At 37.0% G+C, this 1153433-nt stretch overlaps 20 protein-coding genes across 59 annotated transcripts in view; 11 read left to right on the top strand and 9 right to left on the bottom strand.

The window, feature by feature from the left end:
* Nucleotides 1-160396: 160396 nt before the first annotated feature.
* Nucleotides 160397-234970, bottom strand: CFAP58 (cilia and flagella associated protein 58). Its single transcript, XM_039361724.1, has 18 exons — nt 234821-234970; nt 228516-228797; nt 225632-225780; nt 224630-224786; nt 223467-223661; nt 221214-221351; nt 219206-219365; nt 217942-218024; nt 216610-216801; nt 212505-212666; nt 210352-210498; nt 204744-204884; nt 204262-204485; nt 201627-201738; nt 201101-201205; nt 170651-170770; nt 162892-163025; nt 160397-161181 (listed from the first exon to the last, which is right to left on the bottom strand). The coding sequence occupies exons 1-18, from the start codon at nt 234827-234829 to the stop codon at nt 161061-161063; spliced, it is 2631 nt and encodes an 876-aa protein (XP_039217658.1). The 5' UTR covers nt 234830-234970; the 3' UTR covers nt 160397-161060.
* Nucleotides 234971-240718: 5748 nt separating this feature from the next.
* LOC120316275 (inositol 1,4,5-trisphosphate receptor interacting protein) lies at nt 240719-272417 on the top strand. 2 transcript variants are annotated; one of them, XM_039361655.1, is made up of 2 exons: nt 240719-241133; nt 267358-272417. In XM_039361655.1, the coding sequence occupies exon 2, from the start codon at nt 267371-267373 to the stop codon at nt 269018-269020; it is 1650 nt and encodes a 549-aa protein (XP_039217589.1). In that variant the 5' UTR covers nt 240719-241133; nt 267358-267370; the 3' UTR covers nt 269021-272417. The 2 variants fall into 2 exon arrangements, with proteins under 2 accessions (XP_039217589.1, XP_039217590.1); XM_039361656.1 differs by lacking the exon at nt 240719-241133 and adding an exon at nt 241148-241577.
* A 4955-nt stretch (nt 272418-277372) lies between these two features.
* LOC120316278 (glutathione S-transferase omega-1-like) lies at nt 277373-286701 on the bottom strand. Of its 2 annotated transcripts, XM_039361662.1 has the most exons (6): nt 286668-286701; nt 285311-285419; nt 283719-283941; nt 281546-281647; nt 278809-278915; nt 277373-277526 (listed from the first exon to the last, which is right to left on the bottom strand). In XM_039361662.1, the coding sequence occupies exons 1-6, from the start codon at nt 286699-286701 to the stop codon at nt 277373-277375; spliced, it is 729 nt and encodes a 242-aa protein (XP_039217596.1). The 2 variants fall into 2 exon arrangements, with proteins under 2 accessions (XP_039217596.1, XP_039217597.1); XM_039361663.1 differs by lacking the exon at nt 281546-281647.
* Nucleotides 286702-291172: 4471 nt separating this feature from the next.
* LOC120316276 (glutathione S-transferase omega-1-like) lies at nt 291173-307766 on the bottom strand. The gene is made up of 6 exons (XM_039361657.1): nt 307498-307766; nt 305789-305897; nt 304185-304407; nt 300332-300433; nt 293020-293126; nt 291173-291666 (listed from the first exon to the last, which is right to left on the bottom strand). Exons 1-6 carry the CDS (start codon nt 307529-307531, stop codon nt 291513-291515), a joined length of 729 nt encoding a protein of 242 aa, XP_039217591.1. The 5' UTR covers nt 307532-307766; the 3' UTR covers nt 291173-291512.
* Nucleotides 307767-313691: 5925 nt separating this feature from the next.
* Nucleotides 313692-361264, top strand: CFAP43 (cilia and flagella associated protein 43). Of its 4 annotated transcripts, XM_039361651.1 has the most exons (40): nt 313696-313840; nt 314896-315149; nt 315958-316054; nt 318460-318627; nt 319078-319228; nt 322339-322498; nt 323559-323612; nt 323753-323832; nt 325841-325972; nt 326717-326833; nt 328209-328289; nt 328775-328926; nt 331707-331810; nt 333273-333413; nt 334672-334841; nt 336182-336331; nt 337276-337406; nt 338486-338654; nt 340864-340968; nt 341674-341751; nt 343085-343210; nt 343793-343897; nt 344601-344717; nt 345526-345726; nt 347545-347751; nt 348340-348429; nt 348524-348604; nt 348817-348942; nt 349606-349725; nt 349805-349912; nt 350316-350402; nt 351499-351587; nt 352384-352591; nt 352895-353007; nt 353612-353771; nt 354183-354347; nt 356727-356807; nt 358423-358576; nt 359124-359320; nt 361127-361264. In XM_039361651.1, the coding sequence occupies exons 1-39, from the start codon at nt 313773-313775 to the stop codon at nt 359297-359299; spliced, it is 5076 nt and encodes a 1691-aa protein (XP_039217585.1). In that variant the 5' UTR covers nt 313696-313772; the 3' UTR covers nt 359300-359320; nt 361127-361264. The 4 variants fall into 4 exon arrangements, with proteins under 4 accessions (XP_039217588.1, XP_039217585.1, XP_039217586.1 ...); XM_039361652.1 differs by lacking the exon at nt 361127-361264 and having other exon boundaries at nt 359124-359837; XM_039361653.1 differs by lacking the exons at nt 314896-315149; nt 361127-361264 and having other exon boundaries at nt 313728-313840; nt 359124-359299.
* On the bottom strand, nt 359797-362427 carry SFR1 (SWI5 dependent homologous recombination repair protein 1). 2 transcript variants are annotated; one of them, XM_039361661.1, is made up of 4 exons: nt 362278-362427; nt 361524-361630; nt 361034-361438; nt 359797-360022 (listed from the first exon to the last, which is right to left on the bottom strand). In XM_039361661.1, the coding sequence occupies exons 2-4, from the start codon at nt 361611-361613 to the stop codon at nt 359831-359833; spliced, it is 687 nt and encodes a 228-aa protein (XP_039217595.1). In that variant the 5' UTR covers nt 361614-361630; nt 362278-362427; the 3' UTR covers nt 359797-359830. The 2 variants fall into 2 exon arrangements, with proteins under 2 accessions (XP_039217595.1, XP_039217594.1); XM_039361660.1 differs by having other exon boundaries at nt 361524-361633; nt 362278-362424.
* Nucleotides 362428-378407: 15980 nt separating this feature from the next.
* On the top strand, nt 378408-450913 carry COL17A1 (collagen type XVII alpha 1 chain). Of its 4 annotated transcripts, none has more exons than XM_039361649.1 (56): nt 378408-378576; nt 382626-382687; nt 383511-383555; nt 384182-384280; nt 386571-386702; nt 387136-387183; nt 387800-387835; nt 390010-390057; nt 390539-390682; nt 392172-392327; nt 393641-393712; nt 394294-394356; nt 395019-395096; nt 397628-397792; nt 400394-400480; nt 401395-401439; nt 402691-402840; nt 403260-403439; nt 404689-404718; nt 405126-405152; nt 405831-405857; nt 406629-406691; nt 406849-406953; nt 408669-408722; nt 409565-409618; nt 410565-410600; nt 411707-411742; nt 412153-412215; nt 412752-412787; nt 413402-413473; nt 415146-415172; nt 416309-416344; nt 417328-417363; nt 417473-417553; nt 418885-418920; nt 420657-420734; nt 421600-421659; nt 422021-422062; nt 425024-425077; nt 425288-425347; nt 426287-426313; nt 426408-426449; nt 426783-426839; nt 427157-427198; nt 428011-428124; nt 429464-429595; nt 429981-430055; nt 431136-431273; nt 433478-433567; nt 434737-434847; nt 439547-439699; nt 441629-441988; nt 444877-445008; nt 445301-445363; nt 448041-448103; nt 448560-450913. In XM_039361649.1, exons 2-56 carry the CDS (start codon nt 382633-382635, stop codon nt 448607-448609), a joined length of 4365 nt encoding a protein of 1454 aa, XP_039217583.1. In that variant the 5' UTR covers nt 378408-378576; nt 382626-382632; the 3' UTR covers nt 448610-450913. The 4 variants fall into 4 exon arrangements, with proteins under 4 accessions (XP_039217583.1, XP_039217581.1, XP_039217582.1 ...); XM_039361647.1 differs by having other exon boundaries at nt 378409-378576; nt 426780-426839; XM_039361648.1 differs by having other exon boundaries at nt 378409-378576; nt 395022-395096; nt 426780-426839.
* A 3718-nt stretch (nt 450914-454631) lies between these two features.
* SLK (STE20 like kinase) lies at nt 454632-493768 on the bottom strand. 2 transcript variants are annotated; one of them, XM_039361696.1, is made up of 20 exons: nt 493446-493768; nt 492339-493126; nt 482820-482984; nt 480796-480844; nt 480066-480215; nt 478382-478454; nt 477976-478170; nt 477639-477720; nt 476396-476524; nt 474223-475674; nt 472927-473057; nt 472528-472651; nt 471062-471241; nt 469135-469227; nt 460276-460405; nt 459694-459818; nt 459394-459582; nt 458914-459039; nt 458262-458375; nt 454632-457321 (listed from the first exon to the last, which is right to left on the bottom strand). In XM_039361696.1, exons 2-20 carry the CDS (start codon nt 492486-492488, stop codon nt 457175-457177), a joined length of 3804 nt encoding a protein of 1267 aa, XP_039217630.1. In that variant the 5' UTR covers nt 492489-493126; nt 493446-493768; the 3' UTR covers nt 454632-457174. The 2 variants fall into 2 exon arrangements, with proteins under 2 accessions (XP_039217630.1, XP_039217631.1); XM_039361697.1 differs by lacking the exon at nt 469135-469227.
* Nucleotides 493769-493830: 62 nt separating this feature from the next.
* Nucleotides 493831-520475, top strand: STN1 (STN1 subunit of CST complex). Of its 3 annotated transcripts, XM_039361698.1 has the most exons (10): nt 493831-493973; nt 501123-501305; nt 502831-502926; nt 505345-505416; nt 506046-506216; nt 506445-506556; nt 507697-507865; nt 514298-514420; nt 515646-515718; nt 517180-520475. In XM_039361698.1, exons 2-10 carry the CDS (start codon nt 501173-501175, stop codon nt 517335-517337), a joined length of 1107 nt encoding a protein of 368 aa, XP_039217632.1. In that variant the 5' UTR covers nt 493831-493973; nt 501123-501172; the 3' UTR covers nt 517338-520475. The 3 variants fall into 3 exon arrangements, with proteins under 3 accessions (XP_039217632.1, XP_039217633.1, XP_039217634.1); XM_039361699.1 differs by lacking the exon at nt 502831-502926; XM_039361700.1 differs by lacking the exons at nt 502831-502926; nt 505345-505416.
* Nucleotides 520476-528853: 8378 nt separating this feature from the next.
* On the top strand, nt 528854-805217 carry SH3PXD2A (SH3 and PX domains 2A). 11 transcript variants are annotated; one of them, XM_039361671.1, is made up of 16 exons: nt 528906-529025; nt 563227-563307; nt 574707-578114; nt 592279-592354; nt 628714-628790; nt 635406-635497; nt 675836-675864; nt 703842-703886; nt 716862-716993; nt 768073-768186; nt 772182-772265; nt 781477-781594; nt 788605-788939; nt 790948-790997; nt 792704-792823; nt 792962-805217. In XM_039361671.1, exons 3-16 carry the CDS (start codon nt 578079-578081, stop codon nt 794855-794857), a joined length of 3204 nt encoding a protein of 1067 aa, XP_039217605.1. In that variant the 5' UTR covers nt 528906-529025; nt 563227-563307; nt 574707-578078; the 3' UTR covers nt 794858-805217. The 11 variants fall into 11 exon arrangements, with proteins under 11 accessions (XP_039217603.1, XP_039217600.1, XP_039217601.1 ...); XM_039361670.1 differs by lacking the exon at nt 528906-529025 and adding an exon at nt 529344-529405; XM_039361666.1 differs by lacking the exon at nt 574707-578114 and having other exon boundaries at nt 528858-529405.
* Nucleotides 805218-809026: 3809 nt separating this feature from the next.
* Nucleotides 809027-958731, bottom strand: NEURL1 (neuralized E3 ubiquitin protein ligase 1). 4 transcript variants are annotated; one of them, XM_039361686.1, is made up of 8 exons: nt 958076-958125; nt 877427-877503; nt 874817-874956; nt 859754-859995; nt 857118-857439; nt 831280-831960; nt 815520-815666; nt 809027-814441 (listed from the first exon to the last, which is right to left on the bottom strand). In XM_039361686.1, the coding sequence occupies exons 3-8, from the start codon at nt 874848-874850 to the stop codon at nt 814200-814202; spliced, it is 1668 nt and encodes a 555-aa protein (XP_039217620.1). In that variant the 5' UTR covers nt 874851-874956; nt 877427-877503; nt 958076-958125; the 3' UTR covers nt 809027-814199. The 4 variants fall into 4 exon arrangements, with proteins under 4 accessions (XP_039217620.1, XP_039217618.1, XP_039217616.1 ...); XM_039361684.1 differs by lacking the exons at nt 874817-874956; nt 877427-877503 and adding an exon at nt 958613-958691 and having other exon boundaries at nt 958076-958236; XM_039361682.1 differs by lacking the exons at nt 874817-874956; nt 877427-877503 and having other exon boundaries at nt 958076-958731.
* Nucleotides 958732-976556: 17825 nt separating this feature from the next.
* Nucleotides 976557-980237, top strand: CALHM3 (calcium homeostasis modulator 3). Its single transcript, XM_039361702.1, has 3 exons — nt 976557-977233; nt 977791-978052; nt 978616-980237. The coding sequence occupies exons 1-3, from the start codon at nt 976947-976949 to the stop codon at nt 978985-978987; spliced, it is 921 nt and encodes a 306-aa protein (XP_039217636.1). The 5' UTR covers nt 976557-976946; the 3' UTR covers nt 978988-980237.
* Nucleotides 980238-984465: 4228 nt separating this feature from the next.
* Nucleotides 984466-987252, top strand: CALHM1 (calcium homeostasis modulator 1). The gene is made up of 2 exons (XM_039361687.1): nt 984466-985014; nt 986788-987252. The coding sequence occupies exons 1-2, from the start codon at nt 984466-984468 to the stop codon at nt 987250-987252; spliced, it is 1014 nt and encodes a 337-aa protein (XP_039217621.1).
* A 10410-nt stretch (nt 987253-997662) lies between these two features.
* CALHM2 (calcium homeostasis modulator family member 2) lies at nt 997663-1004944 on the top strand. 3 transcript variants are annotated; one of them, XM_039361723.1, is made up of 4 exons: nt 997665-997788; nt 1000838-1002135; nt 1002619-1003255; nt 1004415-1004944. In XM_039361723.1, the coding sequence occupies exons 3-4, from the start codon at nt 1002713-1002715 to the stop codon at nt 1004829-1004831; spliced, it is 960 nt and encodes a 319-aa protein (XP_039217657.1). In that variant the 5' UTR covers nt 997665-997788; nt 1000838-1002135; nt 1002619-1002712; the 3' UTR covers nt 1004832-1004944. The 3 variants fall into 3 exon arrangements, with proteins under 3 accessions (XP_039217656.1, XP_039217657.1, XP_039217655.1); XM_039361722.1 differs by lacking the exon at nt 1000838-1002135 and having other exon boundaries at nt 997663-997788; XM_039361721.1 differs by having other exon boundaries at nt 1000838-1003255.
* A 2307-nt stretch (nt 1004945-1007251) lies between these two features.
* On the bottom strand, nt 1007252-1044392 carry PDCD11 (programmed cell death 11). The gene is made up of 36 exons (XM_039361638.1): nt 1044257-1044392; nt 1041687-1041801; nt 1038274-1038405; nt 1037504-1037671; nt 1036950-1037111; nt 1034125-1034248; nt 1033686-1033867; nt 1029832-1029939; nt 1029178-1029384; nt 1027527-1027651; nt 1026417-1026477; nt 1025907-1026053; nt 1024514-1024765; nt 1023536-1023679; nt 1022614-1022808; nt 1022006-1022176; nt 1020681-1020900; nt 1019833-1019985; nt 1019229-1019344; nt 1018090-1018604; nt 1016650-1016712; nt 1016059-1016158; nt 1015644-1015733; nt 1014674-1014776; nt 1014128-1014305; nt 1012992-1013048; nt 1012699-1012821; nt 1012198-1012299; nt 1011742-1011898; nt 1011269-1011382; nt 1011027-1011164; nt 1009858-1010108; nt 1009439-1009607; nt 1008499-1008652; nt 1007942-1008107; nt 1007252-1007651 (listed from the first exon to the last, which is right to left on the bottom strand). Exons 2-36 carry the CDS (start codon nt 1041789-1041791, stop codon nt 1007480-1007482), a joined length of 5424 nt encoding a protein of 1807 aa, XP_039217572.1. The 5' UTR covers nt 1041792-1041801; nt 1044257-1044392; the 3' UTR covers nt 1007252-1007479.
* Nucleotides 1044393-1044449: 57 nt separating this feature from the next.
* ATP5MK (ATP synthase membrane subunit k) lies at nt 1044450-1049556 on the top strand. Its single transcript, XM_039361640.1, has 4 exons — nt 1044450-1044604; nt 1047777-1047874; nt 1047953-1048036; nt 1049295-1049556. The coding sequence occupies exons 2-3, from the start codon at nt 1047788-1047790 to the stop codon at nt 1048034-1048036; spliced, it is 171 nt and encodes a 56-aa protein (XP_039217574.1). The 5' UTR covers nt 1044450-1044604; nt 1047777-1047787; the 3' UTR covers nt 1049295-1049556.
* On the bottom strand, nt 1049280-1066260 carry TAF5 (TATA-box binding protein associated factor 5). The gene is made up of 11 exons (XM_039361639.1): nt 1065661-1066260; nt 1063784-1064018; nt 1062078-1062393; nt 1060374-1060537; nt 1059753-1059888; nt 1058671-1058791; nt 1056211-1056340; nt 1055930-1056094; nt 1055519-1055696; nt 1053536-1053713; nt 1049280-1052329 (listed from the first exon to the last, which is right to left on the bottom strand). Exons 1-11 carry the CDS (start codon nt 1066223-1066225, stop codon nt 1052112-1052114), a joined length of 2406 nt encoding a protein of 801 aa, XP_039217573.1. The 5' UTR covers nt 1066226-1066260; the 3' UTR covers nt 1049280-1052111.
* Nucleotides 1066261-1067252: 992 nt separating this feature from the next.
* On the top strand, nt 1067253-1088841 carry PCGF6 (polycomb group ring finger 6). The gene is made up of 10 exons (XM_039361665.1): nt 1067253-1068020; nt 1069022-1069121; nt 1070607-1070703; nt 1071184-1071239; nt 1072766-1072825; nt 1074352-1074460; nt 1076426-1076453; nt 1079316-1079414; nt 1084419-1084505; nt 1087718-1088841. Exons 1-10 carry the CDS (start codon nt 1067730-1067732, stop codon nt 1087784-1087786), a joined length of 996 nt encoding a protein of 331 aa, XP_039217599.1. The 5' UTR covers nt 1067253-1067729; the 3' UTR covers nt 1087787-1088841.
* A 3035-nt stretch (nt 1088842-1091876) lies between these two features.
* Nucleotides 1091877-1100595, bottom strand: INA (internexin neuronal intermediate filament protein alpha). Its single transcript, XM_039361664.1, has 3 exons — nt 1098706-1100595; nt 1094322-1094446; nt 1091877-1094011 (listed from the first exon to the last, which is right to left on the bottom strand). The coding sequence occupies exons 1-3, from the start codon at nt 1099717-1099719 to the stop codon at nt 1093699-1093701; spliced, it is 1452 nt and encodes a 483-aa protein (XP_039217598.1). The 5' UTR covers nt 1099720-1100595; the 3' UTR covers nt 1091877-1093698.
* Nucleotides 1100596-1114693: 14098 nt separating this feature from the next.
* The window catches only part of NT5C2 (5'-nucleotidase, cytosolic II), a 66822-nt gene continuing 28082 nt past the window's right edge, over nt 1114694-1153433 (top strand). For 4 of the 13 annotated variants that reach the window (XM_039361740.1, XM_039361743.1, XM_039361738.1 and 1 more), the window contains exons 1-4: nt 1114694-1114791; nt 1121617-1121751; nt 1125839-1125964; nt 1143192-1143265. In XM_039361740.1, coding sequence (XP_039217674.1) covers nt 1121651-1121751; nt 1125839-1125964; nt 1143192-1143265 — 301 coding nt within the window. In that variant the 5' untranslated portion in view covers nt 1114694-1114791; nt 1121617-1121650. Of the gene's footprint in view, nt 1114893-1121616; nt 1121752-1125838; nt 1125965-1140910; nt 1141260-1143191; nt 1143266-1149292; nt 1149353-1153433 lie in introns of those variants that run through there. The other 9 variants (XM_039361739.1, XM_039361742.1, XM_039361747.1 and 6 more) reach the window with 9 other exon arrangements.

The following is a 1153433-nucleotide window of genomic DNA, read 5'->3' on the forward strand; positions in this document are numbered from 1 at the left end:
CCAATTCATATGGCCTGAAAATCAATGCCAACAAAAAAAATAACTGTATTTATCTCAGTGGAGTCCAAATAGATAAGGTTATCCAGTTCCAATGCCTTGAGTCATGAGCATAAAAATAGAAAAACAGCATAAAAACAGAAGTATATAGCATCTTTTGCCAGACCACTGCTTTCTATGGATCATTAAAGTGATGTCTGGGGAGGATATGAAGCATTTCAATGAAAACAAAGATATGGATCTTTTGGGAAATAGTCCTGAAAGTCTTGCTATAGAAATCTAAAATATGGACACTGTTAAAAGCAGAGCTAAATAAACTGGATATTTTTTTCCCTAATTGATGCCTATTGAAGTTATATTGGGAATCTCCCTACATGATCACCTCTACATGAATACCATCAGGCTGGTGTGTAGCGCACAACTTGGAATTGAGGAGATGGAATACAAAAGTCCAGATTAAGATGGTTTGGACTTGTATGCAGAACTGATTTTCTTACAAGAGTACAGTGGAGAAAGAGACTTCACTGTATACGGTCCAACAAATTGCACCTAAGAAAATAAGGGCAAAGCAAAATGAAAATGATTTCAAAAATCTAAGGCTCAGTTTGAATGATTTGAAACAAATTATTCCCCAATAAGAAAACATGAAAAGCTCTTATAAGAAATGTCTGTAGTGCCAAAGCATTCTCAGCAATTTACTGAGCCTGAGATCAGCCCTTGTCAGTCACTAAAGGAACAAAGAAGATGCATCTCACATTTTAAGTTTAGAATCTTTGGGTATTATATCTTAAATACAGGTAGTGCTCAATTTATGACCGTAATGGAGCTTACCAATTATAGAAATAAGTTATGACAGTCATAAAGCTGGTCATCACATGACCAACCTGATTTTACAACCATTTTGGGCGGGTTGTTAAGTGAACCCATTGTTCACTATGAGGTATTTTTGCCAAAAACCAGAAGTAAATGTTGGTTTTCAACAGAAACATTGCAATTTGCAGTAATGTGACTGCAGGATGCTGCAAACAGCTATAAATGCAAGCCAGCTCTGAGCACTTAAAATGTGATCACATGACTGTGGGGGGAGCAGCCATCAGAACTTTAGAACTGTGTCATAAGTATCTTGGAGGGAAGGATTCCATCATAATTTCAGTCTTAAGTGACTCGTCATGTCAAAGACTACCAGTATATAGTACACCAACATCTCATTTTGCAATCATCCTTCTTTATTCCAGTATGGCTAACATTAATTTAACTGGATTATTCACAAACCTGTATTAGTAAATCTATGATTGATGGGTCTGTAGCAGTATATTCTGATATATATTTAATGACTTTCTCAACTATTGTTTCCCTTGTTAGTTGTTCTAGAAATAGAACATGTTATTTAACCTTTCATCTCTATGTCTATATACTACTAAAACTCTCATTCTCATGACCTTTAACTGGGCAAATACTGCATCATGAGACAATTTTTGAACCTAAAATGGGCTAGCCTACAGAATATGCCAAAAATCCAGGACCCATGACTCCCAAGGAAATGAAATTTGGGGAAGTTGTTGCAGCTTCAGTGCTATCGGCTGTTGCTGCACAGCTGCTGCCATAATATGATCTTTATTTTCAACATTTCATAACACTTCTCCAGCCAGTCTCCCCCTCCCTCAGTCCCTCTCTCACCCAGCAGCCATTTACCTGCCTGCTGAGATGGGATGGGATTTCTGATGCTCCCTGTCAGCTTTAAGAAACTCAATGGTGAAGCTGGCAAGAAATCAGAAGTCACTGCCTTTCCCCCACCCACGATGATTCTCTTATTCTGCTTCGGTAAGGAAGTATTTCTGAAACAATGAACCAATAGGGCACAGGTTGTCTAGCAATATCATAAAGGGCATGTGTTGGTTTTGAAACAGCTTCCCATAAATATTTGTTGCAAAGTACCAGTTCTTTGTGGGAGCCAGCACTGTAGAAAGAAGCAGACCTCTCACCTAGAGCAATTTACTATGATAAAGATTTATTTCTTGAACATAGAAAAATAAGTTTTAGGTACGTGTAATAGTAACATATGGTAAAGTTGCTTTCACAAACTTTATGGAATTAATGGCAAATTCAATTTGCAGAATTTAGAAATTCTAAAAGTAGCAACTCGGTACTCCTAAAAAGTATCAGGTTGGAGGAAAACCAAAGAAAAGAGCTGCTTGGGGGCCAAAATATCATGAAATATTGAACTGTATGGGAACTGTGTAACCTTGACACTACATCTAAAATCACCATGAGCATTTTTTTAAAAGTATCACTTTATATCTCTCCTTCTACCTCACCCACACTATTTTCTCTCATTTTCCCTCAGCACTCCTCTTCCCCCATTTACTGAGCTTTTTTCTACAGGGATGTCATTATTTGAAGATGACACATCCAAGCCCAGAGTAAAGACTGAGTCATATTGCTGCCATGAGGGAGAACAGACTGATCTTTATTTGGAGCCCATGGCCTGTGCAGTTCTCTTCTATAGAAAGAAACAGGTGGGTGGGGAGGGTCATGCTAAAGAGGCATTCATACAAAGTGATGCCAGGTTTTAAAAGGGCTTATAACTATCACTGCATCAGTAGCTTGAAAACAAGCTCATTACATGGAGTGAACGTAAAGATGGTGTTGGTGTTGGTGGTGATGAGACAAAGTTCTTGATCTCATTTAACATTAAACTTGGGCTCATACTGGGCCGCAAAGGGTGGAGCTGATATAATTGTATAGTTTGTGATGCATTTAAACCTGATTCTATGCTCATTACTTTATTTGCATGAGTTAATGACATTTTAATGGTATTTGTAATTGTATCTTTATTTCATGGATTTTTATATTTAATTTTCATTTCTGTTTTATGCTTTGCCACAAGCCTTCTTGCTTGTCATTTTCAATGAAAAAAACAGGTATAAATAACCGGATGAAACATCTTCTTCTTGTTGTGTCATATCCGTTATCGGACATTGGTGATCATGTTGGCGATCCTGTTTTTATCAGCAGCCGCATGAAAAAGTGCTGCTGATTTTGTCCAAACCAATCCCTTAGATTTTGAAGCCACAATGTTCTTCTTCTGCCTGGACCTTGTTTGCCTTCAATCTTTCCCTGGAGGATTAAATGGAGTATGCCGTATTTTTCTGGGTGTCACATTACTTGTTCGAAATATTCTAATTTTCATTTTTTTAATTGTTTTGATGATTTCCCTTGGCTTTTCCTCATTTCTGATCTTGTCAACCCAGCTTATACGTAATAGCCGCCTGTAAATCCACATTTCAAATGCTTCTAGTCTCTTCAGGTGGCCTTCTGTCAGAGAACAACTCTCTACTCCATAGAGCAGGATAGAAAAAATATAGCATCTGACAAGTCTGATTTTCACTCTTAGGCTTATGTCATGACTGCAGAAAATCTTTTTCATTTTGAAGAATGCTGTTTGGGCTTTTTCTATCCTTGTCTTTACTTCAATGGTCATGTCCCAGCTTTCATGTAGATTAGAACCAAGGTGTGTGATCCTTTCAACTTTTTCTAGTGGTATTCCTTCTGAATTTATTGGTGGTAAATTAACAGGTTGTTTGCTGACGACCACAATCTTGGTTTTTGAGGTGTTAAGCTTCAAGCCGTATTTTTCAGATATTTCTGTAACTCTGTTGATGAGGAGCTGAAGGTCTTCAGGCTTACTGGCAAGCAGAAATGTATCATCAGCATATCTTAAGTTGTTGATCCAAACACCGTTTACTTTGATGCCAGCATCGATGTTCTCCAGTACCTCGTTGAAGATTGACTCAGAGTAGATATTGAACAACAGTGGAGACAGAATACATTCCTGTCTGACCCCTCTTCTTATTTCTGCATCAGCTGAGTATTTTTGGCCTAGTCTCACATTTGCTACATAATGCCAATACAGATTCTTTATTACTTGGATGTCTTTGTCATCTAGTCCCTCTTGTTTCAGGATTTCTAATAGTTTGCTGTGTCTTATTTTATCAAAAGGTTTTTCAAAATCAATGAAGCACATGTAAACACTGTGATTGACATCTCTGCAATGCTGTACAAGAACCTGAATGCTGAACAATAATGTACCAAGATTGTTTCTGAAACCAAATTGTGTGTTACCTAGATGCTTGATGTCAGAATCCAATTATATTTCATCTCTAGTTATCAACTATAGAAAACCCCATTTCTGCCTTCTCTGGATTCTGTCATACAATGAAGGGAAGGGGGTGAACAAAGGGGCTTTATGGCCCTCACTTCCTTCAGTACACTTCAAAGGGACTGAATGTGGATATCACCAAAAGGACTAACCATAAGAACAAGGCTATTACCTTTCATGTACTCTTCTCTGAAGTCTCCATCCAGCTGGCAGTAAGGAAAAGGGGGTGGGAATGTAATGCCTGAGACTGTCGCTGGAAGAAGGGGGTGATTGGGGAACCCCTTAAAACCTTGAATGGGAGAGCTTGGACCCCAAGTCCTGTCTAGAATGCCTGCAACCATTTTCTCTTAATAAAGGATGCCTGTCTTCTTAAGATGCAAAGTGGGGTGGGTCCTTGCATTAGACAGGACTTGCAAAATTAATCCACCTGGAAGGGACACCCTTGCCGGGGGATTTTGCAAAAAATTACCATGTCAGACAATGGAGCAAGAAAAGGGGAAAACTCCCCAGAAAGAGAGCAGCTGCCCCGACTGGAACCTTGCCAGATGTCGGGATCCAAGAGGTCAGATTCCTCAGGAGAAGAAGTGGTGGAGACACAGGACCACAAGCCTTGCTGGTCAATGGGCGTTGGAAAGAAAAGTGAGTGGGGAAAGGAATCAAGAAAAGTGACCCTGAGACGGGGGGGGGGGCCAAGCAACCAGAATGGAAGCAGGAGATGGAGAAATCCCTGCACGCAAGTGAAGATTGAGAAAGCTGGGCACCGTACTCAGACTGGATCCTAGAGAAAGCTATTGACCTGATGAAGAGAACTCTCAGCTCCCTAGGAGAGGAGAATCCTGAGCCCTACAGCCACCCCAGCTCCTGGAGCCACAAAAGGAGAGATACCGAGGGGGAAGTGGAACCTACAGCCCCGGGGACATCTGCTGATCCAGTAGTCCCCACCCCCTACTGAACCACAGATGGCGATCTGGACAGAAGACACTACCACCAACAACAAAGGCACCAATCCATTCCAAGACGTCCGCCGTTGAAGGTGAAATTCAAAGGGGAGCCAACACGCTTGGGGTTTTTCCTAACCCAAGTCCTCAGCTACATGGAGGAATACGGGCGGGACATCCTCAGTGACAAAGCCCGCATCCGGATCGTGCAATTTGCCCTGGATGGACCAGCCGCAGACCGGATAGTGAACTTGTATGACTCCAATGCCCCAGAGCTCAACGACTTCAACCGTTTCATGTCCTCTCTGAGAAGGCGATTTGAAGACCCCCTGGCTAATCACAAAGCCTGCGAAAGGATAAAAACGATGAGGCAAGGCAAACGCCCGGTGGCTGAATATACACAAGAATTCCAGGACATTGCCAGCAAACTGAACTGGCCAGAAGACATCCTCCTTAGCCATTTCAAAGACGGACTAAATTATGATCTATATGATGCTTGCCTGCCCCGAGGGGACCCACACCAACTTGAGGAATGGTACGCCTTGGCAGAGGAAGCAGAGATGGACATATTGAAGAGACACTGCCGAGGAAAACAATGGAGCCGCTCCCCGCCTGAGTTGACACACGAACCAGTGAAACCATTGGCTACAGCCAAGAAGCAAATGGAGTGTTTCAAGTATGGAAGAGAAGGGCATCCAGCTGTAGAATGCCACTCCAAAGCCCCCCAGCACAACCCAGACAGATCCCCAATCAGCAAATCTGGAAAGTCTTCAGGTAAGCCAAAAGAAACTGCCATGAGAATGATGGAAATTGTTGAACCCCCCCCACCTCTGCTCATCAGGGGGAAAGAATTCCAGCCTACACCGCAGGGCCGGTGGATGCCTCAGATGACAACTTGGAGGGCGAACCCCTGGTAAGTGGACGCATCGCACCCATCCTCAAGACAGTGACTATATTAATTCCCCCCATGCCCAAAGTTGTGAAGGTGAAAGCCTTAATAGACTCTGGCTGCATCTGCTGCCTCATTAGCCCAACACTAGTGGGGAATCTGGGCATTCCGTCGAGGAGACTGTAACAACCAATCTCATTTGGCCAGTTAGATGGATCCATAGCAGGGGCGGTGCCAGCTACCCTAGCCACTTTATCAATACATCTCTCCCTGGGCAAACATGAGGAGGACATAACGTTTGTGGTGACCCCAGGCATGGAATTCCCAATGATCCTAGGGATGGAATGGTTTAAAAAATGGAACCCTTGGGTAAATTGGAGGACGACAGAAATCAAATTCCCGAAGGGGGACCCTATGGACTTAAAATCCCAAGGGGGGCTACCAGAATCAAGAATAGAAAAAGCATCCATGGGAGAGGAAAAGGGACTAACAGAAATACCAGAGGAATACAGAGACCTTGCTGAAGTTTTCAGTGAGGAGAGGGCGGATGAGCTCACCACCACCACCAACCCACAGACTGTGCCATTGAATTCAAGCCTGGGGCAAAACTCCCGAAGCCCAGATTATACTCCATGAGCCCAAAGGAGAAGGAGGAAATGGAAAGATTCATTAAAAAAAACCTAGAGAGAGATTACAGGTAACAAAAGATGAGTTAGTTTGACATTGATATCTGAGAATATTCTAGAATAGATTATAAAGATTGAGTTGAAAGTAATGCAGTCTGATAATGAAGATGATATCCTTGTGTATTACAATATCAAATATGAATTGTATGTTATTTCAAAAAAATTATGTTAAGACATGGAATTAAGTTAAAAAAAATACATTAAGATGATAAAAATACAGTTGTTATGGTTGGGGAGAATTTTTGAGATTAAGATGTATGTTTTGCTCAGTATGTTATTTTTTTTTCCAGACAATACCTGTTTTGACAACCGATTTGACAACCATTTAAATCATGGAAGAAAGATATACTGTACCTACAGTAAATTTGTGTGGCAATCAAAGAAATCCTATTTAATATAAAACATTACAAAATGTAAAAGAGACAGGAGGATTGGTTGTCTATGAAGATACTCAGTCATCCATGGTTGCTCCCAAAGTGCTTTTTTTCCTAGAGGCAATTGGACAACTGGACTTTCTTGTTTTTCTTTGAAGAAGCTTCTTGGGTGAGAAGTGAAACGTCTTCAAAGAAAAACAAGAAAGTCCAGTTGTCTCTTGAAAAAGCACCTTTAAGACAACTATGACTGAGAATCATCTATGGATGACTGAGAATCTCCATAGAACATTTAGCAATGCAAGAGCTAAAGAAGCTTCTTGAATGAGAAGTGAAACGTCTTCAAAGAAAAACAAGAAAGTTCAGTTCCTCAAGAAAAAAAGCACCTTTAGAAGGATTGGTTCTACTTTACTTGAAATTATATTTTGCAGCTTGCTGTTTAGTTTGGATGAGAGTGGACATTGCTGAAAAATAGAAAATGTTTGGAGTTAGAAGACCATGATTTGGGATTTGGGTGGCCTGGATACTTATGATACAATAAAACTCAGGTTAATGTGTCGTATTAGAATTTTGTCAAGAACAATGAAAAATAAAATCAAGAGAAGATTTGGTGGTAAAAAGGATATTCTTGTCAATGGTTCTCTTATGTATAATAATTAGAAAGTTTTAAAGTAGAAAAAGATGTTTTGATTTTGTAAGCCTGGGTTTGAAACAGAACTGTACATGAACATGTTAATGCTAAAATGTATAACTATAAATCTTTCTAAGCAAGATATATAGACTTCCACTGAGCTTTGTCTCCTCATTCCAAGAAATATCAGAACATGTTCCAAATGCTTTTTTTTCCAGGATGACTAATGCTACTTCACTTCCAAAAAATTTAGTCATAATTCACAAGTTGAATATAGAAATACTTGGTGATTAATAATACTAAACACTGATGCTCCTCTGATGTACAGTATGTTTATGACTCAACACATGTTCTTCAGCCCTTGTCAGACTAAATAGCATCCTTTTTGATGACAAGTTTTTTTTTTCTTACAGGAGGATTTTCAAGGAATTTGAATTCCTATTTTTAATATAAGAATGCTTTGGCATTCTTTGGGATAGAAGTTCAGCAGCAAAGACAATGAAATTCAATAGCTATGACATTAATTCTTTTATGTAAGATTCATAGCAATAAAAGAAGATTATCATTATTGGGATTGCATAAATGTTGAAAGGAGAAATTTAAATATTTCTGTCTGTCAGAAAAATCCCTCCTCAGAGGTCTTTCTTCACCATAAGAGGAAATCATCTATTGATACAAATGAAAAAATTCTTCTAAAAAACCAACATCTTCACAGAACAGATGTTTATGTACCATAACTTAGCGGGGGAAAGATTAAATCCTCAGTTCATGTTTGCTGAGATCCAAAGCAAACAGCATGTAAATTTAATAATCATTATTAGTCACAAAAAGATGCTGTTTATATTTCTAAAAATAGCATACTATATTTAAATGTTTCTTCTTATCTTGACTCGTAATCCAACTAATCTTAGGAAGTTGTTTTATGAGGATAAAAAATGATTTAGAAAGACAATGCAAACCTGTTGTTATTGTTAACTGCAAAGTTGTGTCTGACCCATTGCGACCCCATGGACAATGTTCCTCCAGGCCTTCCTGTCCTCTACCATTTAAGCTCACACCTACTGTTTCAGTAACTCCATCCAGCCACCTCATTCTCTGTTGTCCCCTTCTTCTATTGCGCTCAATCTTTCCTAGCATTAGGCTCTTCTCCAATGAGTCCTTCCTTCTCATTAGGTAGCCAAAGTATTTGAATTTCAACTTCAGGATATGGCCTTCTAAAGAGCAGCCAGAGTTGATCTCCTCTTGAACTGACCAGTTTGATCGCCTTGCAATCCAGGTGACTCGCAGGAGTCTTTTACAGCACCATAGTTCAAAGACCTCAATTCTTTGGTGCTCAATGCAAACCTATACAAAGTCCCATTCAGCAAATCTTGAATGTTTTTATAATAAGTACAAACCAATCTGGAATCAAGTTACTATCTCAGAAGAAGAAAAAATATAATGAATTTGTTTCTTATAATCCACCAACTTCTCTTACAATGCCCAATGTGAATTGCTTGATAAGCAACACATTTTACCCCTTGCTGGTTGTTAGCAGCATATATTGTAAATTTATAAAAAAAAAGGATTTGTGGGATATTCTATGGGGCTCTCTTGTGTTTGTATCTAATTAATAAGGACAGAAACAGAAGGCTGAACAGCACATTTGGATCAAATGAGGACTCTCTTGGTAGTTTAAATCTTTGAAAATGTTGAACATTCAAGGATGTTTCATGTCTTAAAATGCAGTGATTATAGAGAATAAATATGATATAATTATGTACAGTGCTTTTGAGGAACATTGTGAAGGACTACTCATACATGTATCACATGGTGTTAAGGTCAAAAGAGATTTCAGAATAGATACAATTTGGAGAAGTTAATGTTCCTGCTCTGTTTTCTATTGTAACTATTAAAAGTTATGTCCCTATGATGAATTGGTACTATTAAAAGCAGTAGGAATATATCTCAATAGAGGAACATACAGAAGATTTAAGTCTTCCAGTAGTATTTGAAGAATTCCTGCATGAAACCGGTCTCAGTCAGTATTCCTCTTATAGGTTAATAGGCTAAACAAGCAATTTCAATTCTTGCCATGAATTTAATGAACTTTAGTGAGCTACCTTTATATAGATGTTATATCTATATGAAAAGCACAAATTGTGACTAAATGGTAAGACAAATTATGGTCTTGTATTTGTAAGGATTATTACTCTTTGTAAAAGAAGCAGATACTTTTTTGCCTCATTTTCTGGAGCATTCAACATTCTTAATATGTCACTGAATTCTTATCAAATGTTATCTTTGAGCCTGTAAATGATACAATAATACTAGTAATCAGAAGTTCACTTTTTAAAAGTCTGTTGTAAATGTGAAGAATATTGTAGGAAACAATATTTGCATGTATATCCCATTTTTCAATCAAAATAAACTGTCAATCCACTATAAAATTATAAACTACTTGAAAAGACTTTTATATATCTGACATGTTCGCTGGCCTGACTTGATTCTGGAAGATCTTTAAAGGGATTGGTGCATTAGCAGGTTTTAAAATCAATAAACAGAAGATGAAGATATAAACAAAAATATGAAAATAAAAGCTCAAACAGAACTGATGAATAACACAAACTTTAAAATTGAGAATGTAAAATATTTGGATGTCATTGTGACAAAAATCAACTATATGTTATTTCAAAATAATTATCTTAAGATATGAAATACATTTAAAAAGATATTTTAAAACAATAGAAATTACAATTATTCTTGGGGAGAATTTATGTGGTTAAAAACTAATATCTCCCCTAGAATTATGTTTTTGTTTCAGACAGTATCTTTTTTGATAACAGATCCAGTGGCCAAAGGATATATCTAAATTAGCGTAGCAGGAACAAAAAACACAAATTAAATATAAGGTGTTACAAGATGCAAAGGAAAGAGAAGGACTCGGTTTGCCTGATTTGAAATTGTATTTTGCAGTTTTCTGTTTGTTTTGGATGAAACAATGGCTGCTGCTGAGAAATAGAAGGCTTTTGGAGTTAGAAGGAAATAAACCAAGATTTATGTGGCATGGATACAATAAAATCAAGGTCAATGTGGATTTTAAAAAGCATTATGTTGGACATGCCATGATGGCACAGTGGTTAGAATGCAGTATTGCAGGCTAATTCTGCTGACTGCTGACTGCCAGCAGTTCAATTCTCACCAGCTCAAGGTTGTCTCAGCCTTTCATCCATCTGAGGTTGGTAAAATGAGGACCCAGTTTGTTGGGGGCAATATGCTGACTCTGTAAACCCTTGTAAAGCACTGTCAACCTTGAGTTGACCACACAACATGCATATTATAATTAGGAAAAATAAGGAAGGAAACTATAAACACCAAAGCAGGGTACATAGTATGTTTTTGGCATGAAAAATTTTTAAAAAAGAAAATTCATCTTAAAAAGTGCTTTAAAGAGAACATAAAGTAGTAAGGGGCATTCAGAGGAGGAGGATGCTATGATCTGGAAACCAGGCTTTATAAGAAATTGTGAAAGAAGATAGGCATATTTAGCTTGCAGAATAAAGAAGTAAGGGGATATAAAGTAACAATCTAAAAATATTTAAAAGGCTGTAATTACAAAACCTGTCCTCTATTGAAAGTTAAAACAAGAGAAGAAACTTAAAAGGAAGAAAATTTAGGTTGAATATAAAGAAGAATTTCCTGATGGTAAGAACTGTTAATAGTCTGCTAACTCTTAATGTGGGAATAGTCTTCCTAGAAATATGATGAACCTCACTTCACTTACTTAAAAGAAAATAAGCAGGAAATTGGGTATGTCTAGTTTAATGAAGAGAAGGACGAGGGGGGACATGATAGCAGTATTCCAATATCTCAGGGGCTGCCACAAAGAAGAGGGAGTCAAGCTATTTTGCAAGGCGCCTGAAGGCAGGACAAGAAGCAACGGATGGAAACTAATCAAGGAGAGAAACAACTTAGAACTAAGGAGAAACTTCCTGACAGTTAGAAAAATTAACCAGTGGAACAACCTGCCTCCAGAAGCAGTGAATGCTCCAACACTGGAAGTTTTTAAGAAGAGACTGGACAGCCATTTGTCTGAAATGGTATAGGGTTTCCTGCCTGAGCAGGGGGTTGGACTAGATGATCTCCAAGGTCCCTTCCAACTTTATTATTATTAGTCCATTGAGGGTCTGAGTGACCATTTGTCAGGGATGATTTACCAGATTCCTGAACTGAGTAGGGCATTGAACTGGATTATCTATAAAGCCCCTTAAAATTTTTAACTTATATATTCTACAATTCATTGATTTATCCTGAAGGGAAAGAGACACTTTCTTCCCAAATTCCAGATAAAAATTGATATCTAGTGCCCAATTACATCTCCTTTCTTTAACCATTTTTAATATGCTGTATGTTGGCTGCTTAATATATAGTGTTGAGGCATTAAGATTTTGTCTTAACAGCAGATAATAATATAATTATCCATCCACATTTCAGGGACTCAAAGCCTTTTGTATATCCCCCTCCCAGAATAGTTAAAGGTCTATGGAGATTCTCAGTCATCCAGTTCATGATTCTCCAAAAGGTGCTTTTTCAAGAGGCAACTGGACTTTCTTTCTTGTTTTTCTTATCTTTTGCTTCTTATCCAATAAATTTCTTCAGCTATGACTGGATGGTGGGAAATGGAAGGATTTATATTCCTTGCAGAGAGCTGATCATTTGCATTCTTTTAGAGAGTCATTGAGGCCATTTGGAGGTTTGTCTGTGTCCTCAGGGTCATCTGAGTTGTGGAAATGAGTGTGGAGCCTTCTCTTGTAACTGCTGAAAGGACTGTGTTGTGGAGCTGTGCTTTCTGCAGGATGTTTTCTGCCCTATGTCCCTTTACTGTTGAACATAGGCACAGGCTGTTGGGGATGAGTCTGTGCATCTCAAACTGAAGTGCAAATGTTTCCTGTAATCTGCAATTTTTCTGAAAATCTGTTTATACTCCTACACCTTTCAAAAGGTGTTCATCCCAAAGTGCACAGCTAAATATCTATGGAGATTCTCAGTCATCCAGATCATGGTTGTCCCAGAGGTGCTTTTTTTCCTAGAGGCAACTGGACTTTCTTGGGTTTTTTTAGAAGTCATTTTGTTTCTTGTCCAAGAAGCTTCTTCAGCTCTCACTGGATGGTGGGGAATGGGAGGATTTATATGAGCTGAACAAGTTTCTTGGATGAGAAGTTAAAAGTACAGTACTTAACTGTTTCAGAAATGTTCCACTTCCATTTTGTGTCTTTAACAATTGGAATACATTCATCTAAACACATTACTACATATGATTTATTTATTTTTTCATTTTGGCTGCCTCTACACTTTTTACAACCTCAAAAGCCAATTGTGAATTTCATCCCAAAAATATTGAGCACCGAAATGTAAGAGAATGGAGGCCTATGGTTTCATTAATCTTGTCAGTATTCTAACAATACATTCAACAATCAAAGTCTATCACGAGACAACTCACTTTCTGGTTACTATGTTCATACTGTATGCCCATCTTTTTTTCTTCTAAGATTTACATAAGTAGGTTGTCACTGCTTTCCTCTAAAAAATATTTTCAGTTTCTTAATTTAGTTTGCATCCCCTAAGGTATGCTGATTCACTCCTGTTCAAGTTAAACAAAACCTGACAATTTTTAGCCTGTTTTTAATCAGCCAAGGTCAACTATGTCTTTTGAAATTGAGAAAGCATATTGAACTTGGGCTTGCTGACAAAAGTGCAGTTCCAAATTTCACCTTCACATATTGATCTATACATCCGTTTTCAGAGATGGAAAATACAGAAAACAGTACATAGAATGCATATGCAATAGAGGCTAAAATTGTAGGAAAATATGTGTATATTTCAGACAATTTTCTTCTTACATGTTTGAATCCTAGTTTAACTCTATTTTCAAGTGGATCTAGAAATGAAATGAAAATTGTGTATCTGTCCAGATAATTCTCAGATTAGAGTTTGAACAACCAGCATTGGTGAAGGAAGTAGGGAGAAAGAAGGATGCAAATTATATTTGAATGAAATTTATTAAATGAAAAAACCCAAGCACTGTCTCTAGTGGTATATATAAAAAGCAAGAGCAATATATTAAAATATATCCCATTAAATTTGATGTATATTGCCAATTTTTAAAATTAGTATTACTAACTCATTCAAACATGAAATCTAAATTGATTTTAAATGCTAATTTAAGACAAAAATAATTAAATACACATAAACAAAGATATAACATAAAATATGTTAAACTCTTTTTATCATAGGCATTTTTAGCCTGAAAAGAAAATGTAGACATTGTATCACTTTATTCAACAGAAGAGACTATTCTCTCCTGTGCTCTTAGCCACAAAAATTTGCATCAAAGTTCTTGAAATCACACAGCAAAATACTTTACAATTTGTGCTATAAAACCAACCAGCCAGACCAGTACTAAAGGTCTGAGAAATATATTTAGTCTAAAGGAAGATAACCTTGGGTTTAAGAAAATATCCTCCTTAAAAGGAAGATTAGACAGAAAAAAAGGTTATAAATAGACAAACAAAAACACGTACACTTTCTGGTTTTCTTGCTTTGCTAATTCCTACTGAAACCAATCATTGATATAATTCCCCTGATATATATCTTTGTGTGAAACATTTTTATGTGTTTGCAGTCCAAAATATAGAAGGGTTAGAACAGAAGAACAACCTTTAATACTAACTGAACTTAATGACTACTAATTAAAATTAATTGTCCGTAAAACAAGGCAGCCAGTTTGTAAAATTAATTGATCTACCATTTACATATACACACAATTTTCCCACACATAAATTACTATCTTTCACACGCTGTTTGCAAAACTGCGGGTTCAATAAGCCTGACTCTCTGCATGCTTAATCTGAATTTAAACTGGAGTGGAAAGAGATGAGGAGATATTTTTCATATTGAGCAGTATTTCCTTTTATCTGTAAAAAAGAAAAAGAAAGAAAGAAAGAAAGAAAGAAAGAAAGAAAGAAAGAAAGAAAGAAAGAAAGAAAGAAAGAAGGAAAAGATTGATCATGAATGCCTTGTGTTGAGCTGAAAGTAAAAGGAATACTATGCCTTTGTGAATGAATACATGTCAAGTCAATCTAGCAATTGTATGGGCAGATTTTCTCCAAGATCTACTGTGTGTCCTCAACTTGATATTTTAACTCTCTGAATGATGGATTTTGCAATCCATGTTGCTGCTGGTTGTCCTCTTCTTGTCTTTCCTTCTACTTTTTCAGTATTATGGACTTCTCAAAGATTATTTTTTTGAATAATGTGCCCATAATATAGTAGCCTCAGGATGGCCACTTCTTCCTCAAGAGCAGGGGTGTCAGACATATCATGACTTTTTTTCATTGCTGGCAAGGGGATGGGTGCAGTTTTGCCATGATGCATCCGGCCTGTGGGCCAGCAGTTTAACACCCTTGCTCAAGAGAGAACACTGGATTGATTTCATCTATAATTGATCAGTTTGTTTTCTTGGCTATAGTCTTCTTATAGTCTCCAACTCTCTTTCTTTGAAGTTCAACTTTTGCATCCATAAAGTGTCACATGGAAAACCATTCTAATCTTTGCTGGTATAAATACATTGTGACATCTGAATAATTTTTCCAAGGCTTTCAATGATATCCACCACAGTGATAGTCTGTGGCAGAATAACAAAATAACAGGGTTGGAAGGATCTTGGAAGTCTTTTAGTCTAACTTTCTGTTCAGGTAGGAAACCCTGTATCATTTCAGACAAATGGTTGTCCAATCTCTTCTTGAAAACTTCCAGTGTTGGAGCATCCACAACTTCTGGAGGCAAGTCATCCCACTGATTAATTGCTCTAATTGTCAAAAAACTTCTCCTTAGTTTTAGATTGCTTCTGTCCTTAATTAGTCTCCATCCATTCCTTCTTGTCCTGCCCTCAGGTGCTTTGTAGAATATGTTGACTTCCTTTTCTTTATGGCAGTCCCTTGGAACATTGCTTTCATGTCACTCCTAGTCCTTCTTTTCATTAAACTAGATATACCCAATCCCAGCAACCGTTCTTTATATGTTTTAGCTTCCAGTCTCCTAATCATCTTTGTTGCTCTTTTCTTTACTCTGTCTAGAATCTCAACATCTTTATTTACACTGTGGCAAGCAAAACTGGATGCAGTATTCCAAGTGTGGTCTTACAGAGGTATTATAGAGTTATATTAACACTTTACATGATATTGATTCGATAAGATAAGATAGATAAAATAACCTTTATTATCATTTTTTTACTGTGGGCACAATGGCACACATCAAAAATGAAATTTAGTTGCCCACTTTCAAAGTGAAATATATACATGACACACACCTAAACATGCTATGAACAACATATGTATAGACCACATCCCTACATATATGTAGCAAATAAATATTAAATACTGTCCATTGTGAATATATAATGGAAGGAGGACGCTTGAAAGTTCACAAGGTTAATGCTGTATGGAATGGAACTATGGCTGAATCTGGATGTTCTGCTACGGATACCACGAAGCCTCCTCCCAGAAGGTAACAAGGAAAACAGGTCATGAAGAGGATGTGTAGTTCCCAGATAATCCTTCTGTTCTATCCTTCGGTTAATGCAGCCTAGGACTGTGTTGGCTTTTTTGGCAGCTGCAGCACACTACTGGCTCATATTTAAGTGATTGTCCACTAGGACTCAAAGATCCCTCTCACAATACTACTATAGAGCTAGGTATCATCTATGCAATATCCATGCATTGGGTTTTTCTTGCCTAAGTGCAGAATGCTATTTTTTTAATTATTAAATTTCATTTTATTAGATAGGGCTCAAAGTTCAAGTCTGTCAAGATTCTTCTGTATCTAAAGCCTATCTTCTGGAGTGTTGACTATTCCTGCCAGTTTGGTGTCATTTGCAAAGTTGATGAGTTCCTCATCTATGGCATATTTCCTAACTGCTGGCTTTTATCCTTGATTCTAAAGGCAAAGCTATCCCACCCTTCATTGTCAGTTCTAAGGTTGGTTGCTGTATCTGCTGTAATTACTTTGGCCTTTATATTTAATCTTAGTCCCTTTTTTCACTGTGCTCCGACTTTCAGTACTAGAGATTGCAAAAGATTTGCATTTTCAACACTGTGCAATTGTTTGTCTATTTATTATACAGACATATATGGCTAGCCAATCTACGTATGACTCAGGTTGATTAACAATCAATAAAATAAGCATCATAATCAAAACAACATTTTGCACATAGTGCAAATAGCTACCTTATCAAAATAAGGTCACCCATTACTCAAGCTAATGCTTGTGGAAAGAACCATAATCTTTAGTGACTTATGAAAGGCTAGCAACTTCAGTAGCATCCAAAGTTCAGGGACTATGACATAGAAGTCACATTACCAAGTCCAAATAGATGGCTTTGTTTAATGAAAGAGTGAGTCTGCCCTCTCTACCCCTGAATAAACAGAAGTAATTGGAAACAAGTAGTTCTTCAATAACCCAATCTTATGCCATAAGGGCATTACCGGCGATGACCACCTTGAACTGCATCCAGATGACCATTGGAACTTCTCTGTCCATATAGTTTACAGAGAAGCTTTCTGTGGCTAAACCAAGCCAACTAAACTCTACTGCATTCTGCATCAGCTGCAACTTCCAAGCAGTCTTCAGGAATAGGCCTACATAGAGCACATCGCAATACTCCAAATAGGAAATACAGGTAGTTCTCAACTTCAGCAGTTCATTTAGTGGCTGTGAAGTTACAACGGCACTGAAAAAAGAGGCTTGTGACCATTTGCCACATTTACAACCATTTCTGTATCTCCATGGGCATGTAATCAAAAATCAGGCGCTTGGCAATCGACTCATATTTATGACAGTGGAAGTGTCCCGGGGTCATGTCATTACCTTTGGGACCTCCTGACAAGCAAAGTCAATGGGGAAGCCAGATTCACTTAACAACCATGTGGCTAACTTAACAATTGCAGGAATTCATTTAACAACCATGGCAAGAACGGCCGTAAAATGGGGCAAAATTTACTTAACAACTGTCTCACATAGCAAAAGAAATTTGGGCTCAGTTGTGTCAAGGACCATCTGTAATCAAAGCAGGAATGACTGTAAGCAAGACTTAGTAGCCTAGGGGCAGGTAGAACTGATGCACAAGATGGAGCTGAGCGAAGGCATACCTAGTTACTGTTGCCACCTGCTTCTGTCGCTGTGTGGGGTTTTTTTCTGTTGCTTCTGCTACAAGGGATTTTACATGGCTGATCTTTGTGTTATCTTTATTTGCTGGAGAGGGGGGCATTTACTCACTTCCTATACTATTTGGGATAATCCCTGAGCCATTTCTGGTTGCTATCAACAATAACTTCAGAATTAACTTCTTCTTCACTTGCTCCAGTGTTGACATTCTCTTGCAGCACTAATCAAGATCAGATTTTGTTTGTTATAATTATTTCCACTTCCAATTATCTTCTGCATACCTCTCAGCCAGACTATTCCTTGATATTAATTTTAGCACCATTCTTTTAGAAGAGTAGGAACCCAAGTTCAGAAATGGTTTGACTGCTGAGTCTAGAGGAGAATTTGCACTTAGCTAGAGTATCAGGAGTATTTTCTTCCATTTCCTCCCCTGCACCCGTCAAGTCCAGGAACTTGTTGGTCAAACCAACTAACAAGTGGGTAAATCCTGTATCCATCCATACCAAGTACCTACTGTAATTAAGTTTGCCCAATCCTGTCTCCCTCTACATTAGGGAGATTGTTTGGTGAATGTTGGTGGATCCACCTATACTTTTCTTTAATTTGGCTTTCAATAGGACTATAACAGTACCTACTGACAGCCTCATTACCAGTTATTCTGCCATACTTTTCTGCTGGTTCAAGGAACAGAAGGCAACATTTAATTTAGCCATTAGGGGAAAAAATCTGTTTATTGTATCCAGCTTTTAATACCAATGGCATGGCTATGTCTTATATGTCTTTCTAGCTGTTCATTTCTAGCTGGGTATGGGTGTTTTCATTCTCAGTTTTTTTTTCAAAAAGACATTTAAGATTGTTTTGGGGATATTGTTCAGACCCCAACCTATCCAATGTTTTTGCTCTAAACTATCTCTTCACAATAAATGTGTTTTGCTTCTGTTAGTATCCATCTGTTACCACATTCTTGTATGTACAGGAATACCTATATTATAGCAATTCAAAAATTTCACAGTGTGCCTTTTCTCGTCTCCAAAATTTTTCCCTTGACTGTTTTTCTGAGCTCCATCGGGGCATCTTTTATCACCCAAAATAATTTTGAATATGATATGTCTTGTGAAGTTCCACAAAACAACAAAGAGTGACTGATGGATCTATTTCTAGTCCCAAGTCATAGAAGAACAACACTTATACATCTGTGGGTTTGAAATATATATTTATTCTTGGACTTCATGCCTCCTCCTTCTCCTCCTCCTCCTCCTCCTTCTCCTTATGACATACCAGAATTACAAAGAGAAGACACTTCAATCATCCACCCTCGACTGTCACCTCCACATCAGATGTGAAACATCTTTAAGTACAGAATGGGTTCTTTTATTGTTTCTAACAAATATATTCTATGGGCAACAAATTTGCAGAAAAAATATAGTAATGCATACTTCCTCAATGTGAGATATGATAAATTTTAGCTCTCCTCTTTCACAGCTAGCTTTTTGCCATGCTAACTCATTATGAAATCCAAGCCATTTGATTTAATATAGGAGATGCAAAGGTGAAATATCATTTTAATCTCTGTTCAGATGACCAATTTATATTCTGTGGTAATCCTAATTTGAAAATTGCAAATAAATCTCATTTTGTTAAAGTCATCCTCAGGCAAAACTATTAATACAGATTATCCAATATTATCTTAGATAATATTATTGATGATCATGTTTTAAAATAATCTTGCATTGCCCCAAACTGTGATTCAGTTGAAACTGAAACATTTATTGTTTTCATAATTTGGGTCCAAATATGTTAACAGCAGATCAAATATTGTTTATCTTCAGTAAGTTTGAAATAAAAAGCTATGAATTTAAATAACATCCTATTATATTAAATGATATTTATTCAACAAAAGAGTTAATGATGAGCTTATTAGACTGTCTGAGGGTAATTTTTAAAAGTTTGGCTTGCCAATTTCATTATGCTGAAAGTGTAGAGGGACTTGTATTATATAGGTTTCTCGCACTGTCGCCCACTATTGCTCACTTTGAGTTAATATGAAACATGGTGTCACAAAATTCAGTAAGATTAGAAGATGTGAATATAGCAAAGGTTTAGAAATTATTGCAATACAAATAACTACGTAGTTGGGAAGCTAATACAGATAATATTATTAGAAAGTCAGTATGAGTATAGAATTTCAGTCTTGTAGTGATATATGTGCATTTTCCATTTATGAACTGGAAGTTTCTACCATACTAGGACAGAACAGAATCTTCACATCTTTCTCCAGGAACTGGAAAGTGGGTGAACAATTTGCACAGAATATGTAGCCACTGAGAGTTTTATTTTCCATGATTTTGTTTGATTTGTGTATTTAAAATGTAAACATTCCATATTCGATAGTGGATTCCACTGTTTAATTATGCATTGTATCTATTTTTACTGTCTTTCCATTATGTTTCATTGGAGAACCAAGATTCAAATGTTATCTAAGAGGAGGAATTGTTTTAAAAATTATCTTCTATTCTTTTCTTTAAAAAAACAGTTTGTAATTTTTTTATGGACTATGTGCTATTAAGTTGTTTTTGAGTTCTAGAAAACACATAGATTTTGTCCAAAATAATGTATTCTTAATCTATGGTTTCAAATCTCCCAACAATTCACTCATCAACATTGTAACTGAGTCAATCCAGCTTGCTGCTGGTCATCTTTCTTCCACCTTTCCCAACAATAGATTTAGAATCTTGCTATTCAGATAACATGAACTCATATTATTCCATGGTATTTCATTAGTCCAAAATAAGTTTATTGCTTGTATCAAGTTCAGTCAAAATGTTTTCAGTGTATAGATATATTGGGAATGAGGATGAAAGTCTGGACACTTGTAGCAGAAATTAATTGAGATGAAGAGGTTGGTAGATTACAAGAAAGACTATAGAACAAAGAGGTTAAAAAGAATTTGTGGTTTAACTTTCACAGACAATTGTTGGCCCTGATGATTATAGGACTGTGATCAATAATGGAGGATCCCCAGGGAATAAATATCAATCCTTACCCCAATCCTTGGTGACCTACTTTTTATCTGCTCCATTACAAGAACTGGCTATTTTCTCTACTTCATGTTGTTTAACTGATTATTGATTGATAAATTACAATATCTTATTCTACCGCTTCTAAATTGACCCAAATCCTTCTGATGAAGAACAGCCTTCCACATCAGCTTAGTTCTACATCCAGACTTGCAATTATTTCTCTTTTAAATTCTACCAGAGAGTAATTTACTTGAAGCCCAGTATACAAGCAAATGTACCTGAAAATAAATGCTTTTAAGTTCAATAAGCTTTACTTCCAAGCAAGAGTATTTAGGCTTGCGATCTCAATGTTCTCAACAGGCCAATTACTCCTGTTTAATAAATTATGGTTAGTGCTATAATATAATATTGAGCTTTAGCTTAATTTATTTTTCGTTAAGAAATGATGCCAACAACTGAGGAAGGAAGTGAACAATAGCTAGAGGCAGGATCCAAAGCTATAGTTTAAAGTATATGAAGAAAAACAGATTTTGAGTTACTGACACAAAAATTCTTAACTATAAGGCATGATGACAGATTGATTGTCCTTCTCAGTGGTGTTATTTTAAAAAAATCAAATTTTCTTTAAACATTTTTTTAAAAATAGATGAACCCAGTATTGTTTTTACTAAAAAATATTTAGATATAGAGAGGAGATTGGTTCTGACTGTTCCCTGAATAACTTCCATATCTCTCTGATAATCAGTGGCTTTCTAAACAATCATTTCATAGGACCAGACCCAACAGCTCTGGGCATAGTCTGTACACTATCTGGATTTCAGAATGAGAAAATAAATTTTAACATCAGAAAAAATTAATTTTTAGAATGTTCCAATGAAATTAATTTTTTTGTAAAAATCATATTATTGAAAATTATAAATAATATGAAAATAAAACTGATGTTGGAATAATTTTGTTTTGTTTAATCATTTTCTGGGACATTCACTATAAATAGAAAATAACAGTTGTAAGGCACAATATTCTTCATTTCAGAATTGTAGGACCAAATGAGAAGGTTCATTTCAAAACTGCCTGGAGATATTCAGTGACAACAACAAAAATGTTTGTTGTTAAAAATGTGAAGCATTTGCCCCAGAAAGTCATTTAATTATCATAAGGATAGAACCAGATTAAGATCAACTAGAAGATTCAATTAATATGCACGCTTTTCTTATAAAATAAAAGGTGGGGAGAATCCTTAGTTGCCTTAAACGCATGGGATGTTCATAGGGGAAATTAACCATTGTCTATAAAAAAAATAATTTTCGTACTTGCTATTTTGGCCCCTTGGACATTGCTCCAAGCAAAGTCAATAAAGAAGAATGCTAGAAGCTGTAGGGCTCAATGGACTCTGTCTTCGGTTAGACATGTGAGGAAAGGCTATGATCTTCTTCAGCCCTGAACAGATAGAAAATAGATATCTGCTGGATGTTTCTGAAAAAAAAATGTTCTCTTGCAGCCTGCTATCAAATAAGGTGTGGGAAGTCGCCCCTCTCCAGAGAAGGAAATATTAAAGAGGCAGAAAAGCATGCCCAGTTTTCTTAATAGTACCAAGTCTCCCTCCCCCAAACAGAAACTAGCTCTGTAGAAATGCAGATGTAAATAATCCAGGAAGGTTAGAGGCCCCCAGCTAGAAGTTTAGGAAGACAAAGACACCTAAAATCTACATACCCCACCCAAACTCTAAGACAGGACATAATAGGATAAACCCACAGATGCCAAAGGGCACACTCAGACTCAGGTCAAAGTTCATGTCATAGGAACAACTCCAAACAAAAGGCTCCAGAGGGTATAAAAATCCACTCCCTACATGTGCTCTGTCTCTTTTCTTCCAGAGCCATCTTTCTGTCTGCCTCTCCTCTTCAATAAACTGCAACCTTCTTTCTAAAGCAGTCACCATGTTCTTTATTCCCAGCTTGGACTGAACCATGATGAAGACTTTTCTTTCAACAAGGGTTACCAAATTTCTCCTTCTGGACAATAGTATAAAAAAAACCCTTTAAGGCAAAGGTTCCTAAGCTTTTGGGCACCAGGCACCAGTTCCGTGGAGAGAGGTTTTTCCATGGAAGAGAGGGGGTGTGATTTTGTGTGCTGCCTGCATCCTGCAGATGGGGCTTTGCTTGTTTGTGTGGCCCGGTTGCTGGCATGCTGCAGCCCGTTACTGGTCCATGGACTGGGGGTTGGGGACCCCTGCTCTAAAGAAAAAAAGACATACCATGTTAATTATGTAATGTGCATAGGAAGTTACTGGTTTTCTTTAAACTTTCAAGTAAGCATGAAAAGTGCAGAGATTTAAATGTCCATCAGATCATTTTATTTCCAAAATTTCTCCTTCCATCACACAACATTCTTTCTCAAGGCGAGGTTAATGGGAATTCTTTGAAGCCTTAAGCCAAGAGAAAAATGAATTGGTATAATTTGCATTGTACTGATGGTTAAATTCTAATTTGCTTCAGCAATGTGCCTTACTGATGTTACTGCTTTTTCAGCATTATGGAAGGGCACATTAAGGGCAGTAACTTTTGATTCCCCTGGCTGTGCTCCTTCTCCCATCCAGAATCAGCTGGACCAGTTGTAGTCCAAATGAAATACACAGTTTTGCAACTTTTCTGAACTTGCTTAGATACCTAGTCATTGGAATTCAGTTCATTTTTCTTTACTCCTCAATTCAATTAAATATATTTTTCTTTTTTAATTTTCCCTTTCTTGTAGATTATAAAATGCACTAAAGAAAAATAATGGCACAGGCAGACATTTCATACAGAATAAAGAGAGAGCAAAATGCATACTAATTATTATTATTAATATGCAATAGTGAAGAAGCATTGAGTAGGCATGACTAAGGTATTAAGAAAAAGGATGTCTCATACAGGAAAATTTTAGTGCATGGTATTAGCAGTATCACTTCATAATATTATTTCAACCTTAGTTCTTGAGGTAAGAGCAGTAGGGTTGTTTTTAAGCCCAAAACATGTTGATAGGAAGAAGGAATTGGATATCTTTCAAGAAAATTAACCTAGAGAAAAACTGATTCTGCAAGAGAAACCATGTCTCATTTTCTCACACAAATGTTGAAGAGTATGTCTGTGCGTGTGCAGACATATGTGTACTGAAAGCTGTGTATTATTTAAAAAAACTAAAAAAAAAGAAAACTCAGATTGGCAAATGTTGTGTTGCTTAAAAAAATTACAGACAATTAGTATGTCAATTAAAGTGTAAAATACTTTACAACATGCTGAATCATTGCAATCCTGCTGATATAATATGAAGTTTTGTTACAATTGTTCTTGTTTAGTCACTAAGTTGTGTCTGACTCTTCATAATCCCATAGATCGTAGCACACCAAGCTTTCCTGTCCTTCACTGTCTCCCAGAATTTGCCCAAATTCATGTTTATTGAGTTGATGAGACTATCTAATTATCTCATCCTCTGCCATTCCTCTCCTTTTGCCTTCAATCTTTCCCAGCATTGGTCTTTTCCAATGAGTCATCTCTTCTCATTAGGTGGCCAAAGTATTTGACCTTCAGCTTCAATATCTGTCCTTCCAAAAGAACAGTCAGGGTTGATTCCCTCCTACTCTAGTTTTCAGTCCTCATAGCATTTCAGTATTATCTGGGATAATTTAAACTATATTAAAAGCCAGTGCCATTCATGTGGCTAGAGCTTTACACAATACAAATAATTGAATTTTTTATTAAAATAAATTTGAAATATTAACATTTACTCCAATCTTTATCTACAAAGCTATGCAGATTAATATTACACCTTTAGTACAGGGAGAATAAATCAAGACTCTATACATGACAATACTGAGTATTTATTTCAACGGACAACTTCCCACTCCAGAATCTATAAGTTTTTTTTTTTCAAAATTATATTTAAATTCATAACATGATAGTTTTCATTTATATAATCAATGCTCGATTTTAAATTTAAAAATTGAAAAAAATTCTTCCTTTTCTAATGTGCTAATTTTCAAATTTCTTTATCAGTTCTGTCTACCTGGTTGTATTTTCACCTTGCACAAGCACAAAATTTTAGATGAATTTGAGAAAGAAACACATGACTTTATCTAAAGTTCATAAGTAAAATAACAATAAAGTATATAGATTTTATTTTGATCACCCAAAAAGGGTACATTATAAAGCTTAAGTCATTTCAGATGCTAAGGACCCTGCTAAATACAGTAGCAGGGAACCTAAAGACAAATTTATCACTTCATAGTCAGTCAATCTGCCAATGATGCAATTCAACAAGCTTAAGTTGTTTTATGAATTATAGACATGTACTCTTAATTGCTCGGAGGAAAAAAAACATTAGCTGAGCAGATGTGTGATAGGACTACAAAATAAGAGAGAAAAGATTTTTACCACAGAAATCTTCTGGAGATTCCTGTGCTCCTTACCAGGAGCTGGATTAATTTTGAGAACTTGAATGCTAACTCTATGCCTTACTCAAGATGCAAGAGTCTTATTCAAGTTCTGCCTTGGCAGCTGTATTTTTAAGAACACTGCCATCTTTTAAAGTTTCTATCAGGATCCTCCCACCTTGCACCTCCATATGTTGGAAAAACTGCAACATGTGATTTAAGAAGAAAACAATATTATTAAACTATGACAGCAGAGAATATGGTAGGAGATACAACGGATGTAAAGCAGGATGGCTTCCCTAGTGACATTAATCAACTCCCATACAAAATAGTTTTTTAGTATGGTAGTTACACAGTCAACCAGATGATTAGACTGAATTTGACATTTTTATCTTCCTTCTGAGTTCTTCTCAAGGATCTGGGATAGGCAGATGTGGCTGTTTGATGGAATTAAATATCACAGGATGTAAGATGTACCAAGAAAAGCTGCCTTTTGCAATTGACTAATGGTGATTTTTATCAACACCAATTGTGTTCAAGAGATGCTCCTGTTGTTTGGGGATTGCACCCAAAGAGCCTATCACTATTGCTACCACTTTTCCTTTCTTTTGTCACCATTGTTCCATTTTTATTTGTTTTTGTATTTTTATTTTAATAAAATTGATGAAATCACACCAAACATGCCTGAAAACACTGCTGCCATCTGAAGTAAAGGGTATTTTTAAATAGGACTGTCCACTTTCCGTCCACAAAGATTGGTACCACAGTCTAATAATCTATTGGTGTCCACTGGAACTGGGTGGCTTATCAATTCAAAAGGATAAATAAAACCCCTCAAAGGCTACCTGAGGTGTTGATATCTACTCTTATTTAACCATGAGAAAAGCACCCACCATCTAGGAGAAATGCTGAAACTAGGCAGTACTCTAGATACTAAATAATTAAAATAATATCTATGAAGCCAATCATGCAGGTGCCTATAGCCATCATAAAACTGATATAAAGTGTTCCAAAACAAAGGCTACTTCACACAGAACTTTGGCATTCCTCCCACAGTGGGGGTCATATTCCCCTGTTGTCATATTCCTCCCTGGACAGCCAAACCAATTTACTTTTGGTGAGCTGTGGTACAGTACAAATTGCAAAACTTCTATTTTGTAATTTATAACACCAGAGCTGCAGGTTAAGGGTGTAGGTCATCTTCTTTGTGGGAATGTTTTCTGTATGTAGCCTGAACTTAAAACTCTCTAGCAGATTTGACTGTCACCTTTCCACCAGAACCAATCTCAGTCCTTTCAATTGTTTCTAGTCAATTTATAATTCTTGTTGGGGGGGGGGGGAAATAATCATCCATTGTGCACCAGTTTTCTTGCACAGTATCTGAACTCAAACAAGCCATTGCCCTTCCCTACCCACCCCAAGAAGCTGATTTTTTATAAAATGACTAGACAAGTGCACAAAACATTGGGGGAAGAAAGCTTCTAGTTTTGGGAGTGGGGTCCTGCACTGAGAAAGAAAACATTTTTTGTTTCTTTAACTACTGTGATAGCTCAGGGGGCAGAGACTGAATTATTATTTTTGAATTTTCCTATTGTCCAGTGGAAAGAGCATTGATTAGTTAAGGATATTCGCTGCCTACCATCAACAAGTTTGGCAGAAATAAAGATGTCCAATTTAAAAACTCTGGAGATGCCCAGAGATTTTTCAGACATTTTGTCATTTTGCACAAGATACCTGCTGAGTAGGAAATATCAGCTCATGGACTGCACATACAAACCCTATTCATAAACCATTTCTGATCTTACACACTTCTTGTACAAGTGCTTCTGCTTTTCTGTACAGCTTGTTCAATGGGCCATTGAATGCTTACCTGGTGTTTTACACTGTGTAAGATGCTACTTCTCACTCAGCAGGTAGTGTTTCAATCGGGTACTTGCTTATAACAAGTGGGTTCATTAAAAGTAGGAAAAAACTTTTCAGTTGAAATGTATACATTTCTGTTTTTATGATACTAACATTTCACAGATACAAAAGCATACCATAACTATTTTTCCAAAATCTCTAAGTAACAAATATATATATAAATGAGAGCACAGAAATATCTGAGATTAACTGCCACTGGAAGGTGGTCAAGTAAGGCTGCTGATGTTTTGCAATTTTTCAGTTTTTTATGAAAATACAGGTAGATCATAAGTGGAAGCATGGGTTAAATGGTCCAACATATCATCACAGTCCACAAGGTCAGTAGTTTCATGTTGGCTGCATTGAGGGTGAGATTTAGGATTCCTTCAAAAGAATGAGAAAGATTTGAAAACATGGTAGAAATTGATTTCTGCATTGTCAAGAAAATATATTTTGCCTTTAAAAACGAGGATTCCCAAAGTTCTATTAAATCCAGAGTCTAACATCCCCTACTCTATTTTTCCTAGACAGTGCAACTGGCACTCCAAAGTTTTATAGTGTTTACTTTACGTTCCAGATCTTTGGGTTTGTTTTTTAACTTAAACCAAAGTTTCTGTTATTTCTTTTCACACTATAGACTGTTGTACATCACCCAGGGTTGTTTTATATGAGATGGGCAGCCATGTAAATGTGAGAAATAAATAAATCAAGATTTGTTATATTAACCTTAACTGGGCACAGGAATATAAGTATTTTCCTTCAGACAATTTCCTGGTATCCAGTCCAGCCTTGGCCAATCTGATGCCTTTCAAATGCCACTGATCTTTCAGTAGTCCCTACTGACTACAGAAGAATTGAGACATGGTTCTCTTTATCACATAGCCAGTAATTTCCTTGACACTTGGCAATTATTAAGGTGCTGCCATCTCCTGTTAAAACTGCCAAACTTACAAGAATATATAAACACTTTGACGTTTAAAAGGGGTCTCTGTTGTTTATAAATCAACCTCTAATTTTCCAGTTATTTAATATCATATCTAGAATAAATGTGGCAGTCACTCATAGCTGTAAGAGGCACAGACAAGTTTCCCCTTTAGAAAAAGATATATTACTGATATCCTAAAATATCAATCTAAGGCCTTTCCCACTGCTGAGCTGAAATGCAGATCCACACATGCTTGAGCTGACAGACAACAATACAATATTCATCTTGCTACCTTTATAGCTAACTATGGGGGGGAGATGCTTTAATACCAGTACAGATTAGGATAATTTAATCCTGTTTCATGGAAGACAACATCATGCAGCATGGAATAAAAAAAACTTTTCCAGGGTAAGTGGGAGCCATGGTTAGATACAAACTGCAAAGAATCTTAGCTAAACAGTATTTCAGTATTCTGCACCATTTGCTAGCAGTTTCTGGGATTTATAGTTTTGTAAGACCTGAGGAATATCAAGGAAGGAACTCTTTAACTGAAGCAGAAGGATTACCAATTCAATATTATTTGAGTCCTGTGAACTTTATGTATAGAAAAAATGAGCTTACAAAATACCAGCCTAAAGCTCACATAGTTCTTAGGGTTTAAAACAGCACCATCTTTCTGTTCTTTATAAATAATGTTACAATTTCTTTATCAGATATATTTATATCCTGCTTTTCCTCTGAGATGTTCAAGGTCATGAACAAGTTCCCCACCCTTTTATCTTCACAATAGTTTTGTGATGTTTATTGATTAAGGTCACCTAATAGGCTTTGTGGCTCAGCAAAGATTGTGATACAGGTCTTGCTAATTTTAATCCACCTCTGTAATAAATATAGAAGATCCTTTAAAAAAAATTTCCATTTCTTGTATGACTATCAGGGCCAATACTTTCACTACTGTTTTTTGTACACGTGTTTGAATGAATGGAGACATTATATGTCTGTCTCTTTAAGATGCATTCATTGAATTAAGATGACAATACTTGATTTTTGTTTAAACTGTAGTAAGTAGACTGCACTCTAAGATGTAAGCATCTTTATTTTCTCTTTCTAACCTTCATTATTTTGGGGCTTTCCTGTCTAAACAAATCAGCCAACAAGAGAAAACTGGAAGGAAAGCAAGTGTTGTGTGAGAACACTGAAATGTCAATTCACCTCTAATATATATATTGCAATTTGTACCTATTTTTCACAGAGTGGCTATTTTCGGATATATTTGTTAAAAGAATGTGCCTATCAGAAATTTTCCTAAAGATCTTAGTCCACTTACTAAGTTCCACCCACATTGCATCCCCAGCATCTTGACTATGACACATTTCCTGCTGGAAGGTAAATCAGAATAGCTTTTGTTCAAAATAAACTCAGCATAAGTTTTCCATCTCAGCTTTAAAACATTTTGCTCCTGTGACAGAGGTTCTCTTTTCCAGAAATCAAATTTACCCTTCTTTGAATATTGAAATTTAAATATATCTGAAGATTCTTAATCATCCAGGTCATTGTCCCAGTGATGCTTCTTCTAAAAGGCAACTAGACTTTCTTGGATTTTTTTCTTTAAAAATAGTTTGCTTCACATCCAAGAAGCTTCTGTCTATTGAGGAAATGAAATTTAAACCTTTGTTTATCATTTGCCATTTAGCCTACCCAGTTTACAGATAAATTAAAAAACACACAACGTACTTACTAAAGCTCTTCAATGTTTCAGATTGTAATAATAAAAGCTGGTTCAAAGCATACAGAGATTTTCACATAAACCTTTTGCCAATTTCTTAAATCAGTTATAACATTTTTACAGAATCGTGAGATTTTGGAGTCTCAAGGAAGAAAGAAAAATAATTTTGATGATCCTGCAGGATGGAAATTAAATCTTTGAAAAAAAAATTCAGGGATTTGAGTAGGGCTGGTTTTGAGAAAGAAAGTTGGTGAAGATATAGCAATAATTTCCAGATGTCCAAAGGGGGTGAACTGAAAGAAGTAGGTCCTATTCATTATCATCCCTAAGTTCAGAGTCTTTAGTTATAGAAAGGCAAATTCCAACTGAATGAGATGGCCAAAAATCTTCCTAGTAAGAGGAGCTCTTCAGCAGAAGAAAGCATGCCCTCATAAAGCAGTTGACTGCCTTTGCAGAACCATTTCATAAGATTAGGATTTAATCATTCTCTGAGACTCTATAAACCAATAATCCTTTCAAATACTGGTTAGTTTCTAAATTAAGGGCTTCCTAGCACTCAGTGTTTAAGTTATGATCCATTCACTCAGCTATAGATGCCAAATTGTTGTGATGTATGGTGCTGCTCAGATATAGAGTGGTGAGAAATTTGGTCTGGAGAGTGGTACAGAAAGGTCTTATTTCACAGAAGTTCTGTCTCTGAGAATTCTGTCTCAATTTCTACAAAAAGTTACAAAAGCAATCTGAACACTGGCTCTATCTTGAGATAAGATATATTAAATGGTGATGTTTATCACTCAAATTATAACCAAATTCAGGATCTGGAAAACTAAACTAAAACTAAAATCCGAGTAACTGAAATTAGAAGATATGCATACAGGTAGTCCTTGACTTACAACATTTGTTTCGTGACCATTTGAAGTTATAACAGCACTGAAAAAAGTGACATGACCATTTCTCAGACTTATGATTGTTGCAGCATCCCCATGGCCATGTGATCAAAATTCAGAAACTGGCTTATATTTATGATGGTTGTGCAGTATTCTGGGGTCATGTGATCACCTTTTCTACCTTTTAACAAGCAAAGTTAACTGGGAAATCAGATTCACTTAATGACCATGTTACTAACTTAACAAGTGCAGTGATTAACTTAACAATTATGGCAAGAAAGGTCATAAAATGGGGTCAAACTCGCTTAACAACTGTCTTGCTCAGCAACAGAAATTTGGGGTTCAGTTGTGGTTGTAAGACAAGGACTACCTATAAGGTACTTAAGATTGATGCAGCAGGATTATGGAGAAGACCAAATTACCAGATAATACCAAGACTTCTAAAAGACATCACTTTCTGCTCTGAGAGTGTGAGGTCCCTATAAGAATAAATAATGACTAGCTATTTATAGAATATATTAAGCAAAACATAAATAAAAATAAACTTAGTCCCAGAACATTTTTTTTCTACTTTGTTTAGCATTCAGCAAATCTTACATTTGCTGCATACAAGTCTCTTCAAATAATAATTTCCAAAGAATGGTTCAGATTTGGATGAACGAGCTGATCTGTAATACCCTATTAAAGTAGGCAATCCTCAAAGTGTATTTTGAGAATTTTGCTGACCACTATAAAAGATCTTACAAGTATAACATCTTGAAGAGTTCTTTAATACTTCTCCTGTCATAGACTATTGCCTGTGGATTATCTGGCAATTATTTTAGAAAGGTGGAGAAAAAGTACTAGATTAAAATGATATTTTTAAAAGAAAAATTCCAATTCTAAGCAGTGTGACTCATCATGTTAAATCTGATCATGATGTTACACATTTAGTGTTACAGTTAGAGCATTGACATGATCATTAATGCCATTCCTAGATGGTGTGTCGCCTAATGTAGAACTTGTGCCTCATGACTATGACTATGACACCCATGGACCAACCATAAAAACACTTGATATGAGGCACACCGCAAATCCTGGCATTCTTCACATCTTCCCTGTTCCAGCCCCAAGACAATCTGTAATTGTTTGAAAGTCCTGTTCCATCCCATTCATGTCAGAGGTACCATTTAAGATACTTCTGGGTTGAAACTATTAGCTGGTAACATCACCATTGCCTGAGGGGGATGCCCGGAGGGAGGGGCTTCTTTCATGTCCCCATAAAGAAGCTGGAGCAAACAAGGGAACTTGCCAAGCAGCAGTGTTTGGGTCTCAAACACAGGCTTGCTAACTTCCAACCCAGAATCCTAACCACAAGAACCTCCTTGTTTGAAGGTGTATTCTTCTTAAAGCCAGACTGCTGTTGGGACTGGCTAAGGCCAAATCTTCCATTAGAAAATGGAACCAGTCTTCTTATATTGTAAAAATATGTCATGTGGGTGGAGGCAGAGATGGAGCCCTTGGGAGGTTGGGATTTCCAGAGCTCCGATTGGCCCATTTCAGGATTGCCCTCTCCCATCCAGCCATGAGGCACTGTGCTTCTATGACCATTTCTGCTTTACCTTCTGAAGAAATTCCTGGTAACCAACACTTTTGTTTTCTCAGGAAAAATTCTATTTGAGCAAAGTAAGAAAAAAAACATGCATCTTGTCCTATTTCTGATCCTTTTGCCTGCATTCTTCTTACCTTCTCTCCTTGAACAATGTTGTTGCTGCTGTTGCTTTTCTAAGCAGTTGCTCCACTCCACAAAGACAGCACTATCAATAGCTATAGTATAGTGACTACTATTCCAAGGGCCAGAAAAGCAGGCAACTGTGGCTACAAGCAGAAAAGCATATTGCCAGGGATATGGCCAGCAGTTAATTGGAATCAGCCAGTCAGCTTGGATCATCAGTTGTTTATCTTGAACAATAGTACATGCTTTTAAAAAGAAGCACACAGAAAGAGATGGTGCAATTTTATATGAAGAGTATGATTCTTGTAAATAGTTTGAAAATGTTGTGCTTCAACTAGTGTCAAGAAGAAACCACACAAATTGCTAAGCTCATCTGACTTGACAGCTGCTTTATTTTGAGAGCACCATTTTTTTAAAGTGTGCCTCAAATTCTATACATACAATTGAAGTTGAAAATCCATTGGTACCTGTCATCATGAAGTCACCTGAGCAGCAAACTCCTGCTTGTGCTCATGTATTAATCTTCTTTGACATAACTACAAGCTGAAACATTTGCCCCAATTAGGGGCTTAGAGACCAGGTCAGATGTCTGCAGGATATATTCCCTAGATATTTTTGACCTCAGAATTCCTGCAGTAAGTTACTTTAGACAATTGTGATTAGTTGAGACTGTACTTCTCCCTTACTATCAGATTGTTTGGCCCTTAACTACTTGAGGTTATTTTTACACTACTAATGTTGTGAGATTGAATACAATTATTATCATGGCTTGTAGAACAAAGACCATTCTCTTTTTGCTACTCTCAAGTCTAGCCCACAAGTAGAAGTGGCTTATGTTTCTGCCCCGTGATCTCAGTTTTTACCCCTTATTCTATTTCAGCATTCCCAATTTTGGCCATGCTGGTTAAGAATCCTAAGAATAACTATACTAACACAACTAGAAAATGCCAAAGGGGAAAGGTTGTTCCATGAAGAAGTGTGAATAAGAAAAAAGATTCAGATCTTTTAACATACAGCACCAAGATGATACAACAAATTGCACTGGGTTATTTTTTATTTATAAACAGTTATAAAGATAGCATAAATAAATATTTATTATATTTGCTTATTGCTGAATCTGCCAGGGATTCCCTGTGCTTTATAGAACTAACAATTAGGAGTAATATGATTAAAATTTCCATGGAAAAAAAGCAATTAAAAATTAAGATCATTCTTAGTCTTAATGTTAATGGGCAAACAAAAATATAAATTGATAATAGCAGTAGAATAAATTGTGACAAATTAATTACTAAATGCCCTCTGGAAGAATTTTGTTTTTGTCATCTTTCAGGATGCTATTAACAAAGGGTTCTGGGCCCATAACTCCAGAACAGTGCCTCCTGATTTCAGCTCCCTTCATTTAATGGAAAATGTGACAATGGACAATCATACAGTACAGATCAATTCTGGCTGGAAGAGGCAGTCTTGAAAGTTCCTAGGAACCAAAATATATGGGCCATTGCATTTTGCCTTAATTAGCTTCTGAGGTTGTTTTCAAAGACTGCACAGCAGTAGTCTAGTAGCAATGAGAGTATAAGTCCCATATTAATCAGCTTTCCAGAATTTGTATATTTTGTTTTATAAAAAAGAACAATTAATATACATATTACAGTATCCAGCTGGCATCTGATAAGCATACCCTACAGATTTAGTCTAAGACTTTCTGTCTATTCTGCAAGATTATTCATTGCCAAAGCCTTGTTGCTATTGATTATCTATTTAAAAAAGGAAACTGCTGGTTAACAAAAAGGCTAGTGATAGGAAATCACTATGCATAATGAGAAAGGAAATAGATTCTTATTTAATTCATTCCTGAAGTGGAGAAACACCTGGTCTTCTATGAGAGTGTGTTAGTTTCCTTGACATACTGTAGCTATTGCAGAACTAACGTATCCTAACCGAAGGAAATTATCTTCCAACAGCAGTTTAAGGTAAGATAAGATTTTAAAATGAGACAGAATGTCACATGAAAAATACTCTTGCAACACCAACATTTCTTGAAAGATCTATATAGGATGAATGGTTCCATTTCAAAATCCCCTTCTGGTATTCGTTGCTTGCCAGTAATTGATTATGAGCCATCAACTTAACTCTTCACAGATAAGACAGACAGACAGACAGACAGATGATAGGATATGCTGGATTCAGGGGACTAGTCTATACTATAGGCAGATATACCTTACCAGGGTAAAATAGCCAATTATAGTTGCAGATAGTCTTTGACTTATAACTGGTCGCTTAGTGACCATTTGAAGTCATGATGGATCCTGTCCCCAAAAGGTATGTACAACTCGGTTCCAAAGTTGTGACAGATGGGACCCCTTCCTGAAGTTACATGACATTTTTGGCACTCAGCAACCGGATTGCATTTATGGCCATTTGCAATGTTCTCTAGTCACATAACTATTATTCATGTCAGTTTTACTGAAAACCAGCATTTACTTCCAGTTTTCTGCAGAAACACTTCGTAATGAACAATGGTTTGCTTAACAACTGATGCAAAAAAGGTCATAAAATCAGGTCTGGCCATGTGACGATCCACTTTAAAACCATCACAACTTACAATTGTATTAGCCTTTTAATTTGAGAACTACCAGTACATGCAGAACATTATTCCAACGAAAACTGCCTTTCGTTGGTGTCAGAAAAAGAAATTAGAGCATTTTTTTCATGAATAGTAGATATTTAACCTATTCTTTTAGGATGATAATTGTTGAAAATGTGATGGAAATATATATGAACTGCCACCTATAACAAAGAAGCAGTAGTAAGAGGCATAAAACCTATATCTGCCATTCAGATATGTCAGGGTGGGGATGTTGAAAATAACTTTCTTGAGTCCTAAGAATGCTGCCATTGTCATCTGTTTTTCTAGTATTATGTCTTCCACCCTTTTTCTCAGATCATGTCTCTGGACTGTCGTAAGATTAAAAACTTTTAATTATGTGTTTCAAGGAAAAAGATATGAGAAGGAGGCAAAGATTTGTACATTCTTAACCTGCTACTTGCCTAATTAATATCCAGGTCAATCAACAGCATTATTACCCTAATCTGTGTGCAACATTCTTCTCTTCCCCGGTACTCTCCATTTCAGTCTCCTATTTTCAGTAAGAAATTGGGGAAACTGAAGCTGAACATCTTCAGTATGATTTTACTATATTTGTTTGGATGTATGTGCCTGTGTTGGCTAGGAATTCCTATTATAATGCCAGCACACCTGAATGGCATCTAATTGAGGTAGATTGGTATACAATATTAAGTTTCATTCTAAGAGAGAAGGGAAAGTCTTTGAAACAGAGTTTGAGGCATGATTGCAACTGTTACAGGATTTTTAAAAACCTATGGCCTCCAAGTGGATTTATGATCTATTTTGTGATGAGTAGGGCTGTGTTTACTTGCCTTGGCTTTAGCTCACCCTTATGAATCAATATCTACCAAATATCCTGCTGACCTTGTTGCAGGTCAACTTGATAGAGTTATGAGACACTGCATCTGATTTCTGATGTCTGCCATCTCTGCTAGGTTCCTTGGTTCTTTTAATTTTCTGCTATCAGTTGTTATTTTTACATATCATATTAAATGTTGCAGACTTTTGTTCTTTCTTCATTTATTCTATTTTCTCTGTTCTTTTTGGTGTATTTTGATTTAGAGATTTGTAATAGTTTTCTTCTGCTTTGTACTTTTTGATTGGCAACCCATAAGCCTGATGGTACACAGAATTTGTGATCTAGGCCCATAGACTTTTGGACTGAGGACTCACACACATGTTCTGAATGAGCTTAATGTTGACATTCCTTCCTTACAAACTACTTCCATTGATCCATTGGACCCGGGCCTTTAATTTTATCTGAACTGTATGAAAACATGCAAGATATGTTATTTTTTACTCTGGTATTTTTTTGTGTTTTATTCATTCTCTTTTCTTCTTTATTCATCCTTGCTATTAAATATACCCATGCTTCTGTGTATATCTTTTCTGGGAAATGTTGACAGTTAAACCTTCTAGGGAAAGCTTTAACTGACAGGCTGTGTTCATCAGAAAGAGCAATAACGTTTTGTGTGTGTTTGGTGCCAATTATAACTATTACTATTCTTACACAGATCATCATCATTATCAGACAATAATCATATGAAACAAAGAGATGGAGAATGCAACTCAGAAATACCCTTATCAGTACATGTTCTAGGGACCTGTAGTCTTGGGGAATGCATTTTGGATAGACTATTATGGAGTTTATGCTGTAAGCAGCCCCTGGAGACTCAATCTGATTTCAATTTTTTTATTCCTAGGATTTTGGTGCCTTGCTACTCATATTCATAGCTCACTAAAGCCAACATGCCTTGCTATTATGTGGATGAATTTTGTTAGACACATCAAGTTTCTGGCCAAGTCTTCAGCTGATAGGCAGTTTGGAAAAAATGTCTAAATTAATTCCAGCAGGATATATGATGCCCTTGTGGCAACTATTACTGTTCCCAAGTTGCCCATGAATTGCCTGAAGGGCAATGCCATCTTAACATTTCTTCAGGGAAAGCTGAGCAAAGTACATTTCTTAAAATAATGAGAACAAAATTGGGAAGGGGGATAAAATACATTTGAAAACCTCACCTGGTTTCTGGTTCATTGTGTATGCTTCAAATGTCAACAAAAATACATTGTGTGCTTACAGGAAAGGCACCTCCACCCCCATCCCCATGCCTTATTAATTGACTAAATCAATACCAGAACTGTATGTGTCAACTCCTGGCATGAATCCACACCAAAGAAAGACTTGACTAGCCTCTCTATGCCTTCTGAAGCATAATCAAGGACCTGCAACAAAAGGCTTTGCCATCCTTTTTCTTAATCTCTGTCTGTCCCTGTAAAAACAGAAAATACACAAGCCTTAAGCCGAGTAGGCCAGAAACAAATTGACTGTAGAGAAGACTAACAGGCAAAATCAAAAATCCTCCTGCAACAATGCATAAGCTATAGCCCTATGCTCATTTCCTTGGGAGTAAGGCTTTTGGGACTAGTTTTTGACACAGGAATAAAACTCTTCTTTTATACCTAGTCCAGAAATTTCTTTTCCATATTTTTCCTATAGTTTCAATGGAAATCTTAGAGGGGAATAAAGACAGCCAATTTTGATTACAGCATTACAGTTTCAAATGGAAGTGTCTCCTTTTTAGGATAAGGGACTACCATTTGCAACTGTAGAGCACAGGTGGCCCTCAGTATTTACAGGGATCCCATTCTTGTAGTATAGGTAAGAAAAACTCATATAATGAGATCTTGAGTTTGTGGGAATTGAGAGGTTAGGGTCCCTGCAACTAACGCATGGTATTTGTGCTTGGGGGGGGAGATGCAATTTGTGAAAACTGTGCTTGGAAGCTTCAGAGGAAAGAGTAGACCTAATGGCTGGCTTCATCCCAAGAAGAGGGAGGTAGGGTGAAGAAGGAGTTCCTGCCAATAGGAAGATAAAGTCAGCAGAGCTGCAGCAATTCAAACAGGGATCAATTTCTGCACTTAAAGCCATAAGACATATGAATGTTCCAAGATATATATCACAAAGAAAGCATTGCAGATACTATAATGTGGGTCCTTTTACCCAGCTAATATTATTGAATAACAGTTTACTCCACTCAAGCACTTATTTGAATTATTACCTCTAATGCCGCTGCTGTTTTTGAAGTTCCACCAGGGTTGAAGATTTTGGAAGAATTAGTTAAGGCAATACTTAATTTTTTTACAGGAGATCATGAAACTGATATTAATACTTTATGTGACTTTGAGAATAATGAGCTTGAATGTCTCTTTTGATAAACCAGTGATAATGTTTTTAAAGAAAGGGAGATTAGCTTCTTTCAAACTTAAAATAAGAGCACAACAAAAAAATATTCTATGCATATTGGCCACCTCCAAGAATATTTAATAAGCTGTTGGAAATGGAATTCAGGGGATGGAACATATGGATTTGTCCTTTCATTACCATCCTTCATGCTGAAAACAGTAGGCTGGTTAATGTGACTTTAAACTGATTTTTGGGTGTTAAGTGTTTATATTCTTTTTGGCTATTTCATCAATACATGGAATGGCACTCTCATTGTTATATTTTTAAGTCTTATTGGAAAACCTTTTTATTATTATTTCTACACAGAATATTAACTATGCAGTTTAAACTGAATAAAGGAGTTGTCCTATATGGCTTGATTGGATGTACGTTGGATGTGCCTGAAAAATTCTGGGAGATTTGATAATAAAACTTTACATATTTTAACTCTCCTCCTATATCAATTATTGCCTTCAGTCTGATCCATTTTATATGATAATTGAGTCCATGAAAACAGAACTTTGATAGACAATTTGGCTCACTTTTTTTCTATTCTCTCTCATTTAAAAAAGAATTAAATAAATAGAAGTCCCAAAGGAGGAAGTAATACCTTAAGGATAAAAGCTAGTTGTGAACAACATGTTATTTTACATACAAAAGCATACCTGGTGAGGTGAGGAAAAGAGATTGCATTTTACTTCAGTCTCTTTCTTGGAGGTTTAAATTTGCCTAGTGAGGAACAGATATTGCTCACAGCTATGCCTGCTCCATCTCTGAATTGATCCCTTTGTAAAGCTAAGGAGAATCAGAAAGCTTTGAAAATTCAATGCTGCTGATAACTTAGGAAAAAGAAGGTTTTTTTCTTATGAATTAAAATTCAATTATTTTTATTGGAGGACACTATATTGCTAGAAGAATAGATTTAAAAGTAATGCATCAGACGAAACCATTCCCATGATGGAGAGATACGCAAATATATGTTGGCTGCTGCTGAGTAACAGCACAATATTTTTGCTTGGAGTAGTTTGCAAATTAGAGTAGAATTGATTAGTGGCAATTTTATGAAAACTGAAAGGGTACTTATTGTATTTATAAAATAATACACACTTGCACTTGTGAAATAATATATACCACTATGGTATCGTTCCAAAACCAATAACAGCAAGATAGAAAAAACATGTGATGCAGGGCATCTGGAATTGTTTTCCTGTCCCTTAATAATGGCTTCACTCTGGATCAAATAAATAGGAAAGAGACAGGATTTTCTCTGAACTAGTTTGCTCCATGGCATGAAGCTATAATTCATTTCAGAGCTCTTTCTTTTGCTAACTTCATCAAATTTGGTGCTATATAGTTAAGGTTCTGGAGAGTTATCCTCCTGACAGACTGAAATTATCCCAAAATGCTGTACATAATTTATTTCCAGTATTTCAATGGATTGGAACAAATAACGCAGTGACATTGTGCAGAGTGCCAAACTTTATATCCCATAGGAATACACTGGGAGAATTATTTTCCTGGGAAGTTTTCTCCATAGCCTGATACAATCTATTTTTAATTCATTGCTTTGTTGGCTTTCCCCACTATCCTAAATTTGTTTCTACTATTCTGATAGGACAGATGGTCAGAATCCCATGCCTCTTTACATAATATCTTTCCAACATTTCATTTGACTGGAAGAATAACGAGAACTCTCCGAGAAATTGAAAGACAAAAAGGACAAGTATAAAATGTGGAAAAAGGGGTACATAACTAAGGCAGAATATCAGCAAATAGCCTGAGCCTGCAAAGATGAAGTGAGGAAAGCTAAGGCTCAAAATGAACTAATGCTTGCAACAAAAAGTTAAAAATAACAAAAATAACACTGGGGCAAGAAATAAAACGTATGAAACAAAATTTCTTTGAAAATGCCAATAAACCAGGTAGATGGTTGGCTTACAGCAGTGGTGGCGAACCTATGGCACAGGTGCCAGAGGCGGCACTCAGAGCCTTCTCTGTGGGCAGCCGTGCCATTGACCCAGTCCTAGGCCTTCACCTGGGTTTTATAAAACCTTTTCAATTTAGGCCTCCACCGCCATGTGCAAAAAAAAAAAAAGTTCAATCAGTCAATTTCAACTTCTCGCGGGGAAAAAAAGATCTTGCAAAGTTGGAATTGATTGATTGAACTTTTTAGTCCCACCCAGTCGACCGTTACCATCGCAACCACGCCCAACCAATGGGCCACGCTCACCCAATGGGCCACACCCACCCAATGGGCCACACCCACCCAGCACTCGACGATGCATAAGTGGGTTTTGGGTTGTAGTTTGGGCACTCGGTCTCTAAAAGGTTCGCCATTACTGGCTTACAGAATAAAGAAACATAACGATAAAAAGAGGATTAACAAACTATACAATGAAAAAGGAGAGATAGTTTACCAGAATGAAAGGAAGAAAATGGTGGCCTATGAGTTTTATAAGAAATTATATGAAGATGTAGAACGGAAAAACAAGGATGACATATTAAAATATTTGCAATCATCTGATCTATCAAAAGTTCCAGAGGAGACTAAAAATATGTTAAACAAAGAGATAACACCTTTGGAACTATTTGAGGCAATCAAGAAACAAAAAAATAATAAAGCCCCAGGTCCGTATGTATGAATTTTACTAAGAATCTTTCAAGACGTTTAGCCATTATGGCCATGAGAATTTTATAGTCTGAATTTAATAATGAAATGGGCCTGTAATTTTTAGTGAATGCCAAATCTGAGTTATCCTTGGGGATCAAAGTGATAGTTGCTTCTTCCCATAAAATCGGAATCTTCGCATTCTTCAGAACCTCATTAAATAGGTCTATTAACACTAGTTTTCTATCTAAAAGATACATAAGAAACAATGTTAGGATTATATTGGACGTATTGGAATATTACAAAGTCCACAACGAAAAACAAATGGGACTAATCTTTCTTGACGCACAAAAGGCATTCGATAATGTGAAATGGGACTTTATGTTTAATCAATTGGAATACATGGACTTTGGGGAGAATTTCATAAACATGTTCAAAGTGATTTATTCAAACAGTGATAATTAATGGAGAAACTACTAAAAACTTCCAAATCCAAAAAGGCACAAGGCAAGGTTGCCCGCTATCTCCACTACTGTTTATACTATCTCTGGAGGTACTAAATAGAATAATTCAGAAGGATGAGTATATTAAAGGTTTAGAGATTAAGAGAGAAATTTTTAAATTGCAAGCTTTTGCTGACGATCTTGTTTTCATACTCGAAGAACCTTTACAATCAGGGACAAGGCTAATGGAAATACTGGGTGAATACGGTGAAATGGCAAGCATAAAGATAAATAAGGAAAAAACCAAAATACTTGTGAAGAATATGATTAGATCACAGAAAAATGAATTAGCTGATAAATTAGGTATTCAGATCACAAAGAAAATAAGATACTTGGGGATACATCTAACAGCTAGGTGTGTAACAATTAAAAGAGACAATTATGACAAATTAATGGACCAGATTAAAACAGACTTGGACACCTGGACAAATCTCCAGCTTTCTTTCATGGGTAGAATTGCCATAATTAAAATGAACATATTACCTAAAATATTATTCGTATTTCAATGTATAACAATTAGATTAGAAAAGGAATTCTTTCAAAATTTCAACCAAACCATACTTAAATTCATTTGGCAAGGGAAAAAAACCAAGGATTAAATTAAAACTATTACAGAATGCTAAGGAAAAGTGGGGTCTCGGCCTCCCCGATCTGGAAAAATATTATCAATCTACAATTCTATTGTGGGTGCAGGATTGGATTTGACTGGAAAATCGGAGATTATTAAAACTGGAAGGTCATGACATGCAGACTGGATGGCATGCCTTGTTATGGGATGAGAAGCATAAAGTTCACCAGTACTTCCGGAGGCACTACATCAGACGGATGATAATAGATGTATGGATCAAAATCCGACAACAGAACTATAGGCAAGTCCCCAACTGGATCTCAACACAAGAAATGTACATACACCCAAGGTTCATTCAGTTGGGGAAAGTAATAACCTATAAAAACATACTAGATGAGAGAGGAGAATTAAAATCGAGGAAGAATCTCCAAGATAGAATTAGAATGGTGGGCATACCTCCAACAACAAGCAAGATATAGGCAAGATAAAAAAGAGTGGGGTATAAAGATAGAACCGACAGAACTAGATAAAATTTTATTAGGTCCCGAGGATAAAATGATTTAAAAAATATATCATTTTCTTTTAGATCAGACAATGTATGAAGAACAGGTTAAGGAGACCATGTTAATTTGGAGTAGGGATTTTGGTTTCAGTATCGACTTGCATATTTGGCAAGAACTGTGGGAAAGAAATAGGAAACTCACCTTAGCTACCTCATATAAGGAAAATCTTTACAAGATGTTTTATAGATGGCATTTCCCACCCGTAAGACTAGCCAAAATGGGTTCAAACATCTCACCCCTATGCTGGAAATGTGAAACAGCAATAGGATCATATTACCATATGTGGTGGGAATGCCCAAAGACTTGTGAGTATTGGAACAGGACATGAAACTGGTTGAGGGATATATTAACACTGGACTTAGAGTTAAAACCTGAACTCTTCTTGTTGGGAATAACGACAGAAAAATATGACAAGGGAACAATCTACCTGCTGGAAGAGCAAGGAAATTCCCCCAGAGGAAGAGTTAATACATAAAATATTAGCATGTGCAGAAATGGACAGGCCCACAATGATATTAAAAGACAAATGTGGATCAGTTTATTATGAAACCTGGGATAAATTTTACCACTGGAGGAATTCGAAGAGGATGGTTGGGATTAAAGATGAATGTTAAGATAGAAATATATGTTATTTTAGAATAAGTATTGTATATAAAACTTAGATGTATGTGTAGAGATGAAGAATTGATTGTAAAAAGTGGAATAATCTGATAAGAATGTATATACTGGAATGTCACGTTAAATCCAATGTTTGTTTTTTTTTAACTGTATTATAAATAAAATTTGAAAAAAAAAGTTTCTTTCAACATGTAAAAAAACAAGAAAAAAGTTAAGGAAACGATTTATCCACTATTGGGAGAAAGTGGCAAGAAGGTGACAAGGAACAGGGAGAAAGCAGAACTACTGAACTTTTTGCATCCATATTTACACAAAGGGAAAAAACAGTCCAACCTATCAAAAACAGTAGTGTAAAAAACAGATTAGAAACACAAGTTAAGATAGGCAAAAAAATGGTAAATGAGCACCTGTCCACCCTAGATGACTTCAAATCACCAGGACCAGATGGACAAGACTACACTCCAAGGTTCTGAAGGAACTGGCAGATGTGATCTCAGAACCACTAAACTGTATCTTTCAAAGATCCTGGAGCACTGGGAGACTACCAGAGGACTATAAAAGAGCTGATGTAGTTCCCATCTTCAAAAAAAATGGATCCAGGAAACTACAGACCTATCAGCCTGACCTCAATACCTGGGAAGTTCTTGGAAAGGGGCTCTGTTCTGGGCTCAGTGCTCTTCAACATCTTCATCAATGATTTGGATGGGGATAGATGGAGAACTCATCAAATTTGCAGACAACACCAAGATGGCAGGAATAGCCAACACTCCAGAAGACAGGCTTTAGATAGAGAAGGATCTTGACAGACTTGAACATTGGGCGCTATCTAACAAAATGAAATTCAATGGTGAAAAAAATAAGGTTCTACATTTAGACAAGAAAAACCAAATGCACAGGTATAGTATAGGTGGAACCTTGCTCAATAGTAGCAACTGCGAGAGGGATCTTGGAGTCCTAGTGGACAATCACTTAAATATGAACCAGGCATGTGCTGCAGCTGCCAAAAAAGCCAATACTGTGCTAGGCTGCATCACAGGACAAGAAGCAACAGATGGAAACTAACCGAAGAGAGAAACAACCTAGAACTAAGGAGAAATTTCCTGACAGTTAGAACAATTAATCAATGGAACAATCTGCCTCCAGAAGCTGTGAATGCTCCAACACTGGAAGTTTTTAAGAAGAGACTGGACAGCCATTTGTCTGAAATGATATAGGGTTTCCTGCTTGAGCAGGGGGTTGGACTAAATGACCTCCAAGGTACTTTCCAACTTATTATTATTATTATTATTATTATTATTATTATTATTATTATTATTATTATTATTATTGGTCATCGCACAGTCAGCCAGATGTTCAGACTGGATTTGGCATTTTGTCTACCTATCGAGTCCTTACCCAGGACCTGGGATAGGCAGATGTGGATGTTTGATGGTATTACAGGTATCGTCGCAGGATGGAAGCAGTTCCTAATAAGGCCGCCTTTTGCAATTGACTAATAGCGAATTTGTCAATGCCAATGGTGTTCAAGTGGTGCTCCAGTTGTTTTGGGATTGCACCCAAGGAGCCTATGACTATTGGTACTACCCTTGCTTGCTTTTGCCACAGTCTTTCTATTTCTATTTGTAGGTCTTTGTATTTTGTTATCTTCTCCAGTTCTTTCTCTTCTATTCTGCTATCTCCAGGCACTGATTATTATTATTATTATTATTGTTATTATTATTATCGATCATCGCACAGTCAGCCAGATGTTCAGACTGGATTTGGCATTTTGTCTACCTATCGAGTCCTTACCCAGGACCTGGGATAGGCAGATGTGGATGTTTGATGGTATTACAGATATCGTCGCAGGATGGAAGCAGTTCCTAATAAGGCCGCCTTTTGCAATTGACTAATAGCGAATTTGTCAATGCCAATGGTGTTCAAGTGGTGCTCCAGTTGTTTTGGGATTGCACCCAAGGAGCCTATGACTATTGGTACTACCCTTGCTTGCTTTTGCCACAGTCTTTCTATTTCTATTTGTAGGTCTTTGTATTTTGTTATCTTCTCCAGTTCTTATTATTATTATTATTATTATTATTATTATTATTATTATTGTTGTTGTTGTTATTATTATGGATCATCGCACAGTCAGCCAGATGTTCAGACTGGATTTGGCATTTTGTCTACCTATCGAGTCCTTACCCAGGACCTGGGATAGGCAGATCTGGATGTTTGATGGTATTACAGATATCGTCGCAGGATGGAAGCAGTTCCTAATAAGGCTGCCTTTTGCAATTGACTAATAGCGAATTTGTCAATGCCAAATGGTGTTCAAGTGGTGCTCCAGTTGTTTTGGGATTGCACCCAAGGAGCCTATGACTATTGGTACTACCCTTGCTTGCTTTTGCCACAGTCTTTCTATTTCTATTTGTAGGTCTTTGTATTTTGTTATCTTCTCCCAGTTATTATTATTATTATTCTTATTATTATTATTATTATTATTATATATTATATGGATCATTGCACAGTCAGCCAGATGTTCAGACTGGATTTGGCATTTTGTCTACCTATCGAGTCCTTACCCAGGACCTGGGATAGGCAGATGTGGATGTTTGATGGTATTACAGATATCGTCGCAGGATGGAAGCAGTTCCTAGTAAGGCCGCCTTTTGCAATTGACTAATAGCAAATTTGTCAATGCCAATGGTGTTCAAGTGGTGCTCCAGTTGTTTTGGGATTGCACCCAAGGCGCCTATGACTATTGGTACTACCCTTGCTTGCTTTTGCCACAGTCTTTCTATTTCTATTTGTAGGTCTTTGTATTTTGTTATCTTCTCCAGTTCTTTCTCGTCTATTCTGCTGTCTCCAGGCACTGCCACGTCCACTATCCAGACTTTTTTGTCTTTCTTATCGACAATTGTTAAGTCTGGGGTGTTATGTTGCAGGTGCTTGTCTGTTTGAATTCTGAAGTCCCAGAGCAGTTTAATTTTATCATTTTCTATGACTTTCTCTATTTTATGATCCCACCAGTTTTTGCTTACAGGCAAATGATATTTTTTGCAGATCTTCCAATGCACCATTGTTGCTACTTTGTCATGCCGCTGCTTGTAATCAGTCTGTGCAATCTTCTTGCAACAGCTTACCAAGTGGTCCACTGTTTCTTCAGCTTCTTTGCATAGGCGGCACTTACTGTCTGTTGCTGTCTTCTCAATTTTGACTTTGTATGCATTTGTCCTTAAGGCTTGGTCTTGTGCAGCCAGAATTAGTCCCTCGGTCTCTTTCTTCAATTTTCCTGCTCTTAGCCATTGCCAGGTTTTATTATTATCTGCTTTCCCAGCTATTTTTTTCATGTATTGGCCATGTAGTGCTTTGTCTTCCCATGCCTCTATTCTGTTCTTCATTTGGTCTTTCTTGTAGGCCAGTTTGGTCTCTCCAGTAGTTAGTAAGCCTTCCTGATATACTAATTTCAGTGCATCTTCATCATTGTTCTTCAGATATTCTTCCAAAGCCATTTTTTCTTCTTCAACCATCTGATGTACTTGTAGCATTCCACGCCCACCTATTTGCCTTGGTAGATAAAGTCTATCAATGTCACTGCGTGGATGAAGGGCATGATTCATTGTCATTATTTTTCTGGTCTGCCTATCCATTGCTTTTAGTTCTGCTTGAGTCCAGTCCACTATTCCAGCTGTGTACCTAATGACTGGGATTGCCCAGGTGTTGATTGCCTTTATGGTATTTCCTCCATTGAGTTTGGACTTTAAGATCTTCTTCACTCTCTTGATGTATTCACCTCTAATCTTTTTCTTGACTTCAGTGTGCTTGATGTTGTCAGCTTGAAGGATACCCAAGTATTTGTAGTACTCTTCCTCATCCAGACTCTTAATGTTATTTTCATGGGGCATCTTGATTCCTTCAGTTTTCACTATTTTTCCTTGTTTGATAGTAAGTGTGGCACATTTGTCCAAGCCAAACTCCATTACAATATCTTGGCTATATATACGGACAGTGTTGAGCAGCGATTCTATTTCAGATGATGTTTTTCCATACAGCTTCAGATCATCCATGTAAAGGAGGTGGGATAGTCTAGCAGATGTTTTTGATGTTTGATAGCCATGTCCTGAGTTATTCAGTATTGTTGACAGAGGAAACAGTGCAATAACAAATAGTAATGGTGATAATGAATCTCCTTGAAATATTCCTCTCTTGATATTAACCTCTCCCAGTCTTCTCACCATTGATCTGCAACTGTGTCTTCCATTGTGCCATCGATCTTTGCACAAATTTTCTGATGTTTCTACTGACTCCTGTTATTTCTAGGCACTTTATTATCCAATCATGTGGCAGAGAGTCAAATGCCTTTTTGTAGTCAATCCATGCCACATTCAGGTTGGTCTTCCTTCTCTTGCAGTTTTCCAAGATCATTTTGTCTATTAGGAGTTGATCTTTTGTTCCTCTGCTATTGGGGCGGTTTCCTTTCTGCTCAGGTGGAAAGAGATTGTTTTCAACTAGATGCTGTTGTACTGCATCAGCTACCACACCAGTTAGTAATTTGAAAGTTGTTGGTAAGCAGGTAATTGGCCTGTAGTTACCTGGTGTTGCCCCTTTTGCTGGATTTTTCATTATTAGGTAGGTTTTCCCAGTTGTTAGCCACTTTTCAATTTCTCCTCCTTGTAGTATATTGTTGAACTGCTTGGCAATGAGTGGGTGTATAACAGTTAGATGTTTCAACCAAAACCCATGCAGTTCATCTTCACCTGGTGCTGACCAATTTTTGATTTTCTTTGCTCTTTTTTCTACCATTTTTGTTGTTATTACTAGTTCTTTCATTTCAACTTCTGTTTTATTTGCATCCACCTCTTTTAACCAAGCCGCATCCTTGTTGTATTTCTTTGGGTTATCCCATATCTGCTTCCAGAACTGCACTGTTTCTTCCTTGTCAGGTACTGACTGATTCCTTGCAGTTTCTCCATTGATGGATTGGTAGAAACGTTTCTGATTGGATTGAAATTGGAGGTTCTGCCTATAGTTTGCAATTCGAGCTTCATATCTACTGATTTTCCTGGCTATAGCTGTTATTTGTTGCTTTATTATTTCCAGTGCTTCCTTGATCTTCCTTGTTTCTAAGTGGTATTTCTTGATTAGGTATTCTTTGGTCTTCTTGTTCTTCAGCTTCTTTTCTTTCATCTGTTCTAGCTTGCTTGCATGTGATCTTAACTTGCTGATCTTATTTTCTAGTCTAACCTTCCATTTTTGTGGTGCATTGTTTGTTTGTTTTTCTTCTTTGTTGATTTTGCATCCCAGGTATTCTGTTATAACTGCAGCTGTGCTGTACATTAGTTGGTTTGTTTCTTGCAGTGAATTGGTGCTTATACTTGCTATTGCAGTATTTGCATCTTTTAATGCTTGTGCTAGCTGTTTCTTTGGAACAAGCTTCAATGCAGGCAGCCTTATTCTGTTGTTTTTGTGCTGTTCTAGATGCTCAGTTATTCTTTGTTTCAATTCTTTTATTTCTTTAGTTAGAGGGTTTTGTTCTTCCTGAGGAAGAGGTGCCTGGTTTCCAAATGAGAACAGTTGTATATCTCTACTGGATTCTTTCACTGCCAACTCCCCTGGTTTGCCTCTACATTCTGAATTACTTCTTGTAAGGCTTTGATTTCTTTGCCCTGGGTAAACCTTTGCAGTTCATCCAATTCTGTTTCTGTAAATACTTTATTTCGTGTTATAAATCGGCGTTGATCTGCTAGTCTCTGTTCTGTTATTTCTGATTCTGGATGTTGTTCTTTCCAGAACTGGTGCATTCGTTTTAGATATCCTCTTCTTGTTGGACTTGATCTGTAGTAACAGATCATTATTTCTTTGTTTTCCATCACTGTGTATCTGCGACGGGTAAACACCTTTTCTTCCAGTAGTTCTGCAGCTGCTGGCCCTGGTTGCTCAGCCAACAGTCCTGAGTCCTGTAACCCATTTTTCACCAGATATCCAGGAACTCCAATATCTAGTGCGGACCTTGTTAACCCGGGCGACGTCCGAGCCGGTATGGCATTCTGAAATTTACGTCTCACCATATTTTTTATGGGAGAGACACTCTTTGTCTGACTCCTCTGATGAGACCTGTCCAGTATGGTTGAACCTCTGGCATAGCTCTCATCTTCCTCAGAGTACACAAGCCCCACAACCACGTCAAGGTAGTGCCTCACTGGGGGATTATTATTATTATTATTATTATTATTATTATTATTATTATTATTATTACTTATATGAGATCAGTGATAATTTTTATAGTTCACTGATGACAAACGTTGGCCTTGAACATTATGTTGATGACTTCCAAGGAAGGTTTGGGAAGGTTTCCCAAAAAAGTCTTTCTGTTTAGAGAAATAACAAAGATCCATCCCCAAGGAATCAAATCTCCCAAATGAAGAACAAAGAATGCTTGTTTATTTTTCATTTGAAAGTATACCATCTGAACACAATCACAACAGAACAATGTGTTTTGTAGATGCCACCTAGCCAAATTGCTGGTATGAAAAGAACTGCTTTTTTCACCCACATCCAGAATATTGTCCTCCAGCTATCTCAGGCATAACAATAAGGGTCACCGGTTTAATAAAAATATCCTTCAGAATGAAAAGGAAAGTGCACTTTAAAAACTAGCAAAGGGACACATTCTTGTGACCTATCTTCTCTTTTTAATCATTCCTTTACTGTTGGAAATTATTCATTTGTATTATGTCAACTAATTATGCAAGTGCTTCAATTATTATAGGAAATAGCCTATTCTTTATTTAGTCACTGGTAATTGCATAAGTGTCTCTTGATCCACCTATTGGAATGCAAGACCTTCTCTTTCTTTTTGAACAAAAGACAACAACCAAAGAGGTTAAGGATCTTGAATTATGAGTTATTATTTTATTGAACACAAAAGACACTGTATTTCTCATCCAGTTGGATAGAGATATATACAGGCTTTGTAGGGATTTAACAAGAAAAGGATAGGGATAGCAAAGGGAATTGTTACCTATGGAAAGATTTACATGAACAAGATTGAAATATCCCTTTCATCTTATATAATCCACCTTTCTGGTTGTGACACAGTTTCCTGTGAGGTAAAAATTGTTATGGTATTGAAATATATAAAGTTGTGTTAATCCCTGCTAAAATGAAACTAACTTAACTCCAACTGCTTGTGAAGCTAAAATGAAACTAACCTTTAGATGACCCTGACTGATAACTCCAACTGTTTTGGCGGGAAACTTTGGACATTCATATTTGTGCGGGTTTTTCAAGTATTGTGATTGGTTAAGGCCCTGTGGGCTCAGAGTATAAATTACAGGCAATTGCCTGCAATTCTCCAGTTCTAGTTTGAGTCGATAAATAACATTGTAACTATGCTGGTCTGCTCCTTGCCTACTGAAACCCACTACACAATAAAAATGAAATGAAGAACATTCTATTTATGTTTTAGAATAAAAACAAAGAACTGATTTTTAGCTCCTGACATATTAGAATAGTCAACTATCACTTCTACCAAGCTAATTTATTTCATTTCCAGTTTCAATGGATTTGCAGCAAAGCAAAATATAATCAAAACTGCAACTGATATTGATGTAAGAACAATGTTGTTGGTTCTGGTCTGATACTCTAGAACATGCAGAAATAAACAGCAAAAAGCTAATTAAGACTTTGATTTTAGAAAGTTATAAATAAAGGGTCCAAATTAATTTAAAATAAGGCCTTGAAATTAATTATAAAAAAAATAATTCCAATGGGTACTTGGGATAGCCAGGGAAATGATTGAAGCCTGGGAAACAGGCTCCTTGTCAGTCAACAGGATTTGATTTACTACCAGCTTATCAGGTACTTAGGAGCTTGTCACCAAAATAGCCAGTCATCAATACCCCAATCAACAAGTAAAAAGCTACAGGAAACTAGGCACCACATAAATACTATGCATAGAATAGCCCAAAGCACACATTCTGGCAGAGAGAAGTTCCCTGAAGATGGGCTCAAGCATGAGTCTGAAAGCTTGGAAGATTAAACCTCTGGCCCTGGTGACCAACTCAGATTGGATGCTGCAACATTATCCTGGGACATATATATCTGCCTTCATTCGTGGAAGACATACTTCTTGATCACTTAGATTAAGATCTCTCTTATTTTTAGTCTGGCAAGTAGAAGATTGAAAACAGATACCTTAATATTAGTTTAACCTGCTCAACGATTCTTCCACTGATTTTCCAATTAATTGTAGATTTACAACACTCTCTTAAGAGTTCTAAATTCTTTCAGTCTTTTCAAATAAATAAGGAATTCAATAAAATAACGTAACTTTAAGGCATTTACACATGTCCACTCAAGGGTTACAGATAGAATGGCCAAGCCATCAGCATAGAAAATAGAAAAGAGGGGGTGGGGTGGGCAAGAAATGTAGGATGGAATTCTGGCTTAGTAAAGTCTTCAATATCATTCATACAGAAATTAAACAGTAACGAGAGAAGAATATTCACTTGTTTAACAGCTTTTTGAATGGGTATAACTTGAATCATCATTGTTATTTTGCTTAATTTGCACGCTAGCAGTGACATGCAGTGCTTTTATTAATTTAAGGATTCAGTGATCAGTGAAAATGGCAGCCAATTTCCTTCAGATTCTGTCACATTGTATTGTGTCAAAGACCACTTTGAATCTATAAAGGCAACAGAGATGGTTCCTTTCGAAAAACTAAGGTATTTCTCAGCGATGAGATGTAGGATTATCCATTGTTCAGTATTTAGACCTGATTCTGGCTGCTAAGGAACCAGGAATTTTCTGATAGGATCCAATGCAATAGTTTGTGGTGAAGGTAGTCCTCATTTAGTAATCACAATTGGGACCAACTTGGCTGTTAAGTGAAGTGGTCTCTAAGTGAAACCACAACTGTACTTATTATCTTAATTCAACTTTCCTTTGCTTTACAGACCTGCAGAGGTTGTAAATGGAAGAACTGGTTATTAAGTTGCTTTTTAATCACCATAGTAACTGTGAATGGTCACTAAATGTGCCAATCATTAAGCAAGGACTTCCTATACAAGAATCAGATATATAATTTGCTGATATATGTAAGCCAAAGTCCTATTTATAGACATAAAAAGACAGGCAAACATGGCTGACCACTTCCCCCTAATGTGAATATCACCATCTCTATTTTATTTACCTTGTGTTTCATTTTTATGTGAAAAAAAATTCATTTTGGTATTGTTTTAGTAGTTGTTTTACTTTTATGGTAAAGTTTTAATTTGTATCTTTACTATATAAACCATCAAATTTTGCACTGGCATATAAATAGATAGAGATGTTGATAGAAGGATAGATGACAGATGATGATGATAGATGATAGATAGATAGATAGATAGATAGATAGATAGATAGATAGATAGATAGATAAAAGAGAAAGAAAGAAAGAGAAAGAGATGAAATATATAGATAATAGAGCTAGAACTAGAGGAAGGTACAGGTAGAGATGGGGATGGGGATGGAGAGAGAGAGACAAGTAACTTTGAGATAAACTTGCAGATTGGCTGAAATTATTTTTAAATCAGGATATTTAGATAACCTTTGGAAGCTGCTCAGATAGATATCTATCTGTCTGAACTATTAAAATGAAGATAAAGTGCAGGAAAATCAGATTTGCAAGATGCTGTTATATTCATGTCAGCCCCACTAAGTAGGCCTGACATGAAATCAGCTCCATAGATTGTCTATAACTACTTTTACTGAAATTAACTATAATAATGGTAAAATAATACAAAAATTAATGCCTTGTGATGCTGGTTCAAGCTCCATTTGCTGATAATTCATTTCTTTCAAATAAAAATGAGACCTGGAAGTCCCTGCATTTCAGTGAAGGACAAACTCATTCATAGCTCACTGCCTCAACAAATGGCAGGAATCTGCCACAAAATTGGCATATGATCGAATGCAGATTAACAACCCCAAAGTGATCCTAAAATTTCTGAAACTGTCTAGTGAGCCACTAAAGCATAGTTCGTGTAACCTCTGTTCCAGTAAGAACAGGATTATTGACATTATCATTGGCCCAGTATCAAATAGCCATTCCTAGAACGCTCACATAGATATACAATCCTCAGAATGAGGAGTATTATCAAAGTGTGAATACAGCAGATGCTGTAAGACAAAATGTTGGAAGAGGGTGCTGCAATATAGCAAGCTGGTGCTGCAACTGCTCCTTTGGGCTTTCATGATGCTTTGCATGCAACCATTCCCAACAAAAATATGCATGTTCAATTTTAAAAAAAGCTAAACGTGCAAGTAACCAATAGTTGACAACAGATAGGTAAACAAGAAAACTAACAGGAAGCAGTAAATCGTTCATAGTTTGACAAGCTCAGGCCAAAAATCAGACCTCAATCTTATGACTTGAAATGTAGGAGTTTCTTGCTATGCTGATTATTTTTTTAAAAAATCACCTTTTCATCACTTTTTACCAGTGTATCACCTAATTTTGGTGCTTCTGAGTAAGGCTTCAAGTCACTACTAATAGCAATCTAGTGGATTTAGATAGTAAACTAGTGATTACATAGATACCTAGACAGTAATCTAGTAATCTAATGAATATGTGCCTGCCATATTCACCCAATAATGCCTTAACGTGACAAGACAACTTGGGAGGAAAATAGAAAAACCAAAGACTGTATGGCTTTCTTTCTTTCATACTTCTGTACAAAGTGACCCTCATAGCAGCACTTGCTGGGAAAAGAAAATTATATCCTGGCCTCTTTGTTTTTTCTCATTGCTAGAATTAGATTGCTCATCTTATTATACCTTATAAAACAGCTCTTCAAGGAGAGAATTGATTTTCAATACCATCTCTTGTTTTAATAGCCACTGAGATGCTTGCTCTCAGCTCCAAACTCCAAATAGTACAGTAATCCCCATGCCTTGTACACAAGTATTAGAAGGTCAACAGACTGGTAGACTTCCTACCTGAAGATAAGATCCAATGAATTGATCAAAAATTCTTAGCTAAAATATAAAAGAATTTGATTATTAAAAAAAAGTTCTTACCTACATTTCAAAGTGATTAAGCATTGATTGCAGAATTATACATATCTTGGAAAATATAATGACTAACATTTTCAAATGCCTAAGCAAAACCAGACAAACTCCAGATTTGTGGAATCAACATATGGATTGTTTTACCCAAATGTCAACATTAAAACAGAAATTGTTCTCAGATAAAAATTCCATGAAGTTTATTTTGCAGGATGCATGCTGAATCTGTCCCCATGGAAAACCAGCTAAAGCTAAAAAGGGAATGATCCCCTAACACAGAGAAAAACAGAAAGTTGAGCAAGTAACATAGCAGAGAGGAAAATAATATTTCTGAGGTGAGAAGTTCCTATAAAAAGTTCAAAATTCTGCATATAGAATTCATGGAATGGAAAAGGTCTCTTCTCTCTTGAAGGCATTTGCCTATTGTTCCGAAATAGTTCAAGCACTATATCAGTACTGCTAACTATTGGGTACCCCATTCAGATATGTATAATCCTCCCACCCACCCAGGCAAAACCTTGGTCACTGCAATGCTGCTTATCTCTTTCATCCTCAACTCTCTGCTTCAGATTGCCTTTCAGCCTTCATTATCTCTTCAGCTATCCTCTGAACTCCTTCCAATTTGTTGATAAGCTCTGTCACTCTGCTTTACATGAAAGGAAAACACTGATTTGGGGGCACTGATCTACCAAAAGAAAGGAATAAAAGTGACAAGGCAGAGTAGTGAATGATACAAATTACTCTGACATTTTCCTTCTGGGATGAATTCAGTCTTGCCCTTTCTAAAGCAGCTTTCGTGAAATTTCTTTTTACACCAGATGAGTCCTTCTATAAATACAATTTTATTGAATAAGCAGCAAGATGAAGGTTGGAGCAATCCTAGATAAAGAGAAAGGAAGAAAATGACTATATACTACTGATTGCTGTTCTCTGGAGCAAAGAGATCAATATAAATCTTCTCCAAAGCAAAGAATTATGTTTCCTTTGGAGAGCATTGTGTTCTTAATAATATCCAAAATGTTCCAATCAGCCAATTAAAGTTGAAATTCTTCAGTACTGCAACAATCAATATATTTACTTTATACTTTGTACTGTTAAATACTTTTATATACATTGGGATATGTCACAGCTGGTTTGCAAAATTCTAAGAAGTTTGCAAGAATTACAAGAAGAGAGCCAGTTTGATCTAATGCAGTGGTGGCGAACCTATGACACGAGTGCCAGAGGCGGCACTCAGAGCCCTCTCTCTGGGCATGCGCGCTGGCGCCCCAGTCCTAGGCCTTCAGCTGAGTTTTATAAAACCTTTTCGCTTTAGGCCTCCGCCGCCGTGTGCAAAAAAAAAAAGTTTCAATCAATCAGTCAATTTCCACTTCTCGCGGGGAAAAAAAATCTTGCAAAGTTGGAATTGATTGATTGAACTTTTTAGTCCCACCCAGTTTGCTGTTACCACAGCAGCCACGCCCAGCCAATGTGCCATGCCCATCCAATGGGCCATACCCATCCAACACCCGACAATGAATAAGTGGGTTTGGGGTTACAGTTTGGGCACTCGGTCTCTAAAAGGTTCGCCATCATTGATCTAATGGTTAAGGCACCAGCATAGAAGAACAGAGACTGTGGGTTCTAGAACTACCTTAGCTATGAAAGCCAGCTGGGTGACTTTGGGCCAGTCACTTTCTCTCAGACCAGCTCACCTAACCTTGTTGGGAAAATAGGAGGAAGGTGTGTTGGATATGTTCACCATCTTGAGTTATTTATAAAAGTAACAAAGGTTGGGAAAGAAAGAAAGAAAGAAAGAAAGAAAGAAAGAAAGAAAGAAAGAAAGAAAGAAAGAAAGAAAGAAAGAAAGAAAGAAGGAAGGAAGGAAGGAAGGAAGGAAGGAAGGAAGGAAGGAAGGAAGGAAAGAAAGAAAGAAAGAAAGAAAGAAAGAAAGAAAGAAAGAAAGAAAGAAAGAAAGAAAGAAAAAGTCAGTCTTAGGAATCAGGGTTCAAAAAAGAAAAGTGAGTTTTCCTAGCAAAAATATGGTAATGCACTATACAATCTAATACTTGAATGCTTCATATCTATCTGATGGTGGTGGTACAGTGGTTAGAATGCAGTATTGCTGCCAGAAGTTCGATCCTGCCTGTCTCAAAGTTGATTCAGCCTTCCATCCTTCCGAGGTTGGTAAAAGGAGGACCCATATTGTTGGGGCAATATGCTGATGTTGTAAACTACTCAGAGAGTACTGTAAAGCACTGTGGAGTAGTCTAAGTGCTATTGCTATCTGTGTGTACATATACAAAAATATTTTATTGTTTCAGGTATCATCTTTAAAAAAATTATTCTTTATTTTAAAAGAGTACAAAATATAAGCAAAGGTGCAAGATATGCAACAAAAACAAAATTAAATTAAACAATCCATAAAAATAAAAATTATTTTAAGAAAGAGAAAGAACAGAGGAATACAAACAAAAATCTACATTATGTATTAAAATAGGTAGTCAGTGCTTTACAAAAAACCTAATACTATATTATGATCAGATGCAAAATATTTTTATAAAATATCATACAGTCTGTCCTAAAGAACATCTTTAGTTCTGTCCTGTGATTAGTGGAAAATATTATTTTCCTAGGATCCCTAAGTTACACATTTACAAAACTGAATCCTTAGTATCTGAAATAATGTAACTTTCTAGTTTCTCAATATTATTTTTTAGCCAACTCCAATGCAAGGTAAAACTTTTCTCTTTGATATCTCTGTGTTGCAGTTCTTCAGCCTGGTCTTCTAGTGTTTAAAAAAAGATGAGTTATCGTTTTACAAATAAGAATATGTATATGACTCATGATGCCTTTTTGTTCTGTTAAATCAATATATATTCCATTTGGGATGTAAATACTGGCAACCAGGCAGGAAATAAGTTATTTTATTTCCCAAAGTGTGGTCTCTTTTCTTTCTTTCTTTCTTTTTTTCTTTCTTTCTTTCTTTCTTTCTTTCTTTCTCTCTCTCTCTCTCTCTCTCTCTCTCTTTCTCTCCCTCTCTCCCTCTCTCCCAATTTGACAATTATCATCTTATGGTTCATTGCATGGTCAACCAGATGTTTAGACTGAAAATCTCTCAAAATCTTCCAATTAGAAATTCTTGAGTTCATGGAAAACTATGGTTAAAGTTGAGCCTAAAACCAGACTGCAAAAATCCAGATGACTAGTAAATGTCAGCAAAGACCAAAGTGTAAAAAATTTGTTCTGAGTCTCCTCTATTTTCCATTCTCAAAAACTCAAATCGTTTTAGAGTTTTGTGTAATGAAACACAGAATACCCAAGTTTTGTTCTATGACATGTGGCCAGTTTGAACTGTTCAAATAGAACTTTCATATTGCAATGTTTATTTCAAGTTGAAAAGAAAACACATGTTTTGTTTCATGCAAAACTCATCAACTGCGAGTCACATATATTCTTAGAGGACATGGCTCAGAATGTATCCAATTGAACTGTGCACAAAGTTTCAAATTGAAAACATAAAAAATGTCTGAAATGCAAAATAATTATGTTGAGTTTGAATCTGGTTATTCCAATCTTATCAATCCTACATTGATTGGTAACAATTATGAAAGAATTGATAACCATTATGAAAGAATTTAGTTTAGTTTACTTGATTGAGTTGACACTTAACTACGTCAAGCTGAGAATACTTCAACAAATGCAGCAACAACATCAGAACATTTCCAGCAAATGCCATAAGGTTAAAATGATGTGTTCAGAGTTTAAAATAATTTTTAATTTGAAACACTTTGTGCATAATTAATATCCAAACATTAAATAGACAAAAAAATCAAGATTGCACTTAGAAAGTTCTTTATTCTTTTTTTGATACCATTCCTAAATCACAAATTCCCATACTGGTACAATATTTGTAGCTCAGGATTAAACTGTGGAGTCCTAGATTATGATGTTACCTAGGTTGGTAATGAAATATCTGCAACAATACCACCAAGCTCGGAGACTATCAAGAACTTCACAATTCCCATACCATTCTAACAGATGCTTGTCACAGTTTTACTCCAGTAATCTCCTACAAACAGCATTATCAGTACTACTAAAAGTTTAAGATCAGATGTAGAAGCAGTAACTGAATCCAGAGGATCTTTCTGCTGCATCTCTGTATCTAGAAAATAAAGAAAGTTCATTAAAACTTTTTTTATACCCTGAAACTTGATATATTTTTATTTTTAGCACCTTTTGACAAAAGTTTGAGAAATCAAGCATTTGCTAATGTGCGATAACAAAAAATTTACAATAATTAATATGCAAGCTGTTAGTTTAATGAACCAAAGTTGAAGCTACATTCTTTTCAGTTTAATCTTTACTTTCCTTGTTAGAATGCATTTCTTATCCACTGCACTGGCCAATCCCTGTCCCTACTCTTCCTTGGACTCATACGTACTAAGTACAAAAGCATTGCCATAGATTCCAATTCGTAATACAATGGCTTTATTCAGATAACTTATTACAAGAGAAAAAGCAATTTATTATATTTTCTTCCATGATCTCATGCCCTTGAAAAATCTATAAGGTAGCATACAATACATAAAAAGCTCAATGAAACTAGGTCAGGTGTTATTTTAAAGACATGTTTAGAAAAATAATCTGAATGAAACAATTTCTCACATGTCGTAAATACAGTACTGGAATTGTCTTTCAATTTTCAAATTGTTTTCTTCTGTTGTAAAAAAAGACTCTTTCTTCTGTCTCATTCCTATGGCTCGAAATGCCTTCAGATGGGTTAGTGATGATAGAAATAGAGATAGATAAAGTTCTGAAGTTTATTTTTTGTTGTTGTTGTAGGTAATTGTGGGTTCTGATTTTATCATTTCTGTAACATTTCTCTTAGTCAGCACTATAGAATAACAATGTAGTAGAAATGGAATCAAATAAGCTGCTCTTTGTATAAACTTCATTGGTCCTTTAATTAATTTTGATGCACAAGAAAAAATGTTCTTCCAATTGCAGAGAAGTGATCTCTATACAGGAGATGTATATGTATATGTATACACATGCAATATATATATGAGAGAGAAAGAGTTAGAAGAATGGAATAGCAAAAAAAAAACCTTCATCACATTATTTCATTTTACATGCTTCACTCAAATATCAAAAGGGCCATTTCCATATCTCCATTATTAGAAATACAGCTCAGCCTCAAAATTGCATATAATGTGCAACACACAATAAACTCTGTAAAGGACAACACTGGAATCATGTGTGACAAAATTAAAAGACAAGCTACACAAGAGCTAGAATGAAAGAAAGCATAAGCCATTATCTGCTAGTGAGACGGTTGATATACCAAAATCTTGGAAACAGCAACACAAATTCCTGGGATTAGAAAAATAAATCCTGGATGAGGTGGGATGATGAATGAGTATCCCTAGGGAAGAGGTAAGCATTTAAAGTGACAGTTTATAAGACAGGGTTGTATAAAGCAATTTAGTCAAGCAACTGCCCAGATTATGAAACACCTGAAACAAATATTCCAATAAAGATTTTCTACATTGTTACAGACTCTTCATGTTCTTGAGACAGAACTTTGGCACATTGCATATATTTGGTAAGGCTATGTTCAATATTATCTGTAAATTCCATAAACATGAGTTGATTTCAATGTGTGTTATATGAATGATTTTTTAAATTATTTTGTCCTTTCAGCCCCTACTATTCTTAAGTTGGTTATTTGAATATGTTTCATTTTGAAACATTAGAGTTGTAACTGACTCTTTAAAAAGTGGCCCAGCTTTTAAATTAGTATTAGGAGAAAGTGTAAACCATTGTCTTCAGAGAATTACATGGAAAGCTTGTCCGTGTTGAGCAGCAACATAATTTAATCAAAGGAAGTTTACCTACACAACCTGTTTGAAAGAGATACACTGAGACAAGCGTGAAGAAATAACTGAGATGGTTAAGCAAAGCTAAAGAGGCTCTAATGAGGGAAGAAAGAGAGAGACATGAGCATACATGCATCATTTGAATGGATTAAATAGGTTTTAGGCATGTGGTTTTTACAATATTTCTTTTCCCTTCTTTCCCTTAGCCTTAAATTCAAAAAATTTGCACCTGCTGTCTTTGGCAAAAACAGGAACTGAAGCAGGTTGTCATCCTTTGAACACCTGTGCTCATTTCTTTCACTTCTTTTCTTTGTCATAACAATGATTTGATTTTACAACATTTAAGATGTGGCAGGCAGCCAATAGTTCCCGTCTTCATAATGGGAACACAGATGCTCTGCTGCCAGGCAGAGGCTAAACCCACATGCCCACACAAGTCAGAAAAATATGGTATCCAACTCTGTTCACTTGGCAGGAGCCTATTCTTCTGTCTCCTTGCATAAAAATATGGAATTTGCTTTCCATCCTTATGGTATGAATGAATTTTTGTAACTTATTTTTTGCTTTTAGCTTAGCTCAAAATATAGCATAATGGGAGATTGTGTAGTCTCACAGAGATCTAGACCTCTTAAAGGCATAGGAGAAAGATACAAAATGTTGATGTCTACATCTTCCAGCAAAGCATCTAATCAAAGTATCTGAGCAAGGAATGAGGCAATTGCAGATTTACTCCAAGAAAAAAAAATCAGAGAGAAGAGACAGGTACAGGAAGAGAAGCCAATACCAGGAATGAAAAGAAGAGAGGGAAAAGCCAGTCTACAAATAGGAGTAAGATAAACCAGATACAGTACATTATCTTTTTACATCATAATTTTCCATTTGCAATGAATTTCAATTCTCTTTATCCTACAATGTGGCAAACTTGCAAAAGAACTTCATTAAATATGCAAACTCATAACTCATGCTGGCTGATAGCCGTTGTCATGCTCCATCTGGGGACTTGAGGGTAAGGCTAGAAAACTAAGAAGCTTGTTTTAAGTTCTGAATAGGTTCCATATCAGAAAAAAAATGAGTTGTGCCTTAAATGTTTGTGGTGATTGTAGTGATAAGCCAGTTTCATGGGATGAATATCTTGTGGTACAGTATTTGACACAAGCAATAAGTTATTATTCTGTAATATATTATATCCTTACTCTTCAGGACCAATCTAATCATCTTTATATTTTGAATGGAATCCTGTACCAAGAGTTATATTTCTAAAGTTATAAATAGCTCCCTGTGGAGATACATATGTGTGAATTTAACCAATATTTGACATGTTTTATTTGTTATGTGCATCAATTTAGTGTTGATTCTTAGCAATCCCATAGATATTCTCCATGATTATTGGTTACTAACATGGTCCTTTAGATTTTCCTGTGGTGCAGGTCACCCAACAATGCATATTTTTTTGTCTTTCCTTCCCCTTTTGCCAACATTACAGACTTCTCTAGAGAGCGTCATGTATTATATCCAAAGTTTGATCACTTGAATATGGACATTTATGCCTTCAGTAAAAACACGGAGTTAATTTGTTTGAAGATTCATTTATTTGCTTTCTTGACTGCCCTTTGTATTCTCCAGAGTTTTCTCAAACACCAAATTTCAAAAGCATTAATACTCTGTCTTTCCTGTTTTTTCAAAATCCAACTTTCACTTCCATAGAATGTCACAGGAAATACTGTTGCCTGCTTTATTCTGATATTTGTAACATTAAATATCATTAAAGTCCTTTTTCCAAGGACTTCATGTCTACTATGTCAAGTGCTAATCTGTAGTGCATTTTTTTTTACTAATTCTTGCTTTAAAAAGCAAAAGCCATCTTCAGTATTTTCCTTGTCAGTTCTAAGGCTTCTTGTTGTACCTATTGTTGTTAGTTTGGTCTTCTTTATATTTAATTTTAGTGCTGTTCTTTGACTCTTGGAGCTGGCAGATTATTTGCCTTTTCAGCTATCAGAGTGCATATTGCATATTGTATGTTTATTCTTTTCATATTAAACTTTCTGTAAGGATTAATTGGGTCTTGGGAAAGCAAATTGATTACAATAATCTTATAGGGGCTTAAGCAAGGAGTGACAGGTATCATATTCCCAATGATCCTCTGATCCTTATGGGAGAACAAATAACAGAACAAATATAATATTTCTTAGGGAGAGTGTAAGAAGATCATCTTTCATTGAAATAAAAGATACTTGATTCTGGAATGTTATTATTATTGTCTGGTTGATATGTAGATTGGGTGCTGCAACAACCTTCTACAGCAGGTGTCAAACTGCCAGCCCATGGGCCAGATGCATCATCCAGAAGCCGCACCCACCCCATTGCTGGCAATGGCAAAACCGGCCTGATACATTGCGTGACATCATGTGACATCACGAGTTTGACATGTCTGTTCTACAGAGATGCAAAAGAGATGAGGGTGCTAACTTGTCAACACTGAGGAACTTTTGCCCAGGTTATCTAGTTGCTATCATTGCATCTCTGGGTCATAAATTAATTATTCATGGTATCTTAAAACACCTTCAATTTCCTCTTTTTTGCCATATAATCATTCTTTCTTTGAATACTTAGATCTACCAGATTTTTTGATTGCTGTCTTTTCGTTCATGTCAATAAAGTACATTTATTGTAAAAATCTCAAAACACTTGCTCCTTCTTAAGGGGAATTTTTTTCACAACAACGCTAAATGTGCCCTCCCCCCAAATAGAGATATATAATATTAGTGTTTGGCTGTTTTATAGCATTTTTAATACTTGTTCATGATAATTATTTTAGATATTTATTGCTTTGTTTTTATTGTACACCACTCAGAGTCACTTATTTATGAGATGTGTGACTATATCAATTAGATAAATAAAATAATATAAGTCTTTCCCTGGATTCCCTTGGGCATAGACTTGGAAGTTCTGTTAGTAGCATGAGGTAGGTTATAATATCAAACAAAGTCTGCTAGTGTTCATCTTCAAACACATCAAAGTTGCTAAAGACTAAGGTGAGTAAGCAGCTTACAATAAGGAAAAATCACATCTGAAATTTTTATAATACTCCTTACTAATATGGCTAGTATAATAGACTACATTTTACAAATCTGCACATCCTTAGCAACAATATGAGAACTTCAAAATGTCACATTTCAAGCCCATTAAATACCTGAGAAGTACTCTTCTAAAAATTGTTAATGTGCACTCACAAGCATTCTAAAACAGAAGTATACTTCATTTCTGCTAGAAGAAATCTATGGCTGAATTTAATAGTAGTATTAGTATGCCTTGCAAACTGTCTTAAAATAGATAGCTTTAGTCTTACAAAGCTTTGCATGCAAACCTGCTCTATTTTTACCCTGAAAATAAGTAATCCAGCTACTTATCCATTCCTAGTCTAAATTAACACTTGTTTTTTTTTAAATGTTGAAACATTTAAGACTGGGATATGAGATATTTTTGAAGCAGCTAAAGATGACTCTATATAGCTACTACTTCAAACAATTGTTTCACAATTTCACTATTTCAGCACAACTAACTACTTTAAACCAACATTGCAATAGTATAAATCCTGAGGGAAAAATCAATATTCTGAGACCTTATGTCCAATTTACTCTACAGCTAAAAACTGTAAATCTGGACAAGAAATGTCAATTGACCCATCACCCCTGCATTTGAAAAACCTGCCTAATGTGGATATTAAATTATAGTTGCCATAGAGTCCTAGTTTCAAAATTGTTCTACTGGTAAACCTACAGAGTGTCTTCTCTGCATAGATCTGGATCCTGCCTACCATTCAGAGAAAAGCCCTGTTGGGAAATTGTTGAGCCTTTATCAGTTCAGGATCGAACTCTATTTATTCACATAATAAGACAAGAATATTTGATTATCATGTAAACCCCAGGAACATGCAATTCCAGGATATTTGCCCTGAATCAAATGTCCCCAACTGAATTTACAGGGAAGGAGTTCTTCTATTCCACTTAGTTCTTTGAACAAAGTTGCACTAATTTTCTGAATTAGCTCAAATAAATGTACTTGATTTCAGAATGTGTAAAAAACAGAGCAACTTCCGGCTTAATTACATTTACAAGTTTCAAGAAGATAGAATAATAGTCATTCATCCCAAGAAATCCAGTGAACTATATCTTGCCAAGTAATCTAAACTTTTACAAGTTCAGAATGTACGCAAAGCAAAGTCAGTAGTAACTCTAGCAATGGGAAGCTGTAAAAGATATGATCAGAATTCAATCTTCAGTTCTGCCTAGCAAGACATTGCCCACATGTAATTGACAAAATTGGAAAAAGGTTACCTAGGAAGTTAAAACTAATTTTATTGTCAGATAGCTTCTTATACCTATCTGTTCCCCACTGCGTTATGAGTGAGTTTTGACCCTACATCTTCTCCAAAAAGAATGTACTTACATTTATTCTGTCTACATTGGTTTCTAGTCCTCCTAGTTAGAAAAGAGTATGACATCTTTCCATTTCAATGGTACTTGAAGCATCAAGTTCTACCTAAGTATTGATGTGCCTTGTATTTCATCTCCTACTCTTTATCCTGGCTTATTCTCTTATCCTGCAGTTTGGTTTGCTCTCTAAATCTGAAAGGATAGTGTCATTTAATAAATAGCAGAGCAATGCAGTTCTTACATTTGTATGAGGTTCGAAAAATTCCTCCTTGGTCATGTCTGAAGTCTGCACAATTCTATTATTTTCTGGTATTGAAATTATATGATTCATTTGCAGGTAATGACCATGATTGTCAAACTAACCAATGACTTCTCTAATTTGCAATAGGGATATTTAACATTCATCAACCCATCACCCAAACACACGGTCCTACATTCTGTTGGATACAGTATAAGCACTACATTAAAAGCCCCTAAATAAAAAGCACAATGTCTGTAATTATTGTGTTTAGAGCCAATTTAGCCCTTGGATTAAGAAAGCATTTTACCTTTGTTCTTAAAGTTTACTTTATATCCCAGTCTTTTATAACAACTCTGCAACTAACAACAGTAAATATTACATCATACAAGCAATTTTTATATTGTACATTATTGATGTGACACTCCAATTATTATGTGAGAAGCCTGTCATGTTTTTATTTTCTTTCATATAATCTGTTAGATGGTAAGAAAGGACTGTTTTTCCATTTACTGAATTTAAGGAATAGATATCTGAAGATTATTCTCTTCTTTATCTGTTACCATGTGTTTTAAACTGTTTGGGTAATAGTCACTGTTATGTCCTGAGCCTGCTGAAGTTTTCAGCAGGTTCAGAAATGTTGCAAAGGGTCCCAGGCAAACCACAAGGCTGCCCAGGACCAGACTATCTGTCTCCAGCCTTGCACACATGCGCAAGGCGCAAAAACAGCCTAGTTTTCATTGGCTGACGTTGTCTGGAACATGGACACTATAAAAGGCCTGCACGCCATTTTTTCTGTTGCTGAGTGTGTGGAGTGATCAATAAAGAAGCTGTGTTGTTACACGAATCGTCTCCTCGTAATGCCTTAGATCCACGAATCTAACAGTGGCGGCATAGGTGGGATCACTGTAAGCTACATTTAACAATGGAAGAAGAGAGGACTCACTAAGAAAGTCCTGGAAAGTTCGCCATCCAGCATCACGACTCTGCCTGCCAGTACAGCATCGCTGGAGGTGAGCTTGGCAAGGGACCTCTTCCCAAATAACAGGCTTGCAGCGAAGGCGTTAACGAGGGTGGCAGAATGCTACGATGTCTAAAATAGGCCGCTTGTCAGATTTTGATATTGCCCACCCAGAACGCTGGAATTCGTATGTGGCGCGAGTAGAGAATTACTTCAGGGTTAATCAGATAAGAGAAGACTGCCTTAAAGCGGCTACCCTGCTGTGTGTCTGTGGACAGGAAACATTTGACATAGCAGAGAATCTGGTGGCCCCAGAACTTTTGGAGTCAGTGTCTTATGCAGACTTAAAGAAGATGCTGAAAGAACATTTCCAGCCTAAACTTTCTGTGATTGCTTGGCAACACACGTTCGAGCAGAGGGATCAGAGGCCTGGTGAGTCTGCTGTGGACTTTATTGCTGCCTTAAGGCAAGCAGCGAGGCCTTGTGAATTCAAGGATCTGAAAGAGAGGCTGCGGGATAGTTTCATTTGTGGCCTAAGAAGTCGTGAGCTGCAGCAGAAGATCTTCGCCAAGGAAAATGTTTAATTCCAAGATGCCTTGAGAGAGATTGCAGCTGAAGAAGCAGCGGGTGGCACTGTGAAGGTTTTGTGGCTCGCCAGAAATCTTCCAGCCACTGTTACCATCCATCAGGAGGTTGCTCGAGAAGATCCGGAACAGGATCCTGAAGAGGAGATGGATAGGCTGCACCAGTCAGCGGAGAGAAGGCCGAAGGAACGTCCAGATAAGGCCCCAGCATCTCATCAGTGTTTCGGGTGTGGGGGATGCCACAAGCATGCTGACTGCAGATTCCGCTCTGCCATTTGCCAGGCATGTGGCAGGCAAGGCCACATTGCCTCCTTCTGTTTGGGTCACCAGAAGGTCCAACTTGGGAAGAATTGCTTCAGAAAGGTACCAGGGTCCCCAGCCAACACAGGGTGGGTTTCTGCACATTGCGCAGGAGCATTTTGAGGACAGGGACACACAAGCCCCTTTAAAAAAAGCTTCACATTGACGTGAAGTTGCAGGGGGTTCCTTTGTCAATGGAGTTGAACACAGGGTCTGCTCTATCGATTATTTCTCATGACACCTTCAAAAGGATTTGCAGCAGTAGTGGCCTTCGAGTAAAACTCAGGCCATCAAACTTAATTCTCACTGACTTCCAGAATTCCAGAGTCAGCATGAAGGGGGAGACTACACTCAAGGTGCAGCGTAGGGCTTTTGAAGGCCTACTAGATGTGGTGATAGTTGAAGGTGATTGCACAAGTTTCATTGGACTCGATTGGTTCGAGGCCCTTGGGATCCAAGTGACTGGGCTTCACAGCCTGCAAACGTTAGGCCTTGCAGAAGTCTGCAAGGAGTTTGCTAATGTGTTTAGCACAGAGCTTGGTTCATACAAGGGGCCTCCCATTGCCTTACACTTAGACCCAACTATCACACCCATTAGGATTAAGCCTAGAAGGGTGCCTTTTGCTCTCAAAAGCAAAACTGATGCAGAGCTGGACAAGCTGCTCCACCGGGGCATCTTAGAACCTGTGGACTCTAGTCCATGGGAAACCCCCATTGTAATGTGTCTAAAGGCTACTGGAGAAGTCTGAATTTGTGCAGACTATAAATGTATACTGAATAAAGCGCTGCAGCAGCATGCATATCCAGTGCCTGTGGTTAGCCACATTCTGGCCTCCTTCAAGAGGGGGAAAAATTTGCAAAACTTGATTTGGCACAGGCCTACCAACATTTACCTGTTGATGAGGCAACAGCTGAGGCTCAAACAATCATAACGCACCGGAGATCCTTTAAGGTCAAAAGACAGCAGTTTGGGGTTAATGTAGCCTCTGGCATTTTCCAAAATGTAATGGAGCGCACACTCCATGGTATTCCTGGGGTCTGTCCCTACTTCAATGACGTCCTCATTGCTGGAGAGTCATCTCTAAACTTAGCTGAAAGATTAAGGCCTGTCTTGCTTCGTTTCTGCCAAGCGGGTCTGAAACTGAAGCAAGATAAATGTAAAATTGGAGTCACTTCCACTGAATTCTTAGGCTTTAGAATTGATGCTCAAGGCATCCACCCTGCTGAATCCAAGCTCCAAGCAATTCAGCAGGCCCCAAGTCCCAAGTCCAAAAGCGAACTTCAGGCTTTTTTGGGACTCCTAAATTTTTATCACGCATTCCTTCCGCACAAGGCTGCAGTGGCTGAGCCATTACACCGGCTCTTGGATAAACAGGCTCCATGGCAGTGGACAAAGGTCCATGAAAGGAGTTTCAATGGGTTCAAGGCCTTGCTCTCTTCAATGCGGTCTTGGAGCATTTCAATGAGCAATTGCCAGTGTGCATCACATGTGATGCATCCCCTTACAGGTTGGGAGCAGTACTTAGCCACCTGAAGGCTGATGGGACACAAGTCCCTGTGGCCTACTACTCAAGGACTCTGTCATCTGCAGAGCGCAATTACGCTCAGATTGACAGAGAAGCCTTGGCCATAGTGGCTGGCATAAAGAAATTTCATGATTTCTTATATGGCCGCCACTTCACGGTCTATACAGACCATAAGCCTCTGCTGGGGTTGTTTACCACAGACAAGCAAACACCTCACATAATATCTCCTAGAATGCTGAGATGGTCAATTTTCCTGCCAGCATATGATTACACTTTGATTCACAAACCTAGAAAAGAAATGAGCTATGCAGATGGCCTCAGCAGATTACCTCTAAAACAGATAGAGGCAGAGCCTGCTCCTGCTATTAACATTCTCTCCATTCAGGAGTTGCCTGAATATCCCCTCAATGCTAGGGGACGTGGCTGCAGAAACTGCCACTGATCACATGCTTACACGCGTGCTGACAAGGGTGTTGTCAGGATGGCCTGACACATGTCCAGATACTGAGTTTCAAAGCTTCTGGCAAAGGAAGCAAAGGGGTGCCTGTTATGGGGTAGCAGGGTAGTCATCCCAGCCTCATTGAGGACTAGAGTCTTGATCTCTCTGCATGAGGGACATCCAGGTATAGTCTAGATGAAGTGCTTGTGTGCAACCATCTCTGGTGGACTGGGCTTAATAAAAACATCGAGGCCCAGGTTCATGGGTGCCAAGTGAGCCAACAGTCAAGGCCTAAAATGCCTCAGGCCCCTGTATACAGGTGGGAGGAGACACAAGCCCCTTGGTCGAGGGTACCTATAGATTACGCTGGGCCTTTTCAGGGGCAATTGTTTCTTCTCTTTGTTGGCAGCCATTCCAAGTGGCTAGAGGTTGTACCTATCTCCCCCACTGCTACTGCTATGATCATCCAGGTGTCGCTTCTCATGGACTTCCAAATGTCCTGGTCTCAGATAATGGCCCCCAATTAACTTCTTCTGAGTTTCAGGCTTTTCTTCAGGCCAATGTGATCTGGCATGCAACTTCAGCTCCATTTCACCCATCTTCCAACGGCCAGGCTGAGAGGATGGTGCGCACTATCAAAGATGCTCTTAAGAGAATCACTTACAGCAGCTGGCATCATAGGTTAGCTGATTTCCTTCTTGTACACTGCACCACACCTTGCACAGCCACAGGGAAGAGCCCAGCAGAACTCCACTGGGGTTGACACCTCATCACAAAACTGGACAGGTTGCACCTAGACCGGGTGGCTTCACAGGTGTCACAGCCGTGGGCACCTAGGAGACTACAAGTGGGTGATCCGGTCTGGGCAAGGAACTATGGACCTGGACATCTCTGGGTTACAGCAGTGGTATGCAAGTTCTCTGGACCTCTATCATACGAAGTGGCCTTGGACGATGGGCGCGTCATCCGACGTCACATAGACCAACTGCGCTGGAGGCATCCCAGCAACACTTCTGCTTCTGGCTCTGCTCTCAGGTGGGAGGAGGACCAGAATCACAATTCTGGACCACAATTTCCCCACACGCTGCCGCACATGTTCTAGAGGCAGAAAGGGGGCATTCACACACTTCAGTTATTGCTCCAGACAGGGAGTCTCCAGAAGAGGGGTTTGACATAGAGGTGGCTCCTGACTCTGGCACCCCGGGCACATATACAGGGGCCATGGGTTATTGGGGTACATCCGCCACTCAGGCCACTCCAGCTGCTGGTCTTGGGCTCAAGGGACAGTGCTCCCAAGAGGAGTCCATTGTGGATTTGGGGAATTCCACCCCACCACTGGACTTGGAGAATTCCACCCCCGCCCCCAAGGAGCCCTGGCTGGGATTTAGAGGATCTAGCCAGTCAGCAGCTGGGTGGGTCACTTGGGTCTTTGGGGCACCAAAGTCCTGGTCTGCCTAGCCTTGCAGGCGAGCTGGCAGGCCAGGCACACACACCGGCCATCAAAATGTCACAGAGGACCAAAGGTCCACCCAAACACCTTCAGGACTATGTGAGGTTTCTGTCAAGCCAAGGGAACCTTGCTAGTCCTTAAAACAAAAAAGTAGAATAAACACTCAGGTGTAGGGGTGTTAAATTGCAGTGTATTATTTTGTTGTATTTTCTTTTGTCCAATTACAAATGTAAGATTGCTCTGCCTGCTTGCAGGCATATTGTACTTCACAATAATATCCTGTCAACTGAACACCTGTACTGTGCTGCTATAACAATGAGGGTACTATTGTTTCATCCAGGGGGGAGGGGTGTTATGTTCTGAGCCTGCTGAAGTTTTCAGCAGGTTCAGAAATGTTGCAAAGGGTCCCGGGCAAACCACAAGGCTGCCTGGGACCAGACTGGCTGTCTCCAGTCTTGCGCGCATGCTCAAAGCACGAAAACAGCCTAGTTTTCATTGGCTGACATTGTCCGGAACCTGGACACTATAAATGGCCTGCGCACCATTTTTTCTGTTGCTGAGTGTGTGGAGTGATCAATAAAGAAGCTGTGTTGTTACATGAGTTGTCTCCTCGTAATGCCTTGGGCCCGCAAATCTAACAGTCACCCCTAAGGATAAGCCAATGTAGAGGTCATAAAGAGGATTTTTCATGTACTGGATTCACATCTTTTTACATGATTCACTAAAATAAAGATCAATAAGCTGGTATAAGTCTGTCCTCAATTATGGGATGCACTTATCTTTATCTGACTCACCATCACCTAATAAAATTCCATGTGTGGCAAATACCACAGCATAAAATTGGTGCAAATCCAAAGTTGATTACAAACATGTAAAATCAATTTTAACTTTGCCTTGGATATTTACATAACTAATGCTATTCACTTGAGGATAACATTTGCTCATAGACACCTATCCAAAGGTTCTGCAGATGTTCCCTTTCCCAAATGACCTTACATATGCCCCAACAGTAGAAATTGTTTCTTCTAGGATCATCTCTCCACTGAAAAGAACTTCCCCCCCTTTTTTCTGAGTAGCAACTGATTGATTGATTGATTAGAGAACAGATAATTCTGGAAGACACTTTGTCATTTTTAATAGAAGTGCTGAGCAGCTGGGGCTAAATTACAGCTATCAGTCTCCAAAGCTATATATAGATACATTAATTTTTTTCTTCTATAGAGAGAGTTAGAAAATTAAGAATTTTCTCAGTACCATCTTTGTTTGTATCACCAAGCAAAAGCACTTTCTTAGACTGTTTAAGTATTTATTTCAGAGACAATCTCTTTCAGTACCTGATACATTAAAAGGAAAACAATGATACAGAGATTTAATCCTTACAAACGGTTTTCTCTGTAGTTAAAAACTATCTTAAAAGTACATCAGTGCTAATACTAGTCCAAAATTATTCTGAAGTGATGCATCTTTTAAAAGAATATCGTTCTCACTCAGTCATAAATGGTATTTTTGCTACTACTGCTCAGGAATGAAGGGAAAGAAAGGTCCAGTCAAATGCTGACATCAGTTGGGAAAGAATTAGTCTAATTAGTTTAGATTAGTCAGAATTGTTCATTATAACTATTATTTTAACCAAAATTTTTCATTTAGAGTAGGGTAATTGCACTTGTGATTCGGATGAAAACTGAAAATAACAAAGTTTATTGCTTGATTCAGCTAGAAATACTCAGCTGTGATTAGGGGAAAATCCCTTACCCTTGTTATTTCCCTTTGGACTTCAGATCAATAATATTGTAAACAGACTTCAAATGACTTGGTTGTTACTCTGTCTCAACCTACCTGTTCGGTGGTAAAATTATTACAATTGATTCAACAATATGGATGTGTTTCTGGTTTTAAAATTAATAATAATAAGACCAAAATATTAGCTAAAAATATGACTAATGGTGATAAACAGGTTTTAGTTAACTTAACAGATTTTGAAATTGTTGATAAGGTAAAATATTTGGGGGTCACATTATCTGCTTCTAATGCAAAACTGTATAAAAATAATTATGAAAAGCTGTGGATGGAGGTACAGAAGGATTTAAAAAACTGGAACAATCTACAGTTATCCCTTATGGGTAGAATTGCAGTTATCAAAATGAATGTCCTGCCAAAGTTTATTTTTTTGTTTCAAATGTTACCTATTTTAAAGAATGAACGTAATTTAGATGAATGGCAAAAAGGTATTAATAAATTTGTTTGGGCAGGGAAAAAACCAAGGGTGAAACTTAAAATAATGCAAGATTTTCGTGAGAGAGGAGGACTCAAGGTACCAAATATGAAATTGTATTATGATGCTGTAGTATTAACATTGATCAGCGACTGGGTGAATTTAACAAATATAGAAATACTTCATTTGGAAGGTTGGGACTTACTTTTTGGATGGCATGCCTATTTAATATTTAATAAAAAAGTGGATTGGGTTTTTAAGTCTCATATTATAAGAATCTCTTTGCTTAGAGTGTGGAGAAAGTATTATAAAAGTGACTTCAAAATACCATTATGGGCTATACCTCGGCATGCCATAGAAGGCATAAGGAAAGGGGTTAATATGGATATGGTCTCTTATGCACAGTTACTTAGATGGGATGGCCAAGATTGGCAGTTAAAATCTTTGGAAGAATTAACGCATGAAAATTTAACTTATTCATGGTTCCAATACAGACAAATAGTGGACAGATGGAAGATGGATTGTAAAATGGGCTGGCTTAGAGAAGATGAAGCTCTTTTAAAACAAGTAAGAGATCAAAGGCCAACCCATATTAAGAGAGTTTATGGGGTTTTAGTGGAATTGGACTCAGAACCTGAATTAGTTAAAGATTGTATGATTAAATGGGCACAGAATATTGGTGAAACGATTTCAATGGATACCTGGGAACTTATTTGGATAAGAAATGTTAAATTCACACAAGCGCAAAATTTAAGAGAGAATTTTTATAAGATGTTTTATAGATGGCACCTTGACCCAAAGAAAATGTCCATTATGTACCCTAATCTGCAGCCGAAATGCTGGAGATGTGGACATTTGGATGCTACTTATTATCATACTTGGTGGACGTGTAAGCATATAAAAGCTTTTTGGATTAAGATATGGTGGAATATCCAAAGAATTTTTAAACGGAGGGTAAAATTTACTCCGCAATTATTTTTACTAGGTATTGTTACTGATTGTGATGCTAAGGAGGTTATATTGATGTTAAATTTGATTACAGCCGCTAGGCTGTTAATAGGGCAATATTGGAAGAAGGAATCCTTGCCTACTTTGCAAGAGTGGTTTCACAAAGTTTCGTATCTGGCAGAAATGGCAAAGATTTCGGCTTTTTTAAAGGAGCAATCTCAAGAGAAATTCTTTGCAGTATGGGAAAAATGGATAAATTTCATACAATATAATTTGGATATGGAAAAATACCATTTAGCTTTTTTATAATTTGTAATGATTGTTTTTTCCTTCTTTCTTTCTTCCTTTTTTCTTTACGTATTATTACTTATATATATTTTTTTTATATATATGTTTTATTTTTCGTCTACTTTTTTCTTTTTTCTTTCTCTCTCTCTTTTCTTTTTCCTTTTTTTTTCTTTCTTTTTTAGTATATATTATTCATTTTAAAGTTTATGTTATGCATATTATTATTACATATATTATTATATATATTATTATTATGACCTTTATTATTTTTATTAATTATTTTATAAATTGTAAACGTTATTTTTTAAAATTTGTTAAATAATCCTATATTCAGTTCTGGGAAGTCGGGGGGGGGGGAGGGGGGGGTGGTTTGGGAGGGGGGGGATGTTTATTTGTAAAATTTTTGAAAAATTTCAATAAAAAAAAAATATTGTAAACAGACTTCAAAATTAAATATATTATTATTTAAATGTGAAAATACACTTGTACAACAATATGGGGATTTTATTTTAAAAACATTTTAATGTTAATGTTACAAAGAAAGGGAAATATAGTGAAGCACCAGCAAAAATGAACTATTTGAGAATGCCCTATGAAAATTATAGATGAGTCATTTGCAATTCAAAATGAGGATAGTTTGCCCAACACATTGTCTTATGCGGTAGCTTTGATGCAGTAAAATAGATTCTTTCTGCACCTATCAAGATTCCCCTTTCTAAATGTTATTTTAATGCAGTTTTTAAAACATATAGGAATTCAATCTTTATTTCACCTGGTCAGCATTATTTCAGCAGTACCATAATTTACTGATATGATTTCCCTGACACATATGAAATTGCCAAAAATATGCTTATTTTGAAATGTGTATTTAAAAAAAAAACAAAAAAAACTGCTTCTGTTTTAAATATTTCTTTTTTCAGGGCAAAGATGTAATGCACAGTTTACTATAACATTTTTCTTCATGTTTCAATTCTACTTCATCAGACCAATAAGATGCTCTATCTCCAGAGTGCACTTTTTGGCTATTAAAACCACAAGGCTTCGACCTTGTGTCTTATCAACACCACCCAAGACACACGATAAGCACCAAGAAATACACTGCCTGTCATTCCTTATTACTGAATAAACTTACCAGCAGGCCAACTGCAACAAAATTATGAAGCCAGATTATTGCACTAGTCTCAATAAATCTAGAAGCAAAACCTGCTTAAGGGGAGCAGTTGAGGAATCTAATTGAAGAAATAACGGTTGTAATGAAGGGATCCTATCAGTTTAGCTATAGTTTGTAAACTTAAAAATAATTACTTAGCACATGCAGAAAATTGAGAATCTAGTGTAAAGAATCTGCAATACAAATTAAATATTTATTATATTGAATGTAAATATGGCCGTATGGATGAATGCCCTCATGAAACCATAAATTAGGAGGATTATGTTTTAACTGTTTAAGTTCAGATACAAGGGAATTCTATCTTTATGGGCTGAAGAGTTTCTGAAGGTACTATTATACACAATCTTACACATATTTAAATAAGAGCAAATCTCATGAAATTCAATTGAAATACAGGTAATTGGATAGCTCAGTTTTTTTCAGAGCTGGCAAGACTAGGTCCAAATTAAATCTTCTCCTAATTTCTAGGAAGTCCTACTCTACTCATCTTACTATATAGTTGCCTGAATTCACCTAGTTATTCTAATTGCCACTGTGCCACTTTAAAATGACTTTTCCTCAAGTCTAAAAAGCCAGAAATATCACATGAGGAGGAGAAAGGTTTCTACATCCTCAGCACCAAACACAGGGTTAACAAAGAAACAAGTAGACAGAAAAGGCTGGATAAATGCATAAATCCTGGTCTACTCAGAAGTGCAAGGAGTTTATGTGCACATTAGCACTGTACTGAATGAATTGTTCAGTCATGGTCATTTGTTTAACCACATTCCATGCATAGGACTCTGTTGTGGCCACATCTTTCTTATAGCCTATTGCTGTGTATAAAGAACAAGGATAAAAGCATCTCTGATAGAGCCTCATGTTACAGAAGTTCTGGATTCCAAGAATTTGTTAAGGTAGACAGGTTAGCAGTCGGATGATGGAGTCAGTCAGTCAAAAGTCATCTTCTATACATACTTGATTAGACTAACATTTGCAACTGTCACTTCCGTAGCTAATAGCACAGATCATTCCTGACTCTGTGCTGTGATTGTAATCTCAAATGACAAGGCTTTCCAAAACTGCAACTAACAAGGCTTTCCACACAACAATCAACAAGAAAGCAGCAAGCTATGCCAAAAGTTGACATAACACAAACATTGAAGCTTTCTATTGTACATAGGAATAGAAATGCAGCACTGATATGAGCATTTGTAAATATTGCTATGGTTATTTTTCACTTATTTTATTGATACAAGTGTTTTTATACTAAACTACTTCCAAAGATCAAAATTAGGAATTTTCTAATACAATACATGTTAAAAAATAAATAACACACACAAAAATTCGATACTAGAAATATTACTGTGACCAGATACACCATCCATATAGGAGATTTGTCAGAATAAGATCCTTTTAATCATCTTACAAAAAAAAATAAGATGCAGGTCCCTATATATGAGGGTTAAATGTTCTATAAAGTGCAAACTGCTGTCAGGAAGGGCAAAACTAAGTGAGATCCTAATATAAAAGCTGATGGGGCAAGGAAAAAAACAAGAAATTCCTGAGCATGGTTGACTCAGGAATTCTGGGAGTTGAAGTCCACAGGTCATAAAAGAGCCATAGTTTCCCAGCCCTGATCTATTCAAAAGTCTTCTTGGCCACAGGTGAAAGCTACTTTTTATGCACAAATGTGAGTCCAACCTCTTCCTTCCCTAAGATTGCACACTAGTTTCTAATTGGAACCATCTGTGATGAAAGATAGGAGGTTCCCAAAACCAGGGGGGCAAAAACACACACCATGTTTTTTTCTCCATTTAGATCCACACAGCTCCCAAACATTAGGATAAGCCACCGACACCATCTCTTACATATCTTGTATCAATATATACATCAGCATACCTATGGTGACGGATTTCAAACATAGGGATAAATTCCAAATTTTGTGGCCAAATTTTGTTTTATTGCTTGTAAAACTTGCTGTGGTTATTTATATTGATTATTTCATTATTGCTATTTATTTCTGTCCTTTCGTTTCATATTTTTCTGTTTCTTTTAAGTGGAAAAGACAGATTAACTGATTTAATGTATAGGAAGTTATGATAGTAAATAAATTAACATGTGAATGTAATATAATAATAATAATAATAACAACAACAACAATAATAATAATAATAAAGTTGGAAGGGACCTTGGAGGTCACCTAGTCCAACCCCCTGCTCAGGCAGGAAACCCTATACCATTTCAGAAAAATAGCTGTCCAATCTCTTCTTAAAGACCTCCATTGTTGGAGCATTCACAGCTTCTGGAGGCAGGTTGTTCCACTGATTAATTGTTCTAACTGTCAGAAAATTTCTCTTTAGTTCTAGGTTGCTTCTCTCTTTGGTTAGTTTCCATCCATTGCTTCTTGTCCTGCCTTCAGGTGCTTTGGAGAACAGCTTGACTCCCTCTTCTTTGTGGCAACCCCTGAGATATTGGAACACTGCTATTATGTCACCCCTCATCCTTCTCTTCATTAAACAAGATATACCCAATTCCAGCAACCGTTCCTTGTAAGTTTTAGCCTCCAGTCCCCTAATCATCTTTGTTGCTCTTCTCTGTACTCTTTTTAGAGTCTCAACATCTTTTTTACATCGTGGTGACCAAAACTGGATGCAGTATTCCAAGTGTGAAGGAATGAAAATGTAGGTAGGAAATGTACCGTATTTTCCGGCATATAAGACAACTTTCTAAAGCGCAGAAATTGGCGCCAAAGTCAGGGGTCGTCTTATACGCCGGGTTGCCTTATACGTCGGAAAATACGGTAGGTAATGAAAATGTAGGTAGGGAAGCTAGTTAGGATTAGGGCTGCCCTAATAATTAAAAAGTCCTTCATTACTTTAGCTATACTTAAAAACAAAATATGGAAAGCTAAAGTACCTAAGGAACTGCAAGAGAGTATAAGAAAACATAATATCTTCAAAGCAGAGGAACAGTTATATAAATGGAATAAATATGATTTGTGGCTCCTGCTACATGTTTCAAACACATCCTTAAATCTCAAAAAAGTTGCCCTGGAGTATTTGACTAACTGAAAATTCCCAAATTATTGGATAATAACAGAATGAACATAAATGAAACTCTTTAAAGAATAAAGAGCTTAATTTTACATTGCTTAATTTTATTTTACTAATATATATTTTAATAGGTTTACAGGGTCTAGCTCATATATTATTTTTATTGCAAAAGTGCTTACTTGGTTGGTATTCCACTATTCCCTTAGAGAGCTGTCTAGGTTTGTCATATGTCTACTTAGCTTTTTTTTATTTTCTAATTTAATTGATTTTTTTTTATTTCTGTTGCAGTTTTTTTAACTCAATATTGTTGCTATTGTTATAGTGATAAATATAATCTATAAATCAATATTAATCCAAAGTTCACATGGAGTTCGTAGGTTCTTTTGTCAATACAATAATTATTTTACAAAACATATAATTATGTATTTTTAATCTTTCTAATAAACTTGGAGAAAGTGTCTATGGTGAAATTTACCTTTGAGTTCAAATGATAATATAGATTATTACCCCAAAGAGTAAGCATTTACAGTCCTAAGGGAGCTGTGTTTATTATTAATGTTATTGAGTTATAGTCTCTGCAGAAAAGATTAGAATGAATATTCTGAAAAGTTTATTTGAAGGAATCAATCGCCATTTCCAAATAATAAAATATCTCTAATAAAATAAATGATTGTAAAGAACTTTAGTTGTTTTAAATCCTTGTGTGTTGAAATTATACAGACTGAATTGAAAAAATACATGACTGAATAATAGCTATTATTTCAGTGAATAGATATCAAAGATTGTCAGGTATTTTATTCAAAGCCCTATTAAAAAGCTATCACTCTTCTCAGTAACAATGGGTGTCACTATCTAAAAAGAGATATTCTAAAATGCTATTTCCCCCCTTCTTATGTTACTATAAGATTTAAATATTATGTAGCCGGGTTGAGTACAAAATCCAATATTCTACATATATTCAGATATTAGGATAAATTATAATCTATAATAAATCCTTTTAATCTATACAATGATATTATCCATAGAGTGCTAGCCATAGACTTGATGCCAACTACTTTTAAATAATATTTAAGAGTTGTTTTTGTTAATAGCAATCAACACAATTCCATAAAATAATTATCTGAAACTGGAATTGTCTTCAGCTGAGAGGATATTATCGCTTTTTGAAGCAATCAAAGTAATATATTCCATTTTTTAAAAGCAAAGATGAGACTAAAATGAAAACTTTCAAAAATCTCTACAGCACTATAAGGAGAATTAAATGATGATATCTGGCAAATATTTCTAGCATTAAAGGCACCAAGCTGCAGTCATACAGCACTGAAGGAAATATTCCATCTTTTACAATAACTTTAAAGGATTCTTAGACAATTCTACAGTATACCCTTAATTGTTTGCTTCTGGTGCATCTCCTGCCTGTTACTTAAACCTATTTCAATTTATGTTATCAATAATTGCTCTGATGCTACAATAATCAAAATAATAGGGAACAAGTGGTTCATTCATTTCTACACTCCTCTGTAAGTCCAGGAAAATGTTATAGCAAGGAAAAATTTGGTGCAGCTTCAGAGAAATGAAGTGATATAGTAATGTACTTACATTGCAGCTTACAGATGTTTTCAAAAAAAAGAAGGGAAGAATGTCAGGAATTAGAAAAAAAACAGAGGGACCATGCTTCGCCCAGATGGGGCAAAAATCAAAACGGTCTTAGTGAGAGATGTAAGGCTGAATAGAATTTCAGTTTCTAGAGTTGAACAATTTAGTATATTGCAATTCTTTAGTGACTTAAGGAGGCATCATTGGATCAAATGCAAGATTGGTTTATTTTAAAAAAATCAGCAATAGCCATTCAGTAGAGAACATAGCAACCCAAGTGAAATGGTTGTCCAAGGTAGCAACTACCAGCTGGAGAGGAGAAAGTACGACAGGCAGGCTAGCAAAATAGAGCTGGGACTATTAGAATGGAATGAAGCACTGGGACCATCTGATCTGACATCAGAAAGCAGCAGGTTTGAATTTCACTTGTAACTGGAAAGAGCAGGGATCATATACAATGGGAGGAAGATGGCATTATCAAGTCCTGCAGAGGAAGCTGTTGAATGCTCAGAACTAGTGATGGTCCAAGCAGAAAAGGCAGATCTGCCCTTTGTAACAAGATTCTAAGAAAACTTGTTTTCCTTCTCTAAAACAAACCTGAGAAAGAAAGTTATAGTCTTCTACAAAAGCCACCATCTGTTTTACTCACATTCATAAAGCTATCAGAAAAGGCAATGTGATAAGCTCACAAAATGTAGTTAAATGGATTTATTTTATTGCTTTCATATCTTACAACCTAAACCTTGCTCTTTCCAATTTCCCCTCAATCACATATTGAACTGGGCCATCATTTTCCTATTACATTCTTTCTGACACTTCCTGAAATAACTACAAACTGTAAAGAAAATTAGAGAAAGGTAGCCAGAAGTAACTTGCAAAGCCTACACAAGAATGCAGTGCAGTGCCTAATATTAATATGCAAGTTACATAAGCATTTTGAGGAAAGACAGATATCTGCCTACACTTTAGCCTGTTGGTTGCTAAAAATAATGGAAATTTGAAGAAATTGTTTTCATCTAAATGGATATTGGGCATGACTAGTCATTTATGTTGATCATTGATAATTTGAACTTGGTTCTACTGCATATTTCCTCCATTTGTGTTTTTCCCATAACTGGATTCCAGAAATTTAAATAGGAGTGGGAAGAAAACAGACAACAGGAAGAAGGGAAGAATGGGAGCAATCATTTATTTCTCAAGAATTCAAAAAGTACTATGTTTTTTGGAAATTTGTATCTAATGGGTGTTGTTTCTTGCAGGGAAATAAATACAGTCACCTAAATCTGTGTCTGGTTTTTATTTCAACAATGATGAAGCCAGCACCAAGAATGATGCCTGAGCCATGGTTAGATTTTGAAGATGATGGTTCTTCTCTTTGAGCTTGTTTTCTTGCATTATCCATTCCTGTCTGTTCCTCTGACTTAGCACTAATTATCAATAGGATAAGAGAAAATCCACACAATTTAATTTAAGTGTGTGCAAAATTCAGTAGCAATCCACCATTGTCAGCTGGATGGCCATTTATGGATCACCTAGCAAAGGGGAAACCATCTGCCTGTGATTTCTTTAGACTTGAATCAACACAGAGAAGATAATAATTTACATAGAAATATAATACCTTTTGTTGGATGGTGACCAAACGATTGTCTGCCTAACCACTTGGTTGCCTAAATGTAAACTAAGTAATGTCAAAGATCCTAGAGTTGTATTTTTTTATATATGCTCATGTTCTGAATAGCCTTTAAGTCTCTTTTCTGACAATCAAATAGAACATAATTATCTGTAACAAGATCTATTTTTGTAGGTATGGATACAATAAGACTGACTCTTCCGCACTACTTGATCTATTAACCACAACCACAAACCACAAGCTGTAGGGTTTAGACAGAAAGTTAAGGATTAACTTCCTCCTTGTCTATTATTCTACCTGTTCTTTATCTAAGAAATTGCTAATCTCAGTTTACTTTCTTCTGCCTTTCTTCCCCGCCTCATTACCCATGTCTTCCATTTGGAGGTAGCTAGCTAACTTTTGCCTATCAATAAAATATATTTTCTATAAATAAATCTTCCCTCTTCTTTACTATTATAGTTATTAAGCCTGATCTTATAATGAATATTCAAGTTAGATTCCCACTTTCAGGAACATTCACAAAAAGCATTGTTCATTCCCCCAAGATGTCTTTTTTTCCTGCTAAAGAAGGGTGGGAGAAAAACAGTCTAACAAGCTAATTTTGTGAACTTGAGAAACTCATATCCCAGGGAAGCAATAGAGTCAAGATATGATCTGAAGTTAAAATTAACAGAAGCAGCATTATAAATCCATAGTCTTAAGAACAGAAAATAATAAAAAATCAAGCTTTAATACCAAGGTCCAGACAAGCCAGATTGCCCTACTCTATTTCACAAGAAAAGTCATTTATATTTAATAATCAGATTTGTATCCCATCATATCACAGGACTCTTGGCAGCTGGCTGATTTCAGCCATAGTTTAGATGCAGAGGCAGCAAAGGTCTGTATCTAAAATGTAGTCAGGTTCTTATTAACCTTTAAGAAATATTGTGTACTCAGGTGAAATTCTGATTTTAGACAATCTAAAAAGAGCTGTATCTTAGTTGTGGTTCTGTTGAATTCCAAGGACCTGGTTCTGCCTGCAAGTCCATGATTAGATCTGGAATCTCACACAATAGGCTCATCTAGCCTTTCTTCTTTCTCTTCCTTACATGACAATTTATTCAAATGGATTGTGATGCTTCACTACCCTGGTGATAGCATTCAGAAGGGGATGGAGGTTGTTGTATTCCTTTTGGCTTGCTTCAAAGCTTTTGAAGCACACCTTTTCTTTAAGCATTGTAAACACGATATAGAAGCACCTCTTACCATGTAGACCACTATAGAGTCTCTTGCAATTTTGTTCCTGAATGTTACCGATGTGACTTTGCTAACTGGTGTTCCTTTAATATATATATATGTTCCACACCTGTAGAGTGCAAAAAAGAGAAGGCGGGACAACCAAGGCAATTACGGTTTGCCAGGAAGGATGGTCCTATCACACGGGCAATGAGTAAGCAGTTAGGCCAGCAAGGTGTATAAAAAGAATCTCCCCACCCCCTAAGGACGCTGGCAGGGGACCAGTGAAAGCTAAGTTGTATCGAAGGCTGTGTCAATGATGCAATCTTCGATCTCCGGGAAGAGTATACTCCAGTTATTTATTGTTAAAACAACATTTAAAACAATAAAAACAGTTATATACAAGAATTAAAACAACTTAGCTTTCGCTGGTCCTCTGCCAACGTCCTCAGAGTGGGGCTTAGGGGGTGGGAAGTTCTTTTTATCCCCTTGCTGATCCAATTGCCTACTCATTGCCCTCGTGACAGGGCCACTCTTCCTGATTGCCTGTGACTGCCTTAACTGTTCCGCCCTCAGCTTCGTGCTTCGAGGAGCTAGAAGCTGAAGCACGAAGCTGAAAGCACCAGCCTGAAGATGACGAATGGGACTTCGTCGAAACGTCACCAAGACACTTCCAATTTTACGTGGGAGAAAACCCGAACAACCAAAGACCTACATACAAACACCCGCGAAAACCTCAGAAAACATATATATATATATATATACATACACACATATGTAGGTCTTTGGTTATTCGGGTTTTCTCCCGCGTAAAATTGGAAGTGTCTTGGTGACGTTTCGATGAAGTCCCATTCGTCATCTTCAGGCTAGTGTTTTCAGCTTCGTGCTTCGAGGAGCAATGGTTTCAGCTTCGTGCTCCTCGAAGCACGAAGCTGAAAACACCAGCCTGAAGATGACGAATGGGACTTCGTCGAAATGTCGCCAAGACACTTCCAATTTTACGCAGGAGAAAACCCGAATAACCAAAGACCTACATACAAACACCCGCGAAAACCTCAGAAACATTAGAAATAAAAAAACCTCATAAACATTAGAAATAAAAACAAAAACACGACTCTTGGGAGTATTCATATTGTCAAAATAATGATCACCAAGTGAATATCTATCCAAAAATAGAATTTAATCCACCAAGCTTTCGTCAAATACATTTGACATCGTCAGGGTTAAAAGGCAAACGCCGGGGAAAGTCTTATATACAGTTGTTTAATGCCTGTTTCCGGCTCCTGGAGCGTGTCATTGGCCCCAGAATATATATATATTCTGAGGTTTTTGCAGATGTTTGTATGTAGGTCTTTGGTTACTCAGGTTTTCTCCCACGTCAAATTGGAAGTGTCTTGGTGACGTTTTGACAAAGTCTCATTCGTCATCTTCAGGCTGGTGTTTTCGGCTTCGTGCTTCTAGGAGCAATGTGTGGTCTTAGCTGTTTCTTCCTTTTAACTGCCAGTGGGGGTATGAAATGATTGGGTGAGAGCTTGGCTGTGTTCTGATTGGGTGGAGGTGTGTTCTGATTAGTTAGGAGCTTGGCTGTGCTCTGATTGGATGGAGGGTTGGCTGTGCCCTGATTGGCAGGAGGAGTGTTCTGTTTGGGTGGGGGTTTGTTGTGCTCAGGTTAGTCCACACAGCATGAATGCCCACACAGCATGAACAAATGAGATGATACCTCCCGCCTACCAGCCATTTGGAAACCCGCCCTTATTGACAAACGAGTCCCTAACACAAAGAATGACATCAGACCCACACTCACAAAAACCACACAGAATGTCACTACCACACTTCCACACAAAAAGCAAACCCAAACCCATACCGATGGTGAGGCACGACCAAAAACCAGAAGCCAGACTACAGCTGCATCATTAGCCACTTTAAACCCCTCCAATCCATACATGAAGCAAACTGACACCCACCATGAAGATGAGGCACGACCACGAACATGAAGCCAAACAATAGCAATGTAGCTCACCATCTCACACCCCCCTGCAACTCAGACTAACCTGAGCACAACAAAGCCCCACCCAAACAGAACACTCCCCCTGTCAATTAGAGCACAGCCAACCCCCCATCCAATCAGAGCACAGCCAAGCTCCTAGCCAATCAGAAAACATCTCCACCCAATCAGAACAAAGCCAAGCTCTCACCCAATCAGTTCATACCCCCACTGGCAGTTAAAAGGAAGAAACAGCTACGATCACACATTGCTCCTAGAAGCATGAAGCTGAAAACACCAGCCTGAAGATGACGAATGAGACTTCGTCGAAATGTCGCCAAGACACTTCCAATTTGACGTGGGAGAAAACCCGAATAACCAAAGACCTACATACAAACATCCGCAAAAACCTCAGAAAACATATATATATATATATGTATACACATACATACACACAATACCTAAGGCAGGGGTCCCCAACCCCTGGTCCATGAACCATGCCCTCTCTGGTTCACAGAAAAACCTGTCTCCATGGAACTAGTTCAATGACCTAAGGTACTCTTTTTGGAGTCAGATGACCTCAAAATGCAATGCATAAATACAAATATGATAAAAACAGTTTCTGTTGCTCAGTTCTTCAAGGTTTCATGGATAATATCCCCACTTTAAATGGATACTATACACTTGAACAATTCAATTCAAACCAATGATAAGAAAAGCTAGTCTTGTTTCATTGTTTTATCTTTAGCCTAACACAGACATCTTTACTACCTAGACCACAGGTCAGCAACCCACATCTCTGGAGCCGCATGTGGCTCTTTGAGTCTTCTCCTGCGGCTCCCAGCCTCCTCTGCCATTTGCAGAGAGAGAGAGAGAGAGAGAGAGAGAGAGAGAGAGGCACTTGCGCTTTCGTTCTCTCTCTCTCTCTCTCTCTCTGTGTGTGTGTGTGTGTGTGTGTGTGTGTGTGTGTGTGTGTAAAAAAGAGAGTGGCTTCATGCTGTTCTCGGACAAACTGACAAACTTATTAGGCGGGCTCCTGCCTTTGCTGCATCTCAGCAGAAAGCAGAAAGCAGCTCTCTCTCTCTCTCTCTCTCTCTCACACACACACACACACACACACACACACACACACACTGAGTGGGGGAAGAAAACTGGCAGACCAAGGGCAGGAGAGAGCCAGCTCAATAAGAATGTATGTCAGCTTGACAGAGAACAGCATGAGGCCAGCTGGCCAGGTGAGCAGAAGATCAGAGAGAGGGAAAGAGGGGGGGGAGACAGAAGGATGGAGAGAGAGAGAGGGAGAGAGAGAGAGGGAGAGAGAGAACTCATGCACAGCAGCCTCTATTTCTTTTTAATTAAAATCTTCAATCAAGCCCCCCCCCCTTGTGTGCGTGCATGTTTTGCAGTTCCCAGTGTTTTCTTTTCTCTGGGAAATGGGTCCAAGTGGCTCTTTGAGTGGTTAAGGTTGCCGACCCCTGATCTAGACTATTGGAAATGCTACATCTACTCCATTTGGAAACTCACTGCAATTTTAAACTTTGGAAATTGAGTTGCAGAAAAGAAAACTATGATCAGCCCTAACCATGTAACTTGCCTACATAAACATTTAGCCATAAATTCCCATAGTGAGAAATTCTCTCATGCTTGGGGAAACATCTAAAGGGCATCAGACTAACATAAGAATGTGATGCCTTGCTTATGCTGGTATTATTATGGCTCTAAAGGTCAGTTCCTTATTTCAGATTTCACGCTGAGTCTCTCTTCTCCAATCCTTTAAATAATTTCTGAAAGATAAATTGTGTCGTGTGTGTGTGTGTGTGTGTGTGTGTATTATATATAATTATATAATTGAAACCATTAAACAAAAATATAAAAAATGCAAACTAATATAAAGCAAGAAAAAAGAAAGAAATCAAAAAGCAGAAAAGTGCTAAAATAAGAAAACAGTTGAAGAAAAATAGAAAAGAAAAAAGAAATGAAATGGCTTCCAATATTCATCACAACAGTTATAAATGAAGATGTATTTTAGCCTCTCTCTCTAAAATGACATCATACTAGTTTTCTTTCTATAATCTATCCCTTCTAATTGATAACAGTGTTCCAGTATCTCAGGGGCTGCCACAAGGAAGAGGGAATCAAGCTATTCTCCAAAGCACCTGAAGGCAGAACAAGAAGCAACTGATGGAAACTAACCAAAAACAGAAGCAACCTAGAACTAAGGAGAAATTTCCTGACAGTTAGAACAATTAATCAGTGGAACAATCTACCTCCAGAAGCTGTGAATGCTCCAACACTGGAAGTTTTTAAGAAGAGACTGGACAGCCATTTGTCTAAAATGGTATAGGGTTTCCTGCCTGAGCAGGGGGTTGAACTAGATGGCTTCCAAAGTCCCTTCCAACTTTATTATTGTTGTTGTTGTTGTTGTTATTGTTACTGAGGATCATCGCACAATCAGCCAGATGTTCAGACTGGATATGGCATTTTTGTCTACCTATTGAGTCCTTACCAAGGACCTGGAATAGGCAGATGTGGATGTTTGATGGTATTACAGATATCGTCGCAGGATGGAAGCAGTTCCTAGTAAGGCTGCCTTTTGCAATTAACTAATGGCAAATTTGACAATGCCAATGGTGTTCAAGTGGTGCTCCAGCTGTTTTGGGATTGCACCCAAGGAGCCTATGGCTATTGGTACTACCCTTGCTTGCCTTTGCCACAGTCTTTCTATTTCTATTTGTAGGTCTTTGTATTTTGTTATCTTCTCCAGTTCTTTCTCAACTATTCTGCTGTCTCCAGGCACTGCCACGTCCACTATCCAGACCTTTTTGTCTTTCTTATCGACAATTGTTAAGTCTGGGATGTTATGTTGCAGGTGCTTGTCTGTTTGAATTCTGAAGTCCCATAGCAGTTTAATTTTATCATTTTCTATGACTTTCTCTATTTTATGACCCCACCAGTTCTTGCTTACAAGCAGATGATATCTCTTGCAGATCTCCCAATACACCATTGTTGCTACTTTGTCATGCCACTGCTTGTAGTCAGTCTGTGCAATCTTCTTGCAACAGCTTACCAGATAGTCCACTGTTTCTTCAGTTTCTTTGCATAGGCAGCACTTATTGTCTGTTGTTGTCTTTTCAATTTTGACTTTGTATGCATTTGTCCTTAAGGCTTGGTCTTGTGCAGCCAGAATTAGTCTCTCGGTCTCTTTCTTCAATTTTCCTGCTCTTAGCCATTGCTAGGTCTTGTTATTATCTGCTTTCCCAGCTATTTTTTTAATGTATTGGCCATGTAGTGCTTTGCCTTCCCATGCCTCTATTCTTTTCTTCATTTGGTTTTTCTTGTAGGCCAGTTTGGTCTCTCCAGTAGTCAGTAAGCCTTTCTGATGTACTAATTTCAGTGCATCTTCATCACTGTACTTCAGATATTCTTCCAAAGCCATTTTTTCTTCTTCAACCATCTGGTGTACTTGCACCATTCCATGCCCACCTATTTACTTTGTTAGATAGAGTCTGTCAATGTCACTGCATGGATGAAGGGCACGATTCATTGTCATTATTTTTCTGGTTTTCCTATCCATTGCTTTTAGTTCTGCTTGAGTCCAGTCTACTATTCCAGCTGTGTATCTAATGACTGGAATTGCCCAGGTGTTGATTGCCTTCATGGTATTTCCTCCATTGAGTTTGGATTTTAAGATCTTCTTCATTCTCTTGATGTAATTCACCTCTAACCTTTTCCTTGACTTCAGTGTGCTTAATGTTGTCAGCTTGAAGGATACCCAAGTATTTGTAGTAAACTTCCTCATCCAGATTCTTAATGTTATTTTTGTGGGGCATTGTGATTCCTTCAGTTTTCACTATTTTTCCTTGTTTGATAGTAAGTGTGGCACATTTGTCCAAGCCAAACTCCATTGCAATATCTTGGCTATATATACGGACAGTGCTGAGCAGCGATTCTATTTCAGATGATGTTTTCCATACAGCTTCAGATCATTCATGTAAAGGAGATGGGATAGTCTGGCAGATGTTTTTGATGTTTGATAGCCATGTCCCGAGTTATTCAGTATTGTTGACAAAAGAAACAGTGCAATAACAAATAGAAGTGGTGATAATGAATCTCCTTGAAATATTCCTCTCTTGATGTTAACCTCTCCCAGTCTCTCACCATTGATCTGCAACTGTGTCCTCCATTGTGCCATCAATCTTTGCACAAATTTTCTGATGTTTCTACTGACTCCTGTTATTTCTAGGCACTTGATTATCCAGTCATGGGGCAGAGAGTCAAGTGCCTTTTTGTAGTCAATCCATGCCACATTCAGGTTGGTCTTCCTTTTCTTGCAGTTTTCCAAGATCATTTTCTCCATTAGGAGTTGATCTTTTGTTCCTCTGCTATTGGGGCAGTTTCCTTTCTGCTCAGGTGGAAAGAGACTATTTTCAACTAGATGCTATTGTACTGCATCAGCTACCACACCAGTTAGCAATTTGAAAGTTGTTGATAAGCAGGTAATTGGTCTGTAGTTGCCTGGTGTTGCCCCTTTTGCTGGATTTTTCATTATTAGGTAGGTTTTCCCAGTTGTTAGCCACTTTTCAATTTCTCCTCCTTGTAGTATATTGTTAAACTGCTTGGCAATGAGTGGGTATATAACATTAGATATTTCAACCAAAACCCATGCAATTCATCTTCACCTGGTGCTGACCGATTTTTGATCTTCCTTGCTCTTTTTTCTACCATTTTTGTTGTTATTACTAGTTCTTTCATTTCAACTTCTGTTTTATTTGCATCCACCTCTTTTAACCAAGCCGCATCCTTGTTGTATTTCTTTGGGTTATCCCATATCTGCTTCCAGAACTGCACTGCTTCTCCCTTGTCAGGTACTGACTGATTTATTGCAGTTTCTCCATTGATGGATTGGTAGAAACATTTCTGGTTAGGTTAAAATTGGAGGTTCTATCTATCTAAAATTTGTAATTTGAGCTTCATATCTACTGATTTTCCTGGCTATATTGTTGTTGTTGTTGTTGTTATTATTATTATTATTATTATTATTATTATTATTATTATTATTACTATTAACCATAAATCACAAGTTCCTTTTTCTGTCATGTTTACTCAAGGCCTAAGAGACTTCCAGTCACCAATAATGTAGACAATGTCTTTTCGTTAATCAAAGAAATTAGTTTATCTATTTCAACAAGACCTGGCAATTTCATCAACCATCCCTCTGTAATGGGCTGTATGGTATCTTTCCATCTCTATGCATATAATAATCTTGCCACAGTGATCTTATATTGAAATAATTGAATATTTTGGAATAATTGATTTAATACTTTTTCCTAACTATTTATCTATTAGTTCTAAAAAGGAAAAATTCTGGTTTTAATTGAATATTGATCTTTTGAATCCTTTGTATCAACTTCTGTATTTGAATCCAAATTTCTTTCAGCTTTTTCATATTCCACCAAGCATGATAAAATGTCCCCTCATGTTGTTCACATTTCCAACCTATACTATTTTTATAACTCTCTATGGATGTTTAACTAAAGGAATAACAAAACAGACAAATCCTCCTTCTCTGACCACTATTTTACATCTCATTCTCAGCTCTGCCTTTCAATCAATATTAATCTTGATTTCCAATTCTCAGAAGGAATACCTACTATTTCCTATAGATATTCGATAAGATTGAATGCTTAGTGTGTTATAAGGTGGTGTTGGAGATCACTCCCATTCAGCCAAGAACATAGAAGAGGAGAAATGAAGGCAAAATTAGATGGGCAACACTCCAAAGTTTCTCACATTTCTCAAGCACCTCTTCAGAGACAAGTGGTAACATGAGAGGGAAAATTGCCTTTCAAACAGCAGGGGGAAAAAACAAGACTTGATCAGCAAAAGGAAGTTCGTGATTTCCTCGTTTTTCTCCTTTTTAAAAATTGGGCAATTTTAAATCATGAGTTCTCATCAAGTATTATTTAATTTAAGACCATATATCCTGAGCCATCTGCAAATATAGTTACTTTTTGCAAGAATGGTAGGCCTGCAGAGATCTGTGGCTTTGGCCTAGCTCTTATGTGAGAACCTTCTTCCCTCCTTGTCTCTCTCTGCCTCTTTCTTTGCTTAGTCCTTTGCAAAAGCACAACTAGTGTGTTGCCTCTGACAATGAATGAGTCATCGGGTCTTGTACACAGACATGTACACAGCTCAGAGAAAATATTGCCCACTTCTGATAAGGTTCCATGTACCGAGACCCCAGCTAGTTTCTTTGTTCTGTAAGGTCCAGTCCCTTACTTAAACTTGCGATATCATATCAATCTAATCAGATAACTCAAGCAGAGACATCTTGATCAAGCAGCACTTTATTTGATCAAATTAAGCAGCTGGGTGGTCAATGATCTGGAATGCTGGCAAAGCTACATCCAGAAGTGCCATGCATTAGAAAATTGGTAGCATTGCTTTATAAACTTTGTTAGCCAATGAAAATCAGACAACAGAGCCATTACATCATAAGAAAGATATCAATCATTCCTGTACACTCCCTATTCCCTCCTTCACTATATCCCATCCATGTACATGTTTCCCACACTTGCATGAAATTTCTCTGGTGCAAAAGCTGATTACAAAAAGCAAGAAAGCAACAGTTAGACTAAACAATTTCCCTTTGTTCCAGAACCCTTCCATTCTTCCTCCCCTTCTTTATGTATTCCTTGTTCCTTCCCTGTGTTATTCCTTTTTCGACCAGCCCAGGAGTTTACCAGCTTTCATTAAACATTTCCATTCACGAATTACATTGGGAAAAACATTCCCTCGATCCTCCTACTTGTTCATGTTATTGTCCAGTGTCACTCTTTCCTTTAAAAAAAAAAAATTCCTAGGACAGTTATTTTATTTATTTATTAAATTGTTTTGACACCCATCTTCAGAGACATCTAGTCTGTTATAGTAGGGGTCCCCAACACTTGCGCCATGGACCAATAGGAACCAGGTTGCACAGCTGGAGGTGAGTGGCAGGCGAGCGAGGGAAACTGAAACCATCCCACTTCCTGATCCATAGAAAAATTGTCTTCCATGAAACCAATCCCTGGTGCCAAAAGGGTTGGGGACTGCTGTGCTATAGAGCCTCACTCAGAAGCCTGACAAGACAAAATCATCAGATGGTTGAGAATATCAATATTTGAGTCAGTGCTTCATCAATGAAATGACCAATCAAACTTCCATTTGATATAATAGTAATAGTAATATCAATATCAAGAGCCGAGGTGGCGCAGCAGTTAGAGTGCAGTACTGCAGGCCACTTTAGCTAACTGTGTTCAGCAGGTCAGCGGTTCAAATCTCACCGGCTCAAGGTTGACTCAGCCTTCCATCCTTCCAGGGTAGGTAAAATGAGGACCCAGATTGTTGGGGGCAATGTAAATATATATATACATTGCTTACTGGTGTACACTGCTTAGAGAGTGCTTGCACTTAAAGCGGTATATAAGTCTCATAAATAAATAAATAAATTCCTAACAGATATAAACCCAGATTGTAGCCAAAAATGCTTTTATGGATCTCAACGTAAAAGTATTTTATAGGAAAGAAATAGCAGGCAAAGGGACGTGGTTACCTATTGAGGATTATTATAATAAGAACATAGAGACTATAAGATGAAATCAAGAGAACAATTATCTGCAGAAGGGTTTAGTTTTCAATGGATTTCATACTCACAGTTAAAAGAAAAATTAAAAGTAGATAACCAGAGAGTTGGAATTGAGTAACAGAAAGAGAATTTGGAGTTGTGGTTATGTTATTGCTACACTGAGCTGGCTTTAAAATAGTCCAGGTTGTTTTGAATTTTCCCCTTTTTCTCTCCTGTGTCTATTCCCTACACAGCTCTGCACTTGTCCCCAGTTATAGCCAGGTGGCACCACAGAATCTTAATTTGAGCCTTTGGGGCACTGAAGTATGTTACTCCTCCACTATTGCCATTGTGGAGGAAGCATATCCTACACAGCTACATGATGAGCCTCCTTTCATATTTTGGTTCTTGCCGGTACTTGGATAGCAAATTCAAGTCAAGGACCTCTGTAAATAGGATTATTGTTATTAATAAATACTCCTTTATTTCCATTCTATGCTTTTAAGTGTGATATAAATAACTGGTGGTAGTAATAATAGTCCTGTGTGGTACCTTCAATATGGCAATTTGCAAACTGCAGGTTGGAAGGCAGGGGATTAATTGGCAACCTTTATCTTCAATCACAAAGCAGATGTGACTAGGCAAGTGCTTTCCTCCCAACGCAAAAAGTTCACCGGAAGAAAATAACTGCATTTCAAGGGACTGCAAAACAGCTGGAGAATTTGGCTGCCTATAGTGAGCAGGTGGTTATGTGAAAGTAACAGGGTAATTTATAGTTCAGAACAATGAATCAGACAAAATGCAAAGGGATCTTTCAGTGATTTTGTCTGTTACAAATAATTGCACAATAAAAGATGAAAATAGGAATCAATCTATTTGGAAATTAGTAAATAAAGAAGATTCTTTGATAGAATGAATATTTTGATTCTTGCTGCATGCAAGTAGGGCTAAGGTTTTGTGGAGAATATGTTTCCAAATGCAGGGATGCATTCAACATTACTTTGGGAGGTAGAAGTACATTTGCCTGAATCTTCTTTCAGCCCCAGACACAATAGGGAACTCTTCCTAGTAAGCATCAGAAACCAGCTTTACAGTGTTGTATATCAAGAAGCCCCTCCATTCAAAACTGTTAAAAACTGTTATGTTATAAAAAGGCATAATACTACTTAAAACAAAGACAATTCACCAATCCATGCTTATTTCCAAGATGGAAACGTCCTACTCCAACTTTTCCATGTGCAAGGTGTAACCCAACTCACTTTTCACATTTACCCATTCCCTGTAGACTTCACTTCTATTCCCTCCATCCTGGCCATTAAAATGGTGTCTAGTCCATAGAGTATTAAGTAAGGAAATTACCTCTACATGTGTCAATCTCCTCAGGCCAAGAATCAGCAATACATCTGAATCTCTTGACCTCACTCAGGTTAATGAGATTGAAATCTCTGAGAAACATTATACGGTAAGGCTAAGTAAGAACACTACTGAAAACTGAAATAGAAGTACACTGAAAACTTTATTATCATCTGTCCATCTGAGAGTGCAACTCCCTCTATATCAGGGGCGTCAAACTGGAGGCTCACGGCCCTGGTGCGTCATGTACAGGCCACACCCACCCTGGCTCTGCAAAGGCAAAAAACATCACGATACATTATGATATGTCACGTGACACGATCATGTTTGACACCCGTCCTTTATATCTATGGTAGTTTAAACTTGTTGCTTTCCTTATCCCCCACCTTTCCACGTTTCAAAGGATTCTGCCTTGTACTTCTAATCCCCGGAAGCTGAGAAATTGATTGTTGACATAATTGACATCTTTGCCCTTAGAACTGCTGCCTTTCAGCTTCTCTCTTGCAATAGGAAAGCACTTTAAAGCCTCTTTTCTGTGTGCCTTCTTAGGAAACTACCTTAGAATAATAGTAATGCTGGAGTTCACAGGTTTCAAGGATTTAGATAAGAAGTTTTTTCCCCATACCTTCCTAAGAAATTTATGCATGCAAATTACAGCACACCACTTAGTTATCATTCTCTTGCACATGCATTATGACTTTATGTATTGGCCATATTGTAAGAAACTAGTATTCAGACTCCATGGCTTATATATATATTTTTTATTTAAAAAATCACTGTGCCCTACAATGCGAGAGCAGTCAGAATGTTATAATAATTATATAAATTAATTACAAAGTTATCATGGCCTCAGGCACATTTACATGAACTTTAATTTGCTATTCATCCTCCTCCCAGTCTAAGAAAATGCCTTGTTTTTAGAACCACACTGTTAAGGCAAATAATTGTAACAAAATGCATTAAATGCCAAAAATGCCTATGGCATTTTACAAAATAGTAGCAAACTAGTGGAGCCTTGTTCAGTAATGTAGGTTCTTTCATATGTGGTGGTAACTTTGCAGGACAAAAGAGTTTTTAAAAAAACTAAAAAATCTTATTATACAATTGTGTATAATATACACTGGATGCCCACATACTAAAAAACTGTGAGGCCTTATTTATGTCTCTTTTAAACTTTTATCCTCAGAATTTCTAGGAGGTGTTCTTTTTTCTATCTTAATTTAACTTAAGTTTCTCTAATTATACTTCAGTTTAACCTTGATTCTTTCTCTGAACTTGTCAATGTTTTTCTCAGCTCAATCACCGAGTTCTTCATTTAACCTCTCCTCCTCTCACTCTTTTATTACCTTACATTTTTAACCTTTTCTTTACTGTTTGACTGCTTCACAGCTTAAAACTTAGACTTATTACTTTATTATCTTCTCTCTCTCTTCCTCCCCCTCTCTCTTTCCCCAGAATCACTGTTACTTCTCTTAGCTTCTGAGAGCAATTGCTGTCAATAGGAGAATAATTCTTTCTCTCTTCCTGCTAATGGGACATCATTCCCCTCTTTCATTCTTCCCTGTATGAATGGAAGAATCTCTTTTGACCATTCCCTTCTTCCTATCCCAGTCTTGTGGATTACCTCCAGCATCACTATGTTAAGATTGAACAGCCCTCTCTCAACAGAGGGAGAGGCATACGACCCCATCTATCTTCTGTTTACAACACAGCACAAATAAACCTCCAAGTGGCCTTAATGACTCTCAGAAAGAGTGCTAGTGACCAGATGACTGCAAGAAATATAAATTGTTCCATTCTCCACCGTTCACTCAGAACTGAAGAAGCTTCTTGGATGAGAAGTGAAACATCTTCAAGGAAAACAAAGAAAGTCCATTTGCCTTTTTAAAAAGCACCTTTGGGAAAACTGTGACCTGGATGACTGAAAATCTGCAAATCTTTCTTTTTAGAATTTCTTCTGTGCCTTGAGGTACTTTGTAACTTCTCCTTTTTCTTTTTTATTTTGTTTTTCTTTTCTTCTCTCTCTCCAGCAATCAGCAACAATCATTTAACACTCTCATAAGCAACAATCTCTTCTGTACCTCCCAGCTGGGTTTTTTTTTTAAATGCTACCAGTTCTGTCTCAGAAAGGTATGAATCTATTTGCTGTGAGACTTGCACTTCTGATGGGTGACACTTGCAGGTGGCTAATAACCATGGTGAGACGCAGGCAGAAATACATTCGCATAGCAGGAATTTATAATATAGTTAAACAGGTACTGAAGAAAAATACATGAAATTAATAATACAATAGGCTTACAGAAGGCACGCTAAGCCTATAAGTCCCTGAATCTTTTGCATTCTTTATTCTAAAGATTTACTTGTCCAAATCCAACATTCTTTGTTATTTGGACATGCAGTAGGGCCGTGTCAATTTAACACCCCAGATCTCAAAATCCTTTTATTAGCGTTAACCTGTTTTACTCTGATTCCTAGCTTTCATTTTCATGGGTGAAGACATCCTTTCCTTCCTTATATTTTCTTATATTGTCCCCCCCCCCCTAAAAATATGTGCTTACTTGTACTCCCCCCAAAAAAAACCAACAACAAACAAACAAACCAAGAATAGCCCCTGATAGAATGTCTGCTGAGGCCAAAGCCTGATTCTTTTGTGGACTTCCTGTATCTCATTAGGTTCACCAAATAGTCGGTTCTCTATTCAAGATACTTATTTCAATAGTAGCAGAGATGGCAAATGAAAGGCATTGTGTTGCTTTAATATTGTCAAACTACAAGGCCAGCAATTTCAGTTACTTAGTCCACCTGGAAGGATGGTGGAAGTTATAAGGTAGCAATATCTGGAGTGGGAGGGGACACAAATTATCTAGATCTGCCTTAGGCAATGGTGTCAATACGATCTTGCAGCCATGCCATTTCTTTTTAGAATATTTTTTAATTGTTTTTCCCTTTCTTGATATGAGAATTACTAGTACCAATGAGAATCCTGTTTTACAACTTTCCATTTAACAAACAAAAGGATTTGGCTCCAACTGTTTAATAGCAGCCAAGCCTCAGTTCAGCCTAACTTAATGTTCTCTTATCACAAGTGCCAAAAATCCAGCCAACTTTCAACATTTCACCTTTGGGCCTTTCTGGAATTGTTATACAGTGCCTGGCTCAAACACTAAGCCAAAATGTTATTTGCTTCTTTGTACATGTTGTATTATGTGTGTGAATCAAAGTTGAGGTGCCAAACCACCTTGAGAAATCTGGTCCCGCTCTCTCTAAAACAACATTATAATGGTCTATCTATTTTTCTTTCCATATTTCACTAACATTTGAATTTTCTTCTGGCAGATCATTTCCAAAGTCTTTCTTTGCACAGTGCCTTCTTCTGTACTATATTTGATCAGTCTTATAATACTATGTTTTACTATTTTGAACTATTAAAAGTAATAAACTATCCCATGAGCTAAAGGGTGGTAGGCTAAAACAAACTGTCACTTTTGTAAGACTTGTTTATTGAAAATAAAATATTTATCCTTTCACTATGTATTCTGCATTTTTCTCTTTAACAATTTTATAGGTATTTCCCATGTTGAAGCACAGCTCATAATTCAGCTATGTGAGAACAATACCTCTGTATAACAAATCCCCTGATTCCCCCAAATTATTGCATATTTTGATATGTAAGCATCTCTCTCTGTCTCTCTCTCTCTCCCCCCCGTGTGTGTGTGTGTGTGTGTGTGTGTGTGTGTGTGTGTGTGTGTAAAATACAGTAGGGCTGAAGGGTTTCAATTTTAGAAAAGGCGCTTGGAAACACTAAGAAGCAAAAAAAAAAAAATCAGCTCATTTTGATTCATTAAATAGCTACATCAGTTGCAAGGTTCAGTACAAGCCGAGAGACAACTTCCTAAACACACATGAGTTTATAAATAATAGAGCTGCTTTTGAATTGTTAGTATAGCACAACATCTAGACTATGCTAGACTGTTTCTCGACCTTAGCAAAGTTGCTAAGACTGAGAGAGAGTGGGCAAGATCCCAATTTCCTCCTGCTCGTCTCTTCTTCTGAGTATTATTACTGTAACGTTCCCCTCCATTTTAACATCTAACTTAGGCATCAAACTTAACTAATCTTCCTGTCTCCTATTTTGTCCTAACAACATCTACATTAGGTGGGTTGGGTTGAGAAGGAGTGATTGGTTCAGTCACCCAGCAGCTTTCATGACCAAGACAGATCTAGAACTCATCGTCTCCTGGTTTCTAAACTAGCCCCACTGCCACTACACCGAATTAGCTCTCATACTCAAATTTATATGATATACAAAAATATACTTAGCTTCAGAGGATTCATTATATTGAAGAAGAAAAAAGAGATTCTATTTCATTGTCATAGAAAGTAATGTTATATTTTAAAATTTCTGCACCTTTGTCTTTTTACTTGTAGGATGACTATTTTCTTTCTAGGATTACACTTTATTGGCAACCATAATTCTTGTGTTCTACTGCAGTTTCCAGAGAATGAGCTCATTGAGCAAATAGACAAGAAGAGCAACCAGGACTTTGCTTGGGGATCTCATTTAAGGGAAGGGAATACACAGTGGATATAGGGCAGAAACTGTTGGCTGATTGCCCAATGCATGTAATAGGAACACTGCTTCCTACTGAGCTAGGTTTCAAGCCTACAATGAGCACTGCAAGTCAAGTCAGAGATATCTAAGGCAAAAAACATGTTCTCTTATTTCCTCTGGGACACCAGCAGCCAGAATAGGTGATCAGGTGTTTTATGTGGGTGTTTTACTAAGAAGGGGACTCCAAGTTTTTGTCTCCCATTCCAGCATTCTGTTCATCTGCTGAACGTCTTATGATCTGTAAAAAAAAGTATCATGTTATTTTATTTTTCTTCTGTAAAGATGACATACTGCAAGATCAGGCTAATTGCCACCCTGCAGATAAGGTGAAGGGACTAACAGTGAATCTGTTCACTTTCCAGCTTAACTAGGAAAAAGAATTACAGTGAAACATACTTTGATTGGCTATCAGGAATAATTTCTTAGAGTAAGAACTGTTTAACAATGAAAGAGACACCTCAGGAAACAGTGGACTCTGTTTCAACAAAGTATTTATAGTATTTAAAAAGAAGCTGTATAGCTATCTATTCTGAATGCTGTGATAGTGAATTTCTGCACTGGAACTAGATACTCCACAGTCCTTATATTCTATAACTGTATGTGTAATTCTTCCCCCATGGTGCTACTAGGAACACATACTGTATTTATACGACAATCACATAGGTTGGCCAAAATTATGGAAAGAGGGCTTTGTTATTATCCCATTTCAGTTCCATATAGAAATTCTTGACCCTGAAGAATTAATGTATTAAGGTTTTTCTGCAAGCACTACAATATTTCATCTTTCTTCTCTCTTGTGTATTAAAAGGCTCATTGTGATCTAAGCTTGCAAGTTGTTAGTGCTTCTCTTGGGAATAGCTAAGTCATTTGGAGCAATCTTCCTTTTATAAAGAAATCTTTAAAATTTTCATTACAGAATGTAGACCAAGGGAAATGGGAGAATTTAAAAGTTAAGTTCAAAGCCACAAGACAGAAATTAAAAGAAAAGGGTAGATATATAATTGAATCAAAGACCGGTATCACATCAATTGTTGGAAACCTATTGAACTCCAGGATCTTTTGAATTCCAACTGATTTGTTTGCAATACAACATAATCTTATCAACCTCTAAATGTGATCAGAGTAGGGTGAGATTAGATGATTTACAATATATTTAAAACTATGTCAATCCTTTTCAGTAGCTATAATTGAGTCTATTTAAAATGAAACTACTGCAACTTCCCTTTTTTCTCCTTCTCAAAAACATATTCTCTCTTTCTCTCTCTCTCACACACACACACACACATACACACACACAAACACACAAACCCACACAGAAACAGACATAGGCATATATCTAGCTTTGATTCCAATACAAATCACTGAAAAAGCCTTTTTTCCTCAAAATATTTTGTGCTGCTCCCGTTGATTTTTATCATCCTTTAAAATGTTTCCGTAAAATATTTCTTCCTTATAAGAAGTTGATACTTCTTGTTTCAATGCTGGCTTCAGAAAAGCCTGATCATGGGAGCAAATCTCATTGAATGCTATGAGATTTCCTTCAGAACAAACCTGTTTAGGATTTTCTGTGAATTGTTTGGAAAGTTTGTGTGATCTTATGCTTAATGCTTGTATCAATCTCCAGTTCTTTTAGAGAAGATATTTGTCTTCCTTTGACCTGGATTGGTATAATTATTCAACTCAAGACAGATGTAATAGCCTGATGAATGGAAAGATGATCATTTGTTGCAAGAGTCTTTCACTCTCTAGATATATTCAGGCTATAATCCTTAAAATTACCAGCCAGTATATCTTCATTTGAAGACTCCAATTAGAAAGTATGTTAAAATAATTCATAAATTTCCAACCTTGTGACAATTTCCTTGATTGCTGCCTTCTCTTAAGTCCAATAAAACTGGCAAGGTGCAAAGAAATCTTGTAAGACTAATACCTTTTTTTCTTTCTATGATTATGTATATAGTGGGAGAACAGTTTGTACATTCCTGGTTTAAGAGAAGACACAGGAAGCAAAACTGTACAATTCACATTCAAAGTCAAAAAAGTACTTCAGTGTATGCAACAGTGCATTAAATCACATACATCTTTTTCCCAGTATCACAAAATCCCCAGAAAAGGTGCACTGCTCTAAATTCTAAATAATTATGAAAAAATGCTACATTCATGCCCCCAGTTGCTCTGAAGCAACTTTTTTATCTGTGAATCCCAGGCCCTGTTTAGCCCAGTAGTAAGCAAGGTATGACTCAAATTAAAATAAGCAACTGTCCTGTAAGTTTAGATTAATGTCTGAAAAAAATTAAAGGTGTCTCAGCAGTTCATATTCAACTGTTTACTGATTCATTTTGCTTGGAGTATCATGCATTTTACTAAAAAATTGAAACATATTCTCTTTAGTCATCTTGCATAATCTGTCTAAACCATAATGCTTTTGAACCACTAAATTGTTATCCTCAATCTGCTATCATTTAGACTTAAAATCAGAGGCAGAGAGAAAAGACTGTGGAAAGTTTAATTAAGGAAATTATGATGAACTCCTGCCTCTTGTATAGCACAAGAGTGCCACCTAAAGCATCTGATAAATGATAGGCCTATGTGGATGGAATTCAACTTTTGTTTCCACAAATTGGGGTTCTTCAATCTACTGTCATTTTTTTCAAAATCACAGTGCTTGAAAACCAAACTATACTTTGTAGTTCCACTAAGGTTCATAAGGAACATCACTAGATAATTTCTGATTTGATGGCTGGATCTAGACATCATGGATGAAACATTGTTCTCAATTTAGCAAAGTAATAATCAGGTTGAAGAGATTAACATTTACTTCTCTCCACATTCTATAAAACTGAAGATAAAAGAAAAGGGGAAAATGAACTGGAAGAGCTGTTGATGAATGTTCAGGCAGAAGGTTCTGATGACCTTCCAGTCCTCCCTGATTGTGAGACCCTCCAACCATTTCCTCTGCAACAAACATGTTAAAACTCTAAAACTTTAACTACTGACTGGAAATTTTAATGTGAAACTACCGGTTTTTTAATACTGTATTTCTCTTTACAAAATCCTATTTGTAGGTAGAAATTTAAGTATCATTTTGTTTAAAAGGCGTTTCTTATTAAAAACCTCCCCCCCCTCCCAAACTTCACAACTCCTTGTGTTTTAAGATTGGCACAAGATTTGTTAAATTCTGCACTTGTTGACTTTAGGCAGACATAGCAAAGTATTTTTCATTCTATTTTCTAGAGCTGGGATGGAGGGAGAAACTCTGGGTGGAAACACTAACACCTCTGTAGCCAAGGCAGACAGATGTCAGAAGGTTCAGTCTGGCTGGTAGCAGCCTATCATAATGATCTTTTATTTGGAAGAGGTTTGGCAGGGAGGTTTTAAATTATTCCCTTCCCAATTTATAACAGAGATGCACAAAAAATAATGGTCACTGCACCTTTGCCAAATGCATGTATTGTTTATATTTCAAGCTTAGTTATGTTCTGGTAGAACATTTACTGTATAATAATATGGCTGCCTCAGGCTCCTTCTGTAATTAAGCTAAACTGCCAAATTCACTTGTTATCCATAGCACCAAACCTGCTTATTTGCATTTAGAACTACAAAGTTATTTACAGATCTTTTTACTCAGCCATGTAGGAATAAACATGGTTCTCAGTTTCTATTTCAGCTGTCTCCTAATTGAGCTGTCATGCATTTTCCAAAAATCTAAGTCTTTTTAGATAACTTTATTAGATTTAATAATTAAGATGAGAGAAAGAAAACAATAAAGAAAGGGAGAGCAAAGCTAAAAATGCAGAAAGGCAGAAAAAGAAATATACAGAAATGATTTCTGGTTTTCTTTTATAAAAGTGATAAATTTAAATTGGCATCTTACTCCAAGGCATGGGTATCTAACCTTTTGGCTTGCCTGGTCTGGATTAAGTGTAGATGTATTGTCTTCGACTATGTATAAAATATATAATGTAGTTTTATAATATAAAATGACATAATATTAAATATTGATGATCTTGTGGGACCACATTATTAACTGTCCAGGGTCTCATGAGACCCCCCATGCCACAGCCTGGCCACACCTGCTCTAATTACTTTTTTTCTATTATCTACTATTTTTCTAGTAGTCAACCCCATATATCATAATTGAATCTTTTTCTGTCTCATGGCAAAAGTCCAAAAGTAGTTTCCAATCAGCATTAAAATTAATCAATATATTTTTTCTAATCAAAACTGACGAGTTCATCTTCTCAGCAAGTTCCATCATCTTCTCTAAGTTGTAAGGGAGAGATGATCTGACACAAGAGAAATCCTCAAGAAGCACAATTTCATCTTCTATGTCTTCTCTAGTCAAGCAAATTTTCAAGTACTGAAATACCGTACAAACTTGCAAAACCTTTGAAAACATCAGGATGTTCACCATACAGACAGTGCTGACACTTTGGTTCCATCTTCATATCTTTAAAAATCCTTTAAAAAAACTATAATTAGCTTTAAAAAAACCAGGATGTAATGCTGAAATATGGATGGAAATGCTGATGGATTTTGAGTGGTATTCTCTTAGAATTAGGCTCATCCATTTTATGAGATAGCATAAGAGCCGGAATCTCTCATTTTGTCACTCTTGGAATAATAATCTTCACCCACTTAGATCTCTATCAACACATGTGAATTTCCTGGTCTTCAAAATAGGAATGCTGTAGTTTTTTTGTTTTGTAACATAAGAAATGCTGTAAGTTTGTCAAAGATGCAGAGATTATGCCTATTGATTTCCACTTTTTAAAAGTGTTTTGGTTTTTATATCTTTTTTTAACTGTTTCAAAACAGCTCTTTCAAGCAAGAGCTTGTAATGGATTTGCTTTTTGATGTTTGCAATTGAATGATTCTGATGCAGGAGTATTTGTAGGATATTGATGGCATTTATGTCCTGCTGTGTCCTCCTTTCTCTTGTTAAAATGAATAAAGAAGAAATGACATAGCCAAATGCTCAGTCCAAAATGTAATTGTAAAATGCACTAGTGACAAAACCTAAGATAAATCCTTTTCATTTTATAGGTAAAGAAAAAGAGAAGAGGGCAGGAAGGAGAAAGAGACAGATAAAAGGCTAATAGTCTGGTATAGTGGTGTACAACCTTTTTCAAGGGCATGATTGCACCTATCTATGAGAAATTGTGGGGTGGCTTGGAAAGCAGAAGCAAATGGCAATTATGCCCAGCTGGGGAGACATCTGGGGAACAGCATCTCCTAAACAGTTTTGAAGCTTCCTATTCTTCTACAACATAGACCATTGGCTTCATGTCTTGGATTTAGGCTGTGACCACTGACCCACAAGGAAGTCCACTGACAGCAAAACAACTAGCTATACCAGTAGCAGGTATATAGACAAATCAGTAATCTGAAATAATACACAGGTCATGTAACTATCCTTTCCATTTCATTGGGAATAAGAATAGCACTTATTCACTTCTTGGAAGGCTAAATAGTTACACAGGAATGATAAAGCAAAGTAAATGATACAGTGACTTTACAATGAGAATATAACATCTGATAATACTATGGGATGATTTCACAATGGCTTCCTTAAGTACTTTTACACTGCAGTCTGGTAACAGGATTCTATTCCCTCCTTTGCCACTATTGGTACTACCATAAATCATAAAAATGTTTTTTATAATGCTCATATACTGGCTCTCTTCATATAAATTGCTCTATTGTAGAGAAGACATTGAACCTATAGATCATGGGTGTCAAACTGCCGGCCCACAGGCTGGATGCCTCATGGTGAAACCGTGCCCACCCCATTGCTGGCAATGGAAAAAAAGTTGTGGTACATTGCGACATATCATCTGACATGAGTTTGACACCCCTGCTATAGGTGGTGGTGGTGGTGGTGATGATGATAATGATGATGATGATGATGATGTCTAGATGAGTGGCCATCAACTCCTGGAAGCTGCCTAGAGGATTCTGGAAGTTGAAGTCCACACATCTTAAAAGTTGTTGATGTTGAAAAAGACTGATCTACAGAATGTTATTTATCCTTCTGCAGACTGGGGAAAGTTAGGCAAATACAAGCCAAAAAAGAAATCAGAATTTATCAGCAGGATCTTTGTTAGGGCTTGTCAATTTAAACAATGACTAAATGCAGTATTTTCTAAAAGCATCATAATTTAGTGATCAATTGAGACCGTGGTAAGGATGGGACTCAGGGGTAGATAAAATATTAAAAGCCTAAGCTTTTTGACCACTATGGTTTCCATACAGCTAGAAATGAAGGAAAGACAAGTGTATCTATTTCCTTTTTGAGGGGCAAAAATCATGCACTTGCTAATTACACAAATAAATTCATATCTCGTTTGTCCTAAAGAATGCAGTACAGCAGGGGTACAAAAATCATTTTACATAAAAAAAACTTAAGAAAATTAGAAGTGTTTAAATAGGAAATATGTTAGTATGGGACCCCATTCACCTCAACAGGGGAAAAAAACCCCTCTAAAAGCAATTATCTTCTACTAATTTGTTTCTATTGTCATAAGGGAAAACAACTTTTTAGCTGTACAGTTTTAGAACAAAGTAAAAAGAGAGACTAGTACTCAACCACATATGGTGCACAATTACAAGCCATAGAGGAGAGCTGAAGTCTTAATGTAACTATCTTTTTCCAATAAAATGTAGACACGTTTTATTATGTACAACTATAGACCATCATAGACTAAGACACAGAGCCATAATAAAAAGTAAGAACTTAAACAATTTGCATAAAATCACTATGTGATTTTTTAACAGCCAACAGAATGTGTTGCAAAGTAAGAAGCATAAGGAGCATAATTTCTATCACATAATAGAAATATGATCATGCAAAGATTAAGTAGTGCAGGATTTATCCAAAAATATACATACCAACTCCAATACTGGTGTTCCCAGGTATCTTCTCCCTGTATATTCTGAAGAATCTTCTAGAAGAGTCTTCTTCAACCTAGTTCTATCAGGATGGTTAGAATTGATGGGCCAATTATTGATGAGTCTTAGACTTTAGGAATCTGTGGGTAAATTAGTCTCTGAAAATAATCTTTCACCAATACTTTTTAGTCTATTAAAGGAAAAAAAACACATAACATCAACAAAGAAATAGCCCACAGTATCCTCATCAAATGCCCAATTTGTTTTAATAAAGAAATATTACCTTCTGTCCGAATAGACAACTTGGAGGTGTCAGAACTATGTAATCATGAGCCAAGTTAACTTACCATGACTTAAGGAAGAGGGCATCATCCCTTCTTTTCAGTTCAATAAGAAGATTGGCCCTGATAAGTCTTCTTTATCTCAACTCTGCAAATTTCTGCCCTAAGTAGATTTAAACAAGTATCCTTAGGCCAAAGATGTTTAAGAATTCAGTTTCCTATCTTGCTTTAAAATAGGGGTGTCAAACTCAATTTCATTGAGGGCCGCATCAGCATTGAAGTTGCCCTCAGGGGCTGGGTGGGTGTGGCCAGGGTGGGTGTGGCCTACTGAGTGGGTGTGGATGGAGTGAGTGTGGCCTACTGGGTGGGTGTGGCCAGCTCTACATCATTCGCATCAAGGGTGCCTGTGGGGGCCTGCGCAGGAGTGGGATAGATCTGAGGGTCTCTGGCAGAAGGGGGTGGGACCAGGGCAAGTGCCAAGGCATGATCCACTGGAGGAGCCTCACTGTTCCTCTGAGGCCATGCAGAGGGGGGCTTATGGAGCTAAGATTGAATGCATTTCAGCATAGATGGCTGCCACAAAATTGTACATTGGCTCCCACCTGGCCAAGGCCAAGGCAGAGGGGGCCATTCCCTCACTGTTTCCAGGATGGCTTCGCAGGCCACGTGAAACCATTTCGCAGGCCGCATCCAGCCCCCGGGCCTTGTTTTTGACATGTCTGCTTTAAAACAAATTAACAAGCAAGCAAGCAACCAAAAGACTTGAGGAGTTTTGAGATGGGCTTCTCACTGTTTCCAGACTTGTATGAAAACATTCCAAATGTTTGAAAGAAAGTTGAAACCTGGACATCAGGAAAACAAGTAGATTGGAAAGGCTTTGATTAGACTTGATGTAAAGGGTATTACCAATAAACTGTTAGGACTAGTTGTAAATATTTATTCCCCCCCCCCATCCAGCCTCTATCTGACAGGTACTATATACTATGGCTACAATAAGCAAAAGCCCAACATCCATAGTCAATTTAGATTGTCAGTCATAGTTTATAATAAAATATTTAGAATAAGTAATTTACTATGCTCCATTAATTATTACAGAATCCTAGACTGCTATAATGGTGAAATGTATTCCCCATCACAAATGTAGCCTAATAAACTGTTGTGTGATTCATTCCCATTTAAATTTAAACATTGTTAACTTAGATGACCAATTCATCAGTGCAATTTGTACATGTTTCAAGCAATCAAGACAGACAATCATTAGTGAGAAGGCTGAAAAGCCTTCATAGGACTGCAATTTTGGAATTGATGGATATACAGTAGAAAGAACTTTCTAAAATGGGATGTCACAAATAATCATGTATACTAAATCGTATTACTGCAAAATATATTAAAGGATCTAAACAGCTTGTATCCTTGGAAATCCACCACCAATAAGAACAGAATGGAGATTTTGAACTCTAAAAAAAATAATTGTGCACTTCTCCCAATTATATCAGATCCCTGGGCATTTTTTAAAAAAAATAGTGTTATAACATAGTCTGAGCACTTCCATTTTTGAGACAAAAATGAAATTATTAAAAAAAGAAAAACAGCAACAGAATATTTCTGCTTTTGTAGGTCAGCATGATTTCAATTCTATCAAACTATATAAAACGTGGCAATGTAGATAGGATTATCTATTTGGGTTGCAAAACTGCAATCACTATGGGACAGCAAAGAGATACAGACATCGCTAACCCTCTGCTGCCATCTAATAACCATCTGACATTTTGCAGCCGAGTTATACCTTTAATATAGGACAATTCATATAACTGATTCTGCTACCTGCCTGATATTCCAAACTAAAACATATGCATTAAATTCAATGAAGTGTGTAATCACTTAAAAACTTTTGATTCAGTTCAACAAGAGAGCCCAATTAAATGGACTGGGACATTTTTAAAAACAGTACCTAATAACATTGATGATGAAGGATATGATTTTCCCTTTTTATCAAAACTTTTCTTAGTCTCCTCTCCTTGCACTCTTGTGTTGCTGTATGTAACCTTATCCACTGAGCTCCCCAACTGCCTGGAGCAGACTTAGGATAGGTGCACAGGAGCAGACCAAATTAAGTTTGCCAGCATTATCTATTGTCTTCCTTGACACTGAATCAAGCCAAATACCAAGTACCACCTTTGAAAGGATATTTTCTAATCTTGCTCCACAATTAAAGGGATGTGCATCTTTTCTATAATGACAAATACCTAGGTAACAGGAGTAGATTGTTTTACACTGCTCAGTTAATAATGCATAACTTTGCTGAATGCTATGAAAGCAGTAAACCATGCATATAATTTATGCAGCTGAACATAGAAAGCATGGAGAATTAAAGAATTGAATACTTTGCCTGATATGTTTTAAAATATTCTTTTGGTCAGCTCAGCTATTAAGTAGAATAAGACCCATTAGGCAGTTACTCCAGAAAGATAATAATTGGATAATATGGAATGAAGTTTAGGAGATTGCTGGCTATTTGACTTCTTATTTTATACATTTCCTAACTATCAGAAGATGAGGAGTTTATGGAAGTTTCTGGTACTAGTTTGGGAGACTATCCCTGTTCATTCTGAAAAAAGGGAGATGTTACAAAGCTATCATCAATTATACTCAACCCTGCAGCCTTAAAGATGGGAATCGTCATAGCCGGATATATGCCAAGCACTTTATACACTGCATTGTAAATCTAGGGAATATACCGGACTTTGAGGGAGTCTTAATCCCTGCCCAATTAAGAAATATGTGGGTAACAGTGAACTATGTCCATACAATCACATTCTTTACTACTTCACATATCATTTGCAATGTGGGGATAGTAAACCTGGATAACTATGATGTTTTCTTCCCATGCAAGAAACATTTTAGAATTGCTTGAAATTAAAACAAATATTTTTAAAGTAATTTAGCATTTCACTAAACAGTGAGAATTATTCTGAATCTCTCAGCACAAATGAAGTTAATTGATGATATAAAATGCTACCAAATAGTGCAACAATAATTTCCTAGATTTCTCCAGTGTTTCCTATAAATATCTAAAAGTTTGCCACTCCTTAGAAAAATATATCATCAAAGTAAAGAGGAGGCCCAACATGTAAATATATGTACAGCCTGGTTAGTAGTTTCTTATAGTCCAAGTTGAAATGTATAGCGCTTCATAACAGTATACGCAAATGTCAGGTGATATCAGAAAAGACATTTCCTCCAACCAATCTTACTGCATATAAGCATTAACATTTCCTTGACATCTGTTTCATTGTCCAAAGAAATGCTCTAAATCTCTCTGAGGTTATCTAGGTTATTAAACCATATAGCAATTTGGCTTCTATGAGCTGGGTTGAGCTGAGTGCTAGTGACTGTCCAAAGTAAACATAAAAGATAATACAATAGAAATCTCAATTATAAGCAGGCATCAGTTATGGTAGTGGAAAGCAATCATATCACTTTTTTTTAAATGATTTTCTTAAAACCAAGAACAAATTTGTGTTCTATGAATATGAACTTTGTGTTCTGATTTAACAGAGTGATAGTTAAATGTGCAGCATGACATTTCAGTTATGTATATGGCAACAAAGACTATTATTTATTAATATGTAAATTTAATCTATTCCTGTTCCTATGATTAAATGACATAGATTGCTTCAACCCAACAGCAGTTCTAGCTAACAAATGGGAGCAGACCTGGTTGATGGAATTTGTAGAAATTCTCAAAAAATGACAGAAATAAGGCTGTTTTGAATAATTTAGTTGAATTAGAATGCCATATGTTCTGGAGATGAAGACAAAGCATCAGGTAAAGATGTTATCAGTGTTTCTCTCTCTGATAATTTTTAAGTTTGTATCTGAGAAATGGTGATCTGTATCAGTTACCTTCACACTTCCCAGCAATCCCAGCCAGTATGTCCATTGATGAGAGATAATGGAAATTGTTTTTCTGCAATACATGAAGCAATGTGTACTACATTTCTTTATACTTTCCTTCTTTTTGTCATTCAGAGGAACAGTTGCCACACAGTTTTAGTCTCAATAACCTTTTAAAGATACAACAAAACTCTAAACCAGCGGCCCCCAACCTTTTGGGCACCAGAGACTGGTTCCATGGAGAAAGATTTTTCCACAGACAGGAGGGGTCATGGTTTTGCATGCTGCCTACATCCCGCAGATGGGACTTCACTTGTTTGCACAGCCCAGTTGCTGGCATGCTGCAGACTAGTGCCAGTCCATGAACGGGGGGGGACCCCTGCTCTAAAGTTTTTATGTTGTTCCTCTGCAATGAACAAGTAACCAGATCTTGCTCCGTGAGAAGGTCAGCAGAATACCCTTCCACAGACAGTATTCACTCCAGCAAGGGTCCCATTTTTATTTGTGATTCAAATAGGTTATGTATCATATCTTGTCTTCTCTTTCCTTCAAAGAATGATTCATTCATTATTCTAAAGATCATAAGAGAATTGTTCTGTTTTGCTTTTGTCTTAGAGGAGACAGATGTGATGGGCAGTGTATACATTTAATTAATAACTAACCCCCCCCCTTTTTTTTGTTCAATCCGTTATTTCTCTGGAGTTCCAAAACCAGCCCTGCAAGGCAGGGATATCAAAGGTTGTAAACCATATAGGCCAGTGATGGTGAACCTTTTAGAGACCGAGTGCCCAAAAACTGCCCCTGTCCAACCCCCTGCCCCCCTGGCCCCATCCCCTGCCCCCATGCCCACAGGACCACTCACCGCCTCCAGGCAGCCCAGCAGTGCTATGGCGGCCATATCCTCTGCCTGTGCCCTGCAGCATCAATTGCATGATGCAGAGGGCAGAGTCTTGTCTATGCTGCCCCGGCTGCCATGTCCTTGGCTGTGCTGCTCTGTGTGGGCCACACTCAAGGGCGACTCTCCTTCAGGGTGGCTGTTGGAGAGGAGGGGGTTGTGAAGGGAGGCAAGCCTGGGGCAACAGCACGTGTTGGGTTCCGAGTGCCTCCTCTGGCACCCATGCCATAGGTTCGCCACCACTGATATAGGCCAACAATTGAACATACTTGACTTTTCTAATAATCCTCCATCTATTCTGGAAGCATGCTGCTCATTGCTGATCAGGAAATGGCTGACCTACAACTAAGCTTTGTTTGTCAATGCAATGAGATAATCTTCTCACACAATATAAATTAAGCAATTATATTGTGCTACAACCTATTCACTTTTATGTGCATATCTAAACGATTATTGCTTTTCTCTGCATAATGGTTTTTGCTACATGGGATGCCTCATTTATTTATTTTCTTGGCGAGCATTCTTGTCTGTGGAGAAATAGGGAAAGGGGGAGGAAGCTTTAGGCAGTTATTATTGTCATCAATGCAATTTTCACAAAGGAAAGCTTATGAAGCTGGGGAAAAAAATAGACTTATATGAATGCAAAACTAAAATAGTGGAGAATTCCCCCCTCCCTCTTATTCATTTCCCTGGGAAGGGGGGAGGGGAAAATGAGAAAAGAATATGCCAATGAAATATAATTTTAAACAGCAGATAATATCAAACAAAAGAAATCCATGTTAGCATGGGACAACAAAAAACACATCTTACAGTCACTGGCAAGGAAATTAAATGAGACAATTTAATGAAGCATAAAATATTGTTAGGGAAAATGGATCTTTCATAAATAAAAGTTACATTTTTCAATATTAAAAAAAAGAAAATAGATTAAAATGGTGATGCTGAAATTTTTCAATACATTTTACCACTTCAGCAGAGATCCAAACTATTCGTAAATTTATTTACTCGTATAAATTATGTGTGTTTCTCCTACCTGGCATAAGAAGAAACCCAGAATACAACTGAAAAGAAGTGAAATTTAAAATTTTATGTAATGAATTAAAGGCAATTTAGAATTATGGACTGATTTAAGGACTAAGATTATGAGCGAGATGTAAGAGAAATGGACGATTAATGGAAGATATATATTAAATTGACTAAGAATGTACTTTTTTAATTGATGGGTTTATCGATATGAAAACTATAATTTTTATAAGATGATTTGTTTGTTTGATGTCCAATGGATTGAAATGATTTAAGGTTTAATATTATCTTTTCAGCTTAAAAAGTAAGAGAAAAGGGGATGATTAATGGAATATATATATTAAATTGATTAAGAATGTGGTTTTTTTATTTTTTTTAGAATGATAGGTTTATTTGTAAGAAAATTATTATGCAATATTGAGTTAATCTAATAAGATGATCTGTTTGTTTGATAACATGGATGTGATTAGTTATGAAAATTAACTGGATGAAATTTGAATTCTATCAAATGGATTGAAATTATTTAAGGTTGGACTTTATTTTGTCAGTTTAAAGAGATTGATTGATGGATGGATTAGATATGTATAGGGTAGATTAATATTTTATTTTAAATAAGGGATATTAGTGGAAGAAGAAATAAACAAGATCTATGATAAAATTAAGGAATTAGAATATACCGTATATGCCAGCGTATAAGACGACTTCCGGAAGCGCTAAACTCGGCGCCAAAGACGGGGGTCGTCTTATATGCCGAGTTGTCTTATACGCCGGAAATACTGGTAGTTTCCAACGTATAAGACGATGTTCTAGGAAGGCAACTCGGCAATAAAGACGGGGGTCGTCTTATACGCCAGGTCACCGAATACGCCGGCATATACGGTATTTGGAAGGAATACCTAAACTGATAATGTTTGTACTTAAAGTTATTTTGATTATGGTAGTGTAAATTTATAAAGATTTAAAAACAGGTTTAGATTGAATAAATTTAAGCTAGAATTGGATTATTTTAAATAAAATATGGTACTTAAGGGGAAAAGAGAGGAAATATTTGATGTATTGATTGAATTATGTATATATGTTTTGTCTGCGGATGTTTGACCACCCTAACACCACTGTGTCTTGAGTACTTTGTTTTAAAAATCAAAAAACCAATAAAACTTGTCTTAAATTATGTGTGTTTCTAAATTGTAACTTAACAATAATGGATGGAAAATAGGCAATTATGGAGAGACAAATTAGGGCTGGCCACCAAGGAGCCTTCTAAAATGACCTTACTACTGCAAACAGAGAAATTTATTTTTTATTTACATGGCCATGTTTACACAGGGTAGCTTAAAAAAATGACTAGACACATGCAAAAAATGCTTCACGAAGTTAAAGTTTTGTGAAATTCTGCATTACAAATGTCATGGGGCTCAATTTCCTCACTGCCACCTTCTAGAAATAACAGATACAGGTGGACTCAGCACAAAAACTGTTGCAAGCACAGCTAGTTTTGTTAACTTTCCCAGAACAGGACCTTGGTCAATAATTTCAATAAATAGTATAGTATGAAGAAGATCTCCCATAGCACCAAAGCAATTTCAGTGCTTAAACCAGGCCTAAACTGTGCTTGAAATGGAATTAGAATATTGCTTTTACCTGAGAACATTTGGACCTGAATTGTCACTTACTCATGCACTTTACTTGGGAAGGGAATGCTAGGCAGAGGACAACAATCATTTATATTTTCTGGATTACTTTCTTTTCCAAAAGTGGATTCACTGTTGGTTCCTTTATTGAGGCTGAAAACTGCTTCTTTAAATAACTGAAGGAGTGACTGAATAATTGCATTTTTATATTACTGTAAAGTATGCTGGCTTCTGCAACCTAGAACTAAGGAGAAATTTCCAACAATGAGAACAATTAACCAGTGGAACAGCTTGCCTTCAGAAGTTGTGGGTATTTTAAGAAGTTGTGGGAGGTTTTTAAGAAGAGACTGGACAGCTACTTACAGTGTATATGGAATGGTATAGGATCTCTTGCTTATGCAGGACATTGGACTAGAAGGCCAAGGTCCCTTCCAACTCTGCTATATGATTTGTGTCTTGAGTATGTCTGTGTGAGCAAACATACATATAGACACAGAAACATATACATAAAATTAAATTAAATTTACCTCTGTACATTTAGGAAAGCAAAATGCACATATAAGCAATCACACAGTCACAACAGCAAGGTTTAAAAATTAAAAAAAAAATGTTTTTTGCTCTCTCCTGTTAGATTCTAGTATCTTTAAAGCTCCTTTTCAGCACAGTAAAAACTACTTTCATTTTAATTTTAAAACAAATTAATTAAGTGTGCATCACTTCTGCAGTTACTAGGATATTAACTCAAGACTGAAGAAATGATGAAATGATCCGTCAGTCAAATTACAAAGAAAAAGAAAAGAAAAGGGAAAAAAAGAAAAGAAAAAGCCCAGTAAGGAGTGTAGAGAAAGCATAGTAATTTTAAAAACTAGTAGGTTTCAGCCTAGCAATGTTCTATCACAAGACAAGTGCTATACCATTGTGGCATTACAGAACTATATTTTGTTCCAGGTTTTGAAGACATTAGAGATTTATGGCACCCATTAAGTCAGTCAAAGGGGCATTCCTGTCTCTTTGAAGTAGTCAATTAATGTGCAGAGATTTGCAGTGTTTCTCAACCTTGACAATTTTAAGGCATGTGGACTTCAACTCCCAGAATTCCACAGCCAGCAATGCTGGCTGTGGAATTCTGGGAGTTGAAGTCCACGTGCTTTAAAATTGTCAAGGTTGAGAAACACTGTGCTAGAGGAAACCAAAGCAGAGAAAATATAGTTTAAAATCACAGCAGGAAAATACTTGAGAGGTTGCTTTTGCAGTGGGTGAGTAGTGAGTTTAGGGCAATGTCATCCATTCCGGCCACCCAGAAAAACATTGCCGGTCCATACCAACAATGAGACAAGTTGGCTAGGCAGAAGAATTCTCAGTCATGAGAAATACATCCTAGGTTCCATAGATTTGATTTGACTTCCTTGGCTTTATAAAGAAAATCCATGTTCAAGACTGCATGTTACCAAGTTACCCCTTGTCTTTCAAAAGTGGCACAAAAGTGATTTCTAGGCTTTGGGGGAGAAGATTCAAAGCATTTCCTTTTTGTTTTGTTCAAGCTGGACTGAAGGCAGAAATTCTGAGTTAAAATTGCTAAGGGCTACAATTCGACATACTAGCAGAGGTCAGGAGTTCAAGCTGACTGATGACAAGCTATTATAATTATCTTTTGATGTGGGGCCATTGGTGGAATGTCTTCCAGCAAGATTTTTAGATTATCCCCCTCCTAGTTTGTAATATAGGACTTCTAACATGACAAACAAGGCTATTGGCATTCTATGGCTATCAACCCTGCTTTTGTTTTAGACTTGCTTTATTTCCTTCACTGTAGTTCTTCCGTGGGAGTAGAGATAAGCAACTGAAATAAGACAGAACATGAGAGGGTACAATGGTGAAGGAGAAAAATTGTTCCTTATTTCTATCACCACCTTAGAATAAGATTGATAATGAGCCTTTACTGGTATCTGATCAAACTTGAGATGAATTTTCCTTAATCTGCGTTCTAGCTATCTCCTAATTTATTTCACTGACCTTCCATGGGAAGTATATCAATAGTATCAATGAGCTTTATACAGTGGGAGAGGACTATCAAAGGAGAATTATCCAGCAAAGAAGCAACAAGGACATTGACAGAATTATCCATCTTATTATCTGGAAATTACTTCAGCAGACTCCATTAAGGTCTGGGGACAGATCAAAATACTGGGAGACAAAGTAAGTGTTCCAAGTCTAAACCTCAGTAAGTGGTATGCCCATAATAAAATCTTCCATTTTCAGGACATTATTGTCCTGCCCAATTCAACAAAGAAACACACACACACACACACACACAGAGAGAGAGAGAGAGAGAGAGAGAGAGAGAGAGAGAGAGAGAGAGAGAGAGAGAGAGAGAGAGAGAGAGACTTAGATCCAGAATGTTTTGGCAGGACAATCAGGATAAACACATAGTTGTGATGATTTTTAAGCTGCTTCTACATAGATACTGAAATCAATCAGTGCCAGAGTTCTGGAGGACCTTAGCACAAGATCTATCACAGTAGGAAAAGCCACTTCTCAGCAATAGGAAGAATGGTACATGAACAGAATATTAAGGTGGTCCAAATATCTAACAACAGATACAAATATTCTCAAGTGGCTCCAAAATAGGCAGAAATCCTGGAGAAGAAAGAACATTCCTAGAGATAACAGTCACTTCTTCTTCCTGATTTGTTTTTGTTTGATCTGGTACTGTCCTGAATCCCCATGGAGGCTCAGCTGTGTGAAACTCCCAGGTCTCCAACTGTAAGCTATCTGTAAATCATGCCAGTCCACTCACCCATAATCAAAATCTACTGCCCCGCCCCACAAAAAACATCCATTATTCATTTATTGAACTTTAACAAGGTAGGCCAGGATAATGTAGTACAATAAGATGAAGAAAATTCTCAAACACATGAATTAAAATGAGAACAAAGAAGTCTCACCCTCACCCCCGCTCCTGCCAATATAAATCAAATAGTATTAGCAGTGTCTATGCCCAATAAATAAAATGTGTAACATCTCCTTCAGGATTTATCCCTATAAAAGTTGGGCCACCACTTCTTTCAGTTAATCCTTTTGCAGACTTCTAGGGTCAGGTAATGCCAGGTGAGTGAGGCTCTCCTCAAAAAAACCATAGATGGAGATTGCTCTCCTGCAGATTTTTGGCAATTTTTGAGCTAGATCCTGAGCCAGCAGGACTACTTGAAAATAAAAGAAGGAATATCAGATCCTTCATACTTTCTCATTTCCATTTCAAATCCACCAAGTGTGATGGGAGTTGCAAACCCAGTCCGGTCTATGGCTAGTAAATTACATTTGTTTGTTGTCTCATTCCTGACGGAAAACATTTACTCAGGAGTTCTTGCCTTTGTAAATGCCTTGGCTGAATGATTATGACATCTATATGAAACTTTCTATGACACGCAGATATGCAAAGCAAATAAACAAGCAACAAATACATTTAGGATGCACATGAGGCATATCTACTAATTTTATAATATAAAAAGGAACATCAAACTAAGTGACTGGGCTGAGTGTTATCTTCAAGCACATTTCATGGCAGTTTTCCAGAATATCCATTTTTCCTCTCCCACTTGGTCGCCAAGGCCTGGGAAGTTAATTGTATGACTTCTGCATGACTTACAATGAAATTCTGCTGTGTTGAGAAAGGTTCTCAGAGATAAAAAGCAAGCAAACAAGATGGCAATCAAAGTCTTCAGCTACTTAATCAAAAAGCAATGTATTTCATCTAATCCTTCTAACTGTTTCATGAAAAGTTTCTGGAGCTATAAAGTAGGCCTGGCTTGAAAGATCAAAAAGGAAGGGTGGAGTAACTCATTATATTATTTCTTAAAGATAGTCCTGGCTAAGACTATGTAGAGATTAAAGCTTTAAAGCTGTTCCACTGTTGCCACTGCCTGAGCTTTGAAAATGCCATTGAAGAAAGAGTTTTCCTGAAATGTCCAGCAAAATAATATTACTTTAAGAGGGGTTAGAAAATTAATATTATAGTTCTTTTTGGAAGTTATGTATACACACAACATAACATTTTAAAAGCCTCAAACTTGCTTATATTTACCTAATTGGTAGAAATCAATTTGTTTGTATCGATGAGATTATATCAAAGTGGATTTCAGAGGTTTTTTTTCTCTCTCTCTCTTTCTGCCTGGATAGTATTGGAAATCTATCAAGTGCACATTTCCTCTATGTTGAATATTTACAATTAAAAAAATGTTCATCTTCCTTAACAGTAGATTAAAGCCCAACAGTTCCAAAAGAAAACCAATTCATTAAATCAAATTCATTAAACTGATGCAAACATCAGGTGGTCTGATTCCTTGACCCTGTGCACGGGGTCCTAGTTGATTTCAGAATCTGGAGACAGAATCAGGAACAGATGACAACTGGAAAAACTCTTGATGCTGGGTTTTTGTTTTTGTTTTGTTTTTATTTATTTCTTAGGAAATTGCTAAATATGTAGAAACTATAAAACATTTGAACCCTGGATCATGATGATTCCATGAACAAAACTGAATTATTTTTATTTTTCTCTTACTGCAATTCCATAAGTGAATTGTATTTGTGTATGCAACAAAATATGTATTGATTCTGTGACATAGAGATATATAAGCTCTATGACTAAGAGCTTTGGGGAAATTTAATATCTTTCCAAAACTAATAGTAGACCAGTAATATTTCAATGTTTCCATTTCTATGCTCAGTAGCATAATTACATGGCACACCAATTAAGGGTATGCAGAGTTAAGTGTATACACGTCATTGTATACCTGCCTGAGACCCTTAAATCCTCTGATAGCCATTACTGGCAATAAGCTAAATTAACTCACTATTCTGACTCAGTATTCAGCAGCTTCCTATGTTCTAAAAGTTCTTTACCTTTGCTTTGTTAATAGGAGGGATGCATAATTTTTTACTGCTTTAAATAACTATGAAACAAAAGGTAGGAATACAAATAAAGACCAGGGTTTAAGAAACAAATAAAACAAATATATTAAGTAAATTATAATTATTAGTGCAACTATATAAAAACTTAAGTTTTTAACAAAATCTGTTCAAACAAATTTAACTTTCGACCATATGGAACTATATTGTTCAGTCTTTTCTTAACAGCAAAGAACTGGTTCAAAGGCTGAAATACAACATAGTTCATCAAGCCTTTTGACATCTGCCAAATGAGTGTCTTTCCAGGAACACAGGACAATCATTTTAGCAATAATGCAAGCACAGACTAGTATAAAGTTGTTCATAGATAATACATTCAAAATTCCACATTAATACCTTTCAAGAATCTGGTTCATCACAATAAGCAAATTCAACCAAATTCAGCCAAAATAAAGCAACCTCAGAACATAAACAAGGTAGATACCATACCTTCAAATGTACGGTACTACATTTCCAACTTAGAAGATAAATGGTCAGCCCTTCCCAAGAATGCATTGGGATGTTTATAGGGAATTTATACTTTTTAAAAAAAGTAGATGAGATCCAAGACCTGGAAAACATTTCAATTCAACTTTATTTAATCACGTTATTAATTAAAATGCAAAATTAATTCTGGAAATTGCACCATAATGACGGGGTCCAGAGTTGGGGCACAATATTTGAGTTTTCCAAAACACTTTATTTCCTAATTTCTGACATTTTCACATTGCTATTATTCCCTGTGTAATTTTTCCCATACACATCATGTTAAAAAGTACAAGAAAGTGATAATATTTGATGAGACTCTAGGATTTCAGGAGTTCGGGTTGCATATCTTGGTTCATCATATTTTGAAATATGTTTATGGCTTCAGAGCTCTGAAAAGTGGATCGTTGTTGTTTTAAGTCATTCTTGTCTACTTTCCAATTAGTTGCAATGTTATCTTTGAGGATGGCATCCACTCTTCTTCTTTGTCATGTGATATACAATATATTTAGCTTGGGTACAGTGATGAGCATTGTAACTTCTGAATTTTGGCATATTTACCATAAATTTATTATATTCAGCTTGGTCATCCAAAAGGCCATCTATCCAATGTAGATAAACCAGTTGCATAGGCTATTGCATGCAAAGTTATACATTGCCTTAGACATGATTTAATTTAAAGTTTAGTAAAAATTGTGTTCATGAAGATTATGCTTATGAGCAAGTGGAAAGAATAAGATGATGACTGCATTCATAGATACAGTATGGCAGTGACAATAACTGGATTCCTACAAAAGATGGAATGAAAAGTGAGCTGAGAGCCAAGGCTTCTCAAGCCAGCTTGGCAATTTCAAGTAATATCAAGCCAAATGAGCAACTGTTCATTTTCAAGCACCAAACACATGGCTTTTCTGTTTGCAGCCTTTAGTTGCTCAACTCCCGACATAAACCAACTGGAAATAAAGCCAGTTTAAGAATTCCATCTCCAAATTTCAACCTCTTTTACTGCTTTGGCTATGATGATGGCCTGATGTTATGCCCATGCTGTATTTTTGAGGCCCTGTTGGCCATTTCTTTACCCATCATGGGTCAGTTAAAAAAACTACTGTTTTATCTAAAACAGAAGGGGAAACTGGCAGAACTTGTATAATTTTCATATGTTATTGTTTCTTAAAGGCAAGCCCATAGTTTCACTAATTCATGAGTTGCCTTGTTAAACACATCACTCTAGAGATGAAGGGCCAATGACTGACTGGAAAAGGTGCTCCTACTACAGTGCATGGTAGTCAGCTGGAGTGGAAGAAGCAGAAAGTGAAGGGTATCTTCCCAATCAGCTGTAGGCGGGGAAGGGGAGAAAGAGATAAAGAGTGTTATCTTACATTCCTGGCCTTGAGAAATGGTTGATAGTGGATATCCTTTCCCTTGGTCAAGCTAGTTGTTATGGGGAAAATAATGACGTGTTTGAACCACTATGGGTATAAGAGGAATTAGCAGTGAACTCAACTGTATGGCTTCTTTCTGATCCTAGACAACAATTCTTATCTGGCCAAACAATATTTCTGAGATTTCAACTAAGACCTGATCATTATAATTGCCTGCTAACTGTCCCATGGCAATGTAAAGAGAGACATGGCTCCATCAAACAAGTAGCCAATGCCTTGCTCCAAAGTTAAAACCAAATGGTTACCCAAAGGACCAGCTAGCCCAAGTGATGAACCATACAGCTCTCAACAGGATGGAGAAAATCAACTCCCACAGGAAGGTCCAGGCTGACTCTGCTGCTCCTCCAACACTGTCTATGCCAGATATATAATAGGAATCCAAGCATGTTTACTGCCCTCCTCAATCAATGTGAACTGTATACCTCTCTGGGACCAGAGGATTTCCCATTGATCAGGCCATAGAATTTATAATGAGCCTAATATCTGAAGGATCTGTAAAGAGTAGAATTGAAGCCAGCCCAGATAAAGAGAGTTACTTTAATTTTGTAACATGCCTGATAGGCATCAGACAAGCATATGACTGATTCATCAACTTTGACAAAGGTAACACTTTTGTGTGGTATGTGACAGTTTAGATTGCTAGTAAGGACATGGGCTGGAAAGAAAAATGCTTAATTGGCTAGTTCAAAGAGGGAATACTAGATGAAAATGGAAATGAACATTCCTGTCTTATACTGCAGTTCATTATTGTGTCCTTCCATTTATCGATCAGGAGGTACACCTTTATTACTACATTCAGACCTCCTCGGGATCACCTGTTCCTGAGTTTTTGTTATTTCTCTTTTTACCTCAGGTCTATCTTCTTCTATTCCTACTATTTCTGACCTGCTATCTACCCTTCCTTCATTGGGCTTTGTGTAGCCTCTTCTTCCTGAAAACTAACACTACTTGTTGGCATGAACATCTGGGTGTTAGCATGCACCCTTTCCCAATTATTTTTGCTCTGTGAAGCTGGCAGACCTTGAGATCACAACCTTTCTAGTTCCATCTGAAAATCTATATTCCTTGGAACCTGGTTCATATCCCACAAACCTAAGTTTCCAGGCCTTTTTCTGTCCTTTCCTTCTGGTGCTTTTGGGAATATGCACCCAGGCATAACTGCCAATGTCCTTAGGTGAGCTAATGAAGGTTTCCTTCTATACAACATGCAATAAGGAGTTTCATTGATAGCAATACTCCATACCCTGTTCACTAAATAGTTGGCTGTTTTTATGGCTTCTCCCCGGTATGTGTTACTCATTCCTGCATCTGCCAGCAGTGAGTCCTTCATGGTCTGCAATATACTGTTTCTCCTTTTAGCCACTCCATTTTCTACTGGTGTGTATGGGTTTGTACATTTATGCCTTATGCCTAAATTTCTCAGCCATCTTTGGAAATTATCAGACATGAACTCTTCTCCCCTGTCTGTTTTTGCAGCTGGCATACTTTATGGCCATACCTTTTCTCTAAAGTTTACCCATTGCTTAAACTGTTGTAGAACTTCAGTTTTGTTTTTTATTAAATAGCAGAACCCAAACCTGTGTAGTCATCTACTAAGTCTAGTACATACCTAGCTCCTTCAAGAGAGGGCACCATAGGACCAATTAAATCAGCATGCACTATCTGCAAAACCCAGTTAGTTTGTCTCGTGCTTTTCTTATTTACAGACAGTGCATATTCCCAAAAGCACCAGAAAAAAAAGTGCCGGAACTCACACATGTCATACAACCCCCCCTTGCCTGCCCTACAAGGTTCCATCCAAAAAAGGTGCCGGAACTCCGTTCTGGGCATTCTATGACCAAAAAAAAGCCCTGTTTACAGGATTCACACTAGACTTCAACTCCCTGAAAATAGTACAATCTAAATATGTGTTGCATTTTTTAATTCTTAGTCCCTCAGCTAGATCTGGCATTCTCTGCAGCACTTTAAAACTTGCATGTCCTAACCTTCTGTGTAATAAATGTACACAGTTATCATGCTTGGGAGTGTTTGTGAGTGTTCGTGCACAACCTTCCTGCTGCTTTTTTAATACATGCAAACTATCCTGTTTAACACCCTGTGTACAAATCCTCCCACCTTTCCTAATGGTATATCGAGCCTTTGTAAACATTACTTCATACCTCATTTTATCCAAGCTCAAAATACTGAGTAAATTATGGTCTAACTCTGGCACATATAATACATTATCCAAAGTTTCCCCAATACCAGGTATATAAATTTTACCTTCCCCTTTAACAGCAGACTGTTATCCATTAGCTAAGCTAACAAATGCTTGCTTAGCTGGTCTTAAATTGGAAAACAATCATGGGTCATTTGCAATATGCTGACTTTTCCCACTGTCCAACAACCAAGTGTTTTTTTCAGTTAATGTTGCTGCCAGGGAATATGTCTGCTGTGTAGCTCTGTGATCTTGTCTTTCTGTTACTCTGTTTCTCCTCTCAGGGCAGCATCTCTGGAGATGCTTTGTAAAACCACACTTGAAGCAGTGTTTCACCGTGCAAAGTTTCTCAGTGCCAGCACCCTGGGACATATCAGTTCTAGGCTTGGGCTGTGTGTTGTCATCACCCCCTCTTTGCTGCTTTTCCAGATGTTTCTGTTCCTCCTCCAGCAACCAGCCAGTTAACTAATTCATGGTTATGTCCTTCTCCTGCATGGATTCTAAACTGGTCACTAGGGCATCCCAAGAATTGTCTAGTAAACTGAGCATCACATACATCTTATGTGACTCAGTAAAAGTCATCCTTCTTTCCTCTAATTCTAGGAATGTCTTTCTCATGGACTGATAATGCATAGACATGCTCTCTCCTGGCTTCAGCTATGCTTTATATAGCTTTCTTGTCAGTATTACTTTGCTACTTGCAGTCTCTCTCATGTACACACTGTGCAAAGCTTCCCAGCATTCTTTAGCAGACTGGAGACCCCTCACATATATCAGCTGACTATCCTCCAAACTCAGAATTATGCTGGCCAATGCTTTCTCGTTCCTTCTTTGGCCCCCATCATCCAGGGCTGCAAGTGGATCAGCAACTATCATCCACAACTATTCCCTTCTCAGGTACATCTCCATTTTCAGACTCCAGGAGAGATAGTTTGTTTCATTCAGATGAGACACTGCAAAACCTCCTCCCATTATGCTGATGGAGTCTATGTTGGCTGCTACCACCACAAACCACAACAAAACACAAGCCTTAACACCTCTGGCTCTGCGTCAAACTGTCACTGGGTTCCTCTTCTCTCTGGGCCCATAACCTGTCAGAGCATGCACAGTCTTAAATTAAAAGCTTTACAATCAGAGAGTGAAAATAATTTTGTCACTGAGTATAGAACACAGCTGGGCTTCTCACAGCTGATATCTGCCAAGGTTGCAAAAGTCTTATCTATAGTCTGTGCTTCAAGCCAAGTCTCTCTGAGACAATAACAAGTTGTAATATCAGGTTTAGTCACAAGATGTCACCCATACCATTTAAGATATTTTTAAGTCCAAAAATTTTATAATCCTTTTTCCAATTTTACTTCTTTTTTGTAAGTAAAAACCCAAATCTTTAATAAAAATAAGAAATCTTTTAGTCCTCAAATTTTAGAAAGATAAAAATCCAGTTAGAATCAGGTTATTCTTTCAGCATTTTAAGCTCCCCTGGATAGTCAGTCACCACTGTTTTTAGAGTGTGGGATAGAATTTCCCTTCCCTCTCTCCACAGGGGGGAAAATACTTTGGGTAGCTTATACAGGTAGAAAAAAATAGGGTTAAAGAGAGGTTCAAATTTCACCCAGTCTCATCTGCACTGCTTTTGTAGGTGCCTGGTAGTAAGTTTGACTTACTACCTGCAGTAAGTTTGACTTACTACCTGTCTGCAGCTTAGTGACGGTCCATATTTCTATAGTGGGGGTCACCTCCTTGCTTGTCATCCCTATAGGGCGACTTTCAACCCTTCCCAGGGTCCCCCAGCAGTGCAGAATCGGACATGGAAGATGGAGCTCGCCTTTCAGCGTCCACATCAGCCATGTCGGCAAACCGGAAGTCTCACAGTCTCATTGCGCTGAGGTAACCCAGGAGTAAATACAGTAAACAGTGGTCTGTATTAAATGGTGATTTATATTACACTATCTACAATATACACTAGGAACAAAATACATACACGTGGTAATACAGCAAACTCCAACACACAGCAATTACAGCAGGAAACGGATGAGAGAGAATGCAGCAACAAAAGCCTTCCCTTTTATACTCAGGCTCTTAAAGGGGCACAGACTCCTACTGAGTCATTCCTATCATGATTCACCTTATGTTACATTACATGATTACATAAGCTGTTTGGCTGTTAAATCATAACCTTGACACTTATTGACCTGAGAACAATTATGCTATTGCACATAAGGCCAACCAGGAGGGATGGGAAAACCTTATACTTCCATACAAGGTAGAATTAAGGAGATGGGGGAATAATGTGAGAAATAAACTGAGAGACAGCTATTTTCAGGACAGTTAAGGAAACATTCAGTCAACAGTCAGTTTTAAGGCCACTACATGCAATGCAAAAACTCATTAATTCATAGGAGGGGCAAAAATTAATCTTATACCCAAAGTAGTCTTAAACTACTGTGGTTATAAGAAGAATTTACCATTACCCTGCAAACAATCAACTGATACGTATTTTTCTGTCTACAATAAAGAGTCTTTTCCAGCTAAAGTGTATCAATGAGATTTTTAATTTAGGAATTAGATGTAGTCAGGTAAGAATTAAGACATCTGTGATTTATTGTCAAATTCTAGTTGCAAAATCTGACAAAATCTGGCAGCTGCATCTGTATTTATAGAAAGCCATCTAATTCTTCCCAGTTATATATAAATAGCTTGGATTATTTTTATTTTTACTTGCACATAATGTATTTTCATCCTGTGAACATACCTAGAGTGTGCTTGTACCAGAAGTGCTATAAAAAAGTCCAAGCTATCAATGTGAAATGAGAAGATAAGATTCAATATCTCTCACCAACACATCTGCATCATCAACCATGGTAGATGTTCAGCATGTTTCTAAATAAAGTATTCTAATATAAACCTCAGCAGATGGCAACATCTGGGCAGCTTTTTCTGATTTTAGATGTTAAGCAGGGTTGGCTTTGAGTAAAACTTGAATGGGGATCACATGAGAATTCCTGGGCTGCTACGTCAGACTAGAAGATGAAAACACATTCCAGAAGAGGGCAATGGCAAACCATGTTGGCAGTATTACCAATAAAACTGTATTAAATCAAGCGCTGTTGAAGGGTATCTTTCTCTCCCCTCCCCACTTTTAAAAATTTCAATATATTTCATTCCTTAAGAAAGGATATGAAAATTAAGTACTGTAGTGAAAAAGCCTTAATGCTATTCAAGGTTATTTTTAACCTGACATTTCTCTGATGCTGATGTTCCTTAATTGATGATGTTGCCTGGAAATATTATGTCTGCCTCCAGTATTTATAGCTTCCTAATTATCTGGGCACTACTAACAAGCTGCTAACTGATGAGGAAAGACTTTCAAGATCCGGCTTGTTCTCTACTATGAATCAGCACACTGCTATTAAGCCATTCACATTTGCTAATGGACTTCAGCTACACCTTTCCTCTCCTTCCCCCACCTCATCAAATAATGTATCCTTCTGCCCAAATTCAATTGCCCTTGGAAGAGACACTGAAAGAATTAAGTAAAATAATGATCTTTTTTCTGGAACAGAGATGCAGCCAAGTTTCTGTCTCTTTTGACAATGTCCCTTTTCCCAACATTGTTTTGCAAAGAAAATTCAAATAGCATGCAAGGGAGACTTTAGACCTTCCCCCACTCCCTACCCCATGCCAGCATAGTTAGGAATAGCTGCTATTAGAATAGCAAGTTGTCTAGGGAAGAATGCCACTGAAGTGAGATAATTAGTTTTAAACTGGCAGAAATATAACAATTTTCTGGGTTCTTTTTTCCTCTACTGAGAAAATTGAAGTTAGCTGAAATAAACATTCACATAAGAGAGATGGGCAATGTGCAGTTCTCAGGCTTCCCATAGCTTCATTTCTGCAACCTCTCTTAAGGATCCCAAGAAAGGCTGCTTAAATTTGCAAATGTTTTGAATAGGGAGCAAAGCTTCATGAAACAGTTTTGTATTAAGAGAATCCAAGTTTGACCAGTTTGAGAAAACCAAGTAAACCATTTTAGATCCACTCCCTCTAGTGATAACTCTTCTTAGCTTCTGACCTTTAGAAGCTGAAAAAATAAATAAACGGCAATCTGATATTATTCTTTTCCTTCATGCTTTAAGGTGTCACATTTATAAATTTCTTTAGCCCTTATTAAGAACTAATATCACTTCCCTGTGCATCCTGAATAATTATATAAGGTATTGTTGTGTCTGATCTTCTAAGAAGCTATATAAGACCAATTGTTCTGTCCTGAAATCTAAAAAAGCTAAATCATTTTTACCCTTCTATCTTAGAAAGTTCACAGAAGAAGTAGAATGTACCTAAGGAACAGAGTCAATGAGTAAGAAAAAACAGACATCCCTTTTCGGAGTTTACATCTACATCTCAGAAAATTTTCATTAACTCCTTTTGAGGATATGACATGCTCCATAAATCATGAGAAATCCTGTATCGGGTAGCAAGATTTAAAGACACATCATCCCTTCCCAGTGGGCAGAGTATTCCATGAAGCTAAAGGACCAATCTGTCCACCAATAATAAAACCATACATATTTATGCCTGTGTTTGTGTAAATATGAGAAATAAAAATTAATCACTCTAAGTACTTAAACTTTTCTTGCACAAGTTAAATGACTGGTAATGTTAACAAATTAGAAAGTGCAGAATGCCAAACCCCAAATTACTTACCGCATAGCAAAATGCCACTAAGTTCCTTTTGTGATTAGAGTGCAATTGTCCACATTAAAAAAAAAAACCACAATCCCTCAGAATTACTGCTTGTCAGAGAGCTGTGCATTGCCTTTGGTGGCACTTGCAAACAAGCCTTCCTTCCTTCAGTGTCTGCTGAAGCCTGCAAGTGACTAGAATCAAAGGAAAACTTCCTTTCTACCTTCCTGAGTGAACCAGTGTAGCCTTGTGTAGCAACAACCTGAAATGTATGCACATTGTCTGCAGTCTCTGACTTACTTTGCTGTTTTAAGATTACCCTCTTGAGGAAAATTTAAACAGTCTAACCTTAAATGTGTTCACACAGAATGGGAAGCAGACACTTGAAAGCCATATAAACCTAAGTGTTCACTGGTCAGCTGCCTTCACTAGACAGCACAATAACCACAATGCTTATTGTGACCATACCCCTACAGGAGATGAATTGTATAATGCTGTAATTAATTTGTGCAGAATCATAAATTCAAGGACAGGACTGAGTAGAACAGAAGAGACAGAATTTTTATGGAATAATGTCATGCTGCAAGGGGACTTTGAGAGTTGTAATACTAGCACAACTGGATGAAATCAGATTGGAGAAGGCTGTTCTAAAAGAATTAACACTTACTATACATTCATGTATAACAATACAAATAAGGAAGGTTTTCAATGTGCATCACTCTAGCAGAGCATTTATATAACCAAATGCTATATAGCTATTTCACTGAGTTCAACAACAAAATTTAGAAACATTTAGCGATGGGTATTAGTACGCACATCTCTTCACAAAAGTACTAGAAGAACTAGCACAATAACCTTTCTGCAAATCTATTTATTTTATTTATTTATTGAATTTTTAAACCACCCATCTCTTTCACAGAGAGACTCTGGTTAACAATATTCTGAACATCTAACAGATACAGTTGCTCAGATTCATTCAGAGCTGGATTTTGATTGAGCAAGTAGTTTTGAGGTGATAGAAGCAAATTCTTCTCTTGTTATCTAGATCAAGTTTGAGCCTATGACACCTGGGAACATGGAAAGGATCTTCAGACTGATGAGTCCTGCCATGTCAGTATTAGATTCATGACTGCTGGTGAAGGACATCCAGGAAGTAATATATAGATTGCTCCATGTGGTAATATCTGAGGAGGGGATGAAAGAGAGACAGAGGACCTCCTATCTTGAAAGAGGCAGTGATATGCCCTTTGTTCAAGAAACCTTCTCTGGTCCTAACTATTCTAGACAATTTTCATTGTTTTCCTCATGTCTCTATAATTGGGCCAGTCAATGTTGATAAGGTATAGAGATCCAGCCAAAGACATCTCATATATGGGATACAGGAAGGTTTAACTTACTTAACTGTTTAAAATCTACATACTGTAAGACTACTGGGTGACATCTTCCATTGGTTTGATATCTGGCAACATCAATTATCCATTACCTATCAGCCCCTATTTATCCAGATGATGCTATTCAAATCTTGTGTCAATGTCAGGAATCTTTGCATGTCTGGATAGGAACAAACATGCTCAGGCTCCTGACCAGATTGAGTGCGGCAGTTCTTAGATTCCAAGTCTGAGTGATTCCATCTTTAGTCCTTAGTGGGATTGCAGTCCCATCTTCAGGTTAATTGCATAATTCAGGGTTCTTGAGTTAAGAGCCATGTGATACAGTGGTTTGAATGCAACATTGCAAGTTAACTCTGCCAACTGCCAGCAGTTTGATCCTGACTAGGTCAAGGTTGACTCAGCCTTCCATCCTTCCAAAGTCAGTAAAATGAGGACCCAGATTGTTGCTGACTCTATAAATCACTTAGAGTAAAGCATTATGAAACAGTATAAGTCTAAGTGCTATTGCTATTCTTCTTGGACTTGCAACTCCTGCTTCAGAAGCAGATGAAAACTGTGGCCAAAAAGATCTTTGCATCAATTCATCCAGTGTACCATTTGCATCAATTCCTAAGCCAGGAGACACTTAAGACAGTCATTCATATGTTGGTCACCCCATAATTGGACTAATGCAGAGACTTCTACATGGATCTGCCATTGAAGTTCTTTCAGAAGTTGCAAATAGTCCAGATTGCAGAGGCATGAATAATTATGGGCACATGGTAAGTCTATGTAATTCCTCTGATCCATGAAATGCACTGGTTGCCAGTAGGCATCTGGGAACAATTCAACATACCGGTAATGGCCTTTATAAAGTTCTATTTGCCTTTGTGGCATCATGCTTAGTTTTAATGCTACTAATTCATATTCATCTTGTATTAAATTATAATTCCAAGATCCTTTTCACAAGTCTGCTACCAAGGCAAGCATATATCATTCTATATAAGGACATTTTATTTCTTTGTTCTATATGGGGACTTGCATTGTCTCTCTTACTGTATTACTTTCAGTATACTGCTCTAATTTATCACAAACATTTTGAAATATGTTTCTAACTTCTTCTATATTAGCTTTCTTGTCCATCATCAGAATAGCCTGATATAAATATGCTTGCTTGGCAAGCATTCACAATATTGCTGGATACAAACCCAAAATGTTCCTGATTATGTACATAAAGGCAGATATCTCAGGCCTCTCTCTTTTCTGAGGTTGAAAAATGACTCCATTTCAAAGGCAAAACTCCAGAAGAAGTGGTTGAAGTGAGATTGTAAAGAACAGAGTTGATCTCATCACTGCAGTAGCATCAGAAACTCTGAAAAGTTGAAGCAGATTGCTAAATTCATCAAACAACAACTATTTCTGAAGAAATAAAAATATTTAGCCATGGTTTTTCACTAAATTCTTATTTATTTTTCTGTGTTGTTCATGTTTAATATTCTCATTTTTCCGGAAAAGTTGAAGTGAATTTGGCCTTCATCCAACCATCAGGCTATGAACGAAAATAATATTTTTAAAGAATGGTTTAATAATCTATAATAATGATTTGAAAATCATAACAAGTCCCCTTTTTACAAGATTTAGAACAAAAGAAAAAAATAATTTGTGGCATTGTATTTTATCTTGTATGTTCTTTTAAATAGCTTTTTAAAAGCATCATCTGGACAGATGTGGAATTTACATTGTATTATAATGCATACGATTAATAAGGGATTCTATGTTTATGTTTCCTTCTTTTAAATGTTTCTTTATCTCTGGTCAAGTTAGTTTATCTTCTATAAGAATCCAGTATTAGAAGTCATAATTGAAACCATCTTAGATCATATTTAAAGCAGGGTATGAACACATTTAAGCTTTCCAGACATAATGTTGCAGCTAAGGTACCGTACATAAACAAGAAGAGAATAGAGACTGCATGTTTTTAAAGAAATAGTGTGTGACAAGTATGTCTATTCAAGGACAACAGATAGTTACTATTTCATGGCTGCTGCTTGTTCCAATAAGTTATACAGGAATGTCGGAATGTGGAAAACATGAAGAGTCATTTATCACACATGGTGGATTTGTAAAAATGTGTAGATTTGTAGAAATGTGTAGATTTGTAGAAAATTCTGGGTCTAAACACATACAGGGATACAAAAAATTTTAAGTATCACTATACAGTTGAAACCAATTTTTTCCTGTTGGAATTGATGGATAATCATGTAGAAAAAAAACTCATAGAAGATGGTTTTTATGTTTGGTAACTGTAGTGAATATGCATGAAGATGGACTCTGAAATAGCCACAACAGATGTTTGGTGAGATGACAGAATTTGTAGAGATAGCAAAATTGATTTGTTTGATTAGGAAGAAGACAAAAAGTCTATTTATTAGTGACTGGAAACCTTTTTTTGCTGAAAATGGAAGAAAATAAACTGGTGATTTATGGACTTGATATCTAGAAAGGATAAAATATAGGAAAAAGAGAATTATTTTTCTTTTTCTTAAATTTACACTGCTTTTATTATTATGTAAATTTCTTCAATAAAAAATATAAAACAAATAAGGTGCACAGGAAGATAATGCAGATGGTATCTGTAGCTAACTTGATAAAAGATCTTGTTTTTGCACATGGCAAAAAATATACTTTTGAGGAATACTTTCAAACAACTCTCTGTTGAGCAGGAACAATAAAAAGCTTCTGAAGTTATCTTCAGCTGTTTGTGTGCAGTTGTTAGGGATAAGCAAAAATTCTTCTACATTCCCAATGAAGAAAGGAAAAGCTGAATTATCTAGTCAAATGCCCGTTACACCACCTGACCAGCAGGTTGCATTCTTACAATTATTTTACTTGTTGTCTTTGTATTAGATAACAGTGAGATCTCAGAAAAAAGCCCCATTCTTCCTTATTTTTCTTTTCAGGAATTATAGTAGCAGATAGGGTAGCAGTTCTTGATGACTGGTACAGGCCTGTAAACTTCTAGAAGACAAGTTATTTTGAAGAATATGTTGGAAACATTAACAAAAACATTAATTGGAAGTGAGTTGTTCTTTGTTCAACACTCAGGTACTTTTATCCTATGGGATGCTAACTGTACAGAATATGAAATTAGGCTCTCTCTTCTTTTTAAATAACATTAATATTCCACATTTATTCCAGGATAGGCTATCTAAAGGTTACACTACCAAACAAAAAATGAATCCTAACCCATAAACAGGATATTTTTTTTAAAAAAAGTTATTTTAAAATAATTCTGTTTTACTTATTTTATAGTAGGCTGTCTTACAGAAAAATTAATTATTTAATTAATTCAATTTCTATAGCTGTCCATCAATGATTGTGAATGGCTTACAATTTAAAAAAATATTACAATTAAAAATACTAAAAACCTTTTGGGCACCAGGGACCAGTTCCATGGAGAGGGAGGGAGGAGCTGAAAGCCCTTTTTGCTAAAGACCCCGTTTTGCTCCACCCAGGGTGCCTGGGATGCCTCCCCCGCAGGGAGGGGCTGAAAGCCCTTTTTGCTAAAGACCCGGTTTTGCTCCACCCAGGCACATGGGGTGCCTCGGCGTATTATCTCAGACTGAGGGGTGCAGTTTACGGCATGCTTTTGGCGTAACTTCCTTCACCTAATAGGGTCATCCCAAGGCCTCAGCTCAGTGTATCACCCCAGCACCAACGGAGCAGTGGAACACGCAAACGCCATGGTGGAGTGCTATCTCCGGAGTTATATCACCTATCAGCAAATGGATTGGGTGGATCTGTTGCCATTTGCTGAAGTGGCGTATAACAATGCAGTGCATAGCAGCACAGGGTTTGCTCCATTCTGGGTGATGCATGGGGTCGAGTTCATTCCCATCCCGAGTGGCCCCAGGGAGCCACCATACCATGAACCCTGCAAACTTGGATGACTCAGGTAGCCGGGTTATAGGGAACAGTGAGAGATGCCTTAGCGAAGGCTGAAGCGAAGGTGAAAGCATAGGATGACAAAAGAAGGGCCCATCACAGGCCCTTCCGGGTGGGTGGTTGGGTGTATTTATCAACAAAATACCTACGGTTAAGGGTACCCTGCAAAAAGCTAGGTCCTAAGTATATAGGTCCCTTCCAAATAGCCCAGGTGGTGAACTCAGTAACCATACAATTACGGTTATCGCAATTCCTAGGGAAGATACATCCTGTGTTCCATGGAAGCCTGCTGAAATTAGTCCAAGGTTCCCTTCCTAAGTCCATAACTGAAGCATCGGGGCCAGTCTCAGGTGTACATTATGAAGTACAGGAGATACTGGATTCCTGAACCTGCCACAGGTGAGTGCAATACTTGATCAGGTGGAAGGGGTACCCCCTCTCCGATGCATCATGGGTGGGGAAGGAGGACATCCATGCCCCCCAGTTGGTGCAGGCGTTTCACCACCATTGCCCAGGAAAGCCAGGCAACGGAACCCTGGTAGAGGGGGCTGCCTGTCAAGCCCCGCAGGGCTTGCCATTCACTGGAGGAGAGGGTGAACCAGAGCAGCCAGCTCCAGGCCCGGAGCAGCCCACCGAACAGCTGAACAACGTCCATGGTCCGGAGCCGAGCCAGCCACCGAATGGGGCAGATGGAAGGCAGGGACGGCCCTTCCCCTTCCCCGGCACTCCCTGCAGTGCATTACCTGCTTCTAGCCAGCCGTGGAGATCCTCCAGCAGCTGGGGGGAAAGCCTGATGTCAGCCACAGCAGCTGAGCATCAGGATAGCTTCAGTCACTGCGGAATGCCTCCGGTCGCTGCGGAAAGGCTTCAGAAGACATGGAGGGCTCCAGAGGAGAGGAGGCTGCTGATGTCCTGGCAGACCTACGGAAGACCGGAGGGGACAGCTGAGGGCATGGACAACGTGGAAAGCGTGGCGAGCCGGCGGAAGGTCCTGGACTGTAGCTGCTGGACGGAGGGACAGCAAGGCGTGGCCGGGCCAAGGGAAAGACGGAAATGGACCTGGGGGCTCTGGGTGGATGCTGGTTTGCTGCTGGGGGTGGGACTGTAGGGCGGGGCACAGTTATGTAAAGCACTGGGAGCAAACCACTCCCAGTGCTGACTTTTCATTTTGCTGGGAATAAACCTTGCTAAGCACTTTGTACCAGCATTCCTGGACTTTGTTTCATTGGATGACAAAGGACAGAGGTGATAGAGGTTTTTTCATGGACTGCAGGGGACATGGTTTTGTGTGCTGCCTGCATCCCATGGATGGGGCTTTGCTTATTTGTGCGGACTGATTGCTGGCATTCCACGGACCGGTACTGGTCCACAGACCGGGAGTTGGGGACCCCTGGACTAACATACCATGATTTCAACCAAGAGATTTAACCAGATCACTTTATTTCCTTATTATAGTACTAGTTAGTTGTAAAAGAAATCCCCAAAACAAAATAGAGTCAGGCAGTAAATGATGTTGCCTGAAATGTTCTGATATATCATGGCCTGCAGGGCACCAAATTAGGGAAAATTGATGTACTGTAAATAATGTGTTCTTTCTGATGCCACACTGAGCTGTACCTGGTCCTCACCAATTTTTTAATAAACATTTCCTAGGAACTTGCTGAGCTTATTTCCAAAGTATCCTTCAGGGATATCCTACACTGCAAATGCTGAGGACAATGTGCATAATAAATTTGTGCTGGGGACCAATTTTCTTTAGTAATAATACACCACTAAATTGCCATTTCTGGAATTTAAAAAAATGCACAAAATGGCACTCACTCATGATAATTGCTAATTCTTTGTATTAAAACTTCTACAATCTACTACATATTATTGAAGCATAAAAGCACACTAATAGGCACTAGTCTAAATAAATCAGGATACAAAAATTGATTGTAGAAAAGGAATGGTTAAACTACATATATTGAGGCTGAACATCCTGATGCAATTTTTGCAGGCAGATTGGTCTCAAACTTACATTGCCCTAATTTCAACTGCATCCAGCACTTTAGCAGTGTAATCTTGTTTTTATTCCATCTATTTCTTATATGGAAAATGACTATGATGATGACATTATTATTTTTGCTATATAGCAATTCTCTCATCCTAAAGGGTTTTAAAAAAACAATTTCCTGAATAATTGAAAATAAAATTAAATACTTGGTAATCATTAATTAGCAAATCTGCTACTGAAACTAGAGAAGGGAAACTTAGAAGGCATGGATGAGTTTAAGATGAAACAATCTAGATCAGCAGAGAAAAAGAAGTGCTCTTATTGATACATTTTTGAGAATAACAATGGGTAAAAAGCTGTGGTGGTACAGTGGTTACAATGCAGTATTGCAAAGTAATTCACTGCTGACTGTTAGGAATTCAATTATGACTCAGCTCAAGGTTGACTCAGCCTTCCATCCTTTTGAGATTGGTAAAATAAGGACCTAGATTTTTGGGGGGGAGGCAATATGCTGACATTGTAAACCAATTATAGAGGGTGGTAAAGCATTGTGAATATATAAGTCTAAAGTGCTTCTGCTAGTGCAAAATATTGGATTTCTGGATTCTACTCTTCTTCAGTGAAATTCTGAAATCAGAAGAATCCCAACTGGACCAGATGTAAAATAGTGACTTAGAAAGGTGAATATAACAACAGCAGAAGAAATGACAAAAGTCCACCACCAATAATAACTGAATTGAAAGAAACACAAAAATAATGCATAATTATTTATTCATTGCAGATGAAATGGAACCCTATCTTTACTCAAAATTCAAACTATAGAATTCAGTGACACCATTTCGTAGATGTGAATGTGCAGAAATGTAATCCACGTTTTTCCCAAGAGATTTTTTTCACCAGAAGAATTGAAACTTGCAAAAGAATATTTCCTACTCAAGTCTATATTAGTCCCATCCTCTCATCTTCCTAATTCTAGTGGTCCATTACTCTATTGGGAGACAGAATATTTTGTTGATCTTAAATTATCTGGAGATCTCATTAAAAAAAATCAAAATAGCCCTGCTGTATTAGGCCAAAGGCTGGTCTCAAATCTTTCTAGAACACATATTTTTGTACAGTCTTTCTTAAATCTTTTGAAATGCGTAATAGTTATGTCTCAAGTTTGTTTGTCAGCCAGAGTTTGCATTTAGTACCTTGACTGCTTCCATTGCATATTAAAAGCTAATATGTTGATAATATACTATGAAATCTGTCATATGGTCCCTTTTTGCTATTTGATTTACCAATTTTCATTTAATGTAAGTACATCCAATGTGAGTACTTCTTTAAAAAAATCAGAAGACAATAGTCTCCTAATGTTCTCTAAACTCAATGTTTCAGTTAAGAGATTGGAGCTATGAGCCAACGTGACCCAAAAAATTTTTTTTTAAAAAAAAACATAGCTTTCTGATTATAAATGTTGATTTAGTCTTTTGAGTTTAAAAAGTGGGGTCATAAAGTCTTGGAATACTTTGACAATCTAAATTAAATACTGCCAATTAAATGAGACCCCAAACTGATGTTCACATCATTGTATCTGGAGACATAAATGCAGGAATGGAATCATATGACAACACTATATACTAGATTTAATATTTCTCCTGACCTACCCAAAATAATGTGTATACATTGTGTCCTAATTTAAGATAAGCCTTCCAATTTTTAAGTTATGTCCTGTTCAAATATTAAAGAGGATAATTTTAAATAAGGAGAAAAAAACTTATTCATCTGATTTTAAGAAATAAATTCAGGATATAAGCCTTTTATCTATTTTTGAAAAATTGTTGTGTTCTAAAAATAAGTTGACACAGAAAGTTGCTTTATGATCTAGATTTAATAAAGGAAAGAATGGAATTAAACTCATGTAATGGTTTAGAATTGTTACATGGATATTTTTGTGCTAGTTTTTTATTTTTGCTATAATAAAGCTAACATTTTTGTTCTCTCAATAATCACTATTTGTTTGTTTATTTGTCATTTTTAAGTCAATTCCTCTTTATCCAGTAAAATGTGTTTCTCTTCCATATCATCATCTAGTCTTTCAATAATGGCAGAAATCTTTAAGAGTATCTTCTGAATCATGTTTACACATAATCAATGCATCCATTATTTTATTTCCTTCTAATGCCCTCTAGTGTCCAACCTTCAACCACCTAACTTATGACATTTTTTTTCCTAAAGAATGCAAGCAGTAACAATTTCCCATGGTTAGGATTTTATAATTAATTTCAAACTTTCCAAAAACAGAACTCTAAACACTTTTTTGCTGATTGTCAAATGTAATATTCTTCCAAGTCCTTAAAATTGTATTTAAAACTTCTTTCACTAAGAAGAAAACTCATACAATGAGTATAGTAGAAACTTGCAATCCAAAGAATCTTAACATTTTCAAAACAATAAAAAGATAATTCAAAAAGTGATTATGAAATGAGGCTCAGTCAACCTTTTTGTCCTTAAAAGATTATGTTACAACTATGAACTTAGATGGTATCCCTTGACTCTCACCTATGCAACTTATAAGCTGACCACAACATTGTGTTTCCTGCAGTCTACTAACAAGAAGCATCTGTCCAGAGTGCATTGGGTTATCTCATGATCTTGCCTTTCTTTGGAAATCAAATATCAGCACCAAAAATGAGACATTTTCACCAAGATGAAAATGCCTCCTTCCTGTATTTAACTCAGTGGAAAGGGAACAGGGACAAGTGTGGATTTTCTCACAAATTAAATATTGCTGCTGTGCTGCATATTTGTGTTTCAAGGCTTGTTGTAAAATGTCTCAAGAACATTTTACCATCAAATCACACAAGTCTATATGTCTGATACGTTTGCAATTTTGAAAACTAGACAATTCTTATTTTTGATTTTGCCTGATTTGTGCTATGCCAAGATTCGGTGACAATTCTTCCTTTTGCATTATCAGGTTTTCTCATATCAGATAATTCTCTGGGGAACTGTCTGTAAGGTCTAGTTTCTAACATGGTTCCTTTCAACTTCAAATCCCCATTCTTATTTCTCAGAGAGAAAGCTCTATTAACAAATTCAGTTCTATGTCTTTTTCTGACTGTATAATTAACAAATTGGAATCTAAATCCAGACAATACTGTACATCTTTAACATGCAAAGTAATTCTCTTCATACACTTCAGTATTCACTTTATAATAGCCTTTCCAATCCCCTGAGAGCTTATTTACTTTTCAGTTGCACTATGCTATGCCCTTTGCAGCATGTATTTTGTTTTTTCAGCATTGGAGTAATTGCTCCCCTAACCATGTTGATATTGAATTCAGATTGTCACCACCTTTATTGGCTCCAGAAGCAAGACTTCTTTGAGGTTTCTCCTTCAAAGAATGCATCTTTTTCCACCCTTTGGGCTTAGCTCCAGTCTTCTCCTGACTTAAATATTTCTTCCCTTCTTTCCAACCTTCATTTTGGCCAGTTTTCCTTTCATACTACAGAATAGTATAAGAAATATACTGAATCAAATATTTTCAAGTTCTCTTTCCCTTGGTTTTATTACATCTTTTTCTTCCCATCCTTATCTCAATTACTGATACTGGAATATCTATGAGTTTTCTTCTGGATGCCTTGCATTAAACAGAAAAGTCTTTAGCTCACAAAGTCCTACTGTCTATACTCTGAATCTCCTTCCAAAACACAGTTCATCCTTCTGGTCTTTCCTCACAAGTCTCTCCAGACTTTTTCTCCTGGTCTACCTTCTCATCCCCAAACTGGAACCTCTGGCCAGCTAGATTGTTCTTTCACTCCCTCCAAGTTCACAAGGTGGTATCCTCAGCAGCAGCATGGAGCATATACTGCAACATCTGCAATTTAACTTTTCCCCTTCCTATTGGTCTTTTTATATATTACATTTAAAGCACCCATGTGCCACTTTAGAAGTGTGTTCTAACATTTTCCCTCTTTTGCCCTACCTGCTTTTAGTGTTGTGCTGAAACATGTGACTTCTCTTTAAAAAAAAATCTACTATCTTGGCAGAGACTCAGCCCTTCATCTTGCAACAGTAAACCAGTCAGTGATGATGACTCATTACTTCTAAGCAATTTGGCTTACGGTACTGTATTTTAATGAGCCAAATTGCTTAGAAATAATGAGGTCAATAATATCTTTCTCTAATATCAAAACAACAGTGTTTTTCAAACTGAACTTCACCAGCCAGTAAACTTAAGGAGTGACTGTTTAGTTAAGAACCCTGTCTAAAAATCTTAGAATATCTCAGTGCACATTGACAGGTGCGTTTGTTTGTTTGTTTGTTTGTTTTGATGCCTTTGAGTCATTGTTGATTCATTGCTGACATGTTCCTGAAGCTTTCATGCAAGATTTTGAAATTGTTTCATCATTGCCTGCTTCCTAGAGCTGAGAAAGAGTGACTATCCCAAGATCATCATGCTAGCTTCAGGCCTAAGGAACTCACATGGACATGGTATATTTCATTTTCCAAAACCTACTGGATATTAATGACAAATGTAATTTGCTTTGTTGTTTTCTAAACTGCTTTTTAATATATCCAGAATGGTGAGGTGGTTAGAATATTAACCAGGAAGGGTTTTAAGTCACAGACAGCTGCAGAAATTGGCGCTGGGCCATCAGCTAAAACAGAATGTTATATGCCAATAGCTCATCATCTGGATTTACCATATATGTATGCTTTTCATTCCTCTCAAATAACATGTTATGTTAGAAATAATAACTTCAGCAATGACAGATAGGCCTCCCACAAAGCAATAATCTCTTTTTTGCACCTGCTTCTGCACATTCAACTAACTAAATAGATGCAGAAAACATTCCACTTCAATCATTAATAACCAGCAGAGGTTTGTGGGTAACCATTCTTGTAGCTTGTTTTACTCAGTTAGAACAGCTAGCAAACATTCCCAAAGAATGGAGCTATACAATAATTATTCCATTTCAATAAAAGGGGAAGAAAGCAGATCTAGCAAAAAGACTGTTATGCTAGCTGTAATTAGTCAGCTTTATGCTCAATATCTCTATTGGAAATTACTTGATTGCTGGGGTGAAGTAACTTTTTTTAAAAAAACAGCAACTATGAATGTGGTTGTTTTAATTCAAAATATTATTCTTCCACTATCTCCATAGTACTCTTTTTGTAGCATTTATAGATTTTAAATCTGTTTTTGACATGATCATGCAGGAAATCTAAATTACCTTTTTCAACAGATAATTGTTTCTTGTTCATCAATTCCACAAAAATGCTTCTTTATGAATCAGATATAACTACCAGGGTTATGGATCAGATGTAATTCAGTAAACAAAAGAGTGAATCAGGAATACATTTTCACCTTTAATTTTTTTAATTTACATTGGTAAAAGTCATTGGTTAAATATCTCATCGATCCAGCTCACCAATAGACTTTTACATCTGTTACTGTATACAGGATATGCAGGTGTCCTTTCCATTTCCTTGGGAGTAAGAATAGTGCCTAGCCACATTGGAAGGCTAAATTTTGTGTTTGAAGGTGATTGTGTTTATTAAGTGTGTGTGTGTGTGTGTGTGTGTGTGTGTGTGTGTGTGTGTGTACACATGCAAGAAATCTAATTTAAAAAGTAAACTAGGAGACTCAGTTTGGTCTAGAGGTTAAGGTACTAGGCTAGAAACCAGGAGACCATGACTTCTAGTCCTGCAATAGGCATGAAAACTGGCTGGGTGGTTTTGGACCAGTTGCTCTCCCTCTCAGCCTATCACTCAGGCTTGCCAGTTGATCAATTCCTGAAACAACCAAATAGATCAACACTTGGTTGATCTGGAAAAAAAAAGAAAACAGACCATGAATTTGTAAAAAAAAAAAAAAAACCCACTAGGAACAAAAAAAATCAAATAAATACAAATTACCCAAAATATTTGAGATGTTCTTCTATGCATCAGTGGGGAGTGGGTACATTCCAAATATATTTCTGAGAAATCTCACAGAAATGTGGCTACCATTAAAAATTATTAAAGGATGTTATTATTTACCCTCTACCTTAAAGCCAGCATTATTGTCATAGATATCAAGTGTTAGACTCATATATCCTATGGAACATGGAAGATATATGTTGGCGTTCTTATTATTGCAGCTCCCAGATATGTGCTAAATGTGATATTATACTTGGAGACAGAATTAAAGAAAGTAGGAATCTGATTCTTGCTTTTCATCTTTGATTAAAATTTGCTTTCATGTCATTTAGCTTACCACTTTAATTGTACAAAAGGTTTCTATTTTTACATAGAAGAGAATCTAAATGGGAACAATTCCATTTTATGGTTTTTTCTACTGAATTTTTTACAAAACATGCCAAAGCAATTAAAATATCTGAGATTCCAATTTGCAAAGGCCTAGTGCCTATGAGTATTTGAAACTCCTAGATATAGAGATTTTTTCACTTTTGGACCACGTTGCAATCTGGGCACCAGCCTGGACTTAACAGCTTTTGTGAGAAAAGCCTTTGCATAGATCCATCTATTACAGTAGTTGTGTCCATTCTTGGACTCAGACTCTTCAGAGACTCACTTATGCACTATTAGCCTCATGATTGTTACTGCAATGTACTCTACATAGGATCCTTGAAGCTTGTCCAAAATATGACAGTGTAGGCAGTGCTGTCATGCGTCATTGCTATTTTGTGAGCAGCTATGGTTGCCTTTTGGGTACAATTCAAGGTATTATAAAGCCCTTAATGTTTCAGAGCCAGGTCATTTGCGAGATTGCTCTCTCCCCAAAAATCAGACAGAATGTATGTGCTCCAGACGATCTCAATTAAACAATGTCACCTCTCAGGACCAAGGAAGTGTGCCATTCAGTGGCAGAATTCAGCCAGTTCGCACCAGTTCAGCAGAACATGTAGCTAATTTTTTTGTTGCCCAGGCCCAGAATGGCATTCCGGAAGTGGCATCCACACAGAGAACCAGTTGTTCATATATCTGAATCCCACCACTGGTGCCATGTGTCATATCTGTTGCACTGCTTGTCCTTTGAAACTGTATTTGCCCAGATTCATACAGTTTCCATCCTAATAATGTTTTGTGAGTCTTTGAAACTTTGGTTTTGTCCCAAACCTGGGGATGTGGTATCTGCTGAAACCTGTCCTTTTTTCCTTCTTGGGTACTCTGTTTGTTTCTTCCAAATGTTCATGATCTTTTTCTTCTGATGTTATTATTCTTCACTTTTAAAATATAAGTAACCCAGAGTTATGTAGAATTGGGTGGCCTCTAATCTTCATTAAATACATGAATAAATACTGAAAATACTGAAAACAAAATAGTGTGGGTTTTTTCCTGTATGAAGTCTAAAAGACATGAAATCTAATTGCATATTGAAGTATGGTTGGCAATGAATTATGTTTTATTCTGGTCTTTTTCTTCTTCCTATCCTCAAATTGTGAGCTTTTCTCTTTTGTTTACCAAACTTGTTTATTTTTCACATTTCTGAACAACCCATCCCCCTCATATGACTGTGATGTGAACAGATTAAAAGAAACATATACAGAAATTGAAAAGGCTGCTCATATTCTTCAAGAGAAAAATAAAGTCTTGACATTGCAGCACTCAACACAAAAAGTAGGGAAATAACACAAAAATGCTGACAAAGTCTTGTTGTTATTGTTGTTGCTGCTATGTCCCATTATTGTCTAAAACCTCTTCAGCTTTTGCTGTTAGGTAGAAAAAAATAAAATGGTAGTTATTGCAGGCCAGCATCATTGTCACAGATATCAAAAGTTAATAATTTGATTACAACTAATCAATGCCCTGATGATGCATCAAGTCCTGGAATTTTAGCTCTGCCCCTTTTAATGAAGTTGCTATGTCATTGATTAATCCCCTACACCTCCAGAAGTTAGGAAACTGAATTGCATTGCCCATCCCTACTGTGTCTTTATACTGTCTTGAAGAAGCATTTTCCCATTAAAATTCTCCGAATAACAAATTCCATTCAGTCAAAAAGTAATTATGAACATTCTAACAAACAGTGGGAAAAAAGATGAGTAAGCAATTACTATGTAGAACTATCATTCCATAATCAAAAATATTACTTGAAAATAGAGCAGGGAAGATACTTACTGAAACAAGTCAGGATTAGTAGATTTCATTATCATGCCTAAAAAAGCTAAAATCAATACTCTTAATTTTTTTTTTTTTTGTAAATTGACATATCTACTTTTCTACAGAATTCAATATGAGCCATTACTATTTTAGCCTCCTTTCCATTAAGTACAATCCATCCTTTCCTTGATACTTTATCACCATCATCAATGCAATTTTGTATTCTAAGTATTTTCACAATCTGCTACAGTCACTAGAAAATAAAAAGCCTGCAGCATGAATATCTTATTATTTGTGATAAAAAATAATTCTAAGCATATAAAGTATATAAAGAAATGAATGTTATAGAAATGATTGTACGATATTTAAAATAACAATGTTTTATTTAAAAAAAGAATTGTCTTTGTTTTTAAATGTTCCAGAAAATATAAAAGCCAAATGAATAATTTGAAATTATAGGTATTACCTTTAATGTTACACAGTGGGGTTTTTTATCAAAAAAACAAGAGTGACAACCACTAACCAGTATTATTTGCAACATTTTCAGTGGTTTAGTTCTGTTAAAAGCAAAAGCTATTATTTAGATCCAACGCTATTCTAGGTATCATGTCAATAAAATGCACATGATTTGAAAATTAATCAGATAATTCTTGAATCTTACTTGTCATTGTCAAATAAAAAAGATATAATATCTGAAATAGTTTACTCATTTGACCAGTAAAATGTATCAAGTGACAGGAATTAAGTGACTGTATCAGAAGTGAGCCCCACAAAACACAGTTAAATTTCTTTTCTTATCAAATTATGCTTTTCTCTAGATATTTACATGTTATTCCATTGTCTTCTTCATCCTGTTACAGCCTCTATTTTTATAACTTTCCCCAATTTTGGCTTTGAACCTTCCATTCTTATATCTTGATATATCCTCAGCTCTATTCCAACACATTCAGTATTCTCTCAACTTCAATCTTATTCCCTCAACAGATAATACAATACAGTATTTTTCTTTCAAGCCCTTTCTCAAAAATTACCTTTTTTATACAATCGTTGGCAGAGTCCTGTAGTTTTCATGTCAAATTGAAATAATGGTCAAAAGACTAAAACAACTGCACATTCTTCTCCCATTTACCTTGGCAACCATTTCATATTTTACATGAGGCAAATAATAAATTATGAACACCTCAGGGAAGCAATTTGTCCTCTGAAATTTTAGGAAATGTTACATTTCTCATGATAGTGTATTATGCATATCTATGATCAGAACTGCCCACATAGTACCTGATATACTGTAATTGATGCACTGTTGTCAAATAAAATTTTATTCTTACTTCAGTCATTTCTGTCTCATTCCTTCAAGTATTACTGGACCTAACTTGTTCTTCCCTGGTATCATGCAAGGAAGGAACTAACAATTTCTAAATAAACATTTGATTGTCCAATTGATGTATTGATTAATCTTTAATAGAAATCACAGATCAAACTTCAAGGACAAACATCATTTGGGTTTCAGACAAGAGTCTCAAAATTATTCCTTTAGCTATTTCAACAATTAAAAAACAAACTGATATGATTATACCACTAATATACATTATACCACTAATATGTGTCATAATTGTGTTAAATATTTTCCGGTGTGGGGAGAATTTAATCAGCATGTATATGTATGTATGTGTGTATGTGTGTGTACTGTATATTTCTGTGCATGTGTATGTATCTGTGTAAGCACACAGATAAACATGGAAGAAAATCCTTATGTGTGAAATTATTGCTCTATATGCTAGGTTTAAGTCATAAATAAATTTTATGAAATTAGTTTACATTTTAAAAATCCAAGGTATTCAAAACAGAACAAGTAAAAGAGATACTGTTGTGTACTTCATTCGCGTGCAAATGATGAAGACACATGGCGATGCTGAGCAAACACTTTATTCACTTTCTACAACAATCAAGCAAAAGCAAAAGGCACGCAGGCCTTTTTATATGGCCAGAAACCCGGGCAATGTCAACCAATAGGAACAGAGCGTTTTTGCGCCTTGCACATGCGCGCAAGGCTGGCGCTGCTCTGTCTGGTCCCGGGCAGCTTTTAGAATGCCCGGGACCCAATGCAACGTCCCTAGCCTGCATTTGCAGGCTCAGGACACAACACCCCTTCCCCCTAGATGGAATATACTTTGCGTACATTCATGTACATCATGCATTGGGAAGAGTGGGATACAGTTGCATTATTCAAATGCAAGGAGTGTGGAATACTTGAGTCTGTCCTCAGGCAAATCCTCTACAATATTGATTAATACAATAAATGTATCTGAAATAAAAAAAAATAATACAAAATAATCTACCCATGAGTTTCTCCCGTTATTCAGGAGCCTCATGAACAGGTCTCTCATGATTTGACAGCAACTTCACAAAGTCTCTCAGATGTTTGGGTGGGCACTTGGCCTGCTGCGACTTTCTAAGGCCCGGAGAGACTGCCTGGCCCACCTGCTCGCCTGCTCGCTAGGCAGGCCAGGGCGTTGCTGCCCTAAATCCCCAGGTGACCCTGGTGAGGGTACCTGGCCTAACTGCTCGCCTACCAGGCTAGACAGGCCATGACTTTGCTGCCCCAAATTACCCAGTTGACCTGCCCAGCTGCTGGCTGGCTGGACCCTCTAAATCTAAGCCAACATACCTTGAAGAATGGAAGTTCCCTAGTCCACAATCGACCCCTCTTGGGAACATTGTCCCTCGAGCCCAAGGCCAGCAGATGGAAAGGGCTGGGTAGTGGAAGTGCCCCAGTACTCTGTGGCCCCCAAGCATGTGCCCAAGGTGTCAGAGTCAGGAGTCGCCTCCATGGCAACTCCCTTTGCTGGAGACCTCCTTTGGGGAGCAATTGCAGAATTTGGCAAGCACCTCTGATGGAATTCCTTTTCTCTTGCTGCTTGTGATTTGTGTAGATACCCCCGGTCAGTCTCCCTGTCTGGAGCACTATCTGACATATGTGAATACTGTGGATACCCCTAATGTGACTCCCTGTCTGGAGTAATTATGGATGTGTTGGATGATCCCCTATCCAGTGAATTCCTGTTAGGAGCACTTGCGGAACCTTGGGATGAATCCCAAACAGCCTCAGTAGCAACTAGTGAGGACCTGTTAGTCCTGGAAAACTGTGACCCAGAATGCATATTATGGTCCTCCTCCCCCCCAGAGAAGAGCCAGGAGTGGAAGGGTGCAAGTCCAGTCTCCAATGCAGTTGATCTATGTGTCTGCAAAGAACGCGGTCGTCCCTCAAGGCAACTTCGTATGACAATGGCCCCAAGACCTTGCAGACCACAGCTGTGACCCAGAATGCATGTCCAGGCCAATATTTCTTGTCCAAACCGGATCGCCCACCTGGAGTCTCCTATGTGCCTGCGGTTGTGACACCTGTGAAGCCACCCGGTCAGGGTGCAGCCTGTCCAGTTTAGTAATGAGGTGGGACCCCAGTGGAGTTCAGCTCTTTCCTGTGGCTGTACATGGTGTGGTGCAGTGTGCAAGAAGGAAATCTGCTAACCTGTGATGCCAGTTTCCGTAAGTCAGTTTCTTGAGGGCATCTTTGGTGGTGCGCACCATTCTCTCTGCCAGTCCGTTGGAGGATGGATGGAATGGAGCTGATGGTGCATGCTGGATCAGGTTGGCCTGAAGGAAAGCCTGGAACTCAGAAGATGTAAATTGAGGGCCATTATCTGAAACCAGCACATCCGGAAGACTGTGTGATGCAAAAATTCCTCTCAACACCTGGATGGTCCTGGCAGTAGTAGTGGAGGAAACAGGAACAACCTCTAGCCACTTGGAATGGCTATCAACAACAACCAGGAAGAATTGCCCCTGAAAGGGCCCAGCATAATCTATATGCACCCTAGACCATGGAGTTTGAGTTTCCTCCCACCTATGTACTGAGGCATTTCAGGGCAAGACTGTTGGCACACTTGGCACCCGTGCACCTGGTCCTCGATGGCTTTATCGAGCCCAGGCCACCAAAGATGGCTGCGTGCAAGTGCTTTCATCCTGACTATACCAGGATGTCCCTCATGCAGAGAGATCAATATTCTAGACCTCAATGAGGTTGGGATCACTACCCTGCTACCCCATAACAGGCACCCCTTGAAAGTGGAAAGCTCATGCTTCTTGTGCCAGAAGCTTTGGAACTCAGTATCTGGGCACTTGTCAGGCCATCCTGACAACAGCCATGTCAGCACGCGTGTAAGCGTGTGATCAGTGGCAGTTTCAGCAGCCACGTTCTAGCATTGAGGGGAGACTCAGGCAACTCCTGAATGGACAGAATATTAATGGCTGGAGCAGGATCTGGCTCTAATTGGTTCAGGGGTAATCTGCTCAGGCCATTTGCATGACCCATTTCTTTTCCTGGTTTGTGAACTAGTGTATAGTCATATGCTGACAGGAAACTGGACCATCTCAGCATACAAGGAGAAATGATATGTGGGTTCTGCTTGTTAGTGGTAAACAAACCCAGCAGAGGCTTATGGTCAGTATAGACCGTGAAATGGTGGCCATTTAAGAAATCATGAAATTTCTTAATGCCAGCCACTATGGCCAAGGCTTCTCTGTCAATTTGAGCATAATTCCACTCTGCAGAAGACAGAGTCCTTAAATAATAGGCCACAGGGACCTGTGTCCCATCAGCCTTCAGATGGCTAAGTACAGCTCCCACCCCATAAGGAGATGCATTGCATGTGATGCAAACAGGCAGTTGCTCATTGAAATGCGCTAAAACAGCATTAGAAGTGAGCAAGGCCTTAACCTCATTGAAGCTATTGTCATGGACTTTAGTCCACTGCCAAGGAGCCTGCTTGTCTAAGAGCCTGTGTAGTGGCTCTGCCACTGCAGCTTTATTTGGGAGAAATGCATGGTAAAAAATTAATAGTCCCAAGAAGACTTGCAGCTCACTCTTAGACGTAGGGCTTGGGGCCTGCTGGATAGCTTGCAATTTGGTTTCAGCAGGGTGAATGCCTTGAGCATCAATCCTGAATCCTAAGAAGTCAGTAGAAGTGACTCCTATCTTACATTTATCTTCTTTAGTTTAAGGCTTGCTTTTCGAAAACGAAGCAAGACAGCCCTTAATCTTTCTGCTAAATTTTGAGATGACTCCCCAGCAATGAGGACTTCATTGAAGTAGGGACAGACCACAGGAATACCACGAAGTGTGCTCTCCATGACACTTTGGAATATGCCAGGGGCTACATTTACCCCAAATTGCAGTCTCTTGACCTTGAAGGCCCCTCTGTGAGTTACAATAGTCTGGGCCTCTGCAATTGCCTCATCAACAGGTAACTGTTGATAGGCCTGTGCCAGGTCAAGCTTTGCAAAAATGCCCCCCCCCCTTTAGGGAGGCCAAAATGTGACTAACCACAGGCACTGGATAAGCGTGCTGTTGCAGCGCCTTATTCAGTGTGCACTTATAGTGCGCACGTATACGTATGTCCCCATTAGCCTTTAGAGGCGTTACTATGGGGGTTTCCCACGGACTCTAATCCACAGGTTCTAGAATGCCCTGCTGGAGCAATTTGTCCAGCTCAGCATCAATCTTACCTTTGAGGGCAAATAGTACCCTCCTAGGCTTAACCCTGATGGGTGTGATGGTTGGGTCTAACCGTAGAGAAATGGGAGGCCCCTTGTAGGATCCTAGCTCTGAACTAAACATATCTGTAAACTCCTTGCAAACCTCTGCAAGGCCCAACGTTTGCAAGTTGTGCAGCCCAATTACCTGGATTCCCAGAGCCTCGAACCAATCAAGTCCAATAAGACTCATACATTCACCCCCAACAACCACCACATCTAGGGAACCTTCAAAATCCTTATACTGTATCCTAAGGGTGGCCTCCCCCTTAACACACACCATAGAATTTTGAAAATCAGTGAGTATTAGATTCGATGGCCTGAGTTTAACTCGAAGGCCACTACTGCTGCAAATCCTTTTAAAGGTAGTAATTGAAATAATGGAAAGAGAGGACCTGTGTCCAACTCCATTAGTAAGGGAACCCCTTGCAACCTTACGTTAATGGAAAGTTTCTTCTTAAGGGGCTTGTGTGTCCCTGTTCTTAGAATGCTCTTGCGCGATGCGCAGAAACCCACCCTGTGTTGGCTGGGGACCCTGCTACCTTTCTGAAGCAATTCTTCCCAAGGTTGAACCTTCTGGCGACCCAAACAGATGGATGCAATGTGGCCCTGCCTGCCACATGCCCTGCAAATGGTGGAGTGAAACCTGCAGTCAGCTCACTTGTGGCGTCCTCCGCAGCCGAAGTATTGAAGAGATGTTGGGGCCTTGACCGGACATCTCTTCTGCCTCCTCTCAGCTGGTTGGTGAAGTCTGTTGACCTCCTCTTCAGGATCCACTTCTGATCCTTCTACAGCATCCTCTTGATGGACTGTAGCTGTGTCTGGAGGATTCCTGGCGAGGTACAAGGCCTTCACAGCCCCACCTGCTGCTTCCTCAGCTGCCACCTCTCACAATGCAACTTGAAAGGAGACATCTTCTTTTGCAAAAATCTTTTGTTGTAAGTCTCTGCTCCTTAAGCCACAGACAAAACGATCTCGCAGCCTCTCTTCCAGATCCTTGAACTCATAAGGTCTGGCTGCTTGCCTTAAGGCTGCAATAAAGTCCACAGCAGATTCACCCGGGCTCTGGTCTCTCTGCTCAAACGCATGCCTCCAAGCAATGATGGATAACTTCGGCTGGAAATGTTCCTTCAACATTTTCTTCAAGTCAGCATAGATTACTGACTCTAGAGGTACAGGGGCCACCAGATTTTCTGCGACGTCAAAAGCTTCTTGTCCACAGGCACACAAGAGAGTTGCTGCCTTCAGGCCGTCTTCTCTAATCTGATTTACTCAAAAGTAATTCTCCACCTGTGCTACATAGGAATTCCATCTCTCTGGAAATTTCTGACATTGAAATCAGTCAAGTGGCCAATCTTCGACATCATAAACTTTACGACATTACCACTCACTTCCTCTACAACCTGTGTTTGGGGAAAGAGTCCTTTAGCCGAGCTCAACCTCTAGCGACACTGTACTCGCAGGCTTGGACGCTGATTCAGATGCCATCTTCCCCTCTTCAGGACTTCTTGGGTAAGTCCTTAAATCTTTTGTTTCAGCTTGCAAAGAATCCCATCCTCGTTGCCAGTGTTGTGTACTTCATTTGCGTGCGAATGATGAAGACACATGGCGATGCTGAACAAACACTTTATTCACCTTCTACAACAACCAAGCAAAAGCAAAAGGCATGCAGGCCTTTTTATATGGCCAGAAACCCGGACAATGTCAACCAATTGGATCAGTGCGTTTTCACGCCTTGCGCATGCACACAAGGCTGGCGCCACTCTGTCTGGTGCCAGGCAGCTTTTGGAATGCCTGGGACCAATGCAATGTCCGATACCACAACCGATACCAAAGATATCTTTGTTTGGAACAATATTTAGTTGTAAGTTAATATCACTAGACTATATTAAGATTCTAATCAGATAAGTATATTAGATATTTGCTTAATACATTAAGAAACCTAGATGATATTACAAAATGTTTCTCCCCACTGAAAAATAGCTCTAAGATGCATAAAGATGAAAGAGTTCTCTTTTTCTACTTTGCTCTTCAAATTTGTAATAAAAATGTTTAAAAAACATTAACCCATAATGCTCAAAATTTCAGAAACAATGAATATACATTAATATTTTTAGCATCAAAACATCTTACAGTATAATACAGTAAAGTGCTGCTTGATTAAATATACATTCAAACTTTAAAATGTTTTATCTTGATTCATAAATATAAATCTAATGCTAGACCTGAACTCTGATAGTCATATTTTTATAGAACAGTGTGTGCATTAATAATTCACCGTATATTAAAAACAGTTCAGAGAAATCCTTGTCCATGAAAGATTTTTATTTCTCCACTGAGAAATTAGTGAGATAATCTTTGCAGGTTAAGCATATGTTGTTTCAAGTCTTATATTTTATTTCTCTAGCTATAACCATGATGAATTTTGATATACTATTTATTATTAAATTATAATCTCAACATTTTGAAAGTTCTCTAATTTAATTACATTCCAACAAACAACACATGTAAGGATATAAGGATTCACAGAATGTCATTTATCTTATTCACTTTCCAGAACTATCTCAAATGTCTCTTCCAAAATATAAATTTCAGTCATACACACTTCATTATTGTTATAGCCATCTGAGCTGAGAAAATCATAATCTCAGCTTCTATTTCATGTGGGCAGAAGAATAGTGAAATAGTGCACCAGTGGATGTTAACAAGGAAAAAAAATTAAAAACACAAAGAAAATAGGAATTTTTTAAAATATGTTTCTGCCAGGTTTTTAACCAAGCAAACTTCTAAAGCAATGGTTCTCATCTTCTTATTTTGTAAAGTTTGTAAAGTTCACCAATTATCTTTCATTTCCCTGATGTTCAGAATCTCCTTCTTGTGTTGTAAATTAATTAAATCTAAAGGCATTTAAGAAAGTCACTTTTTGCTGGTCATATATTGTAAAAGCTGCAAAGCAGTTAAGGGTATATAATAATCCCTAAGCTATGAAGCCACTCAATTTGTGATTGATCACAAGAAACTCAGTTCCTGTCATCTCCTCTCTAGAGCATAAATGGGAGATCCCTCAATCTCTCCTTTTCTCCAAGGAGATTTTCATTAGCCAGAACCTGGCTTCTGGCCACCAAATTTCATAATGGAGTTGTCCTCGTTCATGAAACTGCTTGCAAGGATGTCATCCAGCCTCACATCCTCATGTGGAAGCCATGTATAGTGTTATAAACAATTGATGGTTCACATTAAAATATTTCAATTTCTTCAATATAATTATTTAATATCCTAAATGACCTCTTTTTCTTGTTTTCTAAAAATAAACACCTTTTTTGCTTTCTTTTAAAATTAACACTACAAGTTATAGCAGCAGATGAGCTGCTCTTAATAACTGTCATTTCTGATAATATAAATGCCTAGACATTTACAGGTAGTCCTCGACTTATAAAAGTTCATTTAGTGAACGTTCAAAGTTACAACGGCACTGAAAAAGTGACTTATGAACATTTTTCAGTTACAATCTTTGCAGTATCCCCATGATCATATGATCAAAATTCAGATGCTTGGCAACTGGTTCATATTTATGACTGTTGCTGTGTCCCAAGGTGATGTGATCACTTTTTGTGACCTTGTGACAAGCAAAGTCAATGGGGAAGCCAGATTGCTTAACAACCAAGTTACTGACTTATCAATTGCAATTATTCACTTAACAACGAAAGCAAAAAAAAGTTGTAAAATGGGGCAAAACTCACTTTAAAAATGTCTCACTTCACAACAGAAATTTTGGGGTCAGTTGTGTTCATTAGTCGAGGACTACCTGCATTATGAGTAATGAAAAATTACTTTTCTTACATGCTTTTGGTGAATGTATGTGCACAGAGGGAGCAAAAATGTTGGTCCTAATTAAACAAGAATTTAAAGATAGAAAGGTAGAAAACCTACGATTGTCTCAACAAGATGAGCAGTCCAAACTGTGTATAAAATGTTTGACATTCTATAAAACTGTTATTTTCTACCCTTTTGAACTATTTCCCTTTCCTCCATTTTCAGTGACATCCCTGCACTACAAAACCTTTAAATCAGTACTATTTCACCTAAACAGAATAACCACAATCAACTGCGTATAGCCTCTGTTTGTACAGGGTCATATTAACTGCAAAATGTATATGCTGCCCTGTTCTGCCATCCTGCTATTTTCATTTACTAACATTCACTCATTCTTTTTCAGTTTATATACAGGTCAATCTCTACAAACACATTTTTTACCAATCTTCCCTCCCAATCTGATTATTAGCATGGCACCATAAATTTGTTTTAGCATCAGTAAAATTGTTGTTGTTAATTGCAAAGTCGTGTCCGACCCATCCCGACCCCATGGACAATGTTCCTCCAGGTCTTCCTGTCCTCTACCATCTTCTGGAGTCCATTTAAGTTCACACCTACTGCTTCAGTGACTCCATCCAGCCATCTCATTCTCTGTTGTCCCTTCTTCTATTGCCCTCAATCTTTCCCAGCATTAGGCCCTTCTCCAGTGAATTCTTCCTTCTCATCAGGTGGCCAAAGTATTTGAGTTTCAACTTCAGGATCTGGCCTTCTAAAGAGCAGTCGGGGTTGATCTCCTCTAGGACTGACCGGTTTGAACGCCTTGCAGTCCAAGGGACTCGCAGGAGTCTTCTCCAGCACCATAGTTCAAAGGCCTCAATTCTTTGGCGCTCAGCCTTTCTTATGGTCCAACTTTCACAGCCATACATTGCAACTGGGAAAACCATGGCCTGGACTATACGCACTTTTGTTGGCAGGGTGATGTCTCTGCTTTTTAGTATACTGTCTAGATTTGCCATAGCTTTCCTCCCCAGGAGCAAGCGTCTTTTAATTTCTTGGCTGCAGTCCCCATCTGAGGTGATCTTGGAGCCCAGAAAAATAAAATCTGTCACTACCTCCATTTCTTCCCCATCTATTTGCCAGGAATTGAGAAGGCCGGATGCCATGATTTTGGTTTTCTTAATGTTGAGTTTCAAGCCAACTTTTCCACTCTCCTTCTTCACCCGCATCAAGAGGCTCTTTAGTTCCTCTTCACTTTCTGCCATCAGTAAAATTACTCCTTATCCAATTTGAAAGTCATAGAAATATAGATATAAGACATTTGCATTCTCCCTCCCTCCCTCCCTCCCTCTCTCTCTCTCTCTCTCTCTCTCTCTCCATTTTAATTATCTCAAATACAAGATAAACTGGAGAAAAACAGTAATCTGAAAAGTTTTTTTTTTCAAAAATTTGCAAAGAGTACAGAATGCTTGCTAATGCCATTCGTCATCAGTAATTGGAATCAGCTACATGTTTCTGTTTATATTGTAACTTCATCCTTATGCTCAGTGTAATTCTTTTTATCTAATGCACAGGATGCATAAGAAAGAAAGACATCAATACTGTGTATTACAAATTGGAAACAGACTTCTAAATATACTATGCATTTGTACATAATGATTGTCATTTAAATTGTATTTAAAGTTGGCTTCACTTCATTGCAGATTCAAACTCATGAGAGTCAGCTTCCTATAATACAACAATGCTATATTTTTTTTTAGATTTTCTAAGAACTATCATTGGTACAATTGATATGAGTGACTTTGTTTGGTATACAGCAATGAGTCAGCAACAAGGACCGCTTGCATAGCATGTTCCAGACATTTTACAGCCATTTATATCTGAACTAGTGGATCCTTTTTCTTCATCTAATACAATTATCGATATATTCTAATGAAATCCTAATGCAAAGAATTAGGAATAGTAAAACTACTGAATTTAAAGGGTATATATTTTTAAAGGAGAATTCTGGAAATTGTATACAGAATACTTCAAAGAAGTATTATTTCTTTTGTTCCCTTTGTTAGTGCCCCATTGAGGTTCTGTTTGCCTCTCCCACTACAAGCTTGACTAATTACTTAAGTCCTTTGGAAGATACCTCTATTGTCAGATAGATACTTGGTTATCTGATATACAGGAAAGGACCTCCTCCGAGGAGGTCCAGAACTATGGAAAGGAGTGCAGTTTCAAAATGCTCTGGATTTTTTCCAGTTGGAAAAGCCATTACTAGGAAACTGTTCAGCCAGAATTACTGTAAATTCAGTGAAGCTTAGTTCACTGTGATTGTGGCTGGACTTTTAACATAATATTTTCATCTCTAAATAACCCTCAAAGCATACTGTATTTTAACAAATTTATAAGAGAAAAATGCTATAATTCCAAAGCATGCAGATACTCCAAAGTGGTGTTTACAACATAGCCACTGTATGTATAGGCTTCTGTGTGCAATCTTTGCACTTTATAGCTTTTTGACATTCTACACCTGGAATGTAATTGGTTTTGTGAGGTTTACCTTCTTCAAGCCTCAAAGTTTTCTGAACTATAAATTGCTCTTTAAAAAAACATTTAGCACATTATTGCTCTCACACCATTCTGAATTGAGCTTCCTAATGTATCGTTTAAAAGATGATATGAGGAAAATTACAAAGGAGTTATAATCCATCTGTCTGTAGAAACAGTATTTGTGTTTTGTATCACTTGTCAGTGACACTCCATCTCGCTTATATTATTTTGTCTGTCTAGATCAATGAAGAAAGAGCAGCAACGTGTTTATGTAAGCAACGTTAAATATAGTACCACTCTATACTGTACTAGTAAGGCCACACTTGGAATACTGTGTCCATTTCACCACGAAGAGAAGGCCTGGGGGGGGGGGAAGTGATATGATAGCCATCTTCCAAAATTTGAAGGGCTGTTATGGGGGTTGATTTATTCTCCAAAGCTCCTGGGGGGAGGATAAGAAGCAATGGATGGAAGCTTGTCAGAGGGAAATCTAACCAAGGAGAAATTTTCTGACAATGAGAACATTCAATGGAACAGCTTGCCTTCTGGAATTGTGGGTGCTCCATCTCTGAGGTTTTCAAGAAAAGATTGGACAACCACTTGTCTGGGTGAAATAAAGACTCCTGCATTGGGCAGAGGGTTGGACTAGAAGACCTTCAAGGTCCCTTCCAGCCATATGATTCTATATTTAAATCCCATAAGCCTATACCATGTGGCATCTGCTGGACACTGAATTTCATTATTAACATACTATGCCAGGGTACTGGGCCGCCGCATGCCAGCAACTGGTCTGCACAACAAGAAAAGCCCCATTCGTAGGATGCAGGCAGCACACAAACCACACACTCCCCAATCCATGGAATAACCTTTTTTTCACGGAACCAGTCCCTGGTGCTCAGAAGATTGGGGACCTCTGTACTATGCAGTACAAAAATATTATAATGAAAAGTTTTTGATAGGTTAACAGTCCAACATGACTTGCTAAAAATATGATTGACAGCTATGTAAGTCCTAGTGTAGAACATACTGCATTGTCTTTAATCTACTTTAGAGTGTGTGTAGTATACCATTTTACTGATTCCATTATCCATTCATAGTCAAATCAGGATGTAAGTCACACTGTTTTGTGACTGAGGCTTAAATTCTGCTACTTTCTAACTCATTCTTGTTTACCTAATTATCACTTTGGTTCCATTTTAGAACTTTCTTATTTGTTCATTCTTCATTTTTGAGTGCAATCCCTTCCATTTTTTCAGTTGATTAAAAACAACGTATAGGTGCACACAATCTGCTGTATACCTGCAATATAAAAGCCTTTTATAAGTTTTCTCAATAGAATGGAAAAAACTTTATGCCACTCAGACATTGCAGATTGAGGCAGAAGAGATCCAAACATTAATATCACTTTTCATTTGGTTTTAAGCTACACAAGAACACATACTGTGTTAATAAAATTCCCTCAACTTTACCTTTCATATTTAAGCTTGATCTCTCATTTTATTTACATATAATAGCACCAAGTTCATCTTAGAAACCCTGGAAATAATCTAGTTGTCAAGGTTCCAACAGACAGACTAATAAAACAGAACTCCGAAGCTTGAAATTCCTCAAAGAACATGTTTATTACATGTTACAAAGTATCGGCATGTTCAAAAGTGAAACCAAGTCTGGATACACAAGCAACAATTCCCCAATACAAAGTTAAATGTCCCACCCACAAAAGCTATGTAAGCAACTACGTTCCCCAATATGATTATTTGGCGGACTTTTTATGAAACACCCAGTCTCTATTCTTGGGAGCATCCTATGACCTTCGTTCCCCCAGGACAAAAGATTATTTTGACTAGTGAAGAACCTGGCAACCCCCTCTCCCTCCGTTCTATGTGGCAACCTAGAATGAGAAGGAAAATGGCTGCAGTCATGCTCATTTGTAAAGTTGACACTAGTAAGGATTAGTGTATTTCTGATATATATCAGTTTCTCAAATCTGCTTCATTTTATCTCTGCATTAATCTTTAATTATTATTTCAAAACAATATAAATGCATGGGAGAGTTGGAGAATGAGCACTAGAGGTTCAAAAAGGTTAAAGTCTAGAAGTTGAGTTAATTGAATTCAAAACTCATTGGAGGACAGAATAAAGTCTTTTTTTCTTATTGTGGATTTCTGACCTTACACAGTAAATTAGGGAAATTTTCATCTTATTTGACAGGGTAGGATCAAAACTAACAGGACAATTCCTCTTGACTGGCCCATTTATAGAAACTAACTGTTGTTTTACTGAAGAAACTGTTGTGATACATTGTTTTAAAGTTTTTTTTAAATCTTATTTTTATATAGGTAACTATTTCTAAACTGTAATATAAAATAGTAATATACAGTGATGTGACAAAGGAGGGTGCCCTTCACTGAAATTTCTGACATTTTCAAAATATTACAACATACAGAAACATTTTCATTTCAATAATATTGATACTAAAGGGGATGTAACATGTATCCTGTATGATTACATTTTGTAATCCATTATGCAATTTAAATACACATAAATGCAAATTTCATGTGCGGAAAAACTAAGTATTGTACATCCCTATAAAGTATCTCAAATACCTAAAATTAGAATCAAGTGCACCAGATTAGATGCAAATGATTAAAACATTAGAGAGGAAGGAAATGGCATATATGTTAATTTTTTGTTAATAATAATTGCAAAGTCACATTTTTATGGATTTTTTTAGTTACATCACCTTTATCTTTATATACTGTTTGAAGATAAATTATTGATGTATCCAGATATGTTTAAAAATCAAAAACTACATAATGTGCACTTATTTTTTCATAGGATTGTAGCAATATTATTGCACTGCTATTAATTTTTTATATAATATCATAGTAAATTTTTTGTTAATTGTAATGTTTTCTTTGGTGTAGTGAGTTCTAGTCCCTGCTTAGGCATAAAGATAGTTGTGTGACTTTAGACCAATAATTTTATCTCAGCCCAAGGAAAACAGGCAATGGCAAACCACTTCTGAAAAATCTTGCCCAGGAAATTGCAGGGACTTGTCCAGGCAGTCAGCAAGACTCAATCCTGCTTTGAAGACACACACACTGAGAATATTTTTCAAGTTTAATTTAAAATTAAAAACAAAAAGGTCACTTTTTAATGGCTAAAAATCAGAATGCAGTTAAGAGGAAAATACACTTGGCTTGCTAAAAACCTGACTGTTAAAAGCTTGGAAGATAGGGGCAATTAAAGCAAATTTAATGTTTTTAAGCATTTGAAAAAAGTCAAGGCTTCCAGGTTGGGTTTTTTTCTTACCTTTTGTTTGTAAACTCAGGGAGAAATTCATTTCTTTATCAAGTTCAGGAACAGAAAAACAAGAAAGAATATAGCATACTTATACACCCACCAAGTTATTCCAATTGTATGAAAAATAACATTGTGCACCTCACATTAAAAAACAGTATGAAGTAGTAAGCCTAAGAAATCAAGGTCAGGAGAGAAAAGAGAAGGGATTCTAAATAAAACAAATATGCACCAACATCATTCACTTTACCTTTGCATACTTTCTACACTTACAAATCATCTTTTCTTGCTTCATACCAATTTACATATTGCTTTTTATTTTTTCAAACCAACCTCCCTCTTCTTGAAGATCACATCAGCAACATCCAACCATTCAATCAATTTTTTGTTCCTTCATACATTTATTTCAATCTTTATTGAGACCTCAAATTCACATCCTGCTAACCAAAGCAGGAAGGTGCTTTGATAACTGTTTTAAAGGAAATACTCATAGCCAATTTTAATATATTTTGGCTAGTATACCATAAGGGCAACCAAAGTCCAATTTCATTCCAAGCATGCTTTTGCAATTTAAAGAAAGCTTAGTTCTCTAAGTGTCAGTTAAAGACAATTAAAGAGAATGCTTCAAAATAAATCAAACGGCACAAAGAAGGTTAAGAATTTCAAAACAAAAATATGCATTAAAAAGTAGTTTGGGGTAAAACCTAAGAGGAAAGGGACTAAGATTTTTGTAATGAATTCCACCACTAATAGGATTATATACAGAAATGTAGGTCATATGAATTAATCCAGTGTTGGCTGTTTAAAACCTACCTTATTTTTAAAATAAAAACATGCCAATCTAAAAACACTTTTTTTTTAACTCTCTTGCTACAGTTTGAGCTCCAGACATCAATATCTTCTAATCAGATTATTGTTCCACAATTTTCAGGCTACTTGTGGCAGCAATTCCATGGCAGGCATTTCAGCCTTGTGATTTCTGTCTTCTTTAAAATTAGTATTTCTAAAAGCCATTAATTAATCTAAAAGATTAATTTAAATGAAATGGACTCATAAGGGACTCAAGAGTTTGTGGGACATTTCTAAAAGGAAAAAAGCTTAAGTCTAACATTTCATTTTACAGATCTATTAATCAAATTCTAAATGGTATGCCATAAATTAAACCTCAGCTGCTGAAGGAAAAACAAGTGAACAAAATTCTTCAAGTGATGACCAGTGCATATATATCACTATCTTGATTTTACCTCATTTAAAGGTAAACCAACTTCAAAGCAAACATGGCAGGGACAAAATGATGCAATTAGATAAATATCAAATTGCCATCTAAGGAAACTGTTGTAACAAACATGCTAGTTGAAATCTTCCAGAATGATTTGAAATCTACTTTTGAAAGGAAATTAGGTGATAATTTGCATACTGTAATTTAAATCTGCCGACACATTTTAATTGACCACATTAGTGAAATAACACATTCAACAATAAAAAGATTTAAAAACTGCTTTCAAATGGATTAGGTGACAATAAAACTGTAATATCCAAGTAAAAATGCTAAGCAAATAGCATTGAAAAAGTGTGTTTCCTTATGAGGTAAGATTAAATATGAAGGTTTTAGTACCCTTCCCATAACTAGATAATAGAACCAAGTACCATTTCTATCTAAATATCCCATCTTCTTTCCTAAATGTCAAAACTTAAAAGAACAAAATTTATATAAGGTAAGTTGAGAGATAAATGCCATGTTTTCTGTTAGTATATTGCAGCAAGCAATAAAGAATTTTGTGAACTTTAAGAATATATTACTGTATTATTATTAATCATTATTAGAGTTTACATTAATACTAACAAAACAAAACAACAAAAAACAACAACAATAATGATGATGATGATGATGATGATGATGGATGGTACCTTGGAGGTCATCTAGTCCAACCCCCTGCTCAGACAGAAACCCCTATACCATTTCAGACAAATGGCTGTCCAGTCTCTTCTTAAAAACTTCCAGTGTTGGAGCATTCACAGCTTCTGGAGGCAGACTGTTCCACTGATTAATTGTTCTAACTGTCAGAAAATTTCTCCTTAGTTCTAGGTTACTTCTCTCTTTGGTTAGTTTCCATCGGTTGCTTCTTGTCCTGCCTTCAGGTGCTTTGGAAAATAGCTTGACTCCCTCTTCTTTGAGGCAACTCCTGAGATATTGGAACACTGCTATCATAACACCCCTTAGTTCTTCTCTTCATTAAACTAGACTTACCCAACTCCAGCAACTGTTCCTTATACTGTATGTTTTAGCTTCCAGTCCCCTAATCATTTTGTTGCTCTTCTCTGTACTCTTTCTAGAATCTCAACATCTTTTTTACATCATGGTGACCAAAACTGGATGCAGTATTCCAAATATGGCTTTACCAAGGCATTGTAAAGTGATATTAACACTTCACATGATCTTGATCTTATCACTGTGTTGGCTTTTTTGGCAGCTGCAGCATACTGCTGGCTCATATTTAAGTGATTGTCCACTAGGACTCTGAGATCCCTCTCACAGTTACGGCTATTGAGCAAGGTGCCGCCTATCCTATACTATACTTATGCATTTGGTTTTTCTTGCCTAAATGTAGAACCTTACTTTTTTCACCACTGAATTTCATTTTGTTAGTTAGTGCCCAATGTTCAAGTTTTTTCATCATGTAATCATAAATCTTAGCATACTCTTCCAAATTACACATTTTACAATTTACTGATAAAATATTATCAAAATAAGTCAAATACAGTAAAACATGAAGAAAATAATATAGTTCTGGGTTTATAAGATGATGACTTAAAAATGAAAGTTCTCACAGTAGATTTATTTGTCAGCAGAGTATAAAGAGATGAAAATTAACTAAAATGCACTACCACTTAATCATCAAGACAAAAAGGAAGGATGGACATGTCAACATACACTACATTTTGAGATATTACATTTATATGATTATTATTGTTGTACAACTATTTAGACAACATGAAGGTCTACTTATTTTAACACTTTATTTCATTTTTACAGTTTTTCATTCTTGACCAAACTCGTCAAATTGTTGATGAATAGTGTACCTCCTTTATTACCTTGTCCCCCACAAGTAATCCACACCAAAATCATAAGGAAAGATATTAATTTACCTTCTTCCAAGAAATACCTGAAAGCAAAATTTTGGATGTAATATTGGGCAATTTCATTCCAAAGGCATACAATTTAGACATTTCAAAAGTAAAAGCTAAATTCCAATAATTTCAATTCAGATTAATGGGACCAAATCTAAAGGTTATAAATTATGCATTGAGAATATTTTCTTCTTAAATTGTTCATCCCTAGAAACAGGATGCAAGAATTATGTGATTTGTGTTTTGTTTATACTGTAGTAAATATACTGAGTAGATTGTTACAAGTGTATTTATCAAAAGCCGTAGACACCCAAGGCTATCTAATACTCTTCAAGAAGTAAGATACATAATTTGAGAGGGTTAATCATTATTATTTTAGAATTATTCCTAACTAATCTAATGCCTAACATTAAATTAATTTGTTTCTATGAATAAAGCACATTAATGTGCTCTACAATAGTTTTAACATTTAATTCTGTATTCTTCCAAAGCAATAACCTTTCCAAAAGAATGGTTTTCTAAAAGAAAAAATAAGTATTTATCATAATTTTCTTTAGATCTAATTTCCATCCCTAAGGCAAGAAGAAACATTTCACCACAAAGCCACATTCAAAACAGTTTATTTTAACACGTATTTCAGCACCTCGTACAGTGATTCCATCATATGACTTGCTACTGAATGATAAAATCTCATGAATAAAGAAGTTTAGGTATTGAAAATCATACATAGTTCCATGCCTAAACAATTTTTAAATGTTTCTTCAAGCTTTCTCACATTCCCATCTCCCTAATAAATTTTGTTATTGCATATTACACATGACTACATTGCTATAACTTAATGCTGTTGTATGAAGTTTATAAAATTTATTTTTTATATTTTCTTAAAATATTAATCATGTAAATATATTTCCTGGGATTTTTAGGATATAAATTCAAGACGAGGTAGTCGGGAACAGTGTAATTTTAAAACAATTGCATATATTACATCCAATCCTCGGTGTATTTTTTGCAATCCATTGACTTCAAGAGAACTAACTTCCAAATCAAGCATTTTTAAAAATGTAATATAAGATTATGTTGCTCTTATTTTTTTTTTAAAGCATACTCTACTGATATCAATACAGTAAGATGTAGAATTCTTATGAACTTGCCTGTGCCAGAGTTTTGTGAAAAGAACACAGATATCTTTGGAAACCAATAATATTATCCATGAAAAGCAATATTGTAGGGGATGCCACAACATGTGACATTATGTCATGATGCTATAGTTATGCCACAATTTTGGGAGGTGGGTTGCTAAGCGGAAAACCACCTCCAGTGAAGCGTGGAACTCTGGCTCTTTGTCCTGCGAAGTCATGTTCTATGTTACTCAAGGCTTTCTCCTTTTCCCTTGAAGATGAAGAAAAATAAAAGAGAAAGGAAACAAAGAAATAAGATGTATATTCATAATGGCAAATATTCTATCAGAAGATCATTTAAAATATGTTGATGAAATACATCAACATTTTAAGCATCCACAATTAGACATCTGTTTGAATCTAATTAAGTAATTGCTGATTGAAATGTATTAAAAATTGGAAATGAATCGCTCTCCTACTGTTAACCCCTTGAAATAGTTTCTCATTAGAAGCTGAATAATTGTAGATGTTGTAATTCAGAAATTCTAATCTTAATACCACTCTTCAAAATAAGTATTTTTTTTTCAAATGATCATCAAAGGCAAAATGTGATATATCTCTCTCTGTGTGTGTGTATGTGTGCAGTTTGTATATAGACATTTTATAATAATTACATGTGTTCTTTTAGACAAAACCAAGACTATCTATATAACTCTAAACTGTTATGTTCTTCAGAATTTGTACCATAGGATGAATAAACACTGCTTTAATTTACCAGGCTAAAGAGAAAAAAACAATTTGAATGTTTATTCAGCCATTTAATGAGGACCAAGTAGAGCAATGTAAGGAACCAATTTTTGTGCACAGAGATGCATGACTGCACAAATGCTACAGAATGTTCCATGAAATTCATTAAACCAATGAAAAATTATATGACCTTAATATAAAAGAAGTATGACTAAAACCGAATTCAACACACAGACAGCTAAGTTAAAAAATAACTATATTGCTTTCTGCAGTTTGTAACATTCCAATAATACTTAGATCATGTCTTAAGAGCCAAAATGTTTATCATGATTTTAAATTAACTTTAAATAAACTTAGGAACTACTCATTTGTAATATACACACATGCATGTCCAAGGCAAATCTTTATAGGTGATCAATTAAATTGTATAGGGCAGTTGTTGCATTAGTGCTATACAATGCTATTACTTTATCTTGCTATATCTATCTGAAAACTGGTGCAATTAAAATATTTGAAAAAATACTATAAACCCATGAAATTATACAATAAAATTAATCCTCAGCAATGGTAGAGAAGGCAAATCTCTGATTGCCTGCCAGCCAATATTCTTCTTTATATGAAGAAACAAATCAGAGCTGATTCACACATTCTAAAACCACCTGATTTGTTTATCACAACAGTTGCAAAGTGCATCAGCTGCATTCAGCAAAGTTCAGTAGTATGGTTTCAATCATATCCACATTGTAATATTTCTACTATACAATTAATTTCCATTAAATTGGTAAAGTAGAAAACAAATATTCTCAGCAGAGAACATTTTGGAAGAATAGTCTACTTTTTGTAATACTTTTACTTGGTGAAAAATCAGCATTTACAAATCTATGCAAAGACTAAAAAGTTTCTTAGTATTGTCATAAGTGAATTCTGTAGATGCATAACAAATTAAGAAGACCAAATATAAGTACATTCCAATCAATATAGATATATATTGGTATTATAATTTGGAGCATGATAAAACAAATAAATGGATTAGAAATTGAGAGAGATGGGGCATTTCATTTAAAGTAACAGAAAATGCCAATTATGACCAATCTCAATTATCTAATCCTGGGAATATGTGTCACCTATCCCACATAACTTGAAAAGTGCTGTTAACTATTGGAGTTCAGCTAGTCATTTTTCATTAAATACTATTCTTGCAATTGTCTTGATTACAATTACTAATACTTCTTACTTGTTTTCCTGCTCCTTGCGTTTTTGAGTGAGGTATTTCTTCTTTATATTCAGAAGTTCATTTGCAAGTCTTTCAATTTCATATTTGTATTCTTGACTCTGTGATTCATACATATTCAGCTCAGAAGATAAAACCTTAAAAAGCCAAAACAAAGCCTATCATAGTGTACCAAATCAGTGATTTGCCTTTATGCTATTTTGAGTTTTTTTAAAAAGTGACACAAATCCATCCTTAGAACAAGGAGAATCTTGATTGCATTTGAGAGGTCACAATTAAATTGTTGAGTCTCAGCCATGCTATCTTTTAGCATGACTTTATGCAGGGAACGCTGCCCACAAAAGAGACAACAAGAGTTCTTTCTATACTTACCCCAGTACATGAAATTACAATACTTCCCTAGAAATACTCATCTCACTCCTAACTTTGGCCATCCAGTTTAGAAAAGCCTTAAGATATGAGATAATTTCTTAATAAACTCACTGCTATTCATTGTCAACCTCTGCTTTTTTGCAATGTTTTAATCTGGCTTTTCTTGTTTTACACAGAATCATAGAAAGTAGAGTTTGGATGGGACCTCTAATCAGTTTTGTCCCTTAGACAGTTTCTGCAAACTACTTATGAACAGAAGGGAAAGAGTTTGATTGGTTTATCAGAAAATTATGTTTATTTGAAAAGGAATTGAAGCTCATGTAACATTCTAGTAATGTCTCCATAGAAGGATCCACATTTATAGCATTGTTTTATTAAATTATTTTTCAAATCTTGACGTCATAAACGTTTCACAAAATGCTACTGTTGGCACAATTAGGAAATTTTCACACAAGCTTTTAGGAGTTAATTGAGTTAATCCTGTCTTTTGTTCCCATATGAAAGGTAGGATGAAACGTCTAACAAACCAAAGTAAAACTTACTCAATGTTTATTTAAAATTGTCCTTAATGTGATTCATTTTTTTTTATTGAAAATTTTTAAAATTTTTACAAGAAGAAAAACAACCCTCCCCATCCCACCCCAACCCTCCCATTCCCTCCCTCAGCCTTCCCAGAGCTGAATATAGGCTTAATTAAAGTTTCTTGAATTCTTAAAAAAAAAGTATAAACCATAGATAAATCTAAATACATTACTTAAACAACTAATAAAATAATTAACATATATATATATATATATATATAAAACATAAATATTAAAGAAAGGAAAAAAATACTTAAAAAGAAAAAAAAATAAAGAGAAAGAAAGAAGAAAGGAAATATAAGAAAGTAAAATAATAATAAAAAATATAAAAAGAAAGAAAAAATATTACAATCTATACAATATTAAAATTTTTATATAAGTTATTGAAAAACTAAATAATATTTTTATATCCAACTTATGTTGTATAAAATCTATCCATTTTTCCCATACCACAAAAAACTTCTCTTGCGATTGATCCTTTAAAAAAGCCGAAATCTTTGCCATTTCCGCCAGATAGGATATTTTAGAAAACCACTCTTGCAAAGTAGGCAAAGATTCCTTCTTCCAATATTGCCCTACTAACAACCTTGCAGCTGTAATTAAATTTAACATCAATACAACCTCCTTAGTATCACAATCAGTAACAATACCTAGCAAAAACAATTGTGGGGTAAATTTTACCCTCCTTCTAAAAATTCTTTGAATATTCCACCATATCTTAATCCAAAAGGCTTTTATATTTTTACACGACCACCAAATATGGTAATAAGTAGCGTCCAAACAACCACATCTCCAACATTTGGGCTGTAAGTCAGGATACATATGAGACATTTTTTGTGGATCAAGGTGCCATCTATAAAACATTTTATAAAAGTTCTCCCTTAAGTTCTGGGCTTGTGTAAATTTAACATTTCTCACCCAGATAATTTCCCAGGTATCTAGTAGAACTGGTTCACCAAAATTTTGTGCCCATTTAATCATACATTCTTTAATTAATTCTGGTTCTGAGTCCAATTCTACTAGCAACCCATAAATTCTCTTAATATGAGTTCGTCTTTGATCTTTTACTTGTTTAACAAAATTTTCATCTTCTCTAAGCAAGCCCACATTACGATCTATCTTCCATCTGTCCGCTATTTGTCTGTACTGAAACCATGAATATATAATATTTTCTTGTGCTAAATCTTCCAAAGATTTTAACTGCCAAATTTTACCATCCCATCTAAGCAATTGTGCATAAGAAACACTATCCATCTTGACTTCTCTCCTTATCCCCTCTATCGCATGCCAAGGTATAGCCCATAATGGTATTTTAGAATCACTTCTGTGATATTTCCTCCAAACCCGCAGTAAAGAAATCCTTATAATATGAGATTTAAAAACCCGGTCAACTTTTTTATTAAAAATTAAATAGGCATGCCATCCAAAAAGTAAATCCCAACCCTCCAAGAGGAGTATTTCTACATTTGTTAAATTAACCCAATCACTAATTAATGTTAAGACCACAGCGTCATAATACAATTTCAAATTCGGTACCTTGAGTCCACCTCTCTCACGAATATCTTGTATAATTTTAAGCTTTACTCTTGGTTTTTTTCCCTGCCCAAATAAATTTATTGATACCTTTCTGCCATTCATTTAAATTGACCTCATTCTTTAAAATAGGTATCATTTGAAATAAGAAAAGGACCTTAGGCAGGACATTCATTTTAATCGCCACAATTCTTCCCAAAAGAGATAATTGCAACTTCTCCCAATTTTTCAAGTCTCTTTGTATCCTGACCCACAACCTTTCATAATTATTTTTATACAATTTTACATTAGAGACAGATAAAGTAACCCCCAGATATTTTACCTTATCAACAACCTCAAAATCTGTCAAATTAACCAAAGTCTGCTTATCCATATTAGTCATATTTTTAGGTAATATTTTGGTCTTATTGTTATTAATTTTAAAACCCGAAACCCATCCATATTGGTATATCAATTGTAATAGCTCTACTACAGAGTGAGTAGGTTGGGATAGGGTAAGCACCAAGTCATCTGCAAAAGCTCTTAGTTTATATTCTTTTTTATTAACTTCTATTCCTTTTATTTGCTGTGATTCTCGAATTTTAATCAGCAATATTTCCAAAGTTAAAACAAACAGCAAAGGTGACAATGGACATCCCTGTCTAGTCCCCTTTTCTATTGTAAAGACCTCTGACAAACCCCCATTAACTATAAGTTGTGCCATTTGTTTTTGATAAATAACACCAAGAGCTTGTAAAATTTTTTCTCCAAAGTTCATTTTATCAATTAGTCTTAACATAAATTGCCAATTCAATTGGTCAAAAGCTTTCTCAGCATCTAGAAATATCAATCCTGCAGAGACTTGATTATTTTTATCTAGATATTCTAATAAGTTAATAATTTGTCTGACATTATTCTTCATATACCTTCCAGTTATAAAACCCGTTTGATCCTTATGTATAATCTGACACAAAACCCTCATAAGCCTATTAGCTAATATTTTTGCAAAAATCTTATAATCTACATTTAAGAGAGATATAGGTCTATAATTCTTTGGTAAAGTAAGATCTTGATCTTCTTTTGGAATTAGAGATATAAAGGCTCTGCCCCATGACGGGGGAATCTCTAAACCCTGTAATATATTATTAAAAAGCTGTCTTAAAGGTTGAATCATCTCTTGTACCAAAGTTTTATAATAAATAGATGTCAAACCATCTGTACCCGGTGCTTTACCTAATTTTAATTCTTTAATCACTGTCTCGATTTCCTCACTAGTAATTAAACCGTTAATTTCTTGTTTCTGATCTTCTGTTAGTTTAGGGAAGTTGGCTTCATTTAAGTAATTATCTATATCTGAAACCTGTATTTTAGTACTCTTATATAATTTTTGATAATAATCTAGAAAAGATTTCTTAATCAACTCCTTCTGATATACCAATTTACCATTATAATTTATTTTATCTATAATTCTCTGTCTCTGTTGCTTTCTGAGTTGGTAAGCTAACCATCTCCCTGGTTTATTAGCATTACAAAATGTATTTTGTCTCATATACAGTAGGTTAGTTGCAGTTTGATCAGCCATCAACATATTAAATTGTGATTTAACAATTTTATAGATTCTTTAACCTTTTCATCTGTAGGATTTGAAATCAAAAATTTTTCTTTTAATTTAATCTCATCTTCCAAATCCTTACGTTTCTGAATCTGCTTTTGTCTCTGAGTATTATTCATTTGTATCAAGATCCCACGCATGAAGGCTTTACCTGCATCCCATACCATTGACATTGATGTTCCCTTATGCATATTTAAAACAAAATAATCCTTTAAATAATCCTTTAGTTTTTGAACATTCTTTTCTTGTCTAAATAAGTTCTCATTAATCCTCCACGATCTCCTCTCCTCTTTTTCATCAGCCAACTCCATCCAGACTGGACTGTGGTCCGTCAATGTCCTAGGAAAAATCTTAACATTCTTTACCCCAAAATATAAATCAGTTGTAATCAAGAAAAAATCAATTCTTGAAAAGGATTGGTGTCTGTCTGAAAAGAAAGTAAAGTCTCTCTCCTCCTGATTGCGTTCACGCCAGTAGTCTCGCAGCTCCCAGTCCTCTTTCAAATCAAAAAAGGCTTTAGGTAGTTTAGCCTGTTTAAAAAAAGTAGAAGATCCTTTTTTGTCTCTTTGTGTATCTAACACACCATTCCAATCACCCATTAATATCACAGATCTATAATCCAACAAGGTTAATTTCTGATGTAACAATCTGTAAAATTGTTCCTGTTGTTGGTTTGGTGCATACAACCCCACTACAAGTATTTTCTTCCCATATAAACCAACTTCAGTCATAACATATCTCCCTTGAAGATCAGATTCTACCAAACAGGCTGATAAGTTTTGCTTAACATAAATGACTACACTCCCTTTTTTCCCAGGAGCAGAAGATACAAAATGAGATCCCAAACGAGCATTGGCTAAATATTTTTGGTCTTTAGATAAAATATGTGTTTCCTGCAAACAAATAATATCATTATTATGTTGCTTTAAATAATGAAAGATTTTCCTTCTCTTTTGGGGGGAATTAAGGCCATTAGCATTCCAGGTCAGGAGCTTTACCATCTCCCTTTACCAAGAGCCTGGAGAAGACTGCTTGGAGATCTGCCATAGAAGAATGTGCTGCAGAGCTCTTGGGTCTTGCTCCTCCCACCGGCAATGAAACAATTTCTTGAAGAGATTCTTTAACTTTTTTCTTCTGTTGTTCCTTTTCCTTGCGTCTATATGCTGCACAGGTCATTCTTTGCTCTTTGATCTCTGTTTGTCGTGACCACTCCGCCTGTAGCTTTCCAGCAACCATCACACCTTGTCCTTCAGACTGTTGTTCCACCTCTTTACCATCCAAAACTTTCTGCATCATAGATGATGGTGAGCTGCTCCCAGGACCGAACTGTAAAACTCCTTTGCTTTAGTAACTGTATTGAGTCTATAACGCGTCCCCTCATGGCTCACGACAATACCCGTCGGGATCTCCCATCTGAATGGCATCATTCTTGTTTTAAGTTCATTAGCTAGAAAAGCAAAATCTTTTCTCTTTCTTAAAATTTTAGATGGGATCTCCTTTAAGATAATAACATCTTGAGCAGCAATCTGAAACGTCTTATTATAGAAAGCTTGTATAATTTCATTACGCAGAGATCTCTTTGCAAAATAAATCACCACATCTCTTGGTAAATTCTTCTGTTTTGCAACCCAGGAGTTAACTCTGTAAACTTTTTCCACTTCTCTAAGTATTCCATCTTTCTCCCTATTCAGAATAACAGCAAAGTCATTTGCCACAATTTCTGCCAGGTCTTGTTGCATATCCTCTTTCAGACCCCTGATTCTTAAAGCATATTCCATTTCCCTGTACTGAGACATAACAATGTCATCTTGTGAAATTTCCATCTTTTTTTCCATGCCTTCAAATTTATCTTCCAGGGTATCAACCTTTTCCTCAACCTCTTCAATCCTGGAATCAAGCTTCTCAACCACAGAAGCAAGTCCTGATAGAGCCATAACTATGTCTTGCCTCAGAATAGTGTTATTCTGCTCTAACAGGTTCTTCATTTCTCCTCTGATTTGAATTTTATTCTGATCTAAAAGCTCCTTCACTTCCCCTCTAATTTCAGTTTTGTTCTGATCTAAAAAGTCCTTCATTTCCTCTCTGATTTGAGATACAGCATTTCCCATTATGTCTTTCATATCTTGTACAGATACTGGCAGAGGAGGAGAAGATGGTGGTGTAACTTTAGGTTGTTGTACCGGTGTAACTTTAGGTTGTTGTACCGGTAAGATCGCAGGGGAAGAAGCCACCTTAGGAACTGTAGAAGCTGTTTGCCTCTTTGAAGCCATTTTTTTTTTAAAAAGGGGGGGGGAATCTTATTTCCTCTTCTTCCTTCTTAAAGAAAATACAATAAAAAATCCTCCAAAAAAATAAAAAGCAAAGGAGAGTTTAAAAGCTATTTGAAAAACACAAAACCACCTTCAAAAAAAAAAAGAAAAGTTTAAAAAGTTTAAATAAAAAAAACTATATAGTCCATAACATTCCGTTTGAATCGCTTTCTTCTGAGAAAAAAAAAAAAGCACTTTCAAATCACCATTTTACTTTCACTCTCCACACAAGCAGAGAACAAAGAAAAAAAAGAAAATCAGCCTAAACTAAAAAAACAAATTAAAATTCAATAAGTCCAATCCTTTATCCAGCTCTGTCCGCTTTTAAAAATCACTCACCCAGTCCCTTTAAGCATGTGGAGATGGTAGCGGCGTTTCGCTTTGTTCCCGAAGGAACAGAGTCAGCTGGGAGGCGGAAGCAACCCGAACTCCGAGGGAACTCTCTTTCTACCCCTCAGAAAAAATTCCTGGGGGGTTTAAGAGGCTCTACCTCTATTCGGGTGATTCTCTGCCCCCTCCCTTCACCCGGGAGGGGGATTTCGAGCCGCGGGACAGCTGATCTCTGCTGTGCTCCGCGGTTCTCATGCCATCTCAGGAGGACGGCTACAATGTAGCCGCCATCATCGACGCTATCCACCAGAAGTCTCAATGTGATTCATTAATATTATCCAGAAATGATTTCCCTAGTTTTATAGATTTTTGTTAGACTGAAGAAATAAAACCTGCAAGAAAAATTTGGATCAGAGCAAAAATGAATCTAGAAATATTTATTATTTACATCTACACATTTCCTAAAATCCTACCGACAAGACATAAGGGTAACAACCTCACCATCTTGATTGTTGACAGAATCTTTTATATTTAGTATTAGGTTTCTCCTGGGCTAAAACCCCTTAACCAGGTATTCAAGAAGTCAGGAAAATTTAATAAGGGTTGATGTAAGAAAACTAAGAAGCAATTACAAACGTTGCTGTACAATAAAAGTAAATCCTATTTATATTGAAATCAAAGGTCACATTTTATGCATCTTTCCCCAAGCTCTGCAACACCCTGGAAGGGCCTCTCTTTGGGGCAGGAGGTCTGATTAACAAAAGTGTTCCAAACTTAAAAATACTCTGTTTTTGAACTTGAAACTTCTCATTTGAATTCAAAACATCTTTACTAAGATCAGAACACTATCATGGTATTTCTTATATTGCTATAACAAAAAAGATAGAAAAATATCAATATTCTTGTGGCATACACTATGAATTAAGATGTCCAACCCAATCTCTAAGTGTTTTTGTAAATTACAAAAATCTATGCTTCGTTATTTATTCCCAAGAAGGCTAGGAAAATTCACCTATGCCTTATTTGCAATGAGTTTAGTCTCTTACTTTAAGCTGTTTTGTCTTCTCCCGTAGAGTGTGCCGATACAGCTGTAATTGTTCTGCTGCTTCAGGCCCAGGCTGACGAGCTAAAATGTGTTTCAGTTCCACATACAATTTCTCCTTCTCCTAGAAGACACAATTCAATATAAACCAAAATATTACATCTGTTCTATTTTAGAAAATAAGGGGGCAAATATGACAGGATCAGAAAAGAAAAACAAGAATCAAAGAGTAAACATCTTAGTAAGGAAGCTTGTTTTACTTAACTTTTTCGCAACTGAAGTGTATCATTGTTATATAAATGAAACAAATTAATTCTTGAATTAAATGCTATAAATGGGATTGGATAATCTAGCATAGTTTATATCATACACTATAATATATAGTACACTTTATAAATTATAACCTATGTACAATGTAATCTCACTACCAACAAAAGTTATGCAGTGCTATATGAAAAATGTCATCTAAAGTTCGCAATAAAATTATGTTATGATGTATTTTTTTTAAAAAAATAATTTACACTTGCTAATATTCTAGTTCACAATCAAGTCTTATTTATTCTGTATATGAAAAGTGTTGCTGTCTTATAATGACTTAATGTGAATTATAATGAGTGTTTTACATAGATGGAATTTATAAAAGTAAATTTATAAGTAATTCAGTTTCTTAGGTTGTAAAAAAGTTGTAGACTAGTCGCTTGTCCTCAGCTTACAAAGTTTCTTCTCACTAAGTCTGCCACAGGGAGTTACATGTCTTATGATATGCATAGGACAGTACTTTGCACCCCTGGCCAATATATATTTACAATTCAGTATCAGTTATTGATCTATAAGGATTAAAATTGGGAAATGGGTATTTGGAGCCATTTGGATATTATGTTATTGGAAGTGTCAGTCATTGTTTCTTGACGATGTCACCTACTGACCATAAGAGACACTAGGGCAGTGGTTCTCAACCTTCCTAATGCTGCGACCCCGCAACCGGTCATAAGTCGAGGACTATCTGTATTTCCCTGCCCGGAGCACCGCGCATGTGTGGTGCCGCCCCCTGCGCCGGCCGAGGCGTAGCTGGCAAGCGGCAGAGACGGTGCAGGCCAACCACCGGCTGGGCCACCAGCTGGCCAAGCCCAAGGCAGGTAAGACACCCGCCGGGCCCCACGCATGCCAGCAACCCTCCCTGCGCTCATCAGCCTCCCACCTCCCACCCCTGGCCCTCTTTTACTTACTTTTAGTAGTTGCTCAGCAGGGAAGGAAGCTTTCCAGAAAGTTCACCTTGCAGCACCGTTTGCAGACTGGGGCTTTTGGCTGGCTCAGCAGGGCAGAGACAGCCTGGACAATTCCTATTGGCTTTTGAAAGCCAATAGAATTAGACTCTATTCAAGAGAGTCTATTCTATTGGCTTTCGAAAGCCAGTAGATTCTATTGGCTTTCGAATGCCAATAGAATAGAGTCTCTTGAATAGAGTCTATTCTATTGGCTTTCAAAAGCCAATAGAATAAGAGGGATTAGCACAGCTAAAGAAAAGGGGGAAAAATGACGGACAGCCTTGTTTGGCGACCCCCATGAAATGGTCATTCAACCCCAAATGGGGTCGCGACCAACAGGTTGAGAACCGCTGCACTAGGGTATAGCTAGAAAGTCTATTAATGTGTTTCTTGTTTTTCTGTCATTCTGCTTCCTCTTTATCAATAACATTTTTTAATCTTATGTTACTTCCTTCTGCCTTTATTCATGCATGCATCGACCACTTACTCTCTGACTTTGTAGTTGGGTAGATGCTAGCTTTTGCCTATGCTTCACAATATTTCTTTAGTTTGTCTTCTTATTGTTATAATTGTAAAATCTTGTCCACCTGTCACTGTTCGGTTTCAGGTATCACTTTCAAAAATGTTCATACATTCACACACATACACAAACTCTAACAATGTCAACCCCTAAAATTTTGGGGGGGAGGGTCAGTAGCTGTAAAAAAGTATTTACCGCAATTTCCAATAACGACATGTTAAAGTAATGGGCATATATGACATGCTCTGGCAGGAGTCACTTTCATTCTTTATGCAAGATTCCAAATGTTTTTGTTTGTTTGTTTGTTTCATTTTGACTGGTGTTTAAAGATTTTAACTTTTGGCCACATCTCCTCTTCACAAAATTATAAGAAGAAATAGAAAATCTTAGAACTAGAAAAAAAGAAAGTCAATAGGAATTTTCATATGACTATGGCAAATTGTTTCCTTCCTCATCATGAGAAGGTGACGTTTATAAGAGAGATACTCTCCACTATTTTTTAGCTGATCTGCTAAGCTGTTGAGTTGCCTAGTTGGGAGAATAGAATTTCATGGACACTTCCTTTTTTACCAAAGCAGGAAAGTGAAAGCAACAGTCTTCAAACAGTGACTATTTACAAATATCTACATGGGGAAAAATTGGTTTTGAAATTAGCCTTAAGAATGAATAGGAAAAAGAGCCCTTGTGAGACTTACCCACAGCACAAACTCGAGAATTTTGGAGTCAGGGGAGATCAGGAAGGGTTGAAGAGAGGCTATCCTTCCTTTGAAAAGTGACTAAAGGAAATTACTTGGGGGATGGGAGGTTAGATGACCCATTGAGAGGCTTCTGTCTGTTGTCTTACTAAGTTCATCCTTGGTGACCATTTTTTAAAAATATTCTGCTAATATTGTTTCTTACTGTTTTAATATGTTTGTAACTGTCCAGAGTCATATTTGAGATAGGCAGCCATATAAATGTATTGAATAAATATATGTATGCGAGGGGCATGGCAGACTCATCTATATTATGATGAGAAAAAGATTGTTAATCAACTTGTTCTTTTAATCCCTGCACAATACTATTACAGGCTTGTTACAAGCCAAACTGCAACAAATTAGAAAAGTTACAACTCTAATTCATGCATTCATTCAGTCATTCACAGGAGACGTAGTGGTGCAATGGTTAGAATACAATATTGCAGGCTAACTCTGCCAAAAGCCAGGAATTCGATCCTGACCAGCTCAAGATTGACTCGGTATACCATGCTTATGAGATTGGTAAAACGAGGAACCAGATTGTTGGGGGCAATATGCAAACATTGTAAACCGCTTAGACAGTGCTGTAAAGCACAATAGAGCAGTATATAATTCTAAGTGCTATTGCTTGACAATATATCAGCCTTGCCCTCTCAATTATGTTAATGCTTTTCTCATTCAGCAACCAGAAGCTATATGAAGTTCTCAGCAGTGAGATAGCTCATTAGCTGAAGAAACTATGTAACCTGTACTTATTCTTATATGCTTTTATCTACCTACAAAGCTAGCTTGCTACCAGATTTGTTTCTAGTATGTATATTTACAACTTAGTCATGGAAACATACTTAGAGGGAAAAGTGTTCAAGTTTTTTATTGAAAGTGAAAAAATTAATTAAGTCATTATTAATACTGTTGTCTACTGAATATTAAAAGGTAGCTAGGAAAGAAGTACTGAAGGTTTAAAAGCCAATGCTTAATAAATTATCATTAGGACTGGGAGAATGGATTGCACAATATATGAAGGAGAAAAGAGAGAATAAAACAACTACTTGGATTGGTCTGTGTATTGAACTCTACAGAGCATAACTTTTCAGTTGATTTAAAATGCAAAACATTTCAGAAAAATAGAATCTTGATTTACTAAAGGGAACAAAAGTGACAAAAATAAACCCTATTCCTTGTAATTTCTTTGTGTTACCATTGTTATGCCCCATCCTTTAGGGCACAGAAAGTAGCAGAAAGCGAAGAGTAGTGTAAATGATAGAACACACACTGCCTAATACCAATTCAAATCTGTCACATCATTCCTATGTCATTACACTATGCAAATACATTCATTTTGGAAAATTAGCCACAATTAATTGCCCGTGACAAAAAAGAAATCCCTCCTGCCAAATATACCATAAATGATTGGTGTCAACAACTATGGACACACATATGACATTTTTGTGGACTACAATATTTTTAGTAAAAGGTACATTTAAGTGCAATATGTTGAAATATTAGTGCATGATTTGTTTCAAAATTTTTGATACTTATTTTGTTGTATTTCAATTTTCACCCAAACAAATTGCAGCCTCTTCAATCTTATAAACTTCAGTTTTACAAGAACAGTGGACAGACTGGATCTGACAGATGGTAGAATAAACATTCAAAATCATCTAAATAAATTCAGCAGCTAGAAGGACAAACATATCATGTCTCACACAAACAACACATGTATAACAATAAGAACCAGGGAATAATATTGGCAAGGATAATTTAAGTCTTAAAGTAAATCCACAACATGATTAAGTGGAATAAAAGTTCAATATTATTTAAAATTGGATTAACAGAAGTTTCCATTCAAAATTTAAGCATAAAAATAGGCCTTATTTGGAGTGCCATGCTCATTTTGCAACAAAATAATTCAAAGAGCAGCAAGGATAATAAATAATTTAAAGGCAAAATTGTGCTGGGATAGACTGAAAGGTTCTTTTTACCAAGATTAGAGAAAGAGAAAAATGAAGAGGAACAGGTTCATTTGCTGATAATTATTAATGTTAAGGAAGGAGAACAGGTATTTGATATGCTTGTTAGAATTCTTAGTACTAGGTTATATACAGGTAGTCCCCAACTTATGACCAGTCATTTAACAACTGCTTGAAGTTATAACAACCTCGAAAAGGGTGCTTTATAACTTCTAAAATACTTTCAGCCATCATAAAATGTCATGCTACCACCCACTCCCTACAGTTATGTAACTTAATTTCAGTGGCTTGGCAACCAGCTTAAATTTATGACCAGTTGCAGCATCCCACAGTCATATGACTAATTTATTATCTTTTTTCAGTTTCTGGCTTTTTTTGTCACTTTCCAACAAAAAACATCTATTCAGGAGAGTGAATCCAGAATTATGACCATGTAGAATGAAATTCCAATTGTATCTGTAAGTTGAGGATTATATATACTTTTTAATTAACTATTTTTTTCAAAGAATCCCTAGAAAGGCATTCTTGAATGTTTTAACATATAGGATAGGGAAGGAAAAACATTATATTATTTTCATATATTGAAGCCTACAAATGTCTAGGAAAACTAAACTGAAAAAATGTTCTCAGTAAAAATAATGTATATTTTAGTGCATGCTACATAAACAGAGATTTAAAAAAAAGAATTGTACAAAAGGTATTTGCAAAATGGATTGAGAAGTTTGTAACTAGTTTACATCCTGAACAAGGAGGAATAAAAAATATAAACTGAATGACAGATGCAGAAATATATTCTCATGATCTAACACAAAAACAGATCCACAGAATATTTCAAGCACCCTAAGGAAAAAAAATCAATCTGCTGTTATTTTTCTAAAAAGAATTCTGAATATTATTTTAGGCAGGCACTAGCCAAAATTCTTAAACTTCTCTAAACAGAGATGTAGTTAAGAAAAAGGCTGGAGGCTAGAAAAGAAACAAGAACATCTCTGTAATAAACTATTCCATTTCTACTCCTTACCACTAATCCTCTGTTTTCAACGTATTTGTTTTTTCATGCATTTTAAACTTTTATTATCTTTCCCCTCAATACTCCTTCATTCATTTGTTCACTGGCATATACCCCACAAAGATATAGAACACACACATACATGAATATGTACACATACATGTACATGCATACATAGCTGTATCTACATCTATATATATCTGTCCACTGCTATAATGTATTGAATGGAAGTTAAATTAAAAGGCATTATTAGCTTTTTGGTATATGGATATAACTCTCATCAATTAACATTGTTGCACCATTGTAAATTTCAGTGGTGTACTGAATCAGGTCCATGCTAGAGAAACATTCTTCTTCACTTAAATCTGAACAAGAACTTGTCTCTGAAATGAACACAAATTTTTTTCTTGTAGATTGAGCAGCAATAAATGTTTTGAGCTGCAAAATGGCATACATCAGAAAACAATTCTCAAGCAATGACAGCTTTTAACTATAATTTAAGAATATTTACTGCAGTACTATAGATGAATCTATTTCAACTCAGAAAGCAATACACCAGGACTCTTGTGGAAGCCTAACTGTTTTAAAATCAGAGTCCTGCTTTTCTAGTGCAGCCTAACATTTACATGTTGAAGTAATACAAGAATGTATGAGATGTGAGGCACTATCAAAATACATTTGCTGCTTAGAAAATAATTAGATATTTATTTTTATATCTTTTTGCATCAATAGACAAGTTGTAAAAGAAGTAAACTATGTTTAGTAAATAAGGATATGAGGTATAACACAATATAGGTAGTTTTGCTCTTGTTAGATTATATACATCATATATATTGAACAAGTCTGCTGGGTCAGATGTGCTTAATTATTATATTATTGCATATTTATAATAATTAATATATAATATAAAAATTCTCTTTTTATGACCCTGTAATCTTTTAATTAAATATCAAATGTATGGCAACATGGTTTGTTTTAGGTAAGGCATTGCTACAACATGCTTAGACAATCTCCTCATAAACTAATTTTACAACTTAATATAACAAGACATTGTATTGTATTGTACTGTATTGTATTGTATTGTATTGTATTGTAGTGCAATGCAGTGCAGGGCAGTGTATGTAGACATGCATGGACTTGTGCAAATTCAGTGTATCTATCTTGTTCTTTCTGGTTCCTAGAAATATAATTATGCAGGGAAAAAGGGAAAAATATAATTCTTTTATAAGAGAAAAACAGCACATTGCAGAACAATGGAAAATTAAAGAAACTGAGGAGATTTTGACAAGTTACTATTATTTAAATAGTTGAGTTGGGGCTCTGACCATATCAGCATGTTGCTCTAAGTCCACACAATCTATTAGCATGATACACAGAAATTATACAGAACAACTGTATTTATACAAAAGTAATAAAAAATAGTAGTAGAAGCTTAAGTTTTTTTTCTCTGAAATCCAGAATCTTTAGATTTTGTTGAAGAGCAGGAAGCATATTGAATTTAAATAGTTGAATGCATATTAAATGTAGCTCAAATTAGTATCATTTTAATAGCCAACATATTAACATTGTCAATCTGCTTCGTTTTACTTTCTGCTTTGTAATAAATATTTTTGCTCCACAGCAAAAACTTTGTGGTATCTTCCTTCTCTGTTGGGAATTTCAGTTCAAATTTGCTCACACATGGAGCCATCAGAAAATTATTTAACTTATTTAACTGGGGAATAGTTTTAGCTATTCTCTAGCATCCTAAGAGAACAAAATGTTCTCTGGGATGAGGGCAGAATAATATGTTACACATATATTTTTGACAATCAAAATTACTGCAGCAAAGTAAGTGTACCTGTATCTTACTTGAAAAATAGTATATACATTAAAATACAAAGAATAAAGTTGTCTCTTGGCACCTTTTTGTCAAGGATAAGTTAGATGAAAGTAAATAAGTCCTACATAATACAAGTGCAATTTCATAATAGAATGAATTTTAGCTTTAAATGAATGTTTACTTTCTCCTAAATTATGGAAAGGTTTAAATATTTCTTTACTTTATATTTAGCATCTTTAACCTAAGCATATCTCAGAGGTACAATGACATAGTTAGAAATGTTAAGGATTCCCCACAACTATATTTTAACCCATATGTCTAATTATTCTAACAAATTTGCATCCCGATATTGCCTATGATGAGAGTTGGACACCCCCTCCCCAGCCCAACCAAGAAATAATCTAGGAACACCCCAACTAAACTGGGTCAACAGCAGCCTGAGGCTAAATGGCAAACACTTGACACACACAATGAGGAACCAGCTAGCAACAATCAGGACACAACAATAAAGTAATTAACACCTTTCAGGCAGGATTAGCAAAGAAATTTAACCAACAATAGTCACTGACCAACAAATCAGAAAAGGCAGATTCAAACTCACCAATTAGAAATGATAAGTTTGTTACCAATCAGAAATGACAAGTTTGGAAACCACAAAAAGGTATAAAAACCCCTATTTAAAGATCACTCTGTCTAGCTAGCCGGGGACTCGAGCTGAATTGTCACTCAACACTGATCCTCGAAATTAAACCTCTTTCTGGTAGCTGGCTTCATGATCTATTTCTTCTGCGCCGCACTGTCAAGGGGAATCCCGGCTGGAAGGACCGAACGGGGGAGTTCCTCCCAACAATCTGGCGACCACGAAGGGACTTCCAGCTCACCCAGCCACCGGACCGGGCCCGGAAGAGTCATCACCCAGCCGGCAGCGGACACTTTGATCCGTGGGGAAGCCTCCTCGGACCCTGCCCGGTCGGCATCGGGTAGTAAAGGGAGTTTTTGAGTCTTATGCTCGAACAGCTACCAGGAAAGAGGGTAAGTGCCACCAAATTTAAATCTATTAGGTTAAAGGGTCTGGGGGAACGAAAGGAAGAATGCATGAGTGTGTGTGTGAGGCATCCTCCTCTTAGAATCAGCTGGAGCTCGCTCCCTCCGTGTGCCCTCTAGCCGCACCCCGACCTGCTGCTAGCTCCAGTGGAGCCGTGACCGGCGGAATTCGGGAAAGCAAGGGGGGGCATCGGAGCGTGAGACCTTCTGGTGAGAGAGGAGGACCGAGCGGGCAGAGAAAGAGAACCCTATTCTGGGCAAGCCAGGACCCCTTCTGCCAGTAAATATCAAAGCAGTAGCCCCGAGCAGAGGTGGCTGCTCACCTCCGAGAATCTGTATTGGGGGAAAGAAGTCTCGCAAGGAGACTTCGACTGTATTAGGAGAAAGAAGTCTCGCAAGGAGACTTCGACTGTATTAGGAGAAAGAAGTCTCGCAAGGAGACTTCGACTGTATTGGGAAAGAAGTCTCGCAAGGAGACTTCGACTGTATTAGGAGAAAGAAGTCTCGCAAGGAGACTTCGACTGTATTGGGAAAGAAGTCTCGCAAGGAGACTTCGACTGTTAGTACCCTTTAACATTGAAAGGAAAACCCCGTTATAAAAGAATGGGGAGTTCCAGTTCAAGGGCTGAAGTGGGTTTAAAACCCCGTTATAAAAGGTTGGGGAGTTCCAATTCAAGGGCCGAAGTGGGTTTCCCAGTTGAGAGCTTGCTCGAAGCCTGGGACAGGAATCAGCTTCCTGTCCAGGCTGGAATGAAGAAGAAGCGATTAGGGGAATTATGTAGGAAATGGGCTTTGCTTAAAGATGACCGCGGGAGACAAATTTGGCCCGAAGGTGGCACCCTAGAAATCAGAACACTAAAAGAACTTAGGTCAAGGATAGAGCCAACCCAACTACCGTACTGGTATTGCTGGGCCGAACTGTCCAGACAGAGGAACCTGACCCAAGTCAACTTGGACCCCCAGCCTCCCTTAGATAACCCTGAACCGACCTTCATGGCCCCCTTGTTGAACAGGCCCATACCCGGGCGACCGAGGGGCCAGACAGGACACATTTTAACCCACACCCCTTTCTCCCCGTCCGATTTGGTTGTTTGGAAAAAGGATACTGCCACCTTTCGTGCGGATCCTCAAACCGTTATAGAGACCATAAAGTCTATTGTAGACACTCACAATTGGATTTTGCTGCTTCTGGTCTTTCCTAGCCGCAGAAAGGATCTGTTTAATTGGCAGAACCTGGAAAGCATGGGGGTTGGCCAGAGCACAGAACCTTTTGTTAGGGAAAACGGAGAGAATGTGTGAAAATGAAATGGAATGAGTCAATGAAAGAATTGGATTTGGGCAACTAGCTGGTAAGGCCCTGTAAGCAATGCAAAGTTAGGAAAGAAGTCTCACAAGGAGACTTCGACTGTGTAGTGTATGAAAGAAAGATAGACTTTGCTTAGGGCCTTGCTGGGAAACCAATTTGGCTAAATAAAGGTACTTAAAAGGGAAAATAAGAAATAGTGATTCTCTCTCTCTCTCTCTCTCTCTCTCTCTCTTCTCTCTCTTCTCTATGCAACCACGTGGTATGTTTAAAATATGTGCCTTCCCTAACTTGAGTTATCTGAAATTTATGTTGGGAATGACTAGGATGTATAAAACTAAGACTTCTGTTCTCTTGTCTTTGTGTATATATGTTTGTCAAAGTCTGTGTGTGAGAGGTAAATGTGACTGTTTCAAATCCAAAGGAAAAAGAATTTTAAATTCTGCTAGAAATTCTGCTTAAAATAAGCCACAAAAAGGAAAAACCTCACTCTGTTTGTCTGGCCAACAAACAGAGTGAAGAAAAAAAAATTGTGTTTGTTTGTTTGTTTGTTTTTCTCTGTCTCTGTGTACGCTCAAGAACAGCCTTAAGTTACTTGGAGGGATTGCTTTAAGTTTATCTGTTGGAAAAGTTTCACTTGCATTTACTGTATGTGTTTTATCTATCCTTTTCCTGAAAAATGTGTGTCTATCTACAAGAGCCTTTTGAAGCTCAAGTCTGCTTGTGTGGGGAAATAATTTTCCTAAGTTACTTTTCATATCCTAAAACTTACTGGTGAAACTACTATGAAATTTTTCTGAAACAAATAAGCATTTTCTAATCTCTAAAATAATGTGGTCTATTTTAGAATAAATGTTCTCCTACCCTTGGCAAGTTGCACACCTTAAAATATTAGGCTTTTAAAATTATTTGGAGTTTTCAGCATTCTCAAACTGTCTGCAAGCTACCCCCCTTCCAATTCTTTTCCTGCCCTTTGTTCTCCATACCTTTTGTCTGCCTCTCCTGGTAGAGTCCACCCAGAAAGCGGGGGGGAGACCTTGTTCTTGTATCTTTCAGCCCTGAAACCCTCTCCCAAGCCTTTGGAAGCAGAACATACAGACCCAGATGCTGCCTCCATCCATTTGAGCCATGGAATTGAGTTTTGAATCCAGCCATCCACTAAAAAGCCACCATGCAATCTGAGTGGGGAACATATTCCCAAGTCCTACCATTTACCCAGATGCCTGTGAGAGCTGCAGAAGGAAGGTGGTGCCATGTGAAGCCTCAGAAGAGAAAATTAAGACTGTGGGGGGAGGGTGGAAACTCATTGTAAACTTTTCCTTCTTGCCCCGTTTGTATTGTAACAAGCCAGTTGAATGTATTAATGGAGAGATGGCATTTAGGAATATGTGGCAGAACAAGTGCTGAACACCTTGGACTTCTATCTGGTGGGAGGGAAAATTTATCCAGAATGTTTGTATTGACTATTTTGTAAAAGCAGCTGCATATACATGCACACACACACAGACACCATTCAGAATCACACTTGAGTCTATCCCCTCCACCTACCTTTAGTGAAGTTCCCCAGGCTGATTTTTGCTCTGTTGCACCGAAGCTTTGAGGGATCAACTTCCAACAGATAACAAGGGGGAGGGAACTAGGCCCCCTCAGGTGATTTGCAATTCATATGCCCTGACTAAGGAAGCAACAGGAAAAATCCCAAACTTATGACCTGAATATTTTGCACTGTTGAGCTCAGATTGGGATTCCTAGAACTCATTATGTGCAATTTAAAGAAAATTTAATAGCCTGGCAGTTGGGCATTACAAACCTGGATGCACTGAATTAAGAGCTAAGGCAGGAAACAACCCTTGAAACTGGGCAGCCAGTGGTCATGTACTAAGGAGAACCATGGCTGTGAAGAATTTTGGGGGGTATGCAAACCTGACTGGAAGCTAAAGGTGACATCCAACATTTAAGAGAACTAGCACAAAACATTGGGCACAACCAGTCATCCTGGAACCTTTCCTGGCTCTTTTCATGGTTACCAGACTTCCATTGGTTGAAAATTCTCATTGTTAGTATAATCACAGTCGCAATAGGTGGAGCCCTCCTTTGTTGCCTATGCCAATTAGCACCTTTAGGGTTAAAATGCCTAAAGGTCTGCACAACTCCCATCAGAAGCAAGGGACAGAGCAAGAAAACATCTCTCATGATGTGCCAAATTGATCACCACTACCGTATATATGAACCAGTTGGGCTAATCACTGATACATCAGTAATAGCCCAAAATGGGGGGATTGATGAGAGTTGGACACCCCCTCCCCAGCCCAACCAAGAAATAATCTAGGAACACCCCAACTAAACTGGGTCAACAGCAGCCTGAGGCTAAATGGCAAACACTTGACACACACAATGAGGAACCAGCTAGCAACAATCAGGACACAACAATAAAGTAATTAACACCTTTCAGGCAGGATTAGCAAAGAAATTTAACCAACAATAGTCACTGACCAACAAATCAGAAAAGGCAGATTCAAAACTCACCAATTAGAAATGATAAGTTTGTTACCAATCAGAAATGACAAGTTTGGAAACCACAAAAAGGTATAAAAACCCCTATTTAAAGATCACTCTGTCTAGCTAGCCGGGGACTCGAGCTGAATTGTCACTCAACGCTGATCCTCGAAATTAAACCTCTTTCTGGTAGCTGGCTTCATGATCTATTTCTTCTGCGCTGCACTGTCAAGGGGAATCCCGGCTGGAAGGACCGAACGGGGGAGTTCCTCCCAACACCTATAAGAACATTTATCATTTCTCTCTAAACAAATAAACAAATAAATACTCAATAAGATCTACATTAAGGAAATATTTAATACAACCACTTTATTTTGGTGTTTATTTGTACAACTTTTTTAAGAAGATTAAAAATTGTCATTCTTCCCTGAAGTTTATCTCATGTGTCTAACCTGGAAGGAGAAGAAAAACTAATGCAAACATATTTCTAGTAAGTTTCTTACTATAAACTGCTCTTCTCAATTTTAAAAATATTTGAATTTTTAAATTCTAATTCAATATATTATAGTTTGAGAGCAACATATATTCCTTCTCTTTAAATAAATACAGCAATACCAAAATTTTTGAACAATCAGCTGTATTTGTTGTACCAGCTGTATTTGCAACAAATTTTCTCTATGGATATAGTGGTGTTTTTAATAGCTCCTCTATTTTTTATTCCCTTCTCAGAAAATAACATTTTAATTATAAAATACAATGTAAATCACAGGATCAGCCTTTTTTCTTTGTGCCATCACTCTGCTGAACACCTAATTCTCACAATACTGTCTTATGTCTAAGTATATTTACCATGTTGTATGACTATGGTGTTATTATTTTCCTTCTTATCTTCTTTACTACCCCCTCTTATTGGTATCTTTATTATGATTATTATTATTCTGTTGCCTTGCATGTACATTGAGAGCTTCTGCACTGGAGACAAATTCCTTGTGTATCTAATCCCACTTGGCTAAATAAAACTATTCTAGTCTATTTTATTCTATTCTATTCTGTTCTATTCTATTCTATTCCATATCTTACAGTGGCTTTGCCTCTCATTAAGAATTAAGACAAGAATTAAGACATGGAATTATAGAATAAGATTTCCCAGAACTGAAAATAATAACACTGAACTGAAAAAAATTGTCAAAGTATGAATCTTTACATAACTTTAGCTAAGTACAAAATTGTCTCAGATCAATTGGGTCAGATGATATTAGCTAAATTTGAGAACTGATTTAGCTTTTTCATGCTTTCACTGGTTTATTTTAAACCAGAACAAACCTGAGTTTCTCTTTCTTAATGCTATATATTGTATCTGTTTTTTTAGTTTCACTGACATAAAATCCTATCTCTCTCTCTCAGTCCCTGAGCTTATGCAAGTCATTCTGTTTGAAGGTAGTTGTTAAAAAAAAAAAAACTCCTTCAAGTAGCCTGGTATTTTACAAGGGACAATTCTTATAGTTTCACCCCATGCTCATTTTGGATGTAGGAAGGATCATGAATCAAAACAGCCTGGGTCAAACTTGGCTGCATTTTAAGATAGCATTTCTAGAGATTATCTACATTGCTTAGGATTTATCTATTTCTATTCCACTCCAACAGAACCATGATCAGAAATATTGGAAAAAACACCTAAATGCAAAACTACTACCATGGTATCATTGCATCTTCCGATGTTTTTATAGAGTGCATTATAGTGATGCTAGATAGACAGGTTAGACATTTTCCTGGTGTTGTTTTTTTACAAATCATAGTCCCTCATATAGCATCATATTATTACAAGGTCTGTTCTTTTCCTTTTCTTTTTATATGAAATAGAGATCAACAATTTTACTTTCTTCGTGACACAAAGCAGTTCTCTATACAACTGCTCATGGATGTCATGACTACTTCTATTAGATAACAGACAAATTTGTTTGTTTTGCCATTATTTAACAAAATAGAGCCCAAAAATAGGATCATATAAGAAAAGAAACCAATATAACATGCATACATATGCATATATATCTATATTTGGACCATCATTTGTTAAAACTCTGCCATGCAGACCTGTTCTGTATTTTCTTTTGTAATAACTTGCTAGTCAAACCTATACCTATTTGTTGGGATAATAAATGCTTAAGCTCCAGAATCCTTATGCGTTTTCTCATCTTTCCAAACAGATTTTAATGCTCCCCTTGTCTTGTTTTAATTGAAAGAATGGCTTGGAAAGAAAACAAGCAAATAAATAAAAGCTATTTCATGCAATAGCGCAGAAAACAGCTCTAAGCTTGTTGCTGCTGTCTTATAATGACTTGCCACTTTCTGAGGAAAAATCATTCTAAAACAAGTGGTTAATTAGGTTTGCTGGGAAAACACAATGCACCTGTAGTGTTGCCCATTATACTGGCTGAGGTAGAACAATTGGTGTTAATAGTGGAATCAAACCTTTAAATTGTTTTGTGGGGATATTTACAGGGAAGACTGAAGTGGTAGAATGATGTCATCCATTTATGTCTTCCTGAAATTGTTAACAAGATTTCTCTATCACAATTAGTAACCCTTCTTTTAAACTTTAAATGTTAAACTTTCTTTGAGCTCAACTGGCTATAGTTCCCTACACATATAATGAACAAGGAATAAAGTTAGGTCATCTTGAACCTTTCAGTCTATGTTCCTACTGTAAGTGAAATCTGCACGTCCTTTATGCAATATTTCCAAGCCTGGTATTAAAATAATACACTAAACAAATTACAGCATCTTAAACTCTATTCGAGCATTTTACTAAGCACGCCAAAGGAGGAAAAGCTCATGCAAAATCCTGCTCCAAATGTCTTTGTGCATGCCAGCTCCACTTCAGATCTTTAAAAATTCAGGAAGATACCAAAAGACTCTGGGGCTTTTAATTGTGTTCATTTCCAAATGTACTTGGAATCCCTCTTTACATCTTAGTGCTAAATATGCAAACATGGAAATGGAGATAGCATACTCAACATTTTTATTGATTCTCCTCCAATCCCCAGTTTCGGTCTTCATGAATTGAGCAGGTCAATTAAATGAGGCTCTTAACTGGCACATATGAAAAAGATCCTTGTCATATTTACTAATAAAGAACATTCACAGCAAGCAGGACAAGATGCAAGCTGTTCTTATACTGAGGGATTGGAAAAGACTCATCTTACAATATGCAGCTTATGTATAGGACTAGGTCAAAATACTTCTCTGTAAGTATTTCTGTAAATGGTAGTCTTTGTAAATAGTAGCCTTTAACAAATATTCCTTGCTCTTTCTTATTCTGTTCTGTCAATTTTCAGTCACTTTTCTCTATTATGATTAGGCTGTGCTCTATTTAAATCTTGAGAATAGGTAACTTGAGTGACTAAGAAATGGTGGGGTTTTTGGTGCTCTATGAGTTTGGTTGTTAGCTTGCAGTCATTTCACTATTCAGCTAGTTAACATCATCAGTGCTGGCCCAGATAATGTTATCTACTTGGATAATGAAACATCTGCATGCAACAACTAAGCTTAAAGAGACTCCACAGTTCAACCTGAGCTACATATATTCTCTTCTGTTCAAACTAGGAAATGGGTGAGATGTTACTGAAGCTCATTCAGTCAAGCTCTTTTTCTTGAATAACTACCTGTATTTCTTCCTAAAATAAATACTGCAAATCTCTACTTTTTTATATCAGGGCATAAGAAAAAGGGTTCAAGAATTAGAGCTGTTGTTGCTTTTATTATTCTTACAATTACTACACTGCCCTCGTAGATAATAGGGCATTTAGACCTAACACGATAACTATGTTTTTTAGCAATTATCTTTGATTAATAAAATATCTATACACTTCTATCCATATGTTTCCTAACTGCAAAGCCATTAATAATAAAATAGAAAAACAAGTCATCTGCTGAGTCACATGACATTTATCACTTCTTCCAATAAAGTTTCAGCTAGGATCTACCCTAATATATAGATACTTTATTAAGTGATAATTTCAGACATTTACACAATGTGTAATATTCAGAGATAGTAACTGGTTAATACTGAACACTAAAGACACAATACAAGTAGTCCTCTATTTATGATAATTGGAACTGGGATTTCCGTTGCTAAGTAATAAAGCATGCCATCAATTAATAATACCAATCCCTGTAGTCCCATTATTAACTGAATCCCATGATCCCATGTGGGCAACCCAACTTCCTGTCAGTTTCCCACAATTGAAGTCTGTGGGGAAGCTATCAAGAAGTTGGAAATCCCAGGCCAGCCAGCAGGTAAGTGGGGGAAGGGGAGGGTTTGGGAGGGGATTCATGAGAGGCGTGCAATTTGGGGAGTGGGCACGGGATGCAGCACAGATTGGGAAGGGTGCACGGGGCTGTGTAGAGGTGTGCAATAAGTGCTATATGAGTTGGGAAGGTTGTACAGGAATCTGGTATAGGTTAGGAAGGGTGTGTAGGGGTGAATGGGGATGCACAAGAAGCACCAAGTTGGCGTAGGAACACAGAGGTGCACATTTGGCCACTGACTTTCTGGAGAAGCTGGCAGGAAGATTCCAAATTACCTGATTGCAGGGAGCTTGGCAAACTGGTTGTAAGTGCAAATGCCAAGCTCGTAGGCCATGATCAAATAATTGCATGAGTGTTGCAACAAAGACCAGTTGTAAGTCTCTTCATTTAGCACTGTCATAACTTCCAAAATTGCTAAACAAATGCTCCTAAATTTAGGACTTCCTATAAGCATATAGATTGTAATAATTCCACATGATTAAAAATATGATTTCTACAAAAATTGAATTTTAGCCAACACTAAAGGATGTATTCTTCTATATTAATATAATAAAACTGAATGAATAAGCAAATAGACATTTGGGTTTGAGATTAAAATTCAATCATGAAGGTAAAATTCTAACTTCTGAGTGAAATTGTCACTCATAAATTTGGTATTTACATTGTCATATTGAAATCTCAGTAATATTTACTTTAATTGTACAAGAGTTCTCTTATGCCTAAACAATTTACTACCATATTTCATGTTCTACATTTTTAAAAGAGAAAAATATTATTGTAGAGTTCCCCAACCTTTCCAGCTTTGCAGAATGGCGGGGGGAAGAGGGGATGGTTCCATGTGAGTGGCGGGTGAACGGCAGGCACGCATGCACATTGCTCATGCAAATGGAGTGCACACACTCACCCACTGCTTGCTCAAGTGAGGATGCAAGCTTATCGCCCCCACTTCCACAGCCCGGTTCTGAATGGCTCAAGGCCCAGTAGTGGGCTGCGGTCCAAGGGTTGGGGACTCCTGAACTATTGGATCTATATATGCCTTTTTAATATATCCAGGATTTCACAATCTACTTCTTAATGAAGAGTACTTTTTGCATTTTCTTTTAGCTAACCCTTTTCTGTATCCAGCTTCATTATGATCCTGACAAGTCTTTAAAATGACAGGCATCCGTAAGATTTTATGATTTCATCTGTGTCAATCTGAACATATAGTTAAATAAGCCAGACTTTAGCCAGTTAGAAATAAGATCAAATTTTAAAAGGGAAACAGCTTAGAAAGAGACAGGTTAAGTTTTGAAACAAAGACAAAGCTACAGAATTCAATTTATTATCCCTACAAAATTATTGTGTTAGTTACTGTACTTGTTCACTAACATAATTTAATAATAGTATACAAATAAACACATGTTACAAACAAGTAAGTGAAGTACTAACTATGCATCTTTGGTGGCCAAAAAACCCCCTAATACTGGGATATTCAAGAAATTAAAAACATAAGCAAAGTTTCCTTGGAGCTTTGAAACACTGTAGTTATGCTTTCCAAACTCAATTATTGCTTGAAGACACTGTAATGAATTAGGCACTGCATCTGTTATATCTGTAATATGATCAAGTGTCTCACTCTAGTGCATAATGTTGCTTTTGTGTAACAAAGGTGGTCATTTCTAATGCATTTGTTTTTATAATGTCAGCACAAGGCACTGTAAAGCTGCATGCTTTGAAAAAAGTAGGGCAGCATATTCCATTTTAGATTTATTTTTATTAGCCTGGTAAATACACATGCAATACGCAGCTATGCATTTTTAATGCAGGCTTACAAATAAATATTGTATAGATTTTCGCAATTCTGTAGGTGCACAATGAAAAACAGCTTACATTAAAAATGTGGTGGTGGGGTTGGGGAGATTACAGGGCTTTCCTGCCTCTCTTTCTCTCTACCCAAAGTCAGAGAAAATTATGTAGGAAAGTTCCACTAAGAAAAATTCTATATTTTCCAATTATTTCCACCAATAAATGTTATAGGGCTTATGGAACATAGTAAACATGCTAGCCATTCTGGTTTGTAAACTACAATCCATTTCTTAAATTGGCAAACAATGACTTATCAGGATGTCTGGATTCAGTTAAAACTTTAGTAGGGAAGAGAAACCCAGAACAGTACATAAAATCATAGAAGATATTTGGTCAAAAATAGACTATTGAGCAGTGGATCAATCTACATTACAGTAATCCATGCAGGAGATGACTAAAATAAGACCTCACAATGCAGGAATGGGCACAATTGGCATATAACCTGAAGTTGTGCAAAGACCTTCACAATTGCTACCTTGTTTATCAAGCAGGAATTTTGAATTCAAAACAACTCCCAGATTGCACACTGCATCATCTGGGGCAGCTCCACCCCATCCAGAGTTAAATAAAGTAAATCCCAAGATCCAGGTGTCCCAAAAATGTAAAGCCACTCAGTGTTGCCAGAGTTGAGCTGAAGCCTGTTGTTCCTCTTTCAAGCCTCCACAGCAGTGGTTCTCAACCTTTTTAATGCCGTGACCCCAACCGGTCGTAAGTCGAGGACTACTCAACCGGTCGTAAGTCGAGGACTACCCAACCGGTCGTAAGTCGAGGACTTTCCCTGCCCGGGAGCGCTGCACATGCGTGGTGCTGCCCCCTGTGCCAGCCGAGGCGTAGCTGGCAAGGGGCAGCGATGGCGCAGGGCGACCACCGGCTGGGCCACCAGCTGGCCCAGCCCAAGGGAGGTAAGGCACCTGCCGGGCCCCTCACGCACCAGCAACCCTCCCTGCACCCGCGGGCCTCCCACCGCTGGCCCTCTTTTACTTACATTTGTAGTAGTTGCTCAGCAGGAAGGGTGGAAACTTCCAGACAGCTCGCCTTCACTGCAGACAACTTGCAGCACCGTTTGCAGAATGGGACTTTTGGCGGGCTCAGCAGGGCAGAGACAGCCTGGACAATTCCTATTGGCTTTTGAAAGCCAATAGAATTAGACTCTATTCAAGAGAGTCTATTCTATTGGCTTTCAAAAGCCAATAGAATAAAAGGGAGTAGCACAGCTAAGGAAAAGGGGGAAAAATGGCAGACTGCGTTGTTTGGCAACCCCTATGAAATGGTCGTCCGACCCCAAATAGGGTCGCGACCCACAGGTTGAGAACCGCTGCTCCACAGCCTCCTGATCCAAGACATGGTGTCAACGCTAATGCTTCATCTGAGATTTTCAGTTGTTGATTCTGGCACATATTCATCTTTATCTACATTCACTATGCAGATGGAAGCACTGCTGTTGAAAAACCAAGTACTATTGGATGAAGTGTTCCAGTTAACAGCAGCTTTGCAGGACTGTCCACCCTTCTAAGGCTGAATATTCCTCATATGGCATCCGTGTGACTTCCTTGTTAGAAAAAATCACCACTACCATCTCCTGTAAAGTGTGGGGGAAGCCCAGCACATTTGCAATATTACTGATACAAATATCTTATACATTCAGCCCCAGGTAAAAGGTTTTGTGGATAACAGAACCCAGGTGGGATTTATTATAAGTCTGATGACAGTAGCAGCTGCTAAATGAGCAATACAGTTCCTGCTATAACAAAGCCGTTACTTAATGATTTTCCAGGATTTATAGCTGAAATTATGTTTAGGGACTATGAAGAGCCATGTCAGCAAAAGTGCTCAATAGTATAATGCACTGTAATTTCTGGGTTATCACACATTTAACCTGAATCATGGTGGCACTGATGCACCATGAGAGCCTTGGGAAAGAGACTGAATGAATTGGCAAAGATGAAGCAATCTACTATTCTACTAAAGTTAATCCAGCTGAATAGATGGCTGGTTTGAATCTAGACATACTCAGCATTGCTGGAGTGTATTTTATAGTACAGGCAATAAGGAATATTCACAAACAAATTAAAGTGATAGTGGAAGAACTCATACAGTTGAAAGGAACCGGACCTTGCTTTTCTGAAGAAGGACACCATGTAAACTTTGTGGGATGGCAAGGTATTTTTACAACAAGGACCCAGAAGAGATGAGGAAAACATGCTCCATGAGGGAAACAAATGCTCTCAGATTCAGTAGGGGCTATAACAAAGGAAATGTTTCTTTAGTTTACATTATTCCTTTACACATTGACTGCAAGAACCAAAGCCAAGTTCTCTGTCTTAACTAAGCTGGATCCTGGGGTTTCAGGTAACCTCATGGACTAAGATTTTACTTGTTCATATCATATAGCGTCAAAAACATTACTGTCATTTAAATGGAAACCACTGATAGATAACCGTTGTTCAAAGCAACCATTACCCAAAGAACCTCCCTTTTGCCTTTCCAGGTAAAAGATAAAAAGGAAAAAAGCCAATTACCACATAGCAAAAATCATACCTTTCTTAGTAACCTTAGGAATGGAGCTCAGAGTGCCGGTTATCTTATCACAAATTTGTCTCAGGGAATAAGTTCTGTTTAAGTAAATGCATGGAGTCCTGCTGCTCTCTAGTGGCAACGTTTATTTTGACAAGGGAAAGAACTGGGCAGAAAAGAAAGAAGCATCATTGCTACTTGTTCCTTTGTCAAGATTTGCTGTTAAACTGGGGTGGAATGCGGGAAAGAGAGAACTATTCATTTAAGCACTGTTGCCATTATCTCTGTGTTGAAATCTGATATTGTAATTTGAAGGAAGGATGCTATGAAGTGTTTTTCCTCAAGCAGGAAGAAACACCCTGAAACATCTGCCATGTAATTCTGCCATTGATCAGATCCCAGGGGCTGCAGGGGACCTGTATCAGCGTCCAAATTGAAAACAGATTTACAGCAGGGAGTCATTGGATGCTTAATCTCTCCTGCAGCATCTCCTGTTACATTTGTCAATAAGGTTTTCAGAACTAAGATTTTATTTCTTTATTACTACACCTCAATAGAATTACAATTGCTTGTTTTGAAGCATACATTTATTGGGATGACCAATAATGCCATAAAACTATAATGTCACAGTATGTGGCAAGTTGGGATCTGTACTGACATAAAGACTAGAGATATGGAATGGCATTTCAAACCCCCTCCCCCCCACACCCCGATATTTTTAATATACTGTGATGCTATTCAGTAACTGGAATAGAATGGAAAAGAAAATCAAAGGAGACTTACTCATCCTGCACTCAACCTTGCTAAAGGCTTGATAGAAGGCCCAGGTTTTCAAGCCCCTTCAGGTCACCAGTGGGCGTCATCCAGATCTCAGGGAGAACCTTATTCTAGAGTGCAGGAGTTGTTACAGAGAAAATGCACTTCCAGGGTACTGATATAATATATATTTAATTGTGCCAACTCTGCCATTTCAAACGATCTGGAAAGATAACTGGTCCCTCAACTAATAGGTAATAGGTAATAGTCAGCATCTTGAATCACATCTGGAAAATGTCAGCCCTACCAGATAAACCAGATAGAAAAAATGGCCAGATGAGCTCATTTTATATTATTATAAGGCTACATTAACAGAATCTTGCAAGTCTGAAGGTACAAATCTCCTGCCATCACTTTTAACAGCCTGATAAATTAGGGCAGGCTCACTATTCAGCAACTGTAAACTCTTCCCTCTCTCAACTGATCGTTCCCTAGGCAACATCTCTTCCCCTCATGCAATGTCAATATCGCATGCTAATACAGCTCATGAAACAGAGATGCTATATAGGCATGCCAAGTATGGACTAGCTGAAGATTCTGGTGGTCTTCAAGAGCAGCCTCATGTAGACTGCATTGCAGTAGTCAAGCTATGAGATTATCATGGCATGAGTGACTGCCTGAAGGTCCCCAAATAGGAAAGGCACAATTGATACAGCTGTGCAAAGGCATCCCTGGCCATAGTTGCCCTTGCTCCTTGTGCAGGAGCTATGCATTCAAGGAGACCCCAAAATTGTGCATCACTCTTGAATGGGGTACTGCAATTCCATCTAAAGTCAGAGATAGAATACCCAGATCTATAGAAGGCAAAGAAGATCTCTGTGGCCCAAACACCCACACTTACTTGATCTTGGTAAGACTGAGTCAGACATCTAAATTATACCATCTCCTAGTGCAGGGGCAGAAACCTGATAGCCTCACTTGGCTGGCCTGGATCCAAAATATACTGCTCAAAAAAATAAAAGGAAGACAAACGTATAGGATCCTATACTTTGGAATGCCAGGATCCTATACGTTTGTGTTCCCTTTATTTTTTTGAGCAGTATATAAATGGGTATGAATAGCATGTTTAGATACTGAACCATAAACTGGCAGATGACCTCACCCAGTAGTTTTATGTAGATGTTAAATATAAGGGGAGAATGATTAAAACTTTGGGGCACTGCACAAAGGAGAGATCATGAAAATGATCTCTCCTCCTCAGTTAGCATTGACTGGAACCAGCTCAGGAGTCAGCTCAGAAAGATACTGTGGTTGATAACATCAAAAGTGGCTATGAAATCAAGGAGCACAAGGATGGATTCACACCTCCATCCTGGCTCCACCACAGGTCATCTATTAGTATGACCAAAACTCTCTCAAAATGTAACTTATAACTGCTTTTATACGTTTATATGTATTATAACAGGACAATAGATTACCTGTGTTTAGTTCTCATGTAGTAATATTTTACATGCCACCATTCAGCAGCCATTATTTTTTGCAAATTATATATACCCTTTACACGTCTTTCTGGGAATAATGCCATCCCCTTCTGTATCAACAGTTGACAAGTGGATAAAAAAAAAGTTGCTATAAAATATTAATCAAATGAGTATCATGAGGACAACAAAATATAGGCAGAAGATGGCAGAAAAGCCCTGCATTGGCAGTCAGAATTAAGGTTTGGCTGCCTATAAAGAACCCTCAATAAGACACCAGACCTGAAAACAGATCCATGTTTTAGTGCCCTCTTCCCTACAGAAGTTCACATTGTCTTTATCCTCTATAGCAGTGGTTCTCAACCTTCCTAATGCCACGACCCTTTAATACAGTTCCTCATGTTGTGGTGACCCCCAACCCTAAGGACTCTCCAAGCATGCACCAACGCCACCCACTCACCCACCACACCCAGGGCTCAACACGTCTCACCTCACTTATGAAGGTCGCCAGCCTGCCCGACTCCAGCTGGCTGGGGAGGGGGGGCAGGAAGGCCGCTCCGCCGGCTCTGCCCAGCCTGGTTGGAGAAGCGCCCAGGCGGGGAGAAGGAGAGAGAGAAAGAGAGAGAGCCAAGAGGGCGACAGCGCCGGCAGAGTTAGTTCAGCCTCCTCCATGGAAAGGGCCGCGAAGCAGCGCAGCCTCCCTTAGGAGATGCTCGACGGAAACAAATCCGGCGCTGCAACGGCCCCAGCTCGAAGCCATGCAGAGACGGATAGAGGAGTGGTGTCTCGGTTCCTAAGACCATAGGAAATATGTGTTTTCCGATGGTCTTAGGCGACCCCTGTGAAAGGGTCGTTCGACCCCCAAAGGGATCACGACCCACAGGTTGAGAACCGCTGTTCTGTAGAGTTATCAACATCTTGTTTTCATCCAACCTCATTGATCAAACCAAATTCTTCATTATAGGTCAGCCAGACTAAATAAAACTTACTAAAAGAATTTACAAAATAGAGCTACAAGATAGAGCATCAAAAAGGAAGTGTACAGGATAAAAAATATACAACCATGCTTACATTATTTTGTTGTTCAGCCATATACGAGCTTTACAAGTTGCAAAAACAAACTTTGGAATGTCAGGAGTTAACTTGGAGTCCTTATCTCTAGTAGAAATTTCATATAAAATCCTTCAATCCATCTCAGAAATGGAAGAGATGTCAGGAGGTACCTTTGCATATATCTCAACAAAAGTAGCACAATATAACAGAATATGAATTTGTGTTTCAGTGTTACCATTTTTACAAGGGCAAAGCCATTTGTATATGAGATTCTAAGAAATTTTGCCTCCAGCTGTGCTGATGGTATAATATTGAGCTGTACTAATGTATATAAACTTGTCAAAATTAATTGTTGTGAGTTGGTATAGATACAATGGTGTTTTAAACTGTGCATCCAATTGTACCCTGACTCTAACACTATATATTTGCTGATGTTTTATCTTTCTTTGTATCCAGCCTACATGGAACATGCACCTCCCCATGAGCAGCACCTCTTTAATAAAGTTAGCAGTAATGGGATGGCAAATGTGAAAACAAGTAAAGTCACTGGAATAAATGGACAGTTTTCTCAATGGAGGAAGGGACCTTAGATCCTCAAAAATTAGTCAATCAAAAAAGGACAAAAAAATTATAAATTAATCACGAAATGCCAATCCAACAACAAAGAGAAATAGGGGAGTTCCATCCATCTTACCCAGGGTCTGAATAACTTGCCAGGTCTTCAAGGATTTCCAGAATACCATCAGGGATATTTTATTAGGTAAAAGGTAACTTAGATCAGGGCTTTTCAACCAGTGGTATGGGTACCACCTGTGGTACGTTGGCACCTGGCAGGTGGTACACGACCATCCTAGAAAAGTGGTAGTGGGGGAGGGGAATGAACTGAACCAGTGGCAGCATCGCACAAGCCTGAGCGAGAGATGGCTGGAACTGCAGGGCTGTCAGGGCTCAGTGGAAGCACCAGGAAGAGCACCAGGCTCCAGCTGGAGCTCGGCGCTGATCCTGGCGCTTCTGCTGAGCCCAGAAGAAGCACCGATCAGCTGGAATGTTGCAGCCTCTCCAGGGTCTTGTGCTTTACATTCAGATGCTTGGCAACTGATTCATATTTATGATGGTCACAGTGTCCCAGGATCATGTGAAGTGACCAAAACCTGCTGCAACTACCCAGCAGACGAGGGGAATAAAAACCAAACACTCCCCCTACCCCACCCCCACTGCCAATTCTCAACAAAAATGCTCACAACAATGAAAACCTCAGACAGGAGGAAGAGTGCCACCAGGTGGGCAGGCAAGTGTCTTGCTCGGCTGTGGCTTGGGGGCCACTTTTTCAGTGCCATTGTAATTTCGAACAGTCACTAAGTGAACTGTTGTAAGTCGAGGAATACCTGTACTTTATCACTTTTTTCCTTTTTGGGGGTGGGGGGGGTCATCAAGTTTTTGACACTTTGCTAGGCAACTGGTGATACTCAGATGTTGCCATATCCTAAAAGTGGTACAATGGGTGAAAAGGTTGAAAAGCTCTGACTTAGATAAACATAATAAATTTAGTGAAAAGTCCAGAGTCAAATCAAACATACTTATTGGCATACAGGAAGTCTGTGGTTACAGGAAGCAGAAGAAAACTGTTTCTAGCCTCCCTGTGCCTGTATGTATATTTCTAGTGTACCATTGCTTCCTAGAGCCCTTAGTACCTTATAGACTACTTTATTGTGACTGTTGCATTTTCCAACAATATTTACAACTTCCAAAATTCAAAGTGTAAATTCAGAGTAAATGCTTTTTTTCCCAAAAGAGACAGTGTGGTTTACTAATAAAAGTGTTAGATTAGCATTAGGGAGACTCAGTTACAGTCTACTTTCAATCATGGAAGCTTACTGGTTGACTTTAGGATACTTACTTGTTCTTAGCCCAATATATCCAACTTTCTTGCTGTGGGGAAAAATCAGAGGAGTTAGCAGTATGAATGGTATTTTGAGCCCCTAGAGGATAGATGGCATGTAAACTGAACTAAATAAATTAAAATTAAGTAATCCCTATTATGCATCATAGCACTCTAATGCATTATAGTCAATTAAATAAAAAGTATAAAACGGTTACTTTTTTAGTCTATTTTGTGTGTAAGCCTTATAAATATATATGTCTGCTATTAAGGAAGATGAGTAAGTTATCAAGGATTATGCAGAAGGAAAAAGAGACAGGTTTAAATTTATTTTTCAACTCTCCCTGAACCTATTAAATTAAACTATATTAATTGCTTAGTTGCTGAAAATAAACAAAGGTAGCTCTTCTATCCTTCTAATCACTAAAGAAGCAAGCTGCAAAGTCCTTCCTCAACCTTTTGTCTTGTGCTAAAAGCATTTTCCTGAGGGACAAACAGTTCTTCCAGGAGATCCATGCTCATAGCAATTACTCAAAGTAAACAGAGCTACAGCACGTCGGTATGAAATATGCTAAACAGAAATTCAGAGATGACTTGAATGAATAAAGATTAAGGCTATGTTTTATTATTTATATTTAATTTAAATATTTTCCTTTCAACATCTTATTGTGGTTGTGAATGCAGCAAATTAGCTACTATTATAATGTTTCTTATTAATAACATCAAATCTATTTAGCATTATATATAAATATATACTCCAAATGCTAAAGTTTACTGGATGAGATCATTATATTTATTCTTTAACCACTGAATTTCCCAGTGTTCAGAAAGCTACAGTAGATATTTGAACAACCTCTAATGAAGTTGTAGCAGTCTCTGTGACGGAATATAGTAAAGAGGTGAATTCCCAGGAAGGAGGGGTACATTCCAGTGGAGTAAGAGGCAATTCAGTCCAGATGTTAGTTGTGAAAGAAAAAAAGTGAAAACAGCCCTTCCCTAATAGTTCACAGAATATATTATAGATGCAGATAGTAAAGCACTCAGTCTGGCAAGATTTTGTCTATACAGTAGGTGTGAAACAATAAAGAACTCAGCTTAGAAGAATCACCATGTGTCATTCTTGGTTTTGGGCCTGACAGTCTCTGTTTTAAAGTATTCTGAAAAAATAAAGGTGCCATGCTGGTAAAATAATTTCACTTTTACCCAAGCACCCTAGAGTTTGTAAGTTAAACTGACCCAGCCACAATGAAAGATGTATTAAAATGTGCATATTTGGGGGAATGGCAGATTTTCCTATAGCAAATGTATAGTATAGTACTGTATATAGGGAAGCATTTATTTTCATATATCACCTTTATCCATAGCAGAAACATTTAGGGAATAACAGAAATTATCAAAAAGGGATATTTTTCCTATGATCACAGTACAATTCCTGAGAGAGAAAGTCAAGTTGGAATCATAGCTAAAGATAGTAATATGTTATCTGTCTATAGGCACAAGGGCTTTAATCAAATTATTTATAAAATATGGTAGAAATGGCTGGGGTGCAACATGTTCCTATGTACTATTTTAACAGCAGCCACTGCCACAAGAATATTTTATTTATTATTTAAGGGATAGAATCCTAATGGGCTCAACAATATCATCTACAATAGTCAGTAATCATATTTCCAAACAATTAACATCAATATAAGCAATAGTAGCTTTTACTTCAATTTGTTGTTTGAGGAGATTGTCATTCATGAAAACTCATAAGCAATGTAATGGCATCATGAGTCTCTAGACTGTAAGATTTTTGTTACATTTTTAATTTTATAACTGTAGAAAAATGATTATATTTCAGAACCTGCAAATCACAAATCCCACATTGAATGTTAAGAATTACCAGAATCAGGATGCTTTAATTGCTCTGTTGGGTGTTTTATTATTCTGTTGTTTTACTGTAATTACTCTGCAGATCAGAGAGAGTTAGTTTATTTTTAATTATATCAAAAACTCCTTCCAAATATCAGGAACATTTGGGAAATCGCCTATCCCACAAAGGAGAAGATGCAGATGTTGGTTTTGAAAAGCAAATATAGACATTATTCTATTAACAAACTTTCAAATTGCAAACTTTTGCCTATATGAACAAACCTTTCCACACCCAGAAGTTGGGAGAAGGCAGGAAGGGCCCAGCTTCCCTTGCACCTCATGAGCCCAAAATGAAACCCCTCCTGTTCCCTCCTGCCCCAGGACCCTTTAGGCTGGAGTTGCAGACAGGTGCTGCACACTGGTAGCCTCACTGCAAAATCTTGCTTACTTGTTGAACTTGCAAACAAAGTAGACTTACAAATACTGTCTCAGTATGTAACCATTCATAAATAGGGGACTTACCTTTAGTAGATCTTTTTGAGAGCCAGTTTGATGTAGTGATTAAGGCATCAAACTAGAAACTGGCAGACAGTAAGTTCTAGTCCTACTTTAGGCATGAAGCCAGTTAGATAATCTTCTGCCAGTCACTTTCTCTTAGCCCCAGGAAGAAGGAAATGGCAAATCACTTTTGAAAACCTTTGCCAAGAAAACTGCAGGGACTAGTTTAGGCAGTTGACGGGAGTCAAAAACTGACTCAAAAACATAATCAAAGAAATTCTTTTTTACAATAATTAGGATTCATTAATTGCATTTAATGAAAAAACATTTATGGATGCATTAATAATATCCCTGTTGTTTCCTAGAATGCATTATTATGAATGTCTCAGAATTAAATCTCAGTGAGTTCAGTGGGGCTTTCTAGTAAAAAAAAAGTACATAAAATGGCAGTTTAATGGCACCCCACTCATTCATTGGGATGCCATTAAACTCAATGGGCTGTTAGGATATATGTATAAGACATTCCCATTAAAGTCCAAAAACAGAAAGATTCACAAAGTATAAAAAAAAGCCAAATGGAAATGACAATTTCTCAGCATTCCATATGTACTCAGATTTGAAATCCTGACAGAATTCTTAATTATTTTTCTGAATCTTAATAAGTTTCCCTATATACCTTTAAAATGTTACGCTCGGTTCTATTTTGCAGGGCATATCTTTTTTTGCTATTCTGTTACACATTTCTGAAAATCAGAATGTGATTTTTAGAATGCCAGTATAGGGCAGAGATCTCCAGTTTTCTTGTTCCTAAAATCAAAACTCTTTTTAATCATTGGAAGTCATCCATGGTTTTAATGGTTTTGCACTATTTAACATACATTTAAAATGCCTCTTTATTCATTTCTGGTACTGTAATGCATTTAAATGCATTCAGTTCATTTACTGGTTGTAATTACAGAAAAACCCTTAGATTACTCTCCCTTACCATCCTAAGTCCTTGTATAATAAAACAAACAAAAAAATCTAGTTAGACAGTGTTTCACCAACAATATAGTCTGTTAACACATATATTCAGGTAGCTTTTGAATTTAAAAAGGAATGTATGAGACAAAAATATATTCCATCAACACTGGCTTCCTGATGAAAGAAACACATTTCATTTTATAGATTAAAGAAAAAAGATGTACTAAAGAACTGTAATAATGAGTCATCATATAGCAAGACATATAATGTTAAATCTTCATCTCTTACTCACAGCCTGAATAAACTAGGCACAGAACTATTCAAATCACCAAAGTAGATCCCCCAAATGATCTACAAGATGATGATGATAAAAGTAGTGTAGCAAGAAACAGATCACACCAAGATAAAATCAACAATCCACTTAACTCTTCTGACACTGTACTAATTGCTTTTTGTTTGTTTATTTGTTTGAGAGTAGTATTTAGCAATAGCACTTAGACATATATACTGCTTCATAGTGCTTTATAGCACTCTCTAAGCCAGGGTGTCAAACTCGCCACCTCATGTGACGTGTCACGACATACCGCATTTTTTTTTGCATTGCCGGCAATGGAGTGGCCACGGCTTCGGTATGATGAAACTGGCCCGCAGGCGACAGTTTGACACTCCTGCTCTAAACAGTTTTCAGAGGCATGAACTGTTACTATTTGAAAGAGGGATTAGGGAAAATTTTGTAAATGAAAATGGAGATATAAATACTAAATGGTTATTTTATAACCCTTGCTAGACTTTTGATGATTATTAAGATATGCTGAAGATTTAGAGATGGACCTATAGAAAATTGGATGAGATTTGAAATGAAGAATTATTTGGTTGACTTTTAAGAGACAGTGTTATGTTGACTTCACTTGTTGGAGATGAACACGTTATTATATTAGTTTTACTTGTTTAATATAATCCTCAATAAAATTATTGAAAAAAGACTATTAGTTATAGTGTGTGGGTACAGTTAATATATAATACAAACTTATACAAAACATTAGTACATTTACTGAAAAAAATGCCTTTTATAGTCTGGAATACAATATCACAAGTAATATAAAAGAGCATATTGGATGCATTCAATGTCAAACGTACCTGGAGAAGTAATTCTTTTTCAACAACTTCTTCAGTCTTGCTGATAAGTCGTTTCTGAAGTGCATGTATCTTCTGTATCAGCTCATACGTACTTGGGTCACTGGCCTATAAAGAGGAATATTTTCCTTGATTAGTTGTAATTTCTATGACTTTCTGTATACAGTATATAATTGGTGTAGATACTTTCCACACCAATATAATAAAACCTGTTAAAGAATAATGAAACTTTAATTGTGTTATTTATGATTTGTCATAAGAAAGATTGAGCAGAAAAGACAAGTTTGTATAGGTAGTTGGTGATAGTTCATATGAAATTTCTACTTCTTAGGTTACTAACTTGGACTATCTAAATTGCTTCCACAAAAAGCAATTGTGAAGTCTTCATATGGAATATATTTAAAGCTTGAGCAGAAAAATACTGAGGGTCAGAACAGACTGTTGGAAGATCCAATTTTCAAATATATGTCTTACATTCTTCTTTTTTTAACCAGTTATCAATGTATGGGTATTTTGGATTTAATTATACCTCCAATTTTCTCCATCTGTGAACATTCATTGGATTTTCCAGCTCTTCTTCCAAGGCTCTACAGCGTGTCCGTTCTTTCAATAACTCCTTCTGCATATGATAAACTTCCTGCCTTCAAAAACAGATTCAATATAAGTATCATGAACTCAGTTAATGAGCTCATATTTAAAAATACGTTTAGCTCTCTCCTGTCCTAAAAGATATTTGTACAACCATCGTTGACTCTCATGCTTTCTGAAATATTTTTACTGATCTTGATATATTTTGTAGAAGTTTCAATAAAATAATTTCACCAATTATTATAAACTATTTACTTCTTCCCAAATATTATAGTAAATGTCATTATATAAATAAAATTTACCACATCTTCTTTCAAGAGAAAAGTAGAGAATCCAAAAATAGTATAATGGTATAATAAAACTCCTCCAACTCTGTAATTCTGTTATTCTGTTATATATACATAAGTTTTCTAAATTAAGCAATGGGATATCAGCACTCTGATTTCAAAAACAAATGAAATACAAAACAGTAAAAAAAACATATTGAAATCTGCAGATATTACTTAGGATTTTGTAATAAAATAGTTATACTCATAGGGTAGATCTCAAACTTTCTTTCCAGATGTTCCTTAGCCCCACTTTCTACTTTGCATAGCGGCATGGTAGTTTTTGTTACCACCAATTATCTTCCAGGAGGCACTTTACCTGCTATTCTCCCTTTAACCCTGGCTTCTGTAGGACAGAGGGCCCTCCCCATTTGTCTTACATTTCTGATAATTAAATCTTACAATGGAAACAATTTCAACACTGCTACCTCCTGATCACGTAATTATCTAGGTGTGTAACTAGAAGTTTCAGCCCTTTTTTCTTTGGAAGCAGACTAAAATCACCCAGGTTAAAAAAAAACACTATTTTTTTTTTTAAAAATACAACTATATTTATAAATGATAATTTGTAAAGTACAAATATATTCAGCATTGTAATTACAGAATTGTCTTGATTAAGATCAGCAGTAAATAGAAAATTCACAAGAAAATGCATATGAAATGCTTCAGTTAGACCACAAAATGCCATTGGTTTGCCATCAATAAAAAGTTATCGGTTAAAAAGGAAAACAGAAAATGAAACAAGAAATAGGAATCTGATAGAATTCAAAGAGATCACAAAAAGATTAATTAATATTTTCTTGTACAGAGACTTAAATTTGATTCAAGGATAACATACTGTAAAACCTATTTTTCTAGATCTGTCCAGATAAATTAGACCGTAGACTTGATATAATTACTTTAATTAATAGTAATTAAAGATCTAATTCCTCTGGTTAGAATAATGGGCTTTCTGAAGCAAAAGTTCATTTGCTTTCCTTACTGATTTTCCTTTTGCCTGGAAACTCATACCGTTCATCTTAGCCTGTAGAGAGAAGGTGTTTTGTGTGTCTGTGTGTGTGTGTGTGTGTGTGCACACACATAAACATACACACATACATAGGCATGCATGCCTTCAGATCAGTCTTGATTTCTAGGATTACATGGACAAATCCATGAAGCTTTCCCATTTTTCAAAATATTTTTCAGAAGTGGTTTATCATTCTCTCCCTCCTAAGGCTCAGAAAGTTTAACTGGCCAAAAGTCACACACTGGCTACAGGGTAAGAAAGAACTAGAACTAGATGATAAGTTCTAGTTATCATCTCCAAGTTACTAGCCAACTGAAAAAAAACATCTTGCTTATAATTAAGATTAGTAATTCAACAGAGTTGCTTTATATGAAGTAGAGTGTAATTCGGCTTTAGAAAGACCAAAGCAACAAAATATGTATCAACCACAGTATAGTCTTTCCTCCCTGTAGATCCTGAAGAGCGAGATAAAACTCTGCTGTTAGATGAACATTACGTGCAGTTAAAATTAAGCAATTCCTTCCATTATATCACCTCTAAATTAAACAAGGAAGAAAACAGAAAAAATATAATAATTTGTGAAGAATAAATCAAATGTTCTATGAATTGTCTAATAAACTCATAAATATGGTTCCTTTCCAATACATGTGGACTGAGCACCCACCAAGTAATTCTCTGAATTGCTACACCTTCCTGTTGCTGTTTATCAAGTTTATTTCTAATAGTGTAAACAAAAGGTAACATTTGAAATTGGAATTAAATTAGTTTGCTATTAGAAATTTTCTTAAATCATTATTGCTTTTTCCTGACTAGTTGTCAGTCCTCCTAGGTCTACCGACTATGTAAGTAACTCTAGAGGAAGGTTAAAACTACTTTTGAGTTGGCTATAATAACTTGCAACTCTGATTTACTGTACCTCCTCATATTCCTTATATTTCAATGAATTAGAGAGGTGTTTGAGCTGCTTCCAAATGTTATCCGGATGTTCTGGACTTAAAAAATATTTCAGCCCTTTTGCCTAAGCAGCAGATTCTTTATATCTCCACCAAGTTCATCTTCCATACTCTGTACACTACTGACTGATTTGTTTAAAATTTATATTATATGAAGTCACCGAAAGCAAATCCTTTTCTAACATACTGTAGCTGATATGATAATACAAAATCTTTGTCGTGTATGAAAAGAAACAATCCCTGGCATTATGCCTGGACTTACTAGGTAAGTACACACACTGTTTATACCTTAGTTCTTCCACATTAGCCACACTCTTGCCAAGTATCGCCTTCTCCCGCCGAAGTTTTTTTATCTCCAACTTGAGTAATCGGATGTCTTCTATTCTTTGTCGATACTGCATTTCTCCTTTGTTGAGAATTGATTGTTGAATTTTTATCTTCTCATACAGAAGAGCCAATTCATCATTGCGACGAACTAACTGGCTCCCAAGAATGTCCCTTTCACTAATAACCTGCAAATAATACCAGTCAAGACATAATTTTACTATTCATAACATCTTCAGTGGCAAAAATGTAAAGTTTCAAAATACTACTTATCATCAATACACTATTGGGAATGTATTGCCAAGTGTTGTTTGTTCAGCAGGCTAGACCTTCAATTAGACTTAGTATGTTATTTCTACTTCCCGAAGATTTCATTCAGTGGGTTAGTGCAATACTCTTTACTTAAGTTACATTGGACGTTAAAAAATTTTGTTGTTGTAACCTACTTGATCTAATTCTTTCTTTTGCCTTAATCTTTCTGCATCAGCTTCAGAAATAATTTTCAAGAGCTTTCTTTCTTCTTCCTCTTGTTTTTCAATAAAATGCTTTGTCTCCAGAGCCTGTTGTCTCATTTTAAGCAGTTCACTCTGACAGAAATAAAAGAAAGAGAAAAATAAATTATGTTTATAACATCTTTCCACTTCATAAATCTGGAAATTTAAGACTGTTAAAGACAGTCTCGTACTCTTACTTGGCTTCTCCTGCTTTTTTGATTCAATTAGCTGATTCTCAAGAACAAATGAGATTTATTAGACAAAATAGAATGAACAAATGTTGTACTGCATGTCCTACTGAGAAGAAACATATGTGATTTAAGGTAAATATGTAATAAATTCAGATAAATACAATGATCCATCATATGCAGAAATAACCCATCAACTCAAACCTAGCCAGAATTGTTGCTAATGAAAAATATAATTAATATAATATTAATAAAATAAATGCTGTGGTGCCTGGCATTATTTGTAAAATTATAACCATTTAACATTTATTTTAAATGAACAATAAATCATACTGAAACTAATAATAATAAAACTTTATTTGCTCTTTAAATAATGAAGGATGTCAGTTCTTTTAGAAAAAGTTCACAATTACGGCAGCAGTTAAGGTCATGTTTCAAGTTCATACACTATGTTGAATAGAAAACAATAGAGAACATAAAAGTATCACAATGCACTTGAATACTACTACTCAGTTATAGCTAATTCAATGAGTTGCATGTAGATTATGAGCAGTTTGTTGTTATATAGACTATAGCAACTAAAGGCATGCAGTATACAGATGAAGCATGAAGTCTTACAACTACTGTTTGTAGACAAGGAGAAGGAGGCATAAATTACGTCCCTTAACCAGGGGGCTAGTCTCATTTTGAAATATTTAATAATGCAGAGGGACAAAAGTGGTATTAAATATAGACCTCATTTCTCCAGTCATTCTGCCATATCCATGTAACAATTCCTTGAAGATTAATTCAATTTATATCCTACCTTAGACCAGACTTCAATTTACAATTTGATATCTACAAGGTGAAAGAAGGTAATCCAAAATATAATCAGTTTCTGAGATTACATCTCTGTCGCCTGCCCCAGCACTTGAGTCTGTGTCAAGGTAGATTTCACTGAGTTTACTCTCAAAGGATGATGCAAATTGTGTATAGCAACCCACCAACTATTTCAGCTCTCCTGTAAAACATATTGATGAAAGAAATACCACACGGTATAGAAAAGCAACACCACTTCATTATGTGTAGATGAAGTTACAACAATATTTTTGCTGCTCCAGAGCGTGTTTTTAAGTAAGCTTCAATTTGTGCTCAATCTAATGTGTCCAGAGAGGTCCTGTACTTGCACACCAATGTTGTCCTACCCCCTTCATTGTTCTCTAGTAAATCTAAAGGCTGGTCTAGCTCTATAATAGAGAAAACTGTGAATAGGAGCGATAGCATCAACAAGTCAGGCTGTGCCTATATTCCAAAGATCAACCAACATTTCAGTAGTATTACCAATACACAAAATAAAAAGCTGCTTATGGACATTTAAAATTCTGTTTAGATGTATTAGGCATCTGACCCGCTGATGTTAATTAATTCTCTACTTCTGTGAAGCAATCAGCCACAATGGGGGCAAAGAGGATCAGTCCAATAAAAGCAAAGATATTGCATCACAAGGCAAGCCTTACCCCTTTTCAATGTGTATTGCAATGTCACATGTGCTGCCAAAAGTAGCAAACCTACTTGACAATAGTCATGTATGTACAACAGCAGCAGCATCCCAGGTTCATGTGATTGATCGCCTATTGCGACCTCAGCTGGCTTCCAACAAGCAAAGTCAATGGGAGAATGCTCAGCGACCAACAGTGGCAAAAAGTCCTAAAAGTGGATGACTCACTTAACAACCATCTTGTTTAGTACTGCAAATTCTAATCCCAATTTTGGTGAAACATCGAAGATTACCTGTATTAAGAAATATAAAGCAACAAAAAATATAGGCTTGTTTCTTACATTCAGCAAATCTTCCCTTACTGTAGACATGTCAAACTCGTGATGTCACATGACATCGCGCAAAGTATTGGGACAGTTTTCCATTGCTGGAAATGGGGTGGGCGCAGCTTCCGCGTGATGCGTCTGGCCTGTGGGCCAACAGTTTGACACCCCTGCCTTAGTGAATGCTTGCAAGGCAATATTATCATTTCCTCATATGAAAGTATGTCATCTGCTATTAGAGGCAAAGAAATGTTCTTCCTACATCTATGAAAGGGAAGATACAGCCATAAAACTTCCAAATACATAACATGCAAAGCTTATGATAAAAAAATCTCCTGATTCCTTTCCAGAATTTTAAGCTGATTATACAAAAAATTAAAATCTTAAACCCTTATCAATACAATTTTGCCACAGTAAACAGCTATTCTTAAACTTCCAAGAATCCTACGATTAGTGCAGAACTAAATCTATTAATTTGACAATGCATTCAGCAGAAATTCTGTTCATATCAAAGTGTACACCTTCAAGCCAGTCACTAATGGTGGTAGACCACAGACATTTTTGTTATTGATAAAGCAGTAAAAGAGAAGAGCAATCAAGTTAATGTCAAATTGCTGGCAGATGATTCCATAACGATAATGTACCCTTGCATTATCAGGTTTTGTGCAACCTGAAGCTCTGAATGCCTTCTCCGTCACTGATATATCAACTCTCAGGCAGATACAGAATCCACATCCTTTACCTTTTTACAAAGTTCTATTGATATCCTGTAATAACAGTAAAGGTGCTGATAAGGGCAGAAAACCCCATAACAGTAAATGAACAAAAAGAGAGCAAACCCCCAAAAATTTCAAAAAGAGATTTTTCCTTTTTTGTTGAAAATAAAAGTCTTAAAATAAAATGTGATTAAAAATGTTTCTCTTAATCTTTAATGGAGAAAATTGGACTGAATTCAGGAGTTAGAATCAGGCTGTCAGACTATGCTAAATTCTGTATCTTTCACTAAAAGAAATAATTTTCTACTCTTTTCTTTTTTTATTTGTTATTTTTATAAATAACTCAAGGTGCTGAATATATGCTAAACACCTCCTCATTTCCCCACAGCAACATCCCTGTGAGGTGGGTTCATCTCAGAGGGAGTGACTGGCCCAAAATCACCCAGCTGAGTTTCACGGCTAAGGCAGGATCAAATTCATGGTTTCCCATTTTCTAATTCAAATGTATAGTTTTCCACTGCTTTTCAATAGCAAATTTCTTCCTGAGCAGCAGAAATACCTTTCACAAACATTCACATGGAATTTAATAATTTAAATATTTTATTTCTAATATATTACTTGTAGTAATATATCACTAGTAATGCCATATAGCTTTTCAAAGGACAAGTGTAAATAGTTATCAATATTAAACAAGTCACCTCAAAGTCAAGTGAACGCACATAATCAATTTTTCAAAATCCGCAATTTCAAACTTTTTTTTATTTCCTGGTTTTGCCTTGTCTTCTATCAGCATTCTTATTTCCTTGATCTTCTTTTCTGTTAAATATGCTCCAAGATCAGCCTGCCATTATTCAAACTATTTGATATTCAAAGGTATTTCTGCTGCTCAGGAAGAAATTTGCTATTGAAAAGCAGTGGAAAACTATACATTTAAATTAGAAAACAGGAGACCGTGAATTCAATCCCGCCTTAGCCATGAAACTCAGCTGAGTGATTTTGGGCCAGTTGCTCTTTCTGAGCTGAACCCACCTCACAGGGTTTTTGTTGTGGGGAAATGAGGAAGAGGAGGTGTGTAGCACATGTTCACCACCTTAAGTTATTTATAAAAATAACAAATAAAGAAAAGTAGAAAATGATTTCTTTTAGAGAAAGATACAGAATTTTGCATTGTCTGACTGCATGATTCTAACCCCTGAATTCATTTTATTCTCAGATTAATCTCTTTGGGTAACAATTAAACAAAGATTTCCTCAAGCTGTCTTGAAAGCATTAGATTCAGAAATTTATGTAAAAATTGTTACTTTATAAATAATTGTCTATAAATTGCCAACAAAACTGACAGTATATGACAGCAAGATAGTAATTAGTAACTGAACTGATTATAGGCAAAGCAATTGATAAAATAAGGAAGCAGGTTCTGCTGAACTCTATGGGACTTACTTTTCTGATCGCTGCTCAGCATTGTACATATTGCATATACATGTTGTTGAGAATAAGCCAAAGAAGATCTATATTTATATATCTATATCTATAGATCTATATATCTCACCAATCAAAATCTCTCAAGCAATTCCCATTAAAAAAAATAGAATAGTCAATGGAAGAATTGAAACTCTAATCTGTTATATCTGTAGGCGTGGGCATCTGTGGGAGACATCCAGATGACAATCTCAACCATATATCAAACCTATACTCGTTTATATCTATCAATGCACATAATAAAGGGTGCATACTACTATCTATCTTGACCGCATTGACCAAAACCTAAGGAATGCCCTTGTCTGCCACCAAAAAGCGATGAGATGGCAGTGTTAGAAAAATTTCCTCTTCAGATTCTGCTGCCGGTTAAATTAGCCAATATCTAGATGAGCTGGACCAATAACTCAAGCAAAAAAAAGTAGCCATATTCAGCTAAAAATATTGTTTGCAAACATATTTGTCTATACTGTTCTTTGATATGTTACATCAATTCACCCCCTAGCATACCAGTTTCATTTAGAGAATGTTGTAATAATGGCAATTTTAAAGAGAGAGGTAGAAAACTTTCAAAGATGCATTCATGGGATGTACATTTCATATATTTGCTTACTGATTAGGGATCACTATTAAGTATCATTAATGTTCATCTGAGATCACCATTATCTTGGAACTGTAATAACGATTTCCCAGCCTCGTTTATAGGGAGCTAATTAAGTTAGTCTCTTCTTCCCAGATTTCTCTCCAACTAACTAAGTTGCTGTTTAGGAAACAAGGTATCAATTGGCTCACCTACTATAATAGCTTTATGTTCATGCTCTCTTTCATTCTTTTCTTTGAACATAACTGCAATATATTGTTTCACCAATCTTATAAGTAGCCATATTTCTTGATGAGGAATTCCCTTAACTCTCTGGTAAATTTAGGACCTGGGATTACATTAGCAAGAATGAGGCTACATCATGCTTCAATCAGCCATATGAATTTATATTACAGAGGACCAGATTTTTCACTCAAAATTTGTTTCTAGCAATAAAGATCAGAAATGGAAAATCTGAAAAGCCCTTACTAAGAAGGCAATGTAGTAAAAAAAAAAAGTTCAGAAAGAAAAAAAAATAACAAATCATTATGGTCCTTTCCACTTCCTAATCTCCATTCATTTATATTTCCCCCCTCTCATAATTCTTATAATATGAATGAAACTTTAGCCCTCCAAAAGGAGGTGATTCTAAGACACATGGTGACATACTGTGTGCAGGTACAGAGTGGCAGTAGGGCAGGTGATCCAAGAAACATACTCCCAAGAAGACCACAACACCTAAACCAATCCTTTATTTCTAGGGACCTCAGGTGTATTTTTTTCTGTTGAAAGTACCTTACCTTTAAGGCTTCTTTTTCTTTTTCTATCCGCTGGTGATCCAGATGCACTTTCACAAGGGCTGCCTCTTTGACAGAAATCTCTTCTTTCAGCTGATCAACCTGGTGTGTCATAATCTTTAACTTCTTTCTCATTTCATTGATTTCATCCTAATTACAGAAAGCCAGTGCTCATTACTGGAAATATTTGTATAAATATAGGTGGAGCTGAATGTACAATTTTCTAATACTAGCCACATCTCTGCCTATTTACGAAGTTAAGTCAATGAAAAAAGAGGATGAACAGGTTTTATAAAAGCAACTTGTGTGTTTGTATAGTACCTGATAAAAACTTAAGCATTATCTATCTTTTTTTCCCCAGTAAGTATAGACTGCAGCTTGAAATTTTTTCTTTCCCATAACCTTTGGAAAAAAATGTTTAAAAAGTGGCTGGCTGAAGCAAATTAATACTAGGGCTTTCGTTTACACTTGCTATTATTTACAAAGAAACCTCTCTTTAAAATGAATTTAGAGCAACAAGTCAACTGTTCAGCCTTATAAAATGAGATTAGTATTACTCAAAAGGCATTTTAAGTAAAGTGAAACATTTTTAAAATAACTATTACATAAGAATGACAAATGATAACCAATCTTCTGAAATGCTGTATGTATTTTACAATGAGTAGACTCTTAACTCTATCATCTATAAAACGCTGTATCTGTGAAATTCCATACAGTACCCAAGGCTTTAATTTAAAGAAAATATGGCAGATGCAAGTTCCTGCAATAGCAATCGGGAAGTAGGGCATGAGGGTATCAAGGTCAAAGGCAAATAGCTTCGACCCCAGACCAATTCATTACCACAAGAAAGTACAGGTAAGCACCATTCCTCCTGTCCCCAATGGATGCTGACAATTCATTACTTTGTGCAAGTAGGAGAGATATAAAAACTGAAGCAAAAAAAATTGCTTCTAATTTAAATAGGGCTTCTGTGTTATCTTCGGCAGTTGCTGACTTTCTTTCTAAATTATTTTTTTACTCCTTGCAATATCTGCATAAAAATAGCTGCCTCCACAGCTTCTATTGTAATATCAACCAAGAGAAGCATGACAGGTAGAAAAATATAAGAGCTGAGAAAAAAAATGTACTTTTTTTGCTTTAGAATGATGAAGATGATTTTCAGCTGGCTGAATTGCCTAAGATTTAATCCTTATTTTTCTATGATGTCTAATTTGGTTCAGAAACTTAAAGACACCATCTATCATTTTCAGAGCATCGCATTCAGCAAAAATAGATAATGGTAGGTAAGACCAGCAGTTTCATCTTTTCAGGAAGGCCCTCATTCCTTATTGAATAAGAAAATAACTCACCAAGTAATATAGGAAAATGAGAAATGGATGTAGTTTTACTTTTGAATAGAATGATAAGAAATTTTCCAGCACCAATTAAGACAGTCAACTTTTAATGAAATGTAAAGCTTTTGAAGACAAATTCCCTTAAATTCTTGGTTGTTTTGGGATTGAATTAGAAAACCTGTTTCTTTGTGAAGACAAATCTCTCAGAGAAATCAGATATGTAATATCTAAAAATATTACATATAATAAAATTAGAAAACTCTTTTTATGTAAAGATAGTTTTTAAAAAATTGGGTAGCATAATATGCATTAGTCATCACTAATACCTATTGAACAATTCAGATGTAAACTGGAGACATTGCAGCCTTGGGTCAATATTCAAAATACTCCATAAAAGAACTGCTGCATAAAATTAATGTCAGGTATTTGACAGAATATGGTTTCTAAAAAATAAATCAGCTAATGCTCATCTATGCCAAATATTTGGCAAACAGTCCTCTCATTTGCTGCTATAAATCTCCAGATCACTTTTGGAAGACTACTGTAACAGTAACACTACTGTACCCCTGGAACTACACGTAATCTGTCTCAATGTGGATCTCAGTGTCCGTTTGTCTTTAAATACATATGCAAAAGGTTATCCTCTGATAGCATCTAGACAAAAATTTATTTTCATAAATACCACTGGGATACTTAGTATGTTTAGTATAATTAAGAAAAACAAAAATGTGAAAAATATCACATTAGCAGTGAACTTCCTTCAAGAATATTATCTCAAACCAAAATTAGGAGAAAGAAGCCTGCAAAAATGCTTTTTGGTACCTGAGCTTCAATTAAATTTTTACTGTAGAGGTTTCTGTCTGATCTCACAGCTTCATAGAGATTTTGTTGCTGTTTTAATTTTGTTTCAGACTCTGCTATCTTCTTTTTGTAGTCAAAAATCTGCATTTCCCGTAGCTTGATATCTTCCATGTGATGAAGGACCTGTTACAGAATTCAGAAATCATAAAATTAACACCATATAGAATATGCTATGGACAAATAAAGTTGATTTTTATAAGGGCTTCCCATCATGTTATCAATACAGCAACAATATCAGGTAACTTGGACTGTGAATGAGTGGCCCATTCCCAGTGTCAACATTTCAAATTCAGTATCTTAACACCTTTGTGTCCAATAAGGAAGATACGGCTTGAGGATGAATTCTTTTAAAGGGGAGACAAATACAATGGATGCTTGCCTTATCATTTTTCAACTTAAAAATCATTCTTTCTAAAAGGTATTTTTGTGTATGAAATATGGTTGCATCCTTTTTTTTATTTGTAGTAAAAACAGCTGGAATGTCTTGAGTTGTCCTCTTTGCCATTATGTGAGAAAGAGTACACATGCACATAACAGCTTCCTAGAAATGAAAAAACTATGACCACAACAATTCTATTTATGTCTGAATTAAATAGGGACAAATTTAAATTATTTGCTGAATAATTACAAACATAACTGATAGCAAAATATCAATAAAGTACATTAGTACCTTTTCCTTTTTTCTTTAAAAAAAAGTGTGGGATAGTTATGGTTATTTCCATTGATTCTTTTATTTCAATAAATATTCCATCCGTAGAGCCATGGAATTTTAAAATCTTCCATACATGATGTATTAACATCTAAATGCTCATTAGAATACCCAGTTTTGCAATATCTAATTCACTTAAATACTGAGTTATTATATTTATTAATCAATAAACATTTGCATATCTTACTGTAAAGCTAAAATAACCAATTCTTCCTATCCGTGTAACTATCCGTATTTTCACATTTTCTCTGTATTTTATTTTGTTATTGATGTTGTTGCTGCTGTTGGTTTTTTAAGGAAAATAGGCATCTTCATTTCATGGAGAAAATACAGTGACACACAGAGTAAGCTGATTTCTTGTTTTAAGGGATTGTTATATTACAAAGCTGGAAAATCTCTTGGCCAACATTTTTGTATGAACACAGAAATACAGAATTTTAATCTAATGTCTCAAGAGTTGCTTTCTGACTTCATGAAAACTTGTATTTCCCTTCCAATATTCAACTCTTCTTTTTTTTTGGATCCAACAGCAGCTATCTTCACTGCATGTGAGATATTGGATAGGTTGGAAGAAATTTTCTCACTTGGCTTTAGTAGAGTGATTTCTCCTTCATGGTAAGGTTTTGCTACAAGTTATATCTGCAGTGGGATAATATTTTATTCCATAACATTCATAGAACTGTTTCAAAACAAAGGAAGATATAATCAAATAGCTTTTCCTGCAAAAATAGCCGCTTTCACTGCAAGCTACAATTAAACCGAGATGTCTCTTATTAACCAATACTTCCTAAATTGTCACAATAAAGACACTATTGTTAAGCAAACAAATTGCTTTGGTTGGTAAACTTAATTTCCAACAGACAAGTATGTTTAACTAGGTGTTTAAGCAAGAACTAAAGGGGCTGCATATTTGAGAAAAACTCATTAATATCTCAATTATTTTGAACCAATATATAATTATATAAGTACAGCATCTGCCATGAGTTACTACTTTTCTTTTTTTTTATAAAAAAATTTTATTACGGTAATTTTTTTTTCATCAACATATGTTAATTTTTCCAATCAACAAGTTGTCTGGAGTTTGCTATGCTAATACATGTTCAATTCCTAATCCTTCATTCTCTTCTCTAACCAAGAATAAAATAAATTCCAAATTTGATAGTAGTCTGTATCTTTTTTATCTTTCAATCTCATAGTTAGTCTGTCCATTTCTGCACATTCCAATATTTTCCTGATTATTTCTTCCTCTAATGGCAGTCCTTCATTCTTCCAGTATTGTGCAAAAATTATTCTCGCTGCTATAGTGATGTGTAAAATTAAATATAGTTTCTGCTTATTAGTCTTTTCAGGCATAATGCCTAGTTAAAAAAAATCAGGTTTAAAATCCACTTGTTCGCCCAATATTTTTTCTAATCACATATGTATATTTTTCCAATAGGCCTTTGCCTTACCACATGTCCACCAAATGTGGTAATACGTGCCTATGTTACGCTTACATTTCCAACATCTATCTGACATATTTTTAAACATTTTTGCTAATCTTGCTGGTGGAAGGGAGTTACTACTTTTCAAATGCATTTGCCAGAAACATAAAATCAAATGATAGATTACTGGTTCTTTCCAGCAAAAATGGTTCAGTCAAAACGTCCATTGATATACTTGTTTTAAATCACATATCTTTGGGTCGCACAATACATATATTTGGAGAGTGATTGCCTGGACTATTGTTATGATTGTGAGCTTATAGTATCACTATATTTTGAAAGAACACACATATAGATTTTCTTAAATCCAAAACTGACCAACCAATGAAATCATAAGCCACCTTTCTACTCTTCTCTTATCCTGCCATCTGGCAACCCTTCCCTTCCTGCAAAATCCATTCTCTCTACCTATCCGAGAGGTAGTTCTAAAGGAAGCTATTCAGCTAAGCAATGAGAAGGAAATAGAATATCAGCACCTAACTATTCTTCCCCATAAAGAAAAAATATTTTCAGCTTCCTTTTCCTACCCACTCTATTATTCATCAATTTATCTTCTGTAATACAACAAGCCCTTATGGAGCTGGCCTTAATTATATGCAGTGTAATCAGTAGCCTTCCATACTTGGTTAGCAGAGAAAAAGAGGGTGGAGGATGAAGCATAATCGGCTGAGTGAGTGATTGCAGAGCTTTTGAAACAGGCTGGGTGTCTTGCAGCTGATATTTGAAAGGGCATGGCTAGCCTTTTAGTGAATTAATTTCATGGTGGCTGGAAATGAAATGGCAAAAGCTATAAAGAAAGGGTTTAGGAGTTACAGTATAAAGAAAGAATTGGAGGGTCATGTTTTCTACAAGGAGAGCCAAACTTACTCTTACAACTTATTTGTCCTAACAGCATAGAGGAGCACTATCAGGAAACTAAGAAATGTTTAGAATATCGCTATTTTTGAATGGTACTAGGGTACTTTTCTGTGGAGGAATTGTACTTTTAGTGACATAAAAAGGGGAGAAAACAGTTTCATAATGAGCTACAAAATATTCTTGGCATTAATAGAACTAACCAAGTTTTTGTTAATATGCATTTCGGTGGCACTGTAATCCATTCATGCAGAAAGTTACTTTACCCTGTTAAATAACTGTGTGTGAAGGAGAATAGACTTCACAATACTTACTAGCTACTCTGGGACCTCACATTTTTAATTTTCTATTCCTACATGTCTGCTAATTAACAAAACTCCATGCAGCCTTCTCAGAATACTTAGAAATACTCAAATATTCAGAATTTTCTACTCTTCCAATAGTTTTCACCTTAAATCACAAGCAGATTCCAATTTTCTTTTTAAGAAGAGACTAGACAGTCATTTGTCTGAAATGGCATAGGTTCTCCTGCTTGAGCAGGGAGCTGGACTAGAAGACCTCCAAGGTCCCGTCCAGCTCTGTTCTATTCTATTCTATTCTATTCTATTTTTTATTAATTTTAATACTCCCATTCTAGAATTAATGTTCTGATGATGTAATTGAATAATATTAATGTAATTCCTAGAGATCTTGACTGTATTATCTTACAAATTTCTAAGTGTATGAAATCCTATAAAGACAATTGAGAGCCTTCCCAAACTTGCATCCTCTGGAATTGACAATTTCAGAATCTCTACCAAGCACAGCCCTGTGTTTCAATATACTTGGAGGGCATCAAGTTAGGAAAGGCTACTTTATCTGTGGTTTCCCCACCTCCCTTTTTTCAGATTTCTATCTACAGATATCAAAATAAGTTACTTGAACCACACAGAATTTTATTGAAATAAAATCCACATTAAATTCCAAATTAAAATTGAATCACAGAATTAAGTGTATCTTTCAAAAAGTTTTCTCCTACCTTTTGTGTGAGATCACTAGCTTCATTAATATAACGATCTCTCTCTTTCTCCAGCTGAAATATAATCTTCCTCTGTTTCTGAGCTTCATCTTTATAATTCTGAATTTCTTCTTCTAGGTTTTTCTTGGATTGTTCATGGAGCTTAACAAGGTTCATCTGTTTTTGAGTGACGCTAGCAGCCTTCAGTAAGTTCTGAAAAAAAAATGCAAAAATCCATGCAGCAAAGCCTAATAATGCCAGACACTCAGAATCAAACTATGCATTGTATGGTTTCTAGACCAATGCCTTTAACTGCTATAGCAAACTGGCTCTCATACTGGAGATCTATTCTTACAAAACACGTGTATCTCTGAAACAGCCTGAATATACTATAGATTTAGTAAACATGTGGTAAATGTGTAGAAATTTTAAAACTATAAAAAAGTGCAAGGAGATAACCAAATAACTCAGAAAAAATATCATTTCATGTGGAATCCTTAGTGTTCTTTGATCTTGCTTGCAGATGTTTCAATATCCAACTAAATAACATAATCAGTTATCTAGGTAACATCTAGGTAACATCAGTTAACTATGTAAAATTACCCGATGTATCCACAGTGGAACCATGAGCTACAGATATTCCTTTCTATTGGAAACAGAATATAATTTATCCTTGTCAGAAAACAAAGGTTGTGGCATGAAGGAGAGTATCTTTAGATGAGAGATACAAATGATATCTAGATAGATGGACCTTCACTGCTAAGGGAGGGGGAAATTTCTTCTGCTAATGATAAAAAGATAAATTAACCTATGTAAAGAGGAATGGAAGTATAAGAAGAAAAGGGAAGGAAAAAGTGAAGTGGAACGGATATCTTGTCTTGGATCAAGGCAAGAAAAAAAATTAAAGTAAGCAGTTTGCACTAAGAAAGATGTTATTTACATGTTCCTGCCAACTGGAGCAGGTAAAAGGAGTAACCCAACCAAAATATCATCTTCTGTTATGTTAAAATATATTGTCCCTTAATTATAAAACCATTCCTAGGCTTCCTGGTATCTTTCACCATGTTATCATTTTAAACTACTATCATGGTGATTTTTAATCCTGTATCAATTCCTCAAGTATACATCAGCAAATAAACATCAATTCCCTGTGAAATAGACACTATGATTTCCATATCTATATGAAATGCTTTCAAAATCATAGCAATTTATGCAACATATGCAGTTTTTTTCTGTGTATGTATATATGAGAGCTTAATATTCGTTTGACAGCATAACAGCTAAAAATCAGATAAAGAAACTAAAGATCAGATAAAGACTAGATGAACTGCAGAATCAGACATATGTACTTACCTTGTTCAGTATGTCCCTTTCTCTCACAAGTTCATCTATAGCTTTCTTATCAACTTCTGCTTGCTTTTTTGCAGCTTCCAGTTCTAAAGTACAAGAAAAAAAATTATTTCTGTACTTAAATTGTATGGAGAAATGAAACCTAATTGAATTGTTGCATTTTTACAAAAAACATACTTGTTTCAATGTTCACTACCCCTCTCCCCCTTTTACAAACATAACAAAATGTTGCACTGTAGAGTGCCCTTGTTCAAGGCTGGGATGTCTTGCATTCTTCCAAGATATTTCTTTCAACTCATCATTCACCACTAGTTTTTCACTTCCTTTTTTTTTTTTTTTTTTTTTTTGAGTAAGTGATCATTTCTTTGCCACAAGGAATCTTCAGTTCAAAGAGTTGGGATGCCCACCAAGAATGCTGGTCACCAGGGCCCTATCTTGTAAAAATGGGGAATTTACACTACTTTATATGTTGGGAGATGCACACAGAAGGTGTACCTTCAGACAACAAGTCTAGAGCCATGTATGGTCATGGCAGTTAACACCTTGAATCACATTCAGAAGCCAATTAGTAATGCAACAGTGTCACATGAGTTTATCAAAACATGCCCATCCTTGCCCAGACTATCACAGTCTATGCTGGCTGTGGTTTCCAGATGTTTTTTTAAAGAACAACCTCATGTAGAGTTCATAACAATAGTTCAAATAGGGAATAAGGGCTTAAGTGACTGTGAGGAGGGCTTTCCAATTTAGCTGTTGGTAATATATATATATATAATGGGGCAAAAGGCTTCCTAGCCACAGATGCAAGCTGCCTCACACAGAAGCTGTGAGTTTAGAACTTCCAAATTACACACCACCTCTGAGCAGGGCACTATAACTTCCCTAGAGTTATCAAGCCCACAAAGCCACCTCAGGCTGGGCAAATTCAGTCAAAGCCTGTTATCCTTCCACCCAGAACCTATTTCTTTCTTTCTGGGGATGACTTCACATGAACACGTTCAATGGGTCTGCAGGCAAGAGAAATAAACCATAATTACATTGTGTTATTTTTTAAAAAAAATTGCATTGGTGCCAATGGAGGTTTCCTTTAAAAAGTGACAGTGTACAAATAGTGATTTGAAGCAAGTAAACATTAAGAAGCTGGAGGGAAGGATTGATTTTGTCTGAATGCAATAATCCAGATCAGATCATCATATGTTTACACGTCAATGAGTAAAAAAGAGAAACTGGAGCAGAACCACACAAAAATTAGATCATTGCTTCTTACCCTTTTCCAGTCCAGTTATCTGATTTTTAAGGGTGTCTCTTTCAAATTCTGCCTGTGTTTTGTTCTCTTCTACAACACGCAATTTTCGCTGCATTACTTCTCTCATTTTGGTTAGCTTTCCAATCTCCTGACGCATCTGAGACACTTCATCTTCTCTTGTCTAGGAAAGACAAGTTAATAAAAATAAAGAGATAACAATTAATATAAATTTTATCAGATCCATTTGCTACTCTGTAGAATTGGGAAAATGAAAAAATGATAATATTAAATCACAATATTATAATAAGCTTTCAAAAATATCTAAAGCATAACTTGCATCCCTCATACTTTCTTTTCACAGGTTTTTTTTTCTTATTTAATTAAAGAAACAAAATCTCTGAACTCACTGATCTCATGACACAGGAAACATTTGTCACTACATCCATCAACACTTATCTAAAGGCAACGGGAATGAATTGCTAGACATTATTTTTTCTGTTTAGCTTTCTCTAGCATTTTTTTTTCTGCTAAGTTAAGTAACTACAGTAAAAGAAAGGCCTGGGAGAAATCACGATGCAGTCCTAAATATCTACTTTGCAACATATCTCATTTAATCTAGGATCTACTTCTGAAGCAGGCGTTCATAAGATCATACTGCCAGTCATTAAAAATTGAAACAACATGTTTTTTGTATGCATGAGTTTATAATATGCCAAATTAAATATCTACATTTTCCCCATCCTATTGGCCTCTAAACACATTATCAGTAGGGATATTCCTGCATTTAAATCTAAAACCGAATAGGTCTATATACACTCACGTTCGACTTTCACCACCTCCTTAAAATGTGTTTCAATTAGGAAATAAGACAAGATGCTTTGGTCAGGCCCGGGCATGTTGTCGGTACCTTAACTTAAACACATTTTCCTGGATTGAATAGTGAGTACCCTAGACTATGAAATACAAATACAGTGCATTCTTGATAAATTAGAAAGTGGGCTGAAAATAACAGAATCAAATTTAACAAAGGCAAAAGTATTTGCTTAGAGAAGAGAAAACGAATGTACAGACAAGCATGATGAATACTAACTTGAAAACAGTACTTGTTATAAAACGTTTAGAATGCTAGTTGATCACAAATTGAGTGTACTTCCTTATGGCTGTGTCAATGTTCCCTCCATCGCCAAGCCAACAGAAAGTATGTCGTGATACTTCGTATTGCCTCCATAGCTAATTTTTACTATACCTCAGCAATGAAACTGAAGAGTAGTACTGTCTTTATAGATTGATTATGGGATAGTTTTCATGGATTTCCTAGCTTCCCTTTCCTTTTCACCAAGCACATCTACCAGCAGCAAAACAACCATGAATTATAATATATAATAAAGCAAAATTGGGGGTTTTCAGAGTCTTTCTTCAATTTAATCCCTTCCCACCATACACTCACCAACCAATCCACCAAAAGAGGTTATTTTGTTTTTTGTTTTTCCCCCTAAATATATACAAACAAATGACATCAGCTGGAAAGGAGCTGGTATGCAGATGTTTCTGGCTAGATTAGATAAAATAGTACTGTTGAATGGTAGTATTATGAGTTTCCTTTTGGAAAAAGATTGCCCAATGTTTTCAGACATGAACATTTCGGATCCCCAAAAAATTAGTACCAAATAAAAACAAGAAAAGGGTTAGAGAACAACATGGAATAGAAAAGAGACAGTAATTTAAAGACCAAGTTACAGAAAATAGTATGCATTGTTATACAAACAATTCTTATACATACTTATATTCAGGGTCAAAGTACACATATTAATTTTGTGAATTCATATTTCTGTTGTGTAAACAGCAACTTACATGGGAGAGAAAGAAGAAACACTTTTCCTCACACTCACTTGTTTTTCTAAACCTATTCTTTGAATTTCAACAAAAATCAAAGATCAAATATTGAAATGTATTAATTGCAAATACTAATAATCTATTATGGATTATAATTTCAGAATTGGCATTATTTTGGATAATGTCCTGAACTTACTCTCAGTTCAGTAGTTTTCTGCTGATTCTCCTGCATTAGTTGTTCAATGGCTAAACTGTGTTGCTCATTCTCTAGCTGAAGCTTGGTGTTTCTTGCTGTAGATTGTTCCAGTTCTTTTGTGGCTCTTTCATTCAGAATCTGCAAGTTTATAGCATAAAGAAGTTAATTTCTTTGTAATCAGATTTTGCAGTAAACTCAGTTTGCTTCTAGTTATTACATGCCACTTATCACCATAACAGTAATCTAATAGATGAGATATGTGATAATTGCTTGACAGCTGTAGTAGAGATGGAGCTTCTAACAAGTAACACTGTGGGTATAATTCTTTTTCTAGAATTAGTTGAAGGATAAATATTGTAATGACAGTTTTCCATCTGGGAGACAAAGTGCACATTTTCTGTAATTATTATAAATAAACAGGATAGCCAAATGGTTTTAATTAGCTGTATTTAAAAGGAGCTATGAATTTTAGCTAATCTTATATTAATGAAAAAGGTCTTTTGCTCAGTAATAGAGGACCTTCTTTATCATTGCAAATAGATCCAGGTACAAATGCATCAGACCCAATTAGGACACAGGTAATCTAAAATTTTAACACATGATAATGGCCACAAATGTTTAAAAAAGACATTATCATTAGCGATAGGGCCATGGTACATTACTAGTCAGAATGGCTTAACACCACCTATTGAATCAAATCTGGTTCCTGAAAGGGGGAAAAAACATTTCATACAGTTACTGCCCTTATATTTTATTGTGGGATTTTTAGAGGCAATTTGTTAAGCAATAGGGGAAAACAGGATGCTAGAGTTAAACGGGCATTGATTCAGCAATTTTTGTGTTTTATGGCGCTCACGTTCCTAGTTTTTCCTCCCAACTTCAATCCAACTTTACTAAAAATTGCATTTTTTACCCTGAAACTTTATGAATATAATTGGATATGTATATTCTCTAAGCTTGCACATCAACAAAGTATAATATTAAAATACAAAATGACAGTATATCATTAGAAAGTGTAACATGCAATTTTCCATTCTGCTAGACAAATATGAAAATTCCTAATTCGAATAATTAGTTTTTTTAAAAGAACAGTCCAGCCTGTTTAAAACAAATATAACCTATTTTGTGAAATAAAAAAGATACATTCACCTTGCATCTGGTATTGGGTGTTTTGTTTTGTTTTTTTGCTTTGCATATCTTTAATTAAGAACTTATACTTTTGTGAGGAAAGAATTTGGATGATCAAGCATTACTGTTTAAATTGAAAATGACTATGCACAGTACATTTTAGATGCAGAGCAGCATGAATAATGTGGGAAATATATAGGTAGTCCTCAATTTTATGATCACAATTAGGACTGGAATTTCAGTCGCTAAGCGATGTATCAGGTGAACAGACTTTATTTTATGACCATGTTTACCATAGTCATTAAGTGAATCTGGCTTCCCCCATTGATTTTGCTTGTTGGATACCAGCTGGGAACATTGCAAATTGTAATCACATAACCACAGGATGCTGCAATTGTTGTAAAGTTGCCTAAATCATGCCTAAATCATGATCATGTGACCATAAGTGGGAGTCATAATTTTGAGGACAGTTTATAAGTCACTTTTTTCAGTATCATTGGAACTCCTAACCATCATTAAATGAATGGTTGTGAGTTGAGGAGTATCTATGGTATCATTCAATGCCTGAAAACAACTGTATCAAAACTGACTTACTGATATCACCCAGAATTTTTAAATAGACCCTTGCACTAATTTTAATAGGCACAATATTCTCCAATGAGTCAGATTCCCTTTTTTCAAAATAAAATGCTTGATTTTAGTGAAATATTTAGTGAAACATTTAGTGAATTAATATGTTACAATTACCAAAGTTCTTTTGCTGCTGACTAAAAATGTTCCTATAAGGTTTTGCAGCATCAGGGGAAATGGCCTGAAAAAAAATCAACAAATTTCAGAAGATACTTTTAAGTCTGGGACAAAAAAACACTAGATGTTAAAAAAAAACATCTTAAGATTTGACAATATTATCTGCTTATAAAAGTAGCAGCAGTTCAACTGATTTTTTTCACCACTATCGTATCCTAAAGCCACCCTGGGCAAACATACACAGAAATACTGAAATTTCTGGCATGCTTTCCATCCATGATTCAATTTTTTTCTGAAGTTAGAAACTCCTATTATGTTTTAAATGTGTTCTTGGTGTAAGAACTTAAAATGTGTGTTAATAAGAATCTTTTAAAATACCTTTTGTTCCTTCAGTTGCTGTTCACATTTCAGGAGCTCCTCCTTACTTTTATTTAAACCCTGCTGCATTGTCTTTATATCAGCCATTTTGCACTCTAGTTCATTCTGAAGTTGTTTCAGTTCTCTTTCCATTTTTTCTTTCTTTCGTGTCTCCCGTGAAGCCTCGTTTTGACGCATCTGGATTTCCTGATGGAGCTATAACAGCACCAAATACAAAAAATTCTAAGAGTACTTTCTCCTGTAGTTAGGCAAATATTGATACTGGATTGTTTTCATGCTACATTAACCTGTTAAAAATATCTTAACTAAACTCATTTTTTAAAAAAAATATGTTTGGAATTTTATAAATTGTGACAAATTGTGACCCCCTGTGACCCAGATCCTTTCAGAAATATTTCCTTACAAGATTTCTTAATGGCTTCAACAATGACAGAACTTCTAATGTCCTGCCTTCAGTGGAAATGTTGACACACCAACTTCCTTCAGGAAAGGCATACATACTGTTCTAAAGAACCATGGTGGGGCCAATGAATCCAAATGAATTCATGAAACGTGTACTTCTCAACCTTCTCTTTGTTAAATCACAGTTCTTCTTTAAAAAGGGTGATAACAGCAGGGTGAAGGAGATTCCCCACTGGAAAAGTATATATATGATAGCTAATACACTGAATAGCTTAGCATTAAACTTCACGAGGAAACTAAAGAATCCATGATAATGACTAAAGAAAAACTGAGACATACTGTATGAGAAATATGAGAAAAATTGTGTACATTATGAAAACACAACTCAAATTACCCTATACCTCACCCAGAAATCTCAGGTTGGAGAATGGTAATTAGAAGGAAACAAAACAAATCATTAAAGATAATAGTGGCAGAATAGAAATCTGAAGAATTGCAGCTACTCAAACAAAAAGATTTGAAATGTAATTTAAATTTCTCAGATAACTGCAAATCTGGCAAAAAAAAAAAAAGGAAGTTCCTTACAGAAAACAAACTTTTGGTAGAAATTGGTAGAAAAAGATAAAGCATTGCCCTGTTCTTGACATCCGCCCACAGAGCTGCCAGAAAAAGAAAGGAAATGAAGCAACAGTTATCAGCTAATAAAGGTAAAATGCAAAGACAGAATAGCAATCTAGTTAAAGAAACACAGTTACACAAACCTGTGCAATAGTAGATTCTGCTTCCAGTCTGGTCTTTTCTGCCTCTTGCTGTTGATCTGACATATTAGCTACACTTTCACGTAACTTTACAACTTCTGCCAAAAGCTGGTCTCTCTCTTTTGTTACTTCTTCTTTAAATTTTAACAACTCCCGCAAGCTGAAAGAAAAAAAATCTCTAATCTGAGCTGAAGTTTCTTAGAAAATAATTATGTAGCAAAATTTGTTGGTATATTACTCCACTTTGATTACCCTTCCCAATTATTAATTAAATTATATATGTGATACAGTTACTAAAAACATCCACAAGGATTGTGCAAGGAATAACTTTAAATGGTTTCTTCAACGCATCTGAAAATTTTCCTATATCCTCTTTCAGCATTACTATTGAAAACTTGGCCTGTTTATCAAACATGATAATAACTAGATCAGTTTACTTTCTTTCCTTACACAGTATAATGTTGGTCCCTTGGTTTCATGGGGAACTAAGGTCAATGAAGCAAGAGAAGTGATCACTTGAGCAGAATGAAGGAAATCTCAGAATAAACCTGACTGACCATAAAAAGGAGGCAGTGAAGAATTTATCCAGTCAGAACAGATTTGTGTTGTTTCTTCTTCACTGTGTTATGGCAGCAATATCACAAGGTTAGGAAACAAAGATAGTGTGTTGCTGTGAGGAAGTTTACCACAATTGCTTTGATTTGAATTCTACTGTCAGGGCAGGGTATAAGTAATGGCTCCTGTACTTTTCTTTATAGAGGAAATTTTTGATTATTATTTAATTATGTCATCCCCTATTTATGGTCTCAAATAGCAGAGTTTACAAACAGATTTACTTGCAAACCATTATCCATTCTAAGGCTGTGAAATACAAAGTTTTAAATACACAAATCTAAAAATGAGGGCAGTATTTACATAATATGCATAAATTAATACATATAGCCTCTATAAGAATAAGACATCATGGATAACAATCTTTTTGAATCTGTCATAGACCCAACTTACTTGTGCTCTTGACCCAGTGACAATCCAGATCCTTGTTCTACTAATTTAGTTAAGTTTATAATTTCCTCCTTAAGAGACATGATGGTTTCTTTTGCTTTCTGTTCTTTCTCATATGCTGCATCCACCATTTTCCAAGCCTTTTCAATCTCCTATTGTTAGACATTATAGTTATATACAGTATTTAACTTGAAAATCACAACAATTCTTTAACTTTCACCTTAAATAATTTCATATTTAGATTCCATAATAGTTATAGTAGCAGTAATGCTATTCAACATTCCATACTAGGAAATTTTGTAACTTTTTTTATTTTTAATTTACTTATGTCAGTCTCTGAGCTTTACCTAAAATTCATTGGAACAGAGCTTTTAGGGATATGTAAACAGATGGTTTGATAGATAGCTAAACATATAAAAACTCTGGGCTACTCTAGGAAAGATTTTAATATACCTCAGCAATTACATATAGGGTTGACTAACAAAGGATGCCAGCAACAACACAGAAGCAAAATACCACTAAATCGCAGAAACCTTGTTTCCTCACGGATTTTTTTTCTTTTTGTTCTTTATTCAGTTGTTTTTTAGGTCTGTTTAAGAGACAGGTGAAAACAAGGTCATTCTGTATTTATGGCCTTATGCTACATTGCCTGCTATGCCTCACAGCTCTGTTTCACAATCTACCTTAAGGGAAAGCAGCTTGAGAATAACATTTAAAAAGAAAAATAAAGAGACTTCATGGCCAAATAAGAGAATAAAACAGTTTACAAGATCTGTTTTAATGATTCTATGGTGAAATAAAATCTATTTTTTTCTGAGGTTTATTCACTGAACATCCCCAGGAAGTGATAAAATATAGTCAATGACTGATAATGGTTAAATAGATGAATGTTTTAATAATCAGTTGCTGTCTAATTTGGGCAGATGAAAACAGATCAAAGGAACTCCTGATAATTCAAACCCACAACAAACTTGCTTGGAATCTGCAAATACTGAGAATGAGGGTTTGGAAGAACTACTATATTTACAGTATCTTCACAAAACACAATACACAAATCTTCATAAATGCAATAAATAGTGAACTAGCAGAACTCCATAAATCTTTACATTAGTGTTAAGTTTTTTTAATGTGAAATCCTTACTTGAAGTGTCCCATTCTTGATCATCTTTAACTCAGTATCATAGCGGATTCTGTGAATTGGTATTTATTTTACCTGTATTTTTATTTTATTTATCAAAATTTTAAAACTATCCATCTCCCCCACAGAGTGACTCTGGATGGTTTACAAGTAAAAAATTTAAAAAAAACCAATGTATATGAAATTTACAATCTAAAAAGGCAATGGTGGATTAAAAATTAATATTAAAAGTTAATTAAAAGATGGGCTTTCAGGATGCTAACCTGTCCCATGGCTATATGCCAAAGAGTCATGACAAGGTGGGATGGGCTGAAGTAATGAGAGGAAGATGGTTCTGTGGGTAACGTGGCCCCCCATGCCATGTAGGGCTTTAAAGATCATAATCAACAACTTGAATTAGATCCAGAATCAAGCTGGCACCATGCAGCTCATGCAGTAAAGGTGTTACATGTGCCATTCCTTAGGTGCCAAGATTGCCCACACAACCATATTCTGCACCAGCTGAAGCTTCTGTATACTTTTCAAGGGTATGTGGAGTGCAGTGCCATAATCCAAACAGGAGATGGCCAAGGCACAAGTGACTCCCTATCTGCTTAATCTCCTGTGCACTTTTGCATATCTGGCTTTTGAACATTATTGCATGTTGGTTGTTTAATCAATGTGTTTGGGTTACAGTTACAACTCTAGTTAACTAACATAGGATTCAGTTCAAAACCATAGATGAACAGGATGAAACATAATATATAAAAAGCATGGCATGACTAAGGCCAACTCACAATCAATTTCAAACTGTTATAGGCAAGCTCATGGTTGTCGCAAAGGTACTTTTTCAAGAGGCAACTGGACTTTCTTGTTTTTCTTTGAAGACATTTCGCTTCTCATCCAAGAAGCTTCTTCAGCTCTGACTGGATGGTGGAGAGTGGAAGGATTTATATTCCTTGAAGAGAGGTGATCATCTGCATTCTTTTAGAGAGTTGTTGGATTTGTCTGTGTTCTCAGGGTCATCTGAGTAGTGCAAATGGGTGTGGAGCCTTCTTGGAACTGCTAAAAGGACTGTGTTGTGGAGCTTTGCTTTCTGCAAGATGTTTTCTGCTCTGTGTCCCTTTGCTGCTGAACACAGGCACAGGCTGTTGGGGATGAGTCTGTGTTGTCTGCATCTCAAGCTGAAGTGCAAATGGCTCCTGTAGTCTGCAGTTTTTCTGGAAATTCATTCATACTCCTGTACTATTTGAAGGTACAAAAGCCCACCATCCGGTCAGAGCTGAAGAAACTTTTTGGATGAGAACTGAAATGTCTTCAAAAAAAACAAGACAAGAAAGTCCAGTTGCCTCTTGAAAAAGCACCTTTGGGACCTTCTGATTTCATTTTTTCCTGGAATGTCATCCATTTCAGACATCTAAAAGCAATGGTCCATCATACTCCTTCAGAATTATAGCCTTAAACAACAAAACCAAAATATATTTTTAATAGTGCTTTGTAATGAATAGTAGAGCACTACAAATTATTGTTCTGGCTTTAATATCTATATTCTCTTAGACATAATATAACTGAATTAAATATTTAAATATTCAGTCAACATGCATAAGCTAAGATCAATAAGGTGGATCTCAGTTTCAATATAAACTATTAGATAACATCATTTTAGGAGAACCAAAAATCATAGAAATACATTTTACAAATTTGTTCTCACCAGAGAACAATATATATTGTCTGATACATTGCTCTACTTGTTAATCAAGATTATTTTACCCTTTTCAATGATGTTATTGTTGTCTGATCATCCTGGGAGAGCTTTAGAGCAGTAGCCACTTTAGCTGAATTCACCACAATCTCTGCATTCAGTTCCCTGCATTTTGCCATGAGACGCTTCTCATTCTCATAAGACTTTCTTAGCACTGCATGGAGCTTCTCATACTCCACACGAAATTTCTCCAGGCTTTGATCTCCTGTAAGTTCACTGATGACTTCTTGGAAGTCTTTCTCCAAAGCTTCAAAGACATTTTCTTCTATTACAGGCTTATCATACTTTTCCTGTATGAGAGGAAAACAAAACTATTATATACTAGCCAAAAATATATTGCCCTAGACCAGTGGTGGCGAACCTAGGCACGCATGCCAGAGGCAGCACTTGGAACCCTCTCATGGGCACACGTGCCGTTGCCCCAGCATCAGCTCCCCCGTGACCCCCTCACCAGTAGCCCCCCTGGAGGAGAGTCGCCCCCGAGTGTGGCCCACATAATGCAGCGCAGCCAAGGACATGGCAGCCAGGCAGCGTAGACAAGACTTTGCCCTCACGCCCCATCCCTCACAGTTGATGCTGCGAAAGGCGGGCAGACAGCGTGGCCGCCATGGGGCTGCTGGGCTGCCTGGGTGATCTGCAGCGGGCCCTGGAGGCAGGTAAGGTGGGGGACGGGGTGGGGGCAGAGTGGGGGCGGGGCCAGTTTTTGGGCCCTAAAAGGTTCGCCATCACTGCCCTAGAATGACGACATATTAGGGATTATGTATCCTCTGTGATTATGGAAATTCTGCTCTAATAATGTTTTAAACTTTTGTTTTAAACTTTTGCCTTTCAATAAATATTTGGAATATCATTTCACCATATATAATAAAGTTCTACAATTAAGCAAAACATCCCATATCTTTTTAATCTAATTTTATATCTATTCATCTTAGTATATAAAATCATACATTTCATGAAGCTTCTTTTTTTACTAAGTAATTATTTCTTCAACAGTTAATGTGAGGTAAATGCATACATACATTGCTCTAGATGTAAATAATATTCCAGCTCTGACAACACTCTTTAGAGTTCTAGTAAATTTGTTCATTCTAAAATAAGGCCAAATTAATTCTAATTATTACCTCATTCTCCTCTATGTCCTAAATGAATTCATTCTTCCCTCTTATTTCATTCTTATAATTTTAGATATGAACAAAATTGTTCATGTTGTACCCTTGTATCTGTACTGAAGTTATAGCCCACAAAAAAACTATTTTTTTATTCTTAAAGCTTGAAGTTTAATGGTATTTTGTTTATGATATACAACTTGATGACAGGGAAATGTGAAGGAAATCAAGCCGAAGTAAAGTTTTTGTGGGCTAAGCAAAGTACTACAATTGCTTCTGTTTTATTTTTCCAGTCTGAATTCATGCCAACCCCAGTTATTCAGACCATAAAACATGGTTTATAGTCCCCAGGTTAGCCCAGAGTATCAAAAAGCACAGACTGAAGCTAAATGAGTGGCAGAAGGAAAGTTTATAACATAGAACAGTTTCTGCAAAAAGCAAAAGAAAATGGGTTCATCTAAAGAAATCCCTGTAGAAAGAGCACAAACTCAGATGAAAGAAGGGGGGAGAAATAATAATAACAAAATAAGCGGGGGGGGGGAAGAATGGAGAAATGAAGGAAAAAATACACTGGATTAAAACAATATTCGGGGATTTCTTTTGAACCAGAGAGTTAGGAAACACTGTGGTACGAAGAAAAAGAAACAATAATAATAAAGAACAAAAAGGATTTTTTAAAATAATTTAAATTATTAAATAATTTAATTACTGTGAAGTAATTAACTGAGGAAGATCTATTATACCAAACAAAGAAAGTCATAAATAGGTGCATTTCTAAACAAAGGTCATCCATAGGAGGCATCAAAAAAGAAAATATGGGGATTTCTTCAGCATAATCAAAGCTCCAGCCATTTTGTGTCTTCATTGTTGATTATTTTGCTCTCCCATGTACATGCCACTGCTCTAAACTAGTTTTAAACATTTTGCATTCTAATCAATGTGGAAGAATAATATATGAAAGAAGAGTGTAGCATGGCTAAAGAAAGAGTCACAAATGTATACAGCAAAAGCATTACTATAGTGAGAAAATAGAAATTTGGAAATAACCAAAGGCCATAGAAGGAGCAAACAGTTTAGTGCACTCTAAATATTTTGGACCATTCTGGTCCAGGCTGATGGAACTCAAAAACATCTGAAGGATTAGAAATATAACAAGTTATAAAATTGAAAACAGAATGGAAAACAATGATTAAGAGGCATTCAGAAAAGAATGGAGCTTGAAATCAATAGGCATAACTAATGCTTCTACTTTATCACAACAAAACCATTTCCTGACAATATCCTATTTTCTTCCTTTGGCCCCAGGGGGTTGATTTCATTTCTTCCCCAGACCATGACCAAAATAGTCTTAACATCTTATTAGCGGTATTAATATAAAAATAATGTTTTTCTTTAATTTTATCTAACCACAACTTAAGATTTCTAAAATTTAGAATGCTTTGTCATTCATTATCTTGGAATGAGGTTTAGTTGACCTGTGATAGTTTTAGTTAGTGATACACATGATCTAAATTGTAGCATAAACCGAGGTGTGTTTTGCAAGTGATAGGAAGTGTGTACATGACTCTTATTTTCCATTTACTAACCAGTTGGAAGGGAGCTTGGATGTCATCTAGTCCAAACCCCTGCTCAGGCAGGAAACCATATACCATTTCAGACAAATGGCTGTCCAGTCTCTTCTTAAAAACTTCCAGTGTTGGAGCATTCACAGTTTCTGGAGGCAGGTTGTTCCACTGGTTAATTGTTCTAACTGTCAGGAAGTTTCTCCTTAGTTCTAGGTTGCTTCTCTCCTTGATTAGTTTCCACCCGTTGCTTCTTGTCCTGCCTTCAGGCGCTTTGGAAAATAGCTTGACTCCCTCTTCTTTGTGGCAGCCCCTGAGATATTGGAACACTGCTATCATGTCCCCCCTCGTCTTTCTCTTCATTAAACTAGACATACCCAATTCCAGCAGCCGTTCCTTAGATGTTTTAGCCTCCAGTTCCCTAATCATCTTTGTTGCTCTTCTCTGTACTCTTTCTAGAGTCTCAACATCTTTTTTACATCGTGGTGACCAAAACTGGATGCAGTATTCCAAGTGTGGCCTTACCAAGGCATTGTAAAGTGGTATTAATACTTCACATGATCTTGATTCTATCCCTCTGTTAATGCAGCCTAACACTGTGTTGGCTATTTTGGCAGCTGCAGCACACCGCTGGCTCATATCTAAGTGATTGCTCACTAGGACTCCGAGATCCCTCTCACAGTTGCTGCTATTGAGCAAGGTACCACCTATACTATACCTGTACATTTGGTTTCTCTTGCCTAAATATAGAACCTTACTTTTTTCACCACTGATTGTTAGATAGCGCCCAGTGTTCAAGTCTGTCCAGTTCCTCTTCTGGAGTGTTGGCTATTCCTGCCAGCTTGGTGTCATCTGCAAATTTGATGAGTTCCCCATCTATCCCCTCGTCCAAATCATTGATGAAGATATTGAAGAGCACTGGACCTAGAACAGAGCCCTGGGGCACCCCACTACACACTTCCCTCCATGTAGATGCAGTTCCATTGAGGACCACATGCTGAGTACGGCCGGTCAGGCAGCTATGAATCCATCTGGTGGTGATGCTGTCTAACCCATATTTTTCTATCTTATCAAGTAGTAGGTTGTGATCTACTTTATCAAATGCCTTACTGAAGTCCAAATAAATTATATCCACAGCATTCCTCTGGTCCACTAATTTTGTCACTTGGTCAAAGAATGCAATAAGATTTGTCTGGCATGATCTGTTTTTGACAAACCCATGTTGGCTTTTAGTAATGACTTTGTTTGCCTCTAGGTGTTCGCTGATTCGTTGTTTATCTTTTCCAGAATCTTCCCAGGTATTGAGGTCAGGCTGATAGGTCTGTAGTTTTCTGGATCTATTTTTTTCCCTTTTTTGAAGATGGGAACTACATCAGCTCTTTTCCAGTCCTCTGGTAGTTCCCCAGTGCTCCAGGATCTTTGAAAAATATAGTTCAGTGACTCTGAGATCACATCTGCTAGTTCCTTGAGAACCATGGGATGTAATCCATGTGGTCCTGGTGATTTGAACTCCTCTGGGCTGGACAGGTGCTCACTTACCACTATCTTGCCTATCTTAACTTGTGTTTCTAATCTGTTTTTATGGTACTGTTTTTGATAGGCTGGACTGTTTTTTCCCTTTGGCAATAGCCTTTTTTTTCCCCAAGCCCTTGCCCACTCTATTCATTTTCCTGAGTTTTTTATAGCTAAAATCTGTTTCTAACTCCAATTTATCTCATATTTAAGAAGAGAGTAGTTGATCAGATTTTCACCATTTTACTTGTGGAAGAAGAATAAGCATATTTGAATTAATCCACCTTAACACAGTTCTAAAATTATAGTTATCTTAAAATGTAGCAGTTCTTCTATACATCAATGCACTCTCCAAAGAATAAAGAGACACACTGAATCTCTCTCAGCTGTGGCTTATTTATCTTTTTTTTGTCACTTTCCATTACCATTCCAGGAAGTGAGATGTTGCCCACCAGCTAGTCAATTTTGGCATACTCTAATATAGTACCATCCTAGTTCTACAGTGTGGCAAGGTTTATCTGCTATTTCTCTTTAACTATTTTCGCCTTGGAGCCTTTCCAAATGTTTATTTTACATCATTTTAATTTGGGAGATGCTCAAATAAGGTATGGTTGGAGGGGCAGACAAACTAGACCAATGTAGAAAAAGCAGAAAAGTGAAAAACAACTTACAGTATGTTTGTTGCAGTCCTTTGATTGGTGAAATCACATTGTGACACATTGAAAAAAAAGTAACAAAACCAGAGAGAAAAAAACCAGATACCTTTCCCAGATGATACCACTTTAAATGACTCAGAACAGACATAAAAGTGGCAATATACAAACCAATGAGGCAGTAAGTTTAATGTTTGTATTGTTTGTAGGGTTGGTAGGACTCTAATTCCCTAGAAAGAAGAAGCCTTACAAAAGAAATTCTCAGGGAATCTTATTCTCACTCTTGATGGGAATTATAATCTAGGTATCAGGTTGAATTAACTTTTATTGGAGAAATTTATCAATAGGATTTCTCTGATATGATACTGGTCAAGAAAAAAAAGGAAGAACTGGGTGTGGACCAATAATGCACAGATCAAAAATAATAATATACTTATTCTGGGGCAATTAACAGAAAAAAAATACTATCCCTAATATATGAGATAATCCCATTCTAGTTAAATTATCCATTTTGTGATTTACAGTACATGAACAATACTGTGCAGACTTTGACTTGTCCATCCCTGAATTCTGGGAAGATTGTTTTAAGGAAATGGATTATAAATTTGCAAATTAAAATAAACAGAACTTTATTTATTCCATTTCTGTAGCTGCCCATCTTAACCCAATTGACTTCAATTAGTCATGACTATCTTTTCCATTGATTTACATAGGTCTATTGCAAGTTTAACCCAATCAAAGATTATTAGCAGCTTGAGGGTGGGTGGGGGGGAGATATAGGTAATCCTCGATTTACGAGCACAACTGAACTCAACGTTTCTGTTGTTAAGTGAGACATTTGTTAAGTTAGTTTTGCCCCATTTTACAACCTTTCTTGCCTCAATTGTTAAGTGAATCACTGTAGTTGATAAGTTAGTAACCCGTTGTTAAGTGAATCTGGCTTCCCCATTGACTTTGCTTGTCAGAAGATTGCAAAAGGGGATCACATGACCCCAGGACACGGTAACCGTCATAAATATCAATCAGTTGCCAAACATCTGAATTTTGATTACATGATCATGCAGATGCTGTAAAGGTTGTAACTGTGAAAAATGGTCATACACTACTTTTTTCAATAACTTGTAACTTTGAACGGTCACTGAATGAACTGTTGTAAGTCGAGAACTATCTGTACATTTTCCAGTTTCTAAAAACATGTAAGTGAATCCACAATGTGATGTAAAGATGATGCGACTGATAAAGGAAAACGATCTTTCTTCCATGTGCTGAGCAGCACAAGGCAACCTCCGAGGTATCCAAGGCTACCCTTCATTGCCTTCGATGGGTCGCTCCATCTCCCTTAAAGAGAGCGAGATCTGGGGGAGGCGACATAGAGTAATTTAATAAGCGACAGCATGGGGAAGGGGGAGTCTTACTCTGCCGATAGGAAAGATGTGGGAAAATAAAAGGAGGAGGCTGCATTGCCTGGACGGGACCTCACCTCAGCCATGTCTGCAGGGAGGGGGCGATAGACAGCCCCGGCGCGTGAGGGGGAGAAAGAGAAGAGTCCCCTGGCCGAGCCGGGCGGAAAGTCTGTCTCCCGGCTGGGTCTCTGCAGCTGTGTACGCGGCCGCGCTCTTGTCTCTTAGCAACCTCCCCTCCCTCTCTCCTTTCCTTCTAGCGCCCCCTGGTGGGACACGTCAGGGATAGTTTACGCTCGGCTGGAGCTTGTGGAAGGCGGGAAAGAGACAGTGGCGCTGGGCCGCTTTTCTTTAGCAGGGACCGAGAGGCTGGCTGTTACGCACGTGCACCCATCCCCATTTAGACTTTTGCTTTTTTTTTCTTTGTTTCCTGCTTCATACTCGCGTTTGCTTCTTATATGGTGTGCTGCCCCTAGGATTGGGGAAGGGAGGCATTTACGAAAACGACCGAATAAAATGCATCCTATTAGGCAAAAGGTGCCGCAGTACCGAAAGAAATTGTTGCTTTATTTCAAGGGTTCTAGACAGAGAGGGCTCCGATCCTGCAAGTTCCTCCCTTATAAATGTGGTGGGCCGGACGCAAGCGCATGTCCGTGCAAAATCGAAGCACCTGATTCACATCGACCAGCACCAACAACTTTATCTTTGTACGGAATGTATCTGGGATGATAAGAAGGGCTCCCGAGTTCGGGGTCGCAAGCGATCAACATGCATTTGGCAGCTCACCCACCTGGCTGGGCTAACTCCGTTTTCCATTCTCTTCCCCGCATCCAGGTTTTAAAGCTACCTACGATTTGGAAGGTAGTTAAAGACTTTCATTATTAGCAGCCGTTAATATCCTGATTTTCCGCGAAGCCGTTTATTTATCATTTTAAGATTTTCCAAATTGATTACCGTTATCACAATTACTGACAATAAATGCTACTGTTTAATTACTTCTAAGGCATAAAGCGTTTATTTTTGTCAAACTTGTTTGTCCTAGCAATTAGCTTCAAGGGATGTCCATGAGTTCTAACACTGTGAAAGGGAGGAACTATCCATTTTATTTAACTTACCTCTGAGTTTACACATTTCTGCCATGTCTTCTTTGTACCATCCAAAATAAAGACTTTAGTTGCTGGTTTTTTTTTCTTGTAGGAAAGTTCTTCATTCCTCTAATCAATTTGGTTGCTCTTTTTTGCATCTTTTCTAACTCAATATCCTCCTCTTTAAGATGCAATGACCAAATGTCAAACATTAAATAAGGGAAAATAGCAAATTATATTCACATAGGTTAAGAGTCTTTTTCTTCCCATCATATTTTATTAAGATAAACTCCCAAAATTTTAGAGCAGATTAAGTTTCAGATGAGGGATAAGGGACAGACAAGGAATCCTAAGCAGTAGATAGATTTCTTAAGTCTAGTGAGAAATTTCCCATGAAGGAGCAAAATTGTGAGGAAGGAAGAAAACATTTTGGAGAGAATGGGGTGTGCAGAAGATATGAGCCAGGAAATTAAAAAAAAATAGGACCCAATATCACCCTTAATCTTTTTGGGGGGGATTCAGTTTTAAAGGGTTTAAATTTAAGAGTAGAGGATAACTGATTGCTGGAACAGGTACTAATTAACATTTGTGAACTATTGCATACCTTACGATTATAAATGTTATAACCACCAGAATCTTTGGTTATTTCATATATTCTCTAATTTTTCATTTTTAAAAGAATTGTTAAAACTATTCTTACTTCTTTTGTATTTTATAAAACTAAATCCAGTGGAAGTAATTTCACTGAAATCCAAAAGACTCAAAAGTTTTTCTATAAAAAGAAACATTGTTATTTATATGTATTTGTGCAATTTATAGGCAGACTCCCAACTACTTACTTGAGCTTTTCTTTTTTCGGTGATTACTTCTGTGCAGAGGTTTCTTGCAATATTTATTATCTCATCTACTTATGAATTTGTTGGTTTAAATAATGGCTATATAAAAAACCAAGTCAATGATCATAAATTTGTGCAAGCTTCTACTGATTTTATATAGGTGACACAAGGTCTGTGCTGAAATCAACATCTTACCCTGCTTCATCTGAAAAGAAAATATAGGGAAATCGTACTAAATTAGTATCAATCTGAAGCAGTCTTCTCAAATCCATTGCCCACTAGATCAGTGGTTCTCAACCTGTGGGTCGGGACCCCATTTGGGGTCGAATGACCATTTCAAGGGGGTCGCCAAGCAAGGCTGTCCGCCATTTTTTCCCCTTTTTCTTTGGCCACTGGCACCCAGTGATGTATAAGTGGTTGGGGGTCACCACAACATGGGGAACTGTATTATGGGGTCGCGGCATTAGAAAGGTTGAGAACCACTGCACTAGATGTTACAACTGAGGATATCATTCCCCAAATTAGCAGCCAACGTGGCCATGTTGACTGGGAATTCTGGAAGTTATACCATATAAATCTGAGAGCTCTCCAGTTAGATAAAGGTGGTATGGAAACAATAAGAATTCTTGCTTCAGATGAAAATAAAAAACATATGCACATAGAAGAGATCATTGCTTATGATGAGATTTATTTTTCTACATTTCTTCACTCTTTAAGCCTAGAATACAACATTTTTGAGAAAATTGAACTCTCTAGGAGTGTGAAAATGAAGTAAACCTTTATGTCCAGCATAAAATGAAGCATTATGCATGCTGTAAAGCCTCAAGAAATAAACTGCTGCATAGTTACTGTATTATAAATAATATGCCAAATATTAACAATACTTTATAGCACAAATGTGGCCAATAAAATTCAGATGATACATCTACAAGTTTTAAGATAAACATATAATATCTATAATTTGGCAATATTGAAAGAACTACCAGGTTAGAGGCTTCATTGGCCATTTCCCAGATATAAACAACGAAACACTAAAACTTCACCCTAATTTCATCTACATATAAATCACTTGCAGGAGGAAATTATTCCCTTGTTAGCCATACTATAATAAAGAAATGCACTAGGTGGCACTATGTAGCCATTAAATGATAGCAATTATGCTTAACTTTACCTTGTTTTTTCCTCACTCTTTCTTATTAAAATCATCCCAGATGCATAGGACTTTCTTTATATAAATTATTCTCCATCTTATCATTTTGGTGCTTCATATACACCTTCATATACACAAAGCTGCAAACTGATGGCAAGACCATATTATAACACCATGATTGTGGGTGGTTTCAGAGGAAGAGTTCCCAGTTTTGCCTATTGAAGGTACTCTTCTAATTTTTTGATTGTAAATAAAAGTTTGTGTGGTGTACAATTTGAAACCAGAGCTCTTGTGTAGTCCCCAATCGTACCAACCTCTCCAAAAATGGAAGCTAAATAGTAATTTTTTATCTGCAGAAGAAAAATATTAGATGACAATCAGTGTTATCTGTTTGAAATAATTGCTTATAATTATACTTAGATTAAATAAAAATATCATTCTTGTTTGGCTTCATTCATTTTCCTAATATGCCATTCAAAAATAAATCATAAACCTTAGCTAAAATGCAATGTGCAAAGGAAGGTCAAATAGTAAGCTTCGGCCCAAAAATAATTGTAACTTCTAAATAGCTAAGTATTTAATTCTTTCAGAGATAGAAATTGGGTTATATGTAAACGTTCTGCCTCTCCTCATACTACAGTTCAGGATGGGAGAGTAGTGCACTGTTACCTACCTGTTGCTTTGAAATAAAACACATAAAGTAATCCCGCTATATATTCTGTTATTAGTTTTGCAAATCAGAAATGATCTGATTTATATTTCTAGTCCACCACACTTCTTAAACTGCAGCTCAGAATGATCTACTAAAATGGCCTGTGTGGTTTGTTTGCTATCAGGGAGATTCAGGTCCACAGAAACTCAGTGGATGACTTTGGGTCAGTCAAATAGGAGGAAGGAATTTATATGCACTACATCCCGAGTTCTTGTACTATAGGTACAAGGCTTTGCACACATATTCACTCATATATTGCACTCGACCCAAACGTTGTAGCTTCCTATGTTTCTGTTACTAAAAATAGTCACTCTTTTGAATTTGGATACCTCAGTAAATCAAAAAGCTTTGCTAAAATGTAGTATATAATGGTAAATCAATTGTTGATATGCAACACCCATTTACTAAGCTTTTGAAGTTAGTTTGTAAATACAACCCTCAATACCAATGCAAATATACATTCGGAAATGAGACATTTCACCGATTTCACATGTAGATGTGTTGCTCTCTCAATATAGAACAGCTTTGAAAAATATATTTGTAAAACATGATTCAGAGAATAGACCTGTCTTTGATGTTTTGATTTTCATCCCTGTCATATGCTATATTCAGATAACATCTACCTACATACATATATACTATGCACAGTTATATGTTGGGAACACACAGGAGTGTTTGGCAATACATTCTGATTGCTTGTTTTCCCCATTGCAAAATTCTGAACAAGGATCCTTATGTAACCAAAACATTGCCAAACAAATGGAAGAACCAACAGCCTCTTTTTAGGTCAGCTATTTCTTATTGGAGAGAATTGTAGGACAATCTGCCATGGTGAAAATATTTGGTAGTTCAGATTTACTCAAATCCACTCGGATTGGTAAAAGTATAAGCTTGGTTGGCTGGCTAATAGTGTAATCCTGTTAGTCCTAAGGAAGTACACAACATCTTCAGAAATGCTAACCCAGCCACATGATTATGTCCTAATTGACTGGTGAAGGTTGCCCAAGAGGTTTGTATTGCTTTATATGGTTGGGTGGCTCTGTTGGCCTTGAAGGAGATGGCAGTGCATCCCTATTTCAAAAGGCTATCACTGGACCTAACCATCCAAATCATTTTCATCCAGTCTCCAACCTCCTGTTTTTGAGGAAGGTTGATAAGAAGCTGATCGGTTACAGGCCTGGAAGTAATGGATTACCCAGACTCTTTTCAGTTGGAATTCACATCAGTATACAGTACTGAAATACTTTGTTCATGCTTATTAATAAGTTATTGCACAGGAATAATACTACCTTCCTGACTTTCCTTGATCTTTCAGTGGCTTTTTGATATTGTTTATCATAGTATTTTTTTGGACTGGCCACCGAAAGTGGGTCATGGTGTTACAGCAGTTCTCCAGTTGGTGTTGGTAGAGGGTAAGAGTTCAAATACAAAGCCTTATGTCTGTGGAGCACCAGAAGACGATGAAAGACACACTGACAGTATTGTACTGTAGTATAATATTACATGGTAGTATAGTTTCTTAGCAGTAGTTAAGCTGCCCAGCACTCTTGAGGTGGGCAGCCTAGAAATCCAATAAATAAATAAATAAGACATAAAACTTGTGAGTTCATAGGAATTCCAGGCAGGAAACAGGAGAAATAGACTGATTATGGACATGAGAGCCTTGGTTGGCTGCCAACTTGCCGAGCTTTTAAAGCAGCTAAATAAAGCCTTGGAGAATCAAGCTATAAATGAGTATTGGTCATAGTTCCTCAACATTATCACAACAATTAGAGGAGATTCGCTCCTCAAGAAAGTCCTGGCCCCAATGTATTTGATTAGTTATCATGGTAACAAAACGTTGGGCTGATCCACAGGGCTCTGTTGTTTTCTCCCCTCCCCTCTCCCCCAAGGATTTGAACTTGTGCAACCAACTTAGCATCCTCAGGTTTATCAAAAGGCAACTGTAAGGCCAAATATTAAAGAGAGAAAAATCATGGCAATCGCACAAGGAAGTTTGCATAGAGGAGATTTTGTTACACACAGTTTTCACAACTAGAAAACCCACGAGGAGCAAACTCCGGAAAGTTGCTGCTTTGCTGCTTCCTCGCGTGTTGCACAACCGGCGGGATTTAAGGGCGTCCACCATCCGCTCTCTCCCTCCCCCACCCATCCCCACGTCCTTTCCTACTCGGAAAGTGTCTGCTAAAAATCCGCTAATCTTTTCTGCTCTGCACTCCAACCGGCAAAAAAGTAAAGTCTGAAAAAGCTGGCAATTGTCGGTATGGTATTTAAGACACCGCCTACCACCTTAAGAAGGTCCTGGGACTCTACAGAAAGTTGGATGCGCCGCTTTTTTTCTCCGATGGGTGGAGAGAGTTTTTGGGAGGGAGAGAAAAAAAAGCTCATCTCCAGGAAATGAGTAAACTAGAAAAAAAAATCGTAGTAACTCTACCTTCGTAGCTAAAAGCAACAGGCGTATAGGATGCTCGGAGAAAAAGGAAGTGCTTCAGACAGAGGTTTTGATCGTAATCGGCACGAAAAGAAGCCTGAAACCTGGCTTGAAAAAGCAGATAAAGCGGCTTCTGTTGGTCCTTGTTTAGTCAAGTAAAAGGTTTCTTGCGGGACGCAGTAAGTACAGCAGTTACTCCTCTGCCGCAGAAAATAGCTTTTCATTTAAGATATTAGTTTTTCTTTTCTTTTGGACATCTACTTTGTCTCTGAAAATGCAAGCTGCAAAGTGGAGTCTGCTGGTTGCATTTACTTTGTGAAGAGTATGCAACCCATCCCCCCCACCGCCGTCTTTTTCGCCGCTAAAGATAGGAGTGACTTTTGCGCTTTTTTCTGCCCTCCTCCCCTTCCTTCCGCTCGCAGCTTTCGAACGTAGCTAAATGAAGAGGAAAGAATGGACATACACCCTTCTCAGAGCAGTTTGGGGATCACTCTGTATTCGGGGGGGGGGAGTTTCAAATTTGCCCCGGTTTTTTCCATAGTCTGAAAAAAGGACCGGCGACAACGAGTTACAGAATAGGGAACGGAAGAGGAAAGGCCCTTCAAACTGTATGAAAAATTGAGGTACTTTTAAAAAACAAAAAATGATTTTCCACACTGCACTTTCCTCCTTCTAGGGACTTGACTTTTTCAACTTGTTGAAAACTTTTTTTCAACTTGCTGAAAACTTTTTTTTATGGTCCACATTCTGGTTATCCAGTATGTTCACCTCTCAGGAGGCTCTTCAGCTTTCTCTTTCTATTCACATAAGTGCTTTGGGTGCTTTTTTGCTGCTGTTATTAAACTGCTAAATTGGCCACAATTTATTTTATTCTTCTCTTGAGCCAAATAATTCCAGGCTTTTTTACAGCAGCATGCAAATTAACAAGCATTAAGAGTAAAAACATAAATCCTAATAAAAACACAAGGCTGTAATTCTACCAGCACCTCAGAAACAATAAGGATTGCATCTGAGAAGAGAGCATGGAAGAATTGTAAGATGAGACAGTTTAGATTAGTTTATAACTTAAAAGCAAAAGGCCTTTGCCCAGACGTTAAAAAATAGTAAAATAGGCACCAGAAAATCCTGCAAAGCCCCACTCCAGAAATCCATCTAAGTTGGCTATGTACTTCAAGAGAATGACTGTGACAATTGTGTTGTATCTACATGTATTTGCTTAGATAAATTTGTTAAAATGTATAATTTAGTAATAGAGAAAAATAAGTAAAAATGTACTTTAAATCAGGACTTCAACATTGACTGTGAAGCATTCTCCCCATTACAAACTCAATTGTGTTCTATTCTTCTAGCTTGTATTATAACACCGGTTCCAAATCTCACACCCTATTTTCTTCATGTTAGCTGAAAATTCTAGGAGTTGTAATCTAAACAATTGTTGGAAAAATATGTTTTAAGTGCCTGGCCTGTAACTATGTTTTGTAAAATTTTGGTCCTTGAAAATATATCCTGCAGTACTGTGCATGCTTACCTAGCAGTATATGCCTTATTTAAGATTTAATTAACAGATAAATATAATTTTAAGTCTATTACTCCTCTATAATTCAGAGTACAGTACTTTTAAACAGCTAAACAAATTCATGAAGTCAGTCTGTGGTTTTAATTATGGAAGCTACATGGAACCTGCATTGAATGCCACATGGAATTAGGCAACTTGGAATAATGTATACATGACTCAGAATGGCCAATGATCACAGGCTATGAAAACCATGATCCAAAATACAAGAAAAGTTAGACCTGATCTTCCTCTTTCAAAACACTTTGCTTGTAGGCCTTTTCATGGCATTTGGCTAGTACTGTGGGAAAAGTACTAGAATAGATATTTGCTTAGATACAGCCATGGCAGGATACATGGAGTTGGTTTCCACGTAAACTAAGCTTAGACTCAGCAGCCAATAAGCCCTGTGCTCTCATAGACCCAATTTGGAGCATCTAGTCTGAGACTACATAACTAACTTCAGATAAAAAAAATGGCAGATCATTGGCACTGTGATTTTTTTAAGTGAACGATCTCCATTAAAATAAGGGTAGAAACAGGCTCAAAAGTCTGCAAGGCAAAGTTCATTATTTAAAAGTTTAATAAACCTCAGTTCTCCTCCCCAAACCTCCCAATGATGTTAGCCTGTCATGGATGTCCCTCCCTACAGCCAATTAATTAAAAAAAAACTGTAATCATCAAATGGAAAAGATTGCCTGTTCCTTGTTAAGCCTTATGAACTAAATAATGCTAAGCATAATTTGGGAACCATCTGATTCTGTAAATTTAATTCAGAATTCAAAATTGCTATTAAATTCCTTTTTTGAGATCCTTTTGAAAATAAACCTGTCCTCTGTGTCACCATCTCTAAGCCTGGCATCATCATCACATGAACCACTTCTTATGTAGTAATCAGAATTCTTGTTTTTATTTGTGATTATTTACAATTCCCTTGAAATCACATTGATTTAACAATGATATTGATCTAAGGGATTTTTGTGCATTATAGATACCAAATTTCATGTATCAGTCTAGGAATAATACACACATAGTACACAGCTTTTTCACCTCAGGACTTTCCAAATTTGCAATCCATCAGATTCATAATACTCTAGCCTAAACAGGTTGTGGAAGTTAGGATTTACAGAGATTGTAATCCAATAGATTTTATGGATCAAGAAATCTATAGACAAGTTTATATGTGGATCTTGAAGAATAAGGTTTAGAGTAAGTTTTACAGTCACTGTAAAAATGTTGGAAACACAATGCTAAAAAGTGATTGGCACAGTCCTTGATAGATCCCAATGGAGCTACAACTGCTAGATATAATTACATGAAGTACTCAAAAGGTATTGAGAATTCAAATAGGCAACTTGTAGAGATACTGTGGGTGTCAGCGGTCACCATATCTTGCCATTGACTATGCTGGTTTGGCTATTCAGACTTGAAGACCAAGACACCCCCAAGCCCCTTATGTTATCGATAGTTCCGATGACCTAAAACGGATTATTTGTTCATTATTTGAAGCTTGCTTGCTCTGATAAAGATAGGTTAAAAACATTTCAAAACATTATTGGTTAACTCAAGGAAGAGTGGCTGTATCCTTATATTTATTTTCCAAATCTTTTAATCTATATTGTGATTTTTTATTTTTCACTGTGCTATAGCACAGTCTATCAACACAGTTTAGGTGTACTATGCAAGGAACAAATTTCAACTTTTTAAACTCCTGTATCTTCTGAGATACTTTGTTCTCTATTTGATCCATTTTTTCTGTGGCAGAATGTACTTAGGCTGCAAATCAGCCTTTTAATGACAGGGAGATCCTGTCATTAAATATTAAATTAAGACTTATTTTATTGCTCTCATTGTTACTAACTAAATAAGGATTTGTTCTCATCCACAGTCATGTCCAAAATGAGTCACGTAGACTAGTTGCTGACTCTGGTCTATTTGCCATAAGGACACATGCCATGGCTCTTTTATTGTTGTAATAATTTCTGCTTTTTCAAGAGGGAAAGAAATTAAAGGAAAATTAGATTTAGTACTTTCAGAACTCCAAGGTGCACTGTGGACAACATTTCTAGTGATAAAAATAAATTCATATTTCTTTAGTATTCCTGTATTACTAAACTGGTAGAATGAACTTTTCCAACAGTTTCACCCGTTTCATAGCTGAAACTACATTTGCTGTCTACTTCTTGCCTTTGTTTGGATGGATGCTTATGTTGCAATTTGGCTTGTCTTTGGTTAACTACCTAATTTTTTAGTGTCTTTATCATTGACAAAGTTTCCAAAGCTTATAGGCAGAAAAATAAAAAGCAAATATCATAGACAATACATAATAAATTAAATATGACTTGGCTATTATAATACATCATATGAATACAGGAATTTAGAGTATTCAGGCTAATTCAACAGAATTGATAATTTATCATTTTGTAAATGTCATAATGTCAACAGATGTTCCCTCTTGCCATTGAAAAGTTTGTGGGGAAACATGTGTCTCTGGTCTTTTCAGCCATTGCCTTTCTCTGCCTTAAGCAAAATAGTATTATCTCTAATAGCAGAGAAATAGTGGCTTTCATAATGCAACCTTTTCAAAATAGTTTAAAATTCAGATCACACTAATTTATTGTTATTTAAATTAGATTTCTGTCTCCTCTTTTTCATATTTTCCATAAAAACATCCCTGTGAAGAAAGAAAGTGACTGGCCCACAGTAATCTAATGAATTTCATGATTGAGGGCAAATTTGAACTCAGGTCCACTAACTCTCATTCCAGCAACTTAATCACTATACCATACTAAATCACAAAAGTCAGATCTGTATACACAAATGTACTGTATATAAATATTTTTTTTCCTGCAAGCGAACATGAGGTTACCCTATCTGAGGCCAAAATCTCTATAACACAATGTACTTCATTTTATCTGTATGCTATAAATAGTTTCACATGGCCAAATCTATATAAATAAAAATGTAAATGTTTGTTTGTTCAAAATCTTAAATCTCCAAAAGTTCTTCACTGATTGCTTTGAAATTTTAACACAATGTTGCATTCGAATACGTGCGTGTTTTTATATACCTACTATTATATAGATGTCACACCAGTGACAGGTAAAAACATGGTTTTTTGAAAAACAGCACCGGCAAACCAGACAATCTCTATATTTGCACAGACAATGGAACAACAAAAAATATTGTATACCCATAAGCATTGTGAAATTAAACATATTACAAATGTGCGCTTTCTCTTTTCTTTCTTTTCCATTTAACCAGACTGAGCCACAGCATCGCGTGGCTGGGTACAACTAGTATGAAAATAATTCTGTTCCATAGAACAGTGATGGCGAACCTTTTAGAGACCAAGTGCCCAAAATGCAACCCAGAACCCACTTATGCATCGTCGGGTGCCGGGTGGGTGTGGCCCATTAGGTGGGTGTGGCCTATTGGGTGAGCGTGGCTGCGGTGGTAACAGCAGACTGGGTGGGACTAAAAAGTTCAATCAATCAATTCCAACTTTGCAAGATCTTTTTTTCCCGCGAGAAGTTGAAATTGACTGATTGAACCTTTTTTTTTTTTTTTTGTACATGGCGGCGGAGGCCTAAAGCAAAAAGGTTTTATAAAACCCAGCTGAAGGCCTAGGACTGGGGTGACGGCGTGCGTGCCCACAGAGGGGGCCCTGAGTGCCACCTCTGGCACCCGTGCCATGGGTTCACCACCACTGCCATAAAACTATATAATTCACTTTATATGCCACCTATAGATAAAACTTAGGATAATATAAAAAGCAGAAGATGGTGTAATAGGATGATAAGAATTGATATTGGTATTCTTACTTCCACATTCTGTATTAGCTGGAAATTCTGGGCTTTCTTCAAAGGTAGTACTGCATATGGAGCATTACATTAATCTTAGCAATATATTTATGTCTTTGACAACAAGAAAAAAAAACCACAGGAACAGATTTCAGTATTATGGTTGCTTCTAGAGACAAGGGAACACACAAGGAAATGGGCTGTAGTCCACCAAAGCTTGTTTCATTATAAATGTTCTAGTTTTCAGGCTACCACAAGACAAATGTTTTGCTATAGGAGACTAAAAACTACAAGCCAGTGTTTCTTCTAATCTATTAAATGAATTTTATAGAATCTTTCCTTGTGCTGAAATATTAAGAATACAAGCATTATATTATATACAGTTGCCCATTTATAAATAGGTAACTGAACAAATATTTCAGTGGAGTGTTAATCAGTGGCAATGTTTGTTTGAATAAGTGTACAGTATCTGGTTGATATTCATCAACCAAATAAATGAAAAACAATAATTCTATAATAATTGGCAAATTCTTGTGTTTGTAATTGCATGTGTTTGTTTTGTCATAAATCGATCATATATTTGGTTCACATACAAACCAGTTAGTGTTTGAATATATTAAATCTAAAGATGAAAAGGCTGAGGAAAAAAAATAAGAAAAACTGAGGAGCAGTTTATCTCCAGTTCTAAAATTTTCTTAAATATCCACATCACTAAAAAGATATATAAGGGTAATAAATTTAGTAATGTGTCATACGTTGTATAAGTTGCTCCAGACAAAACAAGCCTAGAGTGAATTTGGTTCTTGTCTCAGTTAGAATTGTCAGATATTTCTGCTTTGGTAAAGGAAGAACCATTTTGAATTTTTCCAGAAAAAACAAATCCTCCAGATTTCTATGATATTTATATTTCACATATCAATGGAAGAACTTTTTTTAAAAAAAATCATTTATGCTGAAAGGAATGGTAATTTCTGGCCATGTGACTAACCTTTCTGACACTGAACTATTGAAAGCAGGAAGTTCCTTGTTTTATAATTGGTAAAAATATTTTGCTGCATAGTAAAAAAATGATTTCTCTTTTGAAATTGTTATAAAATCATGTAATGCCTATATATTCTTAATTGTATGCCTTCCCAAAACATTGGAGGACAGAGGGGAAATATCTCTGTCTCATTAACTTTGCAACTTTTACTGAAACTAGAAAACTAAAGATTTTGTAAAGCAGGTCAGCAATAATGTTTTCCTCTATTCTTTTCCTCTATTTTTTTTTTTAAAGTGGGAGCTAAGCTATTCAGAGCTTAGTAATGAAATACACAAAAAAGGTAGATAAAGAAATTGGCAACCCTCAAGAAATGGAAAGTTCCTTTTATTATATTTGTGCAAATTGCTTGAGAGAAAGTCTCAAACAGTGGTCTTTATGGCTACATGCTTTGTTACCAAGTTTTTTAAAAAATATTTATCATGATATTGCATAATATCCTTATACTTTGATGAAGAAATAATACTCCATAAATGTAATAAATTCATTAAAACGCCTGCTTCAAAATTTGTGGAAGTGACTTGAAGGGGTGACAGATGCTAGAAATAGGAAGAAATGCTGAAAGTCACCCCTTCCCCTTTCATCTGCAAATGCAAAGGAGTTTCATTTATGTTGGTGAAGAAAAAATTTTTTTTTGATAACATGATAGTCTTGCAAACAAAAATGAAAAAAAAAGAAAGGTATGACATTAGAAAGTTGTTGCATCTACTTTGGACTATTTTTTTAAAAGACTATATATGTGCAATTATTTTGTTGTGTACAAATAGCTTCAATGTAATGGAGTTCAGAAACCTTATGTCCACCATTAGGCCAGAATTCCTTTTAGAAATGCCCAGGTATCTACTGCTATTTCAACACCTGTACAGTGCCGTCCTCTGCCTTTTTGTCTACACTGAGTAGGAGGAGTGGTCAGTGGCCTAAATTCCTTTCTCCAGTACAGGAGATGGATAATCCACCAATGGGTTTTCTTTGTCTGCCTGCTCTTGAGACCAAGTAGCCAAATTTGACACGCCCCCGCTTGCCCGGGGCTCCATTCTTAACTTGGCCTCAGCTCTGAGGACTCGTGTTGGCTGGGCTCTCAGCTATTTCAGGTCAGACAAGAAATTTATTGGTGGGTTATCTTTAGATAATTGGCTATCTTTAAATTTAATTACCCTCCCTGACAAAATTCCCCATAGATACTGGGATCCTTTTGGATCTCAACTCATTTAAAGGTAGGGTGTGGGGGGGGGGGAGAATCCCAGTTTTCCCTCAGTTCCCAGGGCTCTGGGTGGGGGGGGGGAGAAGGCACTAGCAGAGGCTGCTTGCTGTGCTTTCTCCCCAGCCTTCCCAGCTTTTTACCCCAATTTGGGGGAAAATAGCAAGCTCCACACCTGGACTCAAATTTGAGTCTGGATCATCGGAGCTTGCTTGAGCAGCCCAGGGAAGCCGTGGGCGCCATTTTAACTGCCCTATAGGCAGCGTGGGCCCTTGCAAACACTGGGAACTCCAGAGAACGAGATAGAGTGTTTCTGAGAAGAAAGTTTCCGTTTTTACCCCAAATTCTCCGGATTCAAGCCCAGTAACAGGGAACGAAGCTCCAGACCCTGCCGGCTGTTGGGGAAAGCAATTTAAGGGCATTTTTGCAGATCGGGGGGGGGGGTAGCCTTCCCTTAACTGGCCTCAACCACACTCAGCGCCCAAATTCCTTGTGAGGCCCTAGAACAAACGAGGCCTGCCCTGACATTGGGCCTAACGAAGCCTGCTGCAGGAGGCGTGCAAACCAGAAGGCCACGTGAGCTCAGAGAAGCCCAGCTAGGCCTAAATAAATAAATAAATAAATAAATAAATAAATAAAATAATAAAAAGTAAAATAAAAAAAAATTATAGCAGGGCACAAGGGAATCCTGGACATCCTTTCCACTTGGTAGTCGCCATCTTGAATATTTTTATTGAACTATTCAGGCCTCTAGTCCTCATTGAAGTAGCCTCAAATTTTAATTTTTTTTCCCTTACTGGTGCACATTGCCTGGTCATCTAAGGCCTCCGGGAGGAACCCAGAGAGTGGCTCCAAACGTGCCTTCGATATCTGTCTCAATTAATGTGACCGTAGCCCAGAGAGAATTTTTTATTGGTCAAGTACTGTGGCCGCAGCCCAGAGAGAATTTTTTATTGGTCGAGTGACCAGGGGAGCAGTCTTGGTATTTGCTCCAATCTCGCTTCCACCAACTGCTTGCCTGCCAGAGCTCCTTTTCTCAGCGTTTGTTTCTGAGATTGCTCTAACGGGATGGAGGGATCCCCGTTGCCTCAGTCCATGGGCACAAACTCTCCACCTCCCAATTACGGCTGCAACGTGCCTTCGGGCCAGAAGGCGGCAGGTAAGTGCAAAACCAAGACCAAGCATACGCTTAAGAAGCCCTCCAAGTTGGCGGAAAAGCAAGCCAGCCGTAGGCACCAGGCCCTGGAGAAGTAGTTCTCCAGGGCACAGAGGCAGGCCCAATTGGATTTGGATCAAATGGCGACCACTGAGATGGAATTACCATTGGACCCATCAACATCAACTCAGGGAGTATGGTCCATTCCGGGGACAACAACACCACCTGGCCCGCCCCGCACACCGGCCCAAGAAACAGCCACTGTCACGGGTGCTACCATGGAATCCACCATGTCACCCTCGGCCTCTGCACTCAGAGGTCACGATATAGGGGACATATTTTCAGATAGATATCTGGAAGCCTTATTAACAAAAGTGGTGGACCGCGCTCTATCGCAGTGCTCCGTCCAATACGACCAGGGAGCGGCCACACCATCCCCTGAACTCCCCACAGAAATCCAGGCTATTCAGGAGCCCACATCTCCAGCCCATTCCTCCATGAGCGGTTACTCCTCTCCTCAAGAGGAGGAGCCACTGGAAATTACCTTGTCAGAGGATGAGGAACTCCCCCCTGAACCATCCCCATCGGGAGGCCTATTTAATCCCAATCTATTCCTCACGATCCTTCGCAAGGCCACGTCCACCGCGAACATAGGGGCTGAACTGTTCCCTCAAGCGCAGGTGACAACGGGCACCACGTCCAGGCCAATATTTTTTGCAAAAGTGACAACGGAACACCACGTGCCTTGTCCCGACATGTTTCTGCAAGAGATCAAGAAACAATGGGCCTCCCCTTCCTCCCTGCCGTCGGTGAGTAGCACGGACAAGAGGATGTACAGTACATCCTCAGATCTCAAGGAGGCACTAGAGATACCCAAGGTGGACGAAGCCTGGACCCCCTTGGTTTCCCAGACAGCTGTTGCGGGGGACCTCATGGGTCCTCAAAACGTGGGAGCAAACCTTCCGCAAAACTCATCAGTCAGCGGCATGGGCCACCAAAGCGGCCACTTCGGCCTCGTTCTTTGTTCGGACCACCCTTCTGTGGCTACAAGAACTACAGGCCAGGGTCCCTGTTGAGGACTTGCGGACTCACCAGGACCTGGCCAAGATGGTGGCAGCCACAGAATATGCTGCGGATGCAACACTCCAATTGGCCATCTTCTCCTCTAGATCCATAGCATCCAATATAATCGCCAGAAGGATGCTGTGACTAAAACACTGGCAGGCTGACACCAAGGCTAAGTGGCGCCTAGCGACAGCCCCCTATTTAGGCAGCAACTTGTTTGGGGAGGTCCTGGCTCCTTATCTCATCGAGAATAAGGACAAACGTAAGGTCATGGCTCACTTAAACAAAAAATCTGACAGACGCCCTGCGCCTTATTTTCAAGGGCAGCCTTTTCACCAAACGACAACTGCACCTCTCAATCAGAACGCAAAACCATATACGCCCAGACAGGACAGACCGTACGACCGTCCCTATGACAGAACAGGGTTCAGGTCCAGGCAACAGAATCAGACCAAGCGGCCCTTTCGTGGAACGGGCCGTCCCTACCGGAAGAACAAATGACCCCTACCCTGACCTCCCCATTGGAGGAAGACTGGCCCACTTTTTCCATCAGTGGGAACAAACCTCCACGGACAACTGGGTACTGCAGACTATTCAGTCCGGGTTGTCCCTGGAGTTTCTAGTCATACCTCCAGACCGATTCAACAGTTGTTCAGTTTCCAGGGATTCCATAAAACGCAAACTTATGCAGGAGGCCATCCAATACCTGTTGGATATTCAAGTCATAGAACCGGTTCAACCAGAATACAGAGGCAAGGGATTTTACTCCATCCTCTTCGTAGTCCCCAAGACCTCAGGAGGATGGAGGGCAATCCTGGACCTCAGAAATCTCAACCATTACATAACATACAAGAAATTCAAGATGCAATCCCTCCAATCCATCCTGGGAGCCATCAGGCAGGGCGATTTCCTGGCATCGATAGATCTCACGGAAGCCTACCTTCACATTTCCATCCATCCATCTCACCGCAGGTTCCTACGCTTCTGATACAGAGGCAAACACTTTCAGTACAGGGCCCTTCCCTTCGGTCTCTCTTCAGCACCCAGGGTGTTTACAAAAATTCTGGCGGTAGTAGTTGCCGAACTCAGAAAAATCCCAATACACGTCCAATGCTACCTGGACGACATCTTGATCCAGGCAACATCCCTTCAGGCGGCTCAGGCGGACATAAGAACCACCATTTGCGTCCTTCAGCAGCATGGGTTCTCAATAAACTTCCAGAAGAGCCAGACAGTTCCCTCACTCAGGCTACTGCATCTGGGGGCCATCATAGACACATCCAACTGCATGGTCTACCTCTCCCAGGAGCGAGTGGTTAGCATCAGGGAACTGGCTCGCCAGGTATACAAACACAGTTCCCCTGGTCACACTATCCCAGTTGCTAGGCAAGATGGTATCCTGCATAGCCATAGTCCCCTGGGCCAGGCTTCATCTGCGGGACCTACAATGGTTCCTTCTTCCATTCCAACGACAGAACACCAGCGCATCCAACCACCTAGTCAGGGTTACAGCGCACATTCGCAGGGCGCTCCATTGGTGGTGCTCTCCAGCGATGACCAAGGGTTCACCCTTCAAGGAACCAGACAGGGTTACCATCACTACAGATGCCAGTCTGTACGGTTGGGGAGCCCACCTCCTCTCTCACTTCGCGCAGGGATGTTGGTCCGCCGTGGATCTGAGGAACAACATCAACTGGCTAGAGCTCAAGGCAATCCATCTAGCCCTACGGCACTTCAAACACAAAATCAAGGGTCGCCATGTCCTAGTCCTTACAGGCAACGTGGCAGCCAAGGCACACATCAACCGTCAGGGGGGCACCAGGTCCAAGTCCCTCATGACAGAGGGCTCCTGTTCGCCTGGGTAGAGACCAGCCTGGAGTCGCTAAGGGCGGAACACATTTCGGGGGTCAACAACCAACAAGCGGACTTCCTGAGTCGTGCCACAGTGGACCCTTCGGAGTGGGGCCTGCACCCAGACCTGTTCCTAAACATCTCCCGCAGGTTTAGCCAGCCAATCCTCGACCTGTTTGCATCGTCAGACAATGCTCAACTCCCCAGGTTCTACTCCCGCTACTTCAGTCCAGGGGCAGAGGGGACGGATGTATTAAGAGTTCAGTAGCCTCAAGGCCTACTTTACGCCTTTCCCCCATTTCCGCTCATACCGGCGGCCATTCGCAAGTTGATATACAAGCGGGCGGAGGTGATTTTCGTGGCACCACACTGGCCACAGAGACCGTGGTTCGCAGACCTGATGAACCTGTCTCAATCACCCCCGTGGAAAATCCCCTCTCACCGAGTGTCCCTATATCAGGGAACCATCTGCCATCCGGACCCTCAATGGTTACAACTGACCGTCTGGCACTTGAATGCCGCATAATGGCGCAGTTGTTCTCCCCTCGCGCCATCACCATGATTCAGGCTGCACGCCGTCCAGCGACCAACCGCATCTATGATTCCACTTAGAAAAATTTTTGCCTTTGGTGTAGGAGGCGACAGTTTGACATCTCCAAACTGATCATCCCTCAAATAGTAGATTACCTTTTGGATGGACTGGACAGAGGCCTCACCCCGGCGACTATCCGCAGACAGGTGGCGGCCTTGTCCACTCTTCTAACGTGTGCAGACTCGGTTCCCTTAGCTCACCATCCCAGGGTTCGCACCTTTATCAAGGGTGCGTGTAACACCAGACCCCCAGTGGTACACAGATACCCATCTTGGGAATTGCCGAGAGTACTTCGTGTTCTCGTAGGACCACCCTTCGAACCACTGGCGAACACCTGTCTCTAAAGGTGGCGTTCCTGATCGCCATCACATCGGCTAGGCAAATTTCTGAGCTGGCTGCACTGTCGGTCAGGAATGACCTCTGCACCTTCCACAGTGATAGGGTGGCCCTTAGGCTAGATCCTTCCTTCATCCCGAAGGTGAACTCTCTGTTTCACAGGGCACAAGAAATTGTTCTCCCAAATTTTTGCCCGAATCCAACACATGATCAGGAGCGGCAGTGGCATACATTGGACGTCCGCAGGGCATTGCGACATTACATAAAACGTACAGAGCCTTTCCACAAGTCAGAGGCCCTCTTTGTGTCCTTCCGACCGGGCACTCTGGGGCGGAAAGTTTCCGCCGGTACCATTGGAAGGTGGATTTGGAACTGTATCGCCGAGGCGTACCAAGCCTCGTCTCTGCCGCCTCCATGCCATCTCACTGCCCATTCTACTTGAAGTGCTGCAACATCAGTGGCATGGGCCACTCAGGTGTCCATCGAGGAAATTTGTAGGGCCGCAGCATGGTCCTCACCTTCCCCGTTCATGCGCCACTACAAGATTGATCGCTTTGCTTCGGCGGACGCCTCCTTTGGTAGGAGGGTCCTCCAGCAAGTGATCTGCAAGGACACTCTTCCGGCCTTATCTGTCTCCCACCATCGGGACAGTGAGGCTTTGGTATGTCCCATTGGTGGATTATCCATCTCCTGTACTGGAGAAGGGGCGTTGGTCTTACCTGAACGCCTTTTCTCAGTACGGAGATGGAGAATCCACACCCACCCTAAGGTCAATTAGGCCGTTTTTAGGGAATTGAGAGCCAATACCTCGCCAACCTTCAGCCACTTCACCCTCGTTAAGAATAGAGCCCCAGGCAAGAGGGGGCATGTCAAATTTGGCTACTTGGTCTCAAGAGCAGGCAGACAAAGAAAACCCATTGGTGGATTCTCCATCTCCGTACTGAGAAAAGGCATTCAGGTAAGACCAACGCCCCTTCTATCCTTAAAATTCTATTCCTGAAGGAAAAAGGTGAGGAGAAGGAGAAAGCAGGGATTAGAAACTAAGCCTTATTTTAGAATATTTCATTTTATACTCCTCAGGCTGTCTGTAATGCCTAATCAGAGATGGAGATGAGCTGATGCAACTTTTCCTTTACTTGTCTTCTTTCAGTATGCAAACATCTCTTCCTTGTAGAGAAATAGAACTGCCCATCCAGATTCAATTTTAATTAATGGGGGGGGAGAAACTTTGTGGAACTGCTGGCCACACATCTGACTCAGTGCCTCTTTTTCCACTCTTCAACAGTCAAGTTTCTTTAAAGGGGAGAGGAAGAGGAGGAGAAAAATCTCTCATTTCTGTTTACTTAACATCTGTTCTGTTGATCCCAAAATCTTAATAAAAGCTCAGGTTGATGAAAAACAAAATATGTCTGAAACAAAAAAAAAAAATCTCTTCAATGGCTAATTTCAGTGGGAGTTTTTGAAATTGAACATAATTTATCATGCTTTTTATCTGGAAAGTTTTGTTTTGTTTTTTAAATGCTGCATCTCCTTGTAGCAACAAATAGCTCTCCTTCTACCTCAAGCATTGGTGAAAAACAGATGCTGTACAACAGTTGTTAGAGCTTTAAAGTGGCTGCAACAGTCTAAGCCAGGAGTGGGGAACCTTGGTTCTTTTATGATTTGTGAACTTCAATTCCCAGAATCCCTGAGCCAACATGGCTGGCTCAGGAATTCTGGGAGTTGAAGTCCATAAGTCATAAAAGCCAAGATTCCCCATCCCTGGTCTAAGCTATCTTCTCCAGCATCTACCGTATAGATGCCCTGTTGCACCATATCTCTGATGAATTTCAAAGATAGGTAAAATTTCCAGAAATTTTCAGTACTTCATCCACCAGGAAGTCAACAAAATTCCAGGTATTTTCAAATATTGGGAAAAAAAATCTGTTGGGTGGAATTTGGGTGTTCCAACAGAGGACATGTCTAAGGTAAACTGGATATATTTTAATAAGCTTTGGTTCTTCTTTAGTTTTCTAACTACAGTTTACTTTTGTCTTACTATAAAAGGAGACACATGCAATTGCACACATACCTGGGATGAAATTGGTTATCTGCTCTGAAGAGCACAAGTATAGCTTTGAAATTTTTTTCCCCTTCAGAATCCCTACCATATCCTCCTCACAACTCCTGGAGAAAACCTACTAGGTTTTCTGCACTGTTTTCTAGAAAACTATTCTTGACTACTCAATTACGCAGGAAGAGGCAAGTGGCAAACTCCTTTCCTGCTTTCCTTTTTAGCTTAGCCATGTGGGCAGAAGTGCCTGCTAATGTTAAACTTAACAGGCAAACAATTTAACTCTTTAACAGCAGATCATATATATGGTATTAGGATGGTATAGTATGTGGCCACACTGCCAAATATATTCTTCATGCTGATGTGCTAGAACACATATCAAGTCTCATTTCTATATGGGAAATCTCTTAAAATAGAATTATTTCAATTTGGATATACAGTTATAAAGTAATAAAAATCTGTATAACACTACGGATAAGCATTTCTCTTCTAGATATAATTCACTACAAAATATGTATGAAGCACATTACAAGGCATTTTTCTTTAAAGTTTTGGGAGGCATACTTTCCCTTTATATGTATATATTATATGCATATGTATGTATATATTAAGAAAATGTATAGGCCCACCCAATTCCCAGTGGCTCACCTATTGATGTCTTTAAGTATATGTCTTAAGTTGCTTAAGTAAGCAGATTTCATACAATTTATTCTATTTGTATAAAATGTTGCACTGGGCTTGCATTTGAGTTAGATCCAGTGCATCCTTTATGATGTTTTATATGTAATAATCTTGCTTAGTGATTTTCTAAGCTAGAATGTACTATGTTTGAAAGTTTTAACTGCATTCTTTTATGGATCACTTGAATGTCCAGGTAATTATTTTTATAATACCAGCAGAGAAGGGGAAGCAGATGCTACTAAAACAGCTTATATAACATTTTGGTTCTTCCTGATTCCTGTGTGAGCTGTACATAATGAGGTGCAATATGATTTTGAAATCCATATGCACTATAGCTGGCTGATTTGCATATAATGCTAAGTAGTACTTCAGAAATATGGAACAGAGCATTTCATTCGTGTACCTACATCTTCTTTATAGCTGTGAAAATGCCTTGGAAAGATGTTGTTACTTTTTTCTTGGTACTTCTATGCGGAAACAGTGATTAGCAGTTCAATAAGGCATAAAACATCCAAGACTTGTTTATACATTTTTAGTTAAGAAAAAAAAACCTAACTTTGCAGTTAAAAGAAATGGATTCTTGTTACTTCATAATCAGCATCTCAACAATTTTCATATACAACTGGGAAACCTGTTTACCAAATGTCAGCCCTTTGATGTAGACAACATCAGGAAACAGACGCCATAAGGAGAAACAAGCGGCAATATATTAATAGAGTCTTGCGAACTTTTATCCACCCTTCTTCTCATATCCCAAACAATAAGGGAAGATCCTGCCTGAGTCTCTTCTTAATACCTCTTTGCTTATGTAATGGTTTTTGCCTGTGTCCCTCAAGATCATTTTCTTTATGGTCTATGCCAAATACGTTTTTTAGCATTTGAGAAAAATCAGATAATAACAAAGAATATAAGGAAATTTAACCTAGACTTCTAAGTATATACTATATTTATTCAGGAAAGCTGTATATGAGATGTTTACAAAAAGTATGTCAGGAAGGTTATACAAAACTTATGAATATTTTTTAATTCTCTGACTTAAATAATTCATATAACTGGATTAAATAGAGTATAGGTATCTGTGATTAACATTCACCCTTAATATTAACACTTTTTCTGTAATGCTATATCTTGGTTTAGTTGTATGAAAATAATCCTATCCTCTGTTTCAGTTCACACAGTCCTATTTTCCTTTTTATTGGTATAATTCCAAATGGAAGAGTAGTTTAACTTAATTGTATTTTGTGTATCAATCAAACATTAAATTATGCTTACCTATACTATTTTTACACTCTAGAGGACATAGATCTCTGCTGTAATCCTGTTCATGTAAACACTTGTTTGAAAGTCTTCCTTCTCCTCTCCTATGACAGTGGGAACCTTTATTTTGGTACAGTTAAGTCTATGACTTGACAGTTTAAATATTTTGTAGTTCCCAAGGTTTTTTATATGTTGCGAGTTTTTGAATCCAGACATTTTCTGCTCACTTGCATACCAGCAACCAACTCATTACAGCAATCCCCACTCTTAAGTTTAATGTCTCCAGTCCACTCTAATTTTAATTGGTGTTTAAAATCATACTTGGTTTAAAATCTGTGTAATCAACTGCCAATGCATGAATCTTCAAATGTTTTGTTTCTATATAAAGATTTCTTTAGTTTAACATGCATTCATCACATTTAAAAAAAAAAAAAAAACCTATCGGCAGAGAATGAAGGCGAATACACATGTCCCAGGATAATGTTGCAAGATCCAATCTGAGTTGGTCCTTGGGACTAGAGTTTTTGTCTTCCAAGCTTTTGGACTTATGCTGGAGCCCATCTTCAGGGAACTTGGCTAGAAGGAAGATTGGATCCCGCAATATCGCCAGAACATTCAAAGGGAGAGCAAAATTACGCAGTCTGTTTACAGTCCTAGCTGGAGCAACATCCATACAAGGATCTCCCTGTTGTTGCAAAAACTGCTTCTTTATGCACCATTAATGGGCAAATTGCAGCCCTGCGGTCTATGATCTTCCTGCAAATGTTACCTCTCTTTTGAGATTGCAACAGATGTCTTAGGAATACACAAAGCTTGGAGAAAAAATTAAAAAGACCCATATGGTCTCAAAACAAATCCTCAAGGCTTTTTCCTATCTCAAAATTAGCAGCAGAATAAAAACTGAACAGTTTAATCACTGCAGAGCAGAAACCAAATAAAGAACTATAGAGCATGTGCTTACTGCCACCCTCTTTCTAACACACCTCACAATTGGAGTATAATTTGATTATGCTTTATTCTAGCTCAGCGGTTCTCAACCTGTGGGTCGTGACCCTTTTGGGCGTCACATGAGCCTTTCACAGGGGTCGCCTAAGACCATTGGAAAACACATATTTCCGATGGTCTTAGGGTTTGTCAACCGCCTTCTCTTGTTTGTGGAAAATATGCTGCTTGGCGGCAGTCTGCACGAACTCTACCAAATGTGCCCTGCAGGGGGCGCATGAAGAGCACAGGCGCAGAGCAAGACCCCCCCCTCCCCAGAGACTCATTGTGCAGCAACTGGATTGACTTCTTCTCGTGCACGCAGGTCAGCAAAGGGGAGGCTGCTGCAGCACCCAACTCCTGCGCCCGTCAGCTGGCGACCCCCGAACGTGCGCCAGCTGACACAAGAGGGAGGGAAGGAGGAAGGGACTCTTCCTCCTCTCCTAAGCTTCAAAGCACGATTGGCTTCCCAAGGGTGCCACAATCCTCACGAAAGCGGGGGAGGGGGAAGAAGCAAAGGGGGCGAGAAAGCTCTTGGCAGGCTCGAAGCAGCACCTGCCAGTGTTGTTGCCGAGAAATTCTCCATAAACCCAGGGAAGGGGTGGAGAAAAGGAGCCCGCTTTGGGAGGAAACCGCCACTTTCTTCTCCTTGGCTTTGCACTCTTCTGTTTCTTGGCAGCCAGGCTGGCCAGCCTCTCCTGGCTGGAACTTCCTTTCCTTCCCTCCCTCTTGGTCTCTTCCTCCTTCCCTCCCTCTCCCATTGTCCCTTCTTTCCTTCCTTCCTTTCTTTGCCTCCCTTTTTGTCCCTCTTTCCCTGCCTCTCCCCCTTGTCCCTTCCTTCCTTTCGCCTCCTCTTTGTCCCTCCTTCCCTCTCTCTCCCCCTTGTCCCTTCCGTCTTTCCTTCCTTCCTTCCCTCTTTTCCAGGATCGGGGCGAGCCTCTACAGCTGATCCGCGCTTCTGCAGCTGTAGCTGTTCTCCTTGGCTCCTGCTCACAAACTTGCTCACTAGAAAACATGTGCTTGGTAATTTAGCAGAAGCGCGAATCAGCTGTAGCCCAGCGCTGATCCTGGAGCTTCTGCTAACTTAGCAAGGGGCATGCCTTTCGGCGAAGCTGAGCAAGTGAGCTGGGTGAGCTCTCTTCTGTCTCTGCCTGTGCACAGGCAGGTTTGCTGGCAGTAAAGCCCCCAGCCACACTGGCAGCCTATCCCCCTCTCCTTGTCCCTTTCTGGGCACGGAGAGGAGGAGGAATGAAGGGACGAAGAGGGAGGGAAGTAAGGAACAATGAGAGGGAAGGAAGGGAGGAACAAGGGAAGGGAGGAAGGGACAAAGAAGGAAGGAAGGAAGGGACAAGAGGAGAGAGGGAGGGAAGGAGGAAGAGACTAAGGGAGAGGAAAGAAAAGGGACAATGGGAAAGGGAGGGAAGGAGGAAGAGTCTAAGAAGGAGGTGAAGGAAAGGAAAGAAGGGAGGAAGGGACAATGGGAGAGGGAGGGAAGGAGGAAGAGACTAAGGGAGGGGAAGGAAAGGAAGAAAGGCATAATATGAGGGTGGGAAGGAGGAAGAGACTAAGAAGGAGGTGAAGGAGGAGAAGGAAGGAAGGGACAATGGGAGAGGGAGGGAAGGAGGAAGAGACTAAGAGGGAGGTGAAGGAAAGGAAGAAAAGGAAGGAAGGGAGAGAAGGGTGGGAAGTTAGCAGAAGCTCCAGGATCAGCGCTGGGCTACAGCTGATTCGCGCTTCTGCTAAATTACCAAGCACATGTTTTCTAGTGAGCAAGTTTGTGAGCAGGAGCCAAGGAGAACAGCTACAGCTGCAGAAGCGCGGATCAGCTGTAGAGGCTCGCCCCGATCCTGGCACCCACCCCAGTCCCATCCCAGAGACCCACAGATTCCCCCCACAGGCACTCTGCAACCTAAGTGATCAGCTGGCCATGCCCCCTGGCCATTGATCACGTGACTCTGGGACACTGTGAATGTCATAAGTATGAATCAGTTGTCAAGCATCCGAATGTAAATCACATGAGCCTGGGGATGCTGCAACAATCATAAGTGTGAAAAATGATCATAATTCGCTTTTTCAGTGCTGTAACGTCAAACAGTCACTAAGCGAATTGTTGTAAGTCGAGGACTACCTATAACTTTCCCATTTTTTCCTTTTTGGGGGGGGGTCAAGTTTTTGATACCCCCTCCGGCCAGCTGGATGGGGGGTTGGGGATCACCACAACATGAGGAACTGTATTAAAGGGTCGCGGCATTAGGAAGGTTGAGAACCACTGTTCTAGCTAATGCTACTCGCCAGTTGGCAAGCACAGGCAGACCGACAAATATTAAACAAGCTTATTGTGTTTGTCAGCACTGAGATTAAGGGGATTATGCATCATACTTCTTATACACAAGGAAATTAACCACACCTTTACTTTCAAAGATGAATGCTGATGGAGCATTAAGGCACTACATCACTTCTTGTTAAAATGATACATTGCCTAAGGAGGTATCTACAGGCTTGTCTTGCTGTTTTCTTGGCATATGGCTTTCCCCGCCTGCAGCAGAATTGGGCTGTAGTTTGTTTCCGAATGCTGTTCTCATCCTGCTAAATTTGTGCTCTGAATCTGGCTAAAGCTTGACTTCCAGACTAAATTAAAAGATTGTGAAATCAATTTTCATATACAGTACTCAAGATGGAATGCTGTGGCAAATTCATTCTGTTCCATATGTGGGTATTTGCAAAACTCCACTTGGAGTCTATTCTTGCAAATGGAAACAATGCTGTAGTCATACTGAAAAGGGGGGGGGGAAGCTTCTGTCATATATATAAAATACCATGAAGAAAGAATTCTGCACTCTTTTAAGTTGTTAATATCTTTAAATCAGAGTGATCCTTGTGAGCAGATCACTATTTATCCCAGTCCCAGCCTTGATCTTGAGAGCAGACAGATGTACCTAATTTTACCATTTGTCCACCTAATTGTTATTTAGCATTTTACCCTCCCTTCTAACAGTCAATTAACACCTTCTAATTCAACTATCCCTATGTTTTATACAACCCTCTATTCTCCATATATGAAATTTGTTGAACATAGAGCAGGTGAAATATTACAGATTTCATTTCATTTTGCTGTGACAGAGTATGCATAAAACTGATATTTTAAAAAGCTTGAAAAAATCTTGCTCTCATTTCTAAGAAATTTAGCACCTTTTGTGCATTTCTTAAGGTCATAAATTTCATTCTATTTGTAAAAACATAACAAGATAATAGCTATTTGTCTTTTTCCCATTTTAACACTACTTTTATTATAAGGTTATAGTAATAGAATCTTGCAGGTCTGAATGTGCTTCTCCCTCTCTCTATCTACCTGAAGACTAGAAGAGCCTTGTCTGAGATGCTTTCCCAAATTACATTTCTATCCCAGAGTCAGTTATATTTTATCTGTTGTTGCCTAGTTTTCAGCTCTTCTTCCTGTTCCTCAGGGTTATGTCTTCTGTCCATTACACCATCTATGTGCCCAAAGAAACATGAAACACCTTATATCCAAGCTATAGATGATGTTCCAGAAAAGAAAACCCTGTTCCAAAAAACCTTGACCACTTTGTCAGTCTAGAATCCCACATGGCATTTCAAGATATAGTCTGACACACATTGAATTCTGCACAACTTGCATCTGTCCTAAAGCAAATGTAAATAACTCTAGCCATCATGAAATCTACAAAACCACCCAGTGAGCCTCAAGATCTTATTCTGCTCATTCATCCCTCAAAGAGCCTACCATGCAAGAGTGTAGAGAAAGAAATGATGTTTCAGTGCATTTCTTAGAATTACCAGTATGTAGGCTCTAAGATAAGCTTTTACCAGTGCTTAGTCACATTCTTTTTGGCTTTCTGCCAGCATCAATCTAGACATCTTTTCAACCACTTCATTTTCCTAAGTTCTTTTGTTAATTAATAGTCTTCTTGGGATTGCTATGGGGATTGCTTTTCAAAACTACATCCAAAACCAGAACTGCCCATTAAAGCTATCAGGAGAACTATAAACACCTTCATGTATACATCAAAATTCATCATCCATTTGGGGCAGACCAACCAAAAAGTTCCATCAGCCTGATGGGATGTTTGTAAAGAGCCACTGCTGGACCTGTTTAAATGCACATTGTTTTTCACATCTTAATTATGTACAATTATGCTTTGTTAAAATTAGTTCAGGATAATACTGTGTGAGGCAATGAATGTAGGTTGATAGTCACTTGCAAAATATTAGCTTATATTCATTGTCTCTCACAGCTGTATCCCAAAATAATTTCAATGGCCATGAAAACTTGCCCTCTAATCTTTATTTAAATTATTTTATAATCTTATTAATTAGACACAGTGCTTCCTAATCACACCACATCCATTTGCTCTGGTCTGAGATCACGATGCCTCAGAGAGGATAGCACTGGCAGTGTTATATTTGCTTCTCAATGCATGCATACTGCATACTATTCTATTTTTAATAACAGCCCAGAAAAGGAAATCCTGGAGATTTTTTGTGAACAGATAAAGATTGCAGACTGACTATGTAATTTCTAGCTTAATTTTTAAACTCCTCAGTGACATTGGGTGGAGAGAAAGATATCTGCCCTATAAATTGGAGGCCCCCAATCTTTTGGGCACCAGGGACCAGTTCCGTGGAGAGAGATTTTTCTGTGCACCGGAGATGTGGTTTCGTGTGCTGCCTGCATCCAATGGATGGGGCTTTGCTTGTTTATGCAGCTCGGTTTCCGGCATGCCACAGACCGGGAGTTGGGGACCCCTCCTTTAAATTAGATATCTAATTTTTCCTGAGTATCTTATGAAAATTATCCCAAACCAGGAACAGGTTTTTATTTTTCTTGGACTATTACATGTTCAAAGCAAAGGTGGCCTAATTCTTGTTTATATTTATGAATTATATTCCATAATTTGCCCAGGATTTCAAGTTTCTGTACTTAACTAGTACTTCATCTGATTTTCCTCCAAAATAACTGTATGAGGTGGGCTGGGATGAGAATAGCAACCAGCCCAGTTCCTTTAGTGACTGAGAGTAGATCTGAACTTAAATCTCCCCAGACTGAATCCCAAGTCATAATTGTTGAACTGCCTTGGCTGCTACTTGTATTTAAAAGTATAACCTCAAGCCAAGCTTGCTACACTGCAGAGTGAAGCATTTTGTTTCAGAAAGTACACAAATATATAAAGGAACCAAATATTTTTGTAATGCAAGAAAACTTATAATGCTGTATTAGCTAGGCAGATGATAGACTTAGGCACCATTCCAAGCAGCTGAATTTGAACACATAATCTTTGACTATTCCCTATTTAAATAACCTACTTCCACACACATTTCATATATTTCTTGTTTTCTAAGTCAAGCCAGCAGCTAACATGCCTCACCCTGGATCAGTATGCTTTTGGTAGTGATCAGTTAAAAGGTCGTCATCCTTCAGGGCCCTTTCTGGATCACCAAATTTATACCATTGTGCTCTATCTCTCTAAATTCTTGGCAAAACTTCCTTTTTTCCACCTATTATATAAAAATCTAATACATATAATCGCAATAGGCAACATTCATTTTTTTTTTGTTCCAATTCCCTCTGTTTGTTGTTAAAATGTAGTTTGTAAGCCCCTGCCTCTAGAATTCTGGTTTGCAATAGTCTCTGAATCTTCTGCAATTTATCATTTCGCTAGGAAAATCCAGCATACCAGTGATATAACAAGTAAATCTGTTTTTTTTTTTTTTTTTTTTTTTTTTTGCTTCTCAGGATCTGCAAGAGCAGGTTTATCTAGTCCTTTACATATAGTCATCTGAATTCTGCTTCACAGATAACAGAAATTGTGATTTTCTTTCCATAATTTATTCAATCCTGTGCTTTTCTGAAGCAATTCACATGATACAGAACAGCCTTCCCCACATGGACATCTGGGACTGCAACTCTCAGAATTGGCCATTTTGGTTGGGGATCCTGACAATTATTGTTCCAGCTCATCCAGGTTGGCACAGACTGAGGTAGAGCCTGCCAATAATGGATAACTGCACCAACTCCCAAATGTTCTTTCCATAATAAACATGGCACTTTTGGAATGTAAAGCTGAGATCCAGTTGGTAGTGGAAGGTTTGATGTTGAATTTTTTTGCTTATTTGTCTCCTATCTTTTCCAGGTTTTGGAAGATAGTTGGGGGACGGGGGTGTTCTTCATTTTATCCCCAGAACACTAGCTCATGAAATAGGTTGAGCTAAGAAGCAGTGACCCACTATATTACCATAGTCATAGTGGATTTGAACTTGGTGTTTCCAGGCCTAATGATTACTATATTATACTATATTCAGTCATGTGAAGATTACTAATTGTTCTTATTTGCACACAACTTCAAAATAGTGATAATATCCCTTGAGGATGAAATTAGGACTCTTCTGTCTGTCTCAGCTTTGGGGAAGATAGTTTTGGCCATAAGAATGCATTGTTCCATTGTTGGCTAGAGGTGGTTGGTTCATTAACACAAGAAGACAGCATCACTGCTCCGCTCTAATATTTTTGTTTTAATATTTTGTAATTTTAATCTGTTTTTATATTTATAACTGTTTTTATCTGTGTTTTTATTACATTATAAGCTTCTCAGAGTTGCCTTGAACTGCAAGATAGGTAGCATATAAATTTAATAATTAATAATCTAGCTACTCATTTAGATAATTTAGATTTATTCATGTATTTGTGGGGCCATCCTTGGGGAAAAAATCAAACATCAACTGTGACTCTACAATGTTGTTACAAAATCAAGACAAAAACATTAAAAGTCACATGTGCACAATAAAAATAAATAAAAATCCAGCACAACATAAGCATCATTTAGTTAAAACTAACATAAAGGCCAAATGGCCCCTGGAAAATGCTTTTTTAATTTTCAAAATGACTACAGGTAGTGGTTAGGTTATGATAGCAATTAGGACTGGAATTTCCATCACTATGCAATGTGGTTGTAAAGCAGGAGATGCCACATGGCCCCATTGCATAGCAACAGCAATCCAGGAAATACTGTGATCTGGGGAAAGGCAGGAACCTCAGGCAAGTAGGTTGATGGGTGAGAGCTATAGGTTAAAGCCACAGAAGGGCTGGTGGGTGCTACAGGCAGGTGCTATGGAGCATGAATGGGTAAATGGGTTGGTTGTTGTCCCAGAAAGCAACTGTTGCAAGCAGCAAACTACAGAGCATGGGCAGATGCCATGGCCAGGCACTAAGAAGCATGAGGAAGCAAAAAAGTAATGGGAGCGACTTAACGACCTGCTGACTTCCTATTGACTTTCCTTGTGTAGCAGATGACAATCATGTGCCTGTAGAATGCTGCAACCATTGTACTGTAATTACAAGCTGGTTGCCAAGTACCTGAATAATGACCATGAGAATATTGCAAGAGCTGAAATTTTACAGACCAATCACAAGTCCCCTTCCTTCAGTGCTGTCATGAACATTTGAACAGCCGCTGAATGAGTGATCATAATCTTAGTACTACCTGTATACAGTAGGAGTTGTCCTTTCCTTTAGTAGGAGAGTCTTCAATAAAATGGGAGCCACCACTGAGAAGGTCTTATCCTCTGGCCCACTCTCCATGAACTTCATTTGTAGGAGGACCTAAAACAGGCCTTATCTAAATGAATGGAGCAAGACAAAATCATTATCTAAATGATTTTGACAGGGCTTTGCCTGAACTATTTCAGTTCAGTGCTGCATTCTAAAGAGCTTTAAGTCTGCTTTAAGCATTTTTAATTAAGTCCAGGACCTTATTAATAACCAGAGCAACAATTTCAAGAGATTTTCTTGCCTGACAGAGTTGTCAGATGACTGGCTACCATGACTTACTTCATAATTTGCATGGCTACTCACTTAGATCCAGTTTTCATAACTGCTGTCTGATTGAAACTCTAGCCTATGCTTTTTAGAGGACAGATATATTAAAACTAATATGATTTATTAGCCAGAACTGTTTCATATGTAAAGTGTTGGTTGCATAATACTATAACATAAAATACTATATCCATTTTAAGTTGCTTATGTGAATGATCTAAGATCAGTTTCTGTAGATAGTGCTTTATGAAAAATAAGAAGTATTAATCAGTTCACACACGTGTGAGTAATTGAAATGCTTATGTAAGCTAGCAATTTCCTCACTGAAGAATGTTTGACTCAATGAAAGTTTAAAAGCAAAACAGTTATAAATACAAAGGGGAAATAAATAGGGGTTTAAGGCTATTGTAAATACAGTGTACTTGTACTAGGAGAGGTAATACAGTTTTCTATCTTAAGAAAGCTCTTTTTTCCTCTTATTTTAGAATGCACACAGTTGTTAGCCTTTTAATGATGCCCAGATGAGAGATCAACATGAAAAACAGTAAGAACTAATACAGCCTTAGGACATACATATATACAATCAATTAAGGGGTTTTGTTTTGTTCTGTTTTTTGTTCCTTCTGAAATTTCACAGGAATCATATTTTTGTACAGTATCTCATTAACCAAAAAATAAATTTACCGTGGTCTTTTGACACCAATGGAAACAATCTTCATACACTTCATCATTGTAGCAATATTAAATGGAGCATTGGCAAAATGAACATTGCCATGTGTTTCCTTTAATCTTCTTGTGTAGTTTATAATTAAATTTTGCTTGAAATTGATATTTTTCTCTTGGTAGTACCTGTTCTCTTTAAGTAAATTCCTGAAATATACTAGAGAAAAGAAAAGTGCTAGACAGTTATTTCAGCAATGCCAGTAATATCCTTCTTCATATCTATGTGCCATTATCAGCAAAACTAACTATATTTCTCTGTCTCTCTCACAGATAAGATTTTATTATGCCGGCTGGATTCTTCCGGGTGTGCTTGGTGGTAATCACAGCTATTGTCAACCATCCATTTCTCTTCCCAAAGGAAAATGTTACTGTTTTTGAAAACACAGAAGAAATCATTGAAAAGATGAAAGAGCGTGAGGAGAACCTGAGGTTAGAGCAGCTGAAACTGGAGCAGGAATTAGCAGCACAAGAAGTTTCAGTGGATTCCTCAGAGGAGAAGACTGGACCAGAAAAACAGTACGACCATGATTCACTTTCTTGGAATTTCTGGACTGCATTGTCCATGATAGTCTTCCTTCTGATTGAATTCTGGAGACAGGATTACCAGGAAGGGAACTGGCAAGATTATACTAAAGAAGATGATGAAATTAATGTTCTGGGAAGAACATTCAAAGGTTTTATTCTACCAGACAAAGTCACATTGGACAGTTTTTATGAAAGATGCCTCCAGAATGTAACAAGTGATATTGCTAGGAACCGAGAACTTGTGGAAGGCTTTGCAGATGACTTATTAGAAGCTTTGAGAAGCATGTGTAATCGAGATACTGACATGGAAGTGGAAGAGTCTATAGGAGTTGGGAGCATGTACGAAAACTGGAGAGCAAACAAGCCTTTCACTTGTGATTTCATTGTCCCCTTTAATCCTCCAGAGCCATACTGTTTCCAATTTGAGAGTTGGTGTTCAGGAGAGTCTATTCTACCGGACAAAGAAAGTTATGGTATGATAAAGATCAGCCGGACAGATGATAACTCATCAAGTTGTATCTGTGATAAAACTAAATTGGGAGAAGATTTACTTTGTCTACTTCATAGCAAAGTGAGCCAATCTAGGCAGAATAACCATGTGGAAGATCTCCTTTGCTTCAAAGACACTCAGTATCTTGATTCTGACCAGGTTATGACGTGGTTCCAGATGGCACTTACCAGGGGATGGAATAAAATTGCACACAAGTATGAATTCAGTCTTATTTTCAATCACCTGGATGCTCCAGGTGCCCTGAAAATTAAGTTCAGGTCTGGAAAAACGATCACATTCAATCTCAGGCCTGTGGTACAATATGCAGATTCTGATGTATATTTTATCTCTCACTTTCCATTCAACAGCTTGGCACAGAGTTCCACCAGCAATACTCACTGGTTTCTCACCTTTACTGTGTATGAGAAGAGATATATCCAGTTTATTTCCAAGACTTTGCCTGCTAATCCTTGCCACCTCAGTTGCCTCCAGATTTTGTCTTTCCTTCATGGAAAGCAGTGCAGTCTAACAGAACCAAGTAGCTTGACAAACTACCATTTAAAAACAATAATCCTGCATTTGCTACAAATCCATCCTAGTTCAGCATGGGCTTCTGACTGTCTGGAGGCCAGGCTGCAAGATGTACTCAACTTTTTGGAGAAAAGCTTGCAAGAAAAAAGGCTTTACCACTTTTTCATTGGAAATAGAAATCTGCCACAGGAACTGGGTGTTCCAGTGGAGTTCCAAAAGGCAGAACCACTGAACCTTTTCCGCCCCTTTGTACTGGAACGAAGTACTTACAGAAAAACTATGGACATGTTCCACGAAATGCTTAAAAATACATCAGCTTTAATTAGTGAATATTCCATGCATGTTCCAAATGGACAGGCAACTCCACTAAATAAAGAGCTGCACTGACAGCTCCTTCTCTGACATACCATATATGCAAATCTCCCCATGGGAGAAGATGTATACATGTAAAATTTATGGCTGTATAACAAATACCATTTTCATTTTCTTTCCAATGATCTTGGCTGATATTTATGTACTCTTTAACATTTTTATCACTGTGTATCTCTTTGTTGTAATGAATTTAAACAAGGAAAAAACATTTTTTATATATTTATTATATTACAGTTTTAGAAATATAGTAGAATCTGTGTTAAGTGTTTTATTATTGCTGCTGTAGCAAAGTACAGTAGCCAGATTGAAAAAGAGTGCCTTATTTACAAGGTCTAACATATTTAATGAGAGAAGGATGTACAATTAAGTAATAGATCTTCAGTCTTGTTCTGCTCCCATTGGCATAAAGCTCTACTATCGTGATTTTTTAAATGTAATTTTAAGTTCATTTAGATCAGGGTGTCAAACTGCCAGCCCGCGCGCGGGCCAGACACATCATCCGGAAGCCGCACCCACCCCATTGCCGGCAATGGCAAAACCGACCCGATAACGTTGCACGACATCACATAATGTCGCGAGTTTGACATGTCTGGTTTAGATATATGTAGCAAAACATATGGTTCAGTATAACTTCCTGCATTTGACAGTGCAATTCCAAATTACGCCTTTAGAAGCAGGTCCTACTAAATTTGGAACAGCTTATTTCTAAGGGATCTCAACTTAAATAGGCAATAAAAAATAAATTCCAGTTCTGATCAGTAGATTCTACTGGAAACAGCTTCCTAATGTATATCTGATCTGTTCACCCATCATATATATCTGATCCACCCACCCCCATATAAATAGCTGCTCTTTCACTGTAAAATGGGGCACGGCTGTTTGTTAAGACTTTTGTTTAGAATGAGGATGAAAGTTGAACAAGTCCAGTCTCCCAACATAAAATAGTATGGCAATCTTATCAAATGTACAGTACGCATGGTCCTTGATTTATGACTGGTCATTTAACCACCATTCAAAGTTATGGTATCCTTGGAAAGAATGTTTTTCTGCCCGTAAACACTTTCAGCCATCATAAAATGCTATGTTCCCCCTACCCCATAACGACTGCATTTTAGGCCCTTGGGAGGGGGCTCCCATTTACAACTGGTTACCAAACACTGCATGATCAAGTGATTGCCATTTACAATCTTCACTAGCTTTCCCAGAAAGTCAGTGGGGAAGCTGGCAAGGACATTTGCAAGTACTGTAGAGGGAATAGAGGGGAGCCCAAATCCTGAAGGCTACAGAAATGGCACTCAAAACCTGAAAATTTCAGCATGGTTTCTGCAGCCCACGGAAGGATTTTTCCTCCATGCGTGGAGATCTGAAATTTTAGCATGAAGCTGAAATCCTGGCAAGCAGCAATTTCATCCTGTCCACTTAACGATCTAAGAGATTGCTCAATGAACAAAACTGGGAGTGTCAGGATTGTGGTTGTTGAGCAAAGCAGTCATATGAATGTCTATCGATAAAGGGGGGGTGGCACATAAAACATAATTTTTTTAAAAGGAAATTCTATAATGCAAATCCCAATAGGAAAAATTTGGAAAATTTTATGTCTATCTACATTTTTAAAAACCATGACTCTGGAAAACTGGACTTTGCTAAAAAGACTGAAAATTTCTTTGTGCCATCAATGGTATTAGAATATCCATTTTCTGACAGCATTCTTTTTTGCAGGCAATTTTTGCACTTAAAAATGTTTCCTCTATTCATGTCAACAATCTGCTATATAACTGATTCCTTGTAAAACACAGGCTCCAGTTAATAGGTCTATTAAACAGCCCTCTGTGTCTCCAGTTATTTTAAGTAATTACATGGTGGAAGTGGAAAATAACTGTCATCTTTCCCTGTCAGCACTATTTCTAGTTTTGTCACTTGAACAAAGTCTCTCAGGAGAAACAAAATATGTTGTAAAATATCCACGAGTTCCTTTCTTCAGGGTATCATTGAACATCTGTGAAAAGCTTTATTAAAGTTTTAGTAAATACAAATTTAAAACTTTTGCTTATCTCAAAAGTTATAAGAAAGCAAGGCTGAATTCATAGAAAACACAGAAAAATGGTTCAAGAAATGTGAATACATAGGCTCTCTTTAAAGATGAGTATTCCTTTTTCATGTCATTTTAAGCTATAAGCATGGTCTATACACATGCAATAAGCCAAAACAAAAAACAAAAACATATAGTAACTGAGTAGTAAAACCAACGTTCTCTCTAATTTCTGACATGCTATAAAGGGGGGAGGGGGGAGTTTTGTGCAGCTTTTTCCAAACTGACTACAAATTTGTGTACCACAATATAAATATATGAGTAAAATGTAAATACCCATATCATGTTAAAATATTTGTATATTTACAGATTATATAAACTTGAAAGTAAGAGTATGTTACATACACACTTAAAAGTTGGGCCCTGAAATTATTTATCCTTGCTGCCAACTGCCCCCTGTAGTTTTCTTGGCAACATTTTGAGAAGTGATTTACCACTTCTTCCTAGGGTTAAGAGAGAGGGATATACCTAAAGCAGGACTAGAATACAATCTAGCCCAGGCATGTCAAACTGCTGGCCTGCGGGCCGGATGCGTCACGCCAAAACCGCACCCACCCCATTGCCAGCAATGGGGAAAAAGTCGCGATACATTATCACGAGTTTGACATGCCTTATCTAGCCTAACATTATTACTACTATACCTTACTGGCTCTACATATACATATTTATGGGTTATAAACTCGCTAATCACTGGTAACAAAATTATAATCAACCATGCCCATAAGCTTCAACTGATCCAGAATTCAACAGTGTGGATGGTGATGGATATGCCTCAGTATGCCCATGTAACATCTTTGCTTCGTGAGCTGTGTTGGTTGCCAGTTTATGGGTGCAATTAAAGGTACTTACTGGTTTTTATTTATAAAGACTGGCATGGCATCGTTACTTGAAGGACCACCTGTCTCTCACAGTATCTGACTGATTCAATGTGACAGGATTGGCACGCTGTAGGTTCCTTCAGTTAATGCCATTTATTGAAACCCCAAAAGTGCCTCTTCTCTATAGAAGCACTTGCCCTCTAGAACAAGGTTCCCCACAAGATCCAGATGGCCCCACCTTACTGGTGTTTTGAAGGGCTTCAAGACTGGGCTGTTCTCCCAGACCTTTAGAGAATGTGAGGGAAGCTCTCAGATTCTTTCTGTTCCAGTTTAGTTCTGTCTTTTTGCTATATTTATCTCCTATTTTTGCTTGTATTTGAATAAAGCTGGAAGTGACCTTGGAGGTCTAATCCAGCTCTACATTCAAGCAGGAGAACCTATATCATTTCAGGCAAGTGACTGTCTAGTCTCTTCTTAAAAACCTCCAGGGATGGAGCACCCACGATTTCTGAAGGCAATCTGTTCCACTGGTTACTTGTCCTCACTGTTAGGAAGTTTCTCTTTAATTCTCTCTTTGATCAGTTTCCAACCTTTGTTTTCTTGTCCTGCCCTCTGCTGCTTTTCAAAAAATGATTTTTACTTGTTAGCCACCTACAGTTATCGAGAGTCAACTCCTATATACATTTAATAAGTAAAATATTTTGTAAACATTTCAACAAAAAAATTAAGTATTACACACAAATTCTTTATAGTCTCCTTTTTGTTTTTTTTCCTCCTTCTTTTCTAAACTTAACTTTAAAATGACATCTGTAATAAAAATAACAATTATGGATCTTGTGCTGTCCTAAACTGGAGATATTAAATCTTTTTTGGAGGGAGGATGGGACACTTTGGTAGAAGTTCTGGGGTCATACTCGGTATATTTCCAGCTGGGCATGATATACAGGAGGATGGCTGCCTGCAGTCTTAGGAAAAACATGCCTTTTCCAGGAGCTCCTGCTCAAGTCTGTGCCACTGAGTGACCCATCTTGCTTTACGTAAGCAAAGATGGTGAGCTTGTGCACGGCTCCTCACAAACTGCAATTTGAAAGCTCACAGTTTTATGGTATCTAAAGTTATTATTTTTGAACTTAAGTTTTGTGTGTATTTGATTTTTTATATCATGCATGAAGATTTGATAGTACACACAGATATCTTAGAAATAACATAGAGTAGAAGGTGCATATAGAAAGTTCCAGATTCAGTTCTTAGCATATTCAATTATTAAAACTCCTGGCAAGAATGGCAAGAATCTCTGCAAGGTAGAGCAATGGTCTGTTTAAATTGCTTTCTTAAGTTGGCACGTTTTTTAAATCATCAACAGGATTCTTGGCCATACAATAAAAAGTATACCTAACAAATTTTTTTTTTTGTTTTTGTTTTTTTTTGCAGTGTTCCCAGCACCACACCTTCCCCTCCCTCTGGCAAACTTCCCACATTGCAGGCTGAAACAAAAGTTCACAAAACATGTCTGAACATAAGGTAGTCTCAAAGTGTTTTCTACTTGATGTGGGTTCATTAAATTGATTTTGACTTTATACCTTTAGACTCCGTTTAAATGTAGCTCTATTACTCACATAGTTATTTCTATTTCATATTTCCTTCTACAGCAATGCAAATACAACTTTGAATTTTAATTTTATAGAGATTAAAAATTGCTTTATATCTATACAAAATGCCCATTCATTCAACTCAGATTTGCCTATATTGAGATGGGCAGACCTGAGACTTGCAGGTTCTACAACTTTTTTTAACTAGCATTCAAGATCTACCATCCAGGGCCTGATACAAAGAAATGCATTAAGAATTAAAGAATTTTGAGTGTAAGAAAGGAGCACCAAACTTGGCTCCATTTCATAGCATAGTGTTGAACCAAACAAAGGTAATTTTGTGACAAGCTCTGATATACATTTGCATGCCAAGTACTTTATAAACAATTCATACCCCTTACAGGATCCCTAAGTAAACAAGAGTTGATACCATCTACATACTACAAGGTAAACATTGCATTCAGCAAATTTGAATTCATAACTTGCAATTTACATGGGATTATTTATAAGTTTAAATTAAGAAAACAATAGAGCAAGTGCATATGTTTAATCAGTTGATTTTTTTTTTTCTTGTCTTGGCAGTAAAGTCCTTAAGCCAGACATGTCAAACTCGTGACGTCACGTGACGTTGCGTAACATATCGGAGCTTTTTTGCCATTGCCGGCAATGGGGTGGGTGCCGCTCCTGTGTGACGAAACTGGCCCGTGGGCCGGCAGTTTGACACCCCTGCCTTAAGCCTTCAGAATGTAATTGATTCATTAGACTTAAATTACCCATTTAAGACAATTCCACAAATGAAAAAATAGCTCCTCGGGTGGTATTGATCTTTCTACCTTCAAGAAACATGAGCAGCTATAAATAGTGTCTAGGCATTTGAAAATGAAGATAATTCACTTACAAAGCGGGAAAAGAATATTTTGAAACATTTTCTAGTTAGCATTTGCAGCTGTGAGACACATTAAGAAATTGAAATTACATGGAATTGTAGAAGACACCATATCAAATATCAAGAAAAATATTAGCTACAACCTCCCCCTAGTAGAATCCAGAACTCGTAAATCACTGGAAATTTAGCTGGCCCTGCAGTACTAGTCCACATTGTAGTATAGTATTGCTTATATAACCACAATCTGCATGTGTCAAAAGGAAACCTTTTCTCCAAACATTGCACAAAAGTCATTGTCTATGTATGTAAAAGAAAACCTAGGTAAATGTGAAATGTTTTAGACATTAGATGCTCTTCAAATTTATGAACCAGCTAAACTCTTCATTCACAGATGCACAAGATACATTTGGAGAAAAAAAATAGTGAAGTATTTGAAGAAAACCTTCCCAACTGTTTAGCAACCAGGCAGCCCAAAATTTTTGAGAGGTTCTATGGCAACCAATGCCGCAGGAAAAGATGTGCAAATGGAAGCAAATATGGATTCAACTAAAAGTCTCAAAATCAATAAAGAAATTGAAGCTGAAAGTGGATATTTTAGTCCAATATTGATCTGAAGCCTACCTTATTATACAATATTTAAATGACTAAAAGATAAATATTTTGCCATGGCCTTCACAGTCCGCAGCTTGAACATTAATTAAAAATCTGGAGATCTCCAACACACAGTATGTGCAAAGAGATCTAAGATATTTTGGAACGGGACAAGTTCTACAAGTAAGAATTCCAGAAACAAGAATAGTTACTTTAGCTCAGACATGTCAAACTCGCGATGTCGCAACATATCGGGACAGTTTTGCCCTTGCCGGCAATTGGGTGGGCGTGGCTTCCAGGTGACACATCCGGCCCGCGGGCCGGCAGTTTCACATCCCTGCTTCAGCTGTTTACAGGAAATATTTACAGAAGCTATTTTTGCCAAAAGTCATTTTCTAAATAACAAATGAAAATACACAAAAGTTTCTAAATACATAAAAGTTTCTATGTCCGACCTGTTCATTGTTTTATTATTTTGAACCTGTAACTGTCCTTTAATAAACATGCACAAATTTCCAAAAAGATGTGTTCAACCTTGTACCATGTAGATGCACATCTCGTTTATGTGGGGATTCATGTTTGATGCAACTGTGCCTATCTAGATTAACTTGCTTTTCAAGCATTATTACTTGGAGAATACTCATTCTGCTACAGACCAGCACCAGGTAAGGCAATACGAATCACAGTTCACGCCAATGCAAAATTTTCTGAAGCAAACAGGAGCCTGAATTAGAAGAGAATACTACTCTCAATTAGAATTGAACTGAATGCTTTATTCGGCCAAGTATGATTAGCCAATCCTAACACCTGAACTAGAGAGTCACTATCTAACACTCCAATTTTACTTTGATTTAAAGCAAAGACTTAAATATGGAACAATAAATTGATGGTTGAGACTGACAAAGTTAAGTTCAAGCCTGAGATGGAAGGTCATGTCCTGAGATAAATACAAGTAAATGAAAACCAGAAGTGTGCATTTATCATACTGATCTCAATTTAAGTGCCAGTCAACAAAACAAAATGCTTCTTATATAGTTGCCTTCCCCAATCTGATTTCATCTAAATATATTAGACTAATATATTGATATTGTTTGCTGAAAGTGTCTGGGAAGATCACAAATGGCAATTGAGGATGTTGTTCCCATCATAAATGCACATTAGTCACCAAGAATTCAAATCATGGTCACATGACTGTGGTGATGCTGTAATGGCAAAGACTGGTCATAATTCATGTTTTTCAATGTGTTGTAGCTTCAAACAGTTGCTAAATAAGTGCTTGTTAACTGAAAAATACCTGTAGTCAGTCTTAGCAAGTGTGAGCATAATATTTTTAGAGGCTTTCAAAAGTAGTCATGGTTCATCTCTCTGCCGTACTGAAAGACAATACAGAAGACTCAAAATAGCTACGCAGACCAAAAAACCATTGCTCTAGGGACAATAGTTTTCTTTGCATGCCAGGTTGCTCAAATTTCCTATCTAGTTGCCTAAAAAAGGGTATACAAATTGGAATACCTGTAGCGCAGCGGTTCTCAACCTATGGGTCACGACCCCATTTGGGGTCGATCGACCATTTTACGGGGGTCGCGAAACAACGCGATCCACCATTTCCCCCCCAGGGGGCGCCGCCGCGCATGCGCACCGCGCATGGGGATGCCGCCGCGCATGCGTGCCGCGCATGGGGTGCACTGTGCACACGTGCCACGCATGGGGGCACCGCGCACGCGCACCGCGCATGGGGAGCGCCGCGCATGCACATCCGCATGGGGGTGGCGCCACGCATGCACGTCCGCATGGGGGTGGCGCCACGCATGCACATCCGCATGGGGGTGGCGCCACGCATGCACGTCGCACCACGCATGCGCGGCGTGTTCGTGTGACAGGGTCGCCGTCACACGAAGATTGAGAATCGCTGCTGTAGCGTCATAATACAGTACAGGTTTTGTATGTAAAGCATCCATGGTTCAATCTTTTGACTTGCTAATGATACAAATATGCCAGTGATTGTATAAATCTACTTCCAATGTTCTTGGAATTCTCCTGCCCCCTTCTCTTACAACATCCTTCCAGGAAAAATTCTGAATTTGCTCACAAGCATTTAGTTCTTTGACGTCTCTCCTAAACAGATAAATAAGGCTAAAAAGTCAAAATTGTCATTTAGACTGGTAGAAAAATGGTAAAAAAAAACGTTTCTTCCTGATCAATGTTGGCCATTTTCCTTTTGAAAGGAAAACATTTATTGCAGATAATTACTATTTTGGTGCAATTATATACTGATTGAATAGCAAATGACAAAACACATCAAGACTGAGAAAAGCATAAAAGATATCAGATGACATGCTGGAGCAATAGCTATCAATATACCTTGTCATCCACTGAAAAAGTTTCCCATAGTTTTCAGAGCCCAAAATCACAGGATTCAATACTATTATTGAAATATAGTTCAAGAAAGCCCTTAAAGATTTGAGGATCAGTTATTGTAGCCTTAACAGCTGGATCTAGCTTCATCCTATCAATCCAGCATTTTAATCCTGGAGTATGGTCCAAACATCTGTAAAAACAGAAAAAGATATGAGGTAACTTTGAGGCAATTATCTGGTTTTGTTGCCATTAAGATAGTGTTCACTGGCATACCTAGGTCAATAGTATAGAAAGGATCCAGGTTCAGTATCCAAATAAAACTGTGAAACAACTTTGTCTGAAGCCCTGCTATCATTAATTGGGATGGAGAATGTACAAGTAGTTCTCAACCTATAATTGAACCCAAAATTTCTGCTATAGAGACATTTGTTAAGTGGGTTTTGTCCCATTTTATAATCTTTCTTGCCACCGTTGTTAAGTAAATCATTGCAGATGTTAAATTAGTAACACAGTTGTTAAATGAATCTGGGTCCCCCAGTGAGATTGCTTATCAGAAAGTCACAAAAGGTGATCACAAGACCCCAACCATCATGAATATGAGTCAATTGCCCAAGCATCTAGAGTTTGATCATGTGACTTTAAGGATGCTGAACAGTCATAAGTGTGAAAAACAGTTATAAGTCCATTTTTTACAGAGCTGTAATTTTGAATTGTCATTAAAGGCACTGTTGTAAGTCCAGGACTACCTGCATTGATGCTTGAGACACTTTTTTACATTCCTAAGTGTAAACATATATGGTTCTCAACTTGGGTTGTACAAATATAGCCAGATAGCTGTAGTTTAGATCAAATCCATGATTTCATTACTTCAAGTTCTATCAGTTCAAATTATAGGGGTTTCCAACATACATGATTGGCTTCCCAAACTTTCAAAGTACTACCTAAAAAAGCACTGCTGACAATTACCATATGGTAGGAAGTAAATACAGTGTTAAAATAATCTAGCCAAAGCTTTCTACTTCCACCTTTGAATTAGAGGAACAGAGACTCTGGTTTGAAACTGTCTCAATATTCTTGTTTGTTCCAAAGCTCTAAATTCTGATTTGCTAACTCAGAAGATCAGAATGTCAACAGACATAATTACATCACACCCAATTCAAAATATGGGCACGGGCATCAATAATGAGAAGAAAAATAATGATATAAACTGAGCAGAACTGAATTGCTAATAAATTCTGGTTCAGAAAAATGTATTTTATCTACTTGCCTTGGGCAGCAAAGGCAGAAGAATGGACACATTCAAAACAACAACAAAAAAGATTCTCCTATTCTCTTTTGCATCCTAATGATATTACTTCCGTGAAATTAGAAATAAACATATGAGGCTAGTACAGCTTTCCTTGCAGTAATCTGAAAAAGTAACCAGGCACAAGATTTAAGAGCAAAAACCATAAAACAGTCAAAGCACTTACTCAAGTAACTGGAAGGCTTCTATCAGTTCAAACCATGGCCAGATTAGATAATCAATCATGGATACTGAATTTCCACCAAAGAACTTAGTTTTATGGTTTGCAAGCATCTAAGATATATGGAGATGTAACATTTCTAAATAAAACCAAGGCCTGATACCATTTTTAAAAAAACTAAATACGGAAAGTTGAGAAAAATTATAAAGATGGTTCACTGCAATTCTTATTCTGATCATCTGTAAATTAATGTATTTATTTAAATTATTTCTATGCTGTCCAATCATGTTAACACTTTTTGATTTAGGAAACAATAAATTCAAATTTGAAGAATTGGATAATAGATACAGAGGTCTTAGTGCCAACACATTTCCTTTGCAAAACTTAAAATATATTATTAGATTTAAGCTATTTAGAATTAAAACTAAAACACATCAGAATATTGTAAAATCAGATTTTAAAGAAAAAAACTATGAGAGAAAAATATCTTAGAAGTGCTTATAAATAAAAGTAACTATAAAAGCGAGAGGGAATGAAACAGAAGATGGACAATAAAAATGGATCCATGCAGAAACAACCACCTGAAACAATCTTACAAATTAGAAATACAAAGACATTTTCACTGTAAACAGCTTCAAGCACGCATCTTCATAAAATTCAATTCAAGTACCTTGGAAATGTTTTGAATTTAGATCAACTTTGCTTCAAGTTCAACAAATTCCCAGAGCTTCTAAAATGCCAGAAATAACTTATTTTGAAAAACGAATTCCAAGAAATTTTTCCAAACCTTGCACTCAGACTGGCTTGAAACAAAATATTTTGTAAACCCCTACTACAAACATTTCCACTAATGAGACTGTATTTCTCCATGCACAAGTATGTCAACAGTGATATTCTGTCTCCTTTAAAATGATTTAAATAGAGTTTTTAAGAATATGTGTAGCAGTAAGACTTAATTGCAATTTGTACTATTTTGTTAAAGGAAGGGATAGGGACAAAAATGAAGGCATCAATTAAATTGATTAATCTTTAATGAAGAGAAGGACAAGGGGTGACATGATAGCAGTGTTCCAATATCTCAGGGGCTGCCACAAAGAAGAGGGAGTCAAGCTATTTTCCAAGGCGCCTGAAGACAGGCCAAGAAGCAATGGATGGAAACTAACCAAAGAGAGAAGCAACCTAGAACTAAGAAGAAATTTCCTGACAGTTAGAACGATTAACTGTCGGTCCACAACCTGGGAAGGTTCAGCACTGGTAGTCTAGGGTATACTTGAGGTATTGTCTTATTACTGTGTGCACGTGTAACGTCTACCAGATTTGTTTAGTAAGGGAAAGGATTGGATAGAAATAAGGGCTATAATCTTTTGTACTCAGTAGATTTAGCAATTCATTTTGGACCTAAAACAAAGGTCTGATCTTCAGACCACCTTCTCTTGATGAAATTAGTGCAGATCATCTCTCATACAAAACAACCATGACTTTGCCAACCTTCCTAACTAAAGTTAGGAGTATCAGAAAGAATGTTAGGAATTGGAATCTGTCCAGTAAGTTCAAAAGGAGGAAGTACTAGGAGGACTAAAAAGAATGACAAAAGAAACAGTGAATTACAGAGAGTAACGTGAACTTTACATCTCTGCAGAAGCTGTGTATGAATTTGCTGGAATTTCAGGAAGAGAGTAAGTCCATCTTATTGACGCTTGGGGCAATGATAGAAAGACAGTTGCAGCCTGATTCCTAATGCTGCTGCTCTGTGGATTCTTTTCAGTGTTCTTTCCATTCTACTGAATCTATAAGCTCCTCTCCTCCCTTTCTATGGAAGAATAGGTAGAAACATGTATGTATACCTGAGTTTGTGCTGATCTGATTTTTCTTAAAATATTTTTTTTTTACAAGTTACATAAATCTTTAAAAGATGCAAGAAACATAAAGGACACACAGTTGTTAAGATTTGTCCCATGCAACTCCCCTGTAAAAAAGTAACTTGCCTGGAATAAATAGCCTCAGACAAAACCACATCTGCTTAAGTACTGTATGAGAATGGCTCCCCCTAGGGGACAGATTCAAGCAACTTCATATAAATTGCATGAAGTTATTTAAACTAGAAGATCTGACAGTTCAGTGTACCTCTATAAAAGATACTGTTAGGATCAGATTATCACATAATATAAAGCAACATTGTCCTTAAAATGGCAACGACTGATAGGAACAGAATAGAAAAATTCACCTAGCATATACAGTATGTTAATCAGCATTCAAGGAATGCAGGGAATTCTCTAGTTCAGGGATCCTCAACCTATGGGCCGCAGCTTCTTGGCCAGTGGGGTGTAGAAGTGACTAGCCAGTGTACATACATGTGCGCACGCAATCCTAACTTGCGCTAGCACCCATGGCCCGTTTGCACATGCATGTGGGTGCAAACGAGGCTGTTAGCGCCAGGCAGGTGTGCACAGCCCATTGGTGCATACACAAACTGGGCTGTTAGTGCCGGGCGGGTGTGTGCATGGCCTGTTTGCACATGTGTGAATGGGGCTGCTAGTGCCGGGCAGGTATGCAAGCGCAAACGGAGACGCTAGTGCCGCACCAGCATGTGCGGCGCCGTTTGCGTGCACACCAATTTGGAAACTGCTCTCCTTCCCTCCGGACCATGAGCCCAGAAAGATTAGAGACCTCTGCTCTGGTTCATTCTGTTCCAAGTCTCATGTCTTCCAGAACTATTCTGCCAATTAAAGTCATCAATTATTACCTCTTCAAGCTTCAGAAGCTTCTTCTGGTACTCATTCTTTAATGCTGATGCATCTTCACCATTCCTGATAGCCCGAGCATAGCTGATGCATATTGGAGGTACCTAGGTAAATCAGAAATGATACATTACCAAGATGCATAAAAGTATAGGATTTTCATTCAAGAAACAAAAGATTATGATGGGAATATAGAGATAATAACAACGAAGAAGATAATAAATTGTCCGTATAAATAAGAATGGGATCATATGTGTTACAACAACAACTGGACAAAGTGTCACATTGCTTAGCATCAGCAATCCCTGCTGTTAAACAAGAATTGTGGATTGTTAAGCAAATGCCTCCTCACCATTGCTATCTTCCAACAACCAGGTTCAGCAGGAAAGCTGGCAAGTACTAGGTGATTTGCAAGAAGGCTGTCAGGCAAGTGGCTGCTGCCAGATGGCAGAGGGAGCAGGCCAGGAAAGCATAACCCAAGCACATCAGGGCTTGGGGTAGTTGCTGCTTGGTGGGAGATGATGCTTGAGAGTGCACAAATGGACAAGTAGCATGCCATGAGTGCAGTGAGTTTGGGGTGGCTGCTACTGGATGAGAGAGGATGCACAAGGGTTCGTAAGTGGCAGATAGGCATGGTGGAAGAAGGTGCACAAGAGCATGCAAATGGAGGGGGAGGTACCATGCAAGCACAGTGGGACCTAGGCTGGCTGCAGCCAGATAGGAGAGGACACGGAAGGGTGGACAGAGAGTGAACAAGGTTACACGAGTGGTGAAGAAAACACAATCCAAATGTGACAGGGCATGGGGTGGCTGTTGCCCTGTTGGTGAGTGGCCAGGGAGGATGTGTGAGTGGTTGGAGAGGTTGGATGTGAGCTCAAGAATGATACCAAAATCTTAGATATATTCTTCGTGATCTTTAGTAAATAATCTAAGGCAATGTTTCTCAACCTTAGTAACTTTAAAATTTGTGGATTTCATCTCCCAAAATGCTAGCTGGAAAATTCTGGCTGAACCTGGGGGCAGTTAATAGGGGAATCAGCCTAGAATCAAGTGAACTAAGTCCAGCCTCTATTGAATTTCACTGACCTCCAAGCATAGCTACCTGCTAGCTTATCTAATTCCAAGCATGTGCTAGTTCAGTATATCCCTGCATGAGTTCCAATACTTCAACTGAATTGGAGACCTGATTTTTTGCACCTGACACAGTTTCCACACAGACACGGAACGATTACCTAAACTAATAAAATCTTTGCCCTTCAGCACACCACACTCAAATTGAGGCTGCTCCAAGTCTGGATCAAAGAATATAATTAGATAATAAAATCCTACTTTCCCTCTCACCTAGGAGTCACAAAACTTCCACAATCACTACAGACCCTTTCACCTATTTTCCCAAATTTACCTCATATAGTTCTAATAATGTTTCTAATCAAATCACTACATTTTAGGTGTTATTTGTGCAAGATATCGTAGAAAGTATATTATAGCAGAAGCAGCTAGTTTTAAAGCATTGAGTCAGTCATAATTTAAACCCTAAACCACTACCTAGCATGAGATTGTATTGCCTGGTTATCTTAAAATGGATGATTAACTTTCCTTCCACCAATGAATTTATTCTTTGGTAGAATTCATTTTACCTATTCAAATACATATTAAGAATCAAAGAAGAAAGCCATATTTTCAAATAGATTTATCAATGCAATATCAAAATATCAACTACAGGTAGTCCTCCACTTACAATCACAACTGAGTTCAAAATTTTTGTTACTGAGACATTTGTGAAGTGAGTTTTGCCCCATTTTACAACCTTTCTTGCCACAGTTGCTAAGTAAATCACTGCACTTGTTAAATTAGTAACATGGTTGTTAAGTGAATCTGACTTCCCCACTGACTTTGTGAGAAGGTCGCAAAAGGTGAACACATGACCCTGGGACACTGCAATTGTTATAAATATGGGTCAGTTGTCAATTGTCTGACCATGGGGATGCTGCAATGGTTATAAGTATGAAAAATGGTCATAAATCACTTTTTCAGTGATGTTGTAATTTCAAATGGTCACTAAATGAACTGTTGTTAAGTCGAGGATTACCTGTATTAGTTTTAGTCAAATCGTCCACACTAAAATGAAAAAAAATAAAAATAAAATAAAATAAATTTCTTGCTATGCTTCAGTAGTACCTTGGAGAAGTATTCCAGAAGCATTTTCTGATAAGCTTTTTCATAAGGGTCCGCAGGGTACAACTTATTTTCTGGGTAAGCTTCATCCAAATATTCACAAGTGATTGGGGATTCACTGATCAGCTGACCCTTGCTTGTTTCTAGCACAGGTACCAATCCAAGTGGGTTCTTCTCAAAAAACCACTCTGGTTTGTTTCTCAAATTGATATTAACAATTTCGTGACTAAGTAGAATGAGATGAAATCACCAAGTTAATTCTTTCAGGAATATGCTACTGAGACCAGCTATACAAAAACAAGGAGGTTCAAAGTCTTGGTGGGAAAAATAAGAGGAGGGAGGTATGTTGGATATGTTCAAAACCTTGACCTATTTGTAAAAATAATAAAGGCAGGATCAAAAATGTAAAGAAAAAGATATGACTGGTAATTTCCTGTTGTATGCTGTTTGAAAAATGCAGCATGGTAATTCTAACTCTTGGAAACAGAAAAAGAAGACTTTGGGATTCTGATTTATGGATATATTGGTGTGTCTCTATATAAAGTTGTCTCTGCACCATCTAACCAGGACAACCAGAACAACAACCAGAACATTTCAATCTGACACTGTGCTCCATCATAGTTTTGGATTTCCTGGCATGACTAGGAAAGTAACTCACATTTGGATTACTTCACAATAACCTTTCCCTAGTATAATCACCATATATTAAAGTCATGGTAAAGCAAGTTTTATCTTTCAGTAGCATGTAGATGATCACAGAAGTTCAACAGCAGCAGTCTTCATTAGCATTAGGATAGGAAATCACCTGGAAATAAAAAGATCACCCTGAAAAAGCAATGGTTATTCACTTTCATATTGTTGCCAAAAAATCTGAATGGAGAGACCTATCTACGAAGCCACCAGAAATAAAACTCATCTCTAGAATCCTGACTTTAACTTAACTTGTATGGCAGGGAGGACAGTCTTTTTTTAAACAAAAACAAAAACATGTCCTAGGGTTGTTCATACAAAAAACAACTTACCATTATAATAAAATGGATCATAGGCAAATGCTCACTATGTAAAAGGAGAGAGGAGACACTATTAAAAAAAATATAACCAAATGTCACATTCCTTCAATTTGCTTTGGAATCCCAAAAGGAATGTAATTCAGGCAAGCCTATGCCTGAAATACTTCATCATCTAAAACCAATAATCTACTCATGCAATCAGTTCTGAGATGATGATCTCCAATCAGCAGCAAGACAAGAAATCCTACAAATGATCTGGAAAACATATTTTATAATCAGAGCAATACTTGCCAGGATTTTAAAAGAAAACAACTACTTCTCTCCCTTTAAGCTATCCATCAATTTCTCCATTATATTTTTAAACTAGTTTTCATATGAAATCTCTCTGGAGCAGAATCCCCTATTGAAAACAAATCTGAAATTGAAAATGTTCTATAGCATTAAGAGAAGGGAAGCAAATGTCTTTAAAGGCAATGTTTATAAGCCCAAATATCTACCAACCCTCTGCTAATTTTCAACTAAAAAGCTGTTGGTATTTTTATATTAAGCCCTAATGAATATGGAAGGCAAAGTATCTGCTCATACTTGATTCCTTTGGCTTTTAGGACGAGTCGTGTTCTCTGTGCAAAAGGACAGTGACGCATACTGTAGACACGGATGATTCCTTCGGGTACTGGCCCTGGAGCAAGGGTTCCTGAAAGATATATATAAATCTTTGGTCAGAATTAACAAAACTTACATTCTATACTACAAACAATAAGCCACTGTTCAAAAAAATAGGGCAGGAAGAAGTATAAACAGGTAATCTTCAACTTACAACAGTTCATTTAGTGACTGTTTGAAGTTACAATGGCACTGAAAAAAGTGACTTATTACCATTTTTCACACTTATGACCACTGCAGCATCTCCATGGTCACATGATCAAAACTCAGACGCTTGGCAACTGACTCATATTTATGTCAGTTGCAGTGTCCCAGGGTCATGTGATCACTTTTCATAAACTTCTAACAAGCAAAGTCAATGGGGAAGCCAGATTCATTTAACAACTGTGTTACTAACTTAACTGCAGTGATTCATTTAACAACTGTGGCAAGAAAGGTCATAAAACTGGGCAAAACTCACTTAATAAAAGTCTCACTTAGCAACAGAAATTTTGGGCTCAGTTGTGATCTGAAAAGAGAGAGAAAAAAAGGTAGGGAATAAAACCCTCAAAACAAATATTCTCTATCTACCTAGTAATTATTGTTACTCATTCCAATAGTTTACACAGCCTGCCTTTATATATATGCTAAGCTTGTGAACTATGTTTATGGCTCTGTGTTGTACAAATTCACCCAGTGTTTTTTGTGTATAGTTCAGTCTGTTGCAAAAATCCAAATAAAGTTAATTCAATCAACCAAGATTAAAATTACCCAAGCTTCATGTGTTTTACAAATATAAATATTAAATTTTAAGTCATAATAGCAATGAATGAGTCGGCAGAATACAAAGTCCTTTTGTTAAAATATTCCTTATTGGCCAAATTATAAGCAATTTTATGCACTCAAGTTTAATATCTGTTAACATGCATAAAGTAAATATACTGGGGCAAGGCTGCATATCGGAGCACACATTCCACTAAAAGGCACATTAGAAATGTACACGCCCTCAACACATATTTATTTGGTTGTACAATTTTAGATATGTAACATTTTTTTTATCCCAATAATAGTGAAATCCATTTATCGCTTCTGACCACACAACACCAGGGATCAGGGGTAACAACCTTAACGACACGATATTCCTCCCTAAACTCCATAGCATGTCGTCCCCCAGCTCTTGAAAAACGATGTACGTGAAGACCAGCCCAGGCCGACAACCAATAGCCCTAGAAACGAGGGTTGCCTTAACCCAGTTGAGTTAGATAAACGCGCTCCTCCTTGGATCAGAGCACTTTCTCACCTTTTCCCAAGCTTTTAGCGAATTCCCCGGACATCTTACTTTGTGCCACCAGACAGAAAACAGAACCAACTGTGCACATCGGAATCCCTAAGGTTATCTCTTTTCTCTTCACCAGCCTCTCGAAGCAGTTTGGCTCATCCCTCTTCATTGGTAGGCACCATCTCCCTCTGCCGAATGCTAAAGAACTTCGAGTTGAGTGATTGATTGCGAAGTAAACTACTTTGCAGACTGAGCGAATTGATATCACGGTAAATAATTCCACATAGCAAACTCTGGGACACAGTTACTGGTTAACTGTGGGGCTCCATTCATATAAGCGCAGTTAGGAAGAATGCAAATTCCATCGACTATGTAAATATAGGTTTAAAAGTCAAATACAAGAATTAAAAGGTGTAAGAACAATACGACAAATGGATTCTACTCCACATCCTCTACCCGGGTTTATTTTTGTTTTCTCGGTCTTCGGACGTCAGCGTGTAATTTTCTTAGGAGAGAATTCAAAACATTCCATACAAAGCTAAAGGATAAGTCATGTCATGTAAACCCCAGTAACGTAGGACCTATAGTAAGCCCCAGAGCTTTTGTTTCTCATAGAATGCCCAGAACGGAGTTCCGGCACCTGTAGGATAGGCAAGGTGGGTTGTATGAGTTCTGGCACTTTTTTTTTTTTTTAAGAAAAAAAGCACTGCTAAGCCCTGTGATTCAACTTAATGTGTAAATCGGGCAACTTGCTTGATGATGCAGGTAGCTATGCAACCAACACAGGAAGGTAGATATGAAACTACCATCAGCAGCTATATTTAAAATGAAGGTATATTCTTGTGTATTATTATTTATGCTACTAAATATTGGACGACTTTTGTTGGGGCTAGGTGTTTTTGACTGGTAAAATGCCCAGAATCTCTGTATTGGGTTGGTGTATTAATATTTGTATAAATAAATAAATCCATAAAACTTTTTTCTTGTGCGTGTCACTTAAAGTTAAAAAAATGCTTACTGGTTGTGCAGACTTAAAATCATGACCAGAAAGGGAAAATAAATCCCCCCTCCCTAAGATACCTTTTACATTCTGTAAAATGCTGATTGTAATTGATATCTCATAATGTATACAGTATATTTTTTTAAAAAATTAACCAATAGCTAAGAATATAACAATAAGAGGATATATCTGAAGGAAAGTTTATAAAAGAAGTAGACAATATGCTGGGTCATTGTTTAAGAGATACTACCTTACCAGATTCCTCAATGCCTTCAAGAATAGCCGAGCTCCTAATGTACTGAAAAGTTCTTAAAAATTCAGGAAGATACTCAAGAGATGCATGTGGCTTGAAAGGTAGTCCTTGTTGAACTTATAGCACAGTCAAACATCAGCAGTTCACAAAAGGAAATGTTTTATGACATTTTGTATTACATGTTAGAAAAAGCTTTATGATAATTTTTATGTGATAGCTTTTTAATATAAAATTTGCCAAATTTCCATTCCATGGGAGTCATGGGTTCCAGATTTTGAACACATTCTGCAATTTAGCCCATTTGAGGTACCTTAACTGAAAATTGCCCTGCAATGCATTGTTATACTCAGTTAAAGGTTACATACATAAGAGTTTTATTAGTAGGTAGATGAATGCTTTTTTCAGAAACACACTTCCTTTCATTGCATTGAAAATGATTGTAGAAAGTTCTTTCAGCAGTAGAAAATAACTCAGTTGTCCGCTGTCCTCCGTCTGCCAGGAACGTGACCAGCAAAACCTTTAATGCATGCAAAAGAAAAAGTCAGCACTGGGAGTGGATTGCTCCCAGTGCCTTACATAGACGTACCACGCCCTCCAAACCCATCCCAATCAGCAAGCCAGCACCTGGTCCGTATTGATATAAGTCGCAGTTCAAGTTCTGCCTTTTTCCCCTCCGGACACATCATCGCAGCTTCCGCAGGTCCTGCTGTTCTATCCGGCAACCAGCTAATGTCCTGCTCCTTCCCTGCCACCAGCATGGTGCTACGACAGACTTCCCCACGCTCCTTTACCGGAAAGTGGCTCTCCACGACAACCGGCACCCTCCCCAACCGTCAGCAACACAGGAGGGGCGGCAGCGGCAGGTTACGCCTTCCCGACATGCAGCTGGTTGTCTCCGCCACCCAGCTGGCTTCCGGGAATTCCCCCCGGCGCCCAACGAGAGGGAGAGGTAACCGAGGCGGGAGGCAGTCCCTCCAACCTCCGGCTGGCTTGCTTCCGATGTGCAGCCGGGTTGTGGGACTTCCCCCGGTGCCCAGATAGAGAGGCGGCGGAGGCGAGCGGCGGCCCCTCCGGCATCCAGCTGACTCGCCCAGCCGGCGTTTGAGGCTTCTCTGGCATCTGGCGACATGTTGGGAGGCGGCCACGGTGCATGATGGTCTTGCCGACTCCCAGCTAGTCCTCGGGAGTCTGGCGGCGCATGGCAACCTCGCCGACTCCCAGCTACTCAGCACCCAGACATCGGCTGGCCGTTGGCTGCTCCTTCCCCGTTCCCTACCGGTGCCCAATATCTATTTATTTAGCTATCTCAACTTTAATTCCAAAAGCTTCTGTTTGTCCCTCAGCAATTTTGAAATGTTTTTCTCTTATTCTGGTTTGCACAGGAATTCAACCTTGGTTCTATATTGCAGATCAGTGAATTTTTACAGTATTGCACATTATTGCCACATTGAGTTTTGAAATAAGTTCTCATCAAAAATATGTTCGCCCTACTCCCACTAATAGCAACTAAAATTTAACACTTTTAACAATTTAAACTTGCAACCAGTTTTAAATCCCAGTTTTAGAAAATATTAACAAAATATGTAGATTGTACAGATCAAAGTATGAGCAGGTTTTTCCCAAACAGGTATCCAGCAGGCCTGCAAAAGTTTAAATTACAGGTTGGAAAAAAACTTACTACAAAAAAATGCTCTAGAAAACTCACTAGAAATCTTCCCAGATTGCCTAATTCTGTACCTCTATTTATGACCGAGGATTAGTGCTAATATTGGTAATTGTCACTATTGTATGTATTTTTATTGTTATTGGTTTATTTAATTTGTTCAATGTCAATAGCCACCCATCTCAATAACTCTTTAGCAGGTTATAGTTTAATATATTGTACATATAACTGGCATTGTGTACAGGAACATCTGCATATATTTGTAAAAATAATAAAGACACAATACAAATAAGTAAAATAAAAAATGCTAGGAACAGTTAAGATACCACAACAAACCCTCAAATGTGCCCAACCTACTAAACTGAATTGGGTGGGTAGAGACTTTTGGAGAAAGGCAATCCGGCAGGTAACCCAGTTTCAAGCCACTTAGGGTTTCAAAGGTGACAACCAGTACTTTGAATTGCACCTAGAAACATACCAGTAACCAATGTCTGACCTACTCATAGTTTTGTTATTTTGAACCTGTTAACTGTGCTTTAAGCATCCATTCAAATTTGCAGAAAGATATGTGCAACTTTGTACCATATAGATGCACATCTCGTTTATGTGGGGATTCATGTTTGATGCAACTGTGCCTATCTAGGTTAACCTGCTTTTCAAGCATTATTACTTGGAGGATACTCATGCTGCTACAGACCAGCACCAGGCAAGGCAATACGAATCACAGTTCACGCCAATGCAAAATTTTCTGAAGCAAACAGGAGCCTGGGTTAGAAGAGAATACTATTCTCAATTAGAATTGAACTGAATGCTTTATTCGGCCAAGTGTGATTAGCCAACCCTAACACCTGAACCAGAGAGTCACTATCTAACACTCCAATTTTACTTTGATTTAAAGCAAAGACTTAAATATGGAACAATAAATTTATGGTTGAGACTGACAAAGTTAAGTTCAAGCCTGAGATGGAAGGTCATGTCCTGAGATAAATACTAGTAAATGAAAATCAGAAGTGTGCATTTATCATACTGATCTCAATTTAAGTGCCAGTGAACAAAACAAAATCCTTCCTATATAGTTGCCTTCCCCAATCTGATTTCATCTAAATATATTAGACTAATATATTGATATTGCTTGCTGAAAGTATCTGGGAAGATCACAAATGGCAATTGAGGATATTGTTCCCATCATAAATGCACAACAGTTGCCAAGGATTCAAATCATGATCACATGACTGTGACAATGTTGTGACAAGTGTAAGGGCAAAAACCAGTCACTTTTTTCAGTGTGTTGTAGCTTGTTTTAAGTGAGGAATACCTATAGTCAGTCTTAGCAACAGTGTGAGAATTACATTTTTAGATGCTCACAAAAATAGTCATGGCTCATTCTCTCTGCCATGCTGAAAGACAGTACAAAAAACCAAAGTAACTTCCCAGACCAAAAACCCATTGCTCTAGGAACAATAGTTTTCTATGCATGCCAATCTGCTCCAATTTACTATCCATTTCCCTATGAGAATACAAATTGGAATGGCTATAGCTTGGTAATAAAATATATGATCCCATACCCTCCTATATATCTTAACTTGCTGCTGCAAATAAAAGGAAACCTCTGCATTTGAAGTGTTTTTATTCCTGAAAGACAATAAAAAAGTCAAAGACAGAAACAAAGTCAAATTGATGTCTCTCCTAAACCGATAAACAAGGCAAAAAAAATCAACATTGTCAGTTAATTGGTAGAAAGATAAGGGTAAAAAAAGGTTTTCTTCCTGATGAATGTTGGCCATTTTCCTTTCGAAAGGGAAACAAATTGCAAATAATTACTATTTCAGTCCAATTATATATTCATTGAATAACACAACACAGAGCACAACAAAACTGATATCAGATGACATGCTGGAGCAATAGCTATCAATATCCCTTGTCATCCACTGAAAAAGCTTCCCATAGTTTTCAAAGGCCATAATCACAGGCCTCAGGACTATTATTGAAATATAGTTCAAGATAACCCTTGAAGATTTGAGGATCAGTTATTGTAGCCTTAACAGCTGGATCTAGCTTCATCATATCAATCCAGCATTTTAATCCTGGAGTATGGTCCAAACATCTGGAAAAGAACAGAAAAAGATTTGAGGTAACAATGAAACTTTGAGGCAATTATCTTTGGTTGTGTTGCCATTAAGATAGTGTTAAGTGGCATATATAGGTCAATAGTATAGAAAGGATCCAGGTTCAATATCCAAGTAAAACTGGAAAAGAACATTATCTGAAGCCCTGCCATCATTAACCAGTATGGAGAATGTATTAAATTAGATGGCTCAAGACACTCTTTTACATTCCTAAGTGTACGTAGAAAGATATATGGTTCATAATTTGGGTTGTGCTTGACCTCCTTAAGGGAAATTGCTACAGATATAGCCAGATACCTGTAGTTTAGATCAAATGCATGATTTCATTATTTCAAATTCTATCAGTTCAAATTATAAGGGTTTTCCAGCATTTATGATTGGCTTCAGAAACGTTCAAAGTACTATCTAAAAAGGTATTGCTGACAATTAGCAATTATAGAAAGTAAATATAGTGTTAAAAGAATTCAGCCCAAGCTTTCTACTTCCACCTGTGAGTTAAGAGGAATAGAGGACTATCATTTGAAACTGTCTCAATGTTCTTGTGTCAAAGGTGCTTTTTCAAAAGTTAACTGGACAGTTTTTTTTCCTTGAGGAAGAAGAAAATGTTTCACTTCTCATCCAAAAAGCTTCATCAGTTGTGACTGGATAGTGGGGGGGGGGGAATGAAGGATAGATACTGATAGGTGGGGGGGGAGGGAGGAATAGAAGGATTTCTTTGCAGTTATCTGGTTGTTAGCATCTGAGAGTCATTGAGGCCACCATCTGTGCTCTCACGGGTCACTTGAATCAGACTGCAAATGGTTCTGGCATCTTTTTGGATCTATTGAAAGGACTGCATTGTAGACAGAAGATAGGTGATGTCTTATTCGTCCCCCTCTGTTGACAGAGGACTGTTCTGGATCACTGAGAATCTCCGTAGACTCTTAATTTTCTTGTTTGATCCAAAATTATTAATTTCTAATTTGCTAACTTAGAAAAACAGAATGTCAAGAGACATCACACCCAATTCGAAGTATGGACATGGGCATCAGTCATGAGAAGAAAAATAATGATAGTCTAAAGTGAACAAAACTGAATTGCTAATAAATTCTGCTTCAGAAAAATATATTTCATCTACTTGCCTTATGCAGCAAAGTTAGAAGATTAATGGACATATTCAAAACAGAAAAAAGATGATTCTCCTATTCTCTTTTGCCTCCTAATGACATCACTTCCATGTAAATTAGAAATAAAACACCATGGGGCTAATATAGCTTTTCTTGCAGTAATCTACAAAAGTAACCATGCACAGGATTTAAGAGCAAAAACTGTAAAAGATTCAAAGCACTTACTCAATTAACTGGGAGGCCTCCATCCGTTCAAACCATGGCCAGATTAGATAATCAATCATGGATACTGAATCTCCACCAAAGAACTTAGTTTTGTGGTTTGCAAGCATCTAAGATATAGGAAGATGTGACATTTCTAAATAAAATGCAAGGCCTATCCCCATATTTACAGAAAGATGATAAAAATGGTAAAGATGGTTCACTGCAATTCTTATTCTGCATCATCTATAATTTGATGTATTTAATTAAATTATTTCTATGCTTCTCAATTGTGTTACACTGGTTGGTAAAGGAAACATTAAATCCAAATTTTAAGAAATGCACAATAGACATAGAGGTGTTAGTGCCAACACTTTTTATTTCCCAAAATTCAAAATCTATTATATGAAAATAAGCTATAGAGTTAAAACTAAAACATATGGGAATGTTACAATAAGAATACTGTAAAATCAGATTTTAAAGAAGAAAAGTATGAGGGGGGAAAAATCTTAAAAGTGCTTAAAATAGAAGTAATTATCAAAGTGAGGGGGAGTGAAACAGAAGATGGACAGTAAAAATTGTTTGTCTGTATTATTTAGGATCTGTCTTATCCAAAAGCAGAAACAACTGCCTGAAACAATCTTATATTAGGAGTACAAAGATATTTTCACTGTAAACAGTTTCAAATATGGATCTTCATAAAACTCAAGCTCTGATCAATTCAAGGATCTTGGAAGTGTTTTGAGTTCAGATCAGTTTTGATTCAAGCTCAACAAATTTCCAAAGCTTCCTGAATGCCTGAAATAATTCATTTTTCAAAATGAGTTCCAAGAAATTTTTTCAAGTCTTGCACTCAGACTGGCTTGAAACAAAATGTTTTATATACAAGTGTATTTCTACTAATGAGAGTGTATTTCTCCATGCGCAAGTCTGTTAGCAGGAATAGTCCATCTCCTTTAAAATGATTTAAATGTTAGAGTTTTTAAGAATATGTGTTAATGCACCAGTAAGGCTTAATTCTTACTTGTACTATTTTGTTAACAGGAAAGGATAGGGACAAAAATGAAGGCACTGATTAATAAAGAGAGCTAGCACAAGCAACAGCTTCAGAAATGTGCATTTTCCTACAAAGAGAGATGAATTTCTTTCTTATTTGCCTCTCTTCAGAAATTTGATCTGCACATCACATGGTTAAATGTATTTTAACCATGGTTTGTATGGTATCAAAATGGCAATTTGGCTTATTCTGAAGTATTATTCTAGGCACTGAAAGATGGAAGGGGTTATCTTCAACTATTCTAATGAAAAAGTATAAGTTTAAAATTTCTTCCTGTCCTATGGAGAAAACGTCTCCCACCAGCCGCATGCAGAGTCAGCTGAATGTGGTTCAACTCCTTTTTTCCTGCATAACTCATTAGTATCCTAACAGATACACACTTATTAGTAACAAGACCTTTGATTGCTTGAAATCTTTTATTTAGCCTCCTTTTGAGAAGGTGACATTATCAGTTTCATCTTTTAATGACTAGAAAAATACTTTATGGTAGACTCAACAACCATTCCAGTCATTAAAAAGAGAGCTTTCAGGAAAGGGACTATCCAATTCCTAACAAGAATTGGTTTGGTAGAATCTGATCTTCAAGGGAGATATGTTATGATTGAAGTTGGCTTATATGGTAAGAAAATACTTATAGTGGGATTGTACGCACCAAACCAACAACAGGAACAATTTTATAGACTGTTACATCAGAAATTAATTTTGCTGGACTATAGATCTGTGATATTAATGGGTGACTGGAATGGTGTGTTAGATACACAAAGAGACAAAAAAGGATCTTCTATTTCTTTTAAACAGGCTAAATTACCTAAAGCTTTTTTTGATTTGAAAGAGGACTGGGAGCTACGAGACTACTGGCGTGAACGCAATCAGGAGGAGTGAGACTTTACTTTCTTTTCAGATAGACATCAATCTTTTTCAAGAACTGATTTTTTTTTATTACAACTGATTTATATTTCAGGGTAAAGAATGTTAAAAATTTTCCTAGGACATTAACGGATCATAGTCCAGTTTGGATGGAGTTGGCTGATGAAAGAGAGGAGAGGAGATCGTGGAGGATGAATGAAAATTTATTTAGACAAGAAAAGAATGTTCAAAAATTAAAGGAGCACTTAAAGCAGTGGTTCTCAACCTGTGGGTCGGGACCCCATTTGGGGTCGAACGACCATTTCACGGGGGTCACCAAACAAGGCTGTCCGCCATTTTTTTCCCCTTTTCTTTGGCCATGCCCCTGGCATCCGGTGATGTATAAGTGGTTGGGGGTCACCACAACATGGGAAACTGTATTATGGGGTCACGGCATTAGAAAGGTTGAGAACCACTGACTTAAAGGATTATTTTGCTTTAAATATGTATAAGGGAACTTCAATGTCAATGGTATGGGATGCAGGTAAAGCCTTCATGCGTGGGATTTTGATACAAATGAATAATGTTCATAGACAAAAGCAGATTCAGAAACGTAAGGAATTGGAAGATGAGATTAAATTAAAAGAAAAAATTTTGATCTCAAATCCCACAGATGAAAAGTTTAAAGAATCTATAAAATTGCTTAAAACACAATTTAATATGTTGATGGCTGATCAAACTGCAACTAACTTACTGTATATGAAACAAAATACATTTTGCAATGCTAATAAACCAGGGAGATGGTTGGCTTATCAATTAAGAAAGAAACAGAGACAGAGAATTATAGATAAAATAAATTATAATGGTAAATTGGTATATCATAAGGACTTGATTAAGAAATCTTTTTTAGATTATTATCAAAAATTATATAAGAGTACTAAAATACAGGCTTTAGATATAGATAATTATTTAAATGAAGCCAACTTCCCTAAATTAACAGAAGATCAGAAACAAGAAATTAATGGTTTAGTTACTAGTGAGGAAATTGAGATAGTGATTAAAGAATTAAAATTAAGCAAAGCACCGGGCACGGATGGTCTGACATCTATTTATTATAAAACTTTGGTACAAGAGATGATTCAACCTTTAAGAGAGCTTTTTAATAATATACTACAGGGTTTAGAGATTCCCCCGTCATGGAGTAGAGCTTTTATATCTTTAATCCCAAAAAAAGATCAAGATCTTACCTTACCAAAGAATTATAGACCTATATCTCTTCTAAATGTAGATTATAAGATTTTTACAAAAATCTTGGCTAATAGGCTTATGAGGGTTTTGCATCAGGTTATACATAAGGATCAAACGGGTTTTATAACTGGAAGGTACATGAAGAATAATGTCAGACAGATTATTAATTTATTAGAATATTTAGACAAGAATAATCAAGTTCCTGCAGGATTGATATTTTTAGATGCTGAGAAAGCTTTTGACCAATTGAATTGGCAATTTATGTTAAGATTAATTGAGAAAATGAACTTTGGAGAAAAGATTTTACAAGCTTTGGGTGTTATTTATCAAAAACAAACGGCACAACTTATTGTTAATGGGGGTTTATCAGAGGTTTTTACAATAGAAAAGGGGACTAGACAGGGATGTCCATTGTCACCACTGCTGTTTGTTTTAACTTTGGAAATATTGTTGATTAAAATTCGAGAATCACAGGAAATAAAAGGAATAGAAGTTAATAAAAAAGAATATAAATTAAGAGCTTTTGCAGATGACTTGGTGGTTACCTTGTCCCAACCTACTTATTCCGTAGTAGAGTTATTACAATTGATACACCAATATGGACGGATTTCGGGTTTTAAAATTAATAATAAGACTGAAATATTACCCAAAAACATGACAAATTTGGATAAGCAGACTTTGGTTAAGTTGACAGATTCTGAGGTTGTTGATAAGGTAAAATATTTGGGGGTTATTTTATCTGTTTCTAATGTAAAATTGTACAAAAATAATTACGAAAGGTTATGGGTCAGGATACAAAGAGATTTGAAAAACTGGGAGAAATTGCAACTATCTCTTTTGGGAAGAATTGCGGTGATTAAAATGAATGTTCTGCCAAAGTTCCTTTTTTTATTTCAAATGATACCTATCTTAAAGAATGTGGTTAATTTAAATGAATGGCAGAAAGGTATCAATAAATTTATTTGGGCGGGGAAAAAACCAAGAGTAAAGCTTAAAATAATACAAGACATTCATGAGAGAGGTGGACTCAAGGTACCGAATTTGAAACTGTACTATGATGCGGTGGTTTTAACATTAATTAGTGATTAGGTTAATTTAACAAACGTAGAAATACTCCTCTTGGAGGGTTGGGATTTACTTTTTGGATGGCATGCCTATTTAATTTTTAATAAAAAAGTTGATAGGGTTTTTAAATCTCATATTATAAGGATTTCTTTATTTCGGGTTTGGAGGAAATATTATAGAAGCGATTTTAAAATTCCATTATGGGCTATACCTGGGCATGCGATAGAGGGGATAAGGAGAGGAGTTAAGATGGATGGTGTTTCTTATTCACAACTACTTAGATGGGATGGTAAAAACTGGCAGTTAAAATCTTTGGAAAATCTAGCACAAGAAAATATTAAATATTCATGGTTTCAGTATAGACAAATAGTAGATAGATGGAAGTTGGATTGTAATGTGGGTTTACTTAGAGAAAATGAAAATTTTCTTAAACAAGTAAAAGACCAAAGACGAACTCATATCAAGAGAATTTATGGGGTGCTAGTAGAATTGGATTCGGAGGCAGAATTAATTAAAGACTGTATGATTAAATGGGCACAAAATTTTGGCGAACCAGTTTTACTAGGTACTTGGGAAATTATTTGGGTGAGGAATGTTAAATTTACACAAGCCCAGAATTTAAGGGAGAATTTTTATAAAATGTTTTACAGATGGCACCTTGATCCACAAAAAATGTCTCGTATGTATCCTGACTTACAGCCTAAATGTTGAAGATGTGGTTGTTTGGATGCTACTTATTATCATATTTGGTGGTCGTGTAAAAATATAAAAGCCTTTTGGATTAAGATATGGTGGAATATTCAAAGAATTTTTAGAAGGAGGGTAAAATTTACCCCACAATTGTTTTTATTAGGTATTGTTATTGATTGTGATACTAAAGAGATTACATTGATGTTGAATTTAATTACAGCCGCAAGGCTGTTAGTAGGGCAATGTTGGAAGAAGGAATCTTTGCCTACTTTGCAAGAGTGGTTTTTTAAAGTTTCTTATTTGGCGGAAATGGCAAAGATTTCGGCTTTCTTGAAGGATCAATCGCAGGAGAAGTATTTTGCCGTATGGAAAAAATGGATAGATTTTATACAATATAAGATGGATATTAAAAAATACTATTTAGTTTTTCAATAACTTATATTTAAAATTTAAAATATTTTATAGATTTTATTCTTTTTCTTTTTTATATATATATTTTCTTTTATATTCTCTTTTTTCTTTTTCTTTAGTCTTCTTTTTTCTTAAGTATTATTTTTCTGGTGTTTATGTTTATTATTGTTAATTATCTTATAGTTTGTTAATTAATGTATTCAGTATTTAGATTTATTCATGGTTTATATTTTTTTTGGATTATTTGAAGAAATTTTAATTAAGCCTATGTTCAGCTCTGGGAAGGTTGGGGGAGGGAATGGGAGGGTTGGGGAGGTTTGGGGATGGGTTGTTTTGTTTTTGTAAAATTTTAAAAACTTAATAAATATTTACAATAAAAAAAAAGAATAGAGATTAAGAGATTCACTGTATCAACATGGAACCAAATGCTAGATAAACTTGGTTATCCTATACAGTATTAATAATATAGGTGGTACCAACAAGTCACTTCCCTGTTATTGGGAGCCCTGCTGTTAGAACTGTTATTGGAGCTCATGGGTGTCAAACTAAACCAGCCCTTGGGCCGGCAGTTTGACACCTCTGTTATAGCTGAACCTCTAATTAGATGGAGTGTGATGAAAAGGGAGGTTTCTTGCTGGCTGAGTATGCCAGAGCAATGCCTTCCCTAATTACATGCCGATAGTGGATGGTGTAAATTCACATCTCTCTAGGTATCTATCATCTAGGGCAGGGGTTCTCAACCTTGGCAACTTTAAGACTTGTGGACTTCAACTCCCAGAATTTGCTGGCTGAGGAATTCTGGGAGTTGAAGTCCACAAGTCTTAAAGTTGCCAAGGTTGAGAACCCCTGATCTAGGGTATAGTCAATTACTTGTCTAGGGTATACTTGAAGTATTTTCTTAATACCGTGTGCACATGTAACATATACCAGGTCTGTTTTGTAAGAAGGGACTGGATAGAAATGAGGGGATATAGTCTTTTGCACTCAATAGAATTGCAAATCCATCTTGGATCTAAAACAAAGGTCTGATCTTCACACCACTTTATCTTGATGAAATATATGCAGATCACCTCTCATACAGAATACCGTTCATTTGCCAACTTTTCTAGCTAAAGTTAGGAATACCAGAAAGAATGTTAATAGGAATGTCCAAAATAAGAAACTGTTAGGAGTACTAAAAAGAATGACAAGAGAATCAGTAAATCATGGAGGGTGACATGAACTTTACATATCTGGAGAAGCTGTGTATGAATTTCCTGGGATTTCAGGAAGAGAATGTCTATCTTATTGATGGTTGGGACAATGATAGAAAGACAGCTGCAGCCTGATTCCTAGTGCTGCTGCTCTGTGGATTCTTTTCAGTGTTCTTTCCGCTCTACATCCTCCTGAATCTATAAGCCCCTCTCCTCCCTTTCTGTGGAAGAATTGGTAAAAACATGCACACCTGTTGAGTTCGTGCTGATCTGGTCCTCCCTTCTCTTAAAATAAACATAATTTTTTATGTTGATAATTTTTAAAAGATGCAAAAAGAATAAAGGACACACAGTTGTTAAGGCTTGTGCCATGCAACTTTCCGGTAAAAAGAGTAATAATCTCAGACAAAGCCACATCTACTCAAGTAATGAATGAGAATGACTCCCCCTAGGGACAGATTCACACAACTTCATATAAATTGAAAAGTTATTTAAACTAGATCTGACAGTTCAGTGTACTCCTAAACAAGATCCTATTAGGAACAGATACAATAAAAAACAACTTTGCCTTTAAAATGGCTACAACTGATGGGAACAGAATAGAATAGTTCACTTAGCATATACAATATACCACTCAGCATTCAAGGAATGCAGGGAATTCTGTACTTCATTCTTTTCCAAATCTCATGTCCTCCAAAACTATTCCGCCTACAATATAAATCTCCAAGCCACCACATTTAACAAGATTCTAATCTGGAAGGCAGCTATAATTCATTATGACATTTCATTGCTTTCTTTTAAAGAATTACGGTCATGAACCATTTACCTCTTCAAGCTTAAGAAGCTTCTCTTGGTATTCACTCTTTGGTGCTGATGCATCTTCACCATTCCTGATAGCCAGAGTATATTTGTAGCCTATTGGAGGTAGCTAAGTAAATCAGAAATGATACATTACCAAGGTGACCCAAAATATAGGATTTTCATTCAAGAAACAAAATATTATAGGAATATAGAGACAATATCATCAACAAAGAATAAATTGTCCTTATAAATAAAAATGGAGGCCATATGTGTTACAACAGCAATTAGGACCAGAATTTCCATTGCTAAGCAATGTGACAAAGTGTCACATTGCTTAGCGTTAACATTAGCAATCACTGCTGTTAAACAAGAACTGTGGATTGATAGGCAAACACCTCTTCACCAGTGCTGTCTTCCAACAACCAGGTTCAGCAGGAAAGCTGGGAAATACCAGGTAGCTTGCAAGCAGGCTGACAGGCAGGCAAGTGACTGCTGCCAGATGGCAGAGGAAGCAGGCCAGGAAAGCATAGCCAAGTGAATCAGGGCTTGGAGTAGTTGCTACTTGGTGGGAGATGATACTCGAGAGTGCACAAGTGGAGGGAAGGCATGCGATGAGCAGTGGGCTTGGGTGACTCTTGCTGGATGGGAAGGGATGCACAAGAGGTCACAAGTGGCAGATAGGCATGGTGGAAGAGGGTGCGCAAGGGCGTGTGAATGGAGGAGGAAGTACCATGAGAGCACAGTAGGACCCAGGCTGGCTGCAGCCAGACAGAAGAGGATTTGCAACTATAGAAATGGAGTGGAGTGCTACATGAGTGGTGAAGAAGACACAATCCAAATGTGGCAGGGCATGGGGTGGTGGCAGATGCCCAAGGGTATGAAGTAGCTGGAGAGATTGGGTGTGAGTTCAAGGGTCAGGGAGAATGCACAGATGGAGGAGACTTTCCCAAGCAACTTGTGACCTTTCCTGCTGGCTTCCCTATTGACTTTGCTTCTAGGAACCAGCAGAGAAAATTGCAAAGTGATCATTTGAGTGTGGGTCGCCACAAATGCTGTAGGTGAGAGCAGTTGAGCAATTCAAAGGTAATTAATGTTGACAAAATTATGACTGATAAGAGTGGTTTGAATACAGTGAGGAAATAAGCTTAAATAAGAATCTTGAAAACAGGTCATATAATGATTTAATAAGATGACTTTCATAAATACAATTGAAATATAAGCTGATTAAAAAAGATGTTATATGTTGATCTTATTGTTAGTTGTACAAATACTAGAAAAATGTTTATACTCAATCTTGTATGTACTGAAATTATTAAGAATTATATTTGTTTAATGCAAACAAAAGAAGATCATGGAAATATATCATTGACTAACATATTGATTAATTATAGAAATTAATTATTATTGATTGTTTTTAAATATATGAACCCAACAACATACTGTTTGCTAAGCACTTGTTATTGTAAAAAAATCAATAAAGTATAATAATAACAATAAAAAGAATTATAACTATCGATTACTCAACATCTCTATAATGTTGAAATGTCACTGAACAAGGACTAGATATTTACTGTGGGCACGACACACATCAACGACTACCTATATATACTTAACAACAGCTCCTATAGATAGTCCCAAAATCATAGTTTTGCTGTCTTTTTGCAGCATTCAGAATTTAGGAAAAATTGAAAAAACAATGTTCCTTTCATTTATCTCATAGGAGATATAAATGATAGTAAGGGTTTGTCTCTAAACTACCTATTTATTCCTTTGGTCAGATTGAAACTCTTCATATTGCCTACACTTCACAGAATAATAGTTATCTTCCCAAAAGAGTTTTCATTAACCAAACTAATTTTCATTCAGTGATCCCAAAACTTTGAAGAATGTTCTTTATACACTTTAGTAAATAAACAAAAGACTGTGTTTCTCAACCTCAGTAAAATGTGAAGACTTCAGCTCCCAGAATGCTAGCTGCAGAATTCTGGCCAAATTTGGGGGCAGAATTAGTAAAGGAATCAGCCTAGAATCCCCATGTAGCCACAAGCAAAGTAAGTTCAACCTCTCTTGAATTTCTTTGACCCTTATCTAACGCCAAGCATGTGCTAGCCCTTAGCAGAGAATATTGCTGTGCAGAGTCATGAGTAATATACATCAAGTTGACTTTTTGTACCTCACACCTACAGTTTCAACACAGATATGGAATAATTAATATTTGGGGGGGGGAGTAAAACACTAAGCCCTAAACTAACAAAATCTTTGCTCTTTAGCATACAACTCAAACTGAGGCTGCTCTGAGTCTGGTTCAAAGAGTATAGTTTGCTAATTAAATCCTACTTTGATTCCTCACCTAGAAGTCAGAAATCTTCCATAATCACTATAAATTCTTTGAACTATTTACTCAACTTTACCTCACATATTGGTAATAACGTTTCTAATCAAATTACCATTATCTGAGTCTTTATTTCTTCAAAATAGCACAGAAAGTATATTATAGCAGAAGTAGCTAGTTTCTTTTTTTTTAACAATACTTTATTGATTTTTTTATAATCACAAATCCTTAATATTTTATCAGCTACATATTGTCTGGGCTCCAATATTTAACTTACTAGTACATGTTAAACTCCTTTCTTTCTACCTCGTTTTTCTAACCATTGATAAAATGTATCTCATGTTCTAAAGTATTCTGAATCTTCTTTCTCTTTCATTTTCAGTGTAAGTCTGTCCAATTCTGCACAGTCCAAAAATTTCCCAATTATCTCTTCCTGCACTGGTAATTCTTCATCTTTCCAATGTTGAGCAAATACAATTCTCGCTGCAGTTAGTACATGTAACATTAAACATACACATTCTTTCTCATAATTTCCTACAATTATACCTAACAAAAATAATTCTGGTTTAAAATCTACATGTTGTTTTATCATTTTCTCTAACCATATATGTATTCTTGACCAAAATCTTTTGGCTTTAGGGCATGTCCACCAAAGATGATAGTATGTGCCTGGCTTTTGTCTACATTTCCAACAATTGCTAGGCATACCATATCTGAGGCTTTATTTCTGCAAAATAGCACAGAAAGTATATTATAGCAGAAGTAGCTAGTTTCTGAAGCATTGAGTCACTCATAATTTAAACCCTAGACTACCACCTAGCATGAGATTACATTGCCCAGTTATCATAAGATGGTTCATTATCTTTCCTTCAATGAAGGAATTTATTTTTTTGCAGAATTCACTTTGCCTATTCAAACACATTTTAAGCATCAAGGAAAAAGAAAGCCACATTCTCAAGAATGTTTATGGAGATTGTCAGTCATCCATATCATGCTGTCTCAAACATGTTTTTTTTATAAAAGGCAACTGGGACTATACTATTTTCTTTGAGGAAGGCGTTTCGCTTCTCATCCAAGAAGCTTCTTTAGTTCTGAATTAATTGATCAATTAATTTACCGCTTCTCTTAACAGAGGGGGAGGAATACAATACCACCTATCTCTTGTTTACAACACAGTCCTTTCAGCAGTTTCAAGATTACACCCAACTGCATTCTGCTTCAGTTGACCCTGAGGGCATAGGATAAACCCTCATGTGGTCTCAACGGCTGTCAGAGAAAGTGATAATGTCCAAATGACTGCAAAGGAATATAATCCTTCTATCCTCCCCCCCCGCCCCCCCCCCCCAACCATCCAGCCAGAACTGAAGCAGCTTTCTGGATGAGAAGTGAAATATCTTCCTCAAAGAAAATAACATAGTCCAGCTGTTTTTGAAAAAGTACCTTTGAGATTCTCAAGATTTATCAATGCAATATCAAAATAGAAATTTATCAGTTTTATTGTAATCTTCCACACTAAAATCAATTTCTTGCTACGCTTCAGTAATACCTTGGAGAAGTATTCCAGGAGCATTTTCTGATAAGCTTTTTCATAAGGATCCGCAGGGTACAATTTCTTTTCTGGATAAGCTTCATCCAAATATTCACAAGTGATTGGAGATTCATAGATCAGCTGACCCTTGCTTGTTTCTAGCACAGGTACCAATCCAAATGGGCTCTTCTCAAAAAACCACTCTGGTTTGTTTTTCAAATTGATATTAACAATTTCATGGCTAAGTAGAATGAGATGAAACCACCAGGTTAATTCTTCCAGGAATACGTTACTAAGATAGGCTATAGAAAAATGAGGTTGTTCAAAGTTGTTGTAATGGGGAAAGTAAGAGGAGGAAGGTATACTGGATATGTTCACAACCTTCAGTTATTTGTAAAATATTAAAGATGGGATAGAAATAAATAAAAATGAAAGATACGACTAGTAATTACTGCTATATGCTATTTGAAAAATACAACATGATATTAACTCTTGGAAACTGAAGAGAATACTTTAGATTCTGATTTTAGGGATCCATTTGTGTGTCTCTATATAACGTTGTCTCCACCACATTCAAACAGGACAACCAAAGAAGTTAGTGTCTGTGGCTTGCATTTTCAGCCTGACACCTTGTTCCTTCCCTTCTTTCAAATGTTTTGGAACAAGATTGGATTGCATGGCATGGCTAAGAGTGTAACTTTTACTTGGATTACTTTGTGCTAACCTTTTCCTAAAGTATAATCATCACATATTTAATGGTTAAACAAGTTTCATCTCTTTGTAGTACCTAGATGATCTCAGAAGCTCAATAAGAGTAGTCGTCATTATTATTAGGATAGGAAATCATCTATCCTAATAAAAATGAAAAAAACAAACACAGCATCTGGAAGAGCAAAGGCCAATCACTTTCACATGGTTGCCAAGAAATCTGCATGGACAGTCTATTTATGATCGCATCAGAAGTTAAGTTCATCTCTAGAATCCTGATTTTACCTTAACTGTATGACATGGAGGACAGGTGTTTTTTTAATATATTTAAAGCATGTCCTATGGCTGTTCATACAAAAAACAGCTTACCATTATAATAAAATTAACCATAGGCACATTTAAAAAGACTGAGGGACACTATTAAATAACTAAATGCCACATTCCTTCAAGTTTCTTTGAAATCCAAAAGGTTTATGCCTTAAATACTGCATGATATTCTAAGACCAATAATCTACACAGGCAATCAGTCCTGAGCAGATGACCTCCAATCATCACAAGACAAGAAATCCTGCAAATGATCAAGAAAACATATTACATAATCAGAGCAACAGAAATACCAAGAATTTAAAAGAAAACAACTACCCCCTTCCCTTTAGCTATCCATCAATTTCTCTATTATATTTCTAAACTAGTTCTCAGATGAAATCCTTCAGGACAGAATCCCCTATTGAATAAGGAACAAATCTGAAATTGAATATGTTCTATGATGTTAAAAGAAGGAAGGTAACAATCTTTGAAGACAATTACTATAAGTCCTGATATGTACCAACTATCTGCTAATTTTCAACCAAAAAGGAGTTCAATATTTTTACATTAAGCCCTCATGAATATAGGAGACAGATATTTGCTCATACTTGATTCCTTTGGCTTTCAGGACGAGTCGTGTTCTCTGTGCGAAAGGGCAATAACGCATACTGTAGAGACGGATGATTCCTTCAGGCACTGGCCCTGGAGCACAGGCTCCTGAAACACATACAAATCTCCAGTCAGAATTAACAAAAACTACATTGTATCTTGAAGATAAACAATAAGCCATCCCAAAAATAAGATAACCTTTATTGTCATTTACCTGTATACACAACAGCACATATTAAAATGAAATTCTGATGCCCCCTGCTCTCCAAAGGAGGAATGCCATCTACCAAACAATGTCACCATCCCAAGGATAAAAACAGCAGTAACAAAGATGCCAAGTTATACAAAAGTGACATCAAAACTTATATTAATCACAGTCCATTTTGAATACAGAGCGGAAAAAATGAGTCTTGTTAGCAAGGCTGATAGTATATGGAACAAAGCTGTTACACAGAATCTAGTTGTTTTGCTTCAGATACCACAGAGCCTTCACCCAAATGCAACAATGAAAACACCGCATTAAGATGTATAATATAGAAAAAGAAAAAAAGGTAGGAAATAAAACCCTCAAAACAACCATGGTCTATCCCAGTGGTGGCGAACCTATGGCACTGGTGCCAGAGGCGGCACTCAGAGCCCTCTCTGTGGGCACACGTCCTGGGCCTTCAGCTGGGTTTTATAAAACCTTTTTGCTTTAGGCCTCCACCATTGTATGCAAAAAAAATTTTTTTTTTCAATTTCAACTTCTCTGGGGAAAAAAAGATCTTGCAAAGTTGGAATTGATTGATTGAACTTTTTAGTCCCACCCAGTCTGCTGTTACCACTGCAGTCACGCCACACCCAGTCAATGGGCCACACCCACCCGGCACTCAATGATGCATAAGTGAGTTTTGGGTTGCAGTTTGGGCACTCGCTCTAAAAGGTTTGCCATCACTGGTCTATCTTCTTACTACACCTACGCATTGTTACTCACTCCAATCTTTCACAGCCTCCCTTCATACAATATGTTAAGCTTGTGTAGTGTGTTTATGGCTCTGTGTTGTTCTGCTTTTTATCCATTATGTTTAGTGTATAGTTCAGTCTGTTGCAAAAAATCCAAATAAAGTTAATTCAACAAACCAGGATTAAAATTACCCAAGCTTCATGTGTTTTATAAATACAAATACCTACATTTGAGTCATAATAGCAAGGAATGAATACCAAGAATATAAAACATTGTTTTGTTAGAGTAATCCTTATTGGCCAAATTATAAGCAATTTTATGCACTCAAGTTTAATGTCTGTTAACATGCATAAAGTAAATGTACTGGGGCAAGGCTGCATATCAAAGCCATACATTCCACTAAAAGGCACATTAGAAGTGTACACGCCCTCAACACATATTTGGCTGTACAATATGTAATATTTTTTAACGTAATAATGAAATCCATTCATTACCTCTGGCCACAGAAGACCAGAGATCAGGGGTGACATCCTTAACGACATTATATTCTCCCGAAAGCCTCCACTGCATGTCGTCCCCCAGCTCTTGAAAAACGGCGTGCGTGAAAATCAGCCAGGCCGACAACCCACCGCCTCAGGGAAGGTCACAGAAAAGCCTTTACCGAACTGATGATTGTGTAACCCCCACAGCCCTAGAAACGAGGGTTGCCTTAACCCAGTTGAATTAGATAAACGCGCTCCTCCTTGGATCACAGCGCTTTCTCACCTTTTCCCAAGCTTCTAGCGAATTCCCCAGACATCTTACTTCGTGCCACCAGACAGAAAACAGAACCAACTGTGCACGTCGCAATTTTCCCTAAGACGCCGCTTTTTCTCTCTTCTCTCGACGCAGTTTGGCTCCTCCCTCTTCATTACTTTGCACCATCTCCCTCCGCTGGATGCTAAAGAGCTACAACGCTAGTTGATTGACACGAAGCAAATGACTTGGAGGGCTAAGCGAATTGATATCCCATTTATCGCGATGAATACTTCCGCCGTAGCAATCTCTGAGAAACAGATGCGGATTAACAATAAGGGCCTATGCATTTAAGAACAGTTTGCAAGAGTACAAAGTCCATCTACTATGTAAAAATTCGTTTGAACGTCAAATACAAGAGTTAAAAGGTATAAGAACAATACGACCAATAGATTCGCCTCCAAGTCGTCTACCAGTGTTTATTTTCGCTTCGTCTGTGTTAGGACGTCAACATGTCATTTTCTTAGAGAATTAAAAACATTCACATCCAAGGTTAAACGATAGTGTAAGTCATGTATGTAAACCCCAGTAACATAGGACATATTATGCCCTGTGATTCAACTTAATGTGTAAATCAGACAACATGCCTGGGAACGTACAAAGATAGCTATGGAGCCAATACAGAAAGGTAGGTACGCAACTACAATCAGCAGCTATATTATATATTTTAGTGTATTTTTATTATTTATGCTGTTGAATATTGGATGATTTTTGTTGTTGGGTTGGGTGTTTTTGTGTTCTGGTAAAATGCCCAGAAACGTTGGATTGGATTGGTTTATTAATATTTGTATAAATAAATATGTAAAACGTTTGTCTCTTGCATGTCATTTCAAGTTAAAACAATGCTTAGTGGCTGTGCAGACTTAAAATCATGACTAGAAATGGAAACATAAATCCCCCCTCCCTAAGTTATATTTTATATCTGTAAAATGCTGATTGTAATTGATACGCCTCATAAAGTAATGTGTAGTAAATTTTAAAACTATATAATAAATCTATAAAAATTTAGTAATAAGAAGGCTATCTAACCGTAGGTTTATAAAAGAAGGAGAGAACCTGCTGGGTCATTGTTTCAGAGAAACTACCAGATTCCTCAAAAACTTCAACAATAGCCAAATTGTACTGAAAACTTCTTAAAAATTCAGGAAGATATTCAGAGATGTATGTGCCTTGAAAGGTAGTCCTTGTTGAAGTGTGTAGCACAGCCAAACATCAGCAGTTCACAACAGGGAATGTTTTATGACATTTTGTATTACATCATAAAATGCTTTATGATAATTTTATTGTAATATTTTTATAAAATTTGCCAAATTTCCATTCCATGGGAGTCATGGGTCCCAGATTTTGAATAAATTCTGTAAGTTATCTGATTTGAGGTACCTTGATTGAAAATATTTTGCCCTACAATGCACCATTACATCCAGTAAAGGCTACAAACACAAAAGTTTTATTGCAGATAGATAAATGTTTTTTTCACAAATACCACTCTTTTTTCATTGAATTGAAAATGATTGTAGAAAGTTCTCCATCAGCATTAGAAAACAACTCAACCTGATGTCCAATGTCTATTTAGATAGATAGTTAGCTATCTCAACTTCCTTAATTCCAAAGCTTCTGTTTGTCTCTTAGCAGTTTTGAAATATGTTTTCCTCTTATTCCTGGTTTAAAAAAGAACGCAAATTTTATTGGTTCTCAATTGTAGATCACATTATTGCCACATAGTGAAACACATTATTGCCACATAGAATTTTGAAATAGGTTTGTCATCAAAAAGATGTTTGCACTATTCCCACTAATAGTAACTAAAAAATTGTCAGCACTTTAACTTTTTACACTTGCAACCAAATCCCAGTTTTAGAAAATATTAACAGAAAAATAAAAGATATTGAATGTGTGGATTTTCTGGGTCAAAGTATGACCAGGTATCCAGCAGGCCTGTTGAGACTGCAAAACCTAGAATTGCAGGTTGGGAAAAAACTGCTACTACAAAAAAATGCCCTAGAAAACTTGCTAGAAATCTTCCTAGGTTGCCTAATTCTGTACCTCTATTTATGACTGGAGATTAGTGCTAATATTGGTAATTGCCACTATTGTGTGTATTTTTATTGTTAGTATTTATTAATTAATTTCAATTTCTATAACCATTCACCTCAAGCAATCTAGGTGGGCTACCATTCACTATATTGTATATATAACTGGCATTGTGTACAGGAACATCTATACAGATTATGAACTAGACCAGACATGTCAAATATGCAATGTCGCACAACATATCAAAACTTTTTCCCTATTGCCGGCAATGGGGTGGGTGCGGTTTCCTCGTGACGTGTCCGGCCCATGGGCTGGCAGTTTGACACCCTGAACTAGACTCTTCTAAATCCAGATAGGAGATCCTACAGAAGGTCGTTGAGAATGAGAAAGCTAACGTCCTGTGGGACTTGTAGATCCAGATATACAGGCAGGTACCAACCAATCAATAAGACCTCGTGGTAGTAGATGGAAGATAGTGGTGATAGATGTAGCAGTGCCAAGTGACAACATCAGGAAGAAGAAGTATGAAAAACTGGAAAAGTATCAGGGCCTGATGGAGGAACTAGAGAGGATGTAGAAAGGAAAGCCCAAAATGATCCCAGGGGTGACAAGAGCACTCAGGGCTGTGACTCCTAAGCTGGGAGAGTGATTCCAACAGATCCCAAGAACAACATCAAAACTCTGTCCAAATGAGCCAGTTTGCTCTAGTGGTTAAGGCACCAGGCTAGAAAGCAACAAGATTGTGAGTTCAATTGCTGCCTTAGCCATGAAAGCCAGCTGGGTGACTTTGGGCCAGTCACTCTCTCTCAGCCCAATCGACTTCCCAGGGTTATTATTGTGGGGAAAATAAGAGGAGGAAGGTGTATTGGACATGTTGTTGTCTTGAGTTATTTGTAAAAACAATAAAGACGGGATATAAATAAATAAAATAAGAATGCAGTGCTAGGAACAGCTAAGATACCACAAAGAACCCTCAAACTCCCAGGCGTCTGGTAGAGAAAATGAGATTGAGAAACACATCCATAAGGGTGAGAAAACCATCCATAAGGGTGAGAAAGTAATTATATATATTATACATACACACACACACACACACACACACACACAATTAAAATAATAAAAAATATTTTAAAACAATAAAACCAATAGAAAATATATGCAGAAACCAGTTTACTTGGTCAGTTGACAATAAAGTAAAGAAACAGAGCTCTTATCAATTTCAAACAGCCAGGGTTTTAAAGCTTTACCAAAGGCTAACGGTAAAGCCAGATGATAATTCTTTGGCTGAGACAAGATTTGCAACGTGTCCAATTTGCTAGATTGAATTGGATGGGCAGAGACATTTGGAAAAAGGCAATCCCGCAGGTAACCCGATCTCAAGCCATGTAGGGTTTTAAAAGTGACAACAAGCACCTTGAATTGCACCCAGAAACATACCAGTAACCAATGCAGCTAACACAGTACTGGTGTTTCGTGAGCTGTGTATATCCGACACTATTTACTACTGCATTCTGCATTAACTGAAGCTTCCAAATGTTCTTCAAGGTCAGCTCCATGTAGAATGTATTGCAATAGTCTAAGCCAAAAGATACAAGGGCATGAGTTGTTATTTCATTTTATGTCTATCTTTTATTCATAATCTATTAGATTTAATGTTTCTACATAGTGTTTTCTAGTCTAAAGGCTACAGTATAATGAACCTGATCTCTTGCCTGGGGCAAAAAGATATATCTAGCTTTATGTGGCAATAGAAAAAAACAAGAGTGACATTTAAAATTCTTCAAAATGTAAAGAAACAAGGAGTATTGGAATTGCCTGATTCTAAATTGTATTTTGCAACCTGATGCTTAGTTTGGATAAAAAAATGTAGTTTTGAGAAATAAAAGAAAATTAGCATTAGAAGATCACAATTTGAGTTAAAGGTGGCATGGCTTTTTATGATATGTTAAAGTTAACATAGATTTTAAAAATCATTATATTAGGAATGTCATATTGAGGATAATTGGAATAAATACAAATCTAGGCTGTGCAGATATCTTTGTTAGTTTCAGCATAGGAAGTGTTTTACAGAAATAGAAATGATGAACATACTCAAGATATATTAATTCAGGAGTATGGTGAATTTAAAATGAAATCAAGAGAATCATTAATTGCAGAAGGATTTAGTTTAGTAATTTTTTTGAATACAATTAAGAAAAAAGTTTAACAGAAAAAACAAGTGGAATTGAATTATACAGTATAAGATGGAATGCAAGACTGCATTAGGTACTAATGATGAACATACAGAGCATACTAGAAAAATTATCAAGAATATATAAAAAGTACTTCAAATTTATATTGGAAATGTGAAAAACACGAAGAGTCATTTTATCATATACCGGGGCAATGTAAAAAAACGTTTGGGTCCAAAATACATACAGTGATGATACAAAGCATTTTTAAGATTTGAAACCAATTTTTTGGGGGGGAGGGACCTTATGGACAATGAACTAAAAAAGATCATGGAAAACTGGTTTTTATATATGGCAACTGCTGCAAGATTATTATAAGCAAAAATACCTACAATGGAAGAACAACTGGTTAACATTACAGAATTTGCAGAAATAGCAAAATTGACTTGTTTTATTAGGGAAAAGATGATGACTGGAAACTCTTTGTGGACTTTTTACTGAAAATGGAAAAAATTGAATTGGAAATTTATGGATCTGATGATTACAAAATGTAAAATAGGGAAAGAAGGAAATCATGATGTAATCTTAAAGAGGAAGGACAGAATAAATTTATTTGTAATTGCTATCAGGATTAGAAGCTGCTTCTCTATATTTTTTCATTTTTATTTATCTATTCATCACTTTTCTTTATTCTTTTCTCTTTTTCTTAAATTTGTATTTTTACTATTGTATAAAATTCATGAATAAATAATAATAACAATAACAATAATAGAATTTGCTCCCTGCCCTGGATCATCAATGCTGTTGCCTTGAATCTTAGGCATGGAGTTTGCATAGAAATATTCCCTGAATGTGGGAGAGAAAACATTAACCTTTGCAAAATGGCTTCTCTTTCCCATAATAGGAATCACCAAGGGGAAAGCAAAAAGCAGTTTTTAAGTGGGGGGGGGGATGTCATGTCTTTTTATAAGGTACAGAATTATACATACAATTGATATATGTGATGCATCAAACAAGAAAAGACACTGCTTACGCACAAGAAAAGACAAAGCCCTTCTTTGAGAGAGACGGACGATTTGGAAATATAAAATGTAAATTAATCAATTAATTAACAAATAAGTTGTACCTTTTCTTTCTCATCCATGCTTCTTTAACACCTAGAATGTCCAAGGACTCTAGAATGTGCTTCCTATTGGCTAGTATTAGGGTTTGCTGAAAAGGCTTTTCACATATGAACAGAAGAAAATGACTTTGCTTAAAAGGAAAACATGGCCTTCTAACTTCAAAAGGGGACATGAATGCCTAAAATGCTAATATCACCTTTATCTAAAAAAAACAATAATGAAGCTTAAAGGTTCAAATAACATCATAAAGTGGCTTGTCTAATTTTGGAACAGTATGGCGTGTGAATGTAGCTACACTAATTTATAAATCATATTTATGGCTTATCATATGTAAACCTAATTATTTTCAGTTTATTCAATAAATCATAGTTATGGAAACTTTCAATATTCAGACGGTGAATTTCTCTCTCAAGTTGTTCTGTTGGTGGCCAATTATTCCCGAAAGCTTGTTTAAAATAGGAGTTCTTTTAAATGTTTTTATTTATTCATTTTCTTTAATTATTGCTACTAGTTATAATGCTGCTATATTTTTGGAGAGTCTGAAAGGCTAATTGGGGAGAAAAATAAATTAAGAAATAAACGTCATTCTTTTCTTTACTTTTGCTCTTCCCACGTAGGGTACTGCAACGTGCAGCGAAACTTCCCCTTATTTTAACACTTAGCGTACCGTATTTTTAAAAAAAGGGAATGGCAGGCCGGACAGCTGCAGTTAAGAGAGAAGACATTCCTTACAGTTATTTTTAAAGGCCCCTTTCTCATTTCCCTCTATAACTCATTTGAAACATGTGGGCTGCAAAGGAGGAGGAGGAGCTTATTGGCTTTAGCCAATCGCAGAAGAGCAGCTCACGGTTGCTCGGATACGAATGTAAACGGCATCGAAAAACCTCAGCCAGACAAAGACTGCAAGGTAGCGGGCATCATGGACGCTCTGAAAGGGGGCGGCCGTCGCCCGGGATCCCAGATGCACAAAGCCGAGCTGGAACCCAAGTACGAGAGGGAAGGAGAGGGACGGGATGCTTTCGGGTGTTTCTGAGATGTCCTTTCCTAAAAATCTTTCGTTATTCCCTATCTTCCCTAAAGCTTATCCGGGAATAAGAGCTATACTGTAGAATAGTGCGATTTTCTTTCGTGAAGACTTTTTGCCTCGCAAATAAAAATATCTCCGGTTTGATAAGCTAAGGACCGCCGGGTTTTTAATTTGTCATGTGTTTTTCAAGGATTCCACATCGAAACAAGATTACCAGCTGTTCATTTAAAAAAAATGAAAGCCCCATTGTGTGTTTACTTTTTCATGCCAACATCCTTGGAGACCGTCCTGGGCATGTTGGAAAGAATATTTTAGATGTTTCTCTGGAAATTATAGTATTATATTGAAAAGTAGGATTGAAATAAATGAGTTGTCAAAGAAAAAAGACAGGTGAAAAAGAAATAAATGATTTGATATTGCTGCAAATGGTGAAGCTGAAAGAGAATGCATGGGTATTAAATAAAAACAACTATGTGAAGGAAGAGGTTGGATGAAGTTGATGACATTTTCAAAAGTGTAAAGATGAGAATTTTAAAGAAGAAAGGTAATCTATGAAACAGATCTGGTGAGAGTAAGGATAATGTACCTTGGCAGAACTTGGAAAGGTGGAAAGATGAAGGTCTTAAATCTCACTCAGAACGAGTTTTCATATCTTGAATTTCATATCTTGTCATACTTGTCACATTGTGAAGTAGCAGCTTGATAATTTAGATAGCTACCACCTACCTGCTCAAAAAGAGTCAGTCTGGGTTATTGGTTAAAGCATCAGTTTAGAAACCAGAAGACTGAGTTTTTGTCCTCTCTTTAGCACAAAACCAGATGGGAAGAAAGCAGTGGCAAACCTCTTTTGAAAAACCTTGCCAGGAAAACCACAGGGACTAACCTAGGTAGTCATGAAGAGTAAAAACTGACCTGTGGGCACACAACCCCTACTGGGAAGCACCTTATTTAATGTATGAGATTAGTCATCTATAATTAAAAATAATCCAATTAATATATATATATTTCCCCTAAGGTGGGTACAAGGATTCACCAATAGGAAAGTTGGATTTATCAACAACAGGACTGTTTGTTATCCTTGCGGCAATTACATCCTCTTTATTAACATGGAAACACGAGAGAGGTCATTCTTGCAGTGTCACTTTGGAAGTATTGGAGCCTTTGCAGTGAATGCAAGTCAGAATATTGTTGCTTTTTCTGATCGGCAGTTGAATCCTAGAATCTATGTTTACAATTTTCCAGGATTAAAGAAAATAGCAAAATTAAAAGGTGGGTGTGAGGGCACTTTTATATACAGCATTATTCCATATACTTATGGCAGCATTCAGTTAAATAAAATTCAAACATTTATACTTCTATGTCCTTTATTATCTCCATGCATGTCATGATCTCATGACAGCAGAATGTTCCTGGGAGGGATGAGAGAAGAATACAGGCATGTGTGCCAAAAATTTATACACCCAGTAGGATTGCCCTAGGTATAAAGGTCATTTCCAGCTGCCCAGCTAAAGCAAGCAGGCATTTATATCAGGCAGTACCAATATAGAAAGATGCTGAAGGTAGATGATCCATTCAGTGACAACAGCAAAGACATTTCATACTATGCAGGAAAAGGCAATATTAAATCACTCCTGTAGTTTACTACAAAAACCAAAGGACACCATAGACATAATAAAGTGAATGGAGGTAAAGTGCTGGTGAAAATGGAGGATTAAATTTAAGCATTGTTTGTACATGATTTGGAAATAAGGTTGGGAAAAGGCTATATGGCATATGAGGCTGCCTTTTAAGACCCTTCTAAATATCTGATTTGAGGGGTTAAAAAAATCATGTTACATGGTACCAAAACAGTTTTAATGAGTTTAAGTCAGATATTACTCATATATCATCACATTGTGCCATGCAGGAATAGAGTAACAATAATATAACACTGGAATAACGCATTCAGCTTATAACATGTATTATGGACTGATATATTTTTAAATCTATTTAACTTAAATTTAAAAAAAACTACATTAAAATATTAAATAAATCTGTTTTAATAAGCTTTAAAGTCTGTGCTACTTTTAACTTTTAGGGCAAGCCAGCCTAGACTATTCCTTGCTTGCATTCAGTCACACAGGTCCCTATCTGGCCAGTTATTCGTCGCTCCCTGAGTTTTGTCTTTCAATATGGTAAGTGTTGATCGCATATTTTATTAGGAACAAGTGGGTCAGAATTGCATTCATACAAATTCTGGATCAGAATTCTCTATCTTTCTGCTGTATTCATGAATTAGTGTGCTTATTTGCATATCATCCTGCTTGGCTTTTTTGCAAGTGAAGTGATTTCACTAACCAGAAACTTACCAGTAAGGTGACCAATCATCCTCCTTTAGGGAAGACAGTCCTCCTTTTGTAAGTTCTGTCCTCCCTCGAAAAATGTCCTCTTACATATCCTCCTTTTTGATATTTGAAGACTAATCTGCAGGGCTTTTTTTTTTTCTCATAGAACACTTAGAACGGCGTCCCGGCACCTTTTTTTTGATGTTTTTTTTCCAACCTTTGCATGAGCTGTGCTACTCGCACTATTGGCTTTCGAAAGCCAATAGGAATTGCTGCTGAGCGCGCCAAAACACCCGGCTGGCAAACTTTGCACATGCAAGTTGTCTGTATTATTGTTACAATGAATAAAATGTTTCTTTTATTTACGATATTTTTTTTTTCAATTTATTTGTGTCCTCCTTTTCATTGTAAAAAAGTTGGTCACCTTATTACCAGGAAAAGCTTAGATTATGTTGAAATCTAGATTCTTTCAAACCAGAGTCTGAAGATGGTTTCTAGTTCCAAATCTGTTAGCAAAAAGTTAGGATTCTGGTTCAAAGATAACTCTTTTGTCTTCAGTAAGTTCCTAGTTAGTTGATTTACTCCCAAATGGAAGAAGAGGCAAAGGAGAATGGAAATATTATGTTTAAAGCTTAAGACAGTGGTTCTCAACCTTTTTAATGCCGTGACCCCCAACCGGTCGTAAGTCGAGGACTACCCAACCGGTCGTAAGTCGAGGACTACCCAACCGGTCGTAAGTTGAGGACTTTCCCTGCCCGGGAGCGCCGCACATGCGTGGTGCCGCCCCCTGCGCCGGCCGAGGCGTAGCTGGCAAGCAGCAGAGACAGCGCAGGCCGACCACCAGCTGGGCCACAGCTGGCCCAGCCCAAGGGAGGTAAGGCACCCGCCAGGCCCTACGCGTGCCAGCAACCCTCCTTGCGCCCGCCGGCCTCCCACCTCCCATCCCTGGCCCTCTTTTACTTACATTTTTAGTAGTTGCTCAGTAGGGAGGGGTGGAAACTTCCAGACAGCTCGCCTTCGCTGCAGACAACTTGCAGCACTGTTTGTAGAATGGGACTTTTGGCGGGCTCAGCAGGGCAGAGACAGCCTGGACAATTCCTATTGGCTTTTGAAAGCCAATAGAACTAAACTCTATTCAAGAGAGTCTATTCTATTGGCTTTCAAAAGCCAATAGAATAAAAGGGAGTAGCACAGCTTAGGAAAAGGGGGGGAAAATGGCGGACTGCGTTGTTTGGCGACCCCCATGAAATGGTCATTCGACTCCAAATGGGGTCGTGACCCACAGGTTGAGAACCACTGGCTTAAGATGTTTTTTTTCCTGGCATATTTTATCTAAATGATTGTTATATTGCTCTTAGACCTGACAAACATTTGTCATATTTGTCTAAGTGCAAGAAAAAGATTTAAATCTAACCAATAAGTTTTTATCCATTGTCAACTAAAAATTGTTTTTTCCCTCACTATATCACTTATGATCATACAATGGGTTTGGAAGTGAACATTAAAAAGGCAAATAACTTGATGCATGATTGCATGATAATGTTATAACACAAATAATCTTAATTTTTAAGCAGATTTCTATAGTTCACATAAATGGTTATTAATTATTGTGTTATTTTAATCGGACCAAATTTATTTATTAAATTTATATGCCACTCAATTCCCATCGATTCTGGCTGGCTTAATCTGGCTGGTTTTAATCTTTGTACACTGCTGTGTAGATGGGTAGCTCTATAAATCATTTAAATAAATAAATAAATGCAGTTGCTGTGTTCCACCATCATGCTGTACAATAAACTAACCAGATTTGTAATGTTCCCAAAAATCATTGTCAGTGTTTTAGTGTACCATGTTGTACCAACCTGGACACACTGTAGAAAATAACAGTTAAGAAAAGATTGATTACAACAGACTGTCTTTCCTACCATAGCTCTGAATAAATTGGCTGAGATTATTTATTAATATACTTGCCTGATAATTTTTTGAAAGGGACCTAAAATGGTGCAGCAGGCATGTTGAACCTTCATTTGTTTTATTTAATTCTTTTTAATTGATATTGTCAATAATATTGCAATATTATATTAACTAATATATTGCAAAATGCAGATCTGAATAGTTTTGCTTTTTCTTTTATTTATATATTGACGTTTTGACCATTAGAATAGCTTCTGGATTTTTGGAGATAAAATATATATTGACAGAATACTTTTGCAAATACAACAAATAAAAAATTACTTTCTTTCACTTTTAATTAGGGATTGGCAGAACAAACTCTTATTATGTAGTAAGTCACAACCTGAGATAGAAATAACTGCAATGAGTTTTAATCCTATGAATTGGCATCAGTTGTGTTTATTTAATGAAGTCTCTATTACCCTTTGGAGTATTGAAAGGAATAACAAAGAGCACATCTTGATTTCAAAGTAAGTATTATTATGATTTTTATATCAGAAACAACAAGGATATGCTAGAGAAAATAGAAAAAAAAATTCCGATTAGGGTCTGTAGTTTGTGGAGAGCAACTGTCTAGTCCAGGGATGTCAAACTGCCAGCCTGCGGGCCGGTTGCATCATATGGAGGCCATGTCCATACCAGCTCCAGCAATGCAAAAAAAGTCACGATATGTAGTGACATGTCACGTGACGTGGCGAGTTTGACACTCATAGTCTAGTCCATGTCTCATAGTAGAATATACAGTACGAAATATATATGATTTATTATAGATTATACAGTATAAGTATTTTGTCATAGTTCACATATTATAAAATATTCTTTATAAATAAGGTGATTATCTAATACTGAAAACAAATGTTCATGTTTTTAATTCATATTTAAAGAATCATTCTTCCAAGTTATTTTCCATACTGTTTCAGGCCTGTCAAACTTCCTATTGAAGATGGATCCTTAATAGATGAGGAAAATAGCTTCTTTTCCCATTCCAATGTCAGTGATCCTTATTTTGGTCCTGTACTACCCAATTCAGCCATTGCTGGCTTGATAGGAGATGAGGCTGAAACATTTAAGGTTAGTTTTTCTTGTGCCCTGGGTCTGATGAGGAAACTCAGCAGGCCCAGAAATGTTGCAATTGGTCCCAGGCATTCCAAAAGCTGCCCAGGACCAGACAGAGCGGCGCCAGCCTTATGTGCATGGGCAAGGCGCGAACTGGCTAAATTCCTATTGGTTAACACTGTCTGGGTCTTGGCCCTATAAAAGGCCTGTGTGCCTTTTGTTGCTCGCTTGTTGTTGGAGAAGGAGAATATTGTTAACAGTCACCATGTGTCTTCATCATTCGCACACGATCAAAGGATTTAACAGTTTTATTCTGAATATTGCTTCTTATGATCAGAAATCACTGCTTGTTAGTTAAGAACCATAGAGATTAACACATTATGATATATAATTATCCTAAAAAATTCAAAACTAGATTTTTTAAATTTAATTTTTAATTAAATTTAAATAAATTTAATTTTTATTTAGTTTTTATTTTTAAAAATTAAAATTTGAATGCATTAAAATGAAAGAGTGTTTTTTGTGTGGGCATACCCATGTGTACCTTTATAGCTCAAGCTCCTACTATATGTGTATATTTTTTGTAATCATATTAATTTAATTGTAGGAGGTTATAGACCATTTATGAATGTGTTTCTTGTACTGATGTGAGACTACAGTAAAGACAGACTGACTACATTTATGACATTTTCTTGGCTGCATTACATAATTGATTTGTGATGGCTTTCTGAGATTTTTAACATTTTAGTCCAGAGCATAATAACATAACTCACAATGCTCTGTAAATGCAGTACTTTAAGAGGAAAAAAGCGCGTTTACAAGCTCTTTTGGGTTTTAGTTGAGAAATGTATTTTATTTAACCTTATCAGCTGTCCATCTGTGAGTCTCATTTGTGAGATGGATGGTTCCTAAAAAACAAACTAAATAAGTAATATGTAGCAAATATATCCAAGCACATAATGTCAAGGTCATTCATTATAATAATTTGTTAAAGTTTTGTTGTGGCTTTGCATTTGGGTCATACTAAGTGTCACCACCTACAGACCTTGGCTGAACTTTTATATAGCTTGTTGAACTGGATAATATTTAGATGAGAACTGTCAGGAAATCTCAGAGCTGAGATCTTTCTTGAGAAATTGAAAAAAAATATCCTAAAATAAATCAATAACAAACCTATATTATGTTCAATAAAACTGTATAGACTTGTCTGTCAAGTAAGAGGAGCCTAGCTCAACTTGAGAAAGTCATTACCTTCAGCATGTTGGATGAACCGAGAGACCTAGGATACAATAATGTATGAACCTATCAATAACTCATGCTAAGCAAATGATTTAGTTAAGTTTGTAGACCAGGCTTTAATAATAACTAAACTCCCCTCTTGCTAATATCTCTCTATGTTTTGTTTATATGGACTTCTGTTTTCATAGCTGAATTGACAGTAATTGTTTTCTAAATATTCAAGACACATGGGGAGAATAGCAAAGAAAATTGAAATTAAAAGTAAGACTGTGATATAATCAGTACAATATTTTTTTAAAAAATAAATAGAATGTAGAGTTTGTTAACAGGCTTGAGGGGATGCTAACAATGAGCCCTGCAGTACTTCTTTGTATTATCCTCATAAACTCCATCCTATACATCTCAAAGCACAAGATTAGCAATGGAGATTAATGGGAACTAACATAGGGCAAACATTCATTAAGCTTCCAATGAAGTATCATCATTTTTGCATAATAATTGTTAGTCAGCTTTGTTAAAAACTTTGCCTCACAAGCGTTGGGAATAGTGAATAAGATACTAGTTGCACATTCAGCTGCTGTTTCTCTTTCAAATGCCAGATGTTAATTAAAGCTCTCAATAGGGACTTTTTGGAATAAAAGAAATGGCTTCCCTTCAGGTCTGCAATTCTAGGCCATTAAGCCTAACTTAAGGGTATGTAAGAGTATACTATCTAGAGTGTGTATAGTAATTTATATGAAGGATGAATAATCCTTCTGATTAAAAACATGTGTATTATATATGCCATATTATACCATATTTTCCGGCATATCAGACGACTTTCTAAAAAGCATGCAAATCGTCTCTGAAATCGGGGGTGGTCTTATATGCTGAGTCGTCTTATACGCCGGAAAATACGCTAAATATTTGAATACAATTAAATAGTAAAATTATGTGTGTATATAGCAGGGGTAGGCAACCCAAAACACTTAAAGAGCCACTTGGACCCGTTTCCCACCAAAAACAAAACACTGGGAGCCGCAAAACCCTTTTAATATCTAAAATGAAGATAACACTGCATATATCCTTTTTTACCTTTATTATAGGTGTGTGTGTGTGTTTCTGTGTGTATCTGTGTGTGTATATATATGTATATGTGTATATACACACACACACACACACACATACACAGGTAAAAAAAGGATATATGCAGTGTTATCTTCATTTTAGATGTCAAAAGGGTCTCTCTCTCTCTCTCTGTCTGTCTCTCTCTCCCTCCCTCTCTATCTGCCCTTGGTCTGCCACTCCTCTTCCCCCGCTCTCTTTCTTTCTCTCTCTCTCTTTCCTCTCTCTCTCTCCCTCCCTCTCTCTTTCTCTCTCTCTCTTTCCCCCCCCCTCCTATCTGTTGCTCACCTGGCAAGCTTCAAGCTGTTGTCCAACAAGCAACCTCGTCTCTTTTATGACTCATGGACTTCAACTCCCAGAATTCCTGAGTCAGCCTAGCTGGGCTAGCTAGCTCTCTCCTGCCCTTCCTGCTTCCTGCTTCCTGCAGAGATGCAGCAAAGGGAGGAGCTCCGCCCAGTAAGCTTTTCAGCTCCTCGGAGAATACTGTGAGTGCACTCTCTTTTACACATACACACAGACACACACACACACACAAACACAAACACACACACAGAGAGAGAGAGAGAGAGAGAGAGAGAGAGAGAGAGAAGCAGGGAAGCGCAATTGCCTCTCTCTGTCTCTGTCTCTCTCTGCAAAGGCAGAGGAGGCTGGGAGCCACATGGGAAGGCTCAAAGAGCCGCATGCGGCTCCGGAGCCGCAGGTTGCCGACCTGTGGTATATAGTTTGTGCTTTGTATATTCTTAATTATTTTGTAATTGAAACTTCTTCCTTTGTAATGATAGCCTAAAGATGATATTCAACCTTATGTCCACCCTACTGTCCATTGCTGGACTCCAGATTCTGAGCTGTATCTGGGCTGTGAAGAAGGATATTTCCTGAAAATAGGTGCAGACACATACAGGGCTGTTCTTCTCACTCAAAAACTTTCTCCAGATGCTATTGGTGAGAAATATCTTTTTTCTGATTCATTTGGATTCAGGCAAAAGAGGGGAGGATGCTATTACTCTCTATAGTCCTCCAATAATTATTTTTTGGGGAACAGTTAATCCTAATGAAATTGTGCCATGCACTAAAAAACTAGAGTTGTAAAAAATGAAAATTCTACCCCAAAAACACATGTCACAATCATAACTGATTTGCTGAATATTTTTTTAAAAAGAAATGACTATTCAAAAACATTAGAAAGATTAATTTCCTACCATTCCCTTTCTGGTGAATTGAAGTTGTCTGTTTCACTGGAAGGAGTAGTTAAACTATATCCTTTGAAATGCAACTGATTCATGTTGCCAATTCAATATTGTAGTAGTACTACTTCACTGCCACAAAAAATGCATTAGGTTTCTTAATGAGGAAAAACTGTGAATTTATCAGTAGCTTTGAAATATGAAAACTTAAAATATGACATGTTCATAGTAAATATTATTAAATTTCCAAAGAATTTATTGTACTATATAACCTTTAGATTAATTACATTGCATTATTATTACTAAATTTATCAGAAACATCTAAATCCAAGGATAACTGCTTAAGGAGAGTTAATTTTAAATGTTACTATTTCTATAATTAGAAATACAGGCTTCAGAAAAACTACAGGGATCCCTTTGCATGGGCGGGGGGAGAAAGAGAGTAAAATATATAAATAGGCCATCAAAGCAACAAGTAAAAGCCACTTCCAAAAGACATGTGTTATGACTTTAAAAAAAAAAACTAATAAAGATGTTAGACCCATCAGTGCTGCAGGAAATATATAACTGGAAAGACTCAATACCAAGTTATAATCAGACCAGTTCTCAGGAATGGTAGACAAACCTCATCTATGAGCAGGATCCATAGAGCTCTAATTTAGATTTATACTATATGCATTAATTCACTTTATTAACATAAATAATGATAGTGTATTTTTTTCCTGTTTTAATGGCAACTGGTTCTAATGTACTTGCATAAGAGCTATATAAACTGCAATTGATATTTAGATTTTTTTTTTTACTCACTTCCTTTCCAGCGCAAAAACGGACAACTTTTCGATCACTGTCACACAGTTCTAGGAAAATGGAAGGTATTTATTTTTTAATACTAAATGACTTTACAGAAAACATTTGCATGTGTGTGTATACACACATACACATACATACATGCATGCATACATACTCGATATCTATATTTAAAAAGCTCATGTTTTATTAATACTTTCTATAGATGAGCCAAGGAAGGAATCTCAAAATGTGATCCTACTTGCTATGGCACTTCATAAGGATGGACTGTATGCAGCTGGAACTGTAAGTCCCTGTTCTGTTCTCCTATAACGTTTCACTGCTAATATTAACAGAATGAAATGTTTTTCATAACTCATCCCATAATTCTAGAAATAAAGGAGTCAATAAAGAGAAACAACAATGTTGTAAAAATTAAGAACTATTTTTCCTCTAATTGCTAATTAGGTACTGCTGAAGATACCAGATAATCATATTTATACTTTCAGGATTATATTCTTTGTACCACAAAATCTTATTATATATTTTTGTGGCCTTTCAGTATGTGATGTGATACAAGCAATTTTTAGGAACAAGCGAACAAATAGCTGTAAATGAAGAGTCAATAATGACAACTTTGCTTTAAAAATATTTTACAGAATACAAATGTTGAGTTAGTAACTGATGAATTCTGTGGATTATCTAAACTTGCAAATTGATTGAATATACATTTTCAGTACATATTTATCTGTCACTCTCTTCTACAAGTTTTAGGAACAATAAATATGCAGAGATGTCCAGAAGATCTATTATTATTCCAATATTTACCTAGCTTCTGCTATAATAGTAATAGTACTTAAATAATTTATAAATGTTTTAGGGTACAAATTTCTTCACATGTATTATTTATATTATAACAAGTCTGCAAAATAGTTATTAACACCAATAAGAGATTGAGACTAAGAATGATTGGCTTGTTAAGTTCTTAGAGGGGATCCTATTGAAGGAACCAGATTTATATTTCAGTTGCCAAAGAATAGAAGTTGGAAAGACAGAAACCAGTTTTTCCCAGACTTGAAATAATCAATCTGTTGTCCAGTTTCAAGTTACCAAGTGCTGCACCAAGTATCTGTTAATTTGGAAAGACAGGAGGAAAAAAACCTCACTTCTCAAAAGTCTTTGAACTTATGCCATCAATCAACGTTATGTATATTTTTTTCTCCTGGTCTGTACTGAAGATTCTAATTTAGTCAAACCATATTTGAGACATTTCTGGCAGGTCAAACCAGGTAATTGAGAGAAGTGTCAGAAGAAGAATTACTACTGAACCCATGACTGAAGCTTGAGAGTTACTTGATCACCATTTTACACTAGGTTACAGGTATTATTCACACATTGCAACAAGTGCTTTCTGCACACCAACTAGTTAACTCAGGCTTCGTTAATTTTTAGGAGCTAGGAACTAGCTAAAAGTTTATAATGAAAAAAGAAATTATCAGGATACTGAATTTTATACTGTAGTCACATAAAAACAGAGCAACTTTATATAAAGAAAATGAAGTTCTGTGTAAAAGGTAACCACTTGAAAGTTCCATGAATGAATGTGAGGTAAATTGAGTTGTAATAACAATTTAAAAATAAGCACTAAAATAAGGAAAGGGGTTATTTTTACAACTAGGTTTATATCCAGTTTCTAGATGTTAAAATGAGAGACAAATGAAAATGAAGTAATATGACTGTTTCCACAAAATGTGGCATAGGGGCTTATTAATGCAAAGAAGCTAGTTTTCTGTACTTAATATCTAAAAATATACTGCATATATTTGAATATCTAATGAATTTTGTTTTTTACAAAATAGGTATGGGATGAGGAATAAATTGTAATCGAATTTATAATTGTTGTGCAAAGCAAATGACAATTACTACTTTAAGAGATGTTTCCTGTATAAATTACCCCTAAATCTATGTTCACCTATATGCAATTTCTAATCTTGGGTGTTGGGAGGAATAGTTTAAATCAAGAAAATGAAGAAAGACTTTAAATTTCATAACATTTCCCACAGTTATAACCTAATTCCATACATTCCTTTTCATCCATACACTTTAGAAAGTAAAAGAGAGTTGATAGATCCAGTTAAGGATTTCCAGTGTCAGTATAGTTTGCTTTCAAATATTCTCTGATATTCATACAAAATAATTTCCAAATAACTGTAAATAACACAATGCTGTAATTAGGATTTTTGGGGGGAGGGGTGGTTGGGAAAGTTGGTAGGAATTGTGCTGTTTATGATGTATGTATGCGTTTTTCCCCTAGGATGGTTTTGTTCGCCTTTACAAAATCAAGGGTACAAGCTTTCAAGCAGAAGATTGCTTCGAAATTGAAGAGCCAATAACAACTCTTTTCTTCTCCCCTGATTACATTTATCTACTAGTAGAAACAGAAAAGGTAGTTTGTGCCAGGCAAACATCTTGTTATATGAGATTCCTAGTTAAATATATATTATATTTTTTCATATATCAAAATCAAACATAACATAATTTAATGTGAATACAATAAAGATTACAAGCAATCACTTGTACTCTTTCAGTGAATACAAGAGTTTGCTGTCAAATGAGGGATTGATCTGTTCAGATCAGAAGCAAATAGGCTAAGATCAGGCTGTTTTGTTACTAGTGGGATAAAGTTCTAATAAAATTAAGGACTGTAAGAGAAACACTTCTGATTGAATTATTTTACTCAACGTTGTTGTGGTACCATTTATTTTCTTATGCTGTTATCTTGTAGTGAAAGGGCTTTTGTTTGTTTCAGATTAAACATGCAAAACTTTAAAGTTATCTAAAAAACGTAAAAAAATTGGGTTGAGATGATGACATTCAATGAAAGAAATGGTATTGAAGCAATTGCTTCCACTAATAATAACTATTTCTCACAAAATGAGACATTTACAGAAGGCTTCTAAAGACATTCTCAAGAACTTAGTATTTCATAGGTGTGCAGAAAGGTGTTGCAAAAATGTAGTAACGACAGTTTTCAGACAGGCATACATAAGAAAATTAATATGATATATGCCTCACCCTGAGTTCAGCCACAACTGGCAAAATGAGATATGTATATTTTCCTAAAATAATTAAGAATATGTACTGAATGCTTTGTCTGATCTTTCCATCATGGATCATTTCTAATTAATAGGGATCACTTTACATCTTTAATCCAAATTCAAATGAAGATGTTATTGCATTACTGGATGCAAGTATGAGCCAGTTCTTAGCAGCTGATTTTATTGTTCCAGGCAACAAACACTGCTTGGTAAGAAAATTTCATTGTATTAAATGACAGAAAAGAAAAAAAAATCAGAATTTTTAGTGTCATGTTGCAATATCATTTGATGAATACCCCCACCATGACAGTTTCTAAATGAGGCTTGAAACAATATGTCTGTATTAGTTGCTTAATTTTTTTATTCTGCTCACTTTCCCAAACATTCTAATCTGCTCATTTAAATAAGGCAAGTGATGGTTAGCAATCAGATCAGTGGCTTGTTTCTTCAGCGAACAGGGATTATGAACAGATGCAAGCTAGTCTTGTTCAGTTCAGCTGTTGCAGAAGGAAAATAATATCTATAATATTGTATATTAAAATAGAATAGCAGACTTATACAACCATCAGCTAGTATCAAGATAAAAGAAAAAAAATCCTTTAGAAAAATCTTACCCAAAGGAAGGAAACAAACATACAAAAATCCAGAAACTTGCTCAAGTGCATGCAGTATGTGAGGAAACACACTACAAAGTAGGAAAGGGTAATATGACACTTCTGAAGGAATGCTTATGAGAAATTAAATGGTTTTTGCCCCTTAAGCCTTTTTCAGTCATTTTATATTTATTAAGTAAAAAAATCCAGTTTTCTTTAATTAATATTTTTGCTATTGTTTGTTTTATACTGAAGTGAGAGTTAAAGTGAGAATTCAAAAGATGAGATTTAATTAGTGATTAAGAAAAGTAAAAAAATAAAAAATGAAAATCAGAAAAAATGTATTTATAAGAAAAAACATCCAAGCAATCCCCTTTTGGGTTTTTTTGCCCCTTAACACTTTGATAAGTGGCTGAAAAGTTTGGCCCTACTTACCAGAGGAGAAAATGGGTGAAGAATAGATATCAGCATGATGCAGTAATTGAGATGGACTTGGTGGATTTTACTTAATGGGAGTACTGGGAGGCAGATAACATAAAGTAGACCTATTATGGATACTAGTCAAATAGTTTTGAACAATATAAGTAAAACACACAAATTGCACAACACATGTGCCAAGTCAATCACCGACTTAATATTAAATTCTGTGGTATAAAATAATCTGTTTCTATACTGTATATCGTATTTAAGACGTTGTATATCTGTTCTAAGTTTATCCTTTCTTTAATTATTTTGGTGCACTGCTTTGATTTGACACAAATGAATTAGGTGTGGTGAGTGTGTTTGCTTTTATTATTTATTGTAAACAGCTCAAAGTTTCCCTATGGTAAGATGAATGGCCAATCAATTTTAGAAAATAAAATAATAAATAAATATAATGAGAAAGGACTAGGAAATCTTTTCAAAATAAATTAATAAAATGTATACATAAATAATAGAAACATACTTTTGTTTCCTAATGTTCCCACATTTTTATTCCTCCTTACTACAGTCTGTAGCAAAATCAGGAGAGATACAAGTTTGGGAGCTGAATAATGGCGCTTTTATCAGCACACTATGTTTACATACAGTGGTATGTACAAATGAAATTTGAGTTTTAATGTATTGGATCTGACTTATTGTATTAATACTGCCATCGATACAATTAACCAAATGGAAAGCTAAAGTAAATATATACCGGTATTAAAATACCATAAATATTATTTTCCCTTTTTAAATCTCTGAAATATTTTTTTTAAATAATGTCTTATTCCTATAGAAAACAATTACATTGTTTCAATTGTTTAACTGTTCACATTAATAAATAGCAAATTGTTTGAATTATATGTGCTGAGAATGTAAACTATATACAGATTATTATTTTGTATGAAATGCTTTTTTACACCATCAACCTTCCACAACAGTCCCAGTTTCTCATGTAGTCCCTTGGGAAAATTAATTGCCCACTCCTTCTTTAAAATGAGGTTGGTCTAATAAAAATTCATAAAAGAGAAAATAAAATACCTTTTCCCAAAGGATCCATATGAAAAAAATCATTATCGTTTTTTCATTTCCAAGGTTACTGCAATGGCTTGTAGCCTCTCCTCTCACAGTGCTGCAATAGGAACTCCAAAAGGCCATGTCTTTTTCATAGATCTTACTAATGTTGAAACTCCTAGAGTAATTCACCGAATTCTCCTGTCTGAGAACATGCCTGTGCAGTTTTTGCTGTAAGTATGTTAAATGGGCACAGCAAAGAAGGTTGTCTGATACAGACTAAATGCAAGATTCTCAACATTTTCAGGAATATGATACCTTTAAACTTTTGAATGTGTGTTATATTGCATCATGATAATTTTTTACTGTTGCAGTATAGATCACATCTATTTACAAAATGGCCACAGTGATGAATATGGCCAGTTATCACTAACCCATTGTACAGGAAAGAAATGATTGAAAGTTCAGAAATAGATAATTTACCTAAGGATGTGATTACCAAATTGAGGTGGGGTTCCAGAGAACAGTCAACTACAGAATACAAACTTCATCATCCCTTGATATTCCTCTTTTAATCTGTCTCTCATCCAGATGGTTACTGAGATAGAGAAAAGAATGTATATTGATACACAGAACTCCATTTATAAAGATGAGTGGGAGAAAACCATATAGACTCCCCTCGCCCTTATTTATTCACCCCATCAATTTTCTTCCTCTGATTCATTTGGCCTTATTCATTCTAATTCTGCTCTCACTTTCTGATTTACCCCTTTCTTGATGTTCTTATGGTTCTTTTGGTTCTCCTTCATTCTCTTTTTCAGATGCTATAGATATTCCTTAAATTGGGATTAGGATTACTACTGCTAAGGGAAGCAATCATAAAGTACAATGTCACATAACCACATTCCTTACTGATGGGAATTCTAACAGTCTCGGTTGCTGTTGTAACTATCCCAGGATTGTGAGGGTCATTAAGCAGAAAGAGACTGTGGGTGACTGTGGGGGTGCATAGCGGTGAGAGTCATTAAGCAGGAAGAGACTGTGGTGACTGTGGGGGTGCATAGAGGTGAGGGTCATTAAGCAGGAAGAGACTGTGGGTGACTAGGAGTGCATAGAGGTGATGGATCATAGGGGCTATAGGTTAACACGTATCGCAAGTAGGTGCTAAAGAGTGCAAGCAGGCCAATGAGAGCTATATGGGTGCCTGGATAGTTGTATGGAGCCCAGACAGGCTGGTGGGGTGATGGCTGGGTTGGCAGGAACCACATGTGAATCGGGGTGCTGCAGGCAGGCATGTGCTATGGAGTACAGGTGGGCAGAGGGATGCTACAGAGTAAGAGATCACTGAGATCTCATTCTCCATAGCAAGGTTTGTTGGGACAAAAAATAGGAGCAAATTAATGTAATGATTTGCAACCTTGCCTGTTGGCTTCCTCATTGGCTTTGCTTGTGGGAATCCAGAAGGGAAGGTTCAAGTGGCAATCACATGACCATAGAATGCTGCAACCATCAAAAGTGAGAGCTAGTTGCCAAGTACCCAAATCACAATCATATAACCACAGAACGGTTCTGATGGCTGGAACTTTGAGGACCTGTCATAAGTACCATTCATTCAACCTTGTTGTAACTTTGACTGCCATTGAGAAAAACTACCTGTATTTATCTAACATCTCTCTTTTTTTCTTCCTTTTCTTATTTGCAATCTGATCAATACCCTTCCTTATTTTTTTTTTTACTTCCTGGTGCCTTGTCAGCTCTATTTTTTAATATTCCCTATCCTATCTGTTCATTTTCTGCCTTCAGCCCATTATAATTCTATTTCCACTTGCATCCTAGCACTTTCATCCCCAATAAAGAAGCAAAGCTAAATTTTCAATTGTCATTCTCAGTCTGCTATGTTGCTCTCCACATTCAGAAAAAAAGATAAAAAGGCAAAGCAAAGACTGAGCAGGAAAAAGAGACCCTTACTTTTCCTTTCAGGAATACGTTCACAGAGTGTTTCTTCTGAGGGTCCAGTTCAAGAGACTCTGGCTGATTTCAATTTAAATTCAATCTTTTGGTCTGAGATTAGTTTTAGCATTTTCCAAGCTAGCAGTGCTGCTATAATTGATCTAATATGTTTTACATTCTCCGTCTTAGAGTTTGCTCATGGTAAAAGAAAGGAATTAACAGGTAGTGCTTGACTTATTGAGTATGGAATTATGGTTTTAAGTCATTAAGCAGGTCATCATGTGATTGACCCAATATTATGACCCTTTTGCGGTGGTTGTTAAACAAATCACCCTAATCTTTAAGCAACTTTCTGGTTATGGAAAAACTGCCAGTGTTAAACAAACTGATAGTCCTCAGTGGGCATTTACCAGAGGTAAATGCCATTTTCTGCCAAAAAGTCATAAATTGTAATCATGTGACCCTGAGACGCACTAAACAGCTGTAAATTTGGGCTGCATGCTGATCACGCAAAATGTGATCACATGACTATGTGGGGGACGGTCATCAGAATGTCAAATCTTTTGATAGATCCTTTTTTGGGTCTGTTATAATTTAGACTGGTCACTAAGAATTTGGTTGCTATAGGTAAGTACCTACTGTATAGCACGTATTATAGTTGAAATTATTTCTGCAGCAGTAGCAGCAAAAACAACAAAGTATTTTTTGGTTATTTCCAGACTAACCAATGCATTATTGCATAACCTTTCATGAAAGTCCATGTTATCAATTATATTGAGGAGAAAAATGGAATAGTAATCTTTTTTCAATTAAAAAAAGCACACCATGCAGTTGGTTTATATTGTTTGATATTACATTAAGAAGTAGCAAGTGCTATGGTTGCTTTATTAAAAAAAAATCAAGGATATGTGTTGTTCAGTTTTTTCCAATCTCTTATCTATCAGATCTATTAGAATCACAATTTCTAGCATATATATATTGTAATTTCTTTCAAACAATTGGTATGCCATAATCATGGTTGCTAATCAATTGCCATTATCTTATTTTCTCTCCCCCCCCCAAGGTATGAACAAACTGGTCAATTTCTCATAGCAGCTTCTACAGATGGAAGTGTTTTTATTTTAAATGCTCTCCCATCAACAGTGTTTAAAGTACTGGGATACATAGGTAATATACAAAAATGTATGGATGTGTTATTTCTTCTGTATGTTAAGTGTGGACAGTAATTTTTCATAGAATAAATGTTAGCTGTTAAAATCCAAATATTTTATTTCAGAATGATCAATTTTCTTAAATCAGAGAATATTATGTGACCTTCATAATATTTCTGTTTAAAATACTCTAGCAGACATGTCAAACTCGTGACATCATGTGACATCACGCAACGTATCGGGACGGTTTTGCCATTGCCGGCAATGGGGTGGGCGTGGCTTCTGGATGATGCATCTGGCCTGTGGGCCGGTGGTTTGATACCCCTGCATGATTGAGTCTGTAGGTTTTTGATAAAATCCTGAACATTTACTTTTTTAAAAAGATGGAGAAATGTCTGTATTATAGTATGAATAGGTGCAGTAGCATGAATAGGTACAACAAAGAATATCCACTGAAAGCAAGAAAGTAGATTGTTATAAATGAGAAACATTTTAAAGGACAAGCTTATAATTTGATCATTTTTTATCACTATAGCAGGAAGAGAATTAGTGTTTGTATTTACATTCATTGGAGAGGAAAGGATTACAAGAGAGTAAGCAGATATACAATGGGAAATACACATTAAAAGGAATCTGCTAATACCAGCTGTTTGGCTAGCAGGTTGTTTAGGAGGCAAAAAAAAGTCTTTAGTGTGAAACTGACTACTGTCAATTTCAGGTGACAGTTAGATAACATAGTTGAATCTGTTAATCTGTAATCAGCATTTTTTTAGAGACCTGCTGCCCTGTGGGAAAAAACAACTCAGGCAGAGGGGGGCCAAGAAAAAAATGGGTCAGACACAGGACAATGCAAACTAACATGACTCCATGGAGGTCATAAATGTGAGCATGGGTCACAAAGTTACTTTTTCATTAGCACTGTAATTGTGAAGTATCATTACCTAATGCATTCACTACCTGTATATTTATATAAACAATTTCAAAAATTGATATAATGCTTAGTAAAAGTAGATGCAGTGATTCAAGATTACAAAATATCTGTAATGAATCCCATATTACAATTACTATCCTGGCAACCTATCCCAAAAGCTGGTGGGAGGGTAGTCTTTGTGGGTAATACGGGCTAGGATGACTTTTCCCATATTATCTTGCCATCATGATGGGATGCTGAAAAGTCAAAGGGTGAAGCCATACTGACAGTATTCAAGAGCTATAAACTAGATTGGTGGCCCAGGTGTTAGGTATAGTATGTGTATTATTTTTCTTGGAGATCAACAAGTTTTGGGCCTATTCATTGACTAGATAGGACACTGCATAAGTCCTTTATTCATCATTTAGTGCTCTGTGATAAAATAAGACAGGATGTAAATATCCAGTTTGGCTTTTCAGGGACTTCTAAACTATTGTAGGCCCCAGAAAAAGTGATAATTTACTTTGATGTTACATCTGGTTTGAATATTGTCTTCTTTTTGCTGTAGTGTTGTCTGGTGAGATTGTGGACATAACTTCACAATATAATGAGGAAAATGGGTTAATTGAAGTGATTGCACTTCTTTCTCCAACGGTGCTCAAAAGGGCAAGAGTGGAGATATTTACACTTCCTCTAAATATTATTTCAGGTAAGAACCAATCTAGTGATGAGTTCTGTTATTTCAAAATGCAGTCACCATTTTAAAATAATATATGCTAACTTCAAAGTGTGAGTAGATCCTTATGTCCTTAACATATGTTTATAATGTCATTGTTCTATATTTTTTTTAAAATACTAACTTAATTTTAATTTGCATATGTTTTACTTATCAGTTATATTGTATACCACCTAGAACCCCTCTTTGAAGGAGATGGGTGGTTTAGAAATATGAAATATAAACAAACAAACAAGATATCGTATACAAAATATTTGCAGAGGTTCAAAACTACTTTTTGAAGACAGGCCAATAAGCCACAGATTGGAGGAAGGGAAGGAAAAGCAGCCAAGGAGGAGGGCGAGGTCTGACTCCCCACTGCAAAATTCTCCCTGCCAGGCAAGGAGTAGAATGACTCTATGCCTGTAAGCAAGCAAGTAAAGGAACAAACAAGGAATTTCCCAGGCAAGGAGTAAGAACAGAAGGGAAAGTAAACAAGAACAAGGCTGTTGCTCTGCTCAGCAAAGAAGAAAAGAGAAACAGGATTTTGACAGCTTAGTGGGGCAAATTTCCTAGAGCAGCTGATTGATTTTAGCCTTCAAATTAGTATCAATTCCAGGTAAAAGTGCCTGCAATTTTCTTGGCAAGATTTTCAGAAGTGGTTTGCCGTTACCTACTTCCTAGGGCTGAGAGAGAGTGACTGGCACAAAATCACCCAGCTAGCTTCATGCCTAACACAGGAACAGAACTCATGATCTCTCCATTTCTATCTTGATGTCTTAACCACTATACCAAACTGGCTGTCTTACTAGATTAGCACCCTAGGTAATGCTTTGAAATGTGTATCAGCCCAATAATAATATTTGATCAAATATTAATATTCTGGTAATAAAAATATTATCAATTTCATTCCAAGGTGAAATAGCTCTGTTTTGCAGCTGTGATTTGCAAGTCACTTTGTTTGCCAGATGTTTTTAAATTAATAAATGTGCAATTAATGGCATATTGGAATAATGTTTATGTATATCTATGTATGAAATGTTTTAAGTATTGTGCCCTCCCCCAAACTAATGAATGAGTCTTATGAAATCTTGATTTTGAGATTCTCAATATATACTTGTGGAATTTTTTTCATACTATTGCACTCGTAAGGCCAATTACATCTGGTAATTTTTTTCTTAATTAATATTCTCTAAGAGAGAAAATATTAACACAAAAATATTTCTCCTCTTTATTTTTTTTAAATCTGCAGACAATGAAATCTGTATCACAGAAAGAGGGCTTTTGAAAGACAGTATCATTCAGAAACATATGTACGAATTAGAGTTCCCACTACTTTCTCTGGTCAAGCGGAAGGATGAAACAGTAATTGCCTATGCTAGCCAGGCTTCCTACATCTGTAAATATAATCTTACTGAAAAAGTATGTCCTACTTGCACAAGTAAACTTTAATTATGGGTCAAATTAAACAAGATGTAAATGTATGCAAACATATGCAATTCCTTTAAAAATGTTTCTTAGAAATTGCACTTCTGGATCTTCACAGAATTATAGAACAAATGGGAGAAAGTTTAAATCTATCTCCTGCTTCAATTTCCCAATAAAAATTATTTCCCCACTATAAGTGCTTCCTGTTAGGATGTAAAATAACATATTTAAAGGAAAGTGGTTTTGGAGGAGCAATTAATTTGACATCACTTGATCCCAGGCATACCTATGTATAAGTGAAGATGCTTTGATTGAATATAAAAGTTCAAAAAGATTAAAAATGATAACACCCTTAATATGTCATCTAATTTGGCCCTTGGGCTGTTTATTTTCTGAAAAGAATTAAATTTATTCAATACACTGTATTAAAACTCTTATTTTGCTCCAGATTGGATTTTTGGATTTTAAAATGCTTGTTTATAGATTATCTTTTAGTTCCATTTTTTCAATTTTGTCCTTTAGAAAAATGTTGATATCCTGGGAATGTTAGTTTTGTGCAGCTGAAGAGTGCAGCAATGAACTGTGCAGCTGAAGAATGCAGCAAGGAAATCAGACAAATCAAACAAGTCCAGGATTACTACCTCTGAACTGTATATAAAATAGAAGGGTCAATAGGTAGATAATAAAAACTGAAAGAAGTGTCAAATGGGGTAAATACAAGAGTTGAATTAGTATGAGGAATGGGAACATTATATCAATGGACATTATTAGTGCATCAACAGAGCAACTAACAGCACTCTACATAATGTTATAACCTGGTACTTCCTGGAGTCAATCCATTGTGTGTTTGGTTATATTGCACAGGTATTTCTCAAATTATGACCACAATTGAGCCCAAAATTTATGTTGTTAAGTGAGAAATTTATTAAGTGAGTTTTGCTCATTTTATGACTTTTCTTTCCACATTTGTTAAGTGAATCACTGCAGTTGTTAAATTAGCAACAAAGTGGTTAAGTGAATCCAGTTTCTCTATTAACTTTGCTTATCAGATGGTCACAAAAGGGGATCACATGACCCTGGTCACTGCAACTGTTATAAATTTGAGTCAGTTGACAAGCATCTAAAGTTTGATCACGTGACTGTGGGCATGCTACAACAGTCATAGATGTGAACAATGGTCATAAGTCACTTTTCAATGCCATTGTAACTTTGGTCACTAAATGAACTGTTGTAAGTCGAGGACTATCTGTATTAGTTTTGTTAATTTGACAGGAGCTGCCTTCAATATTCCTGTGACCACATCAGCTATGTGGCATTGCTGTTTTGCTTTACAGGTGACATCAAAAGACCAACCAATATTGTCAGAGAAGAAGATACCAAGCAAACAGTTTGGACAAGCATTCCTGTGTTTGTCACCTCATGACAAATGGCTAGCTTCAGCTGCAGACAGTGGGCTATTAATTATCCATAATGCTTCAACTCTGGTAATTGTCAGAATTTAGTTTTGATTTAATCTATGTTCCTCTGAGTCATCAAATGAATTTCTTTGGTGCTCAAGGTTAATATTTACATACAATATTAAGTAAATGCACACTGATTTTATTTGTTCTGCTGTGACTGCAACATGCAACTGAACTACTACAGAAATTGGAAGTTAGCAGAAGGAATGAACAAGTGCCCTTCCCATGTGTTTCTGACCATATCCTAAGGCCATCTTTGGAGGACCTGAACTGCCTGCCCTCTTGTACTGAAGTGCAGCAAATGGATGCTTCAGAGCTCCCCAAATTTGAATGTCCTGCCCTTTCACTACCAAGCAAAGACTTTTTTATTCTCAAAGGCCTTTTAATGTATTGATGCTGTTGCAGTATTTTTAATTTTTTGACTGTTATTTTCATTGCTTATTTTGTATATTTTATGCAGTGCTTTAATTCAGTGTATGATCATATCAGTTATTTAATCTGCAGTTTTAATTTTTGGGGTTTTAGAATCATTTCAAAGTTTTTTAATTGCAGCTGGGTAAGGAAAGAAGGAAGGCTATGTTTCCTCATTATAGGATAGGATCAAAAGATTAAGAGTTTTATACAGTTCAAAGTTCCGTCAATCACTAGCTTATCTGTATCTCTCAATAGTGATCATTATCTCTAAACCATGGGATTTCCTTTTTTTGAAATCTGACCATATTTGATATTTATTTATTAGAATTAGTAAATAAATATAAAGTACATATTTGAGATATACTTTATATTTACAACATTTGCCAATGCCTAAAATTGGGCCAATGCTACCAAAACATTTTTAGTCTTCTCACATAGTTAAACTATATGCAAGCTGCAAAAGTTTTCAATACTTCTTTCCAGTCTTTCTTCACAATAAATTCCTTAGCCAACAGATAAATCAATAATTTGTTTTCCTAAATCTTTTCTTTAAGGACATTCTGACTTGTGAATACTGCCATTCATATAATGGAGGAGGAATTAAGTCATTGGCATTCTCATTGGATAGCCAAAATATACTTGTCACCGGAACTCAAGATGGAGCTCTTGTTTGTCTAAAATGGAAGTATGTACATATTGAAGAATAAAAGATGTAAAATATTCAAATTTTCAGCAGACTGCTGCTTTTAAAAACATGGCTATTTGCCTGTATATATTTTGATTTGCATTAGACCAATTGATAGAATTATTTAGCCTCAACCCATTTCAGAGATGTTTTAATTTTATTTAAACCAAATACTATCTCACTTTCTGTAGAAATAAGTATGCATTTATTCAAAATACATCAATGTGGGATACTGTCAGAAGATCCCAGAAACAATTTGGCTGTGATGTGTCTGTTTCTCTAGATATTAATATTACTACATGGATGAAAAGGAAGGAAAAAGCAATATACTTAGTATAGTATACTAAAACATTTCAGAAAAAATGACTTTCGCTATTCCTGTTTTGCATCTGCTCTGTAAAGTGGGGCTGCAATTCTACAATTACTGACCAAACTTTATGGAAATGATTTGTCAATAAACTAGAAAAATGATATATTTATATTCAAGGGAAGTCATCTTGCCCTGAGAATAAGACATTCTAGGTTGCCTGAATTTATTGTGAAGGTATATAGATATAGAGACATGTCAAACTCGCAACATCACGTCACATCGCGCAATGTATCGGGATGGTTTTGGCCATTGCCAGCAATAGGGTAGGTGCGGCTTCTGGATGACACATCCGGCCAGTTTGACACCCCTGAGATACAGGATGAAATTAGCTATTCTTCAGGCAAGGAAGGAAGTTTAAATTTTATGACAATGAAAGTATGTTCAGTGGTTATAACAATAAAGGTACATTCAGTGCTTGTTGAAGTCTGCAAGCATTAAATATTACAATAAAATCTGCACTAAATCTATTGGAAAATTTGCCAAACTGGGGAATCTGGTGTGTTCTTGTTTTTCACTAATAAATGTTTTTTTTAAAAAAACAAGTTTCTTCTTTGTGAAGAAACATAAATAAAACATGAAGTTGAATTTCTTCTTCAGAATGCATACAATTATTTTATAAATCATATTTGACCCATCTATTAAGAATTGCTTAACAGTCTTATCCACATTTTCTTCTCTGACTTTTTTTCCGTTTCTTTAATTCTTCTAGGAAGATTGGGGAACGCAAAATGAAGGATGCAGTTGACTTTGGGACACATCTTCTAATCAAACTTAACAACTATATTTTCAGTGAAAACTCATTTATGAAGACTATGGCAGAATGGGCAATAACATCAAAACCCACATATAGCATATCATTTGAGACTAGTTCTTCACAGGTCTTACACAATTTAAATATATTAAGCTAAGCAGTAGAACAAGTATAGAGACAAACATGGGAGATAGAATTAGATTAATTATTTGCTGTAAAATCTTTGAGCTTCAAACTTATTTTTCTTTTTCATTTCATTAGTAATATAACTAGCTATGTAGATCTGTGATGCGTATTCTTTCACAGGGAATAGAAACAATCAAGATGTCTACTACACGTTAAAAAATGGGTCCATGGTAGTTTCTTAACTTGGTTATATTCTTGCACATGTCCCATTCCTGGGCTAGGTAATATCAGTGCAGTGTTACTAGCCTGGTAATATTATCATCATTTGCTAGAAAATAGCTAAGTTCAGAGATCACCAAAACTCAACAATTTAACTCTGAGCTTTGAAAATTCTCTTCTATTGATATTAAAAACTAAAGAAGGTTTAGTTATTCAGCCATGAACAATTTAGTCAGTGATTTTAATTCTTGTCTATGAATATTTCTGCTATGAGAGATATAGGAAAATGTGTAGATAAGTGGTAAATATTTATTTTTTTAGAAATATGTGAGGAAACAACTGATGATCTTTATGGAAAAAGAGATGTGATATATTTGTGGAATTCTTAATACTCTTGACAGAGTGACAGAGACTGAGCTGAGTAGGAATGTGAGACTGCTAAATATTTATTAGGATAGATGTATACTGTATGTAACTCTATGTAAGTATTAAATAAAGCACTATAGAACTATACCTCAGGACAACATTATTCACACTGAATATCCTCTATATAGGCAGACTTTAATTTCCCAAATTCTCCATCTAATATTGCTACAGTTGAGAATTTTGAGGTTGAAACCCCTGGAGAGCACTTAAATTGAAGGAAGCTGTAGCTATGGAAGGGAAAGAGACATTTGTGTTGTCAATAGCATTAGTTTTCAACAATCAAGTTTGGTTTATTCTATTTAGGTCATAAATTACTGATGACTAGAAGATCACTAATGACTCAGGTCTATATTTCTGAACTAATAAAATAAAACTGATTAATAAACATTTGACCCCTTTTTCCATCCCTCTTACAATGACAAATATCAGCCAAAATTGCAGCAAGTTAGAAGAGTGCTAACGAATGATCTCTTTTTTTATAGTAATTTATTAAAGATTATAATTGCGACAGTAAAAACTAATACAAACCCAGAATAGAATAATATAAAGAGTAGAAAGTGCAGAAAAGAAAAAGAGGACAATATAGAAAAAGAAATAGAAAAGAAAAGAAAACCTTCATTGACTAAACCAATTTTATATTCCTTCTTCTAATAATCTTAATCCTTAGTCCATTCAAATACTGTCATAGCACTTTATTCCTTTCCATTTCTTCTTGTCCTATTTAACAAGATTCTTCAAAACTTTAATAAGCCTCTTTTGTAAATCTAATATAAGAAAATTATTCAGGTCATTCTCTTGGTTTATTGTTTGTACTATATATCATTTTTAATTATTTAAGATATTAACTGGTTTCCAGGACTTTATCTTTCTCCATGTCATTTTTGTAGCCTGTCATTTGTAAATCCATTTTCAACTCCTTCAGAAGCTCTGTAATGGATGATCCCCACACTTTATTTAGCTCCAAATATGAAAGGAAGCAGGATTTTTGTAACATGTTTATTGAATAGTTGCAGAAAACCCAGACTTTTGTTTCCCTGCAAAATGGAGGTATAGAAAGAAGGTCACAGGCTATCTACAAATCTTGTCACCTGTTTCCTTCTCAGATCCAAGAAGATAAACAAAAGTGTGTGTCTCTGCATCTAAGATTTTCAAAAATAGGTGGGAAAGGAAAAGGAGAAAAATACTTAACTATACTTGCATGCACCCACATTTACATTCTAAGTATGAACCACAGGCTTTAAAAGTGCTGTTTTAATGCCTTTTTGATAAATATAATGCTTGATATAATACACAATCCTTTTTGAAGTAATAGAACATAATGAATGGCAAAAGATGTATAAAATCAGGCAAGCCCTAGATTCAATAGCATACTTAATTCTGTAATAATTGATCAGTAAAGTAAGTCACTTAGATTAATTTGTACTTCCCACCCTGAAATTAAATATATACCAAAAATTAAGAAACTGATACTAAATATAATTAAAATATAGTTTCTATATCTATTCAACTAGACTTACAATACATTGTTATTTAACTATGTTGTAAATGAGCTTTTTTCATTCAAGTTACATGGAAAAACAAACATTGAAGTGACCGATGAAGATGAATACTATTTACTTACAGAAGCAAAATCTGAGGAGACTTCATGGCTAGATCAGAAAGCAGAGAAGGTACTTTTCTACTATAATAAAGTCTGAAGTATTATAGTAAGATCTAAAATGGATATATGGTTGTTTGTCTCTTTGTTTATTGTGACTTATGTTGATATCTTATTGCCCTATGAAACTGACTATAAATAAAACCAAGCAACTTAGGACACATGCTCAATTCAACATACGCAATACATTCATTTACCATAGGGTGCCATGATTGGCTTTAGCCATGGTATGTTGAAAAAGTCAGAATTAAGAAAAAGCAGAGTCTACTGAGATGTACTGAGATAGGCATTTTAGAAGGAGTAGGGAAAGGAAGCAGACATGGATCCTAGTTCATTGCTAATTCCTTCTCTAAGAATGCATGGTTTTTTTGGATGAGGTACCGGATGTGTAAACTAAATCTTTGTCTGAGTAAATATTCCAGTTGTTCCTTAGAATTTTTGCCATCCAAACTAGAAATAGCACAGAATTCTACATGAAATATGGAGGCTTAATTAATGCTTGAACTTTTATAGATCAATGGATCTGCTATTTTTTTCAGGTTTTGTACCAGTGCTACTCAATCTTAATATGGGGAAAAGAGCTAGCAAGGGATAGTGGTTGGATTTTTTTTTCAACTTTACAAACTATAGTTTTCACATTTTAATGCTCGTCTACCTTGTTTTGCTTTGTATGTCAAAAATTGCAGTTTCCATTCCTCTGTTTCTTGTGACATTTCAGGCAATCAAGGATGAAACTGACCGTTTTACTGAAAAGAGAAAAGAACTAAAACATGGAATTAAAGCGCTTCGTAAAAAGGTGTGCATTGATAAATCACCAGTTTACTTCCAGTAGTGGTGTGAGGACATTGCTTTTATGTTTTTCATGCTTACTTTCATAACATAGCTTATTTGATTGTGGCTTAAAATCCTTTGTTTTTCCTTTGCCATATAGCTGTAACTTGCTTATGAGGGGTCCTTGGTGCTCTCTAAGCTTGCTTATTTTCTTGCAGACGTTTCAGTACCCAAACAAGGTAATATCATCAGTGGTAGTAACTTGCTTAGGATTCATGTAATGGGATTCCACAAAGATGTAGGTTGAATGTAAATAGCCAAATTATTTATCTGAAAAGATAATAGGGATCTTTTCTATGCATCTTGAAATACTTCATTTTTAGTTGGGAAACATCTGTACCACTTCGGCTGTATATGAAGGACAGTTGAGAGCAGACTAGCAACAACTAATCACTCAATTCATTCTGTTGGAAGTGCTTTAATTTGGATTCCTGTACTGAGCAGTGTTTTGGACTCAGTGGCCTTAACCACCCATTTCAATTTTATAATGTTATCACTTTAAAAATGTAAGAGTTAGAAAGGTGTTCTAACTAAACATTGTCATTTTTATTTGATAGTTAATGTAAGATAGTAAAACATCACACAAACCATATCTAATAACTATAACAAAAGTTAACTTACACCTAGTAGAAATTTGCAGAGAAAACATGTAAAGTAAGAATATGATTTGGAGCCTTTTTCAGGAAAAATAATCATTTGATATATTTAAAATTGCAAAATTTCATGAGATGATCTCATATCACAATGCCAGAACCTTGTGAAAGTTGGTCATTTGCTGATATTTCAACCTAAAAAAAAACCTGTTTTAATATTGGTTGGAGAGACAGTGGGCCCTCTAGCTCTCATAGACAACGTGTCTCTTATCCTGATTTAGGCCTCAGGTGCTTATTTTCAGGTGTACACTTAATTTCCAACTTATTGGGAATTACATAATAGTTTGCAAAAGAACTATTGCACTCCTGCAAACTAAGACAATTATTTTGAGGCTACTGAAAATGATTAGTTTATAAAGCCAAATTGCTGTTGTGTGAAATAACTGCTTATTGTTTAGATTGGTTCTGTCAATCTAAACTAGCAATCTTCATGCTAGAGTCCTTGTCTCTTCTTGATGATGTCCAATGGTTTGCACTTCCACTCACATTAAACTTAGCATGGCTAGTGATTTATTATTATTATTAAAATTTATATATTGTGATTATACTTCAAACATACAGTATATCAGAATAATCATAGATTCTCTATCTCTTTATAAATACATACTTCCCTCACTATTAATTTCTGTATCATTACAAAAATAGATTCAAGAAATGATGTTTGAAAATTCAGTTGCACCTAAAATTGAGAAACTGGATCAACAAGAATTCAATCTGGATGTAGAAGAACAAGAGAAACAGCAAACACACAGTGCTTCAGAAGTAGAAAGGGTATGGTCAACTTGTTGGGATTCAATTTACTTTTATTTGTCCTGAACCAAAAAGAAAACTTTGTATAGAGAATGAGAAGAATTCTAGAATGCTGAAAGTCGATCAGAATTATACAGTATATATTATTCCTTAGGACTAGATTTACATATTTATAAAGATCAAATAACTTCACCATTCAAATAAATAAATAAATCAGAAGTTGGAATGGGATTATCCTAAAGAACTGGTTTATTTATTTCTGCCTTCAATTTTGTATTTTCTTCTACAGCTGTAGAATCCAAGAAAGGAAAATTGTCCTTATCAGTCACAACTGTACAATTTTTGCTTCATTATAGAAGTGACACTTAAAGATTTACACATATAAATGTCACTGACATTAATGAATAAAGCTTTTCTTTACTTTATTTACAGTTTCCAAATTGACATTTATTCTATCAACATAATCCAAGTGAATGTTTAAATCTATGGGTGTTTTTGATTAATATTATATATTGCATGATTTACACAAGTGCAGGGTTAACATGAGTGATATATAAACCCAATGGATATTTGATCCTCATTGTTTTCTGTTTTATGATAAAGGTAAGGAAGGATATAGAGATGGAAAATCTAGCCAATTGCTATTTACGTGAGATGATCAAAAAAGAGTGTTGGGATACTATGTTGGTTAAAGGACGTTCAATTAAGGTAATTTTTTTTCTTTCTCACTTTTACCCTGCTATAACTAAAAGTCAATCAATGCTTAAATTAATTAAAATCTAGGAAAATACTACAGGTAGTCCTTGGTTTGGCAACTGTTTAAAGTTATGGTGGTGGTAAATAAGGAGACTTACTGCTGTTCCTCAAAGTTCCAGCCTTTGCAGCATCCCAATTGGCCATGTGATCATAATTTGAGTGCTTAGCAATGGCCTTACAATTATGATGGTTGCAGCATCCATCAAGATCATCATTTGTGATCTTCACTGGCAGCTTCTAAACAGCAAAGTCAATGGAAAGCCAGCAGATGGTGTACCTTGCACCTAACGACCATGCAAGATTTGCCTAATGACCACAATGGAACTGCTGGAATCATTATTGTAAGTCATTGCATCACATGATGATGTACCTTGTAACTGATGGAGTTCTTAATCCCAATTGTTATTGTTAACCAATAACTACCTATAATGTACCCAAAACTATTACCCAATCATGAAAAGCATCTTGAGACTAATTCATGTGGGAGAACATCCTACTGTTTAGTAGAAGATGGCTTTTAAAAGAAAAGAAACAATTAATAGTACAATAGTACACCTCTAATAGTACAACATGAAGCTTTTGTAAATTGAAACTATATTAAACATTGTATTTGGAAACAGCATGAATTATACTTTCATTTTTTTTCTTTCCAAAGACTTTCCATTCTTCTTCCGAAGTTCAGAATTATCCAATGAAAGAACGAAGTCCAGAAGAAAAACGAATGTTGGAAAGAGTTTTATATTTAAAGAAGATTGAATCAATAGATATGAAGGTAGAATCTTCTTTTTTTCTAAAGATGGAAAATATTTTTCATTGCCGTGTTTATATTGTCTGATGATTCTAACATTCCAGTTTTTCTTTTAGCTATTCCCATGCTGGAATAGTTTAGGCAGATTATTTATCTAGATCACGGGTAGGCAACCTTGGCTCTTTTATTATTTGTGGACTTCAACTCCCAGAATTCCTGAGTCAGCATGGCTGGTTCAGGAATTCTGGGTATTGAAGTCCACAAAATCATAAAAGAGCCAAAGTTGCCTATCCCTGATCTAGAGCCTACTGAATACTGGTCAGGTAATTCATGTACATTATTCACATAATGGAAAATGTCCCCAAAAGATAAATATATAAGAGAAGTATATATTAAGCATAAAAAATCCATGGTATAATGGTAAAATATTATATAAATCAAAAACAAACATAGTATGTATGGATTCTAGGACATGTAGAATCTCACTGAAAAGACCATGCTTCCCTGCTTCCCTGAATGTTAAATTAACACTACATAAGATGGCAGATATAAGATTTGATAACTGAAATGCCATAAAATTTAAAGAAAAAAAAGTTAGTAATCTTTCATATAAAGTTTTTTATTCCATATCCTTCTCTGGTGCTGCTCTTATCAGTTCTCTCTGACAGCCTGAGTTTGCTGCTAGCCTATGTACTAAATTTATAGTATTGCATTGTTTTGGCTTCTGAGTCTTGAAATACGTCTTTTATTTGAGAGAAATGTTTTCTACAAAATTTACTACAGTTTATGGTATTAGTAATGATTATGCAATATATATATGTATATTATCCAGCTTCGAAAGAAGATTGTGGAATTTGATGCCCAACCTTCAGTCATTAAAGAGGAAGGGGAGAAGACAGAAGATGAAGAAGAAAAAATAGATGCACTGATTGGGAGTCTAAGTGCAATGTATGGTGGGAACACATCTCTTTTATATAACCAGCTGGAACTGCACACTAGAGAGGAGAAAATAAGTCAAATTATATTGCTACGGGTAACTTTGTCATTCTGTTTATTTCTTTCACTATACATAGGCAGAACTGCTCTTGTAAAGCATTCTGTATCTTATAGCAAGAATAACTGAGCAATACTCCAGGTAGTTATAAATTGTTTTTAAACAAATCATATTTAAGTATGGAATTTGTATGATGCCATGTTTGGATGTCCATGTCATGTTTTCAGGAGAGAAAGCTGCACATGTACAACGGTACATGTCATCTCTTCTGCAGAAATATGCGCTCAAAATATGACTGCAGGAAGTGAGCAACATCAGTAGGGGCAGGGCCTATAAAGGAAATTCTCTGGATTTAAGGAATTATAGCTAAAATACCCAGAAGCATTTGTAAACTATTGTAATACCCTTGAGAACTTACAGTAGTTAATATTTATTTATTAACAAGAGGCTCATATGGACCTATTTTACAATGCAGCTCTTAAATTCTTTGCACTCTGTGAATAAAATATTACTTCTATTTCAGAAAGGATTAAAAGCAAGTCATTATTAATTTGCTTACTATACTGTTTATATATCATGTATGTTTATATAAAAATCTGAAACGTTTTCAATAATCAAATAAAAGATGAATATTAAGAAAAGTTATAAACAGGCAAAAATCAACTTAAAAAATAAACAAAAAGCCTAAAGTGACATCTGGCATATCATAGAACAGGGAGCATTCCACACATCAGGTATCATTAAAAGAAAGTGTCTTTGGCAATTAGCAATCTGCTATATCGAGAATGGTATCTTCAAAGACTCTCCCTAAAGACTTCTTTATTTGCTATTAATTTCTGTTAGAAAAAGTGCAAGGCTTTGAATTGCAAAAAAGTTTTGGAAGTATAAATAGGAAAATGTAAATGTTTTTCTGAGCTTTTATTAAAGATCTGATCAGCATCTTGGATTGGGAATATGTTCTAAACAAAGACAGAATCATGCTTCAGTAATTCAGTATTCCCACCTCACCCTATTCCTTTATAGGCAGCATGATGTGACAACATTTCTCCTCTCATATTTATCACCTTTAGTTATTTGTTTGTTTAGTAAAGTTATCCCCCATTGCAAGCAACCAGCTCTTTGTGGCTTACAAGATATACACCATATAATAATTAAAACATCCATAGTAAATGACAATGAAAATAAAAGTAAATAAAGTATTAAGGATGGTGCAGTGCTTTAAATCAAGAAAATGCCTAGTGGAGTAGTACTTTTTTTAACAACTTCCTAAAGGTTTGTAGGAAGGATGTGAGTCTGATCTCCAAGGGGAGGCCATTTCAAAACAGCATCATCATCAGAGAAGCACTGCTGACTCATTTCAATTCACAGACTGTCTAAAAGTGATCTTCAGAGGTGTTTAATCATTTATACTTCAAGCAGTATAAAACTATAACTTTGTGAACCCAGTCATTATGGCTTATTTAAGAAGCCATGGCTGAAAAAGTGAACATAATCATCTGTTCTAACCTAATATAATCTATTGATAGCTGAATTTGTAGAACTGGTGACACATAATGTTAAACCCAACTTAAGTGAGTTTGGCTTAGCATTGTTTATAATTATTATGCAAGAACCAAGCTTAAAAATAATCCCATCTTATTATTAGATATGAACACAACTTTAAAACTGAATCTTATATAATTTTATCTTTCCAACCAATGGTTCTAAGCAAAAGCAATGAATTTTTAGAGACCAGTGGTCAGAATTGCAAGCAGTTTTAAACTACTTGAGGTCACTTAAGAAACTTAATTATTTCACATGCAATATCACTACATGCTGTTTGCTTGTAATATTTCCATGATATCCTTTATATTTCAGGATATTATCTATAATGTGAAGAGTGCTTTCAATAAGGACTTTGATTCAGTTGCACGAATGAAAGAGCTGGAAATTTCACGTGTGAAAGAGAAGAACATAAGGATATCACAGATCTTGAACCAGCTTGATATTAAAGAAGAAATCTGGGTGCCAACTCTTACAGATAATGAAAAACCAGAGCGAGCACTGGTGGTTCAAGAATCAGAGGTCAGGTTTTTGAGATTCCCAATGCTTCTCACTTGATATACAGAATAAATATATATAGCAATATTAAGTATGTCATCTTGTTTGAATCCTACTCATGGGATTTAGTACGACTTGTTTTAAATGTACAGAGCATAGAGTTAACTGTTTAAACTGATTGTTTTTGTTATTCTTTTTAATATTTTCTATCTTGGTTTTTAATCTTATGAGATGCCAATTGTCTACTTAGACAGAAAAGTAAAGTAAAAACATTACATATGGAATGCATTTATGTGGTTCAGATAAAAACTATTATTAAAATAACAACGAACTTTTCTTTCCAACTATACCAATGTATAATAGTGGTACCTCATATATAAAAGCCTTTAAACCAGGGTAGTACAGTTATTAATTTATTCTACAATCTTAAATATGCACTCTCATTGTAGAATTCCAATGTTTAAATCTTGTAGGGTACTCACAGATTGAAAGAATCCATGTTTGTTATGAAGTAAAAATTTAAAGGAAATTGTAGCTGGGGAGCTTGTTAGAGGGAAAAAAGTGAATTGCTTGCTCATAGAAGAAGCTAAACCTCATCTTTTGTTCCCATAGATCAAAGTAGAAATGTACTTAACCCCAGTGCAGAAGGCAAAAAACAAAATTATTGCTCGGATTGAATATAAAAGACGACTTGCTGCTCAGGTAGTCTGATGACACAGTGCCTTATTTTCCACAGTTTTTCTAGCTTGACCCTTTATCTATTCTTTATCTGATCTTTTATTCTGCCATTCTTCAGGGTGACAATGCAAGAGAACGTGGCCTTATGGACATGATGAATGGAGTCCTTGAAATAAAAAAGGAAGATATTTTGAAGATGGTGAGTTATGTTTCTATTAAATCATAAAGGTTTCATGTGATTACCAACTAATATAATATAATCATAGAAGATGGATGCATTAGAAAATACATTCTGGAACATAATTTAATTTAATTTAATTAAGCTTTAACTTAATTAAAACTTTTGGTTTTTGCAAATATCCAATGTCCACTGTTGTTTCTGATACGGTATGCTTTCTTCGCTATACTCAGGAGATTCCACCACCTCCATTTGCATCAAAAGAAGAAACTCTTTGGAGTGAAGAAGAAAAAAAAATATATAAGGAATATGAAAAGAAGGTTAAAGAACTGAATGAAGAAAGAGAAAAACATCGAAAGGTAAACAGATACAAAGAAAGATTATTAAGCTTTTTTTCATTAAAGAGTGGAACATTTTTTATTAGGAAACCTTTCTTGATTACTTTTAAATCAAACATAGATAGTCAAATATGACCAATGTAATCTCTTTTCCAAATATTCCATTGTCAAATTTAAAAATAATCACATTTTATATTCAAAATTTTAAATAAATAGGAATGAATTATTAGTCTTAAGCATGAATGAGGCAGTCTTCACTTTCCCTCATAAGACAAAGAAGATCATGCCAGTTTTCCTGTATTCAGTTTAATTTCTTTTTATGCCATAGATATCAGCAACATGCCACCTTAGTTGTTTAGTTTTATTATTTTCTGAATGCTATTCTTTTATGGTGTACAATTCACAAGAAACTAGTGGACCAATTCACTTAACAAATTTCCATTCAATTTGAATAACCAAGAAATAAGGGTAGCTTTTCTCTAAGTTTTTCTTAATGTCATGAAATTAACAAAATATATTTACAAACCGAGTTTGATGAAGGGGATTTTCTTTTAAGTTATTAATAACTTGATATTAAATTCTTACTTGGTATTAAATTGAAAAGGTGTCAAGCATTTTTTACATATTATTTTTATCTGCGATTAATATTGTCACATAGAGACACTGCACCTTTTCCTTCCACAGATTCTAGAAACTGAACTGAGAAAGCTTCAGGGTTCAATTCAGGAAAGTACTCAAGGATTTGATGAAATCCTGAACAGGCTCTTTGACAAAAAAGTCCACTGTGAAATGGTTATATATCAGGTGAGCTTGAATAATATTTATCATACTTGCTTCAATATAAACAGCAGTCTTATTGTTTCCTTTTCAAACCTTTTACTAGGAAGAACTTAAAATAACTAACCTCATCTACTCACTGCTTCTGGATGAAGAGCTGACCTCAAGAGAAGCTGCGCTCCATCATCATCTTAATAAAAAAAGGAAGGAAAAGGCAAGAACATCTGAGGCGTGGGGGGGGGAGACATTGACAAAATATTTATTTCTCATGATACCTGCCCTTTTGGAATCAAAGTGGCCCACTCAAGAAATATTTCCCATAACATTCCCTCATCTTCTTGAAAATATTATCAATAATTCTTTATAAATATCTCTTACATTTCACAAAAGTTCACATACTGCTAAGATAAAATATGTTTTGCTTGTTTGTAGTTTTCCATGTGATTAAGAAAATGTCTTACATTTCTGATTGTTGCCAGGGACATGCTGAATTCAGTAAAGTTAGTCCAAAGGGGGAACAGAGTTCCTGTATATAATCAGTCCAATTGTGCTAACATAGTTTAACATCTTATGTTCCAATGACAAGAAATCATATCCACCTTTGTTTATTTTGCTAGGTAATATCCAGTGAAGCAGTAAAGGCAGCTAAAACAGAAGTGGATGCTTTTAGAGAAGCCTACGATATATTAATTGCTGAAGACAAAGTAAGAATTTAAACTTCAGTTCAGTGTTTTTCAACCTTGGAAAATTGAAGATTTATGGAATTCAACTTCCAGAATTCCATTAGCCACACATTTTCAAGCAACCAAGGTTGAGAAACACTGCTTCATCTGAAGCTGTGGAATTTAAAATTATTGAACTATTGAAGTTTATTGAATTTGATTAATGGATTAGACTAAGCTAGATAATTAACAAATTTCAGTTTAATATGAGATCATTTGTGTGGATATTTTATTTAAATATTGAAGCAATTGCTCATTTTGTCACAGCATGGATGCTTTCTTCTGATAAACAGCCTACTTCATAAGCTGAAAGATCCAGCTAGCAGACATTTCTTTCTTTCTTGAAATCAGTGAGAACCACTATCATTATGGTTCTCTCTGTCTTCTTGCAGGGATCCATTGTGTCTGTTTTAATTCCCCCGAAGGCTCAGGGTCTATTTTCTTTTTCTAAACAGACTTTAAAAATCTGAATCTGAAAAAAAAATGAAAATGATTGAAGCTTATTGAATTAATTCTTTTTTCAGTTCTAAGGGCAAGACTGCAGCATCTGTAAAGTGGGATATATGGCAAAATATCAAGATGTTGGTTGTGAGTGTGCAACTGAAGCTCTGCCCATTTTGTACATACCATGATGTTGGCTATACATAGAAAGTGACAGGACTTCAGTCACACAACTCCCATCTTGACTGTTGTTCTGCCCACAAAAAATATTGCAGTCAACAAGTACAACAGAAGTAAGGGAGCTCAGAAATGAAGATAGCATTCATAACAATATAACTGAAGCCCTGACTTTTCAGTATGTGCATCAATGTTGCAGATAGGGATAAAGGATCAGAGGGGATTTGATTAAGCTGGCGACCACACTTTCTTATTGAATTCCTTATGTGTGCTGCTGATTTGGGAAAGATCTTGTCATGTCAGCTTGAAGTCAGCAACTATTTTGCAAAGTGGATATGACAATTCCTTAATTTAAAGTTTCTTATTTTCTGTAAATGTAATCATTATGTGTAACAGAACTGGAACTAGGTATAATAAAGTCTAAAACTTAGATGACTTCTGTTTTCTCTCTGACCAATAGGTTATGGAACGTGGCTTTAGAAAGGAATTTTCAGATCTTCCAACCCATTATATAGACCAACTATTCAAACTTTATAAACGTCGACCAAGGTAGAAAAATTTCATTAGTTCCATCATTTTCTGAAAGTCTGTGAATTCTCTCTTATAGTAATACTCTTATAAGAACCATTACAGCAACATTGCTTTCCAGGGCAAAAATTGAAATTGTATAAATAGTATCTGAAAAAAAACTGAAAGTCATTGAAGCTTATTAAATTAGTTCATTTTGCAATTCTAAGAGCAGATACATGACAAGAATGTCTAAACAGACCAATAAAGCAATCACTGTTATATGACATGGTAGTAGCCCAGTTACTAGTGATATCATAAAAGTCTCTCTTTTGGCCTGCCACATCCTTTTTCTTTTAAAAGATTTTTTAAAAATAAATGGAATACTATACAACCACAGAGCAAAATAACACATGCTCCACAAAGAACACCTACAATATACTGTCTAAATGACAATAACACAGCTAAATAATCTCTGTTCAAATTAAGAAATACTGCAAACCTTCCTACCGATCTGTATGTAGAAATTAAATAATAAAGGAGAATATTTGTAGCTCAGGGTTGACAGGAGGGGTGCTTAGTGCTCTCCGAGCTTGCTTGTTTTCTTGCAGACATTACATTACCCAAACTAGGTAACATCATCAGTGCTCATCGTCAGAAATTAAATACAAATAAATAGAGTTTTTAAAAATGCTAGTTTATAATAAAAACATACTACAGAGAGTTTTTTAAAAAAAGACAAAATGAAACTAGTGATACACAGCTTTTTCTGTTGTATATGTAATGTGTTGCAGGAGACATTAAATTTTTCTTTGCCTGTTGTGTTCAATAATGGAAGGGCTTTGAAGATGAAAGTACAAACAGATACTGCAAATCCGTATGGTGAACGGCCGGGCTCTGCCAAAATGTATCAAGATGCTCTTGCCCATTTAATGAAAGCAATTGATGAAATGGACCATCCTGAAAACAGACCTGAGGGGCTTGACATCACTAACTGGGAACGCTTTTGTATAGCTAGGCGAGCAAAAGTAGAAAGTGAACAGCAAGTATGTATAAGGTTCCATTATTTAAAATCAAATTTGAATTTGACCTTTATATTTTATACAAACAAATAATTCTCTCAGAACCGAGCTAATGGGAAACACACAGTGTCCCAGTCATGCACAGGCAGGTGGCTGCTTTTTAAATACTTTCTAGTTTTTATTTTGCAAAAAGTGGTTTGTTATTTTCATGGGATTCAAACAGTCCATCAGTCTCTAGATGTAAATGAATGATGTAAAAGACAATTTAATGTGATTTGAAAGTAGGATTAATCTTAAATTTTAAAGGTTATTTTCCTTTTTGCAAAGGTGAAGCAAAAAGCCCTGACACTAGCAGAGATGCAAACTTATCTTCAAAAAAGAATTGAAGATGATGAACAGTTGAGGAAAGGCATTGACCATGTTTTTGCTGAGATCAATTTGTAAGTTTGCTTTTTTCTTTTATATTATAAAAGCATATATTACATTATTATTGTACTTATATATATTATCTCATAATAATATATATTACAGTATACCATAATAATATAGTAGTACAGTAGTAGTAATCTTAACTAAGTAAACTTATACTACAGTACCCAAAGTGTAAAAGATCTTTTTGTTATGGAGTGAAACTCTAAGAAAACATTATAATTGTTAATCATGTTCTTTATTCAACATTATTGCAGACAATGGAAGAGTTGCCCTCTGAAAAAGGAGGCATCTATGGGTCATTCTTACCTTACAGAATGCAGAACCTATCAGATTAAAAATTCTATTTTTTCCCCCAATACAGATAGTCTTTACCAAATGCCTGAATTTGATAATGTGATGATAGAAACACTGTGACAGTTATAAATGTGAGAACTGGTTGAAAGATGACTTTTTCAGTACCATCTTAACTTTGAACAGTTACTGAATGGACATAACCTGAGGATTACCTGTATAGTTACATAAACAGTATAGTCTAGATGGGTCTTTTTGATCAACGTTCTGGTAAAATGTTAAAATAAGTTATATTGTTTTTAAAATGTTATATAATTCTAGGCTTCGGGAGCAGAAAATGAGATTTCAATTAGATTTGATGGTTCAGTTCCTTTTTAAACAAGGTCAAGTGGAACTAGAAGGCACCCACTTAATACCAGATTACACAGATGCTATTCTGATCAACAGGACTATTATTGAAGAGCTGAACAGCATGATCTGGGTAACAACCTTTCTTTGAAAAGATAAAGCCTCTGCAGATGACTTATATGCAAAGTTATTTTCTTTGCATTTACAATTTCTAATTAAATACAGTTCTAGTTTTTTAAACAACAATTAACCTTATTTTAATTCTCTTATCACATATTACAAGCTCCAACTAATATAACCAACTCTCCTAACTCTGAACCTAAATACCAGTGAGCATATAACTTCAGTGATTTTTCTTTCTTATTCAATATGGCTGTCTTTGCTTTTAAATCCTTCATATTCAATTAGCACACAAATGTTGTTAATTTGAAAGGAGTTAACTTTGCCATTTTCCCTTCAGTTTTACGAAATCTCATCTACCTTTTATTAGAATTCAGTTTTAAAACAATATGTTGCATGAAGAAATATTTCTTCTTTTTTTAAGGCTCAAGGAGAAAAAAAGATTGCCAGTATGGTAGAAAGTAAAGATTTCCGTAAAGGGATATTTCAGCTGGAATGGGAACATAGAAAAATGCAGATGCAAGTAGACGATCTGAATCAAAAGGCTCGAGATATACAAAAACTAAATGTTACAAAAGATCATCAGATTGTAAGTTCATATTTTAAAATACTTCATGATGATATAAAAATATGTAACCGTATTAGAAAGTCCATATGATAGTGAGTGCTGTAAAGCACTAGAAGTGATATATAAGTCTAAGTGCTATTGCTATTGATATTCTACCTCACCAGTATCTACGTATGAGACCTCTCTCTGTTTTATTCTACATTATAGTGGCACTTACATGTTTGTGAACCCTTTTAAATTTTCAATATTTCTGCATAGATACAACCTAAAACATATGTTCTCCATATAAGTCCTAAAACTAGATAAAGAGAAACCAATTAAATAAACAAATATAAAGAATTATTTATTAATTTTTTGTCACCCATCTCACCATGAGACAACACTGAATATTAGGCATATTCATTGATTTATTAAAGAAAATGATCCAATTACGTACTTGTCTGCAGAAAAAAGTATGTGAACTCTAGAATTATCAGTTCATTTGAAGGGGAAACTAGAGTCAGGTGTGGTCAGGCCTCCCAGTTAAACCAGACAGGAAACACAACTAGATGAATTAATTCAACTTTATTGTAAGACTACATTAACAGAATCTTGTAAGTCTGAAAGTACAAACCTCCCGCTGCCACTTTTGATCCATAAGTGCAGGTCCTTCCTAAGTTTTCTTCTCTGACCATTAAGCCACTGAGGGCTCCTGTCTCCCTTTTTTTATTGTTTCCTAAGAAATTTCTCTTCCCCTCATTCCCCCAAGTTCATCCACACATTATAGGTGTTTCCCTCAGTAGGAATATAATCAGGTGTAAGTGTGGGAGGTCTGAATAGAATTCTGGGTATTTTGATTAAATCTGCTCTTCATAACACAAATATATAGAGGTGTGTCCTGACTTGAAAAAAGGAGATTTCTGAGGACCTCTAAAAAATAATTGTTGATACTCACCAGGATGGAAAACATTACAAACTATTTCCGAAGAATTTTGACTTTACCAATCTATTGTCAGGCAGATTGTGTACAAATGGAGGCAATTCAGTACCATTCCTATCCTTCCTAGGATACCAAGATCTCACCAAATATAAGTAATACCAGGGCTTTTTTTGTCATAGAACATTCAGAACGGAGTTCCAGCACCTTTTTTGGATGGAACCTTGTAGGGTAGGCAAGGCGGGTTATATGACGTGTGTGAGTTCCGGCACTTTTTTTTTTTTTTTTTTTTTTTACAAAAAAAGCACTGAGTATTACTCTAGGTGGTTTCAAATAGCCAAGGATAACATCTAAGGAACTAAAGGCCTCTGTCCCATTGGCAAATATCAATGTTAATTAGACCACTATTAGAAGAACACTGAACAATGATGTGGAAGGCAGAGTTACAAGGAGAAAGCCACTACTCTTCCAAAAGAACATTGCTGTCTGTCTCTTGTGGATAAGCCAGAAAACTATTACAAGAATGTTTCATGGACAGATGAGATCAAAATAGAACTTTTTGGCTTAGATGAAAAGTTTTATATTTTACAAAAGACAAACACTGCCTTCCAATGGGAAGGTCTTACCTCATCTGTGAAATGTGGTGGCAATATCATGGTTTACTACCTCCAAACCAAAATAGCTTGCCATCATTGATGGAATTATGAATTCTGAATTATAACAACAAATTCTACAGGGAAATATCAGGGTATGTCTTTGAACTGAGAAAGTGGGTCATATGACAAGACAACAACCCCAAACACACATGTTGTACAACCAAAGAATAGTTAAAGCAGAAGAAAGTTAATGTTCTGGAATGGCCAAGTCGAAGTCCTGACCTTAATCCTATAGAAATGTGGAAGGATCTGAAGCAGGCAGTTCACATGTGGAAGCTCACCAAATTTCTGATTTGAAGTGTTCTATAAGGAGGAATGGGCTAAAACTCCTCCAAGTTGATGTGTAGGACTGATCAAATTATTGGAAATGTTTGAAGTTGCTGCTGCCCAAGAAGGTATGCTACTTAGTGAAAGCAAAGATTCAAACATCTTTGAACATACAAATATGTAGTTTTGGATCACTTTATTCTATAAAGTGAAAAAGTATGTTTTTTACTTATTCAGTAAATTAGGTTTTCATTATCTATTTTAAGACTTACATGGAGAGCAGATCAAATTTAAGGTCATATTTCTGCAAAAATATTTAACATTCAACAGGGTTCACAATCTTAAGCACAACTATATGTGCCCTATATCTGAGACAGCATATTATAGTCTGTGCTAGCTCAATAAAAGCACTTTGGAGGTAAATGTGAATTTATTTAAGATTTGTTACTGGAAAGCAGAACAATCTTCCTTTGGAAGATTATTTTTGCTATGTTAATATTGCAAATCTAGGATTTAACATTGGCAGCATCAGCTTTTAGCTTGATCTTTTGTTTTTCATAGTTCTTATCAGTCTTAAACTATGATAAGCGGATGAATCATGAAGTATCAATAATGGAAGGAACATTTAACTTTCTAGACAAGGTAAGTTTTTTATGGAATAAATTTTAATAAAGAAATATGGAATATGCAACCTACTCAACATATTTATCTTAGTTTATACTTACAGATAAGATGATCTCATATTTATACCTGCTAAAGGAAGACAATTTTGAGTTCTTCTAAATACTTCCAATCACCTTTACTTTTGCTTTTCACATCTGTAACCTTCAGACTACAGTCCTAATTTGTCACCCAAAAAACTTGTCTTTTTCTAGACCAGGGGTAGGCAACCTTGGCTTTTTTATGTCTTGTGGACTTCAATACCCAGAATTCCTGAATCAGCCATGCTGACTCAGGAATTCTGGGAGTTGAAGTCCACAAGTCATAAGAGCCAAGGTTGCTTGCCCGTTCTAGACTGACCTTTTTTTTTTCATTGTATACAAAGCTTGCCACATGAAAAGGATTAATTCTTACTAAAACAATTTTATTTTCAAACTTATTTGCACACAAACATCCATCACCCAACTACTAGATGAAATTATTTTGGAAGTTAGCTCAGTCAGTAGGATTTATTTCAATATGCACTCTTCAATTCTGCCTCTCCTTCCTTCAGTTGTCATAAATGAACTGTGATTTATCTTCCTCATTGTGAATACACTATAGCAGAGGTGTCAAAACTGCCGGCCCACTGGCCAGATGCATCATGCCGAAACTGCACCCACCCCGTTGCTGGCAATGGAAAAAGTCTTGATACGTGGCGACACATCACATGACGTTGCAAGTTTGACACCCCTGCACTACAGCATCAGTTAACCTGCTCCTAGCTATTAGTTATCCCTATTTATAATGTTCAAGAGACAAAATTGAAGAATAGTTTACACCAGTTCGTTTCATTTGCTTTTTATTATTATCTTAGTATCACTTTTCCTCAAAGCATTTAAGAGTGTACTATAGAACTTAACTTAGTTGTCTCAATTTAGTGTTCATCTTGCATTATTGAACATATATGAAGTCTAAAAAATAACTGGAAAAATATTGTTACAATTCTGAAGTATTTCCAGTGAATCAATTTTTTATAACTAAAAAAACCATTTTGGAAAGAGGATAGAACAGAACGAAGAAAAAGTTGTTTGCAAGCAACTTTGGTTGACAGCTTATCAAAATGAGTTAGAACCAAATGATAAAAAGATCACTAGCAACTTGAATTATTTAAAATATTTTAAGTAAATAATATATATAATTTGAAAACATCATTTATCTATTGATGAAGCTTCTTTATGTTTGCTTGTACAGCTATCATAGAAACTCAAAAAAAGCCACTGTTTCTTTAAAGAGAAGCCAGTAGAAACAGAAAAGACCCACCTTTGCCTGCTTTGGATCCAAATCTTTTATATGGTTGATTGCTTCTGTTTTAGTAATATAATTACTTCAACTTCTCACTTGGGGAAACAATATACCAAAATATGTTCTATAGTCATTGGGACCCTCACTTTCTATTAATAGTTTCAGTTACTGGCTACATTTTAAAACTCTGAATCAAATCATATTAAAATCTAACATTACTCTCCTTCACAGAAAAAATAAAATTTGTTTTAGCACCTTTTCACTTAATACATTCTAAAGATCCCTTTTTAATAAATTTGTTTTCACTTACCAGGTTCACAAGAAAAATATAGAACAAAAAGAAAAAATAATTAAAGAATTAGAGAAACAAATACACTTAAAAGAGGTAGCAAACCAGAAGCTCAGCAAAAAATTACAAGAAATGCTTGTTATTGTATCAGAAAGGCGGCACATTTATGAGGCTACTGGTAAGTCACATGCAAAGATCAGATACTACTTTTCTGCCAAAAAAAATCACAGTGGATTTTCTTCTTCTAAACACGTAGCTAGTGAATTCACATTATGCACTTTATGAAAATCATTTTTTTTTTCAAAATAATCTGGATATTATCAAAGTATGTAAAATCTCCTAGGTCAATTACCAGTTGCCACAACATTGTTAAGCATTGCAGTATATTCTGACATTTCTGTTGTCTTTAATTCCATATTGTTATTTTAGATTTTTCAGTAGTTTTGAGGGGATGGTCAACGATCTCCTACCACTAGCAACTGGATCCCTCCACTCATTGAGCCTTTTAGTAATACTGATAGGCAGCAAGTGAAACTAATAAATAAAAATAAACAAAAGTGTTTGGGGTGCAAATGAAGTAAATGTTTCATCAATCGTATAATGATGTACAGCTCATAATAACAAATTATAGTTACCACAGTCCTACTAGTAAATTTGAAAGAAATTGGGAAAGACTGATAATCAGTTCATTGATTTTATTCTGAATATTTTTGTTTAAAAACCAGACTCAGAACTATTGAACCAAAACATTGCTAAGGAGCATTATGAGGATATTGTACAACGACAGCAGCTTGTAGATCTTGCAAAAGCACAAGCCCAGGAGTTGGCCATCCTTCAAGCTGAAGTAGAAAGATTGAGAATGAGAACATTCCCGGCTTTCTTTGATGTGCAACAATTTTAGCAATAAACTCTCTTAGACAAGGTAGTTTTTTCCCTTTTCTCTTTCAATTGAATTCTTTATTATATTAAGATAGTTTTATAAATATTGTATCATAATTTATTTTGATCAATATATTTATATTGACAATGCATTTAAATTTTACCAGTTTATATTGTAACAGATTACTGTTGTCATACTAAAACTGGTATATTTCACTTTTACAAAACCAAAAGATGTACAGTGGAATTAAAAACTCATGAAAGAATAGAAATATATCCTTGTATATGGAAAAGTATCCTAAAGCAACTTGGCAAAAGAAATTGGCTGAATGATTGCAATTTGAAGAGAGACTGTTAAGAACACATGAGAAGGCACATAACAACAGAATCATGGAATTTAATGTATTAAATATAGAGGCTGGAGTAAAAAGGAATCAAAAAGAGGTAGCAGGTTCTTATAATGATCTAGTCATACAGTTCAGAACTTAGATTCAATTTTTGAAAATAAGTTATCTTTTGATATATTTTTAAGAGTGAAATAAAACACAAATTTTTATGGATCTGTAAAATCTTCATCTGTTCGGATATAATGTAAGAGTTTGTCATCTAATCCAAAACTGTCAATCAGTTGAGTCAGACTTAATTTCTTGTTATCAGTAGATAAGGCTGTCTGCAGCTCATATAGCATTGCTTGGGAACTCTTTCTCCATTTTGATATCAGAAATTGTAACTCTTCTGGGTTATTCTATAAGGAAATAGAAAAAAATCAATACTTATAGAGTGATATAGCTGAAATGGAAAACCTAAACAAAGATACCAATAGGGCAGCGGCCCCCAACCTTTGCGGCTTGGCAGTCTGGCTAGAAGGGGAGATGGGAAGTGGGCTGCATGAACAGCAGGCTGACGCATGTGAGCACATACACGCAGCCCTTACGCAAGTGGTAGCCAGCATGCATGCATGCTGCTTGACTTGCATGTATATGCTCTCTTCAGCCAGCCACTCATACAGTCCAATTCCAAATAGGCCATGGCCTGGGAGTGAGTTGTGGCCTGGGAGTTGGAGACTCCTGCAATAGAGAACAGAAATTCACAGAATTTAGAAGTATAAATATCAGGATTTTCACCTTGCCCCATGTTTGTAGTGTACTTTCAACTTGAAAGAATAAAGTATCATACACAAAAACTATTTTAAAAATCTTATTACATGTTGGAGACAATAAATTTACTTATCATTACTTGTAGAATACTACTACTACTTAGGAGTAGAATTATAACATACAAAAAAAAAACCCTTTTCTACTTTCCAGAACAAGCAAAATACATAAACATTGGCACAGTTTAAACAATGGATATGACTCTGCAAGGAATTATAATTTTAATATATGCAAAAAGACAAGAATGAGTAAATGACACTGAGTACATACATAGTTTATCTAGAATTGGTATTACATGAAAATAAGTCTTTTCAGCTTTAAATTAAAAATAGACAGCACTTTACACATTGGCAAGAAATAGTATCTTATTAAGGAAATGACCAATTTCCATTACAGTCAAACTTATTCATCCCTAGAATAGAGGAAAGCTATTGTGCAAGAATCAACTAAAACATAAATTGGCTTGATAATCATGCTAAGATCAGTTAGTATTTGGGAATGCAATAGTATAACAAAAATATTGAAAAACAGCCTTATCTACAGGATTTATTTCCAATACATTTAAACTTATTTAAAACTGTTCATGAAGTCTTAATATTTACCTTTGTTCTGTATAGTTTGACTAATTTAAGTCTTCGAAGAATGTCCTCTTTTTCCTGAAGCTGCTTCATTAGTGTCATCTTTTCCTCCAACAGCTCCCATTGTTTACCATCTGTCCCCAACAAATTAATTTCTGAAGAATTGTGCATAACTTTATTATATCCATTGTATTCAGATAGTGATCTGTCTTCTGCAGAACTCTTCGAACACATAGTTTCATCAGGAACTTTTTCCAAGCACTTATCCTCAGCATGCGATACAAAATATGGTTCTTTCATTGATAAAGTTTTCTCCTTCTGATTACTATTGTTTTCATCATCTATTTTAAGTTGTTTGGCGACAATAAAATTTGATTGAAAGGATCTTCTCGTTTTCTTCAACCGTTCTCGTAGGGCTGTACTCATTAGCTAACGTAAATGTAATCAAAAACTGTTTTTCATAATCTGAATATACAAACTTACATTAAAATACATTTCCTGATATATTTATTACCTGTTTTCCTAAGCTGCTGCTTTGAACAGAATTCTCACAATTCTCAGGACTGTAGAATGATCTAGATTTGTTCAATATAGGTGTCCCCATTTTGAGAACTGATTAACCTGCTTGAAAGATAGAATATTTCAAGGTTAAGATAACAAATTCCATTTATTGGTATAAAATCTTTTACAATACTGCTTGAATTCTGGAGTCTTCAATTATAGTACTGATGTAGGAACCTCTGGTTAATTGATCTCATGAACAGTCTAAATCATAAGCAAGCAACTTGCACAATTGTTACTAAACTAGATAAAACCACAAGTCTGTAACATTCCTAGATACATCTCCTTGTTGCATACATACATTGGCAACTTGCATGTTAAACACTCTATACTCTTGGAGATGATGCACATCCCTTTCACAAGAAGTTTTATCTAAGCTTCTTTTGAAGCAGAATTGTTTATTCTGCAGGACTTAACCACTAAACAGAAATATGAGCTGGAATAGACGCCTATTTTGAGTATGTATTAGACAACACCTGGCGTTTTTGTTATGTCTCCTGTAATAGTTGCATGGGAGCCGAGAACTAGCAAGCCCACGAGGAGGTGGGAGAGGATGCGACCTGGTTTCCCAGGATAGAAGAGAGAGCGAGACTTTTTCCCATTAGCTTTAAAAGTCTCTTATCTTTCCCACCTGAACACTCCTCTCTGAGCATTAAGGATCATTTCAAGCATTATTTTCCTCTTCAGAGGAACTGGAAAAGAATTACCTCAGAAACAAAGCACCAACCAAATCTGGGCACTCATAAATACGCAGCCGTGTTTTGGAGTACCCGCTCAAGCGGAAGCGGATTAAACGCACCCGGCAAGACGTAACCTCTCTGCGCGGCCTGTGGCGTCACTATCTCAGCTGCAAGGGCTAAGCGGCTGGGAAAGACTGCAGGAACAGCGAATCGCAGAGGAATCGCGCCGGGACACTGAGGGGGAGGGCGCGGTGACGTCTGCTGCATCGCGTGGCTTTAATGTAGCGTTTTTCGAACTTGGCAATTTTAAGCTGCGTAGACTTCAACTCCCAGAATTCTGCAGTCAGCATTTTGGAAGTCGAAGTCAATACACCTTAGCTCCCAAGTTTGAAAAACACTGGTTTAATGCAACTCTTTAGGATTCTAAGCGGGCTCGAACTGAATGAACTCCCCTTATGTTCAAAAGAGCTTATTCCTAAGAGAAGAGGCCTAGATGAAGTCTGGTTTGCTGTTACATTTCTTCTTCCCACTTAGCAATTATTAAAATGTCTAGGTGAGGATTTTAATTGTAATTTCTCTTGGTAGTTATTAAGGGGTGCAAATTCTGTTTTCCGTGGTATGATTTTTCTGTGTTCTCACATTGATTCTTCCATTCTTTAAACCACAATTAGGTAAAAGTCTGGCAGGCGGCCGTTTTGTTTAAAAAGTAATTCTTATTTCTAATCTTTGAAATTGAGTTTTCATTGACTAGTGGGATATATGAAGAAATGGAGTTTTTGTCTCCCAAACCCTTGTGCATACAGTTTAAACACCCAAGAGCTTTTGAATGTTGAACACAATCACTACAAATCAGATATTATTCAAGGTACAAATAACTGTTCTCAAGCTATAATGCGGACACATTATACAAAGATCCTATTCCAATTAATGGAATGATAATGGTGGAAAAGCAGAGAGAACTTGAAGTAAGGATGGATTCAATTATAGTAATAATACATTAACAGAGAAATCTAAAGGGCCAGGCTGAGGATAGATCATTCTGGAAGGAAGTTTACATAGTTTGTGGCCAACAAGAATTTGAAGGCACCTGGTTAATCAAGAGTTATTCAGTCTGTTTGACTATTTTCAGATCCATTTTATCAACATAAGCAGACTGATTTTCACATCTTTCAAACTCTACCACAGTTGTGCTCTGGTAATTGTTTTTATGTAATAGTTTTCATTGTTGAAGTAGCTTAAAGTTAAAAAAATTAGGTGTTTCAGTTTCAAAATAGTTATTGCCAGTGCTTTTTTTGTAAAAAAAAAAAGGTGCTGGAACTCACATCTTGTTAATCTTTTATTTAAAAAATTATATATTCAGTTCTTAGCAGGACCGGTGGTTGAGGAGTAATTAGTATTTTTTTTTTCATTTTTAAATTTGGGGGTCACACTTTTACACTAAAAATTTAAAAAAGATTTTCAATTCACCAATGATTTTTTAAAATAAAGAAATTATTTACCTTTAGCATGTAGTCAATTACTGTACACACACCCACACATGTCAGTTGTGTAACGAAACATAATGGTCGCCGCCCGCAGTAAGCACTCAGCACGCGACCACACAACCAATCACAAGCCAAACAGTGCCCCAAGCTGAGCAGCGCCATCACAACCAGTGCGGATGAAGTCCTCATGCATTAGACTCGACACACAAACAGCCTGCATGCACCATTTTAATGAGTTTCCAGCCGACCTGCTATGCTCGACGGAGAAACATGTCCACGTGGACCAAACATCAAATTTTCAAAAGTTACTTTTAAAACTTGGAAAATCCATTGAAAAAAGGTGTCGGAATTCTGTTCCTGTGTGTTCTATGACAAAAAAAGCACTGGTTATTTCCCTTTTCTCCTGATATGACTTGGCAATGGACACAATCTGTCATGCTTTGTCTTACAATGTGGTTGTTCCCAGGATTTAGTTGACATCTGCCCAGCTTTGTTGGGCTACTGGAGGCTTCTATGGATATGTTGCCTCTAAGCACTGAAGACAACCCACTATATGGGCATTTTGATTTGGGCTGGAAAGAAACTAGATACCTTGTTTCTGCAGAGTCATCTGCCCTTGTAATGCCAAACTTAACATTTCTTTATATACATGGAGTCACTGCATTTATCTAATGAAATTTATTTTAGTTCATAAATGTGTTAAATTTTTGCAATGCATATAGGGTTCACACTATTCTCTGCTGCAACCGCTTTATTATTCAAATTACAATACAGAATATTTAAAATATTGTTCTGCCAACAATAACAAATATTAGACCATGCTGGAATGGGAAGGGTTAAAGATCTTTCTCCGCTGCTTAGTAACTGTACTGTACACATGTTCCTTCTAATTAATGCTTCAGGACATAGAAATTAATACATAGTGTGCTTTGCATGTTAAGCTAAATCATAATGTTTAGCTTTAATTGGATGTACTAAATATGATAGTGAGTAACAACAGTGTCATCTGGATTTGCTTGTATATGAATTGGGTGGAGCTTTTGAGGTTTTTGCATTTTCTGCATAGAAAGAGAAGCAGAATTTGTAATAAGACAAATTGCCAGCAATGTCTGCAGGTGGATGGGAAATGACAGAATCCTGTAAATGTCATTGATTAATCAGATTGACATTTTTGCCTTTCATTCAGGAGCTGAAGGTGGATTACATAGCATTCCCTCCTACAGTATTTTCCTCACAGCAACTCTTGTCAAGCAGAGAGGGTTGAGAGAAGGTGACCAGTGAGTTTCTATGTTGGAGGGTGGATTAAAATGTGGGCCTCTTTGTTTCTAGCCCAACATCTTAATTTCTACACCACACTAGTTCTGATGTGACTTATAGACCTACATCAGACATCATATTAGATATTAAAACTATCCCTTACATGGGTGACCTTTGTGCAGGCCATCTAACAGGCATTTTTAAAAAGGATGTTTTCATTGCCTGCATATGGATAATGAACAGTGACTTAAGGGCAAGGCCTGTGAAGCTACAACTTGATTTATCTACAAATTATTGTGGAAGATAGAAGAATTAAAAATATTTTTAGAAATCCCAGAATTTGGAGATGAATATTATGTCTTTTGCTAGGCTGCTGCTCCTTTTGAATTTAGTTGTATGCACGTGTAGAATTTGTATATTATCTGTTACTACATCAACACCATGCCTCTTCAACATCAAAGAACAGGAAACTTAAAAGAGTAGACATTTAGGTGATAAAATGTTTAGTTGTCCATTGAGATTATCAATGTTTTAGTTGCCTAACGACATGATATGTCCTCAAACTGAAATTTCTATAAGCAATTCTTTTCTAATACATATATTTGCAAATTATCCATCCATTGTTAAAAAAACATATTTTCAAAAGACATTTTGCCTTTCAATTACCGCTTGCCCTCTATTATTCTCTGTATGTTTGTACACCTATTTAGGAAAATGCTTAATATGTCCAGGACGATGTGGATTAGAGTTCCACCAAATTGCATTGGTTCGCTTTTAAAATTTAAGAAGACATTTTGTTTTTCTGCAAGAAATAGAATACATAACACAACCATTAACCTTCCATTTTCATTCTGAAAGGGGCTGCCAATGTTTACAAAAATTTTGGCGTAGCACGTTGACTTGAAAAGAAAACTTATTACTTATAGGGGAGGGAGGTGAGGATATGGTAAAGGAACGGAAGCGAATGCATGGAATGTGTACACTGGCTGCAAGAAAAACATTTGTGACTTCAAGAGAGACAGAACCAGCGTATCAGTCTTTCCCACTTTTTATTGCCCTCCCTATATAAATAATGACTTATCACAATGGAATTTCCATTGAGGAGAATTGAGACTTTTCACTACAAATATTCATTCTCGCACAGAGGAATGAGTGGAAAATGAGATGACATATTAACTAAACAAAATTAGCAGTATTAAAGTGGAATAAAAAAAACAGCTCAGTCCCTCTAATCCAAGGCTTTTCAACCGGTGGTACTTTGGCACCTGGCAGGTGGTACGTGACCATCCTAGAAAAATGATAGCGGGGTAGAGAGGAATGAGCTGAAGTGCCGCACAAGCCTGAGGGAGAGACAGCTGGAGCTGCAGGGCTGTCGGGGCTCAGCAGAAGCACCCAGATCAGCACCAGGCTCCAGCTGATCAGTGCTTCCAGAAGCTGGAGGTGCGCTGAAGAGAAGAGGAGGGGGCGAGAGAGGAGAGGATATAAAAGGAGGTTTTGGTGGGAAGGGGCCAGTGAGGGGTTGCCTCTGCCCCCTGGGCACACGAAGAGGAGGCGGTGAGCACCTGGCATCTCTGCTGACTACTGAGAAAGAAAAAAGGTAAGTGAAGCGCTTCCCTTTCCCCCAGGACACCAGGGCTCACTGCCTTCTCTGTGCATCCCCCAGGGGGCTGGGCAGAGATGGTGAGGGAGCCCTCGCTGGCTCCAGGGCTGCCCTGGGGATCTAAGGCTAAGTGCATTCTGGCTTTGATTGCCCCCAACTGGTAGATCAGCACCACGCCCGCTTGCTGACCAAACCTCACAGCCACCAGGCTTCGCTTTTACCGGGACTGAGAAGAAGAGAAGCTGCGATGGGAGCTTCTTGCAGCCTTCTATGGGGCTGGGGGTGGGAGCTGAGGAGGGCAGGACATGATGTGAATGGCGGCACGTTGAGAGAAAAAAACAAGTACTCCAAAAAAGCAGCTTTCATTAGTTTGCAGCCTGCCATTGCAGAAGGTCTCTGTTGAGGGTGCCGGACCGCAAGAGGTGAGGGCAGCCTGCACCACCATCTGGGAGTCCCCTGTGCAGCCCAAGAGGGACATTGAGGCTCCTCTGATGGACCATGCTCTGGTGCCCACCCCCCTCCACTGGAGACCCCTAGATCCCCCACACAGCCCCGCCCACCCCCCCACAAGTGCCCCCCAACCATTGACTTTGCTTGTCAAAAGGTTGCAAAAGTTGATCACATGACCATGGGACACTGTGACCATCAGAAATATGAATCAGTTGCCAAGCATCTGAATGTAAATCACGTGGCCCTGGGGATACTGCAACGGTCATAAGTGTGAAAAATGGTCATAAGTCACTTTTTAGTGCTGTTGTAACTTTCAACAGTCACTACGCGAACTGTTGTAAGTCAAGGACTGCTTTATCACTTTTTTGGGGGTCATTGAGTTTTTGACACCTTGCTAGGCGACTGATGGTACTCAAATGTTGCCTTATCCTAAAAGTGGTACAGTTGATGAAAAGATTGAAAAGCCCTGCTCTAATCTACCCCCTTTTTTACCCTGACTTATATGGTGTAAACAGTGCTGAACAGATCCTTAGCATAGTACCAGCTAGTGCATATTTACATGGGAACAGGAACTGTGGAATGCATTGGATTTATTACAAAATAAGCATGTTTGAATATATGTTATGAGCTCAGTGTATATCCACTAAACTTTTGTCTAAGAGAAGTTTATGCATATTACATATTACATACATATTACAAATTGAATGCCTTATTTTACAGGCAGTTAAGTTTAATAATCATTAATTCTCGTATTATTTGAAGTTTTCGTTCCCCCCCTTCTGCTTTTTTTTTTTGGTAGCCTTATTGTGTATGTATGCTTATATATGTAGGTATGTACTGTATATAAGGATATATGCACTGTAGATCTATAAAACAGAAATATTTACTGGAAGAAAAATTTCCAGGTCTGAATTCAATGGATATTGACAGCCCTCATATAGAAGGCAAAGGAAGCATATAGAACGTAAGTGTTTATAGCCCTTTTGCTTGGCATAATTTCTTCCAAACGAGTGGCTGTTTTAAATTCAAAATAGTCTTTCTTTTGGATAAATGCATTATTTATCAGCTAAAATTACTCCCTTCTATATCCCTATATATTTGTGTATGTGTGTATGCTTGCAAAACTGTTTCTTTATCTAAGAAGATAGATATAAGATAAATATCCAGATATAAGAAATGATGGCTCATAGCCCTTCAGTTAGTTCAGTTTGAGCTACATTGGTCTGATTTTGCTTTCAGTATAACAGACCACAACTAGAGGTTGTTAGAAATTTGCTTTCTCCACATGTAATGTTCCAAAAAGTAAGAGTCATTTTGCTTTGTGATGTTAAGCAAGTTCCTGCAAAAGGAGAGAAAAATACCCTGCTTGCTGGTAATTTCAGTGAGCTATGCTAGAACTTGGCACAGCGTGCCCTTCTCTAGAAAAACACAGTATCTTGTACCTACAGGTACGAGTTTAAAAACATTATAAAATTGCCAGGTTCCTAATGTCAAAGCAATAATTGAAACCAAACATCATGCAATTAAGGTGTCCCAGAATGAAATTTGGCAGCCCACAGTCCTGCAACTGAGTGGAATTCCAGGTGTTAGGTAATGGAATGTATACAGTTTCTTAGCATAAGTGCAGTTAGTGGCCATTGAAACCAGTGACTGCACTTGTTAGTGTGAAGTTGTGCTATTGTTTTATTATTAAAAACAATAGTTCTGACACACTGTGTAATCTGCAGTCCCTATTTGCTTCCTTCTCCAAAAATCTGATAATTAACATTCACCTGACACAAAAGGGAAATAATTATATTAATCTTTCTTATTTTCACTATTAGCAGCTTCTTTTAATTGCCTGTAAAATTTGAGCTGTTAGAAATTTTAAGGAAAACAATAAATTGCATACATATTCCCTCTAGAAAATAGTTCTTAATTATCTAAATCCATTCTTCCCCTTTTTCCTCATGGAAAGTAAGTGTAGTACCATGCTAGAGTGTAAGCAATTCAAATTCCCACATCTCATGTTCATTTTCAGTGATCTTCTTCCTAAAATTTAAGTTAGGGTTGGCACCCCTTACTTAGATTTTTGAGAAGAACACTAACAATTTACCAGATTTCAGGAGAGGAGAGGATATATTTTTCTGTTAACATGCAAACTGAGCATGAGATGTAAGCATGGCACTATCTAAATTTTCTATTGCTGGAAAATGTGCTACACATATAATCATATCCTACTAGACCAGTGATGGCGAACCTTTTAGAGATTGAGTGCCCAAACTGCAACCTAAAACCCACTTATGCATCATCGAGTGCCGGGTGGGTGTGGCCCATTGGGTGGGTGTGGCCCATTGGGTGGGCGTGGCCAATTGGGTGGGCATGGCTGCCGTGGTAACGGCAGACTGGGTGGGACTAAAAAGTTCAATCAAATCCAACTTTGCAAGATCTTTTTTTTTTCCCACAAGAAGTTGAAATTGACTGATTGAACTTTTTTTTTTTTTTTTTTTTTTTGCACATGGCGGCCGAGGCCTAAAGCAAAAAGGTTTTATAAAACCCAGCTGAAGGCCTAGGACTGAGGCGACAGCTCATGTGCCCACAGAGAGGGCTTTGAGTGCCACCTCTGGCACCTGTGCCATAGGTTCGCCACCACTGTACTAGGCCATTTTAATTAGTATATGATCAAAATATATTCAATAAAGATTTTTATGCTTTTAAGTATGGATTCTGTCAAATTATGGAATTGCAATGAACCCTGCCTATAATGAGGTAATAACTATATTTGGATAATATGGATTGTAAACTTAACATTTTGAATGCATATCACTTTGTTTCTCTTGTGCCAGGATACATTTTGGGCTCTGTTATTTCTTTTGTAGGAGTAGTACATACTTGTCCTCAATAGACAAATCTTCCTAGTATGTAATGTTCAACTCCCCAAATACTCAGCAGTTGGTCTACTGTTATGGAATGCTGGAAGCTGAAGTCTTACACTTACGGTGAGTGCCAGATTAAGGAAGGTTGTGGGATTGAGAATAAACCATATAATTGTCCCTGAATAGGTATGTTTATGACTGTACCGTATGAGGCAAAACATTCTGTTGGCATAAGAGAGGCAGGCACAATGAAAGGAGTCTGTTGGCGTTTTCATTTCATGTCATGTCTTGTGCTAAATGGCATTTGTACTGTAGAATCCTCCCCATGTGATCTTGTTGGTGGTATTTTATGCCTCTGGAATGTATCTTTTGATAAAGGATTGCCAGTGTTGCAAGTCTACACTTGGTAGAAAAAGTTCTATGCCCCAGGAAAAACAGGTGGAACAGTAGCAGGCAAGAGCCAGCAGGAAAATTGCAAGCCCCTTAGAATAAAATAATCACCCAACAAAATGATACTAGTCAGCACTGGAACATAATGGAAAAGGAATTGAGGAAATCTGAATCCCTGACTTTTCCAACCCTCTACATGTAATTTCTTCAGAGATGTCTAATTCTAACTGTATTTGCAGCCAAACATTAACATATTAGCTTTAAACTATTGGATAGTAATATAAACATTTTTGGCATTTAAAAATATAATTTGTGTTTAGAATTTTCCTTAGTGTTTAAAATGGTTTTATAAATAATAACTTACTCTATATTTTTATGCATAAGATCATCTGCAGCATAATGAGGCTTAAGCTTGACATTCAATTGAGACAGTTGTACAGATAGTGGGAGTAACTAACATTTATATGAATCAATATTAATTAAAAGATTAAGTTGTTTAGATAAGTCTGGACATTTTCTGCTACCACATCAACTGGAATAAGTGAACTTTGAAGGGAATTGCTTCTTGTTTTTATGATGCTAGATTCCATTCAGATTTTTTATATCAAAATACATGCCTGGGCTATAAACAGTCTTGTTCATCATCCACTGCACATTTTTCTTCATGTGATGTTAAAGAAAGCTGGGAAATCCTTTCTGACTCAACACATGAACAAAGAACTCCAGACAATCTTGTTATCACCTGCTATAGCTCCCAAAGTAAAATACTTAAGGTGTGATTTTTAGATTTTGCATAAATCTGCCATATTAGAAATCAGGCTGTATCCTTTATAAATCATGACTGTATCAGTCATGCATCATGGGGTGCTATTGCATAGTCGTAAAGACCCAAATTTTGCTTTATGTTTTCTTTAAGAACAGGAAAAATAGGCTTTGTATTCAGTTCTAGCCATCACTGAATTTTCTTTTTTTCAGCTGCTGTAGGTCAGCCCAGTGTATGAGCAAATCAGTTATGTTGTCTGCTCTAAGTCCATGTTATCTTAGGGGAGAGTATATGTCTATGTATAATTGGATACAGCCATGGCATAGTGAAGTATTGGAGTGCATTTTCAGGTATCTAAGCAGACATGTGGTCTGTATTATCTGCATCCCCCCACAGTCATTGTGAGAAATTGCAACTTGAACAGGCATGTTCAGTTTGTCTGTTCTCAGAGGCCGCACCCTTTTTCATGTATCAGTCATATACCTACAATGGCAGTCCCCTCCTAAGGCAGTTAACTTCTCTATGCAGCATCATGTAGCAACAAGACCTTCATATGTATAATGTGCATACATTTAGGTGGTGGAAAGTCACACAGAAGCAACTTTCTTTAACTTAGCAAAGGGTCTGGGTGAAGAAGAACGTTTTTAGATGAAATTGCTTATTTTATTTTATTCATCCTGCCTTGTTCAAAAAAATCTTATGCACAGTTCAGATGAGTATTTTTCTTTTGCAATATATTTTCTACAATTTCTTCTCTATGAAGAAAGGAAAGATAGAGCCAATCTAGTGCTCTACATGTGCCTCTTGCAATATTGTATCATAATTCGACATCTAAATCATACTCATCCTTTCAAAATGAATCTAAGAAACAATATGTAGTAACAGGATTAATATGTACCCAGAGCTAAATGTCTTATTTTAAGTCACTTGAATAGGTTAGTAAATGCCACTGAATCTGATTCAACTTCTGTGTAGACAAGTGCTTGCAAATTTGCTTGTTTTTACTAATTGAAAGCTCTTCCAAAAACATGGAATTTATATCTAGCTGTCATTTTTTCCCTTAAACCTTGCATAACTATTTCTTTTAGTCCATCATTTGCATCATATGATTGCAATAATGTAGGGTTCTTCTTGTTGATCATCATCTCAAAGCTGCAGTGAGCCTTTAATTGGCTTAGGAATGATTGATGCTTTCTTCTTACAGTCCACGGTACTCTTAGTAAATGTACTTGGATGGAAATCAAGCATAATTGTTTGAGGGATGAATCCAGCCTGCAGGCTACCAAAATGTCATCAGTGCACTGAAAGGGTATAAAGGTCAAAATAGAAGCTACATGTTGGATGATAGGATACACCTATTTTGCAAGGGAGAATCGCAGGTGTCCTTCAGGCAGAGTGAAAGTGGCAAGGAGTAGAAAAGGAAGTACTTTTACATATTTTGTGTCAACAATTAAATGAAACTTTACAAGGCACTTTAACTGCATCTTGGGACTATATTGGTTTTATACAGTTTAATAAATGAAGAATTATATTTAGTGCTACATTAAACATGCAGTGTGCAACTGACCTTATGTTTTGTTGTTTCTTTGTTTACATTAAAATAAGTGTGCTGGAGTTGATTTTTGATGCGGGCTACAGTTGGAGGTCAGGAAAGCTGAAATCGTTTCCTCAGAATTTTGCTTTGCAAAATTGTTTCTCCCTAGTTCAGGGAAACTAACCTCCCTTGGGGCCAATATAGGTGGAAAGGATAGTTTTCATGATTGAAGTGAGTGGCTGGACAAAACTTATTTTCTTTTAAATATAGTCTTATGGGATATTGCTATATAAATGTGACACATAAGTTTGTCCCACAGAAAAAAATTTATATAGATGAAAACAGTTGCAAAATAGAATTGGTGGCCTAGGAAAGGAAAGAGAACTGCTTTTTTTCTTTTTTGTAGGTAAATCTGAATTAATTTAAATATTTGTCTTTTATTACCATAATATATACAGGGTGCCCTGACAGGTTTATTCTGATGGTACGACAGTTCCATGATGGCATGGCAGCTCGTGTTCTGAGTAATGGTGGAGCCTCAGAGGCCTTCCCTATTACTAATGGCGTTAAGCAAGGCTGCGTGCTGGCACCAACCCTGTTCAGCATGATGTTCTCAGCCATGCTGTCAGATGCCTTTCAGAACAGCTCAGTGGGAGTTAATCAGGTACAGAACTGATGGGAAACTGTTCAACCTGCAAAGACTTCAGGCTGTCACCAAGGTAAAGGAGACTGTGCTACGAGATCTCCTCTTTGCTGATGACTGTGCTCTTAATGCAGGATCGGAGCAGGAAATGCAAGCCAGCATGGACAAATTTGCAGCCGCTTGTGACAATTTTGGCCTCTTCATCAACACGAACAAAACTGAAGTGATGTACCAGCCAGTTCCAAAACCTCAATATCAAGAGCCTACCATCACAGTAAAGGGACAAAAGCTGCAAGCAGTGGACAATTTACGTATCTTGGTAGTACCCTCTCCCATGCAGTGACAATTGACATTGAGGTCAACTGTAGAATTGCCAAGGCAAGTTCTGCATTTGGCAGATTGCGGACTAACATGTGGGACCGCCGTGGAATAAGTCTTGCTACCAAGCTTAAAGTTTACCAGGCAGCAGTGCTAACTACCCTGTTGTATGCTAGTGAGACCTGGACAGTGTACAGGAGGCACGTTAGGCAACTGAACTACTTCCACATGACTTGCCTTCTTAGAATTCTGAGGATCCGGTGGCAGGATAAGATACCAGACACAGATGTCCTCTCCAGAGCAGGCCTATCATCAGTTTACACTCTGTTGATGAAAGCCCAGATGCGCTGGGTAGGCCATGTTGTAAGGATGTCAGATCATCGCATCCCTAAACAGCTCTTCTATGGTGAGTTGTCTCAAGGAAAGCGATCGCACCGGGGACAAAAGAAGCGATACAAAGACACGTTGAAAACCTCTCTTAAGTCCCTGGATATTAACACCATCTCTTGGGAACTTCTGGCGCATGATCGATCGACATGGCACACCTTGGTGTACCAGGGTTGCCAGACATATGAACACAGAAGGACAATCTTGGCACAAGAGAAGTGAGCACTCTGCAAAGCCAGAGCTGTAAATGCAGAAGTAACAGTGTCTACGTTTCTTTGTTCAGTATGTGGCAGAACATTCCGTACTAACATCGGTCTTATTAGCCACCTACGGACACATCGTTGATGGCCCATAACCCACAAGATGTCAAGGTCTTCATTGAAATTGATGGACGAACAACAGTATATACATGAGAAAAAAATAATAAGAATCAGAATATAAAACAATATATGTCATAATAAGTATTATTAAACCACAAAGAAATTGCAATAAAATCAATAAAAAGACAAAGCCCTTCACTGCTCTTCTAAACAGCAACAGAGTGGACCATCACATTCTTGGGGGGGGGAGCTCAGTCCAGATGGCAGGTGCATTTCCTGGGCCCTGTGAAATGACATTATTTTATTGAAGATACCTGGAGCACACTGATCCTGCAGAACTGAATCACCCATGCAGATGTCATGGAGAAGAGGCAATCCTCAGGTAACCAGGTTCTGTGCTGTAATGGGCTTTGTAGGTTGCAACCAGTACCTTAAATCACACCCAGAAGAAAGGGACAATCAATGCCACTCATGAAGCAGTGGTGCTAAATGAGAAAATTGAGGAAAAATCAAAATGAATCAATATACATACATGAAAAACCTTATGTTATATATATTACAATAACTACGTACTGTAATTGCAACTCAATTTTTGAGTTCATGAGCTTTTTTTTTTTTTTTTAAAGGAAGCTGGATAAATAGTTAGTAGGCACTGTTTATGGAATACCTTTCTGACTCCAAAAGATGGGTGCTACCATTTCTTGAATCCTGAATCATCAATTCTCAACAATATTTTATTGTTCCATTTAAGGCATCTCTTCCCCGGGAGGCGGGGCGAGTAAGAATACCACTGGAAGTTTAAAATGAAATACTGTAGGCAGAGTGATTCATAAAATAGCATACTAAGCAATTGTCAAGAAACACCTATTCGGTTTCTTACTCACCAGTCTTCACAAAGTACACAGAGGGGCAGTTTAAATAAATAAATAAATCCCCCCTTTTTGTTGCAATATTTAGATAATTCTGTAACTAAGAATGGCTATTAGAGGGATTGAGACCCACACTATAAAACTAATATTTTCTTCTGGAATAAGTAAACAGATTTTGTTATAATTCAGCTAGATGAGTTGATCAACAATTGCTGATATGAGGTGTTAAGTGTTTTTTATAGTACAGATGGTTCGGACATTTGTTTCATCTTTCTGCCCCATAAATCAGCAAGCCTTTTGTGTGATATCTGGTGGCGTTGAAATTGAGTGGTCTTTGATTGTGCTGGCTAGGAAATTTTGGGAACTGAAGCCCATAGATCTTTAAATTGCTAGAGTTAAGAAATACTAGATTATATAATTGACAATTTTGGCCTGAGGATTGCTGGCTCTTGGCTCACATCTTACAGCACATGAGAGCAGTTTCTCCATAGTTGGTTCCTATAACTTCTGATTATTAAAAAGAAGGAAAATAATAGCAATATGGAAATAACAGTCATATGAAAACTGCAGTTTTAGAGATTGTTAATATTTGTTTCACTCTATGTCCTGCTTCTAACACTAAAGTCCTCACTCAGTTACCTGCATTTTTTAAAATCAAAGTTTTTTACTCCATGTACATCCTGACAATTATAAAATAAATTGGTTGATTCCTGTCTTGTACATTGAAATACCTTCTCTCGGCAGCATACAATATCAATCAGATATTGATTGGCTTAGATATATAATATACACAAAAATTAATCTAGATCTCATTTTAGATCTTTAGACTTGCAATAGTGAGGTAATTATTTGGAATCATTGCATTGGTCTTAAAATTTGGGGGGAACCGGGTAAGAGTGTCATTGGGGGATCACCCATGGCAGCTTATTACCTCTAAAAAACCTGATTCTAATACGTCTCAACCAATGTTCCGTAAAATTACCGTAATCATAAAACAAAAGCAAATAACAAAAAGTCAAATTGTATTGTTTATTTATTTATTTAGCATATGGCATACAGTGTCAAGGAAATCTACAAATGCTAGGCACAATGCAGTCCTAACAGCCTAGATCAGTGATGGTGAATCTTTTAGAGACTGAGTGCCCAAACTGTAACCCAAAACCCACTTATGCCTTGTCGGGTGCTGGGTGGGTATGGCCCATTGTGTGGGTGTGGCTGCGGTGGTAACAGCAGACTGGGTGGGACTAAAAAGTTCAATCAATTCCAACTCTGCAAGATCTTTTTTTTTCCCCCGTGAGAAGTTGAAATTGATTGATTGACTGAACCTTTTTTTTTTTTTTTTTTTGCATACAGCGGCAGAGGCCTAAAGCGAAAAGGTTTTATAAAACCCAGATGAAGGCCTAGGACTGGGATGACGGCGCACGTGCCCACAGAGAGGGCTCTGTGTGCTGCCTCTGGCACCCGTGCCATAGATTTGCCACCACTGGCCTAGATTGCTAGTTCATTCTGTTTGGTGCTTACGTGCCTATCCTTGGTGCACCACAGGCTGAACTAGCTTACACTAGCTGACTAGTGGCACTTGGGCTGCTGGTTCTTCTGGGCTTCCCTGCCAGTCTCACCTTGCCACACCTCATATTGCATTGTCTTGTGTCAGCCAGGTCCAGCACTGGTTTCTGCTCTCTGCATGCCGCAAATAGTACCCATTTATCTACTTGCAATATTGCATGCTTTTGCAGGAGCCGGGGAACAGGCAGCAGGAGTTCACCCTGTCTTGCTGGACTCAAACCGCCAGAGTGCAGATCATTTTTGGCCAGCATTTCTGACATCATTAAGTCACTGCTCCACCACATCCCCATTGCTATTTGTATTTTTTCATGATTAAAACTTCATTTTGTTTTCATATATTTTAATTTGGAATCAATAAATTGATAAGATAACATAGCTGTAATTTACTAAAATGATAGAGGGCTTACTTACTGAAAATAGATTATATCAAATTCAGTCATAGAAATATATTGGCATAGATGGCTGCCTTTTGTATATGGAAAGGCTCCAGTAAACTCTTCACCATAAATCTCCTTTTTTATTTATTAAAATTGTACAAAATTGATCAGATGCTGAAATGTGGGATCCTGGACAATTGCCCAATTTGCTCCTCTTAAAGCTACCATTGATGTTTAAGAAAAAACAAAACTACTTTAACTCAATTTATAGTGATGAAATGAAAAAGACAGGGCATTAAATGTGGATTTTGCATGTAAAATGGGATCCATTCAATTCTGGTTCTTTAAAGAGATTCTCGGTGTCAAAATTTACTAGTTCTAAGGGTATATATTTTCTATCTTTCTGGTTGGTAGCCATGGAGTGCAATTTAAAAAAAGGTAAATTCCAAAAATTTCAGTCCAGTTCCTGATCTAGACGGATTGATAGTCTTCAACAATCTTGTAATTCTTAGTTTCCTATATAAGGATTCCACAAGAAAAGGGAATATAATGTTGTTGAGCTATATGAAGGCAATTTTAATAATCTTGAGAATTGTCCCAGGCTTTGCATCATTTGATATAGCTTCTTTCTTACTAGCAGCTCACTATATTTAACAGAAATAATTTATTGGCTGAATGATACTTCTAGCATGATGTAAATTCCTCATTTCTGCTGATAATGGCATACTGAAAATGGGGATGATGTGGAACAATCTTTCAAATGTGTGGCAGTGGAAAAACCCATAGTAAAAATATTCTGTCTTATCTGTATATAATATATCTGAAGTTTGAGATTTCTTTTTAGCCCCCCAAAAATTCAACTAAATTACCAGGCAAAAACGTGAAGTTAAATGTTTCTGCCATTTCATCATTCACTCCTTCAATTTGCTGCCATTCTGTTTTATCTTTTTTACCACACAATTTCTTTGATGCTTCACAGGTCACTATCTCTATGAAAGCTTCTTACCTATTCCCAATGTCTCAAGATTTAACTGATTCTGCATTCATATTTTACTGATGTGCGTTTCCTGTGAGTCCAGTGAAAATGGTGCTGAAGTAAGGAGACATTTGGTCCTATCCAACAGAATTCTCCTTATATTTGAAATGGCTGATCTTTTTGAATTTAAGTTGCTGCTTTTCTTCCCTGTAGTTAAATTTGATTCCTGGAGGCAGGTTTTTTTTTTTTTTTTGCCTTCTTTCTCTCCTGCTGTTTTAGGTAATTTATAGGGTGGAGTAAAGCAGGAAACTATGATACACCGTTGTCAGGACTTGTTTAAGACAAACGTTTTGGGAAACAGAGCCTACCCATTGGAAGGGTGGGGAAAATAGGTTAAATACAAGACCAATCCAGCATTCTTTGAGAATCACTCAGGAACAACTTACCACTGAAGCAGTGCTGTTACACTTGTGGTCTTGTGGAACATCTGGAATACTGGATACAAAGCAAACAGTAACAATTACCACCAGAACCCAGGTATGCAATAGAAGCAAAGAATCAGTCAGAAAAGATCCACTTTCTATTATCCTCTGATTCTTTGGAATAAGATTTCACCAACTAATAGGGACTGACATTGAAAAACAAAATGTTTAGCAGCTATTAATGCAGAGGAAAGAGTATATGCTGGACTGGTTTGCTTTTTGCAGGGCAAAAAACATATCATGTTTTAGCCACCGTTAGAGGTGTCTCATTAAAATGCAGGGGACGGGGGAGGGAAGACTGTGAGATGCATTTCAAGGAAAGAAGGATGGCAACATTTCATATTTATATTTATCAGTTTCTGATGTGTATTTATCAAAATTCCTTTGTAGCAAAGAGATTATGTGTTACTTTTCCCAAAGAGTGTAAACAAGATTCATTATTTTCACTACCTGGGAGCAATGTATTCTTTCTTTTTGTATCTAGCAAGTCAATCTTGAAGTAGTGAACTCTTACCATAATTAAAATGAGGATTGTCTTTAAAACATATAAGCAAAGTATTGTTTGTAGCATCCTTGTCCTCAAGACTTGTGATCTTCATCATGCACCTTCATCTACTAGATCTTTTTTCATCAAAAAATACAAAAATAATATAAGTTATATATATTCTGATAAATACAAAAAGATTTTGCTGAATAAGGGTAAAATTTTGTGAAGGCTGAAAAAAACACAAAACAAAAACAAAGAAAACAAAAAAATGGATTTAAAGTGGTAATAGCAGATGTCTTGAGACTACAGAATCCACGAGAGAGCATGTGCTTTTGGCTTTTGCTTAGAATTCAGGAAACTAGTTTCCCAACCCATCTAGAGGATACCAGGTGAAGAGAGGCTGATTTAACAGATATGTTGAGCAGAGGATATTCTGTGAATTTTAAATTAATGCATTAGTTATGACCAAAGAGGAAATAAGAAGAGACCATTATCCATTATGGAACTGACGAAGCAAAGAATTGTTTCTTTCCCTACTCCTTATTTGTCTGGGTGATTGTTCTCTAGATGAGACTAAGCAACAGATACTGTCTGACAGCCACAGATGCAGCTCAGTAAAAGGGAAAAATGACAGTGCTAATTTAAAATTTCAGCAGGGCTTACTGAAGTGTAAGAATTGGAGGGTGAAAGAGCATTTAGGGTTAAGTGTAAAATAAAAGGACATTAAGCCCTGGGTGAAAGGAATACAAATCCCAGTGAGAGTTAGGAAAGAATTTTAGCAATATTGCCTTGTTGCTGGAAAAAGTGGGTTGTTAGAAATCACATGGTAAAATTGAAATTTGTAAGATTGTTAAGTGTTGTCACTTATTTTATTAGGCACAAATAAGTAGATTAATTGTAGCTGTTAGGTTTAACATATTAGAAGTATATATTTTGTATATTAAACCAACATTGTGTACATATCAACAGAATGCATCCAGCCTCCTAGTCTGTTGTTTGTACTATAACTTAGTTGGAACTTTCACAAAATGTTAATTTCCTATTTAGATATACATGGAAGACAGCTAATTTAATATTATTATTCCTGATATATTTAAGTAGATGGTCATATTTAAAGGATGGGACCTAAACCTTGTTATATTTGAAAGACTGGCCCTGGCTAATAGACTTGAGGTTTTTTTGCAAAAAATATCTTCTCAAGATAAGTAGTAATTAATGTCTTAAAAGCTAGGGTTTATTCTATCTAGATAGCTGTACTCAAAACAGAGTTTCTAAGGATTGTAATATCTTCTGCTCCCCAGAAGAAGCAAGACTCCCCAAATCTTTTCAAATTCATACTCCTTTTAACTAAATGCATTGAAAGCGGAAAATGCCTAGTTATGAAGAAAAATTTGATCAATGATATTAGCAATGCTGAAGAGTCACTTAGGTGATATGCCATACTTTAACTTATAGTAAAAAAATGAATAGTCAAGTAACAACTTGTTTAATTCCTCCTCCTCCTTCTCCTCTTCCACTCTATACCATGCCCAGAGTCTCTTTTATGTCAGGTGGGCAGCTATGCAAATATGATATATAAATAAATAATCCTGTACACCAAGGAATAATAAGGGAGTTAATTGGCAGCCAAAATACAGTTTATTATACATTATTTAGAAGAGACTATTGTTTTTCCCATGGCCAAAAAGCAATAATTAGTAGATATATACTTAACCTTTTTTAGAGCAGAGAGCATCATTTTCAGACAAATTGGAGAACAATGAGTTTATCCTTAGTTTATCTTTATTTTATTGTTAAGATCTAATTCTAACATATTTCAATTCCACTTTTTCAGAAGAGCCACGAAATTATAGGTTTATGATCCTTATTATCCACATGTGTCTTGTGAGGCTCCTTAGATGAGTACTGTATATGTGAATAGCCTAGAGTATGAATGTTTAATGGGTTAAGCAGAATTTGCACTGTAATACTGCAAGAAAAGGTTCTTGGCCTTTTGACTAAGATCAAGAATAGTATGTGTATATATAAAAAAATGTTATTGCTTCCTCCTTAACTTGCTGCTCTCTGGAACTGGAAGCTGGAAATTATGCATGTTGTTATATAAATATTGTTAGAGACCAAGTTGAGGCAAGCTGCTCTAACCACTGTTCGATAGAGTCCTGAAAACCAACTGAAGCAAAGAAATGCTTATGAAGAAGAGGCTTAAAAAGACAATCGACAATGGTGTGGTAGGGATGTAGTTCAGAGCTCACAATATTCCCCCCTCCAGGGTTTTAACATTTCATGTGCCTCTTTCAAGCATCTTCCTTCACTGTCAGTGCTTGTCTGGGGTGAACTCATAGTATGAGTTTGAATATGACTCAAAGATGAAGAAGGTGTGGGCTTGCTTTAGGTGCTTCAGGCATCTTTTATTTGGAGGAACAAAAGCCAAGCTATTAGCTAGCTTGAACTGAGAATGGATTTAGATGATTTGGAGGGATTTGTCTTAAGAGTCTCTTGAGATATAAAAAAAGGAACTAAAACCCTATAAAGACATAGAATTCGTCTTAAGGTAAGTGCATAAAAGCCGCATAGAACTCCCGAAGTGATGATTAACTGTGTGTCACCCACTAGTTTGCTCTCTTTTTCTGAGCTTAAAAAGTAATTTGTTAAATATGTGTCTGTTTTCGTAATAGGCAAATTATTCGTGATCAATCTTACAGATTGTTAGACATTTGTGGTTTTGATCACCTTATACCAGTGTTTCTCAACCTTGACAATTTTAAGGTATGTGAACTTCAACTCCCAGAATTCCACAGCCAGCAATGCTGGCTGTGGAATTCTGGGAGTTGAAGTCCACATGCCTTAAAATTGTCAAGGTTGAGAAACACTGCCTTATACCAATGCAAACTCATGATTATCCAGTCTGTTTATCATGCATTATACAAAAATTAATTCAAACTTTTCATGCTATGAATTTATTATGCTGTGAATAAAGAAAAAGGTTGGCTAAATTTTTATAAATTATCACTAGATGGCCCTGTCGTAGCATTTGCCAACTTAACAACTTCTGGTTGTATGGACTTTAACTTCCAGCATTCCTCAGTAGTTTGGCCACTGCTGAGAACTGTGAGTTGAAATCCACATATCTAAACATTGCCAAGCTTTGGAACACATTGGACTGTAACACAATCTTTTTCATCTTTTACAGATTATGGTTCATTCAACTCAGTCAGTCTTGCTAACTCTCCAAAAATCCTAGCCTTGGAACTTCCCTGGAATAATTACCAGTTTAGAGTTTTGAAAATTGAAGCTTTCTAGACAGGTTATCTTAAGAAAGCTATTGCAAAGTGTTTTAATAGAAAGGAACCACAACTTCTCTGAACATTTGTAGTGAATATTTCTTAGGAAATAAGCTTATATTAATCCCCTTCCCCCCAAAAAACCATTACAAAGTTGCATCTTATTTCATGATACGTCATGTGTTCTGATTTAAAAAGTCCCTATGAAGTGGTTAGTAATTATGGGAACATGTGAATTGCATTTCCTTCACTTACCACAAAGAGGCTGTGTTTGTACTTGCAAATAGACAGTTGGATGTGTGTTAATTTTTACTTTCTTTCTTCACATGTAAATAGCAATGATATGGATTCCATAACAAAGAAGAACAAGCGGGATGGAACTGAAGTTACAGAGAGACGTAAGTATTTTTAGAAATATCAAGACCCTTACATTATCTCTCACTTTCAATCTTGAGTAAAAGCATATTCACTTTTTTTCATCAGTATGCATATATTAATGTTAATATGCATATGGTATAATTAATTATGCCAAGCTTTCCGGTTGAGAATTCTGAGAGTTGTAGCCCAAACATATCTCTGAAAAGAGGCTGTTCAAAATATTATAACAGAGATAGTTAGTACGGAACGTATAGGCATCACCATATCCTCAAATACCTTTTAGGTTCCAGGACCTATTTTCTTTCTTTTTTCTTTTTTTTTAAAGATTGTTCTAAAGTTCTTCAAAACAAAGTGCTAATATTTAGCATCAGCATTTTTCTCACCTCTGCATTCAGTAGGTATTCTTAGAAACTTTAAAAGTTGGATGACAGTAACCTTGTACTTTAGAAGTACGGTATATCTATTGCCCTTTCCTGCCCCCTTCTGCAAGTTAAAGGAACTACCGAGAGTGGAGTAGGTAATTGCCTGTTTTATTTTGCCTGTTTAATAAGTCAGTGTTTGGTAGCTTTAAACATTTGTTATTTTGTTATGTTTTCTTAAGAATAGAGAAGAGTTTTCAGTTTTTTTTTCAAATTACCAAAATGTTATTTGTGGATCAATCAGAAATGTTCAAAATCATTTTGAAAGCAGCACATTTATTCTCCTAATTTCAGTTTGAAAAAGAGGCTTTGTTCAGTGATAATACTAGTTATCTCAGCAGAATTGATACACTAGGTTCCTGGTATCTTATGCCCCTTAGGTTTTTATTTTATTTTCTTCTTGTCTTTTTAAATTTCTTTTCAGTTATTACGGAAACAGTTACCACCAGATTGACATCTCTCCCTCCAAGTAAGTAATTGCAGTAAAGTTTCTAAACTGGCATAACTGGTTTGATTCAGTGGTATGTAAGTAGAATAAATAAATGAAAAAATAAATTCCTAATGGTAACAATGACTTTGAACATGGATGCTATTTTGTGGAAATATGTGTTTTTTCCTAAACTGAATAATTGTTAATATTACTCAGTAATATAATATTTGATTGTACAAACTGTTCATAGTACAGTTTTCCTTTTTTTTGCCCAAATTTCAACTCTCTCATATGAATATAATTTTCAGTGTTTTATTATGAACTCTAAAAGGAAGGTGATTGATTGAAAGACAGTAGGAAATATGGATTACTTAACTAAGAATATTTCATTCAAGTTGGATACATTTAAAAGTGCAACATATTCTAATTGCAAAACTCCATTGAAAATATACTTAATTGGAAAGGGTAAACTCATCCAGTCAGTGTAAGACTTAACAAACTAGTTGTAATTGTAATATCATAATGAAAATATGCAATTGTTTTAGGTATTTTCTGAAAATGGTCAAATATTGAAAGCCTAAATTATTACATGTTTTGGTGCATCTGTTTCAGTGCTGCATCTCCTGCCTTTTCTGATTCAGAAAGTTTTGTGTTTTCTTTGATAGAAGGAGCTGGTAGCAGTGGGATGAAATCAGCAGCTTACAGTGGAGGAAGCAGCATGGAACGGAGGACATATGGACATGGCAGCAATTATATGACAGCCAGTAAGTGGTTTTCAATTTGACACCAAATAAGAAGAATTTAAGTGAAAGTCATACATGGAAATGAAAAGGCCAGAGAATGGATGTGTTAGCAGAAATGCTAACTGCTGGAAAATGACAGAAGTGGGGAAAAATGAGACACTCTTTTGATTCTTTATTAAAGAGCATCTTCAGGGTGGTAGTATTAGAGAGAAGGCCTACTGACCATCCCACCCACATATAATCCCATATGCAATGAGGCAACTTTCAATGGGCCCTCCCTGTTACTAGACTAAGTAAGCAGATTTAGTTCTGACAAGGCATTACCTGATGGATCGCAGAGCAATGTCATTTAGAGCTTTAAAAGTAATGACATTTGGCCAGGGAATCTGCTGGCAACTAAGGCAGTGTATTTCATTCTTTCTATCCTGTCAGGGTTACTGTTGTATTTTATACCAGCTGCAGCTTCCTATTATCTACTCATTATTCTTATCTTGATGGATCTCAGTCATTCTTTGGTATGGACAAAAAACAGGGTTCAAGGATTTTGACAAGACTTGTGTTTAATTATATCTCTAATCCTTATGCTGAAATAGTGTATGCCCATTATTCATTAAATCTGCATGATTACAGTGGTGGGATTCAGATATGTGAACAACCAGTTCTCTGTGTGGATGCCACTTCCAGAAGTCCATACTGGGCCTGGGCAACAAAAAATTAGCTACCGGTTTTGCCAAAGTGGTGTGAACTGGCTGAATCCCACCAATGCATGATTAGCTGATAAATATCAAAGTGTCTGTTAGAAAGTGCAAACAAAATTGAAGTTTCCACCAATAAGAATCCACAATAATTATTCAAATATATAAAACATTGGGAAAGTTGGAACAATGGTTAAAAATGTGTTAATGGAATTATTTTCCAGTTTCTTCTTTATGCTTCAAAGTTCCCGTCTTTTTAAAAATAACATTTTAAAACTTAGAATGTGTCAAAAACTAACAAAATTATGGAGCTAAAATGCTTCTGAAATGTCTTAATAACTTTATATAAGCTTTTTACTCTGAAAACACCTTCACACTTTTGAAAATTATGGAGGACAGCAAAGGAGCTTTTATTTGTAGAGGCTATATTTATCAATATTTGCCATATTCAAAATTAAAATTGGCACATTCATAAAATATTTATTTACTGTATTGTGAAAAAAAATAAAGCCATTAGATATTAACATAAATAAAGTACAGTACTTTTCACAAAAACATATATTTTTAACAAATAAATAATGATAAGAGTGATATTATTTTAAATTTTTGCAAATATCTTTAATGTCTGGCAAATAATTTTCATTTTACAAATGCTTAAGAGGATCTTGGGGACACTCCAGGGCCTTGGACTATACTTTTAGAAACAATGTTTTAAATGAGCCCATAGAGACTTCTGATAGCATTTAAAAGTATAAAGTTATAGAATGTTCCTAGGTTGGGGATAATATATTCGTGTGGTCCTACTGTGTTTTGTACCATGTTTCAGTGATATGTTTGTTTTCAGTCCTGACTGCTGTGTTTGCTTCATGTGTTTTTTTACTGTTACTTGATTTTGATAAAATTAATAAACAAATTTGGAATAAGATGACTGGTAATCAGAATGACCTCAGGAAAAACTGATATTAGGACATTGTTCAGAATAAGCAGATGCTACTTTGTCCTTTTGAGGAATATGTTAAAAGTTCTGTTCAACAGCAGTATATTCTATATATATCACAGTAAAAGTATGTGTGTTAATATGTATAATATCTGATATATAAATGTTATACACTGTATTGTTATATAGATAGCAAATAATACCCAGTATCTGTTACTTCAGACATAAATTCTAATGAAGCATAAATCTATTACTCTGTACATCAGATGGCTCACATATAAATTTATTTTTCCCTGAAGGAATTCACTGGGATTAAAGGGGTTTAAGAAAAATTCACATTTTTTGGTTGTCAAAAATTACTTAAAAATAAACTATACATGTCGTTAAACATTTTATCAATGCATTTTGCTTATATTTTGTGTGCTATATTTAGTACAGAAGGGAACTAACATTTAGTGTCTGCTGAACAACTTTTAAATCACCTGTGTTTCACAGACTAGTCACTCTCCAGAGGTATTTTGTTTGTAGGGTAATCTTTCTAGAATTAGAGAGATCAAATTCATGTCATTGCGGCTATCTAGAGAAGACAAACAACAGGCCAGTTAACTGAAAAGACATTCTCTCCCACACAATTCAATCCACCACATGTGAATCTGAGGAGGTTTTGTTTCATCTCTAGGTGGGAATGCTAGAATGAATACCTCCTCTTCCTCCTACAAGCAAGCCACCTCTCCTTCTTCCACTCTTACCAAATCACCTGGCTCCACTTTTGAACGAAAAACCTATGCTACCCACCATCCAGCATATGAAGGTATAAAAAGAAGCAGGGTTAAATGATTTTAAAGAATTTCAAAGAAACAGGATTAGGACAATTTTAACTGATTATCCCAATTTTCCTTAAGAATCAGATACTGTATGGCTTGCTCTTTTCAGTGAATTTTGGATCGATCTGTTGTTCAGTAGAACAGTTCCATTCATGATCTTTGCAGGCACTTTCCTTAAGATACAGCATAATATTCCAGTGATGATATTAATTCATCTCCATTTCATTGAAGCAGTACACTCACTTATTTTGCAGACTAATTAATAACTCTTCTGCATGTGTTCTTCAAGCATTGTTTAAGTTTCTAAGTAAAACTCTGGATGCTTTATTACATATTGTAATATGATGGAAATTCAGTATGTGGACTAAACTACATAATAATGTTTTCAAATTTCTTTTAATTTAATTTTTTCTTTTTCAGGAAGCTCCAGTGCAAATTCCTCGCCAGAGTTTCCACGCAAAGATTTTGGTACATTTTCCATTTTTGAGAATGACCTTAGTATCTGAAATGAATTGAGAAAGTGATGCAGATTTGCCTACATTTCTTCTAATGACAGAACTGTATTCCCTTTGTAATAATTGCTTCCAATAGTATCCTATTGAACTATACTTTTAAATTCCATCGGGGCAGCAAATGAATGAATATGTACACCTTTTTATGGCTTTTATTTAGAAAATATAATTTATGAAATTCACTACATTTTGGCAAGTTGTTTTCTTGCCTAAAGTTGGAGGAACCTGACCATCAATTCATTGTACCATATATATTCAGCATAAAGGCAAATATAAAAGCTATTAATAACAAATGGAGAAAAAGTCCAAAAGTGTTAACAATCCTATATTTCTTTGTAATTCAATAAAATAATTCCTAGAAATAGCTCTATTTTAAACTAAATATGGATATGTTAGCTGGCTATTGTTTTTTTAAGGCAAGATGCTGAAGACCTTCACAGAGAATCTAAATAGACTTCTATATATTGGTTATTTTGCATATGTATTTCAATATAAACTGAGCAATGTTGCTGTTAGTTTTTAGAGAGCTACTCTAAAATTAAATTTCAAAGAGTGATTTTTTTCCCACCCAGGTTCTTCTGCTACCAGGGGACGAAGCCAAACACGAGGTGAGATTTCCTATATATATAATGATACTGAGCCATAAACCCTTTGCCTTGTCCCAAACTATCCTTAAATATTTATTCCATTTCAAAAAGATAAATTGATATTTGGAATTGCAAGTTGCTGTTCAAGAAAATTCAAAGAAACTCTGTTGGGATTTTTCACAGAGAAATTCAGTAGAATTTATGCTGGAAATACGAACACTATAAAGAGACATTTTATCATGTATGGTGGATGTGTAAAAAAGCTAAAAAAAGTTTGGATACACATACATACACTAATTCAGAATATTTTGAAAACTAATGTACAATTGAAACCAGAGGCTTTTCTTTTGTGATTACAGATAGCTAGAAAAAAGTTATGGAACTTGTTTTTATATATCACAACTGTAGTACGATTATCATATTCTCAAAAACAGAAAAGTTCAACATTACCCACAACATAGTAAAGATGATAGAATTTTCAAAGATAACTCAATTGATTAATTCTTGATTAAATAAAAGACAACATGTACATTTATGGCAGACCAGGAGTCTCTTATAAACTTTTTAAATGAAATTGAAAAATATACTTATGACTTATAGTTTTGATTATTAGAAAAAAATTAGATTATAGAAAAAGTAAGCTTTAAAATAAGAGATATTTTTGTAATTGTATTTGCTGCTAAGAAAATCATAAAGCTTTTCTTTCTATTTTCTTTTTATCTTTTGACTCTGTATTAGGTTTTGTTTTTTATGTTTTTCAAAAATTTTAATAACACATATTACAAAAAGAAAATTGAAAGACACTGAAATGGCCAACCTGGCATCCATAGGAAATTTATCTGTGAATGTTCAGCTTTTCCTCTCTAATTTGACTGTACTGTGTTTATTATCCCAACATTGCTTTTTGCTTTTGATTACTGTGCCTAAATATACTTCACTTATTACTGTATTTTTCCATGTATAAGACGATATTTTTTCTGCAAACACCCTGTTCAAAAATCAGGTGCATCTTATATAAGTGCAGTGTCTTATGCACGAAAAAATAATGGTAACCTCCGCAGCCCAGGGCATGTCTGTGTGGGTTCTTTACATGCTGCTGCCATGCTGCCTGGTGCAGGTGTCAAGCCCCTGTGGACTTGCCACTAATGGGAGGGGGGAGGTGGGATGGTGGTGTCCAGAGGCAGTGGATGGGACCAGCAGCATGGATGGCAGCGAAAGCCTTTTAATAGACCCTGTGGAACACAGCTGCGAGGCTGTCCTGCTCGATAATAGCGGCCGGACAAACTTCCGGATTTGCCGGCTTAGCTGTTTGGCGCTCCATCTGACAGCTGTTTGGCGCTCCATCAAACAGCTGATGGGCGCTGAGAAACAGCAGGGAATTTAAAACCTGCCTTCACTTCCCTTGCCTTGCTGGCATGCCGATTTTTTTACAGAGAGGGAAGGCTGCTGCTGTGAACTGACTGTGCATGCTCATCATGCTGGATGCTGGTTAGGTGGGGGGGGGGGAGCTGGCTGGGAGGCATCTATTTAGAGCGCTGGGAGGCAATTGCTCCCACTGCTGACTTTGTTTGCTGTAAGCTTGGAACTCACATGCCAGAGGGTGTGTCTTATACACGGAAAAATACGGTATGCTTTAAGTTCAATGACCTTTAAATAATTATACAACATTGCTACATAATTATGTGGTCCCACATTTCAATAGTATCATCAGACTCTTGGCCCCAGTCTAAAACTGAAAGTAATTCCAAACACAATTTTCTAGCAATCCTTTTGGAATATATAAGGAAAAATCACCGTAGATACAGGAATTTCAGCAACTGAACTGCTTCCCAACATCTAATCAGTGTATCCCACAATATACATAAAGACAGAGTGCTCTTTGCTTTGCTTTCTTTGAAACTTCCTTTCTCTGAACTGGCAGATCTGATCACTGATAAAAGAACTGGAAGACAGATGTTGACTTTTAAATCTTTATAGCATGGGAACCAGCAATTACAAGTAATAGACAAGTAGCAAGAGAAAATTAAAAAGGAAGAAATCAGATACAACTAAATATAATGAATTAGATCATGTTCATCTATCGCTTTGTGGAATATCTTAAAATTCAATGCTAAATATTGCAGCTTTAGGATATCAAATATCCAATACATTTCCTACTTTAAAATGAGCCTTTTGTTTCCATTTGTCTTGCACAGAGAGTGAAATCCGAGTGCGGTTGCAAAGTGCTTCTCCATCAACCAGGTGTAAGTGCTATAGCTGTTGTCTATATTCCTAATTTGAGCAAAGGTAGAGTTTTGGTAAACAATTCACAATTGTCATCAGTAATCATATTCTTCAACTACAATTCCCCGCCCAGTATGTCATATAATACTTTTAATCATCAGAGTAACCAGTTGCCCAGAAATGGGAAATTGAAATAGGTAGCAAGAATAATTATAATGGCTACTGAATTATAGATGGCATGATCATGATAAGAAAGAAATACTAGTATTGAAAAAGGCAGTTAACACAGAATCAAGTTCTTTCTCACTTAATGTTCAGATTCAGACATCCATCAAAGCCTTTATCATTGGTTTCAGATCCATCTATTGACAAAACATAAAACTCTGCACTTAGTGTTGAGATTAGTTGATTTGAGTAAGCAATTCATTGTACTTTCAGATGCAGTTTATATCTGAATACAATTGATGTGATTAAGTTCCCAGTATCTTTTTTCTCCTTCAGGGACAGAATTGGATGATGTCAAGCGACTCTTACGGGGAAGTCGATCGGCGAGTGCTAGCCCTACTCGTTCCCATTCAGGCACACTCCCTATTCCAAAGAAAGCTGTTGTTGAAACCAAAATGGTGACAGAAAGTTCCCAGTCAGGTATTTTGTGCTGAATCTGATGAAGTAAAAGTTCATTGAGAAGCTTGAATTGATGGGGAAGCCACAGGTTTCTATTAAAACAATATGGAAGATGTTATGAATATATTCTTCAGATCATTGAAGAATAATAGAATAATAATATTGGAAGGGATGTTGGAAGCCTTCTAGTTCTACCCCCTGTCCCCCATCCCTCTTGGTTATCTAAATTTTGCTTGAAAACCTCCAGTGATGGAGCATCCATGATACTAAAAACCAGGCTTTCTTTCTCACCATCAGGCAATTCCTTCGTATTTGAAGATTGGATCTCCCTCTGTAAAGCTTCCATTCTTTTGTTCTACCTTTTGGAGTTATGGGGATTAAATCCATAGGTTTCTTTTTGTGGCTATTCTTTAAGTATTGGAAGATTACTGTTATGCCCCCCCCCACACACAAACTTTAATCTTCTGTTCTTTAGGCTAAGCATACCAATACTTATATCTCATTTACAAGCCATTACAAAAGTCTTCACTGATCAGAGTAAGGATCAAGGCATTCTGCTACTAAAGCAATTGACATAATGGTGTTTACTCACATTCTTTGTACAGAAGCTAATTAGTATAGTAACTTAAATATAGAGAATCCTTCCCTAAAACCTGAGGGAGGTAAGTTATTTCACAAGTACATGCAGCATGCTGCTATGGACTCCAGAAGATGGTAGAGGACAGGAAGACCTGGAGGAACATTGTCCATGGGGTCGCGATGGGTCGGACACGACTTCGCAATTAACAACAACAACAACAATTGATTCTCAGCATCAGTACCTGAAATAACTGTTTCCCTTTGCCAAATGGCGAGACAAGCCAGTTCTGTTCATAGATGAAGGGAAACCTAACCTATATCCTAGTGGTATCTGATGAGTGAAGAGAATGTTTGCTAGAAGATGGAACATATAGCAGCCTGCCTCAAATTAAGCAGTAATGATTAAAATTCCTCACACAGAGATTTTACTTCCTTGCCTGGATTTCTGAGGAGGTGGTTAAACTAAATGTTTTTGAATGGCAGCCAGATCCTCATCTTCAGAACCCACACTAGTTCTGCAATATAGGCACTAGAAAACTATGCACAGTAATACAAACTCCTATTTTTCTCTTCCACCTTTCCAAGCATTATTGATTGCTCCAAATAGCTAGGTCTTTACATAATGTGTCCAAGATATGATAATATGAACCTGGTTATGTGTGTCTTGAGTGAGCATCTCTAGATTGATATTTTTCCTATGACCCACATGTTTTTTCCAATAGCAAAGTTCAAAAGGATCAATAGTCATTCTCCTTGTTCATTAAAGCCCAACTTTACTTCCATGAGACTAGAATATTAACAAAATTCAGATAATATCAGGATTTTATATGTTGTCCTATCTGCTTTACATGAAAGGAATATAAAAGACCCCTCTTATTATTATATACTATTAAAATCCAATCTGGAATAATGTTCTTTGATTTTCCTTCAGTGTCAGGGACTTATGACACAACAATCTTGAATGCTGCCCTCCCATCATACATGTGGTCCTCCACCCTGCCTGCAGGGTCATCTTTTGGAGGCTACCATAACAACATGACCCAAAGTTCATCTTTGATCAACACTGCAGCCCAGTCTACTGGGTCAGGTATGCATTCATTTATAAAAATCTCTGCAATGCTGGGCTGCCAAATGAAGCCATAATGGCCTGTCCTGGTATTTAGAAATTGTGTGCGTCTGGATGACAAGAAACAGAATCAAGCTCAATCTTAACAAAACCAAATAGCTGTGGGTATTTCCCCCCCCCTTATCCTGGTAACCTGTCATTACTAGACTTGGATGGGCTTGTACTTCCCCATTCAAGACTGGTGTGTAATCTTTTGGGATTCACAACTTCTCAAGGAACAGAGAGCAGCTATGGCCAAAAGGGATTTCAAATTGATTCATTCCCAAAGTTGCTTTTTCAAAAAGTAACTGGACTTTGTTTCTCCTTGAAGATATTTTGCTTCTTATCCAAGAAGCTTCTTCAGTTCTGACTGAAGTTCTGACTTCTCCAGTCAGAACTGAAGAAGCTTCTTGGATGAGAAGCAAAACATCTTCAAGAAAAAACGAAGTCCAGTTATCTTTTGAAAAAGCACCTTTTGGACAACCATGACCTGGATGACTGAGAATCTCCATAGATAGATTGATTCATTCTGCTATCTGGTCTGTTCTACTATCTAGTAGGGAAGCCCTCTAGATGGTCACTTACACCCTAATCACCTAACAAATGGACTATTGAAATATATCCACATGGGGCTGCCTTCAAGGCAACTCAAAAAGCAGAACTTGTCCAGAATGTGGTGTCATGAGTTGCAATGTGATACCATTATACCACATGCTGCACAAGTTGCCAGTTGACTTTTGGGTGAAATTAAAGATGCTGGTTACCACCTGTAAAGCTTTTCATATTATAGGGCCAGTTTTTACTTGATCAGCTATCTCTAATAATTTATTCCTATCTAGTATGAATCAACAGAATGGGTATCTTCCAAGTCCCTTTAATTAACAAACTATTAGAATAGTATAATGAGAGCCTATCTTGAATTTCATGGATGCTGTTTGAAAGCTTTGATTAATTAGCTGCTCATTATTTTGATCAAAATAGAGCAGTCAGGACTTTGGAAAGTAAGGGAGGCTACCTGGAGATGTGTGTAAAAAAGGCTGTGATTTAAAGAAAAGGAACTGTACTCAGGAATCCAGGCTTTCTTTAGGGGCTGTATGTGTTTTTAATGGAGACCCAATACATCTAGCACTGGTGAATAAATAGCTACAAGAAAAAAAAATGACTGTCACATGTCTGAGGTGTAACACAGCCACTTTTTCTTGTAGCTATTCAACCACCAGTACCAGAACTTTGGGTTGTGGTTGGCTCATGTCTACATTTTCAACACTTTTTATTTCTGTTACTTTCTCTTGCAGTGTTTGGAGTTCCAAACAACTTGGCCCCAACTTCATCCACTCTAAATGGTGGTCTTAGCAATTCTTCCACAGGTTTGTTTTCTCCATTTTTCCATGTTTCAGAAAAAGGAAGCATTCAAGCATCTGTCATTGCTTTGTAATCATATGTTCTGTGTTAATGGCACAAGAGAGGAGGCATATCCAGATACGTTTTCCCTGCTTACTTTAAATCAATGCCTCAGTAAATGTAGATGTTCGTATTTGGTATATATATATATATATCTATACATTTAATAACCTCTGAAAAAAACCATGATAAAAATGAAAACAAATCAAATGTAAACAAAAACAAAGGTCAGCTATTAAATATATATTCTCCATTAATCTTACTCCAATGATTGTATGAATTATCACTGCCAGAAATGTTGGCATAGCACTAAGAAAGCAATTTTTTTCCATCAAAGATAATTGTCAGGATATTTCCTTATGATAAAAGTTGGTTCCAGCATGAGAGGAAAAAGGAGAATAAATGGGTCTGCTAACCAGCTACAATTCCATTATTTGTACATGATTAATTTCATGCCATCCATACAAAATGTTACTCACTTTGACTATAAATATATTTTAAATATGCTTGTATCTGACCCTCAGATATTTTTTTTTTTTTTTTGCAGTATATGGTGTTCAAAACAACCTGGCTCCAAACACCCTTGGGGTCACCAGTACTACAACCACAGGTAACAACACTTGGTAAAAAATATCTGAAATTCAAAGCATTTTTGCTAGCATTCATTTACCTTAGAAACAATGGAAGAATAATGGAAAATTATTTCTTATTGCTTATTTCAAAATACTGTAACTTGTGTAGAGCTCTATAATGTATCTCAGATAAATCTACTGTTTTGCTAGCTTGCATATCCACTAATTTCAGTGTTGTCCTAAATTATTCTTTATCTCAGTAAATCACTTGTAACTGGATAAAGAATAGTTGGGCATGGGAACATCGATCAGAGATAAATAATACAATCGGAATATTAAAGCAAAACAGATTAAATCCTTGCAGTTGTGATTGGGGCAATCTTCCATGTGAAACCTTCAATCCTAGTGGATAAATGGCTACATTTGTGGTCTCCAAAGCCTCTGTAGACCACAACATTGAAATTCAGTGATAAACTATCATTTCAATCTCCACATTGAATTTTCAGTGATAAACAAGAGACATGTGGGTACATCATAAATATTAATTCACCTAAGAGCCCCCAGCCCAGTCCTACAGTAATAAAAGTATATGCATCCTAGCCCATGTCCAAAAGCTGGGGAAATACATAGTTAGATATTTTCCTTGGACTTCTGGAAATCTAGAATTTTGTCTTTGTTCCACATTCCTTTTCTTTTTCAGCAGCATATGGAACAAAGAAAAATACAGTGCAAAGCTCTGGTGTGACTAGTACAGGTGTATCCACATCATCTGCAACTGGTGAGTCTCCCCCACTTTCACATGAAACAGCAAAGCAGACTCTGCAGAACTGAGCAATGACCCTTTCTGAGCTACCTGTTGAGTACATGATGAGGAGAAGGACTTGTGCTTCTGCCTTATTGCCCTGCCTGCTATCCAGCAAATCAGTGCCCTGCCAGTCTCCTTTTCCTGGATGTCCCAAAGGTACCGGTACTTTGCCAAAAGACAACTGGCCTTTCTTGGTTTATTTTGCTGTTTCGCTTCTTATCCAAGAATTTTCTTCAGTTCTTAACTGAAAAAGAGCTGAAGAAGCTTCTTGGATGAGTAGAGAAATGTTTTCAAAGAAAAAAACCCCAAGAAAGTCCAATTGACTTCTGGAAAAACATATTTGGGACAACCATGACCTGGTGATTGAGAATCTCCATAGACTTTCCCAGGATCGACTTTCAAATTTTTCTCTGCAATGCTGGTACTTGTGGGTTTTGATAAAATGTACATCTTGGTCTATTTCAAAAACAAAAAAAAAATTCTCTACGTTTAAATCTTTCGACTTTCTGATGTTAGAAAAGTTGCTGTTTCAGACAAGGCTTCATGCAAATATGGAATAGGGCTGCAGTGGCCAACAAGGCATGGTGGGAAAGGGAGGATTTTGGTCAAATTTAGGGATGGCCTATGCTTGATCTGAAGAGAAGGAGCATAGAAGAAAGTATAAGGAAGGTATTTGGTTTCTGCTTCACTGTATTGTTGTAGGTACAAACCAGTACACGATACTAACAAATTTTCCAGCCTTCCTAGTAAAGCCAGAGCATCATAATAGTTACTCCCCCCCCCCCCAGGAAGGTTCTGATTCCTCTTAAACAGTTATCTGGGGGAGAGGACTGACTCTAAATTTATCACTGATATGGTTTGGCTATGTAGAATCTAGAAAAGCCCAAATGGGATACCTGCTGGAAACCATATCTTCTGATACTGCACATTTCTTAAGCTATCTGTACTTTATATAGATCTACATTAAATAATGTAGATCTATATAATCTACAATATTTCAATTTGATTTATAATTTAAATAAGTACAGCCACAGAAATTTACCAACCATGTTTTTTTTCCTTGATGTTATTTGAGAACTTAATGCTATCATTACAGCAACTCACAGTGCTGGGTTATCCCTACCTCTGTTTGAGATCACCTATTTAGTGGAGAAATTCACATATTTAACATAGGGAATTTATTCCACAAGACATGGGGACATCCACATAATAGGATGGCTTTAAAGTGAGACTGAAGGATTGATTGATCAAAGCCTGAAGATTCAATATCTCTCAGAGTTTAGGTAGCTACTCTGCAAATACTTGGATGGGTGGGGGTGAGGGGAATAGTAGAAGAAAAGGTATGTCTTTACCTCTTTCCAGTCACTGTTGGGCCACTGTGAGAAACAAAATGCAAGACTGGGATAGGTTTTTGTCTGATCTATCAAGGCTTATAAATAAATAAACCTACCAGGAGACACTTTAAATGAGATGTCCACTAGAGGAAGCTGCTGCCTTTAGAAAAAGGAAATAAAAGCAAAGCATTGAAAAAGTTACTTTATTTTGCAGCAGACTTTCTTTGATTGATACCATATTGCCTAATGGCAAGTCTATAAACTCTATGTTGGACAGTTTTCAGAGAAACTTTCTATGCTCTCTTGCTACATAAATCAAGCAGAAAGCTAGTTTCTCTTCTGATAGATTTCTCAGATCTGCATTACAAAGGGAAATGACTTCACCTATCAATATTTAAGGATCTCTTAAGCAAAGAACCAAGATTTGCAATACTTTTACTACAGAAGATGTATCTAACTTGTGACATTCACTGCCTTATCACTGTTGTTGATAAAAGATTTTCTTAAAAAATGCCATACATATCTACTTAGATATTTTGAATTATGTTGCCTGAAATTTGCAATATGCACACATACATAGATACATATATGTTTCTTTTTCATCTTTTAAATCTGGGTTTCCATCTCCTTTTTCTACTTTTTTTCTGCTGTTCCTATGCCTTTAATATAGAAATAGGCAGTCACGTGATGTCCATACTCTTGATTGGCACCAAGGCTACAGTGTTTGGGAACAAGATTATGAATAAGGATAGATCCTCATCTTTTTCTGCACTTTGTGGAAATATTTTATGGGATTTTAAGTTTGTTAAGTTTACTTCCGTTATATGTTACAGTTTTTGTATGTTTCTTACTTGCCATGCAAGGATCACAAAAAAGTGAGCTAAGTGTCATCGGCAGTTTTACTACTTTGATTACTAAGCTTTCTCCAGAAAGCTTTATAAAATATGCTTTTATTGCAACAAAATTGCTTAAAACTCCAGAGTAACATCTGTATCCAAGTTGATATTTTAAATTAAATTATTCTGGAGAAAATCTATGTGATCACTAAGAATCCACACCAACTTGATGACACATTATCAAGCAGTCTTTTCAAGCGGTTTCATCAAAGTAGAATAACTGCAATATCCAATATGTATATGATTGTTTTCTTCTGTCTTTTCTGACATTCAGTTGCCACCTCTGCAAACTCTCAGAGTGACGACATCCTACGCAAAGACTGTAAATTTCTGCTCATAGAAAAAGATAATGTAACTCCAAAGAAAGAGATGGAACTGTTAATCATGTCCAAGGACAGCGGAAAAGTTTTTAGCGCATCAGGCACAGGCCTCAGTGGAGGTTAGTTTTCTTCCCATTCTTGGGGCCACATATTGATTTGATATCAGTTCAGAAAGTATACACTACTTATACGGGATCTGTTTTCCCCCAACCTTGTTTTATATTACCTGGTAATGTCAGGGAAAATGGCACAATTCCTTCCTATGTACAGTAAATATTTTCTATTTTTGTGTGATACACTGAATCACAAACAATAGCCACCATTCTTTTTCCAGTCAGTGTTTCTGAGCTATCTCTACATGTTGGAAAACATAATCTGATAAAGCTAAAAAGAAATGCATGTCACTTCAATTAAAAATAAACGTTCATAACAACAAGAAAGAGAAAAAAAGTAGTAAGTTGTAAAGTATAATTATAAAAACATAAAAGCAAATACGAGTTTTGGTATAACTATAAAGGGAAAGGGAAAGGGAAAGGGAAAGTTTCCCCCTATCCAGTTATGTCTGACTCTAAGGGGTGATGCTCATCTCCATTTCTTAGCTGAAGAGCCAGCATTGTCCAAAGACACCTCTTTGTCATGTGGCCAGCATGACTATATGCCAAGGCACACAGAACATTGTTGCCTTACCACCAAAGTGGTACCTATTTGTCTACTTGCATTTGCATGCTTTCGAATTGCTTGGTGGACAGGAGCTAGGGCAAGTAACGGAAGCTCACCCCATCACATGGCACTGGGGACTTGAAACTGGGCAATCGGCTTTCCAGCTGACAAGTTCAGCATCTAGAATAGAGTAGAGTAGAGTAGAGCAGAGCAGAGCAGAGTAGGATAGGATAGGATAGGATAGGATAGGATAGAATAGAATAGAATAGAATAGAATAGAATAGAATAGAATAGAACTGGAAGGGAACCTATACCATCTCAGACAAGTGACTGTCTAGCCTCTTTTTAAAAATCTCCAGTGATGGAGCGCCCACGATTTCTGGAGGCAAGCTGTTCCACTGCTTAATTGTCCTCACTGTCAGGAAGTTTCTCCTTAATTCCAGGTTGCTTCTCTCTTTGATCAGTTTCCAACTATTGTTTCTTGTCCTGCCTTCTGGTGAATAATGCTTTGGTGAATAATGTGACCCGCTCTTCTTTGTGGCAGCCCCTCAAATACTGGAATACTGCTATCATGTCCCTGTATGGGGGTTCAGTAATCAGGGAGGACGTTGCCCCTGTATCTACCAGGCACTCATATGTTTTTCTTCCTATTGTGAGGGAGAGGAAGGGCTCTCCCTCCTGGCCATTCCTTAAGGGAGCTGTGAGGCCGGTGAAGGTTGCCCTGTATTCTAGTGGCTCCTGGCTGAGTCAGGAGGAATCATAATGGTCCTCAAACTGCACATGTCGAGGTGGTCTGGGGTGCCCAGTCTCACTTAAGGCAGCTGGACCCCTTGGGATTGGAGCTCTGGGAGGGGGATATTATTTCCTGGGTTCAGAAAAACTGGCCCTGCAATCTTTCCTCATGTGTCCCCTCCTCCCACATTTGAAGTAGTGTGAGCACCTATTTCCTTTCTCCCCTGATAGCTCACATCGGGTCCCCTTTTGATATACCTATATGGTGAGGTAAATTACTGTAACTTAATAGATTTAAAGAGAACAAAATAAATTTGACTAGGTTTTATGTTGTTCAAGTGAGACAATTTTGAGTGGCAGTTGCTTTTTTCTGGCCAATGAGCAAAAATATTCGTAGATAAGAAGAAACATCAAACTTACTTAGATGGGGGAATGAGCAAGGAAATGGCAATCTTCCAGATGGACAGTCTTGTATGTTTGTGAAGGATACTGGCTGGGATATGACTGGAAGAAGGAAGGAAGTGGAGCACAATCCCAAGAACCCACAGAAAATTTAATCTACTGAGCCTGAACTTCACTGTGACTAGTTTCTCGTGGGCTGAAAGCTCCAATGAATTAAAAAAATCTGGTGTTATTGTATACTGAACTGTTTGTAGGAATAAATCTTCAGGCTGATATCTCATATAACTGTACCACTCTAACCACTCTGCATATATAATAGATAATCGCAGCTGCATTCTGTCCTGCAGTTGCCACCTCATTACTTTTCAGACTGATCACAGCATACCACATTTACTCCCTAAAGACATGAGAATTGATGACCTTGTTTAATCAATAGTTGATCAATATGATTAGTGAAATGAACTCATTAAGGCTCCAATTCACACCATATTCCAAACAAGGATGGATATCTTTTTCAACTTTGTATTAGATTATAATCTTCTATCCTGCTGGATGGTTACAAGGCTTATGATATCCCATATCAATTTTTTAATATCCGTTCTACAAGGAGGTTTAGTGTTTGAATAGGTTCTGGGGAAGGGGATTTGATCCTTATATAAAAATACTATTGGTAGCTTAATTTGGGGAGTACATCAAGATTTGGAAAGTGTTTAACAGATACTGTACACTTCCATGAAGCTTCTTGTTTTACTCTTAAAACCCCTCATCTTCCACAAACATGGAGACAGGTCTAAAAATTCTTGGCTCCAACAATCAATAAGACTTAAAAGAAGCTTTCTGGTTGTTGTTGTTTTTTAATTTGGAGATAAACTGGTATTAAGCCATTTCATGTTTATCCTAATATGATTTATTTGGGCCCACTACAGGTTATTATTCAGAAGACACCTTACAAAAAGACAAACAGACTATCACTTCTTATGCTGGAGATTCCTATCTGAAATCAGAAACAAATGGTATGTCATTGATTCTGTCTAGATTTGATTAATTAAAAGAAGAATAAAAATACAGCTCACACAAACATTGTATGATAACAATGATCAGACTAATTGAAAGAATGGGGTTTTTTAGTGAAAGGCTGTGAAAGCTGGGCAAAGAAACAAATAGATATCATGAAATTATGAATTTGGATATCATGGTTCTGACAGACACAGACGAATAAAGCAGAACTCCGAGGCTCATTTGTAAAGTTGGAGATATTTGCTGGGGTTAACATGAACTATAAAAAGAATCAGAACCCAAGTATTTCTTTGAAGTGATAATCAGAACATAAAAACTAGTATACTTTGGTCATGTGACACTAATGGATGATGAACTAGAAAAACAATTATTCTTGACAAAGTTGAAGATAACAGAAGAAGTGAAAGAGAATAATAAAGTAGATGAGCAACTTCAAAGAGATCACTGAAACATCACTGGAAAAGTTATCAACAGGGGGAGGTCAAGTTGGTGAGCATTTGTCCATACAATTCATCAGAAATGCACATGACTATCACCAGATAAGCACCAAGAATTCCTGGTCAACTATTTGATATAGTAAAAAGGGCTCATCTGCATCTGCTCATCTATACTCCTGAACATCAGGCAGAAAAATATCATGCATATGAAACTATTAGGATATAGGAAATTAGCTTCCTATCTGTGCAGTCTTTCTATTCCATTGGGGGGGGGGTTGAAAAATAAATCTTAATTTATAATTACAGTATGGTTTGCAGTAATTCTTCAAAGTCATGTCCCTGTTCTCTGACCACTGAAGTCACACTATAATATTGTCTCACATTCATATGACTACTGTGGATTAAACTCTGTTTATAACAAACGACAGCTCTGGGCGGGAAGAGTTACCCTTATGTTCTTTTTGTTGTTACAGGTGGGCTTAAATCTGTTTCCACAAAAGACAAAACCATTGTCACAGGTGAACACCCATACAGCATTCATTAGTTCTTGGTTTATATAGTGCAGAAACCATTGACCGTTAATAATAGATTCAAATAGTTTTTTGGAAAAATATTTATTTAAAATTGGAGGCCATTCAATGTGGTGGGTATTTTTTCTACAGACAAATGCTAACACACTTTTTTATGTGAACCTGAATACCACATAGGCAGGATTTAGAAAATCCAAAGCACATTTACTTTATTCTGTGCCAATGTCAATGCTGCAAATACGGTATATTCTTGCTTTGACAACATGCAAAACTGTTTGGCATTTATTGGGTTAATACTTAGCTTAGACTGGGCGGGGGGAAAAAGCCCGGGAAAGAAAGAGGAAGTAAACTTTTGACCTTCTCACTAATTGGATAATGTGACCTGTGACTGCATGAGAAGGGAGGGGTTGAGCAAGGAAAGCTTGATGCCAGTGACAGGAAGTTCAGATTCTGGCATCACCAGTCCATCATGGTGACCGGCAAAACTGTAGCTGCAAATAAAGACTTTAGGAAACAAGCCTGAAAGTTCTTTGAAGTGTTTCATTAGTCGGAACATGTGACAGCCAATTAAATTAAATAATAAAATAAATGACTTTTAGGAGTATTCTACTCTGGGGGATTGTAACTATACAATTGTAATCTTCCAGGGAGATTTTCTGGACCTGGTTGTGTTTAACAACTGTGACACAACAGGCTATTTTTCATTTGATGTCTGTATCTGAAGTTCAAAATATCCAGATAATAGTTGAACTGTTGTTAAATTCAAAAGAAAAAACCGCTTTTGAGAGTGTAATATGTACCATAGCTGCATTAATAATGGAATGTTACTTCATGCTCAAAAACAATTACAAAGATTTCTTTAAAGAGTTTTTAGAAACGAAAATCAATAATATGAACCTATGTATGGTGTATCTCTTTGTATATTTATATGTATTTGCATATGTGTGTGTATGTCTCAGTGTGTCTGGGTATCCACGTTTCTGTGTCTGTCTCTATGTGTGTATTTGCTTATTTGTACTAATTAAAGCCCAATATTTCTCAGAAATTGAAGACTGGTTCTCAGTGTGGGTTCTTTAACTATGGAGTGAATATTTAATGCTAATTGTTGCAATAATGGGTTTAGAATTCTGAATAAGACTCAAAGATACCTTGATTTTTATCACCCCCCACACACCAACTGTCGGCTTTTGCAATCTCACTTTCCAGTGACTAACTTGTTTTTATTATCCTTCTCTATAGAAGGCAAAGGTGATAATGGATGTGGAGGGGCTGGTGGCTGTCCAGCCTGGTGCCCCTGTAGCTCATGTTGTAACTGGTGGATGTGGCTCCTTGGATTGCTACTGGCCTGGCTGCTCCTTCTTGGTCTCCTTTTTGGACTTATTGCTTTGGGTAAGATATTATCACTGAATGCAAAAAGTTCAAGATTTCTTCAAATGGCCGATCCCAGAAAATAAGGGTATGTTTAACCATATTTTATTGAGCATACTATAATGGCCTGGATTACATATAATATTAAGATAAGATCCATGATTGTACTGTATACGACAGTGGCTGTGTTTATGCAGCATGCTAAGCCAAAACCAGAGCAAAGCAAACTCAGCATAACTTTGTGTAATGTATGAACTAGATTTCTATGATTCTGAACAAAAACAATTGTTTCCATTTTTGAAAGAGGCTCACTAAAAGAACTGTCTTGAAATTTATTCAGTCCATAGTTATTTTCTGTGCAGTAATTATTTCTTGAAAAGCACACATGAAACTACAAATCTAAGGACAACTGAATTCTTTATTTTACTTCAAACTTTCAGCGGAGGAGGTACGGAAGCTGAAATCCCGAGTGGAGAGCCTTGAATCACCAATTGAGTATCGGCAAGGAATTGGCACTTACTCAGAAAAGTTAGTCAGCCAGGGAGGCACACTCAGCAATATGAATGAACATGAACTGCGGAATTATCTGAGAACATTGATAAGTATGGAGATGAAGCAAGGTGAGAAACATATAAAAATCAAATTGGTTAGGAAATGAAATAATGTATTTGCCAGAAAAGGTACTGAATTGTTTAGCTATTAGTTATCTTTTCTAAGAATTATATGATGAGAATGATGGATCAATTTGGATTATATAAGTTTTGAGGTTAGTCTCCCTCAGGACACTTTACATTACAATTTTGTATCACTTTGAAAGCAGCTCTGATATCTGGGGCCTTATAACATTTAGATAACATATCTTTGCTGTATAAATCTGGAAGACCATTTTGTTATTGCCATTGTTTTTGTTCGGTCCTTCTAACTCCAACTCATATAACCTCCTTAGCCTGCTCCAAGAATGATCCCCTGTTTGCAAAGGACATCTCCACATGCCACTACCTATCCATAGTCCAGGCAATCTGAGGATGGTTTTAGATGCTTCACTGTAAAGGTTTTCCATCTTGTCCCACCTCCAAATGCTGCACATGCAGGCAATGTTGATACTAATGAAGCAGGTAGCCCTGTGGCTCCAGTTGGTTCTGCTGGTTTCATGTAGGACGATTTCCATCCATCCAGTTCTTGATAGATTCTTCTGGCCTTCAAACATCTTTCAGTATGAAGAGGAACAGAATTCAGTTCCACAGCCACTTTTTAAAATTAAATCAATTTATGTGATTGTACATCTCACAGATACATCTCTGGGTGATTAAGACATTAAAAACCAATTCAAAAAACAGTATCAACAAAACATAAAAATCCTGCAATGGTTAAGAACAAAAAATAAATACTAAATAACACACAAAGACATCTTATTTCATGGATCATTTAACCTCCTGACCCCCACGTACTGGAGCACATCTAGGTCTTCGGTGCTTTGTAAAAGGTCAGCAGGGTCTTTTTTAATGGGTTCATCAACCAGACAACTAGTCAGCTGCCAAGCACTTAGTTTTGATTAGTCTGTCCAATATAACACTGGTAATTGAAAATATAGTTGAAAGGACTTGCATCTTGTATTTCTGTAGCCTTCTTCCTTTCAGGGTGCCATATTAGCTTAAACATTTTGGAGAAAGTCATGCTGGATAGTGCTATACTAAGTGAGTAATACATAATGTTAGAGGGCTAGCAATGCCTTCTAAGCAGATTTTACATAACATGCTTTCTAAGCCACATATATTCCATTCAGTTATACTGCCCTTATCAGTAATAAACCAGAAATAGTTCTGCATGCTTTGTACAAACATTTGACTGTCATTCCATATTCCTACGTAGGTCAGTTCCGAGGAGAACCAGGACCAAAAGGTAGCAATTTGGAAGATTTGTTTTAATATTTGAATAAGAATCTCTTTTACTGTTGATTTGTATATGATAGAAAGGGGGCTTTAAGTACTGTATTTAGCATTAAAAAATTACTAGGATTCTATGGGAAGATACATAATAGTCAGACACATTTGAATTTCTACTTTGGGCATGCATTTTATTTAAAATTAAATGAATCCTTAGAATTTGTGTTTTTTCCCATGGAGCAGTGTCTCAGAAAATAAACCACCTGACGCTAACTGATATAGAGCCAATAATATTTCTGCCTTTCATGAGCTTCTCAAATATATTCTAAGTGTGGTAGGAATTAGAGAAAGGTAAGCAAAATAAGGAAAGTCTGATATAATCCGTCTATAACATATTTGCTTTTCTCCCATATTCTTTCCTAGGGGATACTGGGATCCAAGGACCAAAAGGTGAGTTCAAAATTTTCCAGTAGCTTTGCCCTGTAAAAGCAATGTAGACATAGCTTTTCATTACACACACACACACACACACACACACACACACACACACACACACACACACACACGTATGTATGCATGTATATGTATATATATATATCCACAATAGACCATCAATGGCTATCAGGAATTGCTAGATTAGGAAAATATAGTTAGCCACATATTCTTAAAAATCAGCAATCTAAAACTTGACTTATCCAACAATTGATACTGAATAATAGTTGGTAAAAAAGAAAAGCTGAGCATAGTGCCTGTTAGATCAAACAGTGTTGATTTTGTATGAAGAGTTTAACACTGTACTTTGAAAAATCTAGGTGAAAAAGACATTTACATTTTTTTTAAGACAGCTCAAAATTAGATGGCTAAGCAGGAACATTCTGGGAAAAACCATTATTCATTTTATCTTCATTTGATCTGTCAAAAGCCTTGAAACTATGTATCTGTTGAATAGTGCAGGCACAGAGTTAATCCAAGTTTATCATTTCTATTGTGTGTGAAAGCATTCAAATCTCCTTTGCCTTCTGCACTAAGCAAATGTTACTGACATAATGTGGAACTTGAAAGATCAGAAAATTGCTATTGGCAAATTATGTTACTAATTCATCACTTTTTGTTTGTTTATTTCTATAGGAGACCAAGGACTTCATGGTCCACCAGGTAGGTAGAACATAGAAATAATAGCCCAATTTCTTGTAGCCATCTTCTTGAGATGCACCAGTAAGTATTGTCAGTGTCAGTGGTGTTGCTACGTTGGCATTACCCAAGAATTCAATACTTCATTCTTTATTTAAAGATAAAAATAGCTAACTGATCAGTTGTCCCTGAGTTCTCTCTCAATAAAAAAGCAGTATTTGAATTACTAAAAAGTCACATTCTGGTCTTACAGGACACTTTTTATTTCCATAATTATACGTCCTGAAATCAAGCAAACTAAGAAACTTTCATAGGTTCTGGAATCCAAATGCAACAGCAAATTAACACATTGGAACAGTGCCTTTTCCGGCACTGAAATTACTACAATCTATTTTAAAATGTTGTTTTAAAGTATTCTTTTAAAATTTCTATAGATAATATGGATTTCAAAGGCCAGAAATGAAATATAGAAAACTGTGATTGTCTTAAAATAGCAGTGCCAATGTTAGGAATAGTTGTGCGTTGTAAGAAATTAATACAACATCAACTACAAGGATTTATAAATTATTTTTAAGCTATTCAGAGTCATTCAAAGGATTATACCTCTTGTGATTCATTTGACTCTTAGGGCAAAAATAAAAAAATTAAGTTAAAGTTTAAGTTAAGTTAAACTTTAACTTAAAATTGACTTAAATTATATCTAAGTAATTTAAGTTTTTTTTCTTATGATTCTTTGTAGCTGAGCATAAATAATGATACAGACCATTTTGTGAACATGCATTTCCTCTCTAATAGGTATTCCAGGCTTAATTGGTCACCCTGGGCCAGAAGGACCAAGGGGACTGAAAGGCAGCATGGGTAAGCAAAATACTTATTTATTCTGGATCTTATATGGGGCAGCCTCACCATTTTGTTATTATAATATATATAATTCTCTGTAACCACAGTTATAGTCCAAGAGAAGAAGTATTGGGTAAAACATAACTGTGATGGACCTACAATTGATTCTTTATAGGTGAAACTGGCCTGGAAGGCCCCATAGGACCAAGAGGGCGAGATGGGCCTCCAGGCCTCCGTGGGGAGCCTGGTCCCTCTGGATTTGGAGAGAAAGGTGACAAAGGTAAGATTCTTTTTTCCTGCTTCCATAAATAACTAGAAAGTATTATTTGGAAGATTTTTCAAGATTCAGAACATATTATATCTGTGACTTTCATAAATTCTATCTTCAGAAATACTTTCATTCTAGCTATCCATGATGCCTGTTGAGATATCTGTCTGCACTGCAGAAGACTTTGAGAAATGTTTAATCCTTCTTCTGGGAGAGGTTCAATTATAGTTCCAAAGCTACTGTTACAGGGAGCCCCTTCAATGCTATTTTGCTATTCATTAGTGAAGCCCTTTCTTTGCATGGGCAGCTGTGCTTCCACTTATTTTTTTCTATGCTTTCCCTTTATCTTAAGGTAAACATATAATAATAGCACGTAGACTTATATACCACTTCACAGTGCTTTACAGCCCTCTCTAAGCAGTTTTCAGAGTCAGCATATTGCCCCCAACAATCTGGGTCCTCATTTTACTGACCTTGAAAGTATGGAAAGCTGAGCCAACCTTGAGCCAGTGAGACTCGAACTGCTGAACTGCTGGCAGACAGCAGAATTAGCCTGCAAAATTGCATTCTAACCTCTGCAACCATAGCTCTCTGTAGCAAACAAGTGGCAAGCACTGCAGGTGCCCACCATTTAAGTTTATCATGAATGTTCTTCTATTTCTGGTGGACAGATTCAGACAAAGAGAGACCATAAGAGGAGATTTAAATGACTAACAACACTTGATCCAAAAGATACATTACCCCCTCTGCATTACAAACAGTACGAAGTTGCCTCATTTGGAAATGAGAGATAAATAAGAGGGCAGTAGGATTTCTAGTTATCTTGGATATTGGTAAAAGTCTGAGGTTTTTGAACCTCGGGCTGCAGACTTTTTAAGACACCTATTGTATATTTATGTGTGTAGAGAAAGACAATTCATTGCAGCCAAATTACTTTTGAGCAATAGCTTGCCTACTCTTACTTATATTTACAAGAATTCCAGATTGGTTTTCAAGGAGTATAATCCCAATTCACTTCTTTGGAACAGCATGACAATGATCCATTCTTAGTTTTAGCACTCAACAAAACAAAATAAAAAATTAGAGTCATTGCTCTTCCCACAAAGGCTACAAAAACAGTATTATCTGTCAAAGTGATATAAAAATCACAAGGGCTGAATCTCTCGCCCAAAAGAGATGAAACTGAGGGGTTTTTCCCCATATTATATAGCCTATTGTTCTTTATATATTCATGCAAGCAGGGCTGGAAATAAAAACAGTATTCTAGTCACATACTAAGTAAATTGGGTGCCAACTCTTCGTCATTTCTAATGAGTAAGGAGATACAATAAAAGAAAGCCATCTGATACTTTGTTTTGTAGCAAGCAAACAATGCCTTATCTGTCCACAGCATTTTTGTTACTTTCAAATGCATCCCTACATTGAGAATTAAGAAAATGTAAGACAGAATTGAAAAATAACACTCAGAAGCTATTTCTGTGCCTTTGGTTCCTATAACTGACCACTTTTAAGTGGTGTCCCCTGAGTAGTTGTTATAACTGTGTCCTATAAATGTTCCTGAAGCGAAACAATATTCCTTTTAGGGAATGGAGACGAGAAGCATCTTTCCAGTATTGCAATATATATGAACAATGTATTATTGTTATAAATAACAATCATGGATTTTCATGCTACAGGATTCAAAGAAAGCAAACTTCACTAAGTGACCTAACGCATTTATTATGCAGGTTCTGCCGGGGAACCAGGTATCCAAGGTCCACCAGGTGTCCCAGGTTCTAAAGGTAAGTGTAAATCCGATGCAAAAATCTAGTAAAAATAAAAAGGTGAGAATTAGAAAATGTTTCCTTCAAAGACCATATTCCTTCCACTTCAACATGTTGAGTGTTATCAATAATTAGAATTCGTGCCAGAATTAAAGTGGATCAGGCTGGCCCTTCCTTCTTTTTCTAGCTTACTTATTCCTTATGTGTCCATCTTTTTCTCTTATGATACTTTCCCCCTCCATTTCTTTCTTTGATCAAAAGGCTACCAAAGAAGAAATAACTCTGCCTTCCTAGAAATATGAACCTTTCTAATTATAAAACCTAACCTGAAATTAGGGCCACAGTTTATTGGACTTTGGGGATCCAGGTATATAGAGCCTCTTTCTCTTAAGATATCTAGCGGAACATAATTGGATTTGCTCAGCACATTTGAGCCTTTTTAGGACTGAGAGTCCTGGCGGAGAATATTAATTTGAATACTACCAGGCACAACACTTTATTCTCAGTATATCTAATGTCAACTTAGGTTTCTTTTCTTTTGTTTTTTTCCCATTAAAAACAATAGCCCAGAGTATTCCTGGTAAAATATATGTTTTCAGTCTGAACCTATTGTTGCCTTCTTGATGCCATGCTTTGGGGGCAGCTAAGAAATATAGCCCATCAGGAAAGCACCAAGTATTGCATATCATAACATCAGCAAATCAAGATATTACAACTAGGCATCATCCAGTTGGCTACAAGTACTTAAATATGTATAAACGTAATGAAATAAAATTGAAAGCTCCATGTTACTTATTTCCTGGTCTTCAGTTCTCAGTTATCTTTGCCCAACCTTCTTAATTATTCTTGCTCTTTCTTAGGTCCTCCAGGAATTCAAGGATTTAGAGGTGAAGCAGGTATCCCAGGAGTTAAAGGTACAACTCAAATACTTGTCTATTTGAGGAGTGGGGATCCAAAAACATATACTACCACCATGTGTTGGGCATGTATAACATAGTATTGAACATAGGCATAGAGAGGAAGCCATAAAGATGTCATTAGGATCATGTTGTCATCAGGAGAATGATGTAAATTGTGTCAGTTTGGACACGAATGATATACTGTATAGTGTTAAATTGTATCATTTGCACAACAATACAAGAACATACATGCCTTTCTATTGTTGAACCCTCACTCAAAGGGGCATTGATGTGATAACTCAATATTAAAAATAAACAACGAAATTAAGATTTCAATAGATGAAAATATTTTTTCTTAAAGAATTTGATTTGTGCTATACACATGCATGGAGCAATTTTAAAAAAAGGTAGTGCCTAATACTGTGTTCCAAATTTGGTGTTCTTTATTCGCTGCTGCATATATATGAGTGTATGTGTGTATATCTTGTACATTACTTCCTTAGTTCCAAAATAGATTATATCAGTAAAAAAAAGGCTTTTCATATCTAAAGATTTAGAGTATAAAAATGCCCATTACAAAAGGCAGGCAAAGCCATAAGGAAGCAAGCAAGCAAACACAAATGTCAGAAGATTGCAAGAAATCACATGACCCCAGGACTCTGCAATCATCATAAATGCATGCCAATTGCCAAGTGTTTGAATTTTGACCATGTGACCCTGCAACAGTCGTAAGTGGAGAAAATGGTCATACATTTTCAGTGCTGTTGTAATTTCAAACGACTAAACAAATGGTTGTAAATTGAGGACTACCTATATATGTAATCTATAAATTAGAAGAAATTAATGTGCCCAATTCACCCAACAGTAGACTTTCTTTACTCTTCTTTTCAGCCCACTATAGCTGAGGAATGTTACCACCAGCATTGTTCTGCTTTAAATTCTTTTTTTCTCTATTGTTTAGGCGAAAAGGGAACCATAGGAATACCTGGACCCAAAGGTAGCTATACTTTTACATCTAATTCTAACAAAATGAAATTCAGGGGTGAGAAAAGTAAAGTTCTACAACTATGCAAGAAAAACCAAATGCACAGATATAGAATAGCTCAACAGTAGTAACTGTAAATAGGATCATCAAGTAATAGTTGGATAATAACTTATATATGAGCCAGCACTATCCTGCAGCTGTCAAAAAAGTCAATGCAGTCCTAAAATGCATTAATAGAGGAATATAATCAAGACCATGTAAAGTGTTAATACCACTTTATAATGCCTCAGTAAGACTGCCCTTGGAATATTGCATCCAGTTTTGGTTGCCATGATATAAAAAAAGATGTTGAGATTCTGGAAAGAGTGAAGAAAAGAGTAACAAAGATGATTGGTCTGAAAGCTAAAACATATGAAGAACAGTTGCAGGAATTGAGTATGTCTAGTCTAATGAAAAGAAGGACTAGGGCAGGGGTAGGCAACCTTGGCTCTTTTATGACTCGTGGACTTCAACTCCCAGAATCCCTGAGCCAGCCATGCTGGCTCAGGAATTCTGGGATTTGAAGTCCACGAGTCATAAAAGAGCCAAAGTTGCCTACCCCTGGACTAGGGATAACATGATAGCAGTATTCCGAAGGGCAGCCACAAAGAAGAAAGGATCAACCTATTTTCCAAAGCACCAGAAGGTAAGATAAGAAGCAATAGATGGAAACTAATCAAGGAGAGAAGTAACCTAGAACTAGATCCTGACAGTGAGAACAATTAACCAGTGGAACAGCTTGCCTTCAGAAGTTGTGGTGCTCCATTACTGAAGGTTTTTAAGACGAGATTGGTCTACTATTTGTTTGAAATGGCATAGTGTTTCCTGCTTGAGCAAGAGGTTGCTGGCTCCGGAATTCTGGGAGTTGAAGTCATAAAAGAGCCAAGGTTGCCTACCCCTGGACTAGAAGATCTCAAACTCTCTTCCAACTCTGTTATTCTGTATTCTGTTATAATTATCTTTTATTTATTTCCCTCCACTGACCTGGAACTTACCAAATGTGTCTTTTCATTCTTGATCATGATGGGGATTATAACACAGATTAATTTAGTTTCATTTTATTTCCATGTGTGTTTTAGGTGATCCAGGAGAGAGAGGACCCCGTGGTCTTACAGGTATATATAACATTGTCAATGATTTTGAAACTGTCACATGAGTATTTACATTTATCCAGAGATAAGCATTCAGATTTATCAAAGGATTTGTATGAAGATTGTTGGTCTCCATGTGCTCCGTTTACTTGATGAAATGCAATAGACTATCTGCTGCTTCCAGTGAGAGGACTGAAAATTGCTGTACATGCATTTTTAGGAGCAAAAGGAAATGCTTATCAATGTGCATAGGAGTGTGAAAAGTGTGGGCACAAAAGTGTGTGGAGAAAGATGCATATCTGCATATGTTTACCTATCAGTGTTCATTATGTACCAAGTATATCACTCAAAGGCCCGAGTCAAAGCTGAATATAATTATGGAGGACTAAAGGTTGTCCCATTTTAAGTTACATATATATGTGTTCGATTTCCAGGTGAACCAGGATCCAGAGGACTGCCTGGGCCAACAGGTGAAGCAGGACCTAAAGGATCAGCAGGTGACAGACAATATTCCATTACGACACTTCTAGAAAATCTATTTCAAATTAATTACTTAGCCTTTAGGACTCTTGAAACGTACATCCCAGAATTAAAGATACTTTGATAAGGACAATTTAGGACTCATTAAAAGAAAGCAGGAATGAATTTAAAAATAGAGTTCTGTATAAATATTCTTTGCAGTTTAGGTGTGTCTGTGGTATATAATCTGTGTGTACAGTACATGCAAATATGCAAAAAGTTAGATCAATTTGAGTCCCGGTGATTTGATCCACATGTAGCATAGTGATGAGTGAAAATAAATAAATATATATTCTTTGTTGCCTTTATTCTACCTCCAAGATTACATTAGTTGCAGTAGTGAGATGCGAGGCTGTATTATAGTTTTTGTAAAAGTTCAGCCAAGAGAGTGTGAAAGTTCAGACTAAACAATTTTAATACATTAAAAAGAAAAACAGTATGGTATGAATTAATCAAACATATTGAACCTGGTGAGTATTTTAGCAGCATCTGAAAGGCCTTTATATTTCTATAGGTCCACCTGGCCCAGAAGGACATCAAGGTCCCAGAGGTAAATAATTATTATATTTCCACTTACAAAAGAAAAGAACATGATAAGCATAGCTTTTTAACTGGGAGGCTCAATTTTAGTAGCTTTTATTGCCATCTTTTATATATTCACTGCATGTCACAGCATGAAATGTTTCAAATGAAACCTATCATTTAATTATCCTGGGGGCAAAAGAGATATACAAACTTTCATTATCCTCCTTTTTATCATTTTGTTCCTATCTCCACTTCCAAACCCCACCCGCAACCTGTGGTAATAGTACATCTCAAGTCATCACAGAATCTCTTAGAAGAATGAGAGCTACAGGACAATCACCATTTAGTGAACTTCATGCTGGGGAAGTTTTTGCATACTATGTTGTGTCAGATATAAGGGACTTCTGCCAAAACACCATAATTATTATGACACACACAGAAACACACAGAGATACATAGAAACACACACAGACACACAGAGATACACAGACAGACACACACAGAGATACACACACACACACACACACACACACACACACACACACACACACACAAACATCTTTAGTTGTAATCAATTCCATTTTTATGAATGGTCATATTTTTCAAAAATACAAATCTTATATCTTGATTAACTTGTAGGGGAACAAGGACTTATGGGTATTCCAGGTGCACGAGGACCACCAGGACCTGCTGGAGATGCTGGGCAGCCAGGTAATACAAAATCAAAATATTAGCAGCAAAGGAAATTTATTTCTCTATCTGGAGGTTATGTCTCCCTGCCTGTGGAGTGTTCTGGAGTAAGGGTCAGACTGGGGTTTGGGCAAACACTGTGAAAATGTTAAAAATGGTATATATTTATTTATTCAACTTATATTAATACAAACAATTGACTCTGGGCAGTATAAATATTGAAAATGGAAAAATGTTAAAATATGGTTGTGATTTGCTTATGGAATAGCTGTGTGAGTTGTTAACATGTGTATGAAGCCTGGGTCAATGCTTGATGACTGGAGGAATGCCATTATGGTTCCTTTCTCTAAAGGGAATCATAACAAGAATAACAAGAACAAAACACACCCAATTGTTTCTTTTGACTGGGAAGGTGTTTAGAGGACTCTGTTTGAAGAGGTACAGGAGATGACAATGAAAAAAATTTGAGTATGCAATATGTGATCTGTTACAAATAGTAAATATTGGTCCAAAGGAGCGAAAAAAATGCTGTTGTCTAATTGAGAATTGGATGTCACAAGAAACAAAAAATGCACTAGCAATGGATTACTTAAGAATTACTTACGAGCTTGAGAAATTACTTGATTCAAGGTATAGACGAGGTCAATTAAAAATACCTCGTGCTATGGAAGGGATATCCACTATCAGAGGTATCATGGGTGAGGGAGACAGATATTGAAGCCCCTCGATTGTTACGCAGATACCACCGTAAATATCCTCAAAAGCTGGGGGGGAGGGGACATGTACCCACAACCCCCCTACCAACCTCACTCTATATTTTACCTATTTTCAGAAGGATACCTAGTAGGGGGGGCACCTGTCAAGCCCTCCCGGGCTTGACACACAAGAGAGGGGGGAACCGACCTGATGGCAGAAGAAGAGCGCGAACTTTCCTGTCAGCTTCCCTACTGGACTCCAGACGAATAAAACAAAGACGAAAGCATCTGGGTGAAAGCAGCTCTGGTTTACTTCGAGGAAAAGCGACGTATAGCACAGAGCTTGTTTATTGCTTGTCTGTGTTAAGTCGTTGCTTTTCCTCGAAGTAAACCGAAGCTGCTTTCACCCAGATGCTTTCGTCTTTGTTTTATTCGTCTGGAGTCCAGTAGGGAAGCTGACAGAATATATGATAAAGCAAAAAAGAGATAAGATAAAAATAAATAAGTGATGAATTAATATAGATTGAATATAAAAGGGGGGATCAGTACCAAAGAGGTACGCAGACATGTTTCAGTCATATACAGAGGATCAAAGTGCAAAACGAATTAATGGAAGGGGAATAAAAGGACTAAGAAGATGGGGAAGATCAAGAAATCATGATTGGTTGTAGTTGAAGAGTTCCCAAAAAGAGATGGATGAATTTGAGGACTTCTTCTTCGCAAGGAAAGTTTAGACACTGACTAAGCCTAGCCAGTGGAGAATCCAGTCTCCACAGTGTTTGGGAGCCCTTGTAAATGCATACCTTATAAATGCTGAAAAGGATTGTTTTGATATCAGAAGGGAGGTAAAAGATGCCATTGAATCAAGTGAAAAAGAATTCACTCCTTAAGCAAAGATTTCTCTTGTTAAACTTTCACAATCAAAATTGTTTGATTATTATTCTGTATCTACTAATTTGCTTCCCTTCGAACTTCATACAATGCCACTGTTTCCTTAGGTCTCACAGGAGCACAAGGCCCACCAGGTAAGATACTGGGAGGGAAACAAATGCTTAATGAATAAATATGTAGATTAAAATGTTTATCTTGATGGGGAAGTAACAAACAATTGGTAGAATTCCTACACTGAACCAAATTGAACCAATAATTTGTTTAACCACAGTGTATTGATTAAATCATACATATAATCCATAAACATAATATTTCTTTATGAACTCAAGTTGGAGAGCAGTAATGTAATGAGAAATGGGATAGTCCTTTTTTAATTTGAACAGATTATTTCTTTCTTTAAACTGGAACCGGAATGGCTTTTTCTTCAATGTAATTTCTGAGATGGTAGCAATGGAATTTTGCATTCCAATTTTATACATGTTTGCTTAGATATAAGCCATATTTAGTGTTGCAGACCTGTAAAATCAGTGCTCAGTCATTGCAGGGTGCAAATATGGCTGACTGCTTTTGCAGTGTTTATTGCCTTATATACAAGTATTCAAATAGCATAAAGTAAGATGGTATCAGCATAGGAACAGCAGTTCTATTGGTGAAACCCCTTGCCAATCCTTAAGAAGATATCAGCCAGGAGGCCCAGCCAGGGAGTAGTTTCTACCACATTCTGTTGATGTAACCAGGCTGATATCATATGAACCAGGCGATATCATTGCATCAGCCTGGGGTAGTTTCCCACATTGCCATGGTGATGTGAATGGATGAGATCATGTAGAGAGAAGAGGCACGCAGGCGTTGGAAGGGCAGTTTGCTGCTCACGACCTCTACCTGGCCCCTATCTCTACACAGACCTATTCCTAGAAAGTAAGCATTTACTTCCATTGGATGCATAATAATTCTTATCTGTGCATTAGTCATTTTCAACATAGTAGATGATGAAACAACATGAAATGATGTCTACATGCGTATCTCCAGATTCTGAAAATCCCTGAAATGAATGGACATATATGTGCTAGGTTTTTTTCTGCCAAATGATGAATTCCAAATTGATAAAAAAAAAAACAGGCTATATTCATCCACTTATTGGAGACCCAAGGGAATCTTACAGATACAAACAAAATGCAAAGAAGCAGAGTCTTCATAGCATGGAAATGCTACCGCATACCAATTAAACAATGGTGTAGAATATTATTCATTCCATATGGTCATTCCGCAGGTCTGACAGGAACTCCAGGCCGACCTGGACCTAAAGGTAAGTCTTTCAACATTGGCTATAAAAATGCCTTTGTTCTCATCATCAGGACAGGGCAGTATTATCTTGGTATGCTAGAGCAATAGTCTAACTTCTTCCCTGTACTCCAGAGGCACATACAGCTCTGTTACTGGGTTACAAAATAGCTGAGACCTCTGTATTTATTCCTCATCATCAAGAGATTCTGTCTGACTCTTTTTTCTCCTAAAAAAAGACTATAAAGCTGGAATGTTTCAGTCTTTTTCCAACCAAGTCCTACAGTCCAAAAACAGGGAGAGCCGAAAGAAACACTGTGTTCCATTTAATTTAATTTTAATTAAAGGGAAGGACAATTGAATTAACTGAGCTAAATATAGTTAGCACATTTGTTCTCTGTGTTTTTAAAATGCTTCCTTTAAAAATGGATGGTGGGGGGTTTGGACATGCTCCCAAATTTTTGGGGTCGATGCATGTGGTCTTGGGCCACATATTGCATCACCTGATATAAAGAATCATCCCAAAATACCATTCAGTGATTAGGTATTCTAGCAGAGGATTTTTCCCCAGTTCTCCTCCATATTATTATAACAAAGCACTGTCTAATTGAGTCTATGAGAAAGGATGTTGGAAAAAGACATTTATTTCCTTGGTATATTTTTCTATTTTAAAGATGTTTGCATAAACGTGTGCATAAAAACCTAACATATGTTTTTTAAAAAGAAAATAACTTGCAAAAAATGTATATTTTTAAAAATACACAGAGGTATAGATATTTGGAGTTGATTTTTATTAAAATTTAAACTGATACAGAAACTGAAGATGGGGAAATGAGAAAATGACCTCATATAAATTTGAAGTTTCATTTATCTTCAAGATAAACAGATTGCATTAATGCCATATTTCTCTCCCAATCACAGTGTTATAATATTTTAAACAAATGTATATTCCACAGTTCAATAATCTGTTATTTAAAGTCCACGTAATATTTCTTCTTGTTTCTATAGGTGAACCTGGAGCACCAGGCCGGATTACCAGTTCAGGTAATGCTGCAGAAGGAACAGTAATTTCTGCTTAATAGCTTTCTTATCCCATGGAATCTTTCTGCATGCAATTATGTATATTTTTTTTAAAAAAATCTCTTTGTTTCAGATGGTGGAGCAACTGTTGCATTTCCTGGCCCACCAGGCCCACCAGGGACTGTTGGACCTCCTGGCCCACCTGGTGTACCAGGTGGGTATCTCCTTTCATTCTTGACTAATTTCTCTTGATTATTTCTGTTGTCTCAGTGGTGGATCAATACACTAGTGTTGAAAAACTGTGATTAACTTTAATAATATTGTTTGACTCTGTTGGCCCTTGATGAAGTAGACAGGGTACTCTTCAGGGTCCACCACAGTGTCAGTTAGATTCTTGTCCCTCCTGGATGGTGAAAACCTTTAGCACAGTGACTAGCAGATGAGTTCAGGCAGTGATTAATATATCACTAGAGAAGGGGACATTTCCAGATGCTTTTACGACAACCCTAATTCACCCCCTCCTTAAAAAAAATCACCACTGGATCACACCTGCCTGACAAAATTTTGTCCAGTTTCCAACCTCTCCTTTTGGGGGGAGATTTTGCAAAAGGTGGTGGCCTGGTAGCTTCAGAGGGTCCTTGATGAAATGGATTATCTGGACCCCTTTCAGTCAGAATTCAGGCCCAGATACAGGATGGAAATGGCATTGGTTGCGCTTCTTGATAATCTTTGGCAAGAGCAGGATAGTGCAACCATCCTCACTCTCCTTGACGTTTCAACAGCTTTCAATACCATTGACCATGGTACCCTTCTGGGTTGGCAACGAGCTGGTGCTGGGTGGCACAGTTTTGCACTGGTTTAGCTCCTTTCTCTGGAGCCAGTCCAAACTGGTGTTAATAGGAAGGGAGAAGTCCTTCCCTCAACCACTATCTTGTGCCATACCATAGGGTTCAGTTTTCTCTCCACTTCTTTTTAACATTCACATGAAGATGCTGGGTGAGATCATTCATCATCATGGATTCAGGTATCTGCAGTATGTAGATGATACTCCATATTCCGCTCCTGGTGACCCAAGTGATGTCATTGCTGCCCTCTTACATTGCCTGGAAGCTGGGGAGGGGCTGCATGGGGGACAACAGGCTTTTACAAATGATAGTGTCAAAAGTTCTATAGTTGTCTGTATGAAGCAAATTCCTTTACAGTTAAAAGTCCAACTTTTCTCCCTTTATGGAAGAGATCCCCAAAAATATTTCTTCACATCATTTTGTTTAAAGTTGGAATAGCCACAGTGGAACCTTTTCATTCAGACACCTTCCTTTTTCATCACTTGTTAGAAACAAATACTGTTTTAATAGAAGGAAATGAGAGGAAGCACAAATTGTTGTATTGTGAGAGCATGGAATGTGAAATTGAAACCTGTAAAAAATGAATTGTGTCTTGCAGACACAATAATTATTTAACAGGCTACTTGGTTTTCCTTCTTGAAGATGAGATATAGTTGCTTCATTTTTAAGAACAGTAGTTCATTTTTATTTCTTTCGTCAGGCCCTGTTGGCCCAGCTGGTCTTCCTGGAGCTCAAGGTATTAATTACATTTTTGAAAATACAACATTTCTTCCTTTCTTTTCTGCCAAGATACTCTTATTGTGGTGTTCTTTTTTTTTTTTTAGACTGCCTTGATCAATGTATTTAATATTTTCTTATATTTTATGCCTTTTGTTTCTTTCTTTATGATTTCAGCCTTGTCCTTTTACTGCTTGGAATAGTCCTATCTGCATTATGCAGTGAATCAATACTGCTCTGAAAGTGTTTTTTGTGTAACACTTTAGAATCAAATAGAACAGAGTTAGAAGGGACCTTGGAGGACTTCTAGTCCAGAGGTCTCCAACCTTTCCGGGCTCACGGACTGCAGGGAAGGAGAGCAGCTTTAAAATTGGTGTGCATGCGTGCACACGGAGCCACACACACTGGTGCAGCACTAGCAGCCCCATTTGTGCATGTGCTGGTGCTGTGCGCATGCGCAAATGGCTACACACACCCCTTGGTGGGTAGCGGCCCATTCGTGCATGCGCAATCAGGCCGTGGACACTTGCCCCGTGCTAGCATTCCCATTTGCGCCTGCGTGCATGTACAAACGGGGCCGCAGGGACTAGCGAGAGTGGGGGGAATTACGCCCACACATGCGCACACCTGCCAGCCATTTCCACAGCTTGCTGACCAAGAGCCCGCAGCCTGGTCCCGGGCTGCAGCCCATAATTTGGGAACCCCTGTTCTAGTCCAACCCCTTGTAATAACTTTCTAGCAATAGCACTTAGACTTATATACCGCTTCATTGTGCTTTACAGCACTCTCTGAGCGGTTTATAGAGTCAGCATGTTGCCCTTCAAAATATGGCTCCTTCTTTTACCAACTACAGTTTGGATGTCCAATTTTTTAGCTTGCCGGAGCCTCATGGAGTGAAGAAAAATTGTCTTGGGCCATATATAAAATATACAATATAGTTAATGTATATGAAACACATAATAATGTTAAAAGTTTATGATCTTATGGGGCCGCATTACTAACTGTCCAAGGCCACATGCAGCCCTTAGGCTGTGGGTTGGACATATCTAAACTACAGTGTTCTTATTGCTGTTGCTGAATTCACTGGCACTTCTTGCTATCATTACTATTAGTTTATGTTAGCAGGGGATGCCACTTATTAAGATTAGTTGGAGAGTCTCTCCATCACATGTCACCAAAATATGAAACATAAGCACAGATGCAAGTAGACTCATCCTCTGAGCCCATGGTCTTAGTTTGGAGAAACATATTGAGAAAGACCTTCCTAATCACCCTCTGGTAGATTTTTCTCTCCCCCTCCACCCCCTCTTCATTTTGTGAAGACCTCTCTTTCTTGCCTGCTGAGCCAACAGATGTTTCAATAGCAAATTCTGAAATTCTGCTGCATTTCTGCCTTCTCTAAAACTCATAATTGTTTGTTTTATTATCTTTTCTATATTTGCTATAAATAACCTTGAGTTAGTCTTAAAAGGTTGCCAGAGTATAGGTATTTTAGAAATGAAAGTATTGTAATTTTTTTAAATGTAAAGTTGGATATTAAATAGTGTCATTTCCACATACAGCATGCAAATAATCTATTCTATACTTTTCTGAAATGATTCTCAAAATCCTTGAGAATCCCTCTGAGTTCAGATGATAAGGTGGAAGCTTGCAAAATCCAAATTACACTTCTGAGGAATACTTTGCCCTGCTAAGACCCTGCAAACCCATGCTTGGTTAATTAAGGAATGTGGCATTTTTCATGTTCTGATGCAGGTCCTCGTGGTGAGAGAGGCATTCCAGGTGAAACCACCTTCGTTGAAACCGCAAATCCTGCAGTTGCTCCACTGGAAGGTAGAACAGGTGTTTTTTTTCTGATAGACATAAATGTTCTAATAGTATTGAGAATAGCAAAGAGATGGATTATGCCATTAGGAGGTTAACTATGACTCCCCAGATTCTATAATCATTAAGAATCTGGCTTTCTCTTTCCTATTCTTCCTACTCCTCATGATCAACTGCTTAAATTACAAAACAGAACAATTGACAAAGCAATTTATTGATGACTTAATGATTAGAAGTATTGCATATCAGTTTAGTATACTGTATGGATGAAGTGGATGAACTGACAGTATTTTCATATAATTATTACTTCCAGCTAAGATGAAAGTCTGCAGATTCTGAAGTATAAATATCTCAGGATCAAAGAGAATAAGCTTTATCTGAGATGCTTTTAATTCAGTTTATCCAAGTTGATTTGTTCAACTACAGCTCTTATTTTCTTCAGCCAACATGCCCATTATTCATATTTCCTGGCAATTAGGAAACTATAGTCATGGTTACAAATTTTGGAGAGCAAATTACGTTCTGCCTCTGCCCACTTCCACAAGTTCTGTAGAGGATCATGTTGCCTGCCTGACCAAGACAAATGGTATCATCTGACTACTACAGTAGCCAGTGCTATGTCCCCCAAATATCCATATTGCAGTATAAATGACTGAAACTCAATTTGTACTGTTAGTATTTGTACTTAACTGAATGTGCCTGCTGCTCAGGAAGAATAAAAAGTTTACACTTGTGGTGATAGACCAGTACATATGAGGACCACCAGATTGGGAAATTGCTTTGATTCTTTTGTAATGTGTTTTCATCTCTAAAACATATCTAATATTTAATTTGTACAATGAAAACAGTAACTCCACTTATCTGTTTTGTCTAGCGTCAAAGCTTAGAGGACCTGCAGGACCCCCAGGACCACCAGGTCCACCAGGACCCCCAGGTATATACTTTCTATACATAATGTTTAAAAAATGAAGAGGAATTAGATTGTAAGATGAAGCATGCTTTAAGTTCTCCAATGGAAGCATGGCTTACCATATCTTAGAAATAAATTCAGTTGCTATTTCTGAGAAAAAAACCCAAAGCTAGAAGTTTTCTAGTTGTCCTAAACTTTATTTCTTAATAGTTGTAGTTTATTGTAGGCCTGATTCTCTCTCTCTGTGTGTGTATGTGTGTGTGCGTGTGTGTAATTCTATTTGGTAGAAGTGATAGTTGAACTGCTGTAATCCCAAATATCTTTGTAGAAGACCAGGCAGTATTTTATCTGAATTCAAGGTAATTGTTTTCTTTCCATTTAACAGGTGCCTTTGTTGAGGGCCCTCCAGGACCCCGTGGCCCACAAGGTAAAAAATATTTTCACAGAATCAACACATTCATAATGCTTTCAACACCTGTGCTAACTTCAAAGACAAATTGCAATCAATTCATACCAATATGTCATAAGCACACAATAGATGATTTCTCTGTTCTAGTTGCACTGGAATAGATTAATGAAGTCTGTAATCATAAAGTAATGAAGAAGTTATAATATGAACCCCAAACAGCAGAGCCAGGTGTACTTAAATGTGTTTTTTTAAATAAATATTTTATTAATTTTCTAATTTTACAATCATAAGTACTTAATAAGCAACGTGTTGTCTGGGTCTATTAGTAATTCAGTGGTACATATTAACTTTCTCAGTCTAGTCCAATAATACACTATCCAGTGCTTCCTTGGTCCTCTCTTCTTCTGGTAGTATGCATTTTTCCATACTGGGCAAATACAATTCTTGTTACTGTCAATATATATACAATTAAATATAGACATCTCCATCACATTTTTCTGGTATTATACATAATATTGATAGTATCAATTTATAATATCTTTTCTAGCCAAAATATATCTCAATTCCATTTGCAATTAAAATCCATTTATTCAATCAATATCCTATTTTTTCCCGCTTTTTTTTTAAATCCCATCAATGTTCAAAATATCTCTATTGCTTATGATTTTCTCATAATAAAATATATTTGGATAACCAAAAGCTTCCCTTATTCAAACCCTTTTAGAATTTTCATATTTCCCATCTCATAACAAAGTATAATATTCTAGTTGCAAATCCTATCCTTCTAATTATAATAATACTTTTATTTCTAACAGTTATCTATTTTCTTAGCTATATTCAAACATCTGTTTAGTAGTATAATATCCCATCTAATAAGTCAGAACCTCTATTTTCTTCAGTCTTACTCTAGCTTTCTTTCTTTTCCAAATAACTTTCCCAGTCAGTACATTTAAATCATCAAGTAGTTCGTCCTCTGTTTTTGTATATATTGTTTGGAATGAGGAAAAGAATTTGGTTGAAGTGTTTTTGGAAGAACGCTCAACCCATTTATATTCATTAAAAAGCCTTCATCCTTCTCTTTCAGTTTTTCTTTTCATTTCTTGTTTATCAATATTCAGCATTTCTTCTAACAGATTTATCATCCATTCGATCAGCTCTTCTTCCTTATCCTCAAATGTGTTCTGAGCTCTTGACAAGTACGATGTCTTTTCATTTCCGGTGTTATCATTGCATCTTCTAATTTTTCATTTGTCTGTATCTGTCTGTTAATTCCTTCCTTTAGGTCCTCCATCTTTGGACCTGTTTCTTCTAATTTTCCTTTTGTTTTCTGAGTTATTAGTTCCTCTTTTCAGTCATTGTCTGGATTTGTAAGTTTAGGTTAGAACAGTGGTGGCGAAGCTATGGCACGGGTGCCAGAGGCAGCACTCAGAGCCCTCTCTGTGGGCATGCGTGCCGTCACCCCAGTCCTAGGCCTTCAGCTGGGTTTTATAAAACCTTTTCACTTTAGGCCTCTGCTGCCATGTGCAAAAGAGAAAAAAAGGTTCAATCAGTCAATTTCAACTTCTCGCGGGGAAAAAAAGGTCTTGCAAAGTTGGAATTGATTGACTGAACTTTTTAGTCCTACCCAGTCTGCTGTTACCACCGCAGCCATGCCCACCCAATTGGCCACACCCAGCCAATGGACCACACCCACCTGGCACTCAACAATGCATAAATGGTTTTGGATTGCAGTTTGGGCACTCAATCTCTAAAAGGTTCACCATCACTGGGTTAGAAAATTGTTCTTTTATCTCATTTGAGTTATTTTTAGTCTCATCCTGAAGTAAAACAATTGTCTCTTGGATTGATTTCAACATGGAAAGAATTTCTTTCTGAGATTCATTAACATTTTTTGTTGATATATCATGCTGGGAGCTTTGGAGACAGGTGTTGAAGATGATTATTTACCATTTAAGGCTGAGTATGGAACACTCATTTTATTTTTGTATGTAGTCTTTATAATCCAATAGGGTCCCCAACCCAGATAAGCAGCTCAAGAGTTTTTATTTTTCCCTTTTCCCAGCTGCAGTCTGCAAAAGTGAAAGTGTCCAGGAACAACAAAGAGTCTTATCTGAGTCTGCGCTTCAAGTCGGGTTTCCCTTAGCATAATTTATTTATTTATTTATTTATAAGACTTATATACCGCTTTAAGTGCAAGCACTCTCTAAGCGGTGTACACCAGTAAGCAATGTATATATATACAATAAATTGTAGTGCCATAATTCTCCACTAGATGTCGTTAACACCGTCTTCCAGCTTTCCAAATCCAAGCTTATTTTGCAAACTTTAAAATATTTTTTCTTTAAAAAAGTCTCCAAATTTCAAAGCTATAGATCTGTATTAGTTCCAGATTGATCTTGTAATTTCCTGTTTTCTCCCAAAGCAATTAATTCATTGCTTTTCTTTTCCTGAGGGGACAGGGCAATAATTTCCCTTCGTTTTCTCATTGGGGAGGATTCTTTGCTTTGGGCATTCTTTTTTCCAGGAAAGTAGTGTTAGGGCCATAAAAAGAGGATAAAGTCTCACCAAGTTCCATCCATTGCTAGTTAGTGCTTGTCTTCGGTTGTCAGCAGCTTCTGACTGGCCACACAAATGTAGCCAGTCTTTCCCCTGCCGGTTTGGAGGGCTTCCTCAGATCCAGAAGAACGGCCGCCACCCCTCCACGATTGATGAGAGTCCCTTCCTTCTTTGTCTCTTCAGGGTGACTTTTGATCCTTTTTAGGGTCCCCAGCAGGGAAAAATCAAATGTGGAAGATAGAGCCCCCTCTTCCTGCTCCTGTTACACTGCGACATCAAACTGGAAGTCCTCCCTAATTGTCTTGAGCTGCCATAAAACAGTCACATTTCTATTGTACTTCCTATAAAAATAAATTGAATGATCTTTCATAGAGATGTATGTACTAATTAGCACTGATACATTCAAATATTTATATTACTTAGGAGAAGGCTTACCAGGCCCACCAGGAAGACCAGGTTCTTTTGTACCCACATCAGGTAGATATTTTCATTTGATTTAGAAGTTCCCATTCCCATCCTATACCAATTATTATTGCTACAATCCTGGAGCAACTATTATAAGTGCTTTGACACAAGTAAGACAAGCTTTACATTAACAAGAGACTTCTGACCAATAAAGAAAGCCCAGGATTCTGTACCTGTGTCTTGATTGTTGTTGAAAATCATAATGATGTTTTTTTATTACAGAAACCTACTTTGCTGGCCCACCAGGACCCCCTGGTCCTCCAGGTCCAAAAGGAGATCAAGGTGAGTAATTTGAAATCTGTTTCTTGAGTATAGAAAATGATTAGATTGGGAAAGCTGATGCTGCAAAGGTGCCAAAGCTACAATAAGGTAAAGCTGATTTTTAGCCTATGTAAAATCAATGTAAAACTGGCTGGCTGGCTGGCTGGCTGGATAGATGGATAGATGGATAGGTGGATAGATGGATAGATGGATGGATGGTTGGTTGGTTGGATAGTTGATGGAAGGAAGAAGGAAGGAAGGAAGGAAGGAAGGAAGGAAGGAAGGAAGGAAGGAAGGAAGGAAGGAAGGAAGGAAGGAAGGAAGGATGGATTACAATGATGGAACAAATGAAATGTTGCTTTTAACACTATTTATGTGTTGGTTATGATACATTAAGCAGATACTCCTTGAATCTAAGTGTTCATCTCATATCCAATGAAACAGGACCAGCTATTCTCAATATTCCTTAAATACCTTTTTTTGTGATTTATTTCACATAATATATCTAGATGTTAAATTTCAGAAGTTATTCTGATGATATGGTATACCTTGCAATGAGGCTGCACCCTATAACATAATTCAGCCTTCCCTTTTAGCAAAGAAGTTATCCCTTCCTTTCCTTCAGACATGTTTAATCTCAGGTTGTTGGCAGCTACTCAGGTCACTGCTACTATTTGATAGACTGGTAGAACCAGGTTCTCATCTAGATAGAATGTCACACTATTTGGCAGGAGTCATTAGTACAAAGTAACTGAATGTTCATGCATAAATATAGGCAACAGAAAATATGTCTACCCTGTAAACCATACTTCCTTAAGCACCATTAGTACCAACAAAAAGAATGGAAATTGAAACTGATGAGAAATATCTGTGCCAATAGCAGTGACGTTGGCCAAATAAATCCTGTGAGAGTGTCCTCTGCATAAGCATTGCAAGTCTAATAAATCTTTTCATTTGCAGGGTTGCCTGGCCCACGAGGATTCAAAGGTAATAAAAAAATGAGGGATTTCTTCATTGGATGGAATGAAAAGGCAGTAATGTAGTCATTGTCAAGTTAAATGATTGTTCAACTTTCTCATAGGTGAACAAGGTCAGCCAGGTCTCCCAGGAGCCTCTGTTCAAGGTGAGTCTAAATGTATGTTCCTTCCTTTCCAGGATTTTACAACTTAGTCCTTTACATGATTAGTGTAACTTGTAACCGATGACTTAACATTAGGTGATAATCTAGCATATTTTATATTGGTAAACCTGTGTTGGTAAATGTTGGTGCATAGTCAATAAGGAAATAAGCATATTCTGTCACCTTTAGGAGCATATCTGTATTGGAGGTATATCTTTTCAAATGTGGGCTTTACCTAAAACATTTAAGGCATACAACATAATGATACAACAATCTACATGCATAGTCCCAGTTCCCCTTCAATTCTTTTTGATTTCTTTCCATCTTTTTTAGCAGGAACTGGCATTGCTGTCCAAGGACCACCCGGACGTCCTGGACCTAAAGGAGACAAAGGTTTGTGCCAAGAGAGGCGGCACAGAGCACCTTATCAGAGTCTTGAATTCCAATTGGTAGAGACTGGTGCCTCTGATACTGTGTGAACATTCTCATTTGAAGTTGGCTGTGAAGTTTTAAAAAAAATAATGTTTAAAATGATATAAATAATTTTAGTTTCTCATTTGAGACTCTCATTTGGCTCCTATATTTTCTTCAATAGAACAATAAAGATTGTTCTATCCTGAGAAACAGAGTAATGGTGTTATATAAATGAAGAGTCATCTTTTGGAGTTACATAATGGACCATTTTGCTCTTCCCATTAATTTTTTTTTAGGTGATGCAGGTGTACCAGGAGCGCCTGGAATCCCTGGAGGAGGTAAGGAACCCTATTTTATTTAGAATATAAATTTGCATGCAATGTAATTCTTAACGATAAGGGATTCTGCAAGGGTAAATGCAATTTGAGTTTTAATTTCTCCAAGAAGTTTGTATGTGATTATCAGTGCCATACAACTCTACCAGGAAATACTATCCTGAAAGTGAACCACCCTGATTAGTCATATTCGTAATTTATCTAAACACCATGCCTTGAAAATAATGGTGGAGTTATTTTTGTACAGTAGCTGAAATAAAATTGAAAGACTCAATTTTGGAAGCTCAGAAGCATCAGCTTGCTATATAGAAAACCCTTACCCAGAAGTGAACTAAATAAGCAGTAGAATTACACATTCAAATTCATGACCATGGTCCTTGCTGGAATGGGTGGAAGAAAGACTGTGTTCTTTCACCAAATAAACACTGCAAATCTGGCCTAGATTTGCTTCATGTAATTGATCAGATTCAGATTAACCAAGAGGAAGTGCAAAGGGCTGATGCTCTGCACTGGCATACCGACATACCCAAATCTTTTCCCTATGATTGTTTTCTTTTTATCCCTTTATTTCCATGGGCACTTTAAGTAGGATAGGTAGGGGAAATTTATTTTTATTACTTATTATTAAATTTATTTACCACCCATCACATCGTGGTGCTACTCTGGCTCCTTACAAAAATGGACATAAATATAACAATAATGTGAATTATGAATATGAATGAAAAGATGGCTGTGGAGGGAATAGGATGCGTAGGGGAAATCCATTAAAGAGAACATCAAAAGCTATTATAAGTAAAAGCAACTTTTTTCTACAGCTGGATCCAGAATTTCTCAGGGCCCTCCAGGTCCCCCAGGCCCTCCTGGACCTCCAGGAATTGGAATTGGCTCAATGCAAGAGATCCAACAGTACGTCTCTGAGTACCTACAGAGTAAGTACATACACTGGTTTTACATGGCTTTCCAGAAAGCTATGCATTTTGTGCCCAGCAATCTATCCTACCCTACCTAAAACATTCATAAAGTTTGATGCTCTCTTCAGAGAAAAATCTCCTACATTGAACACCTTGAGATCAAAGGCAATTCTGACCACTTTCCTAAAGGATAAAAAAAAGTGGTAGTTTATAATCTCAGGAAGCAAGCTGTTCTAAAGTGTGAAGATCAAACTGGAGAATATCATTCCCTGACTCCCAACCTCCAGGATATCTTTAGACCTGGGTATCTTCTCCTGGCTAAATTATATACAGTGGGCAGATAGTGCCTGGAAAAAGGGCTCCTAGAAGTTGCATATGATATATATGATATCAGAGGTGGAAAAATTATACACTGTAATTTTTGAAAACGAGTGTCAGATGAGATTAGATTTAATATGGTCCACGCCTCTGCATTTGGAAAGAAAAAAACCTAGACAACCTATTTCCAAAAGATAGAGTAGCATATGTGTAGACCTGCCCTTTCTTGTTTTCATTTTCTCTTTACAAGCAAGATTTAAATGGGGAGGGGAGAATAACATTTAAAAATATGACTTTATCTCTAAAGTCTGAGAGCTGTAGTAAAGAATTTTACTCCCTTTATTACCACTTCCTTTAATACAAAGCATGGATTGAGTCATATTTTTTACAAATTCCAAGTCACAAACAACCCTTCCCAAATGTAGGTCCTTAGTTTTCTTTTGACAAGGAAAAGAGAACTGACTAAGAGAAAAATTTGTTTTCAAGTTTCTGTTTTGAAGTATCATTTTATCATGTTTCCTTTCCTAATTAGCAATTAGATTACACCTCATCTGCCAAGATTTCACTGTGGGATATGTATAACTTAAAGTACAGAAATGTTTTCCACAACATGCATTTCACAACAAGGATAATGATCCATTTATTTAATTGGTCTTGCTATATGATTCTTCCCAAGTGAGAAAAATATAAATTGATCTTCCTCTTATTTTGGTATCTTATAAATGCCTACAGACACAATTGGCATGGCTAGTAGTTAGAGTTACTGTAGATGGGTATAACAATAAAGGGCATCTTGTTGAGGAAAGATGAGCTGCACTTATATGCCACATAAACAATTCTTATAAGTGAAAAGAGCATGTCAGGAACTTAGAATCTGGATTCCTAAATACTCTAGTCAGGTTTTTCTTGAATCTGAGTTAGCAGCTAATTCTATAAGAATGCTGTGGAAAATTATCTTACAATTTCCCTAGATTATGCATAGAGAACTAATCCATCTCTGTAGTGATTTAACTTTGCTTTTTAAAAATTTTCTTATTAGGTGATAGTATTGGCCGTTACCTGATTGGACCACAAGGCCCACCTGGTCCTCCAGGACCTCCAGGAATCACCATTGGTGGCGAATCTTTGGACTATGGTGAATTGGCCCGTCGTGTTATGAGCTACCTATCCAGTAAGGCCCTCTTTTTTTTTATACTGAGTTTGCATTTCTTTATTCTTCATATTTACACATGAAAATACAGAACTGATCTGTCTGAGATATATAAATTATATGAGCATTACTACTACACTGAAGTTGTGTGGCTTGCTTCTTCTCAATGCCTTTAGTTGAATCCCGCCAGTGTCCTTTTTACATAGTGGAAGTTTATCAGGAAAGGAAATAATTTTAATGTGTTGAATAGATTATATTACCACACTGATGCACTTCTATCAGATAGTTTAGGTCCTGTTTTCTTATCATCATCTCCTTTCTTTGTTATATGTTGGAAATAATTGTACGTGTCTTAGTTTCTTTGTGAATTTACAGTTTATGTTTTTGAATATTTTTCTTTCTCTAGCTTCCAGCTCCAGCTCTTCTCTCTCTTCATTCTCCTCATCACTGTCTTATGAAAATCTTCTTGCCATGCTCCAGAGTAAGTAAATGCTCTAAGGCTAGTAAGTGGTTCATTGGCTTTTATTGCCATACATGTTAAAGAAATAGAGAAAGTGCTAAAAAGAACAAGATTGTCTCTGAATTATTTGGTGCCAATATCATACGTTACATCTATTGTAGACTTAGGCATAGTTAGAGCTTAACTAAATGGTTCTAAAAGCATAAGAACATTGCTGGATTAAGCCATTTTGTGTCACAAATACCCAAGTGGATGCATTAGAGAAGGCCACAAGGCTGGAAAGAGAGTGAGTTCCCTCTTCATCTTTTGTTTTCCAGCCTCAGTATTTAAAGTATGCTGCCTTTGATTGAGGAAGTAATAAATAGCTTACATTATCAGTAGCTTTGACATCCTGATTTTTCATGAACTATCCAGTTTCACTGCCATTACATTTATTGGCAATAAATTCTACAACTCTAGATTAACTGTAGGTAACGAAAACTATATTGTAGCTAACAAAAATTAACAAGTGCTATTTTCCCCCCCATTGGTCCTGAATTTCTCTGTATTTATTTTCAGTAGATAAATAGTAGACAAATTCTGTGAAAGAGGGAAACATATTTTTTTTCATGTTTTCCATGCCATGCTTTATTTTAAATAAGTACATATGTCTCTCTTTAAACTCTGTGGTATTTATCATTGCAGCATGAAATAATCTCCAAATGGATGTTGAGCTCACACAAATTTTATTTGGCTCAGCAAAATTCAATAAAATAAAACTTACAGAATTCACCAAATTTTCAAGACAGAGAGCAGGAAATATAAACAATATTGGATATACGAGAAACAAAATTAAACATACTGTATTTATTAAGTTTAAAGGATCATCACATTTCACATTCCTTTGTTTGAAGCTGAAGTACATCAAGCTATCTTATGTATAACAAGTCTAGTCCTAACTAAAAAAAACTAGAATCCGTGGAGAAAACATTTCTAGAAGTTGAAAAATATAAAGTGTGTTAAAGATGGCCAGAAAGCTACCTATAAATATTGCTGGTTTGGGAAAAACTGAAAACTCAGAAAAATAAACATTGCCTATTTTTTTTTTAATCCATTCTTTAGGAGAGGACATTCGATCATACCTTATTGGACCTCAAGGTCCCCCAGGTGCCCCTGGACCACCTGGACTGGGAGGAGACAGCTTAGCTTTGTCAATGGACTATGATGAGTTGACAAGACGTGTTATCAGCTACATGACAAGTAAACTCTTCTTTCATAACAAGCTTTATAACGCATAGCGATTCCATTGCATAAATGATTTTCTCAATTACACACCATGAAAGATAAATGGAAAGCTCTGTACTGTTCATTGTAATCCCATTAGAAAAGTCAATTGCCAGATACTCTGTAGGAACGTAATAATATCTCAACCAATTGTTGTTACCTGTATTTGTTACAGTATCAGTTTCTCTCACTATAATGAAGTTGTCCTAGGGTAACCAACATTGTGGAAACTATTTTGAGTTAGTTTGCAATATCAACAAAATAGACACTGGTCAAAATGTGTTCATGCATATTCCATATTTCCCATATACAGTATTTGGCAGGGATGGGGAGGGCACATAAAGACCATTATATTTGGATGAGACACTAATGTAATCGATCTGAAAGTATATTTATATATTTTAAGTATCTCTCGTAATTTACTGTTTACCAAAAGTATTGTAGAAAATACATAAAATCATTGATTTCAATTTGCACTAAACCATCCACTTGTGGATACATTTAATTTGCAGAATGGCTCTGGGAAGAGGGAAACATTGATCATTTGAATTTTTTTTCAGGATTTAAGAACCTGAGGCAGTTATTTTTAAATCTGTTTCCAAATGCCTTTCTCCTTCTCCATACTCCTTGTGCATGCATTCAATCAATTATTTTGGTCAGATCTGCATCTTCAGTATATGACTGGAATATATTCTTGGAATCAGAAAACTGAAGTGGTGATTGTAACCTTGAGACGCATCATCGAACTGAAATTTGACAAGTTATCAATGACTATAAGAGTTAAAGCAGCTTTTAGTTTCAATCATATATAGTTAACCACATTTTGAAAAAGAATATAAAGGTCTTTTCCCTCCTACAAGGGAAACCAGTCTCAGGTATGGCAAAATCGAGGCACATTTCGAAGTGTGCTTCAAGGCAATTGCTCCTAACTCTGTTGTAGTAGTCAAAGCAGGTTTTAAAGATAATAAGGAAAAACAGAATAACAGAGTTGGAAGGGACCTTGGAGGCTTTTAGTCCAACCTCTTGGTCAACCCTATACCATTTCAGACAGGAGGCTGTCCAGTCTCTTCTTAAAAGTTTCCAGTGATGGAGCACCCATAACTTCTGAAAGCAAGCGGTTCCACTGGTTAATTGGAAAGGAAATTTCTCCTTAACTCTAGGTTGCTTCTCTCCTTGATTAGTTTCCATCCATTGTTTCTTATCTTGCCTTCTGGTGCTTTGGAAAATAGGTTGAGCCCTCAAATATTGGAACACTGCTATCATGTCACCACTAGTCCTTCGTTTCATTAGACTGGACAAACCCAATTCCTGCAAAAATAGAATAGATGGTAGGAAATTGTTAGAGGATTTGAGATTTTAGTTTACTTTTATAACATTTCAAAATCATGAAAGGCTGATGTGGAGGCTTACTGTGTTTCCCTGAAAATAAGACCCAGTCTCTCTTTTTTTCCCTCAAAAGAGGCACTGGGTCTTATTTTCAGGGGGGGAATGTCTTTTACACTCACCTCCAGCACCGACAGCCCCACCCAGCCGGCCCACTTCTTCTGCAGCTGAAGGAGCAGCTTCATTCTGCAGCTGAGAATAGAGCCTGCATTTCGCAGTCAAAGGCCTTTCCGAAAGGCCACTGCAACCGAGAACCGAGCTATGGATTCAATCTGTAGCTTCAGAGGCCTTGCAGAATCAAGCTAAGGATTGAATCCAGAGCTCGGTTCTCTACTGCAGTGGCCTTTCAGAAAGGCCTCTGACTGGGAAATGCAGACCTGGAGATGCCGCAAAAGAAGTGGGCCCGTGAGGAGAGGCCTGGCTGCCAGGTAGGTGGGTGCAGGGTGCATGGGGCAGCTCTACCCCCCCCACCCCGCCCTAGCTTGATTTTTAGGTGTGTGCCTCACCCCAAAACTAGGGCTTATTTTTGGGGTAGGGCTTATATTAGACCCACCCCCCAAAATCAAGCTAGGGCTTATTTTCGGGGTAGGTCTTACTTCCGGGGAAACATGATAGTTAGTCCAATCATTTGTGATAAGAGTAAAATGCCTCCTGAAACTAATTTGTATCTTTTGTCCACATTCTATGATTAAATCAATATGAATGTTAGATGCATATATTTTATGAGGAAATATATAACATGGCTCCTTCCAGTTTTCTTACATAATTTCATTGCTTGTCTTTTATTATTTTTTTAGGTTCTGGAACTACTATTGGACTTCCTGGACCACCTGGTCCTCCTGGTCTGCCAGGAACATCTTATGGTGATATCTTAACTTTGCTTCAAGGTGAGCCTTGTCATCCTATCATACCATCCTAAAAAATCATCCTCATAGTTGAACAGCTGAAGGATATACATATTAAGATTTCCTCTCTTGATCTCCTTACAATAACTACAAGTCCATTATCACCCACCTTGAATTTGCCATCTTTGATTCTTTCTCTCTGCAGTTCAAACATCTAGGTTTCTGTTATTGTAATTGAAGCAGATAGCAGAAAATTCAGCTCCACCTCATTGATATGTTACATATTGCTAGAGAATAAGTTGAGTATTTAAGCCTATTTTTCACTTGATAATGGAAAATGGAAACAGCAAGGGACATATGTGAATGAACTATAAAAATGCTATCAGATATGGCATTTCCAGTATCGTATACATTCTTACAGGTTCCATGACTTCAGCATAAGAATGTGAGGTCCTGAAATATTTACCATGATATAGTGGATTCTTCTGTTCTAGCCTCATTTCCTTAAATGAAGAACTCCAACCTTTCTGATCAGACTGCTTAATTTTGTTGGCATAGTTGCCCAAATTAGCAGCAGAATTCTATAATTTGGAGTCAGAAACATGACTATCATAGTATGGTTGCTAAAATATTCTATAAAGCAACGAAAAAACCAACATCTCAAACAATTTTTAAAAAATGAAAAGTCCCATTTGTGTATGAGATGGCTTCATTCATTTTGCATCATCATTATTAAGAGTCTATGGAGATTCTCAGTCATCCAGGTCATGGTTGTCTCAAAGGCGCTTTTTCACAAGGCAACTGGACTTTCTTTTTTCTCTTTAAAGATGTTTTGCTTCTCGGATGAGGGATTCATTCAAGGATTCATCCAGTCAGAGCTGAAGAAGCTTCTTGGATGAGAAGCGAAACATTTTTAAAGAGAAAAAAGAAAGTCTAGTTGCCTCATGAAAAAGCACCTTTGGGATTATTATTAAGACCATTCCCCTTTAAAAAAATACACACAGCAAAAGATTGTCTATTCCTTACTCTATAGTCAACTAATTGAATGGGATAGTAGAGGAGTGTTTTTATCCATAGGCAACAGTGATTTTGCCCTGGTGGATATGTAAATGAGTATGAAGTGGTGTGTTTATATGTGGGTTGGAGAAGAGAGCAGGAAAAGCAATAAATCAGATGCTAGTATTATTTACTTGCTTCCTTTGTAATTTCAGATTCAGAGTTCAGAGGCATTGTGGGACCACCTGGGCCTCCAGGCCCCCCAGGAAGACCAGGTAGCTCTGTTTCCACCCTTACTGCAGAGGATATCTCCACATATCTACAAAGTAAGAAAAGTTGATATACGTTGTGTTTGGTTGGCTAGATCAGTATTTTTCAAATAGGCCAATTTAAGATGTGTGGATTTCAATGTCTAGAAGTTCCCAGGCAGAAAATTCCCAGCATGCTAGCTGGGGAATTCTAGAAGTTGAACTAGTTTTCCTGAAGTCAAGATTTTCAATTCTCAGGTTTAATCTGGTCCATCAGATCAGTACCTCTGATGCAAAAGAATTAAAAGAGAAAGAATTAAAATTAGCTGAGGAAATTCTCGAAGTTGAAGTCTACCCATCTTGAAAGTTGCCAAATTTGAAAAATGCTGGATTTAGATGCTAAGATATAAGGCTTCAGAAGAGGAAAAGTTTCTGTAACTTTATAGGGCAGATAAGATAATCTAGGATGGTGATAGCACAGAATTTGAGTTCTTAAAATGACCAAATAGTATAGTGGATAAATCAGTCTGGAAAGTCTACTCGGGTTTCCACTTAATTTTTTTAAAAGGTAAAAACTGCTAACAGAACTATATTGATATCTGTTTTAGGGCAGATCTACTTTTGTAAGAATTGCAACTGTCATGGCGTACAGTAATATTTAATGTTATTGTTTCAAGTGATAATTGATTTTTTTCTAGAAATTGTGCTTAGATGTAATTAATAGAACCCCATCTTGATTTCCCTTATCTCCAGACTGAATCAAAACATTTTAAGATAATTAAAAAATATGAAATATTGAAAATGTTGTGATATTGTTTAAGAAAAAAAGCCTTTTGTGTATGTGCTTTTAAGTCAGTGTTTGATTCCTAGAAACTGCCTCCAATTTTCTAGGCAAGATTTCAGAAGTGGTTTGCCATTGTCTACTTCCTGGATCTCAGAAAGAATGACTGGCCCAAGGTCATCAGCTTTTTTCATGTCTAGAACTCACGTCTTCCAGTGTCTAGCTGTCTTACCCACTACACCAAAGTAATCCTCAATACCTTTTTAGCAAATATTTATATGAAAATTACATTCTGATAAAATTATTGTGAGGAAATCCCTGTTTAATATCTGATTAAAATTAAGGCAGTAAGTTTGGAAGAACATATATATTTGCATGTTGTTGTTGTTGTTGTTGTTGTTGTTGTTAATTGCGAAGTCGTGTCCGACCCATCGCGACCCCATAGACAACGTTCCTCCAGGTCTTCCTGTCCTCTACCATCTTCTGGAGTCCATTTAAGTTCACACCTACTGCTTCAGTGACTCCATCCAGCCATCTCATTCTCTGTCGTCCCCTTCTTCTATTGCCCTCAATCTTTCCCAGCATTAGGCCCTTCTCCAGTGAGTCCTTCCTTCTCATTAGGTGGCCAAAGTATTTGAGTTTCAACTTCAGGATCTGGCCTTCTAAATAGCAGTCAGGGTTGATCTCTTCTAGGACTGACCAGTTTGAACGCCTTGCAGTCCAAGGGACTCGCAGGAGTCTTCTCCAGCACGATAGTTCAAAGGCCTCAATTCTTTTGCACTCAGCCTTTCTTATGGTCCAACTTTCACAGCCATACATTGCAACTGGGAAAACCATGGCTTGGACTATACGCACTTTTGTTGGCAGAGTGATGTCTCTGCTTTTTAGAATGCTGTCTAGATTTGCCATAGCTTTCCTCCCCAGGAGCAAGCGTCTTTTAATTTCTTGGCTGCAGTCCCCATCTGAGGTGATCTTTGAGCCCAGAAAAATAAAATCTGTCACTACCTCCATTTCTTCCCCATCTATTTGCCAGGAATTGAGAGGGCCGGATGCCATGATTTTGGTTTTCTTAATGTTGAGTTTCAAGCCAACTTTTGCACTCTCCTTCTTCACCCGCATCAAGAGGCTCTTTAGTTCCTCTTCACTTTCTGCCATTAGAGTGGTATCATCTGCATATCTTACGTTGTTGATATTTCTCCCGGCAATCTTAATTCCAACTTTTGATTCATCTGTTGTTGTTGTTGTTGTTAATTGCGAAGTTGTGTCCGACCCGTCGTGATCCCATGGACAACGTTTCTCCACGTCTTCCTGTCCTCTACCATCTTCTGGAGTCCATTTAAATTCACACCTACTGCTTCAGTGACTCCATCCAGGCATCTCATTCTCTGTCGTCCCCTTCTTCTATTGCCCTCAATCTTTCCCAGCATTAGGCTCTTCTCCAGTGAATCCTTCCTTCTCATTAGGTGGCCAAAGTACTTGAGTTTCAACTTCAGGATCTGGCCTTCTAAGGAGCAGTCGGGGTTGATCTCTTCTAGGACTGACCGGTTTGTTAGGGACAAGGACTCGCAGGAGTCTTCTCCAGCACCATAGTTCAAAGGCCTCAATTCTTTTGCGCTCAGCCTTTCTTATGGTCCAACTTTCACAGCCATACATTGCAACTGGGAAAACCATGGCCTGGACTATACGCACTTTTGTTGGCAGGGTGATGTCTCTGCTTTTTAGAATGCTGTCTAGATTTGCCATAGCTTTCCTCCCAGGAGCAAGCGTCTTTTAATTTCTTGGCTGCAGTCCCCATCTGAGGTGATCTTTGAGCCCAGAAAAATAAAATCTGTCACTACCTCCATTTCTTCCCCATCTATTTGCCAGGAATTGAGAGGGCCGGATGCCATGATTTTGGTTTTCTTAATGTTGAGTTTCAAGCCAACTTTTGCACTCTCCTTCTTCACCCGCATCAAGAGGCTCTTTAGTTCCTCTTCACTTTCTGCCATTAGAGTGGTATCATCTGCATATCTTAGGTTGTTGATATTTCTCCCGGCAATCTTAATTCCAACTTTTGATTCATCTCGCTCTGCCTTTCTCATGATGTGCTCTGCATATAAGTTAAATAGGCAGGGCGACAGTATACAGCCTTGCCGGACTCCTTTTCCAATTTTGAACCAATCAGTCTTTCCGTGTCCAGTTCTCACTGTTGCTTCTTGACCCGTATATAGGTTTCTCAAGAGACAAATGAGATGGTCTGGTACTCCCATCTCTTTAAGAACTTGCCACAATTTGTTGTGATCCACACAATCAAAGGCTTTTGCATAGTCAATGAAGCAGAAGTAGATGTTTTTCTGGAACTCCCTAGCTTTCTCCATGATCCAGCGTATGTTGGCAATTTGATCTCTAGTTCCTCTGCCTCTTCGAAATCCTGCCTGTACTTCTGGTAGTTCTCGATCCACATACTGCTGGAGTCTAGCTTGTAGGATTTTAAGCATAACTTTACTAGCATGTGAAATGAGTGCAATGGTGCGATAGTTTGAACATTCTTTGGCATTGCCTTTCTTTGGAATTGGAATGTAAACTGACCTTTTCCAATCCTGTGGCCACTGTTGAGTTTTCCAAATTTGCTGGCAAATTGAGTGTAGCACTTTTACTGCATCGTCTTTTAAGATTTTGAATAGCTTAGCTGGAATACTGTCACCTCCACTAGCTTTGTTGTTGCTCAGATTTTCTAAGGCCCATTTCACTTCACATTCTAGGATGTCTGGTTCGAGGTCAGTGACCATCTCATTGTGGTTATCTGGGATGTTAAGCTCATTCTTGTATAGTTCTTCTGTGTAGTTTTGCCATCTCTTCTTAATCTCTTCTGCCTCTGTTAGGTCTCTGCCATTTTGGTCCTTTATCATGCCCATCTTTGCATGAAACGTTCCCTTCATATCTCCAATTTTCTTGAAGAGATCTCTGGTCCTCCCTATTCTGTTGTTTTCTTCTATTTCTTTGCACTGTTCATTTAAGAAGGCATTCTTATCTCTTCTAGCTACTCTCTGGAATTCTGCATTCAATTGGGTGTATCTTTTTCTTTCTCCCTTGCCTTTCGCTTCCCTTCTTTCTTCAGCTATTTGCAAAGCTTCCTCAGACAGCCATTTTGCTTTCTTGCATTTCTTTTTCTTTGGGATGGTTTTAGTTGCTACCTCTTGTACAATGTTGCGAACTATTTGCATACTCAGAAGTAAATTCATTGAGTTCAGTAGGACATAATCCAGAATATAATTGAAGTCATAGTATAGTGGTACTTCAGTATTCAATTAGTTTGAAACTCATTGAATTTGATACTCAACTCATTTTGACTGGAAATTTTTTCTGATACTTGTCATTTGTTTGATACTCAACACACAATCTAGAACTTGTCAGTGTTGGTTGCCTCATGACTTGCTATATTTTCCAGCCAAAACAAAGGGTGACATGTTAGTCACGCAATAGCTCTTGCCCTGTGCACATCCTTTTTGTGTATTTTCTGCTTTTTTTCTCATCAATACAGGTAAAGTGAAGTTTTTATTTTATTTATTTTTATTTAATCTGAGTATCCATCGATTTTTAGTTTATTTTTGAGGTAAAGTAATGATATACCACCCTGTCTTCTTACATATTGCCTTAAAAATGTCTTTGGTTTGGGAACACATTAAATTTATTTACATTATTCTTTATGGGAAAAATTTGTTTGGTACCCATCATTTTTGGTACTCATTGTGCCTCCCAGAACCAATTAACAAGTACTGAAGTACCACTGTATATTATAAATTTCACAGAATACAGTGGAATTTACTTCAGAGTTATTGTTTTTATGACTATGGTTTTAGAGTCTATGAAATAACATGGGAAAGAGAGAAGCAGAACACAGAACAGAGAGCTAAATTTAAAGCTTTAATGGCTAGTCTTAAATAAACCTCGTACTTACTCTTATGAAAAATAAGATGCCTCTTTTTAAATTAAATAGTTTATTCTTTTCCTTTCAAGGGATGGGGTATTCCTTGGGTGCTGGTCCCCCTGGGCCACCAGGTCCCCGAGGCCCCCCAGGACCACCTGGCTTTTCAGGAACTGGCCTTATCTCTACTGAGGATGGAGTTTGGACTGACCAGTTCAGGAGTGAATTGATCCAATACCTTACAAGTAAGCATATGGCTCCTTTTGCAGTTTTATTCAAGATTTGGACTTCATCCTGGTTCATGATCTGATTTATCTCAGAGTTCTTTGGGGTTTCAAATCAGATTCTTGTGTGACAATCACATTTATCCTAAATTTAGTTCAAGAAAACATTAAAGGAATAAACAGTGCACATTAAATGTCAAATTAACATACTGAACAGCAACAGAAGAACACAAGGTTCAAAAATAAATGGCAGATGCCATGGGGTTTATTTTCCAAAGAAAGGTGAGAAACTTGGGTTACTCTGTGTTTAATCAGCTTTGTTTAAAAACTTAATTAATATTTATTCATATCCTTATTTATATATTTTAAGATAAAGTACACTTTTAACATGAATGCAATTATATAGCAACATAAATTCATACATACAAAGGAACGTATATTTTGCATGGCCACAGTTGGAAAATATTCTTAATTCTACCATATGGAATGCTTTTTCAGCTGTCTTGTAAAAAAAAGAATAAGAGTAAGAATTCTCTACTATTTTCATCTTAGAAGTCTTTGAAAGTATTTCTAGAGTAATGAACGGAAGCACATAAAAAGTAATCTTCTGAAATGTAGAAGTATCAAGACTTGAAACATCCATAATGGTTCTCGATCTTGATGGTACATATACTGATATAGAAGTATCCTTTCTCCTTGATTTTTATTTTCAACATCTTTTCAATACAAATGGTGTTTATTGCTCTGAATACTTGATAAAGAAAAGAAACAACAGTTCCACTTTAGTTTGAGATTCACGGTCTTCTCAACAGAGATTATAACCATTGAATGGCAAAGGGCCTGGTTACTTGAGGGACTGCCTGTCTCCCATAACACCTGCTTGGCCAATTCAGTCTTGCAGGGGCTGTTGTGCTCCAAGTTCCTAATTAAACAATGTCATCTATCAGGACCCTACTACCCTTCTCTGTAGTAGCATCTGCCTTCTAGAAAGAGGTCCCCTCCAAGATATGGAAGGTGTTTGAAAGAGCCACAAAGACCAGGTTTTTCACTCAGGCCTTTGGCCTTTGGCCTTTTGCTTCAGTGCACCCAAAGAAGCAAAGTGGAATAAAATTATGATAATAGAATATCATTTAAAATATTCCCAGCTACAAATGGTTTCCACCTACTGAATAAATATCCTATTTACTTATATATTTATGATATTTTTAGAGGATTCTGAGTGGTTCACAATGAGCCACCACAATGAAAACATTAAATGTAATAAAACCCTAACCCTAACACAAACTGTAATAAAACCCTAACCATAACACAACTAGTGCCAGCAGCTCCTTCTTAATCTGATTCTAAAGGCTTGTACAAGCTTCCAGGAAATCATTAGAATAGGAGCCACCTACATTTGGGACACAAGTTCCAAAGGAAAGGAATCCCCACAGAGATTCTTCATTTCTAGAATTCTTCCTATCCTATTTCTCAAGAGAGGCAGAGCTTCAGCAAACATTTTGTGTTCCCTCCAGATGAGTAGGCAAAATCTGACTGTGATAAGGAGTTTCATAGACTTGTAAATTGTAGATTGTTGCTTATTTTGATACACATCCCTAAGTATCAAATTAATCTTTTAGGGCACAAGCTTTTAGGAGAAAGGATGCAGGGCCTTATTCATCTGAAGTTACCCAATTATCTGGGATTTTCCAAATGTTTGTGGACAATTCAGAATACCTCAGTATAATTTTCTATCACTATAGAATAAGCAATCTATTGCATACAGTAAATTGTTTCACTTCTGATCTCCTGCTACTGCTGTAGATTTTTATTATTGTTTATTATTATTGACAATTATTATTTTTTAATATTGTTGTTATATATCCAGCTTCTCAATTCTGCAAAACCGTAGACCATCAGAATCTATGTTAACTGATGTAGTCCTATTAATATGCACCATATGATTTATAGGTGATGATGTACGTAGCTTCATCAGAGGACCACCTGGACCTCCAGGACCACCAGGACCACTAGTAGATGGCAGCTTTAGGACTGAAAATTATAGAAGCTCTGTAAATTCAGAAGGAACATATGGCAGATCCACAAGTTCTGGCTTATCGTATGATGCATCATTAGCTGCAAGAGGATCAAACAGCAATTCATTCAGAAGCAATGGTGGATTACGTGCAGAGGAATCTTATGCTGGAACATTTGGAAGAGAAGAATCACAAATAAGTTTAATAGGTCCAAAAGGATCTTCTTATATGAGATCCTATGATGGGTCACTGGATTACAATGAATTAGCATCCAGAGTCTCTGAAAACATACAGAGTAAGTACACTACAATATATTCATAGTTTATCTGTGCCAATCTTGGGGAAATAGGTGTAGTTTTTAAACATAATAAATATAAATAACTAAAGCTCATTGAATCACTGATAGGCAATGTTTTTTGGCTATGGACTCAGAAATTGCATGTAGTGATCCCCAAATTTTCATTTTTTTGTAAAATTTGGCAGTTTGAATGGTGTATGTGTGTTGAACCTTGCATATTTGTCCACTGTTTTTTTTGGGGGGGGGGGGAAGCTGCTAAAAATGCTGGAAATCAGAGGTTTGCCATCACACCTGACGGTATGAACTGGGGTTGCAAATCACATCCGGCTCATAGGCCTTTTATTACTGCACTAAATATTGGCCTTTAAAAAAATCGATGCCACCCTGAATATTTAATTCAGGATCAGTAGCCTATGACTCTGTGGAGCTCCCTCCCCCCCCCTCCTTTAGCAATTCTCCAGCACTCAAGAGTTTGTACTGATTGGTGTTGAACAGCCGGATTTTAGCCACATGATTTTGGCCTTTCAGGAATGACTTTTAAAGATGGGAATAGGACTAGTTTACATCTGGGAGGCCAGATGTTTTTATCCTTAACATACCTAAAATAGGACTGGAAATATTTAGCCTTACTACCCATCCCCTTCAAATGTTATTCATCTCTCATTTCATAGAAAGCATTTTTGGAAAATGCTCAGCACATATTCCATTTCTGAATGGCAGTACAACAAATGTAATGAAGGTGGTAAATTAGTACCATAGAAGTACATGCTCACAACCCTGTCTAGGATTGTTTTCAGTACTGTACTTGTCCATAGACTTAATTCCTCAAGTATTTGCTCAAACTTGATGAAGGCTAATTCTGCAAATTAGGGCAGATTTGGGTATTAGATTAGAAAAACAAGGTTTTTTTCAGCAGTAGGCACACAACAAATTGTTTTCTTTTTTTTTTAATTTTTATTTTTAACCAACAAGAGAAAACAGAACAAAGCAACACATAACACACATACACACACAATATATACCTCCTTTTTTTTACAGCAATTACGTAACGGTAATCTAATATTTACATTTCCCCCTTATTCTTCTTTAAATATTTGTCCTATAGCCCCATTATTTCTTATTTACATTTTTCTTCCTTCATGTGTACACATATTTTCACTTTTGACCTTTCCATATTTATTCTCCTCTATTATTTCTAGTCTCCAACCAGACATACACCTTGTTCCATACTATATAATACTTGTGTCTTCCTTTTCTTTTATCTCTTTTGTTAATTTGTCCATCTCAGCACAGTCCAGGATTTTTCTTATTACTTCTTCCTCTGATGGTATATTCTCATTTTTCCAGCACTGTGCATATGCTATTCTTGCCGCCGTTATTATATGTAAAATTAAGTACCATATTTCTTTACTATATTTTCTATTTAAAATACCCAACAAAAAGATCTCTGGTTTCCAGTCTACAGATTGGTCTATTATTTCTTGGATCCATTTTCTTATTGTAGACCAGTATTTTTTTGCAACTGGGCATGTCCACCATAGATGATAATATGTTCCATGTACTTTTTTACATTTCCAACATGTTGGCGAGTTATTCTGGAACATCTTGGCAAGCTTTGCAGGTGGAAGATGCCATCTATAAAACATTTTCAACTGGTTTTTCTTGAATGCCGCCGACATAGTCAATTTTATATTTATTCCCCATATTTCCCATATGTTTTCAATAGAACCTACAATAGGCTAAAATCTTTGGTTCATGTTATTAAATTATATTCCACACTGAGAATATAGCAATGATAAGTGCCTTAAGAAATTAAAATTAACATTGACCAGTTCCAATAGTGTAATACTGTTTCTCACCTAACATAAATTAAACAGGCATATATTTTAAATCGTAATATAGTAATGGGGTAGGACAAAACAGTCATTGGTAGGATCTAAATTGTGGATTTTGTGGGATAATGTTGCACTATTTTTTACATCTATTATCACTTCTAAAACTTTACTTAATATCTGAAAGAATTACAGTTATGCCTGTGGATCCCTAGACTAGTTCTAAGATAATGCTTGAGTTAATTATCAAGTTTTTAGAAAACCAAAACCAAAAACAAAAGCATTACAGGATTGCAAGAACTGGAATGGATTGTTTCACTTTTATGGAGACCAGAATTCTAAATTGTTAGCTCTAGGTTGATAACAGTAGCAATTTATATAATTTATGTACTTCTTATAATTGTTTTGGAAACTCATTTTACATACCAAGCCTTGCATTACGACTTTACATTGTGTGTGTATCAATCAATAAATTGGTGTCCATGATTCAACTTCACACTGAATATTTTGGTAGAGATTTAAAGACACCTGTGTGTGTTTTCTGTAAGACTTTAGTGCAGCTTCTTATAATATCAGTCAAAATTATGACCAAGAGATAAATGCAATTCTTTAGAGGAGCAATGATAGTTCTCATTAATTTCAACTTTCTTTACGAGACGGGTATGAATTCTTTATGAATTTGGGTATGAATCAGCACAGATAAGTGGTGTTTCAAGGAAATGCCACATCATCATTATTAAAACAGCCTCATTCATTGCCATTTTTCTTCCCCAATCCAAACTCCTCAACCGAAAAGTCTAATTTTTCCAACAAGGGACTATACTGTCAAATAAATTACCATTGTGATTACCATTAGAGTTGACCGTTGCCCCATTTAGGAAAAATTTTCCTAAATTTGTTTCTGTACCCAAGCTGTTTTAATGTTTTAAACATTTTTCCATTATTAATGTGGTTTTAAATCCTATATGTTCTATATAATTCTTACATGAACTGGCAGAATACAAATTAATGAATAATAATAATAATAATTAAAAAACCAAATTTATTTCCCAGGTCGAGGCCTTCTTCAAGACGTGATTGCTTATCATGCGCAAGGCCCACCTGGACCTCCCGGGCCCCCTGGTATTAGCAAAGTGTTTGCGGCCTATGGCAACATCACTGCAGACCTCATGGATTTCTTCAAAGGTAACTTAATAATTTCTAATTTACTTTCGCCTTTTATATACCATTTCCACATTCTATTTCTTGGTAAAGGTTTGTCATAAATGTGATCTCTGGGCCTTTTTAAAAACAATATATGAAACAGTATCAGAGAACACTTGAATAGCTTAAGAGATCCTTGCCTGAAAGACCTAATGGCATTTAACTCATAATAAGAGTAGTTCACTTGTTTCTGAAATACTTGCATAAATAGCATTTATTTTATATTTATAAGCATAATATCTAGAAATGCTGATTTTGATTGTTTTTTTTACAGCTTATGGAACTATTCCAGGCCCACGTGGACCACAAGGACTCATGGGATACCCAGGACCTAAAGGTAATTTAGATGCTTCAATGGCAAACTTTAAGAAACCAGGTTGGCTTTCATGTGCAGTGACTCTGCGACATTCAAATAACCTAATAGGTTGGGAAGGCAGTCTAGATCAGTGGTAATCAACCTGATCCCTACTGCCCACTAGTGGGTGTTCCAGCTTTCATAGAGGGCGGTAGGGGTATTGTCCGATACTGAAGCACTTTCCTTTTTTTTTTAATTTAATTGACTTTTTAAAAAAAATTAATAGCATTATTTAAAAACATTTTCATTAGGTTTTCATAAAATTCCCCATGACAATTTAAATTTCTGAAAATATACTATTTGTATTGCCCACGCATAAGTTTAGTTCACGTTAAGTAAGTGAAACTAAATGGCACTATAGTGCAACCCCAAACAAAAAAGCCTCGTCTCAGAATAGTTCGTGCATCTCCCCCCACACCACCCAGCTGTAACAAACAAGCAGAGCTGGTAGCCGGCGCCCCCCCCAACCCAATCCACGATGCGCGAGAGGCATGAGCAGACGATACATAGCGCAGGCTCTTTTGTTTGTGGTCGCACTGGTCAGTACGCAGTTAGATTTGTGAGAGTGAGCACGTGCCTACAGCTTCAAACAAAATATTGTGAGTCCACGTCTCAAAAAAAGAAATACGCTTATGGCTATTTGCCAGAGCATCTGAAGATGGGTTTCATAGAATCTGTTGTTATTAAACAACATCCAATGTGTTTATTGTGTCATAAAGCATTATCCAATGAGGCAATGAAGCCAAGTCGATTGCGGAACATCTTTCTACAAAGCATCCAAATGATAAGGACAAGCCCATTGAATATTTTCAGGAAATATATAAAAAATTTCAAAATCGTTCAACAATCGTTGCATCATTTAAGAAACAACATGCAGCGAACAAAGATGGATTAATTGCCGCTTATTGCATTTCACAATTAATTGCTGGATGAAAAATCCTTTTACCGCAAATATTGAAGAGGCTGATACAACTTGCCAAGAAGAACTGTTAGAAATTAGATATGATGAAAAAAGTAAACATAAATTCGATAGTGGTGGATATGAAAACTATGGCAAAGTAAAAAAATGCCTCTCTTATATTCAAATATGTGGAAAATGATATTCAGTTTATTGATACCTTTCCTTACCTCATATCTTGTGGAATCAGGCTTTAGTGCTGTTAATCATATTATGACCAAAGAAAGAAACCGCCTGAATATTTCTGAAAAAGGAGACCTTACAAAAATTGATTTAATATTTAGTATTTAGTTTCGCAGCATCAGCCTCAGGGATCTCATTAATAATTTAATTAATTAAATGTAATTTCATCAGACTTCATGCTTCTATGTATGCAAAGTATAAATAAAAAGATAGATTTAACTACAGTAAGTTGTTTTATAAAGATTTATTCTGCCAAACTTAGCAAAAGTCCGACATAAAGTATTTGGTAAGTAATTATTATTATATGCTTTAACTTGCTGTAACTCTGCTTTATAAATTTTATAAAGTAAAGTTACTTCCCTACTTTATAAATCACCATTACTGTGGAACCGGTGGGCAGTTAGAAAATTTTACTACTAACAGAGATACAAAAGTGGGCAGTAGGTATAAAAAGGTTGACTACGTCTGGTCTAGATAGACATTGCTTTTTAATTGATACTGCTAGTACCTGGATGTCTGGAAGCAATCCAAAAGAGTTGGATAAATGACTCATCTAGTTGAACATGTAATCTTTTTTGATCATATTGAAAGCAAATTATGTGAAAGTCTGAATTTTGCTTTTAGAAGATGCAAGTGGAGATCTAGAACCAAATATTGCAATATGCTTTGTAACTGGAATGTTCCTGTTCAGGATTTAAACAACAATCATCTATTTTTCTAGATGTTCCACTTTTTATGCTCCTTTAACTTTTGATGGATTGTTTTCCATGTATGATTAATATTCTGCTCAGCATGCTTTGTGGCCGTTAGGGTTTTTGGGAGAAGCCTGTGGATTTAAAAATAAAGACTTTTTTTTCTTTCTTCTGTAAACGTCAGAGTTTCCCTCAGAGTGCCAGTATTTTGTCCTTGTTCCTTGGAAAGATCTTTGGGCCTCAATTCTGTTGGCACACAAATGCCTTCACTTTTGAATTATTCACCTTTAGAGAAAATGGTAACATTTCTTTCAGTTTAGCATGTACATTAAACTTAAGGGCCTTCACTTGTATTCTTTCTTATTCTAAAAAATATAAAAATGAAGCAAAGGCATATACACCAAAAGTAAAGCAACTTCTATACAAATATGAAAGCATTTTCTCTTGTACTTAATTTTGTTTAAATAATAACCTGTCGCTTACTAACATTAAATTGATCCATTCTGGCTGTTTGGAGTTAGGCAGGTATTATCAATGAAAATGCTGATAATCTCATGCATAAAGTAATTCATGATTTGCATAATTGAAAAACTGCTGGGAAGTTTGGATGCAGAAAGGGAAGCAAGTGAAACATTTTCCAGTTTGCTTGATACCGTCATAAGAAAATGGCTGGGAGTGTTCTTGGGACAAGGATTTGGAAGGCCTATGATCAGTTAACCTTTAAATTTATTAAATGGTTTAACAAAGGTCTTTTTAAACTTTTGTCAAATGACCCCGTTTAGATCCCTAGATTGATTACATTATTTGATTTTCCCCTTTATTCTAGGTGATACTGGATCAATTGGCCCACCAGGCCCCCAAGGACCAAGAGGGCCAAAAGGTGAAAAAGGTACAATACTATCTTTAAATAAAGATAAGCATAATGTAAACCGATGATCAAAAGGTTTTAATCATAATTTAGATTTATAATCCACTGAACTGTTAACTTTGAATGAGCGATTTCTTTCATAACTTTCAGAGATCTACAATATAGGCAATAACTATGATACTACAAATCCCCTGCATGTTAGATCCCAGAAATAGGGAAAAATCAGATTAGCATAAGCATCTGTGAGGGAGGGGTGGCAAATGTGATGACAAAACGTGTGACATCACAACCTAAACCTTATGACTTACAATCTTGGATCTATTAGGATGGAAATGTACATGGGTGGGGTATGTGACATAATGTCATGTTTCCTTTTTTTTGACCATTGTGGGTAATAGCAGAGCTAACTAAGTGGCAGGACATTCTCCATTTTGGATTTTTATAAATTAATTTATTTGCTCCTTCTGTCTCCATCAGGTGAATCAGTATACAGTGGCCGAAGGAGAAGACAAAGTACAAGAGCCTAAACTAAGAACACAAATTAGGGCACACCTTACCCCAAATATTGCTGTTTTTTTTTTAACACCAAAGGAGATGAAACACACCAATATCTTTTGACTTTCACTAAAGAAACATCAATCTGCTACAAAGACTTGGTATTTGGGGAATTATTTTGCTAACATGTTCTCTTATGTCTATTCTCTGGATGGCTTTCAGATGGCTTATTTGTTATATCTCTACATTAATTGAAATATGAGGATTTTATATCTGCATAGCCTGCCCAATTCATCTTATTATACAGGACAAACAGATCTGAATTCCTTCAGATAAATACTAGAACATTTTCGTACAATTTTTGAAACATTTTTTTTAAATTCATTTTCATTTTGAAAATGAATGAAAAGATTAAAGTTGTGTACTTTATCTTGACATAACAGAGGATGTATCTAAAAAAGTGCTGTATTTAAGACAGGGGGATAAAACCCAGAGGTAACAATACCCAAAATATTGCCAGCAGGATGTATAAAACATTACATTATACTTTATATATTTATGCATCCTTTCAAACCCTGTTAACTGCACTGTGAAGAATCTTAGAGTTAATGATAATTAAGCATTTTTGTTACAACTGATACAAAAAGTTTGCTATGGTTTTTTTATCACATGAAATACCATTTTAATATCAAGCTTTCCCATTAGATGTTGTTTATATTCTAGCCTTTGGTTTCTACTAAAATTAAAATAGTGTGTTGTTCTGACATGGTTAGGGGGAAGTTTATAAGCTAACTATTGACTTGTTTTGGTTTTGGTGCTTTCAAGTCAGTCTTGACTCCTGGAAACTATATGGACAACTCCCAGCAGGTTTTTTTGGCAACATTCTCAGAGGTGATTTGCCACTGCCTTCTCCCTAAGGCTGAGACTGAGTAGTCTAGTTTCTCAATTTCAAGTCTGGTACCTTTAACCATTGCATCAAACTGGCTGTCATAATAGTAACTACAGTAGAATAATTTCATATTGCATTCAGTATCATATCCTTCAAAACAGAATAGTCTTACTTAAAAACACTTCTACCTTTACAATGAACACCTTTCAAGCTTTTTTCAATAAGCATGTACAATCCCAAGTAAATTTCATCATAGAATTATATGCACAAAATAGGTAAAGGAAATAAACATATTTATCAGTAAAATTTATTTTCATATAGCTTCAAATCGGTCAAGTTGACAATGTTATTTTGTATTGCCTGATTCCCCCATCAAAATGCATTTTAGCAGTATTTGCAAAACAATTGGTATCAACAGTTTAATTAAACATGATATAATCATGCACACACAGTAAATGGTACAATACTATGCAATTCGATGCATGTGTACTCAAAAGTGGAACTTGTTTCTTGATAAATGTTTGCAAAATGAAACTGTAATGTACTACAGTATCCAGCTTTCTTAAGCCTGTAAGTTGATAGTGTCTGCTTATCTCTATCTATCCAAGTGATTTGACTCACACTGTAATCTTTTATACTTTAAATCCTGAAATGATAGCTGACATTTTGAATCTATGAACTATAAGTACAATTATAGTCCATCCTCTATTTTCTCTCATTTGCTACATGATCTAACCCTGATATTATATGACATCAAGTCATTGCCAACTCTTAATAATCAGTTTTTGTGGTTGCTAATGAAAGGCTACAGATATAGATGATTAACACCAGTGCTAGATTGCCAATTTACAGATTGCAAGTAGTCAAGTGACCAAACTACTATTCTCTGTATATGATGACCAATCTCCAATTCTTGAAGTTGCATGAATGAAAATTTAGTATACTTTGAAGGCACCAGATTGGGCAAAAGGGAAAGATTTATCCAACAAAAGATACAAGATGAAATCAAGAACTGTTAATCTTTTTTTTTTTTTTTGCCTCAAACCCAGTATTTCCCATTTTAAAAAGGACTGGAGGCTATATTCCAGCAGTTTGCCTTGACAACCGTGAGCCATATTTGCAGTTAAAATTGATTAGCTGGCTGTCAGTTTCTGAATCTTCCCTAAACATCAAGCACAAATCCTTAAGTATATTAAATACTTTTCTGAACTTATCACTATCATGGAAAATGAATTCAAATTTTCTTTTTTAATTGAAGTACTGGTTTTTATTCAGGATAAAATGAAAAACTTGTAACTAAAATCCAGGCGTGGAGGTTAGTTGTGGGATTTTGAAACAAGAATCTGTTTGAGCTATTTGCCATAGAAGTAGCATTATGCATTTAATCCAATTGTCATTTGTAAATGATTTTTTTAAAAAAAAATAAAATAAAATTACTTTAAGAATTTGTAGTGTGTTTTCTTTCAAAATCCAGTAGGGTACAATCACAAATGGGAACAAAATTGGATTGCTTCTAATTTACATTTTAACTGATCTAATTGACATTTAATTAATGTATTCCACAATTAACCAGCTATTTCCACTTGAGTAAATAGTAATTAGTACTAATTGATCAGGAATAAAGTTTTCAGTAAAGTTTGAAGCAGAGAAATTCACTGCCACAATATTAGAAATCATTATCATTTGAAATGGTGATTTATGGATTTGCTGATCAAAAAGGATTTAATATAGGAAGAAAGGAACCATGTTATAACTTTAAAGAGGGGGGAGAGATAAAGAATTTTTAGCTGCTATAAAGATCAAGAACTACTTCTTTAATCTTTTTTTAGTTTTTTTTAAAACCATTCCATACAATTTGATGTTTATATTTTACATATGTGTAGATCATTAATAAAAATCATTTTAAGAAAATCATTGTCGCCATCTAGGTATGAAGTAGCAATGTCTTTTTAAAGCAGCTCTAGAGCAGAGCTTTTCAACCTTTTCACATATTGTACCATTTTTAGGACATGGCAATATTTGAGTACCACCAGTGCTTAGCAAGGTGTCAAAAACCTGACTAAAAAAAAAGGGGGGGGGATTTTGCATTTTACTGATTAGATTCATTTGTTGTTATAGAAATGGCTAGTTTATAATATTATGGAAAAGTAAAAAGTTGAGGTTCAATGTTAATGCTTCCTTCTACTGCAACCAAGGAAGTCAGAAGTCAATTTTTTTTCTTTTTCCCTTCTCCCCTTCACTTTTTCCCTTTTTTTCCGCTCCACTGTGTCCTACTATTTGCTTTTATATTTTATTCTATAATCTAATAAAATGTTTCAAACTATAAAAAAAAGGAAAAAAGTACCGGTTTTAATTTCTTTGGTGCCAGTTCCTTTGCCAAATAACTTTTCCTTTGCACTGACAAATATATGATGAATGTATCCATATTTATTAATATGCACCACTACCAGCTAGCTGGTCAGCTGTTCTTCCTCTCTCCCTCTCATCTCCTTTCTCCCTGCCTTCTGAGCTCTCCTTCCACAGGGTAGTGAGAATGCACCCCCAGTCCCTTCACTGTACCCCTAAAGACACAGGAATCAAACACAAAGCAAGAAAGGCTCACAAAAGCCTCCCAGAATAAAGAAATACTAAACTCTTGAGTTTTTTTCTTTAAGCTGCCTCAGGCATGTCACAATGTTGCAACTGGAGCCTGAAAGGCTTCGGCAATTGTGAAAAGCAATAACCTTAAATTAAGCCTGTTTACCTACAAAGAAAATTTGTTAAAAGCCATAGACTGATTCAAGATAAGGGGGTAAAACTAACTGCATTTGTTTAAAGGGATTAAACCTACAGAAGCCAATACTTTGGACTCATTGCTAAACTTTGTGAAACAGACTAAAATATTCCAATAACCAAAGCACACAAACCGAGCCTCTGAATTACAAAACGCTGTAAAAACTGTATAAAAATCCTTATGGTAACCCAATCAAGCTGCCAGCTGACCCAGAACTAAATAAACCAACTTCCTTTCCGACGTGCTCATCTCCCGGCTTTTCATTTCATCAGTGCTGATTGCATTCTCCTGGCTAGAGAAAACGAACCAGGGGGGCTTTTCTTCCAGCAACAGCTTGTCTTTTTCCTCCCTGCCTGCTGAGCTTTCCTTCCACAGCTTCTCCATCCCCTTTCCTGCCAAAACCACCTCCTTTTATATCCTCTCTCCTTTCCCCTTCTTTTTTCTTCAGTTCACCTCCAGCTACGTGCTGCTTCTAGAAGTGCCAATTAGCTGGAACCCTGCTGGCGCTCCTGGGGCTTCTGCCAAGCCCCATCAGTCCTATAGCTCCAGCTGCCTCTCCCTCAGGCTTGGGTCACTTCAGCATTCCCCCTCCCCTCCTACACTTGTCTAGGAGTCACGTTACCATCTGCCACATGCCAAAGTACCACTAGTGGTACGCATACCACCAGTTGAAAAGCCCTCCTCTAGAGGGCAGCAATAGAAAATGTATTCAAGAGCTGGTTATCCTTTTTTAGGGACACATCTGTGAGTGTCAAAACCTCCCAGTGAGGATTCTTTAGGATTTTCCTTCTCACCTAACAGGAAAGAAATGATCAATATATGGTTATTTATTGTTCAAACATCAAAAAGAAAAAGCTAGTTGACTCTGAGTTCTCACGATTGGACAGCATCCTTAGAACACGTAACAAGCAAAACACAGCAAGAACTTGATAACCTTGTTTATTGACTTGTTCTCTGGGAGTGCACAGTGACACATATGGCGTTTTTTTCCCTATTTTCACCTTTGATAATTGAGCTACAGATATTATCCTGTTTAATGAGGAAAAGCTGACAACTTCTCATTGAGACACAGAAGCTATGAACGGGATTATGTCAACTATACCACCCCTACTAATGCCAGAATCCAATTAACTCCCCTAACACATGGCTAGCCAACTCCAACACAGCATAATTTTTCACTGTTCTTGGCAGATTGTTCTAGTATTAGTGGTTCTTATTAATGAGAAATTCTTCATAACTGACTCAACCAATTTCCAACATCCCAGTAGCAATTTATTCCAGCTTCTTTTATCCCTTCTAGAGTGAGATGCCCAGAAATGGGTTAATATTCCAAATATGGTCTAACTAATACAATATACAATGGAACAGTTGCTCTCTGTGACCTAGATAAAATCCTTCTGTTTATTCAGTCCAATGTAGGATATGCAGTTTTAGCACTTTTTTATATTGCTTACTCATATTCATTTACAGGTCCATTAGTACTTCTTGATTCTTCTCACAAGCCCTGTTCTCAAGCCAATATTTACTGTCTCATACTTATCCGATTCTTTTCTATGCAGAACAAATTCTTATATTTATTACAGCTTATGCTGAATACCTGGCTGAGAAATTCTGGGAGTTGAAGTCCATGAGTCATAAAAGGGCCGAGTTTGAAGACCCCTGCCTTAAGGATTACACCAATTTAGCTCTGTATTGAACTACATTCATGAATATATTCCACTAATTACAATATAAATAAAATCAAGATTTGAATCAAAAGGTGACTTATTCTGTATGATGTTAATCTTCAGTATCTGGCTAACTCAATTTTATTCCTTGGACACAATACAACTGAAATCAGAATGATTTTTTAAATTTTGCTTTGACAATACTAATCTCAACAGGAAGCATCAATGCTCTATCAATTTATAAACTAATGATTTGATTAAAAATGCACTTATAGTAATAGACCCACATTGCTTATAGTATTTTGTGTTAGAAAGTCATCATGCCTTTTTGCTCAAAGATTGATATGCCAAAGCTACAGGCCCATAAAGAGTATGACATTTTTCTACTGCATCAAACCCAGTGGTGGGATTCAGCTAATTTTTTGTTGTCCAGGCCCAGAATGGACTTCCGGAAGTGGCATCCACAGAGAACCGGTTGTTCACAAATTTGAATCCCACCACTGATCAAACCTATACTTTTCAATGGAGTTCTGCACATTTACTTTTTCAGAGATTATATAAAAGACCACCAGCTGTAACTTTTCATGTTATCTGATGAAGAAAGGGATATACTGACAGAATTATAACCATTTAAACCAAAGCAGCATAAAACAAAATGAGAACATATCAAAATATATCTTGCTAAATATTTATAAAAATATATTCATGAGATATGTCACCTGATATTTCTATTTGAAAGAATCCTTTATTATTAAAGGTATCTTTGAAACACTTTATTTCAATTTCTAAAACTATGTGAATTTTACAGGCTTTTATATATCATGCATTAGCCTTATCACAAAGAGATCACAAAACTTAGGGCAGAATAATAACTGAATGGGAATATATAGGAAAGTTGAGATGAAAGCTAAATCATAGGCAAGAATTATTGAAGCTTTTTATTCTGTCATTCAACTATTTCTTGAGGTATTAGTGAGTTGTTCTTAAGAACCATCTTCCTTTGGTTGGCTTATATAGGCAGTTTGATATTATGTTCCAATAGGATAACAGCACTGTGTCTGAAAAACAGAAAACTTTTAAAATTAGAATAGGAAACTATGGATCCTAGTAGGTATCCAATCCAGGTTTCCTGTCATGATGTAAAAGAAACATGTGGCAATCAAGACCTGAAATAGAGAGACAACTGAAGACTGTGAAAATAGGAGTCAATGGAGCGCAAACCCAACTTATGTTATGAAATTGTATCTATATTGAGATAAATCTCCTAAGAAGAAAGTCACACCACAGATAACCATTAACGTGGGATACCAAGCAGTAGTAATGTAATCCAAATGTTGATTATCTAGTTCAACATATAGATGATATTTAATAAACTCCCACAAAACACCACACCAAAAGGAAAACCATTCAGTTTAGTAAACAATGCTTCCATTTGTACATTTCAGAATTCTGTCTTAATCATGCTGTCCAATTATTTGATTCTGAACAAACTCAGGTTGCTTGTTTGTTTTATCTCCAGAAAGCTGATATCAAAAATGACTGAAAAAATAAACCCAAATAAGGAAAATGAATACAGAAATACAACAGTCAATGGACTGTAGATTTTTTAAGCAGACTTATATGTTGATTAAACAGACAGAATTTAATGATACAGTCAGTACTAGTTATTTTACAAGGTGAAGCTTAAAAAAAAGTAAAGGTAGATAGATGCTTTTTCATCTATGCAGTTCTGAAAAAAAACAATTAGGATGTAATAAAGAAAACATAACACTCTAGTATCATATAAAGGAATTTACAACCTGGTGCACATTACATATTTATAAAATACGATATAGATATTAAGGCTAGCTATACATTGCAAGCAAATTATTATTTCCGATGAATAGAATTTAACTGAAAATATGCACCTTCAACCTATACTTATTATATAGAAGCAATTGAACAAGTGAATAAAATCAAACTCAAGTGTCTGAATTCAGTAGCCAAAGTATTGATCACATTTCATTAAGGCAGTCTGTAATTTTTTTAACCTGTTTCCTTTGTATAAAAGGTAAACAATTTTGCCTTTAATGAAAGATAGCAAAATATGAAAATGTTTGGATGATAATCCAAAATTATCCATTAAAAGACTAGGCTGTAGAGGACTTTATATTACAAACTTAATTTTGCCATATCAAAAGCAATCGTTTTTGATATGGTTCAGTTCTGAAAAGCTTGCCTCACTGAATGCAGACAAATCTCCTGCTGATAGAAATATTTCCCATCACCAACAAAAAATAAATTACAGTGGAGCTATAAATTTTAGAAATAAACCATCTACTTACTTCTTAGCAAATGAAGTAGCAGATTAAACCGTCTTGGTATTTAACTTAAATCCTTCGATCAATGTGCATACTGAAATTTTACAAAAAGATCACTCATACCCGGAAATCAAAATATTAATTTGTAAGGAAGAGGGCAGTCAAAGACTTTGCAGCATTGAAATCTGACAATGCTCTTCTGATCATCTACCCTACTCTACATGAGGTCATGCAGAGGTTCGAGGAGGGAGTGAAAATTAATGCATTTCCCCCTCTTTTAAAAAGATATAAATTCTACAATTACAATGCATTTTGTAGAATATTACTAGCCAAATAGAAAATGGAATGGGGGGGGACTATAAACTGTACATTTTAAAGTTGAGCAGGAATGCTCAATTTAAGGACTGGACAAACATTGTCACTGTAACAGCAACCATTTATATTAATATCAACAGCTTACTAAGTGATAATCACAAACCTTTTATAAAAGAGCAGTATGTTTGTTTCAGGCACTGAATAAAACGAGGCTGGATAACTGTTGCCTCGTAAACAAGATTTGGTTGAATTAGTAGTACTGACTTTGTCTAAGAATTATCTGTATTTAATTCTTGGGACACTGCAGATGATCTTTAAATGGTTAGGCTTTCTTCCCAGTGCAAATATATTCGATATACAGTTTTTAAGATCAGTTTTCAAACAGGTATATATTTCTGAAACACGTTATACCATATTCTGTTTTGAGATCAGCTTCTGTGCTTCTAATTTCAATTGTTTTTCAGCGTTAAAACAAAAGAAAGCAAAAGCAAAGAAGGAAAATTCTGAATCTTTGATTGTCTCCACTGAAAGCAGATGAAGTTGCAAAGAGTATATGTTGTATATTGTGTACGTGTGTATACATACAGAAACAGAATATGGTAAATTGCCAATGCCAACAGCACATTGAAAGCCACCTCACAGAGGTTCAACAGTTATGATCCAGTGGAATGCAGGCTAGGAATTGGGTAGAATTTAGAAATCCGGCTTTGAGTTGAAGGATTAAGGCATTCAGATTCTCCAGACATTTTAAAGAAAACTTCTTGTTCTTGAAGTTTCCGGGCAAATTCCTCTTCTAATGTCTAGCAATTAAACACACAGAGACAAATAACTTTAGGATTTTTCTTAATTTATAGACGACATTGTATAAAACTGTCTTGAAATAATGCAGTAGTTTATTAAATCAAGGAGTATATTGGAAAAAAGCACTAGTTCTTGACACACAGGTAAATTGTATGTATGATTGATTATTTACCCAAAATATCCTTATATTCTAAAATACTTTATTACCTAAATACTTAGATATAATCTGCAAAGCTAGCTTATCCTTCCCAGTTCCCTTTCAAAGTCTTTCCATATTTTTCTCAAGATTCTAATCTGAATCTGTAGTTTAGTTACCACCAAAAGATAAAGGTAAAAAATATGACCAGTAATAACAATTTATTAAAACCACTCCTAAAAGAAAGGAATCTGAACTGCTGATAACTATATACAAACCTAAACAGTCCAATGTTGATGAGCAACTGAATTTATTAAAGAAGGACTTAATCGCTGACATTATATAAAAGAGACCTCTGGCAACCTCTCTACTTAAAAAATGGGTTGCTAGCCAGGGTTTTGTATGGGTTCTTCATGGCTAATTACATGCTTGGTGAACAAATTATTCATGTCATGTGTGAAACTTTACATCTGTATAACAAAGGTAAGTTTCATGTAAGAAATGCAGGATTTTTTTAATGTTTACTTAACTGCACCTAATTATTCTAATTTTGTGGATATTTTTTACTGTAAATATTCAGTAGAAAATATTTTTAATGTGCTTTGTCACGGTAGCTTGTATATACGATGTAGTATTTCAACAATTGCGCTAGTATGTAACTATAAAAATGTACACTTTTTCCATTAAGAAGTCTGGATCAGAATAGTAAAACACACTGGATCACTATATAAAAAAAACAAATACTTCTCTTCAAGGTACAGCATTCTGTTTAGTTTTCTGTTTTTCTCAAATTGAAGTTTTACCTTTTTCCTTGGTCTTAGTTTCTCTCTCCATTCTTTAAGCTCTTGGCTATGTTCTTCATCCAACTCTTTTAATTTTTGAGTCTCATGTTCAACCAGTAGATGGCATTTCTCATTCTGAAAATGGGATATCATTTGGTAAATTAAACCAGATGGTATAGCCATTTGGTTACAGGTATACAGTATGCTGACCTAATTTTTTTAATTAGGTATAGTCTGGATGTTACTGCCATTCAGACCACAGATGAAAATCAAGGCAACTGGAAAATCAGTTGTTATTATTTAAACCTAAATATAATAAAAAAACAGAGTTACCTGAGTTTACCAGTCTATTAGAAATAATCCAAAACACTATGGCAACAAGATCAGTTCATGAGAGATGTCATTCAGATTATGAGTTTTTAGGTACTGCTTAATACTATGTTTTATTGACTACTTTCACATTTCTTTAGGAAAATAGTGGTACAGAATTATTGCTTAAGAGAACACATGTATTCCCAGGTCAAGTATTGGAGGAGAAAGCCCTTTTCAAATAGGAGAGTTCTATGTAAATGACATTATAGATATATAATATTTAAATACCACTCCATGCACAATATGCGATATATACTTCTGTATTACAAAATCAATCAACATTATGTTTTATATAACTGACCTGTAGCTGGTGCAATTCTCTAATGTTAGCTTCACACTGCAATTGAAGATCTCGCATTTGATTTTCATGTTTCTGAAGTTGAGCCAATCTTTCATTTTTCTGCCTCTTTTCTTCTTGAATAGCAAACTTGTACAAAAATAGAATTTAAATTAAGACTTACTATTTTTATATGTAACCACATAGACATGGTACATAATATACAATATATGCACTCTTTACATGCTATTTACAAAGTTTCTGGCAATTTGGGTACATGTTATAGTTTTCATAAACTATCAAACCTATAAAATTCTGAATCTTCAATAGTTAAATGTTCCAAATTCATTCTAACTTGTCAAAAGAGTCAAGCGTGTCATAAAAATTGCTATTAGGTTAAATATAATATTTCTGAACTCTGGAGAGAAGATTATCAGTTTCACAGAACTTACATTCTCATTCCCAAAGATAATTTACATTTTAATTAATATTATTGCTTCTTACCTGCTTGATTTTTTCACGATCTTGATCTGGAGTGCTTGAAGAGTTAATTCTGAGGCTTTTCTTAAACATGGCCATTCTTGTTTTGGCTTCACTACGCTGAATTTTGGGCAATCGAGCTTTTTCCTGAGTATGTTTGTTTTTCAGCTCTTCAATCAGTCGTTGGTTGTATCTCTGCATTTGCTCTGTTTCCTTAAAAAGAGATAAATGTCCATTATTAAAAGGAAAGCCTGCCAAATAATAAAGGCACCTCCCAGAACATTAAGTTTAAAAAAATATAAAACAAATTAAAATTACACTAACTTTTTCATGCCGTTTAAGCAGCTGGTGTCTCTGCATGAAGTACTGATCCTTCAGCTGCTGTTTCAGCAGCTGATGTTTTTCCTGTAAGTGTCGCTCTTCAAGTTCCCATATTGCAGCTTCCCTGGCTAGAATGGAAAAAATGGCTTGTGAGTCTGCTGACAAAAGGCACTTCACTTCTGCAACTTCTGTACTTCATACAGTGATTTAATTAAAGAAAATACCAAGTAAAATTCTTATTGATATTAAGTTAAGAAGGAATTCTTTTCTGACTTGAATTGATACAGTTATAGATTTGGCATATAAGAAAATGGCAAGCAAACTTGAAAGAGGACTTTGTATATTATTTTTTTTCTGTTTTGGAATGAGAACTTTCATTTGAATGAACTTTATTTGAAGTTCCATTACAATCTTTCCTGGTTTCGCACTTGTATCAAACAGACAGAAATTTAGGATGTCACTCCATAAATATTCTTACTCATTTTCATGGGGTTTACTTTTGAGCAATATAGGATGGATGGAGTCCCTAATTCTACTCTGAATTCATAAAGGCTCAATTCAACTATGAGAAAAAGGAACAAATACCTCTCATGAGCTGCTGCTTGTTGTTAAGACAATCTCGTTCAATGGTTGCCAGCTCTACTTTCTGCTGCTGAATTATTTTTTTTAATGAGGCATCCAATTCTTGTTGTTGTTTCTGCACAAACTCTTGCTCCTGTTAAAAATGAGTCCAAAGTCAGTAATTACACAGAGTTCATAGAAATATAGATTTGCATCCCACAGTAGCTCCAAGTAACACTAAAGTCTCAAAAGGCATTGTGTAAGGAGAGTTACACTAACTGAGAAACAATCCCCAGAGGGCCACCTAACAGTTTCATAAATAATGTCTATGAACGAGGGCTTCTCAGATTCAGACTCACCATTTTATCTAAAGGTTCATTAATATTTTATAGAAGGTGTGTTGAACCTTTCAGATTCTGCATCTTGCAGCCTGAGAAGCATGGTAAAGGGTGATGGTACAAGCTACACTTCAATGTTTCAACTAATTAAGAGGAATTCCTGCACATATTAAAGCTGCAACATTCAACCCAATGGCTGGCTGGCTGGCCACATGCACACACGTGAGTTGTAAAATTTAACTGATCCCATAATTCTTCCTTTCCAAATAAGTAATTTATCTGAAATCCATCTGATGCATTTGTGGGCTTTACAAGCAAATTGCTTCATCCTGTCATCTACATCTAGAGCTAAAGAAAAACACAAACTGAAAACACAGCAATGAACTAATCAAGATCTTCAGTTTTTGCATATAACATTATTAAAATGCTACACAAATGTTTATAGCTCTCAATTAACCAATTACACTAGTTTTTAATTGTTGTGGTGGGTGGGAGAAAATATGACCAATAAAAATCGGGGTGAACTAAAAATGAGTCCTGCTCCACAACAAGTTTATTGAGATCAGTTCAGCCCTTTGCCCTGAAAGTCTTCAGATGGTTATTTTTGTGGGTCACTGCAGAAGAAGCTAAGAAAGTAGCAATTTTGTGATTCTTAAGGGAATGGAATTGTTCAAGTGCCTATATAAGAAGTTTATAGGACTTACAATCTTTTCTCTGAATGGTGTGTTGAACCATTCAGTTCTCCAGCATGAGGATGGATAATCCACTGATTGGGTTTCCTGAAGTCCCTTCTACCCAATTAGACTAAGACTGAGAGATAGTCACGCCTCTTGCTGGGTCACATTTACCCAGTTCCGTCTTAGTCTTTACCCAGACAAGACGCATTGGTGCTTCTCTCCAGACTCAGATTTTATTTTAAAAAATTTGTTTTCCCTTATTCCTCTCCGTGGATTATCCTTCCTTTCCCCTTTAATTTCTCTTATTTTTTCTGTGCTTCCTCCCTTGGGTCCTCCCCTCCCCTCCGACGGTTGAGTGCTCAGGGCTTTGGGAAGCCTGTAGCCTTAGCACAGGTTTCTTTGTTTATCTTTTGCTTTTCGGGGCTTTGGGGAGTTGCGGAGCTTTCTGTTCGATCCAGCTGGCCGGCGGATCTCCGCGGAGGCCCAGGGCGACGGCAGTTCGTCCCGGATTGCTGAGGTCTCAGCGGGGGGCCTGTTTCACTTTATTTGCAAGACTTGCAGAACCGCGGAGCCTTCCGATCGGCTTGGTCAATCAAGGGACTACTATGGAAGTCCCGAACAACAGCTGATCGTCCAAACTTTGTCCGGACGATTGCGGCTACCGGCAAGTCGCCACGTGGCTGGCGGATGCCATTTTGTTTTTGGGGCGAGGCCTGTACTGCAGGGCCAGCGTTAGGGCCATAGGTTGATCGCCACGTGGCTGGCGGTCGCCATTTTGGAATTTTTTAAAAAAATACTTATTGCATCTTTTGTCAGCAATAAAAAAGAGATTTAAGGCTAAATTAACCTTTCTGGTCTTACTGAGTGGCTGGAACAGTTCCCCCCCCCCCCATTTCTGGGGAGGGCTGACCTAGTGGAGACAATCTCCAAGCATTTTTCCCCAGCCACATCCACTTGTCATTGCCTCTGGCAATTTATTGCAACAGTATAATTGAATTGTCTTTTATTGGGAGTTGGATTCTCTCACCTCTACTGCCTACTAAAACCTATTTGTCATGTACTGTGACCAGCTCACATAATGGTCTCACCAGTCTCTGAAGTCCCACACTGGACCTCAGCTCCTAGCCTGTTCTAGACCCATTCTCAGACTTGTTCTGAAGGGTCTCAGGCCTAGTTCCTTCGAAAGGTGTCCCTATTGATTTTCCAGCCTTTACTGCCTGGTACAAACCCATTCTCAGACTTGTGCTGAAAGGTCTCGGGCCTAGCTCTCTTGCAAGGAGTCCATACTGGTTTTCTAGCCTTTACTGCCTGGTACAAACCCATTCTCAGACTTGTGCTGAAAGGTCTTGGGCCTAGCTCTCTTGCAAGGAGTCCATACTGGTTTTCTAGCCTTTACTGCCTGGTGCAACCCATTCTCAGACTTGTGCTGAAGGGTCTCAGGCCTCTTTTGCAAGGAGGCCATACTGGTTTTCCAGTCCTTACTACCTGGTACAACCCATTCTCAGACTTGTGCTGAAGGGTTTTTCAGTTCTTACCTGCTGTGCCAAGAGCCATACTGGTTTTACCAGTTTTTCTACTGTTTTTCACCTTAAGACCTTACTTCTTGCTTTTCTTAGACCCATTCTCAGGCTTGCGCTGAAGAGTACACAAGTGATGGCTGAAGACAAGCAGCCTCAACTGGTTCTGGCACCCATCAGTCCTCCATGTAAAAGAAGATGCAAATCTCCAAAAGCAGAGGCAGCTGGCAAAGTCAAAGCAAAAGCAAAGGCCTTATCTGGCAAAGCGCCATCCAAGACGGCGGAAAAGGAGGCTGCTAGGAGACATCAGGCCCTAAAGAGGCAGATATCCAGGACTCAAAAGACAGCTCCATCACAACATGTGCAAGCTGCATCTGAGACTTCTCTTTTCAGCCCTCAGATAACCACAATTGCACAGGTTCATAGGCCTTTGTCTCCGGAGGGTGGGTCTCAATCTCAACCCATTAGTCCCATGACATCTAATCCTAGTCCAAGCTGGGGGGCTCCCTCGCTTAATCCTCAACCTACTCCATTGGCCACGTTCACACCCACGGCCGCTGGTCTCTGTCCTGAGTTGTCACAGACGATTGCATCGGAGCAACTCCAATCCATGCTCATGCAGGTATTAAAGAGTCTCTCATCCCTACAGAAATCCCAAACCCCGACACCCTCCCAGCATCGGTCTACCACCCCTGATTATGCTTATTCCATTACTTCCGATCAATCCTCACAGAGTGGGGATTCTTATTCGGAAATTGATGAATCACGGGGGACAGTCCTATCAGACGATGAGGATGCTCCTCAGGAGCCGTCCCCTTTTGTAGGCCTCTTTGATCCCACTCCAGTCAAGTCCATTCTAGCCAAGGCCACGGCCACATCCCAGATCGCCCCAGAGCCAGAGCCAGACCCACAACCCACCCCTTCCACCAGTCAGTCTTCAAATCCTCTGTTTGCTGAGCCCACGGTGACTCAAAGACATATTCCTTGTCCTCCATTCTTTGCCAACACAGTAAGAAAACAGTGGACCAATCTTGGAGTTTCTCCTGTCCTAGGGTCCTCTGACAAAAAGCTGTTTAGCATGGCGCCATCCTTAACCAACCTCCTAAAGCGAAAAAGTTTTATAAAACCCAGCTGAAGGCCTAGGACTGGGGCGATGGCGTGCGTGCCCCCAAAGAAGGCTCTGAGTGCCGCCTCTGGCACCTGTGCCATAGGTTCACCACCACTGCTATAGTTTCTGTCAGCCATATTGGAAGAAGACTTTCTCTCCTCTCAGAGCTGTAACTTAAGAGTCTCAACCTATGGGGGTCTCCTAGATCACAAGCCAAGTTATAGAACACATCAGTTAAAGAAACGTTAGAGTGAGTTTGCAGAGCTTCTATTGCATTATTGCTTAGTGCCAGTGGCACCTAAAAGAAGAATGGATTGCAATTCTGGGTGATGCTCATCGTTGTCATGGAAAAAGGCTATCACTGAATAGGTTTTTAAATTATACCTGCACATTCTGGTTAGCCTTCTTCTATAGCTAGCCAGACCAATATTTCAACAATTAACAAATAATTTGTGAAATTTTGGCTTCATTTTTTCATACAAGATTAAGAAACTATTAAAAAATTAATTTAACATTTTTTTAAAAAATCATTTTTCTTAATTGGACCTTATTCTCAAAAATATGTGTGAAAATATATAGGGGATTGTCCCAGACAAACATCATAATTTCTCAGACTGCTGCAGAGAAATTATGCCATTCTTGTGAAACTCATTCCACCCATGACTAGAAATGGTTAAGAAGCAGATGTTATAATAGAGCGGGTTTCCATCCATACTTCATATGAAATTATTACCCCTGCTTTTCATGTAGCTTCTTATCTAAAAACATTCCTACGTATTAAAGGCACCTATAATGCTTCTGAATCAAAAAACACATTGGGCAACATAGTGCCATGGAATAATGGAAAGCAAAGAGATGTAGAACCTAAATGCAAGCCAGAAATTGAAATTACTTAACACAAAAAGGCTACTTCTTTTACCTTACAGTTCTCTTGTTTGACTTCTACATGACAGTTTAAAAGCATTTAAGGAAAACATCTGAACATGTAAATGTCACTGAAGTATTGTCATTATCAACTAGATAGTTCTGTGAATGAAAATAAGTAGGTATATGGTGAAAAAAGATCTTTATTCACCTGCTTTGTTATTTACAGAAGATCAATGATGACGGTATAAATGCAACTCTCTAATACTAATAGAGAGATTATAACTAGGTATGCAATGTTTTTAAAACAAAGTAATAAAAGGCCATATCAAAAGTTTGCATTGCAAAGTAAAACATACTGACCCCCTTTCTTAAAGTTCTAACTACTATCTGATAGGGAGGGTGGAAAAGCTACCAAAAATGAAGGTGCTTAAAAGTTTGTCACCACTTAATGTGGGAAAAAGGGTATTCTTTATCCTATAATCAAAACCTAGGAGAACTGTTATTAGGTAAAGAAGAAAAATGCACTATCAAATTGTATCTACAAGCACTCTGAAGAACAGCCAAGTTTCACAGCACACAGAGGAAACAACGATAGCTCAGTTTTACACACGTGCTAAAAATTTATCTAATTTGTTCTATTAATTCCTTTGTGCACATTAATAAAGTTTTGTATAGTATTTTAAAATAAAAATAATTTGACAGCACATGCGTGTAAGAGGAAAAAAAGAAAGCTAACACGACAGGGGTCATATGTTTTTTATGGGAGTGGTATATGGACTTACATCCTGCATTACTGCATTGAAGAGAGCAGATGAGGACAACTGAAATGACTGAATCATAACCTGAGCAATGGCCTGTGGAGCAGAATACAATGTACTTCCCGTGTGAAAATAACCACAAACAAAGCATTTCAACACTAAACAGAAGCAAAACAACAAAAGAATTTATAACTTCAGCAAGCACCTCTTTACCAAGCACCACTGTAACAATAATTCATCTTTATTTATAGATACAGTGTTTCTGAAGCACTGTTTATATTTAGTCTCAAATGAGCATTTATGCATGCAAGTACCAATCACAAATTAAATGAGAAAAAAGAATAATACTCACTATTTATTTTTCTATACCTAATACTCTGTAACCTATTCTCATCCACACCTTGTAACGTCACTTGCTGTGTTAAAAGGTATATCTTTTTTCCAATAATTTAAGCACTGCAATTATAAGACAATCTCACAAAAAGGACAACTTACCAAATACACTCTCTATGGAGAAGTAATTATTGGTAAAGTTTGGAAAAAGGTATGATACACTGCTATGAAAAATAATTGCCTGTAAAAAGCAGGATTCTGCTCGATGGATGGGAAGATTCAGCAATTCAGCTAATGTCTAAGCAGACTTCAGCAATGTCTATCTTGCTCTAAATACTTTACTGTTTCTTATGATTATCATCCCCTCATCTCCTGTTGTTTACAAAAGTGAAGACCTTGCTCTTCACACTTTTCAAGCTTTTAGAGAAGAAGAAGGAGATCCCTCACTTCATTGCGTTTGTATCTTTTATCGTTCTTTTAAATCATGAATTGATTTTATTGACATTTCTGTTTTATGAGCCACCTAGAATAATTGGGAATTGGGTCAAATACAAATAAATTATTATTTAATATTATTAGAATTAATAATAAAATTGGAAGGGACCTTGGAGGTCATCAAATCCAACCCCTTGCTCAGGAAGGAAACCCTACACCATTTCGGACAAATGGCTGTCCGGTCTCTTCTTAAAAACTTCCAGTGTTGGAGTATTCACTGCTTCCGGAGGCAGGTTGTTCCATTGGTTAATTGTTCTAACTGTCAGGAAATTTCTCCTTAGTTCTAGGTTGCTTCTCTCCTTGATTAGTTTCCATCCGTTGCTTCTTGTCCTGCCTTCAGGCGCTCTGGAGAATAGCTTGACTCCCTCTTCTTTGTGGCAGCCTGAGATACCGGAACACTGCTATCATGTCCCCCCTCGTCTTCATTAAACTAGACATATCCAATTCCAGCAACCGTTCCTTATATGTTTTAGCCTCCAGTCCTCTAATCATCTTTGTTGCTCTTCTCTGTACTCTTTCTAGAGTCTCAACATCTTTTTTACATTGTGGTGACCAAAACTGGATGCAGTATTCCAAGTGTGGCCTTACCAAGGCATTGTAAAGTGGTATTAATACTTCACATGATCTTGATTCTATCCCTCTGTTAATGCAGTCTAATACTGTGTTGGCTATTTTGGCAGCTGCAGCACACAGCTGGCTCATATCTAAGTGATTGTCCACTAGGACTCCGAGATCCCTCTCACAGTTGCTACTATTGAGCAAGGTACCACTATACTATACCTGTACATTTGGTTTTTCTTGCCTAAATGTAGAAACTTACTTTTTTCACCACTGAATTTTATTTTGTTAGATAGCGCCCAGTGTTCAAGTCTCTCCAGGTCCTCCTGTATCTTAAGCCTGTCTTCTGGAGTATTGGCTATTCCTGCCAGCTTGGTGTCATCCGCAAATTTGATGAGTTCCCCATCTATCCCCTTGTTCAAATCGTTCATGAAGATGTTGAAGAGCACTGGGCCCAGAACAGAACCCTGGGGCACCCCACTACACACTTCCCTCCATGTAGATGCAGTTCCACACACTGAGTACGGCCGGTCAGCCAGCTACGAATCCATCTGGTGGTGATGCTGTCTAGCCCCATGCTACTGGGCAGTTAAATTCTCTCTCTACTATTCACTAAGTAGTATATATAATAAAATATAAACTTAAACATCATATTGGTCTATATAATGAATTATAGAGAAAATCCACTTTGAGAAGTCCAGATGTTGCAAGGATTAAAAAAACATCAGGTGACCTATCCAACTAGGTAATGCGTGTAGCCCAGGGTCTGCAATCTTGGCAACTTTAAGACTTGTGGACTTCAGCTCCTAGAATTCTGGGAGCTGAAGTCCACAAGCCTTAAAATTGTCAAGGTTGCAGACCCCTAATGTAGCCAACAGAAGCTATGCTAGAATCTAGTAGATATGGACCTCACACTAGAATCTATGAAAGTAGTTGCAGTGGAGATTGTGTTTTAGGTTGTAGACTTGCAATTATTCAGATTTCTTCTATTCATCCATGAATTTGTTCTGAGGTATTTGCTTGTGTAAGAATTTGGGTTTCCAGCAACAGACCGGAACCTTGGTCTTCAGAAAGAACTGTTCATTTCTTTCCTGTTTTATTTTCAACATTCTCAACCTTGCTGGATATAATCATAATTTCATGACTAGCAGTGCTCAATCTGCAAAAGGATCTAGTTTTTGGAACACGCTTCCCTGAGAGATCAAATGACTGAAGAGATTGTCCTTTACCTGCTTACTGATAAATCAACAGCAGAGGGGTTTGGTAACATAATAAAATCAGCTGCCTCCCGGAGTTTTGAGATAGATGCACCAGAATTATGGAAAGAGGATTCAGGAGTTCTTTCACTGGAACCAGTGCAGCCCATTGTCCTATATATGCATGCCCAGTACAATCTAATCACATGTTATTGTATCAGAAGTATTCTTCAAAATGAAAAGTTAATGTTGATATTACCTATTACTACTTAACATCAAAAGTTGGACTATAGATATAGCAATCACAATGCAAATTTTGTTTCAAACAGCAAAAATATCTAAATATATGCTCTACAGTAGTATCTTTGGAAGAAAGCTCTGATTATCATGTTCATAAATATGCACCTAATTAACATTAGGGTCACTGTCTGGAATTATAGACTTGATTAATTTTTTTAAAAAAGGTAAGCAAAATCATAATAACCTTTCCATTATTCTCGATTCTAAAAGCTTCAGTTAAAGTAGATGTAAAGTATATATGACAGACATTTTAATATACAACATACACTGAACTTTAATTACTTTGAATGCTGTTGTCTATGGAGATTCTCAGTCATCCAGGTCATGGTTGTCCCAAAGGTGTTTTTTGATGAGGCAACTGGACTTTCTTGTTTTTCTTTGAAGACATTTCACTTCTTATCCAAGAAGCTTCTTCAGCTATGATTGAAGAAGCTTCTTGGATGAGAAGTGAAACATCTTCAAAGGAAAACAAGAAAGTCCAGTTGCCTCTTGAAAAAGCACCCTTGGATGCTGTTCTATAAATAACTAAATATTTCTTAAATAGCAACATTTTTACACTGATATTTTATCATTAAAATTTAATACACTTCTAGTTTCAGTTCTAGGAAAGAAATCACTACCAATGAATAGGTTCCTTCAGAGGGAAAAATGCCCAATCTCTATCGAACTATTAAAGCAATGCGAACAAAGCTGGTTTGGGGGGGGGGGTTTAGAAGCAGGAAGCTGCCATGGTTACCTGAGCATGCTGGGTTTGAGTAAGCTCCTCTTTCTTGCGTTTCATGAGCTCTTTTCTCAGCTCTTTTGGTGCTTTCTCCACTTCATTAAAAACCTACAGTGCACAAGCATGCAGAATGTGGGGAAAATAACCCTTTTTCCCCACAGCAAGCATTTATGGTGAATGAAGAGGAGCAATAAGCATTCAGAAGATGTTACAAAAGCATGCAAAGCTGGAAGTGTTAAGCTTGTGAGAAAATGGAGGGAGGAGTAAACATGCATGAAGTATTTATTGATTGTATTCCAGAAAAAAGTGCACATGCCAATAGTAGCCTAACAACGAATCTCTGTTTGCATTTGAGTACTAATAAACTGCTTCTATAACCAATTTTTATGCAGTAGAGACAATAATTAAAATAGAAAGCTTCTTGAAATGACAACAGAAAGGATTTTGTTTTTCCAAATAATAAAACACAAACAACACAAGAACAGCTATCTCTGCACTTGTCATATAAAAGTTGTTAAAAGAACAACTTGTATGAAAAGCCATAATCATCTCAAAAGTGATATTCACGTATCATTGGAAAAGTAAATCAAATATTCAATTTTATGCCGGAGATAAAACGGCCATGTAGGCCATCAAGTCCAATCCCTTATTCAGCATAGAAACCAAATTAAAATACTTCTGATGGATGGACTATCTAGCTATTCAAGATTAAATTACTATTTTTAAAAGTTAAAGCATCCATAGGAAATAAAGCCCAAATCACCACATGCTATTCCTGTTTCCATGAGTGTAATAAAACTTTAACCAGCTTTCCCCTTTGAAATCCAATCACCATTAGAAACTCGAAGTGCAAGAAATTTAGCAAAAGAAAGAAGTTAATATTATACAATTTAAAAAAAAGACAACTGAATGTAATAGTACAGTAATAATATCAAACAGTTAACATAAGAACAATGGCACTGAACAAATTATAAATAAAATATATCAAAACAGAGGGTCAAGAAATTTCTGCTGTGATTATATTATTTACTGCAGGTAATAATATAATAGCTTGGTAATCATCAGGCTGGGGGGGATTTTGGAGGAGAGAAGTATTTTATCAAAAAGAGTAATAAAGTAAAATATTAATGAGTTAGACAATCAACAAAAACTCAAAATATAAGATCTGAGATACAATTCCTTCATTTTTCATAATTTTGGCTTTACTTTAAGTAAGGAACAATATATTAAAATACTGAGTTTTAAGCTGATTGAGTCTGAGAAAGAATTTCTTACCATTTAAACTGGATTAGCTCCAAATAAAACCAAAATGGAAAATTTAACCACTACTTCAATTTTTAAAATTATCTTAATAACATGCTGCATAACAATCCCTTTTTTACTTCGTGCAGAGATACCAATTCTGCAGTTTTTCTACCACAATTATATTTAAATGTAAAACTGTTTTATATTGCATGTAGGATAATCTGAGAGCAAAAAAACAGCATTCTACAGCTCTTTATCTCTGATTCCTCTGATATAAAGATCACCCTTCTGCTTACACATGCACAAAATTTTAAAAATTCTGTTGTGATGTATTTAATGAAAGTCTCTATGGCTTTTACCTGTGATTATGTTACAAAGCAGCCAATTTGAAAAATCTTAATAATTAGCCAGTATTCATAAAAGCACATGTGCAAAATCTTTCTACAAACAGTTCTAGCAATTATTCTGATTAATAACATACATAAAAACTTTATCAAAGGTCTTGACTAAATAATATTTTTTACTATTTCAAATACACAGTGAAAGCCCATCCTAATTATTACTGAAATTAAAATGTTGGAGACCCTAAGTGTGCATGTGAGTGTGTATGCATAATTATAACGTACGGAATGAAAATGTAAACATCAATAAGACCAAAAACATTCATCGTATTTACTAAATTATTTGAAGAGTTTACCTCTTTCTTTTTGTTTTTCAACATATTTTGAAACTTGGATAATTCTTTTTCTTGTTCTGCTTTGATGCGCTTAGCTTCATCACGTAAACGATTTGTATGCTCCTGTTCTAAGCGCTCTATTGTCTGCTTTTGCTGTTTTTCTAGGTTTTCAATTTCCTGGTCATATTGCCGCTTCTTGCTCTAAAAAAAAATAATAGCATTATTTTCATTGATTATCTGAGTGAAAAAATTGGGATGCGAAAGTGAGGAATCTGCATACATAATGAGGAGCTATATGTAGAAGAGGCAGAACCGGAGGGCAGACTCAGGAGAAGGCCCAGCCTAGCATTTTTATGTGTCACAAATGCTCCAAGTCCAGCCCCCTCCCCCAAATTGGCTCTCACATCAGGCACAAAGGTAAAAATGGGGATGGTACATGGAATGAGAATGCATAGCTTCTTTCCTATATGCAACTATTTTAGATATTTTAAAAAGTCAAGAAAGAAAGACAGAACGAATACCGATATACTCTTTTGAGCAGTATTAAGATAAAACAGAAGAATCTCATGAAAAATAGTAATCTGATAACTGCTTGAATCCTTTATTAAAGTTTGTAAAATGTTTATTAAGCGATAGATTGTAAGTGGAAGAGGAGAAAACACCATCTATTAATAAGGCAATTTTTCTCTGCCTTAACTCATTTGTATAATTAAATAAATTCATTTACTTAAATTCAGGAAAACAGTTAATTTAATCAAAATTGTTTCTAGATTTTGCTGAAATCTTTAGCATATTTTGAACTGAATCAGCACAAGTTAATCACTTACTCAGCAAGATAGGGAATATGAAATGCAAATACATACATTTCTTCACTAAGGTCAAGCAATTCTGAAATGGTTTTACACCCATCACCACCCTAAATTTTAAAATCATAAAGCTAAAATATTTACGACAACAGTGCTTGTTTGGTCACAAGTTGCATACTTTTTCTAATTTTTAAGGATAAAAACGCTATTGTTTAAACTCTTGCTACATTTACCCCAATTCTTATACTGATGTCAGTTTCTCTATTATCAGCACTTTTCCTGTGGCATATGTCAGATTTATGAATGTAGCATCATGCACATTATTATGTTCCTACTTCTTCATAAAAATTAAGACTTTCTTCAGCAGTAACATTGTATGAACAGATAATATTGGATATAAGTTCTTTACGTTTAGAAGTACAAAGCCCTTGCTTATTTTCAAATTGACAATTTTCTTTATCACAACCTACATGCATCTTATTCCTTTCATTGTAACTATCTCCTTTTCCATTCCTTTTGTCCTTTTCCTCTACCAACTAGCTTTCCTGCCCTTTACAAGGAGGCATAGTTAATTTTTTACTTCAGAGGAATGTCATAATCTACTGTTTCATCACAGAGCACTAAACAGAAAATGTTGAGCTTGCCCAAAAATGTAAAAGCAGCAGGAAACTGGAATCTTACTGTCATTTCCTGTTCAAAGCGCCTAAACATCTGTTCTCGTTGTTGTAATAGCTTATTACTGAGTTGCTGCTGAGCTCGTTGTTCTTCTTTTTGAAGGAGGCGTAACTCCCGTAATTCTTGACGTCTGGCATTAAGGAAGAAGGAAGTAATTTTAGAGTCATCAGTAACCAAAGTGAAATTAGAATTCTGAAGTAATATGACTAATAATTGAGGAGTGGAACTGAACTATTACATTTTATAAGATAATGAAAACTGGTCCTTATAGTCTAGTACAGTCTAATATAGTCCAATATATGTAGACTGTATATGTGCATGTACATATTTCTGTTTGTGAGTTCATATGTAAATATGTATTGGAGATAAGATTCTCTCATTTGAAATGAATATTTTAAAACTCACCGAAGATATCGAAGTTCTTCACTTTTAGAATCATTGTCACTGACTATTTTTGAAGTAGTCACACTCACTTCTACACCATCAATAATAAATTTCCGAGTTTTCTTTAAAGTCTTCTTATGTCTTTTGGTTTCCTAAATAAAAGATGACACATCATATAAAGACAGAAAATATCTAGTTGAAGAAATGAATTTTCTTAAAGGAAATATATTAAAACAGATTTTACTTAATCTTAGTTATTATAAAAAGAATAGCTTGAAACCATATCTTTTAAAAATATGGTTTCAAGCTATTCTTTTTATAACCAAGATTAAGTAAAATCTGTTTTAATATATTTCCTTTAAGAAAATTCATTTCTTCAACTAGATATTTCCTGTCTTTATATTTCTGAACATATAAATAAGATGGCAATAATTTCTTAAATAATTACCATGTACAGTAAAATCAACCATTATAAATATCTACAGTACTATTAGCGAACTATATCAATGTATTAGATGAATCTTCTACTGGTCACGTAGAAAAAATGAGGTTAAAACTGCAAATTAAACATATGAAAGAATAATGAACAAGCTGAGAGAAAAGGAAAAAAACAAGTGCGATTGAATGGACTTTCTAAACTCTTAAAAAAGATAGAGGGAACTTTAAAAAACCAAAAGGCAGGGTATAATTTGGAATATAAACATAGCAGAAAGAAGGACATTTGCAAGGATGAAAGGGTATGACGAGGTAGGTACAGTAAAGACATAACTAGATTTAGTTATATCTGTTCTCTTATCTATTGCCTTTAGTTTACTTTACATGCTACTTCTTACTCAGTTCTGCAGTTTCCGTAACACTGCTGATTCCGAAAAAGACTACAGGGACATCTATCTATGTATATAATCTGATCTCCATTTTGCAGGAGAGTTTAAAAACAGAATAATACCACAGAAGAAATATTATATACAAAATACATCATAAAATGTCCAATAATAATCTATATTAAATATAATTGGAACTGTAGCTTTTAGATTACTTTAGTACAGTAATTATTTCTATATTTAGAATTAATTTTAAATAAAGTACCATACAAAAATTTGGACTAAAAGACATGTAATTGATATATTGAATTAGAAGAAAACATGACAATGCAGAAATACTGAACTTCAACATTCTAAGGGCACAGTGATATGAAATTATAATATGAAATTATTTAATTTGTAAGTAGTTATGGTAAATAGAGAAGGGACCCTCAGTGTATATAATTTGCATCCATTCAAATTCACGCAGGGTTTAATTTTAAATTAAAACACTTACTTGTAAAGATATTGATCCACTATCTTTGTTTTTAGTGAGGAAGTTGGAAATGGACAAATTTAAATCAATGCTGCTGTTGTCAGCTGTAGAACCAGTGCCTGAATCTGTATCATTTTCTTTAGCAGTCTCAGGATCAAGATATCTTGTATGTTCAATATTATTCTGCTTCCTTGATTTATCTTTTGTCTCATTTTCTACGCAGCTAACATTAATACTTGGTACTGGAGGTGCCTCATGTTCAAGAGGCTGTTTCACGGCACTATCTTCAAGATGATTTTTAATAGGTAGGTCACTGGAAACATCCTCAGGATCTGTGCTTATTTGAAAATTATTCTTGTGGTTTTCTTCAGCTCTGATCTCTAATTTATCACCAGGTTGCGCAACATAAACCTCATCTTCGGTGATTTCTTCAGTTGTTTTTTGTTTTTCAGCATGTGCAGCATCATCCAATCCTGGCTTCTGTTTCATGACCTCCATTTTTTTGGAAATGTTGGCCTCAGTTTCCTTTAAGGTGCTTCTCTGGTTAGAATCATCATGATCTCCCACTCTCTGTTGCTGATGAATATCCGTATCATTCTGAATAAATGTTGGTTCAGAAGTAATTTGTCCCTGAGAATCCTCAGAAGTACACTCTGTTGGCTGTTTGGTGTTTTCAATCACTTTAACTGAATCTGTGGTCTGAACCTTGGTAGTAATACCTCCCTCTTGAGCACTACTGATACCTTCTTTTATTAGTTTCTGCTGCTTATCTTCTATATCCGTCATTTCCTTAATATCATTTGCTTCAAATTTCTGATTTTTAATTTCTTTCAGAACATCATCTTCACATTTTTCATTTCCTTGTGATTCCTTAATTGCTTTACTTTTTTCTGTTGACATTTCCTCCGCGGCTTTGTTTTCCTGGATGACTATGAAACTTTGCTTTTCTTCTTGTATATCAGTCTCATTAGAAATTGTTTCTCCAGTTTCTGCACTGCTGGCTTCAATTTCAAGACCGATTTTATTTCTGTTCTCAACTGTTGGTTCATTTGACAAATCATTTTCTTTTTCTGTTTTTAGATCAGGCTTGACATTTATTATAGATAATACTGTATTGATTTCCTTTTCTTCTTTTTGTGCTATAGTGTCTTTATTCAATATTACATTTTGATCAGCATTTTCACTTTTTTTTGCTTGTTCAACTTCATGTTGTAATGCAGATTCATTCTCTCTTTTTTCAAAATGGCTCTGCTTGGCATCACTTGTGTTTTCTGTGAATACTTCATCTTCATTTCTGCCAGGCTCCATACTTATCTTTCCTTTTTCAATTGTATTAGTACTTGTCTCTTCCATGGATGAATGCTCTAGTCTCTCCGAAACAGATTCCAGCATAGATGCATTCTGTGAAAGTTTATCCTCTTCTGAGCTGGCAATACTGAGGTCAGATGAGGCTCGCTTATTTGCAGGTAATTGCTGAAATGTATATTGAAATGATTAATAGTTATACATGTAATTACTTCAATTTTTAATATTCATTACCCTATTACTGAAGTTAAAATTATGTAGAATTTATAGTATCAGAATAGACAATTTATAGTAAAACAACTTCTCCGGATAGGCTTATTCCCAATGTGCACCTCGTGTAATCCAAATTTTCTTTGCATTTGGGAATATATATGCATACCTGACAAAAAGTTGTAGTTTTTAAATGTGCAAGCTAAAAACTTATGCATTACAGCATCTGCCTTTAATGAGATGGGCGGCTATTTAAAATTTAATAAACAAACAAACTGTACACTTCTGATTTGGCAACCTTTCACACACACACACACACACACACACGAAAATAATAGTTGTATTATATTTATGTTGTATAAATAATATAATCTATTTTAGTATGCAAGTTTACTTGTTAATAGAAATCCACTGTTTGACAAATGACAGCATATTATAAATTTGTCTAGGACCAGTTTGCTATTTAAATTACTTGTTACTTAGCATTTATAATAGAAAGCTGGACAATATTTTAGTTTAGATTATATTAACTGAAAGAGCAAATCAGTTTATATGATATATTTCTCTTAATATAACACTGTAATAAAAAATCACATTAACAAAAAACAACATAATTTATAAACTTGGCTTGCAGTGCAAAGTTTCTTTCTTTTTAATGTACAAATTTTAAATTTCTCACTAGAGAATTTTCAGATTCCTCCTCTTCATCTTCATCTTTTCCATCCTCTACTTCTTCAGTGACTTCAGCCTTTGCTTCTGCAATCAGCTCTCTGATTGGTTTATTGGAAGTTACAGTAACAAATGGATGCTGGTAAAAAAAGGCATACAGAATTTAATCAAAATTAAAAGGCTTTAAAATCAAAATTTGCATCAAAGTTTGATGCAAGAAAAGTAAAAACACAGGTTTCTATTAAAAGGCTTACAACACATTTTTTCACTGAACACTTCTTTATAAAATTCTAAACAATATTCTTTTCTTTAAGAATAACATTTCTATTCTTCAGTAAGTTCTTATATTTGCAAGTCTAAGTTGGGAGGAAAGAAAGTCATAGACTAATTCAATCTCACAATTATAAATGAGATCTATAAGCACTCTAGTTTCTTGAACAACATCCAGCACTATTTGATTAGCATTAGAAATCCTGTATTTGGATATATTTTCTCAAACCATTTCTTCTAAACAAAAATATTTCAAAATCATCCTTTACAAATTATCCTTGTAAATATGAAAACTAATCCTAGTGAAATCAAACATAAATATAGATACCAAAATTAATAAATAATTCCCTCCTAGATTAACCTGTGTTAATTTCAGCTCAGCTTGAAAATGAATACAATTCTGTCCTTCTTCCATGATACCACTACGGGAGATAGGTTTGTCTGGTCCTATCTTGTTTTTCTCCAAATGGACATTTAATTAAAGTTTAAAGCAAAGTGCTATTTTTACATCTGACTATATCTATCAGTGCATTTAAAAATTCTTAATTGTTTTGGTCATCATTTAGCTGCAAAAGTAGAGTATAAATTACCAGGGCTTCAGATTTGTATTTCCGTGGTGGATGCTATTACAACATTAAGCATGTAAAGTTTCATTTTAGCATATTAATGTCTTCAATTGCTCCATACAGTCCAAATTGCAAAAGCAAAACAAAAAAACCTCATTGGTATATAGTACGCTAGTCCCTTGACCTCCTGCAGAGGAATCTGGAGCTGTTCTTTCTCAAGAAACTAGAGAACAATTTCATTGTTTGCTGATTTGCTGCAGTGTACATTGCTCTGTAATCAGTAGAAATTAACCAGCAGCCCAGAGACCTTTACATGAATAAATAACTCATTATGACTGAGCATACTATGTAGTATATCTGAATTCTATATGATTGGAAAACAGAAGTCCAAACAATAAAATATTTCATTCTTCATACCTGCAGTAGTTCAGCAATGTTCCATCTGGCATCTACATTCTTTTCCAAACATTTCTTTAAGAAATCCTTAAAATCAGCAGACCTGCACAGAAGCAATTAAATTGGTAAGTTATAAAGATAAAATTTATAATTATGACTTAATTAGAATGGTCCAAATAAAATGCAAAATAATTGATAATATTTCCATTAATATATAACAGGCAGTTTTCTTTTATTACAGTAGTTTAGAATATAGGCTTAAGATGCCTTTGGGAAAAATTACTGTCAATTTTGGAGCAAGTACTTCTTTTTGTCAGTTTATTTTAATGCTGATAATAAATAAAAAGAGAAAAATAACCATTTTGATGGTTGTGCCAACGAAGGTGGTTCCGACTTCGCTATTTTCAGCAAAACACGCATTGGATTTAATTCATGATGAGGTGGTTCTATTTCAGCCATTTCTATTAAGGTGACACCTAAAGACCAAACATCAGCTTTATAATCATAAGGTCTGTCTTTGGAGGTCTCACACATAACCACTTCAGGAGCCATCCTACAGTAAGGGAAAAAAAATCACATTGTTAGCAATAAATAAGGCCTAGTCTAAGACCTGAGATAATTCAAGAGCTAAGAAACGTAAGATCAATATTGTTTATTATTGTAGTTGAAGAAAGTTGTCACTGTTCTTATTTTATATAGCTCTAAAAATATACAATGTTTTATGTAAGAAAAGGTTATCCTCAAAAGATTATAAAATGGCTTACCAATATGGAGTACCAATGAAAGAATCTCGTCTCTGGATTGTCCGTGTATTTTTAGCAGATACTCCAAAGTCCGCTTCAACAAATAAAAAATATTGATTTAGAATCACACATAACAATTTGCATTTATGTTTCAATGCTACTTGCTTTGCTTCCTACAAAGGAGAAAACATTGTCTCATTCTTAGCAATCTCCCGATTTCATTTTAATTTTTCCATTTTGCTCCAAGATATATTCTTGGAACAATTACTTTCATGCATTTAACATTTTTTAAAAAATATATCAATATCTCATGAGTAAAAGTTACTTTAAAGACATATTTTTACTTACTAACTGGTATAAATTAAAAAAAATAAAGAGACAAATGACATATATATCCTTTATGTTGATTTAATGTGAGATTCAGTGTAACTTGTCAAAAGTCTAATGGTAAATAAGTCTTATGGTAAATAAGCAGATCAACTTTTATTGCTGCCTTTGACTGATACATATATACACATGCGCACAAAAATATATTAAATGTACATTACAATGCTAATTAAAAGAGATTAAATAAGTAAAAGAGGAAGAAGAGAAGGGGAAAGAATGCTAAAAGATATCAAATAAATACAGTTTTATTAGACAATATTTTGCCTCAATTTCCAAGGCTGAGACTGCCTCTAAAGAGCAATACTATCAAAGCATAAAAACAGCAAATTATCAAGCCTGTATCTATAACTGCAAGACATTACAATAAAAAACAAATATAAGTATGATACGTTTGCCCATGTTTTTTGATAGAATTTCATATGTATGTATGGCAGGAAAGCAATTTCCAGTAGGATGACCAATTTCAGGATTTAAATGGTATCTGAGAAACAACCAAGAGAGTATTACATCCACATGGCACACAAACCAATCAAAGCCCTTCAAAACATCTTAAGTAAATGAAAAGAATTAAAGCCCAAGAATTAAAAACAGGAGTCCTCTATAACATACAGGGTAAGGACTGTTACAACCACTGTGTAGGACAAGTATGCAGAGAATTAGCAGAGTACATGCATGAGCACCAACTAGCTGTCAAACAACATGAGAAAAATCCTTAATTTCACAATATATGGACAGACTCAACCATAGTTTCAACTAGGAAACTTAGCATCCTAGACAAAACTGAATAAAAAAAAATGCCAGGGAATTCCTAGAACCTTGGCACTCAAACAAATCAGCCATCAATAGGCACATAGAGATAAACAACATTATAAGCAGGGATTGACACCAAAATTAACACCAGACAATCAAGAAGTAAACAATATCCTAATCAAGGAACTAGAACTACCAATAAGAAAACAACACCTCCACCAACACTGACAGGGCAAGCTCAGAGAACAAATCCCATTTCCTTTTAGCACTGAAGATGTTGGGTAAAAAAAGGTCTGCAAACAACTATGCTCAGAAAGCATCAAGGACTTCACAGTTCAAGCCTGAACTACATATGTTCTCTTCTTTTGGCATTATCTATGTTAAGGTACTTCATGCAATGGGAAAAAAACCAGTTTTCTTTGAAACTGAAATCAGCTAAAGCAGATCTACTAATTAAATTCCTATGACATAGAAACAGCTGTCTATATTTATTGAGAAACTATTACTGATACTACACTAATATTAAAACAACGTAACTCTATTCTACTTTAAGAAACAGAATACTCACCTAGTTTAATATCTCCATCCAATGTGAAAAGAATATTGCCAGCTTTCAGATCTCGGTGAATGATCTTGCTTTCATGCAGATAATGTAGCGCCTCAAGAGTCTGCCTGCAAACTACCCTGATCTGTGGCTCTGTCAGTGGTCTTTCCAGTTCTACAAGCAAAGCATACTCTTGGATTTAAATGTTTTCTTTTGCCAAAAAAAATCTTGATAATTAAAGCAAAATATGCAGGAGTTGGGGGAGGAGTGTTGCCAAGTCAAAAGATCCAAAATAGATTATAAATATTTTAACATTAAAATGACAAAGCAGGAAATATGGTCAAATAAGCCAATTCTACTTTATTGTAAAGCTACAATTAATAAAATCTTGCAATTTGCAAATACAATTCACCTACCATCTCCTTTATAGTCTGAGAAACTAGAAAGGGTCCCATCTGAACCTCTTGCCCTGCCCACTAACCAGTGCAAGAATATGCCGTGTCTTATCTGTTCCCTTATTTCTTGCATTTCTTCAATATCCCAAGGTCTTTCCCACTACAATCACACATAGGCTTTAAAATTAGAATGATTACTTAAACTCATGGTCTAACATTATGCGGTTGTGTATATTTATCTCTATAAATTAAACTAAAATAGAAAAGCTAGGCATTAATGTATTAATGGTGTAAAAAATAACAGAAACTACCAATGAAATTGTCTATTTTTCCAATATTTTGAATGTTGTCATACTTACCCAACATTACTGCATCAACTGCACCACCAGCACAGAACTCAATGAGGATCTGCATATTTAAAGAAAATAATATAGATGTTTACTTTTCAAAATGGCTTATTGCAGAACAGGAATGAAACTTTCCTAACTATCAACACTAAACTTCTGGTTAGAAGTGTGCAAAACAGTTTGAATGTGAAATGTTTTAACTCAAAATGCCCACTCTGAGTTTGAAAGAATTGCTTCAAGCTTGAAGAGGCACGCTGGCTGAGGAATTCTGGGAGTTGAAGTCCACAAGTCATAAAAGGGCCAAGTTTGAAGACCTCTGTCCTAGAAAGTGGTCGACCTTACTGAAAATATTGTCTGCTCAAAACTGTTCCTTTCTGAATTCAAAACAGGTTGCCCTAAGTCTGGAACACCTCCAATATGTTAGGATCAACACCAGAATACTTTCTATGAGGGCAGGACAGCTAACTTCGAACCCTGACATTGTTTTCAGAGATTCTGAATTAAAACAGTTTGCACATCTCTACTTCTGAGTTTCATTAGTTTCTTTTACCATTGTTTTCATTCTTTAAACAAACTTGGGGAGACACATAATATCGGTTCTATTGTGGAAATAACTTGCCTGTTGTTCAGCAAGCAGTGCAATTAAAATTTTTCACTGGGCAAGTGTTGCTGTAATTTTTCCAGAGAGAACATTAATTTAAATAAAATTACAATTATGGCTTAAAATGTTATTCCATTGAAAGAAAAAAATGAACAAAGAAAAATATTTTACCTGCTACAAAACAGAATTTTATGATATATTGATACTGATACTGATATATCAATAATAATCAACGGGAACTGTGATTCTATTAAACTTCAGGGAAATCAATAAGTTTGGTTAATTTCATTAAAAGGTCCAAACCTTGTGTAATTCAAAAATCAAACATGGTTCATAATCTTTATGTTTCAGAATATGTTAAACATAAGGTATGCATTTGGAATGAATCTGGAATATGATATACTAGCTGTATCAATGCCTACATTCTTTAAGAGTTGCTTATTTCTCCAAATTTGTTCTACCAAAAATTAAATAGAAAAGAGCCATGTAGCCTGGCCTCTGTATTTCTTTTATTAGATGAAATTAAGTCAGGACATGACTAATGAATAGAACAGAATGTGTTTTCTTCAAGTTACTGAGGTCACCAAATCTGACTTGCCTTAGTAATCAGTAATCAGTTATTCTTTCTTTTCTTCCTTCCTAGTTGCTTTAGTGTCTTTCCGACTAGTTAAGCAATTCCTGTTGTTTGGAAACATGAATGGCATTTGCCTTGTTTCAAAATATGACATAAATCTTTCTTCCTCTTTCTGAGTGGAAGGGGAGAGAGAAATTATGGTCCAATTTTTCTCACAGGTGAAAAGGAGAATAAAATCACCAATGCACATACAGTGCTATGCCATAACATTGTTAATTGTTGTCCACAGCAAAAAGTATGATTGTGCTCATTAAGACTTAATGTTATATATAAAATAGGTAATTATAATTCAACAAATCATCATTAAGAAAATCCTAAGTTATAGTTAAGTGAAAACTCAATCATTCACATGGCAATGGAGTAGGCATTATTCAAGCATATTAAAAAAATGGTATTTGACATTGTGTTCCCCTTCTTTCATATTTCTCAAACATCCCATTGCAGCATAAAGCCCAAGTTCACAAAAAATATGACAGAGGGATTGAATTTAGTCTTTCTACTTTGGCTGGCACAGCCTGCGCACTCTAGCCTAAGTCTGAGATCGAAGACAATATTTTTCTTTGTACTTATGCACAGCTAACAATTTCTACGAAATGATTCTTTATGAACAGCCAGCAGAGTTTACATTATTTTGAAATGTTTAAAATGTTCACCATTTCCAATAGAGGGAGTGAATTGCAAATCTGTCTCTAAAAATGTATTTTTAAAAAATGCAGATTGTATGGAGGCAATGTTAAGATTTAATACACCGTACCTTTTCTCCGTTAAAGCATGTAGTTAAGAACAAAAGCAAACTCTTACCCAAAGATTATTTTCATAATAAAAAGCATCTAGCAATTTGACAATATTAGGATGATCACAGGATGCTAAGATATCAATTTCAACCATGTAGTCTTCAAGTTCTTCTTCAGATTTAGTATCGATGACCTTTGCAGCAGCAAGGACTTTTGTTTCTTTGTTCTGAGCCTGCAGAAAACATTAAGGCAGAACATATTGGTTATTTTACTCATTTATACTGCAGACATTTTATCCAAGTGTTCCTCCATCATCTGGATATTTTGTAAATACATACTAGCATGTACTGGATCATCTAGAACATATTATTAGCACGTTCAATGCAAGCTTTCCTTCTTCTGCAAAGCTTTCACGTTGACACCATCTTACTGAAAACAGTCAGCTAAGGCAGAAAACAGAACACATCTGTATTGTCTAGATAGTGTTATAATCTGCCTATTTCTTCCAAGTATCAGTACTAAGCTTATTCCATTCCCATATTAATTGGGAAACCAAAATGTACAAAACACAAAGCACATGAAAACAAACTCTACACTAGGAATTCTCTGCATATAAAAGCATGTGATTTACTATTGTGCAACGGTTTATTTGCAGGACCAACCATTTCCACTTTGCTAAAGATTACTGAGTATTCAAGATTATGTACTGTAGTCAGGTTAGGCTCTAATTCTTATTAAACTATTGTAGCATACTTCAAAACATTTTTACATAACATGATAAAGTGACTTTGCTGTAGTCAAGATAACTAGTATAAATAAATTTTATTTATTCATTCATTCAATTTATATGCATGGATATAGTAATTCTCATACAGTCAAAAGTAAAAAATTGAATGCTATATCAAGCCAGTATTAAAATAAAGAACAGATGGAAATTGTATTTGTACCCAAAAGAAAATTACTTCTATTCCTTTAGGATTGGACAGAAGAACGAGATTCAGAAAAATCTGAATACTGATTGCACTACTGTATAAACAAAATTCATATGTGGAATATAGTTGTTGCTGCAATTCTTTTACAATGGTTTGACTTTTTGAGAACATAAATCTATGTTCTTGTAGTATTTTACACTGACAATTGAAAGAACTCTGACAAATTTCATAAAACTCTTAATATTCCAATGCTCTTATCTCCATGCAGTCACTGCTGTCTGCATAGAACAAGATTCCCCACAAAAAAATTAAATTACTGCAAAGCTGATATCAGAATCGTTGGATGACCTCGCCCAGTAATTTAATACAAATGTTAAAAAACAGGAGGGAACGAGGACTGAACCCTGTGGTACCCCTTAAATTAGGAGTCTTCAGGCTGACCTCTGTTCCCTCACTACAACGGACTAAACCATTCACAGAGGAAGAAGCAAAAGCATGCAAAAAGATAACCCCATTTTTTTGCTAATCTATAGTCAACTTTAGATTATAAAGATTTTCAAAATAATTTCAGGTTTATTCCTAAAATATTATACATTCTAAATACCACTTAAGGCAATCAAGGAATAGACACAGTAGATTAAAACCCATTATCCTTTAATTCATTCATCAATTATTAAAAATCTATGAGCTATATAATTAAGAATTATTAGTCTGCATGGAAGTCTAAGTGCCTGCATAATTTTATACATAGCTTTAAAAACCCTACCTTTCCTTTTCAACATATTATTCAAAGTTTCTTAGAGTAGCTTGTACAACAAAAAATGAAAACAATTCTCACTTTGAGGTTTGTAATCTCAGAAGAGAAACCATTTTAAAATTCTGCTCTAGTTGGATAATTATCAGTTCCTATTCATAGGACCATTACTAACTGCTCTCTGGAAAGATTCCCAAAAGAAAGGAATTGTTTTTCAGGACTCTCTCTCATTTATATAGCCACACTTCTTAACTTTATGATTCTAAGTGGCTTAAAATACAAAACATAAAAACAAGATGTAACAAACATTATAACAAAGCTGATATCCCTAAAAACTATAATCCAATCAAACCCTATAAGTGGGGCTTCCACTAACAGCCTGGCCCCACAGCCTGAGGCAAAATCTAGGTTTTCCAGATTTTCCAGATCTTCCAAAGTTTTCCAGATGGTTTATATAGTTAGGACTATCCAGACCTCTGGGAAATGTTCCATAAGACTAAAGGTGCTATAATGGAGAAGGCATGTTCTTGGTTTGCATTAGATGACACTGTTTTAAAGAAGAGAATAAGCCCATCATGTTAGATATAATAGAGTAGTTAGAGATAATAAGGGACTGACAGTTCCACAAGTAACCTGGCCCAGTACCATGCAGAACTTCATAGGTGATAACCAGTACCTTAAATTATACCCGGAAGACTTGAATCCCACAAAGCAAAGACATTATAGTAAATAACTATAACTAGTGTTATCAGTTTGCATCCAAAATTCCCTGCACTTGTGTGTTCTGGAGCACCAATTCTAAATTGGTCTTCGATGGCAGGCCCCTTTAGAGCACATTGCAATGGTCCAACAAGGAAGTAAGGTGTGTGTTCCAGGAGAAGCACAACTGGTGCATTAGATTAAGTTGTGCAAAGGCCCTCTTGGTCATGTCTGTCACCTGCTCATCAAGTGGAAACTGAAATACTCCCAAGACTGAAGTGAACAACTGAGTATCATCAATGTATTGATGGTACTAATCCCAAAATGGCAATAATCTCACCCAGCAATTGTATGTAAATGTTAAATAGGAATGGATCAGAGCTGCAACTTGGGGTAGCACCTTGCACTATAATATTTAATAATGACTGGAATATTTGACAAGATATTTAACCTGCAAAATAGGATACAAATAAATGTTACAAATAATCAGGAATGGAAATTATATACAAACTTCCCCACAATTTCAATTTTATAGGACTATGTTCAGAATACTACAATTAGCTTCTGAACCTTCTAAATCTAGTTAACAGAATGGGTCAAAACTTGCAATTCAGAAGTAACTATTTTTTCCTATGGTAATAACTGTAGTTATTTCACTTTGAGCTCTTAACTGTATTTGTGTTCATCAAATGCAATGGACCAATTCTTTGGAAGCATAATTACAAACAAGTTACCATGTTCTTCTGTAATCCAAATCTAAGAACATATTAAAAAAATAAATATACTTCAAGGAGTTCTGTTTTAAACAGAGTATTGTTATGAAACTTATACAAAACAAGCAACAACTCAAAAGTATTAAATGTTTAGGAAATAATTGCCAATACATGCTAATTATTTCAGGGCCCACAACTGAAGATACCAGTACCTTATCTGAGCCATGGTATTTTTTCTCTTCAAAACAGTAGCTTTATAAACCTCAAGAGAATCAGTAAACTAAATATGGACAGATTCATTCCATCCTAAAATGTATTTTGGATAAACCCATATAAGTATCTAAATAATTGGGGCATAGTTCCCTAGAAAATAAGTAATAATTACCATTACAATAAACTTTAAGGTACTTAAGACTAAATTATAATCACAAGATAGAAGTACAAATGCACACTTGTGCTGTTGGGCTAAACATACATATTTCAGAAAATGTTTTTGCACATAAATGCAAATAAAAGCAAAAACACGTAGAAAAGAAGAGCAAATACAGCTCTGTAGGGTTGGATACTATTCCCCTAAAATCACTTTCCAAGGTGGAGAAGCATTCTCTTTCTCCGTAAAAAAAATCTTCAATATCTTTAACATAATTATCTCTATGTGTGCCTTCAAGTAAGTCCTGACTCCTGATGACTACTGCACATATCCCTCTTTTTTTGGGGGGGGCAAGATTTTGGAAGTAGTTTGTCATTATTTGCTTCCTCAGGCTGAAGGATTTTGGCCCAAAATCACCCAGCTAGCTTTGTACCTAAAGTGGGACTAGAACTAATAGTCTCCTGATTTCTAGCCCAATTCCTTAAGCACTATACAAATTTGACTCCAAGACAATTATCGAGAAAACTAAAAATATCTCGTACAATATAAAAATATACTGAATATTTTTGTAACGTCATTAATCCCAAACATTTTGTCTCAAACAAAATATGTGATGAATCTTTCCCAAAAGCCAATCAGTGTGCATTTTTCTAATTTTATTAATATTCTATTAGCAGTGCAAATGTTAGTACATTGTAATTATGTATTACGTTGCACAATACATTCAAAAATCTGTTTCACAATGTGCTAAGAAGGCATTCTTCTTTTTAAGTGTTCAAAGAATCACCCCTGCTTTAAACTGCAAAGCAGTCACTCACAATGTACAAAGTCCAGGATAAATTTTATCAATGCATCTACAGATATGGAGGACTGCCTTTGAAACAATTGACTTAACTTTCCAAAGGATTAGATGGTTTGAGAATGCTATCATGCTTTATGAAACACCTTTCTGACTGCTTTGGAAAGATTTTCTTTCTGTTTATCCAGTTCTATCAAAGTTTTTCTTCCAATGTTATGTTAATTCTTTTCCAATTCATTATTTATTCATTCCCTTTTTTCAAATGAATGAAATTCAAGAGACTAAGAATAAATTATAACAGTAGATGATTTTTTTCAAGTTTTGTTTCCTGAGCTCCTATATACTTTTGGAATGTAAGGAAACCAAGGCATCACCAGACAACACATTTTTCCAAAAGATTTGAGTCCTGAAAAACTTTTGATGATGATAGACCCCTTAAAACTGAACATAAATATAATTTCAGAATGACTATATCATATAGGGTTAGGTATACGAATCTTGAGAAATATGAAATTAATGACTATGTGTTTAATTGTATAATGTTTCCAACATGCTGCATGAGGTCAACAGGGCCAATTTTCATTTGTACTTAGTGTCTGATATATCTCGCCGCAGTGTCCAACAATAGTCAGCCAGTACTGATGGATTCCAGTTGCCCTGATGCCATTTTTCCATTGTCGTAGGGAGGAGAAGGACTGGCAGAGCCAGGGAGAGAGATGAAAAGAGGAATCAGCCTTGAATCACCACATGAATCACAGAAATGAATTAACCAATCCCCACTTCTGTTGACTGTTATCTAATTCTAATGCTAATCAAATGATGGCCATTAGTTGAGGAGATTTCTATGCTTAGGCTTTCAACAATAAATCAGTTAAATTGAACCTTCAGGTGTGGGCCTGGTCTTTCGCGCCTGACAATTGTGGGAATGTATAAATGCAAAAACTGAATCTTTAATGATATGTTACACTTTATGGTCTTGTACGCTGTAATTTGTCAACCAGCTGAATGTAGTTTAGTGCTCTGTAATTGCCAAGAAAATTCTCAACAAATAACAAAAATAACAAGTAACAAATCTTCACTTTCCTTGTTCATCATTTTCACAAAAAGTTTCATCAGTCTGAGTTCTATGTGAAACGGAGGCAAAAAAAATGTTTGTTGGGTCAATAAGTGATTCATGTGCCACATTTTTCTGTCCTAGAAACAAATTCTTTCAGAGTGGCCATTTCTTTTAATGTTATGCGACTCTCTTGCATGGCTGTCCTATTTGCATATTAACAATATCCTTGGTATATTCAAGCTGCATTCCAAGAACCAGAGCCACTACTTTTAGATCTCCACAGATATTTTAGTTGTAATGGATACACTTCAATAATTTCATGCTTTCATGTTTCTTCCATGTGGACAGCATAGTCAACAGGTACAAAAGGGTGTATAAAAACAGAGGATTTCTATAAAACAGTCAATAGGTTAAATTACAGATTATTCTCATTATTACTAGTCAAAAATCTATAAGAGACATCCATAAGTGTTCAAGAAGCATTTGTTTCCCAATGTACTATATCAATCAATAATACTTCAATAACCAATCTCCTGACCAGCAGACAGAACCAGAGCATGCTTGCCTTCATTCTTGCTGTCCCAGGCTACAAATAACCAAAAATGAAAGCTCTTTCTAGAATGGAAGTTTAAGCAACCAGCATGGACCTACTCTTCCTTTGTCTATTAGATGGGGTTAGATTGGTCTCCTGCTTATCATTTATTCTCTATGAAAGAGATGCAAGCTTCCAGACACCATTCAGTCCATTGCCATTGTAAAAGTATAGTATGTTTCTTCTCAGCTTTGCAGAGCAAAACCAGGATGATACACAAAAATAAATTTGAAGACATTTCTCTGTCGATAACATCAACAAAATCTATGTTTATTTTTGGCCATAATGACATGCAACCTTCAAACTTCTACCCTAGCTCATAGATATTAGTATATGCAACTCAAAAGCTAGAACAATACCTACCAATTCAAATAGAGTATCATTTATCTACAAACAATATGCACCTTCTTAAAGACCATCATATTTATTGCAGTATAGTCTTTCATGCGTTACAATTCCTTTTGTCAGATGCAACTTATCTGCTTTGGATCATCTATCACAGGCAACTGTCTTTGTAACTGAACTGTTTATTCTTAAAATGTTAGTTGACAAATAAAACTATCGTGATTCGGATTTGTTAGTTCTGAGGAAAAGAAATAATTGAAGATTTGGTCGCTCCATAGCAAATATTTATCATACAAAATTCATATCTGTAATATGATCATCAAGAATAATATTTCTTATTCTAATGAAATTATTATAAAACAGTCTCAAGTCTTGGGAGAAATATTGTTATATTTATAAAAGTTTATTCTGCTGTAGTTTTAGTTTAACTTTTGTACGGGCAATGGTTTTTGATAAAAAGATGATATTATATGTATATGTCATAAAAATCAAATACTTTAGCTAAGAAAAAGACAATATAATACAGTATACACTAGTAAACATACAGCATTCTTACAGTTGTTAAGAATAAAATGACAAGGCTAACTATAAAGCTGTAAACAAAAACAGATACTTTATACTAAATCAGGTAATTTTTTTATTTACCTCCTATGGTCAGCAATTTCCATGATTTCAACAGATTATCATAAAAAGAAAAAGAAGCCAAAGCAAAATGTTTTCTAAATAAAAATATTTTTAATATAATATAAACATTTTGTTTATTTAATTCACTACTGCTGCTACTTCTGTTTAGTTAATCAATCCACTTCAAATTATTTTGGAACAGCTTCCATATTATTATTAAATGGGCTTTAGAATGGCAACTTGACTTCAGTCCTTTCTTCTCCTAAATGCATCTCACCAGACCTCCAGAGCAACTTTTACAAATAGAGATGAGCAAGGGTACAGAATGAGGAATAATGAAGGAAACTGTTTCATGCAATTCCTTTCAATTTATTAAATATATCACTCCTACTGAAGGAAATATTGTCATAAACTTGTCCCCAATTAAACATATTAAGAAAAAAATCCAATTTATTCTTTAAATATTGCACAATATCACACGTTCCAAAAGATGAATTCTCATAGTCAGGGAACCGTCCTTAAAATATTGCCTGAGAATATATCCAGTATAAAACTGAACTGGAAGGAAGCAAAAAGTCCTTCTTAGAAGAGAAGCCCATTAAAGCAAAAGGTAAAGATGCAAAGTACACATATTGCTTCCTCCTTTTTAAAATAAATGTTTGAGGTAGATAAGATTTAATTTATACCTTGAAAAAGATGACTGCTGCATAAAAGAATGGGTGGAACCAGCATGTATGTGTGAGCTGACACACAGAATATATTCAAATATGAAAATAAGACATCAGAGTTATTCAATATGTGCCTGGAATATAAGTGACTAATATAAGAATGCAGTACAAGAGCCAACTTGCCTACCATGCCTCCTAGATCTGTGGAATTAAAACAAAAGCAACAATTGCATTCACTGGATTGAACCAGAGTGCTATAAATATTGCCATTCCACAAAGTTATGCTCACGATAATTCAAAATCTCCATTTGTAATTCAAATCTAAGATTAGACATTGACAGTGAGCAGCTTTATGATTGACATGCACAAACTACTGTCCAAATAATGGCTGTAGAAACAAAATCACCAGCATAAAAAATGAAATCACAAAACTGATCATACATATTTAATTATTAAAAGTAGATTATTTGAAGCAAAATTTGTTAGCCATACCTGCCAGCTTAAAAAACTCTTCCTGAGGAATATGGTTCAGGCTCTAAGTTACTCTAATTCAATCAACACTGTCAATGGTCCATCACCCTACCCCCATTGCATCTTCAGTCACTTTCAACAAGGTTCTGGAGAGTTTTTCAGTGGACTTAGAAGCCTGCAGGGAGTGGATTGAAATCTTTCCTTACATTAAGTGAACTTTGTTCTGCTAAAAAATTGCCATATTTTTAAGCTGTTGATAATTACATCCAAACAATGAAAAAAGTTTCACATTTATTTTAAAAACTGTCAGTTTAATATTAAGTATTTTTTCCTTAATGGATTTTTTAAAAAGTATTTACTGTAGAAAAAGCTTAGTATAGTTTTTTTAAAAACTATATTAGTCATAGCATAGGAAGGCCATATTAAGTTCTTAGTCACTGATAAAGTTTTCTAGTAAGCAGTAAATAAATTACTAGCTTCTTACTGACATTAATAGAATAAAATAAAACAGCTTAGTATCACTAACTGGCAGCTAATCACCAGATCAAATGATGGAAGGGTGAAACTGCTGGGTTATGAATGTTTATGGAAACAGGAAAAGTTTAAATAGATGAAGAAGGCATGCATATATACATGGCAATTTGTAACACTGAAAGATCAGTCCATTAATTCATGGAATTCAAACAGTTGACATATAAATAGTTAATCTTTGTTCATACCATCATCAATGACCCAATTATGAATCTAATATTTTAGGATTATCCAGGAAACACATGATAAATTAGACTACAATTCTAAATATACTTCATTTCCCACACTTTGAAGGAAAGGAACAATATTAAATAAGAGTCATTGGGAATCAGGGGTATTATATAATAATTTAAAAGCATTTGGTCTTGATGAAATTCCTATGTTAAGTCATGCTCACCACTCTCTATAAAACAGCAGTGGAAGATTCCAAAATTATTGAAGTCATATTTTTAGAATTTGTTTTCTAAATATATTTTCAGTTATCAAACTGAAGCCTTTAGGGCAGGCACGTCAAACTCATGTGACATCATGCGATGTATCGTGACTTTTTCCCCATTGCTGGCAATGGGGTGGGTGCAGTTTCGTCGTGACGCATCTGGCCCGCAGGCCAGCAGTTTGACATGCCTGCTTTAGGGTGAAGAAAATCATATATTATATGAAAAATCCAAACTACCACTTAATTGAAATGTGTGAACTTTTATTTACAGACAGCCCCACACATTTCTATTTTTAATGAGCACAGACAGTAGAAAAAAAAACAAAAAATAACTTCGCAATACTTAGTGAAAGAGAACGGGTCTATGCTCCAAGAACTTTTTTCAGTTTGTTTATTCTAAGCAGTGATTAAAAATTGACATCACTAATTTTGATAGCTACTTACATTCAAGAGAAATCCATTATTTTACTATATCATGTAAAAATAGCCCAACACACATTATTCTATAGATTATGAATTTTTATAGTGTTTTTAAATTCAGGGCCTAGAAAAATACAATTTACCAAAGCAGCATCAAATAAAAAGCATTTCTTACCTTAAATACTTTGCCAAAAGCACCATCACCCAATTCTCCTATAATTTCCCAAAAGTCCTCTGGATTCAAATCTCTTTTGACATGCTCATACTGTTTCTTTTTCTTTTCACCACCCAACTTGAAGATCTTACGGAAGTTAAAGAAGGACATATTTGCCCTTTTTAGTTCAAAAACTATTTTAAAACTCTTCAGAAAAAAATAAAGCAATTGTTCTCTCTGTTGTTTGGTCTAAAAGAAAAACAGTACAAAATTGTGACCTCTGTGCTATGTGTCAGTAACGATGCTAAGAAAGGAACAGATAAGAACAATTTGCAGTCTATATTTTCGATTCAGCACACAATAATCCAACGTCAATCAGAGCCAGTAGCAGCCACATGCAGTTTCTCACATGCAGTTTTTCCTGAAGTTTATCACTGTAGGTTTAGCAACCTAATACTCATATAATTAGCACTAAGTTCTTCTGATCACTCAGTGCATATGACCAGGCTCCAGAGACACTATCCAAAAAGATGTGTTGATCGTTAACAGTCTGAAAACTGGAGAGTGAAAAAAAATGCCCACTTGATTCTTCACGATGAAGGATGCAATATTAAATGGCGAGCATGTGTGCAAATAGCAGACAGCTGTATTCAAGTCCTACCCCTTATTCAACAGCACAGACTACTAACATCGCGTCAGATGCAACTCTCCTTTCCTTGGTGGTTGAAAACTTCAGCAATCCACGAGAACGGAAAATATGCATCTTCTTTCCTACACTAGCACGAGACTTGCCTTCAAGAGCATTGTGTCTATTGGGAGAAAGGCAAGAGAAAAAGTATAAGTGGAATAAGAAGATACTCAACAATATTTTACATATATATTAATTTTTTAATATGTATATTAAAAAGGAAATGAAAAGTTATTTCCTATGGAAAAAATGGACTTACATGAAAAAGCCTCCTCCCCCCCTCCCGTTCCCCTCCCTCCCCTTCTTCGTTGGAGAAAGATGGAAGAAAAACAGGTTGGGAGCAAAATAGTTTTTTTAGGAAAAGCAGCAGACCTCAATGGTGGAAACTGCTTGTCTTTTCCAACAAATGGGGGAGGGAAAGAGGAGGATGAGAAACTCACCAGCCGAGACGGATTTTCGTCTCCCCGCCGCGGCAGAGACGATGGGGAGGATGACGCCCGCAGCCTTAAGCGTTCTTACTTCCTGTGCCTTCCCCACTCCCTCAGACAGGGGGGCGGAGCACAGGAAGAAGGCTCGGTGGTCTTGCTTCCTTTGCCTCCCCCTCCCTTGCTCTTGTTCTATCAAACGCTCTCTCGCGCGCGCGCGCACGCAAGCAAACGCCCCTGGAATTGCTCCCAGCGCTTTCGCCCACACCCCACGCGGCGCCGCCTCCTCTCCCTAGCGAGCTACGCAGGCGCTCTGGCACTCCAGTTCCCTCGAATGCGTCTTTCCCCAAGCTTTCATCCTTTCGCTGTAATTCCCTCCTTCGGTTCTAACCACCGGATATTACCACAGCAAAAGGCGGGACAGAAAAAAAAACAAAAACAAAAGATGAAATCTCTTCCGGTTTCTCTATGCTAGCTCGTCCTGTCCGAGACCGGGCCGCCTCCGTGAACAAGCCAATGAGAGCGCGCCGGTCCCTTTGGCGGGTAAGACAGGCCGTGTTTAGAATTGGGGTCAGAGGAGGGCTGGCTGGGGGGTGACTGGGAGTGGAAGCGCGAGGAGGTCCTGGTATGGTTTCCCCGCTACCGAAAGCCGTGTTTTTTTCGGTTTATTTAGGCGCTTCCTCTGTAACACGGCAGGACGAGAAAAGCAGAGCAAAACGTTTAAACTGGTGTGCTGGGCTGGGAATTTGAGACTTAATGATCACTTTCTTTAAACTGAGAATGCTTGAATGAATACAGTTAGTCGTGACAGTTTTGCCGGCAGATCTGCAGTTTAGCCCTCAGTACTCCCCTAGTAGAGCCACATAACGGGGGATAATGTTTCCTGTTATGAAAACGGGATTTAAAACATTAAAATCGGTTCGAGATGAAATACATTTTACCTTGCCAATGTTTACATGAAAAAGTGTGTCATATATACGTGTGAGTTATGGTAGTCATGAATAAAATCTTGTCTCGGATTGATGAAGCTGTGTATAAGAATTACATTAGCCTACAGGTAGTCCTCAACTTACAACAATTTATTTAGTGACCATTCAAAGTTACAACGGCACTAAAAACAATGAGTTATGATCGTTTTTCAGTTACAACCTTTGCCGTATCCCCATGATCATGTGATCAAAATTTAGATGCAGCTGGCAACTGGTTTATACTTATGACATTTGCAGTTTCCCAGGGTCATGTGATAATTTTTTGCAGCCTTCTGACAAGCAAAGTCAATAGGGAAACCAGATTCACTTAACAGGTTACTAACTTATCAACTGAAGTGATTCACTTAACAACTGTAGCAAGAAATGTAAAATGGAGTGAAACTCACTTAAATTCTCACTTAACAACATAAAGTTTGGGCTCAATTGTCGTTCATCAAGGACTACCTGTATATACTTTTTAAAGAGCAAAAGCTCTTTGTGCCTGGATGTTGATTCAAAAGCAAGTGCTGCTGATCTCAAAAGTGCTTTGCTTGAGTACATATAGTTTCAACCTTCATGAAACATTGTAACAATACTTTGGTTATTTAAAGGCTTACATTGAGCGAAAGGAATGTTCAAAGCTACTTATTCTAGAAGAACAATTATGGCTGCTGCTTCTATTCTTGGTCTAAAGCAAAAATGCTAGATTACTGTTATCACCTGTTTGCAAATGTCTATGAAGATTCTCAGTCATCCAGGTCATAGTTACCCCAAAGATGCTTTTTTCACAAGGCAACTGGACTTTGTTTTTTCTTTGAAGACGTTTGTTTCACTTCTCATCCAAGAAGCTTCTTCATGACACCTGTTTGGGACACCTGTTTGCAAATTCAGAGTAGTTTCATTGCCATTACTGATTTTGTTGTACATGTTATATAGCATCCCATTTTTCACGAATAAGGTTATTAAATCCATGTCTTATAATTGAAATTCTTTCATTTTTATTTGAGAACTGGAGATTTTTGTTCTGCTTTAGAGGTGTTTTTTTAAGCCTCTATTTCTGACTGCTACATTTCCCAGTTTATTCCTGAGCTTAGTTCTCTTATTAAATTCTGCTTACCCTTGGAGATGCCAGTTTCTCATGTCTTAATCTTGGAAAACATAGTTGTTCACAAGTTTCAGACTACTAAGGAGAATATTAAGTATTTGTCCATCTTTCTAAGTAGACTTTCTTTTATAACTTATTCTGATTTCAAAAGCATATTTTACTTTTAGCTTCAGTTTAAAGGGTATTAATCTTGTACAGTCCCTGTACATGCTCATTTAGCTATCAATAAAAGAAGCCTCAATTTTTCATCTGTTTGCTCGCTCTGACCTGGGAATCATTCTTCCTTCCTTCTTTTTTTTTTTTTATTGAAAATTTTTATTTTTTTAAAACATACAATCATTTATAAAAATACAATAAAATTTTAAAATAGAGAACCCCCCCCTTACCCTCCCTCCCACCCCCACCCCCCCTCCCTTCACTTCCCAGAGCAGAATACAGGGTTAAGAAAAAAAAAGAAAAAGAAAATTATAATAATTAAAAAAAAGAAAAAAAAGAGAAAGAAAAAAAAATATCATAATTAACCTTTAACTCCATAACTTATAAAACAATTCTCTATAATATTTGATATTCATTCATAAAATAAATAAAACTTTTTAATTCCATATTTTTTCTGAATATAATCTATCCACCTTCCCCATACAGTAATATATCTTTCTTGTGTATGATCCTTTAAATAAGCAGAAATTTTTGCCATTTCTGCAAAACTAGATACTTTAAATATCCATTCTTCTAAAGTAGGCAAAGAATCTTTCTTCCAATATAAACCTACTAATAACCTTGCTGCAGTTAATAAATTCAACATCAAAGTAGTTTCTTTTTCATTTAAGTCAACAAAAATACCAAGTAAAAATAGTTGAGGAGTAAACTTTATCTTCTTTCTAAAAATCTTTTGAATGTTCCACCAAATCATAATCCAAAAAGCCTTTACTTTTTTACAATTCCACCAAATATGAAAGTATGTCGCATCATTATTGCCACATCTCCAACATTTGGGCTGTATGTTGGAATACATACAAGATAATTTTTTAGGATCTAAATGCCATCTATAAAACATTTTATAAAAATTTTCTCTCAAATTTTGAGCTTGTGTAAATTTAACATTTCTTATCCAAATTATCTCCCATAAATCCAATGAGATCGGCTCCTGTATATTCTGAGCCCATTTAATCATACAATCTTTAACCAATTCTGTTTCCGAATCTAACTCTAATAAAACATTATATATTCTTTTTATATGAGCCGGACCTTGGTTTTTAATCTGAATAACCAATTGTCTATCTTCTAGTGTTATTCCCTCTTTCTTGTCTACAGTCCATCTATCCATTATTTGTAAATATTGAAACCATGACTGTAGAATATTTTGCTGCCTTAATACATCTAGGGATTTCAAATGCCAATTCGAACCAGAACAAATTAACAATTCTTTATATGAAATTTTATCAAAATTTGTCCCCTTAGAGGTTCCCTCAATTGCATGTCTGGGAATCCCCCAGATAGGTATTTTATAATTTAATCTATAATAATACTTCTTCCAAACACGAAGTAAGGCATTCCTCAAAATATGTGATTTAAAAGTCCGATCAACTTTCTTATTAAAAATTAAATATGCATGCCAACCATATATTAAATCCCAACCTTCCAAAAAAAGAATATCCATATTTGTTAAATTAAGCCAATCACTTAACCAAGTTAGGGCGGCTGCATCATAATATAATTTCAAATTGGGTGCCTTAAGTCCCCCTCTTTCTCGAGCATCCTGTAATATCTTAAATTTAACCCTTGGTTTCTTCCCGGCCCATATAAAATTATTGATACCCTTTTGCCATTCCTCCAAATTTGCCTCTTTTTTAAGAATAGGTATCATCTGAAACACTTCCTTCCTTCTTGATGGAAATTTTTTTTAAATGAAAATTGCCAATACTATAATAATGATATGGCATTACCAATGTTAATTTAAAAAATCTCAATAGTGTAGATAAATCTGCAGTTTTCTCTGAACAATTTAAGGAATCCAGCCAACTGAGCAATATAAAGTTGTAGAAGAAAGTTCATAAGAATAGATTGCTGGGAGGAAACAAACATCTTTGCTGACTTGCAAAAAGATGGGCAGTTTTTCATGTGAAGGCAGTAGAAAAAATAACTTTTTGAATAGAAACATTATTATGCAGTTTTGTTCTAAATACTGTTATGTATCATTTGCAGACAAAATAAATAATGTGAAATTGGGATAGTCCTGCTGCTTTGTTATGAACATAGTTTCTTTTTCATTCAGTTTGATCTGATGAATCTCATTTGTTCACTCATTTGGTAAAGTGATATTTTTTTTTTTACAAATTAAGTTAGTCCAGATATATTTAAAGCAGATCATATGCTACAGTAGCCTAATTTGAGTTCATGTTTGTGAATTCTGTAACAAATTCATTCAACTGCTGTAGAAATTAGATCCTTGTATTAATACTGAAACTTAAAAAACAGTGGGTTAAACAGCTATGCGGGGGAACCAATTTAAGATCTCGTTCTTAAAAAGGAGTAAGCTGATCCTGTTTGGCAATTAGTAATTTGGCAATTATGGAAGACGGTTTAAGTTAAAGCATACAATTTTTCTGTCTTTTTTCCCCCCTGCAGTGGTGTTTTATATGTCAGTGAGGTATCAGTCTTACAGATACTTAGTTAAATTAAGCTCCACTAAATACAATTGAACTCAAATCTCCAGAGGCTTGCTTAATAAGTGTATACAATGTTAATTTTTCTTGCATAGTAACAATAATTTTAATATTGTTTCTTTAGTAGAAATAATACATTGTTATCATTTTATGAAAATGGCAATTATAAGTAAAAATACTTTGAAAACCAGTGAAATTGATCTTTTAGTTCATAGAAAGTAAGCAGCTTATTACTAACTTGTCAGATAAAGCAATTAAATAGCCCTCCTAGAGATAAAATGTCAGCTGAGTTCTTAATTGTAGTTGTACTTCATGTGATAAGCTCTTTTTGCAGAGATTATTAGAAACACAAATCTTCCTAGTGTTTTGATGAGGAAAGAGAATGAAAACAGAATTTCAAATACTGTAGTCTTAAAGTAGATGAGGCAAACATAGTTAGACATCAGTATACAGTATCTGAAATGTTCTCTGATATTTACATTAAAATTTCTCTTAAAGAATAGTTGGCTGGATAAACAGTAGTCTTAAGTATTTTTTATTAATATATGTTTGTGCATGCATACTATTTGATCTAGACTCAGCAAAGCAAACATGTACAGTATTTCTGAGCTTTTTAATTGTACTGTCAACTAAATCTTCACATGATTTCTCAAGAGTTAATCCTGCTGACCTCCTATTAAGGGTATTTGGGACTGTACTCTTAGTAATGCAATCATATTAAGATTAAGGTGTGTATCAATTAGACACAATTGTGTTGCTATAATTTAAAATAGAATATATTCTATATTATACCATAAAGTCAAGGTTTTATTTTTGGTTTATATACTATATTTCTATATTGTTCAGTGTTGGTGAGCTTGAATGCTACCTCTGTAAGAAAGACAGAAAATGTTATACGTGAAATGTATTAATTATTAATTATAAAAACATGTGAGACAGCTTATTAAACCCCTTAGTCAGAATCAATATTATCATATTAATATTAATTATTGTTTTTCAGTACAGTAGGTAATATTACAGGCACATGTCAATGTATCTTAAAATGAGCTGTGAAGTATGATTGATCAGTGCTTTGAATTGAAAGACAAAAGCTTTTCAGACAGCATGGGGTGAGCATGCAGCACCTGTTTTCTGTTTCTTAAAGTCTGAATGTGTTTCCTCAGGAGGAGAAAAGGTAGCTGTACAGTCATGTGCAAATTGGACTGTATGGCCCTCATAATCCCAGTGCACTCTTTGCCTCCAGATACGAAGTACTGTGCAAATCTGTTCTGTGATAGGAACAGAAGGTAGCTTGTAGGAGTTACTATAGGAGCTTCTGTGCAACTTTACTTCACATAATATCTCTGATTTTTTAAATCTGATAGTGTTTCTTTTTTTCTGTTGCTGAAAAATAAAACAAGCATGAATGTCACTTCAAAGGGGTCAAAAGAAGATTGTGTAGCAAATACAGAACATGCTGAGGTTCAGCTAATTAAGAGAAAAAACTTCCAGAGAATGAAACTACAGGAGTCATCCTTTAATGATTGATGTTAATTGCTCTATTAATGTCACTGGAAGAGAGGAAGTGTACCTTGATCTAGCATGAAGGACAGGTCATATTGGCAAAGTATGTTTTGACCTATCTGCAGTTCTTATCTAAATTTTATATTATATTCCATCTTTTCATTTACACCCCCAATTTCATGATCCTTATTATTGCTGATATTAAACTTTCCATCCATAAGTGCAAAAGTATGAACTTGCATATTCATGTTTTCTCTATAGAGGCTGTATTAGGCATAGGAGAGTAGATAGGTAAGCTTGTGTGAAACCTCATATGGATGTATTGTTTTGATAATGCTTAATTAAAATATATTTTAATGGAGGCCTGCAGATATTTTCTACTTCTAAGCACCATTTTGGAACTGCTATTGAACATGGAAGCCAGCCATACTAAACCTATTGAACATGGAAGCCAGCCATACTAAACACACATGTGCTGAAACTGAATGGCTAGGCCAAGTGAAAGGTTTCAGCTAGAGGCATTGGAAAAAAGCAGCTTGTTTTGTTCTGCATTATATAAAGCCAGGGTTAGCTGTTGTTTGATAGCTCTCCCTGGTCCTATTTGCCTTTCTTAGCTATGTATGTATGCTTGACACTGTCTAACATAGTTTCCCTTTCAGAAATCATGCTAAGTCTTCTGGATCTTAATTGTGTGTGTTTATACTTCCTTAATAGGCCTTCCCATTAATTTTTTCAGAAGGTGAACCAACCACTATGGAGTTAATTATATCCACTTTAAAACTTGAATTCCAAGTTTTGTTTTTAAACATTCTTGCAAATGACTTCAGTAAAAGACTATTAATACTAGTAGATATTTTTAATATCATACAATACTTTTAAACTTTTATAATGATAAACCTCCAAAAAAAAGCTAAAGACAGTCAGAATATTAATTAATGGAAGAAGTAAAAATAGGTGCTCTCCCCCTATTGAAATAACGAAACAAGAGAAACCAAATGGGAACTGCCTAAATTCTCAAATAGCTGTCTTTTTATCTATATTCTAAAACAACAGAATTTTAGGAGCTGATGGATTTAATTTTGTTCCCTGTAATATGTGTAATTCCGAAAAGGTATCCTACTTATTAATACATGCCAGAATTTATAAGTTTGCGTAAACTGCTATAAGCCTTCAAGTGATGGTTGAGGGCCTATGTGGAGAAACATGTAGAAATTTTGCATTTGACTACTCCCAATTTAAAGTATGTCCTTTTTATTTTCCAGATTCCGTATCATAATAGTAAAGTTTTTACATAATTAGATATAATATTTTTGTAAGATAGCATTTTTTCAGTTTTTTTTGTTGATTGTAGTCTATTTCAGTTCACATCCTATGATATATTTATTTGTGCAGAGCACAATTAAAATTATGCTACATCTGAAGGTTTATATTACATATGCTTTGCTTCCATCAGACTTATTTCATAACAACTTTAATCTATTCTTGGAGCTAAATCTTTTTGGAATGTCTGCTGCAGCTACAGAATCAGAAGACGAGGTTCCATCACTTTTGTGGGGTTTGAATCCCATCTTTTCATGCTTTGCAAGACTATACATTAAAGACATATTAGAAATGAAAGAGTCTAAACAGGTTCCAGGTAAGTAGTGAAATTGCTATGAACTTGATAACAATAGTATAGCTTGTTTTACTAAAAATCAAGCAATATTATGTTTTGGTGGATATTCTTGACTACAAATTGTCTCTATTCTTTTAGCACTTCCATTAATGTGCTGAAATCTCTTCCTTTTCATTCCAACTTTGTATTACTTTCAGAGAATTCAAACTAGAATCTTTTCATTTGTTTGGAACATAATGAAGGAACAACTTGAATCTAATATAACTGTGGAAAAATAATTAGATGTATCTGTAGTTATTTAAAATAATTCATTGGTGCTTTCTGGTAATATTTTAAATTAACAGTTTTTAATCAATATAAAATATAAAAGTATATATTTGATTCTGTTCTATTCTTTGTGTTTCTAAATCTACTTTATCTATTTCTTGAACCTTATAAGAATTAATTATATAAAGTTGCTTTCTTCCATTGATTCTTTGATGTGAGTCTTTCCAAAGTATTGATTAATTGTGCAACATATGTGGTGTTATAATTTTTCTTGCACTAAAAACTCTGTGTCTTGATGTACATGTAGGTAAGGGCATGGCTTTTAATTAAATGAAGTCTTTGTTTTAATGCTGTCTGATTGCTATAACTATACAATCAATAGTATAGACCAGACATGTCAAACTTGTGATGTCATGTGATGTCACGCGATGCATCGGAGCTTTTTCCCCATTGCTGGCAATGAGGTGGGGTTTCCTCGTGATGCATCCAGCCCGCGGGCCATCAGTTTGACACCCATGGTATAGACTATGGTCTAGATTGTATAGTTACTATACAGCAAAGAAAAAACTACTGTATAACAGCTTTTTTGTGTTTTTGTATATAACCTTGAATATTTTAAACATTGGAAAAAATGTTAAATTAAACAAAAAAGGACTGGCCCAGTCTTTTTGCCAATAATATGCTTATTTGATTTCCTATTTTTCACCAGCCTAAAAATAATCATTGGATACTTTTCATGCAAACTTCCTGACCTTCCATCTCTTCACAAATGGAATAGTGAATCAGACTATGAAAATAAAATGTTTGTAATTATAGTACTATATAACTAAGGGTGTGGCATTTTCTAGTCATTAGTTGGGGTGGCAAGTTTGTCATCCAGATAAGAATGAATCTTTGTTTTTACATGGCAGAAAAGAAAGTTTGTAGAATATAAAACAGCTGCCATTTAAGTGAGTTCCATATTAATTTTACCAAAGTTTAATTGAATTTCATTGTCTTTAATTACAAAATAAATTTAAAACATTTGAATTAAATATAACATATTTGTTGTAGTCAAACTAATGCATCAAAATATTTTAAAACTGTACTTTGATCAATTGTTTTATATCACTGGTCATAATCTTTTGAATTTCTTGATCAGGATATGTGAAATTGTTATTAAAATTAACATTAGTTGATTAAGAATAAAATGTTAGTAGTTTTGGGGATTAAGACAACATTTTTTAAAGGACTAAATCTTGGACTATATATACACTTTTCATTTTTCGTTTTTTCTAAGGTATTTTCTTTTATAACAGACATCCAATAAGACAAGTGGATATTTTTGGTACAGTGGTATTAATAAAAGAAAAAGATTCCTTTTATATTTATGGAGGTAATTGATAATTCAAAATGTTTGTTTTAGTTTTATTTTCATTTTTAGAAAGATTAATATTCTGAATATTAATTTAGAATTCTATAGAATCAATATTTCTAGAGAAAGTTTTCTTTAATTATATGTAATATATATGTGTCAGTCCCTCTAGGGTAGGGGTGTCAAACTCGCAACGTCACGTGACGTGTCGTGACATATCACAACTTTTTTTCCATTGTCAGCAATGGGGTGGGCACGGTTTCGCCATGATGCAATAGGCCTGTGGGCCAGCACTTTGACACCCCTGCTCTAGGTAGACCAAACTGGAAATCACCTCTAAAGGAAAGTTAGAATTACTTATATTAAGATTGGTTAATATAGTTCTGTATCCCTTTCTCCTCCTCCTTATACTTCAATGAATTAGGGAAGTATTTGCCTGAATTGCTTCTGAATGTTATCTTGTTTATAACTTTAAAAAATGCTTCAAGCTCTTTTCCCAAGCAACATATACTGCATGTTTCCATCAAAGTTATCTTCTTGCACCATATTTAATGTCATTACAAAATCAAATATAGAGAAAAATATAAATTATAGTTTATAAATTATATAAACTATAGTTTGTATAATTATATAAATTATAGATCAAGTTTATATCATTCAAAATACTCCCTTCATTAACAGTGAAAGCCTATGCACATATACTCAGAAATAAGTTCCTTTGTGGCATGTATGATGATTGACATCTGGAATAACCTTTAGTTTGTTAATTCACATGTCCTTCAAAACTTCTCTCTGACATCTTTTTAGATTTTCCTCTCACAATGGATGACAAAAAAATAAAAAATGACCTGCCTATTAATATACTGATAATACTGCAACCTAATTGTTTTGGTAACCAAAGCCATTGATTTCAGATAGTTGCTAAGAGGCAGAAACTTTGATTGTATGAATCAAAAGGGAAACATCTTCCCGAGGCACTCCTCACATTAAATTTGGATATACTCAAATTCTTGGCATAAAGCAAGTGCTGCTGTTCAGCTTTGGAGTATGGGGTGGGAATGGAATAACTTTCTTCTAGTACTGCCTTCTGGGAATGTATAAGAAGGCATAATAACTATTGTATGCCTAAATTAAATGTTAAACTATACCACTTGCTTTATGCCAAGAATTTATGCATATCTAAATAATGTGAGGAATGCAAGTGTTATTCTTGCCTTGAATGTTTCTAGTAGTTCAGAAGCTCTGGGTATGAAAGAGAGAAACTGTGACTCTGTTATGTATAGTTTTCTCTTTCTGATCATCCTTTCTTCACTCTCATTGTAAATCTTCCATTTTTCATTTTGTAACCAGTTTTTTATTGCTGCCCAAACTGAAATAAGTAAAAATAAGTATTTTCTTGGGAATAGTTACCTGTTTCCGATCCTTGTTCTCTGTTTCTCCACATAGACTATTTTTAGTTCATTTCTCAGACTGTGTACCAATGTGCCCCTCCCTGTTCTCATAGCCACAATCAAGCTGAGTTATCCAAAATAAGTTGCAACTTCCGTTTCAGTTTAAAAATGAGGCTGTGCAGCTGGTGAGCTGAATAGCAAGTGTTGCATCAGCTGCCAAGCCTAAATGATTCATGAAACTCTCCTGTTTGTCATAGAAATTGCAAGAGAAAGAAATAGAAAGTTCTTTTTTATTTTTCTAATGAAAAATCTGAAATTTACCTTAACATAATTTATAATAATTTCATCATCAAAGAAAGAAGTTTCTTACAGAGTCTGTGGTTCATTACTGAATAACGCACAATTACTGGTAACTAGCCAAGTGCATAGGAAAGCGAGGAGGAACTAAATCATTGCCAGATTTTAACCATTCTCAGGAATCACAATACTTCTTACAGGGCTAACATAATGCACTTTAATAATTAACAGAACAGAAGGATAGGAATTGCAGAATTTTCAAAAACGGTTCCTTATAGACAGAAAGTAAAATAGAAATGATCAGAAATAGAAAGTCATGCATAATGGAAGCAGACTTTTAAACCACTACTAGAACGGTTAAGAATAACACTTTTCTCAGCTGTTCTTCAATATATACTCAGCTTATGAGGAGACTAGCATTAATGATATATATTAGTCTACAAACAGATACACTCATCTTACCTCAAATGCTTGTTAATCTGCTTTGATATCATTTTACAAATGCTTCTATCAATCCCAGATAAGGATTGCAAGAAGACAGAATCATTTATTATGAGTAGAAAGATAGTTTCTATATTAATTCCTTACAGTAGGAAATAGTAACTTTTAGAACTAAGAAAATTGGATGAGAAGAATCTGGTAGAGTTTTAAACCCCAATATCACTGGCTAAAACGAAAGGCTTTTGCCTTTAGGAGATCAAGGGGAAAAACATCTATCAAAATAATCTAAATTATCATTATTCTTTTCCAGTGGATGATAGCACTGGTGTAATAAGCTGCACCTGTTGGAAAAATGCTTTAGCAGAAAAGAAAAAATTGTCAGGTAATATTTGTGGCTGATGTTTTCATTTTTTAATTCAATATATGCTGCAGCCATGGCTGTTTTCAGATACTAACCTTTCCCTGTTTGGTCTTTTCATATCGTGCTTACTCATGAAAATTTTATTGTTGTAGTAGCCCTTGAGATATGGACTGTTGTAGCATTGTTTCCTCTCAGAATGGGGCATTTGCTTGGTTAAGGGTTATATGTTCTTCGATATATAAGTATAGTATAGGTATTATAGCACTTTATGTTATTGTTTTTATTATTGTTGTAATAATAGTATGTTTTAATCTGGTATTTGGAGGTCAGATATGTATACTACTCCCAGGTTGATAATGTTTGGGGTAGAACATAAGCTCAGTAATAAGTCTAAAAATACATGTCACAGAAAGAAAAAAGAAAAGAAAATTGAGAAATTTATAGCTTTATCTATTCCTGTTTTGTTTTGTTTTTTCATCATGATTCTGCTTTCCTAAACAGGAGAGTGGCAGGTTTTAAATGAGAAAAAATACATCTCTGTGGAAACATGACCTGAACAATTGTAGTACTTGAGAAAATGTCTTTAATTTTATTGTGAACATTGTTATTAATAACATAGCACTTTATGAAATGTATATATTTCTTTGCAGATTTGGAAACTCAGCCTAGTACTTTAAGTAATCTGAATCTGACTGACTTGATAAGAAATCTCCAAATAGCAATTCGAAAAAAAACAAGTCTGGAAATTGGTGATCTAATAAGAGTCCGTGGTTACATTCGAATTTACAGGCAACAACGGGAAATTAAGTCTTCCATGTATTGTGAGTAATTACCTTACAGCAGTATGCATTTTTATCTTTATTTTAAAGTTGCAAATTGTAATCTGAACATTTTTCAACAAAGATTGTTTTTCTCTGGTATGTACCGGTAGTTCCTCTTATATTGATAAATTTGTATTATTTTATATATGAAATGTAGTAAATAATCTTTTAGCACGATTAAGCACTATTAACAATTTCAACACCTTTACATTTCTCATATCTTTTCAGATAAAGTTGATGACCCTATGTATGAAACTCAAATTTCCAGAATGCTAGAAGTTCCCCGTTTATATAGGGATATTTATGATAAGATATTCCAGTTCCCGGAAGAAACACAGTGGTCAGTGAACACTATATATATTGATAACTCAGTTTTGATATGGTATTAATTTGTTAATTCATGGAAATGTGAATCCCAAGTTAGAGACAATGGAACAGGCTATTTTATAAGAAGCACTGTATGGAAACAGGAAGAATGATGAGGAATCAATAAATATAGGATGAAATAAGAAAGAGATATAGTTGATGAACCTAGAATAAATAAATTCTTAGATGAATTCAGCAAAATCATCTTAAATCTGTAATGTAAACTTTGGCAAATTAAAAGAAGTATTAAACTCTTGACTATCAGTGGGCTTTCAAGATGGCACCACATTGAGTAAAATAAATGGACATCTTTCCTAAATATGCCACTTATATTCTCATTTTCAAGTCCAATTCTTGTCAGATACTCCATGACAGATCAATCAAGATCTAGTTCTTTCCAAATATATTGTGCAACTCACATAATTCCCAATCATACAGGTCATGTTGGAGAAGCCAGAAAAAAGGTCAAAACAATACAGTAGCTGGCAGTAATCAAATGTTTCAGCCACATTTTAAGCAGAGATGTGCTTAGTGTGCGCTCTTATCATGTGTGCCAATAGCAAAACTGAGATTGGTAATTATCATGCCATCTAGTTCCAAAATTATATGCAGTCCTCATTTAGCCATTGCAATCCGTTCCAGTGAAATGGCACTAAGCAACACGGTTACTAAGCAAACCATACGATTGACAGCTACTATGAAGATCATTAAATGCTGTGATCTCTATTTAGATAACGTTGTCTTGTACAGCAACACCAATGTTAGTCTAATTCCAGAGTGCAATGTCAGGCACAGAAATTTGGTCCTAAGCATGTATATAGGTGAGAAAATGATTTTTTACTACCATTTATTTCTGCCATTGCATTTGTAAAAATCTGAGGTAGTCATTAAATAAGGATTGGCTATATATGTAATTTGACAAGTGTATTATGAATGCATTTTTAAATCAGTGCATGCATTTTTACCTGTGAAGAATGTATTATCGCTACAAGATGTTCAACAGTTCTGGAAAGCTTCCTCTAGTTTCATTATTAGTTTTAGACACTCTTTTATTTTGGTCTCTGTTCAAACTCTTTTCTCTGCATTTTTAATTTTATTTATTCTCTATTAATAGTAATCATGGTGCATCAGATGAACTGGGTTCTGTTATGAATCTGAGTAAAAAAATAAGGGATTTTCTATTGAAGAACAAAATTCAGAGCTTCTATAAGCAGGAATTAGAAACAGTTGAGGATTTGGTATCATTGGCCAAACAGGATGAACTTGGTACCACTGCTGAGCAAGTAAGTAAAGTTGACTTTCTAAGAAGTTTTTCTCTTCTTCTGAGAAGTTATGAGAATTAATTAATTAAGAATGAATTAAGTGTTAGGGCTAGACAATTGTTGCATATTTAAAAAAAATAAAATTCACATCTATTAATGGAGTGCCAGCCTAATAATTTGTATACTTCTTGTTTTAGACCCAAGTTACGACCATTAAACTATTTTAAAAAAATTAATACAAGATGTACCCAGTTTAAGAATGAGTTCCATTTCCAAAATCTGTCCTTAAATGGAATTTGTATATAAGCTGGGACAGTATCATTGTATACTACTGTTTAAGTCAGGGGTTCCCAACCTATGGGCCGCGGCCCAGGGTCTTGGCCAGTAGGCCACAGAAATGGCTGACCACAGTGTGCATGCATCGGTGCGCATTCCCCCCACTTACGCTAGCACCCACGGCCCTGTTAGCGCATGCTAGCATGGGGGCATGCGTGCCTCGTTTGTGCATGCACGAATGGGCATGTGTGTGTGCAGCGGGGGTGCGGCCCATTTGTGCATGCACAAACGGGCTGCTAGTGTAAGGGGATTTGTGCGTGGCCCATTTGTGAATGTGCGAATGGGCGCTAACTGCTGCGGGAGGGGGGTTGTGGTCGTTCCTGCATGTGCCAGTGGGTGTGGCCCCATTTGCGTGCGTGCACGCGCGCGCCCATGCAGTAATTTGGAAGCTGCTCTACCCTCTGGGCCATGAAACTGGAAAAGTTGTAGAACTCTGGTTTAAGTAGTATTGTGAAATGAATACATACATGAAGCATTATGTATTTAACTTGAATCACCGTGTGTTTAAATTTTGCTACAGTAGACTCCTTTCTTAACTGTGGCTCATCCTTAAACCCAGTGTTTTAATCTAGGCACTTCCTTTAATGAGATTTTAATAATCATCCAGGAGCTGGATGAAATAACTGATATTATGCATGGCTTTTAAATGTCTTTTGATAAAAACCTATTAAATATATAGACCAAACTACAATGCAACATTATTTGTTGGAATTCAACATTCAGCTTTAACTCACTGTTTATTATATTAGAGAGTATTTTGGAACTTTATGTTTTTTACAAGTAATGCCTTTTACAAGTTACAAGTTTTACAAGTTCCTGAACTTAAGGGCAGGTGAACTAAGGCCCAATTTCTTACAAAGATGGGACATTCATTGTAATATTCTATCAGAGCATTCTGACATCTGCCTCACATCTTATTTCTTCCTGGGCATTTCAACTTGTTTGGAAAGGATCTTAGGGGTGAGGGATTTAGGAGTCTCCAAGTCACTAACCTCTAATTGAAATCAGAATTGTTCATAAAGTAAATTCTTGTTTGAGAGTTTGACTGATTTTCAATAGCATAATGTTTCTGTTTTACATTGCACTTCTGGTTAAATAGGAATTTGCTTATAAAAAGTTCATAGTATGCAGAAAATACTTGTATCATTTGAAATTCTGGATAGAACAAACATTATTTAAAATTATTTTTTGGTAGTGTTATAGCAAAATATCAATGTGTTTAATTTAGATCTTACAATTTTCTTTCAAGAGAATTAAATTGTTTAGGCAAGTTTTTCTTTTCTTTAGACTATATTTTTTTAATGTCAACCCTCAAAAATGATCACTCAATTGAACTAACAATAAAACTGTATCTCTCATTTACAAAGGCTTCTGTGAACTCTTTCCTAGTGGTTGTTTTCTGACAACCATTTGTTTTTATAAAACAAATGTTTGTCATTGAAATGTAATTAAATGGATTTTAATTTAAACAAGAACTCTGCTGATCTTTTTTCACATTGATATAAAACAAAAGGAGCAAATAGTACAGAAGGATTCAGTTCAGTTTGTCAGCTGCTATTATAATAAATTCTGGTTGAATCTGAAAATTATCAGCTCAGTAAATTAAGCATTCCTAAATATTCAAGTTAGTCTAATTTAGTAATGTGCTCAAGCAAGTTAGGAGTTTGTTTATATATATTTCACAATCTTATAAACTCCCATTCCTCAGTCCCAACTGCTCATTGTTAAAATTGTGAATAATATCCTTTTCATTTTTTTTAGTATCCTATGTTACTTTTATCCAAGCACACCAATCAGAATCAATTTCCCTATAGAAGACAGTATTTTAGGAACATTCCTGTTACATAAGAGCATAATATAAGCAATGCTAGTTCATTTAGTACTTCTGATCTGTTTTTACAGTACCCAACCAACTGCACAAGGAAGCCCACATATCTCCCAGCAGATGCTTTCAAGAGGCAGTCACACTGCTATCAAAGCTTATAACCATTGATTTCCATGACTTTCTTGAACAGGTCCAACCCTTTTTTGGATGCAACCAAAATAGCTGCCATTTTCATATGGAATGTTTAGCTATCATGCATATTAATTCTTGGTTTCTCTCATTTCTCTTTTCTTCATTTTCACTAGATCTGTACTCTTTTGTAATATTTTCTTTTAATGCATATTGTATTTTGGCTTTGAGCTTCCTAGCTAAACTCAAATTATAGATTTATCTTCTAAAAGTATCATGATCAAACAATAAATGTATAAAGGAGCTTAGTCTGTTAACCTCTCATAATGTGTATTGAATTTCTAGAGCTTTCTGCTTCCATCTTCATTCAGAACTGCAAGTTCAGTTCCCGTGGAGACAGAATGTCTTCCTCACCTTTAATCTTGCATCCTCAGAATCAATGATTCTATTTTTACTCTTAGTTTTTGTATAAACTTCCAATATCTTGACTAAATTATCTTTTTTTAATTTTAAACACAACATAAAGAAACACTACAGCAGAATTAATTCTTGTCTTGTTATGTATTTATTTCTTGTACTCTATCAGCTGAGAAATAGCAAGAGCTCTTGCATAATCATATAATCTAACCTCAATTAATCCACTAACCATGACATGAGAAGGAACAGAAAGAAGGAACATATTTCCTCTGACAATTACCATATATTCCAATAGCATCCAACTTTAAAACAAAGGATTCATAAGCAATTATTTTTATCAAAGTATTATGGTTTATCAGCCTGTATTCAGGTAATTTACTCAAAGCTATTTATGTAATAATGCAACATACTAGTCATCACGAAACAGCATTTGATTACGTATTTTTGTCAATTTTCAATCTGTCTCCTGTCACTATATAATTGGAAAATTATGACTTTTTAATTAACTTTATTTAAAGAAAACTGCACAACATTCAGAAGACACTAATAAATGGGGAGAGTAAACTATGTCACTTTATCCCCATGGAAAGTTGACTGAATGAAAAATTTGGTCTGATAGCAATCTTCAAATATTTAATAGAACAAATATACATTGGAACTATAGATGAGGAAATTGATTAAATTACAGGAAGACAAGTTTTTGAATAGATTAAGGAAAACTTCCTTACTATGAGAACAGTTAGATTGTTTGAAATTGTTTAGGAAGGCTGCAGGATACTAAAATTTCTCTAACATGTTTAAAGAATTTGGTTACTGATAGGAAATTGAATGGATGATTTTCTTTATTCCTCAAATACATATCTCTCACTTCAGGTCTACCTCTGAGCACTCTTTTGTTTGGACAACAAATAGAAATTGTGCATATTGCAAACAACTTCAATATAGTCAGTTTTCATATATTTCAATCTTAATAATCAGGTTATCAAAAATGTAGTGTACAAATAATCATTAATTTATAACAGCAGTTGCAACCGGAATTTATTTTATTAAGTGATGCAGCTATAAATTGCAATCCCTGAAGTCCAAGTTGCTGTTATTAGCTGAATTCTCCAGTACAAGAGATGAAGAATCCATCAATGGGTTTTCTCTGTCTGCCTGCTCTTGAGACCAAGTTAGCCAAACTTGACACACCCCCTGTTGCTAGGAGACCCAGTCTTGACTTGGTCTCAAGCTCTTGAAGACGTGTCAGGTTTGGCTCTCAGAGTCTAATAGCAGGTTAGAGATCCATTTGTGAATTCTCCTTGCCCAATAATTTCCAGCATTTCAGGTCAGTATTTACAGCCTGGGAACTTCTCCCTCCTGTTCCCCTGCAGCACTGAGATCAGCGCTGCCTCAAATTGGCCGATTTGAGGCTTGAGGGGTAGGGTGGGGGTGGGAGCTGCAGCTTCCCCGTTCTCCTTCCCCAGGGCTCTGATAAACTGCAATCCCTGCAGTCCAAGTTGCTGTTATTAGCTGAATTTCATGGGCAGCTTAACAAAGTCATAACCAAAGTCAGTAAGGCAGCTAACATAAAGTTGTTAGTCTCAAGCCAGCAGGCAGGCAAGGGGCTATGGCTAGGCTGAAGAGGAACACGAGGGTCCATAGGAGTGTGAGCAGGCATGGTGAGGGTCTGGGAGGGTATGAGGGGTGTACAAAGATGTGGTACAAGTTGGGAAGGGTGCAGAAGAGGTATAGCACAGGCCAGGGAGGCTGCATGAGTGGTTGATGCAGCTCAAGCACAGATGGGCTGGAAGAGATTATGCAGGTTGGGGAGACTTACCCCAGCAACAGTGGAGAAGTTGGTAGGGAAGGTTGCAAATGGCAATCATGTGATCATGAGTCACTGCAATTAATCATAAACACGAACCAATTGCCAAGTACCCAGATCAAAATAATGTGATCATAAGGATGCTGTAGTAGTTGGAACTCCGAGGATCAATCATAAGCGTTATTTATTCAATGCTGTCACAACTTCAAATGGCTGCTGAACAAATGGTTGTAAGTCAAGGACTATCTATATGTTTATTGACCAACATTTGTTAGTACTTTAAAGAGAAATATATTTATTATGCCATAGATGTCTATAGAAATCATTGGGTTAATAAATTACTCACTGAGCTTGGCAAATCTTATGTATTTAAAAAAATTCTAATATGCACTAATATGTGTATCATAATGAAATGAAATGTATATAAAAAGAGTTTATCCACTTACGCTGGGTATGTGTGCCTTGGAGTTTCATGGCCTCATGAACACTTTTCATAAGAATGAACACCATTCTGGCCTAAATCTTGGCTCATAAAGGTTTTGAAAGAGCAAAAATTATTGATTGTAGACAATACTAAGATGATACAACTTGGCAGAGTAACATGAAGTTCAGTAGAGTGTAGTACAGTTTATAAATTATCTGTATGCTCTTGTAACAAAACACAGATAAGAACAGATTCCAGTATGATTATTGTTTTTGAGCTAAAAAAAGCATACAAGAATTATAGAAATATTTCAGTCTTCCTAATAACTAATCAAATATTATTTAGGACAGAGTATTTGGGCTTTTTGTTTAGATTACACATCCAGAGTACAGTAGAATTAATGTTTTCCTTTTTGAGTTTTCTAATCTATCTTCTGTATGTTTTCCATCTAATCACTTCCTGATACTTGTTTCCTATTCTTCCAGCCACTCCTTCTGTGGCTAAAACTTTAGTTAGATCAGGTAATACTATACAGCAGGGAAGAGTTTTAGCATGAGTATCTGTAGGAGGTCAGACTTACGTCAGGAACATTTCAGAGTCATAAACCCCATCCTTTTTTCTGTGTAATGCAATATTGCACACACCCCAAGCTGGCAGAGCTTACAATGTAGTGGAACAGCACAGCAGTTTCTGTGGATGAATACTAGACTTACAATTGGATGGTAGCATCTTAAAGTCCATGTCAGCCACGAAGATAAGAAACTGACCTTGAGCTATCCTAAGTTATCTTATGGAATGATTGTGATAAACAAAAGAGGAATATGTATGCTGCTCTGAGCTTCTATTTTTAATAAAATTAAATCAGAACAGAACATTTTAACCCTGCTATTCCACTGGCATATTATTACCAGACACTCCATGTCTTTCAGAGAATAAAAATAATGAAAACAAAGGAGGAGTGTGGCTTGGCTCAACATATTGCATTACTTCTTTAAGAGGGGAACATAAAGTTAAGAAAACCACAAAAGTCAGGTTTCCTAAGATGTTCCTCTGTTGTTTTTCCTAAGCTGCTACCAATTTCTTGTGTACTTTTTCTATCCCTCCAAAGTATTTCATGATTTACAACTCTGTCCAAGCTGACTCTTATGCCAGTTTATATAATGACTTTAATTACAGCCTGACGTCAGTTATATTATTTTCAGTTATTCCAAAGGGAATAATTAGGAAGCTCTTTTCTTTCCTCTGGTAAATCTTTTATTTCATTCATTTACTGTTTCTATTATATTAATAATTCATCAGCACTTCCTTAGGTAAATTGCTTAGGCAGCAAACTTTTCTAACTTCTGAAATACTGCTAGTTGCAGTCTATTTAATCATAAGGATAAAGAGTTTGCTATTTAAAGGTAAGGTCTTCTCACTCTAAGAAATGAAATAAATAGCCTAAACAAGCATATAACTTGTCTTTGTACCTTCTTATACCATTATGTTATCTGCTATTTACTGTTTTCCCATCAGACAGGTTCTAAAGCTGGTCCATGCTCCAGACTGATTAGAAAGTCATTCATGGAAGCAATAAAATTATTGCAGAAAGATGGTGTTCTTTTTCAAAAATCAAAGACTCCCGAGAATATGTATTATGTAAGTATTGAAGGCCGTATAGTTTTTCTTGCATCCTACTCTATTTACATTCAGTTATTATATGGAATATGCTGGTGGCAAGCTAATGCTACTGGCAAATGGATAGCACAGTTTGAAAATACCATTTTAGATTATCTGAAATGGGTAGAATGATTAGATAGATAGATAGAAGAACATTTAATTTCACATGTAACTTTGGGAGATGCAGATTGGGTACCTTCATTAAAAATGTGGAAGGAAAGAATTTTCTTTTTCAAACAGCAATTGGAGCTGAGTGCATATAGTATCAATAAGTAGAAAGCTTGGGCTGAATAGTACTGTTATATGCCAAGTTTATATCAGCCACATTTTAGCATAGCACTAGATAACATGTGCCCCTTGTGGCTTATCGGTTCAGAAATATTTCCTTACCTAAACAGAAAAACAAAATGAATATGGGTGGGTAAAAAATAAGTGAGACGGAGCGACTTTCAACTATCTATCAGCTTGCCCATTGAGTTTCCTTGTGGGAAAATGACAGCTAGCATTGAAACCTTCCTTCCTTCTTTCCTCCCTCCCTCCCTCCCCTTTTTTCTTTCTGTTCCCTTCCCTTCTCTTTCCAGAAGGCCAATAAGTGGCTATTACCAGCTGGGGGAGGGAACAAGGGAATGCAGTATGAGCGGTATGAACATAGGTAGTGGCACTCCTGTGAATTTGTGGGAAGCTGTCAGGGAACATTGAAAATGTGAATCATCTGGCTGTAGTTGATTGGGTCAGCGTAGCAGTGAAGCAGCAGCCCTGCAATGGTGAAGTAACCACAAATTCCCCAAATTTCTTTTCTTTGGGAGTCATGGGTCCCAGTATTCTGTAAGTTAGGCATTTTGAAAAAAAAAATTGCCCTTTGATGCATAGTTTTGCCCAATTAAGAGTTAAAGGCACAATAATTTTAGTAGTAAATAGATGATATAAGAATCTCATGATCGTAGTTTGTAAATGGTGATTTAAATTTGAATCTGTTGTTTCTGATGAATCAAGTCTGACTTATTCAGTGGCTTAGCACAATGTATGAAGCTGGCTATAACGTCTGAACAGGGGCTAATTTTAAATGGGAGATCTGAAAGATGAAATATCACTGCATGAGGATTGCATGAAATTTTCCTTCCCACTATTATATTCTTTTGAGATGAGAATGTAGCAGTCTCGAATTGTAAACCTTTTTATTTAGCAATTTATCCTTATATTTTAGGTTACTGAACAGGATACAGAATTGCACAAAGTAACTCTTGAAGTTATCAGAGCTGATTGCAAGAGACCAAAATGTAAGTAGGCTCACTATCTTAATTGCAAACAGAAGTATATTTCCTGTTATTTCTTATTTGTATAATTCACACCATATAAAAAGTGGAATTATCTGCAAACGCTTGTAGGGAGTTCTTTTACATATTTTCTTATAATTTTAGATACTTTTTGGTTTCTGTATTAAAATATTTGTCTGAGATCAATTGCTCAAACTCATTTCTTTTTACTGTCTCTTTTACTCTTCCCAGCTGATTCTTATCATTCTGTATTGATCCAAATTGCATTTCTAGGAGTTTAAGTGAGGCATCTTTAAAGAACAGAAGCACAATATTGAAAAATCTTTCTTTGTTATGTATTTGGCAGTCTGAAACGTTAAATTTTGAGCTCATTTAAGGAACCCCTGATGCCTTAATACAGGGGTTCCCAACCTGTGGGCCATGGCCCACTACTAGGCCGCTCGCGTTAGCACCACTGCTATGAAAACGGGGCAGCGCATGGTAAAAATGGGGTGATGCTAGTGCCTCTGCAGCACAAACAGGGCAGTGCTAGTGAATGTCAGGCGGGCGCTAGCACTGCTCCATTTGCATCATGTGTGCTCATGGTGCTGTGTGTGCGTGCGCACGTGTATGCATAAAATGGTTCCCCATCCCTTTCCCTCCAGTCCGCCAGCCGAGAAAAGTTGGAGACCTCTGTCTTAATAGATCAAGGTACAAAAGAAACATACTAAAGGACAAAATTAGGAATATGTGAGAATTGCATTTTCTTTTAGGACAGGGGAGAAGAATCAAAACAAGATGGGATAAGAGTGACCTTGCATATTGTGTTTCCTCATCAGTGACTCATAGATACTGCTCAATAGATACCTCTACCAGTCACAATGGAATGCTTATCCTATGACATTTATTATATTTGCTGAAGAAACATTCAAATTTTTGCAATGTTACTTATGTTGCTTTAAAAAAAATACAAAAAGAATAAGTCGGTGTATCTTAAGCCACAAGAATATCGGATTACTTCTTTTCCCTGAACAAAAGTTATAGAAGTTCTTACACCAGGATGCAAATATTTCCCACCCACCTAAAAGCTAAAAAATATTGCCAATTATGTGATGAATGAGCACTAATTTGGATTTTTTTTCAAACAACATCTTCCTCTTCCTATCGCCATTCAATTTTTCCTCTTATTAGAAAGAAAATATCCTAAGTGGAAATCAATTACTCCTGATTATTCACTCCTTTGTTTAAAACATAGACTTTCATGTCTGAAAATAATGAATACAAAAACCAGGACATGATGTTCTTAAGCTACTCATTTATTCTTCACCGTTAGTATTAAAAAGGAAGAATGAAAGTGCCAGACCTCCTAACTGAATGATGAGTTCTGAAATTGCACCAGGAAGACTATGTAAGAATTCTATTATTTAAGAAAGAGAAGGACAACAGTCCACCATTTATAATCCCATGCTTACTTTCTATTTGCAGATGCTGAAAAAGGGTGCCACCTTCGTCACATACTCTGCTGTATTCAGCAAAATTATAATCCTTATATCACTGAAGCGGTTGTCCGTTGTCTCCTTAATTGGTTGGAGATCAACAGTGATGTTGTCACTACCATGGAAGAATACTATACAGTATTTTAATCTAAGGAAATACAATGGATGCTTGGAGTCAAACATTATCCAGTGATCTATAGCATCAAAGATTTTACTATGTACCTGCTGAGCTATTTTTCTTATTTAGAAGGTAATGCAGAATACAAATCATTTTATTTTGTGCTATTCCTGGTAGATATCATTGTCTGAAACATTTCTACTTTTTCTAAGAGGAAAAGGTGCTAAACAGTGATATAAAATTATGTTGCAAGTGCCCCCTTGTGGTTGGATAGAATTAAAAAGAACAAACTTTGGTTTTGGACCACATAGTAAAAGGAAAAAAAAAAAAGTATGTATAGGGAAGAGCAGTTTGATTTGTTTAACTTTCTGCCAGAGACCGACAACACAAAAATAAAATTCCAAAAATGACAATATAAAAAAGTAAAAATGATAAGTCAGACAAAATAAAAAAAAATAGGTAGAGGAAAAAGCTTGGCACACAGCCAAGATACTTATTGAATAATTTGTGGAATATAATGGTTCACTATTCCTCATTTAGCAATAAGTAGTCTGGACACTGAAGGATATCAGATTCCTTGTTTTAGTTCGGTGTTGTATTGGCTCCCTCAAAACCTATTAAAATTAAGTATTCAATTGAGAAGCTGTACTGTTTAAAATCTAGGGTCCTTTTTTCCATACAAGTTGAAAAACATCTAGCAGAATCAAAATGGTGAAAGAACTATCAATTTATTCCAAAATCTAAGGTGACAGCTTCCTATGAACTCCTATAGAAATACTCCAGATTCCAATTACAAGAAAGAATTGGGCACATTCTGAGGGATTTAGAAAGGATTTTAAAAATGTTGATTGGATTTCTTTATTAGTTCTTATGTATTTGAAGAGGCAAATTTAAGGATATTAATGTCAATAGGCATATGGTTAATGCATCTGCTGTCTGTACAGTTCAAAACTGCATAAATAGTTTGGGCCCGATTAGAATCAGATTTCTATTGTTTCTACCATATCATAGAGAATGAAAAAAAAAGGATTCCTAAAAGAAATAGAGTCAATCGTGGTATTATTTTATTTGCAACAATGAGTTCAGCTAGCTAAATGTTTGGTTGAAACCCCTACTTTTATCTCAAGAGAGTTGACCCATTACATTGGTTCATACCAGCAGTTGATGGACCCAGATAGGTTTCAGAGGGACTGTAGGATATTCCTACTGGTCTGCTGCTTGGTCCATCTGAAGTCTCGGTTGCCACTTGGAATAAGAGGGTGGTTGAGGCATTGGATCAGATTGCACCTATGTGGTCTCTTCTCCTCTTGTGGATCCCATCAGTCCCCTTAGTTCACAGAAGAGTTAAGGGAATTGAAATGAAAGAAGAGACATCTAGACTAGTGTTGCTGGAGTTCAACAGGGGACAAACTCAACCAAATCACTCTTAAGGCCTGCCTTGTGACAATATGGATAGTAAAGCATCAATACTCCTCTACCCAGCCACCGTCTGCAAATAGCTATTCAGGTAGCAAGTTAAATACTATATCTTTTTATCTAGTATTTTTTTGTGAAAAAAAAAACCTTTTAAAGAATACTCAAGATATAACACATTCCTTAATATGACCAATCTTCCTTTAAAACATTGTTAAAGCATCCTGTAATACCAGTACTGTTCTCTTTTGTATCCCATATTCCAGAATGCTGTTGGGATAACCAACAAGCTGCCTTATTTAACACTTACATCCTTTCATCAGGTTTTTAGCAGGTAAAAGCTGTGTTCCAAGTGTTTCTAACAGTTGAGAATAATTTGTGTTAACTACACATCTGATTTTGGCACCAAAAGCCCTTTGTATGTCTTCTAGAAGCCACTGGACATCTAGAATGTATGATTATCAAGTCCATAAGTCCACAATGAAAAAAACTCTCCAAGTCTGTTGTCAGATTGTATGGAAGACATATTTCCTAAATAAAGATTCAGATCTTTTTCTTTAAAATATTTAAAATTTTAATATTTAAAACTTTTAAAATACCAAGTATTTCCTTATTTAGTATCTACTGCAGCATCTAATAATCAGGAAGTTTAGTTTCCCTTTCTTTTTGTAATACAGTATGGGGTTGTTCATAAAAACAATTTAGACAGGGTAAAACATTTCTGCTATTCTGAAACTAAAGCTGTGGCCTCATTTTATTATCTTGTAACCCTGATGACAAAAGCACAATATCATGCACTTTTATTCTTCCATAGACATTGGTTTCTCATGGAATTTAATGGTAATCCGTTTTATGAGTTGGTAATTATCTTAACAGAAGCAAAAGTAACCTAACTTGCAAATCTATATATTACCACAGTGTGGTGCTGTTGAAACAAACTTGGAAAACATTTAATACAGGAGTTTCTTTATATATTTAAATGTTTAACTATTTAAATACATATTTAAATTTAAGGTGATTTGCCATGTTCAAAATGAGAGCTATATGTACTTCCTGACTGAGATAGATAAGCATCTTGAAACTTTAATTACTATATTTAAAAAATCTGGCTAGTATTTTTTTAATTTCCTTTTCCAAAAGCACACTGAGAAGAGTTTTAATATTGTATTTAGGATATATCTTTCTACTAAACTGCATTTTCAATAGTGATTTTTTCCAATCTGGTTTTTGAATTTTATTTCATATGTGTAGATATAGTGGATATAAAAAGTCTACAACCTCTGTTAAATGCCAGATTTTTCACATCTAAAAAAAAATCTGATCAAGATTAATCACTTCAAAATTATTTCCACCTTCACTATAACATATAAGATGTACAATCCAGTTTATAAAAAGATATTAGTCTTCTTAGAGAGGTAGTATGATCCCTTGTATTGTACTTTTTAAATTTTACATACTGTATCCTTTTCTTTTTTAACAAAAATTATTTGTATTTATTATTTTCATTTATTTATTAAATTTGTTTGCCACCTATATCACCATGAAGTGATTTATCATATTTTCACAAAATACTGTGGAGACCTGTCTGTTATTATTTTCCATTATTTCCTGATTAAATTCTCAGTTTTCAAAATTTGTCATTTGCAATAGAGTTGAGTTAAATCAATATATTCTTCCCTATGGATACTGTCATATACAACATATCATTTTTTCTTCACAATAAAATAAAACATTAAAACAATTTTGCAAATTTCTTCAGAACCTAGAATTTAATTCATTTTATTTTAATTTGATATAAAGTAAATACCTGGCTAGTCTTTTGCTTAAATTTTGAATACTAGATCCCTTTCCCCATCTATATTTCACTCTTCTAAAAAACCCAATCACTGTGACAGATTGGGAATGTAGGGGATAGCCTAACATTAATTTTTGATTCTATTAAAAGCTAAATAAAAATGTTTTGTTGGGTTTACTTCCTGTTTGTTGAAATAAGATGGTAACGGTTTTTTTTTAAAGTAGCCATGGTATAAGAATTAGGACCAAAAAATACAATGCCTCTGTTCATACAACACACTAAGCCATACACTGCTATTAATAAACGGCAGTTTGCTGTGTTTATACAATATGATTGATTCTTACAGCCAAAGAATCAAACCAATTTCTGGCTTAAACTGACACATACAACATATCAAGTGGGTTGTTTAGTTTTGATTTTGTTATTGTGGATTGTACATATATTTACCTTTAACTTTTGTTGCTTATTTCTGGACATCATAAAATGTTGTAGCAATCCCCCATCACATGACTCCATTTCAGGTGCTTGGCGACTAGCTCACATGTATGACTGGTTGCAGCATCTTGCAGTCATATGACTATAATTTGCAATGCTTTTTTCCAGCAAAAAAGGCCATTTGGGAGAATGGATTTAGATTTACAACTGTGGGATTTGGACTTATGACTGTATAATTCATTTAATAGTAAATAGTAAAATGAGATCAGGTCACATGAGTACCCTGACTTATGACTGTCATGAATTATGAATGAAAATCCTATCCCAATTGCACTTGTTAAGTCAAGGACTACCTGTATTAAGTTATTTTTGCTGTGGTGTCTTACAATATGTTTCTTTATGTCACCACTCTGCCTTAAGAGATGCTCAAATGAGTTGTGAGATAGACAGACAAAATAGCTAGAGACATCCCAACAGAGTGTTGAAGGTTGATCTTCCCCATCCCTGTGCAATGCGCTGATTGGTGGAAGTTTAAACTACTAGCTGGTGATTCTGTAAAGAGGATTGCAATGAAGCCAGAGGAGAAAAACAATAATCTTGCCTGTAATGAGTGTCGTATTCATTGATCAGGACAATGACTCAGAAACAATGAGCAGGATATGATAGGGTTGGGATAAGAATAGCAAATATTATGTCAGCACCATTTACTGCTATCTCTAGGATGGGTGAATAACATTTTAACTCTGAGGTGGAAGAAATGCCCTAAGACAGCATTGGCACCTAACTAAAGTATAGAGTGTTTTCTTAAATATTTATAATTATTTCTGTACACCAGTGGATATTAAATTTTAATTCTTTTTTTTTTATTGAAAATTTTAAAGTTTTTACAAATAAGAAAAAAGAAAAAAAAGACAAAAAACAAAAAACAACCCTAACCCACCCACCCCAACCCTCCCTCTCCATCCCCCCCAACCTTCCCAGAGCTGAGTCTAGGCTTAGTTAAAATTTTTAAGAATCTTAAAAAAAAAATTGAAAAAATATAAATCATAAGTATATCTAAATACATTACATAAACAACTTATAAAGTAATTAACAATAATATATATATAAGAAAAAAGCATAAATATTAAAAAGAAAAAGTACTTGAAAGAGAAAAAAGTAAGAAAAAAAGAGAAAGAAGAAAAGAGATATGGAAAAAGTACAATCTATAAAATATTAAAATTTATATATAAGTTATTGAAAAACTAAATAATATTTTTATATCCAATTTATATTGTATAAAATTTATCCATTTTTCCCATACCGCAAAGAATTTCTCTTGCGATTGCTCCTTTAAGAAAGCCGAAATCTTTGCCATTTCCGCCAAATAAGAAACTTTTAAAAACCACTCTTGCAAGGTAGGCAAGGATTCCTTCTTCCAATATTGCCCTACTAACAGCCTTGCGGCTGTAATCAAATTTAACATCAATATAACCTCCTTAGTGTCACAATCAGTAACAATACCTAACAAAAACAATTGTGGGGTAAATTTTACCCTCTTTCTAAAAATTCTTTGAATATTCCACCATATCTTAATCCAAAAGGCTTTTATATTTTTACACGACCACCAAATATGATAATAAGTAGCATCCAAACAACCACATCTCCAACATTTAGGCTGTGAGTCAGGATACATACGAGACATTTTTTGTGGATCAAGGTGCCATCTATAAAACATTTTATAGAAATTCTCCCTTAAGTTCTGGGCTTGTGTGAATTTGACATTCCTCACCCAGATAGTTTCCCAGGTATCCAGTAGAACTGATTCTCCAAAATTTTGTGCCCATTTAATCATACATTCTTTAATTAGTTCTGATTCTGAATCCAGTTCTACTAGAACCCCATAAATTCTCTTAATATGAGTTCACCTTTGATCTTTTACTTGTTTAAAAAGGTTTTCATCTAAATTTTAATTCTTTGTATAGTTTCCTTTATTGCTTTTTCCTCTAAGAAAGTATAGATTTCTATAGCATAGCGGACTTTCTTTGAGGTAGAGCATACAATGCCTTATTCCCCAGGGGGAAAAACTATATAATTAAATATTTGCTGCTAGTTACATATCTCTGATTACAATTTTCCAAATAGATTTTTCTACTGTACGATGAAAATGTGTTCCACAGCTCCTTGTAAAGCTGTTTATTTCGCAAAACGTGTGTACACAATACACAATACTGATACTGTTAGGAATTTCTTGTAACAATCACAATAGTATATTATTTTCAAATGTGGAAAGGCTCTCTCATGTGCTGGTCTGAAATTTCTATAGATGTGTGCATGTGATGCAATTTATATATTACAAAAGACTTATAATACATAATTATTGCACCCTGCTCTCTTCCAAACAAGAGGCTAAAATTAAGCAGAAAACTGTTTTGTGGCAGTCTTTAGGCTTATCTGATTAGCACCAACTTGGATGTTTTATTTACAAGGTATTTCTCAAGCTAATTGAAGTACCAAATACCCATAAATTATTATGGTTTGTTGCACAGTTATCCATATGTTCAGACTGGATTTGACACTTTTATCCATCTATAGATGGATCTGGGATAGACAGATGTGGATGTTTGATCGTGATTGCAGATATTGCCACAGGGTATAAGCTGTTCCAAGTAAAGTTGCCTTTTGCAATTGACTGAAGGTGATTTTCTTAATGCCGATGGTGTTAAAGTGGTGCTCCGGTTGTTTGGGATTGCATCCAAGGTGCTTATTACTGTTGGTACTACCTTTGTTTTCTTTTGCCACAGTTTCTAATTCTGTTTGCAGTTCTTTGTATTCTTGATGTTATCTTCTCCAGTTCCTTCTATTCTTTCTCCAGGTACCGCCATGTCACTATCCAGATTTTTTTTGTCTTTCTTATTGACAGTTGTTACATCCAGAGTGTTATGTGGCCTGTTTGTTTGAATTCTAAAGTCCCAGAGCACTTTAACTTCTTCGTTTTCTATTACTTTCTCTAGTTTATGGTCCCACCAGTTCTTGCTTTCAGGCAAATGGTACCGTATTTCTTGCAGTTTTTCCAACGCACCATTGTTCTTTCTTATGCCATTGTTTGTAGTCAATCTGTGAGATCTTCTTGCAGCAGCTAACCAGGTGATCCACTATTTCTTCAGCTTCTTTGCAGACATGGCACTTGCTGTCTGTTGCTGTCTCTAAATTCTGGCTTTGTATGCATTTGTGCAACCACAATTAGCCTCTCTGTCCCTTTCTTCAACTTTCCCTGCCTTTAGCTTTGTTATTATAAGCTTTGCCTGCTATTTTTTTGAAATGTACTAGCGATATAATGCTTTGTCTTCCCATGTCTCATCTGTGTTCTTAATTTGGTGTTTCATATAGGCCTATTTAGTCTCTCCAGTATTCAGTAAGCCTTCCTGGTACACTAGTTTCAGTGAATCTTATTCAGTCTTTCAGATATTCTCCCAATGCCCTTTTTTCTTCTTCAGTTATCTGAGGTACTTGCAACATTCCATGCTAACCTATTTTCCTTGGTAAGGAACATTGCTGCATGGATGAAGTGCATGATTCATTGTCATTATTTTTCTGGTCTTCCTATCCAAGGCTTTTAGTTCAGTTAACACCAGTCCATTATCCCAGCTATCTATCTAGTGACTCGAATTGCCCAGATATTAATTACCTTGATGGTATTTCCTCCCCAGTCTGGACTTTAAGATCTTATTCCATCTCTTGATGTATTCACCTCTAACCTTTTTCTTGACTTCAGTGTGCTTGATGCTACTGGCTTGAAGGCTGACCAGATATTTGTAATGATCGTGTTCATCCAGACTCTTGATGTTATTTGCATAGGGTATCTTGATTCCTTCAAGCTATCTGAAGATACTTGAAGATATTTTTCCTGTTTGATGGCATGTTTGTCCAGTCCAAACTTTATTGTAATTTATTGGTTGTGTATATGGACAGTGTTAAGCAATGATTCCATGTCCAATGGTGTTTTTCCATGCAGCTTCAGATTGTCCATATGAAGGAGATGGGATAGCATAGCAGATATTCTTGATGTTTGATAGCCATGGCTTGACCTGTTCAGTATTGTGACAGAAGATTCAATGTAATGACAAACAGTAGTGGTGATAGTGAGTCTTGGAAGATTCCTCTCTCCTGTTTTTATCACCATTGACCAACAACCTTGTCTTTGTGCCATCAATCTTTGCACAAAGCTTCTGATGTTTCTACTGACTCCTGTTATTTCTAGCACTTGATTATCCTATCCAAGGAGTTGAATGTCTTCTTGTAATCAATCCATTCAAGTTGGTCTTTCTTTTCTTGCTATTTCCAGAATCATCTTTCAATTAGGAGTTGATCTTTTGTTCCTCTGCTTTTTTGGGTAGTTGCCTTTCTGGACAGATGGAAAGAGTTTGTTTTGAACTAGATGCTTTTGGACTATATCAGCACTACACCAATTAGCAATTTGAAAGTTGTTGGTAAGCAGATAATTAATCTGTAGTTGCCTGATATTGCTCTTTTTGCTGTATCTTTCATTATTAGGTAGGTTTTTCCAGATGTTAGCCACTCTTCAATTTCACCTCCTTACGGTGTATTGTTAAACTGCTTGGGAATAGTGAGCATAGAACCGGGCAAATGTTTCAACCAAAATGCATATAGTTCTTTACCTGGTGCTGATCAATTTTTGATTTTCCTTGCTCTTTTCTCCATTGTTTCTGCTGTTACAACGAGTTCTTTCATTCATTACTATTAAATTTATTTGCCACCCATCTCACTGTTCAAGGTGACTCTGAGTGTAATAAAATATACAAATATCCAGACAATTCTAAATATAAAAACAGATTAAAATAAAAAAAATAAAAAATATGGGTTTGGAGCAGAGAAGTGGGAGTATATGCCATAGATTGTACATACGAAGCAAATACAAATAGCCTTCCATTTATTACCATTTTTTAATGATGATTTGGCTTTATGAAGGTGCTCGAAAAACTGAATTAACAACCTGTCCTCAAAGTTACATCCATCATATACACAGCCTGGCCTCATGATCACAATCTGTGTGCTTGGTAACTGGTTCACATTTGTGACAGTTGCCTCATCCTGCGGTCACATTATCATGATGTGCAACTTTCCCGGCTGGTTTCCAACAAGCAAAGTCAATGAGAGAAATAGGATTCACTTAATCATGTGATTTACTTAATGACTCTGGTATTTCACTTAACAACTGCAATAAAAATGATCATAAAATTGGTTTTGATCATGTGATAACTCAATTACGGCATCATTCAGTGGTTGAAATTCCAGTTCCAATTGTTATAAGCCAGTGATGGCGAACCTTTTAGAGACCGAGTGCCCAAAAACTGGCCCCACCCCTGTCCCACCCCATCCTGCCCTACTCACCCCCTGTCTTGCCCCCACTCCATCCCACCCTGCCTGTCCGCAGGGCCACTCACTGCCTCCAGGGCCTGCCGCAGATCACCAGACAGCCCAGCAGCGCCATGGCAGACATGCCCTCTGTCCATGCCCCACAGTATCAACTGTGTGCATTGGGGCATGAGGGCAGAGTCATGCCTACGCTGCCTGGCTGCCATGTCCTTGGCTGAGCTGCTCCGCGTGGGCCATGCTCGGGGGTGACTCTCCTCCAGGAGGTTTCTGGTGAGGAGGGGGTCACGGGGGGAGGCAAGGCTGGGGCAATGGCACGTGGGCCCACAGAGAGGGCTCAAAGTGCCGCCTCTGGTACCCGTGCCATAGGTTCGCCATCACTGTTATAAGCTGAGTGCCATCTATATTTCTGAGTTATAAATGTGGATATGTTGAAAAGCAGTAGCAAAGCATGATGTTTTTAATATTCCTGAATGTAACAAAACTATTACTGAGCTAATGCTAGTAAATCAGAGAGTCCAAGTAATGCACAACTTATTTAATAGCACCTACCTACTAGGAAAAAAGCAGCTTCTGACTGGACTATTTGATGGGAGAATGAAGAAAGATCTTGATGTCTGTTTCAGGCACTGGAATTCCCTCTTTTCTTGTCTTTCAGCCAGCAAGCAAAGGCTTGTTTATTCCTGTTTCTGGCATTTAAACTGATTGTAAAAATGGATTTAACTGGTGAAAGAATAAACTGTGGAGATTCTTTGTAATATAATTGTACTGAATGTTTAATTCATCTAGATATGTGAAGCATCTATATCCCATTCTTCAGTCTATAAGTCCCAGTGAAAAGTTTACAGGTCAGTGGAAAGAAAGAAAACCAACCAAATAGTCCCCGCCCCACAATATCTAAAAAAAATACAACATGAAAGGAAAAAAAAGAATGGGAAGGGCAGAAAAGCACAAGCTCAGGCATCTAAGCTCCTCCTATAAGCCATAAAATTATGGTTGCATGCAACTTAAGGAGAGGACAAGCTTAACAGAGAACAGTTGATGAAAGAGATTTGCCTCCCATCTCATTTTCTGATGCAATGATAAAAGGGTTGCCAGTTGAACTAAGCCCTTTTCATTGCCTATTTTAGAGAATCTCCTACAAATAAATTTGGCTTATGCTGCAGTCTACTGAGCAGGTTCACTCAGGGCTGGAAAGTCATTGGCCCATTAGAAATTGCTTAACTTTAACTCCCTCCAGCCCCAGCTAATTTATGGGATGTTGGGCATTTTAGTTCAGTAATATCTGCAGGGCCACAAATTCCCCATCCCACCCAAATAAATGGCTTATGGTCATTGGAAAATAGCATCCAACCTTTTGGCACCCACTAGCTTGAATTCTCTCATGTCATGGGCAAATCTGGATATGTATTTGGAAAATTATTTGATTGATTTCTATAGCTGCCCATCTCAGCAAACAACTATGTTTTCTGCTTCATGGAACCATTTTCAGTGGAAGGCCTGGTCTGCATCAATCTCTTAAGTAACACCTAGCCTTGGTCATTGTCTAGAGTAGATCACCACCGGAGTCTTTTAAATCCGGAGTCCTAGGTGGACGGCCTATATACATCTCGCTGCATTTAGGATACAGGATTTGGTAAATTCATTATGAGAAAGAAGGGAGGATGTTTTCGAGGGGAACTGGCTGGAATCGATTCTGGCCAACACCACTATTACTCTTTATGTGCCCCTTTAGTCCAATGCCCTGGTTGACAACTGAGACTTCTTGTGCACTTTGGAGAGCGCCGAGTAGAAAAAAACGAGCATCCGACGTGGGTTTCTTTTAAATTGCATAAAGCGAGAATCTCTCTCCTTTTTCTGCTGCACAGCAGCCGTCTCACATTTTCTCTTGTCGCCAGGCAGCTTGAGGGAAGGACGGGGTGGGGAGAGAAGAAGCGAACGCCCGCTTCTTTCCTCTTTCCTCCGCCTGCCTATGCCAAGCCTTTGCCGGCCGACCACTCGCTCGAAGTGGTCGCCGCCCATCTCAGCGTCCCTCGGGCTTTGGTCATGGAGAGGTGATCGCCCCCTACCCGTTCCGCTCTCCTGCCGGTGGGTGGGGGTAGGCAGCGCCGTCCTCTCCCCCTCCTCCGCCGGCATCCCCTCCCCCATCCCCTCGCCTGCTCGGCTCGCCGCGAAGACGACGGCAGAGGGAATTCGGAGACGAGCTGGGGAAGGGAGCCGCGGACACGCTCGCATCCCCATCCAAACCAGTCCCGCCGTATCTTCTGCCGGCCTGCCCGTTTCCTCCCTTTCCGCCTCCCCCTCCCCCAAGTCGGCTGCAGGAGCAGTCGCGGCAGCCGCTGTCAGACAAGGAGCTGAGGCCGGAGATAACTGCACCACGGCAACTCACTCCGGTGTAGGGCGGGAGGGGGCAAGAGGAGGGGCAAGAGGTAGGTAGGCAGGCAGGCAGGCAGGCAGAGAGAACGAACAAGAGGGGCGGGCGCACACAGACATAGAACACACACACAGACACACAGCACGCGAGATCTATGTGAGGGGTGTGCAGAACTTGATCCTTTCCCAGAGCTGAACTCCTCCCCGCCGCCCGTCCGCTCCAATGCGGTGGGGACGAGAAGAGTTCCTTTCCACCAGGATGAAATATTGGAAGTAACTGAAGATAATTCAGATTTTCCCGCATAGGAGGAAGAAGAGTTTGAAGCGGGTGTGTGTGCCTGCGCTTGCGGGACGCGCTGGCGTAGAGCCATATTTTGCTCGTTTCCCGCGTGATTTTTTTTTTTAAAAAAGGGAAATAAGTATTCGGTGGGCCCTTCGGGAAAGCTAAGTTGGAGGTGTTTCGTCCGTCCCTTTTGTACAGGCAAGGGAAAGAAAGCTGGGCTAAGGGGAGAGGAGGCTCTGTTTTCCTAGGAAATCCTCCTTGAGTGCTGAGGAGCCAAAGAATAAGCGCAGTCATCATAATACAAGGATACATCTGGACTGTGTTTGCGTTTCCTGGTTTTCCTGGGGACGAAGATGCTGTCCTACACTATACTGGATGCTAATGTGGTGGACGTGGAAAAAAGGAGAAATCCTTCCAAGCACTATGTGAGTATAGGATGAATAATGCTTGCAGTGAGGCCTCGGTGCCTGCTAGTACAAAACGCTGCGGGTCCTGACCATGGAAAAAAGCCTTTTACCGATTTGGCTATTGGGTTTATTACTACAGTGAGCCAGATAGAATTTGAGAAGGGAGGCAGGTGGGAGAGGGTTCACTTGGTACTATATGTGTTCCTTCCCCTTTGAAAACTTGCCTTAGCAGTACCTTTGGTATGGCAAAGAGGACAGCAAAGGGGCTTTTTTTTGGCAGTTGTTATGAATAGTCATCATTCTGGAATATGGTTCATGTGATGAGAGAACCTGAGAACTGGAAATCAGAAACTTATGGAACAGGTGGGGCAAAGCCTCTCCAATGGGATCGGGAAAGCATGCCAAATGGGTATAGGAGTAAAATGAGACCCCTTGTGGTCTCATTTTCCAATTCCAATCGGAATTGGAAGCTGTATGAAATCCTTTGCTACAGTATTTCAGCGGAGGATGCTAGGAACTGGCATGATTGGTTGGTATAGGACACATTGCTCAACCTTGGCAATTTTAAGATGTGTGGGCATTCCCAGAATTCCCCAGGCAGTATGCTGGCTGGGATGCTCTTGGAGCTGAAGTCCACACATTTTAAAGTTGCCAAGGTTGAGAAACACTGATACAGGAATGCCACAACATTACTTTGCATCCCTGATTCTTATTATTGGCAGGGCCACCATCAATCAAAATTAATTGCTGTTCCTATGTGGCACTTTTATACCAATTTATTTCACCCAACTTCATAGCTGTAACCTCATTGTGCATTTAGTAAAATGCTCTTAGGTTCTCTTTGTTCATTATTTGTGAAACACTTTTTGTAACTCTGTTCTTCTGGAATTCAATGTAAGTTTGCTTGGACACTTATTTCAGCTTCACAAATCAATCAAAAAGGCATGTTGTCTGATATAAATTAAGAAATATAATTTCTGTAATTTTCCAAAGTGAGTATCCTAGTTTTTCTGTCACCCTGTAGTGACTAAATTACATTGCTGGACTTTTTAATAGAGATCTAAGCAATGATGATTCATGAACTTAAATTTACTTTAGCTGAGCCAGTTTGAGCAGTAAGCAGTAGAGTGCAAGCCAGGACATGTGCAGGATACTGCTAGGGTGAAGCTCACTTATATTGCAAAGTGTGGCTGTTCTCTTGGATTTTCAACTGCTGGTGTTGAAGACACTTTGTTGAAATGTAAGACCATGAAACAAATAATGATTTCAGATTAAATGAAGAGCCATTCAGTGATTTACGTGGTGAACTAGCCAGATCCTTTCTGCAAACTCATAACTGAAAACAGTTCTCCCTTCTCTTACTCTCCCCCTCAAGTCCTGTAATTCATGTGGCCCAATGTATAGAGATTTTATTTGGTAGTCATAAGTAATAAATAGCCATTAACTGATCATATGTTTATATTTTTCATTTCCATTTAAATTAGACATGCATAATGGGTGCAAAAAAGCCATATTCCCCCATCCAAAATTTTTTGGGTTTTACCAGACTCCCTTAAAAAAACCTGCTTAATTGTAATTAATACGTGAGAAAAATGCATGGGAGAAATCACATGAAGAATGGATATTTCATAATAAAATTAAAATGAATTATATTACATCAAATCTAGGTTTTGTCCAGGGCATCCCTACTTTTTCTCTTCCACGCCACTTAATTTTTGTTGTGTACCCCTCCTTTAAACCATTAAAATCAATAATATCATTTGTACAGATTTACCCCGGTAATAGAAATAATCACACGTGCTGCATATATAAAGCAAAATGCAACTCAGCCACAAAAGTGAATGATAGAAATCAAAAGACTATTGTATTCTGCAAGAGAAATATTTCAAGTATTTCAATTCTTTTATAGATTGGGTGGAGAGGCTGCTGTCTAACATAGCATTGGAACTGTAACTTCCAGAATTCTGGGGTCTACATGGTAGTAGTTGATGCTGATCAAAGCATTCTAGATATTGTAGGCTCAATATATTGGCTGCGATAAGAGAAATCAGGCCAGATAAGGGGTAACATTAGCATTTTATGGGCTGCAAATTAAGTTTTAAATAACATGCATAAGATTGCATAAGAAGGATGCTCAGATTAGCCTTGCAAATTGTATTAGATCAGTGGTTCTCAACCTGTGGGTCGGGACCCCATTTGGGGTCGAACAACCATTTCACAAGGGTCGCCAAACAATGCAGTCCGCTATTTTTTCCCCCTTTTCCTTAGCTGTGCTACTCCCTTTTATTCTATTGGCTTTTGAAAGCCAATAGAGTAGACTCTCTTGAATAGAGTCTAATTCTATTGGCTTTCAAAAGCCAATAGGAATTGTCTAGACTGTCTCTGCCCTGCTGAGCCCGCCAAAAGTCCCATTCTGCAAACGGTGCTGCACCAGTTGAGTAGTCCTTGAATTACGACCGGTTGAGTAGTCCTCGACTTATGACAGATTGGGGGTCATGGCATTAAAAAGGTTGAGAACCACTGTATTAGATAAACAAGTTCTGTTATTAATTTAGCAATCATCAATGACTGTTTTACCATTTGCCATTGTATAAGCATGACTCCACTTTGAGCATGTCCGTCCCACTTATCTGTCTTTACAATTCCTTGCTAATCTGCAGTGTTCCTACACTGACCTGCAGATCACAATATTTCATACAGCGGATGAAGATGATAGTAGTAAAGCTTATGCCATAATCCATAACAACAACAAACATTTACCATGATCTTTAGCCAGAAAACATTACATAGAAACAAATTTAGAATTATAGATATGAGTTAAAAGAAAGCATAAAATACAGGAAAACAAGACAACCATAATGTTGATGTAATACAAATACAGTAACAGTGGTGATCACCAAGATTAGCAATAATCTTTAGTGTACACAGATCACAGAGAACAAATATAAGCACAGAATTGGGCAACCTGGGGGAAGATATGTCAGAGTCCTAATTGGTTAAAAGAAGCAACAAATAAGCATTGTTTTTCTGACAGGTTATACCTTTAATAGAGGATAGGTGAATTATCCAAGGTGCCCTATAAAGAAATCAGAAGAAGAGAATGTGGCTCAGGGATTTCATGGAGCTGTCCCATAGCTGCTCTAGAGGGATGTTTTTAAAATGACCCCAAAAGACGACAGTGCCAGCACATCCAGTCTGGCCTAGGTGAAAGTTAGACAAATCCTAATGAAATTTCAGAGTTAGAATGGAAAACATAGGATGATGGCACATGCCCATTTGAAAAAAAAAAAAAAATCCATGGACTGTGGGGTTGATACTAGGCTTACCCTGGTTTGGAAATCAATATTCCAGATACACTGCTTAAGATAATGGGTTGAAATTTAAGGTGCTCAAGGCCTTTTGTTGGTTTTTCTGCAACAAACTACGGTAGTATGGCTATTCCTCTGCAAACTAGATTTATTCTGAATCATAGACAGTATATAATTCTTTATATTTGATTGGATGGTCACCAATGGTCACCAATCAGGTCACATCTGGAAATATCTCAAGTTGCAGTGAGAATTAGTCTTAAGCAATGGCACTAAATATTAAATATTACAATGGCCATTTCTGTTGCATGTGTTATGGCTGCATGTGACTAAGTAACTTAATTTTGCTTTGTATATTTAAAGTTTTTTTTAAAAAAGTATTGTGCTTTGAAAGTTGAGATCCTTGTATCTTTAGCCGGTATTTTACCTTTGTAAAGTAAACAAGCATCTCTGTCATTAAGAAGACACAAATAAATTAAATACATATGTTTCTTTCAATTTCATGGCAATCTCTTTGTTAGATTTCTCAGTTTAATGCTGGTAGTTTCAAGGGATGATTGAATACAAACCTATAACCATTTTTGTATATTTTCTTATGTAAAAAGTTGAAAAAAATCCATTCTGTGGTAACGATATTATCTTGATTTTATGGATATGCAGATAATTAGACTTCTGATTATAGAAATGACATCAAACAGTAGAAATTTTAGAACTTACTAAGCTGAGATATATTTCTACATAAAATGATTAATGCTATAATTTAATTAGAGCTTCAGATTCTGTTTGTTCCATTCAAAATGCCCAGAGGATGTTCTTTGATTTCTCAAACTTCTGCCATATTGCTTGATATGTCAGATTGATTTTGGCAGATTGGGTTCATTACAGATGCTCTTAAAATATATACATATATTAAACAAAATGTTCAAAATTTATATATTGGCCAAATGCACATGGGTGCATGCTTTTTCTTCATTTCTCTACATTAATGCTGGTTTAGTGAATCCAGCTGCTGTTATAATGTTTGCTTCAGGCTTTTTCATGTGCTTTGTTTGGTCTTTTTGAGTATCTCTGTTCCAGTGAGGAAATCTTTTTGTTATTTTTGTTAGCTTTGGGGGTGGGAACCATACCTCTTCTATGGCATTCCTATTCAAGGTGAATGCTGCACAAAGGTCACTTTAAGTATATATTGCTCATTTTTATCTCCTACTTTATCTTAGATATTAGGGAGCATACAGGGAACAACATGCTTAAATATTTGTGAATATGAATCACAAAGACCCACCTAAAATCTTATCACATACCAGGAAATGTAGATGTGATCATATTTAAGAAAGTCTACATATATGTAATTTCATTGGTAGATGTTTATCTTGTGCCTCTCCTTTACTTGCCTGAATTCAGATTTCATCCAAGATTTGTATAATGAGTTCCATTTATTGAATGCTCTTACACAAGGAGAACTTATACTAGGGCAGTGAGGTACTTCAGATTTGATTCCTAGAAGATGCTCTGGGGATGGGAATGTAGCATCTTCAAGAAGTAGCTGCACCTTTTCCTAGAATATACAGGAATTAGAAGCACCACATAACCTATCTGTAATACCTATAATTACCATACCTAGTTAAATCTGTTCCTGTAGTTCATTACAAACAACACGATGGGTAGTACAAAAACTGACAAAAGTTAGCCTTACCAGAGTCAGCCTCACTTCTACAAACAGAAGGGGCCATTTTCCAAATAGAGAAATACGTTCAGTTTCAGTCATTGATGGCACAAAATAAAAAGCACATTTTTGAAAATAGTGGCTGGAAGGTGAGTGGCTTATAGAACTGCAGTGTCCATGAGATCTTCATGGACTTTCAAAATGTGTATGTTTCTGTAGATACTTTTGTTTATTCAAGCATTTTATTGGACTAGGAATAAATTTGCTTAAACACACTTTAAGTATACGAAACCAATTTGAAGGAAGAAGTGAAGGATGGAGGCTATATGCAAAAAGATTGTTCAATAAAAAAAACAATGTGGATCCTAAGCTGAAATGCTTACTCAGATGGTATGTTTCTATGGATCAAGCATAGGGAAATGTATTTTTACCCTTTAGAAAACCAATGTGGAATAGAGGGATTTCTTTCTGTACTTGTTTATTTCTACATGTTAAATATATTCTTAGACTATGATACAGTATTCCATCTTTCTGTTAAATAATTTTTGGTTTATTTCCTTTTCCTAACACATAATGTACACACGAGTAGTTCATTTTCTACAAGAATTCTAATCTTTATCCCGTTCGTATGGAAAGCATATTAAATTTAGGAACATTGATTGCATTAAGAAAAGATTTTCTTTAAAAAAATCTGGCATGTCTTAAAGAATTTATTTATTTACTAAGTTACCCAGCTTTGTTTTCTGAAAGTAATATTTGCTTTTTTCTTTCAGACTAACTTTCTAATAGAACTGATAGGGGAAGATTGTGTAACAAAATTCCTAGAATCTAGGATTCTTCAATGCTATTTGCAATCTAAAAATTACATTTTCTATAGGTAATTGTGAAATACAGCTCAATAATGATCCTTGGTACTTGACTGCATCAGTTGTCTTTGGTGGAAACAGCTGCTCTTTGACAGCATATAGGCTGGTTTTTGGTGAATAGCCATGTTTATGTTGCTTCCTCTTCACAACCATGTGTCCATGAGAAAGGAAACTGCTCATACTTAGCAAAACAGGGTTGTGTTCTGGAAAGCAGTTTGCAATATTGTGCTAATATAAACGTCATCAAGTGCTTTGATGTGTCTGAGCTGAGCTACCAACTTGGTTTCACCCTCAGGTACTGAAGGTAATTTGTCTTTGTAAATACAGGAGGCTGGCTCATAGTTTGTGGCTTTGTTTTGTCTGACACAGTCATTTGTTAGCAACTATTGTTGATCCAAATAGGCATAGGGCTTTTCTTTTTTATTCTCTTGTGGATTGATCAGACTTAGCATCTTCTGCCTGTGCTCTTACTGTTGAAGCATAGCCCTCAAAATCCCCTATATAGAGGATGGACAGAAGTTTATTTAAAATAAAAAAAGGGGGGAGGATATAGTGTACTGTTTAATTGGTTAAGACTGACTCATAGTCTGGCTAAGGCTAAGCCAATGAAAGAAAGAGATCAATGCCATCTCTTTTCAGTTTTATACCATAACTGTAAACTGCATGTTTTTCTGTTCTATAGATAAGGAATTTTCTCTTTAGAAGCTTTATGTGTGTTTGTATTTCCATATATCAAAAATTATTTTTACAGACGTGAAATACATATATTAGATGTAAGTACTGCGTCACCAAAGTGATGGTAATTGTAATCTAATGTGGAAGGAAATAGGTGAAATGAAACATAGTTCAAATCTAAATCTAGATCTAAATTTTAGATCTAAATCTAAAAATCTTATTTTTCCCATATATTAATGTTGCAAAATGGAATGACTGCTATAACTCCTAAACACGTTAAGCTTACAATACAGGTAGTCTTCAACTTATGGCCACAGTTGGGACTGGAATTTCCATCACCCAGTAAGGCGATCATTAAGTGAGGTCCCACCTCATTTTATAACTTTTTTTGCCACAGTCTTTAAGCAAATCACTGAGATCATTAAGTGAATTATGGTTTTTAAACAAATCTGTCTTTTGCTATTGACCTTGCTTGTCAAAAGCTGGGTGGGAAGGTATCAAATGGTGATCATGTGACTCTGACACTTTAACAGTGGTAAATATATACCAGTAGCCAAGCCGCTGAGTTCTGATCGTGTGGCTGTAGGGACACTGCAATGATTGAACATGGGATTGTCATTTTTTTCAATACTGTCATAATTTTGAATGGTTGTTAAAAGAATGGCCGTAAGTTGAGAACTTCTGTAATTGTAGTTAATCCTAAGTAGATATAGAGAAAAGTGAAAACAAGGAAAACTACTGTTGTCATGTGAGGAGTATGCAATCATTATAGAAATTATGACAACACCACTGGGTATTGATGAAAATAGAAATCTACAGAAAAGATATAAATCAGTAATTTACATATTTAGATTCTTGGTTACTGTAATCTGCCCAGAGTTAGTTACTCTGTGGTAAGATGGGCAGCCAATAAATTTTATAAACAAACAAGCAAACAAATACTTGACTGGTTGAAAACTAATTGACCAAAATTCCAAGCACATGCTATGAAAGAAAAGTATGGAAAGCAATGTAAGACGCATATGCAAACAGGGTGTTGTGAGGTGCTTGCTTAATATCTTTTAATTATAAATCACTCTAAGAATGGGGGACAGTATAGACAAAGAAACAAATGCTACCCACTGCTACCCAAAAAGATTTAAGATTAGGTTATTTTCTTTATTAATATATGTCCTGCCTTGCTGGTTCAGACTTGTTCTGTTGTTAAAATACAATTCATACATGGTTGAATCTAGGTATAAGAGCCAATTCAAAAGGCTAAGCAATCCTTTCAGTAATGTTTTACCCCAGTGCTTTTTTTGTAAAAAAAAAAAAAAAAGTGCCGGAATTCACACATGTCATACAACCTGCCTTGCCTACCCTACAAGGTTCCATCCAAAAAAGGTGCCGGAACTCCGTTATGGGCGTTCTATGACAAAAAAAGCCCTGATTTTACCTATAGCTGAAGAATCTAGAAGTTCATACCACAGGCATAAGGACTCAATCCTGTATAATAAAAGACTGGAGTAGGCACTTTATAATCCAATGATTCTGGAGTTCTGTCTGTCTTCAGCTGTAGACCACAAAGTTTGCAATAGCTTCTACTTTTAACAAGCTTTGTACAGCTTTGAGTTTGCCTTTGCAGATGTTTCTGTTCTTTAGAACTTAACAAGGTTTCAGTTTCATCAATTAAATTGGTTGTAGCATCTCCTTCAAGCTAGGAACCAATTGAGCTTCAAAGTTTTTCAGACATCCTGATTCAGTTATCCTGTTTACATGAGATACTGAAGTGAGATGGGAGTGAATCAGGCAAAAACCCTAATTTGGTGATCCAGCTAGTTAGCCCTAAAAAAGTTACTTGGAGCCCTAAACAGCTCTAAGTTTATTTGGCACTAAACAAAATCAGTCAATCGTGTTAATTAACTCTTTTCCTATTCACAGCAAATATAAAGTCCTAGAGAGGCACCCCAGACTGTGATCTCTTACTCAAGATATTGTCTCTCTGTAATCATTTTGGTTCTCCAGCACTGGAGATGGATAATCCACGCAGTGGGTTGAGACTGTATTCCTGGCCAATCAGATCAGTCAGCCAAAGTTGCCACGCCTGTCCTGGACCATGATTCTCCAGTCTTGACTGATCTGGCCACACAGACAGACGTACAACTTTGGCTCCTGGGCAGGTATAGTTCCTTTCCATCGGGGGGATTTTTTTCTAGTAGCTGAAATTGCTTAGTTTAAAAGTTAATTAGAGATAATTTAATTCAATTTAATTGATTACTCTAAAATTCCCTTGCTAAATTGTAAGACTCAGGAAGGGGGAATTCCCTAACTCCCCTCCCTCACCCAAACCCCAACCACCTTCCCACAGCCGGAGCAGCCGGCAGCCACCTTAAACAAATGGGGAGGCTCGGGCAACCTCTCGCATTTAAAAAAAAAAAAAAGACAGAAAGGCAAGCAATTAGCGAGGGAAGCGGAGGACAAAGGGGACGCATGCTGGGAGGGAGATTGATTACAGGAACAGCTGGCGAGCGAAGGAGCAGTTTCTTTCACTCACCAGGCTGCTCAGGGTCTTTTAAACGAGGCGCCATTGTCTGAGCAGCTGGGAGCACGCGCGGCTCTTTGTTACAACCGCACGTGGCACCAGCAGCCTTTTTAGCACAGGCGCAGTAGTCTCCTGCTTCTTTAACACATGCGCAGTAGTCTCCTGGCAGCGGCGGCCATATTTTGTGCAAGCAGGGGATCCAAGGCTCCCTGAGAAGCCTAGGTCCAGCCGCTGGAGTAAATGAATAGGCAAACAGTACTAGGGTACTAGAGCATCTATTATTCATTTAGAGACATTCAAATCAGACACATAGCTGCTTGTTCCAGGACTTGGTGTCTACAATCCAAAGTAAATAAGAACCTTTCATAACTAACTGTGTTTAGTTGCCTTTGGCTCCTTCCGGACTTTGGGTCCCCCATTAGTGGCCCGTACGCTTCTGGATTTAGTGGTGGGTTCCAGCATCCCCAGTCGCGTGCCTGTCCTTACCCACCATAGTCAGGCCGGGTTCCAGGCATTCCTATTAGCGTGCCTGTTCTTATCTGTGCACAATGACTAACTCTGACAATTTTGCAGAGTCTGCTCCTGAGTTCCAGACGCCCCCAGTAGTGCGCCTGTCCTTACTCAAAGTTGGAACTCTCCTACTACCTGGGTCCCCCTTATCGCAGCCTGGCGTTAGTGGAGAATGGAGGAAGCAATCAGTCCCTCCACTGGAGCCCTGCCTTCATCCTCTGGAGCACCCGCTTCAGAGGATTCGGAATCCTCTGCAGCCCCTAGAAAGGCTGCAAGGAAGTCATCAAAGAAGGCTGACAAACAGACAATCAGAAGACACCAAGCCCTAGAAAAGGAGTTCAACAGAGCCCAGAAAAGGGCCAGAATTGAAAATAGGCAGAATGGGGGGATAGGTCCCGATCTACCGCTGGGTCTCCCTACATCCCCACGGGGCGTTTGGTCATTAGGGAACTCATCACAGTCCCAAACAGAGGGCGGGATAGGCGAGTTCTCATCGCTCTCCCGATCCCCCTCCCCACAGAGGTTACAGGAAACCCCGAGGACCATGCTAACCACAGCACCTGCAGGGTTGCAGGCAATGGTTACTCCTCCTGCACTGACGGGGGATCTGCTAGCTACCCTAATAGCACAGGCAGTGGATCGTGCATTTGAGGCCAGGGCTCAAACTTCCAAAGCCAAGCCTCTAGGACTTAGAATGAGGCATCGGGAGTTACTTGGAGCCCTAAACAGCTCTAAGTTTATTTGGCACTAAACAAAATCAGTCAATCGTGTTAATTAACTCTTTTCCTATTCACAGCAAATATAAAGTCCTAGAGAGGCACCCCAGACTGTGATCTCTTACTCAAGATATTGTCTCTCTGTAATCATTTTGGTTTTCACACCCTTTCCTGCAGCCTCATAAGAAAGAGAATTGGCATTGAGTACAGAAACTAATCAAGCTAAATCTGATGAACATAATATTCTACAATTTATATAATATGACTATTATCAACTGTTTTTTGTTTTTTTTTTCCTTAAGGGTTGGTAAAGAGGCAAGAATAGCAGCATGGCCTTTTCATGGTGCCATGTGATCCTTGGTATAAGCCAAATGTATTTGTGGAAAATGTGGTCAGGCAAAAGAAATTTGAGATACGGTGCCTGTTCACTGAGGAACTGAGGCATATGTGTTGTTGTATGACTAGAAGTATTTTTTTGTAATAAGGACTTTTGTAATAACGACTTAACATTCAGAATATTTTCCAAAAGGCTGCTGCCTTGGCCTTAGTTAAATTTAGCTTTATCTAATAGAATTTCTGAAATGACTATAGAACTGGAGTTTATGTCTAGAAATCAAGACAAATTTACCAGGTGAGTCATTATTATAAGGTAGATTGAGGCAGTTACTGATAAATGGTGGAGGCAAAAGTAACAATCCCACCCAACTCTCTTAGCTATTCTGCACTTTTAAAGCAGTTCTAAGCAACATAGGTTTCATTTTGATTTCACCTTTATAATCTTTCACAAACTAGTTTGAATCTACTTTTGACTTCTTCACTTCTCTGAGCTTTAAAATGCTAAAATTGGCAGTGAACACTATGAGCCAAACAGTTCTCCTTCAAGCTTGTAAAAAATGAATCTGAAACAGTTCTAACCCTATAAACTGCTACAGTTCCTGCAGTAACAACAACAAACAAAAACCAGTACCCACATGCAAATGAAAATAACCAATCATCCAAACTTCCATATCGAAGCTACCCCACTGTGAAGGCATCATTTTGAAGATGAGATTCTGTTCATTGTTGCATTGTATGGTGGACGTCTTGTAATCAGGTGATTTTCACAATATTTCTAAGCATGTTGGTGATTGCAATGTCCATGTGTAATCCATGTGGAGGGGGGAGTGTTGAGTAAGGACTTAATTCAGGAAAGAATGGGGAAGTAGGGTGAGGCAAGTATTCCCTGCTTATTTGCTCCTTCAGCTTGTAGAATCAAGCTGGTTAGGTTAACTTTAATATTGTAGGTAATGCAGAGATTGATAACCTTCATTGTAGGAATTAGAGACCAGGCAGCCACTGCCATTTCCAGATGATCCATGGCTCCACCTATACTGAGATGACTGGTGCTTATTGCCTCCATAGGCAAGCCATCACCAAACTGCTTGCCTATGGAGGCAATAAGCAAGCAAGAATATATCTCTTTTTAATTGGATGATTTTGAGTGGTGCTAAGCTACATCTTACCAATTCCTAAGATAAGGAAACAGGTTAGCTTTTAGTATAGGTAGTCTTCAATTTACAACAGTTCATGTAGTGACTGTTCAAAGTTACAATGGCACTGAAAAAAGTGACATGACCATTTTTCACACTTATGACCTTTGCCACATCCCCGTGTCATGTGATCAAAATTCAGACGCTTAGCAACTGATTCATGTTTAGGAGAGTTGCAGTGTCCCAGGGTCATGTGATCATCTTTTGCAAACTTTTGCCAAGCAAAGTTAATGGGGAAGCCAGATTCATTTAACAACTGCACTGATTCACTTAACTGTGACAAGAAAGGTTGTAAAATGGGGGCAAAATTCACTTAACAACTGACTTACTTAGCAACAGAATGTTTGGCCTTGATTGTGGTCATAAGTTGAGAACTACCCATATCTATCCTTATCTGAGAATATATCTCATTCAATTCAGTGAGATCATGTATTGGTCAGGTGTCATAGGATTGTGTATCAATTAATAGACAATAAAATGATTCTATTGGATCCCCCAAAATGTTATTGTCTCAGTATAAAACTGAAGAAATACTGGTACCTACTTCATTATTTCCATCCTGCAAGAAAATCATATATAGCAAAAAGCTAATATTGGATGTAGGATATAAGGAAAGAACCTTTACTTTTCTCCTGATAGAATGATAGTAAAAAATAGTAGCTGATTCTGAATTCTGTATGGGTGGGTTACTTAATGCGTCATATTTTCTATATCTGTCTTCTTAACTTTTATTACATTATTAATTAGATATAATGGTAATCCATTCACCTAACCTTTTAGTGTTTCTGAGACTTGATGCTCTTACCATGCTACTGTCTACAAATCATATGATGTAAATTTAAATTATAATAATTTAAATTATTAAACATTTCTTTGCAGAATACAGAAAGAGTAACATTGTTTTCTTTTTGCAAGGTAAGAAAATTTTGGAAGCAAAATAATGTAATAGCACATTTTAACTACATACTACTTGATGTAAACATTAAAATGAAACAAAGTTATAATGTGCCAAGTCATTTTTTCTTGAATGTTTCCTTCTAGAGTGATTGAAGAAATATTATGATGAAATATAACGATGCTTCTTGGCAGTGAAAAACATTTAATTACCCTTCTTACCCTGATCATAAACTCAAGCTCTGTTTGTAACTAATAGGTAGTTATAATTTTGCTACGCTTGTTTTATCCTCTTTTTATTTCTGGGCTACAAAGCTGAAATTATCTGGATCTATGGGTTGACTATTTTAAACAGCAATGTTTTTAAACATGCCACTTTAAAGAAATACTATTTTAGTAAAAAACCAAAAGCTATTAACAACTTTAATATCATATTTCTTAGAATAAATCAAAGAACTCATAATGCACATTTATAACAAGATAATTCTAAAAGAACTGTGCATACATATGCACAAGTAGGCTGAATTTTGTGCAAGGTGTCATAAGATGATATTTCATTTTCAATTTAATGATTTCAGAGCTTTCCCAGGAAGCTTTGTTGGGCTTTTCCAGTTGTATAAATAAAGAAAACAGTGTTTTTGTGCGGAGTACAAGCAGTGTTTAGCAAAAGATCCCTGGGAACACAAACTGATGACCTCACGGGAGCAGACTTCCAGTGACAAGAGTAGAAACATGTTGATTTGTAAGCCAAACTGTTAGTAAATGTAATACATGGTACTTTGGCAAGCTAGGATATTTCAAAATTATTAGAAATATCTCTGTGAAACAAATTGTCCACAATTTTTGCAAGCAAGCCAAGAGATTATGCATTATTATTGCTGACCAGTTCTAGTTGAAGCCTTTCCAGGAGTTTGAAGTCATCAGCAAGCCTTCAAAGACATCAACTGCAATTCTTTCCCATGTCAGTTCTGTCCCTGTTTCTTTACTTGGTTCTGGCATGATCTTTGAAGAGTTATGACTACCAAGTAAAGAGATCTCATCAACATGTGAATTTCTTGGAGTCTGCAAATTTTTTTGAATATGTGTATACACACACACACACACACACATTATATATATGTGTGTGTGTATATATGTGTGTGTGTGTATATATATATATACACACACACACACAGTATACACACACACACACACTTGTGCCTAGAACTTCACAATGGTAAATAGTAAATACAACAATCAAGTATTCCTGATACTTTATAGAAAGTGGATGTATTTGTTTGCTTATTGATTATACAGTATTTATATCTCCTCTTTGTTCCAAGAGCTTAAGGAGGCATAAACAATAGTCTTATCTTTTTTTTCCACAATGATAAATAAAAATAAATCTGAGAGATAGTGACTGGCTAAGTCAGCTAGAGTCTCATGCTGAATTCAGACTCAAAAGTGCACTTCTAGCTCATATCTGTAACCTCTGCACCACATTGCTATAGTAGAGGTTTTTTGTCCTGAGTATTTTGCAAACCATTAGGAATTAGTGGGAGGTGTAGAGATGATTGCTAAGAGCAATTGTTTATTTTAATAATTAATAATTGCTAAGTTTCCTTAAGATTGTATAACCACAAATACAAGTGTATTTTGCCTTTGTTTCTATTCTAGCATTAGGAATCATCAGGTTATTCAAAATATAAGTGTTACTTCCAGTATAAGTTTAACATAAGTTAAAAGTTGCAACATTTTGAAAGAAAATAGGTAGAATTATCTTAACAAGAGTTTCATATATATTTCCCCTTATTTAGGAACCATTTTCAGCATTTTCAGTCCTATGACTGAGATGAGAATAGCAAGGCAATCAGTTTCCAAAGTGTTCAGTTTGCTGAATTTTATTAAAGATTTTTAAGAAGATAAAAATACAAACTAGTATAAAGTAAGAAAGAGAAATCGAAGAGAAAGTTAAAAGTGCAAAGAAAGGGGGGAAAAGTTAAAGAAAAATAAAGATTCAAATAAATAGTTCTAATTTTTAGAGCAGTTGTAGGTACAATTAATGATTTACTTCTTATTCTATGGTTACATTGTATTCTTTCTATAATCTGTATAACCATTAAAACTTTGTATCATAAGTTTATTTTTTTCTTTTCATGCAAAAAAATTCATAAAGGATTTCTAGTCAGCAATAAACATAGATATTCAGGCATCTGCGTCCTGTTAAACTGAATAAATCACAAATTGTCCATGTTCATATAGCATGCTAAGGCATAAATCACAGCTTGCCAATTACAGTGCCTCGACCCATCTACATGGTAAGCCAAACTAAAAGTCATGCTTTGTCTTAATGTGCTGTGTTAACCATTGATATAAAATCTTCCATAAGCCCAAATAAGATACACCCTGGTTTTTCTTATATGCAGTGGGTCAGGATGGCAATTGAGTCCACTCTGTTGAGAGAGAGTGTGTCTGTTGTGCGCAGCCTCAGTTTTGTGGGATTATGGTTCATTATCTGGGTTTTATATTTTTGTTGACTTTGACTGTTTTTATAGATGTATGCCACCCAGTATTATAAACTAAGAGTTGAGAAGTGTTGCAAATTCCTTAAATAAATAAATAAATCCTAAGAAATGTATACAGAGATGCTTATGCAATGTATCTTTTCTAAATACAGAATTAGCTGTCATTAAAACATATAATCTGAAAAAGTTGAAAACTCATATTTTAGACCAGTCTTATCTTCAGAAATCTATATGGAAATGGCATGTGGCTTCTATCAATTTGGGCCATTACAATGTATCAGAGCCACTTACAAGAAACAGAAAACTCTGCAATTAAAAATATGGGATATTGCTCTTATAAGGGCAGAAGCAAGACAATTTTTTCCTGATTTGCATACACAGATTATAATCTTAAATGCTTATGTCTTGTAGTTTAAGGGATGAGGGAATATAGGCACACCATAGCTCAGAGACCCAGATAAGAGAGTTGCAAAAACTTTCTTCTGGGTGTCAACACTAGCAAAGAAACCCCTTGTAAGCAACTTATTCCAAAACACTCTAAGCTTAAGCAGCTCTTGGTGATATTACTTCCTTCCTGAGAAATTTATGAGGAGCTGACAATGAAGCTGAAGCAGACAAGGCAACTTTTTTGCAAATAAGATAGTCATCCTTTTTTTTTTTTTACAAATAATCTTTGACTTATGACTGGTTGTCCTCAGAACTACTTACAATCCATTTTTAAGTTACAGTGATTGCACGTGTGTGCGCACACACAAACACACACACACCGACATTCATGCAATCTCATTTTGGGAGCTTGGCAACCAGCTCATCTTTATGGCCATTTGCAGCATCCCGGTCATGTGACTGTGATTTATGATGATTATTTTTTTTTCTGGTTTTCAGCATTTACTTTTGGTTTCTGGCATAAAATAACCATTGAGGAAAATAGATTTCCTTAATGACAAATGTCAAGAAACCAGGGGTGGTCATGTGGTGCCTTGATTTATGACTGCAACGACTTACAACCTGGGCTGAATTACGGTGATAAATAGAGCAAATTACTTGTAATGGTTTTGTCTTCCAAAGACTTCAGGGAGCATAGCTGGAAAATTCTAGATTTCATCCCACTGAAAGTAAACAATATTTTCAGCTGTTCATTTTGTTTTTCCTTTGTTTTGAGGGGATTTGGATGCAAAAATGGGCTGAAATGAGACAGACCTAATTCAGTCTACATTATTTTTGCCAAGATGGGCAAACTGTTCATCTGTAAAACTCACATGAAGTATCTGATGGTGGTTGAAGACCATATTCAGCTTGACTTACCTTAGTATGTATGTATGTATGTATGTATGTATGTATGTATGTATGTATGTATGTATATGTATGTATGTATGTATATGCCGGGCTTTTTTTCTCATAGAATGCCCAGAACGGAGTTCCGGCACCTTTTTTGAATGGAACCTTGTAAGGTAGGTGGGTTGTATGACGTGTGTGAGTTCCGGCACTTTTTTTTTTAAGAAAAAAAGCACTGTGTGTGTGTGTGTGTGTGTGTGTGTGTGTATAACCTTTATCTAAAGTGATCTCAGCTGAGTTATTAGCTGTAGTAAAATAAATTAATAATAACTGGTGAGGAATGAATGTGAGGCTTTAACTTCTTTCTCTTTCTTCAGTAAACCTGTTGAAGATACTGGAATGATTAAAGCACAGTGACTCACTGATGGGGGGGGAGGGGATCCCAGTGCTAGTGAGAGCAAAGGAGTACAAAGATGTTCCCCTTACTGAGGTTTGCACCACATTACAGTCATGACCCCAGTAGCTGATTCTGACCATGCAACGAAATTGGTGCACAACGGAAGAACCCCGATGATATGATAGCGGATCCCCTGGCTTTCAGGTTGGGTGGAGTTGTAGAAGTGTTTCATTCTGTTTGCCATTTTATTACTTAGTAGGTTTTAATGTGCTGTAATATTTTATATTAATTATTTATGGGGTAGTTGCTGTGCTTTGTACAGTTTAAATAAATAAAAATAGATATATAATAGGCTATAAACTGTTTATCACTGATCTAGACATACTGTCAGATCGTGTAATGCCAGTTTTTTTTTTCTTCTGTTCAATTGTGCCCCATTCTTGAAGAATGCCTGGACATTTTCTTGCAGTTTTCTTGGCAAGATTTCTCAAAAGTGGCCTGCCATTGCCTCTTTTGGGTTGAGAGAATATCCCTATAACAAACTGGCTCTTGGACCAATTGCCTTGCTAAAACTGAGCACTTTGGAACCTAAGCTCTGGGATGGAAAAATGACAAGAGATAAAAGTACTAAATAGATAAATGAAGTATATTGAACAAAGAGTCTTCTGCTACCACTAGGACATGCATTCATTTTTTAAAGAAACCAGTGACAAAACAGGTTTTTCTTTAAATTAAATTTGTACAAGTAATTTAAGTTACAGGATTGTGTGATTCAGTACAGATATACTGCAATGACGAAGTTGGCTGTTCTAGAGTAATATTTTTTATGTTTTAAGGTCATGACACATGTTACTTTATGAAGATGAACCCCTAAGACTAAGATTGTTTTAAAAGCATAATGCATGTGCATGAACAATTTGTAATGACCTGGAGAAATATATCAAAGAATGTTTATTCTCGGTTACTCTCTGCTATGGTCACTCAGTTCCAAGTCTCTCTTGTTCCTAAGTAATCTTAGGAGGGTAAAAGAATGGTACTTTGTAATCTTAAATGGTAGAATAAGATAACAAATGTAAAAAATGGGTGAAAGAAAGGATAGAAATGTTATTTGTTCAAGGAAAATCTTCAAGAATTTAGATAAATGGAGAAGAGGTATTCTATATAAGATTGCAGTTAAATGTTATGTGGATTTAGGAAAACACTATCCTATTTAACTTTAACTACCCTGACATCAACTGGGAGACAAACTCTGCACCAAGTGGAAGATCAAACAGATTCCTTGCAAACCTACTAGACAATTTTGTCTCCCAAAAAGTAGAGAAGGGAACTAGGGGATTAGCCATTTTGGATCTAATTCTCACTAACAGATGAAATGATAGAAGGCATTGAAGCCACAAGAACCTTGGGAGGAAGTGATCATGCAATATTGGAATTCAACATTATGGAAGCACAAGGAATAGAACACAGTCAAACTAGTGTCTTGGACTTTAAGAGAGCTAACTTCAATAAACTTAGAGAGGGCTTGGGAAGGATTCCATGGATGAGAATCCTCAAGGGGAAAACAACTTAAGAAGCTTGGGAAATTTTGAAAAGTGAGATAATAAAAGCCCAGTCCAGCACAATACCAACAAAGAGAAAAAATAACAGCTCTCAAAAGGAACCAGCATGGCTGCATAAAGAACTCTCTGATAAATTGAAAGATAAAAAGGACAAGTATAGAAAGTGGAAAGAGGGGCACCTAACTAAGTCAGAATATCAACAAATAGCCCAAGCCTGCAAAGATGAAGTGAGGAAAGCTAAGGCTCAAAATAAACTAAGGCTTGCAACCAAAGTCAAAAATAACAAAAAAAGCTTCTTTCAACATGTAAAAAAAAAAAGAAAAAAGTGAAGGAAATGATTAATCCATTAGTGGGGAAAGTGGCAAGAAGGTGACAAGTAAGAGGGAGAAAGTAGAACTTTACACAAAGGGAAAAAACAGACCAACCTACCAAAAATAGTGCCATAAAAAACGGAATAGAAATGCAAGTTAAGATAGGCAAGAAAACGGTAAGTGAGCACTTGTCCAGCCTAGACGAGTTCAAATCACCAGGACCAGATGGATTATACCCCAGGGTTCTCAAGGAACTGGCAGATGTGATCTCAGAACCACTGAACTATATTTTTCAAAGATCCTGGAGCACTGGGAAACTACTGGAGGACTGGAAAAGAGCTGATGTAGTTCCCATCTTCAAAAAAGGAAAAAAAATGGACCCAGGAAATTATAGACCTATCAGCCTGACCTCGATACCTGGGAAGATTCTGGAAAAGATAATCAAACAACGAATCAACGAACACCTAGAGGCAAACAAAGTCATTACTAAAAGCCAACATGGGTTTGTCAAAAACAGACAAATCTTATTGCATTCTTTGACCAAGTGACAAAATTAGTGGATCAGACAAATGCTGTGGATATTATTTACTTGGACTTCAATAAGGCATTTGATAAAGTAGATCACAACCTACTACTTGATAAGATAGAAAAATGTGGGTTAGACAGCATCACCACCAGATGGATCTGTAGCTGGCTGACCGGCCATACTCAGCGTGTGGTCCTCAATGGAACCACATCTACATGGAGGGAAGTGTATAGTGGGGTGCCCCAGGGCTCTGTTCTGGGCCCAGTGCTCTTCAACATCTTCATCAACGATTTGGATGAGGGATAGATGGGGAACTCATCAAATCTGCAGATGACACCAAGCTGGCAGGAATAGCCAACACTCCAAAAGACAAGCTTAGGATACAGGAGGATCTGGACAGACTTGAACACTGGGCACTATCTAACAAAATGAAATTCAGTGGTGAAAAAAGTAAGGTTCTACATTTAGGCAAGAAAAAACAAATGTACAGGTATAATATAGGGGGTACCTTGCTCAATAGTAGTAACTGTGAGAGGGACCTCAGAGTCCTAGTGGACAACCACTTAAATATGAGCCAGCAGTGTGCTGCAGCTGCCAGAAAGGCAAACACAGTGCTGAGCTGCATTAACAGAGGGATAGAATCAAGATCACATGATGTATTAATACCACTTTACAATGCCTTGGTAAGGCCACACTTGGAATACTGCATCCAGTTTTGGTCACCACGATGTAAAAAAGATGTTGAGACTCTAGAAAGAGTATTGAGAAGAGCAACAAAGATGATTAGGGGACTGGAGGCTAAAGCATATAAGGAAAGGCTGCTGGAATTGGGTATGTCTAGTTTAATGAAGAGAAGGACGAGGGGGGACATGATAGCAGTATTCCAGTATCTCAGGGGCTGTCACAAAGAAGAGGGAGTCAAGCTATTTTCCAAGACGCCTGAAGGCAGGACAAGAAGCAACGGATGGAAACTAACCAAGGAGAGAAGCAACCTAGAACTAAGGAGAAACTTTCTGACAGTTAGAACAATTAACCAGTGGAACAACCTGCCTCCAGAAACGGTGAATGCTCCAACACTGTAAGTTTTTAAGAAGAGGCTGGACAGCCATTTGTCTGAAATGGTATAGGGTTTCCTACCTGAACAGGAGGTTGGACTAGATGACCTCCAAGGTCCCTTCCAACTTTATTATTATTATTACTACTACTACTACTACTACTACTACTACTACTACTACTACTACTACTATTATTATTATTATTATTATTATTATTATTATTATTATTATATTCTTAGCCATATCTTAAATCACATTAATTTTACGTTTCCCTGACATTATCTTTTTCATCTGTGAACTTGATTTATCCCTTAATAAAACACTACTTCTTATTAAACAGGAATTATTTTTAATTGTTTTTAAAAATAAATATTCCATTTGAAATGTTTAGATTTTGTAAGCCAAACTCAAACAATTCTCCTGGCCCATGTTTCCTCTTGGTGGGGAAAGTAGAAGCAAGCACATGAGGGAGGCGGAGGGCGGGGGACAATTTTGTTTTGATAGAACTTTAGTGGAGCACATACATTTTTGTTCCAGCTGAATTTTCAGATGACATCATTAGTAGAAATGCTGTTTGTAAACCTACAGCTCCCTTAATAATAATGTTGCCTGTAGATAACTTCTTATGTTTTTTCTAAGGTAGTATCAGTCAATTAGCAGAAATACAATTGTAGATATTAGGGATATACGACCATGTCCAAGTCAAGGGCATCTTTAGATCTTGACTGGCATTTAGGGACCACACCTTAGAAAATAAAAGATCCAGAAAAAACTGATTTAAATCTAATTTAATTTTTAACTAGACAACTTGTGATCCATTGGATCATTGTTTCAGAAATATTTCCTTACTAAACAGATAAACAGAATGACTACTGATGGGCAAAATGGCAGTGGAAGCTGGAGTGACTTTCAACTTCTTGCTGTCTTTGTCACTCACTTTCCTTGAAGAGAAATTGCAGGAAACACTGGAAATGTCAATCATATAGGTGCGGCAGCACAGCAGCATTGAAGTGGCCACAACTTTGCCAAATTTCAGTTCCACAGGACTCTTGTATTTTGGGTGCATTCTGTAACTTAGCTCTTTTAAGGCTGGTTAATATAAAAATAGTTGTCCTATAATGCAGGGTTTTGAAGATTGCAAACAAACAGACACAAGAATTGTAGCAGTATGCAGATATAGGTAGTATGATTATGCTCTGGTCCTATGTTTAATAATTTCCCTGTCTTGTAACAAAATACAACTTGGTAACACTTTTAGAAGTTCCTGGTAGCTGTCCATACCCAAGATTTTCAGCCTGGAATTCAATATTTACATCATTGCTCTACAAGTTTAGTCAGAAGAGTAAGCACTGTCACATTTTATTTGTTTTCTATCCTCTCTGTTACTAAGGTGCTCAAAGTGGTGCATGTATCAAATCAAATCAGTTTATTACAGCCATATGACCAGAAACAGTAAAATATCCAATTGCAGCTCTTACATATCTACATATATAAAAATCACTGAGCATGATCTAATGATAAATAAGAATACATATAATAAAATTAATTTTAAAAAATTATTTAAAAGATCTAAAAATAATATTAATCTTATTTATGTTTCCGACGAATGGGTGGTGCGTGTAGCATTCTCTCTTGTGTTTCCCTTAACTTTATGAGGTATCTGGATATAGAATGACTGGTTCCAAATCGCCTATGAGTTTCCATGGCTAACAATGGATTAGAACTGAGGTCTTCAATTCTCTTAGTCCAGCAGTATAACCACTGCTCCATACTGGCCCTCAACACCATTTACCCTCTCACTGCTATTTATATCCACTCCAGTATTGTTGCCTTAAAACACTACGTGGGGTTTTCTGTGTTCATGGAACATGGCAAAAAAAAAAAATTCTGGAGTAAACATGCCTTCCAAATATTCAAGTAGTTCTTCTAAATAGGCACACTTGAGATTTCATCATTTGGATATGAGTCATTAAATCTAGGTGCTGAATTTTGAAATTGCTTGTTTCAGCTGGAAAAAACTCATCCTGTGAAGTGCTAAATGCCTTTGATTCAGGGACTTTGGAAGTGGGTGGGTTGATGTCTGTGTTTGCAAAGCTGGAGAGAGGCTTGGGTTTGTTTTGTGGGTTTTTTTTACGAATCTCTTGTATTTTTACAGCTTATGGGAAGGAAAATAATTGTAGTATGAAAGAGCTGGCAAAATGCCTCACCAAGCAAAATTCATCTTTCATGTTTGATGGTGACAATCACTTGCATGCAGCTTTGAAGCGGTATATAAGTCTCATAAATAAATAAATAAACAAACAAAGAAACAAACAAACCAAGGGTTCCTTAGAAAGTCATTATGGGTTTCTCACTAAAAAAAAGTATAGGGACTGATTGTATTCTCAGAAAGACAATTCCTTCTTCTGCCTGTTGTAGACCTTTAGATACAATTATGCAAATAGCATTATTATCTTAAGAATAATTGTTCATTTATCTATCGATCCAACAGATTTGTATGTTTACATAATTGTGTAAACTTCATGAAGTTAACAATTTAAATATAAAAGCAGAATAAGAGCAAGACAGTTGAAGATCTAGTATAACAAATAAGAATCCTTAAATCAAGGTTTCCACTGAAAACTGTTTGAAATAACTCACTGCCACATTTTAGGAAACTATCAGGATTGAAACCACAACAGGAGATTTAACTGCTGCATAGGACAGAAGCCATCATCAAGAATAATTGCTTCTTGCTCTCCTCCAAAAATTCCTATAGAGCAATTATCAAGAACTTTTGGGATTTGGAGGGTCTACCATATTGGCCTTCAGGAGGGCTGTGAAAGCCACCCTTAGAAGTGAGCTCAGCAAGTGTAAACAGAGTTGGTGAGATGACAGCTGCTGTGTGTATGTAACTTGTAGTTATGTGCACCTAGTGGTTCTCATCTGCCAATAACTGGGCCACTGATTTTGTACTAGGTGGCCTTCAAAGACAAGCCCATGTAAAGCACACTTGTAGTCCAGATACTTGCGATGAGGCCATGACTGATTCTTTCCAGAACTTCCTGCTCCAGAATCTCCATGAGCCTACCCTATAATAGCTGTGAGTCCACCAAATCTTCAAGAATAGTATTAGTCTACAAGAGGTAAAAGAGTTGCTTGCAGAGAACTGTGCTGGACTAACAACTGTTCTATTTTGCTACGGTTTAATTGCATCCTGTTTTATACCATGCTATCCAAACTCCAACAACCTCCAACCACTGGATTAAAACTTCCCCAACATTTTCAGCCCAATACTGAGTTTTGATCTGCCAACCAAGATGACAAAAAAAAAAAAAATGACAAAAGGTCTATTGCAACGTCATGATGCAAAACCCAGTCTTTTGTGTCTTAATGTCAGGAATAAGTTCATAAGTAATGAAGTTTGTTTCATGACATCACAATTCATGTTTCGTCACCTTGCCTGCTCTGTGGATGTCCATATGGTAGTGCAGAACAGTACCACATAGTGATAATACTTCTTTAAAATCAATGGATGCCCTCTCCCAGAGCTTCATATAAATGAAATGGGATGTAGTGGGGAAAGAAGTGAATCCCTGTCACTCTACAAGGGAGAATCTATCAGGATGGCCTCTTCCCTTCACTCACTTACTGGACTTACCTGCTCAGGAAGGAGTGGAAGGACTGAAAAAATTTCCACAGCTCTGGACCTAGAAGAACACCATGATATAACATGATATTGGATATTCCCAAGAGTAGCAGGAAATAGCATGAACTCATCCCATTTAGATACCCAACAGAGCTCATCAATCTAAAGGAGATAGTCAATAGTCTTACATGAACTAATTATATAATAAAAGATAATTCCCAGAGAATTATCTGGGATACATCCCAATACATAAGACTATTTTACCAAACGAGTTGACGACCTAAACTGTTCCTTGCAAATAAAAAATCTAAATTAATACCTGAGGTAATGCTATTGGGAAATATGCTTCCACCAAATAAGTTGGCATTGGATTGTCTGATTCTCAGAATACATTGATACATCTGCAAGAGATATTATGTTATATATTGTATATAAACTTAGCATTTGATTATTTTAATTATTTAGTATTAATCCAAACTGATTACCCTATTTTATTGGAAAACTAAGCTAAAATGTCGACTATGTAGATAAGTGATTGATAAGTCCATATGAAGGCACATGTAGTTTGTATAGATGAAGAACATAGAAAAAACTAATGTAATCAATGCTACAAAACCTGCACAGATAACTATGTATGTACTAACAAAACTGTTTCAAATAGGGACGCATTCAGCTAAAAGTATCCATTGAGTAATTTCTACCAGATTCATTTAGGTCAACAGGTTGGGATTGGTAAATGGGGATGAGACATTAGGCTGAAAATTACAGTTTACAGTCCTGTACCTTTACATGAAAATAGGTGATACTGAATGTATTGCAATATACCTCCAAATAAGTATACATAGGATTGCATTATTAGTTCAGACATCCACAGTGTTTATACCAATGAGCTTGCCAAAAAGAATGGGACAGGAAGAACAGCAAGAGGGAAGGTTATAGTAACAAGATCTGGCATGAATAAGCTAATTTCTGTGCATGCTATATAGGTCAACTGCCTTTTTATAACAGTGAGAATTCTAATATAAACACTGCATGTTGTACTCTATACTGGAGCCAGTACTTGAGCAAATTATTTGCATTGTAATTTCTCCCTTCCACTAGGTTTCTAAAAGAGATTTCACAGATTCATTTAAAGTAGGCCTTGACAATCATAATTAAAGTATATTCTGAATTGGGAAGCTTTAGTTAGAGTTCTCTCAAATCCATTAACCACAGTGATTAAAGACAGCATAGAAGCATGTTCAGATTGCTTTGTGGCAGCCTTCCCTGACTTAGTGCTCTCCAGACGTGTTGTACTTCAAATCATAATAGTATCTTCTTTGGCTGCTTTATTTGGACAGTTTCCTGACATTTTCAGTTAGGCAATAACATGAGTTAGGTTAATTTGTGATATCTGTAGTAAACAGAGATAAGTGTATCCTTTATGTTTCTGCTCTTGATTTGTTCATGGAAATGTGACACTGAGGCACACATGTAGCGCAATATTATATGCATTTATTCCTCATTAAATATCTGATGCAAATAGTGGAAAATGCTTAGATCAGGAATTTAGCTTTTAAAAAATGATCAGAGAAAGTTGTACATAAAAGAATGAAAAGAATGTGATTTTCATAAAAATGATGCTTAAACAATTTAATAGCTATATAACTTGGAGAAGATGCATGCAGAGACCTATAAAATTTTAAATAATTTCATGTGGATTTTAGAAATAAAATCTGGAAAAACCCTGTTGGCCTGAAATATTGTCTTATTAAGAAGACAGTAAAGGAGAAAACAGTTTTACTGTTTTGCCCATACTGGTCCTTGAAGAGAAAACATTAGTGATTTGACCTGAATTATGAGCAGCTGAATTTTGCAAAGTTCATTAAAAATGAGGGTGGGCCAGTTTAGCAACCAGAGCTAGAATTTGTAGCTAATAAGCTACGATGGCTGGGAATTGTGAGTTGTTTACTGCATCCAGAGGGTAGACATCTAGGGAAGGCTGGGCAGCCTGAAGTTTTGATTTCACTGACCTTAAAATCTGTGATGATAATGAGTTGTAGACTGTTAGGTTTTTAAAAGCATACGTAACTGAAGTGTTTTAGAAGTGTAAATGGGCAATTTGAATTCACTATGGCAGTCAGATATAATCTGTTTCTTTCATGAGCTTCAGCTTCACCTTAAAAAAGTGAATTTCTATTTATAATTAATGACAGAATATAAAGAATGAAGTTTGTTCATAATATAGTGGAAAAATTTTTTCCTGTTTCATAACTCACCTCAACTGAACAAATTCAGAATACTTAAGAAAATGAAACAGTTTCCTTGGGCTGGCTTAACTCTAACCAGTGAATACAGATTTACAGCATTTAAAACAAATGGTCCCAACCGGTCTTTACCAAATCCCCAGCATAAAGGAATTCTGTGGTTGTGAATTATCATGTAGAAATGTCTTTACAGTCTCAGTTTACTGCTGCAGAAGCAACTGCAGTCTTTTAACTCTGTTAAAAATACTCTAAAAACTATCCCCATGGCTTAACTATGTGACATGTGTGAATGCATAAAATGAACCCCTAGTGACCTATTGCATTGCGAAGTGGTATCAATGGGGATAATTTGACACAGGGAAGGGAAATCTTAGCTCTTGGTCTACCTCAAGGATGCAAGTATTTTTAGGCCAAGGACATGACTTCAATTTTGATGCATCTGGGCTCTTGTAACAGAAGAATGGTAGAAATAGAACAAAATCAGCATTTAATTATTTAACAATGTTTGTCTTCTGCTACACTGAAAATAACAGTGTAGCTATACAGAAAGGTTTTGGAGCCTGCATCTCGGGCATTAAGGGGGCCCAGGTTGCACATTTCTACTTGCCTGAGAAGAGCAACCTGTTTACGGCTAGGATTACAATGAAGATAATGATTGTGTAGATTGGGGGTATGGAAGGTCTATAGTTTTCTACTTTTCTTTGTTGTTGTTTTTATTGAATTGAGATCTCTTTTGAAATTAGCCCAGAGGTGTCAAACTGCCAGCCCAGAGGCTGGACGCATCACGTGGAAGCCGCACCCACCCCATTGCTGGCAATGGCAAAACTATCCCAATACGTTGCGTGACATCACGTGACATCACAAGTTTGACATGTCTGAATTAGCTTATTTTAAAACTGATGTTATAATATTCCTATATTTTGGGGGTATTAACCAATAATAAGTTCTCCAACATTAAAAAAGAATAAAATATATTGGGATAAGCCTGAGAAAGAAGTTTAATTCCTGTGAGAAATTGTGGTAAGGGTAATCCTTGACTTATACCAGTATTGAGACTAGAATTTCTATTGCTGAATGATGCACTTGTAAAGTGAAACATTGTGTGACCAGAAAGGCCATTCTGACCATAAAGGCCAGAAACAATTATACTTATTTTGGGAAATCAAGGTCAGAAAGGACTTCAGATACATTAATTAAAAAAGAAGGGGGATTGGTGGCCATATAGGACCTGGGATCCAGGTTATTTGTTTCTGCTAGAGAGTCTCTTTCTGCATATAGAAACTTGCAACTAGAATTAGGCAGTGAGAAGGTGTTTTAGAAGGAAAGCTGAATGGTGGGAATGTTTAAGCACTGGATAGCTTCCCTTTTCTGTTGTTTCATGACCAAGGAATGGGTCAATCAGGTAACTAGGCCTTGACTAGGTTTCATCCATGAACTGAATTTAACAAGAAGGGCCTTTCTGGCTTATGAACCCAAGAAGGATTTCCATTACAGAAACTGGCCAGATATTTATTCAGTTTGCTGGACTGTAAGTGCATATTTATCCTTCTGATATTAGGATGCTTATTGAGATCCCATTTGGGCAGATCTACCAATGCTTGCCTTTTCCTTTTAGAGGTTGTTTCTTCCTCACTTCATTTTCTTTGCATTCATCTAGATGTCCTCAGCTCTCTTTCCCAATGTTTCTCCTTTGACCCTAATGCAGACCCTTTCTTTTTTCTGCTTAGTTTTGCTCTGATTCTAAAGGAAAGGGAAAAAAGTTTTTTCTTTGGTTTCTGTGTTATAGTCTTAAGTTTATAGAAAGTGTAGCAAGGAAGTCCAGTTTGACAAAAGTAAAGTTGATAACGTTGCTTCAGAGAACCAAAGTAACATTCATTGAAAATTTGCAACCTTATTACACCCTTACATTGCAACTTAAATATTTAGGGAGGAAAAAATAAAGGAAACCTTTGCAGTATGTGGGTCAAGGGATGGGAAAACAGGGGAGTATACTTCACTCAACCTGGACAGCAAAAGATGCCCATTGGGAAATATAAGGATTGAATGGAACATAAGGTTATTCACTGGCTTTACAGACCATGATTGGATCAATCACAGATTATTAAAATAAAATCCAATAAACAATTGTCCTCCAGCAGTCAACAGAGCAGCATGGATAAAATGACTGCCCAGTGCAGTAACCAGCTATAGGAAATAAGGTAGAATGCCAGGTGCTGAGACTGGCTACTAAATCAGAAGGATGCATGTGGGTTATCCATTTGGAAAAGCTTAAACTGGCTGAGGAGACGGAACAGCAACTTTGGGGCAGAGTGGAGCTTTAGAACAGTGGTTCTCAACCTGTGGGTCGGGACCCCATTTGGGGTCGAACGACCATTTCACGGGGGTCGCCAAACAAGGCTGTCCGCCATTTTTTCCCCTTTTCTTTGGCCACGCCCCTGGCACCTGGTGATGTATAAGTGGTTGGGGGTCACCAAACATGGGGAACTGTATTATGGGGTCGCGGCATTAGAAAGGTTGAGAACCATTGCTTTAGAACATCAACAGGAGCTGCATTTGTGATGGGCTTGGAGCAGGTAGAAAATGACATAATCGCTTTTTGCATTCACAAAACAGTGGGTGATATATGGATCTGTCTTTAGTCCTAGTTACAAAATTCATTTATAACAAGGTTATGAAATGGACTTTTCTAGGTGACAAATGCTGCTCTCCCTGTAAAAGTGTTTTCTACAAACTAGTATCTGTGTTAGTTAATGAAAATAAGTGTTTATTCCAGAGTTCATACTCTGTTTCCCTTTGTTTGCTATTAGCATGACAGTAATTTAGTTGAACCATCAGGGAAAGAAAACATCCTTTGGCTTGAGTAATCAGAGTGACAAATTAATATTTGCTCAAGTTTGAGGCAGTTGGTCTCATATGGTTGACATGTGGTAGTTTGTTTGAAGTGCTCAATGAGGCAATTCATCTCATGAGGACCATTCATATCGATTGCCTCACCATTCAGATCACAATGGGTGGAAATGATTCACCACATATCTTGTTTGAAAAGAGAAGTGTGTTGTGAAAATGACTGAACTGGATACCAACAGGTCTACACAGATCAACTTCTGCGAATTGCTATAAGGTGTGGGAAGATTTCAAGACTTTTATTTTCAGTGTTTCTCAACCTTGGCAGCTTGAAGATGTGTGGAGTTTAGCTTCCACAATTCACCAGCTAGGGGAACTCCACACATTGTCAAGCTGATGAGGTTGAGAAACACAGCCCTGAAGTTATGGACTGAATCGTGTTAAGCTACATTTTCTGAGCTATATATTCAAGAATTATTTGTTTATTTGTTTATACAAAACACATTAGGCCATTAAATGATTTCCAAGTAACAAATAATTCACATAATACATTAAGCCAAAGCTAAATAACTCAAATTAATGCTGAATACAACAAATAAAGTTACTGTGGCTTGGGGCCTCATTTTAGCACCAAAGACAATACCTGTTGACAATCAGGGGTTGTCTTATATTTTTGTGGTCACCTACCACTTCAGTGATTCAGATCTGAAGGTGCGGGACCAGTGGGAAAAATAATAGAAAAATTGAGTCTCTTCACAAAAGATTAACTTACTGTCTTTGAATGGTCTTATTAGCCAAATTTTGTATTTCCTTGATTGTTATAACTGTCCTTAGTTTTGAGATGTTCTTTCATATATAATAATTATTTCAATTGCTTTTAAACCTGTCACTGGGAAGATGTTCTTGGCGTAGCAAACTAACGTCCACATGGCAGAAGTAATCAATCACAATACTTTCAGTTTCTTTGACAGGAACATTTTCAGACTGTCCACAGTAATTCATCAAAGATGAGGGGAGATGCAGGAGGAAATACAGTTCTCTGTTAATGTATCAGCCTTCCTCAAACTGTTGCCTTTCACATGTTTGGACTTCAGCTATTATAATCTATAGCTTAGCTGTCATGCCCATAATTTGTAGCCAATAAATTGGGTGTATGTTCTTGTAATCTACCACTTATGCAATGGAGGATTTGGAAAAGGTTCAATGGGTCACTAATTGAGTCTCTTTTAGATATTTTAAAGCAATATTGGAATGATTCCTTAATTCTGAATTTGCATAATATTGTATCCTGTGATGTGACTCTAGTCTATACTTAAGTCATAATTCTATTTTGGGGGGGGGAAACCTAGGTTTTCTTCAATAGAATGTTTCATTTGCAGAATCCTTTGAACATCTCATTATACTTCTCTCTTTTTGATGAGCTACCTTCTATGCAGTGAGGCCCCACAAAGAGTTAACATGTTTCCCAATGCTCCAACTTGCTGCCAACATAACAAATCCTGAGTTTTGTCCTCTAGCAGTTAATGCCATATTAATTATGGCATTATAAAACAATCAATCTCTACTCTTCCCATTCCTTTTCTGGATAGAGAAAAATGAAAGAAGAGAAAAGAAGGTTATTAATGTTCTTACAAACAGATTATTCAAAATATGTGCTTTGTAAAATGCTATAAAAATGTAATATTTGAAAAAAAAATTGTACTGAAATTTCACTTGTAACTTATATTTGTTCCAATCAAGTATTTCAGGAAATTAGTCAGTTATAGAAGTTTGAAATACAGATGAATTATTATCCTTCAACCCCCATTTCCAAATGCCAGTAAGTTGTTGTACTATGAATTTAACGCTAGTTTGTAGACTAGATTTATTACAGTTGAGAGTGGAGATCAAAGACTTACCTAATGATTTTCTACTTTTGTCTTTTATGGCCAGGAAAGGCTGAAATAGTTAACACTGAAGGCAAGAACAATTGGATGCATAGCTACATTTCCCCTTAGTAATCAGTCCAGAGTTAGAGACAAATAGTAGTTTTGAGTTTTCTGCCTCGAGGGATCTTGGAAATTACATGAACTTATTTTTTTTTTTTCTCAGAAAGAGGGGGGGGGGGAAACACTCTTTTTCAGCAAGATACCCTTTGAAGAATTTCCACTTGCCTAGTACAAGGAAATCCCCAGAGACTCAGTATTGTTCAATAGTGGCTAAAGAGCTTTGGGACTATATGCTTTTGTCTTTCCCAGGCCCCGGGCCTCCTTGCAAAGCACTGCATTTGGACTTCAGTTGCAAGGTTAAGAGTCAGTGCTGGAAGACTTTCATACGCATATCAATTGCACAGGATTTTACCATGAGATTCCCAGAGATTTAAGATAGGCTCAGAAAATAATAAAGTTTTTATGAAAGGATAGAGCTTCTTCTCCATCTTTTCAAGAAGTTAGAACACTTTATACCATGAAAATATGTATTGGCTGTTCATATAGTGTAATGTATTCTGGATGGCCATAAATAATTAAAATATGCACATGGTTATGTAGGATGCATAAGTGAAAGACATTATTAAAGTTCATAGATGCATGATTTTAAAACTATTGCCCCCAAAGGGTGAGATCACAGGTGAGCAAGTGTGTCAGAAGAAAGCTAAGAGAAGTATATTTATAGTAACTGTTCTCTATAAACAAGCATAGAAAGTAAAGAAGAGTCTAATTAAATGCTAATGATGTCCTAACACCTTTTCTTTACCCAGATGTTTCACTTGAATAGAAATTGGAGGTTCCAATGCACAAAAGGCCCTCCTGCAAGATCATTTGGAGAAGTATAAACAATATATTAAAAAGCAATTTGGTCATAAAACAATTTCAGAATAAGTATCTAATTCTGGGCTCACAACTTGTAATATGAAGTTACTATAACAAAGGACAAGGTTTCTAAGTAGGCTGGATAATGATTTCAGTTTGTTAGTTTTGATTATTTGAGGTCTCTTGATGTAGGAAATAGCATTTGATCTTTCAACAGAGGAACTTATGACCTCTGCTAATGCAGTGCTTCCCTTCTGATGCACGTATCCTTTTAGAAGAGCAAGGATTGACATCAGGACATGATGTCATGTGACATTCTGGATCAGTGTCAAGGATAGCTGGATGTTTTCCAGAGAAAATAATTACATTGATGATGAACTCTTTCTTAGCAGCTCTTTAAGTGGATATTTGTCAGCTGTTACAGCATAATTTATTTATTTGTGTGTCCTTTATAGAAAGAAAAGAAATGCATCACCATGTGTTAATCAGATGTTTTACTGGGCTTGCTACATCACTTCTGGTTTGAAAGCTACTTCTAAAAAATACTTAGCAACTAATATGCTAATCATGAATTCCTCTGCTTTTCATTGACTATAACTGTATGACACATGTATTTCAAAATGATTGTTCAAAAGCCTTTTAATAAAAAACAACAAAAATAAACATCGCCATTGAACTATTACCTATGGAAGTTGTGGGAAGTTACTTTTACATTTAGTAGGAAATAAACTAAACTATGTATAAACATGGATTTTACATACAAATTAGAGCAAGTAAGTTGAAAGTGGACCACAATCTTGAACTTGCAATCTGAACCATTATACTACCACCAACTACCCAACCAAATAAGAGACCCTCCCATCTCCTTTGCAGCCCAAGAAACTAGGGAGAGTTTATTCTAACACTCATGCGCCCCCCCCCACATTCCTCCTATGGGCTAAGTTTCCTTTTTCTGATCATTCCCGTGTTACTTTGCTTGGTCTTCAGTCATTTCTGTATACCATTACACAGTACCAACAATTCATGCTAAGTCATGTTCAGATTCAACTATGAAATTATGGATTCTGAATTTTACACCAGCAGCAACAACAGCAGAAAAAAAAAACTGACCTTGAGATTAAATAGGTATTTGTCAAAAACAGCTTCAGGCTTCATCTGGGATGATGGATAATACAATAATAAAAGTGAATTTTAGCACTAGAAAAGCTAGAGATTTAGCTGTGCTGCCATGGTATAAAGCTATGACCTGCAGCATTGATCCATTTTTAGCCACAGTGTTACCAAAACCCATACTTAGATGTCCTGTCCATGAATAATTTTTTTTAAAAAATTAGATAGCTGCCTCTTTCTGGTGCCACCTGAAACAAAATATGGAAGAAGAATAAGAAACTTCATGGAAATTATTTATTTTAATATAAGATCACCTAAATGTAGTATCAAAACCCAGATCACATTGAAAACCAAAAATTAAATAACCATGATTTTCTGCTTCTACATCAAATAATGAAAACTGCCAATGATGTCATGAGTTCCATCCACCAAAAATCATAGGAAAAATGAGTACAACCATTCACCTACGAGATAATTCAAAGCTGTAACCAAAAAAATTGCTCAACTATTTTATAGTATTAATTTATATCATTCACTGTGTCTCCAATTTTTAATGTCAATAGCTTTGCAAGAGGTGCTATATATAATGCTAAACACAATTTATTTCAGAAGAGAGCTCTGGCCTCAAAGCATATTTAACAGGAAACATGCTCCCCATTTTACAGATCAAATCAAATGATGCTGGATAATTCAATTATTTCAGGGTTTTGGATAACATTACAAAGTATGGGAATAAAACAATCAGAGTCATTTGATTGGAATTAGAGAAGCTCATGGTACTGCAGTTTTGATCTTGTTTACTGACCTATAGTACAGTCTTTATGTTATGATACAAGGGCAGCATAGAAATAAAAATAAATCTGATACAGTAAATGTATAATATCTTTTCTTTTTGTTTGTTTTGTATTTCTAGGTCTATATAATCAAAGTAACATGGTCAGATGCAACTTGCCAGACAATCTACCGGAGGTATAGCAAATTCTTTGACTTGCAGGTAATGAATAATTTTTGTTTTTTCTTTGGGGAGACTATATGTGTAGAATTGACATAGCCTCTCACAGAGCTGTTAATAATGATTTGAATCTAATACTATTACAGCTCACTGCAGATTTTGCATTATCACTGAAATTGCTTCCAGAAAACTTGAAAATACTGTTTGGGAGAAGTTTCTTTGGTTCTCATGGTGAAAGGGCTTGCATAACTACATTGTTCTACAGTCTTCCTTGTGGGAAACTGTACATCCTCTTCCTTGATTATTGAAAGAATATGTCCCATGAGACCCAACACTTTCCCTCTTAAATTTAACTTCCTTTTGTTTGTGATTCTGCTGATAGTATGTATTGGTTATCTTCTGTCTCTCCCACTGCCTTCCGTGAGGTCTTCCTTTTGTGACCTGTAAGTATGCATGTTCAGCGTGAAGCCATTTCTTAGTGAAAAGATTCAAAGGATCCAGTATAATCAGAATTCAGCTTTAGAACAGCTTTGAATATATTTATCTAAATTTGTACTAATCAACAAGTAATGGAGGGGTGAGAGTGGATAGTCAATGGGAGCAATAGCCTCAGCTTCACAGATAAAAGGGGCCTTTCTCAGAATACAATTCCATAGGCACAGAGTACTATCTAATATGGAACAAGTGGTATGACTGGTTGGAGACTAGAAATAATAGAGGAGAATAAATGTGGAAAGGTCAAAAGTGAAAATGTGTGTATAATAATTTATAATAATAATAATATATATTACTCTTAGTATGAAGTATACTATGAAGGAAGAAAAATGCAAATAAGAAGCAATGGGGCAACAAGGACAAATATTCTAAAGAAGAATAAGGGGAGGAAATGTAAATAATAGAAGATTACTGTTACAAAATTCTGTTAAAAAAGGGGGAGGAGTATATACTGTGTGTGTATGAGTGTTATGTTTTGTTTTGTTGGTTTAAAAAAAAATTAAAAAAAGAACATAATTCCATATTTGTAGTGATCAGATCATTTAAGGCAATAACATTAGTTATTTCAATATTTTGGGTTTCTCTTGCATGTTCTCATCTATAGGGTAATTGGACAGAAAATAATGGGGGCTAACAGGGGATGCAGTGAGAAAAAACTGGGTGGGGAAACAGATAAAAATTCTGCCCACTGGTTTCAGCACCTGGGTTAAAAACTTACTTTGCTTGTGTATTTCACTGTGTATTCTACAGTGTATCCTCTTGTTCTGTTTTACTAATTTTGTATTTGTTTCTTCTATTTGTGTGTGCAATTATACCTTAAAATGGTTATTGGAAAGGTTTTCTATCAAGAGGCATCTTATCTAGGGATCCCATGCCATGTGCAGCATTGTGGAGTTTGCTTCCTCATAAAGGGAGAGAAGTAGAATGTCTGACATAGAAAATTCCTCTGAGCAGATACAAGGTTGTCTTAATATCCACCACAGAAGTTAAATCAAAAGAGCTGATTACTATTAGTGAAATCAGTAGCAATAAGTCTTAATAAAGTCACTATAGCTATTTATTTCTGTGGAAACAGGAAATAACTAAGATGTGACTCATGGGAAAGAATCAATGGAGCACTGGTAATACAGTAGTTGGTTAGATTACAGATTTGAGGAAACTTTGATCTCTATCAGACAAACATGGCAAAAGGATGTTGCATCCTTGGGATTTAGTAGTTTGCAATTGCTTATGTAGTTGGATGGAAGCATCAAAGACTTATCAGCAGGATATTGGTTGCATTCATCATATTGAGCTTGCAAAAAGGAATTAATGTTAACTCAGGCTCACAAAGCCATCTTCTTTCAGAGTCCCTTTAGGAAAGTTCATTTGGAAACAGCTGTCCAAAGAGCTGAGCAACTTTAACCATTCTTTTTTACTTTTACATAGAGAGCCCCCACATTTGGCATTTCTTACAAATGTCTATCCATTTTTTTAATGTTATGATCCCAACTCATGAGGCCTTATTAAGATTTCTATAAAACTTGAGAAAGCAAATTCTCCATCATATTTCCTTCTGTTAACATTCCTAAGCTGAAGTAGCTATGAAGAAGGCTTGTTTCATCTTCATCTGATAACACTTTTTAAAAAATAATTATCCCCTTCGTTTTCAAATACTTTCTTTTTATTAAACAGCAGTTTTCCCCCACCCCCAGCCTTGCCTGTGTTCCTGCAAGTCTCATAGACTTTCCTGTTAGGTTTGAAAAGTTCCCATCAACTAAAGTTATCAATAGGGTTAGTGTGTTGTACAGGAAATGGTGTCTCCAATTGGGAGAAGGAGTTTTGAAAGGTCCCATTGATAAGCAAAAAGGGAGGGATGACTTAGCAACAGTGGAAAACATTTGCTGAATAATATGCATCTTTCTCCCATTCCTTTTTGAAAGCATATCAAGAATGTTCCCATCCCCAATACTTTTTTATTTTAATCCTTTTGTTATTAAATATTGTAACAGTTACCATTCTGCAAGCTGAACTGAAGGACACCAACCCACAACAAGTTGCAATATTCTTGAATGGTTTAATAACAGTATTCATGTTTGCTATAGGCTTATTTGCATGTGTTTATTGAAGACATTTTATTTGGTTGTTTCAAACAGCACTGAAAAAAATTATACAAGAATTCAGCAGATTAAGATGTGCCTAAAATGTGCCTTTCAATATAGTAACTGGTTGCTCTGATCTATGGATTGCACCTAATGGGCAAGGCACCATAGCAATAGCACTTAGACTTATACACCGCTTCACGGTACTCTACAGCCCTCTCTAAGCGGTTTACAGAGTCAGCATATTGCCCCCAACAATTTGGGTCCTCATTTTACTGACCTCAGAAGGATGGAAGGCTGAGTCAACCTTGGGCTGGTGAGAATCGAACTGCCGAATTGCAGGCAGCCTGCAGTCTGCAGAAGTAGCCTGCAGTACTGCATTCTAACCACTGCACAACCATGGCTCATATTATGTCATAATATTATATCATATTAAAGTCAGGAATATTGGAAGAACCACCACCATGGCAAAGTGGTTAGAATGCAGTATTGCAGGCTAAATCTGACTGCCAACTGCCAGCATTTCTGCAGTTGAAGTCTCATTGGCTCAAGGTTGACTCAACCTTTCATCCTTCCGAGCTCATTAAATGAGGACCAAGTTGTTGGGCGCAACATGTTGATTCTGTAAACCGCTTAGAGAGGGCTGTAAAGCACTGTGAAGCGGTATACAGTATGAGTCTATGTCCTATTGCTATCTGCTTTTAACTTTCAAAGACTTATTTCACTGCGAGTTCTTGGATTTTAAGTCATGCTTAATAACACTCCCTAAGGAGCAATCATCACTTATATCTCTTTTTCTATTAATTGTGCAATGATACATCATGAAGATAGGACTGATTCGGCTCTATATTATCATACCATGAGGGAAAAAATGGAATGTTTATCTCATTCCTAGTCCATGTTAATTTATTCCCTTCCTATCTGTTTCATCATTTCCTGTCTTAACATTCCTATGATGTAATGCTCTTTCTTTGTTTATTTCCAGTTTGTAAAATACTTTTAGAATATTTCTAATTCACTTGTATTGTATTTTCTGTATCTTTTTGGTTATTTAACTTGAGCACTTGTTTTTATGACTGTTTTGCAGATCAATATTATAAATATATTCAACGTTTAAAAAAAATGTATTAAAATAAAACATCGTGCATTGAAAATTAAGTCCAGAAGAGTCCTTCACTCATGAAAGGAGCCTTTGACTATTACAAGGGCTCTTTCGATAAGTGGATAACTATCTTTGGATCCAATCACTCTATGACATTAATATTCTTAGGTCAAATTTATTCCTGTCTTATGGTCCCATTATCTATAACAGAAGTCCCATTTTTATAGCTCTTAGAGTCTCTTCACTGTAACTGCTGAAAATTAATAGTGGGGTTTCCTGTCATTTTGAGATGAAAAATATATAAAAAACTTTATTATAAAGCTGAAAAAAGGCATATTGTAGTGTAGTTAAAGCATATTGTGCTGTAATTAAAGAAGATTTCCTTAAAACTGCCTTCCCCATTATGGGGTGATTTGACCCTTCCCACTTTATAAACATCCTTAAAAATGTCAGGCAGCCCTTGCCAAAAGGTTTTCCACTTTTGATTTAGAATCTGATATTTGGTAAATAATGTTGTTTACTAACTTGCCACAATGATGAAAAAGTGGTGATCATAATAAAATATCCACTCTTTTTGAGTCTCTGGCTATATATTAATAAAATAATGGTACCCCCTCTAGCCCCCCCATAAGGATGACAGACAGATGCAAGTGGATTAGTTTAAGGTTTGCCTATTGACACTGTGATGCATGTTCCATAATTTTTCCCTTCCTCACCACTATACTTACATATTTTCTAGTAACTTTAATTGTGTTTGATTCAAATGTAGCTATCCACCAATGAATGAGCCCATTTGAATGCTGGTGTCACTGCATTTTGCTTTTTATTCTGAGTGTTGTGTGAACTCTACCATTCTCCACACATAAAACACACTGTGCTAGGTCATGGTTTCCATAGCTGTATTTTATACATTACGCTTAAATAACCATATATTGTTGAATGAGCAACAGTAATATATGTTTACACCACATAAAACACAATCTATAGTTTATATTATATTTTATGAGCCCATCCATGATATTTTGAAAACCATGTCTTATGTCTCAGTATTCTGCGTAAACTCTACCAATTGTGTTATATGAATCAGATGATTGTGGCTTAATACTACTTGTGAATCAGGGCACTAAGTAGAGATTTTAGAATATTAAGTAGAACATAAAAATAACTCTACTGGATCGGCCTTCCCCAGTCCTGCCACAAACAATTAAGGAGGATCACTTCCATAATTCTTAACCAGCATTGACAATAGTCTTGTTAGTTGGGATGATGGGAATTGAAGCACAATGCATCTGAAGGAAATCAAGTGGCAGAAAGCGTATTAGCTATTCAGCCAGCTTTATGAATTTAGAATAAATTGAAGCAGTGTAGGAAGTAGTTTTTTGTTGGATTTGGCTCAGTGGTAATTTTTTATTTTCAAGCAGTACTGAATTTATTTATGCTTGTACCATCACTGAAGATGCAGGTTCCCCATATCTTTTTTATGGCACCTATCTGGATTATTGTTTCCTATTCTGGATTGGCTCTATCCTATTCTATGGGTACTGAGTCCACTTTCTTGGTCGATTTCAGATAGTCTGAAGGGATGGTATGGGGAGGGAGTGGGGAAGCCAGTGGAAAAAGATCAATAGCAATTAAGGAAGAAAATGTTGGACATCAACTTAGTTGCAGCTTTTGCTTCAATGGCTTTGGGTATGGTTTTCCTGACTTTAATTGGCCAATTAAATGACATTGACTTATTTCCTTTGGGAGTAAAGTGAAACAAACTAATGGAGTGACTTTCTCCTTTTAGAAAAATGAATGCAGATACATTTCATTTGAACAATCATAATCTGCTCTTATAAATTTACTTGGAGCTCCAATATGAACAGTTATGACCCGCATGAATTTGCTGTTTGTAGAAGTCCACATTCCAACTTTTTATATTTTTATCCTTTTTTTAAAATAGGAAATTAGCATGCTTCAAATTAAAACATGTTTATCAGATCCAAATGATCTTCAAAAGCATCTTTAGATGAGAAAAATGATGTGTTTAGCTGTACTATGCTTTATTTATTGAGAGGCCGCCTTTCCAGAAAAAAGATAATCAGGTTAGCAGATCCTGAGAGCAAGAGGGCACGGCAGAGAATGTGTTGTTTGTTTGAATCTGTGAGCTGTTTTATGATTGGCTGCAATCTGTGTGGCAGCCCACAGGATGTTTTCAAAATTAATTATGCCCATTGCACCCAAAAGATGGGGACCTTTGAAACAGCAACAGCCACTTAACTGTGGAATTGAGTGATCTCAGGCTCTGTGACAAAATAAATTTTGAAGCATAACATAAAAAAGTATGCTGTCTGTGGCTCTTTGGAAAAACGGTAAGATGAAATATAATGAATATTTTTCTTGGAAATCTCAAATGCCTCCTTGCCATTTTAAAATTTTAAGAATGAAAGTCACTGAGCCATTAGTTTATATTATGATATCTGATATACAGATAGATATACAATATATATATATATATATATATATATATATATATATATATATATATATATATTATTAAAAGTTTTATAAATTTTACAAAAAAACAAAAACAATACAAAACAAAAAGCAACATATACAAAAAAGAAACTAAACATTACATATATATAAACCCCCCCCCATCCCCACCCCTCACAAAAACCCTCCCTTCCCCCCCCTGAGCTTCCCAGAGCAGAATATAGGCTTAATTAAAAATTAAGAGATATACAATATATATTTTTAACAATTCCCATCTAGCACTGGTGTTACGAATGCCATCACTAATATTCATTTCTATAAAGGACCATGCCTATCATTGTAGCTTGAAACGCACATTATGCTAAGCCATTGTTTGTTTTAATCTTGATTGGTTGAATAATCCATAGTAGTTGGTTTATTAACAATAGACCATAAATTGAAATGCATGCTAAACCAAAATGACATAAATCTTATTATAGCCCAGGGCAATGTATGAATGAGGCCAATAACTTTGGCACATTCTAATAATTTTATTGCTGTATCTTAGACATTTGGATCTTTATTTATACCCTTTGAATGGGAAAAAATAAGTATTATTAGTGCCTGCCCATGTTGAATGTTTTATTTTCTATAGCAGTTTTTAATAATAATAGACCATGGACATATGTTGGAGCACTATGGCTAAACATTGTATAGGTAGTCGTTGACTTACGATCACAATTGAGCTGACAATTTTTGCTATTGAATGAGACATTTGTCATGTGAGTTTTGCCCCTTTTTACAACTTTTCTTACCACAGTTGTTAAGTGAATCACTGCAGTTGATAAATTAGTAACACAGTTAAGTGAATATGGCTTCCTCATTGTCTTTGCAAAAGGTCGCAAAAGGTGATCACATGACCCTGGGACATAGCAATAGTCATTAATATGAACCAGTTGCCAAGCATCTGAATTTTGATCACATGAGCAGGAATTTCAGGTTGATAGAAAATTGAAATATGGCCGTGCTACATAGTATGCTGTGCTGGCATTGTAACATTGTAATCCATTCATAAAAATATGAATATGGATATGTTTATTTTTTATACTCAGTTTTTATATATTAGTTACCAGTGAATGACCTTTTCATTTCTATTTGCAATATCCAAAACGTTTTTAATTAACAGATGCAAGAACAGACTGTCTTAAAGCAACTGCCCATTATACTAGGAAAATGAAATATGAAAAGTTGCCTGTTATTCCTAAAATAGTCTTGATTATTAATAAAACACTGTGCTACAGAGCACTTAAGCTCATACTAAAGAAAAATATATATCCAGAAAATCTATAATTACTACCAAGTCAGTTTGAGATATCACCCAAACCTCAGTGTATGCTGAACCTTGTTATGCAATCCCTTTTTCTTCTCATACTCTTTCTTCTTTTTAAACTCTACCCTCTAATTGAAGTATAGCTTAAAATTATAGTCCGTAATCTACATATCCCTAAAATAACATTCCTCTAGCAAAACTGCATAGTGGTACACAACCTTACCAAAAATAGTATCTTTCTTATGAAAAAAGACCAGCTTTTCAGTTTTGTAAATCCAATTTTTTCACAAATGTATTCTTTTCCAGAACTGGGCAAGGTCATATTGGTGTGACACAAATATGGCAAGCATGCTTCCACTACATTTTAACCTTTGAAACTGATCATGCTTAGATGTATAATATTCCCCAAACGTAGAATTATAGAAGCATGACATGACATTATAAACACCGCTTACCCTCATCTAAAAAAAGGATATGATCTCAAAGCAGCAGAGATGGCAATTTCAAATAATCAATTCAGTTTAAAGTAGCATAAAATGTTTTATTACATGAAAACAAAATTCAAGCAGAAAAACACAGTAGTATTTTAACATAGAGTTTTAAAAAGGTTGCCAAATATGCTACTATTTCTCTACTAATTGTGGATAAAGAAGAATCTGAAGTATGGCATCAGCATGACATATTCTACATTAACCATCTGAAAAAGGATACGTGATGATAGATTTAGGTATATGCTGTGTTGCTGATGCTCTGCTGATCTTCTCTTCTTTTTACCAGGAGGATAGTACTAGCTGTCATTAGTTCCTACTTTATCCCTATTTTATTGCAAATATGGGAAGAGGAGCACTACCCTCCCTGCCTTCAAATAAAGATTATTATTACTAGTACATTCATTAGTGGAAAGTGAGGAATTAAAAAAAATGAGAGAAAGAATGGGCAAATAGATGTCTGAATCAAAGAGTAGCTTGTCAACTATTTGATGGTTGATTTTCTATATTGTTCCGCCATCCTCACCACTACATACTGTGGCAGTACTCTGTCCCATTCAGTGAATATATTATTACCATCCTTGCTATTTAGGATAAATGTTTCTCATTCCTAATTTCTACTATTGTCCAGCATCCCCCTTGGCATATATTCTTGGTTTCCAGTTTTTGTTTTGGGAGGAGCTTTGTAAAACAACCAGTGATGTGGTCTTTAGGAGGAAATTGTCTACCATGTGAGAACTGGCCCTCATTGGGGAAGGAACTGATTTCTTACTATATGAAAGAGTATCTCTCAAATTCCTCCAACTCTGCAAATACTTCTTTGTTCTATTCATGTACCTCTTTCTAAGAATAGCCATCTTGGCAGGGTGGTTAATGATCCTAGTTCAAACCTCCCTTCAATTTCAATTTCTACAGTTGATTTCAGCAACAGCATGGAGCCAAGTATAATGACAGTAATGAGCATGAAATAATTTGAATGCTCTATTGCAAGGAACAAGCAGTATATTCTAGATCAGGGGTGTCATCTGGCCCATGGGCCGGATGCATCATGGTGAAACCGTGCCCACCTCATTGCCATCAATGGAAAAAAAGTCGCGATACGTGACGACACATCACGTGACATTGCGAGTTTGACACCCCTGTTCTAGATGTTTGGGCATTCATTCCCCTCAGCTGCAGCCAGTGTCCCCTATGCCAAGGGAACATGGGCTTGTAATCCCCAAAATCTGGAGGTGACCAGATTGCCTACCTCTGTGTTACAGCATTATTTAAGTATAAAATGTTATTACTCATGGATGTCAGCATTTCAAACCACAGCTGATTTCAGGGAGAGTTTCTTTTGAATGCAGAATAGTAATTGGAGAGGTAAGTTTGCAGTAAAGCAGGAAAAGACCTTCAGTTTGCCCAGGCACCTTAGCAGCCATGATCCTGCAAGTACTGCTCAAAATCAAATTTATGTAGAATACCAATCTGGCTTTCTCCAATTGTATTAGGAGATTTAAAAACTTAAGTTTGAAATGAGGGATACTCTCTGAGTTTGGTTGTTTTCTTGCAGACATTTGATTACCCAAATTAGGTGACATCAGTGCAGATCTTGCAAGTTTACGTTTGCAAATCTTAAGCTCCACAAAAAACACATTTTGGCCTAGTGCCAGGTGATTTTAGGTTTGCTCTCACAAAACTCTGAGCTTTGCCTTGTTCTTCTCTTGAATGATGAACTGCTTGGTCCTAAGTATGTTTCTTTAGAATGGAATCCTATTGCAGTTAGTGAGGGAGTGCCTAAAAAGAAAGAAAATCATGGAACTACCATATTTGTCTTGCAAACCACACCTTTTAGAGCAGGCATGTCAAACTCGTGACGTCATGTGACATCGCACGATATATCGCGACTTTTTCCCCATTGCCAGCAATGGGGTGAGTGCGGTTTCAGTTTGACATGCCTGTTTTAGAGAAAGGAAACTGAAATATCTATAAAATCGGATTTCTGTGCACTGAGCGAAGAGACTGCCCTGGCTTCCCATGAGAGAGGTTGGAATTCTTGCCTAAGGCAGTATATCAAGCAAGATGATTTATCGTATTTCCCATTCACAGACAAGAAAATTGCTTGTTGCCACCACCAACCAAATGCATTCTCTAGCTGACTATTGCTACTGTGATTCTGTTCTGTAGCAACCACAAAATAACACTTGAATCCTGAAGAGTCTTTCCTCAGGGTAAGATTTATTGACCTGGCACTGATAATGAAAAGCTGTATTGCGGCTTTCCTGCCATAGCAAACCCAGAATTGCTGAAGTCTTCAGAGGGCCAGCAGAACAAGCATGGTAGAACAGATGGTATCTGTGGTTACTTTGACCACAGTGCATTGCTGCAGTAGAAATCTGATGAAATCAGGTATGAGATGTCCGGCAACCAAAGCCTCATGTATGGCCTACAGACCTTGTTTTGTTTATTTGTTTCTTGAAATATAAAATCAAACCCCAAATTCAGGGTACTATACTTCAGTTATATTGCAAAAGGTGTGTTTGAATGTTTTAGATTTAGATGTTCCAGCACAACTTGGATGACTCATTGTCTGGAGCAGGGGTGTCAAATTGCTGGCCCACGGGCCGGTTGCATCATGTGTAGGCCGCACCCACTCAAGATCCAACAATGCAAAAAAAAAGTCGTGATATGTTGTGACACACCACATGACATGAGTTTGACACCTATGGTCTGGAGGATACAAGCCCTTTCAGTGATGCCCCTCCTTCTGTAGAAGAGATCCCCAATTCTCTTTTATTTTATTGGGATGCTAGGGAACCAAAAGCACATGGCAGTTCAGGAAGGCTTTTGGAAAGTTGGTTAACCTCCAAAGATGGTGCTATCATTAGTAATTGACCGAATATTTAGTAAATAGATTATAAAGGCTTTGTCAGTTTGACAGTTCTGGTCCCTAAAATGTGGGGAATTGTATAGCATCTTGAAACAAAAACTATGCAGCAGTTCAGATTGCAAGTGAGAAAGGAACCAGCAGCACCTAAAAAGTAACTTCTATTAGACGTGCAGAGAAGGTTGTAGTGCATTCTGTGATTAGATAGTACTGTCATTTTATGAGATAAAGCAGCTTTAGTATAATTTAAGTCTTTAGCAAAAAGAAATTGGAGGAAGCTTGGAGATAACAGAATCATGAATCATTCAAGCACAGATGTGCTTGAGGCTTCTACCACATCAAGGCAGCTTCATGAAGGTTTTTGATTGCACTCTGAAAATGAGCTGACAGAGATTCAGTTTACTTCAACAGTTCAAGTATCTTAGTGTGATAATCCCAATGACACATGAAAAGATTAGTATTTTTTAATGCAAGCAATGGTACAAACTATGCTGAATCTACATTCCATAATTTAGAGCTGCCCTGGTTTGAACATTGTCTCAAAATTAAAACACAATATAGTTTAGGACTACATGTAAACCCAGATGCTGTGGTTTGTAAACTGTTGTTTCTCTTTTAGAATACTATATGAACACAGATGTGGACAACATTACATGTACAGATTCTGAAGAAGTGAAAAAGCTTCAGAACTGAAGAAGTGTCTTGGATGAGAAGTAAAACATTTTCAAGAAAAAAAAAAACACAAGAAAATCCAGTTGCCTTTTGGAAAACACCTTGAGATAACATGGCCCGGATGATTGAGAATCTCCATAGATAGAATAGGATGTTGAGTATGTTTTGTCAGCCAATTACAAATCCATCTGGTGGTGATGCTACCTATCCCACTTATTTTCTAGTTTACCAAGAAGTAGGCTGTGATCTACTTTGTTGAATACCTTACTGAACTATACTATACCACAGCATTTCACTGGTCTACTAATTTAGTCACATTGTCAAAGAATGAAATAAGATTGGTTTGGCATGATCTGTTTTTAACAATTCATGCTGACTTCTAGTTATAACTTTGTTTTTAGGTATTCACAGATCTGTTTGTCTTTTCCAGTATCTTCCCAGATATTGATGTAGGCTGTAGTTTCCTGGGTCTGTATGAAAAATATCAAAGATATCAAATTCAAGTAAAAAATAATCAGAAAGCAGGTTTGGAGATGAACACTTTCCAGATTGAAATTGACTTCCAAGAAAAAAAAATACATGAAGGCCACTGGGGAAATGGAGCTCCTGGCTCATGCTTCATCTTTAGATCAGTTCAGGATATTGTCATCTGAGCCCTCTTTTGCAAGTGTTCACTTATTAATGAAGCAGTATTTTTAGCCCTAGGGTAAATTGAGAATTTTCAGACATGATCATTTTGTAAAAAGCCTTCAATTTTATACAGATATCTTCTGAATTTTTGTGGTTCAATGCAACTAGTTCTGTTACCAAAGAAAGCAAGAGTTTGCAGGGATTTTGAAACACTAAATATATCTGCATATATGTTTTCAAAAATTATTGTTATGCATAGGACCAAGTGGAATACAATCTGAATTTTGAGACCATTTTACTTTTTGGAGGAATGCCCAAGGCTATGTGATGTGGTACTTTTGTGCCTTTCCCAAAGAGATCCATCTGCAGGATGTAGATTTTTATCGATCCTATTAATAAGCTATTTCTGTTCCAGAAGTATCACATGAATCCCCAATTCCCTTGTTACATTTGTACTTGCAGATTTTCATGCACTCTCTTTCAAAATCTAATCAGTGAACATACTCTTAAGAGTTATTTTGAAAGAGGCCCAGAGGCTAATGACATCAGATGGGAAATTAATTCATGCAGTTTAGCAACTGCAGAATGATGGTGCCAAACAAAGAATTATGATGATGTATTAACTCCATCATGAAGTAATAAAAGTGAAAAAACATCCTCCAAATCTAAATCATGCACCTTTTTGCTCAGCTAACTGCTGTGTGGTCAGTTATTTATGATGCCAGAAAATTGTATGGAGTTGACTTCCACAGCCCAAAAACAAAATTCTATTTTTGTGCAGTGAATACAGTCATTCACTTTGTAAAAGGGTGCAGAGAACAAGATGAGAAGTACCTCTTGTGCTCACATCCTTTGGCTTACACTGAGAGAAGCTCTTTGCTTTCAGAAATATCAAGCACAAGATTATGGGGTATTTATATTTTTCCATATAAATGCTACTTGGAAATTGCCCCTCGGACACTGGAACCAGTGAAGCTGTAGATTAGTTTTGCACCTCCGGATTTTTTTGTCTGCAATCCTGCCCCTATTAAGGTATTGCATTGCTGTATAAAGTGGAAGCTGTGTTTCTTTCAGGAGGCACTTAGCTCTCTATTATTGTCTGGAGACATTTTCTGTTGTTTTTAAAATGAAATGCCTCTGTGTTTTTGTGAGTGGAAATTATGCTGTCTATTTTGCAATGGAGTTTCTGAGGTTACCTGCTGCATATATCACTGCATTTATTTTCCACACACAGTCATAGAGCTGAAACTCTTTGCTTCTCTCTCTTTTTCACTTAATAGAGGAGAAGATATATGTTCTAACCACATTATCTGTTGGCAGTTTTGATGAAAATGGTCCCCTCTTCATTTATGGATCCCTGAAGGAAGTTCTATTAATGCTAATGGAAGCTTTTCTCTAAGGCTGGTAGGAGAACAATTTCTTCAGGCCATATTGAGAATTACAGTAACCCTTTTCTCCCCAGAATTTCTGGTCTTAGTAAAAATGGAGTCACCAATATTTCTTATTAATTTATATTTTTTAAAAAAGAAGCAGGCAGATCAAGAAGCAAACATCTGGCCACACCTAGCAGAAGAATTGAAAACAGCAGTTTATAACTTTAAGTTATGCCCAGTTTTTAAACCCAGAAATATTGTCATTGTTAAAATGTTTAACTAACTTAACATTCCATTTTAACTGAATGTCTGTTTCCATCCTCATCTCCTACAGAGAAACAAAAGATAGATACATATTTGGTTTGAATGCATCTACTTCATTTCTCTGGTTTCAACCTTTTTTTGTTACTAAAAGTAATCATGGATTTAGTAAAGAAAAATAAAGAGCAATATAGTGGCCAGCAAAAGCCTTTCTGTGATTCAAAAATCAAATATTTTAATAACCTTGAAAGTAATGTGACAGATCCACCGTCATTATCTGTTGCTAGGACTAGCATGTCAAGGATTGCAATCTCCCCGTGCCAACTCCTGTTCCATCTAATAATTGACCAGAGTTTTGCAACTTAAATCCAATGTATGGCTGTGTTTTTGTCCCATTATCCCTGCTTAAACTGCTGTTTGCAGGACTGGGGAAAATCTGTTTGATTAGAAATAAATTATTATAAATTATTAATCCACTGTTCAAACAGTTTGAGAAACACTGATCTAGACCTTCAGTTTTCACTATCAACATAAAAGATGTGGTCCATTACATTTTGAAGACACCAAGCTAAAGAATAAACACAGTTTTAGTCTTTGTATCAAACACCAGTTGCATGTTAATACGGTTAATAAAATTGTTTCCAAATATTAGAAAGCTACCTAATTCAGACTTTCTTCCTTGGCTCCAATACTGTTTACATGAAGCTTTCCAAAGGTTTGAGGCTACGGGTTGTCATGTTTTGGATTCCTCCTCCCACCTTCCAGCAGTTACAGTTTTTTTTTTTAAATGAAACTTACACCCAATTCCTGTTTCTTTGTTGATAGGGGTGTGTTAAGCAAACCAGTGTTACCTGTAGAATTACTGCTTCGGGTTTTCTTTCAGTGTGATGTAATAAAAAGTATTTGAAGGTAAACAAGAAGAGAATTCTGGCTGAGTTTGTGTGTGTGTATGTGTGCACTCATATGAGAGTGAGAAAAAGGGGCAAAGCTAAAAGAAACATTTCCCATGCAATTTTAACTGTTGAAAACAGCCTATAAATCTTATTACAAGAAGAATGATGAAGGGAAAGAGACTGTTTCGAAGAGCAAAGGTAAGTCTGATACCCAAATTTATTCTATCTGAGATAGAAGAGAGGTTTTCTTACCATGTTCTTCCTCCCAGAATAAAAGTCTGAACTACTGTTTAATTTAACATCTCACGATAAATGATTCTCATTCAAAATTTCTGGGGTATTTGAACTGTGAAGCTTTGTGGTCTAGATTTTCTTCGGTGTTTGTTCTATTAACCCATGGAAACAAAATATTTCCTTTGCTAGGAATCAAAACAAACTATTTAATTTTTTATTACATTTAGTGCATTTATATACCACCCATTTAACTATTTGGAGCAACTCTGTGCAGCTTGTTGTACTTTATGGTGTATTGTGTGGGATCAGCAGTCTACATCCTAAGGATGTTTTACTCTTTTAAAAGATTTGGATATGCTTTCCGTGCTTTTTTTTAAAATGTGTATCTGGTAGTGACAGCAGCAATGTTCAGATAGACAGCTGGGGTCTATTTTAAGTCTCCCTAAGAAATCAAGTTTAGAACCAGCTATTTAACAGCCTGGGTTTACAGTGTTTGCTAATCCACAGTTTTGTAGATTGTGGTTTGATGAATATGCCAATCCACATGAATGTGTGTGATCCCATTCTGAAACAGAGGGAGAGTCTAAGTAATGGAGAATGCCAACATTTTTGGAGATTTTCTGAAAATTGGGAGATTTAAGGAATGTGGAATGGGATTGATAGAAGTAGAAACATACATGATTCTTATTTTTTCTTCAAATCTAGTTGTTTAGTAAGAATGTATAGTTTTAAATCAAGAGACCACATTACATTGTATTTACTACATTTAACTTTGTGTTCAGAATTCAGTTTGGAGCAGCCTTAATTGTCAGTTGTAGGTGTAGGACTACAGCATCAAAAATGCCAATGTCTTTGGATGTTTAACCCAAACTGTGGAAATAGTCAGGTCAAATGAGAAAAATAGAACTGGGGAGAAGCAGCTGTAATTTTTTCCAAATATCTGCATAGACATACTTCCTCATTCCATTTGTTTGTCATCAAAAGCTTGCCTCATCGCAAGTGCTTTTATAACTATGTCATGGTCATGTGTCCACAATATTTTAAAGGAAGAACATCATCTAAGTTGTATACCAAGCAATAATGGGGTCAGTTTAATTTTTTTTTTATAAATCATGATTTCTGATTTAATGTATATCAAAGAAAATATTTTTCAATACATTTATATATTCAGGAGCAAGGCAGAAGTGGTAGACCCATATGAGTCAATCAGTGTTGTACCAAAATCTGCCTTGAAATTCAGAGTAACAGAGTTGGAAGGGACCTTGGAGGTCTTCTAGTCTAGGGGTCCCTAACCTATGGGCCACGGCCCACTACCAGGGCTTGGCCTACTGGCCAATGGGCCACAGGATGTGTGTGCATGCATTCACCCCTACTTGCGCTACCATCTGCAGACCCATCTGCACTTGCACGTGGCGGCTAGCACCTGTGCAGATAGAGCTGAGAGTGCATGTGGGGATTGTGTAGCCTGTTTGTGCATGCATGCAGTTGCTAGGGCCTGTAAACCTGTGCAAATGGCCGCTAGTGCTGTGCAGGTTGTGCGGCCCATTTGTGCATGCATGTGGGTGTTAGCGGCGGTGGCTAGCGCCTATGCAAATAGCCAAGAGTGCATGCGGGGATTGCGCAGCTTGTTTGCACATGCATGCGGTTGATAGGGACTGTGCACCTGTGCAAACAGGGCTGCTAGCCCCGTGCAAGTTGCACGACCCGTTTGCACATGTGCACGAGGGTTAGCAGCAGCTAACACCTGCACGAATGCACAAATAGGTTGCTAGCCCCATGCGAGTGTGTGTGACCCCATTCATGCACGGTCCTGTTCGTGCGCAATACGCAAATTTCCCAGCTGCTCCCTTTCCCTCGGGGCCACCAGCATGAAAAGATTGGTGACCTCTGTTATAGATGACAACTAGAAATTGAATTGTAGCTGCAAATCAGTGTAACTCATGGAGTCGAAGTGTAATATGGTGTACCAAGGGGGTCTATGACAATTCACCATGGGCAATTCACCGCAGCCAACTTGCTGCAGCCAACTAGCCATGGCCCACTTGCTATGGGACAACTCGCTGCGGTACAAGAGTTACACTAATATCAAAGAAATGGTGGAATAGAATGATTAAAGAAAGGATGAAAAAGGAGAGACAAAATAAATGCCTGTTTTCACATTCTATATTGTTGCATATCTGGATCATGTATTCATGCTAAAAACTGCCAAATTAGATCTTTCCATGAGAAATGTGTTAATTAGCACAGGGTGAATAAAATGAGCAACATTCCATGGCAGAGAGGAAGGTGAATAAAAATCTTCATCTTTACAAATTCTGAAAATTCCTTCTTCTGGCAAAGCTGCTGCTGAGACTTTTTCTCCTCCCACAATTTCACAACTGCCTTGTGTGCTTGAATCAGGTCTCTTAGAAGCCACAATATTCCAAAAAGAAACCGGAGCTGTTAATCATTCCATTTGATCCAGGACTGCTGAGCTAGTTTTTCTCTGCCTAGCAGCTGTTGTTTTCTTTAATCAGCACAAATGAAGGCTTGGAGGATAGAGATACCTAGGTGTTAAATATATCGAATATAATTCCTAGATTGAATTTCCATTTATGAAAGAAATTACACAGTTTTCTTTAGGATACTGAGTTGGATCTTCAAAATCCATTATTCTTGTAATCTCCTTTGAGATTTCTTTCTTTTAATAAAATAAAATTAATATTATTTTCCTGAACTGCCATAAATCTATCTCAGGTCATATTGTATTAAGCCACAAGAATCATATTCCCACAATCCACAGGTGCCAGAGGACTTGGCAAAACTACAGTACTGTTCTCTGTAACTTTACAGTTTTGTTATTTTTTTGGCTGACATCCCAGGTACATTTGCAGTATTTAGCCAGTAGGATTGCAGGGACTTTGTCTGGATCAAAGCCACCATATATGGGGTAGGGAAAAAGTTATTTCCCTTCTTCCCTTGTGACTCTGATAGATTTCCAATTTAATTCTGATAAGTTTTCGGCAAGGCTTTTTTTTTACATCCATAATATTTTTGGATTAGTTTCCTGTTTCAAGCCCTTATGAAAACTGGCTAGGAGCTTATATTCAGGAGAGCAACATGAGAACAGCAGTTTTGGTTTCCAAGATTTTTCTTTCCTTCCTCACTTCCTCTTTCCTTCCATGAGATGCAGAAGAAATGGTGATAGGAAAGAGAAAAGGGTGGGTGGGGCAAGATGAATTCAAAGTTGAGTTGCACTTTATCATACTGGAGCAATCAGGGGAAAAACTCCTTAGGACAAGTGTGTCCATCATGTGATGGACGGACAGCTGCATTCTGTTGTTCTGTTAGCGAAATGTGCCTGAAGAATCTGTTTATCATGTCAGAACAGTGTCTTGTTTCGCAATACAAAAGAATTTAAATTGTAACAGGTAGCTGGAAAGACAGAGGTAGAAACTGATCCAAATATCCCATGGAACAGGTTTAGCTACCATTAGAAGATTAAAAAAGAAAAGCAATTATTTGGGAAAAACATACATTTAATAAATCACTGAACAACTGTTGTGGCATTTAAATTAGCAAATTATAGATCTGGGTGATACACTGTGCTAAGTCATTGTTAATTGTGGTTTGTTGATTAACCCAAAATTGTTTTCACACATCTCATTAAATCAAATCATGGTTTGTAATAACACGGGGGGGGGGGTGTCCTGTAATAATGGCTGAATTTACTTGGCACACTAGGCCAAATAGAAAATGCTATCTTTAGCACAGTGCATGAATCAGATACATTTTTTTCAAATGTGGTTAAAGTTCATTGAAGTATGTTTGGCTATACAAGGGGTCTGCAACCTTGACAACTTCAGCCAGGAATTCTGGGAGCTGAAGTCCACAAATCTTAAAGTTGTCAAGGTTGTAGACCCCTGAGCTATATTAATCAGGATTGGGCATAATTTTAACACTGCTGCAAAATATAGTTAGCACCAGATGTCCAATCATAAATGAAAAGATGTATTAGGAAGGAGAACATTAAGTGATCCATGATGTCTCGGGGCTGCTTCACACCATGGAACAAATCTGTGAAAGCTGCTTAAATTGCATTGCTTGGCAGATATTTGCATGATACGCTCAAGTGCAAATTATTCAACCACATTTTAGTTTTGTGTACTTTATGTACTTAGCTCATGTGGTCAATTTGTGATTCATTGTGAATACTTAAAAATATATTAATTGTATAAGCCATGTTTAAATAAACTATAGATAAGTTACTATGACATATGCGTTATAGGAGATTGCTATGCAGATTGGGTTGGTTTCTATAAGCCTTTCATAATAGTTATTGTGAAGCTTTTTCTTTGTAGTGATGAGTCATTGCCCACAACTGGTTCCCCATATAAAGAAATGTGAAATGATTGAGCAGTGTCTCTATTTCTCACAAGAGAGATCAAATTATTTCTCTTCATAGAAGGCCTCCTATGAGATAGCATGGGAATATCACTTAGTGTGCCAAAAATCTACCCTATCAACCTAATATTCTGTCTCTGTATGGCAGGGGTTCCCAACCGGGGGTGTTTGCACCTCCTGGAGGTGCAAGACAATATTCCAGGGGGTATAAAAACTTGGGTTTTCAAAATTATAGTGTATATGCATAATTTGTTGCCGTTATTTTGAAATTTTGTAAGGGGTGCAAGAATATATCAGAAGCATTCTAGGGGTGTGGGTATAGAAAAGGTTGGGAGCCGCTGCTGTATGGAATGGAAAGTCAGCATTTCATCCATGAGGCTCGTTAGTTATTTATAAAGGTATTAATAACCGAGGACACACATGGTTTTCTGGAGTCATTCTTGAATTCCAAATAAAGATGGGGAATTATTGCTGTCCTTGCATGAGGCACAAATGACCAGGTTCAAATTACCATATTTTGGACACATTGTGCAAATATCTAGCTTTCTGAGCAAGTCTATAATGTTGGGAAAAGTAGAAGGAAAGAGAAGAAGAGTATGTCATCAGCAATTACAGAGTCAGTGGATGCATAATTGGAAGATCTGAAGGATCATTTTGGCCATAGATCATTCTGGAGAAGATTGAGGTCCAAACACAATCGAAGTCTAACAAACCATTTCCTTTTCCTGTCATATTTGGCTTTCTGCATCAGTGCTCATTTCCAAGGCTCCAGTCCAAGGAGACTTGTTAAAGATTCCCTCTCTCTGCTTCCTGTCTTTCCAGTTCACATCAGAGAAAGATTAAAGTATAGAATAAAACAGCTCTGTATTTCAATAGCCACCAGAAAAAGATTTCAAAACTTATGTTTTCTTTCTTTTCCCATATATACAATGTTTTCATGAATGTTTGTGTTTACAATACTGTTTTAATGGTTTGATAATATTTAATTGAAACATTTAGCTCTAAAATTTCACTGAAATAATAAAAGGCTTAGTTATACTTTTTTTCCAAAATCAGCTGGTTGAATTGTTGAGATTTTAGTAACTCTTAGTGAAGCTTATGCTCAAGAAAGCCGTTCACTTTCAGTTTAACCTGTTGGCTGAATGTATACAACATGTGAAAGGGCTGACATTAGCAAGGCAGGGGACCAGCTGTTTCAGGTTTCTTCTGTAAACAGACAGCAATTACCAAAGTCTAATAAGCAACCTGCAAGCATTATTTTTAATTAGGAGGTTTGGAGGAAGAACCCTATAGTTTTGGTAATCACTGAGAATATATGTAAATCTTTGACCCTTTGCATTACAACAGGCAGTCAATTGTTGTGTGTGAAACTTCACTGTTGATTGCAATATATGAATTCACTGCCAAGTTAAGCTAAATGTTGAACTAAGAAATAAGTATCAGATCAGTGATTTATGCCAAGCACAAGTGTGAAGATTGACAATATGTTAAGCTAAAATGTAGTTGCTTAGTTAATGACTTGTGCTCTGAAAATTCTGTGTTTAATATGTGGTTCAGTGTGTTTTTCTCTTAGTCATACAGGATAAAGGATAAAGATATGAGACTCTGACCTTTTTATTGCTTCCCATAAAGCTCAATGGTCTTTTAAAAGAAGACAAAGATATTACAAAAGGTCTGATTATGATCACCATATTTAAATAGGAATTTAAAGATAGCTCTCAGCATGTTTCACTTTGGGCAGTCTTGAGTGGGCTATGGAGAATTGAGGTTTAGCATCATCTGAAAGGCCACGTGATCGGAATCTCGTCCCATAGGAACCAATCAGTCAACTAAAGCCCAAAACTGCTTTGGAATATTTGATATACTAGGTTAATTGGAAGACTCTTTTCCACCAGATTACTGATTCTGAGAAAAGGTCTGCAGGTTGTTATAACAATAACAATAAGAGGGAGCTTTAAGGTCTTCTAGTCCAACCCCCTGCTCAGGCAGGAAACCCCACACCATTTCAGACAAATGGTTGTCCAATCTCATCTTAAAAACTTCGAGTGTTGGAGCAGTCACAACTTCTGGAGGCAGGTTGTTCCACTGATTAATTGTTCTAACTGTCAGGAAATTTCTCCTTAGTTCTAGGTTGCTTCTCTCTTTGATTAGTTTCCATCCATTGCTTCTTGTCCTGCCTTCAGATGCTTTGGAGAATAGCTTGACTCCCTCTTCTTTGTGGCAACCCCTGAGATATTGGAACACTGCTATCATGTCATCCCTAGTCCCTCTCTTCATTAAACTAGACATAGCCAACTGTTCTTTATATGTTTTGGCCTCCAGTCCCCTAATAATCTGTTAATAGTACATTACATCAGAGGTCCCCAACCTTTTGGGCACCAGGGACCGGTTATGTGGAGAAAGGTTTTTCTGTAGACCAGAGGGTGAGTGGTTTTGTGTGCTGCCTGCATCCCACAGATGGGGCCTTCCTTGTTTGTGGGGACCGGTTGCTGGCATGCCATGGACTGGTACTGGTCCACAGACCGGGGAGTTTGGGATCTCAGCATTAGATGCTTTATTACAACCTTCTTATGTCCATCAGCCTATTTGCCCTGTCAGCCTGTGCATTGCTCAGCACATTGTAGTCACATGGTAAGAGCCTGTTCATCACCTGATCTCTGCCTCCCCTGTGGGAATGGGCAGTCACTCAATTTGTAAAATTAGATCAATGGCTGAAAACTGGCTCACTGAGTATATATGTAATAATATAGCAGCAACATGAATACATTCAGAAAATGGTAAATACAATAGTGAAAAGACATCAGATGCAGTTATCAACTAAAGCTGCATGTGCTGTTCTATATGGACCTCACACAAGCATTCCCAAAAGTACAAATAGGAAATTCAGTAGGAAGATGAATTTCTAAAAATGGGGTTTCATTGAGCTGGAGATCTATTTACCCCTAAGTCTTTAATAGTCAGATATTTCCACTGAAAATCAATTCTTAATCTGCAAATTTGTGCTAAAGATTGCTGCTGATTGGAATATGTGCAAAATAATTCAATGGAAAATAAAAACCTAACAAGGCAAGTAGAAACAGAGAGAATGGGGGAAATGCAGAAATGCAATTATAATAATTTTTTAACATGTGAACTTCTTTGGTTTTAAAGATGAAAGTGTAGAAGGAGCTACTATCTGCATTTTTCAAACTTTAGTGATCTACAATTGCAGGATATCTGAGAAACACTGAAACAGAGATTTTGTTTATTTAGGTTATTTTATAGATTATTTGTTTATAGATTACTTAAATGTAGGCAAATTTAATAGCTGAAAATGATTATTTCATTTTAAATACTGTATAATGTTGAGCATGGGTGGACTTATTGAGTCGTCCTGATGTATTATTAGAAAAACAGCTAATTGTCTTCTAAAGTTCAAAGCAAATAGTTTATTCATTGCTATCCGAACAGTAGTCAGAAGTAGTTGTGTTTTTAGGGTGATGAGAGAGGATTTCAAGACCATTTCCTGCATTTGGCTGAAAATAAATTGGTATGTTTTCTCAATTGTGTTTATCTTGTTACCTAACTATAATTTGTCCTTTGACATATAATAATAGGCTTAGAATAGTTGAGCTTCCAGTCCAATTCATTAAACTTTTCTGAAGTGATATATCCACCTTCAGTGTCATGCTTTCCTAACTGTTTTTGTTTTTGGAGAAGGCAGACATCCTGTTTCCAATTTCCTTCTCTTCTTTTTCTGTCTTAGTTTAAAGCTGCAGTCTTGTGCACAGTTACTTAAACTCCCTTAAAGTCAGAGAGATTAACATCTGAGTAAATTAAGATCCAAGTATTGCAACATGTTAGAGCTGCTTTTCCTTAAGAAATACACAGAATTAGAGAAGGCCCTTTGGGGAATTTGATATAGTTCCAGAAAAAGAGTTATAGTTCTTTTTCTTCTTCCCCTTTTCTCTTCACAGGAAAGTTAGACAAAGAATGGCTTCATTTTCATGATTCACATATGTACTCTGGATATTTACTCTAACCAGATTTCTGGATTTGCATGATACACTGAATCATCCACTAACTGCATACACTAGGTTGCAAATTGTACTTAGCTAATTTGTGACAATGTGATCAGTGTTTCTGACTGTTTAGTGAGTTTCACAACCGAATGGAATTTCAAGATGGGTATCTGCAATCTTAGGCCAATTTTCTCATCCAGGTGACACCTGAAACCATTGAGCACACCTAACCTGATGTGATCCATTAATGACAGATTTCCAGCTAAATTTATAATTGTGGCTAAAACATGATTTTGTTGAATAATAATATGTTGTTCCATTAGAAAAAAAATTACTTCCCTGTTTCATCTATGAATTGGGAAACGGAGGTGTTTTCCAAATGCACTAAGCCTGTTCCAAAACTGACATACAGAATAATCCTACAGAAATAAGCATAGTAATTGCTGCAGTTTAAAAACTCTGTTGGGTGAAACTCTCACCTTGCCTACCAGGTTCTCAGGAGACGTCCTGAGAGACCAGATTTGTTGTTGTGCTTCAAGTGAGAAAAATCTTTGTTTGGACCTTGCTCACAAGTCCTTATTTCCAAGTCAAGGGTGATTAGTATATTTGAAAGAACGTTGGTTATTTTGGCAAATAATTCAAAGCTTTTTTTGAATTAAAAATTGAAAAAGAAACCTTGTTTCCCATTTCTTTAAAATTTGTCACTGTATTCCTTGGTACAGTAGGTGGCTTTAAATTATATCTCTTCTGCAGCCACTATGGGATACAGTTTCATTCCATATGGTCAAGCTCATGTGCTCTTGCATTTTCAGGATATTGATTATGTTTTTCAGATACTAGCTGCAATTTCATTGCAGAGCAATCAAACAATAATGACATGCCACTTTGCTTATGATGCCTGTGATAACACAGGTCACACAACTTATTAATGTTTCAGAACCCAGAAGAGTTTTCCAAAGATATCCAGGAAGCTCCTGTGAACATTTTTTTAGAGCATAAGTACTGGTTGCTTTTGAAAGTCTTTATGCACAAATTACAGATTATATTAAAGTGCGTAGAATAAAGTCTTGGTAATTTTTGTTTTATTTTTAAACAAAAGTTCAGGACAAAGCTGGATATAATGCTTTTCAGAGAGTTAACAATTCCATGAATGGATTATTAGATTAAGAAGCTCATATTTGTTTGGTGGAAAGAAAACAAGAGCTATTTACACTTTGCTTCTCACTAGTCTGATTCCACATGCATTATTTACACTGGAAGAAAAAACTAGTTATTATCTTAATAGGCTCTGCTCTACCAGTCTCCTCAAGACATTTATAATTCTTTTGATGCAAAGAAGTAAAATAGAAAAAGCAAGAAGTTCAACCTGAATATCAGGTTATGCTTAAGATTCGAGAATTGAATCTGTATTGAAAATTAACCCTGCTGTTCATAAAGCCAATGTTATCTACCTTTTGAATGTGTAAAATGTACTTTGCTGTACTAGGTTACCAAGAGCACAAACCTAAAAATACCTTTCTGTGCTAGCTCAAGTTGAATGGTGAATATCGTACTAACAGTTTACTCTTCATTAGGTTCACTTAGGGAATTCCATAATGATTACAGAGAATAACAGAAAAACAAACAGAACTTCCATTTTTGATAAACTAATACTTCATTAAAATAAAACTGTTGAAATACTACTTCCTTGGAGAAAGGTGTGGAAAGACCTTTGATATAGTGATAATCTGTAGATCAGGATGTCAACCTTCTTTGGAGAAAAAAATATTCTTAGCAGTTGGAATTAAACAAAGTCTAGCTCACTGATCAGCAGATGGATTTTAGGCAGATCTGCTTACTGCTTTTGTACTATTTATCATAAATCAGATTCTGAATCAGATCCTGTAGATTAGCCTTGTTACTTGATCTACTGTATATCAGTTGATATCTGCTACAACAAAAATTATTTGAATATCAAATATAAATATTTGCCCGTATCTGTATGAGTTTGCAAGATTGCTATGTCCTTTAAGTGATTTTAGTGGGCTAGCAATTTTGGTGACTCCATACTCCTATAATTAGTGGAGTACAAGTCACATCAATACTGTCAATACACATAAATAAATACTGGTTCTGCAGTCAGTCTTCCACATTACTCATATTTATTGTGTTAACGGAAGATTTCTGGATTCTATAGCTTTAGTTTTCTGCCTCTGTTAAATGGATATCTATGCTGTGGATAAATATGGCTTATTTAAATGCCATATAACCACTTTGATGTGGTACAAAAGGCTTGTGTAAGCCAAACAAACCTACTTCTAAGAATCCAGGAATGTGTCTGTCAGTTCTTGCCACAGAGTCAATCTTCCTGGATGAAAATGCAGTGACAGCAAAACTCAGGGCTGAGGTATAACTTTGTTTTCTTTTGAAGAAAGTAATCTTAGGACTGATTGACCTGAGGTAGTCTTTACTGTCTATAGCAGGGGGGTCAAACTGCCAGCCTGCGGGCTGGATGCATCATGCTGAAACCGTGCCTACCCCATTGCTGGCAATGGAAAAAAAGTTGCGATACGTCATGACACATCATGTGACATTGTGAGTTTGACACACCCGATCTATTGGAAACCAAAGCATAAAAATACAGAAATATGAAGATTTTCCATCCATTGAAAGAAAAGAAATATTATGTCATGTCCCTGTAGCCAGGAGCTCAGCAATGATTAATTTCACGTTACACTAGCACAAAGGAAGCTATGACCCTTTTCTTTTTAGCCTTCCTGGCCTAGGGTTTAAAAATAAAGATACCCTCCAATTAAGTGATAACCTCAGAAGATTAACTCTAATTTTTCAGTCTTGCACAAAATTGAGATTCAGAAGGGACTTAAGTCTAAAGACAGCAATAAGCCTGGTGGAGCTAAGCCTTCTTAAGCCCTCAATTGTCCAAGACAAGGCCTAGAAAACAGTTCCACTAATGAAAGTTCTAAGCTTGTGGCTTCCTGCACTGAGCTCTCCAAGGTACTAACTATTTTTAATTTTGTTAGAGCCAAACCTCCAGTTATTGGTTGTATACATAGTATGTATAGGTCAAGAAGGAAGACTAAATATTGTATGAAGAGTTAAGACCAATGGCTACTGAAGTTAAGGGAGTTAGTTTTAGCTCAAATAGCTCTGTAGTTTTCTGGAGCTAAACTAACTTTCCCTAGCCAGCTATATTATGCAAGTAAAATGAGAGGATAAATCTTTTTTTATTACTGGAATCTGAAGACACAGAATAGTGCAAGAAAAATGGGACTTCTATAGGAACTCTACTTTTGTCAAGGTAGAGCCAGAGAGGACAGAAAAAAGGAAAGGAAGTAAAATAAAGTACTTAACTAGCTTCCAATTCTGTCATGCAGCCACATTTGTGGTAAGTACTAGGTGCCAAATATGGTTTCTTCTATTTGACTGGAGTATCATGCACTGTTTTTATTTGGGAATACATATTTTTACTGAATAGTTACTAGGTCAACTATATTATATGAACACACCACTGTGTGAATCCTGGCAGGCTTCTTCTTTGAGGTCTTCATCTGTGCCAGGACACATTAAAGCCACTTTCTTTCAGCTTTGAGTGATTCGCTGAAGACAAAATTTTATGGTTCCTTTCCATCTAACTTTGCACACAAATTAGACTTTTATTGTGTTCATGCAGTGATAATAACATGTAATTCCCATAAGTGCTTATGTGTGGAAAGTTTGCAGTTTTGATTAAGCAATGCTTTCAAATCAGATAATCGGGCATTATTTGGATTGCTTTTGGAAGCCACTATAAATTAATTCAATTGACATACTAAGCCGTGGGCTAGCTTCATCTGGTGCCTCTAACTACAGTAGTTCAGAAACCATCAGCTGTATTCACACAATATAGTAAGCTCAGTTACTTTAAACCTTAATTAGCTTTTTTGTAGTTTAGCATGTTGTGTGAACCTAGCCCATTTAGTTAATTTATGATTCAGTATGTTGTGTTGCTATAGACAAGTTAAGCATGTTTTGTTCACTCAGTGTGGGCTTAGCTTAAAGTATCACTCAAATCTTGCTATAAATCAAAATGTTGTTTATAATCAAGTCTTGCTATGGGCTACCTTGCATTATCATTGTCTGGCATGTTGGCTGAACTAAGACTAATGGTTACATTATGGTTATGCAATCAATAATATTACGGGTACAAGTGCATAAGATGTAAGATACTGATACATAGTAAAGCTTCTCTAATCATGTCTCCACCATTTCTGCTTTGATTTTTTTCAATTGGTGTATGGGCATAGACGAACCGTTTTGAAAATGAATACATTCTTTGCTCTACATGTAGAGGCTGTAATGCAGATTAATTTTGCTGTTGATTTTTATATCTCACCCCACCTTTTCACATCTCACTAAAACCTCGTAACCCAAGTACACCATAGCTGTAATGAAAATAATTGAGCTCAACTTGTTAATACTGCTGCATTTGAATTCAGAAGAACTGCTTTACAAATGCTTCAGAAACCTCATATGGACATGGCCATAGCATCCTAAACCCATTTCAGTTCCTAGATTTTTCCACCTGGGCTTTCTTATATATCCACCGTTTAAAATCTATTCTTTTGTACACAAATGTGATCATACATGTATGCAGTAAATCAGGGGTCCCCAAGCCTGGGCTGCAGCCCACTACCAAGCCTTAAGTCCTTTGGAACTAGACCACAGAAGTAGTGTGCACGCATGTGTGCATGCACATCCCCACTCACACAAACAGTGGGTGAGCGCGTGCACACACGTTCCATTTGCACAAGAGGGGTGTGTGCCTGCTGCTTGCACAAATGCAGCTGCATGCATGCGGAACCATCCTCTCCCTCCCCCTGCCAGTCCACAAAGCCAACAAGGTTGGGGAACTCTGCACTAGATGCATACATTTCTAGCAATTTTGTTGTTTCAGTATTAGGTTTATTGTGATGCTTCAGTAAGAAGCAAATCACTGAAATTTTCATTTGAATTTTACTGTTTTGAGAAGATTTTGTTTTTTGTTGTTTTTGCTTACTTTTGGGTGTTGTCTAACTTATAATAGCGTATATAGATTAAACATTTATCCATCCTCTGACTAAAAACTTAGCCAAATGTTCTATATATTATGAATGTGCTGTATGTCATTTGCTCTGACCACACACTGAGTTAAGCATGCAAAAGTATGTGGTCAGCAGGAAAGGGAGAGTCTTTCAGCAAGGGTGATACAACCTTCAACTTTATAAGAACACATTTTGTTCCAACAAAGTTCAGCAATTCCAGTGAGTGAGTATTTCCAGATCTCTAAGAAACTTTTCTACTTCATATAAGTCTCTCCAAGATACATGGAGAAGCACTGTCTTGTGTGGGGGATAAGGGAGTCTGCCAACAACTATATTTGATGCTTCACTGAAATTCTCTGGTGGTTCTGAGGCCATAGTTTTTGCTAGTAGGTGGTCTGTCTTAAATTATGGGGGAACCAAGCTGGATTGTTATTCCATAAAGTAGAAAATGTCCAATACAGAAATTGTTGGAATGCCAGACTTTAATTCTATGCAAACTCTGATGTAATTCACCTTGCTTCTTGGGAACATAGATTCTCTTCATGAGTTACATTTTTAAAAAAATCTGTTTTGTTTACAGCTGATACTCTAAATGTGTTATAATTAAGAAAGAGGCCATGCTGAAGCTGGGATTTGGGAAAGTGTATGGTAAATTATAGTTCATAGTAAATATTTCTTTTTCAGATGCAACTTTTGGATAAATTCCCTGTTGAAGGAGGCCAAAAAGATCCCAAACAGAGAATCATCCCATTTCTTCCAGGTAATATCTTAGTGATTCATTGAAGTATTCTGACAGATAGCATTAAAATCACTGGGAAAAAATGGAAAATTCTGCCTCAGGTAGATATTAAATTTTAGGCAGGTTGCTTGATGCAATGCCAATTCCTAAGTTGTTGTAGAAATTGGAATATAGAGCAGAATATAAAACCAGATCTATAATATATTTTGTTCAGTTGGGAGGGTAATTTTTAAGCTTGGCTTAGGGCTGATTTAGTGTGCAAAAATAAAGCTATGTTTACAACCCATTTACAGGGTTTTATGTAGTTAGTAGTCAGGAAAAAACATTTTAAGATTATGGTGATTAGTTCAGTAAAGCATCTCTACAGCAAAAAAGTACACATCAAATGCACTGTTCAAGGTATTCAAAGTAATATTTTAAAATGGCAAAGTATTTAAATATATACTCTATATTTAGAATAGTGTATATAGTTCTATAAGTTTGGAACTTATATGTCATATGGCAATTCCAAAAAATGTCAGATCAGAGAGAAAATAATAGGATATACTATAATTATAGATTAAACTAAAGTAGGTGGATACCAACTTTTGCTTTCTAGATGTTGCAGGTCTCCCAACTTACACTGTATGGCAATGATAATGATTGAGATTGCCCTCAAAGTAACTAGAGAGCCTTGGTCTAAAACAATGCTAAACTGGAAAGACAAAGATCTCAAAAGTATCTGGGTCAATAATGTGAATTCATATTAGCAAGTTTTCTGGAATTGCCCACATCAAATGTCCATTGTGTGATAGAGTTTAACTAATTCCAAGCAGATATCAAAGATAATTGGAAATGTCTTCCAGTAGCTAAAAAAAACCTCCACACATTAAAACTAAATCAATTATATTTATTTATGATCTGTGGTCAGCAAAGTGAAAATACAGAAATAATGACTAGATTGAACAAAGCACTGCATTGATCATATAAAACCCTAAAATGAAGATTTAAGAAAATGGGAAAATTGAAAAATTGGACAAGATACAATGGAACAATATAAAAAATTAGATAAACTTGAAATAAATAAAGGTATATAAAATATAAAAAGGAAAAAAAATCTTAATGTCAGTACTCAGTTTTATGCCTTTTTATAAAAATTGCTGCAGATAGAAACTGTTGGGGTTGGTGGGATTCAATCAGCAATGAGAAATTATCCAACTGGCCCTTATTACAGACTTTTTTTTTTTTGTTAGAGGGACTAAAGGTATGTCTGCATGTAAACCAGCATAGAAATGATATTGGATAAATTCATGTGATGGTGCACAATATCACTTAATGAATGGCATCCTTCTATGCTGCCTATCTAGTAGTGCTGAGGATAAGTCTAAAATGAACCATAGAAAATTGTACAGGCAAACAAGATTGAATAAGTAGTTTGCAGGTATAAAAAATTTCCAGTTTGGAAGTGACTACTGAAACATTAAAACTAAAGGATGCAACTGATAAGAGTGTAGTTTCTTTTGGCCATCCCTTCATTATTTTTTATTGCTTTTGCATTGCTGTGATTTAACACGCATATATCCTTTTAATTACTTATGCACAAAGGAAGCTGATGTGTACTTGAGAGTTTCAGTGATTCAAGCTAATAGCAACAATAATATTAATCTCCTTTATTTCTTACTTAATTTGCTGAGTAAAGAAGTATATGTTAATACAGGTTGTTTCATTAAGAGTGGTTTCATCTGTCTCTACATGATTGTCTCTAGGACTTTATTAACTCTAAGAGCTCTAATTTATCATTAACTACTGGTACACATAACAACTGAGATCATCTTTCTCTTATTTTATTAGGTGTTAGATGTAGTATGACAACTTATGTTAGATGCACTATGACTTACTTTGACTAACTGTAGTGAATACATATGGATTTAAAGTTCATTAAAAGATTAACTTTTTATTTTAACTCAAGGGTAAGAACAAGTTATACCAGAGAGGTTGGAGAGAGAATGAAAGAAGTGTGTAGAAACACAAAGGCTCATGAAAGCTTGTCTCAAACTACTTTGTCTTCAGGAAAAGCAGGAATAATTAGCAGCTTCTAGACAAACAGAACTTCAGTGCAATCCAGTATTTTTGCTATGTAAGAAGTAAAGTTCTATGTCATTCTTAATATTAATGGATACAATTACCCATTTTTTAAAACAGAGACAACAAGTTTCCTGGGCAAGTGTTGAAAAACACATATTGCTCTTCTGGAATTCCCATTCTTACCACTTCTAGTTTCCCAATAGGTATACATCTACATATCTTCTACCAATTATTACTTCTGCATTTTAGTATATCTTCAATAGCCATTATTTGATACTTATTTTGACAAAATATTTACTCTTGTCACCTTCATTTGACTGCTCCCGCTGAGTTACCCTTTTCTCCTTATCTAAAGCTATTTACTTGGCAAGCGTGTTTCCTTCTTCGCAGACTGTTATCTCAATGTTGAACATCTGCTTTGCACGTTAAAGGTTCCAATTTCAACTTTCAGCATCTCCAAGGAAAACCAGAAAAGGTTCCAGTTGGAAACTTGGAGAGTTGCTTCTATTTAGTGTCTGGGTATACACAACAGATTGAATGAAATGTGATTAATTAGTTTGTGGCTACCTAGTGCAGTTTGTTTACGATTCTTTGTATTTTACAAAACTAAGCAATTGGGTTAATTCACCATGCTGAGATTATGAATATAACCTGTTTTAACAACATTGGGATAGATGGATCACAGGTCTGTTCAGTACAAGCCAGCTTCCTCAAGGCAGTTTGGATTTTAGAACAAACACCAATCCCCAAATCAAATGGATAGTTTAAAGAAGATAGTCAGACGAATACAGTTCAAAGCCTACTGGCTAACCCATTGATAATACACATGTTCTTCATACAAGCTGGTTGCTTTTTAGTGGGAAGAAGGACTGAGAGTCTGCAAAAGTCCTTTGACCTTCCCCAATATGCACACATTTTCTAAATCTACAGTCTTCTGTCCTTTTCCTTTCTAGTCTAGTTGGCTTTTGTTTAGCAATCAGTGTAAGAAGAATCTTATTTTGAAGGCTGCAGTTGATTAGCTTATAGTTCAAAATCTCTATAGAAAATCAGGGTGCTGCCTGGGTCTAGAGGGCACAGAGGTATACTTGCCATATACCTTTCTCTACCTTCTTTAAGGCAAATAGAATTGCTTTATGCATATACACACCAGCATTTCCTGCAACAAACACTTGAAAGGGTTATTTGCAAATCTTGTGATCAGACAAGTATGTCAGGGGATGCCAACATTGCTCATTCTTGGCTTATCCTTTGGGTAGAAGTTACTAAACAAACTTTCTGCCTGTGGTTTGTTTGTCATTACAAATACAACAGTGTTATTATAAATATGCCATTTTTTTATCTTTTGACTTATGACTGAATGTTTACAAGAGGAACCATCCAGTATTCCAGCTATGAATGGGTGACAAAAAGAATCCTGGAAGATAGCTTTTCTAGCTTGCCATAACACTGAAACTAACGGAAGTTAAATGGAAATGATAAGTTTACTCAAACATGCTAAAGTAGAATATTAAAGCATTCTGGCTTATTGTATAAGTTGTATAAATAAATAAACTATTTTTTTTTCATTTCACTTTTAAAGTTCAGTTTCTAGTCTGCAATAGTTTGCTTTATAGAATTCTTGAGAAATGCAGCTTCCTCCCAATGCTAAGTTACATATACATAAGACAGTTGATTGTCATAAATGCACCCAAATTATATGAGATCAGGTCATCACAAAGGTGAGAGTGATGAATTGCTTGAAATATTTAAAATATTGCTGGATTAGTAATAGCTATCATACAATAAGCCAGAAGGTAGACAGCCAGTCTCCTATAGTTGTAAATCTTCCACAAACAATTGCAAATTGGTTATTCAGTGTGCTTTGCTTTTAGAATAGGGAAAAGCAGAGTTATGATAGATTATACCATGTGGTGTTATGATTTGTGCAGTCACTGTTCTTGATTAAAATTATTTTTGTAAATATTCTGGCTCTTCAATAAAACAGCCAGCTGATGACTTAGTAACAAATATCCTTCTTTTTTCCTTCAGTTTCTTTAATCTTCATTTTCATTTCCATAATAGACATTAGCTATTTTTTTCTGTCACAAATGTCCCATGGAAATTTCCCAGCAGGCAAAACTGTACTATGACTTGGTTCTTCTATGGTGCTGAATGTTAGAAGTGTTCAACACAGTAGCCTCTAAAAAATGGCCATAAAGTTTCAGGGAAATTATTTCTGAATACTCAATGTTTCCATTGAATTTTAAATCAATTGCAATTTAAACATGAAGTTTAAAAAAACTGAAAATGTGACACCTATGTCTGGAGAAATTTCTATTAATGTTAACTTGTTATTTAATTATTTCTTATAAGCAGTTTAGATAGATAGATAGATAGATAGATAGATAGATAGATAGATAGATAGATAACCTTTATTGTCATTTTTTACTATGTGCACATTGGCACACATTAAGAATGAAATTTTGTTGCTTGCTCTCAAAAGTGTACAGAGACATAACACACGTTTAAAACATGCTATATACAACATATGTATAAACCTACACCCTTACATATAAATAACATATAAATATTAATCACTGTCCATCTTGAATACATATATGCCACCCCAATCTATCAACTCTGGGAAGTGCAGGGATGTATAAAAAGCATTAATATTACCACACATTGCTGCTCAAAGCACGAAGCTGAAAACACCAGCCTGAAGATGACGAATGAGACTTCGTCGAAACGTTGCCAAGACACTTCCAATTTTACGCGGGAGAAAACCCGAACAACCAAAGACCTACATACAAATACCCGCGAAAACCTCAGAAAACAAAAAGCATTAATATGCTATATAATTTGTGAAACATAAATAGTCACCTACAGTCTTAAAGGGCCAAGTCTGCTGTAACAAAATGGCTTTGGATCTACACAATATGTATCTGCACAGGAGCTTGTTACATAATTTGATGACCATGACTGAGAAGCCTACTAGAGGGGAAGAAATCTTAAGAAGATTCTAGGATCAAGTAGGACTGGCATAATCATGTTAGTAAGACAGACTGTGATATATTCTGGTGCCACATTATAAAAGGCTTTGTAATTAATTACTGGCACTCTAAATTAGGGTCAGGAAATCCAATGATAATCAGTGCAGTGACCTCAGGTTAGAAATATCTCTGCAAATGGTGGACCTCCCCTCCTTACATGTTGCATTTAAATTAGTTTTAACTTTTGTGTGGCTTCTTAAGAAACTCTCATATAGACTATATTGTAATAGTCCAATTGTGTGGCTATGCTGGGATGAGTTACATCCATCCAGAGCTTCCAGGCTCAGGTTTGGACCTTAACTGGTACACCAGTCTAAGCTGGATAAAAAGTCTATGGCCGTAGCCCCCACTTGTAGTTCAACCAGGAAACCTAAATCCAGGATGACCTTCAAATTTCTGAGAGTATAGTTCTTTCTTAAGCAGCTATTAGAACTGAATTTTCTAGAAGATCAAGTTGTTTACTGATAACTAGCACCTATGTCTTTTCACTGTTCAATATGAACTTCTTTATCCCCATCCAGTCTGTGATAGCTACCAGACTCTGTTTCACAACTTTTATAACATCTTCAGTTAGACCTGTGGTGGCAATGTATAATTCTGTAGTATCAGCATAGTGGTTAGACCTCCCCTCAAGCCAATGGATCCCCCAGTGTTTTCATATGGATATAAGAGGAATATGACGGAACCCTCTTGCATTCTACATTGGAGCAATCATAGATTCAGAGATTCTTCCTGAGGCATACCAGCTGGAAGCATCCACCCAGGTTTTGTTCTCCACCTGCAACCATGGCAGATGGTCTAGAAAGACACCATGGTCTAAGGCAGGCATGTCAAACTCATGACATCACGTGACGTCGTGCGACGTATCGCGACTTTTTCCCCATTGCTGGCAATTGGGTGGGCGTGACACATCCGGCCCATGGGCCGGCAGTTTGACATGCCTGGTCTAAGGTACTGAATTCTGCACAGAGAAATGACTTTTTCAAGAACGATATACAACTTCCGCTTTCCAAACAAGTGACATCACACTTTCTCTCAGAGAGGCATGAACTGCCTTCTGAATCTAGCCACATAAATGTCCTGCCCAGCTATCTGAAGGAGCCAGTACAGGCATGAGTATACTCCATAGGTGGTGGAGCTCATACTAAAGAGCATTCTGTGGCCTTCCTAAGGTTCCCTAAGCTCAAAGGAATCCCAGGTCTTAATGTAAGATGTTATCCTCTTTCATCTCATGTAGCTCTCCTAACTAGTGCATGTACTATGTGGGTCTCTAATTTTTAACTATTAGTAACACATATAAATAAAGAGAAGTCAAGTGGATGATATCACTGTGAAATGAGTTAGAATATTTCTAGAGTTTAAGAGAATACTGGTGAGATATTTGTATGGTGAGACTTTGAGAGGAATGGGGAAACTGATCAGGAATAAACAGGACAGAGCTATGATGAACCCAATAACCTGTATTCCACATTTTCCATCACATTTTCCAAATAAAATGAAATGCCTTACACTGGCAGTGGTTAATTCATCATTTTGGATGATCTCCAGATTGTATGGAAACATTAATTACTCAGAAACATTTCCCCCATACCTATATGTTTGCCTCAGTTTTGTCAATGCTCCACCCAAATTCCTGCAACTGGCAACAGCAGTAGGCGAGGACTGCAATGACGCTAGGAACTGCCCTAGTTTAAATAAGTCTGCAAGAACCTGAATAACTGCAAAGAATCTTTTTTCCTTCTTCAAGACGTGCCTGGATTTTGCTTCGTCTCTCATTCACAGGAAAACCAGACTTCTAGCCAATGAACTGCATCTCAGGTGGATATGCATTATATATACTTTTTTTAAAAAAAAATGGGGATAATAGAGTAGCTTAGGCAAGACATGTGGGCAATCTTTAGTTACACAAGGAGCTTTTCAAAGGTCTGCATGACTTAGGCAACATTATCTAGATGGTGTAAGTAGTTATTTACATGCTATCTTTTCTCCTGAGATTAGATTGTGGTGTTTTCCAGATTTCATATCAGCTCATCCCTTGCTGATAGAACCAAATGGGGAGTTATTAAATTACTTTTATGTTTTGATAAATACCACAGCATAGCCAGAGCATTTCTTTTCTTCCACTGAATAATTAATATGCTAAGGAGACCAAGTTTTCAGTTATTTCAAACTTTATAAAAGATTCAGCATTTCTGAAACACACTGTTTCAGGTTAATCTCTAAAGTACTACCGTAAATATAATTTCTGTGTTTCCAGACATAGTGGAAAATATTTATTATTGCATTCCTAGGTACAAAGTATGTCTCATTGAGTTGCTAGAGTACTTCTCTGTCTGTGACTTGCACTTTCCATTTTTTCCCCTCAAGTAGCTACCATAGTCTGTAAAACAAGAGTTGGAAATGATGCAGGAGATCAACCAGTTTCTCTGCTTCCAGCCTTTTATCTGCATCAACCCAATAATCTTTCAGAATACAGGCCTATACAGGTTTATACACAAGTTAGCTATCCTGAGTTCAAGGTGTTAGTGTAGTCTTAGTTACACAGTGACATACTATGAGAGGAATATAGATATGTCTGCTCTTAATGTTATATTGGCAAATTTTACAATCTGGTAGTCCTAAAATAGGATAATGCCTAAAATAGTGCCAAGCTTTGCTGTTACATTTGTTATTAAGATGAAAATCATATACTAACTTTAGACAGTTTCTGTTGTCTCAGCTCAGATATTAATACATAGTTCCAACAGGTATTTTATATTTCATGGACTATTGAAATATTCTTTTATTAACCATGGGAGAAATGCTTATAATGCTTCCCGTATTAAGAGGATTTCAAAGTGGAATAGAAGAAGAAAAATGCTAAACATATAAATCTTATCAAGTTAATATCTCAGTATTTTAAATATATAAAGTGAAGAAAGATAAAGTGTGTTGTGTTCAAATTAATATTCCACACTTGTATAAGAATGTTCCTGGTTAAAATAACAAGAACCTCTTGAATTAGGAAAGAGATCTGGACATATTTGCCAGTATGATTTGTTGAGTGGATTTGACTGAATAGGTCTGAACTGATGTGACCTAATGGATAAATAGACCTAATGGATAAATTTTGATCAGATGTTTAAAATACACCACAGTAGGCATCTTGCAAAAACCTATAGAAATAGTGTCACAGAGAAGACCCTGTTTTAATAATGGGAAAATAGCAATATGAAAATTGTGCTACAATCAGCAAAAGGTGTCTTAGTGACCATATGCTGTATGTTTTTAGTAATCAAAGGAAAAGGTCACTTACCAGGTAACTCCAACTTAACCAGGGCATTATATGCTAATAGTGTTTCTCAACCTTGACAATTTTAAGGCATGTGGACTTCAACTCCCAGAATTCCACAGCCAGCAATGCTGGCTGTGGAATTCTGGGAGTTGAAGTCCACATGCCTTAAAATTGTCAAGGTTGAGAAACACTGTGCTAATATGAAGTAGGGTTGCTTCAGCATTGGAATACTATGTGCATGTCCAGGACCCATCAATATTTTGATTGCTGCATTTTTGGCTCAGATCAAAACCAAAAGTAATTCCACATCACATGCATAGATATCCCATATTTTTTCAGATGTTCTCTGCAACACTCTCTTATTGCTAATGGGTCTATTTGTGCCAAAATTGTGACATTTGGAGTTGGGGAAGGTATTTGGTCTTCTTCAAGGGCAAGTGGGAAGTGACTCAATTTGTAAAGCACCAGAGGTAGTAATCAAAATTGATTGGGAGGAACAACGTGTGTGTGTGTGTGTGTGTGTGTGTGTGTGTGTGTTGGTGTCAATGCTTAGCAACTACATAGATCAGGGATGTCAAACTCAATTTCATTGAGGGCCGCATCAGCATTGTGGTTGCCCTCAGGGGGCTGGGTGGGTGTGGCCAGGGTGGGTGTGGCCTACTGGGTGGGTGTGGATGGGGTGGGTGTGGCATATTGGGTGGGCATGGCCAGCTCTACATCGTTCGATTCAAGGGTGCCTGTGGGGGCCTGGGCAGAAGTGGGACAGATCTGAGGGTCTTTGGCAGAAGGGGGTGGGACCAGGCAAGTGCCCAGGCATGGTCCATTGGAGGAGCCTCACTGCCTGCTGAAACCCCTCCTCTGGAGCCCCTCAAGCCAGATATGTGAAGTAGGCGAGGCTGGCCACTTCCAGGCGATGGTCCATTTCTTCATTCCTCACAAAGGGTGACACCTCCCCAGCATGCACCCAGAGAGCGGGGCCAATGCGGCAGGGCTGATTCTTCGCTATTTCCAGACAGCCTTGTGGAGCTAAGACTGAATGTGTTTCAGCATAGATGGCCACCACAAAATTGTACATTGGCTCCCAGCCGACCTGGGCCAGGACCAAGGCAGTGGGGGCCGTTCCCTCACTGTTTCCAGGATGGCTTCACGGGCCACATGAAATCACTTTGCGGGCCGCATCCGGCCCCTAGACCTTGTGTTTGACATGTCTGACATAGATTTTATCCACAATCATCTGCCTCTAACTGGTCCTTCGGATGTTCCAATAGTATCCTCATCACCACCACAATTGAGTCCAATCCCTCTTGTTGCTCTTTGTTTTCATCACTTACCGTCCATATTTCCCAGCATTCCCTAGAAAGTTAGCCTTTGCATAATGTATCTGAAGTTGGATAATGTGATGCCTTAGTTTACGAGGAAAGTGTTTTGTATGTATGGCTAAGGATATATATAATACAACTTTATATATAAACCTTTCTGTAAAATTTTAAAGATCTGCTGTTCCATTTTTGCTCCTGTGATAAAGCTGTCCTTTGTCTATGTTTTTTAAAAAAACTCTTACAGAAAATGTGAAATATATTCTATATAATACAGCAGGAACAGATTTTCTGTCAGCTCTAAACATATAGGGAATGCATCCTATATTAGGAGAAAATGGCTACACTTTAGTGATGTCAAAATGCTTGAATGCAAAATGAGATAGGAATAGCTGGGTAGAGCTTTCTCTGTCCAAAGATATTTTTAGAACTTGGCTTTTGTACAGTTAGAGGACTAGATTATTGTTGAAATGTCACAGGAAAAAAATATTTGTGATGCTATTGTATTAGACTGTATTGTATGCAGTCTTGAGGCTAGTGGTTCAGGAAAGGGATAGTTTAGACCAGGGCTGGGGAACTATGGCCCTTTTATGACTTGGGGATTTCAAATCCCAGAATTCCTGAGCCAGCCATGCTCAGGAGTTGAAGTCCATAAGTCATAAATGGGCCACAGTTCCCTACCTCTGGTTTAGGCAAAGATATGGGATGAAAGAAATCCAAGTTGCTCAGTCTCTTCCAAACTGGATAACAGAAGAGACAGAGTTTGTTCTCATTTTTAAGACCCAAGCCTCTCTAGGTGTTAACATTGCAAATTCTTGTCACGGGCAATGTAATCTAATGAAGATAAAATGGATTCTTCAAAAGAGCTAAATTTAAATACTGAGATTGTGGGAAGATTTGTTTTGCTGCCAACAGCATTGCTCTTTCTTTGAGCCTGCAGAAAAATGGGGGAAGGTGTCATATGACAAGTCAGGCACAGTTAAACTCCCTAGGAACTTTTGCAGCTTTTATTATGTTCATCTAGAATAGGAAGCCATGTTCATAAACTGGTTCATCTAGAATTCTTCCTATTATATTTTTATATTTCTTTTCTAATGAGTTATCATTGACTTTGGTATGCTTTTTTAACACAAAGGTTTTTTTAAAAAAAAAAATCTGAACTATAATTGGACAGAGTGGTTTCATCCCAAATTCTGGAAAAGGTGCAAAAAAAAAAAATGCAGACAATTCCATTAAATGATATAATTGAACAGATGAAATGCATGTTAACTGAATTTCTGAACAGATTCATGACATAATGAAATTATTATAACAAAAGGATTAGTATTTTGATTAATATATTATACTTCATAAAGACAATTTGCTGATAAGAGCCAGCAGGCTATTTTATTATCTTAGATCTGTCTAGAATTGTCTTCTACATATGGTTTCTTTGAATGTACTAGGTTAATAAAAATCTTCATGTTCATAAACTAGCAGGGGAGGATTATGGGATCATGGAAGAGTGAAACTTTCACATATGTAGACTTAGTTTTTGACAAATCTCTTAAAAAATAGCTACAAAATAATAATGTTTAAAAGCTACATGAATTGTAAAGGAGTCTTATTTTCTTTAGGTAGCCTCTCTCAGTGAACAGGTTTTTTGGAAGAAGCATTATTTTAAAAAAGTCAAATGTAAATGTTTTATATATTTACCTATATTACACCATTTGTAATCTAATTTTTTAATGATAACAAAACCACACTAAAAATTCTTACTCCATGTAGACATAACCTTTGAAAAAGTAACTCCTAAATGGAAATAGCACATATAGCTATGACTTAGTGAAAAAAATATGCTAGATAAAATATGCTAGTTTGTTCAGTTTCTTTCGGACAAAATCGCTCAGATTCAGAGAGACCTGGACTCCGACTGGGCAGTGCCAGCCGAGTTGCCAGGGGCTGGTCTTAGTCATGTTATCTGGAGCGAGTTTGAGCCTGTGACCCCTGATGAAGTGGACAAGGCTGTGAGGGCAATGAATGCCGCCACCTGTTTATTGGACCCGTGCCCCTCCTGGCTGGTTTCTGCCAGTAGGGAGGTGACACGAGGCTGGCTCCAGGCGATAATCAATGCCTCCTTGATGGAGGGGTCTTTCCCGCACCCTTTAAAGGAAGCAGTGGTGAGGCCCCTCCTCAAGAAGCCTTCCCTGGACCCAGCTGTTTTGAAGAACTTTCGTCCCGTCTCCAACCTCCCCTTTGTGGGGAAGGTTGTAGAGAAGGTGGTGGCGTCTCAACTCTTGCGATCCTTGGATGAAACTAATTATCTGGACCCTTTTCAATCTGGTTTCAGGCCCGGCTACAGCACTGAGACTGCTTTGGTCGCACTGACCGATGACCTCTGGCGAGCCCGGGATAGGGGTTATTCCTCTATCCTGGTGCTTCTTGACCTCTCAGCGGCTTTCGATACCATCGACCATGGTATCCTTCTGTGTCGTCTCGGAGAGGTGGGGGTGGGCGGCACCGTATTGCGGTGGTTCTCCTCCTACCTCTCTGACAGGTCGCAGTCGGTGTTGGCGGGCGGACAGAGATCGACCCCTATGCGCCTCGATCATGGGGTGCCTCAGGGCTCGGTCCTGTCCCCCCTCCTTTTTAACATCTACATGAAACCGCTGGGTGAGATCATTCGGCGACACGGGGTGAGGTATCATCAGTACGCGGATGATACCCAATTATATATCTCCACCCCGTGTCCTTTCAGTGAAGCAGTCGACGTGATGTGCCGGTGCCTGGAAGATGTGAGGGTCTGGATGGGGGTGAACAGGCTTAGACTCAACCCTGACAAGACCGAGTGGCTCTGGGTCTTGCCTCCCAAAGGCCAACTGGATGGTCCATCTTTAGTCCTGGGGGGGGCAAATTTACCTCCCTCAGTGCAGGCACGCAACTTGGGTGTCCTCCTGGACTCACAGCTAAATCTGGAACAACATCTATCGGCTGTGGCCAGGGGGACCTTTGCACAGGTTCGCCTAGTGCACCAGTTGCGGCCTTATTTGGACCGGGAGGCTTTACTCACAGTCACTCATGCCCTTGTCACCTCAAGACTGGATTACTGTAACGCGCTCTACATGGGGCTACCCTTGAAGAGCGTTCGGAGGCTGCAGTTGGTTCAGAACGTAGCCGCGAGAGTGATTGTGGGCGCGCCAAGGTACGCCCACGTGTCACCTATCCTCCGCGAGCTGCACTGGCTTCCTGTGGGTCTCCGGACGCAATTCAAGGTGTTGGTTATCACCTTTAAAGCCCTTCATGGCATAGGGCCAGGTTACTTACAGGACCGCATTCTGCCGCACAGCTCCCAGAGACCGGTGAGGTCCCATAGATTGGGCCTCCTTCAGGTCCCGTCGGCCAGACAATGTCGGCTGGTGGGCCCTCGGGGAAGGGCCTTTTCTGTGGTGGCTCCGACCTGGTGGAATCAACTTCCCCCCGAGGTTCGAACTACTCCCACCCTGCCGGCCTTTAAGAAGGCCGTTAAAACTCTCCTGTTCCGGCAGGCCTGGGGCTGATGTCCCCGGGGGGCCGGGATACGATCGGACTTGCGGTATGACTGTTTTATTTTATTGTTTTATCATTGTTTTAACTTTGTACGCCGCCCTGAGTCCTTTGGGATTGGGCGGCATATAAATATTTGAAAATAAATAAATAAAATAAATAGATTCCCCAGGATATTTGAATATTGACAATTTTTTATAGGTAGACTTTTAAGGGTTTGTTCTAAGGGTGAAAGAGCCCTACTAATTGCTCTAGTAATTTTTTAAGTATCAAACCCATTTTAAAGGTTTTAAGAAATCCTGTTAATGTGCTCAAGTATTTTTCCTCAGTTTAATAGGAAGACCTTCAAGATAAGGAAAGGACAAATGTTTTTATCAAGGATACTCTACAATTGAGTGGCAGATTCTGAAGTTCCTTGTGCTTATGTCTGTTATAGAGAACTTATGATCTCAACAGCAGATTTAACAACACAGATAATGTTTAGGAAGTCTGGTTGGAAGAAAGATGGATTGTACATGAGTACATACTTTGTTTTTTAAAAAAGAATCACAAAATATTTTCCATTGTAATAGTATTTTCATAGTTTTCACCTAGGTCAGCTTTAGCAACTACTTCTTTATGTAAGATTGTTTTTAGTCTCCCCATATAAATATTATACAGATTGCTTCCACTTCAAATAGAGGAATACATATTTAGGATTCAAAGGGCTCCTGAAATGGCCCTTATGTATGATTTCATCCGCACCTAATTCTGCAAACTTTTATTCAGCAATATTTTTAGCAGGTTACGATGCTAAAAAAGTGTCAGCCATTTATGCAGAGCAACTTTTTCATATATTCATCTCTAAAAATATCTTAAGCCTGTCTCCTCTTTGAAAATAGACTAGAAACCTTGTGAACTCCCAAGCTTCCTCCTTCCATTATATAGTCAAGATGGACAGTATTTAATATTTATTTGTTATGTATATGTAGGGGTGTGGGTCTATACATATGTTGTACATAGTATGTTCAGGTGTGTGTCATGTATGTGTTTCGCTTTGAGAGCAGGCAACTAAATTTCATTTTTGATGTGTGCCATTGTGCCCACAGTAAAAAATGACAATAAAGGTTATCTTATCTTAAAAAAAGAGAGAGAAATGATACTTTCTGAGAACAAAATTATGTTAATCAATGGAAAATTTATTTCTTGTCCATTACAAAAAACAGCGATATGTGACATTTTAACTTAAGAACAATTTAAGAAAAAAAGCCCTTGACTACATAAATATTTACTTTTCAATAGTGTCACCTCCTTCAGTTTTCCAAGATTGACTACTATCGGTCACTGGTTCTTTCACCTACAGGAAGCTTTCTTCCTTACAGAGTGTTTTAAAAAGAGAAATGGCCTTACTTGCAATATCCTATATACTCCAAAGAGATTTGAAATTTTGAGTGAATACATAGATTGCTATATATGTATTCTATTAATGGGATTCATTCCTGAATAAAAGTACATAAGCTTGCCCTTTAATGTACTTTTCAGGATCATAGTCATGATAAGCAGCACTGCTCTGTACCATGCCCTGAAAAATGCTATAAGAGTGCTGCAGCAATAGAAGTTATTTTATTCCTGCTTCAGAGTGCAGGGATAAACTCTCTGCTGTTCCTTATGTTCACATGGTTTTGGTACAGTGGAATTCTTTGGAGGCATGACTGCCAAGGAAACTAGATCTGGATCTTAGACATGTTAGAAAAAGAATAAATTAAAGCAAGATGCCTGCTGTGGAACTTACTTTTTTACAACTGAACTTGCCTTGGTATACATATTAAAACTATTATACATATATGAAATGATTAAAAATGGTAGTAACAATAGAAATATTAGTATAATTATATTACTACATAAGCAATAGGTCTAAAGTAGTTCTTAATGTTTAGGAAAATTAAAATGTAAGTGCTAGAATCTTGATATATCACCAAGGCTTTTCCCTGCAACTCTTAGTGAGTCTTTTATTTTGAATCTGGTGAGAGTTTTATTTATTTATTTTTATTTTTTGCATGTTTCATGATACTGTGCTATTTTCAGAATTAAACCAAAGGATATTTGAGATCTTTTTCTTTAAACAATGAGGTGGGCTTAACATTGTACCGTGAATCCCATCCTCAGCTGTTGCAATGGCCATTTGGTATATAACAGCTTTACATATGCCTCCCAATTCTATAACAAATTAGTACATATATAATTTCTAGACATTTTAGTTTCTTAGACATTTGGCTGCAGATGAGCACTAGGTCAATGGAACTCAGTTTCATCAAACAAATAACCTCTCTTATAATTGTCATAACAAAGATTCACATGGGTCAAAAAAAGGGGAAGAGGGAGTCCAGTCACACACACACACACACACACACACACACACACCTATCTCTATCTATCTATCTATCTATCTATCTATCTATCTATCTATCTATCTATCTATCTATCTATCTATCTATATCTCACAGGACTTTTTTATTCATTATTGATCACAAGCCTACAGAAACAGAGTACTGTTAATTTAACAAGACTTCAAAAACTATGCCAGCATAAATGGCATGGTGATAGTTCGATAATTTTCTGCATCTTCTGCCTTCATTTTTTTCAAAGATAGAGTGTTTGTTTTCTGATCTTCTGGGACATTACCAGTTCTCCAGGAGTTCTCAAAGATTATGTTAGCAGTTTTGCAGTGACCTGACTATTTCTTTCAGTACCCTGGGATGTAATTCATTCTGCATTTTAACCTTTCTGATACGTTTCTCATGGCTGTCTTATACCCTTCTCTAGTAAAGTTCTTCTCCTTCCATTTCCTATATATGCCCCAAGTCTTTTTTTTCAGCATTGCAAAGAGTTCCTGTACACATCTAAGCTGCTCTCTTAGATGTCTTCTATTTTTCTTTGAATAGGAATTGTTTTTGAGTGCACTTTCAGTATTTTATTTCCATCTTTCCCAGAGCCATTTTATCGTCACAATTTCAAGCCCTCAAATTCAATTTGGCTTTTGTCTGAGTTCATAAAAGTCAGCTGTTCTGAAATCTGGTATCTTGCCCTTGTAATAAACTCTAGCATAATATGATCAATTTCTCCTGAGGTTTCAGTCACTTTCACATCTTCAAACAGCTCCTCTCTTTTGGTTAGGATTATGTCCAAAATAGCAGATCATCTTCTTCCTTTTTCCATCCCCTGACAAATAAAATTGTCAGCAAGAGAGAACAGGAATTGGTTGGGCTTTTGACTCCTGGCAGAGTTTGAGACCTAGCAGATGTTGGGGTAATTGAAATCTCCCTTTGTCACTCATGTGCCTCTTTAAAGGTTTGGTCATCTGCCACAGAAAAGCTTCATCATCTGCCAGAAAATGTATAATAAGCTCTATTGATTTGTTTGTGTCTCGTTTTATTCTTACTTAGATGATCTCAAAAGAATTTCCATATTCCAGTTGGTGAATGCCTCTGCAAGCCTAACACTTCTTTATGTCTAATATGATAACCTCTCCTTTTCTGATGAATTGTTGTATCCTCCCATCACTATATCCCATTCATGTGGGTCATCCCACTTAGTTTCAGTGATGGTTATGACATCATGTTTGGAAATCCTCCTATGTAAGGAATTCAAGTTTTCCCTGTTTGTTTCCTGTGCTGGTAGTCTTCAACTTATAGCAATAGCACTTAGAATTATGTACCGCTTCACAGTCCTTTACAATTCTCTCTAAGCGGTTTACAGAGTCAGCATATTGCCCCCAACAATCTGGGTCCTCATTTTACCAACCTCGGAAGGATGGAAGGCTGAATCAACCTTGAGCCAGTGAGAATTGAACTGCCAAACTGATGGCAGCCAGCAGTCAACAGAAATAGCCTGCAGTACTGCATTGTAATCACTGTGCCATCAAGGCTAATGATACAGCATCATTTATGCACCAACACTGCATAGCCTTCCAAATTTTGTGGCCCCTGGTTATTGATCCCTGCATAAATGTCATTAAAAGTAAAGGTACTGTAAATATATCTTCTGTCCAGTTGTATTTGACTATAGGGGTTGGTGTTCATCTCTGCTTTTAGTCAAGGGAGCCAGGTCATCCAAAGATACTTCATGTTATGTGTCTAGCATATATACCAAGCCACAAAGAGTGCTGTTACCGTACTACTGAAGTAGTACCTATTTATCTATTTGCATTTGCATGCTTTCAAACTGCTAGGTGGGCAAGAGCTGGGGCAAGTAACAGGAGGTCACTGCATAATACAGCACTTGGGTCTTGAACCCGGGCTGTCAGCTTTCCAGCTGACAAACTCAGCATCTTTAACTGCTCAGCCATTGCACCCACTCATAAGCGTCATTACTGCATTACAATTAATCAGCAAACAACTTCAAAGAAATTTTGAAGCTTTGCCTCTAAATTTGCAACATTTGTTGTTTGAATAGCAAAGGCCTGGAAGCAACCAACAGATTGTTCTGATGTAAGTTTACATGGAACAAATTTCATCCAGTTCATTGGATTTTAATTATAAATATTTATATGTAGCCTAAGTGATAAAATAAAATAGCAAGATGCAAGAAAAAATAATAATTGTTTCCATGTAAGGATGTTAAAGATGTTCTTACATGGAAACTGAAGGTGATAGGGTGGATGCTGTACCAAATGTACAAAATTGTTCTCAATAAAACTATATGGGGATTTTCTCTAAATGGGCAGGATTCCTTTTTGAAAATTGTTTGGGACATATGTACACATATATTGTATAGAAGAAATTGTATTACACTCCATTTGTGCTTCCTGAAATAGCAGCAAGAAGATAATTTTATTAACAGCTTTTCTTCTTCTATTTTGTTCTGTATGACTGACACAAATTTAACCTTGTTTTGTTCCAGATATTGAGCTTGTTGTATTTTTGGGTAGCAATCTTGTGGAATCATAGCTATTATTTTAAATAGAAAATAGAGTTGTCCATTAATGCCTTTTCTTTTCCAAAACAGCCTATTTTCTATTAATTTTTCAATGTGCAAACACTTTCCTATCTGTAATGTGTATAGAATCCTTCATATTATTTTAGTTCTCAAGATATGAAGCTGTAAGCTAATAAGTAAGAAAGGTCTCACTGATCCAATGCTCAGGTTGTGATTTTTAAAATATTTAGTTGTGTGTAGAGTCAGCGGTTATATAAAAGTAATAGTGCGGAGAACATAAAACAATATTTAAAGGCCAATGGTCTGTTGGAATTAAAAGAAGGACAGAGAATTATTGAATAAAAAAATAACAGCAATGGAATTAAGAACTGCAGTACAAAAACAAAAAAAATAATAAAGTTCCGGGGCCAGATGGTCTACCAGGGGAAGTATATAAGACTCTTTATGAAGATCTGGAAACGACATTACTAGATGTATATAATGATGTGTTGGAGAAAGCCAAATTACCAGACTCTTGGACAGAAGCCAACATAACTCTTATTTCAAAAGAAGATACGGACCCTAAACAGATAAAAAACTATAGGCCAATCTCGTTGTTGAATTCAGATTATAAAATTTTTACCACAATAATTGCAGAACGACTAAAAATAATATTAAATCAAATAATACATTAGGATCAAAATGTTTTTTTACCCACCAGACAAATTAGGAACAACACGAGAACGGTGTTAAATGTCCTGGAATATTATGAAGCACACCCCGAAAAACAGGTAGCGTTAGTATTTTTAGATGCTCAGAAGGCATTTGACAACCTTAATTGGCAGTTTAGGTTCCAACAGATAGAGGATATGAAATTTGGAGAGAAGTTCGAACAAATGTTAAAGGCAATATATAAGACACAAAAGGCTAGAGTAATAATTAATGGGGAGAACACAGAGAAGGTTGAAATTAATAAAGGAGTAAGACAGGGATGTCCAATGTCACCTGTACTTTTTATTCTAACGTTATAAGTGCTATTAACTCAAATTAGAATTAACAAAGACATAAAAGGATTAAAGGTTAAAACAGAAGAATACAAGACACAGGCATCGGCAGATGATTTGGTGTTTTTTATAGAAGAACTATTAGAAAGAGATAATATTCTGATGAATGAAATAGAAAAATATGTGACAGTAGCAGGACTAAAAATTAACAAAGAAAAGTCCAAAATGTTAGTTAAAAATTTAACTGACAAACAAAAAAGGAGATTAGAAGAAAATTTTGGATTGCAAATTGTAAAAAAGATTAAATATTTAGGAATTTGGCTCACTATAAGATGTTCTTCAATAAAAGAAGATAATTATAGAAAATTGACACTAGAAATGAAAAAAGATTTAGAGATTTGGGGAAAACTACAATTAACATTGTTAGGAAGGATTTCTGTGATCAAAATGAATATTCTACCAAAATTAATATATCTATTTCAGACAGCTCCAATAAAAGTGGGAATTTTTTTTGACGATTTAAACAAAATGATTAATAAATTCATATTGTTAGGTAAAAAAGCACGAATAAATGTTAAAGCGTTACAGAATAGTAGAAGTAGAGGTGGCCTTGGGCTTCCAAATGGGAAACTTATTACCAAGCAGCGGGGTTGCTTTGGATTAGCGATTGGATAAATTTAGAAAATAAAAGGATCCTAACAATTGAAGGTCATGATTTACAGGCATGCTTTTTTATGGGGAAAAGATAAGTCCCACAAATACTTTTACCGGCACCAGATAAGAGGTGCATTAATTTGGACATGGGAAAAAGTAAAAAAAAAAAACATTATACGAAAATTCCAAATTGGATCTCACCAATGGAGGCAATGATTCATCCAAACACACTGGATAAAACAAAGATGATAAGTTATAAAGAATTATTAGACAATCAAGGGAATCTTAGATCAAGGGAGGAATTAAAAGAACAGGGAATAATTATCGATTGGTGGTCATATTTACAGATACAATCAAAATATAGCAAAGATATGGAAGAGTATAGAATAAGTCGGATACCACAGCAATTGGACAAAATATTGACAAGCAAGAGAGGAAAATTTTTAACAAAAACCTATAAACTTTTATTAGAAGTTGAACTGGAAGAAGAAATAGTAAAGGGTCCAATGATAGCATGGGCATGAAATATAGGTAGAAATATAAAATTAGATGAATGGGAAAGAGTATGGAACAAAAATTACAAACTAATGTTGTCAACTGCATATAAAGAAAACCAATATAAAATGTTCTATAGATGGCATTTCGCACCGGCGAGATTGGCTAAGATATATAAAAATATGAATCCGGACTGTTGGAAATGTAAAAATAAAGAGGGAACATTTTACCATATGTGGTGGCAATGACTCAAAGCAAAGACTTATTGGGAGCAGATAAGGAGATGGATACAGTAAATAACAAAAGAACAAATTGAACTTTAACCCGAAATATTCTTATTAGGCATAATCAATCCAAAGATGGAAAATCAACTTCAATACATCATTATACACATAATAACTGCTGCACGCATTGCGTATGCGCAATGCTGGAAAAGGGAAACTATACCAACAAATGTAATGATTATTTACAAGATACTAGAATATGCTGAGATGTACAAATTTACTCTAGAAATAAAAGACAAGGAAGTTACAGGTTCTCCAGCAGGATGGCTGTAGAGTCCAAATGGATGGGTTCTATGACGGCCTTCCTGCCTGGCAGACTGGGTAAAAACTTCGGCCACACCCCTTCCTTTGGGCGTGACCCCAGTTTTAACTCAGTCTCGAAGCCTGGTAGACGTGCGAGAAGCAGCTCTCAGAACAATAGGAATTTATCCCAAAAGAAAAGGGAAAGAAGCCTCTTCCTTCCATTTGAATGAAAAGCTCTCTGGCAACTGATAGAACTTAAAAGGCACAGCCAGGATCGGCGGAGTTGTGAGTGGGGCGTCAGGGCGGCTAGCAGGGGAGGCTTGGAACGGGGCCGGATCGCTCGTCGATATCCGGCCCGCCGAGCAGCTGTTTGGCGCGGGGATCCCACCGGGTTGTTCGTCGCCCTCCGATCCGACAAACAGCTGAGTGGCCGGCTCGGCTCGGCCGACAGAACTGAGGCGCCGCTCAGCGCGAAACAGCTGAGCCGAGCGGGAAGCGGCAAACTGCGGCGCTGCTCGGCATCGATCAGCTGAGCGGCGCGAAAAGCAGCCCTGACTAGGACAGAGCCTTAACGCTATTTTCCTTCCCTCAGAGGAGAGGCGCAGCCCCTTAAAACCAAAGGAGTCTCCCTCACTACTGAATTCAAAGATCCGCCATTGTTTAAACCGCGTGGCTTCCCGGGCTATCTTTGGGAGGCGTGGCTTCCTCCCATTCGCCATTTTGAACAAGCGGATTCCCGCTGCATTTTCCCTTGGGGGTGGGGCTACCACCCGGACTCCTTTTCCCTGCAAGCAAAGAAGGGATCCCTTTAGGTAAGGATCTGAGGTTCCTCAAGAAAATAAGGCAAGAGGAAGGAAGAGGGAAAAGGAAGAGATCCGTTTTGATCGTGGTCTGCTGCTACAGCCACAGACTGGGGGAGAGAGAGATATAAACTGCTCTTGTCTGGACTAGGTGAGGAGGTGAGGAGGAATTTTTTTCCCTGACTGTTCCTATAGTGACCTTTAGTCACTGCCTTGCAGGATCTTCTGTCCAAAGACTCCTGTCTGTCCGGCCATTGTCTGTATAGGCAGAAGAGGGCACAGCCCCAAGCATCTGCATCTGATCTGCGTACCTCATTCCCCCACTCCAGGCATTACCTACTCGGGGTGTCTGGCACAATGGCAGACAATGTCTCGTATTCAGTCACACAGGTCCCTCAATTGTCCCCCCCACAGCAACAACAAAAACGCAGATCTTCTGAGGCAGAGGTGGGGGGGAAGAAGAAAGCTAAAACAAAGCACCTTTCTCAGAAGGGACAGTCTAAAACGGCTGAGCGAGAGGCTTTGAGGAGACATTTGGCTTTAGAAAGACAAATTAGCAGGGCACAGAGAACCAATGCCAATGGGACAGATTTGGTTTCCCCTGTCCCAGCGGTGGCGCCCAGCACAGAGCCTACTGCCGAGGAAGTGCTCAAGACTTGGTCTCCTCCTGGGGAAACTGAGCAGTTAGATTCCTCCAATCCCTCCTCACCAGCTTCTTCACCCGACCACACTCCAGCGCCTCACTCCAGCGACAAGGCGCAGGAGAACATATGGTCGGCACAATTTCATGCATTCATGCAGGATGCATTCTCCCAGTTCATGGCTTCTAAGGGGCAAGTGGCCTTTCACACACCCCGTAAGGGTCGGGCTAGGCCACCCCCTACCAGTACCTCTGAAACTTCCTCTCAACTGGGAGAGGGTGACTCAGTGGACCTTGATATGTCAGACAGGCCCCTCTCGGAGGACGAGGAGACTGCACCTGAGCAGGCGACGAGCTCTGGCCTCTTTAACCCAGCGCTCCTAAAATCACTCCTGATAAAGGCAGTTTCCACAGTCAACCTAACATCAGTACAGGATGAGAAGCCCTCAACAAGCAAGGAGGCCAATCCTCTGTTTGCCAAAAAGGTTCCACAAGATAAGTACATTCCATGTGCGGAGGTCTTTATGACCACGCTGGAGGAACAATGGTCCTCACTTGCAAGCCCACCGGCACCTAACAGCGCGGAAAGGAAGCTTTTCAACCTATCTCCCTCCTTCTCTAACATGTTAGAGGTTCCTGCTGTAGATAACCCCTTAATCTCATTATTTTCTACCTCCGCGATTCCAGGAGACATGGCGGAGGTCTTGAGACCTGAGGAGAAGAAATTTGAACACTCCCTCCGGCGTTCCCATATGGCTGCAGCCTGGGCGGCCAGAGCAGCCACCTCATCATCATTCTTCGCGAGGGCCAGTATCATGTGGCTGAGGGAACTGCAAGGCACGGTGCCTCCAGACCAGGTCAGAGTACACCAAACATTGGCCAAGCTCCTCGCGGCCTCGCAATTTGTCTCTGACGCTTCACTGTACGCAACAAAGTATGCAGCTAGATCCATTGCGGCCACAGTGGCCTCACGTAGGCTACTATGGCTCAAAAACTGGAAGACAGACCTGAGGTCCAAATGGCGTCTTTCGACGTCCAAATACAGTGGAGTAGCCCTATTTGGCTCCATTCTGGACCCACATGTCAGCGAAGGCAGAGACAAGAAAAAAAAAATCCTGGTACATCCATCAAAGAAGTTAGACAGGAGAGGCAGTCAGGACTTCCGGAGACAGGGCTCCCGCCCAGGAAGCCCCTGGGAATGGAGACAGCCCTTTCGATCAGGGCAATCCTGGGACTGGCCCAGAGGCTCACGATCCTTCTACCCCAGACAGGATCGAACCCAGGATCGCCAAAGCCCGGGAGCCAGGGGCCAGTTCCAGTCCAGACGCCCATACAGGGGAGCGGGAGGCAGATCCTTTAAGCGTACCAAGTGACGCCAAACAGGATACTCCCATTGGGGGTCGGTTAGGAAATTTCATCGAGGTCTGGGAGCAGACCACGACCGACGCCTGGGTCCTGGAAACGATCAGGCATGGCCTGACCTTAGACTTCTGTTCTCCCCCACCAAACCGGTTCATCAGATGTCCCATCTCCAGAAGAGCACACAAGACGAGGCTGATAACTTCGGCCATAGCCCACCTCCTGTCAATCCAGGCCATAGAGAGGGTACCAAAGGAGGAGGAGGGAAGAGGATTTTATTCTATCCTCTTCGTCATCCCAAAGACATCAGGAGGGTGGAGAGCAATCTTGGACCTGAAGGGCCTGAACTATTTCATAAAGTACAGGAGGTTCAAGATGCACTCCTTGAAATCCATCCTAGCCAGCGTCAGGGAAGACGATCTATTATCCTCAATAGATCTCACAGAGGCGTACCTACACATCCCCATTCATCCCAGTTACCGGAAATTCCTCAGATTTACCTACGCGGGTCGACATTACCAATACAGGGCATTACCCTTCGGACTATCATCAGCACCAAGGGTATTCACCAAGATCCTAGCTGTAATAGCGGCCCATCTCAGGTTGATCCCGGTTCGCGTTCAGTTTTATCTGGACGACATCTTGATTCAATCCAGATCTCGGGAGCAAGCAAGGGCAGATCTCGAGACCACGATCCGAACCCTACAGGGGCACGGATTCTCGGTCAATCTAAACAAGAGTCACCTCACTCCCTCAAGGAGACTGCAACACCTGGGCGCGGTGATAGACACGTCACAGTGCAGGGTATACCTTTCCCAGGAGCGACTGATCAGCATATCCAAGCTAATTCACCAAATTCAAAAGATCAGGAGAGTGCCCTTGCTACAACTCTCGAAGCTCCTGGGGAAGATGATATCTTGCATGGGCATCATCCCATGGGCAAGGCTCCACTCGAGGGAGTTGCAGTGGTTCCTCCTACCCTACCAGAGGAGGAACCTCAGCACCTCCAGCAAGAGGGTGCTGGTACCAGCACAGGTGATGAAATCACTAAAATGGTGGCTATCCCCCACGACACTCAAGGGGAGCATATTCAGGGAACCAAACAGGGTCACACTCACGACAGATGCGAGCCTGTTCGGATGGGGGGCCCTCCTGGGAACCCAGATAGCACAGGGCCAGTGGGGACAGAAGGACCTGTCACACAGCATCAACTGGCTAGAGCTCCGGGCCATACACCTGGCCCTCCGTCATTTCTCTCACCTAGTAACGAGGAGGCACGTCCTCGTGCTTACAGACAATGTAGCAGCCAAGGCACATGTAAACAAGGAGGGAGGAACGAGATCAGTGGAACTAATGAAGGAAGCATTGGCGCTGGCCCGATGGGCAGAAACCAATGTGAGTTCCATCAGAGCGGAACACATCTCAGGGGAGACAAACACCCAGGCAGACTCCCTGAGCAGAGCCAAGGTGGACCAGTCGGAATGGCGTCTGGACCCGGTTCTCTTCGAGGAGATCTCCTGGAGGTTCGGACAACCGCACCTAGATCTATTTGCCAACCACAAGAACACACAACTCCCCAGGTTCTTCTCCAGATTCCCGTCCCCGGGATCGGAGGGAACGGATGCTCTCAGGTGCCGGTGGCCGGCGCAACTCCTGTACGCCTTCCCACCGCTGCCATTAATACCGGCGACCATACGCAAGATGATCCTGGAGGGCGCAGAGATGGTCTGCATTGCCCCTCACTGGCCACGGCGCCCGTGGTTTGCCGACCTCGTGGACCTTTCGATATCACCTCCGTGGAGGATTCCCCCGGACAGGGTAAAGCTCAGGCAGGGCAAGCTTGTACACCCAGATCCCCAGTGGCTACATCTAGCCGCTTGGCATTTGAGCGGCAAAGCTTAACTAAACAATCTTATTCGGCAGGGGTGATATCGATCATACAGGCATCACGAAGAGCGTCCACTAATAGGATTTACGACGCTACATGGAAGGGATTTTGTAGGTGGTGCGCTTCGCTTCACCTAGACCCGACCACAGTATCTATCCCTAATATCCTAGATTACCTATTGGAGGGTCTTAATAAGGGCCTGTCAGTCAATACCATCCGCAGACAGATATCGGCCCTCTCAACTGTACTCTCCTGCGACAACTTAACTTCTCTAGCACAACATCCAGCGATTAGTGCTTTCTTAAAAGGGGCATCTAACACAAAGCCCCCAGTCATACACAGGTACCCGTCCTGGAACCTGCCTAAGGTCCTTCTAGCCTTGACATCAGCACCCTTCGAGCCTCTTGAAACATGCTCACTCCATCACCTATCACTGAAGGTATCTTTCCTTGTGGCAATCACTTCAGCAAGGAGAATCTCAGAACTTGCAGCACTGTCAGTAAGGAAGGATCTGTGTACCTTCTTCAAAGACAGGGTTGTTCTTAGACCAGACCCGACCTTCATTCCGAAGGTAAATAGCATCTTTCACAGATCTCAGGAACTTACGCTTCCTGATTTCTGTCCAAGACCCAAACATAGGCTAGAACACAGATGGCACAAGCTAGACGTGCGGAGAGCGCTGTGTTTCTACGTGAAACGCACCTCGGCTTTCCGAAAGACTGAAGCATTATTTGTGTCCTTTCAACCAGCAACTATGGGAAAGAAGGTATCTCCTTCCACCATAGGCAGGTGGATCAGAGCCTGCATAGCACAGGCATACGTCTCACAGGATTTGCCAGCACCCACTCAGGTGACTGCCCACTCAACTCAGAGCGCAGCCACATCTGCGGCGTGGCTAACACAAGCTCCGGTGGAAGAGATTTGCAGGGCCGCAACCTGGTCCTCACCTTCGGTTTTCATTCGACATTACCGTTTAGATTCCCTAGCAGCAGCAGACGCGGCTTTTGGCAGAAGAGTTCTTCAACAAGTCGTATCTGCTCAGAGTTCGGTAGCCTAGACATTCCCTCCCAGGGGGACATGAGGGCTTTGGTATGTCCCATCCATTTGGACTCTACAGCCATCCTGCTGGAGAAGGGGCGTTGTCTTACCTGAACGCCTTTTCTCAGCAGGATGATGTAGAGTCCAAGCCCACCCAGAGGATAGGTCTAGGCAGGGAGAGAATAACGATATAATAAAGAGCTGCAATGTTAATTCCAACAAAGTTTCTCGCCTAAGTTAAAACTGGGGTCACGCCCAAAGGAAGGGGTGTGGCCGAAGTTTTTACCCAGTCTGCCAGGCAGGAAGGCCGTCATAGAACCCATCCATTTGGACTCTACATCATCCTGCTGAGAAAAGGCGTTCAGGTAAGACAACGCCCCATTTCATGAGATATGGGACAGGTATTATAATTGGTTAGAATTGAGAAATAAAAAAGTATGAGAAGTAATGTAAATAAGTGTAAATAAATGTAAGAGATATAGGACATAGTATTGTTAAGAAAAAAGAAAAATGTACTTTGTATTTTGTTTTTTGTAAAGAGAAAAAGGAAAAAAGAAATTTTTTAAAAAATAATAATCCGTGTGGCTATTTTATAGATTTCTACCACCACCACCACCACCATCATCTTAATAATAAGAAAATGAATTTTAAAAAGTGATAGTGCAGGAGCTCCTTACAATGCTTCACAAAGCTTTATTCTGAAAAAACAATGATGTACTTAGAGATAAATATAGTCCCGAAAACACACACACACACACACACACACACACACACACACACAGACATGCACTTACCAATGGTATATACATAATATTCATTTGTTTAGGGATAAAAAGACAACAAGATAACTCAAGTTTTCCAATATCCTTGTTACAAACAAGAATAATAGTTGGCATATTAATTTGCTGGAGCAGATTGGGTCTATTGATTGTCTTGGCTCATGTTGTTTCTTGTCTAAAACAGTCCTGAGTTTGAAGGGTAAAAATAACAGTAAAGGGTAAAACGCAGTATTTGCAATTCTGCTGAGTGGCAGAGTTTGATTCTCACAGGCTCAAGATTGACTCAAACTTCCACCCTTCCAAGGTCAGTAAAACGAGGACCCAGATTGTTGGGGGCAATATGCTGACTCTGTAAACTGCTTAGAGAGGGCTGTAAAGCACTGTGAAGAGGTATATAAGTCTAAATGCTATTGCTATTGCTAAAATAGTATGAAGTAAATAGTATTAATTAACCTAAGTTAAAAAAAAACCAGGAATTTTAGTTTGAGAATGGTGCTCATACAATGACATTTGCTCATCTATTATCTTCTTTATGAGCAGATTGATATAAAATGTTGGATAACAACATTCAGGTATCAATGAAAGTTCCAGCTCTAAAGTTCTCCTGTGAAGTAAAACAAAAGACATAGGGATTCATCACTATCTGCACCATTTCCTTTTACCCATTTAAAAATTAAAGCTAAAAAAATGAATCACCATCTGATTGAGCTTGTTGCTATAGAGCAGCGGTTCTCAACCTGTGGGTCATGACCCTTTTGGGGGTCGAATGACCCTTTCACAGGGGTCGCCTAAGACCATCGGAAAACACATATTTCCGATGTCGGCCCAGCCGGGCAGCCAGGCTTGAGGAGGAGTGAACTCCAGATAATGGAAAAAAAGATTAAATATATTAAATAATCAATAATGAAATAATTAGTCTAAATCAAAGTGAATGAGAAATTACTGCAGTCTTCTGCTCCAGGAGCGAAGAGACTAAGTCTAAAACTGGGGTGCAATTGGCACAGCGGGGGTGGTACTAAGATTCAGACTTAGTCTAATTGGAGCAGATAGATTAAGACAACCCATCCATGGGTTCTCCATCCAATCATGCTGGAGAACACATATTTCCGATGGTCTTAGGAACCAAGACACTAGTGAGAATTTCTGCTCAAGGCTATTTCCGCCAGCCAGCTCAGGCAGACAGGAAGCAGCCGCTTCAGCAGCATGGCGAGGCTGCACTACCCATCGCAGAGCAGCTACTGCCGCGTCACCCACGGCTATGAACCTCCTGCTTGGTGTCTTTCAGGTCCTCTTGCCTGGCTTCCGTCTGGGAGAAGCGCAGGGCCAAGGTAAAAAAAAAAAGCCTGGCGAAATACTCCCGAGGGGTAGCGTCGATCTGTAGCGGGAGGTGAAGGGAGCGGGTGGGTGGGAGGGGGTCAACCAGAAGGGAACCGGGTCTGATAAGGGCGAAAGTTGAGTGAGGTTTTCCCCCTTGCCCCTCTCTCCGCCTCCCTTTGTGCAGCGGCATCTCTGGCTGCTGCCTTCCCAGTTGCCAAGAAAGGGGAAAAAAAGAGCTGTGAGTGAGTTCCCCTTTCTGCCTCATTTCTTAAAGCTTTTTTTTTAAACAACCGCTCATTCAGAACTCCTCAGGGCTTGTTTGCATGAGCTTGTGGCAGATCAGTAAATAAAGAGGTGGGAGAGCCAAACTGTCCAAGGTGTTTGCACCGTGAACGTGTGGACGCTGTTTTCATGACTTGCCACCACTGCCCCCTCTCTTCCCACCCTGCTCTGGCAACGCGCCACTGCTGCTGCTGCTGCTGAGCTGAGCTGCGGCGCCGAGTCGGTCTCCACACCTCCTGGTTGCCCGGCCCAGTTCCCTTGCCATTGGAGGCCGCCTTGGCCCTCTGGTGCTCGGCACGGCCCTGGGATTGGCGGGCAGGAGTGGCTGCTTCCTGGTTCTCCGGCCCTCGGAAGCAGCCAGGCGGTGGTGATGCCCACATGTGTGTCAGAGACCAGCTGGCCGGGCTTGGAAAAGAGAAGCGGTGCCTTCTGAGCGGGAGCTGGTGCTCTGTCCGCACCCCTCTTGCATGCAACGAGTCGGGGAAGGGTCGTGATGGTGAAGGGCTGCACGGTGTGGAAAGGGGCTCCCATGACCCCACCGCTGCGACGGCACTCAGGAGGCTGGAGGGGTGGGCAGGTCCCGGGGGGGCGGCTGGGAGAGGACAAGAGTGGGGAATGCTGGGAGTTGCAGTTCATCATCATCTGGAAAACATGACTCTCCAAAGATTGATCCTTCCTTCTTTCCATCCATCTCCTTCCCTTCCCCTTCAATCTCTCTCTCTCCTTCCTTCCTTCCTTCCTTCCTTCCTTACTTCCTTCCTTCCATCCATCCATCCATCCATCTCCTTCTCTTCCCCTTCAATCTCTCCTTCCTTCCTTCCTTTCCCCCTCAATCTCCTTCTTTCTCCATCTCCTTCCTTTCCCCTTCAATCTTCCTTCCTTCCTTCCTTCCTTCCTTCCTTCCTTCCTTCCTTCCTTCCATCTCCATCCCTTCCCCTTCAATCTCTCGCTCCCCTTCCTTCCTTCCTTCCTTCCTTCCTTCCTTCCTTCCTTCCTTCCTTCCTTCCTTTCCTCTTCGATCTCCTTCCTTCTCCATCTCCTTCCTTTCCCCTTCAATCTTCCTTCCTTCCCCTTCCCTCCCTCCCAACATTTTTGAGCAAGGAAGAGTAAGCTTCTCCAGCGAGCATTGCTATTTTGTTTTTGTGCTTAATCACTATGCTTTAATTATGTTCAATTCGTAACAATGAAAATACACCCTGCATATCAGATATTTACATTACGATTCATAACAGTAGCAAAATTACAGTTATGAAGTAGTAACGAAAATCATTTTATGGTTGGGGGTCACCACAACATGAGGAACTGTATTAAATGGTCACAGCATTAGGAAGGTTGAGAACCACTGCTATAGAGAAAGCAATCAGTCCTTAGCAGTGTGCTAAAATTATGGATTTCTTTGAAATAGTTATCTTGTGTTGCATGGGGTCAAATTCTGCTTCTTAGGACAAATCTCTGCCTATTTAGGATATGAAGATTTCAGAAAGTACTTCCAGTCTACATAGTCCATGTGACATTCAGATGCATATATGGGGTGGGAACTCAATGGATCTCTCAGTTTCTTTAGGCCATGTGGTTGTAAAGATGATGCATCTATCTATCATCAGGTGGGAACTGGAGACCATAAGTCTACCATCCTTTGAGAGGTAAGTAAGATTTCTGGTGTCAGAATTTTATAAACGATAACCAGCTCTGCATAGCACAGCAGGACCCAGGAACAAAGGCAAGCAGTATTTCAGAAGTTGTTGCTTCTTTTTGCTGTGCTTAGAAAGAAGGCTCAGCTTGTTTGGGCCAGTGTTTTTGTAGCAGCCTAACCAGTTTGGCTGCTTTCATGATTGTAGATTCATGTGCAATTACTCAAAATCCAAAACCATATTTGTCAATTTACATCTTTCCTCCTAAGTTTATCATTATTCATTTTACCTAATGCTTGCCTTCTTGTAAAGTTTTTTCTTTTTTAAATCACAAAACCACAGAACAAAGATGAAGAGGAATACATTTTGGTGGGACATATTTCTGTATAAGAGACAGTGAAGTAATAGGTAGAAAAGCAATATCTGGGTAAATGTCTAAATGCTTTTGCTTTGACTGGAGAATGTGATTGGTCAATGTGGCATGATCATATTACTTCTGATATGAACATTTATAACAGGTTCCCTGTTAAAAGCTAAAGTGTCAATGAATGCAAACCTGACATCCAGGTTATACTTATTTTGCCTTATATCAAAAGTGCGTTAGTTATTCTTGACGACCCAGTAAGATGTGTTCATTTGTGGTGGGAAAAAATTAAAAGGAATCTGTAGCACCTTTTCCAACTATAGGTAGTCCTCAGGACCACAACTGGGCCCAAAATTTAGGTTACTAAGTGAGAAATTTGTTAAGTGAGCTTTGCCTCATTTTACCACTTTTCTCACCATATTTGTTAAGTGAATCACTGCAGTTCTTAAATTAGTAAGATGGTTGTTAAGTGCATCTGGTTTCTCCATTGAGTTTCCTTGTCAGAAGTTGCAAAAGGGGATCACATGACCCCAGGACACTGCAACCGTCATAAATGTGAGTCAGTTGTCAAGCATGTGAACATAAATCACATAACCATGGGGATGCTGTAACAGTCATAAGTGTGAAAAATGGTGATGAGTATTTTTGTCAGTGCTGTTGTAATTTTGAACAGTCACTAAATGAACTGTTGTAAGTGAAGGACTACCTGTAATAAACTTTATTAAAAGGCAAAACTGCAGCTCAGAAACATTTAGGGCTTTCAATAAAATATGTTAGAAAAAGTGCTATCAGATTCATAACTTTTTGCCATTAATTCTTATATTTCAATTTTTATTTCATGGATAGATAACCTGTGGTTCTCCAGATGCTGAGTTATATCTCCTGTCATCTTTCACATAGGCCAGATAGGTAGCTGTTTAGCTCATCTGCAATGCTTATTTTAACTTTCTGCAGTTCTGCATAGACTCAGATAGAGCTCTGTTATGGAAAGAATTGAATTTGAGACTTTCTGCAGTAAAATAATACAAACAGCCTTGCTGGATCATACCAGAATGCTGTTCCAAATGTTGCTACCGAGAGGCCAGCATGAATGAAAAGATGGAACAGCATCTTTTCATTTTCCTCATGAAATGCACAGTTCAAAATATGTGTCTTTCTATTTAATTATGCTTGTTAAGTTGCATCAAGATTGAAATGAAGAAACTTAGACATATTGTAAGGCTATTGGAATCATTGCTCACATTTAAGATCTTGCAATGTTTTTATGGGTGATATGTTGTAAGAATCATATTATCACTGATTAGGAATATTCTTGGATGCCCTGATGACTTTTAACTTAAGTGCAAGAGTATAATATAGAATATAATTGTAATTGTGTTAAATTTTAAAATCTATTTCTTCTGGTATATTCTTGTTTTAAATTGTGGATGACATTTGATCGTTATCTGATATTTTAGTTTGTAACTGCTCAATAATCTGCTTCATCAATCAGTGTATGATTTCAGCACTTCAAACTGACTGTCAGGCTCTTTGATAAACCCTTGCCAAAAATGTGGCAGTATGGATTTCTTGACTTAAAGATATAAGACTGATTCTGTCACTATTCACTAATATTACATGTTGTCTTTTTTTAATCTATCAAGTTTCTGCTTTATTTAGCTTCAGAGAGATATCAAAGAGATGTTCCAATAAAGTGGGCACTTCTAAAAAGTTTAGGAAATCAATAGAATAGAGTAGAGTAGAGTAGAGTAGAGTAGAACAGAACAGAACAGAACAGAACAGAACAGAACAGAACAGAACAGAATAGAATAGAATAGAATAGATCTGGAAGGGACCTTGGAGGTCTTCTAGTCCAGTGCCCCTCACCCCTCAAGCAGGAGAATGTATACCATCTCAGACAGGTGATTTTCTAGCCTCTTCTTAAAAATCTCCAGTGATGGAGTGCCCATGATTTCTGAAGACAAGCCGTTCCACTGGTTAATTGTCCTCACTGTTAGGAAGTTTCCCTTAATTCTAGGTTGCTTCTCTCTTTGATCAGTTTCCAACCATTGTTTCTTGTCCTGCCCTCTGGTGCTTTGGAGAATAATTTGACCCCCTCTTCTTTGTGGAAGCCCCTCAAATACTGGAATGCTGCTATCATGTCACCCTATTTTTTCTTTTCTTTAGACAAGCCAAACCCAAGTCCTGCAGCCGTTCTTCATATGTTTTAGTCTCCAGGTCTTTGATCATCTTAGTTGTTCTTCTCTGAATTTTTTTCAGACTCTCAATATCTTTTTTGTGATATGGTGACCAAAATTGGCTGCAGTATTCCAGGTGTGGTCTTACTAGGATTTTATAAAGCGGTACTAATACTTCACGTGATCTTGATTCTATGCCTCTGTTTATACAACCCAGGATTGTATTAGCTTTTTTGGCTGTGCTGCATACTGCTGGCTCATACTCAGTTGATCGTCCACTAGGATTCCAAGATACCTCTCACAGTTACTGTTTTTGAGCCAGGTCTTGCCTAAACTGTACTTGTACCTTTGATTTTTCCTGCCTAAATGTAAAACTTTGCTTTTCTCCACATTGAAACTCATTTTGTTGGATAAGGCCCATTGTTCAAGTTTGTCAAGATCTTTTTGGATCCTGGGTTTGTTTCTGGGGTGTTGGCTACTCCTACCAGTTTGGTATCATCTGCAAATTTGACGTGTTCCCTTTCAATTCCCTAATCTAAGTCATTTATGAAGATATTGAAGAGTACTGGGCCTAAGGCTGAACCTTATGATATCCCACTGCTTACTTCTCTCCATGTGGATGTAGTGCCATTGAGGACTACATTGAGGACAGTATGGACACAAATTGCATATTATTACAGTTTGTTGATTACTAAGAGAGATGAATTTTCTGTTTAGTCACAAGAACACTTTCTGTCCAATGCTGTCTTTCTCTTGCTTCAAGCAATCTGCTAATATTGATGGTTTGCAAATTTGATTGTATGTAACAGAGGCTTAACTGTTCATTGTCTTTTAGATACTTGTAAAGAATTTCCTAGTGAGAAATTTGGCCTGTGGTACCAATTATATGTTTATATTTCTTCAGAGCATAGTAACAATAGTTAAAGATAAGGGAGAAAGATTTTTCTCTAAAGGGGAAGGTCTTCTTTCATGGTTCCATTTATTCATCACTTCGTACTTGCTATTCTAAAGTTAGGGACAAAATCTCTACTTTTTAATGCTGGAGTAGATCATATGGTACTAATGAAGACTTAAAGGAAAGCCAGTTTGAGATCTACCAGATGAAATCTTTTCCTTTCCTGGAGATAGACCAATACACTTCATTGTAATTATTTTTGGCAATTGTATATTATTTTCCTGGCTTTCTAGAAATCTGTAAACAGTAGCTTTGGTCTTGCTATTCTTTAAAGAATCGAATGTAAATCCAATCATCTATGCACAAGAACTATTATGAATGAATCATACTGATTGTATATATTACATTTAAAGCTTAATAAGGTTTGCAGAATTGTTATATGCATGTGTGATATATCATTGAAAATACTAAGTCCAGAACCTAATTGTTTATCTTTCCTATTGCTTCTGCTAGCCCAAATACTTTAGATCTTTATCCCTTCTTTCTTATTCCTCTCTTTTCATCTGACTGGAGTAAATCCTATATAAGATCTTATTAATCTACTTTTCTATATCCTCAGTGTGTGTTTTAATGTTACTATTTCTCCAGCACTGGAGATGGATAATCCACCAATGGGTTGAGACTGTATTCCTGCCCAATCAGATCAGTCAGTCAAAGTTGCCACGCCCGTCCTGGACCACGAGATTCCCAGTCTTGACATGAGCGAAGCCATTGACTGACAGCAAGACGTTTTGGCTCAAACTAAATATCCCTAATTCTCCCTGCCTAAGATGGTGGGTGTGGATTATCCATCTCCGTGCTGAGAAAAGGCGTTCAGGTAAGACAACGCCCCTTCTCCAGCACTGGAGATGGATAATTCACCAATGGGACATACCCAAGCCTATTGTCCCTCGGGTTGGGGAATAGACAGGTCCTGTGTGGAATTTTGGTTTAACACCTGCTGGAGAATCCTCCTACCGAAGGAGGCTTCTGCGGATGAGTATTTGTCAATTTTGTAGTGGCGAATAAATGGAGAAGGCGATGCCCGAGTGGCCGCCCTGCAAACCTCCTCAATGGAAGCCTGCATGGCCGATGCTGCCGAGGTGGCAGCACTCGTTGTGGAGTGAGCCGTGACATGTCTAACTACAAATTACAGCAACCAAGTGGAGAGTTCTTAAAATAGTAGTGGTGGTTATGAGATTGACAAATTTTTGTACAGAATTCTGAACTCTGAGTAACAGCTTAATACAAATGGGATAGCAAATCATAACTGTCAAGTTAAGGACAATAAATGACACCATTAGATTATATCCACAGTAGTAACCTTAGCTCTAATCTAATATTCTCAATCAGCAATGTCTTTTTAGATATATTATAGTTGAACATTTACTAGTCTTCATTAATAATTTAGCAGGTTTTTACTTTCCATGCTTTTTCAATTTTAGATAAGCATTTCGATATACATTAGATTACCTTTTGTGTCTGTGCACATTTTCCAATTTGCCTGTAAGTACTTGCTGAATAAATCATGCTAATTTTACTTAGAATGTGCCTTTCAATATTGTATCTTTGTCTTCTTCAGCTGATAGCTGAATTAGCATATGGCTAAATTAGGAGTATTACTGAATTACAATGGAATGAAATATACATCTGTCAATACACAAAAACAGATCTAACTCCCTTAAGCTAATATTCTCAACAAATTTAAAAGAAATTTCCATCCACTTGGGATGGATTTGTGTTGATTTGAAAAGCATGGCAAGCTAAAGTTATTTGGTTACCTTCTTTAAAGGACCGTCAGGGAAATGTTTTTATCTGCTTTTTAAACAAGCTTTTATAGATTGCTGTCCATTTCTGGAATATGTATGTATGTATAATACATCTGTTAAAAGAGTATTACATAAACATATAGTTTTTGTTGGAAGATAGGAAATGGAGTGGAGAGGGAGGAAATAATAAACTGGTGAATCAGTAAGAATGTTTTATTATTTATTTGCTTATTTAATTCTGTATACTCTGAAACAAAATACTACTTAAGGTACTCAAAACTTTTGTGTATTGATCAATTAGTTCATAATTATCCTTTTGATTCCTTTTTTGGATGTTGCAATTCTTACTTCAAAATGTGTGTAGTAATATACAAGTAAGTGAAAGTTATGTTTGGACATCATGTTTATTAAAACAACTACAGAAATATATATGAATAATTGTGCACTTTTCCTTCTCTAAAAATTTCAGAATAAGTAAATTTAGCAAAACCCACTTATGGCTACTTAGGTGTAAAGTAGAATGCATCAGCTATTTCCATCTATATGTGAATCAAAATGACAATGATATAAACAATTTTTGGCAAGACACACATTTAATCTCTGTATCTTCTTTGTCACTAGGGAAAATCCTATTCCGAAGAAGTCACATTCGAGATGTAGCTGTGAAGAGATTAAAGCCGATTGATGAATACTGCAGGGTAAGTGACACTTCTTCTTAAAACACGATGAAAAATGCATAGCATTTATTCCTTTATACACATTTTAATATATTACATATATACTATACTATACTATACTATACTATACTATACTATACTATACTATACTATACTATACTATACTATACTATACTGCTTATTCCCTACGTGGCTTATAATCAAAATAAAACCAAATAAAGTAACAGAAAATGAAGCAATATCTCATCTACCTAAGACACCCCTTCCACCAACATCCTTCAAATGACCGATGGAAAAATAAAGTCTTCAAGACCTTGGGAACATTCTGTGACTTAATAGTCATGGTGTCCCATACTGTAGTGACATAAAGATTTTGTGAATTAATTTAAAAATTAGAGACCAATGAAACAAATAATAAATTCAGATCAGCCAGTTTATGAGAAGGTCTCTTGGGTTTATGAGAAAGACTTCACTGAGGTCCTTAAACTTTCCAGATCAGAGCTAGAGAACCTCACAGAAATAAGTCAACCATGTTCACAGATACTAAGTCTCCTATTTATGCTTGCCTGAAGTATTTTTTTATTTCACATCTATCTTCCCTAAGTGATTAACCAAATATATGTCATATATTTGGAATCAGGTAATGTGAGTAGATCTATTTTATATCACTGTTTTATTTATGGAACCTTTTCTCAAAATTATTATCAATGTCATCATTTAAACCAAATAGCATTCTAGAATGAACTTTCAACAAAACTTCTGAAAAATACAGAATGCAAAATAATTATGAAGTAGTTTGCATTTCTGAATGTATCTGTTAAATCTGAAAGTACCTGTCAAAGTGACCATATATAATATAGAATTTTATCACAAGAGAAAACAAACTATTTGGGTTTGTGATGTATTACTTGTTAAGTGCATTTTGTGCCTTGTCCAGAAGCTAATCTTGACCTCTAGTTACTCATCTGAGAGTGTAAACTTTTTGAGATTGAAGTTGGTGATCCTCCTTATGTGGCAAGTTGAATAAATAACATGATTATGAAGGAATCCTGATATCCAAATAAATATTTTAGATACACTTGGCAATACAGCTTTATATGTTAAAGTTCAAAGAGGAAACTTAACTGGGAGTACTAGTTTAATAAGCATGTGGTATTTTATTGGAAAAGCTAATTTACTACATTAAATTGTGACATAAGAAACAATTGTAAAGGCTTACTGGCTTTTTATCCTTTTACAATCTCTTTATTCACTCACTTCAATTGCATATTTGGGAATAATAATACACTGTTCTGGGCTGACTAATAAGAATCCTAACAGAGTTTCTAAATCATCCAGAATATTTGTCCAGTTGGACTTCAATCTAACCAAAACATATTGCTGAAACTTTGCAATAGACTTTTAAGACTTTGAAGTACAAAGAAAAGAAATATCCATTCTAAACAATTTGTCTAGGAAAATATGTATGGAACATCTTATGTAATCAATATTTACATGCAACTATTGATTCAATATCAGGAAAATGAAGGCTACAAATCTTATACAAATTATATGAGCTCACACTAATATTTGCCATTAATTGTTCATTTATAAGTACAAATTTTGTGCTTCAGAACAAATGTAAGAGCAATTTTACTTCCACTAATTTATTTCATTTGTTAATCAGACTGTCATATGAGAAGTAGTACGTTGCGTTCCTGCAAGTCAACCAGAGATTATCAACATTTGTCAAGTGTTCTATTTCTGCCAAATGCTATATTTTGTATCAACTTACTAGACAGTAAGATTTCCTCTCATTTCTTCTCATTAGCTTGTCACATGTGTGACAATGAGTTGTAAGCAAAATATAAGCAAATAAAAAGTGCCCTAAATAAGAAAGAGTGATTGGAACATTTAACATCACAGCATAATCTATCATTCAAATCAGTATGTTTTTTTATGAATCCTTTTATATATTATGTATATTTGGCAAATATATAAGTTAAATTTGTCTTTTGGAATGAATGGACTATGAATTTTGAATGCAACTGACTTCCATACAAACTTAGAGCAACTCCCACAACTATATCAAGCTACCAATAGATCACTGTCTTAACAATACATCATTTGTCTGTTGAATATTTAATTGACTTCTTTTCCACAAGATTCCTTTCTGCTTTTTTCTTTCTAGTGCAAATCAAAAGGAATTCTTGGCAGTTGGCAGTACCTAGCTAATCTTGGCTGATCTTGGAAACTAATGAGGGTATTGGTACTGGGAATACTTGAAAGGGGGAATGCTTTGGAATTTCAGGGTTATTGGCTAGATTGGAAAGTAAAAAAAAAAAATCCTGAAAGAAAGCAGAAACTTTAAACCAATCAGAATTTCCCTTTATCAACATTTCAGCCAAAGCAGAATCAGGGCGGGTTTATCTTCAATTTCTTTCTGCCTTCTAAGTTGATATTTACATAACAGGACTTTAAAGCTATCTCCATATTTTTCTTTAGCTTCATTTAGAATATGTAGTATCTAACTCAACTGTGGCAATCTGCAGTCTTTGAGACACAAGTGATCTGCAGCCTAATTTTATATTTCCATAGTCTGTTTAATTGTATTACTGTAGAGTAATGGAAATGTTTACTCCTTGGATTTCTGTTATTTTGATTAACTTTTAAAAAGGTTTAGAGGCCTCTATATTCCCTTCTGTCTACTTAAGTTCCAGAAGGATCATTCAGTCTTTTATAAAATGACAAAGGGGCAAGGCTGCCGTTTTTTATCAGTCAGTTTTTGACCTTTTTATTGACCTTTTCATTGAAACATCTGAATATTGTGTGTTCATTTTCTCCTCTGCTGTGCATAAAATAAAAAGAACAATTTATGTTTTGGTTAAAATTTGCACCAGCACTTTGTCCATTAATAGTTTGAGATAGCATATTAGATTACCAATTAATATAAGAATATAAGATTTTTCATTTGTAGAGGAAATTTGTTGGGTATCATCTAAGACGGCTCTAGGAAATATTATGGTATCAATATTTTTTCTTTTTGAATTAACTCTACTTAATGGTTCAAGTACAGGTTTTATTTTGATGATCCATTTTCAGATTCTCTCATGAAAAATTGGGAATAGGCTATGACTGTATTTCTTCATCCTTATATACCTGGCTTCATAAAACATTTCCCATTCTGTCAAGCTATTGTTTGTTGTGCTGAAATAGTCAAAATATGCTATAAGTAATTTATCTGCACCTTTCAGGAATGAGTGGAATAAAATAACTAAGCCAAGAGCACATAATGGTTTGCAATCCTTATTTGGTGGAATCATTTCCATTATGATGTTATAGCAATCCAATTCACAAATCAGTCAAGAAATATACTGTTAACTCTATATACAAGAAAAGGGATGGGACATTTTGATCTTCCTGACTAAGCATAGAATGCAAAGACTAGATGCCACCAAAGTAGTTGTGTGGCTACTAGAATTTCTATTCTCACTCCTTTCTTATTAGTTATATATAAAAAGTATTGCAGAAAATGTAAATAATGTGACTCTATTCATCTTCAATAGAAGTAAATATAAATTAAAGCGATTGGGATTTTTCATGTAATGACAATGATTGGCTATAATGCACACCTTCCACTTTCTATGGAGGTTCTCCATATTAAGTCTATTCTCATTTTTTAAAAACCTAAGCCTTAACCAAATCAGCAAACCAGGATCCTTATAATTATTTATTTATGTATTGAATACATAGACCTGGCCTTCCATACCACATAACATAATTCTGGGTAGCTAACAATTAAAACAAAATAAAAAAGAGTAAAAGCACAACCAATAATGAAAAACACAAATAATATGATGATGATATAGCAATCAAGAACAACCACAATATATAACAATCAATATAACCAAGAAACAGACTCAGACATGCTATCAGGGCCTCAGGCCTGACAGCAAAGCCAAGTTTTAATGCCTTGCAAAATATCAGCAATATTTTTGGAGCACAAAATCAATATATCTAAAATAGAGTCAAAGAGTACAAACTGGATCCCTTCTTATCTAGGTACATAAGTTAGTATAACGTCCAATGTTTTAACTAGGTGGCGCAGCAGTTAGAGTGCAGTACTGCAGGCCACTTTAGCTGACTGTGTTCAGCAGATCAGCGGTTCAAATCTCACTGGCTCAAGGTTGACTCAGCCTTCCATCCTTCCGGGGTAGGTAAAATGAGGACCCAGATTGTTGGGGGCAATGTAAATATATATTCATTGCTTACTGGTGTACACCGCTTAGAGAGTGCTTGCACTTAAAGCGGTATATAAGTCTCATAAATAAATAAATAAATAAGTTAGAAACTGTGAGACCGTGAGTTTTAGTCCCATTTTAGGCATAAAGCCAGCTTGGTGACCATGACACTTTCTCAGTCCTTCCTCTCAGCGGCAAACCACTTCTGAAATCTTGCAAAACAAGATTTGTCCAAGTAGTACCAAACACTGACTCACAAGTGCACGTGCACGCCCATACACAAACACACACAAACAAATTTTAATTCTTACATTTCTAATAGACAGTATTTGAATTATGAAGCAAATAAGATTACTGTTTTCATTGCTTATTTAAATATAAAAAATATCTTTCGCTTGTTTGAATGATTCTTCTTCTTTTAAACTAAGGTGACCAACTTTTTTACAACAAAAAGGAGGACACGAATAAATTGAAGAAAAAAAATCGTAAATAAAAGAAACATTATATTTATTGCAACAATAATACAGAATACACTATAATATGATCAATGCATAATGAAAACATTTGTAACAATAACATTTTATATTGTAATTATGCTTACATGCCTATTAATTATTTAAATGAGTATTTTTCCATTGAATGAATATTTTTTGTCAATGTATCATCTTCTAACAATATATTGGAAATATCTGAACAAGAAATATCCTTCATATTGAATTTTACAGCAAGTGCTGCATATAGAGTATCAACATTCAATCTTGATTTCTCACTTGTCCAAAAATCTACACGGCTGGACTGCGCGGGGATGGGCGGCGGAGGCAGGTGTTGTGAGCCAGGCGCTCCAGGATGGCCACGTAGATGCGCAGGGTGAGGTGGTGGCAGCACAGGTTAGCACTGCATAGACCACCAGCTGGCGCAGCCCATGGAAGGTCAACTGCCCACCGCGCCCCCGCCCACAGCTGCCCTGCCAGCACCGCTGCCCTGCCGTGGAGAGCCGGCCCCACAGCTCACAAAGCACCAGCCGAGCCAGCTCCGGCCCTGAGCCGCCCCCCCAGCACCACCGCCCACCCTGCGCATCCCCGTAGAGCTGGCCTCACGGCTCGCAAAGGCAAAGCACCAGCCACGCCAGCTCCGGCCCTGCAGCCTCCCCCCCAGCTGCCCCCCAGCACCACCGCCCACCCTGCGCATCCCCGTAGAGCCGGCCCCACGGCTCGCAAAGGCAAAGCACCAGCTGCTCTGGGTCCGGCCCTGCAGTTGTCCCCCCAGCCACCCCCCAGCACCACTGCCCATCCTGCGCATCCCCATAGAGCCAGCCCCGTGGCTCGTAAAGCACCAGCCGCGCTGGCTCTGGCCCTGCAGCCACCCCCCAGCACCACGCCTACCCTGTGCATCCCATGTAGAATCGAACAGGGAAGATCAAGAGAAACTTACCGCTCCAGTCTTCTCCAGCTATCTGCAGAACTAAGTAAGAGATGGTGTAGTTAGGTAGCAGTGAGGGGTGCAAAGTTCCTGCAACTTGCACGTGCAAAGTTTGCCGCCTGGGTGTTTTGGCGCGCTCAGCAGCAATTCCTATTGCCTTTCGAAAGCCAATAGGGGGAGTAGCACAGCTCAGGCAAAAGTTGAAAAAAAACATCAAAAAAAGGTCCTAGAACACCTTCTGGGCATTCTATGAGGGGAAAAAAGCCCTGCAGATAAGTCTTCAAATATAGAAAAAGAGGACATTTAGGATGACATTTTCGAGGGAGGACAGAACTCACAAAAGGAGGACCGTCCTCCCAAAGGAGGACGGTATATGGAAAAGGAGGACATTTAGGAGGACACTTTTTGAGAGAGGACAGAACTCAAAAAAAGAGGACTGTCCTCCCAAAAGGAGGACGGTTGGTCACCTTATTTAAACATGCAGTTCTGATGTTGATATGTCATCGATCAGCCTTTTTAAAAGAAACACAAACTGAGCAATACTGTAATTCCCAAAATCTCCTGCCAATGTTTTGCTGGTTAGTATGACAGAACTGAAGTGCCCACCATTAAAGTGATGCTTCTGAAAAGTATCAGAATGTTTATTATGAGCAGCAGTGAGAAAAGGGAACAGTACTAACATTGGTAACCATGTTAATAAGCTCAAAATTTAAATTTATTTTGGACTGTATATCTTGTATTTCCATTTGTTTAAATAAACAGCTCAACAATTTTAAAATATGTAAAATGTAAAACGTAATTGTAACATGAATATAATTAATTTTAAAAATCAAATCAATACTAATTATTACATTATTAAAACTCTAATATTTGTTTATGAAAGCCTTTGTGCAGTTTGTTCTGTTTACCCACAGGTGTTAGTTAAGGTAATCCCAGTGTTTCTTATCTTTTTATTTCCTGCTTGCTTGGATGTCTAATTTTTTTTTCTTTTTAACAGGCACTGGTAAAGCTTCCACCTCATATCTCACAATGTGATGAAGTCTTTCGTTTTTTTGAGTCCCGACCGGAGGACCTGAACCCTCCTAAAGAGTAAGCTTCTGGTGACTTCTGTTGCTGTTCATATAAGGGAGGGAGGAAGGAAGCTAAAGGTCAATACATTTTATCACATTCAAAGCATGAAAGAACACCTAATTTTATTTTATCCTGTCACATCACAGGGACATGGATTTGTAATATGACAAATACAAATGAGGAATATATGTGTGTTCATTGTGCAAGAAGAAAATTCAAAGAAATGTGCCATCTGATTCATCACAGATCAAAGTAACTTTTCTCGCTTTAGTGATTTGCAGAATCATTATTTGTTATATCCCGAGGAAAATCCTGCCAGGTAACAATAAAATTAGTGATCTGCAGAATCATTATTCGTTATATCCTGAGGGAAATCTTGCCAGGTAACAATAAAATTAAAAGTTTATTGTTACCTGGCAGGATTTCCCTCAGGATATAACAAATAATGATTCTGTAAATCACTAAAGCGAGAAAAGTTACTTTGATCTGTGATGAATCAGATGACACATTTCTTTGAATTTTCTTCTTGCACAATGAACACACATACATTCCTCATTTGTATTTGTCAAATTACAAATCCATGTCCCTGTGATGTGACAGGATAAAATAAAATTAGGTGTTCTTTCATGCTTTGAATTGCAATCAATTTTCCTGGATGGATTCATTCTCAAAGATGGTATGCAAGACTTTGATTATGATCCGTGTCACAAATAATTTCCTAAAAACTATTATTTTGGAAACAGAAAACAAAAACGGTCACAAGGAGAATACAGATCCTGCTGGAGACAGAGCAGAGCTTCCGATCCCTGATCCCTATATTACATAGAGTAGTTAGATGTACATCTCTCAGGCTGTCTGCAATTTACAAATTCCTCTTGCTGGAGATTCTGAAAAATTTTACAAAAAATGAAATATCTTGACTAGTTTGCAGAAGTTTATAACTTCTCATTGTAGTGAACCCTGTCCCAACTATTTCTGAGGGATCCTTGATATATCATGGTTTGGTACTTGACTAATAACAATGTAAAATAGTGAATGTCAAGATTTGTTTGTTTGTTTGTTTGTTTGTTTGTTTATTTTATAGGAAGTCCTATTACAAAAAAGAGATTTGCAATGTGGGTAGACCTCTACTTATAACCATTTGTTTAGTGGCCCTTTGAAGTACAACAACACTGAAAAAAGTGACTTGTGACATGGTCACATGATCAGAATTTGGGCGCTTGGCAACTGACATGTATTTATGACATTTGCACTGCTTGTAACCTTCCCAGCTGGCTTCTGACAGCCAAAGTTAATGGGGGAAGCCAGGTTAGCTTAACAACTGCATAGTTCATTGACAACTGCAGTGATTGCTTAAAAACTGTGGCAAAAAAGATGGTAAAATGGCCGTGCAACTCATTTAAAACTGTCTTGCTTAGTAATAGAAATGTTGGACTCAGTTGGAGTCATAAATTGTGGACTATCTTTACAACTAAAGACCAGTTGGGGCATACCAATTGTGGGACAAGCTACTCTAACATCCTTGCTCCAATACCCAAAGAAATAGTCAAGACGTCAGGGCCTTCTGGAAGGCTAATAGGATTGGGACAAGTCAGATAAATTTCCTCAATTCTTGAACATTATATCTTCTTTAAAATGAAAAGTGCATATTTTCTACTTTAATTCACTATGCAGAGCTAGTAAATTAATAAATAAATATAGAAAAATACAGTAACCTTTATGATATCTTTTTTTTTCAAATTACAGTGATCAAACTCTAAGACTTTGACTCTACTTGCTTGGGCATAATTGCCCATTTTTGTCTAATGTAACATACTTTAAAATTCTGGACTACAATTCCCCAAATTCCCAAATAGTAGACTGTTCCAGATAAGATTTTTAATAATAAAATACACTTAATATTTGCCTGTCAGTAAAACAAATCCTACTTCCAAAAGTTCAGTTTTGCTGATTAATTTGACCTTAAATTTCTAGCAATGAGCTATAATTGCTAAATATGTGAAAATTTTGCCATGGTACAAAACTGAAATTATATTGATAGTTGACTTGACCTTTATTTTTCTCCAGGTTAAGTGGAATACATCACCCCCCCCTTATCTAATAATATTTCTAATAATATTTGCCAAGCACTCAAAATGCAATCACGTGACCATGAGGGAAGGCGGTATGGCCATTGGAACATCAAAAATGTGTCATCAGTAACTCTGGAGAAGTCCATTGTAACTTTGAAAGGTTGCTAAGCAACTGATAATTAACCCAAAATGATGTGCTAATTTGAATAAAAGTATATTATTAATCATATGTAAGCAATACTGTTTGATTAATAGATGAAGTATTTAAACTCATGCAATTAATTAACCAAGATTTCTATCAGATCTTTCCAAGAGGAACGCTTCTTCTCTGAAGGTTATGACAATAATCTATTTTGCTGATTTAGCATGATTGGCTCATTGATGTTTTTCAATTTGCTTTCAACTCAGAGGGGCTGACTGGCCCAATGTCATCCACCAGCTTCCATCTGTAATGGAGGACAGGATTCGTGTATCCCCACTTCTACTCTGTTTCAAGTAATACCGATAGGTTGGTTCTGTGTAAATCAGTCAGAAATCACCAGACAGTATAGCTATTGTCTATGCTGGCTTGATAGTTTGGGGTCTCTGATCTCACCACATCTTGAGGTCTATGGATTGGTGAAGGCTCTTTTAAAGAGCACTGTATAAGTTCAACTGTATAAACAGTTGATAGATAACTACCTTTTGGTCTCCACTGGATGTCTTGAAAAATGCTTGATAAAATCACTGCTACACCATCTGTCTTTAAGCTGTCTGCACTGATGGCTTTGATGCCCTCTGTCTTTAGAAATATAAACAGCAGATCAAATAACCTCATGTTTTGACTCAAAATGACAGGCAGCTTATTGAATTATCAAGGCTTCTGATTTAATTGAAATTTCAGAGATAACCTGAGACCTTCCTTTAAGAACAAAGGTTTAGCTACCAGAGGAATTGCATTAGAAGTGTGATCTTATAAGAGAAGGGCTGATGATTGAGAAAATGGCCATGACAGTGAGGAAGCAGTCAACCCCAACAGGAGTTAAGAAGGGGAAGAAAGGTCAAGAGGCAGATGGATCAGTGAGGTGTTCAAGTTACTAAAGAATAGAGTGAGCATAGGAAGGGTAGCTATTGTTTTATGTAGAATATTTTGAAATCTTAAGTGCTCAGTAAGAAGTCATTTGGAATCTGTGATGAACTCATGTGGCCTATTCCAATATAGATAATATTTCAAGATTGCATTTCTAACTAAACTACATTTGTTCCATAGATATTACTCTGAAATTAGAGTACCAAAGTTCAAGCCCTTCTGATTTATTTTTGGTTGTAATTATATAATGACATTGAAATTCTAACTACACTAATGAAGCCCAGCTACAATACATATCACACCCTGAAAGGCTTCAGCAACTTTCCAGGAAGGTCAGCTTCAAAGCAATGTGGCAAACTGCAGGATATTACATATGACCAATTGCATTTGCTTTTAATTACAGGCTGAAAAATCATCAACCTACCACTGGAAGCTACTTACTAGTGTTCTGATCTTTGAAGGGAAATTATAGGCTTAAAGTTAAAATCCAAAACAAATAATTTTTGTATTACTGGGACAGAGAAGAACTCAAATATCAATAAAGGGGAGTATTTGTAGCTAAAGGTTTAAATGAGGAGTCCTTGATGCTCTCTGCGCTTGCTTGATTTCTTGCAGAGGTTGCATTACCCAAACTAGTTGATGTGACCTAATTTTGGTAATGAAACATCTGCAAGAAAACAAGCAAGCTCAGAGAGCACCAAGGACCTCTCAACTCAAATATCTTGGAGGAAAGAACAATATATTAGAAAGTAGTTTAAAAGATCTTAAGACAGGGGTCTTCAAACTTGGCCCTTTTATGACTTGTGGACTTCAACTGCCAGAATTCCTCAGCCAGGCACGCTGGCTGAGGAATTCTGGCAGTTGAAGTCCACAAGTCATAAAAGGGCCAAGTTTGAGACCCCTGTCTTAAGACCTATCTTTTCAAAAGACAACATTGTTGTGTTAACAAAATGATTAAGAAAAGGGACTCCTTTCATCATGTGTGTGAATTCTCATTTGATGTAACTATCAAATATATGTTAGTGCATTGCTAAAAGATGATTGACTAGTTTTTGGCTCAGGTGGTGGGAGCCTGTGTTATTGGATTAATTCTATAAAATATGTTTTGGTTAATTGGAAGTTAATGTACAAATTTGACCAAAAGGATATACTACATTTCTTCAAAATAGTTGGTCGGCTATAAATAACTCTTGCATTTTATTGATCCTGTTCCGTTGTCAAATTCTGTTAACTATTTAAGGATTCTTACTTTCTTTTAAGGCATTTTTTTCCTATTCCATGTCTTTCTCTGGCATATATACATTGCAACCATAAGAGCTGACAAGCTGTTCTTTCTTTCCAATAATCTCTGGCAGTTATAGTTCTGGGGTGAAAGTTTTCAGTATTCAGCAAATAATAGTACTCTTGAGTTTTCTGGAAAATGCTATTGCCTTCAGTTTCTTCTTCCACCATTTATTCAATTAAAAGACTTAAAGAAGAGATGGAGAGTTGTATTTTTGTTGTTGCTGTACTTGTGGAAATCATTACAATTTTACAACCTCAACTGGACATGGTTTGTCCTATACAATAATGTCCTTAACAGTCCACTAAATCCTAGAATTGTGTATTATATATATTAATGCAGATTAAAAACATTGGGTATGCATAGGGGAAATGCATGGCAAACATTCTCCATTTTTTCCCCAACTACTTTGGCATAATAAAATGTTGGGTAATAAAGTAAATATCGTGCTTTAAGGGACTGTGAAGTTTAAGTTGACACTTGGGTATGAATGTTGAATATAAACACATGCATACACGCCCTTTTAAATGTGCACAAGCCTTGCCATCCATCTGTTATTCTGGCCTGCTGAGAGGAGACAGTATCATAGCATAGCTGAATTCCATCCCTGAAGTCTTCTTTAGACAACCCAGAAGCATAAAAGCAAAGCTGTTCTGTTTTCAGGCTGTAATAATAGTGAAGTAGTTGCAATTTGTTTTCGGAAGAGTCATGAAAACTGAAAAATAGATTTTGAAATGGTCCAAGGGGATAGCAAGAGCATTTGGACTTATATACTGCTTCACAGTGCTTTACAGCCTTCTCTAAGCATTTTACAGAATCAACATATTGCCCCCAACAATCTTGTCCTTATTTTACCATCCTCAGAAGAATGGAAGGCTGAGTCAACCTTGAGCCTGTCAGACTCGAACTGCCAAACTGTTGGCATCTGGGAGTCAACAGAAGTAGCTTGCAGTACTGCATTCTAACCACTGCGACACCAATAAAATTACAGTATAATTTTTCTTACTGCTCTTGTAAATCAGTAATGGAAAGGGTTTTTTTCTTAATGTTATAATCTCCATTGAGAAAGGGAGATATACCGAAGCTATCAGTTCTGACTAATCTAAAAAGCCAAGTAGAATTAGTCTTGGCTGGTTAGTACTTTGAAGGGAATCTCTGAGATATCCAGGGCTGTAAGTCTAGACTAGGATGTCAAAAGCATCCTGAAAAAAAGCAGGAGAAAACAGCTCTGCAGTTTGTAAGTCACCAGAAAAGAGAGTTTGATTCAAGGTAGCTTTATGTTTACAGAAACAAGCATGTTGTTGTCACTTTAGGAAGTATCAGTAACTTTGCAAAACCCTGAGCCTTAAATTAATAGAAGAGTTGGATCAAGGCAAGCAACTTTTTACAGATACAGTTTTGGCCATAGTAGTGACAAAGGAACATCATGAGAGGAAGCATAGACTGAATTTTCTTTCTTTTTTTAAATGGGGGATTTTGTATTTAAGCTTAACTTTAAATACAGTTAAAGTTCAAATAGGTTATTTATTTTTAAGTATTCGAATTTATTAGCCTCTGAATTCCAATGGAATCTGGTCTGAAATGCAACAGCCAAAACAAAAAGTTGGAATCCACATGTCGTGTACAACTGCAAATGTATGAGACCAAGCAGTGGAAAAGTAGCTCAGTGGGAAACAGAGATTAAAAGGTTATTTTCACGCTTTAGGAGGACAGTTTAATGGGGCAGTGCTTATCTCTTCCAGAACAAAATGTCAAGTAGTGGTTGGGTAGTAAGCTAGGATACTTGAAAAGTATAAAAACTTTTCTACAAGCTTGTGTTTTGGTGTTTCCGGGTTAGGAAAAAGAAATATTTTTTGAATGTTTGTCTTATGGGACAAACCTTTTAGTTTATTTCAATATGTTTCTTATAATTTCATGGACAGTAATCATTTGATTATCTTCAATTTATAACAGCCCCTTGCAAACGTCATCTTATATGGGAAAGTAAATAAAAACAGAAAGAAAATACAATGCATGCTAATCTCGTGTTAGAACAAATGCAGTGATTTTACCCATGAGACATTTAAACTAAATTTGGATATATACCGTATGAACTATGTTCTGTGGGAAAATATGTTTCTCTCCTGCCCCCAACTATTTTTCAAAAAATGCTTGTAGACTTTACTTTTGAATCTCTTTCTCTCTCTCTGTGTCCACATACAAAGTAATCAGCAGTACAGTGGTCCCCATTTAACAACTACTCGTTTAACAACAGTTCAAACTTGCAATGGCACTAAACAAAGTCCCAGCTGGGTCCAATGTCCCTACAGGCATGTGATTATAGGTGCTAATGCTTTCTGACTGTAGCAGCATCTTGCAGTTACATGATCATAATTTGAAACCTTCCCCCCACAAGCAAAATCAATGGGGAAGCTGGCAGAAAGTCAGAAGTTACTATCATGTCAGGTCCCCACTTAGTGACACATACAGTCTTCATTTAATGATGTAGCTGTGGACTGCTAGAAAGGCTATTGCTAAGTGGCATGGTCATCTGATACCACACTTTATGAAAGCATCACTTTATGTTATAAATCCTAGTCTCAATTAATTCTTGTTAACCAAGGATTACCAACTGATATTGCTCTCCTACACCTAGTAATTTGCCCAGGGCACCCAAGGATTGACCACTCATGTCCTAACACACAAAGACAATATTAAGTATAGTAAATATATTACTGAGTTGCCACATAAAACATATTAGAGTTTTTCCAGTAGTCTGTATTTAAATAGCCTGCATTCTGAGACATTAAATATTTAGTTAGTTCACATACGAGTCACTTTTCTACTATTCTGGGCAATGTGGGAAATGTTGTATGATTTGCCTTAGGTACATTTTCAAATTTTGCATGTTATAATTAAGAATGTGTGAAATTGAAAAGTGAAAGCCTATTAGACTTGCTTCTGGGGATTAAAGCAATATACAGTTAAATTTTTCTTCCTTGCCTTTTTCACTTTCCCATGACCTTGAATGGGCGTTAGTAATTACTATTTTTGTGAAGGTCTTTGTGGGGCAGAGTTTTAATGCTGTACTATATGTGTTAAATTATGTCCATATGGATTTGTGGGTATAGGAATTAAATACATAATAATTCCCAATGATATAACATGAAAGTACAACTCCAACAGTGCCTGCATGTAGACATTAAAGGGTTATTAATACAAATGAACACTTTATATAGGAAAACAAATTTAGCAGCACAGAGTTGGCTTTCAGCCCATCTCTGAATAGCAGCAAAGAAAGAGAGGTTTGAAAACTGTGGCCTTAGACTGATGTAAGAAAATTAACACCTTTTGCATCATTCAAGGCTCAGTTTATATGAGTTACCTGGCGCTTTTCAAAATTTCAACCTGACTGCAAACCTAATGATGATAGTGGAAAGAAAGAAGTGAGACTTTGCAAATATATTGAGTCAAGAGCTGAGCCTTTCAGTTGAAAATTTCAAGGGAAATTGCCTCATTTTTTTCTTTAAATCATTTGTTTCCTTTGATAGATTCTTCTGGAGAATTACTTCTTAATTTGTCAGAAAACAAGATGGACTTTGTTTCTAGACAACCCAGGAAAATAATAGCAAGCACTATGTGAATGTAATTTAAAAGAAAGTGTATGAACTATATTTTATTTATTTGTATCCTGCGTTTATTATTTTTCAAATAGCTCAAGGCAGCAAACATATCCAACACATCTTTCGCCTTTATTTTCCCCATAACGCTGTGAAGTGAGTTGGTCTGAGAGAGTGCCTGCCCCAAGAACATGCAGCTGACCTTCATATAGCTGGTGCTTTAACTACTAGACCAAATTGGCTCTTTGTATTATATACTACTATAGGTAGTTCTTGACTTATAACCATTCATTTGATGATGGTTCAAAGTTACAACAGTCTTGGAAAAAGTGATTTATGACTTGTACTCAACACGTATGGCTATCATACCATCCCTGCATCACATAATCATAATTTGGGAGTTTGGCAAATGACTCGCATTTACGACAGATTGCAGCATCCCATGGTCACATGATCATTATTTATGACATATGTGGTCATAACCAAGGTGTCAACACTGCTAATATTGAATATTCTTGCTTTGACAAAATATGCAGAACTGTCTGGTATTTTTAGAGTTAATTCAGATGAGACTGAGAAAAGGAGGGAAAAGTGCGGAGAAGGGAATGGAAGTGAATCTTTGCCCTCCAGGTTAATTGGAAGATGTGAATCATGACCACAAAATAGGGGGGGGGGAATGCCTGGAATGTTATGTGCAAAAGAAGGGAAATTGAGATCTTGACATTCTCCATGCCGTGCTGACACTCCGTTACACTAATAAAGGCTTTTTAGGTTAAACAATGCCTGAAAGTTCTTTGAAGTGTTTCATTAGTCAGACACATGACATGAGGGATAACTGTACAGAGTCTTGTCTTCTAATACTGTGTTTCCCAAAAAATAAGACCAGTTGCCTCCAAAAGAGGCACCAAGTCTCATTTCCGGGAGATATCTTTTATACTCACCTCCAGCACTGATAGCCCTGCCCAGCCAGTCCACTTCTTCTGTGGCCAAAGAAGAAGCTTCATTCTGCGGCTGCATTCCAGCCTGCAATGTTGCAGTCAGTCATTTCTGGAAGGCCTCTGCAGCCAAGTACCGAGCTATGGATTCAAGGCCTGTGACTGAGGAATGCAGGCCTGGCTGCAGAAGACACTGCAGAAGAAATGGGCCGGTGAGGAGAGGCCTGGCTGCAAGGTAAGTGGGTGCTCCACACCCCCATCCTAGCTTGATTTTTAGGTGTGTGCCTTGCCCCAAAAGTAGGGCTTATTTTTGAGGTAGGGCTTATATTAGGTCCACCCCAAAAATCAAAGTAGGGCTTATTTTTGGGGTAGGCCTTACTTTTGGAAAAACCCAGTATTAATGGTGAAAATATGAAATATTTACATTTATAGAATTTGCAGTTATGACTTCTTTGACTTCTAAAACTCATCTTTATTATCTTCAAGATTCATGTTTTCTCTCCTTTCCTGCCTTAGCAGTGTTATGCAGTAGAACAGGGGTGTCAAACTGCCGGCCCGCAGGCTGGATGCATCATGCCGAAACCGCGCCCACCCCAGCTCTGGCAATGGGGAAAAAGCCGTGATATGTCGTGACACGTCACATGACGTTGCGAGTTTGACACCCCTGCAGTAGAACATGACAAATTGGATGTACTTACACAACAAATAAAGCCTAAAAAGCTTAATTTTTGTTTAGCTCATATGCCTTCTTCATAAATGCTGAATGCTCTTAAGGAGAACATTCCTATTTGTCCATAGTTTTTTTTCTACCTACCACCAGTTCTTAATTCATCTAAGATAGTCAGTGATTTATGGATTTCTACCTATAAATGGACAATTACCAGCTTATTCTGCAAACACTGCTAGGTTTATTCAGCCTGTTTATTTTTCGTTCGGCATCTCTTGGTCAAAAGGCTGAACAAGAAAGACAAATAGCATATTGAGAATATGATTGTTCTGTATAGGTTGAGTCAAGTAATGTAAAAAAAGAATAAAACAATTTCCTCTATACATGACACTAGAATTTTTTAAAAAAATATCTACTTGTAGGGAACAAGAATTACTTACAGTGTTCAGAAAACATATTCTGTATCAAATTTTACTTGTATAGAATGAGGTGGAGAGATGGACAAAGTTGGTTCAATAGCCTTTTCTTTGATCCTTTAGGACATTGCAGGCCTAATGCATGTACAGAGAGCAATGGAGCATTAACATTTTTTCAGCAGCAAGGGAAAGTACAACTGAGAAGAAAGAATTGGACACAGTTCCAGTTTAGTCTTGGTAGACAAGATTCCTTGGGGATAAATTTCAATCTGAAATGTGTCAATATTATGAAGTAATACTGTTATGAAGTAGTGGAAGTGAGCTATTGTGCATATATAAAGTTATGTAGTTGCAAGCATTATTTTTTTTACTTTTCCAGCAAGTTTCTACAACATTATCCTTGTCATAAAGGTGGAAGAATAAGTGAATGCAAAAAATACTGTTAGAATAATTTTTTTAAAATATGGGTCCAAGAGAAAAATATTCAGACAGAGTGTTGGATGACACATTAACTTGGAGTAGCGCTAAATAATTTACTTTAAGTTATAGGCTTCCATTATATTTCCGTCTGGGCTTTTTTTCTGACTGATGGTATGCCATGTCAAGGTGCCTTTATGAAAATCCAAATTTCTATGCATTAAATCACTCATGTATGTCCAGCAGATTATGTGACGTCAGAAAGAAAAGCACAATATCTTTGTCAGCCAAAAAAAGATTACAAGACATTCCTTAAATAGTATCTGGACAACTCTTCTATAGTGGCCAAGCCAAAACTTGCTGCTTGTTGTTTTGTTTTATTTTAGATTGGTAGAACCAATTTTTGATATTGGATAGGAGTTGTCCTTCAAAGCTAGACTGCAAAACATACAGTATAAGATCATTCCTGATTTTATTCTGAAATCAGATTCTACACTGGTGAAAATTGAAGTTGTTAATGACAGTGTTGTAGCCACATTGTGTGAGCATACATAGGCAATTAATAGTGACATAAGAAAAAGACACCTGACTGTATCTGATCACAGAAATTGTTAAGAAAAGAATATGGATGAGTCTTAGCATTTATTCCAGACATAATCAGAACTAAAAAGCGAACTCTGCAATTTTGATTATTGTAATGTTGATATCACTGCTTCTAAAGGATTAGGTATGAATTTTGGACTGTACCGCTTCTGACATCTAGTGGGGAGTATCATATTCTTCAGTGTCCTCCATGTAAAAAATGTAACTCCCTGTAGTGGATTAGCACACAGAAGATAGAGATTTAGAATAACCTTCTTTTGTAGTTAGCAATTTTTCATTTTACATCAAATACTTTTGTATTCCTTACTCTCATTTTAAATTTCCTGATATGTCAATTGTATTGTGTTTACTATATGAGTTATCCTTCTATAATTCCTGATAGACTAAAACTCCTACTCTTTTCTACAGCTGTTGTCATTGGTTGCAAATTATGTTTTATTCAAATCTGTCTCTTGTGACAAGTACCAGTGGGAGTAAGAGACAGTCCATGTAAATATGCATTGTTTTCTGTGTGCTGAGATACACAGCCCAGCTCCAAGTTTAAACAAATACAAAGACGCTTTGTATAGAAGAACAACTTGAGTATTTCCCGGCTGTTCTTTTAAAGAAGGAGAACTATACATGCCTTAACTCTCATGTAAGTAAATCTATTGACATGCTCTATGTTAGTATAGATGTTATAAATAGAGAGAGAGAGAGAGAGAGAGAGAGACAGACAGACAGACAGACAGACAGACAGAAAGAAAGATATGTGCGGGCTCTCTTTTGTCATCAACTTAGTAATATAAAATCCTTTTTTTGAAATTTTGAAACTTCCTTGTTATATTTCTAAATAGCAAATTTGTATTGAATGTCCAATTTCTGCTACTTAGATAAAGTTTATGGCTGAATCAAAGAAACTGGTAAGGAATCCTAGACTATACTTCTTTAAAAAAAATAGTGCTTAACAGAACTCAATAACACAGTTCCATATATATGTACACAAAGGAGCCACTGAGCAATATCATTTACTCACCAAGATGTTCACATGGGAATTAAGTTTTATTTCCTAAATAGCTGAAGGTGAAGCATATAGTTAACTTTAAGTTTTTCTGCAACTCATTTAGATGTTGTTGAAAGTTTGACATCCACTCTTTTCTAATTTGGCAGTTTCTCATTTAACAGAGACAATAGTGCTTCATTTTGAGAACAGTGTTCAGTGTATTTTACCAATGAATTGTAGTAAATAATATATTTGGGAGAGCCTGGTAAAATTATTTTTATGATCAAATGAGCTGTTAATATATTTGAATTTTCCATTTACATATCACAAGAAATATTTTGAAAAGTAATGTAAAACTGTTCAGTTCTCCTTTTGAGGAATAAATAGGCTTAGTTGCCATATATTTTTGATATATTTGTCCTTATTTTCTTTCTCTTATCTAACACATTAAGTAACATTGACCTACATGATAGTTTATTTCAGAGTTTTTGAATCATTCTCAACAACAATATACCTTTAAAATATCAATCCAAACATATTTAAATAATGAACAGAAAGCAGCTGTTCATTAGTAGGAAGTAGACATAGTCCTTTGGTGCCATTTCCACTGAACTAGTAATACATTTCCATCAAATATAAGTTCTGCTTACCTAGAAATATGTTAACGATATTACATCTTAGACTCACAAGAAAGTGAAAGAAATGAATTGATTAGCTACTAGAATACATTTTCCTACACTAAAAAAATCCAGGCATGGTTATAATTTCAGTTCTAAATAAGATGGACTTCATGTATACTATGTATCTGAAGACATATGTAACCATGTGATAATATATCTTCCTGAGAGGGAAATGCCATATATATATGGTCTGATTCAAATGTCTGTAGTGGCAAAATCAGTACTATGAATCATTAAAAAGTTTCTTTCCAAGGAAAAGAATCAGGAAGCTGAGGTAACAGTTTACGAGAAATCACTTCTTTCTCATCCCATGAGGAAAAAACCAAGTCAATACGATTTGGTGCCTCCTAATAGCATGAGAGCTTGTGATCTAGACCAGTGGTTCTCAACCTTTTTAATGCCACGATCCCCAACCAGTTGTAAGTCGAGGACTACCCAACTGGTCGTAGGTTGAGGACTATCCAACCAGTTGTAAGTTGAAGACTACCCAACCGGTCATAAGTCGAGGACTTTCCCTGCCCGGGAGCACCATGCATGCGTGGTGCCGCCCCCTGCACCGCCCGAGGCGTAGCTGGCAAGCGGCAGAGACGGAGCAGGCCGACCACCAGCTGGGCCACCAGCTGGCCCAGCCCAAGGGAGGTAAGGTACCCACCAGGCCCCACGCGCACCAGCAACCCTCCCTGCGCCCGCCAGCCTCCCACCTCCCACCCCTGGCCCTCTTTTACTTACATTTTTAGTAGTTGCTCAGCAGGGAGGGGTGGAAACTTCCAGACAGCTCGCCTTCGCTGCAGACAACTTGCAGTACCGTTTGCAGACTGGGACTTTTGGCGGGCTCAGCAGGGCAGAGACAGCCTGGACAATTCCTATTGGCTTTTGAAAGCCAATAGAATTAGACTCTATTCAAGAGAGTCTATTCTATTGGCTTTCAAAAGCCAATAGAATAAAAGGGAGTAGCACAGCTAAGGAAAAGGGGGAAAAATCGCGGACTGCGTTGTTTGGCGACCCCCGTGAAATGGTTGTTCGACCCCAAATGGGGTCGCGACCCACAGGTTGAGAATTGCTGATCTAGACTAACCAGAATTTCGGTCTCCAGGACTGTTTGCAAAATATTGAGAAGATTCTCCAGGAAATGTTAGGGTCTAACCTAAACAAACAAATTTCAGTGTATGAAAAACACCATGTAAATAAGTAATTTTAGCCTCTGCTTTTATAACCTATTATTTCATGAAATGTCTTTTCAATAATAAAGGTGGGATATATAAATAAATAAAAATAAATGCATGTTGAATGAAGCTCTAGTTATTCATACCACCATTTAGTAAGGGCAGTGCAGTTTTAGTTTGTTTTTAATCTTTTACTGTGAAAAAATTATTTTATTTTATTGTTAATGTTGGGATTCATGGCTGGTGGTTGGTATATAGATTTTATAGGAATCGCTGTGTGCATTTGTAAGTTTGAGAGTATGGCCTGGATACTCTCATGAGTACTATGGCGAGTGGTTTGTCATTTATAGAGCTTGGCTGGCAGGAAGACCTCTATGCATCTGTGGGGCCATTTTTAACCCTGCAGATAATCCTTATTATCCTGATTTACCTTCGTCTTTTGGGGTAAACCAGCTTCTTTCTAGAATTAGTATCTTTAAATTAGTTGATTTTCATAAAATTTGAGGGAGACTAATAAAAAAGGACAGGGTGTTAAGTTCAGGAAAAGGAGTCCTGCAAATACAGTAATGCTAATTTAGATTTGTTTGGTTTTTTTTTTTTATATGACCAGCAAACATAAGCCTTCTTTTTACACTCTAGATGTGTTGAATTCCCATTTTCCCCAGTTGTTATGAAATTGTATTCTAACATATGGGGGACACTTAGAAAGGCTGCTTTTTTATATATATAATCATGAAAATTAAACTTTTTTAAATTAAATGAAATATGAGTTTGTTGAGCAAAATGAAATTTAAATGGAAAATGGTGATTGTATAGCAAAAGAATACAAACAATAAGGAAGAAAGAAAGAAAGAAAGAAAGAAAGAAAGAAAGAAAGAAAGAAAGAAAGAAAGAAAGAAAGCAAGCATGTTGGATAGTTTTTGTTGCAATAAATGTAACAAAGCCAAACCTACAAGAAACAAAGAAAAGAACATTTGGATCATCTGATCACTGACCCATATATTAAGTCAGAAAAACAGAAACTCCTTTGTATGTCCTTTCAGTAAAGAGAGGAGTGATCTAATATGATTCATTTGATGGTAATTATTTTGTAAACTTTGTCACACCACCATTGAAATTTCAGACCTCTCTTGCCACATGTAATCTTCTTCCCAAGTTGTGACCTTTTGGTTGTTAACTACCTCAAGAGAAAAAGTAAAAATCTGTGGTTTTCTTATTCTTTCTCATGGCTTCTTTTATGGCTTCTATGGGATATCCGTATTTTTCCGGCATAAGCCAAAAATGACATGACTAAGTTGTTTCTGAGTACATTCTTGTCATTTACAAAAGGAACATTTTATGAGCAATTCTGGGTGCCAGTTTCCTCTTACTGCTTACAGTGTGCACACCCATCCATTTTATAAGATCATCTACAAGCCAGTTTTAATGCTGTGTAGATTTCCAAAATATACCATCAAAGTTCCTATTTGCATTTTTGCCTCTTGATTCTGAGATGAGTGAGCTTACGTAGTGTTTGTGCTTGTTTTTCTTTTGAAAAAAATAATAAAAACATATGATACATCTATCACCAACCTCTTATTGTGTTATTCAGCCCAATTAGGAAAAAACATTGAATGCAAATATCTTGGCATACCATTCCCATTTGGCATATCGCCATGCAGTACCCTTAAGAGTTGCTGACATAATATCTTACACAAGGCTCACCTGAATGCTATCTATACCAGGTTCTGTACTGTCAGGCTGTTAAATGTTTGGCTTAGAAAGCTACTAATTTATTATTTTCCAAGCGTGATTCTTGCAGAATATTTTAGAAAAAAATGTTATTTATAACATTTTAAGAATAAAAAAAACCCAGCAACTGAACTTTGTAATAATCTCTTATCAGTCTGGGAATAAAATCTCATAAGTGCTGCTCTGGTATTGCGAAGAACAGAAAGATTTTGCTATAGTATTATTATTTTAAAAAATTGACCTTCCTTTGCAACCTATTAGAAGGAATGTTTTGCTAATCATCAGACAGATCTACACAAATATACATAGACAAATATGTAGACGAGGTATGTATGCATGCATGCATGTCAGTATGGAAGGGAATACTAGAAATTTATTTCTTTCATTTTTTTGTAATGAAAGGGATAATGTCTGTTTGTGAACTTGAAGTGTACTGAAACCTTTAGTGTAGTACATTTATCAGCTGGACCAGTGGTTCTCAACCTGTGGGTCGGGACCCCATTTGGGGTCAAACGACCATTTTACGGGGGTCGCCAAACAATGCAGTCCGCCATGTTTTTCCCCCTTTCCCTTAGCTGTGCTACTCCCTTTTATTCTATTGGCTTTTGAAAGCCAATAGAATAGACTCTCTTGAATAGAGTCTAATTCTATTGGCTTTCAAAAGCCAATAGGAATTGTCCAGGCTGTCTCTGCCCTGCTGAGCCCGCCAAAAGTCCCATTCTGCAAACGGTGCTGCACCAGATGAGTAGTCCTCGACTTACGACCAGTTGAGTAGTCCTCGACTTACGACCAGTTGGGGGTCGCGGCATTAAAAAGGTTGAGAACCACTGAGCTGGACAGTTGAAAGAATTGTAGAACTGGAAATCATAGAATCAAAGCTGAAGAGAGCTGTTTAAGCCACTGAATCAAATCCCCTTCTCAGTACATGAATCCAAGTTAAAGGATTCCAGACTGATCAGTCACTAGCTTTTAGCTGAAAACATCCAATTAAATGAAGCCCATCACTCCTCTGGATAATTGATTCCACTATTGAGATGCTGTGAGTGGGATCTTATCAAGGCAGAATAGAATAGAACATCTAGCAGTTTGGAAGTCATTTTGAAGTTTGTGTGTTTGTTTTCAGAAGTATCTTTATCAAGCTGTCCCATACCTCTGCTCAGATTCTGACTAGCTTAGATTGCATAATATTTGATGAATGCTACGCCTCAGAAGCTCCGGACCCACAAGTATATAGAATATACCATACCGAAAGATTTGAGAGCTATAAATGGTAATATGCATTATGGAGAAATTATGGTTTCTTTCTTAAGTACGTTAAGTGTGATTAGCAAATTTGAAAACTTTGCAGTGTGGTGAACTTTCTTGTCTCACCATGATTTCAAGCGTCACTGAATCACTAATGAAACATTCAAAGTGCAACCACTCTGCTTGTAAGCCTTTGATGATATGCTACTGTACTTCCTTTTGCCTAGCAACTCATTCATGTGAACTGGTAATGCACGGGGGAAAGTCCTTCAGAAATTATACATAGGAGAAATTCCTATAGAAACTGTGCAAGAAACAGGCAATACAAGGTATACTCATCTTTCTACTCTGAAGATCAAAATATTTGGTGAAGAGAAATGAAAGTTAAAAGTGGTGGATTAGTAGTCTTCAGAAAAAAAATCACTTGTTATTAATTGTGTTTCTCTTGTTTTCGTGTTTTTTATTTATTTACTAAATTATATGGTAGGAATTTTATTTATATATGAAACTGTTCTGACACTAACTACTTCTTTGTTTTGGCTTGCCTTCTTTTAAGACCCATCCTTGTCATGGAATTCAAAGGTACTACAAAAACCATTGTATACCTTTCTGTTTTTGAATTCTCTTAGAAAGAGAGACACTAGAAGTGTGCATGGATTCAGTTTGAAGATGATTCAATAAAAATTTTCAAACTGAATTGTTAAGACAGTTTGAATTGTTCAATCACATTGAAAATCTCGAAATGTATTTGGAATACGCTGAAAACTTTAAGTATGCACAGAAACATATTTTACTAAATCATGTAAAGTTCCAAATTAATTTGACAATTGGATTTACAGATATTAATTTTCCAGTTCAAATCATATCTTGCATGATCCACATACTTGTAATAGGGTAGCTTCTTCCCAGCTGTTTCTGGAAGCATGTAAAACCTTTATTTCTAGAAAGCCTTTGAATATTGCTGCTTTTTTCTTGTAATGATTTCTTTATTACAAATAGTCCTCATTTAGCGACCTCAGTTGGGCCACTAATGTGATCATTAAGCAAGGCAGTTGCTAAATGAAATCGCATCTGTGCTTCTGATTTTATTTCAACTGTTTTGGTTTTGCAGACCTGATAAAGTCATTAAATGCAAGGATTGGTTTTATAGTTACTTTTTTATCCCTGTCATAACTGTAAATTGTTGCTAAATGAGACTGTTACTAAATAAGGACTACCTGTAGTCAAGTTTTTTTTTTCATCATGATTATTGTTATATAGCCTTGTATTGCTGGCTACTCTGGATACTGGTATTTTTTAACCAAGTGATCCAAATAAACCAGAAAATTATTTTCTATCACCTTCATAATATTTCATGATTAAAGTCAAAACATGCACAAAAGCACTATTAGTGTTGATCAGTCTATATTTTGTGTAATGAAAACATCTATAATTTCCTCTTTAAGAACAGATGAACAGCCTGGTTGATTCCCATTTTTCAGAACCTAGTGTCAATAACCAGGAGAAAGATGAGAAAATATTCTGTTTCCTAATGGAAAAGAATTCATTGGCAGTATAATAAATATCATTTGGTTACCCAGTTGTGTGAGAACTGAATTCCACAATGTCCAGAAGTTCATCTTTGTTCCATATTATTTCAGATGTTACAGGATATTGGCATTTAAACAGGTTCTAATGCTGAGCTAACAGATTCTTATATTTGTCAGATGTAATTCTAACCAACCACCTGTTTTTCCCCTGAATTATTCATGCCATAACACGGTCCTAACTGACTACCAAAGTAAATCGATACCTGCTGCATGTAAACCAGGCAGCAGGGAACTATTTGATGATAAGAATGAATTATGAAACTTTGAGAAATTGGAATACATATTTCTGCAAGCAGTAGGAAACAATAATGCGGAATAAGAGAAAATGAGTCTGTCTATTGACAAGTAGAAGGCCCAGCATTCACATTTTGCCCATGGGTATGGCATTTTAGACTAAAGAAATTCTAGGCTAAAATTGGATCCAGGATTTTAGCAGATGAAAGGAGCCATTACAAATTAAAGAGAAGTAAATGAAAAACTGCAGAATTCTAAATTGTTCTCTTTTTATCTCCTCTTTTGTCTAAAAGATACAGAGTGTGTGTTTAATTCAGTGCCTGTTAGATTTTGCCATTCTCATTTCATGAACTTTTTAAAAAAATAATACAGACTGATCAGGAAGTACATGAATTTATATAGGATTATATGAACCTCCCTGAATGGTTCAAAAGCAACTTCCTTTAAATGTCTAAGATTCCTTTGGGTCTCTGTCTCCATCGTGTGGTAAACTGATGTATTACACAATCCAACCCACAAAAGCATGACAATTAGCAATTGTTCTGAAAAGAGCTTTGTTCAATCATTAGAGAGAAAAAATATAAGAAAAATACATTGTTTGCAGCTTCTTTGTGACTCTCCTTCTGTTCATCATGTGAAACCGTTCTCATTTGTTTGCTCATTTAAAGGAATCCTTGGCTGTCAGACAAAATGCAAGAATAAGGTGGGTAGAGATAGATAACTGATGTTTGGGAATTAGAATTCAGAAGTTGCTAAACTACAGTTTTAAGTTGCTAAACTGCAGCTCACTAGGAAGTAAAGACAGCAATGGTAAGACAAACTAGATGTTATGCCTCAGTAATATACATATATGCCTCAGTAATATACATAAAATCATAAGCACAAGTTCTTGTTGTCAATTCATTTTTATCCATAATAAAAAATTTAAAATCTGCTGATAGAGAAATATTTATATTAAGATATCACAAAAATAATATGCAAATGTTTGGCTTTACATAATGTTTTATCAAGCAGAATATTAAACATAGAGAGAAGTGAGAGAAAAGAATAGACAGATCAATGCTATGACCACAATAACTGCATTTGATGGCAGTGTAGTATGAATTTTAGGAGATGTCAGTTTTTTTACAATACAGTATTATACAGATTTATTCAGAATTAAGTTCCACTAAATTCAGTGAAATTTATTCTGCATAAAGAAGAAGGAGTGAGTAACTTTCTTTAAACCACAGACTGTACTTCGTATGTTTGGAGAATAGCTGCAGCGGACTGGTGATGTTGGAAAGTTCTGTGGTTGTATTGTGGTTATCACTGGAATTTTCTTTTTTTCTTTTTTTCTTTTGTTTATGGATGATGGTGTTTTCTTTATTTACTAAAATTTGTTATGTTTATTTTCACTGTGAAATTGCTTTTTTTTACATCTTGAAATGAGGAGAAATGCAGAAAAGGGATTTGAGGGCCACAAATGGTCTGGAAGCCTATATTTTCCACCTTATAGATGGAATTGCATCTTTCTATGTGTCTAGTAAATTAAACATGTTTTCTTTCATTAACTAGAGAACAGGAATAAACATTCTTATTTTGTGGAATTGGATAGGGATGAACTAATTAAGAACAAATTTAAAAGTATGTATACTATATAAACCAAATGATCCTACATCATTTGGGTATGGAATATCGCTTCTGCTCTTGTTTTTCTATTCCTCTGTTGCATCTAAAGAGAACTACTAAAATTAATTTGGTTATGTTATATATACCAGGTCCAATTGAAAGTGCTGGTGTCAACTTTAAAGCCTTACATGACATGGGATTGGGTTACTTGTGGGAACACCTTTCCCCAATTTCATCCATCTGTCCCACCAGATCTCAGAGAATGGGTGTGTTCAGGGTTCCATTGGCTAAGTAGCAGGACTTTTCTGCTGTGGCCCCCATGCTGTGGAATCTCTTTCCCACCTTGCATCCCTGAAGAGGATGGCCTCACCATTCTTAGCTTCTGAAGGTACCTCAAAACATGGTTATGCCAGGACCCCAGGAAACAAGTGAACTAATGAGAAAGAGAGAAATGTAGTTTGCTTCAACTTTAAATCCCTTCTGCTCATTTATCTGTTTCCTTATCACAGTGGACTAACATTTGAGCCATTTTTATCTTTATTTCTTGACATTCCCTAGCTTTTCCCCAAGCAAAATTTGAACATGTGTAATGTAGTCACTAAGCATTAACAATCATTTGATGACAGGTAACCAATTAATTCTGGACTTTTCTATTTAAACCCATGCAGTTTCTAAATACATACTGTTGCTCCAATCCCAAGAATTACAAACTACTATGCTCAAAGAATTGAGTGAGTCTATCATCTTAAAGTTATGCCATGAGACTTCCCTTTTGTAAAGTGTTTTCAATGCACCCACAGTTCATCTATTATCTTCATTATCTGCAGATCCCCAATAATTTCAACATTGTGCTCTTTGTATGCTTATTAAGAGAAAGCACCATCTGTTAATCATTACTCAGTCCAAGGTAGCCATTAGCTGCAGAGAATACCAGCAAATCATTATTTACTCTTTCTTTTTTTGAAATTGGCCAGTCACAAGGTACAAATTTTCTCCTGTTAAAAAAAATAGTTTTTCCTCCTTTCTTCATGGCAGGAGAAGGATATATGTTTCTTCCTTCTCTGCACACAATATCCTCATATACTTATTGATTGATTCATATGTATTTATGCATATTTGTCTGGTTGTTTGCATAATACTGCTCTCAATAGACATTATTTTGAAACAGCCTTTTTACTATAGTACAAGATCAGCATCACAGAGCAATTTTTTGAAAGCAAAATTCTAGTGAGATCTGTGAATTGAATGCTAGTAGTATTGCTTGACAGTTAACCCTGGAAGAGTAGTATGCCAACAAAATTGCATTCCAGGTCTGTTCCCCAGCAGAACTGAATGAAATGTTAGCTAAGAGCTGGGTGGCAGAAGATGGTTTGTGATAGTCGTCCCACTATTGGGAAAGCACCCACCCACAAACCTATAGAATGTTTGCTGGAACATTGATTTCATCCATCTCAGGTAGAATAAAAAAAAAATTAAATCAATTTTCTGAAAAAGATGGGTCTTAAAATTTTTGGAAATTTGCATTCATTTGGTTTATAGACTACTCATACTATTAATGAGGACTCATGAAGTTTATGTGGCATCAAAAACTAACTATATTTTTACAGAAATTAGTTCCAAGGTATCTTGTGCACTTATGCACAAAAAATCAGAAGTTATTTAAGATGTGCTTTAAAACATTGATTATAAGGGTTTCCACATTTTTGGATTCTGTAGACAAATCTAGTCACTGCATCTCAAACAGGGTATTGTGGGTTATATTACTAATAATTAATAATATTTTAGTGTTCCAAAAGGGGACAATAAGATGATGAAGATGACTTTGTCTCATTGAGGCATATCTTTCATGTCAGTGTTTCTCAACCTTGACAATTTTAAAGCATTGCTGGCTGTGGAATTCTGGGAGTTGAAGTCCACATGCCTTAAAATTGTCAAGGTTGAGAAACACTGCTCCATGTGGAAGAAAATAAGAAAGGAAGGGAGTAGTTTGGGAGGAAAATACAAGGTAGGGTTTGTTCTCTCTTGACTATGCCTATTATGTATTTGTGATATTTTTTTTCCCACCTGACTTGACTGAATTTTACCCAAAACAAAGACTTTTTTTTGTTAAGTCAGAGAGTTTTTTTAAAAAGGAGGTTTCTGTTTCCCTGGTTCATTTGAAAATTTAAAAATCAAGTCTGTTTTTGCATTGGCATATTCATAACTGATATGGCTTCCCCTACTAAGTGGGAAGTGAGCAGATTTTATTGTGGAAGCATCCCCCATTTTTATTGATTTACAAGCAACTCATTGAAGTGCCTTGATCGCTTTGTGGTTTTGCTTTCAATCCATTATTCTTGCTGATACATTATATATCTCTTATATCCCTTACTGAAGCCACAAAGGATTATTTCAGAAACATAACATCAGGCCAAAGCATGAAAGATAGAATCTAGTGGTTGACTATCATTTATTCCCATGGCTTAAGGAGTTCCAGCAGGGGGCATCAGTGTGCTTGGTGATTACCTTAGATGCCAAATGCCTTTGCAGTTGACTCATTGATGCTGGCTGCAGTCCGCCTTTTGTGGGAATAATTTTTGGTCTGACATTAATCTGTGAGACTTGTGGCAATTCAGAATTACAGAGTTCATCAATTTCCTTTTATGGTTTCTCTTGTGAACTAGCAAAGATCAAAGCTTTTCTGATTTCCAAAACATTTTGTATCTGTCTTGAATATCCTCACGTGAACACTTTAACACTTTGGTTTGGGAATTATATACTGCCATCTTTCACAGCACATACTTAATCACAAATGGCAACTTTCTTATGCTTAAATATGCCAGCTCATCTTGAAGCAGTCTAGAATTTGAAACCATCATTAATTGGATATAATATGATGGTTAAAGTTTTTCATTAATATTAAGCAAAATAGTTTAATTTACAGTATTGTGCAATTCGAATAATTATGACTAAAACAAAGAATCTGAATTTATTGAAGATATGTATTTCATGCAACTGTTCCTTAAAGGGCTTTTTTTTTTAAAGATATGGAACTGGAGTATCCTTGTAAATCATCTAGTTTAGTTCCAAACCTTGTTGAGGAAAGAAATATCTACCCTCTGCTTGGAAATCTGCAATTTCTACAGGTTTGAGTAATCGATTCCATTGTTTCAAGACTCTAATACCACTCACTTTTAAACAAAATCATCCTACATCTTCCTGTCATTTTTTGTAAATACAGAGAAAAAGTTTTGCCTCATGACTTATACTTTTTAATTTATATTCATTCTTCTAATTCTAGAGATATTTTCTTGCCTCAGCTTATCTCAGCAGATACATGTAAAAAAGTAAGCTGTGAACAAACTTTTGATTTCCTTTGCATCCCACACCTTCAGTTTTTATTATAAAAAGAGATTTTTGTCTTATTTTCTGCTGCCCTTCGCAATATATTATCTCCCAGCCTCCAGTTATTCACAAAGCAAGCTATTGTTACTTCCTTGAATGGATCCTGGAAAATATGTCACTAAAATATTTCAGTTCATTCTATTTCAGGGAACAATAAGAAACACAAGAGAAGAACCATATGAAAAACAATATTTCTTCCATAACACAAGCCTCCAGCTAGGCTAGGCTATATTCCAACAGGCATTTACCAGTTTCTGAATTTTTGCAGACCAGACAGCATGCAAGCAGAGAATCAACATGGAGCCACAGTATAAATTCATTCAAATTCAGACTATTTTTTTAGAAGATGATAAAAGAGCTCCATTGATAAAGTCTTGTTGCTATTTATTTAATGTATTTATGTTTGAGTTTTGAGTTCTCAGTTGAATTTTGGTATATGAGAACCAAATACAGATATTTTCAATATGAGTCCATCCTGATACATATCCTTGTATTAATCATCATGTGTGGCCATAAACTAGGGCATTATGTTAGTTTCACAGGCTGAGGACAAAGCAAAGCAGATTCAGTCTATTACTTCTCAGTTAACCTCCCCAACAAGCTTCCACAGGTAGTAAGGCAGATGGTGGCTAGCAGGGAGATGTTATGCCACATACCAACAAAGAACAATAGAATCAGACATTAGACAACTTGATGAGTAATGGTATGAGGAGCTAGTTTGCTCAACCTAGGAGCTGCCTTCGATATAAATTGTGTCAGGCCAGGGGACTATTTTTTTAGAAGATGATAAAAGAGCTCCATTGATAAAGTATAGGCATCCTTCCCGACAGCAATACTCACAAAAATCACTAGTGGATTAGATGCAACCCTGAAGTCTAGTCTTGTTAGTATTTATTTAATGCATTTATCTAATTTAATTTCTTTATATCCTGCCTTTATTGTTTCTACAAATAACTCAAGGCGGCAAACATATCCAGTACATTTCCTCTTCCTCTTTTCCTCACAACAACAACTCTGTGAGGTGAGTTGGGTTGAGAGAGAGTGACTGGCTCAAGATCACCGAGCTGATTTTCATGGCTAAGGTGAGATTGGAACTCATGATTTCCCACTTTTTAGCATAGTGTCTTAACGACTAGACCAAACTGGCTTTGCCTGCATTCTTGGGCACATACACAGAATGGTAACAGTGTAAGAACTATCAACAGTTTAACTACTTCTGAGTTGGATTAAGATCATGGAGCCTTAGTCTTAGGTTTAAAACCACTATTAGCCATTCATTGGCCCTGTTTGCACAACACATGTCATTAGGATGGAAGGAATTATTGTGTGGTACTTAATTAACTAAAACTACTAACAGAAGGTTTAGTTTTATCTAAAAGCAGCCCTAATTAAGTGGATATAAACTAACTCCCCTGGCCAACAATGTTGCAGAACTACTTTCCATTGGGGAATATCTGTCTCTTCCCGCTTTCAAAACAAGGTCCTCAAGAAGCATCACAAAAATTGGCATTTCTCTCAGCTGCATCCTTTTTGCTTCCTTCTCCCATTGCAGCCACGGGAAAAAAGCTATGGGCAATCATAAATATTATTTTTCACTTCTTCAAGAATTAAAACTTCAGAGAGTTACGGTCTGCTAAGCCCATCTGTAAAATAGAGATGATTCAGAAAAAGCCTACTTCCTGGTTGATTAAGTGATCTACTGTATTCAGCCTGCACTATTGCACCCCCTCCCTCACTTTAAAAAGGCCTGGATCCTTGGTCTGATATAGCCTTTATTGTAGAAATTGCACATTTTTCAGTTCTGAGAATAATCAGTCCTGTAAGATACAGTATGGAGATGAGGATCATGCAGTGCTTTCAATCTGATTGCAAAAAAGTTGTTTAAAAATGTGCAGGGAGCACAAATACTTGTTTTTCTAAAGAGCTGCATAATCCTTAATATGCCTGGTTTAAGTAAGCCTCTGACATATGCTACATTCATCTTCCTGTGCACTTCAAAATACCCTTTCAAAATCAATTCTATTTATTCTTTCTACAGTCAGAATAAATAGCATTTAATGAGACTTTCAAATATTGCATAATTATGTTGTGAATAATGAGAAAAAAACCCTAACTCTTTTGCTATCATAGTGTCTATCTGGAGACTTCATTTTTACACAGACTGCCTTGGACATTTATAGTGCAATTTGATGGAAACAAGAACTGCTTTAATAAAACAAAAGTGTGAAAACAGCCTAAATTGTCCTCAAAGCAGATTGAAAAAAGATGAGATGTAATCCTTACCTAATGAGTCTACAAAGCTACAGTCTTTGTTTTGTTGTCTAGTTGCACTTAGAGCCGCAGGACTCTAATCTATTTGTTTTACTTCTGAGTCTCATACAGAAGAAGAATCTGATGCACACTCAGTAACAATTTATATGCAAGTATGTGCTTCTTATCATACATAATTATGTCAAATCCCAAACCACTAAGATCATTAAGTGGGGGTCATTTACCATGTGGTGAAAAGCAAAGTCAGCAAAGTTGTACAGTGAATAGCCTCACTCCTCCGTTTTACAAAACCAGAGAGAAAATAGACCAATGACCAGGCAGCCGGCTTTGCTGTGTGTCTCATCCATTAGTGGTGTCTGGAAAAAATCCTGTCTTACAATTAGATAAAAGCTTTTCCATTCTAAATCACTATTCAGAAGACAGCTTGGAGCCTTAAATGCTGAACTGAAATACACAGGGGAAGCCAAGATCCAGCTCTGGATGGTGGTAATTTATGTGTCTCAAACATTTATATGGGGGAATATCAGCTCTTGCTCAGGGATGCCTTGGATATTAAAAACAAAAACGCCAGAAATTTAATGGGTATTCTATGCATATTTTAGTTGTTCCTAGGAGCCAGGGTTTTGGGTTTTTTGGGGATCAATACAGAGCCAATAAAACTTTTCTCCACCTCCTGAATGGGTTGGAATTGTAGGTGGGAATTCTGGAAATTGCAGTCCTGGTCCATTTGGTAGATGGATTGATCTTGAAAAGGGGATATGCACAGGATCTGTAATAACATATGATCTTGAGCTACTATTTCTATCATTCTTGATTATTGATGACACTGAGGATACAGAGATGGAATCCAATACCATCTGGAAGTTTATTCACTTTTGATCAACGTCTTATAGTCTGCACTTAGGACTGCCATTTTTGATCTGCAGAAATGCAGGTAACTAATAGATGGAATAAGAGGGTTTAGTTTGTTGTGCTCTAATGATAGTTCAAATTTTTTTACAGCCGATATGTAAAATATGGATTATTTACAGCAATAATTCACAAATTAATTCATTGGGGCTTACTTAAAAAAAATCACAATTAAGTAAGCCATAGACTAGTACAGTATTTGAGCCATCCACTGTCTGGTTAAGTCAATGTTTTCATTTTTTTCTGGAAAGGGGGCAATAAAAGAAGGAGAGAAGCTGAATGTCTTCTTATCACAGAAAATGTTACTGGAACCTCTGCAATTACAGAGCGGAAGAAGGATGTTGAATGTTGTATTATCATATAACTTAATTAGTTTCAAAACACTAATTGTTTGTGCTTTGTTTAACTTCTGGATTTTTTTTATAAATCCAAGAGATCTCTTATCTATTGTTCTAGATTAGAAATCCCATTGTTCTTGTTATTTGTTAGTCTTAAGTTTTGCTATAACTTAAACTGAATAGATAGTTTCACTTCTTGTGTTTTTCCATCTGTCAATTAGTCCTAATTTGATCAGTTTTTTTATTTGAGTCTATTTTTATGGGTTTTTTTTATTTTTCAGGGTTTTTGTTTTCAAAGTCTTATGTTGATCATTTCTGATTATAATTATCTTTTTTTTGTCTCTAGGTGGAGATTTTGGTAATATATAAGTCTGTTTATTTTGTGTGTGTGTATTGTTCTCTCAATTGATGATCTAGTGTGTATACTCTTATATTATTATATTATGATGATCCATGAGCCCAGTGGTGGGATTCAAATAATTTAACAACCGGTTCTCTGCCCTAATGAGCATTTTAAGTATTAAAAAACAATATACCAAAAGGTAGTTTATTATTTAACGCATTTAATACTTAAATAAGAACAATAAAAGAGGAACACAAAATTAGATTATGTTATAAGAGTTTTACAATATTAATGAAAAAAATATTAAATAATATCTGACAAAAAACAATCGAATAATGTGTACGACAAACCTGTTTGTCACGGGAAAGTTATGAGCATTCTTTCACAGCTTCCAAAATGGGTGATAAGATAACCCTTGAAATCTGTATTTCTATTGGTTCATTCTGTCCAATTTTCTATTGGTTTTACCATTCAGGGAACACCAGCACAGTGATAATATCTTAGGGAAATTTTGGACCTAACACCAAGCTGAAACAAATGACTGCTCTCCATGGTGCGCTGCTGCTGATCCAAGGCAGCTGGCTAGGCACCGAAGTGCCACCGAAAACAGCAGAGTCTGTGTGCGTGCCTGCTATGTGTTCACCTGTCAGCTGTGCTCTCCACGGTGCACTGTAGCTGATCTGAGGCAACTGGCCAGGCACCAAAGTGCCGCCGAAAACAGCAGAGTCTCTGTGTATGCCTGCTATGTGCTCACCTATCAGCTGTGCTCTCCACGGTGCGCTGTAGCTGATCTGAGGCAACTGGTCAGGCACCAAAGTGCTGCCGAAAACAGCAGAGTCTGCGTGTGTGTCTGCTACGTGCTCACCCATCAGCCTCGGATCAGCTACAGCGCACCATGGAGAGCATGGCTGAGGCGGGCAACGACTTCACTGTTTTCAGCAGCGCTTCGGTGCCTGACTGGCCACCTCAAACCAGATGCAGCACACTATAGAGAGCATGGCAGACACAGGGCAACCGCGAGGCAGGTGCTCACACAGACTCCACTTTTTTTCAAATACTATTTTAACAACCGGTTCGCCAAACTCAAGAAAAAAGTAGGTATTGATTCTACTGAACCAGTGCGAACTGGCTGAATCCACTGCATGAACCACATAAAAACATCTGAAGCATTCAGGGATACAATATTTGTTGATATGATTTAACCAAAGCAACATTGGTAATACTAGCACTGGAGCCTATTTCTACACAATAAATCCTGTTATCACTCCATGATGGTTACAATCCATGTGACAAATGTATTAAGAATAAAAGAAGAGAAATAGTTTATGTTGACACAGTCTATAATCTTTATCATAACTGCAAATCTAAATTTACTTGCTTAAAACTTCTCTTTTTCTTCCTGAACCTATCTTTCTTTGGACTTTTTTTTTTTAAGTAAAGCAGTGAGTTGTTTTGTCACTTCTCAAATGGCTGAAGAAATGCTATATTGAAATAAAGTGCAACCAACAAAAAGAAGCAGGAGTGTGCTGAGGCAACCTAAGGGAGAAAAAATTACCTCAGAAGCCACCATTGGAAAACATGCCTGCAAATCATATTTATGATGAGAGTACAGAGTGACATTATCCACTCTGGATATTGTCCTCCAAGGATGATTATTGGTTTGTTTATTCTAACTATAAGGCAATTAAGTACAAATAAGCCCATTAGTTCTGAAAAGTTCACTGAGACTGATTTAAAAAGAGGTTAAAAGACATTCTAAGACAGAAAAATATTTTCGTTTGTGGCTTAATATTTCCTGTAGTGCTAGCAACACAGGCCTTTTACATAAGTGATGAGGAGAAATAGGCAAATGAACCAGTGCTAACAAATGTTTCTTTACTCCCAGTAGTCTTATGGACACATGAGGTTTGCCACAGAAGAGGCAGAGCAGGAGATTGTAACTGTATTTTTGGATGCATAGAAAAACGAACACCTGTATAAATATGTGAGAAGAATCCTGTTTGCCAACATCCAATGAAATTATGAGATAGGGGCAGTAATTTGTTTCTTATATAGTGTGTGTGTGTGTGTGTGTGTGTGTGTGTGTGTGTGTGTGTGTGTGAATGAATGTCTGTGTTGGAAACAAGACATGGTGTCATTTCAGATAAAAATAAGCTCTTTGTCTTGCAGAACCAGGAAGCCTGTTAAATTAAAAACTGCTTTTCAAATGATGAACAAGAGAGCCATTTTTTAAATATTGTTTAATCAAGTACTTGTAATACTAGTCATATGTTGTTAGGACCAGCTTTTATGTGTGTAGTGTAAAACTACATACTTTGAATCACAAAAACATTTTGAAAAGTAATGAAAGTACTTTAAACTTTAGTTCATATGGCACAATTAACAATAAATGATTTGTTTGGTTTTATGTTAAGATTTTTGAATGAACACATAAATCAATAAAGAGTTATTATGGACTGTAAACAATTTTAGATTTTAGTGTTGTATGCCAGTTATCCAGGGCTGGATTAAGGTTAATTGATACAAAGTGACCCTAAATGGACGCAAACTCTCATGCCATGAGAATCTTTTAAGCTTTAATCATTCACCATGCCGAAGAAAAACACTTTTTAGCAATGCAGATTAAAATCAAACATGGCAGACAAATTCAAATAAAATCAAGTGTGGCAGTGAATTAGTTAAGAGCAAGATAGCTAGGTGAAAAAACTCTGTAGTGCCCTCCTTCCCTTGGGGACCTAAGCACATGTTTATTTTTCATAACAGTTAATCCAGGCTGGAATTAACCACATGTATTTATTTAATAAATCAGCAGCTAGCATCTATTTCAGGAATCACTTTCTCAGAATTTAAATTTGTTGGTAGATATTTCTAGCAGCTATAAAAACCCATTTATATTAGAAGCATTCATTTAAGGTTTAAATTAAACTTTAGCAACCCTTTTTGTTATACAAAATAGAATATTAATATTGTTTACAATCATATTTCAAAAATAAAAACCAAGAAAATAGTGTCCTTTTTGTCTTTTTTTGTCATTGTTTACATTCAATGAAAAATAACTTCAAGAAAAGCCATAAGAGGCATCAGGGTAAGCACATGTATGCACACTCTTATGAAAGCCGTAAACACAAAGATGTCTTTGCAAAATAAGTTGTTTTGTAGGATTTGTCTTTCATGACGTTAATAAAAATTTATATTTCTCTTTGCATGTAAAAAGTACAAATCAAGAGGATAAACAAAGCAAAACTAAACCAGATGGAAGATATAATTCTTAAGCAAGATTGTCTTTTTCTTCTGCTGCATTTTTGTGCTTCATCTTTCCAAGAAAAAGCTGGCAGTAAACATCAGTGTTGCATATCCCAACGTTGGATGACCTTTTCAGGAGGAAGTCATATGCTTTTAATCGATCACCATGGTCTCCCAAAGCCCTCTGTTTTGTTTCTTCCTAGGCCTTGCTTTCTCCAAGAAGCATGGAGCCATACGTGTGTGTGTGTGTGTGTGTGTGTGTGTGTGTGTGTGGTGTATATATGGTGTCATATATAATAGCCTAATGTAAAGAACCAGTCAAGCCTTCATCTAGAAAAGTAATACAGTTCCAAAGATGAAAAAGAAATCAGTGTAAAAATGAGCCTCAGGTATATTTTACAGTAGGGGTATCCAGCCTTGACAATTTTAAGACTTGTGGACTTCAACTCCCAGAATTCCCCAGCCAGCATTCCTTGAAGTATCTTCTCTGTGCCAGCATCCTGTTCCTCCCACCTTCCGCAACTAAATTATTTCTCAATTTTACTCATACCAAATCTTTTTTGTATTCTCTGTATTACACATAGTTCTTTACTTGCTATTACAATTAGGATCTGAATTTCATTTAAGTAATTTTATGACTTTTTTGCCATGCTTGTTAAGCAAATCAAAGCAGTTAAGTCAGGGGTCTCAAACTGCCGGCTCGTGGGCCACATGCGTCATGGCAAAACCGCACCCACCCCATTGCCGGCAATGGACAAAAATCATGATACATTGCGATATGTCATGTGACATTGCGAGTTTGACACTCCTGAGTTAAGTGAATCGAGCAGTGGCTGGCGAATCCAGCTTCTCCTATTGTCTTAGTTTGCCAGAAGATGTCTGTGAAGGTTGCAAATGGCAATCACCTTACCCAGGACATGGCAACCATCATAAATATATACTGGTGCCAAGGTCCTCAGTTTTTATCATGTGACCATGGAAATGCTGCAATGATTGTGAATGTGAAGATTCACATCTTTTTCAATGCTGTTGTAGCTTCACATGGTCACTAAACAAATGGCTGTAAGTTGAAAACTATTTTTTCTCTATATTTTATTGATTTTTTAAAAACATAAATCACTTACTAGTTGGTAAACAGTGTGTTTGCTGGGTTTACATTTGTAAAGAAAAATCATTAACAATTGGTTTCTATAATCCATAATCCACATAATACATTTAATTGATTTCCCCTTTTTCCCAAATGTCTTCTTTGCAAACCTCGAAATAATACAAACCTTATTATTTTGATAAATAATAGTTACATATATGATTTTTTCCCCAATATTCCTAGAAATAATGATCACATCAATATAATATTTCTTTTCTATCTAATCATTCTGGTTGCCTCATCTTATATCCTGTTACAGTCCTTATTTAGATTTGTTTCTCCCATGAAGTTCAAATATTCTTGTTGGTTATGATTTTCTCAACAGTTAATTACATTTAAAGATTTAAATCCATTTTCCCCATATAAACTATCTCAATACTTTTACATTTCTTAAAGAATAGGTAAAAACAGTAAACAAAAGAAAAGAGAGCAAGAGTAAAGAAACATAAAAAGTAAAGTACTACTTAAAATATATATTCCTCCTAAGCTAATATATATTCATTCCCAAAATTTCTTATTCTTTTTAACCATAATTAAAAATATATTTAATCTTTAAATATTCCATTTAATGTGTCTAGTCATCTAATCCTTTAACTCTTATTCAAAACATTTTTTTCTTTTTTATACATTATAATTTCCCTAAATTTAAACACATTTAATTATCTAAAACATTTCCTTCATCTAAGCCATTTCTATATATTACTTATACAAAGAAATAAAATAGAAAAGGGGGGAAAAAGCATACAGTATTATGTAAGGAATTCATCCCTCTTAGAATGACATATGTATTCAGAATCTTTTCTATTTCTTTAACCATATTCAAACGAATGTTTCTATTTTAAATATTCTCTCTGGTAGATCCCATCATCTATTTTCTTAATTTTCACTTTGATCTTTTTCATTTGACCAGTATTTTACTTGATCAATGTGTTTTGATGAATCAAAAAGTTTTTCCATATGTTCATGACTGTTGCTGTAGGTATAAGAAGTAAATCGAGTAGAGTGTCTTTATATGAGGCTTTTGCCTTTCCATGTTTCTTGAAAATCTTTTTCTTTTTCTCCTTCTTTGCTTCTTTTATCACTTCCTTTCTCTCTGATGTTTTCAACATCTCTACATTCCATTTTATCCAATCTGTTTTTTTGTCCTCAGATTTATTTTGTAGTCTTAAGGGATGAATTGTTTTTTTCATTTCTTGTAAATTTTTCCCACTAGGATTAAATCATGTTTTCTTGCTTTGTTAAGTTCCGTCTTTGAGTCTCTATTTTCAGTTTTATGTCCATTTATTTGTTTTGTCTGCTCCTTCCCTGTTGTTCTTTCCTGGAAGTTTTTTTGTTGTAGAGTTAACTTAGAAATAGATTGATTTATATTCTCAAAGTTAGTTAGGATTTCTTTGTGATTTGAATTCAGTATTATTTGAATTAATTGCAGTATACTATATAACTCTTCCTGAGAGATATTTATGCTTTCTTGGTGTGTTCTATCTACATGTCTCTGATTCACGATGGCCAAAGTTGAAATTTTCCTTCTTACCTGCAAATATCTTTAGAGTCCCGGTTAAATAGATATTTGCAGTCCAAAGAGTTCAAAAAAGATTTTTTCCTAAAGTTTATAATTCTCTCTTTGTCTGCAGCCCAGATTGTTGTCTTTTTGGGGGGGGTCACAGCTTTTTTTATTAAAGCTTTGAAGGTCACAAATACAGATTAGTTTTTCCCAGATTTTGGCAAGTTATCTATGGAAATCATAACTGTCATAATCTTCATCCACCACTAGGTGTCAGCATCTATTTAGTTTTCAATATAAACAATGGTCTTTAAAATGAGAGTCTTAACCATTCAACAATTTTAAACTTGTCTAAAGTTAAATTTTAGCTTTCAAGTTTATAAATTTATTTCACTACCATATATTTTGATCCTCCATGGAAATTTTAATTCACTGCTTCTGTTAGTATAAGGGTGGAGCGAAAGTCCCCCTCTTTCACTTTCGGAGGTATTTTGCTTCTTGGGGATATTTTCCAGGAAATTAAGTATAGAATAGAAAAAGGAAAATCAGAAAATCAGTTTCAAGCATGCTGTTTACTGTTGTACTGGTTAGTTCTTTTGGACTTCGATTGCAAGTAGCTTGGGCTGATCGGTGAAATACAGCCTTTCTCCTGTTGGGTTAGAAGGCTTTCCCCAAGACGAACGGTGTGACCACTGTCCTTCCAGAGTCACTGGGGCACCCTTCTTTCTTCGCCGCCTCTCCGGGGCGGCTTGGACCCATTGGGGTCTCCAGGCAGCATGAAAATTAGCTGTGGGGGTGCAAGCCCATGACCAGTCGCTACCACGTAGGACCGGAAGTCTTTGTAAGTTGAAGACTATTTCTTTCATTTTATATATTTTAATTAGTTCATCTATTTAACACTTTGCATAATTAAACAATGACTAAAAACCTTTCATATTGTACATAAATTATATTCAGAGAATATGCTGTCATTTAATAATCTGATATAAATTAGTTCTGAACATAGTAGAGATTATTTCTAAGTAAATATTCATAAGACCGGGCTCTATGATATTTACACAAATCTAAATCCAATTATAACCTATTAGGCTTATCTGTAGACAAGCTCAGTTGCTTGGCAAGGGCTTTTGTTTATTTGTTTATCCCTTGCATATTGCTCCTAAGTATCTTGCTCCTAATTACTCAGTTCTAGCTCTCTGTTTTGAGTAAGTGTTCTGGAGCAGCATAGTGGGAGACAAACATGCATAGACTAAGACTGCTATTATCTCTAATGGGAATGTGCATTAAAAATGCACATTCCCATTAGACCATCTTTCTTCTAGTGCACATGGAAGCAAATGCTTATTTATGAACAGTAAGGTATCATAGCATATGGCTGAATTTCATGCACTGAAACATCTAAGCTATTTATCATGCCATTGATGTTAGGCAATTTGCTTGGGAATTTTAAGCAAAAGGTTATTTGGCTCTTGTTTTTATATTTTTAGCAACAAGGTTATATTCCAGAGTAGATGAATACAACTGACTGTGCAGGGTAGAGCCTGCTATAGTATATGCTTCTGATTTCTTCCTTTGTTTTCCAAGACAAATAAACCAATGAAATTGAAGGAAGAAATATTCTATTCATTTCCTGATCTAAATTGCTGCATTGTGGACCCTCTTCAATCTCTCCCTTCACAATCTGGGTTGCGTTTTTCCTTAGATTCAGAATGGTTCCCATTGTATGGTATATTAAGCCCAAGAGCTCCAAATTCCTTGCCTCTAGCAAAAGGAACACGATGTAGAAAGATTTTTTTTGAGATCTTCTCTGTTTATTTCAGAAAATGCAGAACAAAAACTCTCACTAGGAGAAAGCATGGTACCCTCCTGGACTGCCTGAAGAATATCTCCTTAAGGTTCCAGTGCAGGGGTCTTCAAACGTGGCCCTTTTATGACTTGTGGACTTCAACTCCCAGAATTCCTCAGCCAGCATGCCTGGTTTACCTGATACATAGTGGCCGCAGTAGGGAACAGGACAGGATCAATCTACTGAATTAGGGGCAGCACCATAGCAATCACAAATTTGCCAAATTTCAGTCCCAGTTAGGTCTGAAAAAGAATATTTATCTAACATTTATTTTTAAAATCTCACTAGATAGGAAAGCAGAGTTTTGTTTCCTTTTTGAAGACTCTACCATAAACAGTAATAGCAATAGCACTTAGGTTTATATACCGCTCCATAGTGCTTTGCAGCACTTCTCTAAGCGATTTGCTATGTCAGCCTTTTGCTCTCAACAATCTGGGTCCTCATTTTACTGATCTTGGAAGGATGAAAGGCTGACTCAACCTTGAGCCCTGTGAGGATCAAAATCCAGGTAGAGAAGTAGCTTGCAATACTGCATTCCAACAACTATGTCACCACAACTTTGCTTTGCCAAAAATTAAATGTCAAAATCAATATGATTTGGAGGATGAATGTATTTTAAAATTCTATTTCTTGATGTGTATTTTTGATTTGTTCATAAAAATTAGTACAGCTTTTCTTAAACTCACAACCCCCCATTAAGATTTCAAGCTCTAATTTTTTATATATTTATCGATTTGTAATTCGCTAGAACTCCTGACAGTTTACAATATACAAAAAAAAGAATTAATATCTATAAATAACTAACAATCTCCTAGCCAAAACAAAGCAAAACCAGCAAAAGATGGAAACACAAATGATAACAGCTTAGTTCAGAAAAACTCTTTGGAAGAGCTGGATCTTCAACATCTTCCTAAATGAACATGCCAAAGGGAGCAGGTCTTGGGAACAGCATCTAGGAAACTGTTCCAGTTGTTGTCAGAGAAAAGTAGCTCCTTCCTGTTTCATACTCTTTCATGGAAGTAGGAGACAATCTGTAGTTTCTTTCAGATCATTTGAGGCAATCAGATTGATTCCAGATGAAGAATGTACTGTAGATATCTGAATCTGGAGATATCTAGGTTCCAAGCTACAGAAGACTCTATAAGACAAAACCATCATTTTGAATTACTCCTGGAAGCCTACTGAAAGATAGTGCAAGGCATGTAACCCGTATATAATATATTCTAGGTATATTATAGCTAAGGTATATATTCTAGGTATATTATAGCTAAGAAATTGTGCATTGTGAACCAGCTGCAGCTTCTGAATAGACTTCAAAGGCAGCCCTATGTAGAGTTTTTGCAAAGGTTCAGCCAGCCAATGATGAGGGGGTGAGTTACTGTGGCTATATTCTCCTGTTCCAGATAGGAACACAACTGGTGTTGAGCAAAAGGCCCTTGGTCAAGACCTCTGTTAATCAAATTAGCAGTAGATATGAGTTCAGGAGAATCTCTTGGACCTTTAGGGTGGTGTTTCCCTATCTATACATAATAACAAAAGAATGCAGAGTTAGTAAAACATGATTTGAGCCCCGGAAAAGAGGAGAATGACAAATTTAACCTAACTCCACTTTAATTTTCTAGGTTATTAGAAGGGAGAAGGGAGGAAAAATTCTGACAGGCTTCTAAGATTCTGTTACTGTAGTTTACATCACAAAATAGAATTTCAATATTTTTCAAGGAATTTATTTCCTGACCCAGCTTACATTTGGGGGCTGACAATATACTGCTGCCTTTTTATACACTGCATACTACATGCCACATAGGAAGTAAACCACATGGAAATCAATGAGACTTATGTCAAAGGGCATAAGTCCTTTATGTAGAACTCTATTATTCAGATGCAATCCTATCAGCTTTACCCAGGAATAGTTCTAATTAAAGATGATGTTTTTAAATAAAACCATATGATACCTCTTTCAGTATTGGAATATATAGAAGTAGGTATTCTTAACAAAGAGTTACTATTTGTTTAATCTGGAGGGGGGTTAGGGCTTTGAAGGGGAAAGAGTGTTTCAAGGAAAAATTGGTGACTTCTTAAAGCAGCTGAGTCTTTTGACAGGATTATGCACCTGTCCTTTACATCTGTTGCATTATCCCAAGAATTATACATTCGGTTTAAGGAGTTGGCAACGCATGCTACCTATATGCAAGAACAGACTTTTCCCACTTTGAATTGTATTGTATGGCTTTCTGTGTATTTGTCTGTTTTCTTTTGTCTGCTGAGAAATGTTTTAGTATTGAACACATCCATTGGTTAGTTTCTTATATGTTTCCCAACTCTGCTTTTATCTTTCCTTCAACTCCAACTGATGAGGTCCTATACAGTACTTTTGATTTTCACAAGAATTTTAAAGGAAAACATTTTCCTAATATTGAAGTAACTGGAGGATGATTTAAGAATAGGCCAGAAGGGGGAAAAAAGAATCCCCATGTATATAAATGAATTGTGGACCAGGTGACAATTACATTTATGGAATGTAGATCAACCTATACCAGTGGTTCTCAACCTTTCTAATGCTGCGACCCCGTAATACAGTTCCCCATGTTGTGGTGACCCCCAACCACTTATACATCACCGGGTGCCAGGGGCATGGCCAAAGAAAAGGGGGAAAATGGTGGACAGCCTTGTTTGGCGACCCCCATGAAATGGTCGTTCGACCCCAAATGGGGTCCCGACCCACAGGTTGAGAACCACTGACCTATACCCTTGAAGGGATTTTATTGTGCTTATGATTTTAGTATGTTTAAGTTTGACACCAACAGCTATTTTATATATAGTAACCATTTTATATTGATACTTGTAGTGTTATCATGTAATCATTGTTTTGTTTTTTTTGTAATTATTATTTTGTACCCAATTGCCTGAGCAGATGCTTTATGTATATTGGAAAAGTAAAAGTGTCATGTTAAACATACAGGAGATTGCTTACATGAAAAGAGCAAGGTAAGGGGAGGGGGAAAAGGAGTTACAGATGGAGCCTGGGTTGCTGTGTATGAGTCATCTTGGAATTGTTTTTTAGTGCTATCTTGCTCCTGGTACAAAGACCTGATCTTTTTATTCTGAAAAGGTATAAAAGGTGGAAGATATCTTTCCTGGTTATTGCCTTCATCTGTCTACCAGCCACAAAGAGAGATGGGGTCACCCAACTCTATTTTGATCAAAATAAAAGTTGTTTGCTTGCTGAAACCTCGGCTCAGGAGTTTCTTTTGGCTCTTTTAAATTCCTAAGTAACGCTGGAAAAATTGTGAGGTTACTAAGTGGATACACCCTTGTGAAATTTCTACTGATGATTGCATAACAGTTTCTAGAATTCATCATGGCATGGCCAGTGTAGAAAATTCTGGTCCACCTATCTGGAGAGTCACATGCTGGAGAAAATTTGTATAATGTAGATATTTGTTCAATGTATAACTGACTGCCTTATATAATTACATTCTAAGTTCTATGGATCTGCTGCAGAATAATAGTAATAAGGGTGCCAGTGTTGGTATGACAATTCTTAGATATTGCCATAACTTAGTGTTTATCTTGAAAAATTAAGAAAAATTGAAGTGCCTAGTACTTAAATGGGAGATTGCAAAAATATTGAAGTCTAGACACTAGGCTAGGAAATCTAAAGAGAGAAAAAAATCTAGAACACTTATTGTCAAGAAAACTTAATATGTCCATTAAGTTACTGGGAATTAAATTTAAGTCAGTAGGTATTACTCTTTATGTCTGCTCAGAAGTAAGTTTCCCTGAGTTTAATTAAACCTAGTTCTATGTAAGAATGTATAGCATTGATTTAAGTGTGGGTGTTACTCTATTTCAGATTACTGCTTGTATAAGCCTACTTATACAAGCAGTGGAACTTTAAACTGAATATATATTATAGGACTATATTTGGACAGCTTTAATTTATACCTCACATTCTCTCCCATTCCACATTACTATTTGTAATATGGTGAATAAAACATCTCACTTTCTGGAATGGAGTAATTAATTTTAAAATATTATTACTAATATTAACATTCACATCAAGTTCACATGTTTTTGAAGGCCGTGAGTCATTTACATGTTTAATTCAGTGTTGAAAAATATACCTAGATCCATCTGAAAAGCCAATAATAAGCAGGGAGAAAAAAAGAAATGCTAGTAAACATTTAAAAAGGCCACATTCATGTCTTGTGGAAAAGGACTTTATTTATAGAAGAATAAAATCTTGATATGGATTAATTTTAAAAAATGTATACCACTGAATCTTTCTTCATGGGTACATAAAAACTAGCAACTGAAAGAATCAGACATGGGATTGTACTATTAAAAAAGTATTTTGCTCTAGAAATACAAGAGATTCTTTTTAAGGAATAGCCATACTGTTCTGCACCATGTGATGTCCTGATAAGTGTGATCTTTCCAAAAAGGTGCCTTGTCAAAAGAACTGGCTTGCTGTAGTTTTCATTTTGCCAATGAGGAAAGAAAACCATCCCCAGTATTTGTTCTTATGTTAAAGAAGCCAGAACGGTTTTCTCTTTTTATACAGACAAGTGTTAGGCGAGACAACTAGAAGGAACTGCAGGCAATGCAAATGGCAAACAGCTTTTGACAACAAAGAATCCTGAGAATCACAAAATGCTGCCTAAAGCAAAATGTAGGAACTTTACAAAGAATAGCCAGCAGGCTTGTGCCTCTGAGTTGAAGAACAATAAGGAGTTAAGAGTCAGCAGCAGCTCTACCAGAAGCTTGATTTAAAGAGAGGAAAGAATTGATATCCTCTCTCTCCCCCTTCCTTTGCCTGGATGGTCTGGTCTCTCTGATAGATCACATGGGCTTTCTTATACTCAATTGCAAGAGCACCAGCAGCTGCTGCTTCTGATTTAGGAAACTACATCGCGGCTGTTTAAGTGTGTCAATGCCTTATAGTCCCCAGCTCCAATTTAAAACAGAAGGCTCCTACAATGTATCTCTGAATAAGCTGATTGGATCCTGGGATATCATCTTTTTCACCCCTATGCTCCAGGATCTAACTATGTCTATTTGTTGTTGCCTTTTTTTCAGGGATTATGGATCCTCAAAAAGAAAATCAGGTAGGAGAGCCTATTCTTTTTACACATAAATTACTTGTTTTTGAATGGGAAGTGGAATATATGCAAGCTTTTTTTTTAAAAAAAAAAAATGCTGTTTGAAATGCACTTACTGCAATGGGGAAAGGAGTTACTAAAATTTGTAGTTAAATAGATATTTCCTATTTCATATATAAATCTCCCTATTTCCATCTTATTGAACTGAGATTGTATAAAAGCATATTTTATTCTTAAGCAAATTCATCAAATAATTGCTTGATATTTCATTGTAAATCAGCATATGGTAGAATCTGTTTGAAAGCAAGATAATCTAATCTTCTCTCCCAAAGCTCATATATCCTGGCCCAACCCTATAAACTGAAGTAGTTTGCTGTGGATTTATTACTGAATCAGACAAGTTCACTAGTTACTATCAGATATGTTTTTCTGAGCAGAACTGGGCCAAGATATCCTTTGTGGAGGCAATGGGTTTTGAAGTAGTCACTAAAGCACTGCAGAAGATAATTAATAATATGCAATCAAATAATTTTTGGCAAACAAACCAAAACCACTCCCTAACTGTTTATCTTCTTATAGGGATAACCATAAGAATGGTTATTTGTTATTCTACTGTGAATATGTTGAAATATATTGATTGGAATAACATCCTACTCTGCTTTAAGGACTGAATTTGATTTGCTTGAGGAATCCATGGAGAAGCCAAGAATGTTTCATATATCTTTACATACTTTAGAAAACCAACATGATTGGAAGAAATAATTATGTACTTGTAAAAAGGATGAGAAGATAGCTAAGCAATTGAGTATTGCCGTTACAACCTTATAGAGAGTTTGACCTTCTTATAGGGAGTGATCATCCAACACTTGAGGAGGCCATATTGAATTATTGGGATTTATTTCTGAATAATATGCACAGTCCACTTGTAAATATAGTTATTTCTGACACCTCTGCCAAGATTATGTGTGAAGTAAACTCTCCTTTGGAATTTTCCTTCTAAATAGCTTCATGGCAGACAGCAAATTACAGATGCAGCTTAACATAGAAATGCAATCATAGAGAAATGTGTAGTAATAGATTTTCTCTCGTAGGCTGCATTCACACATGTATCTGAGTAATAATGTAATTTGGTTTTGAATTATGCTGGGTGCACTCACAAGAAAAGAGAAATCTAAACTGGAGATTACATATAAATTATTGCTTATATTTTGGGACCAGGGCTTGCTATAATTTATATACACGTCATATAACTCATAGTTTTGGTTACTTGCATTTAGTATGTTGGGACAACCCAGTTACCTATTTTCTGGAATTCATTTGATTTTCTCTTGAGCAGTGATCAACAATGCATAATTATGGGTGGTTTTGTCAGTGGGGAATGATTGTTTTCTGAGTTCTCTTAACCTCAAGGATGCTAGGAAATTGGCTTCCCCCAACCGCAGTGGAGCAAATAAATCAGCAATATAATCATAAGCTACTAACTAATGTTGAAAGCTATTTTTTATTATTTATTGCCCCTCCTATGCCATAGTGAAAGAAATGGGCATAGTAGAGAAATAGCTAGAGAAGCCCATTTGGGAGCCACTCTATCACTTTGTCTCAGAAAGAGGCAGAGAATGTAATCCTAAGAAACAGTTTGTACAATATGACTGCTTGAGGAAGCATTGTTTTAGTTTCTAAGACTCCAGGGACTGTTCTTTTTTCTAACTAATCTGATTAGATTTACATCTCAAGAGCAAAACATGCATCCTTAGGTCCAGTTAAGTATATCATTTGAATATGAAAGGGCAGTAAATCATTTTATCTGCTGTGTTTTTATAACTTTCAAGATTAATTCAATTATGGGTCAGTTAATCTAGTTTTCTACTTTGATTAGCCCACTCATACATGAGTCATAGAAGCTAACTTTACCTAACATACTAAGTTAAAATATGGGTTAAACCACACTATTTATAGTTCACCATGTAGTGTAAACCTAACTATTCAAATGGGATTTTTTATTTTCCTAGAAATCTTGAAGCAGCCATAAAGATGCTTATGCCAAGACCAAAAACAGTCCTTAACCCTGAAATGCATGGCATAAGGTGATTTATTCAGGACACAGTGACAAGAGCATCTTCATGAGAGATACAGTCTTGTGCTTCCTTTTTAAAAAAGTCTCCAAACACTCTGTGTCATATTCAGAATTCAACTACCACATGATGACTATCACCTAACTTTCTATAAAAACAAAGTCCATCCAAATTCTTTTTTTCCATGAGGGATCATATTATGGTTTTAATTGAATTGTATGAATTATGGTTTGTAGACTACATTTTATGTTTTAGTATGGTATATAAACATAGCAAATTATGACTTATCCAATAAGCTACGCTTAAGCCATAAAATGTGTTCATACAATATATTAAAGTTTGGCAATAACTATGGGACAATAGCTTGTATATTGGTGGCCAAAGACAAACAGATGACACAACAGACCGTAGTCAGCCATGTTTTGCTGGTTTTCCTACAATTTGCAGTGGATGGCTAGCCAACACTTAAAAAAAAGACATTGAGTTTTATTTTAGAAAAAAACAAATGGTGGTCTACAGAGCCAAATATATCATTGGGAGATGGAAATAGATGACATTTTAAAGCCACAACAGCCTATTTTTGGTAGCTTACTCTCTTATCTTTCCAGAAATGGAAAAGGAGAACTAACTATAAGTTAATAATCTGTCTTGTCCAAATTCAATTTAAGATTTAAACAAAAACCTTAGCATTATAAACTAATGTTTCAAACTAGTTAATGTTCCTTTCTTACTGGTGAAGAAACCCTAAGTGAAACAATTCAGAGGTTCTGATGCAGATCTACTTCTTGTAAAGTATTGTCTGACATCACACATTGTGATTTATCATTTGTTTTAGCCATTTTCAAAAATTCTAGCCAATGGGACTCAATTGCAAGTCACCAGGGTAGATAAAGTTATTGGGAGTTTTCATGGATGATCCAGCAATAGGAAATTGATATAATAGAGTTTAATGTAATATTTTCATATGATGTTTTACATATTTTTATTTTATTTTTAAATAAAATAAGAGCTGCTATGTAATTTTTGGGTCATAGTGATGAAAGAAGATGAATGTTTTCAGGTACAACAGACTATCTCTCTTTCATTGTATAGCTATGTTGAAATTCACATTGAGAAGCATTCAAAATTGCCAAATTCTTCATTTTTTAAAAAATATTTTATTTTTTATTTTTCCAAACTCTCCCCCATATATATACCGTGATATTTATCAGATGTTAACATACATTCTTTTTACATTCATATATAAGATACTTTTAATAAAATGAAATAAATACATACACATGACTTTTGGTGTTGCTCGCCCATTTCCCCTTTCACTGTATCCACACTCCTTCTTCTCTACCTTCTTTCTCCCTTTCTTCTCTTCCCTACTTCCCTCTTCTTCCTCTCCTCTTCCTTCACCATTCTCCTCCCCTTTTTCCCCACTTCTCCTATTCTCCTCCAACCTTCCTACTTCCTTCTCCCCTTCTTCACTCTTTTCTCTCTCCTCTCCTTTCTTCCCTCTCATCCCTCTTCAGATACAATCCAGGGGTAATGTCTGAGCAACTCCTCTCTCCAAATTTCCCTATCTGTATTATATACAATAAGATTAATTTTCTCTTACATTAATACTTCTGTTTATCTAACCTTCTCGGTATATACTTCTATAAATATTTATACAACATCCAGTTATTCAATACTGTGTCGCCTGGGTCTCCCTCCTTATCTGTTCCTTCTTCTTCCATCTAAATTGGTGTTAACTGTCTTTTAACCGTATTCTCTTTTCAGCCAATCATAAAAAGTTCCCCAGATTTCATAGTAGTCTGATTCTGTCTTATCTTTAATTGTCATTGTTAGTCTATTCATTTTTGCACATTCCAGTATTTTCTCAATCACCTCTCCCTCGGGGGGGGGGGGGTTCAGTGCTTTCCAGTTTTGTGCAAACACAATCCTGGCTGCCGTAATTATATGAATAATTAAATATGTTTTCTCTTTATTGTATTTCCCTGGTAGAATACCCAACAGGAATATTTCTGGTCTTAGTTCTATACGTTGTTGTATCATCTTTTCTATCCATGTTCTAATTATATTCTAATAAGTTTTAGCTTCTACACACGTCCACTACATATGGTAGAAGGAACCTGATATCTGATGACATTTCCAACATTTCATACACCTGTCCTTAAACATTTTAGCTAATCTTTCTGGAGACGTGCCATCTGTAAAACATTTTGTACATATTTTCTTTATACGCAGTCACCATTGTCAATTTATAGTTTCTTTCCCATAGTTGCTGCCATCTATCTAATTCAATTGTGTATCCAAAATTCCTTGTCCATTTTATCATTGTCTCTTTCACTTGTTCCTTCTCTAACTCCATATGTAGTAGATAACTGTACATTTTTTAATCCATTTTTCTTCCGTTCCTGTGAGTATTTCATCTAACTCTGTTGTCCCCAAATTTACACCATATATTTTAACATCTTTTTCATATCTAGATTGTATTTGCGTTCTCATGTACCAATCCATCTTTATTCCTTGTTCCTCTAATTGTTATTTGGTTTTCAACTCCCCCATATCTGTTAGTAAGTCTTTATATCTTATAATGTTTCCCATGTTAAACATATTGGGGTGTATTAGCGCCTCCCTAGTTGAGAGCCAATTTGGAATCTTCAAATAATGCTTTCTCTTTACTTTCTCCCAGACCACAAATAAAGAATTCCTTATATGGTGTCTCTGGAAATAGCTATGTATTCTGTTTTTTCCATACCGTATGAAAGCATGCCATCCCAACTGTAAATTATGTCCCTCTAATGTCAATAATCTTGTATTCCTCAATAAGATCCATTCTCTCATCCATGATAATGCTGCAGCCTGATAGCACAATTCCCAATTAGGTAGACCAAACCCACCTCTCAATCTTATATCTGTAACATTTTTAGATTAATCCTTGCCTTTTTTTCCCTGCCAAATATATTTCAAGATTATTTTATTAAGCCCCTCAAAATATTTCTTATCTAATCTTATTGGTATTGTTGAAAACAAAAACAATAATCGTGGTAATATATTCATTTTGATTATCGCAATCCTTCCCATTAATGATAGTTGTACATTTTTCCATTTATCCAAATCTACTTCAATTTGTCTTTTCAATTTATGATAATTATCCTCTTTAATTGTGCATCTTGCTGTCAGGTAGATCCCTAAATATTTTACCTTCTTTACAATCTGTATATCTAATTTTCCCACCAGTTCTTTTTTTGTTTTTCAGTAATATTTTTCACTAACATTTTGGTTTTATCTTTATTAATTTTCAACCCAGCTACCTCACCATATTTTTCTATTTGTTCTATTAATACAGGTCCTGTCTCTAATGGTTCCTAATAAATACTAAATCGACTGTGAATGCTTGTAGCTTATATTCTTCCCTCTTAATTTTCATCCCTTTTATGTCATTATTCTGTCTTATACATCTATTTAATACTTCTAATGTCAGAACAAAAAACAGTGGAGATAGGGGACAGCCCTGTCTTGTTCCCTTCATAATGTTGATCTTCTCAGTCATATCTCCATTTATCATTACTTTGGCTGATTGCTTATTATAAATTATTCTGATTACATTTATAAATTTCTCCCACAATCCATAGTCTGTAATTGGCTTATCATGAATTGTCAGTTCACATTGTCGAATGCCTTCTGTGCGTCCAGGAACACCAATGCCATATGTTTCAGATTTATTTACAAATATACAAAATATAGCCATAGAAACAAGCACATGGGCGGATCACAACCCAGTTACAATCATATGGAAAGGACAAAAAAAGAGAACAAGATGGACATTAAACCAAACTATACTGAATGAAAAGGATTTTCAGCAATATATGAAAAAAGAGGTACTTTTCTTCTTTAAGGAAAACAAAAAAGAAGATACGTCACTTCAAAATGTTTTGGATATGGCGAAAGCATACCTGAGAGGACTTGCTATGACTTATTTGGGGAAAAAGAACAAACAGAAAAGACAAAATAAGAGAAAATTGGAGGAAGAATATAAGACACTTGAGAAAGAATTATAGAATTATAGAAAGATAGTGTCAACACTGCAAATATTCTATATTCTTGCTTTTGACAATATGTAGAATTGTCTGCTAATTATGGGGTTAGAAAGGGGCAGAAAGGGGGTTGGGGGTAAAGCCTGGGAAAGAAAGAGGAAGAAAACATTTGACCTTCACACTAATTGGATAATGTGAGATATGATGGCTAATTTAGGGAGGGAACATGCTGATAATTTAACTGCTCAGAGGAAGAGAACTTAGATCCTAGCATCCCTCTGTTGTGCGTGTGCCGACATTTTGTAACAATAAAAGACTTTTAGGAAAATAAGTGCCTGGAAGTTCTTTGGAATGTTTCATTAGCCGGAACCACAACATCATGCTAGGATCTAAGTTCTTTTATAAAAGACAAAAAGATTAAAAATGTAATGGAACTGAACAAACATAAAATGAACTTACTAGAAAATGAAGAAGTGGCAATGAAAATAAAGGCAGCTAAGCAAACCTTTTTTGAGGATGCAAACAAACCAGGGAGATGGTTGACATATAAAATTAAAAAGGAGAAAGAGACGAGATAGATTAAACAATTGGAAGATGCTAAGGGGATTTTACAACATCGAAATGAAGAAAAGAAAAAAATAATCTGGGAATATTATGAGAACTTATACAAGCAACAAACAGTTTCAGATGATAGGATAAAACATTTTTTGGAAGAAACAGAGATACCTAAAATGCCGGAGAAATTTAAAAAGCTATTAGAAGGGGAAATAACAGTGATGGAATTAATAGAAGCAATCAACAGACAAAAAAATGGTAAAACACCAGGACCGGATGGACTACCAGCAGAGCTATATAAGACATTGCAGGAAGTACTAGGTAATGTAATGTTGGAACTTTATAATGAACTTCTTTCTGAAGCTAAGATACCAGATTCGTGGTCCGAAGCTCTTATTACTCTCATACCAAAGGAAGAAATGGAAACACAGAAAATAAAGAACTACTGAATGTGGACTACAAAATATTTGCATCAATAATGGCAGAAAGACTTAAAAAGTTTTTAAATGAATTTATACAATCAGATCAAAATGGCTTCTTACCCAAAAGACAGATTAGAGACAATATGCAAATTATATTGAACACACTAGAATATTATTAAACACACCCTGAGAAACAAATTCTTCATTATCTGTGTTGTGAAACCCAAAAAGACTTCTTTATAGTGGCATATCATCTGCAGATTAGGAATTTGATAGTGCCTAGGACAATCTATAAAAACAGGTTTTAGTAAACCTGAGTGTTGAGTAACATCTTTTAGTGTATCTGCCACTTAAACCTCTTAAATTGGGGACAGAAGAAATCCTTCTTGAGATCAATTTCATCTTTTAAAAATGTATTCCTATTGAGCAATGCTTTTTTAAACTGTTTTTGTCTCTTATGCCTTCCCTCTCCTCTATACATAGAAGGAAATAGATGGATAAATGGATACACATAGATAACAGGCAAATAATGATATCAGTAGTTTGATCCACATATGGCTGCCATCATATCACTTGAAAACCTATTCGCACGCATGTGTACTCACACACGTTTGGAGAAAAAAAAAGTTAAATGTGATCCTTACCAACAAAAAGTTACCTGCTTCTGCTGTGGTCTAGGCCAGTGGTGGCGAACCTATGGCATGGGTGCCAGAGGTGGCACTCAGAGCCCTCTCTGTGGGCAGGCGCACCATCGCCCCAGTCCTAGGCCTTCAGCTGGGTTTTATAAAACCTTTTCGCTTTAGGCCTCCACCACCATGTGCAAAAAAAAAAAAAAGTTCAATCAGTCAATTTCAACTTCTTGCAGGAAAAAAAAAGATCTTGCAAAGTTGGAATTGATTGATTGAACTTTTTAGTCCTACCCAGTCTGCCGTTATCACCGTAGCCATGCCCACCCAGTGGGCCACACCCACCCACCGGCACTCGATGCATAAGTGGATTTTGGGTTGCAGTTTGGACACTCGGTCTCTTAAAGGTTCACCATCACTGGTCTAGGCAGTAAAATAGTTGGTATTTCTCTTTCTCATATACATCTACATATGTACATACATACACAAACGTGTGTGCATATTTATTTTATTTATTTACTTACTATTTTGAGCAGGAAAGTGATGGTATGTGAAAAAAGATCCAGCTGAAAACATCCTTCACTTATAGTTTCTTCAAATGTTCTGTCAGCTCTTGAAAAGAAAACAAAACACAACTTAAGATGAATAATATGAAGTTGCTTCTCTTCATTGCATACTAGATCAGGAGGAGGATATGTATCAAACATATATATTTTATACATATGGATGGATGGATGGATGGATGGATGGACGGAGTGGGTTATTTTTATAGCTTAGAGTTTTTGGGAAAGCTTCTGTTCACAAGTGGGAATGACTGCTTATGAACTCTAACCTGGCCAGTAAGTTGTAAAATGCCATCTAACTATAACTACTTCAAATATTCATAAGAAATTCTTTAGACTTTGTCTGAATGTAGTATCTCTGTGCTATATTAAAGCAGCCTATCACATTTCAGGCTACCACAGGCCCTGAAATATGCTGCTGCTTCAAGGAATTAACTTATAAAATATAATTCAATCCATAAAGTAGCCATATTTTTTTTTCAGACCAATGTGAAAGCCTGAAAAAAAAAAAAACAGACTGATTTAATGAGCCCAGAGAAGTGAATTAGCTCCTGAAAGTTCTGAAGTTTTGCTTCTGAACCATTTTTGAAGCACTGGCAACCCTGTAGGTAGTCCTTGGCTTACAACCATAATTGAGCCCAGAATTTGGGTTGTAAGTCATGCTGATCATTAAGCAGGTCTTCACATGATTTATGCCCAATTTTATTATCTTTTTATACAACCGACATTAAGTGAACATGGCAGTTGTTAAGTGAACCCATTGTTTGCATTGAGTGTCTTTTTGCTGGAGACCAGAAATAAATGCTGGCTTCTGGCAAGAATATAGTCACATGACCATGGCAAATGACCATATTTGGGACAGTTGTGAGTGCCCCAAATGCAATAACATGTCCGGGGGGGGGGGCAGTCATCAGAACTTTGAACCCCAGTCATAAGTAGCCCTGGGAAGTTTGTTTTAAATTTGAATGATTGCTATGCAACCAGACATAAGTCAAGGACTTATCTGTACTATGTAGGTTAGGAGCCTCCTGGATGATATGATTGCTCAGAAAGACTAAGTTAGGACTATACTTTGAATCTGTACTCATGCCTTGCATTGTATGGCTGAATCAGTTGCTGCTTCCTAGAATATGGTGGGGGGATTGTTTCTAGATAAAGTGAATAGTAGTCATGTAAATTGAAACCACTGCAGTCAACAAAAGAAAAATCCAGAATAAAGCACCAGAACAAATTACAAGAAATAAAACAATTGTAATCTTTTTGCTTTGTGCGCTTTTCTGAGAAATCTCAGCTTTATTTGAAATGACTGCAGCATGCTGGAAGGCAGGCTTAAGGGTGGATTGTGAGAAGGTATGTGCTTTCTACAAAGATTTGGCAACTGAAATTCTTTTTGGCAGTCTTCTCTTCTGAAATATTTTCCTTTCTATGTGCTTTTTCTCCGATCTGGCTTGCATCATTTTAAAATCTTAATTTATTTTTATGCACTGTCAGTGTATGATATGATTTTTGCAAAGTTCATACCTCACTGATAATTCTGGTAATGCCAATACTTCACAATACTGTTGTGAACTGTTCATATCCTGCTGAAGTTTTTCTTTGCCAGGACCTTCTAATTTCACTAGTGAAGTTTGGACAAATGCTCCATAGTTTGCAAGCAGTTTAATAATAGTTTTAAGACAGACTACTTCATCTTATTCCAAGGAGGAGTGTATTAACTCTGAAATGCAATAGTAGATATTAATGTTGACTAAATATGGTAATATTCCTTTGAGAACTCCCCAGTAGATCTTTCTGAATAGTGATTGATGCAATTTTCTTGTGGGCTTTTAAAAAGGTAGGATATACAATTGAAACAAAGGAGAAGCAGAGTACTTGCAAACTATATTTCATCAGTCTTTCTCACTGAAAACTTTAAAAACTGTCCTTTTTCAAATCTGGTCTCAATTAAAGTGTTAGATTTCGATCTTCCAACTGAAAATGGAAAAAGGGGAGTACATAGTTTTATAATTATGGGTAGTTTTCTTCACATTTTTATTCCATCCAGTGTAAATATATTCAATAAACTTTACACAGAAAGGATAAGTTAATTAACAGAATTGTCAGCAACAATCTTTGTTCAATAGTTTAATAATTGTAAATTATTTTAGTGGAGAATGAAAATATAGCAAAGTAGATTTCTTAGGGAGTGAATTCTATAAATGGAGGACCATCATTGAAAATTTTCTCCAAAATCTGTTTTACAGCAGATTAGTGTAGAAACAGAGTTTGGAATATCAGTGCTTTGCTTTGTGCTGAGAAATAGATTACTAACCAGTGAAGATCTTTGGAAAATGAATGAGATACATTTCTATTTTTTTTATTCTAACTACCAAAAAGCATTTTATTGGACTAAGTGAAATGTCTATCAGAAATAAAATGTTACTGAATTTTCCCTTTCTTTTAATGCTGCTTAGCTAATTATATATTTATTTTGTGTGCCTTATGAACTGCTCTAATCAAAAATGACTCTGGCCTGCATACTATTCCCTCTCTTACATAGTTTAAAACACAATAAATCAAGTTTAATGAAGAGAAGGACTAGGAGTGACATGATAGCAGTGTTCCAATATCTCAGGGGTTGCCACAAAGAAGAAGGAGTCAAGCTATTCTCCAAAGTACCTGAGGGCAGGACAAGAAGCAATAGATGAAAGGAAAGAAGCAACCTAGAACTACGAAGAAATACCTGACAGAACAATTAATCAATGGAACAACTTGTTCCAGAAATTGTGAATGTTCTAATTCTGGAAAATTTTAAGAGATTGGACAGCCATTTGTCTGAAATAGTATAGAGTTTCCTGCCTGAGCAGGGGGTTGGATCAGAAGACTTCCAAACTCCCTTTCAACTGTGTTGTTCTAAGTCAGGGGTGTCAAACTGCCAGCCCGCAGGCCAGTTGCATCATATGGAGGCCACACCCACCCCAGCTCCAGCAATGCAAAAAAAATTGTGAGTTTGACGCAGCGAGTTTGACACCCATGTTCTAAGTCATAAAATCACAATAGAAGAACCCAGGAATAGTTGCAGTCTGCTCTTTCCTCTTTAGTAATAACAATTGCTTTACATCAGAATTCTATTTCACCACGGTCTGAAGAATTATGATCTTCAAGCTATACTAATCCTGGATATATTGAGTCTATTTTGACTTTAATGAGAAATCTAAGGTGTGAGGAATGGAACCTGTTATGTCCTGAGCCTTTGCAAACGGCTCGGGCGTTTGCAGGCAGTCCCGGGCAGGTGCAAAGCTGCCCGGGACCAGACAGGCTGTCGCCAGCGCCGTGCGCATGCGCGGGTGCTGGCGCGGGAAAAGTAACCCATTTACCCGGGAGTTGCCTATATAAGAGGCTGCGAGGCGTTTGGGCGAGGCTGAAGCCATCTTCCTGTAAGCTGAACGCTGAATAAAAGAAACTGAGAACTCCAGCTGCTTCTCGTGTCTGTTTCCCGCCACGGACTCAACACTGGCGACGAAGGTGGGATGCCTTGCACTACCTGGAAAGGAAGAAGTGTAAGCTTACCCAAGGAGTCCTGAGCGGCGGAAGAGGAACGGCGTCGACTCGGCAGCTGCCCGCCAATCCGGTGCGCATTCGGGGGTAGGCTGGCTGATAGACCCGTCTCCTGAAGATCCAAAGATGGCGAAAATCGGAAGGCTTTCAGAATTCGACGTCTCACATCCAGAGCGGTGGGAGTCCTACGTATCCAGAATGGAGAACTACTTCAAGGCAAACCAAGTGAGGGAAGATAGCTTGAAGGCTGCCACCCTGCTTTGCGTTTGCGGCCAAGACGCCTTCGAAATCGCAGAAAACCTTGCAGCACCTGATCCAGTAGAGTCTGTAAGCTACACAGACCTGAAGAAGCTGCTGAAGGAGCACTTCCACCCCAAGGTGTCCGTCATCTCATGGCGCCACACCTTCGAACAAAGGGATCAACGGTCCGGTGAGTCAGCCAAGGAATACATCGCCGCGTTACGGAAGGCCGCCAAGCCCTGCGAGTTCAAGGACCTTGAGGAACGACTGAGGGACCGATTCGTGTGCGGGTTAAGGCATCGCGAGCCACAACAGAGACTTTTCGCAAAGGAAGAATTATCCTTCCAAGACGCCTTAAGGGAAGTCACCGCAGAAGAAGAAGCAGGCGGCGCCGTCAAAAACATGCGGCCGATCAGAAACAGTGCAGAGGGTGCGTCCGTGCACCAGGAAGACGTCCGACGAAACTCCGAGGAGGATCCGGACGAGGAAGTCGACCGTCTACACCCCGCGAAGGAAGAGAACCAGAAGGGAAGCTCTTCGGCTCCGCTCAAGTGCATCGGCTGTGGAGGTCGCCACAGGAGAACCGACTGCAAGTTCCGCTCCGCTACCTGCCGGGCATGCGGTAAACAAGGGCACATTGCAGCTGTGTGCCTGGGCCGACGAAAGGCACAACCCCAAGAAGAACGCCTGAAGGGTACCAGATTCCCCAGCCAGAATAGGGTAGGTTTTTGCGCTTCGCGAAGAAGCATCTGTAGAACAGGCACACACAAGCCCATGAAGAAAAAGCTGTCACTCAACGTGAAGCTACAAGGGGTTCCATTATCTATGGAACTAGACACAGGGTCTGCCCTGTCCATCATTTCATTGCATACATTTAGGAAGATTTGTTCCAGAAGTGGGTCTAAGGCCAAGTTAAGGCCTTCTGATATTGTATTAACAGATTTTCAGAACTCAAGAGTGTGTGTTAAGGGGGAGGCCACCCTTAACGTGCAATACAAGAGTTTTGAAGGTCCACTAGACTTATTAGTAGTAGGGGGTGAACGAACGAGTCTCATAGGACTCGATTGGTTTGAGGCCCTGGGGATACACGTCACAGGACTCAACAGCTTACAAACACTCGACCTACAGGAAGTCTGCAAAGAATTTGCAGATGTTTTCAGCCCCCAGCTGGGCACATTCAAAGGACCACCTGTGTCCTTAAAGCTAGACCCCACTGTCACTCCCATTAGGATTAAAGCAAGAAGGGTCCCTTTTGCTTTAAAAAGTAAGATTGACACTGAACTAGACAAACTAATCCAACAGGGAATCCTAGAACCTGTTGATTCCAGCCCGTGGGAGACCCCCATTGTCACGCCTCTAAAGGCAAATGGGGACATTCGCATTTGTGCTGATTACAAATGCACACTCAATAAGGCATTGCAGCAACATGCCTATCCTGTTCCTGTGGTCAGTCACATCCTGGCCTCTCTCAAGGGGGGGCGTGTTTTTGCAAAGCTTGACCTAGCTCAAGCATATCAACAGCTGCCTGTTGATGATGATGCTGCCATAGCTCAGACCATTGTGACCCACAGGGGAGCCTTTAAAGTAAAAAGGCTACAGTTTGGAGTAAATGTCGCTCCTGGGATTTTCCAAAGCGTAATGGAAAACACACTACGAGGTATACCAGGGGTCTGCCCCTACTTTGACGATGTCTTGATTGCAGGAGACTCCACACACATTCTAGCTGAAAGGCTTAGGGCTGTCCTGTTAAGATTCAGGAAATCAGGCCTCAAGCTCAGAAAAGACAAATGCCAGATTGGGGTGCCTTCTACTGAATTTCTGGGATTCAAAATTGATGCTGCTGGGATTCATCCTGCTGAATCCAAACTAACTGCTATTTTAGAAGCACCCAGGCCAAAGTCTAAGGCCGAACTTCAGGCCTTCCTAGGCCTCCTGAATTTCTACAATTCTTTTCTTCCACATAAAGCTAGTGTAGCTGAGCCTCTTCACAGGCTACTAGACAAACAAGCTGTGTGGCTGTGGTCACAAGCACATGAGGCTTGCTTTAAAGAAGTCAAGGCCTTGCTCACTTCTAACAGTGTTCTTGCACATTTCAACGAGTCTCTCCCTGTGTGCATCGCTTGTGATGCATCCCCCTACGGGGTTGGAGCTGTCCTGAGTCACCTCAGGTCTGATGGAACTCAGGTTCCTATTGCATACTACTCCAGAACACTGTCTTCTGCCGAGCGCAACTACGCTCAGATAGACAGGGAGGCTCTGGCTGTTGTTGCTGGAATTAAAAAATTCCACGATTTTCTATATGGCAGGCATTTCACGGTCTTCACTGACCATAAGCCTCTGCTGGGACTGTTTACCACACGTAAGCAGACTCCCCACATCATTTCCCCTAGAATGCTTAGGTGGTCTATTTTCTTGTCTGCATATGATTTTTCATTACTCCACAAGCCTGGGAAAGAAATGGGCCATGCTGATGGCCTCAGTAGATTGCCTCTGCCAGTAGTAGAAGCTGACCCCGCGCCAGCTGTCAACATTCTATCAATCCAAGCCTTGCCCGAGCTCCCTCTTAGTGCCAGGGATGTTACCGCTGAAACAGGTACAGATCACACACTTTCACGTGTCCGCTCCTGGGTCCTGTCCGGGTGGCCTGAGCACTGCCCTAGTCCTGAGTTTCAGAGTTTCTGGTCCAAAAGGAACGAACTGTCCCTTTCTCAGGGTTGTCTGCTTTGGGGAAACAGAGTTGTCATTCCCACCTCAATGAGGACTAGGGTCTTAGAATCCCTCCACGAGGGTCATCCTGGCATTGTTCGTATGAAGGCTCTTGCACGAAGCCACTTGTGGTGGCCTGGTTTAGATAAAGATATTGAGGCTAAGGTACACGCATGCCACCTGTGCCAACGATCTCGCCCAGAGATGCCCCAAGCTCCTGTGCATAGATGGGAGGAAACACAGTCCCCATGGTCTAGGGTGCACATTGACTACGCTGGGCCCTTTCAGGGCCAGTTCTTCTTGGTCCTTGTTGACAGCCATTCAAAATGGCTTGAGGTTGTGCCTGTCTCATCCACCACCACTGCAAAGACTATTCAGGTACTGAGGGGGATTTTTGCTGCACACGGGCTGCCAGATGTCATTGTGTCCGACAACGGCCCTCAATTCACCTCCTCCGAATTCCAAGCTTTCTTACAGGCAAACCTGATTCGTCATGCCACATCTGCACCTTTTCACCCGTCCACCAACGGTATGGCTGAACGTATGGTGCGCATCGCAAAGGACGCCTTGAAGAGACTCACCTACGGGGACTGGCATCACAGGTTGGCTGACTTTCTCCTTTCTTATCGCACCACACCGTCCACTTCTACAGGGAGAAGTCCAGCTGAACTTCGTTGGGGGCGCCAACTTACTACTAGACTTGACCGGTTGCATCCGGACAGACTGCCTTCATCTACCTCACATCCTAGGGCACCTAGACAACTACTTGTGGGTGCCCCGGTTTGGGCTCGCAATTACGGGCCTGGTCATACATGGGTCCCCGCTTCTGTGTCCAGGATCACAGGTCCTCTCTCCTACGAGGTTGCCCTGGACAACGGTCGTGTCCTGCGTCGGCACATCGACCAACTTCGCTCTAGGCGAGACTTTTCTGCTGAGACTCCTGGGTCTTTTCCAGGGGGGGAGGGGGACCCTTTGGAGCAAAGGGAAGGGCAAGAGCTACTGCCCATCTCCACTGAGGGAGCCACAAACGGCTCGTCCCAAGGTTCTGCAATTGCTCCGAAAAGATAGTCATGGAGCTTACCCACACAACAGGCACTCACGCCTACTCCAGCCAGGGAGTCACCCCGGGGGCATACTCACTTTCCACACACATCACACAGCACTCCAGCAACGGAGGATACCCGGGGGCATCCCAACAAATCATTCCCCGCAAGAGAGCTGGCACACAATTCCCAAGGTTGGCCTGACCTTACCCCAAATCATACAGGGGGTCAAACATACACAGAGTTAGTCGAGGAACCAAGTCCCGACTACAACAACCCTAGCACAAATCAGGGAACACCTGAGTTTTGGGAAAGTACAGAAACCCACACGAGCCCGAACACAGAAGGGGGTTCAGGGAATGGACAGCCTCCTGACAGGTCTTGGACTGACCTAGGAGGTTCTACAGAGACGCCCAGCAGCGGCTATCACTTCAAGGGGCCTGAGGGTCTACAGCTAGGTAGGTCAACCAGGTCACAAAGCAACAGAAGCCCTGGCCTGACGAGCCCGGTGGGCAAGCAAGCAGGCCAGGCATCGGGGCACAGTCCTTGGAAGACACCAGGGCACAATAGAGAGAACAGGCTCACGCCTCCCTCCAGTCAGGGGACTTATGCCAGTAATCCAGAGCTAAGAAGGTCACAGAGAGCAAAGAAATCTCCCAAGTACCTAGAAGACTACATAACATTGCTGGCAAAGCAAAAGCCAGTAAACAGTGGGAACATTGGGGAGCAAAATGTCGTATAAAATAAATGTTGTATGTTGGTAGTAGTTTTAGCCCGGGGGAAAGGGGTGTTATGTCCCGAGCCTTTGCAAACGGCTCGGGCGTTTGCAGGCAGTCCCAGGCAGGTGCAAAGCTGCCCGGGACCAGACAAGCTGTCGCCAGCGCCGTGCGCATGCGCGGGTGCTGGCGCGGGAAAAGTAACCCATTTACCCGGGAGTTGCCTAAATAAGAGGCTGCGAGGCGTTTGGGCGAGGCTGAAGCCATCTTCCTGTAAGCTGAACGCTGAATAAATGAAACTGAGAACTCCAGCTGCTTCTCGTGTCTGTTTTCCCGCCACGGACTCAACAGAACCGGCATACTCTTTTTGGAGTATTCCATGTTCTAACATATATACATATAAGGGAGTCACTTCATTTTAATCCATACAATCCATTTTGCTTTGTGTTCAATGGAGAGTTTTGCTTGGCCATCCCAAGCTATGTCTTTCCCTCACCCTCTGTAAAGTAGTCACAAAGAAATATAAACAAAAAGCTACAAGTGAGGTCTGTGTGGTTGGTTGTCAGCCAGACATGGATGGACATGCTCTCAGATCAAAAAAGGGAACATTGTATTTCCTATCAAGAAGTTTGCTTGCTAAGTTTGCTTATATGCTACTCAGATCCAAAGGTTTGGGGCAGTTAGCAAATTCTCTCCACCAGGTTAGAAAGTTCAACATTTACCTCTATGGTCAACACATACTATGTTCTCTCTCTTCGGGAAGCTTCAGCTGCTTTCCTTATCAGAGTGGTGGGAATGAATTTCAGGTGCTTCTCTCTCAGAGCAGAGGAAAAACTGCTGGTCCTGGTCCTGCAAGTCACTTCTTTTCCAGACCACCAAAAAATATAAACTCAGCTAATTGTGGTTTATTCAGCAAGTCATCTTAAAAACATGTCAAAAACATGCTTAGACACTGAGCATCATGCTAGTGCACACAGATGTAGAACTAATAGTATAATATTATACTGGGTCTGAGTAGGTTTTAATTACCTTTATTTGGCCACTCAACTCATATTTATGACTCTGAATGGCTAATAATAAGAACAGGAAAAGCATATATAAGAAAATGATTTTCACGGTAGCTGTGAGAAATTACACAACATTGGTCAGCACAACCAGGAACTAGGCTCTTGACTAGAAGTGGGAATGCTAATGCTCAAGGCAGACAAGTCAACTGCCTCTTATGTTCAATAGATCTACTATGGATACAACTATGTATAGAGTCTCTACAAATGATTTGCTAGATTATGTGTTATAAACAAAATGCTTACGAATTGTGAATTATAATACTGCATAATTAAAACTTTGTGAAGATTACATGAATCTCATGTGTGGCTGAAGTAAGGGGAAAGGATCAGATTTCTTAAGAAGAACATTGCAGAACCTTTGGCTGGATCCATCACCAGTCCTAATTGGCTATACATGGAGTCAATATGTGGAAGAATTACTTCAATAGATGAATTTACTCACTTCACGATATTTATTGATTCCTTCCTATGCTTGATTAACATTTAATAAATCAAATGCATTTATAATATACAGTATTTTTCCTCCCAAAACAAAAGACTTTGAGGTCCTAAGGAGGTAAATTACTGTCCAGAAAGCATGGGCCAAAACTTAGGGTTTTTGTTTTAAAGAGAGCTTTTTTCAGTAGCTTTTATAAATGTCACTTTCAATTGGTAAACTGGAATGATGGGATTTGTCAGATGTTCTTATGCCAGCTTACCTCTCTGACAAGATGTGTTTGGAGGATTATTTTTGTAGAAATACAAGGATGGCCCCTCTGTGAGGACAGTTACTTCTTAACTACACTCTAAAAGGAAATTGGGCTAGTTTAAATTAGGTAAAAACTGTACTTCAGCTAGTAGAAATTTGGGAAACAAAATGCTGCACATGATCAGATCAACCAGTGCAGCTGCCAGAACACAAATAAGCAAATACATACTTTATTAAATAACAGCCTAAGAATCTGGATTTTGTTGGCTCAGCCAAGGATGTGGTATTTTAGCAATCTATATATTAGTAAGGTACATTTGCAAAGACTCCAATCAGCTAAGTGATACTGTCTGGTTGTAAGCCAAGGACTCCCACCTCCACCCCCACCCACTCCCATTCTTTAGCAGGCATTTAGCTCTTACCCAAGTTCCTGCATTTTCCTCCTAGCTTGCATAGCTGGCAATGAAGTTATGCAGACTCTCTGCAGCATATAGCTGTAGTACTTAGACCCTTAAAATAGTGGTCTTATAGCTCCTTGAAATCTGAATGTGTATTGTCTTAATATAATAGCCATATGGAGAGGGGGTAGGTAGGCTGGGCGTTGTAGTCTGTCTTGACTCCATAAGCCAGTTTCCCCCAGATCTAGACTAGCCTCCCCCAGACAAAACAAAATAATCCTATAAATGCCTGATGTCTTAAATAAGATCAAAATGGGTCCCCTTCACCTCCTCTGGAGGATTAAGGGCAACTATATTATGTTAAACAAAAAACGTATCCGTGGTAATTGTCAACCTTAATTTCCTTGGACTATGAAGCTATTTCCCAGGAAGGAATGATATGCCTGAAAATCAGTTACCATAATGCAGAATATGCCTTATTTATGCAAAGTGTGTGTAATCCTTCTCTCAAATTACAGTCTGGAAAGATGGCTCTCCCTGAAAAAAGAAAAATTAGACATTCCTGAGATATCTTTTCCTGTTTCCCCCTCCCATTTTGCAGTTCATATGATAAGTTCTGAAGCACCATTTAGTGACATAAATACAAAATGCAAATATTTTCAAAAAAATTGCGGGTATAAGAGGTAACACAAAACTAGGCAATTCTAATTTTTTAATTTTTTATGTGGCATGTTGAAAGTGGGATCTGATGGGTTTATGAAGTGGCAGCATAGTTATTTGTTTCACATTGATGCAAGGCTGCAAAAAGGGGAGCTACAGAATTTAAATAATTGCTTCATTGTTACTTTTCTGAAATTTTAATTTTGTTGTTAGTCTGGTCTTCAAGATTTAAGAGCCTGTTTAATATAAAATTAATACCATGAAAGTCTTTTAGAGATCAGAAATGTCTTCTGAAGAAAATTAATACAGGTAGTCCTCAACTTACTTTGTTTAGTGACCGTTCAGAGTTACAACAGCACTGAAAAAAGTGACATGACCACTTTTGAGACTTATGACTGTTGCACCATCTCCATGGTCATAAGATGCTTGGTAACTGATTCCTAGTTATGATGGTTGCAATGTCCTGGGGTCGTGTGATCCCCTTTTGCAACCTTATGACAAGTAAAGTCAATGGAGAAGCCAGATTCACTTAACAACTTGTTACTAACTTAAAAACTGCAATGATTCACTTACTGACTGTAGCAAGAAATGGGGCAAAACTCAACAACTGTCTTAGCAACAGAAATTTGGGAATCAATTGTGGTCGTAATCTGTATCCATTTTTAAAAATAGTTTCAAATTTCATTTCCATATCTATCTCCAGAAGATAGAGAAGGAACAGAAATGCTTTTTAGGCTATGGAAACCAACAGTGAAAATGAATGATTGGGTAGACATATAGTATTAAGCGGAAGGTCTGCAGTCTGAGGCCATTTGCAACCCTTGAGTCTCCAGAACCTGCTCTAGCAAGATGGCTAAAAAATCAGCACAATGGTTCTTCACTACCTTTTAGATTATAATGTGAGCCTGGAAATAAACCTAAGATTCCTACCAAAATGATATGAATAAACTACCTTCCTTCCCCAACCAAGAAGAAAACCTTGACTGTTGTGGCTATGCTTTGGCTCCTCACTTTTCCAAATATGAAGCGCAGTCTTCAACTACTTAGCAAAAGTGACTAAGAAATAAGGTCACTTCAATAGTTTTGGTTTAGTTCATGATTTATAGATCAAGATTTGTTGAAATATATTCCTCCGTGGGGACTGCATTTTCATTTTATAAAAGTCAGCCTCCAGGGTATCTGATAGTATAAAGATTTCATACATTGGGGTGAGGATGCAAAGCAGTGCTGGGATTTGTTTTAGGCATTATTTTCCCAGTATTGGGGGCTTGGCAAAATTTACATGGTCTAATCCATCAGTTTTGCATCTTTGGGAGCGAATTTGAAAACCCACGTAAAGTAGTTGGTTTTGCAATAGATGAATGTCAGTCTAGCTAAAGATGGGAGGGGGACATGAAAGCTGCATATAAATTTATTTTATTTTTATGATTTTGTTGCCTGCGGCATGTTTGTGATAATCTTGGTTTATGACAAAACGTAATAATCCAGGTATCATTTATATAACCAACTAGATTGCCATTTAATAAAATGATGAATCTAAAACAAAACTACTTGAGCAATCCAGATGAGTTGTTGTTGTTGTTGTTGTTAGTTGCGAAGTCGTGTCCGACCCATCGCGACCCAATGGACAATGTTCCTCCAGGCCTTCCTGTCCTCTGCCATCTTCTGGAGTCCATTTAAACTCACGCCTATTGCTTCAGTGACTCCATCCAGCCCCATCATTCTCTGTCGTCCCCTTCTTCTATTGCCCTCAATCTTTCCCAGCATTAGGCTCTTCTCCAGTGAGTCCTTCCTTCTCATTAGGTGGCCAAAGTACTTGAGTTTCAACTTCAGGATCTGGCCTTCTAAAGAGCAGGCAGGGTTGATCTCCTCTAGGACTGGCCGGTTTGATCACCTTGCAGTCCAGGGGACTTGCAGGAGTTTTCTCCAGCACCACAGTACAAAGGCCTCAATTCTTTTGCGCTCAGCCTTTCTTATGTCCACTTTCACAGCCATACATTGCAACTGGGAAAACCATGGCCTCGACTATACATACTTTTGTTGGCAGGGTGATGTCTCTGTTTTTTAGTATGCTGTCTAGATTTGCCATAGCTTTCCTCCCCAGGAACAAGCGTCTTTTAATTTCTTGGCTGCAGTCCCCATCTGTGGTGATCTTGGAGCCCAGGAAGATAAAATCTGTCACTACTTCCATTTCTTCCCCATCTATTTGCCAGGAATTAAGAGGGCGGATGCCATAATCTTGGTTTTCTTAATGTTGAGTTTCAAGCCAACTTTTGCACTCTCCTTCTTCACCCGCATCAAGAGACTCTTTAATTCCTCTTCACTTTCTTCCATTAGAGTGGTATTATATCTTAGGTTGTTGATATTTCTCCTGGCAATCTTAATTCCAAATTTTGGTTCATCTAGCCCTGCCTTTCTCATGATGTACTGTGTATATAAGTTAAATAGGCAGGGCAACAGAATACAGCCTTCCCGGACTCCTTTCCCAATTTTGAACCAATCAGTAGTTCCGTGTCCAGTTCTCACTGTTGCTTCTTGACCTGCATATAGGTTTCTCAAGAGACAAATAAAATGGTCTGGTACTCCCATCTCTTTAAGAACTTGCCACAATTTGTTGTGATCCACACAATCAAAGGCTTTAGCATAGTCAATGAAGCAGAAGTAGTTGTTTTTCTGGAACTCCCTAGCTTTCTCCATGATCCAGTGTAGGTTGGCAATTTGATCTCTAGTTCCTCTACCTCTTCGAAATCCTGCCTGTACTTCTGGAAGTTCTCAATTTACATACTGCTGGAGTCTAGCTTGTAGGATTTTAAGCATAACTTTACTTGCATGTGAAATGAGTGCAATGGTACGATAGTTTGAGCATTCTTTGGCATTGGCTTTCTTTGGAATTGGAATGTAAACTGACCTTTTCCAATCCTCTGGCCATTGTTAAGTTTTCCAAATTTGCTGGGAAATTGAATGTAGCACTTTTACTGCATCGTCTTTTAAAATTTTGAATAGCTCAGCTGGAATACTGTCACCTCCACTAGCTTTGTTGTTGCACAGCTTTCCTAAGGCCCATTTCACTTCACATTCTAGGATGTCTGACTGGAGGTCAGTGACCACACCCCATTGTGGTTATCTGGGACGCTAAGCTCATTCTTGTATAGTTCTTCTGTGTAATTTTGCCACCTCTTCTTAATCTCTTCTGCCTCTGTTAGGTCCCTGCCATTTTGGTCCTTTATCATGCCCACTTTGCATGAAACGTTCCCTTCATATCCAATTTTCTTGAAGAAATCTCTGGTTCTCCCTATTATATTGTTCTCTTCTATTTCTTTGCACTGTTCATTTAAGAAGGCATTCTTATCTCTTCTAGCTATTCTCTGGAGTTCTGTATTCAATTGGGTGTATCTTTCTCTTTCTTCCCTTGCCTTTCGCTTCCCTTCTTTCCTCAGCTATTTGCAAAGCTTCCTCAGACAGCCATTTTCCTTTCTTGCATTTCTTTTTCTTTGGGATGATTTTAGTTGCTACCTCTTGTACAGTGTTGCGAACTTCTGTCCATAGTTCTTCAGGTACTCTGTCTATTAGATCTAATTCCTTAAATCTATTTGTCACCTCTACTGTATATTCATTAGAGATATGATTTAGTTCATACCTGAGTGGCCTAATGTTTTTCCCTATTTTCTTCAATTTAAGCCTAAATTTTGCAACAAGAAGCTCATGATCTGAACCACAGTCAGCTCCTGGTTTTGTTTTTACTGACTGCATAGAGCTTCTCCATGTTTGGCTGCAGAGCACATAGTCAGTCTGATTTCTGTGATGACCGTCTGGTGATGTCCATGTGTAGAGCCTTCTCTTGTTGTTGGAAAAAAGTGTTTGCTATGACCATCGTATTCTCTTGACAAAATTCTATCACCCTGTACCCTGCTTCATTTTGTACTCCAGGGCCAAACTTGCCTGTTATTCCGCTTATCTTTTGGCTTCCTACTTTAGCATTCCAATCCCCCATGATGATAAGGACATCATTTTTTGGTGTTGATTTTATAAGGTGCTGTAGGGCTTCACAGAACCGGTCAATTTCATCCTCTTCAGCACCAGTGATTGGGGCATAGATTTGGACTACTGTGATATTGAATGGTTTGCCTTGGATTCGCACTGAGATCATTCTGTCATTTTGGGGATTATATCCCAGTTTTGCTTTTCCTACTCTTTTATTGATGATGAAGGCTAATTTTATATAAGCAATAATAAAGGCAGAATAAAAATCAAATAAATGACATGAAAGCGACTCAGCATTTTGTGATATTACAGCACAAACTCAAGCTTTTTTGTACTTCTGTTTCAAATGCATGGATCACAGGATTTGTATCATATTATTGCAGTTGCAGTACATATTTCATCCTTTACCCTCTTCCTTTCCTTCTATGTGGATACCCCTATTCTCTTCCTTCCCTGCCCAGTAGGCTGCTAAGAAAAGAACAAATTACTTTTAGCAAATTTGAAACTATTCCCCCACTTCTCCTTCTGGGTTCTTTCTATTCCAGTGAAATAAGACTGAATGCTGCCTGCAGCTGAAGAGATGTAGGATGCCCATCTCTGTTTTATGGGCTGAGAACAATTAAAATATGTATGATTGTTATGCTATTTTTTAAAAATGAAATCCTTTGAAGTAATGCTAAACAGATGTTCCAAGCTGAAATATACTAGCTGTCTTCCCTCTTCAGAAGCACTCTTATTTCTTAACTCTTACTTCTGTCTAGTGCTATCAGATGAGTCATGCTATTTTTTGTCATGGGGGTGGTGGTGGTCTACTAAATTTACCAGAGGCAAATGTATCTCTTCTTTGGAAGTCTACAATGTACTCTGCCAGGTACTCACTTCTCAGTTCTTAATTTCTTATGTTGGGAGCTGTTTGTATTGTTTTGCTTCAGTTACTATTGATGGAGCATGTGCAAAAGGAGAAAGATGCTTCATTTAAAAATTTGCAACCAGTTACCATTCAGGGTAATCTGATTAAATGGCAATTGTGTGAAAAACTTGTTTACACTTCAGCTGTTTTTGCAAAATACAGTTCAAGGTTAAAAGTTTCCTTTTCTTTTTCTCTAAATTCTCTTCCTGAAGTAGGTCAGTTGCATACTATTTTAAAATCTACTGTTGTGCCACTGCAAGAGCATATGGTTCCAATATAACCTAAGCCTTAGGCATTTTCTTATTCCAGATATTTTTCATCCGTGCAAGTTTTTTAGTTTTTTCAATATTGTTTTGGCAGGGATAGTACAAACTCTGTTAGGGGTAGTTGGGAGTGCTGAATTCCCCCCCCCCCTTCTTGGAATTATTTTGTGGCTTTATTTCATTATATTGTCACCTTAGTTTCTTTTTATCTAGACAAATCACAAAAGCACGACACAATATGTAGTGTTGGGTTTAGTGTTTTAACTGCTGTTCATGAACTCCTTCCAAGTCAACCTTTGTACATATAAGAGCATGATAACAGCGTTCCACGTGGAATAGATATCTATTCAGGAATTTGTCTTTTAACCAAGACACTGGATTTTGTGAGCAACCAGTAATTTTCAAGAAAAAGTGCCTTATAATAAGTTTACCTTAGCTCCTCTATGAAGAAGATGGGCAATTTAGACAGGCAGGCAGGCAATTTCTAAAATGTCTGCTAAGACATGGTTGTAGAAATTATACTAACTCCTACTTAGGCCAAGATCAAAGAGAATGATGAACCCCCTGATTAGATTGTTTTAGGTTATGGTTTATTCATGGAGTGCAAATTCAACCAAGAACATCTTTTATAACAAAAATGGTCGCAACCTGTGAACATAAGATGATATGCAGCCCTCAAGCTTTCAGTATGGCTCTCAGAACCTTCCAAAAATTTCTGTCAAATTGTAATGTTTAAGGAGATAGAAGGGGGAAATGAACTAACACATAGAAAGTAATCATATAATTGTATGTAATTGTATTTTAGCTTCAGTAAATTATAAATTAATTTAGATTTAGTCTTGTCCTGGTCTTTTACAATTTGGGAAATGTCACTCAAATACACTCAAAGACCAAGTATGATTCTTGGACAAAAATAATATGTTCTTCTGTATTAGTGATTACATTCAGAAAATGCTGCCATTTCCTTCCCTCCCCCCGACAAAATATCAGCCACCACCCCTGCATCTAGGTCACTCTGAACAATTGTGGGCTCACTGCAGCCCTAGCACCATTTCTGCCACCCAAAAAGGCCACCTCCTGCTATTCCCCAAGGTGTGATCCATGAGGAATGATGCAATTGGCCCCACAGCCCAATGCTCCCCAGCCACTTATCTTCAGATAGTGCTCTTTTTCTGTTGGCAGGCCCTTATGGCCTACTTGAGGCTACTCTAGGGTTGATGAGGCCTTCATTCTTGAAGTGGCTTCGGAGAGTGCTTTTTTGCAGCTTCTGCAGCTTCTGAAAACCTAATGCAATTTTTGGAGGCTCAGAAGGCCTCAAGAAAACCCAGCTCTCTCATGTGACTTCCAAACAGTCCAGAGGCTGCACAAAAGCACATCCCTTTCTTACACAAGAATGTATCATTCTTTTGAGAATAGGTGTTGTCGAGTGTTTATGAACACTGGCGTGTCATCAAAAATGTGGCCTATGACCTTTGATCCATGTGTCATAGGTTTGCCATCACTATCTAGAGCAGCGGTTCTCAACCTGTGGGTCGCGACCCCATTTGGGGTCGAACGACCATTTCACGGGGGTCGCCAAACAATGCAGTCCGCCATTTTTTCCCCTTTTCCTTAGCTGTGCTACTCCCTTTTATTCTATTGGCTTTTGAAAGCCAATAGAATATACTCTCTTGAATAGAGTCTAATTCTATTGGCTTTCAAAAGCCAATAGGAATTGTCCAGGCTGTCTCTGCCCTGCTGAGCCCATTCTGCAAACGGTGCTGCAAGTTGTCTGCAGCGAAGGCGAGCTGTCTGGAAGTTTCCACCCCTCTCTGCTGAGCAACTACTAAAAGTAGTTTACGTAAGTAAAAGAGGGCCAGGGGTGGGAGGTGGGAGGCTGGCGGGCGCAGGGAGGGTTGCTGGTGCGTGTGGGGCTCGGCAGGTGCCTTACCTCCCTTGGACTGGGTGAGCTGGTGGCCCAGCCGGTTGTCGGCCTGCTCCATCTCTGCTGCTTGCCAGCTACGCCTCGGCCGGCGCAGGGGGCGGCACCACGCATGTGCGGAGCTCCCAGGCAGGGAAAGTCCTCGACTTACGACCGGTTGGGTAGTCCTTGACTTACGACCGGTTTAGTCCTCAACTTACGACCGGTTGGGGGTCGTGACATTAAAAAGGTTGAGAACCACTGATCTAGAGAGAAGATTTCAGCTCTATAATTCTTAATCACAGAAGTTCAAAGGTTTTTTTAAACATGTACTTGGGAAAATATTCATTCTTTGAATAAGGTTAAATAAGATAGCTGGAAAGGGGAAGTTCTAAAAAATAGCATTATAATATTTTTGTTCCAATTGATATGAAGCACTGAAAGGGAATCCTTCTCACTGAAGTTCTTTTTTTTTTTTTTTTTTACTAAAAATCCTACCAGGAACGCAAAGCAGTTTTCAAGTGATGGCTTCCCCTTTGCACTTGCAGAAAGGCCATGTGTGGCATTAAGTTTTGAATCAAGTGATTTATGCTATGATGTCTCCGTAAACATCTATAGAAGTTATATATGATTTCTTCACAGCTCAATTTTAAAACAGTATGTGCTAATATAATAGTTAAAAGTTGCATTATTACTTTCCTATTTGTACTGCTGTTCCCCCATCCCAAAAACTGGCATGGAGACAAGACAAAGAGTGATTTGATGGGGTACTTTCAGAGCCACATCAAGATCTCCTTGTGGACCATATATACATTATAAACTGTGTACTTACAGCTATATAGATTTTTCAGCATTGTATCTATGATAGCGAGATTTCATCAATAAATTTATACAGTTTTAGACGGTCACGGGTTTTATTGATAAAGCTGCAGAAAATGAATTTTTTTAGACTATGGTTCTGAGAGACTATGCCACGCATCTCATCGTCGGGTAATTCTGGGAGACCTTTATCGGTAGTTTTGTTAAGAAATAAAAAAATTTACATTTCCAATACCACAAAATAATGGTTTAAAAACAGCCAATTCTTTCTAGTCAGCTCAATAGTTTGAGAACTGCTGTATAACCTGACAACTCTAGCATTAGTTCAGGATGAAGTGGGTTGAAATGATTCACTAAACTCATGGATTGGTGTCTGTACTTGTAAAACAGAGTAAATGTCTGGCCTTGTGGTAAAACGCTCAAATTAGGCTTTATTCAAAAATGGCAGTTTGGATGGTTTCAAGGTATTGCCACAAATGTGAATGATTTCATTGTTGTAAAACAAACCTTCTGACTAAGAGAAACATGTAATGCTTATACAAAGTAAACACATCTGCTGTTTGCAAAACTACCATGGGAACACCTTTGTATCAGCTGATGTTCTCCTTTAGCAACATATTTTATTGTTTCGTTGCTTAGAGTTTAATGGCGACAATTCTTCTGTATATTCAAACAAATGTAGAATTAAAACTATTCTGTATTTGCATGGTTACAACACTGCTTCTCTCTCTCTCTAATCCCTCTTTTGCTTTTCTTCTTTCTCTGCTGCTTCTTTTCTTGGCTCTGAAGTCTGGATGTCAAGCCTATCTGATTCTCCAAGGAAGGCTACAGCAGGTATTGCACTATTTCTGTGTGTAAAATTGTGTTTGCTCTTTCCTGGATGCAAAAGAAAATTAAGTGGCGGTTGTGGGAACATTATAGCATGATTTTATGCAGGTGGTATATTTAATAATTATATAATCATTAGTGGGTGTTTGCATAACAGTAGTTATAATAAGGAAAATACTCAGGTAGTCCTCACTTATAACTATTCATATAGGGACTGTTTGAAGTTACACTGATAGTAAAAAAAAGTGACTTATGACCGTTTTCACATGTACAACAGTTGCAGCAGTACCATGGTCACGTGATCAAAATTTGGGTGTTTGGCAACTGGCATATATTTATGACAATTGCAGTCATGTGATCACCTCTTCCAACTTTCTGACAAGCCAGTCATTCATTTAACACCCATGTTACTAATTTAACAACTGCAATGAGTCATTTAACAACTATGGCAAGAAGAGTAATAAAATGAGGCAAAACTCACTTTACAACTGTCTTGCTTAGCAACAGATAGTTTCGGCTCAATTGTGTCATAAGTCGAGAATTACTCATAGTCTCCCTTTGAAACTAAAAGTGAGGATATCTTAAGTTCACCAAACATGCAGCAGAAGAAGCAGATCTTTGTTATAGACAGGAGAAATTATTATCATAATAATCTTTAGATATATATAAAGCCCAATAGCAGTACTGAATTTGTTTTTAAAATATATTCTTATTATATAATTTAGAAAGTGAAACATTTGCTGGAAACTGTCCACGGCCAATCACCTAGCCAAAGGAACATGTAGATAATTTTAAAAAAAAGCAAATAGCAGATCTTTTAAAATGATATAAAATGGTTATGATTGGAGCTATGAATTATTCCAAGATACGTTAGGAGAAAATTCTGCCAAGCATGGTCCTTTTAAGAAATTACATGACTTGGTTTGCAAATTTTCTTCAGATAGTAAAGAAGGCATACAAAATCAGCTATCCTTGACTTGATCGTAACAAGTACAGAACACTTAGTAGACAAAATGAAAATAGCAGAACCATGGAGAGGAGGAGACAAATGCTGGAATTTTTATTGTAAGGGAAATTAAAGCCCTGCGTGTGCGCACACATATATCTTCAAGTTATTGTCGACTCCAGGCAATTTCCTGGACAAGTCCCTGCAGTTTTCTTGGTGAGATTTTGGAAGTGTAGGAGGATTAGGGAAAAGAGCACTTTACATTGGCCAGAGGAAGAGCTCCATTTTCAAGCTAGCGCTTAATTCCTTTCCTCTAGACATTATTCCAGACAAATTGTTCTACCAACTTTAAGATGATCAGACCTCTTATTGCTCAGTCTTGCATGGCTGAATGCCACTTGTATCTGTAGATCACACAAATAAAATAAAGTTGCATAATTGTGCAAAATACACAACTGAAAATTAGGGAAAAAAATCAAATGACTAATTTGGAAGTAGTAATTTGTAATTTGGAAGACTACTTCTCTGAATCAAGTTGTAGTAACTGGAATATGTTGAGCAAATTCTAATGTTCTTTAGTCAAGAACAAAGTGATCTGCTATGTTGACTCCAATATTGTTTACAATAATATCATCAAATGATTCATTTTCTTCTTGTAAAACTGTTATTGCTTAATATTTCAGTTTAGGCTGTGCTAGGACTTGCTGATTTTACCAACCCTTATCCAGTGTTTCTTAGTATCAAATACAGGCTGTCTCGGGTTACATAAGAATTCTGTTGCAGGAATCCTTGCACATTCTTCCATATATCAAATTGGCAATCACATTTTTGCACCCTTTGTGTAAATTTGAGTTTATATAAACCAGGGTTTGCATAATACAGAAACTACTTGTATATTGTGATGCAGAAACTAGAAATGGGTCAACATTAAAAGACAACAGTCCCATAAAATGAAGGGATTTATTTATTTATTAAACTTATATATTGCCCATCTTGCCATCAATTAAGTCTAGGTGACTTACAACAAGACAAAACCCGCAAAATATAAAACATAAAAATGATAAGATAATGGTTGATATAGGTTGATGAGTATGAAAAAGTTATAGAATACATTATTTTATAGAGTTAAAGTAAATCACTAGGGTTTTTTAAAATTTTACTATTAGTAGTAATATTTTGCCTTGGTCCTGTTGTTTTTGGTGTGTTGTTTCTGGCACATCTACCTATATGCACCTACATACATATACAAAGACACTTCTCATAGAAGGCAGGAGAAAATCTTTGACTAGAATAGGCAACACTAAGTTGATAAGATGGAGAAGTTTAGTTTTCCATATGTTTTTTATCTTACTCTTCCAGGGGCTTCTTAAATGTAAGGTGATCTTCCTTCCAGATACATATGATATACATTACTCTTCAGCAGTGTACATAATTGAGGAGATATTTTTTTACAAAAAGACATATTTATTTCCATTTCTGTAGCTGCTTATTTGTACACAAATCTGGATGGTTGTAAATAAAGCTGCTTACATTATTAATGCAGCTAATTTCACTTATAAATCTGCTAATAAGCAGACTTTTTTATTGGCCTTGCAGGTTCTGTCTGTCCTTCCTAGATTAACCTTCTACTCAATTATCCTTTTGATTCTTCTGTACTTACCCCTTCCCCAACTAGCAACCAACTTCTGTAATCACCTGGTGCACAGACAGAGGGTAAGGTTCTTTCAGTTGGCTGGGTAATAGCAGGATCTGGCTTGATGATAGCAGATCTCCTTGACAGATCTGATGGAGCAACTTCCAGTGGAGTTCCAGTTATCTTACCTAGAAAGACACACTTCCAAAGATCAGATCAGATCAGATCAAGGGATCTAATGGTGTAACTGTTGGGAGTATACAGTAGTTGACAGTGACTAGGCCAGGGTGTTGGTCTTTGTATCTTCTCTTAGTCTATGGTAGCAAAAATCAGATTGATGTGATAGCACTTTTATTAATAACAATGGGTTTAACATTGCAATTGTTAACTGAAAAGGTATTTGTAATCTGTTTCACATGCAACCTGTATAACCAATCTGTCGTTCCCCTTGACCCCCTTTGTCCCATTTTAAATCCCACCTCTGTCTAGCTACACTAGACATGTGTGGAAGTGAGGTGCAGCTTAAGAAAGATTATTTTTGGCTTTTAAACTGGAATGCTGGTGCTATTAGTGTTTTCTTCTGTAATAGTAATATATGGGGGGATATTGATTAGCAAATACTGTTCCTTTGTATATATCCTCTGTACTTTTATGTTGTATACCTCCTTGTCTACAGTTGGCTAAAGAGTGAAGCATTTGTAGAGAAGAATAAATAACTAAACCTGGGATTAAACATGCTTCAAATGGGCCAATATTTGTGGACTGTGTAAAAACAATTGAGGAGGTGTTTAGCTGCCAAATTGCATAATTTTGCTCTTGATTTAACCAAAGAGGGAACACCTGGTCTAATTGTTTTCTTCTTTTTAACTTCTGTAAGCCAAACGGATACTTTATAGAAATGTCCTTTGAGTTTCCTTCTCTCAAAAGATCAAGCTCTTTCTTGGCTATATAGCTAAAGAATCTATAGTTGTTATAGCCAGTTGAAATGGATCAAATGGCAAAGTACTTAGATGCTTTACAATTGTTGGAGAACTTTGTCTGGCAGTTTCTTGGATAACTTCCAAATGGTTTCACAAATCTGTATGTGGAATGCCGTTGCCTTAAAAAAAACTTGCAATGCAATTGATTGGATTCTATAGAGTTTGAGCCAATTTTCCACAAAATTGAGCTGGTTGGGGAAAGAAGTCTGACTTCACCCTTTCCTCTGTCTCAACTTTGTCTTGGCTGGATTATTTTTTAAGATTAGCAAATGTACTATAAAAGATCAGTCTGGTAGAGGCTGGTATTCTAGCAAATTATAGCTATGAACAGATTTTATTTGAAGATATATGTAGAAGGCAGAGCAGATGTTACATGAACACAGAATATCAAAACTATTTGCAGAACCAGGACTGTGCAAAGAATGCAAAAGTGATACTTTGGTCATGCGGAAGGTCAAATGAAGGAGCTGTCTTTGAAGTACTAAAACAGCCATGTCTTTAGGACACTTGAAGGGTCCTTTGGAAAGTCTCTATATGTAAATGCAGGAACAGTTTCTTTGCTTTGCTGCTAATCCCAGTAGGAAGCATGCACATAAACAGACAATCAAAGGCAACCTTCAATGCAGCTGCATAAGCCTTGCAAAGTATGTAGTTGCTTTCAAGCAAGGTTCTTCTTTGGGCTAGTACACTTCATGATGCAATTTTTTCCAAGACTGGAAACAGCTCTATTAGATAGTTATTAATATTTAACCATAGACTTGAGGTATTGCTGTTACCAGTTTGAAGTCTCCATTGAAGATTTAGTGCAGCTTAGGGTTCTGTTCATAAATGAAACTGTGGAAAACGAAAATAAGATTGGTAGATGTCAATATGCAGAAAGGCTAGATCCTGTGCCCACTGTAAATGCAATTCTATCAAAAAATGTGAAACCTTCAAAACCAGAAAAATGTGGTGTGCTTCAAACTACAGTTAAAGCTGGCTCCAGTTCAGGATTCAGACACTATAGCAAGCCAACTCTTAATAAGTTAAAAATAAAGAAAAATGAACAGAAAACAAAAGTAGAGGGAGGGAGACAGGTGAGAAGCAAGGTTGAGAAAAGATGCACTGTAAGCAGAGAACAATTGGATCCAGAAGGAGCTTGCATATTCTTTGTCATTTGGACACTCAACTATCCAATAACATGCTCAAAGAAATTTTAACAAAATAAAAGCAAGGTGAATATTAGAAAGAAAATCAGAGGGAATAATGAATGAAAAATAGAAAAGAAAAAAAGATTATTTTAGAAGCGACAACTAATTTTTTTTACGGTGGTTATAAATGCGTTTATAGTTACCTTTTCTTAGGTGACATCATAATTTCTTTTTTTTCATAAGCTACCCTTTCTAATCTTCAAACCCATAAATCACAAGTTCACCTTTCTCTACTTTCAGCAAAATGTTGGTCTTTAATCAAGTTGATTTTGCCATCTCTGCTAATTCAGTCATATTTCTCCATTGTGAGTATTTCAAAGTATTTCCATTTTTGCACATATAATAGTGTTGCAACAGTAAACACTTATGAGAATAATTTTCCATGGCTCTTTTCTAATTGCCTGAAATTTTTGATTTCAGTTGAATGTTGATCTATAAAATTCTTTGTATCAATATATGTATTTCAACCCAGAAATTTCTGGCTTTTTTACAAGTATATTAGACATGATAAAATGAACCATTCATGTTGTGCACATTTCCAACATAAATCTGAAGTACTTTATACAGCCCCCGAGACGAAGGCAGAGTCGTCCGTCGCCGGCGATCCCACGCAGAGTCCGGTGCGAGCGAGAGAAGGAGAAGCGCGCAACCAGAAGCCTGCTTGCAAAGGTTGAAGGACGAAGGAAAGCGGATTTTACAATCCACCCCACCCCCGCCGCCCCATCACTTCAGCCGAGAAAACCAATCACCGGTGACTGTAGCATAAGGATTATTTTGCCGGCCAGCGCCAAGGCCGCCGCCGCCATTGCTGCGCCAGAGCTGAAGATAGGCGGGGACTAGAGCCGGGCTAGCGGCAGTGTTCGGGCCTATCAACGAGTTTGGAAAGGAGGCCGGGCTCGGGCAGAGCAGGCGGCGGAGCTGCCAGGTAGCTTCCCGGGCGGAGGAAAACTTCTCAACCTTCGCCAAGGAGAAGAGCAGGGTGTGCCTCGTCCGGGGCTTTTCCAACTGCCGCTGCCCCGCCTTACCCTGCCCAGCCCAGCGTTCTTACCCTCATGGCTTCCTTTCCATTGAAGCTTGGACTGGTTAGCCAGTTTTCTAACTGGGTTTGTGTAGGGCTTTTGTCTTTCGCCTCGGCCGCTTTTCTGTGCCTGGAGGCCGCCACCGCCTCATCCCCGCTGCCGGCATATCCCGCGTCCCGCATGGCAGCGACCCACAGCCTGACTTTCTGCCGCTGGAGAGTGTTGGCCTGCTCCACCAGCAGCCACAGCCCCTCCCCCCGTGGCGGCAGGCCTCGCCGCAGCAGCCCGCCTGGGCAATCCGGCCCGGCGCTCAGCCAACCCTCGCTGCCCCGTGTGTGGCTTCCTTTTCCTTCTCCGCTATCATCGCTGCCGCTGCCTCGTCGTTTTCCTCAGGCTTCGCGGCGGGGCCTTCCCCACGTGATTTCGCCCGTTGCCTTGGCAGCAATTGCCGCCGTTGCAGCGACGGCCAGTAACAACTTGGAGAAGTTGACCTAGCTCTTTGAGGAACATAAGGCCAAATACGGTCTGCCCCAAGACAAGTACCTAATGATCATCTAGCCGGCCACATTGGACCAGCCTGGGACACAGAGGGGCAATACTATTTTTTAGAGAATGTTTGTTGTGGGTGTGAGTATGCATGTAGATGAATGGTGGCCCTGTTATATATAAATTTATTATTGTATTTAGAGCGTATGAATGCGAAAATTTTTACTTTTTATGTATATAAATTGAGTGTGAATGTGTATTGAGTGTTTGGGGTATGAGAATGGTGGAGTCGGGGGTGGAGCCTGGTACCCCCTCTGCTGAGTGCAATAGCAAAAGTAGGGGGGGCAGGACTTACCCTTGGGCTTGGTTTGTATGGAAAGCGAGTCCGGTCAGGAAGGGAGAAGGCTGGTGAGGGTGGGGGTACTCCGGGGAGGGGAGAAGGTCGGAGCATCCCGGTCATGACTGGGATGGGCAGATATGGCGGGAGCCGAGGGGCAGGCCATCTTTGGGGAACGAGGACTCGCTATGTTAGAGCGATTCCTTGTTCCGGCCCCTCAAAAGGCTCATCCTGTAGTACTGGTGACAGGGGAGTACAGGGCCCTGATTGTAGGCTGCTATTGCTTAATGCCAGGTCCGTTGTCAGCAAAGCCCCCCTTGTCCGTGATTTAATATTGGACAGCGGGGTGGACCTGGCATGTATAACCGAAACCTGGCTGGGCCCTGAGGGGGGTGTTTCCCTCTCGGAGATGTGCCCGGATGGGTTTGTGGTGCTTCATCAGCCTCGACATCAGGGCAGGGGTGGGGGAGTGGCAGTCATCGCTCGGAAGTCCTTGAGCCCTCGTGGGATTCCTGCCCCGGAGGTTGTTGGGTGTGAGTCCCTCCTATTGAAGTTGGGTTCACGGGTTCAGTTGGGCTTGCTGCTGACGTACCTACCTCCCAGCTGCGTTGCAACAGCCCTGCCTGCGTTGCTGGAGTCAGTAGCCGGGTTGGCGGTGGAGTTCCCCAGACTTATAGTACTGGGGGACTTTAACCTGCCATCACTCGGCAATCACTCAGAGGCGGCGCAGGAGTTCATGGCTTCCATGGCAACCATGGACCTGACCAAGGTAATTCAGGATCCAACTCATAGGGGTGGTCACACACTCGACCTTGTGTTTCTCTCGGGGCAATGGAGAATGATCTGGAATTAAGGGGAATAGAGATCTCGCCCTTGTCATGGACAGATCATTTCCTATTGAGGCTGGACTTCAGAGCATCACTCCCCCATCGCAGGGAGATGGAGCCGACTAGGTGGTTCCGCCCCAGGCGCCTAATGGACCCAGATCGGTTCCAGGAGGAGCTTGGGGAAATACCTGACTCCCTTGTCCACAACTCGTCCGGGTCCCTGGTTGCGGCCTGGAATGAGGCGGCGTCCGGGGCCCTGGATCGAATTGCGCCTTTGCGACCTCTCTGTGGTGGTGGTCCCCGGAGGGCGCCTTGGTTTACTGAGGAGCTCCGGGAGATGAAGCGCCACAAGAGACGTCTAGAGCGACGTTGGAGGGCCAGTAACTCTGAATCTGACCGATCACTATTAAGAGCCTATCTTAGGATTTATTTAGTGGCGATAAGGGCAGCAAAGCGTGTTCACTTTTCCGCACTTATTGCGTCCGCAGAATCTTGCCCGGCCACCTTGTTTAGGGTGACCCGCTCCCTTCTTAAAGTGGAGGAGGCGGAGGAACCCTTGCAGGGGAGAGCTGAGGAGTTTGTTCAGTTTCTGTCGGACAAAATCGCTCAGATTCAGAGAGACCTGGACTCCGACTGGGCAGTGCCAGCCGAGTTGCCAGGGGCTGGTCTTAGTCATGTTATCTGGAGCGAGTTTGAGCCTGTGACCCCTGATGAAGTGGACAAGGCCGTGAGGGCAATGAATGCCGCCACCTGTTTATTGGACCCGTGCCCCTCCTGGCTGGTTTCTGCCAGTAGGGAGGTGACACGAGGCTGGCTCCAGGCAATAATCAATGCTTCCTTGATGGAGGGGTCTTTCCCGCAACCTTTAAAGGAAGCGATGGTGAGGCCCCTCCTCAAGAAGCCTTCCCTGGACCCAGCTGTTTTGAAGAACTTTCGTCCCGTTTCCAACCTCCCCTTTGTGGGGAAGGTTGTAGAGAAGGTAGTGGCGTTTCAACTCTTGCGATCCTTGGATGAAACCAATTATCTGGACCCTTTTCAATCTGGTTTCAGGCCCGGCTACAGCACTGAGACTGCTTTGGTCACACTGACCGATGACCTCTGGCGAGCCCGGGATAGGGGTTATTCCTCTATCCTGGTGCTTCTTGACCTCTCAGCGGCTTTCGATACCATCGACCATGATATCCTTCTGCGTCGTCTCGGAGAGGTGGGGGTGGGCGGCACCATATTGCGGTGGTTCTCCTCCTACCTCTCTGACAGGTCGCAGTCGGTGTTGGCGGGTGGACAGAGATCGACCCCTAGGCGCCTCGATTATGGGGTGCCTCAGGGCTCGGTCCTGTCCCCCATCCTTTTTAACATCTACATGAAACCGCTGGGTGAGATCATTCAGCGACACGGGGTGAGGTATCATCAGTATGCAGATGATACCCAATTGTATATCTCCACCCCGTGTCCTTTCAGTGAAGCAGTCGACGTGATGTGCCGGTGCCTGGAAGATGTGAGGGTCTGGATGGGGGTGAACAGGCTTAGACTCAACCCTGACAAGACCGAGTGGCTCTGGGTCTTGCCTCCCAAAGGCCAACTGGATGGTCCATCTTTAGTCCTGGGGGGGGCAAATTTACCTCCCTCAGTGCAGGCACGCAACTTGGGTGTCCTCCTGGACTCACAGCTAAATCTGGAACAACATCTATCGGCTGTGGCCAGGGGGACCTTTGCACAGGTTCGCCTAGTGCACCAGTTGCGGCCTTATTTGGACCGGGAGGCTTTACTCACAGTCACTCATGCCCTTGTCACCTCAAGACTGGATTACTGTAATGCGCTCTACATGGGGCTACCCTTGAAGGGCGTTCGGAGGCTGCAGTTGGTTCAGAACGCAGCCGCGAGAGCGATTGTGGGCGCGCCAAGGTATGCCCATGTGTCACCTATCCTCCGCGAGCTGCACTGGCTTCCTGTGGGTCTCCGGACGCAATTCAAGGTGTTGGTTATCACCTTCAAAGCCCTTCATGGCATAGGGCCAGGTTACTTATAGGACCGCATTCTGCCACACAGCTCCCAGAGACCGGTGAGGTCCCATAGATTGGGCCTCCTTCAGGTCCCGTCGGCCAGACAATGTCGGCTGGTGGGCCCTCGGGGAAGGGCCTTTTCTGTGGTGGCTCCGACCTGGTGGAATCAACTTCCCCCCGAGGTTCGAACTACTCCCACCCTGCCGGCCTTTAAGAAAGCCGTTAAAACTCTCCTGTTCCGGCAGGCCTGGGGCTGATGTCCCCGGGGGGCCGGGATATGATCGGACTCGCGGTATGACTGGATTATTTTATTGTTTTACGACTGTTTTTAACTTTGTACGCCACCCTGAGTCCTTTGGGATTGGGCGGCATATAAATATTTGTAAATAAATAAATAAGTTTGCAATATTCAAACCCTATAGTTTTGGGATTGATCATATAAGTGCACATTCTATCCTATACTTTTGTGTGCACATTCTATCCTATACTTTTTTTTTACCAGAATATATAATCCAGTCCAAAAAACCCATATAGTTTCTTAGATATTCTCAAAGTTGTTTAAAAAGACTTATAGGAGTTTTGAAAAATTATATATTTATTATGATTATAGTATACTTCAATCTTTAACCTAACTCTTGACAATTACTTGGAGTAGTTTCTACAGTTCTCTTGGTAAGGTTTTTTTTTTTTTAAGGTGGTTTGCCATTACCTGCTTCCTAGGGCCCAAGAGAAAATGACTGGCCCAAAGTCACCCAGCTGGCTTTGTGCCTAAGAAGGATTAGAATTCACGATCCCCTAGTCTTACACTGATACCTTACATACACTGTACTAAGCCATAATAAGGGTTGCTTTGATTTAGTGTATTATTTGAATCCAAGCATTATGCTCAGATTTATTGTATTTATCATGTTACATCAATCCAATGTATCATGCTTAAGTAATGTGATTAAAACAATATGTGAAGCCAGCCATTTTTTTACAATGGTTGTTCATGAGCTGTTGTTGATAAAGGATATCTTAGTAACAGGTAGGCCCATTTACATAGAATGATTTTGAAATGTTCCTCAGAGAGTTGACATTTGGGTGTTTTGAAGAGTCTGGCTTTGCTATGTTGCATGTTTGTAGCTGTCTTGGGCTGAGCTGCTATCTGAAAAGTTGTGAAAGGGAAGCATTACTGACCAGGATAGGCTATAGTACAGTTGTAGTTTGCTTGAATGATTTTAGATTAGAGCTGTTTGCAATACAGTAATAAACATTGATTGTCAAGTTTTTATTTGATGTATCTCCTACAATAAGTTTTTCCTGAGCTTTGTGCATATGTTTCTACCCGAGGTGTTTTTTAATTAGAAGAAAAAGCATCTGCTAGGGCATCAAGTGACAAATTATTTTCCCTTAAGAGCCTTTTAATATCCGTGTGTAGGTAATTAGGGATAGAGTGCTTCATGGGAATGATGATAGATTTCTGGTTAGTATCTCATGGATGGGATAATAACTTGAAAAATCCATATCAAATACTTTATACTCTCTGTGTTTTATTTTAATTTTTGGCATTGAAAGAACTTTGAAGCATTAAAATTTAGATTTTATAAGACAACTAAAGCCCTGGTTTCACTTTTGCTGTTGTGGTACTTTAAATAACAAATTTCAAAAAATAACACCAAGCTTTAAATGCAGGAATATTGGATACAAAACAGGCTATGCTTGCTTGTTGGAATGCTACCTTAGATGAGTACAGGTGGCCCTCAACTCATGACCTCAACTGAGCCGAAAATTTCTGTTGCCAAGCAAGAAAGTTGTTAAGTGAGTTTTGCCCCATTTTATGACCTTTCTCATCACAATTGTTAAGTGAATCATTGCAGTTGTTAGTAACAGGGTTGTTAAGTGAATCTGGCTTTCCCATTGACTTTGTTTGTCGGAAGGTCACAAAGGCATGATCCCGGGACACTGCAACTGTCATGAATAGGAACCAGTTGCCAATCCTCTGAATTTTGATCATGTGATGCTGCAACAGTCATAAGTGTGACTGTTTTTTCAGTGCCATTGCAATTTTGAACCTGTACTCATTAAATAAACTGTTGTAAGTCGAGGACTCCCTGTAATATAAATATGGTCATCTGTACCAGCCTTGCAAGTGGAAAACAACTAAATACAGAAGCATGGCTTTGGAGATGTAGGCAAGAATACACAGGAACAAAAGGATGCCATTGTGCTGTAGGAATTGGGGGGGGGGTTGGATATGGACAATTAGATTCATATAATATGTTGTAAAGATCTCTCAAACTTTTAAGTATTTCAAGGTTTTTTGAGATAAATTCTTGGCTTCTTTGAGGGTTTTCAGTCTTTTGTTCCTAAGTATGCCTGTATGCAGGGAACTGGGATAAGAGTTCAAAAAGGAAAAAAAAATTACTGGTTTTAAAAAAATGCTTCTGTAGCACATATTTCTTCCTTGCAGGCGCCAAAGGGCAGTGTATAAGAGTCGATTTTCCTGTGGGTGTTCAAAAGTGGGCGGGAGAAGCCCTTGTTTATGTTCTGAGTGACTGATGAGCAAAGGGCACACATGTTTCTGCTGCAACTTGCTGTGGAAAGCAAATTAAAAAAAACTGTCCATAGTAGCAGAATATGTTTATTATTATGTTTCATATAATCAACTTGAAGAAAATGTAGCAAGAATAATGCGTAATAAAATAATGAAGCAAAGAAAAGGAGACTTAGGAATAAGAAGAGATGGTGGAAAAATAAGAAAGCAGGTTTTGCCAGTACTTTGCAATTCTAGAGTTGTAACAAGAGATTTGCTATGCAGTTTACTTTAAAGGGACACTTCTTTTGAGTTGTGTTTAGAAAAGGTGAACACTGGAGCAGAAGGGGGGGGCTGTGTAAGCAGGATTCTGTACTATAACTCTTCTGTTTCAAGTAAACAGACCATTGCACCCTCCCCTCTTCCCTTCCTCCATTCCCTCCTCCCTTTTTCAACATAGCTCACGTGTTTTCTATTTAAGGGCTGCAGCTAGAGGCAAATATGATTGGCGTCCACAACCCTCTTTTGCCTGTCTCAAGCCTGTAAAAAGCAAGCAGGAGCTCAGTGTATAAGGAGAAGAAATTGCGGACTAGACTGTTCTGTTTTTTTACCCCATTTTATCGGAGCAGCCCTGGACTTACTTTTTTCGTCCTTTTATGTTGGCTGTGATTGGGATGGATTTTTCTCTCTGAATAGGAATGAGTATGGTGTGGAACCATGTTGGAAAGAGGTTTATTTTCAAACTCCATCCTGCATTTTAATGTCTGCATTATGCTGTTGTGCTTAAACATTTAAGCGTGGGTTTTTGTTTTGTTTTTTGTCCCTTCCTCACTCATTCCCCAATGTTCCTCTGTTCTATTGAGCTGTGGGCCAGAGGAAACTACTCCTTTATGGCCAGCCATTTGGGGATATGCTGTGAGCCACAGTTGTGTTCTGATTGGCTTGGCCTTGGTGACAAGTCAGCCTATCCTGAGTCGGATGGACAGAGGTGACTCTCAACGAGCCATGGCTGGAAGCTGGCTCACAGCTTGCTTTTTCCCTTCTCCAGGTGCTGACGCTAACTCTGAACCTATGATCCTGGAGCAGTATGTGGTGGTATCTAACTATGAGAAACAGGAGAACTCGGAGATCAGCCTGCAGGCTGGCGAAGTGGTGGATGTAATAGAGAAGAATGAAAGCGGTAAGATGTTACTTTTTGGAAAATACATATTTCTCTTTCTTAATCCTCCCTTCTTCCATAGTCTCATCAGTCTTCCTGAATTTTTCTGCATTGCATGTAGATTTTTCTCCCCCCCCCCCCACTGTTTGATCTGGGCTAGGACCAGATTTTCTATTCTAAGAATATCTCCTCAGCTTTTCATTAATTAGTCAATATACTTTAATGGAAAACCTTGGGGATGTGGGGAAGAAGAGAATCCATAATGTATGTTATGTATTTATTAGTATTATATAGTTGCTCTACTGGAAAAGATGTCACTATTTCCATTTCTTCCCACTGTTTTGAAAGATTTGTTCTTTGAGCTACTTTAAAACAATTCATTCTAGGAGTGAAACTTTTGCATAGTAACTCCACCTTTGCCAGTCAAAGAGCAAGGGGGGAAAGTGGACTGTTATAGATTATATGGCATGAAAGATTTAAAATACTTTTTAAGATCTTGTATTGTGACATTTTTAATATAATTCAGGGTAAAGTAGTTCAATCTGCTAATTGGCAATTTATCTTCATTAAATAATTATTCATATTGGAATGAAGTGAAAAATCAACCTGATGTATTGTTTAGCAGTGATAGGAGTTGCAGGTCAAACATCTGGAGAGCATCAGGTTGGGGAAGACTGATCTTTAATGTTAAATACAATTCAAACTGAAACATTTTAACAAGAGACAGGACTGATTAGAGCACACCTTCTTCTTTATGATGAATAATATCTGATCAAATTTCAAAATAGATAAGACATATAGATATAGACTTGGAGGTAGGCATGGGTATAGATCTGCTTTCTATGTGGCTTTTGCAACTTCAAGGGTTTGCAAGAGAGACAGTTAAAATCTTCTAGGAAAACTACAATTGTCTTTCTAAGTTGGAATATATTTACCCTGTATATTGAAGGTGCTGTCCTATATTTTGAGGGTTCAGCTTAAGTTTCACATAAAGTTGTATCTGTTTCCAAAGAAACAGTATTGTAATATTATCCACTTAAGAAATCTACATACTTAAAGCTTTAAATCAACTGTATATGAATGCCATTTACTCATGGAAATAGTACAAAAACTGAGGTGATTATGGGATGTCTCCTAAATTGCATTTTCACTGATCCAAATATTCTATATCATCCTTTGACAGTCCTTTAATATGGACCAAAAGTTCATGAACTTCTTATTTTATATTTTTCATTGAATGATATGATATAAATGCAGACACATTAGATAGCCTTATACATCTTCTTTCATGGGTTACTGTGAAAAGGTCAAACAAGACTGTCAGCTGAATACATGTAGTTTTCAGGGGTAAGAAAAGAAATAGGACTATGGCATCTGGTGTTCCCCTTGTTTAGGAATATAGCATGGGATAATCTATTCATATTCAATATTTCTCAATTGGAATTCTTGTCAAGAGTATGGAATGCTGTGAAATATAAATAATTATTTAAATTAATTATTTTGGAGAGATATATTCAGAAATATATATGAATTACAAAGAATAGGAAGTTTATAAGTTCTTAATTTATAACTGGTGGCTCAAAGGTATTGGGAGGGTACAGAAGAAGAATTTAAGACTGATAAATCAACACTAATCCATTCACTGAGAATAGCATGTCAAAAAGACTTAAAAGGAAGTGAGATAAGGTTGATCAAATTATAAAAACAAGTGTAAAATGAAGGGGAGAAGCAAGAGGAGATATAGAATTTTTTTAAATGCATATAATTAAGGTACTAATTGAAGGACAGGGAGCCAACTGAGTGGGTGGGACAGTAAACTGAAGGAGAATAATGTGATATTCATGGAAGGACTCATGATGAAGAGCAGATGAAGAATATATCCAGGAAAACAACGGACATTCCATTAGAGTGGACATCTGGCAGCCAACTGGGCATATTCAGAAGCTTCGTTGTCTTTTTCTCTTCTTCCTTCCTATATTGATTATTTACCTTCAGACATAACAAGCATTGGGAGGTCCAGAATTCCAAATAACACAAAGTGAGTTTTGAGTTAGCACTTCAGAACCACACTTTTTAAAATAATTTCAAACATGAAATAATGTTATTGAAGAGTATAGAATTGGAATTTTGTTTTCTTTTAGTTTGGGAGCAATGATTGAACATTTTTGGTATACTGTATTAAACCAAACAAAGACTTACATATCAATTTTTATTGTTTGTTTCTTGGAAATTTGCTACCTAAATTCTAGGGGCATACACACATGCCTGGCCTCTGCTCTAAAATGAAAGCAGTGTAATTTCCTACGTGATTTCCCATAAATCAATAGATTTACTACTACTGTTGGTTACTTGTAAGTTCCTTATGAGAGATAAAAATAGGGATAGAACTTTTCTGCACTTACAGGATTCTTATATAATCTTGTCTCAGACTAAAAGAAATTAAATATTATCAAACAGTCATTCAAGTACTTCTGTTGCATCTTTTATAATTTGCTGCATCTTTTGTGGAACATTTTTTGGGAAGAGTACATACTAGTTCTGTGCTTTTGCTTAAAAGACAAAATAAGTCCAAAGTTATTCATGGCGTTTTTTGTTGCTGCTGCTTTAGAGTTGATAATATACATCTAAGAGATGTATAGCCAATGAGTGACATTTGTATAATTCTGCTTTGCAGTCTAATGCATAATTTTTAATTTAAAACTTTTATACTTCATTCTGAAATCAAAGAAGTTCCCATTGTGCTTACATCCCCTTCCCTAAACAATAGTCTTGCCCTCAGATTTCAAAAATAAAAGACATAAGAGGTTAGGAAAGAATTAAGGAAGCAAGATGAGAAATATCTTGAGGATGGGGTTTGCTTTAGTTATCGAAATAAGACTTCTTTCCCATTACATGCAAGTCTGAACTCCATTCTCTGTCTAGGCTAGTCTGTTTCTCTCCCTATTTTTCATTTCATTCCATTCTTGAGATTAAGCTGAAACTGTTTCTATTTCCTTCGCTTAGAAAAAAAGCTGAAAAACTCCTCTGGTTGCAATTGAGAAAAAGGGTCTGCTAATTAAGACAAGGGAGGTATCAGTTTACTGAACTGTGTCTCCACTCTATTCAGGGCAATATGGCTCCTCAAAAACTACATCTGGAGGATAGTTGCAGATATAAATGAGTGGAGAACTTTTGTACACTGAATAGCATTTGAAAAGCTCTTTTTTTTAATCCTTAAGTGTTTTTAGAACACTTTTCCTTACTTTGCTGCCTTTTCATTATATGCAATTGAAATTTTTAAAGGAAAAGATGGGAAGAAATAAGTGACTTTGCCAAATCTACACTGGATCTACACTGAAATAATCAAGTTATGAAATAATTTATAATAGAAATACTAACATAATCTTGATGGGTGGGCTCTGAATGTTCTTCACTCTCCAACTGGGATTTTCTCTTGATAGGATACAAGCACATTTATATTGGTAGTTTTTTTTCAGTAGCCAAGTTATTGTTTCTCTTAAAATGTACTGTAGTAAGAGTAAATAAATTTATTCAATCCAAGGTAGGCTAATCAGCCTTTGAGAGATTTTTGCATGGGATGGGAGGGGAGAGGAGTATAGGTTTCATTTTTTCTTCTCCCCCCCCTCCAAATTTGAAAATGGTTTATGATCATTTTTTCATTGTGCCTATTCGTTCCTTGTGTGTATGCCTTCAAGTCATTGTTGGCTCCTAGTGACCACCTGGACATGTCTCTGTAGTTTTCTTGGTCAGATTTCAGAAGTGGTTTGCCCATTGCCTGCTTCTTAGGGCAGAAAGAGAGTGACTGGCCCAAGATCACCCAGTTGGCTTTGTTCCTAAGGTGGAACTAGAACTTTTGGTCTCCTATTTTCTAAGTCATGGTTCCGACAGATGAATCTATTCAAAAGAACTTTGAGGCATTGCTTTCCTTAAAGAATCTTTTATTCAAGAAACAAAGTATCAGCACTACATAGTTGAAGCCAAAAACTGAATTCCCCTCCCTGGCACAAAGTAACAAAGCACAATTCCCTCCTCCAATTAACAGTCATAAATCACATTCCCCAATTAACTTGAAGCACAGGCTTTCTCCCCATCTCTCCTGCCCGCCAACTTTCTATTATCTCTGGACCTAATAACCTTGGGCTCCCACAGCTGAGTTATTATTGTTATGACTAGCTGGACTCTCATCCACATTCCCCCTCCCAGCATCAACGAACTCTAAAAGCAATAGAGAAAAGATGGCTACATTTCCATCTGTTGTCAAAGCAAGAACATCCAATGTTAGCAACGTTGACATTCTAGCTTGATGCCTTACATGAAACTGGCTCGTACTGAAATATTAACTAAATTAATATATATTTGCATGTTTTGCTTTATTGTGAGAAAGATCTACCAATACTGTATGTATGTATGTATGTATGTATGTATGTATTCGTTCATTCATTCAGGCTATATATGTTTAACAAGTAGACATGCCAAGACTAAACAGAACTCTGTCTCTATTTGTGTCATTGTTGCTAGGCTTATAGCAACTTGATAAATTGACTTGTATGCTTATTTCATATAAGCTGTCTCCTTTAACCAATATTTACTAATGTAAAAATATGCTTCCTTTCTAGTGATGCTCTTGTCATGGGTATTTCTCATTTATTCTGCTGGGAGCATCTTATTCCTGTAAATTAGCTGATAGATAAATACTGCTGGCTCCTTAGTTCAGGAATTTAATACATTTTTAAAAGTTTTGTATCAGTTTCACTGTGTATAATTTATTTTTTGCATATCTAACAATTATAAAACCTTTAAACTGAAATACTAACGTGCCTAAGTTTTTCTTATGTCATATTTGTAAATTTGTGATTGATATATCTGTGTAATGCACTGTTGGCCTAGCTGAGATCTCTCACTTGCAATATACAATCCTTGGTAATTTTTCTACCTTATTGTTCAAGCTTCCCATATAGTTAAAAGTTAAACCTATTTGATTAGAACGTTAATATTTCAGAATAACGTTTGGAGATATTTAGGCCACCTCAGTGTGTTTTCTCATTTGATTGCTTTTTTCCGAGCAGCAGGGATTTCCAATAGGATAAATTTCATTTGGAACCAATTGCTAAGTCTCATCTCACATTTTTCCTGCTGAGATCAGATGGGGGCGGGGGGGGGGTAATAGAACAATGTGTAAAGTTGCCTTATATTGTATCAAAGGACTTGTTTTTTTAAAAAAAAGCTGAATAAAAAGAGAAATAATCTTTATATGCACATTGAGAATAGACAATACAAATTAATTCTTTCATTTCTTTCCATGGTATTCTTTTTCTGTCATATTAGTACAAATGAAGAGAGAGAGAGAGAGAGCTGGATGTGATAAGGGTGATTCCAGTTCTGCCTTAAACCACATTCTAGTGATTGATGCATTACCAAATATTTCAGCAAATAGTTTTCTCTAGGTATTCTTCTGTGTTAAGAACTAGAGAAGGAGATATGTGATATTTAATATCTTAATTAAAACAGGCTGCATATTGTAATTTAAGAGCATCATGAGCTGACATGCATCACTTATTCATTTCTTGTTCTTTATGGAGCATGCAACTTGATAAGTTATTAGAAGGTGATTATCTGACTATCTCAGTATTACAGAAAAAAAAAATCTTAAATGCTAGCAATAATATCAATCATTTCATTGGTAAAGCATTCTGTGCCGTTGCCAAGAAAACTGTCTGCCATGCCCATAAAAATATCAGAAGATGAGCTTGACTTGAAGAAGACATTATCTTTATTTCATGTCAGTAGTCTCATTTTTTCACCCATTTTGACCAACAAAATATACTGCATAGATGGAAGAATGTGAATCTTTAAGTATGTACTATAACGTTTTATCAATTCTTTAGTGATAGTCAATAATAGGTGACATAGATTGAATATAAATTTAATGATTTAATATGATTGGATAAAAATACCAGATTATATATTGGTTATAAATTACAGTATAGTACTAAAGGATTATTCTTTATTTAAGAGGAAATTGTTAGGTGCTTATATGTTATAAATAACCACTTGCCATAGTGTGTATCAGAGAGATATTTTAACATTGAGAATCTCTCTCTCTCTCTCTCTCTCTCTCTCTCTCTCACACACACACACACACACACACACACACACACACACCGCCACACAAGGAATAGGAAGGAATAATTTTTTCAACATCTATGGTCTTGTCTTTTCACTTTCAAAAGCAAACAAAAATCCAGTGATATGTCTTCCATAACAAGTTGGTTGACTCAAATATATATGTCACATGAAGTCTTTATCTTCTTTTCACTAAAGACATGCCACTTCCCTCAATGCTTAGTTGGATTATAGGAAGATAGATAAGCATTTTATTATAGCTAACAATAGGGACTATCTTAGGGTCTCTGGAGGAAAAGAAATATTCAAATTTATTCACCATTGCATGAAAATTAACAGGAATAGATATGTTCTGATCTTTCAAACCCATGTGTCTTCCAAGGGTCTTGCCACCATAAGTTTGACTCCTACAATAGAAAAGATTGCTACCATTGTTGTGCCACTTTTAATATCTTACATTCTCTATCTTAAACAAATAATTACATGTTCAGAAAAAATAACATTTTAATACCAATCTGTTGATAATTCTGTGGCACATTATTGCCCTAAAATGAAACTCTACTCACTTTGCATAGATTTTCTTTCTTGTTGGCTTACTAATTGCCAACAATTTCCAGAGGTATTATCATTGATCTAATACTATTGAATATTTGCTCCCTTGGAATTAACTGTATTTTTGTTGTGTAATTGTTTTAAAACAATATGCCATATTTAGCTAAATGACAGATAGGTTTTCTCCTAAGTCTTAGACATGCTAGTCCTACTGTCATTTCATTTTTGTCCAGATATAGAACCTTAGTGTTGCAAAGGATAATCTCATATCTGTGAAGGCACTCCATACAAATAAGGGCTCTGGAAAATCAGGGTTCTCAATCCCTGAGGACTCTTATATATGGAGAGATGCTACACTGTGGACATTACTCCTTTATAAGAAGAGAAGAATGAGGGATGCATGAAACCAGCATGCTGCCTGACAGATTTAATTGTGATTTCATTTAATGTAAAATGGTCTATATATTATTTAAATGTAAACAGAAATTCTAAGCATATTTACCATTTAACTCAGTCTAGAATTATAGAATTGGAAGGGACCATTGAATCCAAACCCCTGTTCAGTGAAGGAATCCAAACTAAAGCATCTGAGACAGATGGTTCTTTGGCCTCTGCTTGAACACATCCAATGAATTGTTGGGCTTGCAGCCCAGCACAAAATCTTTACAGAGTCATCCTTTCTGTAAACAGAAGGGGAGGGGAAAGGCTAAACAGTTCTACTCCTTTTGTTCTAGCTCTGCCCTTTTTTTGAACTGTGGCCTGTGGCCTATTGTGTTTGTGGGTATACACATGTGAGGCTATGTCTGTGGGCACCCTTATATAAATGTGTCACCTGAAGAAATTACAGTGGATTTCTAGCATTGGTTTCAGTTGATTAACAACTAGTTGATAAGGTACAGCACTGGGCAAGACGGCATATTAGATTTCTTTCATGTAATCTTCCTGTGGGGAGGAGTGTTCTATATTCATGTTCTCTTTCTTTTGAGTAGAGAGAGTTGAACAATCATTATCATTGCAGCCATTATTCTAAGGAGTGTGCACATATATGAAGCTTTATGTCTTCAGGGTTCTGTTAAAATACATGTTCACCCTTTATTGCTCTCTGTACAGCATCATTTTTGGTTTTGCTATCCCTCTCTAGACACGTGTTCTCAGGGAATGCACAGAGGAGCTGGTTGTGTTCTCACAGATATTTTCAACCTCTCATTGCAGCAGGCAGTGGTCTCATCGTGTTTTAAGATGACCATCATCTTACCAGTGCCAAAAAAGTCCACAATTACAGGCCTCAATGATTACTGTCCGGTTGCACTGACATCCACCATCATGAAATGCTTTGAGAAGCTGATAAAGGACATTATTGTATTTAGCCTCCCGCCAGCATTTGACCCCCCCCCGTCAGTTTGCCTACCGACGAAATCGCTCTACGGAGGATGCTATTTCTTCTGTTCCCCATCTGAGCTTGAAGCACTTAGAGGAAAGAAATACTCATGTCTGTTTGTTGTTTGTCAACTTCAGTTCGGCATTTAATACAATCATTCCCCACCATCTAGTAGACAAACTGGGCCTTTTAGGATTAAACACTCCTTTGTGCAACTGGATTCTTGATTTTCTTACCAATAGGCCCCAATATGTGCAAGTTGGAACAAATACCTCTAATACCATTTTCTTGAACACAGGTTCTCCTCAAGGCTGCATCTTAAGTCCGCTGCTGTTCACCCTGTTGACCCATGACTGGTGCTAGGTTTGCCACCAACCATATTGTGAAATTCGCAGATGATACAACAGTAGTGGGCCTTATTCAGGATGACGAGGTGGAAGCTTACACAAGGAGGTTAAGGGGTTGGTGAACTGGTGTAAGAAAAACAGCCTAGTTTTAAATACATAAAAACCAAAGAGATCATTGTTGATTTCATAAAAGGCAGGCACAGCCACACTTCTCTGTGCATTAATGATTCACCTGTGGAGATAGTTACCAGCATCAAATTCCTGGGTTTGCAGTTAACAAGTAGGCTGGCTTGGTCGCTCAACAGTGAAAAACTGGTGAAGCAGGCACAGCAGCACCTGCATTTTTTGCGTTGCATGAGAAAAGCACATCTTCCTTCCCCTCTCCTGACCACTTTCTACAGGGGGACGATCAAGAGCATCCTGTCATACAGCATCACAGTCTGGTTTGAAAGCATGACTGCTTCAGACAGGAAGGTGGTGCAGAGACTGGTGGGAATGACCGAAAAGATCATTGGCAGTTCCCTTATTTCCATCCAGGACATAGCACAGAAGCGTTGCTTGAGCAGGGTCCGTAAGATTATCTGGGACACTACACATCCTCTTCACAACCTGTTTTCCTTGTTACCTTCTGGGAAGCGGCTCATGGTATCTGTAGCAGAACATCCAGATTCAGCCAGAGTTTCATTCCATACAGCATTAACCTTGTGAACTCTCAAGCTTCCTCCTTCCATTATATATTCAAGATGGACAGTATTTAATATTTATTTGCTACGTATATGTGGGGGTGTGGATCTATGCATATGTTGTTCATAGTAAGTTTAGGTGTGTGTCATGTATGTGTTTCACTTTGAGAGCAGGCAACTAAATTTCATTTTTGATGTGTGCCATTGTGTCCACAGTAAAAAATGACAATAAAGGTTATCTTATCAGATGGCATTGTAAAGTCAAAATTTAAGCAAGATAGTCATTCATATTTAAATGTGTCATACTGCAATCTTGTGATCTTTCTAATTTTTATTGGAATTCAGCAGAACAGGAAGGATGTTGAAATAATGCACATGACCGAGGTTCAATAAGATGTAAACAAACAAGTCTTTGAGGCCCATGTCTCTAGACCAGAGTCCTTCCTTATCTCAATGTCAGCTAAGTAGTAGGGAATATATTTTTGTCATTATTTAACTTACTACAAACACTACAGTACGTAAAAACACTATATAACTGTCAACAGGAAGAGGATTCCTATGACAAAAAAAATTAGTGCATTATTTTTTTTAATAGAGAAATATTATATTAGATATAGCTGCAAGTAACATAACTCTATATTTCATATATTTCATCAGTGCTTTTTATCTAAAACTGCTTCAAGGGAAAATCCCATTTCAAATATGGACAGAATATATTTGATCACCTTTTCTGAACATAAATAAGCAGGTGTTTTGGCCTGCCCAGTTGCTAAATAATGTCTATTTTGCAATGCCATGTATTTATTCTGCCTTCTTGATTTTGATTTGTATCAGTTCAGCACAATTGGTGATCTTGGCTCTTTAAGCATATTCATAGAAAGACACACTGGGGTTGTGTTTAATGCTTTTTATACTGATGCATTTGGATAACTGCTTTAGACTAAATGTCTCATAAAATTAATATATATCAGCTTAGGCATTTGAAGTTGTCCCTTTTGCAAATAGCATGTTTATCTCCTGCTTTCTACTATTGCAATCATGATCATAAAGTAAATAAGATGTAGTTTGATAGGGAAATTATTTACAGCAGTTATTCTTACCAAAGAAAAGATGCTTTAGGAATCTTTGTTTCTATATTTGCCAGGAATAAAGACTTTGTTTTTTCTGGTTTTGCACAAGATGAAATGTTCCAATATTTAACTTCTTTTTAAGTGCTCCATATGGACCTTCTATACCTTTTAGAGACCGAGTGCCCAAACTGCAACCCAAAACTCACATTTATCGCCGGGTGCCAGATGGGCGTGGTCCACTGGGTGGGCGTGGCTATGGTGGTCATGGCAGACTGGGTGGATGTGGCCAAGGTGGGCGTGGTCACCTCGATGTTGCTCATGGGGAGGGATGCCTGTGGGGGCCAGGCAGGGTTGGGGAAGATCCAGGAGGTCTCTGGCAGGTGGGGCAGTGGGCAGGAGGCTCGTCCTGCAGGGTGAGGTGAGGCAAAGTGAGGCAGGGCGGGGGTGCCATTGTCGCAGGGCAAGGTGAGGCAGGGGCCGGGGCAACTGCTGCCTGACACCATCGGCCCCCGCACACAGAGGCCAGCAAGCGCATGGCGGCCAACAGTGTCTGCCAGCAGCCACAGCCTGCCAGCCCCTTGACCAGTGCATTTTGGGGCTCTGCAGCCCGCCGCGAGCAGTTTAGAGAAGCCGCCTCTGAGCTGGACACTGGCCGACAGCTGAGGAGGTGATGCAGTGCCTGGGAAAAGGAGAGCATGCGAGGCCAGGAAGGATGTAGGGGAGGGAAACCAGCTGTGCTGGGATGCATCCAGCCACGTGGGGGCGAGTTAGCAGGTGGCTACTTGAAGAGGGACAGTTGCCATCTCGGGAGCATGGCGCATGTGCCCACAAAGAGGGCTCTGAGTGCCGCCTCTGGCACACGTGCCATAGGTTCACCACCACTGTTCTATATTAATAGTAAATGTAGTGGAAAGGGAAACAAATATAAAAAAAACACTGAGGAAAAAAACATATAGCTTATGAGTATGTTAGAATTATACTTTAGCTACAGAGCATGAACATGTATTTTTAACTAATATGATCTGGGGTTATGTATGTTAACGTCTTACAAACTGACATTATGTGGATTTCTGTTACAAGTCGACTTGCCAAAAGTTTGCTCTTAGAATTCAGCTTCTTATACTACATGTGGAGTGAAACCTGCCCAAAGTACCGATGACACAAAGGCAACATTTCTGAAACTTTTACTAGCAAGTTGTTTTTATAAACCACAGTGCTTTTACCATGTACTATAGTCCCATGGAGACCGAGGTGTTCAGAGAACAGCCATATTGTTTTAATAGTTTTATTGAATGGATGCATAATGTACAAAGGTATAAGCTGAGCCAATTATAGGTAGTCCTTGAATAAGGACCACAACTGAGCCCAACATTTCTGTTGCTAAGCGAGATAGTTGTTAAGTGAGCTTTATCCCATTTTACGATCTTTCTTACCACAGTTATTAAGTAAATCACTGATAAGCTAGTAACACAGTTGTTAAGTGAATATGGCTTCCCCATTGACTTTGCTTGTCAGAAGGTTGCAAAAGGTGATCACATGACCCCAGGACACAGCAACCGTCATAAACATGAATCAGTTGCCAAGCGTCCAAATTTTGTTCATGTGACCATTAGAATGATGCAACGGTCATAAGTGTGAAAAATGGTCATACGTCATTTTTTTCAATGCCATTGTAACTTCAAATGGTCACTAAATGAACTGTTGTAAGTCGAAGACTACCTGAACATTTCAGTTTAGTATGATAAAGAGGACACATTAATCCTTGTCTCCGTATAAATTTCTGGTTATGAAAATTTGTAAGTTTCCTTCCTGGAAAAAATGCAAGATATTGTATGCATGTAAGCAATATGCTATATATTTATTAAAAGTTCTCAGATTTAAATAATGGAGTATTTAATCCAGCCTCTTCGTATAGCATTGAGAATGGATTGGAATGCATTAAAATAAAACATAGGAAGCTATTATGGAATGGAGGGCTGGGAGCAGCACTTTGTCCATACAGTCATTATTAAGGTTGGCAATTAGCAGTGTTGTGCAATTCTGAAAACAAAATGTAATTGATTTTCTGAACTGCCTGCAATCTAACAAAATGTATTGTATATGCTTTGCATGCAAAAATTTCTATTCAGTTCTGGCATTTCTAGTTAGGGCTAAGAAAGATTCTTGATCAATTCTTCATAATGATGATTCTCATCTTCTTAAATTCATTTCTATAAACAGTAAATTAGACTATCTCCAAAACAAACAAATAGGGTTGACTCTCATTTAAAGAAATGAAGCAGCTGCAACTCAAGATCAGTTTTGTGGAGAACTTGAAATCGTTACTGTACAAAGTGGCAGCCCATTATCATTTTTCCTCTTTGCTTTCCAGATTTGAATTGGAAAGGGCTAAGTGGAAACTTCATTACTTGGTTTTAATTTCTCCCTTCATTTTCATTCCTGGCCCTTTCCAATTGTCAAGTTTTTTGGCTCAGCCTTCCTACTTCCCACGGAGAAGTAAAACTCCCTAACTGCTCAGGTTGGCAGCTCAAAAGGGAAAAAATTATATGCTGGACCTTTTCCTCTCCTCCCCATCAGGCCCCCTTTACACATTTCCCCCTCTTGTTTATGGAGCTATTGCCAGCTTAGGGACCTTGAAACCTCCCCAGGAAAAATCTGCTTTCTGTATTAGAGCACTCCAGTGTTATAATGCTTGGGTTACTATATCCGCCAAATAGGTCACTAGCTCAGCAGTCTTGAGAGAGCAATAACCGGAAAGATCTGAGGGATATTACAAAGGATTCCCATTCCCTTTGGTAATTACCTTATGGTTTCGATTTCTAGGGTATACGGCTACAAAAAAAGCTGTTGTTTCAACAAGCTCTTGTTACATCATAAAACTTGGTGTGCATGCATGCGTATGTGGGTTTTTTTTTTCAAGGAACATTTTAAAAAATGTTTTTGGTTTGGGATAAACATATATCAATTCATTTTCAATCCGTCTGTTTAATCACAGGAAATGATTAATGACTTTTCTGCATACTTTTTTTTTTACCAATTGCTCTGAAAATATAAAACAAAAAATTGATGATTTTTATGTCAGATGAGGACAAGAATAATAAAGCATGGAAAGATGCTTTTATTTTCCCCTGAGCTACACAGTAAATAAGCAGTTTTAGTAAAGCTTTGATATGCATAGAAGTTTCAATCATTTTAAGTGTGGTTATGATTGCAACCAGAATTGTTCATTGTTTTCTCTCTTCTCCCCCTTGTTCCATTCCCTTGGGCAGAATTTACAGTGAAGACACAATAGAGGAAGTAGTTTCCCAAAACTAAAGCTGGTACATAGGATATATGACAAACAGAACAGTGAAAGATTTTCTGTGTTTAGGATGTATCTTCAAGGCATGCATCTAATAAATGGGGGAGGCATAGGAAGTGATAGAAAACTCTGTATAATTAACAGGACTGCATTCCAGCAATCAAATATTTCCTTGTTTTGTTTTTAGCCAAGTCTGCAAACACATACAGTTTTAAATCCTCTTTCCTTCTGAAGGGAATTTGTGTGTGTGCAGGTAGTGTATGTGTGGTCTCAAATTTTGATCATTGTGTTAGAAGTAAGTCTTCATCCTGGTTCATCCAAGCCGGGAATAAATAAGCAACATGGTGACTGCTTTGGGAAGATGGTTACAGTTTATTGAAGAAGCAGAAAGATGGTTCTTACAGGAAAGAGCAGAGAAGAGAAGGGCTGAGCACATGGGCAGTAGATTTTTATATTCTCTCTAGCCTTTTGTTTGGAAGTTTCCTGTTCCTGTGGCATGAACTTTGAGACTATTTTCTGTGTCACGTATTCTGACCTGAGCCTAGGTGTGCCTCTCTGGTATACTTGATGGTAATGAGTTAGTCCTATTATGTCCCAAAAGTCATATCCTACTTTCCTGGGGCTGGGCTATTGACTTAGAGTTTGGGTGAGGTATGCAGATTTTCTCTTTGTCTTCTTGAGTTCTCTGGCTCCAACTTTCTGGTGGTTTTACATCTGCATTTGTATAGGGCTGGCTCCTGCTTGGGGCAAAGATTTAAGGCCAGATTGGTTTCTGGTTTTAAAAATCCTTTTGAGGAAAAATATATTTTTCTGCCCTTTTAATATTTCCTTCTCTGGGCTAACTTCCCTCAGTTGTGTACTAAGATAGATTAACAGGTCAGGTTTATGTTTTCCTTTGTTCTTTTGGAGTGTGTTTTATCCTGCTCAATAGAGGAGGATATGATGGGTGAGTGGTTTAATGCTGTATAAATTGATATAGTATGTTCACAGTGGCTAGGACCTTAGATTATTTAACTATCAAACTAATCTTTAAGACGCACAAATGCATGTGATATTATTCAATGAACCTATAATCCCATTTCCAATTGAAAGCCAAATTTGCCTTTGTTTTGGGAAGATGCAAATTATGATTATAAGTTTTGGGGTTCTCTGGGGGGAGGGGGTTAGTGAGGAGGGAGAGCAACATTCACAGCCCCATAACTGGAATAACAATTTGGTTCTTATTCCAATCATTTCATAGATTTATATTTATATTTCTGTCATTCCTGCTTTATATGGAATCGTCAAACTGTATTGCTCTTTAGTAACTTTTAAAACCCTTTTTCTAGTTGTATTGAATTGTTGGGCTCAGAGCTCATCTCTGTATAGTGAAGAATTTAAGGCAAAACCTGTACACATTCAGCTCTGCATGAAAATTGGCAGAAGGGGCTTTCATCACATGAAATATCTATCCATCACCACTGAATCCCTAGAGCTTTTTCCCCTTCATGAATTAGATGAAGGGCTTTTGCAACTGATAGTGAACCCCAGAATAGTATATATTTGAGGTTTCATTCTCATCTCAAAAATAATATACTTCTGATACCTCAGTTATGCTATAAATAGGTAGTCTTTGTTTAATGACTACGGATAGCCCTCAACTTATGATCATTCAGTCAGCAACCATTCAAAACTATAAAGGTGCTAAAAAAATAGACTTACATTGTGTACCCAAAATTATGATTTTTGTAGCACCCAGTCCTGTGATTAAAATTCAGACACTTGGCAGCATGCCCCCTCTTAAGATCTCAGAGGCACTTCAATTTCTCACATCTTACGACCCCTCCCCTTCTCTGTCCTCTTGACTTCTCTGTATCTGGTCTTGCAAGGGAGGCAAACAGCCTCAGAACTGGGCAGCTCTGCAGCTGCTTGTTATGCCCTGGGAAGCCTCAGCAAGCAGCAGAAAGCATTCATTCGCCACTTACCTTCTTTCTGGTTCCCTGCACCAGCCTTTTTTCTTTTACACCCAGGACCTCACTGCCTTGGCTGTCTCCTTTTCAGACCCAACTTCTCCAGCAAAGATTTCTTACACATGGCTAATGCTGCAATGTCAGAAACACTTCCCCCCCCCCCATTTCCAAAGTGGCTAAATCTGTTGTGCCTTCACAAACCTTTCAAATGTCTTAGTGGCTGAATTCTATGTTTTCAATCTTGGCTCATGCTAGAAATAACTAAGGTTGTAGATTGGAAATTGGATTTTGGCCTTTCTCAGCAATAGAGTGATATGAAGTCACACTGGCTTTCATTGAGTGGCCATTCCAAGCCCGTGATTCTTCTGAAAAGAAGTGTTGGATACAGTTCTTACCTAAGTCTAGTTCAGGAGCTTCATTGAACAACTGTAAGGCCTTTGGGTCTAACTATAGTTTTGATAGGTGAGTGATAACAAAGAGCTATACAGATTAGTTTTGATTAGCAAACCAAGTTTGAATGAAACTAGGAGATTAAGATTTCCCCGGTGTTCACAAAAGTCAGTTACAGTAGTAAAAATTATTCATTGGTCTGCAATAGACAAGTAAAGTTGTATAAATCTATCATTTGTAAGCCCAGGTTAATTCTGTTACAATTTCATTTCAGTTAGCTTGTTCTTTTGAAAGACTGCATAAAAATATGTGCATATTTTGCATTTTGTGTATATTGTTTCATGTATGCACCAGAAGGAAAGAAACAGGTTAGCTGAGCAACCATCTTGTCCCAATTACATTGACCCATCCCACCCAATCAGGCAAGAAGCGATATGAAGGTCCTAGTCACGTGAAAATTTTTGACTGGCAGGATCCAGAGAGTGAGCCTTCTCTGCCATTGCCCCCACCCTATGGAACATCCTGCCTCTTGAAGTGAGGTTGACCCCTAACCTTCTGGCCTTCCAGAAGGGTGTTAAGACCTGGCTCCATCAGCTGGCATGGGGATCAAAGAACAGTATGCAACCCTGGGGTGCTTGATGACTTGAGTGTGTTTCCTCCATTTTTTTAACTCTGTCTTTTTAATTTTATCTTTTGTATCTATTTTTTTTATCTTTAAACTGCCCATATTCGCTTCAATAGGAATATTTTCAATAGGCAAATATTTTTCTTACCATTATTGAATGATCAGCTCTGGAATCATGACATTATTTATATATATATATATATATATATGAGACAAATTGGCCATTTGTAGAGTGTTTTTGAAGAAGAAATGCTTGACAACAAAGAAACCCATGCAATGCATGTCTTTTTGAACTGTTAGATCTAATCATGTCACTTGGTCAGGCTCATGGCACTGCTTCAGAAGGTTCTTTTGTCTGTCTCCACATGCTCTTTCAAATAGCTGCATAGCCCTAATTGTTTTCATGCTACATAAAACTTTTCTCTTTAAAATGGGGAAATAGAATAAATAGTTTTTCAATATTATCTCTCCCTCTTTAAAAAGTCACTCTTCAGCATTAAGATCAGAAGGGACTGTTGTAAAGAGGATAGGCCAGTGATGGTGAACCTTTTAGAGATCGAGTGCCCAAACTGCAACCCAAAACCCACTTATACATCGTCGAGTGCCGGGTGGGTGTGGCCCATTGTGTGGGCATGACCCATTGTGTGGCTGTGGCTGCGGTGGTAACGGCAGACTGGGTGGGACTAAAAAGTTCAATCAATCAATTCCAACTTTGCAAGATCTTTTTTTCCCCGTGAGAAGTTGAAATTGACTGAGCCTTTTTTTTTTTTTTTTTTTTTTTGCACATGGCGGCGCAGGCCTAAAGCGAAAAGATTTTAGAAAACCCAGTGGAAGGCCGAGGACTGGGGCGACAGCACGCGTGCCCACAGAAAGAGCTCTGAGTGCTGCCTCTGGCACCCGTGCCATAGGTTCGCCACCACTAGGATAGGCTGAGATATCTCCAGAACCAATCTAGGAAATTCATTGTCCCTGTGGCATTAGAACTTTTCCATTTGATGATCATCTTCCTTTCCCATCTTTTAGTAGTGAAATGAGGCAGCTTCTGTAATTGCTGTTGCATGTTACATATCAGTAACAAGGAAAGGGAAAGTGGTACAGTATTTATTAGCTGTCATCTAAATTTAGCAAATGTGTTTACTTTCTTCACTGAAGTTTCTCTCACAGTGTACAAGGTAGATAAACTGAGCAATGACAGATTTTCAAAAAAGTGACCTCTTCAAGTGAATTAAATTTTAAATTAAGGAAAGTAAAGTATACATCAGCTTTTAATCCAAACAATAATAAGATGCCTGTTTTCAACCTACTGATAGGAGTCAATCTAAACAAAAAGAGAATCTTTTTAGAAGTTGGTTTATTTCTTTTTATTTTCACAATATAATTCAAGACGTTGGTTTGGGACAGTACCAGAACAGGAACTAAGTGATTAGGTTTTATGTCAGTTCAGAAATTATTGCTCCTGTAGCTTTGATGCATCTGCTGAATGGGAGTTCATTTCCATCTTAGTAATAGGTTTCATTGTTGCTTTGCTTTTACCTAAAAACTTTTTTTTTACATTCTGTTGCAATTTGTCCTGTATAACTTTGTGTATCTATGTGTGTGTCTGTGCTTTCTAGTCATTGTTGACCCAGTCCCTGCAGTTTTCTTGGCAAGATTTCAGAAGTGGTTTGCCATTGCCTTTTTCCTACAATTGAGGGAGAGTAACTGGCCTATGCTTAAAGCATAGTTGGCTTTATGCTTAAAGTGGAATTAGAACTCACAGCTTCTTCAACTACTTCAGTTTTTTAGAATTTCTTTTAGAATGTGGTGTGCAGAATTATAGTGGGTTTGACCAGCAGTGTCTATAGTGGAACTCTACCAGTATATAATTTGGAAATTATATTGATTCATCCAAAAATGTACATTTGTTTTTTTTAGAACCTCTAGAACATTGTTGACTTGTATTAAGATTGGAGTAGTTTTCAAGTGGCTGCACAGCCACCTGATAAATATGTCATACTTAACTAGTAGAAATAATAGACTGAGAAGAGTTGTACCTGAGAATTCTATGGTGACGTCTAGGAATGATTGTTTTCAAGATGTTTACATGTATCTGTCATTGTAGGAGCTGCTTGAGTGTTTTTCCAGGGACAGTGTCAGACTAATTTGTCTTTAGTTTCCTGATTCCTCTTTTCCCCAGTTTGAATCAAAGCACAATATTCACTTCCTCTGATCATCTGGTATTTAACCAGTTTTTCAGTGCCCAGGAGGCCTGTGCATAATTGACAAAACATATCCAATTTTTTACTGCTGGTTGGTTGTAATTAGCAATGTTGTTCTTTTTCTCTTTCATCTCTTCCTTTACTTACTTTCTAGGATTTCTCAGAGATAATTGATATAAATTCTGCTAGAATATCAGCAAATTTATTTAATGTCTTAGATGTAAACCTGGATGGATATTCAAACTCATGGAAGATCATTCAATAGTTTTCCATGACTATTTTTTATCAAGCTTAACTAGAATCCTGAGCATTAGAGCATCTTTCATAGTTTTGTATTGGTACTGTATCAGCAGAGAAATTATTATCTTTCTCATACCACATATATTCCAATTAACATATCTAATATTTAAAAAAATTGAAAAGCAATTGCAGGGAAGCTATATCAAGAGAATTAAATTTGACACGATAACAGTCTACGTAATTTGCAACCTGCATATATGTTGGGAGAACTTGCCATGAAACTTAAATTCAACATTTCCATCTTTATTCAGAACAATTCCTTTGGGACTGACTTGGTCCCTTAGGAAATTATTGGTGGGAGAGCTCTATGTTTGTTCATGAATCAAGTATTAGAAGCATTGTCTTGCATTGACTCATAAATAAGAAGATATGGATACTTTTAATATTACTGCGGCTTTCCAAATACCATGTATATCAGTGCTTCTCAACGTTTGTGTGACGGCGACCCCCGTCACACAAACGTGCCACGCATGCACGCAGCGCCCCCATGCGCGGCGCGGCACCCCATGCGTGGTGCGCATGCGCAGTGGCACCCCATGCGCGCCACGCATGCACGGCGGCACCCTCCAAGGGGGGGAAATGACAGATCGCCTTGTTTGGCGACCCCCAAGAAATGGTCGATCGACCCCAAATGGGGTCGCGACCCATAGGTTGAGAACCGCTGATGTATATGGAAAAAATTCAGAGAAGAGCAACAAAGATGTTTAAAGGCCTGGAGACTAAAACATATGAAGAACGGCTACGGGACTTGGGTTTGACTAGTCTAAAGAAAAGAAGAAATAGGGGAGACATGATAGCAGTGTTCCAGTTTCTGAGGGGATGACACAAGGCAGAGCGGGCCAAGTTGTTCACCAAAGCACCAAAGGGAAGGATGGGAAACAATGGTTGGAAACTGATCAAAGAGAGAAGCAACCTGGAATTAAGGAGAAACTTCCTAACAGTGAGGACAATTAACCAGTGGAACAGCTTACCCCAGAAATCGTGGACACTCCATCATTGGAGATTTTTAAGAAGAGACTAGACAATCACCTGTCTGAGATGGTATAGGTTCTCCTGCTTGAGCGGGGGGCTGGACTAGAAGACCTCCAAGGTCCCTTCCAGATCTATTCTATTCTATTCTATTCTATTCTATTCTATTCTATTCTATTCTATTCTATTTTCGGTTGAGTTTAAATTGTTGACCATAATGGTGGTTTAAAGATGTTCCCCAACTAACAGATTTCAAAAGGTTTTTAATCTTATATAAGGAGATTTTCTGAAGTCATCAACAGATAAAAAGCTATGTTATAGCTAATTATGTTCAAGGATCTCTCTATATATTTTTCATTTTAAAGCTAATTAACTGCATTTGTCAATGTGTAGCATGAATATGCATCCTGTTACCTTTTGCATTTCTCTGAATTTTGCAATATAATTCCTATCTCAAGAAACTTAAGATGCACCCAGAAATTAACTTTGAGCCTATATTGTTTTGCAATAAAAGTACATCTACAAGTATTTATGGAAAATCATAGGTATAAATACTGTTTTCTTAATGGATTTAAAAAATGCAGATACATCATGGAATTGGCTGATTAATAAACACAGGCAAACACTGGAAAGGCTAGAAACATTTTTATGCTCTTCTTACCTTAGTTATTAGGTAATAAATTGTTATGGTGAAAATATCATAATAATCTTTTCAATGCAGAATTACTTCTTTTAAAAAGACGCAAGATGAGGGGTCCTTGGTGCTCTCTGAGCTTGCTTGTTTTCTTGCAAACATTTCATTACCCTAACTAGTTAACATCATCAGTGTTAGTAAGGAGTGCTGTTTGCTGTCAGTTTATATTTTGGTGTCTTGCCTGTCTACGTGGGAGCAGTCTTAGGGATTCTTTGTTGGGCTGTTTACTAATGGCTCTTTGGCAGTTTCCTGATTGGGGTATTGCTTACTTGATTGTTGGTCTGAAGTTGACCTTGGAGTTAATCTATGCTGATCTGAGTGCTGATTACTGATGGAGAGATGCTAGAGGTTTTTTTTTCTTTTTTGGGCTGGTTGATTGTCTCTTTTGCTTAATATATAAATGTTGTTAATGTCTATGTATCTATTGATGGCTGATTTGTCAGAGTGCCAGGCTTCTAGAAATTCCCTGGCATTTTGGGATTTGGCCTGGTCTAAGATTGTCACATTTTCCCATTGAAACTATGATTAAATCTGTCTATATGTTGTGAAATTAAAGAATTTCCGTCAAGCCTTTGACTGCCAGACACAAGATGTTATCCACTTAGAACAGTGGTTCTCAACCTGTGGGTCGGGACCCCATTTGGGGTCGAACGACCATTTCACGGGGGTCGCCAAACCATGCTGTCCACCATTTTGTTCCCTTTTCCCTAGCTGTCCTACTCCCTCTTATTGGTGGCCACACCCACTTGGGGGTCACCACAACATGGGGAACTGTATTATGGGGTCACGGCTTAGAAAGGTTGAGAACCACTGACTTAGAAGGTTATATTTCTAAAATACTTCCACTAGAGGGCATTTTCTTATATTTCCTATAAACTTTTTGCTGTGAGATCTGAATTAGAAAATGGCGAAACTGAAAATCCTTACACGTTTAACTGTATAGCTTTGATTTTCAGGCTGCTAAGCTGCCTTAGGATGTCACAGTCCTTAGGCCAGTGTTTCCCAAACTTGACAATTTTAAGGCATGTGGACTTCAACTCCCAGAATTCCACAGCCAGCGTTGCTGGCTGTGGAATTCTGGGAGTTGAAGTCCTCATGCCTTATAATTGTCAAGTTTGGGAAACACTGCCTTAGGCTATGGACGGAATGTTGTTTCACAATAGGAGGAGACTAAGGAGTTCTAGAAAATTGCCTCATGAGAAAGGCTTCTAGAAAGAGGACAAAGACTTCTGGAAAGGGGATTACTCATTTTCTTGTGTAGTCTGACTTTCTGTCTCTCCCCAAGTAGTTTTTACAGTTTGGGAAGACTTCTACCTCTTCAGTAAAGATAATTGCACATGTTACTGAACTGATATTATTGTTGTTACTCATTTTAGCCTTCTTTCTCAAACTATCTGGTGAACCCTTGTGCAACCAGCATTGTCTGTCTTCTTTGAGCAGACGTTTGATTCTTTCCTCTATCTCTTTCTGAATACATTGATATGCCAAAGTGGGAGTTCTGTAGAAAGTTGAAAAGGTTCCTCCATGTATTCTTCAGTATCTTTATTTTTAGAGAACATCAGCTAATTTTCAAGAATAGGCCAGCACTGTGGGGATTAGGGTAGTACCAGCATTATACATTATTAATAGTATTAATGCTACCACCAAATTCCTTTCTTCCCTCTTTTCACTTTCTTACTGGAGCAATATCCAGTATTTTTGGCAAGGAATAGACTTGATAAGCCCTCAGGTTATCTCAGGCAGTAACCTGTTAGACATATCAGACTAAGATATAATGTGATGTCTCTGGTTTTCACTTAATGTTCTGTGTAAAGCCAATTCATTATAGTTTGTAACATGTTTTAAGAGTCTGGGAATCCAGCCAATAAGTGCAAAGGAATATACAAATAATGGCAATAAGTTCACTGAAAATGAATTCTATGCCACTTTCTCACCTAAAGATCTTGGAATACACGTGGATTGGAATGAAATGTAGAGTAGGGAAAAATCTTGAATTGATAGTACAGGTCAGGCAGTAACAATTTGCTTCACTTTTCTTGTTGTTGTTTTTTTTCTTCTTTTCTACTTTTAGCAGGGAAGTGAGGTGGCTATTTCTCAGACAAATTAAAAATCTCCACCATCAGAGACATATTGATTCACTTAGCACATTTTTAACAGTTCCATAAATCAAAGTGGTTCAGTGTTCCTTCTTCTTGCATGCGGTGTATAGTTTTGGAGTGTAGACAGCAAAGGCTCAGAACCTTTCTTTCTCTCAGCTTCTTATCTTCTTTGCATTCTTGCTCGGTATTTGGTGCATGATGACTCATCTCCCAGAGTCATCTTATCAGGGAAATGGGCAACATATAAATTTAATATATAAATCTAAGTAAAATGAAATACTCCCTGATTTAGGAGATAGTTTGGGTAGATAGATGGCCAACAAATATTAATATTAATAAACCGAGAGGAAAAGTTTGTTTCCCCAAGAGCATTACATGTATTTTTAAGAGCAACCTAATCTTTTGGAACAAGTATCCTCTGAGCTCTGCATTTATTTTGGTTTGGATAGAGTTACTTCTGTGTTTTAAACTGGAGTGTGTCTTGGCAGCAGGAAAGCATTGTGACAAAATAATACTAAAGGGAAAGACATCCAAGATTAGAAAAGAAGCCCAATTGATTTCATTTTTCCTTAAAGTTACAGCACATTCTGTCTCTTTTGTTCTGTTTAAAAAATGCAGCATTAGGGAACCCCTTCACATTAGCTGTGGGGCTCTCAGGCTGCTATTATGATCAGAATGAGTCTTCATGGCAGATTAAATCAGAGCCCATCACAGTACATAATCCAGGCTATAACATCATTTCTTTTTGTCTGTGTTTCAAAAGGGTCACCATTATAGACTGTTGAATTCTGTAATTAAATTACTAAAGAATGATTCATTATCATTACCTTCTGGTACTCTGTGGTAGATGAGTATTTTTTCATAAACAATTTCTTCTAGACATAGTACAGGTCAGAGATTGTGTATATTTTTTATAAGTCTATACAGCGGAAACGTATGTTCTACTTTACATGGAATGAGCATAAACACTGGAAGAACCTATTTTATTTATTGGATAATCTTCCATGTAAAAGAGAATAGAGGCTGCTTCAAATCTCTCCATTTACCTTTTGAATTTTGGATATGTGACCTTGTAGCATTAATAATTCTCCTTTTACTAATTTCAAAATCTTGTACAAAGAGCTGAATGTTCATAGTTTGCTGTGCACCATTTTACATGGTTTTTAGTTCATTTAATTTCTGTTTTTCTTCAGCTAAGATCACACTTCATTTTTTATTATGTTGTTGATTTTAATATAAGACCTTTAATGGAAGGACCTATAACACAGAACAGTCAAAACAGGAGAAAAAAGCTTTCTAAAATCCTAGCAGAAAAAATATCACAAGAAACAGAGCTTAAAACTAAAACATTAATATTTCAATTTTTAAGTAGCTCAGTTGTAGTAACCAGATGATTCATTGTGATTCAAATTCAAGCCCTACCCCTGTTTTGTCATCCATTTCTGGGAGAAGTTGCTTTTGAGATCAGAATCATAATACAGTAGCCTTCCCCTCTGGAGAATTATTCTTGCAAAAATCTTAATAATATCTGATGTAGTTTATGTCATTTCTGAAGACATACATAGATAAGACAGAATCTAAGCTATGCGTATCTCAGCAGAAAAATTATATTTCTACTAGAATACCTTCTAATTAAGTAGGGAATAATTGATAAATGCTATCATTTTGCATATTTAGGATAAAGGTACATATGAAAAGATGGATGCTAGGGATTTTGCAAGGCATGGAATTTTTCACTTATGAAATCAAATTTCAGTACAATTATCTTGTTAAAGGAGAAGAAAATGAGATCATTTCAAACATATAAATGTGATTTACGTAAAATTAGTTCTTTAAAAAAAACTCATCTGAAAGTTTGGAAAGGGATTATTTCTGCTTATGGATGGGGAAAGGGCTTCTTGTCCATCCTGCACTCATTGGTCTTTTGGACTGATGACCAATTTACCAGCTGATTGCATTAATTCATCCTTTTAAGATTGTCCTTAAAATGTTTAATTGTATTTTTAGCTACAAGCTTTATCTTCTCCAGGAAAAAGACCCTCTTTCAACTTTTCTTTTTAGCATCTACAGAGTTAACTTCAAAACACATAATCTGCAAAAACAATTACACTTTATTGGCTTGGTCTCAGAATATTTGAAAGCTGAGTTGGGGAACAAATAAGCATTGGCAGACAGAGGTGTACTTGAGGAGAAAATGCAGGCAAGTCTGGCAGCAAGAACCAAAAATTAAAATTGGATCAAATACCCCATTGTTGATTCATCAGTACTTCAGACCGTAGACCAACAATTATCTTGTCTTGTGTTTTGAATGTTCTGGAGAAGCATAAGATCACTTCTTTTCTATTCACTATGAATTGCCACATAGGCACTGGGTGCCCCTAAATCAGATTTAAACAACTTGAATCAAACTTTGTTCTTTTTTCCTGGCTCCACTTTAAATCCCAAACACATGGAACTGAACCATACATGCATGCATCTTATTATTCGTTTTAGGGGTAAACAACTTTATCCAAAGTGTAGAAAACAATAAACACTCATAAGCTAAATACATTAAAGGGGTAAAATCAGGGGATACAAAGTACATCTAAATTAAAGTATATCTAGTTTAAATTGAACACCATTCACAATACCTTACATACATTCAATCCTTGCCAACAATGCTTGCTGCCACCACAACTGTATGCCTTTTTTATATATCTCACCTTTGTCTTTCTGGGGTTCTCATCAATTCTCCCCAACTCCCAACTTTCTGCATATTTCCCTTCTTCTCAACAAGTTTAGTCATTCTTCATATATTTGTTTTATGACTCAACACTAATTCGTTTTTTTTGCATGCCCATATTTCTTACACACTTAGTGTCATTTACATCTGTGTTCATCTACATTCATTTATCTGCTATTGAGTGTATCACTCCTTGTTTTATCATGATAATAAATGGACACAGCTATTCTCCAGCAGGATGGCTGTAGAGTCCAAATGGATGGGTTCTATGACGGCCTTCCTGCCTGGCAGACTGGGTAAAAACTTCGGCCACACCCCTTCCTTTGGGCGTGACCCCAGTTTTAACTCAGTCTCGAAGCCTGGTAGACGTGCGAGAAGCAGCTCTCAGAACAATAGGAATTTATCCCAAAAGAAAAGGGAAAGAAGCCTCTTCCTTCCATTTGAATGAAAAGCTCTCTGGCAGCTGATAGAACTTAAAAGGCACAGCCAGGATCGGCGGAGTTGTGAGTGGGGCGTCAGGGCGGCTAGCAGGGGAGGCTTGGAACGGGGCCGGATCGCTCGTCGATATCCGGCCCGCCGAGCAGCTGTTTGGCGCGGGGATCCCACCGGGTTGTTCGTCGCCCTCCGATCCGACAAACAGCTGAGTGGCCGGCTCGGCTCGGCCGACAGAACTGAGGCGCCGCTCAGCGCGAAACAGCTGAGCCGCGCGGGAAGCGGCAAACTGCGGCGCTGCTCGGCATCGATCAGCTGAGCGGCGCGAAAAGCAGCCCTGACTAGGACAGAGCCTTAACGCTATTTTCCTTCCCTCAGAGGAGAGGCGCAGCCCCTTAAAACCAAAGGAGTCTCCCTTACTACTGAATTCAAAGATCCGCCATTGTTTAAACCGCGTGGCTTCCCGGGCTATCTTTGGGAGGCGTGGCTTCCTCCCATTCGCCATTTTGAACAAGCGGATTCCCGCTGCATTTTCCCTTGGGGGTGGGGCTACCACCCGGACTCCTTTTCCCTGCAAGCAAAGAAGGGATCCCTTTAGGTAAGGATCTGAGGTTCCTCAAGAAAATAAGGCAAGAGGAAGGAAGAGGGAAAAGGAAGAGATCCGTTTTGATCGTGGTCTGCTGCTACAGCCACAGACTGGGGGAGAGAGAGATATAAACTGCTCTTGTCTGGACTAGGTGAGGAGGTGAGGAGGAATATTTTTCCCTGACTGTTCCTATAGTGACCTTTAGTCACTGCCTTGCAGGATCTTCTGTCCAAAGAATCCTGTCTGTCCGGCCATTGTCTGTATAGGCAGAAGAGGGCACAGCCCCAAGCATCTGCATCTGATCTGCGTACCTCATTCCCCCACTCCAGGCATTACCTACTCGGGGTGTCTGGCACAATGGCAGACAATGTCTCGTATTCAGTCACACAGGTCCCTCAATTGTCCCCCCCACAGCAACAACAAAAACGCAGATCTTCTGAGTCAGAGGTGGGGGGGAAGAAGAAAGCTAAAACAAAGCACCTTTCTCAGAAGGGACAGTCTAAAACGGCTGAGCGAGAGGCTTTGAGGAGACATTTGGCTTTAGAAAGACAAATTAGCAGGGCACAGAGAACCAATGCCAATGGGACAGATTTGGTTTCCCCTGTCCCAGCGGTGGCGCCCAGCACAGAGCCTACTGCCGAGGAAGTGCTCAAGACTTGGTCTCCTCCTGGGGAAACTGAGCAGTTAGATTCCTCCAATCCCTCCTCACCAGCTTCTTCACCCGACCACACTCCAGCGCCTCACTCCAGCGACAAGGCGCAGGAGAACATATGGTCGGCACAATTTCATGCATTCATGCAGGATGCATTCTCCCAGTTCATGGCTTCTAAGGGGCAAGTGGCCTTTCACACACCCCGTAAGGGTCGGGCTAGGCCACCCCCTACCAGTACCTCTGAAACTTCCTCTCAACTGGGAGAGGGTGACTCAGTGGACCTTGACATGTCAGACATGCCCCTCTCGGAGGACGAGGAGACTGCACCTGAGCAGGCGACGAGCTCTGGCCTCTTTAACCCAGCGCTCCTAAAATCACTCCTGATAAAGGCAGTTTCCACAGTCAACCTAACATCAGTACAGGATGAGAAGCCCTTATCAAGCAAGGAGGCCAATCCTCTGTTTGCCAAAAAGGTTCCACAAGATAAGTACATTCCATGTGCGGAGGTCTTTATGACCACGCTGGAGGAACAATGGTCCTCACTTGCAAGCCCACCGACACCTAACTGCGCGGAAAGGAAGCTTTTCAACCTATCTCCCTCCTTCTCTAACATGTTAGAGGTTCCTGCTGTAGATAACCCCTTAATCTCATTATTTTCTACCTCCGCGATTCCAGGAGACATGGCGGAGGTCTTGAGACCTGAGGAGAAGAAATTTGAACACTCCCTCCGGCGTTCCCATATGGCTGCAGCCTGGGCGGCCAGAGCAGCCACCTCATCATCATTCTTCGCGAGGGCCAGTATCATGTGGCTGAGGGAACTACAAGGCACGGTGCCTCCAGACCAGGTCAGAGTACACCAAACATTGGCCAAGCTCCTCGCGGCCTCGCAATTTGTCTCTGACGCTTCACTGTACGCAACAAAGTATGCGGCTAGATCCATTGCGGCCACAGTGGCCTCACGTAGGCTACTATGGCTCAAAAACTGGAAGACAGACCTGAAGTCCAAATGGCGTCTTTCGACGTCCAAATACAGTGGAGTAGCCCTATTTGGCTCCATTCTGGACCCACATGTCAGCGAAGGCAGAGACAAGAAAAAAATCCTGGTACATCCATCAAAGAAGTTAGACAGGAGAGGCAGTCAGGACTTCCGGAGACAGGGCTCCCGCCCAGGAAGCCCCTGGGAATGGAGACAGCCCTTTCGATCAGGGCAATCCTGGGACTGGCCCAGAGGCTCACGATCCTTCTACCCCAGACAGGATCGAACCCAGGATCGCCAGAGCCCGGGAGCCAGGGGCCAGTTCCAGTCCAGACGCCCATACAGGGGAGCGGGAGGCAGATCCTTTAAGCGTACCAAGTGACGCCAAACAGGATACTCCCATTGGGGGTCGGTTAGGAAATTTCATCGAGGTCTGGGAGCAGACCACGACCGACGCCTGGGTCCTGGAAACGATCAGGCATGGCCTGACCTTAGACTTCTGTTCTCCCCCACCAAACCGGTTCATCAGATGTCCCATCTCCAGAAGAGCACACAAGACGAGGCTGATAACTTCGGCCATAGCCCACCTCCTGTCAATCCAGGCCATAGAGAGGGTACCAAAGGAGGAGGAGGGAAGAGGATTTTATTCTATCCTCTTCGTCATCCCAAAGACATCAGGAGGGTGGAGAGCAATCTTGGACCTGAAGGGCCTGAACTATTTCATAAAGTACAGGAGGTTCAAGATGCACTCCTTGAAATCCATCCTAGCCAGCGTCAGGGAAGACGATCTATTATCTTCAATAGATCTCACAGAGGCGTACCTACACATCCCCATTCATCCCAGTTACCGGAAATTCCTCAGATTTACCTACGCGGGTCGACATTACCAATACAGGGCATTACCCTTCGGACTATCATCAGCACCAAGGGTATTCACCAAGATCCTAGCTGTAATAGCGGCCCATCTCAGGTTGATCCCGGTTCGCGTTCAGTTTTATCTGGACGACATCTTGATTCAATCCAGATCTCGGGAGCAAGCAAGGGCAGATCTCGAGACCACGATCCGAACCCTACAGGGGCACGGATTCTCGGTCAATCTAAACAAGAGCCACCTCACTCCCTCAAGGAGACTGCAACACCTGGGCGCGGTGATAGACACGTCACAGTGCAGGGTATACCTTTCCCAGGAGCGACTGATCAGCATATCCAAGCTAATTCACCAAATTCAAAAGATCAGGAGAGTGCCCTTGCTACAACTCTCGAAGCTCCTGGGGAAGATGATATCTTGCATGGGCATCATCCCATGGGCAAGGCTCCACTCGAGGGAGTTGCAGTGGTTCCTCCTACCCTACCAGAGGAGGAACCTCAGCACCTCCAGCAAGAGGGTGCTGGTACCAGCACAGGTGATGAAATCACTAAAATGGTGGCTATCCCCCACGACACTCAAGGGGAGCATATTCAGGGAACCAAACAGGGTCACACTCACGACAGATGCGAGCCTGTTCGGATGGGGGGCCCACCTGGGAACCCAGATAGCACAGGGCCAGTGGGGACAGAAGGACCTGTCACACAGCATCAACTGGCTAGAGCTCCGGGCCATACACCTGGCCCTCCGTCATTTCTCTCACCTAGTAACGAGGAGGCACGTCCTCGTGCTTACAGACAATGTAGCAGCCAAGGCACATGTAAACAAGGAGGGAGGAACGAGATCAGTGGAACTAATGAAGGAAGCATTGGCGCTGGCCCGATGGGCAGAAACCAATGTGAGTTCCATCAGAGCGGAACACATCTCAGGGGAGACAAACACCCAGGCAGACTCCCTGAGCAGAGCCAAGGTGGACCAGTCGGAATGGCGTCTGGACCCGGTTCTCTTCGAGGAGATCTCCTGGAGGTTCGGACAACCGCACCTAGATCTATTTGCCAACCACAAGAACACACAACTCCCCAGGTTCTTCTCCAGATTCCCGTCCCCGGGATCGGAGGGAACGGATGCTCTCAGGTGCCGGTGGCCGGCGCAACTCCTGTACGCCTTCCCACCGCTGCCTTTAATACCGGCGACCATACGCAAGATGATCCTGGAGGGCGCAGAGATGGTCTGCATTGCCCCTCACTGGCCACGGCGCCCGTGGTTTGCCGACCTCGTGGACCTTTCGATATCACCTCCGTGGAGGATTCCCCCGGACAGGGTAAAACTCAGTCAGGGCAAGCTTGTACACCCAGATCCCCAGTGGCTACATCTAGCCGCTTGGCATTTGAGCGGCAAAGCTTAACTAAACAATCTTATTCGGCAGGGGTGATATCGATCATACAGGCATCACGAAGAGCGTCCACTAATAGGATTTACGACGCTACATGGAAGGGATTTTGTAGGTGGTGCGCTTCGCTTCACCTAGACCCGACCACAGTATCTATCCCTAATATCCTAGATTACCTATTGGAGGGTCTTAATAAGGGCCTGTCAGTCAATACCATCCGCAGACAGATATCGGCCCTCTCAACTGTACTCTCCTGCGACAACTTAACTTCTCTAGCACAACATCCAGCGATTAGTGCTTTCTTAAAAGGGGCATCTAACACAAAGCCCCCAGTCATACACAGGTACCCGTCCTGGAACCTGCCTAAGGTCCTTCTAGCCTTGACATCAGCACCCTTCGAGCCTCTTGAAACATGCTCACTCCATCACCTATCACTGAAGGTATCTTTCCTTGTGGCAATCACTTCAGCAAGGAGAATCTCAGAACTTGCAGCACTGTCAGTAAGGAAGGATCTGTGTACCTTCTTCAAAGACAGGGTTGTTCTTAGACCAGACCCGACCTTCATTCCGAAGGTAAATAGCATCTTTCACAGGTCTCAGGAACTTACGCTTCCTGATTTCTGTCCAAGACCCAAACATAGGCTAGAACACAGATGGCACAAGCTAGACGTGCGGAGAGCGCTGTGTTTCTACGTGAAACGCACCTCGGCTTTCCGAAAGACTGAAGCATTATTTGTGTCCTTTCAACCAGCAACTATGGGAAAGAAGGTATCTCCTTCCACCATAGGCAGGTGGATCAGAGCCTGCATAGCACAGGCATACGTCTCACAGGATTTGCCAGCACCCACTCAGGTGACTGCCCACTCAACTCGGAGCGCAGCCACATCTGCGGCGTGGCTAACACAAGCTCCGGTGGAAGAGATTTGCAGGGCCGCAACCTGGTCCTCACCTTCGGTTTTCATTCGACATTACCGTTTAGATTCCCTAGCAGCAGCAGACGCGGCTTTTGGCAGAAGAGTTCTTCAACAAGTCGTATCTGCTCAGAGTTCGGTAGCCTAGACATTCCCTCCCAGGGGGACATGAGGGCTTTGGTATGTCCCATCCTTTTGGACTCTACAGCCATCCTGCTGGAGAAGGGGCGTTGTCTTACCTGAACGCCTTTTCTCAGCAGGATGATGTAGAGTCCAAGCCCACCCAGAGGATAGGTCTAGGCAGGGAGAGAATAACGATATAATAAAGAGCTGCAATGTTAATTCCAACAAAGTTTCTCGCCTAAGTTAAAACTGGGCTCACGCCCAAAGGAAGGGGTGTGGCCGAAGTTTTTACCCAGTCTGCCAGGCAGGAAGGCCGTCATAGAACCCATCCATTTGGACTCTACATCATCCTGCTGAGAAAAGGCGTTCAGGTAAGACAACGCCCCTTTTCACTTCTTTGAGCAAATATTCATTCCTTACTGTAAACTGTGGCATAGTTTCAGCAATAGTGGTCAGTGTAATTCTGAAGGCTGCGAAATGGAGGCTTAAGAGTCTAATGCAGTCCCGGGACCCATATATCTGGAATAAAGGCAACTTGTTTTCATTCTTTCTAATTAATTGCACAATCCCTGTTTAAAAGGCTTGATTTTCCTTGAATACTTAAACAGTGTTAATTAACTATTCAACTCATCAAATCAGTTGAATAAACATCTGCTTAATTTGATTTCCATTTGCCTACATATGTAGCATATTTATATAACGCAATTCCCAGCCTCTGAGTTAAGGTCAGTTATTAGTTCCTCCTTCTCTCCCACATAGAATTTTGAAACTAAAACCTCAGCAGCCATCATTAAGATGCTCATGGAAAGCTTTTGGTTGTGAAAATGCCATCATGCGGTCCTTCCAGTATCACAGCTAGCAGAGTAGATGAAAACAGTGCTGGAAAAATTGTCCTTATTGTGTAAATTTATCAAAACTTACATCTTTAACATGGTCAATAGCAATAGCAATAGCTCTTAGACTTATATACCGCTTCACAGTTAGTATATTGCCCCCAAAAATCTGAGTCCTCTTTTTACCGACCTCGAAAGGATGGAAGGCTGAGTCAACCTTGAGCCGGTGAGAATCGAACCGCCAAACTGCAAGCAGCCAAGTCAGCAGAAGTAGCCTGCATTACTGCATTCTAATCACTGCGTTAGCATGGTTTTTAACACTACAAACATAGTTGTGATGCTTTTGATGATGCCCCTTCAACAGACTGCAGTCTAAATATGTTCAGTCTGTATGATAGTTATGAATTTACCTTAAAAACCATTTTAGAACTGTCCTCAGGATCTTCAAATGTTAACGATTGTAATCTGATTTTTATTTGGTCATATTAGAACTGTAAACAGTTCTATTCAGGGACCTCGTTGCAAAGAAAATGTTTGACTGAGTAATCATTTTTTGTTTTATAGTTTTTAAATATTCTACGAACTTATGGCAAACTTGGTGAAATTCCCATCTAAGTAATTTCACTCTTCGTTTTCTATTTACTCCTTTCAAATTAGATCCTTCTCATTTCTTAATGTTTGACTTTAAAGCTTTTTAATGTTCAGAGAAAGCACTAGTTCTGGAATCAGCAAGTATTTTAAAAGTGGGTTCATTTAAGTATTTCCATTCTGAACCTTCGTGATGAACAAAATACAGGCAGTCTTCATTTAGTGAAGGTCATTCAGCAATTGTTTGCAGCTATGATGATGATGAAAAAAAAAACTTTGGGATCAATCTTTACATTTATGACCTTTGAAGCCTGCAGCACTGAAGAAGGAAAGCAAAGCTGAAGTAAGATAATAGGCACAATCATGGTTTCACTTTATTTATTTATTTGTTGCATATGACTGTAAACCACTTAGAGCAGGGGTCCCCAATCCCCGGTCCATGGACCAGCACCAGGCCGTGGCATGACAGAAACCGGTTCATGCAAACAAGCAAAGCCCCATCCGCAGGATGCAGGTAGTACAGGAAACCACGCGCTTTTTGGTCCGCAGAAAAAGCTCTCTCCATGGATCTGGTCCCTGGTGCTCAAAAGGTTGGGGACCTCTGACTTAGATAGTGCTGTAAAGCAATATGAAGTGGCATATAAGTGCTTTAAATGCTATTTCTATTACTATCTTACCATAAGGCTACTCTAGGTGGCTTACAATAACAAAAAGAAAGAAAACAAAAGAAGTATAAACCGAACAGAAGTAAAATAATAGAAGCATAAAATAAATAATGAAAAGAACGCAATGAGAATACATCAATATAATAAATAAGAAAATGGATGAGAGTGGACCAGAGACCAAGGAGGAGTAGAGTCTGCCATCAATCCAGCAGCCACTTCCAGTGTGGAACTCCTCAAATTTCACTTAGTGACTGCTTTGTTTAATGATCAGTTTGCTTCTTCCAGTTGTGATCACGAGAGGTCTATCTTTTTTCCCTTCTTTCCAAATACTTCTATGCTGCTATTTTTGTGTAAAGGATAGAAAGAATATTGCACAGTCTTTTGAAAAAGATTTTTGAGGATACTATGGATAGTCATAGCCAGGAAAACAAGCAAATGATCATAGTTCAACGTTATTATAATTTTGACACATTATGTGATAATCCAGCAGTCTTGAGAAGTCCATAATGCTGGTAAAAGTAGAAGGGAAAAAATGTATTTAATGTATTTTGATTAATTAATTTTTCTAATTTATTAAATGTGTTATGAAGAAGCCATATTATGTTCATAACATTACATATTATCTTATGAAGAAGCCACTCATATGCAACTCTTTAAAGAAACTGCACTTTTTGTCAACTTCATGTGGCTCTTTTGCATAGTTGTTACACAACTATAGGAAAAGAGATTTTGGGTTTAAGCGAACAGGTGCTCCCTGTATGCTCCCAAACTTTCTAGGGCCCCTTTCCCCAAATTTTAAAGGATAGTATAGGCTTGGGTATGCTTAAAACATGAAATAATTTATTAAGACTTTTTAAAATGTCTAAACCAGTGCTTCTCAATGTTTGTGTGACGGCGACCCCCGTCACACAAACGTTCTGCGCATGCGCCGGGCCGCGTGCATGGGGGCAGGGCCCCCACGCGTGGCGCGCACGTGCACCGCCCCTCCCATGCGCGGTGCACGTGCATGGCGTCGCCCCCATGCGCGACACGCATGCGCGGGGCTCCCCCATGCGCGGCGCGCGTGCACGGCACCGTGAAAAATGGCGGATCGCCGCCTTTGGCGGCCCCCGAAAAATGGGCGATCGACCCCAAATGGGGTCGCGACCCATAGGTTGAGAACCGCTGGTCTAAACTAATTATTATCTGTAAGAGACATTCATCAGTCTGCTCTTCCATTTTCATTGCAGTTTACAATTCTGATCAAATATGTAACTTCAACTCTTCTTGCACAGCTGATTTATTTTTAACTAAAATAATTACCGTATATGCCGGCGTACAAGGTGACCCGGCATATAAGATGACCCCCGTCTTTGTCGCCGAGTCGCATTCCTAGAACGTCGTCTTATACGCCGGAAACTACAAGTATTTCCGGCATATAAGACGACTCAGCATATAAGACGACCCCCGTCTTTGGCGCCGATTTTAACGCTTGCGGAAGTCGCCTTATATGCCGGCATATACGGGTATATTGCGGTGGGGCTTTATTTATCTTATCTCTGATATTCCTTGAAAAATAAAGTGACACTGTATTTTTATGCCTAGGTCACAGAATTCTACATTATTTTGTACCTGAGCTGAAAGAGGCCAGAGATGAAAGAAAGAGATTGTATGAATGTTACTAAATACACTGACATACTGATAAAAGTGAATCAAGTGAATCTCTTTTTGCTTAGTGTACAAGAAAAAACAATTTGAAGGGATAGCTATACCCATATTAAAGTTTGCCATGTTCAGAGATACATTTCTTATCTATCCTCAGAATTTCCAAGCAGCAAATCCATAGTGCATGGAAATTCGGAAGTTTAATCTCAACTCATTTCAAGAATGTATCTGGTATAACAGATGAGCCATCCCCCTTTCCATTGTTTTTTTGTGATTTATCCTCCAAAGTGTTTGGATCCCTTTTTTGTGAAGTTCATCATCCTGGCAGCTGTTTCTATCTGTTATCCTCTGGTGCACAGGTCGGCAACCTGCGGCTCCGGAGCCGCATGCGGCTCTTTGAGCCTTCCCCTGCGGCTCCCAGCCTCCTCTGCCTTTGCAGAGAGAGACAGAGACAGAGAGAGGAATTGCGCTTCCCTGCTTCTCTCTCTCTCTCTCTCTCCCTCCCTCTCTCTCTCTCGCTCTCTCTCTCTGTGTGTGTGTGTGTGTGTGTAAAAGAGAGTGCACTCACAGTGTTCTCCAAGGAGCTGAAAAGCTTACTGGGCGGAGCTCCTCCCTTTGCTGCGTCTCTGCAGGAAGCAGGAAGGGCAGGAGAGAGCTAGCTAGCCCAGCTAGGCTGACTCAGGAATTCTGGGAGTTGAAGTCCATGAGTCATAAAAGAGACGAGGTTGCCTACCCCTGATCTTGTTGGACAACAGCCTGAAGCTTGTCAGGTGAGCAGCAGATAGGAGAGGGGGGGGGGGGAGAGAAAGAGAGAGAGGAGAGAGAGAGAGAGAGGAAAGAGAGAGAGAGAAAGAAAGAGAGCGGGGGAAGAGGAGTGGCAGACCAAGGGCAGATAGAGAGGGAGAGAGAGAGAGAGAGAGAGAGACCCTTTTGACATCTAAAATGAAGATAACACTGCATATATCCTTTTTTTACCTGTGTGTGTGTGTATGTATATATATATATATACATACATACATATACATATATATACACACACACACATACATACACACACACAAACACACACACACCTATAATAAAGGTAAAAAAGGATATATGCAGTGTTATCTTCATTTTAGATATCAAAATGGTTTTGCGGCTCCCAGTGTTTTGTTTTTGGTGGGAAACGGGTCCAAGTGGCTCTTTAAGTGTTTTGGGTTGCCTATCCCTGCTCTGGTGGAACTGAATTCTCCAGTCTCAAGGCATCTGAAAGGATATCAGGTTGCGGAAAGTGATAATACTGATAGATACTGCAGATGGATGGATAAATGAAAGAGTGGAATTAATCATTGTTACTATACCCAAGTTCCAGCTACTTTCAGTTCATGTAAGATAGCATTGAAAAAATAATAAATATCTGAAAAGGTAAACCCATGAGTCTGTAATAGAATTATGAAAATAAGTGAATGTGGTTGTAGTCTAGGACATAAAAAGATTTCAGAAAAGAGAGTCCTACCTTATATTTCCAGTGCTGCATATATGGACAACCAACTCAGGATTAGAATTTTTAGCAGTTTGAAAAGAGATTTGCATAAAACTATGGTTTTAAAATAAGATTTGCATTCTTCTTTAAGCATTTTTGTATCCTTGTCCTTTGTATATTTGTAGATGATCCAAAATGATGTGTTTTAGTTGTGTGTTTTACCAGCTATAATCATCAGGCTAGAAAAATAGAACATTCTTGGGAGAAAATGTGGATTCAGATTACTGTCTTGCTTTTGGGAGTGGCTATATCTGATCGTCCAGTTTATTTCTCTGTGCAGTGCAGCTTTCTTGTTAATTGGCAGTTTGCTAGATGTGTTGACTTCTCTGTGGGTTTCTCATTTCTAAGAAACATTTCCAAATGGTTGACTGTTGTTTCCGTTCCTTGAGGCGTGGCTTCCAAACCAGAGCAGTTGTTTGAATAAACCTAAGGAGCCAATCCTGACAGAGAGAGAGAGAGAGAGAGAGAGAGAGAGAGAGAGAGAGAGAGAGAGAGAGAGAGAGAGAGAGAGAGAGAGAGAGAGAGAGAGCAAGTTTAGCTTCATAAGGTTGAAATGGTATCTACTGCTTCTATCTTCTTCTTTGGGCTTGCTGGCCAAGAATAGGAGTGAGGGGGAAGTGTGTGAATGGGGGATATTCAAGGAGCCCCTGGCTGCTTCAAGAAGTGGCGTCGGCAGTTTGGTAGGCTGTATTTTGCTTTTCTTTTACTGTGTAAAATAATGGTGATGGGACTCCTCAGGTTTCCTGATAACCTGCCCATAGAGTAAATAGTGTTTTAGTCTGATTACTAAAGAAATTAGCAAATTGGATTATAATGAAGCTTTGTTTGGAGAAAACACGTGGCACTAATTATTGGGTTGTCATATTGATCTAGTATTAAACATATTTGAACTGTTTGAATACTTATAGTACATTTGGATTCTTTGGCACTGTAAAGTATTAATTGCTTACTATGTTTTTGCAGATTTCATAATTATTAAGTTTGGTTTTCATTCATTTTTACTGCATCAACACAAATCTCCAAGTGACATAACTTACTAGCTTTTATTTTAGGTTACTAAAGTATTAAGATATTAAGGTGCTAAGTTAACCCTAAATTACTAAGATTAAAGCCTTACTTTAGAAATAAAAGTAGAATATCAGCCAATAACTTAATAACTTTGTGGACCAAATCTAGCACATTTTGCTCAGTGGTTGAGTAGTCCATACCAATAACACAATATTTTTTTTTAGTAATAGTTTCATTTTTTATGTATCAGTTCACTAGTTCTCTCAAAAAAATTAGGAATAGGTTTTTTTTCATGCACAGGTTTTTTTTTCTTCTCTCAAAATTAATCCTGAGAATATGAAAATAAATGTTTTCTCTTTTTATATTTTTGATCAGCAGAAATGAAGTGGAATTTTCTGCTACAGTGATGGTGAGATGGCATATGGAGCTACTGTTACATTTTTTCTGGTGGATGTTGACTGCAAAGCATTGTATTCAAGTACATGAGCACTCCCTGGATGAATCTAAACTTTTTATGAAACTGTTTATATAGCAAGTGAGTAGACAGGTAAAAATCTGGACGATGCTTTTAAAGCAGACATGTCAAACTTGCGACGTCACATGACGTCGCGCAACGTATTGGAGCTTTTTCACCATTGCCGGCAATGGGGTGGGCACAGCTTCGGTATGATGAAACCGGCCCGTGGGCTGGCAGTTTGACACACCTGATTTAAAGCAATTTTGAAATGGTAATAAATATAGAGAAAAAAACAGGAGAGATTGTTGAACTTGCCTGCTTTCTCTATGTTCTTTGGCCATGTTGGTAGTGGAACCCCCTAATAATGTGGTTGCCTTTGATATAGAATAATATTTGTGCTGTTATAGATATGCCTCTATTTAGTGGGCTGTTGGATAGCAGATTGGTATAAACCATGTTCAATTTAAAAAATAGTTTTATGAAAATGACAGTTTTAGAATTGCAGAAATAAGGAACAGAAACTTTGCCATCTGAGCAAAATAAACTCTATTTCTACTCTATAATTATAAATTTTCTGCATGCTTTAATTCCTACTTCATAAGGCTAAGAGATAGAACCATCTTTTATTTTTATTTAAATATGTAAATATACTATGAAACAACTAAATGTAATCAAAAAGCCATTTTTGGGTATCCTTGCCTGATTTCTGAATAATTCAAATAGATTTGGTTTTTTTTAATGCCTCTCATTTTTGATGCAGCAAAAGTAAATATAATACCAACTGAAAAATGCACTCCTATTTGAATTTGGTTTCATGGAAAAATGTTCAGAAAGAACAGAAAACATAACTGAAAATGTCATTGGAGGGAAAATATCTTTGGACTGCCTGTTTAAGGAAGGATGATCTATTGCCAGCCATTTCCTGCAACTAAGTCTGGTCTCATGCAGTTGTAGATGGAAGAAGCCTAAAGGCATTTTGCTCACACACAAAAGCATGCTTGACTAATGAATGGACCATGATTTGTCGGGACTGAAGATATTTGCTTCATGACTAGAACCAGTATATAGCTCCCTTTCCACTTCTGACTTCTTTTTATTCCCTTTATTATTTGATGGGATCTTTTTGAAATATATATCTATATATGTCACAAATTCAAATGGTCCTGTTTTTCTGAGCCCTGGAAATCAAGAACAAGATTTCCTGCATGTTTAAGATTGGAGTGATATTCCCTCTAATAAATTGGGCATTTCTTTTTGTGATTATATCTGTTAAGATTAGAATGCTAATATCTTTTTTTGTGAATGTCTGGGCAAGGTAGAAAACATCAAGTAATGCTTGATGTTTTTTAAATAAAGTAGCTTGGATTCTTAATTGGGTGGATCTAGGAATTCACAAAATCACTCTACATTGAAATTCTGACAAAGTATTTCCCAATTCTTGCAAATGTCTCTTTTTTCCTCTGAGTATTTGGCACAAATTTCAAAAGTTTAACAACTAAAAAGCTTGGGTAGGGTACTTTGAAGGAACTGCTGCTAAGCAATACTTGACTGGATGAGATGGACTGTAATCTGACTAATGATAAGGCAGCTTCATATAATTTCTACCTTTGCTTTTCTTAGGCTGGAAGGTTTTTTCTCTTTGATAGCAACTTCCGTTTCCCAGTGTTTGAGGCAAGGGAACTTTCCCATAACCTGCTATCTCGGACTCTTTTAACCAGAGATAACAGGGATTGAATTTGGGACTTTCTGCCAGCAAAGCGAGTATCCTGCCACAAAACTATGATCCAAAGTATTTTATTCCAAAACTTTTATATATTGTAAGCTTTTATTTTAAGCAATTCATCAAAAATAAAGATTAGTTCATACTTCTACTTGTATGCGAAAAACTAAACTTAAGAAATCATAATAATCTTACTCTTTTAATGGTGGGAACTTCTAATAATTTCTTTGGGCTGGTATGTTACTAGTATACAAAAGACACTCTGTTTTAATGATTGTCTAATCCTAGGATGGTAGTAGAAACGAAGTACCCCAATGTCAGGAATGTATTTAAGATCTAAAAATGAATGAAGCCTAACAAATTAAATTCTGACAAAACATACTATTGTTATAGGTAAGTTAGTCTGGCTATTCTAAATGAGACTATATTTTCTTGAAGGAAGCAAATGCAAAAAAGTCTTGTTCAACCACTGTTTTTCTGTTGAAGTAATGGTGTTGCTAACAATGTTTATCAGATTTCACATGATTATGAGAACTAGAGTCTTATCTGAAGACTTGACTTCAGTTATCAGTGTCAAAATTGTTGTGTTGCCTATCGCTATCAATATTGTTAATACAACAGTGTGGTATATAATTTGAATAGTATGGTACAGGAGTTAAGATGTTGGAAAAGGAGTGGGAAGAGTCAGGTTCTAGATCTGTCCCTTAGCCATGAAAGTTTGTATTCTCTTAGCTGATGCTGCCCAACAGGACTGTTGTTTGGGGAAGAAATAGGAGGGTGTACAATATACACAGTCTTCAGTTTTAGAAGAAAGATGGGATTTAATAATAATATTAACAACTGGGTCCTTTTTTCCAGTCTCTAAGTCTAAGCTATATGTATATATAGTTTTGCTGTATTAAGTATATTGATTTGGCAGCTACAGAGAATTAAACTTTGTTCAGAAAAAGAAAGCAGCAATATGATAGGCTTTGCAGCTGTTCTGATCATTTACCAAAATTACTTAGCTGATATGTAGAAACAAATGATTGAGTATCTTGCATTAATAACTTTGTTTTCACTGCATGCATGTTTTCCTCATGCAAGAGAACTAACTGCTGAAAATGGGTTAATCCTGATCTGAACTTAAGATTCAGGTGCAGTGTAATGTTATTCTTTCAAGGGTGCAGTTTCTGAATCATCCACCATGCTATGTTATGATAAAATGCAATTAGACTTAAATACTTTGAAAAAAAGTTCAGATATCTAAATACTATTTGTGCAGTGTTGTTTTGAAACATAAAAATTAAAAGCAGAGCAGGACAAATGTGCAAATAAACACATATAAATCTAGTAAAATGTAGAAATAATAGTTTATGCCAACTTCTTACTAGCAATGTGCTGTTACATGCCCTCTTACTCTCTTTCTAAACTACAGGGAAATAATAATGAATAGAGCAACTACTATTAATAGTAAGTTTTAGCAATTGCTGATAGAAGTATGGAAGCGTTTGGAATAGCTATTTGGCAGCACACATAACAGAATTGTTGGTATAAATCTCTAAAGAGACCAGTTGTTAGATGTGCTAGATTTGATTATTGATCTATTGTCCAAAATGCAAGGAACAGTTTAAACCTTCCTCTCTGCCCTGCTCCCTTTTTTAAAAAAGATAACATGTTCTCTAGTCAGCCCTTAAATTTTGGACAAGTACTAGATGTTCTTTGAATGGCAGAAGAAAAGGATTACTCTGAAATGTAAACAGCTTCATTATGTGAAGTTACTGCGTTTTGAAATGTTGTGTATTTCTTGAATGTCTCTAAAATGGAAAATGTGTCTGTTGCATCAATATAGACTAGGGAATGTCAGAAAAGTCAGCTTTTTAAAAAAGGTGAACTTGGAGTGGAAGAATTTTCTCTTGGGCAAGGCTCAGCAGATGGACTTTATTTTTACATTGTTAAGAACAGATTGACTATCACTGTGTTTTAAGAGGGATTGTTTTCCCCCACCAAACTCTTGTATAATCTAATGACTGAACAGCTGTAGAAGGCTACTAAACTAGCTAAGAAATTTATGAAGCCAAGAATGACTTTACCATTTGATTTTGAATGTGTGTAGATTTGGAATGCGAACCTGCATATAATGATAGCAGAGATATGTTCTTAACCTAATTTTGGAGAATTGATGCCATTTTTCTTCAGTGACTGTTATCAGCATAGAAGCAAGAATGAGCCCCATAATTAATTGACTGCATGCAGAAAAAATGTTATACAATCCCCTGCAGGTTTTTTTTTGTTATGTTTTGTTTTTTGTTCATGTCCTGCATAGAGATGTAAAGGGTGGAGAAAGAATGAGAGAGAAAGAACAAATAGCCTACAAAATATATTGGTTTCTGAAAAAGTAGGTCCTTGCTTCTTAGTTAGGCAATTTTGCTTAAATGGCTAGACAATTTATGAAAGATGAGTGTGAGGACCCACCCCACTTTGCATTTTAGTGGCTGGCTAGGTTTTACTGAGGATGTTCCCTTCGTTTTTAGTAAGTTAGTGAGGGGCAAGGCTATCTGTGCAAATGAGGGGATGAATTGGCGGTAAAAATTTGCAAAGCCCAGGAAACTTTGTAGTTGCTTTCTTGTGCGGGGTGGTGCCCATTCTAATACTGCTCTGACCTTCTCTTGGTCCATTTCAATGCCCTGTGGGGATATGCGATAGCCTAGGTAGTCTATCCTTTCCTGGTGGAATTCGCATTTTGAGAGTTTGGCATATAGATGAGCGGCTCGCAGCTTCTTTAAAACCGCTCTGACAAGTTTGACGTGTTCTTCTTTTGTTTCGGTAAAGATAAGAATGTCGTCCAAGTAAACAAGGACCCCCTTAAACAGGTGCTCCCTTAGAACGTCATTGATTAGTTGCATAAAGACTGCAGGGCCCCCTTGTAATCCAACTGGCAAGACTTTGAATTGATAGCACCCCATGGGGCAGTTAAATGCAGTCTTCCATTCGTCCCCTTCCTTGATTCTCACTCGATAGTAAGCTTCCCTTAAGTCTAGTTTAGAAAAAAATTTTCCCTTTCGATAGGTGTGACAGCATGTCTTTCATGAGGGGCAGCGGGTATAGGTTGCTTTCACTGATTGTATTCAGGGCCATATAATCCACGCATAAACGTAAGGAGCCATCCTTCTTCTCTCTAAAAAGGACCGGGGCAGCCACTTTAGGCTTGGCTGGCTCAATGAAACCTCTCTCCAGGTTTTTTTTTATAAATCTTTCCATTTCCTCCTTCTCCTTTGGGCTCATGGAGTATAATCTGGGCTTCGGGAGTTTTGCCCCAGGCTTGAATTCAATGGTACAGTCTGTGGTTCGGTGGGGGGGAAGCTCATTCGCCCTCTCCTCACTGAAGACTTCAGCAAGGTCCCTATATTCCTCTGGTATTTCTGTTAATCTTTTTTCCTCTCATATGGATGCTTTTTCTATTCTTGATTCTGGTAGCCTCTCTTGGGGTTTTAAGTCCATAGGGTCCCCCTTCGGGAATTTGATTTCTGTCGTCCTCCAATTTACCCAGGGGTTCCATTTTTTCAACCATTCCATCCCTAGAATCATTGGGCATTCCATAACTGGGGTCACCACAAACGTTAAGTCCTCTTCATGGTTGCCCAGGGAGAGATGTATTGGCAAAGTGGCTAGGGTAGCTGGCACCCCCCCTGCTAGGGATCCATCTAGCTGGCCAAATGAGATTGGTTGTTCCAGTCTCCTGGATGGGATGCCCAGATTCCCCACTAGTGTTGGGCTAATGAGGCAGCGGGTACAGCCAGAGTCTATTAAGGCTTTCACCTTCACAGCTTCGGGCATGGGGGGGATTAATATAGTCACTGTTTGGAAGATGGGTGTGATGCATCCACTTACCAGGGGTTCGCCCTCCGAGCTGTCATCTGAGGCATCCACCGGCCCTGTGGTGTAGGCTGGAGTCCTTTCCCTTTGGTGAGCCGAGGTGGGGGTTTCTGCAATTTCCATCATTCTCATGGCCGTTTCTTTTGGCTTAGCTGAATACTTTCCGGGTTTGTTGATTGGGGATCTGTCTGGGTTGTGCGGGGGGCCCTTTGAGCGGCATTCTACAGCTCGATGCCCTTCTCTTCCGCACTTGAAACATCTCATTTGCTTCTTGGCTGTATCCGATGATTTCACCGGTTGGTGTGTCAGCTCAGGCGGGGGGCGGCTCCATGGTTTTCCTCGGCGGTGCCTCTTCAATATGTCGATCTCTGCTTCCTCTGCCAAGACGTACCATTCCTCAAGTCGATGTGGGTCCCCCCGGGGTAGGCAAGCATCATATAGATCATAGTTTAGTCCGTCTTTGAAATGGCCAAGGAGGATGTCTTCTGGCCAATTCAGTTTGCTGGCACTGGCCCGGAATTCTTGTGTATACTCAGCCACTGGGCGTTTGCCCTGCCTCATCGTTGTTATTCTTTCACGGGCTTTGCGATCAGCCAGGGGGTCTTCAAATCGTCTTCTCAAAGAGGACATGAAACGGTTGAAGTTACTGAGTTCTGGGGCATTGGAGTCATGCAAGTTCACTACCCAATCCGCAGCTTGTCCATCCAGGGCAGATTGCACGATCCGGATGCGGGCTTTGTCGCTGGGAATGTCCTGCCCATATTCCTCCATGTAGCTGAGGACTTGGGTTAGGAAAAATCCCAAGCGTGTTGGCTCCCCTTTGAATTTCACTTCCAACGGTGGACGTCTTGGAATGGATCGGTGCCTCTGGTGTGGGTGGTAGTGCCTTCCGTCCAGATTGCCATCTGTGGTTCGGTAGGGGGTGGGAGCTCCTGGATCAGTAGATGTCCCTGGGGTTGCAGGTTCCACGTTCCCCTCGGTGTCTCTCCCTTTGCGGCTCCAGGAACTGGGGCAGCCTTAGGGTTCAGTATTCTCCTCTCCTAGGGAGCTGAGAGTTCTCTTCATCAGGTCAATAGCTTTCTCTAGGATCCAGTCTGAGTACGGTGCCCAGCTTCCTCCCTCTTCACTTGCGTGCAGGGATTTCTCCATCTCCTGCTTCCATTCTGGTTGCGTGGTCCCCCGTCTCAGGGTCACCTTTCTTGATTCCTTTCCCCACTCACTTTTCTTTCCAACGCCCATCGACCAGCGAGGCTTGTGGTCCTGTGTCTCCACCACTTCTTCTCCTGAGGAATCTGGCCTCTCGGATCCCAACATCTGGCAAGTTTCCAACTGGGTCAGCGGCTCTCTTTCCAGGGAGTTTTCCCCCTCTTTTGCTCCATTGTCTGACATGGTAAATTTTTGCAAAATCCCCCGGCAAGGGTCTTCCTTCCATGTGGATTAATTTTGCAAGTCCTGTCTAATGTGAGGACCCACCCCACTTTGCATCTTAAGAAGACAGAACTCTTGGAATAATTCTTCCAACAGGAATCCCTTATTAAGAGAAAATGGTTGCAGGCATGCTAGACAGGACTTGGGGTCCAAGCTCTCCCATTCAAGGTTTTAAGGGGTTCCCCAGTAGTCCCACCCAATCAACCCCCCTTCCCAGTGATAGTTTCAAGTATCACAATTCCACCCCGTTTCTTCTTTCTTCCGTCGGGATGGAGACTTCAGATAACTACATGAAAGGCAATTACTCTTCTTTGATATGTTAAAGCTTAGAGGCCACAATAAACACACATTCAGTCCTTTGAAGTGTGCTGAAGGAAGTGAGGGCCATAAAGCCCCTTTGCTCTCCCCCTTTTCTCCCTCTTATGGCAGAATCCAGAGAAGGCAGAATTGGGAGTTTCTATGTTTGATAATTAAAGATGAAATATAATTGGATTCTGACAATGAGAGTCCAGGCAGTTGACCTGATATTTATTTATTAAGAACTATTTCTCTAAGGGAGATGCAATGTTGTAGGCAAGCAGAATGGTCCAATCATAACTACTGTGTGGTATGTAGCTAATTGTAGCATGTGGTTCCAATAAGGCATAAGCAATAAGAATTTGTGGTACATAAGAATATGGAAAGCTGTAATTTAAACAACACTTCTTTTTATGTATGCCCCTAATTGTTCTTTAGTACTTCGGGGATAGGAAAAATAAAAGTATCAAAGTCTTGCTAAACTACAACCCATAGCAGCCTTAGCCAGCATGCCATTGGTGAAGAGAACTATGGCTTTTAGTAATGGCTGAAAGACCACAGATCTCACATTACTAGGCAAAAGGAAAAAGCTTCAGAACAGAGATGCATGTATAATTTGTAGAAGGTTTTGAGGTAGTACTGCTGGACTTAGATTTCAACATGGTTATCAAGAAACCTAAATTCTGGTCTTAAAGTTTTCAGTTGGCAGCAGCTCATTTCAGAGTGTTAAAAATGATGCAAGCATTTTAGAGCTTCAGAGCAGTGCCTTTTGTTTAACCTGAACAAAGCAAATGTGATGCCTACTTGTGTATTTATTGGGGCAATTGGAAGTCAACGTGCAAGGCAGATATTTGCAGTTATGTATCCATTCAGGCTGGATTTTTGTACTCTCTTGAATGCATAAGATTAATTTGTTTCCCATGAGTTTACTTATGTTGAATGGTTTATAAAATTGTCACCATGAAGTTCACGTTATTTGTCCCTCTGTTCAGCATTTAGTTTTGAATTTAGCTTCAATTGATTTTGTCTTTAATCGGTTGCACACACCAGTGCTTCCCAACATATCCCAGACATTAGTTCTGCACTTTAAAAAGAAGCTGCTTGTATTTTGCAGTATGTGAATATTTAATTGGCTATTTATAAAATCAAACTATACAAATTATTTTAGTACTATAGGTATGGTACATATATGTTGTCCAATATTTAATATTGATAAGAAATCTAATCTATACTTCAATATACTTCTTGAAGTTGTAAAAGCTAATAGTACTGTTTGGAAAAATAGTTTCATCATGTTCCCCATTTTAGCATTAATCCATTTAATTATGTGCTGCATTTAAAAAGTGTGGGTAGATGCTGTCATTATACTAATGTAATTAGCTCTTTCTTCCTTTTATTTATATGGGCCAACTAACTACTTGATGCAGTTCTAAGACAATTGATCCTAAGGTTTTTCCAAATCCCAATTATACTTTCTATTAATCAACCTCTTGTGATTATTTCTTCTTTTCAACATTATTCTAATTTGAATGAGGAAAAATTTAGTAATAATGACATGTCTGTTAGCAAGTTTGGATCTGCAGTTGTATGGCTGAGTGAGTCCAAGACCTACTGTCCAATTGCCATGTCAAGAAGCAGACATTCAAAGAGTATCCTCATAACAGAAGAAGTTGTTGGAGTAAAGCAAGATTGCACAGAGCCTGCTGCTATTATGGGTTTTCAGTGCTAACTATAGTGCAACATTTGCTTATGAAGAACAATTCATAGAACCATTTCCATCTAATTAGGATCAGATGTACATCAGCTTCTGGTCTACTTACTTCTGTGCTATAATTACAAATGTATGTTCAATTCTCTATGCCTCTTGTTCTTTCGTATCACTAAAAAAAATACTCATTTTGAGCAGCAAACTATGTGAAACTGTTTTGAAATGAAATGGCTGTGTCAATTATCTTTCTAGTATTATAGACAGCTGCCATGGGTGAATATCATATTGAGAGAATCTCTCCCCTATTGTGTAACAATCTAATTAAATTTAAATTCTCCAACTGAGAAAAACAGATTACGTTTGAGAAAACTTTGCTTCTTGGGGAAGTGGCTATGGTATAATTTGTATTGTTTGTTTTTATTTTTGAAACAATTGAGAAGTATGAAATTGAATTTAATAATACATTATAGTGCTGAATATTGAACCACGTACGTACTCACAATTGTAGATCTGAGGACTTAAGAACTTAAAAAATTAGCCTGCAGATGATAAAGGTAAGATGAAAGGGTAGGCTGCAAATGATAAGGGTAGCAGGATAAAATGGGGGTGATGTTGTACATTTGACTAATATAAACAGAAATCAATAACAATGCTTATGATTTTAAAAAGTATGGCAACAATGGAAAAATAATGAAGGAGCAGGGAGATACAAAGTCAGGTATCTACATGCATTATTTCAGTGTTTTTATAATGGCCAGGGACATTAGAAATAGTTTCAAAAATCGGTCTGGCTAAGCTCCAAGACAGGTTTTTCTAGACCTCATATATCCAGTTCTCTTCAAAATGGTTGGAGGTAGTTAGTATCAGAGTGCAAGGCCTCCCTTAGATTTAAGAGATCACTGTCTGTTTTTTGCTACTCATGTTATTTCAACTATGACTTCCTTACCTGCAATGGCAGGGAGCCTTGGTGTTATTTTGACATTGGCTGATGATACCTTATACAAATAGTTATTTGGCTTATAACAAAAAGTTTATTCTGCTGATCTCTAGGGAGAGAAGAGAAACTGAAAGCCTGAGAGATGGAACTGAAAACCATAGTATTGGCCTAACTCACAGGTCGGCAACCTGCGGCTCTGGAGCCAAATGCGGCTCTTTGAGCCTTCCCCTGTGGCTCCCAGAGAGCTTCCCTTCTCCCTCCCTCCCTCCCCCCTCTCTCTCCATGTGTATAAAAAAAGAGAGTGGCCTCACCCTGTTCGACGAGCCAACAAGCTTACTGGGTGGGGTTCCTGCCTTGGCTGCGTCTCTGCAGGAAGCAGGAAGGGCAGGAGAAAGCTAGCTAGCCCAGCTATGCTGGCTCAGGAATTCTGGGAGTTGAAGTCCATGAGTCATAAAAGAGCCGAGGTTGCCTACCCCCGAGCTTGTTGGAGAACAGTTTGAAGCCAGCTTGCCAGGTGAGCAGAAGATCGGAGAGACCAAGAGAGAAGGGAGAAAGAAAGAGAGGGGAGGGGAAGAAAAAGAAAGGGAGAGAGAGAAAGAAAGAGAGAGGATTGGCAGACCAAGGGCAGAGAGAGAGAGAGGGAGGGAGAGACAGAGAGAGAGACCCTTTTGACATCTAAAATGAAGATAACACTATATATATAGGATATATGCAGTGTTATCTTCATTTTAGATAGCAAAAGGGTTTTGCGGCTCCCCGTGTTTTGTTTTCAGTGGGAAATGGGTCTAAGTGGCTCTTTGAGTGTTTTGGGTTGCCTACCCCTGGCCTAACTGTAAAAAAAAAACAAACGGGTGGAGCTCATAAATGGGAGCAAAGGTACTCAGTGTAGCTGTGAGACGTAGGATACAGTGTAGACCCAAAACAATCCAGATTCAAATATGTTGCAAGCAGAAAAAGGGGATTTAAAGTGCTGATAATCAGACAGAGGCAGCAAATTATTGTGTATTTAAAGGCATGCACTCTTATGCTCTGTGTTTCATTTATACCAGATGGAAACTATTTTCTAAGTTACACAGTGAACGAATGCTAAAACTCAGTATTGCCCAAAATCAATCAGGTAATGAATCTACAGGCAAAATTATTAAATTAAATAATAGTTTACTTCTGACTATATGCAAATGTTTTTGAATAAGTGTTGCTATTTATCTCCACAACCAACTGTTTCTCTTCCTCACACCATGCATTTATTATAGAGACCACTACCTACAATGAAAGAAGATACATGAGATATTCGTGACAATTATCCAAGCCTTGTTTTCCAGCTTGTCTCAACTGCTCCTCTTCATTTATGGGCAAATTGTTTCTATTCCTAGATGAAAAGGAGGAAGATAAATCAGATAATAAACAATAGATCTTCATATTCATTTCTACAATTTATTTTGGAGCTGAATGATCTTGCCCCCTAATCTGTTTTAAGGGAAATGTGTTTGTGAAAGAATACAATTTTAAAACAGAAGGACATATTATTCCTCATCTCTCAACTGATTAACTGTAACAGCAGATATTGTTTGATTCCCATTGCACAAATTATTGATCAATGTGTATATCAAATGAAGTAATCAAATGATATGTTTTACTTCTCAATAATACCATTTTTCTTTATATTTAATGGTGAATGAAACAGAAAGAACCCGCCAAGAGTTAAAGATTGCTTTTAACACAGGAGTGTAAAAAGGATTATAAATTGCATTTGAATGGATTTTAGTTAGCTAAAGTAGAAATCAGTTTTCTGGATAAATATTATTTCATTTTAGAGAATTAGAATGTGTTTTTAGGAATGGAAAAATATCTAATTCCACAAAATTTGTTTTGTGTGTGTGCATGTATGCCTTTGAATCAGTCTTGACTCCTGACCACTAACTGGCTGCAGTTTTCTTTGCAAGATTTTCAGAAGTGCCATTGCCTCCTTCCTAGGGCTGAGAGATTGTGACAAGCCTAAAGTCACCCAGCTGGTTTTGTGCCTAAGGTGAGACTAGAATTCACAGTCTCCTGCTGGTACTGAATTCCATGAAATATAGAATATCAAATAGCAGCAGTGTGGAGTACCTACATCTCCATTTTATTTATATACTTGAACCTTAATATTTTCAAGGACTTCAACAGTATTTAAACATTCACATATATCAGTGATGGCGAACCTTTTAGAGACTGAATGTCCAAACTGCAACCCAAAACCCACTTATGCATCGTCGGGTGCCGGATGGGTGTGGCCCATTGGGTGGGTTGGCCCATTGGGTGGGCGTGGCTGCAGTGGTAACAGCAGACTAGGTGGGATTAAAAAGTTCAATCAATCAATTCCAACTTTGCAAGATCTTTTTTTTCCTGCGAGAAGTTGAAATTGACTGATTGATTGAACCTTTTTTTTTTTTGTACACAGTGACGGAGGCCTAAAGCGAAAAGGTTTTATAAAACCCAGCTGAAGGCGTAGGACTGGGGCAATGGCGCACATGCCCGCAGAGAGGGCTCTGAGTGCCACCTCTGGCACCCGTGCCATAGGTTCACCCACCACTGACATATATAATTAATTTGGGCTAAACTGATTACTCAACATGCACATAACAACTTAACATGGGAAAATTGGATATGGATTCTCTATATTCATTCTTGGCAACTTATTCACTCCTTTTCAATTGCAGATTGTGAGCTGTAGAAAATATTCAATTATAAATTTGTCACATAACTAAAGGCAAGCTGTCACTTTCCAGATTCCCTTTTCCTCCTCATATGTCTATTAAGTATTTGAATTCCAGATTAACAGTTGGTCTCAAACACAAGTTCTCCAATCCTGCATATGCCAGCAAGGAATCTCGGGAAGACTTCCAGAGTTACTTCTAGAGAAGAACGAACACCAGCCACACTTTTTTTTTTAACTCTCTCCATAGATCCTTAAAAGTGAAATACACAAAAATAGTTTGCAGTAGCTTCTATGACAGCTACTTGGCTTCTATATATTTCTCTATTATAGTATTAATTTTATCCCATGATGAAAGTTTTTAAGAACTTGCTTATCCTATAACAACAATTTTGATGTATCCTTACAGGATGGTGGTTTGTAAGTACTTCAGAAGAGCAAGGCTGGGTCCCTGCAACTTACTTGGAATCCCAAAGTGGAATTAGAGATGATTCTGAAATTAACATGTCCAAAAGAGGAGAAGGTAAGAGAACCTGATGCACTTTCAGGCACTTATCTGCATTCAAATATAGTGCAGCTAAAAATGGAGAAGCAAGGAAGTGTAAAAATTTATTACTGTGATCCAGAGCTTCTTGATTATAAGAATGGGGCCCATAGGGAATATAAGAAATATTTGTTTTTTGAATTATACAGAAAAATATAGAAAGTGTAAGCGTTCAACATAATTGTTAATTTTGTATGATAATAGCAATGCAAAACTTCTAGCAATTACCTGGAATAATTATAACAGTGATTTATATTGGTAATATATTCCTATTAATTGGCAAGAGATTTAGGATCCAATAACTTATTATTCCAATTTTCTCTTTAATTTCTTATAGTTGGGAAAGTCAATGTGTAATGTCTATAAAACTCTCAATTTTAAAATATTTTAAAAATGAAATACATGCTTAATTGTATGCAGATATTGCAATGTAAATGTTATTGTACTTTTGTTCTATTTCACAAGCATATTTGTCTGATTACAGTATGCTATAAAATCTGGCAAATACCCATTCTCCAAAAAGTGCTTTTAGCTAACTTCCTTTGGATAGTGCTAACTGAATCCACCTATTCCCATGTATTTGCTCCATTTCAGCATATATTTTTCTCATTATTGCATTCCTATATAAGTTGTTCATCATTTAAACCCTGAGTAACTGTGCACAGAGGACACTTATCATTAAGTTTTGTTAAGGATCCTAGTGTAGTGACAGCTTGATTATATTCCACTGAACTATGCCTAGAGATAAAAAATCAGAACATATTACTACAGCAAAATAATGGAGTGGAGGTAGCTAATACTCCATACTGTAGCATCAGTTTTAAGCCAGCTATGTTTAAACAGAAGTGCAAATGTTGTGGAGAGCCAGAGAGCAAGTTTTCTGTAATTCATCAGCATTTGCCTCTTGGAGAGCAGAGCACCGATGATGATATTTGGCCAGTTGAAGAAAAAATCTATACAAGTAGAAAGATTCAGCTGACATATTAGAGGATGCTGGATGGTAGACAATGATATGGCAAAATAATGTTTGATTAATAGACTAGGGAATTCTTGAATCAGTTTTAGATGGGCAATCTACAAAGAGCCAGTTTGGCCCAGTGGTTAAGGCACCAGTTCAAGTCCTACCTTGCCATAAAACCCATTTGGATGACTTTGGGCCTATTGCTCTCTCTCAACTCAGCCCACCTCACAGGGCTGCTATTAGGAGCAGGGAGGTGTGCTGGTAAAAATAAAAAGGCAAGATACAAATAAAAAATAATATAAAAAAATAATAAACAAAATCAAATTTAACTGGAATGTTAATACAAGCTTACATATTAATACAAGCTTACAGAAAGTAGAGCTGCTTAACTTATTCTTTGTATCGGTCTTCATGCAAAAAGAAATTATAGCCCAACATACCAAAAAAAACTACTGAAAAATACAAACTAGAAACAAAAATTAAAATAAGCAAGAAAATTGTATTCATCAACCTTGATGAATATAAATCACCAGGACCCGACAGATTACATCCCAGTGTTCTGAAGGAGCTGGCAGATGTTATCTCAGAATCATTGCATCATATCTTTAAAAAATCCTGGAATACCAGTGAAGCACCTGAGGTTTGGAAAAGGGCTGATGTGGTTCCTATCTTCAAGAAAGAGAAACTATAGACCAATCAGTCTAACATCAATACCTGGGAAGATCCTAGAAAAGATAATCAAAAAACAGATCTGTGAACAACTAGAAGCAAACAAAGTTATAACTGTTAGCCAGGAACAGATCATGCCAAAGCAATCTTATTTCATTCCTTGATAAAGTGACTAAATTAGTAGACCAGCAAAATGCTGTGGACATAGTATACTTTGATTTTAATAAGGCATTTGACAAAATAGACCACAATCTACTGCTTGGTGAACTACAAATAGGTGGAATAGACAACATCACCACCAGATGGATTTGTAGCTGGCTAACAAACCATACTCAATGAGTAATCCTCAATGGTACTACATCCACATGGAGAGAAGTAAGCAGTGGGGTACTACAAGGCTCCATCTTATGCCCAGTACTCTTCAATATCTTACTTAATGACTTAGATGAAGGAATAGAAGGGGAACTCATCAAATTTGCAGATGACACTAAACTGGTAGGAATAGCCAACACCCCAGAAGACAAGCTCATGATCCAAAAAGATCTTGACAAACTTGAACAATGGGTCCTATCCAACAAAATGAGTTTTAATGTGGAGAAAAGCAAAGTTTTACATTTAGGTAGGAAAAAATCAAAGGTTTAAGTACAGATTAGGTGAGACATGGTTCAAAAACAGCAACTGTGAGAGTCCTAGTAGACGATCACTTGACTATGAGCCAGCAGTGTGTAGCAGCAGCCAAGAAAGCTAATAGAGTCAAGAGTTGTATAAACAGAGGCATAGAATCAAGAACATGCAAAGTATTAGTACTGCTTTATAAAACCCTAGTGAGACCACACCTGGAATACTGCAACCAATTTTGGTCACCATACTACAAAAAAGATGTTGAGACGTTGGAAAAAGTACAGAGAAGAGCAACTAAGATTATCAAAGGCCTGGAGACTAAAACATATGAAGAACAGCTGCAGGACTTGGGTTTGGCTAATCTAAAGAAAAGAAGAAATAGGGTGATATGATAGCAGTATTCAGTATTTGAGGGGCTTCCACAAAGAATAGGGGGTCAAATTATTCTCCAAAGCACTAGAGGGCAGGACAAGAAACAATGGCTGGAAACTGATCAAAGAGAGAAGCAACCTGGAATTAAGGAGAAACTTCCTGTGAGGAAAATTAACCAGTGGAACAGCTTGCCTTCAGAAATCGTGGGTGCTCCATCACTGGAGATTTTAAAGAAGAGACTAGACAATCACCTGTCTGAAATGGTATAGGTTCTCCTGCTTGAGGAGGGGGCTGGACTAGAAGACCTCCAAGGTCCCTTTCAGTTCTATCCTATCTTATTCTTCCTCACAGGAATTCTTTAATTTTTTTTACCCAAGACTAAAACTGGTAGATTTATTTCTTTCTCTTTATACATTGAACTTGAAAATATTCAGTTATAAATGCAAGAAACGTGTTACTTTCTGAAAAAAATCAACAGTGAAATGTCCTCTGTGTTCATCTGTTTTAACTATTACACCGTCACAAAGAATTCTTTCTTTTTATACACAAATGAGTCTCTGCATATTGAATAGATGAGTTTGTTATATCAGACAGCACATATAAATGCCTTGAATCTCTCTAAATGTCATTGTTAAAGAATCATAAAATTGGTCTTAAGATAGAAATTGTGTATGCTAACTCTTCCAAACTTTGGCTCAATTCATCTCTTCCTCAGATTGCCTAAAATATTTTAATTATCTGTTTGGGATAGATCAGAGATATTCCTTCCTCGTCCTGCTCATACCTCCACGATGTTACCTGTTTCCTGGACCTTACTTCCAATTTATTAGGTTTTCAAGAAAATCTTTTTCAAAAAGTCTGAAACCTAAATAAAGAACTGATTTGGATGTTCATTGTTTTAAAGGCTGATTTTGCTTCTTAGAAACAAAAACAAAACAAAACAAAACATGCAGCCTCTTAGAATTGCAGGAGGTCCTCATTTAATGACCATTCATTCAGCAATCTTTCAAACATGTAACAGTGCTACTAAGAGTGGTAGTTACAACAAGATCTTGTACTAATTATGGTTGTTGCAGCATCCCAGAATCACATGATTGCAATTTGTGGCTTTCTCTTCTGGCTTCCCACAAAAAAAGTCAGTGTGGAAACCAGCAGTAAGTCAAATGCTATAGTCATGCTTAATGACATGTGGTAAAGTAATCTCATTACATTATTTATCTCACATCACATTCTTGTTAATGCAAGGTGAAGCTATGCAATGATCATTGTTTTTTATTCAGTTTGTGTTCTCCATCCATCACATTTTAAGTTTCTTTCCTTTTTTATGCTTTCATCCATTTTTCCAAAATAGTTTCTAAGAGACGCAAGGCTCACCTGAGGCGCTTGGACCGGCGATGGACACTGGGAGGGATGGTCAACAGGCAGCAGAGTCGAGGTGAACATTTTTCTGGGGTGTGGTCCCTTGAAGGATGCACATGCTGGTTGCTGCTGCTTCTCTTGCTATCGGACACTGCTAAGAATGGCTGGCAGCTATATAGGCTTTCATAGGGCCTTGTTTTCCCGCAGCAGAAAGAAATCTGTTTGCAGTGAAGATAGAGGGCAGTATAATGTTATCTGCATTTCAACATATCAACAGGAGTCAATTAATGTCATTAGAGGCACTTGTGTTTTTACAAACAATTGTTCTGGTAGTCTAATCTGTAGCAAAACCTGGGATTGTTGAGAATCTTTTTCTGTATTTATTTAAAGGTATGTTTATTCTAGCTTCATGCAGAAAGATATACCTACATTTTTTCTATTTTTTAAAAAATTGGTTAAAATTACGTTATGAGTTCTTCTAAATGAGAAAACAATTTTGGAAACTTTCTCAAGAGGAATGTGGCAATCTTAACAGTTATGAGAGGGGCATATGTTATGTTCAGGCTTTTTATTGACTAATCATCTTTCCTGTGATCTATAGTCTCCTTGACCTTCCTTGCTTCCCTAGAGAGATTCTAAGACAGACATGTCAAACTCGCGACATCACGTGACGTCGCGCAACATATCGGGACAGTTTTTCCATTGCTGGCAATGGGGTGGGTGTGTGATACATCCGGCCGGCCTGCCAGCAGTTTGACACCCCTGTTCTAAGAGATCAGGAGTTACCACTTCCAATTCAGTTTTTTCACTAGAAGCATTGTTGTTATTCATAAGAGGAAGTCCTGCCTTTGAGAAATTACTGAAACAAATTTGATTGGGGAAGTCAGTTTCTCTTCCCCATTTGGCAACTGAAAATTGTACAAATCTAGAATTCACTTTGAAATTGTTTTAAAAAATAAGTTAACTACCACATTTGGCATTTGGATTAAAAAGAAAAGCTTTCCAAATCCTTGGTTAATAGTTTATATTAACTTTTTTTAAAAAAAAAATTCCCAGAGGAGGGAAAGCAAAGTAAAGTGATTTACAAAAGCTTACGTATAATCCAAAGAATGGCTTATTGTACATGTGAACATATTCCAAAACAGAAAAAAAGTTACAGTATATAAACAAATTATGTGTCATACTATAGAAACAAGTATGTGACAATATATATCAGCAATGCTTTTGGTTCATCAAGAACCTGGTTTATTTTCTATTAATTCCTCTTTTATCTGGTAGAGAAGAAAAGTGATTTTTTTTTCCTCTTACGAGTTCCCAAATGTTATTGAATATTTCCCCTTATCCTTCCACATTGTCAGATATTTAAATTGGTTTAATAAATATATAAAAGTTCATTTAATAAATTTAAAATACCATCACTGAACATAAATTTCTGAAGTGCTAGTATTTAGTTCGAGTTCTAATGTTTGCTTGCAAGACAGTAGGCAGATTTAAGTGCCTGAGAAAGATTGAATAAGAGAATGTTGAAGACACTTTTTAAAAGATATTTAGGTTGTCTGTTGGAATCAGCTTTTGCATGCTATGTGATTAAACTCATTTGTATCAAGTAATCTTAGATTCCAAAATGTTTCTAACAACTGAATCAGTACAAATCAAATCAGGTTACTATGTTTAGCATTAAAAATAAATATATTGTATGAAATTTATATTTTTATAATTTATCAACAATGGGCATGGGTGTCAAACTCGCCGTGTCATGTGATGTGTTGCGACATATCACAACTTTTTTTGCATTGCCAGCGCTAAGGGCGCAGCCTCCGCATGATGCAACCAGCTCACGGGCCAGCAGTTTGACACCCCTGGGTTGGAGCAATATAGTAATAAACTTCTTGCATATAATGCTTTTGCTTTATACTTTTCAGTAAAGAGTATGTGTTAAAAAAAAACTAACGTCTTTTATAGTCATGAAATTTGTTATCCTTGGTTGTAGCACATCATTTAAAAAAGAGACACAACAGTTACTGCTTGTATTTGAAGCCTGAAGGTATTGATTTAATGCCATTTGGAGAGATGTATTTGTTAAAAGGACGCATGATTAGAGGAATATCTATTATGGTCATAAATGTTCTAAAACATTAGTATTAGGTCATCATTGAAGAACAATTCTTAGATACAGAATCTTGGCCTAAATGAGGTGATTTAAAGAAAGGAATGAGTAGAGTGAAAAGATTGCTGACTGAGAGGAAAACGTCTTTAAGAATTATTTTGTGGTTTGGAAAACAGAATTTGAGCTATTGCATTTTGCTTAGGACCCTTAATTAGATCATCTTCTAAACTGCATGCCTTTTCTTCCAGTTTTTCCACATATACTCGGATCCTATAGTGATGTTCCATAACTGATACAGTGCCACAAATTAAACAAGTGGATACGTTTCCTTGCTTCAGCTCTTCTGTTACATAGGCAGTAATTAAGATGGAGAACTAGAAATGATCATTTCAATTTTATCTGTGAATTCAAAACTGCCCTGAGGTTGGTAGATAGGCTTTTGTATGGTAGCCACTTGCATCCAGCATTATTTTTTTTTCAACAGGAAGTATCAGTGCAGAGGAAATGGCTAGATTTGCTGAACAAATATAATCCAATCTGTAAGGTAGATTTATTTCTTGGTTAGTTTGTGGTGTGTGAAGAAATTTACTTGTGGACAAATTTGAGGTGAGCATCAGTTTTTCTTAATGAACTGCTACTTCCACTTCACTACTTTCCAATTTTGAGCCAGTGTTTTTCTGATGGAAGGCATTTTATCCTTTAGTCTTTTTCTGCCTTGCTTTTCTTTTGTTAAATAAACAAAGTAAATGTTTCAGAATTCATGTTCAATTTTGGATCCATTTTTCCAGAGGAAATGAATCTTTGGAAACCAGACTTGATGATGGGTAAACTTCAGCTGTTTAGTAGTTGTATATTATACTTCAAGCCCAAACCTTATTTGAACTATCTGAATCATTTAAAACAAGGTTTGCTGTGAGTCAGCTTTTTGTAGCAATATAGCTTATGTCAGCTGTGTATGTATTTATCATAAAACTTAGTTTAAAAAAGATAAAACTGCAAAAGGAAATGCTGAACTGATAATACTTGTAGCAGGAAGTACTACTAATAATAACCACCACAATGTATTGTTCATTGCCAATAACATCTCCAGACTCTTTATTTCAAATTCATTGTGCCCTATAGAGCACAAAGAGAATTTCTAAAATTCTGGGATACAAAAGATACAAAAGTTTTTGATTGATAAAATTATTTTTTTAAAACTGTAAATGGCATAAAATAAACTGGATTGATTTCAAAAAGCATTTAAATCCATGGTTCAATTTAAAATCTTTAATTTTTTGTAAGTAATAAGAAAATTATAATAAAAAGTGTTTAATACAGTGGAAAAATAGAGAACTATACTGAGGGCAAAGGGGAACTTGGTAAATAGCAATATCAGAAGAGGAGTTTTTTTGAAGTCACTCTTTGTTTCCATTATTTTTTAACAAGATTGCTTTGAACAAAATGTTATCAAACTAATTATCCAAGCTATGTGAATGACTTGAAATAATATGTAAAATCATCTAAAGAAACATACTTCTTTTAAATATAAAAAAATTGAATATTTAAGGGTGATATCAAAATGGAATTGCTGGAATAGTGCTAACTTCGAAGCACTGACAATGAAAAAAAAATTATAATTATTTAAAGATTTTAAAAACAAATGTTTTTCATACCCAAGCAGGCAAAAACCCAAACCTACTTTGAATAGGTAAAATAATTAATTTCAAAATAGTGATAATATACTTAGTCTGTCCCTATAAGATGCTACAATAGGCTTTTGTTGACAGAGATAAAATGAAAGGTCTAAATAATTATATAAAACAAGCAAAGAGAACATGTTAATAAATATTTGCAAGGAAATCATTTTGTGACAGAATCAAAGGTAGTATACAAAACTGAATAGCTATAGCAACTAATGAAAATATAAATCTTTTCATGTTCAATATCTGAAGGAAATTGAAGGCAATGTAAATAGTAACAAAATTTGACAATGACTTCAGACTGGCTCCATCAAGAAACATAAGGTTTAGCATTTGCAGTAGAAGATTACAAGCACTAGAACAAGCGTAATAAAAATAAGGATTCAAAAATTATGAACAACATCAAATGAAGTTAGATGAGTATTGATCAAGTAATAAACACCTGTAGAAAATTAAACAGATTAGGCAAGATATGATTGCATGGCAAAATGGTAAATTGGAATTTATATAAAAAATTGGTGTGATCGCAGTATTGAAAAATTGTTTTAGGACCACGTAAAAAGTTTATGTGACTCTTAAGGTCAGATGACTGACATGTAGAGGACAACACTGGATATTTAAATAGTTGGGGGGAAAAAACATATACAGTAGATGTGGCAACACCAAATGAAATCAGAGTAGCTTGAAAAGTAATGGAGACAATTGTAAAATATTTGGATTTAATAATTGAAACACATAGATTATGGAAAAATCTGGCAAAATTTTCCCTATAATGAAGAATTAGGAACTATAACAATAGCTGGTTGAAATTTGTCTTTGAAATTTCTTTTTAATTAATTGAGCTCTGTTTTTTTCTGCCTAGTTTTAATTTCTTATTTGTTGGCAGACAGTAATGAGATGGGTGGCCAAATGAAGTGTTTAAATAGAACAATATATTCAACCTCACAATACTTTTGTTTACAAAAAACAGCTTTTCATAAACCACATACATAGTATAGAAGCACTTGAACTATTTTTAGACTTTGGGAGACCAAACATTTTCTCATCCTTCTCTGAAAAGGATAAAAATAGATTAAAATTATCCAAATCAATTGTCTTGGGTGGGGCATACCATCACTTCTCTGAGAGGCATTGTCACAGCATGGATCAACCCATATGTATTGTCCTTGGAGGCTTTAACCAACCAGGAAATGCATGGATCTAATATACAAGTGGCTGTACTGACAGCTCCAAAAATTCTGTATACTTTCTTGAGACTGAACTCATCCCAAAATTTGTTTCAATCATGTTTATAGGAATCATCTGTATAGGAATTGACTAGATGGAGTCTATCTCGGAATAAAGCAGAAAGACTTTATCCACCAGTTGTAAGGACACTATATTTTAAGAAAGATGTAGAGAAATTGGAACAGGTCAAGAAAAGACCCCTATGGATGTTCGGGTCATTAGAAACTGTGTCTTGGGAAGAGACATTGAAAGTGCAAGATATATTTCAATTTCAAGCTATATTGAAGAATATAGCTGCACCGTTCAAATACAGATGTCACATAGAATCAGAATCTTTTTGCTTTCTAGTCCAAATGTTCAATACATATAAATATGAATTTAAGTTACAGGAAGGTAGATTATGTTTTTTTACGGGGGAAAAACTGTTATTAGTAGATGAACAATGGAACTGACCACAGTGACAGATGGGGGGCTTTCCTTCAGCTGATGTGCTTAAATGGACACCATACAGCTGCCATCTGGAATGCTTTGATTTGGAATTCTTGCCCTGAGCAGAACATTGGATATAAGGGTATGAATGGCAATTCCAATATGACTGCTAAGAATTATATAAAATTATTCTTCTTGCTCCTGATATCTTCCCCCCTTTTAATATTGCAGTTTTGACCTGCAACATTAAGCACGAAACAAGAGGAATTGGGTAATTTATAATCCTCAGAATCTTACATTCCAAGTCCATCTCTCCAAGAGTAATAGTCAGACAATATGAGAATCTGGAGATACACAGATTGAGTCCAGAGACCACAGTTCACTCAGCTCTTCTCAGTATGATAGTGCATTACAAAAACAACTTTTGGTAAAGTACTTCATATAGAACTGTATCCCATTTAACTGAATAGCCTAACAGTCTTCCTTCGAATCTTTTCTGTCAACACCGAGTAGTCAGATGATGTACATACTCCTATATTCTCTACACAATCAGACAATTTTTTATGTTAAAGTATTGAGGCTTAGGAAGCAGGCAAAATGTTATTTATTATACATGAGTCACATAAAACATTCTAATGTTTAACTGGTTTACTCTGAACTTTATAACAGCTGTAGTGGCTCCTCCAAAATGCTGCTGAATCCTTTGTTGGAAACTACATTTATTTTTATTTAAATGAACGCTTGACAGATAAGCTGACACCTCATTATTCATCAAAAATGCTTATGTTTTATATCATAGTTTTCAAAATCGGCTATGCATGAAGAGTGGTTTGGAATTATTTTTTCCTTCCTTTTTCCACCAAGATGTATAATGAAAAACAGTTTACTCTATATGAAATATTAATGTCCTGATGCCATTAGTTTATTTGAAGGGGACGAGAGAGTGGTATTTGTATTAAGAAGTAAGTTATATGTTCATTATGTTTGTTGCATAAACTCATTTGCCGCTGGGAATCAGATTGGTATCATTCCACTATGGGTACTAGTGTCACGAGCAATGATCTAGTACAGGTCCACAGTATTTTTATAACACATGGCTGCATAAGGAAAACCATGTAACACAGGATTTCCCAGATGATATTAGAATATACTTTATTCATCATTCCAATTAGTATGGTCAATCATCATTCCAACTGTATCTAGAGATAATAGTGCCCTAAAGCCCCTCTTTGTCTTTCTTTTTTCTTGTTTTTAACTATTTTTATTATAATAGTTGCATATAGCTTTTATGTTTATTTGTCTCCCATTTCAATGAGAGAGATGGGCAATTTCTAAATTTGATAAATAAAATATGGGAAAGACCTATGTGTTTACTAAATGTTTTATAAACCTAGAGGTTTATAAGGTTTATGAGAGGTTTACAGTACATATTTTGAAAGGGCAGAACTGTGCTATCAATTTTGCTACGTGACTGTACTTCCTTCATTGTAATATGAAATAAAAAGCAGCCATTCTAATGAATCACAGTTGCCAGCATTGATTCTGTTCACATAGACTTTCTTGTTTTTTAACCAGCAACAGAAAGTAGTTGATTCACAAGCTATGCTGAAAACAGTATGTTAAAACTGTCAGTAAACAGGAAGCAAGAGCAATCCTGTCTGCATTCTGTTATCTCCTATCCTCTTATTAGCAATATGTAAAACCTCACAGCTGGTCAATAAGATTATGAAGATTCTTCAAACTATGCCAAGCACCTAAGTTCAACCAATGCTACTGACCATAGTCCAGATTTGTTGATGTGCAAGTTACAAAAGAAGTTAAACCAGTTTCAGTTCCATGGCTAAAAATCAGAAATCCTTGTAGCAGTAATGGTGGATTAAGCATCCACAGTAAACCCTTATGTTATCTGAATTAGCCTGGAATCTCATGAGTCCTGGCAAACCACACTATATCTGATTATGTTCTATACACCATCCTTCAATTTTAAAACAGCTGAGACTAATCTACTCCAGATATTCATAATCTCCCCCATCCCTTCCATTTATGAAGTTTTTTATGAGATTGCTTTTATCCATCTTCATTGGCTCTAATAGCAATCTGAAACTAACCCTTTCTCTTGGGATTTTTCTCCTATTTAATTTGTTGTGTTTAAATTTCTGCAGTTTCAAATAATCTAGTTGATGTCATACTATCTACTATTAAAATTCTTTATTTTCCTCTGAAACCTTATCCCCCATTTCTTTAAAAACATTTTACATAAGAAACTTGGCTTCCTTATCCACAGTGTTCAACCATATGCAGATGTATTATTTATGTGGGGATATTTTGCTTCTATAACTTCTTTTAGGACACATGCTCTAGAAATAGGCAACAGCATATCAGCATACAATTTCCACAATTTAGGCTTCTTCTGATAAAAGATTTGGGTAACTTCGTCTCCAATCTGACATAACCTTAAATGTGTGCTGTAATGATTTTTAAGGAGGCCCATGTTCAAGTCCTTACTTAGCAATAAACTTTCTAGATGGCTTTGGGCTGATCAGCCAATTTTCCTTATAGTATTTTTGTCAAGAAAGAAGACTTCTGAATGTGTCTCTTTGAGGTCTTAGAAAAGTAATCGTTTTCCGTAGAGTCCCTTCCATCACTTGTGTAATATCTCCTGAAAGCTGTTCATGGAATAGGGTAGGACAACCACTTCTGCCATACCAACTGTTTGTGTATGCCAGTCTCCAATTAAGGTGAAAGAATTCTGCTTCAAATCTTATTTGTAAAGACAGCTGGGTTATCTGTAGCCTTGGCTTATTTTCCCTTTCTAAATTCTTATAAGAACTATAAATTGGAAAAATATATAATGTAGCTATTCTCAAGTTCCTTTGGAAGAAAAAGAGGATATACAAATACTAAATAAGGATTTTGCACTTTAAATATTAAAGTGAGGACAGAAACTGTCCTGATAATCCAAAAACAATATCAGGAGGAGTGTTTCTGGATTAACAGGATCATGCCTGCCTTTGGATCAAGGTCTGCGAGAAATACCAGACAATGTTGATACCTAGTTTAACAGGAGTATACCTCAGAGGTAGACTACACGCCCTCTCGTATGGAAGATCCAAGTTCAGGCCCACAACTTATCAATGTAAAATCCTTCCCTCTATATAACCAGTACTGGCTTAAAAGGACCAGTGTTCCTATGAACATGGTTAACTAAATTGTGGGATGTGTTTTCCTGATGGTGCAAGTGTTTATGGTAATCCAGGAGGTTAACAATGAATTAGCAATTTTTATTTTAAAAAAGTCTAAAAAGATACACTTGCTCTTCTTTCATGAGTAGAGACAACCTGGAAAGCAGAATATGATCTAATCAACAAAAGCAAATCCTGGCTGCTTTGTACTGAAACGTGATATTGTCTGTAGGAATGTTCCTCTGTGTTGAAGAGTTTTGGTCATGCTCCAGCTTCACTGTACAGATTCCAGTAATGCAGGGTTAATATAATCATGTGTATGCTAAATGGAGCCAGCTGGAGAAGATTCCTCCAGTGCTGCTTTGCTTCTTTGGCAGCTTGTTTGATTTTTTGTCAATACCATATGTATAATGCAGGGGACCCCCTTCTCTAGACACCCTGTCTCATTTATTGGCATGAAAGAAGCTGGGCGGTGGTGATGGTGCTGACACAGGCATGCTTACAGTATGATAATTAATAGGTATATGATCTCACAAGCAAGACTCCACCTCTACAATGCTCAAGGATTTTAATTGCCTGCAAAATAATTTGAAATCACAATGAGAGAAGAGAAAACAGCTGTTTGATCTTAACTAATGTTGTCTTCTCTCTCTTTGCTAGAAGAGAAATATGTCACAATTCAGTCATATACCAGCCAGGGGAAGGATGAAATTAGTTTCGACAAGGGAGTCACTGTGGAAGTCATTCAAAAGAACCTGGAAGGATGGTGGTACATAAGGTAATGTCATTTTGGCATGCGCAAGCCTTTTGGTTCCAACAAAATCCTATATATTTCTATCAAAGGTAGGACCCAAAAATGTTTCAAATATATAGAAATGTTAATAATGTTATAAAAGCCAGTTAAACTATTGTAATAATATTTGTAAAATAAGACTTGCAGTTTGTAGATTTCTTCAGCTAGGGAGAGAATAGAAGACATGTCTTACAAATCAGAGATAAAAATTGAAACCAAATATAGCTGTTCTTGCATTTAAGAAGGATGGGTGGTTAAGTGGATTTTTCCAATCAAATTTTCTGTGGATTTTCCTAAGTTTTTCCAACTAAAGCACTGAACCATCTTCCATAGGGTTGTAATATGATATTTTAAACTATGGGAAGCTTTTAGCACTCTGTGTTTGTGTGTATACATATATGTAATTTGCATTCAGCTGTAACAGAAGGTTTTTAAAGAGCAGCATGTTCTACTAGCATATGTGTTGAATTTTTGCAGAGAAGAGGTAATCTTGGCTGTAATTCAGACACTTTTCTTCTGGTAGCTTTAAATAATTAGTTCCATGCAGAAACCAAGGGTTTATTTTTAATGACATAGTTCTAAATACATTAAATGCCACGTAGGCATTTGCTGTGCTCAGCACAATGCACTCCTGTTTCTGGTTGATGCAATAAAGATCAAAAGCACAACAAAATATAAAAGTATTCAATGTTAACTGTAACAGCCAGGTTTACAAACTGATCCTAATACTTTTGCTTTCTTACTTTCTTTGAAATATCCCACAGAATTTAGCTGGGTCTTTTCCCAAAGAGTGATAAAGATTGCAGCCTTGCAGTTCAACTATTAAGTAAAATCATTGTAATTCAAATGAAAAAAAAGAATATACTTGTCAAGAAGCCTGAAAGCCTGGTTCCTGAATGGGTTGTCTTGAAAAATGCAAATTTATGCACCTAGTCACATTACAGAACTGTCTTCTGGATGACCCATTTCACCCCAGGATTCTGTGAATTATCTTCTGTTCATTTTAGTTTTCATAGTTTGTTATTTGCTTTTGAAGTTTGACCATCTTACAACACCTGTGGTTTGAATAATGGAAACATACTGAGATCTATATGTAATATAAACATAGTGATTGTAGTAACATCTTCATTACTAACTTTTCCATCAACAATAAAGGAAAGCTGATAGAGTGGGAGTAGACTCTTAACACTGTAAGCAGAGAATGGTTGGCCTTGTGTCAGTTCTGCATTCTTCTCTCTTTAAATCATTCTCTGGACTTTAATCCAAAGCCAAGGGTGCAGGAGCAGAGTGCACAGCATTTGTAGGAGGAAAAACAATGTCATCAACTCTCCCTGATTTTACTTTTGAATTCCCTTTTTGTTTTTAAAGATTGATTTTGTACTAGCACAAAATCTTAAACCTAACAGAGCTTTAAAGTATTCAGCATTTTCATTTAAGATGTCTACACTGTAGGAAATTCTAGATTATAATTAGATTTTTTATCCTCTCTGATCGGTCATATTGGAGTCTGAAAATAAGCCTTGTTTGTCTTTTTCTTATACCAACCTTGAAAATACACAGATAATGTCATTAGGTATCCTGCTCTCTTAGTTACTAATATACACGGAATGCTGAAAAACCCACATATCCTCTTCATACAAAATTAATTAAATTTCTAGCTAGCCCTATCCATGTTTTCTAGTACAGAAATTAGAAAACTTTTAAAGCAATCGAGTATCGAGTACCACTGTATATGTATTTGTATAGACATAACTGGTGGTTTGGGGGAGGGAAGGGAAGAGCTTGCTATTACGGGAAACTGTAAAAAAGGAGGATATTGTTCTTACAAAGAAGATGAAAAAGAAAACAATGTTTTTGCTGCTATTCTTCTATTTTATAAAAAACTCCCATGATCAAATGGTATCACGTTGTCAATTTTACATTCAGAATTTTTTCCAACACTAAATTGAGAGAAGAATGTGGAACAGGTCTAAATAAGCTATTCCCCAAATAACACCATGCAACAGCTTGTTGCATCTGGTATGATTTAAAAACCACTTCAGCTACCTTAATAGTACAACAAAAATATTTTGTTGTTCACACATAATTTCTGAGATTTAACTTGGCCTGTTATTGGTCTTTAAGATAGTTCACGGATGCCAAAACCTGAAGGGTTTCTTTGAAACTGAATGTCAAAACTGCTCATATTATTCAGCACTAGAAGATGTATACTTTGTGTCTTGGATTGTAACAATGCTGATAGGAAAAGCCTATCTAGAATGACTTAAAAGTAGAAGTTAGATCTCCATAGGATCTGTTTAATCCCACCTCTTCCCTTTGCATAATAAGTTAGCCAATTAAACAGATTTACCTTGAGGGCAATGGATATGACCAGCAGCTCAGACTTCATTGGTACCCAAATATTATAAATCTCATGAACAACTGTGAGGAATGTGCTTTGCTTTCCATTTTCTTTCAACTCGGTAATGAAAACTGATTCTTTAAATTATTCTGAGATACAAAATTCCTATTCAGATCTTCCTCTAGTGTCATAATTGAATTAATGAGAAGGAAATTTTTTGTAGACTAATCAAGGATAGGAATTTTTCAATTTAGATTAGTACTAAAAGTGGTACTAAAACAACAAATGCTAGATATGCCCAAATGTAAATACAAAGGATATAAATATTTCATTATATTCATTATATATTTCTTACATCAGGTAGAGTCAGAAATACTGAACTTCTTGCATGCTTAGTTCTCTTCTCTTGTAGCTCTATATTCCATCCAATCCTCTGCTATGCTTTCCTTCATCCACTAAACAGATAATTACAGAGATTCATAAAAGATCACATGAAATGTTGCTAGGAATAAAAAGGACACAGAAGAGGACATGCATTATGTTATCACAAGTAGCTTTGAAAACTGGTGATCAGTAGGAGAATTTCTGCTAATTAGGTCATTGCTATAAACAGTACTTGTTCGAAAGTTTTTTATAATGGTGAATTAGCTACCGCAGGAGCAAAAAAAAAAAAAGTACGTTCTATCTTAAACTCTTAACATTCTCCTCCTTAAATATAAATACAAAATGATGATTCTGGTCTGATTTTCACTTTTCTCCCCCTTCCACTCCCTTTCTGGTTTCCTTCCTTCTGGAATAATTCCAGTGTTCTGGAGCTGGAAAGCAGATGTTTTAAAAGGGAAAGAAAATGCTCAAACAGAGGCAATTTTGCTAATTCGCCTTTTTCCTTTAGAATCATGGTTGGAATATTGAGTTTTACCTTCAAAGAGCATTAAAAACATTAGTGGATTTTTGAATAGAGAATCCAAAAGCCCCCTTTTTCTGCCCTGCCTTCTTGCAGTCTTCTGATTGCATTTCATTTTCAGAACAAGAAAAGGATCCTCTTTTCTCTCATTTTTGCATTTCCATACTTGTTCAAAAAATTGGCTAATAGTTGTTGCATTAACATGTACTTAAGGCTTTCCATAAAAACTAGCTATGAAAACTAATGGCTAATTTGTCCAGTAAGATCACATGTTTAATAAAGGGGCTGGATTGTGTTCAGTGCCATTTATTGTTAAGCTATCAAGAAGGCTGATTTGGGGGATTAACTGCATGATACTGCTGTCCATGATTGCTTTACTGTCCATCATGTAGACTTGGAGGTTTTTAAATTGTGCAGAGACGAAGATATGAAACTTTCAAGTTTCGGGTTTCTAGATTGGATCTTCCTGTTTGGTTTTGACACAGCTAGAGTGCTTTGATCCTAACAAGAATTCTGTTGCCTAAGGGGCCACCAGAAGAACACTTACACAGCCATTTCCTGAGGTGACATGGAAGGAGCAACAGGCTGCTTTTTAGTGCATAGTCGGGGAATATTGCGACTGCATAAGTTCTTTGTCAAATGTGCTAGTTCTGGGTATGATGGCGTAGGCCAGGGGTCTGCAATCTTGACCACTTTAAGACTGGTGGACTTCAGCTCCCAGAATTCCTCAGCTAGCTATGTATTTATTCCTAAATCCTATTCTGACTTGCTTAACTTTTTGCAGATCTCAGTTTCTAATCTTTCAGCTGAAATGAGAAGATTCTTGAAAACTTCAAAAGAAAAACACAGCTGCTTCATTGAATCTGTGTGACTGATTCATTTGTCCGGTATATATACACTGACAACATAAGATTTGTTTAAAATCAAACTGATTCTGTTAATAGTCATTGCATGAAAGAGAGCAGTTTTGTTTTCTTTTGGAATTCAGGAAGTAAGAGGAGACTTTCCATTAGCCTGGCACATTGTTTTCATTGTTTTCTTTCACAGATTTGAGCAAGAAAATATAAGTGTTTTTAGATAAAATCACAAAATAGTTCCTGCTGTCTCCCATGAACAACTCTGCATTTCTCAAATTAGTTGTCTCTCAGCCTTAGTCCTATAAGCTTCACACCAGGGCCTGTGGTTTTTACAGGGAGTTCTCTCTTTTTGTCCTTGGGGTTGTGAAAAGGCTGCTTATTGAGTTGTTTATTCTCATCTGTAGAGTCCTTGGTGCTCCTCTGAGCTTGGTTGTTTTCTTGTAGACATTTCATTCTTAGACTAGGTAACATCTTCAGTGCTAGAAGGGAGTGAAAATTGCTTTCTATTTATGTACAGTAGCTTGCCCTGTCAGTATTAGTGGAAATGGTGTCTTCTTCTTGGTAGTTCCTTGATTAGACCTTTGTTTACTTCTTGATTGTTTGAATTGGTAGTTCAGTGATTAGAGTTTTGTTTATTGTTTGTTTGGTGTTAATCCTGATATTAATCTCTGCTTATATGGAGTGTTAATTGCTGGCAAGGGGGTATTCTGATCTTTTTCTTTTCTTTTACCTTTTTATGGTTTCTTTTGAATGGTGTATAAATATTCTTTATCTGATGGCTGAGTGCCAAGCTTCTAGGAATTCCCTATCATCTTTAACTTGGTCTACCATGCTCAATTAACTATGGTTAAATTTGCCCATGTGCTGTGAAATTAAGGAGCTTTTTTTTAATCATGTCTTCTGAAGCTAGTTGATGTTCATGATTCTTCAAGACTCTTATCTTCCAGAGTGTGAATAATGTTGCTCAGTTGGCCAGGAGGCACTGACAAACTGAACATGCTTTTTAATAATTGACTAATATCTTCTGAAATAGTTTCTTTTTTCTTTTTTTGTCCTTTTTTTTAGATTTCTGTGTTTGATAAACTTGAAACTGTGAGATTAGCTTCTGAACTAAATATTTCTGGGGCTGGACTGTCTAGTTAGCTTTGATTCAAATTAAGTCCTTCTTTTATATTGATTTAAAAATATGCTAGAAATAAAAACTAATATATGTTTTTTCCTCCCGGTATTTCAAAGTGGGATTCTTGAAGAACATTTACTTAAGAATTAAATTTAATTAAAATTACTAATATTTTATTTTGAGTAAGCAGTCATTCTCAAGATCTGCTTCTCTACTCTGGTAGTCTTTTATTATGTCGTTCTCGACTTACAATAATTTGTTTTGTGTCCGTTCAAAGTTACAATAGCACTGAAAAATGTGGCTTATGACCATTTTTCATAGTTATGACCTTTGCAGCATCCCCATGATTATATGATCAGAATTCAGATGCTTGGCAACTGGTTCATATTTATGACCTTTCCTGTGTCCCAGAGTCATATGATCCCCTTCTGTGAATTTCTGACAAGCAATGGGGAAGCCAGATTCACTTAACAACCAAGTTACTAACTTATAAACCGCAGTGATTCATTAACAACTGTGGCAAGAAAAGTATTAAATGGGGTAAGGCTCACTTAACAAATGTCTCACTTAATAACAGAAATTTTGGGCTCAGTTGTGATCGTAAGTCGAGGACTACCTGTACTTCTGATAGATAGTTCCTAACACTTTCTATCCTAACACAGTTCAAGGGTATTTGCACCTCTTCTGACTTTCTTCCTTAATTATTATTTGTGGTTAAAAAAAATAGCCGTTTCTTTGAAAATCATGGAATGATTGCAAATAAAAGATAATGTTACAAATAAAGCAATTCAAATGCATTTGAAATTTGGTATAGTTATCACAGTGATGGCGATAGTGAAATACTGGACTAGACTTAAAAAGATCCAGACTTTGAGATCCAGATCTCACTTTGGCCCATTCCTCTTTCTGAGCCCACTCGGCTTCACGGGATGGCTGTGGTAAAGATAAGGTGAAAGATAACGTCTTAGCAGCCCCCTTAAAGTTTTGGAGGAGAAGCATGATAGAGATGTGACAAAGAAATATCGTTTATAGAAATGTTCCTAATCATCAAACTAGAACAATATAAGAACACAATTAGAGGAAACCAGGTTAGATTATTTAATAGTTTTATTATTTTTAAACATTTCAGTCATCTTTCTAAAATACAGATAGTCCTTGACTTATAACCATAATTGAGCCCCAAATTTCTGTTGCTAATTAAGACATTTCTTAAGTAAGTTTTACCTCATTTTATGACCTTTCTTGCCACAGTTGTTAAGTTCATAGCACAGTTGTTAATCACTGCAGTTGTTAAGTTCATAACACAGTTTAGTAAATCTGGCTTACCGATTGACCTTGTGTATCAGAAGATAGCATAAAGTGATCACGTGACCCCAGGACACTGCAACTGCAGTGGTGGGACTCAAATATGTGAACAGCCGGTTCTCTGTGTGGATGCCGCTTCTGGTAGTCCATTCTGGGCCTGGGCAACAAAAAATTAGCTATCGGTTCTGCCGAAGTGGTGCGAACTGGCTGAATCCCACCACTGTGCAACTGTCATAAATATGAGCCAGTTGCTAAGGATCTGAATTCTGATCACGTAACTAGGGTGATGCTGCAATGGTTATAAATGTGAAAAACAGTCATAAGTCACTTTTTGCTGTTGTAACTTCAAACAGTGACTAAACAACTGTTGTAAGTTGAGGGCTATCTGTAATGCTAACTCAATTTCTGCATCACATTTTGTAATTATGGTATAAGCAGCTAAACTGCAATCACTATTTGTATTTTCAGATATTTAGACAAAGAAGGCTGGGCCCCAGCATCATATCTGAAGAAAGCAAAGGATGAGCTTCCCTCTCGGAAAAAGAATCTTACAGGACCAGTGGAAATTATAGGAAACATCATGGAGATCAGCAACTTGCTGAACAAGAAATCTTCCAGTGACAAGGAAACTCAGTCAGAAATTGAAACCATAGAATCGCATGTCACCAAGAAAGAAATAAGTTTGCCCATCTTGTGCAATGACTCCAATGGCAATTTCATGATGACCCAAGACAAGCAGATTTCAAAGCAGGTGCAGGGGTCTCCTGCCATAGCACGGATTGCCCCACAAAGAGCTCTAATAAGTAAGACCATGATGATCTTCTAACTTTCCCTCTCCCAAAGCTTATCACTTAGAAACACAGATAAAATGGGACTGTAAATTGAGAAAATGGTGGCTTGGAAGAGTTAGAAGGCTTATGATTTAAACATTTTGCTGCCTCTTGAACACATCTGTCCATTCTGATATTTCTCAGTTGTTAATTTTTCCAAATTTAATTTTATTTCATTTCTTTATGAGTTTAAAATCTTATAAACTGTTATACAAAAATGAGTTAGTTTGGGCAATACTGCTCCTTTGCATGCAATTATTTTTTAGCATGTGTACGATTATATATACTTTATATGGGGATCTGCATCCCAATTTATATGAAGCTGAGATATGCATATTGTTCTGCATATGAATGTGCAATTACTCAGAAGTGAGCCCCATTTAATTCTGTGATAAATTAATGTAAGATTGTAGTTTTAATCTTACAACTCTTCAATAATGTTCTCTTCTATCATTCCTTGGAACATGCTGTAGCTACAATCCAAATTCCAAAATTCTTAACATTCAGATAGACAGTAATACGTTATACACTGTGACTGGCAATAGTGTGGGGTATTGATTACCTTCCTGAACTGTTTTTCCTATGTTGCTGTGTGGATTAAACTGCCATTAGTTGTTCATTGTTGCCCATTCTGTGCTTGTTTTGTCCCTAGAAAGACTGTGTACACTTGAATTTGAGTAGTTTTAAAATTGTTGGTTACTCATGTATAACATGCTCCCTCTCTCTCTTTCTTCTACACACATACCCTCACGCATGTACATACAAACACATACACAACACAGAAATATTAGTTATTTTAGGGTAAAGTGATATATTGCTAAGAAACTGCCTAAACTGTGGACTGTAGGTGGCCATTCTACTGTCTATCTCAGCATTGATCCTATGTCTAATATCTCCAAGATCTATGATAGACTGCAGGGTTTGAGTATATAAAAGTAATTACCGTAGTTTCTTGAAAAGGCCCATGATGCCCCCTTCTGATCAGCCCGCATACTGCTTCTTAATATTAAATTTTCTAGCCTGTTTCCATGCAAGGTATATAAGCACAAAGCACATAGATTTGTCATATAATCAATTCAGTGAATCTAATCCTTGAATAAATGAACAGAATGGACATAATAGGTAGCACCATTCCTTATAAAACTTACCTAGAAAAGTAATCTATAAATCTATAGTGAAAAAAGATAGAACTTTTTCATCTGCCAGAACCACTGATTTTTGCACATCTTTCCACAGTGTGAAATAATCTGCACATTTGTGTATACATACACACACACACACACACACACACACACACACACACACAGAGGTCAGCAATAATCCATATGATTTTATCTCCACCTAACCCTCTTAATCCTAAAACAACTACTGTATTGGAAACAACTTGAAACAGAGCTGAAATCCATATTAGTAATCTTGAAACTATTTGTATGTTGAAAGGACTGTCTGGTAGTGTATCTGGTAGTGATTCCCTTCTTGTTAAAGAACCTGACCATGGTTATTCTTCTCTGATAATAAGCCTCTTAAATTAAAGTAATATGTTACATATAGATTTATTTTTTGACATTTCCCTTGGTATAAAATATAGGAGTTAATTTGATAACTTAAAATAGTGAAATCATAATTGCTTTACAAATTTGAAATAATGATACTGGCATGTTGATTCAAGCTTAAATATAAGGATTGCCTGTTACTACTTGAACATGTAAGAATATTAGAAATATTGAAAAAGCGCATTTTCCAACTCTAGAAGTCCAAGTAAAACAGTACAAGAAATATATTATTATGGTCTGTTCTGGAATGTCCTCTAGAGCAGATTCTTTTTATCTGCTCAGGTTTTTTAAATACTGTGGCTATTAGAATATTTTTGATTGAAAAAAAAAAACTTCTGGACTTAAGAGTTAATAAACATAAATCACTTTTTACCCTTTTACTCATAATTTTACTGACAATAATTTGGAAATATTCCTTCTTTGTGAAGGTTCTCCAAATCTGCGTATGAAACCTCCTCCGAGAAGAGAATCTAGTTTGGTGAGTAGTGATTTTGTTTTTATATTTAAGTCACTAAATATTTAGTATTACACAAACACATTGCTTAATATTGAGAGCTTAAGTACAGGAAACCAGCCCTTGGTTTCCCACTGAGCAATTAGGAAAACAAGTGGGTAGGTTATTTTTTTTTTATCATGAGGAAAAATATTATGACCTGGGTAACTAAATTCATCCATGATGGTGGTTAAATAGATCCCTATAAAGTAATATATTGCTAATGTCTTTTTATGAGGTGTATGAGAACATAAGCTTATTAGAGTGTTAGTCAACCTTGTTTTTAATCTTTCAGCCAGAAATGCTGGAGTAAAGCTCCAGTTTCATAACCATAAATTTTGTGGTATGCAGATTTTACTGTGTGTTCTTTATTCAAAAGTATGGCAATTTAGTATATATCAGAGTTAAGAGAATTTAAGATAGCCTTTCCCAATACAGTGCTCTTCAGTGATTTGTATACAACTACCAACATTTCTAATTCTAATCAGTAGGACTTTTAGATGGGTCTAGGACAACTCGCTCCGGCCCACCTGCCGCGAGACAACTTGCCATGAGACAATTCAACACAGGATGAACTCAAGAGAGGGACAAGTTAATTGCAGGGTGCTTTGTCTTGCTTTAGGTTTGAACCTTTTCAGGTTAGAAGTCCCAAGGCTGGGGTCAGCTGCAGCTCTACTTGTCTCTCTCTTGAGTTATCCCTCATTGAATTGTCCTGTGGCAAGTTGTCCCACAGCGAGTCGACTGCAGAGAGACAGCCAGGGTGAGTCAGCCAGGATGAGTTGACCATGGTGAGTTGTCAAATTCTGGCTTTGATTTGATGTGCCACTACTGATGTCACTTTGATTTTCTTGCTTAGGGAGTTTCAGCAGCCACCATTTATATTCATTTGTCTCTTGCAAGTAAATTTGTAATAATTTTATTTTAATGTGTTTGAGCAATGTGGTGAAACTAGGGTAGCATACAACATAAGACTGACAATTTTGCTGGCATGGCGAGTTTCTTAGCTGTTTCGGAGCTGTTGGTGAGACCGTTAAAAGTCGTTGGTGCTGTTTGAAATTGTTCTGCTGGCAGCAAGATCTGACTGCTGGCCCAGCGACGGATTCTATTGCAAATAAGGGCTGTTTCCAAAGGAGGCAGAGGAGGAGAGGTCCTGGGGCTTATGGAGCGAAGGAACTGGATGAGGCTGTCAGCAGGCCCAGAGGATGGGAGAGAGGCTTTTGGAGGAGTTGGTGGCAGCGGCAGCGTTCTCCAGGAGCGAAAAGGAGTGAGGCCTCTTTAAGGAAAAGGTGGAAGAGACAAGATCAGAAAAAGAAAAGGAGGCGAGGTTGTCGTGCAGGAATACAAACTAATTTGAGGGATAATCCACATGGAGCTCCATTTCCATCTGTCCTGTTTGCATCGTTCGCTCCCTAGAGACTCAAATGGAAGATCTGTAACTTGAGCTGACCACGAACAAGGAGTGTATATCGGAGCTGGTGACCCTTTGAGAATTGTATGCAATGAAATTTCATTTTGGTGTATGCCGATTGGTGTACTTTCAAAATGACAATAAAGTTGTTGTTGTTGTTGTTGTTGTTGTTATTATTATTATTATTATTATTATTATTATTATTATTATTATTATTATATGCCCTCTTCCCTTGTTCCCTGACATTTTTAATTAATCTCTGTGTCACTGTTTATTGCCACAGGGCTTTCAACTACCTAAACCTCCTGAGCCACCTTCAGTGGAAGTTGAATATTATACTATTGCAGAGTTCCAGTCTTGCATTGCTGATGGAATAAGCTTTCATGGGGGACAAAAAGCAGAGGTAAGAGTAAAATGGAAAATGAGTCAGTAATGGATAGTTGTCATATAGTGAGCAAAAATCTAAGAGAAGCTTGGATAAAAAAATAAATGTATTAGTGTTTTGTATCCATAATTAATTTATGATTTAATCCTTCTCTAGGTTATTGACAAGAATTCTGGGGGCTGGTGGTATGTCCAGATTGGAGAAAAAGAAGGATGGGCTCCAGCATCATATATTGATAAAAGGAAGAAACCCAATTTAAATAGGCGAACAAGCACTCTGACCAGGCCCAAAGTTCCTCCCCCTGCTCCTCCTAATAAAGTAAAGGATTCTGAAGAAGTAACAGCTAGTAGTACCACAGCTTCAGGAGATGGCCAAGATTCCCCACACAAGCAGATGTATGAGGAACCAGAGTATGATGTGCCTGCCTTTGGTCATGACTCAGAATCTGAGCTGAGCCAAGGAGAAGATGGTAACTCAGACAGAAGCTCATTCCACCTTCCAAAACCTTCCCCTGGATCATCCCTCCAAAAAGCAAAATTTCGAGTTGGAGAATCTTCTGATGATGTGACTCATGAAGAGGAAATAATCTATGAAAATGAAGGTTTTAGACCTTACGTAGAAGATGCACTGTCAAACAGAGAATCTAGTGGAGATTCTGATTCTCGAAGTTCCTCACTGTCTTTGATTCAAAGAAATTCTCCACGTTCAATTTCTCCTAAATCCTCCCTTCTGAAGCCCAAAAGTATTCAAACAAACTTTGGGAAGTCTCATTACAGTCATAATGAGGAGACAAAGCCAAGATCAGCCTCAGATGCTGGCCTAAGTAGCATACCCAAATCAAGCACAAAAAGGGATACTGGAGAGTTCATGTCTAGCAGAGGAAAACCAACGGTGAGGCCAAAACCATTTCTGAACAAAGCAGATTCTCAAAGTCAAGAAATGATGAATATCAGTACTTTACGTCATCATCTGAGACCAACTGGGCAACTCAGAGGTGGACTTAAAGGTTCAAGAAGTGAGGAATCTGAAAGTCCACCTCAGACAACTTCTGGAAACTCTGAAGAGTCTTTCAGAAGAAATTCTGTAGAATTCATTACATCTTCTTCCCATACCTTATTTTATGCCAGCCAGCTAGCCAAAACAGAGAATGAAAGTAACCCATCAAAATGTCTGTATATAACCACTGATTCTTATCAAAAAGTTCAAGATTCTGAAATCAGTTTCCCTGCTGGAATAGAAGTGGAAGTATTGGAAAAGCAATCAAGTGGATGGTGGTATTTGAAATATGGAGAAATAGAAGGGTGGGCTCCTTCTCATTATCTGATGTCTTTTGATAACCAACAACAAGAAAACACCTCCACTGGAGAAGATACCATGTCCAATATATCACAAGCAAGAAACAGAAGAAATGAAAGCAAATCCAATAGTTTGGAGAAAATAGAGAAGAAGGTCCAGGCACTGAATACTATCAACCAGAACAAAAGAACAACGCCTCCTATTCCTAATAAGCCACCTGGTGGCTTCTCCAAAACATCTGGGCCTGTCAAATTGCGAAATGGAGTTAGACAGCTAGCAGTGAGACCACAGTCAGTGTTTGTTTCTCCACCCCCCAAGGATAATAATCTGCCTTGTTCCCTGCGTAGGAATGAGTCTCTTTCTGCCACAGATCATTTGAGGACTGTACGTCGGAATTCATCTTTCAGTGCTGCCCAATCCCAAATGAATGAGTCTAAAGTAAAACATGCTGGTCGACTGGTGTCTGAAGAGTCAGATAATGTCTCCTACATACCAACTGACCGCAATGGAATTCCAGTGTCCACTGTCAGGCCCAAGCCCATTGAAAAATCTCAGTTCATTCATAATAACCTTAAGGATATTTATATCTCCATTGCAGATTATGAGGGAGATGAAGAAACTGCTGGATTTCAAGAAGGTGTCTGCATGGAGGTATTGGAAAAGAACCCAAATGGCTGGTGGTACTGCCAGATCATGGAAAATGGGAAACCATTTAAAGGCTGGGTGCCCTCAAATTATTTGGAAAAAAAGAAATAGTATTGCAATGTATTTAAATTCACTAATTTATACTTCCCTTTGGTGTACATTTGGAAGATGAGAAAAGATACAAAGATGTATTTCCTTTACCTTATTGTGCATTCACAAGACAGTTCAGTTTTCCTTCTTTCCCAGAAAGTCTGCCATCTTTTAGGATGTTTTGAAGGAATGGTCTCATTCTGCAAGTACCAAGAAAATACAGCTGGAATTAATGCCCTTTTATTTTATTCCCCCAGACACACACACACACAAAGATGTGCATCAGGATACATTACCCTATTTCCTGATTTTAATACTCAGAAACCAAATGTGTGCCTTTCCATTCTAGTTTGGAATTATGGGTTTACTTGATTGGGAGTTTGATGCCAAACCCAAATGTGTTTTATAAAAACTCTGCTTGTTCATTTCTTCCATGTGATGGGGCCATAAATAGTATTTGGTTGATTCCCCTCTTCACTCAAGATGTATGGGGAACAGAGCAAGTGGAGAAAATTTTCAAGGAACCATCACTTGGCTATTGCATTTGGATCTCTAGATTGAAGATCTGAGAAGGATTTTTTTTTCATTTCTGGTATTGGATTTGATCACATATCGTTCTGTTTCTCCAATACTATCCACCCTGTTTTTTTCTTCTTGTATTCCTTACTTATCACCTGGGTCAGGAATGAGGAGGAGTATTTTTAAAAAAGTTATGTGGACTTTGAAGTGTAATCCAATTTTATGTGGTTTCCTAATGTTTGTAAACATGCTAAAACTATGAGTTGCACACAATCTCTTCTGCACACTACTTTCAACTTTAATGTTTTCTTTTGTGGCCTTCTGAATAATATGTACTGCGATTATTTTGAGAGTACTTGCCAGACAACTCAGTTATTCAGAGTTCCAGATATCAACTAAAAACTAATCAAGTCTTATCCAAATCTAAAGAAGATGAGAAGAAGAAGGCACGTAGTACGACCTGCTTCTCTTTTTGTTGGGTTATGCCCTATTACGGCTTGGCTAGCTTTCCAAGGGAGGGGAATGCCTTTCTCAAATATCTGCTTCTTCTCCTCTTCTCAGGCCTACCTTTTGGCTGTGCAGAGTTCCACTGGGTTGCATCTGCCCTGTTCCACCAGGGCATTGGTGTTGCTATGCTGATCTTTATCCCAAACCCTGCAGGACTCCCTACTCTTGTAGTCCTGGAGAAAGGCATGAAGGAAGGTGCATAGTTCCATCAGAGAAACCATGCAGATGCTGCTTCTCCTCTCACCGTGCTACTGTCAGAAACAATTGTGTGGGTTCTATGTGTTCTGTGTGTGACTCCTCAGAGAACAGTTCAAACAAATAGAGCTTTCCTCAACAGATCATGGCAATTAGCATTACCATCACAAATAGAAAAATAAAAATGGTGGAGCTGAGCTGACTATGCGTGCCGTTTTGAAAAAAACAAACAAAATTTACTTCCACACAATTGGCCATTGTCTTGCTTCCTTTGTTGTGAATGGAAGGGTTTGGCATGTTTACATTTGTATCACCAATGTGTATGAACAGACAAGAATATGAAAATCACTGCATGCAAGGAGGCAGTTGCCCAATCCAGCACGCTGTATGTTTGTGGAAAGTTATTTATTTTCTTGAATACTTTACTGAGAAGATCGTGGGATATCCAGAATTAGTTTGATGTTGCAATAAAAGGAAGTGTCAAAATAGGTGCTATGTGTGCACATCTGAATGTTGATGGTTCATCAAGTTTCTCTTCGTTTCATGTCCAATCAATGCTGATTCTTACCTGGCAGAGAAGCATTTATATTTTCAAAGTCAGAATGGGAATGAGCAGAAGCCATGGATGTTACCAACTGCATACTTGGTTTTAATTTATATATGAAGAGGAAGGGAGAGATTTTTATTAGTAAATAGCAGTCTTCTGAAAAAGTTTTTTTAAAGAACAACTACAAATTATTTTGTTCTTCTCACTTCTTCTCAGTTTCTAATGAGAGATATTGTCAAAGGGTGATTGAACAGAGCACCATTAGACTGGGAATGTTACAAAGTAGGAATTCTGTACTCACATATCCTCTTTTGCCTTTTTATTTATGATTTCAGATGCTTTTTTTTTAAAAATGAGATTTTTGTGGAAAAGCATAAAGATTAAAACCACTCGGGTTTGTGCAAAGGCTTTGGGTACAAAGTGTGTTTATATTTTGATGCATCTTCATTTACTAGCCTTGCAGTGAACTTTGTAATTGGTAAACAACAGCAACAACACCAGAAGGCCTTTATTTAAACAATATGGAAATCAGACAACAAGTTTATTGTCACTTTGAAGCCCAATATTTTACATGGAAAATGAAGAAAAAGAGTTGGGGATTTTAGGGAGAAAATGTTAAGTAATCTGGTTATCTCCAGCAACAGACTTACATTCTACCAGTGGAAGATGAAAGAGTCAAGATTTTTAATGAGGTCCAACTTATTTTTTTTTGTGAACAAATAAAAATTAAGTATATTTTGAGATGTTTTAGCTTTCTGAAAATTACATAATTATCAATTGATTCTTGCCTCTTATATATTTTTCGTTGTGTGTTACATATATGACATTACAAAAATAACTTGAGGGATTGATTTCCATGCTTTGTGTGATTAATGCCTTTCAGGCTGATCTATTACAGTGTATCAGCACTGCTGTCCATGCTTCTACAGTGAAATAGCATGGAAGAAGGGGCCTGGTGATGAAGAGAAACCCCACAGGCCTCTGTAACATCAATAATAAATTCATTTGGGGAAGACAGGTTTCTAAACCACAGTGCATTTGAAAATGGTGTGGGTTTGCCCAAAGCTCCTTTCCATGAGGCTTTACATCTCAAATGTTTCCTCATATTTATGTTTTGTTAAAAATTGAGCAGCAATTTAAGAGACTGCCAAAGCTGTTTGAGTTTAAAATAGTATTATTTTCTTCTGCTGGACAGTATTAAGTAGAGCAAAATCATCAAGTAATCTGCTAGATTGCAGTATTAATGTTAGTGATTTAGCAACACATATTAATATGATTAAAAAAAACAATAATGATGACGAAGTGGTTCATTATTTTTGAATTAATGCACTTTAACCATTTTAAACCAAAATGCAGGAAAATCAAGTGCATTGTTTAAAGATGCAGTATAAATTGTCATTTTAAGAACATCTATTTATTAAAATAATTTATGATTATTTAAAATTTGTACTATACAGTTTTGTTCCAAAGATGCCATCATCTCTTGGGAAAGCTAAAAGTGCAGCTCCCAAAAATCCTGCACAGAGCCATCAAGACTCTTCAAATACAGTAGATTCAGGTAGCCAGAGTCAAATTTTTGCCTGAGAAGGGATCAGTATTTCTTGCTGTACAGAAGCAAACTGGTTTGTAATATTCTTAAGCATCTAAGTATTAAGGAGTTACGTGTACAGAATTGAACCAAAATGGATCGAGAGATTTTGAAATTATCTTTTACAGATTCCCTAAAAGGGTTAACCATTTCCAGCCACATTTGGGATGAGTGGTATATCTCTTTCTCTATAGTGTTACCGAGCCTTCAGGCAGTCCTGTTGCTGCATCTGCAGGTTTTTGGGCCAAGAAAATCACTGAGTTCATTTTGAGTCTAAAATGCTGCTGCAAATTCTTAAGAAAAAAAAATTGTCTTGCATAAATATGATTTGCCCATTCTTTCAGTAAGTATGAATAGCTTTCCATATTTTTTTCTGTGTTATAGCTGCATTTTTTTATGCAACAGTAATATTGAACTGGCACATGCAAGGACTGGTTTCTTAAAATGTCTCTTTAGAACAGTTATCAGTCAATAAATCAGTTTGCTTATCAATTTGCATTTTATGCATTATAAAAGTGAGCCTTGATTGTCCTATAAAACTGCCCCAATAATATAAAAAAATTACATTAATAAAGTTGGATAGGTAGTTGTCTGAGCTAAACTCGTTTATCATTTTTTGTTTTAAATATTTATGTATGTCACATCTCTAGAAGCTTTATGTAGGGGAACTTGTAGCTGGTTTTATGGTATATGGAAGTAATATCTAGGTTCAAATACAGGGAGAAGGATAAATAAAGGGCACTATCAAGCACCTTCTTAATTTAGTCAGTTTCACTGTTTCCCACATGTAATCTATAACTTGCCCTTGTAAATATTAGATATGTGTTTAGGGATTGGAGAATTCAAATTTTAGCGCTTGGCCAGTGCATGAAGTAATATATTGAAATCCCACTCAAAACGGCTGTAGCTTTCCCCATCAAAATATTATCTACTAATTCTAAAATTATTTTGATCATAAACCTGATGATTTTTTTTAAAAAAAAAACTATATAGTACTTTCAAATAATCTAGATCTCAATTTTTAAATATTCTGGGGGCTAATTGAATATTAAGCCAAAGATTGCACTCTTAGAAAGAGAGGAGTGGCTTCTAGTCATTTCCTGGTTCTTTAAATTGCCTTGCTTTTCAAAAGTAATGCATAAAACAAGAACAACTCAAAATGCAGGTTGATATATTGACAAAATCCAAACAATGAAAACTTTTTTTCTGCTGTATACTGCAACTTTAATAATAATGAGCACTTCTGAATTTGTTATTGCGGATTTATATAATGCCTGAAAAACTATTCTTGCTTTTTTTTCTTAATTTCTACATTTTAGTGAGTTAAGTTTAAAGTTTATTCCTTTTTAAGTACATATATTTTAGTACCCCGAGTAATATAATTAGGATTGTAATGAGTTCCCTCACAAGATGTGGTAGTAAGCTTGGTTTACCACATTTGTTTTTTTTTTTACAAATCTGAAATGTTTCTATTTTTCTAAATCATTCAGCAGGGGAATAGAGATATAGATTGACAAAAATCAATCTAAGTTTCCATTGGGTTCATGAAATTAGTTTCACAGCTCTTTGACTTTCTAGAGCAGTGTTTTAGAAAATGGACAACATTAAGACCTGTGTGTGGATTTCAACACCCAGAATTCCTGTGCATTTATACTGCATTAGCAACTATATTTGTTCCAATGAACTGGTTCCAAAGTCTTCCTTTCAGAAACAACACTGAACATTTTGACGATGGCATTATAAAATTGTGCTTTTTAGTACTACTTTTGATTATTAGAATAGCTTATTTTATTTTAAAGTTATACTTATTGCTTCTCTCCATTTATAAAAAATTGTTACTGCTTTCTGTCATTTATGAAAAAATGGAAGGGAAACTGATAAAGAATTATTATTACTTGCATTTACTAGCATTACTATATCAATGGTAATATTTAAGTTTAGTTCATTTTGCATAATTTGTTTATTATTTTTCTTCAATTATTGCTATATTATATTCAATATTTGCATTCTCAGTGGAGTATCCAAATAGAGGATCAGTGCAATATTGAAAGAGCAAAAACAGGTTCCTCATCCAGGACTTGAAGTGGATGCACAGTGTGATTTTAACCATCTGTCATTTTTGATCATGCACTCTTAAGGAAAAAAACATGAGAATTGAGGAAAGTTGAACAACAGCAGAAGTAGGCAGGAAGTGGAGGAAGAAAACTTTTGGGAAAAAATGGCTATGGAACTTTGAAATTTGCAGCAGAAGTTTATCACATTCAGATAGAAGTATGACATCTTGATTCATAGGCTGTTCAGCTGTAATTTTTCTTTGCAATGTTCAGTATTTTTCCATGTTTTTTTGTAACTGTATGCACTCTTTTTAACTTAAGCAGAAATTCCAAATTCTTATCTGATTTACATTTCTGTCAGAGGAATTTTCTCCTGAATTGATATGTAGCTGCTGTTTATCATGCTATAGAAGCATGACATAGATCCTGGAGCCTGGAACAGAAGTTAGCATGCTGAAGGCATGTTGACAAAGGGCACTTAATCTTAAGTCTGCATGAAGCACAAGTAAATGCTTGAAATAGAGTGTGTCTATATTGTATGGTATCTTAATACTCAGTCTCTTCCAGAATTAGACTGTTTAAAAAGGGAAACTTCTATGAAGTTGCAGCTTGAACTCTCCTTTCTTAAAAAAAAAGAAAAGATTCAGAACTTTATTAGCCCATGGTTGTTACAATCATCACTAAAGTAGCAAATAAATAAAGTGGCTGGATAAAAACTATTTCCAGCTTCATTGTAACTGAAAGTAAAATGCCTATGTTCATGTGCTTGATATTAACACTTGATTTTATATAGAAATTATCTTAGCCATTTACCTAATTCATCACACCGGACTGAGTAAAATGTCAAATATGCATGCAGAGCCTGAATTGTAAGTCAACTTTTCCAGAAGCGACAGTTTTCAGAAATTGGGACATTTCTATACTCATGAAATTAGAAAATCAAACGGATCTGGGAATTTCACTGCTCATTGAATTTTTTTCCCCAAAGAATGTCCTCTTCCCATTTAAAAATCACTCTTTTATAGATAAATAATTTTATTGAAGTTTTTAATAAAACATGCTTTTCTTAAATACATTTCTATAAACAGCACAAGCTTTTTTAAGCAAATAGGAATGAGCAAAAAATAGACTTATAAGTTAGCCACTTCGTATCACATCTTATTTTAACATGGAAATGCGTAGCTTAACAAAATACCCTCTCTGGAATTGCTTTTCTAAATTAGGGAAGTGATAGCAAGGATGCCTTTCTTCATGCTATCAGTGTGTTTCTCAAAGGAACATTACTTTCTTGTTTTTTATATTCCCATTGATTTCTTGAGTGCAACGGACTCCAGTTAGATTTGGTTTTAGAATATTCCAGTTAACAGTCTATTTTTTAGTTTGATAAAATTCAGACTCTGCACATGCAAAGAAAATTTGTGACTTTAACAATACATTAAATATCAACCAGAGTTTGCTGCTAAATAGTCAAAATCAGATCTCAGAAAAATCAGCCGTATATTTTATGGCTAAATCAGGGGTACTTTACCTAATCTTAGGCCTTTAACAGGTACAAATTGGTAGAGCATAAGTTTCTTTGTAAATATTTTTTTCAGGAGGATTGTGAGAAAGTGGTCTTTAAGCTTTTAGTACATGTGTACAGATTAATGGGAAGTACATGAAAAATGTATCAGGTTCCAAAATGGCCACATAAACTTGTGAGATTATTGTTGGTGTCTCAGTTCATCTATTTAGTTTAATTGTAAACTCTAAATCAAGGACTTGGGAATCAAATGACCTTTTTCAAGTATCCTTGGAAGTCCATGAATTTGCCCAGTTCCTTTAATTGATCTTCCTCAATCTCCACTTGTTTTTTAGAACATCAGTTTGGAAAACCCACAGTTTTTGTGAGGGGTGTGTATAAACTGTGTTAAGTAAAGTAATAGGAGAACAGTTTCACTGAATGCAGATCCTCGCTCTGGGGATAGAACAGCCCAATCTGATTTGACTCAAATCCCTGTTTTCTGGGTGATAAAATCAGGGACAGAAGCAAATACATCTGTGCCTTTAAATTTGCCTGATGGGCTAGCCCCGTGAAGTGTTTAAATTGTTTGCAGAGTGCACTTTTTCAGGAAAAAATGAACAGAAAGTTTCACACTGTTGAGGGTGTTTTTGTATGTATTTCAAATCCAGCACAACAGCCACTATTGTCCTGTGTTGAGACTCCTGTTTATTATGACACCAAAATGGAGGATAGATGTATTCTTTAATGGTCAGAAGTAACTGGATTGTGACTTGAGGAAAAGCTGATTGGATTAAATAAAAAAATGATCCAAAAATAAGTTAATATGCATATATATGTCATTCTCTCCCACCCCCCAACTTTAGATTCATGAGTTCCTTTTCTGTGTATTTGTGTGCTACTTTATGTTAGGCTGTTTTTTCTCCATAGAGGTACTCCTCAACTTATGAACACAATTGCACCCAAAATTTCCGTTAAGTGAGTTTCTCCCATTTTAAGACCTTTCTTGCCATAATTGTTAAGTGAATCGCTGCAGTTGTTAAGTTAGTAACATGGTTATTAAGTAAATCTGGCTTCCCCGTTAACTTTGCTTGTCAAAAGGTGATCACATGACCCTGACACACTGCAGGTGTCATAAATACATGCCAGCTGCCAATCATCCAAATTTTAATCACATGACTACAGGGATGCTGCAACCGTCATCAGTGAAAGAGGTCACTTCAGTGAGGTAACTTTGGTCATTAAATGAATGGTTGTAAGTCAAGGACTAACTTGTCAAATGTGATATTTCTATATTGTGGTGTGATAAATTAGTAAATGAATGCCTATAATTGAAAGAAGTAATGTCTTTTACATTTGGAGGAAAAAAATGAAATGATTTGAAAATGGCATGCGTATAACCTTAGGGTTTAGACTAAGGGACAATGCTTTGTTCAAAAGAAGTGAATAATTAGAAATGAAAGATAAAACCAGTTATTGCCCTCACATTTCATAGCATTTTAAAATTTGCTTTGCAAAACTGCAGTTATATATTCAGTTATATAAAGCCAAAATGTGCAAAAAAGTGACATCTTGTTTAAAAAGTTCTAAAATTAAGAGAATAGTAAGATACGTAAGGATCTAAAAACTTGAAAAAAACAAATTTAATTCTCTTTAATATAAAACAACCACTAAAATGAACTGGAGTTGTTTTTTTAGCTTGAATTAAGTCATTGGAGTTTGTCTGCCATGTGGTTTAGCACAGTCCTTCCAATGAATAAACAGAAACCAGTGCTGTCTTTCTAATGGGCTTACTGTGATTGTTTTTATCCAGAATAAAGAGAATGTAACTGTTAGAAGTCTGAGAAGAGTACGTCGACAAGGAGATGACGAAGGATGTATGGTTGGTCCTTGAGCTGTGTGATAGAGATGGATGGTGGAGGATGTGCTAAATGTTGTTTGGTTAGTTTCCCAAGAAAGATCATTTCTTGAAGTTAGAATAGATATTGGTGGAGAGTGAAAACTGAGGTGTTTTGAGTTGTTTGCATTAAGGAAGGATCCAGAAAGAAATCTAATTTGGAGTGCACTTTGGGGTGCAAGAAAAAAAAGAGCCCAATAATATTCACTGTTTTCAAAAGTGGAAGGAAATACAGTAGATTGTTAAGATGAAAAATATTAGATCTTTGCATATTATTCTTTTTTCTGCAAAACTGTTGATCACATTGTTAAGAACCATTTACGTGAGTACAAACTAGTCACTAGTTCTGTACAAAGATGGTCAACCATAAATTTATTATACTAACCTATATAAAACAAACTGGCAGCAAAGGATAATTGGAGTTAAAGATATTGGACCAGTAAATTGTATTAGCAATCAGTTTGAATATAGATTAATCATACCTTGAGGTCATATATTCTAAGAAAAGTGTCAATCTTTAATTTCCAAAGATGAAATTTGGGTAGGAGTGCAGTTTCAGCCAAAAATGTTGCATCTTTTTATAGATTGTGCTGCAATAATCATTGGCATCTATATACTTGATTATTATTGAAATATGGAAAGATTTATGGTAGATATCTGGCACTAGTATTGCTTGGCAATTGGGTTGATTTGTCAGTTTCAGTCACTGTAAACTATAGGAATCTGGGGACATGTTTGGCTCAACTTTGTATTTTTTCATTTATATTTCAACTTTTCGGGGTGCTCCATTGGAGTTTGCAAGAATGGCATAGAGTAATTGTGCAAATGACATGGCAAAGTATGAAGGGTAGTCTTGTGCTTCTATACAATAAAAACACTGCATACATACAGTTCACACAAAAAAATGAGGTATCAACTGGACAAAAACCTAGGAAAGCCCTTTGATAATTCTTTTAGAGGTACTTGATAAATAGGTAAATTAAGAGATGCGCTTCCAAGATCCCTTGCTATATCTTAACTAGTGAATACAAAGGCACAATTCTCAGGTCATATGCAGCTAAAGATAAACTGAACTGCAGCCAGCATCTTTTATTATCCAGCCCTTAGATCGTATGTAGTGATTAGACTGCAGCTTTTAACATTCATACAAGAAGTCAGTTTAAAGGCACTGCCAAGAGAATCTAGTCTGCAGCCTCTCTTGTTTTATTCCCAGTTTCTTGCAATATGAAACCACAATATTAAACGTCTCACAAGACAGAACTTGATAACTAACTATACCTCACAGTGATCTCCCAGTTTACTCATTGCTTGGACCAAAGGTGGTGCTAATATGAACTTTAATTTTTATATTTATGTTTTTTGTTGTTGAGTTTTACCTGTGTGTATATTTGTTTGTTTTTAAAATCAAAGACCTAATGTCCTGTTTAACTAAAAAAGATTTTACCCTTGGAAAATGATTCTTTAAAACCCATAAAAATTATTTGCAATTTAGACATTACTGTGTGTTTTAACTGGCCATACTTTTTTTTTTTAAAAAAAAAGGGGGAGGAATAAAGCATATCCTTCAAATGATTGCAAATTGTATTTCTTTTTATTATTTCCAATTATTTCCATTATGTCTGCTGTGTCAGAAGGGTTAAAATTTTTATTCTTTCAACTATGTTCCAGTTATTAGCCAACTAATTTCTTCTAGCATTAAAAAATTATAAACATGTTGCAAAAACTTAATATCTTCACTTTAACATCAAGTGATTTTTTTCATAAATTATCAACATCAACTAAAATTCACAAAACTTTTTAAAAATGCTTCAAGTAACATCTAGCTAACTTTTGGGCTCAGAAGCTAAACCAGGTTAGTACTAGTTAAAACTTGGATTGGAGATTCAAATCCAGGGAATATTTGAAGAAGTTACTTGAGGGAATAAAACATTTAAAAAATCCTCCATCTCTTCCCCAAAAAACTTCCATGAAGCCACCGGGAGTCAAGCTTACTTGAAAAGATTTCCTCTATATTATACAAGACATTTATAGCAGGTACAACTTTACATTCGGATTACCATGACATGGGGAATCTTCTTGAAGAAGGCAGTGTGCATGGAAAGGATTTTTAGAAATCTTTAAAAGCAACATTTTTAAAAAGTAATTCAGAATTCTTTACTTTCTTAGCGGCATCGTACATAAGGCAATGGTAGGAATATGGGAAACTACCTTTTCACTTTTAGTGATTCATCTAACTCAGATGAATGTGGTATTTTTCCTAGCATTATCTGAAGATTTGGGAAAACCTGTTTTTCTTTGCAGGTTAATTTGTACGTTTCTGAAGGATTAACTTATCCTTCACCAAAGGCCAGAAAGAAATAAGATTATGACAGCCTGTATCTGGAAGGTGTGGTGTATCTGAGGGTAAGTTACAAAGTTTAGAGATCAATTTCCAAGTCAGAATTCATGCAAGGATATTGAATCCCATGAAATTTCATACAACATTGTGGCACTCTGGGTGAAATACCTATTCCCTACATTTTATGGGATTTGACTAATCTCTAGCTACATCTGCCTCTCCCAGAATGCTGTTGGAGTCAACAAGAAACATTGAGTATCCACAGGCTCAAATTAATTCCTGATCTATTGGAACAAACTTGGGGCTATAAAATATTTATAAAATATAAGACTTGGGGTTCACTGCTTACACAAGAAAGTTTTGTGTATAGTCGGGCTCAATGGCTGTGCACATTTCAAAATTCTGAAAATTATTGATTAAAGCAGCCCTACTTTTTTCAGTTTAAAAGAAAGATATAAACCAGTGGTAATTCTGTAAAAGTTGCATTAATTTTAATGGGTATATTCTTGGCATTTTTATATTTAAAAAATCAGACTGCTTTAATGAATATCATAGAATTCAATAAATGAATATGCTTACATGACTTCCAAAGCATTTATTTCAAATAATTTTAAAGCATGCACTATATGGTGCTGCTAGTTATTAATATACTGACATATAGAGAGCAAAGTATTTTCAGTAGAAAGGATTGTCTAAGATTTCACTAAAAAGCTTTGTTGTCCATAAAAGTACATCCTTATCAAAACAACATCAATTTTACAAATAAATAAAATAGTACATCCGGGTTTAATCACGCTTAAATAAATCCACTGAAAATAATTGAGAATGAATGTATGCATGACTAATTTAAATGCCCAATTCAATCCAGAATATTATAGCATTTTGGAGACCAACACATCAACTACTTATCAAAGTTTTTATTCATGGAAACATTCTGTAATTCTCACCTACTCTATTTATATTTGTGTTACAAATATGTAACAAAGATTTTCTTTTCTCAGTAATAGTTAACACATGAAAATGTTAATAGCACAAATGTAATTCCCAATTATTTAAGAGCAAACTACATACTGCATATCATGCATCAGATTTTACTCAAAAGCTATTTTTTAATTAGATTAAATTGGTTTAATTGCAATCTGTCATGCAATTCTGGTGATTTGTATAAAAATGTAATATTAATAATTTTAAAAATCTCCAAGTAGCTATGCCAAAAATTGAAGTACTTAGCATATGTTTGAAGTAAACCAGCATATTATGAAAAGAGAAGGAATAATATCAGTTTTAGTGGGAATCCCTTTAAGAGAAACTAACCAACAGAGTCAATCATTTCCTTTCATATGTTTTTCTTTGAGAAAAAGTCAAGATATGTGCCACATATTCTATTTGTAAATAGGTAGTTTGTCCCTTCATTTTTAAACATTTTTATCAGTAATCCTGAATGTCATGTGCCAATCATTAAGTAACCACTAGATGGTAGTGATTCAACGTTAAATGTTTCCATTATTTCTTGCCTATTGTTTTGTATGTTTTATGTATGAAGCAAAAATATGTGGCAGGAATTTTAAAGAAACCAGATGATAAGCATGGGGAGGATGTCAACAACTCACAATTGATTGCAATCTCAAGTAAAGTGCACAATAAGATTAGTCAATAGGCTCTTCAACATGAGGTATAAGGGAAGAGCAATACTGAAAAATCCTTAAGAGCATGATATCTAATTGCACATTGCAGCAATTTTGTTAAAAGGTAAGGAATGTAATCTTGTTCATGCATGGCTGGAAAACCATCTATGAGCTCAGAACATACTGCTTTGAGTTATATAATAGAAGAAGGCAATGTCAATGGGATATCTTAGTTCTGCTCCAGAAGGCCACAAAACAGAGGATATTCAGATCCTCAAAGCAACTTAACTAGGATTAATTCTTAGAGGAAATACATTTATAAAACAAATAAAACTGAAACTTTACTCTAGACACCTTTATAGACTTCCTCATGTATAAATATTAATTTCTACAGAATACCAAACCATGCAGTTGCGAATACCTGATTTATCATCATTCTGATTTGTCAGAATGATGATAAAAGTCTTAATCTATTACAGTGGTTCTCAACCTTTTTAATGCTGCGACCCCCCCAATCGGTCATAAGTCGAGGACTACTCAACCGGTCGTACGTCGAGGACTACTAAACTGGTGCAGCACCATTTGCAGAATAGGACTTTTGGTGGGCTCAGCAGGGCAGAGACAGCCTGGACAATTCCTATTGGCTTTTGAATGCCAATAGAATTAGACTCTATTCAAGAGAGTCTATTCTATTGGCTTTCAAAAGCCAATAGAATAAAAGGGAGTAGCACAGCTAAGGAAAAGGGGAAAAAATGGCGGACTGCGTTGTTTGGCGACCCCCGTGAAATGGTCGTTCGACCCCAAATGGGGTACCAACTCACAGGTTGAGAACTACTGGTCTATTAAATTTAGTTTGTAGAAAATAATCAAAATGCCGCCACATGTTCTTGTTCTACTAGAAGATTATTTTGCTAAGAAGCAAAACCTCCAGAAGTGTCATTCTGTACAACAAAAATAAGACTCTTTATGTATTGGAAGTAAATTAATTGAAGATAAACTCCCTAAAAAAGTCTCTATATTATATTGTCACCTGAAAATGCTTAAACCCTGAAAATGAAAGGCAATTAAGGGCTCCAAGCAGCATAGATCCCCACCAGCAACTCACAATTTACGGTGGGTGGCTTCTTATTTTTTCTGAAAGTGTATGCCCAATAGACACAGCAACCATAGTTTTGAGTTCCATACTTTGTGGGCCTTTCAGAAAAAAAATGCAAACACAGGTGCAGGGAGTCAGAAAGTGACTAGACAATAGGGACAATTTTCAGCTCCTTGAAATTGTGTGATCTGATACCTGTGCATGCAAATGCCTGTACATATGACCAGGTAACTGATTACATGCAGCTCTCTGTGCTGGCTCATGCATGGCTCATCCCATGACACTTGCTTACCTTGTACACCACAAGCAGCCCACATCAGCAATTCCACAGATTAACTAAATCAACTTTATTCACAGCTATGTAATTGTCACACGGAATAAAACAAACTTTTATATCTGTCTTGAAAACAAACATACAAATAAATAAAGCATTTAAAAATTGAAATCTTCTTGTCAATGACATTGAATCACAGGAATTATTTCAGATTCTACACAGGAACACAGGAAAAGAAATCAAACTCCGAGCTTGCTGCTATTCTCGTGAAATGCTCCTCTCTTGCATGAAACGCCTTTGCTTCATTTTCCTTTTTAGCTCCTCTAAACCTGTTCCAACTTTGATCATAAGTATATAAAGTTCTACCCTTATAATAATGGTTAAAAGAAGCCTCCCTATTTTCTAGTACTTCTTTCTCTTCACTCCCAAGTGCCATCCTGAACTAGTTTTCTTCCATGCAAATATATTTTTAGTTTCCATGTGACAAAACGATGCTGCTGATGGAGGGAGGTGGAGAAAAAGCAGCTTAGTAGACAAGTGCAGGTACTTAGGAACTGGGTTCAGATCTACACGTGCGCACAATGCCAAGCAAGTGAAAACAGCAGAGGGTTCTTAATATTTTCCCGTGATTCTGTTCTGTTCTGCGAGCGTTTGCAGTTGGAGTTTCTGGTGACTCTTCCCCCCCTCCCCATGTTTTCTTGGAACAAACAGCCACATGACTCTGGCAAAAAGCCGAATTGATCTTAAGGCCTGAACACATGTGTCTAGTATAAGCTTCCTACCTTTTATAACTTTGGACTTTTTAAAAAATATATATTGTTAAGATATTTACAGCAGAGATTGATAATTGGAGGATTAATGTTATTTTTGAGGGGGGGGAAAGGCCATAGTTTCAAGTCAAAACAATCTTTCCTTATCTCTTAATTATTATGGTTGCAGACTTTTTCTTCAACATAGGTAATTATAATGTTTGCTTTGGTGTGATGTAATTAGGAGTACAATAAGCTAAATATAAGGAACTGAATTGAACTGCACCTATTAGACAATTAGTGGTCAAGAAAAGATGTATGCATAATCCATGAAGACACCAGGGAACAACATGAATTCAAAAGAGACTTGACTTACACATGTGCAATTTTGAATTAAGGGTTAAAGTTATTCTTTGGGCTACAGAAAAAAAATACTTTTAGCTGTTTGGAGTAAAAAAAAAAAAAAACAACAACTCACTCACATGCCCCATTCATTCATGTCCGTGATATGAAGAAATAGGAATTTGAATGAATGAGAATGCACCAACAAAAAAATTATTAGACTTTTTTGAAATGCTTAGCTTTATAAGCATTACTTTTGCACTTAGAAATGGGTTGGAGGAACAACTTAGTGCACAATTTATAGAAATACCAAAGGACATGAAAAAGAGTGCAGAGAAATTTTTAGTGTGCAAAGATGCATTTTTAATTTTAATACTCAGGCTGTGCTTGTGCGATTTTTAAAAAAATTACTGTGGTATGTAAAGTGAAGACCATTATTTTGATTAATTTATATTCATAAATTAATCAAAATCCATGACCATTACAAGAATCAGAAGACTACTTCTATCTTCCCATTAGACTAGATTGAAATCAATGTAATTGAAACAAATGGATGATGAAGTAGACTGAACTGCAAATGTGAAATCCAGCAGACTATAATACCTTTCTTGCACATTTTCCCTAGTTTTTGTCTGCAACATTGTTTAATAGCCAAAACTATATGTAAATTATGGGAAGAATGTAAAAGATGAGCTTTGCAGCACTTTGGATTGAAAAGGTATTTAGGGACATCGGACACTCACATGCCAAATGCAGAACACTCCTTAAAGTAATATCATGCTATGTCTTTTCCTGGACTCATGATCTACTTAAAGAGGCAGCTATTTTAAGAATTTGATCACTGATGCTCTTTGACTTCCTAGATGTACTCCAAAGTACTCTTTCCCCCTTTGAATCCAAAATGCTGCACAGTCCTAATTAGTAAATTTCTAGCATTTTTAATGAAGCCAATATTTTCCCATGCACAACAGCAGTACCAGTTATAATAATGCATTAAGTAATTGCTAAGCAGAAAGCTTATGGTTAAGTTTTCCCAAACATCATTTCCTATCAAAACAGCATTCCATAAAAAGGAGAAAAATAAGTAATGTTACAAGTTGTTAACATGCTAGCCTAAACATCTTTGTGGTAAAAATGTTTTACCTTTGAAATGGACATAATGTATAATCTCCAACTGTTACCTGGATTGGCCTTTGCTGGTTTGTTGCCTCCCTCTGAAAGCCACAATTATATCCAAGAAACCTATAAATATTGATGCCCACAAAATCTTTTTTGCTGCCTTTTCAGACAAAAGACTGAAGAACTGCTTTCTCCATTAACATAACTGAAAAAAACTATTGTGAGTGGTAATGTTGCATATCCGTTTAAAAAAACTTTATTAGATCAAATTTTCTCTGCATGAAATCTTATTAACCTTAAAAAATTTATCGTTACCTGTCAATTCAAATATTATTTTGTACTTGTAGGATTTTTTTAATTCCACAAATATATATAAGATGTTGATTTCTTTATGAATTTTGCAGGAAACATATAATCTGTTCCTAACAATATTAATTTAGAAATAAGTCCCACTGATTTCAGCAGAAACACTGCCAAATTCAAGTGGCTTAAGATTCCAATCTAAACTTAGAATTCTTTATTTAGATGTTTTCATTGATAGCAATAGGACATATATTATCAGCTGTATTACTCAAATCATTGGAACAAAAACTCCTGGTTCAAATGCATTTGCAAAAACACAGCAAGGTGGAGTTCCTGAGTGGAGTGGCATAAATTTAATGTCCACTTTACATTAAATAACCTAGTGCTTAATGAGATTATTTTTTTAAAAAAACTAGAACATAATCATTTCAGAATTTCCTGGAACAAGCAAACACTTTACAACTAATTCTTCCATTTTAGAACTGTAACTAGTTCAGCAATAAGTTTCTTGAATGATAACATAGGAGAGAAGAACCTAGAATCCTGAAAATGCTACTGAGCAACCATTCCCCCAACACCATAAGTCATGCTGGCTAAAGGCTGCTAGTGATTGTGGTTCAGTAATGTCTGGAATGGCACATATTTCTCACCCCATTGAACCAGTTTTCATCTATATGGGACTTGAACTGTAGCATGAAAACCTATCTGGTTGTACATTAGTTCCCTTTATAAGGATCTGGCCAAACATGCAACCTGATGTACTCCAGATATCTGGGCCTGCAGTTGCTACAGTTCCTTGTTTTTGGCCATTCTTGGTAGAATTGATGAAAATCAAAACCTAAAAAATCTGTAGGGCACCATTTGCCTAGCTCTGATCTGTATTGATACTGACAAAATCCTTGCTGGTTCCCAGATTACAATGTTGAGTGATTGCTGCTTGCAACCATTCAAGGTGATTTTGTAACAACTGTCCAGCACTTGAATTAATTTCATATAGTGGGGGTATAGGATTAGCATAGTATAAGTTGGGTATTTCTGTTAAACACCACATGGCTACTGTAATTTGAAGAAGCCCAAAGCTAGACAACATTAACTGAGGATTTGTATAGTCTTCCACAATCATAGTACGGTAGATGAAAAACAACCAAATGGTAGTATATCTAATTACTGAGATATCAAATGTGTAGAGAACGTAGGTTCTTGAATACTGACGGCCAATTTGTCATATAAAATGGAGTGGGTTTTTTTCTGTGAAATATCACCTTAATTATAAAATATGTCAACCATGCAGTACAGCAAAATCTCTGCACTGTAGCATATGTACTAGAAGTGTTCAGCCCAAACAATATTATTTGGACTGGATGAAAAATGGCATGTCAATCATTTTTTTCTTATATTTCTATCTTAATTTAACTATTCACTCTCTAAACCTGGATTGTCCATATTGTGGAATTGAAATTGTGAGCTAGGGTTTGAGGTTGTTGTCATTTTTCAATCAACCATCTCAGACATAGTTAGCTCATTTGAAATATATTAATTATGAAATGCAACTTCTGATTTAAGATTTGTTAAGTGGAACAGCTAAAAACAAGAAAACAATGGATTACCGAAAATGACATAAAATATGATCTGATGACTTGCGACCAGAGACAGAAAAAAATTCCAAGAATTCAATTATGCCAAGGATACATACAGTTCTAGGAGAAAGCAAAACTAACATGTTCTTCATGTACGAATCCTTCATTAAATCCAAGAGGCAAATAAAAAATAAATAAAACCCATTTTGGTCCTGATTTCTTTTCCTTCAACAATATAAATCCAACTCTGTAACACGCATTCATTCTGGCAAAAGATTATACAACTGATCATTTTCTTTTCCTTCAAACCTGGGATACATAATGAATGGCCCAATGACAAATTAAAAATAAAACTGACATCATGTACCATCATTTTCCCAAAGCACCACTTCCTAGTGGAATGAACTTTGGAAAGCAACAATAAAAGAGGAAAGTAATTAAAGAAGGAAATGATTTCAGGTTTATGAGATATGAACAGCTGCTGCCTTGAAAAAGTAGAAGAGGACAACTACAGAAAGTAGAATCAAAGTCAACGGTTAGCTGCTAGTCTTCTGTGCACTGCACCACATAGAAAAACCAATCCAAGCATAGTCTTCCTTAGTAGTAGCATGTGCTGCATTACAATTACTTGTAGAATATGGCAGTCACTGATATGATTAGGAAAACTGGGGGGAAATCCTATGTGAGGCTCTCTTGCCCATGAAGGTAGTTCTAGTACTGAAATGATTTGTCCTTATTCTATTCCTCTTGTTTCATTCATTTAGTTCACTTAATGTAACATGAAAATCTGCTTATTTCACATTATTTTCTTCTTTGATCCTTGGAATCCTTCCAACTGGGAAGAAAGGACAGGAAAAATGCAATGGGGAGCCAAGGAAAGGTAGACATGAAATCCAGCCTTTCTTGCTGGCTCCACATATTAAATGTTCACAGGAGCACTTTGTTAGATGCCAAGGAAAGAAGACATGTTTAGCCCTCAAATTTCAGGTGGGAGAAGGCTGTGCCCACAGTTAACCACATTCAGAATTAGCTACATATTTAAAGAAGGGAACCACTTCCTCCCACCTTCCTTGTCCTGGTTAAGTTTTATAAAGATCCTCTTCCTAGTTCCTACCCTTCCTGCTATGCAACTTTAAGTGCTGCGATAGGTTTTGATTATGTCCTTGATGGCACGTCTACAGATAGGACAACAGGCATTAGTCATCTTCTTGAGTTTGAGCCCACATGTATAACACAGACACATATGTCCACAGGAGTAAATCACAGTATCCACCATATTCTCATAGCAGATAGTACACTCATCATTCCAAGTTCCTGAGATGGAAGAGGAAAGAGGGGATTCTGGCATACTGATTGGAGAGTTTGGAGCCGTACCTGCAAAATAAGAGACACTTTTACTTTTTAAATCTGTAATCAGCTTTACAGTTGCCCTAGGATTTCTAAGCCAAAGGATAAAATATGGAGATTGTGACCACATTTTTAAAAAACTCTCAAAACACATCATCAATAGACAAATACTAAACTAGATAGAACATTCAAATCAAAAGAAGTGTTAAATTCTCTTTATGTACATTTGTTATGTGTGTGTTATTTCCAAAATACTACAGACCTACATAACAATCTCTTGGATGACTTATATCATTACTGAAATAATATATAAGCTTCAGAATCTACTGTTTTCATAACTTTGTATTACGTATTTTTTCTACAATGACTTTTCCAGTCAGATTTACTATGTTCTGAATTCTGGCATATGAAACATTTTTCAGTGCTTACAATATCTTATTCTTACTATCAAAATACATAATGAAATAAGTTTTCTTCTCCTTTGCTACTGATTTATTAACAAAAATACTTAGTGTCCAACCTAACTTCAGGATCCCCCTTCTTGATCCATTAGTAAAGCTGTCATATGAACATCTTTGATATAAAAATACTATTTCATGGCATAAATATTTGAGAGGAAATCATGGGAAAGGATTGTCACCCTATTTAGTGGAATTATACTTTTTCCAAAAGTATTCCGTTTATATTTATGCACAATCTTTCCCAGCATTAAGCTAATATGGTGTCATTCTGTTTCAGGTTTGGACTTTATTTCTTAGCAACCCCATCCAATGCACTCAGAGGCATAGGATTAAGGAAATTGTTATCCAAAATTTTTAAGTGGCACCAGAAGTCATTGCACTGGGCCTGTGCCTCCACAGATGGTGCTCTTTGCTAATTCCATATTGCTACTACATATATTTTGAATGTTTACCATTTGTTAAAATATTGTGTATTTAAATATTGAGTTCTCTGTTCTTTTTAGCAGGCAGAGAATCTAACTCCTACTCCTTGTGCATTGTGAGTGATCACAAAGAAAAAAGAATATGGATTTTCAGTTTTATAAAATAATGAAATATTCAGAACTGGAAGGCATGCAACCTGGTGCTGTGGGAGAAATACTCACCACTAAGTGAGCTGCCAAGTGGGCCAGAACCAGATATACATAGGACAGGATCAGAAACATCATTGCAGAGAATGGAAGATGAATTGGGGGATGAGGTGGGTGAGCTTGGCGCTGAGAGTCCCAGGTGTTCAGCCATGAGAGTAGAACCTGTAAAAAAGAGTAATATAATCCAGCAGTTCAAATAGCCCTGTTATGCTATAATTGGAACACACATGTATTCACATCTTCATTGTACTGCAAAGTTTGTTGATTTTCTTTGAGTCAGTCCTATTGCTACAGCCTAGTTTATCTCACAGAGTTGTGGAGCAGATAAAACAGAAAAAAAATATGACCTTTTTTATAAGCAAAAAAAGGGAGTTTGGGAAGTTTTGTAGGAATAAAATAAGAAATGAATTTGTGCAATTGCTAGGAAATAATCTTGGGTTTAGAACACATGCCTGATTACTCTGAAAGCAGAGAATATATATAGTATATGGCAGGCAGGTGGGTAGTTTATTCCCTTTCACCTCTGCCCTTGCTATTTGTCTTCTCCTTTGATTAAAGAGAAAACCAGGAAATTAATGTAGTATGCTAAGGTCTGATGTGTGAAATGAGAACAGAAATAGGCAGGTGTATGTGTGTGTGTGAGAGAGAGAGAGACAGAGAGAGGGAGAGAGAGAGAGATGGGGGGGGGGGAGAAAGAGAAAAAGAACAGCCTGTATTTGCTCTAGGTTTTATAGACCTTTTGGTCTAAACCACCCTATTAATGTTTACATAGGGTGTTTATATAACCTTTAGCTACTTTCACATCCTAACATTCAATGAGCAGAATGACAAACGGCAAAATATTATTCATCAATAAAGCATATGGTTAGTGTATTAAATTCTCAAATTCAGCCTGTTAAGTCTCCAATCAAAGTTACCCTGCCCATGGTCAATAGGAATGTTTTCTGCCTAAGACATGGAGAACCGTTGGAAGAATATCTATGCCATGTTTATGTTCCATTCTTTTCATTAAAAGTTTAAGGTTTACCTGTGGATTTCCCACTCTTTTAGCCCCACAACACTAAGCCTCAGTGGTGGGTTAGACTCATAAACAGCCCTCAAATATGTGGATTATATAAGTGTGTCAGAGTTGGGGGGGAGAGAAGAAGGAGAGACTATTTATTATTTTTTTTAAACCACCCCAAAATAAAACCTGTCTAGCACTATTTACAGAAAAACATACTAAAATATACAATTTTGAATAAAAACATATGCAATAAAATAAATACCCGTAAAATGAAAAATGAAAAAATGCAAAGAACGCAACAGTGAGACTGTCATTCAAAGTCTAAAACAAGATGAATTAAAATAAAGTTAAAAATTCAATTTCCTTTTCTCTATATAAACTCGAGCTATATTTGTATATACACGTTATAATATTTATATGCAATACAACAACCAATCATTTTTTGCATTTTCTTACATTTAACTCAATATTGTTTGCTGGATCTAGGCTGAAAGAACCATTGTGGGTATAACATTAGCCTGACATACAGAATATCACCTGTGTAAAGCCTGGCAGATCAGTTTTTTACATTACAGTACTATTTTATGTTCCCTGAGCTACCCACATTATTGGATTGTTTAACACAGACATGTCAAACACAAGGTCCGGGGGCCGGATGCGGCCCGCAATGTGGTTTCATGTGGCCCATGAAGCCATCCTAGAAACAGTGAGGGAATGGTCCCCACTGCCTTGGCCCCGGCCCAGGCCGCCCGGGAGCCAATGTACAATTTTGTGATGGCTATCTGTGCTGAAACGCATTTAGTCTTAGCTCCACAAGTCTGTCTGGAAACAACAAGGGACTGGCCTCTGCCACGTTGGCCTCGCCCCCTGGGTGCATGCTGGGGAGGTGTCACCCTCTGTGAATAATGAAGAAATGCACCATCGCCTGGAAGTGGCCAGCAAATGGCCCTCGCCTACTTCACATATCCAGCTTGATGGGCTGCGGGGGACGGGTTTCAGCAGGCAGTAGGGCGCTGTCCTCACAGCGCTGAGAGGCTGAGCCAGGCGGTGCAAATCCAAAAAGAAGAGTGCTGCTGCTCAGCCCCCAGCCTGCCCAATTTCAGCAGGCAGCAAAGTGCAAAGCTGACAAGCTTTGCATTGCCCTGCTCAGCCTCTCGGTGCTGTGAGGAGAGTGCCCTGCTGCCTGCCGAAATTGGGCAGACTGGGGGCTGGGCAGCATTGCTCTTTTCGGATTCGGACTGCCTGGCTCAGCCTCTTGGCACCTCACTGCCTGCCGAAACCAGGCAGGTTGGGGTCTGGAGGGCATTGCGCAGGTAACATTGCACATCGCCACTTCCAAGTGATGATGCATTTCTTCATTCCTCACAAAGGGTGACACCTCCCCAGCTGCATTTCTTGCCTGTTTTTCTCTCTCCCTCATCTCAAATATTTTCCCACCACTCTGTTCTAGGAAGGAAGGAAGGAAGGAAGGAAGGAAGGAAGGAAGGAAGGAAGGAAGGAAGGAAGGAAGGAAGGAAGGAAGGAAGGAAGGAAGGAAGGAAGGAAGGAAGAAAAGAGAGGGAGGGTCTGAAGGAAGTCCTGCCTTAGTCCTGCCCTGCTGCCCTTTTACCATCCCCTTGCCCCCTTCTGCTGGTCTATCCTGGGGGTCTCTCATCCTATTGCTAAGGAAGCTTTGGTCTCCTCCCATGGAGAGGGAATGGGCCTCCCTCTAACTTTGCCTTCATAACCATCATGAGCAACCTGGCTAAGGAGAGCAGGCACAGCAACAGCAGCCTTGAGGAGGAGGTAAGTGCAGCTGGGCACCCCCTTGGGGTAGTGGGGCTGGGCTTGGTGCCACGGATGCTTGAGGGCTGGGCTGGGCATTTGACCTCTGCTGCCCAGGGCTCCGGGAAGGCTGCGGCACCATCCAGCCCCCCCCTCGCATGGCCTGAGAGGAACAGTGAGGCTTTTCCAGTGGACCATGCCTTGGTGCTTGCCCTGGTCCCTCCCCTTCTGCAAGAGAACCTCATATCTGTCCCACTCCTGCCTAGGCCCCATAGGCACCCTTGATGCGAACAATGAAGAGCTAGCCATGCCAACCCAGTAGGCCACACCCACTCCAGCCACACCCACCCAGTAGGCCATGCCCACCCTGGCCACACCTACACAGCCCCCAAGGACAACCGCAATGCTGATGCGGCCATCAATGAAATTGAGTTTGACACCCCTGGTTTAACAGATTCCAAAGTGTATTATTCCATTTGTCATTTGATGCAGAAAAATTTCACCCCAGCTCCCAAAAAGTGTAAAATGACAAGTACTGCAACATGTTTTGCAGGCATGTAAGTAATAAGGACTTTGTAATACTTTTCAACTGGGTTAACAGAAAGCTGAGCAAAAGACAAGAAGACTCCTTCAGCATTTCAACAGTGCACAAATAGTTTTTTTTAATTAAATAAATAATCCATCAGAAAAATCAGCATAATGGGAAAGCAACATACTAAATTAAAAAAGAACTGGGAACTCCATGACTTAAAAAAGAACTGGGAACTCCATCGCTCAAGAAGAGACTGGACAACCACTTGTCCAGAATAGTAGAGAGTCTCCTGCTTAACTAGAAGACCTCCAAGGTCCCTTCCAATCCTATTATTTTATGTTCTAACTTTCTCCTAGTTTTTGACTCTCTGCAAGTCAGACAAAGGTTACAATTACTATTCGACTGGAATTCCACTAGTAACGACTGGAGCAAAGATTAGAGACCTACAGAACTATCTTCCCAGTTGAGAGGGCATACCTACCATTGCCTGCGAAAGTCAGCTAACAAGTTTGAAAACAGATAGGTACAAACATAGCCTGGACCAGATTCCAAAGGGTTAATTCTGTAATTATTGAAACAATATCACATCATCTATGTTATCTATAATGCGAATGTCACTGTACTTTTTGAAAAATTTCATTCCTTCTGAAGACAATACTTATACTTTGCTCTTCACAAAATGACGTATATAAAGGCAGTCTTGTGAATTAAATTCTAGCAAACCTAAACACTAATGTGGAACGTACAGTTTTAGTTATAGCCCATAATGTATTTTATCTATCAGCAAATACTTAAATATCCAAATCACATTCACAAGTCAGTTCTTCAGAAACAGATCTCACAATAATAAACTGACTTTACAGTAACTATTTCAACTTTCTATCTTACTTGATGTAGCACAAAACTATTCATTTTAATTTTACCATTTTAAAAAGGAAAGCAGTAGAGGAAAGGCAATAAAATCAATAAGCCACTCAAAATGCCAAGATCACTGAGGACAATGTTTTGACAAAAGTCAGCTGTTTCTAATGGACCACTCATTAACATTTTGGCCAATCCGGGTAGTGCTTGACTATTTTCTTTTGGCAATGAATGTGACTCTACTTTTGTAGATAATTATAAAATGTTAACTGATTACCATCAGTTCAATAATGATAAAGAAGAAAGGAATGAGGAGACAATAGCCTCTAGCTTAAAATATGAGCCAGAGTAACTATTCCCCATCAATTCCACAAGCAGACTCTGTTTTCATTTGCAAGCAAATGTTCATCTGTTCTAGATTATACATTCCCTCAACTCTGCATTGCCCCAGTTGAAAAGAAACAACTTGCCCAACATGGCTCGATAGATGACATTTTATTGTCAACATGGGTGTTATTTTTAAAGACTCATTAAGTCCATGAATAAGACAAATTAAAATAACCTTTAATTATACTGACCTTAAAGTAGCACCCTCACACTTATTCCAATAGGATCTGAACAAAACTTCCGTATGTATAAAATCTATTTAACTTTGCCACCCTTTCCCTTTGAGAAAAGTCAGGTGACTGATGGTGACTTGAAAAAAGGCAAGAGAGCAAAATAGAGATCAGCAGTAGAGATACAGATGTCTCATCAGTATAGTTTTCTGCAAGACTCAAAGATGGGCAGAGATTATTCAACTAGATAGTAGAAAAGGCCCTTGTCCAGGGAGTACAAGGTTCGTCATATTCAGATTATAAAAATTGGATGCCAACAAGCTTACGGAAGCCACATATTGGTCCATCAGTTTTGGCTTCATTTTCCCATTGCAGACAGCAATTTAAACCAAGACTGTACTGGAAGAAAAAGATTAAATTCCTCTCCTTCCAATACAAAGTCACTATGGAGAGCAATCATTTGTTAAGCAAATTTTTGAACCAAATTTCATGACGTAATGATAAATATCATATCTATACTTTGGATTGAAATGACAAAATGATTAAAACTACCACAATTTAAAAGCAACATACATTGAATATCAACTTATATTCTTGTTTATGTTAACTTATATTTGAGAAATCTCATCTTGCTTTCTTTAAAGCTAAACCTGCACTCATCAAAAGTCATGCCACTAATGGAACAGATTTGGACGTTTCAAAATGAGCCAGAAAATCCCGTTCAGATACATAAGTTTTCAACCGAAGATTTCTATGAGATAAGTTATTATGTCAACTTCCAGAAGCAATTCCAATTAACATATGATACAATGATCTGTTTTTTAACCTTGGTTTATTAAACAAGCATAATGTTATGGTTTGCACATAAGTTTAAAGTAAAAGAATGGGTTGCATAGCAACTATAGGCATCAATTGTGTTGACCTCATGTCTAATGCACAAAGGAAATAATGAGCTCAACTCCTAATTTTCTGCAGATATTGTCACACATCAAGCATTTAGGGTCTAGGATATTGCCAGATAATGCTTATTTTTCTGCTATTACAATGCTCACTATCTTGGAGGCTTTGGAGCATTTGCAAAAAAAGGCTTATGGTGGTTGAACTACGAAGTTATTCTAGCCATACGAACTTATCCTGGAGATTTGGGAAACTCTTACAGGATGGGAACAGTATGGTCAGCTGAGAATAATCTCCAACATAATAGTTTCCTTGCTGCTTCTAAGCAACTTCTCTTCTGTCCCTATCAACATCATGGAGTAGTTTGCTGCAGTCCTATTCATAGACCTGTATAAACAAGGCTCAATTCCCTCCAGCAAGTGTTTTCCAAATGTTCTGGATCTGCCACACATTCGCCCTATCCTTGCCTCCCTACTTCACAATATGTTCAGTTGAAAAGAATTAAACTGTATACTGTAAACATCATAGCAAGGGACAGACATCATCACAGTTAATATACACACAGTAAAGAGAAAGACTAAACAGCAGCTACAAATGTTCAACAAAAAATATGTAACCAAAAGTCTTCCAAGTTATTTAATTTCCCACAATAATTCCAATGTATTAGAGATTTTTTAGAAATTAAAATGATAATTCCACTTGCATCCACTGTTTTAGTTAAAAAACCCAACCCTTTCCCCTCCCCCCAAAAAACCCCAAACCCCAGGGGAATAGGAAAAGCCTTTAAAAGATGCCTTATTGTGAATTTGGTTCAAAAGGATAAATCCACCACATCCGGATTAGAAAATTACAGATTACAATTACAATTTTCTGTACCTCCTTGCACCATTTTTTGATGTTCTGGACATTTGGAGCCCTTTTGATGAAAACCCTGTTTTGATGTCGAGTAGAACTTGTTTCGGCAGACATTTCAGTGAATGGAAGACGTGCATAATAAAATACAGAGCAGATATGTGCTAAGGAGCTGTAAAGCTCTGATACAGTTTTGGGCAAAGAGATTTCTTAAAGTATGGCATCTAAAGAAAAAATAAGCAATGTATATATCAAATTGAAGAAAGTTAAACAAGTAATTATATTATAGAAAAAAGACCCATGTCATTGCTGAAAAAGTAGTTTCCAGAGAAATAACTATGATAGTATATTGCAACAAAAGAAAAATGCTCTTAAAAACAAGTTCATTAGATGTATGAAGTATTATCCTGTAGGAAAAAATATGTGTACATTCATTGTCCAGTGGTGTATGGCAACAAATAATGAGGTCATAAGAAAAGAAAATGTTTAAGGTACAAATAGTGTTAATAATATTTTTTCATTGTGACTATTTACATAACAGAACATTTTGTTTCATCAATGTCACATCTACTGACCATTTATGAATGGTCTGCTGTCTGCAAAGTAATGATGGATTATAGACAACTAGAGCTTATCCCATAACAAGGATGTAAACGATGGATTAAGACAGTGCTTTTTTTGTAAAAAAAAAAAAAAAAAAAAAGGGTGCCGGAACTCACACACGTTATACAACCCGCCTTACCTACCCTACAAGGTTCCATCCAAAAAAAGTGCTGGAACTCCGTTCTGGACGTTCTATGACAAAAAAAGCCCTGGATTAAGACCTCTGGAGTATCACAAACAACTTAAAGGGATCTACTTTTAAAAAATGCATCAGGCATAGTAGTGCAATAATTTTCCAATTGGCTGAGGTTCACGTTGGCTGGGAGTTCTAGGAACTGCAGTCCCAATACATCAATGTAATGGCAACTTGGGTGCAGTTTCAAAAATTCTTGATTTCACAAGTACAAAAAGAGTGAGGTTTTTTTTGTAGAGGAGGCAGATGAACGAAGTACAAATGTAAACATAATAAAAATGTATTGTACAGTTTGCTCAAAGTACAAACTTGGCAGTTCTTAAAAAGTTTAGTCTATTCTGTCACTCTTATAAGAAAGCAAAAGAAAAGTCAACCAACTCTGGTATTCATGAAAGAAATATATGTCCTGTCTGTTACAAATAAATTCAGAAAGATGATAAATCACCCTGGATCCAATTTATTCTATACAAGCTTAAGATGTAGGGAACATTAAGGAAACAAATTCACGAATTAGTAACATTCTGTTTCACCCAAGGCTATTTTATTGTTCTGATTCTGATAGTTATTCACTCTACTCTCTCAGAGGTACAAAAGTTAAATTTTATATACTGGTTGAAAATTTCTTCACTGTAACTTACCATTTTTATAATCTTTCACCAGCTGTCATGTCTACCCCATTCATTTCCCTGTGAACTGGTGACGGGAAGGGAAGGGGAGGATCTCCTGGATTTCTTCCCTCTCCCTGCCTTGGATCAATGTACAGGGGTCTTTCATCAACTGCTGTCCACATAAATACTTGGATCAAACATTAAAAGCTGGAGGCTTGTTGGGGATTTCCAGACGTGGCTGTTAAAATCTGCCTTAATCCAACTATCTAATCTGTACTGAAGAGCAGCAGTTTCCAGAATCAGAAGAAGACCTTCCCTGCCAGTTTATGGAAATAGGATGTTCATGCAAAGTATCTACTTGTCTCTGAGTTATGCTTCATGACAATATTATGGTTCCTATCAGATTGAATGATAATAATTAAAGAAGAATTGCAAGTGGAAACAAGTTCTCATTCATACTTGATACATAGCACTTCTGGAATCATAGCACCCTCCGGTAGTAATCAAGATACCCTTGCAATGCATAGCCTTATCCAGACAACCAGTTATTATATGCAGCTCATTGCTTAAAACTACAGCTGGACTGTATCTATATTCTTGATAACATCAAGAGAGAAATGAGTAACCACATGAAAACTTCATCCAAGGAAGAAGTTATGAATCATGTTACCTTGTAAAATCTCTGAAAAAGATAACTTGGGAATCTCAAGGTCAGAGTCTGCAGTAAATAAATCTTTAGTTATTTTAATTCCATCACTCATGATGTTCAAATGTTATACTAAAATGCATTTCTGAATAGATATTTTAAAATGAACTTCAGTTTGAACCAGTTTTTCTTTGCTCCCTACCTTCTATTAACAATATGAATGCTTATTCTAGACTAAAACAAGTTGATATGGTTTGAAAAAACATCTTAATGAATAAAAAAAATACAGTATAGAACAAGAAAACTCTAAGATACATGGGTGTCTGCAAAGGAAATGTTCCACTGTCAGAAGAACAAAGCAATTTCAAATTTACAGAAACGTTACTGTAAATGATGCTGCCACAGAAGTCAAATTTAGGACACTCTGTAATGTCAAATGTATATTAATAATGAAATTTCAAGATTAAATTTATTAGAAATTTCTGTATCTTCAAATTATCATTACTAATGTATGGCTAATATGCAAAGAAAAAGAACAACATGAACCTGATGGATGGGGTCAGTCAGTATTTCACACATCTGGCTAATTCCTTTCTAAGATATACCAAAGGCAGATGACATATGGCAAAATCCTATTCTCCAAAAGCTACTTTTAAACTGATTTCCACCAAAGAACTAAAGTGCTGTCTGCCTTTCAGCAATGTGCCTCAAAAGATGGATCTAATAAATTCCTGTCTCTTTAACAAATCCATTTTTCCATAATGCCAAATTACTTCTAGAACCTGGGGTAAGCACTTGAAAGAAAATGTGAGACAAAGAGATTCATTAAGAACATTTCATGTTTTGCATCTGCCAAACTCTCCTTGTGACGGAGTCATTCTAATCTGCTCTTTAAAAGAGAATGTTACAGTCCTGAAAGGGGGATTTTAAAAGAAATATGGATGTTTCAGTGATAAGCACAGCAGGATGTCTGTAATGGTTGATCAACTGTTGATATATGTGCTTAGCAGGACAGGCTCTGCAATGGGTCTAATATGCTGTTTGAAGTCTACAGAGTCCTTTTAGACACAAGCAAAAAGTTCTACTCTTGTGCAGCTGAACACTAGCCTTTCATGGTCTGTTCCCTTTCTTATTAACTCTTCCAGTTCTTCAGTATTCTGGAGCACATATCCCTGAGTTTTGTTTGTCTAAAAGTTATATATATTGTTATGTCCTGGGCCGGCAGGCACAGGCTGCAGTGATTGGCCCAGGCAGACCATGGGGATGCCCAGGACAAGAAAGGCTGCTCCCAGCCTTGCGTGCACACGCACAGCAGAAAAAGATCCTTTGCAATGATTGACCAGCAAGGTATTGTGCAGGGGGGCTATAAAAGGGAGCCGCACCATTTTAAAATCTGTTCTGTTGGTGTTTGCAATAAAGGAGAACTGTTGGAACTCGTTGCTTCGTCTCAATGCCTCTTTTCCTGAAACAGAACATTGGCGACGAAGGTGGGATGCCTGCAAGGCAAACAGATTAAGAAGCCAAGCTGACTCACCACAGGGGGGCTTGCAGCTCGGAGAAGTGTGGCTCCTGGAGATTGACTCAGGCTGCCAGCACTGAGACGCTGGAGGTGAGCTCAGAAAAGGGGGCCCCTTCTCAATCCTTGCAGCAGGAGGCGTGGACAAAGTTCCTGGGCTGAAACGATGGCAAAGATAGGCCGGCTTTCAGAATTTGACACAGCTCGTACGTGGCCCGGGTGGAGAACTACCTCCAGGTGAATCAAATTCGTGAAGATGACCTCAAAGCTGCCATGCTGCTGTGTGTATGTGGACAAGAGACCTTCGAGATTGCGGAGAATCTGGTCGCCCCAGCACCACTGGAATCAATAACCTACACAGACTTGAAGAGGATGCTTCAAAAGCATTTTGAACCCAAGCTCTCAGTGATTGCCTGGTGACACGCGTTCAAGCGGAGAGACCAGAGGCCTGGTGAGTCTGCAGCAGAGTTTGTTGCAGTCTTGCAACAAGCAGCTAGGCCCTGCAAATTCAAAGACTTGGAGGAGAGACTGAGAGATCAACTGATCTGTGACCTGCGAAGCCGGGAGTTGCAGCAGAAGCTCTTCATGAAGGAAGGCCTCATGTTTCAAGATGCCCTGAGGGAGGTTTCAGCCAAAGAAGCAGCCGGCGGAGCTGTGAAGGCCTTGCGGCTCGCCAAGCCCTCTCAAGTTCCAGCCACCGTCCATCAAGAGGTTGCTCACAAAGAATCCAAACAGGATCCAGAATTGGAAGTGGACCGGCTGCATCAGACTCTAGGGAGAAGGCCTCACAGAGGGAAGGCCCAGTCAGCATCATCCCCTTGGTGCATCGGGTGTGGAGGCCGCCATCGCCACGCAGACTGCCGTTTTTGCTCTGCCATTTGCAGGGCCTGTGAGAGGCAAGGTCACATTGCCTCCATCTGTTTGGGTCGCCAGAAGGAATGTTACCCAGAAGAATTGCCTCAGAAAGGTACCAGGGTCCCCAGCCAGAACAGGGTGGGCTTCTGCGCGTCACGTAGGAGCGTTTTTAGAACGGAGGTCCACAGGCCACTTAGGAAGAAGCTTCACATCGACATGAAGTTGCAAGGGGTCCCCTTGTCGATGGAGCTGGACACTGGGTCTGCTCTATCGATCATCTCCTTAGACACCTTTAACAAGGTCTGCAACAGAAGCAGCCTACGGGTAAAACTCAGGCCGTCAAACCTCATCCTCACAGATTTCCAAAATTCCAGAGTCAACGTGAGGGGGGAGGCCACACTCAAGATGCAGCATAGGAATTTTGAGGGACTGCTGGATGTAGTTGTGGTTGGGGGAGACTGTACAAGTCTCATTGGACTTGACTGGTTTGAGGCCCTGGGAATTCAGGTTACTGGAATACACAGCGTGCAAATAACAGGCCTAGCTGGGGTCTGCAAGGAGTTTGCAGATGTGTTTAGTCCAGAATTTGGCTCCTACAAAGGCCCTCCTATTTCTCTGAGGCTAGACCCAGCCACAGCCCTGATTAGAATCAAGCCACGCAGGGTGCCCTTTGCTTTAAAGGGTAAAATAGATGCAGAGCTGGATAAACTGATTCAGCAGGGTATCTTAGAGTCTGTAGACAGTAGTCCATGGGAAACACCCATAGTTACGCCACTGAAGGCCAATGGTGAAGTCCAAATTTGTCCGGACTACAAGTACACGCTTAACAAAGCGCTGCAGCAGCATTCGTACCCAGTACCAGTGGTCAGTCACATTCTAGTCTCCCTCAAGGGGGGGGGCAGATCTTTGCTAAGCTTGACCTGGCTCAGTCCTATCAACAATTGCCAGTTGATGAGTGACTCACAGGGGGGCATTCAAGGTAAAAAGATTGCAATTTGGAGTAAACATGGCCCCTAGCATCTTCCAGAGTGTAATGGAGCGAACGCTCCAAAATATCCCTGGCCTTTGCCCGTACTTTGATGATGTCCTCATAGCTGGGGACTCAGCTGACAATTTAGCCGAAAGGCTGAGAGACATTTTGCTACGTTTCCGCCAAGTGGGGCTGAAGCTTAAGCAAGACAAGTGCAAGATCGGGGTTACCTCCACGGAGTTTCTAGGATTCCACATTGATGCTCAGGGCATCCACCCTACTGAATCCAAGCTGCAAGCAATTCAGCAGGCCCGAAGTCCCAAATCCAACGGCGAACTTCAGGCCTTTCTGGGACTGCTAAATTTTTACCACTCATTCCTTCCTCACAAAGCTGCAATGGCTGAGCCGTTACACCGGCTCTTGGACAAACAGGCCCCTTGGCAGTGGACACAAGCACATGAAAAGAGCTTCAAAGAGGTCAGGGCCTTGGTCTCTCCAAATGTGGTCCTCGTGCACTTCAATGAGAACTTGCCAATGTGCACCGCCTGTGATGCGTCCCCTTATGGGATTGGGGTTGTGTTAAGTCACTTGAAGGCTGATGGAACGCAAGTCCCAATAACATACTACTCTAGAACCCTATCATCAGCTGAACACAATTATGCACAGATAGATAGGGAAGCCTTAGCCATAGTGGCTGGCATAAAGAAGTTCCATGACTTCGTATAAGGCCGCCACTTCATGGTCTTTACAGACCATAAGCCACTGCTGGGGTTGTTCACAATGAATAAACAAATCCCACACATAATATCCCCACAAATGCTGAGGTGGTCTATCTTCCTGTCTGCATATGACCATACACTGGTTCACAAGCCAGGCAAAGAAATGGGTCATGCAAATGGTCTCAGCAGGTTGCCATTACAGCAGATAGAGGCAGATCCAGCACCTGCCAACCACATCCTGTTTATTCAGGACTTGCCTGAATCTCCCCTCAGTGCTAGGGAGATGGCTGCAGAAACAGCCACCAATCACACGCTAACACGTGTGCTGACCTGGGCATTGTCTGGATGGCCTGACACATGTCCAGGCTCAGAATTCCAGAGCTTCTGGCAGAGGAAGCACAAGATTTCCACCTTCAAGGGGTGTGTCCTATGGGGTAGCCGGGTAGTAATCCCAACCTCATTGAGGACTAGAGTCCTGCAGTCTCTGCATGAGGGACATCCGGGAATAATCCGGATGAAGGCGTTAGCGCGCAGCCATCTTTGGTGGCCTGGGCTTGGCAAAGACGTTGAGGCCCAGGTCCACGGGTGCACTGTTTGTCAACAATCAATGCCAGAGATGCCTCAGGCCCCAGTTCATAGGTGGGAGGAGACTCATACCCCATGGTCGAGAGTCCATATTGACTATGCTGGGCCCTTTCAGGGGCAATTCTTCTTAATTCTTGTGAACAGCCATTCCAAGTGGCTAGAGGTCATGCCTATCTCCTCCACTACCACTGCTAGGACCATCCAGGTGCTGAGAGGGATCTTCGCCACACAGGGACTTCCAGATGTCCTTGTCTCTGACAACGGGCCCCAATTCACGTTGTTTGAGTTCAAGGCATTCCTCCAGGCCAACATGATCTGGCATGGCATGCCACATCTGCACCATTCCATCCAGCTTCTAACGGCCAGCTGAATGAATGGTGCGCACAACAAAGGATGCCTTAAAGAGGATCACTCACAGGACCTGGCATCACAAGCTAGCGGACTTTCTTCTGTGCCATCGCACCACACCTTGCATAGCTACTAGAAAGAGCCCAGCTGAACTCCGCTGGGGTCACCGCCTCATCACGAAACTGGACAGATTGCACCCAGACTGGGTGGCTTCACAGGTGTCACAGCCGCGGGCACCTAGGAGACTACAACTGGACGATCCAGTCTGGGCAAGGAACTATGGACCAGGACATCTCTGGGTCACAGCAGTGGTATGCAAGGTCTCTGGGCCGCTGTCATACGAAGTGGCCTTGGACGATGGTCGTGTGATCCGATGTCACATTGACCAACTGCGCTGGAGGCTTCCCAGCAACTCTTCCGCTCCTGGCTCGGCTCCCAGGGGGGGGAGGAGGATCACAATTATGATTGGGGACCACGGTCTCTCCAACATCCCCAGGCTTCAGCTATTGCTCCAAACAGGGAGTCCGCAGAAAGGGGGTTCGCCATGGAGGCAGCTCCGGCCTCTGGCACTCAGGCCACTCCAGCTCTGGCCTAGGGCTCAAGGGACAGTGCTCCCAAGAGGAATCCACTGTGGACTTGGGGAATTCCACCCCACCATTGGATTTGGGAATTCCACCCCCCCAGGAACCCTGGCTTGGATTTAGCAGATCCAGCCAGTCAGCAGCTGGGTGGGTCCCCTGGGTCTTTTGGGCAACAAAGTCGTGGTCTGCCTAGCCTGGCAGGTGAGCTGGCAGGCCAGGCACACACACCAGCCATGAGAAGATCAGGGCAGGCCAGAGGTCCTCCCAAATACTTATAAGACTATGTACTTGTCAGTTCATGGGCAGGCCTAGTAGTCTGGGTTAAGTAATGCAGCTCAAGGGGAATGGAAGCATGGAGGTAGCAAGACTGTAGTGTTGTGTATATATAGATGCAACATAAGCAATGTAATGGAGTGTTGGAGTATTTAAAATAATAAGTGTGTCTTATTATTTTAGCCAAGGGAGGAGGGGTGTTATGTTCTGGACCAGTAGGCACAGGCTGCTGTGATTGGCCCAGGTACACGCACGGCGGGAAAAGATCCTTTGCAATGATTGGCCAGCAAGGTATTGTGCAGGGGGGCTATAAAAGGGGGCCACACCATTTTAAAATCTGTTCTGTTGGTGTTTGCAATAAAGGAGAACCGTTGGAACTCGTTGCTTCATCTCAATGCCTCTTTTCCTGAAACAGAACATATATATTCTTCAAGGGAGGACAACCTTGTATACTATGCAGCACTACCTCCTTTTTCTGTGATACAGAACCTTCACCAGATGGCATATTTGTAAAAAAAATGAAACAATAATCAAAATCTATATATTAAACATTTTAGAAACAACTTAAGCAAAGCAAATTCACCAATCTAATGACATCATCATACCACTGTCTCAATTTCTATTATCTGTGGAGGATGAAAATATATTTTCAAAAAACCAATTCTACTACTTGCAAAAAATTACTCACTTCAACTACATCAAATTTTTAACTTATAGAAAATACGTCTCTTATACATTATTATGATTACAGTCACAGATGAAAGAATATTTTAGGGCTATGGCTATAAGAATTACATTAAGTTTGGTTTCAGGACCAATTATTGTACAAGCATCAAAAGTCCATCGTCATATTCCTTTGGGTAAAAGTAACTTCAACCTGCTTAGGACTGTGTAGATACATTTGGAAATTTGAGAAAGTGCAATAGGGCCTGTCACAAAATTGGTACAATACAAAAAAACTACTATCATAAGTCACAAAAATCATACATTTAAATCTTATTCCTTATCACTTGTACGTAAATCGGGGTCTTTATCCAAACTATTTTTGGTACATTTTACTGGTACTGGAAAAGAAAGTCATTTTGATGTCAGAATAAATAATAATTACTATCTTCTATCTGACTCAAAGCTCAGATATGCCTTTTCAGTCTTCTCATTCTAATTATAATTTAAATAACCTTTCTTTTCTACAGTGATGGGTTTCAGCCAATTCGCACCACTTCGGCAGAACTAGTAATTTTTTGTTGCCCAGGCCCAGAATGGACTTCCAGAAGCGGCATTCACACAGAGAACTGATTGTTCACATATTTGAATCCCACCACTGACTACTCAATACAGTATTTTAGTGCTACTTCTCATTTAATTCACTGACAAAATAACAGCATGCATATAAGAAGAGAAAAACATACCCAGGACACGAATTTGCATCACTGCTCCATGTAAACCAAAGAACATCCATAATGGTTGGGAACAATCCACACATACTTGCATGCCTGCACTTGCTCCATTGTGACTCAAGTGCAGTTCTCCTTCTGAATTCACCATGAATCCCAAGATGTCTCCACTCTGGAGAGGCACAAGCACTCTACAGACTGCCCAAAACTCTTTTCGATCAACTAAAGACTCTGGGTTATAAGGAAGGTCACTGGGTCTCAGGGTGCTAGGATCACAAGTGGTTACCCCATATGACAGTGTCCCAGTACGCGAAGTGTTGGATTTATTGATTTTGACAAATATTGTCTCATTGATTCTAAGTGGTCTGCTGGTAAAAACCAAAGTTCTCTCATCTCGAGCATGGTCCAGACGGGCCACAGTCTGGTCATCCAGAATTTTAATGTGGGCTCCCCTGAGTTGATGGAAGCGGAGGTCGCTTTCAAGTTGAGATGGGAGGAGGTGGGAATGCTGAGAGTTGAGGGAATTTTGTGGAATAGGACACATGGCAGTCATGACATGGAAATTGTCCTCCTGCAAGTTGAGATCACAAAGGCTCACAGATAGACGGGTATCCTCAGTATCTCTGCGCAATGAGGGTCGGCGGATAGCTGTGAAGGATCTTGGACGGAGGCAATCAGGAGGAATAATTTCACTATCTGCAAATAAGAGGTGAAGAAAGTATTTCAGTTTTGTTATTAGTTGTTCAAAAAGGAATGCAATATCTTGCTTTCTTTTAATGCCACAACGCATAAAATAATCTCTTGTAAACATTTCGGTCACTCTTCTGAATAAACTCTCAAACAGTAAATTGCTGAAATAGGAGGCAACACTGGGAAAAAATAATAGGGTCTTATGTGACACCTCTAAGAAGATTGCTGCAAAGTCCTGAAAGTGATGCTTTGAATTTGTTTCACTGATAGGGTGGCAAGAATATTTGAGTACACAGTTGGATTTAAAAAATATTTTAAGAAAAGGAGGAGCTGTCTTAACCCCAATAGCATAGAAAATGTGGGCTCAGGTCATATTTTACTTGGTTTATTTATGACATTTATCACCCCTTCAACCCATTTATTTATTTATTCAACTTATATGCTGCCCATCTCTTACTGCCTATAATAATTAAAAACAATTAAAATATTAAAACACTAAATAGTGACATTAAATTAGTTAAAACTGACAAAAATGAAAAGGAGCAATTTCAATCCATTGATTCCCACCATTTATAGATAATACAAATAAAACATTTATAATAAATATGTTAAATTAATAAAAAAACTTTCATGGTATAAATCATTCTTTCATCCAATCAATGAATCCTTAAAGCCTTCTGGAAGATTCAGTTCTTATAAAGGAATTTAGAGGTAATCTTGGAGAAGATATAAGAGAGTTGATAAGGAAGGAACACGCCATTATGTCAGAACCTGGACAAGGGATTAAATAGTTCAAAGATACAAGGGAGCATGAAAAAAAATGTAAACTAACATTTCTTGATTTTGTTCAGTATAAGATGGACAGAGAGAAACTTTCAAGATGCTGCTACTATACCCTACAATAAATGTTCAAGATGCTGCCATTATACCCTACAACAATAAAGTAACATTCCTGTAATCCCTGTAGTGTCCGTTTTTTGACCTGGTCTACTTTAAAGGGCTGTCAGGTCTTTAGCAACTTTAGGCAATCTTTTCTGTGTCTGACCTGTTTCCCCTCCTTCCCTCTCACAGAGTGGAAAGATTGGAGTGGAAGGCATTACAAGAGAGTAAGCAGGCAGACAATGGGGAATTCACATCTAAAGAAATGCACTGGCTCTGGCTTTTACCTAACGTGCCGGGGGCCACGAGCCATTTAGGTAAACAGCCAGGATTTATTTTGATGTGTATGCCTGCTTATTCTCTTGTATGTCCTTATTCTCCAATGAATGTAAATACAAATATTAATTCCCTTCTTACTAATTATCCCAGAACCAGGGTGAGCATTCCGGGGGAGGGGAAGGAAATCTGAAGTAAAATCAACAGTCACAGTCATGTGATTTTCTACTTAGCAACTGCATCCCTTAGCAATTGAGTTGAGGGTGATCAATTGTGGTGGCTTAATTGAGGAGTACCTATATATTTGCTTTGTATTTTCCCTGCACAAAGTTCCTTGTTATATACACTAAGCACAGAAAACCACAAAGGTGTCCTATTGTTATTGGAATACTGTAGCATGAAGCACAAAGCTGATCATGTGGGATCAGTAAATCCTTCTGAAACTCCTATGAGAATTCTATTATTGTATATCTGTATTCAAAAGTTTCCAAAATGGCTGCTGTAACTGGATATTGCATTAGCAGCAATATTAAAGGAACGTCCTTGACTATTCTTTGACATTATCTAGCTGATATTAATCGAAAAGAGCACAGGAAATTGAAGTAAACTTTTAGCAAGACAAATATTCGATTCTGAGGCTCATTTCCTGCTTTTCTTTATAGCAAAGCAAACCTTTTTTTAATGTTTTTTAATAGTCAAGAGGTCCATTTAAATAAAGTAAGAGCAGGATATTATAAAAAAAAAATAAGATTTCTCCAATAATTCTTTATCAGAAATCAAGCAAAGTACAGCTGTATTTAATTGCACCTTAAAGTACTGTACTGATGTTGTGGTTTGCTTTAAGACTAAGATTAAACTTACGGATTTTGTGTTAGTTTGACATGGCTGGCTGGCATGTTGAAAAACACTCAGAAAATTGAAATAATATCACTCATGAGAACAAATATTCAGTTCTAGTATATAACTTTTGTCATACTTTAAAAAAATCAACAGCTTTTTACTAGACAATGGTTTTGGAGTTGATAGCAATAACATTTACATCTCAGAAGGCACAGCAATTTTTTCAGCCTCTGTTTATTTGATTGATTGTTTATCTGAGGCATAAAACATGTATTATTTTGCTAAAATATAGCAGAAAACAGGACCATTTTTTACACAATGGTTTTGCTAACACTGATTTTAGCAAAGTACTGCAAAGCAGTGACACATACTGTATATGAAGTATATATCAGGGCTTGCCCATCTCTGTTTCTCTAAAGAATGCAGTTCTTTAGATTTGGCATGATGAAATGTTCAATGATTTCTAGAGCAAAAGGATATAAGAAAATATTTTCTGTTTTACTTTCTGTCCCTAGGTTTATGCCCGTGTGTCTGTGTATGCGCATGGGCATGCATATTTAATCTTACCTTTTGTTACTGAAATAGGAAGTAAAAAAAATAACACAAAAACTCTCTACTTTAGGAATGTTCTAGAAGATGGAGAATATTTTGGATTTAGTGGACCTACATATCTGTTGGATTCATGTTGAGATACAGGTTGCAAATTTTGTATCAAAATACCAGATTGTACTTCAAAGATGGTTGTATCCTAAGAAGATATACAATCAAATTTTCTATTCAGTGCATAGCAAAATAATGCATACAACCTGGCTACATAATTAGTTTTCCTCATCAATAGATGTATTTGTTCAGAGTTCTTTTGAAACTATTGGGATAGTTTAGAATGGAATCAGTGGAGCTAAGAGAATATAAATTTATCTCTGTCTGAGTGAATCAGGTACCTTGCAAGATTTTTATAAGTTTTTCTACTGCTAAAATTAGGACCACAAAATATATCCCAAGTGACTTCTGATAGGAAGGATATCAGTTGTGGTACTGTCTTTTATAAAGTCTTCAATTACAGCCCTTCTGTGTTCACACTTACGTTTTGTTAAGGCTATACGTATAGTCTGATACAGACATTAAGGATTAGCTGCCACCCAATGTTTTACAATTCACTTTTACATATCTTAAATTTATATACCCATGTCTCAAATATGACAGATTTAGTTAGAACTTGCTTTTACTATATTTTTCATGACCAAAGTGAAAATTCCATTTTAGAATTGTTTAGAAATCTGAATTGTTTTCTAATCCACAACTTTATCATCAACAGATAATCAAGTACATGGTCTGGACTGAATATTATTCCAAGATATACTAGTTTTCTATCTGAGGAATGTTTTAAAAACTCTGAGCAAAGAGTTATCCAAAATATTATATATTTTCATATTTCAGTGTCTTGTCACCTTATCACAATAAATTCTATGGTGATAACTGTAGTTTCTATGGTGTATACTTGTTTGCCAGAAGTGAGCAGTAAACAAATATGATTCAGATAAATAAGAAATACAGAAATACATAATTACTTAAATAGATATGCTTGGTGCTGTAGATCACAAGAACTATATGATGATTGTTTGGAATATATTTTCTAAGACAAATAACCAGTGGTGGGATTCAGTCAGTTCGCACCACTTTGGCAAAACTGGTAGCTAATTTTTTGTTGCCCAGGTCCAGAATGAACTTCCGGAAGCAGCATCCACACAGAGAACCGGTTGTTCACGTATCTGAATCCCACCACTGCAAATAACTGTATAGCTGTACACTAATACTATATACCTCAGCTATAAGATATGTAAGCTGTTCTGACCATCTTTAATTGTACTAAAATGTCACCAGAGGATATTCAATGCCACTTCAGAGAATGCAGCATAATTCAGAATTTTTAGTTTGCAACCAAATTCAGCCTGTAGGGAATGCTCAGAGTTTTCATGCTTCCTTCATGCCACTTCATCAATTTGGCTCTATTTCAGGTATGGAAAAACTAGTTTGCACATGTGCTTAAATGCATTTCTTCAAGGCCCATTTGAGACTTTCAAAACTATTTACGAGCAGAAAGATATGATCAGATGTTTAACATACATGGATAGGAGCCAAACATGCTTAAACCAAAGCAACTTAAATAAGTCTATGATATGAATTATTGCCTATTCTTTAGTTAGTTATTTACAGTTTAATAATGCTCTTGTTTAAACTGTATTCCAAGTAAAAAAAGAAAAACCTTGGATAATCTTACTTTTTAAATGTAAAATTAAGAATTCCTTGAATTTGAAACAGATGCAAAGTAAATAGCTGAAATACTAGCTCTAATTTGATATCTAATTTAATTTAAATTTAAATTTTACAGTCTAGTGAAAACTAGAATGGGACCAAGGAAAGCCATGTATAGGTATTTTTATGCCAGAAGATATTCTGAAGAATTCAAATATTGATGAATTCATGTAGTGACCTGAAGTAACCTCCCCATCACAAGACCCATCACAAGCCTCTCTCTGATGACTCACACCTGACCATCACAAGACGCTCACTTGAAACACCCACAGCTGAAGCCCTTATAAACAGAAGAGCACTGACACAGACTTCCCCTAAATGCCGCTGAAGATGTTACCTAGCTTGTTAACAAAACGTTCAGAAATCAACTCACAAGCTCAGAAAACAAAACTTCACCCTCATTCATGTAGTATGTTGGTTGATATTTTTTTTAAAAAAAATATCCCTCTATAAGAACAGAAAAAGAAAAAAGAAAAAATATATCACACCATAAGCAAAACACAAAGTGGGAAAAATTAGAATATCTTCCCCCTTCTCCATTTTTATATGCATAATATATAAGACAACAAGGCTGTTATTAGGTTGAATTAACTCTTGTAGGTTTATATTTAATCACTGCCAAATATCAAAATTAAATTCCAGTATATATGTTTGAAGTAGATTCCACATTTGTGGTTAAAACTTCCTTGGCCTATTGATATGATCCATTAACAAATTAAAAACTAAATTAAAATTTCCACATAGAATTTATATGTCTATCTGCATACTAACACTGAATAAAGTATCAATTTTAACATTTGTTAAGCATAATAAAGCATACTATCCAAATATTTAATCACCAAGATTACAAAATTGTTTTCAGTGTGAGATATATCTCATTTTACTATCAGATTTGAGAACTTATCATTGAAAATAACTATACATTAAATTTTTAGGCCAGTGGTGTAAATCCATAACTGCTACCATACAGTATTTCTAGAAGTACTAAATTTACATACTGTGTATATCTACATAATTATGTTATTTTTTTTGACCGTCAAGTATTAAAGCTTATGTGAAATCAAGTGTGCTTGTTCTCTACTTTGGTCCTGTCCAAATAGCATATAATATAAATAGCCTTTTGACTTATTTGTTTTGCAACTGAAGAACATTTTAATCTCATTCATAGCTGCCTCATGTGAGCATCAGGTTTCCTAGGTACCAGTACCATTAGCACCCATGCTAACAGTTATTCAGCTGAATGAGTAGTTTAACGCTGAAAGTGGGTTGCTATGGAGAGAGTCATACAAGCTAGTAAGACTTATCAAGGGCAATAGTGCACAGGTTTAGGCAGACTATTGCTTCTGTGGATATTTATTCTTTGTCCCCCCCCCCCATATGTTGCTATAGAACAAAGGCTAAGTATAGGATTTGAAATATGCCAACAGCCTCTGTGACCTCAATCCTCTTACAAGATTAAATCAAGTAACATCCACAGACTTCAGTGGTATCAATTTTTAAGGTGACCAATCGTCCTCCTTTAGGGAGGACAGTCCTTCTTTTGTACTCATTTAAATAATAATTAATATGCATGTAAGCATAATTACAATATAAAATGTTATTGTTACAAATGTTTTTATTATGCATTTATCATATTATAGTGCATTCTGTATTGTTGCAATGAATAAAATGTTTTATTTACGATATTTTTTTCTTCAATTTATTTGTGTCCTCCTTCTCATCGTAAAAAAGTTGGTCACCTTACAATTATCTAAATTCATTCCTGTTTCTCCACATCTATATATAGTCCTATAAGCCTCCATCTTCAAATAGCATTCCCTTATATTTTTTATAAAAGCTCAACAAACTACTGGGGCCATCTACTTTTCCTATGTAACAGATCATCAGTATTGGTTGCTCATGTTGCTTGAGGCTATTAAGAATTCAAATCTTGGGCTTGAATTATTTTTTATGTTTAAAGGATTTACAAAACATTAAGTTTTTAAGAATGCAGAAATTTATTCTTTTGGTTAAAAAATGGGTAAGTTGATATCATTTAGCATCAAACTATTCACAAATCCTACATGTCTTCCAAAATTAAATAACAATTAAGTTAAAACTAGTTTAATGTCTATAGCTCTAAATCTTGTGCTTACAGACATAAATACTGAATCTTGTGAAAAGTTATGTGAGAATGTTTTGGCGTTCTGAAATTAGGTCAGATGCTCAACATTAGTAGGAAAGAAATTAGCAGGGCTGGAAAACCAATTGATCATGGTCTCAGTCATATACTAAATCTATTGCTTGTGCATGGAAATGCCTTGTTTCCTTATGAATCATCATTTCTCCTTTCCCCATTTAGTTTTGTTATTTTTCAGTTCATTATAAGCTTCATAGGGGAAAAAACACATATATAGGTATTTTCTTATGGATCAAGAATGACCTCCTAAAAAACTGGGAAATTATTTAAATGCTATTGTCTGTCAATCAGGTACTACAGAGAAATGGTGCCATGTTTTATGTGTGAAAATAGCTACCCAGTGTTGGCATGCATATTTAATTTTTGATAAGAAAGTAGATTCGGTGTTTAAGTCACATATTTTAAGATATGCTTTACTTTGAGTTTGGAAAAAATATTATTATAAGTTAAATTATAAAATACCTAGTTGGGGGATCCCTGGACAAGCAATCCAGGGGGTTTCTGAGGGGGTGAAATTTGACAACATTTCGTATAAAGAGTTACTTATTTGGTCGGGCACTGATTGGCAATTAAAGTCTTCTGATGTGTTAAAGCAAGAAAACATTTTACAATCATGGTTTCAATATTTGCAAATCGTGCAGAGGTGAATTTTGGATAAGAATGTGGGAATTACTTTAGTAGATGAAAATTTGGTAATTCAGATCAAGGATCAGAAATGTGCCCATATTAAAAGAATTTATAATGAGTTAATAAAATTGGATTCAGAAACAGAGTTAGTTAAAGATTGTATGATTAAATGGGCCCAGAATATTCAAGAACCGATCTCGTTGGACCTATGGGAGGTAATTTGGACTAGAAATGTTAAATTTACGCAGGCCCAGAATTTGAGGGAAATTTTTTTTTTATTGAAAATTTTTATAGTTTTACAATAAAATAATCCCCCTCTCCCCCCCTCCCACCCATCATCCTTCCCCCTTCTTCCCAGAGCTGAATACAGGGTTAATAAAAACTAAAAAAAAAAACCTTACAACTTAAATAAACATCAAACAATTATAAATACATTCAAAAAAAAAACAACAAAATTTTAAATACTTTAACTCCAATATATAAAAACAAAATAAAACAATAGTTCGATCGTTACCTTAAACATAAATTATTCAAAAGCTAGACAATACTTTTTAATCTCATATTTGTGCTGTATAAAATTCACCCATCTTTTCCACACCAAAAAGTATTTCTCTTGTGATTGATCTTTCAAATAAGCCGAAATTTTTGCCATTTCAGATAAATAAGAAACTTTAAGAAACCATTCCTCTAAAGTAGGCAAAAATTCCTTCTTCCAATATTGCCCTATCAACAGCCTTGCCCCGTAATTAAATTCAACATTAAAATAATTTCTTTGTCATCACAATCAACAATAATACCTAACAAAAACAATTGTGGTATAAATTTTATCCTTCTATTAAAAATTTTTTAATATTCCACGAAATCTTGATCCAAAAAGCCTTTATATTTTTACATGACCACCAAATATGATAATACGTTGCATCCAAACAACCACATCTCCAACATTAGGCTGCAGATTTGGATACATATGAGACATCTTCTGTGGATCAAGGTGCCACCTATAAAACATTTTGTAAAAATTTTCTCGTAAATTTTGAGTCCTAAAAAGTTTAAAGCAAATTTCTACAGTGTTAGAGATTCAAACACTATATAAAATTTTAAAATATTTAGGCAGTGTTGTGTCCTGAGCCTGCTGAAGTATTCAGCAGGCTCAGAAATGTTGCAAATGGTCCCAGGCAAACTAAAAGTTGCCTGGGACCAGACTAGCTGGCGCCAGCCTTGCGCGCATGCACAAGGTGCGAAATAGCCAGATTCCTATTGGTTGTTGTTGTCTGAGTTCAGGACACTATAAAAGGCCTGTGTGCCTTTTGCTGTTTTACTGGTTATAAGAAGAAGATCAATAAAGAAGCTTGTTGTTCACAATATGCCTTTGTGTGATGCCTGAATCCCTAATACATAAAACTGGTGACGAAGGTGGGATCCCTGCAAGCAAGAGAAACAAATAGGACTCACCGAGAAAGTCCTGAAGACTGGGAAGACGACGTCCTGCATTCGCCACTCAGCCTGCCAGTACAGCATCGCTGGAGGTTGAGCTCGGCAAACGGACCCTTTCCCCAACTACTAGCTTGCAGAGGAGGCAATTAGCGAAGGCAGTAGAAGTTTACGATGTCGAAAATTGGCCGCTTGACGGACTTTGATATCTCCCACCCAGAACGTTGGAATTCGTATGTAGCAAGGGTGGAGAACTACTTGAGAGTTAATCAAATCAGGGAAGACGGCCTTAAAGCGGCAACGCTTCTGTGCATCTGTGGCCAGGAAACATTCGACATTGCTGAGAACCTGGTGGCCCCTGCACTTCTGGAATCAGTAATGTACGCTGACTTGAAGAAGATGCTTAAAGAACATTTCCAGGCTAAACTTTCTTTAATTGCTTGGAGGCATGCGTTTGAGCAGAGAGACCAGAGACTGAGTGAATCTGCTGCGGATTTCATCGCTGCCTTAAGATAAGTGGCCAGTCCTTGTGAGTTCAAGGACCTGGAAGAGACGCTGCAAGATCATTTCGTTTGTGGCCTACGAAGTAGAGAACTGCAACAGAAGATCTTCGCCAAAGAAGAAGTATCGTTCCAAGATGCCTTAAGAGAAGTTGCAGCTGAAGAAGCAGCAGGCAGCGCTGTGAAGGCTTTGTGGCTCGCCAGAAACCCTCCAGCCACCGTGACCGTCCATCAAGAGGTCATTCAAGAAGATCAAAATTGGATCCTGAAGAGGAGGTGGACAGACTTCACCAGTCAGCAGAGAGAACACTGAAGGGGCATCCAGACAAGGCCCCAGCATCTCCTCAGTGCTTCGGGTGTGGAGGATGCCACAAGCGAGCTGACTGCAAATTCCGCTCTGCCATTTGCTGGGCATGTGGCAGGTAAGGCCACATTGCCTCCATCTGTTTGGGTCGCCAGAAGGTCCAACCTTGGGAAGAATTGCTTCAGAAAGGTACCAGGATCCCCAGCCAACACAGGGTGGGTTTCTGCGCATCGCGCAGGAGTATTCTGAGGACAGGGACACACAAGCCCCTTAAGAAAAAGCTTTGCACTGACGTGAAGTTGCAAGGGGTTCCCTTATCAATGTAGTTGGACACAGGGTCCGCTCTATCAATCATTTCACATGACACCTTCAAAAGGATTTGTAGCAGTAGTGGCCTTCGAGTCAAACTCAGGCCATCAAACTTAATCCTCACTGACTTCCAGAATTCTAGAGTCAGTGTGAAGGGGGAGGCTATGCTCAAGGTGCAGCATAAGGCCTTTGAAAGCCTACTAGATATGGTGGTAGTTGGGGGTGATCGCACGAGCCTTATTGGCCTCGATTGGTTTGAGGCCCTGGGAATCCAAGTGACTGGGCTGTCCAGCTTGCAAATGCCAGGCCTTGCAGAAGTCTGCAAGGAGTTTGCTGATGTGTTTAGCTTGGTCCTACAAGGGGCCTCCCATTTCCTTATGCTTAGACTCAGCTATCACACCCATTAGAATTAAGACTCAGCTATCACACTCATTAGAATTAAGCCTAGAAGGGTGCCTTTTGCTCTCAAAAGCAAAATCGATGCAGAGCTGGACAAGCTGCTCCAGCAGGGAATCTTAGAGCCTATGGATTCTAGCCCATGGGAAACCCCCATTGTGACGCCTCTAAAGGCTAATGGAGAAGTCTGAATTTGTGCGGACTATAAGTGCACACTGAATAAAGTGCTGCAGCAGCATGCATATCCAGTGCCTGTGATAAGCCACATCCTGGCCTCCCTCAAGGGGGGGGGCATCTCTTTGCAAAGCTTGATTTGGCTCAGGCCTACCAACAGTTATCTGTTGATGAGGCAACAACTGAGGCTCAAACCATTGTAACACAGAGAGGAGCCTTCAAGGTTAAAAGACTACAGTTTAGGGTTAATGTAGCCCCTGGCGTCTTCCAAAGTGTGATGGAGCACACGCTTCAGGATATTCCTGGGGTTTGTCCCTACTTTGATGACGTCCTCATTGCTGAGGAGTCATCTCAAAATCTAGCTGAAAGACTAAGAGCTGTTTTGCTTTGTTTCCGCCAAGCAGGCCTGAAATTAAAGCAAGACAAATGTAAAATAGGAGTCAATTCTACTGACTTTCTAGGATTCAGAATTGATGCTCAAGGCATCCACCTTGCTGAATCCAAGCTTCAAGCAATTCAGCAGGCCCCAAGTCCAAGAGTGAGCTGCAAGCTTTCTTGGGACTCTTAAATTTCTATCACATATTTCTCCCACATAAGGTTGTAGTGGCAGAGCCATTACATTGGCTCTTAGACAAACAGGCTCCATGGCAGTGGACTAAAGTCCATGAAAGGAGTTTCAATGAGGTTAAGGCCTTGCTCTCTTCAAATGCTGTATTAGCGCATTTCAACGAGCAACTGCCTGTGTGCATTGCATGCGATGCATCTCCTTATGGGGTGGGAGCAGTACTTAGCCACCTGAAGGCTGATGGGACACAAGTCCCTGTGGCCTACTACTCAAGGACTCTGTCATCTGCAGAGCGGAATTACGCTCAATTGACAGAGAAGCCTTGGCCATAGTGGCTGGCATAAAGAAATTCCATGATTTCTTATATGGCCGCCACTTCACAGTCTACACAGACCATAAGCCTCTGCTGGGTTTGTTTACTACTAACAAACAGACACCACATATTATTTCTCCAAGTATGCTGAGATGGTCCATTTTCCTGTCAGCATATGACTACATGCTAATTCACAAACCTGGAAAAGAGATGGGCCATGCAGATGGCCCCAGCAGATTACCTCTAAAACAGGAAGAGGCAGATCCTGCTTCTGCTATTAATATTCTTTCCATTCAGGAGTTGCCTGAATCTCCCCTCAATGCTAGGGATGTGGTCAAGGGTACATATAGATTACGCTAAGCCCTTTCAGAGGCAATTCTTCCTTCTCCTTGTTGACAGCCATTCCAAGTGGCTAGAGGTTGTTCCTATTTCTTCCACTACTACTACCAGGACCATCCAGGTGTTGAGAGGAATTTTCGCCTCACATGACCTTCCAGATGTCCTGGTTTCAGATAATGGCCCCCAATTTACCTCTTTTGAGTTCCAGGCTTTTCTTCAGACCAACTTGATCTGGCATGCGACTTCTGCTCCCTTCCACCCATCTTCCAATGGCCAAGCAGAGACGATGGGTGACTAACACTCAGTATAGAGTGTTATCTACAATATATGATTTTGGGTGCATTTTTGTTTAGTTGAAATAATTATTGTGTACACGTGCTCTGCCTGTGTTCAGGCCATTGTAACTCCACTATTCCCTGCCCCTTGAACAAATGTACCTGTGTGTACAGCTAAGGTGTGTTTTATCTAGGGGAGAGGGGTGTTGTGTCCTGAGCCTGCTGAAGTATTCAGCAGGCTCACTACCAAAGATGCTCTCAAGAAACTGACTTATGGTAACTGGCATCACAGGTTAGCAGATTTCCTTCTTGCACACCGCACCACACCTTGCACAGCCACAGGAAAGAGCCCAGCAGAATTTTGCTGGGATCGCTGCCTCATCAACAAACTGGACAGGTTGAACCCAGACTGAGTGGCTTCACAGGCGTCACAGTCATGGGCACCTAGGAGACTTCAGGTGGGTGATCCGGTCTGGGCAAGGAACTATGGGCCTGGACACCTCTGGGTCACAGCAGTGGTATGCAATGTCTCTGGGCCGCTGTCATACAAAGTGGCCTTGGATGATGGACGTGTCATCCGCAGACACATCAACCAACTGCGCTGGAGGCTTCACAGCAACACTTCCGCTCCTGGTTCTGCTCTGGGGGGGAAGGAGGACCATAATCTGCATTCTGGTTCACAGCTTCCCAGTTCCAGCAGTGTCTCACACGATGCTGAAGCTGCTCCTGCGGCAGTTCAGGGGTATTCACAAACTTCAGCAAGTGCTCCAGACAGGGAGTTGCACCAGGGATATCCACATAATCCAAATACTTCAGATAGTGCTCCAGACAGGGAGTCGCACCGGGGGTATCCACACAATGCAAATACAGCCCCAGACAGGGAATTTCACCAGGGGCACTCACACAGTTCAGCTATTGCTCCAAAAAGGAAGTCTCCAGAAAGGGGGTTTGACATGGAGGCGGCTCCTGACTCTGGCACCTCTGGCTCTTACACGGGGGCTATGGGATACTGGGGCACTTCCACCACTTAGGCCACTCCAGCTGCTGGTCTTGGGCTCGAGGGACAGAGCTCCCAAGAGGGGTCCATTGTGGACTTGGGGAATTCCACCCCTCCACTGGACTTGGGGAATTCCATCCCCCCAAGGAACTCTGGCTTGGCTTCAGAGGATCCAGCCAGTCAGCAGCTGGGTGAGTCACCTGGGTCCTTGGGGCATCAAAGTCCTGGTCTGCCTAGCTGGCAGGCAAGCAGGTAGGCCAGGCACACCCACCAGCCATTAGAAGGTCACAGCGGGCCAAATGCCCACCCAAACAACCTGGAGACTATGTGAGGTTTCTGTCAATGCAAAGGGAACCTTGCTAGTCTGGAACAGGATGCTGACTAACATTCAGTATAGAGTGTTATCTACAATATATGATTTTGGGTACATTTTTGTTTAGTTGAGATAATTATTGTTTACACGTGCTCTGTGTGCAGGCCATTGTAACTCCACTACTCCCTGTCCCTTGAAAAATATACCTGTGTGTACAGCTAACGTGTGTTTTATCTAAGGGGGAGGGGTGTTGTGTCCTGAGCCTGCTGAAGTATTCAGCAGGCTCAGAAATGTTGCAAACGGTCCTTGGCAAACCAAAAGCTGCCTGGGACCAGACTAGCTGGTGCCAGCCTTGTGCGCATGCGCAAAGCACAAAATAGCCAAATTCCTATTGGTTGTTGTTGTCCGGGTTCAGGACACTATAAAAGGCCTGTGTGCCTTTTGCTGTTTTCCTGGTTGTAAGGAGAAGATCAATAAAGAAGCTTGTTGTTCACAATGTGCCTTCGTGTGATGCCTGAATCCCCAATACATAAAAGGCAGCATAATTACTAAAAACGTTTACAAATTCTTTATTAATAATTATATACCAACTTGGAAAAAGTTAAGGAAATGCAAAATGTACTTCAAAACATTTTAACATTTTAGGGAGAACTGCAATAGTAAAGATATAAATCCTTTCAGGGCTCAACTTTCTATTTAAATGCCTCCCAATGGAAATTTCGGAACAGGATTTAAACCCTTGTGAGAAAAATAGAAAGCTTCTGCTTTGATGCGAAAAAAAAAGAGGGAATAAATAAAAGGATTTTATATAGGCCTCAGAAACAAAGCGCCTGGGGCATGTCCAATTTAATAATGTATTATGAAGCAGCACAGTTAGGACATATGATTCCATTTATTATGGAAGACATTTCTAAAAAACAGATTCAAATTGAAACTATATTACAGCCAAATAATTTTGTAAATCAATGATTTTTTTCATCTAAAATATTTTTATAGAATAAAGGAGCTCGAAAATGTTGCCACTAAATTGGTGTTTCAAATTTGGAAGAGTAAATACATAGCTTTGAAAAAGGATACTTTTTCTTAAACTCCTTAAATAACATATGTGGATTAGGATAATCATTATGGTTTGATGAAAAATGAAATTTTTGAGATAGTACAGTCTTTATAGACTCATTTTTTATAATAATAGGAAAACTCTCAAAAAAGATCAGATAGAGCAATGAATAGGTGATAAATTACTATGGCTCTCTGGGTATCACATCTGTTTGTTTAACAGAAATAGAGTTTTAGCAACATGGCCTTATATCATCTATGGAGATTCTTAATCTCATGATTGTCCCAACTATGCTTTTTCAAAAGGCAACTGGACTTTCTTGGGATTTTTTCTTGAAAACATTTTGCTTCAGAAGAAGCTTCTTGGGTGAGAAGTGAAATGTTTTCAATAAAAAAATCCAAGAAACTCCAGTTGCTTTTTGAAAAAGCACCCTTGGGACATGGCCTTATATAAGTTTTGAGAATTTAATACTTCACTATTTAAGAATAACCAAAAGGAATAATCTAAAAAAAAAGGTTATTACTGCAATTAGAAATAAAAGATCAACCATTTGGTTTAAAGGGAGTTTGGAATATTGGGAATGTCATCCAGGAGATAAATTGGCAGAAATTATGAAAAGGTTGATTCACCTCAAGTACAATGCAAAAACTGGAAAGGAGGATTATGCATCACTGGTGCTTGATTCCCATCAGACTGGCACATATATATCAGAACTATTCTTCCAAATGTTGAAGAGGGGTTTTTTTAGGGGTCTTTTTTTCATTTGTGGTGGTTATATGATAAAGCTATACCTTTTGGGTATAAAGTTTGGGGGCAAGCTAACATCACTAAGAATGCTCCCCAAAAATTAGACTACTTTATTTATTTATGGAGCCATACTGCCAGCTTAAAAATAAAGAATGTATTATCTATTTAATTTGCAGGCAAAATAATAATTGTGTGACATTGAAAAACTCTAAATAATGTAACATTTAAGATGTGGATTAACAAGATCTCTTCACTTGCCACATTAGTAAAAAAATTACAGTTAATGTTCAAACAATGAAATATTTGAGGCAGGAGACACAATTTTATCGAATTTGGATTGCTTTTATAATTTACCTCAATAGCAATAGACTATAATGTGGTAAACTTTACACATATGGTAAATCTGTACATGTGCAGTACCTATCTATTTACATTGGAATAGTTCTTTTTTATATTTTCTCTATTTTTTTTCATACACATCTTGGATTTCTGTTAATTCTTTGTTAATCACAGTTCAATAAAAACAATGGGAAAAATGAATAAGAACTACATGTGGTTTCACCACAATCCTTTCCTCCAGGCTGCCATTCCACTGAACATACTGGAAGGAGATGATTTTGGATGCCATTAATGGGTATAAATGTTATACAGTAGATATAAAACTTGTAAGCATTGTATTTTAGTGTCAGGGTGAGAAAAATATGCAACTGATTATCAGGATCTATAATAGTTTGGCTTCTCAAAGAAATTATGCAAGAGAAGATACTATTTATTGCTTTCTTCAAGCTGCTTTCAGTTGCCTTGCTTCCAATACATGCCTCTATGAATAAACATATGAATATGAGTTTCCAATTATTGAAATTGTGGGCATTTGCCTTACATAAACACACTGCTACTTCTCATTAGCAACCTCCTGTATATCATGCAGCCACTAAGACAAAGATATCCATATATTTGATCTTAGTTTGATACAAAAAAATTAAACATCAAGCTGATAATATAAAGAGAGATTGTAAAGCAAATGCTTCTCAGAATAATTTAAGCTATTCAGCAATTACAATATTCCTTAGAAACAGTTTATATAGTAAACAAGACAAAAGCTTTCTGAAAAAAAACAGATACATAGATATAGATATGAATGATTATATACTTCTGCATATAATTATTCTGGTTAACAAAAATGATTTGCCTTTCCTTGAGACATATGAAGAAAACATTTTGCACACAAGGCAGAAAACATCCATTTAGAAGAATGTCAATGTATGAGATGATGAGGCAGAGCCCGAGGGGAAGGTCAAATGAGTCACCAATCTCAAGTCCCTTTGTGCCCACAAAAAATCTAAGTCCACCTTGAATTCCATTAACTCTTATCTACCACCAATTTGCTTTGACCATTAGTGGTTCAGATTCTTGTAGAGAGCTTAAGCTTGCAATAAAAACCCATATACATTTGAACTGCCTGGGTTTCCTGATTTCTGTGCTTGAGAACTAAAGCAGAATCAATATTGCCTTCTACGTATAAGTTGATACTGAATGCTAAAATTCCAATGTACGATAATATGGCTTTCGTTCTCCCCCATCTATAACTTTTGAAGTACCAGTAAGTTCTGAAGATAATGGTGCATAATCTGAAATTGTCTGCTTAATGAGAAATACCATAATGAAACATGATAGTTATAATATATGTGCTTTCCTCCTTTCCCCAAAAGTTTATTGTGGTGGGTGGCCATAACGATTTAAATAAATAAAAAACACCAGTAACTTGTGCAGAAATTGTATTTTTGACAAAATAAATATAAGTAGGAAATGCCCCAGGCAATGACACTACAACTCAGATCGATGGATCTTTCTTCTAGCTTCTCTTTTTACTTATGTTAATACGACCAGATTCCCATGGGAATGGAATCTGGCAATAATAGTTCCTATTCATAAAAAAGCAAAAGGAGTGTTTCTATTAACTCCTGACTTATTTACTTAATATCATCCACAAAATGTACGTCATTCATCTAAAAGGAAGTTATTTAACTAGATTAAGGAAGAATATCTCTTGACAGATGGGGGGGGGGAGGGAAAGACACTATCATATAAATCAAGCTCTAATTTTACAATTCATGGTTGATAACTATACCAGTAAATTGACGCCAATATTATACGTTGCTTTTGTTGATTTTAACAAAATTTGACTCAATTTCCAGAAATAGGTTAAAGCAAAAAATGAATGAACCCCCTGTTGATAGATTTTGCTCCTACCTTTACAAAAAAATCCATGACAATTTAAAAATAAAAGTCCTTCCAAGATCTTTACACCAGGAAAATCCTGACAAATTTTCAAGACTTTTGAAAAGCATTTATATCTGCTCTCATATGCAGACGATGTAGTGCTACTGGCATTAACCCAGGTACAATTTAAGTACCTGGCTAATCTTGTATGCCACAGAAAGCTGATTGCTTTAGAATACATAATTCAGGGAGATGAACCTTGAATATTCAAGACTTCTACAGATCTTGGGGAGCATTATATTTAGCTGCAGTTAAATTATCGCTAAAGCCCAAGAACAACATCTGAATGTTATACAAATGGGATCCAATAAAAACATCTTAAGTTTGGAGTCCCTATGGTCTAATCTTTAACTTTATGGTCCAGTCTCTCTGATTTCCTCTGACAAATTTATCAGCAAATGGTAAAGTGCCATCTTACACAATTTAATTTACCGTGGCTTCTCACTGGAAGCCATGTTAGCCTTAGCTCATTATCAAGATAAGATAGAGAATAACATACATAGAAAGTCAGGAAGCAAAATCCTGTGTGGCAGTAGATCACACTTTGGATGCCCAACCATCGCCCGCAACACATGAGACCGACCGAGACATCAAACTATAGACAAGATATGATATTATAATAATTTAATGCTTTGCCTATAGCTATCTTGAGAGAGTGGTGTAAGAAAATTCCATAGAATGCAATAGCTTTGCCCATGTAATTTGTTACCTTGAAACCACTGCTCATTTTCCTGTAGGACTTGGGCAAATTTGAGCACACTATTTGACTCTATTAATAGCAAATTATTAATGGAGATTCAACCCACACAGATTAATTTTATCTCTAACTTTTACTATCTGAATTGATAGTGTCACAGAGTAGTGTTCCATCTCAAAGCTGAGACAAGGAGATGAGAAGAAAAGAAATGTAAAGTTGTTCTAAGGTGAACTATCATTCAACATAAAACTAAGAAAGATGTAAAATTATAGAAAGAAAAGTTTCCCTTAGCTTTAAATTTCTTTCTAAGATGTGGCAGGATAATATTTTATAAAGATTTTAAGATGTACATTCAGAACTGCTTTTCTGAGAGTGATAGGAAATAAGATGTTGTTTCCTTCTAGGATGGGCTTTTGTCACTTTGATATTAATTAAAAACTGCAGGCGTAAACTACGTTAAATGCTTTGGTAAGGCCACACTTGGAATACTGCATTCAGTTTTGGTCACCACGATGTAAAAAATATGTTGAGACTCTAGAAAGAATAAAGAGAAGAGCAACAAAGATGATTAGAGGTCTGGAGGCTAAAACATATAAAGAAGGGTTGCTGGAATTGGGTATGTCTAGTTTAATGAAGAGAAGGATGAGGGGTGACATAATAGCAGTATTCCAATATCTCAGGGATTCCACAAAGAAGAGGGAGTCAAGCTATTCTCCAAAGAACCTGAAGGCAAGACAAGAAGCAATGGATGGAAACTAACCAAAGAGAGAAGCAACCTAGAACTAAGGAGAAATTTCCTGACATCTAGAACAATTAATCAGTGGAACAACCTGTCTCCAGAAGCTGTGAATGCTCCAATACTGGAGGTTTTTAAGAAGAGACTGGACAGCCATTTGTCTGAAATGGTATAGAGTTTTCTTCCTGAGCAGGGGATTGGACTATATGACCTCCAAGTCCCTTCCAACTTTATTATCATCATTATCATCATCATATATATATATATATATATATATATATATATATATATATATATATATATATATAGGTCTTTGGTTGTTCGGGTTTTCTCCCGCGTAAAATTGGAAGTGTCTTGGCGACGTTTCGACGAAGTCCCATTCGTCATCTTCAGGCTGGTGTTTTCAGCTTCGTGCTTCGAGCAGCAATGTGTGGTCTTAGCTGTTTCTTCCTTTTAACTGCCAGTGGGGGTATGAACTGATTGGGTGGGAGCTTGGCTGTGTTCTGATTGGGTGGAGGTGTGTTCTGATTGGTTAGGGGCTTGGCTGTGCTCTGATTGGCTGGGGGGTTGGCTGTGCTCTGATTGGCTGGGGGGTTGGTTGTGCTCTGATTGGCTGGGGGAGTGTTATGTTTGGTTGTGCTCAGGTTAGTCTGAGTTGCAGAGGGGTTTAAGATTTTGGGCTGCCTTGCTATTTTTTGGCTTCGCGTTTGTGGTCGTGCCTCATTTTCATGGAGGGTGTCAGTTTGCTTCATGTATGGATTGGAGGGCTTTGAAGTGGCTAATGATGCAGCTCTGGTCTGGCTTCTGGTTTGTGGTCGTGCCTCATCATCGGTGTGGCTTTGGGTTTGCGTTTTGCGTGGATGTGTGGTGGTGACATCCTGTGTGGTTTTTGTGAGTGTGGGTCTGGTATCATTTTTTGTATTAGGGAGTCGTTTGTCAATAAGGGCGGGTTTTCAAATGGCTGGTAGGCGGGAGGTATCATCTCGCTTGTTCATGCTGTGTGGGCGTTTTTCTATCTCGATGGCTTCTCTGATTATTCTGTTATTAAAATGTTCACTTTTGGCAATGGTTCTGGTATTTTTAAAGTCAATTTCATGTCCTGTGGCTTTAAGGTGTTGGACCAGGGAAGATGTTGGTTCCTCTTTTTTGACTGAGTTCTTATGTTCTTCAATGCGTGCACTTATTCTTCTGTTGGTTTGTCCGATGTATGTGGTGGGACAAGTGGTGCATGGGATTTCGTATACTCCTTGATTTTCTAATTCAATTTTATCTTTGGGGTTTCTAAGGATGGTGGATATTTTTCTGTTTGTGCAGAATGCTGTTTTGATGTTGTGTTTATGGAGGATCTTACTGATTCTGTCTGTGGTGCCTTTTATGTATGGGAGGAGGGCTTTGCCGTTTTCTTGTTCTTTGTCTTGGATTTTAGTGGGGGTTTCTTTTTGGATTAGGTTTGTAATCTTATTTCTATGGAATCCATTGGATGTTAGTACATTGGTGAGAGTGTGTAGTTCAGTTTTTAGGTGTTGTTCGTCAGCTAAGCGTTTTGTTCTGGAGATGAGTGTCTTGGCTACAGAGTTGATCTGTGCTGGGTGGTGGTGTGAGAGAGACAAACGACTCCCTAATACAAAAAATGATACCAGACCCACACTCATAAAAACCACACAGGATGTCACCACCACACATCCACGCAAAACGCAAACCCAAAGCCACACCGATGATGAGGCACGACCACAAACCAGAAGCCAGACCAGAGCTGCATCATTAGCCACTTCAAAGCCCTCCAATCCATACACGAAGCAAACTGACACCCTCCATGAAAATGAGGCACGACCACAAACGCGAAGCCAAAAAATAGCAAGGCAGCCCAAAATCTTAAACCCCTCTGCAACTCAGACTAACCTGAGCACAACCAAACAGAACACTCCCCCAGCCAATCAGAGCACAACCAACCCCCCAGCCAATCAGAGCACAGCCAACCCCCCAGCCAATCAGAGCACAGCCAAGCCCCTAACCAATCAGAACACACCTCCACCCAATCAGAACACAGCCAAGCTCCCACCCAATCAGTTCATACCCCCACTGGCAGTTAAAAGGAAGAAACAGCTAAGACCACACATTGCTGCTCGAAGCACGAAGCTGAAAACACCAGCCTGAAGATGACGAATGGGACTTCGTCGAAACGTCGCCAAGACACTTCCAATTTTACGCGGGAGAAAACCCGAACAACCAAAGACCTACATACAAACACCCGCGAAAATCTATTATATATATATATATATATATATATATATATATATATATATATATATATATATATATATATATAATGCTGTATGTTACACCCTGTTGACCCAAATATGGGAGAGAGAAATCTTTTGCCTTGTATCAGCTCAAACTAGAGCCATCCACAGGCAGCAGTCACAACTGTGACATCATATACATTTCTAAAATTTGGATTGCTAGCAAAGAATTAAGGGAGAAATGGAACTGAAAAGATTTCTCTCTCCCATATTTGGGTCAACAGGGTGTAACTTACAGCATTCTAGATAACTCCTCCCCTGTTTCTTCCCTCCCTAACACAGCTGGCAAAAGTGAGAAACAGCCTGTGGCCTAGAGGTTTAATACAGCTACCTAACATGCAGACAGCCCAGGTTTGAATCTCAGAATGGTATGTCTGGTTGAAAAGAACTAAAGAGTTCGAAATAGCTATTCCAGTTCTTCCTTAATTCTTTGCTAGCAATCCAAATTTTAGAAATGTATATGATGTCACAGTTGTGACTGCTGCCTGTGGATGGCTCTAGTTTGACCTGATACAAGGCAAAAGATTTCTCTCTCCCATATTTGGGTCAACAGGGTGTAATATACAGCATTCTAGATAACTCCTCCCCTGCTTCTTCCCTCCCTAACACAGCTGGCAAAAGTGAGAAAGAGCCTGTGGCCTAGAAGTTTAATACAGCTGCCTAACATGCAGACAGCCCAGGTTCAAATCTCAGAAGGATATGACTGGTTGAAAAGAACTAAAAAGTTTGAAATAGCTATTCCAGTTCTCCCTTAATTCTTTGCTAGCAATCCAAATTTTATTTATATATATGTGTATGTGTATATATATATATATATATATATATATATATATAGAGAGAGAGAGAGAGAGAGAGAGAGAGAGAGAGAGGGGGGGGGGAGGGAGAGAGGGAGAGAGAGAGAGAGAATAAAGCAGAGCAAAAACTATTAGAGAAATTCCCTGGTAGATAGAGTCATCTTCAGATTTCAAACTGACTGTCCCTTTAGAAAAGACTCGGGAACACAAGACATTATTGTTGATGCCCGCTAAGTACTTAGTAACTGAGAAAGCCAAAGAATATCAAAAACAAATCCATACGTGCTTCATTGATTAGAGAAAGATCATAGTAAAACAGTCTAGTTCCATTTGGCACAAGAGTGAAACAAGACTGTATACCAGTGGTGGTTAACCTATGGCACGGGTGCCAGAGGTGGCACTCAGAGCCCTCTCTGTGGGCACGCGCACCGTTGCCCCAGTCCTAGGCCTTCAGCTGGGTTTTATAAAAACCTTTTCGTTTAGGCCTCTGCCGCCGTGTGCAAAAAAAAAAAAAAAGGTTCAATCTGACGACACTACCCTGATAGCCAAAATGCAACAAAGCTGCAATCTCTAATAATGAAAATCAAGGAGTAAGAAAAAATTGGATTAACATGAAATACAAAGATGAACAATCTAACTGATAACAGGTACAACAACCAGCCTTGAATCTGATAATGAAGGTACTGAAGTGATAGATATCTTCTGCTTTTTTAGGATCAACCATGAAGAAAAACGGAATAATGCAGGGAAGATATACACTACAGAGTAGCACTCAAGAAGGCCTTGGAAAAGACATTCACATGGCATGCAGTATCCTAAATCTACAAAGATTAGACTAGTGCAAGGGATGGCATTCCCTGTAACACTCTATGGAAGTGAAAGTTATATTTTGAAGAAGCACAATAGAAAGAATATAGACACATTTGAAATTTGGGGTTAAGAGAATACCATGAGTTTATGATGGACAAATCTATCAAAAAACCCAAATCAAATCAGAGTTCTCACTTGAGGCACTAATTAGCAGGCTCATATTATCTTGTTTTGGACACATTATGCAAAGACCTAGTTCTCTGAAAAAGGCTCTGATGCTGGAAAAAATGGAAGGAAAGAGGAAAAGAAGAAAGCCAAAGGCAAAGTGGATATAATCAGTTATATTGTCAATGGGCACATCACTGGAAGTCTTTTAAGGACCAGGTTAGGGACAGATTGTCCTGAGGAAAATTTATGTACTCACTAAGAGTCAACACTGACTTGATGACACATAAATCAAGGTTGAAAGATTGCTGTAAAATGTAATGTAAAAGAAATTCTGATATATCTAACAGGACCACACAATTAGGAAAATCTAATAAATTCTAATGATTTCTAGTATTACTATTAAGTGGTGGATATGAGATGAGCAGCAAATAAATTTTATAAATAAATAAAAATAAGTATTATATATCAATTTTTGAATTTATTTCCTTTCATTTTTGGTCAGAGCTTTGTCTATTCAGGGTCATTATGTGGCTTACTGGAACAATAAATGTTTTATGGAAATGAATACAAATTAGTTGCGATTTCCCTCATTCTTTGAGATTTCACACAGTGGTATTACATTAAATTCTCTGCCTTTACCCTTTACTTTTTCAATCTACATTTTTATGTCCTCAAACAGCCATCTGTTTTACAAATACAATACTTAATCTAAGTCATTCAATGTGCTTTCTCTATTCACTTCTTTATAGCATGGAAAATAGCCTAAAACACATTAGACACAATAAATAATATAATTTCCTAATATATATGAATTCATTTATTTATTTAGGTGCACAAAGGAGCACCAGCCCAACTTTCACTAAAGGAGCACTGTTTGCCATATCTTTACTGTGCAATAAAGCAATAGAATGATTTTTTTCAGAGTCCAATAAACAGATTCAATTTTGTAAACCAGTAGTTTTAACATCAGCAATTGCTGTTAAAATATAACATTTATATAAAACAATAACCAATTAATTCTCCTTTTGAGTACAGCCTGATATTAATTTCCCTATCCCAGTTGTAACAGAAGTATGCAAGATATGGGGAATGAACAAAGTACATTCCATACTTTAAAATATGCACTAATGGTCTGTCATAACAAAACATATTTTATTAATGCTATTTATTTTCATAGTAATGTCTGGCTTCCAATCCTGGAAATATTTGCTTGATCTTGAATGTCCATATAAACAAATTTTTAAAATGTAAAAAGGGCATCAAGCAGGATTTTTAAACAACAAATATGGTTTAATACATTTGTTCAAGCAAAATATGGCTTAAATACCACGGAAATGTATTTGGAGTTATTATGTATTATATAATGGTATATTTTTATATATCAATGAAAGAGCACAAGTTTTGCATGTGAAAAATAATATGCAATAAAGATAATGCAAAGGTCCTCTACCATTAATTTTAAAGAGACTGACATGCAGACCAGACATTAGATTACGTTCTCTTCAGTGACAGAACCTGCCCTTGGGATTATTTTGGGATGACATTGGCCATATTTGCTTCACATAGGTTTGGGCCACCAACTATTTCTGGAGGGCAGGAATAAATGATGTTGCCTTCTATTCACCTCCAACTCATCATAAATAAGATGTCTGCTTGTATTTTCCTATTCTAAGATGACAATAATGCTTTCTGGCTTATGCTGGCTCAAGTGCTGTGGTCCAGTTTGCATGCTGTGTTTTACATTGTTTTAGGCAACCCACTTTAGTTTGATTAGTTACTGCACAAAGACAGAAATCTTATCTCATTTCTCCACCTTTCCTTCAAGATGGCCTGATGAAGCTTCTAAATGCCTTGGCAGTTATTTGTTTGACATGCAGAATATCCTATTTAGAAATTTGACACAAATTGTTTCATACACACAAACACATAGTATTTTTCTATTATTGAGCTGCCTACTTTTCCACTTGGTTTTTTTTTTAAAAAAAAAAAAAAAGACCATTTTACAGTTTTTTAGTTACTTAAGTTAAAAGCTTTCACCTCCAATTCTGAGGTAATAGTCCAATCAGGGACATACTCCATACAGGTATGTACCATATGGAAGTGGCTTGGTGCAGATGAAAAAGTCAAAATGACAATAAAATACAAAAAACCTGCAATAACTCTCTATAACGTTTATCAGGCCAGCTGAGTCCTTAGCTCATTAACAGTTTATGCCCAAAACAAACGATTTTAAAATGTACTGACACTCTTGCTCTATTGCTCTTAATCTTCTTGACCTTTGGAACAAGGACAAGAAACAGTGACTAGAAGATAAACATAACAGGAGATGGAGTTAAGAAAAAAAATCAAGAGATAAAAATGTATGGATAGCTATACTGTTTCAGAAACTCACATTACTAGAAATGGCCTGATTCTGTTGTTCAGCCACTGGAGAGTCATTACTAATTCAGAGAAGGCAAGAATTAAAAGTATTTTTTCTCAAGAATTCAAGGACACACTGTAGCAACTCATAACAATGCCATATTTTTTCAGATATGTACCTACCTAATAGTTGCACTCCACGAGTGAGTCCATAGACATCAATCAAAGCCCACAATGGTTCAGTTGTCCTTACCCCATTGAAGAATAACATTGCAGCAGAATCATTAACACGATAAAATACACGTCCCTTTTTATCCACCCAGAATGCTATGATATTTCCCTCATTTGCAAATTCTTCTGGAAGGGCCTTTGCCCAAAATCCAGTTTGAGAAACCAGATCTGGGCATGCATACTTGGGCAGAGTTTCTGGATTAATCCTAGAGGGATCCTTGGATGTAAATCCCAGTCGAAGAGCTCCACTCCAACAACACTGCTTCTTTGTGATCTAAAAGGGGGGAAACATAACAAGATCAATATAATTACTTTGCATTTTTATTAGGTATACGTAGGATTAGGAATATGAATGGATAAGGAAGTTTAACACAATCTGAATGTGGATATATATGGAGGAAGAAACTATCCTTGCATGTGTGAAAATATGAATACAATATGTTATGAGAGATGTTTTCAAAAGGAATAAGTATCTGAACAACCGATTCTCTGTGTGGATGCCGCTTCTGGAAGTCCATTCTGGGCCTGGGCAACAAAAATCTAGCTACTGGTTCTGCCGAACTGGTGCAAACCTGCTGAATCCCACCACTGCATGTAGGGCATTATAGGCTACAATCAATCATACCTAGAAACAACCAGAGCAGCTTACAAAGCAGAGGTGTTACATGGGCATACTATGCACAGCTTGTCACTGTCTCCATTGCTGCATTCTGAATTAGTTGAAGTTCCAGGTAGTTTTCAAGGGCAGCCCCATGAAGTGCACATTGCAATCAAACCACAAGGTGACGAGGATGCAATAGCAATAGCACTTAGACTTAGATTTATAGGCCGCTTTGTAGAACTTTACAGCCCTCTCTAAGCATTTTACAGAGTCAGCATACTAACCCGAACAATCTGGGTCCTCATTTTACCAACCTCGGAAGGATGGAAGGTTGCCAACCTTGAACTGATGAGGATCAAACTACTGGCAGTCAGCAGAATTAGCCTGCAATACTGCATTCTAACCACTGCACCATCATGGCTCTTTTGACAGTGCCGTGACAGTTCAAGCGACAGTCTGAAGGACTTTCTGATCTAGGAAAGGGAACAGCTGATGGAACAGTGCAAAGTCAAAAAGCCTTCCAGACTGCGCACCACTATTGAATAGGAAATGCTACTCAGTGACAGGAAGAATGTTAATGAGCATTTGCTCACAAAGCCCTATCTACCCAACTTAATCACTTGTACAGACCACCAATATATTTTATAGCACAAGTCAAAATTTGCAATAGTGGTGAATAACTGTAGCTTGTGGGCTGCTTTCTAAACATTTCATTACCAGGCTAGGTAACATCTTCAGCAGAGTTTAAGGGATGTTAGTGTCAGTGTTCTTCTGTTTATAAGGGCTTCAGGTATGGGTGTGTTGAATGAGAATCTTATGATGGGTCTTGTGATAGGTCAGGTGTGAGTCATCAGTGAGTCTTGTGATAGGTCTTGTGATTGATTGGTTATATCAGGTCAGGGTCATTGGGAGGTGAACTGCCGGTGGGAGGGCTTGTGTGGGTTAGTTGAGGGTCGGTGATGTCTCTGGTTGGCTGTGCAGTTGATTTGGATTCTGAAGGGTTCATAGGCTGGTTGTAGGTCAGTGTGTATGTTAATGAAATTGCTTGTGGAGTGCCAGGCTTCAATGAACTCACAAGTGTGGTGGGTAGTAACCAATTATTTTTGTGTTGCTCCAATTGAACTGGTGCTGTTTGGTGTCAGTGTGGTGTGGGGAGAAATTAAGGATTTGGGATTGTGGTGTTTGACTGCCAGCTGGTGTTCATCGATCCTGGTTTTTAATTGATGTGATATTTGTTCCACATAGAATTATTTGCAACGGTTACAGTTGTTTTTGTAGATTATATTGTTTCTTTCATCCTTCTGTATCTTGTCTTTGGTTCTGAATAATTCCTGGTGGAGGGTAGCTGTGGGTTTGTGAGCTATTGCTATTCCTAGGAGTTGGAGAATTCTGCTGTCATTTATGACACCCTTTTGAGTATGATATGGTTAGTTTTTGCATGCTAGCTGGCTGTGTGGTGTGTTGTGGTTTGGGTGCTGTAAATCAGAATACAAAGTTTTTTGGATAGCCATTATGGAGAAAGATGTCAAACAGCGTTTCTCTTCTGTTTTTCTTAGTGTTGTGGTGCTGTGTGTCCTGGCCATTCTGAAGAAGCTTCTTTTGTGTGCAGTGGGGTGGTTGCTTGTGAAGTTGAGGACCTGGTCCATGTGTGGGAGTTTGTTTGTTTGTTTATTTATTTATTTATTTATTTATGAGACTTATATACCGCTTTAAGTGCAAGCACTCTCTAAGTGGTGTACACCAGTAAGCAATGTATATATATATTTACATTGCCCCCAACAATCTGGGTCCTCATTTGCAGTTTGCAGTAGACGCGGGTTTCCAGTTCTCTACTGTCTAGACTCCTTATGTTGATGTTGACGAATGAGAGTCTGTTGTCTGTTTCCTCTTCATATGTGAATTTGATCCCAGGGAATATATTATCGAGTAGGTGGTGTGCCAAATTTTGTGTTAAAAAAACAGAAAGTGCAAAGAAGTACCAACTCACCTTAAGCCTGATTTGCTCATAGATGACTATTGGCCTGTTGCAGAAGGTGATGGCATTGCAGAAACTTGCCTGTCGCTTGGCCACTTTCTGAGTGGTATCCATAATGATCTGTGACCCCTTGGTGTGAGGATGGAAAAGCAGTGGGCTGACAGAGAGAGTGCCACACTGTGAGATGGGTAGAGATTGCTTTTGCTTGTGGTGGCATCGATGAGAGGAAGCAGGAAAGGGCCCACCAATGGAATCTGAAACAAGAACAAGGAGAGAGAAAGCTGATCTTTAAATCAAACAAAAAGAAATCACTATTGGTGAAAAACATTGAATGAGATCATTGCTTAGCTATGAGACTAATTTATAAAAAATACAGTATAACATAAACTACAATATAATATAAATAACATAAATAACTACAATATAACCATACATATTTAAGTCAAGGGTCTATACAGCTTTGGTAGCTTGCAAAATGTTCTTTGGTGACAATGGCTTAATATCAGTAATTCAAAATAAATTCTATAAAACAAATTCTAGATGAAACTAGATATAGAAGGAAGAGAACAAGTGTACTGCATTTTCTGTATTTACTATATTGGACAGCAATTAGCTCCAGATTTTAACTAAATCTGGAAATCTTTAGAAAGCATATAGGAGTATATAGTAAAAATACAGAGTACGTTGATGATGTTACCTAGCTAGGTAATAAAATGTATTTTTTTATAAAAGAAAACAAAACAACCAAGCTCAGAGAGCACCAAGGACTCCATAGTTCAATGAATGGATAGAATATATGGCTTGCCATGAAAGCCTGAAAATAATACTAGGACAACCAAATACAATATGACATACAGGCAATCCCTGGATTAAGAACATTCAATTTACAGACAACTCATACTTACAAATGGGCTGCCTATTACTTAAAATGGCAGACAGTTGAATGTCAGTAAGATCTGGCTCAAAATGATAAACAGTGCTCTCTTTCCTTGAACCAACAAATCCGCTGAAGCTATGCAATGTTTTCATGATGTAGTGCATGTGTTTTTAATATTATATAGCCTATTTCCATTGGTTTTCAGTGGTTCATAAAACCATTGCACATTGATCTGAATTCTGCACACAGTAATAAATTTTAGGTCAGGGACTAGATACAGGAAATATCATGGCAATTCAATCTGCAAGTAAATAGTATTGAATACTGGCACCTAATATTTGTTTCCCTTTCCTGTCCAGTAGTGTTGTGCAGATGAATAGAGATATGCTAAACCTTCAGTTTCCATAAGTGTAGAATGCTCACTGAGAGTAAACAGAAATCGACATTACAAACACCAGCCATGTAAAAGGAGAATCTAGTTGTGAATATTTAATGACCATCGTTTATTTCCATGGTCTACAAATCAATGTGAATGTTGTTTGCTTTCCTTCAATAGGCCTCTCAAGTAGTGCAGACTTTAAAAAAATCATTCTCTTGCTAAATATAAACTAACAGTTAATCTTTTAGAAGAAAGAAATAAAAAATGCTGCTCATAGTATTTTTGGGATCTAGTTCTGGAATATTTTTTAAAGTGCCAGGGTTCTTTTCCAGTTTAACCATATTGTAATGGAAAGCTTATCTCGAGCACATTTTACATGCACATTGCTGTAACTTGGAAGCGATCCTATTAAATTTCAACAAGATTATAAATCAGAATTTGGTTCAGAGCTGGAAAAGGTGGAAAAAGCCAGGAACAATAGGACGATAGGGAATGATAAAGAACCTTAATAAAAATTCATAGAGAAATAGACAATACATAGCAATGGTACAGTGTATTAAATTTAAGAGCAGCTGTGAATTCTAGTGGCAACAGTATCTACCAGAAAGAAATCATGAGTTCTCTTGGAAGTTGCATTGAATGCTGGATAATTTTTTAAGGCACAAAAATAAATAATACATTTATTAGTCACAATTATTCTGATCTGCTCACTAGTTCTTAGCATGGTCCTTACCATGTTATTCAAAGATGAAGCAGAACCAGGAAAAATATGTGCATGCTTCTGCTAATCTATTCATGAAGGAAAATACCACAATAGGACATAAGTAAAAAACTAGAATCTTGAGTTTCTCAGAAGAAAAAGAAAGCAAAATGCAAAGGTTTATATTTGTGAGAAAATGGATGATCTGAAGCAATGAATTCTTCCAGAAATTATTTAAATGTAAAATAATCCAACTTAAGATAAACTTAAAGAAGTAATAAACAAGTCCCAAATGACAGAAAAGAAAAAAGAAAAATTTAAAAAGCAAGAAAACTTTCTTTTAAGGTTATTTATTTTCTATTTTAACATACATTCTAAGTTTCAATAAATCTTTTTTATTGCCCAAATCCAGGAAACAAGAAGGAACACATTGTTATGTCCTGAGCCTGTGCAAGCAAGCTCGGGGCATTGCAAGCGGTCCCGGGCAGGTGCAAGTTACCCGGGACCAGACAGGCTGTCGCCAGTACTTGTGCGCATGCGCAAGTGCTGGCGCGCCAAAAGTTGCAGATTGACCCGGGGATGGCCTATATGAGAGGCCAGGAGTTTTGGGCTTTGCCGGTGTCTTCTAACTGTAAAGCTGAACTAAGAATAAAGAGTTCCTGAGAACTACAACTGCTTCTCGTGTCTTGCCATTTCGCGAAGGACGCAACACTGGCGACGAGGATGGGATTGCCTTACATCGAAGAAGAAAAGGTGTAAGCTTACCCGAGTGAGTCCTGAGCGGCAGGAACAGCGTTGACTCGGCAGCTACCCGCCAATCCAGCGTGCATTCGGGGGTAGGCTGGCTGATAGACCCTTCCTGATACAAAAATGGCAAAGATTGGAAGGCTTTCGGAATTCGATGTCTCACATCCAGAGAGGTGGGAGTCCTACGTAGCCAGGGTGGAAAACTACCTCAAGGTGAACCAAGTAAAGGAAGATAGTTTAAAGGCTGCCACCCTGCTGTGCGTTTGCGGTCAAGACGCATTCGAAATCGCTGAGAACCTTGCAGCACCTGTCCCTCTCAATTCTGTCAGCTACACAGATCTAAAAAAGCTACTGAAGGAGCACTTCCAGCCCAAGATGTCCGTCATCGCGTGGCGCCACACCTTCGAGCAGAGAGATCAACGATCCGGAGAATCGGCCAAGGAGTACATCGCCGCATTGAGGAAGGCCGCCAAACATTGCGAGTTCAAGGACCTCGAAGAACAACTGAGGGACAGATTTGTATGCGGACTAAGGCGTAGAGAGTTACAACAGAGACTTTTTGCCAAGGAGGACTTGTCTTTCCAAGATGCCTTGAGAGAGGTCACCGCAGAAGAAGCAGCGGGCGGCGCCATCAAGAACATGCGGCCGATCAGAAACAGTCCAGATGCTGCATCCGTGCACCGGGAAGAAGTCCAAAGAAACTCTGAGGAGGATCCTGACGAGGAAGTGGACCGTCTCCAACATACAAAGGAAGGGAAACAAAAAGGAAGCTCTTCAGCGCTCCCCAAGTGCATCGGCTGTGGAGGTCGCCACAAGAGAACCGACTGCAAGTTCCGCTCCGCTATCTGAAGGGCGTGCGGAAAACAAGGACACATTGCAGCTGTGTGCCTGGGCCGTCAAAAGGTACAACCTCAGGAAGAATTGTGCCTGAAAGGTACCAGGGGTCCCAGCCAGAATAGGGTGGGGTTTTGCGCTTCGCGAAGAAGCATCTATAGGACAGGCACACACAAGCCTATTAAGAAAAAACTTAATAGGTAAAGCTACAAGGGGTTCCATTAACTATGGAACTGGACACGGGGTCTGCACTTTCAATCATTTCTACGCACACATTTAGGAAGATTTGTTCCGGCAGCGGAATCCAGGCCAAGTTGAGGCCTTCTGACATTGTGCTAACAGACTTTCAAAACTCCAGAGTGTGTGTTAAAGGGGAGGCCACCCTTAACGTGCAATATAAGGATTTTGAGGGTCCACTAGACCTATTAGTAGTAGGGGGTGAACGAATGAGTCTCATAGGACTTGATTGGTTTGAGGCCTTGGGGATACACATCACAGGGCTCAACAGCCTACAAACACTCGACCTACAGGAAGTCTGCAAAGAATTTGCAGATGTTTTCAGCCCCCAGCTGGGCACATTCAAAGGACCCCCTGTGTCCTTAAAGCTAGACCCCACTGTCACTCCCATTAGAATTAAAGCAAGAAGGGTCCCTTTTGCTTTAAAGAGTAAAATTGACACTGAGTTGGATAAACTGATCCAACAAGGAATTCTAGAACCTGTTGACTCCAGTCCCTGGGAGACCCCCATTGTCACGCCTCTCAAGGCAAATGGGGACATTCGCATCTGTGCTGATTACAAATGCACCCTGAATAAGGCATTGCAGCAACATGCCTATCCTGTCCCTGTGGTCAATCATATTCTGGCCTCCCTCAAGGGGGGGCGTGTTTTGCAAAGCTTGACCTAGCTCAAGCATATCAACAGCTGCCTGTTGATGATGATGCTGCTATAGCTCAGACCATTGTGACCCACAGAGGGGCCTTCAAAGTAAAGAGGCTACAATTTGGAGTAAATGTCGCTCCTGGGATTTTCCAAAGCGTAATGGAAAACACACTACGGGGTATACCAGGGGTTTGCCCCTACTTTGATGATGTCTTAATTGCAGGAGACTCCACACACAATTTAGCTGAAAGGCTGAGGGCTGTCCTGTCAAGGTTCAGGAAAACAGGCCTCAAACTTAAAAAGGACAAATGCAAAATTGGGGTGCCTTCTACTGATTTCCTGGGGTTCAAAATTGATGCTGCTGGGATTCACCCTGCTGAATCCAAACTAAAAGCTATTATGCATGCCCCTAGGCCAAAGTCCAAGGCTGAACTACAGGCCTTTCTGGGCCTTCTGAATTTCTACAATTCCTTTCTTCCACATAAGGCTAGTGTAGCTGAGCCTCTTCACAGGCTATTAGATACACAGGCAGTGTGGCAGTGGTCACAGACACATGAGGCAAGTTTCAATGAGGTCAAGGCCTTACTCACTTCTAACAGTGTACTTGCACATTTCAATGAATCCCTTCCTGTGTGCATCGCTTGTGATGCTTCCCTTTATGGGGTAGGAGCTGTACTGAGCCACCTCAGGTCTGATGGAACTCAGGTTCCTGTTGCGTATTACTCCAGAACATTGTCTTCTGCTGAGCGTAATTATGCTCAAATAGACAGGGAGGCCTTAGCTGTTGTTGCTGGAATGTGGGGTAGACAGAACCACCACCAGATGGATCCGTAGCTGGCTGACCGGCCGTACTCAGCAAGTGGTCCTCAATGGACTCGACCTACAGGAAGTCTGCAAAGAATTTGCAGATGTTTTCAGCCCCCAGCTGGGCACATTCAAAGATGATGAAAGCAAACAATATTTAATAACATATTAAATATGCTGCCATAGAACTGTCCTGCCATAGAACTGTAATTAGGAGAAGATTAGAAAGCATAACCAAATAATTTTCTGCCATATAGAAATAAGACCAGTGTCATTAGAAACTAAGAATGACAATTGGTTGATGTAATTTCCTATTTTACTCACAACAACAACCCTGTAAGGAGAATTAGGCTGAGAGGGGAATGACTGGCCCAAGGTCACCCAGCTGGTTTTCACGGCTAAAGTGGGACTAGAACTCATAGTCTCCCAGTTTTTAGGCGGCTGCCTTAATCACTAGACCAAACTGGGTCGTTTTATGATGAGTGTTCTGATTTTTGGATCCCCAAAACATATCCAACCTTTCCAATATTCCTTTTGCAAAATCAGTTTTTCAACACTGACAAATTAAAATGGAGTCATTTTGAAAACAATTTAGTTTATACACAGTGAGTTTAATACAATTATAGTACCACCAGTTATAATAATTATTTAATTCATAACTTCTTAAATAGAGAGAAGACATTTAAAGGACAAAATATAGCATGCAAACATATGCCTGAAAATGGTGAAAGCAAAAGTGTTTTGCAACAATATGCCAAGATACGAGATGGGTTAACCAATCTATAGTACATGTCTTTCCCTATTTTGGTTTATTCTTGGTTTTGCTCTTACTTTTTTTTATGCTTTGTATATGTTGCTTACCCCCAAAGAAAGTAGCAAGAGAAATATGTATGTATGAATTAGCACACTGTTCAGGTAACTAAGAACAGAATTATCTTTACCATTCTCTTTCTAGATTAATCAGAAGTAGTACCAATATAACTTGCCTTGGCAAGATGGGTGGCACAGAAGCTTAATAATAAATGAACCTTGTTTTCATTTTAAAGTCATTTCTCCTGATTTTGGCAAAGCAGATAGTAAGTTAGGATCTACTAATACATTTGAGCAGTTTAGAATAAATTAGCAAAAGCTTCTGATTTTGAGTTTAACAATATCAGCACAAAAATTATCCCAATTGTTTGCACAGTACCTTTAATTATCCTATTAAAATGAATGAAGCCTGTTATAACAAGGAATGAAATTTTGTTAAGAAAAGCTATGCCTTCTCTTCAGCTCTGAAATTAAATACAAATACAATTTAGGTCTCCTGTTTTGTACCAAGCTATGGTTAATGGATCTTCAAGTTTTGCTTTAAAAAAACAGTGCTGCAGCATAAAATTTATCCTGCTTGAGAAAGAGTTGATTAATGAATAGAGAATGAGAATCCCTGTTATGAGACAGTAAAACTTAAAACTAAGCCACTTTGATGTAATGGCTAAGGCACCAGGCTAGAAATCAGAAGACCCAAAGTTTTGCCTTAAGCTCAAAGCCAGCTGTCTGACCTGGGGCCAGTCAATTTCTCTCAGCCTTAGGAAGAAAGCAATGACAAACCACTTCTGAAAAATCTTGTCAATAAAATTGTATGTATTTTGTAAGTATGTATTTTGAATAAAAATAAAATAAGTAGGATTTGCCTGATTATTTCTGAAAGAAAACAAAAAAAACCTGTAATAACAAGATGCCAAAAAATAATGCTAACTAGGGTAGTTAGTCTATCATACACCACTTTCCAAACAACATACAAGTTTGGGTTCTCAAGAATTGCTAGATTAGGCTTTATTTACACTTGCAACATTTGCTGAAGTGGGTATGCCCATTAGTATGGCTTGTTTCCTGAAAACAAAACCCAATCACAACAAACACTAAAATAATTCACATGACAGTTTTCAAAACAAATATCATATGGACTCATAACAGGGAAGGGAAGTTGTGTGTATGTATATATTATATATATAGAAAAAGACTCTATGTGAAGAATATTTTGACTGACCTGCCTTTATTTCTTTTCAATATGGCATACGTAGTCACAAACTGTTGAACCTAATTCTACAAAATAGACCATCTGACTGGTTTTTGTCTCTTTCTTCAGCTTCTAGATAGCATTCACCCTTTTCAATCCCTATGATTTCAAGATTGTGGACTACAATTCCCACTGTCTACAAATTGTTGAAGTTATCATTCATACATTTGTAGTGAATTCATAAGGGATATTTGTGTTAGAGCAACTCGTCTAGTAGAAGAGGGGTTGTGAAGGTTCTGAAGATTGTGTATTTCACTGGATTCATTTGGTGAGGATTTATTAGGGCAAAGCTATCATTAGAAGCACCCATTTCAAATGGCAGATTATGAGAGGCAGGGAAAGACTTCATTCAGCTTTTGCACCCAACTGGTTTAATTATTGTGCTGAAGTATCAGAGCACTTTGGAAAAAATGAAGAATCATTTTCTTGAGCTGATAAAAAGGCTAAGGTATGGAAGAAAATGCAGTTTTTTAAGAGGGGGAAGAAAGTGTTGCTGGAAAACTGAAAGCATATGGGGTTGTCTAGCTTTGGTAAAAATACTATTGTACCTTTTTTTCCACTCTCTTAGAGAGCGTTTGGGGAAAAGGAGGAAGTGTTGAATGGCAATTTAAAAATGTACCTAGGTTGAATGCAGACTATTCTTTAATACATCTGTCAAGTAAGCTTCAATGTACAGAAATGATATTGATTAATCTTACTTAAAAACTTTTTGGGAGAAGGCTAATGTTTAACCACACCAATAGTATATATAAAACTGTGAAACTCCTACTCCAAACTAGTAAAACAAGAATTATACAGCAAACCTTTCAGCAGATTGTACTGTTCAACTCAAAGGAACATTTGAGTTGACATTTTAAATTTGATAAGTTCATTACATTATGATAGATTGATAGACGATAGATGTGCAAAGTGGTGAAAGTGTATTGTAGGTAAACTCTGCTGGCAGCCTGGAGTTTGATCCTGACACGGCTCAAAGTTGATTCAGTCTTCCGAGGTTGGTAAAATGAGGATCCAGATTATTGAGGGCAATATGTAAATAATGCTTACATTGTAAACCACCCAGATAGTGCTGGAAAGTGCTATGGGGTGGTATTTAAGCCTAAATGCTATTGCTATATTATTTTGATAGATGATAGATAATAGATGACAGATTAGATAGACAGACAGACAGACAGACTCTATGGATTAATCCAGTTCAGGCATGAATTGGTTTTTATTAAAGTAATCAAACAGCATTCCTTTAGAGCAGTGGTTCTCAACCTTTTTAATGCTGCGACCCCCAACCGGTCGTAAGTTGAGCACTACCCAACCGGTCGTAAGTCAAGGACTTTCCCTGCCCGGGAGCGCCGCGCACGCGTGGTGCCACCCCCTGCGCCGGCCGAGGCATACCTGGCAAGCAGCAGAGACGGCGCAGGCCGACCACCGGCTGGGCCACCAGCTGGCCCAGCCCAAGGGAGGTAAGGCACCCGCCAGGCCCCACGCGCGCCAGCAACCCTCCCTGCACCCGCCGGCCTCCCACCTCCCACCCCTGGCCCTCTTTTACTTACATTTTTAGTAGTTGCTCAGCAGAGAGGGGTGGAAACTTCCAGGCAGCTCGCCTACGCTGCAGACAACTTGCAGCACCGTTTGCACAATGGGACTTTTGGCGGGCTCAGCAGGGCAGAGACAGCCTGGACAATTCCTATTGGCTTTTGAAAGCCAATAGAATTAGACTCTATTCATGAGAGTCTATTCTATTGGCTTTCAAAAGCCAATAGAATAAAAGGGAGTAGCACAGCTAAGGAAAAGGGGAAAAAGTGGCGGACTGCGTTGTTTGGCGACCCCCGTGAAATGGTCATTCGACCCTAAATGGGGTCCTGACCCACAGGTTGAGACCCACTGCTTTAGAGAATGTAAGGCCTGAGCAACAATACTTGTATCTGTATCTTTACTTAGAATTATAACCAAATGCTCTAGCTTTTCCACCCTCAACTTAAAGGAAAGTGTAACCCTAAGATTGTGTTTTCACATATGCATTATCAAGTTTTCATAGCCAATTTTAATAAAGTGTTTTCTTAACCTATGTGTGTTCCTTTTGCTGGGTGTTTGCAAGTCAAATTATTATGGAAATAGTATTGCTAAATATGGATATAAACAACTAGTTATACATCTGAGACTAAGAATTAAATGGGAAATTACCCGCTTAAACTGAGAAATATTAATATACTTTAATACAGTTAGTGTACAAAATGAAAATGTAATAAAAGATACAATATGCTTCAAATCAGTTTTTGATCATGCAATAGGTGCTGAAATAACAGTCTCTTTAGTAGCGCTTCAATATTTTTTCACTTATCTTTTGCACCTTTTTTCTTATAAGTATAGAAAACTCTGTAATAAAAGCTACCATCACTCCTATTCTATTTAAAATTTCATTTTAAAAATGTATAATATTCATATTAAATTCTGTGGGCTTTTCAGATGTATTTGTGTACATTATTTGGGACTAACTGGCATATGATCCAGCAGGGCTCTTCATATATTATTCAGCTTTATATTTCATTAAAAGATTACTCATTTCCTATACATTCTTTTTTCATTATAAAAATGGAAAAAAAGTAAAGCTGATGAGTTGAGTATTGCATTATTTTTATACATTTTTGGCTGTGGATTATCAGAGGATAGTATATAAATATGTAACAATTAAATGAAAGTAAGGGAGTTCCGTGGTTTTCTTCTCATATAACTATATAATTAGAAAAGAGACCCATATATTTAATCTGCTTTTTTCATACGTCTTGTTAGGAGAAGCCTGTATTGCAAACATTACCAGATTTTCTTCCATAAAAATCTATCCACACAAAAATACTCTTAAATGAAGCATGTCACATATCTGAAAGGTTTTTTCCCTAATTTTTAAGAAAAAAAAAAAGATATTTTCTTATGTGTAGAATAAAGAACTGTTTTTCTCTGATACTATTGACACTTCTGTGCCCTTCTATTTCTGCTGTTTTCAATAGCATTATATTGAACTCTATGCATACAGTATTTTATTATGGACATCTGCTATCCTGTACAATAACTGTAGCCAATTACTATAAATGGTATAATAGAATTGCAGCATGCTTTGCTCCAAGAATGAATGCTAGTTTTTAGGATAGCCGATCCATGTTATTCTTATCTGCAATTGCTATTATATCTAATATCATAATAAAAGTAACAATCCCCTTTTACATCTGACAAAAAAGTCATTCTCCTTAAAAATATTTGAGGTCATTTTTACTTCTTCCTCCAGCTGGTTAGGTTTTATGTGTTCTCTTGCTGTTATTAGTATGACAGCCACTTATCAAGGAGCTGGCATCTTTAAACAACCTTCTGAAAGGCTGAATGCACTTGGCTATGTTCATTTTAAAAGAGTGTATAATTGGGGTGCTAAATAAGACCAAAGTCTTACCTACTTCAATATTCTGGATTTCAAGGTAATTAATCAGGAGCTCTGGGGCCACCACCGTTGTTTCTTGTGTTAAGAGATAATATTGAACAATTAATTTCCTTTTTGTTTTTCCTAATCCTTTTTAAAACTGCTCAGGTTGATTTCTTTGCTGCATCTTCCAGAAACAGGTTTTAATTGAATTTTGAAATGGTTTAAGAAATCCTGTCTTTGTTCATTTGGTACTGGCACACTCTGGGTTCCTTTGATTAAACAATGGCATCTCTCAGGATCCTGGAAACATACCTTCTCTGTAGCAGTGGTTGCCCTCTGAAAGGATGTCCCCCAGAGATTCAGATAGAACTGAATCAGAGATTCCACAGAGATTCAGATGCTGCTGGTGTTGTGAAGGGCTCTGAAGATCAGGCTCTTTGTGCAAGCCTTTGATTAATTCAATTCCCTCCCCCACACACACAGACACACAAACACTTTTTTTCTTGTTTCCATTTGGGTTTGTTATTTCGGCTGTTTTTGTTCTTTTTATTTGTTTTGTTTTTAAGAATTTGTAAACCACCCAAAAATACTGAGAGTTGGGCATATAAATATAATAAGTAAATAAATGACCAAATATTCAATTTTACTATACAACAAAAGATTCTAACATTATGAAGGAAAGAGAACAGCATTTTGTTTTCCACAACAGAGGTAATGTGATTTTTTTTCCCTAGCTCTTTGGTTGCACTTTCATATTCACTGATCCATCGTGACATATTATTTTTTAATAACAGGAATTTTGATGCATATATAGGCTTATATGAAGGCAACTCTGTATCAGAAGTATTCTTTTCAATTTCTTCCTAAGAATCCCCTTTGCTGTTCTATATGTTGACAGCAGCAAGAATGCTTCACAAAAATGTAAAGATACGCTAATTGCCACAATGGATGAATGGCTGGAAAACTGATAGATCTAGCAGAGATGGCTAAATTAACTACTTAATCAAAGAAAAGAATACATCCAACTTTCTTTCTATTTGGAAACTACTTCTGAATTTTGTGCTTAATATGGAAAAAAGTGAAACTTTGAGTTCTGCTGATTAGATAAATTTGCTGTTATAGAAATGGTTAGCATATATTAAGTATATAAAAGTAAAATGCTATAAAATGGCTATGTTATTATTTTATTCTAGTGTGCTAAAAAGAGTCGGCAGTCAATGCTTTTCTTTCTTTTGCCTCTACTCTAACTTCTTTTGTTCCCCTTTGTCCTTCCCCCTTTTTCCACTCTTTTCATTTTCATTTGATTTTATATTTCAATCAGTTTAATAAAATTGTTAAAAAATCCTTCCTAAGAATCCATAACATGGATTTATATTTTTATTATTATTATTGCTGGAACACTTTGGTGTAGTGACTTAGGCACCAGGCTAGAAAAAGAAAGACTCTGAATTCTAGTCTAGGCTTGGGCACAAAACCAGCTGGGTGACCTGGGGTCAGTCATTTTGTCTCAGCCCAAGGAAGGAGGCAATGGTAAAAGTTTCTGAAAAACTTTGCCAAGAAAATTGCATGAACTTGCCAGGCATTCTCCAAGAACTGGATATAATTAAATGGAAGAAGCGATTTTATTAAAAATATGCAAAATATTTACCTTATTCCAAATTTAAATGAACAAGAAGAGAAGTTGTATGAAACGTTTAAACCAACTTTGCTTTCTACATAGATCAAAATGTGCTACCTGAAAGCTATATATAGCTCCTAATCATACATTTTATGCGTTCTGCCAGATCTTCTACAAATGGCTAGGTGAAACATTACAAAATAGGTTTTATTTTGTTGTTCTTTTGGAATTTGGGATAAAACAAATGTTTTAAACCTTGCATTTCATGCCTTAAAATAAAATCTTCCTCTAAAAGGAGGTGTCATGGGGCTCAACCATTTGGGAAAGGACGGGCTGTCCGTTAATTGTTATACACATCTCCTTAAAACAAATTAGAAAAGTTGACAGAAATCAAACTCCTTATAAATTAGCGGCTTATATCTCTAAATAATAGAATTATAAAACACCAGCTATGTCCACCTTTATTACTCTGAATGTAATAACCTAAATGTATACATGCAACTGTGCTTCAAATCAATACCATGTGAACATTATGTAAATTTAGTCAACAAATTCAGTATAATCTAATAGAAAGGGGAAGGAAGGACCCAACTGACTGCCTAATTTTATGAAAATAACCACTTCTGTTGAGTTTTTAGAAAATACTTTGATTCATATTGCACATAAAAGGATTATCTTAGTTTGCACAAAATTAAATTAGTATATTATTACTGTGAACAGTCTGTCTATTGTTCATCTGCTCTGTGCATGATCAGAAGATTCAAGACTTAAACAATAGCATGGACATAACTTTCAAAAATGGATGCAAATTAAGTTCTTCAGGATTATCAGATTCCAGTACTTTTCATTATTTTGTATGCTTTTTCTATGTGATTCAGTAACTTATTTCAAAACAATAATAGAATTTTCTAGTCCTGATTATGAGACCTATCAAGGCTGTTTGGTGTAGTTTTTAAGGCATCTGATTAGAAACTGAGAGACATTAAGTTATAGTCTTACCATTGGCACAAAGCTAGCTAGAGACTTTGAGCTAGTCACTCTCACTTAACTCTAGGAAGAAAGCAATGGCAAAACAATAGCAAATCACTTTTGAGAATATTGCCAAGAAAACTGCTGGAACTACTAGTCCCTGCAGTGACCAGGAGTCAACACGGATGGGGAGGGAGGGAGGGAGATGGAGGAAGGAAAGAAGGAAGGAAGGAAAGAGGTATCAACCACTACCAATCTATCATCATTTTTCATTTTTTTTAATTTCCATTTTCTTTTTAGTTTTAATAGGACTATTGCAGCAACTAGAATCTTGTGTGTGCAATTTTCATTAACTGAAATAATTTTTCTTCCATATCGGGCTAAACATATACATCCTTTTTTCTGCATTATCCTCCATGTTTTAACTATTTCCAAATAAACTAAGCCAATTAGGACAAACAGACAGATTCATGAGAGTAATTATTCACCTAGGAGGTTAACACCTCCACATAACCTTTAAAATTTGAAGAAAACCCAGCAGTTTGTATTGGATTTCTCAGTTTTGTTGTGAAAATACATTAACATTGTTTTGCAAACAGTACGTAACATGTTATATGCTTATAAAAATGAGTATCAGCTCTATTCTAAAATATTCTGGTTGCATATTGAGAATGAAGCATGGGCACGGAAAATCTAATCATTTGTCACATAATTGATTTGAATTTTTATTAGCAATTTATAAAAGATAAAAAAAAGATGCAAGCATTTTAGATACAGCTACCACAGGTAACATTGTGAAAACAAATGATATCTTCCACATTAATACCATATTGTAAACAAAGATACACCATGAAATCTACTATCATTCGATTGTAAAGCTGAGATATGGCCATTTGTATTAAATAAAATAAAAGAGTTTCCCATGTAATGTAAAAAAGTAACAGAAAACAGCTGTGAAGAATAAATAATTTCTGTGTTAAGTATATTCTGCTCCATCCAAAGTTTAAGCACTGTGTGAAGCAATGCTTATTAACTTTCCCATGGAAATTACTCAGACTGACATGCCTTAATGTGTGCCAGAATCACCTACTATAAGTATCCAGAAAATATTCCATCTTGTTCATCATCTTGAAACTTTTCTCCCTGCAATGCCCCTCCCTCTTCTCTTATGCACTCCTCTCCATGATCCTGTCAAGGCAAGTGGCATTCTGTGCTAAAAGGCTTTACAATGGACTAGCTCTTAACAAGCTGTACTGTAAAGCAAACGTCGTTATAGTCAGAGAGAACCATATCCCACTATCCAGGAAATCTTTAAGGTAAAACCCTGATCCATTTTCTAAATGAATGCCTCTTCTGTCCCTTCAGACTTTCTTGTCAAACACTCCCAATGCTCTTTTCTTTTTCTTTTCCCATACAGGATATCTGTCAACCCACAGGAAGCAATATTCTTTAGACAAATTTGTCTGAAGCAATAAAACAAAAGCAGCATATCACATACAATCAGATAAGGCATATAGGTACAGTCTCTCTCTCACACACACTCACTCACTCACTCACTCACTCTTTCCCTCCCTCCTTCCCATGTGGATTCTGGATTAAATAAAGTCTCTCACTGAAAGATTGTCTTTAAAAGAAAAGGCACTGAGTACGAAGGAGACAGGGCAGACTGCAGCTCCCTGCTGTAACTCACTTACCTTTCTGAGCCATACTGTCCCTTGCTGCAGAAGGCTCAGGCAAAAGGCAAGCAATCTACCAACATTAAGTATTTGCTTTCTAACCATCAGCGCTGCTGGCCAGCTCCTTACCGTATATTGTGCTTCTCGTTAGCTGTCCCCCCATCGTACTGCGCAAGGTGGCTTGGCTACCTTGCAGCTTTCTCTTTCACAGGACGGAGGTGCAGAACTCCAAGCAGGCAGTCATTGTCAGCAGCCGAGAACCATGTATCCTCAGAAGGGAGAGAGATTGAACAACTCTCCATAAATACATACTCATGAACATACGACAGAAGCTAGCAATCAGCCTCCACCCACTTTCCGACCCCCTCAGGCTCAGCAGTAAGCAGAGGCATATGTCATGATTATTTACATAAGGAGGAGACTTATGACTCTGAAATAGCTCCAGCAGCTCAAAGTATTTTACACATACAGCACATCCCAGTCCCAAAGTAAGTCAAAGACAATCAACACACCCTAGCCATTCTCTTTCTCCTCACTTGGGGATCACACTTCAGATAAATCAGATAAATAGAGTGGATTTCTTGGCTGGCAAAGTAATGGCAGCGTGCCTGCTCCTCCACCCAAAGGTATTCTAGTTTCTAAGCAAAACAAAATTGCTGCAGATTTGTTTATAAATCAAATGTCTGGTTGTCAATTAAACTTTCTATCCACCTCCATCATTGTGCAATTTGAAGGTTTTTTAGAAAAAAGGAAGGAAGGAAGGAAGGAAGGAAGGAAGGAAGGAAGGAAGGAAGGAAGGAAGGAAGGAAGGAAGGAAGGAAGGAAGGAAGGAAGGATCAATTTATCACATATTTGCTGCAGTAAAACTGAGTTCCAAATATTTATACTACCAAACACTGTTGGCTCAGATTCCTCTGTGCTTAATTATTCAACATTTCAGAGCAGGAGAGCATTTTCTGAAATGCAAGATGATTCATCCTAGATAGCAATAGCAGAAACATTTTCTTCTGCACACACATTCCCAAACTAGCTTTTGTGGTAGGACTGCAGTTTACTTCAGGCAGAAAGTAGGCTCCTCTTCAGTCCATTATCTCTGCTGAATTGGTTTGAGGGCAGGGAGAGTTCATGCATCTGGGCTTCTGTCAAGATAGGTCAAGATTTTGTCACCTTTGGATCTAAATAGTCCAAATAAGAACCAACCTCCTATTGTTTTCAGACATGTACTCTAGGATCTACTGCAGAGAATTAAACTAAATTCATTCTGAAATTCCAGAAATCAAAATCGTACTAACTACAGTCAGCCACGATCCATCTTCTATAGAGTAAACCTAGTTGGCATTGGAATTTCCATTAGTAAGTGATAGAAACATCACATGACCATACTGCTTAGCAACAGCAGTTTTGGTACTCCTGTTTGCAGTCATTAGGCGAAGATCAAGTTGTGATTAGGTGAAGATTTCATGTTTCTCCAACTTTGAAGAGCGTTTGGAGCTTCAGCTGGTCCAGATCAAAGCACCCTGTGCAGTATTTGGTGCTCCGTAGGTCATCCACGTAACATTATTGCTACCTAAATTATATTATTCCCAGAATGCTTCCAATATAATTCAAGATTCTGGTTGTCATCTTTAAAATCCTCCATGGCGTGTGACTAGGTTACCCATGGGATACCTCTTTGTTATGACTTCTGCTGCCCCATCAATTTGAGCAAAATATGCATGCTCTGGGTCCCATTGGTGAAGCAGTGAACTTGGCCTTAAGAACCATGTCTTCTCTGTTGTGCCTGCTTCCTGACAGAGATACAGATTGTCCCTACTGCTGGTCTTTCAGAAGGCCATGAGAACTTGGATTTGGGGGGTCTGGGTGTTAATGGACCTCTAATGAAGATGCTGTTATGTCTATTATGTTGCTATTGAATACTTTGAGACAACCTCACTTAGGGTTTTTTGTTGTTGTTTTCATGTAATGAATAATTTTGTTTACCACTCCTTGGTAGATGTCTATCATGTAAAACAAGTAAATGAACTCTTTTTACAATTAATTGAAATGTTTAATATAGATGAAACATTTTTTGTTGTTGAAATAACCTCATTTTAAAATCATACAGCACTAATTGCATATTTAAAGGGAACTTGCGCTGATTTATGTGGACAGGAGATATCAGCTTATTTTATGGGTCATGTAAAGTGTCCGATATCAGCTTTATTGTCTTCCTATTTTAACAAGAGTTCTAGCTAGGAGCCAGTCAATTCTTCCACTTCAGATATGGTATAAACCAAATAAGAAATGTTTAAATTGAATAGACTGCCAAAAAGCACTCTGAGATAAATCAAACTTTTTTTTAATTCTGCAAAAGCTTTTTAAAAGATTTCATCAGAAGTGAGTTCATCCAAAGTAATAACATTGTGAGAAATCCAGCTTATTACCTCTCCTAAAAAAGATGTAAATGTCATTTTAAAACTGGGTTTATCTCATAATAAGTTTTTTTGTAAAAAGGATCAAAATAATATGTGTGGCCTAATAATTTCCATATAAAACTTGCAGTATTAAAGTGTAATACTGACATCAATGCCTGAAGAAACTGAGATTCCAATACATGCCAGGATTTCAGTGAAGTCAAATAATATCTCCTGAGCAGATTTTTGGGAAGAGTTGGATTCTAAAGTTCCTTATACTAGCCAATAACCAAAGCTAAAATAATGCCACAGTGATAAGCCTGAAAAAATGGAAAGTTAAATCTACCTTCCTCAATGTGACATTACGAATTGTACAGTAGAAATCACATAGGTTGTCTTTGCCAAAGAAATATATTCAGCATCCTGTAAATAAATTTAAAATCATGGAATACAATCAGAATGGCATCTCAAAATATAAATCAACTTCTGAGTTACATTCATCTTAATAATATTTCTATTATCCTAGATATTCAGAAGAATTCTAGACCACCAACAGGAGATAAATTCAAATTTACCAATTGAGAAAAGAGTCAGATCATAATCAACCCCCACTCCACTCTGTATTTTCTGAATTAGCTCCTGACTTTATAGTAACCTTTTGGATTGGCTTCAATTTGTAGAATAATGAGACAGGGTGCTAAACTCAGATATGATTAAAATGGGATTAGAAATAGGGATTTCTGGACTTTCTAAAATACATAAAACATCATTAACTTATTTATTTTAGTTATATAGTCACCCATCTCACCAAGATGATGCTAGGTAGTGTAAAGAATTCTAAACCAAAGGCATAATATGATGTGTGTGTGTGTGTGTGTGTGTGTGTGTGTGTGTGTGTGTGTGTACAAAAAAAAATCAGATGCCTGGATTGTATTTAATTTGTATGATAATACAATGTAAAATTCAAGGCTTTCTTAGTATTCAAAGAACCTAATGGTCTTGTGTATGAATTAAAGGAAGAATTAAACCAACTATAAATCTGACATTGTCAAAAATGTGACAACCCTGCATAAAATCTGCCCAGTCAGAATGCACTATACTTGGATGTGTACCTTTATGCACTGAAGCAGCAATTCAATCAATCAAATCTATGGATGTATATTTAATAAGAAATAGATGTATAATTAGAACACAAGCAGAATCCTGACCAGGCATAACCTAACAATTGACCTTTCTGCTGCAGTGCAGGAGATGTAGCATGGAGTCTTTAGATGTCTATAGAGATTCTCAGTCATCCAGGTCATGTTGTCCCAAAGGTGCCTTTTTCAAAAGACAACTGAACTTTCTTTGATTTTCCTTCAAGATGTTTTGCTTCACATTCAAGAAGCTTCTTCAGTTCTGACTGAATGGTGCACAATGGACGGATTTATATTCTTCTTCGCAGTCATCTGGTTGTTAGCACTCTTTCTGAGAGTTATTGAAGCCACTTGGAAGTTTATCTGTACCCTCAGGGTCACCTAAATAGTGCAAATGGGTGTGGAACAAAAAGAGTGCTAATGACCAGATGACCTCAAGGAATATAAATCCTTCCATTCTCCATTCAGTCAGAACTGAAAAAGCTTCTTGAATGAGAAGTGAAACGTCTTCAAGGAAAAACAAAGAAAATGGTTTCTTCCATAGAAAAAAGGTCCCCCAAGGCTCTGTTCTAGGCCCAGTGCTCTTCAACATCTTCATCAACGATTTGGATGAGGGGATAGATGGGGAACTCATCACATTTGCAGACGGTACAAAGCTGGCAGGAATAGCCAACAATCCAGAAGATAGGCTTAAGATACAGGAGGATCTGAACAAACTGGAACATTTGGTGCTATCTAACAAAATGAAATTCAATGTTGAAAAAAAATAAAGTTCTAAATTTAGGCAAGAAAACCCAAATGTACAGGTATAGTATAGGGGGTACCTCGCTCAATAGTAGCAACTGTGAGAGGGATCTCAGAGTCCTAGTGGACTTAGATATGAGCCAGCAGTATACTGCAACTGCCAAAAAGCCAACACAGTGTTAGGCTGCATCAACAGAAGGATAGAATCAAGATCACAGGAAGTATTAATACCACTTTACAATGCCTTGGTAAGGCCACACATGGAATACTGCATCCAGTTTTGGTCACCACAATGTAAAAAAGATGTAGACACTCTAGAAAGAGTACTGGGAAGAGCAACAAAGATGATTAGAGGTTGGAGGCTAAAACATATAAGGAATGGTTGCTGGAATTGGGTACGTCTAGTTTAACAAAGAGAAGGACGAGGGGGGACATGATAGCAGTGTTCCAATATCTCAGGGGCTACCACAAAGAAGAGGGAGTCAAGCTATTCTCCAAAGCGCCTGAAGGCAGGACAAGAAGCAACGGATGGAAACTAATCAAGGAGAGAAGCAACCTCGAACTAAGGAGAAACTTTCTGACAGTTAGAACAATTAACCAGTGGAACAACCAGCCTCTAAAAGCAGTGAATGCTCCAACACTGGGAGTTTTTAAGAAGAGACCGGACAGCCATTTGTCTGAAATGGTACAGTGTTTCCTGCTTGAGCAGGGGGTTGGACTAGATGACCTCCAAGATCCCTTCCAACTTTATTATTACTATTACCATTATTGTTGTTGTTGTTGTTATTATTAAGTTCAGTTGCCTTTTGAAAAAGCACCTTTGGGACACAGTATTTAGATATAGAAAACCCCAGATTAATAGATTAAATCGCTAGTATCAAGCAGCAAGTCTTATTTATTTATTTAAATAATTTTAGCAGTGGTTCCCCTCTTCCCCCTCAAAACTGGGCCGCACAAGGGGCAGGCTGGTGCACACACACATGTGCACATAACTCGACTTGCACAAGTTGAGCTGAACATATATGTGCATGCTCTCTGGCCTGCTGCTCACGCAGCCCAGTTCTGAATAGTGCCTCAAGGGTTGGGGACCCCTGATTTATAGGACTGCCCATCTGTCTCTGGATAGCATACAAATATTTTTTAAAAAACACCCAATCATTAAAAGCAATAACCCACAATGTGCACAGCGAATCCTATTCCCATTCCAGTCCTAAAATCCCCCACACAACAGAGTTTGCCTAACCTGGCCCAGATACCTGGGGAAACAGGCAGGCCTTCAGAGCCTTACAAAAGGCTAACAGGATGGAGGCTCTCTGGCTCTCTGTGGACTGCTATTCCACAAGGCAAGGACTGCTGCACAGAAAACATGACTCCTGGGTCCAACAATATGATGTTTAATGGAAGGGATCTGGAACAAGCACAAGATCTAAAGTGGCAAGCAGAAACAACGGGAGAAAGATGATCCTGAAGTAGCCTGGCCCTGTGCCATACAGGGCTTATTAGGTAACAATCAACACTTTGAATGGCACCTGAAGCCTGAGAGCCTGCACTGGCCCATGGAGGACCAGTATTATACCAGTGTGGCAAGATTTTTAAAAATCCTACTCTACTGAATTCTGGACCAGTCGCAGCTACAAAAGTTCTCTAAGGGCAGCCCCACACATATACAGTGTGTTACAGTAATCCATACAGGAGGTGACTAAGGAAGAGTCACGATTAGCAGGATCTCCCAATCCAGATATGGATGCAATTGTGTCAGCTCTTCCCTTTAAAAATTGGTGCAGAAGCCAAACCTAAGTAATGGCTCTCCCAGGCATGGTTGCACCTGCTCTTTAATTAGGAGCCATGAGCCCAAGAGGACCTCCCTGTTGTACACTGACAAGAGAAGTGCTTCCCCAGGCAGAATTAAAAGTAGAAAACTTCTAGACCCACCAACATTCCTACCAGGGTTGAACTGAAGCCTGTTCTCCCCTATCTAGACCTTCAGCCTCCAGACAAGCACTGGGAAAGGGCCTCTGTGGCATCACTTGGCACAAGGTAGAAATGCATCACTGCCATCAGCATGGTCTGATACTGCACCCCATGCTGGCAGATATCTCACCCAGAAAGTTTATGTAGATGTTAAATAGAATGATGAGAAGTTAGTGTCCTGAGACACTATAAACTTGAACTCTCATCTCCTACCAATACCAAGTAGAACTGACTTTGAAGAAGAATAACCACCATAACACAGTACCTGCCAATTCTCTAAACCAGGCAAGAAGGATATAAAAACTGATGGTATTTAAGGCTTCTGAGAAATCAAAGAGGACCAGAGTAAATACACTATATACCAATCTTGAGCTCACCAAAGGTCATTCACAAGCACAATGATGCTGCCTCATATTGTAGCCAGGCCTGAATCCTGACTGTTAAAGGTCTAGATAATTCATCTTCCAAACTCCTCTGGAGTAGTAGGCCAACCACATTCCTTAAAAGGAAAAGTTGAAAAGTGGAGGGAAAATCATTGGTCCCCTAAGATAGAGGCAAACAATTGCCTCCTTCAAGATGGAATGAACTACCCCTTCACAGAGATGCATTCACCACTGCCTGGACGTAAACACCTGTCACCTCCTATGTGACATTAATTAAACAGGAGGGACAGGAATTTAAAAGACAAGTTATTTAGCCAACTCACAGCAAGGAACCTGTCCATTTCATCAACTCCTCCAGGTTCCAATTCTGAATTAATCCAAGCAACTATATCTGACAGATGGCTAGAATAGTCCCTGTAGGCATCCCCACAATCCCTCTTTACTAAGGAGGCACCAGGTTACTCTGTGGACACTATAAGGCAGGGGTATCAAACTGCTGGCCCGCAGGCCAGTTTTATCATACCGGAGCCGCGCCACTCAATTGCCGGCAATGGCAAAACAGCTCCGATACGTCACGCAACGTCACATGATGTCGCGAGTTTGACATGCCTGCTATAAGGGGAGAGAAATAGCTACATTTGAATGAATCACCTTAAGAAGCACTCTTACCCTCTGGAGTACATGTTTGGTAAGTACAACCTTTGTTTTCTTCCAGCAGTATTCTAAATACATCTTATGGCACTTCATCACTCAAAGATCCTATGAACACTAGAGGGCTCTTTGGGATCTACCTGCAGAGAGAGGCAGCATAGGCATAAGCCAATCCAAGGCCATCTCATTCCAAGTAGCAACTAAGACCTGAGTTAAACCACATACCAGAGTCCCAGAAACAACCCTAAGCTTCCCCTGGAACCCAACAGGACTCAGTAGGAATCTGCAAAATATGTTTGAATAATTCTTGTCTCTCTGCAGGAAAGTGCAACACCTATGCCACAGGTTGGCAACCTGAGGCTCCGGAGCTGCATGCGGCTCTTTGAGCCTTCCCCTGTGGCTCCCAGCCTCTTCTGCCATTTGCAGAGAGAGACAGAGACAGAGAGAGGGACTTGCGCTTCTCTGCTTCTCTCTCTCTCTCTCTCTCTCTCTCTCTCTCTCTCTCTGTGTGTGTGTGTGTGTGTGTGTGTGTGTGTGTAAAAGACAGTAGACTCACAGTGTTCTCTGACAAGCTGAAAAGCTTTTTGAGCAGGGCTCCTCCCTTTGCTGTGTATCTTGCAGGAAGCAGGAAGCAGAAAGCAGGAAGGGCAGGAGACAGCTAGCTAGCCCAGCTATGCTGACTCAGGAATTCTGGGAGTTGAAGTCCATGAGTCATAAAAGAGCCGACGTTGCCTATCCCTGAGCTTGTTGGAGAACAGCTTGAAGCCAGCTTGCCAGGTGAGCAGAAGATCGGAGACAGGGAGAGAGGGGGGAGAGAAAGAGAGAGAGAGAGGAAGAGAAAGAGAGAAAGAAAGAGAGAGAGAGAAAGAAAGAGAGTGGGGGAATAGGACTGGCAGACCAAGGGCAGAAAGAGAGAGAGAGGGAGAGAGAGAGGTAGGGATGGGATATATATAGACCATCCGGTTGGCGATGGACCAACACATCCAGAAAGGCTAGAGTACCCTGGTTCTCTTCCTCTGCTGTAAAGCAGATGTCTGGGTACACTGAGTTTAGCGCCTCCATAAAATCAGCCTTATGTTGTTTCTTAATAATCACAAATGTATTGTCCACACACCAGACCCAAAACTTAGGACGGAATTCTGAGGTTAACCAAGTGGCTGAGTGGTCGCATCAGTCATGTGGTAGATAGTAACCAAACCACAGTGAGATCGGCTGGTGAATTTCTAGAAAAGGTCAAGCCCCTAAAGGTGAAGGGGGATGAGGTGATGGTATCTTTTGACGTCACCTCACTCTTCACCTCCATCCCACAGGACTTGGCAGTTACGACCTTAAGAGACTGCCTTAATTAAATGGGACAAGGATATCAGGATTCCCTATATACTGACAACCTAGTGAAGTTAACAACATTATGTTTATAAACGTATTTCACCTTCCAAGGGACCACGTTCGAGCAGGTCAAAGGAACACCTATGGGATCTCCTATTTCAAGCATAGTGGCAGAAGCCATTCTGCATCGTTTGGAAACCATAGTGATGACCCAGTTTCATCCTAGGTTTTGAGTGTATGTGGACAATACGTTTGTGATTATTAAGAAACAACATAAGGCTGATTTTATGGAGGCGCTAAACTCGGTGTACCCAGACATCTTCCAGCAGAGGAAGAGAACCAGGGTACTCTAGCCTTTCTGGATGTATTGATCCATCACCAACCGGATGGGATTCTACGTACAAAAGTATATCGCAAACCGACCCATACTAACAGGACTCTCCATTATGGGAGCAACCATCCAGTGGCCCATAAAATCAGCTGTGTAAGAACATTGTTCAAACAGATTGATTCACATTGTAATACAACTAGGACCAAAACTGAGGAAAAGAATCACCTCTTTCGAACCCTACTGGATTCATTAGGAAGTACAGCAAACCATACAGATCCTGCAAAAACTTGCAAGAAACTGACAGGACGACAACACAAAATGTGCATATCTCCCTCCCATACATGAATGGGGTATCAGAGGCAACAGCCAGACTACTGGCCCCCTTTAATGTAAAAGTGGCCCATAAACCAGATTTAAGATCATGTACCCAAAAGATCCACTTCCCAATGTAGAAAAATCTTCCATAATCTATAAGATCAAGTGTAAAGACTGTTCCTGTAACTATGTTGGGGAGACCACAAAAAGGTTAAAAACTAGGATGCATGAGCATGCACTAGTGGTTAGAAAACAGGAACAGCACTCACAGATTTGGACCCATATGAGCAGTCATGGGCATGAATTTGACCTTAATGGTGCAAAGCCCATATCTAGGGACACTACCAAGGGAGGTTGATTACTTAAAGAAGCCTGGCTTTATGATGACTCTAATATGACTCCATTAATCGCTATATAGAGCTCTGCCTGACATACCAAACATTCAAGGTATGGGAACAACAACATCGGAATCCACAACAAAGACAATTGGCACACCCCCCACGAAATCAGAGGGAAGGAAAAATGGAGGAGATAGCCCATCTATGTGACAAGGAACCTACAAGGGGAACAGAGAAAGAACAAGATATTCCAAATATGCATCTTTTAACTCACCCCATGAAAAGGGGAAATACCGATGGGGGTGAACAACAAGGATGGCTGGACGACAACCCATGGGATACCCGCCCCAAGATCCCCGCTAACATGAGGGGAGAGATGAGTTATTCTATCGACATGAATAAGAAAGGAAAACGTAGATCAACGATGGAAAGTGATATCATGGGACCTTGTACGCATGCAAAAAGGGCAAAAGAACTGATGAACAGTGAGGGAGGATTGAGAAACCCAATATGTGATCAAACAACGAAGAACCTCAAGAGGAAGGGGACAACTAGAAGTGGTACAGCATACTCACGGACACCCGTAGAGGAAAGCAGTGTCCTTGGTTGGAAGAACATATGCAGGAATGCAGCCACCAGAGATTGTGCCGATAGGCATCCAGAGCCACTTAATACACCCCCTCCCCCAAACGTATACAAGCACAGTCTAACCAAGGAAGGTCGGACAGATCCCGGAACAGAACTAGAAAAGACGACAGACGCAGGAGTAAGTGAGCAGAAACAGAGAGCGGTTGGATCCAGGAAAAAGGAAACAGCAACCTCGGAGGCCACCAACATAGTGAAGAACAGGGGCCGTTTAAGAAACCAGATAGAGAGAACTGAAGGACCGGTAACTAGGTCAAGGGGCTGAGCGCAGAGCTGCCCGGCAACATAAGAAGGACTCCCATCAATCTTGCATTACGCTCTGATGATGTCGGTAATGTTGACCGACGAAAGGCTTAGCTTTTATATTAAACAATTTTGTTTTTAGTACTATCCTGGTATTTGGATTATTTTATGGTATGGATTTATCCAGAATTTGCATTTTTAGCATAATTAGAGACTATATATATATATATATATATATATATATATATATATATATATATATATATATATATATATATATATAGCATAAGGTAAAAAAGGACATATGCAGTGTTATTTTCATTTTAGATGTCAAAAGGGTCTCTCTCTTTCTCTCTCTCCCTCCCTCCCTCTCTCTCTCTCTCTTTCTGCCCTTGGTCTGCCAGTCCTCTTCCCCCACTCTCTCTCTCTCTCTCTCTCTCTCTCTCTCTCTCCCTTCTTCTGTCTTTCTTTCTCTCTTTCTCTCTCTTTCTCTCCCCCCCTCTCTCCCTCTCTCCGATCTTCTGCTCACCTGGCAAGTTGGCTTCAAGCTGTTCTCCAACAAGCTCTTTTATGACTCATGGACTTCAACTCCCAGAATTCCTGAGTCAGCATAGCTGGGCTAGCTAGCTCTCTCCTGGCTTCCTGCTTCCTGCTTCCTGCAGAGACACAGCAAAGGGAGGAGCCCTGCCCAAAAAGTTTTTCAGCTTGTCAGAGAACACTGTGAGTCTACTCTTTTTTACACATACACACACAAACACAAACACAGAGGGAGACAGAGAGAGAAGCAGGGATGCGCAAGTGCCTCTCTCTGTCGCTGTCTCTCTCTGCAAATGGCAGAGGAGGCTGGGAGCCACAGGGGAAGGCATGTGGCTCTGGAGCCGCAGGTTGCCGACCTGTGGTCTAGTTTAATGAAGAGAAGGACAAGAGATGACATGATAGCAGTGTTCCAATATCTCAGGGGTTGCCACAAAGAAGAGGGAGTCAAGCTATTCTCCAAAGTGCCTGAAGGCAGGACAAAAAGCAATGGATGGAAACTAATCAAAGAGAGAAGCAACCTAGAACTAAGGAGAAACTTCCTGACAGAATAATTAATCAATGGAACAACTTGCCTCCAGAAGCTATGACTGCTCCAACACTAGAAGTTTTTAAGATGAGATTGGACAACCATTTGTCTGAAATGGTATAGGGTTTCCTGTATGAGCATGGGGTTGGACTAAAAGACCTCCAATGTCCCTTCCAATTCTGTTATTCTATTCTATTCAATCCCAACCAGCATGGTTAAAGGTACGTGACTGTGAGGGAACACAAGGTTGCCTATATTTGCATTAAGCAATCAGCCATTGATATAACCAATTCTGTGATCAAATTAATAGCAGCTGAAATATTTCCCAACCCTTTCTGAACAAATATGCATTCGGCAACCAAAATGTTCTGAGCCAGTATGAGGTTGTGGTTAAAATATTTGACTAGAACTGGAGAAACCATGTTTCCCTAGTTCCATCTTTAACCATGGAAGTTTATTGGATAACTTTGAGCCAATCTTAGCTCAACATATACCACAAGGTTTCTATTGTTAGGAAATTTATGGACAGAGTACTATTTATATATGCTGTCTTGAGCAATGAAAGAGAGATATAATTCCAAAAAAAAAAGGAAAATAACTTTTAAAAGTTTGTTATATGAGTACATTTGTTATGTTCATATTATGGTTAAATCATATGGTTTTTCTGAACACACTTTCCATTACTAAATATTCTTTGGGTCATTATTTGAAACCTATATTTAGGGCATAGGTATTTTCCTCATATTCCAGAGCAGTTTTGCTATTCTTTATTTTAAATTGTTACCCATATTTAAGCATTACTTACACTAGGAGCAGGTGAAGACTGAAAAAGAGGAAAGCTCAGAATTATCATCTGTATGTTGATCTGCATTGTAGCCAATTAAGATATTGGGACAAAGCAAGTCTGGTATAGTCACATGTTGGAGCACATGGACAAATATTGATGCCAAGATTTTAAGGAGAAAACATTAACCTTTTTCTTTTTTAAGATTGGCACTGAAAAGAGAAAGGTCTTCTTAGGCAAAGGTAAGAGCATGTTTTTTTCTTCATGCAGGACCTTCCTTCAATACTGCAATAATTAATTGGAACTCAGAGGCATTTAAGGCAAAAGACAATAATGATTGCAAAGTTGTCCAGTCCAATCCATCTCCTATCAGCACTCCTGGAAACCTGAAACAGGAAAAAGAGGGAGAGGAAAAGAAAAATCCTGCCAGCCTAAAACAATTTCTCTCACTTATTCCCTCAATGTCTCTTTACAAATGGTTAAAAAGCACTAATAAATTTTTATTCACTGGCCTAATATACATTTGATGAAAAATAAAACAGTATAATAATTATTTCAAATGCAGAGTAGTAAAGTGACAATAGCATGTCTTCTATTGTAGATTGAATAATTGAGTTCATTTAGTCTCAACTGCCACAAATGCTCCTCAATCCACACCTTTGAAACTAGACATTTTAAAATAAAATATCTCCATCAATTTTGCTATTTACTGCTGCTGCTTTATTTGTAAACCACCTATTCAATAAATCCATAACTTTCTCGATCAATTCATTCCAATACTAAATTGCACAATTTCCTTATGTGTCTAATCACACTTGGTCAAATGAAGTATTCGATTCAATTTATTTTTATTTATCTTAAATTGCTTTCTCTGTACTAAAAAAACAAGCTTCTAGTCCTAAAAAAAATTATGCCGGTACTGAATTGTCCTCCTCAGGATAGACAGCATTTCATTCCAACGACACATAATGAATCTTATAAGATAGATACAGTCCTGAATAAAACATCATGTGTATAAAAAAATAAGAAGCTGCAATAATATATGAATTATTGGCCTTTGACAGTAGGATTTCTGACTGATTTCATCTTACTCCTTTCAGACATTAAAATGCTCTTCTGAACATTAAATGAACATGTATGAACTTCAAAGTACATACTAATCAACTGTCACAAATTTCATGAAACAGTCATATTGTTTTAAAGCGTGTTTCCACAATTAAATTTTACAATGGGAAAATCCTCCAAACAATTGAACTGAATATATTTTTGAATGGTTTAATGCTATTTCAGCTACATTCTTCTTTTCCTTGGGAGTTCTTGGGGACATGTACATATGATGCCCATTTACCAGTACAGGATTGGTCATCCTCCTATTATTGAACTTGTGATTGGTTTTCATCCAGTTAAGATCAAATTATAATAGCAAATTATACACAGGAGATTCTTATTTGCTTGTGCAAAAGTTGAGAGAAGAGACTGAGTGGGGCCCACTCTAGCTACATTTGATGAAGTTCCAATACATTCAGCCTGAGGCATAAATTATAAATATGTTTTTCTTAACTGCATTTTGTTATGCATTGAAAGTTTAAAAAAAAAGATGGAGAAAAGGAAATAAATGGATTTTTAAAAATTATTTATCAGAAGCTGATGCAAAGTTGCAGATACATTTAGTGCTATCTGGTTCGAACTGTGTTGTTTCATTGTACTTCAAGTCAGCTTAATTTCTTGTGGCCTAGATATGTCACAGAAATGATTTGCATGGTTACATTACAGCTGGTTTCATGTGAGGCCCAGCACTCCACTTCAAGTCCCAATGAGGACATCCAGATACTGCAAACTACAGAGAAAAAGTAAAGTTGCTACCCAGGTAAACTGAGTTCCAGTTGAATTATATTGGCACACCAACACAGTTTTCTGAACAGAGCACACTACTATGCCACACATTGCCAAGGCTTTCTTTTGCATTATTACTTTTTTTTTAACAGATGGTTAAATTTTGCTCATAAGTCAGGGTGGTTATCACCATTGACCCGGCTTAATTTTACAATCGTTTTACGATGGTTGTAAACAGAGTCACCACAGTCATTAAATGAATCACATGGTCATTAAGCAAATGCAGCATATGCAGTGGCTGTGTTTTGCCATTTTCTGTTGGAAAATCACAAAAACATTGCAACCAGATGCTGCAACCAGTCATAAATGTGAACTGGTTTCCAAACACTTGAAATTCAGTCATGTGATTGCAGGACATGGTGGCACAATATTTTATGAGTTGGAAGTCCTTTATAGGCCCTAAGGCACTCTTTCCAAAGCCATCATACTTTTCAATGATTGTTAAGTGACAGGTGGTTTAGTGAGGACTACCTGCCCTTTCCATTCTAGTTTATAGCTCTTATATTTCCTAGTAGCCTTCTACCTAACTAACCAACCTCAACCTGCTAATTTCCAATCCCAGATAGAATCAGTAAAATGTTTGTGCTAGCCAGAAAGAAAGGGATATATAGAATTGGCTGCTGTGTAATTTATATAGCAAATCTATTGTTTAGTTCCCTAAAAAGAGGCTACAATCTTACATAAGGTTATTTGGAACTTATAGAACACACTGAATATAATAATAATAATAATAATAATAATAATAATAATAATAATAATAGTAATAGTAATAGTAATAGTAATAATAATAATAATAACAACAACAACAATAATAATAATAATAATAATAACGTTGGAAGGGACCTTGGAGGTCATCTAGTCCAACCCCCTGCTCAGGCAGGAAACCCTACACCATTTCGGACAAATGGCTGTCCGGTCTCTTCTTAAAAACTTCCAGTGTTGGAGCATTTACTGCTTCTGGAGGCAGGCTGTTCCACTGATTAATTGTTCTCACTGTCAGGAAGTTTCTCCTTAGTTCTAGGTTGCTTCTCTCCTTGATTAGTTTCCACCCGTTGCTTCTTGTCCTGCCTTCAGGCGCTTTGGAGAATAGCTTGACTCCCTCTTCTTTGTGGCAGCCCCTGAGATATTGGAACCCTGCTATCATGTCCCCCCTCGTCCTTCTCTTCATTAAACTAGACATACCCAATTCCAGCAACCGTTCCTTATATGTTTTAGCCTCCAGTCCCCTAATCATCTTTGTTGCTCTTCTCTGAACTCTTTCTAGAATCTCAGCATCATTTTTACATCATGGTTACCAAAACTGGATGCAGTATTCCAAGTGTGGTCTTACCAAGGCATTGTAAAGTGGTATTAATACTTCACGTGATCTTAATTCTATCCCTCTGTTAATGCAGCGCAGCACTGTGCTGGCTTTTTTGGCAGCTACAGCACACTGCTGGCTCTAGTGAGACTCACTTCTGACTAGGTTTGATGATTTCTTGCTTGTATTGGAAGAGCCTTTTTTTTTTTCTTCTGTGGCTATTCAGTTTATTTTACCCCATTAAAAAAGGGGGAGGGAGAGAATATGGCCCTCAAAACATTTCCCAGAATGGAAATATAAAAAATCCTCTGCTTCTGAAGTGAACATAATGAATAAGCCCAACAAAAATTCTTTGGTTGCCATTTGTTGGATATATATATGAAACTGTTTCTAGGACTTAAAAGACAGTACATACTTGAACAAAATAATCTTTGTTGTTATGCTATTCAAGTTACATTGAAATAGCCAAATCTTTTTGATCCAGAAATGTTCAGCAGACACAATATAATTCTTATTATGGATAGTGCTCATTTAGTGATCTCAGCTTTGCTTATGATCTTACTTCAGCTTTCCTTTGCTTTTCAAACTAGCAAAGGTTGTAAATGTTAGGATTGGAACCAAAGTTATATTTTCATCACAGTTGTAATTGAGAACAGCTACTAAACAAGGACTATTTGTACTGCCTCAGATTTACTAAGACCAGAGACTACAAGGGGAACATTTAAAAATGTTGAGTCTCAAAAACATTTAAGCATGTTCAGAGTAAAAGACAAACCTGTAAAAAATGTCTTCCTGAAATCATCCCAGCACTTAGGCCAGATTCTGAAATCCTTAAGGTTATTTTTGGTAAATCCGCATGTTTGTCAACCTCAATAACACCATCCACATATTTTGATCCAGAACTCATTTTATCTGTGACAATTATTATGTAACATATCTGGAGAGCAGTAATGTGGGCGGTTTTTAGCCCAAACTATGGACACTTGACAGAGAAGACCAGTCAAAAATATAAGCTATTAAGTGGACATAGAAGAAATAGATTAAGCACAAGGAAAAAGTGCCCTGTATTCTATCTTGAGACTTCTGCTTATTCCAATTTATAAATGTTCCTAAAGAAGCAGAAAATCAGTGTTAGTGAGATACTGCTGTTGACTGCCGTAAGTCTCATACCAGACATTCTCTATTGCTTTATCTTTGTATTATTCTACCATCTATAGAACTGGAACAGGAGCAATACCAAATAAAATAAAACAGTGGCAATATAAGCAATTAAAAGAAATTCCACAGCAAGAGAGCTAAATAAATTGCTAAATAAACTTACACAAATAAATATACTAAATAAACTAGCCAAAATATAACAAAATAAATATACTAAATGAAATTACTAAATAAATTAGCTAAATAAACTATATAGATGCTTGGTTGGTCAAATTACCATAACTGTTAAGGTCTGCAGTGAACATATTTTCAAAACCTGAAAATTCAGAGTCACCAGCATAGATATGTGTTTATCAAGAGAGAAAGCTGATAAAAGAACAGAAAGACCCCTTTTTCCTAAAACATATTATCAAAATGCAACTGCTGAATAATAAAAAATCCAAGTTAATATTTAAAGAAAGAATGTCAAGGGAGGAGATTAAGAGTCCATAAGAAAGATTCTACTTGTTCTTTCTCAGTTAAATACCAAAAATTATCCCAAGTTTTTCACGTTCTGTCTTTCATTTTGAACACAATGTTCAAAAGACAAATGTTTTACAACCAAACACCAGTCCTATTAATATGTTATGTAAACATATAAATGGTGAAAACTTCTTTTTACTTGTTTGACTTGGCCCAATCCTGTTGGCATCTCCTATCTATTCTCAGGAGACTGACAAATTCTCACAATTTCTGGTACACAGAGGAGTTGCCACAACATTTTTAAAACCTCAGACCTTAGAAAGACCTTAGAGAGAAAGAGAGAGAAACAGAAAATATATTATGATCCAGACCAGGCACATCCCTAGTAGAGCTAAAGAACCCATTTCTAGGTTTAGTTCTAAAATAATCAATTTTTACAAAAGGGTTATCTAATACATATAATCCAAAACCAAAAATTTGAATACTTGTACTGTATTCTTTCATGTACTGAGCTGGCACTATACCAGTTTATGTATGCATGATTGGCAGAACTATATACTATGCTTCATATCACTCTATATACATTTTTAATTATGCATAAATAATTGCACACATATTGTTCAGGTATTGTGTTTAGAGTACAACAGATGACTCTGGCCTTTTGGGTTATGGGTTTGGAGATATTTCCTTACCCAAACAGAGAAACTGAATGACGGTGGGTAGGCAAAAAAATAGCGACAGCAGGAGCAACTTCTGATTTTCTACCAGCTTCCCCATTGAGTTTCCTAGTTTGAAGCTGGCAGGAAGTGTCAGAAATCCTTCCTTCCTTCCTTCCTTCCTTCCTTCCTTCCTTCCTTCCTTCCTTCCTTCCTTCCTTTCCTCCTTTCCTCCCTCCCTGTTCCTTCCAATTATGCAACAATCTCACACTGAATTCCATATTTGCAAAACATATCTATGGTATTCTTAATTCTACACTGTCATGAGGATCCATGAAGTAAATTTGAATAAATTTGACTTGCTGCTTGGAGTCTGGCATTAAATATCCAATGTAATTATGGATTATGAATGATTCCATTCATTCTTCATTGAAAGGACTACTTTGGCACCAAAAGATGTCATGTGGAAGAGGTAGTTGCATTGTTTGATATTATGCCTAAACTTGGCTGTAATAAGTTCATCATTGATATTTAAATTGAGGAGTTTAGGCAGAGTTTACAATTGCCTATCCTGACTTTTCCCTTCATACAGCAAACTTTGGCTCCAGGAAATAGAAACATATGATAGTGAAGATAGACTTTGGCCAAAGCACCAACATTATCAAAAATATTATGTTGTCCAAATCATGCATTTTGCCTCATGCTTTCTCAGTTGAAGTACTGTTGAAGTCAGGAATTATGCTGAGGAACTCTCACAGTAATTAGTGTCTACCACATATTCTCAAGTTGATCTTCCCTTTCCTCCTCCATCTTTTCTCATCTCTTCATTCTGTACTGTTCCTTGTGATTTCCTGTTTCCTGTCAGGCATAATTATGCTGATGATATTTTATTTTTATTGCCGCAATGTTGTGTGCTGTAATTGTCACCTCAGACAGTTCAGAAGCCCTGCCAGCTTTTCCTTTGAGTTGTAGGAAACTGTCAGAGATAGTTTAAAAATAGGATCATGTAACCCCCTGAGGGCTAGGTCAGGACCTATCTCTATCAGCCAAGGAGGGGCTGGTCTACCCTCAATTTCAGAATAGGAAGCTGCTAAAAAATGAAATGGCATGGGCAAGGACTAAGCAATATTGGCCAAGAAATACTGGAAAGGTCATGGTGGCACAGTAGTTAGAATCCAGTACAGCAGGCTAATTTACTGCTCACTCCAGGAGTTCGATCCTGATCAGCTCAAGGTTGACTCAGCCTTCCGTCCTTTTGAGGTTGATAAAATGAGGGTCCAGATTGTTGGGGGCAATATGCCGACTCTGTAAATCACTTAGAGAGGGCTGTAAAGCACTGTGAGGTGATATATATAAGTCTAAGTGCCATAGTAGCTCATTTTGTGACTTTCAGCCCAATGGACCTCACAAAATTGTTGTGAAGTAATATAGGAGAATAGAGCACTATGAATATGTCTTGAATTCCTAAATGAAGATGGGATATAGATATATGTGCATGTTTGTGTGCCATACAATGGGTATATAGAGCAATAAAAATATCCAGGCCTTTCTTTATGTGCCTTAAAGTTGTTGCTTCTTTAAAATCCACATGATGAGTCAATTCCTTGCTGTTGAGTGGAGGATGGAATGAAGGATCACAATAGTGGTAGGGAAAGTGTTCAAAATGACCATCATGTGACCATAGCAGAAGCCTGAAGCTCCCACAACTTTCTCAAATTTCATTCCCTCAGGAGTCATGAGTCCCAGTTTTGGACACATTCTTATATTAGCCCACTTGAGGCCCTTTGGTTCAAAACATGTTGCTCTGTAATGCACCATTTCACTCAATTAATGAAAATGACAATACGAATGTTAGTAATATATAGATGAAGAGAAGAATGGAGACAAATAAATAGACTGATCCCAATGCCTTCTATTGTCACTCTTAATACTCCTATTAGAGAAATATTTTTGTCCCAGAGTTTCATCTGTGTAACCTTTTGCAGAATGTTATCTCATATATTCATTACTTTATAAGTGCATTCAGCAGCCTTTTTTGATTCTAAGTACCATCACTATATCTCATGAAATACCTCAATTCCTTCATCACTCCCATGCTTGATATCTTACAATATTGCTAAATTAAAATATATCATGAAATTCCATTTTTTAAAAAACTTAGTTTTGGAAATTATTTATTTGGTCCTAATTGTACCATAGTCACATCCAAATAGTGCATATTCTTACTTTTATTCTTTAAGTACGATAAATACTACACGATGGGAGGTTATCAGAGGAGAGAGAAGCTGAGAATTTAATTTACTAAAACTTACAAAGGGTGGTATTTGCAAATGTTTTGATTTTAGAAGAGATAAATGCTTTTTAATATCAAAACAGCATACAATGGTTTTAAAGAACATGTATTTTTATCTTAAATTGTTGTGCCTGGAGGTTGCAATTAGTGTTTTACTAATTTCTCTACAACTGCTATTCAGTTACATGTGTATTGTTCAGTCAAGCAAATTCTTAAATCACATGAAACACAAGCCACTTCAAGAGATTCCAAAAAAGCTTAACTATCAGGAGGCATGCACAGCTATTGCCACAAGCAAACAGAAAGTGGCACAAATGTAAAGACCTATAGGACCTGAGCATTCGTTATATTAGGCTTAAAGAGGAGGATTCACTTTAAGGAAGATTTAATCAAATTATCCCTTTGATTCAAATCAGGTCCTCATGAATTGATTTGGAGAAATTTGTAGGCTATTTGGAGATTTGATGTATGTTCTGACCTTACAGACTCAAAAGTTTTGCAAATTTCCTATTATATGTAGTCAAAGCTGAGAGAGCTTTAGGAATGTGAAGGGATTTCATACATTGACCTTAGCCAACCAATGAGCTTTATATCTTCACAAACTCTGCCTATTAAGTCGCTTGGATAATTGTTGCCCTGCTGATTGCTAGAAAGTATTTCGGCAGGATCGAATAGAAGAGGAAAGGAAGAAAAAGACACCCAGATTTATTCCAACTATTCCTTTCTCCAAAATCCATACCCTTTAATCTTAGTCTTTTCTTTATTCTTGTCTATCTCTCTGATGAATAATCCCTGATAGTCTCTATTTCCAGTTTACCTGCAGTTCTTCGGCTCTTTCAGTTTCCTCTGTCATTCCCTTTTATTTTCCCCATTTTCTATTTTAAAAAGATTTCAGTTTTCTGCTTTCTATTTGTTTTTCTACATTGGCTTGTACTGAGGTTTTTTTGTTTTTTCATTACATGAGGGTATGGCTACATCTAAACTGCAAAAACTCAAATGACTGCTAGATAGTAGTATAGAATTATAGTTTTATTTATGTTTTTGCTGCTATCAACTGGTCACTTGGAATTTAGCAATCCAGATATGGTGGCCTTACCTGAATGAGTCTAGGACAAGGGTCCCCAAACTCTTCAGCTCATCAACCTCTTCATGAAGTTTCAGGTTGTTTATTGACATCAAAATATTTATTACATGAAAATAATATAATAAATACTACTATAACAAATAGTACTACAATACAAATAATAACTACAAATAACAACAACTTCTTAGATAGTCTTATCAGTCCTTGGGAGATGATATTGACCACGCTGGGGAATCCTGGTCTAGGACAATATGCTTCCTTGCTGTTAGATCATTGCATACAATGCAGACTATGTTTATATCATTATGTATTATATATTTTAGTCCATGTTTCAGAACAACAATGCTTGAATGTACTCCGCTAGAGTATTGCAATATTCTGGAACAAAGACTATTTTTAAACAGCTGAAGATCATAGTCCAAAACTGTTTGCTTCTCTCTTTTATGGAGTATTTATTAAAAATAAGGAGTGCTTTTTATCTTTTGCTGAAGACCAAGAGACAAGCCCAGTTGATCCTGTATAGTAAGAGTTCTGGGGGCATAAATAACTATATATACTGCCATACATAAATTTCAAATTATCTATCTATATTCTATATGCTGTCAAGCAGGTCATCTATTTGCTGTCAAGGTGGCTATGAGTTCTAGTTTAGAAGTTTGAAAATTAGTTTGAAAGGCTGAATTATTTTGATAGTTGTTGTTTGTTCATTGTGTTCGAAGCCAATGATAATTTATGAGAGACATGCCTGAGCATACTGCTCAGATTCAAAAGTAGCTTCATGCCACAGCATGAAGAAGGAAAAATAAAGTTGATTTTTTTTAAAAAAAGGCAGACCAACCAAAACATGAACATTCAAATCAGAATGTTTGTTCGAGGCTTAAATGATACCAGACTCAGGATGTGCAAAAATTATGCTATCTTCTTTTTTTGCACCTGCTCTCCAAAGGACTTCAGGTTCAGACTATATTACTGCTTTTGCTTTTAAAAATGGTAGTCATGGGTTCAGTTTTCTTTATCATTCACCAATCTTCCCCTTTTTATCTTTCCGCTTAGCATTCAGAATATACATTTACAGTCCAAAACCTAGAGCTACTGCCAATTAATTTAGTCAGTTTTAATATATTAAGATTTAGATGTTAATCAATTAAGTAGGGTTAATGTAAACATAATTTTCTAGTTCCCAGATTACAAAACGAATGTCTTTTTCATCTGCATCAAAATTTAGGAAACGAAACTCATTACTTACTGGTAGAAGAGAGGTTTGATATTCTTTTGCATTTAGTATAACACAGTGATGGGGAACCTTTTAGAGACCAAGTGCCCAAACCGCAACCCAAAACCCACTTACGAACCATCAGGTGCTGGGTGGGCGTGGCCCATTGTCTGGGTGTGGCCCATTGTCTGGGTGTGGCCTATTGGCCAGGCATGGCTGTGGTGGTAGCAGCAGACTGGGTGGGACTAAAAAGTTCAATCAATCAATTCCAACTTTGCGAGATCTTTTTTTTCCCATGAGAAGTTGAAATTGATTGATTGAACCTTTTTTTTTTTTTGCACACGGCGGCAGAGGCCTAAAGCGAAAAGGTTTTATAAAACCTAGCTGAAGGCCTAGGACTGGGGCGATGGCACGCGTGCCCACAGGGAGGACTCTGATTGCCGCCTCTGGCACCCGTGCCATAGGCTCGCCACCACAGGTATAATATATATTTAACTGAACAAAATTAAACACATGCAACTTTCAGGAACAATTATATTTTATTTTTACCAATCAAGAACCTGTACTTTTACATTGTTAAAGTATTCATTAAGCTTCTGAAAGCATCATTCGATCACTCGGTTATGGATGACTTCAGTGTGCCATTGTAGTCATTAAGCAGCTAACATTGTAAAATCAAAAATAGGATTCAGCTTGAACTTTATCACAGCTCTTTGGGTATCCTCTCTTTAGCATAACATGATTTATTCAAAACCTTTATTGGCTTACTGTTTAAGGTGCTCTGCAGGTGCTAATATGAGAACTACCGTGATATTCTTGATAGAAATCTTGTTTCCTTTGGATACTCTGCAGGCATACTGTGCTGCTATTCCTGATGCATTTCCAGTTTTGTGACACAAAGTATCAGCTAAGCATAAATATAATGAGGAAGCATTTAGTTTCTTCTGGAGGATTTAGCTAGTGTATTGTTACCACTAAGCTCATAAATGAAAGGAAATTAACATGACCAGAAAAAAAAAATCTTCAAGAACCACGTCAAGCCTGTTCTTATGACAATGTGTATGAACAGGTATTTTTCTCCCATAATAGTGTTACGTTTGCCAAAGATATGTCCCAAAGGTGCTTTTACAAAATGCTATTGGACTTGGTTTTTCCTTGAAGACGTTTTGCTTCTCATCCAAGAAGCTTCTTCAGTTCTGAAGAACTGATGGATTAAACCTACAACTTGGTTCAGTCAAATCCTGCTTAGAGTTTTAGAAAATGAAATAATGACTGATAACAAATGATTACAGATTAAAACAAGCACATATGCCACTCAATAATACTAGCAAAAACATAGTTTAACATTTATTTACTTAAACACCTTCAAACATTTTTAAAAACAGTTACTTAGTAAAATGAGATAAAGGTAAACAAAAGCAAGGAAAGAGAGAAATATGCATGGCTGGCATGAATTTATATTATCTACTGTATATCCACATCAAAATGACACCTATTTTTCAAGAGCCACTGGGAACAGTACTGTAGTTAATTGTCATGGAAAGTCCCAAAGGGAGCAACTTTTGATTATTCCGACTTTATCCCTTTTATTTACATAATGGCAGCAGAACAGAGATGGATACCAGCTGAGCCCTCCCACATTCTGCATTATGAAGGAAACAATTTGATGAATGGGGATGATACATTCAACATAGATAAGCTAAGTAACTGGTAATGGACTGAACTTTGCACAACCTTCACTGAATGAGTTAGTAACACCGAAATGTCGTCACTATTTTAACACAGTGCTGAAAGGGAGAGCAAAACAATTGGCGTATGGTAGTGTTTCTCAACCTTGACAATTTTAAGGCATGTGGACTTCAACTCCCAGAATTCCACAGCCAGCAATGCTGGCTGTGGAATTCTGGGAGTTGAAGTCCACATGCCTTAAAATTGTCAAGGTTGAGAAACACTGGCTTATGGTGATATAGATTATAGTGCTGCATAAAATCAGGAGTACAGTAACATCTTTTCAGATTAGCATATTCTATTAAAAGAGATAAACCCCCATGAATTGTAACTCACATTATTATTATTATTATTATTATTATTATTATTATTATTCATGTTCATTTGTTTATTTGTTTTTTTAATTATTTATTCCTTTTTCACTATACAACAAAAACAAAAATATTTTTTTTTCTTAACAGTACTGTGTTATACATCTCATATATATTATTTACAATTATTTACATTAGTAATCATATCTTTTTGTTTCTCTGTTCTAGCCAATCATAACATTTGTTCCATATCTCATATAATTCTGTTGCCTCCTTGTCTTTTAGTTCTAGCGTAAGTTTGTTCATTTCCGCGCATTCCAGTATTTTATATATAATCATATTATTTGTAGGTATGTTTTCACCTTTCCAACACTTGTAACTCACATTATTAGATGGACTTCAGACTAATATAGTCTGTTAGACTGAAAACATATTTTGAGACTCATTCTGATTTTTGGCTACCAATGATTACATGGCTCATCTCCTACAAAGCTACTTAAGCGGCTCTATGGTTACATTCTCTTTAAAGCGTGGGAATGTTATGCGTCATAAAACAAAGCAAAACCTCTGTGGAATTTGGTATGGAAGATATCCTGGGAAGTTTTGAATCATCCAAATCTTGAAAAAAATCAGCTGAAAGATGGATGAGGTCATAACATCCTTTACATGGGAGGCAGACAGTATTTATTAGGATCTTCCTTGCCTGGGCTCATAAACTAAACAAAGACAGGCATGGTTAGCATTTGGCTGGAAGTCCTGAAGGAGCTTCGGACCATAGGCTAGAATGTCAATTGTTTCTGTACTGTTGCCATGAAAACTACATGGAATCATCAGAAATCTATCCTAATTCAAGGAAGATGTCATCTGCAAGATTTAATTAGATATTCTGCCATCATCATGTATATTCCCCAGAAAGTAGGAAGGGTGATTTTTGGTTTGGAGAAACAAAACTTTAAAATGAACAGTAACTTTTTTTGCAACAACTTGTTTGCGTGTCTTCAGTAATTTTGAACAGAATGTCCACTGGAACAGTATAATGTTATTTCCAGAGATATTAGGGAATTGTTTCCAACCCTTTTATGAGCAGTGGCCATAGGAGACATTCTGTATTTTCTTGTGTAAAGGTAATGCATTACATTTGTGTGCACTTTCTAGCAACTAATCAGAGTATATTCACACATGTTATCTATGTATGTGTGTACATGAGAGAGAGAATTCGGAAATAAACCTCCATTTGATTATCAATGACAGACACTCGCAGATACAGAGCTTTTATTACACACATTAGAAAACTACAACATTACATTATTTTTTGACATAATTACCATTCAAATTGAGGCACTTGTTATAACGTCTTACAAGGTTTGAAATTCCTTAATCACTCGGTGCCAAATCTGGGCTATGGGGTGTGATCAAAAATATCCCAACAGAACTGCTTCAAAAGTTCTTGGGTGTGTCTAGCATTGTGCGGGCAAGAATTATCGTGAACCAACACCACACACCAGAAGTCAGCATGCCCCGACATTTCTTATATGGCTCATCTGAGTTTTTGTAACATTTCACAGTAGACTTCTGAATTGATGATTGAACCACACTCCATGAACTTCACTCCATAATCTTCACATTTGGCAGGATTTTCTATGGCATCACTTCTGGTGTGGTGTTGGTTCACGATAATGCTCACCCGCACATCACTTTTGATAGCCCAGATTTGGCACTGAGCGACTACTATTAAGGAATTTCAAACCTTGTAAGATATTATGACAAGTGCCTCAATTTGAATGGTGATTATGTCAAAAAGTAATGGAATGTTGTAGTTTTCTAATGTGTATAATAAAAATTCTGTATCTGCGAGTGTCTGTCATTGATAACCAAACAGGTTTATTTCCAAATTGCCCTCGTAATAAGGATCTTCATATATATGTATATATGTGAGGAGGAATCAGGAGAAATGTATAATTTATTCCTGTGGATCCTATCATCTCAATGATCCCTATGGAAAAGTCAACTGACTTTTAAAAGCATCACTGCTCAACTGTCTATCCCATAAGGATGCATTGTGGAATCATTTTCTGGGTCCAATCCATTTTCAAAGTTTCTTTTACTAACTTCTCTCCTCCACAACAAAGTCAATCTGGGTTTTTTGTTTTCAGTTAATTGTTCTGCTGACAAAGAGACAAAGTGGTGAACTGCTTTGCAGGAAAAGATCCTCAGGCTACTTCTGTAATAAATGTGTTATTTATTATTTTTAAACTGACAATAAATAGAATTGCATCTTAACTTGGCAAAAAAAGGCTTCTGCAGATGCCATTAGCTCAAAGCTAAAATGAGCAACCTCTGTATATATCTTCTAGTCTGTCTCACTATACTGTCCATCTGCCAAAGTAATTTTACTGTTTTCTGCTCACACCTAGCTTGCCCCTACCTCCAAAGTAGATAGAAGGAATGTGTCACCTTCCTCCAAAATGTCTTTCTATCTTTTTAGTACATTCCAAAGTGGTCTTTTAATAGGGACTAATTGTTGGAAGATGACCTTTCTTGATAGAGGAGCATCAACTGAATATCTGGGCTATTAACATTCTTTAGCCTACTCTAGGCTAGCCTAGATACTGGGTTAAGACAAAATTTTGGCACAGACTATCAACATTAATTAGATAGGAACAACCTATGATGCTATTTTTGAACATCAAACCTACATGCTTGGCAATGAGCCAAGAGGATTTGAAGAAATAAGCTTAGAGCCATGCGGAAAAGACACAAACAGAGAAAAAAAAAAGCTAGTATGGATATTAGCAGGAAATAGCTTGAGTGTATTTTCTCCCATTTGTGGGTCTGGTCTGACACTGTGATTTGACTTTCTCCACTGCAATAGTGTTCCTTTCTTTTCAATCATATTGATTTCTAGCTGTGTTTCTTGCAATGCTAATGCACAAACTGCCCAAGCTGTTGTGGAAATGCTCACAGAAAGTCAAGCTGTTAAATAGCAAAATTTTCTAACTCGGTGAAATTAGGTAATTAAATTAAAATCAGCATGTTTTCAGTGAAGATGGGAGATGGAATCTATTGCATATGTTAGTAGTTAAAAACCTGGCCCTTAATTAAATGTGTAACTTTTGCCATAGCTATAAAATTTCTGCCCTGTCAAGTGCTTTATCCCTATAATTTGGGATCAAATTGTTTTTCTGAGATTGAAGAAAAATCCAGTGGTTGCATCTTACAAAATTTGCTTTCAGATATGTTTTGAATAATCCATTTGATATTACTGCAACAAATATGGATGAATTTGAAGAAGCACAAAATTTTTTAGTACAACTCTCCCCGGCTGTCTTGCCTCAGCTGACTCACTCCAGTCAACTTGCCATGGAAGAACTTGCCAGAGGACAATTCAACGAAGGATAACTCAAAAGAGGGACAAGTGAATTGCAGCAAACCTCATCTTGCTTTAGGTTTGAACCTTTTCAAGTTAGAAGTCCCCGACACTAGGATGAGCTATAGTTCTACTTGTCCCTCTCTTGAGTTATCCCATGTTGAATTGTCCTGCAGTGAGTTGTCCCATGGCGAGTCGGCTGCGGTAAATTGTCTTGCAGCAAGTTGGCCAGAGTGACTTGGCCAGAGTGAGTTGGCTGCAGCAAGACAGCCAGGGTGAGTCAGTTGTGGCAAGTAGTCTCATTCCACTTCCAATCACCTACTGTTTTCCCAAATATTCCTAAGAGAAACTGTTTTGCAGCACCATCTAGGAAAGAAAATGAATGCCTTTTTTTGGTTAAAAAGAAACCTAGAATTTTTCCAGAGTTCCTGATTCAATGAACTCCCAAGATAATTTTCTTTTACTTTATTCTAATGAGCATAAATTGCATTAAAATGTTTGTGGTTATCTGTCTTCAAGAAGTAGTGCTATGGAGTAAGAATAATATATTTTAATTTATTCTCCAATCCTTAAAGACAAAAATAACAATTACCTAATCCTTCAAGTATGGATTGTTCCTGTTAAGGGTTCCCACCAGCCAGTTGGTCCCTCTTTCAAGATATAATTCTGTTAGTTCCAATTGCTCTCGCATATTTTCTGCAGCTTTATAACAATTGATGTTTCTCTAAACCTGTTGGTACATTCCTATAAGAGGAAGGACAACATCAGTTCTCCTAAGGAATTGGAAGAATATAATAGTTACTAGTACAAGTAGACAATCTCTTCTAGATCAGGGTAATATTATGTATTTTTTTGTTGTGGCTTATCACACTATAGGTTAGGTTAGGGTTGGGGTTAGGATGTTACTATCCTTTGCTAGGCCACGTTCTCATTTCTGGTGTTCTGGGAGCTGGAAAAATAATTTGCAGATTGTCTATCTCTATATTTTTATACAGAATGGGGAAATAATTCTCCTCCCAATCTTAATACATGTTTCCTAAAGAAGGAATCAGAGCTTCTGCTTTTATTGAATGAAAACACATAATGAGGAAATTCCCCAGGGTTTTTTCCATTTCAAGGAACAGGAAAACCGTGTTAGAAGAATCATGGAGAAGAAGGACAGATTATGCTTTTAACAGCAGCTCAGCGTGCATAAATGTAGCAAAGGAAGATTTTCTTGGCAAAAGTTGAAGTAATAGGAAAATTAAGCTCTTCCTGTTTAATTTCTGAGAGACCAGCTAGACTAAAAAAATCAAGTTATAAGATGAACTTAAAACATAGGATCACTAGACTGGATGGAGTAATTAGAAAGAAAAGCATGAGCACTAAAGAGTAAGCAACTGGGTTTAAAGAAATATATTTCCTATATATACCTAGGGAAAAAGATGCAAAGGCAGTATGTAATGAATAATGTTGTATTCACTGAAAAAAAAACCTGACTGTGGGAAACATAAGTTTTCCTGTTTGCATCATTAAGGATTAAGCAATTCGATAAACTCTCTGGGTTTGGTTTCTATTTTTTACAGACCACAAGCTATTGAGAAGAAAGAACTGAAAAAAGCATAAATTTCTATACACACTTTACAATAACACAGGACTGAGGAAGATCTAAAGCAGTTTTAAAAATCAGCTTATATATGCATATAGCTAAAGATGAAAAGTTATGACATAATTTATATATGTATAAGACATAAGTTTAGTCTGATGGACTGAATAAGACTCATTCAGTCCATCAGACACATGATATGCAAAGCATAGCTATTTAAAAGCCTAGTGTGACATAAGTACCTAGAATATTGTGCCTTCAGTACACACTGTACTCATAGTTAGCTATTAGCTTACTGTCCTTTTTCTGGATTATCCAATTGGGCAGACCCAGCCCTCTCATTAGATGTTTAGCAATCAGGAAACAAAATTCTTTTTTCTTTCTCCAAGTATGGGATAATAAATGGAAAATAGAGAGGTAGTTTGTTGTAATGCTTACGGTACCAAGCTAGCAATTGGGAGATTGCAAGTTCTGATTCTGCTTTAGGCAAATCAACTAGGTCATCTTGGACTAGTCATTTTCTCTCAACCCTAGAAATCAGACAGTGGCAAATTGCTTCCAAAACCCTTGCCAAGAAAGCTACAGGGACTAATTCAAGGATTTGTCAAGAGTCAACAATGACACACACAAAGGAAAGCAAGGGAGGCTAAGCTTTCTTCTATCCCATCAGTATTGGTTCAAATCCCACTTGGGTCATCTCACATAGTTGTTTTTTAAATAAAAAAACTATATATATGTATAACACAAAACCAAGAAATGACTGTCTTTAGCTGCCACAAAAGTGGCTGAGATGCTACTGATTGTGGTTCCCAGTATTGCCAAGATAATGCTCAGGAACTTCTATCTTTCTATTGTGGTGGTTTACCAGGTACATTGTTTCCCCATAGCCCATGTTTGAGTCAAAGTGAGCATGCATTATAGGTAGCAAAATTCCTCTCAGGTCATTTACAATATTGATATTTCCACACACAAATCAGTTTAAACTTTGTAATCATATTCTCTTTTAGACTTTATGAGCTTAAAATATGGCTCTGTGGTGCATGACTGCTCATCAAAGAGAGGAGCCAACTGTCCAATTTCAAAAGGCCAGAACACACCAAGACCGCAAATATGAATCATTCCAAACAATGCATCTGTGGAAGGGTAGAGGTAGCTATTTATAGAATCAAAGGAATCAGTGCTGTTCTTACCACTGTTAATCGAAGTCACCATTTATTACAAAAGGAAAGCACAGAGGGAATTTGGCTTTAAAACCTTTGAAACAAAAAGTACATCACCCTAGGACACTGCATACTTTAATTCCTTATCCAGCTTTATTTTATTCTGAAGTCCTGTTTTATTTCCATATAAGTGCCCAGTCTTAAATTGGCTAGATTTAATTTCTTCACATTATCTGGCTGTAATATAAAAATATGTTTCCTATTCATAGCTTTGTAGACTCATTGTGCAAATTGTAATTCCCCTCTGTATCTATCTGGAACTAATCCTCTGCTGTCATATTTGCCTTTCGAGCAGGAGGGCCCAATTTACTGCTTCCCAAATCCTTGAGTGTGGCTCAAAATCCTTCCAAAAGTGGTTCCTGCAATTTGATAGAATAATTACTAAATATTGGGAAGAAGTCATATTAACTATATTTGGTTTTAAATATAATAACATTTAAACGTAAACAAATTTCCTTTCCACCTAGCCTCTAATATTTTTGGAGTACAGTTTGAACCAACCATTGAAAAGTCAAAAGTGGCCCTCAGCACAAAAACAGAAGCTCTTAAGATAGCATTATTTGCTTGCAGTTTGGTCCTCAGAGACCATAATATCCACCTATTGAGAAATATGAAAAGAAGAATAATTAGAGGAAGCCTATAAAATACTTTGTGCACTGAAAATGCTGTAACTGGTAAGACAAAGGTTGAACCACCTTAGGGCCAGGCTTCTCAACAGAAGAGTTTGTTCTCTGTATCTGCGTTCAGTAACTGGGACTCTGCTTAGCTCATCTATTTGATAAACTGAACTCATTTCTTTGGTTTTTCCTACATCTCTATGCATTGTTTTTTGCTTCTTTGACCTGCACGTTCTTTTGTACAGAACTATAAATGGTCCACAAAGCAGATGACAGGAAGCAAGCTATAGACCATCTGTCAAAGGGAAGACTATAATACTATAATCAAAGAGGATTTTACTTAAAATTATGATGAAAGTAGCTTAGAAACCAGCCGGTTGAAGGTTATCTCCTATTGTTATAGGATTTTAAAAACTATTTTATTCTGTTTCTTTACATATTATTTTGACTAGCAAATAACTATTAAGATATCTCTTTTGGCTGAGGTTTATGGTCACATGCTTAGAGCTTCTCAAAACAGAAAAAATGAAAAATTAATTTTTAAAATATACATACAAAATTGACTTTATTATATACAAAGCTATCCTAACCTAAGAGTATAATTGCATATATTCTGCAAAGATATTTATATATTGCTTCTTTAACTGCATTTATAAAACTAACATTCTTCACTTGTCTCAAATCTATTTCTAGCAATTGTGATTGATCTGAAAAAGCAATTACTGTTAAAAGCTCAAAATAATTTCCTTAATATATTTTATACTGAATTCCTTCCAAAGGGCTCAGAGCACTATACTGTATGTAGGGTTGCTAGATTCTCTTTGTTCTCTGTGTGCATATGAGTCTTAAACTCACAAAAAGGTATGCAACCCTGTGTCTGAAATGACTGGAGAGGTTTTCAATTCATGTTGTAGTTGCTGTGAAATGTACAAATTCCTTATAATATACTCATTCCAGAACAGTATCCATGTGAATGTGAAGACTGGGAGGAGATCCAACTCAAAGGTTAATGAGTCCACCTTGAAAGGTGAAGGACTAGCAAATGACTGCTAATCTTGTGGCCACAATAGAATCACTGTTTCATAAGAACAGTCTATGAATTCCATGTAAAAGAGTTGATAATAAGGGACTATTTCTTTTAACATATCTACTTTCACGCATAAGACCCATTTTCTGGTTTAAGCTATTCTCCTTTACAGAGAGTGACAATCCTTGAATTCATGCTGGCAAATTTGATCTTTCCTTCAGCCATCACTGAAAAAAAGAAAACAATATTTTTAAAATCTCTGTTAGTCACCAGGCCATTGGGGATACAACTGTTTCCACATTCCTTGAAGAATTAATGAATGCATGGATGAATATCCTATCTGTGCAGATGCAAAACCAAACCAAAGGCAGTTTTTAATATTTCAGAATGACTATTTTGTATAAAACAATTGAAACAAGAGTCAGAGTTTGAACCAGCATTGAAAACCTTGACCACAAGCAAAATAAAAGTGACCTTAGCAACTGGGAAGCACAGTGGGGAAAGGGCAGTAGCTTTTCACTGAGTCGGACATATTGTAAGCTGAGTGCAGCAGTTGTCAAAGCCCCAGGTCAGGATTAAAGTTAGCCTGGTGAAAGGAAACAGAGCAATTTTTATGGCTAATTAGATTTATGATGATAATTTTTTATGCCTATAAGGCAATGTTCACATTTGAATCTCCTACTGGACAACCCAGACTCAGGGTAGTGGAATGAATCAGTCTAATTCACTACTGAAATGTCTCAGAAGATAGCAGCTTTGAAGATTGTTGTCCTGGAGAGAAAACAATTCTTTCTCGTAAACTTAAAAAAGGAAAGATAAAATGAGGGGGGATTTGAATGTTGCTTCAGACAAGCTGGAATCTGCCAACTCTCCATACACGTGTATCTTGTTCTTTGGGTTTTTGTTGACGATACCATGGCATCTTGGCTAAAAAATGTCTTTATTCTAGAAAAGGAAGCCAAGCCAAAAGCGTGAAGGTTGCTAGCCAGAACAGAGAAGAATGTCCTGGTTGGCTGCAGACAGGTCAGAACCTAATGGCCTGTACAATTCCTCTGTGGATGAAATGTAAAGGACTTGTTCCCATGGAACTGAAAATATGTGCAAACGCTTGCCTAGCTGCCAAGCTACTATCCAGACCGCTGAACCATGAAGGTACCTGTAAATTGACTTTTTAAAGATACATAGTTCTCAAGAATACTTAAGCAACTTGAAATAAAATATTTGCATCTTGGGACAAGATAAATATAATTGATATTGCTTTATTTCCTTTCTTTTCCGAAATGACTTTTCTATTTCCATCCTGCTGCTGACTAGTTTCACCAGGAGTACCTAAATATAGCACCTCCTGCCTTCCTATATCCTACCATACCTTATTTGGCAATCCTTCCACACCTGGATTTTGATAAATGCACACACATTAATTTGTATTGTACAAATGGCCAATGCCTAGTGACAGTGTCTGGGGATGAATGCTGTCAATCCAATGAAGCTTATATTAGAAAAATGGAAACAGTTCTTGATCTTTTGAGAAAATTGTCATGTTAAAGACATTCTAAAGAAATGAGTCAGGAAGAAATGAGACATGAAGCATCACAGTAGCAGGGAAATAGGAACCTGCTGGAGTTATAGTACCACTACTTGCAGGATATTTGATGGAAAATAGAGTAAAACGGCAACAATCCATTTCTCTCTGGTTGGAGACACAAAAGCTTAAGTAGGCAAGTTAAAAACCTAGCAACTGCATTTGCACAATCATTTGTTGGTTTTATCCTTGGTTAGATTTTGGGAACTGTAGCATGTTATAAAATTTTAGCTTGTTTGGCTAGTTCGTGAATCATTATAATTAACAGAAGATGTACAAATGCAGCCATTTTTATTTTGTTTTTGGATAGAAGCCCTCTCACTGAGCTTAGTGGTGATGTAGTGTTGTTGCTGAAAGGGAAAGGAATCTTTGGTTTTGAGGATGGGGGGGCAAGCGAGCAGGGTCTGGCTTCATTAAGCCTATTAAAATCATAATATATCTGCAATATTTTAGGAATTCATTTTTTATAAGGAGGAAATCATGATGTAAAAAAAATTGCAATTTTGCTGTCAGATTTGGGAGCCTTGAGAATTGCAAACTGATTGCCTACAGCCCACAGACTATGAGACACCAGCCATAGTGTCTAGTTCTGGTACAAGAAGATACTGCAGTGTGACTTTCATCTTCTTTATTAGTGACATTTTGCTCATTATTTCCAAGTTTTATGAAATGACCTGTATGAAATGAGCATTTGAAAGAAATTTGTCACATTTCTGGCAGGGAAGGATTTACAAGAACTGCCAAAATAGACTCTACCACAGCAGAGCAGAACTGCATGGAATTAGCATTCGTTTTTTCAAGTTATAGGTTCTCTATCTCTTTCTTCCTTTCTCACAGATATAGACAAACACAAGATATTATCCAAGAAATAAGGATTTCTGAAAGCTGCATACAAAAGTAATGAATTGTTTTTAAAAACCCAGAGCAATATGGGGAGAGCACTTACACATTGGAGAAATGTATGTTTAAAAATCTGCTTAGAGGAAAATTATATTATAAAAGGATATCAGGAAAATATAAGTTAAGGAAATAGCATAAAAAGCTACGCCTCTCATGAGAAATCATTCAGAAAAGCGTGAAAAAAATCATGTGTGGGTTGCTTTCATAGTCTTTTTTTCTTAAATTTGGAAATAAAACCTACTGTACTAATGGAAATAATAAAAAGGTCAATTTGTACTGATTTGCACTACACAATTCTAGTGCAGAGATAGAGAATAGGCCTTACATCAACCGAATCAACATTGGAATCCCACCACCTGCCAAGGGCCCTGTTTCTACAACCACACCTAGAGACTTTTCAGAGATACATTCCTACATGCCGGCTTAAGTAGGCACTATATTTTGATTACTGACATTGATAAATTACCACATGGAAAGACTGCTAAAGGAGACTAACACAGGACAGAGGCCTTTCCTTCCTTGTCTCATCCTGCTTGCACTGTGTAGGGATTGGACCATCTGTGACAGACGGCAGAGGCTGTGTGAGGTTTAAATAAAAACGCCCAAAACAGATTCTTAATCTGCTTCCTCACAAGCAGAGTGTCCTCTTTTAGCTCTTTTAACTCTTCATCACCAGAGCATAGGAATCAGAGATAAGGATAGCAAGCAGTTGCTTCAAACTATTAGAAGGTTCCTACACTTCTAATACTGTTCAATTAACAGATAAGGGAGGCAAATATTTATGAAAAATTCTCACCTTCAGCATTACAGCAACCAGTTGGTGACCTGTAAATAAATATATAAATATGTGCTTCTAAATTAAGGCTGAAGAATGGAATGTATTGAACTCACAGAGGGAGTAGGCTACAGATCTCGTGTGATAACTATAAATAAAAGAAGTTTGTATAACTCCAGCTTCATTTTGGCAAAATGTTTTACGTGGTCTGAGTGAGGTATTTTTTTAAAAGGAGTTTGATTTCATGATTATGCAATTCCCCTTTCTGTGGACTCTTAGCTGTTCCCCACTTCCCAAATTTAGCAACAGGATCCACAGCAACCTCCCCCAACACCCTGCTTGCAGAAAATTATGAGTAGATTTCTGACATCCTTGACTCAGTACAAAACAAATTGGAACCCTGGAATTGGCTGTTCCCATTGCTAATCCTTACCCTGCCTCTGTGTGATTATTCCAAGTTATACTATAACTCCCTAGCTGATAAGTAGTGGCAACTCATAAAAGCAAGCAAAGACGTTGTCTCCTCTGGCTTTGCTACCATATCATTCCTATTCAGCAGATCACTAGCCACAGAAGAAAATATTCCCCAATATTCCTGCACTTTAGGAGGAACAGATTGAGTCTGAGTCAGAGTCTTCCTGTTTTCTCCTTATCTGCTCCTTCTGCCATGCTGTTTAGACATATTCCAAGTTTAAAATAATATTAGCTAATTATAATTAGCTCAGAGCCGAGAAAGACAAACCCTGTCAGGATTGTGCAACCAACTAGAACCTGTAAAGAAGAACTAAAACTGATTAGCTGCTGGGCTACCACTACTTACTTATCTGATTAGGGGAGGGGGTGATTGAAAGTGACAAATACAGAGAGATTGAAAAAGGAACACACGGAAACTTCTTCCCCTGAAATAATGGAGGCGGCACTCCTTTCCCCTACTTCTATATGGGTTATGTTCAAAGTGAATTCTGTTCTGTATACATAATATGTTTTATTGATAGTTAAAGCACCTGTGGTGCCTGCATAAAAACCCAGGTTTAATCTTCAGCATTTCCAGATCCAACTGGAAATCCTCCTCAGAGGGACCAATGATCTGATTCAATATGAGGCAGGTATTTATGTTCCTGCCGATAGATTTTCAAGTATATCACCAAAACAAGGAGAGGGAAATACTGCACCAGGTGCAAAAGAGGTAGAGTTGAAGATAGGGCTCTTCACAGGGAGCAGATTGAGACTGATTTAGTCATGGTCATCACAGGGGCTATTTTTATATTCTCTTTTGACAATGAAGAGAACATAATTGAAACTAGACTGAAACTAGATATTTACATTCTGAGAGTGATGCAAGATCCTTCTCCACTTTTATACTTTTACCACCTTGACAATGTGCCCATATTTCTCTGGTATACAGAATATTTTAATATAGCACAATACATTCATATGCAGGTTAGAGAGTCAAATTTTTCACTTTATAAAAATATTCTAAAAATGATCACTTGGAATGATTCCTCATCTTGCTTCTTGGGCTTTTAATATTTCTGTCATTCAGAATGTTTCTCTCCCAACACAAAGTTCATACCAGTTACATTCAGACAAATGGCTCTTATTCCAAATAAGGGAACTTGCTTCAGACTTCCTTCAAGCTGCCTTATTCTGGCTGGTTTATGTTAACGAGACAAGACTAAACAGACCTTCATATTTTCAGTATTAACCGCTAAAATGAAAAGCTGCTTGTTTGTTTCAAGGGAGGAAAAGAAATAGGGAGGTAAGTGGAAAAGTTTTATTTTCCCAAAAGTGCTTTCTGGATCTTACAATGCTATAGCACTCAGCCTATCAAGTTTTACCATAAAAGAGACAGATTTGGCAAAAACATTCATTTCAGTAAATTGCTTTGACATTAACAAAAAAAGAGAGGCTTTACAGGTAACTACCGGCCCTTAAATTGCATCCAGAAACACATCGGTAACAACATGTGCTGTGCATCTGGCACCATTTACTACCCGCACAGCCATATTCTGCACCAGCTGAAGTTTCCTAATGATCTTCAAGGGCAGCCCCATGTAGAGCATATCACAATAATCTAACCTATAGGTTACGAAGGTGTGAGATACTATGAGCAGACCTCCCGGTCCAGGTATGGGCACAACTGACGCACCACCCAAAGGTGTGAAAAGACCCTCCTAGCCGTGGTTGCCAACTGCTCTTTGAGTAGGAGCTGTGAGTCCAAGAGGACCTCCAGAGTAAGCACCGGCTCTGTTTGGGGCAGTGCAACCCATCCAGAACCAGAGATGAAAAACCATATCTATGGGGGGGAATCCAAATACCCACAGCCATTCCATCTTGCTGGTGTTGAGTCAGAGACCATTTTTCCTTATCCAGTCCCCAATAGCATCCAGATACTGGAGTAGGATGTCCATGGCATCGCTCAAGGGAGCTGGGGTAGAGATATAAAGCTGGGTGTCGTCTGCATACTGATGTTATCTCACCCCAAACTGATGGATCATCTCACCCAGTGGCCTCAGGTAAATGTTAAATAGAAGGGGAGAGAGAACAGAACTCTGAGGCACTCCACAAAGTAGGGGTCACCAGCTGGGTCTCTCTCCTTCTATCAACACTGACTGGAACTGACCCTGGAGGAAGGAGAGGAGCCAGCAAAATACAGTGCCGTCCACAATTTGTGCATTATTGTGAGTCTTCCTATGTTTAATTAATGTTTCATTTTGGGGGACTGATGCCACCAAATCAACACCAATATAAAAACAATTTTCCCCAATGGCAAATTTATAAATGAGCAAAATACATATAGCAAAAGATGTGACTATAGTGCCAATTTAGTTAATTACTTATATGCGAAAAAGATGTGCTGTTCTTTTTTCAGTTCGTCATTCTCTACTTTGAAAGGATAATGATTTATATAAAGTATAATCTAAATAGATGACAGTTGTAAATTCTCTCTGCGTCCTCTGAATAAAATATAATAGCTCAAATGTTGTTTTCCTTGACCTTACAGATCAGAATTTATGAATTCCAGTAGAATTATGGGTGGCCAATGAATTCCTGTGTGGTCCAATAAATAGGTTACTGTCATAATGTCTGAAATTAATGTCTAAAATCAGATTATATTCCAGATATTATTATTCAGCAGGCTTACTTCATGTCATAAATTAAGATTTAATTCTAAATAATGCCAGGCTGATTTAGTCCAACCAAGTATCAAAGTTTGAGGATTATTTGGATTCAGCCTAATCCCAACAGGCAGGCAGGAATGTAGGTAGGTCAGTGTGTGTGTGTGTGTGTGTGTGTGTGTGTGTGTGTGTGTGTGAGAGAGAGAGAGAGAGAGAGAGAGAGAGAGAGAGAGAGAGAGAGAGAGAGAAGAAAAGAAAGAAAGAAAGAAAGAAAGAAAGAAAGAAAGAAAGAAAGAAAGAAAGAAAGAAAGAAAGAAAGAAATTATATTTCTTTTTATGGAGGAAAAGCAAAGCACAAATCTAACTTTGTAACATAGAATGGAAAGCAAAATCAAATCATGTTTCTTCTTCCAAACACAGAGTACAACAAGGCTTCTTGTTTGAGACATTCTTTTATTTTCTAAAAAAGGTATATTTTATTGTACGGTCGTTCACATGCTTGTTTGGAAACATTTTAAATGGCTGTCTTATTTAGGCCATTAAGGTTTTAGCATCTCTCCCTTTCTCAATTATTCATGAGGAGGTAAGCCTTTGAACTAAAAGTTTTAATTGCAGAAGACAAGATCTGAGTGCATATATCACATCTCAGCTAACATGAGAATGTCCACTGGCATTTTTTTCTGACACTGGGATAGTAAATAAGCAGGCCATGAGGAGCATAGGAGAATGGCATTACATAGTATGACCTGTTCTTAGGCAAAGTTCCAATGTAACTACTGATCCTGGCCTGGATCTGGTAAAGATCCAGATCTGGATCTGGTAAAGATCCATTCCTTGACATATTTCTGGTTAGAATGAAAATACAAAATAAATGTAAGCATTCAAAAGCAGTGAAAACACTGCTCCTCTCCTGTATCCTTCTAGCCTCATGCTGGGAAGATTGAGAATGGAATACTGGCAATCTCGGCAACATGAAGTAAGATTGCTTAACCAAATCTTTTACCGTATACAGTAAATCAGTAATTCATAAATTAGCAGCTCTTTAAAAAGGGAACTAAATCAACATAAGGAATAAAAACTATTTTTTAAAAAAAGTATTTTTAAAAAAGTTAGTTGAACAGTAAATCACAAACTGGGGGGAATATGCAAGTAAATTTCTCAAAAAGGTGGAAAAAAGTATTTTATTCTAATTTTTTTTTAAAAAATCATTTTATATCAGAGAGGTCTATTTTGTAATCCACTTAATTATTCCTGGTCCAAAGATCTATTGTTAGAGACCTCATAGATAGATTTCTTCTATGACTTTCTGTCCCTAATGTAATTTTCAAGGATTCTAATGGTGCACCTATTGCCATTGCAACAGAGACGATCCACTTTGCTGTCATCCTCTTATTTTTCCTTCTATCTTTCCCAGCATTAAAGCCTTCTCTAGAAAGCTAGAAGTTCATATAATGTGTCCAAAATAGGATAATTTATGCCTCCAGTGAGCACTCTGTGTTGATTTGTTTGGTTTTTTGGCTGTCCACAGTATTCTCAGGAATCTTCTTCAACACTAAATTTCAAAAGCATCAATATTCTTCCTAAATTGCTTCTTCAAATACTATTTCTCTTCCATGGCGTGTTACGGGGAACATTATTGCTTACACTACTCTTAATCTTTATAGACACATCACAGCATTTGAATATCTTTTGCAAGATCTTCATTGCTGTTCTATCAAATGCTAATACAAAGAGACTACTTGTTCCCTTACTGTTGATGGTTAATCCTAAACCTAGCTATCTATTACTTCAATATTTTCATTATCAATTCTAAGGTTGGTTGTTGTACCTATTGTAATTAATTTGCTCTTCTATTTTTTCTACTATGCTCCTTGTAGATCCTTTGCATTTTTGGCTATTAGAGTAGTGACATTAACTTAGATTATTGCTGTTTTTTCCTCCAGTTTTAAAACCATAATTATCTTCTTTTAATTCAGTTTCCATTAATGTATATTCAGTATATAGGTTGAATAAATAAGGTGAGAATATACTGCCTTGTATCTCTCCTTTGCCAACCTCAAATCAGTCTGTTTTCCCATGTTCTGTATGTAGATTTCCTGATCTACAGTATATATATATATAAGTAGTCCTTGATTTACAATCATTCATTTAATGACTGTTCAAAGTTACAATGGGACTGAAAAAAGTGACTTATGACCATTTTTCACATGAAAAATTTGAATGTCGATGACTGTTGCAGCATTCCCATAGTCACATGATCAAAATTCAGATGCTTGGCAGCTGGCATGTATTTATAACAGTTGCAGTGCCCCAGGACCATGGGATCACCTTTTGTGACCTTCTAACAAGGAAAGTCAATGGGCAAGCCAGTTTCACTTACCAACCATGTTACTACTGCAGTGATTTATTTAACAACTGAGGCAAGAAAGGAAGTAAAATGGGGCAAAACTCATTTAACAACTATCTTGGAATGGAAATTTTGGGTTCAAATGTGGTCATAAGTCCAGGATTACCTACATAGTTTCTCATGAGAACAATGAGATGTTCTGAGATTCCCATTTTTTAATGCACATCTTGACACAGATGATGCAATCAAAGCTCTTTTAATAATCAATGTACACACTTATTTCTTTTTTTGTATTCTTTGACTTTCTCAATTTTTCAGATGCATCAGTAATGTCTTCCATTCAATGAATTTATATTTTCTATCCAAGTAGTTTTCCTGATAAAAATACAGAGGTGATTTACCACTGCTTTCTCCCATGCAGTATGAATTGTTGCCTTTGTCATTGTCATTAAAGTGATCATCTGACTTCAGCATCTTCCTATATCTCTGTTGCCATATATAAGCATCTGCTTGCTTTAGATGAGCAACTAGGATGATCTTCATGCATGGGGTGATTCTGCTGGGAGTATATAATCTTGGCATAAACTCCCAATATTCTTTGTTCATCCCACCCAGGAAAATTCTCACCACCACAATGAGGTGGCCAAGCAGGAGTTGATCCATATCCTTCAAATTTTTCTGTATTTTATTCATTTCTCCTAACATAGTGCCCTGCCAGACAAATGATGTTCTTAGCAGTATATTAGTGAAACCAAGGTGACATCTAGTGACAGCACTGGGAATGTCAGTGTTAAAACAATCAATTGGGAATTTCCCATTAATTTCACCTTAATGGAGAAATATGGCAGACAAACAAATCTGCATCTGTAGCCAAGCTGGAACACAGAAAAGTGAAGAATGTGTTTGGGCAGGCATCTTTTGACAATTTTTCTTCTGGTGGAATTAAGTCATATTTAGTCCTTCCATTGACACTGGACCACCTTCTTCATACTATCACAGCAACAGAAATAGTGGCAGTAAACATCTCAATTCTTCCTCTACCCCTAACTACCCTCTCAACAATTTGCTGCCTAACAGATGACTTGATGCTATTTTTAACATCCCAGATCAATTAGCAGCAGTTTCCAAATGAAAAGACTACCAGTGCTTATATACAAAGGCCATTTTGGATCACCTGCCGTTCCCTCATCAAAATCAAAAAGAAAGATAAAGATTCCCAACAAATTGCAGGGGATTGTAGCTCTCCAGATGGTGCACAGAAATCATAGTTTTCAGAATACATAACCACTGGCAATGCCTGACAAAGGATATTGGGAGTTGTAGGTTCTGGGTTCGCTAAGATCTTGTACTAAATCATGGAGAATGTTTCAACTTATTCAGAGCAGAAGGAGCATGAATTTACCACTATTTATTTCCACAAATGAAGTCATCTTTCCACAAAATAATAATTAAAATATGAACAAGAGCCCTTAATGATGGATATATGTATCCCTTTTCATTAGATGTGTAACTTACCTTCCCCAATTTTTTCTCACACAACTTAGCAGATTGCTTATAGGAAGAAACAGTGACTTGTCGATCGTTACTGAGCTTCACAAATGAGTTGGACACAGACCTTCTTTCCCATCCTTATTCATACATTACAAGCTCTACATGGGGCCTCTCTTGAAGAGTATCCAGAACCTTCAGCTGGTGCAGATTGCAGCTGCATAGGCAGTTCTGAAGCCCCTAGGACTGCCCATGTTACACTACTCTTCCATGAGCTGCACTGGTTGCCAGTTTGCTTCTGGGTCCAATTCAATGTGTTGGCTATTATTATTATTAATAATAATAATAATAATAATAATAATAATAATAATAATAATAATAGAGAGTGAAGAAGATCTTAAAGTCCAAACTCAATGGAGGAAATACCATAAAGGCAATCAACACCTGGGCAATTCCAATCATTAGGTACACAGCTGGAATAGTGGACTGGACTCAAGCAGAACTAAAAGCAATGGATAGGCAGACTAGAAAAATAATGACAATGAATCATGCCCTTCATCCACGCAGTGACATTGATAGACTTTATCTACCAAGGCAAATAGGTGGGTGTGGAATGCTACAAGTACATCAGATAGTTGAAGAAGAAAAAATGGCTTTGGAAGAATATCTGAAGAACAATGATGAAGATGCACTGAAATTAGTATATCAGGAAGGCTTACTGACTACTGGAGAGACCAAACTGGCCTACAAGAAAGACCAAATGAAGAACAGAATAGAGGCATGGGAAGACAAAGCACTACATGGCCAATACGTGAAAAAAATAGCTGGGAAAGCAGATAATAATAAGACCTGGCAATGGCTAAGAGCAGGAAAATTGAAGAAAGAGACCGAGGGACTAATTCTGGCTGCACAAGACCAAGCCTTAAGGACAAATGCATACAAAGTCAAAATTGAGAAGACAGCAACAGACAGTAAGTGCCGCCTATGCAAAGAAGCTGAAGAAACAGTGGACCACTTGGTAAGCTGTTGCAAGAAGATTGCACAGACTGACTACAAGCAGCGGCATGACAAAGTAGCAACAATGGTGCATTGGAAGATCTGCAAAAAATATCATTTGCCTGTAAGCAAAAACTGGTGGGATCATAAAATAGAGAAAGTCATAGAAAATGATAAAATTAAACTGCTCTGGGACTTCAGAATTCAAACAGACAAGCACCTGCAACATAACACCCCAGACTTAACAATTGTCAATAAGAAAGACAAAAAAGTCTGGATAGTGGACGTGGCAGTGCCTGGAGATAGCAGAATAGAAGAGAAAGAACTGGAGAAGATAACCAAATACAAAGACCTACAAATAGAAATAGAAAGACTGTGGCAAAAGCAAGCAAGGGTAGTACCAATAGTCATAGGCTCCTTGGGTGCAATCCCAAAACAACTGGAGCACCACTTGAACACCATTGGCATTGACAAATTCGCTATTAGTCATTGCAAAAGGCGGCCTTACTAGGAACTGCTTTCTCCTTAGTTCTAGGTTGCTTCTCTCCTTGATTGGTTTCCATCCATTGCTTCTTGTCCTGCCTTCAGGCGCCTTGGAAAATAGCTTGACTCCCTCTTCTTTGTGTAGCCCCTGAGATATTGGAACACTGCTATCATTTCTCCCCCTCGTCCTTCTCTTCATTAAACTAGATATACCCAATTCCGTCAACCTTTCCTTATATGCTTTAGCCTCCAGTCCCCTAATCATCTTTGTTGCTCTTCTCTGTACTCTTTCTAGAGTCTCAACTTCTTTTTTACATCGTGGTGACCAAACTGGATGCAGTATTCCAAGTATGCCCTTACCAAGGCATTGTAAAGTGGTATTAATACTTCACGTGATCTTGATTCTATCCCTCTGTTAATGCAACCCAGCACTGTGTTGGCCTTTTTAGCAGCTGCCGCACTCATGTTTAAGTGATTGTCCACTAGGACTCCGAGGTCCCTCTCACAGTTACTACTATTGAGCAAGGTACCCCCTATACTATACTGTACCTGTACATTTGATTTTTCTTGCCTAAATGTAGAACCTTACTTTTTTCACCATTGAATTTCATTTTGTTAGATAGCGCCCAGTGTTCAAGTCTGTTCAGATCCTCCTGTATCCTAAGCCTGTCTTCTGGAGTGTTGGCTATTCCTGCCAGCTTGGTGTCATCTGCAATTTGATGATTTCCCCATCTATCCCCTCGTCCAAATCGTTGATGAAGATGTTGAAGAGCACTGGGCCCAGAACAGAGCCCTGGGGCACCCCACTACACACTTCCCTCCAGGTAGATGCGGTTCCATTGAGGACCACACACTGAGTACGGCCGGTCAGCCAGCTATGGATCCATCTGGTAGTGATGCTGTCTAACCCGCATTTTTCTATCTTATCAAGTAGTAGGCTGTGATCTACTTTATCAAATGCCTTACTGAAGTCCAAGTAAATTATATCCACAGCATTCCTCTGATCCACTAATTTTGTTTTTTTTTTTTAATTTTTAAAACCCTTAATGGCATGGGTCGAGGTTATCTGAGGAACCTCCTCATTCCATGGGGATAAGCCTGCCCCACCTGTTCTAGCAGAAAAGGAATGCTGTGAACTGTGACAATCAAGGCATTTTGGATGGTGGGGTCCAGGAGAAAAGTCTTTTCTGTCATAGGATTCACCCTCTGGAACATATTGCCCCCCCCCCAGGACAGATCTGCACCCTCCCTTCTGGCCTTCCAAAATGGCTTGAAGATCTGATTCTGCCAGCTGGCCTGTGGCCCCAATAGACAGTGGCATCTTGGAGGTGGTTAATGGATTAATCAGATCCCACCTCCTCCCCATATTCTTTTTCTTCCTTTCCTTTCCATCTTGGTTAATTGAATTTTAAATTATGGGTCTTTATATAATATTTTAATTGTATGACTGTAAGCTACCTGAGTTGCCTCCGCAAGATGGGCGACATAGAGGTTTAATAATAAAATAATTAAAAATATTTTATCCATGAGTCTTAATCTCTGCATGCCAGAGTTAGAATACAGAAATTAATTCCATTATTGCTGGTATGCAGTTTGCTTGGTTGTGTCAAGATAGTTATATATTTTGCTTATCTGTCAAAACAAGAGCTCTATAAAGGGGAACAAAATGAAATGAGAAACAAAAGAAAAAGGTATATGAAATATTGCACTTAACTGGCATGGAAAAATATGGAATGAAAAGTAACCTTGTGCAGGATTTTTTTTGTAATGCTTTGCACTGTTCTATATCTATATGTTTCCCACAAAATGACAGAGTGCCCATGATAAATCCCTTGATGCCCACAATGCTTCCTACTCACCTATTTTTTTTTACAAGTAAAGTACTGTAAGTTTATTACAGTCAAAGACCAGAGATCAGAACAAGTTAAAAACTCTTTAAACTTTAAAAAATAGGAAGTTCACTTATTATAAAGCCTCCAGAATAACCTTATTTCTAAAGATATCTCTAAACAATCATAAGCATATTGCATAAGGTTGACTATGACAAATAGTTATGCTTTAGATCTGATTAAGTTGCCCCTGTCAATGCTCTTGTGAATAGACAAAAGACTTTCCCAACCTACATTTTGCAAAGTATTCTCTCAAACATGCTCTCAAAATTCTCATTGTGCCCATCAATAGGTTAGAGATTCTTTCTCCAATATCATACTGTCCTTGTAGTTACTTCTCTGCATTCTAGATACACTAACTGGTAACACATGTTAAATTAAGCCATTATTTTAGCAGTGCAATTTGTTAAATTGAACAACATTTGATTCTGTTCATTCATGGTTTACAAACCAGACCCCCCACATTCATACAATATACTAAGCCAAAATAACATATAGCTGCCTTAAAGCAATGTGTGAATCCAGCCAGTGAGTTAAATGTATTTATCCCCAGGATTCACACCTATATAACACTACCTAACCAGTTACTATACAACTGAATGAATAAATGATCTGATTCCCATTGCCAATATATACTATCTGTCACTATTTCTCTCACTGCAGGCTGCTAAAACAAAAGCCAATGAAGAATTTCATTTAGCTGTGTTGATTAATTATTGCTGAAGTTGTGTGAAAATTAAAAGGTACAAAGAATATCATCAAAAAAATTATGTGTGTATATATACACACAGACATAAATACAGAGTAAGAAATAGATTTTCTCATTATTTAACAGATAGCAGAGGAAGGTGGCCCAAAAGTAATTTATAAAGAAGAAAGAGAGGTACATTTCAGGAGCAGATATTAAAAGACAGAGTATTAATGCAAATAAACTGCCCGATGAACTTTAACTTTTTCATCAGAGGTAAGGAACTGAGTTTGTGTGCACTTGCAAAATGATTGTCAAACAGCATGTGCTTCCAATGCTAATTACTTCTATCAGTTTGCTAAACTATTTCCCTAGGTCATAGTTCACAGATTTCTCACAGTTCCAGCTAAACAACTTCTCAGCAGTCGATATCAGATGCAAAACTCCATATCAGATTACTACTCCAATAAGCACAACAGAAAGCAATAACTATTTGACCCATATATGTCAGCCATAACTGTATGACAAGAGTAAAAAAGCCTGATCCCCTTCAAATGCTTTAAACAACAAAGCCAGCATAATCACCTGAGTTACAAAATATGTGGAAGTTACCGGTTGTTTTCTTTTCCATGTAGTACCTGGAGGCAGTAGTGCTATGGTACAAGGTGAGCAACGTATTAATCATACCTTGAAAAGCCAAGACACACTGTATAGTGCTTACAGCAAACAGTAATTGGTAGAAGTAAGAGGGAAAAGCAGCTGTGTATGATATTCTGACCAGATGGTAGCACTCAAAAGAATGTAAGCATTTTCTGTACTAAATCAAAGACCTATCTAGTTCAGTATCCAGTTTTCCCGTGACCAACCTGGAAAGTAGGGCATAAGAACAACAGCAACATCTTCTAGCTTTTCAATCTAGAAAATGGAATCCAAAGATATAGTCTTTGACTTGGGAGACAGTATATAGCTGCCATGTCTAGCAGTCACTGATAGATTTGTGTAAAAATTCTGAAAAAACAGGAGGTGATAATACCAAAATATTTTTCAAGTTAAATATGTACAGCTGTCTTCCTAGACAAAATCTTTGAAGATTGGCCTCAGATCTTTGGCATTTAAGGCTTTAAGGAGAAAAATATGAAAGGCAGTAATATTTCAGAGACATGCACAACCAGGATTTCAACAAGACTGACAGATTCATTTAATGTTAAACTAGTCCTATTAGTGTAAAATGTTATCAAATAATATCCATTCTCTCTTTCCATATACATATAATATTCCAAATATAAAATTCCAATAGTATACAGAAGCTGAGAATAATAAAAAGTATTCTATCTTCTGGATTTTAATCTCTAGCACCCTGCATGGACATTGGCAAGTGACTATGGAAGTTGTAGTCCATTAGATTGCTTATCCCTCTGATAAATGGACAACAGAAATCTGATATTCAGAAGTGCAATATTCAAACAAATATGGAACAAAATGTAGACTTCTCAAGTGAAAAGTGACTTAAGTGGCTCACCAATGCAACATTAAGCCATACTTATCTGATTCAAGTAAGGCAAATCTGGTTTTGTAATTGGTCATAGATAAGTAAAATTTTACCCTCTGTTCCTTCTGAATTTCATTTTCCCCTTGTTTTATTCTCCCATACCAGAAATGATAGCTGACTATATGTTTGTTTCTCAGGATAACACTCCATGTTTCTGATGAAGAAGACCATGTTCCACTAGACCTATGCCATAATAAATGTCAGTTTTTAGAGTGCCATTTATTTAATTTTTTGTTGTACATTAAACTCTGTTAAACATCTTTATAATATACAGAGTGTATAAAATCCCATCTTTATTGTTCTATTTATTCAAATAATATTTGAACATTAGGGCATAATCCCTGGCAACTTTAGGAATATATAGAAAACATTTTTGACTCATCTACAATCTCTACAGAGACAGCCAACTTCTTTTATGTTGATAAGGTATAGTAGGTTTTCCCCATGATACTATAATATCAGATGACTGCAATATCAGTGAGGGGTGCTTCTAAAAATACTTTGACAGACAGCTGTAAAAAATGTAACTTATGAAGCAGTCTTCAAGAAACAAAACAATTATGAAATTTGAAACTGAAGAATCTATTCTCAACCCCTTTTGCAGAATATTTCTAGTGGAAAAGCAGAACTATTTATCTCAACTTTCAGAATTTATTTTTCCAAAACTGTAAACTATTCTCTGTATAAAATACTTTCTTTTTTAAGTTTAAACATTGATATTATGTAGCAATATTAATGTAATAATAATAATAATAATATCCCCCAGTGAGGCACTACCTTGACGTGGTTGTGGGGCTTGTGTACTCTGAGGAAGATGAGAGCTATGTCAGAGGTTCAACCATACTGGATAGGTCTCATCAGAGGAGTCAGACAAAGAGTGTCTCTCCCATAAAAAATATGGTGAGACGTAAATTACAGAATGCCATACCGGCTCGGATGTCGCCCGGGTTAACAAGGTCCGCGCTAGATATTGGAGTTCCTGGATATCTGGTGAAAAATGGGTTACAGGACTCAGGACTGTTGGCTGAGCAACCAGGGCCAGCAGCTGCAGAACTACTGGAAGAAAAGATGTTTGCCCATCGTAGATACACAGTGATTGAAAACAAAGAAATAATGATCAAGTCCAACAAGAAGAGGATATCTAAAACGAATGCACCAGTTCTGGAAAGAACAACATCCAGAATCAGAAATAACAGAACAGAGACTAGCAGATAAACGCCGATTTATAATACGAAACAAAGTATTCACAGAAACAGAACTGGATGAACTGCAAAGGTTTACCCAGGGCAAAGAAATCAAAGCCTTACCAGAAGTAATTCAGAATGTAGAGGCAAACCAGGGGGAGTTGGCAGTGAAGGAATCCAGCAGAGATATACAACTGTTCTCATTTGGAAACCAGGCACCTCTACCTCAGGAAGAACAAAACCCTCTAACTAAAGAAATAAAAAAATTGAAACAAAGAATAACTGAGCATCTAGAACAGCACAAAAACAACAGAATAAGGCTGCTGCATTGAAGCTTGTTCCAAAGAAACAGCTAGCACAAGCATTAAAAGATGCAAATACTGCAATATCAAGTATAAGCACCAATTCACTGCAAGAAACAAACCAACTAATGTACAGCACAGCTGCAGTTATAACTGAATACCTGGGATGCAAAATCAACAAAGAAGAAAAACAAACAAACAGTGCACCACAAAAATGGAAGGTTAGACTAGAAAATAAGATCAGCAAGTTAAGATCACATGCAAGCAAGCTAGAACAGATGAAAGAAAAGAAGCTGAAGAACAAGAAGACCAAAGAATACCTAATCAAGAAATACCACTTAGAAACAAGGAAGATCAAGGAAGCACTGGAAATAATAAAGCAACAAATAACAGCTATAGCCAGGAAAATCAGTAGATATGAAGCTCGAATTGCAAACTATAGGCAGAACCTCCAATTTCAATCCAATCAGAAACGTTTCTACCAATCCATCAATGGAGAAACTGCAAGGAATCAGTCAGTACCTGACAAGGAAGAAACAGTGCAGTTCTGGAAGCAGATATGGGATAACCCAAAGAAATACAACAAGGATGCGGCTTGGTTAAAAGAGGTGGATGCAAATAAAACAGAAGTTGAAATGAAAGAACTAGTAATAACAACAAAAATGGTAGAAAAAAGAGCAAAGAAAATCAAAAATTGGTCAGCACCAGGTGAAGATGAACTGCATGGGTTTTGGTTGAAACATCTAACTGTTATACACCCACTCATTGCCAAGCAGTTCAACAATATACTACAAGGAGGAGAAATTGAAAAGTGGCTAACAACTGGGAAAACCTACCTAATAATGAAAAATCCAGCAAAAGGGGCAACACCAGGTAACTACAGGCCAATTACCTGCTTACCAACAACTTTCAAATTACTAACTGGTGTGGTAGCTGATGCAGTACAACAGCATCTAGTTGAAAACAATCTCTTTCCACCTGAGCAGAAAGGAAACCGCCCCAATAGCAGAGGAACAAAAGATCAACTCCTAATAGACAAAATGATCTTGGAAAACTGCAAGAGAAGGAAGACCAACCTGAATGTGGCATGGATTGACTACAAAAAGGCATTTGACTCTCTGCCACATGATTGGATAATCAAGTGCCTAGAAATAACAGGAGTCAGTAGAAACATCAGAAAATTTGTGCAAAGATCGATGGCACAATGGAAGACACAGTTGCAGATCAATGGTGAGAGGCTGGGAGAGGTTAATATCAAGAGAGGAATATTTCAAGGAGATTCATTATCACCATTACTATTTGTTATTGCACTGTTTCCTCTGTCAACAATACTGAATAACTCAGGACATGGCTATCAAACATCAAAAACATCTGCCAGACTATCCCACCTCCTTTACATGGATGATCTGAAGCTGTATGGAAAAACATCATCTGAAATAGAATCGCTGCTCAACACTGTCCGTATATATAGCCAAGATATTGTAATGGAGTTTGGCTTGGACAAATGTGCCACACTTACTATCAAACAAGGAAAAATAGTGAAAACTGAAGGAATCAAGATGCCCCACGAAAATAACATTAAGAGTCTGGATGAGGAAGAGTACTACAAATACTTGGGTATCCTTCAAGCTGACAACATCAAGCACACTGAAGTCAAGAAAAAGATTAGAGGTGAATACATCAAGAGAGTGAAGAAGATCTTAAAGTCCAAACTCAATGGAGGAAATACCATAAAGGCAATCAACACCTGGGCAATCCCAGTCATTAGGTACACAGCTGGAATAGTGGACTGGACTCAAGCAGAACTAAAAGCAATGGATAGGCAGACCAGAAAAATAATGACAATGAATCATGCCCTTCATCCACGCAGTGACATTGATAGACTTTATCTACCAAGGCAAATAGGTGGGCGTGGAATGCTACAAGTACATCAGATGGTTGAAGAAGAAAAAATGGCTTTGGAAGAATATCTGAAGAACAATGATGAAGATGCACTGAAATTAGTATATCAGGAAGGCTTACTGACTACTGGAGAGACCAAACTGGCCTACAAGAAAGACCAAATGAAGAACAGAATAGAGGCATGGGAAGACAAAGCACTACATGGCCAATACATGAAAAAATAGCTGGAAAAGCAGATAATAATAAGACCTGGCAATGGCTAAGAGCAGGAAAATTGAAGAAAGAGACCGAGGGACTAATTCTGGCTGCACAAGACCAAGCCTTAAGGACAAATGCATACAAAGTCAAAATTGAGAAGACAGCAACAGACAGTAAGTGCCGCCTATGCAAAGAAGCTGAAGAAACAGTGGACCACTTGGTAAGCTGTTGCAAGAAGATTGCACAAACTGATTACAAGCAGCGGCATGACAAAGTAGCAACAATGGTGCATTGGAAGATCTGCAAAAAATATCATTTGCCTGTAAGCAAAAACTGGTGGGATCATAAAATAGAGAAAGTCATAGAAAATGATAAAATTAAACTGCTCTGGGACTTCAGAATTCAAACAGACAAGCACCTGCAACATAACACCCCAGACTTAACAATTGTCGATAAGAAAGACAAAAAAGTCTGGATAGTGGACGTGGCAGTGCCTGGAGACAGCAGAATAGACGAGAAAGAACTGGAGAAGATAACAAAATACAAAGACCTACAAATAGAAATAGAAAGACTGTGGCAAAAGCAAGCAAGGGTAGTACCAATAGTCATAGGCTCCTTGGGTGCAATCCCAAAACAACTGGAGCACCACTTGAACACCATTGGCATTGACAAATTCGCTATTAGTCAATTGCAAAAGGCGGCCTTACTAGGAACTGCTTCCATCCTGCGACGATATCTGTAATACCATCAAACATCCACATCTGCCTATCCCAGGTCCTGGGTAAGGACTCGATAGGTAGACAAAATGCCAAATCCAGTCTGAACATCTGGCTGACTGTGCGATGATCGATAATAATAATAATAATAATAATAATAATAATAATAATAATAATTGGAAGGGACCTTGGAGGTCATCGAGTCCAACCCCCTACTCAGGCAGGAAACCCTACACCATTTTGGACAAATGGCTGTCCAGTCTCTTCTTAAAAACTTCCAGTGTTGGAGCATTCACCGCTTCTGGAAGCAGGTTGTTCCATTGGTTAATTGTTTTAACTGTCAGGAAGTTTCTCCTTAGTTCTAGGTTGCTTCTCTCCTTGATTAGTTTCCATCCGTTGCTTCTTGTCCTGCCTTCAGGTGCTTTGGACCACTTTGCTAATGCAAATGAGTCAGTCCAGTACATACAAATTTCTTAGATGCTTTGATTTTGACATTGATAAAAATGTTTCTGAAATGAAATAGTGGAATAATGAGCCTCTATATTACTTGGCTTAAAATACACTTTTTAAAAAAGATGTTTCATTGTTTAGGAATGTTTCTTCATTCTCAACTATCACTGATCTGTAGGTGAGGAGAACTGCATAGTTATGTTTCTGAGTTTGTCAGACCAGCAATACTTATCCATACCTTGGATAAGTAACCTAGTTACTGATCCCTGCAATGCATGGTATGTGAAGCTACCCTTGAAAATGACTGGAAATTGAAGACACGCAAAAGGAGGTGGCCAGTTCTCTAATGATAGGGTCACATGTTTCCTGAATTGAAATATTTGTACTAGTTGCCAATTGCCTACAATTTAATGTTGGTATTAATGTTTTAATGAATTTCTTCTGTGTGACTACTGTACACAATGTCCCCCATCCACATAGTTTTTAGGGAAATGACAAAAATACATCTTTCTCTAGACTTTCAAATATTTGTTGAATTTACATACATTTATTTTAATTTTTTTCAGTTATACTGATTTTATTGTATGCTGTTTATTGTTGTAAGCTGCTTGAGTGCTTATATAAGAAGATCAGCAGGATATAAATACACAAATATTTTTTTTACTATGGATGCTGCTGACACTTGTAACTTAAGAACTGATCGTTTTAACTGATACTCTAGGAAAGGATGCCCAAGCAGTGGCAAAGCATCATAGCCTTCAATAGGAATGAGAAAGAGACTACCATTCATTTATTTGATTTTTTCTTCCTATAAAATCACAACTCTAAGCAGGTACAATGTCATAACAAAAATAACAACAGAAATAAAACTTAATGCAATCTAAATTACAAAATCAAAACCCAAAAAAAAGTTTGGAGGGATTTTGGAGGGAGGGAAGGAAGGAGGAGATGGAATGTGAGGTTTCACTTAGGAAAAGCAACTAAAAGCTAGAAGTTTTTATAATTTTATTATTATAAGTAAAATAAGTTGATGACCATTTCATATCAAAGGGAAAAAATAGTAGCAACTACTCTCTGAGAAGGCATCTAAATGAACTGTGCTGTGTAGATAGTACTGTATTATTGAAATTATTGCTTCCAACTGCATAACATGTAAGCAATTGGAGAGTCAAGGAGGTAGATGGGTTTCGCATTCATGAAAACATCAGAGAGCTGCTGGGTAATGTTATCTGCTGTAAATGATTATGCATTAATGTCATATTTGCAGGAAACAGCTTCCAGCAGCGCCTAAAATTGCTCTCTTTACAACGAATTACAGCTATTCACATGTTGCTAAATACAAATTAAGAAACAAACTATTTTTATACAAAGAGCAATATTTATATACATACATGAGGACAGTAATATCATTAGAAGGGTCACAGTTTAGCTTGTCAACTTGGTTTTCTTTAAAAAAAATTGTAGAGTTTGGAGGAGTTGAGTTCAAAATAGAACATTAAGCCTAGCAAAGTTTTAGCTTGCCTATTTTATGGATGGTTTTCTTTTTGCAATACTGAAAAGGATGCACCAATTTTTCAATGGTTGCCATCAAATTTTAGTAATGTGATTTTGGAACGATCCAGGGAACATTTAAAAAGGGATTAACAAACTTTGTTAGTCACAGGAAGTCACAGTCAATTATAGTCATGACTAGTGCTGGAGATGAAGAGAAGTCATTCAACTACCTACTACCTACGTTTATTATAATGAATCATTTTGGGGCAATATAAATACTAAATTAGCAATTCAACAACAGTAACAATTAATTAAAGTTCATCTCAGTCTTCTGAATGTTTTCTTCAGAATAAAAAACGAAAAGAGTAAAGAGCTACATTTTAAAACCATCCCAACCTAGGAAGACTATATTTCTATAATAATATAAAACAAGAAAGAAAATAATTTGGCCACAGAGAGCAAGAAAGAAAAAGGTACAAAGAAAAAAACTTCCTAAGCTTTGTGATGTTTTTTACAGATAGAGAATTCACTATAACTTAAAGTCTGTAATTTTTTGTTATAGTGCAAAATTCCAAATCATAATTTCTCCCTAGAACTCAATTAAATTGTGCAAAACAAGTAGCTCTTCGCTAATTTGTTCTCAAACGCTGAAGTCTTGATATACTGATCTCATAAGAATGACCTCTAACTGTACCTTCTAAGTATTTTTACTACATAAAAAATAACATATACATTATAGTATTACTTCTACTTATACTTAATAAGAGCTGACATGAAAGATATAGATAAAAGGTATAAATGAAGAGAATCAAGTAACACAAAACTGCTGAAATTATTTTGCTTGAGAATGAAACCTTGTTGAAAAGAAAGTTGTATTAACCTTGAACCCAGGAAAAATTAGAAATGGGACTTGTCTTGTGCCAAAAATCTATATCTTTTAAAAACAGACCATGGTAACCTTCTTAAATACAAATTGATAAAATGCCCTAAGCAAATACAGTTGGATAGTTTTTACCTTCTGCTAAAGGCAGTTTATTAGTAGATAAAATCAAGGTACACAGAGGAAAATCATGAAATTAAGATTAAATATAATAAAGAGTAATGATGAAAATACTGCAGCCAGCATAGAATTGACAATTAAGATATTGACATGAAATAGTAGAAAGCTTTTGTCTTTTAGAATTAATTACCAACAGTAAAGGAAACAGCTGTCAAGGCTAGTACTTGGTAAAATTGCAATCAAGATTTTGGAAAAGCTATTCAGGTGCCTAGTGTGTCTGTACCCACAAAGATCAGAATTGTGCAGCAATTATTTTCCCTGCGAAACTCTATAGAAATGAATGTTGGATTTTGAAAAAGCTGGATAGAAAGAGTATTGACATTTTTTAATTTTGGTGTTGGAGGAGACCCCTAAGAATATCATGTGTAGCTAGAAAAGCAAATAAATGTTTCATTCAACAAATCATTTAAAGAACAAACTCTAGTATTTTGGACATTTTGTGTAAAGACCTGGAGAAATCTACAATACTGGGAAAGGTGAAAAGAAAGACAAGGATAATCAACAGCAAAGTGGATGGACTAAATTATAGAAGGGCTGTAATGTATGTTAAACATTGTTTCAGCAGCCTGGTAAGTCACTCTTCAAGTTAAATCCACAATCTTTTTAAATAATGGAATATGAATGAAAGCAGTGGAATAGATAACACATAACAGGATATAAAAAATGCACAATATCCTCCAATAAGGCAGAACAATTACCATTCAATTAGCCCTTCTTCCTTATCCTCAAATGTGTTCTGAGATCTTGACAAGTAAGATATCGTTTCCATTTCCGGTGTTACCATTGCATCTTCTAAATTTTCAGTTGTCTGTATCTGTCTGTTAATTCTTTCCTTTAGGTCCTCCAACTTTGGATCCATTTCTTCTAATTTTCCTTCTGCTTTCTGAGTTACTACTTCCTTCTTTGTAGTCATTGTCTGAATTTGTAAGTTTAGATTAGAAAATTGTTCTTTTATCTCATTTGCATTATTTTTAGTCTCATCATGAAATAAGACAATTGTCTATTGGATTGATTTCTTGTTGGTGTTAAAGATGTTTTTTTTTTACCATTTAAAGCGAAGTATGGAACACTCATTTTGTTTTTGTATGTACTTTATAGTCCAATAGGGTCCCCAACACAGATAAGCAACACAAGAGTTTTTTTCCCTTTTCTCAGCTACAGTCTGCAAAAGTGAAAGTTTCCAGCACAACAAAGAAGCAGCCCAAGAGGTTTTTTTTTTCCCTTTTCCAGTTGCAGTCTTCAAAAGTGAAAGTTTCCAAGGACAACCAAAGTCTTATCTGAGTCTGGGCTTCAAGCCAAGTTTCTTTAATAATAAATTGTAGTGCCATAGTACTCCACTAGATGTCATTAACATCATCTTCCAGCTTTTTAAATCCAAACTTATATTACAAACCTTGTCTCTTTTCTAAAAAAAGTCTCAAAAATACTTTTAATCCCAAAATTTCAAAGCTATGTATCTGTATTGGTTCCAAATTAATCTTGTGATTTTCTGTTTTCCCCCAAGCAATTAGTTTGCTACTTTTCTTTTCTTGAGGGAATGGGGAGGAAATTCCCTTCCCTCTCTCATCAGGGAGGATTCTTTGCTTTGGACAAAGTCTTAAAATCATAAAGAGAGAATAAAGTCTCACCCAGTTCCATCCATGTTGCTCAAAAGTTGTTCATTAGTGCTTACTTTCTTCAGTTGTCAACAGGTTCTGACTGGCCACAGAAGTGTAATCAGTCTTTCCCCCAGTGGTTTGGAGGGCTTTCTTGGATCAAACAGAGGGGCCGCTGCCCCTCCATGATTAATGAGAGTTCCCTCCTTCATTGCCTCTCCAGGGTGACTTTTTAGGGTCCCCAGCGGGGCAAAATCAAATGCGGAAGGCGGAGCCCGTCTTCCTGTGCTCGTTACACTGCAACACCAAACTGGAAATTTTTAAAAAAGTGAGATAAACAGGATATTGATTGAACAAATGGATTTTAAGTGCAAATGCAATTGAGATATGTTTTGGCTAGAAAAGATATTATAAACTGACACTATTGATATTATATACAATACCAGAAAAATGTGATGAAGATGTCTATAGTTAATTGTATATGAATTAACAGTAACAAGGATTTATTTATTTATTTATTTATGAGACTTATATACCACTTTAAGTGCAAGCACTCTCTAAGCGGTGTACACCAGTAAGCAATGTATATATATATTTACATTGCCCCCAATCTGGGTCCTCATTTTACCTACCTCGGAAGGATGGAAGGCTGAGTCAACCTTGAGCCGGTGAGATTTGAACCGCTGACCTGCTGAACACAGTCAGCTAAAGTGGCCTGCAGTACTGCACTCTAACTGCTGCGCCACCTCGGCTCTTTATTGTATTTGCCCAGTGTGGAAAAATGCATACCACCAGAAGAAGAGAGGAACAAGGAAGCACTGGATGGTATAGTATTGGAACTAGACTGAGAAAGTTAATATGTACCACTGAATTACCAATGGACCCAGACAACATGTTGTTTATTAAATACTTATAATTGTAAAATTATAAAATTAATAAATTAATATTTTAATAAAGGCAGAACAATTGCAAAATTGTTTATATTTTATAAAAGAAGCAGCTATCTATCTGGAAGCTGCTATCCACATTCAATGGTTAAATAATCATAACCTATATCAAAAGAAAAAAGAATGATTGTTTCTGAGCCTAACTGTGAATAATTATGAATAAAAGCCTTTCTATGAACAGAAGAAAGCCTTTAAAAAATTATTTTGTCCACATTACACACATACAATGTATAGAGATTAACAGTAGGTATAAATATATAGATACATAAACAAGATTAGTTTTGTTGAATTCTTTCTTGAAATGGGATTATGATTTTGAAAGGGTAGGATATTCAAGGAGGAACAAGTTAACTAGTTTTGTATGTTTTGCTTCAAAAAGTGTAAATATATGTTTATCATTTCAGAGGGGGGGATTAAAAAAACTATAAAACTTCTCTAGGAAGGCAAAGATAGAATATTTAGTAGGTTTTGGTACTTTGGATATTAGCCATGAGCTACTTTTGATTACCTGGGTTACCTTGTTATCATGGGCTCCAGCAACAGCTGCATTTCCCTTATAAAATCAGCTCTCCATTCTTCTGAGATTTTGCTGTAAGAGCATATTGTAGGGACAGCAGATTTAACAACATTTTTAAAAACAGTCTTGAAATGATGGAGCACTGCTGTGGGAGGGAATGGCAAAGCCATGTATCATTGTTGGATTAGGGTAATATTCAAATCTCCACTGAGCCATGAAACTCAAGTAACCTCAAGCCAGTCACTATTGTTTAACTTAACTTACTTCATATGCTTGTCAGGAGGACAAAATTGCAACATATTAAGTTCAGCTCTTTCAATATGTGCACCCTGGAGGCATTTTCAGTTAAACACATGCTTTACACATGACCAAACAGGCCCAAGTTTAAAGGAAGAGATTTTCCTCTGTCACATTTAGACCAGGATTTAAGAGTTACAACTCAGCTTCACAATAAAAGAAGAAACTAAGACAAACATCACAAATTTAAAACTAAAAAGAATAGTCTTATTCTTGCCCTTTAACAAAATATTTATCTAACTGCAGCATTTGGTATTTTCATCAAATTACCTGCCTGGTCTAAAGATCATTGTTGACACTGCAAACAAAACCATTACAAGAACTAAAGTGAGTAGAGAAACCTCATTTGGTGATCTATTTTAGAATCATATTGGAAAATAATATGGAAAGACAATAAAACGAAAGCTTAACACCCGTTCCCTTCCAACCCAGTGCATTCATTTCCTAAAGCAGTTTTTCTTGATTAGCTCTATTTTTTTCAATCGGTTTGCTCAGTTCCTAAACAAATTTCATTTACAAAGGACTAATTATTAAGAACTGTCTCCCCTCACTTTCCTCTCTGGGTCTTAAAGATGATTCACTTTCCACTCTGGGTCTTAAAGATGATTATTAGGCTTATGCACTGCTTCAGATTCAAAGGCAAAATAATGTTTTGGGGGAAACATATCTACAATTCTTCAGGATAATTAATCCATGTCATCTCAGAAAAAGCACTTTTGGAACGTAAACGATTGAATGTGGGACCAAAGTATTAGTTTTAATCAGGGCTTTTTTTGAAAGAAAAAAAAAGGTGCCGGAACTCACACACATCATACAACCCGCCTTGCTTAACCTACAAGGTTTACCTTTATAGTTGAAAAAAAAAACCGTTCAATTTTTAGTGTATCTAAAAGACTAGGATTTTGTTCAAGGTAAATTAATACTATTAATGTTACCATGCACTGTGTGGCTTTAAATTACAAGAAGGCATTTTATTAATCTTTTGGGACATTTACCACCGGCATATCCATTTAGTTTAATGAGTGGAAATGTCAGCTTTCTAGGTGGAATGAAATTGGACCAATAAAATAAATTTTAGTTGCTTGTAAAAAGTTGAATTATTTTTAAGAAATTGACAAACAAGGTGGAAAAAATTACATTTGGAGTTTAATATGGATATTGACTTGAAACAAATTAAAGTTGAAACTTTGTCAGTGAACAGATTACTTTTAATTTACCTTTAAGTTAAACCCAATTTAATAAATAGATCTGATTAAACCCGATTTAATAAACAGATCTGATTAAACCTCTACTTTACATCTGACCAATACATAATTAATATTTTGTTGTTGTTAATTGCGAAGTCGTGTCCAACCCATCGCGGCCCCATGGACAATGTTCCTCCAGGTCTTCCTGTCCTCTACCATCTTCTGGAGTCCATTTAAGTTCACACCTACTGCTTCAGTGACTCCATCCAGCCATCTCATTCTCTGTCGTCCCCTTATTCTATTGCCCTCAATCTTTCCCATCATTAGGCCCTTTTCCAGTGAGTCCTTCCTTCTCATTAGGTGGCCAAAGTATTTGAGTTTCAACTTCAGGATCTAGCCTTCTAAAGAGCAGTCGGGGTTGATCTCTTCTAGGATTGACCAGTTTGAACGCCTTGTAGTCCAAGGGACTCGCAGGAGTCTTCTCCAGCACCATAGTTCAAAGGCCTCAATTCTTTGGCGCTCAGCCTTTCTTATGGTCCAACTTTCACAGCCATACATTGCAACTGGGAAAACCATGGCCTGGATTATACGCACTTTTGTTGGCAGGGTGATGTCTCTTCTTTTTAGTATGCTGTCTAAATTTGCCATAGCTTTCCCCCCCAGGAGCAAGCGTCTTTTAATTTCTTGGCTGCAGTCCCCATCTGAGGTGATCTTGGAGCCCAGAAAAATAAAATCTGTCACTACCTCCATTTCTTCCCCATCTATTTGCCAGGAATTGAGAGGGCCGGATGCCATGATTTTGGTTTTCTTAATGTTGAGTTTCAAGCCAACTTTTGCACTCTCCTTCTTCACCCGCATCAAGAGGCTCTTTAGTTCCTCTTCACTTTCTGCCATTAGAGTGGTATCATCTGCATATCTTAGGTTGTTGATATTTCTCCCGGCAATCTTAATTCCAACTTTTGATTCATCTAGCCCTGCCTTTCTCATGATGTGCTCTGCATATAAGTTAAATAGGCAGGGCGACAGTATACAGCCTTGCCGGACTCCTTTTCCAATTTTGAACCAATCAGTGGTTCCGTGTCCAGTTCTCACTGTTGCTTCTTGACCCGCATATAGGTTTCTCAAGAGACAAATAAGATGGTCTGGTATTCCCATCTCTTTAAGAACTTGCCACAATTTGTTGTGATCCACACAATCAAAGGCTTTAGCATAGTCAATGAAGCAGAAGTAGATGTTTTTCTGGAACTCCCTAGCTTTCTCCATGATCCAGCGTATGTTGGCAATTTGATCTCTAGTTCCTCTGCCTCTTCGAAATCCTGCCTGTACTTCTGGTAGTTCTCGATCCACATACTGCTGGAGTCTAGCTTGTAGGATTTTAAGCATAACTTTACTAGCATGTGAAATGAGTGCAATGGTGCGATAGTTTGAACATTCTTTGGCATTGCCTTTCTTTGGAATTGGAATGTAAACTGACCTTTTCCAATCCTGTGGCCACTGTTGAGTTTTCCAAATTTGCTGGCAAATTGAGTGTAGCACTTTTACTGCATCGTCTTTTAAGATTTTGAATAGCTCAGCTGGAATACTGTCACCTCCACTAGCTTTGTTGTTGCTCAGATTTTCTAAGGCCCATTTCACTTCACATTCTAGGATGTCTGGTTCGAGGTCAGTGACCATCTCATTGTGGTTATCTGGGATGTTAAGCTCATTCTTGTATAGTTCTTCTGTGTAGTTTTGCCATCTCTTCTTAATCTCTTCTGCCTCTGTTAGGTCCCTGCCATTTTGGTCCTTTATCATGCCCATCTTTGCATGAAACGTTCCCTTCATATCTCCAATTTTCTTGAAGAGATCTCTGGTCCTCCCTATTCTGTTGTTTTCTTCTATTTCTTTGCACTGTTCATTTAAGAAGGCATTCTTATCTCTTCTAGCTACTCTCTGGAATTCTGCATTCAATTGGGTGTATCTTTCTCCTTCTCCTTTGCCTTTCGCTTCCCTTCTTTCCTCAGCTATTTGCAAAGCTTCCTCAGACAGCCATTTTGCTTTCTTGCATTTCTTTTTCTTTGGGATGGTTTTAGTTGCTACCTCTTGTACAATGTTGCGAACTTCCATCCATAGTTCTTCAGGCACTCTGTCTATCAGATCTAATTCCTTAAATCTATTTGTCACCTCTACTGTATATTCATTAGGAATATGATTTAGTTCATACCTGAGTGGCCTAGTGCTTTTCCCTACTTTTTTTAATTTAAGCCTAAATTTTGCAACGAGAAGCTCATGATCTGAGCCACAGTCAGCTCCTGGTCTTGTTTTTACTGACTGTATACAGCTTCTCCATCTTTGGCTGCAGAGCACATAGTCAATCTGATTTCTATGTTGACCGTCTGGTGATGTCCATGTGTAGAGCCGTCTCTTGGGTTGTTGGAAAAGAGTGTTTGTTATGACCATCGTATTCTCTTGACAAAATTCTATCAGCCTGTGCCCTGCTTCATTTTGTACTCCAAGGCCAAACTTGCCTGTTATTCCGGTTATCTTTTGGCTTCCTACCTTAGCATTCCAATCCCCCATGATGATAAGGACATCATTTTTGGTGTTAATTCTATAAGGTGCTGTAGGGCTTCACAGAACCGGTCAATTTCATCCTCTTCAGCACCAGTGGTTGGGGCATAGATTTGGACTATTGTGATATTGAATGGTTTGCCTTGGATTCGAATTGAGATCATTCTGTCATTTTGGGGATTGTATCCCAGTATTGCTTTTCCTATTCTTTTATTGACTATGAAGGCTACTCCATTTCTTCTGAGGGATTCTTGCCCACAGTAGTATACCTGATGGTCATCTGAGTTAAATTCACCCATTCCTGTCCATTTTAGTTCGCTGATTCCTAAGATGTCGATGTTCAGTCTTGTCATCTCTTTTTTGACTACGTCTAGCTTGCCTTGATTCATGGATCTTACATTCCAGGTTCCTATGGAGAAAAAATCTTTACAGCATCGGACTTTCCTTTCACCACCAGATATATCCACAGCTGAGCGTCCTTTCAGCTTTGGCCCATAGCTTCATTCTTTCTGGCGCTACTAGTACTAGCCCTCTGCTCTTCCCCAGTAGCATATTGGACACCTTCCGACCTGAGGGGCTCATCTTCCAGCGTCATATCTTTTTGCCTTTTAGTACTGTCCATGGAGTTTTCATGGCAAAGATGCTTTCCTTCTCCAGTGGATCACATTTTGTCAGAACTCTCTGCTATGACCTGTCCGTCTTGGGTAGCCCTGCACGGCATAGCTTATAGCTTCATTGAGTTACACAAGCCCCTTCGCCACGACAAGGCAGTAATCCATAAAGGGGACATAATTAATATATATTATCATTAATAATAAAACCTTCAAATCACAAAACACTGGCTTTATTCTTATTCTTCCTCTCTGCAATTTGAATACAAAGTATAAAAGACTAAAAAAAGATTTTCGTAGACATCCCAGCCTTTGAACTACCCAAGGAACCAAAACAGCAAAGTTTCGCTGTCGGCAAGTTTCCATGCTGGCCGCCTTTCTTTCCTCTCGCTTCACCCTCTTTTTAACCTCACACCCCACCTTCTGCAAGAGAAGACAAAAGGCTCGCTTATCCTCTCATGAAAGAGGGCCTCCATGTTTATATGTCTCCCACTGCCACCATCAGCTTCCACACCACATGGTCTGACCCAGCCATTCAAGCCATGTTCTGGCTGTGGCGCTCTGGTGCCTCATGGCTCCTCCGAGAGGAGGAAGACAACGCCGGAGGGGACCCCGCTTGCACCGTACCATCAGTGGTGCATTTTCAAAAGCAAACGAGGATAGGAAGGGCAACAATAGGAAAAGAATGCAACTCTGGAAAATCCGTCGAAAAAAAGGCGCCAGAACTCCATTCTGGTGCATTCTATGACAAAAAAAGGTTGATCAACTCAACCCTTTATTTTAAAGTTATGATCTTGAATTATTTTGTCTCAATCACATTAACAACTATTATATGTTAATAATTGTTAATAGCTGTTGCACATTCAGAAGACTGTTTTGTCTGATGCTCTATTTGAATGTCTCTTTTTTCCCATTTTTTAAAAAAAACAGACCTGAAATAGTCAAAACATTTTTTAAAAGCTGAGCTATGTTGATAATCATAATTTCCAAATCTGAATACACTTTTCATCCAAAGTTCTAGGGCCAAACTCTTATTTAAGGAATGATGTTAATTCCTTGAACAAGGATTGTGCCTGGTTGTAGGAAGTGGTGTTGGCCACAGATCTATTATTTCACTGCACAAGCCAGTGTGATAGTTTTCACCTTTCACCAGTGATAATTTTAAGGAGGCATACACTATTGTGACCATCTACCAGGGGCAATTATTTTTTACAATATAGTTGAACTACTGTTTTTAGTTTGAAGATAAGGAATGAAATACTGGTTGAAAACAACACTAATAAGGAAAAATAGGCTTGAAATGTTAAAATATTTTTACTTAATACTGGTATTCAGAAACAAATCTCTAAAAATATTAGAATTTTTATGTAATCCACAGCAATTCCAATTTTGAAAAGAAACAACAAAAAAGGATAATATTATATGTCACAATCCAAAATAAGCTCTATTTCATTCATTTAGATTTACTTTCAGGGGGAAAAAATTTCCACTGAATTGTGACAATGTATGATTGTGGCACAAAGCAACTGTTTCCCCCCCCCCCATTCTTAAGAGCATATTGGAGATCGCCATTGGAGCCACATGACTTCTTTGCCAACAGATAATCATGTTTCCATTCATTTTAGAATTGGATCTTTATCAGATCATAACCTCTGTAGCTATAAAAGGAACTTATTTATGATACTGCCTCTTATTAAAATCAGTTTCTATGTTTATGGCTATTGTTAATAAAACAGATAAGAGTGTTGCCAAGGAGACTATTTTGCATCCCACATAGTGTTGCTAAAGCAACATGATTAAATTAGATACTGTGCTTTTCACCTTCACGTGCTGCATTTGTGCTGGTAGGAAAATTAAACTGTCACAGCAGTAATGTCTATTGGATTTCTCCATTTAACGCAATGGTATAGAGTAGATAGCTACTTAAAAATAGTAATAGCCTTCTGTTCTTCTCTTTATCTATCCAGATCAGCCTTTCCCAACTCAGTATCGCTCTAGGTGTAACAAATTATAAGTTTCATACTTCCCATACATCATAGCCTCTCATGCTATACAAGCCAATAAAGACGTTCAGTTTTCAATATTAAATATATAATCCAAATAGTTTTTTTAGAAGAACTAGGGTATAAGGTACACGAAAAAATACCGTCTGCCTTCCCTATTACAATCTTAATCTGGACTGGGGCAATATTATTTTTTTACAAAAGAATAGGTAATTATTAGCACAAGCACACACTGTAATATAACAGAATAACAGAGTTGGAAGGGACCTTGGAGGTTTTTTAGTCCAACCCAATGCTCAAGCAGGAAACCATTTGCCCCATTTTATGACCTTTCTTGCCACAGTTGTTAAGTGAATCATTGCATTGTTAAATCATTGTTAAATTAGTAACGGGTTGTTCAGTGAATCTGGCTTCCCCATTGATTTTACTTGTCAGAAAGTTGCAAAAAATGATCACATGACCCCAAAACACTGCAACCATCACAAATGAATCAGTTGCCAAGCATCTGAATTTTGATCACATAACCACGGGAATGCCACAATGGTTGTAAGTGTGAAAAATGGTCATAAGTCATTTTTTAGTGCTGCTGTAACTTTGAACAGTCACTAAACGAATTCAGGGACTATTTGTAGTTCAGATTGCATAAGAAATAGTTGCCATTTTTTCAGAGCGCCTATGTCTTCAACATGATACAACAGACAAAAAAAATCAACAGATGTACTTTTTTGAATTTCTGCCTCTTATTCTAGAGTTAATGGAACAGCAATCATTAAAAAGTATCTTTTTTCCACTGCAGAAAAGTTTTATTTATTGGTATGAAAAAGTTTACATTTTTTATAAATATCCTAATCATTTCAATAACACTTGCAGACAAGGCCACTTTGGATTCTCCCTGTTTTCATCTTCTAGCAAATGATGGGGACTAAAAGAAATAATTTATTTTATCTACAGTTTTCAACTGTCCCCATCAACTCCTTGTGAACCACACCAACCTTAAAAAGTTCTCTCTTTTGCAAACTATTTTGTGCATGAAAGCTGAGGAAATCTAAAGGTTCCTATTCGTGAATTGGAAAAAATATTGAAATACAGGAAATTATAATCTGTTTAATTAAAAAATAGATCAAATTAAGATTTCAAATCAGATGATTTAACAAATATCATATACTATACTATATGATATACTATATACTATAACCAGATTTAATGGGAATTGTGTGAAACTATTACACTGCCTCACCTATGAAGGTATGTATGAAGGAGGAATATGTTAAATGTTTATTAGAACTGAATCAATACAAATAGAAAAATCTATATTACCATTAATTTGAACAAGGACAATGAAAAGTGGTGGAACACAGCTTCCAAAATTTATTTTGGAGAATGTGTGATTGCAGCCATTCTGTTAACATTTTCAGAATTTCCTCAGGTTTAGTTTATACATAACAAGAAAGTAAATACATTTGTTTTCCTGGTAGATACACAAAAGATATGTATAATACAAACTCTCAAATCTGAACAACATCAGACCAGATATATCTATAGAGACAAATTGCTTCCACCTATGTAAGAACATTAATAGTATTTTTATTATCTTTGCCTCCAATGTCATTAAATGTCATTAAACAACCAATGTCATTAACAACTATATACTGTGAAAAAAAATGATGCTATTCTTAGTACTTATATCAAATCTTCCACTCCATTGCTACATGGCAGTGTTCTCAATCTTTGCAATTTTAAGATGTGTAGACTTCAACTCCTAGAATTCCCCAGCCATCAAGAGAGAATCAAGGCAAGCATTGGAAATAAAGCTAAAGCTATACTGAGTTGTATCATTCACTTAATTTCCCTGTTATGTTCCAGCTTGCAAGGTTAGATAAAAAGACTACTTTTAGCTTTGTAAGTTGACTCCTGTGTATTGCAAAATCAAAAGGATATATAAAAATTTCCTTCTGTATTCACAACATATATACAGAATTTTTTTAAAAAAAGAAATTTTAAAAAAAGAAAGGTACTTAAGTAAGCAGCTATATAAATGTAACTAGGAAAAACTTTCCTCAAAAATAGCTGGGTTTTATGCAATTTTGATCAGCAGTCTCTTATGAATTTCAGATAGATTCTTTAAAAAGGAAACACTGTAACACAGTATATCATCAAAATTTATGCACATTCAAGCAAACAAGAATTTTGGTCAGCATTTTTTACTACAGATTTGTCCTTTATAAAAATCTGAATTCCTCCATTGACTTTGGTTGTCAGAAGCCAGCTGAGAAAGTCACAAAAAGTGATCGCATGAACCCAAGACAGTGCAACTGACATAAACACATGCCAGTTGCCAAGTGCCCAGATTTTGATCACTTGCCATGGGGATGCTGCAACAATATCATAAATGTGAAAAATGATTATAAATCACTTTCTTCAATGCTGCTGTAACTTTGAACAGTCACTAAATGAATGGTTATAATTACCTATATATGATCCCATTCACAAAATATCTATATGTGATTCATACATCAGGAAATAGTAGCAATGAATAAGCTGTTTTCTTATGGAAATACAATACACACAGACATTAAGTAATAATACAATGGAGATCTTAATATTGACCAATTAGTTCAAGACCAAAACTATCATTATATAACTAATCCAGTACTTTGATGCAACCATTTTTTTTTATGTTACACTTAACTTTGGATTGCAAATCAAATAAATTTATGTCTTTAATACTGATATCCTATACTTCAATTAAAAATAGAATTTTTACTGTTGTCTTTTTATCTTCAGTACTCTAAGCTTTCTAAATAATAGAATGTTCTAACTTTAAACATATTACATAAATAATACTATATTGAAACACAATGTATCAAGTTTTATACTATTATAATAATAGAGGAAATATTACAATAATAAAATACAATAATCAACCCATAAAGTATAAATAATATCCAGAAATATACAGACCATATAAATATGCATCATGTTTGCCATAAAAATATCTCAGCAACAGCTTTCAAAGCACAAAGCTCTTAAGACTAAAGACCTCTCTGTATTTTAAAGGAAAATTCTTTAATATTTGAGATCCAACAATTTCCTGATTCTCAAACAACAGTTTCTTTTGGTCCCCAATTTCTTCATTCTCCTGACCTTTACTTTCTTAGCCATCACCAATATTAATCCAATCCCAGACATATAGGTTTCCTTTCCCAAACACAATGACACTAAAATGACAAAAAGTACAACATGATATCACAAAGCAAGGTCCACCATTTTGTAGTTGGTCACAATATTGCATGCTAGTATATAAGGAACAGAATCTGTAAAAAGTCTCCTGTTCCCTTCACCTTTTGCAGATGCCTACAAATATGTTGAAGTGAAAATAAAAGTTACCTTAGAATCATTATGGCTATTATTCTTAATAAAACTACAATCAGGACTGCTATTTCTATTTAATGAATATGCAAACAAAGCAGTAGACAAATTCTCTACTAAATTTAGATCTTGGTAGTCCAGTCTTTCTCAAAATTTGCTCACGAAATATGTTGGGAATAGCATCACCCCCAAATTGGCCATCAGACTAAGAATTCTGCACATAATGCAGCTGGAAGGCATCAGCTGGGAAAGGCATCAACAGGTTATAAGTGCCTGGGCCTGGGGCATATAATAAACTGCTAAGACTCTTATCTTAGTTTCTGGGAAAAAGAATTCTAATCTTTCAATTTTGTCACTCAGATATTGACTTACAGATGCTGCCTTTCCTATGCTGGATTATTTTAATACCATCAATCTCTTACTCAGTAACCTTTATCCTGATCAACCAGTACCAGCTACTGAGGTTTTAAGGAAGAAGTGAAGGGGGAAAAGGAACTGAGGAATAAAATAAGTAAAAGGGCAATAATTACAGCCCTGTGAAATAAGGGCCTTATTTGCTGGAGACGTTAGAATCCAAACAGAACATACCAGCCAGATGTGAAACATACAAAAATTGGATGGGGTGTGAATGTCTGTGTGCTCTGTCAGACTATCCTAAGGTGAATTTTTTTCTTATGGGGAATAAGATGTTAACTGTACAAATCAGTTAAATAAATAGAAAATAAAGCTACACCGCAAGGGTTGAAATAAAATACTAGAGGTGAAATCTAGCAAAGTGGCAGAAGGCAGGTGGGTGCTAAATTAATGGAAATTATATCTCACATGTTGATATTCCTATAATTAGTAGTTGCTGTACTCTAACCATGGAAACAGCCATAATGGAAAAACAGGGTAGCTCAACTATTATATAAAATACAAGGCAACCTTACACTTTCTGGTAATACCTCCTCTCTGAGCAGGGGTAGTTTTCCTTGTGTTAGATTGGGGGTGGCTCTCTCTGTCCACCCATTGAGAATTCAGTGAATAGAAAAAAACATCCCTCTCCCATTTTCTTGGCTCCTGTTACTTTTCCTGGGTGTGCAGTGACACTAAAAACCAATACTACTGTAATCATTTTACTATTTCCAAACACATATGAAAACACAATGGAGCATTAGGTAAATGAATGTTCCCTTTCTTGCCTTGATGGGCTTGAAGGAACAGATGGAGAACCAGGCTGAAAAATTATTCTGCTTCTGATCAGCACCAATTTTTGAGAAAAGGGGAGAAAATGGTCATCCAGTCCCAAAATTTTGTGTTTTGAAATAAAAAACAAATTTGTCCAATTTGTACTCTGGAAAAATATAAAAACTACAAAAAAAATTCTGCAATTCTTAACTTCAATCCCATTGTGAAGTGAAACCTTATATTCTTGTTTTTTTCTTGATTCTTGGCAAAAAACTTGGTAGAAGAATGGTTTTGTTTCACCGTAAATAAAGAACAGCATTAAAGCTGTGCTGAGACTTCACAGTAATAGGATAGTAATGGGACGAGAAAAAATATTCATAGCACATTGTTACAAGGTCAAGTGAAAAAAGCTGCTGGGCTCCCACTATCAGCAATTGTCCCACATATAGTTGAAGGAAACCCATATGGGATAAATCTAGGTGGTGTTGGTACAGGTAATTCTATTCACAAGTATTATATAGACCAGGTACGGAACAATACCGTGTTGACTTTTAAGTATCCTTTTTTTAACACCTGATTAGAACCAGCACAAAGGCAGGGCATTTGCACAATTTGTTATATCTAACAATAAAGCATTGAACTTCTTTTTATTCTGTTGAATCATGTTTATTCAATGTTTAGAATTCTTAAATAAAAGCAAAGATTCTGGGCTGTGAGAAAAGAAAAAGAATGTTAGTTTGTTACATTATGATCATATATGCATCATGTAAGGGCTATTGCCACCACAGTTTCCATGAGAATGGTCTGCTCTCATGGAAAATACAGTACGGAGAACAAATTTGCAATTTGTACATATGCCAAATCAATCGTATGCATACAATATCAAATGCCAGATTCTGGTTTGGGATAACACAATAGATTTAGCTAAACCATTACTTTATATCCAAAAGACAAATTCATGCAAATAATAAGCTTTAAATAAAGTGGAAGAATAGTAATTCTTGTGACTGCTCAAACACTGAAATAATGGTCCACAATTTTAGACTGATTCCAGTGAGACATTAATTCTTCAATTAATCTGTTTCATTCATGGAATTTTAAGAAGGCTAGGGCAAATGCCACTGTTTTCATTTAGGTTCATGTGCACTTTATCATATTGTTTTTATCTTTCATATTACCAGAGAAAGAAGCACTGAGACCCTTTCAACTAAAAGTACGCACTGAGATGAACTGAATTTCTATTCTCCAACCTGTCTCACATATACAAGATTACAATCTATCTAATTGAAAAAAGCGACACATTCTCTTCTATGCTCAAATGGTACTAAAAGCTAAATAAACCCAGTCCAAGCAATATATTATCAAACTTTCACATCTATATGCATTGTATAACTTTATGTATAATATGCAATTTTCCCCATGGCTAAAATTCACTTTTAATGTGACAAATGTTCCAAATTATGAGAAATGTGTTTTCTTTCACTCATTTTCTTGAACTGTTCGTTAACATGTACAATATTTTCTGCTTTGCAATTTATTCTATGAGAAATTGTCCAGTAAATTATGTTTCCTGAGTAAAATATACATCCCTGAGATATCAAGGAATGGACTTGGATTTGGTATCTTCTGCTCTCTTCTGTTTGCATAAAAGATGCTCTACTATTAAGCAGTAGCATTCTCCACATTCAGTCTTCATTCAGACACTATCCAACAGAAATACTGTCAGAATGACTTCTAGAAATCTTAAAGATGGATACTCTTGAGCACTGTCATTCAACCTCCAACACCCCCCCCCCCATTACACTGGCAACTAAGGATGAGGGCTGGAGCTCTTGAAGTTATTCCTCCATGTGCTTTTTTATTCTCCCTTCTCAGACATAAAGCAAAGGGGAAAGTGACAACTGCTTTGACTCCATGCTTGCTTCTATATCCTTCATTTACACTGAAGGAGAAAGAGGAAATGCAAGTATGCAGTGCCATATCTAGTTCCTCCAAGCTGTTATTGATCATACCTTTAATATAGTAAAAAAGAGATTTACAAGAAGCGGCAAGTAATTGGAAAGGTAATTTTTGTCCCAGAGAGAAAGATGCATGATGTGCTTTTTTGTTCACCTTCTATCACAATGGGTGTGCTGGAGATAAAAGCATGGTAACGGAAATAATGAAGATGAGAAGTAGGAGGCTACTGCAGTCAGTGACAGTACACTGACAGAATATGTGTTCACTAACACAATCCTTGCCAGGGGCAAGAAGAGAAATTATTAAGCATTAAAGGAAATATTCTTGAAGTCTATTTTATCAGGAGTACTAATCCTCAGAACTTAGTTGCTAGTGTTAAAATCCAAGATTATCTTCTCATTCAAAGATAAACAATATTTCTCTTCAGCTTTTCAAAGATCAGAAATTAGTGGAGTTGGGCTGTGCCATACCTCTTTAGTAGTTAAGTATTGGTTTCTTAATTCTTAACATGGATATTTTAACTTTATGTTGTTTATCTGTTATACATTATATATTGTTTATTATATATATTTATTGATATATAATTTTATGAGATGTGCTATATTGGGAAAATAGAACACATATAAATCTAGAAAACACCTCTGTGGATTTCAAACTTAGCCAATTTTACAAAAATAATTCATCTTCCTCAAATTTATTTCTATAAGCTATTATTTCTTTCTAAAATAAAGATATTTATTTAATGAGATTGAAGAACAACTTTGATTTTTATTTGTAAGTCTATTTCTATCCTTACTCTCCTCAAAGCTACATATTAAGAGCATTAGGTGGTATATAGAGAGAGCCTTGTAGTTTTATTTTCACAACCAGATGAAATAAATTGGATTGTTAGAAAAAGACTGAGCCACAGTTACCCAGAAAACTCCCTGTAAAGTTTTGGATATGGGTTTCTATTCCTGATCTGGAATCTGAACCCTGCATCATGTGACAAGACATTTCTAATCAATTAAGAATTTAAGATTTAGAAATTATGTGCAATATGTCTTGACAGAATGATGTTTGAAAATACGTGTATATTGTATAGTGTGCTTCTGTGTATGTACTTGTGTTTGTGTGTGTGTGTGTGTTTGCATGGGTAATATTTAACATTCTTTCAAAATAGCCACTTCATTCTTAAGGTGAACCAACTATCATTTTCTTCATAAAGAATTTACATCTACTTGGGATCCTAACAGATAACAATACATTTATAATAGGATATGGATTTGAAGAAAGAATGATTTCCTGACACACATTTGCCTCTTCTTCTTCCTCTGCTGGTTGGCCAATGCCTGAACATATTAATGTCTGAAGCATTCCGGTATTATCTTGCCCAAGTTCTTTTCAGATGTGTTGGATCACTGTTTATTTTCATCAACATGAGTATTGTCTGGGTATGATCGGAGTTGAGATCCAAAGTATCTGGACCCTCTCAGATTAAGAAAAGCTGTTCTAGCATTTATCCATATCTTTTAAATATGAAACATAACTGCATGAACAAAAAACAGAGAGCTCACTGTATAACTCACAATCATTGCCTGAGGTGGTTCAGATTTTGTAGCTATAGTCCACCTTTCTGGAAAATATTATGTCATTTATTGTTAGTTTTATATATCATCCACAGAATGATCTATTTCATCCTCTAAATTGGCAGGTACGTCAAGAATTTTTTTTAAAAAAAGAAGATGGTGCTTTTTAGGATTTGGGGGTTATTTCAAAAGGCCTTCTGGAACTTCTCTTCTGTATTCTTGGTAGTGGTAATTGTGCTCTCCTGCTTTTTACCCTGCCTCCCTTAAGCATGAAATTTAGAGAGAAAAAACTCTGATTTGCCTCAATTAAAACTACACATTTTAAAATGAAAATTACTTTGTTTGGTATTTAGTTATTTGTTAATAAAAATTCTATTATGCCACTTCAGTTAAAATGAATAAGCAACTTACAATTTAAATAAAGTGTATCCTGAAAAAACAGAGGTACGGTTACTTATAGTTCGCAAATTTTCTTTTTTTTAATAATATTTTATTAATTTTCCAATTTTACATTTAAGTATTTAAAAAGCAGCGTGGTGGCAGTTAATCAATTGTTCGATAACAAAATCTTTAGTACAAATTTCAAGTTACAACATCAAATATTTCCTCTGTTTTTCCATTAACATTTACTGTTTTGTATTTAAGCTTACAGTTCTTATTATATCAATTCAGTAAAAACATTACATTTATCAATAAATTTTAGTTTATAAATATCTTAATTATTTTTTACATTCAATCTTCATAAACAATCCATATCCTGTTATTAATTTTTTCCCAATTTTTAGTTTCCCAGCAATATTCCAATTTAACCTTTAATATTTATAATTTTCAGGCTTTAGGTAACCAAGATTTCCCTTATCTCAATTCATAACAGAATCTAATATCCAAAATATATATTTTATCTATTTGAATATAATCTTGTTCTATTTCCTAAAAGTTAGCTATTTCCCACCATATTAAATCATCTGCTTAATAATATCCCCTTTAATAAATCAAAACTATTAAAAAGAAAAAAAAAAAAAAAGAAAAAGGAAGAAGATTTCTTTCTCCCATATTTGGGCCAACAGGGTGTATCAAGAAACACTCAAGGTAAATCTCCTCCCCGTCTCTTCCCTCCCTGATACAGCTGACAAAGTGAGAAAGAGCCTGTGGCCTAGAGGTTAATACAGCTGCCTAACATGCACACAGCCCAGGCTCGAATCTCAGAAGGGTAAGTCTGGATGAAGAGAGTTAAGAAACTCGAAATAGCTATCCCATTCTTCCTTAATTCTTTGTTAGCAATCCAAATTTTTATATATATATATATATATATATATATATATATATATATATATATATATATATATATATATATTCATTCTGAGGTTTTCGCGGGTATTTGTATGTAGGTCTTTGGTTGTTCGGGTTTTCTCCCGCATAAAATTGGAAGTGTCTTGGCGACGTTTCAACGAAGTCCCATTCGTCATCTTCAGGCTGGTGTTTTCAGCTTCGTGCTTTGAGCAGCAATGTGTGGTCTTAGCTGTTTCTTCCTTTTAACTGCCAGTGGGGGTATGAACTGATTGGGTGGGAGCTTGGCTGTGTTCTGATTGGGTGGAGGTGTGTTCTGAATGGTTAGGGGCTTGGCTGTGCTCTGATTGGCTGGGGGAGTGTTCTGTTTGGTTGTGCTCAGGTTAGTCTGAGTTGCAGAGGGGTTTGAGATTTTGGGCTGCCTTGCTATTTTTTGGCTTCGCGTTCGTGGTCGTCTGGAGAGCCGAAACACAGACCACCCTCAAGACAGATACACACACCAACAAACTCCGAAGACTACAAGAACGCCAGAAACAAACCCCTCCCCCCTCACAGCCACACATGAAACAAACAGTGCATAACATCTCAGATAGGATCCTCACCAAAGCCGAAACCAATGTCCTTTCCAAAGGATTCAACTTTGCAGTCGCTCCCAAACACATCCCCACTGAAACCATTATATGTGGAGTTGAAACCAGCCTGACCAAAATCAACCCCGACGACGCTAACAGAATCAGACTCGAAATCACCAACATCCTCTGCACCAGCAAGCCACCCAAAAGCAACTTACCCAAAGAGGAACAGACAGCACTACGTAACCTGAAAGAAGACACCAGCATAATAATCCTACCAGCAGACAAGGGCAACGCCACGGTGGTTATGAACACATCTGACTACCAAACCAAATTAACCAACCTACTCCAAGACTCCACATACAAACCCCTAAATACAGATCCCACCACCTACCTGGAAAAAACCACCAGATCCAAAATAAAAGCCTCCCCCATTAGCGAAGAGATCCAGCAAAGAATCATTCCCAGAGAGAAATCATCCAGATGCCCCAAACTCTATGGTCTCCCCAAGATACACAAAGAAGGAACCCCACTCAGACCTATAGTCAGCTCCATAGGCTCACCTCTACAAAACCTAGCCAAATTTCTTGCCAAACAATTACAGCCCTATGCAGAATCCATCACCTCACACGTAAAAAACTCATTCCAGTTTATAGAGATCATAAAGAAACAAAACTTACAGCCCAGCGACCTACTAGTGAGCTTCGATGTCATATCCCTCTTCATCCAAGTGCCTATCAAAGAAGCCTTGACAGCTATCCAAAACAAATATAACCCCCCCAAACACATCTTAGATCTGACCAACCACTGCCTATCCAACACATACTTCATCTATAATGGACAAAAATACAAACAAACAGAAGGAACACCCATGGGATCACCCCTCTCACCTGTCATTGCCAACCTCTACATGGAACACTTTGAAACCCAAGCTCTAGAAAAATTTGATCACAAACCCAAACTCTGGCTCAGATACGTAGACGACACCTTCATAATCTGGCCACATGGGAAAGAAAAACTGGACAACTTCCTCACACACCTCAACAGCCTACACCCCAAAATACAGTTCACCATGGAAACAGAAGCTAACAACCAACTTCCCTTCCTGGATGTCTTAGTCTACAAGAAATCCAATGGCTCCCTAGGACACACCATCTACCAGAAGAAAACACACACAAACCGCTATCTGCACGCTCTCTCACACCACCACCCAGCACAGATCAACTCTGTAGCCAAGACACTCATCTCCAGAACAAAACGCTTAGCTGACGAACAACACCTAAAACCCGAACTACACACTCTCACCAATGTACTAACATCCAATGGATTCCATAGAAATAAGATTACAAACCTAATCCAAAAAGAAACCCCCACTAAAATCCAAGACAAAGAACAAGAAAACGGCAAAGCCCTCCTCCCATACATAAAAGGCACCACAGACAGAATCAGTAAGATCCTCCATAAACACAACATCAAAACAGCATTCTGCACAAACAGAAAAATATCCACCATCCTTAGAAACCCCAAAGATAAAATTGAATTAGAAAATCAAGGAGTATACGAAATCCCATGCACCACTTGTCCCACCACATACATCGGACAAACCAACAGAAGAATAAGTGCACGCATTGAAGAACATAAGAACTCAGTCAAAAAAGAGGAACCAACATCTTCCCTGGTCCAACACCTTAAAGCCACAGGACATGAAATTGACTTTAAAAATACCAGAACCATTGCCAAAAGTGAACATTTTAATAACAGAATAATCAGAGAAGCCATCGAGATAGAAAAACGCCCACACAGCATGAACAAGCGAGATGATACCTCCCGCCTACCAGCCATTTGGAAACCCGCCCTTATTGACAAACGACTCCCTAACACAAAAAATGATACCAGACCCACACTCACAAAAACCACACAGGATGTCACCACCACACATCCACGCAAAAAACAAACCCAAAGCCACACCGATGACGAGGCACGACCACAAACCAGAAGCCAGACCACAGCTGCATCATTAGCCACTTTAAACCCCTCCAATCCATACATGAAGCAAACTGACACCCTCCATGAAGAGGAAGCACGACCACGAACGCGAAGCCAAAAAATAGCAAGGCAGCCCAAAATCTTAAACCCCTCTGCAACTCAGACTAACCTGAGCACAACCAAACAGAACACTCCCCCAGCCAATCAGAGCACAGCCAAGCCCCTAACCATTCAGAACACACCTCCACCCAATCAGAACACAGCCAAGCTCCCACCCAATCAGTTCATACCCCCACTGGCAGTTAAAAGGAAGAAACAGCTAAGACCACACATTGCTGCTCAAAGCACGAAGCTGAAAACACCAGCCTGAAGATGACGAATGGGACTTCGTCGAAACGTCGCCAAGACACTTCCAATTTTACGCGGGAGAAAACCCGAACAACCAAAGACCTACATATATATATATATATATATATATATATATATATATATATATATATATATATATACACACACACACACACACACACACACACACACACACACATACATATATACATACATATATATATATATATAAATCAAATATATTAATAATTATTATTTTTCTTTTAGGTCTAATTTTTAAATATTAAACAGATTAAATCCTTATTTTCAACTAATTTCCAAATATTTTAAATCTAATAACCAGAATTCCCCTTATCTCAACTTCTCCCTTTAACCCTCTAATTAATAATATGAAATCCCCTCTAATAAATCAAAACCCCAATTTTCTTCAGCCTTATTCTGGCTTTCTTCCTTTGCCAACTAGACTTCCATATCAGTGCTTTTAGATCATCAAATATATCTTCCTCTATTATTATATGTGTTATTTGAAATAAAGGAGACCATTTAATTTCCAATTTTTTGGAATGACTAGCCCATTTGTATTCATTAAATTGTCTCCCTATATTCCAATTCCCCAGGATTGCCCTGATATGTTTATCTTCCATTCAATCTGTTCTTTTTCTTTCTCAAATTTCTTCTGATTTATATAGAAAGTTTTTTCCATTTTCAGCATTGTCACTCCCTTTTCTGGATTTTCCATTAACTGTATTTGTTGGTCAATTGAGTCCTCTGTCTTAATAGTTAATTGTTCCACTTCTTCTGTTATCTTCTGCATTGTTAGTTCTTTGGTTGTAGTCAAAGTTTGGGTTTGTGTATCTAAGCTGGCATCTTGATCTTTTATGTTAGGTCTTATTTTATCACAAGCTGAAAGAATGGTTTCATGTATTGCTTTCAACATGGAAAGGATCTTTTCCTGGCCTTCATCTATCTGTTTCACATGTTTATAAATAGTCTTTATAGTAGAAATCATTTGTCAAGCAAGATTTTATAGTCTAAGGTATTTCATCATTTCATATAGTAACTAATATTCCTCAAGAAATGAGATAGGAAGGCAATTCCCCACATAAAACTCTGAAAGTCAGTAAAGGTTTACATTCACAGTTCAAGTAGATGAGTTATGCCACCCAGCTGTTCTCTTACAGCTGAGTTTTTCACAGGTGGTGCAAAGATAAGAAGAGTCTTATCTAAGGTCTGGGCTTCAAGCCAAGTCTCTTTTAGGAAATAACAAGTTGTAATACCAAACTTCGCCACAAGATGTTACCAATGCCGTTTAAAGTTTTTTAAGTTCAAAATTTATATAATCCTTTTTCCAATTTTATTTCTTTTTTGTAGATAAAAGCAAAAGTCTCCAATAAAAATAGGAAAAAAATTTGTCCCCAAATTTGAGGAACATATAAATCCAATTAGATTAAAGTTGTTCTTTTAGTGCTTTAATTCTCCTGGGTAGTCAGTTGCCACTATTCTTAGAAGGTGGGATAGAAATTCCCTTCCCTCTCTCCTCATAGGGGGAAAGATACTTTAGGCAGATTTTACAGGAAAAGAAAGTACTTAGGGTAAAGAGAAGATCAGATCTCACCTAGTTTCATCTGCGTTGCTTTCGAAGTGCTTGGTGATAAGTTTGACTTGAAATTAACACTTTTCAACATTTTAAACCAAACTTGACCCTGTCTGCAGCCTAGTGACAGGCCATATTACTATGGCCGGTTTTTCCTCCACCAGTTTGGAGGGCTACTGCCCTCCTGCAATCAAACGGGGGTACCCTCCTTGCTCGTCGCCCCTACAGGGCAACTTTTGACCCTTCCAAGGTCCCACAGTGGAGCTAAACCGAACGTGGAAGATGGAGCTCCCCTTCCAGTTTCTGTGGCGTCTGCGATGGCAAACCAGAAGCTAAAGTTTGCAAATTTTCTATTAACCTCCTGGTAGTTTATAATTCTATCTGGTCTGCATGAAATCACATTCCATCCATGGATCAGACAATTTCCGTCTCAGCATCAATGGATTAGGAATGTTTAATATCCATTTTTGGACTGGAGAGGAAGGTTTCGGGAATCTCCAACTGATAAGTGCATTCTGAATCCCTACCTACACAAAGCCAAGCTATCTTGGTGGCCTTTTTCACTTCTGCATATTTTGTTTATTTGTATCTACCTAAGCAGTAAAATGACTTGACTATATACCATTATTGTTTAATTCATACTGAAATGATCATCTTACTTTTAAATATGTGATGAATCACAACAGAATACTACCATATCCAAGAGAATTGGAATAAGGTAAAGGCAAGGGGAAAAATAAAGACAGTCTATCCTAAAAGATATATCTCTTTATTGTTCAAGAAACTGAATAAAAAAAATCCCACACTATTGCTTTTACATGGCTTCCTTCTTAGCCCCCATGAGCTCTCTGTTTGCAATCAAGGTCATGTTTATACTTGACCTGGCTACTTTTCAGAAGATTTGTAACTTACAAGAAACATACAATGGGTGAGATTCAAAAACATAAAAGCTCTATGTCAATCTATTCAAACCACAGCAATTTTAAACAACATATTTTAATCAGTAGTGATGGGATGGATAGAGAAGAAATCTGTTTGTATTCATTTTTATATATACATTTATATATCTAATTTCTTTGAAAGTATATATGAACAGAAGCATGCTTGTATGGTATACTGAAATTAACACTTTTCAACATTTTAAACCAGAGTTTACAACTCAATTTAAAATAATGTTAAAAAGCATATGAGTACTAGTTTGGTGTAGTAGTTAAGGCACCAGATTAGAAACCAGGAGATGGTGAGTTCTAGTCCTACCTTGGCACAAAACCAGCTGGGTGATCTTGGCCAGTCATTCTCTCTCAACTCCAGGAAGCAGGTGATGGCAAACTATTTCTGAAGTCTTGCCAAGAAAACTGCAGGAACTTGTCCAGGCAGTTGCCAAGAGTCAAGACTGACTGGATATTCAAAAAGAATATCCAGTAATGGGTAAAACAGGGAAAAATGCACAAAATATATTCTATTCTATCAGGAAAAATATCATGCAAAACACAAAGAAATGCATATATATATAACAATGTTGATATTAGAAGAAATATACAAAAATGTGAATTCTCATACAGATTTCTTACATGATGAATTCATTAATTGATTTAAATAGGCTGAAATGAAGGTATTATAGAATCAGGAAAACAGGAAATGGACAGAAATTGAAACTGAGAGATTGATTCATTCTTAGTCACCAAATGTCATTCATAATCTTGTCCTTGTAGGAGAATAGCTACAGCAACCAAAAATCTAAAGGGTAACACTAAAAGTCTAAAAAGATGCTATCAAATTTCTTTGAATCTTCTTATCAGAAATTGATGAAGTTCTGGGTTTTGATGATTAATTTGTTTATGGTGAATAGAACTACTGTTGGTTATGGATTATTCTAGTTTAAAAAGTCATAGATATTTAGGTCATTATCTGTATCAAAGAAAGTTGGAAGTTACTTTCTTTGTATAGCTTTTGTTCCATTTTGTTTCCACTTCTTACCCCTGCCTTTCTTTACTCCTTTTTATTTTTAATGGGTTTTTTTGCTTTTTTTTGTATTTTATACTTTTTTAAACGTTTTGATGGAAAAAATTGATGAAGTTCACCAAATTTATCCAAACTTATAGATGTGGATATAGGTAGCCTTCTTTAAAACATTTTGGATAACAGAAAAAGTAAGATGTAGCTGGAAAAATGATATTGTGTCTATTTGTACAGTTGCAAAGACTGCAACAACCTTTCCTAATCTGATCTCTTCCACATGATTTAGGAGTATATATATTCCAAAATGTCCCAACACATTTCATAGAAAGCAAATTGGCACAAGATAGACTTTAAGAGAGATAGCCTACAACTCTTCTCCACTATATATAATTTTTATCGACTCTGAATTTTAGCATTAGTATCACTATATGGATTAGAGAAGACGGTTTGCAACGATATCAAAAAGACCTTATTTTAAAGACAACCATAGCTAAAGCTATGAGGATTTCGGCATCCCTCCCAATCTGAAACATTGTTAGGAAAACCAACTGAAATAAAATACATCTTCAGTTAAAATATATTTCCACAAGTGTAACAAAATAGTGTCACATTCATAATTTTGTGCTGCTATGCCTCCAAAGCATTTTACAGGAATCTGTCAGATGCAATCAAACTTGTTTATTCTGCATATTAATGTAGGATCGTCCTAAGGCAATCTTCTTTTTGGAAAAAAAAAATGGAAAAAGCACATATTGTCCCAGGCAGTTACTTGGCAGGTTTGTTTTTAAAATACAAGGCAAGAAAAATGCTTAGTTAACACTACATTTTAGTGGTTTCAGTCCTTTAGCATTTAAACTATACAAGAACCATTTTGTTTGTTTGCCAGAAGTAGTGACAGCCCAGCAACGAAACCCTGGGAATCAGGAAGAGATATGAAATGCATCCAAAAATCTAGCATGTCATATGAAAGCAATTCAAGTCAGGTTATTCCAAGGTGCATTTCTGATCCATAAGCAAAAGCTAATAATAATTATGAAGGTGTGTGGAATCAGCTTATGAATTCTATAATTTAAGTTTCTCCCAGAATAATTTCCAGCTGAGAAGCTTGTTCTAATGATACATCTTTCTTGGCAGTTTACAACAGAATCCTAACTACTGCAGCACTGATAGAGAACGATTCTGGGGGTTCTGGGAAAGATTCTGCCTGCCTCCTTTTTTACACACCTAATTTTAAACAGAGCAATTGCTTGCCCTGATTTCTCTCTGACTCGGTCCATGTTGGAATTGTCTTTTTGACCATCATTTGCAGAACTAGAGAAAAGCTATTAATACTCTTGAAACTACATAGGAGCTTCATAACAATAGACAATTTGGTTTCAAAAATTTTTCATTGACAATCTGTATTTCATTGTCCTATACCTAATCTTTTATGTTGTGAACAAATGAAGCAACAAAAGTACAAGTTTGAAATAGTGGAAACATGGGAGACAGAGGATTCTTTTTTTAATCATCTTTTTAACAGTCAGCCCTGGCCACCTTATTTTAAAACTGAATGAATTAGTGTAATATGCATGAAATGTATATCTACTATTCTAAATTGTTCAACAAAATAAGTAAATAGATAAATAGATGGAAATACTTTCTAAAATAAGACAGTGCCCATGGTTGAGAAATCAATCAATTTTGTGTAACTGAGGTCAGTTTAGTCCCAAACAATTTATGGAATAAATATAATCTGGCTACATGTTTTGTGACCCAGCAGGATATTTTTGTGCAATGCTTAAGAGTCTAATATACCAAAAGAAGCTCAGGTGATTCATATGCTAGTTATTTAGATTTACAAACAAATCTATTGTGAATTATGTCAATAGTTGAAGATTTTTAAACATAACACCAACTAGAAAGGATTGTAATATTAATCAAATTTGAACTACAGTGATCAGGATATTATCATTGATGCACATAAAATCTGTTATTCCTAAAATGGATCCTCCCACTCAAAAAGCTGACACATTTCTGGGGTTACCAAGACAACAGCAGCTGCAGCACTCATTCAGAAGTATTTCATCCAGTTCCTTAAGACATTTTATTCCTCCTTCCTAATGTGTTATTTACCTAATTCAGAATTGAAGAAAGGGTCAGGAGAGATATCGGTATAAACCCATATCCCTGCAATAACTCAGGAGTAAAGTCCAATGAGATTTATTTCCAAAGAAGAACATTGACTTCCAAGTACCCAGATACAGGATTGCACAGAGGAATCAAGATTCCCCATCACAAGAGAAAAAGAGAAAAAAAGAGAAAGCAAACAAAAAAGATTCTTATTGGAGAAGGATTTCAGGTGATTTTAACCATCCTGGGATGTATTACAGAATTGGGGGGACGGGTGTTTAGAGACTGACATTTAATAGAATATAAGCTTTGATTGAGGACTCTTACAATGCTCAAACTTTCAAGGGCTTGGCTCAGCATTTCATGCTATACGGTAAGTTCTAGACAATATAAGCTCTTACCTTTGAGATGTTGTTGGTGGACCCTGTGGAAGCGGTTGGGGTTGCCCCTAGGCATTGCTGGAATACTGGAGAAACTGTTCCCCATGGCATCAAAGGCAGCTAGCGGCTAAGGGGATGACAAGAACTGGAAGGCTCTGCCTCGGTAGGTTTGTTCCGCTGCTCTGGGTGCAAGGAAGGGGGTCATGGAGGGAAGCAAGGGGCTGGTCTCTCCCCTCCTCTCTCCGCACCTTCCTCCTCCTCCTCCTCCCTCTCGTTATCCCTTCGGCTTAAGATCCCCTTTGTCTTTCCTTCCCCGTAAATGGTGCTTTTCCTTGAGCTAAGACCACATCGCCTTGGCTGGCATGAGAAACGAACGGGCAGAAGCGGTCTCCCGGCTGGGCTAATAGCCTACAAGCCTTCTGCGGCGCACTGCTCTGTTTCCCTCGTGGGGAATTCAGATGGATTCTCCTATCAAATCCTCGCTGCGAGTCCCGCTTCTCTTTCGGCGTCCCTTCTTTCCCCCTCTCCCTTCCCACTGGCTCACTCCGTCTAGTTTACCTTGCCCAGGCAAAGCAAGAGAAGAGATGTCGTCTGGCCCCGCCTTCGCTTAGCCATCAGCTGCTGCTGAAACTTGGCGTCTCCTAATCCTTCGACCAGCTTTCCTCTCCCCCCTCCCCACGCTCCCCGGCATTTCTGCCTTATCTGGGGGCTGTGGCGCCCCTCTCCAATCTGGTTGTTATGGTAATAGCTGCCGCCTCAGACTGGGCATTTAAGGGACCGGACGAGTCACGTGGGCAACCAGATGTGCCACCTCTGGAGTAGGAGGCGAGGCGGAGAGGCGTTTCGGGGCACGAGCCCTCTTTTTTTTTTTCCACTGTACCTGGCCAACAGGTACTTGGCCGTCGCCTGGCCATACATCCGGCAGCGGGCGTGGTGCGGAGACGCCAAATCTTCCAGCGTTTTGGGAGCGAAAACCGCCGTGAAAATCCCTCCCCCCCTCCCGCTCCAGAGGTGGACGCTAGAGGAAAAGGGCGGGCGCGCGCGCACCTATTTGGCCTCCCGGTGCGAGATAAAATGTCGACCCGAGGGGAAAATATGGGCAATAGGCTGGGGAAAATGGGCGGACGCGGGGTTCTGCTGCAGGAGGGATCGGAGAAGAGGATCGGTAGTGTGAATGACATGTGCGCCGCCTTCCTGAGCAAAAAAGCGAGTATTTTACGCGTGGAAACCGAAATGGTGCCATATGCACGCGAGTCCCGAACTGGCAGGTTAACCAAGTGCCTAACGGTGCGCGTTTTCGGTAATAGGAATGAGGAACAGGAGTGGTCCTGGGCACGTCCTTAAAATATTTCCCTGCTAACCCATTTGTTTCCCCTTTTCTTACGGTCGAGTTTTACCAGTTGGATTAAATCAGAAACTTAGATTATGTGGCCCGCCCACGCGCTTGTTCTCCTAAATTTATTTTTGACACCGTTGTGCTCGTTAAAAGTAGGAGGAAATAATAGTGTTTGGTGCCAAAGTGAGACATATCTGTATGCAAAGGTAGGTCTCGGTCCTATTTGAGACATTTGTCCAAGAGCTAGATGCCCAAAGATTGCTTTTTGCAATTGCACACTAAAGGAAGTAAAGGCTCCAGATTTCTGCATAAATACTGTCTAAACCAGTGGTTCTCAACCTTTCTAATGCCGCGACCCCATAATACAGTTCCCCATGTTGTGGTGACCCCCAACCACTTATACATCACCGGGTGCCAGGGGCGTGGCCAAAGAAAAGGGGAAAAAATGGCAGACAGCCTTGTTTGGCGACCCCCGTGAAATGGTCATTCGATCCCAAGTGGGGTCCCGACCCACAGGTTGAGAACCACTGGTCTAAACAGTTACCAAATCGAAACACCCAGTTGTTAGGAGAGTCTTATTATCTTAGGAGGCTTTCAACTGTAAATAGATCTGTCAAATCACAAACATTCTTGTGTGGAGCTGATTCCATTCTCTGAAATACATTACATGGGAGTTGGAAAGTATGTTAACATTTATATAAAGAGTTTTTTTGGGGGGGAAACTTTATTATTGCATCTATATGTCTGAACTTCACACTATATTGTCATGATGTATGTTTTCAATTAACTTCCCAAATTTTTAAAAAATATTTAGATAAATGTTAAACACTCTAAAAGGGATGTACTTCACCTCAATACAGATAGTCCTCGATTTACAACAGTTCATTTAGTGATGGTTCAAAGTTACGACGGCACTGAAAAAAGTAACTTATGACCATTTTTTACACTTACAACTTTTATAGCATCCCCATGATCATGTGATCAAAATACAGATGCTTGGCAACTGGTTCATACTTATGACCATTGCTGTGTCCCAAGGTCATGTGAGCACCTTTTGCAACCTTTTGACAAGCAAAATCAATGGGGAAGCCAGATTCACCTAACAACTGTGCTACTAACTTATCAACCGCAATGATTCACTTAACATTTGTGGCAAGGAAAGTAGTAAAATGGGGCAAACTCACTTAACAAATGTCTCACTTAACAACCAAAATTTTGGGCTCAAGTGATAAGTCAAGGACTACCAGTACTTAGAATTAACAATCAGAAGACACAAGAAGTCTATCCATTCCAAACTGTTAATACTCTTCGTAGAAATCAGAATTCTGTAAGTAGCTGAGAACAGGTGTATTTACATTTCAGCTTGCTGTGAATATAAATAATTCCAGATGACTCAACCTTTCTTGTGCCAGAGGAAAGTCCTTAGGCCCTCTGGGAATTATGCAGTGTCAGTTACATTATAAATATCAGGACCATTACATTTTTGTTTTATCTGTTTTCCTAATCTATGTGATACCTCCCAAAATTTACACAAGAGTTCTCTCTGGCCTGAGCACTGCTGGTTCACATATAGATATGAATAGAGATATAGAGAGACATAATTTTAATTGAAAGTTTTATCATAGTTAAAAGATCAACAAGAAAAGGTAATAAAGAGAAAATAGGAAAGTAGAACAAGTACTAGAAATAACACAGATAAAGAAAGAAAAAGAGAAAGGAAAGTTAAAGATGCAGCTTTTAGTGATTGCTGGTTCACGCTCACAATCCTAGTCTTTATAAGAGGAAATGAAACAAGCAATTCAAATTAGAAATCACCAGCTTTTAATATACATATGTTGTTTTATTTTTTGAAAAATCAAATAGGAAAGCAGCTATAAGATAAATTGCAGAACTGAAAAATTAATTATATATTTATCATTTACATGTTATTCTTTCTATTCCTTTGAGATAAAAGCTCCAGAATCTGATTGAATATAAGTTTTGTTTATAATATTGTAGAATTGTGCAGTATCACAGTAATTCATTTAGTTGCAGCAGCCATTGGCAAAGAAAACTTTTTAAATATGTAAATAAGATTAAATTTAAACTATCCATTTTTTAAAAAATCAAAATTTCTGTATGTATAACTAGCAGCATCTATAATCTTTAATTAATATTTGTTTGAGATGGTTCCAAATTTAATGATTGTTTACAGTCAATTAAAGTGTGTTATTAGGGTGCATATTAATTATTTGGAAGAACATTGATGTAAAGAGTTGGAATACCTCATATTAACAAACATTGGATTACAGAATACTATCTTTTGATTATAAAATAAGATTATTTAAACAAAAGTTTTTTCCCATGTTTATTAAACACTTCAGAGAATTCAAATTGTTGTCTATTTTATAATCCTTGAAAGTGTAAAGGGATTGAAGGGGGATTTAGGAATATTGTATTGCCCCACAATCATTGGTTTAATATCTATATCTCTCTATCTATCTATCTATTAATTAATAAGGTTTGGGGAAGAATAACATGGTTTAAAGATGTGAATGACATTTTGAATAATATAGGAAATTTTCAAATTAATTGTTATATGAAGAATAATGGGTTTTTTAAACATGGAGCTAGCAAAAGAAATTACTTTTGTGATGGAAATATAGGGCTACCCAGATTTACAATCTTAGATTGATGGTGTGTGTTTGCTCTTTGCTTACAAAGTAGTTTTTCATCAATGAAATGGAAAGATTGATCAATATTGCTCTCTGTGGTCAAGGTATTAATGTTGCTTTTAAAATTGAGCTGTTTATACATACATAATATTTTCCTCATTGTCTTGTTCCTTTTAATTTTTTTGCTTGATTTTCCCTGTGTTAAACCAAATGTATTTAAGTGATTATGTTTTATACAATTGAATGCCTACTAGTTTTAGTTTGTGAGAAATAATTTCCAATTTTTGAAACATTATTGCTTGATGTATAACTGCAAAGGAATAACAAAAGAAGTTTCATGTCCTGAACTTAATTATCTAAAAATTATCTAGCTGAATAACTGATTCTCATAACTTATTTCTTAATATCAATGGATGAAAATTCCATCCATTCTTATCTGAAAGGCATAGGTTGCCTTTGGAGAACATTGTGAATAATTTTTATTATTATCTAGTTGGGCGTTTTTAGGTGTTTCCCTCTGAATGTGTTGAACACTCAAATTCCCCAATAAAGTAATGTTGTGCTAATAGATCCTAGGCTACATATTCATGTTACATCATTACAGCAACTAAAAATTATAACCTTTAGTATTTTGGTGACTCTAGTTGGTTAGGGCTTTTCTACAGGAGAAATAAATCTAGGACTTATTTTTGCATATTTGCTTTCTGCCTAGAACTTTTTTTATCAATTACTTCAATCTATCATTTTCCCTGAGGAAAAAAATAGAAAAAAGAGAACAAGTATCATGATCCTTAACTAAATGGAATTATATAGTATGAATGTGACATAATATGATAAACAATCAGACTACTCTCCGACAAGCTTTAAAAAGGAAGGAAGGAAGGAAGGAAGGAAGGAAGGAAGGAAGGAAGGAAGGAAGGAAGGAAGGAAGGAAGGAAGGAAGGAAGGAAGGAAGGAAGATTGGTTTATCTATTACATAGGTACTGACCAGGTTCTATCACAATTCTTACCTATTTTATATCATGTGCAAGAATAATTAGGAGATACAGCAATCCTATTAATTTGCTTAATGACCCTTGCTTCATTTGTAATCAAGGTAAAACCTAATGAGGGAACCATTTCATAGGGAGGAGTCCTTGTTATAAAATGGGCAGAGGGGCAGTAATTTAAACTCTCATGACAAATTGTTCTTCCAAGATTACTCCTATAAAATAGATTTATTTTAGGCTGCCACAGTCAGATTGAATCTCTTGATATATCTGCTCCTGTGTGGAGAAATTTTTACCCCTTCTGTCAAGGCCTGTGTCCTTCAACCCAATTCTAGGAAAAATGGAGAGGAAGATACTTCAGATATTGTTATTCAAGGCCAGAAGTTTGAAACTTCACAAAATTTGTGCCAATCCGCAGCCAAAAGTGTTGTTGTGTAACTATGCACAGCTGCACAAGACTTTTCAGACCCATTGGATACAGTAGGTGACTTTTAGTTATTCCAGCTTTAACCATTTTATGTATTTAATAACAGCAGAATAGGGATAGAAAATAAGGTACCAACTGACCTAGCCTCTGTTCTGCACCAGGAAGGATATAGTTTGATGAATGGGTACAATGTACCCAACACGGACATGGAAGGTTAAAACACATGGCAGAAGAATGCAATACTAAATTACTTTTGCAATTTAAGAGGAAAGTTTTACTAGAGATGAAGGAGTAGCTCTAAGTTCCATCCCTGGCCAACAACCATATCCTGCTGGAAATTGTCCAGGAGGAAAGTGTACCATGGTAAAAAATAGAAGGGCAGGAAGGAGGAATTCACTTTGTGTCATTTACTGTTTCCACAGAATTTTTTCCCCCAATGTTGTAAGTCCAGATCCATTCTTTACTTCAGTTAAGAGAAATCAATGGGAGAGAGGACAAAGCCACTGAAAATTTATGACAACGATGTGTAGAAAAATGGAATGAGGAATGAAATTCTATTGTTCCTGCCTATCCTACACTGAAACAAAATCTTTCTGCGTTGCTACTTCTGAAAATCCTCAACTATATTTCTTCAGTGTGTCTTCATTAACAATATTAAATGGATATGTACAATGTGTTAATGCAGAAATTTGTCCTAATTCTCAAGATCTGCCATGCCAAGTATTAGAAAGCTCCTCTGTCTAGTTAAAAGAGAACAGCAACATTTGATCAAGAGATTTTGTTTTGTGCCTGTTTTGTTTTCCTGGATGTTCACCTTCAATCAAGCATTTTCAATCTGATGTAAATAATTACTTGGTGAACATATTGTGTTATTCATTCGTCTATTCATTCATTTAATATGGCTGCTCATCTTATGTACATGACTCTGGGCAGCTAACAATATTAAAAAGAATAAAAACATTTTATAAAAACATACAGTAGGGAAAATATTTCAAAACATCAATCACCTTTGATATAGCAAGAGCTGGTCTCCATTATGAACCAGGGCTTCTAGGTTCAAGCGCAGAGCCAAGTCTTCAGAGTCTTAGGGAAGGCCAAGAAGTATGGGCCAACCTAATCTCTAGAGGAATAATGTTTCAGAGGGCAGGCACCATGACAGATGAGGCTCTGTTCCTGGGCTCTCCTAGCCAAAACTCCTTAGCAGTTGCGTTCTGGAACATGCCTCTCCCGCCAGGATGGGTAGATACCACTGAAAGCAATATATTGATATTTAACACACTTTCATGAAAATAAACCAGTGAATAGGTCCTGTACATTCTGTATAATATGCACACTAGTTTGCAAAATCATCCACTTTCAGTAAAGCACGAACAGTTAAATCTTTGCACATTGCCTGTCTGTACCATCCAGATGTGCTAAATTATCACTTACCATTCTAAACTAGCATGCTGGATGTGCAAACTGAGGATAGTAGAAGCTGAAATACAATGAATGGCAGAGTGCAAGAGAACAAGAACTGGGGCAAAAGCCCCCTTTTCTTTCTCTTTTCTTGTTTTCAGTTAGGTCTCACACAGCAAGCTTTTTATCCATTTGCAGATTTCGCTTGTTAGAAATCTAAGTTGAAGATTGTGGAGAGCTTTCACATTAGGCCTAAGGCTATGTTTACTAGACTGAGCACACTTTGAAAATAATTTTGAGAAAATGTTTCCAAGCACATAAAAGCATACCACCTCTGAGCTATTCATTAAACAGCCCAACAACTGGGGCTGCTTTAAAGTCACATCTTTAGGGAATTGATTCCTTAAAATAGCAGTATTTCTTCTTCACATTCATGCAGAAACCAAAAAGAAAGGTGGGGTTGATTTCCTAACTCTGAGAGAAGTAAGGTCCATCTGATCATGCAGGATCTGATGCCCTTTTTGCTAATAATTTTAAAGCATTCACAGCCTGAATGTTTACTTCAAGTAAACATTATTAGCCAACATTTGGCACAAAGGTATGGATGCATACATGAGAACAAGAGTAAGTACTATTTTAAAAAAATCAACTCCATTATTTCTTATTGCAACTTACTAGAAACTGTGTGGACTATAGGAAAAGAAATGAATAACAACAAAAATTCACCCTAGTTATTGATTCAGCCAGGCCCAGAAATTCCATGCCCTCTGAAGAAATTATGCAAGCCCAATAAACTTCACAAATCTCAGCCACATTTTTTCCCCTTCAGTTCATATATCTTCATTTGTTCCCAAAATGTTCACGGTTACCGCTAAAAGCAAATCTTAAAACCAAAACACCAAAATCAGAAAATAAAACCCTGCAGAAGGGATAGTGACAGTAAAATCAAAAGTCAAAATCATGAAATGTTGTGACAAATAATAACAAAAATTGTAGCTTAGCAGGGAAATGTGCCTGATGAGCCTATTAAGTTAGACTATCTGGGAAAAAATGTTCAAAATAATGAGGAACTCCAATACAGAAAAACTTTTAATACTGTTTCTGATGTCAGGGACAGATTGGGAAATAACTTCCTCGGTGACTGTAGGATTTAGCACATTTATCAGACCTACAGTAAATCACACAGTGTTCCATTACTTAGGTGCATAAGTAAATGCATTTTTGCCTTTCTCATAGTAAAAGCAATATCGGCTTGAATGCAGAGCCCTTCTTCTCTAAGAACAAAGCCTCTTTTGCAAATGGAAATGCTTTTATCCATTTAGAACAATCATTTTGCTTAAAAGAGCAGAAATCTATCAATATGCTTCTCTTAGCCTTTGAACCATTTCTTAACACAACCTCTAACGGAAAGCTCAATTTGTGAAAAAAACAAATCTCCAGATAACAAAAAAAGTTAAATATTTACGTATTTATTTAACATCAAAATATACAACAATAAAAGAACACAACTATGAAAGACTATTGAAACAAATAAAAACAGATTTGGAGAAGTGGAAAAACTTTCAATTATCACTTTTAGGAAGGATAGCGACTGTTAAGATGAATATCTTAAACTGCTATTTTTATTTCAGGCGGTTCCTGTTAAACTAAGTCAGAAATTTTTCGATGATTTAAATGCAATGATAATGAGATTTATATGGCAAGGGAAAAAAGCAAGAATTAAAATTAAACTGTTACAAGAATCAAAAGACAGAGGGGGCTTTGGACTCCCAGACTGGAGACTCTATTACCAAGCCACTATTTTGTTGTGGCTTAAAGAATGGAACACACTGAGAAATAAACAACTTCTTTATTTAGAGGGACATGATTTGCAACTGGGTTGACACGCTTTCCTATGGTATGAGAAAAATAAAGTACATAAATACTTTCAAACTCACGCTATAAGGAAAGTACTACTCAGAGTGGGAGAGAATTAAAAATAAAATTTATATGAAAATACCTGAGTGGCTTTCAACAATGGAAGCATTTGCATATTCAAACTTAATTAACTATGATAAACTTGTGGTCTATAAAGACATTTTAGATAAAGAAGGAAAACTTAAAGATAGGCAAGATCTTCAATACTGGAAGTTTTAAAGAAGAGACTGGACAGCCATTTGTCTGAAATGGTATAGGGTTTCCTGCCTGAGCAGGGGGTTGGACTAGATGACCTCCAAGGTCCCTTCCAACTTTATTATTATTATTATTATTCAACAAAATGGTATTGATTTAACTTGGTGGTCATATTTGCAAATTCAAACAAGATATAAAAAAAGATGTAAAAGTAATGGGATTTTACAAAGAACAAACACCATTAGATAAAATACTCTTGAAAACAGATGAACATTTGATTAAGAAACTTTATAAATTTTTGTTAAACTGGAAGATGGAAGAAGAACAAGTGAAAGAAACAATGATAGTTTGGGCAAAGAATTTTGGTTATTCTATAGATTTAGAAGATTGGCAAAAACGATGGGACCGAAATATTAAACTTACTAAAGCAGCCGCGTATAAGGAAAATTTATATAAAATGTTTTATAGATGGCACATGACACCAGTTAGATTAGCGAAAATGTTTAAAAATGTATCAAATATGTGTTGGAAATGTAAACAACAACCAGGCACTTATTACCATCTCTGGTGGATATGCCCTAATGCTAAGAAATTTTCGTTTAAGATTCATATGTGGCTAGAAAAGATGATTAAAATACAGATAGAATTTAAACCAGAACTCTGTTTGCTAGGAATATTAGGCTTGAATTATGGAAAAGAGAATGAGTATTTAATATTACGTGTGTTAACAGCTGCAAGAATAATATTTGCCCAATGTTGGAAAAATGAAAATTTACCATCTGATCAGATTATAATAACAAAAATACTCGAATGTGCAGAAATGGATAGATTAACTTTAGAAATGAAAGAGAAAGAAGACACAATTTATTTTAAAACATGGGGAAAATTTTACCAATGGTTAGCAACACGATAGAATGAGAAAAGGTTATGAAACTTAAAGAGAAAATTGATAATTTGTATTTATATTTCATGATTATTTGTATGAACTTGCCTTTTTCTTTTTTTCTTTTTTTTGTATTTGTGATTTTAATAATATAGTAAATTATAACTAATAAGTAATATATTACTATTTTAAAGTTATTACAACTAATTAGTATTAAGCATTGTTAATTAGTAAAATGAATGAGATTTATTGACTAACTTGTTATTTACATGACTATATTGAAAGCTGTTTAATATTAGAGTAATTATTAAGATTTAATATGTTATTTTGTGGGATTAATCCCACTTTTGTGTTTACCCCCTTTCCTTGGTTTAACCCTTTTGTATGTCTCCCTTTGTTTTACCTTTATTGATCCTATTCCCTTGTTACCCTTATAAAACTCAATAAAATATTTGTTAAAAAAAATACTGTACCTGCTCTATCAGGATACTGGACAAGGTCACACATAAGGTTGTGATCTGTGATCTATGAGGCTTTCCCAGAGCTCACATGTAGCAGCTTGCAAAGCAGAAGCACCACCTTCATTTCTTCTGTTGGCAATCTCTGGATCCATTCCATATTACACTTTTTTTAAAAAAAAAATCAGTATTAGTTCAGTTGTACAAAAATATTTATTTATTTTATTTATTTATTTTCAAATATTTATATGCCGCCCAATCCCAAAGGACCCAAATAAATCCGCTTTGATATAATTCCTTGCAGATTAATCTAAGCAGTATAAAGCCACCTTCATTTTTCTATCAGTTTGCCAACATTATTGTATTGAGTCATGAAAAGCAGTCCCCGGGGAATGTTCACTGGCAGCATAGTGCTTGTAATTAGTATTTGATTGTGACCTTTACGTTAGGAAGGCTGCCATCCATCATATCCAACAGGATCTACACATAAGAAATAGTAAATATCGAGAAGACTATATCAAAACCACTCTTATCCACAGCAGAATCCATCTCTGAAGCATTATAATTAGTATTGCAGTGTCGGGAGAGGAATAATATATATATATATATATATATATATATATATATATATATATATATATATAGTGTGAGACTGGAACTTAACTAGATTATTTATGTATTAACCTGACACTACTTTTAAGCTCATGTGGTATATGATCACTTCAAATATCATGCAGAGCCCTGTAACATAAGGGATATTCAGGTTGAGAATCTCAGAAGCTAGAAGAAGCAAATGGAAAAAAAATCTAACAAGAAACACTGACATAAAGTCATTTAACTGTATATTGGTCACTAGAGTTATATAATCCCTTTCTCCAACTTGATGATGTGTTAGGTCTGCAGGTTAGAATTTGAAAATTCAGGAAGTTGCAAGGTCAATACACTAGGAAAATGTAATGTGTATATTTGCTGTCTGTTTAAAGCAGTGGTTCTCAACCTGTGGGTCGCGACCCTTTTGGGGGTCGAACGACGCTTTCACAGGGGTTGCCTAAGACCATCAGAAAACACATATTTCCGATGTCTTAGGAACTGAGACACCGCTCCTCTATCCGGCCGCCGCCACCCTCCTCCTCTGCCAGCTCCTCCACCTCCAGGGCACCCTTCTCCTCCAACAGTGCCTGCTCCTGCCACCGCAGCACCATCGCGTGTGCCCTCGATGCTGCCCGGGCTGGCTCAGCTGCGTGGGCGGCCAGGCCGAGCCAAGCCAGGTCTGGCACTGCCGCTGGGCTGTTTCGCCGTTGCCGCCACTGCTAGCTGAGCTGAGCTGTGGCGCTGAGTCGGTCCCCATGCCTCCTGGTTGCCTGGCCATGCTCCGCCCCGGGCGCCCTCCATACCATGCCAGAGCTTCTCCCACACCGCCCGGCCCACCTCCCTCACCGTTGGAGGCCGCCTCGGCCCTCTGGCACCCGGCGCGGCCCTGGGGCTGGTGGGAAGGAGTGGCTCCTTCCCAGCTCGCCGGACTCCAGGCCTCGGAAGGCCAGGGGGCGGGGAAGAGGGCGAGGCGGTGGTGATGCCCGCATGTGCATCGGAGGCCAGCCAGACGGGCTGGGAGAGGACTGGCCACGCCCCTCTCATGTGCGATGAATCAGGGAAGGATCATGGCGGTGAAGGGCTGCGCAGCATGGAAAGGGGCTCCCATGACCCCGCCGCTGCAATGGCGCTCAGGAAGCTGGAGGGGTGGACAGGTCCCAGGGGTAGCTGGGAGAGGGCAAGAGGTGCCGGGATGAGGATGGGGGGCTCCAGGTTGGCGGGCACGAGAGGGTGGCCGGTGGCTCCGAGGCGCGTGGATCCTCCGCGTGGCTTCCGAGGCCCCAGAGGTGCTGCCGCTTGGCTCTCTGCCAGACTACCATCCCCACCAGCCCTTAAATGCACTGTGGAAGAGTGGGGAATGCTGGGAGTTGCAGTTCATCACCATCTGGGAAAACATGACTCTCCAAAGATCAATCAATCCTTCCTTCCTTCCTTCCTTCCTTCCTTCCTTCCTTCCTTCCTTCCATCCATCTCCATCCCTTCCCCTTCAATCTCTCTCCTTCCTTCCTTCCTTCCTTCCCGCTTCAATCTCCTTCCTTCTCCATCTCCTTCCTTTCCCCTTCAATCTTTCTTCCTTCCTTCTTTTCTTCCATCTCCATCTCCATCCCTTCTCCTTCAATCTCTCTCTCTCCTTCCTTCTTTCCTTCCTTCCTTCCCCCTTCAATCTCCTTCTCCATCTCCTTCCTTTCCCCTTCAATCTTCCTTCCTTCCTTCTTTTCTTCCATCTCCATCTCCATTCCTTCCCCTTCAATCTCTCTCTCCTTCCTTCCTTCCCCCTTCAATCTCCTTCCTTCTCCATCTCCTTCCTTTCCCCTTCAATCTTCCTTCTTTCCTTTCCCCTTCAATCTCCTTCCTTCTCCATCTCCTTCCTTTCCCCTTCAATCTTCCTTCCTTCTTTCCTTTCCCCTTCAATCTCCTTCCTTCTCCATCTCCTTCCTTTCCCCTTCAATCTTCCTTCCTTCCTTCCATCTCCATCTCCATCCCTTCCCCTTCAATCTCTTTCCTTCCTTCCTTTCCCCTTCAATCTCCTTCCCCTTCAATCTTCCTTCCCCTTCCCTCCCTCCCAACATTTTTGAACAAGGAAGAGTAAGCTTCTCCAGCGAGCATTGCTATATTGTTTTTGTGCTTAATCACTATGCTTTAATTATGTTCAATTCGTAACAATGAAAATACACCCTGCATATCAGATATTTACATTACGATTCATAACAGTAGCAAAATTACAATTATGAAGTAGTAACGAAAATAATTTTATGGTTGGGGATCACCACAACATGAGGAACTGTATTAAAGGGTCACGGCATTAGGAAGGTTGAGAACCACTGGTTTAGAACAATATATCTTCCTTCATTATGCTTTCTGTATAAATAAGAGAAAGCCAATATTGCGAGCACACCATCTATCTGAATTTTTTCCACATTCAAAATTATTTCTGAAACTTTTTCCTTGCAAACATGCAGAAGAAATAGCATTTGGTGCACAATTGCTAGCTCTGTATGGCACTCAAATGCTTGGGTTTTTTTTAGCAATTTTCAAGGCCTTCTGAGACTGTACCTCTGAAATTTAGCAGCAGTTTCCTGCTGATTTTCAATAGGAAACCAAAGAAAACCTTCAGTAAAAGAACACTATTGCCAATTTAAAAAACCCACAAACTTCTCCACCAACTTGCATGAGACAATCTGTTTTCCTGTTCCCAGTCTGCCAAAAGCATGAAAGTAAAAGAGTACAAAAAGGCTGGGTGTTTTTGTTTTGTTTTGTTTTGTTTTTGGTATGGGGCTACAGTGTTATACTCAGAAGCAGATCAGGTACTAGCCCATCCTTGACCATTGGGATAGTTTGAGCCAATCTGCCTCAGTCTAACCTGGGGAAAAAATCTAAGAGGGAACACCATAAATGCTGCCTTAAATTCCAGAATGAGAAGGTGGGTCATACATAGAGTACATTGATAAGTTAAAGAACTTAATAAGAGCCACTTTGGTGCAACAGTTAAAATGCCAGTTTAAAAACCAAGAGAACATGAGTTCTAGTCCTGTTTTAGACACAAAGCCAGCTGGGCCAGTTATTGTCTCTGACCTAGAAAGGAGGCATTGGAAAGCCATTTCTCAAATCTTGCCAAGACAACTGCAGGGACTTATACAGGTAATTGCCAAGAATCAATACTGACCGGAAGGCACACAGATAGAGGCACAAAGAACTTAACTAAATATGTAGGTGATTTAATGGAGAAATTAGGGCAAAGCATAAAGTAAAATCAGATAAGATTGGTAAAAATTTCATGTTCTTTTATTAGGTTTGTTCTTAAATATAGGAGGAGAGCCAATGTTAGTCAATGGTACTGAAAAATCAGAATCAGTCTGGTATCATCGTTTCAAACTAATACATTTTATTAAAAGGCATATGTTTTAATGAGCTAAACTCATTTCATCATGGAACCACTCCATTAATCAAAGAAAGTACAATACAGCTCACAAGTGCTTATGCCTTTAAATAAAATGTGTTAGTCTGAAAAGATGCTATCAACCTGTTTCTGATTCCTAAATTCAGTTAGCTTATTCTTTGCTTATTCCTCATTACAGAAGTGCAATGAAATGAAAAACACCTTGTTAAACTAAAAATAAAAAAGGACCATCTCTCTCCTTCACTCAATTATCAGTCCAGCTTTGCTAGAGATCAGCAATTCTCTTCTGGAGTTTATCATTTACATGTCATTGTATCCCAGCCTCACCCCTATACTGTAGTTTATTAAGCTAATAGCATTTCCTGAAAATTTCCACTTCAGTGAATGCTCAGTGAGCCTTTAGTAACTGCATGACCGGCAAAAGTGATAAAGCTTTATGCCAGTTGGTTAAAAGACGAATAACTCTACAGGAAAAAAAAATAGAACATTTTTCCTCTTCCTTTAGCATGGTCCATCTCAATTCAACAGTTTCTCAAGAACTCTCTGAAAAGGCTAAGGATTAAGATATAAAAACATCAAGACTTGTAACAAGGTTATTGCTTTTTGTGAGTAGTGAAATTGCAACTATTCTAAAATATCTGAGGTAGCATTTTATATACAAGAAATAATCCTCAGGTTCCTCAATAGCTGGACTCTGCAGCATTTGTACAGTTGCATGATTTTGCCTTGGCTTCCTTCAACTGGCTTGTCTGCTTGTCTGCTATCTCAGCACAACAGCACAACCTAAACATGAATCTATACCTACACAAATAATACATTAACTTTTTAAAATAGGTATTTCTATAATGGGAGAAAATAGTGGATTATATAAATAGGATTGTGTGACAAAAGCTACCATTTTCAGAGGATAATATTCTTTTGAACTATATACCTGGTACATAGAATCTGACAATGTAAATGGATTCTCTAGCTAAAGGGCTGATATTGCAGCATTGGGAAGATAAATGTATGGCTCAATTTACTGAATGGATTGAAGACTGACTGTACTTGCCACTTATAAGCAAATTGTCTATAAACATAGATTTTGTGTGGATAAATATAAGCAAATATGGGACATATAGAAAACAGTAGATTAAAAAGATATATATATAAATGTATTATAAATATATATATATATACTTGAATAATATTTGGATTAGATAAATATATAGAGAGAATTGTAATTGTTTATTGTTCTAATGTATCAGGGTTTTTTCTTAGTTATATTTCTTTCACTTTTAGTTATAGCACTTTTATGTGTTCTCTTTTTTCTTTGACAATGTTTATATCACATCACTATTACCTTTGTGTTTTGCTCTTTTCTTTTTCTACTTTTTGTTATTAAGTAAAAAGCAATAAAAATACATTTTAAAAGCTGAAGATTACCAGGATGCTATACACAGATACAGAGACACAGACATCAAGGCAGAAATAATCTGAGAAACAATGACAACATGCAGCCATATGATTGTGTAGTTCTTTTCCAAATGAACCCATTACAGATTTTCTGTTGCTTCTGCTGGCAGGGTTTTCATGGTTCTATTACTTCTGAGGTCACTGTTTTGCGTACACTAATACTATTATTTCTACTCCATGGAATATTTCGATCAAATTGGCATGAAATCTATTACTTTCCCTTTTTAGCCTAAGTGGTTAAATAACAGGAATAACTGAAGTGTAGGTTGTGAGATGGAAGGAAGAATTCTTGATTCTCCTTGCAGTCTCTCTCTCCTTGCACCTTGATATATCATTTAAGATATTTCTGAAGAGGTTCTACAGGTCTTTTGAAAATCAATAAAACCGTTTTTTTCAGAATAGTCAATTGACAGTCAATGGGCTAAAGGATGTGTCCAGGATGAAATAGGACAGGATGGATGGAGTTCTTTCAATGCATTATATGACATCCCTCCTATTTTGACATGAACACCACTTCTAACGCACTGACCTGTCTCTTGGACTATTTCTGAACATGCATTTACTGATTTTTCTGATCAGGAAACCTTGTTCAGAAATAGCACAATAGACAGGTTAATAGTCTCTACTCATATCGCAGGCAAGTTGAAAAGTGGCTAAATCCTCTGTTCCAGGCATCAGTCCATCCTTGCCCACACCTACTACACCACATACTAAGGACAGCAACTGCTAATGTTTTCTCCCACCAATAAGTAATGCTCAGTGAAAGGGGAAATAAAGTCCAAGAAATCCACCAGTCACTACCTTTAAATTGTCCTACAATGATTTGGGAAGAAAAGGAGCATTTATGAACCTCAGTGCAGAGTCAGAATAGAACTGGTCCCAATACTTGGTGGAGGTTGTGCCGTTGAAATCTGTAAAGGAACAGACTGAGGAAGCTGCCTTAGTTTAAAATCAGGAGAACTTAAAATCTATAAAGAGCAGCATCAGAGTCTCACAGAAATTAGGTTAGATTAAAAGGCCTAGGGAAATAAAAGGCTCTTTGTCTGGTAAAGAAATAGTATTAAAATAGATGTGGGAATGGCTGGAAGGAGATGTCTGTGATTAGGCACAAGACAACCTTTCCTAGGGATATTTCTTCATGGACAGAATGTTAACTGTTGGGAGTGTCTATGGAGATTCTCAGTCATTCAGCTCATGGTTGTCCCAAAGATAATTGGACTTTCTGTATTTTTTCTCTTGAAGACATTTTGCTTCTCATCCAAGAAGCATCTTCAGTTCAGAACTTTGTTTATTGTTGGATTAATGAAACTGTCTCGGAGCAGAACCATTATCACAAACAAAAATAGTTCTCAGATAAAAATGGGGAGACTGAGACATATTGTGTATATACAGAGACAATCTCCCACCAAGGATCATTGCTTGAGCCCTTGATCCATAAAAATCAAGCAGATCTAAAAGACACAGGATCAGGGTTTGGGGCATCATTTTGAGAAATACAAATTTGCATCTATGTGCACTAGAGGCAAAAAAGCAATGATTTCACTCTACCAGAAATTAAATTTTGGGAAGTGCAAGTTAAAAGTTAAAACTCAAGAAATGACAATGGTAACAATTTATAGGATCAATTCTAAAATATCCAGTAAATTTTTTAAAAAAAGAAATATTCACACTAAATAAAGATACACTGACAATAACAATAAATGGTTTATCCGTTGCTGGAACGACTAATAATGCAGGTTGGACACTGCCTCCTTGTGGTTGGAATTAGTGCAGAAACATAAATAATTATTCTTGCTGGCAATACAGATATGAACTGTATTGTATTCAGTTTATATCCAGTCTTTAAGAAAAACTCATTAATCATTTCCTATAGGGGTGTGGGTGTGGGTGTGTGGGTGTGTGTGTGTAGTTGCAGGTTTGAAATTGGAGAGGCAGATAATCATGCAATAGTTCCCCCCAAAAAAGGCAACAGCTGATTTTCTGAACATGTTTTGTAGCCCAGATCTGATTAATTTTCTGGAAAAAAAATTGTAGCCCAGATTTGCATTTCAAAAACCCAGACAGTATTAGAAGGCAGCAAAAAAGATGCATATTCAACTTTGAAAATATTTTTTTCAGAAGTTTTCAGGGCAAGCCTTGTAGAATCTGTGGTGCTCCATCTAGTGCTCTTAAGTTTTGGAAAGAGAATGGAGAGAACAGTAATATAAGACTGTTTCTAGAGCTATATCAGGAGTAAGAATCCTGTAATCCTCTAGATATTACTATGTGTAATTCTCTCCAGTTTCAACTAATATAGATTGGTTACAATGCATGGTAGGAAAAGCAGTCCAGCAACACTGAAGGGGCACTGAATTCCCATTCATGATGGAAATTTTGTATTTAGTTTTCCCTGTACTCTATTTTATTCAGTTGAAAAACACTTCCATACAGCTGTCTAACATGCCCCAATCCCCCAATCCATGGCATTGCTTTATGGGTTTACAATATTTCTGCGATGAAACAAGAAACTCTAGCTATTCCGTTTTTAAAAAGTGAAATGGGGAGAGCAGGAGAAAATTATAGCTTTTGCCAGGGGTGCAGCTGTCGTATTAACGCTACAGAAATCCTACAGCATCTTCTTTGAGAAGAACAGGGAGGAGACTTGTAAACAAACTCTCTCATTTGATTATTCATTGTGTACAGGGATATTGGGAAAAGGGAAATAGGGAAGAGCTCTGATCGTTTCCAAATTCCTTACAGTGCACCAGCTACAGATCCTGCAACTGACAGGAAATTCTGCATTGTACTACAGGTGCAGCTGGTTGGTATACAGAAGAATTCTGTAATTTTCTCCCTTTTCTTTAACTGGAGGCAGTGAAGAGAAGTCTTTTTAATAATCCAACAACACAGAGATAAACAACTTTGCTGATGAGGACTGATTAAGAAGGCAAGGCAAGAATGGCACAACAAAATGTCATATTAATGAGAATGAGATTTCAGGACAATCAAAAAGGCCATCTGTGAAAATCCAACTACTTTACTGTGTTCTTCCTGTCCATTCTCCTCCTGACTTAAGAGCTTGTAGAGCTTTCCTAACCAGTGCTGAAGAGGGCTCTCAGGAAAATGAAACTTGACAGTGCTGAAATCCTTTGACACCTTTTCAGCTCTTCTTCAGGGAAAAAAAACCCTCAGGGGTTTTTTTTTTTTAACAGCATGGATCGATTCCAGATGGTTTTCCAGTACTTCCAGTCTAATTCAGACTCAGTGACAAATGGGATCTGTGGGCTACTAGCATTGGCAAGTGTGAAGATTTACACCATCTTTGATTTCAATTGCCCTTGCCTTTTAAAATACAACATGGCCTATGGCTTGGGAATAATGTTTATCCCACCAGTAGCACTTTTTCTTTGTGGACTAATTGTCAACAGGCAATTTGTTGCAATGCTTGAGGAGTGGAGGAGACCCGCTGGAGACAGAAGGAAGAATCCATCCATTATCAGGTGGGAGATTCCAATGATTTTTATTGCAACAATCCAATTACTTAAATAATGTGTTTATTTAAAAATACAAAGTACTTAGATAATAGAACTTACTTAGCATTTCTTTCTCTGCCATGGTTTTTCTGGCACTTTAATGTAATGTAATGTAATATATATCTGAAAAATAATATTTGGGAGAACATTATTTTATCATTCTTCTGGAAATTCTTCTCTAAAATATGTCAAATAAATAGAATGTTCTATAATATTATTTCTATTTGGGTTTTTTTTTTTTTTTTGGTTTGCTTTCTGTATGCTTTCTTGTTTATGTCTGTTACATGTTCCTACAAAGATAATTTGATCTTTATAGAAGCACTGTACAGAAAAATACATAGCAAAATAGATTTACGCGGAATAAAACTAATGGCATAAATCAATATATTCAATGGTATCTTGCATATCTTTCCTTTCTTGATGATAACCCTCTCTGATTCTATCACTTTTCTTGCAAAGGCCCCTATGTTCTCTTCAGTTTGTGATATAACAGACAAATCTCTTCCTGTCTGCCCAATGCACAGGTACATGTGTTCTTCTGTTATGCAACGGGCTATGATAGCACCCACTGTTTGGATCCTAGTCACCCTCCTTGATGGAAAATATTTTGTCTGTGCCTTCAGCAATTCCATTGATCCTGAGAAATTTCCAGATTTAGCTGCCAACATCACCACCTATGATGCCTTACAACACTTTCTTGCCAAAATCCCATGCAAACATGATGAATTGATGAGGAATAACACTTCCCGCAAGGCAGTGTCCAGATATCTCAAATGCTGTTCACAAGTAAGTAATGGGCATCTATTGACATTTGGTTGTGTGAGGAATACTCTTCCAGTCCAGCACCCAATAAACGCAGATCCTGTCATTCCTAGCCTTCCTGCCAAATGGGGATTTTTAAAAAAAACTGTATAAAATACCTTGGAATAAGTTACTTTCTCTAGTTTATAAATAAAAAATATATCTAAAATTACGTTTTCAAAAGAGTCAAACTCAATTGTCTCCATTCACTGCACCAGATTTTCTAAACATGCGGGAATTAAAACTCCCAGATTTTCCCACTGGAAACCTGGATATTCTAATAGTTGTAACCCCATTGCAAAGGTGTTTTATACTTACCCCAGTATCACCTCGCTTCTGCTCTGCACCTCCTTTTTTATTTTTTATTTTTGCCAGGATTTCTTCCTGGCAAAAAAGTGATTTCTCCTCAAGACTGATATAAACATGTTATTATGGTATGGATTCATTGGTCTTGGGAACTGGTGTGAGACTTGAAGTTGCATAAGGATATAGGGTTGGCTACTTGCTATAAATCCAAAGCTCTTGATCCGTTTGTCATTTGCTTCCAGGCTTTTGGTTGGAGTCTTCTTTTAATTCTCATCGTGATGGCTTTCCTTGCTCGTTCTCTCAAGCCCTGCTTCAATCATGCTGCCTTTTTGCAAACCCGCTACTGGAGCAATTACATTGATCTTGAACAAAAAATATTTGAAGAGACCTGTTGTGAACAAACACGGGACTTTGCACACAGGTGTATCCTCCATTTCTTTGAGAGCATGCAGACAGAAATCAAACTCAGGCGGTTTAATGCCTACACGGAAGAAAAGGGAACAAAAGTAAAGGAAAATATTCATTTGAGTGGCATCACTAGCCAGGAGCAAATAAGCAAATTTCTTCTGTCCTGGTACAACAGGAAACCTCCACTGGATTTGAGTCAAGCCTAAAGGCAAAGAGATGATATCTTTGCTTTGAGCAGTTGACAGGTGCCATCCTCAGCCAATAAAGCAGATGTTTAAAAGAAAGTTGAAATAGGCTTCTCTCACTTAGACAATTCCCATGTCACATGGCTCCCTATAGCAACAGGGGTCTACTGCCTTGATCTGCAAGACTAAGCAACTGAACTTTTCTGAACAGCAACTGGAATTATTTAAAGAACTGAGTTTTTTATCAAGTTTACCACTTTTGTTTTTACATTGGCCATAGATCATCAGACAGAACACAAAATGGTTCAGACTGGCTTACACACAATTTTTAAATCATGGTATATTGCAGTCCCAACTATTTGGGTTTATCCACCATCCTAAGCAATAATCCAATAATGGACAAAATCAAATAGCTAAGTGCAATGCAGGAAGCCAACCGTGGTGAATTATAATCGGCTAAATGTTCATCAACCAGAATTAAAAGACTCTTGAAGCAAGCAAGTGTGGTAGTAGTGATGTGATAGAGTTGCTCATAAAGGCATAGGACAGAATCTGTTTGTTTGTTTGTTTCAATTGACAGTCTTATCCAACAGACAAAAAGACAAAGCAAGCAAATTGTATTACTAAAAAAAACAACTGTAATTTTTAGTGAATAATGAAAGTATGCAATAAAAAAGAAATAAATCTTTTGAGATAAGCCATGGTGGTGCAATGATTAGAATGCAGTATTGCAGGCTAATTCTGCAGACTGCCAGGGGTTGGATACTCACCGGCTCGAGGTAGATTCACCCTTCCATCCTTCCGAGGTCAGTAAAATGAGGACCCAGATTGTTGGGGACAGTATGCTGACTCTGTATACCGCTTAGAGAGGGCTGTAGAGCACTGTGAAGCAATATATAAGTGCTACTGCTCTTGCTATACAGGAATGTCTGTGTATCAATTTTGTTTTATCTTTTATTTTAAAGAATAATTTCTCATTTAAACTAGAGTGAAAGGTAAGAGAACCATGCATATCTTTACCTGAAGTGGGCAACCTGGGACCTTATAATAACTGATAGAGAGAGGCTGCTAAATTGCAAGGTTGTTTTATGCTGTTAATAGAATATTGCTTTGTAATAACTTGCTTAGTTATCTTTAACTTGTATTTTTTGTTATTTGTTTATTATTAAAGAGCTGTATCTTTACTGAACTAATCTATTTATCTACTTCCTCTGTTTATCTGTATCACCATTGTTTTTCTGTGTCTGTTTTAGATAATAAGCCAGTTGGCATAGCAGATTGCTCATAATAGCAAAGTGTCATTTATTTACATGGTACTATTTGACTAATGCTGTTAAAAATAAAAGACTGTTTTTCCAACTTTGGAACAGAAAGGAGAAGAAATAGGATGCAATATTTCTCCCAGGAAAGACAGATCCTTCTGGCTAGAACTGATTTTGTCCATAATTAATTCAGTGTCAATGGAGGAATTATGAGGGTACAGGTCTAATTGCCAACTTATTTCCATGTTGCTTGGCAGCCAATAAATAAATAAACAAACAAACATCTAGCATTTTCTGTTGTAAAGACTGCATATTTTGTGTTACTCAAGTCTGTTGTGAGCTATTCTGCTTCACTAAAGGGCACTGTTTGAAGAAGAGTATCAAGGTATCACTGTACAGTTTACAAATTGACCTTTTTTATTTATGCACCCCAGTAAAATTCACTGGAACAGGAAAGACATGCTGGATTCTTAATATCAGTAAGTCATAAGATAGGCAAGACACTGATATCAGAAACTAGAGAAAGAAGGTTACGAGGAAAGAATGCATGTCTGAGAAGAGATAAACCTTCTCCTTGTGTATTTGTATGCATGACAACTTTAAAAATGGTATAAGCAATTGTCTCATTGCATATGATCAAAAGTCAAAAAAATTCCTATTCCAGCCTCAACATCCCCAAGTTTGTTTTTATTAAGAATTTTTATAATAATGAGATTCAATACAAACGAAACATAAAAGAACAGAATAGAGAAAAAAAGGAAAACGTATAAGGAAAAAGAAAGAAAATTAAGAAAGAGAAATATATATAAAGAAGAGGCTTCCAGTGTTCATCACAAGTATAAACAAATTTAGTAGCTCTTCACCATCTCTAAAGGTACAAACATTTATCCCTTCATTCTATATACCATCTCTTATCTATAAACAAATCCATAAAACATCACTTTCTCAGTCCTGGGGTCAACAGAAAATCCATAAAAATAATAGTCAAAAGTAGCATTTATCCTATCTATCTATCTATCTATCTATCTATCTATCTATCTATCTATCTGTTATAATTAATTCCAAAATATTATTGTAAAAATTTCAATATTCCAATTTTATCTGTATCCTTAGTCTGTTTATAACTTAGTCTGTTTATTTCAGATTCTTTAAATTCTTTAACTTATGGTTAAAATTTTCTTTCATTCAGGATTAAAGGCAGACTCAATCAACCCATTCAAAATTTTAATTCTGAAGGTCTCTAATAGCTTAGAAATAGTTAATGAGCAGTTTTCCCAAAGTGATTAGAAAGTGAGGTTTGCAAAGTTAGTGTCCTTTAAAAGTCTCCATCATGGTTGTTAAGAGCGGCACCATGGCTTAGCAGTCGGCTGGAAAACCAACAGCCCAGGTTCATTACCCAAACGTCCTGTGACAGGGTGACCTCTTGTCCTTGCCCTAGCTCCTGCCAACCTAGCAGTTCTAAAGCATGCAAATGCAAGTATATAAATAGGTACCACTTTGGTGGGAAAGTAACAGTGCTCCCTGACATCATGCTGGCCACATGACTGTGGAAATGTCTTTAGATGCCACTGGCCCATTGGCCTTGAAATGGAGATGTAAGATGATTCTCATTGATTCGCAGGTTGATGCAATGCACCTTGAACAATTGTCACTTGGCAGGCGAAGGTTTTCCATATAATTTTGCAATCATCTACTAGTACTCAGGATTTTTAGAACCTAGATATGTAGCTATATTATTCTTGACTTTAATTAGCAAGGGCAAAGGATAGAAATGTCTATATCCATCAGCTCTTGACAACTATTCAGGTTATGATTTAATGTGACATTTAACTTTATTCAGTAAGCCACAACTAAACCAATTTTGCATAATGTGCAAATTTAGCTAAAATAGGGATGCCTGTATTTACTTTTTGATCATTGTCAGAACATATTTTGCATTATTCATCTTGTTGCCAACTAGGGTACATATGCTCCCATCATTTAATACATAAATATTCAGGATTAAAACAAGTTAATCAGGCTATAAATATTTTAAAATTGCTTTAGAGGTCCTGAATCAAACATACATTTTCTCTCAGGACCAGGTTCATCATATATTCTTAGTAGGTCAGCAATGAATGAAAGCATTTTTAACTACAGCTATCCCAATCTATTCAGCAAATTAACTTACTATATATCCTGGGATTGTTCTCATTTAGTTATAAATTTAGTGAATACAAAGATTATGAACCCACTTCCACATTTACTAAGAGTTTTAATCAAATTTTCCTAAATTTCCTAAAGTAAGCTGAGGATGAATAAGCTGCATGGAGATCAGTTGTATTTGCATACTGATTTCCCTAAAAGGATATTTTTAAATTCTTATAGACATTGCAGAATAATAAAAAATGGAAAGTTGAGACTGGTTTCTGATAGTGACACTGTTATTGTTAGACTTACCAAATCGTTGTTCCTCTGAATATATTATTAATGCTTCGATAGTAGCATTCCAAGAGGCTGAAATGTGGAAAACTGCTTCAATCTTTCACTCTAAACCAGGGGTCTTCAAACTTGGCCCTTTTATGACTTGTGCACGCTGGCTGAGGAATTCTGGGAGTTGAAGTCCACAGGTCATAAAAGGGCCAAGTTTGAAGACCCCTGCTCTAAACTGAGAACAGATACTAGGAAACCTGAACTCTGGGCAAACAAACAGGAGCTGGAAGGTTTCCCTTTCTATCAAATGAACTTTTAAAGGGAAGACAACTTGTTTTGTCTCTGTTCCTCCATAATGATAGGGTGTCTAGTTTCCTAGCCTGGTTCCTATCAGGTAAAAAATGCACCCTAACCTGGAGAAGGATTGGCGTTTCAGAAGAAAATCGTGGAGCTAAACATAAATTAGGTTCCTTATATTTTTTAATCGATTATGTATTGAATTGTTTCTTTGAATTGTTAGTTCTATTGAAGTTCTGTTTGTATGTGATACCATCATGTGTGAGAATTCATCTTTAACTCTCCTCTGCCTCCCACATTAGGGGAAGTGATTGGTGGCTACAGTATTTGAAGGGAACGCAAGGGAAAGGATGGAACAGACTAATACCTTTCTCAATATGCCATGTACACAGTAGCAGAAGACATCCAAGATCTCTTCTAGCTATGATTCTATGCTATGGACGCCATCATTGAGAGAGTGATTATAGAAGAAACAGGAGTAGCCAATGTTATGCTGCTATAATTTTTAATCAGCTCAAGGACTTGCAGATTATACTTTACTTCAGCAGTGGGGAAAGGCCCAAAGAGAAACCAGCAAATTATCCCAATGGCTGTAGGGACAGCTGAATGGCATATAGTTCTGATTCCCCAAGCCCCATACAGAACCCTAATTACCCTAAGAGTAATCCTGGCCCTGGGAAGCTCTTTTAAGGCAGTAGAGGGGTGCCAGGTATTTCAGAGCTACATGCATGTTATTTGGCTTTGTTTTAGGTGGTTGAGTTTGTTTTGTTGTGGTGGTTTTGGTTTCCACTCAGTAAATACTGAAATTTATTTATTGACAGCTATTTTTAGAAAAAGAAGAAAAAAAGATGTACGTTTTCTCCTTTTTTCCTGAGGCATAAATCCCAACCTATCCCATTCTTCTGCCAGGCAGAGGTTGATTTCTTAATTTCAAAACAATACTAGCAAAAGAGAAAAAGCCACTAAACAATATTTCTGTTGCCTAGGAATCCTTTTATGCAGAATGGAACCCATCCTACCTATCATTTTGCATAGGTTCTCTTCTTTCTTTTTGCAGGTGGGGCATTCTGTTTTTGTATGGGCTGTGGGAGGAGCCATTCTTGCAAACATCTTCACCAAAATCAGAGAGATGCCTTTCCTGTTACAAATGAAAAGTGTTTGAAACAGAGTCAAAACATCTGCTTTCCCCAGAAGGAAACACCATCAGGGAACCAGACTACTAAAAAGACAGGGAGGGAGAGAGACATAGAAGAAACCTTCCTTGTATTAAGCCAAGACTTATCTAAAATGGTTCAGAAGTGATGGTTCAGAACTGGTATTGCAGCACACTCCAAATCCTGGGAGAAACAGAGATAAAAGGTAAAGTAACTTTTTGTAGACAGCAATAGACAACCAGAGAGGCATGTTTTTTGAATAATGAAAAAATTGCTGGAGAAGCGGAAAGTTGGATGATTATTGACGTTTTCTTTGTAACTTCTGGAAAACCAATTGATATTTCTACAAGAGTGTTCATAAAGCAACAAAGAAGATGGATAAATTCCGAATGATATTCCAGTTCCTCCAGTCCAACCAGGAGTCATTTATGAATGGCATATGTGGCATTATGGCTCTCCTGAGTGCACAGATTTATGTAGCTTTTGATTTCAAGTGCCCATGTCTACCTAGTTACAATCTGGCCTATGGGATGGGTATCCTGTTTGTGCCTCCCTTAGTCTTGTTCCTGTTTGGTTTTGTGATGAATAACAATGTTTCCATGTTGGCTGAAGAGTGGAAAAGGCCCATAGGAAAACGACAGAAAGACCCAGCTGTCTTGCGTTACATGTTCTGCTCTATGGCTCAGCGGGCTATAATTGCTCCTGTAATTTGGATTTCAGTCACACTGTTGCATGGGGAATGTTTTATATGTGCCTTCAGTACCTCTGTTCCCATGCACAAACTTGGAAACAGCAGTTATAGACCTCTTCCTGAGAAGGAGATCAGGAAGATTTTAGCCCAAATTCCCTGCAATGATATTTACAATGGCCAAGAACTGATTGCCAGAGAAGTGGCAACCAGGTATCTACGCTGCATTTCACAGGTAAGCAAACAATAATGAATATAGAAATTGGTGCAAGTTAGCTCATGTAGAATAGCTTTTCCCAATCTGTGCCTTCATACTGTGTTGGCATTCAATTTCTATAAGATCAAACCAGATTACCCTTCCCCATTCCATATTTCATTTGCCATGCAAAAGAAGTTTAATATAATCCATGATTCTAGCTTATAATCAGAACAAGTATATTCTGTTGTTTGTTGTCAATACTGCATCTTTTATACGATGCAAATTCCTTCCAGGTAATCAACCCATAAGGACATTATCAACTTTTAAAATCTGGCACTAAAGGTCCTAATCCTTCTTATGTTGCCTACTAATCAAATAAATCATTGCTTTTCCCAAACAATGAATATTGTGTGCTCATGTGACTTGAATGTATTTTGCAGCAGATCTTTATAGAATTAGAAAGGAAATACTTCATTCTGTTATCACCAAGGGGACACATGGATTTGCTGCCTTCCTCTTACTTCACCCCAACCCATTTCACCCTACAATCATTCCACTTCACCCTACCCTAAAGAAAGTCTTGTCTTAATCTCTGCAATTGTACTGTCAACTATATAGGAATCTCTGCAATTGTACTGTCAACTATATAGAGATGCTGTTTTGTACATGCAATCACCATGAAATATGAACCTGGCTTCCAGTGTAATTTCTTGCTGTTACCTTCATATACATACCAACCTAAGGTATCTAGAATTCGAAAGCAATCAGATTTGTCATTACAAAGCCACATATTGGTTTGGTTTGCATACTATTCCGTCCGCCACAGGAATGGGGTAGTTCTGGCTACAGTATACACCTTTGCCTGTCAGCTCTCCTATGCTTCTCTTCCTATAGTCCATTCTGTTTTAACCGAAATTGAATAAATTGGAAAAATAATCAGATCAGAGTCACAAAGGGAAAAATCGTAAGTAGCACTTAGGGTTTGTCTCCCTTTGTTTTCTTTTAAGCTAAATTCCAGATTTTTCTGGGCAATTAGGTTTGTGGTCTCATCATTCCACTGTATCACTATTTCACTTTGCACTAAACTGGTAAATTCTTTAAATACTGACAGTACTGACTATTGAAACTCTATTGTGCAATTCTAATAAACTACTAATACAGCACTGTCATATCAAATTCTTTGAGAGATCACATGAGAATAGGGGCAGATAGGCTGAACTTGGATTAGAGGAAGGGTGTGTTCCTGCATCAGCCTTCTTCTTCTTCGTCTTCTTGTGCCATATCCATTATCGGACGTTGGCGATCACGTTGGCGATCCTGTTTTTATCAGCAGCCGCACGAAAAAGTGCTGCTGAGTTTTGTCCAAACCAGTCCCTTAGATTTTGAAGCCACGATGTTCTTTTTCTGCCTTCAATCTTTCCCTGGAGCATTAAATGCATCAGCCTAAAATGGCTAATTAACATTGTTTTGATCTTACCCAATACTGATCCCTTGATTTACCTCCAACCTAATGGGTGGTAAAGTGGAACACATTTTATATAGTACCCAGTGGTCATTGATATTTTCCACTTAAAATAAAAACCCTATTTTAATACCAGTACAGCAAAAGCCAACTTCAGACGACCTCACTCATAGGCTGATGATAAGATGAAGATAGTGTCATAGAGACTCAGAAGTAAAATGATGTTGCCAGGACATTTTTGTGAAGTAGTTAGGTATAAAACAGGAAAGACCCTAAATAGAAAGTAAACAAAATACATAGCAATCAGCAAATTCCCCTAGCTTACCCACCTCTCTTTCCCTTTGCAGGCAACAGGCTGGGTCTTTGTGCTGCTAGTAACTCTGCTGGCTTTCCTTGTCCGAGCCATACGTCCCTGCTTTACTCAATCTGCCTTTTTGAAGAGCAAATATTGGTCCCACTACATTGACATTGAGCGGAAGCTCTTTGAAGAGACATGTACAAAACATGCTAAGAGTTTTGCCAAGGTTTGCGTTCAGCAATTCTTTGAGAACATGAACAAAGATCCCTTCATGGGCCACACACATATGCACATTCCAGAGAAGACACCATTAGAGTCAGAGGAAGAAAAAGAACAACTGCTTGGCATCGTAGATCAAGGAACCATGAACAACCTTCTGAAAAACTGGCACAACTGTAAGCCCCCTTTGTGTCTCAATCAAGAGCTGAGGCAAAATGGAACCAGCTGGACAAGAGAAATTGCCCAGCCTTGTCCTTCAAGAAAAGAATATGCAGCCTATTACAGCAAAGTTTGAGGGTAGACAGGCTGAGAACAAAGCTCACAAAATCATTAAAGGGAACAGTTTCTGGAATGCCTCATCTTGTAGACTAGATTTTGCCATTTTTCCAGATGTACAGCTAGAAGTGACATCCTCCCATCACTTTTTTTCCAATACTAGTACTGAATTCTTAAGATAAATCAGAAGGGATGATCCAGAGAGGAAGCTCAGCATCTAAAGTGATTTGGGAAAAAGGAAATGTTAGAAGAATTAGATGTTGCTGGTTGATTGATTGATTGGTTATGATATCCTGAAAAAGATGGTTGCTGTAATATACTATAGGTAATAAAAACAAAATAAGGTGGTTCATACTCGACCATTTATAGTTTATTTTCATTAGAAAGGTTTTTAAATTAATAAAATAACAAGAAGTAGACCATTTTCCCACATTTATAGCAGCAGCAGATGTTATTAAATATGGTCTCAAAAATTCTTATTTATTTATTGAAAGGCTGAATGCTGAATTTCCATTGAGCATCAAAATGTCATACGATATATTTTTACATTTTACCTGCAAAGGGCAACACGGAGTAAATAATACTACCATTTTACATTGTCAGACATTTCCTAAAGTAAAACAAAATGTAACTTTCTATCTGATAAAAATGTTCATGAGTAGGCACAAATTAAGCAAACTCAAAAACAGTATTTCAAGGACATTAGAGGGCACTATAAACCAGTAAGAAATGCCTTCAAAACTAAGTAATCATCTCCAGAACAAAACCTACATGGTATAACAACCATTTTGAAATAATTTGCAGGGGTTTCTCCTTTTCAACATTATACTTAATTTTGTAGGAAAAGTCAAATTTTATGCTTGTAAAAACTGGAAGTTTTTAAGAAAAGAGTGGACAGCCATTTGTCTGAAATGGCATAGGGTTTCCTATCTGAGCAGGGGGTTGGACTAGATGACCTCCAAGGTACCTTGCAACTTTACTACTACTACTACTGCTATTATTATTATTATTATTAATAATAATAATAATAATAATAATATGCTAATTAAAACTGTTAGAATATAACTTTCCTTTTCTCTATTTCCAATACTCCACGTTATCTGAACCAGGGGTCCCCAACTCTCGGGCCGTGGTCCACAACTGAGCCGTGGATAGTTGGAAGTGGGCATGCGCATGCGCATGCCCACACCGCCCCACTGCTTGCACAGGCCAGTTCCCCTCCCCCCAAGCCAAGCCATAAAAAGTTGGCGACTGCTGATCTAAACAACAGAATATTATCTTAATTAATAGTGTTCAAATATTAGTGTACAGAAACTATGTAACATATCAAAATATATAACAATATAATAAAAAGGACACAAATCACACAACAGGAAGGAACTTTCAACAGGTATCCCGAGAAAGGTGGTCTTCTAGATAACCAGGCTCAGAGCTATCCAGGGCTTTATAGGTTACATCAGCACCTTGAATTGCACTCTAGAATACATAGTAAACATGCCATTTTCATAATAGTTCGGTTATATGACCTTACAAAGCCTGCTAAATAAGCACAGAAGCCTCCGCATTGTGGGCAGCTAAGGTTTCCAGGTGGCCTTCAAAGCCCCATGTAAAATAAATTACAGAAGTCCAGTTGCAAGATGACAGGGGAATGAAGGACCATTGTCAGTGCTTCTCAATCCAAGTAAGACAATAATTGGCACACTGCATGACAAGATTGCTCAAATATCCACAGATTACACCTGCTTTTCCTATCCCTATTATTTGAAGAAGAGCTTCTATTTAAGTCAGTTTTATAGATAAAGAACTAACACATTTTGAAATTCCCCATCATAGTTAACACCTGTAAATACAAAGGAGATCTGGTCTTGTACTGCAGAAAGACATGCTAATTTCTATTTAACGGTAATAAACCTTCCTGTATTTACATTGATCTCTGTGAGCCAGCACATAGTTTTTCTTCAAATCTTTGCTCCCCGCTTCTCCATTGTTATTCTTTCTTTTGGAGACTTGTCATGTACAGCTCAACAGACTTTTCAGGGAAAAACTTTATATAGCATGACAATTTGATAAGTTGAAAATAAAAGAACTCTAAACTATAGAGAGGAGGTACAGAGGCCTAGTGATTAAGACATTGGGCTTGTTGACCATAATGTTGGCAGTTCAAGACCGCGTGATGGAATGAGTTCCCATTCTTGTCCAGCTCCTACTCACCTAGCAGTTCAAAAGCATGGAAATGCAAATAGATAAATAGGTACCACTTTGGTGAGAAGGTAACAGAGTTATGTGCACCTTGGCATATAATCATACCAGCCACATGACCACAGAAACATTCTTAGGCAATGCTGGCTCTCTCAGCTAGGAAACAGAGAGGAGCACTGCCCCCTAGAGTCGGATTTGACTGGACAGGGGAAACCTTTGCCTTATTTACACTATAGAGAGGATGGTCACAATTTGCTTAAGTTGAACTGAATGCAGTGATTCTATTTACATAATGTGATTCTATTTACATAATGTTTGGTTTGGTTTTTCTGAGCATGTGTGAAAATCATACATATCATGGTTTGCATATCATGGTTTTTGATTAAGTATAAGATATGAATCATGCCGTTATGATTTAATATAATATTTGAAATTATGGACCTACTTTTGATCAGTACAATGATGGGAAATTTGTCTTGAGAGAATGTCACTGATAAATAGTGGTTGAAGCTGTAACAGGCCCACAGGACTGGTTTTTGGGTGACATTTGATTAAGTGTATTGTATATGCTCCTTTTTCCTAAACAGCTACAGCCTGTGATCTTCATAATAACATTTGTACAGGTTCAGCAGGTATTACAGGAATGCTCAAAGGCACAGGAAATGTTTCAGTGAATTCATGTCCGTTCAACATTCAATGCACACTCAGCATCCAACAACATGCACCTCACCGTAAGCTGATAATATGCAGGTGAGGAAACAAACACAGATACGATGCTTTCCAGCACAGTTCTTTGCAATAAGAGATCTATATGCCCAAATTCTCATTGTTGTGACTTTTAACTGGGCTAAACTTTGTATCATTGGTCAACAATTTTTGAATCAAGGTACCTCATATGGTCTAACTCAGTGGTTCTTAACCTGGGCGATATTGCCCCCCAGGGGGCAATTTCATTTTTCAAGGGGGCGATGGAATGAAAAGGGGCGACGCGGGGGCAAAGGAACGAAAAGGGGGCGATATGGGGGCAATGGAGCGAGAAGTTTTGGGGACACTTTTGAGACTTTTTCGTACAGTGAATCGCTGTATATCTGTCGTACAAAAACATCAGATCGCTCGCTATTAGTGGATTGAATTGTGTTTTCAAATGTTCCTCTAGCTAGCTTCAATACAGAACGCCGTACATATGTGAAGGCGCATCGCTTATCTTCATGCACATTGTGGTTTGTTCTTATGCCCTTTTTATATTTCTTTTTGTGTCTTAAATTTCACTTGTAACTCAATCATTAAATGTTACTGTTTTTCTTTTCGGGCATTTCACTTTCTTGCAATTGAATTTTGTTTTCAGTGGTCATTACATTTAAGTGTCTTGAATAAATAAGATAATAATGAAATACATGTATCACGAAGTTTGGGAATAAAGTGACGGGTGACACCAAATATTTTTTGACACAGTTGGGATATGGGGAAAAGACTGGAAATAAATTATTTGCACCGATATGTCCAGATGACAATGTTAAAGAAAACAAAAAAAGTGTTTGCATAAATTGAAGAATTATTTCTTATGTTGTGATTGAGAGGGAGGTGATGACAACTTCCTCATTGGCTCAAGGGGGCGATTCGTTCAAAAAGGTCAAGAACCACTGGTCTAACTTACAGAATGTGTACAGCAGGCAAAATAAAGTATTAGAGGGTACTCCAAGTGGTTTATATAATACAGAAAATAAATTAAAGTATTAAAATGTATTCTGAGTGGTTTGCTTATTTATTTAATACACAGAACCACTTTTTTGTTAATAAGTAATAACCTCAAAAGAGAAGTTTTGCTGATGTCAATTAGTCATTTAAGTACCCAACCACAGTTTAAAGCATTGGAAGAAAAAAATACAAAACCTGGCATAAACAAAGATTCTTATTACATTCTAAACAGAATTAAGGATATTACTGTTGTACATTTAGAAGTTTTGCTTATTAATTGGATCACAATACAAAAGTGTCATACTAATTTTTATAAATGGTTTGTTATTGTTATTATTTTTTACCAAGTAAAAATAATTCTGAATCTTCTGGCTGTACCTTTTTCCTAAGCAAGAGGAACCAAAATTTCTATATAATGAAATGTACATTTCAAAAAATGCAATTATATCTGTAGTACTCTAAATTTACGGTAAATTTAGATTACTACAGGAATTTATGCCTTCTTTTTAGGGTTTTTTAAATATAAATTTTGAACTTAAATACTGTATTTTAAGTCATCCATAAAGAAAATGTTGATTATTTGGATGATGACGATGATGATGTCATCCATTCAGTCGTGTCAGACTCTTGGTGACTCTATGGGCCAGTTAGAAATGAATCATCACCTTCATTATTATTCCAGGTTTGTAATTATGTAAGAGAGAAAAAAACACTGAAGGAAATTTTACTGACACCAATTTCTCTTAGAAATACAGTTACAATAGTTTGTTAGTATCTGTTTGAATGGCACCGAAAAAAGTGACTTTTGACCATTTTTCACACTTATGACCATTGCAGCATCCCCATGGTCACATGATCAAAATTCAAATGCTTGGCAACTGACTCATAGTTAGGACGGTTACACTGTCCCGGGGTTATGTGATCACCCTTTGTGATCTTCTGATAAGCAAAGTCAATGGGGAAGTCAGATTTACTTAACATCCATGTTACTAATTTAACTGCAGTGATTCACTTAACAACTGTAGCAAAAAAAGTCACAAAATTTGGCAAAACTCATTTAACTCATTACTACCTGTAATACCTATCTTTGCTATCTTTTACCTTCCTTTCATTCCTATTGTAATTCCCATCCTGAGCAGAATCACCTGATCATAGATACAGAGGCGCATATCCATTGTGTTCCTAATGAATACTGTACAGTATATCAAGTTTTGTGAGGGGGTTGAATCAACATGAGAATGTAATCACTCATTGCATGGACATTTAATTTTGCTTACCACTTTAGTAAATGTATTGGGTTTTGAATGTGCAAAAACATAGCATAACCATTCTCTGTTTTCAAGAGAAGATAATCCCCCTCCAAGGAGAAGAACACCTACACTTTTTTTATACCTTTAAAAATAAAAGCTGGGTATAATGTGTTGTGTCCTTTACTTCACAGAATGTCCAATCCACACACATACACTTACAAACACACAAACACACACACAGAGACACATATACATATGTATATGTATATATGCATATATGCATTATATGTATCAGCCACTTGGCCAGTAATAGTAACACCACCGTGAGATCGGCAGACGAGTTCCTCAATAAGATTAGAGCCCTGAGGGTGAAGGAAGACGAACTCATGGTGTCTTTTGATGTGGTCTCCTTATTCACTTCTATTCCGCAAAATCTTGCGATCTCAGTATTAAGAGATCAGTTGAATCAGGGAGAACAGGAACAACATCAGGACTCCCTCCAGACGGAAGACCTCATAAAACTGGTGGGAGTCTGTTTAAAGACCTACTTCACCTTCCAGGGCACTATATTTGAGCAGATCAAGGGAACACCAATGGGGTCTCCGATCTCAAGTGTAATTGCAGAGGTGGTGCTCCAACGTTTGGAACACATAGCGATGGCCCAGTACCAACCAAAATTTTGGGCCCGCTATGTGGACGATACGTTTGTAGTCATCAAGAAGCAACACAAGACTGACTTTATGGGCATTTTGAATTCGGTATACCCGGACATCCAGTTCACCATGGAAGAGGAAAATCAGGGCGCATTAGCATTTCTGGATGTATTGGTGCAACGCCAACTGGATGGATCCTTGACCACCAGGGTATACCGAAAAGCAACTTGTACGGATAGGATCCTCCATTTTGAGAGCAATCATCCGATAGTCCATAAAGTCAGTTGCGTTAAGACTTTATTCAAACGGGTGGAGTCACATTGCAGCACTGTCAAAGCTAAGAGGGAGGAAAGAAACCACCTCTTCCAAGTGTGTAAGCGTAATGGGTACCCGGTAAGATTCATTAATCAGTTTAGTACACCATCTGAACCCCGGAGTAACCCCATACCTAATGAACTGACACCACAGACAACACGTATTACCCTCCCCTATATCTGTAATGTATCAGAGGCTACAGTGAGAATTTTGGCGCCATATAATATACAGGTAGCACATAGACCCAGTCAAACGCTACGAGCAGCCATCATGCGCCCCAAGGACCCACTCCCCAACATGGAGAGATCGGCAGCCATATATAAGATCGACTGCATGGACTGCCCGTGCAACTATGTTGGGGAGACTTCCAAACGAGTGAAGACTAGGGTCCACGAACACAGACTAGCTGTGAAAAGGGGCGAACAGCACTCCCAGATATGGATTCATATGGCGGAATTGGGCCACCGCTTTAATTTTAATGAGGTAGACGTCTTGGCTAGTGACAGTACAAAGGGAGGCCGACTGCTAAAGGAAGCATGGCTATCCAATAGCAGCTCTATCAAACGGCATATTGACCTCTGTCCGGCACACTTGGCACTTAGATCATGGAGTGCGACCAACCACCCATCTCGCTATTACCGGCCCGACAACAAACCTAGCGAGAAAGCCACAGGTGATATGCCAACCCCCCAGGTGCAATCCAGAAGAGGAGGGACAGCGACTAAGAATCCCCACTACCCCCGCAATGTTAACACACTTGCAAAAAGCTAAGAGAGCGATAGAAACTAAAGCCCAGAACCCCTGCATTATGAACATCGGAGATATCCCACTTAGCGTGCAAGGAGACACGATAGACAAAGATGGGGAGAGATCGTTAAATAGGACACCTCACCGACGCTCAGAAAGAAACAGGATGACGGACTTAAGGGAGAAGAAGCGATCCCCCTACTCCGCATCGTCAGCCGGCCCAAAAACATATGGAGTGCGGGATGGTGCCGAGCATAACAGCAAGCCTGCGGACACTCCGGAAAGTAAGGAGAAAAACGAGCCCAGACGGAGAGGTGCGAGAGAGGGCGGAGCCAATGAGATCAGCTTACCGCGCCTCATACCGGCAGCACCCATAGACTCCAAAGACTCCTGTCATACACACGCAGGAGCGAGAACGTCGGAATGAAGAGGAGGGTAAAGAAGGAGCGTTATCACGCTCAGGAAGATCGCAAGTCCACCCCCCCCCCCAGTCCAAGACCTCGAATTATAGCATGCGCGACAAGAGCGCAGAGGACAAAAAGGAGGGGAAGGGTGTGGTAGTCAAAGATAATTATAACTATGAGATCACCCCCATTAAAAAAAACCTATTGAGCCATCCCAACCGATTTGGAACACTGCGTATGACTATCTTGATGACAGTTGGGCACGAGGGAGGGGCGTTAAGGACGAAAAGAAAGATACTCATAGAGAAAGTGACTGGGTAAAGCGTGATTTGGGAAAAGGACAAATGCAAATTACCACTCGAACCCGAAAGGGAGAATGGATTGAGGGATAGAGACAGTCGGAAAGACAAGGAGTTTATGCCACCTGCCTCAGAAGCCAAAGAAAAGAAGGTAGATGAAGATACACACGTAGCTAGGAAGGACAGGAAGAAACGAACCACCGGAGCACAATTTAACCAATTGGGCCCGATGACGAGATCAAGGAGCCGGGTGCAGACTCCGGCTTGCCTATAAAATGACTCTCTCACACCCTGGCGGCCCAGCCCTGATGATGCCGGCAGGTGATGGCGAAAGCTTGGCGTTTTTAAATTAAACTTTTATAGTTTTAATTAGTACCTTGGTGTTCATTTTATTTTAGATATGTGTGAGTATATATATATGTGTGTGTGTGTGTATATATATATATGTATATATGTGTGTATATATATGTGTGTGTATATATACACACACAAACATATATACACACAAACAAGAAAAGAAAAAGAAAAAGAAAAAAAAGAAAAAAGAAAAAGAAAGATTTCTTTTTCCCATATTTAGGCCGACAGAGTTCATCAAGAAACACTCAAGGTGTGTGTGTGTGTGTGTGTGTGTGTGTGTGTGTGTGTGTGTGTGTGTGTATTACCAGAGTGGGTAATACCTGAGTTCTGGGATTTATTTTACCTATTCACAAATTGTTTTATGTGTTAGAGTCTGAACTTCAATACTGACTGGCAAAGCTTCCTGCCTCACCTTTTAAAATAGTTTTAAATTTTTAAAAAGGAAATGGGAAGCTATATATTCATCATACAAATGTATTTTAAAATTATTTTATTTCAACAAAATAAAGATAAGAAGCACAGTTAATAAAATAAGGAAAGCAAAACATGAACCAAAAGCCTAACTTATGCTTCCAAGAACGCCTATCAACAATATATTAGGAATATCATGTACAGGCTGTAAAATTAATTCAAATACAAAAAAAACCTGCTTTTCATCTCTCTTCTCCTTTTTCTCTCTGCAGTCTGTTTCCAGAGTATATTTCCACAATTTCTGCTCACTCTCTCTAGCAACTTTCTAATAGCAAGACTAATCTTGATATTAAACATACTCCAGACTCTTCAATTAATTGCTGACACAAATAACAAATGTTAGCTATCTATAATGTTATAGCCACATAAACATTGCAGCCTCTGTCTAAGAGCTATTATGCCTTGCGCTCTTTTTTTCTTTTTGTGTTGACAGTTAACATAATACAAACCTCTGGGACTTTATTTTTAAGTGGTTAGGTTAACTTCAGCTGTCTGCAATCATGCTAAGACCATTAATCTCTTATTGTATAAATACATAAATAAACAGTAATGGCAAAGCTGTGATAATAATAAATAGAAGTTAAATGCACTTATTGGACAAGATATATTACATCAATCTCCCATCTGCATTTATGATTATAAATGGAAAAATTGACATTCATGATTACATATGGGGAAATGGTCAGAACAGAGTCAGTTCAGAACATTTTGCTGCCTGACTTAGAGTAGCAAGTAGCATCTACAGATTCTGGCATCCAACCACCTGACATTTAACTGCATTGTACCCAAAATAGTCTGCACTAAAGCAGACAATTCTAAAAGTGCCTCTTTCTTTCTGTGACAATAAGAATATTGATAAATGAAATAATTAACAATCTGCTAGCCTTTTGTGCAAGATTGTTATCTAAATTAGCCAAAAATGAGTTCTGATATCATGTTGGCACTTCAACTGGTTGGAAGAAAATTGTGCATACAAAAAAATTCCCTTTGAGTTAAGATAGCATTTCTTGATGATAAGGGATTAGAGGAACATTTTCAACAAAAATAGCTTGGAGAAGGGAAGGCAACTTATGTTAAAAAAAAAAAAGGTCGGGAAACAATGAAGCAATCAAATGGAAAGCAACTGTTGTGGTGGACAAAGGTTAGTGACCAGAGAGGGATCTCCCAAGGCTCTCAAAACGTATATCTGGTTACACCCAGGGCAGATCACCCACAACCTCATCTCCAAAATAAAGCTTTACTGATTTTGCACATCTTAATAATATTGGCTTCAGGGGAAAATATTCTTCTTTATTGTAATCTAATGATGATCTATGACTAAATCACGTATTGGGTATGGATGAAATAAAGACGAAACTGTGAAGATAAGAAGGGAATTTGTATTGTCAGAAATGACTCTATTGCAGTCAACCATAAGCAGGGACAGAGTCTAGCAATCTTTTTATTTGTATGCAGTTTCTCCTATAGGAATCTGCTATAGATTCTGTAGAACAAATGTTCACAACTTCTTCCAGTTGAAGGCTGAATTTTGTTTTTAATTAGCTTTCCAGAGAGAGAAGTTGTACCACAAAAAGTGGCACGATGTAGTAGATTTCCAGTGACCAAATGTCACAACTGAGAACATAAATATAATTGGTTCCAATGGGAATAGCTAAACAATGTTGTTTACAAACACACAGACACAGACACAGATCAAAATTCATTCTTGACCAAATATTATTTAGAAAACCAGAGAATATTCAATTTCTTAACTGAATAGTCTGAGGCAGCTGAAGGACAGAATTCCTTCCTTCTGCTTATGAGTCATTCTAGTTCAGATGCAGAGTGTTTCATTTTTTCCAAAGATTTTCCTACTTTTTTTCCACAAAAAGCAACAGAACGAAGCAAGCCTCTTTTTTCCTCTCCTTCTCTATGTGCATAATCTCCACCCTGGCTGAAATCTTTCTCCTCCCCTCTCAAATGAAAAAAGGCCTTTTGCGAGCAAAAGGAAACTGCTAGAAATCAACACACCCGCTCTTTTTTAACCCATCTTCTGACAGCTGCAATTTTTGCCTCTGATCCTAATGCCCAGCTCAAGTTCCGGACAGCCAGATAAACCTGGAATAAATCCAGAATCCACATGGTCACTAGAGAAGGCCTGGACATTGCTTTAGCCTCCTCCTGAAGTAAGTGATAAAAATTATTTTCCTCATGTTTCATTTCAGTTTTAGAAAAACCAAAACTTTTTACAATTACAGTAAAACATAAGAAGCAACAGAGAAATAAGTGTACCAGTTTATAATAGAAGACCATCTCCATGTCCTAAAGAGAAAGTATTGCACCCTAATAAGATATTAGCTTTATTTTTAGGCAGAAATTAATTTGAGGAGCTATCTGATCCCAGAATAGAATACATCAGATTCTCTTGTGTGTTTTTTTCAAACCACAAAGAGTTACCAAAGCTTTTTTTTTAAGCAATAATAGATTGTCAAGTCCATTTAGTGTTGATGTTGTTCAGGTTAAAAATGATGAACTTGAAATACTTACAAATCTGCAAATTAGAACACTGGCAGATAGAATTTTTGTTTGGATTTGTTTTGGCTTTAATTTTAGCTAGTTTGTAACTTTTAGGCATCAGTCTAAGGGTGGGGCTCTGTTGCACTAGGATGACACGTGAGATGTCTGGCATGTGCTTTTCTTGGCATTTATATCCTACATGACATTACTTATTATAGTGATTCCACTACAATGAACAAAGAACAAATATGGATGTGAAGATTACAGAGCAAATGGGTGGGTGGAGACAGGGACAACAGATCGACTTTTTTCACTCCCCCAACCTACAGCTTTCACATTTATTGGAGATTTATGGCAACAAAAGTTGAAACTATTGCCTAAAAGTGAACTGATCTGGGTTCAGCCCTTGAGCCTCAAGAGAATGTGACTCAGGCATATATATTAATCTGTAGAAGAGTTTGTCTATATAAATGATTATGATTGTGTACTGTGAATTTCAAGTACAAGAATTGCAGGTACATAAACAGGTAAATAGATTACAGCCATTAAGAGTTAGATAATAAGTGAAGATGTTATCTAGCTAACACTGGTGGAACAATTTCAACCAATGATAACAAATTCAATGGAGCAATATTAGAGCTACCCACATCTGAAAAAAGCCAGATTTATCTGGCTGTCCAGAACTTGATTGAGCTGACCATCCTTCCCAAACCCCTCCAGATCTCCTAAGACTTCAATCTCCAGAATTCCTAGTCAGCATACACTCTTGCAGGTTTGCTACGTTGGAGTCCTAATTCATGCAGAAAAGATGCTCCAGGCGCTAGTAATAGGATGAGTTGGGAAACCAAACCCTTTTATCACCATAAATTGCATAGCTAAAGAGGATAATTCTTTGCTAATGGAAGCTTCTACATTGCTTCACCATAATTCCTCAATATACTATACACATCCTTTCCATTCATACTAAATCGTCTGTCCTAGCTAAGCCTGCCTGATCAGACTGAAAGTTTATTTTGAGGCTAGTTTGATTCTGCTCCATTACATTTGTAATGAAAATAAAACAGCTTTTCTTTCTATATCAGGGAGTCTTAAGCTTGGCAACTTTAAGACTTGTGGATTTCAATTCCTAGAATTCCTCAGCCAGCTTTGCTTTTGCTGGCTGAGGAATTCTGGGAGTTGAAGTCCACAAGTCTTAAAGTTGCCAAGGTTGAGAACCTCTGATATAGATAGATAATAATCTTAAACGTTCTTGTTTTATCTTTGGTTTACAACTTATATATTATTTCATTGTTCCCTCTCTTTAGCAAGAGTGCACTTTTAAGTGTCTGTAATATACACATTTACATATGTTGAATCACTTAAACATTCACTAAAATATTTAAATGGAAAAGCAAGCCTTGTAAATAGTATATGTTTTGAATATAAGCACTACTCCAGATGGCTTTTACTGAGCTTTCTGATCATGGATTTGCAGTGGTGTGTGGAAGACTTCCCAGAGTCCAAAGAAACCATGTATGTATCAAACTTTTCTTCTGGCAATTTCAGCTAATGCTAAGCAGGCACTCTTGAGCTGATGCAAGTCACAATTTTAGTTAGGCGCTTGGAGACAGTGAGCATAATTCTTTCCAATACATACAAGTCTAAAATGGGAAAGTGGTGTTTTAAAATCAATTTAATTTCCTTGCTGCTTCCAGAAGAAAGATAATATTTTATGGGCTAAATTCCTTCAAGTGTACTATACTGTAGTTGTTTCAAAATAAAAGAATGTAATAGACTCCAGCTAGAAAAGGCAGGAACTTGCCCTAAAACTGTTTAAAATAACATGCTAAAAAAAAAAAAGCAAAAAAAGACTCACTTGAAAAAAGCAGAAAGCTTGCCAATGGAGAAGGAAAGGGTAGAAACTCTAGCAAGTCTTATATCCTGTAGTGTAGATAACAGCAAGCAAATAGTTAGGAATATGTTGCTGAAAATATATAAACCAAATGAATATAAGAACTTGCAATTCAGTATCTTGCAGTGCTTTTGTATAAAATAACCATAAAACAAACTAGCTAAAAATTAGGGAGCAGAAAAGAGGAATACATGGAACATTTTTACAAATTTGGGATAAGAAATAAAAGTTAAACTATACAATAGAAGCATTTATATTAAACTTACTTAAAATACGGTTTTTGGAGGATTGGATTTGGCGGGTTACATCAAATTATTCAAGATGCAGTAATCCTAGCCAGAGCTAAAAAAAAAAAAAAATCCCTCCCATGTTGAAGAACACATTAACAACAGAACAGTCAAATTTATCAATGTTTATATAGGCATCTCTGTTCTCTAGGATGAATTCCTTTGGAAAGTATTTGTCATTTTGTAGCATATCATTTTTCAAAGGGGCAGGTTGGTCATTTTTCAAAGGGGCAGGTTGGTCATACAACTTAAGTATATGTGTAGTTTACTACACTGAAAAAAATTGGAAGTCACCACTCCCCCCCCCCTTTCTTTGCATTTTCCCTTTCTTTCTTAGTTTTCTAACTTTCGGGTTTTTTTGTATTTTATTTTAAAATGAAACTTAATTTTTTAAAAAATTAAAACCACTGAAACTATCTGTCCAACAAACATCTCAGAATCATTGTTCCCCAAGAACATTTTTCAGAGCTCCAAAAATCTCCATTCTTTCCTCTGAGTCTGCCTTTTTCATTCACAAACCTGGTTGACCTTATTTTCTAGGAAAGAGGACAGATGTTGGGAGAAGAAAGATGTATATGGAAAGACAGCCAACCTGCTGGAACAGTTGCTGATCACTGGTGACAAGGAAAGTTTATTGGGCCCTTTGACCAATTTAAATTCATCATACTTAACCTCTAGCTGCCCTACCAGTTTGGAGGACTTGCTGACACACACAAAGCCCTTTAATACCCAAGGGCTTTTCTTCAGACAGTCTTAAGCTGCTCGATTTAAATGAAGTCAGCCCAGGAAACCTCTTTCTGGGATTCATTTTTTCTCCACATTAGCATTGGGGATGGCCTGGTTTTCTGTCCATACTACACCTATTGGGGCTTCCATTGATGGCTACCCTGCTTCTTACCCTTTCCCTCTGCAGAGCGAAAGAAAACATCCATTTCTTTATTTCTTTTCCCTTGGATCCATCTTTGAGGGCTTGTGATTTCTATGAACTCCTCTCTATTGACTCCTCCTTGTACTTGATACCTTCCTATCTGGTACATCCCAGAGTAAAAAAAGAAAACACCACCCCCATGGTCGTGCTATCATTCTTCCTGTCACTTGGAGTAGAGGGAAAAGTATTGAAAATCTTATCAATTACACTTAGTTAAAAATTAATATAACAACTCTACTCTTCTGCCGCAAAAGTTCCATCTGTGCACAGGAAGGAAGGAAGGAAGGAAGGAAGGAAGGAAGAAAGGAAGGAAGGAAGGAAAGGGTATTTTCCCTGAGCTAAGATATAATTAAATGGCCCATTCTAAGCAATTACTTTTTACCAGTTTGCAATTTTAAGATCTGCAATGGAAGGAATAAATGTTGTGTTATACATAGAAGTCATTAGCTATGATTCCTTGACTTTTTTTGTGCCATAAAAATACCTCATTACTCATGCTGTCCATAAAGGACATTTAGTGATATCTTATACACATTACAAGAAAGAAAAAAACAGTGACTGTAGACATTAGCCATTGAGCCATGTTACCAAAGGTGATAAATTCAAGTTGTCCTTGTTACTTCCCTTGATTCAACTTAGAGTAACTATTTACTTCCTGTAATTCATCAAATGTTATAAACTCAGCCCAGATTATTCACACTAATACAGAAAATTCACGTTAACAACTTAATGCTGATAATATCATAGTTGTAGGGTCATGAAAAAATGTGTCTCAGCCTTATATAGCAGAACAGTCAGAATCCAAGATTAAAAGCACTGCTTCTTCAACCCACAAAAATGGTATTTCTTCATTGAAAATTCAGATTAATTCCAGGATCATTAAATAAATAGCAGCAAATTCATGGGAAAGGTAAGGCACACTCACTGTTCTTTTATAAAATGGAAACTGAGGTTAGACCAGCAGCCAGCTGAGAGATAGCAGGAGAGAATGGAAAAGCAGATGAAAGTTGCATCTATTATTATTATTACTACACATTCTCCGAGTATGAATGAGAAATACTTTTTAGTGGGGCTATATAATGTGATAAAATGTATAACCATTTAGTCATATTGTATATTGAAGTTGCATAAATTCTTATGTAATTAATATTTATAAGGTTTTTTTCCTTAAATTTTAGCTGTTTTAAGGATATTTAACATGTGAGAACTGTGCTTAAAGATATTACCTGCAGGAATTATAAACTGGATGCATTATTTTATAATACAAGGTTCATAAGCTGTTTAATTTACTTATTAAAATATATATAGTTAAAATATATGTGAATGCCTAGTGATCTTCGACAAGCATATTCTTTTAAATGCACAATTGTTAGTGATGGTTCTATTTTTACAGTAAATGAAGAGGTGAGAAGACCAACAATTATTATTTCTGTAGACATCTCTTCACTGCATCAAAATACTAAAAGTTCCAATTGAACCGAAATAAAATGGCTGCTCTTATTACTGAAAATTTCCGCTTTCTTTCACTCTTCTTTAAAAGTAAAGATGTGATGATTTTCAACGGTTTGGTGGCTCTGGGTACTGTTGGAAGCCAGGAACTGTTCTCGGTGCTTGCATTCCACTGTCCCTGTTCTCCAATTCGGAATTACATCTACGGTCTGGCTGCCATAGGAGTGCCTGCTCTGGCCTTGTTTGTGATTGGTATAATCTGGAACAACCACACTTGGAATTTAGTGGCTGAGTGTCACAAGCGAGGAACCAAGAACTTTTCTGCAGCAGCCAACTTCTTGATCTTTGGATCTGTCATGGGAAGAGCTGCAGTGGCTCCGGTCACGTGGTCAGTGATCTCATTGCTTCGCGGAGAAGCCTATGTCTGTGCCTTAAGTGAATTCATGGATCCCACTTCCCTGGATCAGTTTCCACCTGGCTACGGACCAGATATCCTAGCTAGGTTTCCTTGTGACGATCACCCAGCCAACATGACACATTTTAAGGATGAAGTTATAAGACGATTAAGATACGAGTCACAGGTACTGTATTTATTCATTCAAAATATTAATTTATTTACATATATATATATAATATACGTATATTATACATATACAGTAGTACCTCGGTCTTCATTGGTAATTCATTCTAGAAGACATGCCGAATACTAAAACCACATGACTTACCACATAACCTGCTATTTCTGCCAGAAGAAATAGGGAGTCATGAGGCAGCCGACATCAGCAAGTTCTTCCTTGCATGTCGACTACTGGGAGAAAGACGAATAGTAATAGTAATAGTAGTAAAGTTGGAAGGGACCTTGGAGGTCATCTAGTCCAACCCCCTGCTCAGGCAGGAAACCCTACACCATTTCGGACAAATGGCTGTCCAGTCTCTTCTTAAAAACTTCCAGTGTTGGAGCATTTACTGCTTCTGGAGGCAGGCTGTTCCACTGATTAATTGTTCTCTCTGTCAGGAAGTTTGGGACAAGATTTCTGCTTCAAAAAGCAGAATACTAAATATGACAAGTTTTGAAGCAGTTGAGTACCGAGGTATGACTGTAGTATAAATAATCAGAAAGCAAAATCCAAATATGAACTCCAATACTAATTCAGATTAAGAACATGACATGCTAGAAACAAGTCATCAAAATGCAAGAAGTAACAAAAACTGTCTGTTTGCCCAGCCCACAATAAAAACCAAAGTATAACAATAAAAATCCTCAGTAGCATATCCCTTGCAAAAGCCTACTTAAACAGGATCATTTGGTAGATCCTATTCTTCATTGCAATACAAATATAGCTTATCTATTTGATCATCTTTATTTTACTAAATGTTTTTAATGCCGTTTGTAAGAATATTTCCTAAATCTTAGTAGCCTTCAGAGCAAGTGTGAGAGTGCTCAGGGAACTGTGGAATTAATTGGTTGCACGGAAGTCCACTCAAACAAAACTGATTGTTTCCAGATATTTAATCCATAAAAATCCTCAAGATGGAAAAAAATGAAGTTCTACTATAATTAATGGTTTTACTATTATTCACTTACAAATGTAACTGAACTTTGCTGTATCAGAGTTTCAATTATATTTTAGAGTCCAATTTTTTACTTCAAAGAAATAAAATAAAGGTAGGCTTTTTTTTTAAATCAAAAATCAAACCAAGCCAAGCCGTGTTCTGCCTATATTTTCTCTCTCCCTTCAGCTCTTTGGATGGCTGCTCATTGGTGTGGTTGCAGTTCTCGTGTTCATCACCAAGTGCCTAAAGCATTGCTGCTCACCACTCAGCTACCGCCAAGAGGCCTACTGGAACCAGTACCGCTCTAGTGAAGCTAGGCTGTTTGAAAGGACCGCTGAGGTACATTCCAAAGTTGTGGCTGCCAACAACGTCAAAAACTTCTTTGGCTTTGTACATTTAGCTAAAGAGGAACAGGAACTGATCCAAGCATATGATGTGCAAAATGTTCAGCCCAGGTCACAGTGGGATGCCATCACTGGAGTCTACATCTATCGAGAGAATAATGGCTTCCCTCTCTATAGCCGCCTCCATAAGTGGGCCAAAAATGTAATGGGAAACAGCTCTAATCCTGATAGCCAGGAAACAGCCTTTCTAGCTACCTAATACAGGTAGTCCTCAACTTACAATTATTTGTTTAGTGACTGTTCACATTTACAATGGCACTGAAAAAAGTGATTTATGACCGTTTTTTGCACTTATGACTGTTGCAGCCTCCCCATGATCATATGATCAAAATTCAGATGCTTAGCAATTGGCGTGAATTTATGATGGTTGCAGTGTCATATGATCATCTTTTGCGATATTCTGACAAGCAAAGTCAATGAGGAAGCCAGACTCACTTAACAACTGTGTTACTCACTTAACAATTGTGGCAAGAAATGTTGTAAAATGGGATAAAACTCACTTAATTACTCTCTTACTTAGCAACAGAAATGTTGGATTCAATTGGGGTCATATGTCAAGGACTACCTGCATCTACTCAATAGCTGTTCTACAAGCTTAGCAAAAATCATTTTGAGCACTTAGACAGCTATGCTGGAAAGCATCCAAGAATTGATTTTATACTTTGACTAAACTCTCAGAAAATATATAGCTGATAAGATTTCAAATAAATTATGTCACAGGTGATACAAACCTATTGGTGCTGTCCCATCAAAAATAAGGCCTATGAAGCCCAGTAGTATATATTCTTATATAAGATTACAGTTTAACAGTCTGGTGCCAAGTAATATTGGGGGGGGGGGAGATAATTTTTTTCCAAGTATCTGTCCAATTGAACAGAAAGTTATTCATCAATGTATAATTTCAGGAAATATGCCAATTGACAAGCACATATGGTCCTTGATTTATGACTTGGCAACTATTCAAGGTTACAACAGACCTCCCCAGGGTTACTTATGATTTCAGTTAGAAGTTTTGATGGCTGAGCCCTCTCTGTGGTAATAGATCTTATTTTGGATGTTCGGCAATCAGCCCACATCTACAACTGTTTGTAGTATCCTGCAATCATGCAACTATGTTTTACCCATATATATATTTTTTTTGCCAGAAACTGGTATTTATTTCTGGTTTCCAGCAAAAGAGATGCTTATTGGCTAAAATGGGTTTGCTTAATGATCACCATGTTTACTTAATGACCACATTTGCTTAGTTATTGCGGCATTTGCTTAACCACTGACACAAAAAGGTTGTAAAATTGGGCACTATCACATGGTGAGTCACTTAACAACCAACACGACTTAGCATCATAATTCTCAATTATAGTTGTAAGTCGAGGAGTAACTGTAACTTTCAAATCAGCCTGAAATACTGCTAAAATATATACATTATGTCCTTTTTAGGTAAAAGAGAAAAAATTATCCTAATTCTTTTGTGTTTCATTTGTAAGTGTGGTTGCTAAAGACAAAAGTGTGGTTGCTAAAGACAAAAGCTACACTAAGTTGGCAAAAGTTAGTTACTCTGACTTCTCTTGGTCTTTAAGATCTTTCTTTTCTGCATACATTTGATCAATTTGTTAATGAAGGTAAAATTTTAAACACTGAAAACACTGATTTGTTGTTTTAATACTTAATACTGCTAGATGCTAGAAATCATAATTGTTACTAATTACTTTGGCTTTAAAATATTCACAAGATATATGTGGGATTATCAGTGACTAAAATATGAAAAACTACAGAACTGGATGGCAAGACAGAACCAATAGTGGTATATTGGTCAAATATTGGGTTAGAATTGGGGAGACCCCAACCTCAGGATACAAATTCAATGGATAGTTTTGAGCCAGTAACTCTGCACCAAACCAACTTTATAGAGTTGTTGATGTAGGCAAAACTGGAAGAAGACCATGCTATGTACACAGCCTTCAATTCCTGAAGAAAAAGCAGGACATAAAATAAATGAATAAGAATCTATTCAAATATCACATAACAAAATACACATGCCCTGCTGTTTTCCTCCAAGATGCATGACTGTCACTTAATGGCATAAGTGCAAAAGAATAAATTATGGTTATTTTCCCGGCAGTGCGTGGCATCTGCACTGTTACTATGCAAATCCCATGACACTGCGAATATTTTGGCCAGGATTATAGTCTTCTGTAGGAGAATGGATCAGGAACACTGGATTGTAAAATAACAGATGGAAAATGTATAGAAACTGCTAATTATTACAAACTATTTGTATATTGCTCTAACATTGATATAAAAAATATTTTAGCATAGTTATAAAAGTTCAGAATTTTGTGAATTGCAGATATAGAACAGGACAGGGCTTATAAAATAAAAACTGGAATTGCAGAACTTTGCTCCTGCAGACAACAGCCTTTTAATTTAGTCCTTAAGCCTTGAAAATATTTTATACAATGCTTAGAAAACAGTGCTGTTATTATCTTCTAAGACTATGCCTAAATAAAATACAAAACATTTTAGGGAGGGAAGAACTATTGACTACCGTAACCAAGCAGTTGGTTGCTTTCTCCCAATTATTAATTGTATACTTTAAAAAGAATCAAAGTCAAATAAGGCTACAAGTATAATTATTTTATTTAAATTTGGGACGATATAAAAGATGTAAAACATTTACATCACTTACACTGTTAATCTCTGGTCCTGGCTAGCCCAATCTGTTATTGAGCTCATTGGGAAATGCAAAAAAGCAGGATGGCTTTTCTTACTACAGATGAGTTATATCCGCTTCCCTTCTCATCATACTGGGTTTGAAAGCAAGACCCCAAAGTCTGTCTACCACAAAGGTTAGCTCTCAGCAAGATTGTTCTTGGATTGCACATACTCCAATGCTGCTGCCTTCACAGCCTGGATTGTTTCCACAGTGCCATACTTCTTCTCATACTCCAGATAGCGTTTAAAGAAAAACTTCATCTTCTTTGCTGTTAAGTTTAGGTGAATCACTCTTTCAAAAATATCCCTGTGAAAAACCCAAAATAAAAAAAAACAGTTTTAGTCTGATATTTTATGAACCTTTTCTATTTAAAATAACTAAAATTGTTAGCTGATTTTCTCCTATACAAAATATATCCTATATGAGATATTGGAGCAAATCCTTTAAGTTTCTCAATTATAAATCTTATAACATCTCTTTGCCGAAATCAAGCCACCCTGTTTGTTTTAGTTTTAAGCTTTTGTTTCCCAAGCTTGCATTTGCAAAATTGCTGGAAATTAACACTCTTAACCTCCCTGCACATGCTAGTTACTCACCGGACTTCTTTTTGGCTGCCATGTTTTATCATTACATCTATGTACACTGACCAGATGTCTGTACGTTTGTGGTATGTGCTCAGGATGTTTTCAAACAGGGCCTTGCCATGTTCTGCATCACCAAACTGAAACTCTAACTGTGCCAACTTTGAAATCACATCCACATCTGCCCAAAAAAAAAGCAGTTTAAAGGATACGTTCCACCAGTCATTATTACTTCTGCCTAAAATTTGAAGATGTATCTATTATTTAGAAATATATTGTTAGCTACATCCTCATTAAAAGAATTTTCAGAGCAGATTAGCAAACAAGACACAAAAGTCTAATCTGTTGTAAAATGTGCATTGTTCCTTGTAATACTGAATTTGTTTCTGTGTATTGGGGTGAAAGATAAAAGAATATATTTATTAAGCTCATGATGGAGGAAAATGACTGAAAGAGACGAATATATGAATTGTTACAATACAGATATTAATCTGCTCTAGTCTAAAGGAAAATCCAATGAGAAAGAAATAGACATCATTATTTAAGAAAAGAGGAAACCAAATAACTCTTACGCTCTTTGTCTGGCAAGCATTTCAGTGCCCGTGGCATAAGTCTGTGAGCTGCCTCCACCAAACCACGCTTCAGAAGAAAAGTGGTATACTTTACCCAAACAGATCTTTCTTGACGGAAGCGTTTCAGCATTGTGTTGTATACGTCATCAGCTTCCTGAATAGATCAGGAGACAGGTTAAAAAAATCATCCTAAATATGCAAAACATTTTTATTTATATTGCTCCTAAATTACAAAGGACATTTTAGTTCTTTCTTTCACAAATATCAATACCCTAAATTTCTTACCCTATTTTCCAATAGTTATAGAAATGAGTAGGAGCTATTTTTATGCTAGATTTAGATATTTATGTAGGGATGAAGCTAAACAGACATGGTCTGAAAACAGCTGTCTTCTGTTTTTTTAAATCTTAAAAGTTCTATACTATAATAATATTCTTTAATGATTCAACATGTGTTCAGAATGCTAACTGCTATTCTATAATCTGACCAAAAATTCTAAGTTCAGTACTAAAGAGTTGAAGGGGAAATCTTCTCTCATATTTACAAAAATAAAAAAACATACATTAAGCCTGTGTACCTTATTCAATGAAGTGCTTCACTGAGCACAAGCTTAATATTCAACTACGTGTCCTGCTTCCTCATCATTAACTGCCAATTCTGCAATTTTAGAATATAGATTTCATAGGTCCTAGAGTGCATTTTGCATTCAATAATCCAGACAACAGCAATAATTTGACATTGAAAAGAGCCACACAGAGATAAGCCATCTGTTGCTCCAAACAGAGGCAACATCCACAAATCCAAAATGTAAAGGGAAGTTTAGGACAAGCTAGACCAGTATAGGCGCAGTCTTTCTTGAAATCAAACAAATATTCTTCCTGTCACACACAGAGAGATGAGCAAAAGTTCTCTTTATCATGCTGCTGTTAATTGGCATCACCTTATGTTTCTCAGAGGCGCTGTAGATGTCTGCCAACTGCTGAAATACCTTCAGAGGCTCATTGTACTGGACTGCTCTTTCAAAAACTTTCATCAGTCCTTCCTCTGTGCCATACATGTTCTCCAGGTTTAGCAAAGCAACCCACACATTTAGCTTTTCTTGTTCCTCTCTGAAGAAGAAGAGAGAAGACAACATTCAATACAAAGCTCTTGATTTTCCTTTTGATGTTGCTATTCCCCTCAATTTGTTTGTGGCTAGTTTATACTGAATACTCCTGTATTTGGAGAAAGGTAAGAGAGAAAAGTTGCACGTTCCCTTTACTCTGCAAGTATCTTATTTTAAGATCCAACCAAGCAAAATATAGTATGGATATGAACTGTTACGAAGGAAACTGAAGAACAACAAATAACAAAAGTCACCTAAAGGAGATTGTTTTTAGTGCCCTTTCTGCAACAGCTCTAGCTTTTTCTATCTCTGTAGCTTGGAGATGAAAAGCCATGAATTGCAACCAAAGGATGGAGCTGTCGGGATTGCTGACGACCAAGCGGTCAAAGTCATCCGCTGTCTGCGGCTGTCGCTTGGGATCCATCAGGGCAGCTTCCAGCTTGGAGAGTTCCTTCTCTGCCTTTTGCTTCTCCAGCTCCTGTTTCTTTTTTGTTTGTTTTTTGGCCTTAAAGAAAGAAAAGGGAGAAAGGCCTTGATCACTGGAAAATCTGTAGTGCTGTAAGATAACATACTATAAGACAAAGTGGGGTGGATCCAAGAATCAGATACTAATCTTGAGCCTTTGGGGTGCTCAACAGGCTCTATTAGACTAGTGAATAAGAATTTTACTATTTTTGTTACAGAGGAATGATACTCTGTCTCTTTCTAAGTTATTCTTAACACCAATAGTGCCACAAGAGTCCTTTTTTATTATTATGCCTTTTGCATTATTTCATTGTCCACCTTTTTATTAAAAGCTAATATGATGCACATAATGTCTTATTTAGCTACAGACACACCAATGACAGATAAGGAGGTGTGGAGAACAGGGACATAACTTAAACTTTTATTTTATTTTTTATCACTTCCAAACTTAGACTTCTTTCTTCCCCTCACTTTATATTTATTTTTTTTGTTTTTTAAAGTGTTGTGAAAACTGCCACTTTAAAAAAAAATACCCCAGACATAAAAAAATTAGCCTACAAAAGTATTCTTTTTTCAGAGTTACATATCTCATAAAAATGTTATTATGTATATGTGGATGATACTTCTCAAAAGCAAACTTTCTACGTGAAAAAAATCTGTATTTGGAGGCGCAGAAATTCAAGTAGTACACAGGAATTTTTCTTGTGGTTGGTATGCCATAATCACTTAACTTTATAAAGTCTCTCTCTCTCTCTCTCTCTCTCTCTCTCTCTCTCTCTCTCTCTCTCTCTCTCTCTCTCTCTCACACACACACACACACACACACACACACACACACACACACACACTTTCAACTAGATGGGCCCTTTTACTGAAAGGTTAACTGAAGGGCAACTTCATACTAACTGTCATTGCATACAAGTTAATCCCAAGAGCAAACAATACAGAGATACTGTACCATGGATTCAGCATCATTTTCTTCTTCGCTGTCTGAGCTGTGCTCTGTTGGAATCAATGTGGTTCCATCCAGCACATTTAAGCCCTCCTCCCACATAAAGCTGGTTGAAACCTTCAGTCTTGGAACTTCTTTTCCTAGCTGAGAAAAAAGCAGAAATATATACTCACATCAATCATCCCACTCAGTACAAAATATGGCTTTCACCATGTCAAAAGACCTATCCCCTTCCCGTAGCTGTTTACCTTAGACTTCTTCTCATGCTTCTTTTCCTTCTCCTCTTCCTCCCGATAATAAACCTCAACACCACTATCACCGTCCTCAGTGCAATAAGCTCTCTTTTTTGCTGGCATTACCTCCTGTCATTGAAAGAAAAGAAAGTGTTAAACAATAGTTTAAAAAATTAGTATGTATTTTTGCACATACCGTATTTTCCGGCGTATAAGACGACTTTCTAAAGCGCGGAAATCGGCGCCGAAGTCGGGGGTCGTCTTATACGCCGAGTCGTCTTATACGCCAGAAATTACGGTAGTTTCCGGCGGATAAGACAACTTTCTAGGCATGGAAATCAACGCCAAAGTCGGGGGTTGCCTTATATGCCGGGTTGCCTTATATGCCGGAAAATACAGTATATAGCAGAAATAAGCTATATTTTCAACTATATTTGTTTAAAAAAATGTTTCCTAATCAAGGCTAAAATCTCTTCCAGGATCGATACCTGCTCGCTTTCAGAAAGCTTCCTCCTTTGATTTCTTGATTTCTGGGAGAGTGTATCCTTTTCACTACACAGCTTTTCATCACATGGAATAAAGCTTGGCTTCCCTGTGTCTTCAGGAAGGAGAGAGAGCTCCACAAGGTTTTTTTCTCTGTTTATACTGCAGAATGTTTAGAACACAGGAAATGATAGGAGAAAGAACTAGCATAATTATGAAGTCTATAATGTCCTCTTAAATGTACAAACTGCTTTACATTTTTAATCTGTCCAGCTTCGCACCATTTCAGTAAGATAGTATTATGACCAGTTAATAAAATGATTAACATAAAGTAAGACACATTCACAATTCACCAAAACACCGTATCCTGGTCCCTGTGGGCCTCTCTTAATCATACATTTTACTGCATGGAATTTTGCCACCTCAGGGGAACTGTCGTTTTGGGAAAATATCCTACTTACCTGAGAACTTTGGCAGTAAGAAGCTGGTCTATATGTATGTACTTCATACAGAGTGGGGTGACATACTGAAGGGAAATTTGACCCACCACTGAATCCGATAACCTGTCAAGAAAGAAGACTGTAACTTCTTCAAGTGTACTTCAAAAGATAAAATACATATTTTTAAATGGTGCCCATGATATGGCTAAAAAAATACAACAAGCCATGGCTGTAACAAGAATACAGAAGCTGCCTTTGTGTGATAATGCTATCTATAAGAAGGATGTAAGTTCTATATTTTTCTAGTGCTTCTCTAGTTGCCATATGGGGTAGAAAGGAATAGTGTTTTTTTCAAGCACAAATAATTATTCTCCAAAAAGAGATGTTAAAAAACTGCCTGATTTAATGAATATATCTGCATACTAATTAAATCTGATAAGTTTCAAACAGACAAACACAAGGAGGCATAAACAGAAGTGAAATAATATCTCTAGTTACTTTTATGATTGTGAATAAACTCACCCCAAAGAGATGCCTGATGCTGTAATGGATTTGACATAACCTCTGATGAGTTGACCATTCTGAATATTATCAAGGGAAACAATTTCAGGATCTTCAACTTTATGATGGCCTTTAGGATTTATCCTAAAGTAAACAGGAAAATGAGTTAAGTGCCTCCTTCCTGCACAGGCAAAATAAATTAGAACGTCAAATCCCATACTATTTTCAAAATGCACATTTGTAATAAAATGGAATTGCATTGGGATTAAGTGCAGGTTTTTCTTCTGATTGTAGATGAGGCAGTATTTCCTTACCTGGATGGCCGAAAGGATACTTTTACTGCATGGTCTTCAACAGAAAGAATATAACATCTATATAGAAGAAAAAATAAAAAGTAACCTTGTATGCAATTTCAGATGTGATTATGTCCAATAAAAGAAACAGCTGATTACATTATACGTGCCTTAGATGTATCATGTTGGAGCATTACAAAACACTGTACTTAATATTAGCATTGGGAGGTACTTGGAAAAGGTGGTCCAGAATAAAGTGGCAAAGTTATCAAGTGTGATCTAAAGGAAGATGTAACTCCTTTACTAAAACACATGCACTAGTTTTGATTTGTTTCTTTTCAGGCAATTCAGAAGGGTTTAGACTTGGGGTGGTTGAAATATCACATTTTCAAATTCAAGCTTAATTGCTTATTGCAATAACCATCAAAGAACCTCTCTTACATTTTCTTAGTATCTCTAGAAATCCAGCGGAATTTTCTTAAGAAGGTAACAAAGTTTTGGAAATTGCTTTCAGGAGAGGTTTTTCTTCTTCCTCTTTTAGCGAACTTTTCAAAATTAGTTTTAAAAAATTATATTTTTAAAATCACAGATGAAATTGATGTTACAATTTTTACTGTTGCTCTAACCATTTGTAAATGGATGCTTTCACCCTTCCCTTTTATAGTTAGCAACCTTGAAGTTGGTTTTTAGGGGAGCGCAGAATGTAAATCTTTAAAAGAAAAACATTATTTTATAAAAATTATTCCTGAGCAAGGATCCATCCTGAAATATTGGCAGTCAAAATAAAAGATTTGTTTTCAAAACAGCTTAAGAAAATCAATGATCTGAAAATGGGAATTCAAAATGTAACAACATGGCATCTTTTATATACTCTGGAAGTATAATTCCCAGGCTTCTAAAGGCATTACTGGTTGGGAATTATACTCATAACAGATTGAAAGGCATCACGTTGGAGAAGACTGTTCTAAGCAATCAGGCCACACAACATCTCAAGATATCCTGGTTAATTTTAAGATGTTTGGCATTGATATTACATTGACATATTTCACAAGTCAAACTGAAATATAAAATTTTCCATCTAAAAGTAAGGAATAATCAAGATCATTGTTAAAGATAATTACCTTCAGTTATTTAAAGCTTTTGCAGAGGTCTCTTACCTGACAATTTTTCCAACACTGAAGTCTTCAAGTGGCTGCTCTGTGTATGAATCATTTAGATGGAAAAGACTGATTTTACCAATCCTTCCAAATGGAAGGATAACATGCAAACCAACATGTGGAATAATTCGTTTCACAGTGCAAAGTGCAATTGTTCCTTTCTCCAATGAATGAATGCCTGAGGAAATCCAAAACAGACACTATAGATAACTGTTATAGAGTACATTTTCTTACACCTTTAAGATATTCGAGATTGTGGATTGCTAGTCTTATTTTTCAAGCATGCAACCTCTAAGTACAAAAGGTTTCATCCAATCCCAATTAAGAGTGCTAGAAGTTCTACTATAGTGTGCCAAAGACTGCATCAAACTACCAGTAGCAGAAACAAAATATACAATATAATCCTATAATCTCTGCAGCACTTACTCCCAGTAAATGGAGTAAGCAACTTTTTCCTAGCTCCAGGCACCACACCCAATATTTGTAACTTGGCACGGAAATACCTATTTATCTGATTTTAATGCATCGATCACTATTTAAGTATACCTGTTAGCGACAGAGAGAGTTTGGTTCCAGAAATATCACAATCTGCCACTGTTGCAGTCAAAGCCTGTCCTTTTTTGAAGCTTTTCCTAGCATGTTTTATATCCTATAGAAAGAAATATAAACCTATCAAAAGATGTTCACAATATTTGCAAGAAATGCCCAGTTTGGTTAATCCCTGAAAAATATTTTGTGCTACTATAAGAACTTTTCATGAGACACAGTTCTGGAGAGTTAAGGCTAAGCACAGGTTTCAAACTATGGCAAATGATCAATAAGAAATCTTGAAGTTTTCATATGAATAATCAAAGAAAAGCTTCATGTGTCTATTTTTGGTCCTTAACTCTCAAAGAATGCAACAAGCCTTTTACAGGAAGATTATGGGCCATGTAAGAATGCTGTGATGCAACACACAGGAGTCACAGAACAAAAACATAAAATGTAATTGAGTCAGTGGAGAGGGCTAGTGTCTTACAAAAATACAAAAAGTGGCAAACTGATAGTCAACACATAGATTAACTCCAAAGAGTCATCCATAGGGCTAAATTAACTCATGTTGATTGCTTTTTGCCCTGTTAAAGGGAAAGGGACTAGTAAATATAAATTATTTCATATACTTCCTTGGCATAAGAGTCACAGTATTAAAGACTTGTTGAAGAAGGTTGGTGGGGGAACTCTATTCCAGTAATGGTGATGTCTGTGTACTAGCAAAACCACCATTTGTGTTATGCCTTTTGTGGGGATTTTATGGGATCTGATTAGATTTTATCAGATTAACAGTTGTCCCCTAGAATGTTTAATAACACAGAAACAGGAAACAGAATTATAATCCGGACATAGTATACCAAGATACAGGTTGATGTGAAATATTTTAAAGTTAGTGCCTTTCACCAAATGATAAATTTCACATTACTAGTAGTAGCTTCCTAAGATATGCTTAAGGATATTGTACCTCTTATCCCCTAGCGATTACCTTGGGATTTGAAAAAAGCAGCAGCTGTGGAACTCTCCCTCTGATGGTAGAAGTGACCTCCACCTCCAGCCGTTTCTTTAATATATTGTACTGAGAAAATATACAACACACACTTCAACATTTCATTGGAAAAAGACAGATAATTCATCAATGGAACCTCTAACAACAGGTTCTAAAATTCTTTCAGGGATTTCAGTATTGCCTGCACCTAATCTCACACACATATGCACATAAAACAAAGTAAAAAACAAAACTTTTAACTCTAACTCTTCAAAGTAATAATTTTGGAGGAAAAAATGCAAATGATTTTTTTTAAAAAAAATAATAATTAGACATTTCTCATTGTATTTTATCCAAAGTTAAAAGATAAGAAAAAAATCCCAGTGTATACAGGTTGAGAAATTCTAGATTTCACCTTCGTAACATAGCATGTCACTGTCTGCCCAGATTTCGGTGTTTCTTCTGGGCTGTCATTTTCAGCAGTCAAGGCTGCTTTACTTTCCTCTTTCAGTGCACTGTTCATAAGAGAAAGTAAAATAGGTTATGCCCAGGCATTCTATTTTGGCATTCCTAATTTCTCCCTTCTCTGCAAAGTATCTTCTATTTCATACTTAGGAACAAGCAGCTGCAAGGCCACATGCATATTCAGATCCCAAGACATCTATTACAAACTTATTTAACTCTCATCTAGCATTTTGGATTATTTAGAAATATTTGTTCAGATTAGAATAGCACAACTGTAACTTATGAATAACGGCTGGAAAGGAAAGTTTAGAGAGTAGATTACATTTTAAACATGTTCTAAGGCAGTGTTTCTCAACCTTGACAATTTTAAGGCATGTGGACTTCAACTCCCAGAATTCCACAGCCAGCATTGCTGGTTGTGGAATTCTGGGAGTTGAAGTCCACATGCCTTAAAATTGTCAAGGTTGAGAAACACTGTTCTAAGGCTTCATCTTAATGCCTAAGCTCTGTACTGAAATCAAGCTCTGTACTCTGCACTTACCTTGGTCGGATACTGAGCTCTAGGAATGTATGGGTGAAATGGGTGTGGGTGATAGGCAGATATCTGTAAATTAAGAGATATTACCACATGAATACCATTTGGAATCATGAAAAATAGAAACAGCGAATGCATTCACCTAACACACTAACCATTACACAAGCCAATAGCTTCTCATCTGTTAATGTTAGGCTAGATTAATCATTTTCATTTCAAGTAAAAGGGAAAAATACATCAGAAAATGCAAGTAATTCCTACAGTTGTACCTATGTGAAACACTGAATTTTCTCCAGAAGGAAAAATGTTCTTCAATTATATAAAACTTGTTCTCAGGAATCCAAACATTTGCAAGTCCAGTATCTGTCAAATGCAGTGGCAGTTATTCTCCAGGTTGCAGAAAAATGCACATGAATTGTAAGACTATGCGTGAGTGTACGTTTGTGTGTGCCTTCAAGTCAGTGCTAACTCCTGGCAACAACCTGGACAAATCCCTGCAGGTTTTTTTGGCAAGATTTTGGAAGTCGTTTGCCACTGCCTCCTTCCTTGGGTTGAGAGAGTGGGATTGATGCAAAATCACCCAGCTGGTTTTGTGTCTAAGGTGGAACTAGAACTCATGTTCTCCTGATTTCTAGCCTGGTACCTTAACTAGTCCACCAAACTGTCTCATAAGACCTGGATCTCAATAAATACATTACAATACAAACATTTCAGATTTCTCTCTTTTGTAAATCTCAACCTTTTTAATTTAGTTGATACATTTGAAACAATAAAACATATAGAAAAGTGCATTTAAATTTAAAAAGCCCACTGAAGCTTTACAACTGTTCATGGCAACCTATTGTGATTACATGGACAGAATTTAAATCCTTATCTCTGGTTGCTCTTAAAAAGACACCCTGACTCTGAGCTTATATTATAAACAGCCACAAGGAGTTTTCTCCATACAAAAGGGACAAAGCAACATTAATATGTGTAAGAACTAACTCCTACACAGATATAAAGCGGGAAAAATCACTGTATTTAACTTCTTTCACCAGGGGAGAATTCCAGGTTGCCTTCTTATCCCTTCCGGACTGAAATAAGTGGGTACTTAAATGGGAATATAGATCACAGTGCTTAAAACACTAGCCAAGAATGAGAAGGCTTGGATCTAATTTCAATCTTATAATAGTTGACTGGGTGATTTTGGAATTTCTACAGCCAAAGCCATGTCACATGGTTCTAGGAAAAATTAGGAGATGGACAGGTATTTATTCCTGAAGGAAAAAGGGAGAGGTAAGTAATCTAATCAGTAAATTTAACAAGAATTTTTTCTGGAACTAGGAGTAAAAATTAAAAACAAAATAGCAAATGCATGATAAATGCTGTGCTTGCTAGCCTATTGAGCAACAATGAAAATAATTATTAGCCACAATAAAAGAAATATATAAAATGTTGTCTCACTTGTGACTTTTAATGCCTCTGCCTCCAATCACCCGAGCAGTAATCTTCTGTCCAACTTTTAGTAATGATGTTGGAAACGTGCCTACAATCACATTATCCAGAATCTGGGATGCATGAATGGAGCCAGTCAACCTATCATTAAATGCCACTAAGACATGAGTGGGTTTGACAGACTTAACAATTCCATTGACTATGTCTCCTGAGCTTGGCAACTGTTTTGTTACAAGTGAGGTATTCTCTAGTGTCTCTGATTCACGACATGATCTGATTACATTCTTCTTCTTCCCTGAATCATGTACAGCAAATAACATCCCATGATCACCAATCTGTGTGCTTTTCAGAACCACTTTGACTGACTGTCCCATCTTCAGTTTTTCAGAATCAAATCGGAATGTGTCATTCAAGTGGGAAGCCACTGGGATTGCAATCAGCCGACCTGTTCCTAACAAGGAAACAACTGCATACTCTGTGGCCACGTGTTGTACAACAGCCTCATATTGAGAATTCAGGATTAACTGGAATATATAGAAGTTACAGTCAGAAAACCAAAGAATAGTCTGTTACGCATGTAATATATTTGCTTTGCCCTATTTGAAACTTATGTTTTATCCTTCTTTGAAAAAGCTTCAAGAATTTCACAACTTTTTAGTCATATCCGAGAATTTATTACGACTTTCTAAGACATACCATTTGTACCATTTTAGGCTACAAAACTATGAAAGAAAAAATCCTCAAAACATTAAAAATTATTAAGACTAGCAATAGGTTTTGATGAAGGGAAACCCTTAGGATATTTACAGGTATGCATCTATGCTGGATTTATTCTCACGTGTGCCTATTATTCCCCAAAGGTTAAATAGTAACCTTAAATAATATGTGAAATACCATAGACTTAAATCAACCACCACTTTTAAGTCCCTCTAGTGACTAGTCTAAGACATAGGAAAGAACCATTTTTTTCCTTCTTCTTAATATCTTTTAATATCTTTTATAAAGGTATTATTATATCTTAGGGAGGCATTCCGTTATAAAGATTTGTCTATTTCTGTAACTGTTAGAGTAATGTTTTTTCTGTGGTCTCATCATTACTCCTATAAGCATGTATCTATCTAGTATAAAAAGGAATAAGGATATCATACCTTCTTGGATTTGAGAGACAGCAGTTCCTCTTGAAGAGATACATAGATCTTTGATGTTAGAAGATCAACACAGATAATTACAGCTTTTACTTTTTGACCGTCAAGAATACTTCTGCCTTAAAAAGACAATACTTAGATGAAGATGACTGTTCCATGTTCAGTTAAAGAAAGCAACAATTAATGGTGCCCTATAAGAGGAACTTTTGTTAAATTACATCCTTACTATATAAAGAGCAAGCTCAATTCCCAGTGACTTCAGAAACATAAGTAGTTTATTTGGTAACAATAGTGATCCGCTATTACTTTTTTCTAAGATGTTTTTTCTATTTCTCTCTCTATGCACTAGGCTTTTCTGATGGACTCAGTGTGTTAAATAGGTCCATTAGCTTTTTGACTTCAGCCAAAGCTGGAAAACTGCTACCATCTAATTGGGCTATAATTTTACTAGCACAGTAGAGGGAACATTCACTTGATCCCTTGTGTCTTTATTATCTCATTCCTTCTGCTCTGAAAAGATGTAACTCTACAGTAATCAGCAATTCATTTCTAGGTAACAAAAGATAGAGGGGATCAAGCAAGAGTTGGAGGGGGATAAATACTGTACCTCCAAGTTGGCTGTGATTGGCTATTACAGTCAAATCAGAAACATGTGGACCACTGAAAACGGCTGAACCATCAGCCTTAACTTCAGTAACAACCAGTTCTAGCCTCTGCCCCACTTTTAATTTGGAGAGTTTCTTAGCCACATTGGAATCATCTGCCAATAAGAAGAAAATGAATTAAATTTTATTTGCAAATTGATTTTTCATTCTGAAAGTGTATAAAGTTAATGTACATTTTATCTTCACCTTTCGACAAAGGTTTCAATGTCATAGTAATTAAGTTCTTCTAATAAATTTCGTTAAGTTAGTTCTCCTAGAATAAGACAAAAAAATAGCAATCTGTGGCCTCCAACTCCCTTTCAACTCCCTACAGTACTCAGCAGGGCAAAGAGCTGAAAGGACGAAGCATGCCAGAAAAAATGGAATTCTTAATATCCGGCAATGAGGGATGATGTAAGCTGAAGGCAGCGCCATCTAGTGGGCCACAAATAGCTTAATATTGAGAGATCCGTTTAAGCACTGACCCTTGAAAATTGCCTTCTTGTGTTTAACTTATGGGAATAAGTGAGAAAGAAAGAAAGAGAGAAAGAAAGAAAGAGAGAGAGAGAGAGAGAGAGAGAGAGAGAGAGAGAGAGAGAGAGAGAGAGAGAGAGAGAGAGAGAGAGGAGAGAGAGAAATTCAAAATTCATCAGGCAACACATTTTGTCTGAAATAGAATCCTATGACTCTCAACTTGTATTATTTTTTAAAAATATAAATGTCTGCATAGCTTCACAATGCAGCCACTGTAATAGCAAATGCAGACATAAGACTTTCACACGCCATCCTTTGTGTTCCCAAACACTTTTACCTCTATTGCTCATGAAGCTCATAATCTCCTGCAGTTCATTAAAGTACTGTTGCAGTAGGGCAAAGCTCTCAGAAACAGACCCCTCAACAGAGCACTCTGATATCTTCAGGGACAGCAAGATGCGCTGCTTCTCCTCATCAACACTGGTCACCCTGGCAAGTACAGTTTGACCTACCACAAAATGGTCTTTGGTGTCTGTCACAAACTTGTCACTCATTGCCTGCAGTGATAAGGAGACAGGATAGAATTATATCAGCATCAACCCCAAGACCTCCAAGAGGAGAGCAATACACCCCAAATGGCTGATTAGGGCAAATTCTACTAGTTACTGCAGTATTTATTCTTCTACTATCGTGTTTCCCCAAAAATAAGACCGGGTATTTTTTATTTATTTTTTTGCCTCCAAAGGAGGCACCAGATCTTATTTTCAGAGGGTGTCTTTTTTACTCACCTCTTGCACTGACAGTCCTGCCCAGACGGTCCACCTCTTCTGCAGCCGAAGGAGCAGCTTCATTCCGGCCTGCATTTCTCAGTCAGGTCTTTCTGAAGGCCTCTGCAGCTGAGTACCGAGTTATGGATTCAATCCATAGCTTAGTTCTCGGCTGTAGTGGCCTTTCCAGAAATGTAGGCCTGGCTGCAGAAGACACCTCAGAAGAAGTGGGCCGGCAAGGACTGGCTGCAAGATAAGTGGGTGAAGGGTACATGGGGCAAATCCATCGCCCAAGCTTGATTTTTAAGTCTGTGCCTCACCCCAAAACTAGGGCTTATTTTGGGGGTGGGGCTTACATTAGACCAAGCTAGGGCTTATTTTTGGGGTAGGCCTTACTTTCAAGGAAACAGGGTATCTGCTGCCTTTGACTTATTTCTATTCCTCAGTATGAACCAGCAAACAGAATGCTTGTTCTTGCTTTACATTTAATAAATAATCTAAGTTGCATAATTCTATTCAATTTTATTCACTTTGAAATTCTGCCTTTTTTGTTGTTCCTGAATGCAAACCTTGTCTGCAGAATTTCCAAGTTCTGTCCCTACTCACAATTTTATTATCAAGCCCATTCCAAATGAAAGTTTTAATTCTTGAAGGTGAATTGACAGTAGAACCAATAACCCAAACAAATGGTGGGCTTCCCTTTAATAAATGTGTCTCTGCATTAATGGGGAGGGAGTCGGATTTGATGGCCGAAAGTCCCTTTCCATTTCTATGATTTTATAAAGAAGAATATGACATAAGACATTTTAACTTAAAAATTTGTATTAACAAATACCTCTCAACCAATGCATCTGAATAAAGCAATGTTAATAATGAACACTGAAACAGGTCTTACCGATTTGGGGGCCAGCCCAGTCAAACCATAAGGAAACTCCACAAATACACCATAAGACATGATGTTTCTCACAAAGCCAGTAAGCAGTAATCCAGGCTGGATATCAACAATACTCTTCGCTAAATGTTCATCCTCCATAGAGGAAATCAATGCTGGCTTTCTACTCAAGATCTACATAATGAATTAGGGAAATTTTTTTTTAAAAAAAACAGGCCTGGGAAGTTTTGTACTAGATAATAGAAATCAAACACTCCACCCAAGACTACTAATGTATTAGAAGCTGAAAAAGTGCAATAGCGGAGAACATCTCATCTGCACTGATCAGTGTTTTTTAACAAGTGTCTTGACGGAGCCAGAATTTCCAGTTAGTGCGGCCCATCTAAAGGATAAAAGAGGCTGGGGAGATATGGAATAAATCATGATGCAGACAGCCAACTGAATACAAGTCAGATGCCATGGGAGGAAAAACCAATGAATTCTCTCCACCCAGCCAGCAATTTGGCTGGGAATCACAAGGCTTTGGAGAGAACCACTTTAAGTACATGCTGTTGCACAATGTAAGGTGGCAAATGGATTAAATCAAGTCTTGGCAAGAATTAAAAGGATACAATGTGACCTCCTTTGTTATGGAGGCATATAACCTTTTGGAGAACATCACCTTCCTTGAGCCAATGCCACCACAACTTGCTATTGGACACGTGATCAGAAAGTTGTGCCGTGGGAAGGTAGGCCAAAACATTGTTGGGTAGGATTGCAGCTTGTAGGCCATCTTCTTTCTTGTTCAGAATTTTTACATCTACAATCTAAATAGCACAATCAAAAACAGAGGTTTTAAGACTTTCACTTTACAATACAGTATTTCCAAACAGCTTTATCTATCTATTTAAAAATAAATGTCTAGGAGCAGTAAGAATCTTTACTGAATCTCATATGGAGCACTTTATAATGTTACTTCATCAAACAGCTCAACGCTAGCTCATTGCTGTATCTTTAGTCCTTTATGGAAGCAAAGGGTCAGTCTAGAATAGGGGTCCTCAACCAAAGCTGGCTGAGGAATTCTGGGAGTTGAAGTCCACAAGTCTTAAAGTTGCCAAGGTTGAGGACCCCTGATCTAGAATTTCCTGTATACAAGTTTCTTTGTTGGAAATTAAGAAATGAAAACAAGGGAAGTGAAAATGGTTAAGATTAATACCAGAACTGGTTGTGTTAATCAAAAGCCCATCCTCTCAACTGCTCCCTTACAGGAGAAAAATATTTTAATCTTGTTCTTAAAGGAGAGAGATATGTGGGGGAAGGGATCAAAATTGTTTTTTGAGAATTCATTGTCACTATTCAAAAATCAATCTCCCTCACCTTTTTATCTTTTGCTCTAGAAAATTAAGAATTTTGACAGGGTTGCTGAAATTGGAACCTTTCCTCCCATACATATCAGGGAGTGAAAAAATATCTTTGATTATCCCTGACAGCTTTAATGTTTGCCTCTGACATTCTTCTCAAGTAATGGAAAATAAATATTTTAGAATAAATTACCTGTCCAGTTTCATATGCCATTTCATGGTTCTTTGAAGTTTCTGTTCTTCCAGTGTTCTTTGAAATAGCATCCTCTGCCAATCTGAATGAAAGCAACAATCTTTCCTGCTCAGGCTCACATTTTAATACAGTCACTTTGACTACCTGTGGTTTTTTTAAAAAAGGAAAAACATAATTATGATTAAATACATCCAGGTCTGCACACTGAGGATTAATTTGCCAATCATATTAAACTGGTTTAGCAGCAAGCATGTACACACAGCAGCCATACTGTCTATAAACTGATCCACTATGTTTAACATGGGGTATGAACAAGGACCCTTAGCTTTATCCATTTGGAACAGAGAATGAAGACTAAACAAACTACAAATTAAAACATACTGCTTCATTCTCTGACTTCTTTCAGAGAAATGTCGTAACGTAAGATATCATTTTCTAGTTTCTTCTAAGCAAAAGAAGTCAGATTCCTGTTTTAATACCATATGCTTAGCTTGGCTATCCAAACCATGGTTATGGGCTAATTGTGCAACTAATTGTGGACAGAGCCAGCAGGTACCAATGGATCCAGCATCAACATACTACCACATGTATAGTTACTATTAGATTCAGACTAAAACTTTATATATATTAAATGCACAATTGCCATGTATTCCATAATGACAGCATTACATAATTGCTCCTAGGTCTCCTTTATATCCTATCTCTATTGTATTAGCAATTTCTTTATTGAGAAATTCCATAACTGTTCCTTGGACTTGTGCAGTTGTATAGATTTTATTTACTCTTTAACTGTTTTTGTCACACAGTGATAGCTTAAAGTGTTATTTTTTTTAAAAAAGTTAAAATATTCTACGCTGCTGTCTAGATTTTAAAATATTATTGCACAAATGCCAAATCTGTTATACAAACATATGCATTTCAGGTAGCTGTTTTAAGTGCAATACTCAAGGATACTTTTTACTTCTATTAAACGCTTACCTGGCCTTCATAGAAGGCTTCTTGGGGAACAGTTAAGGGGAGCAAACCAAGTTCATCAGTAGGTACTAAGCCCCTCATATCATTATAGAATTTCACAATGCAGCCAAATTCCTTAACACACGCAATAAAACCATGAGTGATCAGGCCTGGCTTGGCATCTTCAAAACTGGCAAGGACAGGGAGCTTGGAATTAACAAGGGTTCTCTTGAGAGTCAGAATAAGCTTCTTTGTTTCAGGATTGGAGGCAAGTACCTGGAAAAGCAAGAGATTGGAATCATATTTGTTAACAAAAGTAGTTTCAAGACTAATTTATGTAACTAGTTAAATGGAGATAAATGCAGTTGATATAATTCCTAAATTCAGAAAGATTAGTGTCATTACAGCTGGAAGAAAATTGGTATGTATTTCTTTACATTATAAATATAATAATGAACCAACTCTGAATGCAAATAATTTAAAGTAAAAGTAACCATTATCCTCCAGAGCAACTTTTCCCCAGCTGGTACCTTTGAGATACAATGGAATAATTTTACACTTGCTTACACAGGAATGACTGTCAGAAAAGTCAATAGATTTTAACCGTGCAGGTACTCCTTGAGTTACGATGGACCAGGATTTCCACCACTACATGAGCAATCGTAAAGTCTGACTCACGTAACTGCATCACTTAGAGATGACAATCCCAGAAGTCCTGGTTGGGGTCATAACTCAAAGATGTGTGGGCTGTTAAGTGTGAGTTCCAGATAAAGAGTGCAGGGCTGTGACAGGGAGATGGAGGAGGCCTATAAGAAGGCCGACTATTCAACTGACTTTGCTTGTAGGAAGTTCACAAATGGCAAGTATGTGATCCCGGTTCCCTGTAACATTCTAATCATGAGCTGGACACCAACTCCCCAGATCACAATCATGTGACCACAGAGAGGCTGTGAAGGTCAGAATTTTGATTGTCCATTTTTTTCAATATGCCATAATTTTGAACAGTCACTGAATGAATGGCTGTAAGCCAAAGGCTACCTGTATTAAGAAGACTTACACAAGATTATGACAGAGGTGGTGTGCTAATATCTAACTGGTGAGAAAACGGTGTCAGGATTTATTTTTAGTGAAGTTTATATATATTTCTAGACATGAATAGAGGACAAAATACATGGCTTACTTTAATTTAGCCCCAGAGATCACTGATTAGGTTAGGCTAAAAGTTATCAATTTGCTTAAAGGTACCTAGCAAGCAGCAAGGCTGAAAAATTTTGCATATCCAGTTGAAAGTTTACCCACATTGTCACAACAGCTTTAATGATAAAAGTTATATAGAAACATCAATAACCGTTAAGAAAATTAAATTAAAAATATTTAAAATAAAGTTTAAATTTAGTTCCTTACAGAAAAATCTTACCCGACACTTAACAGTAGTCCCCGTGCTATACTTCTTCTCTGGCTGTTTCAATTTCACATCTGCAAGATGTAAACTGGGGACAAAGCCTTTGATACTCTCAGTGACCTTCACCTGCATGCCCAACGGTTTCAGAGTCAACACTTTTCCCTAAGAGTCAAAAATAGATAGCAGGTAACTGAAAATCAAAATCAAAGGCATAAACAAATTATTCAACATTTCTTTTTCTTAAGCACATCAGCAATTCATAACTCACCTAGTGGATATCATAGTGATATTTATATGCCTCCCCTAATAGATCTATGCAATAAATGTAACAGAACAAAATAACACTATTCTACCAGAGTTACACAAAGTTTGGACTCAAATACATATACGAATAATGTTAACATTTTTTCAGAAGTACTTGCATAAAATTTTCATTCTGAAGTTTGTTCAGTTATGATAATTGATTTACAGAAAATATAGACAGGATTATCATAGAAGCAGATTTTTTTTTCTTATTGGACTTACTTCTAGCACTTGCCCAGGATGTAAATCATGGTATCTCAGAAATGGAGCATTAATAATATGTCTACAAGAACAAAAAGAAAGAAAATAATTTGATTTGGTGTAAAAAAGTAAACAGGATGAAATTTAAATAATAGGTCTCCTGCCTCAGTACACAAAGTATTTTTGATAGAAAAGTGCAATTTGATTCCAATTTGAATCTGTATTTGATAAAGATCAATTCAGTTTGAAGATTAGAAAAATGAAGCAGTTTGATCTTTCAGTTCAAACAGTCTAACCGATTTTCTGATTTTAATCAGATTTTTTTTTTGGCATCAAACCTGAATAAATTTTACAATATATTGTAGAAAGTTGATACGATGATTTGATCAAACTGACTTCAAATTAACTATATGAATCTATAGAAAATTCATGTGAAAACTTATTCAGTAGCTTACTCATCTAACAAGAGCTGCTTCAGACTTAATAGAGTCTAAAAAATTCCAACCAAACAAAGATCCCAATTCTCTCTTTCTCTCTCTCTCTCTTTTTTTTTTTTTTTTTTTTGCTATTTATGTCCCCTACCATTACTTCCTGGAAGGCCAAAAATTGCAGTATTAGCTATGATAAGCCTTCAGGAAACTTCGGCAACTGTGTTCAATATTGTGATGAAAATCATTTATTACAGGTACAAGCCTTTTTATTCCAAGTTTTATACTAATAAATTGCTTACAGATTATATAACTTTTGTCATGTAAACAGCAACACTGGGATATTTGTATCCAAATGGAGAAAAACAGTAATTTGTGAGTCACTTAGCTAGTCTTTTTCAGCATTCTACCAAACTGGTGGTTCTTGAATTAAAATACAAAAGTTCAAAATACATAAAATTGATGTTAAAATAAGAATGTGTAGTTAACTCTAGTTAAGTCTGCATAAGTATCTGTGTATGTATGACTTTTTGAAAGCAATGGGGGTTCAGCACCCAAGGGAACTAAAACATATCACATATTTATGAAGCATTGGGAAGTTCCTCCTGCCGTGGGCAGTGTCAGAAAGGGACACACCTTTAAGCTGTTCAGAATTTGAAAAATTAATCCATACAAAGTACATGAAATGAGACAAAAACCTTACTGTTTGAGAGACACTATGATCATGTCATCGATCAAGCTGTAGTCAATAATTCGGCATGTATGTTTACTTCCAGGCTTAAACACCTCAGTTTTGAAAGATTTGGAAGTCTTTGGAAGATACTTTATCTGTAAAATATATTATAACGATTAAGTCAATTTCTAGTATAACATCAACCCTGCTATAACACAACAGACCTGGTGTCTTAGAAGCTTGATCATTGGCCAAATTCAAAAAACCCATATTTACTTTATTTAAGCCAACAAATATTCTTAAGAATTATTGAATAAAATGAACAACAAAACACAATAAAGGTCTTATAATGCATGTGACAATAATATTTATGCCATATTAAAGTCTCCCTCTCTAAACCTGGTGTCTAAACTGCAACAGAGGAGAAAAAAATCTTTGTGTGATGCTAAAAAGATAATGAGGGCACCAAACTCCTGGGAGGGTCTATAGCTCTGAAGACCATGTTGAAGAACATACCTAGAAGACATGTTTTCCTTTTATAAAAAGGTAGCCTCATTATTATTGGGGATTTCATTCCGTCATCACAACTGCAGATAAGAAAATCACAGTCCATGCAAAAGCCTGTCCATTGCTTTGTACATGCACAATAACAACAACAATAAAAGGCCCAAACTGCAAAAACATAAAAACTTCCATATGTATGCAAAATACTTGTATTGTTTGACAATTATAGAAACATATCTGAATAAGCCACAGAACCATTGTGGAGCGTTTATAGCCATTATTATCAATTTCTTAAATCTATATCCCATCTTTTCTCCAGAAGACTCAAGGTGATTTACATGAGCCTTAATTTTAGCCCCATCAATAGGATGGAGTAAGAGAAATGGACTGCCTAAAATCACCCAGTGAATTTCCATACTGATGCTGCATTAGCACCTGAGTCTCCCAAATCCTGATCTACTAGTACCTTGACTATTAGCTATGGTAGATCTCAATTTGGTCCTTAAAGACACACCAAGATTTTAAACAACTTAGAAACAGACTGACAACCAACAAACCAATTTATTTTAAAGGATGCTTCATTAGAATGAATGAATGAATGAATTTATACAAAAGAAAGCTGAAAAAATCTTCACTAACTTTTTCTTTGGGGGGGGAGAGTATTTTTTCCCCCAGAACCCAGGAAGTCCAGGATTATATCACCAAAATCTGATAGCAAATTATGTTGTGATTAGTGAAAAAACACTACAAAAGCAACCTAAAACCTAAGAACAACTTCTGAGTTAAGCAGTCAATTTGAAAGAGCCTATGTAAAAATCATGGTCTTCTTGGTAAAACAATTATGTCACTGATTAGGTTTTACCTACTGGGGGTGTGGGGGGGAATTGAAAATGCTACCTGGTCTGACAGTGAAACATACACGAGAAAACAACCTTACTCTAAGAGCAGCAAGAATCCAAGTGGCCTATTTCTGTCCTACAGATTTCACTGTACAAGTACAAAGAGAAATAATAAAATACATTTAGCAAGGACTCATTAATGGATAAAATTAATGCTAGAAGCTGAAGTCTTCCAGCCAGTAAGAAGATAATTGTATTTTCCCTTCATGCTTTTTGACTGATGAGACATTTAAATAAAAAAAGTAAATACAAGCTGGAGCCCCCATTATGTTACTTACATGTGAAAAAGCATGACTGCCATCATCCAGAATGAAAACAGCACCAATGTTTTTGAAAAACATCTCTACTTTTGAGTCTGCTACTACCACACCAATCCGATCATTGGAAAGTTGGCTAAGCTGGATGCCAGGCTGAAGGAAAACTGGGCGCAAAGAAAGGCGAATTGCCTTGGAAGCAGGATTATTTGAAAGAATGCAGGCTTTCACCTGGAAAGAGGAAAAGCGGAAGAAAGTATTTTAATTCTATTTACTAGAGAAAATATGTTTGTGGAGGAAGACAGAAAAACATTTTTATAAGTATTTACAAAGTGCCAGAATATTAAAAGTCTTGATCCTTATGATTTCATGGGTACATCTATACAGTTTTTTACAAGTGACACAGAAGTATTAATTATTTCTAAGATGTTTATCAACTTCTCAGGCTAGCTTGGTAGTAGTCTACCATCCAGGTATTAACCAACCCTATGACCACTGAGTTTCTATGCCTATATAAGGATGGATAAGTGCTGCCACCTTCTAAGAGCATTAAAGAATATCACTTTTACTTTTTTAAAAAATTCTAGAATCCAGGAATACGAAGAATTAGTAATTTAGAAATGCAATAATTCATTTATATTTTCATCATAGTTTAAACATAACTGCTTACCAACCTACCATTTGATTTGGTGAGAAAAGTCCTGTTTTTAGAGAATTTGTGTGCATGAAATCCACAATTCCAGTAAAGGAAGAGAGAAAACTTAAAGAAATTCCAGAAGAAGTCACCTGGAAAAATATAAAAGGAACAAAAGTGCTTCTTATGGATGGATTTCCTTAAAAGATCTGGAGGAAAAGTGAAGACTTAACAAAACAAGTATTTATTTTGACATTTTAGAAATTTTATATACCGGTATTTGGTTGTATTAATCATTTTCTACTTAAGTTTCAATTGTCATTTTGCATGCACGACTGAATATGTGAAATTATATAAAAGTCCAACCAGAAGATGAAAGCTAGTAATACAGATGTATGTTTGCCAACAAAAATATTTTATTTTGTAATTATCCTTATATTATAATGGGTTTTAAATGGGAAAAGGAGCAACTGGTGTACTAGATAATACAATGAAGAGACCTTCTTGGCCATTGCTGCCATCTGCTTTTGGAGCAAGAGCTGTGAGTGCAGGACAAACTCCAAACTGTGTGCTAGTTCCTTCTAGAACTAAAATTGAAAAATCCCAAGAGAGAAATGGTCCATGATCTCCCAGCCATTCAGATTAGCTAGGATTGCTCCTAAGTTTGCTCCTCCTCATCTAGATCCCAACATCCTCACACTATTACAACACAATCTTGACAGGATCACTTAGTAGGCCTGGGTCAAGATATTTAATTGTATCATCAACAGATCCTTGAAGCAAGCCTGACCTCATGATGAGGGATGAGCTTGCCCAGCAGTTTTAAGTAGATATTAAATAGTCTTGTGGGAGTCCACAGCATAGGTGGGTTGGGCTCAATCACTTCTCCTTTACCAACAGTGAGTGAAACTAGGCTTAGGAGGAGAATCAGCATTCTTGCAAGCCTTGATTCTGGGAAACAAATAAGATACATTTGAAAATCCACCCTCACTTTGAAGGAAATGAAATTAACGCAGAATTGTGTGCATAACAATTTTAAGTAGGGGGGCTTATAAAATTCAGAATCTGCCTACAAACTTTCCAACATCATTTATAGTCTAGAACAGAGGTAGTCAACCTTTTTATACCTACCGCCCACTTTTGTATCTCTGTTAGTAGTAAAATTTTCTAACCGCCCACCGGTTCCACAGTAATGGTGATTTATAAAGTAGAGAAGTAACTTTACTTTATAAAATTTATAAAGCAGAGTTACAGCAAGTTAAAGCATATAATAATAATTACTTACCAAATACATTATGTCGGACTTTCGCTTAGTTTGGCAGAATAAATCTTTATAAAACAACTTAACTGTAGTTAAATCTTTCTTTTTATTTATACTTTGCATACATAGAAGCATGAAGTCTGATGAAATTACCTTTAATTAATTAAATTATTAATGAGATCCCTGAGGCTGATACTGCGAAACTAAATACTGGCTATCTGGCTCAATTTTTGTAAGGAACAAACGAAGGTCTCCTCTTTCGGAAATATTCAGGCGGTTTCTTTCTTTGGTCATAATATGATTAACAGCACTAAAGTCTGATTCCACAAGATATGAGGTAGGGAAGGGTATCAATAAACTGAATATCATTTTCCACATATTTGGATATAAGATAGGCATTTTTTTACTTTGCCATAGGTTTTCATATCCACCACTATCGAATCTATGTTTACTTTCTTCATCATATCTAATTTCTAACAGTTCTTCTTGGCAAGTTGTATGAGCCTCTTCAATATTTGCGGTAAAAGGATTTTTCATCCAGTCATACATCTTCAATTTCAAAATATCTTCAAATCCTTTTTTCATGTCCAATTTAAGTTCGTTGAGGTGGCTACTGAATCTGTCAATATCTTCTGGAGTTACCTCATCTTTTATAGATGATAATTTAGGAAATTCTCTCTTCAATAGATTATAACGAAGTAGTTCAAGTTTGTCAATTAATAATGACACAATACTTTGGCAACCTATAAGAGTTTTATTAGCTCCTTGAAGCTGCAAATTGACATCATTAAATCTCTTGAAAATATCTGCCAAATAAAAGGCATCATTCTTTACTGTTTTTAACTGTTGACACAGATTGGTCTCATTATTACTTTCAAAAAATTGTGTCACACTATCATATGATGCTACAAAACGAGCCAAAGATGTACCCTTTGACAGCCACCAAACTTCTGTGTGCAAAAGTAATGTAATAAAATCTTCATTATTGTCCTGGCAAAGCTGTCGAAATATTCTATTATTTTTTGCATTGGATTTGATCTTGTTTATGGCTCGAATTATTATAGTTAATGATGAATGGAACTTGTACTTAGATGTTTTCCTACAAGATATTGTCTGTGCACCACACAATGAATACATAAAACATTTGGCACTTCTTCCTTCAAATAAGCAACAAATCCACAATAGCGACCTACCATTGATGGTGCTCCATCAGTAGAGCATGCAACAATATTATTCAAAAGAATATTATTTTTTGTAAAGTATGATTTCACAGTATTAAATATAGATAATCCTCTTGTATCTGTAATGAGATTTATTGCGAATAGCATTTCTTCTCATAATGTATTGTTTTCATCAAAATAACGTACATATGCCATCAATAAAGGATTATTATCTGCAATGGTAGACTCGTCCAATTGCATGAAAATGAAGAGTTTTAGAGAATATTTATCAGGTTTTTTTTTTAACATTAACTGCCATTTCTTCAATTTGTCACTTTACTGTGCTGTCGCTTAGGGGCAACATTTTTAAAATTTCAGGTATATCCTGATGCATTACTGTTGAGATAATTTCTTTTATAGAGGGTATTATTATAGTTTCTCCAATATTATAGCTTTTACCACTTTTTGCAATTAATTGTGAAATGTGATAAGCGACAATTAATCCATCTTCGTTCACTGCATGTTGTTTCTTAAATGATGCAACGGTTGTTAAACGATTTTGAAATTTTTTATATATTTCCTGAAAATATTCAATGGGCTTGTCCTTATCATTTGGATGCTTTGTAGAAAGATGTTCTCGCAATTGACTTGGCTTCATTGCCTCATTGGATAATGTTTTATGACACAATAAACACATTGGATGTTGTTTATTTACAACAGATTCTACGAAACCCATCTTCAGATTCTCTGGCAAATAGCTACAAGCGCATTTCTTTTTTTGAGACATGGACTCACAATATTTTGTTTGAAGCTACAGGCACGTGCTCACTCTCACAAATCTAACTGCGTACTGACCAGTGCAACCGCAAACAAAAGAGCCTGCGCCGTGTATCATCGTCTGTACATGCCTCTCGCGCATCGTGGATTGGGTTGGGGGGCGCCGGCTACCAGCTCTGCTTGTCTGTTACAGCTGGGTGGTGTGGGGGGAGATGTGCAAGCTATTCTGAGACGAGGCTCTTTTGTTTGCGGTCGCACTATAGCACCATTTAGTTTCACTTAAGTAACGTGAACTAAACTTATGCGCGGGCGATACAAATAGTATATTTTCAGAAATTTAAATTGTCATGGGGAATTTTATGAAAACCTAATGAAAATGTTTTTAAATAATGCTATGAAAATTTTTTAAAAAGTCAATTAAATTTAAAAAAAGGAAAGTGCTTCAGTATCGGACAAAACCCCTATCGCCCACCATGAAAGCTGGAAAGCCCACTAGTGGGCGGTAGGGACCAGGTTGACTACCACTGGTCTGGAAGAATAAAAAATTGCAATCAAGCAGATAACTTCCTACTATGTAGACTCTTGGATTAATCGATCAAAAATCAGTTCTTAACTTCACTATGGATGAACTATATGCCCACTACAAATACAATTTTCTTTTTTGTATGTATGCTTACAAACAATAGAGGATTCATTTTACCTCCTGAACCTGGGCTTTCACCACTAGCCCAGGTAGCAAGTTGGCGAGTGACCAGTTTTGTTTTTCTGTGGCAACGGCTGAAGCAACCTCAGACTGATTGATGGATATGCGGATTATTCTTCCACCATTCTTCACTTCTTCAATAAGGCAGTTCAGATATTGCCCTATCTTTAGTTCAGTTCCTATAAATCCAGCATACAGAATATAATCTCTCATCAGTAATTATTTGCTATAACTTTTCTGTTATCATATTTTTCAGCTATTTCATTAATTCACCAATTTCATGAGTGATAAATACTTTAAATAAGCAAAAAACAAACAAGACTCCCATTAAAAAAATCTAGAGAAGTTGGTCAAATATGGAAAATAGCTACTGTACATTGATTCAAATACACACATAAACAGAAACGCAGAACTTTCTCTCCCCCCAAAGTTTTACCTTTGTTGAGTGATTGCAGATAGCCCTGGGCTTTCTGCCGAGGAAGAAATGCTTTTGTTCCAGGAATACCTATATCAATAATGTAACCATGGTCTTCTATACTAGTTACACATCCAGAGAGTAGCTGTTCAAATAAGAAATATTGAATTAAATATATATAAAGAGATATATAGAGTTATTCATATTGTTCTTTTGTCCCCTACCTTTTCTCATTTACTAAGGAAAAAAGCCATTGACTTTCAGAAGACCTTCATTGCTAATTGCCCAAATCTTTTTGGAGTTTAAAAAATGTTGTTAAATTGAACAACAAAGTGATTGCCTTTGGAATCCTGCTAGCTAACATAACAGGTGACACAATGAGCACATCTAGCCATAAATACCTATGTGTGTGTATGTGTATCTACATAACACACACGCACACACATACACACTCATCATGTTCATCTTCAGCGCTAGCTTTTTTTTATAATTTATAAATTTATAATTTATAATTTAACTTGTATTTTTCTCAGAAGCCAGACAGATTTTCCACACAATAATGAATGAAGCTACAGGTACTCCTCAGCTTACAACCAGTTGTTTAAGAACTGATCACAATGGCCTTGGAATGGATGCTTTATGACTTGTAAAGCACTTCTGGCTATGATAAAACCTCATCCTCCCCCCCTCCTCCCGGTGGCATAATTGCATTTGGGGCACTTGACAACCTTTGCGCTTAGGACTAGTGCTCTGCAATCACGTAATCACCATTTGCAGTCTTCTCTGCTGATTTTTTCCAGAAAGTCAATTGGGAAACTGGCAGGGAAGAGTTGTAAGTGGAGAGGACATTTGATTTGAAATTCCCCCAGCAAGATTTTGCCTTCCCTCCATGCAGGGAGAGGAAGGGAAATTATCCCATTTGCTGGAGGAAGGGACTTCAAATCTGGCAAAAACACTAGCGAATGCCAGCATTTTGCACATCTTCAAACACTGGCATTTGCCAGCATTTCAGCCTCTCCGGAGGGGAAATGCTAGTGAACACCAGCGTTTCCATCCCTTCAGAAGAAAAATGTTAGCAAACACTGAGTCTACATTTGCTAGCATTTTCACCAGATTTGAGGCCTGTTCCTCCAGCATGCTGAGGGGTTTCTCCTCTGTTCACCTCTGCAGTAGCTGAGTAAAGAATTCATGTGACATAACGCTTAAGAAACGCTTTGCTCAACTACCAAGATTCAGGGTCAAGTGGTGATTGTTAAGTGGAGGACTCCCTATACCCACTGCTTTTATTTTCTAAGAATAACTATGGAGAAAATCCAGGAAGCAGAAGCACTCTTACTAATAAAAATTATGCTAGAGGTCAGTGTTTTGTAGCATGTCTACTTATTTTTTTAAAATAACAAACCTAAAAGAAAAAGGTGTAGCCATAAGGTAATGGCGCAACAAATCTCCAAGTAACATAGGATACCAAAGAGAAATATTTAACTTCAGCATCAGAGCAAATATTTCTCTTGAACAACCAAGGAAAAAAAAGCAGCAAAGTAGTTAATGTGCTTGACCAAATTCAGATTTCTTTTCCTATTCCCTCCTTTTGTCCCAAACCAATTAAACTTCTGGCTTAAACTACTAACCTATCAGTTTCTCCTCAAATTTCAAGCTAATCTGCCTCTCTATCAGCTTTCTTTATGATCTCTGCTGGCTGAATATCATTGGAACCACCACATATGGAGAATACCAGATTGGGAAGGAGGATAAAGGCAACAAAACAAGGAAGTAAAACTCCTCCCCAAATGGAAATATCAGAAGAGGGGAGACTTTTTATTTTCATCATAGCTTTTAAATCTGGAATGCAGCATATGGCTCAGCCACTCCCTTTTACAACCTGTCTCCCCCACCCACATCCCACCCCCAGCAATCTGCTTAAGTCCTCCACACGGTGTCCTAAAGTTTTTGCACTGCTATTCCATTAAAAAAAAAAAAGAATGTCAGTGTCATTGCATTCCCAATTAATGAAATAACAGCTTATTAAGGAGAGGGGGAACTACTGCTATTTTCCCCAATTATTTAAATAAAATATAAAATATATGTAATCTTCGCTCGTTTAGCGACCATTCAAAGTTATAACGGCACTGAAAAAAGTAATTTATGACCATTTTTTTACGTATGACCATTGCGGCCTCCTCATGGTCATGTGATCAAAATTCAGAGGCTTGGCAACTGACTCATATTTATGAGGGGCGCAGAATCTCAGGATCATGTGAGACCTTCTGACCAGCAAAGTCAATGAGGAAACCAGATTCACTTAACAACCGTGTTACTACTAATTTAACATCGGCAGTGATTCATTTAACAACTATGGCAAGAAATGTCATAAAATTAACTTAATAAATGTCTCACTTAGCAACAGAAATTTTGTGCTCAGTTGTGGTTGTAAGTTGAGGACTAGCTGTATTCAAGACAATTCCATTTTATAACAGCAGCTTTTAAGAATCTATTGTATGTGAGGTTCAGGCCTTTCCCATGAAACTTATTTCTTAGATCTTATGTCGGACACCTATTCATTACTATATGTGTTTGTATATCCCAACATTTTAAACCAATATGTAATGTCTTTAATGCTGTTTCACTGAATTTTCCTATAAAACTCTATTAGTAAAAATGTAATTTTGAAATTTGACTTTTTTTTACCCACCTCTGTTGTCATTAATTGCACTGCTTTCATTTGTAGTCACTCCTTTGCTTACAGTTTTAAAAAAAATGTCTTTTTTTTCTAATTGTCTCAAACAATTTGGAATAGTTCATTTAATAAATATAAAAAATAAAATGAGGGAAAACCTTGAGTTACTTACCATGCCTGCTTTCACAACTGTAGGATTCAAGCCTTTGTTGACATCGCTTGGATTAATGGTTAAGTGTATCTTCTGATGTCCCACAGCATTCTTCTCTGTGCCTACCACAGCACATCTTACCAACATTCCTGGAGGGAACAAGTCTGAGAGAGAATTCAGTTCCTGCAAAAAAAATTCAATATAAAAAATAAGGAAAGATTAGTGGCAACCTATTTTCTAGGTTTCACAGCAAGCAACATATTAACAGTCTCCCCAGAGTATATTCAGTAAATTGAATATATTTTGACATTGCTATCAAACTGTGTTACAGACTGGATTCACAGCAAAATATATCACAATTAAGAATAAAATCAAGAATGGTACAGATATGCTAATTCCAATGGCTGTCCTCAATTCTTTTGTCAAACAAACACTAATATCTATGTATTCAAGACCTGGACTTAGCAGATCCAAATGTGGTTTGATTAAGAGCAAAACAAACCACAAGGCAAATATGAATGCCTCCTTTGTTGATCTTCATGGATTTCATCTACCAATTCCACATGATGTCTTACCTCCACAGGCTCATCAGTGGCCACCTGCTTATTTAGCAATTCATTATAGGCATCACATATGCAAGTTATTTTCACAAGTCCAGTAAGACCATTTGGCAAGCTGATCACCAGATCAAACTGATTACTCTTTTTCACACATCCTAACAGCAGTGTTCCCTCTGTAAGAGACTGTTGAAGACAAACAAACACTAATAAGCAACAATCACAGATATACTTTTACATAGGTTTTGCACACTAAGCTTCTGTTAGTACAGATAACATATGAATTTAAGGAGATGCAACAGAGCACCCAGAAAAATCCAGTTAAGTGGAAAGGAAACCATATCACCATTTCAAGATCAAAGATCTGTAACTTGTTTTATACTGAGGGCTTATACTGAGCTTCAGAATATACATCTAGATCAGGGGTGTCAAACTGCTGGCCCATGGGCCGGACGCATCACGAAGAAACCGTGCCCACCCCATTGCCAGCAATGGGGAAAAAGCTCAGATACATCGTACAACCTCACGTGACATCGCAAATTTGACATGTCTGATCTAGATAATCAAACTATGGCTGGATTCATCTGTCTTCTACCAACATGTGGTTTATTTGTGTCCTTTGTGCAAACCTAACTAACTGAGGTTCATTCAATATTATGCTATATAAATAGGACTTATGAGTTATTTTATCATGGTGACATATTATCTAATAAAATAAATTGGGATAGTCAGGCAGAATAGCATATCGTAGCATGACAGCTAAATTACAGTGCAAAATACCAACCAACCTCTGCTGACAAAAGTTCAAAATCTTTAGCACTGGTTTTCGTAATAGCTTTCTTCTCAGACTTAAGTTTTTTTGGTTCCTTTTGATCTTCATATTTTTTCTTTCTTTTCCGAGTTACTTCTTCATGTTGAGTCTAAAATAGATTACATAAAAATACAAGTTGCTTCCCCAATTCTAGATGTTAGTAATAGGGAGAGGAAAGCAATACATCACTGCAACTTTCAGGAAATGAAATAGAAAAAAGTTAAAAGAGTATGGCTCGTTTGTACATATTTCAGTACAATACTATCAAAATATATCCCTGGAGACCTGGGCTTGAATGCTCTATTATCTTCTATATTGTAGGAGCAGAGCTAAGTCAATATATAGTAACCAAAAATTACATAAAGTAAGCTGCACCTCATGAAATCTTATCCATCATAATAAAATATGTAAGTCTAAAGATGCTGCCAACTCATTCTGATTTTTATCTCCTGTATACAGAAAAGTAGGAAACATTCATTTCCATGTTTAATTAATCATAATTTGATATAAAATGAGAAACTATGGTTAATTAAACTTGGATTTTCTAGCTAACTTAAACTATTGTGAATGAATGAATGAATAAATGAATGAATGATATTTAAAGATTGTTGAACTCCAAAATACCCTGGGTGGCTTACAAAATTAAAAACAGTAAAATATTCGAACAGTAAAAACACAAATTATGTGCATCTGGGAAAAACATACCCACAGTTAATTAGAATTTATTTATTTATTAAATTTATATGCCGCCCATCTCAGTATCCGAAGTAATTCTGGACCAACCAGAAAATTCTACAGGGATGTGGCACCCAAGGGATGGGGAACAGTCAGACTTCCAAAGATTTTTTTTACATCATTGGGTGGGAGCCACATAAGTCTCTGGCTGGTTTTTTTCAGCAAGCGGGTGCTGTAACAGAGAATGTATGTTTTCTGGGTTACAATAAATGACATTGTTTAATTGAAGATCTGGAACATACATACTCTCTGTCCCTGAATTATTCAATGCACCCCAAACTAGAAATGATCTTGGTTCATTTCAATAAGGCATATATTAAATCAACCATTTTTACCAGATCTATACACAACAGCTAACTTAGCTAGGAAGTATATGCTGCCTCCTCTTATATGAAACAGAAGAGGTGAGGTGAATGACTCAATGTAAGACTGGAACAAGCTATATTTTGGGCCAATTTGGGTTATAATTTTCCCATAAACATGCTCAAACTGTAATAAATGAAGCACAGTGTGCAATTTATACAGTGCAAACATAAAAGCTTGTACTACAGCATCTTAGTACAGGAATCATCCAGGAGAGAATACAAATGATATATGGCCAAAAAACAAGGCAATCTCCTTTGTATAAAAGTTATTTTTTATATAAAACGTTATATCTCATCCGTCTAGAACAGGGGTAGGCAACCTTGGCTTTTTTATGACTCGTGGACTTCAACTCCCAGAATTCCTGAGCCAGCATAGTTGAAGTCCACGAGTCATAAAGGAGCCAAGGTTCCTACCCCTGGTCTAGAACACACAAACCACTTAAGATGACTAAAAACAGTTACACCATTACTAAATTAAGATCAAATACAAAAGAAACAAAAATGCAAAGTTAAATAAAAACAGACTAATGTTTTAAAATTGTCTTGGGGGTCAGAGTATCTGTTGGACCTATTAATCAGTTTGGTAAATTTTAATTTCTGCCATAGTCTTCAATGATACACTTATATTTTAAATAGTTCAAGAACTACCCTTTTAAAATGGCTTGTTATTAATTTGAAAAAAATCAACTTTGAATAAATATAATGAAGTATTGCCACCATTTGTCTCGGTTTTTTTATCGTGTGTACTATAATCAGGATTAAACTTTATCATAAATTCAGTATTTAAATATAAAGAATCATTTATCCAAGCCCGTTTCCTTGTTCAGCTTTAATTTATCTGACATCTTGGGAGAACTTGCTCATAATCTCTCATCTTTATGAGGAAGTGGAGTGGAGGCTGCATAGATCCACCTTTTCTGCAGGTACTTTTTGGAATCCTGTTCTCTCAGAAATCTGATCTGCCTGCTTTCTATCAGCTTCCACAAACTATTACAAACTCTAGTTACTTCAGAGAGCCTTTGGGAAGATGAATTAATGGAAGACGGCATCAGCTCAACTGATTATAGTGTGATTATTTGCTTTTATAGTTTCAATGTTTTATTGTATTTCTTGATGTATATGAAGCATCAAGAGACTCTATAATAGCACCAGAGTACAAAATAAAGAAATAAAATCTGAAAACTACTGAAGCTTCATACCAAAATTTAAGCTCAGTGGAAATAAAATATTCATATATATTTCTCTCCCACCTTCATTTTTAAAGTATTCCCATATTATCACTTTGGAATTTGAAAAACTGCTAATACTTTTAAGATTCAAAAAAATATTGATAGATTTGAGCATTGGAGCCTATCCAACAAGATACAGCTTAGCGAAAAGCAAGGTCCTGCACTAAGGCAGGAAAAACCAGATACACAGGTACAGGAGAGGGGCCTAGATGTCCTGATGGACCACAGTTTAAATATCAACTAGCAGTGTGCTGCAGCTGCCAAAAAAGCCAATAAAGTTCTAGGTTGCATCAACAGAGGGACAGCATCAAGAAATGATAGTCTCGATCTATATTGTATTAGTGAGGCCACATTTAGAATACAACATCCAGTTCTAATTACCAAGATTAAAAGAAAGATGCCCTATAGGCCCTAGAAAGAGTGCAGAGAAGAGCAACAAAATGATAAGGGATATGATGAATGTTAAGGGAACAATGTATGTTCTAGGCCACGGGTGTCAAACTCACTGCATCATGTGACGTGTCGTGACTTTTTTTGCATTGCTGGAGCTGAGGTGGGCACAGTCTCCATTTGATGCAACTGGCCCACAGGCCGGCGGTTTGACACCCATGTTCTAGCCTAGGAGGCTTAGGGGAGATATGAAAGCCATCTTCCAATACTTGAAGGGCTGTCATAGGGAAGAGAGCATCAATTTACTCTTCATGGCACCCGAGGGTAGGACAAGAAATAATGGTTGGAAGCTCGTTAGAGGGTGATTCAACCTTGAAATAAAGAAAAATTTCCTGACAGTGGCAACAACTAATCAATGCAAAAGCTTGCCTCCCAAATCTGTGGGTGCTCCATCACTGAAGGTTTTCAAGAAAAGACTGGACAACCATTTGTCTGGGATGATATAAGGACTCCTGCCTTGGGCAGGGGGATGGACTAGACCTACAACATCCCTTCCAGTCCCATGACTCTAAGAAAGCCAGGGAATAAGGCAATTGGTATCAGTCACAAAACTAGTTAGAGGAATCAATGGTCTGAGGCAATAAAAGTTTAGATGTTCATAATTTGCATACCTTGAATAAATTATCTTTTTCAACTGTTGGTTGTCTGACTGCTTTTTCTTCCTGTCCTTTCTTCTGTATACCACCTCTTGGAAAATTCTCCTCTATAGATGACATGGTTGTCTTTCTATATGAAAGGAAACTAAACTATTAGAATTTATAAATCATTCATCAGGACAAAATTATACAACATAAGCATTCTTTCATTTTAGGAATGAGATGACAGATATTAAATCATAAGAATATAAAATATTTGACTCATTTTTTTAAAAAAAATATTAGCTCTTTAGCCATTCTAATAGTGCCAAAAATTGGAACCATCCAAATATATATATGACCCCATGTCATCCTCCACCTCTGGGTAAGTAAGCCGATAGTGATGGGAAGTTCAAAACAACCAAAAGACATGAGATAGGGGAAGGTCAATGCATTCTGGAACTCTGATAATCAAGATTCATTCTTTATCAATAACTAAGTCCTAGGCCGGGGAGATCATAGACATTTTAATTGACTACATCATCATACAAATATTATAAACAGAGCTGTTATAACAGTTGACTATTTTCAGTCCTTTTTTTCATTGAGCTGTAGTTTCACAATGGCTAGTTGTTAAGATTGACAGATGATTTTTCTATGACTTATTAAACTAAAGCTTTTGAAATTGGGATGGAAAGAGTTTCAACTGCGTAACTATTTGTAGTCAATTACTGAATTCATATTGCAAAAATAGTTAAAATGAGCTTTGCTTAGGAAAAATATCCTGGAAATTCTGAAGAGAATATAGATCCTGAAATTCCTTGTATAGCATCACAGTGTCCCTATTACTATTATCTATAGAAATAATCTTTATAGTCCAATAAAAATAAATATGAATTTGTAACAGAGAAGGAAAGTAACAGTTATGTCTTTGCTATGTGTCTGCTTCAAAGGAATTATTTTAACCTCAGCTTGCCTTTCAAACATTTAATTAGCTATTTTTATATCTCACTATCAGCATAAGACAGCAATACAAACTGTTATTCTTAAATTAATAACAATCACTTTGGTTTGTTAATATATTTCTGAATATTAATTAACATTGTAATTTTTTGGTACAGATCTTTTTCAATCCAAAGCAACCCCCACTAAGCATTGTCTCCATGATTTTAAAAAATGTTAAAAATGAGTAAAAAAACCTGGGATGCTGTTTTCAGCATATTACAGAAAACTTTGAGCAAACACAATATCTGAAAAACTTTGCATTCTGCAAAATGCTTTTATGCTTTCTTATAAAAAGGTATGATTAGTTCACTGTTTGGAATGGTCTTTGAAGTACACGTTGAGTCTTATTCATATATTACCTGCTAGCTATAAGCTAATACAATCTATTAGCTACATATATTGTCCATTAGCTATTATCATCACAGAAGCAGAACCCCAAATAAAGTGAACAAATTAATAGGCAGAATACAATTCAACCTTATAAAATCACTCTTTTGCACAGTGTAGCAGGATTGTAAGAGCCCCACTTTTTCTAAGGTACAGACTGTGGCTCCTACTCATCCCTTTATTAATATTATAGATTCCTATAAAGTTAGAAAGCATCTTTGCTCAACTAAAACTCCAAATAATGTAGCCGCATAATAAGCTGAAACCCATATACAAGAAAAATACTTATAAACTGATTTCTACCCATTTCACAATTGAAAAGGGCTGGAATTGTAAAAGGTCTGCAAGCATTTGAAACCAGTACTGCAGCCATGGTGAAGATGAAGGCAGTTTCTTTTGTGCCTAAGATTTTTTGATGCAGTTACCAAAATAAAGGAGCGATATTGGAAGACAAACAGGAGCCACAATGAATGGCTGCAGTATACAGGTAGTCCTCGACTTCTGACCACAATTGAGCCCCAAATTTATTTTGTTAAGGGAGACATGTGTTCAGTGAGTTTTGCTCCACTGTATGATCTTTCTTGGCACAGTTGTTGTGAATCATTGCAGTGGTTAAGTTAATAACATGGTTGTTAAGTGACTCTGGCTTCCCCCTTTGCTTGTCAGGTTTCAAAAGGTAATCATGTGACTCTGGGACACTGCAACCCTCATAAGTGTCAGTTGCCAAACGGCTGAATCAGGTGACTATGGGGTTGCTGCAACGGACATAAATGAGAAATGATCCTAAGTCATTGTTTTCAGTGCCACTGTAACTTTGAACGGTCACTAAATGAACTGTTGTAAGTCGAGGACTACTTGTACCAATAAAGCTATCTTCACAGTAAGCAGAACTAAAATGGAAAATTTATCTAAAATTATTAGAGAATTTTTCTTTCTTCACAAAATTTTATAAAATTATATTTTTCCAATGATGCATATAAGGCACTCTGTGGATATTTTAAAAAAAAAAGCTGGGAAACGATTATTTCAGCGGAGACTATAAATCCACTCCGCAACTCTTGGGGTCTACACAAGTTCAACACGTGGAACTCATGTTGCTTTTTTCCTCCATTCCCAGTTCGGTAAGCCTTCCCTCTTTACGTCCTGCTCCATTCCTTCTCCCCACATCTCCCTCGCCTTTTTCCAAAAAGCTGTCTTACATTTCTCATACTTACTTTCACGTGACAATCGCACGCTTGAAGAAAAGACACCATTTGTACCTTGACCCGGAATGGAAAACGATGCCGAGGAAAGGTAAAAGGAAGTGAAGCCGATTATCAAGTGACCAATCAGCAACGGCACTGATTTCCGTCACAGAAGGTAGAAACTAGTAATTTGACGAGCATATTCATCGGCCAATAAAAACAACCGGTTTTAGCCACAGTTCCGATTTGGATAAATAAACTCCCTCCTCAGTGCATCAAAGATTGGTTAAGGAACGTTGGTCAATTGAATGACTCCATTTTGTACATGAAGGGCATTGAGTCGTTACTACCTGGAGGAGGCAGCGGATAGAAAACGCGGTGGGTGCCGCCTTTTCTTGTTATTGGTATTTGTTTTTGTAAAAGGGAATAATATTTCTCAGCATGCCTTGAAGTAAATTAAATTTTATCACATATAAATAACTAGGCTAAGAATACCAATTTTGTTCTGCAATTATTTGAAAGATTATGCATGCTTTTACAAACGTAGCTATTTTTATAGCATCCTTCTCAACCAGAGTCTACCATTTGTTTTGAATCACAGCTTTTTAATTGCAGTATCAGGCAACGTGACAGTCCCAACACTTTTGAAAAGCGAAAACTGATCAAATAGGATCATTTGCTGCCTGATAAATGGGAATATGTACTGGTGCATGTAACCGGCATCCTGTAATTGTATAATAATTTTTTGTTCAAGGATGGTTAAAATATTGAGTTTATGTTTGAGCAGTGCTGCCTGTCTTGGATCTATAGGTGAACCATCTTCATATTTCAGATTTTCTGTTCTTAAGTGACTATAAATTCAGGTGGGAAAGGGATCTCGTGTGCTTGTCTAGTTAGAAAAGTAAAATACTTGGTAAGTGGTTTTCATATTTAACAGACCACTTAGCTTTAATTGTTGTATTGGATTGATTGATTTATACTCCCCAGGCCTGTATTTCGTTTCAAACCCTAAAGGGATGGAATATACTTTTCTATTCACTGTAATCAGGTACAGATGTATTGAATGCTATGACATTTTTGTCCCTTATCTGGGGAGATGAATTGTCATACACTTTAAATTTCATAATTGTGTACAATGTTTATTGATCCCTAAAAGGTTAATGTCCCAATAGGATGTTACTTTTGCTTTTTATGTTACTGGCTGAAAAAAATGGTGCTCTAAGAATACTTACAACATTCTCCTATGCCAGAACAACACAATCTTACATCCCAGCCCTTGTTACCTATTGTGAATTGTATGTAGCTCCCTCTCCTAGTTGCATGCCATTTTTGGTTTTTACTGTCCGGAAGTGTGATAAGTCTAGGAGAAGATGAAGCTAAACAATAGTATCTTGATTGTCATAGGTTGCTTTTGAAGGTACTGGGGAACAGATTGGTCCATTGTGGAAAAAAACACCAAAGGAGAGAGGTTAAGGTCTTGATTTGTACACTGTCTTGTCTAGCACTAACAACTTGATAAAAGCTTCCAGTGGGAGAACAAACCATTCTCTGGTAGAGAGAAAGTAGCTGAACTTCAACTGTAAGGGTCCTGGAGGAAACATTATCTGGACACATTGCAGTCATATTCAGCTTAGAGAGGAGGTTCATTGAGTTTATGTATAAGTTCTGGTCCTTCTGGCCTTGCTTGATCTCACAGTTGCTTTCAATACCATCAATCATTGTATTCTTTTAAGTTATCTTCAAGGGTTGGAGGAGGGGGGAGTGATCAAATCTAAAGCCCTAATTGGAGATAGGGGTTATGCTGTAGGGCTCTATTCTCTCCTCAGTCCTATTCAACATTAGGTGAAACAGCTGGTTGAGATATTTCATCAGGTCATTGAGATGTAATTCTCAACCTATGATCAAATAAATGATGTCAAGTTGCTAGGAGACTCTCCAAGACTGGATTGGGAGAAACAGATTGAGACTCAATGCCAGCAAGACAAAATGGCATTGGGTTCTAAGATCTGTCAATTTCAGTGAGATTCCATTGTTAAATCTGAGCAGGTGGAACTGGTTTACAATTCAGACTTCCCCTTGAACTCATAGCTCCTGCTCAAAGAACAGGTAATATCTATGACCAAGAGGGTATTTGCACAGCTTCATCTTGTATTTCAGTTGCACTTTTTCTTGGAATGAAAGGCATTGCTTTTATTTATGCCTTTATAACCTCTCAACTGGACTTTTGGAATGAGCCCTGTACAGTATGGAATATTGGGACCTGCAATAATTAGTGATTGCCATCTCTAGGCACATATGTAACACTTCTAACAGTCACATTGGTTTCTGAGTGCAATTCAAAGCCACTCTGTCTTGCTGGGAGCGAGTCTTTGTTTGTTTTAGGACCTGTAGCTGTGGGACAGCCTTCTCCCAATAACATCTATCCACGATAGGATTCAATAGGGCAGGTCATTTATGTGTCCCTTAATAACAGATTTGTTACTTTAGGGACTCTTCAGTGTGTTTTCTCAGTGGCTGCCCCACTCATGGGAATAGCATTGTCCCCGTGTGTGATTGGCCCTTTCCCACCTGGCATCTAGAAAACTACGGTAATAAAAACCTGGTGTTTTCATCAAGCCAGAACAGTTGGATTATTCGGTTCATGAGATTGGATCTTTTATAAAGCTGGCTAACTAGAAACCTACTCTATAATATTAAGTTAAAATAGAAAATATAATTAAAACAAACCTTGAAACAATGCATTTTAAAACAATTAAAATATTGAGGTCTGACTTACTAAATATGTTTTTAACTCCTCCTAAATTGTAATAAGGATAGGGATTGTTTCAACTTCAATAGCAGTTTGTTCCTCACTTATGAGCTTCGCCAAAGCAGAATTATTTGCATCAGATCTTCTAGAAGATGCCCCATTGATGGTTTAGGAATGGAAGGCAGATTATATGGGATGGTCCTATAAGTATCTTGGCCCAAGCTATATAAGCCTTTATATACCATTGGGAGTATCACTGGGAGTTGGGGCAGCATATACAGTATATAAACTTTGAATTGGATACCATAACCAGTGAGCTTTTTCATATATGGTAGGGGGTTACGTAGTATCTTCAAGAGTTGATATACATTCCATTGCATTCTATGCATGCTGCAACTTTCAAATTATCTTGAAAGGCTAAGGGGCAGATTGTAGTAATCCAACTTGAGATTTACTGCCGCATCAGAAACTGAAGCTAAGTGTCTCTTTCTGGTATGAAAGCAGTTGGTTGGAGAATGCAACCTGTCCAAAGATTCAGTAATATTTCTACCAGCCTTAGTTGGTCATTTATTTGTATATTTGCTTCAGTCCTGGGTTATATATCCATGGGCTTTCCAGTCAGGCTACTTGAGACAGAACTACAAAAAAGCAAGTAAAGCTACTTTGTAACTGTTGGTGTGTTAATTGTTATTTGTTTACCAGTTACTAATAATTTTGTTACAAATTAAAAGTGCATCAGATAAATATACACAAACAAAATTGTTTTAAATTGAAATTAAGATTAATTTCTGTTGCATCTAGATCAAGCAATAATGGCAGGACATGATTCTGGAACAGAACACCAATTTACAGGATTTAAGAAATACTTCAATAGCTATACAACAATAGGCAGAAGGAATGTGAGTATCTGCCATTATAATTTTACAGTATCCATTTGAAATTTTGGTTGATCTGACCTGTATGTATTCTGTTTTTAGTATGTGCTACTTACATATGGAGGCATTCTAATGCTTATCATTGGATTTAAAATGAGGAAACCTAAGGAAATCGCACACAAATAAGTAAGTGTCATACTATTTGGTGAATAAACAATAACCTGAGTCTAGTAACACTGGACCTAAAATATCTCTAATGTAGCTGTTTTCCTATTTTTCTCGTTACATAGATTTTATGGAGCTTGCTTAAGAAAAGGGTTTAATTTGGGGTAATCTTCATTTAGCAACCATAGTTGGAAGTGGCAACTCGGCTGCTAAGTAATGCAGTCACAAAATAGAAACTCATGTGACCACAATTAGCTTACAATATTACTTTAACAAGAGAATTAATGTTTGTATTTACATTTATTGGAGATGAAGGAATTTCAAGAGAGTAAGCAGGCACACAGTGGGGGATACATATTGAAAGGAACGGGCTGGCACCAGTTGTTTGCCTAGCAAGCTCCTGAGCTGCAAACAAAACCCAAATTGATTAAAGTCTAGTCAGCTACAGGCCGTCACAGAGCTGAACTTGTTAACTTGTGGTTAGCATTTGGTTGGAGAAAAGCATCTCAAAAAGAGATCACTTGTTTAGTCTATCCTCTCTGTGGGGGGGGGGGGGAGGAAAATAGTTCAGGCAGAGGGCAACATTTACTAATCAGCAAACACAGCATGGGCTTGATCACAAAATTTCTTTTTTATCATTGTCATAACTTCAGATGATCGCTGGCTAATGCAGACAGTATGCAAGGTCTACTTGTTTTAGCTGTTTTTAGTGAATGTACTGAAGCTTACCCTATTTTATTTTCAATATAATAATATATGATTCCATAGTTTCAATTCTGTAATTCCTTACTTAATGAAGAACTTTTCTGTCACTTCGATATCTATTAGCCTGTTTTTATATATTGTTTACAGATAGTCCTTTTTTAGCGGTTATAGTTGGGACTGGCAACTTGCTCACTAAGTACTAAGGTCACTAAGCAGAAGATTACATGACTTCAATGGGCTTATGGCTTTCCCATTTGATTAAGAGAAGCTCTACAGTTCCTAAGCAAAACGTCACATGACCACAAGTTACAATTTTATTTCTACATTCTCTGTTAACTCCTTTGTTGCAATGGTAATCACATGACTGCGGGATATTGCAATGGTCATAAATGTGAGGATTGGTCACATAACTTTTTTTATAGTCATATCTTTGAATAGTTGTTAAACAAAGCAGTTGGTAAACAAGGACTACTTATACACTTGTTTCCTCATTTCATAGGGGAGAACTGAGTCTTAAATAAACGTTATGCTAGATCATGTGTTGACTGAAGTTTCTTTCTTTTTTCTTGGACAGATTCTTATTGTTGGACTTCCTTGTTGTATTGCTGTCTATGAGTTGCAGAAGCAGATGCGCAGTTCAGTAAATTATGAAAAATGGCTGTATTTGCCTTTAGTATCAATCAATGTGTAAAAACTGTCCAAATTTCTGGTGTTAATTATTAATTAAAGAAGCCCTCTCAATCTGTATTGCCCATAAATGAGAGTAATTTTAAGCATTGCAGTAAACCATCTGCTCCACAGAATAAAAAAGATGACTGTTATTATCATGAAAGCAACATCACATCTCTGCCTTAACAGTTTTGCGCACTGATTTATTTCACTGAAAAGTATTTTCACTATTCTGCCTTTCTATAAAATATATGGAAAGTAAGCTAAAATAGCACAATCTTAAAAAAAATAGAACAGAATTCTTTAGAACAGTTCATGAATGCCTATTTAAAAAGATTTATCTTAAGGTTTTATTCTGAAGATCTTAGTGTATGGACAAGTATATGATGAGAAAAACAATTTGTTAGATGTAGATCATAGGCCTTTTAGGGTTTAAAATGTTAAAATAGTGATTTTTGGCCTACAAAGTTTTGTGTGCATCTGTACACATACAAACATATGCCCTTAAGCGTTCTCCATCCACCATACCCTGGATGACTTTTCTAGAAGTGAAGGGAGATATCAAAAGCTAAGCAAATGTTAAAATTAAATTCTGTATTTCGTTTCTATACTAATAAAAATGGGATTTGTATTACTGGATTTGTACTCCAATTAACCATGCTATGTAATTTTAAGTGTTAACTTTTAATAGAATACCACACAGATTAGCATTTAAAAAGTGATACCCAAGTCTGTCCTAAATAGAAATAATCAAGTCTGTAAATGCCTATAATAGGCAGCACAATTAACCAATCTTGGCTATCCTAAAAAGCTAAGCAGGTTCAGACTAGGTAAGTACTACTACTGGTATTATATTTTTACCCTATCCTAGTTAACTAGACACAGCAAACATTTTTTAAGAGCATAAAGCTTCCCTAAAACAAAGAGAATATTTGTAGCTCAGGTTTGAATTGCTTGGTACTCTCTTAGCTTGGCGGTTCTTCTTGCAGATGTGAAACACAATTTTTGTTTCAGTCCAGTGCTAAGTGCCAGCATCATACAATCCCAGAAATGTTAGCAATTTTTTACCACAAATTACATTATCTGAGAATTATTTCACTATTCGCTGTATCATAATTTTTTTGAAATTGTAAGTATGTACAAATAGCCCTCAGTTAAGGACCACTCTTCAGTGACCAAAGTTGTGGTAGTGCTGAAAAGTACTTACCGCTTATTCTCAAAGTTCTGGCCACTGTACCACCCCTGTAGTCACATGATCACAATCCAGATATTTGACGAGCTCACACGGTTGCAACATCTTATGGTCATGTGATCATTGGCAAAGTTCCTTGCCAGCTTCCCATAAGCAGAGTCAATGAGGAAGCCAGCAGGGAAGGTTGCAAGTTGCTCTCACCACTTTTTCTCCCAAGCCATCCGCTCCAGAACACAAGATACTAGGGTTTCCATACACTGTAATGCACACTTGCATCACAGCACATCCCCAGCCCGCAACCAGTTGCACCACTTCAGCATCCTGTGCAAATCACAGCACCTCCCTCTCTCATGCCTTAGTACTTTTCCAGCTTGTTTGCAAGCTGCCCAGGACTAGTAGCTGCCAGCCAACTTTCCCATTGATTTTGCTTGTGGGAAGCTGGCAAGAAGTTGCAAGCCGCACTCATAGAATGGTCTCGCTTAATGTGATTTCCATTTAATGGCAATAGGAACTGCCAGGATTGCTCTCGTTAAACGATGCAGCCATGTGACATCACACTTTATGATTGCATTGCTTAGCAATAGAAATTCTGGCCCCAATTATCATTGAGGACTACCTGAAGTCTGATCATTGCATTAAAGTATGCTACAGTAGTATAAGGTTGCTTCTTAAAGAACATGTAAAGATAACTCACTCAAATGGAAGTATTTTTACAGAATTTTTATTATAAAGATATAAAACTGTATAAAATACAAAATCATAATTATTTTTAAAAAATGCATACTGGGTCTATGCTGCTTGATTTCAACAATATATACCTGATTTATTTCAATGAAGGGGTAGATCAAGATTTATTATTATGGAAAAGGTTAAGGCCAGGGTTTTTTATTCATACTTGAATAATCATATTTCTGGGACAATAGTTTTTACTTCAGTAGAACAATATTTAGAATTCTTAGAGAAGCCAGTGTCTCTTAAAGTCTTAAGTAACATTTATGAAGTAAATCTTCTGAAATGCTAGCTATTTTAGTAATTCCTAATACATACATAGTTATATGTGATTTTTAAAGCTCTGGAGACTGAATTTAAATAATAATTCTGGTTTCCTTGCTACATAAATACAGTACGCTGTTCTATACATTCTACTCCCCCAACTTTTTTGAACAAGTTTTACAGAAAAATATTTACACAGTTAAACCTATGCTAATGTTGGTAAAGGTGTCCCAAGGACTATTGAGAAAGGGAAAAAAGGATTAACTGGTACCCAAACTAACTGTCTATTCACAGTATCTTGGCAGTTGGCACAGCTAATTCCTTCCTTATGAGTAGAAAAGACTATGTTCCTGTTTGGGAGGGGGGTAGAAAAAAAGCAGAAATGCCACTATTTTCTTTCTGTCCTGCTTTACTTGGTACCCTTTTACTTAGTAGAATTTCAGTTCATTTATACAATATATTAATGGTAATATTCCGGAATGTGAAGATCTAAAATCTTTACAAGACTTGCATAATCAAGCCATCTACTTTTGTGTTTTATTGAGGACTATAAGCCCCAGCAGCAAGAAGTAAATTTCTTCGAGTAAAGTGGAGGTGTATAACTGGAGTTGATTTGGTCATATATGTGCCCAGCAGCATATCCTGTGAACTTTCAGGAAGGTTTATGTGTCCAGTGGCTGTTGTAAAATCATCTGTCTCCAAGTCCTCAAAAGCTTTCACAGCATCCCAAAGTTTAACCGTGTTGTCCATTGAACCTTGAAAAAAATACATGAAAAATATCAAAAATAGGAATTGCAATTATCCGTTCATGGCATCCATGGATTCTATAAACACTTCACTATAGTCAATTTGTCAAACATAGTTTAGTATTTCTTGGAAAGACAAACATTTATCAAAGTAAATGTAAAAATAAGATTATGTCTTGATTCAGAAAACAAGAGTACTGAATATCCCTGTTAATGCCTGGACCAGAAAAACTATGTTGAAGGTTGAAGCATTTTTCACTTGGCCCTGAAGAATGAACATATCCAAACTTTCAAATATTGTTATGGTGACTTCTGTAGTACACCTGCCATTCCTAATTACTTTTCCAGCCTCATCTGTCTCACACAGAAAGTGTTTATGCCTCAATGAGATTTAACACCTTATTCTCAAAGGGGTTGGAAGGGAGGTTCAATAACGCCAGATATTTGAGGCATCTCTATCCATGCTTGGATGAAGCTATCTAGACGGTTTCACAAAGCTTTCTATGTCATCTTTTGTATCACACTTAGTACTCTGAGTCAAGATTTGTTCTACCTACCAAATATAGTTTGATGTGAATGGAGTTTATGTGCTTTATATTCCTCACTTTTTTATTGTTTGTTGTATTTTATCTGTGATTTCTACAGTCTGGTATTAGACTGTATATTTAACTAAACTAAGAGTGCTTAATATACCAGGAATTTAGAAAGAATTAATATAAGCTGTCATGTTTGGGAGGTAAGTCATCAATTTTTTTAAAATGAAAAATAGTTGGAAGTTATGATAAATGCTCAAGCAAACCTGCTGTTCTATTAATAGTAGAAGTCTGTCTTCATAGTTTTCTAAAAATTTAAAATTCTAAAAAAAATACATGACACTGTCACGTAAAACAATTTTATCTTCCCAGTAATGTTGACAGAAAAATGTCTGAAATGAATTTAAAGGAATATACTACAGATCACAACTTTATTTCAAGAAGACTCTCTGTAATCTGTAAATATGAAAACTGCAAAGACAATCCTAACAAAACTGGTTTCAAAATTGCACAAATGTTCATTTCCAAAGCCTCAAGCTATCTAACAAATTTATTGTCAGGATGTCAAGGGTGGATGGGACCATTTATAATACTAATGCAACTATTTCTGCAATTACTTTTCATCTTTAGAAATTAGATAGTTTGATAGCATTAGTTTTCTAATAAATTGTTTTAATCATACCTGAAGCTAAGATCTCTCCATCTCTACTGAATTTGAGTGCATAAATTGTGTCTGAGTGTCCTTTTAGCTCTCCTACCATTAAACCGTGGCCAATATCCCACAGAAGCACTCTTCCATCAGTTGCTCCACTTGCCAAGAATCGTCCATTAGGAGAAAATGCTAATGAATGAACTGGTCCCTAAGGAGTAAACAAACAAAACAGACTGAAAATAATTTATAAATGTTCACACTTAAACATGCTTAGTGTTTAAATCTACTAATCATTCCCATTCAGTTATATAGTGTTTGTAGATGAAAAATTCCAGTTGTTGGAACAAAATCAGTTGTGACGGATTGTCCATGTGACAACACTTTCCAATCTCTAGCAGAGTCCAGAACTAGTTGGGTCAAGTACACTTAATGTTCTACTTCCTCGTTATCTACTTCAGCCCAAATAATGAATTTAAGTATGACCAGAAAGGATGTTTGATTATAGTTTTTTAATCATAAACAGTAATTACTGATATACAAGCTCTATATGATTTTCTCTCCCACTAGAGAAACTATCTCTTAGGGGCAGAAGGTAGAATTTCCCACATCTCTTGATTTGGCTTCTAGAAAGACAAGTCATAAGCAATGTAAATCTGCATGACATTATAAGTAGCACTTTACCCTTTCCTGAAAACAAAGTGGCAACTGATATATCACTGCTGTTATGGCTCTCTCACCAGCACATAGCTACCATATTTTACATTATTTAAAAGTTTGTAAGTAGTTTTCAAGGCCAGTCTCTAGTACAGATGTATTGTAGTAGTCCATCTTGAAAGTACAAGTAATCCTTGACTTACATTTAGTGACCATTCAAAGTTACAATGGCATTGAAAAATGTGGTTTATGACCATTTTTCAGTTATGACTGTTGGGGCATCCCCATAGTCACGTGATCAAAATTCAGATGCTTGGCATCTGATTCATTTATGACCAATGTAGTATCTTTGAGTCATGATATTATGTTTTGTGACATAAGTCAATGAGGAACCCAGATTCACTTAGCAACCATATTACTAACTTAACTACAATGATTCACTTAACTGTGGCAAGAAAGGACGTAAAATGGGGCAAAATTCACTTTACAAATGTCTCATCTAACAGCAGAAATTTTGCGCTCAATTGTGGCAGTAGGTCGAGGACCATGTGTAATAGTCATGATTTACTTATTGCTAAGGCCTCCCGTTTTAGAATTGGGGCAAGAAATGTTTAACCTTTCACCAGGAACTTCCCTAATAGGTAGAATTCTCATTGTATTTGTTCTCAGACTTGCCAGAAGAAAGTTTTGCTAGCTTGGTACACATACACACAATAGACTATAAAGTGCTTTGGTTTGGGCTTAGCACAATGCACTAATCAAACCAATTTGATTTTTAAAATAAGGGTCAGGTGTAATCCTCAGTAAACCATGGTTGGTAAAATATATGAACCTGTTTTTATTATGACAAAAAATTGTTTGACTAATTTTTAAATGAAAAGTTCTAGCTGAATATATTTGATGAGGGCTACTGGGTAAAGTTAAGGATTCTTATAAATGTAAATTGTGGCTTACTTTTGAAGCCATAATCAAGTTTCTCCTAAAATTTGCATTTAAAAGTTATAGTTTGGATATGAGTTAGTCTGTTAATCTGTCTGTCTGTCTATCTATCTATCTATCTATCTATCTATCTATCTATCTATCTATCTATCTATCTATCTATCTATCTCATTTATTTATCTGATTTTTGAGGCCACCTGAGTCTTAAAAAACCTCCAGATAACTTACAATGTTTAAGAATATACAATTTCAAAGAAATATCCAGAGAAAACCATATAAATAAAAATTGAGAGGAGCTCCATAAAAACAGAATCAGATGTTAAAGAGATTTCCAGAATATGCAGTGAATGGGAAGTATATCTATCTATTTGATTAGCAGTAAAATCAAATTATTTCCATACAGGTTTGATATTCATCTACCTTATGTCCTGTGAAGATTCTTACACAGTTTCCATTAAGTACATCCCAAAGCCTCACAGTTCTGTCTGCTGAGCCTGTGGCAATGTAGTTGGAGTTTGGGTGAAAACGTGTACATATGACATCTGCCAAATGACCAGCAAAGATCCGCAAAGGCTGATAGTGATCTGTAGCCCATAAACTTTAATCCAGTAGAGAGAGCATTTCATAAAAGAAAGAAAAATTGCATTAAAGATTAAATATTGCCTCTTTTGTGTCTCTATATAAATATAAACAGAACTATTTTTAATCAATGGCCATATAATTATGTAGTATAAGATATAAGTTATAGCAGCAACTAATATAAAAGGTTTCCTTAGCTCAAAATAAACAATTCTGAGACTATCTAGACGAGAAACCTGTGCTAATTCTTACCGAGACACTCTGTCATGGCCACAAGATACAAAGTAATATCCATACGGAGAGAACTGTGTGTCCCATACAGGATAATTATGTCCTTTGTATCCCACCAAACAAGAAAAAGTTAGAAGACTCCACAATCTGATAGTGCCATCCTCTGAAGATGACAGCAAATAGTTCCTGACAAAACAAGCAAAAAAGAAAAAAAATCTTAATCCTAAAAGTTTATCACAAGATACATCTAGTCAAAAAATAACTAAGTCAAAAGTTCTCACACACTCAGTGAAGGATCTTACCTATCAGGACTAAAGCTAGCACCATAGACAGGTCCACTATGGCCATATAAAATCTTCAATTCACTTGCTGTTTTTTCATCCATGATTCTTTCTAAAACATCATCAGATTCTTTATCTATGACACTGAGATCTGAAAGAAAAAAAACCCTAAATTTCATATTCAGTATAATCAACTAATAGTACTTGTTTTGGTAAATGTACTTCTTAGTTCCTACCAAAAGACAATAGATTAAAACATGCTACAAATACAACAATTCAATATGTGAAATATTAACTGTTTTAATCTAAAAGTTCCTCAGTTAAACTGAGGATGCATATATAGAATAACTTGGGTGACCTATTTGATAGGCTAGTAGGCCTGTACTTCCAATATTTTCTTTCATTCTATCCTCCCAACCATCTGAATTTTCTATCTCTATATTCTTCCTGATTTTATGTTCTTTCTTTTTGAAAAAATACATTATTAGTGAGGTGCAAATCTCAATGATTCAGGGATTGACTTTTCCTGATAATTTGGGAACATTCTATTATTCCCAAAGACCATGACGAAACAGAGCATAAATTTCAAGATCTGGCTCATGGAAGAAACTCCACTGAAGCAGTTCAATATGTCCCAAAATGATGTTCCAGATTAAACAAGCCTATTTCAAATCCATATCATTGCCAAGTTAGGCTTTTGTTGTTTTTACTGGTTGTCCGTTGCCCAGGATTGTTATTACAGTTATGAGTAGCTATATAAGTCTTTTAAAATAAAATAAATGCATAAATATATTCCAAATCATGCCTGATTCAAACTATTGTAATTGCTTCCAGAAATCAGGAAACTACCCACAGAATATCATAGTTCTGAAGGAAATTTGAAATGGTTGGAAGAATGAAACATTCCCAAAATATTCTGGTACAAAATCAGTCAGTTTTGCACTTTTCCCCTTCCTTGGTCCTCATGTTGACTGACAGGTTCCTGAAGTATTCTTAGCTAGATTTCAGAACTGGTTTGTCATTGCCTCTTTCCTAGTGCTGGGAGAGAGTAAGTGGGTTTCACCCAGCAGGTTTTATGCCTAAGGCAGGACTAGAACCTATGACCTCTTGGTTTCTAACCTGATGTCTTAAGCACTATACCCAACTGGCTGTTTTTGTACATCTATACACAATACGACATGACTGTAATTGAGCTTGCCCATTACAGTTGCAAGTCATGATGGTAATTAAGCAAGGAGCCCATGTGATTGCCTCAGTTAATGACTCCCATCCCTGTTCGCCCAATGTAGTTAAGTAACTGCAAAGGTCATTAAATGGAGCATTGGATGCCTCAAGCGGAGGAAGCCCAGGCCCTTCCTGCAGCATTTCCACAGCTCAAACATAGCCTGCCCCAGGCCTCCTGCACACCTTGGGTCTGCTTGCCCACTCCAGTGGATACTCATAGACTTGGGCCTGTTTTTCCTTCCCACTGAGTCCTTACAGGCTTTGGTCCCACACCCTCTTCCTCACCCCATCACCATTCGGTCACTTACCTTTTCAGTAATGTAGATCTCCTTCTGGAAGAAGCCACTCCACCTTCCTACACAGTCCCAGAAGCAGGTACCATTTGGAGCGGCCACAATTCATTCCCCACATGGCACCTGCTTTCAGAATAGTGCCACATGGCCTGCACTATATAGGAAGGCTGAGGTGTACAGTGGCCTGCTGTCCTTCCCCAATGTGGTCTCCATTTTGGGAGTGGCCCCAATGAAATGGCACCCATTTTCATGCAGGAGGAGCCATTCAGTCTCCACTGTGTAAGACCACACACAGAGCTGTTGCTTCCAGAAGATCAACAGTACTGAAAAAATAAGTGATCAAATGGTGATGGGAGTGGGGAGGAGTGTGTGAGATCCAGGATTGTGGGAAGCAGGCTCAAGGCTGGCAGAAACCCAGCGGGGTGGAGAGGTAGGCTGGATGTGTGTGCTGCAGCTTCCCATCAGTCAGTCATAAGGGCAGGTAGCTTGCCAAATGCCTAAATTTTATTCACATGATCACAGGGGCATTACAGCAGCTGTAACTTTGGGCAGAAGTCCTAATTCCCTTTGTTCAATGCCACTAATTTTGAACAGTCTCTGAACAAATGGTTGCAAGTCAAGGACTACCTGTACAAGTCTGCATCTGTACACAGGATGCATGTTTGAAGTTCCAAAAATTTAATAATTGGTTCACTAAATACGGTACTTTTCAGGTTTTTTGACGTATATATTTATACAAAAATACATTTTGCAAAGGTATTAATCCGAAGATCTCAAATAACATTAAAGTATTGTTAAGTAATTAAAGAAATGTGAATGCTTAAATTGCAAAGAAACTATTTTGGCCATTATTTTAGTATTTGTCTCTTCAGTTTAATATTGCTATTCTAACAGAACAACTTCATGAGAAACCTCTCTCAGAACAATTATTATGAAAATTGAAATGAGAGTTAATTTTTATTACCTGTGGCTAATTTTACACTGCGAAGCTTTTTGGGTGTCACAGACCATACCCTGACGGTGGAATCAGCAAAGCCTCCAACGATCATGCTAGAGTCATCTGTAACATCCACAGCTGTAAGACCCTGTTTGCATAGACCACAATTAAATAGTTTTATTGTAAATAAAAAGTTGAAGCACTATACCAGAGGTGTCAAACTCGCAATGTCACGTGACGTGTTGAGACGTATCACGACTTTTTTTCCATTGCCGGCAATGGGGTGGGCGCGGTTTCAACATGACGCATCCAACCTGCGGGCCGGCAGTTTGACACCCTCGCACTATACCAACAATAAAGCCAACAATAAACTATCGATTGGAGTAACAATCAATCAGTCACTCTCTCTCAGCCCATCCCACCTGATAGAGTTATTGTGGGGAAAATAGGAGGAGGAAGGAATAATAGGCATGTTTGCCCTCTTTGAGTTATTTATAACAATAATAGAGAAAAGACTTACATTAAAAAGTTAAGAAATGAATAAGGCAAAAATTATCAGCTTCATTTTTGTCTAAGTGGCTTCAAAACTTAGTGAGAAACAAAGTTTGACAGTGCAGTATGTAGCCATTTATTACTGGGGGCAAAGCGAAGAAACAGTGCATCCAGATACACACCTATTGCTGAAGCCCTATTTATGTGTTTTCAAAAGTATTGCAGGGGGAGCTTCCCAGGATAAAATACAAATGAGGCACCTGGATCAGAATACAAAAAAGACATGGACTTTTGGCCCATATTATATGATGGAAATGGGAGAAGCTTTTGCTACTTTCTCACTCTGTTAACTGTCCCCAGAAATAATGGAGTGAAGATTATACCAGTAACCTTTATCTTCACATTAGATTTTGAAGCCATTCTGAAGGGTTGGACTAGTCCACAAAGAAAGTTTGAACTTTTTGAAATTTAATATTCTTTATTTAGGAGACTGAAAACAAATAATTGTGTTCCTTCAATAAATTCTGAATCTTTTGATTTCCCTCTGCAATCACTAATCCAAGCCTTCATGCAAGGCTATATTGTGATCTGATCCACTTTCAGTCCAGTACACTAACCTGGTATGCATTAAGAAATGTGTAGAAGCAAATAGATGGCAAACAATCTGGACCAAGCCGAACACGTTTAGTAGCTTCCTTCATATTCATTATTTTATCTAGCTTATCAGAATCCTTTAGCTCAGGAAGAGGAATTCTGCATAAAGAACAGTTTCAAAACACAAATAAACATTTTCAACCTCATTGAGCAGATGCTTATCCTCAAGCAAATTATCAGGACTTTCTCAATGTCCACTTGAAGACTAGTAAACTTTTATCTGCACCCTAGTATAAATTAAATGGGGATTCACATAATTTATAGTTTTTCTCTATTCCCTCCCCACTTGAATATCTCTTTACACCAGAGGTATCAAACTCACAACGTCACATGACGTGTTGCAATGTATCACAACTTTTTTGCCATTGCTGGCAAAGGAGTGGGCGCGATTTTGCTATGATGTATCTGGCCCACAGGCCGGCAGTTTGACACCCCTGCTTTACACAGAAAGCTGGCTATCACGGGGGTGAAAAAGGAGGAACATTTAAGCAAGAAAGAGTTGCCTATTAGTTTGAAATGTCACATTTAAGTAAGAACTGCACCTGAGCAATTTAAATGGAAGTTGTTCTATGTTTCAACATTACCTATTCTGAGGAGGAGCATTTGGATCCTGCTTTTTACTTTTTGATCCCATATTATCTTTTTTTGGCTTTTTTTTCTTTGGCTTGCCCTCTTCATTCTCTCCCTCTTCATCTTCATCATCCAAAGGCAACTCAATTTCTGGTTCTTTTAATAAGCCAAAAAATACCTGTAAGTCAAAAGGATCAGCACACCTATCAGCCAATAGGAAGGCACCACATAAACACAATTTCTAATCACAAATCACAATCCGAAGTTCTTGTTTAAGGATAAACCAAAAACCTAAAACATACCAAAAGTATTTTTAGTGTCTATTTCTTTAAACAGCACCTCTGTCCTGACATACCCCAAAAAGTGGTAAGAACCTCAAACACCTTGTGAATGCTGAAAGGAAATTACACTGATCTAACCATAATCTCTAATCTCTTGCCCTCCAGATATGCTGACATATCAGAATTAGGGGTTGGGCAAGGGTTGTCTAGATAACTGCTAGATTAAGGGGACCTAGTAAAGCATTTTTACACATAGTGCTGTTTTCTGAAGCTTCTGGTCTTATTTCAGTACAAGTAAGGCAACTGGTTGTTATCAGGCCTGGGGTTTCCAGGGAACCAGACGCTTGCTTACCTGCTCAGGTAGCCATCCTTTTTTTCTCTTTGCCTTTGCCTAGGATTTATATAATTGTTTTTATAATATTAATCTTTTAATGTGAATATTTATACAGGTAGTCCTCAACTTACAAGCACAATTGAGCTCAACATTTCTTTTCCAAAGTGAATCTGGCTTCCCCATTGACTCTGCTTGTCACAAAAGGTGATCACATGACTCCGGGACACTGCAACCATCATAAATATGAATCAGTTGCCAAGCGTTTGAATTTTGATCATGTGACCATGGGGATGCTGTAACGGTCGTGTGAAAAACAGTCATTAAGTCACTTTTTTCAGTGCTATTGTAACTTCAGTCACTAAATGAACTGTTATAAGTCAACGACTACTTGTATCATTTTTTTCGTTTGTTTTTACAGTTGTTTTATTCAATTGCTGTATGCTACCCAAAGTCATTTTTTGTGAGATGGGCAGCTACACAAATTTAATTAAATAAATCTCTCCCTGCTCACTTCCTGCTTTATGTATGGTGTGAATAACTTGCAGCACTTTAAGTTCAAAAGCATCTGCTATCAACTGATTCAATATTTCATTAATCTATACCTCCCCTACTACCATGATGGGTCGAGAAATTATTTGTTTTTATCCTGCCTTTATTATTTTTGCAAACAACTAAAGACAGCAAACATACCCAACACAACTTCCTCCTTCCATTTTCCCCACAATAACAATCTAGTGATGTGAGTTGGGGTAAGAGAGTGTGACTGTCTCAGGGTACCCAGCTGGCTTTAAGCTTAACGTTAAGAGATTAAATAGAAAAAGTCTTACTTCCTTGTTCATATAAACCAAAGTTAAACAAGGAAATGAGCTGTTAGGTTGTTTCTTATGGACCAAAACTTGATAGTAACTTAAACGTATTGTTTTGAAGCTGGTTTGTTCTCAATAATTATTTTTCAATTTGAGCAAAACAGTAAATTCTTGTTAATTGGAGCATAATAATATACATTATTTCAAGCAACCCGCTATACCAATTGCGGCCATAAATGTAATTTTCACATTTTTTATCCTTGTACAATACTGTCCACAATTTATCTCATATCATACCTTTGCTTTATTTGCTTCTCGTTTTGCTTCTCCAGCTAAACTTCCCACCATAGCATCAATCTGTTGTTTACTACGAGGCATTCCATCAAAAATATCAATATAAAGATGTTCTTGAACAATGTTCCATATCTGATTGTTCTGTTTCTCCTGAAGATGTCTCTTCAGAAGCTGGTAAGAGTCACGGGAAATACGCAACACAAACTTGCTTGTTCGGAAATCCAGCATAGTCTCATTGCCCCTCATATGCTCTTTTTTGGTTAAACTTGATAATACACGCAAGTCATCTTGGTAATAACATTCTTGATCCCCGTGAAACCTGGGAGGAGATTAGGGATATATTAGAGATAAGTAGGGACTTAATCATCACATTAATTAATTGAGGTAATCGGGAGAGCTTGAAACAGTTGTAAAGTTGTATCATAATTAGTTGTATAAAAACTATGGCATAGAAATATAACTGAGATGTATGGAAAATGGAATGGAAAATAACTGATAGTCCTATTAGCAGCTACTCTTAGCAGCTGTATATGTAACCAAAATGGGTAACAACTGACAATACCAAAGTTCCTATGCAAAGTTCCAATTACATATCCAGACATATGTAATATTTTTCCAACAAAATCATGGGCAATTTTCTTTCCCTTACCCTAGTTCTACTCTTTGAAAAACCAAGGGAGAAATGCTGTCCGTGACCATCCAGAACTTACAGGTGGTCAAGAATGCAGCAGTGTGGGAAATGATAAAGCATCATGTTATATGCACATGACCTTGATGCTTCAAGAACTGCACTGATTACCAGTTGCCTTTTGCAATTCAAGGATCCTGTTTATCACCTTTAAAGCTTTTCATGGTATAGGGCTTGGCTGAAGGACTATCAATCACCTGCCTACCTTGTACAATTAAGGAGGTGGTATTCTTTGTGTCCGGTCAAAAAACATTGTCATCTTACAGGACCCAGAACCGGACCCATTTTGTTGTCTTCTGAAATGTTATTCCCGCCAGAGATTTGTGCAGCTCCCACCCTTAAGATGTCTAGGAAATTACTAAAGACTTAGTTGTTCCTTGGTGAGAGCCCTTTTAGTTATAGTTACTTCAATATTTGGATTTTGTTTTTCTGGCCAGTTATGATATACATATACATATACATACATACATATATATTTCTATGTTGTTCAGAGTTGCTAAGGAACTGGATCACCATAAACTCTGATAAATAATGGATGTATATTCAAACAGAAAACAATAGTTTTAGCATTTCATAGTAAACTCTCCTTTTACAGAGAAGGAATAACATTATTCAAAGGTTCAGGCCAGTAGTAAAAATTTACATAGACAAAATATAATTACCTTAACTAGATTCTAAGCACTTCAGAATTAAATTTCTTTTGACATATACATAGCTACAAGGAAAGCATTATATTTTATGTATACACTGATACATGAAACCATAACTCCCTGAAAAAAAATAATTTATAGATAGTAAGTAATCAATTAACTGGGAATCTCTTTAATTTGCATCAACCCTAACCCTAAAGAAACCATATCCTTTTACTAAACTCAATCAACCACTTTCAAAAGAATGTCTATTAATCTTTCTCTGCCAAAAGGGATAACTGGCAAGGTTTTTATACTTTCAAAATGTTTCAAATGTATTTTCTATTGCTTATTAGTGAATATCATGGATATTAAATCAACAAAATTATTACTTTTCAAAGAACGATTTTGCTTCATTTTCATGTCCATTGTAGACTAGTTCCAAGTACATGTGTACAAACAGAGGATAAAAAAGTTGTGATAATTCAGCTCGATGACAATCCAAAGCACGTTCAATGAAGTGTTTCAATCCACTGTAGTATTCTTCATAAAGTGCTGGGTCTCCCTGTTGATTATAAGCAGATAGCACTGCACTCACATCTGGCTGATCTTCTACAAGAACTCCGGCTACAAAATTAATATAGGAAAATTAATGTCTGCATTCTTTTGCAATTCGTTACTTCAATCATAAACCCTCTGAATTCCTTGAAGCAAATTCTTCCATTTTACTCCAAATCCAGCACATATCAACTATGAAATATGTTAATTAGCTACATTCAACTGATGGCTAGCAAGAATGTTTTGACCCAAATTTATCAACTAAATGTTTTAATTAAGAACAGCTACATTAGCAATTTCCCTATATAGATTTGGTTTCCAAATACATATTTTCTCTTTAAATTCCACCCTTTCAAAGTTATGAATTGTTTAAAAATTGTTTACAAATTCCCCCCAAAATTACAAATTAAGTACAATAAAATCAAATATATAGAATGAAGGGAAACTCTGAGGACAGACTAAAAACTATTTGTAGCATGAGATGATCAAAGAATGTTTCCAAAATATGTAAAAGGTATCAGGTTTTGGCCTCTGTATAGAATAATTTTTTGAAAACTTAATTTTGAAAACTTAATTTTCCCTAACACATTCTGTATGGGAGAGGCAATTTGGCAGCATCGTAGAATGTAGTTAACTCTCCCATTCTCCCTCTAAGACCCCTCCCACTTTTTAAAATTCACATTAAGATATTTTCACACAACAAAAGATAAATCAAAAGAAAAAAAGGAAAAGAAAAATTTATAAATACAAAAAAGGAAAATGAAAAAAAGTTAAGAAAGTTAAGAAATTTTGGATACAAATTCATAAGATTTTAAAGATTAATATGAAGAAACCAGAACTCAGTTTATCTGAGATTTATGGACAATGAATTAGAAAAGACGTATGGTAGACTGATTTTTATATATCGCAACTGCAGCAAAATTATGTACAACAATGGAAGAATAATAAAATTCTCATGTGGAGAAATACATTGTAAAAATGTCAGAATTTGCAGAAATGGTAAAATTGACCTCTCTGGTTGGGGAAAAAACTTTTTTTCTGAAAAATTAGAAACCTTATATGGACTTTTTGCTGAAAAAGAAATGAACCGATGATTCATGAATTTGAAGGCTAAGAAAGATAGGAATTAAATGAGGGGCTGAAGGAACCTGTATAACATTTAAGAGAGTGGAGGGACAATAAAATTGTAATTACCTGTTGAAAAGAAGGTTGGAAATCATTTCTAAGACCACTCCCTTTATACTTCATGTGATTTTGATTCTATGTTTATACAACCAAGAATTGCATTAACTTTTTTTGACTGCTGCTGCACACTGTTGGCTCATATTTAAGTGATCGTCCACTAGGACTCCAAGGTCCCTCTCACAGTTACTGCTTTTGAGCCTAATCTGTACTTGTACTTTTGGTTTTTCCTGCCTAAGTGTAAAATCTCATTTTCCTCATTAAATTTCATGTTGTTTGACAGGCCCCTTTGTTCAAGCCTATCAAGATCTTTTTGGATCCAGAGCTTGTCTTCTGGAGTTTTGGCTATTCCTGCCAACACACTAAATTTACTGGGGTTATATTACTATAACCCCAATAAATTTAGAAGGATAGTGCTGAACTGATGTTCTCCGAAATGAACTACTATAGATTTTATATCAATTTGTCACGAGTGCAAAAGTAATTAGCTGGGTGAATGAACACTAACTATTAATGTTTTATATCTCACCTTTGGCAGGAGGCCCCAAGGGCGCTGCAGGAGGTGTCGAGAGAGCGGCTGGAGAGATCGTAGCTCCAGTCTGGCCAAATGTGATAGAATTGATTAGCACGTCCCCAGCTCCAGGAGCTATGATCCCGACACTGAGATCCTGTCCTTCCCCTCCATGAGCTCCAGGGACGCCGGGCGCTAAGGAATTCGGGTCGCTCGAGAGGTCGTCGATGAGGCCACGGGCTTCCCTTCGGAGGATCTCCTCCGATTCGCGCAGATTGCTGCGCCGCAAGAACTGTAGCACTGCCTGCAGAGTCTGCCGGTCGGTGGGTAGTTGAGAGGCTGCCGGCGTAGGGCTGGAAGTCACCGAGCTCTTCGAGTCAACTCCTCCCGCAAGCGGCTCCCCATCCGCGAGAAGGGTGGCAGCGACCGAGGAGGCAGACGGAGGAGGGGCACTTGTTGCAACTGTTGCTGCCGTCGAGATCGGGGACTGGGAGAGAGGAGCGGGCGGAGCGGGCGGCGCTCCTGCATCAGGATCCGGCTTTACCGGTACTGCCTCCGTCGGCTCCTCCGGCAAAGCAGCCATGTTAGCGCGCCTAACGGCTTCACCTCCCCTTTTGCTTTCCCGCGTTTTTGCGACAGTCCGGGCATACTCGCCCAGCGAGAACTTGAAAGGCTCTAAGGAAGAGGCTTCCCATTGTTTTACGACAGTTCCGCTTTATGGAAATCAAAGGAAAAGAGCTATTTCGCTATTCAAGAGCTTGGATAAAATCGCCCGCAGAAGATTGTGCGTGCGTGATTAGATAATCGCATTTTCTGAAATGCGCATTTTCCTTTTTAAAGTTTTTTTGAAATGAAAAATTGCCTACAGCTTACATACAAGCAACTCCCATTAATTATCATTGCATCTTTACACACTAGAAATGTTGTTAAGTATATCAAATCTTGGGAAAGCTCATTTCTCCATAATAATTAAATAGTAATATTTTAATACTACTGCTAAGCAGAAAAAAGGTAAACTTATATTACGTTGCATAAAATATCATATTTACTTGAATTCTGAAATGATTTATTCCCTTCTCCGTTCATTGAGCACATAGTTTTTATTGTTAACACCTAACAGTAATGGTAAAAACAATGCTTTACCTTTCAGGATTAGATATAAACCTATAACGCATGCAAGTTTGAATACAGCAAATAAGCAGCAATCCCTGATATCCTTAAATATGGGTTCAAAAGACCCTCAAAAGCTCTCACCAATTTATTTGTTTAAACCTATTAAATTCATTTTTAAAAGGAAAATCCATTAAATGAGGAAAAAACTATTAAATGTTACTTTTATTTTACTTTTAAAGTAAATTTTACTTTTTGTTTAAATTTATATTTATACTATAAAGATCCCTGACCTTCAGTAACCTCTACAACTAAATCCCACGTATATATTTGGATGCCCCAAATGTAACTTGGGACTTGAAGAACATTTATTGCAATGGCAAATAATTATTGTGCATGGAAGTCAAGCTCGATTGAAACTATAGTCTAAAGACAGATCAACAGAAGCAGCAAAAATTAGCGTTATTTTAAGAATTGATATTTAATTGGCATTACAATACAACAGAATAGCACAGGTATGGATGTAAATGATCAGATATTTTATTTCATTAATTTTTGTCCCTGCCTCCCTCACATTTTTACACAACTTCGTGTGTGTATATTTTTTACATTTTAATCCAATTTTAATTTTGAAAGTTAAAATTAGTGCCAGTCTTTAGGTAGCGTCGTACCTAAAGATAAAACCGCTCGCTTTCTCATCTGCAAAAGAGGAACAAAATTTAACTCAATTTCCCAGAACACAGCGCGAATATGTAAATTATGCAGGTGTTCTGGAGATGTGCGCGCCAAATTAGCCGTGCGCACGCGCTAAAATTGGTGAACCTTTTTATTCTGCTTGCAGGAACGGAGCAGAGCCCTCGCGCAAATTAGCCGGGGGAGGAGGGGAGGAGGGACCACAACAATACTCCGCGGTTATTGGAAAATTGTATTTCCTTGTGGACGGAGGCCGAGCAGCTGCTCGTTTTTTGGTCGGAGATATGGCGTTGACTCTGCAAAGCGAGGGGTCCGTGTCTGAGGAGGCTGGTGGACTGTCCGAGAAAGTGGAGGGGAAAGTAGCGGCAGCAGCCACGCTGGAAACGCCTGGTTGCTCCGGGACAGGTGCTCTTTACGAACAGGGAAGCCGCTCTGAATCCAGCTGTGAAGGTAACGAAGAGATGGAGGATGAGGAAGAGATGATGGAGGAAGGGACTGCAGGAAGTGGAGCCTCAGCCCTCTTCGGAGGATTTGGGACGGAGGAGGGCGAAATGGATTGCGACGATGAGGACGAGGTAACACGGGTCACTCTTTCCTCGGCAGCGGGGTTAAGGGGACGAGAGGGTAGCTCGGTAAAGCACAATTGTGGAGATCCAAATTACCCTCCGTCAACTTTTCCGATAAGATTATTGTGAGCCATTTTGATTTCCATGGGAACATTGCTTTTTGTTCAAATGCATTCCTTTTTTTTTTTGTAATTTTGTCACAATGTGACATTTCTTGTGTACGCCAGTTCTGTCAGTCTTGCTAGTTTATTTTATATGCTCTTGCAGACAAATGATCCCAGCAAATCCAAAACTGATATAAAACATTGTCATAGTTTGTAAAACTTGCCATACTTCAGAAAGAGACAAAAGCAACTTGCAAGACAAACTTTTTAAAGTTCTGTTCTGTAGTTTCCTGTACTTATCCTGTTGTGAGTAAGTACAGGATAGATTATATGTCTTGTGCAAAAGTACTGCTGCTTTTCTCATCAGCGACAGTATCTCCCATCACATTCCGGGAACAAGAGATGGGCTTGGAACATGTTGTTTATACTACATGTAGAGTCTTCTTTCCTTCAGTGGTACCTGCATAATATCTAGTCTTGCACTGCTCAGTTCCTGAGACAAAGAGATCAACATCAAACATTATGTGAGAAAATACATGCTTGTTTCCCAGGAGTTCTCTTTTTAATGTGGCCTTCCAGATTTGCTTTGGAGACACATAACTCTATAGCAGGAGTGTCAAACTGCTGGCCTGCAGGCCAGATCCATCATAACAAAACCTTGTCCACCCCATTGGCGGCAATGACAAAAAAGTCATGATACACATGACGTTGCGAGTTTGACACTCCTGCTCTATAGGAACCTTGGAAGACTCGCAGAGCTAGCTTTCAACCACATAATATGGCCACTATTGTTTGCAAATAGTTTATTGAAGAAATATGTTCTCAAGTACTTATTTTAAATATAAAAACTGTAATGTTATCAGCAAACTTAAACAATACTCTTAACATACTTTTGTGAAATTTCAGCGCATGATTAATCTTTCTGAACTGGTACCATATATCATGTGTTCCATCTGCAAGGGATATTTCATAGATGCCACAACCATCACAGAATGTCTTCACACATGTAAGTATTGGAATTATTATTAAATTTGTTTGCTGGCCATAATAACTCTGGGCAGCTTACAACATTAAAAGGTATAAAACTAAAATATTTCTGAAAACAAATTTACATGGGTTGAAAAAAAGTTGTGTACACCTTAATAATATGACAGTTACAATAAAACATTAGGACTGAAACTCTGGACTTGAAGGGAAAGGGTGCTTCAGAATATGAGTTTGAACTTGATACCTTTCTGTAAATTCTTAAAGCAGCCTCATGTTTTCTGGAATTATACTGTGCATCTGCCTTATATCATAGTCTTATAATATGCAGTACACCAATTGAAGTGGACGACTTTAGGAAAAATCCTAGAAAATGTCAACAATCCGTGTGTTATGAAAATTGTTCCTAAATTGTTCTTTTTCCCTTTGATCCTGACTTTCCCCTGAACATATTTTTAAAAATCTTTCAGAGCCTAGTCTGACATTCAGTCTTCTATGGGGAGATCTGTTATTCTGAATAAGTACATTAACTATGGAAAAGATCATTTTCTTAACTCATTTATCATGGCCAAACTGAGTCTATAATGGCCTTATGGAAATCCAAATCTGGAGACAATTTTCTGGTACCTTTGATACTAGAGCCTGAAGCACTGTAGATAAAAAGTATTACTTTGTTTACCAGGCAGAAGAAGAAACTGCTTCATCTCTGAGCTTTCCTACTGCAAATTAGGAACATAAATTATTTTGTGATAGCCTGCTGTCTGAACTTTTTAAAAAACTGAAATAGTGTGAACTGAACTGTGGTATCCTGAATTCAATATTAATCATTCAATAGTTCACCCCATTGTAAATCTACTTTATCTGGTTTCTTTAATCAGTAAAGTCCTGTATGCTCACAAAAAAAGGGCTAGGTGAAGGACACAGGCATGAAGTCAGTCCATTTGGGTTAATAAGACTGGATTAAAGACAATGTATAAAAACTGGATGTATAAATCTAAGTAGAATTGTTAGTTTTCTGTTTTTGTTTTGCCGTTACTTTATATCCTAGCCAGGACTTATGACCACAATGGAGCCCAGAATTTTGGTCATAAATTGTTGTATTCAGTTTTATGACTGTTTTATGATGCTCATAAAGCTGGTTACTGCAGTCATTAAGATAATTATGTCATTAAGTGAACAATGTGGTTGTTAAGCAAACTCCTGGATATCCAGTGAGTATTTTTGCTTGACCTGCTGGAAAAGAGCAAAAGTTGCAAATTGTGGTCATGTGAGCACAGAACACTGCAATTGATTGCAAATGTGAGCTGGTTGCCAAGCATCTAAAATGCAATGCGTGACTGTAGGGGGAGGCAATCATAACCTTGAAGATGGGTCGTAAATAGCTATTTTTGAAGTCCATCATAACTTTGAATAGTCTTGTATCTCTGCAGATTCTGGACATTACTGCTTTCAGTAATAATGGATCATTTTGTTGCAGTCATGTAATTAATCTTTTTTTTTTTTACAGTTTGTAAAAGCTGCATAGTAAGACATTTTTACTATAGTAACAGATGTCCAAAATGCAACATTGTAGTACATCAGACACAGCCGCTTTATAATATCAGGTAATTTACCTATTATGGTGCACTCTATATTTATTTTGTGTAGAAATGAACAGTTTTAGTTAATGTTCTTATGATAGTTTTAGTCTTGATATTAACTATTGGAACTAAGAATTATTTCAAATAGCCTGATATGGGAGAATATGTTTAAATCTTCTGAAACTCTAGCAACATGTTCAAAACCATTTATTATTAAAACAATGAGACTAATCCACAGACCACACTTCACTGTCTTGTACTTGATATTTTCTTAGTCTGGACTTATTATTATATTGGAATGTTAATGTGGTATTTTAAAAATACTAATAAAGTTGCTTTTGTAATTTTGACATGGAAATTTTGCATTTTTGATAGCTATTTCTCAGCCAATCTTGTTTTATAATTGTTATAATTTAATAATTTTGTGTCAGTGCCTATCTTTCAATATATCTCTGTAATAAAAAATAGTTACATTTAAAAATTACTCTTTATTTTTTTTTATAGGCTGGATCGACAATTGCAAGACATAGTATATAAATTAGTTGTCAACTTGGAAGAAAGTAAGTCTTTACCTCTGAATTGGCTGCTCTTGGTAAAACTGAAAGATACATCTAACTGAATATAACTGACATTGTTAGTATACATCTTATGTTGCCATAAAATAGTTGATAGTTCGCTAAAGAACCACATGCTCCTTGATATAATTTGGAATATTTCAGCTGGAGATTATCAGCTTGTAAAGTTGATGAACAAAAGTGTGAAATCTTGGAAAAATCATAGATTCATTTTCTTTAGAATGTTCATCTTCCCTGCCCTTTCCACACCTGTTCATCTATTTCTTAAAAGAAATACATAGTCTTCATTTAGTGACTACCTTGTTTAGCAATTATTCATAGGTACAATAGAGATGGAAAAAGTAACTTTGTGACCAGTTCTCATATTTATGATCTTTGCAAGTGTATAAAGTAAAGTAAGACTGTTTTGCTTAGCAACCAAGTTGTAGGTCTCAATACCTGGATAGGCATATTAATAGAATTATTGATGAACTCTTTTTTTAGTATGGGATATTCACAAATTCATTTTAAGATCGACTATCAAGAGTTCAGTGCTTTATATTATTTTGCTACTATTATTTAAATAATAAAATGTTCTATTTCTGTCAGTTAAATGTGTAAAAGCTATAAAATTAATAGAATAAAAGATTAACAGATTGTCTTCAGAATCTTAAACTCTAGGAGCAAGATCTGGGATTTCAAATTGAATATGAATCTCTTTGTAATATAGAATTATTATATTGTAGCAAATCATAAATAATTAACATCAAGGTAACTCCTAGAAAAAACTATTGTGCTGAAATAATTCTATTAATTGTAGCATTTCTAGATTGTATTGGTGAAATTTTAGCAGATTGATACATATCACCATCATTGATGACAGTGCCTGGTTAGATAATATTTTAATCAAGTATTTTTGAAGAAACAAAGAAAATACCTCACAGTCTCACAAGATATTCTATTAATTTATTGACCATATTTTCTAATGAATATAAGTTATTGCAACATAAAAATAATGCAGTTCCTTTTATTATCTCTCAGCTTTTTATTATAAAATATTGGAAAATTAAAATAACTCTCATTGGATGAACCATGTGAGAAATTGTTTTGAAAAATTAAAAGTTAATTAAAAATTAAAAGACCTTTTTAAAAAAACCTATAAAAGACAAACTATTAAGATATGATAGCCATTTATTACCTATACCAGGAGGTTTAGAGATTACTTTCACCTGCACATGTATTAATCTAGGAATAATATGTATTTAAAATACTTGTCCTTTTTTTAAAAAATCACATATATGCATGTGGCAATATGTTCCCAACTTTTTATTTTCTCATTTTCATTTTCTTAATATTTTTGTCCCAGGTCTATGCAACATTTTATCATTTGTTTTGTTTCTTTAATAAAATGGCAAAAAATGAAGAATTTAGATCATTTTCTTTATCTGTTTTGTCTTTTTTTGTCTACTTATTCCATATTAACTAAATCTATAGGTTGAGGATAACCAGCTCTTTTGTATTTATACATTTAGGAGAAAAAAAGAGAATGCACGATTTCTACAGGGAAAGAGGTTTAGAAATACCCAAACTTGGTAAGTTTTTTTAACTGTGGGTATACTATTGCTTAAAATAAAGTGAATTTATTAAAATTTAAATTAAATACTTTTCATTATGCCTCATGCCAAGAGATATGTAGCTATGTATTTAACCTTATTTTCTACAGACTAAGATCAATATTTATTTCTTCTCTGACATTATAGCTACTTCGATTTTTTAAAAAAGTAACTAAAAAAACTATTTTTATACTAGTTAAGTTTTCAAAAAAATTCATAGCTGAAAAATATAACATTCTAACATAAAAGTATAGCTAACCTTAAACAATATGATTAATGTTTTCTTATTAAAGTACTACCAAAGTTAGGCTTATTTAATGAAAGTTGTGGTTTTGTCCCAAACATTTTAAAGATGATTTTAGCAAGTAGTTTTGTTCATGTGTCAAACTGCACTGAGATTGTTGATTATTGTCTTCAGTCAGTTATTGCTCACTAACTTGTGATTGATGAGATCATTACATCAGACTTTTAGAATTGTATTTTATTGCTTACCTGCCTGTGGCTCTCTCAGAAATTCAACACCATTCTTACACTTCCTAGAAACATAGCAACACTTACAAAAAGCTATCAAAAATAGCAATGGGAGAACAACTGTATATAAAAAGCCGCACGTTTCAGCATGATATATTAGTAGCTTTCATTGTCTGTAATCATCTAAATGTATGCCAGAGATTTTGGAGAAGATATATCTTTTGTTTTAATGAGATTTTATATAAGAGACACTCTGACACCAAAACCTAGTCAAATTTGAAAATTTTCTGATTTGGAAGACAGTAGTTCTTGTGTTATATTGTTTTAAGATCTTTGATTACATTTGCCTCTAGGGCACAAATGAGTAGTTTTGCAGAGACATATATTTATCACTTTCTCTTTATTACTGCTCTTTTTGAATTCTCTTTTCCCCCCCTACTCCTGGCCATTCTTCTTAGCTTCTCTGGTCTGAGACCTAATTAGTACAAACTGTTATTTGTATGAAAGTCTTGTATATTGTTATTATGGAACCCATAAAGGGAAGAAAGAACACAAAACTATGGGATATAAAGGAAAGAAGAAAAAATAGTTACTCAGAAAGAGTAACTGATGATTGATAATACTTCCAAGAGAGAGAATACTGTATGGTATGAGAGAAATAAGAGGGAATTGAGAAATCATAGAGTTGGAAGCGGCCATTTAGGCCATGAAGTCCAATCCCCTGTTCAGCATAAGAATCCAAATCAAAGCATTTCTGATTGATAGTTATCCAACTTCCACTTGAATACATCCAGAAAAGAAATGTACCGCTTCTCTAAATAATTGTTTTCTGGGGTAGTGGTGCAAAGATTGTTAAATGATCACCAATGAGTCAGAGGCAATGGGTTGCTCAGGGAAAGGACATTATGGATTGAAAAAAGAGAAAGGGTTAAAAGAAGAACAATCTGCAAGTATTACAGAGAAAGAAGTATGAAATGTATTTATTTTATTCTCTGTTCTTTCATTCCTAGCCTGATTAATCTTTTATATTTTAGCTGCACCCCAACCAATGGCAGTGGGCAGGGGAAGACCCCGTAAGGTTGTAGGATCTGTATTCCGACTTCCTCCAGAGCTTGACATGTCACTTCTTCTGGAATTTATTGGGTAAGTTAAAATTGAATTTCTGTGAATCAGTGTTTTATATATGAACATAGACAATAAATTATTCTCTATTAAATCATATTTAAGTCTCGGTACTGACAGAAATATGAATAATATGGTAGTAGCATGCAGGTTAGGTGATGAAATATGCATTATGATGTGAACTCTGCCTCTTACATATTTAAGTGTGATGTCTAAGTGCAAATGTAAAAGGATGGAGCTTGAATTATGAGATTATTGTGCATATTTTATCACTCTGACATTGTGATTAGGAATGATCACTTATATTGGCCTATTATATTATCATAATTTTAAGTTACATTATTAGATTTTAGTACACTGAAAATATCAAGGGATAGTGAAATAAATTAAGATCTGCAACTCTGCATAAACTTGCTCAGTTTTCAACATATGCTGATAGTGGTGTCTGAAGAATACAACTTTCTGATAGAAAGTAGCATTTTCACTATACTTTGATTTAGCTTTATGATTTGCTGAATAGTGCTACACTATGTAGATAATTGATAATTTGATGTTTGTCCAATGCATTAAGCTATAAATTATGCATATTGGTATACATACAGGTAATCTCTGATTTACAAACATTTTAACAACCAGCCGAAGTTATAATAGTCTCGGAAAGGTGCTGTATAGCCCATAAAGCATTTCTGCATATTGTAAAACATAACACTACTGTCTCTTGTCACATTATCATTATCTAAGTGCTTGGCAACCCATTAACACTTATGACCAATTGCCAAACCTGCAATCATATTCCATTTGCAGTTTTCTCTGGTGGCTTCCCCAGAAAATCTGTGGGGAAGCTGGTAGGAAAGACTGTAAACTACTGTTGCCTGCCAAGAGGTCTTCCTCTCTTCTCTGCCGCTGACTGAAAGAGGTGCTTGCCAAGGAGAGATGAACTCCTTTGGCAGAGTAGAGAAATGGAGCTCAGATCCTGAAAATCTGAGCTAACCATTCCTGCAGCCTGTCAGAGCAGTTCCCTTCCACACATGGAGGAGCCGAACTCCTCCTATGGGGTGTAGAAATAGAGTCAGATCCCACAGATTTCAGATCCTGAAGGTTAGTTTAAACAAAATAGTTTGTTCCGGTAATTAAAACTAATTGTTAGTTATATTCAATCAGGAAAATCAGGAAAATCAATATATCTTTGACTCAAAATTGGAAGCATGATAGAAGAAAAATATGACACTGGAGTATCAAGCTCATTTCCAAAGTAATTAAAACTAAATTGAGCTTGGCAGCAGGTTTCACAATATAACTAATTGACAAGCAGCCTTTGTGTCTTTAAGGTGCTTATGTCCTGTCCATCAATGTCTTAGTATAATGAAAAATACAAATAAATCATTTGTGAAGTGGTTCAGAATTTCAATAATTTGAAGGAAAAAAATTAAAAAATACTCTCTTCAGTGTATCCACTAGGTGGCAATAATAACCAAGTAATGTTCACATCGATTCTTGCAGTATTTCATGACAAATATGCTTGCATGTATCATAATAGGTATTCAAATGCTGGTTTATTAAAAGTGTATTTTAAAAATAATTTTATCATAATTCAATCTTCTGTAACCCTTTGTGATAGTACATGTTTACAAGTTAGTTAAAAAGGTGAGGGAGGGCTCTTGAGGCATTAACCAGCCCCACAGCTGCGTACTTCCGTGAGTTCCCCATGCAAGATTGCAGATCCATATTTTAATTCCTTTGCAGAAGGCCAATAGAGTGGGGGCCTCTCTCGCCTTCCTGTTCCACAGGGCTAGGGCAAGGGCAGAAAGTGCTGCCTTCCTCTCTCTTCCTTTTGTCTCCTCAAAAACCAAAAATGAAAGGTTTTCTTTGGAAACCACAAAGTAAGTGCTGGAGAGAGCATGGGTTTTGATTTATGCCTGTAAGTTGAGCATGCCACTGTATATATGTCCTATATACTCTGATTATGTTTATTTCTCTTTCTTTCAGAGCAAATGATCTCTCTGGGAATTTTAAGGTATCGATATTTCCAAACCATTTTGCTGCATTAAAAGTATAGGGGCATAATGTTGCAAATCTATTATTTATAGAACAAAATGGACATTTACAAATGAAATGAAATAACAGAGATCAAGCAAAAAAAGCAAAATTTCACTGTACAGCACTAAGGAGGAACTCAAGAGAAACTAATTTGTAAATATGAGAAAGAAGAACTGAATTGGAAGTTTTTCTCTCCCAGAGGGAATATATTTGAGTTCCTCTTTAGTGCTGTATAGTGAAATTGAAGAGGAACTAATTTGTAAATCTAATCATATGAGAGGCCAAAAATGCATTGGTCTAACTGGAAAAAAAATAAAAATCTATATATAAAAGAATAATATTCTCATCTAAAACATAAGGGCTTGCTGAATTTTGCCACCACACTTCCTAAGTAATGAATTATTTTGGTATGTATTTTAGTTAAGCATTTGCTATGTTAAATTCAGTTTAAATTGGATTGTTTTTACTACCACTGACAAAAAAAATAGTGTGGGTGGATTTTTTTTTTCTTTGCTTGAAAATTGGAATATAGTAAATATATGAAGCAATGCTGATACCTAGTTTTTCTCTCCCCGAGGGAATATATTTAAGTTCTTGAATGGGCTTGTTTGCTATATTACATTGAAACATGCCTTCTCTTTTGAGAACACTGATGCAAAGATGTTAATTCTGCCTTCTTGATCCCCATTATTACAGCAAGTCTAACAATCTCCTTTCAATAATTTCTCCAAATTTCTGTGGAGGTTCTCAGTCATCTGACTGCAAAGAATATAAATCCTTCCATTTCCCACCAGTTTGTTAGAACTGAAGAAGCTTCTTGGATGAGAAGTGAAATATCTTCAAGAAAAATCAAGAAAGTCCAGTGCCTTTTTTTAAAGCACCTTTGGGACACCTTGGAATCTTCCTTCTTACTATGTTGTACAGTTCTTGACAATTCCTGAACTTTAGCTTTTATCACTCCAGGGCCATCTGTTTTAATTCTTCCTTAGATATTAGCCAATTTTTATTTCACAAGATCTCCTTTTGACTTCTCAGCTTTTCAGTGAGGTTGCTTGTTTTACTCGTGCTCTTAAAACTTGTTCAGTTTGTCCCTCTCATTAGAATTGTTTGTGCCAATGCTTTCAGGATCTTGGTTTTCAGCATCTCCCATCCTTCTTGGGCTTCTTTATCCTTTAAGATTTTAAGCCATGGGACACTGCTCATCTTTCAAATGAATTCATTAAAATCTGTTTTCTCAAAGTGCAAGGTATGTGACTTAGTTCTTCTGCATTCCATAATTAACTTAAGTGCTGGCATATGATTGTTTTTCCCAACGCCATTAACATTTTCAGTCCAATTCCCCTTAGTTAGTCAGAATTATGTCCAAGACGGCTATCTTTTCATTGTTCTGACATACGAAATTGTCAACTAGAGAGATTGTTCATTTATTGGATCTCTCATTCCTGGCCAATCTCATTTTTCATCAGGTATCGGGTGGTTGAAATGTCCCAATATCTCCGCAACTTGCATTCTTGAAAGTTTAGTGAATAGTTTAAAAAGACATTATCCACATCTTCTACATGAGAGAAGGGTTAAGTAAACATGGTGATATAGTTTTTTACATTTTTATTCATTTTAAGTTTTATTCAGATGCTTCTTAACTCAAGAGTAATTTTACTGTGCTTATTAAGCAGCACAAAATGCTTCCATATTCAGGAACATTGACTTCTTTATAAGTGTACAAGCTATTTCACCTCTGTTTATGTAGGGACTTATTTTTGAAAGCTAATATCCTTTGAGTTCTACATTCCACTAGCTATTCAAATCCCACCAACTTTCTGTGATATCATACTTTCTTTTCAGAAAGGTTTCTTTCTGATAGTTGCCTATATTCTCCATTAATATGTGTACAAACACTGAAAGATATCGGTCTCTTCCGTCCTACCATGTATTCATGATTTCCAGATAACATTTATTGCAATATACATTTGTTATGATATGTGTAAGACCTACTACTTTTCTAGCTGAATCTCTACCTATATCTGTTGTCTTTTGGTTTAGTTTGAATCCTTCCTGACATGTTAGCAACAACTGTATATTCTTTCCTGCCTTTGTACGATGCAGCACATATCTGCCTAAAAGCTTATTATACTAGTGTATATGTCATGGTCCATAAATCCAAATCTTTCTTCCAGTTTACTGCTTTCCTTTATAGTTCCTCAAACCCCACAGAGAGGATAGATGAAAATACATTTTCACATTTTCATTTATAGATTTATATTTGCTTTTCATTATTTACCTTTTCTGGCTGCATCATTTATCCCCTTGGGTTCAGAAATTACGGCTAACGATCAGTTGATTTCATGAGCATGGGTCATCTTTCAACCCATCTTTGTCACAGGACTAGGCAGTATGCCTCTCATAATAACTTGTCTGCTGTACAACTCTGTTTCTGTCCTATGCAATAGTGTGTCTTCTACCACCAGCATTTTTCCCCAAGGGAAGGGCTTTGGTTATTTGTTGATCCTGTAGAGCTGAGTCCTTTATTGCAGAGAGGTTGGGGCAATATAAATATCTCAGGAAGCTGCAGATTAGTTTCCATGTCTGGAGCCTCAAATCAGTTTCAACTGTTTGCTAAAAGGACAACATAGTACCTGAACTATAGATTACAATGCAGTCCACTTACCTAGACAGCAAATGATTGCCTTGTCAAAGTCTCAAGCATGAACAGTGAAAAATTATTGATTTCATCTTCTGTGACTATTTTAAGATTTTAAAGTAAACATGAGATTGACTATTTGCAAAAAAATCCTATTTATTACAATCTAACTGTAAATTAACCTGTTCTTTGTTCTTGTAGCCACTGGAAAAGAAGTTTGTACGTGTTTCAGGAGAGGCAACAATTGGACATGTGGAAAAATTCCTCAGAAGAAAGATGGATCTTGATCCTGGCTGTCAGGTGCACTATAATAATTCATATAATATAATTTTTACCTTTTTTTGCTTCTCCACAACATGTGTATAACAGTGATCAGATGAATGAGATTCCCACATATTTTTAATGTAATACTTTTCTTTGAAAGCATTGTGTACCTAGGAAAGACCAAAATAACAGAGATGAAAATTTCTGGCAATAATAAGAAATACTGAAAGGTGAACTGAGAACTGATTTTGAAATATATTTTTTTGCCCCCAAAAGAGGCACCAGGTCTTATTTTTGGGAAGAGGAGTGTCTTTTCCACTCACCTTGCAGGATGGCACCGACAGCCCCGCCCAGCCGGTCTATTTCTGTGGCCTAAGGAGCAGCTTCACTCTGCAGCTGAGAATGGAGCTCCAGCCTGCATTGTGCAGCCGAAATTGAATCCTTAGCTTGGTTCTTGGCTGCAGAGGCCTTCCAGAAAGACCCCTGACTTCAAAATGCAGGCTGGAGCTCCATTGGCAGCTGCAGAATGAAGCTTGTCCTTTGGCCACAGAAGAATTGGGCCAGAAGGCGAGGCAAGTGTCGATCCATGGGAGGCCTGTCTGCAATGGTAAGCTCCACCTCCCCACCCCCACCCTAGCTTGGTTTTTAGGTGTGCACCTCGCCCAAAACTAGGGGCATGGCTTATATTAGGCAAGGGCTTATTTTCAGGATAGGTCTTACTTTCGGGAAAACATGGTACTGTTCTTTGGCTTTGTAGTATAATAATAAAGTTGGAAGGGACCTTGGAGGTCATCTAGTCCAATCCCCTGTTCAGGCAGGAAACCCTATACCATTTCAGACAAATGGCTGTCCAGTCTCTTCTTAAAAACTTCCAATGTTGGAGCATTCACAGCTTCTGGAGACACTGATCAATTGTTCTAACTGTCAGGAAGTTTCTCCTTAGTTCTAGGTTGCTTCTCTCTTTAGTTAGTTTCCATCCATTGCTTCTTGTCCTGCCTTCAGGTGCTTTTGAAAATAGCTTGACTCCCTCTTCTTTGTGGCAACCCCTGAGATATTGGAACACTGCTATCGTGTCACCCCTCGTTCTTCTCTTCATTAAACTAGACATACCCAATTCCAGCAACCATTTCTTATATATTTTAGCCTCCAGTCCCCTAATCATCCCCTCAGCATGATGAGCTTTTAGCTTTCTCAGTTCAGCTAAAGCAGAGATCAGAAGATTGTTGGTATAGCAAAAAAAAATGAGATTTCTTTTTGTAATGGAAGGTGAGAATGACTGAGGGATGTAAGGGAAAGTTGCTGCTTAGGGAATGATCTGCCTAATCGACAAAGAAGGAAACTTTTAAGGATCTGCCCTAATGTATCAGACTGTTAAAAATAATGCAGGAGATTTGTATTTTCTGATAATGTAGCACAGACATGTCAAACACAAGGCCCGGGGGCCAGATGCGGCCCGCGAAGTGGTTTCATGTGGCCCGTGAAGCCATCCTTGAAACAGTGAGGGAATGTACAATTTTGTGGTGGCCATCTATGCTGAAACGCATTCAGTCTTAGCTCCACAAGGCTGTCTGGAAACAGCGAGGAACCAGCACCTGCTGCGTCGGCCCCACCCCCTGGGTGCATGCTGGGGAGGTGTCACCCTTTGTGAGGAATGAAGAAATGCACCGTCGCCTAGAAGTGGCCAGCAAATGGCCCTCGCCTACTTCACATATCCGGCTTGATTGGCTCCAGCGGAGGGGTTTCAGCAGGCAATGAGTCTCCTCCAGTGGACCATGCCTTGGCACTTGCCTGGTCCCACCCCCTTCTGCCAGAGACCCTCAGATCTGTCCCACTCCTGCCCAGGCCCATACAGGCACCCTTGAATCGAATGATGTAGAACTGGCCATGCCCACCCAATAGGCCACACCCATTCCATCCACTCCCGCCCAGTAGGCCACACCCACCCTGGCCACACCCATCCCCCCCAAGGGCAACCGCAATGCTGATGCTGCCCTCAATGAAATTGAGTTTGACACCCCTGATGTAGCATGACGATAAAGTAGAATTAGTTCATCTAATCATGGTTTACTTGGGAGGAGTGATAATTTTACAATTTCCATTTTATCATCTTTTAATGATTCCAGATGGTTATACAGCCAAGTATAATCTTTTCTAGACTGACAAACAGCATATGTTTTGTTTCAGTTATATACAGATGTATTATCCACAAATAGTCCTCAACGTATGATCAAAATTAGGACAGGGATTATTACTATCATAAATCAGTGCGATCATAAAGAGAAATGTCCTGTGACTACACCAACTTATGACAACAATCCCCACATTCCACATTGTGGTTAACTGGGAATTGCTGGTTTTTAAGCGAGTGCCCATCCCAATCCAAACCTTCTTGGCTTGGTCCCTCCCTGCCTCAAGTCTCAGTAAGATAAGGAATTGCCTCCAGCTCCCCCCACTCAGCCTATTTCTACTCTCATCTATGACATTTGGCCAGCCTGCACCCTACCTTGCAGGATAGGAAGCCTCAGCCTTCCTGAGCAAGTGCCAGCAAGCATTTGTTTGCTCCCCAATCTGGCCCAGCAAGCAAGCCAGCAAGCATCCATTCACGTAGCTGCCTTCTTTTCCTGTTCTCCCCAGCAATTTTTGCCTTTGGCTTTCTCCTTTTCAGACCCAGCTTCTCTGGAAATGTTTCCTAAAGTATACATGGTTCTCTGAACTTTCAGAAAGCTGCACTGCCTTTCTAATGCTCTGCTACCTTTGATTTTGGCACAGAGCTTTTTTAGCCAAATCCCAAAATCAAGAGAGTCATCTCAGCAGACAGTAACAGCTTATGACCTTCCCTGATGGCTTCCCCGTTGCCTTTATGGGGAAACTGGCAAAGAAGATTGCAGATGGTGATCACATGATTGCAGGGTGCTTGGCAATCAGCGGTAAGTATGAATGGGTTGCCAAGTGCCCAGACCGCAATCACATGCCCACAGCAGTCCTGCAATGGCCTTAATTTTGGGTAGATAAGCCTCTTCGTTCAGCATTTTGTTCATAAATTTGAGTGGTTGCTGAATAAATGGTTGTAAGTTGAGGACTACCTGTATTATTAAAGTGATGTTTTCTTATACTTCTTGTTTTATGTTATAGTTTCAGTATTTTTGTTTTACTAAATGGCTTGAAAGAAATAGTCTGATTGTTAGAGAAATCACATAGTTCCGAGAATATTTAGATTAGCTTCCCCAGTCTCAATATCTTCCAGATTTTGATGTCATCTTCCAAAATGTTCAGCAATAGCAGTGTTTTTGGGGAATTCTGGGATCTAAAATCTATATATCTGGAAGCACCCAGATTGGATAAGACTGGTATAAAGTAAAACAATATTTATTGTAATAAGCCTGTTTTTAGAATTACCCAGAAAGTAATTTAGAGTTGCTCTGGTTATTTTCAAAGTATGTTCTAAGAATGTTTTTGTCAAGGGTTTAATAGTCAAAACATTAGTAAAATAAATCAATTTATGTAGACACAATAACTTCCTGTGTGCATTTGAAATGTGTCATAAAAGTTAAAGCACAAATTTTCTGTAGACCATAATAGTCTCAAAGTCAACAGAGCAATTGAAATACATCTGAATCTAGTCTGAATCAGAATAGAACTGGAAAGGACCTTGGAGGTCTTCTAGTCCAGCCCCCTGCTCAAGCAGTAGATGCTATACCATTTCAGACAAGTGATTGTCCAGTCTCTTCTTAAAAATCTCCAGTGATGAAGCACCCACAATGTCTGAAGGCAAGCTGTTCCACTGGTTAATTGTCCTCACTGTTAGGAATTTCTCCTTAATTCCAGGTTGCTCCTCTCCTTGATTAGTTTCCATCCAATGTTTCTTGTCCTGGCCTCTGGTGCTTTGGAAAATAAATTGACCCCCTCCTTTTTGGGGCAGCCTCTCAAATACTGGAATACCTCTATCATGTCCCCCCCCCCAATCCCTCTTTTCTCTAGACTAGCCAAACCCAAATCCTACAACCGTTCTTCATGTTTTAGTGCCCAGGCTTTTAATCATCTAAGTTGTTCTTCTTTGCACTTTTTCCAAAGTCTCACCATCTGTTTTGTAATGTTATAACCAAAACTGGATGCAGTATTCCAGGTGTGGTCTTACTAAGGCTTTATAAAGCAACTCTAATACTTCATGTGATTTTGATTCTATTCCTCTGTTTATACAACCAAGGATTGTATTAGCTTTTTTGGCTGCTACCGCACACTGATGACTCATGTTTAAGTGATTGCCTAGTAGACTCCAAGGTCCCTCTCACAGTTACTGTTTCTGAGCCAGGTTTCACCTAATCTGTATTTGTACCTTTGGTTTTTCCTGCCCAAGTGTAAAACCTTGCTTTTCTCCACATTAAATTTCATTTTGATCTGACATGAGAAAGTTTAATTCCACTAATCTATTAAATAAGCTGCTGATATCATAGAATGCTTTGTGGTAGCAAAAGGTATGATCATGAATGAATGATCTTGCTTTTGTTTCAGTTTTATCATTGAACATTATTCTTTTTTTTTTGGATGAATTAAGCAATGCCATGCAATAGTTGCATGTGAATAAATAATGCCTCTGGGTCTTGTTAATGCTAGATGATGAGATGAGAAATGGTATTCCACAGAGAACTGGTTGCAAGGCTCATCTATTGTTAAATTTAAATTATGTTTGAACTGAGAACAGCTGCTCATCTTTAACAAATTTAGCACCATCTGCTCTGAAAGAGTATCACCTCTAAAATGGAGTTTTTAAGATACTTCTCTGCCCATACACTAACAAATATGTAAAATAAGAGTAAAGTTTAAAAGGGGCAAGGTTAGAAAATACAATATTTGCCACTGTTGTTAGTAAATCAGTTAAAAGTAACTGACTTGTAACAGTTGCTTTGTAGTTTCTCTGAAAGTTATTAAAGCTCATTGTTAATAGTTATAGCAGGCTGTTGTTCTTGCTAATTGGGCATACATTTTTACACTGAACACTCCTTTTATTAAATTATTTGATAGTTTTTTTTCTGTTCATTTTAGGTTGACATAATATGTGGTGATCACCTGCTGGAACACTATCAAACTCTAAGGGAAATCCAAAATGCCCTAGGGAAGAGTGCAGTGCAGGTAAAGTACTGAAATGTTAATTAAAAATGTTTTGTTTAAAAGCAATCCTAATTTTGGATAGTGTTTTGTTGCCTTCTGAAGGCACTTATTTAAGTTTATTGGCCTTCAATTCTAGTGAGTTGACAGCAGGCAAAGCTAAAAAACATATATATAAATAGCAAGAAACATTAAACCTGAGGTAGCCCAGACTAAAATACTCTACTAACAAAGCCCACAAAACATGGCCATTAAAATAACAAACATTAGGCCTGGGAACAAAACTAGGATTTAAGTATTTCCTGAACCCAAGGAGAGAGGACACTGTTGTTATCTCTGGAAGGTTACTGTTCCCAAATGTGTGATCACAACAGAGAATGCACGTTTCCTAGGATGGCAATACTTAATTGATGGGACCTGGACTCATCCATTCTGCCAGAACACTAAGTAGGCAGAAACTATTGGAGATATTCTTTCTTTTTTGCATTCACAAAAAAATAGATGCTGTGCAAGTCAAAATCTTTGTGTTCCCAATCCAGAAACTGCACGTGCAGCTTTCTTCCATGTATTTGTCCTACATTCTACAATCTTGGCACACTGAAATGCATAGACTCGTCATATGTTCTTCATATCTACACATTCGATGTTGGCTTTCTACAGGAACTACATTCATGTATCTTTAATAGACCGATTCAAAGTTTTGACCAGCAGGCAAAGAAAGGGCCAGGACATGAGCAAGGCATACAGAGTGCATACAGAGCATGCCAGTTTTCATAATGTATAGCATAGGAAATAAGAGTTCTGTAAGTAGAAGGTATAAATTTGCATAACCAGTGGGAAGAAAAGACAGTGCTTCTACTCTTATATATATGACTGCAGATAAAGTAGTCAGAATAATCTAGACAATTTCTCTTCTGATATATTCTAGTGGTACATTATTTTGTAAAAAAAATATTTTAAAGATTATAATAATGCAAATTTCAGTCTTTTCAGTCATATATTTACCTTTTTTCTATCTGTATATTATAGCCAAAATGTTTAGTCCACTTCATCATACATCGTTTGACTTGTTCTTCTGTTTCAGAAGTTTATGCCTTTTGGCAATTACATCACCATTTGCACCTAACTCTATTTCAAACTCAGTCTTCAGTACCATAAACTCTTTTGTCTACTTTAGAACTTTAAAATAACTGTAGATAAGAAAACCATTTGCAACCATGTCCCTCTGCCATCATTTCTTTTTGTCTTATTTTATATTCTCCTTGATAAAATTTTAATATCTCACAATAAGATAACAGTTAATCTTTTATTTCTCATCTATAAAATGATACTACTGAGAGCCACAAAGGTGTTTTCAGGCAGAAACTAGATTTGTATCCATTCTATATATTCAATATGGCACATCTAACATAATGATTTTTAAAATCCATCTTCTAACTCCAAAAACCTTCTCTTTCTCAGCAACACCCACTCTTTTATCAAACTAAACAGCAAGCTGCAAAATATAATTTCAGATCAGGTAAACATGGTCATCCTTTGCATCCTGTAACACCTTATATTTAATTCATATTTAGATATATCATTTTGCCACTATTTAAATGGTGCATTATCTGTCAAAACTGGATTCTCTGAAACAAAACCATCATTCTAAAATTGTTATCTATTTTTATCACAACCCCCCCTCGGTGACAATTCAGTTTCTCCTATTCTAAAATATCTTTTTTAATTTCATTTTATGTCTTAACATAGTTATTTTGAAATAACATATATATATTTGTCATAGTGATACTCAGATATTTTATTTACTTTTCTATCTTAAATAGATACGGATTCATAAGCATACAAATGGTGCTGCATATTTCTTTACATGACTTGCTGGCCTGATGTGAACCAAATTTAAATAAATTTCCAGGGCAATGCTCAAAATGAATAAGTGTCTTTATGTTACTTTTTCAGGAAGAATGTTTTCTGTAAGTGTGTTCTCTGTAAATTTATTCTAGAAAGTAAAAATAGAACCTTACTCATAATGAAGTACTATCATCATCATCATAATAGAGTTGGAAGGGACCTTGGAGGTCTTCTAGTCCAACATTTTGCTCAGGCAAGAAACCCTATACCATTTCAGACAAATGGTTGTCCAGTCTCTTCTTAAAAACTTCTAGTGTTGGGAGCATTCACAACTTCTGGAGGCAGGTTGTTCCACTGATTAATTGTTCTAACTGTCAGGAAATTTCTCCTTAGTTTTAGGTTGCTTCTCTCTTTGGTTAGTTTTCATTCGTTACTTCAGGTGCTTTGGAAAATAGCTTGACTCCCTCTTCTTTGTGGCAACCCCTGAGATATTGGAACACTGCTATCATGTTACCCCTAGCCCTTCTCTTCATTAAATTAGACATACCCAATTCCAGCAACCGTTCTTTATATGTTTTAGCCTCCAGTCCCCTAATAATCTTTGTTGCTCTTCTCTGTACTCTTTCTTACTCTTTCTCTGTTATCTTTTTTTCATAAGAGATCCATATAATAGATAGTTAGCATGACATATCTGGTGTTAACACTTAAAATGCTTAGTGAAGAGAAAGATTGAGAGCCACAATGAACATAATTGTCTTCAAATTTGCCTTCAAACTCCTTGAAGAGTCTATAACAAGACTAGGAAGATGGAAAATTATGTAAAAAGATGAACTCCAAATTTGCTAACATTTGGTAATAGCTCTTCTTTTCTTCTTAATGTGGAGTTACATTTTAAACAACAAATAGATAACTGGAGCTATATAATATATTCTTTTTAGTTATTTTGTCACTGTGTTTTGGAGAAATGTGGGATGTAGATTCCAGTTGTGTGTCTTTTGCTGTTTCTCTAGAAAATTATTAACCCAAAGATGTTTTATTTCCATACCAATACCTAATGTGTATGTGTGCACACCTCCAAATCAATGTTGATTTCTGGCAACTGCCTAGACTAGTCCTTGCAGTTTTCATGGCAAGATTGTGGGGAATGGTTTGCCATAGGGCTGAGTGAATGACTAGCCCAAGACCATCCAACTAGCTCTGGGCCTAAGGTAGGACTAGAATTCACAGTTGCCTGGTTTCTAGCCTGGTACCTTAACGGCTGTATAAAACTGTCTCTTGTACCTAATGTACAATAAGAAAACTTGTCTATACAAGTCATTGCTTTTTGTTTGTTTGTTTGCTGATTTCATTGGATTTTTTATTCATATGATTTCTCTTTTTCTTTCCAGGATGGGTTGCTTATACTTCACTATGGACTGATTCTTAGTGGAGATTCCACATTTTCAAAAATCTCTTAAATTTTCAGAAGATGTTTGAAAGAACAAAACCTCATATGAGAACTACAGCAAAAAAAAAAGCCATTTCATTTAAATGAATTTAAAGAGATGCACTGTTTTTGCTCTGCATAATAATTAAGGAAACAATTTAAAGCAGTGAGAAAAACTAACACTATACCAGTAAGTAAGCTATAAATACTTCAGTGGTCTTGTATCATCAGCGCCTAGCTCAGGGAAGAACAAACATATCAACATAACAAAATTCATTCTAAATATGTAGGTCTTGCAGCATTCATGACTAATCCATGGATGGTGTTGTATTTGAGATTACAGTTTATCCGAAAGTCTTTAAGTATATTTGCAGTACTGTTCTCAGGGATGATCTCTTGGACCACAATGTCTTATTGGGAAAACCATGCATTTATTCATAGGGACATTTGAATTCTATTTTAGTTGTCAGTTTAGAAATAAAATGATTTAGATTTTTCCCTACAGATAAAATGGGGCTAATCACCCTTTAAAAATTGCAAGCATTTATATCTCATGCCTTATATGAAAAATATTGAAATACATAATATACCAAATATTAGAACAGGAAAAGAAATAAATCTATGTTACCTATAGAGCATCACTGGTTGAATAACAATGTAAATGTAAAAGTAGATGAGGCAATGAATTGGGCTGCATTGGAACATGTATTCCCCCTGTTGTTTATACCTCCAATGTCAGTGGGAAAATAAATGGACCATATGCTTTCCAAATGTTTAAAACAGTATACTTGTTCTCTAGGTAATAAAAGTGCACTTGAATAATAAATTGGGAGCTGGCTGAATGGTAGCTATAAAACAGAGCCAGAATAATGGTCTTATTGAAAAATAAGAATTTGATTAGCTTATAGCTAAAAATATTAAAATTATAAAAAAAATGCATCAGATATCAGAAATAAGCAATAGACGCACTCAGCACAACAAGGGTATGATAGTATTATTGAAAAGCAGTGAAAATTGTTAACAATTATTTTGACTCTATTTGGCATGGGATTACATTGCCTGACTTTAAAAAAAAAAAATTAAAAACTAATCCCACAAGCGGTAACACAAGCTTGTTTGGACAAATGGGTGAATTACAACTATTAAATCGTTGGTTCCACCATAGAACAACCACAAATCCTTGAAGAATGAAATATTACAGTTCTTATTGCCATCAGTGTGGCAAAAGCGGTTACAAGCAAATTATTGAAATTGGAATTAACGCAGAGGAACAGGGTTTTCTGATAGAAAAATAGAAAAAAATAGCAACTTTTGTTACATTTTTAAATTTTTTCTAGCGTGTCAGGTAAAAATGCTCCCTTACATATATTTGAATATCTAAGTAGGCATGGAGTCAGGAAGTCTTCAATATGTGACCAGACTTTATATTTACTTTGTTGCAAAGATTAACATGATTTCTCCGATTGTTATGGACTCATGAGAGCATTGTCACAAATGAAGCATTAAGTTCATAGAGACAAATATGGAGTGCTTTTTTCTGAAAATCAACATATTTATTACCAATACGTAATGTACCTACAAATGTTCAAATTTTTGTTGAGCAGTATGGTGGCCAAGTTCTGGTCATCATCAAATTCAGTATGAGTTTCTGTATGTATTATTCATAGAGCTGAAATTTATACAGAACATGTTAACTATAAAAATCAAGAGCTGGTACACCAGTTCTGAACCAAAAAACTAATACATTGTAGGGGTATTTCATTTAAAGAAAACAAGTGAAGCATTTCAGAGGGAAGTGGTATGAAGAAAAAATTGAAGCCATTTTTTTCTTGTAAAGCTAGAGTTCATGACCATGCAGTTAGCTATAGCTAATAAAGAGTATCTTCAGGAAACAAGAGGCTTGCCTTTATATTGCACATGGTAAACTTTAAGAATTCACTACCTAAGAGATGCTTACCATTGGCATAGACGGGTTTCTGTTAGCCTTTTCGATATCTCCAGAATCAAAGAGAGCATGTTGCTGTGTACTGCAAGAAAGCAATCTTTCCAAAATCTGTATTTGGGCTTTATAGAGACCTTTAATCTTTCAGGACTTTTTCCTTCTTTATACTTGGAGCACTAAGCCAAAATGTTTTTCACGTTTTGCATTGATAGATTATTAGAATGGGATACCTAAGAACAACAATGATCGAGGTCTGTCTGTTTCAGTTTAGAGAGGCATTTTCAGAATTCAGAATGTATATTGCACAGGTCGGCAACCTGCGGCTCCGGAGCCGCATGCGGCTCTTTGAGCCTTCCCCTGTGGCTCCCAGCCTCCTCTGCCTTTGCAGAGAGAGACAGAGACAGAGAGAGGCACTTGCGCTTCCCTGAGAGACAGAGAGAGGCAATTGCGCTTCCCTGTCTCTCTCTCTCTCTCTCTCTCTCTCTCTCTCTCTCTCTCTCTCTCTCTCTCTCTCTGTGTGTGTGTGTGTGTGTGTGTAAAAGACAGTGCACTCACAGTGTTCTCCGAGGAGCTGAAAAGCTTAATGGGCGGAGCTCCTCCCTTTGCTGCGTCTCTGCAGGAAGCAGGAAGGGCAGGAGAGAGCTAGCTAGCCCAGCTAGGCTGACTCAGGAATTCTGGGAGTTGAAGTCCATGAGTCATAAAAGAGACGAGGTTGCTTACCCCTGAGCTTCTTGGAGAACAACTTGAAGCTTGCCAGGTGAGCAGCAGATAGGAGAGGGGGGGAGAAAGAGAGAGGGGGGGAGGGAGAGAGAGAGAGAGGAAAGAGAGAGAGAGAAAGAAAGAGAGCGGGGGAAGAGGAGTGGCAGACCAACGGCAGATAGAGAGGGAGAGAGAGAGACAGAGACCCTTTTGACATCTAAAATGAAGATAACATTGCATATATCCTTTTTTTACCTGTGTGTGTGTGTGTGTGTGTATATACATACATACATACATACATATACATATATATATACACACACATACACATACATACACACACACAAATACCCCCCCACACACAAACACACACACTTATAATAAAGATAAAAAAGGATATATGCAGTGTTATCTTCATTTTAGATATCAAAAGGGTTTTGCGGCTCCCAGTGTTTTGTTTTTGGTGGGAAACGAGTCCAAGTGGCTCTTTAAGTGTTTTGGGTTGCCTACCCCTGGTATATTGTATATGTAGATCACATAGTATTTTGGTAGGGTCTCTTATTTCTCTTTTGAAGAGACTACATTCCAAATTGATCTTTGAATAGGAAATGTCCTATTTGTTTCATTAAAAATGAAGCTCCACGATGGAATATGAAAAATATGTATGTTGTATTTTAGTTAATTAATTTGATTGCAAAGCATGTAGAAGTTCATTAGATCTGTAAATCATATGTGCAGTGTTGGAGGAGCTTATTTGTGTTGTTCTCTTTTGTTTATTTTTCCTTCATCTATATATTATTCTGCATGAAAAAAAATCTCCCCAAGGCATCATTCCAAATTTTGCCTTATCAAGTAAATATATAATATTTTATTAAATCTTGGTTGCTCAACCTTTGGAATTTATTACAATGTCGAAGCACATTATAATAATATATATTTTATGTGCTATTATCACAATTGTAACACATGTAGAGGATCATGTTGATAACAATTTTAAGACATACCACATTTCACATTAATGTTTCCCTCTAGTTATTCCATAAGACTGAGACAATCCCAACATATTATCACAAGAATTACCTTGAATCCTTTCATATATTGTGCTTTGCATATTCTTAAGAAACAACCATTTTGGGAAGTTTCTTCCAAGATCAAAATAATGATGGCTCTAGCTTATTCTGCCCCCACCCCCTTCTGTGCCATTCCTCTTCCAGTTGTAAGATTAAATACGTATATAAATTCATCTGAAAAATTTGCACATGGAAACCTTACAGTCATTATGAAAGCATTAGTGTGGAATGTGGAAATCTTACACATAGTTATTATAACTGAAAACATTTTATGGTTTCATTCTTTCACTTTTAGTCATTGGTCCTTTCCGCACAAATAAACTTAGATATTTATTGGCTGTAATGTAATTGTATTAATTCTTAATACCAAAGTTTTGGTTCACAATAGCACAAATGACAGACAGACTACCTAAAGTGGTACATTTTTTATTAATTTGTGCCTTACAGAGGAGAAAAGTGTGTAAGTTCAAGGGACACAAGATAGGACATGGGTTTGTATTATGAAACTTTGTGACAGGATGAATCAGTGCAAAGACATCAAATAATACAGTCTTGAATTTCTGCAGAAAGCAATTTTGCTGCTGGCAATTTTTAAGGCATTCAAAGAAAATCTAAAATAATATGCTTATATAAAACTTGGCACATGTTCAGATAGAGATACATAGTGAAGTTAAATTCTGGTAGGAGTTGGAAATCTGATTTATCAGAATTCCCAAATTTGTTTAGGAAATTTTATGTTGGTCTCTTCCAACCAAGTTTATTTTTTTGTGTTATTTGCCGCAGAAACATGGGCTGAATCTGCTATTTGTTGGAAATATAAGAATTTTTATTTATCAGATTTCAGCACCATTTGTTTATTAAAAAAATCAATTGTTTTTGTGTGTATTGTGCATGTATATGATTTTCAGTTGTGATTGGCAAGGCTGAACAATTACATTCACCTTAACCCGTCAGAGCAAAATTATAGAAGAATCATTAAAATTTACTAGTGTATTTTATTTGTGCAATAGTGAATGTATGTATAAGAAAATACATTTAGGAAAAGTCCCTTATTTAAGAAACCATATCTCAATAACTTACATAGAAGCCATATTGTTTTCCATAATACAGAAATAAGCAGCTGGCATAAATCTACATTCCTTTTCTAATGATCAACCAACATATATATATCCCTGTTTTAGGTTGCAGATTGTGCCTTATAGAAGCGGCAGCAATCGCTACTTTTGAATCAGGATTTGTACTGTGCTTCTAGACTATACAGGAGTGCATTTGTTTTATATAAAGTTAGCCTCTAAAACATGTTTCTTTTCATTTTTTAATAGCTGGCACTATTGATTCTAAGCAACAACTACTTTTAATATTGCTGACTATTAATATGGCACAAGGTAAAATGGACAGTGGAGTGACTTGTTAGATAATCACAGAGATGATCAGATGTGTATTCAATTAATAGTTAACCAGGATCCTAAGACTCATAGTTATTTGATTACAGCATGTAGAATTTTTTTTAAGACGGACATGTTGCAAATAGTTGTGAGTAGATATCAAAAATGTATTATGTGTCTCTTGCTAATGTAGAATGTGCTAATAGAATTTCTTTATACAGTGATGCACCAAGTTTATCATGGTGTTCATCTTCCTAAACCTTGTTAGTATTTTCTACCTAACATTCCTAGATATTTTGTATTTCCTTGTGACGTGTATAGACTACAAAGCAAAATAAATAAAATATTTATATTTTTTATCTCTGTGCTCCAGAAGGACTAAAATGGAGTAAAGTTCATTAGCTGGAAATTAAATAATTGAATTGTCAATTTCTTTATTTTATGAGGCAGACAAAGTTTAATCTTTATTCACTAATGTGATTGCTAGGTTTTGCCCAACTTGAAAGATGTACTCAGCAGAAATAAATGAGAAACATGATTTAATAAGTGTGTGTCTGTGTGTGTTTGCACATGCTTATTTTGTCTTTAATTCATCATTTGGGAGGTATGTCTGGCTTACAACAATGCAGTTGGTGAACAAAATTTACTAGAGTATTTCTAAATTAATCTTTCAGCCTCAGTGTTTCTGATAGTATTGAACATAATGCTCCTATTGAAATAATCTACTGTGAAACATTAGAAAGTTAAATCGATGTGAGCTATTAAGTACTTTAATTCAGGTATGGGCAATTTAAAGACTTAAGCTATATTATTATCCCTTGGGTGTATCTGTATTTAAGGTCAGTGATTACATTTTTTGATTGATAGCATTTCCTTCTTCCAAGTTTGTTCGTTCAGTTTTTTTAGCAGAAGTTAGGGTTTCATCTGTAATTTCAGCAAACGGGTCTCCTACCTGGCTTGATGAAATTTTTGAGGCTAATTTAGCATCCTCTTTCTCATCTTTCTTAAAATAGAAAGAGGATGACATTTTGGAGCTGCTGGCTACAGATGAACTAAAGAACCTGGGTTGGAAAGAGTAAGTAGGGTTGGAAAGGGGATTCAGAGATGAGATGCTCATGCTTGAAGTACTAAAACGTGTCTCTTCACCCTCCAACAGCTTCCTGCAAATACCACAAAAAAAGATTTTATTAATAATGGAAATTGAGGATTTTCAGGCACACTTACATACATAGACAAGGTAAACGATGTCTGTTTTATGTGATAAAAAGAAATCACCCTTAACAAAATAATAAAAGAGCTACATTTATTCACCCTGATTCTGAATGCAAAATTGTGGCAAAGCATTAAAGTAAACAGACCAAGTCATTTCTCATCAAGTTGTTAGGGCAACATAAATTTGATCACCTATTTTGGGCATTTACAAAATAGTAGGCAATTCTATGTAGATATTGAGAATCAAATCCCGGTTACCTGTATGCTGCTATCTCTATATCCAAGGCCATTTTGACATTCAGTAAATCTTGGTATTCTCTCAGATGCCGAGCCATTTCATTCTTTGTGTCTCTCAAATCACTTTCTAACTGGCTAATAGTATCCTGTAAATTCAGAAAGTTCAACATTAACATTTTAAGGCTAAAGACTCTGCTAAATAGTTTAATTCCTTTTTATCAGAAGCAAGAAAAAATGAAGTTTTGCTAATTTGTTACAACACATAACAATTGGAAAATGAATTAAATTACAACAGTATAATTAACAATTACGATCCTTTTTATTTGTGTCAGAAGCACCTTAAAATTATAGACATATAGCCTTCAATACTGAACAAATAAAATAGGTATAAAATAGACATATCTATAAGGTTTTTAGGATTGAAATGCCACTTTATTTTTTTTTAAACTAATGATAAGCAGCAGGAGTTTTCATAGTTTCTGAATAAAACCCCCAGAACTTCTAATTACTAGCTATGTTGGTTGGGGCTAATAAGAACATTCTTTCCAATTGCTTTATTATAATAAGATTGAATAAAAATAGATTATGGCAGCTCAATAGGAAATGGTCAGGCATTGTATTTGTTTCATTTGATAATATTTTTTAAAGACTAGATTAAATAGTAAAGAGAGTAATAAAATTTGATGAATTCAGTATGTTTCTAATTATGTTCTACTGATATAAAACCTATGAAATAGTGTTAATACAATATTGATTTCTGATGTGATTGTTTTTATTTGATGCAATTATTCCAATTTTTGTTTAATGCTTTTGAAATTATCTTTTATTGATAAAAATAGGCAAGTTACAGGTTTATGTAAATTGAGCAAAAGCGAAAACCTATTCTGCAAGCTCTGAACTGATGGGAAATTGAGACTGTGTATTAACATTTTTTGAATGGCATGCATAATCTTATTATACACACACACACACACACACACACACACACATGTAGGTCTTTGGTTATTCGGGTTTTCTCCCGCGTCAAATTGGAAGTATCTTGGCGACGTTTCAATGAAGTCCCATTCGTCATCTTCAGGCTGGTGTTTTCGGTTTCTTGCTTCTAGGAGCAATAAAAAACATTGCTCCTAGAAGCACAAAGCCGAAAACACCAGCCTGAAGATGATGAATGAGACTTCGTCGAAATGTCGCCAAGATACTTCCAATTTGACGCAGGAGAAAACCCGAATAACCAAAGACCTACATACAAACACCCGTGAAAACCTCAGAAAACAAATATATATATATATATATATATATATATATATATGTGTGTGTGTGTGTGTGTGTGTGTGTGTGTGTGTGTGTGTGTGTGTGTGTGTGTGTAATGGCTTCCTAAGATCTCTCTACACACATACTTATATATCCAATATAAATGAAACTTATATTCAGGCTTGAAACCAAGAAAGAAAACATAATGAAGTGTCATTGAAGTCAGCAATATTGTACATGAATGTATGTAAAAATGTCATGCAGCATGTTTTAATTCACCACTATAAAATGTATAAATTTGCATTTTTATATCCCATAAGTAAATAAGATGTTGTATCTTTATAATTAATACTTGATCTTGCAAAATCTTTTCATGGATCTTTAAGACCATTCTATTAACAATGACTACCACACTGAAATCTCTCTGGGTAGACTTGGCATAAACAGTGAATGCCACTGGAGAATGTATCTCCCTCCCTCCGTCCCTCCCTCTCTCTGTCAGGTTTTGAAGCTGTGGTACAAATAGAATATGATGAAACAGACTGACTCCAGGTTGGCAAAAGAGTGTGACAAGTTTGTATACTGTGACTCAATGTACAGTATAATGTGCATTAAGAGAAGCTGGATAAAGTGGAAAATTGGAGCAAGAAACGTCAGTAATCTGTTGAACAATAAAGGAAAAAGCACTCAAGAAATGCACTTTACACTAGCACTTGCTAGTATGCATAACATAAACTATAATGTATATTTTTCCCTAAACTACATAGGAGCAAATATTTTAAATTTTGTTGTTTAAGGCAGAAGGTTGATAATTTTGGTTTCTCCCTTTTTCATGTTCTTTATAATTATATCCTTTTGGGGTATGGTGAACTAAACAATATGAACCATATTCTAAGTACAGTCACAATACAAAATAGTATAAGATCAGTACAATATTGCAGATTTTTGTTCTCTAATTATTGATAACTTAGGATTTTTCTTTTTTATAGCAGAGGCACATTATTGTTCTTTGAGCTAATTACCACAAATCCATTTGTTCAGTTTTGCCAATATATAGTATATGTGAAATTATAAACATATTCCAAAGCATTTGCCAATTTAATGCCTATGCCCCCATTTTGAAGGATTCTTCTGGAATGCTGTATTTAGGTTTTTTATTTCATAATTGGCAACATCAATAAACCTGACCACTTTTCAGCCTACTTTTATATTCAGATTGTTTATGAACATATAAAAAAGCACCGCTCCCATTACAAATTTTAGTAATGGAGTATTGTTTTTCCTCTTTGCAAAACGTAATTTTTTATCCCTATTCTACATTTTCCATTTCTCGAACAGTTGAGATGACAAATCAATCTGATTTATTGCTATACTGCCATTATCAAGACTAATATATTTATTTATATAATAAATCACAACTTACAGTGAATAAGTGCTTTCTGATATCCAGAAGGAAACAATATTATTTTGACATTAACGACAGTTCAAATTATCCAGAAGTCATCACCTCTCTTAACATATTTTGAAAATGTGGTAACATGCAACTTCTTAAGTCTCTATGCAATTGTCCATCAGTACTATATTAGCAAAACTCTTAACTGCTGTTTGTAAACAATGCTAATTCAAAAAAGTCAACTATAGTATCTACATTTCAAAAAATTTAAAGGAAAGTCCATATTTTCTGATGTAAAAATTATTTGAATTCAATATGCTGCAATATGTCTGAAAAGCTTCATTACTCTCATTTTGTATGGAAAATGGAACCCCCTTCCACGTAAAGCAATGATTGTTTTAAACATGTTTCTGCAGTATTGGAAACAGTAAATATACAGCAGGAATGGACTTGTGTTTGGAATATTCTTTCAGAAAAGTCCAGCTGACACAAACACCTTTTTGCAGTAAATGAGCACTTCTGAATGTAATACCCATTTTATTTTGATTGTGTCTTTTACTATCCCTATTTTAGTTCTACCTTTTCTGATTTTATTGTTTACCATTTTTATAATTTTATCAATTTCACAGTAACTTACTGCGTAGCATATTTAATTTATATAAATATAGTAAAAATCAAAGCACAATTATCAACCGTGAAGAATTAGCCTAGGATTAATCAAGTAATGAGTAGATCTGTCCATTATAGAGAGATAAAAAACATTCTGGAAAATGAATGACTGATTTGCTGGAATTTTGAACAGGATCATTAAAAAGTAAACGTTTCATTCCTGCTAGTAAACGAGCACAATTCAAGAGATGCAGTAAAACAATTGTTGCCCATGTTCAGCACCACGGAGAGCAGCGTGACCGTCAAGAAACGTTGCGGTGTGCCTAGAGAGGAATGAGATGCCCACAGCAGACAGACATCCTGATGCAACCCTTCCTGTCATTTTGTCACTGAACATTGTGATTGTTTACAACAATCATTAAGCCAACTAGAACGGCCAATGAAAATGGATAAGGGGAATGGATAAATTTTATACAATATAAATTGGATATAAAAAAATATCATTTAGCTTTTTAATAACTTGTATATAAACTTTAATATTTTATAGATTGTACTTTTTTATATCTCTTTTCTTCTTTCTCTTTTTCTTTTTTTTATTATCTTTTTTAAGTACTTTTTTTTAATACTTATGCTTTTTTCTTACATATATTTTATTGTTAATTACTTTATAAGTTGTTTATGTAAGGTATTTAGATATATTTATGATTTATACTTTTTCAATTTTTTTAAGATTCTTAAAAATTTTAATTAAGCCTATATTCAGCTCTGGGAAGGTCGGGGGGGATGGAGAGGGAGGGTTGGGGTGGGTGGGTTAGGGTTGTTTTTTTGTAAAAATATTTAAAAATTTTCAATAAAAAAAATGGATAAGGGAAGGCATAACGCAAAACATCTAATAGGCATTAGGGAAGGCAAAAGCGATTTTGTTTTTCAGAGGACTGTCTGCTGTAAATTTACTACTGTTTTGTTGAATGTTTTAATCTATTGGATTTTTATCTGCTGAGAATATTTGGAAGACACAAATGCGGTAATTGTAGTAGGAATGGGAAGCTTGAAAAACTTAGCTGGCCCAAATCTGCGTTAGAGGCAGCACGATACCACCATGCGACACTTTGGGAGGCAAGAACAAGTAGCGCTCGCGCGGGTGGTCCTCACCTGTAAGCCGAGCGCATCGGCGTTATGCCGCTCCTCCATCTCATGTAGCTGCCGCTCCAGAGATTCATTCGCTCCGCGCAGGCTCTCTACCTCTAAAGTGCGGGCTTGCAGCTGGCGGCGGTACTCGCCGATCTCCTCGCGACTGGCTCGGATGGCCTCGTTGTTGCGCGCCGCCTGCTCGCTGAGATTGGCGAACTTGGCGCGGTACCACTCCTCGGCCGTCTGCAGGTTCTTGGCGGCCAACGCTTCGTACTGCGAGCGCAGCTCCTTCAGTGCCGCAGTCAGATCGGCCTTGGTGGCGTCCGGCTCGATGGCAGCCAGCGGGGTTGGCTGCAAGGAGGCGCTCAGCTCGGCCACCTCCTCGGCGTGGACCTTGCGCAGGAAGGCCAGTTCGTCGAGCAGCGCCTCCACCTTCTTCTCCAGAGCCAGGCGTGCCAAGGTGGCGCCATCCACCTCCCTCTGCTGCGCGCGCAACGCCTGCTCGGCCTCCGCCTTGGCTCGCGCCTCCTCCTCGCAGTGCGCCCGTAAACACTGCACTTCCTCGGCCAGCCGCTCCCTTTCGAGCACTCCCTGCGCCCGGGCGGCCTCCGTCTCGTCCAGTTGGGCCCTCAGCTCGCGGAGCTCGTTCTGGAAGAGCTCGGCCAGGCCGCTCGGCTCAGCGTGACGCTGCCGCAGGGCGCTCAGCTCAGCCTCCAGGAGGCGATTGTGCTGCTCCAGTTGCCTCACTTTCTCGATGTAGCCAGCGAACCGGTCGTTGAGTCCCTGGAGTTGCTCCTTCTCGTTGGTGCGGGTCAGCCGAAATTCGTCATTCAGCGCCGTTGCCTGGCTGAGATCCAAGGTGTCTGCCTGCGCCAGCCGATACGAGACGGCGCGGTTGCTACAGCGAGATACTGACTGAGACCGGTAACTGCTGGCTGTGGCCGAACTGCCAAGACGGGAGGAATAGCGGGGCGGCTCCCCGAATATCTTCCTGTAGGAAGAGGCCAAATAGTGGGAATCCGAAGAGAAATTCATCCTGGAGCTTGTGGAGGACTACACGCGACGCCCCTGTCTTATATAGAGAGAGGCGGATCGCCGGTTCCGCTGCAGAAAGGCGGGGGGCGTGCGCTTCCAGGGCGCGGCCAAGAGAAGGAGATTGGTTTGGGAGGAATGGGCGGGGACGATAATGAGGTGGCGACAGGATGTTGGGCGTCAATGACAATCTCGATCCTAAACACATTTTCTTTGACTGTAAACTCTAGGGATGCTAAAGTTTTGCCAGCTTTGGAATTGAGAAAGTGATTTGGGGTGCGACGGGAGAGATGCCGGGACAATAGTAAAGAATGTAGACTGGTAGTCATCGTGGGATTGTTGACTTAAGGTGGTGGATGCCTGTATCCTCTGGACACAGGGCCAGATAAGTATGAGGATTAGGCAGTCTTAGGCCAGGTAGGAGGCCGAAATGTTCTCAAGACTCTTCTCAGAATAAACGAGAGCAGCCTAATCGGCGTTTAGGATCCCATTAGATAAAATCCAAGAAGGCAGAACAGAAATCGACAACTGGAGAATAAAAGGCAGCTGGTTGCACAGTCAGTAAAAAGAACGTTAAAAAAACGTGTTTATGGACCTACTTTCACGCCCTACTCTTGCGGCACGTATTCCTAGTTGATTTTTAACCATTAAAATTTAACAGGATTAGGCTAGAAGAAATGCTGGTGGAGCTGTCCATTTTGCCGCAGTGCTGATGTCGTTCCCTCTCAGCTACCCCTGGCGGATGAAAAGAGCTACGCAGCCTCTTTTCCCTTTTATGTTCAGAATCCATAATAACACAAAGAAACTGTTCTTTTTAGAAGTCTGTGGCTACTTTATACTGAATTCCAGCAGCAATATTAGTGTTAGAAGAAAGTGCTTTGCTTTAGATTGCTTGAAGTACTAATAGTCCAATTCAAAGTGACACGAAAAATCCCATTTCTTGTGCCTCATATCAATAAACAAAACCTATGGTGTTTTTAATTGCAGATTAATATGATATCTACTTTATGTAAGTTGCCTACTTTTTTAAATGTTGCTGTTTGAAGAAAATTTATATTTATAGTAATTTCTAGCTCTTTTATTTCTCTTTATAGATTTTCTTAAAATCTCTGTGTGCGCAATCCATTACACTAGAATCCAATTATCTACAAACTGAATCTATTGCATTATCTCCCTTCTGCGCCATGGCCTCTTGATTTCTGGATCACATCCCTTGCTTCTAGCTGCTCATCATTCCATGATGATTTCTTACATTACTACTCTGTTTTCTATAACTATCTTTAAATCTTCCTTTATAAACTTGATTACTTTATCTAATAAAAGAGGGAGAAGAACAATGTTTTTCTAATTATACTGATCATACTTATCATTTGGTGGTTTACCTTCTTTCCAAAGACTTCTAGAAAGAAATATCTGCAAAAATTCTGTTTTGCCTTTAAATTAGATGAGTACTATCTGATCTGTATATGACCTCCAGAATTCCATTTCCAGTCACTCATTTTTTCCAGAACTGGCAGGATGGAAAATTACAGGGACTTTTTTTTATTCTAGAGAGTATTTCAGACAGAATGGATGCTCTTTTATAATTATGACTTTTTCCTTAATCATCTCCAAACCAGAAAATGACCAAAAATGTCAGCCTTATCCACTCCATGGATGTCACAACATCACTGGCTTATGAGCACCCCAGTCAGGGCATAACCAGAAAATTTGCTCTTAAGATGAGAGGTTGTCCAGCGCTGTCCTAAAGGGTTTAGTTCAACAAGAATTTCTTTAGACATTTCAGGAACAGTTTGACGTAGAGGAGGTGGCACTGATCTAAATTCACTGAGGCATAAATCACTATGGCCAGATTCAATTTCTCCAGGAAGAAATTTTTGCAACTGATGCAAAACCAACACTGAACAGGAACACCTTTTGTTTTTCCATAAGCAGTGCCAAAATTCAGAAGTATTCCAAAAATTCAGAAGCATTCCCAAAATATACTAAGTTATTTTTCCTTTATCATGATTTATTAAATAAACCACAATACTTCTGTTAACATAATACATTGCACCATGGTTTGCAACTTACAGTGATTATGTTCACACTATATATTAACATAAAGACAAGAAAATTATATTATGAAACAGTATTTCTGAACCCAATTTGACAACAGAATGGAGAATAGCCTCTTCAGAACAGATTCTGCTGCACTTGAAATCTCTTATCTCTCCTAATATCTCATTTGAATTCTGAAATTAGTCTTATTAACCACATCCAATCCATTTAGTTCAGGACTTCAAAAAGTTCCTTAATTGATATCACCCCTCCTGAAATTTTTTTTAATACAGTTGACTGTTGTAAACATAAAAGTCGAATCTTAAAACTCTACTAACTTCCAGAAGCCACCTATCAATAGTAAATAAAATTCCACAGATTGTAGCCAAGATGCTCGAATTATAATCTTCAGAGAATAGATAAAATAAAACTACAGCAAAACAATGTCCTCAAGTTCCATACTGATCAAATATTTCAATGGAATGGCCAGTAGTATCAAATACTAAATGATTCAACAAAACTAACAGCAAGAGTCTTCCTGACCAGTTCCTGGCATCATGGTTAGTAAAAACTGGGATTAAATAAATAGAAAATGAAACAATTATCTCTTTCCCAAAAATTTGCCTGGAGTTTCTATTATTTGTACTACATTTTACTACATAAAATTGATCAAACATGCAATACTGGAATCTTTTAGAAAATGGCAACAAGTCTCTCCTGGCTGAATTGGATATAAAAAGTATGGAACTTTTTTTAAAAAAAAATTAGCCCATAATATTAAATTATCCATATACATGGAAACAAAAATAAGATTGCATGTATATTTTTTAAAAAATTTTCTTTTACATTTACTGTACACTTCTAAGTCCTCTCCACTGTATAAGTAAAGCTGTCTGGGCTCCAAAGCAGTAGGATTCCTCAGTGAACTTCCCCAGTTTTTGTAGATCAAAGAAAGAGAGGGAAGAGGATCACATGTAGAAGCTGTTTCTCTGTAGCACCTGAACTTTCACAAACAGCTCAGTAAAACAGAAAGAGTGGCCAGCAGCAAACATTATAGCTACCGGGATATCCAATGACTCTTGGTCCACTGTGCAGTCCAGATCTTTCTCATGCTGCTTTCAGATATTCCACTTTAGCAAAGGTCATTCCACATTCATTCATTACTTCACTCCCTCACTTCTTTTTTTCCTTTGCACTAACTAGAATGCCTCTTGGGGGCTCAGTAGTGTGATCAACTTCGTTGTAAGTATTAGGAAGCAACAGACAAAGAAGGGATCCAAATTTTCTGTACCTGTGAACCCTAAGGAGAGTGATTCTCCTCAACTCCTTTGTTTATATCCTGGAAAATAGTCGTTCACAGGGACATACTATTTTCAGATCATATCACCAAGTTTCCTTATTTATTACTGCTCTCTTGTTAATGTTTATGTTATGAGTTTTAAATTTGTTTTCAAGTGGCTTGATTTCAAATTTCACTTCAATAAATCTTAGAATAAGCAGTATAATTAATTCATTTCTCTTTTCTCAATGTACCTTTTACATTGAACAAGGATGAGAATGTGGAAAAAAACAGTATTGCTGCCTTATATGGCCTGTATATAGCTAGAATTTGTATGCTGTATCTTTTACTTTCCTTCAATTAACTATTACAAATAATAACCCCGAGAAACCTATTTTTAGAATAACCGTTTTCAGTTCTTATTGTTAGGAGAAAAATTGAGAATTTGCTGTTTTCACCATCCAACAAGTTTCCCCCTCCCTGAAGCTCTTAACCAATTTAGATACATTTGCTTTACTTCTCCAAGTAGTGATTTCCAAGTGCTTTTCAAATCATTTCTAAAATAAAATGAGACTCATCCACAAAACCAAAGAAGCAGCTACTCCATTTATAATCCTTGAGCCTGCAAGTGAACAAGCATGTTAGCAACTGTACAGTTTTGAAGAGTCATTGTAATCGGCTACCAGAATGTTCCTTTTTGAGAGGCCTAAACTATTCTCTCTTTTACAGTGTGAAAATGTCTGTTGGAGAGCACTATGCTAATATAACATGAATAGAGAAAAATAACTTCTCTGTCATATCACAAAACAGACCTGAAATTAGCTCCGTTGCATGCTAACACATTCTGGGGAGCAAAGACCGAGAAAAAGACAATCAGTTGGCCCATAGACTATGGCCCAGAGATTACATAAAGAAAGGTGCTGTACCATCATTATTTCTCTGTCTGCTTGCCTTATCTGCCATTTGGAAGCAGCTTTCTCTAAGAATAGGATAAGCTAAAGTAAGAAGGACAGAAATACTCAAAAGAATATTTAAAACATGGAAAGGGGCAATTTTTTAGAGGAGAGTACAGGTGGTACAGGAATTATTAGCCTGGTTAATTCTTTGCACTAAATCATTGCTTAATTACTGTTTATTAAGTAAATCAACATTTGGGTTCACAGAAATTCTGAGCCATAACCAAAGTAAACCCCATCATCATGGCTTAATGGGAATCCAAATCCATCTAGCCATTATTTCTCAAGACTCTAGTCCAGAGGATAAAGTCTAATAAACTCTGGTGAAAAAAATCAACACCCAGATTAGTGACGAACCAACATCAGTGGCCCTGTGTGGGGAAAAATGCACGTGCAGCAAACTGCCGTACTTCCCCCCGACACACACACACAAACCTCATAACCTTTTGATACCCTTTGTCCCAATGAAGCAGCCAGAAGGTCATCCCCTTTTGACTTAATGCCTCACCTACCTAAACAGATAATATGCTTAAGTTCCTTCCTATCTCTTCCTGTCTTTGTTAGTTCCTTCTGTTTTCATCTCCCTGTATTTGTTCTTACCTGGTCTCTGACCACGTAATGTGTTACTAGAAAATAGTTGCTTACATGAAGACATTTTCCAATGAAGAAACCTTTGTCAGCATCTAATGGTTAAGCTGGTATATGTAATAAGTTTATAAGAAGCAATAAACTCAGAGTTTGTCAAGCTGTGTCCTGCAGCTTCAAACCTCTGCTCAAGACATGCCTGTGTCTTTTTCTTAGCGTTTTACAGCCCTGATATCATTTTGCTTTTGCTGAATTGAGGATTATCCCATTTACCAATTAAATTGATTAAAACTGTTAGCTTTTTACAGCCATGAGGCCACATCTGGTCCTTGGGTTGTTCCTGCCGGCACGTGTGAGGTCAATCAGAAATATGAAATCAAGTGTACATAACTGTCTGCCAATGCATGTTGTACAATAACATTGCTTTTATTTTGAAAGTGAATTCTTTTTCAATTTACGTACGTGTGTGCATGCATACCTATGTACCTTCAAAGGCCTATTAGTCTGGCCCTCATCAACAGTCTCGGTTTGTCATGTGGCCCTTTGGGAAAATTAATTGCCCAACTCTGCCCTGAACTGTCTTGATAACTTGAATCACTAAATAAGGTACAAATATTGGACTAAATAATGATGCAAAAGATTGGATTCAAAAGTGGCCTGGCTAAATGTAAGATATGTGATGTATCATCAAAGAAACATGAATCATCTTATCAAAATATTACAGGAGAGAATATTTGCCTCAGACAAGAAAAAAATGGGTTCACCTTTCTACTCAGCTCACTGTCTGGCTTCATACACAATATAATAGCTACTTTTCTACAAAGTCAAAATCATACAAACTGCCTTAGAGCTTCATATGATATAGGTATTTATCTGTTGCTGTCTGATTTGGGCTAATTCTCCCCAACAGCCCTTGTCTCTAAAAATAAATGGATAAATTCCCTTGAATCAACTCTGAGTCATGAACGTTATATGCCTATATATTTTTTTCCTGTTAGCAGTAATGAAGTTATTTCCTTTTTCTTTTTCAGGATGTTTTTCAGCTTTCCTGTCCTATAACCCTGATATTTCTGGCAGTCTCCTACCCAGCTACTGAACAACTAAGCCTGCATAGCTTTTAAGAATTTGCTACATTCAGCTAGCTTCTGTCATTTATGAGACAAACATGGATATTATGTTGGATTCACTAGCATAATATGAAAAAAGGATGCTAATTTGATCAATATTAGTACAAGAGAGAGATCCTACTAATAAATATATAGGATGGGAGGTGGGTAAAGAATTGTGCTCTGGTAATAGAAAATGCAATCATTCTCACCATCCCAAAGGTGCTTTTTCACAAGATAACTGGACTTTCTTGTTCTTTGAAGATGTTTTGCTTCATTCCAACTCTAACTGGATGGGGGAATAGAAGGATTCCGTTCCAGAAATCCTTCCATTCCCCACCATTCAGTCAGAGCTGAAGAATCTTCTTAGATGAGGAATGAAACATCTTCAAAGAAAAACAAGGAAGTCCAGTTGCCTTGTGAAAAAGCACCTTTGAAATAACTATGACCTGGATGACTGAGAATCTCCATAAACACTCTGTCACTAATATAACAAAATATCTTTCAAACTAAAAACACTTACTACAATTTATTAAGACACATACATTAAAACAAATATATTATGACAATGCAAAGATGAGCCCTATTCCTCCTTTGGCTGACTACCTATCAGAATGTTAGACAGGAACTTATCCCACTGCTGATGTTCAATGTTTTTTCTGCTTTCTGTATATTTGAAGAATTATTTTATTTGCTTCCTTTTCTTTCTCTTCTCTCCTTAGAGGCTTCATTCTACCCATTCCTCAAACTTTGCAGCTTCTGTTTCAGTTTCTTTAATTGATTTAATTAATTTATTTATTGAGTTATTGTGCCTTTGCTGTCCCCATTCCATTATTCACCAATCTCCTTCTCCAGCATGATAGAGGGAGAATCTACGAATGGGTTAACTCTGTCTTCCTGCCCAATTAGACTAAGTCTGTCAAACTTGCCACACCTCTCCTGGGCCAGAAGACCTCCCAGTCACGACTTAATCTGTGCCCAGAAAAGACGTGATTTTTGGCTCCAGTTTTTCAGACTGATTCTACATTGTGCAGGTTGTATGGTTCTTACCCATTCGTGAATTCTCTATTTCCCTTTCACTATGGTGAGTAAGAAAAACATACGCAGGGCCTTTCAAGTTAATTTCCAGGCATATTCATTTAGAAATGACCTCAGGTAGCATGGCTAAGAAATATTTTGTGTGAGACCTGCCTGTCACCTGTCCTTTCATATGATAGTTCAGTAAGTGCTCATTTCAGCTCATCCAAATTTGTAATTTTAATCTTCTGTGTGATATCTTGATACCTTAAAGGCAGCTGCAGATCTATGCAGACGGGGGCTCTCTTATCTGAGCTACATAAATGGTAATTGTATGGCTTTATGCCTTTTGGTTGCCATCTACTGGTTGTCCAGAGTTTTGTAGCTCTAATATAGATCAATAATCTGATTTAGCTAAAGAGTTTCATATCACCTTTGTCCTTCACTGATGAGGTTTGATTTAATATCTTAAATTTCTAATAAAACATTGAAATGAGGGATCTTTGAAAATGTACTATAGTGAGTATTGAGTTTTAAATTCTGAAAGAGGTTTGGAAAATACTTTTGTCTAAAAAGCGGGGTTTGAAATAAAAAATCCAATCTAATTTCTAAATAAACCCAATGGTTAACTATCTAATGGATTTCTCCTTTTTCCACCAAAACCTCAAAAGAAACAAATGTCACTTTTATTATATGCCAGTAATGCAGCTCTATTATTGCAAAACCCATCAGGGTTAAGATGCACACTACAATCCCTAGCCACATTCTGAAGGGAAGGCAAATTATTGATAAACAATTTTAAAACTGAAGTTTGGGTTTTCTTCAAATGAAGATAGTTCTGCTAAAAGAAAAGCTGATGACCACAACAGAATGACCCAGCAAGAAGACCAGTTCTTCATACTTCCTCTCTGGAGAAGAAGAGACTTGAGATTGCCCACAAGTGTTCATACAGCTGTTCCTCATAAGGAAACTGTGAGACAGTTGTCACTGGCAAGTTTAGAGCCATCTTTTTGCTCAAACTATGGCTGGTGCCCTCAAGCATAGTTCCTTCCAGTGAGTTCACATACTTCCTTTTCTAATCATTTCTGAAAATTGTTTGTTAACTGCTTTTCAACTATTATGAACTTTTGGCTCAATACGTTTTGCAGTACCAGATGAGTTACCTTCAAACCTTAGTGAAAGAAGTTTTAAATACAAGTTTAACGACTTTTTTTTTTCTGGAGTAAACAGCAGAAGAGTGATTAAAACTTTGATTTTATAAAATGTTGATTTTTTTAAAATAAGATTTTGGAATTAATAATAAAACTATTTCCATGAGAAAATACTTTGATTTGAATCCTTTAAAAAAATGTAATTAGATGGACTTTGAAGTTTGGACACTAGAGGGAACCAGAATGAACTAAAGATTTTAATTAATAAAGAACATTTAAATTTGACTTATTAATACAAAATATTTTAACATTGGGCACATTGAGAGATATTTTTGAACAACAGACCTAGAAGTTAATTTTAAGAATGCCTGCCATGATAGATGGACTGTTTAAAATATGTTATGAAAAAGAATTTTGTAAGAACTGAAAAGACATCTAGTTTTAAGACATTTTTAAAGGATTAAAGATCCAGATAGTTAAAAGTAAAAGAAAAAATTATAAAGTTGGTTTATTTAATCAAGATCGAAATAGATGTTGTTATTGCTGGTAATCCTTCATGGAACTTTGCCAAGGACTGAAATGACAAGACATTTGTTTGTAGATAAGAGATGGGGTGTGGGAAGAAATGATCATTTGTTGTAGTTTGAGAAGTTTGAGAAGGCGATAAGTTACTAAAATTTATACTTGTAGTAATGAACAGGGAAGACCTTTCTTTATATATTTCTTTTCATTATATTCCTATTTTTATTTTTCTATTTTCTTTTCTGCATTATCTTTTTTATTGTTATTGTTTTTAAATTTGCATTCGTTTTTGATATTGTAATTTTTAATAACATTACTAGTTTTAAAAAAAGGCAGCCAAAATGATAAGCTTGTATATATTAGATATAGAATGGCTTTGCCCCTATGTGGAAAGCACAGAACTACTTGAACTATATATTGCAATGATACCCATACAGGTAATCTTTGATTTATGATCACCATTGAACTCAAAATTTCTGTTGTTAAACAAGACAGTTTTAAAATTAATTTTGCCCCATTTTATGATTCTTCTTGCCACATTGTTAAATGAATCAGGCTTCCCTTTTTCTTGTCAGGTCACAAAAGGTGATCACATGACCCTGGGACATTATAACCACCATACATATAAGCCAGATGCCAAGTGTCGGAATTTTGATCATATGACCATGAGGATGTTGCAATGGCTGTTAAGTGTGAAAAATGGTCATGTCACTTTTTAAAGTGCTATTGTAACTTTTAATGGTCACTAAACAAATGGTTGTAAGTGGGGGATTACCTGTATTTAGAAGTTTCTTCACCATGGTCTGCTGCCTGCTACTGCTTCGGAAGGGAAATTCAGAAAAGTCCCTTATAATGACCAGTTGTGTCTTTGTAGATCGTATGCAATCTCTAATCATCTTTTATTATAGCGTCTCTTTTACAGAGGAGTTAAGAACAGGTATATTTCTCCTCATGAATGAAGACAAATATACATGTCCAGGATAATGTTGCAGGATCCAATATGGGTTGGTCACAGGGATCCCCTGCAAGAATTGCCCCTGCAACTATGTAGGACAGATGTGGGGGAAGTTTTTGACCAGATTACAAGAACCCAAGCGAGTGGTCAGATGAGGAGATCCAAACTCATTTGTAGCCTCACAATGCAAGGAACAAGGACATACATTCAATTCTGCAGCTACTAAGATTGTTGGCTGAGCAGGGACAAAAATAGCCAGGGAACTGGCTTAGAGAAGATGGAATTTTTTTAAAACAAGTAAGAGATCAAAGGCCAACCCATATTAAGAGAGTTTATGGGGTTTTAGTGGAATTAGATTCAGAACTTGAACTAGTTAAAGATTGTATGATTAAATGGGCACAGAATATTGGTGAAACGATTTCAATGGATACTTGGGAACTTATTTGGATAAGAAATGTTAAATTCACACAAGCGCAAAATTTAAGAGAGAATTTTTATAAGATGTTTTATAGATGGCACCTTGACCCAAAGAAAATGTCCATTATGTACCCTAATCTACAGCCGAAATGCTGGAGATGTGGATATTTGGATGCTACCTATTACCATATTTGGTGGACGTGTAAGCATATAAAAGCTTTTTGGATTAAGATATGGTGGAATATTCAAAGAATTTTTAAAAGGAGGGTAAAATTTACTCCGCAATTATTTTTACTAGGTATTGTTATTGACTGTGATGCTAAGGAGGTTATATTGATGTTAAATTTGATTACAGCCGCTAGGTTGTTAATAGGACAATATTGGAAGAAGGAATCTTTGCCTACTTTACAAGAATGGTTTCATAAAGTTTCGTATTTGGCAGAAATGGCAAAGATTTCGGCTTTCTTAAAGGAGCAATCTCAAGAAAAATTTTTTGCGGTATGGGAAAAATGGATAAATTTTATACAACATAATTTGGATATGGAAAAATATTATTTAGCCTTTTTATAATTTGTAATGATTGTTTTTTCTTTCTTTCTTTCTTCTTTTTCTTTTTTATATATATACATTTTTAATGTATTATTATTCATATATTTTTTTTTTTATATATATATATGCTTTATTTTTCGTCTACTTTCTTCTTTCTTCTTTCTCTCTCTCTCTTCTCTTTTTATTTTTTATTTTTTTTCTTTTTTAGTATATATTATTCATTTTAAAGTTTATGTTATGTATATTATTTCTATATATATTATTACTGTGATTTTTATTATTATTATTAATTATTTTATAAATTGCAAATGTTATTTTTAAAATATTTGTTAAATAATCCTATATTCAGTTCTGGGAAGTCGGGGGGGGGGTGGGGTGGTTGGGGAGGGGGGGGTGGATTTTTATTTGTAAAACTTTTGAAAAATTTCAATTAAAAAAAAAAAAAAAAAAAAAAAAAATAGCCAGGGAAATGATTGAAGCCCAGGAAATGGGCCCCTTCTCGGTCAACAGGAGTGCTGATTTACCAACAGCTTATCAACTACTTAGGAGCCAAGGGCTTGGTAGCACAAGGAACCACAGCCAATGACTTAATAGTTGGCCATCAACACTCTAATCAACAACTAAAAAGATACACATAACCAGGCACCACATAAATACTGCACATAGAATAGCCCAAAGCACACATTTTGCTAGAGAGAAGTTCCCTGAGGGTGGGCTCCAGCATGAGTCTAAAAGCTCGGAAGACTAAACCTCTGGTCGTAGTGACCAACCCAGATTGGGTCCTGCAATATTTTGCCTTGTTTAATGGACTTCCCAGGACATAAGAACCTTTTTTTATATATAGTCATTACTGCTGAGTACAATGTTACACCTCTGAAAGTGGCCAAAATCTGCCTAAGATCAGAAGTGAAATCTTGATGCAGCAGAACTATTCTGCTCCTGGATAAAAATATATCAATTGTTTCTTGCCTTTTTCTTTTCTTTTAATCAGCTTTTAAATAACAAAAAAATCCACGCATCTTTTCCTCTTTTGTTTTTTCTGTATTTTGATCTATGACTTAAACCAGATATGTCAAACACAAGGCCTGGGGGCCGGATGCGGCCCGCGAAGTGGTTTCATGTGGCTCGCGAAGCCATCCTGGAAGCAGTGAGAGAATGGCCCCTGCTGCCTTGGCCCGGGCCTAGGCCAGCCGGGAGCCAATGTACAATTTTGTGGTGGCCATCTATGCTGAAACATATTCAGTCTTAGCTCCACAAGGCCGTCTGGAAACAGCAAGGAACCAGCCCCTGCCACGTCAGCCCCGCCCCCTGGATGCATGCTGGGGAGGTGTCACCCTTTGTGAGGAATGAAGAAATGCACCATTGCCTGAAAGTAGCCAGCAAATGGCCCTTGCCTACTTCACCTATCCAGCTTGATGGGCTCCGGGGGAGGGGTTTTGGCAGGCAGTGGGGTGCTTTCCTTACAGCACCGAGGCTGACCAGGGCAGCGCAAATCCAAAAAGAAGTGCAACACCACCCAGCCCCCGGCCTGCCCGGTTTCGGCAGGCAGCGGGGCGCTCTCACAGCGCCAAGAGCTGAGCTGGGTGACGTGAATCTGATGAGAAGTGCAATGCTGCCTAGCCCCCAGCCTGTCCAGTTTCAGCAGGGAGCAAGGTGCAAAGCTGGTGAGCCTTGTACCTCCCGGTTCAACCTCTCGGCACTGTGAGGAAAGCGCCCCGCTGCCTGCCAAAACCAGGCAGGCTGGGGGCTGGGCGGCCTTATGCTTTTTTTCAGATTCGTGCCACCTGACTAAGCCTCTCGGCGCTATGAGAGCACCCTGCTGCCTGCTGAAAACGGGGGCTGGGCAGCATTGCGCAGGTAATGGGGGCTGGGCGGCATTGGGCAGCATTGTGCAAGTAATGTTGACTCTCACGCTGCTCATGGCAACCCCTCCCCCAGAGACCACCAAGCCATATATGTGAAGTAGGCAAGGGCCATGTGCTGGCCACTTGCAGGTGATGATGCATTTCTTCATTTCTCAGGAAGGGTGACACCTCCCCAGCTGAGTTTCTTGCCTGTTTTTCTCCCTCCTTCATCTCAAATATTTTCCCACCACTCTGTACTTAGAAAGGAAGGAAGGAAGGAAGGAAGGAAGGAAGGAAGGAAGGAAGGAAGAAAGGAAGGAAGAAAAGGAGACGGAGGGTCTGAGGGAACTCTTGCCTTAGTCCTGCCCTGCTGCCCTTTCACCATCCCCTTGTCCCCTCCTCCTGATCTATCCTGGGGGTTCTCCCATCCTATTGCTAAGGAAGCTTTGGATACAAAGCCAGGTCTACTCCCATGGAGAGGGAATGGGCCTCCCTCTGACTTTGTCCGCATACCCACCATGAGCAACCTGGCTAAGGAGAGCAAGCACAGCAGCAGCAGCCTTGAGGAGGAGGTAAGTGTAGCTGGGTGCCCCTTTGGGGAAGTGGGGCTGGGCTTGGTGCCGCGGGTGCTTGAGGGCCAGGCTGGGTGTTTGACCTCTGCTGCCCAGGATTCTGGACAGCCCGCACCACCATCCAGCCCACCTCCGCATAGCCTGAGAGGAATAGTGAGGCTCCTCCAGTGGACCATGCGTTGGCACTTGCCCTGGTCCCATCCCCTTCTGCCAAAGACCCTCAGATCTGTTCCACTCCTGCACAGGCCCCCACAGTCACCCTTGACGCGAATGATGTAGAGCTGGCCATGCCCACCCAGTAGGCCACACCTACTCCATCCATGCCCACCTAGTAGGCCATACCCACCCTGGCCACACCCACCCGTCCCCCCCAAGAGCAACCACAATGCTGATGCGGCCCACTGAGTTTGACACTCCTGTTCTAAGACTACCATGCCTTGACTGCAAAAACACACCCATTAGCTCAGGGCTTTTCCACCTTTTCACCCATTGTACCACTTTTAGGATATGGCAATATCTGAGTACCACCAGTCGCCTGGCAAGGTGTCAAAAACTTGATGACCCAAAAAAAAAAGGAAAAAAGTGATAAAGTACAGTAGTCCTCGACTTACAACAGTTCACTTAGTGACTGTTCAAAGTTACAATGGCACTGAAAAAAGTGCCCCCAAGCCACAGCTGAGCAAGATATGAGAGGAACAGTGAGGCTGAGAGGAACAGTGAGGCTCCTCCAGTGGACTATGCGTTGGCACTTGCCCTGGTCCCATCCCCTTCTACCAAAGACCCTCAGATCTGTCCTACTCCTGTCCAGGCCCCCATAGGCACCCTTGAGGCGAATGTAGAGCTGGCCACGCCCACCCAGTAAGCCACACCCATTCCATCCACACCCACCCAGTAGGCAGCACCCATCCTCCCCCCCCTCCCCCCCCCCCCCCCCGGCAACCGCAACGCTGATGCGGCTCTCAATGAAATTGAGTTTGACACCCCTGACTTAAAACTGAATAAATTAAATGTAATTCATGAAAAATACATGAGGAAATTACAATTTTGGGAAATAAGCTTCACTATATCTAATGTTAACTTTTTTTAAATAGCTTTTTTAAAATCCGAAAAGTCTTAAGCTTTTGCAACGATATTTAGAGGCGCGATTATTCAGATCGAAATTGCCTTATATTACTTTTGAATGGGTGCTAGCATAACCGCCCGGGAAAATGAATGAAACACTGAAAGTGACGCTCCAATAGGCGAAGTTATCAAACACCTCCCTCTGTTCGGGTTTTTCTTTGCAAGCCAAGTCTCCTCCCCTTTGCGCATGACTGGTAGCTTTAGCTATTTTAGGGACGGTACAGAAGTTTTTGCTCCTCCTGTCCGCTCTTTTGGCAACTAAACTTAACAAGTAATGGTTAATATGTTGGCATTTCGTTCATGGTATCAATTGGATTCCACATATGCGAAGCCAAAATGTGCTTCGTTTGCTAATGTTATCTTGATCTTGAGTGAAGCCACCCGTAGAAAAGTCTACAGCAAAAAACAGAGGAATTTCTTCATAAAGTCGTTGGGTTCATGGATTATGTGCCAGTTAAGTGCTTTTCGATTCCTAGTGGCTACATCGACAGATTTTCTCCGTGATGTTCTGGTCCCCAACTTGATCTTTCAGGTCTTGTATCTGTCCTTTGGCTTATCACTGCAAATAAAAAAGTGATATCAATGTCTTTAATTAAGCAAAACATACACAGGACTGTCATCAGATATTTTTTTGCTAACCTCAGCTTCATTGCTGGACTATAGTTCCCAATCTGTAAAATATGAATTAAGTAATCCAATAAGAAAATAGCGTCCCGTCCCGCGCGCGCTAATCGCCCCGCGGGGTCAGCCCAGAGCCCTAACCGAGCTTGCGGCTCTGCAGTAGAATTGCACGTTCTCTCTGGTCCCTAATCGAGGGGCGGGGGCGAATAAAGTGATGGCAGGGGGCAGGTCTGTTCTTGCGCATGCGCGGCTTGTGAGGTCCAGCGCTACAGCAGTCCTGCGGTTTCTTTTGGGCGAGGGCGAGAGCGAGAACGAGTGGCGACGGGCGACCGCGGAGAGGTGAGCGGGGCAGGGGCCGAAGAGCCGCCAGCGACTCTCTCGCGCCCTCGCGGGGAGGGAGAAGAGGAAGGAGAGCGGTGCCTTTAAAGCGGAGTTGCCAGGCAAGACGCGGGAAGTCAGATGACCCCCCGCCGACTCCTGTCTCAGTCGGGGGAAGGAAGAGAAAGGCGCCGTCTTGTTTCTTTTCCTTTTCCCGAGAGGGGACGGGGCTGTCCTTCCCTTTCCTCGGTGGTAGCAGGATTTTCCGGCCGCGCGCCCTCCTCGCCCATTTGTGCAAATAAATGCAGCGCGGGAGAATTAGTGGTAGAAACCTCCTCCGGATTGAAGGCACAATCGCCCCACCGGATGGAAAACGCAGGCAGGCAGGCAGGCAGGCAGACAGGGTGGCCCAATCTCGTAGGTTGAATCCAAGAACGGTTACAATATTCTCTGTCTCCTTCTCCCCCCTGCCCCCAACATAAGGATAAACATATTTGGTGGAAGGTATCACCTAAAAAGTGAATGGATATCCTCTTGAAGCCTGATCTACTATATTTCACTTTGGGAATGAATAATGTGAAGAAAAATCCCAAACTTTCTTTGCAATCCGTTCACTTTGCGCCTGACATTTGAAGTCTCACTTCATGATGGAGAGGTGGTGTCATTTTGCTCAGTGCTGCATGCATACCCACCTTCTGTTACCCAATGTGTTGTTAACAGCAGGACATTGGGAATCTTTCAACACTGTTAATTTTTTAACCACTTCTCTCAAATATGGATCAAAATAATCTTCAAGATTAGAAAACAGGTGGATCTCAACGTTTGATGGAAGAAACAGCATTCTTTGGAGATATTGGATAGAAGAATCATCTTGGGTGTAAGGAATAGACAGTTTTTAGTCCCTCAAAAGGCTGTCATTTGCACAGGAACATTCTTTGGCCAATGTAAAGTGTTTCATAAAATGTACTGCCTGAGTTGTAATCTCTACTGTTTAGGGCCCCGTACTTTTTTTTTTTTAACTATACTTTTCAGATGTCAAGTCTTTCTTCTATTTCTCTTTATCTCAACTACAACATGACGACTTCAGATTTGCAGTTTTCTCTTATTTCTTTAATGCAACTATGTACCATTTGCATCCATGTCTCCATTTTTCATAAACACTTAAGTTACTTTATTTTCAAGATTTATAATTGTGGGAGCCCTTGTTTAGTTGGGGAAAGAGTTACGTTTTAAACAGTAATAATGGGGAGTGATTTGATTGCCAGAACTTTGCAAAACTTTTAGGTAAAAATATCTATTCAAACCAGCTAATGTGTAGGTTAGAAGTATGCCATTAATACAGTCAATTTTATTTCAGACTCAAGCATTAATAGCAGCATTAGATTTTGTATTAGATGTACCATGTTACAAATTTAAGTATTTTTTGGCCTTGTGATTGAGATTGAGTAGTAGTTTGGAAAGACAACTGACATTTTGTTCTTCATATAATTTCATTGTGCAACCACAAAATCTGCTGAAATAGAGGGGCAAAGGTTGTATGTAAAGTAAGAAGTTGGCCTAACAATTGTTGGATGTTTCAGAGAAATATTTTGCAGGAACTTAGTTGACGTCCTTTATTTAAAGGTGGCCTTGGGAAAGGTTTTTGCAACAGGCCATAGTTGATAAATTACATCAGAAAGATAACTGTCAGGTTGAGTAAGAGGCATTTGAACATGTGTTTTGTTTTTCTTTAGGCTTTTAGGAACATCCGTCGTTGATGTTCTGTTGCAACATGAAGCAACTTGCAGTAATCATACATTAGCTAAATTGTTTAGTATAAATCATCTGTATTTTGTGGTATTAATTAACTGCTATCCTTGAAACTGCAAATAATTAAACTGCTTAGTGTTCAAGCATTTGAACTTTGTTCTTCTAATAAGGACATCTGACCTGCTGGTCTTTTTTGTTATATTTACAGATGTAAGAATGTCTAATTGCCATGTATAATGCTAAATATTCATCAAGAACATTTTGAAAAATGCTTGCTATATTGAAATTGGTAACATACTGTATTTACTAAGGGATTACAGGATCACTAAAGGGAATCATTGTGTTTTACTTGAAGATAATTTTTGCTTAATCCCCAAAATACTTGTGAATTGGAGAATTGTCTTGTGTTTATCAAAACAGTGATGTAGAAGATTACAGAATGTAGAATATTTAGTTGAAAGCAAAGAAATGGATTACAGGTACACTGACTGATAATAGGACAGAAGTACAGAAGCTTCAGGAGGGATAGTATTGAATGTGTTATCTAAATCCTCATTTGTTACCCTCATTTGCAGAAGGTGAGTGTTTGTTTTGGAGAGCCTCTTCAACCCATGTGGATTAGAACTCTTGGAAATTGTGGTCTCAGCTGATGAACTTGTCCATTGCAGAGACTCTTCTATCTTCCACTACTTTCCCCCCAACTTGTATGGAGTAAGATGAACCGAACAGATCCATCCTCAATATAGCACAAGACTTTTGAAAGAGAAACTTCACAATGTGTACCCCAAATATGAAGCAGCTCTTTTTGAATCATTAAAGCAGCCACATTGTTTCAAAAAATGGCTTTGGAAGCTGCTCCTGATTGTCTCTCATGTGCAAAATGCATGCACATGGATGTAAAGGCAGCAAAAGCTGCTTCCAGAGTTAAAACAACTGCTTTAATATTTTTAAAAGAGCTGTTTCATATACACTTCCATTTGTGGGGAACATCTCTTTGAAACATTTTGCACAGCCATCATGCATGCATGCATACACACACAGAATCAGACTGAGCAAATCGAACTTGGTTAGATTAAACTTTATTATATGAATAAAATTGCAACTGTCAATCTTTCCACCAAGTTCTTGAACAATAATTAATAATCTTCATTTTCTTTCTTTTTTTTGATATTGATTGCAGTGCTGTTCCTTTTATATTTTTCTTATTGCCTCTCTATTTAAATAAACTATTTTTCCTGTAGTCTGCACAAACTTCACAAATAGTGACAAAGTATTAATTGATATTATATATTTCATATTGATGAGATTACCAGTTCAATTGAATTTCACAGTACCACCCTCTTTTTGTTGAGCTTTTGTTCCAACTTTTTTAGAATCATCTCCATTTTTTCAGTGGCATTCATGGAACAATAAGGGAACAATTTGAGCCTCCTCTTTAGTGCTGATAATCATCAATCAGATTGGGATCTCCATCCTCTGCAGAGTTATAACCAAGATTATATAAAGCATGAGACATGCTAAATGATAAATTTTGACTATCTTGTCATTCTGAGATGTAGATCCATGCTTTTCATTGAATCTTTTTCAGATTAACTTCAATTCTTGCATGGCTTCATAGTCACAGAGGTTCTATGCCTACTTTACTTATCCAATTGTATTCATCATTCTCCCACATAGGTTGCTGTGTTCTGCCATTACCACCATTGAACATGTAAATCTCATTTTTTCAAAAAAAGACATGGAAGTTCCGATCTTGTCAGATAATCACTGACTACTCAATATATCTTTTGCTATCCCAAGAAGATTGACAGGCTTTCTACTTTTATTAGAAGACAATCCCTTCAATTTAATGTCCTCTCTCCTGACCATTCAAGTCTGTAGATAAATATTGGAACTCCAGTTTATCTCTGTCTGAAACCTGTCATTTATTAACAAATCCCTTCCATGTTTACATTGTCCATTATAAAGAACTGAAAAATAGTCCATTGCTGTGAAGTTGGCTTCTGTGTAGCTTTTCTTGATCACTCTAGCTTTCCATGGAAACTGGGAAGTATGGGAATTTCAATATTGGAGATATGCAGGTAGAATAGAAGGAGGGGTCCCTGTTAAGTTCCTGCTTCTGGAACTTTCTTAATGAGATTTTAGACAAGTGCAGAAAGCCATATATACAACTACATAGATAATTACTAAAAGAATAATAACTATTTGAAAAACACTTGTTTTTCTGGATCTTGTCCCATATGGTAAAATAACCTGCAGTATCTTTACCCCTTTTTTGTTTTTGTTGCTGAAAAACACAAATTAGCATACCCGGTTACTCTGAATGTTGAGATTGGTTACAATACTTGGTTACTTAGTTTTTAACAGCGGTACTAAAAGATTTTAGAACATAGGAAAGAAGTGTTCTATATGGAACAACTTAGTACTTTTTATAATAGTATCATAGATCAGTATTGTGCTCCCTGTAGGTAACATCTTTTAATATATAATTTGTATATGCTAAATCCTATGTCATATATTTATATCGGTACCTATATGGAAAAAAGGGCAGGATCCCAATGCATTAAAATCTGGACCTAGAATTTTTTTTATTGGAACACATCACATTTTCTACCAATGATTTTACTCTTATGTTCAAAATTGTTGTATAGTGTGTACATGTAAAGCTCTTGTTTTTTCACGATTCCCTATAGTTTACTGCCCTTTAGCCAAGTTAGGAGGCCTTCCTGATACTGCATCTGTTATGTGAGCTAAAGTATTATTGTTTCCGGAATTGGAATTTGAATTCAACAATTGGCAAATAACATGCCTAGCCTCAGGCAAATTTCCAAATGTGGTTAAAAACCATTCTCTTCCCTTTACAACAGCTGGCGGTGCATCTAACCCCATTTAACCTTTTATAGGGGAGTAGCATGTCATGTGAACCAATCAGCTAATGTGTTTGATGCATAGCTTTGTCCTTTTTCTTTAACTAGTTTCTGTTATTGTATCTGTTTAATATAGTGACACAGAGAGAATATTTGTGATCTGGCCAGTAAAGTTATGAGTGCTTTTCATATTATTCCTAAATGATAGTGTAAAGGTTACAAAACTTTATTAATTGAATAAGAGTCCAGTGCCATAATTTATATTGGCATTTACATTAAATATATAAGTTGCCAAATAGTAGACAGCTTAAGTAGACAGCTTAAGTCTCTCGCTTGGGTATTTCCCATTTTTTTTTTGTTTCTTTCTCCTTCCCTTGCTTTTCATGCTACCTCCTGCTGTGATGAAACAGGCTGAACATTTTAAAGCTTCTGGCATTTGAATTAGTATTGGAAAAAGTAAATAAATTGATAAAATAAAATTTTCTATCTTTGAGATTATTTGTGAAGTAAGCAAAGCAATTTTCACTGTCTGAATTTGTGTTTGGAAATTGTTGATCCACAAATGTGAGAAGTCTCACAAATGTAGGGGATATTTCTTAATACCTTTAATGTTACAATCACTGTACATTTAGTAATATTAATAAGAATGTTATGATTGTGTGACTTGGACTTATTACAAATTATCACTATAAAATATCTGATTTTTTGTTCTGCAAACTCATTATAAAAGAACTAGAAAAAGTAAGTTTTAGTAATGTTTTGTTATTGCCACTTGATTCCAGTAATTGGTCAGATCAAAATATTGCATTCATACTTACTAAAAAGAACAAGTCCAGCAAAACCTTGTTTACTGGATCTCAGTGCAATGGATTTTGCATGTAACACACCAATTTCTATTGTGATTTGCCTCATTTGTGCAGTAATACCATTACACAAAATATGCAAATTGGCAGAAATAATGTAAATCCTTGCAATGCTCTAATTCCAATTTCAGCAGACTTTTCTTAGTAATGCATAGATTCTCACCCCAATCAGTCTATTAAAATGAGGTTTCATTGTAAACATAAAACAGACATGCTCTTTGCCATTTCTCCAATGAGCTAAAAAAACATTTAACATAATATTAAATGTAGAAGACAAAATCTGGAGCCATTTATATCCAGCTTTTGACTCTTAGATCTGTATAAAATGCTGTACAGATTGAACAAAATAAGTCACAAAGTGAAAAGTTTTTAACAATATTATTCCATTTTTATAATCTATATATGTGTTCCATATATAAACAATGGCATGTACATTTTATTAACTTAGTAAAAATGTAATACCTGAGTAGATAACAATAGAAAATCTCTGAAAATATTTTACAGAAGGAATAATCAATTATTTAATAGTGATAATGTCAAAAGCAATGCAATAAAAATAAGTTGCCAAGTTAATTAGTATGTTTACACATTTCTGTATTTATCTGAAGCTATTTACAGATGCATAAACTTTAAAATAGATTTTTGTAATTTAAGAAAGGTGCCATGGATTACAGTAGCTTATAATTAAGAATTTTAACTGGCTGCCCGCCTGTACTGTTATGTACTTATCCCACTGACTTATAAAAGTATGCGAGAGTTCAGGCAACCTTATTTTTAGGTTGTATCTTTGACATCATTTAAAAAGAAGCAATCATATCTTTAGAGCAAATAAAATTTCAGAAGAAATAGTTATGATTCACCATGAGATTAAGAAATAAGAGGATAAATAAGAATATACTGTAAATGTTTTTTACATATAGGTTTCCAGACAAGTATACTTTTTTTTAGATATACTGATCGTAAGGCTTAACACACTGAAGTATGAATTCCAAAAGTTTGCTGACATTTCTAGGTTTTCTTGTGTTTTAGTCAACTAGCTCAGGGGTCCTCAACCCCTGGTATGTGGACCAGTACCAGGCCGCGGCATGCCAACAGTCGGTCTGCACAAATAAGCAAAGCCCCATCCACTGGATGCAGGCAGCACACAAACCACACACCTCCAGTCCGTGGAAAAACTTTTCTCCATGGAACCAGTCCCTGGTGCCCCAAAAGTTGGGGACCTCTGAACTAGCTAATTTAAATTGTTTTTATCAGGTATTTGTGGATATTCCCAAATACTCTTGTCTTTAAAAAGAAAGCATTAGACAACACTTCAGAAATATGTATTTGTGTTAAATAGAGTTTTTTATTTGTTTTTCCCCCCATAGTTTATTAACTTTTAAAGAAAATCAATCAGTAACAATGACTACTTCATGGAGTGACCGGCTACAAAATGCAGCAGATCTTCCTGCAAACATAGATGGCTATGCTCTGAAAAAGTACCGTCGGGAAGCATATCACCGGTAAGCTCTTTCTACAGTTAGAAGCATATCTTTAATATACTGCAGGAAAAGCTCAAATCCTAAATACACATACAGCTCTATTGGTTCACACAGCCTAATTTCAAGAAAGAAATTAGCATCCTTGAATGTTGCTAAAATTTGATCATGGGATGAATGAAAGAAAACAAACGAGATTACATCCAGACAGGATGGAGGTACTGATAGTAAGGAGGAAGCTGGACTCAGGGAATGAGATGAATCCTTGTTTTTATGTGGTTGCATTTCCCCAGAAAGAGCAGATTTGGAGTTTGCGAGTACTTTTTGGACTTGGTGATAGTTATCCACAACCCTGGTTAATTCTCATTTTGACTACTGCAACTTACTTTATATTAGACTGTCCCTGAAAGTTGCAGCAACTAGGCTGCTGACAGGTGCAAGGTGCAGAGATATGATGTCTGTACTAAAATATCTCACTGATTGCCAGTTGTCTACTGTCAGAGTTTAAGGCGATGATGTTAACACTTAAAGTCTTAAGCATCCTAGGGCCTATTTGGGGGAACACAGTCCTATTACAAATCTCCTGATTACTTAGATGAGCAGGATCTCCTATTCTCAGGTTCTGATTTTTTTCTGGATTGCTTCCGATTTCCTTTTACTTCCTTCTGTTTCTCCTAGATTCTCTAGCAATGTTACTTGTGCTCTTGTGCAAACTCACAATTGAGCAGTTTTGGTCAAGCAAGGCTTTATTATATCAAATGCCATTGTGACTTTTGCAGATCTATTAGCAGAAGTTTGAAGAAAGGTAGATAGAATCCTAATTCAGTCTGCATAACTTTCCCTTTAGTTCTTTCACAAGGGAAGATAGGTGCTATTCATTTATTCTCTCCCCAAATGACAGATAACTGGATAATGAAAAGTTTAAGATGAATTGAGACTAATGTATTGTTCTGAAACATTATTAACAAACAGGGAAAAGATATAAAAAGTTATAGTATATCATAAATATACTTTGTTAGAATAGAAGGGAAACAACCAGATTGAAACTATTACAGGTGATAATGAAGAAACAGTTCAATTTGTTTTGTCATTCCTATACTATTTTTGCCTGTTCTGAATTTCAAAAATAGTGTAGCCATCCTTGGATGAAGGAAAAATTAATCAGACTTGGAGGATGTAATGGAAACTATTTTTTCAAGCTGTGCTTAGTCAATGCCACCAATGTCAAGGCAACCCTCATTGCTGTAGCACATTGCTAAACATTCCATAGAAGTTTTACAAATATAGATAACAGGCAGCTTATATAAGGGAAAAAAATCAAACAGTTATCCAAAACCAATAATTTCTTGTGATGAGTATAATATTGAATAAGTACTAAATGAATGAGGAAAGCCTTGAGACAAAATGTAATGTTTAATTTTACAACTTAATTATAATAACATTTATAAACTATCCAGAATTGCTGGGAGTTGGGCAGCATGTACAGATAGTCCTCAACTTACAACAGTTAATTTAGTGATCGTTCAACATTACAATGGCATTGAAAAAAGTGACTTATTCTGAAGTACACTGAGTCTTCTTTCTGTTTTATCTTTAATGTCAATCTGTCCATTTCTGCACAGTCTAAAATTTTCTTAATTAGTTGTTTTTCCGTTGGTAAGTTTTCATTTTTCCAATATTGGGCAAATACAATTCTTGCTGCAGTTAATACATGTAAAATTAGATATATACAATCTTTCTTGTGGTTTCCTCCTATTATGGCTAACAGAAACAGTTCTGACTTGAAATCTATATGTTTTTTAGTCATTTTTTTCCAACCATATGTGTATTTTTGACCAAAATCTTTTAGTTTTAGGGCCACCAGATACAATAATAAGTACCTGGTTTTTGTTTTACATTTCCAACACTTGTTTGATGTATTTTTAAACATTTTCGCTAATCTCACCAGTGTTAGATACCATCTGTAAAACATTTTGTATAAGTTTTCTTTGTAAGCCACCACTTCGTTAATTTAGCATTTCTTTCTCATAATCTTTGCCAGCTTTCTAATTCTATATTATGTCCAAAGTTCTTTGCCCATGTTATCATTGCTTCTTTTACTTGTTCCTCTTCCATCTTTAAGTTTAGCAAATATTTATAGAGTTTCTTAATCATTTTTTTCATCTGTTTTTAGCAGTATCTGGTCAAATTCTGTCCTTTATAAAATCCTACTGTTTTAGCATCTTTTTCATATCTCGTTTGAATTTGCAAGTATGGCCACCATGATAGATCGATACCTTGCTCTTGTAAATCTTATCTCTCTTTCAATTTCCTTTCATTGTCCAAAATATCTTTATAGGCCATAACTTTCTCATAATTGATTAAATTTGGGTAAGCAAATGCTTCCATTGTTGAAACCCATCCAGGTATTTTAATATAGATTTGCAATTTTTACCAATGGCTAGAAAAGCAAGTTAGAGAGAAAGGAACATGATATGTACTATGTAACATTGAATATATACTAGTAAGAACGATTAACTAACATATTGATTATGATAATATAGATTAACTCTTACTGTTTTTTAAATACATGAACCCAGACAATATGCTGTTTGTTAAATATTAAGAATGTTATTTTAAAAAACTCCAACCCTAATCCTAGTCCTAACCCTACAAAATTAATAAAATATATACAAAAAAACCTTGCTTTTGCTGAAACTCATGTATGTATGTATGTATGTATGTATGTATGTATGTATGTATGTATGTAAATAATTTGGAACCACCAGGAGGATCCAAGTAAGGAAATACTTTATTAAAACCGAGCTTTCGTTGGGAACTTCCAACATCGTCAGGGTTAAAAGCCAGTTAACAAAGATGACTTAAATATATATATATATATACATACATACATACATACATACATACATATGTTGACTAGCATAAAATGCACAAACACCAGGAAATTTATAAAACTATAAAAGTTTTAATAAGATAAAATACCAAGCTTTTGCTGGCTACTGCCAGCATTGTCAGGATAACTTCCTGTCGATGGGGGAAGCTATTTATGGATATAGCGCTCTTTGCACCCAGCTCCTGGACCTTGTCAGAGGTCCCAGCCAATTCACCTGTGCTTTGATCGCTTCCCTCTTTCCATGGTCCCTTTTCACAGCTACATCCTGAAAAAGGACCATAGAAAGAGGGAAGGTGGGAGAATGGTGATGGGGAGGGCTAGGAAAGAAGGTGAGGAGGGGAGAAAGGGTGGTGATATGTATACAAGCAAGGAAAACAAGGAAACAACGGCTAGCAACACGGAAATTACGATCAAAGCACAGGTGGATTGGCTAGGACCTGTGACGAGGTCTAGGAGCTGGGTGCAAAGAGCGCCATATCCATAAATAGCTTCCCCCATCGACTGGAAGTTACCCTGATGATGCTGGCAGTAGCCAGAGAAAGCTTGGTATTTTATCTTATTAAACTTTTATAGTTTTATAAATTTCCTGGTGTTCGTGCATTTTATGCTAGTCAACATGAATTCACCCAGGAATCACCTTTTTGTTTTTAGTATTCTTAATTACGTGTATATATAAAAAATTACATTAAAAATTGAAGAATAGCGATTCCTGGGTACATACATTTCAGTAAAAAAGGAAGTGATCACTAGGAAATAAAACACCAAGGTTTTAATAAATAAAATCAAGCTTTCGATGGCTAACATCTGCCATCATCGTCAGGGTACAAGCCAGCTAGTGAGGAAACCTGCTTATAAGCATAGCCACACCTAAACTCTACGCATGGACCTTGTAACAGGTCCAAGCCAACTAATCCTTACTTCACTTACAGCCTTCAGTGATTCTTTCTTTTAGCTCTTACTTACATCCACACAGCCACCCACTTCCCCCCTCCCTTTAGTTCCTGAGTAATATAGGCAACATGTGTTTCTCAAAATTAAAGGGTCCTCTGCACTATTGAGTTGATTCTTCTTCCTCTGTTCCTTGGGACGTTTCTCTCCTCCACTCCTCCGGCACGCATCGCACTCATTTGCATTCTTCAATCCTGTCACTCCTTCAACCCCCCCACAATCCTTGCCACCAATCTCATCCACACTTTTATTTCCCCCCACTGTTCCCAGTGTATCGCATCCTCCGTGCTCCACCTTCGTGCCATCTGGTGCAACTCTCAATCCGGTTGCCTCTCTTTCAGTCTTCCGTAACGCCGCTCTCCGGGAGCGTGTGACCACCCCCATAACGGGGCGGCTGTAAGTATTGATCTTCTGTACATCCATTGAAGGCATGTCTCTGTCTCGGTGGTTCTGATCGGTGCGGCCACATAGCAAAGGTGTTATTCTGCCGTCGCTCGTAGTAGGTGTTGCCTTTTTAAAATTCCTATCCATTTCCAAGTCACCAGCGACCAGGTGAGTTGTAGCGGGGGCACCATTGGGGACAGTGGAGTCGATACGGTCACTGGGGTAGCGAGTTTGTTTTATGTTAATTGGGACACTTGTTGTTCTTATTCTTGAGTATTGGGTACAATACAGTATGACTCAGGAATTAAAGGGAGGGGGGAAGTGGGTGGTTGTGTGGATGTAAGTAAGAACTATAAGAAAGAATCACTGAAGGCTGTAAGTGAAGCAAGGATTAGTCGGCTTGGACCTGTTACAAGGTCCATAAGTAGAGTTTAGGCGTGGCTATGCTTATAAGCAGGTTTCCTCACTAGCTAGCTTGTATTCTGACAATGATGGCAGGTGCTAGCCATTGAAAGCTTGATTTTATTTATTAAAACCTTGGTGTTTTATTTCCTGGTGATCGCTTCCTTTTTTACTGAAATAAATATATATATATTTATACCCCCGCTGGCAGTTAAAAGGAGGAAACAGCTACAATCACACATTGCTCCTAGAAGCACGAAGCCGAAAGCACCAGTCTGAAGATGACAAATGAGACTTCGTCGAAACGTCGCGAAGACACTTCCAATTTTACGTGAGAGAAAACCTGAATAACCAAAGACATATATATATATATATATATATATATATATATATATATATATATATATATTTTTCTGAGGTTTTCGCGGGTGTTTGTATGTAGGTCTTTGGTTGTTCGGGTTTTCTCCCGCGTAAAATTGGAAGTGTCTTGGCGACGTTTCGACGAAGTCCCATTCGAGATAGAAAAACGCCCATACAGCATGAACAAGCAAGATGATACCTCCCGCCTACCAGGCATTTGGAAACCCGCCCTTATTGACAAACGACTCCCTAACACAAAAAATGATACCAGACCCACACTCACAAAAACCACACAGGATGTCACCACCACACATCCACGCAAAAAACAAACCCAAAGCCACACCGATGATGAGGCACGACCACAAACCAGAAGCCAGACCACAGCTGCATCATTAGCCACTTTAAACCCCTCCAATCCATACATGAAGCAAACTGACACCCTCCATGAAGAGGAGGCACGACCACGAACGCGAAGCCAAAAAATAGCAAGGCAGCCCAAAATCTTAAACCCCTCTGCAACTCAGACTAACCTGAGCACAACCAAACAGAACACTCCCCCAGCCAATCAGAGCACAGCCAAGCCCCTAACCAATCAGAACACACCTCCACCCAATCAGAACACAGCCAAGCTCCCACCCAATCAGTTCATACCCCCACTGGCAGTTAAAAGGAAGAAACAGCTAAGACCACACATTGCTGCTCGAAGCACGAAGCTGAAAACACCAGCCTGAAGATGACGAATGGGACTTCGTCGAAACGTCGCCAAGACACTTCCAATTTTACGCGGGAGAAAACCCGAACCAACCAAAGACCCATATATATATATATATATATATATATATATATATATATATATATATATATATATATATATATAAAAGCCTTTTATCTTACATCCCAGAGCTCTTTATTTTTATCTGATTGACTTTATATATACGTAGGTCTTTGGTTATTCGGGTTTTCTCCCCCGTCAAATTAGACGTGTCTTGGCGACGTTTTGACGAAGTCCCATTCATCATCTTCAGGCTGGTGTTTTCGGCTTCTTGCTTCTAGGAGCAATGTGTGATCGTAGCTTTTTTATTGCTCCTAGAAGCAAGAAGCTGAAAACACCAGCGTGAAGATGACGAATGGGACTTCGTCGAAACGTCGCCAAGACACTTCCAATTTGACGCGGGAAAAAACCGAAATAACCAAAGACCTACATACAAACACCCGCAAAAACCTCAGAATATATATATATATATATATATACTGTATGTGTGTGTGTATATATATGTTTTCTGAGGTTTTCGCGGGTGTTTGTATGTAGGTCTTTGGTTATTTGGGTTTTCTCCCGCGTAAAGTTGGAAGTGTCTTGGCGACGTTTCGACAAAGTCCCATTCGTCATCTTCAGGCTGGTGTTTTCAGCTTCGTGCTTCGAGGAGCTGAATTTCGTGCTTCGAGGAGCTGAATTCCAATTTTACACGGGAGAAAACCCGAATAACCAAAGACCTACATATATATCTTCTTGCTGAAACTTGCTATATGTATTTTTAAATTGTGTTTGTTTTAAGCAAAATGATCATGCAAATTTGTGCATTATCCAAGAAAAAAAAGAAAGAAAAAAGTGACTTATGACTGTTTTTCACAGTTACGACCTTTGCAGATCAAAATTCAGATGTTTGGACACTAGTTCATACTTATGATGGTCACAGTGTCCCGGGGTCATATGATACCCTTTTGCGACCTTCTGACAAGCAGAGTCAATAGGGAAGACAGATTCACTTAATAACTTATTACTAACTTAACAACTGCAATGATTCACTTAACAACTGTGACAAGGGGCCAAACTCAACAAATATGTCACTTAACATAAATTTCAGGCTCAATTGTGGTCGTAAGTCAAGGGCTACCTGTATATATTAAATAACATTCATTTTCCTTTTTATTCAAATAATTTTATTAGAAATTACAAATTGAAAAAAACTAATTAGATTACAAAAATATAAAAACAAAAAGTATGAAAAAGTAAAATGGAACTTCACCCTTCATCACAACATGTATTAACAATTTTGGTAACTTATTCTGAAAAGCTCTGAGCCTCAGCATTTTAGAATACTGAAGCTAAGAGCCTTTAGCATTTTGACCCCTGGAATCCATCTCTTTTCCTAATTTCTTTCTCCTGTCTGGAGGAGAAAGACACTTGCGAAGCCAGCATTCTGAAAGTCTCTACTCGGATTTCAAATGGTGATCACATGATTGCAGGCACTTGACAACCAATCATAAATTTGAACAGACCTAAAATGTGATCATGTGTCTAGAGGGAGGGTGGTATGATGTTTTACCATAACCATCAGGACTACGAATGCTTGTTAAACAACTGTTTATAAGTCAAGGACTATCTGTATAAAGTTGTTTAAATGGGGCCATATATTTATCTTTCCAGTGTTGCAATATCAATTGTGTGTATGTGTGTGTATTAACATTATAATTGTAAGCCACTCAGAGTTACTTTGTGATAAGATGGGGACCAATACATTTTATAAATAAATAATCATGGAGAATCAATTTATGTTCTCCAGTTGTCAAATTCCATGTACTAGGTATAAAATTCAAATGAATATTATCCTTGGAAGATTTTAGCTTTTGTTGCAGTCACGTTTTTAAGTCTACTACTTTCTTCCCAAATATTTTTACAAATACATTGTAAAAATAAGCGCTTTAAAGAAGCATTGTTCTTATTACATTTCCAACAAAATGCTGTTTTAGACATGCTTTTTCTATACAAAGATAATGGAGTCCAATAAAGTCTAAATATTTTTTAAGCATGTTGCTGTGCTTTAATGGAATTAAACAGTACTAAATAAAATTGGTATACATCCTATATTTTCTTTTCCAGACTAATAAATATTTGCAGCTGAAATAGCTTTCTACAGTTATTTTCAACTGTTCTTAAAGCTGGTATTCATGACATCTATATTTCAAGGAGTGCAATCTTTTTTTGTATATATTATTATTTATTGTTTTATCATAGAGAGAAAAATACAAAACAGTAAAGCAAACAAAGCAAAAGCATACATTCAACCCTAACAATAACAAAAAAAGAAGAAAAATAGTGTACAAAAAAAGAAAAGAAAAAGTGGTTAATTAAATTTAACATTTAACATGTAGGATCCATCCTGGCTGGGTGCTGCAAGAAAAGAAAAAGCAATAAATTATCTTCCCTTTTTGTATGTATGTATGTACGTGTGTGTATAATATATAACCCTTATAGGAATCTTCAGTAAAGATTATTAGAATAACTAATTATCTGTTTTACCTTGATCAAATAAGCCAACCCTGTGTTCCTTCTCTGTTTTTAAGAAGCTTGATTTTTTTAACCTCTTTCAGATAAGATTCTAAAGCTTGAATTCTTTTCAGCTTTTTTTGTCTCTTAAGGAACCTTCCAAAACTATAACATATCTGATTTATAGATCCAGTAATTTTTTTGTCACTGTAAATTTTTTTCCAAATGATCTAGTTAAGATAATTAATCTATTAATTAAATTCATCAGACAGCCCAGTATAACTCTAGTAGCTTACATAATACAATAATAAACACACTATGAAATTACAGAAATAATCAAAAACCAAGGGGAAAAAAGAATTATTAAAAAAGTAGAATAACAAAAGTAGAAAGGTCAGTTGCCCATTCTAACCCAAAGCCCGGGGACAGAACAGAGCATGGGCCATGATAGAGAAGACCCATTTGGGTGATCCTACCCAATGGCATTGTTTAATTGATAGAATCTGGAGACAGTGACTCTTGACTGACTTTGTGTAACAACTATGGAAAAAAGTTAGTCTCTAAGATAAACAGGCCCTATGCTAGGAATAGGTTTATAGGTCATGATCAGAACTCTGAATTGCATTGGAAGCCCACTGGCAGCCAGTGCAGCTGTAAAAACAGAGGTGTCCCTTAATTGGGTGTTGTAATAGTTCAATTCTGAGGTGACTAAAGAATGAGTGAGTGTCTTAAGGACCTCCCAGTGTAGATACGGATGCAACTGCTGCACTAGATGAATTTGTGCAAAGGCCTTCTTGGCCAGAGCTGCCACCTGCTGCTCAAGTTGCACACCAATGCTGAAAAAAGTGCAGTCCCATTCAGGATTAAAGATGGAACCTCTCCAGACATGGGGGATCCAAACATTCCAAGCCACTCAGTCATGTCAGGATTGAACCTATGCCTGTTTTCCTCAATCTAGACTGATGCAGTTTCCAGACATTAGAACATCACCTGGCCAGCCCAGAGTTAAGATGGATAGCTGGGTATCATCAGCATATTGATGTTACTGAACCCTAAACCAGCAGATATTTCAACCACTCATCCTATATGGAAATTAAACAGGCGGAATGAAAGTGTCAAACTCTGAGGCAGCCCATTTAACAGGAATCTCTCAAATTCAATTTCTCTCCCTCTGACCCTGTTAACACTAACTGAACTGATTCACAAATAAATGAGAACCACCAGGCCATCATGTTCTCCATTCCCAATTCTTGAAGATGGTTTGATACTTGCTGGTATCAAAAATCTGGTGAGAAATCAAGTAGAGCCAGGACTGTTGGGCTACTTCCATGCCAGTTGCACAAGGGATCATGAACAAGTATGACCACCGGAATCTTGGTATTGTGCTGTGGTCTGAAACTGGACTGAAACAAAATCCATATCTTTCAGAGCCTTTTGATGCCTTTTTAGTAATTTATCCAAAAAGCAAAAGTTGTCAGACTGGATTAAAATTAGCCAGAACAATTGGGTTCAACAAAGCTTCTTGAGGAAGGGGCATACCACCACTCTCTTAAAGCAGTTACTACTGCACAGACCCAACTACATATCACCTCCTGGGTGATATTCTTTAGCTAGGAGGGATAAAGATACAATATAGAGGTGGCTGGTACATTGGTCTAAGATCATTAGAAGAATAGAGCATGTTTCAGTCACTTTTATATTACGTGTTCACTATATGTTAAAAAATACGCTTCATAGCAACCACTAAAAATCTTGTGACTGATTTCTCATAAAAAAGTAGGCTGATGAGGAACTATATCCAGAGACAGTAAGGATGGAGAAATAATTGCACTTTGCCACTCTTATTACCATGATGTAATCCATGCGGACTCTTACTCATGCCCATTTGCTCTTTGCTATCCTTCAAAGGCTATAAAAGAGGACAATATGATTAGCTACATATTCCCACAATTGTGTAAACACTAGGGAAAAAAATTCAAGGTCCTGACAAAAAAATATTCAAGGTGTACTCCCAACTGCAGTGCAACAACACAGTAACAGTAGAGCCATCAATAGCCGACACTGAACAGGAAGAACATATGGAAGAAAGAGAAGACACATAATACCAGTGCAAAGTGGCTGTAATACATAAGAGCAAACCATAACAATCTCCAAGAATAGGAAACAGTTATCATCAAAGTAACTGGCCTAGACATGATCCATATGTACTGACTAAAGAAACGACAGGCAGTACATGGAATACCTAGTAGCACAGATGAACCAGTTGATAGCAGCAGACTCTCACCCAGATTGGTTAACACAAGGAAGGACAGTGCTGATCATGAAAGCTGTGGCTGACATTGGGACATCGTACCACTGTCTGGAAAGGACTGGACTACAAAGACAGCACTGAATCTCTGATCATATCAGCAATGATCAGGCACTAAGCTATCAAATCTATGGAAGTGGTAATCTACTGACTAAAGGTGCAGACTGTACAGAGAGGCCTCAGAGATAGTCCAATGCATAGTGGTGATGCAGGGAGGAGCCAAGTGACAGCAATGTCAGGAAGGAGTATGAGAAGCAGGACCCAAAAGATCAATTATAGAAGATATACCCAAAGTAAAATAAACAGCACTGGAAAGATCATAGGAGAGAAAAAGACGCATAACATCAGTGTAAAGTGGCTATAAGATCTGAAAGCAAGCCACAGCAATCTCCCAGAACAGGGGAAGTAAAGTAAAAGCCAAAGTGGTTTCAGTGGTGATAGGAGCACTTGGATTCCTTAGCTAGAAGAGTGGCTTCAACAAATCCCAGGAACAATATCAGAGTTCTCTGTCCAGAGAACACAGTGCTAAGAACAGCGAATATACTACACAAACTCCCAAATCTCTAGTAGAGGATCATGATTGAGAAAGACACATACCACCCATAGGGGTAAGCAGGGATTTTGGGTTTTTTTAAAGAACTTTGCTTGAATAAAATGCCTGATAGTAGGTTTTAGTTTCATCAAAAGTTATATAGAATCCAAAGGACCTACTTGCTTTTACTATTTAAGTTAATTTATTTCATCTATCCAAAAATGGTGTGTATTTTCTAAATGTCTAGAGCTGGGATGATAACTGCTAATTAAGTCATCAATTATGGATCTATGGGCCACTAGAATAAAGCCACTGACTCAGACAGGAAACAAGGAAATAAAAGTAAATTCTTGAACTTAGAAAAATTGTTATTTCAGGATCTCCAGAAGCCTGTTAAATATTCCTGTAATAGGTTCTTTAAAAAGATATTCTATTTAAAATAGGTTTTTAAATAAAATCAGGTTTTCTTTAGTTTTCCTCTTTATAGAAATACATTTTCATATACACAGATCTACAGCTACTGAACTGTAGCTGATGCTACTACAGTGGTGCTTAAAAGTTTTTGAATCTTACTGAATTTTCTATATATTTGCATAAAAATGACCTAAAACTAGATAAAGAGAATCCAATTAAACAAATGATTCCAAAACATTATACTGTTTATTTATGTATTTAGGACAATGACCCAAAGCTACATATTTGTGTATGGCAAAAATATGTGAACCTTTGCTTTCGATAAAAGATGTGCTCCCCTTATACCAAGGCATTATAAGATGGTACTAACCCTTCATGTGATCTTGATTCTATTCCTCTGTTAATGCAGCCTAGGACTGAGTTGGCTTTTTTGGTAGCTGCCGCACACTGCTGGCTCATAGAAGTAGTTCTCAACATATGACCACAATTGAGCCCAAAATTTATGTTGCTAATCGAAACATTTGTTAAGTGAGTTTGCCCTATTTTACAAACTTGCCACAATTGTTAAGTAAATCACAGCAGTTGTTAAGGTATAACACTGTTGTTAAGTGAATCTGGCTTCCCCATTGACTTGGTCAGAAGGTTGCAAAAGGTAATCACGTGACCCCAGGACACCGCAGCTGTCATAAATATGAATCACTTGCCAAGCATCTGAATTTTGATCATACGACCATGGGGATGCCGCAACAGTTGTAAATGTGAAAAATGATCATAAGTCACTTTTTTCAGTACCATTGTAACTTTGAACAGTCACTAAACAAATGTTTGTAAGTCGAGGACTACCTGACCTGTATTTAAGTGATTATCCACTAGGACTCATATAGTTTTCCAAATATGTAGTTTTGGAACATTTTTTTCAAATAAATGAATAAGTATAATGTTTTTGACTCATTGTTTAATTTGGTACTTTTTATCTAGTTTTAGGATGTGTGGAGAAAAGATCACATTTTAGGTCATATTTATGCAGAATTACTGTAAAATTCATGAACTGTTAAGCACCACTGTGACCTTTCTACTTTAGTGATGGGGATTTTGTAATTCTTTTTTGATACCCACAGATTCCTATTCCCCACCCTCCAAAAGAGCAGGAAACTGCTGAAAGTGGCAATGCAATTTCTTGATAGATCTGAGAAAGAAAAAAATATTGACATGTAAGGCATTATTTAGACTGACTGAAATTAAAAAAATAAACCCTTTAGAAATCCCAATTCTGTTTGTTTAAATAATATTGTTCTATCAGTATTTTTATTCTCTGTATTACATGACTATTAACACTTTTAGATATAATCCGTAGGACCAAAAATTGCCTTCTCCTCTACATCTAATGGCTGCGAAGAAGCTAAAGGATGGGGAATGGTTGTCAGGAATGTTGTGAGTGATTTTTGAGGATTGTGTTCTTTAAATTTGCCTCAGTTACAATAAATTCTGATGGTCACTTTAAAAATAATGTATATTTTTGCCAGAATATATTTTGGAATAATCTCTGTAGAATTTAGAGAATTGTATGTTTATGCCTTTAGTTATTTCACCAGAATAACTAAAAGTTGGACTGAATCTGTTGACAAATCTGTTGTATTACATCATCCTGGGTAGATGTTGCGCATACCTTTTTTACAGCTGTCATCTATGAGACTGGCTCAACCTGTATAGTGAAAAGTGATTCAGTACCTGATAAATTATCATAGATATTAAATTGTACACAATGTTTTTATTTTGCTTTATGTTTTGTTGTAAATAAAATTCAATAAGATTTTTAAAAAACCTTGAGATGCTTATTGAATCTTAGGTATATTAATTAGGAAAATCTGTATTGTAAAGAACACATTAGAATAGATAGTACTGACTGTAAATTCAAGAAAGATAAAGTATGGGGACCCATAGAAAATGGGTTGCAACTTCTGCTCTTATTTTATGTGTAATATCTATGTAGTACAAATTCCTCCTTTCTCTTTTCCTTCCACTTCATCCCAAATAATAGCTAGCTTTAGACTCATAGCTGGTGTCAACTGTAAGTCTTATTATATCTTACTGCCTATTTGTGGAAATGCTTATTGTGTAAACAAAAATAGAAATTGACTATACAGCCACTGACTTACTGAAATATTTGGAAATAAGATGCTACTCTTTTATAAGCCATTACCAACAGCATGAATTTGGGTGGAAATGAAACTGTCATTTTAGTAGAAGGAAGTTCTTCGTTACACAGAAGTCTAATGCTATCTTTCTTTGCTCATTGTTGATGTATCTGGGTTGGGAGTAACTGTGAGGCTGGTCCCTCCGTAGGAGTACAATCACGCAGTGTGATTGTAGTTGGACAGGAAGGAGGTTCAGTATGAGACACCAAATTGTTGTGATGTCTATTTTTTAACTCTGAGGGAATACTTCTCATCATCCTTTGGATCATTGCATACTGTTTGGCGTCTTAACAGCTGTTACAAGTAAAGGTTAAACAATGGAAAAAGTTGGCTTCCCATTCTCTCTTGTTACTGGCAATTGCCAAGAAGCAGAATCCAGGTATTTGTATTATCTTATTTTATGTGTGTATAATTAATTGGTTGTAAACTTCCAAGATAAAAGGGTAAAATTAGTTTTTTGGGTGCACACATTTTTACAAATAACTTCTTTTAAATATATCTGATGTGAAAAAGGGCTTTACTTGCTCTACTTTCAAAGACAGCTTTGTGTGGCATAAAAATATGGAAGTTAGGCCTCTATTTCTGTATTCTGATATGGCATTGGTCTTACTTTGGCTTCACTTTAGACATCTTTCTATATTTATATCACAGACTTCACTGAACCAACGTGAGACTAGAGGGGTAAAAAAAATAGGCACAAAATGTGTACTGTGGCTTCACCAGATATTTGCTTGTTTGAGGTCATTTAGACATCAGTTCTAGTTAAAAAGAATGTTTTTTCTAAATTTTACAGATGAAAGTTCCTATCATCTTTTAAAAAATTAATATAGAGCAATAGTAGCCTAAAAATTTCAATTATCGTTCAAGAATAGTTTGTGTATGTTCAGTATTATTGAATACATGTCCCATACATTAAAAACTAGACACTTAATTTTTATAACTGTTTACCAAAGAGTAACAGATGAACATAGAAAGTACTTTTTTTTTAAAAGCAGGAGCTGGTGCTGTACTTTTGATTTTTGTAAGCAATTTATTTATACCTTTTAATTCCACTAATGAAGTGTCCAATAGAAAAATTCTAACTATTGCTTTCTTATTAGTTGCATGTTTCACGATAAATGAAATTAAACATATAAAATAAAGAATGCAAGGCTACGAATATATAAGAATATAGGGGGTACCTTGCTCAATAGTAGTAACTGTGAGAGGGATCTTGGAGTCCTAGTGGACAATCACTTAAATATGAGCCAGCAGTGTGCTGCAGCTGCCAAAAAAGCCAACACAGTGCTGGGCTGCATTAACAGAGGGATAGGATCAAGATCACGTGAAGTATTAATACTACTTTATTTTTACACTTTGGTAAGGCCATACTTGGAATACTGCCTCCAGTTTTGGTCACTACAATATAGAAAATGTTGAGACTCTAGAAAGAGTACAGAGAAGAGCAACAAAGATGATTAGGGGACTGGAGGCTAAAACATATAAGGAACGGTTGCTGGAAATGGGGAATGTCTCTAATGAAGAGAAAGACGAGGGGTGACATGATAGCAGTGTTCCAATATCTCAGGGGCTGCCACAAAGAAGAGGGAGTCAAGCTATTCTCCAAAGCGCCTGAAGGCAGGACAAGAAGCAATGGATGGAAACTAATCAAGGAGAGAAGCAACCTAGAACTAAGGAGAAACTTCCTGACAGTTAGAACAATTAACCAATGGAACAATCTGCCTCCAGAAGCGGTGAATGCTCCAACACTGGAAGTTTTTAAGAAAAAACTGGACAGCCATTTGTCCGAAATGGTGTAAGGTTTCCTGCCTGAGCAGGGGGTTGGACTCGATGACCTCCAAGGTCCCGTCCAACATTATTATTATTATTATTATTATTATTATTATTATTATTATTGATCATCGCACAGTCAGCCAGATGTTCAGACTGGATTTGGCATTTTGTCTACCTATCGAGTCCTTACCCAGGACCTGGGATAGGCAGATGTGGATGTTTGATGGTATTACAGGTATCGTCGCAGGATGGAAGCAGTTCCTAGTAAGGCCGCCTTTTGCAATTGACTAATAGCGAATTTGTCAATGCCAATGGTGTTCAAGTGGTGCTCCAGTTGTTTTGGGATTGCACCCAAGGCACCTACGACTATTGGTACTTCCCTTGCTTGCTTTTGCCACAGTCTTTCTATTTCTATTTCTAGGTCTTTGTATTTCGTTATCTTCTCCAGTTCTTTCTCATCTATTCTGCTGTCTCCAGGCACTGCCACGTCCACTATCCAGACTTTTTTGTCTTTCTTATCGACAATTGTTAAGTCTGGGGTGTTATGTTGCAGGTGCTTGTCTGTTTGATGATGATGATGATGATTATACCTGAACTTTGGAGCAGTTTCTTTTATTTAATTTCTTGGGCTGAATTAAAGAAAAATACCAGTTTTCTTTTACAGTAGTAGAAGAAAATGGACATTTATCTCATATGTAAACATGATAATATACAATTGTGCAATCATTAATTTTTCTATATAATCATATGTATGAGAATAATGCTCTTGCATCTGCATATATTGAGGGGTTATTTTTCTGATATTCTAGTTCTTTTGATAATCCCTAAAGCTGTAAGGTACAAAATCAGATTCTTTTGATGCAACTTGAAAATGAAGGAGTTACCATGTCAGAATTTTGCTGCTACAGTTAATAAAATAATTAGGTTCTTATATGCAGAGAGCATGGTTGTGATGTGATTTTTGAAAGAAAATTATATCATAGAAGTTTTTGATTTTGCTTGAGGAGTTTATATCCGTAATTTTCATGTTAGCAATCCTTCTAATAAAGATTTCCAATTAAATATACAAGTTTTTATTTCATTTTATTTAGTAGATTTAGGTGGCTGCCCATCTCAGATACACAATTCTAGGGTGGTAACAATATTAAAAATGATAAAAACGTATACACATAGCAGCCATTAAAAAATTATAAAAGCAACAATCATCCACCTCATTCAGCATCACCAACTTCTGAGTTTGCCTAGGGAATGGGTGGGATTAACCTATGAACTTTTATAAAGGTTCTATGGAGTTCTTTTATGACTTTGGCTCTCTTGAATGCTTTTTTGCAGAATTCAGAATTGTGTGTGTGTGTTACAATTTTCTTTTTTTAAATACTTTTGTCATTTCTCATTTTGATGACACCTGTACAGTACAGTCCTGGATGCTAAAATTTAATACAAAGTGAACTGATATTACCAGAAAAAGATTAGGTATATTTTTATACGCCCTCATAAATGCCCACATATGTATATTGTATTATTGGTTGTTTGATTAAATTTCTAGGCTGCCCATCTCTTTACCAAGTGACTCTGCACCATTACTGGAATTCCCTTACAATTATTCTTCATTATTTAGTAATTAATAGAAATAGCATAGAAAAGTAAGCATTTCCATCAGAATCAAATATTACTTTTATTATCCAACTCAGTTGGCATTATCTAATTTGTGGGCTGGAGGATAAATAATTGGTAAATTGTATTGTTTCCATGAGACAATATATATGAATACCCTTCCAGTCAGAGCCCTGAATTAAACACTATTGTAATCTAAGTGTCCTGACTTCTAAGGATCAAAGCTATTTATCTAAGAAAATGTTTATCTAAACCTGAATCTTAGAGCAGTGGTGGCGAAAATCCGCCGCCGTGTGCAAAAAAAAAAAGTTTCAATCAGTCAATTTCAACTTCTCGTGGGGAAAAAAAAGATCTTGCAAAGTTGGAATTGATTGATTGAACTTTTTAGTCCCACCTGGTCTGCCGTTACCACTGCAGCTTCGCCCACCCAATGGGCCACACCCACCCAATGGGCCACACCTACCTGGCACTTGATGATGCATAAATGGGTTTTGGGTTGCAGTTTGGGCACTCGGTCTCTAAAAGGTTCGCCATCACTGTCTTAGAGCAGTGTTTCCCAAACTTGACAATTTTAAGGCATGTGGACTTCAACTCCTAGAATTCCACAGCCAGCGTTGCTGGCTGTGGAATTCTGGGAGTTGAAGTCCTCATGCCTTAAAATTGTCAAGTTTGGGAAACACTGTCTTAGAGGATACAATGCAGGTTGGGCAGTATTGAGCAATGCCTTCAATCCATTTGTGGGAGAGATTGAAACAGGAACTGGTTTCAAGGAATATTTATCTCTTAGATCCCTAATACAAGCTTCATTCACTCATTCTAAATGACATTGCCTCTAATCCTTAAAAGCTATTTTTTTCTAATTTTCTCTTACTTTCAAATCCTGTCATACTCAACATTTTGTGGAAGGACAAAGAGTAGGTTCAGTCTGCTATAGAATCTGCTTGCGTTAAAAAAGTGCATATAAATATTTTCCTGTATTCCAAGTATTCTCCTTTGTATGTAAGAACCAGCTTAACTGTTCGGTACTTATCTGCTGCCATGCCACAAAATTGTTTAGTATTCAGGGACACCAACATTTCTATCTGACATGGAGCAGGATTATATTCTCTGAGTCTGGAGAACTTGAGTAGAAAAAAGGCAAAATATGTAGGGACATTTTTAAACATGTCTTTTTCCTTTCTTTCTGTGTGTATATATTTCTGTGTGCGCGCATGTATGTGCACGCGCAGACACACATGTGCCTTCAAATCAGTTCTGATTCCTAAGGACTACAAACATTTTCTTTGCAATGTTCTCAGAAGGATTGGTTGCTTCCTAGGATTGAGAGAAAGTGCCTGGGCCCAAATCACTTAGTCGGCTTTATATTTAAGCCAGGATTATAACTCATAGTCTACTAATTTGTAGCCTGATGTCTTAACTATCACCACAAACTGGTTCTTCCTTGCTGTCCTATACAGTGTTAAAAAAATACTCATTTTGAGGTTAACTGTATGAAGGAAGAAGTTTCTGTAAAACTAGAAGGAACTATATTATTTTTTCCATATTATCTTGTTGGAACAAACCCTTATAGTACAGAGAGAACAATTCTTTAATTGTGGTGCTGTGCTTACCGCCCCTGATTCTGTTCTGTCCAAACAGACTGTTAACTGGTTATGCACTTGAACATGCAATTTCTTCAGTCTCTCCTTTTTTTTCAGATGAGATTCCTAAGCTGTCAGAAAAAACTTGAATTCTGTGGACCGTTTTGTGGTTAATTTCATTTTAATTTACAAACTAATATCTATGTTTATATCTGGAGAATCCTCAGAGGGTACAAAAAAGCCTCACTGCCTTTTTGAGATGATCCTGTTGCCAGAGATCAAACCATTAAACGTGCATGAGAAAGATGAATCATATCTTGTTTACTCAAAACCATGAAATATTTAGCAATGCTGCCTTTCTGTTGATATCCCAAGGGCTCATAGGGTACATCATAAATTTGCAATATTTCTTCTGTTTATAGTGCCTTTCGTATATTCTGATGGTAGCTGTTGTGTAACTTTTGTCATGTTTAACTGTCTCTCCCCTCCCTCCTATCTCATTCCACCGTTGTACTTTCTATGCTTCACTGCCAAAACAGGCAGCTTGCCAGGAAATTGTGACTCTTAAGAGCTGCATTGAAAGTAAGGGTAAAACATATAGCCAGAGAGATTCTATTCCAAACGGAGATGTATTGAACAGTGATATCCTGTAATTTATTAAATTAGCTGCAGATCTGGGTTCTCTAGCACTGTCTAAACAAATACGTGGCATCTCCCAGTTTGTTTCACGCATAGTGCTATGCTGAAATCAAGCCAGAAAAAAGCAAAATTGCTTATATATGGGGGAACGGAGTCTTTTAAAAAATAGGTAACGTGAATTTGACAGCTACAAATTTTACAAGAACCTCCAAATAAGATGATGAGGTAAGTTTTTTAGTATAGAAATATGATAGTTTGACGTTAAATGTTAATGGTGGAATGGAATTCAGATGTGCGTATTTGTAAATTGTCTTGTGTTAAGACTAGCTATTTAGATAGTACTTGAATTTTGAAAGGGAAATCTCTGAGGTTCTAAGCAGTTAATAAAGCATCTTTGGATGTATTTGTTCATTTTTTAATATTTAGCATACTTCATAAGCCTGTACAAGTGAAATGTTACTTTAATCTTTATCTTATAAATCTAAAAAGAAAATCCAAGTAGTACCTGAAGATACAAAAAGCCTATTAGTGTGTTTGTAATTGACTACTGTATTTATTTCATTAATGCAGAAAGCATTATTCCACAAGTTTGGATTGACTAATTCCTCTGAAATTTTCAAAAATGTAATTGAAATTTTGTTAACCTTGTCTTATGATAGAATGTAAATAACATATTTTCAGTACTTTATTTAATAGGCAAAAATTCAATTACTTTTCTTAAGCATATTTCCCAAATAAGTAATTTCTTTTCTTCACGGGTATATTTAATAGTAGGGCAATTTAAAAAAAAAATAATGCAAGGTCTTCAAGGGATTTTCCTTTAATTTTTGAAAGGCACCAGAAATAACTGAAATGTACTGCGGTACTGAAACAGCTGATTGTTCAAGTTAGTGCATGATCAAGTTTGTGATGTAATAAATAGTGCACTTGTATGCTACTTATAGGATGAAATGTTAAAGGAGAAAAGGGAAGTTTATGGAGATTCTCAATCATTCAGGTCATGGTTGTCCCAAAGGTTCTTTTCAAAAGGCAACTGGACTTGGTTGTTTCCTTGAAAACATTTCGCTTCTCATCCAAGAAGCTTCTTCAGAACTGAATTGTATAGTATAAAAAGAATTGTATATTTTTGAATATAAAGTTGCTAGCGCAGGGGTTAATTTAAATTAATGTACACCATACATTTTTATACATTTATAAGGTGGCTCAGTGGGTAGGATGCTGAGTCTTAGACTGTTAAAGGTCCATAGCTCGGCAGTATGAGACCCGAGTATGCAAGACTGAAGGAGTTCCCATCACTTGTCCCAGCTCCTGCCAACCGAGCAGTTCGAAATCATGGCAAGTAGATGAATGGGTACTACATATAAGCATACAGGAAGGTAATAGCATTCATGTCTCGCCATATACTTTGCACTGCAGGGTGATGTCATGCTGGCCAAATGACCACCAAAATGTCTTTGGACAACATTTACTTTTTGGCTTAAGAAATGGAGATGAGTACTGCCCCCTAAAGTGGGGTAAAACTTGCAGGGACAACTTAACCTTTACATTTTCTGTATTTATATATTGGTGGAATTAGAGTGTAATTTCTATGGCATTTTTAAATCATAGATTATTTAATGATACAATGAGATAGGCTTGATTTTGAGAATAATTTTAATATTAAAAAAATTATATAATTAGTAGGCAAACCATCAATCCACAGCCAGTATGCCACCTTCTTGGTCTATTGTTTTTATTTTTATTTTTTTGAGTTAAAAAAAATGAACATTATTTCATCCTTTTTTCTTTATTTTTGATTGGTATCTACAATTTGTGTTAATTCTGTTCGCCTATATGAAATGAAAAATCCGCTCTCTTAAGAATCTTTTAAATACAACTACCACTGATAGCATCCAGCAATGTTATTGCATTTAGAAGATTAACAGCCCAGTTCTGAACAGTATAAGGTTATTCCCAGATGAGTCTACTGAGTCGAGTGGCATTTGCTCCAAAGTGAATGTGCTCAGGATCACTATAAATGCGTCTCAGTCATTTCGTCCCTTGGCATGTTCCCTTAATAACTCTTGGATAGTTTGAAGCATATGTGATCCTCATGCTATTTACTCAGATTTCATATCAACAATACTTACTATTGGTTTTCTTACCTTTTTTTGGCAGGGTTTTTGTGAATAGAAGTCTAGCCATGGAAAAAATAAAGTGCTTTGGATTTGATATGGATTATACTTTAGCTGGTATGTATACAAATCTCTGCTTCATAAATGAGCTTATTGCTAACAAAAATAAGAATGCCTTACTATATTTTGGAATAGTAAGTGCTTATTTAAGGAGCTATTTAAATTTTGTTTAAGCAGTTTATAGAGAGAACTAAAGAACAGATAGCAGTTGATTACATTCTTATCATTTTGTATAAATCCTGACCATTTTGTTGAATAAACATTCTAATAAATGAACATATTATATCATGTTATAGAAGCAGGGGTTTTAGATTAGGAGTTTGACAGGTCTTTCCTGAGTGTGTCTTTTACAGTCAATCATTCCAAATCATGTTAAGTGTCAACATGATGGTAAGCAATGATTTTGCTACCACTGCAGTTGAACACTGTATTATTGCCCAATGTCTCTTTTTATGTCTTTGGGTGTGCAGTATGTTAAATATTATATTTTGGAGACAGAATGTTCCAAGGAATTCTGAAACATTCCATTCTTCCTCCAGTCAGTGCTGGTTCAGCTGCTCTGGAAATAGTCCTGCAATTGTCTGGAAGTGAAATGTGTTTTCAAGATGTTTCTGGCTTCTAGTATCTTGCTGTTTAAGAAGATAGTAAAAATACATCTGTCTTTCCAAGCTTTAAATAGTTAATTATTGCAATCAATTGTTTTACTTTTGTTTTGTTTTTTTTAATTTTTGCTTTGATTTTAATTGGGTTAATTTTTTCCTAGATATATAAATTGATAGAAGTAGCTTGTGATCTGAAAGAAAAATTGAATATTTTGCACATCCCTAATATGTTGCAGCAATCTTGTGAATAAGCAGTTTATATTTTTAGTTTCTCAATATCTTCTGTTGTAACCATACTGCAGGTATTCTTGTGGTATTCGTATCACAGGTATATGTCAATGAAATAGGGAATATCAAACAAAAGATTGAGTCAAGGAAAGATTTCATTCAAATTGTAGTTACAAAAATCACTGGATTATTGGAAGAAATGGTGTGAGCAAGTGACTGCTATTCTAAAAGGTTAATTGAAATCAGTGTACTAATTTCTTCAAAATTTAGAAGACTGTGTCCCCTACATAATTGTCATATATCCTGTAAACTTTATCTAGATATATTAACACCTTCCTATTTCTGTCATTTTTTTGATTCTAGAAAGATAACATCTGTTGCCACTTACATTGTGTACATAAGGTGAATAAATGAGATATAAATACACAACATTGGTATATTCTTTTCTCCATTTTGAACCATTTAGTTGCTTTATATTGCATTCCGATGAAGAGTTCCTGGTAATAGTAATTTTCAATAGGTAAATGAGGTTTCTGATATACCAGGTTTTTAAGGAATATCCATAGTATGTTTCAGACCACCCTATCAATAGCCATTGTATAATCAGTAAAAGAAAAATAGATATGTTTTGGGAAAACCCGTTTTCCCAAATGTTTTTCCCATTTCCCATTAGCTATTAATCAAATGATCTTGGGTGCCATCACTTCTTCTGAATCTATTTGTACCCCTGGAAATTCTTATTCCATGTGTTATTAAAATTTGTGTTGCAAAATATTGGGCATTATCTTAGAACATTCCTTAACATTATCTTTTTGTGGCACTCAAATATAATGGATATTTTTCACTCCCTTGGTCACAGTTGTTTTTTTATACTTGTTTACAAAACTCTTTTCTGCATTTTGTTATCAGATTTTAGAGTTCTGCTGATATTTCGCCAATTCTTGCAGCATTTGATTAGCAATATTTTGTAGAGCCAATTTAACTTCACTTTCTAGAATATCCAGTTGTAGTTCAGTGATTAAATATATTAGCTAACTATCAAACATTTTATTTGCATGGCTAGTTTTCAGCATTTCTGAAAAAGATAATTGCAAACACATAAGATATTGGTGTTGGGTCATTTTTAGTTGCAGTAACTCATATATGATCAAGTATAAATAAGCAGGAGATGGATGAAAAGTACATACATTCTTTCAGAGAATGTGATTAAGTGCGAATTTATAATGTGGAACTTTCTGTATGCTTTTGGCTTCTGGCACACACAGAATACATAGCAAAATTAATAGAATTTTGGAGATTTTCCGATACTTGACATACTTTTGACTGAAATCTTGAATCCTGAAATCACTTTACCATTGGGTCTTATCTATAGCTCTTTGTGTTAAGGTCATTCTCCCTTTGCCTGGCCATAGACCAGGAATCCCTCTAGTCCATTTTGTATTGTTCAAGACTATCCAAAGCCCAGTAAAGCTATTCAGGATGTTCAAGTTAACTATAAGAGGAGAGGTAGCAGCTGTAAAGACCAGGAGTTTGTTTGTTTCTTTAATTAATTAAGCTTAGATCATGAGATCATTGTTGAAAATATTGGCTAGCAAAAGAAACAAAGTAGTACGAATACTGTAAAGTCATTTTGCATCTGACAGAAAAATAACATTGAGCAACCTACTAGCTAAATCTGGAGAATTAGTAACAAGTTAATTGAGATAACAACATTCTGCTTGGAAAGAAGAAAGATATATCTCTTATCTACTCTCTTAATTATGATTTTTATGAGAATAATATAATTACTGATTGTTGTATGTGTTGCTGATTTTTTTTAAATATGTAACTTTTGGAGTAGAACATGAGGAAAACTTTCAAATGGAAATATTTAAATCGATGTGTATTAAACCAAAACATGTGGCATATGATAGAAATAACAGGAATGTATTGTTCTTTTGTGGGGATATACTGTTATAATACTGGCCATCTGTTAAAAGGATAGAGTTACAATAGATGTTCTTATTGCAAATAAAGTAAGTTAAAAACAAATGAAATGAAGGAATTTTTAAAATTTGGAGTCAGTTGGGAGAGAAACACAATCCTGAATATAGCAGTGCCAGGAAAAGAGCAGAACATGTCAAATTTATCAGATAAAATATTTAATTTTTGTCATGGTATCTGTTAGCAATATCGAATAGTCTTCCAGGGTACCTCCTGCTAACCTTTTCAATATTATACTAAGGGAAAAAGAATTATGCTGTGGAAAAAAGTTAGTTCTTTTTGCCAGATTTTGGTAGTGTGAAGTATTGAGTGATTACAAAGGAATGTTAAGGGCCACATGCAGTTCATCATCAGTTAAGGATTGTTGCTATTAAACTTAAAAGCAGTCTGGCAAAAGCAGAAACTAGACTGAACATGGTTGCCAAATTTTGTTTCCACAGAAATATTATTTCACATTTGTGTGATTAATTCTGATACTGAAGTTTCTCTTTGCTGCAGCTAAAAGGGAATAGGGATCTGCTTTTGAGAGGGGAAGGATGTGTGTATTATGTTTTCACAGTTGGCTTCTAATCTTTATAGCAAGATTAAAGAAGAGTCATCATTCCCTCTGCAGTAGCCAAAATAGCAAGAAGCATCTTTTGTTCTGGAATTAAATGTTCTAAGTTCATGTGTGTTCTTCTTGCATATAGCCACACAAGCAGCATATTTGAGTTTTATCAGTGGGAATGCTCTTATGTTTAAAAATATGGAAACATCTCACTCATAAAGTACTTCTTAGATGAATTTTAGTAATTTACAACATGCAGTTCATCACACGTTTACTTAGAAATGATGCACAAACACTACACTCTAGTGAATTAGGCTTGGCTTATATTTCGTAATGTAGCAGATGATTCTTGCAAAGGTAAATATCACAAAAGCTATTACTTCATCTTCCTATTTCTCCTGTCTGTCAGCGTTTCTCAATATACTTCTGCATTTATAAGAAATTTAAAGAGGTAAGCTCCTTCTTTAGTCATGTTTGACACTATTGTCCTTATGGCCACCACTCTAAGGAGTGGATATTCTAAGTCCCTATGACCACATGCAACCCCTAAGTTCCTACATCCCTTTCCAACCATATTGCTAAAAATAGCAGCATATTTTCCTCAATTCTGAGAAAAAACATAAAAACTACTATGAAAGCCACCAGATCTTACAATTTTAAAATAAAAATTTCCCAAACTTTCCATGGGACTTGCAACTCTTATCCTTTCCAGAAGTGTTAAATGCAGTCATCAATCACCAATCATCAGCTCCTGATCTTCATAATTTTTTATTCTCAATATTCTTTATGTATGTAGCGTATGGCATATCATACATGGATTAGCAATGTTAATATTTCACCTACATTAGTAAAACACAGTAAAATATAAATGTTAAAAATATCTATATTCAAATACCAATGTCTAGGCCATCTCATCATTGAAGAGCAACACTGTTTATATTTTAAAAAATCAAATACTGGACTAATATATGCTCTCAGCTTACAGCCAGTCACAATGTGATCTACAGTTTGACGTGGGACCCCGCAGTCACACTGGAGGGAGGATACAGTGCCCCAATTATACAGAGAGTCCCGGCAGATGCCGTGTGAGATGTGAATCCTATTCAGAATTGTCCATTGCTGACATGGTATTTCAAAGCCTGGCCCCTTCTTTGTAGTGTCTTTTATATATCTTCCTATGTCAGTGTGTTCAGTGACCCATTTGGCTTTCCCTTGGGCAACGATATTAAAATTGTTGGGCAGATGTTGTGCAAGAGCCAGTGGAGGCTCCCTGGATTTGATTCTTCTGGCTGATAAATGAAGAAGTTAGCATGCACTGGTAGGAATGAGTAGTTCATAATTTTTCTGTATTCTTATTTTATTCTGCTTGATACCCCCATAGGTTTTTGCAATCGATTAACATTTATTAACATGCCATTACATTTAAAACTATAGAGATGAGAGTGGATTTTATGAGGAGACCTTTTATTTTACCACCTCTTACCATATTCGCCAGTGTAGTATCAACAGTAGAGTCCTTCAAATTTTGGGGTTCTATAATCTCCTAGGACTTGAAATGGACACCTAACATTGGAACCATCATTAAAAAGGTACGACAAAGAATGGTCTTCCTGCATCAACTCATGAATTTCAGACTGCCCCAGAAGCTGTTGATACAGTTTTACAGAGGAATTATTGAGTCTGTCATTTGTACTTCTATAACTGTCAACCAAACAGGACAGATACTGACTCCAACGGATAGTTAAGACTGCAGAAAGAATAATTGTAACCAGCCTGCCTTCCCTAGAAAACCTGTATATTGTGCAGGTCAGAAGGAGGGCTGAGAAGATACCTGCAGACCCCTCACATCCTGGACACAAACTGTTTCAGCTTTTTCCCTCAGGAGGCTGCTATAAGGTATTGCATGCCAAGACAACTAGACACAGTTTTTCCCCCCTCAGGCCATCACTCTGCTGAACACCTAATTCCCACAGTGCTGTCTACTGTCTGTATGTCTTTACCCAAGTAACATGACTGTAGCATTATTATTCTTATTTTCCTCTCCTATTGGGATGATGATGATGATGATTTTCATTATTCTGCTGCTTTGCATGTACACTGAGAGCTTCTGCACTGGAGACAAATTCCTTATGTGTTTAATCACACTTGGCCAAATAAGTTATTCTATTCTGTTCTGTTCTATTTCAACATTTATTGCAGCATATGTCTCAACAAATAGGTGTATTATTTTCTTTCGGAATCCTGACCTGAGTATAATATACGCACTGCTATTCTCTTTTCTTCCAACGTGCACTAAACTGGCTTTTGTGGTACAGGAAATGGGGAAAAGTCAACTATTTTAATCAAACCAGGTCATATAGAGCAAACAATGACCTCAAGTTGATAAGTTAATGTTTTATTATACATTCTGTATTGCTGCTGAAGTAACACTATGTAATTGGATCAGAGGTTTAATTTTTTAAAAAAATCTTCATAGGAGCATAACTCATACAAACACACTACCCCTTTTGTGCTAAAGCCTCCTGCAATTTTTCTGTATCTGAATCTAAGAGCGTTTTGTCATTTGAATATGGGATCTTGCCTATAGATCAGCAAATATAAATTATGTCTCACTGGCTGGTTTTTGTTTGTCCTCAAGCCAGTAGCTCAGGCAAGCATATTGGTGTTAATACATCACCACTGCTGCATTTTTTTAAAGTCAGTTTGATTCTTTCTTTTTGACAGGAGAGTCCAGTGTAACTCCTTCAAGACTGGAGTGACACTCTGCATCTGCCTCTGCCTCATGTGAGTTAAAATCTTTGGCAGCTGTATATCGGGCTAGGTGGAGCGCTGCAGATTTCCCTTGCCCCCCCACCCACCCACAAAGGCTATTAACGTGGCTACTGTGCCTGTCTTAACAAGTAACCCTAGCATGCATGAAAGTCCTGTATATATTTTAATATATAGCTTTCTGTGCTTTGGGATTCTTTTATGATTTTCATATTTCATAAGGAAACTGCATTCTTTAAATGGTTAAAATAGTTTTGAACACAGTACATTTCATTGGATATTGCATTTGATAGTTATTGGATTTGAAGATGCTGTTAGCTGGATTGTGTTCTCAGCTTTGCTCCATTTCCCAAATCACCCCTCGCTAATCTGAAATTAAATTTGTTGCCTTGACAGATTATTTCAGTATATCTCTTGATAGACTTGTGGACTTACTGCACAATTGATTAGGCATAGCAGCATCTACTTCTTTTCACTATGCCAGGTGTGATTTCCTCATCGGTGTTTTCTGCAGTTTTCCTAGTAAGATTTCAGACATGGTTTCTATTGCCTACTTGCTGCGGCCGAGAGGAGTGACTGGTCCAAGGTGACTCAGCTGGCATAGACAGGCAGGCAGGCAGGATTTCTATGCAGACAGATAATAAATTAAGTACTGTGTATTTCAGAGGTAGGTTGCCAGAAATAGAAGCAGAGAATATTGCTCTCTTCTGCCTTCTAACTTTTGTGGATTTTTTTTTAAATAAAGTGCTAAAATAAACATGTATTGATCTGGATTGATAGAGGACCCTGAAAATGGTATTTCATGGATAAGAGATTTTTAATTCCTACACTAAATTTTTTTTAAAAAATTATAACAATAAATGCAAATGATTACTTAAATAGCTAAGTGTATTAAATGGCTTAAATTGTCCAATTTTCTTTAGGATTTAATATTCTGTTGAAGCATTTGTGTTCTGAATCTTAATAGGTTTCCTATTAAACTTATAAAGTATTGAACAAATAGCAGTATTTAATATTAAATGCTCATGTTTTAAAAAGCATACTCAAATACACTGAATTAGACATGTATTCAGTGATGTATTTTGCTAGAGCTTTTCCTAGTGCTCAGTGAACTTCATATTGGTGAAACAAAATATGCATTATATTGGTGAATATTAGTATGATAGGCCAGTATATCCCTATGACAATTAATTTATATGTAGCTTTCAGCATGAATGATGCTTTTCAGAGTAATAGCATAAAGTCAAATCCTTGCAATAAAATTGTAATCTAAAACTCAGTCAAAGAAAGCAATAGAGAAAAATGGTGGTGGAAAATAGAAGTAAGGACAAACAAGGAACAGATGAAAATTTATATAAACCTGATTTCAGAATGTGATAAGAATGACTAATTTTTCTTTTTGTGGAAAAAAAATGAGACTTAAGAAAGCAGCTTGCACTGTTTCTTAGAAATTATGTCAAGCTATAATTTGTGTAGCTTTTAAATGAGAGCTGTGTTGTTATACATCCTTGGTTGTTATGTGCAAAGTATTTGAGGTCGTACAAACCCCAAAGCTTTCTAGGGCAGTGTTTCTCAACCTTGACAATTTTAAGGCATGTGGACTTCAACTCCCAGAATTCCACAGCCAGCAATGCTGGCTGTGGAATTCTGGGAGTTGAAGTCCACATGCCTTAAAATTGTCAAGGTTGAGAAACACTGTTCTAGGGGAATAATACATGTGCTTGTAAAACATGGTTGGAAAGAGAGTGCTTCATAAATTGATGCATTGCATCAGATTTCATTCATGAATTTCAGCTTGCACCTGTGCTTTCTTTTTGGCTCCATTTTGTGGTCAGTCGGTTGGTACTACCCAACTTTTCACTTTTAATCTCGCGATTTGCTATTCTTATGGCAGACTTTAATTATAGCACTGGAGTTTAATTTTCATTAATTTTAATTTACTTAGCCAATTGCATGGTTAGGCATCTGCATTAGAAGAGGCAGTGATACAAAGGAAATTGGGTCTTTTCATGTGCTTGGAGATTGCAGGCATTTTTCTTTTTGTTTCTTTATGCTAGCCCATTTAGGGCCTATGTTAAAAATTGTCAGTGATTTTCTCTGCTGGAAAATACTTGTTGCCTAATGTGCACTGCACAGGACCTGATGATGAGGATTTTCTCTTTCTAAATGGAAGGAAACCAGTTTTCAGCCATCGTTCTATTAGCAATATGGCTAAAAGACTTTTGTAAACTATAGCTATATTTATTCTTGAATTGTTATTTTAGTCCTTTTGAGAACAAAGCCCAAATACTTATTTTCTCCATGTTTTGTTATAATATGTGTTATAAAAACCTAACTTGGTGGTCTATAATGAGGGGGAGTTTCAATGTGCATATAAAATATTTACTATAAATTTTCTATTAAGCCTATTTTACCCCCGAAGTCTGTAAACACGAAATATATTTCATACAAGTGCTTTAGAAGGAAAAAAAGTGATGAAATTCCGTAGACAGAAACTTGAACACTGAAAACTACATCAGGTTATCAAAGGAAGATAGAGAAACGGATGGTTTGTGTCAAACATCACTATTTTGCTCTTCATTATGTGATGCCAAGGTTTTATTTGAATTGAATATTGATTTGCCTGATTAATCAACTTCACCAAAACAGATCTAGGACCGTTTACACTGTTGACCCACACATGAATCTAGAGCTGTGCTAGAACACAATAGTCATGATGTGGTGATACCAAATTACACAAAAAGATTTGTAGAATGGCTTTTGGATTGTAATGGATATTAGAAAACAACTACTGCTCTTTTCATTGGGGAATCATGGGTAATTTCAAGGAATTCCATATTTTTGGGAAAGATTGTTTGAAAAGCATAAGGTAATAGCAAGGAAATTCAGGATTAACATTTCATTATAATTTTTATGGTTGTATCTTTACTATTGTAGTTAATATACGAATTTCCATTATATATATTTCCATATAGTACAGGGGTGTCAAACTGGTGGCCCACGGACCGGAGGTGTCATGGTGAAACTGTGCCCACCCCATTGCCAGCAATGGAAAAAAAGTTGCGATATGTCGTGACACACCACGTGACGTTGCGAGTTTGACACCCCTGTACAAACTGTTGGTATTCAAACAAAATTGTTGGCAGGTTACAATACTTCCATAAAAGTTTTAAAATCAAATAATTAAATCAAGAATGAATAAAATCCAGAATCTTCCCCCATTTCTGGTAACAGCAATGGTCACATTACAGTGTTATTTAACATTGTATTGATCCTTTCTTATTTAATCTGTATTATGCAATGGTTCAGAGTTTACAATATTTCTTGATTTTCTTTGTTTATAAAAAAATGTCAGGATTTTATTTTTTTATCTGTTGAAATACAAGATTCTTTCCTGTACTTTATAGCATTCTTTCCTTCCCTCTTTTGGAGTTAACTTGTACAAGAGTTCTTCAAGGCAATACTAACTCCTGGTGACTTCATGGATAAATTCATGTAGTTTTCTTGGCAACAATACAAAGATTGTTGACCAATGTCTTCTTCTGGGTATTTTCTCATTTCCCAGTTAGGTGTTAAAGAACAAGCAAGTTGGCTAGTTGTTGCCTTCTGTTGTAAACTGCAACTCCTCAGTCACAAATATTATAACTGACTGGTTGTAAATATCATGAATCTTTCAGAAAAAGTAGCTCTGGTTACGTATGTTGACTCTATGAAACAGTTCATTGCTTAGATAATGTAGTACATCATGTCCTATAAATATCAAAGAACACTTTTGATTGTTTGAGGCACCTTCTAAAAAATTGAGACTCTAGAAAGAGTACAGAGAAGAGGAACAAAGATGATTAGGGGACTGGAGGCTAAAACATATAAGGAACGGTTGCTGGAATTGGGTATGTCTAGTTTAACAAAGAGAAGGGCAAGGGGGGACATGATAGCAGTATTCCAATATCTCAGGGGCTGCCATAAAGAAGAGGGAATTAAGCTATTTTCCAAAGCACTTGAAGGCAGGACAAGAAGCAACGGGTGGAAACTAATCAAGGAGAGAAGCAACCTAGAACTAAGGAGAAACTTCCTGACAGTGAGAACAATTAATCAG

This window comes from Crotalus tigris, unplaced genomic scaffold (genome assembly GCF_016545835.1).
Source record: "Crotalus tigris isolate CLP2741 ecotype Arizona unplaced genomic scaffold, ASM1654583v1 scf7180000019328.220996217465:2438092, whole genome shotgun sequence".
NCBI classification, from domain to species: Eukaryota; Metazoa; Chordata; class Lepidosauria; order Squamata; family Viperidae; genus Crotalus; species Crotalus tigris.

Bases quoted from the DNA above. Each gene is read 5' to 3' on its own strand.
- COL17A1 (XM_039361647.1), top strand. From the start codon at position 382,633: ATGGATTCCATAACAAAGAAGAACAAGCGGGATGGAACTGAAGTTACA. The intron at 382,688-383,510 runs GTAAGTATTTTT...ATTTCTTTTCAG, and splicing joins AACTGAAGTTACAGAGAGAC to TTATTACGGAAACAGTTACC. The intron at 383,556-384,181 runs GTAAGTAATTGC...TTTCTTTGATAG, and splicing joins ATTGACATCTCTCCCTCCAA to AAGGAGCTGGTAGCAGTGGG.
- PCGF6 (XM_039361665.1), top strand. From the start codon at position 1,067,730: ATGGCGTTGACTCTGCAAAGCGAGGGGTCCGTGTCTGAGGAGGCTGGT. The intron at 1,068,021-1,069,021 runs GTAACACGGGTC...GTGAAATTTCAG, and splicing joins ATTGCGACGATGAGGACGAG to CGCATGATTAATCTTTCTGA. The intron at 1,084,506-1,087,717 runs GTAAAGTACTGA...TTTTCTTTCCAG, and splicing joins TAGGGAAGAGTGCAGTGCAG to GATGGGTTGCTTATACTTCA.
- CALHM2 (XM_039361722.1), top strand. From the start codon at position 1,002,713: ATGGCTGCTCTTATTACTGAAAATTTCCGCTTTCTTTCACTCTTCTTT. The intron at 1,003,256-1,004,414 runs GTACTGTATTTA...CTCTCCCTTCAG, and splicing joins GATTAAGATACGAGTCACAG to CTCTTTGGATGGCTGCTCAT.
- CFAP43 (XM_039361651.1), top strand. From the start codon at position 313,773: ATGGACGCTCTGAAAGGGGGCGGCCGTCGCCCGGGATCCCAGATGCAC. The intron at 349,913-350,315 runs GCAAGAACATCT...TTATTTTGCTAG, and splicing joins ATAAAAAAAGGAAGGAAAAG to GTAATATCCAGTGAAGCAGT. The intron at 350,403-351,498 runs GTAAGAATTTAA...TCTGACCAATAG, and splicing joins TATTAATTGCTGAAGACAAA to GTTATGGAACGTGGCTTTAG.
- INA (XM_039361664.1), bottom strand. From the start codon at position 1,099,719: ATGAATTTCTCTTCGGATTCCCACTATTTGGCCTCTTCCTACAGGAAG. The intron at 1,094,447-1,098,705 runs GTGAGGACCACC...CTGAATTTACAG, and splicing joins CCGATGCGCTCGGCTTACAG to GATACTATTAGCCAGTTAGA. The intron at 1,094,012-1,094,321 runs GTAACCGGGATT...TGGTATTTGCAG, and splicing joins ATAGAGATAGCAGCATACAG to GAAGCTGTTGGAGGGTGAAG.
- STN1 (XM_039361698.1), top strand. From the start codon at position 501,173: ATGTCTGCTGCAGCTACAGAATCAGAAGACGAGGTTCCATCACTTTTG. The intron at 506,217-506,444 runs GTGAGTAATTAC...ATATCTTTTCAG, and splicing joins AATTAAGTCTTCCATGTATT to ATAAAGTTGATGACCCTATG. The intron at 507,866-514,297 runs GTAAGTAAAGTT...TTTTCCCATCAG, and splicing joins TTGGTACCACTGCTGAGCAA to ACAGGTTCTAAAGCTGGTCC.
- CALHM1 (XM_039361687.1), top strand. From the start codon at position 984,466: ATGGATAAATTCCGAATGATATTCCAGTTCCTCCAGTCCAACCAGGAG. The intron at 985,015-986,787 runs GTAAGCAAACAA...TTCCCTTTGCAG, and splicing joins ATCTACGCTGCATTTCACAG to GCAACAGGCTGGGTCTTTGT.
- PDCD11 (XM_039361638.1), bottom strand. From the start codon at position 1,041,791: ATGTCATCTATAGAGGAGAATTTTCCAAGAGGTGGTATACAGAAGAAA. The intron at 1,027,652-1,029,177 runs GTAAGTAACATA...TATATTTTACAG, and splicing joins GCAGTCATGCTTTTTCACAT to ATAAAGTATCTTCCAAAGAC. The intron at 1,019,345-1,019,832 runs GTACAGTATTTA...TGTCTTTTTAAG, and splicing joins CAATCACAGCCAACTTGGAG to GCAGAAGTATTCTTGACGGT.
- TAF5 (XM_039361639.1), bottom strand. From the start codon at position 1,066,225: ATGGCTGCTTTGCCGGAGGAGCCGACGGAGGCAGTACCGGTAAAGCCG. The intron at 1,064,019-1,065,660 runs GTGAGATATAAA...TTAATTTTGTAG, and splicing joins CTTGGGGCCTCCTGCCAAAG to CCGGAGTTCTTGTAGAAGAT. The intron at 1,053,714-1,055,518 runs GTAGATGAATAT...TTTACTCCTTAG, and splicing joins GAATCTTCACAGGACATAAG to GGACCAGTTCATTCATTAGC.
- ATP5MK (XM_039361640.1), top strand. From the start codon at position 1,047,788: ATGGCAGGACATGATTCTGGAACAGAACACCAATTTACAGGATTTAAG. The intron at 1,047,875-1,047,952 runs GTGAGTATCTGC...TTCTGTTTTTAG, and splicing joins CAACAATAGGCAGAAGGAAT to TATGTGCTACTTACATATGG.
- SH3PXD2A (XM_039361666.1), top strand. From the start codon at position 529,334: ATGCTGTCCTACACTATACTGGATGCTAATGTGGTGGACGTGGAAAAA. The intron at 628,791-635,405 runs GTAAGTGACACT...TCTTTTTAACAG, and splicing joins CGATTGATGAATACTGCAGG to GCACTGGTAAAGCTTCCACC. The intron at 703,887-716,861 runs GTATTGCACTAT...TCCCTTCTCCAG, and splicing joins TCCAAGGAAGGCTACAGCAG to GTGCTGACGCTAACTCTGAA.
- CFAP58 (XM_039361724.1), bottom strand. The intron at 218,025-219,205 runs GTAAGAAGCAAT...CTTGTACTTTAG, and splicing joins GATAACTGGACTGGAAAAGG to AACTGGAAGCTGCAAAAAAG. The intron at 216,802-217,941 runs GTAAGTACATAT...TTTTTTTTTCAG, and splicing joins AAAGGGACATACTGAACAAG to AACTTACTGAAGGCTGCTAG.
- LOC120316275 (XM_039361655.1), top strand. From the start codon at position 267,371: ATGCCGGCTGGATTCTTCCGGGTGTGCTTGGTGGTAATCACAGCTATT.
- SFR1 (XM_039361661.1), bottom strand. From the start codon at position 361,613: ATGGGGACACCTATATTGAACAAATCTAGATCATTCTACAGTCCTGAG. The intron at 361,439-361,523 runs GTAATAAATATA...CATTTACGTTAG, and splicing joins GCAGCAGCTTAGGAAAACAG to CTAATGAGTACAGCCCTACG. The intron at 360,023-361,033 runs GTAAATATTAAG...ATTTCCTTATAG, and splicing joins TCAAACTATACAGAACAAAG to AATAACCCAGAAGAGTTACA.
- CALHM3 (XM_039361702.1), top strand. From the start codon at position 976,947: ATGGATCGATTCCAGATGGTTTTCCAGTACTTCCAGTCTAATTCAGAC. The intron at 977,234-977,790 runs GTGGGAGATTCC...CCCAATGCACAG, and splicing joins AAGAATCCATCCATTATCAG to GTACATGTGTTCTTCTGTTA. The intron at 978,053-978,615 runs GTAAGTAATGGG...ATTTGCTTCCAG, and splicing joins ATCTCAAATGCTGTTCACAA to GCTTTTGGTTGGAGTCTTCT.
- LOC120316276 (XM_039361657.1), bottom strand. From the start codon at position 307,531: ATGTCTGGGGAATTCGCTAGAAGCTTGGGAAAAG. The intron at 305,898-307,497 runs GTGAGAAAGCGC...TATGTGTTTCAG, and splicing joins CGCTAGAAGCTTGGGAAAAG to GAGCCTGTGCTCCAGGGCCA. The intron at 291,667-293,019 runs GTAAGTGCTTTG...GTTCTTTTCCAG, and splicing joins GAGGCCTCCCAGTTAATTGA to ATGTTTGGACCATACTCCAG.
- NEURL1 (XM_039361682.1), bottom strand. From the start codon at position 958,160: ATGGGGAACAGTTTCTCCAGTATTCCAGCAATGCCTAGGGGCAACCCC. The intron at 859,996-958,075 runs GTAAGAGCTTAT...TTCTTGTTTCAG, and splicing joins CCACCAACAACATCTCAAAG to ATTCCATTGGTGGGCCCTTT. The intron at 831,961-857,117 runs GTAGGTACATAT...TCTTATTTGCAG, and splicing joins TCGTGGAGTGCAACTATTAG to ATAGTGAAATTATTCCTCCT.
- LOC120316278 (XM_039361662.1), bottom strand. From the start codon at position 286,701: ATGTCCGGGGAATTCGCTAAAAGCTTGGGAAAAG. The intron at 283,942-285,310 runs GTATGAGCAGAT...CATTCTACTTAG, and splicing joins CTAAAAGCCAAAGGAATCAA to TCACGAAATTGTTAATATCA. The intron at 277,527-278,808 runs GTAAGTGCTTTG...CTGTTTTTACAG, and splicing joins GAAGCCTTCCAGTTACTTGA to ATGTTTGGACCATACTCCAG.
- SLK (XM_039361696.1), bottom strand. From the start codon at position 492,488: ATGTCCTTCTTTAACTTCCGTAAGATCTTCAAGTTGGGTGGTGAAAAG. The intron at 477,721-477,975 runs GTTATTTTTCTC...GCTTCTGTGCAG, and splicing joins TTGGCACAACCATCAAAATG to GTCTGCTGATTTTAAGGATT. The intron at 471,242-472,527 runs GTAAGATTCCAG...ATTTTTTTTTAG, and splicing joins GCTTTGAACAGGAAATGACA to AGCAAGAAGCGGCAATATGA.